This window comes from Macaca thibetana, chromosome 14, assembly GCF_024542745.1.
Source record: "Macaca thibetana thibetana isolate TM-01 chromosome 14, ASM2454274v1, whole genome shotgun sequence".
NCBI lineage: Eukaryota > Metazoa > Chordata > Mammalia > Primates > Cercopithecidae > Macaca > Macaca thibetana.
The window spans coordinates 63,760,025-64,735,199 of NC_065591.1; the positions used below are offsets into that span (position 1 = coordinate 63,760,025).

Below are 975,175 nucleotides of genomic sequence, written 5' to 3' on the forward strand. Positions count from 1 at the left end.
GCTCCCAATGGACTGAGCACCGTCTCGCACGAGTACCTGAAAGGCAGCTACGGGCTGGACCTGGAGGCTGTGCGGGGTGGAGCCAGCCACCTGCCCCACCTCACTCGTACCCTCGCCACCTCATGCCGGAGGCTGCACAGGTATCTGGGACATCCAACCCCATGTATTACACCCTTACCTCTGACCTGTCCTCACCTGCTTCCTGGCTGTACAGGTGCCCTGATCTCTGACCCTGAACAGTGAACTAGCCATTGCCTCTTGACTTTCCTCACCAGTACCCTTTATCCTTGTGGTGAAGTGGAGGCTACACCCAGTGCCCCCTTCCCTATACTTAGGCTGGGGTGGGGGTTCTTTTGATCTGATGTCTCCTCTAGTGAGGTGGACAAAGTCCTGTCAGGCCTGGAGATCCTGTCCAAGGTGTTTGACCAGCAGAGCTCGCCCATGGTGACCCGCCTTTTGCAGCAGCAGGTAGGATTGTAGGGAGACCTCTGGGAGGTGGGTTCGTGTTCTGGAGCTGGGTGGGAGGCTCTGTGTAGGTGACTCATGTACAAGCCTGGTTCTTCCTCCCCGCCAGAACCTGCCACAGACAGGGGAGCAAGAACTAGAGAGCCTGGTGCTGAAGCTATCAGTGCTAAAGGACTTCCTGTCAGGCATCCAGAAGAAGGTAGCATGATCTCTGACCCTTGACCCCCAATTCACTGGCCACTGTCATTGGCCTAGCACTGATCTCAACCCTGAGTCTGCAACTTAACATTGGCCCCAACGTCAATTGTGCCCCTCCCTGCCCCAGCCTTCAGTGTGTCCCCTGGCCCCACCCTGCCCTGTTCCCTCCAGGCCCTAAAGGCCCTACAGGACATGAGCTCCACAGCACCCCCGGCTCCGCAGCCATCCACACGTAAGGCCAAGACCATCCCCGTGCAGGCCTTTGAGGTACATGGCAGTGGGGCCTCACAGGGCAAAGGGTGGTTGGAGGTGACCAAGGTGCTGCCTGCTCCAAGGTCTTGTCAGCAGCCTCCCCACCTGGCCTACAGGTGAAGCTAGATGTGACCCTGGGTGACCTGACCAAGATTGGGAAGTCGCAGAAGTTCACACTGAGCGTAGATGTGGAGGGTGGGCGGCTGGTGCTGCTGCGGAGACAGCGGGACTCCCAGGAGGACTGGACCACCTTCACGCACGACCGCAGTGAGCCAGGGCCAGACCTGGGAGGGGTGGGCAGGGTGGAGCCCCTGGCCCAGGGGCACAGGCCTGTGTGACCCGTCCTCCATGCCCTAGTCCGCCAGCTCATTAAGTCCCAGCGTGTCCAGAACAAGCTGGGTGTTGTGTTTGAGAAGGAGAAGGACCGGACTCAGCGCAAGGACTTCATCTTTGTCAGTGCCCGGGTGAGCAGCAGGCTGGGCCAGGCCACTGGGGACTGCGGGAGTCCCCCACATGGGTGCTTCCCATTGGATGGGAAGAGAGGGAACACATGATGTAGGCATGCCATCCCTCCTGGCAAGGGTGGGTCTGACAGCGTAGAGGGTGTTGAGAACGGGTGGTTGAGCAGTGGGTATACAGTGGAGAACCAGACAGACCCTCTCCTCATGGACATGAGCCAACTGGCAGGGTATCCCTCTGGAAGGGGGGCTTTCTGGATGCCTACCTGCCCCTGAGTGGCTGCTGTCCCCCCAGAAGCGGGAGGCCTTCTGCCAGCTGCTGCAGCTCATGAAGAACAAACACTCCAAGCAGGATGAGCCCGACATGATCTCCATCTTCATAGGCACCTGGAACATGGGTCAGGCCCGGGCTGGGGCTGGGGCGGGAGGGAGGGATGGCTCCAGAGCAGGTGCCTAACCCCTCCAGACCCAACTTACCCCCTTCACCTCCAGGAAGTGTACCACCTCCAAAAAATGTGACATCCTGGTTCACATCGAGGGGTCTGGGGAAGACCCTGGACGAGGTCACAGTGACCATACCCCATGACATCTATGTCTTTGGGACCCAGGAGAACTCAGTGGGTGACCGCGAGTGGCTGGACCTACTGCGCGGGGGCCTCAAGGAGCTTACGGATCTGGATTACCGCCCGGTGAGGGGGGGTCATCTTGTCCAGGCCCCTGTCCTCACACACCACCTCCAAACTATCCTACTTGACTTCATGGGCAACCCCGGGAGCACAGCTTCACTGGCTTTTTCTCTGATCCCTGAGCATATCCTTTGGGAGATCTGACCTGAGTCCTTCATGCCACAAGAGGAACCATTTATCTCCAGTCCCTCAGGAAGAGGGGTGGCAAGCCTTCCTATCCTGTGATGGATACAAAAGTCTATTTACAGTGCAGGGGGAAATGCAGGCAGTGGGTGCAGCAGGGCAGTGGTGACCATGCACTCTCTACCCAGATTGCCATGCAATCACTGTGGAATATCAAGGTGGCAGTGCTGGTCAAGCCAGAGCACGAGAACCGTATCAGCCACGTCAGTACGTCCAGTGTGAAGACTGGCATCGCCAATACCCTGGGTAAGCGGGGCTGGCAGGTGCCCAAGGGTGGCAGCGTCCCTCTGTCCATGGCTTCTGCTTCCTCTCAAGCCTAGTATTCCCCTTTTTTGGTGATCTTAGTTTTCCCATATATAGGGTACTTTGAACTTTGAAAAGCATATTCATATTCCAAATCTCTCCCAGCACCACTGGGAAGGCAAGGCCAGGATAATTACCCCCGTTTCACAGATGATAAAACTCAAACCCAGAGTGGTTGAGTGACCTGCCCAAGGTCACATAGCAAGTAAGTGGTGGGGCCAGGCATTGTGCCCAGGTCTCCTGATTTTTAGTCTGGTGCTCTCCCAGGAGAGATTCTGCTCAGAATTTGCAGGGCCTTTCAGTTTCACCCTTGGGGTCCCCTGTGATCTCCAGGGGCTCTGCTCACACCTGCAGACAGACTCAGGCCATCCACACAGACCATGTGTGCCCAATGAGGACCCCCCCCCAGCGAAGGTGTGGGTGTGTGCAGGGGCCTGCCCGTGTCACAGCGTCTGGTGGCTCAGTGGGAGGATCCTCTCACTGCAGCTTTGAGAGGCAGAAGGGAGACTTGGGAGCCCTCTGAGGGTGACCCAGGCCTTCCTCTCTTGCTTGTCCTAAAAGGGAACAAGGGGGCTGTGGGAGTCTCCTTCATGTTCAATGGCACCTCATTTGGCTTTGTGAATTGTCACCTTACCTCAGGAAATGAGAAGACGGCTCGGTGAGGGGGCACCTTTCCCATGGTCTCTTTACACCCATCCTGTTCACCCGAGGCCTGTTCCCGCTCCCATATCCCAGCCCATGGCCCTCCCGCAGGCCTGTCTCCAGAGACCCCCTGCTCTCTTACCCCAATTCAAGACCCTTCTGTTCCTGACCCTGACCTTGTCCCCAGGGGTCCGGATCTTTATCCCATCCCTGACTCCTGAGACTTCTTCCCTTTACGCCTATCCCTGACTTCTGGCTCTGACCCTGGGGATCTACTCCTCCCCACCCCACACCCCTCACCCTAGGAGGAACCAGAACTACTTGGACATCCTGCGGCTGCTCTCGCTGGGCGACCGGCAGCTCAGTGCCTTTGACATCTCTCTGCGTTTCACACACCTCTTCTGGTTTGGGGACCTCAACTACCGCCTGGACATGGATATCCAGGTGTGAGCAGGGCCCTGCCATGGCTGTAGGGAGACTAAGGGTCACATGGGCTATCACCCCTGGCTCTGGCTCAGGAGGAAAGTTTCCAGCCTTTGCATCCTGCACCCCAGGAGATCCTGAACTACATCAGCAGGAAGGAGTTTGAGCCCCTCCTCAGGGTGGACCAGCTCAACTTGGAGCGGGAGAAGCACAAGGTCTTCCTTCGATTCAGTGAGTGTGGGCCCGGCAGGTGGTGATCTGAGGGCTGGGAGGCTTGCAGTATCCCTGGGTATCAGGGCCCTGAACCCCACCTGTCCCCTGCTTTCCTCAGGTGAGGAGGAGATCTCCTTCCCACCCACCTACCGCTATGAGCGGGGTTCCCGGGACACATATGCCTGGCACAAGCAGAAGCCAACTGGGGTGAGCCAAGAAAATGGCATGGGCCTTGGGGGACCCCAGGCCTGCGATGAATCAAGAATTTGGGTCAAGGGTATGGGTCTCTGCAGCTTCCACTCCAGCCTTCATGGCCCCTCTGAGGCCTTTGGGTGATCCTGGGTATTGTGAGGATCCGAGAAGGGAGGTGGGTGCTGGGGCCCCTTGTAATAGAAGTGTGGGGACTTATCAGCTCTGGAGTGGGGTCCATGCCAAGCAGCCCCCTAGCTGTCAGCTCTAACCATGCTGCCATCCCCTGCCCCAGGTCCGGACCAATGTGCCCTCATGGTGTGACCGGATTCTGTGGAAATCCTACCCTGAAACTCACATCATCTGCAATTCTTATGGTCAGAGCCTCCCGGACAGAGTGATGGGAGATCTGGGGTGGTCACCATCTGGACTCTGCCCTAACCTTGGGAGGTGGGTGCAGAGGGTGGGAATATTCTCCCTGAGTCCCCATTCCTATCGCCTCTCCCCAGGTTGCACTGATGACATCGTCACCAGTGACCACTCCCCTGTGTTTGGGACATTTGAGGTTGGAGTTACCTCCCAGTTCATCTCCAAGAAAGGTGACTGTTCCAGATGTGCTTGTGGATGTGGCATAATCTGAGTGGGCACAGCTGGTGGCCTCGGGATGTACATAGGTTTGACTATGTAAGTGTGTGTGTGGGTGTGTGTACCAGTGAGTGCAGGAGTGCTTCTCAAGGTGTGATGTGTCAGGGTGTCTGTGTGCTGGGGCCATCACAAGAATTATGTGCCCATGCCTGTGTGTGTACATACGTGAGTGTACACGTATCTATGTGCCTGTGTCTGTCTGGGCCCACGTGTGTGTCCCTGAGTATGCCTGGACATGTGGCAATCCCGCAGGCATTCTGGTCCCCAGCATCCTCTTCAATGGGCATTTTATTCTTGGGTTGTCTCTTTGCTCTGGTCCAGGGTCTGGGCTCTGGAGTTTCCCTGTTGGTGGCCCTGCCTCCTTGCTCTGGACCCCTGATTTCATGTCCCAGGGCCCTGCTTCTCTGTCCCATTCCTCCTGTGATCCTCTCAGCCCTCCTGTTTGCTCTTCTCCCTTTCCCCTCAGGGCTCTCGAAGACTTCAGACCAGGCCTACATTGAGTTTGAGAGCATCGAGGCCATTGTGAAGACAGCCAGCCGCACCAAGTTCTTCATCGAGTTCTACTCTACCTGCCTGGAGGGTCAGAGGCGGGTCAGGGGCTGGGTGTGGGCCAAGGAGGATGGGAGGCCAGAGGGTGCAGTCAGCCCCCTACTTAGTGGGAAGGGAAGCTGAGAGGTGGTACTCAGTTGGGTGTCTCCCACCCCCACCCAGAATACAAGAAGAGCTTTGAGAATGATGCCCAAAGCAGTGACAACATCAACTTCCTCAAAGTGCAGTGGTCTTCACGCCAGCTGCCCACGGTGAGGCTGTGGGCAGGGCCCCTGCTTATGAGTGAGGGCACAGAGAGGAGTGCAGAAGAGTTTATTGAGGAGCCTGCCTGGGAGGGAGTGTGGGGCCAGCAGAGCGTGTGTGTTTGTGTGTGTGTGTGTGTGTGTGTATGGGCATGAGTGAGGATAAAGGCCTTTGCTTTATTCTGGGAGTGTGGAACCTTGTTGCAGTTTGTTCATTCATTCAGGAGATGCTTCTTGAGCTTTTGCTAAATGTCAGGTCCTGTGTTAGCTACTGAGAAAATTAATTAGTTACAGTGATGCTAAGTGCTGTAAAAGGCCTGTATAGGGCTGTGTCTTCTGCATTAAGGATTTGGCTCTTCTCTGAAGAGTTGAGTGTGAGTGAGCACAGATGACCTGAGGGTGAAGAATGAGTAGTGTCAGGAGCAGCATGTGGGAGGGGCAGGAGGAAGTGGCAGGGCTTTGTTCCTCACTGGGCCTCCCTGCTTCCCAGCTCAAACCAATTCTGGCTGATATCGAGTACCTGCAGGACCAGCACCTCCTGCTCACAGTCAAGTCCATGGATGGCTATGAATCCTATGGTGAGGAGTGAGGGGTGCTGAGGGGAACAGGAAGCCAGGCAGGGCCTAGATTGGCTTGGTAATTTGCTGGTTTGTCCCATCTGCCCCTCAGGGGAATGTGTGGTTGCACTCAAGTCCATGATTGGCAGCACGGCCCAACAGTTCCTGACCTTCCTGTCCCACCGTGGCGAGGAGACAGGCAATATCAGAGGCTCCATGAAGGTGCGGGTGCCCACGGAGCGCCTGGGCACCCGTGAGCGGCTCTACGGTGGGGACTTCAATGGGACATGAGATAGGGTGGTGTGAACAGATCTAGGAGGGCAGGACTGGGGTGTCGGGGGCATGTTGGAACCTCTGGGATACCTGGAGGTTCTGCAGCCACAGCTGGGAATTGTCTGCCCCAAGGCATAGCTGGGAAAGGGCTGGAAGGCCCCGTGGGTGTCTGTGGGATCCAGGACCCTAGGTCTCCTCTGAGTCTCCCTTCCTGCCCCCTCAGAATGGATCAGCATTGATAAGGATGAGGCAGGAGCAAAGAGCAAAGCCCCCTCTGTGTCCCGAGGGATCCAGGAGCCCAGGTGAGCTAGGGCTGTGTTGAATGTCATATGAAAGGGCACCTGGGGGCATCTGGTCAACCCCACTTCATCTCCTCTCTCCTGTGCATCCCTGGCAGGTCAGGGAGCCGCAAGCCAGCCTTCACAGAGGCCTCCTGCCCGCTCTCCAGGTTATTCGAAGAACCAGAGAAACCTCCACCAACTGGGAGGCCCCCAGCCCCACCCCGAGCAGCTCCCCGGGAGGAGCCCTTGACCCCCAGGTGAGAGAAGGAACCTGTCACTGCCCCTGCTTCCCCTGCCCACCTCTATCCATCACTATCCCCTGCAGGGTCTCAGGGCTGGACTGGGGATCGTCAGCTGCTTAGGTGCCCTGCTACCCTGTGGTTGAAGGTGCCACAGCCTTATGCCTGTGGCCACTCTGGCCAGCCAGGCCACCCTTAGGTGTGGCTCTGAGTCAAAGGGAGCAGTCAGCCTTTCCTCTCGATTCCGCCTTTAAAAATGGAATTTGAAATTGTTTTTAAGACAGCTCCCTCCATGTAAACAGACCTAGCTTGAGCCTTCTGTTTAGAGGAGGCACACGGCTCGGCCTGGGATTTCCCAGGGTACCTTCTTTGGAACTCTGTCCTGCAAGAGGCCCCACTTGAAATGGGTTTGTGGTCAAATGAGTTTGGGAAATGCTTTTTTCTAGATTCTTTTCTTAGACATTCCCAGTGCACATTGGTATTACCAAAAGCTCTGAGCATGTGGACAGGAAGGAAACCTCTTTTCAGCTCTGTTTAATATGGTTTCTCAAACTTAATGGGCCAGGAAACTTATTTTCCACATAGTAACTATTAACGTCCTGGGGAATTAGTGCTCTGTGTCACACTTTGGGAAAGTGAGGCTTGCTTTCTAATTATATCCAATGGTTGCTTAAACTTACATAAATTCCTAGGTACAGGTTGGTGCTTTTTTACTCATCTTCAGCTGTTGTCAGTCACCCGGGTTTTATCCCCAGGTTTGAATAAGACCCACCTGAATCTCTGAGAAAGATTCTGCAGTGGATTGACTGTGGGTGCCTCGAGAGGCTTTCCAAACCTGGCCTCTCATTGGAGGCTTTACTTGACCTGTCTTCTGGCACCTCTATTCTGAACCATTTAGCTTAGGTTTCACAGCTACAGATAAAGATATGAAAGATCTAAGAATCTTAGCAAGTGAGGCAAGGGTTATCCATTCAAAGGGTTATCCTCCCACTGACCTTTATAGATGAGGAAACTAAGGGCAGCTGATGTGCTCAAGGTCATGAGAAAGTCTAGGACCAGGGGCCTTTCTGACTCCTGTCTAGTTCTCCCTCCACTGCTCCCACTGCCTTAGACCTGGGTTCCTGGATCCTGGAGTCATTCTGCTTCTACACCCAGGTTGAAGCCAGAGGGAGCTCCTGAACCAGAAGGGGTGGCCGCCCCCCCACCCAAGAACAGCTTCAATAACCCTGCCTACTACGTCCTTGAAGGGGTCCCACACCAGCTGCTGCCCCCGGAGCCACCCTCGCCTGCCAGGGCCCCTGTCCCACCTGCCACGAAGAACAAAGTGGCCATTACAGTGCCTGCTCCACAGCTTGGGCGCCACAGGCCACCTCGTGTGGGAGAGGGGAGTTCTTCAGATGAAGAGTCTGGAGGCACGCTGCCCCCTCCAGACTTTCCACCTCCACCACTGCCGGACTCAGCCATCTTCCTGTCACCTAGCCTGGATCCTTTACCAGGGCCAGTGGTCCGGGGCCGTGGGGGGGGTGAGGCCCGTGGCCCGCCGCCTCCCAAGGCCCATCCAAGGCCCCCACTGCCCCCAGGCCCCTCACCAGCCAGCACTTTCCTGGGGGAAGTGGCCGGTGGGGATGACCGGTCCTGCTCGGTGCTGCAGATGGCCAAGACGCTGAGCGAGGTGGACTACGCCCCTGCTGGGCCCGCACGCTCAGCACTCCTCCCAGGCCCCCTGGAGCTGCAGCCACACCGGGGACTGTCCTCGGACTATGGCCGGCCCCTCAGCTTCCCTCCACCCCGCATCCGGGAGAGCATCCAGGAAGACCTGGCAGAGGAGGTGTGTGGAGCAGGGTGGCTGTCTTTGTGCCTGAGGAGTGTGCTTGCCCACAGACTGGTACCCTTTCACTCCACCATTCAGCTCTCATGGTGTCCCCGCTACCCTGAACCGAGCACTGGGAAGTTGGGAGACACATGAATCAGCCCAGCCTTTCCCTTCCTTTTCCCCAGAGCATGCAGCAGAATGTGACTGTCTGCAGGTGTTTCTATGGGGGACACTGAGCTCCCCCTGACATGCCCTGTTTTCTTAGGCTCCGTGCCCGCAGGGCGGGCGGGCCAGCGGGCTGGGCGAGGCAGGCATGGGTGCCTGGCTGCGGGCTATCGGCTTGGAGCGCTATGAGGAGGGCCTGGTGCATAATGGCTGGGACGACCTGGAGTTTCTCAGGTGGCGGAGGGGCTGGCCCCGGGGGCGGAGCTGGGGCCCTCAGGACCCCCTAGCCCATCTCACTTCCCAGGCCGTTTTACTCCACAGTGACATCACCGAGGAGGACTTGGAGGAGGCTGGGGTGCAGGACCCGGCTCACAAGCGCCTCCTTCTGGACACCCTGCAGCTCAGCAAGTGATAGCGGAGGCACCACGAAGCTGTGAACTCAGCGCCCCTCCCTGCTACCAAGGCCCAGCTATGGCCCCAGGGTTGAAAAGTTATGAGGGTCAGGGGAGTATGTCTCTGCCTATTTATTGGGGATCAGCATTCCCCGCTGCCCAATCATTTGCAATGCCCTAATTAGTGCATCCTGCCCTTCGCCTTTTAGGCTCAGGTCGGAAGGTCAGTTGCCATGGTTACCGAGGACCCTGGTTACTCTGGTGCTGTCCTTTTACTGGACTCCGCCTCCCAGCCCCAGGGGTACCTGTGGGGGCCCATTTGGGTACGTCTGGGCCCCCACTTTCACCAGTGTTTCTGCAGCCTTCCACCGGGCCTGAACCACAGGGGAGGCGCTTCGCTAAGACCTCCCCACCCCCGCTGAGGGTGGGGGCGGGTGTCCGTCCGGAAATGAAGGAAGAGCCCGAGGACCGGGCTGGGGTTTATTTAAACTGTTCTGTGTGGGTTGGGGAGGGAGGGCACCTTAATATTATTGGGGTTAGTTGGGGTGGGGCAGGATCTCAGCCATAAAGTGCCAGTTTGCTTAGTTCTGTCTCCTTGTCCGTGCTGCCCTGCGCTGCGGATGCATGGCGGCGGGCTTGGGGAGGGAGGTTCCTCGCAGGTCTCAGCCCGGGACAAGGTCTTACAGGCAGTCTCCTGGGCAGTCGGAAGGGTTGCGGCGTGATGTCTTCAATAAATTAAGTTTTATTTGGATTGAGTAAAACTTCAATAAATTACAAGTTTTTCAAAGAAAAAGGACAACCAAAAAATTTAGGGAAAGGAAATACCTCTGTCCCATTCCCTGGGCAGCCCCTCCACTCCTCCAACAGGTCCACCCTCTGTGCCAGACGGGCTAGGGAAGAGAGGAGACACGTGAGGGACGAATTGGCAGTGGCCACTGATTATCCCGCAACCACCAGCCTCTGTATGGGTGGGGTTAAGGCGGGTGGGCCCGAGGGGTGGGGCAGCAGACTTTCCTGGTCACCAACGTAAGGGGTGACCCAGCCACTGCAGAGCCAGGGAAGGGGCCTGTGCCGCTCCTCCTTGAGGACCTTCACTTTGAGGGCACTGTGTTAGGGGCAGGCCTCATGTGGTACCGCATCCAAAGAAGGCCAAGCTAGAAGGGGCTCCGGGGTTCTCCTGGAGGGGGTCCCGGTGAAAAGAATTCCGCTCTGCTGGTAGAGGGTGGGTGAGGACGAGAGTGGCCCTGACTTGGTCTCCAAAGTTAGGGAGGACACACCCAGGGGTGAGACAGTAGGGAGTGGAGACGGATGGGGACTTCCAGGTGGGTGGCCAGGATGGGAGGGACTGTCAGGTCCTGGAGGGGCAGGGACGTCTCTGAGGGCAGGCTCGGAGCCTCCAGAGGCTGGCAGCTAGAACAGATTGGTCTTCAGGGCGGGGCCGGGCTTCCGGTGAAAGGAGGACAGAACCCCGGAGAAGGGCCCGGGGCCGGACTCGGCCGGCTGCCAAGCCTTAAGCAGTTCGGCCGCGCCTGCGCCGGGCCCGCCGCCCCCACCGCCCGCCACACCTGCCCACAGTGCGCCCTTGAGCGGCTGTGGCCCTGGCCCGGGTCCCGGCCCGGAGCCCAGTGCGACGGGCAGTGGGCTGGGGCTCAGGCGTGGGCTGGCCAGGCCGGGCGCAGGCGGCGGCGGCAGCGATGCAGTGCTATCCGGCGTGGGGCTGCATGTGGACTCCTTGGAGTCGTCGTCCTCTGAGGAACAGCGCGCCTCGCCCTTTTTGGCGCCCGACGCGCCCGCCGCCCCTTTGGCACTGGCCGCGCGCTCCTGTTTGCGGAACTTGGCCCGGCGGTTCTGGAACCAGACCTGCGGGCACAGGGGCCAGTCAGCCTGGACGAGGGTCGGAGAACGCACGGGGTCAGCCCGCGGTCGCAAGGCCCGAGTGAGATCCTGGTTCGGAGAGAACCGGGCCCGGGTTCTTACTAGTTGGAGGGGCCTTCGGCCCTCCTGCACTCAGCCCGCTGCCCTCTGCGCGCTCCACTGGCCCCTGCCTCCAGATCCCTGGGTTCTTGCCCTTGGGATCCACTCACCCGCTGACTCCGCTGCCTCCCAGCACTCTTGGTCTCCTGGAGGGGACCCTGCCTCCGTTCTCCTCACCCTAAGTTCTTCCCCCAATTCCTTCTTTTAGGAAGCTCTGGGACTTCCTTCCTGGAGCGTTCCAGGGCCGTGGAGAGCAGTTTAGGGCACCAGGAAAACCTTTTGTCTAGGGCGTCCAGTCAAGGTGGGCCAAATGAACATCTGTACACGGAGTTGTACAAATAGACAACAGTCTGCTCTAGCCCGGCTCTCTTCAGTCCTGTGCCTGCCACAAACTCAGCCTCCCGGGCTCCGGGTTTTCAAAGCTGCAGCGCCGGGATAGGGAACCCCAGGGGTGCTGACTGGCCTCCCTCCACTCCTCAGCTCGGCCCTGAGGTCGCCTGGGTCTCTCCCTCTACCCCCTCGGACTCCCTCCTGGCTTCTCAAGCATCTCTAGGAACGTTCTGCCCTAGGAGGGAGACAGAGCGGAGGTGGCCTGAAGCTACCTTGGGAGATCGGGTCTCCTCCTTCCATGGGCACACACTCTCGTACACACACGTGCATATACGCACCTGCACGCGAGCCTCAGTGAGGTCGATCTTGAGAGCCAGCTCCTCACGCGTGTAAATGTCGGGGTAGTGGGTCTCAGCGAAGACGCGCTCCAGCTCCTTGAGCTGTGCGCTGGTGAATGTGGTGCGGATGCGCCGCTGCTTGCGCTTCTCGTGCAGGCCGGATGGCTCTGGGAAGAACTTGTAGGGCACTGCGGGTGTGTGCAGGGCGGGTGGGGGAGCAACAAGGATAGGGGAGAAGCAGAGTTCAACCCGTTGTTTCCAGCTCCGAGGGAATCACACGCTTCCCCCGTCCCTGGCCTGGTCCCTCCTCTTGGTCCCAACAGCCTGTTCACCCTATCACTCAGTGGAGCCCGCGGGATAAAGGCGGATGGAGATCAGGGAGACCCGAGCCCCAAGAGCGGCCAAGGGGAAAGCATAATCCAATACTCCAGCCAAGACACCCCCTCCCCCACCCCACCCCCGTCAACGCCCTCCTCCCAAGCCCTGTTCCCTCCACCTCCCCTTGCACCCCCATTCAACCCCTGCCTCTGGCCCTCCCCTCCTGTCTCTCAGCCCGTCTGCTCCCTCTGTTTACCCTGGCCCTGGATGTCTGTCAAGTCTCATCAGCATTGCCAGGCTTCCCACTAAACAGTTCTGGGCCAAGGCTCTGCAACAGAGAACCTCCCACCGGCTCTCCTTTCAGCCCTACCACCAGCCATCCCACTGGCTTTCAGCTGTATACACATTTGGCTCCCTCCACCCATCAACCTCCCCCCTTCCCAAGCCTCATTTCTTCAATCCTGCCCCACTCCCCTGGCCCTCATTCTCCCCTAGATGTCCCCCTCTCCTCTTCCTCATCTTCCTCCATTTGAATCTCTCTTCAACTTTCCACTTCTGGGCCATTCTTCTCTTTGTGCCCATTGAGAAGACTTCCTCCATCTTCTCTTTGCCCTTCTTCTTCTTCCCCAGGCACCTTCTCCATGTCCCATCTCCTCCAAAGCCAACACTGCCCCCCAACTCTCTTCCTATACCCATCCCAGTCTCCACTGCCCCATAGGTAGTGTTTCTGACAGTACCTCCCTTCCCTGTCTCTAACCCTGGTTTAAGTCTTCATATTCACCAGAGGTCTCCAATCTCCATCTTTGCCCCATCTCTCCAGGCCTCCATCTCCCCTGATTCTTGTCTCCAGCACCCCATTTGTATTCCCATCTTCCTCATCTCTATTTCTAATCTTCCTTGGTCCCCATCGCCTGATTGTTATCTCTATCTCCCCAACCCTGAGTCCCCATTTCTCCTAGGATTTCCAGTGCTTCCACCTCTGCTCCCATCTCTCTGTACCTTATCCCCATCTCTCTGGTCTCAAAACCCTGTATCTCTGGAGCCTGTCTCCCCTCTTCCCAATCCCTACCCTCATCTGGCTCAGGGTACCCAATCTCCCCACCCTGGTTCTCATTTCTCCAAATCCAGGTTCTCATTTCTCGTATCTCTCCCCCAGCTCCCAGTCTAAGGGGCCCAGTCTTTTTTTTTTTTTTTTTTTTTTTTTTTTTTTTGAGATGGAGTCTCGTTCTGTCTCCCAGGCTGGAGTGCAATGGCATGGTCTCAGCTCACTGCAACCTCTGCCTCCCAGGTTCAAGCGATTCTCCTGCCTCAGCCTCCCAAGTAGCTGGGATTACACCATGCTCGGCTAATTTTTTTTTTTTTTTTTTTGTATTTTTACTAGAGATGGGGTTTCACCATGTTGGTTAGGCTGGTCTTGAACTCCTGATCTCAAGTGATCCACCCGCCTTGGCCTCCCAAAATGCTGGTATTACAGGCGTGAGCCACTGTGCCTGGCCCTTAGGCCCCAGTCTTCTACTTGGGTCCCCAGTGGTCTTCCCAGGAGGGAAGGAGATAAAATTCCATGAGGCAGGCTGGGACTGTAATCAGAGGGATAAGATGACTGAGCAGCTCAGTGAGGTTGAGGGTTTGGACAGGGACTTGGATCAAAAGGCTTGGGGATGCAGGAGCTGCTTCCATGTTCTACAGGACTCTAGCTGGGAGAGTCTGTGGGGGAGTGGGGAAATACAAGTGGCTTAAAAACCCGGGCCCCTTTATTGCGGGCTACGGGATCTGGTTTTGGTGGCTACAGAAGGGTTCCGGCCCAGGCAGCACGGGTCCAAGACAGGGCAGGAAGGGCCTGATGGCCACGGGGGGTTCTAGGAAGCTTCCCGTCTGGGCAGCTTAGCTGCCTGCAGAGGTCCTTGCTGGGGGTCATGCATCTTGTGGGGCAGGGGTGACGGCGTGGGGTGATAAGTGGTGACAGGGCTGAGCTGGGAGCCTTTTTCAAAGATCCAGGGCTTGTAGAGGTTTAGTGGTCAGTCTCTGCAGGTGGTGAGGGGAAGGTTTAGCGGTCAGTCTTTGCAGGTGGTGAGGGGAAGGCCTGGTAAGGGGCCCAGAGCGGGATGGGGATCCATTTCCTTGACCTGAAGGGCACGAGACAGAGATTTGGCAACGAGAAAAAGGAACAGGAGAGATGAGAGGGTGAGGCTCATTCCTGCGGAGAACCTCTCGTATTCTGGGGGTCTCTCGGGGCATTAGAGGGTCTGGCCAAGGCAGGAATGGGGGCGGCTGAGGGAGTCAGTCGCATTCACTTGGCGAGCGGGCCCGGGGATTCTGCAGGAATTGGAGGGAGGGTTGGGCCGGGGCTGCGCTCACCTGCCGAGTAGGGCGCGGGCTGGTGGTCGCGTAGGGCGCCAAGCGCGCAGTTGGAGGAGCCGAGCGCGGGGCAGGGCGGCCCTGCCGCGGGGAAGGCGGGCCGCAAGGGGCTGTATTGGAAGCCGCCGGGCTGGCTGCAGGCGCCAAAGTCGCCGTAGGCGGACGCCTCCATGGCCGCCACGCACGAGTCGTACGAATTGAGGTAGGAGTAGTCCATCGGCCCGGGGGGCGGGGGCGGGGGCCGGGCCAGGCCGGGTCGGGGTCTGGGTCCGGGTCGAGGTCGGAAGGGAGGTTCGAGCGCCAGGCTCCGAGGACCCGAGGCCAGCTCTGAGCGCCCGAGAGCCCGCCCGCCCCGTCGCGGCCGCACTCAGCCCGGGTGCTACGCAAGTGCAGCCGGCCCGGCCCGCGCGCCTTTTAACGCGCAGGACCCCGCGGAGGGGGGCGAGGCGGGGCTAGCTCCGGCGGGGCGGGGCCTGGGACGCACAGACCCCGCCCCCAGCCGCCCCGACCCCCACCCCGAAGGGTCCCAGCCGCCCTCTTAGAGCTCTAGAGGTGTGGAGCTGGGATGCGCGGGACCCTATCCCAGGAGTGCCTATCCTGCCCCAATCCGGACCAGACCTTCGGTCTCTGCACAGCGTCCGAGGCCAGAGGGTACTGACCCTTTTCCCGGGCCTCCCCACCTGCGGCCCCGCGGAAGGGCGGGGATGCAGGCCTGGCGGCGCTCGTGTGAAGAAGTTAATTCAATTCGTTCTGATAACCGAGTTATTCCGATCTGGCCCCTCAGCCCCGCCCCCAGCGAGGTCCCATCCCGGTGGAGACTGCGGAGGCGGCCCAGGAAGGGGGATGGAGACCGGGACGAGACGGAGCCTGGGATGGGGACAGGGAGGGGACGTGGGTAGACAGAGGAAACAGAGACCGGGAGAAAAAGGGGCAGAAACAGTGATGGAGACAGGGACAAGAGATACAGGTAAACAGAGGGAGACAAGAACGGAACATACACAGCGAAAGACGGGATGGAGCGGGGACAGGGCAGAGACAGGAGATGAGGGTAAGACAGAGACAGGAGGAGACAGGGACAGAGGGGGACGAGAAAGAGAGTGAGGTAGGCATGGAGACAGAAGGGGTCAGGATGAGACATGGACGGCAACCAGGACTGCGGTGGAGAGCAGGGGAGGGATGAGACAAAACAGAGGCAGGAATCGTGAGACAGACACATATGCCCAGGGACAGTCTCAGAGAGACAGGGCCAGGGACAGCCATAAGCCAGAGAGCAGGGGCTGAGGGCGGAGAGAAAACGCCTCCGGGGAGCTTAGACACGAGGGCTGGAACGCAGAGAGGGCCCAGGGATGGTGCTGGAGGCTCTGGGGGGCTGCAGGGAGGGAGGGTCGTGGGAGCCAGGTCCTTCTACCCTGCCTTGTCCCGAGGCCCACACGACCCTGCACCTTCAGGGCCCGCCTGCCTCTCCCTCCCCCAGTTCCCTCAGCTCCATCTGCGGTATGCGACCCTCTCCTGTGACCTTGGGCTCAGGATGTGATGGATGTCAGGAAGGGAGCGTACCCCGTGACCTCTTTATTGTTCTTCAGTCTCTTACCTCTGTTCTCCACGGCCCCCCCTTTTTTTCTCCAGGGAAACCACCTAGACTCAGTCTGCACCTGGCCCCGACATCCCTACACAGATTCAGTCACCAGCTCTCCCATGCTGTGGGACAGCGGGACACGTTCAGAATCCTTACCGTTGGGGAGCTCGTCCACTCAACCCCCAGCCTCCTCCACCGATCTTGGCAGGTCCTGTAGATGGGGAGTCTGAGACCCATGGAGAAGCCGCGGGAAGGGTGTGTCTTTGGTTCCAGCTGAAGTCCTTGGGGGTTGGTATAAGGACTCCTGGAATTCTCCCCAAGTTTGTCAGGTCAGAGAGGAGTGCATCTTTCCTCAGGTAATCCCTCCCCCATCATCCCTTCTGGGCTTCGCAGGAGGCCTCTCCATCCCCAATCTCTGGAACCACTCCATGCCAGGGGATTTCTTCGAGGTTTCTCAGATTACCTCCTTTCAAATGTTTTTATTGTGACAAAATACACATAACATAAAATTTACCATCTTAGCCACTTTAAGCTATAGTTCTGTGGTAGTAAATACATTCATATTTATGTATTAATACATCCATCTCCATAACTCTTCGAATCTTGTAAAATCAAAACTCTGTACCCGTTAAACAATACCTTCCATTTCCCCATCCTTCCTGCAAACCGCCATTCCTCTTTCTGTCTCTATGATTTTGTGTTTTTTTTTTTCAGAGTCTTTCACTCTGTCACTCAGGCTGGAGTGCAGCAGCGAGATCATGGTGCAGTCTTGCCTTCCTTGGCTCAAGCGATCCTCCCACCTCAGCTTCCTGAGTAGCTGGGACTACATGTGCACACCACCATGCCTAGTTAATTTTTAAATCTTTTGTAGAGTTGGAGGTCTCACTATGTTGCCCAGGCTGGTTTCTGTTATTTTGACTAGGGACCTCGTATAAGTGGAATCACACAGTATTTGTCTGTTTACTTATTTATTTTTGAGATAGTCTTACTCTGTCACCAGGCTTTCAAATCTTTTCAATATATACCCAGAGGTGGAATTGCTGGATCATACAGTAATTCTCTTTTTGTTTTTCAAGGAACTGCCACAATGTTTTCCACAGAGGCTTTTCCATTTTCCATTCTCACCAGCAATACACCAGTATTCTGATTTCGACACATCCTTGCCAACACTTGTTAATTTCTGTTTTTCTCAAATTACTTTTTGGGTCTAAACTTGTAGAGATTGAGACCTGCCAGCTCAGCTGCTTCAAAAGATTCTCCCTCCTGGTGTGAGAGGTGCACCTCTCCCCCTCAATACATCCTCTACAGGGAGTACAAGGGATCTCAGAATTGGGAAATCAGATGGCGTAACTGCTCTCAGACCCTCCCATGGTTCTCCATTGCCCTCATGATCAAGTTCAAGCTCTTGCTGGCCGGCCATGTCCTCGATGCTAGCGCTCCAGCCTGCCTCCCCCTCATCTTGGCTTTCTTTGCAGCTGTCACACACTAATCTTTTAGTTCAGAGCTGTTCTCTCTGGCTGGAATGCCCACTTCATTCCCTGCCCTCCCATGCAAAACAAGCAAAAACAAACAAACCCAAGCCTGGTTGACTCCTGTTTATCCATTGGGTCTCAATTTGGATATCACTGCTTCCTGGAAGCCTTCCCTGATGCCGCTAGACTAGGTTGGGCATCCTTGCCATGTCCCACAGTAGTGCCTCCTCTCTTTTGGTCACTCAAATGACCTTTTTGAAGTGTTTGCAATACAGTGCAAGGTCTTAGGGCAGAACTATGTCATCTTGTTTCTCACTCACTCCCCAGCCCTACCGTGGTGCCTAGCCCGTCACTCTGCATGTCATAGGTCCTCTCTTATCTGTTTGTCAAATGAATGGAATAGGCTAAAATCTTTGAAATCTTTGTGTTGGAAATCTTTGTGTTGGAAAACACAAAGATCTGAAATCTTTGTGTTGGAAAATTCTGTCCTCGCTTCCAGGGAAGAAATTCTCATCCCCTGACCCAACTTTGCACTCTCTGAAGAGCGATCATCCTGCCCTCTTCATTTCCCCTCTCTCCAGGGACGGGAGACTTTTTCCCTTGTGGGTAGAGGTTTCTTCCAACCTCTGCCTGGAAGAAAGTCCTTCCTCATCTGAGGAACCTGCAGGTGGCCATACTCCTTCCCCAGTGAAGCTGACCAGCACTAGGAGCAACTGAAGCTTGCATTCAGGGACAAGCAGGGATATGAGGGGAGGCAGAGTCCCAGTGCTGCCTAAGGCGCTGACTCCAACTGTCTCAGAGACCATGATCTAACCCTGTCATTTGTGGGTTTTTTTCCCCCTTTTTTCTTTTCTCTCTTTTCTTTTCTTTTCTTTCTTTCTTTCCTTCTTTCTTTCTTTCTCTCTTTCTTTCTTTCCTCTCTTTTTTTTTTTTTTTTGAGTCAGAGTCTTGCTCTGTTGCCCAGGCTGGAGTGCAGAGGCATGATCTTGGCTCACCGCAACCCCTGCCTCCCAGGTTCAAATGATTCTCCTGTCTCAGTCTCCCGAGTAGCTGGGATTACAGGCACCTGCCACCATGTCCAACTAATTTTTGTGTTTTTAGTAGAGATGGGGTTTCACCATGTTGGCCAGGCTGGTCTCGAACTCCTGACCTCAAGTGGTCTACCCATCTCAGCCTCCCAAAGTGCTGGGATTACAAGCATGAGCCACCATGCCCGGCTTACGCCCTGTCATTTCTACAGTTTGGTCCTTGACTCAATAAATTCCCTTCTATCTAAACTACTTTTGGTTGGGCTTCTGACACTTGCTACCAATAGTTCTGATCAATACAATCTTTAAAGACTTAACACATTTATAGGTAATCAAACAAATGGTAGTGGTGATTAGAAGCTTTATTGTAAAATGCTACAGGGTCAGCTGGGCAGGAACTGGCCTTTCCAGGCCTCAGGATGTGGAGTTGGGGTTTCTGTCCCTGCAGGCATCCGTTTGCATCTGCTGATCGGCATAGGAGCTGAGAAGCATTCCAAGGAAGTGTTTTAAACCATGTCCGCTATTGGGTTCAGACCTATATAGACAGGTCTTTCAGATGGCAGAGGTGAGGGAACTTTAGAAGCCAGCCTACACACATGTGCACGTGTGTGCATGTGTGCATGTGTGTGTGTGTGTGTGAGATAGGGGTAGGCAAAGGGGCTTCCTGAGAACTCACCATCAGAGAAGAAGGAGACAGGCAGAGTGGGAAGGACTCTGCAAGGGCCTCATACCAGAGCGACTGGTGGTTGAGAGTCTGATATGGGGAGCTCATCCTGACTAAGGCCTCCACCCCCAGAATGTGTGTACTCCTGGGGGAGCTAAAAATGCTCTGGCATGAAACATTGTCACTGCAATCTTGCTGCGAAGCCTCCTTGCAGAGCAGGACAGCTTCACTTCCAAGAATGATGACAAATTCTGGAGCCTGGTTGCTGGGTTCCAACTCTGGTTCCACCATGGATGAGCTGTGTGACTTAGGGTAAGTTATTCAACCTCTCTGTGCCTCAGTTTTCTCATCTGTAAACTAGTTTTTGTTTGTTTTGAAGAGACAGGATGTCCCTTTGTTGCCCAGGAGTGCAGTGGCATGATCACTGCATCCTCGAACTTCTGGGCTCAAGTGATCCTCTTGCCTCAGTCTCTCCAGTAGCTAGGACTACAGACATAGGCCACCATGCCCAGCTTAAATTAGTTTATTTTATGATTAGATGAATTAAAGTACATAAAGTGTTGGAATAGTGCCTGGCACATTAAATAAATCAGTTATTTAACCACCACCACCACGACAACCCCTTCTCCCTCTTTTAAAATTTTTTTTTTAATTTTTATTTTTAAACCCAAGCTGACTTTAATAGGAATTAAAAAATTTTTAAATATATCTCTGGCAAAGAATAATGCAGGGGTAAGGATGTAGGCACAGTCTAACATCTCTCTGAGGCCTCCACACAGGCCCCTCAAACTGCACCCACTCTGACCATGCACCACCTTCCACAGACCTGGTCCCGCAGCTGTCCCTTCCTTTGGGGAAGCGGGGAAGGGATGGCTTTAGGGGGATGCAGAGTCCGTCCCTCAGCCATGCCATCTGCCCCACTTCTTAGGACTTCCTGGGATTGACTGTCCTTCCCTTGACTCCCCCATCCCTCTGGTCCCCTGGTCTCACATGGCATGGCCCCTCCCACCCTCTGGCTTCTGCTGGTTCTAACCATTTTCTTTTTTTTTTTTTTTTTTGAGACGGAGTCTCACGCTGTTGCCCAGGCTGGAGTGCAGTGGCGCGATCTCGGCTCACTGCAAGCTCCGCCTCCTGGGTTCACGCCATTCTCCTGCCTCAGCCTCCTGAGTAGCTAGGACTACAGGCGCCCGCCACCGCGCCCGGCTAATTTTTTGTATTTTTAGTAGAGACGGGGTTTCACTGTGGTCTCGATCTCCTGACCTCGTGATCCGCCCGCCTCGGCCTCCCAAAGTGCTGGGATTACAGGCTTGAGCCACCGCGCCCGGCCTGGTTCTAACCATTTTCTCTGATCCCTAGTGCCACCTCCCCATGGTCCTCCTCAGCAACTTCAGCCTTGCCCTCCTTCTCAGGTAGGGACCTCTGACTTGACCCCAGTCCTGTCAGTCCCTACTCTAGAGAGCCCACAGTCCCAGCTCCCTGAGGCCCCACTCTCCAGGACCTGGCTGTACAGAGCTGAGTTGTGGCTTTTGCTGCTACTGCCAGTTGCAGTACTAGGTTCAGGGAGGGCTGGGCCCTGGGGCTTGGGAGCAGAGAGGGTCTTTGTGCTCTCGGTGGGTGGCACAGCATAGTCATCAGGCAGGGTTGTAGGGGAGCTCATAGCTCTCCTACTTCACCTGAGCTTGGCATCCCCACACATCCTTGGGCTCCTAAGGCAGATCATAAAGGCTCTGGGGAAGGGCTGGGACCAGGCCCTCAGGTTCAACATAGATGGGATCCTGTTTGGAGTCCATCAGCTTGGCCTTCAGCAACTGCTGCTGCTCATGTCCGTACAAGTCCCAGTAGAGAGGTTTCTTCCATTGTACTCCCTCTGCTGCCCGAGCAAGGGTGCTGTCCAAGAAGTCTGAGTATAGGGAGTGCTGGGATGGGCCTGAAGCGATGCACAGGGAGTCTAAGGGCTCAGCATACAGGGCTGGGGGGCTGTCAAGAAGCCCTTGGGGGCCAGGTAGGGAAGGGAATTTCCCCTTTGCCACCTCCCCTTCTTGGGAGTCAGCTCTGAGAACATTCTGACCCTGTCTGGCCTTTCCCTGGGTCTTCTGCCAGTGGATGGCAGTCTCACCTGCCTGGAAGATGTCATTTCCCTGTGCTGTCTGGAAGGTGAAGGTTCCAGGGCCCAGGAGGCAGTGGCGCTGGCCTCAAAAGAGAACATGACCTTGTCCTGGCCATAGCAATGCAACAGAGTGTAGGGCCAGGACAGGACAGCTCCAGTATCTGACTCTGGGCCCCCATGGTCAGGAGAGTCACCCTCTCAGCCTCCAACCGTCAGCAAATAGAGGCATGCAGGCCACAGTGCTCAGCCGCCTCAGTCCTCTGCACCGTTACCCAGAATTGGGATCCTTCCCAGGTGTGGCTGCACAAGGAGTTCTCCAGCATCTCCAGGGCAGAAAGCTCAGGTGGGTTGTTGGTAGGTTCCAGAATCCAGCTGCCTTTCTGAAAGGGGTTTTGGCAGTGTCTGCATCCAGGCTGCACTGGACAGAACATCAACAGCCAGCAGGTGCTAGTGCTGTGCGGTGTCCAGGCGGAAGGCAGTGGCGCTGGGCTCAGGGGGGCTCTCCACAGCCACGGGGGCCAAACTCACACACTTCACCAGATGGATCACCTTGCAGTACAGGCAGCACGAGCTCCCTCAGCCGCTCCCAGAGCTCGACCCCTTATGGTCAAAGAACCTGAGCCACGCTACGCCACGGGGACGGACCAGGTAGAGCACAGCCCAGGTCTTCCTCCACCTCTTGGTCCCAAAGTGCTCACTCTGCAAAAAGAGTGGCCCTTCCATCACAGCTCCATCCATGGCCCCCAGTGGTTCCTTCCCCGCTTCTCCCTCTTATCAAGTGACTGAGTACTATGGCACTGACAGATCCACACCAGACTCTGGCCAGGCTCCCTCTGATCTGTTACTCCTGACGCTTGCATATATAACCCAGACACGATGCACCACAGCATCACCTTTACCTGAAAGATTTCAGAAGGCATCAGGGCCCTGCAGAATTACCCAGCCTGATGCCTTCATTTTTGCAGATGAAGAGACCAAGGCCCAGCAAGGGATCCCATAGAAAGAGTAAAAGTAAAACCAATGAGCATGTGTCAGAGGAGGAGTCCCCCACAGCAGGAACGGCACATAAGAGGATTCTTGGGGACAGATACAGTGGGGACGGCCCTGGATCTTCTGCTTTGGTCCCTGCTATGACATTAACTTAGTCTGTGAGCTCAGGCAGTGGAAGCGGATGAGGAAGGACCCCTGTCCTGGAGAACTCTTTCTGCCAGTGTTCATTTGGAGAGTGGTATCCTGGGGATTCCCAGTTGCCACCACCTTATTCTCACTTCTGCCAGCAACACTGATCTTAGCCTCCCCTCAGAACTCTGAGCAAGAATGTCCTGGGCTCAGAGTGTGGCCACCGCGCTGGCTTCTTACTCCAGTGCACTCCTGTCAGCCCTCTGGGGGAGCACACGGAGTAGCAGCTCTTCCCTACCATCGAAATGCATCTTTGTACCCTCCAAAATGATGTCTTCAGTGTCATTGTTATTCAATTATGATCAGAAGCCGAGCTTGATCAGACGTTCAATCTAACTTCTATTAAGTCATGAAACTCCTTTTTTTTTTTTTTTTGAGACGGAGTTTTGCTCTTGCTGCCCAGGCTGCAATGGTGCGATCTCGGCTCACTGCAACCTCTGCCTCCCGGGTTCAAGCGATTCTTCTGCCTCAGCCTCCCGAGTAGCTGGGATTACAGACATGCGCCTCCATACCCAGCTAATTTTGTATTTTTAGTAGAGATGGGTTTTCTCCATGGGGTTTCTCCATGTTGATCAGGCTGGTCTCAAACTCCTGACCTTGGGTGATCCGCCCACCTCGGCCTTCCAAAGTGCTAGGATTACAGGCATGAGCCACTGCGCCCGGCCAAGTCATGAAACTTCTCTATCAGTGAAAAGTTAACACATTGTCTGGTCCTGCTTAAGGACAAGAACTTTTACCCCCCATCTATCTACCAACTTCATAAGCAGCCATATTTCAAGTCTCTATTCTCTGCTGCTGGGACTATCTGGTCCAGGGAGGGTGAGAAGCAAACACATCTATTGTATATGATCCTGACCTTTCTATCAGAATCCATAGTCTTTTGCTCATCCCTCTGTTATGAGGACAACACTTGCTGACCATTCTCCCTACCAGTACCTTAGGTCACACAGTCTTCCTTTTTGTTCTTAGCTTCTAGCTTCTAGCATCAGGGCTTTCCAGGCCCCCAAATGGCCAGCCACCAGGGATCCCTGAAGAATGAGGAAAGACCTTAATCCAGTTCTACAAACATTTTTTTGAGTGTCCAATCCATGATGGACCCTCATGAGGCACTGGACACATGGGAATATGTTCATCTTGGATGCTTTCTTTCTTTCTTACCTTTTTTTTCTTTCTTTCTTTCTTTTCTTTTCTTTTTTTTTTTTTTTTTTGAGATGGAGTCTAGCTCTGTCACCTAGGCTGGAGTGCAATGGTACAATCTCGGCTCACTGCAACCTCTGCCTCCCTGGCTCAAGCGATTCTCCTACCTCAGCCTCCTGAGTAGCCGGAATTATAGGCACGCGCCACCGTGCCTAGCTAATTTGTATATTTTTTGTAGAGATGGGGTTTCACCGTGTTGCCCAGGCTGGTCTTGAACTCCTGACCTCAGGTGATACACCCGCCTCAGCCTCCCAAAGTGCTGGGATTATAGGCATGAGCCACCATGCTGGCGGGATGCTTTCTTTAAGGATTTCCCAGTCTGTTGGGCACATGGGAACTTATCTGGGGAGAGGGGGGATTTCTCTTCAGAATGTCTTAGTTGTTGGTGTAAGAGAATGGTACAGAGAAGTTTTGTTGATTCCTTTAAAAAGGGGAAAGAGAAAAAGTTTAACCCTACCAACCTTGCCATGCTCTGACAAGCTTATCCAGGTGACATAGTTTGGCTGTGTCCCCACCCAAATCTCATCTTGAATTGTAGCTCCCATAATTCCCACGTGTTGTAGAGGTACCCGATTGGGGGTAATTGAATCAAGGGGGTGGGTATTTCCTGTGTTGTTCTTGTGGTGAATAGGTCTCTTGAATAGTCTCACGAGATCTGATGGTTTTATAAATGGGAGTTTCCCCTGCGCAAGCACTCCTGTCTACCGCAATGTGAGATGTGACTTTGTCCCTTATTTGCCTTCCGCCATGATTGTGAGGACTCCCCAGCCATGTGGAACTGTGAGTCCATTAAACCTCTTTCCTGGCTGGGTGCGGTGGCTCATGCCTGTAATCCCAGCACTTTGGGAGGCTGAGGCGGGTGGATCACCTGAGGTCAGGAGTTCCAGACCAGCTTGGCCAACGTAGTGAAACCCTGTCTCTACTAAATATACAAAAATTAGCCGGGCATGGAGGTGCCCTGCCTGTAGTCCCGGCTACTCTGGAGCCTGAGGAGAATCGCTGGAACCTAGGAGGCGGAGGTTGCAGTGAGCTGAGATCATGGCACTGCACTCCAGCCTGGGTGACAGAGTCAGACCCCATCTCAAAGGAAAAAAAAAAAAAAGTTTTTTTTTCTTTTATAAATTATCCAGGCTCAGATATGTCTTTATCAGCAGTGTGAGAACAGACTAATACACCAAGTTATTGTGCATGGGAAGGAACCTGCCAATGGGCTGCCATAGTGAACAATTATGGAGTGGTTATCCAGCACCATTCTTCCTTCTTGGGAACTGTTACGTCCATCTAGATGGCTCCCCAGGGACCATTGCTTTTACATAATCCTTCCCTCAGTCATAATTGGCCTAGGTGTGGACCCTTTTCAAAGATGGGTCAATAAAACCTTTCCTTACCATTCTTTTTTTTTTTTTTTTTTTTTTTTTTGACGCGGAGTCTTGCTCTGTGCCCCAGGCTGGAGTGCAGTGGCGCGATCTCGGCTCACTGCAAGCTCCGCTCCCCCGGGTTCACGCCATTCTCCTGCCTCAGCCTCCCGAGTAGCTGGGACTACAGGCGCCCGCCACCTCGCCCGGCTAATTTTCTTGTATTTTTAGTAGAGACGGGGTTTCACCGTGTTAGCCAGGATGGTCTCGATCTCCTGACCTCATGATCCGCCTGTCTCGGCCTCCCAAAGTGCTGGGATTACAGGCTTGAGCCACCGCGCCTGGCCTACCATTTTTTCTTATTTGAACTTAGAAACAAGTCATTCTTTTTTTTTGTTTGTTTGTTTCTTTGTTTTTGCTTTTTAAGAAATAGAGTCTTTCTTAAAGACTGAAGTCTTTAGACTTCACAGGCTGAAGTTCAGTGGTGCAATCATAGCTGATTGCAGCCTTGACTTCCTGTGTTCAAGGGATCCTCCCACCTCAGCCTCTCAAGTGGCTGGGACTATAGGTATGTGCCACCACAGCCAGCTAATTAAAAAAAATTTTTTTTTTCTGTAGAGTTGTGCTATATTGTCCAGGCTGGTCTCAAACTTCTGGGCTCAAGTGATCCTCCCGCCTTGGTCTCCCAGTTCCCTGGGATTATAGGTGTGGACCATCATGCCTAGCCCAAGCCATTCTTTTTTGAATGGTGAAAGCTATAAATATGAAAACCAGGAACTGTCTGCAAGCATATTCTCCATCATGAAGAGAAGAAAGGTGCTCTGCAGTGAAGAAAGCAGAAATAAAAAGTTGAAGCAAAAGATAAAGACAATTCTATTAGGATTTAAGTCCCTAGTTCCAGTTATTCCTGAGACATCCTTGCTTTTTTTTGCAAATTAGTTGTTCAGCCCCTTATTGGATTTTATTACCCAATACAGTTTTCTTTATGTTTAATCTAGTTCACGTTGGATTTCTGTCACTTCCAAGCAAAGGAATCCCAATTTAAAAATCGGTACAAGGTATGGAGTGGTGCACATGGCAGAACCTAAAATATGGAACTGGCCCTGTTGATATTGAGGGTGGGATCCAGTAAGAGTCCCTCCATCCCGAGTCTGGAAGTGAGCTGTTTGTTAAGTGACGACTGAAGCAGCTGGGGAAATGACTGCATGGTGTCTTTTAGAACAACCTCCCTTGTCTTTGCCCTGTGGTTGCAGCTTCAGAGGATTCAGTAGGAACATGGCAAAATATTGGAGCACATTGTCTACACTTGGCAACCCCAGGAAGATGCTTCCAGGGAGGGACAAGCACATGACTAGCAGCATGACAATTTGTAACTCTGGTGAGGCCTCCTCTGCCTGGGGCCGGCAATCCAACGTGGCTGCAGGATAATAATCATGTGCTTTGCAGACTGGCTGCAGGCAGATTCCGTGCACACTCTAAAGTGAATGCATTGAATAAGAAAGGGGGACTGTCTGAAATGGGGATATCTGGGATAAGCTAGAGGAATCAGGGACCTGTGACTCTCCCAGTTCCCGCTTGGCACCCTGGCCTGACAGGAAGGGTCAACATTTGTTTTTCTTTTTTTTGGCATCTGGCATCTGAAACCACTTCTAAGGTAGGGAAATTCCCCATCTAATAGATACCAGATACTTGTTTTCTGAACTTCCCTCACAACCAGGGTGTAGACATTTGACCTTTTCTCAGCCGGTCCCATACACAGATCACAGACTAAGCTAAGAAATCTGTAGCTAAGGAAGTGAGGATTCAGAGACCCTCAAAACTCCCTCCAGGGACAATGGGCTTGTAGTAAGACCTAGTTCTAGAGGCAGCAGGGACCCTACAGAGCTTGCTCTTGGCAGCAGGAAGGGGCAGTGGCGGCAGCATTGTCCTCCTGGAGAAAACCCTGCGCTTAATTTAAGGCATTGTTCTGGTTTCATGTGTGGCTCTCTATCTGGTTCTAGTTCCTGTAATTCTCTGAGCTACCTAATATCTCTTATAAAGTTAATAAATTATTTTTTTTTGCTTAAATAAGATGGAGTTGGTTTTGTTGCTTGTAACTAATGACTCTGACTAATATATAAATTGGTACTAGATTGATTGAAGGCATCGGACTTTCAGAGAAATAGCTGGAATCTAGGAATGGTTGTGTGGCCTGATGGGGACTAAAGTTATGAAAATCCAGAGATGGGGTGGCACTTGGTGGCAAAATAGCTCATCCACTTATTACTAGTGGTTACCTGGAATGAAGTGTCCATTGAGAATACAGACTTGGGGGACTGTCTGACATGAGTCTGAAGGGAATGAGGAACAAATGGATTTGAGGTGGTGTGGACAGCTTAAAGTGAGAATGAAAACATCAAAGTTTGCTCTCACTCTGTCCTGTGTGAGAACTAGAGCGTTGTTTGGAAGAGGGACATGATGGGGTGGTTATGTATGGGAGAATTTGGATGACTGAGAGCTCTGAGCTTCTATGAGCTAGGGCTAGGTTGGATACCACCTAAGGGAAAATCCAAAATAACAATGGTATGAACAAAATAATAGATTCTTCTTCTTCATTAAAAATAAATCTGTGGGTAGGGATTCCAGTGCTGGTGTGGCTATTCCATGGGCATTAGCGCCTCCTACTCCTTCCTTCTTTTTGTTTTCTCTTCCTAGAGTGTAGTTTCTATCCTCAAGCTTACCTAATGTTCTACGATAGCTGTTGGAGTTCCAACCATCACATCCACATTCTAGGAAGCCAGAATGAAGAAGAAAGCAAGCAAAAAGTACATCTCTCAGTCAGACATATCCCCATAAGGAAGCTCTTAGAGGCTCCATGCAGCACTAATGTTTACTTCGTATTTGCCTGAATTTAGTCGTATGAGCATATCAAAATGAAAGGGAGACTAGAAAAAGGCATGATTTTTAACTGGGCACATTAGTATCCCAAATGAAATAGGGTCTTCATTGCTAAGGAATAAGGAGAGAATGGTTATCAGGCAGGGATGTTACCCATTGCTGCATAACAATTACCCCACAACTTACTAGTGTAAAACAATACACATTTATTATGTAATAGTTTCTGTGCATCTGGAATTTAGGAACAGCTTACCTGCGTACCCTTCTTCGGGGTCTCTTCCAAGGCTACAATCAAGGTGTCAGATCTGCAGTCTCAAATGAGGGCTTGGCTAAGGCCAGGTCTGCTTCTAAGCTCATGCACATGGCTCTTTTTAGGGCTCAGTGCCTCAAGACCAATTGGACTGAATGGCTCTGTTTCTTATCAAATGTTGGCCAGAGGTCACCCTCAGTTTCTTGCACTGTGGACCTCCCCATCAGGACAAGCATGTTAGAAGGGTCAGAGGGAATGCCAGCAAGACAGAAGGCGGCCTTTTGTAACCTAATCTTGGAAATCACATCCTGTCATTTTTGCCATATTCTGCTCCTTAGAAGTAAATTACTAGCCAGGTGCAGCGGCTCACATCTATAATCCCAGCACTTTGGGAAGCTGAGGCAGGAGGATTACTTGAGCTCAGGAGTTTGAGGTCCTGAGTAACATAGCAAGACACCATCTCAACAGAAAGTATAAAAATTAGCCAGGCATGGTGGCATGCACCTGTAGTCCCAGCTATGCAGGAGGCTGGGGCAGGAGGATCGCTCGAGCCCAGTAGTTCCAGGCTGCTAGTGAGCTATGATCACACTATTGCAACTGGGTGCACTCACCGAAGAGTCTGGATTCCATGTGTCAGTTCTAATAGCTGGGGGTAGTCTTAATAACATTTATTTATTTATTTATTTAGAGACGGAGTATCATTCTGTCACTCAGGCTGGCGTGCAGTGGTGCGATCTAGGCTCACTGCAACCTCCGCCTCCCAGGTTCAAGTGATTTTCTTGCCTCAGCCTCCCAAGTAGTAGCTGGGATTACAGGTGTGCACCACCATGCCCGGCTAATATTTTTTGTATTTTTAGTGGAGATGGGGTTTCACCATGTTTGCCAGGCTGGTGTCAAATTCCTGACCTCAAGAGATCCACTCGCCTTGGCCTCCCGTGCTGGGATTACAGGCGTGAGCCGCCACACCCGGTCTAATGACTTTTTAAAAAAGGATGAGTTAATTGTTTTCTAGAGCCTATAATAACATTTTATTATTTACTTTATCACGTATTCATCCACCTATTCTTCTGTCAATCCACTGTATTTTTTGAATGCATTTCAGAGTAAGTTTCAGACATCCATGTGCTTGGCCTCTAAATACTTCAGTGTGCATATTATTACGTTGAAAAATGGTTGGCTTTAAGGAAGTGTTAGACCTTTTCCTAAAGGGTTGTGCCATTTTACACTTCTACCAATGATGTATGTGAATTCTTGTTTCATATCCTCTTGAACATTAAATAGTGTCAGTCTTTTTAATTTTATTCATTCTGATGGATATGTATAGTGGATTTAATTGCTTTTTCAGTTGGTTGACTGAAACCCGAATTCCATGATGAAGTTAAATGAAATTGAGATGCCAAGAATCCTTTGGTAAAATGTGGAAGAAAGAATCCAAAGAATTAGGGAGATGGGAATTTGGTGTGGGTTTATAAGTGTAACTCATTTACTCCTAGCTCTGTCCCTTGGGAGGGCCCAGGGGACATTCTCTTCACCAAGGCATTGAGAAATATATTTGTGAGAGTGATGGTATCTTCAGAAAGTGCTGTAATAACCAGCTTCTGTAGGTCAGGGATATTGGGGGAAGACACTACAGATGAAACGGCCTCCCTGATTTCTTTCTTTTCTTTTCTTTTCTTTTTTTTTGAGACAGGATCTTGCTCTGTTGTCCAGGCTGTAAGTGCAATGGCATGATCATGGCTCACTGCAACCTCTGCCTCCTGGGCTTGAGCGATCCTCCTACCTCAGCCTCCCAAGTAGCTGGGACTGCAGGTGCATGCCACCATGCCCAGCTAATTAAACATATATATATATTTTTAGAGACAGAGTCTTGCTATGTTGCCCAGGCTTGCCTTGAGCTCCTGGTTTTAAGCTATCTTCCTGCCTCAGCCTCCCAAAGTGCTGAGATTGCAGGCATGAGCCACCACTCACTGCGTAGGCGCCCTCATTTCCACCAGCATGATGGCACCCTAGGGTTGTGAGGGTGGGCTAGGGTCCTTCACTGCCAGGGGCAAGCTGGGTGTGGTTACTCTGATTGCCAGCTGCTCTGAGTGGTCTGACCTGCAGAGATCTTTGCTGGTTGATCATTTTGAGATCACTGCGTCCCTAGGACTAAAGAATATGGGCAGTTCACTAAGATTCTAACTGACTTGTAAAACCCAAAACTCTCTGGAACTGGTGAAGAGGACTCACTTAAGACAATAGAGTGGGGAATAATGGAGTTATGATCTCTCACTGAATTTCCTGTCCTGGGTTAGTTCACAGACTTAGAGCCTCATGAATGGGGTGAAGGCAAGTTTACTTGAGCAAGAAGGATTTATAAATACCTCCATGTATATTCCTTTTTTTTTTTTAAAGACAGAGTCTCACTCTGTCATCCAGGCTGGAGTGCAGTGGCATGAATTCCAGCTCACTGCAACCTCCGCCTCCCGAGTTCAAGCAATTCTCCTGCCTCAGCCTCCTGAGTAGCTGGCATTACAGGTGCGCGCCACCACGCCCAGCTAATTTTTGTGTTTTTAGTAGAAACGGGGCTTCACCATGTTGGCCAGGCTGGTTTAGAAATCCTGACCTCAAGTGATCTGCTTGCCTTGATCTCCCAAAGTGCCGGGATTACAGCTGTGAGCCAGGGCGCCTGGCCCCCTTTGTATTCCTTATAGGCATCCTCAGAAAGGCCTCTGGTCATTTTCCAGGATAACTATTGTGGGTTTAATTGTGTCTCCCCAAAAGATATATTGAAGTTCTGGTCCCCAGTACCTATGAAATAGGTGAACTTATTTGGAAATCGTTTATTTACAGATGGAGTCAGGTTAAGGTGAGGTCATACTGGTTTAGCCCTAATCCAATGACAGTCTCCTTAGAAGTTTTTTGTTGTTGTTGTTGTTTTTAACCTTATAAGAAGGGAGAAATTTGGACACAGAGGGAACACCATGTGAAGATGGAGAATAAATTTCTGTTGTTTCAGGCTACGTAGTGTATAGTATTTTGTTATGGCAGCCCTAGGAAATGGATCCAGTAACTGTGACCTTGGGAGTGTTGGACATTGGCTCTAATGCTAATCTTTGGAGTTGTAGTTGGCACAGTGATTAATGAATCACTCAGAGTGAATGAAGACTTATGGAGTCAAGTGATAAATTGACTTTTGATTTTTTTCCGAGACAGGGTCTTGCTATGTTGCCCAGGGTGGAGTGCAGTGGCATGATCATAGTCCACTACAGCCTTGAACTCCTGTACTGAAGCCATCCTCTTGCCTCAGCCTCCTGATTAGCTGGAACTACAGGTGTGTGCCACCATGGCTAGCTACTGGGTTTTTTTTTGTTTGTTTGTTTTTTTCAGTTTTTCTAAAGACGGGGTCTCACCATGTTGTCTATTCTGGTCTCAAACTCCTGGGCTCAAGTGATCCTCCTGCCTTGGCCTCCCAAAGTGCTAGGATTACAGGTGTGAGCCATTGTGCCCAGCTGCAAATTTTGATTTTAGTCTACCTTACTGTCACCCCAGTTCTTAAACCCATTTTCCCATGATTTCTTTAGTTCCCGAGTATATAGTTAGACTAGATATATTCAGCAAACAGCAGAATCCCCATGTTTCTTCAGTCCATGGAATATGGCCACTATGGTTGAAAGGGCCAAGCAAAAGCACTAAACCTTCCTCCCTATTGAAATTATAAACAAAGAGGAATAATGTCTTGCTGGGGGAAATGCGAGATTAGTGCAACCATCAAAGATCTGAAAATTTAGAAGTGAAAATTCTTGTTACTTACCCATTTAATTTACCTGTTTGGCTCATGAAGAAGTCAGAAGGGCCTTTGAGAATGACGGTGGATGATTGAAAGGTTAAGACAGGTGATGACTCCAGTTGCATTGCTCTTGTAGATGTAGTTTCTCCACTAGAGCAAATCAACAGCGCCTCTGCCACCTGCAATAAAGTTATTAACTTGCAAATGTTTTTTCCCTATTTCAATAAGCAAAGAAGACCAGAGGTAATTTTGTTTATCTTAGCAGGGGCAGAAGTACATTTCCACTATTTTGCTTCAAGAACTATGACAGCTGTCTGCCTCTGTGCCACAATTTAGTACACAGGGACTTTGATAATCTTAAAGTCTCATAGCACATTACACTGGTGACCTATGATTATGATAAAGTGCTGATAAATCCTAAATATCAGAAAGTACTGGGTACCCTGAATGCCTTAGTGAGTTGTTGTTGTCAGTGTTTTGGATTTAAGCCATTCCAGTAGGTGCATAGTGATAGCTCATTTATTGTTTTAATTTGCAGTTCCCTGATGACATATAATGTTGAGCATCTTTTCATGTATTTATTTGCTGTCTGCACGTATCCTTTGGTGAGGTGTCTGTTCCTATGTTTTGCTGATTTTTAAATCAGGTGATTGTTTCTTTATTGTCGAGTTTGAAAGGTTCTTGTATATTTTGGACACTAGTCCTTTATATGTGTTTTACAAAGATTTTATCCCAGTTCGTGGCTTGTCTTCATTCTCTCAAAAGCATCTTTTGCAGAATAGAAGCTTCTATTTTAGTAAAGTCTAACATACACTTCTTCTTTCACGAATTGTGCTTTTGGTGTTGTATTAAAAAAATCATCAACATCTTCATTTGTATAGTAGTAAGTAAACTTTAAAAATAGTAAAATAAATAAATAAATACATACATAGAAAATCATCACCAAACCCAAGGTCATCTAGATTTTATCTTATGTTATCTTCTAGGAGTTCTATAGTTTTGCATTTTTTTTTTTTTCTTGAGATGGACTCTTGCCCTGTCTCCAGGCTGGGGTGCAGTGGTGTGATCTTGGCTCACTGCAGCCTTCACTTGCCGGATTCAAGCAATTCTCCTGCCTCCGCCATCTGAGTAGCTGGGACTACAGTTGCATGCCACCACACCCAGCTAATTTTTGTATTTTGAGTAGAGACGGGGTTTCACCAAGTTGGCCAGGATGGTCTCGATCTCCTGACTCCATGATCCTCCCACCTCGGCCTCCCAAAGTGCTGGGATTACAGGTGTGAGCCACCTCGCCCGGCCTGCATTCTATTTTTAGGTCTGGTCCATTTACATATATTATTCTTTTCTTTTTCTTTTTTTTTTGTGTTTGAGACAGAGTCTCATCTGTTGCCCAGAATGGAGTGCAGCGGTGTGATCTCAGCTCACTGCAAGCTCCGCCTCCCAGGTTCAAGCGATTCTCGTGCCTCAGCCTCCCAAGTAGCTGGATTACAGGTGTGTGCCACCACATCTGGCTAATATTTGTATTTTTAGTAGAGACGGGGTTTCACCATGTTGCTCAGGCTGGTCTTGAACTCCTGGCCTCAAGTGATCTGCCCACCTTGGTCTCCCACCCACAATGCTGGGATTAACAGGCGTGAATGAACCATAGCATCCAGCCTTGCAGGTATTATTTCTATTCCCATTTTAGGGATGAGAACAATTGAGTTGTAGAGAGGTTAGGTGATTTACATAATGTCTTAGGGGCTAGCAAATGGCAGAACTGGGATTTAATCCCACGCAGCATGTTCTTTCAGTATGAGGAAAGATACATCTTGATATGTAAATTTATTCTATATATTGACTTCCAATTATGAATGTTTTTCACTCACATCACCCAAGCCATAAGTTTTTCTCCCTCTAGTATCCCAATATGCCATATTTCACTAAGTCTAAGACATCATGGATTATAAGACACACCTTTATATACCACTAAGAAAGATAAAAATTACAAAAAAGGACAATAGTTTCTTATCATTTAGAATTTTTGTCTTACATTTATTGAAAGAATTCTTTTAGACTTTAGATGTATAATTTGTTATATATCACTCTTATGCATGCATGCAATAAAAATAAAAGCAAATTAATTGGTAAAAGTATTTCTAAAACTCCTTTGCATAAAATAAAATAAAAATTTTATTTTTTTATTTTTATTATTTTTTTATTTTTATTTTATTTTTTGAGACGGAATCTCGTGCTGTCACCCAGGCTGGAGTGCAGTGGTGAGATCTCAGCTCACCACAACCTCTGCCTCCCGGGTTCAAGTGATTCTCCTGCCTCAGCCTCCTGAGTAACTGGGATTACAGGCATGCGCCACCAGGCCTGGCTAATTTTGTATTTTTAGTACAGATGGGGTTTCTCCATGTTGGTCAGGCTTGCTCGAACTCCCGGCCTCAGGTGATCCGCCTGCCTCGGCCTCCCAAAGTGCCAGGATTATAGGCGTGAGCCACTGCTCCTCGTGTCCCATTTAAAAAAAATTGTTATTAAAAATTTTTTTTTTTAAATTTTAAATAAAATAGAAATGGGGGTCTCACTCTGTTGCCCAGGCTGGTATCAAACTCCTGGGCTCAAGTGATCCTACTACCTCAGCCTCCCAAAGTGTTAGGATTACAGGCGTGTGCCACCATGCCCGGCCCAGAGTCCCATTCTTTTTAATCATTTTTTAATCTCCAAAATGTTGTTGCCCATGCTTTTTTTTTTCTTTTGAAACAAGGTCTCACTCTGTCACCCAGGCTGGAGTGCAGTGGCGCGATCTCTGCTTACTACAACCTCCTCCTCCTGGGCTCAAGCAATTCTCCTGCCTCAGCCTCCTGAGTAGCTGGGATTATAGGCATACACCACCATGCCCAGCTAATTTTTTTACATTTTTAGTGGAGATGGGGTTTCACCATGTTGGCCAGGCTAGGCTAGTCTCGAACTCTTGACCTCAGGTGATCCACCTGCCTCACCTTCCCAAAGTGCTGGGATTACAGGCATGAGCCACTGCGCCTAGCCATACTTTTTAAAACACAATATCCTACTTCATAATTTCAAGACTATTGGTGATACTCTTGAAAAAGAGAGATCCACTATTAACAGTGAGATTTTCTCCCAAACAACTAATATTCATTCTACAAGTTCTGATACTGGCACTTTCTTGATTTTATCAGAAGGTATGTGTGAAAACTTTCTAGACAATAAACAACACTCATATTCTTTCCTCGAATGGTCCTTAAGTGGACTAAAATGCTCAGGAGTGGCAGTTATCCAGTCATGCCACCAGGAATAACAATCCCATGTAGGCGTGGCAGTGGCATCTCTGCCATGGCCACTTCCTGGCTAATAGTGATTCTGATGGTTCTGGATTTCAGATGTTCAGATTTCAGTTTTGATAACACAGGTGTCTTGGGATCCATGAAACAAACAGTAGTTGTATACCAGTTTTATCAAAATTTAGTTGTACTTTATGTCTTAATAATATTTATGTCTTAAATATATGTATCATATATTTACCGTGATTATTTTAACTTCTTTGTACCAATTTTTGCTTTTCCTGGAATTAATAGTTGTCTTTTAAAAATTTGCTTAGTTTTCTAAGTTGCTATCATTATCACTCTTCTAAGGAATTGTAAACCCTTAGAGATACTCTTTTCCACACAGTCAGACATATTAGGTCTTCTATCAGTCCCCTTTTTTTTCCTGGAGACTTCTCTTCTGGAGCTTTCTGAGGTCAGCTGGATTATTATTCCCAGTTCTTCACTTCCTCTCTATTACAGAATGATACGCCCATGCTTTTTGCCATGAACTTTGCAGTATCTCCCATTAGAGTAGGGGGAGTATATTTCCCTGCTCCACTGATGGTGAGCATGGCCCTGTGACTTGCTTTGGGCCAAGAATGGTAATAGACACGAGAGGAGCAGAGGATTAAAATGTGCCTGTGTAACCTGGCTTGCTTCTTGAGGTTCTGCAGTTCACTATGACAAGTACAAGGCCTGGGTAGATGTTGGTTCAAGGAGAATGAGAAAACATGGGGAAAAGACCTTAACAGGAACCTCATTCTAGAGCCAAGCCCAGCTGGGTCTAGCTGTATTGACTGAACCCTCGTCAGAATGCAGAGTCATGAACATGAATCATCTTTGTTGTCTTAAGCCACCGAGATCTTGAGGTTTCCTTTTACTACGCTCGCCATCACTGGCCATCAGAGAAATGCAAATCAAAACCACAATGAGATACCATCTCACACCAGTTAGAATGGCAATCATTAAAAAGTCGGGAAACAACAGGTGCTGGAGAGGATGTGGAGAAATAGGAACACTTTTACACTGTTGGTGGGATTGTAAACTAGTTCAACCATTGTGGAAAACAGTATGGTGATTCCTCAAGGATCTAGAACTAGAAATACCGTATGACCCAGCCATCCCATTACTGGGTATATACCCAAAGGAATATAAATCATGCTGCTATAAAGACACATGCACACATGTATTTATTGAGGCACTATTCACAATAGCAAAGACTTGGAATCAACCCAAATGTCCATCAGTAACAGACTGGATTAAGAAAATGTGGCACATATACACCATGGAATACTATGCAGCCATAAAAAAGGATGAGTTTGTGTCCTTTGTAGGGACATGGATGCAGCTGGAAACCATCATTCTCAGCAAACTATCGCAAGAACAGAAAACCAAACACTGCACGTTCTCACTCACAGATGGGAATTGAACAATGAGATCACTTGGACTCGGGAAGGGGAACATCACACACCGGGGCCTATTATGGGGAGGGGGGAGGGGGAGGGGGAAGGGATGGCATTGGGAGTTATACCTGATGTAAATGACGAGTTGATGGGTGCTGACGAGTTGATGGGTGCAGCACACCAACATGGCACAGGTATACATATGTAACAAACCTGCACGTTGTGCACATGTACCCTAGAACTTAAAGTATAATAAAAAAATAAAAAATAAAAAAATTAAAAAAAAGAAAATGATAATATTAAAAAAAAAAAAAAAGAAAGAAAAGAAAACACTGACCAATTGATAGGGTTTGGCTCTGTGTCCCCACCCAAATCTCATCTGTAATCCCCAGGTGTCAAGGGAGGGAAGCAATTGGATTATGGGGGAGGTTTTCCCCCATGCTGTTCTCATGATAGTGAGTCTCATGAGATCCGATGGTTTTATAAGTAGAATTTTCCTCTGCCCTCCCTCACTCCCTCCTGCTGCCTTGTGAAGAAGGTGCCTTGCTTCCCCTTCACGGTCTGCCATGATTGTAAGTTTCCTGAGGCCTTCCGGCCCTGTGGAACTGTAAGTCAATTAAGCTTCTTTCCTTTATAAATTACCAAGTCTCAAGTATTTCTTTATAGCAGTGTGAAAACAGACTAATAAACCGATATAGCTTCTGCCTTCCTGCACCAATCTGGACTAGCAGTTGCTCTGCAGAGCTGTTGTTCTGGGATATCTCTTTGCTTATCTCTTGGGTTGGGTCCCCCATTTATTGAATTCTGTGACTTCCTTCTTCTCAGTTTATTTCCTCATTTTGATGAAGCCCATCTTCAAATAGCTTCCTGAGAATGAGTGCAATGGTAGGAATATTTTTGAGATGCCAAATATCTAAACGTGTTCACTTTATTATCACATTTAATTCATAATTTGGCTAGGTGTGGATTTCTAGGTTGAAAGTAATTTTCTCTCAGAATTTTGAAGGCATTCCTATGTTGTCTTTCAACTTGCTTGTTGTTTTTGAGGAATGCATTATGATTTCCTAATCTTTGCATGTGATTTCTTGATATGGTTTGGCTCTGTGTTCCCACCCAAATCTAATCTCAAATTGTAATCCCCATGTGTCAAGGGAGGGTCCAGGTGAAGGTAATTGGATCATGGGGGTAGTTTCCCCCTTGCTGGTCTTGTGAAAATGAGTGAGTTCTTAGGAGATCTGGTGGTTTTGTAAGTGTTTGGTCATTTCTCCTGTGTTCCTTCTCTTTCCTGCTGCCTTGTGAAGAAGGTGCATGTTTCCCCTTCTCCTTCTGCCATGATTGTAAGTTTCCTGAGGCTCCCCAGCCATGTGGAACTGTGAGTCAATTCAACCTCTTTCCTTTATAAATTACCCAGTCTTGGGTAATTCTTTATAGCAGTGCGAAAACCAACTAATATGCTTATTTTTCCTTTGGGAGTTTTTAGAATCTTCTTTATGTCCTGAGTATTCTGATATTTCCTCATGATATGGCTGGCTCAGAATCTATTTTCAACCACTGGACATTCAGTGGATCTGAAAACTGATGTCTTTTAGTGATGAAAACATTTATTGTGCTATTTATTTGATAATATTCCCTCGCTCACTTAATCTCTTCTTTTTGAAGCGCCTATCATGTGGATGTTGGACATCCTTAATTACTTTTCTAACTTTATATGTTCTCTTACATTTTCTGTTTATTTTGGTTCCGCATCTTGGGAGATTTTCTTAAGTTTATCTTCCAATTTTTTTTTGTTTTGTTTTGAGATGGAGTCTCACCCTGTCACCAGGCTGAAGTACAGTGGTGAGATCTCAGCTTACTGCAACTTCCACCTCCTGGGTTCAAGTGATTTTCCTGCCTCACCCTCCCCAGTAACTGGGACTACAGGCGCGCTCCACTACACCCACTAATTTTTGTATTTTTAGTAGAGACGAGGTTTCACCATGTTGGCCAGGATGGTCTCGATCTCTTGACCTCGTGATCTGCCCACCTCGGCCTCCCAGAGTGCTGGGATTACAGGCGTGAGTCACCGTGTCCAGCTCCAGTTGTTTTATGGATTAAAAAAAATTAGCTAACATGTCTTAAAATTCTAAAAGTTATTCGATTCTGTTAGTGTTCCTTAAAAAAAAAAAAAAAAAAAAAAAAAAAAAAAAGCATATTGGCCAGGTGCAGCGGCTTACGTCTGTAATCCCAGCACTTTGGGAGGCCAAGGTGGGTGGATTGCTTGAGGTCGGGAGTTCAAGACCAGCCCGGCCAATATGGCGAAACGCCATCTCTACTAAAAATACAAAAATTAGGTGGGTGTGGTGGCACATGCCTCCAATCCCAGCTACTGGGGAAGCTGAGGTAGGAGAATTGCTTGTACCCAGGAGGCAGAGGTTGCAGTGAGCTGAGATCGTGCCACTGCACTCCAGCCTGGGCGACAGAGCTAGACTCTGTCAAAAAAAAAAAAAAAGGCATATTGTTTTTGTTTGATGGTCATATTATTTTTTCTTTTTTCTCTCTCGATAGTATAGATTTCAGGGGAAGGTTTCCTGTGTTGTTTCTGCTTCCTGTCAGTTTTCTTTTTCCTGGTTATATTTTTGGTCTTTCATGTTCAACCTTTCCTTACATGTCTGGTGACTCTCTTTTCCTTTCTCATTTAAGAGTGTGGTACCACAAAGTTTCTCAGAAGTTCTGTGTGGGTGTGCCAAGTTTCTGAAATGTAGTTAATGTATGGTGATGGGATAGGGACTCAGCCATTTTGCTGGAGGATGTAAAATGTCCTATCTATAGCTCTTTTCTCTAGGATCATTCAATGTCTTCAGAGACAAATTTTCAGTGTTCTGCCCAGGAAGGAAATATGCCTGGCTGCCACTGTGCTTGGAGCTTGTGCCAGAAGGGCTAGGGTGTTATAGTAGGCTTGTTTTCAGTTCTCTGTTTTTGGCACAGCTCTTGCCTTTTGCTGTTCCTAGGTCCTGAGCCTGGAGGCTTTCAGGGTAGATTCATCCACAGGCTAAAGCTTTAGACTCCTGTGCCTGTGGAGAAGGCATCATCAGCTGACCAGAATGGAGGAAGAGACATGGAAATCTTAGAGCGTTTTAAAAATAAATGCTCTGGTCAGGCCTGCTGGCTCATGCCTGTAATCCCAGAACTTTGGGAGGCCGAGGCAGGTGACTTAACTTGGGGCCAGGAGCTTGAGACCAGCCTGGCCAACATGGTGAAACCCCATCTCTACCCAAAATACAAAAATTAGCCTGGCATGGTGGCGTGTGCCTACTTCGGAGGGTGAGGCAGGAGAATCGCTTGAACCCAGGAGGCGGAGATTGCAGTGAGCCGGGATTGCACCACTGCACTCCAGCCTGGACAACAGAGTGAGACCCTATCTCAAAAAATAAAAATAAAAAAATAAAAATAAACGTTCAATCCTTGCCCCTATTTTCAGCCCCATGTTGCATCCCACATTCTCAGAGCACCTGGTGCTTTGCATTCCTGAACTCTTCTTGGGTTCTGTGTTACGAATTTGATTCTTTGTTTTTGACATCGCCTCTGTAGTTATTGGGTACGCACCTTTCTTAGTTCTGCTGACTTCTCTATTCATTTTTCATATTTTCCATTTTTAAGAGCATGGAAGCATATTAGAGAGAAAAGACAGCTTATAATTTCACTGACTAGATAATTCCCAATTACATGCACTGGCCAGATGATTAAAAATAAATAAAGAAATAAAAAGTTGAAATGAAAAGTGAGAAGTATTCCTTTCCCTAGTCCCTCTCTCAAAAGGAAATCTTCGTGAACATTTCCTTGTTCAACATTTCCTTGTTCACAATTTCCTTGTTCACAATTTCCTTGTTTAATTTCTTTTTTGTGTTTTTGAGACAGGATGTTTGCTCTGTCGCCTAGGCTGGAGCACAGTGGTGCTATCACAGCTCACCATGGCCTCGACCTCCTGGGCTTAAGTAATCCTCTCACTTCAGCCTCCTGACTAGCTGGGACAACAGGTGCATACCACCATGCCCAGCTAATTTTTGTATTTTTAGTAGAGACGGGTTTTCGCCATGTTGCCCTGGCTGATCTCAAACTCCTGGGCACAAGGGATCTGCCTGCCTGGTCTTACCAAAGTGCTCTGAATACAGGCGTGAGCCACTGTACCTGACCCTTGTTTAATTTCTTCTAGAAATTAAAAAAAAAAAACACCCTGTATCTATGTGTGTGTGCAGGTGCATGTACACAAAAAGGATAAAGCTATACAGCTATATAGATAAAATTGTTTTAAAATCAGAGTCTCACTTTGTCACCCAGGCTGGAGTGCAGTGGCACAGTTTCAGCTCACTACAGCCTCCACCTTCCAGGTTAAAGTGATCCTCCTGCCTTAGCCCCCCAAGTAGCTGACATTACAGGTGCACCACCATGCCCAGCTAATTTTTGTGTTTTTGTAGAGATGGGGCTTCCCTATGTTGCCCAGGTTGGTCTTGAACTCCTGAGCTCAAGTGATCTGCCCACTTTGGCCTCCCAAAATGCTAGGATTACAGGTGTGAGCCACAGCACCTGGCCTTAGGTAAGATTTTTAATAGTATTCCTAGAGCTATTTCACTATTGGCACATGCAGATTCATCTTGTTCTCTTATTGGCTGCATCATACCAATATTGTAATGGACATGCTGGTTTTGAAACAATATCTTGAGAGCACTGGGAAAACTGCAATTTAAAAGATTCCCTTTAGCAAATTCTTCTTGTAGAACAAACAATTATTTGGGGATAATGAATACTTAATTAGTTTTTCAGGTTTGGACACTTGTATTTTAATACATCAAGCTTTCTTAAAGTGATCCCACCTGTAAATGACAGATGACTACATGTATAATTACATGGGTGTTAGGTGAGATTCTCAGTGAGGACGTGAGAAGAACTTGGGAATCTTAGTTTCAAGAAACAGAAGCTGTACCTGAAGGGATATTCCAGCTAAAGGAAAATAAAAGTTAATTTTAGGGATACTCTGTTTTTTTGCCCTAACAGCGGATAGGTTTCAGGGAAAACCGGGACCAGGGACCCAGACACTACTGGTATTCTCTGATGTTGCTATAAGCATTCATGCAGGTTTTTGTGTGGACATACAGTTTTCAACATATTTGGGTAAAACACCTAGGAGCAGAACTGCAGGATCATATGGTAAAAAGTATGTTTAGTTTTGTAAACAACCACCAACTGTCTTCCAAAGCTGGTGCATTATTTCACTTTTAGCTCTGCTCCTGCCTGCATTTTGCTCCACTGGACTCTGCTCTTTTCCCCCCAGCAGGTAAGTTTCCTCCACTATTCTGACCCTTGGAGTAGACAACTTGGTTATGGACAGCTCCAGACCTGTACATCCTAGTTAGGCGCTCGAAACAGAGACTTGTGGCTGTTTCTCCGTTCTAGTTTTAAAATTTCTGGAGAAGAAGGAAGTCTGATTTTCCCTGGTGGGTCACGTTGTCACATCAGAACAAATGAAATGTATCTAGATGTATCCAGGGAGCGGTGTCATAGCTACTAACATGACAGAAGCTTTGATAGGTCTTTGAGTGGCGGGAATGGGTTGGGAGAGAGTGTTGCAATAAGAAGGGGAGTGTTAAGCACGCTGTCACTCAGGAGTCTGTGGTTACAGAATCTTCTAATTCTTTGGTGGAAGCTTCCTGGAAGGGAGAAGTTTCAGTGGTGCTATCATTCAAAGAAAATTCAAGGCTAGGCACGGTGGCTCTCACCTGTAATCCCAGCACTTTGGGAGGCCAAGGTGGGTGGATTACCTGAGGTCAGGAGTTCAAGACCAGCCTGGCTCACTTCATGGTGAAACCCCGTCTCTACTAAAAATACAAAAATTAGCTGAGCATGGTGGCGCACACCTGTAATCCCAGCTATTGGGGAGGCTGAGACAGGAGAATTGCTTGAGCTTGGGAGACAGAGGTTGCAGTCAGCCGAGATAGTGCCATTGCACTCCTGCCTGGCCAACTGAGACTGTCTCAAAAAAAAAAAAAAAAAAAAAAAAAAAAAAAAAAAGAAAGAAAGAAAGAAAGAAAATTCAAGCCCTTTGTGAAGGTTTTCTAATGACCATGACAAGAGTTCCTTGGGTCACAGAGAAGAGAAGAGCCCCTACCCAAATGAAGATGCCTTTACAAGTTTGGAGTACTCACCCCTCTCTCTAGGCTTCCAAAGCTATGTAATCCTTCCAAGCAAAATTGGAAAGCAGTTGGCTTGCAGGCGGTGGTGGCTTAGAGCTTCCTTTTAACCATTTATGGAGTAGGTCTTCATTTCTTGATGTAAATTCAAGCATCCCCCTGGTATCACATTCCATCTTCCTGAAGAACTTCTTTAACATTTCTTGTAATGCAGGTCTGATGAATTCTGTCACCTCGAGTTTGTCTGAAAAAGTATTTCACTTTCATTTGTGAAATATTTTCATTGGGTATAGTATTCTGAACTGATAGGTTTTTTCTTTTTAGCACTTGAAGTATGACCTTTTATTCTCTTCTAGCTTGCATAATTTCTGGTGAGAAGTGTGCTTTGTTCTTCTCAATGTAATATGTCTTTTCTCTGTCTGTTTTCAAGATATTCTCTTTGAGTTTTGGAAGTTTGCGTCTGATGTGTCTAGGCATGTGTGGTGGTTTTAAAATATGTATGCATATTTTTAATGTATACTGCTATCTCTATATCCTTTAAAAGGTGAAGCTTAAAGGCTGGGTGTGGTGGCTCAACGCCTGTAATCCCAGCACTTTGGGAGGCTGAGGTGGGTGGAACACCTGAGATCAGGAGTTCGAAACCAGCCTGACTAACATGGAGAAACCCCATCTCTACTAAAAATACAAAATTAGCTGGGCATGGTGGTGCATGCCTGTAATCCCAGCTACTTGGGAGGCTGAGGCAGGAGAATCGCTTGAACCCAGGAGATGGAGGTTGCAGTGAGCCAAGACCATACCACTACACTCCAGCCTGGGCACAAGAGCAAAACTGCATCTAGAAAAAAACAAAAAAAAGTGAAGCTTAATTCTCCTTCCTTTGCATTTTTGGGACTTCTATTGTAATGAATGCAGTATGGTGGGAACGTTGGTGTTCTGCTTCTGACGCTTAGGGCATGTAAGACATTGTGGCTTCTGCCTGCCTCTTCCTTAGATTGCTCTGGGGGTACAACTTGTCATGTTGTAAGGACTTTAAGCTTATATGTTTTAGTCATCAGGAGATTATACTTATTTTATGTAATTAATTGCCTAAGAAATGCTTAATGGATGAAGCGATACTGCAATGGGAAGAAACAAAGATAAAAACCCAAATCATGAGATTATTCCATGGAGTCTTACTGATTTGTTCTTCCTGCAAGCACTTGGTAAGCATCTATTGTGTGTCTGAGTATGTCCAGGTTTGCTACAGAAATCAGGTAGAGGAAGGAAGACCCTAAAACAGTTTTCAACTTTAACCTGTTAAAATATGAGCCATAACTTTTTGGATACAGCTCTATTTTTCGCCCCCCCACATTTTAAAAAGAAGCTCTGTCTATTAGAATGTGGTTCATTTAACTTTTAAAAATCGACAATTTTTTAGAGCAGTTTTAGATTCACAGCAAAATGGAGTGGAAAGTATACAGTGTTCCCATACCGCCCTCTCCTCCCCTAGTACCACCCACCCCCCAACAAAGCCTCCATTATCGACACTAGCATCAGATTGGAATATTTGGTACAACCAATGCACCAATATTGACACATACATCATAATTGACCAAAGTCCATAATTTGTGTTAAAGTTCACTGTATTTACATTCTGTAGGTTTTGACAAATGTATAACATATGCCCACACTTATAATATCATACAGAATAATTTCACTGCCCTAAAATCCTCTGTGCTCCACCTATTGATCTCTCTCCACTTAAGTCCCTAGAAATCACTTCTGTTTTTACTGTCTCTATAGTTCTGTCTTTTCCAGAATGTCATATAATTGGAATCATACAGTACATAGGCTTTTCAGAATGACTTCTTTCACTTAGTGATAAGAATGTAAAGTTTCTCTGTGTCTTTTTATGGCTTAATAGCTCATTTCTTTTTAGCATTAAATAATATTCCACTGTCTGGATGTACCAGAGTTTCTTAATCCACTTACCTATTGGAGGACATTTTAATTTCTTTCAAATTTTGACAATTATGAATAAAGCTGCTACAAACATTCATGTGTAGGTTTTTGGGTGCACGTAAGTTGTCAACATAGTTGGGTAAACACAAAGGAGCTCAGTTGTAGGATCATATGGTAAAAGTATGTTTGGTTTTGTAAACAACTGCTGTCTTCCAAAGTGACTGTATCCTTTTGCATTCCCTCCAGCAATGAATGAGAGTTCCTGTTGCTCCACCTCCTTGTCAGTATTTGGTATTGTCAGAGTTTTGAATTTTAGCAATTCTAAAGTGTAGTGGTATCTCATTGTTTTAATTTGCAATTCCCTAATGACATAGGATGTGGAGGATCTTTCCATATGCTTATTTGTCATCTGTATATCTTCTTTTTTTTTTTTTTTGAGACGGAGTCTCGCTCTGTCGCCCAGGCTGGAGTGCAGTGGCGCTATCTCTGCTCACTGCAAGCTCCCCCTCCTGGGTTCACACCATTCTCCTGCCTCAGCCTCCCCAGTAGCTGGGACTACAGGTGCCCACCGCCACGCCTGGCTAACTTTTTGTATTTTTTTTTAGTGGAGACGGGGTTTCACTGTGTTAGCCAGGATGGTCTCGATCTCCTGACCTTGTGATCTGCCTGTCTCCGCCTCCCAAAGTGCTGGGATTACAGGCTTGAGCCACCGCACCCAGCATCTGTATATCTTCTTTGGTGAGGTGTCTGTTCAGATCGTTTGCCCGTTGTTTAATTTGGTTGTTTTCTTTTTTTTTTTTTTTTTTTTTTTTGAGACGGAGTCTCGCTCTGCCGCCCAGGCTGGAGTGCAGTGGCCGGATCTCAGCTCACTGCACGCTCCGCTTCCCGGGTTCACGCCATTCTCCTGCCTCAGCCTCCGGAGTAGTTGGGACTACAGGCGCCCGCCACCGCGCCCGGCTAGTTTTTTTGTATTTTTTAGTAGAGACGGGGTTTCACCGTGTTAGCCAGGATGGTCTCGATCTCCTGACCTCGTGATCCGCCCGTCTCGGCCTCCCAAAGTGCTGGGATTACAGGCTTGAGCCACGGCGCCTGGCCAATTTGGTTGTTTTCTTATTGTTCAGTTGTAAGCATATATTTTGAATATTCCTGTATCACATATGTATTTCGTAACTATTTTCTCCCAGTCTGTGGCTTCTTTTCTCATTCTCTTGACATTTAACTTTGATATATTAATTTTTTTTTTATTTTTAAAACTGAGGTATAATTTTTGAGATATAAAACACTGAGATATAATTCACATAATAAAATTCACTCTTTAGGCCAGGCACAGTGGCTCATGTCTATAATCCTAGCACTTTTGGAGGCCGAGGTGGGTGGGTCACTTGAAGTCAGGAGTTTGAGACCAGCCTGGCCAACATGGAGAAACCCTGTCTCTACTAAAAATACAAAAATTAGCCAGCTGTAGTGGTGGGCACCTGTATTCCCAGCTACTTGGGAGGCTGAGGCAGGTGAATTGCTTGAGCCCAGGAGACAGAGGTTACAGTGACCCAAGATCGCACCACTGCACTCCAGCCTAGGCGACAGAATGAGACTCTGTCTCAAAAAAAAAAAAAAAGGTCGGGCTCGGTGGCTCACGCCTGTAATTCCAGCACTATGGGAGGCCGAGGCGGGCAGATCACAAGGTCAGGAGATCGAGACCATCCTGGCTAACATGGTGAAACCCAGTCTCTACTAAAAATACAAAAAATTAGCCGAGAGTAGTGGCGGGCGCCTGTAGTCCCAGCTACTCGGAAGGCTGAGGCAGGAGAATGGCGTGAACCTGGGAGGCGGAGCTTGCAGTGAGCCAAGATCGTGCCACTGCACTCCAGCCTGGGCGACAGAGCGAGACTCCATCTCAAAAAGTAAAATAAAAAATTCACCCTTTAGAGTGTACAATACAGGGATTGCACAAAGTTCTGCAACCATCACCACTATGTAATTCTAGAACATTTCATCTCACTCCAAAAAGAAACCCCAAGCCCATTATCAGTCATTTCTATTCCCCTTTCCCACTACCTGGCAATCACTAACCTACTTTCCGTCTTTCTGAATTTGCCTGTCTGGGCATTTTCATATAAATAGAATCATCTACTATGTGGGATTTTGTGACTGGATTCTTTCATTTTGCATATTTCAAGATTCATGTTGTAGTATAAATCAATACTTCATTCTTTTCATGGCTGAATAATATTCTATGTATATTATTGATACACTGTATTTTATCCATTCATCAGTTTGATGAACATTTGGATTGTTTCCACTTTTTCATTATTATGAAAAATGTTGCTATGTACATTGTGTACAAATTTTTGTGTGGCTGTGTGTTTTCATGTCTCTTAGGTATAAGGTAGGAGTAGAATTACTGGGTTAGATGGAAACTCTATGTTTAACTTTTTGAGTGACTGTTAGGCTCTTTTCCGAAATGGCTGCCTCACTTTACATTCCTACTAGTAGTGTATGAGAGTTCAATTTCTCCAAATCCTCACCAACAATTGTTATTGCCTATCTTTTTGATTATAGTCATTTTGGCAGGTATGTATAGTGATATCTCATTGTGGGTTTGATTTGCATTTCCCTGATAGCTAATGACACCGAACATCTTTCATGTGCTTTTTAACCTTTTATGTATCTTCTTTGGATAAATGTCTATTCAGATCCTTTGCCTGTTTTAAAATTGAGTTAATTTGCTTTTTATTGTTGTGTTTTAAGAGTTCTTTATATACTCTGGATACTAGACTCTTATCAAATCTATGAGTTTCAAAGATTTTCTCCCATTCTATAGGTTGTCTTTTTACTTTCTTTTTTTTTTTTTTTTGAGACGGAATTTCACTCTTGCCCAGGCTGGAGTGCAATGGTGCAATCTTGGCTCACTGCAATTTCCATCTCCCGGGTACAAGTGATTCTCCTGTCTCAGCCTCCCAAGTAGCTGGGATTACAGGCATGCACCACCACTCCCAGCTATTTTTTTTGTATTTAGTAGATACAAGGTTTCACCATGTTAGCCAGCCTGCTCTTGAACTCCTGACCTCAGGTGATCCACCCTCCTTGGCCTCCCAAAGTGCTGGGATTACAGGCGTGTGCCACCGTGCCCGGCATCTTTTCACTTTCTTGATAGTGTCCTTTAAGTGCAAAAGTTTTCATTTTCCTTTTTTTTTTTTTTTTAAACGGAGTCTTGCTCTGTCACCCAGACTAAAGTGCAGTGGTGCCATCTCTGCTCACTGCAACCCCCACCTCCTGGGTTCAAATGATTCTCCTGCCTCAGCCTCCTGAGTAGCTGGGATTATAGATGCCTGCCATCACACCCAGCTAATTTTTGTATTCTTAGTAGAGATGGGGTTTCACCATGTTGGCCAGGCTGGTCTCAAAACTCCTGGCCTAATGGTGATCCGCCCACCTCAGCCTCCCAAAGTGCTGGGATTACAGGTGTGAGCTGGCAGGCCCAGCCAAAACTTTTCAATTTGGATGAAGTTCCGTTTATTTTTTTCTTGTTATTTGTGTTTTAGTGTCATATCTAAGAAATCATTGCAATATCTAAGAAACCATTGCTTAATCCTAAAAAAAAATTGTGGTAAAACATACAAAATATAAAACATCACAATTTTGACCATTTTAAAGTTTATAATTCAAAGGCATTTAGTACACTCACAATGTTATGCAACTATCACCACTATTGGGTTCCAGAACGTTTCATCACCCGAAAGAAAACCCTACACCAGTTAAGCAGTTACTCCATTCCTCCCTTTCTCCATCCTGGCAACCATTCATCTACTTTTTGTCTCTCTATATATGCATATTCTGGACATTTCATATAAATGAAATAATACAATATGTGGCCTTTTATGTCTGGCTTATTTCACTTAGTATAATGTTTTCTTTTTTTTTTTTTTTTTTTTTTTTTGAGACGGAGTCTCGCTCTGTCGCCCAGGCTGGAGTGCAGTGGCCGGATCTCAGCTCACTGCAAGCTCCGCCTCCCGGGTTCACACCATTCTCCTGCCTCAGCCTCCCAAGTAGCTGGGACTACAGGCGCCCACCACCTCGCCCGGCTATTTTTTTTGTATTTTTTTAGTAGAGACGGGGTTTCACTGTGTTAGCCAGGATGGTCTCGATCTCCTGACCTCGTGATCCACCCGTCTCGGTCTCCCAAAGTGCTGGGATTACAGGCTTGAGCCACCGCGCCCGGCCCAGTATAATGTTTTCAAGGTTCATCCATGTCGTAGCATGTATCAGTACTTCATCCTTTCTATGGCTGAATAATATTAATGATATGGATACACCACATTTAGTTTATCCATTCATCAGTTGATGGATATTAGGGTTGTTTCTGTCTTTTGGCTATTGTGAATAGAAAAAGAAAAAACATGCAGAACTTTTTGTTTGAACATCTGCGTGTCTCTTAGGTATAACCTAGGAGTAGAATTGCTGGGTCATATAGAAATTCCGTTTAAGCTTTTCAGTGACTGGTAGACTCTTTTCCAAAGTGGCGCATCATTTTACATTCCTACCAGCAATAAATGAGGGTTCACATTTTTCCATATCCTTGTCAATACTTATTTCGTTACTTTGTTTTTGTTTTACCTTATAGTCATGCTAGTGGGTGAGAGTAGTATCGCATCATTTTGATTTGTATTTTTCTAATGACTAATGATATTGACGATATTAAGTATCTTTTCATGTACTCATTGGCCTTTTGTACATCTTTTTTTGGAAGATATTACAACCATATCTTCTAAGAGTTTTATCATAGTTTTAACTCTTATGCTTAGGTCTTTGATCCAGTGTAAGTTAATTTTTGTGTATGGTGTGGCGTAGGGGTCCAGTTTTTTTTTTGTATGTGGATAGTCAGTTGTCCCAACATCATTTACTATTCTTTTCATATTATGTTTCATAATTTTTCATTGAATGTTGGACATCATGTGTAGAACAGTAGAGACTGTAATAAATAGTATGAAGGCCTAGAAATGAGCATGCCTCTCCTTTTCATAGGCTGTTTCTGTGGGTAATTGAGGTAATTTAGTCTAGATTTGATCTGGTTTTAGGTTTTATTGTTACTATGGTTACCTTCAGTGTACCATCAGCTTTAAATTCCTCTAGCATTACCTTATGGTTAGGGTGGAGGCTGGGTTGGTAAAACTTTATCAGTTTTTTTTATGTTTCAAAATTGATTAATTTTCCTCTTGACTCTTTCTATTCTTTTTGTCCTCATGGGTAATTACATTTTTTCCCACATTTAAAAATTGTGAAAAAATATACATAATATAAAATTTGCCATCTTAACCATTTATAAGTGTATAGTACAGCAGTATTAAATACACTTCATATGTTGTGTAAGCATCACCACCGTCCATCTTCATAATTCTTTTCATCTTGCAAAATGGAAAGTCTATACCCATGAAACAGTAGCTCCCTATTCCTTCCTCCCCACAGACTCTGGAAACCACAATTCTACCTTCTGTCTCTGTGATCTTAACAATTCTATGTATCTTATATAAGTAGAATCATACAATATTTGTCTTTTTTGTTAATTTGTATGTATGTGTGTGAGGCAGAGTTTCACTCTGTTGCATGAGCTGGAGTGCAGTGGTGTGATCATGGCTTGCTGCAACTTCAGCCCCCCAGGCTTAAGTGATCCTTCTACCTCAGCCTCCCCAGTAGCTGGCATCACAGGCCAGTGCTACCATACCCAGCTAATTTTTTTCATGTTTTTGTAGAGAAGAGGTCTTGCTATATTGCCCAGGCTGGTCTTGAACTTCTGAGCCCCAGCAATGCTTTCACCTCAGCCTCCCAAAGTGCTGGGATTACAGATGTGAGCCACTATGCCTGGCCAACATTTGTCTTTTTGTGACTGGCTTATTTCACTTTGCATAATGTCCTTAAGTTTCACCCATATTGTAGCATATGTTAGAATTTCCTTCTTTTTATGACTGAATAATATTCTGTTGTATGTATATGCTACATTTTGCTTATCTGTTCATCTGTTGATACTTGTGTTGCTTCCATGTTTTAGCTATTGTGAATAACACTGCTCTGAATATGGGTATACAAATATCTCTTTGGGACTCTGCTTTCAATTCTTTTGGTTATATACCCAGAAGTGAAATTGCTGGATTATATGATGATTCCATATGTAATTGTTTTAGGAACCTCCATATTGTTTTCCACAGTGGCTGTATCATTTTACATTTCCGCCAACAGTGCAAAAGGGTTCCAACTTCTCCAAACCCTCATCAACACTTGTTATTTTCTGATTTTTTAAAATAGCAACCATCCTAATGGGTCTGAGATGGTGTCTCATTGTAGTTTTGATTCACATTTCCCTAATCATTACTGATGTTGAGTATGTGTTTTTGTGCTTATTGACCATTTGTATATATTCTTTGGAAAAATATTTATTCAAATCCTTTGCCCTTTTTAAATTATTTTTTATTGAAAAAATTGAGAGTCTAATTCTGTCAAGCAGGATGGAGTGTGGTGGCACGATCTCTGTTCACTGAAACCTCCACCTCCCGGGCTCAAGCAATCCTTCCACCACAGCCTCTCAAGGAGCTGGGACCACAGGCATGCCCCACCACGCCCAGCTAATTTTTTTGTATTTTTGGTAGAGGTGGGGTTTTGCTATATTGTCCAACCTGGTCTGGAACTCCTGGTCCCAAGCAACCTGATTACCTCCACCTCTCAAAGTGCTGGGCTTACAGGCATGAACCACTGCACCCAGCTCTTCCCCCCGCCCTTTTTTTTTGAGACAGAGTCATGCTCTGTTGCCCAGGCTGGAGTACAGTGGTGTGATCTCGGCTCACTGCAACCTCCTCCTCCCAGGTTCAAGCAGTTCTCCTGTCTAAGCCTCCTGAGTTGCTGGGACTACAGGCGCATGCCACCATGACCAGCTAATTTTTTTTTATATTGTTATTAGAGACCAGGTTTCACCATGTTGGTCAGGCTGGTCTCGAACTCCTGACCTCTGGTGATCCACCCACCTCAGCCTCCCAAAGTGTTGGGATTACAGGCATGAGCCACTGTGCCTGGCCCTATTTTTAAATCATGTTGTTTTATTTTTTCACTGTTGAGATTTATGAGTTCTCTATATAGTGTGGATATTAATCTCTTATCATACGTATAATTTGCAAATATTTTTTCCCATTCTGTGGGTTGCCTTTTTACTCTCTTGATAGTGTCTTTCATTGCACAGATTTTTAAATTTTTTATGAGCCCCGATTTATTTTTTGTTGTCTGTGCCTTTGTTGTCATTTCCAAGAAATCACTGTCAAATTCACAGTTGTAAAGATTAGCGCTATATTTTCTTTTAGAATTTTATACTTTTAGGTCTTATATTTAGATCTTTGATCCATTTTGAGTTGATTTTTGTATACGGTTAGATAAGGGTCCAAATTTATCTTTTTGCATGTGGATATTCATATTTCCCAGCACCGATTGTTAAAAGACTGTTTTTTTCCCCATTGAATGATCCTGGCACCCATATAGAAAATCATTTGTTCATATATGCAAGCATTTACTTCTGAGCTGTGTATTCTATTCAGTTGGTTTATATGTCTGTCTTTATGCCAGTATCATACTATTTGATTAGTAGAGCTTGTAGTAAGTTTTCTAGTCAGGAAGAATGAGTCTTCCAGCTTTGCTCTTCTTTTTTAAGATTATTCAGGGTCCCTTGAAGTTCCATATGAATTTTAGGATGCGTTTTTCTATTTCTGCTAAAAGCATCATTGGGATTTTGATACAGATTGCATTGACTCTGTAGATTGCTATGGAAACACTGGTAAATTCTTGTATGTTGAGTCATCCTTGCATTCCAGGAATAGATCCTACTTGGTCATGGTATATAATCCTTTTCATATGCTGCTAAATAGGTTTGCTAGTGTTTTGCTGAGTATTTTTGCATTAGTAATCATAAGGGATATTGGCTTGTAGTTTTCTTTTCTTGTAGTGTCTTTGTCTGGCTTTGGTATCAGGGCCTCACAGAAATTGTTCTCTCCTTTTTTTTTTCTAAGTTTGAGAAGGATTGGTGTTCTTTAAATGTTGGGTAGAATTCAGCAGTGCATCAGTTCCAGAGCTTTTATTTCCCAGGAGACTTTTTATTACTCATTCAATCTCCTTGCTAGTTATAGGTTTATTCAGATTTTATATTTCTTTGTGATTTAGCCATGATAGGTTTTGTGTTTCTAAAGATTTATCAGTTTCATCTAGGTTATCCAATTTGTTGGCATGCAGTTGTTCATAGCACTCTCTGATAATCCTTTCTACTTCTGTAGAGTCTAGTAATGCCCTTGCTTTCATTTCTGATCTTAGTAATTTGACTCTTCTCCCTCTTTTGCTTAGACCATCTAGCTAAAGGTTTGTCAATTTATTGATCTTTTTAAAGAATCGATTTCTTGTTTGATTTTCTCTGTTGTTTTCCTATTCTCATGTTATATACTTCTCATCTTTATTATGTCCTTCCTTCTGTTGGCTTTGGTTTTGGTTTGTTCTTTCTGGTTCCTTAAATTACAGTTAGGTTGTTGATTTGAGACTTGTTTTTTAATGCAGGCATTTATACCTATAAATTTCCTCCTTAGCACTGCTTTCACTGCATTCCATAAGTTTTGGTGTGGTGCATAAATACTTACAGGTCATTATCATGTACCCGTTAAGTATTTTCTGATTTCTCTTGTGATCAGTTGTTTGATTTTAATAATTTTATGGATTTTTTGTCGTTTTACTACTGTTATTGATTTCTAACTTATCTTGCTCTGTCAGAGAAAATACTTTGTATGATATCTAAATTCTAGGGCGGTGTTGGCAACAGTCTTGGCAGCGGCTGTGGCAGGTGGCAGGAGAAAAATGGCGGAGTATCTGGCCTCCATCTTTCGCACCTAGAAAGACAAAGTCAACTGTTCATTTTATTTCAGAATCGGTGCGTGTTGTCATGGAGACAGGTGCTCTTCGTTGCACAATAAACCAACGTTTAGCCAGACCATTGCCCTCTTGAACATTTACCATAACCTTCAAAATTCTTCCCAGTCTGCTGATGATGTGTGCTGTGCTGTGAGCAATGTTGAGATGCAGGAACACTATGATGAATTTTTTGAGGAGTTTTTTATAGAAATGGAGAAGTATGGGGAAGTTGTGGAGATGAACATCTGTGGCAACCTGGGAGACCACCTGGTGGGGAACGTATAGGTCGTTTTGTGTCTGGAATTGGTGGGTCCTCGGTCTGACTTCAAGAATGAAGCCACGGACCCTCGTGGTGAGCGTTACAGTTCTTAAAGATGGTGTGTCCAGAGTTTGTTCCTTCAGACATTCAGATGTATCTGGAGCGTCTTCCTTCTGGTGGGTTTGTGGTCTCGCTGTCAGGAGTGAACCTGCAGACCTTCATGGTGAGTGTTACAGCTCTTAAAGGCAGCGTCTCTGGAGCTGTTCGTTCTTCCTGGTGGGTTCGTGGTCTTGTTGGCTTCAGGAGTGAAGCTGCAGACCTTCGCAGTGAGTGTTACAGCTCATAAAGGGAGCGTGAAACTAAAGAGTGAGCAGCAGCAAAATTTATTGCAAGGAGTGAAAGAACAAGCCTTCCACAGTGTGGAAGAGGACCCCCCAGTGAGTTGTGGCAGATTGGCTTAGGCATCCTGCTTTTATTCCCTTATCTGGCCCCACCTACATCCTGCTGATTGGTCCATTTTACAGAGAGCTGATTGGTCCATTTTGACAGAGTGTTGATTGGTGCGTTTACAATCCTTGAGCTAGACACAGAATCAGAGTGCTAGTTAGCTAGATACAGAGTTAGCTAGATACAGAGTACCAATTGGTGTATTTACAAATGTCCCATGTACACTTGAAAAGAATGTATATGCTGTTGTTGTTGAGCACAGTGTTCTGTATATGCCCATTATATCTAGTTGGTTTACTGTGTTGTTTAAATCAAACACAGTGTGCTGATTGGTGCATTTACAATCCTTGAGCTAGACACAGTCACAGAGTGCTAGTCCTCCAAGCCTCCACTAGGTTAGTTAGATACAGAGCACCAACTGGTGTATTCACAAACCCTGAGCTAGACACAGAGTGCTGATACGTGTATTCACAAACCCTGAGCTAGACACAAAGTGCTGATTGGTGCACATACAATCCTCTGGCTAGATATAAAAGTTCTCCAAGTCCCCATCGGGTTCAGGAGCCCAGCTGCCTTCACCCAGTGGATCCTGCACTGGGACTGCAGGCGGAGCTGCCTGCCAGTCCCAAGCTGCGCCTGCACTCCTCAGCCCTTGGGCTGTCGATGGGACCGGGGGCCACTGGGCAGGGGGCAGCGCCCGTCAGGGAGGCTCAGGGAGCCCACTGCAGAGGGCGGGGGGTGCAGACACGGCAGGCTACAGGTCCCGAGCCCTGCCCCGCGGGCAGGCAGCTAAGGCCGGTCGGAATTTGAATGCGGAGCCGGCGGGCCGGCACTGCTGGGGGACCCCGTGCAACCTCCGCAGCTGCTGGCCCGGTCCGAAGCCCCTCACTGCTCTGGGCCTGCGGGGCCAGCCGACCGCTTGGTGTGCAGGCCCCGAGCCCGCTCCTGCACGGGCCTGAACTCCCGGCGTGAACTTGCACTGGCCTGCGAGCGCAGCTTGCAGCCTGGGTTCCCGCCAGCGCCTCTCCCTCCACACCTACACCTTCCCGCAAGCAGAGGGAGGCAGCTCCGGCCTCAGCCAGCCCAGAGAGGGGCTCCCACGGTGCTGTGGTGGACTGAAGGGCTCCTACAAGCACCGCCAGAGTGGACACGGACTCTGACGCTGAGGCCGAGGAGGCACTGAGAGTGAGGGCTGCTAGCACATTGTCACCTCTCAGTTTTGCAGTGAGGAAGATGTGGAAAAGGCTGTGATTGACTTGAATAACCGTTGGTTTAATGGACAGCCAATCCACGTGGAGCTGTTGCCTGTGACCAACTTCAGAGAAGCCTGCTGCTGTCAGTGTGAGATGGGAGAATGCACACGAGGCGGCTTCTGCAACTTCATGCATTTGAAGCCCATCTCCAGAGAGCCGTGGCAGGAGCTGTATGGGCGCCATTGCAAGAAGTGTAGATCAAGATCCCGATCCCTGGAGCATAGTTCTCGGTCTAGAGACCGTGGCCGTAGTGGTGGTGGAGGTGGTGGCAGAGGCCAGCATGACAGGAGGCCATCTAGAGATCAGGAAAGATCTGGGCGATTCTGAGCCATGCCATTTTTACCTTATGTCTGTTAGAAAGTTGTGGTTGATTGACCACACCTGTTCATAAGGGGAATTTTTTTAAAACAACAACAAAAAACCCACAAAGATGGGTTTCTGAATAAAATTTGTAGTGATAACAGTAATAAATAAATAAATTCTATTGAGACAATTTGTGGCCTAACATATCTTGAAAAATGTCCCGTGTACACTTGAAAAGAATGTATATGCTGTTGTTGTTGAGCAGTGTTCTGTATATGCCCATTATATCTAGTTGGTTTACTGTGTTGTTTAAATCCTTTATTTCCTTACTTATCTTCTTTCTGGTTCTTCTAATACTGAGAGTAGGATATTGAAGGCTCCAACTACTTTTTTTTTTTTTTTAAATATTGTACTTTAAGTTCTAAGGTACATGTGCACAACGTGCAGGTCTGCTACATATGTATACATGTGCCATGTTGGTGTGCTGCACCCATTAACTTTTCATTTACATTAGGTATATCTCTTAATGCTGTCCCTCCCCTTTCCCACTTATGGCCCTTTCCCATCACACAGGCCCCAGTGTGTGATGTTCCCCTTCCTGTGTCAAAGGGTTCTCATTGTTCAATTCCCACTTATGAGTGAGAACATGTGGTGTTTGGTTTTCTGTTCTTGCAATAGTTTGCTGAGAATGATGGTTTCCAGCTTCATCCATGTCCCTACAAAGGACATGAACTCATCCTTTTTTATGGCTGCATAGTATTCTATGGTGTATATGTGCCACTTTTTCTTAATCCAGTCTATCATTGATGGACATTTGGGTTGGTTCCAAGTCTTTGCTATTGTGAATAGTGCCACAATAAACATACGTGTGCATGTGGAAGACTCCAACTATTATTGTAGAACTTACTATTTCTCCCTTTAGTTCTGTCAGTTTTTGTTTCATGTATTTTGATGGTCTTTTTTAGGTATATAATTTTTCATAATTGTTGTATCTTATTCCTGTATTTAACTTTGTATTTTTAATATTCTTGGCTGGGCCCCATGGCTCATGCCTAATCCCAGCTGTGTAGGAGGCCAAGGAAGCAGGATAGCTTGAGCCCAGGAGTTTCAGACCAGTCTGGGCAACATAGTGATACCTCATCTCTACAAATCATTAAAAATATTTGCTGGGCATGGTGGTGCATGCCTGTGGTCTCAGCTACTTGGGAGGCTGAAGTGGGAGGATTGCTTAAGCCCAGGTGGTTGAGATGGCAGTGAGCTGCGATCATGCCATTGTACTCCATCCTAGGCCACAGAGTGAGATCTCGTCTCAAAAAATAATAATGTTATTTTCTCTTGTAAATATTTTAAAAACGTCTTTAAAAAATTGAAGTGTATATTGTCTGATGTTGGTATAAGCATGTCTGCTCTCTTTTGGTTACCATTTGCATATAATATGTTCTTTTCCATCCTTTCACTTTCAATATATTTGTCTCTTTGGAGCTAAAGTGAGTCTCTTGTAGACAGCATATTGTTGGATTATGTTATTAAAATCAATTCTGACAATCTTTGCCTTTTGATTGGAGAGTTTAATCCGTTTACATTTAAAGTTGGCTGGGAGTGGTGGTTCACACTTGTAATCTCAACAGTTTGGGAAGTTGAGGCAGGTGGATCACCTGAGGTCATGAGTTTGAGATTAGCCTGGCCAACATGGTGAAACCCCATCTCTACTAAAAATACAAAAAAATTAGCTGGGCATGGTGGCACATGCCTGTAATCCCAGCTATTTGGGAGGCTGAGACATGAGAATCACTTTGCTTAAACCCAGGAGGTGGAGGTTGCAGTGAGCCAAGATTGTGACACTGCACTCCAGCCTGGGTGACAGAATGAGACTCTGTCAAAAAAAAAAAACAAAGTAATTACTAATAAGAAGGGGTTTTTGACATTTTGCTATTTGTTTTCTATATTCCTTATGGCTTTTTTGACCCTCATTTCCTTTATTACTGTCTTCTTTTATGTTTATTCTTTTTTTTTTTTTTTTTTGAGACGGAGTCTTGCTCTGTCACCCAGGCTGGAGTGCAGTGGCCGGATCTCAGCTCACTGCAAGCTCCGCCTCCCAGGTTTACGCCATTCTCCTGCCTCAGCCTCCCGAGTAGCTGGGACTACAGGCGCCCACCACCTCGCCCGGCTAGTTTTTTGTATTTTTTAGTAGAGACGGGGTTTCACCGTGTTAGCCAGGATGGTCTCAATCTCCTGGCCTCGTGATCCGCCCGTCTCGGCCTCCCAAAGTGCTGGGATTACAGGCTTGAGCCACTGCACTCTGCCTAGTTTATTCTTTTGTAGTGAAACATTTAAATTACTTTCTCATTTCCTTTTGGATATATTCTATAGCTGTGTTCTTTGTAATTACTATGGGGATTACATTTAACACCTTAAAGTTATAATACTATAATTTAAATTTATATCTGCTTAACTTCAATAGCGTACAAAAACTCTGCTCTTTTTTTAACAATCCACCCTCAACCCTTTTGGTTACTGATGTCACAAAGTTACATCTTTATATACTGTGTGCCCCAAAACAAACCAATAATTCTTTGAAATGCATTAGTCTCTTAAATTATGTAGAAAACATAATGTGGAGTTACACATTAACATCACAATACTAGCTTTAAAAACGTAAATTAGCTGGGCATGGTGGTATGTGCCTCTAGTCCTAGCTACTGGGGAGGCTGAAGCAAGAAGATCACTGTATTCAGGAGTTTCAGGCTACAGTGAGCTACGATTGGGCCCTGCACTCTAGCTTGGGTGACAGAGCAAGACTTTGTCTTTAAAAAATAATAAAAATAAAAATTAAAAATGTATTAGTCTCTTAAATCATGTAGAAAGCAAAAAGTGCAGTTACAAACCATTGTTACAATAATTCTAGCTTTTATAATTGCCCATGTATTTACCTTTATTGAGATCTTTATTTCTACATATGGTTTCAAGTTACTGTCTAGTTTTTATTTAAATTTCACCCTGCAGGATTCTCTTGAGCATTTCTTCTTTTTTTTTCTTTTTCTTTTCTTTTCTAGAAATAGGGTCTAGTCAGGCACAGTGGCTCACGCCTGTAATCCCAGCACTTTGGGAGGCTGAGGTAGGTGGATCACCTCAGGTCAGGAGTTCGAGACTAGCCTGGCCAACATGGTGAAACCCGTCTCTACTAAAAATACAAAAACCAGCTGAGTGTGATGGCATACATCTGTAATCCCAGCTACTCTGGAGGCTGAGGTAGAATTGGCTTGAACCTGGGAGGCAGAGGTTGCAGTGAGCCAAGATCACACCACTGTACTCCAGCCTGGGTGACAGAGCAAGACTCTGCCTCAAAGAAAAAAAAAAAAAAAAAAAAGAAATCGGTCTCACTCTGTCACCTAGGCTAGAGTACAGTGGTATAATCATAGTTCACTGTAACATCAAACTCCTAGGCTCAAGTGATCCTTCTGCTTCAGCCTCTTGAGTAGCTGGGACTATGTGTGCATTGTCTAATTTTTAATTTTTTTTAATAAAGATAGGATCTTACTATGTTGCCCAGGCTGGTCTTGAACTCCTGGCCTTAAGCAATAGCAGTCCTCCCACCTCAGCCTCCCAGAATGCTGAGATTATAGGCATAAGCCACCACACTGAGCCTTACTATTGAGCATTTCTTGCAGGGCAGGTTTAATGGCAATGAACTCCCTCAGTTTTTGTTTATCTGGGAATATTTTAATTTCTCCCTCACTTTTGAAGGAACGTTTTGGTGGGTATAGGATTTTTGGTTGACTTTTTTTTTTTTTTAAGCACTTTGAATATATCAGTCCACTACCACTGGGCTCCAAAGTTTCTGATGAAAAACCTGTAGATAGTCTTATTATGGCTCCTTTGTACATGATGAGTTGCTTCTCTGTTCCTGCCTTCAGGATTCTCTCTGTCTTTCAAAAGCGTGATTATAATGCGTCTCAGTGTGGGTGCCTTTGAGTTCATCTTACTTGGAGTTTCTTTGAGCTTCTTGGATATTTATATTCATGTCTTTCAATCAAATCTGGGAAGCTTTCAGCCATTATTTCTTCAAATATTCTCTCTGCCCCTTTCTCCCTTTTCCTCCTGGGACTCCCACAAGGTATAGTATATCTTGGTCAGCTTGATGATGTCCCATAAGTCTCTTAGGCTCTGTTCACTTTTCTTCAATCTTTTTTCTTTCTGTTCCTGACTTGATAATTTTTCATTGTCCTATCTTCAATTTCACTGGTTCTTTCTTCTACCTGCTCAAATCTGCCTCTGAATGTCTCCAGTAAAATTTCATTTTAGCTATGCTTTGCAGCTCCAGAATTGTGTTTTTTTGTTTGTTTGTTTCTTTTTGGGTTTTCTCTCTCTTTATTGATATTTACATTTTGTTCATAAATCATTTTCTTGACTTTCTACATGTCTTCCTTTGGTTCTTCGAGCATCCTTAAGACAGTTGTTTTAAAGACTTTGTTTAGTAGATCTCCCATCAGGTCTTTTTCAGGGACAGTTTCTGTTGATTTTTTTCCTTTGAATAGGCCATGATTGCCTGTTTTTTTGTATGCCTTATAATTTTTTTTTTGTTGAAAACTGGACATTTGAATCTAATAATGTGGTAACTCTGGAAATAAAATTTCTTTCCCTTTCACAGGGTTTTGTTGTTGTTGTTTTATTGTTGTAGGCTGTCTGTGCCAAGGATCAGCCTGAAGTATAAACTTAAGGCCTTCTGAGGCCTTTACCAACTCTGTATCTTCTCTAAGACATTATGATCACTTTCTAATTTTCCCTGTATATGCAATTGCTTTTGAATATCTTAGTTTTAAATGTCTGGCTCCCAGTAGGAAATAAAAGAGAAAAATGAAGAGGGAGGGAAGGGTGCAAGCACATTAATCCTAGACGTCACTTCAGCCAGAGGGACTTGCTACAATGGGAGGAGGTATAAGAATAAGGGTCTCTGCCTTTTTTTCTTTACGCCTGTGATCAGAATTAGCAATCAGAGCACAGATCCCAAGTATTTGAAAGACAGGCTCTTTTGCCCCTCCTGGCTCCTGGAAGCTGCATTCAAGCTGCTGTAGGAACATGTTCACAGCTGCCTGCCATGGGGCTGGGAGGTGGGGGATGGGTAGTTGTTACTGTGCTAAGAGTTGAAATTGAACAAAATTAACCACAATTTATCATCTAAGCCTTTCCTGGGAAGTCGCAGGATTCCACTAGACTCCAGAGCTCCAAAATAGTTATATCAGACAAATTCTGCCACTGTAATTGTCTGGGTGGGGAGACAGATTCCTGATGCTTCCTACTCTGCCATCTTCCCAGAATCCTCTGGGTATTTACCTTTTAAAAAATTATTTTACTCTTTCTTTGTGTGTGTTGGGGGGTTGTCTAAGGTGGGGAGCATACTATATGGTGCTTAATCTGCCATACTTTTTTCATTTTTCCTTCCTTTTCCTCTCTGTGCCCTAGTATTTTATGTAGATTGTGTTGGTTAACTTCTCAATTTTGCCCACAGGTTAAAATATATCTAAATAGGGTTATGATAGAAGCAGAGGAAGAACGCTCATCACACAGAGATCCTTGATATGGAACAAGCTGTAGCAACTGATGAGACTTTGCTATGTTTATCTTTGTAAGAGTAAATTGCTCTGTGCATGGGATAGGTGGCATTATGTAGCATGAAGTTTTTTTTCAAAAATACAGGTTTGGGAAGATCTATATTGTTGTTGGGTTAAGTCCGAAGATTCTGAGAGTATTTGGAAGAGACAGATTATAATGATGGGCCCTGAGATTTAAGTGGACTTGGAGAAAGGGATCAGATGGGCAATAAGAAGGTTGGGGTTAATGGACTACAAGTATCAATAAGGTCACAGAATTACACACAGGATGTACTTCAGTTCATACAAGTGAACTGGAAGATGAAAGATATTGGCTAGAGAGGGATAGGGGCTTCGGAGGAAGTTTAATTACTTGTGATGAAATTTAGACTGTGACCATAACATAGGTGATTGAGGTGTGCAGGGGCAGAAAAAAGACCACTAAATGTAAGGAGAGCAGGGCTTTAGATAGGTCACTCATGGAAGGTTGAAGCCACAAGAATGATGGCATGTGCTGGGGAAGAGAGAAAGTGACACAGGTACTAAAATCTTCCCTGTGAGACAGTGATTGGGAGATCAGTAGGCAGGACTGATTAGAGAAAGGCTGGTATAGTTGAACTGATGAGTTCAAAAGAGCTGAGAGGAAGGATCAGAACTAATTGAGGAGGAGCAGTGGAGGCTCACTTCCTGGGTCTGACAATGAAAGCAGCCTCTGACTAAGAGGGCTACAGGGTAAGTAGAACCTTAGGGGACAGCCAGAGTAAGCTGTGTCTTTAGGGGACAGTTAAGGTGAAGAAGTGAAGCAAATATTCCAACAAGAAGGTGCATGTAGCAAATAATCTACCGATTTTAGAAAGGAAGCGCTGGAGGACACAGTGGAAAGGTTGGAAAGGGAAGCAGTATGTGATGATGTGGTGGTAGATGACCACTGAGGTTAGGGTCAGACTTCTTGGGATTACTATAACAAATCTGTGAGGGATGGTAGTATTAGACTTGAAGACTCTTAAGAGGATGGTGGGCTAATAGTTTCAGGATTGTGGATGAGTCTACATTCCTTATCTCTGCAACTGATCATGACTCTGGAGGGTCCCACTGGTGACTGCCCTCCCCCGCTAACCATTCCATATTTGCCTTGTCCTGTGTCACTGCCTTAGACCACTATGGTTCATTGTCCAGTGGATGATCCAAATCTTCCTCCTTTAAGAATGCAAGTCCTTATTACTTCTAGTATTTAATATCTAAGTCAATTAGGACCACAACACTGGAAAAAATTGTAGAAATATATAAAACATGAAAATTAATCTGAGAAAATCACTCAGCATGAAGCCTCTTTGTCAAATATACCTACTGTTTTTTCCTACTGTCCTTTCTTGCTTTATGGTTTTTAGTCTTCTCTCCACATCATTGAACATTTTAAGCTTTTTTTTATTTTTGGAGATGGAGTCTCGCTCTGTCACCCAGGCTGGAGTGCAGTGGTGCAATCTTGGCTCACTGCAACCTCCGCCTCCCAGGCTCAAGTGATTCTCCCGCCTCAGCCTCACGAGTAACTGGGACTACAGGCGCGTGCCACCATGCCGGGCTAATTTTTTTTTCTTCTTTTTTTTTTTTTTAGTAGAGATGGGGTTTCACCATGTTAGCCAGGATGGTCTCGATCTCCAGACCTTGTAATCTGCCTCGGCCTCCCAAAGTGTTGAGATTACAGGCGTGAATTACCGCGCCCGGTCAAACATATTTTAAATTCAGATTTTTTTTTTCTTATATTACTAACACTTCTTGGAACCAATTTCTCCCACTGGTTGCATCTGCACATTTTCCTTCTTGGTGATTTGTTTCCTTTTTCACTGGGTAAGTTTTCCCTGTAAAGTCATTTTCAGTAGGATTTGATTTTCCATAGCTTTGTGAAAACTGGATTATGGCAATAATCTTACAGAACAGTTCTGTGCTTGTTTCTATGGGATTCTTTGGGTTTCATTGGTCCAGGACCAGCTTTTTGTTAGTTTTTCAGCTTGACAACCCACTAATATTTGGGTATTGTGAATCTGGACCACTCACAAAGAACAAAAATATGAATTTTTTCTTAGCTCTTTCAACTTACATTTCTGAGCAGTGGTAGACTTTCTTGCATTCCCTTTTGAGTCTCAGGTCAATGAACAGTGTTTGTTTAGTCCTCATTTCACACACAGATGGTCTTTAGAGACTCCTGTCTCACTGTTGAAGCCCTAGTACCCAGCCATTAGGCTTTTATCTAGTCTCAAGTCTCTATGAACTCCTTGGTCTCCACTTTCACTCACTCTCTACATTTTAGGTTCCATTCATTTCTGGCACCTAGAGATTTCCCATTCTTTTTATTTATTTTTATTATACTTTAAGTTCTAGGGTACATGTGCACAACGTGCAGGTTTGATACATAGGTACACATGTGCCATGTTGGTTTGCTGCACCCATCAACTCATCATTTACATTAAGCATTTCTCCTAATGCTATCCCTCCCCCAGCTCCCCACACCTCACCCCCGCTTTTTTTTTTTTGAAACAGAGTCTCACTCTGCCACCCAGGCTGGAGTCCAGTGGTGTGATCTCGGCTCACTGCAACCTCTGCCTCCTGGTTCAAGCAATTCTCCTGCCTCAGTCTCCTGAATAGCTGGGATTATAGGCACATGCCACCACGCCCGGCTAATTTTTGTATTTTTAGTAGAGACAGGGTTTCACCATGTTGCCCAAGCTGATCTTGAACTCCTGACCTCAGGTGATCTGCCTGCCTCGGTCTCCGAAAGTGCTGGGATTACAGGTGTGAGCCACTGCACACAGCTGGGATTTCCCATTCTTGGTTTCAAGTCTAGTTGTGTATTAAACTTTTTTGTCTTATTACATATATTAAATATTTCTGTTTGAGGTAGAAGAGAGTTTGCCTGAAATTACTCTATCTGTTATATATTGGTCAGAAGTCATCCCAAATCATTTCACACAATGCAGACAGAGGGTCTTTTAAAACACAAATCTTGTCATTTCATTCCCTTAGCATGGCATTCAAGGCACTTTGAAATCAGGAAACTTGCCTCTCTAGCTTCATTTTCCACCAATTTCCTCTCTTCTGCACACTCATACACAGCTACTATACTCCAGCCACAGACAATAACCCTTCTCTTTCTCTCATAATCATATTTAGGGTGTGTGTTAATGATATATTTACATTTTCCCTAATTTTCGCATACTGTCAAGATGGGATTGCAAAAGCAGGAATGTCTATTTCCTGAGAGCCTAGACCCAGAAAACAGTAGCTCCATATAGCATCACCTCTGGACACAGTAGTGCAGTATGACCTTAACATTATTCAATTAAAAGTGCTGTCAATTAGATTTGTATTAAGTTATTAGGTTTACATTAAATTATATATTAAGAATGTATATTTTAATGATATTAAATCATCCTTTCTAAAACTTGGTATGTTTTTTCATTTGTCAGATCTTATTTTTATGCCCTTCAATATGGTTTCCTTGTTAAATTTATTAAGTATAATTTTGAACAGGTAATACATTAATATGGTTCAAAACTTACTAAAAAGTATTTAAAATAACATAGCAATGTTCCCCTTCCATTGCTGTCCCTGAGTTACCCAGTTCTGCTCCGTTCCAGAAGTAGGCTATGTATAGATGAGCAAATATATAAACCTATTTGTTGCAATTGTAAATGGAATGTTTTTCTTTTGTTACTGTTTGTAGTTGATTATTGCTAGAATACAGAAAAACAATTGATTTTTGTACAGTTATCTTTTATTCAGACACTTATCCAATTTTCTTATTAATGCTAATAGGCTTTTACTATAGCCTTTTTTTTTTTTTTTTTTTTTTTTAAAAAAGACAGGCTGGAGTGCAGTGGCACGATCTCATCTCACAGCGACCTCCACCTCCTGAGCTCAAGTGATATTCCCATCTCAGCCTCCTGAGTAGCTGAGACTACAGGTGGATGCCACACATCTAGCTAACTTTTTGCAGAGATGGGGTTTCACCATGTTGCTCAGGCTGGTCTTGAACTCTGGGGCTCAAGCAGTCCACCTGCCTTGGCCCCTCAGTGTTCTGTGTTGGGATTACAGGCGTTAGCTACCGCACCTGTTTTGTGTGTTTTTGTTTTTTGTTTTGTTTTTGAGATTAGGGTGTCACTCTGCCACCCAGCCTGGAGTACAGTGGCATGATCATAGCTCACTGTAACCTCATACTCCTAGACTTAAGGAATCTTCCCACCTCAGCCTCGAGTAGCTGGGTATACAGGCATGCACTACCATGCCTGGCCTGAAATAACTTTAAACTTAGAGAAAAGTTGCAAAAACAATACAAAGAATTCATACACATCCTTCTCTCAGATTTCTCAAATGTTAACATCTGTTTTTGTTTGTTTTTGAGACAGTCTCACTCTGTCACCTATGCTGGAGTGCAGTGGTGTGATGTAGGCTCACTGCAACCTCTGCCTCCAGGTTTGAGGGATTCCTGTGCCTCAGCTTCCCAATTAGCTGGAATTACAGGCATGTGCCACTATGCCCAGGTAATTTTTGTGTTTTTAGTAAACAGGGGTTTCACCATGTTGTCCAGGCTGGTCTCTAACTCCGGACCTAGGTGATCCACCTGCTTGGGCTTTCCAAAGTGTTGGAATTGCAGGTGTGAGCCTGGCCAACACCTTACTTTTTGCTTTATCATTCCGTGTGTGTGTGTGTGTCTGTGTGTGTGTGTGTGTGTGTGTGTGTGTGTGTAGTTTTCTGAAATATTGGCAAACCAAATTAGAGGTTTACCTTTAACCTCTACTTATATTTTCTAAAAACAAGGACGTTCTCTTCCATAATCATAGCATAACTATCAAAATGAGAAAATTTAACAATACTGTCACTCTCTAGACATTTAAGTAACATTTAAGTTCTTGATTTAGTAAATTAATAAATTTCCTGACACTGAGCTTGTATTGCTAAAATAAACCTTATGTAATCAGAGTATACAATTCAACTTTATTTTACTTGCAATTTTTGCATCTATGGTCATAGGTGAGATTAGGCTATAGCATTCTTTCTGGCACTTTATCAGGTTTGAGTACAACGGCAGCTTAGATAATAGTTAAAACTCATCTATTTTGGGGGTTGAGTGATGGCTACAGGAGTATGTTTACTTTGTAATCATTCACTGAGCTGCATACTTGTGATATGTACAATTTCCCATATATTTTTCAATTAAAAAGTTTAATTAAAAACACAATTTTTTATTTTTTATTTTTGGGACAGGGTCTCGCTCTGTCACCCAGGCTGGAGTACAGTGGCACAATCTTGGCTCACTGCAACCTCTGCCTCCTGGGCTTAAACAATCCTCCCCACCCCAGCCTCCCAAGTAGCTGTGACTACAGGCAAGCACCATCATGCCTGGTATTTTCAGTAGAAGTGGGGTCTTGCCATGTTGCCCAGGCTGGTCTCAAACTCCTGGGCTCAAGTGATCTGCCTGCGTTGGCCTCCCAAAGTGCTAGGATTACAGGTGTGAGCCACCATGCCTGGCCAACAATCTTTTAGAAGGATAACATTTTATTTATTTTTTGCCATCTTACGGTGCTGAAAAAGGATGATATTTTAATCACCTTTCCAATTTCTTCTTGGGTAATCAATTGACCTATTCAAACTATGTCTAGGATCAGTGTTTGCTGGGAAATTATCCATTTGCTCTGGTTTCAAATTTGTTGCCATAGAGTTCTATTATTATTCTCAATTCCTCAATATATATGGTTATGTCCAATTCCTCATTCATAATTTTTTTTTTTTTGCTCCTTTCCCCTTTTATCAGGCTCAGGAGGTTTTATCTATTTTATTGGTGCTTTCAAATAATTTTTAATTTATTATTTTTCTTGTTTCTACCTTAAGTTTAGCTTTTATCTTTCTTGGTCCATTTTCTATTTTTTATGGTTTAAATGTGTTTCTTTCCTAAATTTCTTTTTCTTCTTTTACTATACTGAGGGATTTCCCTAAATTTTAAAATCACTACACACATTTGAGTTTCTCTTTTTGAACAATAAACATGTTACACTTTCATTTCCAAGTCTGGTCTCATGTATTCTAGGATCCTTAATAGGGAATCTGGGGCCGAGCGCAGTGGTTCATGCTTGTAATCTCAGCACTTTGGGAGGCCAAGGTGGGTGGATCACTTGAGACCAGGAGTTTGAGACTGGCCTGGCAAACATGGTGAAACCCCATCTTTACTAAAAATACAAAAATAAAAAATAAAAATAAAAAATAGCTGGGTGTGGTGGCGCACGCCTGTAGTCCCAGCTTCTCAGGAGGCTGAGGCATGAGAATTGCTTGAACTGGAGGTGGAGGTTGTTGCAGTGAGCCAAGATCGCACCACTGCACTCCAGCCCGGGCAACAGAGCGAGACTCTGTCTAAAAAAAAAAAAAGGAAAAAAGAAATCTGGGTCTCACCTTGCTGCATTTTCTCAGAGCTCCAATCCTGGCCACAATGACATGACAAATAAAAATATGCCGCCTCCCGGGTTCAAGAGATTCTCCTGCCTCAGCCTCCCGAGTAGCTCAGACTACAGGCACCTACAACTATGCCTGGCTAATTTTTCTATTTTTAGTAGCGATGGGGTTTCCTTATGTTGGCCAGGATGGTCTCAATCTCGACCTCGTGATCTGCCCCTCCTCAGCCTCCCAGAGTGCTGGGATTACAGGCGTGAACCACCACGCCCGGCCAGAAGTGATTCTTAATGAGGTTCCTTAGAATCTAAGGTTCTACCCTGTCTCCTTATCCTATTCTCAGGAAGGTGGCTGTTGGGTTTTCTAGTATAAAAGTTATCTGATTTTGAGTTATATGCCTAGTATTCCTGGCCACAGTTAACTGAACCAACGGACTGACAGCTGGGCATAAGACCTCCATCTAGTAGGAATACTGCACACAGGATGGTTACTACCTGACTTAACTAGAGCCTCTATGGGAAGTCTAAACATCAAATAGAAAGAACGGAGCAGAAACACAGAAAGCAGGAGAAAAAGCAGAAAGAATAGTAAGGTTATAAAAATGGCAGTCATAAACCCTATGGTATTGAATTAAAACCATATTCTAAACTCATGACTTTTACTTATTTTTAAAAATATGAAATGGGGTCTTGCTGTGTCACTCAGGCTGCAGTGCAGTGGTACAATCACAGCTCACTACAGCCTCAACCTCCTGGACTCAAGCGATCCTCCTGCCACAGCCTCCTAAGTAGCTAGGATTACATGAATGTGCCACCATGCCTGGCTAATTTTTATTTTTTAAATGTTTGGAGGATGAGGTCTTGCTATGATGTCCAGGCTGGTCTTGAACTCCCGGGCTCAAGTGATCCTCCCACCTTGGCCTCCCAAAGTCCTGGGATATAGGCATGAGCCACCATACCTGGCTCATGGTTTTTAATAACATACAGATAGATAGACAGAATAATAAAATCAATGTGTGTATTTGCGTATTGTTTTAACATATATACATAAATGTTTTCTAGCTCTGTCTGCTGAGAAGGCCTACAAGCAATGACACTCTGCCAATGATACTCTAGCCAGGAGTATATATTGTGTCCAGATCTTGGTTTCCAGACTTGGTTTCTAAGTTCCTTTTTTCTGGAATAAAAGGAACTGGGAGCTTAGAGAAATGACTGATATCAGGGCTGAGACGGAAAATGTGAGTAAGCCTGAAACATCTTGTCCCAGAAAATGCTTAAAAAGTGACAGAGGCAATGTTGAAACAACACAGGTGCCAACTTCAATGAGTTCTCACTGGCCAAATCTGAGCTAATCTGAGCAACAAAATAAACTATGTTAGCATTAGATTATAGCCTGCAGAATAAAACAGATATCCATTCATTCATACTGATATAAATTATCAAATAAATAAATGGGGAAAAGGGACAGCTCTTCCTTATAGTAGAATACCAATTAATAAATACAGGTAAAATAATGAAACAAAGTCACCATTAGGCAAGCATAACATTAATACCTGTTATAAGGAAGAATCATTGATGGCAGAAATGAAAATCAGCAGGCAAAATTTTAAGGATAAATAAGACATTCACACAGCTTCAAAGTAGAACATTCTTATTAATTTCAAAGGGAAAATTCCTCATTGTACAGTGGAGAAACCTGGCACACACCACCTTAGCCATGTGATCAAAGTTACCACCACCTAGGCTGGGCATGGTGGCTCACGCCTGTAATCCCAGCACTTTGGGAGGCCAAGGTGGGTGGATCAACTGACGTCAGGAGTTCAAGACCAGCCTGGCCAGCATGGGGAAAACCTGTCTCTATTAAAAACACAAAAATCAGCTGGGTGTGGTGGCGGGCACCTGTAATCCCAGGTACTCAGTAGGCTGAGGCAGGAGAATCACTTTGAACCTGGGAGGCGCAGCTTGCAGTGAGCTGAGATTGCGCCACTGCACTCCAGCCTGGGTGACAGAGTGGGACTCCGTCTCAAAAAAAAAAAAAAAAAAACAAACCCAAAACAAACAAAATGTTACCACCACTCTCTGCTAGGAGGCACTAAGAATGGCACACTGTGGTTGTCTTGCCAAAAATGCAGACCCTCAATCATATCATGTAAAAACATTAGACAAACTCAAATTGGGGAATATTCTATAAAATAACTGGCCTGGACTCTTCCAAAGTGTCAAGGTCATGAAAGATAAAGACGGAGAAACTGTCACAGGCTGACAGAGATGAAGGAAACACAACAACAAAATGCAGTGTGGGACCCTGGACCAGAAAAAGAACATCGTCGGGACAACTGGTTTGAATGCCCGTAGATTAGTTAGTAGTTTATCAGTGTTAACTTCCTGGTTTTCTTTTTTGAGATGGAGTCTCGCTCTGTTGCCCTAGCTGGAGTGCAGTAGCATGATTTCCGCTCACTGCAACCTCTGCCTCCTGGGCTCAGGTGATTCTCCTGCCTCAGCCTCCCAAGTAGCTGGAATTACCGGAGCGCACCACCAGGCCCGGCTAATTTTTTTTTTAGTAGAGACAGGGTTTCACCATGTTGGCCAGGCTGGTCTCGAACTCCCGACCTCAGGTGATCTGCCCATCTCAGCCTCCCAAAGTGCTGGAATTACAGGCATAAGCCACCGCACCCAGCAATTTCCTGGTTTTAATAAACTACCATATGGCTTTGTAAGATGTTATCATTGGAAGAAGCTAGATGAAAGGTACATGGGAATTTTCTACTATTTCTGCAACTTTCTGTAAGTCTAAAATTACTTCAAAACAAAAAGGAAAAAAACAAAGAAAAGAAAAGCAGGCTGGCCGCGGTGGCTCACACCTGTAATCCCAGCACTTTGGGAGGCCGAGGCGGGCGGATCACAAGGCCAGGAGATCGAGACCATCCTGGCCAACATAGTGAAACTCCGTCTCTACTAAAAATACAAAAAATTAGCCGGGCGTTGTGGCGGGCGCCTGTAGTCCCAGCTACTCAGGAGGCTGAGGCAGGAGAATGGCTTGAACCCAGGAGGTGGAGCTTGCAGTGAGCTGAGATTCAGCCACTGCACTCCAGCCTGGGTGACAGAGCGAGATTCCGTCTCAAAAAAAAAAAAAAAAAAAAAAAAAAAAAGAAAAGCAGTCACTGAGGTAGGGAGCAGCAGCCCCTGAGGGGTAGACAGTGATCCAAGCATCTGCGGGAGCCCGTACCCTGGATTCTGACTGCCTCACACCCACCATACTGTTAGGACATGCTTCCATTACCCAAGGATCTTTGATTCCTGGCCCCATTCTCTGCTTCCTGAAAGACTAGCTAACACTACCTGAGGGTTCCACAAAGGGCCTGTGAGGGAAGGTGGGCTACAATAGATGGTGCCCAAGGATGCACCAGGCCTTGCTGTGCCTGGCTAAGGTGGGCTTGAAACATTGGCTGGTCTGTGAAATGTCCTTGGGGGACGGTGTCCAGACCCTCTGCAGACTGAATAAACTGCATGTTTATTCCAGGCTCGTTTAGCTAGAAGAGCAGTACAGACAGGGCTGAGGCTGACTCCATGGCCACATGTGCAGAGGCCAAACCCATGATTTCTCTCCCTATGCTTCCTAATGTCTGCCATGTTAGTCTTTTGAAGAAGGCCCCCACAGAGCTGAGCTTGCTTGGTTATCTGGAGGACTACTGCTCAGTCCAAGTAGAGGAGGGTAAGGAACCAGTCACGCCTCCTCCTGGAGGTGCCCAACACTGGCCTAGTCCCCAAGGCTGAAGAAGCACGGGTCTGGCTTGACCCCAAGACATGGGGTGGGGAGGAATAGGGGGCATAATATAGTAGCAGAAACAGGCAAGCTTCTATGGGTCCCTTAGAATTTTAGGGTATGGAACAAGGAGGCTACACACTAAACTGCAGAACCATCTCTGCCTGGGTCTCTGAGCTCTTCCTCCATCCACTCCCAGTGGAGAAATTCTGGGGACTGAGTTGCATGAGGACTGGCAGAGGGTGGCAGTTCAGTCTGGTCCCTGTCTTCTTCCAGCCAGCTGTTTTCTTAGCTGCCATACTTCTGAGCTTCCTAGGAACGAGAAAGTCCGGCGACTATGGGGGATGGGGATCATTCTGAAGGAAATAAGGGAACTCCATCCCTCCTTGCCTTGAAGGGGGTGGAAAGGCAGCTCCTCTCCTGAAGGCTTGTTAGCAGGTTATGGGTCCACAACAAAGGGGCCAGAGTTGGGCGAAATTCCTCCTTTAGGTTTTGGGGCTGAGAAGGGGTCTTCACAGGCTATGAGGAGGTAAGCAGGCCTGAGACTGGGTAGACGGGAGAGGTATAAGGGGAAGATAAGTCGGTCGCCATGCCACAGCCAAGGGGCCTTTATTGGATGGTGAGGGCACATAGGAGCAGGCAGGTGGCTGCTAGATGGTGTTGCACACCTTCTCAGGGTGCAGTGGTGCCCGGATGTCCAGTTTGCGAGTCTTGCTGTCCTTGTCGATGATCTCCAGACGCAGCTTGGGGAGGCGCTTCTCAGTCTGGGGCGAGGGCAGTTCTGGGCTCTTGAGTAGCTGCTTGTCTGAGTCCTCCACTGTGATGCGCAGAGTACAGCCCCCTGGCAGCAGATCCTGCTCGTAGGCTGCTGCCAGCTGGTTCACCACACGGCGCTCTACCTGTGGGCGGGGAGGTGAAGTGGTCACTCCCTCGGCCTGGACCCAGCCTGGAGGGTGGCCTCCATCACTTACTGCTAGGGCAACTCAGAGACCTCCTTTGAGCCTGAGCCTCAGTTTTCTCATTTGCCAACTGGGGCTCATAACAGCTAGCTCACAGGACTGCGCTCAGTTACTGAGGCTCCCAGCCCAGTTCCCCAGTCCTAGTGGGGTTCATACTTGCCTACCCTCCAGCAGGGGTTTTACTTGGTGATCATGTGTTTATGGTTCTGAATGGGCATCCGCTCTGGGTGTGAATAATTCCAGCAACCAAGCTATAGGGAGGCAGGCTGAGAGCTCAGGAACTGGGTCTGGGGGGCCCTGGGGAGGCAGGTGTGGAGTCGCCTACATTTCTCAGGCTCCTGTACTCACCTCATGTTTGATGGAGCGGGCACCATAGTGCACGTTGTAGCCGTCGACCAGCACGTCTGCCACCTCACGGTCCCAGAGCAGCGTGATGTTGTGCCTTTGCTTGGCCTGAGATGGGTCAGATGGAAGCGTGCCTGCATGTGGCCCACTGCTTTCCATCTCTGGCCACTGTGGCCTGAGGCCAGGGCCACTGGCCCCACACCACTGTGCTCCACCTTTTGTGTGTGTGGCGGTGCCCCCAGTCCAGCGTTCCAGATTTCCAGTGGCTGGCTATCCCGCCCCCACCCATAGGCAGTCCCCTCTTACTCTTTTGGCCCAGAAGTTTAGTTCCTTGTTGACAAGTTGGATGAGCTCCGAGTGGCAGAAGGGGAGGAAGTAGACGATCTCATTGATCCGTCCCAGAAACTCATCCCTCCGGAAGTGAGCCTGCAGGGCCAGGTTAGGGGTGGGATGAGCTCAGTGACCCAGAGGGGGTTAGGGAAATTACCAGACACCAGGGGAAGATTGGGGAAATTACGGGGCTTCCAGATCTTTAGGATGGCTAAGATCACCCTCCCCAAACCTTAGGCTCCAGCAGGAAGTGCCAAGAAAGGCCTCTTACTTTCAGGATAGGGCGAATCACATTCTCCTTGAAGTTCTTTGAGATGGTGATCTTGTCACTTATCTGGACATCCCCTGTGGAGACAGAATCATAAACTGCTTACTCCCCACACTCAGGGAACTTTGGGGGCTGTGCCTGCCCGTTGGCCTGCCCATGCAAAGAGCCCTGGTCCTGCCCGTCTGTGTGGTCCTGGTCAAGGTCTAAGGCTCTCTGGGCTTCAGCCTAGTCTCTTCCTCTGACCAGGCACTTTCTGAGGCCTTTCCAGCTCTCATGCATATGAAGCCTGTGGTTCCTCAGGGTTGGAGCTGTGTGAGGGAGGGAGGGACAGGAGAGAGGAGAGGAAATGTCAGGATTAAGACTTGAGTCCTGACTTGGAGAATGGGGCTGCAGGGCTCGATCTTGAATGGAAAAGGTGACAGACACAGCTTCCTGCCGGATGTGCTCCTTTTTTTCAGCACTCTCCAAGGCCCACCTATGTAGGAAGCTGCCCTGGGTGAACAAGGCTGTGTCCACTGCCATACAGTTTTCGATCTGCTGTCCCCTTCTTGCACCAAAGCATCTCTATCTGTTGCATGTGCATGTCCTCAGTCCCCTAAGACCCTGGGCAGCTCTGGCCCCCCACCCTGGTGTAGCTCTGTCCATTCCTGCCTGGAGCCCTCTTATCACCCAACAGACTTGGGGCTTTCTTGAAGAAGTGGGGTCTCTGTCTCTTTCGTCTCAACCCCCACTACTTGGTATGGTGCCTGCTGTCTGCTCAGTGTCAGCTAGGGACAGAGCTGCCCACTAGAACCTTCACCTGGGCCCAGGGCCCCAATCCCATTCTTCCCCAGGAGATAGGCTGGTGGCCTGGTCACTGGCCCAGACTGCTCAGGTCAGCCGTCATACCCAGGTTTTCGGCAATACGGTTACGGCTCATCTCCAAAGCTTCCTGCCTCAGCTGCAGTGCGTGCTGTGCAATCTCATCACTGGCCACATTGGAGGTCATGATGAAGATGGCGTCCTTGCAATCAATGGTCTTCCCTTTTCCATCTGTCAGCCGGCCCTGGGAAGGGAAGGAAGGGAATGTACAGTCAGGGAGCTATGTGCCTGGGCAGGCCTTAGCACTCTCAGTTCTCACCTGAGAGTTCAGGAGGCCTCCCGAGAGCCCTGTGTCTCCCTCCAGCCCCAGTGGCCAGCTGCTTCCTCCTCTGGGTTCTCCAAGCACTGGACTCGCACCTTGGCTGCTGTGCTCGCTACCCTGTGCTGCAACTGCTCTCCCTACTGAGTGCCTCCAGGTGAGGCTGCACTTGCTCTCTGGCATCTCTTGGGGCACCCGACTATCCCTGCATCCAGAAGTCAGTCACAGTTAGCCATCCATTTGTGCAACCAACACATTTTTTGGAGGCCCGCTCTGGGCCAGGCTCTGTGGTGGGGTACTGGGGTCCCACTGAGCCTTCAACATGCTCCCAGTATAGAGAAGCAGTGAGATACAGGAAACAAGCACTGACCATTCAATATGTTAAGTATGACGATAAAGGGAAGCCCAGCATGCTGCAGGAATTCAGAGGAGGGTACTTTACACGGCTACCGTGAGGACCAGATGTGGTTATCTGGTGAAAAATTCTTAGCAAACCAAGCTGTACGAATGTTCAGAGCTAAAATTACTGTAGTAGGTGATATATAATGAATTGAAACACGACAATCTCTTATCTTTGGAGCTGCCATCTGGCCTAACAGGGATAAAAAATGAGATTGCTTCTTTAACCACCTTGGGAAGTTTCCTTGGAATGTTCAGCTCTTTCTAGAAGGGACACAGGAGGCATCTATACTGGAGAAAGATGCACCAAAGGAGGAGAAAAGGAGCAAACAGTAAAGGGCAGAGACAGAAGAATGATAAAAGTACAGCATTCTGGGACCAATCAGTTCAAGGGTACAGAGCCCCGCTCACTCAGCGAACCTCAAGGGCATGACGGTACAACAGCACTTTATATCATTTATAACAAAAGCGATGATCACGGACTCCTTGAGAGCAAGCAATAGAGTGCCAACACCGAACACGGACAGGGACTTCTAGTTTCATCACAGATGCTCTGCTTAGTGCTTTTTGTGTACAATCGCACTCCTTCTGGTAGGAAAGTGGCTCTTTGACGGCAGAGGCTGGGTCTTGTTCATCACTGTGTCCCAGAACAGCATCCAGTACAGAGTAGGTGTTTGACACCTGCTTGCTGGAGGCTGGAATCTTCACATCTACCCTTGGAGATAGGTGCAGTTAGGACCCTTACAAAGAAACTGAGGCTCAGAGAGGATCAGTAACTTGTTCGAGGTTTCACAGCTAGGATACAGTAGAGGCGAGACTTGAACTGTCTGACTTCAGAGCCCATGCCCTTCCTCTGTACCAGGCTACAGAGGTCATACCAATGGTGCTGGATGAATGAGGCCTCATGCTATTTTCTCTCCTTCGACAGAATTTTCTCAGAATTCTGCCAAATTCAGTTTGTATCCCTTGCTCCTCACTGGAGAGATGCAACTGGGACAGGTGCTAGGGAGGAGATCTGCCTGAGATTTCTTCCGGGAAGCAGAGAAAGCATAGCTCCCTCCAAGTCAGAAACCGTGGCTCTGGGGATATACATCACTGGTCTCAGCCTGTTGGCTCCTGCCTGAGCCAGGGATGCTGGGCCCTGCCCGAGCTTCAGGGTCAGCCCTTGCTTCTAAAGCTAGTATAATGGTAAACCCAGTCTTCCCCCTTAGGAGCAAAGGAGAAAGGATTGTGCATCAACCGAGCTAGCTTACTGCATGCTGGGTGTACTTTCCAGCCTTGCTTTCCACTGGACCTTGGCACAGGCCTATGAGAAACTGTTAATTCCCAAAGGGTCTATTCACAAGGGGCCTAGTAATCCATGTCCTGAAGCTAGTCACTCTGTTGTCCCTGCCTTGGGGCAGGAAAAGGGAAGCAAGAGTGCAAGCGGATGTCCTTGAGCTTTTACCAGCAGCTTTTCACTCTTACATCCCTGCTTATGGGTTCTAACCTAACAGACTCCACTGAGGGCAGCTCTAGTTTTGGGGACCGTGTGTGTGTGTGTGTGTGTGTGTGTGTGTGTGTGTGTGTGAGAGAGAGAGAGAGAGACATGTCCAAGCATGTGCACATGACAGTGTGTGTGTTCCATACTCACTTTGCAGAGCTCATCCCCAAAGACTGGCTTCACACACTGCTATACTGGCCAGAGCAATAACCCAGCAGCAATTTCATTCTAAGAGATCAAAGCTCTGCTCATAACTGGGCCTGAGGATGGGTCCCAGGTGGGTGAGGGGAGCAGGTGTAGTGCACGACTGACCCAAAGGTTGACTTTCAGTGCTCATGTCTACTTCTCCTCAGTTTCCTTGGCAATAAAGATGTGTCTCAAACAGGAAGCTGTCTGTGCCTCACCTCCCTCTAACCACCAGAGCGTGCACATCCTGGGTGGGGCTTGAATGCTCACCCCAGGGTTATGAGGCTGCTTTCCCACTGTCTCACATATGAATCCTTGGTGGGAGGAGTAGGGGCTGGGCTCTCTGGGGACTAGTCTCTTTCTGGGACTTCTGCCCTGGGGTCACCTGTAAATGGCCAGCATTAGTCCTGCTTGGTGCTTTGATGACAGCAACAGGGTTCTTACTTTTCTGGGTCCAGGCTTGGGAGAATTGGACTGGGTAGGGATGAGGGTGCTTCCCTCACACCTCCAGCCTGGATTAGGTGCCCCTACAGCTCCCAGCACTTGCTGTTTGTCACTAGTGCAGCACTGGCCACAGTGAACTGAACTATTTTTAGCTGCCTGTCTCCACACTCATTGGTCACGCCAAGGACAGGGCTGCGTCCTTACCCCACACAGTGCCTCATGAATAAATGAATGAGCTACATTCTTTTGATTTGCTCTTTTTTGTTTTTGAGACAGGGTCTGGCTCTGTTGCCCAGGTTGGAGCACAGCAGTGCAATCTCTGCTCACTGCAACCTCTGCCTCTGAGGCTCAAGCCATCCTCCCACCTCAGCCTCCTGAGTAGTGAAGACTACAGGCACACGCCACTATGCCCAGCTGATTTTTGTATTTTTTGTAGAGACAAGGTTTCGCCATGTTGCCCAAGCTGGTCTCGAACCCCTGAGCTCAAGTGATCTGCCCGCCTTGGCCTTCCAAAGTGCTGGGATTACAGGTGTGACGCACCGTGTCTGGCTTAGTTTACTTCCTACCTCTCTGGCGAGTCTGTCTTGACTCTTCCCTGATAGGTCCCAAAACTCTGTGTGTAGCCCTCTTTTCTCTGCACATTATACACTCCCTGGGTTAGAGACCTCATCTATTCCTGTGGCTTCCATTAACCTCTCTGGGCTAAAGGATTCCTGAACTGCTATTTTCAGTCAGACCTTTCCTACACTCCTGCCCCATGAAACTGATGAACGGCCTCTTGGCCATCTCCACCTGGATGTCCCTCAGGCATCTCACCTTCAACATTTCCACACCTCAGTGCCTCACCTTCCTCTCCAATCTGCTGCTTCCCACAGTGTTCGCCACCTCAGCTGATGGCCAACTGGAAGCAGCCAACTGCCCACCCTTGGCTCCTCCCTCTCTCCTCAGTCAACCTTCTAGTAGTTTCTCCAGCCCATGGCCTCCCCAGCTCTAGCGTGGGCTCCCCAGCAGTCTCCTTGTTAACGACCCTCTCCCTTCTCATCCATTCTTTACACAGCTGCCCATGGCATCTCTGTAAAGTGAAAATTTGACTGTTTCTTTCTTGCTTAAAGTATTTCAAAGGCTCCTCACTCTCTACGAGAGAAACGCAAACTTCTGTGCCTGGCATTTTAACTGGGCCCTGTTTACCTTACCTACCTTCTCTCTACCACTCCGTTCTTGTTTTCCCTCTGCAGTCGAGCAGTACTGACGAGCTGCAGTTCCCTGAGCATGCCAGGCTGTTTCATGCCCTGTACTTTTGCACATTAGGTTTCTACTGCCAGCCCCTCCACTCTGTTCACCTAGCACTTACTAACTCTTTGAAGGTTTGCTAAACTACCGTTGAATTAAATTAGTCAAAACAACATTTCCCCTGACTTTGTGGGCTCTGGGAATGGTTCAAGTGAACATGACAATGGCCCGTCCTCAAAAAGCCTAAATTGAGTAAACCTGGATGGCAGCTTTGGTCAATGGAACCAAGAGCATTGGAAACTATCGTAGGCTGGGGCTGGGGGAAGGGGCGACAACAGCTGCAGGAAGGAATTCCTATCAACCCCTAAAAGGCAGTCAGTGGAGTGAAGTGACGGAGGAGGGGGAGACAGGGCTTTCATGTAGGGCTAGTTGTACTTCACTCAGCAGTTGCCTTCTGTCTTTTTGGGCCAAGAATGCCATCAGAGGTGCCTCTCTAGGGAGGCCAGAGATCAAACAGGCCGCGGTACTCACCCTCCCTGAGTGGCATGGTCCCGTCCCTTCAGTGCTTCACTGAGACGGACCTTGCTCTTTTGGCCCTAGCTACATGGTGGTTATTCAAGCTGCAGGATCTAGAACTGGGCTGCCTAGGTTTGAATCCTTGATTCTCTCTCCCCAGCTGCATGACCACGGGTGAATGAATTAATCTTACCTTGCTTTAGTTTCCACATCTGTTCAACAGAGGCCGTAATAATAGCTAGCTTTGGAGGGTTGTTGAAAGGGTTAAATTGATACACATAAGCCTCTGAAGACAGTGAATGGCACACAAAATGCCAGCTACCACCATGTCTCCTTTCCACCTGTCTACCAGGCAGAGAGCTCCCAGAGGGCATGTTCGGGTCTGGCCATAGCTGAGCACTTGAATCCCATCAAGAGGCTGGAATGGAGTGGAGGCCTCAGCGAACACATGTGAGTAACTGAGTATGTGACCTCTGAAGGACTAGTCTCTCCTCAGCAGGAGGTTCAGGGCAGGGAGCAGCTGAAGGGCTAGGAAGACACAACAAAATGGGCAGGGGCAAGGAGGCTGGGCCAGGTGGAGAAGGCAGTGAGCAGCTGGTAGGAGATCTGGATCTAGGTCTTCCTGGCTTGGTACCTGATGGAGGAGTCCCCTCCCTGTGGCCTCCTGTGACATGGGAAGCAAACCACCTTCCTATTTTCCCAGGGCTGCAGGAGGCTAGGTAGACAGGTGAGCTGGACTCATGGCCAGGTGCTGGCTAATACAGCCCCTGCATGGGAGAAGAGGGGCCTCATCCCTGGTTTAGTCCTTGGCTCCTCATGCTCTTTTGATGGAGCAGGGCCTCTGAAAAGGTGGAATTCATCTTCTTCCATGATTGTAAGCAATCCCTCGCCTGGCTCAAGGTAAACAGTGGTATGGGGGGAGAACTGGGGCCCTGGGATCAGACATATCTGTAGCCCAGTCTTGGCTCTTTACACAGCAGCTCTGGCCTTAGGCATGTCTTTTATAACCTCTCTGAACCTCAGTTTCTTCATCTGTAAAAAATGAGCAATTTCTCCTTTGCCTGGTAGGAATTTTTCTACCTGCCTTATGAGGATTAGTGATAATGGCTGTAACGTCTTTAGTACAGGTCTAGTACACAGAAAGTACTGGACAGAATTAAGTTCTTCTCTCCATTTAGAACTTACCCCTACCAGCAGGGGAACTGGACCATCTGTAAGAACCCTCAAATTCTCAGAAGAGAAAGACTCCATGAACCAGGGTATCAGCATCTCACCATTAGCAGCAACAATATTAGCATTTTAAAGAACTGCAGGAGACAATGTTTGGCACACAGGGGCTTCTCTGATTCAGCCTCCTCGTTTGTCACATGAGGTCTCTGATGCCTAGAGATGGGCAGTGACTTGCCAAGGTCACAAAGCCAGTCAGGAGCAGAGCTGGAACTAAAAATTCATTTCTCTCTCTCATGGCACCTCTGCCATACCATGTCTCTCTAGAAGGTGGCCTGAGCAGCCACGCAATTTCAACTCTTAGGCAGAGCTGGTCTTCCCTTGAGTGCCCCACCCGGGCCCTGGTGCAGGGGGGCTAAACTGCACCTGCTGGATGAATGAATGTACACATGCGGGAGCAGGAAGCCGAGGAATGACCAGCTAGCCTCTGGGCCCTTGCTTTCTGCCGTTCACAGTCCCCCTTATCTCCAGTGTCCTCCTGCTCCATCCTGGCCCAAGGTGACTCTCACCTCATCAAACAGCTGCAGCATGATGGTGAGCACATCTGGATGGGCTTTGTCTACTTCATCAAAGAGCACCACGGCATTGGGGCACTGCTTCAACTTCTTGGTCAGCTGACCACCCTCTTCATGGCCAACGTAGCCTGGTGGGGACCCGATAAACTTGGCCACCTGGTAGAAGGAAGGAAACATGCTAGGAAGGCCTTTCTGTGCTTTTAGTTTCCAACATGGGGCATGCATCGGAAGATGACTTTATATACTATTAAGGTTGCCTGTCTCAACAGAGACGATTGGCTGTCCGTCTCCTGGTGTGGCAGATAGATCTTCTCTCTGTTTATTCTTCAGAGCAAATCCTATGTGAAACAAATCAGTGACCCTGCTGCACACCTGTGCTCCCAATGGCAAATCCCAAGGCTGCTGGAATTATCTGAGGCCCAAAGGCCCAAATGTTAAGACCCAGGCAGTCATGCTGACAAGCCCTCCAAACCATGCTTCATTCAAAGACTATCATCACTCACCTCGTGTCGCTCCTGGAACTCGGACATGTCCAGCCTGATGAAGCCCTGTGTGGAAACAAGCAAGCACCAAGTCCGTTTGGAGGCAGGAAAGTGAAGAGAAGGGTTAGGGAGGAAAGCACCTCAACTATCCCCAAGGCTTTCACACCACACCAACACAAGATCTTCTATCTCACGCTCAAGGGATGTTTTTTCTGGCTTCCTGTCTCCTTTTCTGTGTACTCATTTCCTACGAGTCCCTCATTCTCTTCCTTAAAAGACCCAAATCATGTACCTGACCTTCTAATCTGACTTGGGGTGTCTTCTTTCAGGGAGGCCTCTCCTGTTCTGATTACCGCATCATCCACCCACTCGTCCGTTCCACGTTTCCTGAGGGCATCCTGTGTGTGCTGGACACCGGAGTTACAACAGGGAACAAGTCTTGGTCTCTGTCCTTAAGGAGCACCCCATCGGATGGTGTAGACATGGACAAAGTCAGTCACGAACAGTATGGATTGTGATGTGAGGAGGAGAGAAACACTCAGATGGCTCCAGAATGCCTCTCAACTCTGAAAGTCTGTGTGATGCCCATGTCCCTTTGATTTACTTTTCTTCAAAATGAATATATTTTAAAATGTATTTACATTTCTTCATTTCATTAAAAAAAAAAAAACCAATAACATAGCTGTACTACCCTTTTCTCTCCACCACAGGGTGTAGCGGTGATTTCCGAAGAAGTGTCCCCATGGGTGGCCATGGTTAGCCCCTGAGGAAGAGAACGGCTTGCAGTGTGTGATCTGAAGAGTTAACACAGGCGGAGTGCCTGTTGGTTTTCAAGAACCATTACCTGATTAGGGAGCTGTAAAAGCATCCACAGGTACCCTGTCTAGCCACAACCAGACCAGAGTTCCCCACAGTCCCCTGGGCTCCTCTCCTACTGGCACATGCCCGTGTCTAAGAGACGGCGTTCACCGAATCCTGCTTCACCGGAGAGCCGGCGATGATGGGGGTGCCAAGATCCTCACTGGGAAGTAGCTATGTTTGAAATCCAGGGCCATATTCTAGCTTGGCCACTGGTCAGAAATTCACACCGTGATGTACTTTTAGTTCTTTCTCTGTCCTGTCATTCTACAGCTGAGACACAGGGTGCAAGAACCCTAGGCTGGGAGCCAGGGGGCTCAGGTTCCAGTCCTAGTTCTGCCTGCCTGTGGAGCCTTGGACATGCTGCCTCCCCTTTTTGAGCTGCAGTTTTGTCCTGTGTTACACAAGGCTCTTGGCTCCTCTCCCTGCCTCACCAGGGGTCTGAGGATCTAATCCAAGAGGTGCGACAGGACCTAGAGAAGTTATTAAGGCCACATGGGGCATGAGCCAGAAAGCATTTCCAGAGGGTCCCTAGGCCGCTCAGTCAAGAGATCTGCAGGTTTCAGGAAGGGTGGGATGATGGCCATGGGGAAGCTGGGAGAAGCAACGGGTTGGAAGCCATAAGATGGGTCTCTGATTAATAACAGCTGACATTTACTGGGTATTTACTATGTGCCTGGCATTGTTTTAAGCAAGCTATAAAGGGCTTAGAACATGTACAAGTCTCTGAGGCAAGCACTACTATCACCTCCACTTTACAGATGAGAAAACTAAGTCATAGATTAAAGTAACTTGCTCAAAGTCACCCGTGCTTGGCAATCCGGCTCCACGTCTGTGCTCTTAGCCATCATGCTACACTGCCTCATAGCTTCCCCTCTGCCAATCAGCTGGGCTCTTGACAGTCTTCACCTGAAGAGTTCTGAGCTTTGTGTCCAGATGCCAATGAATGTCTGACAACACATGGACTATAGACTCTCATGCTTACTTATGTCAAGTGACCTGGGTTCTCACCCTAGTTCTTCTAATGATTTGCTAGGTAATTTTGAACACATTTTTGGGCTTGATTTTCTTGGCCAGAATCATCATTTTGATTTCACATGATCTTAGCTTGGGGTTATCAACAAAGTGAGGCAAGAACAATAAAAGTAACATCCAACATGTACTGATTGCTTACCACATGCCAAGAATGGCGTTTTAACATTTTACATCACTATCTCATTTAACCTTCTGAACAATCCAGGGAGACTGGCACCATTATGGAGCCCACTTTCCAGATGAGAAAGATGATGTAAACAGAGGTCCTGGCCAACTCCACATAGCAGGTACAGTTGGGATTTGAACCCAGGCAGCTGGACTCAGATACTTGCTCTTTATCCCTCATCATATTGCTACTAGAACTAAGTCTTTTGGGCTCCACCACCCTACCTTATAATGATATCACAGAACACCATTAAGGTTCCTTCTCAAGGCTTATTAGCTCTAGTAATGAAAGTTAACAGAGCCACTCAGTTTGGGAGAAATAGTACACAGGCTAATGAGAGAAAAAAAATAAGTTCACAGATCTGATAAAGAAATCACATAAATGTACAAAGAATGCCTTCTGAAGTGGCAAGATCTGGAGGTGTCAGTGTCTCTTTACAAATGAAGAAACTAGGGATCAGAGAGCCAGAACTAGAATTCACGTCACCAAACTCTGGGCCAGTGCTCATTTCATTTCATCAGCCGTCTTGGGAGACAAATTAAAGGGAGCTTCTGTTTGGTAAGTCTCTTTCACACTGTGCTCTGTGAATGGCGCTTTCCATACATCACTCTTTGGGCCCCAGGTACACTGGTTACACAGCTTAAAGTCCAGGGCTCTCTTGGATTTCGAAGGCAGGTCTCAAACATGCCTGTCATGTGGCTATAAAGTATCTATGCTAAACATAGATTCTGTAATGAGTTGACCCACAGGGCTAGTACAGGTAGGAGTTTCATAGAAGCACCACCTATGATTTAAAAATAAAATACATGATTGTTTTTATGCAGCTTCTCATGCCTCTCATCTCCCAATGTGAAATGGGGACACACCGGCAAGTTTCCCATCTAGCTTCCTAGAGCAGCTGAGAACAACGGTATCACAGTGAGGAGCTGAGAGACTGGATTGATTCTGGTTTTATTTCTTCCCCTAACAGGGGAAGCCTAAGAATGGTGTAGGGCCTCAGTTTTCTCATCTGAAAAGTGGGTCTAATTTAGCATCCATGCCATCTTCCCCATAGAATCAAATGGGAGAGTAGATGGGGTGCTGCTGTGGTAAGTAGGAAGTGATGAATACATGCAAGTCAAGGAAGAGGCACTTGCTGTGTGCTCGCCATGATGTGATGACATAAGTGATAAGCACACAGCGTCGTCACTTGATGCTCCCCATAACCTAAGATACGGATTGGAGGGCTTTCACCTTGAGGCAAGAGAGCTGAAACTTCAAGGGGTAAAGTTCACCTGCCTAGGGCCAGTAGAAAGTAGAAGCGCTGGAACCTGAAGCAAAGAATGGTTGCTCCAGAGCTCTGTCCACCACAGTGCGCTGCCTCCGAGGGTGATGGTGTTACTTCCTTCTGAGTGAGGCATGCACTGAAGCATGCCAACGTCATCCTGCACTGGGGTAAATCTGTCTCCCATTCAGATGTGCCAACTAAAAAATTACTTGCATTATTAGTGTTTTAACAAGCCTCTTCTCCCTTCTACACCAGCAAGTCAGTACATACTCTCCTTCTACTTCCACTGTGTATGAAGACATATGAAGACAGCTTGGATAAGGAGATTATATTTGTAATTAAATATTAACCTTTCTGACAGTATTAAAATTAAACCACTCAGAATTCTTCATCCCTAATCAGGTGGTTCCTGCCCGTAACTGCATCTTCCCTAATAGTCCTGCTAGTTTATGGCCCTTTCCAGAGTGCTAATTGTTTCAATCGCTGCCAACCTGATGAATTGACTTAAAAATGCTATTTCAGTTGGAGCGCATTAGCATGCTACGCGTTGCTTCTTGCTTGCCTGCTTGTCAAGTGGGTCTGCTCCAGGTTTGGTGGAGGCAGAGCACAGCTACTGGCAGAGATGGGGGTTTAAGAGCCTTCAGCCGTTTATGAAGCAGAAGGGGGCTCAGGAGGACATAGTCTGAACTACCTTGTTTCTGTGGCTACCAGTGGGGCAGGCAGGCCAGAAAGAGAACAGGAGTCCAAGACTCTGCTGCTGGGGCCACTTGGCTGGCAGAGGCCTAAGCAACTCCTCATTGCTTTGGCCAGGGAGGCTTTCCTTAGAAAGGCAAGGGCAAGAGCATCTGGGGTCTCGGGCGACCTCCTGCCCTCGATGCTGGGAGGGCTGGTAGAAGAATGTTTGGCTTTCAGTGAAATGTTTTTGCACTCTCTCCGAGGATTGCTGTCTCTGCACAAAAGCATTTCCTGCCTCCCTAAAAAGTTAAACTGAGCAGGCCTTGGAAAGCCTGAGTGTGAACAAACAGGGGATGGGGATGGCCCTCTCCTGTGGAGAATCCAGGGCTCTGAGCCATGGAGGAAGGGGGACTATAAGCATCCCAGGCTCAAGACATAAGAAACCATGTTTAAAAGCTCATGCAGGATAGTGAGAGGCAACAAGGCATCCTCTTATTCCTATTTGTTTTCTCCTGCAGCCCCCAAGACTCCTATGAGCACAGCCATGACTGCACTGAACAGTAATGGTGTCTTTCTAAAGCTGTTTCCCTCTCCAACCTGAGCTCCTTGGAGCAGGGGGAGTATCTTAATAAATGCTGTATTAGCAGCATCTAGTTCAACACCTGGCATGGCACAGATGCCTGAAAATGTTGTATGGCAGATCTCACTTTGTTTCCTCAAGAGTCAGGAAGGGCAAGGATTATTATTCCTATTTTACAGATGAAGAAACTGAGGCATAAAGAGGTGGGATAACTTGCCCAAATCTCTGGAGCAACTGGTAGCCAAGTGGGGGCCAGAGCTGAGGTCTGCTTCCTGGGTCAGGGCCCATCTTTTTGATTGCCTATTGTTGAATTCAGAGGGTCAGATTTTTTGGGATAGCAAGGGTGGTGAGGTCTCCACGATCTGCAGATCAGACCTAGGTCCCAGTCCTTACCTTTTTAGCATCTTTGTGCATGTATTTGGCTGTCTGCTTGGCCAGCTCTGTTTTTCCTAGTAAGAAAGGAGAGGTGTTGGGTTACAAACAGGTGACTAACCACTGGAATGAAAGAATACTAGAAATGCATGGATACTAGAAAGAATATATTCTATGGATGAGAATGGTGAGGCACAGAAAGGATCAATGACTCTCCCACAGTCACCTGGGGAGTTAATGGTGAAGCTGGGACCAAAATCAAAGTCTGTACTACATCTTAATTTTTCTGGGATGGGGACTGAGGCCTTTTCTCTGTAGCACCGTCCTAAGAGTGACAGGTTGACTTTATAATCCAGAACCAACTTGCTTTTTAAAGCCTAGTACAAACCTCACCTCTCCTAGGAGTACCCGGGCCTCCTGGCTCACTGTCCTGCATCCCTCTCGATACCCACAGTCCTGCCATTTAGCCAGGCCCTGGAACTACATGCCAGATAGAGGGTGGGAGGGGCTGAAGAGTACCTCTCATTGTGGCTTCATGGTCCTTCTTTATAACACAGAGAAGGAACGACAGTACTGAAGTGGGGGCTCTGAAGGGCCACTTGGTGGATGGTAACCTTTGGAAGTCCCTGACTAGTATAAAAGTCAAGTTCTGGAGCATCATGGTCAGGTGGTGGTATCCTTTTGGGGGCCTACATCTGAGGGAGAGGTCCATGAAGATGTTGGGAGGGGAAGAGAAGGAAACTAAACCATGAAATTTCCCATCAGGACCATGGTGGGAGGTGGTAGTGAAGGAATGGGGGGGTTCTGTCAGGGCAGAGAATGAGTGGGTAAGAATGCTTCAGATAATCCAGCCCAATTGGCTAGAAAAATACTCAACCCATCTTACTGCAACCAATTTTGCTATGCATCTGGCACTGCGGTGGTCATTAGGGGCCTTCTTTAGCATTTACAGCTAGGCTGCACTGAACATGGTTGGTGTGCTGGGCAAAGGAGGTGGTTCAACTATTCCCAAAGGGGAGGCTCTGTGGATGCAGAGTGGCTGGACCAGGGTTAATGGGTCCTGAAGGGCCTGGTCCTCCAGGTGAATCAGTCTTGGCACCACAACTTCCAGAGGGAGGGGCATAATTCCAGCTCTTCATAACATGACAGATGGTAACAGAGTCCTCTTTCTTGGTGGCTCTGTTATCTGGAGGCCGTTGTTTTCAGAGATGGAAATTGACCTAGAGGTGGACCTGCTGACCCTGGCCCGCAGCAGCTGGGGCTATCAGGCTTGGGCCGGGCACTACCCTAGCTCTCCGTCCCCACTAGATGATCTGCTCCCAATTACCTATTCCAGATGATCCCAAGAAGAGGAAGACCAGAGGGTGTTCTTCGTCGTACCAGCCATTCTCCTTCCTCCGGATCGCTATGGCCAAACACACAAGACGGGGGACGGGGAGGGAGGCAGATAAATCAATGACACAAAAGGCAGGATAATTATCACTAAGTATACAATATGTTTTACTGCTCTGCGCCCACTCAAAGTCCTCACTACCATTAGTGCTGCCTAATCTGATTAGCTGGCGAGGCCCCTAGAGACACCTAATCAGGTTAGCATGGATTTGGAAACCTGCCCAGAGCAGATTTCGGATAAAGTTTTCCAGGATGAGCACTCAGTGTTGCTAGGGAAACTGAAAGGCGGGTGGATGGTGAATGGAGGTGAAGGGGGTGGGGGACTGGTGAAAGAGAATTTGAGAGGAACTTCAGCTCTCACTGGTTACTCATCTACTCATCGCTAGTGGGACTATGGGCCGCCTCCTATGCAAATGCAAGAGGCAGAAGCCCACGGCAGGCCCTTGGAGATGTGGGATATGAGCCCTGGACCCTTTCCTATCTGGGGAAACTAAGGTCTGGTCCACTGTCTGGGTCAGAAAGTGGAAACACAGCCAAATGCATTTTCTGGAAGCCAATCAAAGGCAATGTGGAGCTCGGGGCATGGAAGGGATAAGCCACCTGGTTACCAGAGATGCTAACCATAGCCTCCAGTGGCGGAGGGAGTGGGGAGCATGGGGAGTGGGACAGATAGATACCAGGTTCCTTGGAGGCTCAACTCTGCTAGAGTAAGACCTGACCTCCTCTTCAAGAGGGAGTATGTAATCAAGGGCTATGCATTCAATCTGAGAAAACTAAGCGCTTAATTATGGAGTAGGAGAATCAGGCTCAGAAACATTGCTCAAGTATATGAGTGAGGGTGGAGTGAGGCAGAACTGCAAGAAGAATCATGCACTGAACATGCTGTATGCTAAGCACAATGGGAAAATTCACCAATAATGTATCTATTCAAGACCCACACAAATACCCGGAGAGGAAAGTAGTATTCTCAACTCCATTATACTGAACACGAAACTGAGGCAACAGATAGAGGCTTGCCCAAGTCACACAACTAGTAGATGGCAGAGTTGCTTCTCTCTCTAAACCTGTCTTTTTTTTTTTTTTTTTTTTTTTAAGTAACATATGGCTGCTCAAAAAAGTATGAATTTTGGTTGCACTAATGGAAACATGGCAGTCAGGAGCAGGAAAGAGACAGAGCACTGTGTAATGTCAAGGTCAGTCTGCAAATGGAACAGCATGTCTGATCTGGCCCCCAGGGTGTCAAGGGAAAATTAGCCAAGGAATAGATGTCAGAGAACAAGGCCTGGAACACCAGTCAATCGAGAAAGATTTGACAGTGTTTGGGATGTGTCTGCCAGTCTTGAGTTGCCAAGATCCTAACCACTATACTGTGTGGCTGGGTTTCAAAGAAGGGACTGCAGAGGTCTGGGAAGGTTCTTTGGAAAAGGCAGGACTGGTGACGGATCATGGAGGATGGGCAGGATTTGAAGAGGCAAAGGTGGCCAGTATGTCAGAGGTGGAGAGACAGGAATGATCATGAGGAGTGTTGGGGTGGGATCAGACTGTGAAGATCTGGAATACTGTTTTAGGAGTTCCACTCAAGCCAGTGGTCTTTCTCATCTCGATCTCTAATGTTCCTACCTAAAATACGACTTTCTCTCTACTTCTGGCCTCAGCAGAAACAGATGGAAGCTGTGCAAATTCACGGACATCAGACTAGCCACTTCTGCCTGCCCAGAAAATGCTCCCTGAGAATCTTGAAAGAGGCCTAAGAAAAAGCTCAGTATGCCGGGCGCGGTGGCTCACGCCTGTAATCCCAGCGCTTTGGGAGGCCGAGGCGGGCGGATCACAAGGTCAGGAGATCGAGACCACGGTGAAACCCCGTCTCTACTAAAAATACAAAAAATTAGCCGGGCGCGGTTGTGGGCGCCTGTAGTCCCAGCTACTCGGGAGGCTGAGGCAGGAGAATGGCGTGAACCCGGGAGGCGGAGCTTGCAGTGAGCCGAGATCGCGCCACTGCACTCCAGCCTGGGCGACAGAGCGAGACTCCGTCTCAAAAAAAAAAAAAAAAAAAAGAAAAAGCTCAGTACAACCTCTCTCCTGGGTAAGAATCCAACTAACTGGCCCAGGATCTCTGGAAAGGTTGGCTATAAGAGGAACCCACAGACCTCATAGGTACCTGAATGCTGGGGATGAAGAGAGAAAAGTGCAAGCTTGGCTAAGTGGGGAGTCGCTGGTATCCTACAGAAACAGGGAGTTGAGAGTGTGGGTATCTGAGGAAGTGTAGATATTAAAATGGCAAAGGCTAGACTTGTGAATACTATGTATGGACATGTGTGTATGTGTGTTAGGGCAGGGATGAGAGCGGTGACCTGAAAGGAGCCACATTCTTCTAAAAGTTGACTAAATTAAGAGTCTAGGTTGGAAACAAGTTGAGTATGAACTGAGTTCAAGCTTCACGGGGTATTTGGGGAAGCAGATATACCCAGGCATCCCCCTACGTGGGTTCCCCAGGGTATCATGTACCTGGGGTTCTGATCCTGACTTTTCTTTTAAGGTAGCATCCCAGCCCGCAGAGAGCTGCACACTGCTGAGCTGTGCAGTACAAAAACACCATGGAGAATGAGGAATTGAATTATGCCTGGGGCCACTATTCCCCCCTTCTTTTCTAAGAATGCACCTGGGAGAGAGCTCTTTATAATGCCAGGCAGACTTCACTGCACAGCTGTCCCTGGTCAATTCTGCCCGACCTAGGGCATGAGTCTGGGGTGGGCTTGATGTGCGTCCCCTGTGAAGCAGGCGAAATGCCAACCATTAAACAATTACAACTCTGGATATTTCTAATAATATCTGAAGAGAAAAACAGCCAAGCAGATGGAGTCCGACAGAATGAGAAACGGTGGTGGCTAGGAAGGACTGGAGAAGGCGGGCCCCAGTGTGTGTAGTTGGCAGGGTGGCTGAGAACCAAGGCTATGGGCCTTGAGGATCCCGTCAGGCCAGAGTAGAGGCTGGGACAGAGACCTGGATGGGCCCACGTGGGATGTGGCCATAGGTGTTGTTGCTCAAATTGTGGCCAGCAAATGTATTTACAACCGACTCTGTAACACTTCATTGTCTATAAAGAACTTCTGTAGACATAATTTCATTTCAGCCTTGTGAGGTAAGCAGAGCAGGGGACTTGATTTCCATTTTATAGGTGAGGAAACACGCACACAGAAGTTAGGTAACCTGCTTAAGTTTACAGGGGGAAGAAACAAAGACCCTGGGCTTTACCCTCAGCTCTGGCTGAGCCTGAGCCTGCGCTTTACTACAGGAGCTTGGAGGAAGGTGAGCTCTCCTCCTCTGGCTCTCCGCTGCCACGGTACCTCCTCGTACCCTGAGTCCCTGGAAAACGTTCTCTGTAGTCTTCTAATCTGGCCTGCTCAGCCATTCAGCACATGGCCTCAGGAGCCCCTGTCCCCTGACCCTCTCCTGGTCACTGCTCTTGGGCTAGAGATGATGTCAGGGCCCTCTACACAGGCAGCCTGGCTTCCTTGCCTGCCCAGTCCCATCGCCACGAGCTCCAGCTAGGCTGCTCTGCCTCCCAGCACGTAGTACCAGTGCCCACCTGGCTTGTGTTCTGCTTTCTCCTGACCATGCTTGTCACTACTGGAACATCTGAAAACTCACCTAAAGCAGCCCTTTTTGATTCACTCCACCACACCACATCTAGCCATTAACTTGCAGGTCTGTATTCTCTGGCATGCATTCATCTACAGGGTGGTATAGTGGAGAGGGCAGGAGTTACAGGATCCAGCATGGAGTCCCGCCTCTGTCACTTACCAGCTGACTGACTTTGAATAAAACACTTATTCCTTTAAAGCCTCAGTTTCTTCCTCTATAAAATGGGAACAGTCACATATGCTGTGTCAGCCCCACATGCAGATCAAACAAGTTAATGGTGATGAAAGCAATTTGTAAGTGGCAAGGAGTGGGATACCAATAAGAGTAAAAATAATGGTAGTCATAGCAGCAGCAATGGCAGTTACCATTAGCTTTTGTATTTTACAGTAACTCTTTCATCCTCCTAATAATCTGATAAGTAGGTGTTATCTCCATTTTACACAGTACACTGAGGCTCAGAGACAGGCAGTGTAAGGTGTTTCATCTACCTGTGGCCTTGTATCTGGGGGAGAGGGTGTGCCCCCAATCTGACTGTATTCCATGGGAGCAGGTGCTGGGTGTCCTGGGTGTCCTATTTTCTGAGGACCCTTGAGACTAGCCCAACACTGGTTTAATACTCGCTAACTAAATGAATTATTAGTCTTTCTCGAATCGCAAACGGGAAAGAACAGGAACTTCAACTCTCATTTTACAGAGAAGAGGAGAAGAGTAAGGCCTAGACTTGAGTCTCTTAGTGCCCCAGGTGGCTACTACCATTCTTGGGTGAAGAAGGCTTCCACTTCCTTCTAAATCCCTCTCCAGGAAGCCTTATGCATTTGTTTAGCAAAAAAGTTCTGTACTAGGTGCAGGGGCACCCATAAAGGGGCCTCAAACAAGGTGTGTGCCATAGAGGTAAAGGCTGCTATGAAAACTGTGGGCTCCAAACAGGATAGGTGCACAGAGGGAAGTATGGGAAGAGCCATTTGTGCCAGCCTGACATTTATGCTTGAAGGGTGAGAGGGAGATTGCCAGCCAGTTGCAGGTACGATGGGACATTCCAGGAAGAAGGCCCCAGTGTGTACAAAACCAAAAAGGCAAAAGCGGCCTCCTCCTTCCACCCCAGGCCTTTGTTTCTGTCCAGCTTAGGGTTCTAGGGCAGTCTGGGTGGGCTGACTCACCTTTCTTGATAGGTGCCAGGGATATAGTGTGGGAGGTTTTTTATAACCTAATCTGGAACAAGCTTGTCACATCTGTGGCATCTCCTAGGGGAACCAGTCCTTCAGAGGGACTCTCATGGTTGAGTCATAAAAATGTTTATCAGCAATTTCCTGACGACTGCTTGTAGGTTCGAGGAACATGGTAAGTACTGGACAGGTGCCTATTATTTCTTTGTGTTACAAACATTCCAATTACACTCTTTCAGTTGTTTTAAATATACAATAAAGGGCCTAGGTCTTGAATGTCTCAGCAGGCAACGTGGAAGGGCAGGGCAGTCCAGGCAACGAGAAAGCACAGCAAGTGACTTCAGAAGTAACATGATGTGGGGTGGAACTGCAAGCAGTTTTGTAAGTTAATCACTACAACTCCACAACCCAGGGATGACATGGATGTATTTCTCAGATGAGGATTCAAAGGGAGGGTCCAGAAAGGTACAAAGCTTGGGAAGATTACGTTTTTGGGCTGGTCAAAGAGGGAAGTGAAGCATGAGATCTGGTGGTGTGCCCTGGTGGCCATACGCAATCCTTCTGTAACAAGAAATATGTGCCATACTCGGGCAGAGCCAAACACGTGAGGTGGCAGAGCTTCCCCAGGGGAGTATGTGGCTTCAGAGGGTCAACTGGGACCAGGTGGACAGAAGCTGGGGACAGGTTCCTGGTCAGAAGGAGCTCTGAGAAAGCTGCCGGGTATGGGCAGGCTGACCTGTGCCCAGGAGAGGCTTCTTAGAGCAGGTCTGGGGAATGGCCTGCCCACCCCAGGGGTCAAAGGTCAAAGAGTATGGCTGTAATGAGCTATTCTATAGTTGTATTCCTAGTATGCTGTGGGCTACCAGAGAGCAGGTGCTGCAGCTTCCCTGTTTTACTTCAGGGCACATCCTAGAGCCCATGAGGGCCTGGCCTATGGGGCTATTCCCTAGAGATGGACAAGGGGCCAGGCCAAATTCTTTAATTTGACAAGCTGCGCTAAGCATCTACTTTGAGCAGGGTGCTGTGTCAGGAATTGGGAGTACAAAAATGATTAAGTCATGTTATCTCCCCTCAAGGAGCCTGCAGTCAATTGCTCCTGAACTGAGTCAGGCTAAGTAAAAACCAGCCAGTGTGTGAGCAATGGGCTGGGGTGGGGTGGGGGAAGGGCCAGAAGGGAAGGATTGCAGGCAGAGAGGGTGGCAGACAAATGCAGGCAGGAAATCAAGAGTATGTGCAGGGAGGCAGAGGCAGGCTGTTGTGGCTGGTGCATGCAGCACAAAGCAGGGAGCAGCAGGAGCAGGCCTGCATGCCAGGTTAGGGCAGCAAGGAACATGCAAAGGTTTTAAACGGGAGTGGCACTGTTAAGATACGTGTTTTGCAAAGATTACTCCAGCTGGTGAGGAGAACTGATTCTAGGGGAAGGAAGGGAGGCAGGGACACCAGTGAAGGAGCTGCCTGGTTCAGATGGGAGACACGGACACCCTGAGTTAGGGCAGTGATATTAGGAAGAGAGTGGCAAGGCCCGGTGTTTGATCCTTCATGGGTTGTAAGGGGTGAGGGGAAGGGAGGGGCCAAGGAAGCATCTGAGTTTCTATTTAAGAGATCAGTGAATGGTGGTCTCTACACAGATCAGAACACAGGAGATGGGCAGGCTGGGGAGGGGAGGGAGTCTGGTTCTGAATGTGCTGAATAGAGAGCTGGTTGCTTTTCTGAGGAGCATGGTGGGGCGTGGAGGTGCTGAGCTCCCAGGAGGTCTGCCCAACAGGGCAGGCAGCCTCCCGTCCTCAGGATCGAGAGCAGCTCTGGATTCTGGAAGAAAAGCCTCACTTTCAATGCCAAGGCTCTGGCTTGCAGGTTGTCCTGGTTTGGTTCCAGTGGCCCTAGACCAGACAGGCCATGGGGGCCTGAGCTGTGGGGCTGACGCTTTATCTCCTCCATTTGTAAGGTGGTAACTGTGCACCAGCCTTGCTAGAGGCCCTGCAGCTGGGGATCACACTGATAAATTCACTGTATTACTTTGCACAAATCAATATCCCAGCACTTACCAGGGGTTGATGTGACCAAAATTGGTTTCAGCCAATTCGTGAGGGTAATAAATGGCCATTTATCAAATCAATTCATTCTGCGGCACTTCTCTGGCTGCCCATCCTCATGGTACCCATGGGGTGCCAGGCTCCATCCAGCCAGTCCCTACCACACATGTGACGCTAGCTTGGAGAACTCAGGGAGGCCTGGCCTAGCCTCTAGATCTGCCTCCCTCTCCTGGACCTGCTTCAGTTTGAGGTCTCGAGGTGTTGGGTGCTGCTTGCCTACCATAAGTTCTGACCCAGAGAATGCTTCATGCTTCAGCTGGGCTAGCAGCTGCAACCACCAGGCTGCCTTATTCCCTCATGCTTGGGTTTAGAAGCCTCTGGGAGCTGGTCACAAGGACTGAACATGGCTCTGAACATTATCATTGTGATCCCCAGCTGCAGGGCTTCTCAGCAAGGTGGATACAGTAACTTCCTTACAAATGGAGGTTAAAAAGCACCAACCCCACAATCCAGGCATACCACACGACCAGGTAGGGCCTTCCCGGGGCAGTGGTATTTTAAACTTCAGCTGAGTGTCAGAATCACCTGAAGAGCCTGTTAACATACAGATCCCAGAAATTTTTATTCCACAGGTGTGGAATCAGCCTGAGATCTGAGTTTTAACAGGTTCCCAGATGATAGTGATGCTGCTGGTCCAGAGACAATGCTTTGAGAACCACTGTGTTGGGGGATACACCTTTGTCTTGGCCTGGCCTGGGGTTCCTCTTCCCTTGCCTCATCTATCTGAAATCAAGCCCAAGGAGTGGTGCTTCAGAGTTGGAGAACAAAGATGAGGCCACTGTGTTCAGCAGAACCTTAATTATCTGCTCGTGGGGTCTGCACAGGCTGGAGGGCCATTACATTAGGGGTTACACCAGAGGGCAGTCTGCCTCCCAAGGATCAAAGTATGGAAATAAGAGCTTCAGTGGTGGAGAAGACACTCAAAAGTTGTTCAGGATATTTTCTATAAATTTAGGCCAGCTGTTGACAAATTATCCGGAAGTGATAGAAGAGTCCCAGGTTGTCAGATGGGGACATAAGTTCTGGCTCAGCTGCTACATTGTTAGTGACAAACAAGCTCCTATCCCTCTCTGGGTCTCAATTCTCCCACTTGAAAAATGGGGTTGAGGGTAGCGGACCAGATGACGGTCAGAGTTAAATTCTATGCATAGGAAAGCAGCCTGGAGCAAGTGATTTAGGTATTTTGTATCTCAGCTTCCTCATCAGTAAAATGGAATTGAGCGGCACCAACCTCGGAGGATTGCTATAAGAATTAAATGACACATGACACGCAGAGAACTTAAAACAATGTCTGGCATATAGATAGTACTCAACAAATGCTAACTTTTAATATTATTAACAGTGCCTATCCAGTTTGGTGATGACAGGATGTACACCTCACTGCAGCAGAGCATGAACCACTCTGTCCTTTCTGGCATCCCACATACTCACCAGCACCCACTGTGGCGATGGCGCTCTCCTGGCCAATGATATGCTCCTTCAGCCGCTGCTCCAGGGGGAAGCGGCGCCGCTCCTCGGCCTCACGCTTCCGCTGCTTCTCTTGGTACTGTGTGGAGAGAGGGCAAATGGTTGAGGGCTGCTGGAACCATAGCACCATAGCTTCATTCTATCCCCCAACTCGGGGAAAACCAGGTCTGGGTCTCCAGCGGTCCTGCTTCATAGCTTTGGTTCATGGTCACTGGAGGCTGGTCCAGCCCTTTCTACTTTCCACTCAGGTGGCTGCCACTCAGGGCTCTCAGCTCACTCTGCTGGTAGAGTAAGTACTGCTAGCAGATTACCCTGGCTCTGGAGTCTGACAGAAGACCTGGGTCCAATCCCAGCTTTATCACTGACAAGATGTGCTTATCACCTGGAGCAAGTTGTTTCACCTCAGTTTTCTCATTAGCAAATTGGGGATTAAATATTAATATGACGATGTATGTAACAGGCCTAGCATCACGCTTGGCATGGAATAAGTGCTTAATAAGTATAAATTCCTCTTTCCTCTTGAAAAACGTTTCGATGTTCAAAAGAGAGCTATGAATACCCCCCATTTCAATGATGCTGTATTTCTATTAAACATAATTATTCAGCAATTGCTGCATGCCCAGCCTTGTGCATGGCCATGATGAAAGGGTGGGGCAGGGGAAGAAGCAGGACTATGCCCTGTCCCCTGGGAGGTTCCAGTTGATGCTGAAGGTCTGCCATGTCTGGCCCTGAGCTTCATCCACTTCACAAAAGGCAGCAGGAGAAGGCTAAGCTTGGTTACCCGTGCAGAGACCCGGGCTTGCCCTCAGGCATCTCAAAGTCAGGAGATGAGGCATGGCCTGCACAAAAATACTTCCCAACCATCTTCCTCAAGGGTGCCAAGCATGAATCTCCAGCACTGCATCTTTCACTAAAAAACACAAAAACCTACCTGAAAACAAGTTTGGTGAATGTCTGTAAGTCTGTCCCCTAAATCAACTATGAGCTCCCCGAGGACAGGCCCTATGTTTGACTCACTGCTATTTCTAGCATGCGTCCTGGCAATAGTGGGGCATCTGGTGAGTGTCTGCAAAAATGACAGATACAAAGAGAAGAGAATTAACAGCTAGATGGAGTGGTGCAGGAGTAGAGAAAGGAAGGACACATAAGTGTGGAACATCTATTGGGGGGCTTTCTGGGGAACAGGAGGCTTGAAGAAGCTGGAGGAGGACTGGGCCAGGAGGGAGCCGTGGGACTGTCTGGAGGACAGGCAGGGAGGAGTGAGGGCAGGGTCCTGATGGTAGAGTATTTGTGGAGGTTGGGAGCTGGAGGGGAAGGAAGCAGATCTTGAACCAGAAAGGAATGACCAGGTCTTCAGGAGGCTCCTTTTCCCCAAGCCTGTAACACTAACATCTTCCTGGAAAGACAGCTGTCAAAGTCAGGCCCTGTCACAAAAGTTGTGGTTGCAGATTGCTCTTGCAGGCAGAGAGGATAAAAAATACCTACTGCTTGGGCAGTGTTTTCCTGTTACAGTAGTGACCTTGACAGAAGTTAAAAAAAATAAATAGCAAACAATCCAATTTTGGCTGTTGCTATCAGTCTATAACTGAAAGCTCCCATCAGTCCTGGGGTTTCATACGGAGCAGTAATTCGGCGCCAATCCCAGCGGAGTGACACGTGCCGGCTGGAATCCAGAGTGTCACTGTGCAGCTCCCTCAGGCGCCACATACATCACTTGGCTCTGCCGACTTCAGCCATAGATCTGCTTTTTCCTCCTCCCTGCCCACCCAGCCCCATTCAGCACTAGGTCCACTGGGCTGGAGGCTCTGATGGTGAGATGCATACATACTGGCTGGGACAGTGCTGACTTGCAGTCAGGCAGACCATGGAAAGAGCCTGAAGGGACAGAAGCTGGCTTGCAAGGGTTTGTTGGGTCAGTTTCCTCACTTCCCTTCAGTGATGAGTCCCAGAGTATGCCTGCCTCTGGGCCTTCGCTGACACTATTACCCCACTACAAAGGTCTTCTCTCTTCCCACCAACCTCCAAGGTGGTACCGTCTAGGGAGTCTGTTGTAAGGCTTTGTGCCTACCCCAGGCCCTGGGACCTCTGGTGCACTGAAATAACTTCCTGTTTGTCTCTCCTTCCTGGACCATGAGGTCACTGGTTACAAGACTATGTTTATTCATCTCTATAGTTCCAGCGCCTAGCAAAGGGCCTGGCTCACAGCAGGCGTCAATTTGTGTTGCTAACTGAATAAAGGTGACTACCGTTTGCAGAATGGCTGCTGTATGCCAGGCACTGTACTCAGCACCTTACACACAGCGTCTGCTTTAATTATTTCAGCTGTCTCCATCTGAGGTTTGGCTCTTCTTTTGGCTCACAGTGAGGCAAGTTGTGCAGAAAAGCACACTTTGCTCCAGACAGACCTGAGTTCACCCCTCAACTTCATCTGCTTCCTAGCTAGCTGACCTTGGGGAAGTTAAGCTCCCAGAATCTTAGTTTTCCTCATTAAAACACAGGATAGTATTGATAGTTTTAGCTTGTAGGATCCTTGTGGAATGCCACAAGGTGAGGATTAAATGACATAATGCGTTAATATATAAGTTCTTAGCAGAGTCTCTGGCACATAGCATTAAGAGGTAGTCTGAGTGACCAAAATGGCTACCTTCTACCTAACCCTTATTAAGCCTTTGATAAATGTGACTCCTCTTCTCCTTCACTGCATTTTGATAACAGACTGTCTAATCTAGTGCCTTTTTTGTTTTTGGTACTGGAATCCTTTAACTAATGTAATTGTAGGTGGAATTCCACAGATGAAAGGAAGAGTTACTCTGGCTCAAGCAGAGGCCAGAAGCCAAGTCCACTTGGTTGCTACCACTGCCCCAGAGGCAGCTCTCAAGGCTCCATCTCTAGGAACCCTAGGTCTGCAGCGTGCAGTCTCAACACTCACCCGGCTCTAGAGGTGCCTCCACTGCCTGAGGCGGCTCATCTTTGCTGTCAGCTTTCCTTACATGATAGAGAATTCCACCTCTGGGTACTTTCCACCCATTGGTCTGTGGGGCCTCACAGAACGTATCTTTTCCCTTTGCCATAGGCAAAGTCTAACATAACTTTTCTTTCCACTTTGTTGATTTGGGTATGACCAGTGTGGCCTCCCTAAGTCTTCTGTGAGGAAACACTTCTACTTCCTGTGACTCTTCTTCAGTGTCATGGTTTTAGGTTGTTTGGTATTCCTGTTTATTTCTTGGGCAAAGGAAATGACTCTTGACTTCTGTGGAGGTGACAGGTGGGGTGGGGAAAGTTATACCGTGAACTGGTTAGTTTTCCAGGAGGTTTCTAGATGGTCTTGGGAAAGATTCAAACCATGGCCTAAATCTCAGCACATTCTGATTCTCCCCAGCCTGGTGTCCCAAATACCTATGCCAATTCAGAAAAACCTCGGAAAGTGGATCAGACTTCTTGATAAAAATGTAAAGGACACTGAGATTAAGCCAGGCAGGCAGAAGATTACTGCTTCATGTTCTTTTACCAATGCTTAACATAGAGTTTGTGCTAAAAAACATATGAAATGAATGATTGACTTTTCATATATATATATATATATATTTTGAGACAGAGTCTCACTCTGTCGCCAAGGCTGGAGTACAGTGGCACTGTGTTGGCTCACTGCAACCTCCGTCTCCCGGGTTCAAGCAATTCTCCTGCCTCAGCCTCCCAAGTAGCTGGGATTATAGGCGCCCGCCACCATGCCCGGCTAGTTTTTATATTTTTAGTAGAGATTGGTTTTCCCCATGTTGGCCAGGCTGGTCTTGAACTCCTGACCTCAGGTGATCCACCCATCTTGGCCTCCCAAAGTGCTGAGATTACAGGCGTGAGCCACCGCACCCAGCAATGATTGACTTTTAAAGACATGAGCCATGTGCCCAGCCTTATGAAAGGCTAGCCAGTGGAGTAAACTAGAGAAGGAAAAATATTTGATATGTATATATTCTATTTGAAGGAGAGGAGAAAGAAGGATGGGAGGAGCTTGGTAAGGGCTCTATAAATACAGGCTACTATTGTTCCTGTCTTTGGGGAGATGGGGAGGAAGGCTACAAAACCGAGTTCAAGGCTCTGCTCTGATAGGGATCCACTAGAGGAGAAGAGAAGGCAGGAATTCAGCCTGCAGAAGCAGAGGGCACTGAGCTGAGAGAGGTACTGTAAAGGAGCCACCCAGGAGAGCAGGAGTGGGAGACAGAGCATCTTGTTAATAAAAGCCACACACAATTAGCCTCAGAAGCCCTCACCTGGAGCCATCAGCAACCAGCTTCCCATGCTGCATCTTGGCTGGATAATCGCAGTCACTGGTTTCCATCAGTCTTGATTTAATATGGCACCCCTCCTGGCTGTGAGTGCATTTACAGGAAAGGGCTGGGAGGCCGAGGCGAAGCCTAGCTGGGCTCGCTCTGCTTAGAGGTAGGTGGCTGGGCTGAGTGGCTCTGCGGGGGAGGGTTACAGAAGGGATATGGCAGGCATCCCAACTGTTGGGCATCCCTCAGGGCAGAGGTCTGACAGTGAACCTGGCAGTGTGTTCACTGAGGGGGCAGCTGTGGTAGGGGTGGGGGGTAGGCAGAACAAAACCCTGGGCAAGAATGGGAAGGTAGGTATGGAGGGGGAAAAGAAGAGAGGCCAAGCTGCAGTTTGCCTCTCAAGGGGAGGTCAGGTCTATACAGTCCACCTGCTACTCATAAATAAACTCAGGTATGCCCCATGCTCCTGAGTCCCTGACTCAGATGGTAACTCACATCATAGTCGGGGCTTCTACCATGCCCTGAAATGGTATGACATAGAGGCCTGGGAAGGGAGGTCAACAAAGGGAATGAGGGGATAACAGATGAGATGGTCGGGGCAGGGATGATGATGGAGAAAGCCTGGAGGAGGGGAATGATAAAACAGGAGCCCAGGAGTGCCATCAAAGAAGTCTAGGGGATGTAGAGCACACGGGAACACAAGACTGGGAGATGAGAGAGGCACCCAAGGAATTTGAAAGTCTCTTAAACAAGTCCACAAAGTACACATCCCTGTAGAGGAAGGCTGAACACAAAGCAGGTGTCAGCCCCTTCACATCTGGTAATCACTAGGTCGGCATCCCAGATTCCATTCTCCTCTCTTCCAGTCCATCCTCCTTTTGCTGCTAAAGCCAATATTTTAAACATGTAAATCTGATCATGTCACTCCTCTGCAAATAGCTAGGTGGATCAGAGACAAGACTGATGAGAGAAGGTTAAGAAGGGCGAAGAGTGGCTAAAGTGAGAAAATGAGTTTGTGCTCATCTCAGGTGGAACTCCTGACCTCAGGTGATCCACCCGTCTTGGCCTCCCAAAGTGTTGGGATTACAGGCGTGAGCCACCATGCCCAGCAATGATTGACTTTTAAAGACATGAGCTATGTGCCCAGCCTTGTGAAAGGCTAGCCAGTGGAGTAAACTAGAGAAGAAAAATACTTGATATGTATATATTCTATTTGGAGGAGAGGAGAAAGAAGGATGGGAGGAGCTTGGTAAGGGCTCTACAAATACAGGCTACTACAGGCATCATATCAAAGGGATGTGATGTTGATTTATCTCATAACTGGTAGTCTTAACTTCGATCACTAGGTTAAGGTGGCAGCTGCCAGGTTTCTTCACTGTTATTTTTCCCTTTGTAATTAAAAAGTATCTTGTGGGGAGAGACTTTGACACTGTGTAAATATCCTGTTACTCCTCAAACTTCAACTCATTAATTTTAGCATTCATATTGGGACTGGCTGTTTTAATCCTCATAGCCCTATTAAGTTCAGAGTATCATCATCCCCATTACACAGAGATGAGGTAAATTCAAGCAAGGTTCCACTGGCAGCAAGTGTAGAGACAGAACACTAACCCTTGCAGTCTGATTCCAAAGCCTGCACCATCCACCTGGAGATAAGGAGAGACTTGCCTTCAGGGAGTTCAGTCTGTTTAGGAAGATGAGACTTAAAACAGAAATTTTCTATCTGTTAGAAGTATTAATGCTTCTAGTAAAGGGCAACTTGATACATTTATTGAAAATAAACCCCACAGGGTGTTCTTGCCAGAAATGCATAATCTTGAGTTTAATCACAATGAAACAGCAGATAAACCCAAATTGAGGGACATTCTACAAAATAACAAACCTGCACTTGTTAAAATGTCAAGGTCAGCTGGGCGCAGTGGCTCACACCAGTAATCCCAGCACTTTGGGAGACCGAGGTGGGCAGATCACGAGGTCAAGAGATCAAGACCATTCTGGCCAACATGGTGAAACCTTGTCTTTACTAAAAATACAAAAATTAGCTAGGCGTGGTAGTGGGCGCCTGTACTCCCAGCTACTCTGGAGGCTGAGGCAGGAGAATTTCTTGAACCCAGGAGGCGGACGTTGCAGTGAGCTGAGATCACACCACCGCACTCCAGCTTGGTGACAGGGTGAGACTCCATCTCAAAAAAAAAAAAAAAAAAAAAAAAAGTCAAGGTCATAAAAGTCAAGGAAAGACTGAGGAACCATTCCAGGTTATTATGTTTTATTTTTCTTTTTGATTTCCACATCATAACGTTTGGATCATTCCAGATTAAAGAAGGTTAAAGAGACATGACAACTGAATGCAACTTGGATTTTGAAACCGTCTTTTCTTGTAAGTAGAATTATTAGGACAACTTGTGAGATCGGAATAACATCTGTAGATTAGTTAGTATCAATATTAATGCCCTGATTTTGATGATTATACTGAGGTTCTATAAGAAAATGTCCTCGTTTTTTTAGGAGATGCATACAAATATTTAGGGGTAAAGGGACATCATGTGTAAACTTAAATCATTCAGAAAAAAATTATATATATATCCTTATAAGTATTAGTTATGTACATAAAAATAAAGCAAGTATGATAAGATGTTAACAGTTGGGAATCTAAGTGAAGGATTTATAGGAATTAATTGTACTATCTCTAAAATTATGCAAAAATAAAAGTTAAAAATATCAGGATAATGCCTACCCTTGGGGGATGAGTCAGGAAGGGAGTCTGAGGCAGGCTTTTGGGGTACTTCTAACAGTCTATTTCTCGATAAGGTATGTCTTATTTGTGAAAATAAAGTGAGCTGTACATTCCTGATATGTGTATCTTATACAAGTATATTTCAATAAAAAGCTTTTAAAAGTTAAAAAAAAGGCCAGGCATGGTGGCTCATGCCTATAATCCCAGCACTTTGGGAGGCCAAGGCGGGTGGATCACTTGAGGCCAGGAGTTTGAGACCAGCCTGGCCAACATGGTGAAACCTCGTCTCTACTAAAAATACAAAAATTAGCCGGTTGTGGTGTGGCCCCCTATAATCCCAGCTACTGGGGAGGCTGAGGCAGGAGAATCGCTTGAACCTGGAAGGCAGAGGTTGCAGTGAGCTGAGACTGCGTCACTGCACTCGAGCCTGGGCGACGCAGCAGGACTCCGTCTCAAAAAAAGAAAAAAATAAAAATAAATAAAAGTTAAAAAAAAAGGGAAAGAGAAAGTTGGTCCCTAAAAAGCACTTAGCACTGTCTGGCCCATACCATAGTAAGCCACAGGGCCAAGTACAGAGCCAGGCACATGGCAAGCTGGCACCTGTAATGAGAGGCAAAGCACGGAATGGGTTGAGCAAGGCCGAGGGGAGGAAGAACATAACCCTCCTACCCTCCTGTGTGCTCCTCCTCTCCCCTCCTGCAGGGCTGCACTCAGCTCTGAGAGGAGCACCCAGGCTCTCAGCCTGGAATGCGGGCCCAGGGGAGCATCACATCCCTAGCTGCCCCTGAAGCAAATGAAAAAATATAGAGATAGGAAATGTGCTTGTGATGCTGTCACTGGGATATGCAAATAAAATATATAGGATAGGCCTATCTGCCTAATATTCCTGCCAATGCATTCTTTGGGTGTGATTAAAATGAGTAATAAATTCCTCGTGAGTCTCAGTGCAGTGAGGATTGGGAGTGGAGATGCAGGCTGGCACGAGCACGTTCCCCTCAGCTGAATATTTATCATGGCATAGCTCCACATATTTTTGTTTTATCTGCTATCATGTCAACAGAGATGTATTTCTACCTCTCCTTCGTCTCTTAGTTAAGACATGAAAATGGTCCTGGCTTTAAGTATTAAACTCTCCATCTATTAAAATCCTTCAAAGTGAGATTACAGGCTACCTCCTCTTTGAAGCTTGCCCTGCTCTCTCTGCCAGGAGGTGATCCACGCTTTCTTGGAAACTCTACCAACTCTGCGAACCCTCCTAAGACAAATCAGTCTGCAGGTATCAGAGTTAAGAGTGCCTGCCTCTCCCCCCAGCAGACGGCAAACTCAGGGACGGGGCTGGGCCTCATCACCTCTGGATATTCTCAGGGGGTCTAAGGAGGCTTCGGCGCAGAGAATGCTGAAAGAACTGAGGAAGCCAACAGTGAGGGACACATCATTCAGACCACTTAATGTGACAGAGATTCTAGGGTAAATGACGCATTTTAAAGGGCAGAATTAAATAAAAAATTAGGCTTATGGATAATTTTAAATGGAAAAATCACCAATAATATTAAGTGAATAAAAAGCAAATTCCAAATATAGAATAGGATCGTAACTCCTTCGGGCCAAGTAGGAAACAAAAGTGTCTGATAATCAAGCACATAATAATATAAGAGGGAATGGGGGGCCCTGTGGCTGGACAGTGCACACTCCCAATCTCCAAGGCATTACAATCACATTTTTGGAAAACTCTGGGTGGCTATATAAAATGTGGCTGCCAGTTTGAGAAATCCTGGTATATATGGTGGACTGTCAACCACAATTTTTTTAAAAAGGCCATCTATATAACTATACATAGATATGATCCAGAGAAGGCTAATACCATATCGTAAGAGGAAACCTATTGTTCAATTCCTAATAGTCACTTATAACAACTTGGTTTTCTGTAAATCATCTGCTTGCTTTCCTGCGGCTTCAGTTTTCCCATCTGTGAAAGAGGGGTAACAAGAACTATTTCACAGATTTGCTACAGGATTAGAAAAAATATATATTTGAGCACGTGGCACAGTACCTAGATGCATTTGATAAAAACAGTATCTATTATTGTTATAATTAATTAAAAATATTAATAGTGGTTATGTCTTGGTAGGAGGGCTACAGTCTTTGAATTAAATTCAGCTCAGTTGTCATCTCTTCCAGGAGGTCTTCCTTGATAAGTTATACCACTGATGACTCAGTGGTGTCATGGTTTACTTGCCTGTCTCCCTATCAGACTGTAGCTCCTTCAGTGTTTTACTCACTGTAGCTCCTTGAGTGTTTTACTCATCAGTCTTCTTCCCATCTAGCCCAGAGTCTGGCACATAGATGTCATTCATAAATATGTACTATATTATTTCTCTTTATTTTACTTTTCTGTATCTCTAAAACTTCTATAATGGGACATATGACTTTAATACAAGTTTTCTATGAGCATAATTTGACTACAGAGTGGTAGGTGGAGGTGGAGGAGGCTGAGCTGGGTGGCAGGGGGATTGTGAGCGGACAGAAGGGGAGCCAGATAAGATCAGAGTGATAGCAACCCATGTCTAGACAAAGAGCCAGGAGATGAAGCCCAGGCTGGAGCTTCAGCAGCCTCCAGGCCTGAGTCATTATGTTACAGATGCAGGGCCTGAACTCAGAGGCAGTTGCTTCTTACTTACTGGCAGAGGGAGAAGAAACCAGGTATAAAATGGTGTTCTTCCCACAAAAGCCTGCCTCACAATTTTGAAGAGGAAGCTTTTTGCAGTTTGGAGGAAAAATGCAGAACAGAATGAATGGGTGACCAAGTAGATGCTGAACAACTGAGAGAAAGCCAATGCTGCTGACATCCAGGGAGGGCTGAGGGGTGCTTCATATAGGTAGAATTTGATGGGACAGCAAAGCAATTAGGTGGAGATGCTCAGTGGACACATTCAGAATGGAGAAAGTCCAGACTGGATGCACAGAGGTGACAACAGATGAAATGGTCTTCCAGCTGAGAGCTACGGAATCCCTGGACTGGCTCCAAGTGGTTTTCTTAGCCTCTAAGGCAGCGCCTCCATGGTGGGACAGCTGTGTTAGGGCTCTTCCCTGAAGCTGCTGCCCAATAAGCCTACCCACTGTGGCTCTGCCATGGAACAAATCTCATTCCTTCTCACCCAGAGCTGTTCCTGTGCTCTTCCTCTTCTGGCCAGATGTCCTATTACCATCAGCTTTCTCTCGTGGCACAGTTCCTCTTGCCACCCTACTGCCCTTCTCTGCACAGATTCTAAGAGATCAATGTCTACTTCGAATATGGTATCTATAATTGCTCTCCATGCTCCAGAAGGGTCTGACTGGCACAGGGGATTGCAGCTGCCATTTGTTCACTCTGGACATTAGCCCTGTAACAATGTGGCCAACATCAAGCCACTTCCCTTGGGTAGCTAAATTTTGTGAAGGGTCCTTCAGTGGGCCTAACCCTCCACCAGCACTGGCACTAAGGGGGCCTGTTCTCTTTCTTCAGTGGCCAGATCACTGCCTGCTCTGTCACACAAGCTCAAAAGCCACAGGTACTCTTGGCCAAGTCCAGGGCTGGTCTCTCAGGGGAAAGGCACTGGGCTTGAAAGGGGAGCTGAGGATGAGAGTGCAGTCCCTAAGGTTAGGCGCAACAGTGCTGAGGGATTTCCTTAAGGCACTTGGGGAAGTTGACCCAACCTCCCGACCTGCTCCTAGGATAGAAAAATCTGAACAAAAGGAGAGAAGCACTTGCCCTCTGAAATTTAGTAGTTCTTTCTGGTCACAAGGGCCCCTGGGGATGGGTTGTGAAAAACTAGTCACCCTTCCTAATTCCTTCCTTTCTCCAGGAGAAACTACTGCAAGACAGTTACTAAAATTACCAGGGAGGCAAACTCTGTATGGTTGATGTTGATTATCAAATATTTCCAGCTCTCCCGTTCTAGGCACATGGTAGGATTACTCTTCCTGGCCCCCTTATGATTGGTTTGGAACATGGGATTAGTTCTGGCCAATGAATAGTGAGTGGACGGAAAGGATCCTCCTTCTAGGCTGAGCATTTAACTGTGGATGTAAGACCCTTCAGAGCATCCTTTTCCCTCTGGCAAGCAACCAGCAACATTCCAGTGGGTGGCTGCTCTGCCTGCTGGGATCTCTAAGTGCCTAGGATAAATAGAGCCTGCCCTCATCCACAACCACAAGGAACATGCAACATAAGGCAAAAATAAATCTTATTTTGTTTCGTTTTAAACCACTGAAATTTGGGGTTGTTACAATAGCATAATCTAGCTTATCCTGACTGATCCATATACAATCATACGTTGCCTAGAACCTCAGAAACCATTTAGTACAATGTTTTCATATCACAGAAGACTGAGTTTTAATGAGGGGAAGTGCTAGCCCAAGCTCACATGGGCAGTGAGTGGTGAAGCTAGGATCAGAACCCACATCTCTTCAGTCTCATTCCAGGGAGCTAAGTGCTTGGACTTAAGACAGAGAATATTTGCCACTAGGTGGGACCTGCCACACTGAATCATCTCAAGGTACTTCGGCCAATTTGTGGATAACAGACTCCTTGATGCTGGAAAGGGCACAAGAGTAAAAGTAAAAAACCTGGTCTTTGCAGTCCCTGTCCTGCCACTGAACCTACCACATGACCTGTAGTCAAGCCTATTATGTTCAGTTTTGATGCTAACTCACTCTGGGACCAAAGGCAAGCCACATTACAGCCCTAGGCTCCAGTTTCTCCAGGAGTAAAATAAGTCAGCTGATTTAGGTTTCAGAGATTGAAACTTGTGGCAACAGCAGAGTCCCCTCAGAGACCTCCCCAGGAGGGAAGGGCAGGCCACATGGGCAGTGCTCTAGTCCGTCTCTCTCCTTCTACTCGAACAACTCAATTTTCCTCTGATTTATTGGCTTATGCTTTTGTAAGATTTCCCATCACTGGACTTGATTTCTAAAGTCCCTGCTAGCTCTCAGATTTTGTGATTCTAGTTCTAGTTCTGTCCAGTAGTTCCTGAGTTACTTAGCCCTGTTTTCAGGGAGTTCAAAAGTTTGGTTGGGAAGACAGAATTAGAATGGAGGATTTTTTGGCTCAGATTCTATACTAGGCTTTCTGGAGTTTGCGTGGAGGGGAGGGGAGGGGTGAAGGAATAGTTCTAGAAAGAGTGATGCTGGGAAAAGATAGTTTGATGAGGCTGTAGAATACATGAGGCCTAGGAAAAATACGACTAAAATCTTTGCTTGGGCTAAAGATTTTGTCTGGCTAGCACCCCCTCCTCTGAAAAGGACCTGGGAGACCCATCACTTCATACACCAAATTTAAAGGTAATGCTCAGCAGCCAGAAGTGGCCAAGGCCACTCCCTGGTCATGACAGGCGCAGCTTCCTATTCTTGATGAGACTGGGGGCTGGATTTGTATTTAAACAGATAATAATCACCTAAGGAGAAGTGGCCTTTGGTGTAAAGCCTGACATAATTTAATGAGTGAAGGATTAAATGATGCGTGGAGTGTCCACAGGCCTCCTCCCTTCCCTGAGACTTACCTTGGTTTCAGAAGTCCTCAGAAGCTTCATCACTTCCCCTTCTCGGGCATAATCCAAGGGCGTGTGTCCCATTTCATTCCTCTGCAGGGGGTTGGCTCCTGCAAGAGAAGAAGGATAAATAGTCAGAGGCTCTATGAATGATCAGTGGAACCTCAGCCTTCCCTTGGAGGTGGCTTAGGGCTCTGATTTCTATGTTGGGAATGTCCATGGACACCTACAAATGGTGGAAAAACATGGGACTGGGGCTCCTACACGTGCATGCACACATGTTCCATAACATACTCCATACACATAGATGCATTGTAAATACACAAATACACACAGCTGAACATGCTAACACAGTATGCCAAACAACTACACAGGTTAATATACTCCAGCACAAATACATGTAAACACACAATTTCATACATGTATTCATTAAAATGTCCCTATTTTCCGGGTTTACGCCATTCTCCTGCCTCAGCCTCCCGAGTCGCTGGGAGTACAGGCACCCACCACCACGCCCGGCTAATTTTTTGGAGAGATGGGGTTTCACCATGTTAGTCAGGATGGTCTCAATCTCCTGACCTCATGATCTGCCCGCCTGAAGCCAAGGTAAGTCTCAGGGAAGGGAGGAGGCCTGTGGACGCTCCATGCATCATTTAATCCTTCACTCATTAAATTATGTCAGGCTTTACACCAAAGGCCACTTCTCCTTAGGTGATTATTATCTGTTTAAATACAAATCCAGCCCCCAGTCTCCTCAAGAATAGGAAGCTGCCCCCATCAGCGTACAGATAAACATTCATTCATGAAGCCATACAAAGGGTTCCTTTCTAAAGCAGAGAATATCCCAAATAACAATTAAATGGTTCCCCTTCTTTCTGTTTTCTGCTGCTCTCCTTTTATGCGCTCTTACCTCTGGGCATTTCCTATCTGTCTGAGTCAGCTGAGACCTCTGCAAGGGCATGGGCACCACCAGCAACCTGTCTATGCCACTCTAGCTGTTGGTGGTTGAGTGTGTGTGGCTGAGCATTTCCTCCAATCATTAGTTCCTGTGACTTAAGGACAAAGACTTTGAGTATGACAAAAAGAAGGGGTTAGCTTGGGGCCATGTATCTACCTTGTCTCTAAGTACTGGCAGCTGACAAGCCGGTATAAAGTGTCTACCTTGTGCCAGCCCTGGCAGTTATGGAGGAAAGGTCACTCTGACTCTCTGTGCTGTCACAGCCTTCCCAAAGCCCACATCTAAGCACCTCACTCTCTTCTTCAGAAACCACCCATTCTATTCAAGTCGGCAGACCCTGAATGAATGGGGCCTGAGGATGCAGAAGAATCAGATCTGGCCCTGCCCTAAAGGTACTCCTCTCATGGCAGGAAGACAGAAACATAATTAGAAAACTGCTTTGTACACAGCAGATGCTCAATAAATGTGTGTTACACAGAACATTAAGGTAATAATTATCTAGTATTTTTTGAGCTTTTCTCTTGCTCAGGAAGTACTGTCTGCATAATAGAAGGTTAAGACTCAGTCCCTGCCAAAGGATATAATGGGCTGGCTGGGAAACCAATTAGCACAGGGTATGGCTCAGGGTGGGTGTCCAACCACTGTTGATGGACAGTAAAAACCAGTGTTTCTCAATCTAGTATGTGAAAACATTTATATCATGATACAGAAGTATTCCTATTCTACTTAAAAAGTTTTTTTAATTAAAAAAAATTTTTTTGGCCGGGTTCAGTGGCTCACGCTCATAATCTCAGCACTTTGGGAGGCCGAAGCAGGCAGATCACAAGGTCAGGAGATTGAGACCATCCTGGCTAACACGGTGAAACCCTGTCTTTCCAAAAAATTAGCTGGGCGTGGTGGTGGGTGCCTGTAGTCCCAGCTACTCGGGAGGCTGAGGCGGGAGAATGGCGTGAACCTGGGAGGCGGAACTTGCAGTGAGCGGAGATTGCACCACTGCACTCCAGCCTGGGTGACAGAGCGAGACTCCGTCTCAAAAACAAAAACAAAAACAAAAAAAACAAATGTTTAGGAGACAGGGTCTCACTATGTTGCCCAGGCTAGTCTTGAATTCCCGGGCTCAAACAATCCTCCTGCCTTGGCCTCCCAAAGTGCTGGAATTACAGGCGTGGGGCCACCACACCCAGCCACAAGTCTCTACTTCTTCTTTTCTTACTTTTTTATTTTTATTTTTTTTTTTGAGACAGGGTCTCACTCTGTTGCCCAAGCTAGAGTGCAGTGGCGCGATCTCTGCTCATTGCAACCTCCACCTCCTGGGATCAAGCAATTCTCCACCTCAGCCTCCTGATCACAGGCATGTGCCATGATGCCCGGCTAATTTTTGTATTTTTAGTAGAGATGGGTGTTTCACCATGTTGGCCAGGCTGGTCTCAAACCCCTGACCTCAGGTCCTTCCACTTTGGCCTCCCAAAGTGCTGGGATTACAGGTGTGAGTTACCATGTCCAGCCACAGTCTCTACTTCTTAAAAGACCCTATCAACTTATGAACAACAGTAACAATTTATTAAGCATTTACATGTGGCTGTCTGCCTGAGTGGCAGAGGAAGTGGATAAAGCTCTATAGAGATGTGGGAGGTAGAGGGGGAAGGGGCAGGCCATAGGAAATACAATCCAGGTGAAGGAAACTTTTATTATCAATAAGAAAAAACTAATTTTTTTACACAGTATTATCTTCTAACAGGAATTTAGTGCAGAATATTGACAAATACATTGTTTTTTATTAAGATACAATTCACATACCATAAAATTAAACCTTTCAAAGTATACAATTCAAGGCCGGGCACAGTAGTTCATGCCTGTAATCCCAGCACTTTGGGAGGCCGAGGTGGGCAGATCACTTCAGGCCAGGAGTTCGAGACCAGCCTGGCCAACATGGTGAAACCCCATCTCTACTAAAAAAAAAAAAAAAATTAGCCGGGCATGGGGGCACATGCTGGTAATCCCAGCTACTTGGAAGGCTGAAGCACGAGAACTGCGTGAACCCAGGAGGCAGAGGTTGCAGTGACCTGGGATCATGCCGCTGCACTCCAGCCTGGGCAACAGACTTGTCTAAAAAATGGAAAGGAAAGGAAAAAGGAAAGGAAAGGAGGTATACAATTCAGTGGTTTAAAATATACCATTCCAGAACATTTTCACCCTCCTCCAAAAGAAATCCCCTATCTATTATCAGACACTCCCCCTACCCCCAGCCCTGACAAACATTAGTTTACTTTCTGTCTATGGATTTGCCTATTCTGGATACTTCCTATGAATGGAGTTGTATAATATGTGGCCTTTTGTGTCTGACTTCTTCAAGCTTACCAGAATGTTTTCAAGGTTCATCCATGTGGTAGCATGGCTGAATAATACTCCATTCTGTGGATATACTACGTTTTGTTTATCTATCAGATGATGATGGACATTTAAGCTATTTCCCCTTTTTGGCTATGATATAAACAGTGCCATGAACATTCATACACGAGTCTTTGTGTAGATGTATGTTTTCATGTCTCCTGGGCAGATCATTGGAGTCATGATGTAATAATAGTAACACTGCTATTTATTGAGCAATTACTCTGTGCCAGACACTGTGCTCGGTACTTTCTATATATTTTATCAGTTAATCCTCACAACTACCCTGAGGGATAGGAATTAAAATCCCCAAGCTACAGGCTCAGAAAAGTGAAATAACTAGCCCAAGGCCACAAAGCTAGCTTTATTTGCTTGAACTAGGAGTAAAAACCACCCCCAGGTTTTCCTAACTCCAATTCTCTACTCTCATGAGGGTGACCACAATATACCCCTGACGAAAAAGCCTTCAGCTGGCCTTTGCTTTCAGGACAAAGTGCAACCTCCCTAGGAAGGAGTGTGCCTGTGGTCTTCCTAACTACTGGGCAAGTCCTCAGAAGCTCAGTCAGAGCCTCATCCTTTCTTTCAATTTTGTTGGCACTTACTGGGCACTTTCTATCTGCAAGCTTCTGTGTGCAGGATAATGAAGGACTGGCAGAGCCAATGAACAGTTTCCTTCTTTACATTTCACGACTGTTCTATAGCAACTGATACCTTGGCCACTCTCTCCTGTGAGTTCTATAAAACCACTTTTCAGGTTTTCTTTCCGCTCTTGTGACCATTTCTTCTGTCTCTTTTGCAGACTCTTTAATAACCTTAAAGACTTCCTGTCTTTAAGATTATTAGGTGCTACCTAGAGTTCGAGTCCAGCACAATTCCACCTTTCCAGGAGCTCATGGGGACAAGAGATCACAGGCTGAGTGTCATCAGTGTGCTGAAGGAGGGACAGGCAGCACTGTGGGGCTCAGGAAGGAACAAAGTGCTCAGGGACTTGTTCGCCTAGCCCAGCCTTCCTGGCCCAGCCCCGCTGAGCTGCTTTCTCTGGCACTCAACACTGAGGGGCTCTGCAAGGGCTGAGGGGCCAGTGGCAGACAGCATCCTCCCCTCCCCCGAGAGCTAAACCACAGCGGAGGCAGAAAGGGAGCTGCAAAGAAGCAGTGGAAAGGTCTCTTCTTTCTTAGACAGCCTCAAGGGGAGCTTTGTCACTAGACATGAGCTGCGGTGGAAGGGAGGATTAGGGAGAGACCTCTGGAAGGGGAAGAATGGAAAAGAGAAGAGTAGAAAAATGGTTAGGAGGAAAGAAATGGCAGAGAGAAGAGGAGGGGGGAAGAGGAGACAAGGTGACAGAGGAAGACAGTGGAAGAATGAACAGAGAGTGAGACTGGCCTCTTCAAACAAGTGCTGTCAGTGATCTATATTTGCTTACAGAATGAAAAATGTGTGCCATAAACATTGGCCACTGAGTAATTTCTAGTAAGAGTCGTGTCACTTCTCATAAAGGATGGGATGGGGACAGGTAGGACATCTCTGCACCTGGGCCAGCCAGCACAGGGGCTCCTTTTAAAGTAGTACTGCACCTGTCTCCAGCCCAGGAGGCTCTCAGGTCAGGCTCCACCTGACCACTCATGGGGAAGGCTCCCCAAGGTTCTAGAGCCTCAGGGCAGCATGTCTGCCCCCACTTTAGGAAGGCTGACGCAGGGGTACCGTGGATAGTGTCCATCTAATATTAGGACCCCAGCCCTTCACCCTCGCTCTGACTTGACTAATTGCTGTAATAATTGATAGAACCTGACTTCTACCACTGATCGATTTCACCTTCATGGCCACAAACCATTACACTCCAATAAATAACCACGTTGGGCCTCACCCGCCTGCCCTCTCCAGGGGCATCAGGATGGCCCGTGCCCTGGCCTGACCTCCCCTTGCCTCCCACCCAGGGCCCCTTCGGGCGGAGCAGCTGGTCTAGAGGGCCAGGCCTCCGGGAGCAAGTGAAAGGGCTGGATGGAGGTGGGGAGTGCTAATCGCAGGCCATCCGTCACTTCCCACTGGCTGTCTGGGGCTGGGGCAAACACCTGGAGCACCCCAGGCAGTGTGGTACAGGACTCCTCCCCTCCTCTCCCTCTCCAGATTAGTGTGTCCCAGCTTATAATATTTGATAAATAGCAGACTGGCTTCCTGGCAGCACTGCTGCGGCTGCGCCTGCCCGCTACAGCTGTGGAAGGTCACTCATTGGGGAAATATGTTTCTGTCAGTGGTATTGAAAAAAGTTTAGTGGAGTGACAGGCCTCAATTTTTCAAATTTTATTAACTCCATCCTCTTAACCATTTGTCTTGAATTCCTTCAGATTCTGGGGGATCTGTCAATAGGGCCTGGGCCAGGAAAGTCGTGTTGGGGCGGGGGGTGGGTGGTCGTGGGGCTGATGCTGATTGGTGCCACTATGGCTGGTTTGGACCTCATCACCCAGGGAAAGGTAAAGCAGTGGCAATGCTGTTGGTGAGAGTGAAGGCCTGGCTCACTGGTGCTGAGAGAGCCCACTCCTCTTCTCTGTTTCAGTACCTGCCTTTGATTTGACACAATTATTGACTCTCCAAGTGGAAAAATGGTGAGTTCTTCTAATTCCCTAAGAAGATACTTCCTTCTACTATATCTCAAACGGGCGGTCACTCTGGCTCCTCTGAATGTCCCCAGTACCCAGCCCCAAGCTCATGGCTCTCCCAGGGGTGTCCCCCATTTAACTGAAGGCATATTTTTCACATATGAGCCCCAGATTCTCTCACCAACTCCACTTCCATCTTGGTTCTGAAAACATCTGTTCATCTTTTAAGACTCAGTCCAGGCTTCTCCTCCAGGAAGCCTTGTTTTCCTTCCACCGTAAGTTGGGTACCATCCTCTCTGCTCCCATAGGTCTTTTGGCTTCCATCTTACTGCATTGGTCACCCTGCATTAAAGTCTGTCTCATCTAAGACTGAGAGTTCTTACAAGCCAGCCACTGTGTTTGACACTCTGCTATATATCCTTGCATGGGATGGGAACTCAATAATATTTGCCAGACGACTGAACCATATTCTCTCCAGGTGCCATCTTCTGAGGCCACACAGAACATGGCTGTTCTTTCTGCCCCAGGAGAACCTTTCTGATAGCAAGTACAAAACCAGGTACCTTTTTCCTGTAGACCAAAGTCCCCAGTTTCTTTGCTGGTCCCAGAAGCCTCTCTGCCTGGTTGGCAGAAGAGGTCAGGTCAGGCCCCGGTACCCTCTATGCTCTGTAGGTGGGAAGTGGGGAGGAAGTGGTTGGAGAGAGAGGCCCACCTGCCTTTCCTAGGGAGAGTGCTGAAATTAGGGTGGAGGTGGGATTCAGATCTTCTCTGTGCTGGTGGCAAAAAGCTCATAAGCTGAGAGGGTGGGAGGAGGCTTGTCACTCCTTCCTCCCTTGACACTACTCTGTCCTGGCCCTTGCCTACCTCAAATAAGATAATGTGTATAAGACGGCTTAACAACAACAACAGTAACAACAGTAAATGTCCTATACAAATGTGTTGGCCTATTATTATTAATAACATTGACATTCACGCCGCTCCCCACCCCTGGTTCTGTCAGCACACTGCCCTTCTAGTGATACGATTCCACTGCAATTCCCATGACTCAGCCCTTCCCTCTGAAAGAGCACTGGGCTGGGGAGCCAGTGAGGGGCTGCCTCTCCCAGCTGTGTGATCCACCAGGGCACTTGTTCTACTTCTCTGGTGGTAATGACTGCTGCCCTACCTACCTCTAAGGGCTTTGTGAGGACTACCTCTAAGGGCTTTGTGAGGACTAATTAGATTAACAAGTTCAAAAATGATTGGAAAGAAGGATTAGACAGGTGTACAATGTTCTTTGTAATAACTTTTACATTCACTCTTGCTTTCCATATTTACTGCTAGTGGCTTTACCACCTTCGTCCTCATTGTCACTATTTCAGCAGTCTGTTGACTATCTCAAATTAGAAGTTTTTGTTGAAACTTCTAATTACGGGAAATCCTTCCCATGATCAGAGGCATGTCAATGTGGACTGATCTATTCTTTTCAGTTATGAGCTCCCCATCAAGGAAACATTCAGAGAGAGAGTGAGAGGATGACCACATATGAAAAGCCATGCACCTTCCCTGTCTCCACGCTCAGCTCCACTCTGTCCCCACCTGTGGTCTCTCCGATTACCCAGATCCTGCCCATTCTTCAAGGCCCAGTTCTCTCCTCCTCCAGTGATCAGTGCTCTCCCTTCTGGGCTCCTAGTGTCCTCCCTACTCACTCCTTTTCCTGGCCCTCAGTCTCAGGGTCCTGGCCTGCCACTTTCATATCTTGGTTTAGTTTTCACATCCAGTATGTACAGGGCTCCCTCAAGTCAGAGCCAATTCTCCTCTTCTTTCCCAGAAGCTGAAGGTGAGAGAGAAAAGACTTGTTGAGAATGCTGCAGGAAGCACAGAAGAACTGGGAATAGAGCTCTGGTCTCTTGAGCTTTTTCCATAAACCACACCACTGAGCCCTGCTCAACATACATATGTACACAGACATTCACACTTGCAGATGTGCCCCCCCCACCCTGCCCCTGTAATGAAAAATACTTACTGGGCACTTGTTATGTGCCATATCCTGTGCTGACAATGGCCATGGATTTAACAATTTGATGAAGACAGCAGGAGATGTATAATTTTTTCTAGTTTACAGATGATTTAACTGAATCTAACAGAAGAGCAAGGGGAAAGGTGACAGGCTAACATTTGTTGGGTATAATGCTTTTATATACAGTGTCTGAATTATTCATCAAACAAAGAGTCTGAGAAAGCAGAGGCTCAGAAAACTAAAATAATTTACCCATGGTCATAGAGCAGATAAATAGTGAAGCTGGGATTTAACATGGGGATTTATTATACTATTCTCTCTTTTGTACATGTTTGATATTTTACATAATGAAAAGTATTTTTTTAGGAAAGGAAGCCAGGTCTGGTTTTCCACTACCAAGTGCTACCTTCCAAAGGCCTGATGACTCAAAAAGAGAGAAAAATCATCTTTTTTCCTCCCTTCCAGTGTGCTCAGATGCTCCAAAGCCAAGATAGGGGCATTTCTAGAGGTAGATTTAGGATAGACAGCTTTGTAGAAAGGGGACAAAATGAGGCTCCCTTTCCTCCCATTCAGGACTTCCCTGTTTGGGGGCCGGGGGAATGGTGACACACATTAACTGACCTCCCAGAAGGTCATCCACAGGTCCCAACCCCCCAGTAGATATGCTCTGATGTGATCCCTTGCCTTCAGGGAGGCAGATTTCTAACGTTCAGGGAACAGAGAGACTTTTAATGGAATGGATCCAGACATTCCCCATTCCACTGTATGGAATCAGACTTGTTCTTGCCCTTGGGCAGAACTCAGACTAGTGAAAGACAAACAGGGATAGAAATAACATCATTATGTAACAGGGGAGTGAGGAGATGAGGATCTCAGGGGACTGAGATGAGGATGATGATTCTTCCCCCTACGCCCCTGGTACCAGGGAGCTAGGCACTGTGCAGCTTAGGAGGTGGGAAACCACAGCACCAGCTGGAGAAGAGCAGAAGATACTACACTGAGCACTAAAGAAAAAAGGACCAGAGAAGTGGAGAAGCCTGGGGAAGGGAAATTAGAGCTCAAGGTCACAGAGACTACGAGTAGGAGAGTGGGAGCTAGAACCCATGCCTACTAGTTCAGGGCTCTTTCCACCTACACCGTTTCGGCCTCTGCCCACCCCGTAGCTTGCACTTCCTCAGCACTGACTGGAAGGACTGGCTTACACTGGACTACCACTGTTCTCTTCTGTGGTGCCAAAATCATCTTTGCCCACCACCCAGACTTTATGTTCTGCAGACTCGGGTTCATCTTCCCTGCCCTGAAGCTTTTCCAGGCCACTCAAGCCTACAGATCACTTCTTCCTTTGAACCACTAGAGTTATTATCTGATCACAGACTTTCACACATATGCCTTGTCTCCACAATCAGATGTACGACTAAGAATGCTTTGTGAATGGCTAGAAAAGGAATGATGATGATCACTAGGCATCAGGATGGGTTCGCAGAAGCCAAGTCATGCCAGACTAACCTCTCCTTTCTTTATCAGGATGACCTGTTTGCTCAATCAGGTACAATCAGGCCAAATGTGGACTTCATGAGACATCGGATGAGATATCTCAGGATAATCCTGTGGTCACAATGGAGAAATGGTACTGGATGCCAGTACCACATGGAATGCTAGTAAAAGACTGATGGACTGGCCGGGTGCGGTGGCTCAAGCCTGTAATCCCAGCACTTTGGGAGGCCGAGGCGGGCGGATCACAAGGTCAGGAGATCGAGACCATCCTGGCTAACACGGTGAAACCCTGTCTCTACTAAAAACACAAAAAAAACTAGCCGGGCGAGGTGGCGGGCGCCTGTAGTCCCAGCTACTCGGGAGGCTGAGGCAGGAGAATGGCGTAAACCTGGGAGGCGGAGCTTGCAGTGAGCCGAGATCGCGCCACTGCACTCCAGCCTGGGGGACAGAGCAAGACTCCGTCTCAAGAAAAATAAAAAAAAAAAAAAAAAAAAAAAAAAAACTGATGGACTAACCAGACCCAAGCGGGTGGATCAGAGGTCTGGAAGGAGTTTCCAGTGGCAGCAAACACTTGGTCCTTGTTCAGCATGTTTACCTATGACATGGATATCACAGGGACATCTTCCTCATCAAATCTGCAGATGTAATTAAGGTTGGAAGGGTACCAAATACACACGATGGAAGATTGACATTAAGAGCTAAAGCAAATGTGATGAAAGTTAGTGGAAATAAATAGGAAGTCATAGGTTTGGAAGGGAAAGTGAGGATTGTTTTGGGAAACGTGATTGAGACAGGAAAGGGTTTACAGGCCACATGAGAAAAATAGTTTAAGGAAGTAGGGGGTTTAGGCTGGAGAAAAGAGCTCAGGAGAACCTGCCTGACATTTTCAGATATTTCAAGGGCCATCATGTTAAAGTGGGATTAGATTCATTCTACATGAATCAAGGGTAATATTAAAACGCTTAGAAGCAGATTTTGGCTAAATTTCTAACCATTGGAACATCTAAAAATAGAATATGAACAGCCTCAAGAGCAACTGAGTTCTCCAGCACCGGAAGTGTTCAAGCATTAAATGGACAACCGCTTAGGTGGTTTCCTACTTATATACTGGTTTACAGGTATTTTTTTTCAAGATTAATTGTTAACATGCACTTATCCATTCATTCAAAGATACTTTTTGAGTCTTCTATATGTTTGGCACCATGGTAGGTGCTAGGGATACAAAAGTGAGTAAGAAGATACTGTTCTTGCTTTTAAGGAGCTCCTCATCCAGCTGAGGGGAGATGGACAAGTTTATTTCAGTAATATCTTGTGCTTTGATTACAGGCCTCAGCAAAGGGAAAGCTGGCTTTAGATTAAGTCAGAATTCCTGTGGACATTCAAAAATGCGTTTGGTTACTAAAGGCCAGTAACCGTGTAATCAAGGCCAAATTACTTGCTTAAAATTACTACTGGCTGTGGGAATATAAGTGTATAGTGAAACACAATTTGTGGATTTTTGTGCATGACATTTTGCTCTTATACCTTGAGTTTTGGTCTTTGGCTGGGACTTGTTTATGTACCTACAGATTGTCTTACAAGTGGCTGTGGTGTCAGGGTGAAATGATTTAGCCAGCAGGGCTACCTAAGTCTCCATTTCTTACCCACCCTATGGGGACTGCTTCAACACAGACATAAACATGCTCCTGTCGTTACCTTATTGCACTCGTCACACGGGGAGGCTAGAAGGCTTGATTCAGGGATATGATTGGATTTTAAATCCCAGTCTCACAGGATTTTAATTACTGGTTTGGGGCAGCAGAGATAGGCGCTGGCTGCCTTTGGATGGAGGAGGTCGATACACCAGTCCACAACATATTGAGCCACAATGCCTGCAGACTCTATTGCTCTATTTAATCATCTTTTGCAAAATTTACAGTGGAACAGGAGGGATCAATACGGAATTTATCACATTCTCTTGTAAATATGAGCCAGGAAAGAGTTCCAGGCAGTTTGTTACTGAGTGGGAGGGAACATGTCTGTGTACAGCTGGGCATTACGAGATGAGACAAAATCCATACTTCTTGGCATAACCTACAGACATTCAGCCTCTTAAGCCTGAAGGCAAGTTCAATGGGAAGAATGCTGATTCATTCATTCATTCAGCCAACCAACCAACATACTAGAGCACCTATTTTATGCCAGACCCTACAGAGGACAGGGTAGACCCTATAGGCTCTGGGGACATACACTGGAATTCTGCTTATGAGATCCTAATCATAGATACAATAACACAATGGCTCTGCCACTCACTGGTGAACCTTGGTTGAGTTACTGAACTGCTTGGTGCCCTTGTTTATGCATATGGAAAATGTAGCTAATAAGAGTTCCTAACTTGCAGAGTTATTTTTATTTTATTATTATTTTTTTTTGAGACGGAGTCTCACTCTGTTACCCAGGCTGGACTGCAGCGGTGCGATCTCGGCTCACTCAAGCTCCGCCTCCCGGGTTCACACCATTCTTCTGCCTCAGCCTCCCCAGTAGCTGGGACTACAGGCGCCCGCCACCACGCCCAGCTAATTTCTTGTATTTTTAGTAGAGATGGGGTTTCACCGTGTTAGCCAGGATGGTCTCGATCTCCTGACTTCGTGATCTGCCTGCCTCGGCCTCCCAAAGTGCTGGGATTACAGGTGTGAGCCACCACACCCGGCAAGTTATTTTAAGTATTAAAAGAGATAAAAGCCTTGGTCCAGAGCTTTTATCAAAAAATGGTAACTATTGTTATTTTTCCTTCAATTGCTGTTACTAACCATTCCTTCCGACAGTGGATGGGGTGTTGAACAGGGAGCCGGCTACCCTACCTCCTTAGTAGACAGAAGGGAGACTGGATGGCCATCCCAGGTTAGAGATCTGGTCGGGGCCACCAGCAGCAGAATCTGAGGAGCAGGAGGAAGAGGGTGTGTAAGGAGGAGATACATGTTAAGCTCTGTTTTTTGACGCTTCAATTGCAATCTTTAAAACAATAAAATAGTCTTCTAAAATTGCTGTGGGGGAACAGAGTAAGAAGTGATTCACTTCATGTGGGCAAACCATGGAAAGTTACACATTAAAGATATAAATGAGTTGGATCTTGAAGGCTAAGTAGGAGTCTGATAGGTGGAGAAGCGGGGAAAGGACATTCCAGGCAAAGTGAATGAGGACAGGTTTGGAGGCAGGAAAAGCTATGCAAGGTAGTGAACACTTTAGTGGGCCACAGGCAGAGACAGTTCTTGTCTCCCAGGCCTACTTGGCTGCAGGCATCCTCCTGGTAGGCCCACAGGATGATCCCAATCCTGAAGCAAACCATCATCCTCATCCTCTCTTGGAAACTGGTGGCAGAAGATTCATGGTAGACTTCAGAGTGACTGCATGCTGGGTTAAACATCTGGGCTTAATTTATAGGCAGTGGGAACTGCTGAAGGTTTTAAAGCAGGAAAGTGACATGGTTTTGTGAGGTAGAGGCTGGTTTGATGGGATCCTAGAGGTAGGAAGACCAACAAGGCTGTTATAATAGTCCAGGTGACAGTAATGAAGCCTGAATTAAAGAAGTGGGGACAGAGGAGAGAATGGGCTAAAGATGAAATTCTAAGAAAGACAGGACTTGGTGGAAAATGAGGGAGAAGTCATCAGACATAACACTTCCTAGTTTGAGCAACCAGTAGACAACCATACTATTCATCAAAGAGAACATGGAAGAAAGTGTGAGGAGGGATGGGTTTGGACGCATTGAGGATGAGATGTCTTTGGAATATTAAGCATCAACAAAGCTGTGGAAGACGTGAAAATGCCTGGCTTGCTCTAAGGAAGATATGTAGATCAGTGTGGTTAGAAAGAGGTGGTATAAAAACCATGGAAATGAATATTCAAACATACTTCACATACAGAGTTAGGCAAGGAAAACGACAAAAGCAAAAACTCCCGCCAAGCATTTCTGGTCAAAGCAAACCTAACGTAGAGGTTTTCTAGACGGTGGATAATGCTCTGAATAGCATGTGACACAGGCATAGGAAGTGAGGATCCTTAGCCTATTTTCATTTTGGACAAGACCCAAAATGAAAATGTTCACGACTTTCATGGAAGTTGTGGGCTTTCAAGAGGCCAGCCCTACTCCTCCTTATCCCCACAGTATAGCACAGACTCTCCTCAGAGGTGGCAGCAGATTCTATGGCCAGAGAGCAGCTAGGAGCAACTGTCAGTGGGGAGGGAAAGGCTCTGCATAAAGCAGAGTTCAAAGTGCACTATCAGAGCCAGAGTCCTTAGGCTTCTGCAGTCTTGCCTCCTGCAAGTGACAGCTGAGACCAAGGCATCCAAGCCCGGGGTCTGGACTGAATTTAGCAGTCATAATCATACTGCTGACATCTGGGGCACAGCCACAGTCTTCGTAGAAGGTGGCAGCTTCTGTTCATGCACTAAAAACACATCATCTTCAAACATGCTAATCGCATGTCTGCTTCCATCTAACAACATTGAAAGGAGCTGAAGAAAGGGCACACAATGCCCACACATCTGGCTAATTCAGTTATGAGGCCAATCAATCTTGATGGGTTGTCTATGAAACCCCAACCACCCCAAAGGACTGAGCTGACCAGATGTTTACCAATCCTAGCCTAATGTGCAGGGCAGAGAAGAGGGGTTATCAAGAGATGACTTTCGCTTCCACTTACACATCTATTCCCAAAGCTAAGTAGAGCCCTCTGCTTGGATGAGAAGTATCAGCACATTAAAGTAGTGGTTGAGCCAGGCTCACTGGAATGAGGTGCACTCAAATATACAGACTTTCACTCTGAACTTAAGGAAGATAGGAAGCCTTATTTACAGTTGCCTTTGTGAACACTCACAGCAATAGAAACCAATGAAATATTTTTTGCTAATTGCACTTCTCTATATGGAGAGAATCAGAAATGTGGGGGTGGGGGAGCTAGTATCTTTAACTATAATATCAAATGTTATAGGCTATGGTTCTGGGAACAGAAACTGTTTTATCTGCTGATATCTACTTCATTCAAGGCTGAAGGAATTACTCATCTCCCTCATAAAACATTTGCTTTTTTGAAAAACCAGAAGCTTCTGCCAACAAGGACTCTTCCAGTTTATGCACCTTCTTTTATGCCCAATCACAGTCACCAGGCAACCATCACCAAAAATAAAAGTGGAAAGGTGGTGGGAGATTAGGAGGAAGGAGAGAGGACAGGGATAGACCACAAACACCGGGAAGACCACTTGGACCCAGGGCTTCTTGCTGTTGCTAGTGATTCCATTTTTCTCAAGATGCTTTTCCCTCATTAATTCTGAAGATTTCACCAAGTTTGTCCCAGAGTTGAGGATGCATGACAAAACAGATGAATGGTCTTGGGTAAGAGAAACTTCCAACTTACTAGAAAGTAGTGAGAGAGAAGCAAAGATTAAAAATGAGGTCTTTATTGTGATACCCTGTGCCCAGAATAGTAATTGGCACTTAGTAGGAGTTTAATAAATACTTGCTGACTGAATAATTATAGCCCCATTATGACACAGCTGGGCTATGCTCCTTCCATTTCTGTTTGTCAGGAGAGGCCTCCTACGGTCATGGGCAATACCACTTGACAAAACCACTGCCCACGGATCAGGAGTCTTCCTTCAGCCTGAATGAGCACAGATGAAGTTGTGCTGAGAGGTAGGGCTATGAATGTCATTATGACATCCAGCAACCTCTTTTTCCTCTTCTCCATGGGTGCAGTAATCAATACTGCTGACCCATCTTGCCTCCTTTTAATTCTTTCTACCTTTAAAAAGAATTTTTTTTGAGGCAGGGTCTCACTCTGTCACCCAGGCTGGAGTGCAGTGGTGCAATCTCGGCTTATTGCAACCTCCACATCCCAGACTCAAGCAATCCTCCCCACTCAGCCTTCTGAGTAGATGGGACCACAGGCATGTCACCACACCCAGCCAATTTTTGTATTTTTTTGTAGAGACAGGGTTTTGCCATGTTGTCCAGGCTGGTATCAAACTCCTGGGCTTAAGCCATTCATCCACCTCAACCTCCGAAAGTGCTGGGATTGCAGGGGTAAGAGCCACCACGCCTGGCCTTCTTTTCTACCTTGATTTCCATGATATACAATATCTATGACTTTATCTCCTTTGCACTTCATTTTTCTTCTCTAAGTTACTGAGTGTCAACCAAGCCCGAGTCCTCAGCCCTTATTCCTTTCTCTCTCTATGCATTCTCCTTTAAAAGACAGCTCTGATTTGTATAAACAACCCTAGTGGTTCTCACTTCTGGCTATATAATAGAATCACATGGGAAGTGTTAAAACCATATCAATCCAAAATAGGAGAAAATATTTCTATACATTACAGATAAAGGGCTAATAAACAGAAATTTTAAAAATCAAGAGAAAAACAAGACCAAAAGTCCTATAGAAAAGTAGGTAAAAGATACAAATAGACAATTCACAAAAGGAGATATAAAATGACTGTCAAACATATGAATTGATGTTCAAGTTCACTTATGATAAGAGAATCAAACTAAAATTACAATGAGGTACTATTTCTCACCTTCAGATTGGCAAAAATCCAAAAGCTTGACAATATAATCTGTTGGAGAGGCTACAAGGAAACAAGCCCTCTCATACGATGCTAATAGAAGTGTAACACGGTACAACTCGTACGGAGGAGAAGCTTGGTAATAGCTAACCAGAGGACATATGTATTTACCCTCTGACCCAGCAATACCACTTCTCAGACTTTATTGTAAAGGCATACCTCCAACAAGACCAAAATACATATGCATAAGGTTATTCATTGTGGCATTATTTGTAACTGCAAAATATTAGAAATCTCAAGGTCCAAGTACAGAATACATGGAATATACATACAATGAAGTATTATGCAGCTGTTAAAAATGAAGAATATCTATGAATTTACATGAAGTGATTTTAAAGAAATATTGTTAAGTTAAAAAAGCAAACTGCAAAGAGACATATACAGTATGCTACCTTTTGTGTAGGTAGAAAAGTGAAATAAGAGGACGTACAAATATTTGCTTATACAAAGAAACACAGGGAGGACAAACCAGAAGACAACAAAGCTATTTATTTACAAGGGGCCAGGACTCACTGAGAGGGACAGAAGACGGTTGAAAGGGATACAGGAGGGAGGCTTACTTCTCTGAGTATACCTTTTGGTACCTTTGACTTTTAGAAATGAGATAGTGCTCTACACATTCAAACAATACAATTAAATCAGTCAGGATAGGTAGGGGAGAAAAACCCTAAAACTGAAAGCAAATTGAAAAATTAACCCAACTGTACTTCAAATGAATAGCATAAACACACTGAAGAGGGAAAAAAGAACCCCAGTAACTTAGGAACCCAGTATTTGACTATGTACTCTCAGCCTTGGATAGACTAGCGGTGAGAATTGCAAACAAATCCTGACCTGAACTTTTAAGGAGGTTTGTTTTCTATAGTGGCATATGGGTAAAGCAGTTCTGAAGCTTTTTTAGATGTATTATAGGATTCAGCAAATGAGTAAATAAATAAATGTATCAACACTATTTGTAGCTAGCATTGTCACTAAGGAAGAAGGACATACAAAGATGAAATGTGTGAAGACAAGAAAGAACCCTGTCAGGATTAACTGGAATGTGCGGCGGGTGGGGGGGCGGGCAGTATTGGCGTTCTCAGGAGTTCTAACATATGTATGTGCATAAGAATAGCTTGTGCTTACAGTCCCAGCTACACGGGAGGCTGAGGTGAGATCACTTGGGGCCAGGAGTTTGAGAGCAGCCTGGGCAACATAGTTAGATGCTGTTTCTTAAAACAAACAAAAACAAAAATCATCCTTGGTGCATTTACGTTATAAAGAAAAAAGTAAACAATATAGAATATCCGTGTGCATATGTATATACATGTATGTGTAGATACGTGTATATACATGCGTATATACCTATATAAATAGTTCTTGGCTCTGTCAACAGAGGAGCAATGAGCACACTTGGCACACAGATTTCACTCTCTAGTACAATTATCAACAAAAAAAATCCGAGGGCTCCTCAAGAAATAGCTGATTTCAGGGCAGCAGCAAGGGGGATACAAGATGAGCCTGAGACATTTCGTTATGTAGAAAAATAAGAAAATGCTACATATTTAAAAAAAAAAAGATGCAGGTATGCCATACTGGCCAAATATGAGGCAATAGTAGCCCCAAGATAACTAAGCCTGTAATAAATTTTACAACATTAAAATGGTAAGTACCCGCCAGGCATGGTGGCTCACGCCTGTAATCCCAGCACTTTGGGAGGTTGAGGTGGGTGGATCACCTGAGGTCAGGAGTTCAAGACCAGTCTGGCCAACATGGTGAAACCCCGTCTCTACTAAAAATACAAAAAAACTTAGCTGGGCATGGTGGCGGGAGCCTGTAATCCCAGCTACTCTGGAGGCTAAGGTAGGAGAATCGCTTGAACCTGGGAGGTGGAGCTTGCAGTGAGCAGAGATGGCGCCACTGCACTCTAGCCTGGGCAACAGAGCGAGACTCCATCTCCAAAAAAAAAAAAAAAGTATCTCCTCACAGCCTGGACAACATAGCAAGACTCTGTCTCTAAACAATTTTTTTTTTTTTAAAACTCAGCTGGGCAAGGTGGCTTATGCCTGTAACTCCAGCTACGTGGAAGCCTGAGGTGGGAGGATCACTTGAGCCCAGGAATTAGAGATTAGAGTGTGCTGTAATTGTGTCACTGCACTCCAGCTTGGGTGGTAGAACAAGAACAAGATCCTATTTCGAAAACCAAAAGCTATCTCTTTACAGGGTGCTAACTAATGTCAAGGGAAAAGATAGTAACAATACAGTGGAGAAACTGGACAATTCTTTGACTGGAGATGGGGTGAGAGTAGCCTTTTCTCTGAAAATTCTTGTGAATTTTGTACTATGTACAAGCATTAACTATTCAAAAAGAGGATTCAAAATAAAGCATTTATAAAATATCTCTGAGAGTGTGATACACAGAATAACTCCCCCACCCCTGCCCAAGATGTCCATGAACCCTGGAACCTGTGAATATGTTAGAGGAATACGAAGGTTGCAGATAGAATTAATGTTGCTAATTAGCTGACTTTGAGATGGGGAGATTACTCTGGACTATCTGAGTGGGCCCAATATAATCACAAAGGTTTCTAGAAGTAAAAGAGGAAGGCAGAAGAGCCAGTGTCAGAGTGAGGAAATGTGAGAAAGATTCAACCGGTCATTGCTGGCTTTGAGGATGGATGGCGACTACATGGAGACATAAAATGTGGGCAGCCACTAGAAGCTGGGAAGACAGGAATGATTCTCTCCTGGAGTCTCCAGAAAGGAAGACAGCTCTGCCAACACCGTTTTCAGTCCAGCAAAACCCATTTCAGACTTCTCTCCAGAACCAGAAGATAAATGCGTGTTGTTTTAAGCTACTAAGTTTTTGATAACTTGTTACAGCAGCAACAGGGATGATACATGAGAAGAGTAAGGTGGTTGCCTCTGAGGAGGACCAGGGCTATGAAAGGGAGACTTCCTTTCTACTACATGTCTTCTGGTACTACTCTAAATTTTTATCTTGTGCAATTTTTAAAGTAAAAGTCACAATGGTCACTAAACAAACACACAAACAACAGACAATCACTTCAGGAGCTTTCTATGGACTACAAAACTAAGTACAAGTCCTCTGTCTCTTCCCCCAACATCCTCCACACCCATCTCCCTACCCCTTAATCCAGCACATGGCCAGTTTCCTCCAGGTCTCTAAATAATACACAGTATTTGCGGATCCTGGCTCCTGTGGACAGCTCCTGTTGCTGCCTCACCTGAAAAGCTTCCTTCCTTCTCTCTCTGTTTGAATTTTACCTGTCCTTCTGGGTCTGGCTCTGGTCCCACCTCCTCCATTAAGCCTTCTATAATGCCACACTGGTCTCTCTCTTCCACATTCCCCATGACAGCTGTTAATTCTGGCCCTTGCTTATGTTTAATTGAAAGTCCTGTTATCTACTGTCCTGCACTGTTGTCAGTGTGCTTTGCATATGGGCATTTTCACCAAATTATCACTCTACAGGGTGCAGTCTCAAGGAAGTGCCTATATCTTTTTCTCTCTTATTTCCTGACATGCGTAGTACCCATTAATTCAACAAATGTTTGCTAGGCACCTATCATGTGTTAAGGACAGTGCAAGGTGCTGGGAACACAATACCTCAGATCCAGATCCTACCTTCTGTGAACCCACTGTTAAGTGAAGGAGAGATATATTAATCAAATAACTATAGAACTACATGTTATGGTAAGAGTGATAAATCATACAGGATGCTTTAAGAACATGTATCAGAGGAACCAAGAACGGGGGATGATGGTGGTTAGTTGTAAGAAAATAATTAATAGTTGCTGAATAAATACAAATACTTAGACAATTAGATCAGTGGGCAAGTATTCAGAATCACAAAATATTACAGTGAAAGAAAGTCTCAGATTGTAGTCCAATTATATTATTTTACAGATGAGGAAACTGAAGCTCAGGTTGGGGGAAGGACTTGCTTGACAGCAAGGTAGAGTTAGTGCCAGAACCACGTGCCAGGTCCCTTGACCCCCAGTCAGCACTTTACCACACAGGCTTCTATTACTTCAAAGGGGTCCCTGAAGGATTTCTCAAGTGGCAAGCTCCTTTCTTCGGCTACATTTAAATAATACTCATTTCCAAAATGCAGGAAGGAGTCTGTGGTCCAAACCTATAAAGAACATCCCTGCTGTGTTCTTCCTTGGATACTGCCTGGCTTCTGTATCAAGGAAGACAGCACATGAATGCTAGAAGCAAACTCCTTTTGGGAAGGGAAACTTGGTTCTGGTCATTCCCAGTCTCAGCCTTGGAAGGGGTTTTTGCTGCTATTTTGCAGGTCCTGACTTTCTCCTTTCTTAAAGCTGCAGTGTGGTCCTTTATCTGTGCATTCTGCCCAATAGCACGTGTGCTGGAGGGGGCATGAGTGGGCTGGCAAAGGGCAGCTGGAAAATCTGATTCTGACTCAGCGCTGTTTCCAGGCTCAGTGAAGGTGGAGGAGAGTGTAGGACACGAAACAGACCTCGCCCAGCTGATGTTGACCTCTCCCTCACCCAAGGGAGCCTTGGCCTCCAGCTGCCACTACTGGCGGTGATGAGGTCATGCCGGATACCAGCCAGGCTCATATGAGGACTGCTTGGAGCCGATTAAAGCCTTGATGAAATGCGGGGGCCTGGATGGCAAGTGGCTCTGGACAGCATGGGCTCTGGTGACCAGGCTCATCTCCAGCTCAACTATGCAGTGGCTCCTTGATGTCCACAGGAGCCAGGATACAGAAATACTTTTCCCTGGGGTGAGCAAGGACAGTTCCTCATTCTATACTGGGTAAGGGGCTAAGGATAGGATTCAGGTCACTGAGGGCCCCTTGTAGGCCTGGTCTTCCACATGGGCTACAAATACAATACCACAGAACTCCTCCACTCCCCAAAATGCTCCGGACTAGACTGCTGGATCCCTTTGGATGACTGACTATTGGCCATCCCTCTCCACAGGATTTTCTCAAGCTAAATCACAGCCTAACACCCACATTTTGAGTCTCAATGTAAATGCCATATGGGAAGACTACCTCCATTCCTTTTCAGACTAGATTAGGTCTCATTATGCTCTTATAGTACCCTCTATTCTTCCTTAATAATACTTTTATTATTAGCTATCAATTTAGCTAATAATTAGCTGGTAATTTTGTAACTATTTGCCTAACATCTATATTCTACCAGACTTTTAAGCTTTACAAGGATGCAATAAATATTTGTTAAAATAATAACAGGAAATCAATAAAAAGGAAGGGAAGAGAGAGGTTTACAGATTTTTAAATGATATTCTTTAAAAGGAAACTGTTTTATACAACAGAAGGGCTCATCTCCTCTACCACACTAGCTGTGGGGTCGATCCGGTCCTCCTGGCTTTCCAGCCTGCTTTCAGGCAACAAGTCAGACATCCAAGACAAGATTTTCTGGTTTTGAGAGGCATGGAGGATTTTTTTCTTCTTTTCTTTTTTAATAGCTTTACTGAGATGTAATTTACATACCATAAAGTTCACCCATTTAAAGTATACAATTTAGAGGAGGTTTCTCGTATACTTAGAGAGTTGTGCACCATCACCAAAATCTAATTTTAGAATATTTTCATCATCTCCAAAAGAAACCTTGTACCCATTAGCAATCTCTCCCCATCCCTCCCCCAGATAACTGCTAACATGGAGGGCCTTTAACATTTGAATCCAAACAAGAAGAAACCTTTAGTATTCAATCACCTGACACAATTTCTTCATTTTATAGAGGAAAAAAGTGATGTTAGAGAAGTGCCATGTTAGAGAAGGGTGAGATGTGGCAGAACTGGGGTGGATCACAGTCCCTGATGTCTACATCATAATGGCAGTGCTCTGACCTCTCTGCCACACAGTGTGACTATATTTGTGTCCGAATGTCTTTACCACTGGACTTCAAGCTAGTTGAGGGCAGAGGCTCTATTTTGCTCATTTGTCTCCCCTTTCTGCCTGGGAGTACCAGCAGAGCAGTGATGTTTTAAGGGTGATCTGTGTATTGGTGCCAGACAGTGAACTTTGCCACCAGTTTTTGATGGGATAAATACAAACAGTAAGTATCTGGAAACTTTTATAGCAACTAGAGTAATTTTATGTCTATAGAAATTAATGACAAATTTGGGCTATATTTTGCATGCCTTTAAAAATATAATTTTTTCTTTTCCATTTTGAATCGGAGTTTTGCTCTTGTCGCCCAGGCTGGAGTGCAATGGCATGATCTCGGCTCACTGCAACCTCCACCTCTTGGGTTCAAGTGATTCTCCTGCCTCAGCCTCCCAAGTAGCTGGGATTACAGGCACCTGCTATCATGCGTGGCTAATTTTTGTATTTTCAGTAGAGACGTGGTTTCACCACGTTGGCCGGGCTGGTCTTGAACTCCTGACCTCAGGTGATCCACCCACCTCAGCCTCCCAAAGTGCTGGGATTACAGACATGAGACACTGAGCCCAGCCTCCCCTCATTTTTTTAAACCTGTTTCAAGTGTAACACATAAAGAAAAGCGCAAAAAGTACATAAAGATACAACTCAATTTTCACAAAATGGACACACCCACATAACCAGCATCTACATAAAGAAATAACATTACAGCATCCCAGAGATCCCCTCACGGCCTCTCCCAGTCACTACCCACACTCTCAAGGTTAAGCACTACCTTGACTTCTTATGCCATTGATTAGTTTTCTCTGTTTTGGACTTTAAATGCAGGCATACAGTAAGCACTCTTCTATGTTTGGCTTGTGACCTGATGTGAGTTTGTGCTGTAGTACAGAGCAAGAGTTCACTCAATCCTATTATATATTATTCCATTGTGTGACCATCCCACAATTTATTCATCCATTCAGCTACTGATAAACATTTCAGAAATGCCTAAATCATCTTTCACATTAAACATAAAGCCTATCCTAGTCCTCCTCTAAATCTTAATGATTTTCCATTGCAGGGTAAGTCCAGTCTTCTCAGCATAGCTTACATTAGTGACCTTCAATATCAGCTCCAGCTTTCTTGCCCTCTGATACCGTCCAGCTCTTCTGAACTACCCGCAATATTCTGAGTAAAGTATGCTGCTTCATTCTCCATGCCTTTGAACACGTTGCTCCCTCCGCCTTCCTACCTCAGCCACCTGTATACTTGGCGTTCATCCCTCAAGACTTGTTGTGAACACCATCTCCTACATCATGCTTTCCCTGCCCTCTTCAAGATTTAAAAGGTCTTTTCTTTGTGATCTCACAGCACCTTCTACAGATCTCCATTAATACACCAGATAGCAATTCTTGGTTAAAATGTCTGGTTTTCTCACCGAACTGTGAGTTACTTAAGTGCAAAAATCATGTCTGGATCATCTTTGTTTCCCTGGTGCCTAGGGCAGGCCTTGTGGCAGCAGAGATGCTCAGTAAGTGTTTGGTAAGTGAAAGAATGCTGGAGCTGGAAGGGGTCCTTGGGATCTGCTATCCTAACTTCTTTATTTTGCTGAGGAGAAAGGATATGCCTAAAGGTGAAAGGATTTATTGGTGGCAGAGCCAGAACATCTGATACTTCACCCAGTGCTCATTCCCCTTCTCTGTTTTGCTGGAGGGAATCAGTGTGGAGCTTCAACAGAGGACAGACAGCCTGAGGCAGAGCTGATTCCCTCCACATCAGGCAGTGCCACCAGATGGGCAGACAGTGAAGTGGAACAAGAAGCGGAACTCTTAAGTTCTGGGTCCTGACAACAAGCCAAGAGGCTGTTAAAGGTGATGGCCCCACTGGAAAGGATCTTTTCCTCCGGCAGGGGTGGTGGGGAACTTAAGGACTCATTTGATGACGGCTGGTTAACACTGATAACTGAGCACAGACTTGGAGATAGGGGCAAGGAGGATTCACTAAAGTAGGTGTGAAGGAGGCTGAGAGAGGCCCCAGGGAAAGTATTAGGTTTTGTTAAAGCCCAAGTGTTTCTGAAATGAGAGCACCAGTGACTGAAAAGGAAGTGGTATTATGACTATAAGGAGAAGGAAGGTAGCCAGGAGGAGGTGGCTCATAAGTGAAGCTCTAAAAAGTCAGACACATTAGGAAATTAAGAGTCGGGGAAGGGGATCAGCAAAGGGTAGACCAAAAAGTAAAGCACCACAACTCCCAAAAGAAAACCTACAGTGGTTTTGGAGATTTGTCAGTGCATCCAATCCAAAAACATACTAAACCACATGCAGGGCATTGTAGCAAAGGAGATGGAGATAAAAAAAGACACAGGCCTGGCCTTCATCTGCCTTGGTCTAGTAAGTGAGACTGGACCCAAATCCAGAGAACAGGAAAGACTTCAGAAGGAAGGTGGCATGAGGCTGGGGACTGACAGGTAAAAAGAACTCCACCAGCATGAGAAATGGTCTTAAAGGGAAAAGACAGGCTGAATGAACTGCGAGAATAAAGGCACCAAGGTGGGAACACAGTGTAGCTGGAGTATTAGGGCTCCAATAGGGGGAAAAAGTAGGCGAGGGTCAGACTAGAGCAACTCTAAAACCAGTTAAAAACATTAGTATGGTTAGGATTTTTTTTTTTAAATGAGTGAGCACTGAGTGTTTCTGAAGTTAATAACAGAGACTATTTTATAAAAAGTACCTACTCTGTAGAAGTACATATGTCCTAATCCTTATAAATCCTTAGGAGGTAGGTGGCAACACCCCCATTTCCAGATGAGGAAAAAGAACTTCAGAACAGTCAGTAATTTGCCCTGGATCACATACCTATTAAACGGCAGGGCTGGTCCCAAGATCCTGACTCCAATATTCATGCCCTTCCCTTGCAACCTCTCTTAGCTGGGGGTTCTCCTTTGAAGCATATACAAAAAAAATTTGACTAGTGATTTTCTCAATGCTTCCAAAGGTGTATATATATAGCTAGTACCATTTTAGATGCCTGGAAGAGATGTTAATTCCTGTGTACAATGGATGCCTTGGAGAATGAGGGCTCAATTCTCTGGAAGAACCCTGGTCAAGAAAAACTGCCATGATTACAGATATGTTTTAGGAAGAAGGATCTGCCAGTGGGATCACATTCCTGAAAGGACCTGGTTGTCAAAGCAACTTAACGGTCCTGGAAATATCAAGATGAGTCATCTTCAGGAACTTGAAGTATGAGACTCCAGCCACCTTCCCTGATCACTCCTCTTTCTAGTCCTACTGCCTCTTCCCCACCTTCCTCCCTCCCTCCAACCACACCTGCATTCAAGTGCTGAAGCAGAGCCTTCCTGCTGATAAGCCATCAACACAGGCAAAAGCAGCATCTTTCAAGGTAAAAAACACGAGGGTCTCTGTACTTTTCTGTGGTGGTTGAGAGTAGAAGACTGGCACTAGTTAACTCAAAACCCTTCTGGAGAACTCGAGCAAACTCCCATTATCCTTCCTGATAAGGCTTAAGCACGCCCTCCTCTGGGAAGCTTTCTTTTTTTTTTTTTTTTTGAGACGAAGTCTCGCTCTGTCGCCCAGGCTGGAGTGCAGTGGCCGGATCTCAGCTCACTGCAAGCTCCGCCTCCCGGGTTTACGCCACTCTCCTGCCTCAGCCTCCCGAGTAGCTGGGACTACAGGCGCCCGCCACCTCGCCCGGCTAGTTTTTTGTATTTTTAGTAGAGACGGGGTTTCACCATGTTAGCCAGGATGGTCTCGATCTCCTGACCTTGTGATCCGCCCGTCTCGGCCTCCCAAAGTGCTGGGATTACAGGCTTGAGCCACCGCGCCCGGCCTGGGAAGCTTTCTGTAACTGATTCCACCTCTCTGATTACCAGGCAGAATACAGCATTTCCCCCTGTTCGTCCCCAGAGTCCCTTGTCCAGTCGCCTGTCAGAGCACCTACCCCATTATCATGGCCTGTTTCCACATCTGTCTCCTCTGACAGTGTGAGAGCCTCTCAGGGTCAGTGACAGTTTGCCTGATCTGTCTTAGGATCCCCTGAGGCCCATGGTCTCAGAGATGGCAAGTGTCTTGCCGAGGGTCACTTGACAGGGCTGAGATTTAAACCCAGGTCTGACTTCAAAGCTTGTTTCTTTTTCACTATGCCACAGCATCTCCTGAAAATGAGGCGATGTTAAGCAGTCTATGCTAAGCTGTACAATGCTATACAAGTTTGGAGGAGGAAGTATCAGAGTAGACCAGACGACCAAGAAAGGCTTCCTAAGAGAGGGAGGCCTTGAAGAGTCTGAGGATTCAGATAAGAAAAGAGGGAACATGACGGCACTTTAGGCAGGATAGGAATGTTGTAGGTAGAGACAAAATTAAGAGGCCTTAAAGGTTCCATATTGGGGAGGAATGGAATTACAGCTGCCAGAATGAGAGTTTGAGTTCTTTACACATGTCACAACGATAACTACTTATAACAGGGCACCTACCATGTGCCTGCCAGGGGCTTTCATAAAAAATACCACCAATCTTCATGCTATCCTTGTGAAACAGGTGTTATTTTAGATGTACGAAAACTGAGGCTTAGAGAATTAAGGAAACACGTCCAAGGCAACACAGCTAATAGGTGGGTGACCTGGGACTCAAACCTAGGTTGGCATGATTCTGAAGCCTAAGATTCCCTTTCTATTACTCCATGCCACCTTCTAATTGGGCCAGAGAGCTTTCCACGTTATCAGCCTGATGCTTCTGTCTGAACCTCCTCCCAGCTCAAATGGGGACTTCTGGTCAAACAGCAAGAGCAGCTGACTCTTCTAGCTCTAACCCTCTAAGGTCTGGGGACCCTAAATCCCAGAGGACTAAGTAATTTCAAGGAAACTGTTCTGTGTGGGCCCTGTGAGCACAGGCTGGCCTCTGTATTTAGGCCTGCTTTGGATCTCACAGAATCTCCCTTTAGTTACTGCAGCAAGGCTGGTGGCAAGCACAGCCTAAGAAAACCAGATGGGGCTGGGCGCGGTGGCTCATGCCTGTAATCCCAGCACTTTGGGAGGCCCAGGCGGGCGGATCACCTGAGGTTGGGAGTTTGAGAGCAGCCTGACCAACATGGAGAAACCCCACATCCACTAAAAAAATACAAAATTAGCTGGGTGTGGTGGCACACGCCTGTAATCTCAGCTACTTGGGAGGCTGGAGGTAAGAGAATCGCTTGAAGGTGGAGGTTGCAGTGAGCCGAAGATTGTGCCACCGCACTCCAGCCTGGGCAATAAGAGCGAAACTCTGTCTCAAAAAAAAAAAAAAAAAAAAAAAAAAAAAAAAAAAAAAAAAAAGCCAGCCGGATGGGCAGGAAGGTAGGCTCCCTTGCCTTTCCTGAAACCCTTTGGAGAGGGTCAGCTGAGGTCAAAAGACTCTGGAAATATTACTGGCAACAGCCCCTAGAATGATAGAGCAGGATCCTGCCTCTCGGTTGGCTGGTCACACACACAGGCAGACGAAGGGAGGTCAGGGGGAAGGGAAGTCAGAAGTTGGCAGCCTCTGGCCCTGAGTGATGGCAACTTGTTCAGGGTTGGGAGGGAGAAATAGTGGGTTAACGGTTTTGGCCCTTGAGGCTGGGAGGCTAGGGCAGGGGGTGTAAATGGATGCTGGCTAAAAAGGCAGGTGGGAGAAATGTAAAGGTGGGGGCTAAGGGCATCTGTTCCAAGTCAACAGGCAGGAACCATGGCCCTGGAACGGCTCAAAGGGCCAGCCTTGGCCTGGGGGGTGAGGACAGAGGGAGTTTCATAAAAGGCCCTTGTCTTTTCATTTCAAAGGTGTTCGATCTAGAAGGCTAGGAAGAGGGGCTCCTTATAAAGTGAATTCTCTGTCTGGGGGTTGGGAGAAGCAGAGAATGTAAACTACTGGACAATAGCTGGGAGTATTGATTGATTTTAAGGCACGGCAGAGAGAATGTCCTTGGTGAACACTCCAAATCTTAGCTACAAATGTCTTGCCACAGAGCTTTCCAATGGACAAAGGAAGAAGCATTCTGCTTGGGGACGTTTTCTAAGTCTCTGCTTCTGAGAGCAGCAAGTTCTTGCTGCAGAAGCATCAGTCATCCCAAGCACTGCTGCCACATCCACAAGTAGTCCTGCCCTTCAGTGGCTGTGCCCCAGACCAAAGCATATGCTGGCTGCTCTGGGGCAGGTCCCTTGTAGGCTTGGGGATACAGGCCAGGCCTGGGTTTTAAGCTAGCATGGCTGTGGCTGACAGAAAGTGGCAAGATTACATGTTCCTGGGAAGTCCCCAGAAGCCAATCAGAAGATGATCTGCGGATGCTGGGCCTGCGGAGGCAAAAGCTCTGGGACTAAAAGAACTTTCTTTGAAGACTGGTATTTGGAAAAGTGATTAGGTAGCAAAAGACAGTTGGCATAAGTTACAAAGAAGACCACAGCTCATTAAAAAGATGTTTCAACCACGCCAGGTGCAGTGGCTCACGCCTGTAAACTCAGCACTTTGGGAGGCTGAGGTGGGTGGATCACCTGAGGTTGGGAGTTCGAGACCAACGTGGAGAAACCCTGTCTCTACTAAAAATACAAAATTAGCCAAGTGTGGTGGCACATGCCTGTAATCCCAGCTACTTGGGAGACTGAGGTAGGAGAATTGCTTCAACCCGGGAGGCGGAGGTTGTGGTGAGCCGAGATTGTGCCATTGCACTCCAGCCTGGGCAACAAAAGCAAAACTCCGTGTCTCAAAAAAAAAAAATAAATAAATAAAAAATAAAAGATGTTTCAACCAGTCAAGGATGAAGTAAAATGGGATTAACTCTCTGGGGAAGAAGGAGGGTTCCTTCTGTCTCTGAAAAATGTCAGCTAGCCAGCTGTTGGAGAGGGTTCTGCTGGCAGAGAGGCAGGCAATCATCAGAGTGGCCCAGAGACCTCTGAGGACCTTTCCAGTGCTCAGGTTCAATGAAGAATGATCCCAACAAGGAAGACCCTGGGGTCTAGCCCCAAGAGAGGATCCCTGGCCCTCAAAAAGCAGCAGAGGGGGCATGAACAGGCAGTCATGTACTATGCACTCACTCAGGGGTCTGTGCCCACACATCCTGGCAAGTTGCTTCCCACCCCCTCCCAAGGAGAGGCCGGCGTGGGACATGGGGAAGTGGGAAACAAAGTGACTGGGATGTGTCTGGAAGGTAACACACTTGCCCAGCCTGAGTCTGGGGATGGCATATATTGTCGCTCCAATTAACTGATGTTCTCCAAAGAGAGGGTATTCATTATTCAACAAATATTTATTCAGTGATTACTAAGTGCCAAGTACTATAGTAGATGCTGGGGACCCTTGAACCAGTCAGCCATGGTTCTTGCCTTTTAGAAGCTCAGAGACAAGTTAGGGAGAAGACTATTGAACAAACAAAAACAATTTCAGGTTGTGACAAGTGTAATGACAGAAAAGAATAGGGTGCCATGACCCAGAGTAATGAAAGGGGCCTGAGACTGGGGTGGGACCAAAGAAGGTGTCTTTGTGACCTGGGTTAGTAGGGATTTAAAGAGCCTCTCCTTTGTTTCATTAGCTCTGCTTTGGAGGTCACGGGGGAGAAGAGAGAACACTTTTAGGGGTAGCAGCAATCCAGAAAACTCTCACAGCATACACAGACAGGCAGGATGGCATGGTGCATCACACACACATGTAGGCAGAGAACACACATCAGCCACAGGAGGGCAAACCACATGTGTGCACTGCCATTCTCAGCAAGCAAAGTTGCTCTCGAGGCATCCCTAGCTCTGGGAGGATAACAGGGCTCTGGGGAAGTATGTTATTTCCAGAATAGAGAGGCTGCCAAGTACTCTCTCCCCCTGCCAAACCCCACTCCACTCCTCCTCCACCTCCCCCACCCCACCCTTCCTCCACCTCTGTTCTCACCTCCATCAAGCAGCTCCTTGACAGTGCGGTAGTCATCAGCAAGGACAGCATAGTGCAAGGCCGTGCAGCCCTTGAAACTGGCACGGTTGTTCAGCCGGTTGTTGAAGTCATCCTCTCGGGTGATCAGGACTGGGGAGACAGCAACACAAACCCTTCCATTAGCAATGACAGCATGAGTCACCAATCTCACCTGTTTTCTCGTGGCATTTTAATTCACTCACTCACTCACTCATCTACCTACTCACTAAGCATAAAATGGCACCTACTATGTTCCTGGCCATCTGTGCTGGGTAAGAAGAGGCAAAACAGAGGCCAGTTAGTTCCACAGTGTTTACTGACATCTGTTATGTGTTAGGATTCATCCTGGGGACATGAAATAGATCAGATAAGGTCCCTGACCTAACTGATGAGGGAGGCAGACAATAACCAGATGTTTATAGAACTGTTTGAGATAAATGCTCTGTTACAGGTATAACAGAAAAATATACCAGAATGCCACAGGAGAGTTTAGCTCAACTTGGACATGAGGAGAGGATCCCAGAAGACAGGAGTCTTAAAGGATGAAGAGAAGTTATGCAGGTAAAGAAAACAGGTTGGGGTAGGATAAGGGAAGAGTGGGGCAGCAGACAGAGGCTGTTTTAGCAGAAGATTAATACACCTCTCTGCTCTGAAAATGTTTACATTCTAGTAAGTAAGTGGTTTTAATTTTTTAAAACTTAAAAAATTTATAAAAGCAATTAAATTTTTAAAATCATAGAAAAGTACAAAGAAGAAAAGGGACTGATATCTCAGTGACTTGAGAAACTACATGTCAGATTTTGATATATGTTCTTCCAAATTTCATGTGTGTGTGTATCCCCTACAAAATTGGAATTTACTGTAAATGCAATTTTGTAATCTGCATTTTTACCCTTAATAATTACCTGTAAACATTTTTTTTGAAAGAAGAACAAGCGTTTCATGTGGTCAAAGAACCAAAATCCCCCAGGCTCACTCTAGTGCTAATATTTGTGATTTTCTCACTCTGATTTGATATAAAATAATATAAAACCAGTCCATCACTTTTCCAAGACTCTCTGGGTTGGGTGACTTCACACACCCTGTTTACCCAGGGTGGTCCTGGTTTTCGTCTGTTGTTATAGACAGTTCCAGTTTGGACAATAAATTAGAACATTACCCCACCTCTGGGGCCCTCCCTTGGGAAATGAGACCCCACAGAGCACTCTCTCCCCTGCTCAGGCGACGGAGCTTCTTTCTAGCCCCCACGTGGAAGTTATCCAGGCAACTGTCTTACATTCCCTCCTGAGCTGAGTTTGTGGGGGTAGAATTTGGGTCCTGACTACCTGTACTTCTCTTCTCCTTGAGTCCACAGCACAGGATCTGCAGAGGACAGGTTCCTCTTACCTCTCACTGGATAAAGGGGTACACTCAGTCAAGAGGCGACCTTACCAATGTAGTCAAAAGTACCAGACAATTCCTAAACCATTCTTTTTCAAGTGGTCTTGGAATGGAGTCTATGCTTCTCCCCACTGCACAATACTCAACATCCCATACAAAGTTCCAAAAGCCAGAAGACTGCCATGCCTCTTCCTAATACTAATAGATTTTTTTTTTAAATGGAGTTTTGATCTGTCACCCAGGCTGGAGGGCAGTGGCACCATCTGGCTTACTGCAGCCCCTACCTGGGTTCAAGCGTTTCTCTGCCTTAGCCTCCTGAGTAGCTGGGATTACAGGTACCTGACACGACACCCGGCTAATTTTTGTATTTTTAGTAGAGATGGGGTTTCGCCATGTTGGCCAGGCTCGTCTCAAAATCCTGACCTCAAGTGATCTACTCGCCTCAGCCTCCCAAAGAGCCGGGATTACAGGCATGAGCCACTGCACCTGGCCACTAATAGATTTCACTCACTGACCTTCTACTCTATACCTGACATGGTCACTTGACACAGTTAATCTTACTTAATTCTCATAATTACCTTACATAGTAGGTAATTATTATTCCCATTTTATAGATGAGGAAATGGAGGCTCAGAGGTCACATAGCTAATAAGTGGTTGTCCTCACTCTTTCTCACATATCATAATGTCACCCTCAGTTTCCAAATGAGGAAATCAGAGACCAAGAAAGAAGTAGAGCCCAGATATCCTGGTCCCAGCCTTGGCTCTTATTCCATCCTGTTTTCCTGTTTGGGTGAAGGTGCAAACACAGTCTCTGCAGAATTTGCCCTTAATAGAAAATGGTCTAAGGTTTGTAGCTAGCACTCAAATAAGCTAGTGTGGATGGAAGCATTTCAAATATTTGGCCAAAATAAAGTTGGTGGAATGTGCAGCTGGAAAACAGACAACAGTTTCTTGTGGTTTATAGAATCAGTGGTCAATGAGCCTTCTACTCCTGCCATGGCCTCTCCAGACTGATGAACCCCCTGCTCCTGCTCCAGGGGTGTTATCTGACCTTTCCTGGAGCAGGAAGAACAGGAAGTTAAAAGGCCTCTAACATACAAGTCCCATGTGCAATGGCATCTACACTTTTCCCATAAGAGATCCCTTTAGGACCTCAGTCAGAGATTACTAGCCCTTAGTTACAGTCTTATCAAATCATGCTAGGTGATCTTATTTCCAGTCCACTGCAGATTGGGAGAAGGAAATAAGAAGGCCAGGGAGGATGCTACAGAACCAAGCAGATTGATTACAATCAAGCATTGGCCAGGCAGGCAGGGAAAAGAACAGGACAATGAAAAGCTGAAAAAGGAATTCAGAGTACAGCACCTCAAAAGCCCCTAAGGGCATCACTGAACTGCCACATAGGACATTAACTGCTGGATATAATGATGAACCTGACAAAAAGTGATAGTTGGCTCAAGGAAGCAAGAAAAGTGTAATCCATTTTACAAAGAAAACACATCACTTATTCAACAAACAACATTTAATGAGCACCAATGCATGGTGGTAGTTCCTGGAGATATAATAATAAATAAGACACAGTTCCTGACTTTCAGAAGCTAACATCCTAATGCAAGAATCAGACCACTGAGCAGACAAATGATAATACAATTTCACACGTGCAATGACAGAGCTATACCCAGGGTGCTTACCATAAACAGCAGACGAACTTCAGGAACACAGCTGGGGCTATTCTGGTGCAAACGTCAGGAGAGTGCTGGTGTCATAGCCCAGCTAATAAGGAATGTCCAGAGGAGGCTCACTGCTCACCTAGGTCTCATCTCTCATCATCACCCTTCTAATGCTCTTTCTTGCCTCTGAGCTTTTGTAAATACTATTCTACTACCTGGAACATCTTCCCCTCTCCCATTACTTCAGTTGGCTAACTCCAGTACACCGCTAGGCCTCTGATTAGAAGGTCTCTGATTAGAAGTCACTTTCTCCAGTGATTCCTCCTACGTTTGAGGTACTTATTGCTCCTAAGAGCTCCTCTAGCACCTTAGGCATCTCCTAAATCTAGTATTTATTACATTCTATTGCAAGCATCTGCTTACTTGACAATTCCCCACTAGACAAAAAACTCAATGAAGACAGTAAGTATGACTACCTTCTCCATTGGCCAGCAGCATATGGCCGTAAGTATGTGCTCGACAAATACTTGTTGAATCAACAAATAAATACATAAAACATAAACAAGGTCTTAATATTATCTTTGGTTTTGGAATAATAAAAATAAAAGTAATACCAGTCAGCAGTATTTGGTGGGGCTTTGGAGTCAGACCACTTATGTTTCAATCCCAGTTCTGAACTTACTGACTGTGTAATCTTGGGCAATTTACCGAACCTCTCTGTGCCAGGCTCCTTTATCTATATGTGGGGATAATAACAGTAGCGCCTTCATGGGAGGTTGTAAGGATTAAATGAGACACTATGAATAAAGGGGCTGGGTATAGTGCCTAGCATATAGTAGCTCTCAATAAATGTTCGTTATTATCTCATCATGGACTTCCAAAAGTGTATTTTTTTCTGTGAAAAAAGGCTTCATTCGAGGAATCCTGCATATACTTTTCCTGTCAGAAAGGCACAGTGAGGTGGGCACAGTGGCTCACGCCTGTAATCCCAGAACTTTAGGAGGCCGAGGAGGGGGCAGATCACTTGAGCTCAGAAGTTTGAGACCACCTTGGGCAACATGGCGAAACACCAACTCTACAAAAAATACAAAAATTAGCTGGGCGTGGTGGCTCATGCCTGTAGTCCCAACTACTTGGGAGGCTGAGGTGGGAGGATCACTTGAGCCAGGGAGGCAGAGGTTGCAGTGAGCCAAGATCATGCCACTGCACTCTGCCTGGGCGACAGAGCCAGACCCTGTCTCAAAAAAAAAAAAAAAAAGAAAAAAGAAAAAAGAAAAAGAAAAAGAAAAAAGGAAGGGAGGGAGGGAGGGGAGGGGAGGAGAGGGAGGGAGGGAGGGCACAGTGAGCATGAGAATAGAGTTCTGAGTTAAAAGCCATCTGTTTCACTGGGTGTCACTCAGCAGTTTCTTTTTGACAGCCGAACCCTCGTTAAAATCCTGCAGTGGTCTCTAGATAACAAAAGCTTTATTTACTGTTCACTTCTGCAGGGGAAGGCAATCCTAGCTTTGAGTCCCTCTTGATCTCTACTGGACACTCCCAGGAGCTGGTGCCATCTAATGTTATGGAATGTCTAGCAGTGCCCTTGTCTTTAAAGATGTGAACATGTTTTCATGAGAGGGAACCGCTATGACTAATAAGACAAATAAGAGAATAACCCCTTATGTTTGTATCATGTTTTAAAGTGTAGGGAGCACTTCAAGGCAATCACTCCCTCATCCTCATGACAATCCATGTAGGGCCGACAGTTCAAGTACTATCATCTCTATTGAACAGATGAGGAAACACGGGCTTAAAGAAGTTAGGTGGCCTGCTCAACTTGCAATGCTGGTCAGTGGTAGGCTAGGACTAGACCCTAAGTCTGAGTGGCTCCATGGCCTCTGCTCTATCTTCTGTACTGTGCAGCTTCTGCCAATGCCCACAGGCCCAAGCCTCACATAACTCAGGGTCGAATGATACAACCTGAAGCTCAGGGACTAAGCTAACTTCTTATCAAGAGTCTCTAGGAAGAAGCCTCTGGTCTCTCAGCTTCCTCTCACTGAAGACTCTACACAAATTAAAACCCTGCTGAGACATCACAGAACCAGTTAGAAGCAGAGCACTTGCCCCTTCTTGCCACTGCTCAGGAATGGCATCTACAATGTGTGTGTATGTGAGGGAGTTGTCTACAACCCACCAGAAAGGTCTCCGACTTTCCAACTTGGATCAGTTACTTCATCTCATCATTTTCATCTTTTCCACCATCATTCAAACTAAAAAAAAGCGTAAAGAGCTTCAGCATGAAGTGTATTCCAATTACTTTATTTATTTTTTTGAGATGGAGTCTCACTCTTGATACCCAGGCTGGAGTGCAATGGCACAATTTGGCTCACCAACCTCTGCCTCCCGGGTTCAAGTGATTCTCCTGCCTCAGCCTCCTGAGTAGCTGGGATTACAGGCATGTGCCACCATGCCCAGCTAATTTTGTATTTTTAGTAGAGATGGGGTTTCACCACATTAGCCAGGCTGGTCTTGAACTCCCAACCTCAGATGATCCACCTGCCTCGGCTTCCCAAAATGCTGGGATTACAGGTGCGAGCCACTGTGCCTGGCCAAAAAACATTTTTTTATTAAATAAAATATATAGAGAGATGGAGTCTCTCTATGTTGCCTAGGCTAGTCTCAAACTCCTGGGCTCAAGTGGTCCTCCTGCCACAGTCTCCCAAAGTGCTAAGATAACAAGCATGAGCCACTCACTGCACCCAGCCTTCAAGCAGATTTTCCTTCCCACCTTTTTCCTTTCCCCCTCCATTCCTGCCACATAGAGGACCCTGGTGACCCCAGTGTGAATCCTCAGCAGGCAGCAACGTGTATTAGAAAGACCATGGGGGCTGGAGTCTGCAAGTCTGGAAAGCAAAACTGACTGTGTGACTTTATTAACATCTGTGAGATTCAGTTCCTTCATCTCCAAAACAGAGATAATATCACCTACCTCACAAGAGTCAATGGCAAACCTAACTTAAAAAATGGACAAAGGATTGGAATAGACATTTCTCCAAATAAGACATACAAATGGCCAAAGAGCACATCAATAGATGCTCAATATCACTGGCCATCAGGAAAGTGCAAATCAAAACCACAATGAGGCTGGGCATGGTGGCTCATACCTGTAATCCCAGCACTTTGTGAGGCTGAGGCAGGAGGACTGCTTGAGCCCAGGAGTTCAACACTAGGCTGGGCAATGTGGAGAGACCACATCTCTACAAAAAATTTTAAAAATTAGCCGGGGGCTGTGGTGGCGCATGCCTGTGGTTCCAGCAACTCAGGAGGCTGAGGTGGAGGTGGAGGATCCCTTAAACCCAGGAAGTCAATGCTGTAGTGAGCCATGATCACACCATTGCACTCCAGCCTGGAGGACAGAGCAAGACCCTGTCTCAAAAAATAAAATAAGATTCAATTTATATTTAATGTCCAGATCAGGCAAATCTATGGAGACAGAAAGTAATTACTGGTTGCCAGGGGCTGGTAATAGTTGAGGAGAAATGGAGAGTGACTGATAATGAATATGAGGTCTTTTTATGGCATGATAAAAATGTTCTAAAATTAATTGTCATGATAGTTTGCACAACTCTTGTGAATATACCATATAAACCATTGAGTTATATACTCTAAATGGTGAAGTGCATATAGAACCAAAAAAGAGCCTAAACAGCCACAGCAATCCTAAGCAAAAAGAACAAAGCCAAAGGTATCGGATTACCTGACTTCAAACTATACTACGAGGCTACAGTAACCAAAACAGCATGGTACTGTACAAAAACAGACACACACACCAATGGAACAGAATAGAGAACCCAGAAATAAAGCCACACACCTATACCCAACTGATCTTCAACAAGGTCAACAAATATAAGCAACGGGGAAAGGATTCCCTATTCAATAAATAGTGCTGGGATAACTGGCTATTCACATGCAGAAGAATGAAGCTGGACCTCTACCTCTCACCACATACAAAAATCAACTCAAGACGGATTAAAGATTTAAGTGCAAAACCTCAAACTATAAAAATCCTAGAAGAAAACCTAGGAAATACCCTTTGGGACATCAGCCTTGGCAAAGAATTTATTACTAGGTCCTCAAAAGCAACTGTGACAAGAACAAAAATTGACAAATGGGACCTAATTAAATGAAAGAGCTTCAGCATAGCAAAACGAACTATCAACAGAGTAAACAGACAACTTATAGAATGGGAGAAAATATTTGCAGACTATGCATCTGACAATGGTCTAATATCCAGAATCTATAAGGAACTTATGTGGGATTTTTGTCTGTTTTGTTTTGTTTTGAGATAGAGTCTCACTCTGTCACCCAGGCTGGAGTACAATGGTGTGACCTTGGCTCACTGCAACTTCTGCCTCCCAGGCTCAAGTGAGTCTTCTGCCTCAGCCTCCCACATAGCTGGGATTACAGGCGTGCACCACAACACGAGGCTAATTTTTGTATTTTTAGAAAATCCTGTTTTCTAAAACAGGGTTTCACCATGTTGTCCAGGTTGGTCTTGAACTTCTGACCACAGGTGATCCACCTGCCTCGGCCTCCCAAAGTGCTGGGCTTACAGGTACGAACCACCACACCTGGCCAAGAAGCTATAAGGAAGTTAACTCAACAAGCAAAAAATAAATCCCATTTACAAAATGGGCAAAAGACAAGGACATTTCTCAAAAGAAGACATACAAGCAACCAACAAACATATGAAAAAATGTTCAACATCATTAATCATCAGAGAAATGCAAATCAAAACCACAATGAGATACCATCTCACACCAGTCAGAATGGCTCTTATTGGTGAGGCTGTAGAGAAAAGAGAATGCTTATACACTGTTGGAGGGAATGTAAATTAGTTCAGCCACTGTGGAAAACAGTTTGGAGATCTCCCAGAGAACTTAGAACTACCATTCGACCCAGCAATCTCATTACTGGGTATATATCCAAAAGAAAACAAATTGTTCTACCAAAAAGAAACATGCACTCATATGTTCATCACAGCACTATTCACAATAGCAAAGACACAGAATCAATTTAGGTGCCCATCCATGGTGGACGGAATAAGGAAAACATGGTACTATTCCATGTGATACTACATGGCATACTACACAGCCACAAAAAAGAATGAAATCATGTCCTTTGCAGCAACATGGATGCAGCTGGAAGCCATCATCCTAAGCAAATTAACACAAGAACAGAAAACCAAATACTGCATGTTCTCACTTATTATTATTAATTTTTTGAGATGGAGTCTCTCTCTGTTGCCCAGGATGGAGTGCAGTGACACAATCTAGGCTCACTGCAACCTCTGCCCCCTGGATTCAAGCGATTCTCGTGCCTCAGCCTCCCGAGTAGCTGGAACTACAGGCTACTCGCACCACCACACCCGGATAATTTTTATACTTTTAGTAGAGTCGGAGTTTTGCCATGTTGGCCAGGCTGGTCTTGAACTCCTGACCTCAAGTGATCCACCTGCTTCGGCCTACCAAAGTGCTCGGATTACAGGCATGAGCCACTGTGTCCAGCCTGTATGTTCTCCCAAAGTGCTGGGATTACAGGCATGAGCCATTTTGCCCAGCCGACATGTTCTCACTTATAAGTGGAAGCTAAACAATGGGTACTCATGGACATAAAGATGGCAACAATAGACACCAGGGACTCTTAGAGCACGGAGGGATGAAGGGGGGCAAGGGTTGAAAAACTATTGGATACTATGTCTAGTACCTGGGTGATGGGATCAATTACACCCCAAACCCCAGCATCATGCAATATACCCAGGTAACAAACCTGCACATGTAGGCCCTGAATCTAAAATAAAAGTTGAAATTAAAATAGATTTGATACAAAAATGTTTTAAAAAAAGAAATGAGGTAGGAAATCTAGTGAGGTATGAAAGGAGGGGAAGAGAGGCTTTTCTATTTAAAGCTCTTGTATCATTCATTTTCTTTCTTTTTTTAATTGATATATAATTCACACTCCACAAAAACAAATGGTGAATTGTATAGTATGTAAATTAAATCTTAATAAAGCTGTTAGGTTAAAAAATATATGTAAGAAGATGAGCATATTGCCTGGCATGTAGTAAGGACTCAATAAATGGTAATAAATTTATTATTGTATCCTTTCCTCTTCCTGATGTCATTCCAATACTGGCCAGAATCACCTCTAACACTAACACTGTAGAATCTTTCAGGCTCATTCCATACTAGTGTGGCCCATTTCATACTAGTGGAGAGTCACAGGTGAGTCCTGAAGGCTAACATCCCACAACTAAGAGTCTTCCTCCAATACTCAGATAAGTAAATATACAACAGAACAGTAAGAAAATAATGGTTCCATTTATTGAACACTCACTATGTGCCCAGGTACTGTGCCAGGAACTTTATGACTATTCTCACAAGAACCCTACTAGGCTGTTACATTATTATTCCTATACAATAAATGAAGAAACTGGCACTTAGAGAAGTTTTGTATCTTATAAAGTCACACTGGCAGTCACTGACTGAGCTGGAAAGTTCAACTCCAAGGCTTATAACTCTTTAAGTGATTACATGGCTTTATTATGCTTTCTCTTATTTATGTACATTTTACCCACACTTTACAATTCAAGCATCTTGATTTTCACTGATCTCCCTTTCCTCTATGCCTTCTGTTTACATCAAATTAGTCAACATTTCCTTTTACATAGTCTTGTGTGTTCTCAGATTGTTTCATGTGTATTCTGTTAAGCATGGCAGGTTGCTTAACAAACACTTCTTTAGTAAACGGATGTTAAGCTTGTCTCCCCAGGCAGGAAACAGGTTCCTGATGGACACACACTGTGTCTTCAACATGTCTTTATCCTTTATATAGAGAAGGCACTCATGGTCACCTAGGCTGGCCGATGGCTGGAGGACTATCCCCTACTTGAAAATGATTCTCACAGACATGGTTTCTGCCCATGGACTGGAAGTTTTCTCCTTAGGAATAGGACCTCACCTCATTGTCAACCCATTCTAGTGTAGCATCGGGGCTCAGAATAGAGTTGATGAATTAAAGACTGGGTCAACAATACTTATTCCACTGGAGACACCTCAAGGGCAGCCTTCCCACAGAGACCCCAAACCCATTTTCTCTCACCTCCATGAAAGGGAAGGTGTAGACCAGGAAGGATGGCAAGGAACTTGAAGAAGACAGGCTATTATCCCTGCCTGTGGCCATGACAGTCAGTGCAGCATCCTCTCTGGCTCAGGACCCTTCTTTTTAGTGCAGACCCAGGGAGTGCTTTCCAGAGCCCACATCTCACCTTCACATCACCAAATTCATAAGGTGGGGCAAACTTAAGAATCTGTTACTCGGTTATCTACAGACCCATCAAAACTCTGTTTTAACCTTCTCTACTTCCTACCTCTCCTAACTCTCAGAGTAGTGACATGCTCACAAGTATCTGGATTCCCTTAGATTTGTCCTATAAGTACCCTGAGGTCACCCTCTTCCCCCTCCTCTCCCACCCCCATCCTATCCAAAGCAGCATTCTTTGAGCTCCACAGATTCTCTGGGGCAGGGCTGGCAACAAGAAGAAGGTGGCGGCTCTTTGCCTCTCGGCAGATATGCTACTCGGTTGGTCAAACTTGGTTCCTCTGTGTTCCCCATCTCTACACCTGCTTGCCTCTCCTCTGCCTTTTCTTCAAGATGTTAAAAACTCGCAATAAAAAACAAATACAAAATGCTGTAATTAATAGCCAATTCCAAGCCAACCCAGCATCTCTACTAATAAACCTCAATACTTGCAAAAAGAACAATAAATTCTGCCCCTCTCTGGTTCTGAGGTGGTCTCTTTTATATAGTCTGTGTGTGTATGTATGTGGGTAAGTGTGTCTACATATATATATATTTTCCTTTATTTCCCATCCAGGGAGGGGCAGAATAATGAACTGCGTGCGTCAGGGAAGATGAATCTGAGATACTAGGGAGCAGTGCAGTAAAAAGATTAAAGTGTTATTATTGTTGGGTTTTTTTCCCCCATGGTCCATTGTGACAGCTCGACCGTCATCTGTAAAAAATGTCTCAGCGAGAGATAATCATCGGAAACTCAATAAAGCGTCAGGGGGAGCCTCAGCCCCTATCAATCACTAGGTGCCTGGAAAATTTCAGCCCTCTGTCTCCCTTCCTGCTATCCATATAAATGTCTCTAATATATTTTGTGTGGTGTGTGGGACCCATCCCTGATTTGGAACTTTTGATGAAAAAATATTTATACACAAAATATGTAAATCGGTTAAAAATCATAAGACTAGTTCTTTGCCACCCAATTCTGTTTTTTCTTATTTTTATAAATGCATCAAATTTATTCTGTTTAATAAAACATGTCAACTAGTCTATCTCTCTCTCCTAGGACACAGACACACACACACACACACACACACACACACACAGAGTTTGGAGGGCTAAAAGGATGGAAATAATCAACCTAACTGGCTGATTCATTTAATCATGCAGTTGGCGAAAATGTATCCTGGTAACTCTATGGTGGCCAGAACCAGAACTATGGAGAAATGACATGTAGAAACATTGGCCACGGAGTGTGACAAGGCTCTGAGTGAGCCTGGACAAGGATGAGGAAGGGGCTGTGACATTATTAAAAATAATAAATTGCCCACACAGCTTTTGGCCTGGCAGATTCCCAAGCCTTTGGACAAGCCAGAGATCTGAGCTGACTAAGCTGTGGGCACATGCAGGCTGATATGGTTGTTGGGTCTTATATAAGAGCAGGAGATAGTTCTGCTGGCATTTGACAGCCTCTGCCTCAGTTTCCTTTATTATAGGGTTACTACCTATATTATAGGGTTACTGTGAATACAAAGTAAGTATCAATCAATATTATCTGCTACCCTTGCAGCTATCACCATCGTCATCTCATTATCACCTCCCTCTGTTTCTCTATCCTGAAAGGCATCAATTCCTGCAGTGCCCTCTCCTTTAGGACCTTCAAGGCTCTTCTCTGTCTAAAGGATAAAGTCCAAGAGTCTTGATCTGGCCCTACTCTACTAATGTTGCATCTTTATTGCTCATCACTCTCTAAGATGAATCTTCTGCTGTGTGCATGCTTCACCCTAACATGTTCACCTACCAGTGTAAAACATAATTTTTCTGTTTCTCATATCTGAGTGGTTTTTTGTTTTTTGAGACAGGGTTTTGCTCTATCACCCAGGCTGGAGTGCAGTGGCGTGACCATGGCTTACTACAGCCTTGATCTCCTGGGCTCAGGCAATCCTCCTGTCTCAGCCTCCTGAGTAGTTGGGACCACAGGCACATACCTGGCTAATTAAAAAAAATATATTGGGCAGGGCATGGTGGCTCATTACTAATCCTGACACTTTCAGAGGCCGAGGCAGGCAGATCGCCTGAGCTCAGGAGTTTAAGACCAGCCTGGGCAACATGGTGAAACCCCATCTCTACTAAAACACAAAAAAGTTGCCGGGCATGGTGGCACATGCCTGTAATCCCAACTACTCAGGAGGTTGAGGCATGGGAACTGCTTGAACCCAGGAGGTGGAGGTTGCAGTGAGCTGAGATCATGCCATTGTACTCCAGCCTGGGCGGCACAGCAAGACTCTGTCTCAAAAATAAAAAAAAAAAATAAAATAAATAAATAAAATAAAATAAAATAAAAGTTGTGTAGAGACGGGGTTTCACAATGTTGCCCAGGCTGGTCTTGAACTCCTGGGTTCAAGCAATCCTTCTGCTTCAGCCTCCCAAAGTCTTGGGATTACAGGCATGAGCCACCACACTCGACCACTCTGTATGTTTTGAACATAGCACACCCCTTCTCTACTCACATTCAATTGCACCCACCTGTCAACCCTCCATACAGCTGTCCAAAACCTTCCGATACTTTGAGGCTCAAATGTCATTTTATTTCCTTGACTTCTTCAGCCAGAGATTCTCTTCTCTAAGCTCTTATGGTCCTTGCTATCTGTACCTCTGACTGGACCCTTTGTCAAATATTGTCTTGGTAATGTCTTAAGTCTTTATTATTACTAATTACTGTTCTTGCAAGCACCTTATATTTGCATAATGCCTTGTATCTTCTCAAGCGCTTTCATAAGTCCTCCAATTTGGGCCTTACAATAAGCCTATGGTGTAGGAAATATTATTCTCCACAGATGAGAAAATCAAGCTCAGAGAGCAAAAAAGAATTGCCAAGGTCACACAATTAGGTAATGGCTAAGCCATTCCTTGGACTCTAAATACTATTTGGCTCTTTGAGGGTAATAGTTTGCTACCAGAGAAAAGCGTTTGGAAGGCTGTGTCAAAGACTGACATTCCGTTAAGAGTATAATGAAGAGGAGGATGTAGAAACAGAGGTTTACATTCACAGAATTTCTTCTATGTTCTAGGGTTTAGGTTAGGGGTAAATGTACCATAATACTACCTCTAACTCTCCCAATAACCTTTCTTTTACAAATAAGGAGACAGTGCCTCTGGCAGGTATAGAAAATCGCTCCAGGTGTCAGAGCTATTTAGTGTTCTGCACACACATAATACCATAGCTTAAACACACAGCCTCTCTAGGAGTGAAGCTTAAAGTGGCAAAATAAGATCTCTAGTAGGGAAGTGAAGGCCCAGATGAGTTTTTTAAGCAGTTCAAGCACAAGACCACAACTAATACCTGTAGTCTAGATCATGCTTTCCAAAGGGTCGGAGCCTATTAGAAATGCAAAACCTCGGGTCCCACCCCAGACATACTCAATCAGAATCTGAGGGTAGGGTCCAGGAACCTGTGTTAACAAGCTCTCTAGGGGATTCTTATTTCCTTGGGAGCCTTATTGTTCTCAGCTGAGTTTTTGCTCTCCAAGGGCATGCATTCTCTCTGCTATGCTTGGGTTAGGCTGGGCACACAGTGGGTGCTGGGTAGTTAACTTATACTGAGTAAAAAAGATAGTCAGATGAGACCATCCTTGGCATGTACTGGGGAGGGGGAGAAATATTATACAGAGCAGTTCCATTACCGCCAGCAGGGAGTCCTAGCCATCTCCTGAACTCCAGGGCACTTGTCCACTGGTTTGTGATGTGCCGGCTTGCACCGTCCTGTCGCCCATCTGAAGATACAGAGATGGGGAGGTCAGCTGGAGCAGGCCAGGCCCTGCAGACCCTGGAGCTGTGGGAACGGGGCACTCAGGCTGGTGGGGTTGGTCCAAGTCCTCTACCCCCAGAAGGGCCCTATGCCAACCCAGCTTCTGCCCCACTCATCTTTATTCAGCTGCCACTTGGAGCTGAGAAGAGAAGCTGATTTATAGCCCGCTCTGGCTGCGTTTCTGCCGTGTTTTATTGTTTTAATTGTACATATGAGAGGCACTCAAAATGCTTGCTTGCATTTCTGACAGCCCCAGACACCCAATGTTTATAACAGTTACTTATAAGCAGCCAGCGGCATCCCGGGCTGGGTGACTTGTTTACTGTTACCACTAATTTATTACCTCCTCCATCTGAGGATTAGGGCCCCCACCCATCAGCCAGCCACAAGTGGAACACTCCTGGAGTGGGCATGGGTAGGGCTCAAGGCACTGAATGGAATGTGGTCGAGATCAGGGAATAGGTTGGCAGAGGAACAGCTATGATCCTCATACTTCTCTCCACATTTATTTCATCTCACAGACATTCTAAGCCACGCCCTCTGCTTTTTTCTTCTTCCCCGTCATTTTCATCCTCCAAAGCCCAACTCAAATTCCACTTCTTTTAAGAATATTACGTTGGGTGCAGTGGCTTACGCCTGTAATCCCAGCACTTTGGGAGGCCGAGGCGGGTGGATCACCTGAGGTCTGGAGTTAGAATCCAGCCTGGCCAACATGGTGAAACTCCATCTCTACTAAAGATACTAGTAAAATAAAAATAAAAATAAAAATTAGCCAGGCATGGTGGTGGTACCTATAATCCCAGCTACTTGGGAGGCTGAGGCAGGAGAATCACTTGAACCCAGGAGGCAGAGGTTACAATGAGCCAAGATCGTGCCATTGCACTCCAGTCTGGGCAGTAGGAGCGAAACTCTGTCTCAAAAACAAAAAAACAAAACAAAACAAAAGAACATTACTTGCTCTGATAGTAAGCCTAGAGCTTTAAGAACATTAGAAATCACACGGCAGACAGGGGCACTGGAGGCCAGATAATCCAATGACCCATGGCAAGAATCCCCTTTACAGAATCCATGATGGGCAGATATCTCAGCTGTTAGCACCCCTTGAGTGGTGAGTTGCTCAATACCTCCCAGGCAGGCTTCCTGCTTTACACTTTGCCAAAACCCATCTCCATAGAGAAATTCTGCATTAAATGTCACCGTGCTTTAAATATATATATGATTATCTCTAATCATCCTAACAACCCTATAAGATGGGTATTGTTATTACTACGTTACAGATGAGAAAACTGAAATTCAGAGACTTTAAGTCATTTACTCAAGAGCACATATCTAGTGAGTAACAGAGCTTAGATGAATCATTCAGATATCTGGTACTGAAGCCCAAACTTTCTCTAGGACACCAATGTGCCTCTGAAGATGGCACTCTGAGGGCTGGAGAGAAAGGAAAGAACAATCGGGCCAACAAGATTTCCATACCAAGCACCCTTGGGCTACCTGAACCAGTAAGACTGCCCTCTACCCAGAAACACCAATGTTGACAAAAGTGGACCCAGCTGAGTAGGCTTCTTGCTAAAGAGCAATGCTCACATGACACAGGAGAAGAGTGAAACTAGGAATGGCATAACCAATGACAAAGTCTCAGCAAGGATGGCAAAGAAGTTTCTTTCCTCCCTAGGCTGTGTCTGTTCTCAGCAGGTAAAACGGACACAAAGCATCTTTGATACCTTTTAGTTTTCTTGCCTGGATCCTCTTTCCTGCTCACACCTTAAATGCTGGTATCCTGAGTAAAGGACTTGTTCTCCTACCACTCCCTCACTTTAAATACTTTCATTGGGCAATTTCGGTCACATCCATTGTTTTAACTCCCAAGCAAATGGAAAATACTCCTAAATCCCTGTCTTCTGCCAAACTACTCCTTTGAGCTCTCCAGACCCACATATCTAACTATTCACTCAAACTAGAAACTGAGGTGTCACCATGCATACCTCCTTTTCCATCAATTCTCACAATCCACTGAGTACTCAATCTTCTAATATTCTGCTAACATCTATTTACTGTATTCCCAAAGATCACCTTTAGGAATCTCCAGATATTTTAAATGTATTTTTGGAGGACAGGAGCATAGCTTTTTATCACATTCCCAAAGGAGTCCATTATCCCTAAAAAGTCAAGAACCATTGATAATCTTTCCCCTCCAATTCCTCCTCTACCCTGTCAGAATGGTCCATCTAAAATGCAAGTGTGAATTCGACATTGTCCTGCTTAAAATCCTTTGGCCTTCAGAATAGAGAATGAGCTCCCTAGAACTGCCTTACAAGGTCCTTCCCATGTGTAACCTTCTTCACTCTCTGGCCTTATTTCTTGTTGTTCTCCTCAATCCTGCAGCAGATGATTCCATCTGCTGTCATTCCCTAACTCCCACCCAATGCCTCTGCATACACTGTTCCCTCTGTCTGGAAGGTCCATTCCTCTTAGCCTTCCTGGCAATCTCCAACTCATCCTTAAGACCCAATTCAAGGTCACTTACCCTGTGACACTTCCCAGACACCAGTCTGCTCACTTCTCAGGTGGAGCTCACCACTACTTACATCAGTGCTGCCTACATATTTGTGCAGCTACCACTGCATTTATCACTCTGCATTGTGATTCCTTGTTTACAGGCTTGTCTCTGTAAATGACTGGGAGCACTGTTGAGGGGCTAGACTATGTATAATCATTTATATAATCCCAGCAGCTGGCAGAGTGCCTGACATTCAGTAAGAACATGCTGAATTATACATAAATGAAACTAATAAGCAATTACAACTGTAGAGCACTTTACAATCCACACATCACATATTTTATCTCTTGATATTCACAACAATACTAATATAGAAGAAAAGGAATGTATCATCGGAGGTTAGAGAGGTCTTTCCAAAGCCACAAACTATACCTTTCTTCAGTACTAACTGCAGGCCAAGGGCCACAGAAATATCCATTAGAAATTTAGTGAACTTCTTGGACTTAGCACTGACTCCATAGTCTACTATAATAGTGAAGGACTGTCCAACTTTCCTGAGCTTGTGACCTTCCTGTGAATTTGCCTAGACACACTCGAGGGAAAGGGAATTACAGCTCTTGTTCTACTCTACCTTCCTTACCCATCCCTACAAGTCAGGTAATTTTTCATGAAAAAGTCAATCCAATACAAAAATAAGAGAACTACAGGATTCTTTTGTTTGCATTTCATCCATGAGAATGAGTCAGAGCTGGGTATGGTGTCTTGCATACAATTGGCAGTCAATATATATTGGCTGAATGGCTAAAAAAATGAGGTTTCCTTAAACAGAAAAAGGAAAGACATGGTTAAGAAGAAGCTAAAGGCTGAGGCTGATGAGAGAGAAGAGCCCTGAGATGATTCTAAAGGACTATCACTATCCAGGTCCAAGTCAGAACGTTCAGTGCACCAAGTTGGACAGCATACCACATCTAAACCGATACACACAGGAAAATAAAGCCAGTTGCCAGAAAACTGTGGCAGACAAAAGTAATCTAGAATTAAGAAAAAAAAAAAAAAAAAGGTGGAGAGGTAGATCTTGCAAGCCACAGTGAGTTTATCAATGATTCCTGACAAACTTCTAGGATGTTATTATTATTTTTTAAACAGTTGGTTGTTTTTGTTTTTGTTTTGAGACAGGGTCTTGCTCTGTCACCCAGGCTGGAGTGCAGTGGCGTGATCTCAGCTCACTACAACCTCTGACTCCTGGGTTCAAGTGATTCTTGTGCCTCAGCCTCCTGAGTAGCTGGGACTACAGGTATGCACCACCACACCTGGCTAAATTTTGTATTTTTAGTAGAAACGGGGTTTTGCCATGTTGGCCAGGCTGGTCTTGAACTCCTAGCCTCATGTGATCTGCTTGCCTCGGCCTCCCAAAGTGCTGGGACTACAAGCGTGAACCACGGTGCCCAGCATTTTGTACCAGTTCTTAAACACTTGGGTAATTACTGGGTACCAGTATGGGTTCCCTAAGAACAATAAATCAACATGCCAGAATAACCTGATTTCCTTTTCTGGAAAGGGTTATTAGACAAGAAAATAAGACAAATGCTAGAAACATTTTAATTTTAGCAAGAAATCTGGGGAAAAAGCTCTTAAAATTTTGTGAACAAAGCAGAGGAACGGAGGATGGAAAAGAATGAAAGTTGATAGAATTACACCTGAGAATGCTGAATAATGCACCAAAATTATCTTCATCATGTGCTCTAGGACTCTGTATTTAATAAAGTCCTTATAAACATTTTAATCCAAGTAAAAGCATGATGGCAGGGGATCTTGTCTGTCTAACTCATCAGTGCTTAAAACACTACCTGGTACACAGGTAGTGATCAATAAATACTTTTGAATAAATAAGTGAATCCACAGAAAGCCTACTACTAAATTTGCAGATCATATGAAATAAGAAGAGATGGTTAATATTTTAATTGTTATTTCATAAGCGGACATGATAGCCTTTTCGAATATTTTTGTTGTCTATCTCTCCCTATCTACCTACCTACCCAGAATGTAGGCTGTCTGGCATAAGAGTTAAAAATAATCCAGAGGTTGGCCAGGAAAAAGAAAAGAAAAGAAAAGAAAAGAAAAGAAAAGAAAAGAAAAGAAAAAAGAAAAGAAGAAAGAAAAAAAACTAAGAAAAATAAATTATATAACCTTGAACTAGGAATGCAAAAAAAAATCATGTGGAGCAGGGCTGGCAAACTACAGCCTCTGGGCCAAATCCAGCAGGCTGTGTGTTTTTATAAATAACGTTTTCTTGAAACATAGCCACATAGATTTGTTTACTGTTTATGGCTACTTTTGTATCACAATGGTCAAGGTAAGTAGTCACAACTGAGATCAACTGGCCCACAAAGCTTAAATGTTTACCATCTGGCTCTTTCTAGAAAGTTTGCTGACTACTGATCTAGAATGTTGAATGTGAGTATCAGAGGTTACCATTAAAACACAAAGCTACAAAACATGAATGTGGCCGGGCGCGGTGGTTCACGCCTGTAATCCCAGCACTTTGGGAGGCCGAGGCGAGCAGATCATGAGGCCAGGAGATCGAGACCATCCTGGCTAACACAGTGAAACCCCGTCTCTACTAAAAATACAAAAAGTTAGCCAGGCGTGGTGGTGGGCGCCTGTAGTCCCAGCTACTGGGTAGGCTGAGGCAGGAGAATGGTGTGAACCCAGGAGGCGGAGCTTGCAGTGAGCTGAGATCTCGACACTGCACTCCAGCCTGGGCGACAGAGCGAGACTCTGTCTCAAAAAAGCAAAACAAAACATGAATGTACATCGTGGAGACCAGTGTGACAGCAGAAGTTGGACTAGATAGATGGCTTCATAGCTCTGAGATTCTGTGAAATAAAAAAAACTTTTAATGAGCCCTGCTAGAATCCTGACAGCAGATGAGAAGGCACTCAAAAGAACCCCCTCCTGTCTACCTGGCCCTGCCCTCTCAACAAATGCTCCACTTTGCTTTTTGGTGAGAGCACCTATATTATTTCATTTTCACACTGCTGATAAAGACATACCTGAAACTGGGAACAAAAAGAGGTTTAATTGGACTTACAGTCCTACATGGCCGGGGAGGCCTCAGAATCATGGCAGAAGGTAAAAGGCACTTCTTACATGGCAGCGGCAGGAGAAAAATGAGGATGAAGCAAAAGGGGGAAACCCCTAACAAACCCATCAGATCTCAAGAGACTTATTCACTATCACAAGAATAGCATGGGAAAGACTGGCCCCCATGTTTCAATTACCTCCCACTAGGTCCCTCCCACAACACATGGGAATTCTGGGAGATACAATTCAAGTTGAGATGTGAATAGAGACACAGCCAAACCATATCAGCACCTAAACTGAAGACAGAGCTGAGCACTGCAATGCTGCGCCTGAATGAGAACAGGATAGCCCATAAGCTGAGTCCCCACATATCAGGCTGCAAATAGAGGGCAAGGGGGTACTCATGAAATTCTCTGTTTAAAACATAAACACAATTCCTCCAGCTCAGTGGGGAATCCAAGGACACAAAGATTGTGGCCTGCACATGAGGAGGAAAGAAAGGACATATGGGTAGATGAGAGTTCAAATAACCATACAAAAGGCCAAGATCTAGAGAACATTCAAAAGAGCAGCTGAGGGCAGGTTGCAACTATTGTCAAGGACAGGGAAGCCTTTGTGGAGGATCTAGCGTTAGCAATGGAGCCTTAAGAGAAGGACTAGGTTTAGAGAGGTGAAAGGGAAGGAAGAGGGTAACTTCACACTTTACCTGGGCAGCAATGCCTTAATGCTCTTGGATACTCCTCTCATGCCACTGATTTGAGAAACCTTCTCCCTGGGGCAGCAACAACACCGCTACTCTGAGTTACCACATACCATGTCAGTCTCGCGGCCTTACAGCTCTGAAGGCTGAGCACACTGCTCCCCTTGGCTGAACTTCCCCCTAGGTCAATGTTCTGGCTCTCGGGTAGTCAGAGAGGCTGTCTGTCCTCCTGGCATCACTGCTAACACTAAAGCAGCCACTGCTCAGCCACCCCATTGCTGGCAATCTCAGAGGGATCTCAGCCTCTGTGAATGGTCCAGGACAAGGGGAAAGCAGTGGGGACAGTCTGGATAAACAAAAGCTCAAATGTAAAATACTCATTTCTGACTGCAGCCAAAGCAACCAGCTTTTTTTTCAACCCCACTTTGGATGAAGTACTCACCAGACACAACATAGACTGACTTGCTGAGGTACCCTCTAACAGACACATGATCAAGCCCTAGTGCAAACTCAAACATCCACCTTGCACATTCAGTCTCCAAGACTCACCCCACAGCCTCTTCATTCTGAAGTTCAAACCACCACCAACACAACATCCCAGACATCCCAGAGAAGGCACTGATGATGACCTCATTTTATAAGGATAGACATCAAGGCACAGAGAAGGTCCACTATTTGTCCTAGATCATAGAGCAAGCTGAGGGGATAGTCCCAGAGGCAGGATTGCATTTTACGTTTACGAGGGAGGAAAAACAGTATTCAGAATAGTATTATTTAGGGAATTCTGAGGCTGAGGAATCCAGTAAGGCTGTTGTCTAGTTCTGGGGCAGGAATGGGGCAAAGTAAGTCTGCAGGAAATAGGAGAGGAACAAATCCACATTCCACGCAGTTGCCTTAATTATTTTACTGAAAGGTGCTCAGTTGTCCACTCATCTGCAGCTCTACAGGCTGAAGCACTTTCAGGAAAACATCAGTTGAAATGTACTTCCTACCCCCAATTAGGTCATGAAATCAGGCCTCTATTTCTTTCCCCAAGACTTCTTCTAAAGTGACATAAAGTTAGAGCCAAGGGACTGTGAAAAGCAGCTGTTCCGAGCCCTTTGAGTTCTTCATGAGTCCACAGAGGTAAAGAACATGCAGGCTTTCACTCTGAGTTGCTGGTAGAGCTGACACCACAGAGCAAGACTGCATGAAAGACACAAGAGGAGAGCTCTCAGAGAAGCAGGACAGCCCACACTTACCTTCCAAAGAATGGATTCCCTGTTCCTTGGCGGTCTTGTAAACACTGCTGAAATCATCTCCAAGGTTTGGATCAGCCCCGGCAGCAAGCAGGACCTGGACCACACTAGAAGAAAGCACAAAGACAGAAGTGTCAAAAGCAAGAAAGGCCCAGGAGGTACAGACCCAGATCTGGAAGCATGTTTGGGGACTCATGTGAGTGATACAGTGGAAAAAAACCCATGAACTCTGGGAGTGTAAAAGACAAGGATAGGAAAGGCAGCGATAGGAAATCTTAGCTGGATGCAGTGAATAATGACTGTAATCCCAGCACTTTGGGAGGCCAAGACGGGAGTATCACTTGAGTCCAGGAGTTCAAGACCAGTTTGGGCAACACAGTGAAACTTCATTAAAAAAAAAAAAAAAAGGCAGCAGCCTCTGAAACTTACCAGCTGAGAAGCTTGGGACAAGTTACTTAACACCTTTCTAAGGCCCAGTTTCCACAATTATAAAATACAAACTGTTTATCCAACAATTACTTATCAAATGCCTACCATGTTCTAGTCCCTGTTCCAGCTGCTGAGGTCTGTGACCTCAAGGAGCTAGGGCCAGTCTGCTGAGAAAACCAATAATTAAGTATAAAGTTACAGCTCAAAGTGTGATAAAGGTTACTACAGGAGAAACGTGCAGCAGAACAAGAAACAAGATCAAGAAAACCTTTACGGCATCAGCAAGATGGCAGAACAGGACTCCCCAGCACTTGCTCCCCAGCAGAAACATCAATTTGAACAATTATCCACAGGCAAAAATACCTTCACAAGAGCTAAGTAAACCAAATGAGAGATTACAGCAGCTGGGCATAGCACAGGGGTAAAGAAAAGGTTACCTACAGAGGGTAGGAAGACAGTTTCCCCTTACCCATATCACCCCTCCCCCAACTCCAGGCGGTACACATGGAGAGAGTTACACTCATGGGGGCAGGAGAGGGAAGTGAGGGCTGGACTTTGCCTTAGACCCTGAATCCAGGCCCACCCCAGTAAAACTCAGTGCCTGGAAGGCTCCCAAACTCCTGGTGGCTACCCTCAGACTAAGCCTCTAGCCTCCCTGGTGCCAGGACATACCCCACAGCCCCAGGCTCCAGATCTGCCTCCTAGCCAGACCGACCTTAGCAGCCCCAGACTCTGGCCCTAGTGCCAGGCCAGCCCCAGCAGTCATGGGCTCTGGGCCCACCCTAACACGAGCCCAGCCCCTACAGTCTCAGGCTTCAGGCCCGCCTTGCAGATTCAATCTCCAGGCCCATCCTAGAGCCAGGGTAGCCTTGGTGGCCCAGGGCTCTAGACTTCCCCCAGAACTGGCTGGGGCATGAATCCAGGCTTCAGGTCTGCCCTAGCACCAGGTCGGCCTGACAGCCTTAGTTATCAGGCCTATACCAGCAGACCCAGCCTCCAGGTCCGCCCCAGGCTCCAGCCCAGCTCACAGCCAAGTTAGTCCACACAGCCCAGAGCTTTAGGCCTGCCCTAGCACCAGGTCAGTACCCCTGGCCTCAGGCACTGGGCCAGCACCTGCAGACACAGGCTCTAGGCCTGCTCGGTTTCACACCAGTCCCTGTGGCCCCACATTTCAGGCCAGCTCTAGCAGCCCCCAGGCCCATCCCAGTAGACCCAGTACTGAGCTGGCTCCCACAAATCCAGACTCCAGGATAGCCCCCGTGGACCCAGGTCACAGGCTGGCCCTCATTGCCCTAGTACCCAGGCTAGCCCTCACAGACCTACACCCTCTGGGGCAGTACTGCATATCCAGGTTCTAGACCATCACCCACAGACCCAGGCTCCGTGCCTGCCCAGGAACAGGCCAGCCCAGGCTCCAGGCCAGTCCCATGCCACAGACTTCAGTGAAGCCAAAGTCTAGGCCTGCTCCAGCAGATCTGAGGTCCAGACCCACTCCGATAGATGCCAGTAACAGCTTGGCCCCCATGGACTGAGACTCCAGGACCATCCCTATATACCCACATTCCAGGCCAGCCCTTGTGGACCCAGGGCCCTGGCCCAATCCCCATAAACTAAGGCTCCAGGTCTGCTCCAATACCAGACCAACCCCTGTGGACTCAGGCTCCAGGCCCATCAACTTGCACACAGGTGCCAGGTCAATCCCAATGACTAACCATTCCCTGCAGATTCAGGCTCAAGGCCTATCCCATCACAAGGTCAGTCCCTGTGTACTTAGGCTTCAGGCTGGCCCCCACAGATACAGGCTCTAGGCCCACCCCTGTGGTCCCAATCAACAGGTCCACTCCAATGGCACCAGGCTCCAAGCTCAACCCTAAGGACCCAGGCACCAGGTCAGCTCACCTGCTGACCTATGCACCAGGCCAGCCTGCCTGAGGACTCTAGCACCAAGCTCATTCATGAACCACACAAGACAGCCTGTCCCGAATCTCTGGACAGGCTGAATGATGAAGGGCTTTCCCAGGCAAAGCCAATCTGCAAAGACTGGAGTAAGTCCCTACTTTTTCACATGTTCAGATACCAAAGCATGGCCACAAGAATCAAGAACAATCAGGGAAACTTGATCCCACCCAAAGAACAAAATGAAGGACCAGTAACCAACCCTAAAGAAATGGATATTCATGACCTGCTTCACAAATAATTCAAAATAATTGTTTTAAGAAAGTTTAGCAAACATTAAGAAAATATAGAGAAACAATTTAACAAAATCAGGAAAACAATAAATATTCCAAACAAATTTAAGAGATTGAAATTATGTTTTTAAAAAACATCAAAAGAAATCCTGGAGCTGAAAAATATAATGAATCAAATGAAACTGCAATATAGAGCATCAACAGCAGAACTGAAAAGCAGAAGACAGAATATGTGAACTCAAAAATGAGCTATTTGAAAATAGGAAGACAAATGGCTTCCAATAAGATTCAGTCCAAATAAGACTACACCAAGACATATTATAATCAAACTATCAAAAATTAAAGACAAAGAAGGATTGTGAAAGCAGTGAGAGCAAAAAAGCAAGTAATATATAAGGGACTTCCAATAAGGCTGACAGTGGATTTCACATTATAAATCTTATAGGCCAGGAGAGAACAGGATGATAAATTCAAAATGTTGAATGAAAAAAAACCCTGTCAACTAAGAAGACTATACCCAGCAAAACTATTCTTCAGAAATCAAGGAAAGATAAAGACTTTCCCAGAGAAATAAAAGCCAAGGGAGTTTATCACCACGAGACCTGTCTTATATTTCTTAGACAGGTCTGATGGTGATAAATTTACAAGAAATGCTAAAGAGAGTGCTTCATGTTGAAAGAAAAGGATGCTAATTAGCAACACAAAAACACGAAAGTATAAAACTCACTGGAAGCCTTAGAAACATGCTGAAATTGGCCGGGCGCGGTGGCTCAAGCCTGTAATCCCAGCACTTTGGGAGGCCGAGACGGGCGGATCACAAGGTCAGGAGATCGAGACCATCCTGGCTAACCCGGTGAAACCCCGTCTCTACTAAAAAAAAAAATACAAAAAACTAGCCGGGCGAGGTGGTGGGCGCCTGTAGTCCCAGCTACTCGGGAGGCTGAGGCAGGAGAATGGCGTAAACCCGGGAGGCGGAGCTTGCAGTGAGCTGAGATCCGGCCACTGCACTCCAGCCTGGGCGACAGAGCAAGACTCCAACTCAAAAAAAAAAAAAAAAAAGAAACATGCTGAAACCCCATCTCCACCAAAAACAGACAAATACAAACATTAGCCAGGCATGGTGTTACATGCCAGTAGTCTCAGCTACTTGGGAGGCTGAGGTAGGAAAATCACTTGAGCTTGGCGGGCAGAGATTGTAGTGAGCTAAGATCAACCACTGCACTCCAGCCTGGATGACAGAATGAGACTCTATCTCAAAACAAACAAACAAAACACCCGATAAACCTCACTGGTAATGGTAAGCACGTAGTCAAATTCAGAATACCATGATACTGTAAATGGTGGTAAGTAAATCACTTTTATCTTTAGTATTAAGGTCAAAATACAAAACTGCTAAAAATAATAATAGCTACAATAATTTGTTAAGGGATATATAATACAAAATATGTAAATTGTGACACTAAAAATACAGAATATGTTTGTGGCGGGTGTGGAATAAGTGTAAAGTAACCACAAAGCAAAGCCTAAAGTAGATTCATAAAAGGTAAAAAGTAAGGAATATAAGTATACTACTAAAGAAAATCACCTGGCCGGGCGCGGTGGCTCAAGCCTGTAATCCCAGCACTTTGGGAGGCCGAGACGGGCGGATCACGAGGTCAGGAGATCGAGACCATCCTGGCTAACACGGTAAAACCCCGTCTCTACTAAAAATACAAAAAAAACTTAGCTGGGCGAGGTGGCGGGCGCCTGTAGTCCCAGCTACTCAGGAGGCTGAGGCAGGAGAATGGCGTAAACCCGGGAGGCGGAGCTTGCAGTGAGCTGAGATCCGGCCACTGCACTCCAGCCTGGGTGACAGAGCGAGACTCCGTCTCAAAAAAAAAAAAAAAAAGAAAATCACCTAATAGGGGGCAGTTCCAAGACGGCTGAATAGGAAGAGCTCCAGCCTCCAGCTCCCAGCGTGAGTGACACAGAAGACGGGTGATTTCTACATTTCCAACTGAGGTACCAGATTCATCTCACTGGGGAGTGTCAGACAGTGGGTGCAGGACAGTGGGTGCAGCCCAACAAGCGAGAGCCCAAGGCACCGCCTCAACCAGGAAGCGCAAGGGAGAAGGGAATTCCCTTTCCTAGACAAGGGAAACCGTGACACACAACACCTGGAAAATCGGGTCACTCCCACCCTAATACTGTGCTTTACAAAGGGTCTTAGCAAACGGCACACCAGGAGATTATATCCTGCGCCTGGCTCGGAGGGTCCCATGCCCATGGAGCCTCCCTCATTGCTAGCACAGCAGTCTGAGATCTAACTGCAAGGCAGCAGCAAGGCTGGGGAGGGGGGCCTGCCATTGCTGAGGCTTAGGTAGGTAAATAAAGTCCCTGGGAAGCTCGAACTGGGTGGAGCCCACCGCAGCTCAAGGAGGCCTGCCTGCCTCTGTAGACTCCACCTCTGGGGACAGGGCATAGGCAAACAAAAGGCAGCAGAAACCTCTGCAGATGTAAATGTCTCTGTCTGACAGCTTTGAAGAGAGTAGTGGTTCTCCCAGCATGGAGTCTGAGATCTAAGAACAGACAGACTGCCTGCTCAAGTAGGTCCCTGATCCCCGATTAGCCTAACTGGGAGACATCCCCCACTAGGGGCAGACTGACACCTCACACCTCACACCTCACATGGCCAGGTACACCTCTGAGACAAAGCTATCAGAGGAACGATCAGACAGCAACATTAGCCGTTCAGCAATATTCACTTTTCTGCAGCCTCCGCTGCTGATGCCCAGGCAAACAGGGTCTGCACTGAACCTCAAGCAAACTCCAACAGACCTGCAGCGGAGGGTCCTGACTGTTAGAAGGAAAACTAACAAACAGAAAGGACATCCACACCAAAACCCCATCTGTATGTCACCATCATCAAAGACCAAAGGTAGATAAAACCACAAAGATGGGGAAAAAGCAGTGTAGAAAAGCTGGAAATTCTAAAAATCAGAGCGCCTCTCCCCTTCCAAAGGAACGCAGTTCCTCGCCAGCAACAGAACAAAGCTGCTTGGAGAATGACTTTGATGAGCTGAGAGAAGAAGGCTTCAGACAATCAAACTTCTCTGAGCTAAAGGAGGAAGTACGAACCCAGCACAAAGAAGCTAAAAACCTTGAAAAAAGATTTGACAAATGGCTAACTAGAATAACCAATGCAGGGAAGTCCTTAAAAGACCTGATAGAGATGAAAACCATGACACGAGAACTACGTGACAAATGCACAAGCTTCAGTAACCGACCTGATCAACTGGAAGAAAGGGTATCAGTAATTGAAGATCAAATGAATGAAATAAAGCGAGAAGAGAAGTTTAAAGAAAAAGGAGTAAAAAGAGGCCGGGCGCGGTGGCTCAAGCCTGTAATCCCAGCACTTTGGGAGGCCGAGACGGGCGGATCACGAGGTCAGGAGATCGAGACCATCCTGGCTAACACGGTGAAACCCCGTCTCTACTAAAAAATACAAAAAACTAGCCGGGCGAGGTAGCGGGCGCCTGTAGTCCCAGCTACTCTGAAGGCTGAGGCAGGAGAATGGTGGAAACCCGGGAGGCGGAGCTTGCAGTGAGCTGAGATCCGGCCACTGCACTCCAGCCTGGGCGACAGAGCAAGACTCCGTCTCAAACAAACAAACAAAAAAAAAAGTAAAAAGAAATGAACAAAGCCTCCAAGAAATATGGGACTATGTGAAAAGACTAAATCTACGTCTGATTGGTGTAGGTGAAAGTGACGGGAGAATGTAACCAAGTTGGAAAACACTCTGCAGAATATTATCCAGGAGAACTTCCCCAACCTAGCAAGGCAGGCCAACATTCAAATTCAGGAAATACAGAGAACGCCACAAAGATACTTCTCGAGAAGAGCAGCTCCAAGACACATAATTGTCAGATTCACCAAAGCTGAAATGAAGGAAAAAATGTTAAGGGCAGCCAGAGAGAAAGGTCGGGTTACCCACAAAGGGAAGCCCATCAGACTAACAGCGGATCTCTCGGCAGAAACTCTACAAGCCAGAAGAGAGTGGGGGCCAATATTCAACATTCTTAAAGAAAAGAATTTTCAACCGGAATTTCATATCCAGCCAAACTAAGTTTCACAAGTGAAGGAGAAATAAAATCCTTTACAGACAAGCAAATGCTGAGAGATTTTGTCACCACCAGGCCTGCCCTACGTGAGCTCCTGAAGGAAGCACTAAACATGGAAAGGAACAACCGGGACCAGCCACTGCAAAAACATGCCAAAATGTAAAGACCATCGAGGCTAGGAAGAAACTGCATCAACTAACGAGCAAAATAACCAGCTAACATCATAATGACAGGATCGAGTTCACACATAACAATATTAACCTTAAATGTAAACGGGCTAAATGCTCCAATTAAAAGACACAGACTGGCAAATTGGATAAAGAGTCAAGACCCATCAGTTTGCAGTATCCAGGAGACCCATCTCATGTGCAAAGACACACATAGGCTCAAAATAAAGGGATGGAGGAAGATCTACCAAGCAAATGGAAAACAAAAAAAATGCAGGGGTTGCAATCCTAGTCTCTGATAATACAGACTTTAAACCAACAAAGATCAAAAGAGACAAAGAAGGCCATTACATAATGGTAAAGGGATCAATTCAACAAGAAGAGCTAACTATCCTAAATATATATGCACCCAATACAGGAGCACCCAGATGCATAAAGCAATTCCTTAGAGACTTACAAAGAGACTTAGACTCCCAAACGATAATAATGGGAGACTTTAACACCCCCTGTCAACATTAGACAGATCATCGAGACAGAAAGTTAACAAGGATAACCAGGAATTGAACTCAATTCTGCACCAACTGGACCTAATAGACATCTACAGAACTCTCCACCCCAAATCAACAGAATATACACTCTTCTGAGCACCACATCACACTTATTCCAAAACTGACCACATAGTTGGAAGTAAAGCACTCCTCAGCAAATGTAAGAGAACAGAAATTATAACAAACTGTCTCTCAGACCACAGTGCAATCAAACTAGAACTCAGGATTAAGAAACTAAATCAAAACCACTCAACTACATGGAAACTGAACAACTCGCTTCTGAATGCCTACTGGGTACATAACGAAATGAAGGCAGAAATAAAGATGTTCTTTGAAACCAATGAGAACAAAGATACAACATACCAGAATCTCTGGGACACATTTAAAGCAGTGTGTAGAGGGAAATTTATAGCACTAAGTGCCCACAAGAGAAAGCAGGAAAGATCTAAAGTTGACATCCTAACATCACAATTAAAAGAACTAGAGAAGCAAGAGCAAACACATTCAAAAGCTAGCAGAAGGCAAGAAATAACTAAGATCAGAGCAGAACTGAAGGAGCTAGAGACACAAAAAATCCTTCAAAAAAAAAAAATCAATGAATCCAGGAGCTGGTTTTTTGAATAGATCACCAAAATTGATAGACCACTAGCAAGACTAATAAAGAAGAGAAGAGAGAAGAATCAAATAGACGCAATAAAAAATGATAAGGGGTATCACCATCGACCCCACAGAAATACAAACTACCATCAGAGAATACTATAAACACCTCTACGCAAATAAACTAGAAACCCTAGAAGAAATGAATAAATTCCTGGACACATACACTCTCCCAAGACTAAACCAGGAGAAGTTGAATCCCTGAATAGACCAGTAACAGGCTCTGAAATTGAGGCAATAATTAATAGCCTACCAACTAAAAAAGGTCCAGGACCAGACGAATTCACCAGAGGTACAAGGAGGAGTTGGTACCATTCCTTCTGAAACTATTCCAATCAATAGAAAAAGAGGGAATCCTCCCTAACTCATTTTATGAGGCCAACATCATCCTGATACCAAAGCCTGGCAGAGACACAACAAAAAAGGAGAATTGTGGACCAATATCCCTGATGAACACTGATGCAAAAATCCTCAGTAAAATACTGGCAAACCGAATCCAGCAGCACATCAAAAAGCTTATCCACCATGATCAAGTGGGCTTCATCCCTGGGATGCAAGGCTGGTTCAATATACACAAAACAATAAATGTAATCCAGCATATAAACAGAACCAAAGACAAAAACCACATGATTATCTCAACAGATGGAGAAAAGACTTTTGACAAAATTCAACAGCCCTTCATACTAAAGACTTTCAATAAATTCGGTATTGATGGAACGTATCTCAAAATAGTAAGAGCTATTTATGACAAACCCACAGCCAGTATCACAATGAATGGGCAAAAACTGGAAGCATTCCCCTTGAAAACTGGCACAAGACAGGGATGCCCTCTCTCACCACTCCTATTCAACATAGTGTTGGAAGTTCTGGCCAGGGCAATCAGGCAAGAGAAAGAAATAAAAGGTATTCAGTTAGGAAAAGAGGAAGTCAAATTGTCCCTGTTTGCAGATGACATGATTGTATATTTAGAAAACCCCATCGTCTCAGCCCAAAATCCCCTTAAGCTGATAAGCAACTTCAGCAAAGTCTCAGGATACAAAATCAATGTGCAAAAATCACAAGCATTCTTATATACCAATAACAGACAAACAGAGAGCCAAATCATGAATGAACTCCCATTCACAATAGATTCAAAGAGAATACCTAGGAATCCAACTTACAAGGGATGTGAAGGACCTCTTCAAGGAGAACTACAAACCACTGCTCAATGAAATAAAAGAGAACACAAACAAATGGAAGAACATTCCATGTTCATGGATAGGAAGAATCAATATCGTGAAAATGGCCATACTGTCCAAGGTAATTTATAGATTCAATGCCATCCCCATCAAGCTACCAATGACTTTCTTCACGGAATTGGAAAAAACTACTTTAAAGCTCATATGGAACCAAAAAAGAGCCCACATTGCCAAGACAATCCTAAGCAAAAAGAACAAAGCTGGAAGCATTACACTATCTGACTTCAAACTATACTACAGTATAGTACATACAGTAACCAAAACAGCATGGTACTGGTACCAAAACAGAGATATAGGCCAATGGAACAGAACAGAGCCCTCAGAAATAGTACCACACATCTACAACCATCTGATCTTGACAAACCTGACAAAAACAAGAAATGGGGAAAGGATTCCCTATTCAACAAATGGTGCTGGGAAAACTGGCTAGCCATAAGTAGAAAGCTGAAACTGGATCCCTTCCTTACACCTTATATAAAAATTAATTCAAGATGAATTAGAGACTTAGATATTAGATAAAAACCCTAGAAGAAAACCTAGGCAATACCATTCAGGACATAGGCATGGGCAAGGACTTCATGTCTAAAACACCAAAAGCAATGGCAACAAAAGCCAAAATTGACAAATGGGATCTAATTAAACTAAAGAGCTTCTGCACAGCAAAAGAAACTACCATCAGAGTGAACAGGCAACCTACAGAATGGGAGAATATTTTTGCAATCTACTCATCTGACAAAGGGCTAATATCCAGAACCTACAAAGAACTCAAACAAATTTACAAGAAAAAAATAAACAACCCCATCAAAAAGTGGGCAAGGGATATGAACAGACACTTCTCAAAAGAAGACATTTATGCAGCCAACAGACACACGAAAAAATGCTCACCATCACTAGCCATCAGAGAAATGCAAATCAAAACCACAATGAGATACCATCTCACACCAGTTAGAATGGTGATCATTAAAAAGTCAGGAAACAACAAGTGCTGGAGAGGATGTGGAGAAATAGGAACATTTTTATACTGTTGGTGGGACTGTAAACTTGTTCAACCATGGTGGAAGACAGTGTGGCAATTCCTCAAGGATCTAGAACTAGAAATACCATTTGACCCAGCCATCCCATTACTGGGTTATAATACCCAAAGGATTTATAATACCCAAAGGATTATAAATCATGCTGCTATAAAGACACATGCACATGTATGTTTACTGTGGCACTATTCACAATGGCAAAGACTTGGAGCCAACCCAAATGTCCATCAATGACAGACTGGATTAAGAAAATGTGGCACCTATACACCATGGAATACTATGCAGCCATAAAAAAGGATGAGTTCATGTCTTTTGTAGGGACATGGATGCAGCTGGAAACCATCATTCTCAGCAAACTATCGCAAGAACAGAAAACCAAACACCGCATGTTCTCACTCATAGGTGGGAATTGAACAATGAGAACACTTGGACACAGGAAGGGGAACATCACACACCGGGGCCTGTTGTGGGGTGGGGGGATAGCATTAGGAGATATACTTAATGTAAATGACGAGTTAATGGGTGCAGCACACCAACATGGCACATGTATACATATGTAACAAACCTGCACGTTATGTACATATACCCTAGAACATAAAGTATAATAAAAAAAAAAGAAAGAAAATCACCTAATCACAAAGGAAGACAGCAAGAGAGGAAGAGAGGAACGATGGATCTATAAAACAACCAGAAAACAATAAAATGTCAGAAGTTAGTCCTCACTTATCAATAATTGCCTAAAGGCAATAATTGCCTAAAGACAATTAATCAATAATTGCCTAAAGACATTAAAATGTAAATGGATTAAAAAGAGGAAGACCCAACTGTATGGTATCTACAAGAGACTCACTTTACCTATAAGGACACACACAGATTGAACATGAAGGAATGGAAAAAAATATCGCATGCAAATGGGAACCAAAAGAGAGCAGAAGTACCGGGATTCATATGGAATAAAATAGACTTTAAGTCAAAACTGTATAAAGAGACAAAGAAGGTCATAATATAATAATAAAAGGGTCAATTAATCAAGAGACTATAACAATTGTAAATACATATGCACCTAACATCACAGTACCTAAATATATAAAGCAACTATTAATCAATGGGAAGGGAAAGACAGACTATACTACAGAAACAGTAGGGACTTCAATATCCTACTTTCAGCAATGGACAGGTCATCCAGAAAGAAAATAAATAAGGAAATGTCTGACTTAAACTATACTTTAGACTAAATGGATATAACAGACCTATACAGAACATTCCATCCGACAGCAGTACAACACACATTCTTCTCAAGCACATGGGAACATTAAAGGTCTCCCCTTACATGCATCTCCTTAGTCCAAATTCCAAGATTAACTACTATTTATAGATTGGTAAGTTTCCTTCCAAACCTTTGCAATTACAAAAATCACTCCAGTGGCTGTGTGAGAAGAGGGAGTATGACCAGAGGCAGGGGCTCCATATGTTAGCTTCCCTTCTTCTTCCTGCTATTTATGTAATATTCCCACTAATACATTGTTTTCCCTTCTAATAAAAAAAGGGCTCATGTTCACTATAAAAAAAAAAAACAGAAAATACAGATAATCAAAAGAAGAAAAGGTCTTAGAACCTATAACATCTTTCCAGTTTCTTCAATGGATATATACATAATTTTATTTATAAAAATGGGATCATGTACAAACTTTCTCTCTGAATGCACATAAATCCTTTCATGTATTATATGTCTATTCCATTGTTTTACTGGCAGGGTACAGTAGCTCATGCTTATAATCCCAGCACTTTGGGAGGCCAAGGTAGACAGATCACCTGAGGTCAGGAGTTCGAGACCAGCCTGGCCAACAAGGTGAAACCCTGTCTCTACTAAAAATACAAAAATTAACCAGGCATGGTGGTGTATGTCTGTAATCCCAGCTACTCGGGAGGCTAAGGCAGGAGAATCGCTTGAATCCGGGAGGCGGAGGATGCAGTGAGCTGAGATCGCGCCACTGCATCGAGCCTGGGCAACACAGCAAGACTCCGTCTCAAACAACAACAAAAAAACCCACATTGTTTTAAATGGCTATACAGTATTCCACTATAAGACTATTCCATGCTTGATTTAAGCAATCCCTATTATAAAACAAGATTGTTTTAAATATTAATAACATAATATTTCTGATTATTTCCTTTGGATAAATTCATATGAGACAAAATTTACTTCAAAAAGTATAAGCATTTTAAGGGTTTTATAAATATTACGAAGTTGTTTTGCAAAAAGATTGTATTAATTTTTATTTTCACTAGCAAAGTATGCTGTATGAGAGTAACTGCTGTGCCTTCCTTTACCAAAATAGAGTGTTTTTTTTCTTTTTTTCCAGAAATGTGTCAATCTGGAAAACAGAAAATGGAATCACACTGCTCTTTCAGTTTGCATTTCTTGATTACTAGCGAGGATGAATTTTTTTAAAAATATGTTTAGCAGTCAGTTGTGCTTCTTCTTCACAAATCCCTTATTAAGGTCCTTTGCCCATCTTTCTCTTAGGGTGTCTATCTTTTGCTTACTAACCTTCAAAACTGCTAATGCTTCTGCAAGCAGAAGTGGTAAGCATTTCAAACTAATTACTTATCATAACTATTAAAAAGCCAAACTATAGTTTGTTTTCACTTCCTGGTTAGTTTTTTAGTATTTGTAACCAGTAATGTTGATGGTTTCCCACGTACCATTTGGTTTGAATTTCATTACCTTCAACAGGCACAGTACCTGATGCAATGACTTGCTGAATGAATGAATAAATTCCACCAACTTCCATGCACACAAAGATACAGTCCTTACAGGTAAGCCCAAAACCAGACTCTATCTCCTACGTAGCAGTGGTTCTTCTATATGTGACTTAATATAGTTAAGTGAGTCTTCTGTGCCTACTCACCTTACCTAAAATAACTTTTAAAATTATCTTCAAAGGTAATTTATCCAGAATATGAATTAAGATTTCAATGAGAAATGAGAAGGGTCTCTAAGCAGCTAAAATCTGTCTAAAACTCATATATTTAATTCATAGAAGAGTCTGTCGGGTTCTCATTTGGAGACTATTTACTCTCAGTTTATACACAATTTGCATTAAGATTGGCATTAGTCAGTCTTCCTATTTCCCAGAACATTTAAAGCCAAGAGGGTATAATAAGGCAGATACAGATAGGCAAACTAATTGAAAGCACTGCAAAACAATGTCTGATAGAGAAGTAGTATGGCACAGAAGTCAAGAAAACTGGCTGTAAAATCTGGGATGATCAGAGCATCAGAATGAATAATGACAGTAATGGATTATAACCCATTAATTATATATAATTATAACGCATTGAGTAAAATAAGATTCTCCATTGAAGTCCACATTGAAAATTAATAAATAAGTAAATGGGAGAGAAGGGAAAGTTCTGTCTTACTATAGAATGAAAACTAATAATTGTAGAAGGAATGATGAAATTAGAAAACCACCATTTTGTGGCCTCATAATAATTATTAGGGATAATAAGAGTATCTAGCTCATCATTGTGTTAATACACATAAAGAAGCTTAGAGCAGTGTCTGACACATAACAACTGCTCAATGAATGTTAGTTATTATTACTATGTACATGACCCTATGGTTGGACTGAGAGAAGTCAGGAGACATATGAATTAAGACATCTAAACTGGGAAGACAGCATGACATTTTATAACAAGCACAGAGAGACCTGTGTTCAAATCAAAGCTCTATCATTTACTGATTGTGTGTTCTTGGACCAGTTACTACACCTCTGGGCCTTCATTTCCTTACCAGCATAATGGAGATAATGATGGCTGCTGTGCAGGTTATAAGTATGTAAAACTCCATAGTGCCTGACACATTAAAAAAAAAAAAAAAAAAAAAAAAAAAAAAAGCTCCACAAATCTAAGCTCTTTACCCTCTGTTTGTATAATCTTAGCAATAATCACATGAATCTGGGCTGTGATGGGCACCAGATCTATACCTGACCACCCCAGCACTCATGCTGGCATACTCCTGTGTTAAGAAGGCAGCTCTTCTATATTCTGCACAAGTTGATGTGTGTTAAAATCCAAGTGTCTATCTAAACTCAAAGAGACGTAATTTGGTTAATCCTCAGCTGCTGTGTCCAATCACCATTCAATCACACTCCCTCCCATGGCATGCTGTCCCTCCAGGCAGCTAGTGTCACTAACTGTGCTACTTGGGCTTCTCCAGGTTCATGAGTATTGATTCCATCTGTCCAATTTGCAGGCTGTAGGACGTGTCCAAGCAACCACGTATGTTGCCCTTGGTCCCGGAGGGCAGACAGTGGTCTGGCAGGGTGGGGTGGAGAGAGTGACTAGGATCGACCCTATGGCTGCTAACCCAATCAAAGGGAATGGGCAATTCACTTCACAAACTTGGAGGCCAAAGGGGGTAAGCATCCAAGATAGTGACTCATCCTGAAACCTCAGAGAAGATTCCCTTAACTTTTTGTTTGTTTGTTTGTTTTTGAGACAGAATCTCACTCTGTCGCCCAGGCTGGAGTGCAGTGGCACTATCTCAGCTCACCGCAAGCTTCACCTCCGAGGTTCATGTCATTCTCCTGCCTCAGCCTCCTGAGTAGCTGGGACTACAGGCACCCACCACCACGCCCGGCTAATTTTTTGTATTTTTAGTAGAGACGGGGTTTCACTACGTCAGCCAGGATGGTCTCAATCTCCTGACCTCATGATCTGCCTGCCTCAGCCTCCCAAAGTGCTGGGATTACAGGGGTGAGCCACTGCGCCCAGCCCTCCCTTCACTTTTAATAATACTCAAAAGGCATCAGCACCACTGTGGGGTATAGACAGGGCTAAAGAAACCATGGCTGCTCAGTAGCCAACAGTGGCATCAAACACCTTGCCATATGGCCAGTAGGTTTTTTGTTCAACAGCCTTCATGTACTTACAAAGCATCTAACCAAGAGCTCCAGTGGGGTCAGGCCCTTCTTGAAGAAGCCAGCCCAGATCGGCCTACAGGGCTACAAGAGTATGATTCACCACTAGCTTTGATCACCAAAAGAACCTCACTGAAACTACAGCATATAGCATACAGCACGGCAGAAACAGAGTAGGAGGCTAGCCAGGTTAGAGAAATCTAAGGCAAGGATGGTGAAAACAGGCTTAGCAGTAGGCCAACACCAGGGAGTGCCAAGAAGTTCACAGTCAAAATAAAGTCAAGGGCCACACACCAGGCAGCAAAGGTGTATATGAGGGCAGAGGTCAAGAACTAGAGGGTGAGGCAGAATAGATTATAAACCAAGTGAGTAGCCAGAAACCAAGGATTACACCGGTACCAAAAGTCAAGGCAAGGCAAAAGCAGCAGCATCCAGGAGCAGCAGTAAGAAGACAATGGAAATGGAATGATTTCTGCCTCTTTTGTTTTCTGCTGAAGCAGAAAGAAATCCCCAACTCAAAACAGCATTTGGGAGGTGACTTACATGGGGAGATGATGGTGAGTCAGCCCACCTGGCTGATATACAGAATACAGAGTGAGCAATAAGAACCGAATCTGACGGCACAGAGGAAGGTAGGCACTGCTACTGGAGAGCTGATCCATTAAATAGGACAATAGCAACTTCTCCTTCGTTCTGGTGCTGGCATACTGGCTGCCATATGGTAGGTTCTGGTTTCACTATTACTGTCTTAAATTTGAGTAGCTGGTACCAAATGGGCTGTGGTATAAGGCTAGGCCTTCACGGTCTTAACAGTTGGATTAAAGGAGGCAGAGTACACCAGGCCACTCAATTATGTTTTTCTATATCAGGAAACATCTTCACTCAAAGGAATTACTCCACAGACACTCACTGGGTAAAGGCTTAAGAATATCAGCAATTCTCTGGCAGGCATAGTGGCTCATACCTATAATTCCAGCACTCTGAGAGACTGAGGCAGGAGGATCGTTTGAGCCCAGGAGTTTAAGACCAGCCTGGGCAACACAGTGAGATCCTATCTCTTAAAAAAATTTTTAAATTAGCCAGGTGTGGTGGCACATGCCTGTAGTTCCAGCTACTCAGGAAGATCGCTTGAGCTCAGGAGGTCAAGGCTGCAGTGAGCTGTGGTTGTGCCACCGCACTCCAGCCTGGGCAAAAAAAAAAAAAAAAAATTATTAGCCATTCTGTCAACCAGCTAAAGATTTGGCCTCTCATGGTAGTACAACCCTCAAAGGCTAGGGATAATCTCCAGGTACCCTATTACCCTTACTAATTTGGGGAAGCAGAGAATGTCTATGGCATAAGTATGTTATATTCACTTCCCAATACTGACTTTTATTCCCTCTTTTATGCTCGTTTTCTTTGTCTGCACAGCACCCAGTTTTCACCCTTGTGGTAGGTGACCCTCATATTGTATCATGATGGCCTGCTTACTTTTATTTGCCTTTCCCATTAGACTATGGGGGCAATAAAATTCCCTTCACTTCCCAATACTGACTTTCAGGTGGTTAACAGTCTGTAGGAGCACTTTGCCCCAAATAAGGTTTTGACAGAAATGCTAGGATCAGAAAGCCCAACAGGCCAGGCACAGTGGCTCACGCCTATAATCCCAGCACTCCAGGAGGCTGAGGCAAGCAGATCACTTGAGGCCAGGAGTTGGAGACCAGCCTGGCCAACATGGTAAAACCCCGTCTCTACTAAAAATACAAAAATTAGCTGGGTGTGGTGGCAGGTGCCTGTAATCTCAGCTAACTGGGAGGCTGAGGCAGGAGAATCACTTCAACCCAGGAGGCAGAGGTTGCAGTGAGCCAAGGTCACACCACTGCACTCCAGCCTGGGCAACAGAGCGAGACTCTTGTCTCAAAAAAAGGAAATAGAAAAAAAAAAAAAGAAAAAAGAAAAAGAAGGCCCCCCAAAAATGAGGCAAGGATATGAACAGCCTAGAAGAGGAAACTAAAAAAAGATTATTACTAGGTATATAAAGAAAATCTTCAAGTTCATTTGTTATTACAGAAATGCAAATTAAAATGAGATATCACTGTAAATTCAACATATTGACAAATGTTAGACAGCTGAAAAATGGCAAGTGTTGGTGAAGACATGAGGATCTGGGACTCTTCATGCACTGTTAGGGTACAGACTGGTACAGCCATTCTGGAAGCCAACCGTGTAGGACTTCATTAAAGCACCTTACCCTATGACCAAGCACTTCTGCTCCTGACTATATAATTCCCAGAAAAATTCTTATGCAGGTCCATAAAGGGCAACACAAGAAATGGTTCATCCCAGCATTCTGTGGCAGTGGGGAGTTGCGGGCCATCAAGTGCCACCACTCGGGGGATGGATAAGGTAAATGTGGTAGTCACACACTATGAAACACGATGCAGCAGTTAGAAGCAACAGGCTGGATATACATGCAGCAACATAGAAGGATGATTTTTTTCAAAAAGGGTTGAAGTCCTATCTCTTTTATTTATATATTAATTGAACCTGACCATTTGTTTCAGAAGTTAATCCCTTTCAGGGAGTCTCTCAATTATAGAAGTCCTAATTCCTATATGATCCAGTAATCTTTGGGGCTGAAACATTAAAGACCCTGTGAAAACAATGAACTCCCTGAAGTACACCAAGGGCCATCAAAGATGCCACCTCCTGTCCCCTCCATCAGTTGGTTGGTGTTCATTCACCTTCAGGGCTCCTTGGTGACGCCATCACCAACTCAACTGAATCTTCTCTGATTCCCAATCTGAGTCCATGCTCTTTCTCTGTGTCTGCACAGCACCCAGTTCTCACCCCCATGGTAGGTGACCCTCATATTGTATCATGATGGCCTGCTTACTTTTATTTGCCTTTCCCACTAGCTATGGGGGTAAGGGCCATGTCTCAACTTTATTTCCCAGCTCCCTGCCCAGTGCCTGGATCATAGATGTTTTCTGAATGAGTGCATGAATAAATAAATGAAAGACGAATAAATGAAATCACTATTTTATTTGATGGAACATGGGAGAGAAAGATGGACAGCAGCTGTCTCTGCCCTGCTCAGCCTTCTCCCACATGAAGGTCCCAACTAGGCTGCAGGTGGTTTAGCTGTGGAAAACCTCTATCTTCCTCTTCTGAGTAGTAGCTCCTTCTTGGGCTACAGAAAGTTCCCAGACAAAGCTGAGGAAATGAACAGGAGGGTGGTCCCTAAGCGGCAGTTCCTGAGATTCATGGAACTCCCTTTGGAGCCACAGCGAAATTAATTTGCTGATCAGGCTGTAATTAGATTAAAAGTGGGAGCACATGTAGGAAGGTTGGCTCACACTGACCGTGATGGGCTCTTGCTTTCAGGGTGGTGGGGAGTCACAATAAATAGGAGGGCAGTTACTTCGATCGATGTTTAGGCTTTCTGCTTTCAGTGGCCAGAGGGGGTTGGGGTGCTCACATTGTTTAGGCAAGAGCGAGAAAACCTGTGGTGTGAGCTCAGGCTTGTGTTGGGCCAGGCGCGTGTCAAAGACGGCTGGCGAGCAGCTGGAGTTGGTGAAGCAAGAAGGGCAGTGATCTCAGCTCCAGGTCATCCCTACACAATGTTGAGCTTCAGAAGAAGCTCTCCTAACTCCTCCTCCTCCCCACCCCCCACATCTGAAGCATAGGATCACTGTGATGAGTGTCACGGGTCCCAAGGAGAAGACAAAGAGTGACCTCTTCTCAACCCAGTGCACACCTCGATGAGGGGAGGAAGCGAAGAGGTCACAGTTCAGGAGGTCTGCTGGAAAGTCAAATGAGTTGTGGCTCATTCAGTAACCTGGTCTCTGGCTGGTCAGGAAAGCCGGGTGGCCCAACCAAAGGCACTAGCATTTGTTAAATCTACAAGTCCTGTGGCATGGGACATGAGCTGAGAGTAAAGAGGGCAGGGAGAACAATTTTCTTTTTAAAGCCAGATTCCCAAGGAAATGAATTAAAGATTGGGTAGGAAATAAGGTACCTGTATAGAAAATGTGCTCCAGTTTCCTCATATGAGGATAATTTTTATTTATTTACCTCAAAAGGCAAAGATCAATAATTATAACAAAGCGGCCACAGTGTGTTAGACACCTTATATTCACTATTTCAGATCCTTATAACAACTTGCGATGAGGTACCAGTCCTATTTTATAAATAAGTAAACTAAGGCTCAGCAAGATAATATGTTACCCAAGTGTACACATTAAATAAGCACAGGAACCAAGATTCGAATCCAGGTCTGTCTGAGTCTAAACTTGGTGTACATTCCCCTAAACCACACTGGCTCTCACCCAGCCGACCATCCATTGGTCTGTCTTATTATCCCATAGTTACTAAGCCCTTACTGCATAGTACCAGGAACAGTGATATTTTCAGATGGCAGTTAAAGCAAAGCAGGTCATAGCAGCTAGCTGGGATAAGAAGGAGTCTGTTTGAGATGGACAAGGGTAAAATCAGTGGTGAACCCAGACAGAGGTGATGTAATTAGGGGCAAGGCTCAAGGAAGGCATGGCACGTTAAGCAGATGGCCAGGGAATCAAGATCACCCACAACAGGGTTTCCAAGATAATCCCAATTTTACATCCTCAGCCTAGTTCTAAATACACTTCCATGTCTTTCAATTTGTGGTTCATAATACATGCTCACCAAACCTAAGGCCAGTGTGGTCAGGCCCTAGATATTAGGACTTATTATAGTATGGACCCAGACTAGGCTCTCTCTAGGCAAATGATCCGGAACAGTATGATCAGGCTGGCATATCTCTTAGACTCGGGTGAAAGTAACAATAAAAAGAAAAACAATATTAATAGCAGCAGATACCTACTTATGCACTACACTAAATAGTTTTACGTGCACTTTAATCTTTGCAACCACCTTATGCTGAGGTAGGTGCCACTGTTATTCCCATCTTGCAGATGGGGAAGCTAAGAACTTTAAGAGGCAGAGTGAGGTCTTCAACTCAGGCAGTTTCACTCCAGAGCCCCTATTCTTCACTACCATAGTATACATAAGTAGACCGGATGCTCCCAAAAGCAGGGACTGTGCCTTGACTATTTCCGTCTCCTCACACATAGAGCCTATATACAGGGCAGTCAATATTTGTTGAATCAATTCACTTCTGGGGCCTGATGTTGCACAGCAGACAACATAATGGGTTTTTAGTCAGCTTCTAGGCTTTACTTTTAGTATTGCTAAGTTTTGCACGCTGGGTTTTACAGTTGGTTTTTATTTTAATTATTGACCCATATACTTATCCCTGTTAGTTTTTATCAACACAGATTTAACCATTGCTCTAGCCCACTGAGGTTTTATTTAATGTCCCCTATTTTTTCACCCAATATATTAGTACCTCCTCAAGCTTCCTTTACTCTGTTGGAATTTATCAACGACCTCAATGAAATCAGTGATATAAAATACTGAACAGGACAAGGCCCCATGGCTCACCACTCAAGCCTGCTCTCTAGTCTGATGTCCATTCATACATAAACAATGAACCAGATCATTTACATTTATTAGTCTGACTATACTATTTTTTACATCATAATTTTACTCATATAGATGTCATTAGAGATATCCAAATATCTTACTAAAAGCCAGAAATCGTATCTACTGCCAACCCCTGGCCCACCAGCCTGGCAGCTCTGTTAAAATCAGCAGCTTATGGTACAGTTGTTTTTAAAGAAGTCTCTCGAAGAAGAGGTACAGGACTAGACCATCTCACAGTTCCTAGAGATGGAGCACCCTCCCCTAAGCAGCTGAACTGAATGAACACTGGATGCTCTCCTATCCCCAACTGCCACTCTCCATGAAGACAGCACTGAACACAGAACCCCAGGACAGAATAGAGCATTGGGCCCAGGAAGTGTACCCTGAGACTGTCAGGTTAGGCAAATGAGCTGGCACTGATTTCCAGGGAGCAGTGTCTTGAGAAGCCTGGGGTTAAGGCATGTGTCTGCCAAACTACGGGTGCATGCTGGAATTGGAATATCATTACCACAAAACAGGATTATCTTGAGCAACGATTCCAAATGGGATTAGAAATGACTCTTTGTTACTCAGAGATAATCGGTCATAGCAGTAGGGGTGGGAGAAACGTCAAGCCCAGCACACTTTTCTAGGGGCACGGTGCTGGCATTCTGGGCACTTGGCCAGCACCCTCACCCACCCTTCCTTGCTGGGGAATACTGGTTACTGTCCTGCACTGGGCTGGTGGCCATAACAAAAGCCAGCCTATATCAAGGTACCCTGCTCAGGCATCCCATGTTCTAGGGTTCCCTGCCAGTTGCTCCTACTAGCATATCTCTACTTTCCAACTTTGTGAGCCTATGCTCACAATGGTCCTTCTGGAAATGCTCTCCCCCTACTCCCTATGTTACCAATCAAATCCTGTCCATCTTTCAAGGACTGACTCCTCTGAAAGGGCCTCTTTTCATGATGCTGCCTCTACACAGCATCATCTCCTTCACAGCACTCTACGTTTTCTTCTCTGTGGCACTAACACATTCTGCCTCATTCTCCAAAGTGGGACTTTTATCCCTTTTCTGACTGTCAGCTTTTTGAGAACAAGGAGAGTGGCTTGTCTGTTTTTACATTTCTCAAAATCCATCTAATACATCATGGAGCATCAAGAAACCCTGATAGAGCCGACTTGACTCCTGGTCCCAGCATCCTTCGGTCCATCCCATGGCCTTGCTCCCTGCCCCTTCCCTCCATAGGCAGTGTAGTTCAGTGGAAAGAGCAAGGGTTTGGGGTTCAGAAAGACCCAGCTTCAAATCCTGGCTCCTTCTTTTACTAACTGGACAACCTTGGGCAACTCTGAGCTTCATTTTCCCTATCTGTAAAATAGAAATAATAATTCCTCCCTTTCAAGATTGCCCTGAGGATTAGACCCAACATGAGAAGTGCTTGACATGGGCTTGGCACACAGAAAGCACCCAATCAGCTATTGCCATCATCATTACTACAGTCAGGAGATCACACAGCACAAAGCCCAGCCTCCTTGGGCAGAAGGAAGCCCTACTCTACAGCATGAAGCCAGACCAAGAGTAGGTTAGAAGACGGAAAAGGCTCTATGCCCCTAAGGACCAACTTCCATGTGCTTGGTTAGGCTCCCTAAGGACCTACTTTCAAGCACAGGTACACTGGTACTCTACCTGCCCCACCTACAGCTAGCCAGCAAGGAAGGGCAGCCTCCCTGTGGTCTAGCTGCAAGAGCAGCACCTGCTCTTCACTCTAAGAACACCCATGGAGCTGTTGGGGTCCACAAAGGAAGGCCTTTAAAACCTCTTCTGTAGGACAGCAATCTGGCTTAGGCTATTGTTTTTTTAAAGACAGGGTTTAATGCACCTTCTCCCCTTAGTAAGGCAGAGGGAAAATAAGCAAATGCTAAAAATAAATGACTGCTGTGAGAGGGAATTGAATGGTCTTCAGCCAAGGATGGCAGCCCTTTAAAATTAACAAAGCCCAGGTACCACATCCAGGAAGGCCTTGGCAAATGCGTGTTATCCACTCATTAGCTCAGTTCCTCAGGGACCCTGGCCAAGCAGGGAAGGCAGTGCCGGGAACCAGTCCTTCCGACACTGATGAAATGCACTCGGGGAGAAAAGGCAGAAGGAGGGAGGGAGACTCTTGTGGGGAATTTCAAACAGTTCTGCTGTGCTTCATGCTCTGCCTTGCAGTTCTCACCTTCTCTGAGGGAGGGGCTTGCAAAAGCCACCACCAAGCCCAAGCAGGATCAAATCAAAATCTCCCCACACCAGCCTCCCTTTTCAGGATCTTTGGTTCCTGAAGCACCACAATGGCCTCACTATGGTCTCCCTGCATGACAGTCCAGAGATAAGGAACCCAAGAATGGTGGGGGAGAGGCAAGCTCCCAGTCTGTACCCTCAACTTTCTCCTTGCTGGAATGAAGAATCATATACTTTATGAACTTATACAAGTCCACTGTATACTACTCATAAAGTGAATTTATCACTATTCATCAGTAATTACACTTCATTACATCACTGATAGTAGGAACTGACAAATCTTCATTCCCTACTAAAAATCAGAATGCATATCACTCTAATGTGAGATATCATCAACAATAAGAATTCACAACATTCCAGGTGACCATTAACAATATGAATTAATTTTGATACTACTAACATAAATTCTCAGTATGCCACTGGTCACAATTAATAATGAAAATTAAGAGATAGATGACAGCTTTTTAAAGTTTTTAAAGTCAGTTTACTGAAGTAGCATTTACACATCATAAAATTCATCCTTTTCAAGATATATAATTTAATGAATTTTGATAATTATATACACTCATGTAACCTACACGATAATCAAGATACAGAATACTTCTCCATCATCCCCCAAAGTTCCTATATATTCTCCGCCCATTCCCAAACACTGGCAACCACCAATCTGATTTCTGTCCCTAAAGTTCTGTCTTCTCCAGAATGTCATATACAAGGAATTACAGAGTAGGTGGTTTTTTGTGTTGGTTTTAGCTTAGCATGGTGCTTTTGTTGTTGTTGTTGTTATTGTTTGTTTGGCTGTTTTCACTGTATGGATGTACCACAATTTGTCCATTCACCAGTTGATGGACATTTGCGTTATTTCTAGTTTTTGGTGGTCATGAATAAAGCTGCTATAAATATTTACATACAGGTATTTCTGCAGATGTATGTTTTTATTTCTCTTAGACAAATACCTAGGAGTTGCTATTGTTGTGTGGTATGGTAAATGTATACTTTACCGTTATAAGAAACTGCCAAAGTGTTTTCCAATGTGGCTATACCATTATGCATTCCTATCAGTGATTTATCAATATTGTGCTGTACCCTTGTCAGCCCTTGGTATTGTCAGTTTTCCTAAATTTTAGCTACCGTAGTAGGTATGTAGTGGTATCTCATTGTGACTTGAGTTTGCACTGAGTATGTTTTCATGTGCTTATTTGCCACCCATCTCTTTTTTGATGAAGCATCTGCTCAAATCTTTTGCCCATTTAAAAAAATTTGATTTTTTTAAATTATTGATTTGTAAGACTTCTTTATATGTTCTGGGTACTACTGCTTTATAAGATATATGTTTTGACATCTTTTTTTATGAATTAGAAATTATAAGAATCTAAGTCATACAATTTTTCTTCCAAACCACTATCCTCTGCACATATACTGTAATTAAGGGACTAGGAACAACTTAAACTTCCAATTTACAAACATCTTAGTGCTGCTGGAACAGAGGGCCAAGGAGTACTTAAAACCTGCTAAAACTCATGAGACTATTTTTATCTCCATTGCAAGCACCTAACAACACTAGAGCTTTAAGGAAAGCTATATCTGGAGAAATGACTGTCCTATGAACAGCTTTTGGCCCCCCAGGCTCTGCACCTCCCAAAGCCCTGTTCTGGTCCGCCAGACTTCTGGAATGGTCAACAGTCGTCACACTTCATTGCTGATCATTGTTCACTGGGAAAGGTAGGAGGCTCCCAATCCATCCCTCAGTAGAAGAGCAAATAGCGGGGCCTGTGGCTGCTTGGACATCAAAGTTGAGCAAACAGGCCTGGCAGGCCCTGCCTCTCCGCCTACACATCCTGCAAATGCCATCTGAAGGAGCTTCCCCAAGGGGGTCATGACTTTCAGCTTGTCATAGCACACATCAAAGTTTGCACCACACACGAACTGGGTGCATGGGTTCGAATCAAGTCGCCCGAGAGCGGATACTCAGCCATTGTGTCCAGTTTTAATCCTGTGTTTTCCCAAGTAATTAAGCCTTCTTGCTTATGAACTTGTGACTAAGTAAAGCATCACCGAGAGGTTGTAACATCAAAGTGCCTTCCACCGTCTGTCCATGTTTGGTAAAATTGGATTTCTTTCCCTTCGTAAAGAAAAACTAATTGAATTTAGCTGAAGGCTGTGTATATTTGCACAAGCCGGTGAAGGCTATGCTAAGTCACAGTGATCATTCTGGGACTCTGTGGCTTAGCCTTTAGCTGGACTGGGTCAGAGTGCAATATAGAATGAGACACCCAGACTCAGGCTAAACAAGTGCCTTGTGGCATGAGGCTTATAGAGGGCTCACTGTGGAGAAGGGGGCCAGACCCCCAATGACTGTTCCTTGAGTCAATACTATACCCAAGCTGTTACTAGGGCTGGCAAAACGATTGTCCTAGTAGAATGTTGGTAAAGCTTTGGCAGCACGGCTACTGAAGACAATGGCCATCACATTACTCAAGTCCTTGATGTCGGCAGTCCAAGTAAGCTTCTTAAGGCAAAAGCTGTGACTGCTTATTCTCTGAATTCCTGATAGCCTAGCACATTAGCACCTGACACCACAGAGTTTTTAAATATGTTTGCTGGATATACATAATGATAATATATATATTATAAATATAATAATATAAAAAAATGTATATATAATATACAAAGATAGAACTCTCTGTATCCCTTTTTTGCCCTATCAGGAAACTTCAACCTAAAGTAATACTCAATTTCCCTAATTACTTAATTTACAATAAATACAGCATGGTCCCATTCATGTTAAATTTGTACATAAACATATATATAACAATTTCTAGATGGAGAGAATTCAGGTGACTACTATTTTCTATATGATTTTTACAAAAACAATAAATCTATTTTCAGAAAACAGAATCTCTGGCTCAATCTTTATACAATTATCTTTTCTTTAACCAATATGATTTCTGATCTTGATCCAGTTTTCCCTCTCCTGTGTATATTTATATTTGTATTTTAATTTAAGTCACTTCAAACTCTTTTTGGAAATAAAAGGAGAAAATAAATTATAAATTAAACTATTGTACATATTTTTAAAATGTAGTTATATAGCACTGTTATTTCCTATTCAAACCTAAATAAAAAGAACATACAGATCTAGAAATTCATAAGACGTTACGCTCCTTAAGGATAGAGACTATTGTATTCTATATCCCTAAAGACTTAACATATTATTAAGCAGCATTAGCGTGAAATGATTGGGCTACTCTGAGGATCTCTCTCTTGAGCTTGTGGCTGCCTGCATCCTAAAGGAGGTGAAGGTTCTCTTTTTTCAGCCTTGAATCAAGGGTGCTCCCCCTCTATCTTCCCTTCATCAAAATCTAATTCAAAGGTGGTAGCATTTCAGGCCCGACCAATATGATTCTGGAAGGATTTGGTGATTGATTATATGAAAACCAGTACAGTTCTACTAAGGAAAAACTTATTGGCAGATTGTGCTGGTATGGATATGATAATCCTTCAAGACTACTCATAGCACACCTTAACAATGAGGCCTACTCACCCCGACCAATGTACTCCTGGTATTTCCTTTTTAACAAGTTCTACTTTTCCTTTTTCCCATGGCCCTTCTTATCTTCTAATATATTATATAGTTTACATATCCATTATACTCATTGTTTATTGTCTATCCACGCCTTTCTCTACCAAAGGACCACAACTAATACAGAAAGCAGCTCTATGTGGGCAGGGATCTTTGTTTTTCATCAATGTTATTTCAAGTACGTAGAACAGTACGTGGCAAACAGTAGGGGCCAAAAAAAATTCTGTGATAAGAACACATGAATCCAAGCCAAGAGTGTGCCATTTTCAGTAAAAATCTGTCCTCCCTAGATAGTGGAAGGAAGAGAAGGTCACAAAATGGATACTTAATTAGTCCTACGAACCAAAGCAAGTAAATACAAGCCAACACTCTCACTTTTCTCAACAAGCATCACTGATTGCTAACAGCTCTGGATAAAGACAGAGCAATCAGTTAAGCCAACAACTCATTAGATTCAAAGAGATGTGTCCCCAAAAGCACATCTACTAGCCAACTGATCACTAATTGACAGTATTCTTAAGCATTGTGCTGTTTCCTATTCAGTCTCCACCTTGAAAATACTACACACAGAAGGGAACACACCTCTCCATCTCTCCTTCTTTAGCACCACTGGCTGTTTCTTGCAGAGGGAAACACCTACAAGCTGGGGGAAAAGACTGGTGCATGTGGTGAACTACCAGTGGCATAGAATAACACGTGTGTTTGTGTACAGAGATCTAATGGGGGCATCAGGGACTAACAACCCACCATTTATAATCTGTAGCACATACATTACCTTATTTGATTCTCAAAAGAATATGGTGAGAATCTACTATGCTGCCACATTGAGTCCCCTCACACCCTCTGCTTTGATAGTATCACATACACACTGCTCTGAAATCACTGATCATACTATACTATGTCTCTTTACTTGCATTTGTTTTCCCCATTAGACTGCAAACTCCCCAAGGTCTCAGATTCTGCAAACACTAGCACAGGGCCTGGCTAAAGGCAGATATTTACTTAATATTCATAGAAATAATTAATTTCTGATGAAGAAACAGGCTATCCATGGAGCTCTGAAATTCAATTAAGGCTTGGAACCAGGACTGGACTCTAGGTCTCAACTACGAAGCCTATTTATATCAATTTTGCTTTTAAAGAATAGATGCGCCAGGCACGGTGGCTCACACCTGTAATCCCAGCACTTTGGGAGGCCAAGGCAGGCAGATCACAAGGTCGGGAGATCGAGACCACCCTGGCCAACATGGTGAAACCCCATCTCTACTAAAAATACAAAAAAATCAGCTGGGCGTGGTGGAGTGCGCCTGTAGTCCCAGCTACTCGGGATGCTGAGGCAGCAGAATTGCCTGAACCCAGGAGGCGGAGCTTGCAGGGATCCGAGGTCAGGCCACTGCACTCCAGCCTGGCAACAGAGTGAGACTCCATCTCAAAAAAAAAAGAAAAAAGAATAGGTGCTTGGAGCTAAAGAGAGCAAATCAGGAAACTGAGTGACTGAGAACAAGTCCACAACAAAGGAGCAGAGAAGAGAGACCCATCTCATGTACAGCTAACTCTCATTCAGGCTGAGGCAGTACTATCTCTATATCATAAAATCCCAGTTACATTTGTTCTTTCACACTTACAATCTTTTCACAGGTGGCCAGTACGCCTTAAACACCTACTTGCAGAAAGAATTGAAATTGGTACCTCCAACTATCAATTTTAATGGCTGTTACTAAAGCACCCAGTCTGCTTTCTTTGAAAATATCTCTTTTTGCTCTTATTTAATAAATTCTTTCGAACAATCATAGCTAGAGCAAACGTGTACTTCATTCCAGCACTTCCAGAATTATACAGACTCCAAGGCAGAAACCAGAACAGACTGAAATGTAAAGGCAGCATCAGCACTAGGCTGGTATCTGGCATCGGGAGGTAGCAGTGAGATAAAGTAAAAAACACAGACCATGGCTGGGTACGGTGGCTCACGCCTGTAATCCCAATACTTTAGTAGGCTGAGGGTGCAGGAGCACTTTAAGGCCAGGAGTTCAAGACCAACCTGGGTAGCACAGTGAGACCCCTATCTTTAAAAAAAAAAAATTAGCCCAGTGTGATGGTGCATAACTGTAGTCCCAGCTACTCAGGAGGGTGAGGTGGGTGGGTCACTTGAACCCAGGAGGCCAGGGCTGCAGCGAACCATTGATCATGCCACCGCACTCCAGCCTGGGTGACCAAGCAAGACTGTACTTCAAAAAAACCCCAAAACCCAAAAACATGGATCTTACAGGCAGCCAAACCAGGTTGTAAATCTTGTCCATGTGGCACAAATAAATCACTTTATGTCTTTGGGTTTCAGTTTTCTGAGCTACAAAATGAGCATTACATATTTTGTGGAGTGATTGTGAGAATTAGATAACTCACTACACAAAGTAAACTATTACAATCTTCATACAATAGCTACAACCCTGATAGGATCGGGGAGGGGACAGGAAAATAGCATAGCCTCCAAAGGGAGGGAAAGAAGTCCCCCATCTTCCTAGTTTCCATCAGAACCTCCAAAGAAAAAGCCCCTGGAGGAGCACTCACTGGGGACAGTAACTGCAGACTTCTCAAGATCAACAGACGGTGGTTAACAAAACATGACAATAACTTGCACCTATACACACAACCACTTACAACAGGCTTCCAAACATTTGGTTGCTACAATAATGCAAATGACTTGCCTAAGGTCACAAAGCCAATGACTGAGGGAGCTGGGATTCAAGGCTACATCTTTCCTGTCCACAGCTACTATACAGTCCAATGCACCAGGTGAAGTCCAGTACCTCCATCTGAATCCATCTCCCTGCCTCTGGAGAAGACAGCAGGGAGGCACACCAGGTGGGAGAGTGCTAAGGAGCAAGGTCTGCAGAGATCTGCCTAAAGGAGCCCTGTGTGGAAGGAGGTCTCTCACCTGTTGTTTCGGTTGATGGCTGCCACCATGAGTGCTGTCCAGCCAAGTCTGTGCTTTGCATTGACATCTGCACCTTCTGACAACAGCCTAAAACAAGACAGAGGAATATTTTCAGTGTATGGTTTATCACGGATGTAAAAGTAGAAAAAACCATAGAAAAAATGGCACAGTCAACAAAGAGAGGCTGTATGAATTGGGAAATAGAGGCCTTTGAGGACTACATTCCCAATCTCAGCTCCTCTGGCCATTCTGCCCCATCAAGGCTTCCCCTACCTTTCTCCTTCCCTTAAGTCAGTCTGTCCCCCTTATTATCTTTCAAACCCTTTGAGAAAAGAATGGTCCCTCCCTATCTTAATACTCTGACACTCTCACTCCCTTGGTCCAGAATGCTCTCTCCCTGCCCCTTTGCCTATTTGAATTCTCCCCTCATGCTATTTAATACAATCCTTATGGCTTGTGGACTCCTGAGAAGGAAGCCTTCCTTGACTCATCCAGTGCACAGCTCTTCCTTAATTTCCCAATGCTAGGAACAGAATGCCTAATGACATGTCTTATCTAGGTAGTTTTCAGTTCACAAAATGATCACATTCCTCAAGTTTATCTGTATTGTGGTTGTTTGGAAATTGAAAATCCTTCAACCCAAGGAAAGATGGAAACAATAGATTAGGTTCCTAGGAGAGTCCACACAGACCCTACCGGAATCTATATGCCAGTGCCTAACACATTGTAGAAACTCAATAATTGTTAAATAAATTAACAAACACAGAATTTAAAGTATCCCACTAAAAGTCTGAATTTTGGCTCCTAGGAACAGGGGGACCAACAATGTAGGGGTGGTTAAATAGAATGAACTGAGCACCTTCTACAAGCAGGAACTACCCCAGGTACTTTACATTCATGATTCCAGGTACTCTTGACACCACCTAAGGCGCTAAGAGTAATTGCCTCTTTTCAGGGATAAGGTAACAGGCTCACTTAGGTGAAAGGAAATGACTTGTTTCAGGTCGCACAGCTAGTTAATGGGCAGTGCAGTGACTGGTTGGCAGTGACTCTAAAGCCAGGCTCCTCCTCACCTCACCACCCTTCCTCCAGACAGAACCTGGCTCTAGATAACATGAAAGACAAACACTACACTGATTTCAGTGAATCGGTATGACATGCACTTGGTCCTGTGCTAGATTCTGGATAAGGATGAGGAGAAGACACGGCTCAAGACAGTATATCAAAGAACACAGTGCCAAGAAAAGGAGGAAGGGGTTTGGGAAGCTAGGAGGCTGTTTTTCAGTGGGTTCTAGCCAAAGGACGGAGAGTCCAAAGGCTTGGGTTTGAGTCCTAGCACCATTCTTGTGCCACGATCTATAGTAAATGTCCCTACAGACCAGGTCAAATAAAATCTCTGTGTTGCTGATGTTAGCAGGTAACTAAGGCTTGAGAGGATGATGAGAAACATCATGTACTAAGGCTTCTCTCAAATACTTTCAAAGGTACTGTCAAAGCCCAAGGGGGAGACAGACCACAGAACTGCACATCTCATGAGTGCTACGAATGGGACTTTGCGTTGCAGGTGCACAACAAGGAAATTTAACCCAGTCTCAGTGGCCAAAAAGGCCTCTCTGGGGAGGTGCTGATAAAGGGGAACTGGCCAAAAAAAAGGGGGTGAGGGAGGGGAAGGAGTATTCCAGGTACAGGCGGTCCTCCTCACCCAGAGCAGACATGGGGTACATGAGACCCCCTAAGATGTTTGGTATGACTGGGGCACAACATGTGAGGGGAGAGTATTAAGAGAGGTTAGGAAACCTTCCTTTCTTACCTCTAGTTTGGAGGATTTATTCTGGTGAAGGTCTCTTACTATATATAATGTTAAACTTCTTTTATGCAGAAACAATTTTCTATGGCCAAGAATGTTAAAGAAGCTAAGAATCCTGTCTAATTTACAAAACCTCTTCTCCTCGTTTAGCAGGTCATGTAATATGGTAGAGAGCGCATGGTTCTGACCCTATGATCCTGATGGGATGGCCTCGCTTCTCTGACCCTCAGTCCAAAAGGCTAGAAAATCAGGATAGGCTGAAGAAAATCAGAGGCTTCTGAGGCAATGAACTTGAATAGTGTCTTGAAGAAGGGGAAGAGTTTAGAGAAGTGGAAGGAAGTGCACGTCAATCAAGGCAAGAAACAGGATATAACTGCAAAGCAGGAAAGGAACATTCAGAGACCATCGGGCAGCTCCATCTGGGTGGAAGTTCACAGCAAAGAAACAGACAGCTGCTGAGGTATGCAGAGCCAACACAAGGCCTCAAATGTCAGACTAGGAGGCCAAGGCAGTGGGCATAAACCTTTCTGAGCTAGGGGCTCTTTTGTGACTACAACTGAATTTCTTCCAGAAAAGTGCATAGGAGCACACACACTCAAAAAAATTTTTTTTACATATAATGATCAGGTGTTCACAGCCCCCATGAAATCAGTAATGGAGACTAGAATAAAAGCTCAGTCTAAAGGTTTGACAGATTCCTGGCATGCGTGCTAACTGTCCTGCACTGCCACATCTAAGAGGGATATCACAAATCTCTCCCAGTAGCTCTTGCTGTGGAGCCTTTGAAAGAGCCTCAGAACCCTCTTCAAGGACAGGCACCATGGCTCACGCCTGTAATCCCAGCACTTTAGGAGGCCGAAGTGGGTGGATCACAAGGTCAAGAGATCAAGACCATCCTGGCTAACATGGTGAAACCCAATCTCTACTAAAAATACAAAAAATTAGCTGGGCTAACTTCATTAAAATTTAACATAGAAAATTCATTAGAATTCAATAGAAAATTGTGGAAGCAGCACTGCTCTAGAGGTAGGGCTGAAGAAAGAAGATTGAAATGCCTCCTCCTACTATCCCTCAAGGGTTGAGTGCAGTCTAATAAAAAGAAGCGGACAAATACAGGGTGTTGGAGTAAGTCAGACCTTGATTTGAATTCTGATCCAGCTAGATAACTCTAAGCAAATCAACTCTAATTTTCAGTCTTCTGACCTTTGGGATAATAATCTCTAATTTACAAGATCCCAGCCTTGGGCATATAGCAGGTATTCAATACAGATCCTACTATCCTATCTCACTTCCATCATTTTGATGGAACAAAGTGTTGCACTCTCAAGCTGGTAGTGGCAAGTTGGCCAATATCCAGGGATTCTAAGATGTGATCACACAGGATGACCTGGATAATTCAGCGAGGCTGGCTCCAGGCACTTTGTTCATTCATTCAGCAATGAATCTCGGGATTCACTGAATCTCGGGAGAGTGAGGAGACCTGGGTTCTAGCTCTAGCTCTCCCACCTACTATTCTAATGCCCTAAAGGAAGGAACATCATCTGGCTAAGCATCAGTCTCTTCATAGGTCCACTGAGGATCACAATCCTCCCAGAGTCACAGGAGTTTTAGGAGGCGGCACTGAAACATGAAGGAAAGGACTCTACAAACCTGAGCGGCCATTCAGAGGAGGAAATCTTGATGTTCTTCAGTGAGACTCCAGTTTTTCAGCCCTGCCCAGCTTCTTGACTGAGCATCGTTCTTTGCAGTCTCTTGGGACTGAGGTGTAATGGAAAAAAAGCAATAATCCTGGAGTCCAAAGGCTGGAGTTCAGATTCTAGCTCTGTCATTTACTAGCTATGAAATGGAAGATATTAATCTCTCTTGTGCAAGGTGGTTTTAAGGATTAAAACAGAACTTCGTAAGGAGTGGTGGCACCTGGTAGATCAAGAAAGGACCGGGCTGGGTGTAGCAGCTCACACCTGTAATCCCAACACTTTGGGAGGCCAAGGTGGGTGGATCACGAGGTCAGGAGATCGAGACCATCCTGGCTAGCATGATGAAACCCCATCTCTACAAAAAATACAAAAAATTAGCTGGGCATGGTGGCGCACACCTGTAATCCCAGCTACTCGGGAGGCTGAGGCAGAAGAATCACTTGAACCCAGGAGGTGGAGGTTGCAGTGAGCTGAGATCGTGCCACTGCACTCCAGCCTGGGTGACAGGGCAAGACTCCGCCTAAAAAAAAAAAAAAAAAAAAAAGGACCACAAGAGAACCCAACCGCAAGTAACTCTGAAAGAGCTGGGTAGGTGCCTCCCCTGCCTCCCCTCTGTGCAGAGCAGCTCAAAAAGTTGGGATTTCACAAACCAGGTGTCCTGCATTTCACTGTGTTGCTTTGCAAGTGAATGCCCAGTGGGCAGTCATTTCAAAGTCCTGGGCCAGCTAGGGGGCGGGCTGCCCACTGACAGCGGCTGAAAGGGCCTTTGAGGCCTGAGAAAGCCACCCTTGCTCTCCCCTGTGATTTTCACCAATGGGCAAAATGTGGCAAGTGAATTAATCTCTTTTAAAAAGAGCAATGCTTGTGACAGAATATAGTATCTCCGAAAAGGTTAGGATTCCATCATCCCTGAGATGATGAGTAGAATGCTTAACGCAGGCTGCCACTCAGGCCAGAGCAGCCTGTGTCCAGGGGCTAGGGAGGCAGGGTGGGCATGGTGGGCCTTTCTGGGCTCACTCCAGACTTGTGGAAGGTCCTTCCCTAACGAACTACGTCTCCTTCTTGGCAGGGTAGCAGTAGGTGACCCCTATCGGGGGACTGCCCAGGGTAGTAGACACAAGAGTAGACCACATTAGAAGTCCAGGGTGGAAGTCAGGCATGGTGGCTCACACCTGTAATCCCAGCACTTTGAGAGGCCGAGGAGGATGGATCACCTGAGGTCAGGAGTTCAAGACCAGGCCAGCCAACAAGGCGAAATCCCGTCTCACTAAAAATACAAAAATTAGTCGGGCGTGGTGGCAGGCACCTGTAATCCCAGCTACTCAGGTGGCTGACATATGAGAGTCACTTGAACTCGGGAGGTAGAGGTTGCAGAGAGCTGAGAGCACGCCACTGCACTCCAGCCTGGGCAACAGAGAGAGGCTCCATCTCAAAAAAAAAAAAAAAAAAAAAAAAAAAAGGTCCAGAGTTGAATCCAAGCTCTTGCACAACTCTCAGGCAGTAGAGGGGGTCAGAAAAATCAGCAGCAAAGATCTCATTTCAAATCCAGGCTCTGGCAGGTGGATCACCTGAGGTCAGGAGTTTGAGACCAGCCTGGTCAACATGGTGAAACCCCGTCTCTATTAAAAATATAAAAAATTAGCCTGGCATGGTGGCCGGTACCTGTAATCCAAGCTACTCAGGAGGCTGAAGCAGGAGAATCGCTTGAGCCTGGGAGGCGGAGGCTGCAGTAAGCCGAGATCACGCCACTGTACTCCAGCCTGGGCAACAAGAGCGAAATTCCAGCTCAACAACAACAACAACAACAACAACAACAACAAAAAAAAAAACCACACAAAAAAATTCAGGCTCTGTTACTTACTAGGTGAGGAGTGGTGGATGAATGAGTGACTTAGCCTCTCTGAATCTCAACTGCTTCCTTCATTTACATGATAGCTCCTGCTCTCTAAGCCTGTTTCTGCATCTGTTAAAAAAAATGGAGAGCACCTCACGAACCCTACTATAAATGTCACATAGGGGTGCTATGAAGAGACAGTGAAACAAAATATGTAAAAATACTTGGGATGCAATAAAGCACTGTGGAAAATAGCATAAGAAGAGCTTATGCTATTCTTATCACTTTCCAATTCGTGTTCACTTGATTTTAAAGAAATGACAGAGAACTAGGATGACACATGAAAAGGTATACACAGAAGTTGGAACATAATAAGTGCTCAAAATTACTGGAGGATAGATAAATGAACTGTCTAAAATTCCCAGGCAAGGGCAGCGGTAGGAGAGGGAAGGTTCCCTAGCCCAAGAGCTGAAGATTACCACAGGAGAAAGACAAATCGGTCAGGAAAAACATAGCCTGCTCCCATCCACCAGTGATCATGGAGAGTCCAGCAGGCTAAAGACCAAAGAGGTAACAGCTATTATCACTGATTGGGGAAGAGGCGATGAAGCAGTCAAGCTTTCTCTTTCTGCTGTGAATGCCTCTGTATTGTTTGAAGTTGTGTTGTTTTTATAACAATGACCATACTATTACTCTTCTTTAAAATAAAACTTTATTAGGAAAAAAAAAAATCCTATACTTTCTTTTGAGAAGCCTTCCCTCAGATGGCCTTGTTGCCACCACAATCCCCTGTGCTAGCCTGTATCAATGTAGTTATCATACTATCCACAGGTCTAACTTCCCCAGTAGGCAGCATGTCCTTCTAGAAACAAGAACTTGTCTTCATCTCTCTGTCCAGGTGCCTGCCATAGCAGTTGGCACACCACAAAGCTCAGGGTCTGAATGAATGAATGTCTTACAGCACTTACCTACATTAACTTCTCTCCAATACTTCTGTCTGGTGCTGGAAGTTACCTGTTTTATAACTGTACGCTTGTCCTTTTCAAAGAACTCAGGCTTCTATGTATATGTAGGAGAGTGTGGGTACAGCTTCTCAGTCTCAGGGCTGAGGACATTTGTGGATATAGGCCTAGGGGCTAGAGGTCACAAATTCCAGTCATGGCTCTATCACTTGCTAGCTATGTGACCACAATAAATGTCTTTGTGGTCCTTCTCTTTTATCTGCAGTAAAAGAAGGAAACTGAATGAAATTATTTCTGAAGTCCCTACCAGCTCTATAATGTTATGATTCTAAATATGTGCGGCATCAAAATGAAAATTGAGTAGTCTCCTAGCAGACACAGCACTCAGCAAAACTTCCAAAGAAAAGACAACTCCCCAGGCTCTGTTTGTAGGAGGGAGGAAAAGAGTCCCAGAAAGGGACACAGGGGCAGTTTTGAGTTATTCTGGCTAACTAGCTCTTCCACTCAGGGGAGGGAGGTACCACTTGATTTTTCTTCCTCTTTCTTTAGGACCAATCAATACAAAGCGGCCACTGAACTTCAATGATGCATTGTTCCAACTGATTTCCGGATCCTTCACATGAACCAGCCCTCAGCTGCAGCTGGGGACGGGCTGAAGGGTAGGGAGCCCTATCCCACCTGCATCAGAGGCCTGGAAGCACTGAGCCATGCAGACCCAATCATGATTGCTATCTGGGCAACAGGGCCCTGGATGGAGCCTCACAGAAGGCCCTGTTTACAGTAATAACAGCACCAGGCCCTGCTGTCTGAGCAGAGGCAAGGTGCCTGGGGCCAGAATCCCCAGGCAGCCTCCATCTGTGCCTTATCTACCCTGCCAGCCAGGGCTGGGAGGGGCAGGGCAAGGGAGCAAAGGCTGCTCATAGACCCCCAGCCTGAGACAGCAGACTTCAGGCAGGGTCTTGGTGCTTCAACTCCATAGGCAAGGCCTCTCCAGCAACTTCTGCATTTGCTACTTGAACTGAGAACCCTTCTCCAAGACCTAGCTGGGGACCCTTCCGCAAAGAAGCTCTCCAGATGCTCTCACTCCCAGTGAGATGGCCCACGGAGCATTCTGTCTTGCCTGGAGAACCCCAAGGGAGTGAAGGCAGTGAGGGAGGGGAGAGGTTGGCAGGTATGCAGTACCTACCACAAATGCAAGTGTACTGTGGAATGTGTCTGCATGTTTCATAACTGGCTATTTCCTATCACAGAAAACTTTAAAATTTCTGAACTTAAAAGAATGATCTGCAGAGATTAATCAGTCCAAATCTTCCTTTTACACACACAGATAGGGAGGCCTAGAAAGCATCCCCTTTGGAAAAAACTGACCTATATATGAGCCTGCCTCTGTCTGTCTCTTCCAGCCTGTGTGACTGTGGGCAGACCCCACTACCGTCTCTGAACCTCAGTCATCTTACTCTATCAGCCTGCCAGCCCTATCTAACACGGGTGCTGAGATGACCAAAGGAGATAATGTTTGTGAGGGCACGTACATTTTCCAAATCTTAGTTGCTATTATGACAATTGTTCTGTTTGTTGAGGCCCACAGTGGAGGAGCTGAACCACAGCCTCAACGAATACCTGCTGGATCAACTGAATAAAGGGCAGCACTGGGTGATCATTCTTTGTCCCATCCTCTTACAGAAACTTGGCACACATTAAAGTGCTTAGATTATTTTTTAACTTTTTATTTTGAAATAATTTCAAACTAATAGAACAGTTACAAAAAATCTCACACACACACACACACACACACACACACACACACACCCCTTCAAACAGCCTTCATGCCAGGTGCGGTGGCTCAGGCCTGTAATCCCAGCACTTTGGGAGGCCAAGGCAGGCGGATCACCTGAGGTCGGGAGTTCGAGACCAGCCTGACCAACATGGAGAAACTCTGTCTCTACTAAAAAATACAAAATTAGCCGGGTGTGGTAGTGCATGCTTGTAATCCCAGCTACTCAGGAGGCTGAGGCAGGAGAATCGCTTGAACCTGGGAGGCGGAGGTTGCCGTGAGCCGAGATTGTGCCACTGCACTCGAGCCTGGGCAAAAAAAGCGAAACTCCATCTCAAAAAATAAATAAATAAACAGCCTTCACTCATATCCTGTTTACATTTGCTTCATTTGCTTTTCTATTCCTTTTCTGTTTTTTTGCTAGACCATGTGAGAATTTCAGATACTATGCCCCTTTACCCCCAAATACTTCATTGAGCATGTACCAGATGTATTGGTACATGCACCTGGTACCTAGTACCAGAGCATTCTCTTACAGAACCACTAATGAAGAGAAAATTCAGAACATTTAACATTGATATACTATTTTAATCTAATATACAGCCCATATTCAAATTTCTTCAATTATCCCAATATTCATTACAGCAATCTCCCCCTGTGATCCAGATGCAAGCCAGGATCAATATCAGGGCCAAACACTGCATATGTTTCAATTTCATCTAGGATAGTTCCTCAACCTTTCTTTGATTTTCATGATATTGACATTTTTTGCAGAGTAAGGCTAGTTTGTTTGCAGAATACCCTTCAATGTGGATAACAATTTTTGAGGTAGTACTTATTATGCATCCATTCATTCCATAAACTCTTCCTGAGGACTGATTATTACAGGACTCTGAGCAGGGCACTCAGGATACTGTGATGAATTCTGTGGTATCCTTGCCTTCCAAGCATTCACTGGAGAGCTACGCACTGGGCAAACAGCTAACATACCAGCAAGCAACCTAGAGGAAGGTGCCATGAGAGTACAGTTCAGAGCAAGCGAGCCACAGGGATGACTTCCTAGAGGCAGAGTATGCCAGAAAGGATGGGCCAGAGGCACACATTTCCATAGTGACCTCCTGGGATCCTCTATGGCAAACATCTTGGCTTCCCCAGGCAGTGTGTGCCAAGGCTGAGACTGCATGACACACGAAAATCCAACAATACAAGGCCATAAACAGGAGGGAGCGGCCCAAGGCACCTTCATCTGGGTACCCCTGCTCAGAGCTATTAATATATGCATTTCTCAGAGAGTCAGCAGCTGCTGTGGTGAGAAGCAAAGGCCTGTGCAGGACCTAAGGTGTGGGAAAGAGTCATAGGCGCCACCTACTGGCCCCACAGCAGGCCTCCTGGCTGGCTGCCAGGAAACCTGTCACACTACAGCAGTGAGACACAAAAGTGGCTCAGACTTCTCAAACAGTGTTGGTACTTGAGCCACCTTTTGTGAAGTTCAGGAATCCTACAAAATTTCCAGTAAAAAAGAGACAATGAAAAGCCAATCATAAAACCTGGCCTCTTCGGGCAAAGGTGTGGCCTTTACTCATTCAACAAAACTAAAGTTACATCTCCAAGCCAGCCTCTGTGCTGGGCATTGACAGACACTGAAATGAATCAGACATGAATCTTGCCCACAAGGAGCTCTTACTCTGAGCTGGAGGAGAGAAAATGAAACAAGTGTGGTAAGTATCACAGGTGCCCAGAGATATTTATACAGGCTCAGGGAGCACAATTCACTGTTTTGCAAAGCTCTTTAATGGTGGAGTTCAAAAGAGCTCACATTTCTTGAGCTGCCTACTACGCAAGAGATACTTGACATTTATGATCTCATTTGATCCTCTGAAAGAAGCCCAAGTCTTACAAAGGGTAAATGACTGGTTAAGATTACAAGGCCAGGTTGGGCGCGGTGGCTCACGCCTGTAATCCCAGCACTCTGGGAGGCCAAGGAGGGTGGATCACAAGGTCACGGGTTGAAGACCAGCCTGACCAACATGATGAAACCCTTTCTCTACTAAAAATACAAAAGTTAGCCAGGTGTGGTGGCACGTGCCTGTAATCCCAGCTACTCAGGATGCTGAGGCAGGAGAATCACTTGAACCCTGGAGGTGGAGGTTGCAGTGAGCCGAGATTGCACCACTGCACTCCAGCCTGGCGACAGAGCGAAACTCCGTCTCAAAAAAACAAACAAACAAACAAACAAAAACGATTACAAGGCTAGTAAGTAGCATCTGGGAATGGAGCCCAAACTCTATGGAGCCACACTGTCTTCCAGGGCTCATATGCCCAATTCTTCCCTTCTTTCCCACATTTAGCATGTGTCAGCACACCACAGTTGTCTGATGGGACCAATCACCTGACAGAAAATAAGGAAAAGCCTTAAGTGGAAAGCAGTTTACTTGAGGGATGAAGATACTTTCTGATTAGTCCTGTTTCCTAGAATCTTCTCTCTTGGAAGTTCTAGTTCCCTTCTAGTCTCATGCTGAGAACGGTCCAAGCCTATCCTTTCTTCTTTCTGGTAGTCTCCATACCACCCTACCATCACATAGTATATATTCACATTTCAAATATTACATATTCACAAGCAAATACAAAGCCTTAAAGTGTCCTTATCTTTAGGTTAAAATAAGCTCTGCAAACAAATCCAATCAAAAGGTTACAGGACATAAAAAGTCATGGATCTCAGAAGGCTGGGCTGATTACAAGCTTAACAGAACCTAGGAGTATAATGCAGCTGCCAAGAAAGCCAATGCAAGGTCGGGCCATATCAATAGAAGCATAAAATCTTTGACAAAGGGGATGATTGCCCTGCTCCTCACAATAATGGTCATGCCACACTGGAATTCAGAGGGGCACCAAAACTTTGTGGCTGTTTCATTTTAAAATGACTAAGACGAGGAGGAGACTTGAAACCACAGTTTAGTGAACCAATGCTCATACAGCTTGGAGCTCTGTCTCCTAAGAGTTTAAAATCTGGAACAGGAAAAGGAAGCCATGTAGTCCTAGAAAACAGAGCTGGGACCAAATGAGGTGAGTTGCAAAGGGAGCTAACACATGACAGCCCGTCATGTGCCAAGTGCTATGCCAGGTGCTTTCACACTATTACTTCAGGGCTAATCAGAAGATAAAACTGTTGTCTACTACTAATTACAAATTGTCTTTACTTACATTACTCCAACTGCCCAGAAAGTCTTTCCACAAAGCTCCTTGTATACAAATACTACCTATCTCTAGACTCAAACTAAAGGACACCCTGTCTGTGAAGCTGTAACTTTTCACCTGTACTAATTACAATTTTCTTACCAGACCGCAAGTTCCTTGAAAGACAGAGGTCATCATGATACATTTTTCTCCTCCTCAATGCCTAATAAGACATTGCTCATAACAGGCCTTAAGAATGAATAAATGCTGGCCGGGCACGGTGGCTCAAGCCTGTAATCCCAGCACTTTGGGAGGCCGAGACGGGCGGATCACTAGGTCAGGAGATCGAGACCATCCTGGCTAACACGGTGAAACCTCGTCTCTACTAAAAAATACAAAAAACTAGCCGGGCAAGGTGGCGGGCGCCTGTAGTCCCAGCTACTCAGGAGGCTGAGACAGGAGAATGGCCCGAACCCGGGAGGCGGAGCTTGCAGTGAGCTGAGATCCGGCCACTGCACTCCAGCCTGGGCGACAGAGCGAGACTCCGTCTCAAAAAAAAAAAAAAAAAAAAAAAAAAAAAAAAATGAATAAATGCCAAAGAATGGCCGGGCACAGTGACTCACACCTGTAATCTCAGCACTTGGGAGGCCGAGGCAAGCAGATTACCTGAGGTCAGGAGTTTGAGACCAGCCTGGCCAACACAGTGAAACCCCATCTCTACTAAAAATACAAAAATTGGCCGGGCGTGGTGGCTCACGCCTGTAATCCTAGCACTTTGGGAGGCCAAGGCGGGCGGATCATGAGGTCAGGAGATCAAGGCCATCCTGGCTAACACAGTGAAACCCCGTCTCTACTAAAAATACAAAAAATTAGCCGGGTGTGGTGGTGGGTGCCTGTAGTCCCAGCTACTCGGGAAGCTGAGGCGGGAGAATGGCGTGAACCCAGGAGGCGGAGCTTGCAGTAAGCCAAGATCATGCCACTGCACTCCAGCCTGGGTGACAGAGCGAGACTCCGTCTCAAAAAAAAAAAAAATACAAAAATTAGCCAGGGATGATGGCACATGCCTGTAATCCCAGCTACTCGGGAGGCTGAGGCAAAAGAAACACTTGAACCCTGGAGGCAGAGGCTGGAGTGAGCCAAGATTGCGCCACTGCATTCCAGACTGGGTGACAGAGCAACACTCCGTCTCAAAAAAAAAAGAAAAAAGAATTAATAAATGCCAAAGAAGATACAGAAATGGCCAATAAGCACACAGAAAGATGCTCACATCATTAGCCAGCAGGGAAATGCAAATCAAAACCACAATGAGATACCACTCCACACACACTAGGTTGGCTGTAAGTGATGACGACAATTGTTGGTGAGGATGTGGAAAAGGTAGAACGCTCACACATTGCTTTTGAGAATGTAAAATGGTGAAGCCATCCTGGAAAACGGTTTGGCAGTTCCTCAAAATATTAAATGTACAGTTATCCTATGGCCCAGCAATTCCACTCCTAGGTATATACTGAAGAGAAATGAAAACATACATTCACATAGAAATCTGTACATGAATGTTCATAGCAGCCTTATTCATAATAGCCAAAAAGTGGAAACACAAATGTCCATCAACTGATAAATGACATCCTGTATGGATATACATCCATAAAATGTAGTACACCCATACAGGGAATATTATTCAGCCACGAAAAGGAATAACGTACTGATATATGCTACAACAGATGAACCTTGAAAACATTATGCTCAGTGAAAGAAGCCAGACACAAAAGGCCACATATTGTATAATTCCATTTATATGAAATGTTCAGAACAGGCAAATCCAGAAACAGAAAGCAGATTAGTGGTTGCAATGTCTAGGGGGAGAGGAGAATGGGGAGTAACTACTATTGGAACCAGAGTTTTCTGGGGGTCTGAGATGGAGTGGGAGAGTGGTAAAACATTCTAGAAATTCTGGAATTAGTGGTACTGGTTGTACAATCTTATAAATGTTCTAAAATCCACTAAATTATATATTTTTAAAGGTTGAATTTTATGGTATGTGAATTATACCTCAAAAGAAAAAAGAATGAATGTATATTCAATCAGAATTTGCCTATTGTTCAGGAGGCGGAGAGTGCCTCATACCTAGAGGCACCCAAAGAGGGCTGGATGTTGACCATCAGAGAAGCTAAAGTGGGGACCTGAAGACTGGAAAGGAAATGAGGCTGGAGACAAAAGTGCCTGAGATCCTGTCTGACCCATCTAGGGGTTTTGACTGAGCCCTGGGAAGGATCCTGCCCCTCCCTACCCCTGCTGGACTCTGAGCCCCTGGGAATTCCAGGGGCCTCCCTCAATTGTTTGTGCTTTACATCCCGCCCCAGTACACTGTCCATCTGCAAAGGCTGGTCAAACACACAGGCTTCGCAGGAGGCCTGGGTGCTATCCCTTAAACAAAAGGGCATTGAGATGGAAGCCTCAGCCCAGCCTCAAAGAGGATTCTTATGCAGCCTTCCTGAGCCTCCCATCCACATGAATGGAGGATCCTGGAGACCAGTCAGCCTGCCCAGCTGCTGCCTAGGGCTGTGCTCTCCTGCTGGTTAGCCTTTGCAGAATAAACAAGGTTTCTATCAATCAATCAATCAACGGGCCAGACTCCATCTGTACTGTGTGCCTTCTGAGTGCCAGCCAGCCTTGTGTGACTTACTATGGTGAAGGCAGGAGGAAGTGCCATACACCTTGCTGTGACACGGCTCACAGCCTAGGTGAGGAGAAATACACAAGAAGCAACTGGAGAGAAAAGCGAGGAGATGAATCAGTAAATATGACACAGCAATGGTGTGAGGCAGGTCAATTATCATCCCTACTTTGCAGATGAAGAATCTAAGGTTAGAGAGGTTAGACAACTTGTCCAAGGTCACAGAACTAACCAATGGTCACAGCTGGGATTCAAGCCTTGTTTTGTCAGACTCCAAAGTCCTCACCATTGCGTCCTGCTAATAATAAGAAATCCACTTGAAGGCCAGGTGCAGTGGCTCATGCCTGTAAACCCAGCACTTTGGCAGGCTGAGGCAGGAAGATCACGAGGTCAGGAGTTCAAGACTAGCCTGGCCAACATGGCGAAACCCTGTCTCTACTAAAAATACAAAAATTAGCCAGGTGTGGTGGCACACGCCTATAATCCCAGGTACTCTGGAGGCTGAGCCAGGAGAATCGCTTGAACCCGGGAGACAGAGGTTGCAGTGAGTTAAGATTGTACCACTGCAGCACTCCGCTCTGGGCGGCAGAGTGAGATTCCATCTCCAAAAAAAAAAAAGGAAATCCTCTTGTATCTGCATCCATTGACAGAATCACAAGGAGAGGAACATAAAGGAGGCAGGACATAGTAGAGGCTCAAAGTTCAGAAAGTGAAATTTTCTGAGGTTTTTTCAAAAAGGCAGAGACAGAACAGGAACTACAAGGCAAGCAGCATAAGTGAATATCACTGGCTTGATCGTTTTCAACATTCTTGGATTTATCTCTGTTCCTCAGTTTCCAGGAAAATTCCTTGGGAGAAAAATTCCAATTGATTCTGGCTGTGCTGACATGAATTGTGTTATGATTTTGATTAAGCCAGGATTTCAGAGGAGAGACAGCACTTGGGCTACAGAAATGATGGTAGGGAGGCAGAGCCTGACAATTGCCCCTGCTGTTAGGCCCTGAGAGATTACAGCTTTGTGGTCCCTCAAGGGGCAGGACCATGCCCAAGATGTTGCCTGACACATGTAAGCAGGAAGGTACTCCCATCAGTTCCTCATGTTCCTCAGTCATAAGAATGGTTGCTGATCATATTGATCCCCTCTCAACCCATCTCAGCTGCCAGTGCTGTAAAAACAAAGCCAGGGCCAGGCGCAGTGGCTCATGCCTGTAATCTCAGCTCTTTGGGAGGCTGAGGTGGGCAGATCACAAGGTGAGGAGATCGAGATCATCCTGGCTAATACAGTGACATCCCATCTCTACTAAAAATACAAAAAATTAGCCAGGCGAGTTGGCGGGTGCCTGTAGTCCCAGCTACTTGGGAGGCTGAGGCAGGAGAATGGCGTGAACCCGGGAGGCGGAGTTTGCAGTGAGCCGAGATCGCGCCACTGCACTCCAGCCTGGGTGACAGAGCGAGACTCCATCTCAAAAAAAAAAAAAAAAAAAAAAAAGACAAAGCTACTTCATGTGGCCTCTGATGCCCTGCAGGGTCTGCTTATTCTAGGCTTCTGGCACCTTCCTCTAGCTGGAGTACCAGTGGCCTTTTTCAGTCCTTCACAGTGGCCTTGCTTCTTCCTCCTGCAGGATTCTTGTCAATAAAAGTTCCTTGCTGGGCGCAGTGGCTCACTTCTGTAATCCCAGCACTTTGGGAGGCCTAGGCAGGCAGATCATGAGGTCAGGAGATTGAGACCATGCTGGCTAGCACGGTGAAACCCCATCTCTACTAAAAGTAAAAAAATTAGTCTGGCGAGATGGTGGGCGCCTGTAGTCCCAGCTACTTGGGAGGCTGAGGCAGGAGAATGGCATGAACCCAGGAGGCAGAGCTTGCAGTGAGCCGAGATTGCGCCATTACACTCCAGCCTGGGCAACAGTGCAAGACTCCGTCTCAAAAAAAAAAAAAAAGTTCCTTGTGCCAGGAGAGCTCTTCCCACCCTTTTGCACCTAGACAAACTCTTCCTTATCCTTCACTTTCAAGCTCAAGCTTCCTCTGACCAGGGGAAATCTGGCTGTCACTGGCTCTCCTGATTCTCTGTCTCCTTCCTTTGCAGCATTTGTACTAATTGTAATTTCGCATTTGTAGGATTCATGTCTGACAAGGCTTTGAGCTCCATGAGGCAAGTCCTGTACATGTCTGACTGACTACTGATCTACCAAGCACAGTGCCACACACAGTAGGCACTATTTGTTTAATGAATAAATGATCGAACTACTTCATTTTTGTTTGTCCTCTGTCTACACGTTTATTATGACTGTAATAGCTACAAAGTTTGCTTAACTTTTTATCATTTACAGAACACTTTTAGCCAGGCGTGGTGGCTCACATCTGTAATCCTGGCACTTTGGGAGGCCAAGGCAGGAGGATTGCTTGAGCCCAGGAGTTCAAGACCAGCTTGTGCAACAAGATGAGCTCTTGTCTCAGTGAAATAAAGAAACAAACAAACGAAACACAAAACGCTTTCAATGGCTGGGCATGGTGGCTCACGCCTGCAATCCCAGCACTTTCAGAGGCCGAAGTGGGTGGATCAAGAGGTCAGGAGTTCGAGACCAGCCTGGCCAACATGGTGAAACCCCGTCTCTACTAAAAACACAAAAATTAGCTGGGCACAGTCGTGGTCATCTGTAATCCCAGCTACTAGGGAAGCTGAGGCAGGAGAATGGCTTGAACCTGGGAGACAGAGGTTGCAGGGAGCCGAGATTGTGCCACTGCACTCCAGCCTGGGCAACAGAACAAGACTCCATCTCAAAAAACAAAAACAAAAACAAAAAACAAACTTTCAATAATATTCAGTATTTGGCAACTATTTACATGCACAGTGATAAACACCACCACAATGGTCTGCTGCCCTCCAAAACTCAATGTTGTGAGGGAGATAAGGAAAGAGATAACCCATCCCAAGTGCTCTCACTTACACAGTACTTATATAGTACATAGTGCTATGGGAATCCACAGATACTGGCGTTGTAGGAGTTTTTAAATTATTTCAGGCAGATAAGAGAGGAAAAGAGGTCCATGGGAAGTTTTCATTTTTTAAAGCATCTCCAGAAAAGTTTCTGGGAAAGCCCTGTTCTTAGAGCTAGGTTGGCAACCTTTGATATGCAAATGAAGTCCATTAAAAAAAACTGGGTCCACCTGGCGGAGCACAGTGGCTCACGCCTGTAATCCCAGCACTTTGGGAGGCCAAGGCAGGTGGATCACCTGAGGTCGGGAGTTCAGGACCAGACTGGCCAACATGGAGAAACCCCATCTCTACTAAAAATACAAAATTAGCCAGGCATGGTGGCGCATGCCTGTAATTCCAGCTACTCAGGACATGGTGCCCTGCACTTGCATATTAAAATGCTAGGGTGGGAGGGCAGCTTTTTTGCGGGGTACATGAATGACATGCCTAGTCAAACCAATCCCTTGAGCCCTATGCAAATCAGATACCGCCTCCTCCAGCCTCTGTATATACCTGGCTGGTATCCATGACAGGTGGGGTTCCCTCTCCTGGCTTTGGAGACTCCCTCCCGCTGTCTCTGTACAGGGGAGCTTCTTCCTTCTCCCTTCCTTCTTGCCCCTTCTTGCCTATTAAACTCTCCGCTCCTTAAAACCAATCCAAGTGTGTCCGTGTCGTCTCATCTAATTCAACATGAGACAGGAGCCCTGGTGTCCCTCCACTCATCAGAGCCGTATCACTGGGGGATCAGGGAAGGCTTTCAGGAAGATGTGACAGTGATGACCGAAGGATGAGGAATTTTCCAGACAAGGAGTCACCTGCCTGAAATGCTCACAAGATCCTGGGAGAGTGATCAGACAAGTAATATCAAAGATATTTTACAGTGGAGGCCCCCGAGGAAACTGAGAGACTAGCCCAAGGCCACACAGGGCTGGCTGGGCTCCTTTTCAGTGGCATGACTTGTCCCTCCAGGCCCACTGCGTTAGGCCCTGGCTGTTCTCTGCTCATGGCCAACTGTCTGCCTCTGCAGGGCTTCTGGGCGGTTGACCAGCTGCTCCCACAACTCACCTACCCATGAAGTTACAGAGAAGTTGCTAATCCAATCTTTCCCAATTGCCTTCCATCACCCGGGAACAAACAATCAGAGCCACAGCAAGCCACATACCCCAGAAAAGAAGCCAGGCCCTGGGCCACTCTGTAGAACTGCTTGACAGGTACAAGGTCTACTTGAGCAAGCCTAGGGTTTCAGTGTGTGATCTGGACCCTTCCAGAAGGACTCAGTTTTCTCTGAACACTAGAGAACTGTATTTAAAAGTTATCAGTGGGGACCCCATGAACAAGACTTGGAAGCTAAGACATAGGGAAGTTCAGTGACTTATTAATGGTCACATAGCTTGTTAGTAACTATGTCAAAAGTAGAAACGAGGTCTTTTAATTCTAAAACTCTTGCATTCTTTCTGTAACATTATGCTGCCTTTCCAAAATCCTGGAAAGGCATTAAAAAAACCTGTGTATACCCTAGCATTCAAAAAACTGTGTGAGGATCTTCAGAAGCTCTCACTGTAAGTATCAAATTACAGGAGTGATGCCCTTGAGGCCTTGACCTTTGGTCTAGGATAAAGCTTTTGTTTCAATCCACTGCAAGCCACAAGGATATTTACATACTTCCTGATTAAGAGAGCTGGATGTTTTGGTTGCTCTGATGCCAGTATTAATATCTTCCCATCCAGCCAAAATGATACAACAATCAATAAACAGACAGCCTCTCTGAGGCCCCGAGACAGCCAAATGTATTTAACAGCCAGGGTTTTGTTAATTAGATGAAATCCCTGGATCAATGTGCAGGACATTTACCTATGTTGTAGCTAAGCACATTCTGGACACCTCAATCCTGGCACATGGACAGCAAGTGCCTCAAGCCCCAAGCTGGGGCATCCAGGGACAAGAACCAAACCAAGCCATCAATGCAAAGCTAGAAGAAATATGTTTACCCCTCATCAAAGCCCAACCCTTTCTTTTTTCCTGAACTGTAAACCAAATCAGATTTTTTTTCCCCAAAGCTGTCTAGTAAACCAGCTTGGGCTAATATGAAGTTATTTATTTTCTAAAGCCATAAAACCAGAAATCAAAACAGGACACCAAAATAATCTCCTACATGATAATTTAAGAGGCAACATGGTACATATAGCGGGAAGTCAGAAGGAACCAGAGGTTCTACTGCCTAATTGACGTTTCCACTGGCATGTTAAATTCAGCATGTTTAAAACTGAACTCATAATCTTTCCCCCCAAACCCAGCGTTCCTCAGGGATCCACATCTCAGTGAATGGTAAGAGCATCTACACAGATGATCGAGCCAGAAAACTGAAATTCGTTAAGACCCTCTTCTCCCTAATCAGCCACATCCAATTCTATTCATTCATTTATTGAACACTTACTGTGTGGCAGGCACTGTGCCAGGCACTGTCCTAACCGCCACCAAGTCCTATCGAGCTTACTTCCTCTCCCTCTGCTGCTGACATCTTAGTCCACGTCACATCTTCTCTCATCTGGACTACTCCAGCTGCTTTTCAACCAGTCTTCCAGCATCCACCACAGATCTCTACCAATCTGTTCTCTACCAAACAACCAGAATGATCTTTTAAAACTGCAGATCTGTATCATGTCACAATGTGTACCTGTTAGTCTTTCTCACACATACACATACTGGCTGAAAATTCCTCAGTGGTTGCCCATGCTCTTAGGACAAAAATAAAAACTGTTACTATGGCCTACAGACCCAGTGTGGTATGGTCCCTGCTTAACTCCAACTTCATGTGACACCACTCTCCCCCTTGCTTTCTAGGGTCCAGCCTTATTGGCCTTCTCTCAATTCCTCAATTTCTCCACATCTTTGACTCAAGACCTTCCACCTCCTATTCCCTCTAACTGAACCGTCTTCCGCCTTTCTCTTCATCCTTAAGAGTTCACTTCAATCTCGTTTACACAGAGGTTTTGATCTAGGACTTTGTTCCCTAGAACTGAGAGCAATACATGTCTGCTGTTCATAAACCACCCAACCTGTGGTATTCTGTTATAGCAGCCCAAACAGACAAAGACAGTGGCCTTCGGTGATTAGCTTCTTTCACTTAGCATATTTTCAGGGTTCATCCATGTTGTAGCATGTATCAGTACCTCCTTTGAATTGATGAATAATATTCTGATGTACTGTTCTATCATATTTTTATGCAAAATATATCAGGCCCAGAGAGACCTGAGTATAAGACTCAGCCATGACCCCACACCCCTGCCCCATGCTTGGGGGCAATTGTTTAAAGCCATTTTCTTCTTTCTTTTCTCCCCTGTAGTTTCCTAACTAGCTGCCTCACCCATTACTTTCCTGTTGTTCCTGGAATATGTGATACAAAGAACAATGTATAGCCCATCAATAGCTTATGTTATTGTAATGTAAATTATTGGTAAACAACTTAAAAAGTGCCTCTGCTGCGTGGTGACTCAGGCCAATCCCAGCACTTTGGGAGGCCGAGGTGGGCAGATCACTTGAGGTCAGGAGTTCGACATCAGTCTGGCCAACATGGTGAAACCCCATCTCTACTTAAAAAAAACAAAAATACACAAAACTTAGCCAGGTGTGGTGGCGTGTGCCTGTAATTCCAGCTACTCGGGAGGCTGAGGTACGAGAATCGCTTGAACTCAGGAGGCGGAGGTTGCAATGAGCTGAGATCACGCCACTGCACTCCAGCCTGGGTGACAGACTGAGATTCTGTCTCAAAAACAAAGAAAGGGCTGGGCGTGGTGGCTCACGCCTGTAATCTCAGTACTTTGGGAGGCCAAGGCGGGCGGATCACGAGGTTAGGAGATCGAGACCATCCTGGCTAACACGGTGAAACCCTGTCTCTACTAAACATGCAAAAAATTAGCCAGGCATGGCAGCGGGCGCCTGTAGTCCCAGCTACTTGGGAGGCTGAGGCAGGAGAATGGTGTGAACCCAGGAGGCAGAGTTTGTAGTGAGCTGAGATCGCGCCACTGCACTCCAGCCTGGGCGGCTGAGCGAGACTCTGTCTCAAAAAAACAAAAACAAAAACAAAAACAAAGAAAGTTCCTCTTGTTTTTCCCTTTAAAAACCCACTTGCAACTGTTGCTAATCTGGAGCATATATTTATGGCAACTTGAATCTAGACTCCTGGGTTGCAGTCTCCAAACTTGGCCCCAATAAACTCTTTCTACTAATTTTGCTTAGTTTTTTCCTTTAGGTTCACATTTCCACTTTTTGGCTAATATGAATAATGCTGCTATGAACACTCATGTATACGAGTGTTCATGTTTTCCTTTCTCTGGGGGCATATTCCTAGAGTGGACTTGCTGGGTCTTATGGTAACTCCTGTTTAACATTTTGAGGAACTATCAAACTGTTTTCCAAAATGGCTACACCATTTCACATGCCCACCAGCAATGTATGAGGGTTCCAATGTCTATGAGGGTTCCAATGTCTCCACATCTTCACCAACACTTAACTTCCTCTTATTAGTCTTTTTTATTACAGCCATCCTAATGGTATCAGGTTTTGATGTGAATTTCCTAATAAGGGTTGAGCATGTTTTCAACTGCTTATTGGTCATTTGTATATTTTCTTTGAAGAAACATCTATTCAAATACTTTGTCCTTTTTTTTTTTTTTTTTTTAAGAGACAGGGTCTCACTCTGTTGCACAGGCTGGAGGGCAGTGGTGCAATCACAGTTCACTATAACCTCCAACTCCCAGGCTCAAATGATGCTCCCACCTCAGCCTCCCAAGTAGCTAGGACTACAAGCACATGCCACCACATCTGGCTAATTTTTTTTTTTCTCTTTGAGGCAGAGTCTTGCTACATTGTCCAGGTTGGTCTCAAATTCCTGGCCTCAAGTGATCCTCCTGCTCAAGCTGCCAATCATGGCCAGCCCATTTTTAAATTACCTTTTACTGTTAAGTTGTTAAGAGTTCTTTATGTATTCTGGATCTAAGTCCCTTATCAGATACATGATTTGCAAATTATTCTCCCATTCTGTGAGAGTCTTTTCACTTTCTTGATGGTGCCCTTTGAAGCATGAAAGTTTTTAATTTTGATAAAGTCCAATTTTCTTTCTTTCATTGCTTGTGTTTTGGAGCCACATCTAAGAAAGCTTTGCCCAACCCAAGGTACAAAGATTTACTCCTATGTTTTCTTCTAAGAATTTTATAGTTTTACTCTTACATTTAAGTCCATGAACCACTTTGAGTTCATTTTTATGTATGGCATTAGATAAGGGTCCAACTGTGTTCTTTTGCATGTCGATATCCAGTCGACCCAGCACCATTTGTTGAGAAGACAAATTGTACTTCACTTTGAAGTACATAATTATAGTTGCATAATTAGTCATCTGACTCCTAGTTGGACTGTGCCAAGAGGGCAGGGATTGCGCCAGTCTTGTTCATTACTGTTATCTGCCACATTCAGCCCAATGCCTAGTTCCGAATATGCACTCATAAGTATTGGCTGAATGAATTAATCATTTTGTTATTAGTAGCAATGGCTCTGCCACTCTGTGGGGTTAGGTATTACCATTTTCATGTTAGTTGGAAGGTAGGTAATTTGTCCCTTGTTTCACTGGCTCTCAATGTTTGACTCATGTCCTTCTTCCTCACCAGAGGGCACACGAGCTCCTCCAGGGCAGGGACTGTTTCTCCTTCCTCATTTTGTTGCCACCCTCCTCCTCCAAATTCAGCTCAGGGCTAGGCGCAAAGCACAGGCTGGACAGATGGGCGACTGAGGGACAAACAGAGAGTCAATCAATGTTCTCCACAACCAGATCCCTACCTATCTCCAGTCCCTCCTGGCCTCAGACTGCGATCCAGCAACACAGAACAGCAAGTGACTTCCCCTCCCGCACACCCCCCAGGCTGCTCCTTGCCTCGTGCTACCACATATGCTGCCCTTTTTGCCCGGAATGCCTTCCCCTTCTATTTACAAAGCCCAACTGATATTTTAAGTCTATGACCAGGTGTCATTTCCTCTAGAAGGCTTTCTCAGATCCCCCAGGCTGTTTGTCCTCTGGTCTCCTACAGCCCCTGTAGTTTCCTGTCTCACAGCATTGACCACCCTATTGCCACAGCTTATCCCTGACTCTGTCACAATGGGCAGGAATCATGCCTGCTCAAGTGTTCCCTGTGTCAAGCAGAGGACTCAGGATAGGGCAGATGCTCTTTGTCAAATGAACAAATAAATCCTGGAGAAAAAGAGCAGGCAGTCTGAGGCCCAAGACTGATCTCACCAGGCTTCCTTTATTAGACAGCTTGGGCTGATAAACAACTGAGGGAAGCACTCAGCAGAGGCCTAGCCCCCTGCCGGGAGAAGGGAGATGGGTAGGGGTGTTGTCTTTCACCCAGTTAGTCCTGAAGGAAATGTGATCTCCACTGGGAGAACAGGAGGTCTCACTTTTCCCAGTCCCAGTCCTGACAACTCCTCACAGGGCTTGGCCTGAGCCTGGACAGATGTGCCTCCAGTCTGCCTTGTGCCCTGGGTTTCGGGTGAGCAGTTCCTCAGGCTCAGGTTTGGGATAAGCACAGGAGCAGGACCACCTGCTCACACTGCTGACAGGTGGGAGGCCAGGCTTCCACTTCTGAGGAGCCAGAGATGGATGAACTTAAGTGCCTCACGGGAGAAGGGAGGAAATGGATGTTACACAGGGAGGGAGGCAGGGAGGGAGGGAGGAAGGAGAAGAGACCTGGCCTCCCTCTGATACAGCCAAGGGGAGTGTGAAAGTAAGACTCTGGACTGCTTACTTCAGGTACACTGAAAAGTCAATAAAAAGCAAAGAGAGTCACAAAAAACAAGTAAGTGCCACTGGGCTGTGGAACAGGGTAAAAGATGGTAGAAAACGCAACCTTGTCCCTGCCCTTCAGGAGGCACACAATCCAGCAGTTTCAGATGAAATACAGTCCACAGACTTCTTCCTATAAAGACCAGTGTGGCAAGTGGCATTCAGCGCCACTTCTCCAACCTGACCTCCAGCTTTTCTTCCACAAAAGGAGCTCCCTCCTGTGACAAGCTGCCATGGCCCTTCCTAGATGACCCTCGTACTCTCCCAGACCAGAAGGAAGGTTAAGGATGAAAGTGGGGGGAAAGGGGCAAATGAAGATGAGATCACACCCAGCTGGGAGGAATCCAAGAAGGCTCTGTAAGGAAAGCAGCACTAGAGCTTTGAAAGGTGTAAGCAGAGGATAATGAACACACAGGGCAGAGGGCCGTCTGTGTGGAGGACTCGCATCCAGGGCCCATGGACTGAAGATTCCAGGGTGTCCTTGAAGAATAATATTGAGCACCTCCCCCTTTGGAGCAGAAGAGCCTTAGGATTCTGCCCTTCACTATCCAGAACTTCCCCAAGACTCTGGGGCTAAGGACAGGAGCTGGGGGAGGTCAAGTAGAGACAGGCACAGTACAGAGCCCCAGAGAGGTCAAGTGGGGAAGAAGGGTAAAGGACAATATTATTTACTAGGTCTGAGTTTTGTTCTAAATACTGCTATCATTGACCATACCAATCATATACACGGTGACCCAATCATATGTAACCTACAGTCATGCGCTACACAATGATGTGTTGGTTAACAATAGACTGCATTTAGGATGTGGTCCTATAAGATTATAATGAAGCTGAAAAATTCCTATCCCCTTGTGACACTGTAACTGTCTCAACATCACAGTGCAACAAATTACCTTTTCTGTATTTACATATGTCTAGATACACAAATACTTACCATTGTGTTAGAATTGCCTACAGTATTCAGGACAATAATGTGCTATACAGATTCCTAACCCAGGAGCAACAGGCTATACCATACATAGATTAGGTGTGTGGTGGGCTATTACCATTTAGGTTTGGGTATACTCTATGATGTTCACACAGTAATGAAAGTGCACTACTCAGAATGTGTCCCTATTGTTAAGCAACGCATGACTGTATGTGTAAATTTAAAAAAGAAAAAAATGAGCATGGGATTCTATCCTGCTGTAGGCAGGTCTGTTGGGTAGAGCTAAGAGCCCAGGACACAGAGTAAGAAATAAAGAGCAGCAGGAACCACCTGTACAGAGTCTAGGGTACAGAAAGGCTGAATAAGGACCTGCTGTAGGAATTCCAGAAAGTTTCCTTCTAGCAAGGATAGTCAGGCTCCCTCTACCCCCACCTGCAGTGCCCAGCAGAGGCCCACTCATTCTTTCATAATCAAGAACTGCTTTGGGGGAAGGGGAGGCCTCCTTCAGGCCTTCATCATCTTGAATCTGTCTTACTGAAACAGAAGCAGCCTCCTAACAGATCGGCTCTCAGCCTTTCCCCAATGCAGTCCATCCTTCATTCCTCTGCAAGTCAGCCTTAACTGGGTCATTCCCCTGCTCAAAAACTTCCCACGTCTCCCCACTGTGTATAGAGTAAGAGTTCAAAACTCCTCACCCTGGGCATGGCAGGCCTTGGACATTCCAGCTTCTCTTAGACAACCTTCCCTCTTTCCTGACACTCTGTACAAATCCCACCTCAGGAGGATCAACATATTCTGCAGGCCCAGCAGCCAGCCAGCATCTGCTTCCCGCCTTTGCTCAGCTTGCTCCCAGCTCTGTGGTCTTGTATGAGATGGGCGCTGAGGGCAGGTCTGTGCCTTGCTCATCTCTGATGTCCTCACGTGGAGTGAAGGGAGATTCTGACAGGGTCATCCTGACCAAGTGAGGTGGGACAAGAGGAGGCAGGAGAAAAGCAGGCTACAGCCTGGGGATACACATGAAAAGCCCCCACAGACACTATCCACATGAGAATGAATTGTTCAGAAAAATTGTCTGAATCACACATACACTGTTAAGTTCAATTACTTTCTGTATTTTGGAGGTGGGTGTTTAATTGCTATTAGAAAAACATGTATTTGAAAGAACTAAATAATCAATGCTTGGCAGCTCAATGGAATAGGGTAGTGGCATCCCCTGGGGGATGGAAGAATGGATTCCCAACATTGCTGCTCTGCAAATGTACCGCCAAAAGGGGAAAGCCGCAGCCTGGCAGCCCTCAGCAGTAGCCAACAGGTGATTCCAGGGTCAGCAAGGGTCAGTTTCCATACTCGTAACTCCCTTGCACTGCAGCAGAATGAAGCAAGGCACATCTGTTTCTCGAGGAATGAAGATGCCACACACAGCCTGCAGTTATGAATGGCTCTTATAACAACAGGATGACATCTGTGCTTGGTTTTTAAGATGCATCATTGCATGTTTATTAAACTATTGCTCCATCATATTTATTTGGCTACAAAACAACTCCCAGCCCATACTTCCAAAAGTGGTTTATTAAAAACTAAGGCTTGAACATTAATACTCAAAAGCACTCTTGAGAATCAATAATAATGCTGCAGATAAAATGAAAGGGAATCAAAGCAGTAAGTCTTGGTGGGGCCATGGCTGCTTTTCAACATTTTCTTGTATGTTCAGGAAGCTGAAGTGGGGAAGAACACTAAGGGCCTGTAGCACTGGGTGTGGAAATAGCCACCCCAAGACCTGACTTCTTGTCTAACATGCGGACATGATGGCAAGGAAGGGGGGTGTCCTGTGGCCACCTAGTTCTATATAAAGGGCCAAGAGAGGCCAAGGTTAGGCCCAGTGGGGGCCAGTAGTTTCAACAAGAATAAGACCTCTGCCCTTAACCAATAGCCCTGTAACTGATGCCCCATGCTGGCCCCAGTCTGAGCATCCATCCTGGACACAGACTCTGCCCTGTACCTGGCACTGGGTTGAGCCTAGTTGAATCTTGCCCTTGCCGAATAATAAGCCTCAAATTCAACCTCCCAGTGGTCACTGGGGACTAGCTGAGCCAGTGAAGCTACAGAAATGCAGTCTGTCCCTGGGCAGAGCCAGGTATGGGCCCCTGGCTCTGAAGGCAGGCATTTCTAGCCCCAGACCTTCTGGCAGATGGTCTCTTCCAACTCTGTCCCAAATCCCCAAGCCCTTCCATAGATGCCCACCTGCAACCTATCCAGTCAGCAAGCAGTAACACGTGGCCATCCCCAAGGAAATGACAACAAATCAGAAGATTCAGAGAAGAACCCACAGGATGTGGGGGTCGGGGGGAGTCCAAACCAACCCAGTGAAGAACAAAATAGCTGAAGGAAGGCCGGGCGCGGTGGCTCAAGCCTGTAATCCCAGCACTTTGGGAGGCCGAGGCGGGTGGATCACGAGGTCAGGAGATCGAGACCATCCTGGCTAACATGGTGAAACCCCGTCTCTACTAAAAATACAAAAAACTAGCCGGGCGTGGTGGCGGGCGCCTGTAGTCCCAGCTACTTGGAGGCTGAGGCGGGAGAATGGCATGAACCCAGGAGGTGGAGCTTGCAGTGAGCCGAGATCGCGCCACGGCACTCCAGCCTGGGCGACACAGCGAGACTCTGTCTCAAAAAAAATAAATAAATAAATAAAATAAAAAATAAAAAATAGCTGAAGGATCCAGGGATGTTTGGGAGCTGACTCCCTACCGAAAATATCTAAGGGGTGATCTGGGTCAAGGGAGCCCAGGTGACTCTGTAACTACAGAGATGTCACAGGGGACAGTTCCCAGCTTAGGGTGAGGATTTCCTCTAAAGAAAAGTCATCACACAAGAAGAGGCTCGCCCTGCTCAGCGTCTCCTGTCAGGGAGAGCAAGGCCTGGGGTTCAACTCACCTGGTGACTTCTTGCACATTGTTGGCACGGGCAGCTTCCAACAGGGCTGCATCTGAAGAGAAAAGGGGCACTGGTCAGATCCGTGGCCAGGACACACCTGCCTCGGGACTGCATGGAGGGCCCACTAAGACAGTAGCAGTACTTTAACAAGCAAACTGATGCCACAATATATAATGAGAAAGCTAATCATTCCCTTCCCACATGGTGGCCACTGTTAACAACCTGACTTCCACACCTTTCTACTATAGAGCCCAAACTCTTAACTCTTCTCATCATAGAGGGAATGCATGTCAACTGCTAGCACCACGTCTTGCCTATGGTAAATAGTGTGCTCTTCATAATCTATGAAGCTCTGCATAGTATGTTTTATGTTCCTGTAAGAGTTATTACTAACCATTCCCTGACCTTGTCCGCTTTCTCCCTCAACCCTAGTTCTTCAACCCAGTTCTGAATCTTGATGTCAAAAGTCATAAACCCAAAGGGAAAGGTAGAATGAGGGGAGCAAGCAGGGTGCAGGTCTCTCTGAGGATGCAGAAGGCCTCAACTAGGAGTCTTTGAGATCTGGCTCCATTCCACTCCCACTACTCACCACGTGACCACGACAGCTCTTCTCCCTCTCAACCACAGCTTCCCTGACTGCAAAACACAGACAAAACTCCATGCCCTGCCAGCTTCACAAGGATGTCAAGGAGATGAAATTACGGTTGAGACGTCTGCAAACTCCACAGTGCTAAGCACAGGAAAGGGAGACCCAAAGCAGAGATTCTGATTAGGAAACACTAAGCCTAGAAGAAAAGCAATGCTAGCTAAGTCAGTCTGACCTGGTCTGGGCAGCCTGCAGGCTGTTGCCACCACCTTGTGGCCATAGAGAAAATTGGATTGACTCAGAAAAACTCAAAAGTCAACAGGAGAGGCACAACTAGCTCAATATCAGGTACATGGAACCCTGTGTGCCCAGCCTCGTTGTGAGCTACACTGCTGGGCACTGAACGGACTTATAGCCAGCCCTGACTCAGGGAACTCTCAGTCCAGCCAACAGACTCACCCATGAGCAAATGCACTGGAGTGGAGTGAAAGAGCAGGATCTGGAGACAGTCAGACCTGGGGTCTAGCCCGGCTCTGTCACGTATTTGCTGTATGACCTAGCACACTTATCTAACCTCCTGAGCCTGAGTTTCCTTATCTGTACGATATACCTTATCATGCATATGAAAGCCAGTCCTGTGGTTCAGACACTGATGCCTCCTGGCCTAGATTCCAGTGACAGGTAATTTCTACTTACCTCACCAAGTGTACCCAAAGCACATACCCAAGCATGGCTCAGACAGCCACCAGCTGGGAGGAGATCAAGACTTCCTTAGAGATGGCTGTATCCACTCTCCCCTCACTCTGCAGAAAAAAATGTGGCTTCTACAAGGTTACAGAGTGAGGAATGAGCTAAGAACCAGGGCCTCCTTGCTTCTAAAGGGGTTCAGTTTCTACCACACTGCACTGAGGGTCAAAACTCTAATTCAAGGGGACAGGGTAGCTGGCAAGTCAGTTCCAGCAGGAACTGGTCACGGCTTTGACCATTATCTATTATACACAGAGCCTGGTATTCTTGCTGGAGATCATAGGCCACAAAGTCCAGTTTGGAACCCCCAGGAACTTCTTAGGCAAGACCTCACCAAATACACTGGACTCAGAACATTCCCTGCTCATGAACCTTCCATGACTCTTCACTGCCTACAGAAGAAATTCCAACACCCTCACCCACCCCACCCCTGACTGGCATCCAAGCCCCACTCCATCTGCTCTCATCTCATTCCAAAGACCTTATCTTCCAACCAAGCTGGCCACTCAGAAAGCCCCTGCTCACACCATGGTGCCCTGAAACTCTAATTTCCATTCCCTGAAGCCTTTGCATGGAATATAATCCAAGTCTCACACATTTACTGAGCACCTACTAAGTTCCAGACACTGTGATGGACAAATGATGTCTAGGTATTAGGGAAAGTTGCTGGTATAACCTGAAAAAACAAAAGAGAAGATACATTTCCTGCTCTCATGGGGCTCACAAAGTCACTCTCCTTTTCATTTCTACTTCATCCTTCAGAACTCAAGTTCGAATTTCCCATCCTCTGGGGTCTCCAACACTTCAGGAAGGCTTTCCTGACCTACTGGCCCTCTGATCCCCCAACAACACACAGCACCACTCACCAGCCCTACATTCCAACTGCCTGCACTAGCCCCTTGACTGATTTTGTGTTAAGTTAGGACTTCCCACACACCTAGCCTAAAACTAGACGCACAGTGGGTACCCCCAAAAATGCTGGAAGTTACAGGATTACAGCATGCCTAAGCTAGATGCCCTTAGCGTCTATGTCAACACCCTCATTTTGTAGATGAGGAAACAGAAAACCACTGAGGAGACGCAAAAGTCCAAATTCACAATGAGAGTTAGACACAGAACCAAAACAAGATCCCCAGTGTTGTCTCTCCCAGACCAAAGTCCTTCCTTTACAACTGGCCACATCAAACGAATGGAAGTCAAGGCACTCCCCACTCCCCCATTCTTGCTCCAAATTCTCAGAGCTTGGGGTGCACGGAATCTATGGACACCATGCCTCAGTCTGTCTTCTTGATGAATGACTAAGAACCTGAATGGCTGGATTCACATAGGTCATAGGTCTGGCTCTCTGTCCACTCTCTCAGCTGCTGCTTAGCTTCATGGATCCAGATGAGATGCTAATCAGGATCAGCCAGTCCCCCAGCAGTTGCCCTTGGGCCTCCAGGAATCCACCTTCCTTCTCCTACCAACTATCCCACATGGCAAGATCACCTAACAGCATGTGAGACCAGACATAGCAAAATCCTGACACTGACAGACTCAGGCCGCTTAACTCCAAAAGGAATCAAAATAACAGTACTGTAAAAATGTTAAGAAATTATCCTTCACTATATAAATAAATTGGCCAGGAGCGGTGGCTCACACCTGTAATCCCAGCACTTCAGCAGGCCGAGACAGGTGGATCACGAGGTCAAGAGATCGAGACCATCCTGACCAACAGCTAAAAACACAAAAATTAGCTGGGCATGGTGGCGCACGCCTGTAGTCCCAGATACTCGGGAGGCTGAGGCGGGAGAATAGCTTGAACCCGGGAGGCAGAGGTTGCAGTGAGCCGAGATCGCGCCACTGCACTCCAGCCTGGCGACAGAGAGAGACTCCATCTCAAAAATAAATAAATAAATAAATAAACAAAGGTCAAGGTGGCATTAAAACCGAGTCAGGTTCTTCCTGACTCTGGCACGTTTGGTGATGGGGGTTGGCGGGGGGCAGTCTGGCAACTTCTCTAAACCATCTAGAAGTTGCCCTTAAAACACCCCATAGTTTCCGTTTCCTGGAGATCTCAGGAAGGAGGAATTGGACCACGCAGAATATGAGAAACATAAGGGGGCCATGCTGTAATATTAGATGTTTAGTCCAAGATCCCCATTGTACAGATGGATAAAATCATGCCCAGAGAGGGGAGGCGGATCTATGATAGGAGATTATACAACTCTGAGGTGATGAGGTCTCTAGGGCAACACCCTGCCCCTGTAACCAGATGATGTCTGAGTCCCTCCAAGACTTAGGCTCTAAAGATCTAAACCTATATGTACCTCCCACCCTTCTAAGATACGAAGTTAGGACAATCTTCCCGCCTCTCCCTTCCTCAGATCCAGATCTCATAATCACCCTTGTTGGACGGACTCTTGCTGTAGCAATGAACAACCAGCGCTGTGGCCAGGGCCCACATGCTCAGTCCGGCCCTGTTGGGGACCCCGTTCCAGCTGTCCTGTCCTGGAAGTGTTTCTTCGGGGCCAAGAAGGCGTCCCCAAGTGGCAGCCGCGAGGCATTTGGTATCGAAGCGTCCTCCCTGGCGCCCCCCGGTGGCTGCCCCGCGTCCGGAGAACAAGGCCGGCGATGTTCCAGGGCGCCCCCCGGCGGCTGCCCTCAGCCACTGCGGCTCCCCGAGACTCCCAGTGGTCACATTCCGGCCGGAAGCACCTTCATGGCCCCGGAGCGTTGGGGACCTGAGCAGCCGGAGGAGTAGCCGTGGCGCCAGTGCTTTTCTCCTCAACACCAGGGACCCCAGCATCGTGACAGCTGCTTCGATAACCCCGCGGTGCCGGCCCCTGTGCTGGCCACGTCTAACATGGCTGCCGCGGCGCGTTCGAAGACGCCGCGAACAGGGTGGAGTTGCGCACTACCTCACGGGAGGGGTAGTCCACAGCCCTAAGCCTTTTCCCAGCTGGAGAACAAATAAAATACGCTTCCCAGAAGGCTGTGGGACTACGTCACAATGACTGCAGACTTATAGGAACCCGGGGCATGTTGGGAAATAGAGTTCGGGCGAAGGGGCGTGGCGATTAGAGCTAAAGATTAGAATCCCACGATTTCTTTCCTAGTTTACTTGAAGCACACGACACAATTTTTTTTTTTTTGAGACGAGTCTCGCTCTGTCGCACAGACTGAAGTGCGGTGGCGCGATATCTGCTCACTGCAACCTTCGTCTCCTGTGTTGAAGCAGTTCTCCTACCTCAGCCTCCGGAGTAGCTGGGATTACAGGCGCCCGCCACCACGCCCAGTTAATTTTTGTATTTTTAGTGGAAACGGAGTTTCACCACGTTGGCCAGGCTGGTCTCTTAACTCCTAATCTCAGGCTGTCCGCCCGCCTCTGCTTCCCAAAGTGCTGGAATTAGAGGCGTGAGCCACCGCGCCCGGCCCACAATATAGTATATATGTATTTTGTTTGTTTTGTTTTGAGACGGAGTCTCGCTCTGTCGCCAGGCTGGAGTGCAGTGGCGCGATCTCGGCTCACTGTAGCCTCCGCCTCCTGGGTTCAAGCGATTCTCCTGCCTAAGCCTCCCGAGTAGCTGGGCGCTCGCCACCACGCCCAGCTAATTTTTGTATTTTAGTAGACACAGGGTTTCATCATGTTGGGCAGGATGATCTTGATCTCCTGACCTCGTGATCCGCTCGCCTTGGCCTCCCAAAGTGCTGAAATTACAGGCGTGAGCCACTGCGCCCGGCCCGAGGCACTCAAATATTTTTTTCAGTGAATGGATTACTCTCACCTTATTAGTGTGGGAGAGTATATGAGCTTTGGCATTCAGGCAGACGTGGATTTTAATTTTGACTCTTGTATTTACATGCGTGACCTTGGATAAACTCCCTTTACCTCTCTGGTAGTTAATTCCTCATTATTGTTGAAGATAATTCCTACCTTCAAGATGATTGCTCGTATTAATAAGATAATATGTAGGAAGCCCCTAACACTGTCCCTGGCTCACAGTAGGTCTTTAAGAAATGGTAGCGGCCGGGCGCGGTGGCTCAAGCCTGTAATCCCAGCACTTTGGGAGGCCTAGGCGGGCGGATCACGAAGTCAGGAGATCGAGACCATCCTGGCTGACACGGTGAAACCCCGTCTCTACTAAAAAATACAAAAAACTAGCCGGGCGAGGTGGCGGGTGCCTGTAGTCCCAGCTACTCGGGAGGCTGAGGCAGGAGAATGGCGTGAACTCGGGAGGCGGAGCTTGCAGTGAGCTGAGATCTGGCCACTGCACTCCAGCCTGGGCGGCAGAGCGAGACTCCGTCTCAAAAAAAATAAATAAATAAATAAATAAAAGAAATTGTAGCTATGATTGTATTCTCTGCTCTGTGTATTCTACACTTCCTCCAGGCAAATACTGAACTTCTCATTTCCACATCCCTTAGTAAGACAGGAATGAATGAACGACTATTATTTTGGGGTTTTTTTGAGACAGGGTCTCACTCTGTTACACAGGCTGGAGTACAGTTGCCACTGCAGCCTCAACCTCCTGGGCTCAAGGGATCATCCCATCACCTCAGCCTTCTGAATAGCTGGGACCATAGCTGGGACCACAGCTGGCACCACTGTGCCTGGCTAATTTTTTGTTATTATTATTACTTGGGTAGAGACTAGGTCTTGCTATGATGCCCAGCCTGGTCTGAACTCCTGGGCTCAAGCAGTCCTCCTGCCTCAGCCTTCTAAAGTGCTGGGATTACAGGCATGAGCCACTGCGCCTGGCTTTAATAACTTTTTTTTTTTTTTTTTGAGATGGAGTTTTGTTCGTTGCCCAGGCTGGAGTGCAATGGTGCGATCTCGGCTCACTGCAACCTCCACCTCCCAGGTTAAAGCGTTTTTCCTGCCTCAGCCTCCTGAGTAGCTGGGATTACAGGCATGCGCCACCACACCTGGCTAATTTCTTTTGTATTTTTAGTAGAGACGGGATTTCTCCATGTTAGTCAGGCTGGTCTCCAAACTCCCAACCTCTGATGATCCACCCGCCTTTGCCTCCCAAAGTGCTGGGATTACAGGTGTGAGCCACCGTGCCTGGCCTTGAATAACTATTTTTAAAGCATTTTTAAGGCCTGGCGCAGTGGCTCACGCCTGTAATCCCAGCACTTTGGGAGGCCGAGGCGGGTGGATCACGAGGTCAGGAGATCGAGACCATCCTGGCTAACACGGTGAAACCCCGTCTCTACTAAAAAACACAAAAAATTAGCCGGGCGCGGCGGCGGGCGCCTGTAGTCCCAGCTACTTGGGAGGCTGAGGCAGGAGAATGGCGTGAACTCGGGAGGTGGAGCTTGCAGTGAGCCCAGACCGTGCCACTGCACTCCAGCCTGGGTGACAGACCGAGACTCCATCTCAAAAAACAAAACAAACCATTTTTAAAGCACTCAATAATGAAAGCATTTTGACCTTTCTGTTTTGAGAGATTTTCAGTACGTACTATTTTGTTAACCACCTCATTCACTATAGCAACTTCACTTTCCCTGTATTCTTGAAACATTTCTGCCTCCCAACTTAGGGTGGTCACAGCAGGAATATCAGTCTCTGAAAGCTCCCATTACCAGATGCAGAGTTCAAACCCTCTCATTGAAGACACATCCCAGGGCCCTTCAGTTTACTTAGCAATGTATAACTTTCAAAGCACTTCCCCATTGATTCTCTCATTTGATTTTCACAGATACCATCTGCAAGGGGTTCAAGGAAGGGTTTAATTACTATCAGTATTTGGTAGGGATACAGAAAAACTTAAATTATCAATCTCTGAGTGGGGGATGTAGTGAGAAGTATGGAAACACCCATCAGGGTCGTGTGTGCTTGCTCACGTGCCTGTAATCCCAACACTTGGGGCAGGAGTTTGAGACCAGCCTGGGCAACATAGTGAGATCTCAGTCTCTGCAAAAAACACAAAATTAGCCAGGCATGGGGGTGTACACCTATGTAGTTCTAGCTACTCAGGAGGCTGTGGCAGGAGGATCCCCACGCTACTGCACTTCAGTCTAGGCAACAGAGTGAGACCCTGTCTCCAGAAAAAAGAAAAAAGAAATAAAATTAAAAACAAACAAAAAAACCCCACCCATTAGAATCAGCTGGGACTCAGAGTGAATTCCATATGGTCAATAACCAATCCAGGGCCAGGCACAGTGGCTCACGCCTATAATCCCAGCACTTTGGGAGGCTGAGGTGGGAGGATCACTTGAGGTCAGGAATTCAAGACCAGCCTGGGCAACATGGTGAAACCCCCTCTACCAAAGATACAAAAAATTAGCCGGGCGTGGTGGTACGTGCCTATAATCCCAGCTACTCGGGAAGCTGAGGCAGGAGAATAGCTTGAACCCAGGAGGCAGAGGTTGCAGTGAGCCAAGATTGCGCCATTGCACTCCAACCTGGGTAACAGGGCGAGCCTCCATCTCAAAAAACAAACACACAAAAAAGTCTTACGTCACATTTTAACAGATTTCAACTCAGGATGGCTTCCTTTTGGTCTGCTCAGAAAGCAAGAATTTATATCAGGTTCCAATTACCCCACCTTGGCCCTAAGCTTCTGTTAGGTTGGGAGACAGAAAACTCCAGTTTTAGTTTGTAATAAGATAACTGGGGGATATCTAAATGGGGTCTAGGAGGAGGCAGAAAGTGAAGAATCAATGCAGTTCCTGTGGTCAGCTACCTCTGGCATGGAGCTGTAGGCCATTTGGTACTACACATTTTAATAAGTTTCTGGGAAAAAACTTTTCCAGAAAAACAAAACAACAACATATGCATACATTTTTAAACAAATAAGTAAAGAGTAGCTGGGCTTTTCACTGTTTGAGAAAGAAGTTATAAATAGGGAAAAAAGAAAGCTAAAATGAACCTTGTGGTATTGAATTGGATTCAGATGTATCAGCATAAACTCACGGCTTTAATTTTATTTTTACTTTATTTATTTATTTTTGAGACGGAGTCTTGCTCTGTCACCCAGGCTGGAATGCAGTGGCGCGATCTAGGTCACTGCAACCTCCGTCTCCCAGGTTCAAGTGATTCTCCTGCCTCAGCCTCCTGAGTAGCTGGGATTACAGGGATGTATCACCACCCAGGTAACTTTTGTATTTTTAGTAGAGACAGAGTTTCACCATGTTGGCCAGGCTGGTCTCGAACCAGCCTGATTGGTCTCAATTGGTTATTGACCATGCGGTTTTGCCATGTTGGCCAGGCTGGTCACAAACTCCTGACCTCAAGTGATCTGCCTGTCTCGGCCTCCCAAAGTGCTAGGATTACAGGTTAGAGCCACCATGCCCAGCCATAAAACTCATGGTTTTTAAAAATAGATACAGACAGATCAATACAGAAATATAAATATGTAAGCATGTATGGGTTCGTGTATTACATATATTACCTAGCCTCTGGGAGGGTCTAGAAGCAATTACACCCTAAAAACTGAACACACCTAACACCCAGATGTAAACAGCATTCTCCAATAAACCAGAAACCAGTTACCCTTGGAGAATGGTTGTTTTTAGGACTGGGCAGAGAAAATCCAAAATGTGTCAACATCTTATGTGCCAGGAAGTCAGGAAAGGCTCAAAACCAGATGCAGGCTTGGGAAAAGAACACAGGAGCCAGTGTGAAGGAGTTCATAATGACTTAAGTGGGAACGATTTAACTGAAAAGTAATGGCCGTATGGGGTTTTGATCCACAGAGTAAAACAAACATGATATAAATAATCAAATAAATAAATAGATAAATAGGGGAGGAATGAGGGAAGAGGCAGTTCTTTCTTTTTTTTTGAGACGGAGTCTTGCTCTGTTGCCCAGGCTGGAGTGCAGTGGCATGATCTCGGCTCACTGCAAGCTCCGCCTCCCAGGTTCACGCCATTCTCCAGCCTCAGCCTCCCAAGTAGCTGGGACTACAGGCACCCGCCACCACGCCCAGCTAATTTTTTGTATTTTTAGTAGAGATGGGGCTTCACCATGTTAGCCAGGATGGTCTTGATCTCCTGACCTCGTGATCTGCCTGCCTCGGCCTCCCAAAGTGCTGGGATTATAGGCTTGAGCCACCGTGCCCAATCCAAGGCAACTCTTTCTTACAGTGGAAGTTCAATCAATAAATGGAGAAGAAAGAGATAAATAGAGAATTACCACTAGGTAAACATTGGAGTAATAAAAATTTCAGGCTGGGCACAGTGACTCATGTAGTAACTCATGCCTGTAATCCCAGCATTTTGGAAGGCCAAGGCAGTAGAGGGAGGATCACTCAAGGCCAGGAGTTCGAGACCAGCCTGGGTGACAAAGTGAGACCCTGTCTATACAAAAATATAAAATAAAAAAATTCGCTGGGCAGGGTGGCACACACCTGTTGTCCCAGCTACTTGGGAGGCTGAGGTGGAGGGACTGCTTAAGCCCAGGAGGTCAAGGCTGCAGTGAGCCTTGATCGCACCACAGCACTCCAGCCTGGGTGACACAGCAAGACTCTGTCTCTAAAAAAAATAAATAAATAAAAATAAACATTTCAGGTAAGATCCATAAATGATACTAAAATTAGTGGGTGACAAGGAGGAGAAACAGAATTTATATAGTCTCAAAAGTAGTTCCTGCGGCTGGGCGCAGTGGCTCACGCCTGTAATTACAGCACTTTGGGAGGCTGAGGCAGGTGGATCACAAGGTCAGGAGTTCAAGACAAGCCTGGCCAACATGGTGAAACCCTGTATCTACTAAAAATACAAAAATTAGCCGGGCGTGTTGGCAGGCGCCTGTAATCCCAGCTACTCGAGAGGCTGAGGCAGGAGAATTGCTTGAACCCGGTGGGGTGGAGGTTGCAGTGAGCCAAGATCGCACCACTGCACTCCAGCCTGGGCAACAGAGTGAGACTTCGTGTCAAAAAAAAAAAAAAAAAAAAGTACTTGCTGCAAGATAATTATCAACTACAAAAACTTTACAGTGGGGAAAACCTGGAAGACACCAATTTAACTACATGATCAAGGGAAATATCACCAGTAATAAGACATATAGACAACAGACAAAATGAATCCCTTGATATGATGTACTGGGAAGAACACATCATTTTTGTTCATTCTCGTCAAGCATATATAACCTCATTCCAAACATGAGAAAACATTAAACACATACTGAGGGACATTCTACAAATAATTGATTTATATTATTATTTGTATTAGTTTTCTATTGCTGCATAATAAATCACTGTAAACTTAGCAGCTTAAAACAACTGCCATCTAATATCTCACAGTTTCTATGGGTCTGGAGTCTAGCATATTCTAACTATGCTCTGCTCTGGGTCTGAAATCAAGGTGTTGGCCAGCTACATTCACATCTGGAGGCTTGATTAGGGAAAAGTAGTTTTTTTTTTTTTTTTTTTTGGAAAAAATAAAAGGGCCTGGTTATTTTAAAGGGCTCACCTGATTAGACAAGGCCTATCCAGATAATCTCTCTTTTGATAAGCTAAGTCAACTGACAAGTAATGTTATCACAGGAGTGAGATCCCATCACATTCACAGGTTCTGCCTGTACTCAGAGTGTATACAAGATATGTACATTCAGCGGTGGAAACCTTAAGGATCATCTTGGAATTCTGCCTATCATGGTACTCTTCAAAAGAGTCAAAATCATGAAAGATAAGGAAAGACTGAGGAGCTGTTACAGACTGAGGATTAAGAACAAATAAATACTAAATGCACTGTGTGATCATGGATAGGACCAGGCAACAGAAAAGGGACATTAGTGGGAAAACTGATGACTTTCCAATAAATTCTAAGATTTGGTTAATGATATTGTACAAATGTTAATTTCCTGTTCCTGATCACTGTATTATGGTTATATAAGATGCTCACATTGGGGAAGCGGAGTGGGGGATATAAGAGAACTCTTTGTACGTTTTTGTAACTTTTAAATATAAAATTAATTCAAAATTTAAAATATTTTAGAAAGAAAATATATGATTTCTCAGAGTCATAAGATGAGATAGGTAGGGAAAAATTGGGAAGAAATTAACATCTGTTGAGTATCTACTATTCATTTATCTATTGATTAATTCAACAATTCTTTGGAATAACTAAGACAAAATAATTATTGATAACAGGAAATTTTATTAAGTATTTTCTATGTTCCAGCCACTGTGCTGAGTAAATGAACCATGTCAATTATCTATATAAATGATCAGATAAGTTGCTCCCAGGTTGGGTGGGCATGTATTTCCACGTGATCTCTCCGGTCAATGAAGGCACAATCTCTCAGTGACAGCAGGTAAACCACATCAGAGAAATCTTGGAGAAACTGATCTAAGCATTTTTCAAAAATGGAAGTTAATAGCTACTGAATACTGAGCATATATTCTGAGTCTGGCATTGTGCTAACAAGCACTTTACATGAATAAACTCACAATCCCTACATTAATACAAGATAGATACTGGTAGCATCACACCCTTATGAGAGTCAGAGGCCAAAGTCTTAGCCATTATGTGTGCGGAATTGGTGGGTTCTTGGTCTCACTGACTTCAACAATGAAGCTGCGGACCCTCGCAGTGACTGTTACTGTTCTTAAAGATGGTGTGTCCGGAGTTTGTTCCTTCAGATGTTCAGATGGGTCTGGAGCTTCTTCCTTCTGGTGAGTTCATGGTCTCACTGTCAGCAGTGAAGCTGCAAACCTTCATGATGGGTGTGACAGCTCTTAAAGGCAGCGCGTCTGGAGTTGTTCATTTTTCCCAGTGGGTTCGTGGTCTCGCTGGCTTCAAGAGTGAAGCTGCAGACCGTCGTAGCAAGTGTTACAGCTCATAAAAACAGCGTGGACCCAAGGAGTGAACAACAGCAAGACTTACTGCAAACAGTAAAAAAACAAAGCTTCCACAGTGTGGAAGGGGATCAGAGCCGGTTGCCACTGCTGGCTTGCGCAGCCTGCTTTTATTCCCTTATCTGGCCTCACCCACATCCTGCTGATTGGTCCATTTTACAGAGAGATTGGTCTATTTTACAGAGAGTTGATTGGTCCGTTTTGACAGAGTGCTGATTGGTGCATTTACAATCCTTGAACTAGACAGAGTCACAAAGTGTTAGCTAGATACAGAGTACCAATTGGTATATTTACAAACCTTGAGCTAGACACAGAGTGCTGATTGGGGCATTTGCAATCCTTGAGCTAGACACAGAGTCACAGAGTGCTAGTCCTCCAAGTCCCTACTAGGTTAGCTAGATACAGAGTACCAAATGGTGTATTCACAAACCCTGAGCTAGACACAGAGTGCTGATTGGTGTATTTACAAACCCTGAGCTAGACACAGAGTGCTGATTGGTGCACATACAATCCTCTGGCTAGATATAAAAGTTCTCCAAGTCCCCATCGGGTTCAGGAGCCCAGCTGGCTTCACCCAGTGGATTCTGCACCCAGGCTGCAGGGGGAGCTGCACTCCTCAGTCCTTGGGCTGTTGATGGGACCGGGCTCCACGGAGCAGCGCCCGTCGGAGAGGCTCAGGCCCACCGCAGGGGGAGGAGCTCAGACATGGTGCACTGTAGGTCCCGAGTCCTGCCCCTCCGGGAGGCAGCTAAGGCCCAGCCAGAATTTGAGTGCAGCGCCAGCGGGCGGGCACTGCTGGGGGACCTGGTGCAACCTCCACAGCTGCTGGCCCGGGTGCTAAGCCTCTCACTGCCCTGGGCCGGCGGTGCCAGCTGGCCGCTCCATGTGCGGGGCCTGCGGAGCCCGCTCCTGCACTGGCCCCTGCCCCCGCGGAACTCGCACTGGCCAGCGAGTGCCGTGTGCAGCCCTGGTTCCCACCCACGCTTCTCCCTCCACACCTCCCCACAAGCAGAGGGAGGCAGCTTTGGCCTCAGCCAGCCCAGAGAGGGGCTCCCACGCGTGGCGGGCTGAAGGGCTTCTCAAGCACCGCCAGAGTGGATGACAAGGCCGAGGAGGCACTGAGAGTGGGGGCTGCTAGCACATTGTCACCTCTCAATTACACAACGTTTCCTAATGAAGGAACTTGTGTGTGTGTGTGTGTGTGTAAAGTCTTCTGCATTACTTTTTCTCAAAAATATTGAACATTTTCCTTATTCACAAATAGAAGATAGTAAATATAATCTTTTACTGATGATCCAAGATTATTGCTATCCTAATTGATTTTTATGTGATAGATGTAGAACTCTTAAACACTAACTCAAATCATGCTCTGAAAATAAGCAAATCTCTTAATAGCCTCCTTTTCTTGTCATCTGTTTCTTTCCCATAGAATTGAAGTGTAGCATGTGGCCTCTGGACGGGGTAATATGGCTTCTTATTACATTAAAGATAAGGATTTAGTTTGTGATAAATCTGGCACTTTATGTAAGTGGGGAAAATATGAATTATTTAGTAAACAGTGTTGGGACAACTGGGTGATCAACTGGGGAAAAAATAAATTAGATTTCTGTCTTATCCCTTCGCCGAAATAAATGCCATCTGAATCAAAAGACTTAAAAGTGAAAAAGAAACAACATGCCAGAAGAAAACATGAAGTGATTTTTCGAAATAGCTTTGGAGTAGGGAAGCTTTCTAAGCACGACACAAAACTCAGACCCGCAATAGAAAAGACTGATGTATTTGACTCTTCAAGTAATTATTCTGATTGAAAAATACCATGAACAATAAAAAATGTAAATGATAATCTGGGAAGAATATATTCACACCACAAATGTGTGAATTTGTGAATTTGGAGGCCACACTGCAGCCTCCACTTCTATTGGTTTAGGCTTTTGAGCGGCACACCAACTGCATATCCCAATGTAGCTGCTTGGGCAAAGGACTTGACCCAAGACCTCATGAGAAATGAAATATAAATCATATTTAAATATATGAAAATATGTTCAATACACCCATGAGAAGAAACATACAAATTAAAACTATAGTGATCCATATCTTACAGCATATACAAAAATGAACTCAAAACAAATTGTCCTAAATGTAAAACCTAAGACTCCAAAATTTCTTAAAGAAAACATAGGAGGAAATCTTTGTGACTTTGGATAAAGCAGATTTCTTAAATACAACATGAAAAACACAATGCATAAAAGAAAAAAAAGATCAATTTGACTTCATCAAAATTAGGAACTTTTGCTCCTCAAAAGCCACTTTTAAGAGAATGGATAAGCTGTAGAGTGGAGGAAATATTTGCAATTTGCAATTATATATCCAGTGAGGGACTTACACCCAGAATATGAAAATAATTCTCAAAACTCAATAAGAAAACTACCCAATTTTTATATTGGAAAAAAGATTTGAAGAGATAACTTCTCACTGTCAAATAAGAACACTAAAAAAACCCCTCAATATCATTGTTCTTTAGATAGATAAAAATTGAAACCATGAATTATATATCTATTAAAATGTCTGACTGGCCATACCACATGAGGATGTGGAGCAACTGGAACTCTCATATACTGCTGAAGGGGAATGTGAAATGGTACAATCCCTTTTGAAAACAATTTGGCAGTTTGTTTAGAGGTTAAACAAGCACATACCATATGATCCAGCCATTCCAACTTCTAGGTTTATTAGCCAAGAAGAACAAAAACATATGTTCACACAAAGACTTGTACATGAATGTTCATAGCAACTTTGTAAAAGCTGCAAACTAAAAATATTACCAAAACACCAGGGCTTTGGTCTAGGTCCAGGGAGGGTCCTGCTCCTCCCCATATACCAGAGGTTTGGTCTAGGTCAAGGGTTTGGTCTAGGTCAGGGGTTTGGCTTTTATCAGGGGTTTGGTCTAGGTTTGGGGTGGGGCCTACTGCTCCCCTTTCTCGGTGCTACAGCCTAGGAGATGGGAGCTCAGTCTCAAATTCATCTCCCTGACTGACTAAAACTAGAGGTTTATACATCAGGGAAGAAATGTAACCATGTGTAAGAAAACAGGAACTAGGGAGGGGCAAAGAAAGCAATCATAATGAATGAGGGGTTGTCATCTGGTGCTGTGATCCGGTGAGTTTCAGTTCTTTTCTTTGATACTTTTTCGAGAGGCCTGAAGGTTGTTTGCTGAGGAAGGAACTCAGATAAAACAAATACAAATTTCAAGCTTTAAGACCAGGAGGGTCAATTTCTATGTTTATCAAAAAGAATCATCTTTGGGACTATTGGATTGGTTTCAAAAACAACCTAAATGTCTATCAATACATGAAAGGATAAATTGTGAGATATCCATAGGATGGAATGTGACTCAGCAATAAAAAGGAACTATTGATATGTGCAATGACATAGATGAACCTCAAGATATTAATGCTGAATGAAGCAAGTCAGTTCTACAAATAAGCAAGCAAGCAAACACAGACTAAACATTGTATTATCCAATTTTATAAGATTCTAGAAAATAAAAGCAAATACAGTATATAGTAACATAAAGCAGAACAGTGATTGTATGGGGATGATAGGATTACAAGGGTAGTGGGAGGAAGGGTTTAAAAAGGGGCACAAGAAACTTTTGCGGGTGATGGATATAGTCATTATCTTGATTGTGGTGATGGTTTCACAGGGTACATATGTCAAAAATCATTAAATTTGCACTTTAAACATGAAATTTATTGTATGTCAGTTATACTTCAATAAAGCTGTTTCAAAAAGCTACAATGAGATATAGTTCATCTCAGATTGGCATATATATTACATGTATTATTATGTAATATATATATAAAAAACTGTGTGGCAAGTTTGTGAAGAAAAAGACTCATATTTTTGGTGGAAATGTAAATAGGTACAACTTCAATGGAGGGCTACTTGACAATATGAAAATATTGGAATTTAAATCTAGATATACTTGCAGGTGTATAAAATGAGAAATGTTTTGGGATATTTGTAAGAGAAAGAGATGAGAATCAATCTGAATGTCCATCACTAGGACATTCGTCAAATACATTCAAGCTAAACAATGGAATATTTGTTTAAACAGGATAACACTGTTTTAATATGGAATGCACTGAGATATTTTAGGTACAAAAAAAATTCAAGGCACAGAACAACTGTATACAACCACTGGTGTTATTTGAAACATATATCTACCTATGAGGTTCTATACCTGGGATATCTCTGGAAGGATATCCATCCTATGTGTATAATAAAAATTGTTGCCCAATGGTTGGGCAAAGTGAGGCTGGAGGATAAGGGACAGAAGTAGGAAGGAAAGAAGAGTTTACTTTTCATTGTATACTTGAATTGTGTTCTATATGTACGTATTACATATTCAATCCAATCAACCAATCCCTATTATTTCTTTATCAATATTAACTTTACTTCTGGCATCAGGAAGAGGGAGTGCTTTTAATTTCCTCCAGACTGACACATTTTTTCTCAACTAGAGACACTGACATCTTGTGGGCTTTTGGGATAATGCAGTGAAATAGCATTAAAAATCAGCATATTCACCATTCCATTCCATTCCATTCCACTCCACTCCACTCCACTCCTCTCAACAAATTATTTGGCATTCAATACCTACCCTGGGCTTTTGTCCAACTCTCCAAAGCTTACAAAGTTTCAGTAATATTCAGCCTCATTTATTGAGCACCTGTAAGGCACTGGATACTGAAACTGCAGTCATGAAGTAGTCATGGAGCTCTGGAGGGGCATGCAGACAATAGGCCATGTCAGCAGAGAGTGGTGAGTGCCACGGTTGAGATAATTCAGGTTTCTCTGGGAGCACATAGTAGGCTGAGTGGTCAGAGAAGGCTTCCTGAAGGAAATGACATCTGAGCTGAGCTCTGCAGGAGGAGCCAGAATTGACCAGATGAAAGGGATTAGAGTAGCTGATGTAGGGCGGGGCACTTGGAGAATGGGGTCACTGTAGGTAAAGGGAACCCTACGGGCAAATTAGCAGAGGCAAGAGTGTAATTCTTTTCTTTTCTTTTTTTTTTTTTTTGGCAATGCATGTTTGAGGAACTGAGTGTTCAGTGTGGATTAAGTGCAGAGTGGGCGGGACTAAGAGGAGAAAATGAGGCTGAACCAGATGGGTTAAGTAACTTACTAGATTCTCCCAGCAAGTACTTAGTGCACCAAGAATTTGAACCCAGGGCTAAATGACTTAACCACTTTCTCTTATACTCACCATGAAGACTTTGCTCCATGAGCCTTTCCTAGACCCCATGCCTATTGCTGCTCTGCTTCTTCCAACTGGGCACAAAGCTGAGCCATCTGCTTTCCCTCTCTTCCTTCTTCTTTCCCCCTCCCCTCCCCTCCGTTCCCCTCCCCTTCCCTCCGTTCCCCTCCCCTTCCCTCCCCTCCCTTCCCCTCCCCTCCCCTCGCCCCCTCCCTCCCTCCCTCCCCCCCCCCCCCTCCCCCCCCCCCCTCCCTCCCTCCCTCCCTCCCTCCCTCCCTCCCTCCCTCCCTCCCTCCTTCCTTCCTTCCTTCCTTCCTTCCTTCCTTCCTTCCTTCCTTCCTTCCTTCTTTCCTTCCTTCCTTCCTTCCTTCCACGTTGCTTGTTTTCTGTAGCCTTGGTTCTAGGGAGAAGACAGAGAAGGCACTTTGGGTCAGGAGGTGATAATTCAGATCTCAGAGGAACTGTCCACTCTGCTCATGTTGATAGATAAAGCCGATAGATGAAAATGAGTCCTGAGTCAGAGCCTCTCTCCATCTCCCCAGCTTAGCAGAGCAGGGTGGAGCCTGGGGCGGGGGTGGTGGATGAGCCCTGGCATTGAAAGCTACGTCTCTCAGTAGTAGCCCTTTGTCTATTCATGGGCAAATGAATGTGTGTATGTGTTTACTGAGTGCTTACTATGAGCAAGACTCTGATTTTGCTGCTTATGCTACATTAATTCCAACAACAGTCCTATGAGGAAGATATTCTCTCCACTTTACAGATTCAAAAAACCCAAAATGGAGCAGCCTTGTTAGTGAAGTATGCAGCATGTCAGTCTCAAAAAAAAAAAAAAAAAAAAAAAAAAAAATGTGGAAAGGTTAAGTAATTTGGCCAGGGTCACCTAGCTTGTAAATGGCAAAAATGGGGCTCAAATGGTCTGAATCCAAAGTCCAGACTGTTAACCACTATAAAATCTCAGCTCCCAGGAAAAAACAAAGATCCACATGTGATAGACATCTGTGAAGTTTGCCTAAGGTATGAAGAGAAGAACTGAAAGTATAGTCAACACAGTGCTGAGCCAATATGATACATTCTGAGCTGGGATGTGTGCGAGGGTGCACGCTCACATAACTGAACCAAAGGCACAAACAAATGAAAGGGAGGAAGGAAAACTCCAGGCAGGAAGGAATTCCCAGATGCTCGGCTGCACAGATAGCTCTTCCTTGAGAGCTAATGGGATGACCACCATCACTCCTTTTCCAAGCTTGAAGGGGCTCCCAGTGTTTCTAACTGGACAGTCATAAGAGAAATTCCTTTTTCTTCTTCGTTCATCTGAGATATTCGGCAGCCTTCAAATATAACCTTACTAGAATGCTGACAAAAGAACAAAATCTTAAAAAGCAAAGGGACAAGTGTAATTCTAGAGCACATATTTCTGACAGAACAGCGAGTGAATTCTGGCCATAGATGTGCTGGCTGGGCCCTCTGGTGGGCAATGAAACTTCTACTCCTTCCCTTCCCTCCACCCCATATCTGTTTTGCTTGGATGATGGAGCAAGCTACTTTGTCTCCTGTCACAGGATGGGTTCTCCGGAAGCAGAAGCTGAGATGGAGTTGTGGGTGCAAGATGGTTATTAGGGATCAATATCTGTGAGGAGAAGCGGGAGGGAGCAGGATTGGGCAGAGGAAGAAACTGAACTGTGACGCAGACCTGGCCAAGGCTTGGCCAATTGTATTTGTCTAGTCAAGGCTTGGCCAACTATATTAGTCCATTCTCACGCTGCTATGAAGAAATACCCAAGACTGGGTAATTTATAAAGGAAAGAGGTTTTAATTGACTCACAGTTGCGCATTGCTGAGGAGCCCTCAGGAAACTTATAATCGTGGCAGGAGGGGAAGCAATCACGTCCTTCTTCATGTGATGGCAGGAGAGAGGAATGAGAACCAAGCAAAGGGGGAGCCCCTTATAAAACCATCAGATCTCATGAGAACTTACTATCACGAGAATAGCATGGGGGAAACTGCCCCCATGATTCAATTACTTCCCATTGGGTCCCTCCCATGACACCTGGGGATTATGGGAACTACAATTCACAATGAGATTTGAGTGGTGACACAGCCAAACCATATCACCAACCCAGGAGTTACTCCAGAGTATTGGCTGTCGGAGCAGTTCTGCGTCAGACTAAGTGGCTGAGCCTCTATACCCCTTTTCTGTTTCCTTGACCTCCAACCTAGCTCAGTCATCAGCAAGGGCTGCTTGGGCAGACCCTGAAAGAGCTCATGGCAACAGTCTGTCTGCTGACTACGTTCTCTAAGTCTGGGCAGCAAGTCTTTCCTTGAAGAGGGATGTGAGCAGTACATGTCTATGACTACCAGCATTTTTAACATTGTTCTTTCACGTTAACATTGTTCATGTTCAATAACATTGTTTATTCAATGTGTTGGGTGCTAGCTACTATGTTGGGTGCTAGGGGACAGAAGAGGATACAGGGATGAAGCAGAAGTGGATCCCACCCTCAGGTTTGGCCTAGTAGGGGACTTGGATCACTATGGATTAGGGCAGTGAATTCAGAAGGCAGGAGAATACCAAGACAAGGTCATTGCTCCTACTTAGGCAACCTCTGCTTGGGGTCCCTCTCGGTAGAACTTTTCCCAAAAAAAGTAGTTCACATTCTATTCTATGTCCCTGTAAAACAATGTTCATGTTCTCACCAGTCTATGTCCTTCTCTTCTGTTCTACTGCTCTTTGTGAGAATACTTTCCCATCAATCTCTTCCCCAGTGATAGTGATAGTCTGTGCGTGGTCTTGGTAGTATCTGAATGCTGTGGTTATTGTGCTAGATTCTGTTATTTATTTCCTTGAATGGAAAGGCACAGAGGAATGGAGGGAGGGGGTGAATTCTCTCTCTTGAACCCTCTTGAACTCTCTTGAATTCTCCTCTCTTAAGGAACCCAGAAGTCTAAGAGGGCAGATCTGGAGGGATTTTGGAGCAGGGATAGGAGGAAGCCAGGTAAGAGGGGTCTTCAAGCCCAGGAGAACAGGTAGCATTTTGGGAATGAGATTTTGAAATACTACTGCTCTGTGTTGATGACCTTTTGGTTATCTTCTGGCCTCCAGTAGGATTGTATTTAACATTCCAGCTCATTCAGATGAGCAAACAGTTCTTGCCCTCCAGAGGCTCTAAGTTTAATGGGGAAGACACAAGTAAAAAGACAAATTTGAGGCCAGATGCGGTGGTTCATGCCTGTAATCTCAGCACTTTGGGAGGCCAAGCTGGGAGGATTGCTTGAGGCTGAGAGTTTGAGACCAGCCTGAGTAACATGGCAAAACCCCATCTCTACAAAAAACTCACACAAAATTAGCTGGGCATGGTGGTATGCACCTGTAGTCCTAGCTACTTGGGAGGCTGACACCAGGAGGTAGAGGCTGCAGTGAGCCATTATCACACCACTGAACTTCAGCCTGGGTGACAGAAAGAGAACCTGTCCCCCCTGCAAAAAAAAGGTTTATAATTCTTTGTGATAAATGTTTGAATGAAACTAAGCCTAGGATGCTGCAGGATTCCAGAGGGAAAAGCAACTGCCTGGGAGACTAGGCAGACTAGCATTCCTAGAGGAATGCTTGGAGGGGAGGAAACTTTCAGGGAGGCTTTGGAGAATGAATAGAAATTGTGAAGTCAATGGTTTTCAAAGTGTGGTCTGGTCTGTGGAACGCTGAGGGTCCCCAAACCTTTGGAGAGAATTTGTAAGGTCAAAACTATTTTTGGAATAACACTGGTATTATTTGCTGTTTCGCTGTATTGACATTTTCCTGATGGTGCAAAAGCGAAGGTGAAAAAAACTGCTAGTGCCTCAGTAGGAATCAGAGCAGCAGACCCCACTGTACCAGAAGTCGTCGAATTCTTCATTGCCTCACCCCTGTAGTAAGAATTTTCAACTACTACATCCACTTAAGAATATCCTTTTGAGAAATGTCTGTTCATATCCTTTGCCCACTTTTTGATGGGGTTGTTTGTTTTTTTCTTGTAAATTTGTTGGAGTTCTTTGTAGGTTCTGGATATTAGCCCTTTGTCAGATGAGTAGATTGCAAAAATTTTCTCCCATTCTGTAGGTTGCCTGTTCACTCTGATGGTAGTTTCTTTTGCTGTGCAGAAGCTCTTTAGTTTAATTAGATCCCATTTGTCAATTTTGGCTTTTGCTGCTGTTGCTGCAGCTGGAAACCATCATTCTTAGCAAACTATCACAAGAAAGAAAACCAAACACCGCATGTTCTCACTCATAGGTGGGAACTGAACAATGAGATCACTTGGACTCAGGAAGGGGAACATCACACACCGGGGCCTATCATGGGGAGGGGGGAGTGGGGAGGGAGGAGGGATTGCATTGGGAGTTATACCTGATGTAAATGACGAGTTGATGGGTGCAGCACACCAACAAGGCACAAGTATACATATGTAACAAACCTGCACGTTATGCACATGTACCCTACAACTTAAAGTATAATAATAATAAATTAATTAAAAAAAAAAAGAATATCCTTGATGAAGTTGTAAAAATTATTAATTTCATTAAATATCAAATCTTTTTAGAGTGTAAATGGGTCCTGAAAGCAACATATTTGAGAACTACTGTGTTTGGTAAAGAGAGACTGGCATTTCCAATAGAGGTAAGAAGATATAAGAGCACCAAGTTATGGCTGGGCGCAGTGGCTCACGCCTGTAATCCCAGAACTTTGGGAGGCCGAGGTGGGTGGATGACCTGAAGTCAGGAGTTCGAGACCAGCCTGACCAACAGGGTGAAACCCCGTCTCTACTAAAAATACAAAAAATTAGCCGGGCCTGGTGGCGGGTGCCTGTAACCCCAGCTACTTGGGAGGCTGAGGGAGGAGAATCACTTGAACCTGGGAGCAGAGGTTGCAGTGAGCCGAGATTGTGCCACTACGCTCCAGTCTGGGCAACAGAGTAAGACTCTGTCTCAAAAAAAAAACAAAAAACCACCAAGTTATGACATTATTTATTATTATTAATACTTTTTTTTTGGCAGATTCCAAAATCTTGGTGTTTCCTGAATTTGCAGCCCTTTTCTGTACAGGCCCATGACTGCAAAAGAAAGGCACTCCTTGCCAGGTACACTGGTTCATGCCTGTAATCCCAGCACTTTGGGAGGCCAATTACTTTTCTTCTATAGAAAGTCTACTCGTCTGTGCCATCACAAACTCAGGATACACAGGACAGAAGGGATCGAGTGATGGGGTATGGGGCTGAAAGGTAGGCTGGAATTAGCTTGTGAGAAGCCTTATGAGCAATGCTAAGGAATTTAGAATTGATTTACTGAGGTCATAACACTTCAGATGACTAGTTATTGTGATGGGGGTGTAGTGGATAGCAAGAAGGTATCAGATCAGAAAAACAAGCCAGATTTTGGGGATGTGAAAAGGTTCTTAATAGGTAGCAAGGATAGATAGCAAGGACAAGACATAAGAATTTCCATGGAGTTTGGATGCAAGAATAAGAGCACCATTAATTAGTACGAGTCCCTTTCTTTCTTTCCTTCCTTCCTTCCTTTCTCCCTTCCCCTTCCCCTTCCCATTCCCATTCCCCCTCCCCTTCCCCCTCCCCCTTCCCCTTCCCTTCCCTTGAGACAAAGTCTCACTCTGTCACCCAGGCTGGAGTGCAGTGTGGTGATCTCGGCTCACTGCAACCTCTGCCTCCTGGGTTCAAGCGATTTTCCCGCCTCAGCCTCCTGAGTAGCTGGGACTAGAGACGCGCACTACCATGCTCGGCTAATTTTTTGTATTTTTAGTAGAGACAGGATTTCACCAGGTTAGCCAGAATGGTGTCGATCTCCTGACCTCGTGATCTGCCCGCCTCGGCCTCCCAAAGTGCTGGGATTATAGGTGTGAAGCAGTGCACCCAGCCAGGAGTGCTTTTCTTTTGCAATCATGGGCCCGTACAGAAAAGGGCTGCAAATTCAGAAAACACCAAGATTTTGGCGTCTGCCAATTCTTTAACATACCTTCTATCAGGATGTGGGGTCTTTGTCCCTTCCCTTGAATCTGGGAAGGTGCTGTGATTGCTTAAATAGAATAATGCAGAAGTGATGCCATGCCATTGTCCAGGCTCAGGTCTTAAGACACTAGTAACTTTCACTTCCTGTCTCTTGAGATGCATGCTCCTGGAAGGAAGTTGGAGTTGACCCATGGTTAAGCCTATGTGGAGAGCAACTGAGCACCTTGGCCTACAGCCTTAGCTGACCTCTTAGGTGATAGCCAGCCCCAGCTTGCTAGCCATCTTGGAAGGGGATTCTCCAGCCCCAGTCAAACCACCCCAGCTAATGCTGTGTGGTACAGAGATGAATCAGCCCCATCAAACATTGCTCAGATTGCAGATTCATGAGCAAAATAAGTGATTATTGTTGTTATAAGTCATTAAGCTTTGGGTAAGAGTTTGTTACTATCTATTGTTTGTTACACAGCAATAGATAACCATGACAGCTGCTCTTGCAGTTTGCCAGGAGGTGAGGAGAAGGGGGAAGATATTTGCAATAAATATAACTGACAAAAGGCTCACATCTATGATTTAGTCTGCTCAGGCTGCCATAATAAATACCATAGACTGCGTGGCTTAAACAATGCATATTTATTTTCTCACAGTTCTAAAGGCTAGAAGTCCATGATTAAGCTACTAGCAAATTCAGCTCCTAATGAGGGTTCTATTCCTGGCTTGTAGATGACTGCCTTCTTGCCGTATCCTCACATGGCCTTTCCAGAGAGACAGCTCTGGTGTCTTTTCTTCTTTTTATAAGAACACCAGCCTTATCAGATTAAGGCTAGCCCCTTATGACCTCACTTAACCTTTATTTCCTCCTTAGAGCCCCTATTTCTAAATACAGTCACATTGGGGGTTAGTGTGTCAACACAGAATTTTAGGGTGGGTACAGTTCAGTCTATCACTTCTTAGAATATAAAAAAGGATTTCTACAGATAAATGTTTTAAATAGACAAAATACTTGAACAGGCACAAGAAATCCAGATGGCCAATAAGCATATGAAAAGTGATTGATTTTATGAGTCATTAGGGAAATACAAAATGAAAACATGTTACAACTCCCTACCCACCAAAATGGACAAACGTTTGAAAATCTGACAACATCAAATAATGGCCCCAACTAAAGCTGCTGTCCCATATTGTATCTTTGTTGAAATGGATCAATTCAGTCTACGGCATTTGGCATGTGGCTACTGATCTGTCAAATGTGTTATTTTCTGTCACTGTCACTAAAAGCAGTTTACCTCTATAGGAGAAGGTCATCAATACATGTTCACTGTCTTGTCCCATAACTATATTATTTCTCCTGCTCTCTGTCAAGACGTAGTCCACAGGGGCCTTGATCTTTATATTTCACATATTGATCCACTATATTGATGGCATCAGCTGATTAGGCCTGGACAATAGAAAGTGTCAAATATTCTGAATGCCCTAGTAAGACAAATGCATGCCAGAAGGTGGGGAATAAACACTGTAAGAAATCAAGGGTCTACCACATTGGTGAAATTTTTAGGAGTTCAATGATCTGAGGAATTCTAAGACATTCTTTTTTTTTTTTTTTTTTTTTTTTTTTTGAGATGGAGTCTCGCTCTGTCGCCCAGGCTGGAGCCCAGTGGCACAATCTCAGCTCACTGCAAATTCTGCCTTCTGGGTTCAAGCAGTTCTCTGCCTCAATCTCCTGAGTAGCTGGGATTACAGGTGCCCGCCACCATGCCCGGCTAATTTTTGTATTTTTAGTAGAGACGGGGTTTCACCATCTTGGCAAGGCTGGTCTTGAACTCATGACCTCGTGATCCACCCGCCTTGGCCTCCCAAAGTGCTGGGATTATAGGCGTGAGCCACCATGCCTGGCCTCTGGGACATTCTTCTAAAACAAATGGCAAGTTATTGCATCCTGTAAACCCATATCACTAGAGAAGAGGTGGTGTTTTGTGGGGAGGGGGGCCTCTTTTGATTTGGGGAGCAATATACATTACACTTAAGAACACTGTTCTGACCTATTTATCAAGTGACTAGGAAGGATGCTAGTTTCAAGTGGAGCTCAGAGAAATATAGGGCCTTACAGCAAATCTGGGCTACAGTGGAAGCTGCCTTGCCACTTAGTGGGTAAATGGTATATTTGGGATCAATCCAGAGCAGGTTCTAAGTTACAAGTAAGTTACATGAAGGAGTGGCCCAGTCTACATCACCCATCTTTGTTGCATTCACACCTCTTCCTTAATTCACACATGCAACCTCATGGAGGTTTTCCTTACAACCAGCTGACAAAGGAGAAAAAAAAATTGGGATGGTTATGGATGGGGGGCACTCAATATGCTTTTGTAACCAAAGCTGGACAGCTGCCACACTAATGCTTCACTAAATGGGACCCTAAAAGCAAGTGTAGTGAATAGCACACTTGGTTGTTACTTTGAATGGAGGGAAAGTAGTTTGAGATAAGAATATACATAAACTCCTGGGGAGTGGAAAATGATTTAGCTGGTTGCTCAGGATTCTGGAAAGGTCAAGATTGGAGAATTAGAGACAAACTGATGTAGGGGAAGAATCATGTGGCTGGATATTTGGAAGCAGATACAAAGTGAAGTGAAAGGACCACTTCTAATGGAGGGGGATGTGATTCTCTCTTACTGAAACTGACACCTGCTTTTGAAATGTTTGCCTTTCCTGCCTTCAGTGCCTTTCCCAGCACCACTATCCCAAAGGCTTGGAATTGGAGAATGCCTGATCAACCCACATGGGACCCCAGAAGATGCTGCCTCAGACCGAAGGATCCATTTTACAGCCAAGGAGGTGCATAAGAATAATCGCAATAGCCCCTGGTTCTACCATATATTGTATACTTGAAAGCAGCTGGCAGACAGAATGGTGAGATGGCCTATTAAAGGCTCATCTAAAGTGCCAACTTGAGGACAGTATTTTGGGGGTGGAGTCTGTCCTCCAGCATGAAGTGTACTTACTAAACCAACAGCCAACATATAAAGATGAAAGACTGGCCCCTCTCACCATCGATCCTAGTAACCAACCCCGAAATATTTGCTCATCCCCTCAACCTTGGGCTGCTGGATTTAAGGTTCTGGTTCCCTGGGAGGAGGACTTTTCCACTAGGGGGCACAATAAAACTTCCACTCAATCTGAATCTAACTGTGATCCACTCACTTTGAGCTCCTTCTGCCTGTGGACCAGCAGGCACTAAAAGTTACACTGACAGCAGTGGTTGACCCTAATTATCATAATGACCTAGAGTAGCTGCCAATAATGAGGACAGTGAAAAAAATGCTGGAATTCTATTGTGTCTCTCAGTAATTCCAAGCCTAGTAATAACTGTGAGTAAGCAATTGCAGCAACCACCACCTGACAAAGGCAAGACAACCAAGTGTTTAGACTCCTGAGAGATGAAAATCTAAGTCCCCTGCCAGGCAGGCAAACTAGACAAGATGGAATGCTAGAGTTGGGGTGTAGGGGAGGGCATGGTAGAGAAGAAAGATAATGTCTGTTACCATTTTGGGTAACCAGTGGGATTGTAGCTTGTCTCAGTAATCCCTATACATTAAATCTTTTTATTTTTCACTTACTCCAACTTGAAGCTCAATACTGAATCTTTTCTAAAGGCTGCAGCTGACTAACATCTTTAACAGGGTGGATTTAACAGAATGAATATGGGATACAAAGGAATCTCAGTGGCACAAGAAATGACCAGAGTCTGTGGTGCCCTGTGTCACATCTCCTTAGCTTCCCTCTGACTTTGGCTATTACTGTGATTGACAGTTTTTTGTGACTGCAAACTCATCTTGTGCTGACTATTCCCACCTCAGGCAGGAATCTGTTTGCATCCTCATTTAATGTTTCTTTTTTTTTTTTTTTTTTTTTTAATATTTAAACTACCAGAACCCAGTGGTAATTAAGGTTTGCTTTTCAAATGGAGAATAGCTGGCAGAAAAGGGCATGCTTTTACTCCAAACCTCAAATAATCTGTCCTGTGATTCTCCTTTTGGGGCTTGGCAAATACAATTGCCCATACAATTTCTCTTTCTTCTACAGATACCTCCCACACTATGGGGTTTGCTGAGTCTCAAGACCCAAGTGGCAGGGGAGCTTGAATAACTTAGACCTGCTGCAGATATTTTTCTTCCTCTGGGTCCTACACAAGACTGTAAATCTGGATGGACATGGTGGCTCATGCCTGTAATCCCAGCACTTTGAGAAGTCAAGGCAGGGGGATCTCTTGAGGTCAGGAGTTCGAAACCAGCCTGGCCAACATGGCGAAACCCATCTCTACTAAAAATACAAAAATTTGCCAGGCATAGTGGCACACACCTGTAATCCCAGCTACTCAGGAGGCTGAGGCACAAGAATCGCTTCAACCTGGGAGGCAGAAGTTGCAGTGAGCTGAGATTATGCCACTGCACTGCACTCCAGCCTGGGTGATGGAGTTAGGGAGACTCTGTCTTAAAAAACAAAACAAAACAAAAAAAAAACTCTAAACCTTATAGATTTCTTGGTGAATGGATTGGAGCAACAAGTTCAAATGTAGAATATGTTGCCTCCAAAATCCAAACAGGCCTACCAAGCGTTGTGCCTCTTTATTTATAGTAAGGTGAAGCAACCTGTCTGTCATTTTAAAGCTATTGTCAACATGCCACAGGCCTTGGACCCCTAGAAACTTCCCTGTGTGTCAGGTCCCTGAATTTTCACAGGGTTTATTGGCCAGCTTCAGAAACACATGTGTTCTACTAAAGTGTGTGGGATGCTTGATACTTCTTTCTCACCAGGTCCAGTTAGCATAATGTCATCAACGTAGTGGAGCAGCATGATGTTCTGTGGGTTATCAAGGTAATCAAGGCCCTTTTTGGCTATACTATACCAAAGTAAAGAAGGCTGACATAGTCCTGAGGAAAAACAGTGAAGGGATACAGGTGTCATGCCACACAAAGGCAGTTTGCTTTTGAATGGAAAAGAAAACACTTTCCAGACGCCAGAGGCTATATTGATTTGCTCTGTTAAAGATGCCACATCCAGGTTGCCGCTCTAATTAGATTCCCTACGTGATTACATTTATAATCATCCATAGTCATGTTCCAGGATCCATCAAGATTCTGAATCTGCCAAAAGGACAAATTAAATAGGATTGTGGAAAGAATAACTACCTTGCATCTTTCAAGCACTGGTGGTGTTATTAAGCATTGCAATTTTCTCAGGAATGTATTACTCTTGTGGTGCTGGATGGGATTTTTTTTTTTTTTTTCGAGACAGAGTTTCATTCTCGTTTCCCAGGCTGGAGTGCAATGGCTCACTGCAACTCCGCCTCCCAGAATTAAGTGATTCTCCTCCCTCAGCCTCCCTAGTAGCTGGGATTACAGGTGTCTGCCACCACGCCCAGCTAATTTTTGTATTTTCAGTACAGATAGGGTTTCCCAATGTTGGCCAGGTTGGTCTTGAACTCCTGACCTCAGGTGATCCACTCGCCTTGGCCTCCCAAAGTGTTGGGATTACAGATGTGAGCCACCACACCCGGCCTAGGATGGTTTTTTGTCTGCCTTAATAGCTAGAATACACAGGCCTGTGTGACTACAAGGTGACAGAAGCATTGCCCCTGACCACCATTTCTCTCAATGACCCACTGTGGAATTCATGTTTCCTGTAGCCTTAGGCCCTGAGAAGACCTATTCATGTGTGCTTCCACCTGGGAACTGGAAGCTGGGGTCATGTTTGGCCACTTTGGGCTCCTCATGCCAGAGGATCAGCAGACAAAGAATGGCATTTCTGTGCTGGCAGGGGTAGTTGACCCTGAGTCACATGAATAGCAAGAGTTGCCATTTCATAATGGAGAAAGAAAGACCTCCCAGCCTGGGAAACACAGTGGGACCCCGTCTCTATAAAAATTTTTAAAAAATTAGCCAGGCGTGCTGGTGCAGACCTGTAGTCCTGGCTACTCAGCAGGCTGAGGCCGGAGGATCACTTGACTCTCTGAGTTTGAGGTCACAGTGAACTATGATCATATCACTGCACTCTAGCCTGGGCAACAGAGTGAGACCCCATCTAAGAAAGACATAGAGATAGAGGAAGGAGGGAGGGAGGGGAAGGAAGGAAGGAAGGAAGGAAGGAAGGAAGGAAGGAAGGAAGGAAGGAAGGAAGGAAGGAAGGAAGGAAACGGAAAGAGAAAGAAACGGGGGAGAGAGAGGGGAGGAAGGAAGGAAGGAGAGGAAGGAGGGAAAGAAGGGAGGGAAGGGAGAGAGAGAGGGAAGGAAGGAAAGAAAGAACGAGTGAGAGAGGAAGGAATGAAGGAAGGAAGGAGGGACAGAAAGAAAGGAGAAAGAGAAAGAAAGAAAAAAGGAGAAAGAATGAAGGAAAGAAAGAAATAAAGAAAGAAAGGAAAGAAAGAAAGAGAAAGAAAGAAAGAGGGAAGGAAAGAAGGGAGGGATGAGGGAGGGATGGAGGAAGAGGGAGAGAGAGAGGGAAGAAAAGAAAGAAAGACAGGAAGGAAAGAAGGAAGATGGGAAAGAAAGAGAAGAAAGGAAAGGAAAAGAAAAGAAAGAGGAAAGGAAAAGAAAAGAAAGAAGGAAGGAAAGAAGGGAGAGGGAAGGGAAGGAAGGGAGGGAGGGAAGGAGGGAAGCAAGGAAGAGAAGAAAGAAAGAGAGTGGGGAAGGAAGAGAAGGAAGGAAGGAAGGAAGCAAGGAAGCAAGCAAGCAAGCAAGCAAGCAAGCATGCAAGCATGTCTGGAACTTGGGGGATTCGGTGGGCCATTTCTTGGTGCTTCTCTGCCCAGTGAGAACTGTGAGTGGTTAATTGCAGCAACCATGGCCTTACAAAAGCAAGGCAAGAGGGCTAAAGGTTTAGGCCACTTGACCAGGCCAGTGACCCAGACCAGCTAAAGTGCTGACTGAGGGTGAGGGAAACCTGGAATGGTTGGTGGAGGTGCGAGATGAGAATATCGGTTATGGCCCTGGATGTCAATTATGACCAACTGTAGTAACAGGATTTAACTTGGTTTTCTAACTCCTTTTTTAGGAGACTGGAACTGGCTGTCAGCTTGAAGAACAGGATTTTAAATTCTCTTCCTGAGGAAAAGTGAGAGCATCATTTTTTTTCTCATGCAAGATTCAGAAATGAATGGATCTGAGCAGATCTATGTGGTGCAATGGATGGATGTGCAAGATCCAGTTTCTTTGCACCCCAGACGTGTTGAGACTGACTTTTCTGCTCCTCTTCCCCAGGGCCTGAGCCTCTTGCCCTATTTTCTGGCTGAACTGGCCCTGGGGATGGCTCATTTCTTTCCAGTGGTCATGGCTGTGGCTCTGGTTGCCTCAGCGGATCCTCAGGGTTGGACAAGGCTTCAGCACAGCTTCTGTCATAGCCACTGCCATAGGAGCTGTGGCAGCTCTGACACCACACGTCTAACCTGACTGGGTCCATGGAGGCTCTGGCTTCCCCTGTGACTTCCCAGAGTGGTCAATATACAACCCGCAAATCATAGGGAATTAAAGCTCCATGGGGATGCTTTTGACCAAGGAGAAGAATGCCAGAAGGCCTGAGAAGGAGTTGAATGACCTCTGCGTGCCCCTGCTGGATTGTGTTTAGACGCCATGGTCCTCTGGCCTCCCTGGAGGAGCCCTGTGAGCCACGCATTTGGATATTCTTGGAAGATGTTGCCAGCTCTACAGCACACTTTGTGGTTGCTCTCCCGACTTCCCTGAGAGGGAAGTCCTTTCCCTCATTCTTGCTTCTGTCTCAGTAAAGCATCAGCACATTTGCTTTGCTTCAGGCTGACTCCATGTTCCAGGGACCCTGGCCTAGGAAAGAGGTGTGTTCAGAGCACGGGATATTTGAAACTGAACTTGTGATGGGATTGAGGTAATTGTTATGACAAGACCTAAAATATGACCGTGGAAGAGACTCGCTTAGGATGGATGACCAGTTCATGGGAGAAGAGAATATCACGGAACCTAGAGTCCAGGTTCCTGGAATAATTATCCATGTGGGTATGGAAATCTCTAGGAATGTTGGAGAGGATGATCCAGGAGCTAAACTCCTCAAAGCATGGGGGAAGGTGGTAGAGATGCCTGCAGGCAGAGGGATTGTGGATTGTGGATTGTGGATACTGAGTCTGAAAGAGAGGGCATCTGGGATTAGCGACGGGGAACAAGGAGAACATCTAACTCCCCCCCAGGCCCAGTGGTACAAGGGCTGTGAGAGAGCAAGCAACCACCTCTGAAGAGGATTGCAAAGAAAGAAGTATCCTTAGAACACAAGGATGAAGAAAACATTTTGGAAAGAGGGTCAGGGTGCAGAATATTCTGCTGATGAATAGCTTTGAGCTCCAGAGAGCACGGTGGAAAGGTTTCAGGCAATGAGGAGCTATGGAAGATGGGGTTGAAAGGTAGTGCACAAGCTGAATGGGGATTAGAGGTGGGGAATGAGGGATGATGCGGTGGCTACATGCACAAGGCTAAAGGGCCTAGTGAGATTCATCCCAGGTACAGAGTGACGCAGCAACTGCAAGTGTTTAGGGAAGCAGGAATGTGAGCTCTTGTCCAGAGTGTGCCCATTCAGGGGTTCCCACTCAACCTTGCTGAGAGAGGACGGGGGTCCTGCCAGCATGGGGGATGTGTCCTGTTCTGAATGCATAAGCTCCTCCTTCCTCCCTGAAGGACGTCTCATTCAGTTAGGCTGGGCTGTCTTCTTTTTCGTTGTCTTTTGTTTGTATGTTTGGCAGGGGACTGTTATTCTTTGCTTGCACTTGGTACATGTCTACTTATTTCTAAGACACCATTACACTTAGACAAACTTTCATATTCTTCTATTTTTCTTTTCATTCCCTTACCTATTTTACATAACTCTTTGATTCTTTATCTTCTTACGAAAAAGAGACTATTTTTAATTTCTTGACATTTCTCCTATTCTCTTTTGCTGTGACACCAACTCCTTCTTTTACCTTAACTGACTTTGCACTTATTTGAGCTTGTTCAGCCTGACACTGCTAGCCCAGACGGTTTCCCACTTTTTCCAAGAGCTATGCAAACCTCCCTCCTCCTTTGAGCCCACTCTTCAGAAGGATTCGGTGACCTGTATGCAACAACCTGAGTTTACTGGCTTTGTGCTTTTTATTACTATTAATTAATCTTGATACCTTCCCTTCTTCCATCACAGTAGACTTCCTCTCTGTTCAGTATTGCCTAGCTAATATTTCTCTACCTTTTACTTACATTTTCCATCTTCCATAGCACTGCCCTTATCCATAAAATTACCCTCACTTTCTACAAGTATACCCCCGCCTTCTACAAGTACACTCTTAGTTTAAAAAATATTTTTGGCCAGGCGCGTTGGCTCATGCCTGTAATCCCAGCACTTTGAGAGGCCAAGGCAGGCAGACCTCAGGGGTGAGGTCAGGAGTTCGAGACCAGCCTGGCCAACATGGTGAAGCCCATCTCTATAAAAACACAAAAAATTAGCCGGTTGTGCTGGCGTGAGCCTGTAGTCCCAGCTACTTGGGATGCTGAGGCAAGAGAATCACTTGAACCTGGGAGGTGGAGGTGGAGCTTGCAGTGAGCCGAGATCACGCCACTGCACTCCAACCTGGGTGACAGAGCAAGACTCTGTCTCAAACAAAATAAAATAAAATGACAGGCGTGGTGGCTCATGCCTGTAATCCCAACACTTTGGGAGGCCGAGGCGGGCAGATCACGAGGTCAAGAGATCAAGACCATCCCGGCCAACATAATGAAACCCTGTCTCTACTAAAAATACAAAAAATAGCTGGGCATGGTGGCAGGTGCCTGTAATCCCAGCTACTCGGGAGGCTGAGGCAGGAGAATTGCTTGAACCAGGGAGTCAGAGGTTGCAGTGAGCTGAGATCGTGCCACTGCACTCCAGCCTGGCAACAGACGTGAGACTCCGTTTAAAAAAACAACAAACAAACAAAAAACTTTCCATGTTTGATATGTGCCTTTCTAAGATTTTTTTCTCTCTAAACCTACTCCTAAATTTTATTTTCTGGAGTATGACCAAAATACCAGTGTATGACTCACATAGTTTGGGCTGATCAATACAAAACTTTAATAATTTTGCAAGCAAGTGTGCACATTATCACTACTTTTTCTTGTTCTTTTTACCTGTATTTTCATCTTTTGAGGCAGAGTCTCACTGTGTTGCTCAGGCTGGAGTGCAGTGGCACGATCACTTTCCGGGCTCAAGTGATCCTCCTGTCTCAGCCTCCCAAGAAGCTGGGACTACAAGAGTGTGCCACTGCGCCAGGCCATCACTACCTTTTAGTTCCCTTTGTGAAGTCTTCCTTCTAACTATTTAGGATGCCTGTGGACTCACAGTTCTTTCAATATACTCAGTTAGTTCTGATTCACTGTGGTCATTTTTTCCCTCTCTGGAGTTTATGTGGTCACTCTTTGGCCACTCACAACTCTGCTTTCTTGAATGACAGGAAGTTCCAGGCTCAGTATGAAATGCTTTCTACTTCAAAAGGTGGAATCAGTTTTTTTCCCAAGAATCTTAGTTCTTCCAAGAGAAAAATATTAAGAGTCAAAATTTGGGACCTAGGCTGGTGCCACTCATCAACCAGGAGAAGGCAGATCATATCGGAGTTTTCTCAGGTCACTTTGATGACCTAGCATGCATTTTCTTTTTGTTTCTCCCCCACTCTCCCTTTCATGAAGGAGTCATGAGTACATCATATCGTGTATCTATATCATATCATGCTCCAAGTTACCACTACCTTTATCAAGGTGGTTGTTACTTTTCTCTAATGTGAGATACTATTAAATATCCCTCCTCTCGGCTGATAATTTTTCTATTTTCTCACCAACACTGATGTAAACAACAGTCACACCAAGCCACATTTTCATTAGTTTTATTCCCCCAATTTATAAGTCTCCAATTCATTTTCTCTTTTAACTTCAGCTGAAGCATCCTTGGGCTGGCTACCAAGTGTGCACATCCAGATGATCTGACTCACAAGCATCGGTTGCACATCAATCATCCAAAAGGAAAAAGAAATGCCAGCCATCCTAGAGTAGCCTCAAAGCGAGTACCAAACGCTATAACAGCAGCATACAGATGAATACCATTTCTCAGTCTCATTCCAATTTCTCCTCTAGTTTCCTCCGTCTGGACCTTACCATTTAAATCTATTTTCCTTCCCTTTAATTTTTTCCCTTTTACTTGGTACTCGAAAAAATTGTTTTTTTCTTCACGATTGGAGGTCAAATAAATTTTGTTTTGTTTTGCTTTGCTTTAGTGGTTTTAGAACTGAACTCCATTTTCTCAAAGGTCCTAGGGTACATATCTTTTACTCTCCTTCTTCGTCTTCCCAATTTGCTTATAACATTGTTTGGGGTTCCTTTATTTACTACTTCTGTAACTTTAAATCCGAACTTACACTTTTATTTCTTGTTTCGTTGCCTATGGGCTGTTTCTTGACCCCAAGTTTTTAAGGTATTGATGCTCTTGTTCTTTGTTTACTTTTCCTTTTACCTTTCACCTCTGTTTCTAGCATCTGTACTTTTATGTTGATATTGTCAAAGTTAAAAACACTGATATTGCTTGATGATACTGCGTCTTATAAAAATAAATAAAATAAAATGAAAACATTGATAGTCTCTTCTTTTGCCGTAATACCTTCTGTTCAATCTAAAAGTTAAAAATCAATATGTGAATGCATACAAACAATTTATATCAGTTAAGAATATTTTCACTGTATGCAAGAATATTTTCATTGTAAGCAAAAAGTGGATTGATAGGCTCACACAATACAAAAGTTCCAGATTAAGGCTGGCTACAGGTGTGGCTGAGACAGGAACTTGTGAAACATAATCAGGACATGTATCCCCTCTGTCCTTTGGCTCTGCTCCCCAGTGTGTGTTGGTCTCATTCGCCAACACACTAATGTTGTTGAGTGTCTCTCTCCTGTGGTTTTGATATGACTTTTGGCAACTTCTGGGGCAACATCATTGCACGTTCATGTCCAGCAGGAAAGTGTGAAAATCTTTGCCTCAACTTTTCCATCTAAAGTCATAAGACTCCCTATGATGGGGCATCTTGGGGCAAGTGTTACCTCTTAACCAGTCAGGTCATTGGTGAGTGGTTCATGTTATCTTAAGCCTGGCTTATATGGGCCACCCTTAGACTTGAGAGCAGAGCCCCACTTAAATCAAATTGCTGATTGGAGAAGGGCCTTGAGCTAATTGGGGAATAGATACCATGTAATTCTCCATTTCCTTGTAATTTTCCTTCAACCCCAACTACCTTCAACCTCAATGCCCATCTCCCCTCCCCTCATATATATCAATTCTCTTAAACAGAACCCTAGGATAAAATGTCAGGCCTCACACTCCCAATTTCTCCTTCTCCTTCTCCTTCTCTTTCTCCTTCTCCTTCTCCCCGTCTCCCTCCCTCCCCCTCCTCCTCAGCCCCCTCCCCCTCCCTTTCCCTTTCCCTCTCCCTCTCCCTCTCCCTCTCCCTCTCCCCTCCTTTTCTTCTTTTTTGAGACAGGGGTTTTGCTCTGTCACCCAGACTAGAATGCAGAGGTGCAATCATGGCTCACTGCAGCCTTAACTTCCCAGGCTCCAGTGATCCTCCTACTTCAGCCTCCAGAGTAGCTGGGACTACAGATGCGGGCCACCATGCCTGGCTAATTTTTGTATTTTTGGTAGACATGGGGTTTCACTGTGTTGCTCAGGCTGGTCTCAAGCTCCTGAGCTCAAACAATCCACCAACCTCGGTCTCCCAAAGTGCTGGGATTATAGGCATGAGCCACTGTGCCTGGTGACACCTCCAAGTTCTGAGTAGGTAGGCTCTTCTGAGAGATCCATCTCCTGAGCACTTCCTGGAATGGATACAGAGAAGAGGAGAAAATGGTAGTGTAGATTCATCAGGAAAGGATTTTGAAGCAATTTTTTAGAAATGAAAGATGATGGTTTTTCAGAAGGGAACAAGGCTTTCATCACCTCTTTAACTTTCTCTAAATTCTCCAGGAGATCAAATTTCTTGAGTCCATATTCTCCAGCTCCCTCCCTGCTGGAGTCCTACACCTTCCTGCTCCAATCTGGACTGGATGCCTGCTGGGATTTCCCTTCATTAGCCTACTGGCTTCAATCTCAAGTCACATCTTTGTTGGTTTACTCACTTGTTTTTTTGTTTTGCTTTTCGAAATGGAGTCTCTCTCTGTCACCCAGGCTGGAGTGCAGTGGTGTGATCACAACTCACTGCAACCTCCGCCTCCTGGGTTCAAGCGATTCTCCTGCCTCAGTCTCCCTAGTAGCTGGGACTACAGGCATGTGCCACCACTCCTGGCTAATTTTGGTATTTTTAGTAGAGACAGGGTTACACCACGTTGGCTAGGCTGGTCTCGAACTCCTGACCTCAAGTGATCTGCCTGACTCGACCTCCCAAAGTGCTAGGATTACAGGCATGAGCCACAGTGCCCGGCCTAGACCATAACTAATTCTTAAGAGAAATAAGCCAGCGAACAATAAGTTCCCCTCTTCTGATGGAAAAGCTTTGAGAAAGGGCTCAGTGAGAGGCAGATTCTGCTTGAAATGTTCAGGAATCATTGGGGTGGGATAGAAGAGTGGAATAGAGAAGAATAGATGGAGAATCCTGTAAAATATCTGAGACCTGGTCACAACTCGGGCCAATGCTATTTCTATTGCATCCACTCTATCAGGAATATCCCTTCATCTCAACCCTTTAGCTATGGGTTTCTCCAGGACAGGGAATAGCCATGAACAGCCTGTTCATAGTCACATCCATTTCAGAATGAAGCATGCACAGGGTTTCCCTCTGAGAAGCTAGGTGGTACTAAATGGTTGGAGTCCTTTTCTATTTTTTCTTTTAGTGTTTATAGAGTTATCTTTTTGACTTCTAGTTCAAGATAGAAAATATGTGTTTGTGTCTTTTCCTACATAAGAACCCATTTCATGATAGAAAATACAATTTAAGGCCCGGCGCGGTGGTTCGGGCCTGTAATCCCAGCACTTTGGGAGGCCAAGGCAGGAGGATCACCTTGTGTCCCGAATTGGTGGGTTCTTGGTCTCGCTGACTTCAAGAATGAAGCCGCGGCACAGGCCAGCGCGAGTTCCGGCGAGCGCGGTGCCTGCGGGCCGGCAGTGCTGGGGGACCCGGCGCACTCCGCAGCTGCTGGCCCGGGTGCTAAGGTCCTCACTGCCCTGAGCCCGCGGCCCCGGCCGGGGCCCGCCTAGCCCACGCCCGCCGGAACTCGCGCTGGCCTGTGAGCCCCGCGCGCAGCCCCTGTTCCCGCCCGCGCCTCTCCCTCCACACCTCCCCGCAAGCAGAGGGAGTCGGCTCCGGCCTCGGCCAGCCCAGACAAGGGCTCCCACAGTGCAGTGGCGGGCTGAAGGGCTCCCCAAGCGCCGCCACAGTGGACACCGAGGCCGAGTAGGCGCCGAGAGTGAGGGCTGCTACTCTCAACCTGAGCTCAGGAGTTCAAGACTAGCCTGGTCAACATGGTGAAACCCCATTTCTACTAAAAGTACAAATATTAGCCAGGCGTAGTGACACAGGCCTGTAATCCCAGCTACTGACACTTGAACCCGGGAGGCGGAGGTTGCTGTAAGCCGAGATTGCGCCATTGCACTCCAGCCTGGCCGACGGAACGAGATTCCATCTCAGAAAAAAATAATAATAATAAAAATAAATAAATAAATAAAATTTAAAAAGTTATAAACCCACAGCAAAGAGAAAATAAGAGAGAGGATATCAGTGTAAGAGAAACTTCAATGCATTTTGAAGAGAAAGAAAGTGGATGAAGAAGTAGTTACAGGTGAGGCAGGTGCTGGAAGCTGCAGTCTGGAATGTGCAAGGGGGTGTGGGGGACAGAGTTGAGAACCCAAGAGAGCCCTAAGACACAGAAATGCTAGGACAGCCACAGGAGGAAAGACGACTCACCCATGAAAACTGGGAAATAAATTGAAGTTCTATAGATGGAACACTGTACCTTTCTTGCACCCTCTCCTGCACCACCCACACACAGAAACCCTAGCAGGCAGGCATCTGTCAAGCAGATATTTAGAACATGCTTCTCTAACATCTGCACTCTTGTTAGCTGGTTACTAGATCAGCCTAGAACAAATCCCTCCAATAAATGAGCCCAGTACATGCTCATAGAGTCCCAGTTAGGTATTTATGGCTCATTCTTAAAAATAAATGAAGTACTGCCAGGCATCTGAAAGCCTGCAAGATGAAATAGAGTAACCAAGAGGCTATGAAAAACAAGAACAAGGCCGGTGGCGAGTAGCTCACGCCTCTAATCCTAGCACTTTGGGAGGCTGAGGCAGGAGGATTGCTTGAGCCCAGGAGTTCAAAACCAGCCTGGGCAACATAGGGAGACCCTGTCACTATTAAAAATTAAAAAAAAAAAAAAAGTCAGGCATGATTGTGCACTTCTGTAGTCCCAGCTCCTTGGGAGGCTGAAGTGGGAGGACCACTTGAGCCTGGGAGGTCAAGGCTGCAGTGAATGTGTTTGTGCCACTGCCCTCCAGCCTGGGCAAACAGAATGAGACCCTGTCTCTAAAATAAAAAACAAAACAAAGGAAAACAAGAACAACAGGCTATGAAAAAGAACCCAGCTCTTAGGATCTAAAGATATAATTGGCAGGGCAAGGTGGCTCACACCCGTAATCCCAGCACTTTGGGAGGCCAAGGCAGGCAGGTCACCTGAGGTCAGGAGTTCGAGACCAGCCTGGCCAACATGGTGAAACCCTGTCTCTACTAAAAATATAAAAATTAGCCAGAAGTGGTGGCGCACGTCTGTAATCCCAACTACTCAGGAGGTGGAGTTTACAGTGAGCCGAGATCATGTCACTGAACTCCAGCCTGGGTGACAGAGTGGGACTCTGCCTCAAAAAAAAAAAAAAAAAGAGATACAATTGATAAAATAAATAATGCAATAGAAGTACTGTAAGATAGACAGAAAACATGAGAGAAAAAGATTATCAACATCAGAGTCACAGAAACTCTAGAAATTACAAATGGGTAAAACAAGGAGTGAGAGATACTAGAGAAGAATTGACCATAACTAAAGGACACAGATCACCAGACTAAAAGGTTCCATCATGTTCCAAGCACATGAATAAAAGAGACTCTCATCTTGATAAATCATTGTGAAATTTCGGAACTCCATGAAAAAAGAGGAGATTTTAAAAAACTTCAAAGATGGAAAAAAAGAAGTGACTTTCAAATTAAACTTGGGAATTAGACTCACTTGGAACTGCTAGTCTGTTGTCCTAGGTGCTAGAGACAACAGAATAATGACTTTAAGTTCCGAGGGGAAAGGTTTTCAATTTTAGTTTTATGTTCTGCCAAATTTTCTGTCAAGTGTGAAGGTAGACTAAAGATATTTTTAGACAAACAAGGAATCAGAATTTTTACCGCCAACATAGCCCTTAGGAGGAAGTTACTTGAAGATAAACTCCAATAAAACAAGTGAGTACAAAAATTAGTTGGGTGGTAGTGGCACAAGCCTGTAATCCTGGCTACTTAGGAGGGTGAGGCAGGAGAATCGCTTGAGCCTGGGAGGCAGAGGTTGCAGTGAGCCAAGATCGCCCCACTGTACTCCAGTCTGAGTGACAGAGTGAGACCTTGTCTTAAAAAACAAAAACAAAAACAAAAACAAAACGCCGGGCACGGTGGCTCATGCCTGTAATCCCAGCACTTGGGAGGCTGAGGTGGGTGGATCATAAGGTCAAGAGATTGAGACCATCTGGCCAACATGGCGAAACCCCGTCTCTACTAAAAATACAAAAATTAGCTGGGCGTGGTGGAGCACGCCTGTAGTCCCAGCTACTCGGGAGGCTGAGGCAGGAGAATCGCTTGAACCCAGGAGGCGGAGGTTGCAGTGAGCTGAGATCAAGCCACTGCACTCCAGCCTGGCAACAAAGTGAGACACCATCTCAAAAAAAACCAAAACAAACAACAAGGTCAGAGCTCCCAATCAGGAAACCGGAGAATTTGTAGGGTAAATGCATAAGAAGATTAAAAACCTGGAATCTAAATTAACCTGAGTCTTTCCTGAAAATGAGAATTTAGGGGAAGGTGAAGGACGGGCTGAGGACTGGGGAAGTGGTGGTAATTAGGAGGGGGTGTGGGAGTGAATAACCAAATATTCCAAGTAGGGAAGTAACATCCCTTCAGAAATTCTAAAATTTAACCATATCATGTCATTGTCCCCTGGCCCCTGGGGCAGCTCAACTGGCTGCCTGGTCCCACATGGTCCCTTGTTAAAATGGTGAAACCGGTTCCTCAGGACAGTTGTTGAGCAGGAATATTCTATTTCCCGCCTCCTTCTCTCATCCCATTCAGTTCCCCTGACTGTGTTAACCACCTTTTTTTTCCTTTAGTCAGATTTTTGTTGGAAATGAAAACTGTGAAATCAAGTCCTTAAAACAGATGTCCCTTGTGAGGGGTAATTCACAGTGGAAGGCCATAGTTCTGTATTTCCCTGGTCCATTTAGGCTCTGATGGGACATTCTGTTCTACTTCTAATGATTCTGTTTTATTGAGTTAGCATGATGGGTATGGGTATGAAAAACAGCACCCAGAAAGTTCAAGGTAAGGAAATACTTGAGAACAGGAACCTGTTTGGCCCATCTTTGTAGTTCCCTGAGCCCAGCCTGGTGTCTAGCCAAGTATCAAAGGTACCAGAGCAGTGACTGCAGTGTCAATGAGTGTTGAGCTAGACATGCTGACTACCTCACATTCCAGGTCAGGAATCAACCCCCAGCCTGGGGTAGGGCGACAAAGGCCAGTGGCATAAACTTGGCTATGGGGAAGGACTGCAAAAGCTAGACACCAGGAAATTTTGACTTTCCAGGTGTGAAACATAGAAGATGGCCAGTGATGACTAACTTCCCAATGTGTTATAAATATACATAAATAAGATGTTTATAGAAAATTACTTTTGAGAGTAAAAAGAAAGAAGCAGGTTTGAATAATAGGTGTTGAGAAATTATGTGACTATTAAAATGATGACTATGTAAAAACTATACATGCATATTAACGAATGAGGATAGTCCAAAGAAAGACCACACCAACACTAAAATAGTTTCAGTGACAGGTGAAGCAATTTTAAGTGAAATTCTAATTAATTTTTATAATGTCATAAATGTAATTTTAGATGTTCAAAGAAAAACAGACTACTGAACTTCAGCATTGCACATGGTGAACTGATACTCACTTGGAAACAGCACATCAGAGAACCCATTCAGGACTGCTACTCCTTGTAGATTTCCCCACAGGCTCTGAACTGTGGGTAGCATACTTCCTTTCCATTTGTCACCTCTTTCTCCTGTATCATTTTGAAGATGAAATACAATGGCTATTCGGCATGTCAGGTTTAGTCAGAGATCCTGTTCCATGATCTCTGGTGAAGAATATTTCATAGCCCCCAGGGAAAAGTATCTAGGGATAGTTGGAACACAGGCAAGATATCATTTTCAATTTCCTGTTTTCCTGTGTCTTCGCCCAGTTGGTTCTGGATCACCTAATTTCCCCTCTCCTTTAGTCACAACACGCATTAACGAACACAAATAGATGTTTAGGCAGCTGCTGCCAGATTTACACATTCAGTATCTGATCTGATGGAGCTCTGCTGGAAGACTCCACTATGTTTAAGTATGTGTAAGTTCTGGACAGCTGTGGAGAAAATGAATGATCACAGTAAACAGGGCTTCCTTGGTACTGTTGTCTAGTTCGTGCACTGTGTAAAGATGCCTGGCTGAGAGGGTGCATGTGGACTGAAGCCCAGTCCCTCTGTCACTCCCCACGCTGTGTGCACCAGCAGGAGCTGCTTCAGAAGGAGTGCCATTTTCTTCTCACAAAGATGTTGTCTGCTTGCCAGGCTGTGGTCCCCAGGGGCCGCGTCTGCTCAAAGGAGGGCACTTGTATCTAACTTGTCCACATAGAAGGAGCGTTCCTCATTCATTCAAGGCACATACGCTTCGCACCTGCTCTCAGAATGGGTTAGAGTTACTCAGGGAAGGTTTCTTGAGAGAGAAGGATTTTGAGACAACTCTGAAAGAAGAAAAGTAGATAGTTTTCTGAGGAGAAAAACTGGGAATGTACAGACTTATTTAGGGAAGGGGCCAAATGTGGTAGAGACTCTCAGTGTCTGCCTGTTTTCCCCTCAGACACTGCTATCTCTGTATCTGCTGCATCTCTGTACCTGAGGACTGTTTCCAGAACCACGGAAAGCTGTCTTATCCACCCAAGTTCTGCAGGCTAGAAGTGCTGGGGAACAAACACTCCCTCTAGCAAGCAGCCCTCAACCAACTACTGACGAGAGTTGGTATAAAGTACCCCAGTTCCCTTGTATCCCTAGTGAGATGATTCTCAGGGGGTGTGTTTTATACCTTTAATCAGAATTTTCCGTGGCGTTAAGCTCTAGTTGCACTCTGTGGCAGTCTGCTTAATGATGCTCCCTTCACTGGCTTCCCTAAGTCATTTCTCTATCTCTCCTGCAGGGGGCTCCTGCACCTCTCTTCAAAACTGCGCTTCCAACTCGTAGTCGGCTTCTGAGGCAACCCACACAAAAACGGTTTGCCCGGCAGAAACAGAGATGAGCTGGGATTGAGGGCAAGCTGGATACATGAGTAGGGGACAATTTGTGGAAGGCCTTAGACACCACACTGAGGGGTTAGACTTGATTGAGGAGAGAGTTCATGTGCTGGATGACATATGAGTGACATATTTTTCTTTCAATTTATTATTTTCATATTTGATTTATTAATTCGTAGGTTTCTACAAGCCTTGCATTGCTCATTGAGTTCTGGCTAATACAATCTTAGCTGGGCCAGGCACGGTGGCTCACGTCTGTAATCTCAGCACTTTTGGAGACTGAGGCAGGGAGATCTCTTGAGGTCAGGAGTTTAAGACCACCCTGGCCATCATGGTGAAGCCCTGTCTCTACTAAAAACACAAAAATTAGCTGGGTGCGCCTGTAATCCCAGCTACTCGGGAGGCTGAGGCACCAGAATTGCTTGAACCCAGGAAGTGGAGGTTGCAGTGAGCCGAGATCACACCTCTGCATTCCAGCCTTGGTGACAGAGCAAGCCTCTGTCTCAAAAAAAAAAAAAAAAAAAAAAAAAAAAAAAAAAAAAAAAAAAAAAATTTAGCTGAAGGTAAACACTGCAACCTTCTTATCTGTCAGTTGCCAGTAAAAAGAAATTCTAGAGAGAGAAGTGTGATTAAGGTGTAAGACTAAGATGAAATTCAGAGCTGTGAAACCATTCCGAAGATCTTGTTAGAGAAATATGAAAGTGAAAGTAATCACAAGACTATAGTCCACATAAAGGATTTTTATTTGTAGCCATCCTGTTCAATATTTTATATCCTTAAAAAAAACAACTTTGTAAAATAATCTGAAAAGTCTCCTTAAGCACATTGGGTTTTCAAAATTTTAAGATTATTTCTTATGGTAGGAAACCTTGAATCCCAAAGCACTGCATAATAATTGGTTGTCAAGGGAAACTGCATGACTGTAACTGGTATCGGTAACTCCTAAATGTATATAAATAACTTAAAGCCGTTTGTTTTGCAGAAGAGTGTGAAATTCTGTACATGGTTCTTCTCATTTAGACCCAGAATAAAATTAATAATGTCAGGGACTCTGGCAGACTCTTTGTCCTAAGACAATACATTTGAGTGGTTTAAATTAGAAATTTGGCAAATACATTATATTCTCTTTGCCTTACAGGCTTAGAAACACAGATCAAATCTTCTATCTAAGCATTTCTCTCTGCCACACAAGTTCAGAAACCTAGAATCATCTTTAACATGTGGACTGTCATCAATCAATCTCACAGAAAATGCAGTATTAAACCCCAGAATGCCAGTTTGTTAATTCATACTGGAACTCTTTCTGCAGAGGGGTCTGGGCACTCATATTCTCCAATCAGAGCACTTTTGCCCTTCAGGCAGCTACCCAAGGAGCCAGATTATAATCAGAAGTTTATGTGGCATGCATGAATTCAAAACAAAGGGAATTTGATGAGTTGAATGGTTAATGGTTTCAGGCCAAATGAAGGTGACACTCCCATCCTATTCCCAGCACCAGAACATTTTATGAATTTCTTGGTGCAGAGTCCTCGCCGCCATGGATAATATTGGATGGACACTGATAGTGTGTGTCTTTGTGACTCTTAAATGCTTTTAATACATTGAACTAGTCCACACAGGCATGGGGTTCTTAACTATGGGTTTATGAACTGGATAACTAGAGATGCTTTCTTTTTTTAGGAACAGGGTCTCATTCTGTTACCAGGCTGGAGTGCAGTGGCATGATCCTAGCTCACTACAGCCTCAAATTCCTGGACTCTTATGATCCTCCTGCCTCAGCCTCCTGAGTAGCTAGGGCTCAGGCTTGCCATCAAGCCTGGCTAAATTTTTATTTTTTGTAGCGACAGGATCTTGCTGTGTTTCCTAGGCTGGTCTTGAACTCCTGGGCTCAAGTGATCCTCCTGCCTTATCTTCCAGTAATTCTCCTGCCTGGGCCTCCCAAAGTGCTAGAACTACAGACACGTCCAGTCTGTATAACTAGGATTCTTGAGCACTTGGAAATTAAATGCAAATTTCGTGTCTATGCATATTTTCTCTGGAGAATGTGTATAGCTTTTATCAGACTCTCAGTGTAATTTATTATCCAAACAGAATTAAGAACCACTGGTGTAAATAAAATCAAGTCCTGCCAGCCTGGGTCTCCACTTTTCCTTAAAATGACTTTTTTAATGTTCCTGCTCTGATTCATTATGTGCTGGTGTTTGTTGTTGTTGTTGTTGTTGTTGTTGTTGTTTTTGAGATAGAGTCTCGCTCTGTCGCCCAGGCTGGAGTCAATGGCGCAATCTCGGCTCACTGCAACCTCCCCGCCTCCCAGGTTCAAGTGATTCTCCTGCCTCAGCCTCCCAAGTACCTGCAACCACAGGCACCCGCCACCATGCTTGGCTCATTTTTGTATTTTTAGTAGAGACGGGGCTTCACTTTATTGGCTAGGCTGGTCTCAAACTCCTGACCTCGTGATCCGCCCGCCTTGGCCTCCCAAAGTGCTGGGATTACAGGTGTGAGCCACCATGCCCAGCCCCTATTATGTGCTGTTTTAAAGCATTAACTCTTCTGGGGAGCTCTTATTTCCAGGTTTAGGGGGAAAAGAGAGTTCCTCAATGCAACCATGAAAGGTTTGATAATCAGAGAGAAATGGGAGGACATTCTACGCACAGTGATCAGTGTGAGCCCAAAGGGTCCTGTCCATCAAGAGTTTAGATGCATTTTAAAAAATTTATTCTGTGTTATTTTGAAAGTTCCAAATTTGATTTCTTTCTTTTCATGGTTAGTGGTCAGAATGAGTAGAGAGTAGCATTAGAGCTGGAAAAGCTGGAAAGCTTATGTAAGAATGAATTTTAAGTGCATGGACCAAAGAGGATGAAATGTAAGTTTGATAGTCATGAAATTATCAACAGGAGTGTACTTACATGGATTCAGGCTATAGTAATTAATTGAGTGCTCACAAGTGGCTTTAAAAACTTGCTTGACTAGTTTACTGAAGCCGGGATTCAGTGGTGGTATAGAGTCAATGAGACTAAGGTGTCAAAGATCCAAAATCTCAGGAAGATGAGAATCTTGGAGTAGACCTAAATGTGCAATTTTCCCAGCCACCCTCATCCATGACCCTAGAAAGTTTCAGAGGATGCTCCATTTCCCATGGCGCTAAGATATGTGTACCTGATGGGCATCCCAAAAAGCATTGCCAAAGATGGTAGTGGGAGATGCCACCTGAGAACTGGTAATAGGTTGCAGGGACAGAAAGGCTATTAGAATGCTTTGACCTTCAAAGATCGGTGGTAGCAACTAACTGATGGTAGGGTTCTTAGAAATGAATAGATGGACAGTCTACTAAGATGTGACTTTATCTATATAATTGAAAAATAGAAACCTGATTCAAGTCACCACAGTGGGAATTTACTGCCTCATACCCAATTATTAAACCTAAGACTGTTTGCAGGCCTATAGTTCATTGATTGAGAGAAAGGCTCAGTCCTTTTAAGGAAAGACCTTGCAATGTGGCAGTAAGTATATATTACAAACAAACTTTCCTCCAAGCCTCCCCTGGAAAGGCCTACAGCCACTTACTAAAATGACTGTGCACTGGGAGAGAAAATACCCAGACCATTTGGAAGCTATTATACGCTGGTTCTGAGGTTGTACTAATCATTGGTGGTACAAAATGCCAACCTGGTCTTCTGGTCAGAACAACAGCTTATGGAGGTCATGTGATAAACGGATTCTTGGCCTTAGTCCATCACTGGACAGTGGGTCCAATGAATCTAGGTATTTCCCTTGTTCCTGCATATATAGTTAAAATAGACATACTTAGTAATTGACTGAACCACTTCCATTGGTTGCATGATTCACCATTGTTTAGTGTCTCTCCTTCACCCACTCCTATGGCCTCTATGGCTTCATGACATGGATGACCCAGAGAAAAGATACGTAGATGGGCCTCTTGGAATGGGAATAGAGTATGAAGGCAATCATGTCCCATAAAAATGTCCAACAGGGATCATCCACTGCAGATGAGTCACTCAGTGATCAGGTGGACAAGATGACTGGATGTCTAGGTGACAGTTGGCCTCCTTCCCCAGCCCCTCCAGTTGCTGCTCAATGGGCCAGGTACAAAGTGTCAAGATGGAAGAGATGGAAGCTGTGCACAAGCTTAACCACATCTATTTCCTCTCACCAAAGCTTATTTGGCTACCACCACTAGTGAGTGCCCAGCTGCCAACTGCAGAGGCCAAGGATGAGTCCCCAGTATGGCACCATTCCCCAGAGAAACTAGCCAGGAATCTCTGGTGGTAACTGATTTCATAGGAACCCTTCCTTCATTGAGGACAGAAAGTGCTCTCATGGGAATAGATATGTTTCCAGAGTTTTTTTTTCCTTGTTCCTAATGCTTCTACCAGAACCATGTCATTTTTTTTTTTTTGAGACAAGGTTTTGCTCTATCACCCAGGTTAGAGTGAAATGTTGTAATCATAGCTCACTGTAGCTTCTAATATGAGCCCTCCCGACCTCAAGATATTCTCCCACCTCAGCCTCCAGAGTAGCTGCGACTACAGGCACATGCCACAATGCCTGGCTAACTTTTTAAATTTTTTGTAGAGACAGGATGTTGCTATGTTGCCCAGGTTGGTTTAAACTCCTTTCTTTTCATGGTTGGTGGTAAGAATGAGTAGAGACTAGCATTAAAGCTGGAAAAGCTGGAAAGCATGTGTGGATTGCCTCAAGCAATCCTCCTGCCTAGGCCTCCCATAGCCCTGGGATTACAGGCAGGAGCCACTGTACCCAGCCAAGAGTGTCATCTTTACCACCATGGTATCCCATACATCTGACCAAGAGGCTAATTTTATAGTGGAAGTGGTGTGGCAACAGGCTCATACCATGAGATTTATGTTAACCTTAGGATATATGTTATTACCCAGAAACAGCTGGCTTGAGAGAATTACCTATGAAGGTCATGGTTACTAAGAGGTCAGTTATGGCGCCAGCAGAAATACAGCACCCTAACAAATGGAAGAACAGTACATTCTTTACATCAGCAGCCAATATTTGAGGTTATTTTCTCCATAGCAGGGACATACAAGCATAGGAAGGAGGAGGGTGGAGTAAGAGTGGCCCTTCTCATGAATACATCTAATAATCCAGTTAAAGAATATTTGCTTCTTGTCCCCACTGTCTTATTCCTTGCAGATTTAGAAGCCTTAGTTCCCAAGGGAGAAAATGCTTCCAATAGGGAACATAGTTGCAGACTTGTTAAGTTGGAAGTTAAGACTGCTCAGTCGCCATTTTGTTTTTCTCATGCCACTGAGCCAGTAGGCAGAGATGTGGGTTACTCTCTCGGCTGGGTTAACTAATTCTAATTATTAAGGGGAAAGTGAATTACTGGATGTTTTAGAATAACATCGTTCATAGAAACATTAAGGAGAAACTCTAATTTTAAGTCATCTTCAGTATACCAATTATTTTACTTTATTTTAAACATTGTTTTTTGTGGAGACTGGGTCTCGCCATCTTGCCCAGGCTGGTCTCAAACTCCTGGCCTCAAGCTATCCTCCTGCCTCAGCCTCCCAAAGTGCTAAAATTACAGGCATGAACCACTGTAATTCATACCTGGCCACTATACCTGGCCCAGTTATTTTATTTTAAGTATGACTTGACAATCTGGGGACATGTTGTTTAACATGAAATGTGAGAAGTGGGAATTCTTTTCTAACCTTTGGTCTGGGAAAGGACCATGAAAGGTTAGTCTAGCCTAGGGATAAAAGCAGAAAACTCAATCTTTTCATGGATTACATGGGAAAGGTGTCGGGGAGTGCAGAGGCTCAGTTTATGATCACTCTCTGAAATGACGAAGACTTCTGAAATAAAGGAAGTTCAAAAATGGAGTCAGAGCTGGGCTTGGTGGCTCACGCCTCTAATTCCAATAACTGAAGAGGCTGAAAGAGGGGGTGTTGCTTGAGGCCCGGAGATTGAGGCCAGTCTGGGCAACATAGCAAAACCCCACCTCTCTTAAAACTCTCTTAAAAAAAAGTTCCAACCACTCAGCCAGGCGTGGTGGTGTGTGCCTGTAGTTCCAGCTACTCAGAAGTCTGAGGTGGGAGGGTTGCTTGAGCCTAGGATATTCAAGGCTACAGTGAGCCATGATCGGACCACTGTATTCCAGTCTGGGTGACAGCAAGATACCAACTCTAAAAATAACAAAATTAAAATTAAAAAATGGAGTGAGATCAGGGAGAACTCAAAGACAGCAAAGAGGCTTACTATAGATACTCACTCTCATCCTGCTGGTCCCGTCGACCACTCTCAGGTTCTGCCGTGCTCCAGATTCTGGCAGAATTAGGTCAGACTGTGGTGGAATATAGGACTGCAGACTTACAGATGGTAATAACATTCCATCGTTTAATAAAAATAGCTCCGTGCTGTAAGAAATGGAAAACACGCACCATTGAGAAATTTTTTGTTGGAACTTACCTAAGATGGAAGGTATCCAGGATGCAGATGGAAACACAAGTCCAGAGTTCTGGACCCTAAACTGGTGGTTGATGGTCATTTGCATGGAAATAAGGCACCAACAATGAAGGTCAGTGCTCGGGCCTCACTTTCGCTGTCTTATGTGAAGTCCTTGTTCAACTAGTAGATGACATCAATCTTAGACATGACAGATCACCTTTTGACTCCAATTGGGTGGCTAATAGTACAGGTAATATTTACTACCTCTGGACCCTCATCCTACTGACAGCTACTCCTTCATATTTTATAAAACAAGACGACCCTGGAGTGAAGCTATGGCGAGGGTCTGTTAGAGATGGTGGATTATAAAAAAGAATCAACATTTTTCAGCCAGGTGTGGTAGCTTGCACCTGTAATCCCGGCACTTTGAGAGGCTGAAGTGGGTGGATCCTTTGAGCTCCAGAATTTAAGACCAACCTGGGCAACATGGCAAAACCCGTCTCTACAAAAAATACAAAAATTAGCTGGGCATGGTGGCATGCCTGTGGTCTCAGCTACATGGGACGCTGAGGCAGGAGGATTGATTGAGCCCGGGAAGTTGAGGCTGCAGTGAGCTGAGATCACACCACTGCACTCCAACCTGGGCAACAGAGCAAGACCCTGTCTCAAATTAAAAAGAGAGAGAGAGAGAGAGAGAAACTGAAAGCAAATAAAAAATTTAAAATTGAATGTGAAAGGGCAGAGGGGAAACAAACAAACAAAATCAAAATAAACAATTCAACAATTTTCACAAAACAGCTCTAGTGGCCTGTACTGGGTGTACCACGCCAGGGTTATTAGCAGGACTGTAAGAGAATTCCTTCAGATTTTACATAACTTTAAGTTTAAAGCTTTCTGTTATTATTTGACAAGAGCTCTTCAACTTCTCACTACAAGGCAGTGTTACATCATTTATAGAGGCTGTTGCACCAAGTTTCATTTACCATGGGAGACGAAATGCAATTTTTTGGCCAATTTTCCTCATATTGTTTTTCTCGACAAATAGCTTTTCATACACCATATTTTAATAGAAAGTCTCAGTCCTTGTCATCAGAGCCTTCTTAGAAGTTTCTATTAGAGATATGCTTTTGGCCCATGTGAAGATGAAGTGCTGACTCCAGGCTCTAAGGTGTTTCAGAATGTCACCCTTAAAAACAATAACAATGTTAACTTTGAAAAAATAAGGCCAGTAATTTCTACTGCTTCTCAGTTCAAGTGAGTCTGGGTCTGCTGATGTCCTGGAATAGGAAGCAGAGCCCAGGCCCAGAGACATGAGGCAATTTGCAGTCCAGTAAAACTCCCAACAGAAAGATCTGCTGGGCACCAGGCAGAATGAGTTATGGAAACTACTGCTATGTTGGGGGACACATCACAGGGCCAGGAGAATGGAAAGACCTGGTTCCGGGCAGAAGGCGGTGGCTGCTGCAGGAATTGGGGCAAGAGATGGGGGTATCTGAACTGAGCAAGTGGCCGTGGTGATGGAGGCTTGGGAACTGGTGCTCTCTATGAGGTGCTCTAGGACGTAGAGAATGGCAGCTGGGCAGACTGAGAGGGGTGGTCAGAAAACAGAATGGTGGGCCTTGAGATTTCAAAGGTGGAGTAATTTCAAGTTCTGATTAGATTGTAGAATAGTATGTCCATGGAAGTTTGTTCTGAAATTTCTCTGGAAAATACAGAAGCATTCCATACACAGAAAAACAAAAACTTAAAGTGTGATTCCAGGGGAACTTTGAGCTTTCAAAAGGAACTTCTGTAGGCTTTTAAAATTCCTATCAGGCCTTACTGGAAACAGGATGGTCAGGTAAACAGGCCAGCAGAGGAAAGATGCCACCTCACATCTGGATCAAATGATTTCCACCAGACCCTGGTAACTTCATCAAGAGTCAGAACACCAGTCAACCTGCGAGTAGAACACATATTTTGCAAAGCCATGTTGGGTGGAGAATGTCACAAAAATAGCGTTTCGGAGATACTTTCAGGGGTGGAGAAAGACAAGCACAGAGGGTTCCCCTAATGGCCAGAGGACTGCCAGGCCCACATAGGAAAGGTCTCTCTCACATAGGGAGCAGCACCCGGGGTGCCAAGGTCGTTCAGAGTTGAGGACTTTCTGCCCTAAGTACAAAGGCCTATAGGTGGAGGAACTGAGTCGTTCATCAGGTTTTACAGCTGCAGCAGTTTGAGACTTTCCTGGGTTGGAATTTCCAATGGAGAGGAAAGGAACTAAAAGATAATATCCTTGGAATCTTTGGAGTGTCACAGGAATTCCCAGTGGTGAGAGTGGATTTCAAATGAGAATCTAGAGGAGTGGGCCCGAAAACCCCTCTGTCTGGTTTGTGTTTTATTTTATTATTATTATTATTGTAGAGACAGGGTTTCGCTATGCTGCCCAGGCTGGTCTTGAACTCCTGACCTCAAGTAATTCCCCTGCCTTGGCTTCCCAAAGTGCTGGGATTACAGGTGTGAGCCACCAGGCCAGGCCTGGTTTATCGACAGAAGGGTGGAGCTGGAAAAGTCTCATTTGTCCATGTTCTGAGACATTTCTTCCCTTTACAGGCACAAGAGAAAGCCTTGTGCTCCTGGTTCTCCTGCCTGATCTCCTGGTCTTGTTGCTTCCCACTAAGTGGAGCCCTTAACCTGCTTTCTGACTGCACATTTTCTGCAGCGTGGAGCAGATATTAAAGGAAGGGCAAGGATCTGACTGATTCCCAAGTTTGTTATAGCAAATACTAGGAAGCACGAGAAGGGGAATCTTTTCCTTGGTTCACAGTTACTGCTTTTTTTCTGCAAGGAAATCCAAAGGATCTCCTAATTGAACTCTAAGATTATGTGACCTATTTCGAGATTTTTTTTTTTTTTTGGAATCAGAGTCTCACTCTGTCACCCAGGCTGGAGTACAGTGGCACAATCTCAGCCCACTGCAAGCTCTGCCTCCTGGGTTCACTCCATTCTCCTGCCTCAGCCTCCCGAGTAGCTGGGACTGCAGGAGCCCGCCACCATGCCTGGCTAATTTTTTGTATTTTTTAGTAGAGAAGGGGTTTCATCGTGTTAGCCAGGATGGTCTCGATCTCCTGACCACATGATCCACTCGCCTCAGCCTCCCAAAGTGCTGGGATTACAGGCGTGAGCCACCGCGCCCGCCCCTCCACCTGAGCCACCGCGCCCGCCCCTCCACCTCCCCCACCTTTTTTTTTTTTTTTTTTTTGAGACAAGGTCTAATTCTGTCACCCAGGCTGGAGAGCAGTGGCATAAACATGGCTCACTGCATCTTTGACCTCCTGGGCTCAGGTGATCCTCTTGCCTCAGCCTCTTGAGTAGCTGGGACTACAGGTGTGCGCCAACATGCCCAGCTAATTAAAAACTTTTTTTTTTTAAGAGATAGGGTCTCTATGCTGCCCAGGCTGGTCTCAACCTCCTGGGCTCAAGCAATCTCCTGCCAGGCCTCCCAAAGTGCCGGGGTTACAGGTGTGAGCCACTGCGCCAGGCCTACTTTGAGAATTTCTAGTTAACATAACTTATATTCTGTGTTTAAGTCCTTCAGTGTGATTAATAACCACATACACTGTCAGCAATAGTTTAAATATATGTATTGTGTTCATAAATGTTGTAAGTTGAAGAAATAAATGATCTGTAATGCTTCCCCTTCCTTGACTTGAGAGAATTCCATAGGCTGTGCTAGCTCCTGGCTAGGATTGTCGTCAGATCTACCTGATCCTTGAACTGGACACAGTAGTGATAGTTCATGTGACAGGTTTTTCACAGCTTTTCTTGATGCAGTGAATGACCAGGTTAGACTGTCTAGACCGGGTTACTTTGACCTTGGCACTTTGGCATTTTGGACTAGATAATTCTTTTTCTTTTTTTTTTTTTTTCCTTTTTTGTGGAGAACAGGGTCTCGCTATATTGTTCAGGCAGGTCTTGAACTCCTGGGCTCAAGCTGTTCTCCCACCTCTGCCTCCCTAAGAGCTGGGATCATAGGCGTGAGCCACTGTGCCTGGCGAGACTGGGTAATTCTTTATTGGGGGGGCTGTCATGTGCATTGTAGGATATTTGGCAGCATCCCTGGTCTATCCCCACTAGATTCCAATAGCATCCCTCCTTCCAAGTTGTGACAACCAAAAATGTCTCCAGACATTGCCAGATGTCCCCTTTTCAGCAAAATCACCCCTACTTGAGAACCACTATTTTAGACAAATTCGTCTTCCTTCCCCACTGGATATATAATTGATCACAAAGTCTGTTGAACCCACATTCTTGGATTATCTCTCAAATCCATTTCCTCTTCTTTGTCTCCAGTGTTCCCGGTTTTCCAAGGGAATGAACAAGGCTCTTCTTAAGGTTTGGATGGCGTCAAGAAGGATAACCCGGGAGCAAGGTACTAGCCAAGGCTGGGGTTGCAGTAGCCCATGGTGGCCACTGGGTGGCGTCAGTACAGCACCAAACCTGGAAACTGGAGACGCTCTCAGAGCCAGAACCCTGCACTGCCCTAGAAGCAGCTGAACATGACTCCACGAAGGCTAAGTCAGTAACATTTGGCACCATCTATCTACAGAGTGCCTACTGTGTGCTGAGCACTCCAGAAGGTGCTTTACCCATAATAATAAGAAGCATAGTTCACCGCTATTGAGCATTTCCTCCATGCTAGACACTGGGTTCTGTGCTTTGCGTGGATTATGTTCTTGAATTCCCACAACAATCCTAAGAAATAGGGATATTTGGCCCGGCGCAGTAGCTCACGCCTGTAATGCCAGCACTTTGGGAGGCCGAGGCGGGCGGATCACGAGGTCAGGAGATCGAGACCGTCCTGGCTAACACAGTGAAACCCCGTCTCTACTACAAAAAAATTAGCCGGGCGTGGTGGGGGGCGCCTGTAGTCCCAGCTACTCGGGAGGCTGAGGCAGGAGAATGGCGTGAACCTGGGAGGCGGCGCTTGCAGTGAGCTGAGATCGCGCCACTGCACTCCAGCCTGGGCGACAGAACGAGACTCCGTCTCTCAAAAAAAAAAAAAAAAAAAAAAAAAAAAAAAAAAAAAAAAAAAAAAAAAAAAAAGAAAAAAGAAGAAAAAAAAAGAAATAAGCGTATTCATTTATTTATTATCTCATTTCACAGATAAGAAAACAGAGGTACAGCGGTACAGAGAAGTTAAGAAACTGGAAAAAAATCATATTTAATTCTTTCAAAAGCGTTCAATAAATTCATTTAACTATTGGACATCTACTGTGTGTCATGTACTCTTGTAAACATGAGGGTTTTTTGTTTGTTTGTCTGGTTTTTTGAGACTGACTCTCGCTCTGTCACCAGGCTGGAGTGCAGTGGCGCGGTCTCGGTGCATTGCGACCTCCGCCTCCCTGGTTCAAGCGATTCTCCTGCCTCAACCTCCTGAGTAGCTGGGACTACAGGCGCATGCCACCACGCCCGGCTAATTTTTGTATTTTTAGTAGAGACGGGGTTTTGCTGTGTGAGCCAGGATGGTCTCGATCTTCTGATCTCATGATCCACCCGCCTTAGCCTCCCAAAGTGCTGGGATTACAGGCGTGAGCCACCACGCCTGGCCACAAAGTGATATATTTAACCCCATATTATATGAGAGGAAGCAGATCTCAGAATGTGAGTGTTATACTCCAGGTTTGCACAGCTTGCTTAGTCAGTATTTTAATTCATGGCTATGTGTCTGATTCCGGCACCTCCCTCTGCACCCACGGAACACAGCAAAAGGCTCCCCAAGCCAAGCCCCCTACTGGCCTCTCACTGATCTGCTCCAGGGTGGAATCCTCACATACATATCTACTTGTTACGCCTGTAATCCCAGCACTTTGGGAGGCCGAGGCGGGAGGATCACGAGGTCAGAATATCGAGACCACCCTGGCTAACACGGTGAAACCCCGTCTCTACTAAAAATACAAAAAATTAGCCGGGTGTGCTGGCGGGCGCCAGTAGTCCCAGCTACTCGGGAGGCTGTGGCAGGAGAATGGCGTGAACCCAGGAGGCGGAACTTGCAGTGAGCCGAGATTGCGCCTCTGCACTCCAGTCTGGGTGACAGAGCGAGACTCCGTCCCCCCTCCCAAAAAAAAAAAAAAAAAAAAAAAAAAAAAAAAAAAAAAAAAAAAACAAAAAACAGACAAGGCTCTGGGCACCCAAAGATTAACAAGACAGACCCAGAGCTTGCCTTCATAGAGCCCACAGTTAGGGGGTGCTCAGGGAAGACAGCTATTCAAACAACTCATTCCAGAAATTGTTATGTACAATTGTGCTGACTGCTAGAAAGGAAAAGCACAGGACAGGAAGTTGTGGAATTCTTTCAGGGAAGTCAAGTTTGTGTAGGAAGTCAGGGTGAACTTCATGGGGAAGGGGAATTTAGGCTGAGGGTTGAAAGGTGAATAGCAGTTGATTGGGCAGTGAGTCATGGAGGAACTGTCTACACTAGAAATGAAAAGGCTTCAAGGCTGGGAAAGAACTTGGCCCTAATGGTCAGAATGGTGAAGGGCAGTGAGCAAGGGATAAATAATAAAAATCCTAATTCATAGAGGTAAGTGCAAGTAATGTTTCCACGTGTCTTATTCTAATCAATTCTGGTTAAGAGTATGGGCTCTGGAGCCAGACAGGCTGGGTTTGAATCCTAGCGCCACCATATGTTGGTTATGCAGCACCGGGTAAGTTCCACCTTCTCTGTGCCTCTATTTCATCATCTGTAAAATGGGAGCAAAATTGCCCCTATCTTTCAGGCTGCTATGAGAATTAAATGAGTTAATACACGTAAAGCACTTAGGAAAGCACCTGGCACATGATAAGTGCTACTTTTTATTACTACTCTTATACAGTTTGATACATAAACATTTACATTCTACTCTCTTTGTTTTACAAGAAAGCATCTCCCCATGTGGTTAAAAACTTCTTTGTAAATGCACGCTGTGTGTGAGCACATATGTTTGTAAGAGCATGGAGGAAAGCTAAATGCCTCTCAGAGTGGTAACGTGGTTACTTCAAAGAGAAGAGGGTGGGAGGACTTTATCCACTTTTTCTTTATGCAACTCTTTATTGCTCCTCTGGGAACAACAAAAAAGAACAAAACCACCTAAAGAATAGAACAGAGAGCCCAGAAACAGACCCACACATATATTTATGTGTGGGATTCATGACAAAGGCTCCATTCCAATTTATCAGAGTTACTGTAAATAAATGGGTTGATGGGATAACTAAGCTGAAAAACTGAACCTTCACGCCTTCCTCACAACTACCAGAAATTAATTTAGAATGGATCGTAGACTTAAATGTGGAAGCTAAAATAAAGCAATCAAGCCTCTAGGAGAATATTGGTGGAAAGAGTTCCTAGATAGAACATAAGATTGATAAATTGGATTTTACCAAAATTAAGAACTTCTGTTCGCCAAAAAGACATCATTAAGAGAGCTAAAGGGGCCAGGTGTGGTGACTCATGCCTGTAGTCCTAGCACTTTGGGAGGCTAGGGTGGGTGGATCACCTGAAGTCAAGAGTTTGAGACCAGACTGGCCAACATGGAGATATCCCATCTCTATCAAAAACACAAAAATTAGCCAGGCATGGTGGTGCATGCCTGTAATCCCAGCTACTTGGGAGGCTGAGGTGGGAGAATTGCTTGAATCCAGGAGGTGAATGTTGCAGTGAGCTGAGATCATACCATTGCACTCTCCAGCGTGGGCAACAGAGTGAGAGTCTGTTTCAAAAAAAAAAAAGTAAAAAGGCAACTCATAGACTGGGAGCAAATATTTGCAGTACATATATCTGACAAAGGAATCATACTAGAATACTTAAATAATATGTATGAAATAGCATATACAACCATAACATCAGTAGGAATATATGTAAATATATCATACACATGAAAAGTAAAACAGCAATGAGAATAATGAATTACTAACATGATACGTGAAAAACATGGATGAATCTCAAAGGCAATGTTAAATGAAAGAAGCCAGACATACAAAAAATATATATTATGTGATTCCATTTATATGACATTTTAAAATAGGATAAACTAATACATGGTGGTAGAGATCAGAATAGCAGTTACTGTTGGAGTAGGTACTGATTGGAAGGAGGCACAAAGATGTCTTTTGGGGTGCCAGAAAGGTTCTGTATTTTTTTTTGGTGGAGGGTGACGGAGTTTTGCCCTTGTTGCCCAGGCTGGAGTGCAATGGTGCAATCTCGGTTCACTGCAACCTCTGCCTCCCGGGTTCAAGCAATTCTCCTGCCTCAGTCTCCTGAGTAGCCGGGACTACAGGCAGGCACCAACATACCTGGCTAATTTTTGTTTTTTTTTGTAGAAACGGATTTTCACCATGTTGGCCAGGCTGGTCTCAAACTCCTGACCTCAGGTGATCCACCTGTCTCGGCCTCCCAAAGTGCTGGAATTACAGGTGTGAGCCACCGTGCTTTGCCAATGTTCTGCATCTTGATCTGGGTGATAGCTCCACAGGTGCACACATAAGTAAAACATTATTAAGTTAGGATTTCTACACTTTGATGATGTAAGTTGTATTTCAATAAAAATACTTTTTTTTTGTTTTTTTGAGACGGAGTCTCGCTCTGTTGCCCAGGCTGGAGTGCAGTAGCACAATCTCAGCTCACTGGAAGCTCTGTCTCCCGGGTTCACGCTATTGTCCTGCCTCAGCCCCCAAGTAGCTGGGACTACAGGCACCTGTCACCACGCCCGGCTAATTTTTTTGTATTTTTAGTAGAGATAGGGTTTCACCATGTTAGCCAGAAAGGTCTCGATCTCCTGACCTCATGATCTACCCGCCTCGGCCTCCCAAAGTGCTCGGATTACAGGCATGAGCCACCACACCCGGCCTAAAAAGTCTTTTTAAAGTCTTAGAAATAAAATTCAAAGGTGAATAATTTACAGTAAACAATAATTAACCACACAAAGAAATAAGGTATCATGGGTAAGGACTAGCAGAAATGAAAACAGAGATTCAGAAGAAAAAAAAATCCAGTAACGGAATTATCAGAGTTTATATAATAACATGCTCCATAAGTATAAATAAACGACAGAAATGCTTGAGAAGCATGTGTAGGAAATAAGAAACTATAAAGAATTGCAAAGCAGACTTGAAAAAGAGAAAAATAGACTTTCTAGACCTAAAGTCATAAAATAATTATAATTGAAAACTTGGTATATAGAACTCCCTTTTCCCTGAAGATGAAATAGGTATACTTTCCCCTATTCTTCCTGCCAAATGCAACTGAAGTCCCTGTACATTATATGTAAAATAAACATAAGACTTTGGAAGATGTGCAGAAGAAGGGAGACCAGATACGGACTTTGGGACTGAAGGAGTGACACAGTAATGAGTTCTCTACATTTTCTTCCTGCCTCATATATCCCAGACTTGGAAGTAAAAAAGCAAGCAATTTGCAAATGCCAACACGCACAGACAAGAAAAGTCCCAACAAAGGCTTGCTCTTTCTAGCCAGAAGACCAGGAAAGGAAAGCGCAGAAAGATAGAAAACTTCTAAACAATTATTGCTATACTCTAGCCAAACACCAAAGAAAAACTGTGATTCCTCCACCACCCATGTCTGCAAAGGCCAAGTGGGGAGTGTAGATTTACACTACACGACACTAATGAAGCACCCCAACCACTGTAGGGTAATGTCAGAGAAGACTGAGTAGGGAGCTGGGACTCTCATTTCTGCTAGATAGTAACAAGGTTCCCTCCCCACTGCAGTGTCAATGAGGACCACGTGGGGAGTCATACCTGGCAGTCATGAGGAGCCTTCCTCCTTATGTGTCAATGGGGGCTGGGGGGAGAACTTGCACTTCTACCCCTGCCTGGTAATAATGAGGGGGTGCCACCCTGTTATCCCCTGCTGGAGTGGTTATTAAAAAAACAGCCAAAACAGAGAATTTAAATACAATTCAGATTCTTATAACATAATATCTAAAATGTATAGGTTTAATAGAAAACCACTTGTACTATGTCAGTCTGCTCAGGCAACCATAACAAAATACTATAGAATGGATGGTATTTATTTATTTCTCAGAGTTCTGGAGGCTGAGAAGTCTCCAGATCAAGGTGCCAGCCCATTCAGTTCCTGGTGAGGGCTGTCTTCCTGGCTTGCAGACAACTGCCTTCTCACAGGGTCCTCAAGTGGCCTTTCCTGTCTGCTCACAAGAGGAGACAGACAGCAAGTTCTCTGGTGTCTCTTGTTATAAGGACACTAATCTCATGAGACAAAGGGCCCATCCTCATGACTACATCTAACCCTAATTATATCCCAAAGGCCCCATTTTAAAATACCAGCACATTGGGGGTTAGGGGTTCAACATATTAATTTGTAGGACTCAAACATTTAGTCCATGACACAAACCAAAAACCAGAAAGATCCTAAACTGAATCAAAATGGACAATGCATAGATGCCACCAGCAAGATGACAGAAATGTCAGAATTATCTGATAAAGATTTTAAAGCAGTATTATAAAAATCAGTTAATGGGCAATTATGAACACACTTGAAACAAATGAAAAAACTGACTGTCTAACCAAAGAGATAAAAGGGGAAGGAGCAAATGGAAATTTTAAAATGGAAAAGTACAATGACTGAAATAAAAACACTCAGTGGATAGACTCAGCAGCAGAATACAGGAGACAGAGAAAAAAACCAGTGAACTGGAAAATAGAACATCAGAAATTGCCCAATTGTAACAACAGTGAGAAAATAGACTGAAAAAAACATTAACACGGCCTTAGAGACCTGTGAGACCCTAGCAAAAGATGGAACATTAATGTCATGCAGCCCCAGGAGAGGAGAAAGAGAGTGAGGCTAAAATGGTTTTGAAGACATCATGGCTGAAAATTCCCCAATTTGGCAAGAGACATAAACCTACAGAGTTAAAAAGCTGAGAAAAACCTACACAGGATAAAACTAAAGAAATCCACATCACGGCACATTAAAGTCAAATTTCTCAAAACTGAAGACAAAGAAAAAATCTTGCAAGGTACAGTGGCTCATGCCTATAATCTCAGCACCTTAGGGAGGCCAAAGTGGGAGGACAGCTTGAGACCAAGAGTTTGAGACCAGTCTGGGCAGCATAGCGAGACCCTGTCTCAATTTTTAAAAATTATATATATGTTATATAATACACATATAATATATATACACATATAATATATATACAAATATAATACACATATATATACACTTATATATACACATACGATGTGTGTGTGTGTGTATGAATAAAAAAAGTAAAAACAATCTTGAAAGCAGCAACAGAGAAATAACATCTTGTATATAGGGAAAAAATAATTCAAATGACTGCCAATTTCTCTTCAGAAACAACGGAGGCCAGAAGAAAATGGCACAACCTTTTTCAGGTGCTGAAAGAAAAGAACTGTTGACCCAGAATCTTATATCCAGTGAAAATATCATTCAGGAATGAAGCAGAAATCAAGACATTTATGAACAAAGGAAAATAAAGGAAGCAAAGGAGAATTTGTTTCCTGTAGACCACTAAAAGAACAGTTAAAAGAAATTCTCTAAACGTAAAGGAAACAATTAAAGAGGGAATCTTATAACATCAAAATGGAAGAATAAATGTGGTATGGGAAAATTTGGGCAAATAAATACAAACATTTACTTTCCTTTTGAATTTTCTAAATTGTGTTAGGTAGTTGCAGCAAAAATTGTAACACTGCCTGATATGGTCCTAAATGCAGAGAAAGGAAAGATTTAAGACAATTGTATCATAAATGGGGAATTAAACGAATTTAAAGGGAGGTAAGATTTCCAATTTCACTCAAACTGGTAAATGATAACCTGGTAGACTGTGATAATGTACATATGTATAATATCTACAGCAATCACTTAAAAAGCCATACAAAGACATACAGTAAAAATACCTCAGATAAATAAAAACAGAGCTCTAAAAAATGTTCAAGTAACCCACAGGAAGGCAGGAAAAGCAAAACAGGGAGAAAAAATAGAAAACAAGAAACAAAATAGCAGAATGAAGCCTTAACATACCAATAAATGCATTAAATGTAAATGATTTAACTCACAAATCACCACTAAAGAACTTGTTCATGTAACCAAATACCGCCTGTTCCCCCAAAACCTATGGTAATAAAACATTTAAAAATAAATAAGTACATTTCACCAAAAATGTAAATGATTTAAGTGTAGCAATCAAAATACAGAAATTGGCAGACTAAATTAAGAAACATGACCTAACTATATGTTACCTACAAAAACTTCACTTCAAATATAACAACATAGGCAGGTTGAAAATGAAAGGATGGGAAAAAGAGATAGCATGAAAACACTTATCAAAAGAAAGTAGGAATAACTACTAATATCAGATAAAGAAGACTTCAGAGCAAAGAAAATTACCAGAGACTGAGAGGAACGGGATACCCTACAACATGGCTGATCAGTATTTTTCAACGCTCTCAAGATAATGAAAAAACAAAGACAGTCTGAGAAACTGTCACAGCCAATAGGAGCCTAAGAAGCTATGGCAACTAAATGCATTGTGATATTCTGGGTGGGATCCTTAAACAGAAAAAGCTCATCAGGTAAAAATTAGTGAAATCTGAATAAACTGTAGACTTTAGTTCACAATCATGTATCAATATATCGGTTCATTAATTGTGGCAAATGTATCATACTAACAAAGATATTCATAATAAGACAACTTTTGTGCAGACGATGTTTGGGAACTCTTTGTACTATTTGCTCAATTTTTCTGTAAATCAAAAACTGTTATATTTTTTAAAAAGTATTTGGCTGGGCACAGGGTCTCACGCCTGTAATCCCAGCACTTTGGGAGGCTGAGGCAGGCAGATCACTTGAGGTCAGGAGCTCGAGACCAGCCTGGCCAACATGGTGAAACCCCATCTCTACTAAAAATACAAAAAATTAGCCAGGCATGGTGGCACGTGCCTGTGATCCCAGCTACTTGGGAGGCTGAGACACGAGAATCACTTGAACCCAGGAGGTGTAGGTTACAGTGAGCCGAGATCGAGCCACTGCACTCCAGCCTGGGCAACAGAGCAAGATTTTGTCAATAAATAAATAAATAAATAATACACAAGTATTAATTTTTTAAAAATAACAAGTGATCTCATATGTATTAAGAAAAATGATGGCCAATATATAAGTAATCAAAGTAGAAAATGCGGAAATACTGCCATTAGATTATAAAGTTTAATGTTCACATACCTTCCACTAAAGCAACTGTGATCCTGGATATTTTCTAGGATTCAGGTACTAGAATGTTATAGCAGCAAAATCCTGGAAATAAGCAAATTCCCATCAATAGGAGAATGGATGAATATGCCATTGTGGTGTTTAATGTTATGTATCCTCTTGACTGGGCCATGAGGACCCCAGATATTTGGTCAAATATTATTTTGAGTATTTCTATAAGGGTGTTTCTGAATGAGATTAGCATTCAAATCAGTAGACCGAGTAAAGCAGACTGCCTTCCCTAATGTGGGTGGGCCTCAAATACAAAGGCTGATTGGCCCCCAAGTCAGAGATAATTCTTTCCTGCCTGGCTGCCTTTCAGCTGAGATAACAGGTTTTCCATGCATTTGGACTTAAAGGGAAACATCAGCCTTTCCTAGGTCTTGAGGCTGCCAGCTCAGACAGGAACCATCGACGCTCCTGGTTCTCAGTCCATTGGACTCAGACTGAAACGAAACCATTGGCTCTCCTGGGTCCCCAGCTAGCCAACTAATTCTGCAAATCTTGGGACTTTCCCACCTCCATAATCAGGAGCCAAATTCCTTATAATAAATCTGTCTCTTTATACATACACATTCTATTGGTTCTGTTTCTCTGGAAACCCTGACTAATACAGTCACATTATATCAAATCAGATGGAGACATTTCAAAAAAGGAAAATTACAGGACCTCTCCATTCATGAATATGGATATAAAAAGTCCTTAAAATATTAACAAATCTAAGCCAAGAGGGAGTAAAAAAGCAATCACACCATTGCTTAATTGAATTTAACCCAGCTATGCAAAACTGGTTTAATATTAGAAAATCCACATATGTAAATCATCTTATAAACCGATTAAAAGAGAAAAAGCCATATTATAATGTCAATTGATTCAGAAAAATCCTTTGATAAAATCCAACTCTCAATCTTTATAAGTACTTGTGGAAAATTAAGAAGAGAAAATCTGCAACCTAATAAAAAACAGCTATTAAAAAAGTAAAATATGGCCGGGCGCGGTGGCTCAAAATCCCAGCACTTTGGGAGGCCGAGATGGGCGGATCACGAGGTCAGGAGATCGAGACCATCCTGGCTAACACGGTGAAACCCCGTCTCTACTAAGAAATACAAAAAAATAAGGTGGCGGGCGCCTGTAGTCCCAGCTACTCGGGAGGCTGAGGCCGGAAATGGCGTGAACCCGGGAGGCGGAGCTTGCAGTGAGCTGAGATCCGGCCACTGCACTCCAGCCTGGGCTACAGAGCGAGACTCCGTCTCAAAAAAAAAAAAAAAAAAAAAAAAAAAAAAAAAAAAAAAAGTAAAATAAAAATAAAAATAAAAAACACGTAGAGAAAACTGATCCTAAATGGGGAAACCTTGGAAGCATTCCTTTGAAGTCAGCATGTCTACTAATGCCACTTTTATTCAATATGGTATTAGAGATTTATACTGGAGATTCTTGCCTGTACAATACAACAAAGAAAAAGGATATTAGAAGCTGAGCATAGCAGCTCATGCCTGTAATCCCAGTACTTTGGGAGGTCGAGGCCAGAGAATCACTTGAGCCCATGAATTTGAGACCAGCCAGTAATATCTTTTTTTTTCCTTTTTTGACATGGAGTCTTACTTTGTCACCCAGGCTGGAGTGCAGTGGCGCAATTTTGGCTCACTGCAACCTCCACCTCCCAGGTTCAAGCGATTCTCCTGCCCCAGCCTCCCGAGTAGTGGGATTACAGGCGCCTGCCACCACACGCAGCTAATTTTTGTATTTTTAGTAGAGACAGGGTTTCACCATGTTGGCCAGGTTGGTCTTGAACTCCTAACCTCAAGTTGTCCGCCTGCCTCGGCCTCCCAAAGTGCTGGAATTACAAGCATGAGCCACCGTGCCTGGCCAACATAGTGATATCTTATTTTTACAAAAAGTAAAAATATTAGTGGGGCATGGTGGAACATACTCCTAGCTACTAGGGAGGCTGAGGTAGGAGGATCACTTGAGCCTGGGAGGGCAAGACTGCAGTGAGCTATGATTGCGCCACTGCATGCCAGCCTGGGTGATAGGGCAAGACCCTGTCTCAAAAAGAAAAAAAAATGATTGATCGGGTGTGGTGGCTCACACCTATAATCCCAGCACTTTGGGAGGCTGAGGCAGGCTTATCACTTGAGGTCAGGAGTTCAAGACCAGCCTGGCCAACATAGTGAAACCCTGTCTCTACTAAAAATACAATAATTAGCCAGATGTGGTGGCGAGCATCTGTAGTCCCAGCTACTTGGGAGGCTGAGGCAGGAGAATCGCTTGAACCTGGGAGGCAGAGGTTGCAGTGAGCCGAGATTGCACCAGCCTGGGCGACCGAGCAAGATTCCATCTAAAAAAAAAAAAAAAAAAGGTATTAGGGACAAAGTATTGGAAATGAGACATAAAATGTCATTGTTGGAAAATAACAAATCCAAACAAATGTACAGATAAATTATTAGAAACATTTATAGCTGATTATAGATTATCATCCAGCTGTATTTCTATGTAACAGCAGCAAACAACTAAGAATACAATTAAAACTAAAAATAGGTCAGGTGCGGTGGCTCATGCCTGTAATCCCAGCACTTTGGGAGGCCAAGGCGGGCGGATCACGAGGTCAAAAGAACGAGACCATCCTGGCCAACATGGTGAAACCTCATCTTTACTAAAAGCACAAAAATTAGCTGGATGTGGTGGCTTGTGCCTGTAGTCCCAGCTACTTGGGAGGCTGAGGCAAGAGAATAGCTTGAACCCAGGAGGCAGAGGTCGCAGTGAGCCAAGATCACGCCACTGCACTCCAGCCTGGCAACAGAGTAAGACTCCATCTCAAAGTAATAATAATAAAATAATAATAATAATAATATAGATGTATCAGGGAATACACCTATATTATCAAGTCCCTAGGAATAAATCTACCAGGTCTTCAAGATCTCTACAGACAAAATTTTAAGGATGTCAATTCTCCCCAAATTGATCTGTAAGTTCAATGTGATTCCAATAAATATCCCAACAGAGTTTTCATGGAACTTGGTAAGGTGCTTTTAAAAATTCTGTGGAAGAGTAAAAGGCCAGGAATTGCCAGGGAATTTCTGTAGCTGAAAGAACGGAAGTGGTGCTTGGGAGGAAATAAAGGGAGGAGAGAACCAACTGGGGGCAGTGGCTCAATCCTGTAGTCTCAGCTATTCGGGGGGCTGAGGCCAGAGGATCCCTTGAGCCCAGGGAATCAAGGCTGCAGTGAGTTATGACTGCATCACTGCAATCCAGCCTGGACTGACAGAGCAAGACCCTGTCTCTAAAATAAAATTTAATTTAATTTTTAAAAGAGAAGAGAACCAAAGGTCCACAAAGGGTCCATTCCCAAATCCCCTGAGGGACTTCTTTCAGCTGACAAATTTTTGGACTTCTGGATTGCAAACCAGGATAGCATCTCCTTTTGTAGTGTGGAAGTACTCAATACTAATTTCACTTTATTAGAAAAATGAAATTGGAAAAGGAGAGGAGAAGATAAAAAGAAATGTCTTCTACCCACAGTTCTGAGCATACAGCGAAACCTCAAATGAGCCAAAATCCCCTGCTTGTGGTTTCCATCTGCTGTATGGAGTTAAGGCTTGCTGGCTATGGATCTGTCAAAAAGTTTGCACAAGTGTGGGAGAGAGATAAAGGCAATGCTGTCAGTATTTATAAAAGAATCAACTCAGAACATCATAAAAAAAGAAAATAATTTAAATTTCAATCATAAGTCCAAGCATCCCAGCAAAAAAACTATTTTTATCTTCTCATGTTTCTTTATAGTCTTAATTTCTATATATAAATATAGACACATAATTTTTTGCATAGTCATCACTTTAAAGACTACATAAAATTCATCCACTGTTTCTCTGGCTTTGGACATTTCTGCTGTTTCTGATTTTTTTTCACTGTTATAAAGAATGCTCTATAAACATTTTGTGCAGTCACGTTCTCTATCATTTCAGAACCAGGATCAGAGACATTGAGAAGTATGCTAGGTTTCTAGTAATCACTTTTTCTCTTTTCCAAATATTCAGCAAGAGGCTCTACCTATTTCTCAACCTTTATAGATACCCTCTCCTATGGTTTACTTAATGTTATCTGCATAATAAATACAATACCAGTTTCGAGAATCAATCCTGATCATTGAAAAGGGTTATTTAGCTAGCTCCAGTCCAGTAGTCATTGATAGCACAAACATTAATTGTCAATCATGAGACAAGGAAAATACCGAAGGTTGCCCCTCCCAGGCAAATCTCTGAATTACTTAAGGTGGAGAATATTTTGTAAACTTTCATCTGTGATTATGTGCATTGAACTTATGATACACCCTTATTTTAAAGACTAAATCTTGGAGAAATAAGCCAAAGCCTGGTAAGGCACCCTCTTCTGATGGAATAGTGTTGAGAGAGCAAGACCAGAGATTAAGATTATTCTTCAATGGATGAGAGTAGTGGAAGTGATATCATAGAGTGTGGTGCAGAGGATTCCCCTGAAACGTCTGAGCCCTTGTCACATGCTAGGCCTCATATGACTGAACTTACCTTTATTCCATTTGAAGAAGTCACTCTTTGACCAGACCCTCCTCCTTTGGCTTTCTCCAGGATAAGGAAATTGAGGCCCAGGCAGCTAAGCCTGGACCAGGAATAACCATTAACATGTATTGACCTTAGGTGAAAGATGCCTGCATTGGCTAGCTAGCTATTGGTTTGCACTGAAGTAAAGTGAAATAAATAAGCCCAGTAAATTTACCCAGAGCTCCCAAGTCATTTCCTATGGTCGCTTTCTTCTTCTTTTTTTTTGAAACAGGGTCTCACGATGTTGCCCAGGCTGATCTTAAACTCTTGGGCTCAAGCGATCCCTCCGCCTCAGCCTCCTGAGTAGCTGGGACTATAGGCACGCACCACCACGCCCGCTTTATTCTTAAATATAAACAGATGACAAAGATCAGACATTTCTGGAATCAACATAAGCGTCTATCAACAGATGAATGGATAAAGAAAATGTGGTGTATATATATAACGGAAAATTATTCATCCTTAAAAAAGAATGCAATTTTGTCACTTGCAGCAACATGGATGGAACTGGAGATCATTATGTTAAGTAAAATAAGCTGGGCACAAAAAGACAAATATCTCATGTTCTCACTCAAATTTGGGAGGTCAAAAAGAGGGTCTCATGGAGGTAGAGAGTAGAATGGTGGGGCCGGGCACGGTGACTCACACCTGTAATCCCAGCCCTCTGGGTGGCCGAGGTGGGTGGATCACGAGGTCATGAGATCAAGACCATCCCGACCAACCTGGTGAAACCCTGTCTCTACCAAAGATACAAAAATTAACTGGGTGTGGTAGCGTGTGCCTGTAGTCTCAGCTACTCAGGAGGCTGAGGCAGGGTAATTGCCTGAACTTGGGAGGCAGAGCCACTGCACTCCAACCTGGCGGCAAAGTAAGACTCCGTGGAAAGAAAGAAAGAAAGAAGGAAAGAAAGAAGGAAGGAAGGAAGGAAAGAAAGAGAGAGAAAGGAAAGAAAGAAAGAAAGAGAGAGAGAAAGAAAGAAAGAAAGGAAGGTGATTACCAGAGGCTGGGAAGGGAAGGGGGAAGGGCAGATGAAGAGAAGTTGGTTACAGGGTACAAAAATACAGTTAAAATAAAGAAATAAGTTCTAGTATTTGATAGCATAGTAGGGAAGTTATAGTTAACAGTAATGTATTATATATTTCAAAACAGCTAGAAGAGAAGAATTGTAATGTTTACAACACAAAGATAAATATTTGAGGTGATGGATATGCTAATTACCCTGATTTGATCATTACACATTGTACACATCTATCAAAATATCACATGCACCCCCCAAATATACACAACTACTACACATAAATTTTAAAAAAAATTTTAAGAGAATGACCAAGATCATGTAAGAATAATAGGTTATATAAAACAAAGGAAGTGGTGGGGGATGGTATTAATGGAGGAGGTAATGCATGTGTGGGATATGGGGTACATGGGCTATCTGTGCACCTTCCTCTCAATTTTTCTGTGAACCTAAAACTGCTCTAAAAAATAAGTCTTTAAAATGTTGAGCGACAGGGAGCAGCACAAAAGGAACAATCAGAAGCCAAGATGAGTTATTGGATATTAAAAATATTTGCCAAGTTTTTATGAGTTTAATAGAAGAGGAGAAAATAAATGCGTATGAGTCTCCTTGGAGGTAGAACAAAGACAAGGAATCAGAAAATGTGAGAGAAGGAAAATAGAAATAAAGGATCAATCCAGAAGGTACAACCTCTAATAAAAAGAACTTCTTTTTTTTTTTTTTTTCTCTCTCTCTCTCTCTCTCTTTTGAGACGGAGTCTCGCTCTGTCACCCAGGCTGGAGTGCAATGGTGCGATCTCGGTTCACTGCAACTTCCTCCTCCCGGGTTCAAGTGATTCTCCTGCCTCAGCCTCTCAAGTAGCTGGGATTACAGGTGCCCGCCACCATGCCAAGATAATTTTTGTATTTTTAGTAGAGATGGGGTTTCACCAGGTTGACCAGGCTGGTCTCAAACTGCTGACCTCAGGTGATCCACCAACCTTGGCCTCCCAAAGTGCTGGGATTATAGGCGTGAGCCACCATGCCCAGCCAAAAGGACTTAAAAGAGAAAACTAAAGATAATAAATCATCAAAGGATAAAGACAAGAAGTTTTCCTAGATGTTAAAAACCAAGTCTCCAGATTAAAAACGTCCACCAATTTCCCAGGACAAAGATAAAAGACCCATATCTGGATATATCATTGTGAAATTTCAGAAACCCAAGGATAAAGACAATAGTTTGAAAGCTTCCAGTGGGGAACAAGAGTGGGGAAAACAGATGACTTTCAAAGTCATGGGCTGGGCTTAGAGTGCTTCAGATCTTCTCACACTGTCTGTTAAATCCAGTCCATCACAGGGTCTTTGCAGCTGTCGTCTCTGCAAAGATTTGGTACAAGAGGATTAGGGAAAGAGCCACAATTCCTGCTGCTGCAGCTGGTCTCAAAGCCATAATTGATATTTATCATCTCCCTGTAATACCCAACAATACTGTGTTATAATTATTGCTTTATACAATCATGTCTTATAGAAAAGCTAAAAGGAGGAGGAAATATATAGGATTTTATATTAAGCTACATGTTTACCATTTCCAGTACTCTTCATTTTTCTCTCTTTGAATTTGAGTTACCATCTAGAGTCATCTCCTTGCTCAAATGTAGCTTCATTCCCTCCCTCCTGCATTGTGCTATTATTGTTACATATATTACATTTTAATGTGTTATAAGTCTAATAATACAACTTGATATTTATTGATTTATGCAGTCGTCTTTTTTTTTTTTTTTTTTTTTTGAGATAGAGTCTCACTGTGTTGCCCAGGCTGGAGTTGGAGTGCAGTGGCGCCATCTTGGCTTACTGCAACCTCTGCCTCCCAGATTCCAGCGATTCTCATGCCTCAGCCTCCTGTGTAGCTGGGATTACAGGCATGCACCAGCATGCCTGGCTAATTTTTTGTATCTTTAGTAAAGACCAGGTTTTACCATATTGGCCAGGCTGGTCTCAAACTCTTGGCCTCAAGTGATCTGCCCCACCCCAGCCTCCCAAAGTGTTGGGATTAAAGGTGCGAGCCACTGCACCTGGCTGCAATTGTCTTTCAAATCATTAAGGGAAGAAAAGAGAAAAATATGTTTGTAATACCTTTGGTAATTACCTATACAATAAACGTTATTGGTGCTCTTTGTTTCTTTTCCTTTTGCTTTTGGTTCACAGCAAAATTGACTGGAAGGTACTGAGATTTCCCATATACCCCTCACTCTCCATGTATAGCCTCCCCCATTATCAACATCCTCCACCACAGTGGTACATTTGTTTTAACTGATGAACCTATATTGACACATCTTTATCATCTACAGTCCATAGTTTACATTCCAGTTCACTCTTTTTTTTTTTAATTTTCATTTTTTATTTTTTTTGAGACGGAGTCTCGCTCTGTTGCCCAGGCTGGAGTGCAGTGGCGCAGTCTCGGCTCACTGGAAGCTCCGCCTCCTGAGTTCACACCATTCTCCTGCCTCAGCCTCCCTAGTAGCTGGGACTACAGGCACCCACCACCACACCCGGCTAATTTTTGTATTTTTAGTAGTGATGGGGTTTCATCGTGTTAGTCAGGATTGTCTCGATCTCCTGACCTCGTGATCCGCCTGCCTCGGCCTCCCAAAGTGCTGGGACTATAGGCGTGAGGCACTGTACTCGGCCTCCAGTTCACTCCTGATATACATTCTATGGGTTTGGACAAATGTATAATGACATGTATCCACCATAAGTACCATATAGATAGTTTCGCTGTCCTAAAGATCTCTGTGCTTCACCTGTTCATCTCTGCCTCCCTCTCACCCTTGGCACATGCTGATCATTTTACTGTCTCCATAGTTTTGCCTTTTCCCAAATGTCATATAATTGAAATCCTACAGTATGTAGCCTTTTCAGATTGGCTTCTTTCACTTAGTAATATGCACTTAAGTTTCCTCCATGTCTTTTTATGTCTTGATAGCTCATTTCTTTTTTGCTGAATAACGTTTCATGGTCTGAAATATCACAGTTTCTATCACATGTCCTGAAATATCACAGTTTCTATTCACCTATGGTTGCTTCCAGGTTTTGGCAATTGTGAGTAAAGCTACCATAAATATCCATGTGCAGGTTTTTCTGTGGATGCCAATGTTCAATTTCTTTGGGAAAACAGCAAGGTGCACAATTGCTGGATCATTTGATTAGAGTATGTTTACTTTTAGAAGAAACCATCAAGCTGTCTTTCAAAGTGGGTATACGATTTTGAATTCCCACAAACAATGACAGAGAGTTCCTGTTACGCCACATCCTTCCAGCGTTTTCTGCTGCCAGTGTTTTGGATTTTAGCCATTCTAGTAGATGTGTAGTGCTCTTTGTTTCTTCATGTAGATTGACATTATCATCCGATGTCATTTCCTTTCATCTTCAAGACTTCTTTTAGTATTTCTTATCAGGTAAGTCTCCTAACAACAAATTATCTCAATTTTTTTGTTTATCTGGGAATTTTTTCTTCATTTATTAACAAAGGATAGTTATTGTTTGTATGGAATGCTAGTTTGACAGTTTTTTTTTCTTTTAGCACTTTTATTTTATTTTATTTTATTTTATTTTATTTCATTTTGTTTTATTTTGAGATGGAGTCTCTCTTGCCCAGGCTGGAGTGCAATGGTGCAATCTCCACTCACTGCAACTTCCGCCTCCTGGGTTCAAGCAATTCTCCTGCCTCAGTCTCCTGAGTAGCTGGGATTACAGGCACCCACCACCACACCCAGCTAATTTTTGTATTTTTTATAGAGATGGGGTTTCACCATGTTGGTCAGGCTGGTCTCGAACTCCTGACCTCAGCTGATCCACCCATCTCAGCCTTCCCAAAGTACTGGGATTACAGGTGTGAGCCACTGCAGTGGCCTCTTTCAGTACTTTTAATATGTCACATGTCATCCCACTGCTCTTGTAGTATAGTTTGAAGTTGGGTAATGTGATGCCTCAGCTTTGTTCTTTTTGCTTAGGATTGCTTTGGCTATTCAGAATCTTTTTTTGTTCCATAAATGTTTTAGAATATTTTTTTCTAAATCTGTGAAGAATGTCATTTGTATTTTAATAAGAATGGCATTGAATTTGTAAATTGCTTTGGGTAGTATGGCTTTTTTTTTTCTTTTTGAGACAGAGTTTTAGTCTTGTCACCCAGGCTGGAATGCAATGTCACGATCTTGGCTCACTGCAACCTCCACTTCCTGGATTCTCCTGTCTCAGGCTCCTGAGTAGCTGGGATTACAGGTGCTGCCACCACGCCCGGATAATTTTTGTAATTTTAGTAAAGATGGGGTTTTGCCATGCTGGCCAGGCTGGTCTCAAACTCCTGACCTCAGGTGATCCGCATGCCTCGGCCTTCCAACGTGCTGGGATTACAGGTGTGAGCCACCACACCTGGCCAGTATGGCCATTTTAATAATATTGATTGTTCTGATCCATGAACCTGGAATGTTTTTCCATTTGTTTGTGTTGCCTCTGATTTCTTTCAGTAGTGTTTGCAATTCTCATTGTAGAGATCTTTCACCTCCCTGGTTGGCTGTTTTCCTAGGTATTTTATTCCTTTTGTGGCTGTTGTGAATGGGATTGTGTTCCTGATTTGGCTCTCAGCTTGGATGTTGTTGTTCTATAGAAATGCCACTGATTTTTGTACATTGCTTCTGTATCCTGAAACTTTGCTGAAGTTGCTTATCACATCTAGGCACTTTTGGGCAGAGACTATGGGGTTTTCTAGGTGTAGAATCTTATTATTTGCAAAAAGAAATAGTTTGACTTCTTGTCTTCCTATTTGGATGGCTTTTTTTCTTTTTCTTGTCTAATTGCTCTGGCTAGGACTTCAAGTACTATGTTGAATAGGACTGATGAGAGTGGGCATCCTTACCTTGTTCCAGTTCTCAAGGAGAATACTTCTAGGTTTTGCTCATTCATTATGACATTGCCTGTGGATTTGTCGTAGATGGCTCTTATTATTTTGAACTATGTTTCTTCAATGCCTAGTTTGTTCAGGGTTTTTAACACAAAGGAATGTTGAATTTTATCAAAAACCTTTTCTGCATCTTTTAAGATGATCATATGCTTTTTGTTTTTGTTTCTGTTTATGTCATGAATTACATGTAATGATTTGCATATGTTGAACCAACCTTGCATCCAAGAGATAAAGCCTACTTGATTGTGGCAGATTAACTTTTTGATGTGTTGCTGGATTCAGGTTGCTTGTACTTTGTTGAACATTTTTGCATCTATGTTCATTAAGGATATTGGCCTGAAGTTTTCTTTTTTTGTGTGTCTTTGCCAGGTTTTGGTATCAGAATGATGTTGGCCTCAAAGAATGAGTTAAGGAGGAGTCCCTCCTTCTCAGTTTTTTGGAATAGCTTCAGTAGGAATGGTACCAGCTCTTCTTCATACATTTGGTAGAATTTGGCTGTGAATCTCTTTGGTCCTGGGCTTTTTCTGGTTGGCAGGCTTTTTATCACTGATTCACTTTTGGAATTCGTTATTGGTCTCCAAGGATTCAATTTCTTCCTGGTTCAATCTTGGCAGATTGTAAGTTTCTAGGAATTTATCCATTTCTTCTAGTTTTTTTGGTTTGTGTGCACAGAGGAGTTCATTGCAGTCTCTGGGGTTTTTTTGTATTTCTGTGGGGTTTTTGGTGATGTCCCCATTGTCATTTCTGATTGTGTTTATTTGGATCTTCTCTTTTTTTCTTTATTAATCTAGCTAGTGGTCTATCAATCTTATTTTTTCTTTCAGAAAACCAAATCCTAGATTCATTGATCTTTTGAATGGTTTTCCACATCTCAATTTCATTCAGTTCAATTTCATTCAGTTCAGCTCTGATTTGGGTTATTTCTTGTTTTCTGCTAGTTTTGGGGTTTGTTTGCTGTTGTTTTTCTAGTTCTTCTAGGTGTGATATTATGTTGTTAATTTGAGATCTTTCTAGCTTTTTGATGTGGGCATTTAGCACTATAAACTTTCCTCTTAACACTGCTTTAGCTGTGTCCCAGAGATCCTGATATGTTGTATCTTTGCTGTCACTTATGTCTTTATTTCAGCCTTCATTTTGTTGCTTACTCAAAAGTCATTCAGGAGCAGGCTGATTAATTTTCATGTAGTTTATGGTTTTGAGTGATCTTCTTAGTATTGATTTCTATTTTTATTGTGCTGTGGTCTGAGAGTAGTTGGTATGATTTCAGTTTTTTTGAATTTGCTGAGAATTGTCTTATGGTTGATTATGTGATCAGTTTTAGAGTATGTGCCATGTGCAAATGAGAAGAATGTATATTCTGTTGTTTTTGTGTGGAGAGCTCTGTAAATGCCTGTTAGGTCTATTTGATCAAGTATTGAGTTCAGGTCCTGAATATCTTTGTTAGATCTCTGCCTCAATTATCTGTCTAATACTATCAGTGGGGTTTTGAAGTCTCCCACTATTATTGTGTGATTATCGAAGCCTTTTCCTAGGTCTCTAAGAACTTGTTTTATGAATGTGGGTGCTCCTGAGTTGGGTGCATATATATTTATGATAGTTAGGTCTTCTTGTTGAATTGAACCCTTTACAATTATGCAATGCCCTTCTTTATCTTTTTGATTATTGTTTGTTTAAAATCTGTTTTATTTGAAATTAAAATAACAACCCCCACTTTTTTCTGTTTTCCATTTGCTTGGTAGATTTTTCTCCATCTGTTTACTTTGAGCCTATGGGTATCATTGCATGTAAGATGGGTGTCTTGAAAACAGCATACCATTAGGTCTTCCTTCTTCATCCAACTTGTCACTCCATGCCTTTTAACTGGGGCATTTAGCCTGTTTACATTCAAAGTTAATATTTCTATATGCAGGTTGGTTCCTGTTATCATGTTGTTAGCTGGTTATTATGTAGACCTGATTGTGTAATTGCTTTATAGTGCCAAATGGTCTATGTACTTTTGTGTGTTTTTATGTTAGCTAGGTAACAGTCTTTCCTTTCCATATTTAAGACTGCCTTAAGGACCTCTTGTTAGGCAGGTCTGGTGGTAACAAATTCCCTTAGCATTTGCTTGTCTGAAAAGGATCTTATTTCTCCATCACTTATAAACCTTAGTTTAGCTTGTGTATTAGGCCATTCTTGCATTGCTATAAAGAAATACCTGAGACTGAGTAATTTATAAAGAGAAGGGCTTAATTAATTGCCTCATAGTTCTGTAGGCTTTACAGGAATCATGGTGCTGGCATCTGCTTTGCTTCTGGTGAAGCCTCAGAGAACTTTCTTTTCTTTTTTTTCTTTTTGAAACAGAGTCTCACTGTGTCACCAGGCTGGAGTGCAGTGGCACAATCTTGGCTCACTGCAACCTCTACCTCCCTGGTTCAAGCAATTCTCCTGCCTCAACATCCTGAGTAGCTGGGACTACAGGTACACGCCACCATGCCCAGCTAATTTTTGTATTTTTAGTAGAGACAGGGATTCACGATATTGGCCAGGATGGTCTTGATCTCTTGACCTCGTGATTTGCCTGCCTCAACCTCCCAAAGTGCTGGGATTACAGGCCTGAGCCACTGTGCCTGGCTGCCTTAGATAACTTTCAGTCATGGTGGAAGGCAAAGAAGGAACAAGTATGTCACATGATAAAAGCAAGAGCAAACAAGGGGCAGGGCACACACTTTTAAATGACCAGATCTCATGTGAACCCTGAGAAAGAGCTCACTTATCACCATGCAGGTGGCCCAAGCCATTCATGAGGGATCAACCCCCACAACCCAAACACCTCCCACCAGTTCCCACCTTCAGCAGTGGGGATTACAATTCAACATCAGACTTGGGTGGGGACACACATCCAAACTATATTATTCCAACCCTGGTCTCTTCCAAATCTCATGTCCTTCTCACATTGGGAAATACAATCATGCCTTCCCAACAGTCCCACAAAGTCTTAACTCACTCCAGCATCAACTCAAAAGTCCAAAGTCTCATCTGAGACAAGGCAAGCCTCTCCCACCTATATATCCATAAAATCAAACACAAGTTAGTTACTTCCAAAATACAGCGGGTGTATGGGTATTGTGTAAACATTCCTATTTCAAAAGGAAGCAATTGGTTAAAAGAAAGGGGTAACAGGCCTAATGCATATTTGAAACCCAGCAGGATAGTCATTAAATCTTAAATGTCCAAAATAATATCCTTTGACTCTATGTCCCACATCAAGGGCACACTGCTGTGAGGGTTAGATTTCCAAGGCCTTGGACAGCTCTGCCTCTGTGGCTTTGCAGGGATCAGCCCCTGTGGCTATTCTCACAGGTTGGAGTTGAGTGCTTGTGGCTTTTTTTGGGTGCAGAGAGCAAGCTGCTGATGGATCTACTGTTTTGGGGTCTTGGAGATGGTGGTCCCCTTCCCACAGCTCCACTAGGCAGTGCCCCGGTGGGGACCCTGTGTGGGAGCTTCAACCCTACATTTTTTCTCCACACTACCATAGCAGAGGTTTTCTGTGAGGACTCTCCGCTTGCAGCAGGCTTCTGTCTATGTGCTCAGGCCTTTTCATACATCATCTGAAATCTAGGCAGTGATGCCAAGACTCAATCACTCTTGCACTCTGTGCATCTATAGGCTTAACACCACATGAAAGCCACCAAGGCTTGCACCCTCTGAAGCAACAGCATGAGCTGCATCTGCGGCCCTTTGAGCTGAGGCTGGAGCTAGAGTGTCCTGGATGTAGGGAACAGAATCCTGAGGTTATGCAAGGAAGTGGAGCCTTGGCCCCTGAAACCATTCTTTCCTCCTAGGCCTCAGAGCCTGTGGTGGGAGGTGCTGCCTCTTAGATCTCTGAAATGCCTTTGAGGTCTTTTTCACATTGTCTTGGCTACCAGCACTTGGATCCCTTTTAGTTATGCAAATTTCTGTTGCAAATGAGTGCTCCACTGCCTTCTAGGATTCCTCTCCCAGAAAAGCTTTCATTCTCTGCCACATGGCCAAGCTTCAAATTTCCCAAACTTTTATTCTCTGCTTCCTGTCTAAATATAAACTCCAACTTTAAGTCTTTTCTTTGCTCTCAAATCTGAGTGTAGGTTGTTCAAAGCAGCCAGGCCACATCTTGAACACTTTGCTGCTTAGAAATTTCTTCTGCCAGATAGCCTAAATCAAGTTTGTCCAACCTGTGGCCTGCAGGCCACATGTGACCCAGAATGACTTTGAGGGCAACCCAACACAAATTCATAAACTTTCTTAAAACATTATGAGTTTTTTTTATGAGTTTTTTTCTAGCTCATAAGCTATTGTTAGTGTTAGTGTATTTTATATATGGCCCAAGAACAATTCTTCGTCCACTATGGCCCAGGGAAGCCAAAAGATTGGATATCCTTGCCCTAAATCATCACTCTTTAGTTTAAACTTCCACAGATCCCTAGGGCCTGGACTTCATCATCCATATCACTATTGTTATAGGACTTTTCCTTAGTTCAGCAAAAGACAGGGTCCTTGTCCATCCCACAACCACAAAAATTTAGGCTCACAGACGATTTGAAGGGTGAGTGAAGCAGGATTTGATTGGGTTAAAGGGAAGAAAAGGGGGAAACAGGGACTATTGCTGACCAGAGTCCCTCCACTAGAGTGCTTCCTGCCCAGGTGTTCAAATCCCAGGTTCCACACAGGAAAAGGAGGAGCCAGGCTCCTCCCTGCTGCAAAGGACATGAACTTCCTGAGGCTCCACCTCAGTGGGCAGGCCAGATGGAGTTTCTCCAGGGACTCCCTCCCACCTGGCTGTCTCACTATCAGCATTTTGGTCACAATCATTTAACCAGTCTCTAAGAAGTTTTGGACTTCCCATCTTTTTCTGAGCCCTCCAAACTCTTCCAGCCTCTTCCTGCTACCCATTTCCAAAGCCGTTTCCATGTTTTCAGTTATCTTTATAGCAATGCCTCACTCCTCAGTAACAATTTTCTGTATTAGGCCATTCTTGCATTGCTATAAAGAAATACCTGAGACTGGGTCACTTATAAAGAAAAGAAGTTTAATTGGCTCACAGTTCTGCAGGCTTTACAGAAAGCATGGTGCTAGCATCTGCTTGGCTTCTGTTGAACCCTTGAGGAGCATTCAATCATGGTGGAAAGTGAAAGGGGAGCAGGCAGGTCACATGGTGAAAGCAGGAACAAGTGAGAGTATAGCGGGAGGTCCACTTTTGAATGGCCAGATCTTGCAACAACTCACTATCGCAAAGATACCACCAAGCCATGAGGGATCCAATCCCATGACTGAAACCCCTCCCACCAGGCCCCACCTCTAGCATTGGGGATTACAATTCAACATGAGATTTGGGCAGGGACAAGTATCCAAACTATATCAGCTGGATATGAAATTCTTGGTTGGAATTTCTTTTCTTTAAGAATGCTGAATAGGCTGGGCACAATGGCTCATGCCTATAATCCCAGCACTTTGGGAGGCCAAGGCGGGTGGATCACGAGGTCAGGAGATTGAGACCATCCTGGCTAACACGGTGAAACCCCGTCTCTACTAAAAATACAAAAAATTAGCCAGGCGTGGTGGCAGGCACCTGTAGTCCCAGCTACTCAGGAGGCTGAGGCAGGAGAATGGCATGAACCTGGGAGGCGGAGCTTGCAGTGAGCCGAGATCACGCCACTGCACTCCAGCCTGGGTGACAGAGCAAGACTCCGTCTCAAAAAAAAAAAAAAAAAAAAAAAAAAAATCAAAAGACACAAAGAAAAATAGGAAAATATGACCACACATGGGGGAAAAGCAGACAACAGAAACTATCTGTGAGAGCATACAGATGTTGAATTTAGCAGACAAAAATTTTAAAGCAGTTGCTATAAATATGTTCAAAGAACTAAAGGAAATCTTGTCTAAAGAAGTAAAGCATGAGAACAATGTCTCAGATATAGAATTCAACAAAAAGATAAAATTATTTTTAAAAACCAACTAGAAATACTGGAGGTGAAAAATATAATAGCTGAAATAAAAATTTCTCTGGAGGGATTTAACAGTATATTTGTGCTAGCAGAAGAAAAGGTAAGTGAACTTAAAAATAGGTCTATAGAGATCATCCAAATGGAAGAACAGAAAGGAAAAACCATGAAGAAAAATGAACGTTGCCTCAAAGAGTTGTATGTTTTATGGACACATAAAACATACCAACCAATGTGTACTAGGAGTCCCAGAAAGAGAAAGAGAGAGAAAAGATCAGAAAAAATATTTGAAGAAATCATTACTTTAAAAATGCCCAAATTTGAGGAAAAGCATTAATCTACACATCCAATAAGGTCCGAGAATTCTAAGTAGGATAAACACAAGGAGATTGTCACCTAAAAACACCATAGTCAAACTATTGAAAGGCAAAAAGAATGTCTTGAAAGCAGCAAGAGCAAAATGACTTACCACATATGGGTGAACCAGAATAAAATAAACAGCTGATTTCTTGTCAGAAACAATGGAGAGCTTGGAGCCAAGATGACTGACTAAACACAGCTAGGAGAAAATCTCCCACCAAGAGACTGGGACATCAGGAAGAATGGCACACTCCAAGCAGGTCTTCAGAGGGAAGGCATTGAGAGTGGATGGAGGTAGGACTTGGACACTGAACTGAAGGGGGATGATGCTGGGAACCCTGCATGGGGCTGCTGTGCACTGGGACTCATTCCTGGTCCCCCAGTGACTCCTGGGGAAGAGATGAATTGAACAGTTGAAGAGTGGCCCATTCTTGCCATTGCCACAGACCTCCAGGATCCTAGCAGCAGGAGACCCCACGGCCCCCATGGACACTTAAGCTGGCAGCAAGAGCTACTTAGAGAAGTGGTTAGAGCAGGACTCCAACTTGTGCGGAGCCAAGAGTGTTTGATGTGGGAACATTTGCAGTGGAGCATGGCCAGGGATGCTCATCCCCCAAGGCTCATTCAGCAGACTTTAGCTGTTCCTTCAGGAGACTTTAGCCTTAGGTTAACTGTCAGAACTGGACAGAGCAAGGCAGTCTTGCCTGTGGGACAGGGCCAATTTTATCTGAGCACCCCTGTGTCTGCTGACCTCGCCCGGGGGCCCAGCCTGCCCATTCTTGCTTGCAGCACAGCTTCGGATGCCCAACTAGGTAAATCTAGGGGCCCTTATCATAGCTTCTTCATTGGCAGACCACACCTCACTGTTGGAGAGCTCCAGCAGATTGGCCCCTGCCAATGCACATCAGTCCACCCACAGTCTACCTCCACCATTGACTCCCCCTGCCACTTTGCCAGCACACATTCGCCCACAGCCCCTGCTCCACCACTTTGCCAGCAGGCATGCATAGGTGGACCTCACCCCCTTCCACTGCCAGTGAATGTGGGCATGCACCCCACCATGTCACCACTGCCATCACTAGTGAACCATACCACCCCTTCCTCCACTAATACATGGGCACCTTGCTGTAACCACCACTGCTGGCACAAATGCACACACAGACACCTGCAATCCTGCCCCAACCAGTGTCCCATCCCCACCATGCTGCAATCACTACTGGTGTAAGCACATGCAGGGGAGCATGGATCTCGCCTCCACTGCCCCAACAAAGTTCTTTGGCTGGCACCACTCAATAGAGTGTTGTGGCCAGTGGATCAGGAGCACTGTGGCCCCTTCAGTACAGTAGGTTCCTGACCTCAAGGGGCTAGAGAATAAAGCCAAGAGCCCAGTACCAGCCTCCCAGAGCATGCTGTCCAGGACTACTGAGCTGAGACTGGGCCTCCTAAAATCTTCAAGAAATGAAGCCTGTCAACTAAACCCACTTTATACCACAATCAAACCCCCAAGGGATCAAAGAAGATAAAAGCAAAAAACTCTATCCAAAGGACAGCAGCTTCAAAGATTGAAGGAATATCAGCCCACATAAATGAGAAGGAACCAGTGCAAGAACTCTGGCAAGTCAAAAACCAAAATGTCCTCTTACCTCCAAATGATGGCACTACTTCCCCAGGAATGGTTCTTAATTAGGTTGATATGACAGATAGAGAATTCAGAATATGGATAGGAATGAAGACCATTGAGATTCAAGAGAAAGTCAAAACCAATCCAAGGAATCTAAGGAATATAATAAAACAACACAGGAGCTGAAAGATGAAATGGCCATTTGAAGAAAGAACCAAACTGATATGATAGAGCCTAAAACCTTACTTCAAGAATTTCATAATTACAAATATTGATAGCAGAATAGACCAAGCTGAGGAAAGAATCTCAGAGCTTGAAGGCCAGTCCTCCAACTTAACTCAGTCAGACAAAAATGAAGAAATAAAACAATGAACAAAATCTCAAGAAATATGGTTTTGTGTAAAGAGATCAAATCTATGACTCATGGGCATCCCTGAAAGAGAGGGAGAAAAAGCAAACAACTTGGAAAACATATTTGAAGATATCATCCATGAAAATGTTTCCAACCTTTCTACTGAGGCCAACACTCAAATTCAGGAAACGCAGAGAACCCCTGTGAGATACTATATAAGATGACCATCCCCAAGACATATAGTCATGAGATTCTCTGAAGTCGAAATGAAAGAAAAAATGTTCAAGGCAGCTAGAGAGAAAGGGCAGGTCATCAACAAAGGGAACCCCACCAGGCTAACAGTGAACCTGTTAGCAGAAACCCTACAAGCCAGAAGACATTGGGGGCCTATATTCAGCATCTTTTTTTTTTTTTTTTTTTTTTTTTTTTGAGATAGACGAGTCTCGCACTGTCACCCAGTGATTGCAGTGGTGCAATCTTGGCTTACTGCAAGCTCTGCCTCCCGGATTCACACCATTCCAGCCTTGTCATGGGCACAGCTTTTTTAATTACTGGTGACAAATGTGATTTTAACATGGTCTTCTTTCGCTATCTCCTTACTTAAGTATCTCTGTTAAATTTCTGGCTGGTCTGATTTTTTGTTTGCCTCAATTATGATTTTAGCTTTCCCTGATTGTTTGCCACTGAAAGCTCCATTGTTTTTCACAATGCCACTGGGCATGGATTTCTCCATACTCGACTCCAAACTAACTCATCCCCTTCAGACAGCGAAGCAGAGCTGCCAGTCGTTATGGGTGGCCCCTCCCACCTAGGATAGAACAACTGTGCATGGAGATAAAGTGCAGGGAGTGAAAGCAACTCTTAGCTAAAATGTCACAGACTACCACTTTCTCTATTTTTACCAATATTCAGATAATTTATTTTCTTTTTTTATTTATTTTTTAAATTTTATTTATTTATTTATTTATTTTTGAGACGGAGTCTCGCTCTGTAACCCAGGCTGGAGTGCAGTGGCGCAATCTCAGCTCACTGCAAGCTCCGCCTCCCGGGTTCACTCTATTCTCCTGCCTCAGCCTCCTGAGTAACTGGGACTACAGGCGTCCGCCACCACGCCCGGCTAATTTTTTTGTATTTTTAGTAGAGACGAGGTTTCACCGTGCTAGCCTGGATAGTCTCGGTCTCTTAACCTCGTGATCCGCCTGCCTCGGCCTCCCAAAGTGCTGGGATTACAGGCGTGAGCCGCTGCGCCTGGCCCAGATAATTTCTAAAAATAATTTATTTTCAATTTATTGTACAGTTATTCCTCCCTTATCAGTAGTTTTGCTCTCTTCAGTTTCAATTACCCCGGTCAACCAGGGTTCAAAAATAGGTGAGTATCATACAATTATATATTTTGGGAGAAAAAGAGACCATAGTCAAATAACTTTAATTACAATATATTGTTATAATTATTCTATTTTTATTAGTGTTGTTCATCTCTTACTGTGCCTAATTTATGAGTTAAACTTTATCACAGGTATGTATGTACAGGGAAAAAAACCAGTATATATAGGGTTCAGTACTATCCATGATTTCAGGTATCCACTTGGAGTCCTAGAATGTATCCCCCATGGATAAGTAGGGACTACTGTATAAACACATATATGCACACACATTATATGGATTGCTTTATCCATATTTATATGGCTTTTTCTCTGTTTATGGCATTTTACTTTACAGAGTTTCATATTTTAAATAATCAAATAGTTGAATTTTCAATTATGGCCTTGTCAAAACAAAGCTGAGTTTAATGCTTATGGAGGTAAGAGAGAACACTATCTCAATAGGGTCTCAATAACATCTCAGAGGAGGAAGGATAAAGTTAGGATGTTGACACTTTTTGAGGTTTCGAAGTCTAATCTAAGACAGGGACGTGGTTAGGATTGAATACGAATCCTAATAAAATGGAAGTAGATTGGTACACACAGCAAACTTAGAGTTTTGAGGCAAAGTGTTCACAGGGTCTTGGGGTATAAACTGTCATTTGATGCTTTTTTTGAGAGTAGATGGGCCACTCAGGAAGTTCCTCAAATTGGTAATGCTGTATCTGTATTTAAAACTTTTATCTTCTTGGACAAGAGTTTCCTGGAATCATACAATAATGCTGATAAGGAGGGGAATTGTGAAGTCAATTAATGTAGGCAGTAAGCTGTGTGAACACAGATGATTTTGGTTCTTAGTGTCCCCTCTTGTGGTCATTCTCCAATCTTTGCTGATTGGCAGACCATTAATACGTGGGAGTGGGATCAATACAGATTTTCACCACTCTTTGAGGTGTCTGAATTATATGCCCAATTTCCAGGAGTGGTGGTTTTGACCTCTGTTAAGTGTCAGTGTTCCCTGTTCTTTTTGCTGGATGATCATTCCTTAGATCACTTGAGACAGTCACAGCAAAGCAGCATTTGAGTCTGGAGATCACACATCTGAACACTGCAACATATAATCAGTTTGGTTGTATGCTTCAGTCAATTCATGAGCAAATAGTAGGCAGATGTTGGATTCATACTAAGAAGTGACTAAGGACGTGAAAATGATCCCCAAAAGCTCACCCCTGAAGTCCTACACAAAGAAATTAGGCAAAAGAAAGACGTAAAAAAGCATCCAAATAGGAAGACAGGAAGTTAAACCATCTCTCTTAGTGGATGATATGATTCTATACCTAGAAAACCCCATAGTCTCTGTCCAAAGGCTTCAAGGCCTGATAAACAACATCAGCAAAGTTTCAGGATACAAAACCAACGTACAAAAATCAGTAGCATTTATATACACTAATAACATCCAAGCTGACAGCCACATTAAGAACACAATCCCATTCACAATAGCCACAAAAAAAATAAAATACCCAGGAATACGGCTAACCAGGGAGGTGAAAGATATCTACAATGAGAATTACAAAACACTACTGAAAGAAATCGGAGGCAGCACAAACAAATGGAAAAATATTCCATGCTCATGGATCAGAACAATTAATATTGTTAAATTGGCCATACTACCCAAAGCAATTTACAAATTCATTGGTATTCCTATCAAACTACCAATGATATTATTCACAGAATTAGAAAAAAGTATTCTAAAATTCATATGGAACCAAAAAAGAGCCCAAATAGCAAAAGGAATTCTAAGCAAAAGAATAAAGCTGGAGGCATCATATTACCTGACTTGAAACTATACTACAAAGCTACAGTAACCAAAACAGGATGTTACTGGTACAAAAACAGACACATAGACCAATGGAACAGCATAAAGAACCCAGAAATAAAGATGCACACCTAAAACCATCTGATCTTCAACAAAGTCAACAATAACATGCAATGGAGGAAAGGATTCCCTATTCAATAAATGCTGCTGGGATAACTGGCTAGCCACATACAGAAGGTTGAAACTGGACACCTTCATTTCATCATATACAAATATCAACTCAAGATAGATTAAATACTTAAATGTAAGACCTCAAACTCTAAGAATCCTAGAAGAAAACTTAGGAAATATCGTTCTGGACATTGGGTTTGGCAAAGATTTCATGACGAAGTCTCCAAAAGCAACTGCAACAAAAACAAAAATTGACAAGTGGGACCTAATTAAACTAAAGAGCTTCTGCACAGCAAAAGAAACTATCAACAGAGTAAGCAGGCAACCTACAGAATGGGATAAAATATTTGCAAACTATGCATCTGACAAAGACTTAATATTCAGAATCTGTAAGAACTTAAATCAACAAGCAAAAAACAAACAATCCCATGGGAACAAAAAATGGGTAAAGGACATGAACAGACACTTCTCAAAAGAAGATATACACACAACCAACAAGCATATGAAAAATTGTTCAATGTCACTAATCATTAGAGAAATGCAGCCACAATGAGATACCATCTTGAACCAGTCAGCAGGGCTATCATTAAAAAAAAAAAAAAATGTTGGCAAGGTGTGAAGAAAAGGGAACGCTTATACACTGCTGGTGGGAATTTAAATTAGTTCAGTCACTGGAGAATGCAGTTTGGAGATTTCTCAAAGAACTTAAAACAGAACTACCATTTGATCCAGCAATATAATAACTGGCTATACACCCAAAGGAATGTAAATTGTTCTACCAAACACATATATTCACTCACCTGTTTATCATAGCACTATTCACAATAGCAAAAACATAGAATTAACATAGATGCCCATCAACAATGGAATGGATTTAAAAATGCAGTATAGATACACCATGGAATATTACACAGCCATTAAAAAAAAAATGAGATTATGTCTTCTGCAGCAACATGAACGGAGCTGGAGGAATTATCCTAAGTGAATTAACATGGGAACAGAAAATCAAATATTGTATGTCAACACTTATAAGTGGGAGCTAAGCACTAAGTACACATGGACACAAAGATGGGAACAATAGACACTGGGGCCTACTTGAGGGGAAGAGTGGGAGGAGGATAAAGGCAAAAAAACTACCTATTGGATACATCATCATTTGTACACCAAACCCCCGTGACACACAATCTACCCATGTAACAAACCTGCACATGGACCCCCTGAACCTAAAATAAAAGTTGACAGAAAAAAAGCTGATCTGTCTTTCCTTCCCCTTGCCCTAATTCTTTCAAATTCAAACCCCCTCAAATGGCTCAGGTAATCAGTAAAACTAAGTGTATGGGGAAAGGATCTACAGCAATCTCTGCTTTTTTCAGGACCTACCTCCAAGCCACAAGCCACACACACACACACACACACACACACACACACACACATCAATTCCATGGAAAGAAAATATAAAAGGGCGAGAGCATTTTGTTCTCAGACACTATTTACAGAGAGGGACAGGGACCAAATCAAGGATCTGCAGGAGACCAGGTATTGACAAGTCTGAACTCGGCCCTCTGAAGAGCGGAAGAAGAGTTTCTGAAGGTGAGGAAATTAGGAATGTCTCCTGAGGAGATACTGGTATTAGGATGGGGCTGGGAGACAATCTGAGGGTTGGGGTGACTGAGGTAGAGGGGGTTATATGTCAAGAGGCAAAGTCTAGTTCTGTGCAAGAAATATTCCCTGTAGAGAGGTGGGGTCAGATCTGGAAAAAGAAAAACATCTAAAAGGACAGGAATCTCTGTTGGTAACAAGTTTCCCAGTTGAGTTCTTACGCACATCAAACCTTGAGAACCACTGTGAGTAGAGGATAAGGAGCTGCTAATGATTTTAAAGTAGGTAGGATGTAAAAGCAAATATTTTCTCATTAGCAGTGTCTTAACTCAGGGCCAGTCAAAATCTTCCTCTGGGGGATTTTAACAATTTAAGGAGGATAGCTCTAGTCTTAGAAATACTTAAGGAAGGCTGGGCATGGTGGATCATGCTTGTAATCTCAGCACTTTTGATCCCGTGAGCCCAGGAGTTCAAGACCAGCCTGAGCAACATAGGGAGACACCATCTCTATAAAAATCAAAAAAATTAGCTGGGCATGGTGGTGTATGCCTGTAGTTCCAGTTACCCAGGAGGCTGAGGTGAGAGGATCACTTGAGCCTGGGAAGTCGAGGCTGCAGTGAGCCACTGTACTCCAGCCTGGGTGACAGAGCAAGACCTTGCCTCTAAAAAATAAAAGTCCTTAAACAAGGATATATTAAATAGAAGCTTTTACAATTTTGCCTGAAGATCAAAGATTAGAATTTACTCCATATATAGAGATGTTGGATAAATACAAATATTAATTACCCTAATGCTATACAATTGAAAAATTCTAAGAATCAGGAATGTTAGAATAATATAATCAAAGTATAGGATGATTAAACAATTAAATTAAAAAGTAGTTATTTGAGGTATGTGTCAGATAGCAAAACTTTAAGTGGTGCTCAGATATTTTAGGTGGAAACTTTCTCATGGAGTCACATAATTTTCAAACACAAAAGACCAGTTTTTATCATTATAACACAATTCAATTTGCAAAAAAATTCATTTGAACAATCATGTTTATGTTAATTTTGCATAGTGCTTTAGTTGTTCAATATTAGTGAAGAAATCTAAAATTTCACATAAAATCAAAATATGCCATGCTTAAAATTCCCAATCTTGTGTTCTATTAAAAAAGCACTTATTATACAGATAAAGATATAAAATTCCTTCTTTTAGAGTTAAGGGGAAATTTTAAATTTTTAGTTCTAATTTCATTTAAGTTATTTTTTGAGGTTTAACAGTATTTAATACAAAGTCTCCCAAATTCAGAATACAAATTTTAGAAGAATAACATCCATAGAATTATTGTTATTATTTAATAAAAGAAAGCAGGATGTGGTTGGTTCAGACTTGGCCCCCATATTTTTGATTGCCCTAGAATCAGAGCTTACTCTGTAACAGGATTAAATTTGATTTTAAAAAAGTGTTTCAAGGAAGTGTTTCAAGGGTACCATTCTTGGCTGGGTACAGCGGCTCATGCCTATAATCCCAGTACTTTGGGAGGCCAAGGGGGTGGGAATCAACTGAGGTCAGGAGTTTGAGACCAGCCTGGACAACGTGGTAAAACCCCATCTCTACTAAAACTACAAAAATTAGCTGTGCGTGGTGGCACACACCTGTAATCCCAGCTACTTGGAAGGCTGAGGCAGGAGAATCACTTGAACCCAGGAGGCAGAGGTTTCAGTGAGCCGAGATTGCACCACTACACTCTAGCCTGGGGAACAAAGCAAGACTCCATCTCAAAAAAAACAAAACAAAACAAAAAAAACCATTTTTTAGATCTTGGAACATAATTTTTGTTTAGTGCAATAGATTCCTATCAATTACGGCTCCCCAAGTGCTTTTTGTCTGAAAGAAATTCTTTGTCTATAAAACAACCATTGCCTACCATATTCACAGAATTTTCACAATTAGACATCAATTTCAGTATATTCTCAATGCTTCCCGCTAGACGAGGATTCTTTGTAATCCCCAGCTTTCTGTAGTGTAGGGAACTGGGAAAGCTGCAACCACTCAAATTGTTGTTGGTGAACTGGTTCAGGTTCTTGACTTCACCACACAAAAGAATTAGAGAGCAAGTCCACAGTAAGAGTAGGGAAAGAAGTTTATTGCAAAGCGAAAGTACACTCAGAAGCAAAGGAGGCTGCTCAAAACTAGAGACAGCAACTAGTGCCTTAGGAACGATTCCTTTTGTGCTGACAACTTTGAGAGATATTCAGAAGTATTGACTTAAGTTTGAGCCCCATGTTAACACAACTTTGAGAAGATTTTTTTAAAAGCATTTGTGAAAGGACTTGCAATATTTCTCTACGGGAAAGTAAAATGTTAGGGGTTAGGAAGCATCTGCCAAAATGTAGTCTGTTTCTCTCACTGACAGTCTGCATGACACGTGGCTCTGCCTATTACCAGGATGCATTGTTTTAATACCAGTGCCCTACCTGGAGCCAGATGTCAGAGTCACCTCATCGCTGGTACAGGACCCAGGCAAAGCTTTTTACAAGGACTCCTGGTTAGCTGTTCAGGAAGCAGTGTGCATAGGAGCCTGGACTTCCAGATTTGAAGTAGGGATTCATAAACACAGAACGGATGCATCAGCACACTCACAATGAAACTTATGTTCACACTTCACATTGTCTTATGTTTATTTGCAGTTATTTTTGAACTTGAAGATACCATATCTTCCACCCATAGCAGTTCACTTCTTCATGTTAATCTGGTGGCTAACACAACAGGTCATATCTACCACCAACTCCCAACCTACATCCTACTGATCTTGCTTTGCTCACATCTTGGAGACAATAGAGTTCTCAGAGTTGAGTCTGTGGCTAGAGCCAGTCAGAGAGCATGAATCTGAAAGATATTTTAAAAATAGCACCAGTAGGCCAAGCACAGTGGCTCACGCCTATAATCCCAGCACTTGGGAGGCCAAGGCAGACAGATCACTTGAGGTCAAGAGTTAGTGAAAATACAAAATCAGCTGGGCATGCTGGTGCACACTTGTAATCTCAGCTACTCAGGAGGCTGAGGCGGGAGAATCACTTGAACTCCGGAGGCAGAGGTTGCAGTAAGCCGAGATCATGCCACTGCACTTCAGCCTAGGGAACAAAGCAAGACTCTGTCTCAAAAAAAGAAAAAAAATAGCACTAGTAAACCAAACAGTCACAAAGCTTAGCTTTTCTCTTTATACTACTAATAGTGTCCTAAGATGGTGTTCATACATGTGCCATACACGAGGCCTATGAGGGGAACCTGTGAAATTTCATACTGAGCTAAAGCCCATGCTGTAGGCTCTGGGCAGCATGCAACACACTTTCCCAGCAAACAGGTCAAGGGACTCTACTCCTTTGTGTGTGTGTGTGTGTGTGTGTGTGTGTGTGTGTGTGTGTGTGTGTGTGACGGAGTCTCGCTCTGTCGCTCAGGCTGGAATGCAGTGGCACAGTCTCGGCTCACTGCAACCTTCACCTCCCAGGTTCAAGCGATTCTCCTGCTGCCCTCCCAAGTAGCTGGGATTACAGGTGCATGCCACCATGCCTGGCTAATTTTTTTTTTTGTATTTTTAGTAGAGACGGGGTTTTGCCATATTGGTCAGGCTGGTCTTGAACTCTTGACCTCTGGTGATCCACCCACCACGGCCTCCCAAAGTGCTGGAATTACAGGCAGGAGCCATCACACCTGGCCTCTACTCCTTCTTAACAGGTGACCAGCCTGGGACAGCCGGCCAAGCTGGAAATGGCTGACAGTGTGTTTGATGACCAGTGTGCGGGTTGTGTTGAAGAAATGGAGAAAAGGGTGCCCCAGCTGTTAAAAGAAAAACTGAGTGAATACAAATTTAAACATTGAATGGAAAAAGGCAGAAACATGGAAGCAACTCAAAAACAAAATAAGCTATTCTAAAAAATTCAATGATTTCCATGAAACAGCTCTAGTGGCCTATACTGGGGACATTGCAAAGGCTTTTAACAAAGCTGTAAGAAAATTCTGTCAAAATTCACACAATTTTCAGTTTAAAGCCTTCCATTATTATCTGACAAGTGCTCTTCAGCTTCTCACTACAGGGAATTGTAAGAGTTTACAGAGGCTCTAAAACCAAATTTGATTACAGTGGGGAAGGAAATGTACGATTTGGGCAATTTACTTCATCATCTTCATCTGGAAATGTATCTGTGTCACCACCATTTCTTGGTGAAGAGGGGACACTATTTGTCATCACAACTGCCTGGATGTTAAAATCAAAAACTTCTCTTTCTATCCTCATGAAGAAGAAGTGCTAATTCAGGGTATAAGGTGTATCAGAAAGTTATCATGAAACAAACAAATAACACAATAACATTTTGCTTGAAAGTCCTAGGAAAATAAGGAGTAACTTCAATTGTTTCTGCAATGGTTCTACTACAAATCCCAGAAAACAAGACAGCAATTTCAACAGCTCAGGTGAGTCTGGGTCTGCACTGGAGGTGGGAGCGGTGGCGCCATCATGGAATAGAAGAGGTGGTGCCCTCCTATCAGACGCAGCCAGGGCACAGAACCGTGGGCCTCCAATCAACTGCTGAAGAGTATTAGGTTCCTGAAAGGGCAGGGCTGATGTCCCATAATAGAAAGCAGAGCCCAGGCACAAAGACACAGTGAAATGGGAAAGGTTCTTTTGTCCCCCTAACAGGGCGTGTGACAGGGGGAATGGCTCGCTTCTTCAGTGCCCCGCTGCTCAGACCTCTAGGGGAGCATACAGACGGGCAGGTTGTGGGCCTCCGACCCCACAGCAGTGTCTAGGGATGAATGTTTACAGCTCCTGAAGCCCCAGTGGGCATGTGTCACAGGGTGCTCTTTTAGTTTTGCTCTTTTAGTTTAGCTGTCCATAGGCAGCTTGTGTTCACCAGCTCAATTAGACCCCCTACCTTGTCACAAGGCCAGAGGGCTTTCTGTATCCTGGGTTCTTGCCTTGGTGTGCCTGAAGAATCAGATCACACCTGGGCTTGGAGAATGAGTGCAAGATTTTACTGAGTGGAAGTAGCTCTCTGCCCATCAGGGAGCCAGAAGGGAGATGGTTTTCCCTTGGAGTCGGGCTGCTGGGCGGCCTGGGCTCCCCTGCAACTGCCCTGGCCAAACTCCCCGTCATCCTGCCGGTCGGTGGTCTGCCAGCGTACTGGTGCCTGTCAGTGCGTTCCTCTCAAAGTCCAGCTGCTGGTGTGCTGGTGTGTTCCTCTGCTGATATGCTCCTTTCCACGTGCAGTTGCCTCTGTGTCTTCTTCCACCCATGTGTTCCTCATGACGTCCAGCCACAGCCACTTGTGTGTCTGCCTGCTAGGGTCTGGGGGGCAGGGGTTGTTTTGTTTTTTTTGTTTTTTGTTTTCTTTGAGGCAGAGTCTCACTCTATCACCCAGGCTGGATGGCAGTGGTGCCATCTCGGCTCAATGCAACCTCCATCTCCTGGGTTCAGGCGATTCTCCTGCCTCAGCCTCCTGAGTAGCCGGGATTACAGGCACGTGCCACTATGTCCTGCTAATTTTTGTATTTTTAGTAGAGATGGGGTTTCACCATGTTGGTCAGGCTGGTCTTGAACTCCTGACCTCGTGATCTACCCACCTTGACCTCCCAAAGTGCTGGGATTACAGGCGTGAGCCACTGTGCCGAGCAGGGGGTTGGTTTTACAGGGACAGTGTTGGGGGGCATGGCGGGCCAGGGTGGTCTTGGGAAATGGAACATTTGGGCACAAAAGCAGGAGTGCCTATCCTCACCTAGGTCCGTGGGGGTGGAGCCCTAGCCAGGGACTGGCTACCCAGCACTTCCCTTCCTTCCTTCCGTATCATTTAAAGGATTTAAAGGGACCATGCTCTTCCCTTCCTAGCACTTCCATATCAACAGGACAGCCTCTAGCCCAGTGAAGTTCCCAACCTCCCTGCTATGCAGAAAGGTCAAAAAGATCTGCTGGGCAGAATGAGTTATGGAAACTACTGCTATGTTGGGGGACACATCAGAGGGCCAGGAGAGTGGGGAGACCTGGTTCCAGGCGGAAGACTGTGACTGCTACAGGCATCGGAGCAAGAGATGAGGGTGCCTGAGCTGAGCAGGTGGCCGCAGTGATGGAGGCAGGTCTGGGGATTGGTGCTTTCTATGGGGCACTCTAGGAGGAAGAGAGTGGAAGCTGGGCAGACTGAGAGGGTGGTCAGAAAACAGATTGATGGGCCTTGAGATTTCCAGTGTGGCTAGTTTACAGGTTCTGGGCAGGCTGGAGGACATTTCCATAGAAATGGTTGGCTAGACAGCAGAGAGATGGATGGTGTTAGAGTGAGGAGATCAAAGAATGGAAAGGTTTTGTACGAATGGGCCACAAAATAGACTAGATGCTTAGGAAAGATGCCTGGGCTGAGGAAAGTTAGAGGTGGCACAACCAGAGAACAGGGACCTCAGTGAGGCAGAGCGGTCATGGTTGGCAATGCTAATGGAGGGTGTCAGGAGAGGCTAGTACTCCTCCCAGACCCTGATGGTGAGAAGTGCCAGCATGAGCACTTTACCCACTCTTTCCTTTCCCACATAGCCTGGCTTTTAGATCTTTGTGCCTTTGCACCTGTCATTCCTTGTGGCGTGAAGTCTCGTCCCTCCTTTGACTGCATATCATATTTCATCCCATCTAAAACACTATCAATTTCAGTACAGTAATTATCTTTCAAGACCTACCTCAGATATCACTTCCAGTGGTAAGCCTTTCTCAACACTTTCAGGCAAAAGTAAACATTGTACCATGCTCCATGCCATAGGTTTGGAGTCAGCCACCTCAGTGGTAATCTGGACTCAGCCATCAGCAGCTCTGTGACTCTCAAGCCAGTTACCTGAGCAAACTGTGTCTCAGTTTCCTCATTTGAAAGATGTGGGTATGAATAACAAATACTTCAGTAGTGTTACTGTGAGTATTAAAAGAGAGACATTTGTAACTTATTGCCTGGCACACAGACATTGCTCAACAAATACTACTTTTCTTTTTCCCCTGTGCATATCTCAGCCATATACTCACCATTTATATGATAATCATTTGTTTATAGTCTAGAGACTTTGTCTCCCCTTCCATCAGCACTCAGGCCCTGCCATTATGCCTGGCTGGAATGGGGGCTCCAGTACATGCTGGTGAAGTGAGTTAAGCTTTGTTGAGAGGCCAGGAATCCATCCAGAAGTGAATCTGAGCTGCAGAGGGATTGAGTACCCAGCAAATTGAGACCAAATTAGTCCTTATGCTCTGAAGGGGTGCTGGAAACACAAGAAATCTTTGGGGTAGAAATGGGACCACAGAGAGGAGTTACAAGGGAACTCTGAGCTTTTACATAGAAAGATTTTGAATTTGGATCAAGTCTAATGAAAATAGGATAGCCACGTAGACAGTCCAGCCGAGGAAAGATGCTACTCTCCATCTGGAGCCAAATGGTTGGTGTTCAGATTCAGGCAGACTAAGAACCCCAGATGAGGAAGCCAGATCCCACCAACTCCAGTTAATATCAGTTGTAGGGACAGGAGTACATATGTGACTGCAAAAGATTGACTTCCAAGAGATACAGATTCAGAAACCTCTTCTTGGGTGAGAGAGACAAGCATGGAGGCCACAATGGCCAGGGGAGCTGCAGGCCCCAGATAGGGAAGGCCTTTCTCACTGAGGCACCAGTGGCTGGGAGCCCAGGTCTAGAAAGTGGCCATGCAAGGATGAAGGACCCGTCAGGCCTGAGAGCTCAGTCAACTTGAGGTGACCTGAAATTGAAGAACCAAAAGTGTCCTCACAGCCTCTCTCTCCCCTGTATTTCTGAGTACTTTACGGATCCTGAAAAGGCAAGGGTCTAACTAGGTCTAGTGAGCCCCTAGAGCCCACCTTTCTGGGTTTGTTTTTGTTTTTTGAGACAGCATCTTGCTCTGTTGCCAAGGCTAGAGTGCAGTGGTGTGATCATAGTTCACTGCAGCCTTGAACTCCCAGGCTAAAGTGATCCTCCCACCTCAGCCTCCTGAGTAGCTGGGACCACAGGTAGACATGACCATACCCAGATAATTTTAAATTTTTTTATAGAGACAAGATCTCGCCATGTTGCCCATGCTGGTCTCGAACTCCCAGGCTCAAGCAATCCTCCCACCTCGGCCTCCCAAAGTGCTGGGATTACATGCGTGAGCCACCGTGCCTGGCCCCTCTTGTTTTTTGTTTGTTTGTTTTACCTTAAGATGAAGCTCTAAAAGTTTGGGAGGCTCGTGTCTTGAGAAACTCCATGCAGAATCCTCTCCTTCTCTCCTTCCCATCTGCGGGAATGAGAGCAGGCCCCATGTTCCTTCTGCAGCTGCCAGATCTCCTCATCCTGCTGCTTCTCCTTGCTGGACTGTGACTGCCCTGCCTGGTGCCTGGTTCTGCATGGAGTTTGTGGAGCAGGGGTGTGGGAGGGAGGCAAAGAGGCACGGCCTTGACTGGCTCTCTGGCACGGGCAGTATTAGAAAGGGTAGGATAGTTTTTGTGGTCTACATTAGTGCTCACAGCACCCACAGACAAATGAGGGAACTAGTGAGTCTGGCTGCAAAAGTGAGCACTTTATTAAAATTCACTACCCAAGATAACACCCTGGTCTCTTGACACTTCGCTATGATTAAAAAGCAGTATTTCCATGCGCTGTCAGCAGTAACAGTCTTAAAAATGCAATTTAATTGTGATGAATGTTATAATCTAAAGAAATAAACCATTTATAATCAAGTCTCGCTTTTCTGTGACTAGATATTTCTATCGGTTGTATTATTTGCTCAAGAAATTATCCTAAAGCATTACACTTGATGCTGGCATTTTCACAGTTGAGAAGGCTCATGTTGTACATTTCTCAAAGATGTCCTTGCAAGACAGGTTGATTGAGCCAGAAATACAAGGGCTATTCTAGATAAATCCCTCTTTCTTTACTACTCCACCAAAAATTCAGGCAGTTGCCAAGCCCTGTCAATTAATTTTAATAATGAGTCCCAAATCTATTCCTTGCCTCTTGCCTACTCTGATTATCTCTGAGGAAATGAACAGGCATGTTCTGATGTCTCGATAGAGCAGGGAAGGCTACATGCTCTACTTGCCAAGGGTGGGTTTGGCTAAGATGCACAGAACTTCACATATTCCTTATCCTCCACTCTCCATGCCTGAAGACTACACTGCCCTTGGCCTAGCAGCTATTGAGACAAATTACGAAGAAATGATAAGTAGCAGCAAATAGTAAAGTGGTGCAATAATAGACGAAAAGACCATCCAAGAGAATAGAGTCAAGAAAAAGACCCATGTAACACAGGCATTAGGTCTATGGCAGGAGGGCCTCACAAACTATGTGGGAAAGGATGAGTCACTGAATGTGAATGTGTTGGGACCTCTGTCTGTTAATATGAAAAAAGAAAAAGAAATTGAATTGGATCCCTACTTTGCACCTGTTAAATAAAATTCATGGGAGGCCATTGTTTTGGCCTAAGCTTCTTCACTAGGCCCCAACAGACCAGAGCAAACCAGAATGGACTCACTGGTGCTAGCTGCCACATAATCAAAGTGAACTTTGAAACAGGTTAGTTTCCAAAAAAAGCCCAGGAGATTCACAGAAACCAATCAGAAAGCACCCGGTTTACCTGAGCCAGTTATGATAAGGAAGTCATTTCTGTTTTAACCCTGTAAGAAAAGAAACTTTGAAATGACCAATCCATTTTCTGTTCTTTATTTCTGCTTTCTTCAGCCCTTTTCTGCCCATAAAGCCCACTTCCTCCACTCAGCTTATCGGGACACCCATTCTATTTTCTAGAATGAGACTGCCCGGTTCTAGAATTGCTAATAAGAGTCAATTAGATTTTTTTTTTTCTTTTTTTTTGAGAGGGAGTCTCGCTCTGTTGCCCAGGCTGGAGTGCGGTGGCACAATCTGGGCTCACTGCAACATCCGCCTCCTGGGTTCAAGCAATTATCCTGCCTCAGCCTCCCAAAGTGCTAGGATTACAGGCATGAGCCACCACGCCCGGCCTCTAAAACTGTTAGTAAAAATGTAGGCCGGGTGTGGTGGCTCATACCTGTAATCCCAGCACTTTGGGAGGCCGAGATGGGTGGATCGCAAGGTCAGGAGTTCGAGACCATCCTGACCAACTTGGTGAAACCCCGTCTTTACTAAAAATACAAATGTTAGCCACGCATGGTGACTGGCGCCTGTAGTCCCAGCTACTTGGGAGGCTGAGGCAGGAGAATCACTTGAACCGGGAGGCGGAACTTGCAGTGAGCCGAGATTGCACCACTGCATTCCAGCCTGGACGACAGCGAAACTCCATCTCAAAAAAAAAAAAAAAAATTTAGAAGAAGATTTTTTTAACATCAGGAATGGAAGATATTTTTTACCCCCCCACACAAAAATGTATTTATTGCCCATGCCTAATTCAGGCCACAACATCACAGCACATCCTTTTACAATTACCAAGGTAGAGAAAGGGAAAGCAGGGAGTGGGCGGGTGGCCTGACGGATACCTGGATCTCACCACTTCTGCCCAGAAGTGACACTATCACTTTTGCTCACATTTCACTGATTCAAGAAAGCCACATGGCTACACCCAACTTCAAAAGGGGCTTTCCAGAGGCCTGGAAGGTGAAGAGAGGGGGAAGATTTGTAATATGCCCCATTGATTGGAGAAGTCTTTCTTAAATAAGACCAAAAAGGACAAACAAATAAAGAAAAATAAATAAATTTGACATATAATAATAACACAAATACCTAAAATGTATTAGGTGATTGCTGTATATCAGGCACTCATTGTTCTAAGCACTTTACATATTTACTCATCTAATCCTCATCATGACCTAATGAGGTAAGTTCTGTTATTTTCCAGTTTTCCAGTTGAGGTACTGAGGTTATATGATTGACTGTCAAAGAACAGAATAGAGGTAAGAAATAAGGGAAGGGAACACACCAGGGAAAGGTCAGGGATTCTTAAGTGTTAGTAGGAGTTGTACTAATCAAGCAGTAAGAAAATGGCATTCCAGATAGGATAGACTGAGTTCATAGGTTTGCACGTAATTAGCTAAAAAAAAATCCTGTTGTTGGCTGGGCACAGTGGCTCACAACTGTAATCCCAGCACTTTGGGAGGCCGAGGAGGGCAGATCACCTGAGGTCAAGAATTCGAGACCAGTCTGGCCAACATGGGGAAACCCCGTCTCTACTAAAAATACAAAATTAGCTGGGCATGGTGGCGCATTCCTGTAATCCCAGCTACTCGGGAGGCTGAGGCAGGAGAATTGCTTGAACCTGAGAGGCGAAGGTTGCAGTGAGCTGAGATGGCACCATTGCACTCCAGCCTGAGCAACAACAGTGAAACTCTGTCTCAAAAGGAAAAAAAAAAAAAAGAATTCCTATTGTTTTTTGGTCAGGAAAGAGTTCTCGTTTACCATCTGGCATGCAAGAGTCATTAAAAGTTCATGATTACTTATCAACTTCAGCAGGGAAAACCCTAGTAGTGATGAGATAAAACATGCAGTTTTTATATCTCCCAAGCAGGTGCTTCTGTAGGTCAAAAATTTTCCTTTTACACAGCAAGTAAATTAAGTCAAAATCAAACATTTAAACTTCTTCTGTGGTGTCAGAAGACACCACAAACAAGCTTAAAATGCAGAAGTAGATTGGGAAAGAATCTTTCCAAGATGTTTAACATGTAAAGAAAATCTACAAATAAATTTTAAAAAATAGAAAAATTGGAAAAACAAATGAACCAGCAATTTAACAGGAGAAAAACATTTTTAAATGCTCATTTTATGCAAATTGCCATGGAAATGTAAATAGAAACAATAGCGTATTATTTCACCTGTAAGATTGGCCACTAGACCTTATTAAGTTTCTGCTATTTAAGCAACATTTTATCCTAGCTTTGAATCTGCATGAGATTCTGTACCCCTTGTTCTTATATTTTCATTACATTATTTGTTTAATATCCAGGTGAGAAAGATTTTGATGCATCCTTTAAGGTTGCAACTTAAGAAACATATTATAAGCGATACTGTGGCATAAACTATTATTGCCAGACCATGCAATATTTTGTACAATTTTTACACAATTCAAGAAGGCACAAGCTTCCAGAGTGTGTGAGGGCTCTTTCCTTTGGTGTTTATTTTTCTTCTGTCTCCAAACATCTACAACCTTTCCATTTTCACTTTCCATCTTGTCCTTGTGAGCTTCATCAAACATTTCTTTTTGCTCCTCTACTTCTCCCTTTCCATAATTTGACAGGACTTCTGTAAGTTTCTTCTCTTTCAAGTCATCACACACATACCCAACAGACATCAACTTGTAGAAGAGATCAGCGGCATGCTTAGTCTCGGGCCTCCTTAGATCCACCTCAGGTGGGAATGAGCATACTGGGCTTCAGACTCTCTCCTCATGGCTGAAGGACTTGTTTCTCCTCGGTCCAGTCAATAAATGATGACTGGAATTAAACATTGGCTGAAAATAACAGAGCCTGATCTCTAAAGACCAGGACCTGGATTTAGGCTTCTTCCATTCTCCTGGGCATTAGGTGTCTTGACCACTTCGGCTCTGCCCAAACTCTTTAGCCTCTCTAGTAGTTTCCACTACAGTTTTCCAACCTCAAGACTCTGGGAAGGTTTCAAGAATTTTCAAGCAAAACATTTCAGCTGATTGGAAAGCCAGAAAGTTTTTAGAGATTATGTGCTGGAAGCTTAAAGGGCAAAAGAGAAATCAAAGGAAATAGCAAAGTTAAAGAATAGCCATAGTTTAGCAGTTGGAGGCTGTTCTATGAAATAGAGTTGTGATATTCTTTTTTTTTTTTTTTGAGGAGGGGAGACAGAGTCTTGCTCTGTGGCCCAGGCTGGAGCTCAGTGGCGAGATCTAGGCTCACTGCAAGCTCCACCTCCCGGGTTCACGCCATTCTCCTGACTCAGCCTCCCGAGTAGCTGGGATTACAGGTGCCCGCCACCACACCAGTTAATTTTTTTGTATTTTTTTTTTTTAGTAGAGATGGGGTTTCACCACGTTAGCCAGGATGGTCTCTGTCTCCTGACCTTGTGATCTGCCCACCTTGGCCTCCCAAAGTGCTGGGATTGCAGGCGTGAGCCACTGTGCCCAGCCGAGTTGTGATATTCTTAAGTAAAGATGTTTGTAGGAGTTTGGCTTGGCTCATGGTAGAGTCTTGCTAGCTGTTGTAGCAGGTGGAGAATTCACAGCAGCACTTTATGTTACTACTTCTTCTTATGTTACTACTCTATTGTTACTACTTCTTCCCAGGATCGTGAGGCAAACACGGCTTCTTATTTACAACAGCAAGTTACACCTAGGAGCCAGGTGGCATTATATTCACAAGAGTCTTTTGGGGTATTGGTTACAAATACGGGTTCATGGGCCTCCACGAGCAAGGGTCTAGGGGGAGGCTCCGCACAGATTGCGCTTTTGATAGGACTCTCCCTCACCCCAGTATTCACAGCCTCACGGCCACTGTCTGCCTGGGGATCATAAGGAGCAATCTCTTTTTGCCCTTAGCCCCTGTTTATGAGCCCAGGTCACCAGATCATCCCATGTCCTCAGACTCCAATCTACCTAAGGCTTTACCCATCCGCTTCTTTAACCCCATATCTCACACTTCTCTGCCTCCTGAAACACTTTTACTATGCCCCCTGGAATTCATGGCCAATTGTTAATAAATTGCCCCATATCCTCAACCTCTTTCTAAACATTCTGTCCACATTGTTGCTCTAACTGAAACATGTTGTCCCCTGAGAACACTGGAACTTCACTCTCCTAGTGGCTCAGACTAAGAAACATGGAGTTGCTCTTGACTCCTCTCTTTCTCTCACACCCCGCATCTGATCCCCGAAACCCATTATTTTTACCTTCAAACTATAGACTGAATCCAATCCAACCACTTCTTACCATTGCACTGCTACTACCTTGGTCTAAGACCCACTGTGTCTTAGACCCACCGTGTCTCACCTGTATCATTACAGTCCCCTCTGTGATAGATATTTAGATTGTTCTTTCTCAACTTGTCTTATTGCTTTCCTCACACCTGGGGAGATTGGAGAGTTAAAAACTACACTTCCTAGACTCTACTGCAATCTAGGTCTGTTAATTAGTTCCTAATAATAATCATACACACAAAACCTATTTTGTATTACCTTCCAAGGTGGTAAGTGAAGTGGGGGCCGAAGTGGCTGCTGGCAAACAAAGGTAGACAGACATAACTATTTTGGTGATCAGATTCTGGGCTGCTTGTTCCTTCCATGGTGTCTCCACCAGTTTCATGGGTGTGAGGGCCAGTTATGGGTGTAGCAATAATTGCATATGCAGAACTAGCTTACTGATAACTGAGTTTCAGCTATAGTGGTGTGACCTTGAAGGGCAATACTCACGGTGAAGCCTGACTACTTCTCCTCCAGCCCTTCCAATAATCTGTAAGCCTCTAATTTTGTTTGTTGAGTCTCTTTCTATTTGAAATGCCCAGAATGGTTTCTGTTTCCTTCATAGAACCCCACATGATACAACCTCCTAATTGGTCTCTTTGCTTCTACTATTGCCCACCTGAGAGACTGTAAACTTAGGTCGAAACATAAATTCTGTGCTTGAATCCTTAAATGGCTCAAAACCAAAGTCCTTACAATGCCTGAAAAAAGGCCACATCCAATTTGGCACCCCACAAACATTCCGATCTCATCTTCCACCGCTCTCCAAGTTGCTCACTCTGCTGCAGCCACACTGACCTCCTTATGATTCTCAAAGACGCAGGCACATTTTCATCTCAGGGCTTTTTATTTGTGTTTTTGTTGCCTGGAGCTAACCTCCTCCAGATACTTGCCCAGCTTACATAACTTAAACTTCAGGTATTTCCTCAAATGCCCCCCTCTCAGTGAGACAACATTCCATGTCCATCTACAATCTTAACTGTCTCATCCCCTTCACACTCACTCTCCCCTTCCCTGCATTATGCTTCTCCTTAGTGCTTGTCACAATCTAAAATGTTATACATTTTTGACCATATTCAGTGGTTCATGCCTGTAATCTCAGTACTTTGGGAGGCTGAGGCAGGTGGATCACCCGAGGTCAGGAGTTTGAGACCAGTCTGGCCAACATGGCCAAACTCTACTAAAAATACAAAAATCAGCTGGTAGTTCCAGCTACTCGGGAGGCTGAGGCAGGAGAATCGCTTGAACCCGAGAGGCGGAGATTGCACTGAACCAAGATCACACCACTGCACTCCCTCCTGGGCGACTGAGACTCTGTCTCAAAAAAATGAATAATAATAAATAAAACTTCATATATTTTTTACCCTATTTCACATGGCAACTTGCCCCCTCCACACTCTTGATCCTCCTTGTCTTCTCCAAGCTTTCTGTTCGCTTATATTCCCATCAGAAGGGTACAAAGAGCCTATTGCTTCCTTTTGTCATCAATACTTGTCTTTTTGCCATAGCACACACTTACTTTTCCATACTATATAATTTATTATGCTAATTTGTATATTGCCTGTCTCTTCTCCATCTCTACAATTTAGGCTCCACAGGGCAGGGCTCTCTGTAAGTTTGCTTTACTGGTGCATTCTAAGCACTTAAAACAATACCTGGCAGGTACTGGGGGCTTAGGAAATCTTTATTGGATAAATGAATTGCCTTCATTCTATGAATGAAAAAACTAAGCCTTAGAAAAGGCAGCTTCCTCAAGGTACCCAGCTAAAAAGAGGTGGATATGGAGTTATCCAGAGCAATGGGTAGGTAGAAAGGGAAGCTACTTCCTTACTTCATTTTTTTTCAACATAAATAAAGTATTTATTGTAGTATAAGTACTGGAGTCAGACAGAGTTGGCTGAATTAAAACCTCTGCTTCACTGCTTATTAGCTGTGGTGTCTTGGGCAAATTACTTCACTTTTCTTATTTCATTTTATTTTAAGCTCCGGGGTACCTGTGCAGGATGTGTAGGTTTGTTACACAGGTAAACATGTGCCATGGTGCATTCTTGTTTTAAATGTTTTATTAAAGTACAGTATGCATACAGAAAAGTCCACAAAGTCATATATATACAGCTTAATGGCTTTTCACAAAATAGTTACAGCTGTGTAACCGTACCCTGACCAAGAAACAGAACATTTTCAGCCATCCAGGAGCACCCATGCCCTCCCTCTCAGTTATTACATCCCCAAAGGGTAAGCATTACATTAACTTCTAACCTCAGAGATCAATGTTACCTGTTTTAGAACGTTGTATAAATAGAAATCTATGGAATATATTCCTTTGCATCTGACTTCATTCACCCAAAATTACATTTGTGAGACTCATTCATGTTATTACATATAGCTGTATTTTACTCATTTTTATTTCCCTGTTATGTTCCATTATATAAGAATATGACAATTTATTTGACCATTCTAAATGATAGGCATTTTGTTCTTTCCAAATTTTGATATAGGAATAATGCTGCTATGAACATTGCTATATATACTGTACACATGTGCACACATTGTTGTACACATCACTCTTTTTTTTTTTTTTTTTTTTTTTTTAAGAGAAGGGTGTCTCACTTTGTTCAAGATTGGTCTTGAACTCCTGGGCTCAAGCAATCTTCCTCCATCAACCTCCTTAGTAGTTGGGACTATAGGCACCCAGTCACATTATTCATTTATGTTGGGTATATACCCAGGAGTAGAATTGCTGGGGACACATTATTTACATATATAATGTTCAACTTTAGTAGATACTGCCAATTTTCCAAAGTGGTTCTATCAGTCTAAATTCCCATCAGAAGTTACAAAGTTCCTATTGCTCCATTTTGTCATCAGGATTTGGCTATTGCTAATTGTTTTAATGTGGCCACCCAGTGGGTATATCATTGTGATTTGCATTTGCATTTCCCTGATGTCCACTGAAGTTGATCACTTTTTCATGTTGTCTGTCAGCAATAATTTCTCCAATGTTATCTTCTAGAAGCTTTTTGTTTTGTGACATATAGATCACCAACCCACCTGGAATTGATTTGGGGGTATGGTTGAAGGAGAAATTGAACTGTATTGTTTTTCATATAGATATCAGCTATGGTTTCAATGTGTCCGCCAGGCTTCATGTGTGGAAATGTAATCCCCAAATTTATATGTTGATTGGAAGTGGGGACTTGGGGAGGTAGTTAGGATTAGATAAGCCCTCATGATAGAACTAGTGACTTTATAAGAAGAGGAAGAGAGGCCTGAGCTGACATGCACATTCTTGCTCTCTCGCCATGAGATGCCCTTCACCATGTTATGATGCATCAGGAAAGTTCTCACCAGGTGCCGGTGCCATGCTCTTGGACTTCGTGGCCTCCAGAACCATGAGCTAAATAAACCTCTATTCTTTATAGACTGCCCAGTCTGTGGTATTCAGTTTTAGCAGCAGAAAACAGACTAAGTATCTACTGACCAGCAGATCAGGAACAGAGAACCAGCTCACTGCCCTATAACAGTTCCAGGAGTTTCCTGGAGGGTGTCATAGCCTTGCTGGATCTCAAGAGAGAAACAAGTCATTGATTCCTGTGTTTAAGAGAAAAACAAGAAGTTGTTAAGTGGGTGAGTACGTTTTCTTACAGTTAGAACATGAGATATAATACTGAAAGCCTTGGCACCTGTGTCAACTTGCCCGGCCTAAGGGATGCCCAAATGGCTAGTAAACATTATTTCTGAGTGTGTCTGTGAGAGTGCTTCTAGAAGAGATTAGCATTCAAATCAATAGGTTGAGTAAAGAAGATCTGCCTTCATGGGTAGCCAATGGTAGACATCTCTCTTCTTGAGCTGGGGTGTCCATCTTCTCCTGTCATTGGACATCAGAACTCCTAGTTCCCAGGCCTTCAGACTCAGGGACTTAATCCCACCTCCTTTCTCAGGCTGATAGATTCAGATTGGGACTTACACCATTAACTCTCCTGGTCCTCAGGCCTTTAGACTCGGGCTGAAGCCACCAGCTTGTTTGTGTCTCCAGGACCAGCTTTCCTGTTTCTGGGTCTCCAACTTGCAGGTGGTGTATGGCATGTCATGTGTGTGAGTCAATTCCCATTATAAATCTATCTATCTATCTATCTATCTATCTATCTATCTATCTATCTATCTATCATCTTCTCCTATTGGTTTTACTTTTCTGGAGAATCCTAACTAATACAAAGTGTCAGCCATTTTAGTACTTGGTAGGGCTTGATATGGTCCCTTCCAATAAAATTCCAGTGATGTCTTCATTTGATAAACCTTATGTAATTTCAGCCAACCACTTTTACCCTTATTCTGTCTATGGAGGTCACCTGGTAGGTTGCATCTAGAATAGAATGCTTTGATGCACATCATTGTTGAGATGCTTTGAAATGATGGACATAAAATCAGAGAGCCTACAAATGCTCTTCCAGGGAGTTACCATGGGGGAGTAACTAGAAATAGCATAAGTATCCCACAGATTAGAATTCTTTGCCAACAAGGATTGTATCAACAATTGCACTTGAACATGCTTTAAAAGTGCATAAACTTATTAAAATATATCCATGTGGCCAAAATTTCACTCATATAAAAGCAACTTAAATAATATGCATAAAATCATCCTAGGGGGTTTCCCACATTGCAGTCTTGAAAAGTATTTAGTTTTTACAATACTGTTGAAAAGTTCTGAAAACTACACATTCCAAACATGCTAATCTTTCCTGGAAGTCCCTTTGTGTTTGTGGGTGCTGAACTATGGGTTACATATACAAAATACATTAATTCCATCCCAACAGCCCTGAAAGACTTAACTCATTTCAACATCAAATTTAAAATCTAAAGTCTCATCTAAATATTATCTAAATTAGACATGCAAATTGCTTTCCAGCTGGAAGTCTATGGAACACATGTTATGTGCTTCCAACATACAATAATGGGATAAGCATAGGATAGACATTCCCATTCTAACAGTGAGAAATAGGAAAAAAGAAAAGGGTAGCAGGTCTGAAGTGAATCCAAATTGCAAGGCAAACTCCATGAATGCTTATGGCTAATCCTCTTTTGCTCAATGTTCTCTCCTCCAGGTGCGTGGGGTCTAGTGGCCTGCCTTCCAGATCACACGGGCAGTGGTTCTGCCTCTACAGTTTCAGGTGACCTTGCCTCATGGCTGCTTCAGGGCTGTTGGGATGGAATTAATGTATTTTGTATATGTAACCCATAGCCCAGCACCCACAAACACAAAGGGACTTCCAGGAAAGATTAGCATGTTTGGAATGTGTAGAGTTTTCAGAACTTTTCAAAAATCTTGGGAGATTTTGTATTTCCAGGAATTTATCAACTTCCTCTAGATTTTCTATTTTGTGTGCCTACATGTGTTTATAATAGTCTCTGAAAATAATTTGTATTTCTGTGGGATTGGTTGTAATGTCACCTTTGTCATTTCTGATTGTGCTTATTTGGATCTTCTCTCTTTTTTCCTTGTTATCTAGCTAGCAGTCTACCGATCTTGTTTATCCTTTCAAAGAATCAACTTTTGGTTTGATTGATTCTTTGTATGGATTTGGGTCTCCATTTCATTCAGTTCTACTCTGATTTTAGTTATTTCTCTTCTTCTGCTAGCTTTGGGGTTAGTTTTTCTAGTTCCTCCAGGTGTGATGTTAGATTGTTAATTTGGGATCTTTCTAACTTTTTGCGGTAGACATTTAGCACAATAAACTTTCCTCATAACACCACTTCTGCTGAATCCCAGAGATTTTTGTATGTTTTGTCTCTGTTTTCATTTAGTTCAAAGAACTTTTTGATTTCTACCTTAATTTCATTATTTAGCCAAAAGTCTTTCAGAAGCAAGTTGTTTAATTTCTATGTAATTGTGTGGTTTTGATAGATCTTTGTATTGATGTCTGTTGGTGGTATTTCTTTTTTCCTAATTGAGACTTGCCTTATAGCCAAGCATGTGGTTGATCTTGGAGTATGTTCCGTGTACAGGTGAGAAGAATATATATTCTGTGGTTGATGGGTAAATGATCATCTATGATCAGAATCATTTACAGATTAAAAAATATACTATTAACATTAAACACTGATAGGCCAGGCATGGTGGCTCATGCCTGTAATCCCAACACTTTGGGATGCCGAGGCAGGTGGATCAAGAGGTCAGGAGATCGAGACCATCCTGGCTAACATGGTGAAACCCCGTCAATACTAAAAATTCAAAAAATTAGCTGGGCGTGGTGGCAGGTCCTGTAGTCCCAGTTACTTGGGAGACTGAGGCAGGAGAATGGCGTGAACCCCGGAGGCGGAGCTTGCAGTGAGCCGAGATTGCACCACTGTACTCCAGCCTGGGTGACAGAGTGAGACTCCATCTCAAAAAAAAAAACCAAAAAACTGATGATAAGAATTCATAAGCAAAATATGGTAACAAAGCATTATCCACTTTAACTGGATGAACTATAAAAGTACACAATTTTGCAATATTATATGAGTTCCAGTAATACAATAATCAATTTATAAAATACTTGTTCTTTTAAATAATTCAACTAGTTGAATACTCATATTTACATTTACATACTCTTAAATATTAGTGCAAGTAACGATAATCAGGAAATTTGGAAATTTTACTTCATTTGGCTTTTGTAGGGATTAAAAAACTAAATTCAAAGTCTTTCAGGAACTGAAATCCAACATTTGCATTTTTATTTCTCACTGTGGTAAAATCAGGGAGAAGACCTATAGTCATCTTTTAACTAAAATTCACAATACGACTTATTTTATCAAAGGATTTGCCTTCACAGATAATATTAAGGGCATTAGCATTTCATTTCCTTGTATTTATTTACTTTTCTACTTTGTATATTATTTGAGAGCTTTGCCTGTAAAATCCCTAATTGATAAAGGCACATTGTTGCAAGATACCTGGAGGACAAATAAGGAGCACTCCTGATAAAGGATGGACACAGGCCAGATTAGATGGCTTTTACTTCCTTGCTTTCCCTTTCCTCCCAAACCCCAAATCACAGCAAACTCCAAAACATCAGCTAATTTCAAAGCTAATTTGCTCCCCTCAGCTGTACTCTTGCCATGAAGGCTTCTGTTATGCGTTTTAAAAATGAATTCCTCAACTGCGAAGGATCACACAAGATACACATTCATACTCGGAACACGTTCATCCTCCTGAATACAAGGATTCTCAGGGACCCATGCAGATTTAGGATTCTGGCAAGATTCTTGGTCAAACAAAACCAACATCCAGAAGTAATCTCTGAGAGTGAGGGTGAGCGTTACCTGAGCAGAATCATTAGTCAATGACAGTGGGTCCACACCAGAGAGCTAGGCTGTGAAAGTCCTTCACTCCAGGAAGGCACGCCCTTGGCCTGAGCCGCAGGGAAATATCAGATACTGACTCAGCAGAGACCAACATTTTTTCTCTTAGGATTGAAACAACTAAATTGTGCCTGGTATTTCCCTCGAAAATGATCGAATGAGAATCATTTGGGGGATACACTGACTGAGGTGGTTGTGTGCAGGAGAGGGTAGCAGGGTTCCCATCCACAGAGCAGATTTGGGTACAGGTTAGAAAATGCTCTGGTGTTCTTTTGAATCAGCATAGTGAAGGATGGATCAGCGACTGGAGTTTGCTCCATTAGCGTTTAGTAGTCTGCGTAGGCAAGTGCAGCCACAAGGGGCCAGGGTGCACATTTAACCCTGGCCTTTCTGAAACCCAGAGCACCCCAAGTCTTTCCAGGTGGATCTGAAACTGTTTTCACCAAGCCAGTATATTGTTTTCCTTGACTTGTGAAAGCAGTGGGTCATCAAGATAAAATAAAGAAAAAACACCCTTGAAGAAACTAAACTCGAGAAGTTGAAAAACAATGTCAGTAGGCTAAGCACAGTGGCTCATACTTGTAATCTCTGCGCTTTGGAAGGCCATGGTGGGAGGATTGCTTGAGGCCAGGAGTTCAAGACGAGCCTGGGCAACATAGTGAGACCCCTGCCTCTACTAAAAACTAGCTGAGTGTGATGGTGTGCCCCTATAGTCCTACCTAATCAGGAGGCTGAGGCGGGAGGATTGCTTAAGCCCAGGAGTTTGAGGCTGCAGTGAAGTAATGATTGTGGCATTGAACTCCAGCCTATGTAAGAGAGTAAGGTCCTGTCTCTAAAAAAAAACAAAGGAAGGAAGAGAGGAAAGGAGGGGGCGTGGTAAGGGAGGGGAGGGGAGGGAGGAAGAGAAGGAAGGAGGGAAGAATAATGCAAAAAAGGAAAGAAAGAAGGAGAAAGAGAGTCTGTTATATGTGCACACGCTGTCATTTACCCATCAGTCTCCAGATTACTTTAGAAAAATGAAACGCTAGAGAAAAAAATGAGGGTTTACAGGGGTTCCCAACCAGAGAATTCAAATGAAGACTATGCTGGATCTCTGTCTTCAGTCATTTATAAGCGGATGGTGCTGTCATGTCCCTGGCAGTCGCACAGTCCATAGATTGCCAGGAGGCCCCGGGCCAACGCTGTATGCGGGCCACTTGACGAGTGGCTCAAGGGCTCCCTTGTATTTATTTTATAGAGTAATAAGACTCTGTAAGTATTGATTAGAAGTCTTAGGACTGAAGGGTTTTTTTTTTTTTTTTTTTTTTTTTTGAGACGGGGTCTCGCTCTGTCGCCCAGGCTGGAGTGCAGTGGCGCGATCTCGGCTCACTGCAAGCTCCGCCTCCCGGGTTCACGCCATTCTCCTGCCTCAGCCTCCCGAGTAGCTGGGACTACAGGCGCCCACAACCGCGCCCGGCTAATTTTTTGTATTTTTAGTAGAGACGGGGTTTCACCGTGGTCTCGATCTCCTGACCTTGTGATCCGCCCGCCTCGGCCTCCCAAAGTGCTGGGATTACAGGCGTGAGCCACCGCGCCCGGCCTGAAGGGTTTCTTAAAGTGTTTATGACTACCAATTTTTGGCCTGATGTGAATTTGCATATTAGTGGGCCTGATCTGCATATTTATTTTGTAACTCAGTAGGAAGCTTGAAGCCACTGAACCAAAGTTAGATTTTACTGTTTTCCTATCCAAAAACATTTTGAAGAAAGAGCTTAGATTTAAAAACAAGAATAGTGTTTAAATTTGTATTAACAACCTAGTGTATTTTCCAAGGTAATTTACACATATTTCGTTTTATTCTTATAAGAGTATAAAACTTACCTCTTACGTAGAGTTTTTAATACTCAATTGAGTAGTTTACTTTTTTTTCACTTGGAAGTCATTTATTCTAAGTAGAATGTTAAAAGATTCATCCTTTTGAAGACTAATTTCTTTAGTCTATTTAAATGTATTGACATAAATTACAGAGTGCAAGTTACAGCTCAAGTCTCTTTGCAAACATGGTGTTCTGTTGTTTGCAAGGTTTTCTTTTATTTTTCTGTCAGCCTGGAGGGCTTTTCATAAAGGGCTGGCACATTTAAAGTATTGGAGGTGAGGTTTAATTTCTTAATTTTTCCCCCTGGGAGGCATTGAATCCCTTTATCTTAGATTTATATGAGCTCTCAGTGGTCTATTGAAGTCAGTATGAATAGGAAATCCACTAGAGAGACATTTTAGCTGTATTTTCTATAAACCTACAGAAGAAGCCTAATTATTTAGTAATTCAAAGTATCTTTGATATCAAACTCATTTCTTTGTCATCTATGGTGTATCCAGACCAATCCTTCAGAAACAAGCAAGCTGAAAAATCTGTTGGGCTTCAGAATTCCCTTGGATCCCCCACTTTCAATCCCTCAGTTCCTATCAGTGCAAACCCAACACAGCTGGGCTTTTGCACAGGGGAGCAAATCTCTCAAAAAACAGAATACATTATTAAATTATTGGACAATCTGAAGATTGAGCAGTAGCATTTTTCCCCTGAAGAAAAGAAAGAAGAAACCATTCAGAAAAACACAAAGCCACCTGAGCTTCCCTGAATGTCATACACATATTTATCTTCTAAGGGACATGAATTCCTTGTTTCTGGTGCAAAACAACCTTCTCTAGTTCAGAGTTTTGCCTCTTGGAACCTCTAGGGTAACTTCACTTACCTGGAACTTAATTCCAACAGAAAGAAAATGCTCTATCTTCCAATCAGATAAAATTCTATTTTTAAATTTTATTTATTTATTTTGAGACAAGGTCCATCACCCAGGCTACCGTGCTGTGGCTCAATCATAGCTCACTGCAACCTCCAACTCTTGGGCTCAAGCAGTCCTCCCGGCTCAGCCTCCAAGTAGCTGGAACTACAGGTGTGCACCACCTCACCTGGCTAAGCTCCTGGCCTCAAAATACCCTCCCGCCTTGGGCTCGCAAAGTGCTGGAATTGCAGGTGTAAGCCACCGTGCCTAGCCCAGAATTTTACAAATCCAACCTAGAAGCATTCATTCCAGGAGTCAGAGGCACAAGAGCTCCTCCAATCTGCATGGCTGGCAGTTTCACACATTGGACTCTACCTGTATCCTGTGGATTCATGCCTAAGAATACCTGGGAAAATCCACAAGACAATTGTCTATCCACAATAGAAAACAGAAACTGCAGTTTTTGCTTCCTGATGCTGTGTAGATGTTCTTGGCCCACTGCTCCCTAGTGCTCCTGTTTCCTGAGCTGGTTAGAAAGAAATCGAGACAGGCATGTGCTCAGTCAACGCCCAAATGCATTGTCATTGCCTGAGTTCCCTTCCAAAAACAGAGCCTGAGACAAAGAGTTGAAGAGGGTTTATCTGGGAGGTGACTTCAGGGTGCAAGGGTGAGGAACTGGCAGGATGACCAGCTGTCCCTGTTTTCTGTAGACTCCGGGGTTTCCTAATATGTGAGATTTTCTGTGCTAAAATCAGAGAAGTCACAAGCAAACTGTGATGAGTTGGTCACTGAAGGAACTGGGAAGCTAGGCCCAGAGAAGGAGGGAAAGACAGTTCAAGGCGGGGCTAATGAGTTGGTTTGACCCCATCAGACACCCAAAAATTGTCTGCCAGAAGGATGGAAGTGGGGAGCGTTTATCCACTGGTTCCCATCTCCTCTTAGCAAATGTTGTCCCTTGTTAATTCCTCCCACACTCAGGGCTCATATCCATGAGTGCCTGTGAGTTCCTACAGGCATTCCCCACTGAAGCTTCAGAGAAATGCCGGGCAGAAGTGAGAGAAACACACTGCAGTTGAGGCATGACCCTGTTGGGTTATACCTACATAAATCTGGTGGCTGCAGCAATGGCTGGATTCAAAAATGGACTGACAGGGTGTGAGGTGGTGCACAAGAAGTGCCAATACATGAAGGTGAGTTTTGCTTCCCTCTGGTTGCCTCATACTTGAGATCAACATGAGATCACCAAGCTCTGCTCTTAACTTCTCATTAGTTTATTAATTTAAATGAAACAAAACTCTCAAATTCTTTGTTTAAACCAGAAATCCAGCAGAGTGGTTTTATTTCACCTTGTGTATATAGAAGATGCAGCATGCCAATGGTCCCTTCTTGGCTAAAAAGAGAAAATTCATAGGTATTTGTACTCCCCCCCGCCCCACTACAAAAAAAAAAAAAAAAAAAGTAGATGTCAATTTAAATGTCTTCAGCAGTGCAAATTGTTATTAACTGAGACAACCAATCAAGATCACGACTTTTTAGAAGTTAGGGCTTACTGTCATCAGACATAGCAACAACCTCTGAAGCCCAGGTGTGTTGCAAAGCTCCTTTTTGGAAATCACATTTGCAAGGATGATTTATATGTATTTTTTATTTCCATAGTTCTTTTAAACTTTTTCTTACGAAAAATTTTAGAAATAAAAGTAGACAGACTAGTATAATGAATACTCCTGTACAATTAACAACTACCAACTTTCAGCCATTCATTTTCCATCTCCCTCAGTAAAGAAGACATGTAGCCCCAAGAAACAGAAAACCTAATTATATGATCTGAAACAAATAAAAGTACTATTAGTCTCAGATAATATCCCATCTAGAAATCTGCAGTTCTGGGCTGGTGTAAAATTGAATAATACCTTCGAAAATTCAGCTCCTTCTATTATTTTGTTCCTCCATCTTTATAATGTGGTTGCAATATAGCTGCTAAGCCTCCAGAAATCACATCCTTCTTCCAGGAAGAAAGAACACAGAAGGATGAAAAGGACCAAATGATGTGCCAACTGCCTGAAGATTCCTTTGGAACTCTTTCCCTGAAGCTCCACCCAGCAACTTTGACTTACATCTTTTTGGCTAGGACAGGATCACATGTTCTCTCCTTGGTCCAGTGGAGTTTGGGAGGTGAGTGATTTTAGCAGGGGACATAGCTGCCCTGAATTAAATCGGGGTCCTGTTTGTCAGGAAGAATAGGCCTCTGCTCTTTCATCCCTGCTTTCCTCTCTGCTTTGAATGCCTTCCCCTCCCTTGCCCACTCAGGTTATTCCTTTATTTAACAAATGTTTCTTAACATTCACTCCCTGCCAGTCCCAAGGCCAGGTCCTGGGACTCTGAAGATAGCAGGAGTTCTAAAGAAGTAGTTTTTGCTCTTGAAGAGATCCTATTGAAACCAACCCAATAATTCCATAGGATTTTTTTTTTTTAATAAACATAAAAATTGACCCTCCTGGTCTTAAAGTTTGAAACATATTTGCTTCATCTGAGTTCCTTCCTCAGGGAAAGACCTTAAGGACTCTCAAAAAAAAAAAAAAAAAAAAAAGGTATCAAAGAACTGAAACTCACCAGATCAAGCATCGGAGGCAATAAGATGCTGGATCCCTCAGATTGCTTCCCTGCCCCTTTCTAGTTCCTGTTTTCTTAAGCATTGTTACTTTTCTTCCCTGATACATAAACCCCTAGTTTTAGCCAGTCAGGGAGATGGATTTGAGAATGAGCTCCCATCTCCTCGGCTACAGCACCCAAGTAAAGCTTTCTTCCTTGGCGATACTCATTGTCTCAGTCACTGGCTTTCTGTGCAGTGAGCACAAGACCTAGACAAACCTCTGGTGTTTTAGTAGCAGGAAGCCAATACCAATATCTAACTGGATACATCCAGAGTCACACAAATGCATTATTTAAAGATATAAAAGTAACCCCTCTAAGATATAAAACCAGGAATGGTTTGAAGAGGTTGGTTGTCTCTGGAGACCAGACTGGGGACAGGGAAGTGGAGAACTGGGGATTGTTGAGACCATTATACATGATAAGCTCTTCTATACTGCTTGGTGCTTTTTTTTTTTTTTTTTTTTTTAAACCATGTGCCCATGTAATTTTGATAAAATATTTAAAAAATTTTAAAAAATAATACAGCAGGAAATATCTTTGTGCATAAAGAATTGTTGCCATTTTTTGTTATGTTCTCATGCTGTATTCTTAGAATTTCTGTGTTAAAGATTGCTGATACAAATTTGTTTCCAGAAAGTGCAGGTTGTTCAATAGAGTGACATGTAAACTATCAAGCACATAGCAGGTACTCAGTACATATTAGCTAGAAACAAATAAATCACTCACTGCTATGTCCAGATTCTAACCCCTTCCCAGTAGTTGCCACAAGGAAGTGCAGCTCTCTGGATGATATCCCTCTGGGCTTTTGCTAATACAAATACTACTGCAGCGAGCAGCCTGTGCCAATATCAATTCCAGTTTTTGGCAGTGTGTACTTGGGATAGATTCCTAGAAATGGGTAAATGCACATGTAATTTGGCTAGATAATGTCATGCTCCCCTCCACAGGGACTGTAGCATTTTCCACTTCCTCAGTAATGTGTGAGCAGGCTTTTTCCCCATATCTTCACCAAGAGAAATTATTTTCCAACTATGAAATTTATACAGTGAGAAATAATCTCTCAGTGTAGTTTGAATTTACATTTCTGTAACTGCCACTGCCCATTCCAAGCTTCCTTTGCCCTTTGCCAGCACTTCAGCTGGTCTAGCTGCTTGTTAAGTGGTGATGCAGACCTTTGTCCCTGAAGGCTCTGAGCCCTTGATCACCTTGCCCTTGTCAAGCCATGGGTCCCTCATTGCCCATTCAGTGTTATTACAGCTGATAGATGCACCAAGATGCATCTTAGGGAATCCCCTGAGCTCCAGACATTCTCCTTTTTATCCATGTTAAGTGTTCGCAACCATACCTTTTTGTGAAAATCGGTGTTGATTATACTCTGCCAGCATAGTAAATCCATTTTTGCTTTCTGAACCACTGATCCCAAAGTGACCAGGTAGCGGTTATATCTTCAGGTCCAGTGGAACCTTTCTGTGTCTCTTGACGGAAGAGCTCACCTCTTCCTGCAAACTAGGACTTGTATCCAGCAGAGCCTAAAGCTGTAGGAGCACAAGGCAAAATGTCTGCAAGTGGGTCACTGGAAATGACGGTAAGAGGAGCCACTCCTCCTCCTGCCCTTTGGTTCCTAACCTCTGTATTCCAACAAATGAAGACAGAGCACCACATAATAGCCATTGGTTCCATGTATATTTCACACCCTCCAGGTGCCCTGACCCTACGGGATGTTATCTCCAGGCTAGTGCCTTTGCTAAGCCTTTCAGACCAGGTAATTCCTGGTCTGAATTCTACAGTAGGACCAATGGATCCTGTGGGAATGTGCCCACTGTCATACTTTCTTCACCACAAAATGAGGGCCCTTAGGCTCAGGCAATGCGAGGCAGGGTTCTGTCTCAGGAAATCAGAAACACTGGCAGCTCTGCATTGGTGCTGGCAGAGCTGCTGTAGGCAGGGAAGGCAAACTCACATCCAGAGATAGTTTAAGTTTTTTTTTTTTTTTTTTTTGCCGGGCGCGGTGGCTCAAGCCTGTAATCCCAGCACTTTGGGAGGCCGAGATGGGCGGATCACGAGGTCAGGAGATCGAGACCATCCTGGCTAACACGGTGAAACCCCGTCTCTACTAAAAAATACAAAAAACTAGCCGGGCGCGGTGGCGGGCGCCTGTAGTCCCAGCTACTCGGGAGGCTGAGGCAGGAGAATGGCGTGAACCCGGGAGGCGGAGCTTGCAGTGAGCTGAGATCCAGCCACTGCACTCCAGCCTGGGCGGCAGAGCGAGACTCCGTCTCAAAAAAAAAAAAAAACCAAACAAACAAAAAAAGAAACACTGGCAGCTCTGCATTGGTGCTGGCAGAGCTGCTGTAGGCAGGGAAGGCAAACTCACATCCAGAGATAGTTTAAGTTTATTTTTTTCTTTTACACTGGACATAGAGGTTTTTAATTAAATCATCTCTTACAGAAACCTCAATACAACTCTTAAAAAATGGAATCAAACCCAAATGGCTGCAGTAAAACTTACTTTTATAGCATTAACATATGAAGACGAGTTAACAAAATACATCCCCCAGCAAAGAACAAACTAAGCCAAATTCGCTCCACGAGTTGTTCATGGAAGCAGTTATTTTTGGCTATTTAACAGACTTCTACATCATAATACATACATCAGGTTGTCTAGATAACAGAACAGACTACAACATTTCCACAGACAAAAAAGGGAGGGTAGGACGGGCATGGTGGCTCATGCCTGTAATCCCAGCACTTTGTGAGGCGGAGGCAGGTGGATCACCTAAGGTCAGGAGTTTGAGACCAGCCTGGCCAACATGATGAAACCCCTTCTGTACTAAAAATACAAAAAATTAGGTGGGTGTGGTGGCGCATGTCTATAATCCCAGCTACTTGGGAGGCTGAGGCAGGAGAATCACTTGAACCCAGGAGGCTGAGGTTGCAGTGAGCCGAGATCACACCATTGCACTACAGCCTGGGCAACAGAGTGAGACTCCGTCTCAAACAAACAAACAAAGGGAGGATCATTTAAGCTATTGCAGCAATCGTGGCTGCAGCTCAAAACGGCACGACCGGCCCGAACCCAGAGATAGTTTAAGTTTCTGTAAGGAAAAAATCACTTCCCCTTCCAGGTTAGAAGGGGTCTGATATAATCAACTTATTTGATCTTCTCCAGAGATGGAGCCTTCCTGGGGACTCCTTTGTTGGCCTATTAGATAACTGGCAGAGGCAGTGGCTAGAGCAGCCTTGGTGAACAGGAGCCATGCCACTGAGCCAGTGCTTAGCCTCCATCCCCACCACTGTCACTGCTCCATTCATGGCTCCATTGCTCAAGCACAGGAGTGGTTAAGGACAGAGGCTGGCTGACATCCACCAGAGAAGTCAGCCTGTCCAGCAACTTGCTGAGTACTTCTTCTGAGGTAGAGGCTTCCAAGCAAACATTGATGTGAGACACAGACATCCTGACTCTCCGTGTCCACTTCTGCAGGTCCATCCATGTGCCTCTTCCCAGTCTTCAGATGGTGCCTCTTTCAGTGGCCAGCCAGTGATTGACCACTGCTCAGGAATAAGTGTATGTTTCTACCTTAGGCCACTTCTCACTCCACAAAATGCTTACAACCAAATGCACTGCTCTTCGCCCCCTAGGAGGATTTTCCTTCGACATGGCCTTTAGTGACGCCCTGCCTAGGGCTATTTGTGTGGCAGCAGTTCATTTTCAGCTCACACCAGCCTACAGGTGAACCTACCCATACAGAAACCAGGCCTGGATGTTTTCTTCCTCCATCATCTGGTCATAGGGAAGCCCCATGAGGCCCTAAGTGTGAGCTGCAGGAGAGACATGAGTGCTACAGCTTATGTGACAGTGGCTCTGAGCCACCTGCTGTGTGGCCTTCTAGAGCTCCTCAGGCCTGGATGTACCACTTCTATCAGACAGTGGATTGCTGCAATGCCTGACTAATCTTATCATGACTTGATGAATCTAACAATACCCAGTTTATGACAGGCAGCTACTGTCTCGAAATCACTTGGTGTCTGTTCCATGGTCAGTGACCACTAGGGCCTAGAAGTACACCAGAAGCTTCTTTTTGAATGCATAGTTCTCTGATGCGGAAGGGAGGGCCAACTAGAAGTCTGTGTCATCATCTCCTACTGTGACCCGCCAGAGACTCCACCCATCAACTCTATCTCCATGGATATCTCTAACACTATAGCCAAGTAGCAAACCAGTTTGCGCTGCAACCTGGTCCTAATGCAGAGCCCTCTCTTCCTTGGGGCCCCACTTGAAATTGTTAAACCTCTGATTACTTGGTAAATGGATTGGGATAGTATTCTCAATGTGGCATATACTGCCTCCAAAATCCAAAGTACCCATCAAACATGTGTGTCTTGCTTAGTGATAAGGAGTATAAGGTGCAATAACTTGTTCTTTATCTCAGTAGGGATGTCTCAGCATGTCTCAGAGCAGGACCCTCTACAACCTTCACCTATGTAGCAGGCTCCTGAATCTTTGTAGGGTTTATCTACTATCCTCTGACACATATGTGTCTCATTAGGACATTCAGAATAATGCCATATTCCTATCTTCCAGGTCCAATTTGCATGATGTCACCAATGTAGTGGAGCAGAGTGATGTTTTGCAGAAAGTCAAGATGAGCAAAGTCTTAGCAGATTACACCGTGACAGAGAGGAGAATTAACATAGGCTTGGGGCATGGCTGTGAGTGAGTATTATTACCCTTTTCATATACATGCGAACTGCTTTTGGTTTCTAATTGATTACTAAGGGGGATTGAAAAAGAACACATTAACAGAGTTAAAGCCAAGATGCCAGAGGCTGTGCTGATCTAGTCCAATAAATATATTGTATTCATCATAAAAGCAGCATTTCTGACAACCACGTGAATCCTGTGGTTACCACATCATCTGTTGGATGATCCACATAGATTTTGCAGATATTAATACAGGTGAATTAAATGGAGAATGTCATGGGGACCATCACTCCAGGATCCTTTATTTTTTTTTTTAATGTTTTTGTTTTTGTTTTGAGACGGAGTCTCACTCTATTGCCCAGGCTAGAGTGCAGTGGTGCGATCTCGGCTCACTACGAGCTCCACCTCCCAGGTTCACGCCATTCTCCTGCCTCAGCCTCCCCAGCAGCTGGGACTACAGGATCCTACGACCACGCCCAGCTAATTTTTTGTATTTTTTAGTAGAGACAGGGTTTCACCGTGTTAGCCAGGATGGTCTCGATCTCCTGACCTCGTGATCCACCCTCCTCGGCCTCCCAAAGTGCTAGGATTACAGGCGTAAGCAACCGTACCCGGCCATCCTTTGTGTTTTAAAGGGTGACATTAATTTCTGAGCCCAAACAAATTTCCAACCTGCAGATTCAGGACTAAATAAATGGTTTTAGTTTTAAGCTACTATTTGGGACATGGTGCCATGCAGCAAAAACTGCATTGGATATGCATATTGAGAATACAGAAGCAACATCTGGACAGGGAGTATAGATTTCAGAGTCACAAGATGAAGTCAAGGAAGTGGGTGAGACCACCCTGGAAACTCATGTAAAGTAAAAACAGCTTGAGATTCCAAAACTCCACATTCCCAACTGAATTCAGTGTTCCCATCTCAGAAAATGTCACCAGCATCTACCCCAGCAGCCAAGGGGGAGACTGAGACTTTCGCAGCACACATCATGTCTTTGGTGGTCTGACCCTGCCAGCTTCATCTCCCTCCTTCAGGCACCCTACACTCCAGCAAATGGGACTCTCTGATGCTCCCAAAATTTGCTATGCTCGCCTCCCAGCACCATGCTATTGCCCACGCACCTTCTTCTATCTGGAATGCTCTTCCCAGCTCCTTCTTCATATATTTAACTGCCATTTCCATCTCATATGTCACTACCTCTGGGTAGATTTCCATGACCACCTTCCACCAAGAGTTAGCTTCTCCTCCTTCCACACCTTTTTTTTTTTTTTTTAGACACAGTCTCACTCTGCTGCCCAGTCTGGAGTGCAATGGCGCAATCTCAGCTCACTGCAACCTCCACCTCCTGAGTTCAAGCAATTCTCCTGCCTCAGCCTCCCAAATAGCTGGGACTACAGGTGCCCGCCACCACGCCTGGCTAATTTTTGTATTTTTAGTAGAGATGGGGTTTCACTATGTTGGTCAGGCTGGTCTTGAACTTCTGACCTTGGGATATGCCCGCCTCAGCCTCCCAAAGTGCATGAGCCTCTTTGGGAGGCCTCCTCCTTCCACATCTTTCTGTGCACAGACCACCATAGCACACAATATTGAGATGATTGCTTTATCTCTGCCAGCCCTTTCCATCCTCCCCACCAGACTGAGGCGGCCTGAAAGACAAGGATTGCGCCTTTTATATCTCCAGGCATCTGTGCTTACATATAATCAGGAACTTAGAGTGTCTCCCTGGAAACAAATAAATCTAAGCTGGGTCCTACTTGAGATGGGGAGATTTCAGAATGGCCAGTCTGAGTTAATATCAAGTCTGGTTTCTTTTTCCTCCCTTCCTTCTACACAGCGTATAGTGATCACTGTTGACGGACTGATGTAACACTCATTCTTTCATTGTCAAGCCACTTTTCCTTTGTCTCCTTAACTATAGAGGCAGAAAACCTACGTAGTTGATTTCCCAGGCTCTCTTGCATTTAGTTGTGGCCACGTAACAACATGTGGCCAACAAGGTGAAGCAGAGGCTCCTGGGAAAGTTTTTGCTTTTCTGATCAAAAGGACATTGGGGCTGACCTCTCCCTTTCTCCCGTCTTCCTGCCAGGAATAGAAATACAAAGCCTGGAACTTCACCAGCTGTCTTGCACCTTGAGGCAACAAGCAAACACACTAAGGGTGGTCTGAGTCCCTGAGGGCTTTCAGAAGCTTTGCCCCAGCCTCAGGGGCCTGTCTCCAGGCCGCTCCTGATGTGAGGTATCTAAGTGCCCTGATTATTGAAGCCATTCCTAACTGAGACAGAGCACCCAGAGCCGCAGGAGCAAGCTGCCTGAAGAGTATTCAAGTCAAGGGCATGCTGGAACAGCGTTAAAGAGAAACCTATCAATTAACAAACACATAGGGGCTTGTTTCCCTTCAGCTCTTGGTACTGTGGGGGAGACCTGGAAACAAGAGAGGTAGCCTCCATTCTGAAAGTGTTGATAGTGGAGTGGGAAGCGGTCTGATGAAAGAACACATTCAGCAGCACACAGTTAATTGCTGGATACCATAAAGTTCGTGGGCTTTGCAAAGGGAAAGCGCCTTGATAGGGAAGGCTTCCTGGAGGACAAGAGGCTGGACCAGGTCTTCAGAAGTTAAGTAGGATGTGTTGAGCTGTCATTAGTCTGTCTGTGATCTCTGCCTGGAGAGGCGGGTGAGCTGAAGGAGGAAAGCTGCTTGGCGAGCCCCCAGTGCACAATAGAGGCTCGGTGGGTGTTAACGTCCTGGTGATCCTCCGCACACGGTGATTTAGAAAAATGTTTTTCTCCTTCTTAGATTCATTCACTCAACGAATATATTTATTAGGCCTTTTCTACAGATGAGGAACTGCTGTAGATGCTATAAATATACCTGTGGACAGAACACACACAGTTCCTGACCTCAAAGAGCTTCTGTTCTACTGAGGGAGACAGGTGGTAAATGTTAAAAAACAAAAAACAAAAAAACCTCAAAGCTGGAGGGGGCAGGATTAACCAACTCAGGACTGGGCAGCTTTCTTTCTTTCCTCAAGGTTTCTGTCTTTCCTGATGGGTTGCACATGTGTGTTATGTTGCCCAAGCAACTCATCAGACAGCCCTGCTTCCTGGAGCACACGGGAAATAGTGGCCTGGCCCTCGCCAGCTGTGGGTGCCCGTGCAGCCTCCACACTGCAGGTCAGTCCTGTGTCTCTTCATCCAGAAGGGCCCTTTCCTTCTTCCTCTACATGGGGAATCCTTCCTCCTTGGCCAGAACTGAGCTGTTTGCAGTAGATCATCCCAAACTGTGAGACTCTGCAGGGTGAAAGGGGGCACTATTATAATCACACCAAACAACAGGCAAACCAAGACATGTGGTCTCCTATCCAGAGCCCAGTTCTGACGTCTCATCCTGCAGATATCATTCCCTATGTTAGATCGTCATTTCCTAAACTGTGTTATGTGGAACATCTGGGAGACCTCAATAGAAGTTTCAGAAAAACAAAAACAAACTGAAAATCCCACATTGAAATGATTTTGAGAAAGTTTCAGTTAACCAGAGGAGAACAGATTTCCTTACTGCAGGACTCCCAAAATGAATATATATTGGTAAGAGGATAGCATGTCATGTTTCCCAAACTCATTTGCCCATGAAGTCCTTTGTGCAGAGAGCATCTCATGGAAGTAACACACTTTGAGAAATCCTGTCCTAGACAAATAGAATTGTTCCCAGAGTTTATGCTTACCCCGTCCTGGTGTTTAGTATGAATGTATGAATATTAGGACGAAAATGGGCTCATGTCCAACTCTGCTTCTTTCCAGCTGGTTACCCTTTTGCATCAGGATGCTTTTGGCTGCAAGTAACAGATATCAGTAGGTATTATGGTTTATCACTCTTGTCAACTAATAAGAAATAAAACCAACGCTGTGGAGCGGCAAACACAAGAGAAGGCTTTTTAATCAGGGTCTTAAAGGATTGCAATTTGGGAGTCACAAATTTAGCAAGCAGCTAAATCGTGTTCTGTCCAGGCAAGGTTGGGCAGGAGCTTATGAAAGTTTACTGTAAGTCTACACAGGGGAAGAATTTGGCACAGTCCATGTCGGTGTGGCTGGCTGACAGTTTAGAATGCCTCTTCGGTGACCATTAGCTGAATTTGACGCCACTGTCTCCCCAGGAAATTTACGATCAGTCCTAGTATAAAGAGTTCAAATCAAATGCAGCTGCTTCTTAAGAATGTTGGTGACTTGCCCCAGTTGAACAGGTGAAATTCCAGCTGAGTGTGTATGTGATTGGAGCCCAACTCCTCATGCCCTCCTGGCTCCTTTTTAGAGGCCTCTGACATAACCATCTCCATTTTGGATTTCATTTTACACTCTTACAACAAGAACTCCTGAGCATAGCACAGAATTTTCCTCAAGGGCCCAGAGGTCCATTTCTTCACCCTGCCATCTTCAGCCTGTTGCTTATCTCCAATCATGGTCCAGGATGGCTACAGCAGATCCAAAAATAACCCACAGAAGACATCCAAAGGGGGCATTTCCTGCCACTTATGTCTTTACCATTTATTCTTAGCAAGAAAAGCGTTTTCCAGATGCCACCTCACACACACACACACACACACACGCTCACAGCCTACCCACACACCCCTATAGAAGCCTTTTCCTCAGGTCTCAGTAACCAACCATCCCAGTTTGCTCAGGGCTGAGGGGTTTACAGGAGGCAGCACTACTAGTACTAAACCTGGGACATTCCTAGGCAAGCTTGGACGAGTTGGTAACCGGATTGGAATGGACCATGTGACTGTCTAAACCACAGTATCACCATGATTGGTTTAGACTAATCAGGAATGCACCCTAAGGCTAGAAAGGAGGCCAGCTTTCCTGAATATGGAATGATAAATGGCCCAACAAAACCTACTTTCTTATAGTGAGGAAGAGGGGTGAACGCTATTGGGTAAGTAATCAACAGGGCTGCCTTCTCTGTAAAAATTCTCTCCTCATGCTGTTGTTATGAAGGTTAGATGAAATGATATGCAATAGTTCCTCACATAGAGAAACAACGATAGAGCATCCTTTTTTTTTTTTTGGGACAGGGTTTTGCTCTGTTGCTCATGCTGGAGCGCAGTGGTATGATCATAGCTCACAATAGCATATAGCATCCTTTTATTAGGTACTTATCATGTATATGCACTATGCTAAAACTATCACATGCAGTAAAGGCATTGCATGTGTTAGGTCACTACATCCATACAATACCCTAAGGAACAGGGATGTGAATCCTCTTTTACAGATGTTCCTGAGACATAGAGAGGTTAAGTGATTTACCCAAGGTCAAGCAGCTAGTAAGCAGTCAAGCCAGGTCTCAAACCAAAGTCTGTCTGACGCCATGATGCCCCTCTTTTTAAAATAATTAATCTTACTTTATTACATTCTAATTCTTTTTTTGTTTGTTTTTTGTTTTTTTGAGACAGAGTCTTGCTCTGTCGCCCAGGCTGGAGTGCAGTGGCACAATCTCGGCTTACTGCAAGCTCCACCTCCTGAGTTCATGCCATTCTCCTGCCTCAGCCTCCTGAGTAGCTGGGACTACAGGAGCCCGCCACCATAACCAGAGAATTTTTTGTATTTTCTGTAGAGACGGGGTTTCACCATGTTAGCCAAGATTGTCTCGATCTCCTGACCTCGTGATCCGCCCACCTTGGCCACCCAAAGTGCTGCAATTACAGGCGTGAGACACTGCGCCCAGCCTACATTCTAATTCTTTTAAATATGGTTTCTCCAATGTGATGTACAAGCTGATTTCCCATTATTCCGAATATATTTTATTTATCAACAAGGCAAATTGCCTGAAAGCAAGGAATGCTTGTTTACTTTTTTTTTTTTTTTTTGAGACGAAGTCTCGCTCTGTCGCCCAGGCTGGAGTGCAGTGGCGCAATCTCTGCTCACTGCAAGCTCCGCCTCCCAGGTTCACACCATTCTCTTGCCTCAGTCTCCCGAGTAGCTGGGACTGTAGGTGCCAGCCACCATGCCCGGCTAATTTTTTGCATTTTTTTTTTTTCAGTAGAGACGGGGTTTCACCGTGTTAGCCAGGATGGTCTTGACCTCCTGACCTCATGATCCGCCTGCCTCGGCCTCCCAAAGTGCTCGGATTATAGGCGTGAGCCACAGCGCCAGGTCACTTATTTACTTTTATAAAGACTATTACATAAAAAGAACATTATGTGAAAAAAATACAGATACTAATAAATCAGTCAGTGTATGTCTTTGAACATTGTCAATTGTAAAACTTCCCAAGATACGATGATTCTTTAATCATAGTACCTTGAATGTGAGTATGTGGGCCTTGTGCCCTGAGCCTAAGCAGGTTGCTTAAGGAAAAATTCCCCAGTTGAGTTTTCTTCTTCCAAATTACAATTGTCTTTAGTCACATGACCAAAAGGATCATGAGATGTGTCCTTGTTAATGACCAGCTTTTCGCTCCCGTGTAGGGATGATGGGCCCACTTTCCATTCCAGGTCCTTCAATATCTGAACATTCTGTGTCAACAAGTGGGATCAGATATTTCTCAGCTTTGGTTAATCTTTGCTTCAGTTTCTGCTGCATTGACTCATAGCCAGCCAGGATTCAGGCAAAACTTGTTTTCAGGAGGTCTACTGACCCCTCCATTCAGATGGTCCCCTCTTCAAAATCTTTAGGCTCACTTCTGGCATCTGCAGTAAATACTGCATATTTAATCAATATTTAAACCATATTTAATCAAGATTTGCTTCCCTTTCTCCTCCAGCAGAGCTTTGACGTTTGGGTACTCAGAGCTTCCATGAGGTCATCTTCTGAGAGACGGAACAAGTCTGAGTAGCTGACACTTTAAATATTTGCCATTCTTTGATTACCAGTGCTGCTGCCTTTAATGTTAATGCTGACCTCTCTGGGCACGGTGGCTCGCACCTGTAATCCCAACACTTTGAGAGCCCAAGGTGGACAGATCATGTGAGCCCAGGAGTTCCAGACCAGCCTGGCAACGAGATGAAACCCCATTTCCACAAAAAATACAAAACAACTAGCTGGGCGTGGTGGCATGCATCTGTCGTCCCAGCTCCTCGGGAGGCTGAGGTGAAGAATTGCTTGAGCCTGGAAGGTGGAGGTTGCAGTGGCCCAAGATCATGCCACTGCACTCCAGCCTGGGCAATAGAGTGAGACCCTGTCTCAAAAAAAAAAAAAAAAAAAAATTGCTGACCTCATCAAAGTAGCTGCCATCACTCATTACCACAAACTGAGTGATTCCATCATCTCTTTAGCTGCCACCATGACGAGTTTGCCTCCCTTGATTATGTACATCTCTCATCCAATGTCCCCTTTCTTACAAATGTAATCTCCAGGCTGGGTGCAGTGGCTCCATGCCTGTAATCCCAGCACTTTGGGAGGCCGAGGCAGGCGGCTCACTTGAGGCCAGGAGTTCAAGACCAGCCTGGCCATTATGGTAAAACCTTGTCTCTACAAAAAATACAAAAACAAAACAAAACAAAACAAAATGCCAGGCGTGGTGTTGCATGCCTGTAGTCTCAGCTACTCAGAAGACAGAGGCAGGAGAATTGCTTGAACCCAGGAGGCAAAAGTTGCAGTGAGCTGAGATCACACCACAGCACTCCAGCCTGGGTGATGGAGCAAGACTCCTGTCTCATAAATAAATAAATAAATAAATAAATAAATAAATAAATAAAAATAAATAAATTAAAAAGAGCCGATATTCTGGGTAATTACACTGAAGTTCATCAAAACAGGCCTTGGCAGCCGAGTGTGGTGGCTCACGCCTGTAATCCCAGCACTTTGGGAGGCCGAGGCGGGCAGATCACGAGGTCAGGAGATTGAGACCATCCTGGCTAACACAGTGAAACCCCATCTCTACTAAAAAATACAAAAAATTAGCCAGGCGTGGTGGTGGGCGCCTGTAGTCCCAGCAACTCTGGAGGCTGAGGCAGGAGAATGGCGTGAACCTGGGAGGCAGAGGTTGCAGTGAGCTGAGATCGAGCCACTGCACTCCAGCCTGGGCAACAGAGCGAGACTCTGCCTCAAAAAAAAAAAAAAAAAAAAAAAGAAAAGAAAAGAAAAAAACCAGACCATCGCAGTAACCATAATCCAGGTCTACATTTAAGAGGTTCAGTGATGCAAAACAGCCAGTTGTAATATGTGTTTCCTGAGGGATCAATAAATGTAACTTCTTTCTTCTCCAATTTATTATAAAGGATACAACTCAGGAATAGCCAAGTGGAAGAAATGTATCATATGTAGGAAGGGGGTGGAGTTTCCATACCCTCTCCAAGTGTTCCACCCTCCCAGCACCTGGATGTGCTCACCAGCCCAGAGCATCAACCATGGTGCCCTCTTAATCTCTCTACACTCTTCCAGTTGTGCATCCAACGTTAACTTCTTTCCCGTTAATCTCCAGCACCTGGTACAGATAGCAAGCATTCATTAAATATTTTTTAAATGAGTACATGGTAACAGCTGACATTTCTGCAACCATTATGGTTTATAAAGATCTTTCGTGTGAACTCAGGATTTTCTCCCCCAGATCGGGTCCACTTTCATGGCTTCTTCTCTTAGCAAATAGCACCGACATCTATGCAGTCGTACAAACCGGGAAACAGAGTCACCAGCCCCTCTCTTTCTGTTCCACACATCATATCCAGCCCGTGACGAAGAGCATCTCTCAAATCTGTGCATTTCTCTCTCTCCTCCATGACTTCAGGCCAAGGGATGATTATGTTCTCACCTGGGCTGTTGCAGGAGATTCCTGCCTGGTCTTCCCATCGCAGTGAACCTATTTCCAGACTCTTCTCTGTGCTGCAGACACCACGTTCTGACAAGGTCACCTGCCTACTTAAAACCCGTAATGTTCACTCCTTTTGGGATAAAGCCCAAACTCCTTAACGCAGCCTGGCCTCTGCCTGCCTCCCTTGCCTCATCTTACCGACAATCCTCTCTCCTCATACTCTACAGCCACCCCAACCATGGAAGCTCCATTCCCCTTCCTACATACCTTGCCCTGTGCATTTCTTCCACTCGGCTATTCCTGAGTTGTATCCTTTATAATAAATTAGTAAGGCTTCTTTAAATTCTTCCTTCTTGTTGGGCTTCATCCTGCCTCCAGATCTTTGCATAAACTATTTCTTCCCCTCTTTGCCTCTTATACCTCAGGTGTTAACTCAGACGTCTCTCCCTCTACTGTGACCCCTGACCACCATCATTAGGTCAAATTCCCTCACATAGACTCTTGTGGCATCACCTACTTTTCCTTAATGGCCCAGTTGCAGTTTTATTTTTGCTTTGGTTTTATTTGATTAGTGTCTGTTTCTTGGCTAGTCTGTGGGCTTGCTGTCTGGTTTTGTTTACCTCTGCAGCCCTTCCAATCCCTGGTCAGGGACCGCGCATAACGTGTTTTCGATAAACGCATGTTGAATTAATTCATTCACATTTCACTCAGGTTATTGTGAGCTCCCTCAGGGCAGGACCCCTGCCTTAATTCTCTCTCCCCTCTCGCCAGGCAGTGAGCACAGGGCTGGGGCTGGGGAGGTGTATAACTAGCATTCTGTGAGGGATAGATGACCACATGGCTGATGGATGGGAGTGCTTGTAGAAACAACCTGTCAGGGAATGAGGCAAGCAGGCCAGGAAATGTGAAAGAGCTGCGGAAAGATGTGGTCTAAGGTGGCTGCAGCCATGGCCTGATTGGGGAAGGAGGGTCTGGAGCATAAATCATAGATGGCACCGAGCAGTTGCACCCCCTTGAGTCAAGGGGGCCAGGGTCTTGTGTGTACATCCCAGATGGTCTTCGGGGATTGGGCTATCCTGCCAGCTGGACCCAAGATGCCAAGCTGGAAAATTATGGTCATCAGCTAAGTCTCCTCCTCTCTCCCATCCATCTGTGTCCTGTGACCTGAGGGGTCACTTCCTGATCCACTCACTGTGTTGGTTTCCTAGGACTGCTGGAACTATCACAAACTGGGTGACTTCAAACAACAGAAATGTATGGTCTCACACCATACAGAAGATGGTCTCTGCCTCCATCTTTGCATGGCCTTCTTCCTGTGTGTCTCTGTGTTATTTCCCTCTTCTCATAAGTCTTCTTACACCAGATGCTGGATTACAGCCCACGACAAATCCAATATGATCCATCTTAACTTGATCACACCTTCAAAAAAACACCCTATTTCACACTTATAGATAGTGGAGGTTAGGACTCGCATAGATCTAGAGACTGGAGGACATAGTTCAACCCACAACAGCTACTAACCTGGAGTGCTACAGTTGCCTGTTTTGAACCCAAGTCTCTTCTGCTCTTCTGTGTCTGAAGCCAAAGCCCTCTTCCTGGGAGTCCCTTCTGGCCCCTGTGACTTTGTCTGAAGACAAAATGAGGAATGAGCTCCTTCATTCCCAGAAATGCACCTTTATGAAGCCCTGCACTTCAGACAGCTGCAGCTTTAACAGTGGTTGCAACTTCTCATGCCTTAAATATCCTCACAGCAGCTTTAACAAGGTTTATTATTTTTTTAAAATGTCACTAGGTTTTTGGAGAACAGGTGGTGTTTGGTTACATGAATAAGTTCTTTAGTGGTGATTTCTGAGATTTTGGTGCACTCATCACCTGAGCAGTGTACACTGTACCCAATGTGTAATCTTTTATCCTTCAACCCCCTCCTACCCTTTCCCCCGAGTCCCCAAAGCCCATTGTATCATTCTTATGCCTTTGCATCCTCATAGCTTAGCTCCCACTTATGAATGAGAATATACGATGTTTGGTTTTCCATTCCTGAGTTACTTCACTTAGAATAATGGTCTTCAATTCCATCCAGGTTGCTGCAAATGCCATTATTTCATTCCTTTTTATGGCTGAGTAGTATTCCATGGGGGGGGGTGTGTGTGTATATATATATACACACACACACACATACATACCACAATTTCTTTATCCACTCATTGATTGATGAGCATTTGGGCAGGTTCCGTATTTTTAAAATTGCAAATTGTACTGCTATAAACATGCATATGCAAATATCTTTTTTGTATAATGACTTCTTTTCCTCTGGGCAGATACCCCAGGAGTGGGATTGCTGGATCAAATGGTAGTTCTATTTTTAGTTCTTCAAGGAATCTCCACACTGTTTTCCTTAATGGCTTTACTAGTTTACATTCCCACCAACAATGTAAAAGTGTTCCCTTTTCACCACATCCACACCAACATCTATGATTTTTTGATCATGGCCATTTTTCAAGGAATAAGATTGTATCACATTGTAATTTTGATTTACATCTCCCTGATCATTAGTGATGTTGAGCATTTTTCCAGATGTTTGCTGGTCATTTGTTTATCTCTTAAGATTTATTGCCAGGTGCAGTGGCTCACGTGCCTGTAATCCCAGCACTTTGGGAAGCTGAGGCTGGCGAATCATGAGGTCAGGAGTTCGAGACCTGCCTGGCCAACATAGTGAAACCCCATCTTTACTAAAAATACAAAAAAATAGCCAGGCATAGCAGTGCGTGCCTATAGTCCTAGTTACTTGGGAGGCTGAGGCTGGAGAATCGCTTGAACCCGGGAGGCGGAGGCTGCAGTGAGCCAAGATCATGCCATTGCACTCCAGTCTGGGCGACAAAGCAAGACTCTGTCTCAAAAAAAAAAAAAAAAAAAAAAAAAAGAAGGTTTATTATTATTATTCCCGTTTTATAGATAAGGAAATTGAGACTTGGGGAAGTTGTCAGCCTTACACAAAGCCATGCAGCAAGGAAATGGCAGAGCAAGGACTTGAAGCAGGTCTGTCTGATGCTAGAGATCATGCCCTGAACCACTGCATTCTGCTGTCCAGATGCTTCCCTTGGCACGCAGCTGCCAGCCGTCAAGAGGGTCCATGGGAAGCACATCCCATAACTTAGAAAAGTGACACAGAAAACTAAAAGCTTAAGAGAGAACACAAAATTGGGGGCCTGTGTTTTGGTCACTAGGAAGACCCAGGGATGAGGAGTCACACGAAGAGATGCTTAGGGGCAGTTCGGGGTGACATTTCTTTAAGGAGAATTTTTTTTTTCCATTGGTGATATTTTAGAATTTATTTGATGGCAACGTAGTGTAAATCGGGTTCTTTTTCTCTGACCTACTTTTACATGCCCCACTTGTAGTGAACGTCGTTTTGCATCCTGGAACCTGCCAGTGTCCTGGAAGCCAGTTTGTTTTGATCCATGTTCAGCCGATCATGCAAGCAGGATTCCGTCGTGAACATGATTTCTGTTGATGGGAGGCCTGGCTGTTTGTCATGCAGGCATGGTTTTGCTGGGCAGACTGTTTTCTTCTGCTGAATGAGGTGACTTGCGTGGCCGTGATCACCACTGAGATAGTACTGAAGCTCTGCAGGCCAGCCCAGGGCTCCTGAGTAGATGAAATCACTCAGATTGGATTTTTAATAATAAATGACTCACATGTCATTTAAGCTTTCAGTGAATTTTTGTTGAGTCCATACTCAGTCTCAGGTTCTGTGTTGGGTTCTAAGGACATAAAAATGAACTAGATTTAGCCTCTCCCCTCAAGGATCTCAGGCTGTATTAGAGAAGACAGGCAATTACAACCAATGGGATCAGTGCTTCAAGAAAGCTGCACCAGTCAGCATTCTTAGCTGTGTATGCCATACAGGTTTAAGCAGAAGGAGAAGAGAACTAGGCTTAGTGCTGCACAGCCAAAGACAACAGGGCCAGAGACAATGCAGCTAGGCAAAACGCCCAACTATGTCACAGGAATTTTTAGTGGAAACAACACTACCTGTAACTTGGCACCTATGTGAGGTTCTGGATATTAGAAACTCCCCCATGGACAGCCCTGAAATACCCAGACACCTCTGTCACAGCTCCTTTTCAGATGATTCTATCCACCTGCATGCAGTCATCAATGCCTATCCAACTGCATGCAGTCATCAATCCACCTCCACATCTGACTGGAGAACTTTTGTGATGCAACTCAGGTCACACATGAAACCCAAGCTATAGAGGATCCTAGGAAATGCCTTTATAGTTTTCCAGCTTCTACAACAGGAAGTCTGTCTAGAAGTGATTGGGCAAGTAGGTAATTGTATCTGCTATTTGGGAAAAATATATGCACCAGTGAGTTGGGCCAGATCACGGAGAGTTTGCTTGGATACAAAGATTGGTAAGAATGGTGATTAAGACCAGGGTTCAAGGCTGCTTCCACTTTGGTTCACTGCTGAGAGAGCAAATAAGCTGGTAGAGGTAGAGATACAAGTATGAAGGTAGCTACCTGATGTCGCCCTGCCTCCTCATACAGGTGCACTTGGAGCCAAATGGTCAAAGCAGAGCAACAAATCGACCAGGGCAGGGGAGCCCATGCTGCCCACTGGCAATCCTTTATTCTGCTGGGCTGAGGGGAGGGTCCGCATCAGCACTGTTGGCATGAAGTGGATTCCTTGTTTTGCCAGTGTCAACTTCTGTGCCCCCGTCTCTCTGCATCATCAAGCCTATTGTAATGTGGCCTTGACCCACCACAGCCACAGAAATATTTGAGTGATCAATATCAATATTCAATTGTGATTGTATCCCAATATTACTAGCTAAAAGTGAAGTTGGAGGAAGGATAATGTCTATGTTAAAGCTTCTGGGATTTTTTCCTTTTATATCCTTTTTTCTTATATATATATAATATAGAAATAGGAACAGAATTTACCTTTGGTAACAAGTTGATCAATTACTTGGCGCAAATATTTTAAGAGACATTTTGATTACTCAGTAGTAAATCCAAAATCTTATTCTGATATGAAGGAGGTCTAAGCAATGAGATGCTAATTTGTTCTGCATTAAAATGTAAGAGTTGACTGAGAGGCATATCCTAAACTATAGAGACAGAGGGAAACTAGTTTTCCACCTCACCAGGCATCAGATAAGAGGGTGGAATGCCCTGACTCCAGGTAGGGACACATTCTTGGTGATAGATCAGGAGCTAGAGAAAGAGGTTCTACCAGGGACCCTTCTCTTCCAAGGAAGTATGTTAAGTTTCAACTCTAAAGACAAGAATATAGTGGCTAACTTAAAATATTTTCCCTATCTCTGCATTATGATTTCTTTCCTGTTATCCCAGGATTTTAGTAGAATTTTGTAGAATTTTCTTACCATGATTTGGGAATTATGGGAAACGCTCTTATCTATACTTGATGAAGTTAGATTGAGGAAAGGCAAAATCATCACAGATTCAAGAAATACTACTTGCAAACCACACACAAAAAAAGACATACTATGAATCTCAAACAGGACAAATACAAAGAAAACCACATCTAAGTACATTGTGATAAAACTTCTGCAAACCAAAAATAAAGATAAACTGTTGAAAGCAGCCCGAGAAAAACATGTATTACTTTCAAAGGAGCAATAATAAGACTGATGGCTGACTTTTCATCAGAAACAATGGAAGTCCAGGGGCCAGGCGTGGTGGCTCACACCTGTAATCCCAGCACTTTGGGAGGCAAGGCGGGCGGATCACAAGGTCAGGAGATCGAGACCATCCTGGCTAACATGGTGAAACCCTGTCTCTACTAAAAATACAAAAAAATTAGCCGGGCATGGTGGTGGGCACCTGTAGTCCCAGCTACTCGGGAGGCTGAGGCAGGAGAATGGCGTGAACCCGGGAGGTGGAGCTTGCAGTGAGCTGAGATCTCGACACTGCACTCCAGCCTGGGCGACAGAGCGAGACTCTGTCTCAAAAAACAAACAAACAAACAAAAAACAATAGAAATGAAGAAATAAATTCTAATATATTCATATAATAGTATATTCAAAACATATATACATATACAAGAGTTTCCTAGGAACATTGTTCCTAAGAGCCAGAAGCTTCATATCCAAATGTCTATTCACATTCAAACATGGAGTACTCTACAGCAATACAAATTAATGAAATAGACATGCACTCCCATCCAAAATAGGCTAATAAATACTAAATTTACCCTCCTGTCTAAAATAATAAACAAAAAAGGGGCAAAATCTATGAAATAAAGGTTTTCAAGGCATTGCGTATCAGGCAATGACTGTGACTCCTAAGAAGTAGGAAACGGATGTGGTGAGCCCCACAGTACTCCACTTATTGCCTGGAGAGAGTTTCCACACCACAGGCTAGGAGAAGGAGCTCAGGGGAACCCCAGAAGTCTCCCTGAGTTGAGGCGATGGAGTTAGGATCTGAGGAGGGCTTGTAAGCTGGAATCCACAGGGCAGGGTGCCACAGAGCCAAAGTTGCCTAGAGCGAGAATCGGAGAGAGAATTTGGAGATTTTCACAGGGCCTCCTTCAGTCTTCAGCTGAGTTTGGATGACTGGGTGCATTTGAATCCTGACTTGGCCACTTTCAGTCAATGAATACACCTGTTTGGACCACATACTCTGTCCCATACTCTGAGTAGGGATGTGGGAAACCGGAGCTGAGGCAGATTGGCTCCTGCCCTTAAGGGGCTCCCAGTCTACCTGGGAAGAGAATCTACGTGCCCCTAACAGGCACACACTGCCCAGGTGGTCTAAACTGAGAGCCAGATAAATGGTTCAGAGGCAGGTGGGAAGAAAAAAGATGATCGGCTGCTCCAACCTGCACCAGGCGGGTACAGGGGCACAGTGATTCATGGGAGATAAACCAGGGGCTGGTCTGTAAGGTGATCACAGTGTGGGGTCTGAGGCTGGACCAGAAACTGCCATTCCTGTGACAGGGCAGAGAACCTGGGCCAGGAAACGAGAGCTGGTAAGCATTCATTTTATAAGAACTTCCAACATCAAAAGGCTAGACATTGAGTACATAATTTCTTTTTCTTTTTCTTTTTCTTTTTCTTTTTTTTTTTTTTTTTTTTTTTTTTGAGATGGAGTCTTGCTCTGTCATCCAGGCTGGGGTGCAGTGGCGTGATCTCAGCTCACTGCAAGCCCTGCCTCCCAGGTTCACGTCATTCTCCTGCCTCAGCCTCCCCAGTAGCTGGGACTACAGGTGCCCACCACCACGCCTGGCTAATTTTTTTGTATTTTTAGTAGAAACGGGGTTTCACCATGTTAGCCAGGGTGGTCTCGATCTCCTGACCTCGTGATTCGCCCGCCTTGGCCTCCCAAAGTGCTGGGATTATAGGCGTGAGTCACCGCGCCTGGCTTAAGTACATAATTTTGTTTGAGGAGAAGAGAAGAATGGCAGGGGAGGAGAGGGATGAAAAGGAATCCATCAGTAAGCAATAAGCAGGAGCTTGGATAGACCAATCATGGTGCCACGCTGTGAACTCAGGAGTAGGATTAGCTCAGCCATCTGCACCAGCTCTCCCTCTGATCTTTGAGTGATCTTAGAAGTTCCTACTCCTTCTAGGTCTCAGTTTCCTCATCTGACCCTGAAGATGCTCTTTAAGCTCTGTTTGTTCTGAAGGAGGTTTCACCAGTTGAGCTTGTGGGCCTCAGTTTCCCTTGCCTACGAAGGGGACAACAGTTCCTGCCTGTCCTTGGGAGAGCCTTCCATTTAAGAGATTGTTCTTTTCTTCAGCCACTGCCGAGAGATGAGAAAGCCCCTGGCTGCAGATGCTGCAGGTACCTTCACCTCAACATGCCCTCCCAAACTGAGGGCTGCCCTCTCCACCTGGCCTCAGGAGTTGTTAAAGGGTAGCAACTGGGTTTAGGCTTCAGGCCAAAGATGGACTTTGGAGTTTGGGGATGCACAGGCGGTGGTTCCTAGGAGCTCTACACTTTGGAGTTTCAATCCAGGCTCCACCACTTCCTAGCTGGGTGGTCCTAGGCTCTTCAAGCTTCCTTTTCCACATCTGTATAAGGAGATTGCCAGTAGTAAATGAAATAAACACAGGAAAGCACCAAAAATAGGCATAGCTGATATCCAGACTCAGCCCAGGCTGAGGCCCCCTCCCTCCCTCCTGCCCACACTTGAGGCTTCACCATCCTGACCTTGGCTCAGGACACCTGCGATGATGCCTATGTCGGCTGTGGGAGGCCTGGAAGCACTCATGCTGGGAAACTCACCAGACCTATCCCCCTCTCTGCTCTTCCCCTCCCAACCACACAACATTCCATCCCATCCACCCTGCCCCACCCCAGTTTACAAGCCCAGCCCTGACCAACATCAACTTGTCCAACACCCTGAACTGAGAGCTGAGCCTTGTGGACAGGCAGAGGCTCCTGGGAGCTCTACATGAGGCACTTCCCCTTCAAGGCCCTGCATTTCTAACTGACCTGAGCCCTGCCACTGCTGCAGTGCAGAGAGACTGCTGTGGGGGCCCTGGGAGGTGGTATTCCCAGGTATGGAGAGTCTCCACTTCAAGCTTGGGAGGATAGAGGCCTCTGTCCAACAGGGCCTGTTCACCTCCAGCTGCCTCCAGGGGGTAGTCCTCAGTTTTGGGAATGCTACATTTTTCTCCCTACAGGCCTGCTTCGGGGCTTCTATCCACGCCCTGTCAGGCTTCCCAAGAGGTGCTACTTCCCTCTGTAAGGTTTTGTGGCTGCCAGCCTCAACTGTGCCTGCCTGTCAGGTGAGCTATCCCCAAGGTCTGCGCAAGCAGCCCGGCTCCCTCATTCATTCTCCATTCACTCACCCATCTATTCACTCATCAGTGCATTGACTCACCCAATCCAGTCACTCTTCAACGTCTTGATTCATTCACTCAGTCATTCTGGCACTTACTCATTCATTCAATGGCCCATCCATTCATTCACCAATTCACTTACTAATTCAATCATTAGCTCATTTCTCCTTTAACTGTTATTCATCTGCCCATTCATCCATTCACATACTCCTTCATTCACTAAGCAAGCATTTAGAAAGGCTTTCTATGGGCCAGGAATCAGACACTCTCTGAAAGGCTCTGCTTCTGGAGACAGATGCATTCTCAAACAAGAACAATTAAGGAACTCAGAGGAGGCTGACTGGGGGCAGGTGTGCTTCTTGTTCCTATGATATTTGTTCCCCAGACCTCAGGTGCAGAGGGCTGAGATAATTCTACTCCTGAGTTCACAGTGTGGAACCATCATTGGTCCATCCAGGGTCCTGCTCAAGGTTTTTTTACGAATTCCTTTTCATTCTCCTTCTCCCCTGCCATTCTTCTCTTCTCCTCAAAAGAAATTATGTACTTAATGTGTAGTATTTTGCCGATGGGAGTTCTTATAAAATGAATGCTGTAATTCTGAATCCCTGTATTTTAGTTTAGGTAAACTGTAGTGTATGATAGATCTCATTCTCTTTCTCCCTTTCTTCACTCAGCTGTATGTTTTTAGGATTCATGCTGCTATAGGTATGTCTATGCATTATTTCTACCTGCTAGTAATACCCTGTGGTGTGCATACACCCCCTTTTGCCCATCAACATGCTGTACATTCTGTCAGCATCCTCATTCCTGTGCCCTTTGAGCCTGTGGGAGGATTTCCCTGGGCTATATACCCAGGAGCGGCACTGCTGGTCTAGGGAATCTGGACACTTTGAGTACTGCCATGTTGCTGTCCAGAAGCACAGCATCAGTCTACATTCCCATGGCCCTGTGTGAAAGTGTCCATTTCCTGGATCCCTCCCAGCAATCGACATCATCTGGCTCTTTGATTTCTGCCACTCTAACAGGTGTAAAAGATCTTCTAGTTTTCATCTCTGCTTCTCTGATAATCAACGAGTTTGAGCATCTAAATGCTTTGATTTGCAATGTTTGAGCAACATTGCAAATAACATCTCTCCTTCTAGCAGCTCTCTGTTAACCTTACCCTTGACATATGTCACTGAACAGAAATCCACAATTTCAATGGAATTGAATTCACAAATTGTTTTTCTTATGATTTGTCCTCCATGCACACAAAGATGCTCTGTGTTTTCTTCTGTTGACCTGGCACTCCTACCTTTCATGTTTAGTCTATAATCTGCCTGGCATCCACCTGTGTGTGTGATGGTAAGCAGGGATCCAGTCTTCTATTTCGGCATATTATGAGTGAGTTTTCCCAACAATCCATCCTTTCTCCTAGTAGTGGGAGTCCCATTTTTATTGGGTAGTCTTGTGAAATTCCTAGTTGTACATATGCTCCCCTCTGAGCTCCCTACTCTGTCCCATTAACCCTTTCGTCTGTCTGGCACCAAAATCACATTTTTTTCCTACTCTTGTGATGAATTACAATATCACTTTTGGCTGGGTACAGTGGCTCACACCTGTAATCCCAACACTTTGGGAGGCTGAGGTGGGAGGACTACTTGAGCCCAGGTGTTTGAGATCAGCCTAGACAACATAGTGAGACCTTGTTTCTATTTTTTTTTAAATTATAATATCACTCAAAAATCACATTCTTCCTTACTTTCACTTTTCACATTTATCTTGCTATTCAAAGATTTTTATTTTTTCATATATATTTAATAGGAGTTTACTGTGTTGCTCAAGAAACCAGCAGGAATTTGTATAGGGATTGTATTAAATATCTAAATTACTTTTAGGAGAATTAACTTGTAATAATATCAAGTCATTTCATCCAGAGCATGGAATCCTTCTCCATTATTCAAATAATCTCCTTTTTTTCTTATCAGATGTCTAGATTTTGTCCCAAAGATAGCATTTTAATTCTTAGATAGATAGATTTCCAAGATGCTTTATCATTGTTATTGCTTTTGTGAGTGGCATACTACTTTTGAGTTATATTTTCCAATTGGTTCTGGTTGTTGTAGAGAAATGGCATTAATTTTCATCTTATTTCCAGAAATATTGATAAACTCTCCTATTAGTTCTAATGGTTTGTCTATTGATTCTGTTTGCTTCTAGATAGACAATTGTATCATCCTGTGAAAAATGACACTCTAATCGATTCCCTTCCAAAATTTACACCTATTTCTTTTCCTTTCATTAAAGCATTGGCCAGGACCTCTAGTACTAGGCGCAACAGGATTGGTGATAATGGGCATCCCTGTCTTATTTCTGTTCACAGAGGAAATACATCAAAATTCCTCCATTACTAAATTCTTAACTGGAGAGGTCTGGAATATTACCTCGTCCAAATTAATTTCCCACATAATCCCAGTTCGTTGAATTATTTTAAATCACAAATAGGTATCAATTTTATCAAATACTCTTTTCTATATCAATTGAAATAATCCTATGGTTTTCTCCATAAGTCTATTAATATTGCAAATTATATGAATAGGTTTTCTGAGGTGAAACCATCCTTGCATCCCTTGGAAAAAAAATTCTATCTGATTATGATGCATTTTAAAATATTCATTTGTATCTGGTTAGCTAACATTTTACATATAGGATTTTTGCATCTAAACTCCTACATGAAACTGAACTAACCTTATATTATCTTCTTTTGCGTTATCTGGTTTGAAAATCAAGAACATGTTAATGTCATAAAATGAACTGAACATAAAATGAACATAAAAAAGCTTTGCTTTGTTTTCTGTAATAACTTATATAAACCAGACACTTACCATACTTTTAAAGTTTAGTGAACTTATCTATAAAGCTATCTGGAAAATGAGTTTTTTTGAGAGGCGGTATTTAACTGCCATTTCATTCCTTTAATATACATTGACCTATTCAAATTCTATATCCTGTGAATTTTATATTTTTCTAGAAATGTATTCATTTCATCCAAGTTTTTAAATTATAATTTTTTTTTTTTTTTTTTTTTTTGAGTGGCTGGATCTCGGCTCACTGCAACCTCCGCCTCCCGGGTTTACGCCATTCTCCTGCCTCAGCCTCCCAAGTAGCTGGGGCCACCTCACCCAGCTAGTTTTTTTTTGTATTTTTTTAGTAAAAACGGAGTTTCACTGTGTTAGCCAGGGTGGTCTCGATCTCCTGACCTCGTGATCCGCCCGTCTCGGCCTCCCAAAGTGCTGGGATTACAGGCTTGAGCCACTGCGTCCGGCCTTAAATTATAATTTTTAATGATACTCTTTTATTATGTTTTTAACCCCTCTGACATCTGTAAATATTGTCTGTCTTTTGTCCTATACTTAGTATGTCTACATCTTTCTTTTTTTATGATCCGTCTTATCAGAGGTCAATCTTACTAATCTTTTAAAAGAATTAGCTTTTGGTTTGGGGAATCTCTAATTGTTGCTGTTGATGTTCTCTGGGTTATTTATTTCTGCCCCATTTTAATTTTCCTCTTTTTGCTCTTTTGCTGTCTTTTGTCCAGCCTCTTAAGTTGAATGCTTAGTTCATTTTTAGTGTTCTGTTTCCCAATAAATGAATTTAAAGATATGTATTTCACCAGGTACTGTTTTGGCTATTCCATAAATGTTGATACTATATGTAGCAGAGATTTGTTTTTATGATCTAGTTCTAAGTATTTCATCATTTGCTTTATAGTTTTCTTTTTAACCAAGAGTACTTTAATAACATACTACATCACTTCCAGACATATGGACATTTTAACCATTCTTTTATTATTAATGTCTATTAATATCTATGTTTATTATATTATGGTAAGAAAACACTATGTCATGTTGATCCTTTGGAGTCTTTAGGCTTCTGTGGGGTCTCACAGATCGGTGGTCCCCAACCATTTTAGCACCAGGAATTGGTTTTGTGGAAGACAATTTTTCCATGGACCAGGGGTGGGGGATGGTTTCAGGATGATTCAAGTGCATTACATTTATTGTGCACTTTATTTCTATTATTATTACATTTAATATATAGTGAAATAATTATACAACTCACCAGAATGTAGAATCAGTGGGAGCCCTGAGCTTGTTTTCCTGCAACTGGACAGTTCCATCTAGGGGTGATGGGAGACAGCGACAGATCATTAGGCATTAGCTTCTCATAAGGAGTGTGCAACTTAGATCCCTCGCATGCCCAGTTCACAATAGGGTTTGCTTTCCTATGAGAATCTAATGCCACTGCTGATCCGACAGGAGACGGAGCTCAGGAGATAATGTGAGCAATGGAGAGGCTGTAAATACAGAGGAAGCTTCACTTGCTCACCTGCCGCTCACCTCCTGCTGTATGGCCTGGTTCCTAACAGTATTCACTGCTGTCCATGGCCTGGGGGTTGCAGATCCCTGTAACAGATGGTCAATTTTTCAAATACTCTGTATGTGCAGAAAATTGTATATTCTCTGTTGTACGTAGGGGATGTGTATATACAGTCTTTGACTGTCCCATCATTATCCATTCCAACCAGCAGTGAATACTGTTAGAAACTCTGATGATAACCTGGTTCATTCTCCTTTTTAGGTGACCTGCATTTTCTCTCTGGAAGTTTTTGGAATTTTCTCTTTGCATTGGTAGTGTTAAATTTACGAAATAATGCAACTGGTTGGAAGTTTGTCCTTATCTCCCATGATTGACACTCTCAGATCCCTTTAAATTTTAGGTCTTTCAGTTTTTTAATAGAGTACATTTATGTCCACTCTTTCTACAAATATTTCCTCCAATTTGTTTATCCTTTCTTCTGGGATGTCTATTGCCTGGATGTTGGCATTTCTACTTCTATCCTCCATATCTCTTACATTTTTTCTCTTACACCTTCTATTTCTTGATTCCTTTCCAACCGCCTTTGTCAAGAGTTTGTCCAGCTGATCCTCAAAGCTCACTATGTCTCTCTTCAGTTGAATCCTCCCTGCTCTTCTCATCTGTTGCCTTCTTTATTCCAACCACAATCTTACCTGATACTTCTACTTGGTTCTTTTTTGTTTGGCTTTTTGTTTTTTGTTTTTTTTTTTTTTTTTTTGAGATAGGATCTTGTTCTGTTGCCCAGGCTGGCATGCAGTGGCACAATCATAGCTCACTGCAGCCTTGACCTCCTGGGTTCAAGCAATCCTCCCACCTCAACCTCCTGAGGAGCTGGGACTACAGGTGTATACTACCACAACCAGCTAATTTGGGTATTTTTTGGAGAGACAAGGTCTTGCTACGTTGCCCAGGCTGGTCTTAAATAGTTCTCTTTTAATGATTTCTTGTTCTTCCTTCATGTTGCTAATATCTTCCCTTATGGCTTTAGGGAAATTTAAAACATTTAATTTAAATTCTGGGCCCATCTGTTAAAGTCTGCCTGATTTGTGTGTGTTGTTTTGTTTTCTTTTTTTTTTTTTTTTTTTTTAGATGGAGTCTCACTCTGTCACCTAGGCTGGAGTGCAGTGGCACAATCTCGGCTCACTGCAAGCTCTGCCTCCCGGGTTCATGCCATTCTCCCGCCTCAGCCTCCTGAGTAGCTGGGACTACAGGCGCCCGCCACCACGCCCGGCTTATATATATATATATATATATATATATATATATATATTTTTTTTTTTTTTAGTAGAGACAGGGTTTCACCATGTTAGCCACGATGGTCTCCATCTCCTGACCTCATGATCCACCCACCTCTGCCTCCCAAAGTGCTGGGATTACAGGCGTGAGCCACCGCGCCCGGCCTATTTTCTTTCTTTTAGTTATATTCTTTTGACCTGTGGGCCAATGTTTCCCTCAGGGCATCGTGACTCAAACTGATAATATGTGCCAGGGATGACCTGAAGGCAGCATCCTAATCTGTGCTGGGTCCTGACCAAACCAAGGACCAGATGCCAGGCCCAGGCACTCCACAGTCACAGCTGGACACTCCCTTCTGCTGGAGCCTCCTTTGACTAGAACGTCTAGAAGAGAAGCAGCCCTAGGCATCTCCCTGGATTGTGAGCCACCCGTCCTAGGGACTGGGAAGAGAAAGTGCTAGGGTGATGCCCACGGGGACCTGGCTGCCCCTCCTCACTGAATCAACTCACATCAGGAGTTTGTGCACAGGTGAAATGGGAGGCAGTGACTGTCCAAGGCAGCAGGGGGCAAGGCAAGCACTCCTTTCCAACCCAGTTCTCACTTTTATCTCTCCCTGCTCCCAGCGCACCCCAGGCTGCTGTGGAAAAATTAAGTGAGAAACTGAGAATGACAGTGAGAGAAATCTGTCACAGCTGACTGCATCTTCCTTCTAACCTCACAAGTACATCGTCTGCTCATTCCTGGGCATTGGCCAAGCTAACTATGGGAGGAATTTAGTTTATAGTTTAATCTTTTTTTTTTTTTTTTTGAGACGGAGTCTCGCTCTGTTGCCCAGGCTGGAGTGCAGTGGCCGGATCTCAGCTCACTGCAAGCTCCGCCTCCCGGGTTCACGCCATTCTCCTGCCTCAGCCTCCCGAGTAGCTGGGACTACAGGCGCCCGCCACCTCGCCCGGCTAGTTTTTTGTATTTTTTAGTAGAGACGGGGTTTCACCGTGTTAGCCAGGATGGTTTCGATCTTCTGACCTCGTGATCCGCCCGTCTCGGCCTCCCAAAGTGCTGGGATTACAGGCTTGAGCCACTGCGCCCGGCCTATTGTTTAATATTAAAACAAAAATGAGGGGACCAAAACTGCCTTTATAAAACTTTATAAAACTGACAAATTGTCCATAAGTTTAGGATTATGGCTTAGAAGTTATGAAGCCAAAGGTCACAAGATTTGTAACCTCCCCAGTTGCTCCTATAGATAACACCACTGTTATAAAACCTATGACTGGTATTTGAGATATTTTTCAGACCTTGCAATCTGAGCAACCAGATGTTACCACCCAGACCAGTAGCCTACATTGAGAAACTGACTCAACCAGTCCTGTGACCCCCACCCAGGAACTGACTCAGTACAAGAAGACAGCTTTAACCCCCTGTGATTTCTTCTTCAACTCAACCAATCAGCATTCCCCATTTCCTAGTCCCCTGCCTGTTAAACTATCCTTAACAAACCCTAGCCTCCAAATTCTCAGGAAGGCAGATTTGAGAAACATCTCCTGTCCTTCCACTTGGCTGGCCCTGCAATTATTAACTCTTTCTTTGCTGCAGCACCTGCTGTTCTCAGTGCATTGTCCTTTCTGGGCAGCAGGCAAGAAGAACTCATTGGGCTATAACAACGTTGTCATTTCCTAGAATCCTATGCATCCCAATCAGGTCTGTAGTTCTCCCAGGGGTGATTTAGGGATTGAGAGTGGCAGCCATCTTGGCAGGATGTTGCCACACCTCCCATTCTCACATCTGACCCACCAGTGTCCAAACTTGATGTTGTGCTTTGTTTCCTGTATGGACTCATCTTGGTATTCCCTCAGAGAACAATCTGGCTGTGCCATCTATCAGACTTCATTCCCACACAGCTGCCCAGATGCAGGGCAGCCTCCCTCTCGGAACACCTTCTGCATCCTGAAGGCCTCCAGTAGGCTCATCCTCCCAGTTAATGGACAGGAAAACTAAGACCACTGAGGAATCCCAATGCTCATCCTGCCAGGATAGAAAGGAAAGCCCAGAGGAATTGCAGAGTGCTGAAGAGCAGGGATTCGCTGTGTGGGGACAGTTCTTGCTTTGTGTTTCAGGACAGGGAACCCAGGAGTGCAAACCTCAGTCAGGTAAGAGGCCTGCCCTGACATCCTTCATCCTCCCACACCACCCATGCTGCCTCCTCCCCCGATTTCCCATGCCCCTTCCTTCATTCCCGCCCCAACCCTGATTCTCCCTTCTCTCCCCAGGTGCAGTCCAGAGCCTGTCTTGAGCACAATGGCTGCTCTGCTCTGCCCCGGACCCTCACCACCTCCAGCGGGGTTCATCATCCCAGTTTATGAACAGAAAAACTAAGACTAGATGGGGGAGCTTAGCTCCTGCTCAGAGCAAACCTTCAACTCCTTCACCTCCCTGGACCTGGCACCCTCCCAAGAGACTGCAACCAAGGTTATGAAAATAGCATCTACTCACCATCTTCCCTCAGCACACCCCCAACCAACCCACTCCCTCAGTCCCACCCGTGTCTCAAGGAGACTGAGCCCCAAGAAGCACAGCTTCCTGCACCTCCTCACCTCCCAGCCTGCTTTCCTGCTCTATCTGCAATGTCCTCAAGTCCTTTCCCGTCCTCCTCATCCAAACTCCAAGACCTGCCTACACCTCACCCTCCTCCAGGAAGCCCCCTTCATGACCGGGGTTCACTGCCTGCCATGACCGCCCTCCCTCACCAGCACAGCACCAAGCCTTGCGATGCTCTCTAGTAGTTATTTCCTGCACAGTGAAGGGGTGCGGGAAGCATCATTTCTGCCTATCCCTGTTCACATGCAAGTCTGGCTCTGCCTTCCCAGGGACCGTGCTACAGAGGGAGACCGCTCATCAGGCAGGCACCACCTCCAGGGATCTCACTAAGGTAGAACTGATGGGCCTCAGTTCTGTTCAGAGAACAGCTACACGGGCAGGAGGCCTCCAAGAAACAGTTTCCATTTTCCCTGTGGAGTCCGTATGGGTGTGTACTGTATAAGGTATGGGCTGTATGGAGTCTGCAGGTAAACATGCCTGTGTGTCACAGAATGAGCATGTGAGTGTGTGTGCATGTGTCAGTGTGAGAATGCCTCTGTGTTTGTGAGTGTGAGAGGGTCATACAGGTGCAGCATTCTGTTGATGGAAAGAGTCAAACTCTGTAAAAAAAAAAATTTTTTTTTTTTTTTAGATGGAGTCTCACTCTGTCACCCAGGCTGGAGTGTAGTGGCACAATCTTGGCTTACTGCAAGCTCCGCCTCCTGGGTTCAAGCAATTCTCCCTGCCTTGGCCTCCCGAGTAGCTGGGATTACAGGTGCCTGCCACCACGCCTGACTCATTTTTGTATTTTTTTTAGTAGAGATGGGTTTTTCGTCATCTTGATCAGGCTGGTCTTGAACTCCTGACCTCATGTGATCCACCCACCTCGGCCTCCCAAAATGCTGGGATTACAGGCATGAGTGCCCAGCCTGTACAATATTTTAAGAGATATATTCTGAGCCAAATATGAGTGACTGTGGCCTGTGACACAGCCCTCAAGAGTTCCTGAGAACATATGCCCAAGGTGGTCGGGGTACAGCTTGGTTTTATATATTTTAGGAAGGTATGAGACATCAGTCAAATACATTTAAGAAATACATTGATTTGGTTCAGAAAGGTGGAACAACTCAAAGCGAGGGGGTTCCAGGCTATAGGTAAATTTAAACATTTTCTGGTTGACAATTGTTTGACTTTGTCTAAAGACCTGGGATCGATAGAAAGGAATGTTCAGTTTAAAGAGAAAGGATTATGGAGACCAAGTTTTATTGTGCAGAGGAAGCTCTCAGATAGCAGACTTCAGACAGAGCAAGTTGTAAATTGTTTCTTGTCGGACTTAAAAGGGTGCCTGGCTCTTACTTAGTTGATTATCTCCTGGATCTGGAAAGAAAGGAAGGAAAACAAAGGGGGAAGGGAATCTCTATAGAATGTGGATTTTTCCCACATAAGACTATGGAGGGCAATTTCAAGGTATGGCAAAGAAATATATTTTGGGGTTAAATATTTTTTTCCTCGTTTCATAATGTTATGCCAGAGTCGGATTGAAAAGTAAATCACGACATATAGGGTCGAGTAAAACCCATCTGATGAGAATGTATGGTTTGTAGGGCATGACTCCCTAGACCTCTTAGGTAGGAATTTGGGTAAGACAAAAAATCAGAGCTCAGTCCTCAATTCCTAATACAAAGTTCTGAGATCCAAAATGCTCCAAAATCTAAAACACTTTTTAGCACCGACATAATGCCACAAGTGGAAAATTCCACACTTGCTTCAATGTGCACAAACTTTGTTTCATGCATAAAATTATTTAAAATATTGTATAAAACTGCTTCAGGCTGTGTGTATATAAAACATAAATGAATTTCCTGTTTAGCCTGGGGTCTCATTCCCAAGATATTTCATTATGTATATGCAAATATTCCAAAATCCAAAAAAATCTTAAATCTGAGACACTTCTGGCCCCAAGCATTTTGGATAAGGGATATTCAACCTGTAGGTGAATGGACAGGAGTGAGATTGCCAATCGCCCCCCGCCCTGCGCCCCCATACCCTTCTCTGACCTCTGGGGAGGTGAGGACAGTGAGGGCTGGACACCACCTGGTGACCATGAGCTGCACTACAAGCCACCACCACCCCACTCCTTTCTCCCTGCCCCCTACTCCAACTCACACACACACAGACCCACACAGGCACACACACAGTTGATCCCAGCTCTCAGCTCTTTCTCTGGGGCCTCAACCCACTTTGTGCTCACCACCCCAATGCCCTACAATAGTCTTGCAAAGACTGAAGATGGAGACCCCGTCCTTCTGAGTCTCCCTCCTCTATCCCAGAGGAGGAGAAAGGAATCAGACAGCCCTTGGAAGGGAATCAGACAGGTAGGGCTCACATCCTAACCTTGGTGCGTTACTTAACCTCTCCAAATCTTAGGCAACTTGGCTGCAGAATAGACTAATAGTATCTGCTAGAATCATTGTGAGGTTTAAATAAAATGCAAAATGAAACCATTAAGATGGGAGGGCAGAACAGCTACAGGAAGCCAATGGGGTCAAGCCTTGTGTTCTGTAACCTGGTGGGGCTGCCCTCAGGCTCCGTGCAGAGCCTCCTCCCATCTGTCCTCCCTCCCTTCCTCCCACCTCTCCTCCCCGGGCATTCTCAGACAGCAGTTTTGCTCACCTTTGCAGGGAGTTCACCCCTGCCAGAGGCTCCACCCAATACCTGTTGTGGGTAAGGGTGATGCTGAGCAGAGTCCCCATAGCTCTTCATGGAGTGGCATAGATCCCACCTCCCAGGGCCCCTCTAAGTCCTCCCTCTGCATCCCCTGACCCATTGGTCACCATGTTCTGCCAACCCAGCATCTCTTGAATTCCTCTCCTCACCCAGCCCGGGACACAGCACATCACCCACAGAATAATCCCTATCCACCGTCTCCCCTTGCAGTCATTTCCCTGCTCTCCAGGGGGATCTTTCTACAATGCACTTCTGAGTCACTCTCTTACTGAAAACCTTTCTCTGATTCTCCACTGCCCACAGACTCCACAAAGCCAAACTCCACAACCTGGCATTTAAGGCCCTTCAGGGTCTGGCCTTGCCTCCTCCTCCATTCCTCAGCTCCTCCAGCTGCCAGTCCCTTCCCTTCTCAGGGCCTTTGCAAAAGTGTTTTCTTCTACCAGGAGTGCCTGTCCCCTTTTGCCTGTAGGAAAACAACATCTGCTCATCTTTCAAACTTCATTGTTGTTCTCAGGGTTATGATCCTGCCTGGAGCCCCGTGGCCAGGCACCCCACAGCATTGTCATGGCTTGCATCTGAGTTTAGATCTATCTCTCCAATCAAACTGTGAGACTTTCCAGACCAGGACAAAGACAAAGTTAGCCCTTGGCCCTAGCACGGGGTCCTGCATGATGAGGAAATATCTGTGGTTGTTCCCTCCATTTGGTGAAAAGCAGGGATGTGTCACAGCATGGGCCTCAAAGGAGGGCTGGGCTGGGGACAGACAGCAGATGCAGGGTCAAGGTCCCCTTTGCCCGAAGGGTTGTGGAAGAGGAACATGCGCACACACTCAGGGTCAGGGGTCAGGCATAAGAGCCGCTACATCAGCCCACAGTGACCCTGAGGTCAGCCAGGCGCCATTAGAATAGCCATCTCTTCTCGGTTGTGGGTCACAAACTGACACTCCCACCCCCACCCGGGGACCCACTGGGCCAAGCCTGGGTCCTGTGCTGTGAGAGGACAGAGACAGACTTGGGGAGCCCACAGCAGGAGCTGGGAAGGGGAGGAGCCTGGAGCCCCATAACACTAAGGGAAGCTGGAAACCTGGAGACCATACAGCCAGAGGAGCAGATTCCAAACCCAGACAGGCTAGTGGGGCAGGGGGAGCTGCAGAGGAAGCAGATGGGCTCTGTGGTCCCAAAGGCAAGGCTGGCAATGGCTGATGGTCACAAGATGGCCCTGTCCATCTCCTTCCTTCTCCCACCAAGAAAGGAGACCCCAGTGCCCACCCTCTTAACACATCAACCTTTACTGGCCAGGAAGAGATGAACAGGGAGAGGAGCTCAGAGGGGGGTAGGCAAGTCGGGGACAGGGCCTGGAGACTGTACCAGGCAGAGCCTCTTCGTGGCCCCAACCTGGAGTGTGCCCATTTTGGACTGGGCAGAAGCAAACACTCTCACGCAGAGGAAAGCAGGGGACTAACTCCTCAGATACAACCGGGGCTGGATGTGGTGTGGAGTCTGACTCAGGGGTGCCCCTTCAGCAGGACTCAGAGAAACCGGGATGTGGGACTTCCTGAGACACAGCCAGGCATCATTGCAGCTAGAAACAGAGTTCAGAGGCCCAGGCCGTCACCGTATGGGCACTCATGACCATGGCAGGCCAGCACTGGGAGGGAGGGTCTAGGACGAGCTCCAGGCTACCTCCTCCAGGCAACCTGCCTGCTTGCCTCAACCTCTCAGTTTTCCCTCTACTCCACAATCTCTGCCAGCCAACATGTCCCATCACTGCTGCATGGCCAGACCTTCTCATCTGCCACCCACCCCTTAACCTCCACGATCTGGCACAGGGCTGGCCCAAGGAGTACCCCAACAGGTCTATGACTTCCCCAGAAGAGGGGCTAGGCACCAAGGGTGGGAGACTCTGGAAGCCATGGAGTTCCAAAGGGCGTTTGCCTCTCCCAGTTCTATTACCCCGCTCCACCCACCCCAAGCACAAAGTCAGAAAACAGCCCCATAGGGGAGAACTGGTAGAAAGAAATAGATTTATTCTCATGTACAAAGCGGTCAGCCCACGGGACCATATACGACAGTTGCACAGAGTCCTAGAAAAACGCATCTCTCTAAAGGCAACTCAGAAAGGTAAGGCAGGTGGACCCCCTCCCCCACCCCGCAACGCACACAGAATGAAACAGAGAAAAAGAGAGAAGCCAGTGGCCAGGCTAACCCAAGAGTCCTGGCCCTATGGGGTCTCCCAAGCCCTAGGGCACAGGTGGATATGGCCTTGAAGAGAGAGCCCTGCCAGGGCTGAGGCCAGGTCTCTCCCTAGCTGCAGGAATGGGGAAGGGGCTCAGGCCAAGGGGTACACTCAGGGGGCCTCTGAGGGACTCAGGGTTGGGCTCTCTGGGCCCTAGGGTGGCAGAAACATTCCACAGCCTCTGCTGGGACTCCGCAGAGTGATAGAGCTATTTTAGACATTGATCTAAAATGGATCTTAGAGCATGGATTGTCTTACCCTCCTGTTTGGCCCAGACAGGGGGAGAGACTTGCCCAGCGTCACACAGGCAGGAGGAAGCATGGCTGGCTCATTCATACCTGGGCCTGTCTCCCAGTGCGGGGATCCCTCCTGCCCATCAAGCCCATCCTGCTTCTTCCCGAGCCCCTTCTCTGCAGAGCACTGAGCTGCCCCTCGGCAGCTTCCTCCTGGGGCCCCTGTATCCCCCAGGTCCCAATCCCACTGTCACTAGAGTGGTGGTCCTCAGGGGGCCTTCGCCCTGCAGCTGTTTCTAGTCCTCCCACAGAACTAGGACTGTTTCCAAGACGCCACACTCTGCTCACTCAGATGTCTCACCTTCCCCTTCCATGAGGATCCTGGAGACCCCAAGGGATGGGAGTCCTCCAAGGGAAAGGAGCAAAGATCTGGTGGGGCAGGAATGGGGCAAGGAGAAACCATCAAGCTGCAGGGACAAAGAATGGCTTGGGAAAGACTTGCCAAGGTGTGGTCAGAGGCGCAGAGCAGGGCCCACTGCTCATTGGTCACCCTGTGCTCTCAGAGGACAAATCACAAAGTCTCCGTGAGGCTGGAAGTCTTGCTTCCATTATACAGATGAGAAAGCTGAGGCCCAGGAAGGTAGTACTTGTCCAGGGTCACACAGGAAGTCCTGGTCTAGAACACAGGACTCCTGGCTCTGTTCCCAGTGCATCTGCTCAGACCAGTGGAGGGCTGTGGGAGGTGGCCTGGGCAGGGAAGTGTCCCTGGAGGGGATCACTCAGCATCAAGGCTGCAGCAGCCATTGATGGGAGCCCCAGTGCCATCCAGATCAGGCACCTCATACTCCTCATCCAGGAAGTCCAGCGAGTTGTTACTTGGGAGGCCGCGGATGGTGAACTTGTGGGACACCTTGGTCCAGTGCTCACGGTTGGAGGCCACACGCTCGTACAGCTCTGCTGCTTCGGGGAACAGGTCCTGCAACAGCCTGTGGGTGCATGGGGGCAGAGGGCGAGAGGACAGAAATCAGACCATGGGCAGCAAGAAAGACTAGGGCTACACAGCAAATAGAACTTCCACAAGGGCCAGGCACGGTGGCTCATGCCTGTAATCCCAGCGCTCAGGGAGCCAAGGTGTGCAGATCACCTGAAGTCAGGAGTTCAAGACCAGCCTGACCAAAATGGTGAAACCCCATCTCTACTAAAAATACAAAATTAGCCGGGCATGGTGGCGCGTGCCTGTAATCCCAGCTACTCGGGAGGCTGAGGCAGGAGAATCACTTGAACCCAGAACGGGGAGGTTGCAGTGAGACAAGATCATACCATTGCACTCCTCCAGCCTGGGCAACAGAGTGAGACTCCATCTCAAAAAAAAAGAACTTCCACAAGAATGTGAGACAGAGGAGGACACCTAGGAAAGCATGATGGTCTCTTTCCACTGCAGACCAAGGATGAAGTGAAGGACCCACTGAGTGGCACAGCAGGAGACAGTTGTGCCCAGAGGCAAGGGGGTGAATCACTTGGAGCTGGGCCAGGCACATGTGTTTGCTGTGATGTCCCCACTCCAGCCTACCCTCACTGTGCAGGGTGCCAGCTTGTCCCCATGAGCTCACTCACTTGTAGATGGGCATTGCAATGTGCTCCATGAAGCTGATTTGTAGCTCGGGGATATAGGCCTTCTCCCGGTCCATCATCTCCATTGGCCTGTTGCCCATGGCCTTTTCCTGCAGGCATCAAGTCATCAGGTCTGTCCCTCTCATTCCTCCATTGGGTACCAGGGTCAGGCTAGTTCAAGCCCTCCCTGCCCCAGGCCAGGAACCCTCCCCCAACCTGGACATCCTGGGGTCACTCCACACATACCAGGTCTCCCTGGGAGAAGAATTCTTTGTAGATCAGCTCCTGAAAGGCCAACACTCTCATCACATCCTGCACATAGGACACATCCACCCAAGCTCCTCTGACAGCCCGTTCCCAGGAGAGAAAACTGAGGTCCAGGGATTCAGTCCCAGCTCAGGAGCTGTCCCACCAGCCCCAGCCTGGCATGGCGATGGCCCCAGGCAAGGAGTGGCGGGGTTGGGGCCCACCTTCCACCAACCACTGACTTGCTAGGTCTGTTCCCCTTTCTGAGTCTCCATTTGTCACCCTGAGATGGTCTAGGTTTCTGTCTCCCCAGAACACAGCCAGGCTGAGCTGAGCAGAGAGATGGTGTTCAGGCGGCAGGGGGCATCCAGAGCTGGGCAGGGTGGGCAGCCTATGCCTTCCCAGGGAGGACTGCACCTACCGCGATCTTTCTCGTGGTCTTCCAGCCCTTGGTCTGGTCAGAGAGGTCACAGGAGGTCATGAGGAGGCAGAGGAGGAGTCTGTGATGCTGCTTGTTGTTTCGGTCGTAGCCCACTATTGAGGGGAGGATGGGGTCAAGGAGCGGGGCCCAGCCTCCTTGCCCTTCTGAGGACAAGGCTCCCAGGGCCCAACCCAGAGTGCTGTAGGGAATTGGGCACTCTTGATGGGAGCCAAGGGGCCAGTGCTGGGTCTGCCTGGTGGGGCTGTGCAGTCAGAGAAGTGTTGATGCTGCAGGGGATAGGTCTGCACCCTGGGAATGCTCCCCTGGCAAATCCTTCCCCTGGTTGTTCCTTCCCACCCCCAAGGCCTGGGGCTAACAGCAGTCACCCTCAGCCATCTTCTGGAGATCCTTGAAGATGCGGAGATGGTGGGCCAGGTCCGTGGCCAAGATGATGTCCCGCATCAGATCCAGCATGCGCTGATAGTCCTGGGGCAAGGGCAGGGGTGTCATGGCCTCCTGCTGGACACCCCCACCCATTTGCCCATCCCAGTGAGCCTCCACTCCTTGGCTCCTTCTCCCACCTCCAGCCAGCTCCCAGCTCTCCCCCTCAATCCCCACCCCCACCCCCAACCCCATCACCTTCCGGGAGAAATGATCAAAGATGTTGCAGCCGTGGGTGTTGAGGATGGCGATGGCCTGAGCAAAGTGGTGCCTCTGGGGGGAGAGGAGTGATGGGGTCCCGGCTGGGGCAGAGGGGCTCCCCTCACCACTGACCCCAACAGAGGAAGCAGAGCCTGGTCCAGCTCCAGCCCCCAGGTCAGCAGAGCAGTCAGAAAGGGGGAGTCAGGGGCCCCAGTTCCCTTTCTGAGCTCTGTTTCAACCCTCTGTGTGACCCAGGGCGAGTCCCTAGACCACTCTGACCCTCAGACTCCTCAGCTGTCACATGCAGGGAGGGACCCAACAACGTAAGCTCTGGGGTCCCTGAAAGCTGGAACATTTTTGAAATGATCCCTTGGAGTCCTAGACACTAAATCATGCAGAATGCATTTGTTTGCTGACAAGGAGAGGCAGTGATGAGGCAAGGGCAATGCCCCTGTTTCCGGATGCTGAATGGCTGTCACTCAGAAGAGGAGCAGCTTATCCCAGGGGGCAAAGGGCAGAACCAGCACTGCCACCAGGCCTCCTGGGAGAGAGACAGAGCACCCCATCTCTGGGGGTGTGCAAGCAGAGGCAGCCTCTGGAGGGGTGTTGTGGGAAGCAGCATAGGGCAAGGTGACTTTGGAAATGTGTCTCCCACTCTGTGGCAAGCCCTGTGCCAAGTGCAGGAAACCCAGAAATGGCTCAGACCTTGTGCATGCGGAGGTAGGCAGACCCAAACCAAACAATCTAAGGTGATGCTAAGTGATGGGAGTGGAGCCCATCCCAAGCTTGGCAGGAGGGGGCTGAATGGGGTGTTCCCAGGCAGCCAAAGGGAAACGCACTGAACACAAATCCTTGCTATCATCTGCACCTGCACCCTTCCAAGCCCACTCCAGGAAAATGAGCCAGACATGTCCTAGGTGTGGCTGCAGCTCTCGCAGCCTGTCTGGAGAGCATGGTTTGGGAATAGGGGGAGCTGGGTCATAACTTTGCAAGTCACTGGCCTTAGAGGGGAAAGAGGATGGGGGTGGGACAGAAGAGTGATACCTCCATGACGGAGCCCTCGGAGCTGTAGAGCGCAGCCAGCACAGATTTCTGGAAAAGCCCAGGAAAACTGTGGTCACTCCTCACATCCGGATCCAAGTGCCACTGCTTTAGGCTAAGCAGTGTCCTGCCCTTCCCAACTTTCTCCCCTCCTTCCTATCTCAAAGTCATGGGCAAACCCTGGGGGAACCTCCTCCTGTGTTTAAACTTGGCTCCTGGTCTCACTCGCTCCCACCTGCCTTCAGGCTGGGAGAGGATGAGACTCCCAGACACCCCATGCAGGGTCCCCACTGTGAGCAGGGCAGGGTCTCACCGAGGCCACCTGGAAAGAGTTGTTTGTGCCTCTGTGGTCCAGGTCATGACACATGCAGGAAATAAACAAGGCAAAGATCTCGATGTCCCTGGTTGAGAGGCAGAAAGGAGAAAAAAAAGAGATCAGCCCACAGTCCCCTCCCCAAACCCCCAAGAGGATGACATGCCCAGGAGCCACTGGGACAGGAGTTGGAACACCTGGGTTCCCTTCCTGGAAAGAAGCACTGGTTTGGAGCCCAGCAGACCCACGTTTAAATCAGGCTCAGTCTTCACTGGCTGCTTGACTGTGAGCAAGCCCCTCCTGGAAGATGGGGCTTGCAGCCTTCCCCTCGAGTCCCCTGGGGCTAAGAAGATCCCATGAGGCAGTGTGTGTAAAGTGCCTGACACACAGGGGGTGCTTCCCTGTCCCAGGGAAGGGGACCCCAGCGGCTGCCAGATGTGGGGGAGATGCAGCCACTCACTCGAGGTAGTTGGTGAGCTCCAGGTTCTTGTAGAGCAGGTAGCAGAAGTGGGAGACAGAAAAGGCATGCATCCAGTTGTGATAGGGGGGATCTCGGTAGCCCTTCTTCACCATCAAACAGAACCTGGGGGAGGGGAGAGGGCAGCAGAGGGGCCTCAGCCTGTCCTCCTCCATCAGGGCCCCACGATGGCAGACTGCATGTCCCTTCCATCCCTGAGGGACACTCCACAGCTTTCCTTGATGATCCTGTCTTAGCAGGAAGTTCCTATGCACATCTAACTTAAACCTCTGGTTACACACTCTCGGCCTTGCCTCCAGGCTCTGCCTTGCCCCATTTCTTGCCTTTATTGACAGTTCAGTGTCTAGGAATTGCTTCTCACTCATGGATCCTCCCCACCCCCATACGACTGGGTCTCCCCAGTCATCCTTAGAGAGATCCTCTCCAGAATGCCAGGGGCAATGGATGTGACAGTGGAGGAAAGAGGGAGGCGAAGACTGGGGCTGTCTGCATGTGGACGAACCGGGCCAGGGTCGGGCAGTCAATTTTGTAGTTGTTGATGAAATTCATGTCCTGCAGCATGCTCAGGATGGCCTGGAGAGGGCAGAGGGAGGGATCAGAGGGGCTGCCAGTATCAAGATGGGACCCCTGCCTGGGCCCTTCTTCAAGCTCCACACTCAAAATCTGGAGTCTTAGAAACTTAAATCTAAACTAGAGAACCACAAAATAACTGAAGCAACCGTTCTCGGAGCTATGCATTTTTAGAGATCTAAGAACTAAGAACTCTTGAAACCAAGCCCACACAAAATGTTAGAAAAACGGGGTTGGGAGGCATGCAAACCCTGAGGTCACATGCCCTGGGCATGGTTGTTCCAAGACAGCCCTTGGCATCATCCAGTCCAGCCTCTAGCCCCTGGGCAGGCCCCATGGCCTCATGATGGCAGACTACATGCCCCTCCATCTCTGAGGAACCCTCCACAGCCTTCCTTGATGACTCTGTCTTCCCAGGAAGTTCTTGATGCACATTTAACTTAAGCCTCTGGCTACACAAGTGGAGAGCAACTCACCATGGACGTGTCATCCTCGGGCAGGGAACGAGGGGTGTAGGTGAAACTTGCAAAATTGGAGTCAATGGCAGCCACAGGCTGGATTCCATCATGGAGAAGTTTGGTAGACTCATCATCGGACACCTAGAGGAGACCAGCCAGAGCATTAGAAGATAGCCTTCACCCCATCCGGTATCTTCACCCTCAAATTCCCATAGAAGGTGGGGGATCCATCACCCAGAATGCACCACAGTTGGACCACCACGATGTGGACTGTAACTGGGCAGGAAATCACAACCCTCCCCTCACAGCCCTGCAGCCCACCCTGCCTGCCTCCCTGCAGGTGACCACCCTTTATCTGTTACAGCCTAATCTTGGCAAAGATTGAGAACACTCCTTCATGACACCCCCAAACCGTGGCAGCATTTCACACACAGTAACTGTAGCAGTCCTCCTTTTGTGGAGACCTTTCTACTCTAACCTTAACTCTTCCTACTACACTTTTGATCCACCTCACAAGGTCTGGGCCTCTCTGGTTTGGACACAGATGAGAGGAAATGTCCAAATGAACAGTAACTACCATATACATGGAACTAAGCCAGCTTTTCTGATCCAGGGTAGGGAATGGAATAGATTATCAGCAATTAAGACTGCCCAGGACTCCATGGGCATTGTACCTAGGGAAGCCATGAGGACAGGCCCTGAGTGAGCTTCCTAACCCTCAGTAATTCCCAAGATGGGAATTATTCCCTAAACATGGGGAATACCTGGCTGAACCAAATTATTCCCTGGGCTGGTTCCTCTGGCTACTTCCAGCCTTGGGACTCAGCTCAGAAGCAGGTTGGAGGAGAGGTCTCTAAGCAGGGGTGGGAACTGCCCCTAAGGAGGGCAAGAGGCCTGCTATGGCTCTGGGCCTATCCTCTCATCCTCAGTAGAGATAGATCAGGAAGGCCTGCCTGGCCCTGGGTCCCCGGGAATCTGGGAGGAGGACCAGAGGTCTCTGCAAGCCTCACCTTCATGTGGTACATCATCATCTCATTGGCCAGGTGGCTGCGATACTGAGCCTCATTCACTTTTTTGTATAGGAGAGACTAGGGGAAAGAGGGAAAGATGGGGCTCAAGGAAGGTGGCTGTTAAAACTTAGCAATGCCCCAGACTGGGACGAAGGGGTCAGAAAGACACCCCACTTCCTGTCCCATTCTGGCCCCAGTCAAAACCTTCAAGCTCCAGTCCACAGTAAAGACCCCACCCCCACTTTCATCCAGACCCCCGCACCAGCTCCTCCACCTCATCCTGCCAGCATTTGGTCTGGCCCTTTGCACCGCCCCCCATATCTGATCCAGGCTTCAGTGATGGAGCCTAAGGCCCCTGGCAGGGAAGGAGAAGCAAGGAGGGGATCATGTCAGGGACCTTGGGGCTGGATTCCCAGGCCAGAGCGCCAGCAGGCCTGGACACCGAGACCCAGCACTTCCAAAAAGGCACCCGGCTTGAGCTGAGGCTGCTTCCAGGGAAGAGAGGAGGTTTTGACAACGGGAGCTTCTCATGGTCCCAGGAGGCAGAGTTGACAGGACAGGAAATCGTATCCCCAATTTTTAGATGGGAAACTGAGCCCAGAGGTGGCCAGCGTGTCCTGAAGGCTACACAGCACCCCAGCGGCGGGACTGAGTGCCAGACCGAGGGATCAACCCACAGGGAGAGCTGAAGGAGAAGGGAGGGTCCCTGGTGGGCCCCGCCCCTATCACCAGACACCCCACTCCCACCCCCGCCCTCACATGGGCGATGCTGATGCCACAGTAGATGGAGAAGGCCGTCGCCAGGTCCTCGTCGAACTTGCTGAACCACGGCCCATTGATCTTGTTCACCAGCTCAGCCACACCGATGACCTCTGGGGAAGGGAGAGGGGCAAGGAACCACCGGTGGAGGCAGGGATTGGGTGGAGGGAGAGAACCGGCCGGGACCTGCCCTCGCAGTTTCGGCTGGTGACATCCCAGATACGAAACCCGACTCCCTTCTGCTCCGGGACGCCGAAGGCGGTGGGGAAGTGTTGCCCACCCCGCGCTCGGACCCGCCCTGCCCCGCGCAGGTGCCGCCCCAGCCCCGCCCCTCCGCCCCGGGCAGCCACACGCACCCTGGTTCTCGTTCTTGATGGGGAAGCAGAGGATGTTGCGCGTGCGGAAGCCGGTGCTGTCGTCTACGCCGCGGTAGAAAAGCGGATGGGCATATGCGTCCGGGATGTTCAGGATCTGGCCGGTGGTCGCCACGTGTCCCGCGATGCCCTGATCGGCCGGGATGCGGATCTCGTAGCTCTGCCGGGGAAGAGATGGAGTCGAGAGGAAGAAGTTAGTGACCCGACCACAGAGGGAACTATTAAACGTCGGGCCGCTCCCCAGCGCCCCCAGAGGACTCCCGGACACCCCTAGGGCCACATACTCCCTCCACAGTCGCTCACCTCATCATCCACCACACCCCCATCGAACACCTTGGCCACCAGTTCATTCTGATCCAGCAGGAACACAGAGCAGCTGTGGAGGGAGGGGGTTCGGTCCTCTGGGGCCTGACAACCCCCTCTGATGGCCCTCACTTTCCATAAGGAGGCAAAGGCCGGATTTTTCGAGGCCTGGGAGGAGTGCTCCAAGGTAAGCCACTCTGCTCAGGGCTGGCTGGCTCCAGAAACCTATCCATTCAAGTGCGTTTTTTGGAAGCACCTACTATGTGCCAGGCACTGTGATAGGAGCTGAGGATCCAAAACCAGCCCTGTCCCTGCTGTCATCGGAGCTTACAGTCTAGTGAGGGAGACAGGCATGAAATAAAGGATCCCTCAAAAGGTGATGAGGTCACATAGAAGGCAGAGAAGGGGAAGTGGGTTGGGCAGGAAAGGAGATGATGGGGACTGAAGGCCACAGCCTCTCTCGTCCTGTCCCCTGGATAGAGTCACTCACATCTCTGCGTTGCTGAGGTTTCTGGCCTCTGTGATGATCTCCTGGAGCAGGACAGAGACGTCATCTGGGTGAGGGAGAAGACCAGGCATGAGACCAGGCTGCCAAGCCCTCCCACCTCTCCTCTGCAACTGCCAGCCCCCGTACCCACACACAGCTAGGCATAGAGAACAGTGCACTCACCCAGGTGGGTGAAGAGGTTCTTTGCCACTTGGAGAAGAGCCTGGAATGAAGAAAATGGAGATCATAGGTGGTCAGGGTGCAGGGGTCACCCTATCTAACCCCCTGCCCCCAACAGCATCCGGGTCTTCTCCTTCCTTCCCTAGGGCTCACTGGACAAGCCAGAAACTGTCAGTGTCTAATTATATCATTTGGCTACTAAGTGAAGGAGTAGGGGAGTCGCCCCAGTGCAAGTGAGGAGTCTCCTGAGTGAGTGTCTCAGCCGCCTTCACACCAGCTCTAGCTGCCTAGGTGTTGCTGTAGTGCCCAGATTGAGCACTAGAGGGCGATCACATACAGTGCCTGTGGGCAGTGGCGCGGGTCCTGAGCAACTGCAGGCCTCCAAGTCATTAGGTTAGGGAACCACCTGGGGAAGGGCTGCCACCAGTCCAGAAAGACATGGGCATTTCCCTTCTGAATGGGTCTCGGGGGCTGAAAACTGGGCGAGTCAGTGCCCGAGAGAGACTCAAGGCAGGTCACTCACCTGGCACTCACACTTGAGTTTCTGTTCCTTCTGGAAGGCCAGGGTGCTGGTGAGCACGGTGCTGGTGTAGTGGAAGCAGTGCTGGATAACATGTTCGTCCTGGTCGGTGAACCTGGAGGAGGGTGTGGGCTCACTCAGGAGGGAAGGGAAGACCGGCTTCTCTCCCCACTCTCCTTACTTCTGTTCCACCAGAAGCCCACAGGGGTACCCACCTGCCAACTATATAACCACTGCACAGGCCCTTGGAACAGCTTCCCACCCCCATGCCCTGCAGACTGGGGGCTCCCTGAGGGGAGGGCTCCAGTCTGCCTTAGATACTTGAAACCAGAGCCATACCTGCCCCCTCTGATTTGGGATTTACCCAGCCCAAAGCTGGGTCTCCTCCCTCAGACTAGAGACTGCCTGGGCTCAAGCTGGTGTTTTGCTCTTCCCCAGGCATGCCTCCAGCCTTAGGGAGGGGAAGTGGCACTGCCCTGTCTTATGCAGCTCCTGTCACTACCCCACTCTCCCTGGACTCTGCTGGCCCTGATTCGGTGCCTCCAGAAATCCTAGGGTGGTGGTGTGGAGAGGACTGCTTGCCCTGCTCATGGAGCTAGCTCTGGTGAGACAAGATCAGCCCCAAATCCTGCTTAGGTCATTCAATCTGGCCACCAAATGATTTGTCACTGGGGAGTTGCATGGGGCTGGGTGGACCAATGGTGTGGGTCATGGGAAGAACCTGCCTCAGCCCACATCACGCTGCCCTGAGGCGTCCCTGCCTAAGCCCTTCCCCACTTTTTGGCTGACCTTGGTGCTCTGCCCTTGTGGGGCATCCCCCACTCATGCTTGCCATCCAGTGATTCTGATCTAGATCCCATCCCCACCACCCTGGGTCTGTCTGCACACCTTCCTTACATTTGCAGTCCCTCAGCTAGCCCCACCCACCTCTCACCCCTCAACCCTGGACATCTCTCAACTTCAGCCACACAAAGATCCTCATCATTCTGAGAAAACCTCGGGCTCTTTCACACCTTCACGCTTTTTTTTTCTACACTGTTCCCTCAGCCTAGAATACCCTTCTCACTCTCTTCCCTCTACGCCCTGAAAATGAGCTTCGAGTCTTTTTTTTTTTTTTTTTTTTTTTTTTGAGACGGAGTCTCGCTCTGTCGCCCAGGCTGGAGTGCAGTGGCTGGATCTCAGCTCACTGCAAGCTCCGCCTCCCGGGTTTACACCATTCTCCTGCCTCAGCCTCCCGAGTAGCTGGGACTACAGGCGCCCGCCACCTCGCCCGGCTAGTTTTTTGTATTTTTTTTTTTAGTAGAGACGGGGTTTCACCGTGTTAGCCTGGATGGTCTCGATCTCCTGACCTCGTGATCCGCCCGTCTCAGCCTCCCAAAGTGCTGGGATTACAGGCTTGAGCCACCGCGCCCGGCCAAGCTTCGAGTCTTATGAGATGGGGCCATGACTATATCATCCATGCCCAGTGCAGAGCGTGGTATAGTGGAAACACTTCCGAGAGCTTTGCTAATGTTGTCACTGTATCCTATCCCTGGCCTTGCCACCAGCCCCATCCCACTCACAGCTGAAGGGCTTCTGGAGCCCCTGTTCTCTGGCTACTTAGCTGTATTTCAGGAAGCTTCTCTGCAGTCACTGCACTGAGCTGAGCCCCACCCTGGCTCAGGTAGTCATTCAACACTCACTCCCTGAAATGCGTGGGACCCAGAGATGGCCCTGCCCCTGCCCTGGGCCTCAGGGCTGCCACCAAGGCCCCATCTTGTTTTCCTGCTGATACCACCTCTCCTCCAGCTCTGGGGCCATCCCAGAACCCAATCCCCCAGCCAGCAACGAGAGGTCATGGCCCCTGCTGGACCCCCATTCCCTCTACCTTCCCCTCCCCAAAGGCCTTCCCAAGGCCATCTGGTCAGCACTGGGATAGCAACATTAAGTGCTCAATATTTGTTTGCTGAATGGCATAAATTCTCCCACCATTAGGATGCCTACAAGTTCCAGATGCCACCAATCTCACATTCTCCCTGCCTTAGCGGATTCTGCCTTGCCCCTATCTTCATTTCCCCAGGCCCACCCAACTGTCAACACAGTTCCATGCTGGTAGGTTCTGCAGCTCAGACCTAGGACTCCTGAATCTCCACCCTACCCCAGCAGACCTCAGGCCCAGGCTCTGACACCTACCTAGTCCCAGGCTCTCTAGTGTCCACCCCCTGCTGGAGCTCCAGGCCCTGAAATCCAGCCTGTTTGCTTAGACTCCAGAGGCCAGCATCCTATCAGCATCTCTTTGCATCAGGACTCAGCCCCTCATCTGTCTACTTCTCCTCACCTATGTGATGCAGCACAAACTTTCGTCCTGCCAGCCCAAGTGTGAACCTGCACCCAGGACAGAAATGGCTCACCAGACACAGCACTATTTCTCCCTGAACTAAGATCCATTTGCAATAAAATTCAGGCACCTACTCCTGTTGATGAGTTGGTGTAGACATGAAATTTATTTATGACACCATTTCTAGACCCCAGGTTTGTCCTCAGTTCTCGAAATATGCTTCCCAACTAAGCCTCCAAGCCTGCTTCTCTGTCCACTGTGCCCTGCCCACCTCTTTTTTTTTTTTTTTTTTTTTTTTTTGTATCATTTTTACTGCTGCCCTGTCAGGGGCTCAAAAGATCCACAGGTTTTCCCAGTCCCCAAGCATATTCCCTTTAGCCACGGTCCACTGTGTTGATGATGTTCTGTGAGTCCCAGAGGGTTCACCCAACCCAGAACGCACCCACCCCTCCATCTAGCAGTTTCTAGCAGTAATGCAAAAACAGGGATGGCAAGGGAGGGAGCCCAATACCCCAAGAGCAGATAATCCAAACTTCAGGAAGTGTGGGAAGAGAAGAGGAACCAGCTTGGACCTCAACATGACTTTCATTCTGTTGCATTAACACACCGTTCAACCCACTGCTGCTGAGACAGTAGCCCCGGTTCAGTACCCTTCCCACATTGTTACCCTAGTGGAGCCCTAGCCAGCCTCTCAGCAACATCTCCTGATCTGCATCATCCCAAAAAGACTCACAAGTCTCCTTCTAGCTTGTTGAAGGCGCAGGCCAAGGCCACCACCTGGTCAGTGGCCCGGCTGATGACAGGGACACAGAGCATGGCCTGCAGCTCACAGCCCAACATGCTCTGCAGCTGTTGCACATCCTCCTGCAAAGGGGAGACAAGTCAGGGCAGGGAATGAGCGGGGAGTATGCTTCCCTCCTCCAGCCCTCCATCACATTTTGCAATGGGCGGTTCTAAGGGACTCATGCAAGGCTGGAAGCTCCATGTCATGGAGATGGGATAGTAGAAAGTCCCGAGGTCTTATCTCCCCCATTCCTAGGCTGCTCTGTAACAGAGACCTTGGCTCTGGGGGATGGACAGTGGGGTCTCCCCTTTCCCCTCTGGGTCCTCCAGGCCATCACTTACAGAGGTGAGGTCCTTCAGCTGGATGGACTTCTTGTCTTCCACCACCTGGCCCAGGCATCCTGTCAACTAGGGGGTGAGGAGAGACTGAGTCAGGGCCCAGCACTCCCCAGGTCAGGGGATCTCAACCTGTCCCCACCCTCAAGTCTAGAAGTTTCAAAGAACCCTTCAGTCAGTTCAAATGGTGGGCAGGGTCAGCACTGATGAGCAGAGATGGAGGGGACTCTGGTAGAATCCCTATAGAAGATTCTAGGGTCTTCCCTAACTATGAGAGAGATAAGCAGACTCCATGGATTCTCATCAACAGATTCTAGCAGATCCATATCCAGAACACTCCAACAGAAGTGAGCAGGTCCCAGGTAAGCCTTTCTGTAGATGCTAAGAGATTCTTGCTGATAAAGCCTGATGATCACAGGTTGTGATCCCTGCAGCATTTCTAAGTAGATGCCAAGATCCAGATAATTCCATCGGATTCCAAGAGTCTAGAGGATCCAAATACTCCAGACAGATCCCAGGAGTGTCTACCCGGCCTCAACCGCCCCTGCAGACTCCAACGAGAACACAGACGAGGGACTCACGGGAAAGCTGATCTCTTCCCCGAGCACTTTGTCTCCCATGACCTGAGGAACAGAGTGCAGGGAGCCGGTTAAAGGCAAGGGATTTCCCCCTCGGAGACCCGAGTTCCTCGCCCAGCCCCGACCCAGCTCTACAGTGGACCTGGGCCCTCACCTTGCAAGAAAGCTGGAGACTGTCCTCCGACACCAGCAGGAGGCAGCAGCGGGATGCCCGGGTCTCCTGCTGCAGCTAAGGGAGGGACGAGGGAGGGCGAGGGGGTGACCGCGGATCCGGGCCACCCCGCTCCCCACCTGCTCCCCTCTCCGGGGCTCTTCAGGGGGGTGGAGGAGAGGGGAAGGAGGGACATCGTAATCGGAACTGAGATGGAGGGCTCAAGGGGAAGTCGGTCCCCGGAGGGAGACAGGACGGGGAGGTGGCCGGGAGGGGCGCAGGGACTCACGTATTGGAGCACTTTGAGCTGCAGGGAAGAGGCATCCAGGTCGTAGAGTTCCCCTGCAAGGACCAGGGGCGGGTCAGAGAGAGGGCCCCTCCGTACCTCCGTGCCCGGGTCCCTCGGGCGCCGCTCAGCTTCGCGCCGGGCCAGCCGCCAGCTCCCGGGACCGCCTAACCCGCCCACCTCCCCTCCAAGTTCTGCCCGGCCCCGCCCTCGTGACCTGCCCAGGCCGGGTCCTCACCGCACAGTTGCAGGATCTTTCGGTCGCGGTCGGTGTACGCTGCCCCGCCCTTCTGGTCTTCCACCGCCCCCTCCGGGGGGTTCTGGACGGCTCGGGGAGCCTCGCTGGGCCGGCGCTGCTGCAGGGCCTGCACCCTCCTCAGGGCCACCAAAGTCTGGGACACGCCGAGCGGTTAGCGCGCCGCTCGCCCCACCCTCGCTGCGCTTGCTGCCGCGGGATTCCTGCCTTTGCTCCTGCCGTTCCCTCTGCCTGCTGGGTCCACGGACCCCGTCGCCGTCCCAATCACCTCATCCCTGGACTCTACCTTCCTGAGGGCTCCCCCGGGGGCTCCCACCGCCCCTGGAGCGTCCAGCGGTCCAGGAACAGGAGGGTACAGTGTCTACCTCCATCTTTAGCCCCTAGATTCTTCCAAGACAAGATGTCAAATTTCTGTCTCTAGCCCCCTCAGGAAGTCGTAAGTCCTTGTTAAAGTCACAAAATCATAAAGTCTCAGGCATGAAAGAGCCTCAGTATCATTATGTGGAGGGTTCTTTCTAAATACAGATGCTCCTGGACTTAGGATGGGGTTGCTTCCCCATAAATCCATCGAAAAGTCAAGAAATTGTAAGTTGGCAACCGTGTGTATTTACAAGGTATTTGACCAGTTTTGTCTCACCACCGCCCTAGGTCAGTCGGTGCTATCATTATTCCCATTTTCAGGTGTGAAACTGAGGCTCAGAGAGGTTTAGTGACTTGCTCAAGGTCACACAGCTCAAAAGCATCAGAGCCAAAGCTAAAACCTAGGTCTGTCCAGCTCCCTGGCCAGAACATCTTCCCACCAGCTGTGATAAGGGTCTTCAGCCTCATGGTACGTGGCCCCGCTCCCACTCACATGCTTCTCCACTGCCTGCAGGCTCCATTCCTCATTGTCACTCAGCTGGCCACAGTGCACCTGGAGGGATGGGAGAAGGGAACTAGCTGTGACCTCTCCCAGTGTCTGTCTCTGCCAAAGTGCCCTCCCCATGCGCAGCACACACGGGTCCCCACCAACACATACACACTCAAGTCTGTGGGCCTCAGTGATAACCTCATCTTTCTGACACCCAGACAGCTCCAGGAAAATCCCCTCCTGTAGGAAGTCTCCTAGGACTAACCCAAAGACGTGAAACTTTTTTGTCTCTGCCTTTTCAATCACTGACTCATCAAGAGCACAGCCCAGGTGTATGGTTTAGGGGATGGAGGGACCTTAGACCCCTCTTCAGCTCCCAGCTTATGGAGTTCTGCGGGTCCTGATTTTAGAATTGGTGGTATTAGCTTTAGCCTCCCAGCTCTATCCTTTCTGAGTTAGGGTTTGAGCTGCCCCTAAGTCTTGGATAAAGGAATGGGTTCAGTATGATGCACCTGCCATGGTGAGGATGGATGGGTGAATGAATAAATGGATAAATGGGTTGGTGAAGTGCTTTGCCTTACATGCGATTCTTACCACTGTGATGCAAGCCTCCACCTGGTAGGCAAGACATGGCCAGAAAACTGGAGTGACTTGCCCAAAATTACACAGCAGAAAGTGGCAGAGTGAAGACAGCACCACCCACTCCCTCCCGTTCTCTGCCCACACCTTTCCCCCTCTAGATCCACTCTCTCCACCACCCCCATCATCCTGTCCCTCTCCAAGTTCCCTGTGCCAGTCACCAGGGAACTCAGCCCATCTTTCATACTCTGTGAAGTCCCTTCCCCGACCCCTACTTGGGTGCTTGTAGAGGAAAATGAGAGACAGTGGGGAGGGAGGGTGGCAGCCTAGGGACCCACTACAGGCCCTGCCAGCAAGGCTCCCCACCTGCGTCACTAGCTTCCGGAGCCCACTCAAAGCTGCTCACCACCTGCAGAGCTCCCCACAGTGCCTGCACTGGGGGCCCCCCCTTTCTCCTCCCTCCCCAGTCAGCAGCCAATGCCTGCCTCAGCTCTGGGTCTCCTGCCAGGAGCAGATGGGGAGGAGGAGACCAGCAGGTTCTCGGGAAGCTCACAGTCTGACTGGGGCGGGATGAGTAGGGGGACATGACTGGGAGGAGGTGTGGAGCCTCGTACCTGAGGAAGGAGAGAGAAAACTAGGTGGGTAGCTCAGAGGGGAGGACATTTGGAAGGCTTCCTGCATTGGCATGGGGAAGACAAGTAGACCTTGAAGAGACCAGGACACTGGCAGTAGGTGGTTCAGGGAGACGAGGATCCAGGTAGGGGCGTGGTCCATAGTACCACAGAAAGAAGGGCCTTGAGTGCCAGGCTAAGAAGTTAGACTTTAGCCTGAGAGTACTGGGGAGCCATGGCAGACTTCAGCATCTGAGGGCCACTGTCTATGGGGTGTAGGGTGAATTTGAGGGAGGAAGAAGATTGGAGGCAGGAAAACCTGGAAGAGACCTGGGCTGTCAAGGATGGTGTTGAAACTTAAGCTCTGGATGAGGTTCAATCTGTGACTCCTACGGGACGGCGGGGGCTGGAGGGAGGAGAAGCTGGGGCTATGGTTCATTTGCATATGGCTTATATAAATATGTTGGCATTTTACTGTTAGCACATGGAGGAGGACATAGTTCTTGTTCCTTCCACCTGGTCCTATCTCTCAGAAATAGAGAAGTCTGGGACCCCTCTAGGGTTGTGGGGGCAACCAGTTCCTGGGCTGCCTCGGTCTGCCTGCACTCAGCATGTGCACAAACACACACATGTACACTCTTATGAAGAATGTCAGGCCCTCACACACATGCATTTACACTCACTCACCCATGGAGGTGGTACACACACACACACACACACACACGGAACAGTCACAGACACAAAGACATCCATACATCCACCCTTACAGTGTCCACAGCATCCTCACAGGCACATTCATGCCTGTACACAGGAAACTTAGTTCACATACTCAAGAGCCATGCACATGCACCTGGCACCCCCATATACAAACACACACAATCGCCCCAACACACTCATGGCTTTTTGTTCACCAACAGGAACACACACTTGCACCTGCTCTTGCTAATCAAGGCAAGTGTCGGGGGCCCAGTGGGAACACTCAACAGTGTGCATGGTGGCTGTACGAGAGGGTTAAAAACCCAGTACAGCCCCCAGGTCCCTACCCTCACCAGGTTCAAAATGGCTAATGGCATGAACACCCCATTCCTATGCAGGGAGCTGGTGTGGCTGGTGCAGCTGGGGGAAGAGTGGGCACAAATCAGGCATCAAATGCCAGAGACCAAGGGCCGCCACTCCTCAAAGAGACTTATTATCCCAGGATTAAAGAACAGAGTCAAAGACTCTTTCCACACAAAAAAATCTGCAATCAGGGCACCTTGAGTGGTGAGCTGTAAAGGCCCAGAAGTCAGCCACACAGCCCTGCACCTGGCTGGCATATTCCTCAGAGAGCCCTCGCTAACTGCATCCTTATCGGGCCCCAACATTCCTTTGCAGGACTCCCTCAAGGGGTTTCCTTGCTAGCCCTTGCCATCACATGTGATCCTATCCTTATTTTGCTCATTTGTTTTGCAATATTTTTGTTATTTTTATTCTTTTTAGAGATGGAGTCTCACTCTATTCTGCAGGCCAGATTCGAACTCCTGAGCTCAAGGAATACTCCCACCTAAACCTCCCAAGTAACTGGGGTCATGCTCACTTTAGTGCTTGTCACCAAGGCAGGGCCTGTCTAATCTGTCTTGGTCACTTCTGTGTTCCCAGCACCTAGCACACCATGCCTGGCATACAGTGGGTACTCAAGAAATAGTTGTTCAACTGATGGATGAGTGGGTGGATGGGTAGGTGGATCAGTGGATGAATACTAAGAGCAGAGACTCAGAGAGGGGAATGGGGCTTGTCGAGGAAGAAGCTGGTGACTCGACCTTCCCAAAAGATCAGCCCTGTGGCACTCCATCTACCTTCTGCACCCTCTGCCCTCAGATTCTGGCAGCAGCTGGAAAGTCTGGGGCTGCCTGTGCTGCTTCTGGGAGGCAGTGAGATCCTGTGGGCCAGGGAGCATCTGCCAGACGTGTATGCCTTGGGGAGGGGCATCCTGGGGAAGTGCATTTCCACAGGAGTGGGAAGGTGCAGGCTTGGAGGAGAGGCAGATGTGAATAATCTAAACACCCTTCAAGAGCTCTTCCCTGCCCAGGGTATTTGAGGAAATGAAGGGATGGTTGTTGAAAACTCCTGGCAGCCAGAGCCCAGCTGGCTAGCATACTACTCAATAGCATGCACCCCTATTTCAGCTTCCCCAGGACCACACTCTCCCCTCAGCACACCACCCCTTCCCCCGGCCTCCTTCCTGCCTCGCTCACATTCCTCCTCTGCCTAGAATCCCCTTTCCCTTCTTCCCTGCCTGTGGACCTCCTACCCGTGCCCCAAGGCCCCACACAAATGCTCTCTCCATGGTGAGGCACCACTTGCTGCTCCAGGCTCTGCCATCAGAGCACCTGCTGGCAACAGTATTTCATCTGGCCCGTGGTGGAGAGGGTGTCCCCACCTTCCCCAAGACTGAGAGCTCCCTGAAGGCAGAGTCAGCTCCAGCACCCAGCCTGCCGCAGGATCACAGCAGAGTTCTACTGGGTGAGTTAAGTGTAAGTGATCTGATCCCACCAGCATCCCTGAGACACACACACACACACACACACACACACACACACACACACACATTGGCCTCTGGCCCAGCCTGAGCCAAGGTGAGCAGCGGCCATGGCAAGCATTCTGCCCACAAGGGGAGTAACCTTCCAAATGTCTTCCCCTTGCTTCCCTCCTGACCCAGTCCTCACAGCCTCAACCTAAGGAAGTCCTTCTCAGGCACCTGGCACCCCAGGCCTTTTGCCCTTAGCAGAGAAGGAGGTGCTCAACCCAGCCACCGCCTCCCAACCCCCACCTCTGCACATAGCCCCTCATCTCGGTGCCCCTCAAAGCTGGCCAGCCCTGGGAGAGACCGAAAGCAAAGAATAGGGGGAGGCGGCCCCCTGAGAACTCCATGCAACAGCAGCTCCATTCCAGAAGCTGGAAACAGCTTGCGGAGAAACCAAGAAGGGGGAAACAGCTTGCAGAGAAACCAAGCAGCGGCCTCGGCTCCCTCAGTCAAGCAGATGGGTGTGGAGGAGATCCAGCCAAGTACCCCTCCTCTCCTCTCCCCTCTCAGCCATCCCCCACTCCCACCGCCCTCTCCTGCCAGCAGCTCAGAAAGGTCAGGCGCCTGGGAAGCCTTTAATTCCATTTTAATGAGCTGGAGAAGAGTCCCCGGGGAACCAACACCTGCTCATTTATCTGTCCATGCCCCCAAGCCTGCCCTTTACCGGAATGGCAGCCCCCTTGACAAAAGCAGAACCCCAATAATAGCAATTTGGGAAACTCATCCTTTGGTTACTAGGATAGAACAAGAGTTTGAACCCCCACCTCCATACAGGAGAAGAAACTTAAAGAGCCACAGAATCTCACCCCCACAGGCTCTGCACTTCCACAACCCCCTCCGTGGAGCAGAAACCCTGGGAACTCTGCGAGGGGCTGTGGAGGGAGCCTTGCCTGGGTTCCGGGGCTCTGGAAGAGCATCCACCACTTCCCGCTAACACTCCTTCCTCAGCCACTCCAGGAAGCCCGCCTAGCTACCTGTCTTCTGCCCAGCCTCAGCCCTGGGTCTGGCTGGCCTGCCCATGGCCTTTCTGTCCTCAAGGCCCCCAGCTCCAGCCACTCCAAATCTCTGGCTAGTTTTCTACACTGTCTCTGTTGGTCAGGCCCTTAGGTCCATCTGTCCCTCTGCAGCCTCTCTCTTCACACCTCACTTGGTTCATGCCCTCCTGGACACGGTCCCCACCCCATCTGGAGGATCCCAAAGAGAAACCAAGGTTAGCGCTGTGTATGCCAATGGCTGGGCCTTCTAACCTCATGGGGGCTGAGAGTCCAGCAGGGGCTTGCACATCCCTCAGAAAGCTGCTGACTGGGCCAATGGCTTCATCCTACCCATTCGAGGTGGGGCAGAAGGCTGGGGTGTGGGAGATGCCCCAACTCCTCCCACCCCCACACCCCCACTTCCCCTCACTCCATCCTCACTTATGGCTCCCATCTCTCTCTCTCACACACACACATACACACACACACATACACACACACACACGCCCCAGACAGGCTCTATCCACCACTCCCTCCCGTGGTCTCCTCTCCCCACATCCCACCACCTAGGCAGGCTCTTACCAAGATGACAGCTGCCACGGCCCCGGCCTCCTTGTCCACTAGCGGTATGACCAGCACTGAGGGGGAGAGGGCAATGAGGTGCTCCTGCAGGGCTGGTGAGGCTCAGAGATACCAAGCCGGGACCCAGGGCGGGGACACAAAGATGTAGACAAAGAGAGGCCAGGACAGAGACACAGAGAGACCCCAAAACCCACAGAAACATAGAGGCGGGTCCTGAGGCAGTGACAAAAACAACCTCAGCAACAGCCTCTGCATGGAAGGAAACCCCTTCACTCAGTAACCTTCTCGTGATCCTCTCAGGGTTGCAGGGAGGAAGGCAGGTGAGGCTGAGCACCTCTATTTTACAGATTGGGAAACTGAGGTCTAGAAAGGGGAAGTGACTTGCCCAAGATCACACAGCAAGTCAGGTCTCCTGACTCCCAGTCTTGTGCACTTTCCACATCGAGACAGAGGACAGAGACCTAGAGAGACTGAGACACGAGGCAGAGAGAGACATGGCGGACAGGAGGCATGGAGGAAAAGAGAAAGAGAAATAGGGCCAATGACAGTGACAGAGAGAGTGTGAGAACAACTACAGCCCCATCCAGCATCAGGCACAAGCACATCACAACCACAGCCACGGGCCACTGAGCCCTCGCATGTGCCAGGCTCTTAACATGCATGATCTCACTTGTGCCTCCTTGAAACACCCCCTCAAGGTAAATACTATTGTCCCATTTTATAGTCAGGAAGTTGAGGCTCAGAGAGTTTAGTAGCACAATAGAGAGAGAATTAGATGGAGGGATTGCTAGAGACACAGCAAGAGAAAGAAGAAGACAGAGATGAAGAGGGGTAGAAGACAGACATGACCTGGAGTGCAGGGGCCACAGTCCCTCCCTGCCCCTGCCCAGCCCCTAGCCCTTACCTTGGGTATGAGGAGCCAGTGGAGCCACCAGCCTGGCCAAGGGCTTCCCTGGCAGGTCTGAGAGGCCCAGCCCATTGCAGCCCAGCCGCTTCTGGGAGATGATAGCCTCCCTGAAAAGAGGACATGATGCCACCTTGAGAGCTCCCGGCTCAGGGAGGAGCAAGGCCTGGCCTGGGGACACAGGAAAGTTTGGACCCTGCACATGTGCAAGGATCTGGGCAAGCTGACCTGCCTCAGGGTGGACACGATGACAGCAAAAGTGAAAAAGTAGGGGACCCTGGCCCCTATGTGGAGAAACAGGCAGCCACAGTCTGGCCTCTGGTGCCCCTTGCTGGTAAAGGCTCAGGTGGGGCCCTGCACAGATCTTCCAGGCAGTGGGAGAGCACAGGAAGTAAATGCAGGGGCTCAGAGCTAGGCTGCCTGCTACGATCTGACCTTAGGCATGTGACCTGACCTCTCTGATCTTCCCAAGGAGAACTAGGGTGGGGAGAGAAGAACCCTCCCCGTCACCATCCTCAGAAAACAGTTGTTGATCAACTTTTAGTGCTAAGCACAGGAGGTAATCATTATAACTAAAGTTTATTGGCCATTTCCTACGTCCCGTGCACAGCCCAAGCAACTCACATAGATGAACTCAGAGTTCCCAGCAATTCTATGAGTTAGATATCTTCATTTTCAGACGGAGAAGCTATGGCACCAAGAGGCTAAATACTTGTCCAGGGTCACACAGTGAATAAGTGGTAGAGCCAGGATTTGAACCCAGCCAGGCGGCACCAGGGCTAGGTCTAACCACTATGCTGGAAACTTTCCAAATACCTGTGGAGGTGTGAGCTTTGAACGGAGGGCAGGTGTGAATGTCAGGGTATGACAGTGGCAGAGGGGTGGTGGGAACCAAGGCAGGGGAGGTTGGTATGGGAAGAATGAGTTTCTCTCTGTCCCACCACACAACCCACCTCCTCTACCCCCTGGCCTCTGGTTCAACCTGCTTAATTAAGCACCTGAGTTTGCACCAAATGTCACTCCTTGACGATTAATTGTCCTGGGTTCTTCATCCCTCATGCCTCCACTTAATTGTGCTTGTAGGAACTGCCTGGCCTGGACAGAAGAGAAACCTGGGGAACTGTGTGCATACAGTGTCACTAAGGGAAGCCCAGCAAAGGTCACATGAGGAAAAAGAGGGGGTGGCCTGCAAGTCACAAGATCACTAGATCACAGACTCTAGACAAAACGAGGACCAAAGAAGTTGAGCATCTCGTTCAAGCTCACGCAGCATTCTGAACCAGGTCCATTCCTTCCTGGCCACTTTAAGTAATCCAGGATCTACAGGAACTGGTGGTTTCTCCCACCTTCCAGCCCTTACACCCAGGACCTTTAAGGTTCCTGGAGTGCTGGGCTCCAGTTCCCGGCTGTCCACATTGCCAGTCACCCCAGAAAGGAGAGGGACGTAGGGCGGCAGGAGAGCAATGGGAGCCACGTTTCCTGATGATTAAACTGATGAGATGAAGGCTAAGGCTTCATGGAGGCAGTGGGTGACCCCCGAACAAACCCTGCCCAGCTCCTTGGCCTCGGACAATCTGGTTACCCGGAGGCCACAAGGTGGCACTGGTCCTTGCGTTGCTGGTCAGTGCGCACTGCAGCCTCATCCTGCTGACCCCCAACTATTCCCCTCCCACCCCTGGACTGGAGCTGCCTTGGCCTCTCTCCCAGGACCCTGACGAAAGAATCTGTCCTCAGCCTTTCTTCTTTTTTGCACAAAACCCCTCCGTGCTCACAGCCTCATGACTCTCCAGCCCTCACTCATGAGCTCCAGACCCCAGATACTCAAAGGCCATCTGGAGCCTCCCACCCACGTCCCTGAGGTGGCCCAGGGACCCCCATCCCATCTGAATTATTATCTCCACTCCCCCCACCTCACAGCAAAGCAGCACAACCATCCACTGGGTCTTTTGCAGCTTGTCCAAAAACCTGCCTTCTTTCCTCACCTCCCCATCCGATCAGTGAGTCACCTCCTAGGTATCACCCACAACTGTTCTCTGCTCTCTATGCCCAAGTCACTGCCCCGCTCACGTGGAGACACCTTTTCCCTGAACCCTGGAGCAGCCTCTCCCGGAGCCTCTAGCTTCCTAGCTGGGTCTCTTCAATTCATCCTCCATGCCAGAGCAAGAGTAAGCATTCTAGACTAAAAACCTCAGGGGAGGGTTCTACTTCAAGTCTCTCATTCCACTGGGTCCTTCTGGGTCAGGTTCAGTGCTGAGGGTCAGACATATGCCTCACCTGAGGAGGCCAAGGACATGCGGAGATCGACATACAGACCCACGCTTGAGTCGGGAGATGAGGGCTCTGCCAAAGGCAGGAAGAGCAGGCCCCAGCCCGCCCAGGTGCAGGGTATGATAGAGTCAGAGAAAGCTTCCTGTAGAGAGAGACACCTGAGTTGAGTCCTAAAGGACATGCAGAGGCTATTGAGGCAGACAGGAAAGGATGTCCAGGGAACTGCATGTGCAAAGGCTTGGAGGCGAGAAGACTGTGTGCCTGCTGAAAGGTACGGCCACAAGGAGGTTGGTGTGGCCAGATAGCCGAGAGCAAGGCTAGACAGAGGCCAGGGCCCTATGGAGCTAGGCTTGAGCCTGAGGGCAGGGGGAGCCCTGGGAGGGATTTGAGCAGGGGACGGTAATGGTCAGGTGATTTCAGAACAATCTGATCGTGCTGCCTGGGTAGAACTCTCAACATAAGGAGATTGTGACACTGGAAACCTTGTCTCAGTGAGGGTCCCATCATCTTAGTGGCCCTGGACAAGAGAGAGGCTGGACTGGGATAGACCAACCTTGACTAAGCCGAGATGCCCCCAAGCACTGGGGCTTCCAAGGACCCTCAATTCTCAGGAAGCCTTGGCACCTTCCTCTGCAGCCTGCCCTCCCCCAGCTTTATAGGACCCCACAGCCCACGCTCACCTTAACCTATCCCTGTGGGAGCCCCTTTCCTCTGCCACAGCCCTCCCAGAACTGCTGTCCTCCTGAAGGCTCCAAAGATGCCCACAGACTGCAAGGGGGAATGTGCCGAGGCTGAGACTCCCTCACCCACATGGGAGTGGGAGCTTCGTCCACTGCTTAGACCCCCGATAGCTCCTTGCTGAACTTAGAGCAGCTCCCTGCTCCTCTCCAGTTCCTCCCTTACTACTCCACCACCCCCACCCTGCCTTCCAGGCTCATGCTTGGGCTTGTGGGGAACTCCACCCCCACAGGGCCAGCTGCCCAGGCGAAGGCTAATGACAGCACTGGGTGCCTGGGTGGTCATGGCCTGCCCCACTGAAGATAAGGACAGATGGGCACAGAGTGAAGAGAGGAATAGGCGTGGATTTTATGGCAGTTCCGTCCCTTTAACAACTATTTGTTTAATGGAAAAAGAATCGAGGGAAAGGTTCTCTGCTGGTAGGGCCAACAGCCTGGAAAGAGCTGGGTCCCCCTGCACTTCTCTGAGCCCCTGTGTGTGTCTTTCTCGGGTCCTCTACTTTGAAGAAGCCCCTTCCTCCAACACCCACTAGGTCCCAGGCATCAGCAAGCAGCCAAGCCTGTTGCTGAGCCCATCCTCCCACAGAACCCCATCCCCTCAGGGAACCCCCACCCTCACTGAGCCCCCCGACTCTCACTAAGTCTCCACCCCCTCACTGAGTCCCCATCCTCTCACTGAGTCCCCACCCCCTCACTGAGCCCCAATCCCCTCACTAAGCCCTCACCCTCTCACTGAGCCCCATCCCCTCACTGAGCCCCCATCCTCTCACTGAGCCCCCATCCTCTCACTGAGCCCCCATCCAATCACTGAGCCCCCATCCCCACACTGAGCCCCCATCCTCTCACTGATCTCCCATCCTCTCACTGAGCCCCATCCCCTCACTGAGCCCCCATCATCTCACTAAGCTCCCATCCCCTCACTTAGTCCCCATCCCCTCACTGACCCTCATCCTCTCACTGAGCCAGCATCCTCTCACTGGGCCCCCATCTTTTCACTCGGCCCTCATTCCCTCATTGAGCCCCCATCCACTCACTCAGCCCTTATCCTCTCACTCAGCCCTCATCCCCTCACTGAGCCCCCATCCTCTCACGGAGCCCCCATCCTCTCACTGAGTCCCATCCCCTCACTCAGCCCTCACCCCCTGAGCCCCCATCCTCTCACTGAGCCCCATCCCCTCACTTGGCCTCATCCTCTCACTCAGTCCCCATCCCCTCGGCCCTCATCCCCTCATTGAGCCCCCCATCCCCTCACTGAGCCCCCATCCTCTCACTGAGCCCCCATCCCCTCTCTGAGCCCCCATCCTCTCACTGAGCCCCTATCCCCTCACTAAACCCCATACCCTCGCCAAACCCTCATCCTCTCACCTAGCCCTCATCCTCTCACTGAGCCCCATCCCCTCAGCCCCCATCCCCTCACTGAGCCCCCATCCGCTTAGCCCTCATCCTCTCACTGAGCCCCCATCCCTCACTGAGCCCCCACCTTCTCACTGAGCCCCCATCCCCTCACTGAGCCCTCATCCTCTCACTGAGCCCTCATCCTCTTACTTAGCCCTCATCCTCTCACTGAGCCTCCATCCCCTCACTGAGCACCCACCTTCTCACTGAGCCCCCACCCCCTCATTCAGCCCCCATCATCTCACTCAGCCCCCATCCCCTCACTCAGCCCCCATCTTCTCACTCAACCACCATCCCCTCACTGAGCCCCCATCTTCTCACTCAACCACCATCCCCTCACTGAGCCCCCATCCTCTCCCTGAGCCCTCATCCTCTCACCTAGCCCTCATCCTCTCACTGAGCCCCATCCCCTCACTCAGCCCCCATCCCCTCACTCAGCCCTCATCCTCTCACTGAGCCCTATCCCCTCACTCAGCCCCCATCCTCTCACTGAGCCCCATCCCCTCACTCAGCCCTCATCCTCTCACTGAGCCCCATCCCCTCACTCAGCCCCCATCCTCTCACTGAGCCCCCATTCCCCACTAAGCCCCCACCCTCTCAATGAGCCCCCACACTCTCACTCAGCCTACATCCCCTTACTTAAGTTCCTACCCTCTCACTGAGCCCCTCACTCTCACTGGGTCCCAATCCCTTCACTGGGCCACCCCACTCTCACTGAGCCCTCATATCCTCACTGGGTCCCCATCCCCTCACTGAGGCTGCCCACTGTCACTGAGTCCCCATCCCCTCACTGAGCCCCCCACTCTCACTGAGCCCCCAGGACCCGGACCCTCTTTTCGCCCTCCTTCCCTCAGCATGTGAGGATCCTGATATGGGAGCAGACCGTTCCCGGTGTCCTCCGAGACAAACCCTAGGGATGGTCAGATTCTGTAATGAAAGACCTGGTCAGTTTAGCGGAAGAAATTTCTAAGGGATGGGCCCTGAGGACCCCCAAGTGGTAGCGGAGGGAGACAGCCAGCCTGGGCCGAGGTGGGCGGTGGGTGCTTCAGTTGCAGCTGAAAGGCCTGAGATTTTTGCTGCACTCAGCAGCAGGTAATCAGAGGCTTTAAGATAGCAGGAGACACAAGAAGAGGAAGGCGGCAGAGCTGGGGCCTGAAACAGTCTGGGAGATGGAGGTGGGGCACCAACAAGAGGGAAGTGAAGCCTCCTTTCAGGAAGACCCTGGCCCAGGCAGCCTTCCAGGATTCTCTCCTCTCCAGCTCTGAGGCCCTTTGCAGCCCTTACAATTCAGAGTCTCACCAGCCCTCAACATCAGAATGTTCAGCCTATCATTTTACAGAAGGGCAGATGGAGGTCCAGGGAGAGGGCATCGATTGGGATTGCAGCCCTGTTGTCCTGGATCCCAGGTCTCTGACTCCCAGCCCAGGGTTCTTCCTGTGAACAGACCCATCCCTAAGGGAGGCCAATATGGCCCAGACCCCTTTTCTGAAAGTTGGTTCCTTCTCAGTGTCAGGGAACTGTGGAGCAGGCTTCCCCAAGAGGGTTTCTGGTCAGGCCATGAAAGATAAATAAAATGGGATTGACTGAAATGAAAGTGGAGCAGGAAAGGTCTTTACAAGGGAGTGAACAGCCCTTACAAGCACCAGAAGACAAGAAAGCCAGACACACTGGGGGGATGCAGCTGAGCATCTGAGACCCTGCAGAGTGGCAGGAACAGGGGCAGGTGGGGCTGGGAGCTGGGGCGGGGGGGCCTCCTCACTCCCGCCTTGACCCTTTTTCACCCTGCCTCTCCCCACACCGCCCTGAGCCCATTCCCTGCCCGTTGCCTCGGGCCTCCTTATCTGTCTTTATGATTCAGCCTCCACGCCACACCTGCTGCTGTTTGCCAGCCGTCCAGGGTTTCCTGGAGGAGCACCCTCCACACACCCCCACCTCCTCGGGCACTGCGAGAGCCTCAGGCTCCATGGCAGCCTGCAGGTCGGTCCCTCTCCCTCCTGGGGGAACCAGAGCCACAGAGGTCACCATCTGAAGGACCCTGTACCCAACCCCGCCCATTTCACAGAAAAAGAGGCCAGAAAGGAAGGTGTTTTCTCAAGGTCACTCGAGGCTAATCGCTGGTTGGGACTTGGGGGTGCAAGTAACAATCACTGAGCTCCTGCTGTGTGCTGGCCCCTGTGCCAAGCACTTGGCACCTGTCATCCATTAAGCCAATAGACCAGGCCTCAGGTAGGAAAGCAGAGAGACAGGGAGGGGGCTGAGCTAGAATCCAGACCTGTCTGAATCCCATTCCAGTGCTCTTCCCTCTTCCATACACCTGGGTCTCAAGTCCCCATCCTGCTGGGAGCTCCTGAGAGCAGGGCCCAGCCGACCCTGGGGCCTCTCCGCCCTAACTGTGGAGGTGGGCTCACCACCAGACACCAGGCACAAAGGTGGGCAAGCAAAGCTCAGATACCAGAGAGAGCACTGGGCCTGGGCCTTCACCCTAATCCTTTTTCAGGTAGCAGCTGAGCCTGGCAAGCCACTCACCTTCACAGGGGCCATGGAAAGAATTCCCGTTTGGGGATGATGACGGGTATGTCCTGATGATGGGTATGTCCCCTGGGAGGTCCTCGCTGCCCTGACCCTCTTGTCTTCTCATTCCCTGGCCCTCCTCCTGGAATCTTCAACCCCTGTCTCCCAGCAGGCACTCACCTCCCCATCTCCACTGAGCTCTGGGATAATTGGATTTGAACATTCACTTTTAATTGATTTTTTTTTTTTTTGTATTTTTTCCAAAGGGCTTTCTGAGTCTGAAGTGGTTGGAGGGAGGATGCTGAAAGGGCAGCTGATGCCAAGGATCTGAGCCCTCTCAAAGATTCCTGGACCACAGATACGCACCCACTCCACATGCCCAGACAGCTGAGGGGAGCATGTGTGGGTCCCAGGGGGTGGAGCAAACCTGCAGGCTGCCCCCCACTGCCTCCTGAGCCTGTTTTCCTGCATCCCTCCCAGGAAGGCCGCCCAGGCTGCTTCGAGGAGCCTTCCTGGAGGAGTGGAGCTTATATGAAGCAAAGTTCTTTAGAGTTAGAGGGGGGGGTTGCTGGAGGGGAGCAGTTCTTTAGAATTAGAGGAGAAAGGGGAACATGACCACATTTTCCCCGTTAAGACTCTAAAGACCTTTCAGACGATCCTCTTACAGATGGGACATGAAGGCTAGAGAGAGGTGGCAGTGGCTTTGTTCCCATGCTCCTTGACGGAGACGTTGTTCGGGGAAGGTGAAAGGAGCTCAGTGGGAGAATAGGAGGTGGGAAGGTGACTATCAGAGCAGAACCAACTCCTTCCATGGGAAAGGGCTGGAGAGAGACCAGCATCCTAGAAACCAGGGTTTCCAGCACCAGGAGGGGCCTCAGGACCATGAGTCCAGCATCCTCAAACAGGAATTCTTTCCATGGCCCCTGTGAAAGGTGAGTGGCTTGCCAGGCTCAGCTGCTACCTGAAAAAGCCACGTCCCTGGATCACTTGGCCTGCTGGAAAAGCCCTCCTCATAGGGGTAGAGAGCTGCCTTCTGGGGCACCCCCACTGGTGCCCACTCTGCCCTCAGCTCCTGCCTAGTGCCCCCTGGGCCCCACAGTGGCTCTGCATTCAGTGCTTAGCAGGCAATGGCCACATCCTTTATAGCCCGCCTCCTCCCAGCAGCATGCCTGCCCTCAACATTTTCTCATCTGGTAAGTTCCACTTCCTCTCACTGTCCCCTAAATGGCCAGGAGTCAGAAGACCCGAGTCCTAGGCCTGGCTCTGCCTCATACCTGGCATGTGACCTTGGTCATGTCTCATGATATCCACCCATCTGGAAAATGAGGAGGCTGAATTAAATGGGCATCGAGGTATCAGGGGGCCAAGTGCACTGATCCAAAGATCCTGAAGTCAGTGATTCCAGCATTCTCTCGCAATGGTAATCCCCAACAGACAGTCCTCACCACGGATCAGGCCTGACTTAAATGCTTTACATGTGTGACATACATTTAATCCTCCCCACAATCCTATAAGTACCATTAGTATCACCATTTCGCAAACAAAATTGACGCACAGAGAGGTTGTGTCATTTGCCCAAGGTTGCACAGCTAGTAAACAGGGAGCTAAGATTTGAACCCAGGCAGTGGGGCTCCAGAACCCTCAGCAGGACGCTGCCTCTGATCTCCCTGTTCTCAGATGCAGGGAGTTGGCACCGTGAGCTCCTGCAGGCCCAGCATGCTGGGATTCCAAGTCCAGCCTCACAGTAGTTCTCACAGCATGCTGGTGTTCTAACTGATAGACCCCATGGCCCCAACGTTCTGAGACTCTGCTCTGAGGAGGCCGCAGCCATTTAGAAGCAATTAGAAGGAGAAAATTCACCATCACTTGGTACTTTCTCTGTGCCTATCCATTTCCCCAACAAAGAGAAGACATTGCTTCTGCCCTTCTATGCTGGGGTCAGCAACCTGGCCAATGAATCCCACCTGGCAGGGAGGCAGAGATCAAGGTTAGATGGGGAGGGTCAGACCAGTTGACCTTGGATGGTGCCTTAGCCCTGAGAATCCTTGGCCATGCAAGAGGGCAATGGGGGTGCAGAGAATGGCTCACCAGACTTTCCCCTCCTGGGGCAGTTCATGTGGGGGGTCCTCACACACCAGCCGGGACTCCCCATCCAGCAGGTAGGTGTAGACAGTTTCCTAGGACAGAAGGCACTTATGAAACCCTGTGGAGAGGTCCTCTCAGCTGCCCAGTCCCAGCCTGCACGCAGGGGTCTACGGGGCAAGGTCATGGAACCTGTGGGAGTGGAGCTCTGGCAATGATCTGTTTGGTTTTCTCTCCAGGTGATTCCAAGATGCAGCCAGGGCAGCAATACACCTTGTGAACTAAGCGCCTTGTCCTCTCCTCTTGGAAGGAATTCCACGCAGGCAATTCCAAGCAGGATTCATCAACCTGCGACTTTCTTTACGACCCGAAACCCAACGTGCCAGGCAAAGAATTTGAAGGACTGAAGGTGCAGACAAATCACCTCCCATCCGGGGATATTTCCCTGCCTGACTCCAGCCTCAGACATTCAGCAAACAATAACCGAGCATCCACTCTGAGCTGTACCAGGGACAGGGCTCGGAATGCTCCAGGAAGCATCCCTCCTTCAACTCTACAAGAAACCACACACCTATAACCCCAGCCAAGGGAGGAGCACAGAGCAGGGCACTGCACCATCCTCTGTGGGGGCTGGAGAGGGCTTCTTGGAGGAAGTGACCTTTCAGCTGTCACTGAGTGGGAATTAGACACATTCAGGGAGTGGGCAGGGTGCAGAATGGGCTCCCAGACCTTGTTGCAGGTACACAGGTAGGTCCAGAGGTGTATAGAGCATGGAGCATTTAGGAACAGATAGTGAGGGAAGGGGCACCAGGGATGGGCCCGAGGTCAGTAGGGCTGAGTGGGATGGGCCTTACGAACAGAACTGGGGGCAGGACAGGACGTGCGCAGGGAGACGTGAGCAGATTTGTATTTTGGAAAGATTGCTCCTTAGAGGGAGATCAAAGCTCTTGCTCTTTAATCCTCCCTCCCCAAGGGCCCAGAGCAGCTCTGGCCTCAGTTCCAGGCCATGTCTTGGCAGAAGTAGTTGCCCTCACTGACCTACAGGCAAAAATCTACATTCCTTCCAAGCAGAACTGGCAACCCTTAGGGATCCCTGACCAACCCCCATGCAACATAGCCTTGACCACAACTCTGTGTTTTCTCTGCAGGAGGGTGGAAAAGGGTTTGCCTCCCAGCTGAAGGTATCCTGGAGGACTTTGGGAGGAGGTGACAGTGGAGCTACGTCTTGAAGGCCCACACTCAGTAAATGTGGAATCCTTCCCAGAAGAAGCAGTTGCCTTCCATGACTCTGAGAGTCCACAATCCTGCCAGCCACTCTCGTTGTCATCGGCTGTCCCCAGCCAGCCCCCACTCCCTCCCAATCCCCAGGAGATGCCTGGCCACTACTTCCAGAGACACTGAGCCAGGTTCGGTGGTGGGTGTGGCATGGGGTGGGAATGATAAGGCCTGAAGGGAGTGAGAGGGGCAGACACCCTCTTGTTTGGCTGGAATGAAACCTAAGTGGGATGTTCAGGGATAAAGAATTCAGTGGGAAGGAGGCCGCCCACTCCTCGGCTATATCTAGCCTCCTTGTCATCCATCTCTTCCAGCAGCCTGGGAGAGGTCTGAGTTATTTGGCCCAAAGAGGTTGAGAGACCAGGCAGGGTCACACAGAAAGTCCTACCCATGCAGAGGGAGGGGTGGGTAATCCATGGGGGTAGAGGGGGACAGATCCTTGCTTCACTTCCGGATGTCCGTATGTCTCCCACCCCCTCACTCAGTCCTCTGAGTTAAAATTAGCTGAGTCTATTGGAGAGAAGGAGGGAACCATTTCAGACACATCAGCACCATCTGCATTCGGGGCTGCCTGCCACAATGGGTGCTGATGAGGAAGCCAGGTGCCAGCAGCTCTCCTCCCTGGGCGGGGGTCCCCTCCCCATCTCTGCTCCCCTCCCTGGGGGCAGCAGAGCAGACCTCAGCTCCCTTACCTCACTGGGGGCTGAGCCCCTCTGTGCAACCAAGCCAGGACTCCTGAAAGTCAGGGCTTCCCTACCTCCTATAGGTCTCTTGGCGGGGGGGGCCAGGGTTGACATTTCCTACTGTCCCAGGAACCTGGACCACAGCTGTCATCCCAGCCCCCAGCTTTGGGGAGACAATTAATCTGTCACAGAGCATCTAGGCTGGCACAGCCACCAGGGCACCCTGCCTGTGAAACAGAGCCAGTCACTTCCTCCTCCCACCCTAGGGCAGCCTCAGTGGCCACAGAGGCTCTTGGGGCAGCTCTGCAGAAACCGACCTGCCAGCTTCTACCACCTTCCCTTTCCAGATGTGCCTCCACCCCAGGCCAGATGTTGCCTTAGTCTCATCCTTCTCTGGGAGGATTTATTTTTGGGCTCCAACATGCCACCCACTTCCTACCAATTTCACACTCAATAAAGCTCACTCATTAGCCCTCCTCCTGGGCTCTGAACTTCTAGGAGGTTTGGGGAAGGCAGAGCTGAGGAGAGGGAATGGGGGAGCTTAGATACCAAGTCCCATTTATCCCTGTCATGCTGTGTGACCTTGGGACAAGCGCCCTCCCTCTCTGGGCCTCCGGTGGTTCATCCATCAAGCAGATTCAGGGACAATGGGCTCCGGAGGGATGCGAAGGTCACATTCTGAGTTGGCCATGTTTCCTGGAGCAGAGGCTGCCCTTGGCAGTGTTTAGAGTAGGGAAGAGGACATTTAAGGCTATCGGGACTCAGTCAGGGCATCTCCTCCTCCAGGAAGTCTTCCATGCCCTTTAGGCTGGATCAGACTCCCTTCCCCAGACTCCAAAAGTCCCCTGCTTCTCTCTATCTGGCACAACTGACAACCTGCTACTTTGGGCCTCAAGGGCCAGTTTACCCATCCTCCTGCCTAAGGGATGAACAGTGGCCATTGAAGCCAGGTTGGGGAGTGGCCTGGAATAGATGACAAGGGGCACAATCTCCCCAGTAACGCACTTTGGGCTCAGGCAACCATGATCACCATCCTCCATCTTCCCCAAACCTGCAACTCATCCATGGTATTCGGATGGGACAAAGAGAAAGATGCTAAAATGCTGCTAGAGGCCATTTTCCTAGCCTCCCATCTCCAGGCAGGGCACTTTAACCCAATGCACATCTATTCATCAAAGCTGAGCCCTATTCTAGTACCTCCCAGACCTGGTTTCCAGGAAGTCCTTCTACATGTCTACCCTCTACTTCTCCTGCTGCATGGATTCCAAAACCCAGCTGGCTCCACCACGTCCTGTTATCCTAGGTGAATCCCTTTCATTATCTGAGACATAGCTTTTCCGCTTAACCTCTAAGGCCCCTTCTGGCTCAGCTGTTGCAGGATTCCTATGCAAGTTCATTCCTTGGTGCTTCGCTTCCGGCTTCCTCCTCCAGAAAGCCATCTCAGAACACCCACCCAGACCCTTCACTTCCCCATGAAAGTCCTCTGGGCAGGGACCCTGCCTCTTCCTTCCCCCTTGACCCTGAATGAGGTACAGCGTAGAGCTGGTCAAAGGCTTAGGGGGCGGGGTGGGAAGTGTGGGGCAAGGGCGGGCACCTACCACTCGGGGGAGCACAGCTGACAGGGCCTCCTTGACAGCACGTTGCAGGCCCGAAATGTCGATGACAGAGCCCAGACTCAGCAAAGCATCCTGGAAGAGAGGAGAGGGCAGTGAGGGGCTTTGCCGGGCAGGCCAGGGCAGACCCATCTGCCCAAAGGATTGTGAGCAAAACCCCCCAGCTTAGTCCAGAGCCCAAGGCTTTCAGGAATCCCAGGATCTTAGGATCTCAAAATCAAACAGTCTTAAGGCCATATAAGGTTCAAGTACCCTCATCTTACAAGTGGGGAAAATGAGGCTCAGAGAAGGGCCAGGGACAGGGACTTAGCAAAGGCCTCACAGTGAGTCAACAGGTCAAGCCTGGCCTAGACTCTAGGTCCCTCGTTCTCTAGTCAAGGACAATTCTGGCATAGTAGGGAAACCACAAGGCTCCAAATTAAAACAAAACAAGCAAACAAACAAACAAAAAAACACCCAAATTTGAATCCTAGCTCCACTGTGTATGAGCAGTGAGTGTCTTGGTTGAGTCACTGAGCCTCAGTCTCCTATCTGTAAGTTGGAAGCAGCTGGGGCTGTTGCCCCCTACAGGCTGACATGAAGACAATATGAAATCGAGCCCTTAAAAATGAAAATAAAAATGAATCAGAGCCCTAAAAGTGCCTCACAGAATGCCCAACACAGAGTAGATGCTCAGCTGAATATTCGCTGAAGCTGGGTCCCGCTCACTTTCCCCAGAAGGAAGGTGGTCTCACCTAGTCTCATTTTTCCAGCCTAGTGAGGGGCTGGGTTGAGAGTATCAAGAGCCTATGGGGTGCATGACCCATAAGGTGGGAGAACAGTTGGGCCATCCCTGGCAACTATAGGAGGAGAAGGAGACGTCAGCCTTGACTGCCTCACAGCCTTCCCATCCCAGGAACAGAACTCGTCCTTGCAGAGCCGGAACGGAGACAAAAGTCCCTGCTTCTCGCTCTATTAACTTGGCCAGAGCCATGGGGATCAAAGAGAAAGGTAACAGAACAAAGGAAACGAGGGCCAAGGCAAGATCGTGACTCACACCATCCACCAGCCATGCCCTCCCGCAAGCCCTTGGAAGTCCTTTCAGATGTCTTCCCAGTGGAAGGCTGGGTCTGTGTTCAGAAAGCAAAGTGATTAACTGCAAGATGAAGGAGACATGGCTGGGTCCCCATTCATGTGAACATGATATGAAGTTGAGTGTCTTAAAAGACCACAGCTCAGCATGAGCCCACAGTGTAAGCATGACTGGCAAGAAATAAAAATGCTCAAACTGCAGGACATATTAATAGAGGTATGTTAACCCAATTGGGAAAATGACAGTTCCCCCACTTTTATAGTCTAGTTAGACCATCCCCTGTCCATTGTGTCCCAGGTGCTGACAAGATGAGACTCATCCAGAGGAGGCGACCTATGAAAGGAGGGAATTGGAAACCAAGTTTTGCATGTGACTAAGACTGGATAACCCAGGGGTGCCTCATCTAAAGCAGAGGAGACCCAGGGTTATCAGTCTCCAACTCCAATTTCTCAGACCCTCCTAGATGGCGGATCTGAACTCTGGCCCCATGGATAGCCTGGGGACCCATAGGATTCCACAGGAGGCTGGCCTTGGTCTAGTGGGATGAAGGACCTTCTTCCAAGCAGGGCCACACTACAAAGGCATGCTACAGGTCACCAGGAGAGAGGGAGCAAGTGAGCTGCCCATCCTCAAGGGTGCGCAAGAGTGGGCTGAATGCCCATTTGCCAGAAAGCTCCATGCTGGGCTCTAAATGAAGCCTTGCATACAGGCTTCAGCTCCAAATTTCACTCCTGGGTCTTCTTGGCTGCAGTTTCCTCCTCTACCCCCATGGATCCTGTGTTCCCAGGAGGAGGGCAGCAGTGGGCCTTCTCCCCAGATGCTTACTCAGCATCACCTTCTCCAACACCCAGGCTTCCTTGGTCCCTCCCACTGCTCAAGAATGAAGATACATATCTTGGTCATGGGAAGATGTCTGCCATCAGACATCAGAAGCTACTGATTCCAGACAACACAATACCCAAATTGGATCACTTGTCCTTCGACCCTTAGGCTCCTCATCACAGCACAGACACCTTCAGCACCACACAGTCACAGACCCCACATCCTTGCAGACATCCCAGCATGCCTTCAGACACCATCCACATGCGCACATACACACACATGTTCTCACTGGTACAGTTCCTTACAGATTCACAGGGCAAGAGCTCGAGTGATGCCTGTGTACAATACACACAGGCTATTATGGCCTTCCAAGGTCAATTCTGAAGACTAAAAAGGGGAGGAAGAACTGATGCCCCCAATACTCCCAAGATAGTCTTCCAGACGCATGCTCCCCAGACCAGGGCTCTAAAGACAGTGCAGAAGGTGATGTTAGTTTATGTCTATTCCTTCCTGGAGGCAGAGGAGTCAACAAGCTGACTCCTGAGAGGCCCTGCCCTTGGTGGAGTCTGACGTACGTGATGTGGACTTGGGGAAGAGAGACCCAGGTGACAAAGTGAGCCTGATACAGGGGGAGAAATTTTTCAAAGCCACAGGCTTCAGAGAGCTAAGTCTCCTCATTTGACCGATGAGGAAGCTGAGGTTCAATGAGAAGCAATGATCAACCTGTGGTGAGCCAGCCAGTCAGGGCAGAGCCAGGTCCAGAACCCAAACCTCTGGATCTCTAGCCCCTGTCTGGTTCCTGCTCAGCACCTGATCCCCAGCTCCCACCCTAGGGGGCTCAGAAAGAACAGTCTGTCCTTTGTTCTGATTGGTGGACTCCTCAACCTGCCCTTTGCTTCAATTGGGGAATGCCCTCAACTGTCCTTTACTGGAATTGGTGGGTGCCTGCCTGACCTTTGCTCTGATTGTTCAGTTTTCTGTGACTTTTCAGGCCAAAGGCAGGATAATAGCAATAAGGAGATCAGGAAAAGAAAGTTGGGGAGAGTTGGAGCAGCAGCAGGGAAGGGTTTCCCATCTGTGCCAGAGTGGACTGGATGGCAATGTGACCGATGAAGCCCAAGGCTCTCTGCAGGCATCCCTCTGTCAGTCTACCTCCTGGTCCTACCCAGCCTGCCCCAGGAGTGGAGGGTGTTGGGTGCAGGAACTGAAGCTGGGAAGAGCCACTTCAGATCTGGCACTCAAAGGGGCCTTCAAGGCTTGCTCAAATGCCATCTCCTCCATGAATCTTCCTCAGATCTCAAAGCAACCTCACCCCATTGCATCAACTCAGGGGAGGAAACAGCTCAAATTGCAAAGCCTATGAGGTGTGGGCTCAGAAGGAAGAGTCACTGCTTCAGTGAAGGAAGGAGAGAATCAGTGGGGAGCAGCTGAGAATGGGAAGCAGGGAGATTCCTGAATTGAAGGCACAGATGGGGAGTGAGGCTTAAATCAGGGGCCTTCAATCTTAAAAGGAAGAGGAAAGGAAAAATACAGACACAGCTTTACCTGCTCACATGCCCATCTACACATGCCACACAAATACATATTGCCATGCACACACCTCTATTCATATGTATGTGCACAGTCTCTCACATAAACATGCACACAGACAGATCAAAAGGCAATCATATATTCAATGCATACACAAGGCTGCACTTATGCATGCACACCACACACACACACACACACACACACACACACATACACATACACAAACTCAGGCTTGAGATGGGGTGAAGGAAGTCACATTTCCTGCCTTCACAGCTTTTTGGAACAAATATCAGTATAGATATCAGCATAAAAGCCAGGCAATTTCCCAGACCACAGGGGAGAACTTGTGGTGTGTAGGAAAGAGCCACAATTTCCAGTCCTGTCCCAGATTGACTACATAAGTTCTGTGTGGCCTTAAGCAACAACTTTCCTCTTCTGAGCCTCAGTTTTCTCATTACTAAAAAATTGATCTTTCTAGCTCTGCAGCATATAGTTCTATGGTTTTGTGGTTTAATTCAATGAAGCTGGACAGATGAGTGGGTGGGTAGATAGATGAATGGGTGCAGGATGGGTTGGGAGTAGATGGATGGTGGATGGATGGGTGGGTGGATAGGTAGATAGGTGGCTGGGTGGGTGGGTAGATGGATAGATGGAGCCTTTCTGCTCTCCCCAGCTCCACCTGCAGCTCTGTAGTCTGAGGTAGGGCCAGTCAGCACCACAGACAGCACCATTACCAAGGACTTATCTTTCATTCACCCCAGATACCAAGAAAGGGGAGCCTGTTCTGAGTCAGGCCTCCTCTGAAGCCAGGGTTGCGGCTCAGCCTTGGGCTGGATCTGCATTTCTGCACTTATCTGGGGAGAGGAGAGGGTCTGGACTAAATTACTTCTAACTCCTTCTTAAAGCCTAAGATTCTATGAAACCAGAGACCTTGGTCTTACCCCCTCTGGAGCCACAAGCACAAGACCAACGCCCTTCCTGAGGGTTGGGGTCACTGCCATAAGATGCTCTCCTTATGGAGAGCTCTCCACGAGTCTCTATGCCTTTCCCCACCTCCACAGGTCCTCCTATGGCTCTCCCCGCTGCCTGGCACTGGCTCCATGCCTCCTTCTCTACAAGGAAGCCTCACAGTGCCCCTCACACTGGCCTACAGGAAGGCAATAACATCAAACTCAAGAGTCAAGTACCTCCCAAGGTCCAGCTGTGCTCTTGGGACTGTCCATTCACACTGATTCATGCAACTCTGCTTGCGTTAGGTCCTCTGCGAGGCCTCCTCTCTCTGTGGGCCTTGGTGTCCCCTTCTCTAAAGGGAGGGGTCCTTCTAGATCCCCCCAGGACCTCGGAGTCCACAAACTCTCTGTCCATCACCCCTTGCCTTCCTTTCAGGTGGACCTGCCTCCCTCCCTGCCTCCCTCGGCCGACGTCCACCTCTGTCCCAGCCTGCACTCCTGTTCCTCTCCAGGAGTCTTGACGTCTTTTCCCACCTCCGCGTCCTCTCTTCCTCTCATAGCTTCTCCTCCCACTCTCCATCTCTCTCTCTCCTGCATACTTCCTGCCCCCACCTACTCTTGTGTCTCCAGCCCACTCCTCCCACAAACCTCCAAATAGTCACCTTGAGAACATGGGGAGAAAGCACCTAACTCAAGAGAAGCACCCACAGAATGGAGAACCCAGGAAGGCAGCTAGAGGGGAAACAGGGGGTGCCAGGCAAGTGTCATCTATGCCTCTTTTGCTTCCTCTCTCCTGTTCTGGTGGGCAATGTACATAGTCTCTTATCTTTCCAGAGGACGGGGCCCTTCAAGGGCACAGGAGAACTTATCGACCTCTGTGCCCAGCACGGGTCTGGCACTAGCAAGCACAGCCGCCCAGTCAGGGTGACTGGCAGAACTGCCCCAAAGGAGGCCTCCTGTAGGCTCAGACCAGAGAAGTCCCCTTTTGCTGAGCCTCGGCCCCGAGCCTCAGCCCAGCACCCAAGCTGACTCTATGCCTCCTCATAGCCTCACAGCACACCCAGCCTGCAGAGTCAGAGACAAGAAAGCAGAACACGGTGGTTCCTCCTCCTTCCTCCCCACCCACCCATGTGTGCCACCTGGCCAAGGAGCCGCCTCTCAAAGACACTGGTACCTTGGATGCTCAAAGAGGAACTGCCTGTGAGTGTGAAGATCTTGTAGCCCCAGACCCCTCTCAACGAGGCTGAGCTGGACCAGGGTCAGGAGAATAGAGGAAAGAGGCTTGGCAACCCTTGGGAGGCTTAGTCTGAAGGAGGAGGCAGGACAGAGAGCCAGAACGCAGCTGGACTAGCCCAACTGTCAGTGCCATGCTTGAGTGAGGCATCAGGTTTTGGGAAGGGGAAGGTACCTTTCCCAAGCACCTCCTGTGGCTAGAGGTTTCCGCCAGGCATTCCCCAATGTTCGTGTGCACCAGAACCACCCAGAGTGCTTGTTAAAGTGCAGATTGCTGGCCCCACCCCCAGGGTTTCTGATACAGTAGGTCTGGGATGAGGTCCAAGAACTTGCATTTCCAAACATTCCTAGATGACAGTGATGCTGCTGGTCGGGGGGCCACACCTTGAGACCCACTGACACTATCTTGGATCCTCCTACAAGCCTGAGAGGTGCCTGTTTGGGTCATCCCCTTGTACAGGTGAAGAGGCTAAGGACTGAAGGGGAGGGGCATTGCTCAGGTGAGAACAGCCAATGAGGGGACGCCCCAGGGAAGGTCCCATTGGAGGGGAAAGGCTGGGGATGGAAGGAGAGAGCGAGGCTAGTGGTGGGGAGACACCGATAACAAGGTAGTATGGACGGGGCCACTCGCAGTGCAGGAGCCCAGTCCTATAGGAGGGACCTCTCAGAGACCTTTCCTCCTCCCCGCTCTTTCTCTTCCTCCCCTCCCTCCTCTACTTACCCCCTCCCCTTCCATGCCCCCATCCCTCTATCCTCCTGCCCACCCTTCGCAGACTCCGGCTTCAGTTGTTACTCCAACAGGGCCGCGTCTCCAGCCTCCGAGCCACACTGGAGACACGTGCACTGTAGAATACACCTGAGCCAGTCCCGGCGCCTCTCAAGGGTGTCCCCATCCACAGGAGCCTGACCCCAGACTGTTGGCTCCTCCCTTCCAGCATCCACAACCAGCTCCACCTGGGCCTCTTGCCCTTTCCAAGCCAGTCCCAGCTTCTACTCCAGCTCCTGCCTCCTCCAAAATGCCCTCCTGGTTGTCCCCCGCACCCTTGGATCCATCAGGAGCTAGGTTTGGGGATGGATGAAGGAAAGGGAAGAGGGAAAGAACAGGAGAAGGAAGGTAAGAGTTGTCTGCATGATCAGTTCCCCGAGGGCCAAACTCACTGGGATCCCCTCAGTCCCTCGCCCAGAGTCTGGAGTCAGGAAAGGAGGGAACAGTCAGAGTAGGTAGAGGGAGGGAGGCAGGAGCTGAGTGTGGGGAGGGGGAGGATATCTGCCCTGCGAGGCAGATATCAGATCAAGCAGGGCAGAGCCGGCTCAGATCTCCTCCCACTCCCTCCCACCTTCAGCTGCCTCATCTACAGGGCAGAACTGAGAGTGGCTCCCATTCCTGCCGCCCACATTCTTCTGGACGCCACAAACTTCCTCCCAAACACATCACAGCATCCCCCTCTCCATGCCATCACGGTCGTCCTGGTCACCTGGCATTCTAGCTCTCCTTGTCCTCTGGCCTGGGGCCCATGAGGCAGTTCAGGGCAGTCACAAGGAGGCAGATGTGGGCACACTCCTGAGCAGGATGGAGGAGGGGGCTCCCAGTCCCCAAAGGTGTGCAAGCAAGGACCAAGGCCCTGTCACCAGGGAGCCTGTGCCCTGAGAAGGGCCCCTGGTGAGGTGGCTACCCTCCAGCTCTGAGTTCGGTGACCCTGAATGTCTGTACACCCTCCTCAGCCTCACCCCCTCAGAGTGGGTTGGGAGCTGGACAAAGCAAGTCCAGGAGCCTCCAAGAGGCAGGCATCGTGGCTCAAGCAGGAGAGGAGGAGGACACTGTGTGTCCTGCTGGGCCAGTGTCAGAAGAGAGTTTACATCCCTCAGGAAATGATGGCCAAAGGAATAATTGGATGGGTGGATGGATGGATGGATGAATGAATGAATGAATGAATGAATGAATGAATGAATCAAGTGATTTCCCTTCTCTGGATCCCTCCAGGGAGAGTTTGTTGTTGTTCCCTCTCCAGGCAAGTCTGACACTCCCACCTGGGGGTCCCACAGCCCCCCATCCACCACCATGGCATGCACCGTGTGCATCAATGCAGTGCCACCCTCTCCCTTCTGGCTCCCACAACAGACTGGGAGCTTTTGGAGGGCAAAGATTGTGTCCTGCCCCTCTCTGGGTCTCCAGCGGTACCCAGCCCCTCATAGGTGTTGGTAGCTATTTGCTGAGCTGTAAATGACTGGGTGAACTCCTGTGTGCCCAGGACTACTAAACTGTGAGGGCTACATGCCATCAGGGAGAAGAGGGGTGTGGAGCAAGGATCCAGGCAGGGGAGATAGCTGAGACCTCTCAAAGCCTCCTCAGTCTGGCACAGTGACAGTCTTAGAGGAGGCTGAGGAATGGGGTGCCTCCTACTGAGAGCCTTTGGCAACCTCTCCCAGCTACCTCCGCAGGCCAGCAGGCCCTTTGTGCTTCAGGATCATCTCCACATGTGACCGGGTCAGGGCAGCAGGTCAGAGGGAGAGGTCTTCCCCAAGAGGAGCACTGTCACCATCACCTTCTTTTATGAGTGAGGTCACCTCCTCCAGGAAGCCTTCCTGTGTGGTCACTTGTCCTCCTCCCAGGCCTTCTGAGAATTCCCACAGGACCAGGGTCTACAGGGCCCTAGACCTCATGGAGTCCAATCCCAGCTTGATGGGGTAGACTAAGGCCAGAGGAGGCAGGGAAGGACTCACCCAGGCTCTCACCTGGAGCCAGAAGACCCATGCTTCAGCCCAGCCCTTTGGGCCACACTAGGACACCTTGTCCCAGAGTCCTGCTTGTCTTTGGGGCCCCTCTAATACCTGCCTTGGCCAGAGGATGGGCTGAGCCCTCTCGGATGTCAGGTGGGGCTGAGCGTCTGCTTCCAGGCCAGAGACTGGGTCTCTTGTTTCCTCGCTGTGCCCATTGTGTGTGGGAGGTAAATGCTGAAGGAGGGGGCCTGGCATAGGGTTAGTGTGGGCCTGCAGAGGGCGGGGAGGAAGGGCTGGCCTGGGGTGGGCTGGTGGGGGTGGACGGGGGGCAAGCCCAGCCATGCTGGTCTCTGTAGGGACAAGACAGAGAGCAGGGCACAGCAGCTAGCTGCCCAGTGATGCCTGCCCTGGGACTTTCCTTGACTGTCCCAGTGCATTTTCTCCCTGCCTCTCAGCCTCCCTGGGTGCTTGGCCGCTTCTCTCTGTGCCTGGTCACCTCTCTGTATCTGTGCTCTGTGGCATGTGTGTGTCCCACAGCCTCCCGCTGCTTTGTCCTATGACTGTATTTGGCTCTCTCATCAGAGCTTGGCCCATCCCAGCTGTTCCCCAAACCCCGGGGGGAGGGGGAAAGTGGAAGTATGAGAAAGAGAGCCGGACGGTCAGAACAAGGACTAATTCAGAAGCAGAGGGACAGACATAAGAGCTGGAAGGGAACCCCAGGGACAGGTGGGGGCTGGAGAGGCAGGGCTGGCTAGGGAAGCCCCTGAGGAGAAGCCCCTGAAGACCAAGGCAGAGTTGGGGGAAGAGAGGGGTCCACCCTCTTCCTCTGCACTGACTCCTGCCCCCCTTCCCTCTCCCTGCCCCTGCAGGAATGTATGAGCACTTTTATTGTTCCTAAAAATAGCCCTTCTATAAGGGCTAAGGGAGAAGCAATTTTCTGAGTGGGGTCCGTCTGGGGCACGCCTGGCCTCTGGGGTCCCAGTCACCATGCTCCCCAGGTGGTCCCTCAGCTCCTCTCTCCCAGTGCAGTGCTTTGTTAAACACAAATGTGACCCTGTCCCTCCCTTGCACAAGACTGTCATAGCTCCTGGGAACACCCCCTCCCCTCCTCCAGAGCGACAGGCTCCAAGCAAAATGCTCAGCACACAGCCTGGAGCAGGGCTCGCAGTCATCTTACCTCATCAGGGGGCTAAGGGTGAGAGGCTGCTCACTCCCTCCATCCAGGCTCTTCCTGTTCTGGCCTCAGGCCTCTTTGCAGTGCCCCAGCCTGATTCCCTGCACCCCTCCAGCCTCCCCACTCCAAGCCTTTGCTCCTCCATTTCCTGCACCGTGGTGTCTTCTCTTCTCTCCTGTTCTTCCTGTTCTGGCCCTCCAGAAGCCCCCAGCCCTCTCCCGGTCTTGTCCTCCACCTATCACTGAGACTCTCATCCCTCTCCCGTCCTCCTCACAGAGCAAGCAACAGGTTGAGCCACAGGGCCCTGGGCAGATGGGGCACCAAGGCACAGAGCCCTCCTCCAGTGAAGGAAAGAGTTGGTGGAGACACGGCAGGCTCTGGGGCCCCACGCACTCCCCTGAACCCGGACCTTCTTTGCCCCCTTCATGTGCCCTCCCCAGCTTTGGCTGTCTTTTCTGGACTCCGGGCCTGAGTCTCTGTCTCTCTAATCAGTCTCCAGGGGAAAGCCCATCCAGTCTCACCTCCTCCCCGCCTCCATTTTTCAGATGAGAGCGCCAAGCCCCAGAGAGGGGAGGCGATGGGCCTATGAGCCCACGGAATGCTGGCCATGGGCCTTGGTCACTCTGCCTCATTACACAGTGTCCCAGTCAGCAGGGCCACAGGGGCTGAGGCAGGCTCTCACACAGCCCACCTCCCAATATAGCCCACCTCTCAACACGGCCCACTCTTCCACCCAGCCAGCCAGGCAGGCAGGCTGGCATCCAGAGTTGTTTTCCTTTGGAGGGCCCAGGAAGCCAGAGAACAAACATCCAGAGTCTCTGGAATCTCTCCTACTTTCCTTCCTCACATCCCGAAGATCTGGGAGCCAGTGTGAGATGCACGCAGTGCACACACACACACACAGAAGCATACACTGGGCTGGGTAAATATGTCCGCCTGGGATATTTTGTGGGACTGTTGTGAATCCATGGGTCCCTTAGACCCCCGAAGCCTTGAAAAGAGGATGATGCCCTCCCACCAGACCCTCGGACCCTCTATACAATTCAAACTAAATTTTATCTTGGAAATGAAAATTAAAATAGTTTTTGTGTGGTTTTTCTGACTGCAAAATTCTGGATACACTTATCAAAACTGACCTCTCCTCTTAGGTCACCAGCAAAGCAGAACTCCCACTTTGCTGGCGACCTAAGTGTGCAGCCTGCCCATTAATGGTCCAGAGTGGCGAGTCCCTGCAGGCCATCACATGATCATGGCAGACTATGTTCCCTGGGTCACTGGGAGAATGTCCGTGTGAAAGTATGTAGGTCTGTGTTTCTGTGGGAATCTGTAACCCACATGGGTTGTAAGAGTGTAAACATGTGTAAGTACCCGTGTCTATGTGTGTGCACTGGCCATCTGCACGTGGGAGTGACCATGTGGGCCTGCAACTATGCATATGTGATTCGGGTCATTGGTGTCCATGTGACAGTGGTGTAGTGAGTGTGTGGCTGTCTGGGGAGCTGTGAATGCACTAGTGGGTGGTTAGTCTTGTCTCCAAATGGTGAGTGAATGTGTGGCTGAGAGTGGTGGAATCTGAGAGGGTCTAATTCTCCTCTGTGCACCCCTGTCACTTCTCCCATCGCCTCCCTCAGATGTGGGCTCATCTGCCTGCCCTGCCACACACCATATGTACTGGACAAGTCTTTGGACCTTCCTGGGATCAGTTCCTCATCCGTAAAAATGGTCCCTTCCCCCAGAGCTGCTGAGAAGATTAAACTGAGCTGTCAAACCTTGCCTAAGCTGACTCCCAACAGGGGGCTGGGGCCACCTGTGTGCACATTAGAAAGGAGGGACCCCAATTCTCTGGGCAGATGCGGGCCTGAGGGGAAAGGCTTGGTGAGGGAGAGTGGGCTCAGCTTGAGCGCCACCCCACCTCTGCTGGAGCTCCTGTGCAAGGTATAGCCTGCATGGTTAAGAGGCTTTGGCCTTGCAGGTGACCAAGAAAGGGCAGCTTCCTTTCTTCCTGCCCCACCTTCAGGTGTGCAGCCTGGAACTAGAGGGTCTCTAATTATAGGACTGGGGTAGACATATTCCAGATGAGACTCTGAGGACACTTACCCCTCCTCACTTCCCTGGGGCCCACTCCTCTCCACCTACTCCTCAGCGCTCCCTCCCCAAGGCCCAGGAGAAGGCCCTTCAGAAGCCACAAGGGGGACTGACCAGAGCTGGGATGCAGAGCTAGGCAAACTGGGGCCTCTGAGACACCCCCAGTTCCACCCCCATTTTTGGAAAGGGAGACTGAGGCCCAGAGAGCAGCAGGGACCCTCCCAGGGATACAAGCAAACCCAGGAAGTCCAGGCTTCTGTTTCAAGGCCTCTGTAGCTGGGTTTGAGAAGACCCAAGCTTTGGACTCTGTTGGCTCCTGAAAGTAGCCCAAGAAAGCAGGTAAAGGTCCCAAAAGACAGGCACTTCGACACCTAGCCTCAGCTGTGGGTATGAACTCCTATCCACCCCCACCCTCCCGACTGGGACCAGATCCCCCACTGGTGTGATTAACCAAATTATGGGACTTTTTCTTGAGCAAATTGCATCGGCCTAATTGAATGAAGCTGCAGGAGCCTGGGCTGGAGGCTGACAGTACAGTGGTAAGGATGGCAGGGGAGAGGAGGGGGCAGGAGTGAGTGGGCGGGAGGGGGTATCGCTGACAACACCAAGCAGGGGACAGAAGTTGGGGAGAGGGAGAGAGGAGGGCTGTGGGTGTAAGAAAAGAGGACGCCTCACTCAGCGCACCCTCACTGTGCTCCTACTGGTGCTCCTGTTATTTGGGGGCCTGGGATGCAGGTGTTGAGGTTGCTGCTCCCCAAGAGGCCATAGAGCATTTACCAAGTGCCAGAGACTGCATGCACTGGAGCACTGCTTCATGTAATCCTCCCAAGAGCCCCCATTTTATACTTGAGGAAACTGAGGCTCAAGAGATAAAATGACTTGCTGAATGTCAGAGCCTAGACAGGGCTGTCTGACACCACAGGCCCTGCTCTTAATCAGCACCTATGACATCCTGCTGAAATGCCCACATCCTGCCTCCAGGAAGCCTTCCTGGTGTTCAGAGAAGAGAGGAGCTCGCATATGGGCACAGACACCATTTCTGTCCCCATTCAATGTTTCTCCTCATCTACCCTACAATGTTCATGCTCCCTCCCATGCTCAGCAACTGAGGCTGGGGCTGAGCCCACCTGAATCACATGCAGCCCTGTCACCTATAGCACAGCTTCAGTCCCTCTCACTGTCATGCAGAGTCCTGCACTATGTCACACTCATCAACCAGGACGACGCAAGGAGACACGATCCCTGTGGCCTTCACAGAGCAGGTCCCACCTGCTTGGTGACACACAGTCATTTCAGTGTCCACAGCGTCCCACTGTCCCACATCACTGGTTGTCACAGGGCCACACATACAGTGATCTCTCACTGTCACCCTCACTCGGAGTCTCCTATATTTTCAGTGCTGCACCCATGTTCCCAAAGCCACCATGTCACCCTCACACAGCACCAGACACAGTTCCACACTGGCTCTGTGTCACTGTTACATCTCAGCATCATCCAGGACCTCCTAGCCTTAAAAAACAAAAATCCAACGTTTCATCTATTTTAGAATTTGTCTAGCAGGTTTTTCAGTCTTCACCGGAAAGCTCCCCCAACCAAAAAAAAAAAAAAGTCTACCTTTGGTGAGATGACATCACGTCTGGGATTTGCTTTAAAATATTTCAGCAAAGCAACCCATGAAATGGGAGAAAAATATTTGCAAAGCTTTTATCTGATAAAAAGGTAATATCTGCAATATATAAAGAACTACAATTCAACAATGACAAAAAAGCAAACAACCCAATGTTTTAAATGGGCAAAGGACTTGAATCAACATTTTTCCAAAGAAGATATACAAGTGGCCAACCAACACATGAAAAGATGCTCAACTTCACTAATCATTAGGGAAATGCAAATCAAAACCACAATGAAATGTCACCTCATACCCATTAGGATGGCTACCATTAAAAAAAAAAAGAAAAGAAAAGAACACATTTTGGCAAGGATGTGGAGAAACTGTCCGTGAGAATGTAAAAAGGTACAGAAAACAGTATAGCAGTTTCTCAAAAACCCAAAAATAGAATGGCTGTATGATCCAGCAAGCCTACTTCTAGGTATACATCTGAAAGAACTGGAAGCAGGATCTTGAAGAGATATCCGTACACTTACATTCATAGCAGCATTATTCACAATAGCCAAAATGTGAAAGTAACCCAAGTGTCTGGTGCTGGACGGATGTGATCTGTCCATACACTGGAATATTATGTGGCCATAAAAAGGAAGGAAATCCTGTCGCATGCTGCAACATGGGTAAAACTTGAGGACGTTATGCTAAGTAAACTTAAAAGCCAGTCACAGAAAGACAAATGCCACATGATTCCAATTACTTGGGGTATCTAGAGTAGTCCAAGTCATAGAGAGAGAAAGTAGAATGGTGGGTACCAGAAGCTGGAGACAGAAGAGGATGGGGGGCTGTTGTATAATAGGTGCAGAGTTTCAGTTTGAGAGGAAGAAAGAATTCTGAAGATTGGTGGCAAAACAGTGTGAATGTACCTACCACAACTGAACTGTACACTTAGAAACGGTTATGATGGTAAAGTTTAGGTTATGTACATTTTACCACAATTAAAAAAAAAAATTTAAGCTTAAGCAAAGAAAAATGAAAGAACAGGTAGTGGGGAAGAGAGGAAGAAATGAGGCCAAATCCCAGCAACTGTTGAACTGGAGTGATGAGTATATGGCAGTTTTTATATTATTCTCTCTGGTATTGTGTCTGCTTAAAATCATCCATAATAAAAAAATGTAATGTCCCTTTTCAGTGACCATGTCCTTCTCTGCAGCCGTCACAGCCCAACATCTCCAAAGGGCTCTGCAGGCTCACGTCTTCACCTCCCTGACTATCCCACACAGGCCAGTCTGACTTCTGGCTCCAGCACATCACTGAAATGGCTCCCATTAGCCTGACTCACCTACAGGGCCCAGCACAGCACAAGCTTCCAGTTCCCATCTTGCCTGTGGGCCAGCACCAACCACACACCGTCCCTCCCTCCCACTTGAGCCTCTTTGCCAGCTTGGCTTCTGACTTCACACCCCTGGTCTCCTCTGCCTCCCTAGCCCTCCTGCTCTGTCTCATTGCTGCTCCTTCTCACCTCCCCGGCCTCTAGACAATGGAATAAGGGTTTAAGGCTTGGTCCTCAGTCCCCACATCTTCTGTTGCCAAGCTCCCTTTCTCCATTATCTGAGCCAGGTCCACGACCTTAACAAACCCCCATGCCTGTCGACTCCCAGGTGTATCCCCAGCCTGGCCCTGCTGCCCACTGCACACCTTCATCTGGATGCTTCCCTTAACATGTCCAAAACAGTTCACTCAATTTCTGCCTCCTTGTCTTCCCACCCCACTAGTGCTGACCCTCCCCCTTGCCTTTGCCCATCTCAGAAACATCTCCACCATCCATCGCTTGGTTCTTCAAGCCAGAACCCTGGAAATTGTTCTCTGGTTTTCCCTCTTGCTCATCTTCTCATTTATCAGCAAGTTCTGTCATTTCTACTTTCAAATATCTCCAAAGTTGCTCCATATCTGTAACTCTTCTGCCATTCCATTAGCACAGGCACCACCATCTCCTGCCTGGGCAGCTGCAGGAGCCTCCAATTGCTCTGCCCACCTCCTATCTGCCTCCCCCTAACTTATCTCCCCTCCCCTGCCACGCACCGTGCACACTCGCACACATACATACTCTGCAGCCCGAGTATTCTTTTTCTTTTCTTTTTTTTTTTTTCTTTTTTTTTTGAGGTGGAGTTTCGCTCATCACCCAGGCTGGAGTGCAATGGCACAATCTTGGCTCACTGCCACCTCTGCCTCCCGGGTTCAAGTGAGTCTCCTGTCTCAACCTCCTGAGTAGCTGGGATTACAGGCACCTGCCACCACGCCTGGCTAATTTTTGTATTTTTAGTAGAGATGGGGTTTCACCAGGCTGGTCTTGAACTCCTGACCTCAGGTGATCCAACCGGCTCAGCCTCCCAAAGTGCTGGGATTATAGGTGTGAGCCACTGCACCCGGCCAGAGCAATCTTTTAAAATCATCCTTTGGACGGTGTTACTTTCCTGCCTGAACCCATCGGTGCCTTCCCATGACAGTGTCCAACACAGTGTTGTGTGTGCACACTGCATATTGTCACAACCATTACAGAGTATCACACATGTAATGTCAGGCCCAGGGTCACACAGCATCACACGCCCACTTCCACACACTTGCTTTCACTCTATGTCACTCCTTTGCACACTCAGCCTCACTAGATCATATGTTTGGGACACACTCAGTGTCACAATTCAGTGTCAGACACTCAAGCCACAGACTCAGGACCATACCTCCTACTGCAGCATCATTTGCTCATGTTTCTGTATTTTATTCTCATGGAGTCACACCCTCCATGTGCTCATTGTCACTTGCAGTGTCACATATGTGGTAGCAGGCAATGTGCAATGTCACACACTTGGTATCAGCATCACACAATCAATATCACACAGTGTCACAGTGTCACACACTTGGTGGCACAGCCACTGTGTACACATCTGCTATCATAGAGTGCCTCACACCCAGTGTCACATACTCAGTGACTCACCCACACACCACACAGTACCCTGTGATCATAGTCACATACTTGACATTACATGTCATAAGTTCCGTGTCATACGTGCAGAATGCCCCGTGTCCCACAGTGTCTCACTGTCCCTCTTGGCATCACCCTGGGTCCCACAAGCTCGGCCCCTCGTCCCCACCCCACTGGGCAGTCGCCAGGGCTGTTGCCCCGTGTCACGGCTGTTTCCTGTTGTTGTGCTCAGAGTCCTCAGCCTCTGCTTGTTCCTTCAAGGATTTCCTGTTGTCAGGGCCCCCGGCAGGCCTGGCCTGTCTGGGATACACACCCCTAAGCCCAGAGGCTGGCCAGCAGGAACCCTGGGCCCTCTGCCTCCCCACTCTAATATTCTGGCTGGATCCATGGGACTTTCCATCCTCCCCCAGTCCACCAACCTGGATACCCTATGTGTCTACACTGGTGCTGGCTCTGCTGGGATGGACAGAGGAGATCAGCTCCGGGCCTTGACCCAGTCCCAGGGTGTCCAGGACTGTGCTTCCCAGAACAGGGCTCCAGGGCAGCCTGCACAAAGCTGTTACAGTGACTAAACAACTGGCGGACAGGACCAGCCCAATGCTGATCTACGGGGCTCCGCATGAAGCTGCTGGAAGCCTGAGAAGTGGGAGATGGAGGGCAGAGGACAAGGGTTCGAGGGTTTAAAGTTGAGGAAGACTTCCCAGACGAAGCGGCTGAGAGCCAGGAAACAGGGAGGAGGAGGAGGAAAAGGCAGCCTGAGGAGGGGACACCAGGCTGGAGGCAGAACCTGGAGGAGACAGGATGGACCAGGAAGAAGAAAGGAATGTGAGAGAGGCGGAGGACATCTGTGGGGTTTGGAGAAAACAAGCTCCTCTCCCATCTGCTCCCACCTCTCCCTCAGCCAGCACTCGAACTCAGGCTCTAGGCAGGGGCCTCTGGCACACCCTTCCCTCCTAGCCCCATGGACTGCCCCTAAAAAAGGCGCTGCCAAGCCCCCTCTCCTTCTGCCCCACCCAGTCTACAGGAAGGACATATGGAGGCCAGAGCACACGCTTCTCACACAGCCTGAGATAAATATTTCCCGGGAAACGGAACTTGTTCTCTCAGTGTTTACAGCCAAAGGCCAGGCGGGACTGTGGGGGGCAGGGCCAGCTGAAGGAACCTCAGCCCTGGGCCGCAGCATCTGGCCTGGGCACTGCCATCAACCTGCCTGCGCCTCTGAGCCAGCTCCTGCCTTTCCCTAAGTCTCAACTCCAGGTCATTGACGGGGCTGGCCCTCCCTGGGCCTAGGCCTGCCTGCAAGCCTGGCCTGGTCTCAGTGTGTGTCTTCTCTGGGTATAAGTCCCTCGTGCGTGATGCCTCCTCCTTTGGACTAGGCTTCTCTGATGGCAGGACCTGAGATGCCCATCTCTGTCTTTGCTCAGTCAGCCAGGGGTGTGGACAGTGGATGGGCAGGCAGAGAGACAGGCTGGAGTGGTAGCTGAGAGTGCCTCCCCGGCCCCAGGTCCCTGCACGCCCGGGGCCCGTGCAGCCAGACAGGTGGGCACAGACAAGTGGCAGGGCCTCAGGACCCCCATGGATACCAGATGCTATGGCCAACTTGTTGGCATCCACTCCCTTGGGGCCATGGGGCACTGTAGAGGCCACTGGCTCCTGATGTGCAGAATCAGGAGGAGGCAGCACATCTGGCAGTTAGGAGCACTCACTCGAGAATGTTAGATAAGCTGAAAAGTGCTGCCTCCAGTGCGGCCCCTCCAGCCTCACCCCAGGGCTCCTTGCTGGTAAGCTGTTCTCCTATACTCAGAGCCTTCGCCCCTCCCATTCCTGCCCACACTCTTGCACAGGCTGCTCTTTCCCCAGTGAAGCCCTGCTGCACCCACAGCAGCAATGGCAATACCCCCTCCAGCCTGGCTCCCGCCCCTGCCTAGTGCTACCCCCGCAGCTGGGCCCACATATTCACTGGCGGCCTCAGCCTCACCCTGACTCTGGCATCAAGCCTTCCTCAGCCCAGGACTCACAGGCAGAGCGTTTTGGAGCTGGGTTCTGAGCATGAGCCAGTCTCCTGCAGACCCCTCTGGGGCTGAGTCCTTGCTCCAGGCTCCTCTATCTGCTTGTTCCCAGTCCTGTTCTCGTCCTGGTTGTCCTCAGCTGCTGGCGTCAGAAGCTGACCTCACAGACCTCTCTGACTGCCTAGCTGCTCTCTGGCTTCTTCAGTCAGTGCCCTTGACCCTCTCCATCCTTCAGAGTTCCAAGGTTGCCTCCTCCAAGTCTCCAAGACCACCCAACCCAACTGTGCCCCTTCTTGGAACTACTTACTCCAGCCCTACTCACAGCCACTCTTGTTCATTCAAGAAATATTTATTGAGCATCTACTGTATACCAGGCCTTTGCCAGGCACCACATGGGCCCAAGAGAGACAAAGAAGACTCAGCCTCAGTTCTGTCTCCCGGGTGTTTACAATCCCATGGGGAAGGACACATTACCCATAGCACCATGTGGGGTAGCAGGTTTCCCAACTGTGGGCTCAGGGAAATGGGGACTGTGAGTGCCCAGGGAAGGGAGGAGACTGGCTCGGCCTGAGGTGGAGGGACTACTCTGAAAGAACGTTACAAAGGAGGTGACGTCACAAAGGAGGTGACATTTCATCTGGGCCTTGAAAAGAGAGTAGGTGGAGAAAGAAAGGAAAGGTGTTCCAGACAGGTGGTCAGTGTGAGCAAAGGTAGGGAGGCAGGAGGAGCTGCTGTGTGCTGGGAGTGAACACAACAATGTGGCTGGAGCGCTGGATGTCTCAGGGCATGAGGGCACATGAGGGGACATGAGGGGACCCAGCAGACAAGGCCAGCAGTGCCCTGCCAAGGGGTGTGGTCTTTGTCCCAAGGGCAGCAATAGAGGAGCTGGTGTTGGGCGGTGCATTTCTGTACTTATTGTGGACGACAGTGCCCTCATTCACATCTGCCTCTCGCCATGCCCCCACCCCAGCTAGGGCTCCCAAGCCCCCACCTGGGCCCTGAGAGCCATCACAAAGAGGGCATTGACTCACCGTGCTCAGTTCACCAACTTGAACGGCCCCAGCCCCAGCTTTCAGAGAGGCAGTAATGACGCGGAGGCCTGGCCCTGAAGGAGGATGCCAGGCTGAGCTGGAAGAGCCCCTCCTCCAAGCCAGCTGCTGGCATAGGGGCTAGGGAACCATCCCAGGAGGGTGTGCTGAACACATGCTTGCTTGGTGGGGTTGGGTCTGGCAGCTCTGCTCTCTTGGCTGCTACCCAGTCAGTGCCAGGAGAGCATGCCATGCCCATAGAACTTCTATAAGCCTCAGCCCAGCTCTGCGGAGCACCCTGTCTCACAGGGGTACAGCCTAGTCCTGGCTCTAAGGATGGCACCCTTGAGGGAACAGGGGGGAGGCCAACTCTCCCCAAGGACCTGCCATGTGCCAGGCCTGCGCCGGGCACCCCACACATACAAGTTTTGTAACTTCTCCCAACAGCTCTGTTTTGGTAATGTCGAATAACAGTGGTTACGTCCAATAATGATAGAGGTTCTTCTTCTTTTTTTTTTTTTTGAGACAGAGTCTCGCTCTGTTGCCCAGGCTGGAGTACAGTGGCATGATCTCGGCTCACTGCAAGCTCCGCCTCCCGGATTCATGCCATTCTCCTGCCTCAGCCTCCCGAGTAGCTGGGACCACAGGCACCCGCCACCATACCCAGCTAATTTTTTGTATTTTTAGTAGAGACAGGGTCTCACCATGTTAGCCAGGATGGTCTTGATCTTCTGACCTTGTGATCCGCTCACCTCAGCCTCCCAAAGTGCTGGGATTACAGGCATGAGCCACTGTGCCCGGCCATGATAGAGGTTCTTATCCCTGCCTGGCAGGTGAGGAGACTGACACTCAGGCTGATTGAGTGGCAGGCACAAGGCCACACACCTAGCAAGCAAGGGAGTTAGGACTTGAACCTGTGCTCATCTGACCCTGTGACTTTCCACTATATGAGGCCATCTTGGCTTCCCAGCTCCACCCTGACAATAGGGTCCCTCAGGCTCCCCAGTCCCTTTTCCCTCCAGCTGTCCCTATGGTCTGAGCAATGCCCTCAGGTCCCCACTCTCTCCAGTCTTGCCCTCTCAATGTTGGGAGCATCCCCTCAGGCAGCCCATCTCTTCCTAGCAGGGTCGAGTATAGGCCTGGGCACTCGGGTGGGGTGCTGGCAGAACCCAGAAATCCAGCAGGCCCTGCCAAGAGCCCAGGCAGACACTAACTGTTTTTGGGATAGGTGTGGGGATGGGGTCAGGACAGAGCTGAGGGCTGAGGAGCTCATGGCTTCGGATCCTCGATCAGAGGGAGGAGGCAGCAGGACCCAGCTCAAGGAAAGGCAGAGAGAATACAGGGGTAGGAGTAGGTGGGGCAGACCCAGGGAAGCTTCATGGGAAGGACGAGGCCAGTGGAGCTGAACAAGGAGCAGAACTTGAACCTGCAGAGGGCAGACCTATGGCCTAGGCAGCAGGGGCTGCCCCAGAGGCAAAGCAGGGAGCCTGGAGCCACACTCCTTCCCTCGGGGCACAGCCCTGGTTGCCCAGGAGGGTCTCAGCTTCGCCAAAGGCCCCTCCTCTCATGGCTCCCTGGGTGGATGACAAATCCAGTCTTTCCTGGCGTGTGGCCGAGGCTGCTGAGACACTGCAGGCTCCCAGGAACACCATCTGTCCCAGCTCTGGGGGGAGCCCCGCCCCATGGGGAATGCCATGGCAGTAAATAAATTAATAATGGCTTTCCAGGCCCTCCCCTCCCATCTCCCTTTGCCAGCTCCCAGCAGCAGGGCCCAGTCCCACTTGGAGGCACATTCTCAGGTCTTGGCCCTGTGTCCCAGCTGGGAACCTGTGCTGAGCCCTTCCTGTGCACCAGGCCCTGTGTGGGCAACATCTTACTCAGGGGCCGGGAAAGAGTGAGCCTCGAGCCTGAGACACCTCTAGGCTCCACTCCTAGTTCTGTTCCAATTCACTCACTGCATGACCCCTCTGGGCCTCAGCTTCCCCAAATGTGAAACAGGAATAATGGCAGCCCCTACCTCATAGGGATGTTGTAAGAATTAAACAACGGGTGTGTCGAAGGCTCCTGGCACACACTGATACAAGCAGCATCTTCCTCTCCCTCTCAGCTGGGCCTGAGCAGACTCTTGCTGTTCTGGCTGTGGGTCCAGTTCACACACACACACACACACACACACACACACCCTCCTCTGTGCCAATCTTCAACATCAGCAGCCCACCTTGTTTGCTCATCAAGGCCCCTTTGAGCACTGAAGATTCCTATGAGGCACCCCTCACAGGGAAGGAAGGCATGGTTGGGGGGTGGGGATGGCACCCCTCACAGGGCAGGAAATGCGCGGGCTGAGCGCTGCACCAGTACCCATCCAAGGGTGGTAGAAGGTTCAGGAATGAAGAAAGCATAGTCCCCAAGCTCAAGGAGCTCACAGTGCAGAGAAGGCAAGGCAGACACACATATAGAGTCACGTGATGGAGAAAACAGGGTGCTCGTGGCACAGCACAGTGGGCGACAGACAGCAGAGCACCCCAGCATCTGACTGCCAGGGCAGGAGAGCTCAGAGGAGGGAGCATGAGCGAGCTTGGTCCCGTGGTCAAGGGGTAGAGAGGACTTCCCAGAGGAGAGGAGGCTAGAGCTGATCCCCGAAGGATTTAGGAAGCTGAGAGGGGAAGAGGCCAGCGGGAGTAGTTTGGGGGAGGCAGCAATGGATGAAGGGGGACAATGGCCAGGCTGGGGTTGCAGAGGGGGACATGGGGATGGGGAGTATGGAGGATTCTGGGGCAAGAGAGTGACAAGTTCAGGTCTGTGCATTAGAAAGATCCTCCTGGTGGCCACGTGGAGGATGGGGGAAACTGAAAGCAAGCAGCCAGTGAGTGGCCCAGGGGAGAGTTGAGGGGGCCTGGACCCAAGCAGGGGGCGGAATGGAGAGGAGAGGAACTCGGGAAATACTCAGGGCAGAGAATCAACAGGGAATTGTTGGGTGAGGGTGTGGAGGACAAGGGAGTAGTCTGGAGTGACTCCCAGGTGAGTTGGGAGGAGGAATCCTCATGGGAGGACTTCCAGGCTGGGGATATATGGGGTGAGGGGAGTTGGCCTTGATATGGGGGTGGTCCTAGTCTGGAGGGCTGGGGCTGGGATATGACTCCAGCCTCCCCGTCCTCCCAAGGGTGAGGGCACCACTCAGACTGATCTTCAGTCTGCGCCCCACCCCCTCAAGCCCACCCACTTCTCCCTCCACTGAGCTCTCACCTCTAGTCGGTCGTCTCTATTCCCTGGGGGTCCTGGCTCCTTTGCAAGGGGGTCCAGGCTGGCTGCAGAGACAAGAAGGTCAGGGGCTGAGGCCGGCCAGGCCTTCTCCCCTTCTCCCTAGCCTGCCCTCCCATTAGCCCCCAGCAGGCCCATGGATGGCCCCCTCCTCCAGGAAGCCTTGCCCGCTTGCACCTTGCTCTCTCCCCCAGACTCCCTCCTTATTCTCTGCTTCCCATAGGCACCTGTGGCTCTGCCATATTCTCTGTTCCTTGACTCTGAGGACAGAGCCATAGTCCTTCTTTCCACCTAGGGCTTCTAAGGAGTGGAAATGACCACCTCTTTACTCTTTCTGAGGCCTCCTCCACTTCTGCTTCTCTCCAGGGAGCTCCACTAGCCCTCTCTAAGCCTCAGTTTCCCTATTTGTAAAACGGGATCCATAATGTCCACCTCACATAGTCACTGGGCCTCCACAGTGAGTTGGGCCTTTACTCACAGACAACCAAGGGGCTTCCAGCCCAGGTGTTGTGAGTCTCAAATGAATGTGAGCGCATGTGGGAGCCCCCGCCCCAGCCTGGCACCCAGTCATCTGGACTGGGATCAGATCCCCCAGCCTGTATCCCACCGGCACCACTTCCACAGCTCCGGGAATGCTGGCGGTGGAGACATTGCCACAGCAGCCTGGAGACACAACAGGGACCTGCCCACTCGTTCTCCAGAAGCCCACCATCCCGCAGCATTCCAAACCCCCAGCCTCTCTGAGGGGCACTGCCTAGGGCCTGGCTGCCAGGCTGCTGCCCCTCTCCACCCCCACCCAACAAGCCTACCCAGGCATCGGACAGGCGGCGGGATATTCTGAGCCTGGCTTCGTTCCCGTCAGCTGCTGGCCGCCATGCCAGCCTGGCGCGGGTGCAGGGGCTGATTTGATTTGGCAGCTTCAGCATCGTGTGGTGGGGACTGGGAGGGGGAGGGGGATGAGACACCCATCCCTGCTAGTCCCTGCTAGGAAATAAACAGCCTGAGGCGCTCCTTCTGTGAGCTGGGGGGAGGGCACAGTCTGGCATGGAGGAGGTTCTGGGTTCCCTGCTGGTGTCCCCCTCTTCTCGCCTGGGCACTGGATACCTGCCCACGACTGCTGGAATCTCTGGCTCTCCTTGGGTTGACCGTAGGGGTGACAGGAGCTGCACCTGGTGTGCGGAGGCTTGTGGTGTGGCCGAGGCAGGGTGTCTGGTTGTCCCACATGTCCCTTTTTCCTGCAGGGTCTTCCCTCTTAGCTGCGCCTGCAGCTGGGCCTGAGCGTCACCTCGGGAGACTTGGTCTGTGTGTGGTGTGATGGTCTAGGTGTGGCCATCTCCCGCAGTGACTGTGGTGTGTGGCTGGGCCTCTATGAGGTGCTGACTGCAGCCCAGGGTGTGGTGAGGTCACCCATGTGCCTGACTCTCCTGTAGGGCCTGGTATGTATTGGCCCTGGCCTGTTCCTTCCCTCTGTGCAATGACCCCACTCACCCAGCTGTGTCCGGCAGAGGAAAAGAGGAAATGACGAGGGTTGAGATAAGTGCCTGACCCCAGGGCCGTCCCTTTTATCCACAAAGCCTGAGTCTTCTTTTCCACCCACAGCCAGATGGGCCACCTGCTAAGCAGCCAGGGACAGCCCCTCCCCTCCCCTGACAGGAGGGAGTGCCAGTTTCATGGCAGAATCCAGCTCCCCCATCAGGCCTCCCATCACTCCCAGGACAGGTTCCTGCCCCCCAGCAGAGGCACTGCCCCGAGGTGGAGGCAGGCTGCTGGCTCCTGTCCCTCCCCAACCCCACCCAACTTCTGGTTCCCCGTCCAGCCAATTTCAAGTGTGGAGAAAGTGGCTAGGATAAGGGGAGTCTCAGCTAGGTATTCCCAGCTCCCCATAATCCCACCCAGCCTGTGTTTACCACTCTCCTATCTCTTGTACACAGGCCCCCCAGGCCAGAGAAGTTCAGCTCACCCCTCCTGGACACTGGAATCTGCACCAACCCGCCAATAACCTACCAGTGCCCTGGAGGCCTGGACTCCCTAGCCGCCAGTTAGAGAACTGCTGCTGGAGAAACAGGGCTTCTGATGCCCAGACCTCTGCACTGTGGGGTCAGACCAGGACCCTAGTCCTAAGGGGCCAACAGGCCAGGGCTGTGTCCAAGCCACCAGCCAGGGAGGTCAGGGGAGGGTAGAGTCTGCTTTAGGGAAGAGTTAGCCTCTCATCTGTCACCTCCTCCCCATTGTCCCACGTCCTGTGGGGACCTCAGGGCTCTCCCCACCCAGCAACAGGAAGCTGAACCCCTCCTGGAGACACTGAAGGAGTGGCCCCAGGACTGAAGGGGGGACTCAGCCTTGCCCTTTGAGTCACAGGAGGAACATAGGCTCACAGAGTACAGTTGTCACAAAGGGGCTAGTTGGATGAAGACAGTCTTCAGGGGTCCTAAGGGGCTTCCTAGAGGAGGTGTGTGAGGCCTGACAGGAAGAGGAGGACACTGGGTTCCAGGGTGGCCTCCTGATGGTCTGACCAGTTTTCAGCTGGGATTTATAGACCCCGTGATATGCTTGCACATGTCTGTGGATCTGTGTCTGGGCGCATGGGTGTGCATCCCAGTCATGGAGGCCTGAGCTCTAGTCTGTGTCCCAAGGAAAGTGTCTGCCAGAGGCAGGAGTCAGCAGACAGCAGGGATAGTGAAGGAGAGAGGAGCTGGGCAAAGAAGGGGAAGGGAGGGCAGCTCAGGGCTGTGAAGAAGGGCTGAGGAGAGAAGCCCCCCACCACGTTTCTGTAGGTGCCTGTGTGCTTAGCGCTGATCATCACAGTCAGTCCTCAAACCGTGGACGCCTGATGCCAAGGGCAGGGTGCACCCATGGCCCAGCGCAGAAGGGAGCATGGCACTGGGCTGTGCCCCAGCCTACTGTGCAGCTTTGGACAGGACCTTCCCTTCTCTGAGCTGGCCTCCTCATCGGAAGAATAAAAGGGTTGGGCTTGGTGATCCCCCAGGGCCCTTCCAAATCTAACTTTCACTGGAGAGAGGCTTAAACCCAGAGAGAGCCACAGACGGAGACCTCACAGGGATGGGGAGGGCCCAAGGGCAAGTGCAGATGAGACCAGGGAAGGAGCAGCAGGAGGAAGCGGGTGGTCGCAACAGGAGGGTCCAGGGAGGCACATTTCGGGCCTGCAGCTGGGGAGGGGCTCCCTGCCAGGGACAATGGAGCCTTGTGGAGGACTGGGGGCAGCTGTCACCACCACACCTGCTTCTGGCCTGTGGGAGGAGGAAGACAGAGGGGTGATGGACAGAGGCTCTGCTCCCTAACCTGAGTCCCGCCTCCACTCCTGCCCCTCAGGTGTCCCAGGGGAAGTGGGGGAGGTTGTGGGCAACAACGAACACCCAGGACTGGGAATCAGGAAGCCTGATTTCAGGCCCTGTTGTGCTGTGTGACCAGGGCCAGCTTTGGTCTGTGAACCTACCAGGCAGGGGAAGCCCTTGGACCTGTGCAGTGGTACTGGGCTTCTAAGGATCTATCGAGGTGGGCACTCTGGAAGGAAACCCTCCCCTGCAGCCTGGACCCCTCCCCAACTCTGGCCTGGGTGCTGAGGCATAGAAAGGACCCAGGAGGCAGTGAGACACTGGACAACTGGGCTGGCTGGCCTTCTGCGAGGCTGGACTGTGGCCTCACACACAGGGGAGGACCTGTCAGCACTTCCGGTGCCTGACCTGGGACTCCCTTCCTTGACCCCTTCTCACTGCCACCCTTGGGGCAAGAACAGGGTCTTCCCTCCTCAGCCTATACTGAGAGGGTGCTGACAGGACCCCACTGGCTGTCCTGGCCTCTGCCCTTGTTTGAGCCCTATGGACGCGGGGCCCTCGCAGGCAGGGTTTCATGCATTTCCATGTCTGTGTCCAGGAAGTATTCATGTCCTGTTTTCCCCCCACAGGCTGTCAGGGAAGGGGCAGGAGTAAGCAGGCCTCTCCTTCCTCCACTGCTGCCATTTCTGCCCAGAAACTTTGGAAAGGGTAGCAACCCCTCTCTCCGCCCAGTCTGAAATGGTTAAGGAATAGAGGCCAGTGTTGAAGGAAATTAGCCCCTTAGTCTGCAAGCTTTGAGAGTGGCAGGTCTCTCGAATGTACACACACCAGTTCTGTTGTGACAGGAGAAACAGCCTGTGTGATCCAGGTTGTAAAGGTCTCTATTCTCCTCTAAGGCCAGCCCAGCTTCTCCTGTCCTCCCTCACTGGGAGTGGAGGGAGCGCCCACCATTCTGAGCTATCTGTCTCCATTGCTTCTTGTTATGTTTTTAATAACTGAACATTGACATTAACAAGGCAGGTGGTTGCAACTCTTCCCAGCAGCCCCATTTAGAACCATTGAATCATCAAACCATCAAATCCTAGAATCCTAGATTCACAGAATGTCCGTATCTCTAGCTCCTAGAGCCTCAGCATCTTAAAGTCTCAGAATGTCGGAATCACACAACCACGCATCCACACAGCCCTGGCTGGGAGCTGAGAGTCAAGGAATGCTAGAATTGTCCCAGTTAGAACCCCACAGACTGACAATTCCAGATTCTCGAAATCCTACACTTCTAGAGCTAGAGCTCATATATCGCTGGGAGATATTGACCCCCAACTTCCTCCTTTTACAAGTGAGAAAATGCAGCCCAGAAAAATGGTCTCATGCAAGAATACTGGAGAGTGGGGGCCAAGGAATGCCCAGCTCAGAGACTGCAAGATTGGACTTCAACATTATGATGTTTCAGGAAATGGCACAGCTTTTCTATTCTGAAATACCAGTATTGATGTTGGGGCGATACCGCTCTTCAGCTCTGCCTGTCTCCCTTTGCTCTTACTCCCGGCCCTCTCCATTCTTCTGGCCACCCTACCTTCCCGCTCCCGCTCCATACCACGAGCTCTCGGCCCCTCTTACCCTGAGCTCCTGCAACTCCCATGCCCTTCCTGTCTCCCAGTGGCAGCCCCCAGTAGAGGCAACCATGGATGGGAGGCATGCAAGGCCAACTCCCTTAGGGTGGGGGACAGGAAAGCCAGAATGCCTGCCCCCTGAAGCCACCAGCCAGAGTACAGGCTCTGCAGAGGAGGGGCCCTGCCGGCTCCTCTCAAGGGAGCTGAACAGGAAGGTCCTGAAGCCACAGGGGGTAGCCACATCAGAGGCAGCAGCTTCAAGGGAGCCTGATCCAAAGTTTTGGGAAGCAGCTGAGGCTTACAATTTACATTAGAACAATCACGTATGTTTAGCATTTTCATAAATTTACATTTTTACTCATTTTGGAATGTACTCAGACATTTTTGGATTTGAATTTTATTAATTAATTTTATTATATTTCACAGATTGTTTCGATTATTGAATTCTGAACACTCTGCCCAGGGCAGATCCCGAGTTCCCCATGTTACAGGTGACGCTATAGCAGCCCTGAGTGGGCTTCAGGTCTCCCTTTAACCTCAAAGCTCATGACCTCCTCCGAGGCTTTTCCAAGACCTTTTGGTCTTTAAAGAGCCCTGACACAGGCCCAGGCATCTGCCACTAACCCCTGTCTTCCCTCCTATACCTCTCAGAGACTGCACAAAACCCACCCAGATACCTGGGTGAGGCAGCATTCTCCTCCCTTGACCTTCATGTCTACAGCTGGCTGGCTCCCTCCACCAGCCCTGGCCACTCCATTCCCTCCCCTGCATTCTTTAGCCATTTCCCTGTCCAGGCCTCATCACCCCCTTTACCTGGGCTACACCAGCCTCCCCCTCAGTCTCCACACCATGGTCCAGGAAGCTCCCGAGCATGCAGATCTGATCTGTCATATCTCTTCCCTCAACTCTTCCCAAGGGTCAATTTCCCTCCAGAACAAGTCCGCAGTCCTTAACATGGCTTACAAGTCCTGCACCATCTTGCTGGGCCAGCTTCACCGCTCCCATACCCTGGACCCAGACGCCTGGCACCCAGGGGCCTGCTCCATGGAGCGGTGCTGCCACAGGCTCTCCTCCCTGTCTGCCACCAACAAACCTTCACAATAACCATTCTCTCCCCTCTGTCCAGAACTTTCTCCTGGCTTGACCCTTAGCTTTCAGTCTAGATTTGTTTCCTCCTGGAAGCTCCCCAACGTGCCCCTCCCTCCCACTCTAGGCTGAAATAGGGGTCCCTGCTTTATATTACCACGGCCCCTGAGTTTATCTCCTTCGTTGCCCTCTCCACACACTCTACCAACATCACTCCCTGCTTCCCCACCTCCCCGCCCCCAGCCCTATACCCAGGTCTGTGCCACCTGCCATGGGGCTGATGCAACATTGCTCAGGCTTGGGGGAATGTGTGGGGATTTTAAGGCCTGCATCCTGCTCATCTCTTCCCACCCTCTCTGCTGGGCACATAGCAGGTGTTCACCAATGTCCACCTAGGAAGTCCTGGAAGTACACATGTGTAACTCAGACAGGAAGGGCAGGGTGCTCAAAGGAGGTAAGAATCCCTGGGCTGGGTGAAAATGGAGACTTCCTGGAGGTGGCATCTGGGAGGACCCTCCATATGTCAGTCCTAAGGCAGCAGTTAGGGACAGGCTTCAGGAAGTTCCCAGGCCAGCCCTAAGACCATCAGAGCAAATCATCAGTGGAGGACTAGAGTCTGCAATGAGGGGGACTCAGTGCCTCGGGCCCAAGATAGTGGCCACTGGAGGAGCTGGCTGTGCATTCAGAGAAGCCTTCCTGGAGGAAGAGCTACTTCTGGCTGACGTGGGAAAAGGAAGAAGGTAGAGATGAGTCAGGTTGGAGAAAGTGGTGAGGGACAGGGATATGGAAAAGAAAGCTCTGTATCTTCTCATCATTTACCCTTAGGGTGTCATCATTTACCCTTAGGATGTGAAGATCAGGAAGGTGAGGGGATGGGCAGAAGGAGCAAAGAAGACTCAGGCAGAACGAAGATAACATCAGCACTGACGCCATGGTCAGGGCGGGTATGGATAGCTGGGGCTGGCAGGGAGCAGGTCCCCAGCTGTGGCTGGGAAACATTTCCTGTCTCCTTGCCAGGGGGGTCATTAATAATCGTTTACCCGCCGCAGGCAGCACGGAGGCCAGCCAGAGAGCAGCATGGTGCTGGGGCCAGAGCCCAACCTGGCAGCAAGAAGTGCTGTCCTCTGACACCAGCCCTGCCACCCTGCTGTGAGACCTGCACCAGTCACCTGACCCCTCTTGGTCTCTGGAGCTACTGGTAAAAGAAGTGCCTGATGAGATGCTTTTAGTCCCCTCTTCCGCTGGACCCCAGTTTCCCTAGACGGAGCTGGGCTGCCACCCCTACAGGGCAGTTCCGGTCATCTGATGATAAGTGTGAGCATCTGGACTCTGCCAGACCCAGCTCAGGACACACATGGTGGGTAGAGGAGAGACTCAGGCCCAGCCTCTGCAGAGCTCACATTCTGGTAGGAGCCAGACCCCAGCACCAGAGGGTGTACATGGAGAGCCCCACAGAACCAGGCGCCCCAGACTGGGGAAACACAGAAGGGTGGGCGACTGGCAGCATGTCTGGACACAGAAGGTAAGAGCTCCATGAGGCCAGTTTGGTCACCACCATGACCCCGGCACTTAAAACTGTGCCTGTCTGGTACACAGCAGGTGTTTCATAAAGACTTTTAGACAATCACATGAGTTAATCTGCTAAATGAGACATTTGTGAAAGGACCTTGGTATTTGGAAAGAACTGCATAAAAGATGATGAAGATGACAGTGTCAATGACGATGAAGATAATTCCAGCCAGAGGCAATGGGATAAAAAAGGTACCATGAAAGCTTGAGAAGGCTGGAGGCCCAGGGATGGCTACCCAAAGCCAGACAGTATTGCCTGGGGAATGGTCAGCAAGATCCCTTTTGCCAGTCAGGCTACAACCTTCCTTAGCCCCAGGCTGCATTTCTCTGCCCACCCCAACACCCCCTTCAAGGTCCAGCTCAAGCCTATTCATTTCAGAGAACCTTCTGGAGTGTGACACTGTGGCATCGACCCCAGGCCCTTCCCTGACTGACTCAGACTTCTCTGAGCCTTCCAATCTCAAGGAATCTTGGATGTTTCTTCTCTCAAGCACTTGCTGGGAGGTGGCCCAGTAGGGTTTTCCCACAGTTCTCTCTGGAAGGCATGACCTCGATCCCCCTACAGACTGCATCCCCTACAGACTGCGTCAGACTAGAGGGTCCCCAAAGGTGTGACCAGCTCTCTCCTTTCAGATAAGTGTCTCTGTGAGGACGGGGACTATTTCTCCTCCATCTGACCTGGAGTGAACACAAATAGAGCTAAATCGAGGTCTTCCTGGTTATCTCCAGGGGCTGCAGCCACACAGAGAAGGGGCGAGGGGAGGTGAACCTGGAGAAGCGGGTGCTTGGCTGCTCAGCTGCTCAGCCCACTGACATAAGCCAGGAAGGGTGCTGGGCCACCATGGACTAAGACTGCAGAGCTGGCAAACTCCAAGCCCAGCCCAAGCTGTTCTTATACCAAGAGGCGCCACCAAAGACACCACCCAGGCCTCACCGCCTGCGCCGTATGCCTCCCTTCTGCGGAGGACGAAGAGGTGTAGTAAACACAGTGACCTTGCTGCCTCGTGCATCCTCTCCACACCCTCCTCCAAACCGGGGCCCCAAACACCAGTTAAACTAAGAGGAAAAGAACAAAGGTTCCCAGACCGCGGCATCGCCTGCCGCCCGCCTGTCCAGCGCCTGCTCCACCGGAAACCCAAAACAAAGGACTTGGTCAAGGCAAGGAGGATGAAGGGCAAAGGGTAGGGGCAGTTGGGGTTGGGGAGGCATGGAGAACATTCCAGGGCATCTCTAGGGACCTGATCAGGAGGGGAGCAAGGACAGGATGGCAGCCAAGCCCTCCTGCACACATGCGTCACTACACAGACATTTATGGGGACACCCGCTATATTCCACACGCCTCAAATGTTATAGACCTCATTCTTCACACACACCTCATGCACACACTCCCACCGCAGCACATTCTACAGTCCTCAACACCCCCAACACACACACCGCCAGCTCACTGTCCATCCCCCACTCACTCCTCACCACACACACACAACTCACGGGGAGAAAAGATCACATAATCCACACGTCACACCAAAAAGTCACACAGCTCACACACCCTCACTTCACACCACACTCACACCGTCTCCCACCACGCACCTCACACACCTCTCACCTCCTCAACCACAGGCATATGCATCCAATTAAATTCAACACGCACGCCACCTAGACACAGAGACACATGCAGACACAGCCTGCATAGATAATGTGCACACCTAATGTCACACGTTTGTGGGCACACACAGCCCCTTAGCATAGACAGCCCTGCTGGCCCACTGCCTCCTCCCACTCCACCCCACTCCCATATGCACACGTACATGCATGCACACACACACACACTCACACACTTGTCAACTGGCTCCTCACCTCAGACCCCTCAGCCCTGCCTGCAACCCTTTCCTGTCCAGAATCGCAGGAGCAGCCACCACACAGACACATGACACTCAAACACCAGCACTCAGGTCCTAATAGATATATTCCCCAAGCAATCCCAAGATATGCCATAGTGACTCTAAGCCAGCCACCTAGGCTGCAAACACACTGGCACACACAGCACCCCCCTGCTCCAACTCCTCTCTGACAAGAGACCCAATGGAAACCATCAGGCCCCTGCAGTGGCCCTTCCTGGCCACACACAACAGCCAGTAACATACACAACTACATATAGAGCCCTGTATGCAAGCTGCCCCTACAACAACTCCACTGTACAATGACAGACATACAGCCACATACACACAAGTTCTCTACACACACAACAGCCACACACCCAGTTACCACTCCACAGCCACAACACTGCCTCCCCAGCCACACATAGCACACAATGCCATAGACCCACAATTCCCACATTTTCCATAATCTCCCCACAAATAATCCCACTCTTGATGACACATTCATACACGGTACAACACACAAGATTACACACAAGACACACACAACACATGCAACCCAGCCCGTGCTGCACACACAGAGGAACACTCACACAAACACATACACTCTAGACCCACCCAGCCTGGACACATCCCACCGCAGGTGACTGACACCAGATTGCAGTCTACTCTTCCCTATCTCAAGCCCTAGCCGCCCCCATCAAGACCAAGGCAGCTGGGATGAGGGGCTTTATAAGTTACAAAAGCCAGTGCCCACCGCATCATCCCCCCACCACCTCAGAGCCCTGGGCACCGCCTGAGGGCAGCACACTCCACGTTCAGGCCCTTCCACGTGAGCCCACACCATGCCATGCCTGAGAACATGGGATGCAAGGGGGTCCCAGGGACACTAGCTCTGCTCTCTGAGCCTGCCCCTCCTCACCGCAAAGCAGAGGTAAGGCTTGGAGATCTCCAACACAGAGGGAGGGAGGGAAGGGATAGAGGAGTGGGTCCCACAGAGGAGGCCAGTGAAGCCCTGATGGAAGGACAAATTTGCACTCTGGGGTATGGTCCAGGCTGAGCACTGAAGTCCAGATGTTTGGGTGGGAATCTGAGCGGTGTCTAGTTGAGGCTGTGGAATGGAGGTTTGGGGCTTGGGGTGAGGTCGGCTCTGAGGTGGGGTCCTGTAGGATAGCTGAGGGTTCAGGTGGTCCAGGTGTGCCGGGAGTCCCACATATATGATGAAGGTTCCGAGGCGTGGGCAGGGGTCCCCACTAATCTAAGGAAACGAAATTCGAGGCTTGGGCAGAGCTCTCAGTGTGCACTGCAGTCCCACCGTGGACTGGAAGCTCAGTGCTTGGGGTGGAGCCCCGGATCCGAAAGGAGTTCAGAGTCTGGGGTGACGTTTGGACTGAGAGCCGGGGCTTCAAGGGCTCTTGGTCTGCGCTGCCGTCCCAGCACAGGAGTAGAATTCAGAACTAGAGGAGGGGTCTCCTCCCTGAGAAGGGTTCGGGGGCTTAGGGGTGGGCGGACCCGGCCCGGCGCTCGCCGGACACCCCGTTCTCCTGGTGCCCAGCGCGGGGCCCCCCTACCTGCAGGCTGTCGGCGCATGGCTGCGGCGGCGGCGGCGGCGGCTCGTCCGGCTTGAGGAAGACCTGCTGGCCCCGCCTGAGGAATTGGACAACAGCGATGAGGATGTGGTGCAGCACCAGGACCATGCTCGCAGCCGCCCGCCCGCCCGCCCGCCCGCCCGCCCGCCGGCCCGGCCGCTGCGCTCGGTCAGCGCGTCCGCGACAGCTTCGCTTGGTCCGCCCGAGTGTCCGCCCCGGCCCCGCCCCGGCCCGCCCCCCGCCCGCCCCCGGCCCTCCCCGGCCCCGCCTATGTCCCCGCCACCGCGGACCGCACCTCTCTGCCCGTCGGATCCTCTGACCCCACCGGACCCCCGGCCTCTGTCACCGCGCTTCTCTCTCGCCCTGGGTTCCCTCGGCCCTTCCAGCTGGCCTGCTGTCAGCCTGCGCTCGCTGCCCCTCGCCCGGTCGCCACTTCTCTCGCATCTCGCAAGGGCCGCTCTCAGAGCCTCCACCCTGTCTGATCGCACCCTGTTTCCCCGCCACTACTTTGGGGCCCGGGGCCCAGCCAGAGCCCCAGGCAGAGACGGGCGCAGTGGGGTGGGGTAGGGAGGGAAGGAGAAGGAAAAGGGGGGCAGGGGCCGCGGACACCGCAGGAGCCTCGGGCTTACTCCTCTCCCTCAATCTAGGAGGCAGGGGGATGTCGGGAGAATGTTGGAGGCCGCTCCGAGACGGACAGGCCCTGGAGCAGTCGCCCATCTGCGAGGGAGACACGTGCGCACAGACACCGAGCGCACACACGGCGGCCGCGACTGACTGGGCCCTCAGGCCTGAGCCGGCAGGTCCGTTTTGCCGTCCCCGGAGCCGGAGAGGGTGCAGGCCCCAGTGCCACACGGTCCGCAGTTCCGCGGTGGGACCTGCGCGCCGGGAGCGCGTTTCTCCGCAGAGCGGCTTCTGGGTTCAGGCGCCTGCGGCAGCCGCGACGCTCCTGCGCCCCCTGCCGTCCCATCGCGGCGGCGCAGCCCGGCCTCAGTTGCCGGCTGCCCGGAGGGGCCGCGTCCGGGGGTTCAGTGGGTCACCGGGGTCATCTCCCTGACCGGACCGACCCGGTTCTTAGGCCTCTGCTTGGCATGAAAGCGGCTGGGGCGGCGGGAAGGGTCTGGACTGTAGGGTGCGCTTGGGTCTCGCTAGGCCTTTGCCAGCGACTTGCCGCATGACCTTGGTCGGATCCCCTCCCCCCACTTCCTGGGCCTCAGTTTTCTCATCTCCCTCACAGGACGGCCAGGAGGATCAAACCCGGGAATGCTGGGAAGGCAGAGTCCCCCGACAGCCCTCACTGTGGTCTGACCTGAATCTCCGCCCCCAACTGCACTGCCGGCCTCTCTCTCTGCAGCTCCCCTCCTCACCAACTCTTGGAGGGTGACTCAGTGAGCCCCCAGCCTCCTGGCCTCCCAGCCTCCCCACCTCAGTTGGGTGATTCATCGGGGCCCTTTCTCCCTGGGGAGTGATTTTCTCAATGTTGAGTCACTGTGCCCATTCTTGGACACAGTCCAGGCAGCTTGCACATAGCCTTGGCAGAGCCCGGCCACCCCACCAACTCAGGGGGCGGCCCTCCATGCCAGCATTTCTCCCACCTTTCTGAGGCATGCTCTGACATGCTCTCCCCTATTCACCCTCAGTGTCTCCCTACCCCCAGCACAATAAAGCCTGGGCCCTCAGCCTGGCGGGCCAGACCCTCTACAGCTGAACCCTCACTTGTTCATCCAGCTCTGACTCCCCTCCCCACGATTCCTTACATTTCTACTTCTTGCTCTTCTCACATCAATGACTGACTCTCACCTCCAGGCCTTTGCCCATGCCACCCCACCCCCAATACCCTCCCAGATCCTTCCCTCCTGCCTGTCATTTAGGGGCCATTTGAAGGCCCACCTCCTCTGGGAGGGCTTCCGTGGATACTACCTTATCCCTCTGGGTAGCCCTTTTTTGTGTCTTTCCTGGGAGTCACATCTGGGGACTTAGGAGAGGTGTAGAGTAAGCGATCTGGGCCAAGTCAATGTATTTTATTGAATCTTTGAAACAGGGGCAATTTATCCTGCTTATTAACAGTGTAGAAAAGATTACCTGGGCTAAGGTGTGTAAAGGTTCTGGCCCCGACAAGGCCTCCCTTCCTGTTTTTGGCCTCAGTTTTCTCTTATGTAAAAGGGGATGGCCCATGTAAGGGCTGCTGGAAGGACTAGGTCTGAGTCTGAGCTCGGTGCACAATTCTCTTGGTAAATTCTGAGCATGTGTCACTGGCTCGGTCCTGGGCTCTGGACAAGCCTGGGTGAGACACAGGTGCCCAGGAGGTATCTGTTACAGCCACTGGCCAGAGTTACTTGTTCTTCAGGGGAGGCCACCTCAGACCACGGTCAACAGCCGACCCTGGCCTGGCACTGCCACCATCTCTTGGGCTCCCAACTCCAGGCACCACCTCCATGGCACTCACCTCTTGAGAAGTTATTTTATTTTATTTTATTTTTATTTTTTTGAGACAGAGTCTCTCTCTGTCACCAGGCTGGGGTGCAGTGGCTTGATCTCAGCTCGCTGCAACCTCCGCCTCCTGCGTTCAAGCGATTCTCCCGCCTCAGCCTCCTGAGTAGATGGGACTACAGGCGTGCGCCATCATGCCCAGCTAATTTTTATTTATTTATTTATTTTTATTATTTATTTATTTTTTTAGACGGAGTCTTGCCCTGTTGCCCAGACTGGAGTGCAACGGCGCGATCTTGGCTCACTGCAAGCTCCGCCTCCCGGGTTCACGCCATTCTCCTGCCTCAGCCTCCTGAGTAGCTGGGACTACAGGCACATGCTGCCACACCCGGCTAATTTTTTGTATTTTTTAGTAGAGACGGGGTTTCACCATGTTAACTAGGATGGTCTCAACTACTGACCTCGTGATCGGCCTGCCTCGGCCTCCCAAAGTGCTGGGATTACAGGCGTGAGCCACTGCGCCCGGCGCCCAGCTAATTTTTATATTTTTGGTAGAGACGGGATTTCGCCATGTTGGCCAGGATGGTCACGATCTCTTGACCTCATGATCCGCCCGCCTCAGCCTCCCAAAGTGCTGGGATTACAGGCGTGAGCCACTGTGCCTAGCCAAGAAGTTATTTCTTAAGTCTTACTTGAATCTCTCAAACTACAGCTCAATGACTGGGGTCCCTGGTGTGTGTTCTATCTGTCCCTCGGCTCAAAGAGTCTTTCTGTGTCAACCTTTCAGATCCAAGCATTCCTCAGAGGGTTTGAGTCCTAACTGTGCCATAGACTTGCTGTGGGATGCTGAGCAGGCCACAGCACCTCTCTAGGCCTCTGTTTCCCCATCTGTGAAATGTTATTACACTAGATTCAATAAACAAGTGCACTGCTTTCTTTCAGTGCTTGGTAGAGTGCAGAGCCCTTTCAGAAAAACCCTCTCACACAATCCCTGAAATTCCCCAACCAGCGCCCTCCCTGAGGGGCAACCAAGGCTCCTTGAAGTTGGCACATTTAAAGGCCTTGCCGAACTCTTATAGCTAGGAGTGACCCCGTTCCAAGGACTCCTCTACTCACACAGAGATCCCTACCTCACTCCAACTCCACAATCTGTGATCCTGTGCTGGGTTCTCACCCTGACTCATGTTAGAATTGCCTGGGAGCATTTTAAATGCTGACATCTGGAACCCCCATCCCAGATGTCTGCAAATGTCCCCAGGTGATTCTAATTTGCTGCCAGGTCAGAGAACCCTGGAGTAGATAATTCTCCTCCCAGGGTGACCTCTGTCCCATGGAGCTGAGGGCCAGAGCTGACCCCTACAGGCCGGTGTGTACATCTGGGGCTGGGAGGCTTTCACATGCATTGAGCACACACTGTGTGCCTCACATGTCATCTTCTCAACAATGATATAAGGTGGGATCTATTATTAGTCACATTTCACAGGTAAGGAAAACTGAGGCACAAAGTAACTTGCCCACAGTCACATAGCTAGTAAGTAGTTGAAATTCAAATCCAGGCCATCTCACTCCAGTCTGTACCTTAAATACATTCCTTGCTTCTTGAGCAAAAGCAGGTAAGGAAATCAGATTTCCCAGCTCCTCTTTTGTCCCCAAGAATGCAGTGGCTGAGGGTCCTACTATCCCGGTGTCTGTACCCTCTGCCCATCTCAGACACCAGGAAGCTCAGCCCCAGCCCCAGCTTTCCTCGCAGCTTCAGCTCAGGAATGCCTAGCCCAGCCCCTCTAGCCAACTCTTTTGTCTCCCCACCTTAGAGGCCACTTGGCCTGGAAAAGGTGACTCAGCTGTCAGCCTAGGTCCTGGGCCCACTCAACCTCAGGCGCTGTCCAGGAACCAGCCCTGCCTTGTTCCTAATAAAAATTACACCTCTCATTGGTAGGGACTTGTGCTGGCAAAGCATTTCCTCACCCAGGCCCCATCCAACAGCCTCAGGAGGCACAGCATTAGCCCCATTTTACAAACAAGGAAACTGAGGCTCAGATAAATGTAGATGCTTACTTGAGATGGCACAGCTGGTAACTATAGGAATGTGAACCCAGGCCTATAGATTCCAAACCCAGTGCTCTTTGCACCAAAGATGAGCAGCTACTATGTAGCCTAGCACACCCCCCCCTTCTCAAACCAGGGCAGGTTCACTCTGACCATGTTCACCCTCTGCTCATAATCTTCACTGGGCTCCAAGGCAACATCCAAACCCAGTATAACATGCAAGGCTCATCCTCATGTGACTTTTTTCCTGCTGCTTCTCCTACCACTTCCTGTCCAGCCATGCCTGACTCAGCTGTGCCCTGAACCACCCTGAACCTCTAACTTAACTTTTCTTCCACCTCCTTGCCTTTGCCCAACCTGTTGCCCTCCCATTTTGAATACCCTTCCAAAGGCATATCTGCCTGCCAATATCATACTTTCATTCATTCATTCATTCATTCATTCATGCCATAAATATTTACTGAGAATGTACTCCATGCTAAGTTTTGAGGGGAAAGAAATTTGAAAGTTAGATTCAAGATGCAGGAAGAAAACTGTCATCCAACGAGAAGTAGCCCCCACTGTCTCCCCAGTCTATAATGCCCTCTTCGTCCTTCACCTATCCCCCAGCCCTCCCTCAAGAGCAGTGCATGTCTGATTCTTCCCTGAGTCCCCATGTTCCAGCCAAGCTGGGAGCCCCGTGATGCCCAGTGAGCTCTGGTGAAGAAGCACCGTCTCTCCATCTCCCACACGTGGTCCCGGCAGACACTCCACATACGGTGAGTCTTTTCCTATCCCCTACAACGACATGCCTGCTTCCAAGGGCCTGTCTGCTGCCTGACATGCATCTATCCTGTTGCCATGGACCATGGTTACACGCCCCCACTGGAAGCCCAGGTTCAAACCCGAGCCCTTCCCTGACATGCTGGGTGACCTCAGGCAAGGCTTTGGCCCTCTCTGACCTCAGACTTCTCACAGCAGCCGCGAAGCTTGGCCTGCTTCTCTTTTAGTGCTCGGGAAGCTGAGGTGGAGGAGGCAGTATCCAGGCAGGCCTCCCTGGGCAGAAGGTACCTCTCCTGAGCAGACAGGCCTACCCAGGCACCAGGCCCAAATATATGGGCAAGGACTAGATCCTGGTATTGGAGGACCCTCAGGAGAGGCTGCGTGTGACTTGCTCTCTCTGTGACCTGGGCTATAGCCCATGGACTAAAAGAGGTCCCCACTTCCAAGGGCTCTGTGAAGGGACAATCCAAGATGCTTCCTGGAACAAACTAACATCTCTGCAGGTTCTGCCTCCATCCAGACAAACCCTTTCCTCAACACTCCAGCCCTGGAGAGGGCACGGGTGTTCACCTGGGCAGGGGTGAGCCACCCTTAGGCCGCTCTGTGCATGTGTGCATGTGTGTAAGACTGTACACAGGCTTGTAAACATGATGTGTGTGAGGGTGGAAGAGGGTGTGAGCACAGGTTTGTGTCTTTGTGAGGGTGTGTGATACTGCAGTGGTATAGCTGAACTTGTATGTGTGTACACAGATATGTCTGTATATCTACAGGGGTTGGCATGTGTGCATGTATGCAGATAGGCATGTGTCTGTGTGCAGAAGTGAGTGTATATGCACACACGCAGGTATATGTGTGCAGTGGTGTGTGTACACAAGTGTCCAGGAATAGCATGTGCATGCTTTCACGTGGGAATGTGTGTACAAATATGCGACACATGTGTATGCTCAAATTCACACCTGCCAGAGGTGCTGCCCATGGCCACCAGTCCAGGTCCAGCTCTGTGTCCACTGGCTATAGCTCCAGATATGGGAGTAGCCCTCACAGAGAGAGGATGTGGCCACGGGCAGGTACTGGGGACAATGTGGATTTCAGCTCCTCGTGGGCAAGGCCTGTTCCCAGAGCCCTGGCAGCAGCTCTGGGTCAGGAAGGGCACAGGCTGAGTGAACTCAGGCCCAGGAGATGGGGACTGTGGGGTGGGTCAGCCACAGGCCTCATCCATTTTCATGTGATTTGCATGCATGTTTGTCTTGTCTTCAGCAGATGGCTGGCCCCATGACCCTCTGGGGGAAGGGAACCCATAGGATTCTAGTCCAGGACTAGTCTAAGACCTGCCAGCTCACAGGGGCTAAAGTCCAGGGGGCTCGAGCCCCAGCATACTTTAGGCCTTAGTCTCTGCTCCTTATCACCCATAGACCCCAAGATCCTTCCTTTTCACAGGCTTCCCTGGGCCACAGAATCATACACACATACACCCCTATGCACAATTGGAGTATTTCCATAGATACACGTCCGTGTTCCTATCACACCTACACCCCAGTCTTCTACACAGACACACATCCTCAAGCACATGCTCACACAGCTCCTACACAGAGGCACAGGTGGCCACGCCTGCTTCTGTGCCTCCTCTTCGATGCCCACACTGGCTAGAGTCATCTTTTCCACACCCAAGTCTGACTCTACCTCACCCCCACCCATATGTCTTCCTATTGCCAGCAGGACAATTGGAGCCCTGGTCCTGGCCTTCAAGGCCTTCCAGGTCCTTAAATCTGGGCAAAGCCTCCTCTCATGCTGTGCCCACACTCTGCCTTCTTGCCACACTCCCCATCACTCACCAACACTTCTCATCACGGTCTGGAAGAGCTCAACCTTCCCACCATGCTGTCAGCTCTGTTTTGCTCACTGCTGTTTTACCCCAGCAAATAGAACAAGTCTCGACCCAGAAGAATTGCTCAAAAAGACATCTACAGACTACAGAAATCAGTGGTGGAACTGCCTCCCAGCCAGGTGTGCCCCCTTTTGTAGAAATTACCCAGCTATATTTGTGTCCCTGTGTGCCTCCCCCATCAGACTGGGGCTCCTCTAGGCAGAGACTGAGTCTGATTCGGCTCCATATGTCCGTGTCCAGTATAGGCCAGGAACAGAGCACAGGAATTGGGGGTGGATCAGAGGCAGTGCCTAGCGTGCAGCGACCCCCTCTATGAGGCCCAGGGATGTCTGGAAGGTGGGGCTGGCGGGGCCACCTGAACCAATTACACAAAACACGATTGTCTCAAGCAAGTGGCCTCCAGACTACTTCCTCTGCCCCATCTGAACCACTTTCTGGAGTCACTCTAGCCATTCAGCCCCTACCCTGCTTGCATACTCCCAGGGACAAGGAACTCACTTTCTTACCAGTCGGTTCCTTCCCATGTGGGATGGCTCTGCCTGACATCAACTCCTCCCACAGCGCCATGCTGTCAACCCCTGATCATCCTGAGCCACAGATTCCCATGGAAACCAGAAAGAAAGATGAGCAAAAGGAGAGGCAGATGCCAGCTTTCTCAGCAGCTCTAACAACCTTTCCAGCTTTGGGCAGAGTTGGGAAAAGGAGCTCTTGCTTCTCAGCCTACCCCAGGGACAGAGGGCTCCCCCAGCCCCAACCGCCATCCTTGGGAACCTGGAGCAGCACAGAGACAGCCCCAAGAAACCTTTTTTTTTTTTTAAGATGGAGTCTCGCTCTGTCGCCCAGGCTGGAGTGCAGTGGTGCAATCTTGACTCACTGCAACCTCCACCTCTCAGGTTCAAGCAATTCTCCTGCCTCAGCCTCCCGAGTAGCTGAGATTACAGGCGCCTGCCATTACGCCCGGCTAATATTTGTATTTTTTGGTAGAGACAGGGTTTCACCATGTTGGCCAGGCTGATCTCGAACTCCTGACCTAAAGTGATCTGCCCTTCTTGGCCTCTCAAAGTGCTAAGATTACAGGCATGAGCGACCACACGTAGCCAACCCCAAGAAACTCTTCAGCAACCTCCACTGAGCCACATCCCCTCGCTGAGCCCCCCTTGTCTCCACCCTCTCAAAAGGTTTCCCATCCACAGAGCCCTTGCTTCCATCCTAAGCCCCAGCCTATCACTAAATCCCCAGCCCCTTCACTGATCCCACACCCCTTACTGACCTCCACTCCATCTCTCATCCCCGGTGCCCCACCTCACCGCAGATAAAGGTCCCAGTACTTCCCCAATCTCCTCCCCTTAGTGGCACCTCCTGCCATCCAGTCTGAAGAACTTGAAGGGGCTGCTCTGACTCTAGCCCTAGGAGTGCCGTGGATATGCCTCCTCCTGATTCTGGTAGCAGGCTGGGTAGCAGACGAAGGAGGCAGGCTGGTCCTCTGCCAAAGGCAGCCACCCAGACCCCTTCCTGCACCACCAGACAGCTGCAGCCCTGAGGCTGCTCGGCTTTCCTCCACCTGCTATTCTGGGCTGGCCCCACTCCAGGGGTGCTTCAGGCTAGAGTCAGTCCCTGACCCCAGTCCCCGCTACACACACACACACACACACACACACACACACACATACATACACACACACACACACAAAGGCTGCTAAGAGCTGAGCCCAGCAGAAATACCAAGGCAAGAAAGTCTAAGCAACAGGGACTAAGGCCCCATGCTCTGAACACTCCCTGCTAACTCAGAAACCATCACACAGGGAGGCCCCAGTCTATGGCTTCAAGGCTCCAAGAACTCCCAGAGCTTCATGTTGTTAGAAAATCAAAGCCTCTATTATAACACCCCATCATTCAGAGAGTCTGTGCTTCTTACATTCTATGAATGCGAGAACCTGGGGTCTAGAGAATGCAGAAGCCCAAGATTCTAACATTCTGTTGTCCTGACTGCCTGAGATGCCTGATTGCAGGACTCTAAGACTCCAGCACCTGGTTTCTATGCCCCTGAGAACCTAATGGTCAGTGGGCTTGAGTCTCTGTGATGCCAGGTTAAGGGGAGGGCAGCAGCAAGCACCTGTGTCTGCCTGCAGTTGGGGATACCAAGGACTGGGATTGGGAGAGCCCAAGGAAATGAACACCCACTCCTAGTGGGTGTCAAGGGAGTGATGGGTGTCCTGGAGGGGGGACGCAGGGAGTGGCCAGGGTCTGGGTGGGTGACTCAGTCTAACCCCCGTGCCAAACTCTCCAGCTGTGTAACCTTAGACAAGTGCCTCCTGGAGCCCCCGTTTTCTCACTTCTAAACTGGGGATCAACTGGCCTTCCTTGGAAGGTGGCTGTGAATACATGAGAAGAGGCTCAAAAGTACTTAACAGAGAGCTTGGCGCTCTCGACAGCTCAGAAAAGGATGTTGCTTGTTGTCCTCATGCCCTAGCAGGCCTCAGCATCCTCTGGCAGTGCCAGTGCCCATGGCTTGTGATAAGGGATGTTTAACCCTTTCCTGGTTGCCCAAGTGACATGAGACTCTGTCCTCAGGCCCCCACCCAAGTCTACCTCATCTCGTCTCCTCCCTCCCCACCTTCCCTGGTGGCCTGAAGTCCTTAGTGCAGAAGATAGGCCTGAAAAGAGGGAAGAGCTGGGCCCTAGCACCAGCAAGCTCTCCTACTTCTGAGCCTCAGTTTCCTCATCTCTACAATGACAGAGTGGGGCTTTCCATGGATACGTGCTGGCCCCAGGGTTCAGGCTGTGTGGCCATGGTGGCCTTGGTGGGCAGGCCTGGCAGGGAAGAGGAACCAGTGGGAGCCCCTCTCCTGGGACCAAGTGACAGGGTGGAAGTAGGGAGCAGCACGAGAATAAGCAAGGGGACCCCAATGTGGCTCCCTACCCAGCAGCCCCAAATGTTAGAAAAGAAATTTATTAAGTCCATCCCTTTGTACCTGGCAAGAATATACCTCCCAGGAGACAGAGTCTCTTCTCCATGGGCCCCTCAGCCTGCCTGTTTTGTTTTGTTTTGTTTTTTTGAGACGGGGTCTCACTATGTTACCCAGGCTGATCTGGAACTCCAGGGCTCAAGTGATCCTCCTGCCTCAGCCTCCCTAGTAGCTGGAATTACAGGTGCAGGCCATGGCACCCAGCTTGACCTGGCTGCTTCTGGCAGAACCATATCCAGATATGGCCCCTGGTCCTCCCTAAATACTCCAGCATATGTGAGGTGCGTGCAAGCCTCCAACCCCTTGCTTACACCATTCCACAGGCCTGAAGAACCCTCCTCCTCCTCTCCGTCAATTAAATTTTAAACAACTTTAAAGGGGAAGGGAGGGGAATGTCCATTGATGACCACCTTCTAAGTGCCAGATCTATTCTTTCATTTAATCTTCATGATATTATTAGCCCAATTTTACAGTTGATGAAACTGAGGCCTTGGGACCTGAGGTCATTTGTCTAAAGTCGTGCAGCTAGAAATGGTGGAACAGCAATTTCAACACAGCCTCTTCCAGCTCCCAAGCTTGCACTTCTTGCAGCAGGCTGACTCAGGGAAAAGAGCCCAGGGCCTCCCCCAGCTCCTTCCTTGGCTTCAGGGCCACACTTGAGCAACTCCTCCCAGCCCAACAGTCCCCCCAGCTCCAGAAGGTAGAGACCATGGTCCCCTCCTCTCTTGCCTCCTCAAGATGGAGGCAGCCTAGAGCCTGGCCACGCTTCCTGATTGATCGAAAGGCACTGTCTCTATCGGCAAAAACTCCCGTGGTGGGACTGGGAGATGTGGCATTCTGTTTCTAAGCACCCGTCGCTATGGAAGCCAGGTGCTGCCAGCCCAAGGCCTAGCAACAAGGCACGGTGTAGGGTGGAAGCCATTGTTGGGGGCTTCTGAGGCAGCCAGCAAGAGAGAGGGAGGGTGGACTCCATCTGTTCTCCGGGCTGGAGGGCTGGACCTGCTGCCTGGCTGGGCTCTCGAGGGGATGGAAGCAGAGAGGTCAAGACCAGTCAGGCCCTGAGAGACAGAGGCCCAGAGATAAGAGCAGAGAGAAGTATATAGAGAAAAACAAAGGGAGTTCAGAGACATGAAAGTCAGAGACATCATCAGACAGTGAGAGAGATTCGGGAAGGTGGAAGAAGATAGGAGCTGGCCAGAGTCGCAGAGACTGCTTAGACAGAGACCAGAGGCAGGGAGGTCCTGATTCCCAGTGGGGCTCCACTCCTGACTCCCAGGGAGGGAGAGAGTGTGCCAGGGAGTGGGGGAGAGTCGCAGGGGAGTGACAAAGATGGATAGAGGCATGACAGGAGGAGATAAGCCCGAGGCAGGAGGCAATATAGAGACAGTAATAAAAGAGAGGAGAGAACTGGAGAGGGCCAGGCGGGTGACTCGGACGCGGAGACAGAGCAGACGGCAGTGGGGCAAAACGGCAGCAACACCAGGTCAAGGGCACTGAGGCTACCAGAGTCCTGAGCTGGCCCCAGTCCTGGGACCCTCCTCCTTAGTCTGTCCATCAGTGGCATGGGTGTTACCCCCCAGCCTCGCCTGTCCCCTAGAACACAGAATCATCTGGGCACTGAAGAGATACTCTGGAGGTCAGAGGTCACATGTTTCTCTTACCCTCAAGGGGACAGGTCTTGCCCAAGATGGAACAATGAGGCAGTGTCTGAAATAACAGGAAGTCAGGGCTTGGGAATCCCAGTCCAGAGGTCCTTGCCCACCCCCACCCCAAGTGACACCACTCCTAGTTGCCTATGGGAGCTCAGTTAGTGCAGAGAGGCACATTTGTCCCTGTACCAGGGTGAATGAGGAGATTACAGAGCCTAAGATGGGACACCTCCATAGGGGGTAGAGCTCCAGCCCTGGGATGTTTACTTCCCTCTTTCTCAATAGCAGGACCTGTGTCGGGGCCCTGGGGACCCACCAGTGACCGGTAGAACACAGCTGCCCACCCAGTGCTGGGACCAGGGGAGGCAGGTGCCGGAGAACCCTGAACAGCCTAGCTGCTCGGTGTCAGGGAAGTGGCAGGCACTTGACAGGCAACATCTCATTTAACCCTCACCAGAGCCTGTCACAGATGAGAGGGCTGAGGAAAGTGATTTGCCCTGACCTCCACCCTCCAGCAGGTGCCTGAACTGAGGCTCAATCCCAGCTGTCTTGAGGCCAGTGCTGGTGGGAGAGCCTGGGGGAGGCTCCTCCACTGGGAAAGAAGCAGCCAAGAAGCAAGGTGACCAGGCCTGCTCAGCAGCCCCTCCCAGAGGGAGAGTGTGGGGTGGCCTGGGGAGGGTCCCCAGCCCTCCTCCAGCCACCACTGCTCCTAGCACCAGACATCTCCTCTCCCCTCATCAAGATGAGTGACAGCATGCTCTCCTCTGCCCCAAGCTACCTGTCCCTAGGATTGCTAACACTGTTAGCTGCACCTGCCAGCCAGCCCTGGGAGCTCCTGTGCCCTCAGAGGCACCTGGGCTGCTCTTGGTTTCTCCAGACTTACTGGAGGAATGAGACAAGATGAATTCAGCACCCACTATGTGCCCCTTTACATTTCTTATCTCATCATATTGTCTGTCGAGGTCTCCAAAGGCTCTGAGGTGGGCTTGCCTCACCTCCCCGCAGCTCCAGCCCCTGGTCCCCCTACCCACCCACCCCCGACCACCATAGTGTGACTCTTGCAGCACCCACTGAGATCTGCCTCTAGGGCAGGGCGGGATGGTAGCAGTAGGCACACAGGTGCCTTGGAACTGGGAGTTTGATTCTCAGCCTCTGTAGTCCCCAGGTTGGGGACAGTGGGGGAATCAGGGGAAGGTGTGGGGCTGGCAGGTGAATGGCAGGAGGAAGGCAGGAGCAGGGGAAGGGATCCAGGGGAAGGCGGGCAGCAGCACACCAGCCTCGCCCCACACATACCCTGTACGCACTCAGAGACTATGCTGCTGCCCAGAACATCGACCCACGGCGCCACACTCCCCTGGGCCCCAGTTCCTGGAAGGAGGCACTGCAGGGATGATCGATCGACTGTCTCCCAGCCTCCCCTTTCCACTGCCTGGAGGCTGCCGCCTCCATGCAGCTCCCCAGCCGGCCAGTGCCACAGCCAGGGTGAGATGGCCTGGGGACAATAAGCTTGGGGCAGCCTGGGGACAATGAGCCCTCTGCAACCCAGCATTCTCCTCACTCCTTAAGAACCTGGCCCAGGTAGATGGATGGTACAAGAGCCAAAATGGTGGCTCCTGTTCATGCATGCGCATGAGTACTTGTGCATGTGTGTGTGTGGGTGTGCACAGGTGAGTCAGTAGAGCAGGAGCTGTGAATGCAAGATGTGAGCCATAAGGACCTGGGTTCAAATCCCAGCTCTTCCATTTCCTGGATATGGAGCCTATGCAAGTCACTTAACCTCTCTGAGCCTGAGTTTCTGTATCGGTACAGTGGAGTGATGAATGGGATGACACATAGGGCTCTGCAACAATACTTGCCATACAATATTCTTTTGATACACAAGAGTTTTTATTAGTGTTACTATGAGTGTGCGTGCCTGTGTGTGCATGTGCAGGTGCCCTAGGGAGATCCAGGAGGGATTTCTGGTACTCCAGCAAGGGAGTGCAGGGTATTCCCCAACCTTCGGGCCTCCCAGAGTGGGGGCTGCAGCCAAACTCTCAGCTTAGCCTCAGAGGAAGACCTGCTGTGCCCCCCTTCTCCCCATTTCTCCCCAGACAAAACCACCTGTGCTGGACAAGGCTGCGTGGGGAGATGGATGGCTTGGCGGCCACCAGGCAGGACTGGTGATTAGGAGGCTAACAGCCTAGCATCCAGAGAGGAATGGGAGGGAGGTTGAGCTGCGGAGCCATCCATCAAGGCTGGCAGGCCCAACCATGCTGCACAGCGGGGTGGGAGAGGCAAGGGGAGAGCCATGAGGTGGGGCCATGTAGACAAGCCGAGGGCCAGACAGCCAGGCCCAGCCCAGCCACTGACCTGTTGTAACCCTGAATAAGTCACTGTTACCTCAGGACCTCAGTTTCTTCATCAGGACAATGGGGCTAAAGGTTTCTTCTGCCTGGATAAGTTCCAGCACAGCAGGCCCAGTATCAGGCCCCAGGGCCAGAAGGAGCCCTGAGGAGAATGTGAGGGGCTCAGGGGGGCCCATGCCTTCTATAGGTGCCTAACTCAGCCAAAGGCTCCTAAGAGAGGGAGAAGAGGATGGAGCACAGAGTCTGGGCTGGGTCTCCAAAATCCCAAGTTTGAATCCACCTCTGACCTTAATGCCTTGCTGGCCCTGGCCAAGCCCCTGACTTCCCAGATCCTTCCCTGGATGCTCACCTCCACCCCACCCCCGCCCCCAAACAGGCCAGTCTGCCAGACACAGCCCTCGCTGATGCAAATTTCATTCAAACTGAGGGCAAAGTCACCCATGGGCTCTCCTTACCTTTCTCAGAGGTAGTGACTACCTGGGAAAATCCTGGCCAGCAAGTCTGGGGCAAGAGGTCCCAGCTAGAGTCCAGCAGGACCCAGGCAGAGCCTGTAGTCTCAGTCTGTCTCTAGTGACTTAAGCTTGAGCAAGTCACTTTCCCACCCTGGGCCTGTTTCCCCATCTCTCAAATGAACCTTCCCATTTAAAAATCAAAGAAGCAACAACAAAAATCTTCAGGGCTCCTCTTCCCCCAGGGACAAACTGCAAACTCCTCACTGCATCCACTCCCTCCCAGTCCTTCTCGTGCCTCGATTCCTCCCATGTTCTCCACTCCCCATCTCACACTTAGGCCACTCTGAACATCTGTCGCTCCCCCATCCCATGCTGCTTCATCTCTGACCTTGCCTCTCCACTGAAAACCTCCTCCCCACTCATCAGGGTCAGCAGCCACTTGCACAGCCCCCGGCCCAGCTGGGTCAGGCCCTCTCGCCAAGCCATCAGTGGTCCCCACACAGCTTCCCTGAGGCCTAGACCAGAAGGTGGCTGTCCCCCACCTCACTCAGCTCCCTGGGGTGAGGGCTGAGCCTGGCTTTATTCCCAGAGGAGGGGAAAAGGGTTGGCAGCCTAGGGCCTCAAACAGGAACAGGGCTCAGAGGAAGTGGGAGGAGGGCAAAGAGGAGGGATGGAGGAATGAAAAGAAGGGGAGAAGGAAGGAAACAACTGTCCCCAAGGTCCCTCTGGATGGAACAATCTGAATGAACTCCAGTCCATGCCAGATGCAGCCCCATGCCCTGGCCCCTGCCCCTCCCACTCCCCCATCTCCCTCAGGCCCCAACCCCGCTCACACGCGCCAGTACAAAGGCCCAGAGCCAAAAGGGTCTCTGGCCTCTGCGGCTGAGCCCTGACTGGAGGCTAAGAGTGCCACGTGGTCGTCATAGCGATGTTGGATGCTGTCATTACTAATTCATCACCTGAACCCTGGGAGGCCTATGAGGTGTGAGGAGAGCTGGTCAGAGCCGATCAGAGCAGCCACTGGGCACGGGCGTCTTGGGGTCTCGGATCTGGGGGAGGAGCAGGGATCTGCTCCATCACCCCAATCCAGCTGTACCCTTCCCTCAGCCTCCCAACACCCTGGTAAAAGCAGCACATATCTGCCTCCGTCTGTTGTGTGCACCTACTATGTGTCCAGCTCGGTCCAACTGCAGAGGCGGCCTCAGTGAAGGCCATGATAGGAGCCTCCCACCCAGCCTCTGTGAGCAGCACAGGGCATGTCCCTCCTGATGTCACAGGAGCTGAGGAGGGGTGAAGGGAAGAAGGAGGGAGTTCATATGTTGTGCCTCCTCCTGGCAGGCATGTACCAGGCATCTTTAAAATGTAGTTCATTTAATTCTCCCAGAAAACCTGCAGGGTCAGAATCATTACTCCATTTTATGGATGCCAGCTGTCCTCTCCGCCTCAGCCCTCCCAGCCAATCCTCTGGGAAGCCTTTCAGGATGCCCCACCCTGACTTATCACTACCTTCTCTGAACTGCCAGCAATGGTGGATGAGGGTTCTGGTCTCCCCCATCAGATTGGGCTGGGGGCTCCTCCTCCTCCTGCCCCAGGTTATGGACGAACCAAGGGCAGATCTTCCCACATAGCTACCTTCCTGGCAACCAGAAGACCACCCTCATCCAAGCAGGCTGGAGTTGTGGTTCTGATCCCTCCCAGGACATTCCCTGGACGTCACCTCCTCCTCAGCCTGGAGGATAAATGCCAGACTCTTACCTGTGAGGCACCCCTGCAACCTTCCCACCCGCCCCCACACAGACCCTATTTTTTTTCCGTTTTAAATTTTTTTAAGTAGAGATAGGGTATTGCTAAGTTACCCAGGCTGGTCTTGAACTCCTGGCCTCAAGTGATCCTCCCCCGTCAGCTTCCCAAAGTGCTGGGGATTACAGGCATGAGACACCACACCCAGCCCATACTGCCTATTTTCTTCACTCACAACCTCAGGAAAATGAACTTTTTTTTGGAGCAGAAGAATGGGAACAAAATTAACACGCAGTCACACAACAAAGCATTTACTGAACACCTACTTTGTGCGGTCCTATGAATGGAGCTTGGGATATAACAGTGAACAACACAAACCAAACTTAATCCCTGCTTTGTGAGGCTTTTGGTCTAGCAGAGTCAGCACTGAGTCTTCTAATTTTTTCCCTTTTTTTTTTTTTCAGAGAGAGAGACTGAGAGACAGGGTCTCCCTACGTTGCCCAGGCTGCCCTCAAAACTACTGGGCGGAAGCGCTGTGTCTCAGAGCCTCACACCTGGGATGACAGGTGTGAGCCACTGTGCCCAGCTGAGCACTAACTCTTGCTTTGCACATTTTAGCCCACTCAACTCTTACAATATGCATGCAGGTGGATGCTATTGTGCCCACTTTGTAGTGGAGGAGACGGCAAAGCTTAGGGTGATAAAGGAACCTGCCCAAGCCCACGTGCTGGCAACTTGCAAAGGCAGGAGTCACACCCAGTTGTGTCTGACTCCCAAGTCTCATTCTTCGTCTGCTGCTGGGTGAGGAGGCAGTCACAGAGCTAATCCCTGCCCTCACAGAGTTTACAATCTAGTGTTGCCGTCCCAGTTCGCCGATAAGCATCACTGGGAAGTGTTCCTGAGTCTGATCCAAAGCCCTCCTGCTGCAGCTCTGACTCGGCCTTTCTTCCTTAGGACCTCAGTGGGGCGGAGGATCAGCTTTCATCTCCTTGCAGACACCTGGGGTGCTCCCATGAGTTCCCAGTCTTTTTTCCACCCCCACCTTGCACAGAGGCCTCCCCCACAGGAGAGAGAGAGGTGTGTGCTCTAAAAATACCTTAATCCCTCCCTGCTCGCGCTCTAATTAAGCTGAGTGAGTCACTACTTTAAGTAATTTATTGCTCGTTACATAATTGCTTTAATATTCAGTTCTAGAACTGGGGGACAAAAGTGACCCCCTTCTTTTCAGGGAATTGTTAATCCATAGAGTGGGTTTATGGCCCCTGGTCGGGGGGAGGATGGGGAGAGGAGTGGACCATCTTGGCCAGCCCTTGCTACAGTCTGGACAATATATGGCCATTTCCACCAGGACCACAGTGCACACCTGGTCAAAGGAGGGGCAGGTTTGTGGAAACACCAACTCCCTAGCCCGTCACCCACTCTATGGGTTTCTGAAGCCACCACTTCCAGCCGATCCAGCCCTCACATCCAAGACTTGCCCGCAGGAGACCAAGGCCTGAGCATCCCTTCCCCTGCCTGGCTGCACTGCCTCTGCCAGGAACCAAGGCCCAGAGAGGGTGAGCAGTTCCCTGGCAACTTCCAGCATGTCGGAGGCACCCCCACTCCATGTGCCCAGGTTTTCAGTCCAAGGAAAACCCAGTACCTCTCACACTCCTATAAGAAGTCCCCCCTCAAAGGGACTGACTACAAAGGGCACAAGGGAAGTTTGCTGGGATAAAAATATTATTTTCTGAATTGTCATGGTGGTTATGACTGTATATATTTATCAAAACTCATTATACACTTTAAATTGGTGATTTTATCGTATGTAAATTATGCCTCCATAAAACAGATGTAAAAAATTAAAAATAAATTTTGAAAAAGTAGTCACACCCCTACCTTCTGAGCCCCCACAGCAGTAACAGCTGTGCAGAACTGGCAGCCCTGCAGAAACTAAGGAGGGGTGGGGCACAGAGCCCACTATGGAGGCACATAGTAGGTGCTCACACAAGAAGTGTTTGTTTCACTAAGTGCCAATTAGCAAGGACCCACTAGGCACCTCCTGAGTGCATTTCCACATCCTTGATCTCATTAGCTCTCTCCCTGCTCTCACACAACCTGGAGAGGGAGCCAGGTACATTACACACTGTGTCTCATTTAGTCCTCATGGCAGCCCTAAGGAGGTGGGCTCTATTATCCTCTTCTTTCTACAGATGAGGGAACAAAGGTGGCAGAACTTGCACAATCCTGCAGCCAAGAAGTAAAGGAGCAGAGATCTGAACCAAGAGACAGTCCTCAAGGCTTGTGCTCCTAAGCACATCCCTCCACTACCTCCCTTCACAATACTCAGTGGCACGGGTTAGGACCCCAGGCATGGATGACGTGCCCACTGACCCCAGGCCTTGAATAACGAGGATTTCACTGGACTTATAATGAGGATTTCACTTAGAAGTAGGGGTAGGGCACAGCCAAGCAGAGAAGCAGAGTGAGTATGTGTGAGCTCCGAGAGGTGGCAAGGGGCAAGGCCAGCTCTGGGAAGGAGGGAACTGGGTCAGGCAGCAAGCCTGGAAGAAACATAAAAGAAATCAGGCAGGGTCTCAGAAAATGAGGCAGAGGGCATTTGGCTGTGTCCTCTCTGTGGGTTTAAATGTCTTCTGAGGTTGGGCGCAGTGGCTCATTCCTGTAATCCCAGCACTTTGGAAGGCCAAGGCAGGAGGATCACCTGAGCTCAGGAGTTCAAGACCAGCCTGGCCAACATGGTGAAACCCCGTCTCTGCTAAAAATACAAAAATTAGCCAGGCGTGATGGTGAGCACCTGTAATCCCAGCTACTCAGGAGGCTCAGGCAGGAGAACTACCTGAACCTGGGAGGTGGAAGTTGCAGTGGGCCAATATAGTACCACTGTCCTCCAGCCTGGGTGACAGAGCGAGACTCTGTCTCAAAAAATAATAAATACAGAAATAAATATCTTCTGAGGCCCTGAGTAGCTGGGGCTCCTCACAGCTATTCCTAACTCACTTCCCCCCAAATTTGCCTCTGTCCAGTTTTTTGTTTTTGTTTTTGGCCCTAATCACCCACTCACACCCACAATCACCACCTCACCGAGCAGAGGCAAAATCCTCCATCCCAAAACTTGACAGAAACTCATTGGAAAACAGTCAGTGATGCCATGTGGCAGGAAGCACTCGAAGGCTGGGGAGTATGGAAGGGCCGCTATAAAGGAGACAGAAGTCTTCCTGGAAGACCTGAAGAATGACAGGAATTAACCAGGTAAAAAGAGGAGGGCACTGGGGAAGGGCATTCCAGGCACAGGGAACAGCATGTGCGGGTCTCCCAACCCAGAGGTGAGAGACGCTGCACAGATGGGGAAGCACAGGTGGCTCGCTCTGGCTATTTTGGCATCTGTGTATATGCCAAGTGTGAGTGCTTCCCTGGGATGTGCCACACGTGTGCTGAATCGTACCTGTGTAGCATCTCCAGATGTGTATACCTGTGTCATGTGCATTGGTGTTCCCATTTGTTCTGTTTCATTTCTGGGTCACTTTTTGGAATGATCGTGTGTCTGCTTTTCAGCATCTGTTGGTGTCTGTGTTGTGTGTGTACTGTGGGTCACTCTCTGTGCTATGGTCTGCTTCTTGGTGTGGGGAGTTCTGTGTTATTGAGTTTTTCCTATCTGTGTATTTATATTGGTGTTTAAGTCCCTATGCCTAGATTGTGTCTGGGTTTTGGTGTGTTGTTTGTTTGTGTCCCTTAGGCAGCTGGGGTCTGGAGGAGAAGCTGGGGCAGGCAGGTGCTGGAGCTGGGATCTAGTGGCACACAATAGCACCTAATGATTGTCAAGCACTTAGAGTGGGGCAGAAAGCTGCAGGGGAGATGCTAATTAGCACTGAAAATGAGTCAGCTGCCCAGGCCCAGAGAGGCTGACACAACATGGGTGAGTTGGCTGGGCCAAGGTCCCTCAACTCCCAGCACCATAAGGGCCTGCCCTCACTGACTCACCTCCCAGGGAGGCTCAAGGCCCAGGCTCTGGACAGCAAGAAGGACTGAGATCCAACTCTAGGAGGAAGGTCTTCAAAGGGAGGTCTTTTATCAGATTTGGCAGTGGAGGGGTCATAGTGTTATTAAGAGATAGGCAGCGGTGACACAGGTTTGCTTTAGGGGCCATTGTCTGAGGGGGTGGTTATGGGTGCCATGGATGAATGCTCCAGAGAGTGAAAGCCACAGGCAGCATGAGGCAGGGAGGGATGTCCCTAGAGGAGGGTCTGGAGCTGCCACACACCTGCACTGGTGGGCAGACACTGAGGAACTAGGGCCTTAGCTCAGGCAGGTGAGCCAGGAGGTAGCGGCTGTCACTCCTCCTCTGGCCCATTAATGCAACTCACATGTCCCCGGCCAACCCCAATACTGCCTGTCACCTGGGTCTAGCCCCCCTACTTCACCCATCATTTGGAGCTTCCTAACCCCAAAGCAAACCATGGCCTGACCCTGCTTAAACTTTCCTCTGCTTCCCTTTGTGAGCTGGGCCTTCACTCCCTTCCTCTCCACCGCCAGGCCCTTCCTCCAGCCCAGGAGCCCTGAACCTGCCATCCTTGACTTCTTGCTGCTCACACCTTTGCTCTTGCAGGGCTCTTTGCCTGGAATACCCTTCCTCTTCTCCTCCACCTGGAAAACTCTCATTTGCTCTTTAAGGCTAAGACCCAGCATCGCCTCCTCAGGAAGGGTCCTCATCAGCGGTCCCATCACTCACCCCACAAAATTGATTGTCTGCATCTGGGTGTGCCTGTCTCTAATGAAGCTGACAGCAAGGGCTGTCAGGTCTATCTCCATGGCCAGGGTGACAAGCACAGGCAGAGCACACCAGGGAACCCTCAAGGCCAGTTGGGATGAATGAGCAGGTGGCTTGGTGGGGGCTCCAGGGCACACTGTGTTCTGAGAATGACATTCTTCAGCAGCCCCTGTGCTGCCCAGATATGGAGCATGGCGGTCAAGGTAGGAAGCAGCTCTCAGCCCGAGAGTGGAAAACGCACATATGAGTCCACTCAGGAGACCTCAGTGAATGTGACAAAGTGAGTGTTCAGGCCAGGCGCGGTGGCTCACACCTGTAATCCCAGCACTTTGGGAGGCCGAGACAGACAGATCACCTGAGAGCAGGAGTTCGAGACCAGCCTGGCCAATATGGTGAAACCCCATCTCTACCAAAAGTACAAAAATTAGCCGGGCATGCTGGCAGGTGCCTGTAATCCCAGCTACTTGGGAGGCTGAGGCAGGAGAATCACTTGAACCCAGGAGGTGGAGGTTGCAGTAAGCCGAGATCACACCACTGCACTCCAGCCTGGGCAACAGAGCAAGACTGTCTCAAAAAAGAAACAAACAAACAAACAAACAAACAAGTGAGTGTTCAGATCAGAGGCAGGGCCTGGCTTCTGACTCCAATTCTGATACCAACAGGCTGTGTGACCTTGGGGGCAAGTCCACACCCTCTCTGTTCTTCAATTTCCCATCATCTATTTGTCCCTCCACCTCCAATCTCTAACCTTTGCTGCCGGGTTGTGTGCCCTGGAGGCCAACTTCTACGTGGCAGCTTCATCCAGGGCTCCCTTGCCCCCTGGCATCCAGATGAATTCTGCCAGTGAGGGTCAGGGTGCTGGCAGGAGAGCAAAGGGTGAGAAGCATGCAGGCTCACTGCGGGTATTCACCCCCTCACCCACCTGCCTCCTTTGACAAGCAGTGGCTGCAGCCACAGCTCCTGCAGGGCAGCCCTATCTCCAGGGCTCTGGCTCATGGAGCTGGGCACTCTCCTTGCCCCCCCTCCACCAACACCCCTGGCCCCTTGAATGCCAGTTCTGAGTACCTTGACATGTCCTGCTGGTTCCCTTAAGCCTTCCCCATCTCCATAATAGTTGCTTCACTAACTGTCTTCAGTTAAACCATTTAAGTGTGTCATCTGTTTCCCCACTACAAAATAGGGTTAGCCCCTTGAAGGATTATTTAAGGAGGTGATTAAACAAGGTCATTTTTAAAACATAAAGGTCACTCTGTAAACCTTAGTTCTCTCCATCTGGATCCCAGATCCCACCCCACTGAGAGGTTTTGTTTGCTTGTTTGTTTGAGACAGAGTTTTGCTCTTGTTGCCTAGGCTGGAGTGCAAAGGCATGATCTAGGCTCACTGCAACCTCTGCCTCCTGGGTTCAAGCGATTCTCCTGCCTCAGCCCCCCGAGTAGCTGGGATTACAGGCATCAACCACCATGCCCAGCTAATTCTGCATTTTTAGTAAAGACAGAGTTTCTCCATGTTGGCCAGGCTGGTCTCGAACTCCCCACCTCAGGTGATCCACCCCTCTCGGCCTCCCAAAGTACTGGGATTACAGGCGTGAGCCACTACGCCTGGCCCACTGAGAGTTTTAAGATAACTAACTCTGAATTACCTGACCTGGGAAGGAGCTGGTACCCAACTGCTGCTTCTCTCCTCTCCTACCCCAATTCCTGCCCAGACCCCAACCCCAGGAAGCCTCTCCTCTGCCCCAACCAGAGCCCATGTTTGAGCCCCACAACCATGGACCTCCCACCCTAGAGCCCCGCATGATTCGGGATCTGCCTCCCTGCTCCTTCCTGCGAGTGCTCAACAGCAGAGCCGCCTTGGACTTGCCCAGTCCTCCCCATCCCACCCCTACTGCACCCCGGAGGGTCCTCCCATCCAGCCCCTGCCTCCAGCCCCAAACCTCCAGGAAGACAAATTTCCCTCCAGTTCTCCAGGGAATGGGATCTCCCTGCTTCCAGGTGCGCAATCTAACCTTGCGCCTTCCACTGCCCAGGACACTGGGAGCATTCTGTGAACTCAATCCTCCCCAGGTCCAAGAGAGCTGGGGCACGTTCTTCTCTGGCCCCCCGTGGCAGCTACAGTTTGAAGGGACTCAAGATCATCTGCAACCAACTTCCTCGCTAGAGTAGGCACCTCGTTTACAGCCTTGCTAACCAGGCTCTCCCGCCCCTGCTCATGCCTCCCCACTATGGGCAGGAAACTCATCCCTCTCTCCCAAGCATCCCTTTCCCTAAGGGACTGCCCTGCCACCCTCACATTGAACCCAGCTGGGCCTCCAGGACTGCCCCAAATGCCAGCACTGTCTCAGTAATAAGCGCTCAAAGAGAGATAATAGGGAAAGCCTTGAATGTTACAACGGTGGAAACCTAAAAAACAAACAGAAATGAAACAAAAGCAACTACTGCAAAGAAGAAATTGAGGCTTCCAGAGGAGCCCCCTCCACTGGCCTCACTTCACCACTGGGCTCCTCTCCATGGAGTCTCCAGGCTCCATGGAACAGTCGACTTCACACGTCCCTAGGAGGAATCTCAGAGCACGCAGAAGCTCTGGTAAAAACTTCAAAGGCAGCCTCTGAGGCCCAGGAGGCATGGAAATGGCCAGGTGCAGGAGGTGGCTTCACATCACAGACTTGGCTCTCCTCTGAGCTCCTCACCTGCTCTAGGGGCTGGAGGGAGGGCAGCCTTCCAGGTCAGACACTCCCCTCTCTGCTCCAAGCCCTATCATCTCATCCTGGGTCCTGCTGGGTGACCTTGGGTTAATCACTACACCTCTCTGGACTTCAGTAGTTGCATCAGTACAAGAGGACCGTGCTGGGAGTCCCTGAAACTCTCTAAGTGTGACCATTAAGAGTTCCTGGGGAGAACGGAACCTAGACACTTCCCAGCCATGTCCAGCTGCTCAATCCGATAGACTAGGACCCTGGCTGGCCCAACCTGAGACTGAACACAAAGCCTGACTCTGGCCCAGAGTCCTCTGAAGAAAGCCCAGCCCTTCAAGGATCTCTACCTACACGAAGGCGGGACCAGGAGAAAAAGTGTTGAATAGCCAGACATTAGGCATGGCCTTAATGTTTAGCACAGAAAGTGTCTGGGCCTTCACACACACACATTCTCTCATCCCTGCACTCACATTCAGACATGGGCATCTGTATACACAGGGAACACACATACAGTTTCACTGGAACATATGTATATGGCACTCTACACACATGTACACACATAAGCCACACTCACATGCATATAACTATTTACCAAAATCAGACATAAAAATGCAGTCATGGCTGGATGCAGTGGCTCATGCCTGTAATCCTAGTACTTTGGGTGGCCGAGGTGGGTGGATCATTTGAGGTCAGGAGTTCGAGACCAGCCTGGCCAACATGGTGAAGCTCCACCTCTACTAAAAATACAAAAATTATGCAGGTGTAGTGGTGCATGCCTGTAGTCCCAGCTACTCGGGAGGCTGAGGCAGGAGAATCACTTGAACCTGGGAGGCAGAGGTTGCAGTGAGCCAAGATTGTGCCACTGCACTCCAGTCTGGGTGAGAGTGTGAGACCCTGTCTCAAAACTAAACTAAAGAAGGACACTCACATGCTCACACATATGAGTATGTTCACACTTTTATACGAACACTGACCCACACATTCTCACCCTCTCAGACCAGCATACACACATGTACAACTGGAAGCTCACATTGAGGTACACATACACACACTGAGACACAGACATGAATAAACCAAACAATATCCCCAACGCTCAGTATCAAGCAAGTCATGACCCAAAAGAAACCCAGACCCCAAATGCAATGTCATTCTAGATGCATTTCCAAATCTTAGCCTGTCACAGAACCATGAGGAGAAAATTTCCTCTGGCTTAACTCAGTAGGTCTGTCTGATTGGGGTCCAACCTCTCCTCAGCCTTCATTCCTCCCAACGCCATTTCAGCAGGGCCCTCTCATCCTGGGCTCAATGGAGGTGAAGAACAATGGGCTATCCTTCTCTCCATCCTTCATCTCTGCCACTTGTCCAACACTTCTACTGGCCCTTCAAACATAAGGAAGATTCAGGCTGGAATGGACTGTATGTGACAGCACCCCCTTCTGAGACATGTGATATTACAGCACAGCTTTATGGTATAAGTTATCACTCCTCAGCCTGAGGCAGAGAAGAGTAGGAGAGAAAGAGGAAGATGGGCTGGGTGCAGTGGCTCACACCTATAATCCCAGCACTTTGGGAGGCCCAGGCGGGAGGATAACTTCAGCCCAGGAATTCGAGGCTGCAGCGAGCTATTATGGCACCACTGTACTCCAGCCAGCAAGACACTGTCTCTACTAAAAAAGAAAAAAAAATGAAAGAAAGAAAAAAAAAAAAGGGGGGGCCGGGCGCGGTGGCTCAAGCCTGTAATCCCAGCACTTTGGGAGGCCGAGACGGGCGGATCACGAGGTCAGGAGATCGAGACCATCCTGGCTAACACGGTGAAACCCCGTCTCTACTAAAAAAGTACAAAAAAACTACCCGGGCGAGGTGGCGGGCGCCTGTAGTCCCAGCTACTCGGGAGGCTGAGGCAGGAGAATGGCGTGAACCCGGGAGGCGGAGCTTGCAGTGAGCTGAGATTCGGCCACTGCACTCCCGCCTGGGCGACAGAGCGAGACTCCGTCTCAAAAAAAAAAAAAGAAAAAGAAAAAAAAAAGGCTGAGGGAAGAAGATGAAGGAGAGGAGGAGGAAGAAACTGAGAAGGAGGAAGAAACTGAGAAGCAGCATGGAGGAGGGAGAGGAGCCAAAGTGCTGGGCGCACCAAGGATGGAATTTAGAAGCCTCAGTCTGACTTTGGTTTCTCCAGTTCAATCCATTCAGCCCAGGCTGCAAGATCAATTCTCTCAAAGCTCAGCTCTAATCAGAGAACCCCTGGGTGGATCCTGGTGGGCCACAACACAAAGTCCAAACTCTCGGCCTGGAATCAGCAGCTCTCTGCTCAGCTGTTCCTCTGCTGAGATGTCTCACATCCAACTTTAATTGTCCACATCTTGCCTGTCTGCCATCTGGAACAGTAATGTATGGAAAGAGCAGGAGCTCTGGAAGCAGACAGACTTGTGCCGCAGGTCTGGTTCCACTGTCACTAGCTGAATACCTGTGGGCAAGCGATTTCCCCTCCTGGATCCTCCGTTTCTTCATCCAGAAAACAGCAGTCTCTTGGGTTTGTGGTGAGGATTAAATGAGATCATAGATGTGGAAACAGTGCTCAGGAAGCTGTAAACTTCTGTGTAAACATGTGAGGAGTTGTAATTATGACCTGCACCCCCCAAACACATAGCAAGCCAGGGGTTCCCTGAGGGAAGAGGTTGATGCTGCTTCACCTTTGGGCCCCACACAGACCAGCACCCACCAGAGCCAGCCCTCAGCCAGCCCTGGCAGCGGGGTGTGGATTTGGATCAAAAGAGGCAATACAAACTATGCTTACTGCAATTTAACAACAGACTACAGCTCCCAGAATGGCTCACAGACTGCATGGGCGTGGCCACAGATTTAACCCCTTCTTCACCAAGCCCTTTCTTCCATTGTATTATCTGGGGATTGGTCTTAGACAACCTAATGAGGTAGCCACACTTCTCTGAGATACCTTGGTCCCTCCCACAGAGCTTTGTGCTTCTCACCATAGCCACAACCACAGCTCTGTTTCAGGCCTCCTGGTCCCTCCCACACGATGACAGCCCTGGGCTCCTAGCTCTGGTCTCTTCCACTTCAGGCCCCACTAAATCTCTCTGAAAGTGCAGCTGGGCTGATCGTGGGTGGTTCATAATGACAGTAGCTAACCTTTGTGAGCACCTGCTGCATGCCAGGGAGTAAGCTCTGCACTTCCGGATTATTCACAATCATCCTGCCCAGAAAGGATAATTATCTCCAACCCACTATTCACACAAGGTTCAGAGTAGTTAAGTAATTTGCCCAGGACCACACAGCTACAGAGTAACAGTACATCTTTCAGTATGCTGAAATTTGAGCATAAGCCTGTCTGCCACCTTCTCTGCTCTATCTTCAAAGCCTTCTCTGTGGCCAAGGCAACCATCCAAAGAATGAAAGCCCAGAAATCCGGGGTCCACACATCTCAGCAACTACACTGTTGGGAAGTCCTCCTAGATATTTGACTCAAATCTCTTCTGCTGCACCAAGCCCCAGTTGCCTCCTGTTTTTCGGCGGGGGTGGGGGGGCAGTGAGAAGGGTGACTTCAGGGACTTCAAGAAGTGGGTCACGTCACTGGGGACCTGGCCTTTCCCAGGGAGCAAGCAGCTGAACAATAGCAGATAAATGTGTGAAAACATTCCTGTTACTAAATATATCGACTTCTCGGGAGGGTGAGGGTGCTGACAGGGAGCCCATGGCCCCCACCCTGGAGGCCACAATCTTGTGGCTCAGAAAAGCTGGGGCATTCCAAGGAGCAGACAAGGCTGTTCTGGCTGTCCTGGAGGCTGGGGCTGAGGGGGTGCGAGGCCAGCATAAGAAGGGGTGATGGCTTATTTCTTCCAACCAAAGCTGCCAAGCCCTAGCCAGCTGATTTGCATGTTACTTTACATTTGTTTGCATGCCACTTACTGGAAGGGGCCCACATTCTTCAGCCACTGCTTCTCTCTCATTTCCAGGGTCTCTTTTGTTCGCTGAACACCCCTTTCTCAAGCAAGGCTGGGCCCTTCAGCAGGCCCTGGTCAGGAGAGACCAAGAAGTTGAAAACTTACAATAATACCTACGTATCAAGCCTGTTGGAGACACCTTCATGGAAAAAAGTGCTTCCTACAGTCTAGCCTCAATTCCCTACTCCTCTTCTGCTCCACCACTGCCCAGGGCTTCCCCCCAGCCTGGCACTTCTTGCCTAGGCCACTCTGAACTCCTATAGTGCTGAGTAAACAAAATCGTGCTCGCCTCACCTTGAGGCCTTTGCACATGGTGTTCCTTCCTGGTGCTGTCCTTCAATTCAGCCTGAAGTGCCTCTTCCTTGTAAGGCCAGCCCCAGTGGCCCCTCCTCCTAAATATCTTCCTGTGACACTGGCACAGGTAGGAAAGACTCGGAGCTTCCATCCACGTGGTCACTGGCTCTGTCCATCTGCACCCAGGGGGTCACGTTTGGTAGGGCCAGTGAACGGCTGCTGAATGAATGAATGATGAGGCCCGATCCCCCTCCCCTGTCTCTCTCAGCTCCCCATCCCCAGTTCCCTCTCCCTGGATGACTTTACTCACTCACCTATGGGAGAGTCAGAGGCTGACAGTGCCTCTGCCTCCAATTCCCCCTCTTGTCCTCTGAGACCTTCCCTTTCACACGCACAGCCCACTCTCATGAAGCCAAGAGACTCACAGCCCTTCTGCATTGGTAGGAAGTTCTTCCTGCTGTCTGTCCTCCCTCCCCTATTTGGCCATGCCTGTTTCTTTATCATTATTTTTGGAGAGGAGTCAGGGCCTGCACCCATCTCAGTTTTTTGTTAATAAAGGCTGCCCATTTCTCCCACTCTCTGCCTAGATGTGTTCTTGCCACTCCTGGATCATTGTGCCCCAGCCTGGCCCTACTTCAGGGGACAGTAACACAGGATGGAGAAAGGACATAAGGCCAGGCTGGGTAGCCTGGAGTTGCTGGGCCCTGCAGAGAAGACCCAGGGCAGATGTAACCACCACAAGGGAAGGGCTGCCCAGGAAGGAAGAGATGAACATCCCATGTCTAGGGGTATGAAAAACAGCAGGCTGGATAGATCTGCAGGGCAAGCCGTAGAAAGTAGTAAAACAACTGCTAGAAAATGACCCAAATGCCCTTACTGTCTCCTCCCACCTGGAGGGTGCACTGAGTCAGGTGCCTAGCCCTGTGCCCTTCCTACCCACCTTCACAAACTGTTCCCTCTGCTCTTCCCTGCCTGTGCAATTCTTACCCATCCATCAAGCTCTGGCTCAAATGTCTCTTCCTCTGAAGCCCGGGCTTGCTGTGGGCTCCCCACCTCCTACACACCACTGCTCACCCTGTGGGGTTGCGAATTTCCACTTATTTCTCCTTCATCAGACTGGGCACTCCCTGAGAACAGGGACTCAGTCAGTGTTTGCTCCATGTCCCCAGTGACAAGTGGGCACCAAGCAGCTACTGAGGAGTTCCTGTTGAGTGGTTGAATGAATGAATGCAGGAATGGAATCATGCTGAGTTGGGAGATTTCACAGGCCCAAGCAGCAGAAGCCCCGGGAGCGCAAGCCTGGCCTGACAGCAGCATGACCGAGGGTGAGACTCCCAGTCCATTAAGACCTAGGGGTAGAGGACTGCTGGGAGCTTTTCCCACCCCCCGCCCCCCACCATTTGGCTAGATCCCAGCCAAGCCATCAGCAGTCCCTGGAGACAGGAGGCTGGAGTGGGAAGCAGGAAGAGTGGCAGGAGCTGCTTGGTGGGCAAGGGGAATGACTGCGGGGGGGTGGTGGTGCAGGGAGCATAAAGACAATTAACCCTCACTGAGCTGACCAAGCTCAGCAACCAAGAGGTTCTGGGCAGGGCCTGAAGGAGAATGATACTGATGGTCAGGTCTGATGAAGAGGTTGAGCCCCAGCCTTGCAGCCAGAGGACGGTAATGAAGCCATAGTTTCAATTTCCCTGTCTGGCAAGAGATGGCTCCATGATCTCCGACCCTCTGCATCCTAGCTAGAAACCCTATAAAGATCTCTCCCACTACCTCAGTCCACCCACGCCCAGCTTTCCTGAGCCTTCCAAGAGCCTTTTCCCTCATGAGATCCTGACTTACTGATGTGTCTGCACTACACCCCCCACCCCAGTCCAAGCCTGGGCCACCTAGACACTCCCTTCCCTATCCTCATCTATTCAGCCTTTCCCAAGTTCTCATAAAGCCCCAGAACTCACTGACCCCTGTACTGGTTGGCCTCCACTCTAGCCTCCTGGCCCCACCTCTTTCTCAACCAGACAATGTCACCGAGGCAGGTTTCTTTCTTTTCCTTTTTTTTTTTTTTTTTCTTTTTTTGAGACAGAGTCTGACTCTGTCACCCCCAGGATGAAGTGCAGTAAAGCAATCTCAGCTCACTGCAACCTCCACCTCCCAAGTTCAAGCGATTCTCATGCCTCAGCCTTCTAAGTAGCTGGGACTACAGGTGCACACCACCACACCCAGCTAATTTTATTGTATTTCTAGTAGAGACGGGGTTTCACCATGTTGGCCAGGCTCGTCTTGAACTCCTGGCCTCAAGTGATCCACCTGCCTCTGCCTCCCAAAGTGATGGGATTACAGGCATGAGCCATCATGCCTGACCCATGGCAGGTTTCTAGAACCCAAATCTGATCATGTCTCTCCCCTATACAAAACCTTCCTGGGCTCCCCAGGGCTCTCTGGATAAAGTCTAAGAGTCCTGGATCTCAAAGTTCTACAGAATGTGGCTCCTGCCTGCCCCTACTCTGTACAGCATCTTCACTGCTCCAGGACATGCCTAGCCCAGCCCAGGGCCTTTGCTTATGCAGTTCCCACCCCACCCCCACCTGTTAGCATGACGTTGATCTCTACTGCTTAATTATTCTCAAGCTATTTTATGTCTATGAAGCTTAGGAAGCCCCAGAGGGCAGAGTCATTATTGCCTATTTCTTTTCTGCATCTCTCCCACAGGGTGTAGAATGAATTGTCCTGAGTTCAAAGAGGTGGTCATACATTCAGCCCCTCCCTGCCCTGCTTCAGTGGGCCATGGTGTCCCAGCTGTATCAATTGCCAGGGGGAAGGAAACAGACACCCACACATACTCAGATGAACACACACATATAGACACACACACACACCAGCCACAGAAGCACCAATATACACACTAGCACCATGATCACACACCCACACCAGAATACTTATACGCACAGAGCCATATCCACCTCCACACACAGCAATGCTATTATTCACAGACTAACAAATACACACACATGAATGCACATGGAACAGATACAAATGGACACTGATTCACTCTATTTTGCAGACACAACACACATAACATACAAATGCAACCTAAAAGACACACCTACATACATATGCAGACCAACCTGCACTCACACTCAGACACGTGCAAATAAACTCTCAGTCACACAAGGATGATCACAAACTCTGACAGGCTGCTTTGCATCCAACCATCAAGGTACCCTAGAGCTCTACAGGCCCTTCTACACCCAACATGTCCCTTACACTCCACATGTGTACACACACACACACACACACACACACACACACCCTGCCTGCCACCTCAGCAGTCTTTAGTAGAGGGGTGTCTCCATGGAGCCCCCCACTCACTTGCACATGCACCCCCCTGCACATGGACACACACGAGGCTGGCACCTCATTCTATCTGGCTCCGTAGAACCCTATCCTGGGACAGATGCTTTGGGGTAAAGTTTCATAAAGTGGTGTCCCTGAACCCCAATTCCCAATTCCATGGAAGGTGGTTACCTCTGACCCTCTCTTGCTCCAGGGCCACTCTTATTCATATTTGCTCCATCTTTCCCCCTCCCCACTTCCTTCACACACACATAGCCTTGGTGGGCCAAGACACTCTCCCTCTCCAGGGTCCTGAACCAGCCTATTGCAGCCCCGAGAGCTCCTCCCAACTCCTTGGCAGACCTCCCCCTCCCCACATATACTCTCAGCCCTTGTAGAGATGGTTCAGGTTTATTATCAGCCCCTCCTCCAACCAGCAGCCCCTTCCATGGGACCCCAGCCTCATCACCTACTAGGTCAACATTAGGCACCCTCATCCTGTTCAGAGGTAACCTGCCCCCACCCCAGGCTGCAGTCTGGCAACGCGGGGAGGAGGGGTGCCCAGGAGCAGGATCGATCCTTCCACGTGGCTCAGCTCCATGCCAAATCCAGCTCCTTGGAGGGACTCCCAGGACCCTGTCTGTGGCACCTCTCACAGCCGCTCACCACCCCAGCCCCTCACTATACTCACGGCTCAGCCGGTCGCGCTGCCGGGTACTGCTGGCTCCTGCAGAGGATGGAGTGGCCACATGCCTGCCCCATCACTCCTCATCGTCCGCTTCCCCAGCCAGACTAAGGTGGCACCTCGCCCTGTCCCCGCTGCCTGGAGTTCCGGGCAGGGCACCCCCAGCAGGCACAGGGACCGAGAGCAGTGGGCTGCCCCCGACTCAGCCTGGACTCAATACCCCAATCCAGCTCTGCTGCCCCGCTGCTCCCACCTCTCCCGCTGCCACTGCCTCTGCTGCTCGGCTGGCTCTGGGAGGAGGTTGGAGCAGGTCTGATAATGCAGAAGGGGGAGGGAGGAGGGAGGAGGAACAGAGAGAGGCCCAGACAGAGAGGGAGAGAGGGAGGGGTAGAGAGAGTCTGACTGGGAGAGAGGAAAAAAGACTCACACACAGAGAGACTGAGATAAACACAGACAGGAAGGGGGACAGTAACACATGAAGAGGGAGAGGAGAGAGGGATCAGAGCCTCAGAGAGATCAAGATGGAAGTACAAAGGGATCAGAGAGGCATAGGGAAAGACACATACACAGAGGAACAAAGACAGAAAAGGAAAAAAAAATCAGAGGCAGAAATAGAAAGAGAGCTGGGTAGGGGGAGAGGGGAGTGGCTGATAGAGGAGGAGAGAGGGGAGAGGATGAGGGATTTACAATCCTCATGGGCTACGATGGGGCTGGGGACTCCAGGGGCAGCAGACCCAGACCCTCTGCTGCCCCACTACAGAAGCCTTCAGGATGAGGTGACACGCTTGTGCCCTCCCTGAGTCTGAGAGATCAGGCCTCCATGCACAGCTAGCCGCCCTCTCCTCTGGGCTCCCTCACCCGGTGTGTATCATGTCCTAGGGTGCATCCCGGCCTGGAGCTGGGTCCACGGAAGACTTAGGGGGCTTTACTGATGGCCTTTGGACTCAGAGCCTTATCACAGGGCCCACCTCTTGGTGGCTTGACTTAGCTGGGACTTGGAGCTGATGTGTGAGCATGGACTTCTACCAGGATCTGTGGAGACCTAGGCCACAACCTGCCCCACATGGCCTTCCCTGCCCACACACTATAGGCATGGGGGAAGGCCTGCTGCACCCCCACCCTGCTTCCAAAGAGGACTCCCTAGGATAAAGCTATAACCTAGTGAAATAGAGGCATTTTAGGGCCTAGGACGGATAGGGAGTTGTCACAGCAGAGCTGCTATTGTGTGCAGGAGAAAGAGCTCCACACCTTGAAGCAGGAAATGGGGATTTGGATCCTGGCTTCACCATGAACTTACTTATTCATTGGCCTACCAGTGGTTGAGCCCATGGCTCACACTATCCCTTGTCTCAGAGAAGCACTCAGGCTGGGGAATGGGGAGGGGAGACTTGCAGGCTGTGACAGAAAGAAGCACAGAGTCTGTGAAGCCCAGAGGGACCCCTGACCCAGTTGGGGAGGGTTGGCAAGCATTTCTGGAAGAGAGGGTCCAAGCTGGGTCTTTAAAGGCAGAACAGGGTATATTCCAGGGTAGAGGAGCTAGAGCAAACCCTCCACAGCAACTGCATCTCTCTGAGCTGTGGGGAAAATACCCCCCACCCACACAACAGGCTTCAAGCAGAGAAGTCCCTGAGGCTGAAGAGAAACCTGACCCATGCTGAAGAATATGGGGGTGCATGGTGGAGGGGGCAAGGTCAGAAATGACTGAGCTTGTGTATACGGCCTGTCCAGGCTGGGTGCTGCAGAAAACCATTGTCTTGTGGTTTGGGAAGTGTCAGGAAAGAAAATGTGAGGAGTCTTTGCTTCCCACTGTGGCCCCAGAAGGCATTATAGAAGTTTAGATCTCTGAACTCTGGGCAAACCATTTTCTCAAAGGGAACGAGGCCCAGGCTGGTTGTAAACCAGCTGAGCCAGCCCAGAACTCATGTCGTGCTTCTCTGCCTCACCTATCACTGGGGCCTCGCTGCTCCATTCCTGACAGCTAGGAAGGCATTCTGTGGGCTCAGGAAGCTGCAGTCCTGGACCATGGCCAGTCCTGGTCCCTCACAGCTCCCCTTCATGTCCTGGAAACCTGCTCAGGGGCTGGAGGAACCTGGCAACAAGAAGCTGGGTCAGAAGAGTTCAAAGGAGGGTGCCTCCTGGGCGTGGGTGGGTGCAGGTGTCAGGAGGTCTCACCTGGCCCTCAGCTTCCTTTCTGCCTTCCCACTCTAAAAACAATGGTGGTGGCCCCATCTTCAGAAATCTCCTGGGAATACACTCAAGCAAGTAGGTGGAAGGGAAGGTCTCCTCCCCATCCCACTGCCACACTAGACTCCACAGTCACCCAGAATTGGAGAGTCTGCAGGAACAAAATGCAAGATTCAGGACTCAGAAGGGCTAATGGGCATTCAGGACTTAGAGCCCAGCAGGTGGAATTCAAATGCCAGCTCTGCCACATGCCTGGGCAAGGTATTTCCCCTTCCTGAACTTCAATTTAGTTTCCTCATCTGAAATATGGGGTCACAAATTCCAAGCTCAAAAGGTTGTGAGGTTTTGGGAATGTCTGAAAAGCTCCCAGTAAATAGTTGTCCCTCTCCTCCCATCTCATTCCCTGAAGTCGTCGAATTGATGGAGCCAGGAGAGTAATAGCCCCAAATGCTGGGACAGGGGCTCCTGTAGGCCAGTGCCGGGATGGGGGAGGTGCATAAAGGGGAGAGAGCTGGAGACAATCCAAGACTGTTCTTCCCTCCTCCACCAACTGTCTGCCTGCAAGACCGCTCCCAGCCAGAGCCAAAGGCACGAGTGCTCAGACGGCGCACCCCCGCCCCCACCGCAGGCCCCGCCCCGGTCACCGGCCGCTCTCCAGGGTGCTGAGCCGTGTTCGCAGGCCCGGCCCGCCCCCGCCGCCCTGCCGCCCCGCCGCCCCGCCGGGGGTCAAGATACACCGTTTTTTGTTAGCTGGGGAACTGGAGGTGGGATAGGAGGAAGGATGCTCCTGGGAGGCAAGGTGGCTGCCCAAAGCGATGGGAGGATGCAGTTCTGGAATCCGGCCTCCGCGCTGCCCCCATAGCGTTGAGAGGACTGCAGGCTCCACAGGCTTCAGCTACCTCTTTATCGAAGAAGGAGGCTTCTTCTCAGCGCCCGCCTCCGCCCCGTCCTGTGCGGCTGTTTCCCTCCCACCTTCCAGACGGCCCCTCCTCTGTCTCCCTCACTGGTGCACCCTATCCTCGCCCCCTCAATATGGATGCTCCTCGCAGGACAGCGGCCCTGTCCTCATTCTCCACCCTACTCCCACGGAGCATGCAGCCTTCTCCCAGCATACCAACAACTCCGGGTGTCCCCTGCCGCCCATCCCTCTCCCTGGAGCTCCAGGTGTCCAGACTGCCTCTTGGACATCTCCTCTGGGAACAACCCGTAGGTCCCTCATATTCAAATACTGAACATCCAATACACCTTTTTTCCCTATTAAAGACATCAACAAACTTCTTAGTTTTTTTGTTTTTTGGGTTTTTGTTTTGTTTTGTTTTTGAGATGGATTCTCACTCTGTCACCCAGGCCGGAGTGCAGTGGCACGATGTGGGCTCACTGCAACCTCTGCCTTCCGGGTTCAAGCAATTCTCCTGCCTCAGCCTCCTAAGTAGCTGGGACTATAGGCACCCGCACCATACCCGGCTAATTTTTGTATTTTTAGTAGAGACGGGGTTTCACCATATTGGCCAGGCTGGTCTTGAACTCCTGACCTCGTGATCTGCCTGCCTCGGCCTCCCAAAGGCATTAGCAAACTTCTAATCTCTGAGCTGGACACTTCAAAGTCACCTTGCCCCATTCCTCTCCTACACTTCCTGTATCGTCTGTCCCAAAGGACAGCAGATTCTCTCACATCCGTCCACTCCCTCCATCCCCATCCCCTGCTTCCTTCCCGCTCCCCTGGTCATGCTCCAGCCCCTATCCCAGGTCAACCTCTCTACTCCACCTCCGCCTTGCACCTAGGAGCAGCTAATTTTTGTATTTTTTTTAGTAGAGACAGGGTTTCACCATGTTGGCCAGGCTGGCCTCAAGACATCTATCTGGTAATGGAATTCCCTCTCAAAACCTTTGCAGGGCTCCCCAGTGCCCTCCTGATCAAGGCCAAGCTCCTCAGCCTGGCATTTGAGGTCTCTTGTGATCCAGCCCTGACTGACTTCACCACCCTCTGCTCCAGGGGGGGCCAGGTCTGGTCCCTAAGCACACACTGGTTTCTCCTCGACTTTGTACAGTGTTTCTCGTCCCAGGGAGACTTCCCCCTCCTCTTCCTTTTCTCTGTCCATCCCAAATCCTGGCCCACCATTGCTCGGCCAGTCAGCACACACGCTGCCTCCCATCCACAAGGACAGGTAGGCAGGAGGGGGCACTGGGTTCTGGGCTAGAGACCCTTGGTGGCCTTTCCCTTCCCTAATGTCTTGCCACCGGCTGTCTCACCACCGGCTGTCACCCCCCAACCCCCGCTCAGGCTCATCTCATTTCTTCTACGGGATCCTGTTTCCTCAAAAGACAAGCCAAAGTCCTATTTACCTCGGCCCTAGTCCACAGCCTTTGGGCGGCCTCCAACAGGCCCAAGCAGGAAATGTTGGTGGAGGAAAGTCAGAAAGGAGGCTGATGGAAATGGGGTGGTGCACAACAGAGCTCAGCTCAAGGGCACGGAGGGGCATGTGTGTCTTGCAGACAAGAGACCACAGGTGTGTGGGGATGCAGGCAGTGACGCTTACTGCTCTGTGAGCACCCCCCAACCCCAGGGCAGGCTGAGGCTACCCAGTGTGAGACAACCCTCAGCTCTCCAGGGAAAGGCTGGTAATTGGTGGAACATGGCTTTCATGAAGGGTTGGTCTGAACACCCTTGGGTGACTCCCTGTGGCTAGGAGACAGAATAAGCCCACATCTGGGTCTTTGCAATGGGAGCCCAGGCATGGGGAAGGGGTGGAGTGGGGAGCTCAGGGAGCCATCCCACAGCTTCTCCCTACTCCTCCTCTGCCAGGAAGCTCCCCTCTGTGGCTCTGATGACAATGGCTGAAGGAGCACCATGTCCTTGGGAAGGGCCTGGCATGGGTCTCTGCATTCTCATACTAAGCATGGCCCCCACCACACAAGTGACAAAGCTTCTGCTGATAAAGGAATGAAAGGCCACCACAGCCTCTACAGTAGTTCTAAGGTGGAGCAGCTTCTTCAACACCTCAGGAAGGTGACTTTGGGATTCAGGTTGGGGCATGAAGGATCCACTGCAGGTTCCAGGATATCTGTCAGAGCTGTCCAGTGAGGAAGGGGTGACCCCAGGTGAGAGCAGTGACCTCCCCATGGCTGCTAGGCAGGGGGCTGGGGGTCTGGAACAGATGGCGAGTTCAGGGAAGGGAGAGGCCGCCTGAGGCTGCCCAGCCCCAGCTGAGTCCAGGGCCCTCTCCTGCCTCCCTTGTCCTGCGGGTGGAGGTGGCTGCACTGGTCTAGGAGGGATGGCAGAGAAAAGGGAGAGGGAAGTCAGATGGAACGGGGCTGGGCCAGACACTTGAAAGTGCCTTCAGCCTCAGGTTGAGATCATCTCCAGGGTTATAAATCAGGGAGCATGAGATGCTACAGCCCGTGAATCTAATCCCTCATTGTGCAGATGGGAAAACTGAGGTCAGAGGGGTGCCCAGGCAACCTAGTGAGTGAAGGGCAAGGCCGAGCCTAGGACCGAAGACGGTGGCCGTTGCCCCACTGGACTACTTCCCCCTCTTCACACTCTTCCACCTCTCCTTCCTCCTCCAGTTGGGACAGCAGCCCACAAAAGAAGGCTGTGCGTATAGCTTGTGACTCTGGGGAGGGCCCCCAGGAATGTGGAATTCCAGCAGAGATGGGTCAGGGCAGAAGTGGCCCCTGTGGCTTCATATTCTAGGGAAGGCTCTGCTCTTCTTGGGGTCTCAGCACCAGCCCCCTCACCACCACCACCCTCCAATCCAGCACACTAGGATCTTCCTTGCCAGGAGGCCCTGAACCTCCCACTCAGCCCTGAACCACCTCTTCCCCCATAACTCCCCGCACCTGAGGGGGGATGGAGGGGGTGTGACTCTGTGGGATGAAGGCAGCTGCTATATTTGAATTATTACATAAGCCAGGAGGGAGGCAGTTGCAACGTGACTCCATGAAGGTCGGGAGACAAGTTGAGGCTGGGCCCAGGAGGCAGGGGTCTCCTGCCCTCTGTCCCTAGACTCCAGCCTGACCTGGGGATTCCAAGTTGGTCTGCACTGCTGCACTGCAAGAAAGGTCTTCCCTAGGTCTAACCACACTAGGAAGGCTCTGTTCTCTATCTTCTTAGAAAAATATAACCTGCTTTCTAGAAACCCTAAGGCCAGACCCAGGCTATGCCCCAGATCCTGCCCCTACACCCTTTCCAGTAATAAAGATGGGATTAAAAGCTTTGCCATTCTTTAAAAGAGCGTCTGATGGAGACAGCAATACACACTAGCCTTGGCTCGCCTGCCCCATCTGAGAGGGAACTGTGTTCCTGTCCTAGCTACTCCACTTACCAGTCATCCTCCTCCTGGGTCTTAGAATAAAATGGGATGACACATGCAAAGCCTTGGCACAGCAGGTGGTGGGCGCCCCATGATGGTTTCTCGGCACTATCACTTGCATCTTCAATCCCACTGCCAACTCTAAGGGCTGGCTGGAGATGGTGGTGGGAACTGAGATTGGACTGACCCCTCTGCCCCCAGTACCCTCCTTCTGGGTGGAAGGTAGGAGACCAGAGGAGAAAACGAGTCTGAGAGTCAGGAGCTTGGCCAGACTTGCTGTGTGACCTGGGACAAGCCCCTGCCCTCTCTGGCGCCCAGCTCTGGAGCTAGTGTTTGAGAGAGGATTTCCCAAATGGGATCAGTGACTTGTGGCAGTGGAAGCTGCAGTGGCAAGCAAAGTTGGCTGGGCGGGTGGGGGTGGGCTGTCCTGGGAATGGTGAGCTGGAGGCAGCCGTGGTGGGCACCAGCACAAGGCCCACTTCCTCGGCACCTCCTCCTCTTGACCCCAGCCCCCAGGAGGAGGAAGCTGTGCCCACCCGAACTGTGTTGCCATGACACTGGTCTCCATGGTGCCAGGCACACAGCCCTCCCCTAACCCAACAGGAGGGACTGAAGGTGACAGGAGCTGAGGAGATTCGGGACCTGAGGTCCCTTTCACTTGTCCCTATGCCTCCATCGGCCCTATGAGGTCCCCATCCTGAGCCTCTCAGGAGAGCTGGGAGGAGCAGTTTCCACTTCAGAGTTGAAAGAGTAACAAAGAGGCCTCAGAATGACTTGTGTGGAGGGCAGATACACAGGAACGCAGGGAGATGGCAGGGTGATGGGGAGGCAGGGAGAGCTGGGGAGGCAGACGGGCAGGGGGAGGAGGGCATGCCACAGTCACAAAGGGAGGAGGGCGTCCCAGGCTGACAAGTGGTGGGAGGCACCGTCCGGCCCATCTCTTTGGTCTCAGCGTTTGGAAGTGGGTAGTGGTGGGAGGACAGGGTGGAGGAGGAGGAGCAGGAGGGAGAGACAGCAATTTTCCTAGAGAGCTCTGTGTGGGTGGGTGTTCATCCACGTGCCGTGTGTGTGTGTGTGTTCATCCACGTGCCGAGTGTGTGTGTGCGCGCAGCATGCACTCACAGATCTGGAGAAGCAGGCTGAGGTGTGCAGACACGTGTGTGCGGGCCTGAGTGTGTGTGTGGCATGTGTGCGCCTGTGCCACTGTGTCTCCAGGGTGATAAATACAGCAGTAGGAGCTGTAACCAGGGCAGAGAAAGTATGGAAATTTCCATAGGCTGGAAGTGGTATGGGAGAAGGGACATGCTATGGCTGGGCCAACCCTGGCTGACCAGGGAAATCCCTGACTAGGTGTGGTGACCTGGGCACATACACATACCTTAAGTAGGCACAGAGGGATGGAAGAGCAACCCAGAAGAGCTTCCTGAAGGAGGTGTCATACTGGAGGAAGGGCTGGGAGGTTCAGGCCACTGCACTTATGTGAGAGATGGTCCCCAGAGCAGGGTCAGGGTCACTTAGGTCACAGAGCTGGCTAAGAGAATAGGAACCATTCCTTGTTCTGATGGGGGATGATCCCAAGGAACCCACTGGACTGGGATGTGGTCATATCTCATATCTCAGAGGCAGGGGTATGGGGGAACAGGCCCTAGGGTGCTATGGGGCACTGTGCCCCAGCCACAGCAGGCCGCTCACTGCAGGGTCACATCCCCTTGTCTTGTGCTCAGACCACTTCCTCTCCTCCACCTGCGGAGAACTGCCTCTCCTTCCAGACTCACCTCCTCCAATCTTTCCTGACAATATCCCCCACCAGGAGGTCTCCACCTTCCTCCACACCACTCACTCATCTGCTCCCCCTTGGTGTTCAGTAAAGCTCTGCATACAGTCAGTGTTCAACAAGTGCTTGTTGAGTGCAAATATATTGGGACTAGAATATGCCATGATATCTTCTCAGACATTTGGGAAGAAGGGGATTAGCAAGGGGTAGTGCTAGACATTTCACACTTACTAGTTCATTTAATTCCCCAAACCACTAGGGGGTAGCTACTATCAATACCCGCAAAGTACAGATGACAACATTGAGGATCAGAGACCTAAGTAATTCAGGCAAAGTCACACAGCTTGTGAACAGGAGCACTGGCACCCACATGCGTGCTTTCCAAGACAGCGGGCCATGGGCAGGTGGCTTGGAGGCCACCAGAGCACGGGCCAGGAAAGAAGTCCCAGCTCCCGCCCTTCCCCGCCCCACTGATTTCCTTCTCCAGAGGCCCCAGGACTCCTCAGAACTCTGCAGGGTAGGAAGGTTGTGCTGGAAGGAGGCAGGAGAGAGGCAGACATCCCACCCCACCTCCTTGCCCCTCTCCCCTCTGCCCTTGGCCTCCCCTCCACCTGCAATGCCCTCACCATCCAGGCTCTGACGTGCCTCAGTCTTCTCTCGCCAGGCACCCCGTATTCCCCGGGGGCTAGGCCTGGATTCGGGTTGGTCCTTGAAGCCCTGTCCTCCTCCCCCAGTATTTCAGTATTTTAACCTCTACTCCAACCATATCTGGCAAGGCCTCAGGTCTTCGAGGCTGACTCAGGAGCACCTCCTTGTCCAGGAAACCCCTCCCTTTCCAAGAGCTACTCCTGGCCCCACTGCAGGTCCAGGTCAGGGGTCTTCAACTCATCCCTAGCAACCCGACCTCAAATAATATGTGAATGAGCAAACCATCCAGGGTCCCAACAGGCCCCATTTTTAGGAATCCTTGTGGCAAGGACCAGCAGAGCCTCCTGCCCCTAACCCCATCCAGCACTATTGTCACAGGCATATTTCATTCTGGTTGAGGCCCTGAGACTCCTGTTGGGATGTCACCCCTACCCCCTACCAGAGGGAAAGCACTTTAAGCCATCACTAACTCCTGGCAGTTCAGACCCCCTGCCTCAGGCCATTTGTAAGAGGAGAAAAGGGTTGGAATCAGGTGGGGAGTCAAAGAGGGAGACCCCACCAAAGTAGGGCAGTGGGAATGGACCTCAGGCCTGCTTCACGAGCATGGTGTGACCTTGGGAAAGTTGCCTCCCTTCTCTGGGCCTAGCTCGCCCTTGCCAAGAGCAGATAGTGCAGGAGGCACAGGGGCCGATTCATAGCAGGTACTTGGTAGAAGGCTGTTCCCTCCTCTTCCTGGTTCCCAGAGCCCAGGACTCCAAAGCACATTCCTGTATGGTGCTGCCTTTCAGAATGTCACCAGCCTGAGGGTCTAAAACAACTGGGTCCCGCTTCACACCCCAGCAGAGAAAGGCCTGTTCCAGGAGCACCATCAGGGCATCCTCCAGACCCTGCTTTGATTCCAGCAATGATGAGTGGTCCGTGGCTGCCACCTTGTGGCCCAGCACAGGACTGCAGCCAGCGCCCTGAGCTGGGGCAGTGGCCGTAGCAGAGCAGGGGGTGCCTCCAGTCTCACCCACTCGGGTGGTCCTCAGGGCCAGCTGGGCAGTGCAAGGTCGGATCCAGGAGCAGATTCCGGCCCCCGAGCACTTGGATAAGGGGGTCCACTAGCCCTATCCTGGCTGGAGGCAGAAGGGTCAGACATTGACCTGTGGATCTGGCCAGAGCGACCTGTGGATCTGGGAGACTCAAGGGGCTTGGCCCCAGCCTGTGAAACAGGTCAGCAGGACTCAGGGAACCGGTTCCAGTCTCCTGCTATATACCTCCAATTCCTGAGACAGCGAGAGGGAACCTGAAGTCCAGCTCCCCAAGTCTTCCACTGGACCCCAGGCTCCCCAGAGCTGGATGTCTGAGTCGGAGGTCACGTGGCCCATCCCCACCCACTCTGCCCAGCCCCACTGGCTGAGGCTAAGGACGGGAAGTCAGCCTGTCCGCCCGCTGAGCCCCCGAAGAGTGGGTGGTAATGAGGCTCTAGGGAGAGGCAGGAATGTGGTGTCTGGCACCTCCCCAGGGAGTCCCAAACCCATCTCTGAGCAGTTCATTATCTCCCCTGCAGGCCAGGGCCTAGTCTTGGAGGAGATGGCCAGGCAGTGCCCAGCGAGGGCAGCCCCATAGTGCATGACAGGCCCCACCTCTGGAGGGGTAGGCACTGGGGCCACAGGTGACCCGAAGGTGCTTCTTCCTAATTTGCTCAGGCTCCTGTGGCTCTGACCTTGCGTCTCCAGCAGGGGGCTGCTGCAAGGGTACCAGGCCTGAGTCACTGACATACTACACCCAGGCCCCAGCTGGGACTGCAGCAGGACAGGGGCTCATGTCCAGCCAGAGTCAGTGTTGGACAGGAAAGGACCGGCATTTCCACCCTGACTGCACGATAGTACAATGGGGAAGGCATGGAGACAGGCCAGGGCTCTGCTTGGGGAAGTGGGTCATCTGAATAACTCAGGGCCTGGAGAAAGCAAGGCCTAGGTTCTCAGCTTCAAGCACTAGGCACTCACCCCTGGGCTTCCCGACCTCCTGTCCCTCCTACCCCACGACGCCCAATCGCTTTAACCAATCACAGGTCTCAGCACCATAGGGTAAAATATACAGATATGTTTATGTTATCAAAAAACCCCAAATGGGGGAAGGGGCATCAGGTAGTCTGGACCCCCCAGCCAGCCCATACTGGAAGGGAGGCTGAAGTCCCCAAAGCGCAGCTCTCAGCCCTGTAGAAGCTCAGCCAAAAGCTCCCTCCCCCTGAGCTGAGTGCTCCTCTAGAGCACCCGCTTTCTGCTGTTCCGGAGTTTGCTGGGGGTAGCAGGGGGCTCCCTTCCGGCGGAGGCCCCAGGGCCTCATGCCCCTGAAAGGGTGGTGATCCTCCCAAGTTCCTGACTTATGCCCATCTCTCCAGCACCACAGGGACAGTGAACCCGGCGGGGGTGAGCAGGTTGGGCTAAGAGGTCTGAACACCTGAACAGAGTTGGGAGAGGTTCCCGCCCAGGCTGACCCTGCTGCCTCCCACCCCTGCCGGGGAACCCCATGCTGCAGTCAGGATGGAGGATGTGGGGTGTGGGGTGCAGTTTCCCAAGCACCCCCTACTGGCTCACACCAGGCCTTGGAGCATAAGGGGTGTCTGAACAGGCTTCCAGCGGTGGAATCCTAGAGCCAAGGATGGGCTCCTGTGCTCAAACGTTGCGCAGGAGCTGCAGGAGGGGAACAGGCCCACAGATATTTTGTGAAGGACCAGAGGGGTCGGCGCCCCGCTCAAGCTGCTGCAGCCACTCTCCACTGCCAGCGGGGAGCACTCCAGTCCAGCGGGGAGCACTCCAGTCAGCCAGGCTCCCAGCTCCCAGGGCCAGGCAGAGGGGACTCCCAGCTCCCAGGGCCAGGCAGAAGGGAGTCCCAGCTCCCAGGGCCAGGCAGAGGGGACTCCCAGCTCCCAGGGCCAGGCAGAGGGGACTCCCAGCTCCCAGGGCCAGGCAGAGGGGAGTCCCAGCTCCCAGGGCCAGGCAGAGGAGACTCCCAGCTCCCAGGGCCAGGCAGAGGGGACTCCCAGCTCCCAGGGCCAGGCAGAAGGGAGTCCCAGCTCCCAGGGCCAGGCAGAGGGGAGTCCCAGCTCCCAGGGCCAGGCAGAGGGGACTCCCAGCTCCCAGGGCCAGGCAGAGGGGAGTCCCAGCTCCCAGGGCCAGGCAGAGGGGGCTCCTTTGAATGGTGTGAACCAAAGGGGCCTATGAGGGCCCCCACTGAGGCTGGACGGAGGGGGCCGGAGGGCAATAGGGGAGGGCAATCAGGGCAATCATCTACTGTGGAGTAGAAGGCAGGCACCCAGCCAGGCCCCCAGTCCCCTGCCCAAAGACATGGAGAGCCACTCACAGAGAGAGGGTCCGCGGTGAAGGCAGCCACACTCCGGCGCATTTCATTTTCACTACCTCGAAGGGGGATCAGTGACACGCTGCCCAGCCGGACCTCAGGTACCGCCCGGGACACACGTGAGGGTTCTGAGGGCCACACCAGGCCGTCGTGCTGGGGAGCAGAGAGAGGAAGGGGCTGGGCTCAGCTTCAGCTCACCCAGACATTCAGCCTCAGATCTGCCCACCCTTCCCAGAAATGCCTCCAGCTGTGATCTGAGATGACGCCCTCAGCTTTGATCCCAGCCGATACGAGAAGCAGCTGTGGGGAGAACATGACTGCATCTCTGGCAAAACACGGCCAGTTCTGTTAGTCAACTCCAATCTCCAGATCCACAAACCCCTCCAAGAACCAAGAAAACATTTCTCTTAGAGGAACATGGCTGTGCCCCGTCTTAGGAACCAGGAACTACAGAATCCACCGTTTCCCTTTAGGCTTTGCTTACCACGAAACTCAGGGCTAAAAGAACACAGCTCTAAGAAAGAACTCAGCCCAGCACCCTGGTCATTTTGTCTCCCTTTTCCCTAAACACTTATGAGCTCTCACTTTAAAAACTCTTTGTCTTAACTCATCTCTTTTAAGTCTAACCCAGCCTCTGGCCCTGCTCTGGCTCAGGAGTCATCCCCACCATGTCTCTGCCTGGGCTACCACAGCCACTGCCTCACTGGCCTGCTCACCTCTGGGCTCTACCCTCCGTCCCTCTTTCTGACGCTGCACCCAGAGTGAGCCCTCGCAGACTCAAGCCTGCACCACACTCTGCCTAAATGCCACCCCCACCCCCCGCCAGTGGTTCCCCACTGACCTCTGTGTCGAGTTAAGTTTCCCTGGCATGGCCTACAAGGCTCTTTGAGATTCTGCTTCTCACTCCCTTTCCTGTGTTGACTTCCAGCACTCCTGGCTTCTCCCCTCACATTCCACTTTAACAATCTGTGCTTCTCTTGCATATCTCTGGACCTTTGCCTAAACCATTCCCTCTGCCTAGAAGCCATTCCCCTCTTTGCTTGAATTCTCCCACATTTCCTAAAACTCAGATCCCCTAGGCTCTCCACTGCCACCACAGCACTCATCACACTGGGCTATAACTGGCCACTTCTGGGTCTGTTTTCCTGTTCACATAAGGGGTGCCCCAAGGGCAGGGTCTGTGTCCTGTCTGTCCCTAGCATCCCTGGCTTGGAGCTAGACTAACAATAGGTGCTAGGAAGGGTTTATTGAATAAACTAGCAAATCAATTAAAAGCAACTCAAAATCTCCTTGAAGCAAGGGGTGGGCTGAATAGCACAGAAGCCAATGTCCCCATTCTCCATAATGGAAGCCTCCAGAGACCCACCCCACACCCCACACTCTGCACCTGGTACCTGCACGAACAGGAAGGTAGCAAACCACTCCCGGAGCTCCATCTGTGTGTCACAGCAGAGGTACCTGCAGGGTGGGACACGGACCTGCATGATGCCAAAGGCCTGACTGAGCAGGGAACACCGTGTCTGCCTCCCCAGCCCAGGGTCTGCTAGTGGACACGGATCTGGGCAGTGATGAGGGACCCAATCAAGGGCGATGTGCCACCAACTTTCCTCAGCCTGGGGTCTCAGGCTGAGGCGCTCACTCACCACTGCTGTTTCTCATGTTTCTCTGTTTCATGCACCACTGTGAAGCCCCAGCTGCAGAGGAAGAGGGGAGAGAGTGGGGTGTTTGACAGGCCATAGAGGCTCAACGCCCCGGTTCCCAGGACAGAACCCAGAAGCCACAGCCAGAGCCAGAGTTCAGAGCCTTCTCACAAGAGTGACACGTCCTGGCCTCTTCCTCTCTCAGCCCCCACCAGCCTTCCAGGCCCTTGACACCCCTAAGCCCCAGCCCCACCCTCAGAATCTGTGATTCAGTAGGAATGGGGTGACACCTGAGAATTTGTGTTTCTTTTTTCTTTTCTTTTCTTTTTTTTTTTTGAGATAGGGTCTCACTCTCACTCTGTCGCCCAGGCTGGAGTGCAGTGTCGTGACCACCGATCACTGCAGACTCAAACTCCCGGGCTCAAGTGATCCTCCTGCCTCAGCCTCCTGAGTAGCGCGCCACCAAACCCAGTTAATTTTTGTATTCTTTTTGCAGAGACAGGGTCTCACCATGTTGCCCAGGCTGGTTTCGAACTCCTGGGTTCGAGCAATCCGCCTGACTTGGCTTCCCCAAGAAATGAGATTACAGATACGAGCCATTGCACTTGGCCGAGAATTTGTGTTGAAAGTGTGTCCAGGTGATGCTGCTGGTCTGGGGACCACACCATCAGAGCCCCTGTACTGACCTCTGTCAAATTAAAAACCCCAGCTGTGCCTCCCCTATCAGTTCTGAGCCCCCACAGGCCCCAGCAGCAGGCCTATCTGCCCAGTCCCAGCTTACCAGGTGGGTGGCCTGAGTTTCTTCTTCACTCCCAGGTAGACTCTGAGACTCTTGACGGGCCACTCCTTCTCAGGCCGGTGACTCTGGGGTAGGGTGAGGAGAAGAGGGCACTTTAGTCTGCAGAAAGGGCACTGGGGCTGCTCTCCCGACCGGGCACCTCCCTCTTCCCACTCCCCAGCCCTCTTTGCATCCCAGCACAGAGCACCTCCTCCAAGAAGCCTTCCTTTTAAAGCCCTCCCTGTTCACAATCCAGCCCAACCAACCTCCCAGCCCTAGGCCCCCAAGGCCTGTCTCCCTGCAGCAGTATCAGACAGTCAACCCTCAGTCTCTGAGGCAGCCGTCCCAACTGGGACACCTATAACAGCAAATCCCAGCACCACCCTGATGCCCTGCAAACTGGAGGACTTGAAGCATCAGCCTGAATCAGATTGTATGTGGAGGGAGAACTGCACATCCTCCCCCAGCACCAAGCTGGAACAAGCAGGTGTGATCACAGAGCCTCGGTTGGCTGCTCGTGTCTATGTTCGTCTCAGATTATTCATTTCTCAGCCCTCCCTGCCCCACGGAGGCTCCAGGGTTGACCGTGTGAACAGAAGGCTTGAGGGACCAGCAGTTACTAGCTCTTTGGTTCCACAAGAAGGCTAATGACTCAAGCTTAAGCAGAACAGCTATTCAATAGACCACAGGAAGAACTTCCCAGTGGTCTAGGTCAGGAAGCGAGAGACCAATGTACTGGGGAGGGGCACCAGATTGCCAAAATGTTCACCTCTGGCCCCCACCTCTGCATATGGGTCTGGGCTTGGAAGGAGCAGGCTGGCTCGGAGGCAGAGGGATGGGGGCAATGACCCCCAAGGAAGGTCAAGCTAATGAGGCTTCCTCCTGCTCTGGGAGCCACTTGCTTGAAGCCCTACCCCTACCAAGCACCCCTGGAGCCCACAGGGGCACCAGGGTGAATGGCACGGGAGGGGGATTCACTTACAACCAAAACTGGGGGTCAAAGACTGAGCTACCGCCCCCCTGTTCCCCACCATTGCTGCCAGCCACCTCCAGGCATGGCTCCTCAGCAGGGGCCAGAGAAGGGACAACCAGGGGAGAGGGAAGTTTTGGGAATTGGTGGACTTCCTGTGATATCACAAAAGGATGGGCTGCCTAGGGACTGGAGGAGACCTCTGTGCTCTCACAGGGGGTGTGGCTTAGGAGGGCCTTAGTAAGGACTTTTCACTCTGCTTTCACCCCGATACCTGCTGATTGGAAAGCCTCATGTCTTCTATAGACAGCACCTAACCTGATTATGGGCATGTGCCCAGGAGGGCCTGGTACCAACTGGGCTGCAGGCATGGGACAATCAGGGTCGCAGACAGGGAGGAAATTAGGCAGGCGGAAGGAAATCAGGCTTCGGACATGGAAGAAACAAGATGTGGGGGAATACAAGGAAGAAACCTGTATGCACATACAGAAGCAGCAAGGCTGGGAGCACTAGCATTCGGCCTGCAAACTGGAAGACAGCTGATGGCAGAAATGGAAAGACTTGAGATAGAGGCTGTAAAAGAGATTCGGCTGCAGGCACGGTAAATACAAGGCTCTGGGCATGAGGGAGGAAGGATGTGGGGGAAACTGGACTCCAGGTACAGGAGGAGTTGGGCTGAGGGGATGGAAAACAGGCTGTGGGTTTGGAAGAAGTCAGGCTGTGGGTGGGAGGGGAACAGAACTAGAAGCAAGCAGTCAAGTGAGTCGAGGGTGGACAGGACAGGCCCAGTCAGGTGCAGAGACAGCTGCAGGAATCAAGGTATTCAAACCAGGCTGTGGCTCCAAGAATGAAAACACAACCCTCAGGCCTCCGATTCCCTGGGGTCTGATGTGCATGGCACATGTGTGATGTAAGGGTGGCTGAGACAGGAAGTCTGCAAAAGGGGGTCTTGGGAGGGAAGGATGTCAGTCAATGCAATCTCCTTTTGAGAATGAATCCCCCAAGTTGGAGTGTTGTGGTGCAATCTCAGCTTACTGCAACCCCACCTCATGCGATCAAGCCATTCTCCCACTTCAGCCTCCTGAGTAGCTGGGACTGCAGGCATGTACCACCATGTCCAGCTAATTTTTATAGAGACAGGGTTTCACCATGTTGTACCAGGCTGGTCTCAAACTCCTGGACTCAAGCAATCCTCCCACCTCGGCCTCTCAAAGTGCTGGGATTACAGGCATGAGCCACTGCACCTGGCCCAAGGACTTCATTTCTAATCGGACAGCTCATGTTTCCAGTATCTCCAAGGCACGGGGCCACAGGCAGACAACGAAGTTTACTCTTGATGCTTAACGATCTCTGCTGGGACCAAGATCTTTCTAGCATGTGCCTTTTCCAGGTGCCTCAGGGTTTTTAATAAGAGGAGACCCCCAGGATAAGGCACAAGTGGCCATGTATCCTGCTGAATCACCTGAGATTGTTCCAATTTCAAATATTCTGTCCTACTGCCGCATAAACCAACAAATGCCAGAAATGATAACCCCGTGGTAACCAGCCCACATCTGCTCAGGGCCTCTGCCAGGCCAGAGGTGTTGGCTGTCACTGGGGTGTGGAAAGCACCACCTACTCTGTGCTGAGCACCCCTCCCTGCTGAGTCCTCAAGTCTGAGACTTCCAGGAATATAAGCTTGTGTTTCCACACTAAGAAACCTGGGTGCGAGTCCCAGTCTACACTTACAGATGGCCTTGGGCAAGTCACACAAAGCCTGTTTTCTCACCTGGAAGTGGGGACAGCCCTCTTCCTCAGAGAACAGTAGTAAGGATTCCATGTCTCAGTATGTGAGGGGCCAGCACTAAGCCTGGTTCCTTAGGGAACACTAGATCTCATCCCTTTTTCGAGCTCTTCTGCCTCCTTCCTTCCATGCCCAGGGATCCACAGCTGCCTTTCCAGGTGCCTCAGCCATCCTCCCTCCCTTCTGCCCACGGCAAGGGTTCTAAGCACTCCTAGAGGTCGGGGGCCAGGGAGAGAGCATCCCAGAACCAAGGGGGATTGACTGGACAGGCGGAGAGGCTCAGAAGTGCGGATGTGATCACAGAAGAGGGCAAAGGAGAGAAGAGACGGCGTTTCCCACAGGGTTAGCAGGAGCCCGGGATACATTAGAAGAGGCACAAAATGCAAAGAGAGGGAGATGAGGTCCTGTTCTATCGGCTCTGCTCCTGCCATGGCAGCCAAGCCTATTCAGACAACCTCAGGAAATGCAAGGGGCAGGAAGAGGCTGAAGACACTGGGGGTGCGGTGGGGGGTAGCTGTGGGAGCTCAGGCTAGACCACCAGGCCTGGAACCGTGTCTCTGCTGCCCATCTTGCAGGGCAGCAGTCCCCAATCTTTTTGGTGCCAGGGACCAGTTTTGCGGACAATCATTTTTCCATGGATGGAGGGATGGTTTTGGGATGAAACTGTAAAACCTCAGATCTTCAGACATTAGATTCTCATAAGAAGCACACAACCTAGATCCCTCGCTTGCACAGTTCACAGTAGGGTTCACACTCTTAGGAGAATCTAATGCCGCTGCTGACCTAACAGGAGGCAGAGCTCAGGCAGTAATGTTCACTCGCCCGATGCTCACCTCCTGTTGCATGGCCCTGTTCCTAACAGCTGGGAATCCCTGCTGTAGGGGCATCTATGCTCTGTGGCCCCCAAGGCATAGCTGGGACCCACAGGGGCATCATGAGATGCAGATTCTCAGCAGAACCTGAGCAAGGACCTTCTCTCAGACAGAAGTATCCCCCTAGGAATAGGGTGGCCCCAAGGGCGGAGGGGATGAGCTCTCTCTCCTAGGACTGTGCAGAGTGGAAACAGCCAGCCAGGGAGGCCTCAGAGAGACCTACCCCAGGTGGGGGATATCCCACAAGCCTCTCTCGTCCCACCCTGGCATGTCAGGATAAGGGCAGTAGTAAGAATGTTCTGACAGTCCTGGAACACTGTCCAGGGTTAGAAATAAGGAGGCTGCAGGGATGACAGGAGAAGATCAGAGCTCTAATTCAAACCTAGGTGCCATCATTACTGGATCTTTAACTTCCACACAGAGTCCTTTGGAAAATTCTAGAGCACTGCACTGATAGGGAACCCTATCTTGGGGAAAGGACCCTGGGACAGGATTAGGGATAAAGGGGAGGAGCTTAGGCCCAGGATAGGGGCTAGTGCCGACCGGCAAGCGGGCAGGGAACCATGCCTGGAGATGGCCAGGAGCCCTGGCTGTGTCCCCATGCTCCTACCCAGCTCATTTGGCCCCCAGGTGGTGTAAGGCAGCTGGCAGTCAGCCCACAGCTACTCACGGTCTCAGGGGCCCCGCTCCACGGCCTCTGGCTCTGTTTGATAGAGGATCAGGGTTATGGAAGAAGCCCCAGGTCTAGAGCCAGGACAGCATGTGCAGTGATGTGTGGGGTTGGGGTATGTGTGTGGCATGTATGTGCAGAAGGTGGAGGGTGCCTAGTGGAGTCTGGGTTGGGAGAACACCTGCATGTGGACAAAATGAGTGAGGAGGGTGGCTCGGGAGGTGTACGATGTACGATGTGACAAGGCATGCATGGGCCACAACTTGGGGCTGTCATCAAGTAACAGGTTCCTGTGGGTGCAGTGATAAGGCACAGGCACAGTGAGACAGAGCATGGGCATGGAGTGGTGTGATGGCATCCGGGTGCCAGGGCCTAGTGGGGCTACAGGGCACAGTAGAGTGGACATCCAGGGCCACAGCAGGAGGGGCCTTGAGAGTCTACAGTTCTCCCCCACTGCTGTGCTATCCTGAGAGCCTGCAACAGGAATATTTCTACTTGCAGACCAAGGGGAATCTCTGAGCACATTCAGGGGTACAGGTGCACAACCTGAGGCCGAACCCAGTGGGGCCACTTACCCGGACCTCCTTGTAGAGCCGCAGGCAGCTGCTGTTGAGGATGAAGTAGCGATCGTGGAAGCCACCTGAGGGCAGGCCCAGGCCCAGGAGGCTGCGGTCCTCACGGAACTTCATCATGCCATGCTTGGTGTCACTGACACGGCTGGCTGGGGGGGGACTGGAGTGGGTACAGGCTGCACCAACCCAGCTGGGGCTGGGTCCCAGGACGAAGGAAGCTGCCCCATCCTGCCCCAGCCTCTCCACAGAGGCCCACCCACCTGGTGCCCTCTGCCTGAGCTGCTCCTACCTGGCACCGCCAGGTCCCACCCTGGCTCTGGAAGAGGGGAATGCCCGGAGCCTGGCCACCCTGCAGGCACCACCTACCCAGGTACAGCAGCATGGCCTCCATGGCCTGGTGCTTCTTCACCACCAGGTGGCTGTCCGTGCCCAGCCCGTGCAAGATGGGCAGCACCTTCTCCGCAAAGTGCAGGGGGCGCTCTGGGGAGAGGTCACACCTACCGTCACTGGGACCATATGGCCCGATACCACCAAGGGCTGGCAGATGGGCACATATCACCTACACATCCCCGGTCCACTCCAACCATCTGCAAGTGCCACGACACAAAACACTACCATCACGACCGCCCTTCCCATGACCAAGCTTCAGGTTTGACACACCTGGCTGTGACCAAAGCTGCTCCAATTCAACATGTGCAAAACCATGCCTGTGATCTCCACCCCCTGCCTCCCTTCCTGCCCTCCCCGTGGCCCCCATCGGGGAAACACCACCACCACCACCCACCAGGCTGCTCCATCCAGAAACAAACCTCTCCTCCCTCTCCTGATCCGCATGTCAAATCTCTCTGCTCTGTCCATCTCCACTGCTGCCACCCCAGCCCACATTACTGCCTTCTCCTCAGACTAAACCATGGCCTTCAAAGTGTGCTCTAATTTCCCTCTCCCCACCCAGCAGCGAGTAGCAATCTTCTTAAACTCTTACTCACTAACCCTCCGATGGTCTTGCATTGCTGCTAGGCCCTGCGTGGCTGCCTCTGCCTTGATCTCCAGCCCCACCCATGTCACCATCCCCTCACTGCCCTCGTCTCCTTGAAAGGGCTGTGCCTCTGCCCACCACAGGGCTTTTGCCTTCTTCACCAAATAACCCCTACTCTTCCTTCCCATCCTGGCTCGGGAAAGATCTGGTGATGCCATGGGTCTTTCCTCCACAGCAGTTAATGCAACTGTAGTTGAATATTTATTGGTGTGATCATTAGACTAATGCCTCCATCCCCTACCAGACTAACCCCAACGAGGATAGGGACTAGGTGTGTGGCTCCCCAGCCCAGTGCCTGGCACTCAACAAGGACAGTAAAACAAATGAACACATACAGCCTCATCCTCCACTGCCATCAAGATCACCTTTACCATAAATTACCTTTCTCCCCTCAACCATCACCATTGTCACTGACACCTAAGAAAGCACCATCACAGTCAACACCATCTACCCCTTCACTGTCCCTTCTATCAGCCACATGACAGGCATAACCTCAATCCCTGCCAGCACCCTATCACCACCGTCACAGAGATCAGTGTGACAGCAACACGTCATCAAAGTCCTTTTCACCACCCATCCTCATGTGCAGGGTAGGGGAGGACAGACTGGGGCTACAGCTGAGACAAGCCATACCACACCCTGCACAAGCCCAGGGTCACCCACCTGCCTCCTCCCTCTCGTTAACCTCAAAGCAGGTCCAATAATCCTTCTCCCTGATGCCTACATTCCGGCGATCCAGGATCTCCAGGGTGAGCTCCTCAGCAGTCATGGATGCTGGGATCTGCAAGGACCAAGGAGAAGATTAGCCTACCTGTGCCTGGCCCCTGCTCTACCATAACCTTGCTACGTGATTCAGAGCCTGAGCCCATCCTTCTCAGGCCCTTCTTGAGTCCTGGGATACAGAGGGGTATTTCTGAGTCGTTCTTAGGAGCAGGCCCCAGCACCAGCCAGATACAGGTCCCAAACTGGTCCTCTCCTTGGGATGGAAGCACTGCTCCCCTGGCCATCTGAGCCTGTGCCTGGCCCAGCCTGACTCTCTGGCCCCTTGGCTTCTAGGTCCCAGCACCTACCTTGACATGCTGCTCGGTCTCTGCCTTCTTCTCCTCCAGATACACTGTGCAGATGAAGTCACCAGCATGCTGCAGGGAGACAGGGCTCAGCTGGGGGCCTAGAAAATGGGCGCAGGTGGTAGGCCCCAGCCCCACACCCAGGCTCCAGACTTCACCTGGGTCCCACTGGCAGTGCCAGCCACACGCATCTTCACAATGGCAGTGATCTCCTCCCGCTGCTTCCTGAGCTCTTCCTCATCCACCTGGGAAGGGGCGAGGGGCAAGGACAGGTGGTCACCACCATCTGGAAGGCTCATCCCTGCCCTCCACTGCCCACTGACCAGGGACTCACACTAAACACCACCACATAGTGGTTAATGAGGTCTTCCACCACACGGCCAGCCTTGTAGTCCTGCCCATCTGTCTGGAAGAGCGTGGGCCCAAACACAATTGCCAGGTTGTGCACGTTCATCTGGTTCGTGTCTGAGAAGCACTGGACACTGGAGAGAGGCGGAGGAGGGCCTTGAGTGAGGAGTCAGGCCAGAGCTTCCCATCTCTCCCTGTTAATTTCTGACAGGTCCAAGACTGGTCTGATCAGAGGGGACCACTATTTAATGGGGTAGGAACAGTTTTTCTGGCCATATCTTGGGTCCTGGTAGGAGTAGGACTGGGAAGCTGGGAGATCCAGCCAAGGTAACCTGGTCCCAAGTGGAAAAATCCTCTATAACAGTGGCCCCAACAGTTCTGGCACCAGGGATTGGTTTCATGGAAGACAATTTTTCCAAGGACAGGATGGTGGGGGCAGGGGATGGTTTCAGAGGCATTAGATTCTCATAAGGAGTGCGCCACCTCCCATGTGCAAGTTCACAATAGAGTTCCGATCCTTTGAGAATCTAACGTTGCGGCTGATCTGACGGGAGGCAGAGCTCAGGCAGTAATGCCTGTTCACCCACCACTCACCTCCTGCTGTGCAGCCTGGTTCCTGACAGGCCACAAACCTGTACTGGTCTGTGGCCTGGGGACCCCTGCTCTACAAATGTCCAATGTTAGGGCAGATCACAGTCAGCACTTGGTGCAGAAGCCCAGCTGGCTCCCAGGGGAGGGCAGTCAGGCGGGGGGGGTAGGGGGGTAGAAGAACCTTCACCCCATCCCCCCAGAGTCTCACAATGGTATCCTCCCTCACCAGTACAGGTGGCTGATAAGGGCCTTCACTGTGGCCCGGTTGACAGGTGGCAGCCGCACCAGGAGCTCTCGGTACCTGGAGACCTTCTCCTCCTCATCCTCAATCTCTGGGTGGGAAAGAAAAATCAGGTCAGAAACCCCCTGTAACTATCATCTCCTCACCCCGCCCGGGCTGTCCTGCTTCTCATGGTGGGTGACAGCAGTCCCTGTGCCCTCCAAGTCAATGCAGGCCAGGCACTCAACCAGGGTAAGGAACTCTGGGTCTTCCAGGGCCCCGGGCTCCGTATGGAGTGGCGATGGGAATGACAAGCAGAGGCGGGCAACTGGAGCCTGTCGGTTAGGGTGAGTCTAGTGCAAGTGCCAGAAGGGAAGGGTGGAGGAGTCCGGAGGGATGGGTGGAGGAGGCTGCGCACGGGCTGCAGGGCCCACCTGAGGCCTCCAGCCAGGCTAGGCGCTGGGCACGAGTGAAGAGCCCATCGGGCAGGTCGCGCAGGAAGCGCTTGAGCGCCGAGGAAACATCATCCACGTGCTGCTCGCCCTCCTTGAGGTGCACAGAGCGCGCATCCTGCCGCAGGCTCTCCAGCAGCCGCTGCGTCTTCGACGTCTGCCCACACTTGCGGTAGATGCCCTCGGAGGTCAGGCCTAGGGAGGGGCGGGGCCAAGCGTTTGGGGCCTGAGGCATTGCGTCATGGGGCGGGGCCACGCAGCTCTGGGACGGGAGGCGGCTCTCTGGGAGGGGGCGGGGCCGGCACCCCAGGGGCAGGGCTCACCGCACTGCGTGATGTAGTCCACACAGCGGTACACGATCACCGGGATATCCGAGTCCCCAAGCTGCTGCTCTGACAGCGTGTCCCCCATGCTGGCGGCTGCTTTCTGGATGGCCCCCAGCCAACCCATGAAGTCCAGCCGCCGCTCGCCCTGTATGTACAGTGTCCTGGACCAGGGACAGTCAGTCACTGAGGGGCCTACACCTATCCCACCCTGTCCCCAGGCCCATCAGACGGCTCCAGGCTTCTCAGAGCCCCTCAGGGAGGCCGTGGCTCACCTCCTTCGCTCCACCAGCACCAGCACCTGGTTCTCACTGTCCCCCTGGATGGCTGTGGAGGGATTAGTCAAGGTGAGGCCCAGGTCTTGTTCCTGATCCCCAACCTGCTCCCTCCCTCTCTGAGCGCACACACATCCTTAGGACCCGCCCGCCAATGTATGGGGTGGCTGAGATGCACTCCAAGGACATGAGAGGGCAGGATGGCAGCTCTGGCCAAGCCAGGCAGAGCTCAGACTTCCAGGCAAGGGCTGGGGGCCTGGGAGCCCAGGATAGGGTGCCCTGGAGGCTGGGGGCCCGGGTCTGGTCCACGCACAAAGCTCCTGCAGTTTCCGTAGTTGCAGCGGCTCTTCGCAGGGCCCCTCCGGGAAGACAGCGCGGAGCTCCGAGCCACTGAGAGAGAACCAGCCCTCCTGGGCCCGCTGTAGGCTCAGGCCAGCTTTGTAGGGTAGGCGTCCGAGCCGCTCAAAATCCCGGGCCAGCAGATCCTCAGCCAGGGGAGGCACGAATGCCTGGCAGAGAGGCAGCCGGGGGAGACAGCATCAGCCAACAGCACTGCCTGCCCCAATGCCCCAGCTTCTTGGCTTACAGGCAGGTGCCCTCTTCCCACCCAGCGGCCTTCTCTTCCCCAAGGCAGAACCAAGCCTACAGATGGAACTTGGGTACCATGTCCCACTTCATACCCACTTAGATGTGCCCACCTCTGGAAAGCCTTCCCAGACACTTTCTGGAGGGCCCTTCTCTGGGCCCCTACAGCACCAAAGCATTCTTGCCCTCTGTTGTGGCACTGGTTACACTGTTGCTGCCGCCTGAACCCCACCCGCAGGGGAGCTGTCTTCCACACCCACATGGGAGCTACTGAAGGGCTAGGACTAAGCCTGGTTCATCTGGGTCCCCAGGTCTCTGCAGGCTGACTCTCAAGAGCCGCACAAGACAACTGATCAATGGACAAGTGAATGATAAAAAGTCACAGGCTCTTACAGCACAGGGGACCCCACAGGCACCTGGCTCTAGTCCCCGAGGCAGAGCTCTCCCCGTGGCCTCCCTGCCTCTTCCCTCCAGCCTCTGCTTGCTTGCCTCCAGGAACAAGGAGCACACTCCCCTGGAGGCGGCACTGTCCATCCTAAGATGGCTCTGACTGTCATTCACTTATTGAGCACCCGTGGAGTACAAGGCCACAGCCCTTCTTCTGCAGAGCTAAGACAGGTCTGACCAACCCTGCAGAGGGCTGCAGATTACAGTAGGCCCTTGGTGGGACAGGCCTGCTCCATGTCTGCTGCCCTCCATCTAGCTGCTGCTCTCTAGATGGGGGAGCTGGGATACATGGGATTGGTCAGGAGGCCCCACCTTCCCCCGTCAGACACCCTTACACCCGCCCTGCTACCCCAGGCCCACCTTAGCAATACACTTGACCCACTCATGAGCCTGCTCCATGCTCTCCAGCCCAAACAGGTACAGCCGTTCTCCCTCTGTGTACACCTCAAAGGTGTGCTCAAAGCTGCAAATACACAGGCCAGGACTCAGGCCCACCTCATCCAGCACTGGCCCACCCCCAACCTGTACCATCAACCGCCATCCTCTGCCCCCTCCACACTGCCTTGGTGCTTGTCCTTACTCGGTCCCCTAAGAGGTGGTGGAAAAGTCTTGGGCTGAGGCCTCAAAAGACCGGGGTCGGCCCTTATGCAGCCTCCGTTTGCTGTGTGACCCTGGGGAGGTCCTCCCCTTCTCTGGGCCTATTTCCCTGTCTCCCCAGTGGGGGACTGTACCTTATAGCAACCACAGTCTGATTTGCCCAGGGGTGCTCACCCATGGGTATCGGGAAGGGGCACTGCCAGGCACACAATCTCGCTGGCCCGAATCTCTCCGTTGGGGGTCACTGCCCGCTCATTCTCATAGTAGCTCAGGACCCCGTCACTAAGGACACACCAGCGCCGGCTGAACTCTGGGGAGAATTTGGGCAGGGGAGCCATCAGGGAGCCCCCCACCACCTGAAAACCACCTCTGCATCCTCCCAAGGCTCCCACTCCCATCTGACCCATGTGCTCTTCATTCTCTCAAGTTTCTCCCAAATCCATCCACCTCTCTGCATCTCCACCATGCCAGCCAGCCCACAAGTCATCCTCTCCCCCAGGCCTCTAAGGCAGCCCCTTCCAAAATCCCAGAGTGATCTAGCTAAAATCAGACCACATCCTTCCTCTAACCAAAACCATTCCATGGTCTTCAGGACAGACTCTGCACCCCTCAGCCTGCCATTCAAGGCCCTGCCAGGTCTACCCCTGCCTGTCTCTCCAGCTGCCTCTCTGTCACTCCTGGACACACATATTCCCACCCAGCACTCCCAGCTTTTGCAAACCCTGTCCCCTCCACCCACCACCTGAATGTCACAGGAAAACTTCTATGCCCCAATCTCCTTTTCTAGAAGCACCCATCACTCTCTACTCTGCCTCCTGCTATAATGGCTTTGAGAGACTGACAAGGTCCCACAAAAGAAATAGAAAGGAGAATCTGGACCAGGAAAGGTAATGGAAAGGATAGGTTGTCATGGCCATGCAGGCTTATACAGTTCACAGCACTGAGCTTTACAGTGGCTCAGAGCTTCCTGGCATCCAGGGCAAAAAGGATGACTCAGGCAGTTGTTACATAAATGACATTATCAGGCAGAGGGAGGCAGACCTGGGGCAATGAGGTTGTGAACAGCATGGAGTTCCAAAGAAATCTCTTTGGGAGTCGAAGGGCTTCATCCCTATAGGAGAGCACGCAGGAGGTGCTGACGGATGTTGTCAGCAATGACCTCACAATGTTCCCACAGCAGACTCTGCCTCTCATCCTGTCTGTGAGGGCCTGACATTTGCTCTCTGAGGTCAATGTTTCCTCAGGTCTGACCCTGTGGATGGGCTCCCTCCAGGAGCACCAGCTCTGCCTGAGTCATCCTTCATTCTGCAGATATTTGCCAAGTGCCCACTGTGTGCTAGCCACTGTTCTAGGATCTGAGGGCTACAGGCAGTGGTGGCCAAAAGGAGTTTATGTCCCAGTGGGGTACAGAGAATCTATAGATAAGTACATTAATGGACAAATGAGTACCAGGTAAGTGACGTGAAGAAAATGCAGGGTAGCCGGGCGCGGTGACTCACGCCTGTAATCCCAGCACTTTGGGAGGCCGAGGCGGGCAGATCACCTGAGGTCGGGAGTTTGAGACCAGCCTGACCAACATGGTGAAATCCCATCTCTACTAACTAAATTAGCCAGGCATGATGGCGCATGCCTGTAATCCCAGCTACTTGGGAGGCTGAGGCAGGAGAATCGCTTGAACCCGGGAGACAGAGGTTGCGGTGAGCCGACATTGAGCCATTGCACTCCAGCCTGGACAACAAGAGCGAAACTCTATCTCAAAAAAGAAAAGGAAATGCAGAGTAAAGGGAGGGATGGGGGGTGCTATTTTGCATAAGGTAGTCAGAGATGACATCTCTGCAGGAGTGATACTGAAACAGAGACCTGAGGAAAGTGAGGGATTGGCCATGCAGATACCTGGGGGAAAGCATTTCAGGCAGAGGGAACAGCACGGGCAAAGATCCTGGTAGGGGACAACATGTCTAAGAAACAGTGAGGAGACCAGCAGAGTGATTGGGGGGTGGTTCAGAGAGGTAATGGGGGTGGTGGCCAACTGTGCGGGCTCTTATGGATTTTCTTCTGATTTGGGGAGTGAATGGAAGGCTGAGATCAGAGAGGGACAGGGCTTTCCGTTCAGTCCTCAAACTCCCTACCAGCCACAGGCTCTAACTACCAGATGCTCAGCAGAGCCCATACCCAGTAGGGGCTCAATAAAGGCTCATTTAGTCCAAAGAAACTCTGGCAGTGACCTGCTCTGCAGCGCCATACCCTACCCCCACTCCCACCAGGATCATTTAGGAAGCACCTTCTGCGTACCCCAAACTATATCCAGGAAGCCCTCTAGGGTGACTCTGCCAGAGTCCACTTGGCTGCCTCATGGGTCCACCAGTCTGGCCAGCCCTGGCTTCCCTAGCCCTGCAGCCATGCCCAGATGCCATGGGCCAGGGCAGGGTCTGGGGTGGCACCCACCTTCCCGGGCCCGGCGGTCCTGCAGCAGCTTGCCGGCAGAGGCGGTCTTGTAGAGGAAGCCACTGTGGCTCACGGTCGGCAGGATAACTGAGTAGTGCTTTTCCAGGGGCTTCATCGAGTCCAGCCGAGGCACCTCTTTGGAGGTGGGGAAAGGATGGCAGGTCATGCTGGCCACCCAAGAGGGTGTCCCCACCTCACTCCCACCTGGCCTGGGCATCCAGGCTCACTTTCGAATCGTCAGCCCCAGCTCCCTAACTGGCAGCCTCAAGCTCCCCCTCCTATCTGCAGGGTCTTGCCAAGGCTGTTTCTCCACCTCTCCGCACTTGTGGAAATTCACTCCATTCCCAAGGCCCAGTTCCAGCACTGCCCCTTCCAGGAAGCTTCCCTGACTCCTGGCCCACCCCACTCTCCAGGTTGTAAGCACAGGCCAGGCACACTGGCATCAGGGGGGCATTGGGCAAACTCAATAATAATCCCTGGAAAGAGGATTTTCCCAGATGGCAGGAAGCTCAAGGTGGCAGCCTGACTACAGCTTTGCTCCCCATGGTCAGCAATGGCGGGGGGGAGGGGCGGTTCTGCCCCCAAGCCCAAGCCAGTTGGGTGGTCTCCTGTGTCTCCCTGGACACCTGGGCTCTCTCCAGCCCAGTGTGCCCCGCCCACCCATGGCCCTGAGCCCGGAGCCCCAGCCTTGAGCTCCACCCTCAGTCCTAGGATGTGGCCCCAGAGGCGAGGCCTGGGCCACGAGCTGCACTGCTCAGCGCACTGACCCCTCCTCATCCACCCCAAGGGGGAGCCAATGGTACCCAAACCAGGTTCAGGACTGAGCTCCACCCAAGCAGGGCAGTAGACAGGGCTGCCATGGTGGGTGACCCACACATGGAGAAATGTAACACAGCATCCCTCACGCAGCAACACAAACACACTCTGCACACACATTCACTCCAAAGCTCTCAACATCCCCACAAACACAGACCCAGGGGTTCAGAGGAGCACAAACACCAGCACAGCTGCCAGCCATCCTGAGGGACCCACACTGCGAGTCAGGGAAGTCATCAACAGAGTCACAGAGACAGAGACACAGAGGAACATGCATACGCAGCACAAATACACACTGACGTGCAAACCCAAGCACACCCCAGCTCACACACAATTTACCAAGGGCCCTTGAGGAGCTGCGATCACGGCCTGAGAGCAGCACGTAAATCAAACCCCACTGGGCACTGCACAGCCTGGTGGACCCCCACCCCACGCTCACCTGTGGTCCGATTGTTCCGAAGGAATTCCATCTGCAGTGTCTGCCCCGCCTGCTCTGCAAGAGCCAGGGGCGTGGGGGCCTCCGGGTCCCCCGAGAAGCAGCTGATCCCGGCCCCACAGCCCAGGAGCGCCTGAGTCTCAGCCAGGTCTGTGGTGGTGACTGCAGCACACAGGGCCTAGGAAAAGGCAAGGGTGGGTCAGCCCAAGCAGGAGTGGGGGACCCACAGGGAAAGAGGGTATGGGGGAGGAGAGGAAAGAAGAGGAAGGAGTCACCCAGGCCTGGAGCGGTCCATCCTCAGACTGAAAGAGAGAACAGGAAGGAAGGAAGGAGAGGGAAGAGAGACGCCAAGGGGAGGAGGGGTGAGCAGGGGCTGCCTAGCGGAGGCCAGGGGATCCCAGTTGCCCGGGGCCTCACCCCTGCTGGCGGCCTGGACACAGCTGCCCAGTCAGCCACAGAGCCTCCAGAGGATCTCAAGCTCCTTCTGCCTTGTGGAAGAGCGGTGGGGGGGGGGGGTGCTTTGTAGCTAATTCCTCCCACATTTGAATTCCTCACTGCCTGCCCAGCACTCCCAACCAATGGGAGTTGCCGCCCTCCTGGCTTGCAGGCTAGACTGGGTTGGGCTGGGAGCAGGACGCCTGGGTCCCTGGGAGGTGGAGGCCTGACTCCCAGCGGGCTTCTAGCTGGACTGAGTCTGCCTGGGAGGGGCAGTTTGGGGGAGGGGCTGAAGGCCAACCAGAGGTCACAAATGGCATACCCCTGCCTCAGAGCTGGCCACCTCCCGCTCAGGCGGAGCCAGATCAGGGCCTGAGACTTGGCTCCCACCCTGTCAGGGCCTGGGACCCATACGGGGCCTCATCTTGAGTTGGGTGTGGATGGGGGTGGGTTGGAGCAGCCCAGCTGTTTTTCATGAGCCTGACAGGAAATAGCATCCCCATCAAGTTCACTCCTTTTGGCAGGATTCAGAAGCAACAGGACAGGGTGCAGAAGACTGAGGAATCAGGAGAGAGACAGACAGATGCTGGGGACGTGGCCTTGGCCCAAGGGTCAGGCCTGGCTCCTCCCTGCACGGCCAGAACTTTTCATATGGCTTAGGCAGGGCCCTTCTGCCCTCCAAACATCAGTTTCCCCATACGCCAAGGCATCTCCCTGAGCTGGTAGACGAGATGGGTTAAGACAGTGTAAGGAACAGGGCAGCAGAAAGACAAGGGTGGTCCCAAGGGGCCCCAGAGCTGCAGTATCCTGACCTTGTCCAGCTCCTCCTGGTTGCCAAAGAGTGGGTGGTAGCGGCGGTACTTGCCCTCACGGTACTTGGCCTCCAGGTGGCACCGCCGGGTGCTGGGGCTGCTGCTGGGCTGCAGGGCCTCACTGGGGGGCACGTTGGCTGCCCAGAAGCGGTTCCCAGCGCCATTCCCCAGCTGTAAGAAGAGCTGCAGGGGTTTGTAGGAGGTCAGACGGGCCAGCTGACAGCCAGGGGCCGTGCCGGGCAGAAACTTGGTTTCTGAGGTTGTTAGGTAAGGGGCTGGGAGAGCCAGGCCATCTGCCCACTTTCCCAATGGGGAAGGTGAGGACAGCCTGGCCTGCTGGCGGCTGGGGATGCTCCTGCCACCAGAGCTGGGCTCTGAGTCTAGGTCTCAGGCTCAGTGACAGGACAGGGGGTCAGCAGCCTGACAGGTGGACGCCTCAGGCCCTGCGCCTGGTCCCAGGGGCCTTGCTGCTGCCCCACCCAGTTCCACATCTAGAGCTCTGCATTCCTGAGACTATGATAGCCGGGGGTGGGTGCCTAACCTGTCAGCCAATGGGGTAGGCAGGGATTTTGGAAACCTCTCCTGTCCCTGACATTCCTCTCTAGGCAAGAGGGATAGGGGTGGATTCTGGGTGAGTGCAGGGATCCAGCATTTGGGAATCAGTTCCTTCCTTCATCCGGCTCCTCCTTCCACAGCCATTTCCTAGGCCCCCCCACCTTGCCTCTTTGTCAGGTCCTGTATGGGGTGCTGGGGTCACAGCATAGAACAAAGCATAACAATGCCTGCCACTACAGATTCACTCTGTGTCTTCCAGCAAGTTATTTTCTCTCCCCAGGCTTCAAGGCTGTAAACTGGTTATTCTAATCCTAACTCCTGGCTTGTTCTGAAAGTCAGTTAATTAACATATGCAAAGTCCTTAGCACTTATGTGCCAAACACACTGTGGGGAGGTGAGAAAGGGATGTGACACTCCAAGTGCTCTGGAGTCTGCAGCCTGGGCCTAGCCTCCCATTGCAGGTTCTCCCCTGTATCTACCACATATGGGTACCTGGGAGTTTCCAGTACAGAGGCATAAATGTACACGTGTGTGCACACGCAGCATACATACATATACCCACTGGTGCACGTGAGTTCAGATGAAATGAAGGCTGAGGGCCTCTGAGAGGGTATGCAAGGTAGGGGAGAAGGCCCTGGGTCAGCCAGAAGTGAGATGGAAAGAGGCAGGGGTGGTGGTCAATGTGCATTTACAGGGTAATCTCAGACAGATTACAGCCCTGCCCAGGACCTCAGTTTACACATCTATTCAATGGATGAAAGTGAAATAAGAATAGGAGTTAGCAAATTCTTTCTCTAAAGGGCCAAACAGTAAATATTTTAGGTTTTACAGAACACATACAGTCTCTGCTGCATTTTCTTCCTTTTTTTTTTTTTTTTTTAATATAACGCTTTAAAACTATAAAAACATTCTTAGCTCACTGGCCAGTTTGCTGACTTTGCCAAAAATTGCTTTTCCGAAATTCCCACCCACTAGATTATCATTAAGGATCTCTTCTAGCTCCAAGGTGCTGTGGCCACTGAGATAGGGAGGGGGCTGGGAGACCCAGACAGCTGTTGAATGGGGCAGAGTCCAAGTATCAGTGGCAAGCAGGGGCATCCCCACCTCGATAAGTGTTTCTGTCCACACCTTCCTGTCCATCTTCAGGCTCCGCACCTTGGAGACGCCAGCGCCCAGGCCACGGTGCTCCCCTGTAGACACAGGGCCAGACCCAGAATCACCTGTGCCCTCCCCTTCACGGAATCACTTACCCACCCCCGGTGTCCACTGGGACAGGCAGGGATGACAGGCCACAGGCAGGCGCCAGGGGGTAGGCCTGCTGGCAGCTCTGGAATCCAGCCATGCTCTCTTGCTCCCCACAGGGCAGGACTGAGCCCTGTAATCCTCGCCTGGGCTCCTGTACCAGCCCCCTGCAACTGGCTCCCTGGAACCATGCTTGGCCTCTTGCAGGCCACTCTTAACACAGCCCTGCCAGAGGTGATCTCTTTAAAATGCAAATCCCTGACTTCTAATCCCTGCTTTCACCCTCCAGTGGCTCCCAGAATTAGATCACAACTCCTTTCCTGCTTCCCCTCCATCATCTTTCTACCCAGACTGTCATCGCCCATGTCCTCATGGCCACTCCTTCTTGCCATTCAGATCTCAGCGGGCATGTCACCTCCTCACAGAGGGCCTCCCCAGCACACTTCCCAAGACTTGCTCCTCCACCTGGATCCCCACCTCCAGCAGCCCACAGCCACCGCCTGAGCTATGTCAGCTCCCAGGAGGACAGAATCCCCAGCATCTGGCACACAGTGGCCAGACTGAGTGGCCTTGATTGAGCAGATGAATGAACCCTGGGCTCGACCATCTTGCATTTCATCTTCCTCATCCAGTCATTGAGAGTTTTCCACCATAGATCCTCAATAGCCCTCAAATGCTCACAGCTTCCCCAGGCCAGGCTTCCTCCTCCTCCCTCTCCTGGATCCTATGGCAGTCTCCTCACTGGTCTCTAGACTTGCCCCTCTAACTCAGTTTCCACCCACCAACCAGAGTCTGACCCACAAATCTGACCACGTCCCTGCCTCCCGTTGCCCTCCAGACAAAACACCAGCTCCTCCCTCTGCATGCAAAGCCCTGCCGGGTTCCTGCCAATTCCTCTTGCCCGGCCTCCCCTATTCTTCTGTAATGAGAGGAACACCGGACCCCAACAAGCCTGGGCTCAAATCTGGGCTCACTTACTTGCCAGGTGACCCTGAATAAGCCACTTCCTCTCCCTGTGCCTCCGAGTCCCCACCTGTGATGGGAGAAGTTGAACCCCCGCCTGGCAATGTAAGGACTCAAGGCTAATCACAGGGGAAAGGCCTGGTGTGCAGGAGAAGCCTCATCAATAGCAGCTCTCTGACTGCTGTCTCCACTCCAGGCCCTCCTCCAGATAGGACACCTGGCATCCCAAATGGCCAACCCCGCCACACCTCTGCCTGGTGCCCCAACCCCAGCACACACACCTGCACAGCGCTTGCAGATGACGACACAGAGGTTGATGGAGGCCCAGTCAGGCTGGGGAGCCCCGCAGTCGGCACAGAACCTGTTGGGGGCTGCAGCCCAGACGCGCTCGGCCACCTCTGAGGTAGACAGGGCCTCGGCGACAGCTCCCTGCATGGCCTCCAGCCACTGCTCCTTCTCTAGCTCTGAGTCAGCAGAGAAGCTGGGGACACAGGGGTGGGGAGGTTGGTGGGGATAGACTCAGAGGGATTTGGGAGCAGCACGAAGAGGCACAGAATGAAGTGGGGGACAAGGTGTTGGGAGCGCTTAGGCAAAAGAGTGAGGCATCCCATTCTGGTAGGGAAAGTAGGTGTGGACAAAGGCAAGGACACCAGGAACCCAACAGCGTATGGGGGCAGGGAAGCCCAGTGGGGGGCTCTGCCCAGCCTGCGGAATGAAGGCTGCTGGGAAGAAAATGATGCCTGAGCTAAGGTTTGACAGATCAGAAGAGCTGAGCCGGGTGAAGAGGTGAAAGGGCAGTCTAGACAGAGGGAACACCGTGTGCAAAGGGGCAGGGTGGCACAGGGGGCATTCCAGGAGACAGGAGGGCAGACTGGCAGAGAAGAGGCTGGAAGACGGACAGGACAGGCCTGCATCAGGCAGAGGAAGTCAAAGTGCACCCTGAGGACGATGGAGAATCCACAGAGGGTGTAAGTGGAAAGGAGGGGAAGGTACAGAGATGTCTTTAAAAGACTCCTCCACCATCCCCATCCTCATTCCTATCCCAGCCCCAACTGTGACATGCTCCATGGCCTCACCCCACAAAGCACTCCATTGGCCCAGCATACCCAGACACCTGTGGCTGCCATAGCATGCCCTGCTCTTCAGGGTGGGAGGCCCTGGTTGAACAATAAATGATGACTGTCCCTGAAAAAATTTAGTTTTAAAAAGACCCTTCTGGCTCTATCCCTGCCACCACCGAGTCACACATGTGACCATGAGTCTGCTCCACCCATAACCCATTGCCACAACCAAGGAAGGCATCGCTGCTGGAGGTGTGATGGCCGTTAATGCCATCTTATGGAGGTCCTGGAGACCTCCTCCTCCACAACCTAGCACGTGCAATTTGCAAAGCTGCCAAAGGTGGAGCCAAGACGCCAAGCTCACCTTCCTGTGCTTGCGCCCAAATGCAATGAGTCACGCATGCGAGCTGGAGGAGGCCCTTTGTGTAGAACACCAAGTCTACCTCTTTAGGGTTGATGACAACAAGAAACCCGGGAATGGGCAGGCCTCTCAGACTGACAATCAGAGAACGCCCGTCAGGTGGGGCTGTAGCTGTGTGGTAGTTAAGGTCTATGGCAAAGAATCTCAGGCCAAGGATGTCATCAAAGAGAACTTCAAATGCAAGAAATGAGCAAATAAAAACTTATCTCTCAAAAATAAGGCCCCCCAGCAGTCAAAGCAGTTGGAGTAAAGAGGCTGACAGGCACGGGTGGCCTAAGAGTGAGGAGGCAGGCGCTGGGGCCAAGGGTCCACCAGGCCCGGGCCAGAAGGGTGACAGCAGAGGGATGGGACCAGATGGGATAAAAAGGAAAGGCACGGGCCAGGTGCAGTGGCTCACCCCTGTAATCCCAGCGCTTTGGGAGCCCGAGGTGGGTGGATCACCTGAGGTCAGGAGTTCCAGACCAGCTTGACCAACATGGCAAAACCCGATCTCTACTAAAAATACAAAAATTAGCGTGGTGATGTGCACCTTTAATCGCGGCTACTTGGGGAGGCCGAAGCAGGAGAATCACTTGAACCTGGAGGCAGAGGTGGCAGTGAGCCGAGATTGTGCCACTGCACTCCAGCCTGGGAAACAGAGCAAAACTCTGTCTCAAAAAGAAAAAAAAAGGAAAAGCATGAGTCCTTCCCTCTTGGTTGGAGAGACAGGCCCCTGGGAAGAACAGGGAGCTGAAAGCGGGAGGTGACTACAGCCGTCAGACATGCAGGACAGAGCTCAGCAGAAAGATCCCGCTGGAGATAGACACCTGCGCTAAGAGCAGAGAAGTGGGAGGGTTGGGGGTGATGCTAGTGTTTATTGACCAGTTACTACCAGTATTACAAACACTTCCCCAGGAAACTGAGGCACACAGAGGCCAAGTGATTTCCCAGGTCACACAGCTAGTCAGTGATGGACCCAGGATTCAAACCCGGGCATAGTTCAGTACATCAGAGGTAGTGGCTGAAGGCCTGGGAGTGGGCAAGGCTGCCCAGGGAGAGGGCAGAGGACAGAGAAAGACACCAAGGGACAGCTAAGGTTAGAGGAAACCAAGACGGCAGAGCCTTGGTGGCCCAGAGACAATGCCTGAGGAGCAGCCTCATGAGAGACAAGAGCACTCTCCAGGGGTGGTGCAGGCATAGGGGCAGTGGGTGCAGGAGGCCAGCATGGGCAACCCCTGAGCAGCATGGCGGGCAGGGGAGGACAGCAGTGGCCAAGCGGCACAGGGGAGAGTGAGACCTCTTAGGAGGAAGGGAGATCAGAGTGAGTTAGCAAGTGACGGGAGAGGGGCTCCACAGGTGGGGCAGGGCGGAGCAGGTGAGGGAACCAATCCCACAGGAAGGGGCAGCCTCCCACGTTGAGCAAAAGGAAAACATTAGGAAGGAGTGAGGATGCCGGTGAGCCAAGAGGATGGAGGGTCACCTGAAGATGCGGTAGGGCGTAGTGAGGTCGAAGCTGCGCCGGTCCACTTCCTTCACGTTGCCCACGCTCATGTCGATGAAGGTGATGCCAATGCCCAGGTGGTACTCCTGGAGGGCGGGTGGGATGGGATGAGGGCAAGGCTTTAGGGGCAGGGCATGAGGCTTGGGACGGGGAGAGGAAGGGAAGGTAGTGCAACTCAGGGACTGGGGGGGTGCCCAGGAGGGAGACAGCGGGGGACACGGGAAGCTGGGCGGGGCAAGGGGCTGCAGGTTCAGGGCCCACGCAGCAATGAGCAGAGGTGCGGGGGCGCAGGGGCCAGGGCAGGGACTGGAGGGTGATGCTCAGAGCTTGGGGGAAGTGGTCAGAACTGGTGAAAGCGAGGACACATCCAGGCAAAGGGCTGGGCTCAGTGCAGGAAAAGAGGGAACAGAAAAGGCAGAGCTAAGGTCCTAGGTGAGCCTGGGGCAGGGTAGGCGGGCATGGGCAGGGGAGAGGTTCTGTGACCCCTTAGCACCTCTAGATTCTTGTAGAGCTGCACTTTGTCCCCGACCACGGCCACATACAGCTTATTCTTGAAGCCACGAAGCTCCAGGCTGCCAGCGCGGTCAGGTTGCTCTGAGCCTGGAACTCCCAGCAGATAAGCGCTAGAGAGCCGGGCCCGGGCACGCTGCTCAGCCATGGCCTGCTGCAGGGCCTGCATCCACTCCTTCCGCTCCACTACAGGAGAAGGGTGGAGGAGTAAGCCCAAGGTCGGCCTGGCAGGGAGCCCCTCAGGGGTCTCCTGGCCCTAGGCTCCTCAGGCAACATCTCCTCTAGAAAGCCCACCCAGATTGCCCCCCTATCATTTTGCTCGACTTCTCTGACTTGAACGAGCTCAGGCTCAATCCCAGCTTTGCCACTGATGCTGGGTAAGTGACCTCACCCCTCCAAGCCTGCTCCCGCTGATTGTGTGGTTCTGAAGAGTCAGTGACCATGCCAAGCAAAGAGCTGGTCACAGAGGGTGCCCCCTTCCTCCACCCACCTCACAAAGGGACCACGTCTCCCTGGATGTGATGTGAGAGGACAGATGTGCCATGCTTCTCTTCCCCCTCCTCTGCCCAAACTTCCAGTCTTCTCTACCCACTTACACACACACACACACACACACACACACACACACACAACACTCCACACTCCCCACCATCACTCTCTGCCCGGAAGGCAAAGGTCCGGTTGTTTGTAATCACTTCAAACTTCTGGTCCCCGATGGCAGCCACGCGGGAGATGCAGGCCACAGAGATAAAGCGCTTAGAGTAAGCGTCCTGGGGGAGAGACAGGAGCTGTATTATGGGACCCAGCACCTCACTGACTCCCCCAGCCTCAGCCGAAATGAAGGCTGCAGCCCTGTCTCCTGCAGCTGGTCAGAGACAAGACCCTGTGCTGACCCTGACTGCAGCAGAGGGCCAGGAGGACATGGGTTAAGGGGTCAGACTTAGAGCTCTGGCGAGGACTCCTCTGGGGAGGGACGCCACCTCGTTCCAGTGTTGGGGCCAGCCTAGGCTACAGCAGGGTCGCGTCAGGACTGAGGCAGGCCTCACCTTGTTACTGTCAAAGTATCGCAGGTGATCAGCATCCAGTCTCACCCATCGTTTCTGATAAATGTAAGATCTGGAGAGGGAGAGGGACAACAGGCAAATGACTGGGGGTGGGAGGACACGTTCCAGGACTACTCCAGCCCTCAGAAGCCACACTCAGAGTGAGGATCAGCCAGGTTCTAGGGAGGAAGGATCCCAAATGGCCATTGGCAAGAAGATGGATTTTACAGCAAAAGTGACTGAAGTCAGACTCAAAGTAGCACATCTCTTTTATTTTATTTTATTTTATTTTATTTATTTATTTATTTTGAGACAGGGTCTCACTCTGCCACACAGGCTGGAAGGCAGTAGTACAGGCCTAGCTCACTACAGCCTCAGATGCCTGGGCTCAAGTGCTTCTCCCACCTCAGTCTCCCAGGTAGCTAGAACTACAGGCATGAGCCACCGCACCTGGCTAATTTTAAAATGTATTTGTAAAGACAAGGTCTCGCTATGTTGCCCAGAGTGGTCTCAAACTCCTGGCCTCAAGCAAACCTCCCACCTCAGCATCTCAAGTGCTGAGATTACAGGTGTGAGCCACCATGCCCAGCGATCTCCCAATTTTCAGGGCAATAAAATGGGTCTGGAGGGCATCATCGGTGGTCGCAGTCTGCCTGGAGGGAGACCTGTGCAAATCATCTCAGGCCCTTCTGGCTTTCAGATCTGTGATACCAGCATCCTGGGGTCCTGGACACCACCCCCCGCTCCCCCATGCAGAGCACGGCAGGACCCAAGAGGCCTCACTCACCCCTGCGGTGGGTTCTTGTCCAGCCAGCCAGCCTTGATGACTGGTGTGACGGGGGTGGAGCCCCCAGGCGGCCCGTCCATGGGGTGTGGCGCAGCAATTGTGCTGGGCAAGGACAAGCTCAGGCTGCTGGTGTGCCATCCGCCACTAGCGAGAGATGAGGGGATGGGGGGCTGGGCTGAGGAGGGGAAGAGGGGGCGGGCTGGGGTTGGGCTGAGCAGTAGGAAGGAGGGTGGCTGGACACTCACTTGGGGACGCCCTCATAGGCGTGGTCATCCTCATCCTCATCCTCTTGGTCATCCCCAGACAGTTCCTCTCCCTCGCTCAGCAGACTGGCCACACGCACGGCCCGTGGGACTCGGCTCAGTGGGGGCTCCTCCTGCCCCCGAGACCCACTCAGCGTCATCCTTTCCTTCAAACCACAGATCACACCCACCCGGGGCTGCCACACCCCCTCTGTCCACACAGCCCCGACCCGCACAGCCCAGCACTTTTAGTTCTGTTTCCTCACACTCCCCTCCCCCTGCCAGCAGAGACCACACAGGGACCCAGATCACAGGGACAGGAGAGCCAGTGGCAGACACCGACCTAGGACACAGACAAAAACAGAAAGATAAAGGGACCGAGAAAAGGACTGCAGGCTAGGGAGGCAAGACAGACAGACACGGGAACGCAAGAAGTGAAAGACAGACAGACACTCTGGGATAAGACACGAGCTCCTAACACAGAGGGTGGGGGGAGGCCACATGCCCACACACATGCAGCCAGGGCCTGGGCCCCGACCCCTGGCCCAAGGCACTATGGCTACACGTGACTCCTGACCCCTGTATGGCAAGTGAGGTGGGGAAAGGGGAAGCCTCCCAAGAAATGGCTGCCCACTCTCTATATGGTGGTCCCCAGGATCTGACAGGCAGCTGGGTACCCCCCCAACACACTGACAGGCAGACAGTCCCATGCCTGGCCCTACCTTCTTGGTCATCACTCTGGCTGGGGCCCCTGGCCCCTCCTCTGGGACCTCATCGTAGTCAGAGTCATCTGGTGAGAGAGGGGTTGGGGGGACTCAGGGCAAGGGGCCTGGCCTCCTCTCCTGGGGCACCACACTGGGCTTCACAAAGCCTCCCCCATGCCAAGACCCCCACCCCCACTTCTCCCTGGCTTTCAAAAAAAGGCACAGGGGATAGGAAGTGTGATTTATACCCTCAGGCCTCAGGACGGCACTAAAGGGTGGCAGAGGAGAGGCTGGGACACCACAGGGAGGTCTGAGCCAGTGGTGAGCCTGGGGATCGGGGTAAGGACTGTCAAAGGCAACATGAATCAAGAAATGTCGCCAACCCCAGGAAAAGCAAACCACCCAACACCATGGAAAATCAGACCATGGGTAACCGGCAAAGCTGGCCATGGCCCCACACTTAACAGTCAGGAGGCCAGACAGGTGGGCACTGTCTCCATTGTGAGGATGAAGAGAATAGCGCTCAGGGAGGCTGTGACCTGCCCAGGGCCACAGAATGGGCTGGTGGCAGGGTTGCACAGAAAGGAGTGTGATCCTTGCATACCCTCCAGAGGCCTGATCCCAGGGATCCCAGGCCATCCACCCAGAGCCACATCCCCTGCTGCAGCACTCACCGAACTCCGGGAACAGGCGTACTGGCTTTGGAGGTATCTCCGGGGGGCAGGGAGGTGGAGAGGGGGGCTGGGGAGGCCCCTGAGGGAGGGCGGACAGGGGATCCTCAGGCTCTGGCTGGGGAAGGGATGACAATGGCAGCAGTGACTCCTCCTCCTTGGTGGGCAGGCTGGGAACAGAACAAAAGTTGGGCATCACTAAGCAACAGAGCCAAGACTGAAACATACTGAGCCCCCAGCTCACCCGAACTGCAGCAAAACTCAGGCACTACACAAACTCACGCAGACACGAGCCCTCCTGCACACAGCCCTCCTCAACTCATCTCCCAGAAGATGAGTTCCTGGTTCCCCGAAGCCTAAAGGAAGCAGGCACCCTCTTTGACCTGAATGAGGTGGTCACCTATCCCCAGTGCTCTAGCTTTTAGTCACATGTATCCACTGGGTCTCCACATTGAAGGAAGGATAAAGATCAGAATGGGGAGTCAGGGAAGGCTTCGTGGAGAAGGTGATGCTTGACCTGAGCTTTTAAGGATAAGAAGGCATTGACAGCAAAGAGAAGGAACAGCATTGAAATGAGCTGCAAAGCCCAAGGCACAGACTAGAGCCTCAGAAACCAATTCCTAAGGCCCTGAATTGTGGGTCTCTTGTCTCGAGATCACCTTGCTCTTGCCCAGATTTGGATATTCACTACCTCCTGGTGCCCTCAGACTCCTGAAACTCACCTGATCCCACCAGACCCATCTCCCACAACACCAGCACCTCACCTCTGCTACCACTCCCCAGGGAACCCTCCCCTGATTCTCCAAGGCCAGGTTCAGGGCCTCCTGGGCTCTCACAGCCACACAGTGTTCCCATCTGTCTCAGTACAGATCACATTGCTCCTGGCAGGCTGTCTTCTGAAGGGCTTTGGCATCAAGGACATGAATTTGAATCCGGCCTTAGTTTCTAAGTTCTTGTGTGTCCTGGGCTGAGCACCTAGCCCCTCTGAGCCTCAGTTTCCTCTTCTGTAAAACGGGGGCTATATCACTGACCTGGCAGGGTGCTAGAAGGATTAACCAAGACAGGATGTGTCATGTGCCAGCACACAGGATGTGCAGGGACCATAGGCTGAAACAAGGTGCCTGAGCCCTGGAGGCCTGGCCCCACCAGCTGTCTCTGCCACTGTCCTGCAGGGGCCAAGGAGGAGAATCAGGGTGGACGGGCAACTTCCCCCTGGGTTATTTTTGGCCTTGTCTGTTGCCCCAGTGTTCCTGGCAATGGCTGACGGTGTGGGGCCACCATGAAAGCAAGGAGGGGCTGGGAGGAAGTGACAGGGTCTGCCTGGGGTGTGGTCATGATGCCAGGCCTTTCCTCCTGCTGTTGCCTCCACCAATAACACCCTTCTCCCTGTTCTCTGCCTGGGAACATCCATTCATTTTTTAACTTTTTTTTTTTTTAAGAGACTGGGTCTTACTCTGTGGCAGACTGGAGTGCAATGGCACAATCACAGCTCACTGCAGCCTCAAACTCCCGAACTCAAGTGATCCTCTGACTTCAGCCTCCCAAGTAGGTGGGTCTCAAGGTGTGCGCTACCATGCCTGGCTAATTTTTAAATTTTTTGTAGAGACTGGGTCTTGTTATGTTGCCCAGGCTGGTTTTGAACTCCTGGCATCAAGCAATCCTCCCACCTCAGCTTCCCAAAGCAATCCTTTAACTCTAAAACCACATTTCCCTTCTCTGAAAGTCTTCCTTGACCCTCCTTTATGCTGCTGTCCATTAAGACCTTCATACAATGGCCGGGCGCGGTGGCTCATGCCTGTAATCCCAGCACTTTGGGAGGCCGAGGTGGGTGGATCACGAGGTCAGGAGATCAAGACCATCCTGGCTAACATGGTGAAACCCTGTCTCTACTGAAAATACAAAAAATTAGCCGGACACAGTGGCAGGCGCCTGTAGTCCCAGCTACTCAGGAGGTTGAGGCAGGAGAATGGCGTGAAACCAGGAGATGGAGCTTGCAGTGAGCCGAGATGGCGCCACTGCACTCCAGCCTGGGGCACAGAGTGAGATTCTGTCTCAAAAAAAAAAAAAAAAAGACCTTCATACAAATTATTCTAAATGACATTTTTCAAAGTATCTCCTTTGTGCCAAGATATGAACCCTGACTCCAAAGTTTATGAGCTTCTTAGGACACTTGGCTGCTTCCACATCACCTTCTACTAAACTTGTCTCGTTTCTCCAGGTATAGATAAAAGTTAATCAATCCCTTTCCTCTTCTGTGTGAAGAGCTGGCCTTTGACTAGGTTTCTAGCTCTGTTCCCCTAGAAACCTGCAAACAGTGGCGTGTCAGCCATGTTACCAGGCAACCACTGCCTTTGGCAGCACGGCCTGCACAGGAACAGTGTCCGGATGGAGAGAAACTATAAGCAGATTCTGTACTTGGTAGAGAAACCGGAGCTTTGCTTCGCTCAGTGTGGTGACTTGCAAACTGGGCACATCCCACATAGGGAGTTGAAGCCACACCTGTGTGGATGTTAGAAGACTACCGGCCCCTTAGGCAAGAGCTTTCAAAGCCAGGCTGGCTCCCTGTGAGTCACTATCCGCTGTGAGACCCAGTCCTTCACTCCTGAGCTGTCACTTGGAGGGTCACAGAGAATGGCTCCTGGACAGCTGCGTGGGCTATGGCTCGGATTGCTTCAAAGACCCCATGGCAGACGAAGGCCTGCCTCTGTCCTGGCAGCAAGCTGCTCCCCATCCAACGGGCCTCTCTGGGAATCTGGGGCCAAGGGGTGGGCCTGCGGGAGTCTTGAGTCGGAATATACTCTCACAGCTGGACCTATGAAGATCCCCCGGTGGACACTGCACCAGGCTGTCTCTCCTACATGACCTGAGTCCCTTTGGGGCACGGGCAGCATCTGACTTGGTACCCCCGCCCAGTCAGTAGCAAGAGCATGCGGGCAAGGTGGGTGGACAGGTGAGCAGGTAGATGGCAGGTGGAAGGGAAGGCAACGGAAGGGGTGAACGATGACCAAGTGACTGAGGGGAGTGCCTGAAGGCCCAAGAGCATGACCTGGGGTGCTGGCCCCAGCTGGTCACCTGCGATTCCCTTAGAGACTTTTTTTTTTTTTTTGAGACGGAGTCTCGCTCTGTTGCCCACACTGGAGTGCAGTGGCCGGATCTCAGCTCACTGCAAGCTCCACCTCCTGGGTTTACACCATTCTCCTGCCTCAGCCTGGGACTACAGGCGCCTGCCACCTTGCCTGGCTAGTTTTTTGTATTCTTTTTTTTAGTAGAGACGGGGTTTCACCATGTTAGCCAGGATGGTCTCGATCTCCTGACCTCGTGATCCGCCCGTCTCGGCCTCCCAAAGGGCTGGGATTACAGGCTTGAGCCACCGCGCCTGGCCTCCCTTAGAGACTTCTTGACGGGCAGATCAAACCATCACTGCTACCTCCCAGAGCCCAAGAGGAAGGGGCCTTGGAAACCCAGCCTGGGATCGGCAGAGAGCAGAATTCCAAGCTGTCAGGCCAGGGCCAGTCAGACCTCAGTCCAAGGAGATGGGGATGGGTGTCATCCCTCCAAAGCCAAGCAGGATTGAGGGAGCCTGGCTCCCAAAGCTCCCCCAGGTCTGAGGGCCAGAGCTGAGGGGAAGGTGGTAGCCATAAATAAAAACTGCCCACCTGCTTGTCCTCATCCCTGGGGTCCGGCAGCATCAGCCCCCTTCCTCTGGCACCACAGTGCATCTCCCATCACTGTCCTGATCAGCTGCGAGGGGTCTACCCATCTCGGGCAGCAGGCGGGTTCCCTGAAGCAAGCTCCACACCCTCCTTCCTCATTGGGGTATCTCCAGCATGCAGCAGGGACTTACAAACACCTGGATTCATTAACTGTGTGTATGTGTGTCTACGTGTGTATGTTCTCAGTCATTTTCTCAGCACTTGACATGGATTCTTCATTCATCTACTCACAGCGCTCTGTCAGGTAAGGCTCGTCATGATTCCACTTTACAGAGGAGGAAACCAAGGCACAGAGATGCTAGGTTATTTGTTCTTGATGCCACAGCTGGGATTTGAACCCTGGCAGCCCAGAACCAGAGCTGAGCAAACGAGGCCATGCCAGGGTCCCAGGGCTCCTCTGAGGCCAGCCTCCTCCCATGGGCAGCCAGGTCTCAGGACCCATCTGAGAGGGAACACATCACTGCCCTGCCACGGCAAGAAGGCAGAGGGAAACCAATGCACAGGGCTCCTCTCCCAGCGGAGCTTCCACAGGGAAGGGACCGTGTCTGATGAAGGTGGAACAAAGGGACCTCTCAGAAGCATCTGGGAAATTCTAGCCACCTTCTCCAGGAAGTCTCCTGGCTGCTCCCTGACTGCCTGCTTACCACAGGGTATCAGGGCACTGCTGAGTCAGGACGGAGCCCAGGAAAGGAGAAGTGCTTTCGGGAAGGCACAACATGTGGGAAAACCCCAGGGAAAAGGCAGTGACCCCCTACCGAGAACAGGGCCCAGAGAATGCCCCCACCATAGCCCAAGTCCCAGCCTCTTACTGCTTGCACCCCTAAGAGTAGGCCCCGTTCCAATCCCGAGGTCCAGCTGAGGCCTGGCTTGGATGTCACCCACTGACTTGTCACCCACTGGACCACGTCCTCAATGGCAACACCTCCAAGCCTTCACACAGTTTCATCCTCTTCTGCCCTCTCCCTCCCAAAGCCCACAGAAGCCCACCTCCACCTCAAAATGCAGCTCAGCCAGCCTCCTCCTCTAGGCAACCTCCAAGATTCTCCCACAGAGCTGCTCCCCACTCACCCTGCACTGCAGCTCCCTGCTCCTTCAGTCTTCTCTCCTCTACCCAAGGGGCATGTGAACCCACGTGCTTACCCACTATTCCCAAGAGACTAGGCACCCCAGGCAGCTAAGGGGCTGGTTCACCCTAGCCTGGGCCCTCAGCTTAAATCTATTTTATAGAATCAGAGACAATACACACAGCAGACCTCATGCCTGGGGGTTAGGGGACATGGGGGGTATGCAGAATGCAGAATGCAGAATGGGTAAGAGGAGGGTGCAGCTTGTGCAGAAGTCGAGAGGCAGACCACGGACCTCCCATCCTCATTGGGGTATCTCCAGCACTCAGCAGGGACTTACAAACACCTGGATTCATTAACTGTGTTTGTGCGTGTCTACGTGTGTGTGTTCCCACGCATTTTTTGAGCACTTGGCATGGATTCTTCATTCATCTACTCACAGAGCTCTGTAAGGTAAGGCTCGTCATGATTCCACTTTACAGAGGAGGAAACGGAGGCACAGGGCTGTTGGGTTATTTGTTTTTGATGCCACAGCTGGGATTTGAACCCTGGCAGCCCAGCACCACAGCTGAACAAACAAGGCCATGCCACGGTCCCAAGGCTTCTCTGAGGCCAGCCTCCTCCCACGGGCCACCAGGTCTCAGGACCCATCTGAGAGGGAACACATCACAGCCCTGCCCACGGTCACCCTCCTCTTACCCATGACCACATAGTTCATTGTATAAACCAGAAACACTTCTAAGAGTTAAAAGAGGCACTATTAATAAATATGTCAGGACAGTAGGCATAAACAGGGCCTGTCCCAGGTCAGATGAGATATGTGATTACTCAATTAACCAGAGACAGGGCTTTGGAGCCAGGCAGACCTGGGCTTGAACCCAGCTCAACCACTCATTGGTTTGGGACCTTGAGTAAGTCCCTTCCTTTCTGAGCCTCAGTTTCCTCGCTAATCTGTCTCCAGGCTTGCTGATAATTCAGTAAAGAAGGGCCACTTGAACATGGCATCAGCAGAACCTCTTCAACTTGAAGGAGACCCAGGCCCTACAGGCTGAGCCAGGAACCAGCTTCATAGCCTTAGCAGCCTCTGATGCCATCTCCTTTTCCTTCACCCCCACCCCTTCCTATCTTTCTGTCTACACCAATCTCTGGCCGAAAGAACCAGGTCTCACTGTGACAGAAGGAAGGCCACAGAGTGGAGCAGTCTGCATATCTCAGGCTGACCCTGGACTCACCCTGATACTCACACTCCAGCCCTCGCTGACTGAGCTGCAGTCTATCAATGCATACTTACAGGCCTTTGATACCCTGTTCCTTCCACCTGGAACACCCTCCCCTGCCTGGCCAACTCCTACTCCTCCTACAAAAAGCCCAAATCATACATCCATCCTCCCCACTACTGCAGGCCTCCCCTCACATCTCAGGCTGATATGGGGCCTCCCTGGGGCTCCCCACAATTCTGATCACTCAATATGTTCATATCAGTCAATGTGTGCTTCACTGAACTGCCTCAGAGGACTGAGGACCCAGACCTAACCCCATCCTACAGTCACCACCTCCCCACAAGATGTCACACAGGTCTTGGGGGGACCTGGCCCAATCCCAGCCCCTGGACTCTCACCATCAGGGCTGCGGGTCCAGTGATCTGGGGACACCTGTGTCCCACCCTGATGTCCCCTTTCCACAGGGGTAAACTGTCCTGGCTGCCCGCTTCCTCAATCATGCTCTGGACTCTCAGGGGCCCAGGCCTCAGTCCTATGCCTCCTGCTTCCTCTGTGGCTTCGTCCTTCCTCCTCCATCATGAACTCAAAGGTCATCCCCTCCAGCACTCTCCTGGTTCTGCTCTGCTCACTTCTGCCAAGCCCCCAGCATAGACAGCCCTTCCTAGGGTCTCACTTGCTAGAATGGGATGTCCACAGTCTGCCTCTCTTAACTTCTGCACAAGCCGGGAGCCCCTAGGGCCAGTCCTCTCCATGCCACCAGCAGTTCCCAGCACAGAGGGGACTTTCAGTAAGTGTGTACTGAATGACCACCACCCTACTTGCATCCTCATCACTGGAGGTCAGTAGCTCCCCAACCTCTCCACACGGCAGCGCCCAGTTAACCTGGAGCCCATCCTCACAACTGTGCCTTCACCCAGCTCTCAGCACTTCTCCCTGGGACAACAGCTACCACTCGCTAAGCACTCACTATGTGCCAAGCATTCTGCTGGGGGCTTTTTTTCCACGTATTGACCCGGGATTATTAACTCCATTGTGCTCAGGACATGCCTCCTCCTCCAGGAAGTCCATCAAACCGCTCCCTCCTCTAAGCCCACACAACCTGTTTGGCCTTCCACAACCAGACCTACACTCAGCTTCCCCACTGGCCAGCCCTGCTGTCCGGGCAGGAGGTGGCAGAGGTCCCTTTCCCATGGCAGCTCTAAGCACTTCCCAGGCCTGGCCCTGTGCTGCCTCCTGAGGGCAGCAGCGGGAGGAAGTTTAGTCCTCAGGGAGCTCACAGAAGTACTGAGCCCTTCCTGGGCAGAAAGAGCAGGTGCAGGTATCTGCTGGGCCCTATGGAAAACATGAGCCAGGGGCACAGGGCAGGGCTAGAGAGCGCCAGGTGTGTGGATAGGACTTGGTTAGAGGTCTATGTCCCCAGTAACCCGAGCACAGGATTGTTGAGTTCATTAGGAATCTACGGTAACTGAGGAAAGGGGAGACCAGCCCCCACACTCCATAAGCACCCACTACAGCACCATTCCTGGGGAGGAGGGCTAAGAAGCACACCATCTCCCCATCACCCCGATCTGGGGGTGGGAGGTTCAGAATCACAGCACCCTTGAACTTGACAGTGAAATAAGCCAAACTAAGCCTCCCCGAGGGAACACCCAGAGGGGTGCAGGGAGCTGGGAGCAGAGAAGTGAGGCGATCAGCGCCAGGCCCCCAAGGGGCAAGAACCCCAAAGAGGAGCATTCTGTGGGGCAGAGTCTGAGAAAACCCCGGAAAACAGGCACCGTGGGCTCCTGGTGGACTCAGGAGAGGCATATGGGGAGGTGGAGACCTAGAAAGCCCAGGGGAGAGGGAGGGGTGAGACAAGGGGAGAAAAGGAAAAGGCAGGAGAAAAAGAGAAGAAGTGGGGAAAGTAAAAGAAGACAAAACCCTAAGAGAAAAAAAGAGAAGGGGAGGAGAGCAGCACAGAAAACCAGGCCGGAGGTGACAGACAGGGACTTCAGCCCTCCCAGGGCCTCCCTCCTACCTGCCCAACAGCAACAACAGCAACGGCAGCCCCTCGCTTACCCTCAGATGCCTGCTGGGTCTTAGGGCTGAGGACTCCCACAGCTCTGGCCAGGCGGGCTGCGTATGCCCAAGAATGCCGTGGGCCTGCCTGTGTAAGCCTGGGTCCCGTCTGGGCTGGTCTCCCAAACAGCCTGGCCCCTGGTCCCTGGGTGGGTCTGAGGCTGCGTTCTCTTGGAGGTTTTGGGGCCCAGGTGTGGCTTTGCACCTGTGATTTATGTCTTCAAGTTTTATGTCGTGCGTGTGTGTTTCTGTGTATAACTGTGGATCTGTCCAGGAGGGAAGAGGACAGAGAAAGAGAGAGAGAGAGAGAGAGAGGAGAAAGGAGAGAGAGAGAGAGAGTGTGTGTGTGTGTGTGTGTCTGTCTATGTGTGTGTGTCTGTGTGTGTGTGTGTGTGTATGTCTGTACCCAGCTCTGGTCTCCTAGAGGCTTCCTGCTTTCTGTCTCCTCCACCCGCTATAGCCGTGGCCAACACACACACTTCCTGAAAACACTGAGAAAGCGAAAAGTCACCCAGAATCCCCCGGGGCAGACACTTCCTCCCCGCCCCCAGCCTGCACCCCCACCCAAGCTGGGATGAGACAACCGACAGTGTCCACTGGTCTTGCAGGCCCTCACAGGGTGGAAGCCCAGGAAGTCCTGACTGACAAGTCCTGGCAGTGGCCTCTCACCACTCCACCCGCATAAGGAGACACAGAGAGGCTAGGAAAGAGGCTCTATGAAGGGCGCAAGTTCTGGCCTGGCAACAAGTGATCAGCCTCCAGGAAGACCAGGGATTGGCTGGACTGCGGGGCAGTCAAGGGCACAGGAGGGAAGCCTGGCAGTGTGGCTCCAGCTGGGCAGCTGCCTTCTGGGCACACACTCCCACTTCCTGAGGTGCCTCCAGGCATGCAGGTATCAGAGAGGGACACCAAAGGCCGGAGCAAGCTGGGAGGGGATCTGCAGCATGACCCTGGAACCTCACATCAGAAATGAGCCCTCTGCCACCCTCAGGGAAGCTAGTTCACAGGGCTCATATCTGCGGCACTTAGAGCTGAGTAGACCTGACCTGAAGCCAGGAGGCAGGGTCTGGACACTGGCTTCCCCTCTGCCGGGCTGGGTGACTCTGGGCAAGTTTCTCAGCATCTCTGGAAACCTCAGCAAGTTCCCCACCACGAGCTTAAATTAATGGTAGGGGGCCGAGTGCGGTGGCTCACACCTGTAATCCCAGTGCTTTGGGAGGTTGAGGCAGGAGGATTGCTTGAGCCCAGGAGTTCAAGACCAGCCTGGGCAACAAAGGGAGACCTCGGCTTTACAAAAGATTTAAAAATTAGCCAGGTGTGGTAGCACACACTTGTAGTCCCAGCTACTTGGGAGGCTGAGGTGGGAGGATTGCTTGAGCCCAGGAGTTCAAGGCTACAGTGAGCTATCATGGCACCACTGCACTCCAGCCTGGGCAACAGAGCGAGACCTAGTCTCTATTAATAATAATGACGATAATAATAATGGCAGGGGGTGCAGACTCTGGGGGTGATGTAGAGTCCCCCCAGGCCAGGCAGAATGATGAGACTGGTTCTGAGAGTCCTGAGCTGTGCCAGGGCTGGGAGGAGGAAACTCCATTCTTGCTTGTTTCTGATTTGCCTAAACCTTGGTCTGTGGCCTAGAACCCTATTGCAGCCTCGTTCCTCCCACCTGTCTCCTCTGAAGACCTCTCCCTTCCTAAAACATCTGGGATGACATAGGTTGGGTCATGGGATGGGGGACAGGGAGCTGGGGCAGTGAGCTCAGGGCCCTATGGCCCAGCTGTGCTGAGGGCACTCACTGGGTGCTGAGTCACATGCATGTTTACCCACATGCACCCCAAGCTCAGCACATGGCAGTACACAGGCTCACGTTGGCATTCATCGACTCACCCACACGATATACTTCCCAAGGGCCTATTAGGCACCCACTACTGTTCTAGATGTTGGGGATTCTGCAGCAAACAAAATCGACTAGGATCCTGGCCCCAGTGGAGCTGCCATCCTAATGGACTCACCTTCTTGGCAGCACATGTACACACACGTGCACACACTGGCTCAAGCCTGACAGTGCACAAATAACACAAAGGCCATGTACTGCTCAAACAGCACATGCACACCCACAGATGTACTCACACACTGTTGGGGTCCCCACCACAGCAGTAATGTGAGCACGAAGGCCCCAATAAACTCACATACACACCATTCCATGTCACCACTGAAACTACACAAATCCTTACATGCTTCCACATCTTAGTAGCACACACTCTCAGAACCTGTCTGTGTAAATGCACAGACATTCTACCACCCTGACAGCTTGCACTACCACCCACACCCATCCGTATGGGTGCACATACAGATTGGCCCAGACATGCCTCACACTGACTCAAGACCCTGAGAGTACATACATGCACACGCATCCACCCCCAAACTCCACTGGGGAGCCTGGAGATGACTGGCCTCAGCCACCACATGACCTTGTGTGAAAGGCCCTAAGGTTGAGACAGTGAGTTCCCCATCACAAGGGGTTGCAAGCAGGGGTAGGAAGGCCATGTCATAAGACACTGTGGTGGGACTCCCACAAGGCGGGAGTGGGCAGGAGCAGTGTTCTTCTACATGCCATGGAGCTGGGGGTCACAGGAAGGGACTGAGAGGGGACAGGGTGGCCAGTCAGGGTCCGTGTTGGCCCCCACCCTGATCACTACAGTACCCAGTCTTGGCCTGGTATACACACATGAGGCTCTATCTGCTGTGAGTTTTTTCTACCACAGGGCTTTGAAGACTGTACACTCTCTGAGTTGAGTGTGTACAAAGCTGAGGACTGCAGATGCCCATGACTCCAACTGCCAAAGACCCCAGGACACAGGAAGCCAAGCTTGGTAGCTTACCTGCTACCATACTCTGCTGTTGTAAGGAATAGTCCCAAATTGCAGGAAATAATTTTCTTCCAATTCTCTTAGCACAGAACAGATTTTGGGTACTCAAACTACAAGGGGCCAGACCTCTTCCTGACCATGGGGCCTGGCGTCCTCTTCATGTGGCCTAAATGGCTACGTTCAGACAGGCTCTGAGAGTAGGGGCTGGTACCCTGGGGCCCTGGGGTGTGGACAGAACTTCCTCCTACCCAGCTAGCCTCCTGAACTCAGATGTCAGTGCCAGGAGGGCCCAGAAGGCTGTGGAGGACCACAGAGGGCACCTGATGGGGAAACAGGCCCAGAGGAGCAGGTCCTCATCAGAGTCACAAAGCTAGCTGGGCCCGACCCAGGCATCCTGCCTCCCAAGCAGGAATCCAGGCCTCCACTGCCTGTCCGGGAGTCACAGGAAGGGCCTGAGAGGGGACCTGGCCAGGACTCTGCTTCTTCCCTTTGTTCACCCACTTCCAACCCCAGAGACAGACAGACAGACTTTCTCTCTATTCTCTTCTCTCCTCTATCCCCTCTCTCTCTCTGTCTCTTTCTCTTTCCCCGAAGCTAATGGGGTTGGAATAGAAAACGCTCCTGCATGCAGAAGCATGGTCACTAGAGGGCGCAAGGGCACCAGGAAACTTCTATCTGAGCTTCCATCCAGGTTCCTGGAGAGACCCTATACCTGTTACCAGTTGTGTGAACCCAGGAAAAGCATGTAGTCTTTTTGTGCTTCCACCAATCAACCCTCAAAACACCACAGCACTAGCTTGGCCTTCAAGGCCCCCTGACTTAATGCTCCTCCCTGGGTGGGAAGAATCTCCCAGACCCTCCCCATGAGGCCCCCTGAGTATGTTCTTGGTATCAATCCAGCCAGGGCCCCCTCCCTGCTGTCCCTCTGATTCGTTCATGTCCTGCATGAAGCCAGCACACAAATCTCCCAGAAGGTCTGCTGCAGGGATCATGGAGACCATGGAAGCACAGAGCCCAGCAGAGTGCCCAGCAATAAACAAACAGGGACCAGGAGACCTCTCTCCACACAACCCTTCCTCCTCCAAGAAGCCTTCCAAGATTAGCCTGACTTCGCCCAAGTGTTCCACCAAATCTCCCTCACCCCAAACACATACCTACCCTGTCTGCGGATGCTCCCTGACAGCCGGGCACCCCAGCAGATGCCAGGAAGGGAGGGCATCTGTGAAGGAGATTAACATGGAACATCCACAGGAGACAGGGGAAACTCAAGAAAACACAGGGTACCAGAAGCCCCGGAGGGGAAACAGTTCTGAGGAGGGAGGGCATGCCGGATGAGGCCTGAGAGTATCCCAGGATTTGGTGACATTTGGCAGTGGGAGAAGGAGAAAGGGTGTGAAAGAGCACAGCACCAGGACCTGGGCAGTCCCCTCACCCCCACCCCCACCCCACAGCTTTCCGTTTCCTCCACATGTTGCCTCTTGATGTCTAAATGCACCCTGATGCCCGGCAGTATCTCACACTTGCCAGGCCCCAAGCTGAACTCGACTTCCTCTCAAATTCACTTCTGTCCTGGGGTCTCTGGATCAGTGATGGCATGACTGTCCACCCAGCCACCCAAGACAGAAACCTGGAGGCCTCACTGGCACACGCCCAGCAGCCCAGGCACTGCGCTGAGCACCTGGACAGCTCTCCCCTCCTCCCGAGTCACCGGGCAGCTCTCCCATCCTCCAAGCTTTGCACACGCTGTTCCCCTGGCATTCCGAAGCGCCTTTCTTACCCCAGCACTAAAGGCCACAAACTCCATCTACCCTCTGGGATCCTCTGCTTGTGTGCCTCCCACCCTGGGTGGCATCCACTCACCTCAACAGCAGGCGGGGGGGTCCGGTGCGGGGCGGCACCGGTGGAACACTCAGCTCTGCCAAATGCCGCTTAGCCGGCAGTGGGGGCAGCACAGGGTCTGGGGCAGCTGTGGACGGAGTGGTGAAGCAGGTGGGCGGAAGGCAGCTCCTCCGGGGTGGGATGGGTGGGGCAGTGGGGAGCCCCTCATCCTCTGTAGCGGTGGGCAGCGGCTCGGGTGGAGTGGCGGGTGCAGGTGGTGAGCGGAAGATGTGGCGCTTCATGGGCACAGGCCGTGGGGTGGGGCGGGGTGCAGGGGCTGGTGGGGTATGGGCACGGAGCAGGCCAGCCAGGATGCGGCGGCGGTGGCCAGGGAGTAGCATGCCCATGTCCATCAGGCGGGCGTCGCTGAGACCTTGGCACTCAGTGGCCCACACCAGGCCATGCTGCTCAAAGAGCCCCGTGTACTGCTCCAGGTGCAATGCCCGCAGCCACTCGGCCACCGACAGCGCAGCATCCCCAGCCTCTGCCATGGTTCCTGCCAGCGGAGGCCCAACTGGCCTGACTGTCCAGAGCTAGAATAGACAGACAGGCACAGGTCAGAGGCAAGGCTGCCGAGGAGAGGTCCCCTCACCAGCAGTCTGCATGGCTCTCTCAAGCCATAGATTCAAGTTCTGTCCTGGAGCTTCCTCCCCTGTGCTCCATGTGCTAACAAGGCCAGGTACTGCCAGGTCTCTGAACACAAAGGCTCTTCTCTCCGCCTGAACCTCCCCAACCCTTCCCCTGTGCTATCCCAGCATCCAGCTCACGTTTACTTCTCTAGGAAACCCTCCATGATCTCTGGGGTTGGTACCACCCCACACCCCAACACACAGCCTTGGCCACTGCCGCGAGAATGGCCAGTGGCATGATTGGTGCTGTGTCTCGTACCTCCTCCTCACTGCCCTCTGCAAGACCCAGGGCAAGGCCAATTCCTCTGAGGCACCAGTTCCCAGTGAGGGCCAGGCCAAGGGCTTAATGAGCATTGAAGTATACCACTGCTGGTCCCTCCTGCAAGCCCAGTCTGGGAGCTGAGACTAGCCTCCCCCTACCTCCATGCCCCTGGAGGAAGTGAAATGCTGTGGGAGGTGAGTAAACCCAGCATCACATGGCCTCTGGGGGCCTGGCCCTGGAATTGGGTAAACCCTCCCACTAAGGTCATTCATCCATTTGTTCTTTCAAAATAGCCTGGCACTAGGCAATGGGGACTCAGGCTCTACCCCTGCACCCTGTAATCAAGAGCTCCTGGCCTGGTGGAAGTCAAGAGGTGATATGAAGAGAAGGTGACCAGAAGAGATGATTAGCAGATCAAAGGGAAAAGTCATCTGATCATCTCCACAGACACTAAAGAGGCATATGATAAAACTCAATATCCAGCTTACTTAAACAAAAATCTTACTAAAACAGAAATAAACTGATACCTTCTTAAATGAGAAAAGGATATCCATTTTACTGTTGTTATTATTATTCCTCACATTGCCCTGAAAGCTCTGGACAACAAAAATAAACAAGAGGTATTAAAATCAGAAAGGAAGAGATAAACTATCCATTTGTTGCCAATAATATGAGTGTTGAGTTTGAAAGCCCAAGAAGCTCAACTGAGAAACTATAACAACCAGATAGTTGGGTTCAAAATTAATATAACAGACTGGCCGGGCACGCCTGTAATCCTAGCACTTTGGGAGGCCAAGGCGGGTGGATTGCCTGAGCTCAGGAGTTTGAGACCAGCCTGGGCAATACAGTGAAACCCCATCTCTACTAAAATACAAAAAATTAGCCAGGTGTGGTGGCAGGCGCTTATAGTCCCAGATACTCAGGAGGCTGAGGCAGGAAAACTGCTTGACCCCAGGAGGCAAAGGTTGCCATGAGCCGAGATCATGCCACTGCACCCTAGCCTGGGCAACATAGCAAGTCTCTGTCTCCAAAACAAAACAAAACAAAAAACAAACAAAATTAACATAACAGAAATCAACATTTATAGGCAATAAACAGGTAGAAACCAGGATGAAAGACTCCATTTACAAGAGCATCACAAAATAGAAAACACCAAGAATAAACTTCCTAGGAGATAAACAATAGCAATAGGAAGAAAAATTGGGAGTGTTACTGAGGGACAAAAAGAAGACCTGGACAAATGGCAGAGCATAGTAAGTTCTGGATAGAAGACAACATAAAGAGATTAATGATGTCTAAGTTACTTTATAAATGTACACAATCCAATTAAATATGTACACATAATTTTTTTGAAGCTAAACAAGCTGATTTGAAAGTTCATATGGAAAAATAAACAAGCAGGAAGAGTCAGGAAAATTCTGGAAGCAGGGGTGGAGGGTGGGGAGGGTAAACAGTAGGAGTCAACCTCACCACATGTTAAAACATATTATAAAGCCATAATGGTTAAAACAGTATATGGTTACAGTGCGTGAACAGAACAATTAAACAGAACAGAAAGTTCAAAAGTAGACCCAAATACATATACAAATTTAGGATACACCAAAAGTAGCCTCTCAAACTCGTGGGGAAACAAGCAGTTATTAAGTTGTTGGGACAGCTGTAGAGCGCTCTCAAAAAAAACTAATGTGGATCCCTATCTCACACTTTACAACAAGAAAAATTACAGCTGGATCAAAGATTTCAGTATTTTAAAAAACCATGGCCAGGTGAGGTGGCTCACACCTATAATCCCAGCACTTAGGGATGCCGAGGTAGGCAGATCCCCTGAGGTCAGGAGTTTGACCAGCTTGGCCAACATAGCAAACCCTTGTCTCTACTAAAAATACAAAAAATTAGCTGGGCGTGGTGGCAAACACCTGTAATCTCAGCTACTCAGGAGGCTAAGGCAGAAGAATCGCTTGAACCCAGGAGTGGAGGCTGCAGTGAGCCGAAATCACTGCACTCCAGCCTGGGCAACAGAGAGAGACTCCATTTCAGAAAAAAAAATAAAAAATAAAAAATGAAAGGATTGACAAAACCATCTTAGGGCTGGGTATGGTGGCTCATGCCTGTAATCCCAACACTTTGGTAGGCTAAAGCAAGAGGACTGCTTGAGGCCAAGAGTTTAAGACCAGCCTGGGCAACACAGAAAGACTCTGTCTCTCTTTTTTTTTTTTTTTTTTTTTTTTTGAGACGGAGTCTCGCTCTGTCACCCAAGCTGGAGTGCAGTGGCCGGATCTCAGCTCACCGCAAGCTCCGCCGCCCAAGTTTACGCCATTCTCCTGCCTCAGCCTCCCGAATAGCTGGGACTACAGGCGCCTGCCACCTCACCCGGCTAGTTTTTTTTTGTATTTTTTAGTAGAGACGGGGTTTCACCGTGTTAGCCAGGATGGTCTTGATCTCCTGACCTCGTGATCCACCCGTCTCGGCCTGAAAGACTCTGTCTCTACCAAAAAAAAAAAAACCCTGAAAATTAGCCAGTTGTACACTTGTGGTCTCAGCTACTTGCGAGGATGAGGTGGGAGAATTGCTTGAGCCTAGGAGTTCGAGGCTGCAGTGAGCTATGATCACACCACTGCACACCACTGCACTCCACCCTGGGCAACAGAACGAGACTGTCTCTAAAAAATAATAATAATAATAATAATAAATCATTTCAGAGAGTCAAAAGCCTTTTGAAAGTGAAACAAATCCAGAAGGTACACAGAAAAGACTTAAATATTCAACTCCACAAAAATCAAGCATTCTTGCGTGGTAAAAAGCACCATAAGCAAAGCCAAGAGCTAAACAACAAACTAGGGGATATCTGCCACTCATATTCCACACAAAGGGCTCATTTTCCTCAAAGCTGAAAAGCATGCAGAAATAAGAAACGGATCAATCATCTAACAGAAAAATGGGCAAAGAGTATGAATGAAAAAATTTACAGAAAGGAAAATATAAATGGCTCTTAAATATCTGAAAAGGAACTTAACCTCCCCCATACTAGGAAATATGAATGTAAAATATTCTGAAATACTGCTTTCTACCTATCAGACTGTCAAAGAGCAATAAAGTTGGAAAATACAGGCACTGGTAATGGGGTAGGGCATCCCTTCCCTGGCTGTGGAATGCCTCTAGGCGTGAAAGCCCTAAGAGATGTAGATGTCTGGGCTGGGCACGGTGGCTCACACCTGTAATCCCAGCACTTGAGGTCAGGAATTTGAGACCAGCCTGGTCAACATGGTAAAACCTCATCTCTACTAAAAATACAAAAAGTTAGCCGGGCATGGTGGCAGACACTTGTAATCCCAGCTACTCGGGAGTCTGAGGTGCAGGAGAATCGCTTGAACCCAGGATGTGGAGGTTGCAGTGAGCCGAGATTGCACCATTGCACTCCAGCCTGGGTGGCAGAGACTTTGTCCCCCCAGCAAAAAAAAAAAAAAAAAAAAAAAAAAGAGATGCAGATGGTTGACCCAGCCACCCATAGGCATTTAGCCTGCACTTTTACTGGCACCCGCCAGAACTGACATATATAGAAGGTTACTGGCTGCAGTGCCTCTGTTTAATAGCAAAAGAATGGAAATAACCAAAATGGCTACCAATGGGAGATTGGTTAACTAAATTATGGTATAGTTGTGCAAAAGAATACTGAGCAGCCATAAGGATGAGGAAACTCCTTACATATTGGCATGGGATGATCTATAAGATACACTGTTAAACGAGTAAAGAAAAGTGCAGAACAGTTTGTATAACATTTTCTCTCTGTGAAAAAAAAACAAGGGAGAGCATGGAGCAGTGTGCAGCTACCGGTAGGTGAACAAAGCATCTCTGAAAAGACACATGGGGGCAAGGTGACAACAGTTACCAGCTTCCTCCTAGGAAGAAAACTAAGGCCTGAAGGGACAGGAGGGAACAGTGGAAGATCCAGAGTTCATAGGGCCTGAAGTTTATGGAGCCTGAAGCTTACACAATTTAGGCGCCCTATGATATGGTTTGGATGTTTGTCCCCTCCACATTTCATGTTGAAATGTGACCCCCAATGTTGGAGATGGACCTAGTGGGAGGTGTTTGGGGTCACAGGGACAGATCCCTCATGAATAGCTTGGTGCCCTCCCCACAGTAACAAGTGAGTTCTCACTCTATTTGTTCACATAAGAGCTAGCTGGTTAAAAGAGCCCGGCTTCTCTCTTGCTCCCTCTCTCACCATGTGACACGCCTGCTCCCGCTTCGCTTCGCTTTCTGCCCTGACTAAAAGCTCCCTGAGGCCTCACCAGAAGCTGAGCAGGTGCTGTTGCCATGCTTGTACAGCCTGCAGAGCCATGAGCCAAATAAACCTCTTTTCTTTATAAATTACTCAGGGTATTCCTTGATTGCAATGCAAAACAGACTAACACACTCTCCTTAAGAGCATCTCACTTTTGCAAAATTCACAAAAACACATGACCATGTGCACACACTGTTCGGGCCCCTCTTTACATCCTGGAAGGAGCCCTGCACCTCAAACTCCAGCTTCCCTGGAAATGCACCTCTGAGGAGAGGGAGACTTTTCACTTCAACATTATAAAGATGTCAGTTCCTCCAGGGTTAAGCTAAAACTTTAACACCATCCTAACTAAAATTACCAATTGGAATTTGTTGAGACCAGCAGATTCTAAAGTTCATATACAATGATATTAAAGATGTGTTAAGTGGAAAAGCAAGATGCAGAACAATGTTATGTAAACATCTTGGTTAAAGAAAAAGAAAAAATATACATGTTATATATATACGCAAATATAAACAAAGAAAACTGTACGGATATATATGACTGAGTTTGGGGAGGGGAACTGACAGCTGGGAAGACAGGAGACACTATACCCTTCTGTATCTTTTTAATTTTGTATCATTTTCCAAAAACTAAATAAAAATTAAAAGGGAATGTGATAACCATGAATAAAGCCTGAGAATGAGAAAGGGAACAAAACTTGCCAGGCAGGGAGGGGAATCCAGTGAGGAGATAATATACAAACAGACCCTCAAAATTCAGCCTGCTGGCCCCTGCCTTGTCCCTTCGTCCCATACCCCCTCCCCGTTCCAAGGTTCCAAGGCCTGCTGGGAGGCTCGTAGCAAGCTCTTTGGGCCTCACCCTCTGCCTCTCAAGCTCAGTTCTCAAAATGGAAAATGGGCTATCAGGTGTCAGCCTCCTTCAAGCCTCCCCCCACCTCAATGTTAAGGCCTAGCATGCCACAGCCAGCCCTGTTCCCACCACTCCATCTCCTGACTCACCAGCTGGGCTGCCAAGGACGCCTGGGTCCTCCCAGAGACAGCAGCTATTCTGAAGGGCTCCTCATCTTGGCCTGAGGCAGAAGCTGCAAGGACAGGGATGGAGGAGAAAGCCCATGAGGCAAGGCCACTATGAGATGCCACAGAAGGAGAGGGGAAGAGGGAGAGGGACAGGGAAAACGAAAGAAGAAATGGGCGCCAGGCACAGTAGCTCACGCCTATAATCCCAGCACTTTGGGAGGCTGAGGCAGGTGAATTCCTTGAGTCTATGAGTTCAAGACCAGCCTGGGCAACATAAGGAGACCCCATCTGTACGACAAAAATACAAAAATTAGCCAGGTATGGTAGTGTGTGCCTGTAGTCCCAGGAACTCAGGAGGCTGAGGTGGGAGAATCACTTGAGCCCAGGAGGTGGAGGCTGCAGTGAGCTGTAATTGAGTCACTGCATGCCAGCCTGGGTGACAGAGCCAGACCCTGACTCAAAAAAAAAAAAAAAAAGAAAAGAAAAGAAAAAAGAAGAGATGGGGAAGAGGTGGAAGAAGAGGAAGAGAAGGAAGAGGGAAGAGGAAAGGATTCAGGGAACCTCATGTTCATAGAAGCTGGCAACAGAAGTCAGACCAGAGGAAGGCCTTCCTGGAGGGAGAAGGCAGACAGACAGGCCTGTCCAGATGTGGGGGCCGCACAGGTGGTAAAGAGGAGTCAGGACTTCCCTACTCTCTGGCCCCGCAAGACCAGTGCTGGGATGTGTATAGGGGCAGACTGTGGAAGGGACAGCCCCAGGAAGGGTGAGGAAGGGACAATGCAGCCCCACGACTAAAGAAGTGTCCCTGACACAGAGCCTGTCAGGAGAGGTGGGGGACCTTAGAGGACCCAGGGACACAGGACCCTCTCCACTAAGCCTGGGGACCATGAAGTGGCCTAAGGGAACAAGTGGGATAACTGAGTCAGGGGCATGAGACCCCAGGGCCCTGCCCCTAAACATGTAGGGGAGGTTGAGGAAAACAGACCAAAAGCGGACGCTTCCAGGTAGAAGGAGAAAGAATAGGACACCCCTAGGCAGGCCACCACCCTTGCTATGCAGATGGCCAGGGCTCTGTGGGGCTAGTGACCAGTGGGGTGGCATAGACAGGTCTCCCTCCCCAGGGCCTAGAGCAGTCAGGTCTGCCAACACTAGGGTTAACTTCAAAACTGCTGTGCTCTGCATAACGGCTTCAGCAGGTATTCATGAACATTTTACATCTTACAATCACATAAACAGGTATTTATCTTAAGTAAACTCCATGATTATCACTTCCTAGGACAGGGCTAAAACAGGTATATATTTTTTAAGTATTTTATTTTATTTATTTTGAGACAGAGTCTCACTCTGTCGCCCCAGCTAGAGTGCAGTAGCGCAATCTTGGCTCACTGCAGCCTCCACCTCCCAAGTTCAAGCACGATTCTCCTGCCTCAGCCTCCCGAGTAGCTGGGACTACAGGTGCGCACCACCATGCCCAGCTAATTTTTGTATTTTTAGTAGAGACATGGTTTTGCCACGTTGGCCAGGCTGGTCTTGAACTCCTGACCTCAAGTGATCCACCCACCTCAGCCACCCCAACTGCTAGAATTACAGGTGTGAGCCACTGCACCCAGCCTTATTTTATTTTTGAGACAGGGTCTTGCTCTGTTGCCTAGGCTGGAGTGTAGTAATGCAATCATAGCTTACTGCAATCTCCAACTCCCAGGCTCAAGCAATCTTCCTGCCTCAGCCTCCCAAGTAGCTGGAACTACACGTACATGCCACAGTGCCCAGCTAATTGTGTTATTTTATGTAAAGACAGGGTCTTGTTATGTTGCCCAGGCTGGTCTCAAACTCCTGGTCTCAAGCAGTCCTCCCACTTTGACCTCCCAAAGTGCTAAGATTGTAGGCATAAGCCACTGCACCCAGCCCAAAAGTGAGTATTTAAAAAACAAACTTTAAGTAGCTAGCACTTCAGATGAAAGCGTTGGCAAAAATGGCAGTGCTACTCAAACGACAATTTAAAACAAGAAAAGGAGACTGGCCGGGCGCGGTGGCTCAAGCCTGTAATCCCAGCACTTTGGGAGGCCGAGACGGGCGGATCACGAGGTCAGGAGATCGAGACCATCCTGGCGAACACGGTGAAACCCCGTCTCTACTAAAAAATACAAAAAAACTAGCCGGGCAAGATGGCGGGCGCCTGTAGTCCCAGCTACTCTGGAGGTTGAGGCAGGAGAATGGCGTAAACCCGGGAGGCGGAGCTTGCAGTGAGCTGAGATCCGGCCATTGCACTCCAGCCTGGGCCACCGAGCGAGACTCCGTCTCAAAAAAAAAAAAGAAAAAGAAAAAGAAAAGGAGACCACATAAACAGTGCTTACTGCATGCCAGGTATCCAAGCACTTTATATTAACTCATTAAAGCCTCACAGCAGCCCTGGGAGGTACATATGATTGCTATCGCTGTTTAAAGATGAAGAAACTGAGATAAAGGGAGGTTAAATAACTTTTCAAAGCCACACACCTAAGAAGGAGGCAGTATGTATATAGTCTAGCCCTGTGCTGTCCAATAGCAGCCAGCAGTAGCCTCATATGGCTGTTGGACATTTGAAATGTGGTCCCTGGAATATGATGTGCTAGATTTTGAACACAGTGGATTTTGAAGACTGAGCACCAAAAAAAAAAAAAGAATGCAAAATATCTCAATAATCTCCCTATTGTTTACATGATGAAATATATTATTAACATTACTTTCACTTGGACAGTTAAAATTGCATTGTGGCTTACACTCTATTCATACTGGAGACTGTAGCTCTCAGCTTTATTTTTTAGACAGGGTCTCGCTCTGTCACCCAGGCTGGAGTGCAGTGGCACAATCTCTGCTCACTGCAACCTCTGCCTCTTAGGCCCGAGCAATTCTCCCACCTCAGCCTCCCAAGTACCTGGGACTACAGGCTTGCGCCACCACGCCCGGCTAATTTTTCCATTTTTTTTTTTTGTAGAGATGGGGTTTTGCCATGTTGCCCGGGCTGGTCTTTAGCTCCTGGGCTCAAGTGATCTACCCGCCTCCGCCTCCCAAAGTGCTGGGATTACAGGTGTGAGCCACCAGCCTGGCCATCAACTCTTAACCACTCTTCATGGCCTCTCAAAACACAACCTGAGGGCCGGGCACAGTGGCTCATGACTGTAATCCCAGCACTCTGGGAGGCCGAGGCAGGTGGATCACTTGAGGTCAGGAGTTTGAGACCAGCCTGACCAACATGGTGAAATCCCGTCTCTACTAAAAATACAAAAAATTAGCTGGGCATGGTGGTGGGTGCCTGTAAGCCCAGCTACTCAAGAAGCTGAAGCAGGAGAGTCGCTTGAACCTGAAATGCAGAGGTTGCAGTGAGCCCAGAACACGCCATTGCATTCCAGCCTGGGTGACAGAGTGAGACTCTGGCTCAAAAATGAAACAAAACAAACAAACAAAAAAACCTGAGCACCTGCTATATATAGGCCAGGCACTGTGCTAAGGGTTTAACACAGATTGATAGATGATGGTCCCAACCACCCCCACTAGAATGACAAGGTCTGGGAAACAGGAAACTACTTCTCTCCCTGAGAAAAGCCTGGCTCCCTACTGGGCCTCTCTCAAGTTCCTATTCCTGCACTAAGGGCATCTGGCTAAGTTCAAAGACATGGTGACTGGGCACTGATACCCCTTTGGAACAGCCCTGTTCAAGGCACTGCAAGCATGAACCAGACCTCAGACCTGGACTGGCCCTCCAGGAATCTCAGGCTGGAAGGGATCAGATACCATCATCCAGTAAAAACAGCCTAGGGGGCCCTCAACCAGACTGGGGTCAGGGAAAGCTTCCTGGAGAAAGCAGCAAATTGGAAAAAGTTCAGAGCAGTGCCCTGCTAAGCCACACTGCAGCCTGAGGCAAAGACAGAATCATCAGTACTGGTCCTCTTTTTATTTAAAATGTTAAATGTTTTATATTTTGCTCATCATGGATTTCTGGCATTCATTTTTATTTTTAAATGGCATTAAATATTATATACCTCGATTACTGACCTTTTTTAAATAAATAGTTATTGCTTTTAAATTTTAGGTATCTTTTGTTTGTTTTTTTTTTTTTGAGAGAGGGAGGGTCTCGCTTTGTTGCCCAGGCTGGAGTGCAGTGGCATGATCATGGCTCACTGCAGCCTCAACCTCCTGGGCTCAAGTGATCCTCCCACCTCCCCTTCCCCAGTAGCGGGGACCACAGGATCTCGTGACCAAACCCAGCTAATTACTGAGTTTTTTGGTACCCCCTCAAATTCTGCAACAGAGGCAGGCGCCTCACTTGCTTTACCCTAATCCAAGTCCTAGTTTGGAGGTTTAAGCCCCTCAGCTGCTATGACACATCACTGAGTCCTCATCCTCAGGAAGGCAGGGACCTGGCAGAGGGGAGAGTCATCCTGTTGCGACAGCACAGCCAAGAGCTGAGGGATTTCCCTCCTCTCCACCCCAAGGGCCCAGTCAGGCCTCAGCACCCCCACACCCCCTTCCTGACTCTCCTTCTCTCTCGTGTCCCTCCAGCGTCTCTCTGCTATGCCAACTACGGTCCCACCCCCATTCAAAGCCTTTCCATGGTTCCCAGTGCCTTCAAGCACTCCTTGGTCCGTCATTCAACTTCATTCAGTTCTGACGTTTACAGATGAAGAAACACACACCCCCAGGGAGGAAGTGACTTGCTCAAGTTGTCAGTGACACCCCAACCCCCAGCCACGCTGGGCTGGCCCTGTCCATGACTTCCTCCATGTCACTTCTCACACTAGGCACTGGCCTGGCAAACAGGGAGCCCCCGAAACTGTCTGCTGACAATGAATGAGTAAACCGCATCCTCCCATCTTCAGGTGGCTCCAGGCCACCTCCTCCAAAAAGTCCACCCTGACTGCCCCCTCAAGCTCCTAGTCCTCTAAGGCTGAGCCCCACATCTCAGCACTGCTTCTGCTCTCTCTTTGGTTGCTCATTTTGTGGGGGTCCACCTCCACCCAATCCCCCATGTATCCTGGAGTATCCTGAGAGTCCATACCCTTTCTTATCTCCTCTGCCATCCACAGTGGTACCCAGGACCTGGCTGGGCTCACAGGTGCACTCAGTCCCAGTCCAGAGGTAAGGGTTGCCTGGAATCTCTAATCCTTGCCAGCCAGTCCTTCACGTCTGGCTTGAGTCCCTCTTGTTGGGACCAACACTTTTGCCCTTCTGTTCTCTACCTACCATTTCAACCCCAAGGTCAGAGTTCAAATCTCATCACCCCTCTCTGTCCCAGCCCAGCAACTCCCTGATAATATCTCTACCCACTACTGACTAGTGACCTGTTTCACCAGCCCAGCAAGAAGATGACCCAGAGCCTTAGCCAAAGACAGGCATCCTCCAGCTTCCTTCTTTCCCTAAATGTACACCATTTGGCAATCATGTGCCCAGCCCCTGGTAGATTTTCTCCATCTCATTTGTTTTTTTTTTTTTTTTTTTTTTTTTTTGAAACAGGGTCACTCTGCCACCCAGGCTGGAGTGCAGTGGTATGATCTCAGCTCACTGCAACCTCAGCCTCCTGGGCTCAAGTGATCTTCCTACCTCAGCTTCTCCAGAGTAGCTGGACTAGAGGCACATGCACCATGCCTGGCTAATATTTGTACTTTTTGTAGAGATGGGGTTTTGCCACGTTGCCCAGGCTGGTCTCAAACTCCTGAGTTCATGCAATCTTCCCCTCTTGGCCTCCCAAAGTGCTAGAAGTACAGGCGTGAGCCACTGCACCCGGCCCCTCATTCGTTCTTATAACAACCCTAAGGACTGGGATTCTTCTTCATGTCATGGAAGCTGTGTGAGGTAGAAGCTCACCAGGTCACCTGCTGTAGCTCACGGGGCCTTCAGAGGATGTGACTGCTTCTGTCTGGTGAAGTAAGGGAGGCTTCTAGAAGGAACCTCTGACTTGGGCCTTGAAGGATAAGTAGGAGGTAGTCAGGTAGAAGCCATTCCAGGCAAAAGGGACTGGGTGTGCAAGGCCCAGGGACAGAAAAGGACCTGGTGAATTTGGCAACAGGAGATGTCAGTGGGGTAGGAACAGAAGATGTTTGGAGAGGCTCAATGGCTGGCCCTCGGTCACCTGCAGTCTGCTGACTGTGTGGGTGTGGCCCTCTCTTGAAGCCTCCCTGAGCCTGTTTTGCATTCTGATTTGCATGAGTCAGCCCTGGATCAGGGCAGCCTTAAAGGCCCTAACCCTTTCCACACCCAGCTCTGGAGTCCTCTTGGCCAAGTCGCCTCCCCTGATTGCATCCTCAGCTCCCGTCCGCACAGGGCTCTGCCCTGGGTTCAAGGAAAGACCTAGCCCTACGGGGAGCCAGGAGGGGAGGAAGGCAGGCTAGGGGTCCTGACTGAGGCCTCAGCTTGTCCACCACCACCTCTCTTATACAGCCTCATCCTCTACCCTGGGCCCAGCTGTCCCAGCACAGGCAGGCAGGGCAGGGACCCCAGCATCCAGACCTCAGGAAACTCCTCGGAGCTCCTCAACAGGAACCAAGAACATACACAGCCAGTTCTGGCCAGGTCTGGGTCTACAAACCACACCCCACCGGTACCACAAATGCACGCCTCACACTACCTCAAGGGCCACACATCTCCCAGGGCCACACACACCTACCACCCCACCCAATGACCACACCTCAGATCTGCTCTTCTCCACCACACACAGCTCCCTACCAGCAATTCAACTGTGCGCAACGACCCCACAGCCCAGAACTCCACCCTCAGCCCTCCCTAGCCCAGGCACCAGGTGATACCTCTGCGTAGGGGCCCCTTCGCTCTGCTGCCCTCCTGGGCTTTCTCCAGGCTCCGCTCACTCAGGCAAGAGTCTTAGAGACACTTCCGTAGATATGAGGAACTAGTGGGGGCTGGGTTCCCAGCCCAGAGGGTGCAGAAGTGGCCCCCACACCCCTGCAGAAGCCACCTCCCTCCAGCCCTGCCAGGAAAGGCAGCAGGTACAGCCTTCAAGTGGGCAAGCTGACTGATCCCTGGGCCAAGCAGCCTATTTTCCATCTCTTGGGGACTGGCGGCCACCACATAACAGTTCCAGGAAGGCACACTGGGGCCTCCTGTCCCACCCCAGGCGACATCTCTGCCCTATAACTCTCCCTGGCACCAGGAGATTCTTGTCCTGGCCCATGTGTGGTGTGGCCCGTCTTCTGGGGTCTCCGCAGTGCTGGTGGCTGATGGGGAGCAGCCCCTCAGGGCAGTGAGGACTGAGTGGGACCCCAGGGCCTGGGGGAATGAAGAGCTGCCTCAGCTAGCTGGTGGGGAGCTGGGGGTCTATCAGCAACGTCCCTGGGCTTCAGGCCTGGGTCCCCTCCCCACCTAGGATGCAAGGCAACTCTGGTTCCAGTCCTGGCTCCACCATTTCTTGTCTGAAGCCCGGGGCAAGTCACATCACGTTCTGAGCTTCGGTTTCCCCTCCACAAAGTAGAGCTGTCACCCCCTGCCTCCTAGAGCCTGGCACCCAGATGACCATGACACGCCACCGCGTGTGTACTGGAGGTCAGCTTGCTCTTCTGCTCACTCCTCTGCCGCCAGGCAGTCACTTCCTGTCCCTAGCCCCAAGGTCTTGCCTAGTCCTGACCCTGGGTGCTAGGCTTGTAGCCAGGCTCTGGGCTAGACTCCCTCCGCATCCCGAGGTTCTCAGTCACCCCAGACACCAATGACTACCACAGCCTGCCTCCAGCCATGTCCCCCTGCAGAGCTCCAGACCAGACCTGACTCCACGGCATTCTGGACCTCCGCCTGGAACGCCCCGCACGGCACACTCCCATCATACAACGAACCCAACAGCTCCCCTTGGGGAATGTGGGGAGCCGGGGGAGAAGAGCTGTCTCCAACCCACGTGTGGCCGTTAGGCAAAGAAGAAAAAGATTCCTCTTCTTCCAGGAGCCCCACACCAGGGGAAGCAGCTGAGCAAGAAGAGGACAGGCTGGGTTTCAGTCCTCCTTCTCCCTCACTTCCACACACCGGCCAGGCACCTCTGAGCAGTGCACAACACGCACACCCACACACAGTGGACCTGGCGGGAGGCAGGACCTTTTAACAACCTTCTTGCAGCAACCCTACCAGCATCACCCTAATAAAATGCTAAGCCACAGTTTTATTAATGACTAAGGGACATGAAAGACTAAGGGACAGTAGGCATTGCTGACCCCACTTTCAGGCCTCACACTAACTCCAACCCCAATCTTGAAAGACTTTCACTTTCTACAACCTTCAAGTCGGCACTGTTTCCAGTTTTCACAATTGAGTACCATTTTTATAATTAGAAAAAAATGATAAATGTTTTAAGTCATTAGAATTGAGTTTATTCCAGTTTGCTCCCCAAAACCATCATTATAAGGTAGCTTTATGATTTAAGTGTAACATGCATAGATTACTAACAGAACTATTATAAGTGAAATTGCTAATTTCCTAGGCTGTCTGCTTGGAAAATAAGAGACTGAGACCCAAAGCCCCCTCCCTGCCCCTGCCTTACCCTCCCAAGGGTCTAAGACAAAGCTAATCAAATAAGGTCTCCCTCCCAGGCACTGGTGGCCAGCAGCCCTCGGACTTTCACATGGGAAATGGACTGAGGCTCACTAATAAACTCCAGACGCCAGGGTCCCTGAGGTTTGTCCTCCAGACACCATCAGACCCCACCCTGGCCCTGACTCTCATCCACCACACCTTAAGCCTCAGCCAGGGGCCCCTCATGCCCAAGACCCCAAAAGATGGTCAGGTAGGGAAGGAGGTGTGGGATGACTCAGGAATGTCTAACGTACCTCACTTGCAAATACACGTAGCTGAAAGTTAAATGGTTTGGTTTTAGGCCTTGTCAAAAAGTCTATCACATACTATGCCCCTCCGGCCGCACCACATACCCCTGGCCCCAAATGGGTCTGGGGACCACTGCCCCTTCCCCCACCTCCTTCCTGTTTACCATGTTTTGGGGCACACCCTTGCCCTGCATCCATGCTGCCCCCATTCACCCTAGCCTTCTCAGCTTGCCTGGACTTCTGGGCCCTCACCCCTGCCTCCGGCCTCTGCCCCCTGCAACCAGGGCCCACTCTAGCCCACTGGGCTCACCTGATACATGGCGTAGCTCCTGACCTCAACCCTCCACAGCCTCACCCCAGGACCCTCCCCACTCTCCCAGTCCTCACCCTCGGCCTAGCTCAGTCCCTTCCCACCCAGAAAGGTGACCCAATCAGCCCTACACCTACAGAGACCTGGGGCGCTCCCACCACCAGCAAGATGGGGCTCTGGCCTGCCTCCCTGGCCCTCCGGCACAGACACACTCTACAGGGGTTGGGGACTTCCCATGGCACCTCCTCCCATAGAGGGCAAGGGGCAGCCCGAGGAGCCACAGGATGACTCCTGGAAGATCCTCCTGTGACCGCTGCCCCCAGGGGGAGCAGGAGGGGGACTCCGAACACCATAAATGAGGCAGAAACAGGAAGAGATGGGGCTGACCACAGCAGGGTGGGAGTGCACAGGGATGACCACAGAATCACACGCAGCAGGAGTGGACAGACCCAGTGGCACCAGTGCTCAAGCTACAGACCCTCACCATGTGCCCTGGGGGCCAAGGGCCAGCACCCACCCTGCCCCAAGAAGGAAAGGGAGGATGCCAACTGACTCCTCTGTGAGCTCACTGGGAACCTAAAGTTCCTGCCCACCAAGGAGGAGGGACTTGGTGGGCTCCTCTGCACCCCAGAAGTAGGAGCCCAGGGGAACAGGGACCCAGACCTGCCTAGTCTCTAGATGGCCCCTGGAATACAGAAGACAGAAGATAAGGGGGTCCCTTACTGCTGGCACGTGAAAGGGGAAGCTGCCTGTGTTGGCTGGGGAGGGTGACCACATGGGTGGGGCCGGGACTAGGGCCAGAAGGGAGAGAGGGAGACAGAGGGACCAGCCCCACAGGCTTTGGCCTCCAATTTGATGTGTGACCTCAGTCTCCCTGACTATATAATCAGACAACAGCCAGGGAAGACTCCCTGACTCAGTCTCCCTCTCCAACCCATTCGCCAGCAGGGCCACAGGGAACACTGGAACTTGCTCACTGGATCCAGCCACCCCTGCTTGCAGCAACAAAAGGTGGCGCTTACGCAGTGCTTACTGTCTACCCGGCACCACACTAAACATATCACATGGATTGCCTCATAAAATCCTTCCAACAACCTAGCAAGCAGGTGGCTTCAGGCCATGTTACAGATTAGGAAACAGCCTCAGAGAGGTTAAGTAACTGGCTCATAGTCACTCAGGAGCCAGAATCTGAATCAAGGGTCCTCTCAAGGGAACAGCATGGAGACAGGTAGGGCCCAGGAAGGAGAAGGGGAGGTCAAGTGATAGAGGGAGAGGGAGGCTGAGTGCGACCGAGAAGGGCCTTGAAGGCCGTGCTAAGACCCTGGTCCTTACTGTCCAGACAACAGGAAGTCATGGAGGACAGCAGGGTGCTCTGGTGATGGAGCACACTGTGACAGAGAGGCAGCAGGCAGGGGTTCCTCCTGCTGTGGGATTTGGGAATTATTCTAACTTCTCTGAGCCTCAGTTTCCTCATCTGTGTAATGGAATTAGGATAGCTCCACCTTGCAGGCTTGTGAGGGAGGGATGAAGCAGATCCCAAATCTGATCAGTTCTCACTCCCCAGTGACTTGCCACCTCACTCAAAGTAAAAGCCAAAGCCAGCAGCCGGCCTGCCAGGCCTGTGCAACCTGTCCCTGCATGCCCCCACTCAACTGCTGGGCCCCGAGCTCCTTCTGGCCAGAATGTTCTTGCCCAGGCATCTGCATGACTCCTCATACCCATTTGGGCACCTCCTCAAATGCAAGGCCTTTCTTCCCTGACCACTCTATCCTAAAAAGCACCCCATTAGCCTCTATCTCCTTACTCTGTTTCCTTTTTCAGCATCCCACTTATCACTACCAGACACTGCCTTGTATGGATATTTGTTAAAGTCAGACTCTTCAGCTGAGAGGCACAGACCTTGTCTTATTCACAGTTGTATCCTCCATGGCTAGGACAGCGTCTAGAAAATGCTCAATCGATAATATTTGTGAAATGTATGAATGGAAATCTACAAAGGCCTGGTTTGCAGGCATATTGAGCAGGCACTCAATATGTGGCACCTTCCAGTGTTTTCAGCCTTTGCTGCTCACCCTTCTGAAGTGCCCCCACCCCCACCCACACCCCCACCTCAAATTCCTCCCCAGGAAGCCTCCTGAGCCACAGCAGCTGGGGCTGGGCACACAACAGAGTCAAGAAGAGGGTGGCCAGGGGCAGGGTCTGCAGAGGGCTGGACTGGGAGGCCTTCGGTCAGGGTTTGACCCCGGCTCACCCTGCTTAGGAGGCTTGGGACATGGGGCTGCCTGGAGAGATGGGCAGAGCGAGGGGGAGTTGGAGGAAGCAGGTGCCAAGGTTCAGCCGGGAGATCTAGGAGTTGGAGATTGACTCTGAGGCTCCCTGGCACCCTCCATGGCAAGGCCTGTCCCTTCTTTTGACCTCTGAGGCTGCCCCAGCACTTCCTGCTGGGCAGGCCCCTTAAACACTGCTGGGGATGCCCTCACCCACACAGGGGGAAGTATGACTCTCAAACCCCCTCAGCCATTCCCCAGAGCAGGGCAGAACCACCCCAGACTTCTAGGAGTCTCTGAGACCAACCCCCAGTCCTGAGGCAGGGGCTGCCTCTCCTGCCCGCCTACCCGTTCCCTGACCTCCCCATTACCCAGTGGGGCTCATGGGGCTGCCACCCACTGGCTCCTGCCACCTGCCCCTCCCCTCTGGTCTCATTTCCTCCACACTCGTGCTCCAACACCAGCACTTCACCACCAGGCCTTTGCTTACATAGTTCCCTTTGCCTGGAACATCTTTCTCTACCTCACCCTGCAAGCTCAAGTGCCACCTGCTCGAGGAAGCAGTCTCTAACTCCCACGGTCACAGCCCTGATCACACCAGATGTCACCATCTGTGACTGTGTCTGTCACATACATACTATCTCACCCCCAACCCTGGCTGGGTGCAAGGTTTCTCAAGGCAAGACCAGGGATACTTGTGTCCCAAAGGTGGCACACAGTGAGTATCTGTTGACTGAATGAACACTTCCCAATTCTACACATGGAGAACCAGGCAAATGACAACTTGCCCACTGCAAATCAGTGGCCAAAGTGTGGCCAGAACCCAGCCTCTAGCCTCCCAGCATAAGGTGCCTCCCATTCCACCCAGTCCCACCCAGTTACAGTTCTACTAAGCAGACCCCAGTCCTGCCTTCTCAACCAGGACCACACAACCCAACCACCTCCTCCTTAGGCACTTAGGAACCACCAAATCAACCTTCTGCATTTCTAGAAATGAAAGTAAGTCCCAGTCCCAGAAGGGGCAAGAACCTAGACAGGGCCACACAGCAAGTCAGGACCATGACTCAGACCTTGGCCTTCCAGCCTGAGCTCAGATATCTCCAGCAGCCTGTTCCTTGGAAGAACTGGGGAGGGGGCCTGTCTCTTAGGCAACCTTAGAGATACTGGAGCAACCTCCCTCCCCGACCCCCCACATACCTCCAAGTGAGCTAAGCCAGTTCTGCACTTAGAAATGTGGGTTTTCAGGCCACAGGCAGTAGAGGCAAATGAGTGTCCTGGTTCATGTCTGTGGAACAGAAACTGGAACAGAACCACTGGACACCCCCTGGATCTTCAGACTCCCTAGGCTTAGCATGTCCATCTTGAGAGCCGAGAAAGACACAGAAGGAAGAGAGCAGCCCCAGGCGGAGCAGGGGAGGGAAACCTTTAGCCAAGGCTCTGGTACCCCTTCACCAAGCACGGGAGCCGCTGCCCCAGAGCTGTCCTGTTATCACCTGGAAAAGTGTCAGTCTCCAACTCTGCTCCTGGAGTGGGGAGGGGTGGCCCATTCTCCCTACCAGGCACACTGTGGTCACTGGGAACAAACTTGCATTTAAGCTGCAAACCCACACAGCGGTCCACCTGGATAAAGGTCCCCAGAGACCGAGAGACCAAGCTGCTTTTTTTTTTTTTTGAGACAGAGTCTCGCTCTCTCGCCCAGACTGGAGTGCAGTGGCACGATCTCGGCTCGCTGCAAGCTCCGCCTCCCGGGTTCATGCCATTCTCCTGCCTCAGCCTCCAGAGTAGCTGGGACTACAGGTGCCCACCATCACGCCCGGCTAATTTTTTTAAGTTTTTTATTTTTAGTAGAGACGGGGTTTCACCGTGTTAGCCAGGATGGTCTCAATCTCCGGACCTCGTGATCCGCCCACCTCAGCTTCCCAAAGTGCTGGCATTACAGGCGTGAGCCACCGTGCCTCGCCACCCAAGAGACCAAGTTTCAAGTGGGTGAAAGCCTTGCCCAGCTCACACATCAAGGGGTGCAGAACTGGGCCCCTCCTACCCCAACCCATGAGGAATGATGACCATACCCGCATGGAGTACCTACTGGAGGGATGCGCTGCAGGCCGGGGCTGGGAAGCACGACCCAGCCAGGAGCCCGGCCAGGCAGTCTTCCAGGAGGACATTCCTGTGTCCCAAAGGGCACCTGTGTCATGTCCCAAAGGTGGACAGGACCAGGGGCCACACCTGGAATCCTGGCCGTCAGTGCCCTTCTCCTGGATGACTGCCTGGTCGGGCTCCTGGCTTGGTTGTGCTTCCCTGAGGGGCAGAGCTGCTCCTGACCTGTGGCCTCTTGAGTGCAGCTGCTGTGTCCACAGGCCCAGACAGCACCGGAAACAGCTGGGGTTGGTAGCTCCTAAGTCCCTTAGCCAAGCTCAGCCTTCTGTATCATAAGGCAGGGCAATACCTCCCCTCAGGCTCCTGATCTGTCTACCACTTTCTGCAGAGGCTCCTGAGCCTGGCTCTGATCCTTCAGTGCTTGACCTGGGTCTGCTGAGCCCCGATGGCCAGCAGTGTGACCCTGACCTTGCTCTTTGAATTAGCCAGCCACCAGCCCTCCCCAAGCCTCTCCACAACCCCGCCCTGGTGTCCACTGGAACAGCTGCACTATCACCCGTGAATGCAGAGGGGGCCTGGTCCATCTCTCCCCACTGCAAGATAACTGACTGCCCCTCTGCTACCACCTAGTCTGTAGGGTTCCCAGATTTCTTGAAAGGGAGGCAGCTGGGTGTGTGCTGGGGGTGGTAGGTGCAGGGAGCACCTGGCACCTGGAGACCAGCTGTGCCTCTGACCCACCAGCCAGCACTGAGAAACTCTCCAGACCTCAGCCGTCTGCACCAACCTGGATGAAGCATGGCACATGCCTCAGCCTCAACTCGGGGGTGACCCAGCCTAACTCGAGGCTTTTTAGGCTCTCGGAACCTAGAATTTCAGAAATTCAGAAGCTGGGACTCATAGGCGCATAAAATCCTAAAACCCTCAAATCTTACCAGCGTAGAATCTCAGACTCAGAATCTTAAAATTCTAGCTGCTCAGTGTGGAGAATAGAAGGGAATGGAGAGGAGTGAAACAGCCCCCTCCCCCTGGTTCCCTCCCCTTCTCACCTGCCCAATTTGGTTGGTTTCTGTCCTGTGCTATTCACACCTGCGGGCTGGTAAGGGTCCCCAGAGCTGGGGGGTCCCCAGAGCTCCTCCTTACTGCCCCTCCCTGAAGCTCCAGGGAAGTTGAATCCAATGAAGATAAATGCCCAGCCAAAGGTCTCACTGAGCTAGAGGCCTGAGGCAGACCCTGGGTTCCTGACTCTGTGCCTGACTATAGGGAGACCCCTGCCCTATGCATTATGGGTTGCGGAGGAGAGAGGGGGATGCCCAGGGTAGGGCAGTGCTCAGTGGGCCAGTAGGAAAGCTGGCAGGGGAGACCTTGGCACCTGGAAAGCCAAAATGCAGTGGCAGCTCAGCCTTGCTCCTGGTCTTCTGTCCCGGGGGTTAAGCCACCCCCAGCACTGGCCTGGCCAGAAGGAGGCAGGGCCAGCCCAGGCTCTCCCAGGACCGCTGACAGCCAAGATTCCAGGTGTGGCCCCTGGTTCCGCTCTGAGAATGGGGACAGAGGAGTGGCCCTCCTGATCTTCTCCCACCCTCCTGCCTTTAACTTTGCCCTCACAACAATGAAGATAAGGACAGGAGGGAGATTTTAACACACTCCCTCAGGGAGGACTCTCTGATGCCTGAATCTTCCTCTAGGCCCCTCTGACGCTGAGCCCCACACACTGGACCACAGGTGGCCCCTGTCTCTGGGCTCTGGAACTATGTTTCCAGGGTTGTTCAGTTACTGACACCTGCTGTAGCAAAGCCCCAGCACCCCAACAGGATCAGGTTCCTGGTTTGGTCAGGGAGAAAAGACTTGGACCTTGTAACAAGGCAGTGTGGGCAGGGTCTGAAGGAAGCTCAATGCTTCAGGAAGCCCCAACCAGGCCTCAGGCAGAGTGGTAGAGTGCGGGCCTCAGAGAGCCATGCCGGGGTTCCAGTGCCTGCTCTTGCTTTCCTTGGCTGGGAGACTGCAAGCAAGTCACCATCTTTTACTGGCCTTAGTCTCATCAGCAAAATGGGGTCTGGGAGAACCACTGTATGAACAAGAGCCAAGGTGGATAGGACAACAGCAGAAACTAGACCTCCACAAGACACTCATCCCAGGGCCAGGGCCACGGGGGCTCAGGATTTGACAGCAATTAGTCCAGTCTGCAAGCAGGATACCCCTGTACCCTTGAGGGCATCCCAGATCCACAGTTGGTCACCAACAATGTCACCTGACCAGTTGGTCCTCTAGTCTCTGCCTGTCACTGACTAGGCATTCCCAGGGTAGGACTGGGTTTAGATCTCCTCTGTCTGCAGTGCCTCCAGTGCTTGCGGTTTTCACTGTGAAGCAATGGAAATGTAGATTCCCAGCTATCTATGTAATGGATGATCTTGGACAAATCACTTAACTTCTTGGGACCTCAGATTCCTCATGTGTAAAATGGGAATGGTGCCTACCTCACAAGACTATTTTGAGGATTAAATGAATTCAGTATATAAAGTGCTTACCACACTGCCTGGCACATAGTAAGCTTCCAAGAAACAATAGCTACTGCTACTATTATTACTACTATTAAATAATGATATGTTGGCCGGGCCCAGTGGCTTACGTCTGTAATCCCAGTACTTTGGGAGGCCAAGGTGGGCAGATCACGAGGTCAGGAGTTCAAGACTATCCTGGCCAACATGGTGAAACCCTGTGTCTACTAAAAATACAAAAATTAGCTGGGTATGGTGGCACCTGCCTGTAATCCCAGCTACTCGGGAGGCTGAGGCAGGAGAATCGCTTGAACCCAAGAGGCGGAGGTTGCAGTGAGCCAAGATCACACCACTGCACTTGAGCCTGGGCTACAGAGCAAGACTCTGTCTCAAAAAAAAAAAAAAAAAAAAGATTTGTTATTGAACTGGTCACTTAACTCCACGTCCCCTCCCAGCCACTCTCTGACTGTCCCAATGGTCTAGGACAGATGACCTAATTATGGGACAGGCTCTTCCCCTCTTTACTATGGCCTAAGGATGAGAAAGAGAGACATTCCACAGGAAGGCCATGGGGAAGACAATCCATGCATTGCCCCCCACCATCTCTCACATCTGGGGTCATCTGCCTCCAGCTGGGACCGTCCTCCTCAGATCACTGGTTGGAATGTACATATGGTTTGGGGGCCTGGCCAGGGGTGGGGGAAGGTGGAAAAAATGTTATCTCTGATCAGAGCTGGGGACACTGGCTTTGATTCAGCAGCAGCCCCGAGTTTTGTGGGGCATGTACATTGGACGGGCATGTCTCTCCACCCACCAAATCCTTATGCTGTTCAGACCCCTGGAGTGGCCACCCTTAGCACAGAACTCCTTTCTAAAACATAACACCTCTGCACAGGACTGTGGAGGGTGCTGACTCTAACCTGCCCAAGACCAGAGAAGGGAATAAGAAGAGCTGCCCAAGGGACTGGACTCTGCTCCAGAGAGAGGGGCTGGGTCAGCTTAGCTGGGGTCACACTCTGTTCAAGGCTGCCTCGGTCACCACCCAGGGAAAGCACCTCACTCAGCCCTGGGAGGTGCTCAAAGAGTTAAGATCAAAGTGAAGTCAGACAAAGGAGGCAATGAACACCTGGGTCCTGACCCTGTCTCTCTACCACCCTCCCAATTTAATCTTGCCCAAGTTACTTAACCTCTCTGTGCCTCAGTTTCCTTATCTGTAGAATGTTACCTAATTTCTTGGGTTATTGGCAGGATGAAATTGGTTAACATGCATAAAAGTGTTTACAACAGTGCTGTAGGCATGTTTGCTGACCTCATTCTCGCTGATGTTATTACTCAGCTTTCTCTAAGGCTATTTCTTCCACTATGATATTGAAGGGTGATGCTCTTCTTACACTCTTATGCAATTATGTAAATCGTTAGATGACAAATGTGCAGTGTCCAGCCCATAGCAGGTACTCAACAAAGAATATTCCCTCTCCCAGCCAGGTGCGGTGGCTCACGCTTATAATCCCAGCACTTTGGGAGGCCGAGGCAGGCGGATCACGAGGTCAGGAGATGGAGACCATCCTGGCTAACAAGGTGAAACCCCGTCTCTATGAAAAATACAAAAATTAGCCGGGTGTGGTGGCAGGCGCCTGTAGTCCCAGCTACTCAGGAGGCTGAGGCAGGAGAATGGCATGAACCCGGGAGGTGGAGCTTGCAGTGAGCAGAGATTGGGCCACTGCACTCCAGCCTAGGCAACAGAGCGAGACTCGATCTCAAAAAAAAAAAAAAAAATGTTCCCTCTCCCTCCCTCCCCTTTCTCCCAGAGAGGCCAGACTAGGAGACAGAACCTGTCCTGACCCCCACCAGGGGTCTCTGTGTGATCCTACCCTGATGTCTAGCTCTTGGCCTCAGTCTCCCCATCTGTGAAAGAAGCTTCTGGGACAAGTGGTCTCTAAGTGTCCATGGCCATATCTGCTCCAGCCTATCCCACCCTTGTTCCCTCCTTCCTTCCCCATTTCCTACTGCATCCCCTCCTAATGTGACAGAACCTTTAGGAGCCTGAAGCGGGGTAGAGCGGACAGCTGGTGAACAAGAATCACCAGCCCTCAAGGAGCCCAGGGCCCAGTCCAGGCCCCCAAGGGTTAAGACCCAGAGTGAGGGGTGGGGGGCCAGGGTCAGTGCTGGACAGGCGGGCCTGGAGCCCAGGGCCTGCCTCCCCTCCCCCCACCCTGGGAACAGAGGCCACTTGTTTGGGCAGTGGCGGGTGGCTTTGAGCTCAGCCAAGGGAGAGTTGGGTGGGAAGGAGAGAGGGCTCCGGAAAATGGAAGGGACTCCCCACCTCCAGCCGATGCCCTAGGCCTGGTCCACCACTAGCTCCCGGTACTCTCAGATACCCCCCACCCAACCCCTCTAAACTGACCCCTTCCCCTGGGTTCTCTCTTTCTTTCATTCATAACACTCAATGCTGGAGGTAGGACTTAGCAGATAGGCCTGACTATTGTCCCAGCACCGTCTCTCTTTGGGGCATGAGGCCAGGGCTGATCATCCCATCCTGCAGATGGGGAAATGGAGGCTCTGAGGAATTTGGGGACTTGTAGAGTCACATAGTGATTGGTGGCTGCACAAGGACTCGGGGCCCCAGGTCCCAGTGAGCCCCATGGCTGTGCAGGCCCCAACCCCACAGAGCTCCAAGGAGACCCTTCCTAAGCTGTGCCATTACACAGGACTGAAGGCTGGGCAGGAAGAAGGGGCAACAGCACCCCATCTCTGAAACCTGAAGTCCCAAAGGACCTGGGGAATTGAATGGGGACGAAGCTTCTAGAGGGTTGGGAGGAGGATTAACAATCTGCACAAAAAGCTGAGGCTGGATGTGTGAAGCATGGCTGGAGCCCAGGTGGTGGGGGCATAAAGCTGGGGTTGAGTGGGAGGCCTGAAAGCAAAACAAAACCTGGAGGCAATCGGGGCCCTGGTGGCCTCTGCCCCCTCCACCTCATCAGTCACCGGTACTCTGCCTGGGACACCCCTTCCTGAACTATTCCAATATGCCAGTAGCCAGTGGGGAGGCAGGGTCCCCAGGCCCGGTCCCCACAATCCCCAGCCAGGCATGGGACACAGGATGAGTTCTCTCTGCCCCTCTGCCAGCCACACCCATCTTTCTGCCATTCCTCAGACACACTATCCAAATTCCTGACTTTGCACAAGCTACACCCCCGCCTTTGGAGGGTCCTTATCCTTGTAAATTGCCACTTAACTGCCAAGCCCATTCCAGTCATCTCCTCCCCTGGGGCCTGCACCTGTCCACACCTGTCTTCACAGCTCTGCTGGGCGCCTTTTATCCTGTGATGATCTTGCTGGGTGGTCTCTCCCAGCCTGGCCACTGGGTAGTCTACACGAATAGCTTTCACAAGTGCCTCAGTCTGGGACCCTGGGACCCACCAGAGAGTCAAATCCTTCTGAGTACCCCCAGGTGTCTGGCCCTGAAGCACCCCCCTCCCACCTATCTGGGATCAGGGAAGGCTCCCCAGGACATGGGATGTGGGGGAAGGGAATGTATATAGCAGAAACCACAGTGTGATGGCTCCTGGTCAGATTCCCCCCCTCCCCCGCGGCCCTGCACCAAACACCCATCCCCTGTCCCCAGGCTGCACCCCAAGCCTGCTCTCTCCAGGCCCAACCACCCCAGTCCCAGCGTGACCCCATTCCCTGAACACATACTTCCTTTTACCAGCAACTGGGCCAGGTAGGGGCTCTGGGGAAGCCATGCCCCATTTGCTGGTGGGGAATTGAGATGCAGAGACCGGAAGTAGCCTGCCCAAGGTCACTGGAGCCCCAGGCCCAGGGCGTAGGGTCGTACAGATCTCCAGAAATGTAAGGGTCTCAGCGGCCAACGAGGTGGGAGCCTTCACTTCACAGATGGGAACCCCAAGGCGCCCGAGGACGGCTGACTCCGGAGACCTTCATGCCAAAGGGCTACGGGCTGGAAGCCCCGGGTCCCGCTGGTTCACCCTCCTCCCTACCGTCTCTGGCCCGCCAGAGAGGCCAGACCCCCACCTCAGGAGGCGACCCCCACCACCACGCCCAAAAAGGTAACTAGAAGACGACCCGGGGAATCAGACGCAGCCCGCGGCCTCGGCGTTCCTTTCTGCAGAATGGGGAAACTGCAGGCCAATGTGGCAAGGGGGCTGCAGACGGGGAGGCTTCGGCAGCCGCACTGACCTGTTTTGAGTAAAGACTCCACGCGGGGACCAAGCGTACCGGCGCCACCACCGACTTACACCGCCGCGGCCAAATCGCAGCAAGGGGCCAGGCGCGCCCACCCCTCCGGGCGCTTCCGCCCGCCCCACGTGACTCCCCGGGAGGGGAAGGTGGGGCTGGGGCTGGGGCAGGGCAGGGCAGGGCCGGGCCCCGCCCCCCCTCGGCCCCGCCCCCCGCCTAGTCACCGTCCTGGAGTTGGCTGGCCTGGCCCGCCCGCCGGACCCATCGGTCTGTGTCTCTCTCCTGCCCCTCTAGCTGCTTGCGGGTCTTCCGACTGTCTCCTGAGGCTCAGGTCTAACCCCTGCCACCTCGCCCGCTGAGTCCACCTCTCCCTGAGTCTCCCTGCTCTCGCCACCCCTCTTCTGGTGAGTCTGCCCTGACACACACCCCACCCCTAAGGAGGCCACACCCCCGGGAGGACAGGAGGCAGTTGAAGGCCGTCCGTGGTTCCTGACCACCTCCTCCAGGAAATCCTTCCTCCACCATATTCTTCAAGGGTATCTCACTTCCCTCCCCGGGTGCCCACAGACAGGGTTGTGGGGAAGCTACCCACCCAGCCACACCTCCCAAGGATCCCTCAGCGGAAGGCTGCAGCCTGAGGTTCCAGCACCCACACCTAGAGAACAGGAGATTCCCACCCATCCTCGCAGCACATACACACATGAGGGTACCAGGCTTGGCAGGCATTTCTGGGTCCTGTGTCCAGAACACCTCTGGGGCCAGCCACACCAGAGACCTTCTCTGGGCTTCCATTTCTGCATATGCACAAAGGGTATATTCGGAAGAACAGATCTCACATTGCGGGGGATGAGGGTTTACCCCCTGAGAAGAGGAAAGTGTCATTAATCAGAGCACCTACTACATGCCAGTCCCAGTGCTGGGCAATTTATTCCTTTTATCTCAATCCTCACATTCTGCTTGATGGCAAAAATTATCATTCCAGGTTATGGGTTAGGAAATAAGGCTCCAAGAAGTCTGAGGGCTTGCCCAAAGTTACAAAGCCAGTGTTGGGCAAAGTTGGGAAGCAACCCACTTTTGAGTTGTAGAATCTCCTGCCTGCCCTCCACTGGCCATTCACCCTGTCCCTCTGGGAAAGAGTTGACTCTGAGTAGACCGTGTCTTCTGGTGGTAGGGCTAAGGCAAAGGAGCTTTCCGGGAGGGGAGAACAGGGCCAGACCTTGGGGAGAACTTCTGGGCCTCAAGTTCATATGGGGTCAAAAACATTGCAGAGGAGCAGAGCATAGGCCCCTCCTCTGGACCTGGCAGCAGGGGTGTCCCTTGGGCAGCAGAGGGCACCTGGGGGCCACAGATCACAGGGGAGGCCCAGGCATCCCTCTAGACTTCAGACCAGTGAGGTGCAGCGCAGGGTGAGAGGGCTGGCATCTGACCACTGGCAAGGGGATGGGGGGTCTGGGGACCTTACCATTTCTGTTAGCACAGTCCTGAGGTCTTCGAAATGACCTAGGGAGGGCGTGAATCACCAAGCCTGGTCCCCGCCAACTGCACTGGAATCTGAGGTCCCTCACCTGCACCCCCAACCTCCCTCCAGGGTATGCTGCCCCAGCCTCAGCTCTAAGGCCCACAGCCCTGTGGCTTGAGACCCACGGACCCTTCCACCTCCCTTCTGGGATGACAGGAGTGTCAGACCCCCAGTCCTTTGGGTTGGACCCAAAGGGCCTTGGGCCGATGGACACAGAGTAGAACCTCACCCTCTGATTCCTGACCCAGGGTCTCTGTCCAGGCCTGCTCCTTCCCTTAGAGCAGAGGTCTCCCACCCCTGGGCCACAGACTGGTACTGGTCCTATCAGGAACCTGTTAGGAACCAGGCTGCACAGCAGGAGGTAAGCAGAGGCTGAGCTAGCATTACTGCCTCCTGTCAGATCTGCAGTGGCATTGGATTCTCATAGGAGCGAGAACCCTATTGTGAACTGCGCATGTGAGGGATCTAGGTTGTGAGCTCCTTATTAGAATCTAATGATAAATGTGATGCACTTGAATCATCCCAAAACCAATCCTCCCCCAATCCTGATCCATGGAAAATTTGTCTTGCACAAAACCGGTCCCTGGTGCCAAAAAGTTTGGGGACTGCTGCCTTAAAGCAGTGAAAATAAAGCAAATATCCTAGTGTGAATGCCAAAATGACCACTCAACAAGGACAGCTGGATAGACATGGGCAGAGAATGGAACAGAGTAAGGACAAGAGGGGGGCAGTGATAAACCCCCTCTCCTCCCCACTAAACAACGGGAAATGAGGAGATGCTGGAAGGATCAAAGGCCGTTTGATCAGTAAGCTTAACAAAATTAAGGGCAGACGCAGGGGACCACGGCAGCTGCCATGAGGCAGGTGGGAAGCAGGCACAGTGATGAGCCGGCTGAGGCTGGGGATCGTTTATTGGGGCTGTGTCCAGCCAGGCTGCAGCGCCCGCCTGGGCCCGGCCCGGTGCCACCAGGAGGCGCCAGGTGGGGGAGGGGAGAAAGTGCAGGAGTAGCCGCCGCCCCAGGGCTCGCCCGGTCCTGTCTCCGTCCCTGAAGCGGTATGGCGCTCAGGTGAGCGAGGTGTCGTCGTCGCTGCCCTCGCCGCCCGCGCCGCCCATCCGCTCCTCTCGGCTCTCGGCCACCGCGCTCTCGTCGATGTTCTCCAGTGAGTCCGCATGCTGCACCGACAGCTCCGACAGCGCCAGGCTCGGCAACGGGCTCTGCTCCGGGTGCAGCCACGGCTTGAAGTGAGGCAGGTGCTTCTGCTTCCACTCGGGGTACTTGAGGCACGCCTTGTACATCTTCTTCATGGCCTGTGGGCCCGCCGCCCCGCGGGTCAGGGGGTGGCTGGGGCGCGGGTCCAGGTCTTCTCCACGCTCCCTCCAGCGCCCTCCAGCGGCTCAGCCCCCAGCATTCTGACTAGCTCCCTTTCAAAACTCGTCCCTCAGCACTACTTATCCTCTCTGAGCCCTAGGCTCCATCCTCCATTCTTTCTTTTTTCTTTTTTTTTGAGATGGAGTCTCACTGTGTGGCCCAGGCTGGAGTGCAGTGGCCTGATCTTGGCTCACTGCAACCTCTACCTTCCGGGTTCAAGAGATTCTCCTGCCTCAGCCTCCCAAGTAGCTGGAATTACAGGCGCCCACCATCACACCCAGCTAATTTTTTATTTTTAGTAGAGACAGGGTTTCACCATGTTAGCCAGGCTGGTCTCGAACTCCCAACCTCAGGTGATCCACCCACCAAGGCCTCCTAAAGTCCTGGGATTACAGGCATGGGCTACCATGCCTGGCCCTCAGGCTTCATGCTTGACTCCACCCACCTCATCCCATAGTCCTCTCTCCAGCCTCCAACACCCCCCAAAATCCCAAGGCCACTCACCTTGGGAGCCAGGAACTGAGAAGATTTATTCACCACCCACTTGGGTAAGGAGCCTGTGAGGGCAGGGAAGGGAGGAGAAGCAGCCTCAGGGACCCAGCCCCTCCCCCCCACAAAAGCCCCACCCTCTGCCCAGAGCTTCCAGGGAGGCCACTGTCTTCCCCATGAGGAGCGGGTGTGTGAGGCAAGTCCTACAAGACTTTACCCTCACTCCCTTCCACCTCAGACTGAGGTCCTCAGGCTTAGTTCTGTCCCCCACTTCCCTCTGCCCAGCCTCAAAGACTACGTGGAAGAAAACCAAGGGTCCTAGGTGAGCACAGGCTACACATGGGTGGAAACTCTGACCCACCCCGCTGCACCTGCTGCCTCCCTCAATCACACTGACATCCCTTCTCAACCTAACCTCCCTCCCAGGAATGCCCCTGACGCTCAGCCTCTCCTCTGCCTGTCCTTCCAAGCCCTCCCCTGACCACACAGGCCTCTGGCTGAGCACCCCAGCCTGGCCTGACCCGGAATCCACTGCCCAGGTCTCCACCCTGTTTCATTCCCAAGTGTCCACTCTACCTCTGACACCCAACACAATGAGGTGCCGGGGGAGTGCTAGGCCTGGACCACTGTGTGCTCCCAGGCTTGGAGCATTTCCAGGCAAGGATGTTCAAGGCTTCCCCATCCTCTAGTCATTCACTCACTCACTCACTCCATGTTCACTGTGACACCCACCCTGGGTCAGCCCTGGGGACCCAGAGAGGAACTCACTGGGGGCCCAACAGGAGCCGAATGTTCTACTCGAGGGGAATGGACCACAGAACAGCAAGCCAGTGACTCCCCTGAGTATCAGGGATCAGGAGGTGACACCTGCAGCACCCCTAGAGGGGTGAGGAGGGGAGGCTGTGGGGAAGGGCTGCCTGGGCACAGGAGTGGGGATGGGTGAGGTGTGAGAGACACCAGGAGACCTGGGATGGGGCTTAGGCTTTTCTTGGAGGGCAATGGAGAGCCACAGAGTAAATTCAAGCAGATGACAGTCATGTGGAGATAAGTGTTTTAGAGAAATTCCTCTGGCTGCTGTTACACACAGACAAGGTAGTTGGTATGGAGAGAAATGCCAGACTCAGGAGCTGCTGAGAAGGCAGAATCAGTAAGAATCAGTGACTGGGGCTGGGCATGGTGGCTCACGCCTGTAATCCCAGCACTTTGGGAGGCCGAGGTGGGTGGATCACAAGGTCAGGTGTTCGAGACCAGGCTGGCCAACATTGTGAAATCCCATCTCTACTAAAAATACAAAAAATTAGCTGGGGGTAGTGACAGGTGCCTGTAATCCCAGCTCGGGAGCCTGGGGCAGGAGAATCATTTGAACCCAGGAGGCAGAGGATGCAGTAAGCTGAGATTGCACCATTGTACTCCAGCCTGGGAAACAAGAGCAAAACTCCACCTCAAAAAAAAAAAAAAAAAAAGAAAAATCAGTGGCTGGATTTGGCTGAGGAAGAGGGAGTGACCCCAAATGACAGCAGGTTCTGGGCATAGATGACTGAAAAGTGGAGACTTAGGGCAAGGGGCGGGTTAGGAGGAAAGATGGCAAGTCCCCCACTGGACACAACAAGGCTCAGGTGCCTGGAAGACATCCAAAGGGAGATGTCCAGGTGGCCGATGGCCACAGGGATCTGAATCTCAGCTGAGAGAGACGTGGCCACCTTGTGACAGAAGCCACAGGAGTAGCTCAGCCATCCCCAGGGAGAGAATTCTGACTGAGGCCTGGAAAACCCAGGCCCCCAGGACAGGCAGAGGGAACAGCCAGTGAGCAGGGAACAAGGAAAAGCATGGGGATGGCAAAGCCCAGGAAGAGCGCTCCCAGCTTCAATCAGTGGGGCAGTGGCACCTCCCTGGCCCACTCTTTTCAAACCACTGTAAAGTCCCAAGCCTTGGTTCAATGAAGGCTTTGGATGGAGATGCCCCAAAATGCAAAACAGCTCCTAACAGATGCCCTTCTGGATCCCTAGTAGATCAGGCCCCACCCCTGTAGTATAGGGAAGGATCCCATGATAAGCTGCCAGGGCCAAGCCCTCACCTTTGGGGTCCACCTGGGCCAGGTAAGTGATGACGCAGCTCTTGGGCCCCGTGCTCTGGATGAGGTAGCCCGTCTGGATGGACACAGCTCGGACCAAGTCTTTCCGAGGTGGGTATTTCTGGGGACAAAGGCACAGGGAGGTGAGACTCGGGGTAGGGGCAAAGAAGATGTTTTTGTGAGTATACACAAACACGCACACACACACAGTTAATTCACATGCCATGACATTTGTTCCAGATCAGGCCTGATTCTGGGTACAGAGAAAGGGAAGAATCAGATTAGGTCATCCTAGCCCCTCCTGAAGCTTTCTGTGTTCCCCTCAGAAAAGCCCCCAGTCTGGGGTCAGGGCTCATGAGCACATATGGGCACTCACAGACACACACACTCACCCTTGCCCAGGCCAGCTATACCTGCCTGTCCTTGCCCAGGGAGATCAAAGTGGCTCAGCCTCAGGGAGGACCAGAGGACCCTGCCTCTCACCTCTTGTTCCTCATTTCCCTGTCCCAGAGCCCAACCAATCGAAGTCAGCCCATCCCACCCACTCGCCACAGAGGTGGCCACACTGTCCTCTCCTGATCTGCTCAAGAGACGCAGCAGGGAGACAGGAGCCATTATCCTCACTGTACAGGAAGGAAACTGAGGGCCAGTGGGCCCACGCCTGCCCGAAGTCACATGGAAGTCACGGTGGCAGCCTCAGCCTTGCGCTGCCTGACCCTCTCCCCTGCTCCGCCGCAGGGAAGGCAGGTTGACTCACGGGATGTTTGACTGAGTAGTTCATAATGATGTAATCAGCGCCCATGGGGAGCCAGGAGCGGAGGGTGATGACATCACGGTTCTTCAGGGGCTTAGGACACCTCCCTGTGGAGGGCAAGGGACAGTTCAGCCAGACCACTGGCCCATCTGCCTACAAGGGAGGGTGTGGCAGAGGCCAGAGATGCAGGGATGCCTAATTAACTGCGAGCTCTCCAGTGCAAAGATGCACCTCCCTCCCAGACCACAGTCCCACAGCTGGAGCCAGAAAAAAGACAGGGCAAGACCTGTCCCTAGTGTCTCCAGCCAGCCCTGCTCCTCACAACCTCACATAGCCCTTACCTTGTTGGCCTGGCTGGTTTGTTTATGTGAACGTGAGTGTATGAGAGAAAAACAGTATGAGTGTGCATGAAAATGTGTGCCCGGGACTATGTGGCATGTGGGTGGGGCTTGTGTACCTGATTGAGTGTATGTGTATGTGTGCGTGTATATACATGAACATGTGAGTGCATATGTATTTGTAAGTGTATGGGTGTGTGCCTAAGGGTCTAGGAGTGGACAGGGAGGTCAGTTCTATCTCTCAGCACTCAAATCTCTGAGCAGCTTGGTCATGTGAGTGACCACAGGAGGGAGGAGGGAGGAGGAGGCTTGGTGGGAGGCCTGGATGGAGGCCAGGGGGACTGGGATCAGCGTGCTATGCCTGCTCACAGGAGTAATAGCCCACGTCAGCGTTGACTGTCAAGCGGGCGATGTCAAAAGTCTCAATGACGTTGCTGTCCCATTTCTTGCGGTACTCAATGTCGTGTAGGACGTCGTAGAGTGTCTCGGCTGGCACGTCACGGCACTCCATCCGGCACTGCAGACAGATATATGGGTTGTCAGGATCATATAGGGCTCAGAGCCTTGGCTAGGGGACCAGAAGGCAGACAGGCAGAGGGGGAAGAAGAGAAAGAGGACAGCGAAGAACAGGGGCCTCTGAAGCCAGCATGGACTTCCTTCTTGCCACAAGCCCTGTCCAGCTCACCAAAAAGCCACCTGTGCCAGGAGATAGCCTCTGTATCCAGAGACCATCTCCCCTAACTCAGTCCAGTCTCCTCCTCCAGGAAGCCTTCGCAGCCAGACCTTCTGGGCTCCCACACAATGAATCTCTATGTCTGTGCCCTCCCAGACCCCTGTGAGCTCCTCATGGGCAGAGGCTCATGGTTGCTTCAGCATGGAGCCTGGAATGGCTACATGTTAAATGAAAAAGCATAAATGAAAATCAAATGCCCAATGGATGATTTGTTTCCTCCTTGGTACTTATCACCCGGCCATACCACCTGTCCTCCTATTTGTGGGTTGGTTTGTTTTCCTTCAACAAACATCTTTGGATTTCTTTTTTTATTTTTATTTTTTTTGAGATGGAGTTTCGTTCCTGTCACCCAGGCTTGAGTGCAATGGCGTGATCTCGGCTCACTGCAACCTCTGCCTCCCGGGTTCAAGTGATTCTCCTGCCTCAGCCTCCGGAGTAGCTGGGATTACAGGCCCAGCTAATTTTTGTATTTTTAGTAGAGACGGGGTTTCACCATGTCGGCCAGAATGGTCTCAATCTCTCGACCTTGTGATCCACCCGCCTTGGCCTCCCAAAGTTCTGGGGTTACAGGTGTCAGCCACCACGCCCGGCCTGGATTTCTCTCCCCTCCCCTCCCCTCCCCTCCCCTCCCCTCCCCTCCCCTGCCCTGCCCTGCCCTGACCTCTCTCTTTCTTTCTTTCATTGAGATGGAGTTTTGCTCTTGTTGCTCAGGCTGGAGTACAGTGGCGTGATCTCAGCTCACTGCAACCTCTGCCTTCCGGTTTCAAAGGATTCTCCTGCCTCGGGCTCCCGAGTAGCTGGGATTACAGGCACCCGCCACCACTCCTGGCTAATTTTTTGTATTTTTAGTAGAGACGGGGTTTCACCATGTTGGCCAGGCTGGTCTCTAACTCCTGACCTTGTGATCCGCCCTCCTCAGCCTCCCAAAGTGCTGGGATTACAGGCATGAGCCACTGCGCCCAGCCTGGATTTCTTACTATGTATTAGCCTTGCCCTCAAAGAGCTTTCCATCCGGGTAGAAGATGGCCAAGGGCACCTTGTTTTATTTAACCTCCCCACAACAACTCTGCCAGATAAGAAATTCAAGGAGGAACTTGAGGTTCAAAGAGGTTAAGTAACTCGCCCAATGTCACTCAGCTGGTAAGTAACAGAGCTAGGATTTAACCCAGATCACATATCTGGAAAGCAAGTAAAAACAGAACAGGTTTCCCTAGGTTTGCACTCAGTGAGATGAAACTCAATGTCCTTGTTCTGTGATTTTTTTTTTTTCCTCAAGTGCTCTATCCCCAAGATCAAGTTCCTCTCAGCAAATGGACAAGTTTTCTTGTTTAGTTTAAAAAGATCTCCCAGAAATGGCATTTAGACAGTGCCAAGAGAACCCTCACATAATACTTTCCACTCACAAGAGGAGACAAGCAAACATATGAGGGAGAGGTCACGTTGTCTTCCCCCTCATCCCAGAATAGGCCTTAGCCCCACTAATGGTGGTAGGATGCCACAGGAAGGACACACCAATGCCGGCTGGCTAGGCACCAAGAAACCCATCAAGCCTTGGATATAACTTCAGTTTACAGAAAATACAGAGGACAGAGGAACGAGCTAAGTGACACCACATGAGAATGCAGCCAGACAGAGCCAGATAGTGAATCATTCTGTGGGGCTACTGGCCCAAGCTCTTCTACCAGTCAACGTCAACGAAGGGGCTTGGTGGGACTGACTTGCAGGAGATAACAACCACATGTAAAGTGTGTCTCTGGATTGCAAACTGATTTAGACGCAGCATCTATAAAGGGGATTTTTGGGACAACTGGAGAAATGTGAACGTGATCAGAGTATCAGGTGCACTGAAACAAAATGGTAGAAACTGCTGCCTAAAAAAGGTTACAAAATAGGTCAGATTACAGTTATGAGCACAGTGGCTCATAACTGTAATCCCAGCACTTTGGGAGGCTGAGACAGGCAGATCATTTGGGGTCAGGAGTTTGAGACCAGCCTGGCCAACATGGTGAAACCCCATCTCTACTAAAAATACAAAAATTAGCCGGGCGTGGTGGCACACAACTCTAATCCCAGCTACTCAGGAGGCTGAGGCAGGAGAATCGCCTGAACTAGGGAGGTGGAGGTGTCAATGAGCCGAGATCATGCTGTTGCACTCCAGCCTGGGTGACAGAGCAAGACTGCATCTCAAAAAAAAAAAAAAAAAAAAGGCAGCATAACCCAACTGGGGGAAAAAAATATATGCATAGAGGAAGCTCAGGAGGCACAATTGCTAAGGTGTTAACAGTGGAGATCTCTAAATGATAGGAATGTGATGGTTTCATTTTGCTTATCTGTATTTTTTTTTTTTTTTTTTTTTTTTTTTTTTTGAGACGGAGTCTTGCTCTGTCACCCAGGCTGGAGTGCAATGGCCGGATCTCAGCTCACTGCAAGCTCCGCCTCCCGGGTTTACGCCGTTCTCCTGCCTCAGCCTCCCGAGTAGCTGGGACTACAGGCGCCCGCCACCTCGCCCGGCTAGTTTTTTTGTATTTTTTAGTAGAGACGGGGTTTCACCGTGTTAGCCGGGATCGTCTCTCGATCTCCTGGCCTCGTGATCCACCCGTCTCGGCCTCCCAAAGTGCTGGGATTACAGGCTTGAGCCACCGCGCCCGGCCTACTTATCTGTATTTCTTTTTCTTTTTCTTTTCTTTTCTTTTTTTTTTTTCTTTTTTAAGATGGAGTTTCGCTTTTGTTGCCCAGGCTGGAGTGCAATGGGGCGATCTTGGTTCACCGCAACCTCCGCCTCCTGGGTTCAAGTGATTCTTCTGCCTCAGCCTCCTGAGCAGCTAGGATTATAGGCACCTGCCATCACGCCCAGCTAATTTTTGTATTTTTAGTACAGACAGGGTTTCACCATGTTGGCCAGGCTGGTCTCAAACTCCTGACCTCAGGTGATCGACCTGCCTCGGCCTCCCAAAGTGCTCGGATTACAGGCATGAGTCACCGTGCCTGGCCACTTGTCTGTATTTCTTATTATCTAACATGTATAGTACTGCTTCTGAAATAATGAAAACAATTTCAAAAGGTCCCCCAGCAATACTGACAGGTACACCCACCATGTGCCAGGTACTATACTAAGTGTTTTATACATATTATTTTATTCTTACAGCAGCGCTCTGGGATATTGGCCCCATTATAGAATTAGGAAACCAAGGTTCAAGGACAGACTCGAGACTGCAATACTGTTTGTGTGACCCTAAACAATTCACCTTCCCTCTCTACCCCATTTACCTTTCTGCTGTATAATGGGGCAGGACTAGATCCAACCATTTAATCAGCAGCCCCCAGCTCCAGCCCTGTGCTGAGCCTGGAAGAGTCAGAGATGAGTCGGAGGCCTGTCTTTGAGAGGTCTGCAGTGAAAGGAGGAGCCCACCTTGGAAATGGGGAGGTGCCCTAAAGTGCTCAGTGGGGGCATAAGAAGGAGATCATCTCCACAGGCTGGGTAGGAGGATTAGGCTTCATGGAGAATCTCAGTGCAGGAGGTAGACGTTTGCCAAGTGCCCCTGGCAGACAGAACAGCCAGCCAAGGTGCAGAGGGAGGTGAGAGTGTGGCCTGTGGGCAGTGAATGAGTTCCATCTGGCTCAGTCTCCACGGTGTGGTATAGCCTATGACTCAAAAGGTACCTGGGTCTAGGTCTTCTTGGAAAAACAGGTGATTCCAGGGCTCGGTCAAAGAAAGTAAAAGATGAGCATGGAACATCTTCTTGTGCCAGGAAGTAAGCACATACTTACTGATAGAGATTTTGGACACCGGAACCAGCTTGAAGGGCTCTGCCCCTGGCAGAGTGGCCAACTCTTCAAGGTTTACCCAGGACTTCCCCAGTTTTACCACTGCAAAGTCTCACATCCTGGGAAATCCCTCAGTCCCAGGCAAGCTAGGACAGTTGGTCACCCTACCACGGGCTCAACCTGAGATAAGCTGTGTATTAAACTCAATAATGACCATAACCGATGATATTCCATTGACTAAAATAGGAAATCAAAGTCTATACAGGTATGAATAAACAAATAAATGGAATGTTTGATGAGGAATGGGGGATTTACATAGTTTCAAAGTAACTTCCCATCAAAATACTTATTAATTACAAAGGGAAAATGAGTCACTTCATAGTAGAGAAGCCTGGCAGATAGCACCTTAATCAAGTGATCAAAGGGAATATCATGAATCACAGGACAAGTTGCCATCAGGTGTTGCCTGGTAGGACGCAGTAAGGGGAATACAGATATCACTTCTGTGCTACCTCTGCCACAGAGACATAACATAAATAGAATCACAAAGGAACCTCAGACAAACCCAGAATGAGGGCTTGTCTCATTTTACAAAATAATTGGCCTGTAAGTGTCAGGATCATGAGAGTCACAGAGAGAACTACATTAGCCTGAGGACACTAATGAGATGTGAGTAACTGAGTGAATGAATGAAGGAACAGAGTGATAGGAGGAACACGATGGTGAGAAAAGGGGTTGAAGAAGACAGAGGCCGGATCCGGCATCATCACTAGCATCCAAACAGCCTCCTCAGCGGCCACAGGGAGCTCCAGGCACTGCCCCAGACATTCAACACGTGCTCATTCTTCACCCCAAACCTAGCTGATGGTTGCTGTTATCATTCCTGCACTGCACCATAGAAAACTGAAGCTTCGGAGATTCAGCAACTTGCCCAGATCATAGAGCCTGAAAGCAGCCCAGCAGGGACTCAAAATCGGATCTTCCTATCCTCTTAACCATCAAAGAGCACTCAAGCGTGGCTTCTGAGGAAACCAGAATTTCTCTAAATCCAAATCTGGATGCTAGTTGGCTTTGCAAATCTTCAAACATGGTATCCTGGACCATGAGTGTATGGAGGGGCAGTGACAACAAAACTCTGCTTCCTGGGTTAGAATCCAACCTGGGACTGCCTCTTCCCCAGCCAGGCTCAGTGCCCCCAAGGCCCAGCTGCAAAGCAGCTGAATGCACACTGTGAAGGGACCCATGCTGCCCCATCTTCCTTCCAGAGCAGGGCTGTTGTGGCTCCATAGGCCAAAGACCCACCTCTGGGACAGAGGACAGTGGGCGGAGCATGCAGAGTGACGAAACAGACTAGTTGCTCAGTGTAAACTCTGAGTAGCACTTTATCTTATAAAGAGAAACTTCAAAGGTTTCCCAGGCTAGTGGCAGACTCTTGTGGAGGAAGGCTGCTGCCCAGAGGGTAAGAACCTTTGCTGTGGCAGCACAGGTGAAGAAACTGAGGCAGGCCGGGTCGTGGGGGTCAGGCAAGTGTCCACAGGCGTCCCCCCTCCCCCCGGCCTGGCTCGTGCCTTTTCCACAGCCCCCAGCAGGCAGCACTGCTGCGCTAAGCAGAAGAAATTACATCCATCATTGTTCCTGCTGGTGGTGGTGGCCACGTCCCAAAGGTGTAATTCTAAGAGGCTTGGGAAGGGACAGGTGGTGGTGTAGGGCTGAGTCTCTGGAGAGCACCAGGTGGGCGGGCCCACAGCTATTAGGCCCTGGGTGAGTGAGTGTCCACACCAGGTGTTGCCCGTCAGGTGTTGCCTGGTAGGCCATCTTGGCTCGCCCCCGCCGCTGATAAACTCCCCCCGGAAACAGGAACCCAAGGGAGGTTGCTCCACTAAGGAGCCATGCTGGGCTTGAGTGCGTTTAAAACCTGGTGACAGCAGGGACCCCGACATTCAGCGGTATTACAGTTGAGAAAACTGAGACCAGCCGGGCGCAGTGGCTCACGCCTGTAATCCCAATACTTTGGGAGGCCGAGGCAGGCAGATCACCTGAGGTCGGGAGTTCAAGACCAGCCTGACCAACATGAAGAAACCCTGTCTCTACTAAAAATACAAAAATAGCTGGGGTAGTAGCACATGCTTGTAATCCCAGCTACTCAGGAGGCTGAGGCAGGAGAATCGCTTGAACCCAGGAGGCGGTGAGCCGAAATTGCGCCACTGCACTCCAGCCTGGGCAACAACAGCGGAACTCTGTCTCAAAAACAAAAAAAAGAAAAGAAAAGAAAAGAAAACTGAGGCCGGGGGAGCAAGTGACGCCAGACAAACTACAGGCTATGTCCCCGGCACTCCACTCTCCAAACCCCCTCAAGTTCTCAAGGTGAAAAACCAGGATTGCCCAGAACCCCTGGGGCCAGCACTACACTCCACAGCTCCCCAATTCCCATGAAGCCATGGTCAGAAGGGACTGGACAAGCAAGGAGCAGGAAAGACCCACACAGGCTTTGAGGCTGGCAATCCCAGGCTCAATCCCAGCTCTATCTCCTGGGCACGAGAGTTAACGCTTAAGAGTCTTCATTTCCTCATGTGAAAAATGGAAATAATAATAGCAGCTATCTTGTGGGGATGTTGTGATTAAGTGAGATAACACATGTAATATGCCTAGCGCACAGTAAATACTCAAAAATAGGCCGGGCACAGTGGTTCACACCTGTAATCCCAGCACTTTGGGAGGCCGAGGCGGGCAGATCATTTGAGGTCGGGAGTTCGAGACCAGCCTGACCAACATGGTGAAAACCTCTTTACTAAAAATACAAAAAAAAAAAAAAAAAAAAAAAAAAAAAATTAGCCAGGCGTGGTGGCACACACCTGTAATCCCAGCTACTCGGAAGGCTGAGACATGAGAATCACTTAAACCCAGAAGGAGGAGGCTTCAGTAAGCTGAGATTGCATCACTGCACTCCAGCCTGGGTGACAGAGTGAGACTGTCTCAAAAAAAAAAAAAGAAAGAAAAGAAAAGTAGCTATTGGCTGGTCCAAATGTAGTGAGTGATCTCAATTGATTATTCACAGCAAGTTACAGATCGAACTCCTTGTTCTACTGTTTTCCCCCTTCTCACTACTGCATTTGACTAGTCTTTAAAAAAAAAAAAAAAAAAAGTAGCTATTATTACTCCAGCGGGTTTCCATGAGTAACCACGCACCCTTCCACATGGCCAGGACTAGGCTGCACTTGCAGGTGTCTGCTGATACTGTGCACCCTGGGTGCCTCCCACGCCTCACCCTGCCCTGCCCTTCCATTCATCCTTTCACCATTCTCTGAAGCCTGCTGTGTGCCAGACCTGTGTGCAACTGGGTGGTGGGAGACCGGAGGTGAACTGGACCTGAGCCCTGCCCCAAAGAGGTCCCGCCAAGTAGAGTGGTAAGGGACAGGGACACAAAATCTCAAGATAGCATGAGCAGGGCTAGGAGAGGGGAATGCACATGAACTGCATGGTAGAGTGCGCCTAAGCCCAAAAGGATAAGGCCCTGAGCCACTGAGGGGCAGGGAAGTGCATTTCAGCAGGGGGACCAGTGGTGCAAAGGCCTGGAGGGTTAAACAAACAAGTACAGTCCAGGGTCCAGTGCCCAGGCTGTGTCTCACTCTACCCCTCACCTCTCTCCCACCCCCTGCCTGTGTTCTCTGGGATGCCTTGCCAGTGCTGAGCATTAGAGAAGGTGGACTCTCCACTCCAGGGAGGGGCAGCAGTCTCTCCCAAGACCCAGGGAGATGGTTGACCTGAGATGGGAAAGGAAGTCAGGTCCCCTCCATGGAGCTGTGTCCTGGCCTTGAGAGCCAAAGGCCCAGGCAGTTACAAGCAAACAGACACACAGACAGGTAGACCCAAGGCTAGTCCTCCCTCCAAGACCTTACATAGCAGGACGCCAATATCCTTGCCCATGGAATATGTGGAGCACACAGATTATCCCAAAGTCCTAGGAACCCAGGAAATGATCTATTCACTCAGAACCCTTCAGGTGACCATTGGGGAAACCTGGCTTCAGCTGGGCTCTGAAATATCCTACAGGCTGTGCTAACTTCTCCATACACTGCATTTCAGCAGATAGTTTTGTGACAGGAGTAACTGTTAAGCAAATCACCCTTTCCCAACAGAACCATATTCAAATGAGAGGAAGAGTTCCTGATGGGGTGGAGCACAAAGTATCAAATCAATCACAGCCCTGAACAATAGTCCCAACCTCAATAACCATTACCATTGCTCCAAATCACTGACCATTCAGCACCCTGCAAAGGAGACAGGAGCACCTGGACCATGGACCCCACAGGGGCTGAAATTTAGCTCAAACCACCTCTGCCAGCTGTCAAGGGCACAGAGCTGCATCCTTTGCAGATATTGCCTCTGACCCTTCCAACACCCCAGAGGGAAGCATTGCCCCCATTTTACAGATGCTGAAACTGAGGCCCAGGGAGGTACAATCCACACAGCTAACAGTAGTGAAGCAGAGAACCAGAGTCCAGGTGTGACTGACCCTACAGTGTCAAGACTTTCTGCTACCTTCACCAAGGGGCAGGACTGGCCCAGCTAAAACAAAACACCCTGGCAACTGGAGGCTGCCTTAGTTGATGGTTATAATGCAGTGCTCTGGACTGAGGCCTTGCTGACCAGGGAGGTAGAGCCCACAGATTCTTCCTCCAAAGTTCCTGACCCAAGCTCTAGATTTTCCAGAACCCAGTGCTGGGGCTCCAAACCTGAAGCCCCTGTTGCCTGCAGGCCCAGAGTTCATACAGCAGTGCTGGTCCATCTGTGTCAGACAGACCTCTGCCCTGCCATGTCCCAGCTGTGTGGACTTGGCTTGGGCAAAGGACTCTGAGCCCCAGCATCTCATCTGTCAAGCAGGGATAATCCTTTCCTCAGAGTGGTCCTGTAAGGATTAGATGAGACTGGTCCCTAAAGCCCTTGGCAGTAGCTGCCCCTCCTCCAGCCCCAGGCCCCAGCAACTTTCCCTGATTTCTCAGGCCCTGCCCTGGGGGAACACCTCCCACTAACCCCCAAAGGACAGGACATACAGGGACAACAAGGAACAAAGTTTAAAATAAGAAAAATGCCAAAATTCCTCCACAGCATGAGTGCACAGGGAGGGGGTGGGCAGCTCTCTCACGCCAGGGCCCCACACAGATGCCCCCTTCACCCTCACAGCCCACAGCCAGGCCCTGCCCTCACCATGCTGGACCAGGAGAGGAGGCTCTGAGAGATGCAAAGCCTGGCCCACAGCACACAGCAGGTCCGAGCCCCAGCGCCAGTGCCCCTCTGCCCTTTCTGTTCCCGCTTCTCCTCCCAGGACCCACTCACCACCTGCTGGCTTCAGGGCCCTCCACTGTGCCCTTCCCTGAGGTCCCCACAAGGCAAGCATCAGGCCAAGCTAATGGAGCACCTGCCCCTTGCCTCTGGGTTTCTGGGGTCCCCAAAATGGAGACCCCCAAGACCCTTCACTTTACACTCCCCCTGGCCCCCAAAAAATCCCAAGAGCTGTTCCAGGGCACAGACCTGAGGGTTCAGGGGAAGAGGGGAAGGAGAGAGGTCTGCTCAGTGCTGTCATGAGGGGTGCTGAGGCACCTCCTCCTCCAGCGCTGCCCAGAATGCTTTCCCAGGACTTCTCTCACTGGCTCCCTTCCTATTATGTCTTCAATATGTCTTCAAACTTCAGCCCGGCTGCTCCCTGTCCAGGCAGCCTGCCCTATCCCTAAACTCTCCAGGATGGGCTGGAGGCCACCCTTCCTTGTCTCCTAGACCCCCAGCAGCTCCCTTCTCAGCTCGCATTGTCATGCATTCATTTGCCTGTAATGCTGTGGCCCCTTGCTCATCTTGGCATCCTCCATGCCTTGCAGGGGGCCTGGCCTATAGCAAGCGCTCAGTAAGGAGCTGTTCCTGAATGGAGGGATAGGCAGGTAAGCCAACAAAGAGGCTGAGCCTGTGTGGGCTTCTCTGACTTTTAGAATGCCGGAGCCCTGGTCCGTGGCCCTCCGTGCATCTGTATAATTCCCAAGGAGGTGCAGCCATGAAAATCCCTGAACTCTTGTAGATCTCTATAACACAAGGACAACTACTATTACTACTTCTGCCATCATCCTCTTAAAAAGGGGTAAAGGGCTGGGGGGTGGAGGCATGAGCCTTCAGAAATACCAAGAGACAGGTTCAGGGGAGATTCTGGGACTTGCTTTAAGATCTTTAATAGTCCTGACAGTCAAAGAAAAGTAAAGTAAAATTGTACTGAGGTACCAATTTATGCTCAGTAAATTACCAAAAATATATAAAATACTCACTGCTTATCAGGTACTCACTGCTTATGAAGATATGGTAAAACTGTTACATAGTGGCAGCAAAAATTGGTTCCATTATTCTAGAAAATAATTTGGCAAATACTTTTTAAATCATAAAAATGATTTAAAAAGAAATTTATCTTTCTTTCTTTCTTGGTTCACTGCAGTGATCACAGTTCACTGTCCCAGGAGCTGGGACTACAGGTGTGCACCACCACGCCTGGCTAATTTTTGTATTTTGTTTTGTTTTGTTTTGTTTTTTGAGACGGAGTCTCGCTCTGTCGCCCAGGCTGGAGTGCAGTGGCGCGATCTCGGCTCACTGCAAGCTCCGCCTCCTGGGTTTACGCCATTCTCCTGCCTCAGCCTCCTGAGTAGCTGGGACTACAGGCGCCCGCCACCGCGCCCGGCTAATTTTTTGTATTTTTAGTAGAGACGGGGTTTCACCGTGGTCTCGATCTCCTGACCTTGTGATCCGCCCGCCTCGGCCTCCCAAAGTGCTGGGATTACAGGCGTGAGCCACCGCGCCTGGCCTAATTTTTGTATTTTTTGTAGAGATGGGGTTTCATCATGTTGCCCGAGCTGGTTTCAAATTTCTGGGCTTAAGTGATCCTCCCACCTCAGCCTCTCAAAGTGCTGGGATTGCAGGTGTGAGCCACTGCACCCCACCAAAAATGCATTTTTCAATTCAGTTCCCAAAATCCCAGGACTACAAATTTATACTCAGGAAAAAAATATAAAATAAGAAAAAATGTTATGTTATAATATTCATGAGTATATTATTGAATCTGCAATTAGCAAATTATACTGGAGAACAACCTGAATACCACCACCACCAGCAGCCCCAGTCGGGGTAAGAGTGACACATCACCCTAATGATGACTGCACACCACGGAGGGCGGAGGGTTCCCCCGAGCAGGGGCGGCCACTGAGCTAGCTCTGCACCTTCAGAACCCAGACAGGCCTATGGGGAGCAGTTGCCAGAAATGTTCCTGAATTAAGAATTCTGTAGCAATATGAGAAACTTTTTTTTTTTTTTTTTTTGAGACGGAGTCTCGCTCATCGCCCAGGCTGGAGTGCGGTGGCGCAATCTTGGCTCACTGCAAGCTCCGCCTCCCGGGTTCATGCCGTTCTCCTGCCTCAGCCTCCAGAGTAGCTGGGACCACAGGCGCCCGCCACCACGCCCAGCTAATTTTTTGTATTTTCAGTAGAGACAGGGTTTCACCGTGTTAGCCAGGATGGTCTCGATCTCCTGACTTCGTGATCCGCTCGTCTCGGCCTCCCAAAGTGCTGGGATTGCAGGCATGAGCCACCGCGCCCGGTCAATATGAGAAACTTCTACAGAGCAAGATTAAATGAATAAAACAGGATACAAACTAGTACCTGTGCCATGGTTTAAACTATGAACAAACTCTACACCTTTGAATGAGAGCTAGAAGGAACCAAGGAAAAGTTCTACTCAGGGAACTGAGGCTCCGGGTGATTTATATTTATTTTTCTTTTTTGGATTCTTATTACTGGTGCTACAATATCGTTTATACAAGAGATAAAAATCACTTTTTAAGAAAATTATTTTTTTTTGAGACAGAGTTTGGCTTTGTCACCCAGGCTGGAGTGCAGTGGCACTATCTCGGCTCACTGCAACCTCTGCCTCCCAGGCTCAAGGATTCTCGTACCTCAGCCTCCTGAGTAGCTGGGATTACAGGCGTGTGCCAGCGCGCCCAGCTAATTTTTGTATTTTTAGTAGAGATGGGGCTTCACTATGTTCGCCAGAATGGTCTCGAACTCCTGGTCTCAAGTGATCCACCTGCTTCAACCTCCCAAAGTGTTGGGATTACAGGCGTGAGCCACCACACCCAGCCTTCCTTTTTTTTCTTCCTAATTAAAAGCATTGCCCAGAACCCCAAGTCTTTGCTCCCCAGACCTGAAAGTTGTGACTCAGCTGGTTGGGGCCTGAGACTACCCGTCTGATGCTGAGTTAACCTGGGAACACTGCGTTGTCTGGCAGGGCTTGCAGGCACTGACAATGACAACTCTTTAGGTTCAAGGAAGGGACAAAGGGAAGCCAGAAATGCAGGTAGAGGAAGGGGTATCTAAGCTGGGCCCTAAAAGATGACCAGGAGAAGAGACGGCACCCAGATGAAAGGGAGGGGGAAGGGGCTCCCGGAAGAGGTGATGGCCTGAGAACTATAAATGGCCTGGACTGGTTGGGGGAAGGAAAGAGATCAACTCAGTGCCACAAGGTAACCCGGGTGAACAAGGACAAAGGTGGGAAATGGAACTGTCCTTTAGGGACCTGTTCATTCATTCATCCATTCTCAGCAAATGTGGATGGTGTGTGGCTCTGTGCCGGGCTCTGTGCTAGGAGGTTGGTATAATAAATTCACTGAATTCCATCCTCTGAACTACCTGGGAGGAGGGACAATTACGCCCATTGGTAAACAGTGGCTCAGAAAAGTGAAGTGGAGGAACCAGGTTGGAACCCAGCACTATCAAAAGTCCATCCCTGAGACTATTCCCCGAGAACGAGGCTCTGTTCTGTGTAGGACCCAAGGAATCAGGTGGGCCAGCACCTGGCCAGAGGAGGACAATCCCTGACAGGTCCATGCTGGGAGCTGGGGCTTTTGAGGGTGTGTGTGGAGTTGGGGGATGTTGGGGCTGGCTTGCCTAGAGCTGGCGTGGGGGTTGGAAGGACACAGAGCACAGTGGTGTGGGCCCAATGCAGGGTCTTCTTTCCCCATCTTTGAACTCAGTATTCCCACCTGCAAAATGACCAGACAATCCCTATGGCCCTCTCCTGTGAAGTGAAGGGGATCTGGCAGCAGCTACCTCCAACTCATCTTCTCCCCAAAAGTGGAGCCCCCGAGACTGTAGTGGAGAGTAGAAATGTTACCATGTCTCACCTAGACAGAGCTCCCTGAGCAGACTGAGCTAGGCCTTCTCTGCCACTCTCCATCCAGGGCTGAGTGACTCATCCCTGCTCTGCCTCCTTCCCCCTTCCCTCCCTAGTCCCCAGCAGCCTCCCTGGACCTCCACCCCCACCTCCACCTCCAGGCTCCAGAGCAGCAGGCCCAGCTCTGCAGCAGTGATGAATGTCCTGCTCCAACGACATCGCAGAGGCTGGCTTCCTGCCCTGTACCTCTCCACTTCTATCCTAGGGGGCGAGGGGGAGCCAGGCAGAGAAGGGAGAGCTGAGAAAGGGAGGCAGAGAGTGGAGGGCCTAGAAGAAAAGGGAAGGGGTAGGGGAGGCCAGTGGGACAACACAGAGGCCAGGGCTGACTTCCAGACATCAAGACAGGCAAAGACAAAGAGGGAAAAAGCCTCCCAGGGCTTCCCGGACCACCAGTGGACTGACGCCCCCCGAGCTCTGCAGTAAAGTTCCAGGCTTCATCCCTAATGGCCTCTGGAGCACCACACCCTGGGCAGCCCATAGACGTCTCCCCCTCCCCATGCTCAGCGCTGCCATAGCAGGCACAGTTCTCCCTGTGCCCAGCACTGCCATAGCCATAGTGGGCATGGCTCTCCCTGTGCCCAGTGCTGCCATAGTGGGCACGGTTTTCCCTGTGCCCAGCACCGCCATAGGGGGCATGGTTCTCCCTGTGCCTGGCATCACCATAGTGGGCAAGGTTCTTCCTGTGCCTGGCACCGCCACAGGGGGCATGGTTCTCCCTGTGCCTGGCATCACCATAGTGGGCAAGGTTCTTCCTGTGCCTGGTGCTGCCATAGGGGGCATGGTTCTCCCTGTGCCCAGCGCTGTCATAGGGGGTATGGTTCTGGACTTGTCCCTTATGCTCTTACTCTCAACCTCTAGCCAACTCTGCCCCTTGGATTCCACTCGGCCACGACCTTCCCAGAAGCTCCTCTTCACCAGCCCAGATAGGCCTCACCATCCTTGCTTGGATCCCTGTAGCCACATCCTCTTCTCTGGCCTCCTGACTTCCAGGCCACTCTGTCCCCTGTGGCCAGGGAGCTTTTTAAAATCCAGAGCTGATAATGGCCCTTCCCAGCCTGAAAGCTTCTGTTGTCTGTCTGTCTGTCTGTTTCTCTCTCTCTCTCTCTCTCTTTCTCTGCCATCAGGATAAAATCTAAACTCCAAAATGTCCTCCCCACCCTGGTTCTGGCTCTTCTCTTCCTCACTGTTAGCCCTGAACCCCTGCCACAGGGGGAGCCTATCTCCCTGACCAACTCACCAAGACTTTCTCAGTTTGTTGCCTTATCCTGCTGGGTCCCCGAGGCCCCATCCAAACACCACCTCCTGGAGAAGCCCCTGTACCATCCCCCCACCATGCTGCCAGTCACTGGCCTCACTCAGCCCCAGTATATGTCTCTGTCCCCACACTGCTCACAAAAGGCTGTCACTGTCTCCATGTGTCTCCCCATGAGGACTCGAGTCTCTTAAGAGCAGGACCCAGATCTGGTATCTCCAGGTGGCTGGCAGGATGGGTGGGAGGCATGAGAAGAGGTTTGTTGAGTGAATAAACAGCTGGGACAGGAACAACATGACCAGTAGAGACATTAAGGACAGAGTAACCTTAAGACACAGGAACGAAGTGACCAGGAGAGACATTAAGGACACTGCCAGTAACCATTAAGGGACAGGGGAACAGAGATAGATAGAAAACACACCCCAAAGGGAAGACCTTGAGTCCCAGAGACAGGCTTGAGGCAGCTGCACCCCTCTTGGTGCCTCCCTCTATCCCCTCTGGCATGCTTGAACTGGCCTTGATGCCCTGGGGCCCCTGGAGGCAGGACAGGGAGCTTCAGAAGGGGAAACCACAGCACAGTCAGAGCTGAGCCAGGGGCAGGAGCTGCCAGGAGACAGCTGAGGAGACATAATTGGATCACAGACAACTCTGCTTCTGCAGTGAGGGGGTGTGACTCACACACACAGAGTAACACCAGACACAGAAACACACATAGAGTCTCACACTCAGAGGCACAGGCGCACATACCTTCAACACAGATTGACTGACCCTGTCAGGTCCCTGTCCCAGGGCTGTCAGGTGGGTAGGAAGTGGGAGACGGGAAACCCAGCACCTGCCCCTGAGGAGCTCAGTGTCTGCCAGACTAAGGGCCACATCACACACACAGTCACCCACAATTCAGCTCCACACACGAAGGCTCCAACAGAATCCTCAATCCCTATCACATTATCTCATCCTTATGCACAACCATCATCTGGTATCTTATTTAGTTGTTTGCTTCTATCTTGCTTGTCACCCCTTCAGGATGTGAAACCCATGACAGCAGGGTCTGATCTGTGTGGTTTGCCCCTAAATTCCTAGATATGACACAATCCTTGGAACGTAGTATGTGCTCAATAAACATACTGAAGCAATGAATGAATGCATGCACGTATGCAAGTGGAGACACACAAGGGAACTCCATCCTTCTAGCTATCAGGCAGGCCTCTACCTCAAGACTCGTCACCTCCCTGGCAAAGTACCAGGCCCCAGCCACTCTGGCAGGGTCCAAAGATGGCAGGCACGGGCAGGAGATGATGGAGGGGATCTTGGGAAGCCAGGGGCAGATGGAGGTGGTAACACAAACCCCAAGGATGAGTAAATGGCTCAGGCACCAGAGGGGAGAGCAGAGGTGGCAGTCACCCCCTATATCCTATTGGGCAGCAGGAGGCAGTATATATGTGCAGATATTGCTCACTGGCCCCAGGACATAGGATTCGAGAGAAGCATCAGAGGTGGCAAGTACCTGCCTTCGGGGAGCCCAGGCTGAGGGGCAGGAAGGCAATGGTTATGCTAAAGCCCCAGAGAATAGCTCCAGCTGCCCTGTGCCACCTGCCCCAGGCTCTCTTTAATCAAAGATAGGTGACAAGAATCTACTGTGATTGGCATGGGACCCTCTGCTGCCCATGTTTTTGAGTCTCCAGGGACCCCAGGGCATCAAGGCCAGTCCAAGCATGCCAGAGGGGATGAAGGGAGGCACCAGGAGGGTGCTGTCTCAAGCCTGACATGTGGTCTGAGTTGCTTTCCCCCACCTGTTGCCAGAGCACCACCATCTGCCCAGTCAGGGGCAAAGATGAGGGGTCAGGGTTGAAATAAGGTTTCTATTCCCATCTATCCTCAGTGGCAACCTGGCACCCAGGCCAGGTCTCCTGCTCCTCGGGAACAAGCTGGAACAGCCCCGCCGAGGCCCCGGAGCCCCACAGAGCACTGGGGTCATGGCACCCACAGCCCTGGCTCCAGGTGGCCCGGCCAGGCATGGAGATGCGGGGGAAGAAAGAAAACCCATCTGTCTCCAGGACTCCCTTTCTCTCATCTCCTGAAACTTTAAAGACTCTCGGCTGGAAACTGAGCTGGGGCTCTTTAAAGTTTAAAAACCGGAGCCTGGGGAGCTGGGTGTGGAGAGCACAGAGCCAGCCTGGGGGCTGAGGGCTCCTCTAGTCCCAGCAGGGACACAGCCTGGAGGCACCCTCCACTCCACTCCGGCTCATAAGGGTTCCTGCTTAGCGCAGGCACTGAGGGGGCTGTACATCCGTGCCGTCCTGCATCCCAGCCTGCACAACACTTCACAGTGCGCACATCGCAAAGAGTTATGCTGTAACCATCATATCCTGTCCATGATCACTCCTAAGGCTCTCTGGATTCCATCCTTTGCTCCATTCCCCACAACCTGGCTTTAAGGTGGGCCTCCGCACCTCTGCCCAGACAAATAGAGCAGCAGCGCCCTCTTACCGGCTTCCCTGTCTAAGACCCTCCCCTGGCACCCCAGAGCCTCTAAGACTCAAGGCATGGGGCCTCGGTCTAGCTCTCTAATCACCTCCAGCCCCCTGAGTTCCGAGCCCACACTGAACCACCTCCCATTCTCCAAATGATCCGCCTCTGGGCCTTTGCACAGCTGCTGCTCTGTATGGAATGCTTCCAATGTGATCAAATTTGTAATCTTCATTCCCCACCCAATTCCAAAAGGATCACCTGAACATTCCTCTGTGCAGTTCCTTCCCTGACTCCCAAGGCTAATTTAGATGCCCTCTCTAGATTTCCAGAGCTCCTGTGACAAGTGTGTGTCTCAGCACCCAGCTGGGGGCTCCTTGAGGGCAGGGCTTGGATCTGATTGCCCTCTCTGTCCCCCACCTCCAGCACAGAGCCAAGCAGAAAGAGGCTAACGATGGATGCTTGCTGAATGTGTGAATGAATGAAGTCTCTGAAGACAGGCAGGGCAGATAAGGCAGCTGAATCCCAGGCATAGACAACTTGCCCAGGGGCACACAGCCAGGACTCTGGATCCTGGTGCTCTTTCCCCAGCATCCTCAACCCAACCCAGGCACCTCCTCCAGGAAGACTTCCCTCACACCTCCAGCCACCTCTGATCTTTCCCTTCTCTGAGCACCTCCAACCCAAAGTCTAGACACTAACTAACTGGGGTCATGCTCTCTGGGAGCCTGTTCCCTGAGGACAGCTCTGGAACTACTTCTTCCAGTTCCCCCCATGCCAAGTCGGAGCTGGAACCAGGCAGCTCAGTGCCTAACCCCGGATTCAGGATCCCCTTCTAGGGACCTCTCTGATGGCACAGACTGGCAAGACCTCAGCCACCATCCTCACTCTGTCTCCAGCAGGGCAGCCTCCCCTAAGGTTAGGACAGCCTCTACAGACCACCTGCCCAGCAACTTCCTGTACGGGGAAACTGTGCCCCATAGCAGGCAGAGCCAAGCTAGAGCCTGAACTGACCCAGTCCAAGGCCCTAAAACTAGATGAACTCGTGCCCCTGCCACTGCCAATAAGAAGACTGACCCAGAAAGGTGAAATGACCCCCAAAGTCACACAGTGAGCACTGGACTCTTGCCCAGCTGGGTCCCCTCTAAGGTGCCCTCCCACAGTGACACAGCACAGTGAGACCCATGAGTCCAATCACGTTAATAACCCGGTCCAAGGGAGTTGTGAGATCTCAGCCTTGGCGAGTCAAGGACCTAGGTCCTGATCTAGCTTCAGCCATGTCTGGCTGTTTGGCTGTGCACAAGTGAACCTGCCTTGAGCCTCAGTTTCCACATCTGCTTGATGGGATTAAGGAGACCTGTCCCACACACAGCCCTGACCCCACCTTCCCATGACCCTTTTGAGTCCCTGAGACTGGTAAGGGTGGAAAGGGCCTTGGAGACCCCTGAGCCATCTGGCATTTCACCAGGTGAGAGGGTGAGGTGCTGAGGGGTCACGAGCTGAGCACTGGCTTTGGAGTCTGGAACCCAGGTGGCCTGTGGTGTGGGGTAGGTGGACAGTGAGACAGGGCTGGGAGGGGCCACCAGAGCTTTTCCCAAAGGGGAAGGGGAGGAGCAGCAGGACAGGAAGTCAGAGGAGACAGGTCCCCACTGCCCAGCTTCCTGCGGCCAGCAGAGCCTCAGGCTGTCAGCCACACCCCCTCCCACACCTGCTCCAGGGTCAGGTCTCTCCTGTCATGGGCCCAGGCTCCTCTCAGGCCTCATTCCTGCCCCCAGGCTGCCTGTGCAGTGGGTGGAAGGTCACCTGGAACTGTCTGTCCTCTCTTCACCAGGGTCTGAAGACCACTGAGGAGATACGCAGGTCTCCCCTGCCTCTCACGCGGTAGGCCTCAGGAGAACACAGCATGTCTGTACCCAGGCCAGGGCCTCACAGGCCACGTCCTCTGCTGTCTGCCTGCTCCTAATCTCTCCCCCAGGGCCCCAGCCCGGGTGCTGAGTTCAGAGACTCTTGGAGCCAAGAGGGACCAATTGCACAGATGGGCAAGCAGCCCAGAAAGGGGCAGGAATGTGCCCAAGGTCACATGCAACAGCCAGGACTGGACCCCAGCTGGCCCTGGTTGAATGACTGACAGAAGCTCTTGGTCTCCCGTTTCTCACACCAATACAGGTGCCATGGGGAAGCTAACCTGGGCTTTGAGAGACCTGACTTCAGCCTCCAAGCTGCCTCCTGCCTTGTACCCAGGATCCATGTTCAGCATCTGTCCCTGGGACAGGGTCTGAACTCTCAGGAGGTGGGATCTGCCTCCTCTCCAGTATTCAGAGCACAGTGCAGCCCTGGGGCCCGGTCAGGCTGGAGGCCAGGAGGGAGGGAAGGGGTGGAGGTGGCCTCCAACAGCCCCTTTCCCTTTGTCCTGGCTCCAACTACTGGGCCCTGAGCCACAGTGGCTGCCAGGGACCTCTGGACCCGGGGAAGGGGAAGGGAGATGAGGAGGAGGAAACAAATCAGGTAGATAGCTAGGTGGAGTCCCACCCCCACCCTGGGATCAGGAGCACCGGGCATGTCCAGGGGGCAGCTGCTTTCCCAGCTCTGGGGACAGGTCCAGAGCAGGCTGGGGCAGGAGAGGGGAGGGAGAAAGGGGGGCAGAAGTTCAGCAAACACCTGTAGTTGAGTCCCAGCCTCCTGGAGTGACCCAGTCATCCCCAGGGATTCTGGCTCCAGACCTGCTGGGTGACCTTGGCAAGCCACTCCTCTTTGTGGGCCTCGGCTTTCTCATCCATCAAACAAGAATAAGATGATAAGAACACGGCGTCCTCCAGGCCTTCAAAGAGTTATGGATGGGGTTAAAGGCCACGGTGTTGACTAAGATGCAAGCCCATGCGGAGAGGGGCAGGGGCTCTGGAGCCAGGCTGGCATGGTTCCACTCTTGCCTCAGCTGTGGCATGACCTTAGGCAAATAACATTACCTCGCTCAGCCTCAGTTTCTTTGTTTGTAACATGCAGACAAGACTACTACTGCCCCAGACTAGCCTCAGGGCAAATTAGATGAGGGGGAGAAATGCTTGGCTCAGAGCAGGGGCTCTCATTTATCAGAAATGGGATTATCTGCATGGAACCTGGGAGTCCTGGAATCTTGGGGATGGGAAGATCACAGGCCTCTGTCCATCTCTCCCAGAGCTCCAACTAGCTGTGCTGAGAGGATGAGGAGCGGGGAGCTGGCACCTTGGGGTGCCCATAACCAGGGTCCCAGCCTCCTTCCTGGGTCTGGGCTCTGCTCACCTCCTCTCCCCACCCTCTCTCCATTGTGGGGAGCAAAGCTGGGGAGGCAGCCTGCAAGGAGAAGCAAGGAAGGAGCACTAGCCAAGATGCTGTAGATCTGGGTTCCAGACTCAGCTCTGCTGAGACAGCTGTGTGACTCTAGGCAGGTCCCTGCCCCTCTCTGAGCCCCAATATCCTCACCTGCATCCAGGGGCAGGAAGGGTATGACATAGGGATTACTAAGGGCCCTTTAGCACCTCCAACATCTGTTCAGTCTGAAAGAAAAGGAGGGTAGGGTCCTGGCTGCCCAGGAGGGTGTATGCCTGTCCAGAAGCCTATAACACCCCAGTTTTTCCAAGTCTCCGCCACCCACAAGGAAGGCCACCTGACAAGCCTGTTCTGGCCAAGAATGGTCTGTTGCAGTCAGCCTGGGCCCCAGACCCACCAATTCCAGGCCTGGGCTGGGCAGGGTTTGTTCATTAACCAAGCCAGATGGAGGAGGTAGCTCTGCCCTATTGACACAGAGGGTGGGAGTACTGGCCTCAGTTCAGACCCCTCCTCCCCTGACTTTCTGGAGTGCCAGCTTGGTAGGGAAACTACACTTCTCCCCCAGTGTGCACTGCCCACCTGAAGGCTTTCCCAGGTCACAGTCAGGCTCTTGTGAATTCCCTTCTCACCTTTCATTCAATTTGTCCCTTCGTTCTTTCCTTCCCTCTCTCTTCCACCAATATCCCTGCTCTAACTGTGTTGGATGCTGGGGACGCAAAGAGGACGGGACCTGAGAGGCTGAGGTGGGTGGATCACTTGAGGTCAGGAGTTCAAGACCAGCCTGGCCAATATGGTGAAACCCCATCTCTACTACAAATACAAAAATTAGCTGAGTGTGGTGGTGTGCACTAGCAGTCCCAGCTACTCAGGAGGCTGAGGCAGAAGAATCACTTGAACCTGGGAGGTGGAGGTTGCAGTGAGCTGAGATCTTGCTACTGCACTTCAGCCTGGGTGACAAAGTGAGGCTTCTCAAAAAAAAAAAAAAAAGAGGATAGGACCTGTCCCTGCTCTCAGGGAACAACCAGCGGGCACATGCCAACTGCCTTCCCCTTCCCTGCTCCTCAGGCTCAGACACAGGTCAAGGTCCTCTGGCCCTGGGCAGCGAATCCCAAAGTGGGAGACACACATGGAAACCCAGAGGGAAAGACAGTCAGATGGCCAAGGTGCAGACAGAGTCAGAGAAGAGAAGGGGAGGCAGAAAGTGCGAAGCAGATAATCCTGTGGGGAAGGACAGAAGTATATGTAAATGACTAAGACAAAGTGAGGCAGAAGGGCTTAGGGTCAGAGGGGAAAGGTCAGACATCTCAGGCCTTGGTAAGAGGCCAAGATACATGCCTGAGCTAAGTCTGAGAGTAGGCAGAAGGGGAGGGTGGACTCCTCCACATTTCCAGGAGGATAGCAGAAGGGAGAAGGCAAGGAAGAGGGAGGCGAAGGGCACAGCCTACTGCCAAAGCCCACTGCAGGGAGACCTAAGAGCCCTGGAAATGCAGCACCCACAGCAACACCAGATGTATTGGGGGCAGCTATTGAGGCCCTTAAACCAGAGTCTTCACCACCACCCCCCAATCTGGTCCTCTGGGGGAGGTGGGTTCCTAAGGTCCCAAACCCCAAGCCTGCCCTGCAAGGCAAAGAGAGGAGAAATGTGGGGTTGGGAGGAGCAGGGGAGATGGCTGTGAGCGACTGATGTGTCTGCAACTGCTCCCTATGTTGGCTTCCCTTGACCCCAGGCCCCTTCCTCCCCCAGCCCACCTGCAGCCTGGCTCTGTGCAAGGCAGGGGTATCAGAGCCCTGCCTTCAGGATCTGCCAGCCACAATCCTGAGTCCCTGCAGAAGACTGAGGGAGCAGCCACGGAGGGAGGGAAGGGAAAGAGCAAGAGCAGGGCATCAGGCAGGAAGGACTCAGGTCCTGGGCACCCCAGGGTGCAAAAAGCAGGGAAGGAGACCCAGTTCAGGCTGAGAGAACCAGGAATCAGGGAGAGAAGGGCCCAGTCTCCCAACTGGATAACTCAAGTCAGGAACCAGGTGGAGGCTTCCCAAGCAGAGGGGTCCCTGAGGGAGACCACTCTCCTAGAAGGGCCTGGCAGCAGCCCAGCTCCCTGGAGCAGGCAGGGGCATGCAGAAGCCTGGGTTCCAGCTGAGAGAGGCAGGTTGAGTCACTCCTGCTCTCCAGGCCTCGGTTGGCCCATCTGTGTGATGGGGCTTGGCCTCCTCCCGGTCCCTGGCAGGAGACTCTCTCTGGGCCCAGATACATAGTCAGGTGTCTAGCCCAGAGAGAGGACCAGGAGACTCCGGAAGAGAGGCAGTAAGGGTGCAGTGGAGGCTGAAGTGATAGTGGGCAACCCTACCTTGATCTTGTGCAGCGTCCGATCCATCTCCACAGCCTGCACCCAGACAGACACCCCAGCCTTGCTGTAGGTCAGGTTCCAGCCCACCTCGGCCTCACACTCTGACCGGAAGCTGCGAAAGTCTTGGTCATCGGGCACCTGGACACTCTCACGGCCCAGGACCGGCCGAGGCCCTTGGGGCTCTGTGGAGGCCGCCGGCTTCTCCATAGGGAGTGTGGGGAGGCCCAGGGCCCTGGCCCTAGTCCGGTTCTCCTGGGTCCTCCGCGGAGGCTCCGACAACGTCGACGCGGTTGCAGATGCTGACGCCACCTTCCTGGGACCTGCAAGACCGGTTTGGGGACGGGAATCAGCGAGCTGGGGGCGCGGGTGGGGAGCTAGAGAGAGGCAGGGGCTGGCCCCGGGGAAGGGCGGACGGGCGCTGGACAGCCTCGGAGGCCCCCTCTCGAGGAGCGCCCCAGACCCTTTGGGGCCGGCGTGGAGACTGCGTTTGGGACGCGGTGGCCGGCGGGCGCCCGTCGGGACCCAGGGACCGGCCGGGACCCGAGGGGAGGGACGGTGCGGGGAACCTGCTTAACTAACTCGCAGCGACGCCGGGCGGGCGCGGGGCGGGTGGCGGGGCGGGAGGGGCGCCCTCCGGGCCAGGCTGCTCACCTGTGCCCGCCGCTCCGCCAGGGCCCGCCGGGGCTGGGGTGCGAGCGCCGCCGCCGCAGCTGCCCGGGCGACCCGGGGCCGCGCGGGGGCTCTGGGGAAAGAGCAGTGGGTCCCGCCGCCCGGCCCCGCCCCGGGCCCCCGCCCCGGGCCCCCGCCCCGCGCGCCCCTCCCGGCTAGGCTGGGGGCTCGGGGGCTCGGCGGCCGCGGCTCGGGATTTTCCAGGCTGCGGAGGTGAAGCTGACTGAGCTGCGAGCCCCGCCCCGCCCCGCCCCGCAGGGTCCTAGCGCCGGCCCCCGCCGGCCCCGGGAGGGGACACGGCGCGCGAGGGGCCAGTCCCCAGCGGAGACCGGGGACGGGGTGAGGAGAGGTCAAGACAGAGTGGGCTTTGCGAGGAAGGGCCACGAGGTGCAAGAAGAGGAATTCTGGAAGTTGACTGTGAACCCCTTCTCTCCACCACCTCCCATACTCACAGGTACACACCTCTGCAACAACCTACAGTATTTACACACAGGCACGCTGTCCCCAGAACAACCCAGAGACGCCCCCACGCAATACCCCAGAGATCCAAAGATGGGCACACACCCCCATGACAATCAAGAGACTAACTCGCAGGGATGACAGCCCCACAGCAGCTCAGAGATGCCCACAGCTTGCATTCCCCCACCAAGCTAGAGGCACACCAAGCCTACACACACCCAACCCCATTCCCACTGGGCAGTGCAAACCCAGCAGGAAGTCGATCCAACCCACAAGGCTCAAGGTTCACAAGCTGGCCAGACGTAGGCAACATCTCCACCCCCGTCTCACTCGTACCTGGGAGCTTGAACCGGGACTCCCTCCAGCCCCACACTCTGGCCCTTATCCACCAGCACCCCTTCTCAGCATGCACACACGTGCGTGTACACACACACAAACATGCACGCATACACGCACACCTCCTATGGACTAGACTAGGCTCTCAAGAGCATCTGGCCCAGGGCTCTGGGCTCTCTTACTTCCCCAGGCAGAGTTGGCCAGAGCTCCATAGCTACCTGCACCAGGGCTCCTGCCATCCCTTCCAGCCCGGGAGGCTCCCCCCAGCCCCCTGGGTCCTAGTGCCAGCTCTTCCTCCATCTGCTCTGTGTGAACTGAGTCCAGTAGCTCAACTTCTCTGAGGCCAGGCCAGGGTGAGTGTGGCAGTCTGTCCCAGCGACTGTGGTGAGCTCCTCTGGATGAGCAACTAACAGGGCCCAACAAGAACCTGCCACAGTCATCCCGACCAGCATGCAGATGTCAGCCTCCTCCCACCTCCGTTCCTGTCTGTGCCCCACTGCCTCCTCCTCTCTGGCCCTTAGTTTTCCATTTACAGAAAAAGGGAATCAGAATGGATAACCCTAAGGTGCCTCCTAGCCTCACCAGCCTAGAGCTCTAGGATGGAACAGCTTTTCTTAAATGTGCTAAGAAAAAAAACGAGGAGTCGAGGATTTGTCACGGTGCTTCACAAATAGAGGTGTTTCTTCCTGAAGTGCTTAAAGCGCCGAGATGTTTGTAAATTAGGCCACATTTTAAAAATGAGTGGGGGTGAGCGGGGAGCTATGATGGCAAGTGACCCCAAAGGGCTTCCTGCAAAGTGAATCCTGGACAATGTGCTGCAGGTCCTCATGAGGCCTGTGTGAATGACCTTAGATCTCCAGGCCTCCCATCTGCAGTGTGGGAGGCACAGTCAGATAATCACCCATCCCTTCTAAACCACACTCCTGAAAAGTGTCTGGGAATGAGTGGGTGGCAGGGGGCTGGCTCTGGGCTCAGGATGCCCAGGCTCTGACTCTCTGCTATCTACCTCCTCTGCCTCTAACTCTAGGCAGGTCACTGCCCCTCCCCAGGCCTCAGCAGTTTTACCTGATACCCACACTGCCTGGGTGGGACACTCAGGCAGTGTGGGTCTCAGATAAAACCCAAAGGGGACCCCAGTAGAGCCAAAGCCTGCTTTGCTTTGTGAACTGTATCCTCTTGGATGTGCCATGAGGAAAAGAGGTGGCAGCACAGGCCTGGTGGCTCCTGCCTTTTTAGGGCCCCAATAAAACACACCTCAGCAGATAGCAGGCACCAGGGCAGCAAACCTCTCACACCCACCAGGTGTGTGTGGTCCAGGGCAAAAAAGACAAGGCCAGATGACAGGAGGTAGCAGTGAGGGCAGACTGATAGAAGGACTTCCCCACCCTAGAGAGCTGCCAGAGAGAGAAAAACTCAGGGAGGTGCAGATGGCAAGAACTAAACCATCGCCGGGCACAGTGGCTCATGCTTGTAATCCCAGCACTTTGGGAGGCCGAGGCAGGTGGATCACCTGAGGTCGGGAGTTCAAGACCAGCCTGACCAACATGGAGAAACCCCGTCTCTACTAAAAATACAAAATTAGCCGGGGTGGTGGCACATGCCTGTAATCCCAGCTACTCGGGAGGCTGAGGCAGGAGAATCGCTTGAACCCGGGAGGCGGAGGTTGCGGTGAGCCGAGATCGCGCCACTGCACTCCAGTCTGGGCAAAAAGAGCGAAACTCTGTCTCAAAAAAAAAAAAAAAAAAAAAAAAAAAAAGAACCAAACCATCACTCAGATCAAAACACAGAAGAACCAAGAATCTTTTGGACCTTGGGTCGGTAAAGGTGGGTGACGTGGCACCTGAGGGCTCAGGCAGCCAGGCCCTGGGCTCATCCCTGGGTCCTAGGTTTAGGCTAGGCTACCTCGCCAGCAGGTGGGTAGAAGGGTATCATCTCATTCTACTCATCGTTAATTTGCCCTTGCAAATGCTACCCCTCCCAGGAATTTCAGTATCTCTGGATCTGGGTCTCATGAAAACCTCTCAAACATGACAAAGCCGATTCATATCCTTCTCAGAACACCTCTAAGCAGCCAAGAAGGACCCCATCTGCTCCAGAGCAGAAGAATGAGCCCAGGAGGGCTGGAGGGGCTCGGGGAGAGGAGTCTGGGGAGGACCCACAACCTAGCAGCACAAAGGGCCTGTGGAGCTGAGTTCAAATCCTGGACCTCTGATTTCCTAGCTACGTCACCAGAAGCCAGTGACAGGCCTTCTCTGAGCCCCAGTTTCCTCATCTGGAATAATGATACCTATCCTCTGAGAATTGTGGCAGGGAAAAGAGTTGTATATGTGCCAGTTTCACCCCCAGATAAATAACTAAAAATAAAACTGGTGGGGGTGAGTGGGGCAGGGAGGAATACACTGTCCAAAAATGCACGGTTCCAACCATCTTGACATGATGGTTTGGCAAGTTTTGAGTCTCATGGAAGATCAAACAATGGAAACAGTTTTGGCAAAGCATGCCGCTGCTCTGCCCACTGCAGTCCCCTGCCCCAGATCTGGTCCCCTGCCCAGGAAGTAAATTGAGGTGCCTCTCTGAGCCCCCAGGCTAGAGTCCAGGTCTGGCTGTTCTCTGGGTCCCAGTTCCAGAATGGGGCATCACGGAGCAGGAGCCAGAGTGGGTATAGAAGGTGAGACTGTGTACGAGCAGGCGCTTGACAAACTGAGAAACAGCGTGGGAATGTGAGGCATCATTACACAGGGCACTGGGCAGGCCTGGATCTCATATGTGCCCCTCACAGACGGAGTAGCTGAGGTTGTGGGGAGCACGGGGTGCCCCTGCATCACACAGCAAGTCAGAAGCCCTAAGGGGACTCCAGTAACTCAGGACTGACCTAGACTCCTGGAACTGAGGAAGGGGGCACTTGGAAAGAGTCACACCAGACTTTTTGCTCACTACCCCCTGATGGCTGTTGGAGGAGGGGTCAGGGCACCTGCCTGTAGCCAGCCACCCCATGACCTGGTCCCTAACACTCTCCTGAACTCCACACAGCAGAACTAAAGACCCCTCAGACTAAGGGCATCTGGCCCCACTCCCTCCCTGTACAGATAGAGAAACAAAGATCCTACTAGCAGGGACGAAGTAGAAATAAGAACCTAGGGGCCAGGTGCGGTGGCTCACGCCTGTGATCCCAGCACTTTGGGAGGCCGACACGGGCGGATCACCTGAGGTCAGGAGTTCAAGACCAGCCTGGCCAACATGGTGAAACCTCATCTCTACTAAAAATACAAAAATTAGCCAGGTGTGGTGGCATGCGCCTGGGAGGCTACTCAGGAGACTGAGGCAGGAGAATAGCTTGAACCTAGGAGGCGGAGGTTGCAGTGAGCAGAGATTGGGCCACTGCACTCCAGCCTGGGTGACAGAGCGATGCTCTGTCTCAAAAAAAACAGGAATGAAAACCTAGGTCTCTCAGCTCCTAACCTGAGGCTCCTGCTCCTCCCACCCCCTATTACATACCACACCTTCCACTTGCCTGCCAGTGACCCTGACACAGTCACTGCCTTCTCTCAGCCTCAAGAGTCAGCCTCCCTTGGTGCCCCGCAACCTGCCCAGTGTCCTGGACAATGAGGGGCCTGAAAGTCTAGCCTTGCTCCAGGATGCCCACCCCTACTCACCATCTAGTTAGACAGGTGATGGCTGCCTTGATCTCCCCTCTGGGAGATGATAGGGCCCCACCCCTACCTCTTCTCCCCCACCCCCTCCTCGGGGTAACCCTGCCTGCCAGTTTTGGTGGAGCAAATTCCCAGGTTGTCCAGGGCAACAAGGCAGTGTCCTGGCACTGTTCTAGAAGATTGGGCAGTGACCTGTGTGATGTCACCAGGAAGCAGTGGCATGGAGGAGGGGTTCCAGAGACCCTCAGAAGGGTGCAGCAGGCTGGACGCGGTGGCTCACACCTGTAATCCCAGCACTTAGGGAGGCCAAAGCAGGCAGACTGCACAAGTCCAAGAGCTCAGGACCTGACTGGGCAACATGGTGAAACCCCATCTCTACTAAAAATTAAAAAATTAGCTGGGCGTGGTGGTGCACACCTGAGGTACCAGCTACTCAGAAGGCTAAATCAAGAGGATGGCTTGAGCCTGGAAGGTCAAGGCTGCAGTGAGCTGAGATGGTGCCACAGCATCATCTCCAGTTAAAAAAAAAAAGGTTCAGCACCAAGAACTCTGAGGCCCCTAGGGCTGGGTTGGCCTTGAGAGGGACGTGTCCTTCACAGTGGCAATAGGTGTTCCATCCCAGTCCCACCTGGAGCCGGATCTAAGTGTTTGCCCAGGGTGGGTCTCACACCTTGCTGGGCCTCACTGAGCAAACAGCTCACACCTGCCCTTAGGGAGCTGCTGGAGCCTCAGGGAGCCACACTGTAGTGCGCAGCCTCAAAGTCAGTGCAGGTTAGGGTCACCCCCACCTGCAGTTCTCCTGATGTCCTGTCACAGTCCCACACAGAAACACTTCACCTTGCTATTACACAGGGCCAGACCTGCACAGCTACACACACTTTGTTATGCCAGGCCACACACGGCACCAAAGTGGGGTTGCCAAATAAAATACAGGACAACAGCTGAGCGCAGTGGCTCACACCTGTAATCACACCTATAATTCCAGTGCTTTGAGATGCTAAGGTGGGAAGACTGCTTGAGGTCAGTAGTTCGAGACCAGCCTGGGGAACATAGTGAGATGCTGTCTCTACAAAAAATGTAAAACTTAGCTGGGCATGGTGGCACACGCTGGTAGTCCCAGCTACTAAGTAGGAGCCTGAGGTGGGAGGATCACTAGAGCCCAGGAGTTCCAGGCTGTAGCGAGCTATGATCGTACTACTGCACTCTAGCCTGGGTGACAGAGTGAGACCCTGTGTCAAAAAAAAAAAAAAAAAAAAAAAAAAAGGAAATGGGACAGCTGAGACACAGAGAGGCTAAGTAACTTGTTCTAGACCACACACCACTAAGTAAGCAGTTTCAACCCAGATGGCCTGGCTGCCTAGCCCAAGCCATTATACAAGACCACCGAGCAGGGAACTTTGTGGCATCTGTCCTGCTTCCTCTTCCATCCTTCTCCCCACCCCATCCTCTGATCCCTGCACCTCTGAACCCTGGGAGCTGCCCTCTGGGCCTTGCAGGGGCTGCTGCCTCCCCCAGGTTCCCCCCTAGCTGCCATCCCTCCCGCCATCACCATATAGTTGACAGAGTCCCCAGCAGGCGGGGAGGCCTCTTGACTGGAGAACAGGCCTAGAGAGGGCCAGAGGCTTGTCTGAGGTGGGCAGGGCCTGGAGCAGAACCAGGTGGATTCCCCTTCCGGAGGGTTCCCAGGCACAGATGGCCACACCCCGCTCTGCCTGCTGGGACCTCCCACTGTTGATGTCTATTGGGCACTGCCACCTGTAGGAACTCAGTTCGATTTCGGGGTCGATGCATCCTTCCAAAAGCCCTGGAGTTTCCTGTCAGAGGCGCCTGATCCATCTGCCTGTCCCCAGGCCCTCCCTTCAGCTCTATGCTCAGGCTGGGTAGGGGTGGGGGCATCAGTGTCTTGTGTCTTCAGGAAGGATAAGGTTGTCTAGGCCTTCCTCCACCAAGGTGGGCAAGAACTCCAGCCCTGGGACCACAGCTCCTTTTCTGGCAACCCACACAACTTCCTTCTTTTGGTTTATTCTTCTTTTTTATCTCAAAGTTGGGGCCTCAGTGTCCTGACTCAGGACAGTTTCCACCTCCTGGAACTGGTGGGGCTTCTGGGGAGGGCTCAGGGTCACCCTTTGGGTGATAGGAGAGGTTGGCGGGGCGGGGGCAGCCCCAAAACCTAGCCTAGACTGTTACTGTTCCTGAGGGAAGGGGCTCCTCTGGGAGGCTTTGTGGCCAGAGTGCTGTGGGCCTGCTTGGGGAGCCTGGACCTACCCAGGGACATAGCATGGCCCCAGGTATAGCCCAACTTCCATACCCAGGGGCCATACGCTGGGACATCTGGGGTAAGTTCTTCTCCCACTGGGCCTTATTTTCCTCATCTGTCCAATGGGGCTAACAGTCCCTGCCTGACCTTCTGCCTGAAGGGGTTGTGAAGGTGAGACCAAGTGTGAAAGGCACCTACTGTGGCCCAGTGCCCCTCCCTAGAGAGGGTGTGCAGAGCCATGTGTGAGTGACAACCTACAGACCTCTGTGACCTCGGTGCTGGTGTGCACATTCCCCAGGAGCAGGAGTGACTGAGGCCTGTGTAGGAGCTGGGGTGTGACTGTGTGGCACTTCAAGGTTTCTCAATGTGGGTGAGGCAGTGCCTTGGGTGTAAGATTACCAGATTTAGCAAATATTTGGGATGTACTTATAGTAAAAATATATTTGTTCCTTCTCTAAAATTCAGCTTTTTTTTTTTTTTTGGATGGCATCTCACTTTGTTGCCCAGGCTAGAGTGCAGTGGCGTGATCTCGGCTCACTGCCACCTCCCAGGTTCAAATGATTCTCCTGCCTCAGCCTCCCAAGTAGCTGGGACTACAGGCACGTACCACCACGCCTGGCTAATTTTTGTATTTTTAGTAGAGATGGGGTTTCACTATGTTGGCCAGGCTGGTCTTGAACTCTTGACCTCGTGATCTTCCTGCCTCAGCCTCCTAAAGTACTGGGATTACAGGCGTGAGCCCCTGCTCCTGGCCCTTTTTTTTTTTTTTTTTTTTTTAAAGATAGGATCTTGCTCCGTTGCCCAGGCTGGAGTACAGTGGTGCAATCATAGCACATTGCAGCCTTGAAATCTGGGGCTCAAGTGGTCCTCTCTCCTCAACCTCCTAAGTAGCTGGGACCACAGGTGTGCACCACCACACCCAGCTAACTTTTTAATTTTTTGTAGAGATGGGGTCTCCCCAGGCTGGTCTCTAACTTCTGGCCTCAAGTAATCCTCCTGCCTTGGCCTCCCAAATTGCTGGGATTATAGGTGTGAGCCATTGTGTCTGGCCTCAGTTGTTCCATCTAAGTTGGGTGGACTACTAGAATTTCTGTCATGACAATGAGGATGAAGTGAGTAAATCCTGTGGAATGCTTAGCACAGTGTCTGGCACACAGTGAGTGCTCAATAAATGCCACAGCTGCCATCAGTTCTCAGTTCCTGAGCTTCCTTCCCCCAGGTCTGGCATCTGTCTCCGAGGCCTGGCCTCTGTCCTACATCTTTGTTCCTCAATCTGGAGGCAATGATTTCTTTTTCCTGAGTGGGGTTAACCTAGAGCCTGGAGGGTTGAGAGGGAAGAGAGGTAGCTGAAATGACATCTTGTCCCCCTCCCTAACCCTCAATCCAAGCAGAGCTGCAAAAGGCCTGGTGTCAATGGCATTTGCTCCTTGCACCCACACAGCCCCTCCTCAATATCTGACAGCTGCATGCTGGGACAGCAGCGAGGCACAGGGGGTCTGGCCATATCTAGCCAGAGGGCAGCATGGCCCTCCACGTTCCAGGAGCTGGCTCCCAGGACCGCATGAGGACTAGTGTGGGCAGAATTCTCTAGGGGCTCTGTCTGAGAATGGTGCTGAAGGCTCTGCCCTGGGTCAAGGTTCACCCTGGGTTCCAAACCCACTCCTGGAACAGGCCTGCAGCAGGCTCAGCTTCCATGGGCACTGCTGTCCGGGGACTCCTGCCAACCACTGCTTCCTGCTGTGAGTCCCTGGTGTCCTGGGTCAGCAGGTATCTCCACAGGCTTCCCGGGGGAAGACTGCCTCTTTCAGCACCTTCTAAATTTAGGGCTTGGGCTCCGTGACTCACTCCTGAGCCTGCTTTGCTCCCCTCCTCCGGGAATGTGCTCCCACGGGATCTGCATCCTCTGCTGCCTCAGACTGATGAAGGCCCCACAATCCTGCAGCAGCCACACACACACCAAGGAGAGCTCCCAGACCCACTGGCTCCAGGCCAGCCCTGGGCTTCTCCCAACCAGGCCCTGTACTCTCCTTCCCTTACCTCTCCATCTTCCCAACCCTCCCTGCAAATCACAGCCCACCCAGGTGGCCACACTGGGGGCTGGCTCCAAGCATGACTATGAGGGTAGTCGGGGGAGGAGAGGAATCAAGCCCTGCCCCCTCCAGCATGGCTGTGGCAGAGCCCTCACCTGAAATCAGGAGGCTTGAGTTCTGGACCAGACTCACGCTTACCTCACTGTGGGGCTCTCGGTGAGTTCTTGGCCTCTCTGGGCTTCTCTTTCCTCCTCTATAAATAAGGAGTTTGAACCAGACTTCCATTAGGGAGACTTGAAACAGAGCTGAGGTGAGCACAGGGCCAGGCCTCCAACTACTAACAAGGTGGGCTGGGGGGTGGTATCTGACGTCAGGCCCTGTCTCCCACCAGGCGCCCCTCTTCCCCCAGCTCCTGCTCCATGAGGGGAAAGCAGGACCAAGAACCTGCTGTTAGCGTTCATGGACTTCTGCCGTGCAAGCAGGAAGCTCATGCACAACCCCACACCTTGAAGAGGCCAGAAAGAGCCCAGGGTCTTATTCTGGTCTGACTCTCCAGAGCTGTAATGTGTAGCTTTGAGTAAAAACCAAATTCACTCTTGGCCTCAGGTTGTGGGGAAGAGAATCATGTGCATGTGCAGGTGTAAACGCTCGAGACGTTTCTCCCCTGCCAGGTTCCCAGAACTGGAGGAGGAGTTGGGATCCCCGCCTTGACTTCCAGAAATGCAGGCACCCAGGGCAGGGTGTGGAGGTATCTGGAGATGGTCAGACCTGGGGCTGCTGCTTCTCTGCCCCTGCATGACTCTAGGAGAACCCCATCTGTGGCCTGCCTCAACTTGTGTTCACAAGTAACAACAGTGGCTAACAGTTACTGAATGCTTACCATGGGCCTGGTGCTGGTCTATGCACTTAACAGGTCTTAACTCATTTAATTTATAGGTAAACCTTGAGACAGTCCCAAGGCTTAGCATCCCCACTTTACAGACAATTTGAGGCTCAGAGTGGGACAGGGACTCACCCCGGATCATAGTCTTAAGTCACTGGGAGGGCTGGTTAAAAGCCAGGTCTGAGGACAATCCTGGCTTCTATTTGCTACCCCAAGTTAGTCCTTCTCGGAGCATACATTAGACACTAAAATAAATGTTTGATGAAGATGTTTGACTACTGCCATGTGATGGAAAGATCCCTGTCCTAGTCCAGTTCTACCCCAACTCCTTGTGTGTCCTTAAGAGAGTCCTTTTCTGGCGGGGTGTGGTGGCTCATGCCTGTAATCGCAGCACTCTGGAAAGCCACGAACAGATCACCTGAGGTCAGGAGTTTGAGACCAGCCTGGTCAACATGGTGAAACTGTGTCCCTACTAAAAATACAAAAAATGAGCCAGGCGTGGTGGCGGGCACCTGTAATCCCAGCTACTCAGCAGGCTGAGGCAGGAGAATTGCTCGAACCCAGGAGGCGGAGGTTGCAGTGAGCCAAGATCGCACCCTTGCACTCCAGCCTGGGCAACAAGAGCGAAACTCCGTCTCAAAAACAACAACAACAACACAACAAAACAAAACAAAACACAAAAGAGTCCTTTTCCTTTTCAGCCTCAGTTTCTCGGGCTGAAAAACAGAAATGATAAGTGAAGGCCCAAATAATGAAATGCTTGGAGGTGAATCCAAGATCCACCTCCAGATAATTCCATCAAATTATCTTGGATATCTTTTTGTTTTTGTTTTTGTTTTGTTTTGTTTTGTTTTGAGACAGAGTTTTGCTCTTGTTGCCCAGGCTGGAGTGCAATGGAACTATCTGGGATTACGACAACCTCTGCCTCCCGGGTTCAAGCGATTCTTCTGCCTCGGCCTCCCAAGTAGTTAGGACTATAGGTATGCGCCACCACGCCTGGCTCATTTTTTTTTTTTTTTTTGAGACAGAATCTCCCTCTGCCACCCAGGCTGGAGTGCAGTGGCATGATCTCGGCTCACTGCAAGCTCCGCCTCCCAGGTTCACGCCATTCTCCTGCCTCAGCCTCCTGAGTAGCTGGGACTACAGGCGCCCGCCACCACGCTAATTTTTATTTTTATTTTTATTTTTATTTTTTTTGTATTTTTAGTAGAGACGGGGTTTCTCCATGTTGGTCAGGCTGATCTCGAACTCCCAACCTCAGGTCATCCGCCCGCATCAGCCTCCCAAAGTGCTGAGATTACAGGCGTGAGCCACCGTGCCTGGCCTACATGGGATATCTTGAAGGATCTTGGATTTATATTTCTACAAATACCTGCCTTTCATGACTTGCCTGGGGAGTCCCAATCTGTAACAAGACCTCAGAGTCTCCCAGCCCTTCCCCCAACCTAACCCCAAAACCTCTAAGAGCAATCTAGAGAGAATCAGCTGCATACTGTCCAGCTCCACCTCTCCAAGGGACACAGAAAAGTCCCCTTCCCTGGGGGTAGCTGCATGATCCTGCAGGTGCCACCGTGTGCCTAGGTGCCACCTCGCTTCACCTGGCTGGGGAGTGGCTACTACCGCCTCAGCTCAATGTGCATCACTTCCCTTTCTCATCACCCAGGCCAGCCCAGGTATCACCTCCAGCTCCAATGCCCCCAGATGGAGTCACCTGAGTACCCGATTCCTCCTAAGCTCAGAAACAGAGTCCACTGCCTTCCCACTCCTATCCATTCAGAGTCTGCCCCCTTAGTGCTGCCCCCTCATCTGTCACGCCTGGGCTCTTTCCCTTACCTGGGCTACTGTCCTGAGAAGCAGGGTCTGTACAGCTGCAGCAACACTCTCCTCTTCCTCCAGAATTTTCCAGATCCTCCTCAGCTTCCTGCCTCTTGTGGTCATCTCGACACAGCAGGGTCTTCCTCCATCAGGCCAAGGTGGGGGTAGAAGAAGAATTGGGAACAGGGACTCCCCTAGGTTCTCAGGGTACAGTCAGTCAATCTAAGCCTGTATCCAACAAAGACACTGACCCCTGGGGTACAAGGAAGGGCTCCAGGCCCAAGGGCAGGAGGATTAGGCTTTAGCTCTTGCTCACAGCCTGCCGAGACCTGGGGCAAGCCCCTGTACCTCTTGGGGCCCTCAGGTTTGCAATCTGCAGAATGAGGAAATGGGTTCCTCAATCTACAATCACCTGACTATAATAATATTTTGCCTTTATATACAGCGTGGGTAAATTCCCGAAAGTAACTAAGCTGTTTTCACCCCTGGATCTCATTTGATCCTCCCAACAGCCTGTTCCCATTTACAAATGAGAAAGCTCAGGTCCCTAAGGGAACAAAATTACCCAGTCACACAGCAAGCTGGAAGCAGAGCCTGGGTGCAGTCCTTGAATCCTGATCCTTCCCTGGCCCTTTACCCTCTATGATGCTGGGACTCTGCCTGACTTCCTCTAACCTGTTGTCCCATTTGTAAAAGGGCTGTTGTGAGGACTGAATTAGGAGAGACGATGAAGAGGATCATTCCTTGTGAATCATAAAAGAAAGGGCCACAGAACGACGACTGGACCGTTAGGTTACTATTTATTACGGTTATCTTCACTAAGGCGCCCCCACGTGTCGATCCCGAGACTCTCGGCTTGCGCAGGCGCTCTTTGGTGTTTACAGACGCTGCGAAGCCCCGCGTTTGCGCGTGCGCCTCTCGCCCGGGACCGCCTAGAGGTCCCGGACTAGGGGCGGACTAGGGGAACCTTTGCCTCGCGCCCCCTAGTGGTTGTCGCCGCTGTCACCACGGCTCCCGGGGCCTCTGTCGGCTCCACTTTGGTTGAGACGTCTCCACAGCCCAACAGCGGCGGCGGTCTGAGGACAGGCAGGAGAAAATACGGACGCTCGGCATCGTCCTTCTCACCGGGGACTCCAGCATCTCAGTTACCGCGTCACCAAGCCCCAGGTGCAGGTTCTGGCATCCATCACAGCAAACTGGAGACCGCGGTGAATTCCACCGGAATGGCACGCGCATTGCCACATGGGAACTGTAGTTCATGGGGCTGGGCTGCTGGAAAAACTACATTTCTCAGGAGTTCAAGAGTCAGGCTGACAGAAAGGGGGCCCGCGGCATGTTGGGAGATGGAGTTTGGGGGTTCGCGCTGGCAAGGAAACAGTTAAGCAACGGAGCCAAGTGTTCTGAGCCTGGGCCTGTGGGTTTGAGTTGGGCAGGAGTTACACAGTAGCTCTTATAAGAGCGGAATAGCATTGTTGTGGCTTTTAGAAAGAATACTACTTATTAGTTGTGTGATCTGAGCGATCAAGACAAATGCCCCTTTATCTTATTTATTTATTTTTTGAGACAATGTCTCTCTCTGTCTCTCAGGCTGGAGTACAGTGGCTCCAGAACTGCTGGCCTCCCGCCTCACCCTCCCGAAGTGCTGGGATTACAGGCATGAGCCATCAGGTCTGGCCGGATGCCCTTTTATCAACTCCGATGGACCTTAAGGTTAAGGTTAAGGAAACAAACGTTGCCTACCTCAGGGCTCAGATGGCATGGCAACTTCTTAAATTTCTACTGCGGCCGGGCGCGGTGGCTCACGCCTGTAATCTCTGCACTTTGGGAGGCCGAGATGGGCGGATCACGAGGTCAGGAGATCGAGACCATCCTGGCTAACACGGTGAAACCCCGTCTCTACTAAAATACAAAAAAAAAAAAAAAAATTAGCCGGGCGCGGTGGCGGGCGCCTGTAGTCCCAGCTACTCGGGAGGCTGAGGCAGGAGAATGGCGCGAACCCGGGAGGCGGAGCTTGCAGTGAGCCGAGATGGTGCCACTGCACTCCAGCCTGGGCGACAGAGTGAAGACTCCGCCTCAAAAAAAAAAAAAAAAAAAAAAAAAAATTTCTACTGCTACCAGAAAAACCACACTCTTACTAAACCCCTAGCAATAGGAGCTATCAGGCAAATTGTCGGACTCTTTTTTTTTACTGGGATTTACAACTCAAACCACTACAACGCTGATCGACAAAGGACAGATCTTACAAACATTCTTTCCTGATAAGCAACTGCAGACCTCAAGCCAGTTTCAGCAAGCTCACAGAGACTGCACGCAAACTGTGTTTGTGTCCTATAGTTCACCTTTTGATGCAAAGAACCAAATTCCACCTAATTTTCACGCAAAAACCCCATCACAAAGTGAACATGGAATGTATGTTACATGTGTTTACCCACTGCTCATGCACTCATATCCCCTCATAAATATGTATAGCTTTCCCCCCAAACCTGCTGAATATGTATGATTATTGTGAAATACAGACCCTATGAGTCATAAAAACCAGCCTGCCCTTTCCCTATACGAAGAGAGAGCACCTTTGGTACATGCAGGAAAGTGTCTCTTCTCAGTTTGCAAACTGATGTCGCTAATGAAACTGCCTTCTACTGTTTAGGCATCCTGGTGTTCTAGAGGGCAGCAGTCTGCACCTCTCACAGGGCTTCCTCTTCCATCACTCCTCAGAGACTGTATTCACAGGGGTCACCTGTGTGTGAGATACTGTTTGTCTTTTTTTGGGAGAGGGCAGGGGCTGTTCATTTGTTTTTGTTTTTTTGAGACAGGGTCTCGTTCTGTCACCCAGGCTGGAGGCAAGACCATTGTTCCCTGCAGCCTGGACCTCCTGGGCTCAATCTATTCTCCCACCTCAACCTCCTGAGTAGCTGTGATTATAGGCACACACCACTACACCTGGCTCATTTTTTTTTTAAATTCTAACTTTAATAATGTTTTGCCTTTTTTTGTTTGTTTGTTTTTTTAGATGGAGTCTCATTCTGTCACCCTGGCTGGAGTGCAGTGGCACGATCTTGGCTCACTGCAACCTCTGCCTCCTGGGTTCAAGCGATTCTTCTACTTCAGCCTCCCAAGTAGTTGAGATTACAGGTGCACACCACCACGCCCAGCTACTTTTTTTTTTTTTTTTTTTGAGAGGGAGTCTTGCTCTGTTGCTCAGGCTGAGTGCAGTGTCGTGATCTCAGCTCACTGCAACCTCTGCCTCCCGGGTTCAAGAGATTCTCCCACCTCAGCTTCCTGAGTAGCTGGAATTACAGGCACTCGCCACCACGCCCAGCTTTTTTTTTTTTGTACTTTTTTAGAGCTGGGGTTTCATGCTGTTGGTCAGGCTGGTCTCGAACTCCTGACCTCATGATCCACCCACCTCGGCCTCCCCAAGTGCTGGGATTACAGGTGTGAGCCACCATGCCTGGCCTAATTTTTGTATTTTTAGTAGAGATGGGGTTTCACCATGGTGGCCAGGCTGGTCTCAAACTCCTGACCTCAGGTGATCCACCTGCCTTGGCCTCCCAAAGTGCTGGGATTACAGGTGTGAGCCACCATGCCCAGCCTAATTTTTTGTAATTTTTGTAGAGACAGGGTTATGCCATGTTGCCCAGGCTGGTCTCAAACTCTTGAGTTCAAGGGATCCTCCTGCCTTGGCTCCCAAAGTGCTGGGATTACAGGCGTGAGCCACCCCACCTGGCCTCAAACTCCTCTTTGGAAAAAAAGTATGGGCCACAGATTCTACCATGGCTGTTGTCTCTTTCCCAGGTTCGTCCTCAAACCTGGCAAAATTAACCTCTAAACTGATAGGGACCTGCCTTGGGTACTTTTTGGTTTACAAAATTGTATTAATAAGCCGGGTGCAGTGGCTCACGCTTGTAATCCCAACACTTTCAGAGGCCAAGGCATGGGGATCTCTTGAGGCCAAGAGTTTGAGACCAGCCTGGCCAACATTGCGAAAACCTGTCTCTACCCAAAATACAAAAATTAGTCAGGCGTGGTGGTGTGCGCCTGTAATCCCAGCTACTTGGGAGGCTGAGGCAGGAGAATCGCTCGAGCCTGGGAGGTGGAGGTTGCAGTGTGTCGAGATTGTGCCACTGCCCTCTGGCCTGGGCAACAGAGCAAGATTCCGTCAAAAAAAAAAAAAAGAAAAAAAGAAAAAAATATATATATGAATAAGAATGAGGCCGGGTGCTGTGGCTCACGCCTGTAATCCCAGCGCTTTGGGAGGCTGAGATGGGCAGGTCACTTGAGGTCAGGAGTTCGAGACCAGCCTGGCCAACATAGCGAAACCCTGTCTCTACTAAAAATACAAAAATTAGCTGGGCGTGGTGGCTTATGCCTGTAGTCCCAGCTACTCAAGGCCGAGGCAGGAGAATCACTTGAACCCGGGAGGCAGAGGTTGCAGTAGCTGAGATTGTGCCATTGTACAGAGTGAAGTACACTGTATAGATGGTGACAGAGCGAAACTCCATCTCAAAAAAAAAAAAAAAAAAAAAAAAAGAAAGAAAGAAAAAGAAACTCTGGCCTGAAAGATCTAAGTCACTAAGCGGACAGGGTTTATAATGCAGGTACAGAGATCCAGGTAAGGAAGTTTTGAACACAGTATTCCACATCTGTCTTATTTTTTCCAAAGAAACAGGACTGTAGGTCCTGTGGCAGTCCAGAACTGATGCCAGTCCCTTTATACACAGCTCTGCTTTGCTTTGAGCCTATTAAAATATTGCTTCATTTAAATTTCACCTCATCTTTACCCGCTCCCAAGCCCTGTAAAACTGTCTTCCTTTGTGCTTAGTGGGACACTCCTCGGTTTCTCCAGTGTGCTGTCTTATTACAAGGGGACAAGAAACCTGACTTCATCATACCATGGGTTTGTCCCTTAGTGGTCTTGGCTGATCGGGCTAGGACAGCCTGAAATACTGGTGTCCTCCAGGTCTGCGACAGGCCCTCTCTTCACTCTGCACTCTTTTTTGGGATGACCTCATTCACTTCCAACCATATGCTTATAGCCCCCAAACCTCCAGCTCAGGCCTTCCTCCTGCCTCTAGGACATCTCCCTCTGGTCGACTCACAAGTTCCTTAAACTTGGTGTGTTCAAAACTGACTTTTTTTTTTTTTTTTACTGACTCTTTGGTTGGAGGGCAGCTACTCCTCACTGGACCAGGTTCCTCTTCACCCACTGCCCACAAACTGTGTCACATTGAATCGACTGTTTTTCACATAGATCAATATCCTAAAACCTTAGAAAGCTGGGAGGATTTTAGGGTGGGGTAAGGTAGAAACTGGGCCTGATTTGCTCCGCCCCTAATCCCTGTCTCTTGACAAGGGGTTGGGCCTCAAGGTGGAGGCTGCAGAGGAGGTCCCGCCTTTCTACCCCTTCTCCTGAGCTGAGCTCTCATGGTCTCCTACCTTGAAGACCTTCTAGTCAGTTTCCCCACCCCCTCCAGTCTCAATCCCTTCTTGTGTCTTGGGAATTTCACAGCCACCTCTCTTCCCAGATCCTGGTGGTTTTCTCCTGGGGTCAGCTGAGATCTCTGAAGAGGGGCAGGCTGTGGCCTGTCTGTGCTGGGAGGGGGAGTACTGTGACAGGAAGCTTCCCTGTGGCTGTGCCTGGTTTTCCTTCTAACACTTTTGAAACCAAACACATTTCAATAAAGGGCCTAACTTCTTTGTGAGGTGATCCTCTTGCCACTTCATCCCAATCTACCTCTGTCACGTCTCATACCAAAGAAATTTGTATTCCTTTTATTCACATAACTTTGACCCGGTTTCTTTTAAAATATTATGGGATCATCCTCCTCTCTCTTGCCCTTTTTTAATTTTGAAATGGAGTTTTGCTCTGTCACCCATGCAGATGCAGTGGCACGATCTGGGCTCATTGTAACCCCAGCCTCCCAGGTACAAGTGATTCTCCTGCCTCAGCCTCACGAGTAGCTGGGATTACAGGCATGCACCGCCATGCCTGGCTAATTTTTTGTATTTTTAGTAGAGACGGGGTTTCACCATGTTGACCCAGCTGGTCTTGAACTCCTGACCTCAAATGATCCACCTGCCTTGGCCTCCCAAAGTACTGGGATTACGGGCATGAACCATTGCGCCTGGCCTCTCTTGCCCATTTCAAAGCATTTTCCACATTAGCCAATATTGAATGATGCTTGATTCTTCTCTTGGAGGGAGGAAAGGTATAATTTCAGTTCACTCCATCCCAAACACTGTTTTCCCTTTAAGGTGTCAACCTAAATAATAGAGAGGCTCTTTAAAAGAAAATGACGTTTATTTGGGAATAGAACATCACAATGGGAATACACATGCCATAGAAACCAGTGCGTATTCAGGGAGGTAAAGGAAGACAAATGTTTTCAAAGGGAAAAAATGAGGAAGACTATATAATTGTTTTGAAATAATTATGCTTGGCTACTGAGATCAAGTAACACCAGTCTGGGGTTGGCCAGGCAGTTGCTGGGCAGATTTCCTCACAGAAGTTTTTTTTTTTTTGGTGGAAGGTTGCAGTGGCTTTTGTACCAGGTTGTGGTTTTTATAGTCGTTTGTGATTGTTTTTCTTTTCTTTTCTTTTTTTTTTTTTTTGAGACAGAGGCTGGCTCTGTCACCCAGGCTAGAGTACAGTGGTGCGATCTCAGTTCACTGCAACCTCCACCTCCAGGGTTCAAGCGATTGTCCTGCATCAGCCTCCTGAGTAACTGGTATTACAGGCGTGTGTGACCACGCCTGGCTAATTTTTGTATTTTTAGTGGAGACAGGGTTTCACCATATTGGCCAGGCTGGTTTTGAACTCCTGACCTCAAATGATCCTCCTGTCTTGGCCTCCCAAAGTGCTGGGATAACAGGTGTGAGCCACTGTGCCCGACCTGTGATTATTTTTCTTTTTCTCTTTTTTTTTGAGATGGAGTTTTGCTCTTGTTGCCCAGGCGGGAGTATAATGGCACGATCGGCTCACTTGGGTTCAAGTGATTCTCCTGCCTCAGCCTCCCAAGTAGCTGGGACTACAGGTGTGTGGCACTACACCTGGCTAATTTTTTTGTATTTTTAGTAGATACAGGGTTTCACCATTTTGGCCAGGCTAATCTCGAACTCCTGACCTCAAGTGGTCCACCTGCCTCAGCCTCCCAAAGTGCTGGGATTACAGGCGTGAGCCACCGCGCCTGGCCTGTGATTGCTTTTCTTTTTTTTTTTTTTTTTTTGAGACGGAGTCTCGCTCTGTCGCCCAGGCTGGAGTGCAGTGGCCGGATCTCAGCTCACTGCAAGCTCCGCCTCCCGGGTTCACGCCATTCTCCTGCCTCAGTCTCCCGAGTAGCTGGGACTACAGGCGCCCGCCACCTCGCCCGGCTAGTTTTTTGTATTTTTTAGTAGAGATGGGGTTTCACCGTGTTAGCCGGGATGGTCTCGATCTCCTGACCTCGTGATCCGCCCGTCTCGGCCTCCCAAAGTGCTGGGATTACAGGCTTGAGCCACCGCGCCCGGCCGTGATTGCTTTTCTTAGGAGGCATACAAGCATGACAATTCTCTCTTCATATCCTTCCCTGACTGTAGTTGTCAGGGATTTTTTAAAGTTAATTAATTAATTAAGCTGCTAAGTTCCAGGTAATTTGTGTTAAAATAAATTATTAAAATTAATTGATTAATTATTTTTTTGGAGATAGGGTCTCACTCTGTCGCCCAGGCTGGAGTGCAGTGGCACAATCTTGGCTCACTGCAACCTCTACTGCCTGGGCTCAAGTGATCCTCCTCCTTAGCCTCCTGAGCAGCTGGGACTACAGGTGTGCGCCACCATGCCTGGCTAATTTTACAATTTTTTGTAGAGACAGGGTCTTGCCATATTGCCCAGGCTTGTCTTGAACTCCTGGGCTCAAGTAATCCTCCCACCTCGGCCTCCTAAACTGCTGGGACTGCAAGTGTGAGCCACCACACCCAGCCTTGTTGTTTTTTTTTTTTTAAATACTAGTGACTCGTTTTGTTGTTGTTGTGTTGTTGTTGTTGCTGTTTTGTTTTTTTTTTTTTTGAGACAGAGTCTTGCTCTGTCGCCCAGGTTGGAGTGCCGTGGTGCGATCTCCGCTCACTGCAAGCTCTGCCTCCCGGGTTCACGCTATTCTCCTGCCTCAGCCTCCTGAGTAACTGGGACTACAGGCGCCTGCCACCATGCCCCACTAATTTTTTTTTTTTTTTTTTTTTTTTTGTATTTTTAGTAGAGAAGGGGTTTCACCGTGTTAGCCAGGATAGTCTAGATCTCCTGACCTTGTGATTCGCCCGCCTCAGCTTCCCAAAGTGCTGGGATTACAGGCGTGAACCACCGCGCCCGGCGTTGTTTTTTGTTTTTTTTTTCGAGACAGGGTTTCCCTCTGTTGCCCAGGCTGGAGTCCAGTGGCGTGATCAGGGCTCACTGCAGCCTCAACCTCCTCCTGGGCTCAAGTGATCTGCCCACCTCAGCCTCCCAAAGTGCTGGGATTACAGGTGTGACCCACTGCTCTGGGTCACGTGACTCCATTTTGATTCTGGCGACTTTCATAAAATAATACTGAATAGTAACGCATGTGGTATGCACACAACGTCAGGGAGTGCTGAGACCCCGTTAGCAACTGCTATCTGAATGTTGGTATCACCCCAAAATCCATACCCAGTGTGGAATCTGATACCCAATGTGATAGTATTCAGATGTGGGGTTTGAGGGAGTGATTAAATCATGAGGGCTCCACCCTCATGAATGGAATTAGTGCCCTTATAAAAGAGGCTTGAGGGAGCTTCCCAGGCCTCTTCTACCATGTGGGAATGGAGAGAGAAAGCATCGTCTTTGAAGCAGAGAGCAGCCCTCACCAGACACCGAATCTGTTGGTGTCTTGATCTTGCACTTCCCAGCCTCCAGAAATGTGAGCAATAAATTTCTCTTGTTTATAAATTACCCACTCTAGGGTGTTTCATTATAGTAGCCCCAAAAGACTAAGACAGCGGCCGGGCGCGGTGGCTCACACCTGTAATCCAAGCACTTTGGGAGGCCGAGGCAGGCAGATCACAAGGTCAGGAGATCGAGACCATCCTGGCTAACATGGTGAAACCCCGTCTCTGCTAAAAATACAAAAAATTAGCCAGGCATGGTGGTGGGCACCTGTAGTCCCAGCTACTTGGGAGGCTGGGGCAGGAGAATGGTGTGAACCCGGGAGGCGGAGCTTGCAGTGAGCCAAGATGGTGCCACTGTACTCCAGCCTGGGCAACAGAGCAAGACTCCGTCTCAAAAAAAAAAAAAAAAAAAAAAAAGACTAACACAGCTACAGCTGAACCTACTTTCCCCATACCATGGATGTTTTTTAACCATTTCAGACTTTTAAACTGTTTATTTTTTAACCTTTAGTAGAGATGGGTTTTTGCCATGTTGCCCAGGCTTGTCTCGAACTCCTGGGCTCAAGTGATCCTCCTGCCTCAGCCTCCCAACACTTTGGTTACAGGCATGAGCCACCACACCTGGCCTGTTTAGTTTTTAATTCTATTAATATATTAGTTAATTATCATCTTTAGTTGGGCTATTGGTTATGGACATAAATAACTAATTTAAAAGAAGCATAAAAATAAACCTGCAAATTTGCCTCAAGATGATTGTTATCAGATTCTTGCATTTATCTGCTCAAAACTCATATCCAGATGTCACTAAGGCTGCAATTCCACGGCTGGAAGGAAAAAATAATAGACACGATGATCATATCTCATTTGGTTTTTCATGTACTGAGAAAAAAACTAACCTACCCCTAAAGGTGTCATTTATGAAAACTGTTTGCAAACAGCCATCCGAACGTTTAATCTCATCATTTATAATAGAAACAGAATACGGCCGGTTGAGGTGGTTCACGCTTGTAATCCCGGTGGTTTGGGAGGCCAAGGTGGGCAGATTGCTTGAGTCCAGGAATTTGAGACCAATCTGGACAATATGGCAAAAACCTTTCTCTACAAAAAAATCATAAAACGAACAAACAAAAAATCTTAGCAGGGTGTGGTGGCACATGCCTGCCTGTGGTCCTAGCTACATGGGAGGCTGAAATGGGAGGATTGCTTGAGCCTGGGAGGTGGAGGTTGCAGTGAGCAGAGATCATACTACTGCACTCTCGCCTGGGCAACAGAGCAAGGCCCTGTCTCTAAATAAATAAATAAAAAGCTTGGTGTGGTGGCATGCCCCTGCAGAACCAGCTACTTGGAAGACTGAGGCAGGAGGATCACTAGAGTCTGGGAGGTCAAGGCTACAGTGAGCTATGAGCGCACCACTGCACTCGATCTTGGATGACAGAGAGACCCTGTCTCAATTAAAAAAGAAAAAGAAGGCCTGGCACAGTGGCTCATGCCTGTAATCCCAGCACTTTGGGAGGCCAAGGCAGGTGGATCACAAGGTCAGGAGATCGAGACCATCCTGGCCAACATGGTGAAACCCTGTCTCTACTAAAAAATACAAAAATTAGCTGGGCGTGGTAGTGCACGCCTGTAATCCCAGCTACTTGGGAGGCTGAGGCAGGAGAATCGCTTGAACCTGGGAGGCAGAGGTTGCAGTGAGCTGAGATCATGCCACACCACTCCAGCCAGCCCGGGCGACAGAGCGAGACTCCGTCTCAAAAAAAAAAAAAAAAAAAAAAAAAAGAAAAAGAAACAGAATATAACATTAGAAACAAAAAATAAACCCGTTGGGTTTGAAGAAGTATTATGAAGTATTTCAGACATATACTTCCAATGTTGGGACACATAGGTCCAGCTCCTTCTTTGAATTGCATCGGATTCTGTCTTATGAATGTACCATGATATCTGTAACCATTCATCCTGTTGCACACTGGAGTGCAGCTGCTGGGTCCAAGGATGTGCGTATATATCAGTGTGTAGATGGCCAAATTGTCCTCCTAAGAGATTAAACCAATTGACACTCCCACCAGCAAAGAACAATGGACTCCATTTCCCCCACACTCTCACCAACTCTGAATATAGTCATGCATCACTTAACAATCAGGATACGCTCTGAGAAATGCATTGTTAGGTGATTTCATCCTTGTGTGAACATCATAGTGTACTTACACAAACAGAGGGTAGAGCCCACCACACACACCTTGGCTATATGATATAACTTTTTGCTCCCAGGCTGTAAACGTGTACAGCGTGTACTACACTGAATACTGTAGGCAACTAACATAATGGTTTGTATTTGTGTATTTTAACATAGAAAAGGTACAGTAAAAATGCAGTTTTATAATCTTATGGGACTGCTGTCTTATCTGCAGTCTGTTGTTGACTAAAATATCCTTATGCAGTGCATGACTGTATCTTGCAATTTCTTAACTTTTGCCAATATGTTGAGTAAAAAAAATGACCCCTCATTTGTACTTTCACTTACATTATAATTTTTGTGGATAACTTTTATTTTCCTTTCTTTTTTGGAGGGCATGCAAGATCAGTGAGTTTTCTTTCTCTTCTGATGATGAAAGTTATTGCTTATTTTTATATTGGGTTTTCAGTTTGGTTGATTTGTAGAAGTTCTATTTTCTGGATTTTACTACTTTGTTTTTTTTGTTTTTGTTTTTTGAGACAGAGTCTTGCTCTTGTTGCTCAGGCTGGAGTGCTGTGGAGCAATCTCGGCTCACTGCAACCTTCGCCTCTTGGATTTAAGCAATTCTCCTGCCTCAGCCTCCCGAGTAGCTGGGATTACAGGAGCGCACCACCACGCCCGGTTAATTTTTGTATTTTTAGTAGAGACGGGCTTTCACCATGTTGGCCAGGCTGGTCTTAAACTCCTGACCTCAGAATGACATCAGGAGGCCGGGCGTGGTGGCTCACACCTGTAATCCCAGCACTTTGAGGGCCTCAGCCTCCCAAAAACCTCACTCTTTTTGAGTGAGGTTTTGTTTTTGTTTTAAAATTGTGGTAAAACGTAAGTAACACAAAAATTGCCATTTTAACCATACTTTAATTTTTTATTTTTAAGAGACTGGGTCTCACTCTGTCACCCAGGCTAGAGTACAGTAGTACAGTCATGGCTCACTGCAGACTCGATGTCCTGGGCTCAAGTGATTCTCCTGCTTTAGCCTCTCAAGTAGCTGGGACGACAGGCGCATTCCACCACACCCCACTACTTTTTACATATTTTGTAGTTTTCCTGTGTTGCCCAGGTTGCTCTCAAACTCATGGGTTCAAGTGATCCAAAATGAGGTTTCACCATGTTGGCCAGGCTGATCTTGAACTCCTGACCTCAGGTGATCCACCCGCCTCAGCCTCCCAAAGTGTTGGAATAACAGGCGTGAGCCACCAAGCCTGGCTATTCTGTATATTTTATGTAAGTGGATTTATAGATCTGTCCTTTTATGTCTGGCTTATTTCACTTAGCATGTTTTCAGGTTTCATCCATGTTGTAGTATGTATCAGAATTTCATTCTTTTTCATGGCTGAATAATATTCTGTTCTTTGTATACACACCTCATTTTGCTTATCAGTTCATGTGTTGATGGACACTTACAATGTTTCCACTTTTGGATGTTGTGAATAATGCTGCTAGGAACATGGGTGTATGTCTTACTCTGATTCCTGAGGCTGAGTAATTTATAAAGAAAAGAGGTTTATTTGATTCACAGTTCTGCAGGTTGTACAAGAAGCATGCCACTAGCATCTGCTTCTGGTGAGGCCTCAGGCTACTTCACTCACCATGGAAGGTGAAGAGGGGCCAGGGTGTGCAGAGATCACATGGTAAGAGGGGAAGCAAGAGAGAGTGAGATGGGAAGTCCAGGCCCTTTTTTTTTGTTTTTTTCTGAGAAAGTCTCACTTTGTCACCCAGGCTGGAGTACAGTAGTGTGATCTTGACTCACTGCAACCTCCACCTCCTGGGTTCAAGTGATTCTCATGCCTCAGCCTCCCAAGTAGCTGGGACTACATGCATTTGCCTCCATGCTGGGCTGATTTTTTTTTTTTTTTTTTTTTTTTTTTTTTTTTTTGTATTTTTAGTAGAGATGGGGTTTCACCATGTTGGCCAGGCTGGTCTTGAACTCCTGACCTCAAGTGATCCACCCACCTCAGCCTCCCAAAGTGCTGGGATTATAGGAGTGAGCCACTGCTCCAGGCCTCCAGGCCCTTTTTAAACAACCAGTTCTTTGGGAACTGATAAAGGAAGAACTCACCACTCCTGCCCACCTAGGGAGGGCATTATGTCTTCATGAGGTTTCTGCCCCCATGACCCAAGCACCTCCCATTAGTCCTCTCCAACACTGGGGATCCAATTTCAACATGAGATTTGCAGGGGACAAACATCCAAACTATAGCAGCATACAAATCTCTGTTCAAGTCCCTGTTTTCGATTCTTTTGATCTCGTGGATATGAACCCAGGAATGGAATTGCTGGATCATGTGATGGTTGTACTTTTTTTTTTTTTTTTGAGACGGAGTCTAGCTCTGTCGTCCAGGCTGGAGTGCAGTGGCCAGATCTCAGCTCACTGCAAGCTCCGTCTCCCAGGTTTACGCCATCCTCCTGCCTCAGCCTCCCAAGTAGCTGGGACTACAGGCGCCCGCCACCTCGCCCGGGTAGTTTTTTGTATTTTTTTTAGTAGAGACGGGGGTTTCACCGTGTTAGCCAGGATGGTCTCTATCTCCTGACCTAGTGATCCGCCCGTCTTGGCCTCTCAAAGTGCTGGGATTACAGGCTTGAGCCATCGCGCCCGGCTGGTTGTACGTTTAACCTTTTGAGAAACTTCCAAACTATTTTCCACGTCAGCTGCGCCACCAGCCATTCCCACCAGCAATGCATGAGGGTTCTATTTTCTCCGCATCCTCCCTGACACTGTTAGTTTCTTTTTAAAAAATTATAGCCATCTTAGTAGATATAAAGTGCTATCTCATTGTGGTTTTTTATTTGCATTTCCCTACTGATGATGTTGAGCAATTTTTCACATGCTTATTGGCCATTTGTATATTTTCTTTGAATAAATGTCTATTTATTTATTTTTGAGATGGTGTCTCACTCCATCGCCCAGGCTGGAGTGCAGTGGTGCGATCTCTGCTCACTGCAACCTCTGCCTCCCGGGTTCAAGTGATTCTTCTGCCTCAGCCTCCTAAGTAGCTGAGACTATAAGTAAGCGCCACCATACCCAGCTAATTTTGGTATTTTTAGTAGATATGGGGTTTCACTATGTTGGCCACACTGGTCTTGAACTCTTGACCTCAGGTGATCCGCCCGCCTTGGCCTCCCAAAGTGCTGGGATTATAGGCAGGAGCCACCGTGCCTGGCCTGAAGAAATGTCTATTTAAATCCTTTGCTTGGCCAGGTGTGGTGGCTCATATCTTCAGTCTCAGGAGGCTGAGGTGGGAGGATTATTTGAGCCCAGGAGTTTGAGGTTACAATGAGCTATGATTGTGCCATTGCACTCTACCCTGGACAGCAGAGTAAGGCTCCGCCATAAAAAAAAAAAAAAAAAAAAAAAGAGGAAGAAGCAAAGTGTGGAAGTCTGTAAATGCTACCCTTTGTGTTTTCTGTGGGTTTTTTTTTCTTTTTTTTTTTTTAGACAAGGTCTCACTCTGTCACCCAGGCTGAGTGCAGTGGCATGATAACAGCTCAGTGCAACCTCTGCCTCCTGGGCTCAAGTGATCCTCCCACCTCAGCCTCTGGAGTAGCTGGGACTACAGGCACGTGCCACCATGCCTGGCTAATTTTTGTATTTTTAGAAGAGACAGGGTTTCGCCATGTTGCCCAGGCTAGTCTCAGACTCCTGGACTCAAGTGATCTGCTCAGGGATTACAGGCATAAGCCACCGTGCCTGGCCCCCTTTGTGTTTTATGTGTTGTATATGCACAAATGTTTCTGGAAGTATACACTATGTAGTGTTAGTGGTGATGCTTTTAGAGGAGGAGACTGGGAAACTGGTGTGTGTTAACCACAGTGATGTATCCACACCCTTTTCTCTTTTCCAGGAAATATGGAAAGACTACATTTCTCAGCCTTCCTAGTAGATGTGATGTCACCAATTGGAACTGGGCAGAAGAATGTGTCATTTCAGTCCAAGGCAATTAAGTGTTAATCTCAGTCTTTTCCCTTTCCCCTACCCCGATCTGAGCAGTTGAAATCAAATAACTGAGATTATGGTGATGTCAGAAGGACGCACTCTGGTTTTAAGTCACTGCTGGGGGAGAATAGTACACCATCATTGTCTAATGTGGGATGAGTAAGAAGTAAGTCTTTGTTGTGTTAAGCGACTGAGATTTGGAGTTTTATTTAGTATCACATGTGGTGGATTAAAGATGGCCAGACATTTTTTGACATTCCTTTTTTTTTTTTTCTTGTTTTTTTGAGATGGAGTCTCATTCTGTTGCCCAGGCTGGAGTGCAATGGTGCAATCTTGGCTCACTGCAACCTCCACCTCCGGAGTTCAAGCAAATCTCCTGCCTCCGCCTCCTGAGTAGCTGGGCTTACAGGCATGTACCACCACACCCAGCTAATTTTTGCATTTTCAGTAGACACAGGGTTTCACCATGTTGGTCAGGCTGGTCTCGAACTCCTGACCTCGTGATCCGCCCGCCTTGACCTCCCAAAGTGCTGGGATTACAGGTGTGAGCCACTGTGCCTGGCTTGACATTCCTTTCATTGAAAGCTGGGGCCTATGTCCCTTCTCCTTCAATTTGAGCTGGTCTGTGACTGCTTTGGTCAATAGAATGCAGAGGAAGTGATGTGTTCTAATTTCAGGGTCAAATCGTAAGAGACTGACAGCTTTCGTACTGTTGGATGCATGTTTTGGGATGCTCCCTCTCAGAATCTAGCCACCATGCTCTGAGAAAGCTAAGCCATGCGAAGGGGCCATATGTAGGTGCTTTGGTCTGCAGCTCCGACCCTCTAACCAATGGATGGCATCTCCTGCCAGCCAAATGAGCAAGCAAGCCATCAACAGCAACCCGCCCAGCTGAGTCTTCAGGTAACTCCAGTCCTGGTGTGATCGCAGTCACATAAGCCACTCAAAGTGAGAATCACCAGCTGAGTTCAGCCAACAGAGTCACGGGCAATATTAGAAATCACTCTACTGCCAGGTGCGGTGGCTCACGCCTGTATCCTAGCACTTTGGGAGGCCGAGGCAAGCAGACTGCCTGAGCTCAGGAGTTCAAGACCAGCCTGGGCAACGTGGTAAAACCCTGTCTGTACTAAAATACAAAAAATTAGCCGGGCGTGGCAGCATGTGCCTGTAGTCCCAGCTACTCAGGAGGCTGAGGCAGGAGAACTGCTTGAATCCGGGAGGCGGAGGTTGCAGTGAGCCAAGATCATGCCACTGCACTCCAGCCTGGGCGACAGAGCGAGATTCCGTCTCCAGAAAAAAAAAAAAAAAAAAAAAAAAAAGAAATCACTGTAACCACAGACCAGCCTGTCTGTAGAAGAGACATAATAAACAGCTAGCAAACACAGAAATGTGATTCTTTCTGGGAGTATTAGGTGCTCTGAAAGGAAGAACAAGGGTGATGTGATAGATGCTTATTGGGATGGGAGCTTTTTCAGAATGGGTGACAGAAAAGGTCCGCCTGGTATGTAGGAGCTAGCCCCTAAAAGTTGTGGAGGAAGAGCACTAGGAAGGGGGTGCAGCCAGGGCAAAGCCTCCAAGGTGGGACTAAGCTTGGCAGTGGGATTTCAGTGCAGTGAATAAGGCTAAAGAGTAGGAAGAGGTAAGATCAGTGATGTGGGCAGGGGCTAGCTCAAGCAGGGCCTTGAAGGCCATGGTAAAGGGTTTGGTATTTGCTTTGACTATGCTGGAGAGCCTTTCAAGGGTTTTAAGCAAGAGGAACTTGAGATGATTTAAGGTTTTGTTTTTGTTGTTTTGAGACGGAGTCTTGTCCTGTTGCTCAGGCTGGAGTGCAGTGGCGCAATCTCAGCTCACTGCAACCTCTGCCTCCTGGGTTCAAGCCATTCTCCTACCTCAGCCTCCCGAGTAGCTGGGATTACAGGCGTGCGCCACCACACTTGGATAATTTTTGTATTTTTAGTAGAGATGGGGTTTCTCCATGTTGGTCAGGCTGGTCCTAAACTCCCGACCTCAGGTGACCTGCCCACCTCGGCCTCCCAAAGTGCTGGGATTACAGGCGTGAGCCACTGTGCCCGGCCTGATTTAAGTTTTTGAACAATCACTCTGGCTTCTGGCAGATGCCTAACCCAGGTGCAAGGTTTTTTTTTTTTTTGTTTTGTTTTTTTTTGAGATGGAGTCTCGCTCTGTCGCCAGGCTGGAGTGCAGTGGCGCGATCTTGGCTCACTGCAACTTCTGCCTCCCAGGTTCAACCAGTTCTCTGCCTTAGCCTCCCAAGTAGTTGGGATTACAGGCACCAGCCACCAAGCCTGGCTTTTTTTTTTTTTTTTTTTTTTTTTTGGTATTTTTAGTAGAAATGGGGTTTCACCATTCTGGCCAGGCTGGTCTTGAACTCCTGACCTTGTGATCCACCTGCCTCAGCTTCCCAAAGTGCTGGGATTACAGGTGTGAGCCACCGTGTCTGGCCTCCCAGGTGCAAGTATTTTTTTTTGTTTTTTTTGTTTTTTTGAGACAGAGTGTCGCTCGGTCCCCCAGGCTGGAGTGTAGTGGCGCGATCTCAGCTCACTACAAGCTGCACCTCCCAGGTTCACACCATTCTCCTGCCTCAGCCTCCTGAGTAGCTGGGACTACAGGGGCCCGCCACTGCACCCGGCTAATTTTTTTGTATTTTTAGTAGATACGGGGTTTCACTGTGGTCTCAATCTCCTGACCTCATGATCTGCCCGCCTCGGCCTCCCAAAATGCTGGAATTACAGGTTTGAGCCACCGCGCCCAGCCAGGTGCAAGTTTTAAACTACATTCTAAAGTACTTTAGGGTCAGGTGCAGTAGCTCGTGCCTGTAATGCTAGCACTTGGGAGGCCAAGGCAGGAGGAATGTTTGAGCCCAGGAGTTCAAGACCAGCCTGGGCAACATAGTGAGACCCTGTCTTTAAAGGAAAATTTAAAATGAACTGGGTGGCCAGGCACGGTGACTCACGCCTGTAATCCCAGCACTTTGGGAAGCTGAGGTGGGTGGATCACTTGAGGTCAGGAGCTGGAGACCAGCCTGGCCAACATGGTGAAACCCCATTTCTACTAAAAGTACAAAAATTAGCTGGGTGTGGTGACGCGTGCCTGTAATCCCACCTATTCGAAAGGCGGATGCACGAGAATCGCTTGAACCCCGGAGGTGGAGGTTGCAATGAGCCGAGATTTACCACTGCACTCCAGCCCGGGTGACAGAGTGAGACTCTGTCTCAAAAACAAACAAAAAAAGAGCCAGGTATAGTGGCATGTGCCTGTAGTCTCAGCTACTCAGGAGACTGAGGTGGAAGGATCATTTAATCCCAGAAGAATGAGGCTGCAGTGAGCCATGATTGTGTCATCGCATTCCAGCCTGGGCAACAGAGAGACCCTGTCTCAAAAACAAAACAGAACAAAAAAAGTAAAGTACATTAGGTCCCCAGAGCATGGTATAACACTTTTTTATATTTATTGGTCAAATAATATTTCTCTTACATAATTAATTTGAGATACATTAAAGAGCAAGTTAAATGTAAAAAAGCAGAAATTTGTCTCCATATATTATGTTATCTAAAATTTTATTTCAAGTGATCTTTGTAATACAGTCTTTCATATTCTAAAAGTAGAACATGAATATTTTTAGTCAAAATCAATCACTTCTTTATCATATACTACTCAAAAATGACAATTTATTTAGTATTTCCTAGGTGTATTTTGTGAGTCAAAAAAGGATTAGGAAACCCTGCCCCAATATGACTCCTTACCTGAGAGAAACAGCATCTCTGCACCTCACAGCCAGGCCAAGCCCTGTTAATATCCTCTCCAATGCACACAGCCAGAGTTCCTTATTTATATAGTGTCTCCAAGCACCCAAGAGTCAGCCAGTTCTAAAGGGAATTCATCACTGTCATCAGCTGGCCCTGGGTCTCCATGGGCACTGTGCCTGTCTCCTGGGCATGCCTTTTGCTGAATGTTACCACCCATCTTTAACAGAAATACTCCTTCAAGAGACAGGCCAGGCCTGGGCTGGGGCTAGAGGTACAGAGACATCTGGGACCCAGGCCCTGCCCTAAGGGGCACTGCACAGATTACAGGATGGTGTGATAACTGGCGACAGTTATAACTCGAACTCAACTGGGGCTGGTATCTGAGAAGCTTGAACTTAGTGTAGGGGCAGGAAAGTACTCCTGGAGGAGGTGATGCATGATTAGGAGCCAGGCCCGCTAGAGGGGATGGTGTTCCAAACATCAGGTTTGGCCTGTGCAAAGGCCATGGGCGTCTAAGACAGTGACATATGAGAGACTGAGCCCAGCTCACTGTGAAAGCAGGGCAGGCTACACTGACCTGGGGGCGACTGGGCCTTCTCTGCTTTCTACATCCTCTGACTCGTCCCCATCAGAATCTCAACAGACTCGTCACCTCCAGGGCCTGCACTGCTCTCCCAAGGTTGCCCAATTTCTCTCATTTCCTAGGGAAGGCCAGGTCTGCCAGCACTTAGAGGGCAGGGCCTGCTGGCATGCCCCAGGGTGAGGCTGGGCCCAGCGAGTCCCTCCTTTCGTGTGTCACAGGAGCCTGAGCCTGCAGAGGTGGCTCTCTAGCACCTAGCTAGAGACGATTTGACCAGTGCCCTGCGACCCACGGTTCACTTTCAAGGGTATCCACAAGAGATGTGTCTGCTCCACCCAGTGGGATGAAGCATCCGGCCCTGAGTCAGGATGCTGGGGTGCTGGCCATCTCAGCCACCCACTCCCTTGCAACCCCAGGCAAGCAAGTCCCTTCTCTCCTCCCGGCCAGGGGCTTTCCAGATGAAAGCAGCTGCACCCCTTTACTCTCAGGGACCTAAAATTTCGGCGACCATGTGGAGCCATAAACCCTTCTGCCTCCTGTCCTCCCAGCCCCACACCTACCTGGCGTTTTCGTGTCACGGAACCTCTGCACGTGCTCTTCTCGAGGCCTAGAGTCCCTCTCTCTCCCTCTGGCCAACTCCTATTTCATCCCTCACAGACCCAACTCGAACGCCATCATCCCCGGAAAGCTGGGATTCCTCCCTTCCGTCTCTGCTTCCTTATCTCGCTGTCCTGCTGCGCGCGCCCTCAGTGTACGCGCAGAGCCCGGGGCTGAGGGCCTCCGGGTCCCTGACTGGGCGCGCGGCCGGGACCGCAGCGGCATGGGGAGCATCAGCAGCTGTGGGACTCCGCCCGGGCGCGACGGGGTTAAGGGACCCGAACCTTGAGGGCCCCACCTCCGGAGCGCTCCACCTGCGTGGGGGAAGCCGCCCCGGAGGCTCCGACCTCGCTCCTGCTTATGACCCTCACAGCCACAAGAGCCCCCACTTAGATGAACATTTCGGACGGGACCCCGGCGGTTCAGACCCGGAGGCGGCTCCTACCGGAGGCGGCTCCTCCCGGCGTCGGCCTTCGGTCCTCCCAACCAGAGCGCTCTTGGGACAAGCCGGGGATTCCCCGCCACCGCCCGCCCGCTGGCGTAACGGAGTCCGCGCAAGGCCCCGCCCGGGCCTGGCGCCGTCCTGGGCGGGAGGAACGAGCCGAGAGGCTGCAGAGCGCGGCCATGGCTGGGCCCGGCGTCCCCGGCGCCCCCGTAGCCCGATGGAAACGCCACATTGTGTGGCAGCTGCGTCTTCGGGACCGTACGCAAAAGGCGCTCTTCCTGGAGCTGGTGCCGGCCTGTGAGTGCGCCCCGGGGCTGAGAGGATGGTCGCTGAGGGGACGCGACTACGGGCGCGGGGAGAGGGTTTGACTGGCTCCTCCGCTTGTGACCCGAGTGCGCTGTGCCTTGTGCCTTGAGCCTGTGCGTTACGCCCACCCCGACTGCCAGGACTCCGCCCCTTGCCATCCAGGCTCTGCTTAGAACCTGGACAAGCCCCTCCTGCCCCCCCGCCCTCGTCGCCCTTCAGGACGGGCTCTGCCTCCCACGAGCTGGGCTTCCGAGACGCAAGTGCGTCCCCGGGTGTTGGTTTTGAAGGGTCTCTTGTGCCTCCCCTTCCGGGCAGTCCCCGGGGTAGGGGCTTGATTAGTGCACTTAGTCTCCGTAGCGCAATGAAAGAACGCGGGACTGTCCAGAGCAGCCACTTATTGGCCCATCCGGAGAGGGGCGACACTCGGAACCTCTAAGGAGGAGGCTGTGCATCTCAGGCTCTGCCGCCGACAGGCGACGCTGGCGCAGGCTTATGGAACACCTCCCCGTCAGCCTACCCAACCTGAGGGGGCATCAGGGGGCCCCGGGCTGCTGGCGGATGCCGGCTGAGTCCAGCGAAGTCGGACTCTCAGAATGGTTTCTGGGCAGCTGGTCAGGATGGGGTGTGGCAGTTCAAGACGGGATGAACAGGTGTGCCTGTGTATCGCGCCTCTGGCCACCAGCGATTGTATGTCTGCTGTTGGAAGTCTAATCACAGTCCCTGCGGCTCTCTCACTGGGGCTAATCTTGGCCAAACCCCCACAATCAAATTTGCTCCTAGCCAGGGAAATTTCTCTGCAAGCTTCCAGGCTGCTGGTCCTCTGCCTTCAGGGTTTCGAGGCCAGCCCCCACCTCCAGCAGCCACACTTTTCCACTGCTCAGACGGACAGTGGAACCGTCCAGTTTGAGGGGGGGGTCACCGCCCCCCCCCCCCGCCCCCCCCCCCCCCCAGGGAGCTGTGAGTCTGAGGGACTGGAGAGACCTGGAGGGCTGAAATCAGACCGAAGGGCCAGTCTTGAGACTTTGGGCAGGTCACAGTCTTCTTACTTGTTAATTAGGTATTAACCTCAGCTTCTTACTTGTTAATTGGGTATAGAGACCTTCTTTAGGTTTGCTGCGGGATGCAGTACCCTGGGGGCTGAGGTGGGGTTTTCGTGAGAACTAGGCCAGGCCCAGGGGCCTCAGTTAAGGTGACAGACAGGTGGGAAGTAGTGTGGGAAGGAAGTTGATGAGGAGGGAGCTAGGCCTGGGCTTACTACCCCGCCCTCCCCTGGAACTGGTGAGAAAAGAGGAAGTGACTGTTGATGGGGGAGGGAGTGTGTTCCAGGGTCAAAACCTCCAGAATGTCTGCTGAATAATTGCTTAAGGACTTTCTATTCTAGCCTGGGGGTACCTTACACCAGGGCTGGGGAAGTTGGGATTATTTATTTATTTATTTATGAGAGGGAGTCTCTCTCTGTTGCCCAGGCTGGAGTGCAGTGGCGGGATCTCCTTTCACTGCAAGCTCCGCCTCCCGGGTTCACACCAGCCTCCCTTCTCAGCCTCCAGAGTAGCTGGGACTACAGGCGCCTGCCACCACGCCTGGCTAATTTTTTGTAATTTTTAGTAGAGACGGGGTTTCACGGTGTTAGCCAGGATGGTCTCAATCTCCTGATCTTGTGATCCGCCCACCTTGGCCTCCCAAAGTGCTGGGAATTCAGGCGTGAGCCACCACGCCTGGCCGGGGATTATTTTTAAGTGCAGAAAGCTAGAGCCCTTGGAAGGGAAGTGACTTGCCAAAGGCTATTGACAGGTAGAGCTCGGTTTGTCACTTTCTGGGGCTAAACCTTGCTCTGAGGCAGGGATGAATCAATTCCAGGCCCCTTCCTTCCCTCAGGACCCTCAGCAGGCAGTACCCCGCAGTGGTCATCCTTCTGTCCCTGGGAGAGCAGGTCCTCTTCCCGGTGGGCCTGGGGACCGGTGCTATGAGGACACTGCTAGGGCTGAAGGTCCTGTAGAGCTGCACAGACGCCCCTCAGGCACGGGGCAAGGCCAGCCTGCCAGAAGCTTCCCCATGCCTAGCATCTCTGGGCTCCTGCAGCCATCCTAGCTGGAGATAACTTGCATGCCAGGGGGCTGCTGGGTATCTGTCTCTGCCCCAGGCTCACTCTTTTGCACCCTCCAGATAACCATCTCTTAGAGAAGGCTGAGCTGCTGGACAAGTTCTCAAAGAAGCTGCAGCCGGAGCCAAACAGTGTCACTCCCACCACCCACCAGGGCCCCTGGTGAGTGTATGTGTGTCTGTGGTCACAAAGAGCTGCCTGTGCTGGGTTCATTCTCTCCCTAGCGCCTCATCAGCCCCTGGCTGCTGCCCAGGGGTGGTGGGGGTGGTGGGGGAGGCAGGCCCTTGGCCTTCCCACAGGATAGCTGTTTAGAATCTCTTTCCCCTCCAACTTTCTTTGTCCATCTTTCTGCATTTGTCCCATCTCCTTCCCCTCCCACCCCTACACTTAACGTCTTTTCCCTTTCTCAGTCTTTTTCTATTTCCCTGTTCCTTGCCTGATGCCTAAAGAAAGGGTCTTGCTACCTATTCCAAAGAGGGAGTAAAGATGAGAACCAGGAATAGGTTGGGATTCAGAGTTGGGAGGTGCTTCTTTTTTTTTTTTTTTTTTTTCTTTTTTTTTTTGAGACGGAGTCTGGCTCTGTCAGCCAGGCTGGAGTGCAGTGGCCTGATCTCAGCTCACTGCAACCTCCGCCTCCTGGGTTCAACCAATTCTCCTGCCTCAGCCTCCTGGTGCATACACCACCACCCCTGGCTAATTTTTGTATTTTCAGTAAAGACGGGGTTTCACCATGTTGGCCAGGATGGTCTCCATCTCTTGACCTTGTGATCCGCCCACCTCGGCCTCCCAAAGTGCTGGGATTACAGCGTGAGCCACCGTACCCGGCTGGGAGGTGGCTCTTGAGAAGGGTCCTTGGCCAAGGCCTAGGGGAATCTTGGAGCAGAGGAGTCATGGACAGCTCATTTCTAGAGACTTGCCTTTTCCTTTACTGGCTTGCTAGCTTCCATCTTCCCAGGAGGAAGTTAATGGCTCTTGTTTTAGGCTTTTCATGTAGCATCCCTTGGGTGCCTTTGGGCACTTGGGTGAACTGGGGGACATTGAGCACCACTCTGATTGGTTGGCAGGGAGGAGTCAGGGCTTGACTCAGACCAAGTCCCATCACTGGCCACACTGAGGGTGAAGTGGCAGGAGGAGGAAGAGGGGCTCCGGCTGGTCTGTGGTGAGGTAAGTTGGGAAGGGGTCTGAAAATGGTGTAGAGAGATGTGGTCCAAGGGAGCCAGCCAGTGAGGGGTACACCTGTGTTTGCTGCATTCTCCAAGCCCAGTGCTGCAAGCATTGAGTGAGCCCTAGTGTGTGCCAGGCCCTGACCTGAAGCTGAGCAGGGGTCAGAGTGCCCCGGGCAGCCCACAATGAAGTGGGTCCAACAGCAGCTGGAGGGAGTTAGGTGTGCAAGGGCCTGGCAGCCCATTTCCCTTCCACATTGTTTAGCCTACTCTGCTCACTACTCCATGGCTAACCCCTCGCCCAGCCATCCCCAAGGCCTCGCACCAGTTGATGCTCAATGTACATTTGCAGACTACAGGAGTGAGGTTCATTTAGCTCATTGGCAGGGTGTGGACGCTCCACCTGACACTACCGCCTTCCCTGTCCCCTTGCAACAGTATCTCTCGGCTTCTCTTGCACCATGCTCTCCTAGTTTCCCTCTCATTTTTGTGATTGTTGCCTCTGAACTTCCTTCACTGCCTCCTTTCCCTCCTCCCTATTCCCCTTCCTTCAAATATGGGTGTTCTTGGGGCTCACGGACTCCCATTTTCTCTGTTTGCCAACTCTCAGATCTGTCTCTAGCCCAGCCTTCTTTTCTGAGCTCCTGACTCTCTTGCTTAGCTGCTTTTTGGACATCACATCTAAAATCAGGCTCACCATCTCCCCCAGAATTTGGCCCACGCTGTTTTGGTCCATGCTGTTTTGAGAGTTGACTCCCTGCAGGCATTGGGCTAAACATTGTCTCAGTTAATCCGTCACAACTTTATGGTTGCAGAGGAGGAAACTGAGGCTTGGAGAGGTAGAGCCAGGATTTGAGCCCCTCTCACACAAATCACCTTCTGTTCTCTCCATTCATTCTCTCAACATCTATTGACAGTTGCTATATCCAAGGTACAGGGAATGCAGCAATAAACAAGAGCTGGCCCATGGGGGCTTCCAGTCCTCTGAAGGAGACTGTGATAGCCCAGTAAATACACATCCAGTCACAGCATGGCAAGTCACCTGCCCAACAGAAGTGTGGGCATAGGTACGGACTCATTTGAGAACCTTTCCCCAGAGCTGCTGTTGTAGGTCCAATTCAATATTTGTTTGAGAGGTGATTCTCAAACATCTGACCCCCTACACCACCCCCTGCCTCTGGGCTGTGAGCTCCCCAAGCAGTGGGATGTCTTGTTTTGCCTCCAAGGCAAACCTGTATCTTTAGGGCCTGTGTCCACAGTCCATTCCATACTAAGGACTATTTGTAGACTAAGCTATGAATGAGGTGGGCTGTCCTTCCTGTGACTGCTCCCCAGTGGTTCTCACACAGGCTGGAAACGCCCGGGCGCCTCTGACTCTTCCCAGCCCTCCATCCTGAGCTGGTCACAAGGTCATGTTGGCTATCCCCAAATCCATCAATGTCTGTTTCTTGTACCATATCTGACATGGTACAAGTAACTTTCATCCTACCCTGGAACACTCCTTCCGCACTCCCTGTCCCTTCTCCATACAGCTTTCAGAGTGACATATTTTAATTAAAAAAAAGATCTCCATTAAAAACAAGCAGTACACAAAACATGCTTGTAAACAACTCAAGAGAATAGAAGCCATAAAGTAAAAAGTAAAGGCCCGTCTTACTACCTCTCTCCATGGTTAGTGTGCTGTAGATCTTCCAAAGCTCCTAGCCTGGCTCCCCCGTTGAGCTCACCAGGCTCCTGTTGCATTTCCTGCCACTCTCATCTCTGAGCTCCCGGCTCCCTTTGCCTGGGATGCTTTCCCTGGCCCCCAGCATTCCTTCCCTGGACACACACCAGCCAGTACCCATTGGATGCGCCAGTGGATGGGGGCAGTGGGGAGGCTTTTTCTTTTCTTTTGTAAAAATTTCTCTAGTAGTTCCACACATCACAAGCATTTATCATTATTATTACTTTAACTTTTTATTTTAAAATAATTATAGATTCACAGGAAGTTGCAAGGATAGTCCAGAGAGTTCCTGCGTCCCCTTCCCCCAGCATCTCCCACTGGCTACATCTTACATAACTATAGTACCCACAACCAGGAAACTGGGATTGGTGTTAAGTGTGTATATGTCCTTTATCATTTTATCACGTGTAGATTTGTGTGACCATCAAGATATGGCACTGTTTCACCACCACAAAGATCTCTTTCTTGCTACCCCTTTTTAGTCACATTCACCCCTCTCCCCTCAACCATCCCTTACCCCTGGCAACTACTAATCTGTTTTCCACCTCTACTACTTGAATTTTGAAAGGCATACAATGAAATATTGAATGGTATAACATAATAGTACAACATAAATGAAAGCAAGTAACAGGTGAGAAAGTGGAGGTGGTGATCAGATTACTCAGTGGTGAAAACAATTATGTTATAAATGGGGCCAACTATGAATAAAGGTGCCCCAACCCGCATGTGCAGATTCCCTCTCCGCAGACTCACTCACATAGGGCGTCATGTCAGTGCAGGTGGCAGCATCAACCTTGCTTCTCAGTCTGTCCTCACCAGGCCCACGTGAGAACACAGGAACAGATTAGCAATAAGAGCCCCCAGCCTTGGCCTGGGCCAGAGGCGCCTCTGGCCCTCATGTTCTTTTGTCACACTGGTGGGAGCTGCCTTGCCTGGGGTCTGTCTCTCCCACCGACCCTGCTTGGCTCTGAGTTGAAGGCATGTCGAGTGAGGCGGGGGTGCAGATGAAATGACCCTCACTGCCTCTCCTAGGCTGCCAGGGCTGTTCCCATATTGAGTCTGGGCCCTGGCTCCCCGAGTCCATGCCTGATTTTAGCCTTGTGTGCCTCTGCGCAGGGCTCCTCGCTGCTGAGACCTGTGCTTGGGCAGGCCTGGGTTGAGTGAAGCCAGGAAGGCCCCAGGGAGGGGTGGGGAACAGAACTCACATTCCCCTGACCAGCCTGGAGGGTGATGCAGTTAGGTGGCTTGGGCTCAAATCTCTTAGCTACGTGACTTTGGGCCAGACACTTAAACCTCTCTGTCGGTGTCCTCGTCTGTGAAGTGAGAGTGGCAGTACCAGCCTCCTGGTGTGGTGAGGATGGAAAGAGCATGTAGCCTGCTGGGAACATCATGGCACCCGAGGGCCGGATGGGCATTTAGCAGCCTCTGCGCTAGGAGTCCTCGCAGTGGTTCTGCATGGCGCTGGGAGCGGAGCGATGTCTTCTCACTCTTCAGGCGAGGCAGCGTAGCGGGTTGCTCTTGCCAGAGAGGTTCCTAGTAGGGTCGCAGAGAAAGGAAGCAGCACAGCGAGGACTGGGACCCAGGGCTGATTCCAGAGCCCGAGGGCCTTCCACTGCTCCACAAACAGCAGCGCGTCCCTCTGCAACGTCCCAAACCTGTGTGGGGCACGGCTTGTTTTTCAGGAAGGGGGCGGGCAGGGGAGCAGCCAACTGTCCCTTAGCGCCTTCGGCCCGGGAGGGACTAGAGGCCTGGAGGGGCCTCAGCGCCGCCGTGCTCACCTGTCCGCCCCCAGATGGCCTACCAGGTGGTGGAGAAGAGCGTGGCCCTGGGCGCCTTGGAGTCGGAGCTGCAGGAGCTGCAAAGCAGGTGAGGCGCGGGCGGGGGCGCGGGCGGGGGCGGGGGCGGGAGGGACCGCGCCCACCTCGGGGAGGCCCAGGGCCATCCATGCGGGAGAATGGGCGCGGGCCAAGAGCTTTCCCCACGTGCCCTTGAGCCTATCGGTTGGTGCCAGAGTACCGAACGGCTGGGCTCTGAGGGCGAAGTCTTGGGGGAGACCTGGCTTAGCCACCGGCTAGCCGCGTTTGGCATGGGCAGGTCGGTCTCTGCTCCGAGGCAGATTCCCACTGGGCAGTGATGGGGGAGGCTCGGGACCCGCTATCCGCTCTTTCCATCCTCCAGGCTGGCAACCCTGAAGGTCCGCGTGGCGCAGCTGCGAGAGGCACGGGCGCAGCAGGCCCAGCAGGTGGAAGAGCGGCGGGCGCAGAACGCTGTGCAGCGGGCAGCCTACGAGGCGCTGCGCGCGCACGTCGGGCTCCGGGAGGCGGCACTGCGCAGGCTCCAGGAGGAGGCGCGCGACCTGCTGGAGAGGCTCGTGCAGCGCAAGGCGCGCGCCGCAGCTGAGCGCAACCTGCGCAACGAGCGCCGGGAGCGGTGAGGGAGCAGGCCCCGCCCCTTCTGAGGAAAGGCCCCGCCCCTGAAGGGAGAGTCGGGCCTCGCTTGTGTCTGGAAGGGAGGCGGGCAGCAGCCGCCCACTGGAGAAAGGGACCGGGTCGCGCCCCGCCTGCGTGCGAGGCGCCGCGCCAGGCTCTCAGGATGCTTTTTACCCAACAAGGGCCAAGCAGGCGCGGGTGTCCCAGGAGCTGAAGAAGGCTGCCAAGAGGACCGTGAGCATCAGCGAGTAAGAGTGGGGATGGGCCGGTCCGACCCTTGTGTTCTGCCTCCCGGCCCCGCCTGCCTGCGGCGACCCAGGCCGCCGACTGTAGTTGTGCATAGCCGCGTCCCGAGGACCCCAAGTAGTCGGGGCCCACGGGACACCTGCAGACGACCGTGTGGTCGTAGGAGCCTGCATGCATGCCCGCTGCACGTGTACCCACACAGAACCCTCATCACTGAGAATTCCTGTCTTCAGCGTGTCCTGTGCTGGGGTCAGGAGGGGCTGGCTTGGTCCCTTGGCGTTTCTGAGCTTCATTTCTCCTCCTAGGGGTCCGGACACTGTAGGCGATGGGATGAGGGAGAGAACCGAGACTCTGGCTCTAGCCCCTGAGCCAGAGCCCCTGGAGAATGAAGCTTGTGAGAAGTGGAAGAGGCCCTTCAGGTGAGGACCCAGGTGGTGGTCTCAGAGCTCTGAGCTCAGCCCCACCCCAGAGGCTGCCAGGGTCTTCCTCTTGGACCTTGGAGTCAGCTCTTGGGTTGGGAGGGAGCTTGAGGAGAGGCCGGAAAGCTCAGATCTCCCAGGGCTAGTCTGACCTCCATTGTCTGGAGCCACTTGTGGTCAGTTCCATCTCACCCACCCCAACCCCTACCCTCAACCCTTTCCCTCCTTCTTGGGATCAGAGCTCTGGGGGTGGGGTGTCAGGCTTGTGAATAGCTGTCACCAGGAGGGAACCTGTGGGTAAAGCCCAGAGCCCAGTCATGCCAGGCATGTGTGTGCAGCCATAGGTGTACAAGCATGTGCATCCACAGGGACATGAGACACAGGTGTGTACAAACTTGACTAAGCCCGTCTGTGTGTGAACGTATGAGCACGTGTAGATGTGCGCTAACGCTTGTGGGACCTGACTGGGGCTTCAGACCTTGGGTACCCCTCCGCAGGGTCTCCCCTCTTGATTTGCCTGTCATTGAGGCTGCCCCTCTCCGGGCCCCATTCCCCAGCCTAACGCCTCTTCTCAGTCTTTCCTTGCAGGTCCCCAGTGTCCAGGCCTTGGGGCAGTGAAGAAACCGTGGGGAGGGGCATGAGATGCTGGTCCCCAAAGTCCTTGGGAGCCCTTGTGGGCCAAGTAATTGCAGGACACACCCTCTCCTGGGCATTGCTGAGGTCACCCAGCAAGCCTAGGCTTCCCCATCCTTTCCCCACCCTGGGGGAACCTTCAGCGCCTCTTCTCTCTGTAGGCCCCAGCTCAGCTTCCCAGGAACTTTTGTTGGTGGGTACTTGTAGGGTGAGGCAGTTCTTCTCATCATGAGGGAGACCTTGGGAGACTTTCATTACCAAATCCATTGCTGCCCTGACCTTCCTGGGACTGGTCTGGGTCATCCTAGTCTCCTGGTCTTGGAGAAGTCAAGTTCTTGTCCCAGACTTGAGAGGTTACGAGCCTCCAGGTCTCTGGCAAAGTGTGGAGATGATGGACAGCCATTTGTACACACACCAGCCAGTCCCTTAGCACATCTCTCTCGGTTTTGTCTCAGGTCTGCCTCAGCCACCTCCCTGACGCTGTCCCACTGTGTGGATGTGGTGAAGGGGCTTCTGGAGTAAGTGTGTGTGTGCCTGTGTGCACCCACGTGTGTGTCAGGTTCCCCAGCCCAGGCTTGGTCTGTGTCTGCGCCTCGACCTGTCCATCCTTGTGGTGCGCAGCTGTCTGTGTGAGTCTGTTGGGCCCTGGAGACAGGAGCCAGGTGAATGGCCTCAGCCCCAGCCCCTGCTCAGCTGTCTTCCAGGTTCTGTCATCACAAGGGTCTGTCTTCATCCAAGGTCCTCACAGGGGACCAAGAGCTCCAGCCTCAGGCAGGGCAGGAGCTCCTACTCAATTGGGAAAAATGCTCTGAATGAGCATTTTTCATTCAGAGTCACAGAGCCAAGAAGTGGCAAGACTGGGATTGAAACCCCAGCCCTGAGGTTTCTTTGCACCTACCAACCCTACCCTGCTCCTGTGCCTGCCTCTGTGTGCTCTCCACACTGACCCCTGGGGTAAAGGCTGGGCTGAGGAATGCACTTGCTGCTTCTTGGGGCCATGTTCTGCCTCCTGCCCCATCTGCTTCCTATGGTTGATGCCTCAGGGGAGCTGAAGGCTCCCACCTGAGAAGGCCTTGCTGAATGCCCTCCTGACCCCAACCCACCTTACGCCCAGTTTTAAGAAGAGGAGAGGTCACTCAATTGGGGGAGCCCCTGAGCAGCGATACCAGATCATCCCTGTATGTGTGGCCACCCGACTTCCTACCCAGGCTCAGGATGTGCTGGTAAGGGAGGAGCTGAGCCATATGGGTGGGGCAGTGGTGAGGAAGTGCAGGCACAGGGGTGGTCCCAGGAGGCTAGGGAAGCAAGGCTGGGCTCCTCAGCAGGAGCAGGAGGCTGCCTCCCACAGCCTGTGGTGGGAGTCACTTACGCATGTTATGATGGGGGAATGGGCCAGGGAGGGAGAGAGAGGAGGCTGGGAGGCCAGGCAGGAGAGTAGAGTAGCATAGCACGGAGGCTGCTGCAGGGGTCCTGGCAGAGGTGAGAACACCTGGTGGGGCCGGGTTTGAAACTCAAAAGTGTAGACAGAGAAACCGGGGATGGGGATACCATGTCTGCAGCAGGCTGTGTCTGCACAGGCACCGGTGGGAAGGCCTGTGAGCACTCACAGAGATATGTGTGGGGAGGGCTGGGGCACCAATCTCCTCTTTCCCCACAGGATGCCCACCTCTCTGAGGTCAATGCTGTTCGTTTTGGCCCCAACAGCAGCCTCCTGGCCACTGGAGGGGCTGACCGCCTGATCCACCTCTGGAATGTTGTGGGAAGTAAGGAGCCCTCCCCTGCAAGCCAACTCGGGGCTTCTCTCCAGACCCGCTCCTCAGTTCACTTGGTGGGCAGAGGTCTTGGATCTCTTTGTGTTTCTCCATCTGGAATATTCTGTGGGCAGTGACTAGACAATGCCTTGGAAAGAGTGAGACTCGGGGCTCGCTGCTCTGAAGAAGGGTGGAGCCTCCTGGCTCCTAGGGTCCAGATTTGCAGAATGGGGAAGGCTGAGTTCAGATGGTCCCTGATGGGGGTGGGTGGGGGTCCCCTATCATGAGGTCCTACAGGGACAGGCCCTTGAAGAGCAGGTCCCTGAGTCTACCAGGTGATCCTCTTGTAGCATCACGTAAGCTCTCAGAACTCAGGTAAGGGACAAGTATGAACTGTTGGCCTTGTCCCAAGCTCTGTGCTCTGGAGAGGGGGTGTTCTGGGGAGTCAGAGCTGGTTCCTGGGGGCTTCCTAGAAAAGGCAAGTTTCTGGCTGGCCTGATCCCTTGCTGCGTGACCCACAGATAGTCCCTTCTTCCTGGTCCTCTCTAGCCTGGTCTGTGAAATGACTAGCTGTCCCTGGGACCCACTGCCAGCAGTTAGGGGAGGTGTAGTCTCCAGCCCAGGCCACAGAACAGACCCAGCGATTCTGTCTTCTAACCTGTGGGGGTTGGGGGGGGGGCAATGGGGACTGATCTTTGCTCTCAATCCCAATTCCTCCATTTTGTGAGGTTAGGATCTCATTTCAACTGTCCCTTCTCCTGGTCCTCCCAGGTCGCCTAGAGGTCAACCAGACCCTGGAGGGAGCTGGTGGCAGCATCACCAGTGTGGACTTTGACCCCTCGGTGAGGAACTTTGCCCCAGTGGCATGGGATTGCGCCCCCTCTGATCTCCACACTGGACAGGTGGGGGCTCTGGGACCTGAGGGCGCAGCATGGATACCTTAGAACCAGGCCCTTGGGCTCTTACACAGATCCTCATCCCTGGGCCGGAGGCTCCTCTGCCTGCCTTGGAGACCTGGGCTGTGGGAAGCTCTGGGGCAGCCCCTAGCCTCATTCTCTGGCCCGAAGGATGTTGCCTACGGCTTAGCACCTCTCATTTTCCTCTCCCATTTCTCCAGGGCTACCAGGTTTTAGCAGCAACTTACAACCAGGCTGCCCAGCTCTGGAAGGTGGGGGAGGCACAGTCCAAGGTGAGGCCTGACTGGGGAGGCTGCCTGGGGGTCAGGGGGTCATACGTCAGGACTAGGGGGCCTGTTATGGGGTCTTGGCCAAACTCTTGATCCGCACCTGGGGCTGGGGTACAGGAGACACTGTCTGGACACAAAGATAAGGTGACAGCTGCCAAATTCAAGCTGACAAGGCACCAGGCAGTGACTGGGAGCCGTGACCGGACAGTGAAGGAGTGGGACCTCGGCCGTGCCTACTGTGAGCCCCAACCCCACCTCCCCTCCCCACCAGCCAGGAGCCCCAGGCCAGGGTACGAGGGACCTCACCTGCTCTCTGGGAGTGGCTCTGAGATTCATAGGCATTTGGGGGTGAAACCTCTCAAGGCCCTCCAGTCCCCCAATGGTATCCCCCAATGGTGTTTTCTGCCTGGTTTCTTGGTGTCCACAGGCTGTGGGTGGGAAAAAGACGTGGGTGAGCCCTGGGCTGGGAAGCAGAAGACCTGGGTTCTAGTCTTGGGAGGACACTGCGTTCTGGGCCTCAGCTTCTCCATGTGTCCTGTGGGGTGGCTCCTGACAACCCTCCTCTGAGGCCCTGGGGTCTGCTGCTTGGTCCCCAGGCTCCAGGACCATCAATGTCCTTTCCTACTGTAATGACGTGGTGTGTGGGGACCATATCATCATTAGTGGCCATAATGACCAGAAGATCCGGTTCTGGGACAGCAGGTGACAGGCGCAGGCTGGGGGAGGACTGGGGGAGGGCTGGGGACAGGGCTCCCAAGTTCTTGTTCCTTTCTCTGGCCATGGCAGGACGAGTTTTGGTGGCACTTTGGGCAGGCAAGGCTGTGGGGCTGGCACTGCCAGCTAGTGCCTCTTGGCTGGGCTCAGCTCCCCCAGGAAGCTGTGCCACTGTCTTCATGGCGCTTGGTCCAATGCTGGACTCCACCTGGACCTTGCAACCAAGATGGAGATGTACCTTTTTCCATTTAGTTACCACTTTTATATCAAAAGGAAAAAAATTATTGTAGTTGTTTTTTAAACCAAAGATCCTAACTTTGGGCTTGAATTGTTTGTAAGAGCAAAGCTAGAGGCCGGGCATGGTGGCTCACACCTGTAATCCCAGCTTTTTGGGAGGCCGAGGTGGGCGGATCATCTGAGGTCAGGAGTTCGAGACCAGCCTGGCCAACATGGAGAAACCCTGTCTCTACTAAAAATATTAGCTGAGTGTGGTGGCAGATCCCTGTAATCCCAGCTACTCGGGAGGCTGAGGCAGGAGAATCGCTTGAACCCAGGAGGCGGAGCTTGCAGTGAGCTGAGATCCGGCCACTACACTCCAGCCTGGGCAAGAGAGCCAGACTCCGCCTCAAAAAAAAAAAAAAAAAAAAAAAGCAAAGCTAGAGCCAGTGCTAGGCCTGCCTCAAGCCTTTACTGACCTCCATCAACTACTGTTTGCAACCCTTTCTTCTCTCTCTTACATTTTTTAAAGACAAGACTTCATTGCTCAGATGATATGGTGCTTATTTTAGTGACCCAAAGGTTTCAAGGGCTCTGGCTTTCAAATCAAAGTCTAGGTTCCTCGATGGAGGCAGCTGGCTGCGGTGAGGAGAAGGGAGATGAGTCACGGGCAGCCTTTACCCCAGGGATCCAGGGCCCTGGGGTTCCTCTGGACTTGGTTAGCTGGGAAGGCTGCTGCGCCTGGCCCCTTCCTGTCAGGAGTGGCCTGGCTGGGCTGTTCCTCATCCCTGTCTCTGTCCTTGTTCCTCAGGGGGCCCCACTGCACCCAGGTCATCCCTGTGCAGGGTCGGGTCACCTCCCTGAGCCTCAGCCACGACCAGCTGCACCTGCTCAGCTGTTCCCGAGACAACACACTCAAGGTCATCGACCTGCGTGTCAGCAACATCCGCCAGGTGTTCAGGTACCAGCCTCATGCCTGCTGACCCTGTGGCCTTTGCTGGGACAGCTGAGCCTCTCTTCTCCTGTAATAGACCCTCTTGGGACCCTCCCTGGAGGCCCCTCCAGACCAGGTCCTGCTGAGGTACCAAACCCCTTGACAGAGTGGAAACTCTGGAAGCTCCCTGCAGAGGGACTAGTGGTGACCTCTGTTCTGACCCCAGCCCTGTCTGTCCTCAGGGCTGATGGCTTCAAGTGCGGTTCTGACTGGACCAAAGCTGTATTCAGGTATGTCTGTGAGAGCATATGCCTGTGTCCAAGTGTGCCCTGCTGGACCCTGTGTGTGCCCTCCTCTCTGACCCCACCCCCACTTTTTTTGCTCTGCTGTGGCCACTACAGCCCGGACAGAAGCTATGCACTGGCAGGCTCCTATGATGGGGCCCTTTACATCTGGGATGTGGACACCGGGAAACTGGAAAGCAGACTTCAGGGACCCCATTGGTGAGCATGGCCTCCACCTGGCCACCTGCCTGGCCCCAGTCCTGCCAGGCTGATTCCAGGTTCTGACATACTGGGACTCTGGAGTCTCCAGCCCTTGTCCCTCCACCCTCCACCCGACCAGAGCCCTTTGCAGTTCACAAGGTACTTTCCACACACACTGGGTCTGTCCTTTCCACAGCTCTGTGAGCTCACTTTACAGATGAGGAAACAGGCTCAAGAGAGGGCCTCAAACTACCCAGGTCCAGCAGTCGGGGCAGAGCCAGGTTGCAGGCATAGTTCCCAAAGCCCCCCTGAAGCCTGCCCCTCCCTTTCCCCAGCACTGCTGTCAATGCTGTGGCCTGGTGCTACTCCGGGAGCCACGTGGTGAGCGTGGACCAGGGCAGGAAGGTTGTGCTCTGGCACTAGGGCCATGACTTCCCTGCCTGGGCTGGAGCTCTTGCCCGAAGCCTGAAGCTTCCCTCGGCGCCGTGCGGGGGTTGGGGTTGGGACTGGAGATAGCCTTGGGATTTAATGGGGAAGAAGGCCTGGTAGGACCTGGCCTGTTTGTTTAAAAATGAAGCTAGTTTTTCTTTGTATTTTTATCTCTATCTCCTCACTTTTTCTCCCCAAGTAGAAAAAAAAATGATATCTAAACTGCGTCTGCCTGCCTCTTTGCAGCATTCATGATATGGAGACCTTTGGGCTAGTGGGCTCTGGGAGACCCAGGTTTGGCCCCCTTCCTCCTTCCATACAGAGCTGGGGCAGCCAGCCCAGTCTCTGCCTGCGGAGACAGGTGCTGCTCAAGTCTAACCATGGAAACAGCAGGAAGAAAGGCCCTGAGGTGGCAAAGAGCCATGGATGTGACTCCTGGTCCAACCTGGTCCTGAGGCCTAAGCAACATGTTAGGCCCACCTGCTTCAGGCACCCAGGGTAGACTGAAGCTGAAGAGGGGCTGGGGGAGCTCTGAGGAAGGGGCAGGGAGGCAACCCAGAGGGGTCCTGGTGGGAAGATCCTAAAAACCCAGGTAGTGATATCAAAGTCCTTGGTCCATGGGGCCTCCCTTAGACTGGGTCTGCGTTCTTCCTCCAGAGGTAGTGCCCAGGGTGGGGCAGAGTAGGGCCTCTATGTGTCTGTGCCTGGGGGAGGGCAGCTGTGGGCCAGACCTGGGCCTGGGGCTTTGCTTACAAGGCAGAGCCCACAGGGCAGAGTTGGGGCAAACCAACTTCCTTCACACCTAGGACTGGGCACAGGCCTGTGGAGACAGACAGTGTTGGTTAAATGGCAACACCTATACTCTGTTGACTTCCAGACCATTCACTACTTTTGGTTCAGCTGCCTCCTGGCCATCATCTCCCCTGCAAGTGATCTGTTCCTCCTGCACCCCATGTCCCTGGGACCTTGTGCTGCTGGATCTAGTACTCCTCCATCCCTCCTGCCACTGTGGGCCACCTTCTAGACTTGCAGCCTCCCCATCCAATCCTTTCCCTTACTATGGCCAGAGCGACTTTTTTTGTTGTTGTTGCTTTTGAGACACACAAAAAACCTCACTGCAGCCTCAAACCCCTGCAGCCTTAAACCCCTTGGTTTAAGTAAGCCTTCCACCTGGTCCTCCCAAAGGGCTGGGATTACAGGTGCACAGCACCATGCTTGGCCCAACAGGGTGACTTTCTAGGGTGTCGTGGTCACAAGTCCAATCCTTTGGAGTTCCCCTGCTGCCTTTAGAGACCACCCCCAACCCCAGCATGAAATTTGGAGCCCCTGGGATGTGACTCTGCTGGCCTCTCAGCTGCCTCTTATTTCCTTGCTATTCACTCATTCATTTACTCATTTAGAGATGAGGTCTCACTATGTTGCCCAGGCTGGTCTGAAACTCCTGTGCTCAAGCAATCCTCCTGCCTTAGCCTCCCTGGTAGCTGGGCCTACAGGTGCATGCCACCGTGCCTGGCTATTCCTTGCTATCATGAGTGCGTCTCAGACGTGCTTTTCTTTCTTCCCAGAATGTTCTCCTTCCCTCCCAGCCCCCAATTCAAATTTTTCTTTCAGGATTCCCCTTCCTTTGCCTGCCAAGCTGGGTAGAGGCCTCCTCTGTCTCTGAGCTCCCCTTTTGTATCTGCCTCCCTCCATTTTAAGCCAAGGAATTCTTGGAAGAGGCCAGGATAGGAATAGATTTATTCCCTGGGATCAGGCCTGGCACAGAGAATGACTCAGGAAATGTTTATTAAGTGGTTAAATTTTCTTATTCAGGCTGGGCGTGGTGGGATCACACCTGTAATCCCAGCACTTTGGGAGGCCGAGGAGGACGGATCACCTGAGGTCAGGAGTTCGAGGCCAGCCTGAGCAACATAGTGAAATCTTGTCTCTACTAAAAATACAAAATTAGTTGGGCGTGGTGGCACATGCCTGTAATCCCAGATACTTGTGGGGCTGAGGCAGGAGAATCACGAACCCAGAGGAGGAAGTTGCAGTGGGCCGAGAATGCGCCATTGCACTGTAGCCTGGGCAACAAGAGTGAAACTCCATCTCAGCAACCTTCTCTTATTCAAGGACTCAGCCAGTCTAACAGTCTAAGAGTCTTGGGTTCCAACATTCTTCAATACTGAGACTTCTACTCTGCCCCAGCCCTCATGCCCTGGCTCCCAGTAGCCACCAGGGGTCACCAGCTGCCTAGTCTACTGTGGCCATTCCAATTTCCAGCGACACACAGCTGGGGAGACCGACACTCCTACAGCCACCGTGACTGAGCCCTTAAGAGATGCCAGGCCCTGCCCTGCACCCTTTTTGCAGCGTTATTTGTTCCTCCCAACTGCACTGCCATGTAGATACCATGTTTCCCAGGTGAGAAAACTGAGCTCAGAGAGGCCCTGCAGCTGGACTGTGGCTGCATTACACACACTCTTTTTAAAGCAAGGTGTTCAGATTCCCAATTAGGCAGGGCTGCAGGGCATGCCCCCTCCCCCAGGGTGTGCCCCTTGCCTGACACCACGGGGGTAGAGGTGTGATGCTAGCCTTGTGTCTAACCTGACTCCCTCCCTGCATCTTTGCCCTTTTCTATTCTGGGTCCTGAGCCTGGACAGTTAGTATCCCTTGAAGTGAGGGACATGCAGGGACACGGGAGTGAGGGAACTTGAATCCTGGAAGGCCAGCTGTGCCATTGTGTTTCTCCCCCATTTCACAGGGTTGCAGTGGAGACTGTGCTTAGAGAGCCCAGAGGAGGTGCTCAGGAAATGGTCTGACTGATCTCTGGGACGGTGATCCCTCGGCTCCACCAAAGCCTTCCCTTGTACCTTAGGGGCGTCAATCTTACCACACACGCAGCTGCTGTCGGGTGGAGTTGCCTCTCTCAAGGAGCACATGTTTACCTTAACTTGCTTGGAGGTCCCCCTCCCAGTAGGACGGGGTGATTCCTGGAGGAACAAGTCTGTAAGGCCAGAAACAGGCCAAGGAGTTCCCGGTAGACAAGAGGAAGAGGAGCTCACAGACTGAGCAGAGGAGTTCAGAGGGTCATGTCAGCAGGAAGGCTGTTCCTCCCTCCAGTCTCTTCAGTCCCGTTCAGCAGAGGGGTGAAAATGGATGCTGACAGCTCCTCCAGGCTCTCAGCAGTCAGTGCTCAGGTTTTCAGGACTCTGGTGCTCAGGGGCTGCCTGCCTGAATTCGGGTGCCTAGGTCAAATCTGGAATGGCCCGCACTCATGGGTATAAAAACTGAGGCCCAGAGATGGGGCAGCTCCCTTGGCTCACATAGCAGAGCTGGGTAAGAACCCAGGCCTCTGATGCCCACTTTTCTAAAAACTGGATTCAGATTCTTCAAAGAGGCTGCCCAGGGCTTCTGGAGGCCTAGTTTGGGCTCTCCAGTTCTGTCTTCCTGGGAGATCTTGGGCAGGCTCTCATATTCCCCACCTGTGAAACTTCCTGCCCCAAGCCTCCCCAAAGGCGACACGGCTCTTCTGCAGAGCTGTTCTGTAGGCATGACGACCATGGCCTCTGCCTGCCCTGCCCAATCTCAGGTCTTAGTGAGCCTGAGACCCCAGGGAGGGAGAAATGACAGATGCCCCTATCCTGTGCTCCTACTGCCCCTTGGTCATCTTTCAGTCTCTGGCTTCATTCTGCTGTTGCCCTGAATCTCTCCTGCCAGATGCAAGCCCCTCAGTGACAAGGCTCCAGAGACCTGAACATGACCTGCGGCAGCATGTTTGCTGAATTGAATAGAGGTGGTCTCTGGAGAGATCTGACACCATCAGATGTGGACCCATCTGTGAGATTCAGACATATCCATGCCTGCATATAGGCCTTTCCACTGGAGGCACATTCACTCATCACAAACATTTTCAGCTTATCTGTACATTACCCTATTTCATCCTCCTGGATCTTAGAAGTTTGTACTATCTACTTGTTCCTACTTTACAGATGAGGAAAGCAGGGTCCAGAAGGTGAAGGGATGAGCCTGAAGTCACAGCTAATCTGAGGTGGGCTGGGGATTGGAATACATTTCCTTTGGCTGTGCTCTTTTCTGTTCCTCACAGGAGCAAGTGGTGAAGAGGGAGTTCTATGCGCAGCGTAGAAGGGCTGTAAGCCCTGTCCCTGGGTTCATTTCTGTTATGTTTCAGCATACAACATTCCAGGAAAGGCCGGGAGCGGTGGCTCACGCCTGTAATTCCAGCACTTTGGGAGGGCGGGGCAGGTGGATCACCTGAGGTCAGGAGTTCGAGACCAGCCTGGCCAACACGGTGAAACCCCGTCTCTACTAATAATACAAAAAATTAGCCGGGTGTGGTGGCACATGCCTGTAATCCCAGCTACTTGAGAAGCTGAGGCAGGAGAATCGCTTGAACCCAGGAGAATCACTTGAACCCAGGAAGCAGAGGTTGCAGTGAGCCGAGATTGCGCCGTCGCACTCCAGTCTGGGTGACGAGCGAAACTCCGTCTCAAAAAAAAAAAAAAAAAGTTTTTCAGGAAAAGATTCCCAGACCAGAGCTCTCAGAAACAGACATGGCAAGAGTGTGTTTTTTGGCCTGTGGGACCGAGGGAAAACAGTCTAGGAACAAGATGCTCTTTGGCATTCATTTGGTTCTTGGCAGATCGAGCAGTAACAAGGCAAACACAGGAAGATTCTAGGAGGAAACTTAAAAGTTGCAGGATTTGGGGATAAATTACAATCCTCCCGCTTCTAACCCTAAATTTCTGTAATTTAGTTATATTTCTGTCATGGAAAACAACTTCACAATGAACAAAATAAATGCGAAGATTCAGAGCAGCTGGATTTCATCCCAAGGCCACTGGGAGAGGGCTGGGCAGTCATTGGCCACAAAACCAAAAGCTGCGGCTGGGTTCTTCAGGCAGTGAGTGGATACAGCAGCCTGGGATGCAGTTGCAACCTAGAGGATAGTGGTTTATTTTGTCCGAGTTCCCAGTGGGAGAGTCCAGTGGCTGTTTTCTTTTCAATTTCTTGCCATCCAAAGAAGTCTGTGTATTAGTAAGTCTGATTTCAAATATTGTGACCTTTTTTGTGTGATGTTCTCTGTATCTAGAAACTGAACTCATCCAGGGCATGCGAATTAGATAAGCCCTTGGAGATCACCTCATTCCATTCCTTTTTTTTTTTTTTTTTTTTTGAGACAGAGTCTTGCTCTGTCACCCAGTCTAGAGTGCAGTGGTATGCTCTTGGCTCACTATCTCTGCCTCCCTGGTTCCAGCAATTCTCCTGCCTCAAGCCTCCCTAGTAGCTGGGATTACAGGCACCTGCCACCATGCCTGGCTAATTTTTGTATGTTCAGTATAGACGGGGTTTCACTACGTTGGTCAGGCTGGTCTCAAACTCCTGACCTCAGGTGATCCACCAGCCTTGGCCTTCCAAAGTGCTGGGATTACAGGTGTGAGCCACTGTGCCCAGCCATCATTCCATTCCTTTCAAAATTGAGGATGTGGTACCTTAGAGGGAAAGGTCTTCCATCAAGCAGTGGCAGGGCTGAGGCCAGATGATGCCCTCCCACTGGGTCTCTGGCTTGTGAATGTGGCTGGGGTGGTGGGTCAGAGAGGAAGGGGAACTAGTTGGTGTGCTGAGAACCTGTGGCCTGACTGCATCATGCATCAAGTCAGTTCCTGTCATGGAGACCAAAATTTAGCTATGACGCTGGGGTGAGGCAGTTAGCTAAGCTTTGCCCTTGGTCACAGATGGAGCTTCCAGTACTGAAAGCAGCTTTCACTGGCAGTGAAGTCAGAAGATGGAAATGACATTTTGAGTCCTGACAGCCCTTCTCAACATTTTTGGTAGAGCACTTCACACATTCTTTCCCTTGGGCCTTATGACACCCTGTGTGTTACTGTGGGCCTGGAAGACTATCAAGAACCTTAGTTCTGAAGGGAAGGACACTGAGAAGAGGCAGGAGAGGTGGTAGTAAGAAGAGTTTGTGGTGACCAGCCTGTGCCACACACTTTATATGGCTTCCTGGAGCCACAGTCTTATTCTCAGGTTCCAGATGAGGACACAGGCTCAGTCCCCATGGCTGTCAAGTGGCAGGGCCAGGATTTAACCCAGACCTCCTGGCTCCCAAGTCCATATGCAGTTGGTGGGAGTATAAATGGATATAGTCCTTATAGGAGGCCAATTTGGGCAAAATCTAACACAATTAAATACATACCTTTTTGACTCTCAAAATCCACACTTAGGAATCTACCCAACATTTATACTGGACCACATTTTTTTTTTTTTGAGACAGAATTTCACTCTTGTTCCCCAGATTGGAGTGCAATGGTGCAATCTCAGCTCACCACAATCTCTGCCTCCCACGTTCAAGCGATTCTCCTGCCTCAGCCTCTCGAGTAGCTAGGATTACAGGCACGAGCCACCATGCCTGGCCAATTTTGTATTTTCGGTAGAGACGGGGTTTCTCCATGTTGGTTCGGCTGGTCTCAAACTTTTGACCTCAGGTGATCTGCCCACCTTGGCCTCTCAAAGTGCTGGGATTACAGGCATGACCCACTGTGCCTGGCTGAACACATTTTTATGTAAACAAGCAATGTGTACACTTAAGAGTCTTATGCACAGGAAAATGTCTGGAAAAATACTTACTGCACGTCCCCTGCTCCGAGAAAGAGGAGAGCTTGTGGAGCCCTTCCCCAAACAGGCTGTGTCCTGGTTCTCGGTGTGGCTGGCTGGAAGCCAGAGGGACTTAGCCTTTAACTAAGAATGCTCCATCCACCCATGAGACTGAGAAAATCTCCTTTCACACAATTCATTACTCCTTAGGGTGGAGGTTTAGGAAAGGGGAGAGGCATTCAGAATGCCTGCTTCCTGGAAGCCAGCGGTCACATCCGGCAAGGGGACTTCAGTGACCTTCCTCTCACCCCTCCAGCAGCAGAATCAGAGCTCCCTCCTCAGCTGCCTCTCTGCTGTCTGCCCCTCCCTTCTAGCACATGTCCCACAGTACTGTCCTCACATATTTCTTTTTTCCCATGGGAAAAGCAAAGACCGTAACCTATTTACTGCCATCTCTAGTACCCAGGATATTACACCTAGCACATGGGTGGCTTCAGGGACTGTATCATGGATGGATTAATTTACTTTCTCCTCTCTCTGTCTGTTAGCTGGTTTAAAGGAGGGCCCAGGAATGTCTTTATAAGAAGCATGGGCTTTTTGGAAAGGTCTGTTTACCCAAGTCTTTCTCTATTAAATCTTAGAAAACATAATTCCATTTTTTTTAATTATTCAACATTTTATACATAATAAATACAAACTTTTTACAGCCACTGTAAAGAAAACACATCTGCACAGAGGCTCCCTCCGAGCCCTGACCTGTGCACTGTGGTGCTGGATTCCATGTCCGGGATGGAGGGGTTATTTTTTAAAAAGGAGGCATATTTTCACAACTTTGTTTTTTAAAATAAAATTAGCAGCTCTTCCAAAAAATATTTTAAAATACAACAAAAGATTTCAAATAACCCTCTGAGGTTGTGGAAAACCCAAATTCAAGGACAATTTGGCTAGCTAAAGAGAGAATACAAGAAGACTGGGTGGCAAGAACTGCTCTATTTAATAAGCATTTGAAGATTTTTTAATATGTTAGCAAACTTTAAAATCTTAAAAAAACCACCCTTTTAATTTCTTTTTTAAACTTAAGAATAAGTTTGATAAACACAAAAGACCTCAAATAGATCAACAGGTTAAGAAGTGTAAAAAACAACAACGACAACAAAAAATCCCAAATCATGAAGAAGATTCATCAATGGGTATTGTCACTGAAGTGATCAAAGAACTAAAAATTTCTTCAGTTATGACCTTACTTTTGGTCAAAAATCCCATGGGGACATTTGGTGAGCATTTCAAGTTTTTTAAGATTCTTAGGAGGGATGGAGTTTTCAAAGCATAATGCAACTTTTAGATTAAATTCTGCAAATTTGATTTCTTAACCTAGAAAACAAAAAACAAAACCACAACCAGCAAACATCCCGTAGTCCCCAGGTATTGTGCTCCCTACCTTCTACAGCAGCGGACAGCGGAGAGTCAGTACCTGACTCGGGGGCACCTGCTGTTGTAGGCTTGCTGGCCTGCAAAGAAGGCCACTCCTGGTTTTCCCTGTGACACACAGAAGACACTTGTCTTTTCCTGGTCAATCTGTACTTGTGCAGGGTGTGTAATCCTTCAGTCCTTTCTCACAGGAAGCTGGTTTCCTCCACGGGCTCCCAGGTTCTTCCTTCCAAGGAAATGTCAGGGTAGTGGGACCTGGAAGCTCCATTTTCCACCGTAGCAGTTGGTCTGGGATAGCCACAGCCTGGCTGGCTGGGCCGGTCTGCTGGCTTGGGAATAAAATAATGCCAGGGGCCTCCCCAGTAGAGAAGCTCAACAATGCAGGTATGTGTCCTCAACTTATCTAGACATTCAGATTCTAAGGATACTGGTAAGAAGAGTATATGCTGTAAAAATTAAGATGAAAAATACCCAAATACAAAATAACATTATATTGGCTAATTTCAGATCCGGAAGCTCCATTTCTGCTTTAGCCATAGCCTCCTTTCTATTAGTCTATGTGATGGACAAGATGTGGCTACTAGTTCAGCCCCTCCATATTAGCTCCGCTAATTCTAAATGAATGGCACAGATATTAATACGAAGGACACTGTTATTTTAAGTCTGTTAGTTGTGGAAGAGATGTGCGTTAATGCAATTGGTGCTAAATTCAGGGCAGTCCAATTTTTCCCAATAAGGTTTCACTTTTCTCAGTCTGGGGACTAACCTTGGGGAGGAGCCAGCCTCTCCTGAAATCCCTCCTTCTGTTTCCTTATGTAGCCAACATGATCTGATTAATTCTCAATCAGATGAGCAAAACCCACTTGAAGAAAGATGAGAATCTTTGCCACATCCTTGCGGTCACAGTAATATACTGTACGAGTGCACATGATCAGTAATTTAGGGACTGTGCCCTGGAATGAGGCCTGGTCTTGAGTCTCATATAAAAACAGACCACTGTTAGGCATGAGGGCTGCCCCCCTCTTTGCTCCTAGGGTCCACTAGGATTTGTGCTATGGTAGGAAAGATGACATAGAAAATGACAACAAAAAAAAAGGCACGAAATATTCAAAACGTGGGAGGAGTCTACCAGGTCACCCAGTCACAAATAATCCTTGTTTTTGCTCTGTTCAAGAGTCATCATCATGCAAAGGTGCCTAAAAACAAGACTGGCCAAACTCCAAGCCTGGCCTTGATTGTAGCAGTAATGGATGGGCAAGCCCATCATCACACCAGTGTGATTTCCACGTCTTCAATCTTCTCTGCTGGCCTTCGGTGATTCTGCATAGGTGGAGGGGGAGCTGCCCGGACCTGAGCAGGAAACAGTTAGGTAGATTGTCAGTCAGTTCCTGACTCAGTATCTGAAGCATCCCCCAAACCTAATCACTCATCTGTCCAAGGACGTGGGCACCCTAGGGGTCTCAGAAATGTTGTGAGCACATGCTTTCAACCTAGTCTTCGCTATTTCCTACACTGAGAAGCAGTTGTTCTCAGTGAAATATCAAGCCCACAAATCAGCCTCTTGTCTAGGCTAAAAACCTCATGGGCGGCACAAGAGTCGCATGACTAAGATCGTAGCACATCCTCCAAAGCAAAGGTCTGGTTGGAAGCAAGGGAGAGCAATGCTTAGAGAAATGAAACATTTCAGCATATCTTGGGAAGAGAGTTACAAAAGGTAAGGCTAGAAAGGTAGGCTGGGGTTAAGTCGTGAAGGGCCTTGTTAAACCATGTTTAAACATCTGCTTTAAGAAGAAAAAAATCTGTGCTTTATTCTGTAGGCAAAAGAGGAGTTTTTGATGGATTTTAAGCAATATCAGATCTGTGAAAAGATGACTCAGGTAACAATTAGAGAAAAGATCAGAGGCAAGCAAGAGTCCAGGTAAGAAGGCAACTTAGGAGACTTTTGTAGTCCTCTGAATGAGAGTTGACAATAGCCCAAACAAGGGTACTGGCAGTAGGGGAAGTAGAGAAGTGTAAAGATTTGCGAGCTGTCTGCAAGGTATATCTGGCAGGATTTGGGAATGACTGTGGGAGGCAGGGGTGGGAGGTATTAAGAATGATGCCAGAACACCAGTAGGATGGGGGTTCCATTTACCAAGATAGGCAATATGGAAAAAGGAACATGTCTGGGAGGGAACACAACTCATTTTTGCTGAGTTTTGGGGATCTGGGATATATAAACAGAGACATCCACAAATCTGAAGCTCAGTGAAGGGATCGGATTGGCAGTTACAAATCTGAAACTTGCTGGTATATAAATGGTTATCATAGCTGTGGAAGTAGATGAGGTCATTTGGTAAGAGTGCTTTCAACAACTTCAAGAGAAGCAGCCCAGGGACAGAACAATGAGAAGTATCAGCAGAGGCAGGTGGAGGCAAGGCTGCAAAGGTCCACAGAAAGGTAGGACCAGAGAGGAAGAAAGCAAACGAGGCAAATGTGGTAGAGAAGCACATCAGTCCACTGCTCTCTGTTCCTACTCTTACCCACCAGTCCATGCTGCCACCACCTCTTTCTTCGATGCTGCCCCAGTCTCCTAATTGCTCTCTAGGTCCTTTCTGCCAGCCTCCATCCATCCTCCACTTAGCTGCCATAGCGATGCTATAAAAATGCACCAGCCACAACACTGTCCAGCTTACCACTTTACAATGGCTTCCTATCTCATTTGGGATAAAGACTCAAGTCCTTAAGAAGGCACTCAATACATATTTGCTGAATGAATGAAGCCAAAGGAAGCCAGTGGTAAAGGAATGGTATCAAAAGCTAATGGGGTCAAGGAAAACAAAATTGCAAAGTATCCAACTGGATTACCAATGTGCAAGTCATGATCTTGGAGTACAGTGGTGGGTGGAATGCAGATGGCAGTAGAGTGAAGGGTGAAGACAGAGGTAACTTTGCTATAATATATTCACCCGGAGAATAAACGCTCTTTAAGGCCATGAAGTTAGCTTATTATTTCATCTCAGTATTCCTCAAAGAGGCAAACAGAGGCCTGGAAAATTAAATGTTTACTGAAAAAAGTGTTTCACAATTAGCCCACTTTAATGCTCATAAAGCTTGTTCTAATCTAAATACACTTTCATAGCCATCATCTTGCAGTCTCACTGTGGCTCAGTGAAAAAAGTTCTAGTGTAGATTAAATGTTCCAAGATGAGTTGATTTCTATGGCCTTCCTTTTCAATAGCTCTTTTTACCTTCCCAAACCTAGTTCATCCTTGTTTGGCAGAGTCAGTGACAATATAGGGGCCACGGGGAAACATTAATTCCTTCCTTTCAATTTGGAAGAATTATGCATTCTATAATCCTGCAAGATAAGAGACTTACAGGTCGCAGTTTGCCATGTGAGGTCTCAGGCGTATGCCTTGATGCCTGAGAGAATCCTGGTGACTCAGCATGAAGGCTGTTTTCTACGGGAGAAAACCAAAGAAGCTCATTTTACTTGAGTTGTTGAATAAAAATGCTGATGCAAGGCTGGCATGGTGGCTCGAGCTTGTAATCCCAGCACTTTGGGATACTGAGGCAGGAGGATTACTTGAGGCCAGGAGTTCAAGGCTGCAGTGAGCTATGATCCTGCCACTGCACTCCAGGCTGGGTGACAGAATAATACCCTTTCTCCACAAAAAATACAAAAATTAGCTGTGTGTGGTAGTGCATGCCTGTACTCCTAGCTACTAGGGAGGCTGAGGCAGAGGATCACTTGAGCCTAGGAGTTAGTTACCACTTGAGCCACTTGGTTAAGCTGTGAGCCTACTGAACTCCAGCCTGGGTGTCCAGCCTGAACTCATGCCACTGAACTCCAGCCTGGGTGTCCAGCCTGGGTGACAGAGTGAGACTCTGTCTCCAAAAAATGAAAAAAAAGCAAATGCAGTTTTGTTTGCCCTTCAGGCGAATATGCAGATTTCTGAAGTGAAAATGCATTTAGATCCATGCCCAGGAGAACCCTTACCGTTTGCTGAAGGAGACCGGGGAAAGTACAGGGAGCTCCTCTTATCTGGGCTGGGGTAGGGGCTGCTGGGAGGCTGGTCATACAACGGCAGTGGAGGCAGGGAGGCGTGTGGCTTGGGGGAAGGAGAGATCTGCAGCAAAGGGAAGTGAGGTTACCTGGTGCTTCTGCCCAGGAAGGACAGCCTGGCTGCTGCTTTGACTGCTCTGTACACATCCCTTTTCTCTGAAGCTAAGCTGACTACTGAAACTTGTCAACCTCATTAGAAGCAACTGAGCATTAAATAACCACCTCAAGCCCCAATTTTGCATTGCACTTCACTTTTTCCTCTTACAGATCTCATCACATTACTGATTTTAGTTTGTCTTAAACAGTTATCAAGTGATGCCACTCTCTAGGGTTCTATTGAAAATGTACCAAATTAGTCAATTCAGTAAACTTAGCAAAGAACACCAGCAACAAAAGGAACAAATTGGATTTTTTGGGGTGAAGATAAAATACCTTGATGAATTTCTGACTTCCCCAGGTTTTGTGCATGTTAGGCTAAGGGTCACAATCACCATGCAAACAAAATTGGCAAACATGTTCCTTCTTCCTCTACCTGTCTGGCCCGCAATGATAGATCCCTGAGGGGACAAACTGAACTCTGACTGAATTAGAGGTTCCTTTAAAGGCTGTTTCCCTGTGATAAACTAAGTCTAGGATCACTTGAGTGGGGATTGGGGGCTCTGGCAGGCTCATTAGTTCTCTGAAATAGATTGGCAGGACCTGGACTAGGCAAGGAGGCTCTGACAGTGAGGGAGAGAGCGAGCCAGCTAAGAGTTTTACTACGTAAATTAACCACAGAGCAATACCTTCCCTCTTCGGTTTGTTTTTCTCCACCTAAATGATCTTTGATATGTCACATATAATTTGGCATTTTGGTTAACCGATTCAGGGAAGAGAATGTGGGAAGATGGAGGTGTGGGAGGATGGCCATATTCCACAAGGGACTGACTGAGAAGTCTCTGGTTTCCCAAATTCAGTTGTGCAGACACTGGCAACCAAGGACCGGTGAGGGTAAGGCAGAGACTGCAGCCCACTTTTGTGTGAATTCACAGACCCCTTGGGAGCAATTTTCTTTAAACATCTTTTAATTCAACCAGCTCCCCTCTTAGGTACCTGAATCTCTCTCATCCATGGAGTGTCACCATTTTCTGAGGCTGAAAGTTCTTCCACTAGCACGGATGGGAAAACTCCAATACGCCCATTGAATTCCCCTTCCCAGAAGCCATCGTCGTCTTGGTTTTCTTTGTTCAAGATACGGATTATTGCTCCCTCAGGAAAAGATAACTCATCATCTGTCTGGCCCTCATAATCATAAAGTGCTTTCACAAAACAGACTAGGGAGCAAGAGAAAAACAAATCTGGTAAGATAATTAACAGCCGGTTGCTTCTGCAACCACCCCTATGCTCACATGACAACTAAAACAGCATCATACAGAATAGGATTAAAGTTGTAATTTTTTTACTCACGGATGATTAATTTTAGGGTTCTACTGTGCAGGACAAATGTGACCATATAAAGAAGAGCATATTATAGGACAGGGGGAAAGTTGTGCTTTTTATCCTAGTGAAGGCTTACTCCAGGGCAATACAGTTTAGGTCAAATGTGACCAAATAAAGAGTGCCTTGTTTCAGTCTTTACCACTGGCATCTCCGTTGAGGCTGCCTGAAACGAGTTCTGCTTCCGTGGAATTGCTGGACGTGTGTGACCGACTGTCCAAAGTGGCCAGGGACTGCAGCATGCTCAGGAGGCTGTTTGAGGTGGGAAACTGTAGGTACTTTTCTGGCACATAACCCACTTGGCCAACTTTATTTCGAGCCTGGGTAAAAGACATGTGACAAAACAAGTTTACACACACACAATTTAGACAGGGTACAACAAAGACCAAAACGAACTCCTAAAAATGTCACAAGAAGGGGCGATATGAGCAAAGGAATATACCTTTACCCAGTCTTCCATATCTCCATCTTCAATCACTTCTAACACCTCATGTTCCTCAATGGTCAACTCATCTGGTTGAGAAGCCTGCAATGTAGGATGGTCATGGACAAAATTAAAAAGGTTAGATAAGGAGCAGATGTGGGCTGATCATGACAAAAACTGGGGATCAAAATATTGAAATGATATTGAGAAACATGTTGAACATAAAAATTTAAATGCTGTAAAACTTTCATAATGAGGTGAAGTTTTACTTTAAAAAACTAAACAGAATAAAACCGTAACAAAAACCGAAGAAACTGAATCCTCAAGAGGCAATGAGGTTCAATGAACAGAACATGTGAGCCTGGGCAACACAGCAAGATCCCCATCTCTACCAATAAATAAATAAATAAATAAAATTAGTCAGACATGGTGGAATGTGCCTGTAGTCACAGCTACTCGGGAGGCTGAGGTGGGAGGATCGCTTGAGCCTGGGAGGTTGAGGCTGCAGTGAGCCATGAGCATGCCACTGCACTCCAGCCTGGGCAACAGAGCGAGACCCTGTCTCTAAAAAAACAAACAAACAAAAAAAGAGAGCACTTCCTGGAAGTAGAGGACCTGGGTTCCAACTCCAGCTTCTGTATCAAGTTATTCAACTTGATGCCTCCATTTCTTTGAAATGACAATCCTGCCATTTTCTGGAGGATGTGAGTCAATGTGGGATGAATAAGCACAGAAGTGTGATGATTTGGGAAGCAAAAGCAAAGGAGAAGGCACTGAGTTGGAACTGCTACCAGAGGGCTCCCATGGACAAGCATGCAGTGAAAATGCAAAGAACTATGTACATGAATTTGATGACAGTGGGTGCAGTGCCTAGGATTGATCTGGAAACACTGTAAAGCAGTGGCTAAAAGAAGAAAATTGTAGGAAAGGAAATGATTGAGATCAGTCATGGTTTGGATTTCTTATGTTCCAACTTAACGGTGTGGAGACTGAGCTGATCCACTTGCGTGCTACTGCACAAGCTGCTAACCATAATGGTTTTCTTTTTTATCCCTGACAATAGCAGTCCACCAGCATCAGCCACCCACATGTTGCCCTTGAGACTGCCAAATCTGTAAATGCTCTGAGGCTCCACAGAGGGGCTGGAAAGTCCATGTGGCTTTGCTTCCTAACAGCCTTGCCTGTCACGTGTAATAGGCAGGGGCCTGCTGTCTTCTGGCTCTCTAGAAAACAGTCTTAAAAGCTTTTCTCAAGTCCCAAGATGGGTTAGAACCATCACTTAAAACCATAAAGTTTTTAAAATCTCACAATCTCAAAGTGTAAAATTAACTCCAAGTTACACAAAAATAAGGCAAAAAGGGGGGTCATTTTCAAGATCAATTTCCCATTTTATGAACATTAAAACATTTCATCAAAATCCAGATTCTGGATGTTGCCATAGCTCCCTGAGACAGAAAAATTATATTGAGGATGGCTGACCAGTCACAGAATACTCGAAGGCCAGATTTTAAATTAACTCTTATCTCAAAACATAAGGAAAAAACCCCACTCATTTACCCTTGATAGCTTTTCCAATGGAATTCCTTCTCTACTCTGAAACTACACTATGCCTTGGATATGCCAGCAAAAGGCACTTTTGTAATAAAAATGTTTTCCATGGCAAGACCTAAAAAGTATCAACACAACCAGACGTTAATGTATGTGATAGCAAACCAGGGAGGTATTACACTTTCAAATAAACTGCTGCCCTTATAAAAACCTATGGAGAGGCTGAGTGAGGTGGCTCACGCCTGTAATCCCAGCACTTTGGGAGGCCAAGGTGGGTGGATCACTTGAGGCCAGGAGTTTGAGACCGGCCTGGGCAACATGGAAAAACGCTGTCTCTATGAAAAATACAAAAAACTAGGTGGGTGTTGTGGCACGCGCCTGTAATCCCAGCTATTTGGGAGGCTGAGGTGGGAGGATCACTTGAATCAGGGAGGCAGAGGTTGCAGTGAGCCAAGATCACACCACTGCACTCTAGCCTGGGCAACAGAGCAAGACCCTGTCTCAAAAAAAAAAAAAAAAAAAAAAAAAAAGCCATGGAGGTCCGTGCAAGTTTTTCAACACTGCAGCACTAGTTGTCCAATGTAAGCAGACACTAGCTTGATCATCCCATCCTAAAGCAGTGATGACCAATTCTTCCACCTAACAAGGTGGAAGTTCTTTGTGTGGCAATCATGACCCTGCAGTTTGGTCCCTGTGGGCCAAAGTGGGCCTCTAGACACTTTGGCCCCTGCACACTATTCCTATTCTCTGAGCATATCATGTTCTTCCTTGCCTCTGTGCTTTTATCAAGTGTTCTTCCATCCAGCAGGCTCTGTTCCCTCTTTCCTATCTGATGAGCAGACTCAGATTACTGTGGGTTTAAGTCCGGCTTCAGTATGTTTTTATGGGCAAGTGACTGTAAGATACCTTTGAACTTCAGTTTTCTTTTTTTCTATTAGAATATAAGCTCCATGAGGGCAGAGATTTTTGTCTATTTTGATCAATGCTATATCCCAGAGCCTAGAAAAGCCCATAGCACTGATACACGGAAAGTGCTCAAGCACTGTTTGTTGAATGAAAGGGGTGCTTGATAATATCTTCCTCATAGGGTTACTGAAGGGATTACAAATAAATAGATAGATAGTAGTTATGATTACTTTGGATTTGAGACTGAGCACATATGTTTTCCCAGACTACTCATGATGAGTAAGCTGCTCCTCCTTTTGTTCTTTTTTTTTTTTTTTTTTTTGAGACAGAGTCTCACAGTTTGCCCAGGCTGGAGTGCAGTGGTGCCATCTCGGCTCACTGCAACCTCCTCCTGGGTTCAAGCAATTCTCCTGCCTCAGCCTCCCAAGTAGCTGGGAATACAGGTGAATGCTACCATGCCTGGCTAATTTTTTGTATTTTTAGTAGAGATGGGGTTTCACCGTGTTGGTCAGGCTGGTCTCGAACTCCTGACCTTGCGATCCGCCCACCCTGGCCTCCCAAAGTGCTGGGATTACAGGCATGAGCCACTGCGCCTGGCCCTCCTTTTGTTCTTAAAAGGCTCTGAGCGTCCCCATAACACTGACTACCATGATGCTCTAATGAATTTGTCTTTGTGAGCGTCCTACTAGAAACAATTAGACAGGGACTATATTTCTTCTCACTTACCCCAACTAAAGACAGTGAGCAGTAAATAGTTATTAAATACACACATACTCTCATACTGTCTCCTTAAGTCCTAGTATCCGGTGACAACCAGAGCTCTGTTTCTACTAGTATCTCTCCAAATTTCCTGTATTTCTTTTAAAACAATGTTTTTCCTGATCATATCATACATGTTCATTGTAGAAAAGCTGGAAAATATGTATAATTGAGATCTTACGGTACATACAATTTGGTATCCTACCTTTTAATTTATTATTAGGACATAAGGGTATGGGCAGCAAGCCACCCAGGTGCTGAGGCAAGAGATCGAGGGCACGAGCTGTTCCAGTATAATAAAATATATAAAATAAGAATAGTTATACTAGATATAGATAATAGATATGATTATATATGAATATCATTAATCATTAGTTTGTAGCAATTACTCTTTACTCCAATATTATAATAATCCTTGCTCTACAATTATAACCTAGGAAAAAGCAGGCCATGCAGAGATAGGAGCTGAGGGGACATAGTGAGAAGTCACCAGAAGACAAGAGTGCGAACCTTCTGTCAAGCCCGGACAGGGCCACCAGAGGGCTCCTTGGTCTAGCGGTAATGCCGGCGTCTGGGAAGATGCCCGTTGCCAAGTGGACCGTGGTCTAGCGGTAGCGTCAGTGTCAAGGAAAAACACCCGCTACTTAGCAGACCAGGAAAGGGAGTCTCCCTTTGCCCAGAGGAGTTCAGAGAAGACTTTACTCCTCCACCTCTTGTGGCGGGCCTGACATCAGTCAGGCCCGTCCGCAGTTATCCGGAGGCCTACCCGTCTCCCTGTGATGCTGTGCTTCAGTGGTCATGCTCCTAGTCTGCCTTCATGTTCCATCCTGTACACCTGGCTCTGCCTTTTAGATAACAGTAGCAAATTAGTGAAAGTACTGAAAGTCTCTGATATGCAGAAATAATGGCTTAAGCTGTCTCTCTCTCCTCTCTTTCTCTCTGCCTCAGCTGCCAGGCAGGGAAGGGCCCCCTGTCCAGTGGACATGTGACCTACGTGACCTATCACTGGAGGTGGCTCACACTCCTTACCCTGCCCCTTTGTCTTGTATCAATAAATATCAGCACAGTCTGGCATTCGGGGCCACTACCAGTCTCCGTGTCTTGGTGGTAGTGGTCCCCCAGGCCCAGCTGTTTTTTCTTTTATCTCTTTGTCTTGTGTCTTTATTCCTACAGTCTCTCGTCTCCACACACGGGGAGAAAAACCCACCGACCCTGTGGGGCTGGACCCTACAAAGGGTTTCTTCTTATATAGAAAAACTCTAATGTAAATTTCAATAATCTTTATAATATGATACGTTATGGCTGTAGTATATGAATGTCTAGTTTAATTATTCTCATTGAACTGCCAATTTTAATTTTTTTTAAAATTTATTTTTTAGAGGCAGGGTCTCACTCTGTCACCCAGGCTGGAGTGCAGTGGTATAATCATGGCTGACTGCAGCCTCGATCTCCTGGGCTCCAGTGATCCTCCTGCCTCAGCCTCCCAAATAGCTAGGACTATAGGCATGTGCCACCATGCCTAGCTAATTTTAAATTTTTTTTGTAGAGACCAGGTTTTGCTTTGTTGCCCAGGCTGGTCTCGAACTCCTGGCTTCAAGTGATCTTCCCACTTTTGTCCCACAAAGTGTTGGGATTACAGGCATGAGCCATTGCGTCTAGTCATGAGCTCCATTATCCTCACTGATGTCTCTAACAGAATGAGGGCAAGAGAAGGATTCATTTGTTCATGCCTTCCTTCTATCATTCAAGTATTCATTCCACAAATATTTACTAATGACCTGCTACATGCTGGGCATTGTCCTAGGGGCTGAAGACACACAGACAAGGTAAACATACAGAGACGAAACTTCTCCCTTCATGGGCCTTTAGTGGGGAGTCAGACTAAGAAACACGAAAACTAAGATTAAGTTTGGCTGGACAGAAGTGCCATATATTACAAAGTAGTACTATATGAAAGGACATTTTTGTGTCAAAAATGTTTCTATATTATGATTTATTTCTTTAGGATGGATGCTAATAGGGTCAAAAGTTGTGAACATTCTTAAGGCTTTGACTCTAACGTTTATTTATTTATTTTTTTCTGTCACCCAAGCTGGAGTGCAATGGTGCCATCTCGGCTCACTGCAACCTCCTCCTCCTGGGTTCAAGTGATTCTCCTGCCTCAGCCTCCCTAGTAGCTGAATTACAGGCGCCCGTCACCACGGCCAGCTAAGTTGTGTATTTTTAGTAGAGACGGGGTTTCACCATGTTGGTCAGGCCAGTCTCGAACTCCTAACCTCAGTGATCCACCTGCCTCATTTTCCCAAAGTGTTGGGATTACAGGCGTGAGCCACCGTGCCTGGCCAACTCTAACCAACTCTAAGCTATATAACCATTAAATATAGCTTTCTTTGTTCTCACCAGATTATTAGAGGCCTCCTTTTTGGTCTGGACTACAATAATTATGATTAGGCTTAAAGTCAGTCCTTCTGTATCCTAATCTGTCCCCTAGAATATCTATACCATGACCAGGTTACCTTCTTAAAAATCCAATCGGATTTCAGGCCATCTAAGGATTTTCCTAGCCAAGATAAAAAACCAAACCTCTAAGTCTGGTATACATGGTCCTTTACTATCTGACAATAAACACCTTTATGCACAGCCCCTCTGTTCTCCTGTAGATGCTTCTACACCATCGAATTTAACATTTCCTGAACACCCCACACTCTCATCACACTCTACCTCTATACCTGCTGTTCTCTTTGCTTAGAAGGCCCTTTCCTCTCCCTACCTTCTTACTGCATCTAGAAAGGTCTTAAATCATGACCTAATTTAAATGCCACCTCATCTGTAAAATTTCCCCCAACGATCACAGTAGAATTAGTGGCTCTACCTTTACTATAAATCTTTTCACACTTGTTCTATTTTCCATTTTAATATTTATCCCTTCGTAGATTGTCCATTCCTAGAGGGGAGAGATAATGTCATATTCATTCTGGCATCCCCCCAGTGTATCACACATTGGGTACTCTATATGTTTATTCAATGATTAACTGACTAAATAGATGTTCATAGTCTATTTAACCCAGGGATGTGCCTGGGATATGCCAACAGCGGGAATGTTGAATGAATGTGAACTGTTTAAAATCACTCGGACACTTAGGAATCTCTCTATTTAATAAAGGACCTTAAATTTTAGTTCTGGGACGTTCAAGTAAACATAATGGAGGTGGTATCAGGAAACAATTCCAACGCTAGTTTTATAATACCCTGTAATACCTTTCCAAGTATCTGAGAAGACGATTTTAAATTTTCAAAAGATTATCAAAACGATTTACATTGGAAAAAAAATGCTAACACTTTCAATGAACAGGAAGTATTATGAATTTAAATATAAAATGAAAGGATGTTAAACTCAAAACAAGTCTGGGAATCACTGATATTGAGGAGTAAACACTGCCACCTTTTGGCTACACGGGGATGTGGCGGTGGGAGTGCATCTGGTGCATGACAGGTGGATTCTCTCTCCAGGACCTTCCCTTCTGATAGCCTTCTGCATTGCCCCTTCTCACACATGCCTCCGCCAGAACAGGGGCAAGAGAAGATTCATGTATTCACGCCTCCCTTCCAACATTCATGTATTCATCCCACAATTATTTACTGATGACCCACTATGGCTGGCCATCGTCCTTGGGGCTGAAGACACACAGACAAGGTACACATACACAGACAAAATTTCTGCCTTCATGGACCTTTAGTGGAGAGTCAAAGAAATATGAAAATAAATAAGATTAAGTTTTGCTTGGCAGAAGTGCTATGTAATAAGTAAAAGAGGCAATGGGATAACAAGTAGTGACTGAGGAGTTGGTTATTTATTTAGGTGGTTATGGTTAACCTAAGGAGGAACTATTTGAGCTGAGCTTCGGTGAGGAGCAGGGGGCAACCAACTGAGATCTGGGGGAAAAAAAGAGTTCTAGGCAGACGGAGTAGCAAGTGAAAGACGTCAAGTCAGAGCCTAAACTCATCACCATTCTGCTATGTTGCCCCAATATTAACCTAATAACAATTTTATGCTAAGTACAGCTTGAGAGACTGGATGGATACAGTCATGTGTATCTTCAGAGTTAATCAGAATTAAATAACAGTATGTTGGAGAAAAACAAACCTTGTAGGAATAAACAACTTTGCAGGTGAGTGGATAATTTCTTAAGGTGCCAGAAGGGCTGGAACTGCTGTCATCAAAAACATCCATGTTATCTTCAAACTCTTCTCCTTCTTCTCTTTCGGTATCTGCATTAAGCTAAGAAAAATCAGAAACCATTGGCTAGTTTCCTTACTTCAAGAAAATGGTTGAAAGCCAGAAAAACACTTAAAACTTGATTGTTTCAAAATGTTAATTTGCCTTTTAACTCTGCATAGAAATGACTATCTTTCGCACTTACATTTTTCATGTTATGAAAGAAGAGAGGTTTTTTTTTTTTTTTGAGATGGGAGTTTTGCTCTTGTCACCCGGGCTGGAGTACAGTGGCTTGATCTTGGCTCACTGTAACCTCTGCCTCCCAGGTTCAAGCAATGCTCATGCCTCAATCTCCCAAACAGCTGGGATTACAGGCACCCACCACCACACCTGGCTAATTGTTTTGTATTTTTAGTAGAGATGGGGTTTCACCATGTTGGCCAGGCTGGTCTTGAACTCCTGGCCTCCAGTGATCCACCCACCTCCCAAAGTACTGGTATTACTATAGGTGTGAGCCACCGCACCAGGTCTAGGACAGAGATTTAAAAAAAAAATTATTTTTTTTGAGACAGAGTCTTGCTCTGTTGCGTAGGCTGGAGTGCAGTGGCACGATCTCGGCTCACTGCAAGCTCTGCCTCCTCAGCCTCCCAAGTAGCTGGGACTACAGGTGCCCGCCACCACACCCGGCGAATTTTTTGTATTTTTAGTAGAGACAGGGTTTCACCACGTTAGCCACGATGGTCTTGATCTCCACCTCGGCCTCCCAAAGTGCTGGGATTACAGGTGTGAGCCACCGTGCCCGGCCAGGACAGAGACTTTTTTTAAATCAAGAAGTAAGTTTCTGTCAAATACATAGGAAATATTTATCAGTATCCTTTCACTTTTCACTGTTAAGTACTGACTGACAAAGGCCTCTGAATTTTAACTGACCCTGTTAGCAAACGTTAAAAAGGTTTCAGGCCAGGTGTGGTGGCTCACGCATGTAATCCAAGTACTTTGGGAGGTGAAGGTAGGTGGATCACTTGAGGTCAGGAGTTTGAGACCAGCCTGGCCAACATGGTGAAACCTAACCCCATCTCTACTAAAAATATAGAGAAAAAAATATATAGCCAAGCATGGTGGTGCATGCCTGAAGTCCCAGCTACTGGGAAGGCTGACGCAGGAGAATTGCTTGAACCCACGAGGTGGAGGCTAAGTGAGCCAAGATTGCACGACTGCACTACAACTGGGGCGACACAGTGTGACTCTGCCTCAAAAAAAAAAAAAAGAACAAAACTAAACAAACCACTTGATCTAGCAATTCCACTTTTATGAATACATCATGAGGAAATAAAAGCACCAGGATGTAAGACTATGTATTTTAAGATGTTTACTGCAGCACTGCCTGTAGTGACAAACGCCTGGATACAATCGATATATCCATCAACAGGGGAATGTTTGAATGCACTCTGATGTATCCATATTATAGATTAATAACACTCATTAAAAATAAAGTTCGCCGGCCGGGTGTCATGGCTCATGCCTGTAATCCCAGCACTTTGGGAGGCTGAGGTGGGCGGATCATGAGGTCAGGAGATCGAGACCATCCTGGCTAACATGGTGAAACTCCATCTCTATTAAAAAAATACAAAAAATTAGCTGGGTGTGGTGGCATGCGCCTGTAGTCCCAGCTACTTGGGAGGCTGAGGCAGGAGAATTGCTTGAACCCGGGAGGCGGAGCTTGCAGTGAGCCGAGATGGCGCCACTGCACTCCAGCCTGGTGACAGAGCAAGACTCTGAATCAAAACAAAACAAAAAACAAAACAAAAAACAAGAAAAAAAAAATAAAGTTCGCCAAGTATGTGAAAAAACACTCAATATCATTTAGAGAAATGCAAATCAAAATCACAATGAGATACCATTTCACATCAATCAGAGTGGCTTTTTTTTTTTTTTTTTTTTTGAGATAGGGTCTTGTTCTGTTACCCAGGCTGGAGTGCAGTGAAACAATCACAGTTCATTGCAGTGTTGACCTCCTGGGCTCAAGCAATCTTCCTGCTCCAGCCTCCTGAATAGATGGGACTATAGGGGTGCACCACCATGCCTGGCTAATTTTTGTTTTTGTTTTGGTAGATAAGGGGTTTCATCATGTTGCTTAGGCTGGTCTTGAACTCCTGGGTTCAAGTGATCCTCCCGCCTTGGCCTCCCAAAGTGCTGTCATTATAGGAGTGAGCCATCATGCCTAGCTGAGAATGGCTATTATTTAAAAAGTCAAAAAATAACAGATGCTGGTGAGGTTATGGAAAAAAGGAACACTTACACACTGCTGGTGGAAGTGTAATTAGTTCAGCCACTGTGGAAAGCAGTGTGGCGATTCCTCAAAGAGCTAAAAACAGAACTACCATTCAACCCAGCAATCCCATTACTGGGCATATACCCAAAGGTATATAAATCATTCTACTATAAAGACGCATAGGCAGGAGTGGTGGCTCATGCCTGTAATCCCAGCACTTTGGGAGGCTAAAGTGGGTGGTGCCAAAATGGTGAAACCCTGTCTCTACTAAAAATACAAAAATTAACCAGGCCTGGTGGTGTGTGCCTGTAATCCCAGCTATTCAGGAGGCTGAGGCACGAGAATTGCTTGAACCTGTGAGGCGAAGGTTGCAGTGAGTCAAGATTGTGCCAGTGCACTGCAGCCTGGGCAACAGAGCAAGACTGTCTTAAAAAAAAAAAAAAAAAAAAAAAAAAAAGACACATGCACACATGCACGTGTATATTCATTGAAGCACTATTTATACTAGCAAAGACATGGAATCAACCTAAATACTCATCAATGACAAGTTGAATAAAGAAAATGTGGTACATATATACCATGAAATACTATGCAGCCACAAAAAAGAATGATGTCTTCTGCAGGAACATGGATGGAACTGGTGGCCATTATCCTTAACAAACTAATACAGGAAGAGAAAACCAAATACTGCATGTTCTTACTAGTAAGTGGGAGCTAAATGATGGGCACTCATGGACACAAAGAGGGGAACAACAGACACTGGGGCCTACTTGAAGGCAGAAGGTGGGAGGAAGGAAAGGATTAGAAAAAATAACTATTGGGTACTAGGCTTAGTACCTGGGTAGTGAAACAATTTGTAAAACAAACCCCCATGACACGAGTTTACCTATGTAACAAACCTGCCCATGTACCCTTGCACTTAAAAGTTTTTTAAAAAATGAGTTCGAGACTAGAAAAACCAGAAATAAACCTTCACGTACATGATTAAATAATTTTCAACAAGGATGCCAAGACCACTCAGTGGAGGAAAGGACAGTTTTTCAACAAATGTTGCTGGAAGAACTGGATACCCATATGCAAAAGAATGAAGTTGAAATCTCACCTTATATAATACACAGAAAAAATTAAATGGATCAAAGACCTAAACCTATGAAACTTTAAAAGAAAACATAGGGTAAACACTTTATGACGGTGGATTTGGCAATGATTTTTTTGGAGACAGAGTCTTGCTCTGTTGCCCAGGCTGGAGTGTAGTGGCGCGATCTTGACTCACTGCAACCTCTGCCTACTGGGTTCAAGCAATTCTCCTGCCTCAGCCTCCCAAGTAGCTGGGACTACAGGCGCACACCGCCACACCCAGCTAGTCTTTTGTATTTTAGTAGAGACGGGGTTTTACAGTGTTGCTCAGGCTGGTCTCGAGCTCCTGAGCTCAGGCAATCCCCACCCCCGACCTCAATGATTTTTTTAAATATGATGCCAAAAGCATAGGCAACAAAAGAAAAAAACAGATACATTGAACCTTATCAAAATAAAAAATATGTATGCATCAAAGAACAATAGAGTGAAAAGGCAACCCACAGAATGGGATAAGGTATTTGCAAGTCATATATCTTAAAAGGGATTAATATCCAGAATATATAAAGAATCCCTAAAACTGACCACCAAAAACAAATAATCCAATTAAAAATGGGCAAAAGGTTTGAAGAGATATCTTTCCAAAGAAGATATATAAATAGCCAATAACCACATGAAAATAGCTCAACATCACTAATGATTAGGGAAATGCAAATCAAAACCACAATGAGATACCATTTCATACCCATTAGGATGCTATCTCATACACACACACACACACACACACACACACACACACAGAAAATAAGTGTTGACAAGGATGTGGAAAAACTGGAACCTTTATATACTGCTGGTGGGGATGTAAAATGGTACAGCTGCTATGGAAAAACAGTAACATGTTTCTTCAATAAATTAAACACAGAATTACCACATAATTCAGCAATGCCATTTTGGGTATATACCCAAAAGAACAGAAAGCACAGACCTGAACAGATATTTGTAAACCAATGTTCACAGCCACATTATTCACAAAAGGTAGAAGCAACTCAAGTGTCCATTGAGAGATGAATGGATAAGTAAAATGTAGGTATATATCACAAACCAAATAAAAATGTGGCATATATACATACAATGGAATATTATTGTCTGTCTGTCTATCTATCTATCTGGTTAGAGACAGGGTCTCACTCTGCTGCCCAAGCTGGAGTGCAATGGTGCGATCATAGCTCATTGCAGCTTTGAACTCCTGGATGCAAGGGATCCTCCTACTTCAGCCCCCCAAGTAGCTGGGACTACAGGCACATGCCACCATGCCCAGTTTATTCAGTCTTAAAAAGGAGGGAAATTTTGACACATGCTACACAGAACATGGGTGATCTTTGAGGCCATTATGCTAAGTGGAATAAGCCAGTCACAAAAAGATAAAATACTCTGATTTCATTTATATGAGGTTCCTAGAGTAGTCAAATTCATAGAGACAGAAAGCAGAATGGTGATTGTCAGAGGCTGCATGATGGGGAGTTATTGCTTAATGGGCAGAGAGTTTTACTTTAGATAGATGAAAAGAATCCTGGAGATGGGCCAGGCGGGGTGGCTCATGCCTATAATCCCAGCACTTTGGGAGGCTGAGGCAGGCAGATCATGTACGGTCAGGAGTTCGAGACCAGCCTGGTCAACATGGTGAAACCCTATCTCTCCTAAAAATACAAAAATTAGGCCAGGCACGGTGGCTCACACCTGTAATCCCCGCACTTTGGTAGCCCGAGGCAGGCAGTCCACCTGAGGTCGGGAGTTCGAGACCAGTCTAACCAACATGGAGAAACCCCATCTCTACTAAAAATACAAAATTAGCCTGGCGTGGTGGCGCATGCCTATAATCCCAGCTACTCGGGAGGCTGAGGCAGGAGAATCGCTTGAACCTGGGAGGCGGAGGTTGTGGTGAGCTGAGATCGTGTCATTGCATTCCATCTTGCCTGGGCAACAAGAGCGAAACTCTGTCTCAAAAAAAAAAAAAAAAAAAAAAAAAGACCAAAATTTGCTGGGGGTGGTGGCAGGTGCCTATAATCCCAGCTGCTCAGGAGGCTGAGGCAGGAGAATCACCTGAACCCAGGAGGTGGAGGTTGCAGTGAGCCAAGATCATGCCACTTGCACTGTACTCCAGCCTGGGTGACAGGGTGAGACTCCGTCTCAAAAAAAAAAAAAAGAGTTCTGGAGATGGATGGATGGTGGGGATGGTTCCACAACCATGTGAATGTACTTAATGCCACTAAACTTATACTTAAAATGGTATATTTGTATATTTTACCATACACATGAACAAACATGAAAGGCACACTCCCTTCTGAAATGTAACACAAGGAAAATAATTTTTTAACCCAGTTTCAAGGTATATTACCCATCAGAGCTAAAAGGCATCTATTAATTGAAATGGCATTGAGTGTAAAAAATGAGTTAGATCCATAGGCACTTAGAGCACTGTCCATGATATATTGAATATAAATAATATTTATATCAGCATACATATCTGACAGGGGAAGGCAGAATGAGAAGAATAAAGACTGGAAAATTGAGGAAATGACTGACTTACTTTTTATATACATCTATACTCATTGAATTATTAGAATACATGTTTTACTTTTTAAATAAAAAACCTAATAAGAGACAGACAGCCTCAAATATTTGTTTCTTGCTTGCTGCACACAAGCACTTATTTGGCTGCTTTTTCCCATATTCAAACATACAAAAACACCAATGTTTACACATTTAAGGTTTCAAAGAATGGACAGGCAGGATTGGCCTTCATAGAACAGCCATTAAATTAATTAAAGTATCAAATATCTACTGTATGTAGAAAACTATGCTAGCCTCTTTGACGAAGATAGAAAACGAAGGACACAGTGTCTCCTTCCAGTGGTTCACAATCCAGAGTGAAGGATACTAAAAGGAGAGGCCAAGTGCATGGCCCTGGGAATGCGGAAGAGGCCACTGGAGAGGAGTCAGGGAAGACTTCCCGGGATACGATGAGTCTAAAAGTACAGGCTGCCTAGCTGTCAAGTTCTACTTTTTCATGAATTAAAGGGCTTTCTCTTGAGTAACTATCACTAAAGTTTTAAAAGTGACTCTCCTCTTAACCACTGTTTCCCTAATAAAATTCTATAGCACTGTATACATGTATCAAAATGCCCTTCTGTATCCCATAAATATGTATAAATATTATGTCAACTAAAAATAAAGGGAAACAATTCTACAGAATTGTGGAGAGTACCAGGATAAGAAATTATACATTTTTCCTGACATATTTATTGCCACCATTTCAAAGCTGCTGAAATATTCTCATTGATAACTTTATTGAAAATTTTCCACAGCTGAGTGAGGAAATCCTGTGCTATGTCTTACAAATTATTCATCTATCATCAGTCAGGTCGGTGGCAAAACAGTCTTACATCATATTGAGTCTTTTGCCACTCAATAGGAGCAAAATATTCAAAATCACAGACTTATGATTCTATTGTTTTCCAACAGGGCATTGTGCCACATAAAAGAATCATGCTAGAAACTGCCATAAAATTAACTTTGAACATATTATATATACTTAGAAGACATTGCCTTCATATTCTAGGGAAGGTTACAGGCATTTAAAAAAAACAGTGGGTACTACAAAATCAAAACAAAACAAAACACCCATACATTTATAAAAATGTGGGTGGAACAAGTTTCCAAAAATATACATGTACTGTGCTTTGGCACTGGGAATCAATCCAAAACATTTTATCTTGGCAACCTGGTTGATACTAAACATTCCTTTCTTCCTCCTTTATTTGGAGTTGATTTTTGGATTCCCATGGAAGGCAATAAGGTTGCAGTGCCAGCAATAGGGGTCACTGTCATATGCTTCTGTGTTGCTCTAGCTGCTTTCCAAAGCATGTCATCTCAGAATAATTTCTTCCTTTTTCCAATTCCACTCTCTTAACTGAACTGTTACACTGTTTTCTTGACCCAGCATTTCTAAAATCACATGCTTCCTCTGTCTCTTAAGGACTGCTCTCTCATCCCCTTTTCTTTCTGTCCCTTGACAGAACTTCAATCAAAACTATTCTTTCTAGTCATACTAACATTTTTCCTTTCTTAGATGTAAAATGCTTACTCTTTTTTTTTTTTTTTTTTTGAGACAGAGTTTCACTCTTGTCACCCAGGCTGGAGTGTAATGGTGTGATCTTGGCTCACTGCAACCTCTGCCTCTCGGGTTCAAATTATCCTCCTGCCTCAGCCTCCCAAGTAGCTAGGACTACAGGTGTGCACCACCACACCCAGCTAATTTTTGTATTTTTTTTTTTTTTTTTTTTTTAGTAGAGATGGGGTTTCACTATGTTGGCCAGGCTGGTCTTGAACTCCTGACCTCAGATGATCCACCTGCCTTGGCCTCCCAAAGTGCTTGAATTACAGGTGTGAGCCACCGTGCCTGGCCAAAATGCTTACTCTTATTGCAGAGGCAGGCAAGATGATCTTTTTGAGTTGATTTTGGGAGCCATCTTCTTGTACTTAGCAAAAACACCTCTGAGGGGCTCAGCTTCACGGCACAATCATGAGGTAGAAAGCAGAGTCTTGGGGTCTGGCCAACTTGGGTTTGAATGCTGAATGTGTCACTTGTTGTGTGACCTTGGGCAAATTATTAAACTCCTCAATTTCAGTGACCTTGTCTCTCTAATGAAGACAATTACTTCTTCACAGGATTAGCATAAAGATTAAATGAAGTAAAATATTTAAAATCCTAACACGTGTTTGGTGCACAGGAGGTACTTAATAAAGCATTAGCTTTTGTTTTTACGAGGAAGGGAGAATCCAGATAAAGAATCTGGTAATACCTAACACAGAGGAAGGCAGCTCCTCAATATTTACTAATAGAACCTCTCATCTCCATTGGACAGAGAAGTGATCACAGTGGACATTACTCCAAATACAACATGAGTAAGTTATCAAAGATGATGTTAACCAAAGGAATATAAATCATTCTATTATAAAGACACATATACATGTATGTTCACTGCAGCATTGTTCACGATAGCAAAGACATGAAATCAACCTAAATGCCCATCAATGGTAGACTGGATAAGGAAAATGTGGTACATATACACCATGGAATACTATGCAGCCATAAAAAAGAATGAGATCATGTCCTTTGGAGGGACATGAATGGAGCTGGAGGCCATTATCCTTAGCAAACTAACACAGGAACAGAAGACCAAACACTGCATGTTCTCACTTGAAGTGGAAGCTAAATGATTAGAATATGGACACATAGAGGGGATCAACAGACACTGGGGCCTTTCAGAGGGTGGAGGGTGGAAGGAGGTAGAGGATCAGGAAAAAATAACTAATAGGTATGAGACTTAATACCTGGGTGATGAAATAATCTGTACAACCCCCCCAAAACACAAGTTTACCTATGTAACAAACCTGCAATTATATCCCTGAACTTAAAATAAAAATTAAGAAAAAGATGATGCTAAAAATATCAGGAAAATGGATTTGTGCTTCCAGGCAAGATAGAGTATCAGGGATCAGATTTAACCTCCTGTCAGAAACAACTGAAAAACTCTTCAAAATATATGAAAGAACAGTTTTCAAGACACTGGGCATCACTCATGAAGGACAGTGATCCCTGGGGGATGGGAAACAAACAACTCCCACAATATACTGTATGAAGAACGTTTCTAGGCTATGACATAGGGAGAAGAAACCCAGGCACATGATCGTGATCTCCCTGAACAGAGGAGATGAAACTGGGAATTTAGTAAAGCCAAAGTGGAGACAGCTCAGGATGTGGAATATAGCAGTCTCCCCTTATCCGTGGTTTGGCTTTCCATGGTGCCAGTTACCCAGTCAACCATGATGCAAAAATATTAAGTGGAAAGTTCCAGAAATAAACAAGTCATACGTTTTGAATTGTGTGCCATTCTGAGCAGCTTGATGAAATTTTACAGTGATTCACTCTGTCTCCCCAGATGTGAATCACCCCTTTGTCAAGTATAAGCAAGCTATGTAAGCTACTTACCCATTAGTCATTTAGTGGCCATCTCGGTTATCCCGATTGACTGTCACCATACCACGGTGCTTGTGTTCAAGTAGCCCTTATTTTACTTAATACTGGCCCCAAAGCACCAGAGTAGTGCTGCTGGCATATTGTTATAGTATTCTATTTTATTACTAGTTAGTGTTGTTAATTTCTTACTGTGCCTCATTTATAAATTCACTTTATGATAGCTATGTATGTATAGGGAAAAACACAGCATACATAGGGTTCGGTACTATCTGCGATTTCAGGCATGCACTGGAGGTCTTGAAATGTATCCCCCACAGATAAGGGGGGACTGTAATGAAGAAGAGAGAGATGCACAGAATTTAGGAAATCTGTAGAGGGTCCTCCTCAAGGCTTTGGCTGAGTACTGGTCAGTACATATATGTGAAGAAATTACCCAAAGCTAGGGCTAGAAGCACTAAAAAGGATTAGAAAAAATAATCCTCAGAACTCACACAGGTCTGAGAATAACTCCTGCTCCCTCCTAAAAGAGTAAAAACCTCATAAGGCACAGGGCACCCAGTAGAGTATTAAGATTAGTAAGGATACAGAACAGCTGTCCCCAGTCTTTTAGGCACCAGGAACCAGTTTCACGGAAGACAATTTTTCCATGGACCAGACCCTTGGGGCACCATGAGGGAAGGTTTCAGGATGAAACTGTTCCATCTCAGATGAGCAGGTATTAGATTCTCATAAGGAGGGTCCAATCTAGATCCCTCACATGTGAAGTTCACAATAGGGTTTATGCTTCTCTGAGAATCTAATGCTGCTGCTGATCTGACAGGAGGCGGAGCTCAAGCAGTAATGCTCCCTCTGGGGCCACTCACCTCTTGCTGTGTGGTTCAGTTTCTAACAGGCCATGGACCGGTAAAAGGTTTGTTCCAGTCTAGAAGACTAGAACAATACTATAACCAACTTGACTTAATTGACATGTATAGAATGTAACCCCTAACAAGAGCAAAATATACATTCTTTTTTTTTTTTTAAGAACACATGTAACAGTTACCAAGATATACCTTTATACTGGGTCACAAAACAAAGCTCAAAAAGTTTAAAAGGATTCAAGTATGTTATTTGACTACAATGGAAATAAACTAGAAATAAACAAAAAGCTATCTGGAAAAATCTCCAAATATTTGGAAATTCAGTAACACACTTTTAATTACCCATCAGTCAAAAGAAGAAATTAAAACATAAATTAGAGGCCGGGTGCAGTGGCTCACTCCTATAATCCTAGCACTTTGGGAGGCTGAGGTGGGTGAATTGCTAGAGCTCAGGAGTTCAAGACCAGCCTGGGCAACATAGTGTGACCCCATCTCTACTAAAAATACAAAAAATTAGCTGGGCGTGGTGGTGCTGAGAGGCTGAGGCATGAGAAATCACCCGGAAGGAGGAGGTTGCCATCAGCTGAGATTGCGTCACTGCACTTCAGCCTGGGTGACAGAGTAAGACTCTGTTTTAAAAAAAAAAGTAAATTGGAAAATATTTTGAAGTGGATAAAAATGATAACACAACATATCAGAATTTGTGCAATGGACCCTAAAGCAATACTTACAGGGAAATGTTTAGCACTTAATACCAATATTCAAAAAGAAGAAAAGTCTCAAATCAATGACCTCGGTTTCTACCTTACAAATTAGAAAGGAGAAAATTAAATCCAAATTGAACAGAAGAAAGGAAATAATAAAATCCTGAGCAGAAATCAAGAAAATAGAAAAGAGAAAAACAAGAGGGAAAGATCAATAAAATCAAAAGCTGTTTCTTCATAGAGATCCATCTAATTAATAAACCTCTAGCAGAATGATCAGAAGAGAGGAGACACCACCAATATCAGGAATGAGGTGATATCACTACTAATTTTCCAGATAATCAAAGCATAAGGGAATATTATAAACAACTTTGTGCCAATAAATCTGACCACTTAGATGGAATGGACAAATTCCTTAAAAGAGACAACTTACCAAAGTTCACTCAAGAAGAATAACCTTAATAACCCTGTATCTACTAAAGAAATGGAGTCTGTTATTTAAAAACTTCCAAAAGAAAACTCCGGGACCAGATAACAGCCCTGGTAAATTCTACCAAACATTTCAGGAAGACAAAATTCCACACAATTCTACACAAGGCTTCCAGAAACTTGAAGAGGAGAGGATACTTTTCAAATCATTTGGAGACAAGCATTATAACAAAATCAGACAAGAATACTACAAGGAAATGAATGGAGATGGAAGCGTGCTTATCAGAGTCCTAGCAAACCAGTTCCAATCAATATATAGAAAGGATAGGCTGGGCACGGTAGCTCATGCCTATAATCCTAGCACTTTGGGAGGCCGAGGCGGGTGGATCAACTGAGGTCGGGTGTTCAAGACCAACCTGACCAACATAAAGAAACCCCATCTCTACTAAAAAAAATACAAAATTAGCCAGGCATAGTGGCATATGCCTATAATCTCAGCTACTTGGGAGGCTGAGGCAGAAGAATCGCTTGAACCTGGGAGGCAGAGGTTGTGGTGAGCCGAGATAACGCCATTACACTCCAACCTGGGCAATAAGAGCGAAATGCCGTCTCCAAAATAAATAAATAAATAAATAAATAAATAAAGGATAATATATCATTACCCAAGTGGGGTTTACCAGGAATGTGAAGCTGGTTTAATATCTGAAAAATCATCAATACAATTAAATCATATTAGCAGACTAAAAAAGAACCATTTGACAAGATCCAACATCCATTTCTATTAGCAAACAAAATAGAAACAGAAGAAACTTCTTTAACATGATAAAGGGCATCTACAAAAACCCTACTGCTAACTTTATACTTAATGGTGAAAGACTGAATGCATTCTTGCTAAAAGTTCAAGAACAAGGCAAGGATTTCTGCTGACTCTCACCACTTCTATTCAGCAATTTTATAGTAAGAAGGAAAAAGGAATACAAATAGGAAAAGAATAAGTAAAACTGTCTTTATTTGCAGGTGACATGGTTATATAGAAAATCCCATGGAATTTACAAAAGAGCTATTAGAACTAGTAAGTGTGTTTAGCAAGATTGCAGGACACAAGATCAATATACAACAACCAACTGTATTTTTACAGATTAGCAATGAACAACTGGAAATTGAAATTTAAAAAATCATTTACAATAGCATCAAAATTATGAAATAGGGATAAGTCTGACACAGGATGTGAAAGATCTATCTACTGAAAACTTGTACAAAACATTGCTGAGAGAAATTAAAGTCCTAAATAAATGGAGAAGTATATTATGTTCATGAATTGATGGATTGGAAAACTGAATATTGTTAACATGGCAATGTTATCTTCCAGTTGATCTATACAGTCATCATAATCCTAATAAAAATCCTGATAGGCTTTTTGGGGTAGAAAACCAATTTTAAATTCATATGGAAATGCAAAGGACCTAGAATACCCAAAACAACTTTGATAAAGAAGAAAGTTGGAGGACTTACACCACCTGAAGTCATGACTTATTCTAAAATTACAGTAATTAAGACAGTGTAGTACTGGCATCAAGCTGGACAAATAGATCAATGGAACAGAATAAAATGTCAAGAAACAGACCCATACATATATGATTAATTTTTTTTTTTAAAGAGACAAAGTCTTGCTCTGCTTCCCAGGTTGGAATTCTGTGGCATAATCATAGTTCACTGTAACTTTGAACTTCTGGGTTCAAGATATCTTCTTGCCTTAGCCTCCTGAGTAGCTAAGACTGCCAGAATGTACAACAGTGCCTGGCTAGTTGAAATTTTTTTTTTTCTTTTTTTAGAGACAGGGTCTACTATGTTGCTCAGGCTGATCTCAAACTCCTGGCCAGAAGAGATCCTCCCACTGAGCCCAATGTGTTGGGAATACAGGCGGGCCTGAAAAACTGATTTTTGACAGTGATGCAAAGGCAATTCAGTGGAGAAAGGACAGTTAAAAAAAAGTTCCAAAAAGGGACAAAGAACTCTGACTTACTCTGTTTACCATAATCAAAGATGAGCTCATGCTGAATTACAGATTTAAATGTAAAACCTAAAACTATAAAACTTCTAGAAGAAAACCTAGGAGAAAATCTTTATGACCTTGGTTTTAGGCAAAGATTTCTTAGCTACCACACCAAAAATATGATCCATAAAAGAAAAATTGGTAGGTTGGACTTCATTAAAATTAAAAATTTGTGCCCTTTGAAAGGTATTAAGGAAATAAAAAAATAAGCCACAGACTAGAAGAAAATTACATAAATCAAAATGTCTGATAAAGGATTTGTATTCAGAGTATAAACTCTTAAAATGCAATAAAAAGAAAACAAACCTAATAAAAAATAAACAAAGATTTGAACAGACACTTCACCAAAGAAAATATACAGATGCAAATAAACACATGAAAAGATGCTCAACATTATCAGGGAAATGGAAATTAAAATGACAATGATTTACAACATCACACCTATTAGAATGTCTAAAGTTAAAAAGACTGACTATACTAAGTGTTGACAAGATTGTGGAATAACTGAAACACTAGTACCCTATTGATAGGACTGTAAAATGGTATAACCACTTTGGAAAACAGTTTGTCAGTTTCTTAAAATGTTAAATAAATACCTATTGTATGACCCAGCCACAGCATATGATCTTAGCAGTTTTAGGAACTCCTTATCTTACCCTTATCTCCAACATCGTTATTGAGCATGGTCCTCACAAAGACCAGTCAGAATTTATTTATATGCAACCCTGCAGATGTTCATACTCTAAGGGAGGCTGTACAACAGAGTAGACTGGCAGTTTGCCTTTGTACATTAGTTGGGGAAAGTGGCTGAAAACAGGGAAGTGATGTTAAGATTGTGGGCTATAGTTTGAAAATGCAAGAAATAAAAGAACAGGGTGGGTGTAGTGGCTCACAAATAAAAGAGCAGAAAGAATAAAAATATGGGCTGGGTGTGGTGGCTCATGCCTGTAATACTAGCACTTTGGGAGGCCAATGTTGGTGGACTGCTTGAGCCTAGGAGTATGAGACTAGCCTGGGCAACATGGTGAAAATACAAAAATTAGCTGGGCATGGGGGCATGAGCCTGTAGTCCCAGCTACTCAGGAGGCTGAGGCAGGAGGATTCATTGAGCCCCAAAGGTTGAGGCTGCAGTGAGTCATCGACAGCACTACTGCACTTCAGCCTGGGTGATAGAGCGAGACTGTCTCCACACAAACAAACAAAAATACACATTATGTTGTATGCTATAAATATATACAATTTTTTGTAAATTAAAAAATAAATAAAAAAGTAAATACACTGAATTGCTAGCTGTGCTGTTATAAAGATGGAGCTATTAATCATTTTCTTCTTTATTGTATTTTCCAATTTTTTAGTAATCTGCTTACATAACTTTTTCTATTGTAGAATTAATATAATTTCAAAAGTTAGGTTGTCATCTTGGTATGGCTTTTGAGTAAGAGAAACCCGACAACAAGAGAAGGGAGGCCGAGTGACACAGGCTGATGGGGTCACTGGCAGCAATCTAACAGGGGAAGCAGCACGCAGGCTCTGGCCACCTGCAACTGAGTAACTGTGTCAGTGGACTGTTCTCCTTTAAAAACAATGTTGCTATACTCTGGAATTCCTTTCTTCCAATCTTACATTCTGTACCTTAGCATGATACAGAAGGCAGAGTTAATACCCAAGTAAGTATAGTTCCTTCCTTATTCTATAAGGGAGTAGCCTGTGTCTTTTTAAAACATTTATCTTCCAAAAGGCATTTTCAGTTGCACTACTATTAATGTCTAACAGTAGTATTAATCATGTTTTCCAGATGACGAATGGTTTTGTTGGCACCTGTAATGGAAGAAATAATTTAGCCTCTAGAATGTGTATTTCTGCTTCATGTTCCTTAGCCAGCTAGCTGTCAGTATGAAGAGATACAGCCCCCTCTAAATAATTTCAGTGCTGTTATTTAAAAGCAGATTAAATAAATATGGGTCCTCATTAAGCTATTTTGTGCCTATGTCTCTCCTTTATTTATATTATTAGATCTTCTACAAAATGTAATCTCTCAGTTGAAAGATGCAGGTTCGTAAGATTGACTAGGGAGAAGAACGTGGGACGGGATTGCAAAATGCTCCCTTCACAGAGGATATGATATGTCTCTAGATGAGTGATTTCTCTGGACAGGTCTCAAAAACACTCATTTATTCAATGCTTACTACTACTGTACTAGGCACAACTCCTTCATTTCCTTCCTTCACAACGAGAACAGCCCTTCTTTATCTCCCGTTAAAATTCTTCAAGGACTATTCCAAATGACATATCCTCCATGGGGCACACTTTCTTCCCTATTCTAGCTGATATTGAGCTTTTCTGATAGTATTTCAAAGAATCACAAGATTCTGGAGTTGGTTGGTGGGGGGCGATGGTGGGAATCTCAGAGTCTTTTAATCTTTCTTTCGGAAACCCAAGAGAAGTGACTTTTTCCAAGGTGTGCAGATAAGTAAGAAGTAAGCAATTCCAAGTTTGCTACACAGTAGCCCAGTCATACACTGCCATGTATCACTAAGATCTATAAAAGTCTGTCTGGTCTCCTAGCTTGTAAACTCTATGAGGAAGGAGACCAAGTTTTGTTCATCTTCAGTTTGCCCTGGAAGTAAGTATAAAGTTAGGTGGTATGCGCCTGCTCAGTTCAAAGTCAGATGGTATGTGCCCGCTCAATTGATTTGGTTAGAAAAGGTGCTAGCTGAAGGAAAATCATGGGTTTGATTGGTTGGAAACAGTCCTGCTGTAGAAGCCCAAAGCAAGTGGGCCTGGAATTTGCTGTCATCAAAAACTCTACAACAATCTGAAGTAGATGAGCATTATGACTTTTAGAAAGTGCAATAGTAGGAGATACTCCATGAGATGGAGCAACTCTGTTCTGTTTTTTTTTTTGGGAGATGGAGTTTCACTCTTGTCACCCAGGCTGGAGTGCAATGGCATGATTTCAGCTCCCTGCAACCTCTGCCTCATGGGTTCAAGCAATTCTTCTGTCTCAGCCTCCCGAGTAGCTGGGATTACGGATGTCTGCCACAACGCCTGGCTAATTTTTGTGTTTTCAGTAGAGACAGCGTTTCACCATGTTGGCCAGGCTGGTTTCGAACTCCTGACCTCAGGTGATCCATCTGCCTTGGCCTCCCAAAGTGCTGGGATTATATGTGTGAGCCACCATGCCCGGCCGGAGCAACTCTGTTCTAATAACAACTGGGGAAGCGCTTGTAACCCCAAAGTCAAGTGGGTGATGTTTCTTTTTCCCTCCAGCTGGATTAACATTAATAGTTAAATGAAAATAAAGCTTCAATAGATTGTTTTTCCTTAAAATGTAGACCCACACATAATCCTTTTTAAATGTGCAAGTGTATTCTCATTAGAAAATCAGAATGCTATGTAAAAAAACTTCAGGAATGTTTTAAAATTTTGGCCAGTTTCTCTAGCAAGCCTGCCTGATATCTGAAGAGCACAACATTTAAAGAGGCACTATGAAGATAGGGGGAAGTTGGGAGGTTAGAGGTTTAGCTTTTAGTTTGCTACTATTCCAACTACCTACTCAGCCATCCAGCCATTCACTCCTTCCTTCAAAAAATATTTAAGTACCTACTATGTGTCAGGCACTTTGCTGTGCAGAGCAGGGAACCAGGAAGATATGGCAATTACATTCTAGAGAGGAAAACAACAATAAACAAAAGAAAACAAATAAAGAAGGCATGTTCAAACTATAATAAATACCATTGAGGAAATAAACAGGATAATAGAGAGTAATGGGTGGGGAGGTGACAGTAGGAATTACATTAGTCTGACTAGCAAGGCATCACGTATCCACCTATGTAGTATCAGGCAAATCACTGAACTTTTCTAGTACTTAGATCTCCAACATGAAAAACTAAGGTTGAACCAGATGACATCAGAGTGGAAAAAGCCCTGGACTTGAAGTAAGGAAACTTAAGCTGTGTCCTGGCCTTGCCTGTAAACAAACTCACCTACACTCTCTCTATGTAAGGAGAATATGAAAGCTGTTAAGAGTTGAAGTCACCTCAGACTAAGCCCACACACTAAGAAGAGCATTCCTTTCACTTAAGATTGTGTGCAAATCTCTGGATGTTTATTTTCATTTTCACTAAAGATGACCTCCAAGAACTTCAGAGACACTAGATTGTTTTCTATTCTATTACTTCCAGACATGAAGCATATTTACCCTATGAATGGGATGAGTTTGGTAGATAGGCATTGATAACCCAAATAGTGATAACATATTCTTCATCATACATTAAAAAATACACTCATTTTTTTCCTCTCTTTCATTTCCTGCAATAATTTTAAATCAATTAGTGATAGGCTGAAGAATAAAACCTAAACCACTAGAAAACTATTATCTTTTAAAAAAATTTTGGCTATTATTAAGTTTGGCTACAGAGTCAAAGCATCCTTCAATGAAAATCAACTTATCATATCCAAGAAAAGAAATCGTACCGAGTGTAAAGTGCCATTACTGGTCACTGCAGGAGGGCGGGCCCATCGCTCATTTTCCAGTTCTTCCATTACTTGGCTCATGGCACTCTTTAGCCATGTGTCCACAGAAACACCGATCTGCTTTAGCAGGTCCAGCCGGGCTTCAGCTTTCAATTTAATTATCTACGGAACGAAGAAAATGGTCAGAAGTCAAGGCTTTTATTATTCACAACAGCAAAGATAAGGAATCAACCCAAATTACCATCAATGATCGACTGGATAAAGAAAATGTGGTACATATACACCATGGAATACTATGCAGCCATAAACCTCAGCAAACTAAGACAGGAACAGAAAACCAAACACTGCATGCTCTCACTTATAAGTGGGAGCTGAACAATGAGAACATATGGACACATGAGTGGGGGAGAACAACACACATTGGGGCCTGTGAGGGGATCATGGGTGGGGAAAGAGAGCATTAAGAAGAACAGCTAATGGAGCTGGGCTTAATAGCTAGGTGATGGGTTGATCTGTGCAGCAAACCACCATGACACACATTCCAGTATTACTTTTGCACCACCCTAATAACAAACCTGCACATTCTGCGCATGTATTCTGGAACTTAAGCGCTGAAAAAAAAAATTAGCTAGGCATGGTATCATGGGCCTGTAGTCCCAGCTACTTGGGAGGCTAAGGTGGGAGGATCACTTGAACCCAGGAAGGGGAAGTTGCAGTGAGCGGAGATCACACCACTGCACTCCAGCCTGGGTGACAGAGCAAGACTCTATTTAAAAAAACAAAACAAAACAAAAAAACAAACAAACAAAAAACCCTAGAAAGTATACAACTGTTACGAAAGGAAATTACTTAAAAGGAAAAGAATCATACATGATCCTATCAGTCTTACATGGCAAATATGCTCAAGGCTTTGTCCACATGCAGACATATTTTTGCACAACTGTATTCTTTGTGGCAATGTAGCTTTTATTTTTTAAGTTACCTTTTTTTTTTTTTTTAATTTTTAATTTTTTTGAGGTGGAGTCTCACTCTGTCACCCAGGCTGGAGTGCAGTGGTGTGATCTTGGCTCATTGCAACCTTCGCCTCCCAGGTTCAAACAATTCTCCTGCCTCAGCCTCCCAAGTAGCTGGGATTACAGGTGTGTACCACCACACCTGGCTAATTTCTGTATTTTTAGTAGAGTCGGGGTTTTGCCAAGTTGGCCAGGCTGGTGTCGAACTCCTGACCTCAGGTGATCCACCTGCTTCAGCCTCCCAAAGTGCTGGGATTGCAGGTGTGAGCCACCTCACCCAGACAAGTTACCATTTATTATAAACTTCTTGTTTATATCCCTATCAAGAAAAGGAAATCAAGCCTTTTTTCCCTTCAAATTAATCAAGTTCTTCCTAATCGATTAATTAGAACAATCTTGATATTTACTAGCAACTCTTCCCTGGCATAGATGCTGATTTTTCACTTGGAGCAGGGCAAGAGAAGGGGAGAGAGAGGGGAGATAGTGAAGAAGGGAAAGAGAGGGTGGAGGGGGTGGAGGGAAGAAGAGAGAGAGAGAGAGAGACAGAGGCAGAGGCAGAGAGACAGAGATCAGGAACAAAAGAAAAGAATCAGGGTATCCTAACAATGAAATACTTGCTTTTTTTTTTTTTTTTTTTTTAAATAAAAGTATGGAATGCTTCATGAATTTAAGTGTCTTTTTTTTTTTTTTTTTTTTTGAGACGGAGTCTCCCTCTGTCGCCCAGGCTGGAGTGCAGTGGCGCGATCTCGGCTCACTGCAAGCTCCGCCTCCCGGGTTCACGCCATTCTCCTGCCTCAGCCTCCCGAGTAGCTGGGACTACAGGCGCCCACAACCGCGCCCGGCTAATTTTTTGTATTTTTAGTAGAGACGGGGTTTCACCGTGGTCTCGATCTCCTGACCTTGTGATCCGCCCGCCTCGGCCTCCCAAAGTGCTGGGATTACAGGCGTGAGCCACCGTGCCCGGCCAAGCTTAAAGAATTCCCCTTTTGGGTCGGGCATGGTGGCTCACGCCTGTAATCTCAGCACTTCGGGAAGCCGAGGGGGGCAGATCACGAGGTCAGGAGATCAAGACCATCCTGGCTAACACGTTGAAATCCTGTCTCTACTAAAAATACAAAAAAGTAGCTCAGTGTGGTGGCAGGCGCCTGTAGTCCCAGCTACTATGGAGGCTGAGGCAGGAGAATGGCGTGAACCTGGGAGGCGGAGTTTACAGTGAACCGAGATCGTGCCACTGCACTCCAGCCTGGGTGACAGTGTGAGACTCCGTCTCGGGAAAAAAAAAAAAAAAAAAAAGAATTCCCCCTTTGACTTGTTGACTTGGCTGCCTTTATTGATTAACTTGTTTGTCAACTAACAGTAATATCTTTGCTTTTAAACTAAATTTATGATGTGGCTGGCAGAAATAGCAGAGATTGAGAATAAAAAGTTCCTATTCTCCAAATTCAGGAAAGGGAATAACTGTTTATTCTTTAGCCCTTGTTCCATAAACCATAAACGAGTAGCCACAGAACCAGTTTTAAATCCCTCCTGATCAGAAAGTAACTGCTGGCCGGGTGCGACGGCTCACGCCTGTAATTCCAGCACTTTGGGAGGCCAAGGCGAGCGGATCACTAGGTCAAGAGATCGAGACCATCCTGGCTAACACGGTGAAACCCTGTCTCTAGTGAAAATACAAAAATTTAGCTGGGCGTGGTGGCGGACGCCTGCAGTCCCAGTTACTAGGGAGGCTGAGGCAGGAGAATGGCGTGGACCCAGGAGGCGGAGCTTGCAGTGAGCCGAGATCGTGCCTCTGCACTCCAGCCTGGAGGACAGAGACTCTGTCTCAAAAAAAAAAAAAAAAAAAAAAAAAAAAAAAAAAAAAGAAAGTAACTGCTTTGCTCCAACAGCCATGCCTCTGAAAGTCGGCTAATCTGTGACAGCTTCTGCTTCTACTAGTCCTCCAAACTCTAAACACCATGGCTAAAAGTGAGTCAACTCCTTAAAACATTCCTAGTTTTGAAAATCTGCCAATCCCTGACATTCAACCTTCTCAAAACCGTATATATATCAACTCTTGCTTTGTTCAGAGTGAATGTGTTTCGTGTCATTCTCTTTTGCTTAGCAAGTAATACATTCAGCCTCTTTTGCATAGCAAGTAATGCATCCAGCTTCATTGTTTCACATATGCAAGTGGTGATCTCTTCCTTAACATTTAAAGTTCCACTAAGTTAATTTTGAGGACTCTCATTTGGTGGCTTTCTGTGGGACTCTTGGACTTGTTTGTAGTAGTCCAAGCTACTCAGAAGACTGAGGAGGGAGGCTCACTTGAGTCCAGGAGTTTGAGGCTACAGTGAGCTATGATCATGCCTCTGAATACGTAGCCATTGCACTCCAGTGACAAATACTTTTGGTACACAATTTTTTTTTCCTTTTTTTTTAAGAGCCAGAGTGGTTGGTCTTGCCCAGGCTGGTCTCGAACTCCTGAGCTCCAGCAATCCTCCTACCTTGGCCTGCAAAAGTGTTGGGATTACAGGTGTGAACTGCTGTGCCCAGCAGGTACATAATTTTGATTTCCCTCCGAATTCTCTGCTTGGCGAGTTGATACCAAAAACAATTTGTGTTCTGACTTGTTTCACTGGGCTTTCTTTGCTGAATTAATTTTTTTATATTAATGTTTTTAAGCAAATAGACTTTTATAAAAATTGAGGTAAAACATTACATAAAATTTACTATATGAACCATTTTAAAGTATATAATACAATGGTTTGGGGTATCATATACATCTTTATATAAGATAATTGGAATTTTTGGCTTAGAGGCATGCCATTTGGTAAATACTCTTGCAAAAATCTGCTTATTCTTTTCATAATTTACTCTTTTTGGTAAAAATTTATTGACATATAGCTCAGGTGACAAAGACCTTTTGGCACACAACCCTTTTTTTTTTTTTTTTTTAGGACCATACAATTCACTCAAGTCTGAGATTCAATGGCTTATAGTATATTCACAGCACATGCAACCATCACCACAGTCAATTTTAAAATATTTTATAACCTCCAAAAGAAATCATGAACCATTTACCTATTGCTCTCCAGCCCCCTATTCCCTGCAGTCTTGACAACCGCTATTCTACTTTCTGTCTATATAGATTTGTCTATTCCAGACATTTAACACATATGAAATAATATAATACATGGTCTTTTATGACTAACTTCTCTCACTTTGCATAATATTTTCAAGATTCATCTATGTTGTAACATGTATCAGTATTTTATTCCTTTTAATGACCAAATAACATTCTATTGTGTGGATATACATTAGAATGTTTATCCATTTGTCAGTTGGTAGTCATTTAGGTTGTTTCTATTTCTTGGCTATTATGAATAATATTGCTACAAACGTGTGTGTACAAGTTTTAGTGTGGACATGTTTTCACTTCTTTTGGGTTTATACATAGGGCTGGCGTTGCTGGATCATGAAGTAATGCTAAGTTTAACCATCTGGGGAAATACTAGACTGTTTTTGAACGTGGCTCTATCATTTGATTCCACCAGTAGGGTATGAGGGTTTCTCCACATTCTGGTAATCGCTTGTTAATGTCTGCCTTTTGATTCTAGCCATGCTAGTGGGTATAAAGTGGTATCTTACTGTTGTTTGCATTTTCCTGGATAACTATTAATGTTACGAATCTTAGACCAGGCACGGTGGCTCATGCCTATAATCCCAGCACTCTGGGAGGCTGAGGTGGGTGGATAACGAGGTCAGGAGTTTGAGACCAGCCTGGCCAACACTAAAAATACACAAAATTAGCCGGACGTGGTGGCGAGTGCCTGTAATTCCAGCTACTCAGGAGGCTGAGGCAGGAGAATCGCTTGAACCCGGGAGGTGGAGGTTGCAGTGAACTGAGATCAGGCCATTGCACTCCAGCCTGGGCCACAGTGTGAGACTCGGTTTCCAAAAAAAAAAAAAAAAAGAGAATCTTTTCATGTAGTTATTTATTGGTCATTCGTACATCTTCTTTGGAGAAATGTCTATTCAGATCCTTTTCCCATTTTTAAGTTGAGTATTTTTCTTTGCCTTTTTATTATTACGAGTTTTAATATATTCTAGAAGCAAGTTTCTATCAGATACATGATTTGCAAATATTTTCCCCCATTCTGTGGGCTGTCTTTCATTTTCTTGATAGCGTCCTTTGAAACATGAAAGTTTTAAATTTTGATGATGTCTAATTTATCTAGTTTTTCTTTTGCTGCTTAGGCTTTGGTGTTATATCTAAGAAACTAATCCAAAGCCACAAAGACTTACCCCTGTGGTTTTTTTTTTTTTTTTTGTAAGTTTATTAGCTTTCGCAGTTACATTTAGGTGTTCATTGTGAGTTAGTTTGTATATATGATGTGAAGTGGGGTTGTTAAGATAATTAACTGGAAGGTCATTAAACTGAGGCAGCTCCAGCATCCCGGCTTCCTATGTAAGCAAACCAAAACTCAACTCAGTATAAATGGTAAAACAAAACTGAAGCTTAACCAATCAAAAACTGCCAACTACCTTCTAACTAGAAACCTTCCACTGGAATGATCCAAAAAAGGCTACTACTGTGCCACTTTAACCAATCAAATATTTGCTTTGTTTTGCTTCTGAGTTCACCCTATAAAAGCATTCCTCTGGTGTTCCATTGGTGGAACTCTGAACTGCATATGATCTGGTGCTGCCCAAGTAATTATTGCTATTTTCTCAAATAAAAAACAATTTAATGTGCCTAAGTTTATCTTTTAACAGAGTCAAACTTCATTCTTTTGCATATGGATATCCACTTGCCCTACCACCATTCTAGTATGCTTTTGCTTTTTTAAGAGACAGGGTCGGCTGGGCGCGGTGGCTCAAGCCTGTAATCCCAGCACTTTGGGAGGCCGAGACGGGCGGATCACGAGGTCACAAGATCAAGACCATCCTAGCTAACATGGTGAAACCCCGTCTCTACTAAAAAAATACAAAAAACTAGCCGGGCGAGGTGGCGGGCGCCTGTAGTCCCAGCTACTCCGGAGGCTGAGGCAGGAGAATGGCGTGAACCCGGGAGGCGGAGCTTGCAGTGAGCTGAGATCCGGCCACTGCACTCCAGCCTGGGTGCCAGAGCGAGACTCCGTCTCAAAAAAAAAAAAAAAAAAGACAGGGTCTCACTGTTGCCCAAGCTGGAATGCAGTGGTATGATGATAGCTCACTGTAGCCTCGAACTGCTGGGCTCAAGTGATCCTCCCACTGTAGCCTTCCCAGTAGCTAGGACTACAGGTGCATGCCACCATGCCTGGCTAATTTTTAAATTTTTTTGTAGAGACAGCCATCTCACTATGTTGCCTAGGCTGATCTTGAACTTCTGGCCTCAAGTGATCCTCCTGACTTAGTCTCCCAAAATGCTGGGATTACAGGTGTGAGCCACTGTGCCTGACCTCTAGTATTCATTTTAAAATAAAGAAATGTTTTTATTTTTGTTTTTTAAAAGTGAACCAACAAGCTCTTTCTTAGAAATCACATATGCAAGACATTTAATTGTGGAAGCAGAAAAGAGAGAAGTATTCAGTACATTCTATTTTCTCAAAGCAGTTATTCAAGTAATCTAGTTTTTATAAGATTTATTTTGTCAGTATTTTACCAAACAACAGATAAACATGGTATTTGCCAACTCAGATTGACTGCAGTTCCAGAATTAAACACTGCTATCTTCCCTTTAGGGTTTCAGTTGCTTATAAGTTAAAAATTGTCTAAAAGCAGAACTTTCTAGTGTTCTCAAATGAATTTTCATGATTTGCCAACTGATTAAAAAATTTCAGAGCATAGCTCTCTGTAAACTTGATGGCATTCCAGATACTACTTGACCAAATCATTTTTAGAACCTTTAAAGAGGTAGAACTTTTAAAAATAATATTTAAAAGATCCAGATATTTTAGGATACATAATCTTGGTTTATAAACACAGTCAATTACCTAGATTCTAACACAAAATTTAACATAAGCACATATAAGTGTAAAGCTATAGTTGAGTTTCAAGTCTGTAAATCTAATTTGGACTTAATTCATTTGCCTTCAACATATCTCTTCTTTAAGGACAAGGACTGTGAGTATTATATTACTATTTAGGACAGTGCTTTACTTGTAGGATAAAATCAATAATGGTAGATAATAGTATTTGCTACTCCATCTTTGGTACCTTAAAAAAAAGCTCCAAACAGCTTTTATGATAGGTACTAGGAACTATATCATCATGTATTTCATTTAATCCACAAAACAATTCTAGGGGTCAATATTATAAACTCTATCTATCTAGCTATTGTTTATTTGACAGGGTCTCGCTCTGCTGCCCAGGCTGGAGTGCAGTGGTGCAATAATAGCTCACTGTAACCTTCAATTTCTCCTGAGTGGTTGGGACCAGAGGCAGGTGCCACCACACCTAGCTAATGTTAAAGTTTTTTGTAGAGATGGGGTCTTGCTATGTTGCCTGGTTGGTACCAAACTCCTGGCCTCAAATGATCCTCCTGCCCTGGCCTCCCAAAATGCTGGAATTAGAGGTGTTAGCCACCATGCCTAGCCCCTAAACTCCATTTTATAGATGAGAAAAATGATTTAATCATGGTCATACCAACTGTGGTAACCCGTTATATTAAAGGTTCCCAAATAATCATGCTTCCTGGTATCCATGTAGTCTACTCCCACCATGATTCTGGGCTTGTCCATGTGATTTGCATTGGCTAGTGGGGCATTTGCCAATTTAATGGAAGCAGATGACCCTCAGTAAGTGCTATTTCGACTTGACTTCTTGAAATATGCTGTCACCATGCTGGGGAAGTCCAGTTTAACCTATACGCTGATGAAAGACCATGGGGCAAAAGGCCCAGCCATCGCAGCTGAGCCTAGCCCTCTGGCCGATCCTCTAGCTGAATGTAATTGCTTGAGTAATCTCAGGCAAAACCAGCAAAAGAAATGACTAGTTGGCCTGGCACAGTGGCTCACACCTGTGATTCCCCACATTTTGGGAGGCCGAGGTGGGAGGATTGCTGAGCCCAGGAATTCGAGGTTTGAGACCAGTCTGGGCAAAATAGCGAGACCCTGTCTCTATAAAGAATAAAAATAAAATATTAGCTGGGTTTGGTGGTACATGCCTGTAGTCCCAGCTATTTGGGAGGCTGAGGTGGGAGGATTGCTTGAGGCCAGGAGGTTGAGGCTGCAGTGAGTTGTGCCACTGCAGTCCAGCCTGCGGGACAGAGTGAGATGGTCTCAAAAGAAAATAAAAGAATAAAAGGAAATGCACAGTCAGCACCCAGAAAGGCAACAGATAATAAACCACTGTTGTTTTTGCCATAAAGTGTGGGGTGGTTTTCATATGCAGCAACAGATTACTGTGTTTGAACAGCATAATCTCCAAGTATTTGGGTATTTTCTAGCCACCTTTCTATTATGGATTTTTAATATAAGTCTAATTAATCAAGAACTTACTATGTATAATATCAATCCTTTTAAACTTATTGAAACAGGTTTATGGTCCAGTGTATGGTCTTGTTGAATGTTCTATGTGTACTTTAAAAGAACATATTTTCTACTCATATGCAGTGGAGAGTTCGATGAATGCCAATTAGGTAAAGTTGGTTAATGATGTTCATTTTCTATATCCTTACTGATTTTCTATCTTCTTGTTCTATCAATTACTGAAAGAGGGATGCTGAAGTCTCCAACTACAATTGTAGATTTGTCTATTTCTTCTTTCAGTTCTGCCAGTTTCTGCTTTATGTATTTTGTAACATTATTATTATATATACATCCAGGACTGAAATATATTCTTGATGAAATATCTTTAAAAAATCATTATGTATTATCCTTCTTAATATTCCTTGTCCTAAAACGTATTTTGTCTAACATTAATATAATCACTTCATTTTTTTTGTTAGACAGGGTCTGGACTTTGTTGTCCAGGCTGCAGTGCAGTGGTGCAATCACGGCTCAGTGCAGCCTCAATCTCCAGGGCTCATCCTCCTACCTCACCGCAGCCTCCTGAGTAGATGGGACTACAGGCGTGCATCACCATGCCCGGCTAATTTTTATATTTTTTGTAGAGACGGGGTTTTGCCACCTCAGTTTTTTAATGATTAGTGTTTGTTCTCCTGTATAAGCAACAGCTAAAATTTCTCCTGGATTTTTTTGCCTTTCAGTTATTGTTTCCTGCCAAGCTCCTTGGAGTCTCTGTTCCACATGTGTACTCAGGTATCAGCCAAGGATTTGGAAGGGCTTTCCAAATGACATCCACCTTCAGGCCAGTAAGATGGAGGTTCTGCTTAAATTCTGGTTGTGCTGCTCCTTACAGATGCAGAGCTATATAATGGAAATGTCACTAAGTATAGTCCTGTTCTTTTAAGGAGAAATTCCTCTCCAGGTTTTACATGCTTTGGGTCATTTTCCAGTTCTATTAAATAATTTTTGTTTTAATATTTTTACCCCAGATTAATATTGTAATCTAAAGTAGTCTTATATAAGCTAGTAACCTATTACAAGAAGCAGAATCTCTTAGAGATATATTTATTCAACATTCAGAGAGAATTATAAAGAAATCTAAAACTTTCACTCAATAGTTTACTATTAATAGCAATATTCATGTTGTAGTTCTGAAAGTGCTTAATATATACTGCAGTTATTGTTCTATAATATACAAAGCAGGCTGGGCACACTATAATCTCAACACTTTGGAGGCTGAGGCAGGTAGAATGCCTGAGCCCAGGAGCTCAAGACCAGTCTGAGAAACATGGCGAAACCCTGTCTCTGCAAAAAATGCAAAAATTAGCTGGGTATGGTGGCACATGTCTGTAGTCCCAGCTATTCGGGAAATGGAGGTGGGAGGATTGCTTGAACCTGGGAGGTGGAGGCTGCAATGAGTGCCACTGCACTCCAGCCTGGGTGACAGAGACTCTGTCTCAAAAAAATTTTTTTAAAATATATAAAGCACATAAAATATTATGATAATACGATTAGGAATAAAACTTTTTGGTATAAGAGGAAAAAAGGATATACATAAATGTAAAATCAAAGAAATCAAATAAGTTCAATAAAATCCCTCTAGCTGGGCATAATGGCACGCACTTGTAGTCACAGTGATTTTGGAGGCTGAGGCAGGAGGATCATTTGAGTCCAGGAGTTCAAGGCTATAGTACACTACGATTGTGCCCGTGAATAGCCATTGCATTCCAGCCTGGGAAATATATTGAGACCCTGTCTCTAAAAATAAATAAAATCCCTCTAATTGTCCATGTTAATTGGAAATATCAACATGAACTCATGATTTAAAAAAAGTTATCCCTAGCTCTAACAACAAAGAAAATATTAAAAAAAGAAAGCGATACTGAGAACAATAAGCATCTTCACAGTCCAGGCCTTAGTGTCTAAATACCATTTTCTATTAACAGAATCAGAGCTTCTTGGAGAAACAGCTAATTCTAAGTCTGGGCAGGAAAAATATAAGGTGAACCTGTGATAGCTTGTTGTGCTAGGAAGAAAGTATTCAAGGACTAATGGGGGTAATGTCAAAAGTACACATAAGTCAGTTGAATGGACTCCCAGTTTTAGATAATATGGAACTTAAAATGACAACTGGAATTGATAATATAATGACAACTGGAATTGATAATATACTAAATAGATAAAAATCTATAATAAGTTGAAATGATGTCAGGTGGAACTCCCGAAGGAGAGGCAAACAATAACTACTAAGAAAAGAATATCTACAGTAGAGCTATGAACTCAAAAATTCCTAGAGCTTGTACAGGGTTGAAAGATATTACAACTCTGTGGTGGCTCATGCCTGTAATCCCAGCAATTTGGGAGGCCGAGGTGGGCAGATCACCTGAGGTCAGGAGTTCGAGACCAGCCTGGCCAACACGGTGAAACCCCGTCTCTACTAAAAATACAAAAAAAATTTAGCTGGTTGTGGTGGCGGGCACCTGTAATCAATCCCAGCTACTTGGGAAGCTGAGGCAGGAGAACTGTTTGAACCCAGGAGGCAGAGGTTGCAGTTAGCTGAGATCATTACCACTGCACTTAAGCCTGCGCGACAGAGTGCGACTCTGTCTAAAAAAATAAAATAAAATAAAATAAATAAATAAATAAATAAAAAGATTACAACTCTATCCAGCCAGAGTTGAGAGAACTTGGTGGAAACCCACGGCATCAGTATAGGGCTAATTTCTAATTTATCTCTACATTAACCCAAACAAAGCTTAAAAACAATCTTCAAAATGATTCAATTGATCTGCAAGTTAACTGATCTGGCAGCCCAAACAAAACTCAATAGTCTTTATAGGAAGAAAATAGAATCTAGAAACTTAATAACCAAACAGTCACCATGTCTAGATTCGGTAAAAACTTAGTAGGTATTTGAAAAGCAGAAAAACATGAGGCAAGAGAAAAATCAGTCAATAGAAAGAATGAAATGACAGAGATGATGGAATGAGTAGACAGAACTTTTAAATTGCTATTATAAATATACTAGAGGTTTAAAGAAAAACATGAAGATAAATAGGAATGAACTGGAAGATAAAAGAAGAACCAAACAGAACTTACAGAGCTAAAAATATAAAATTTGAAATAAAAATTCACAAGATGGCCTTAACGGTAGTTTATACACCAGAGAGGAAATATCCATAGGTTTTAATAGACACTAATAGTAACTCATCAAACTGAGACTGAGATAAAAAATAACGCCGTATAAAAATGTGTGGAATGAGCTTTGCACATGACATGTAGGATAATATCAAGTGATTTAATAGTCATGTAATTGAAATCATAGAAGAGGACAGAAAGCATATATCAAGGCATAATGGGCCAGGCTCAGTGGCTCATGCCTGTAATCCCAGCTACTTGGGAGACTGAGGCAGAAAAATCAGTTGAACTCAGGAGGCGGAGCTCGCTGTAAGCTGAGATCGCACCATCACACTCCAGCCTGGGCAACAAAAGTGAAATTCTGTCTCAAAAAAAAAAAAAAAAGAAAAGAAAAAAAAGAAAGTAATCCTATTTACAATAGCTACCAAAACCAAACCAAAACAAGACAAAAACAACAATAACAACAAGAAAACCCAAAAAAACAAAAACCACAACCGCAGGAATAAATTTAACCAAGGAGGCGAAGATCTCTACAAGGAAAACTACAAAACACTGATGAAAGAAATTGAAGAGGACACAAACAAATCCATGTGCAATTGCTATCAAAATCAATGACATTCTTCACAGAAATAGAAAAAAAAATCCTAAAATTCATATGGAACCACAAAAGTCCCTGAATAGCCAAAGCAATTCTCAGCAAAAATAATAAAGCTGGAGGTAATACACTACCTGACTTTAGTAACCAAAACAGGATGGTATTGTCATAAATACAGACACACAGACCAATGCAACAGAATAGAGATCCCAGAAATAATGTACTTACAGCCAACCAATTTTTCACAAAGGTGCTAAGAATTTGCAATGGGGAAAGGACACCTTCTTCAATAAATGCTGCTGGGAAAACTGAATATCCACCTGTCAAAGAATGAAACTAGATCCCTGTCTCTTACCATATGTAAAAGTCGGCTCAAAATGATTAAAGACTTTAAAAATAAAACCCAATATTATGGCTGGGCACAGTGGCTCACGCCTGTAATCTTAACACTTTTGAGAGGCTGAGGCAGGTGGATCGCTTGAGCCCAGGAGTTCAAGACCAGCCTGGGCAACATTGTGAAACCCCATCTTACTAAAAATATAAAAACTCAGGTGGGAGGATCACCTGAGCCTGGGGAGGCCAAGGCAGAAGTGAGTTGTGATCACGCCACTGTACTCCAGCCTGGGCAACAGATACTTTGTCTCAAAACAAACAAACAAACAAAACAACAACAACAAAAAACCCATACTATAGAACTACTACAAGAAAACATAGGGTAAATGCTTCTGGATATTGGTCAAGGCAGATTTTTATGGCTGAGACTTTAATGCTACAGGCAACAAAACAAAAAATAGACAAACAGGACTACAATGAATTAAACACTCTATGCAGCAAAGGAAATAATCAACAGAGTTAACAGACGACCTACAGAATGGAAGAAAATACTTGCAAACTATTCATGCAACAAGGGACTAATATCCAGAATATACACGAACTCAAACAACTCAATAGCAAAATACCATGTAATCTCATTAAAAAGAGAGCACAGGATCTGTAACCACTTTTCTCAAAAGAAGACATAATGGCCAACAGGTATATGAAAAAATACTCAACATTACTTATCATCAGTAAAATGCAAATCAAAACCAGATACCAAAACCAAAATCAGATATCATCTTACCCCAGTTAGAATCGCTATTTATCAAAAAGACAAAAAATAACAAGTGCTAGTGAAGATGCAGATAAAAGGGAACTGTTATACAGTGTTGATGGGAATGTAAATTAGTACAGTTATTATGGAAAACAGCATGGAGGTTTCTCAAAAGACTAAAAATAGAACTACTATATGATCCAGCAATCCCTCTTTTGGATATTTATCCAAAGGAAAGGAAATCAGTGTATCAAAGTCATACCTTCATCCCATGTTTATTACAGCACTATTCACAGTGGCCAAGATGTGGAATCAACCTAAGTGTCTATCAATGGATTAAGAAAATGTGATATATACACACAATGGAATACTATTCAGTCATTAAAAAAAAAAATGAAATCTTGTCATTTGCAGCAATATGAATGGAACTGGAGGCCATTATGTTAAGTGAAATAAGCTAGGCACAGGCAGACAAATATCACATCTTCTCACGCATGTGCGGAGCTAAAAAATATTAACCAAAGAAGTAGAGAGTAGAGGCCGGGGCCGGGTGCGGCGGCTCACGCCTGCAATCCCAGCACTTTGGGAGGACAAGGTGGGCGGATCATGAGGTCAAGAGATTGAGACCATCCTGGCTAAGACGCTGAAACCCTGTCTCTACTAAAAATACAAAAACAAAATTAGCTGGGCGTGGTGGCAGGCGCCTGTAGTCCCAGCTAGTTGGGAGGCTGAGGCAGGAGAATGGCGTGAACCTGGGAGGCGGAGCTTGCAGTGAGTGGAAATCTCGCCACTGCACTCCAGCCTGGGCGACAGCCAAGACTCCGTCTCAAAAAAAAAAAAAAAAAAAAAAAAGAGAGTAGAGGCTGGGGGCCGTGGCTCACGCCTGTAATCCCAGCACTTTGGGAAGACAAGGCGGGTGGATCACGAGGTCAGGAGTTTGAGACCAGCTTGGCCAACATGGTGAAACCCCATCTCTATTAAAATTAAAAAAATTAGCTGGGCGTGGTGTTGCACGCCACTGCACTCCAGCCTGGGCGACTAAGCTAGACTCCGTCTCAAAAAAAAAAAAAAAAAAAAAAAAAAAAGTACAGAGTAGAATGATGGTTATCAGAAGCTGGGAAGGATTGTGGGGAAGAAGAAGAGAGATTGGGGAATAGAAAGAAGCAAACAGACAGATGGGATAAGTTCTGGTGTTTGATAGCTTAGCAGGGTGACTATAGTTAGTAATTCAAAATAACTATAAGATTTGAAATGTTCTAAATACAAAGAAATTATAAATGTCTGAGGTGATAGATATCTTAATTACTCTAATTTGATCATTATGCACTGTATGCATGTATCAAAATATCACATGCATCTCATAAATATGTACAGTTATTTTGTATCAATAAAAAAATTAAGAAGCCAAAAAAGGAAACAAAGAGTGCCTAAATAAATGGAGAAAGACATCATGTTCATGAATTAGAAGACTCAATATTGTTGAGAAGTCAATTCTTCTCAAATTATTTGTGGATTCAATGTAATCCCAATCCAAATGCCCTCAGTTTTTTTTTTGTAGAAGCTGATGGCAATGAGAATAGTCCAAATAATTCTAAAACAAGAATAGTGTTGGAGGAATTATACTATCTGATTTCAAGACTTACAGTGTCATTAAGACTGTGATACTGGCATAAGTACAGACATATAGACCAATGGAACTGAATAAAATTGAAAATATTCACACATATATGATAAGTTGTTTTCAATACAGGTGCAAAGGTAATGGGAAAAGCATGTTCTTTCAAATGTGATGGTGGAACAACTGGCTTTCTGTATAGGAAAAACAAAGAACAATAACGACAACCAAAACAAATCAAACAGGACCCTTAACTCATACCAGACCTCAACAATTTAACTAGAAATGTTTAGGATCACAGTCCATAAGGAATTAAGCTTGAACTATAACACTTCTAGAAGAAAACATGAGAGAACATATCACAACCTTGATCAGGCAAAAATTTCTTAGAACACAAAGAACACTAATCATAAAGGATAAAATTCATAAATTAATCTCATCAAAATTAAAAGTTTCTAATTTAGAAAATGAAAAGGTAAGCCAAAGACTGGAGAAAATATTAGCAATACATGTACCTAAAAAATGACTAGTATCCAGAAAACATAAAGAATTGTTATAACTCAGTAATAAGACCAATTCAAATTTGGGCAAAAGATATTAACAGATACTCTACTAAGGGGGATATATGAATGGCCAAAAAACTTATAAAAAGATGCTCAGCATAGTTAGTTAATGTCACGAGTCTGTAGTCAATGCAATTCAAAACCACAGTGAGATACCATTACACACACACTCAAATGGCTAAGTTTAAAATGACTGCCAAGTTGGGGGCAGTGGCTCACGCCTGTAATCCCAACACTCTGGGAGGCGAAGGCAGGCAGATTGCTTGACCCACAAGTTTGAGATCAGCCTGGGCAAGATGGTGAAACCCCATCTGTACAAAAAAATGGAAAATTAGCCGGGCATGGGGGAGTGTGCCTGTAGTCCCAGCTACTTGGGAAGCTGAGGTGGGAGAATCGCTTGAGCCCAGGAGGTTGGGGCTGCAGTGAGTTGAGATCGTGATACTGCACTCCAGCTTGGGTGACAAAGTGAGACCCTGTCTCAAAAAAAAATTTTTTTTTTTAATGAGGTCATAATAATACCCAAGAAAAAAAATACCCATTCACCACCACTGGAGGTGACTAACACTTGGTAATTGCAAAGAGGAAAGAAAAAATCTTTATCATGGAAAGATCTGGTAGCACACCACCTTATTAAGTGACCACTCTTAGTATCATTAATAGCAGGACAACTTGGTATAATGATTCTTTATGTGATGAAAAACATCACATCATCTATGAAGTATTTCTGCCTAAAACACTAACCTGTCTCTAATCAGGCCTTAAGACCTAACTTCCATTTTATAGAACATAATTAATGGGTCAATCTAACACACACATAAAGCCAGTATTGCAAAATATAATAGTTGAATCTAGATGTTAGGAATATATGTTTAATATCTTCATATTTTCTGTATGTTTGAATATTTTCAGTAAAAAATAAAAGCGATCAGTCAAGAGGTCTGCTAACATAGCATGAATACAGTGAAACCTCACAGTAACAGGTCCAGAGATAATGTAAATTTGGAAATAATGTGATTAGAAATATATATATATGAAATATATATATGTGTGTGTGTATATATATATGATCTTATATATATATAGTCTTGCTCTGTTGCCCAAGCTGGAGTGCAGTGGCCCAATCATGGCTCACTGCAGACCAACCTTCCAGGATTAAGCCTCTGCCTCCCAAGTAGCTGAGACTATAGGCACGTGTCACCATACCCAGCTAATTTATTTTCATTTTTAATAGAGATGAGGTCTCATCTGTTGCCCAGGCTGCTCTCAAACTCCTGAGCTCAAGAGATCTTCCCACCTCAGTCTCCCAAAGTGATGGAATTAGAGGCATGAACCACCGCACCCGGCCTAAACATTTTGTTTTAATATCGGGGTCATTCTTGTCATTAACTTTGCAGTAATGAGGTCTCACATTTTATATAACCAATGTTCTCTCTTTTGTATAGGTATTTATAATAAATACAGTATCGAATGAAAGAGAAAAACCAATGCAAATGACATACAGGCAGAAGAAAGGAAAAGGGTATGTGCAGAAACCATTATTGTTAATTCCTTTGAAGACTCTCATGGTCCAGTCTATCCAAAAATTTTATTATGATAATCCTGTAAGTACTACCCCAATAAATATGCCCTCATATTTGCTGGCTAATTTTACTTAGGTTATTTTTTGTATCTGATAAGTGGAAACCAAGTGAGAGATTATTTTATGCTAACAGTAAAATTAATTAAATGCTACAGATATTCCAAATTGAGAAAATGGATCTGCTGTCATGGTTTCAGCATACTATATTCAACATTCTTGATAAGAAAACTATCTTTGAGAATGTAGACTTAAATACTTGCATCAGAAAAGGTGAGACATTGTGGTATGAGAATTTCACTTCATATTTTTAGTTTGAAACTAACAAACACAGTCTAGTTTGGCATACTATGGAAATAATAGGTCATTTGGCCTAAATGAAGACTCTGTGTGCCTGATACCTACTGCTGCTACTACTGGGGATGGTGGGAGGTTTTGTAGAGTTGGGTACCAGTTGGTGACACCACACATGGAGTCTGGAAATGGAAAATACACGAAATACCCTTCAGAAAACCTCTGAGACTTGTCTCAAAATAATTACTCCTGTTCCACCAAGGCTCTGAAAAACTGGCTTCATCTAGAGCGCGGAGAAACAAACAACAGGAATAACTCTTCTACCACATGCCAGTGTTTCTTTAGAGTAGGGGAGGGCTTGCCAACACTACTTGGCCAGCACTCTAAGATAGTAGTTTAGACACGACCCTGAATTCAAAGAGAAAAATGACTATTCATTGTACACCCTGCCCTCCTCACTATGGAGGCTGCCAATTAGACTGTGAACAGGAATGAAGTGGAGGTGGGGTTACTGGGGTTTCTCCAGCCCAGGCAGATGGCAAGCCTGTTCTGATTCAGATCACTTCCATGGGGCTGTGCCAAAAACATGCCCATATTCTCTATGCTTGTCTATGCTGCCTCTCGCTTCACGCCACAACCAGTGAAGCACTTCCTCAAAACTTCTAGAGTTCTAAGGGGGTGCTAGAAAACCACTAGTTTAGATTAACCCTAAACCAATGCAGGGGTTCCTTGCATTGGGTCCCTGAAAGATGCTTGCCCACAATTTTCTTACACACTTACAGGGCTACACTATGTCTCACGGGTGCTTATCCTGTCTTTGGGAAGATCTGACTACTAGAAAGTATTTCCCAATACTAAACTCACATCTACTTCTTTCCTACCTTCATCTTTTGGTTCAAGTTCTTCCTCTTGAAGTTACATGGCATAAGTCTGTGCTATCCCCTTTTATCTGACTAATCAAATACTATTCATCTGCCAGTATTCATCTTAAGTCTTCTTCTGTGTTACACCCAAAACAATCCCTCCCAGAGTGATTTCTGTGTCCTCTGGGTTCTTCAACTACACTTAATGCACCACTCCTCGGCACTTATGCTTTACCATCTTAGTTATTTTTGGCATTCTTTATGCCTTTCTAACAAGAACATAATCTTTTGATGGCTGGATGGTATCAGTCTTTTATAAATGTCTACCTCTATACCCCTTCATCATGTTGCTGCTGAGTAGATAGTGTGTGCACGGGTCCTCCATGAACTGGCCCTAACCACAACAAGTTTACTTATTTTCTATCACATTTCCTCACAAAAATCCTCCACTCTAATCTATCCAGCTACCAAATTATACCCTGTGTCTTCCTCATTTGCTAATACTTTCTTGTTTCCTATCCCAACCTCTCCCCATCTAGAGCAGAGAGTATTAGCCTCAGGCATATGAACTCTAAACACCATACACAAAATGTACATTTTTGTACGTGGGAGAGAATGTTTCACAGCTTTCATACAACTCTCAAAGGTCCCAAGACTCCATAAAAAATTAAAATCCACTATTATAAATTTTTTCCCATCTTTGCTTAACCAAATCTTCTCTATTCTTAAAAGCCCAGCTCATGTCCCTGGATCCAGGGAACCTTCCATATGGGGGAGATTTCCTAAGCTCTGAATATATATGTATGAATATATATGTATATATATCTCCATATATATTGATATATAAGGAGATAGATATATCTAAATTGATATATATCTCTAAATTGATACACATACATCGATTTTTCTACCATTAATCTCTGTGGTTTATTATGTACCTTGTAGAAATTTTAAAATTAGTATCTTCATTGTGACTTAAATCTTTTGTATTTAATGTTTCATGACTGTAAACTTTACAGCATCTTTTTGTTATATGTACTGCCTTCCACAGAGCAGGTACTTAACAAATACTACTGTGGATGGCCGGGTGTAGTAGCTCACGCCTGTAATCCTAGCACTTTAGGAGGCCAAGGCAGGTGGATCACGAGGTCAGGAGATAGAGACCATCCTGGCTAACATGGTGAAACCCCGTCTCTACTAAAAAGATACAAAAAAAAATTAGCTGGGCGTGGTGGCAGGCGCCTGTAGTCCCAGCTACTCGGGAGGCTGAGGCAGGAGAATGGCATGAACCTGGGAGGAGGAGCTTGCAGTAAGCCGAGATCGTGCACTGCACCTCCAGCCTGGGCAGCAGAGCGAGACTCCGTCTCAAAAAAAAAAAAAAAAAAAAATCCTACTGTGGACACGAATGAAGACGGTGAATCACCTTCATCTCAGTGTGTGTAGAAACTCAGTTTTAAAGGTGCATATCACAGTTGCGACAGTGTCATTAGACCTGGGCAAAATGCCACAGTTAGCTGCCACCTTACCTCTGCTTTACGAATATTTTCTCTAGCTTCATCTATTTTCTGTTCCAGCTCTGCTCGGCTTTGTTCTGATACAGCAGGTCCATGACACTCCAGATCATCTAGAACCTATTAAAAAAAATGGGACAATAATGATGACTGTTTTTTACTTTTTATCTTCCTTAAGTGATTAGAGTATTTACATAATTCAAAAGGCTTTAGTGACTAGTAGCCACAATTTTTTTCATTTATTTATTTTTTGAACATTTTGAAATAATTATAGACTTACTAGTAACAAACTTACTACAGAGAGTCCCTTCAGTGGGGAAGCCAGGACCAGCCACTATCTGACTGACGCCACATGAGAGACCCCAAGGGAAACTGCTAAGCTGAGACCACCCAATACTCAGATTAGTGAGAGATAATGTAAAAACCCTCTTGTTCTACGGCATTAAGTTTGAGGTGGTTTGTTAAGCAACATTACATAAGTAGAACATTGAACCTGAGATGCCTGTGAGATAGTGAAAAGATGTCAAAACAGGAAAGAGGTTATATGGATACACAGTAGTAGCTAGGCCCAATGTTGAAGATAATAATTTATGATTTGGTGGTAAAGTAAAACCATGGAAGTGATTGAGAATGCCTATATGAGGATAAAGAATAAAAAAAACAAGATAGCCAAACAATCTGAGAAAATGAATATTTAATTGTGGGCTGGAGAAAGAGGAACCTATGAAAAAATCTAGGAATAGCCAGAAAGGCAGAAGGAAAGCCAGGACAATGTTGAATCGTGGATGACTAGAGAAGATAACATTTTAAGACAAAGGGAGTTGTCAATTGTGATGAAATTGTTGACAGATTAAGAAAAATGAGAAATCAAACTGTCCATTTTGAAGTTAGCAACACAGACATCATTGGTGATTTTGGTAAGCTTAGACTATGAAGTGATACAGGGGGAAGGAAAGGAAAGGAAAGCTCAAATGTAATGGGCTAAAAAGTAAGTGGGAGGTGAGATTCTATAGATAATAAGCATAGGCAATTCTTTTAAGAAGTAGGATGTGAAAGCAAAGAATGAGAAGGATATAGGTATCAATAAATGAAATTGAGAAAAAAAGTACTATACTGAAAATAATTTCTTTGTGCTTAGAGTTTAGTCTTTGAGATATATTTTCTCCCTTCTTCCTTCCCTTCCTCCTTCCCTTCCTCTTTCCCATCCTTCTTCCCGTCCTCCTTCCCTTTCTCCTTCCCTTTCTTTTCTTTTCTTTTGAGACAGTGTCTTGCCCTGTCACCCAGGCTGGAGTGCAGTGGCATGATCTTACCTCAATGTAACCTCCACCTCCTGGGCTCAAGCAATTCTCCCCAACCTTAGCCTCCCGAATAGGTGGGAAGATAGGTGTGTGCCACCATGTCCGACTAATTTTTGAATTTTTTGTAGAGACTGGGTTTTTTGCCATGTTGCTCAGGCTGGTCTGAAACTCCTGGCTCAAGCAATCGACCTGCCTCAGCCTCCCAAAGTTCTGGGATTACAGGCATGACCCACTGCGCCCAGCCAAACATATATTTTCATGAAACCTATAATTGTGTCTAAAAAATATGTCTTGAGGGATGAAAACCTGTATTAATTCAACATATGTCTCTTCCCCTGCCCATAACACACTATCACAGCTTTTCTTTGGCAATTTTATGGTAAACTGGTGAATTAATGTATTGCTGATGGAGGGCTTAAGGAAATTCCAACATGAGTAGATAGCTGACAGCACACTGCTAAGTGTTGAGAAAGTACAGAAAAAACACATACAATGCTTGAGCAAAGGAGTTTGAGACCAGCCTGGGAAACATGGCAAGACCCTATCTCTACAAAAAATCTAAAAAAAATTAGCCAGGCATGGTGGTGTGTGCCTGTGGTCCCAGCTACTTGGGAGGCTGAAGTGGGAGGATTGCTTCAGCCCAGGAGGTTGAAGCTGCAGTAAGCTATGTTCACACCACTGCCCTTCAACCTGGGTGACAGAGCAAGCCTCTTGTCTCAAACAAAACAAAACAAAACAAAACAACACATATAGGATATTTTTCACATTAATAAAACTCAGCTCCTTAAACTGTTTGACATTTGGCTTAAGGTGAATGTAACTAGGACTTTCTCTTATACTTACCCGTTGTTGATGAACAATGTTTTTATGCTCACGTGCCACACGTGTGGCCCATTTTCGAGCTTCCTTATTTAGACTGTGCTCCTCTGTGGTCCCAGTTTCTGATTCTAATTGTCGGCTCTACAACACAAGACAGAACAGAGATAAAAATATTGCTATCTTTATTGCAACCACCACTGCTTTGTAGATGGATCAGAAGGCCTTCACTTAATCAGCACTCAAAACATAAGGCACACTCCACTACTGCTGGAAACAATGTCTTATCGTCACAGAAAGTTACCAGAAGAGTAAGATGAGTATAAAACCATTAAAGACCATAAACTCTTTGTCTTACAGTGCTGAACACAAAAGCATCATCTCTAATACTGCAGACTTATCTTTTTGGGTGTGACGGACTTATCTTTCCGAGTGAAAAGGAAGCTAGCTAAGGTAAGCAAAGAAGAAAATGTATTCATGCCAACCTACTATGGTGATAAAATCATTGCATAAATAAAAATGGAAACAACTTAATAGTTTCAATGTGAGTAAAGAATCATTAAAGATAAGAACAAAACAATACAATAACAGCAACACAATCTTGCACCCCTCCTGCTAACCCAAGGCAGATGGAACTCGTTAGAGGTCCATCATCAACTTGCCACCAAACCTTAAAAGTCAGCTTTTGCCCTTTCTCCAGGCTTCATATGAAATATAAGGGTGCTAGATCAAATGATCGCCAAGGGTTTCTTCTAGCTGTATGCTATTATTCTGATTTACAAAGAACAAACCACAAAATCTAAATAAAAATATTAATAGCTAACTCCTATTGTGCAAAGTACTATGGAAAGTGATTCATATAACTTTTTTTTTAAACAACTTTATGACGTGGGTCCCACACCATTTTATAGAAAAGAAAACAAAGGCTCAGAGAGGTTAATTTTTCTTGGATGTCCTACATATTAAATGTTACAACCGTAATTGTCTGATTACAGAATCAGAGCCATTAAACACAAAACTATTTTAATTCTCTCTAAATTCTTAAAGACCCCTGAAAAACAAACTTTATTGAAATAATTAGGAATTTATTTTAAAAAAATATGAATCACCCAAAGAGGCTTTTCATATAGAAAGAAGCAAAATTGTAGAATGAAAAGAATTTTAGAAATTCTGATCATGGCTCACTGCAGCGTTGACCTCCGGGATCAAGTGACTCTTCCATTTCAGCCTCCTGAGTAGCTGGAACTACAGGTGTGTGCCACCATACCCAGCTAATTTCTTTTTTTTCCTTCTAGAGATAAGGTCTCTCTATGTTGCCCAGGCTTGTCTTGAACTCCTCGGCTCAAGTAATCCTCCCACTCTGGCCTTCCAAAGTGTTGAAATGCCAGGGATGAGCCACTACACCTGGCCTAGTAATTCTTTTGCAAGGTCTCGTAGTTCAAAATTGATAGAGTAAGTAGAAATTGATAAACTGGATTTTAAAAATTAATATTTTTGTTGGGGGAATTGTGATGGGGCAGAGTTTAAAAATTTTTGTTCTATACAGATATTTCAGCTAAAGCTAGATTATAACAATGACAAATGAATTTAAATAGAGCAAAATAATCAAAATTCAAACCTAACCATCTTTACATTCACATTTTATATTCTAATGGGAATGAACTTTATTATTATATTTTGCTTTGCAAATGAGTCTGGGCATTCAATTTACATCTGTTCTCAAAGTCAGGAACATTAAAATGTTAACTCTGGACATAGATACAAATGAAATATACAAAAGTCAGAGGAAGTGATCTGTAAAAGTAGAAAGATAAATTCTGAAGAGTCCAAGAATAGGTTTTTGAGTCAGATAGACTTAGTTTGAATCCACTGTAGGCCATTTTATGGTACTACTAGCTTTATGATCTTGGGCATGTTAATTATCTGAGTTGTAGCTACATCTGAAAACTAGTGAAAATGTCACCTATCTCCGTAGGGTTGGTAGGTTATAATGAAGTCATATTTTAAACATTCTGGTATAGTATCTACATAATATCTTAGCATCCAGTAATGGTAACTGCTAATGTTAAAAGCCCAATTGAAAATTACTTGAAACAAAAATTTTCTCATTACTGTTCATAAGAAAATCCAGATAATTCCTAGGTTCTTAATAGTGTAAACAATGAATCCAAAACAAAGATTGAAAATATATTGAAAGATTAAGGCAGATCTCAAAGAGAATGAATTTGTAGGGAGTAGCTGGATGAGAAAGGAGGCAACTGATAGAGACATTTAATTTTTTTTTTTTTTTGAGACGGAGTCTCGCTCTGTCGCCCAGGCTGGAGTGCAGTGGCTGGATCTCAGCTCACTGCAAGCTCCACCTCCCGGGTTTACGCCATTCTCCTGCCTCAGCCTCTCGAGTAGCTGGGACTACAGGCGTCCGCCACCTCGCCCGGCTAGATTTTTGTATTTTTTAGTAGAGACAGGGTTTCACCGTGTTAGCCAGGATGGTCTTGATCTCCGCCCATCTCGGCCTCCCAAAGTGCTGGGATTGCAGGCTTGAGCCACCGCGCCCGGCCAGAGACATTTATTACTGAGCAGCATTTTAGGAATAGGTAAAGGGGTTTACATTGTGTGCTGGCTGCAGATGGGCCAAAACCCAATTTGCCTTACAGAATTTATACCTTCTTATTGAGTATTCACTGCGCTCAAGATAGAGCCTTTCCCTTATTTTTTATGTGTTTACTAAGACTTGGGAGTCCAATGATCAGGACAGATAACTAATGCCACTGATTGGAAGATGTGACTTTGAGATCCTTTGTGTAGGGAATGACACAAAACTAAAATTCAAATTAATTTATCCTTTTCATGAATTCTGAAATCAAGCCATGGAATACATGCGGAAGCTCCTGAGAGACAGGTCTTGACAACTGAGAATTTCATACAAGGCGAATACAGCCCAGGGTATTAAACAATACACAGAGAAATGTTCCAATACCACCTTCACTATCAAAGATCAATATAAATCAGGATCTAGTATAGATAATGATGTTTTTGTTTGTTTTGTTTTTTGAGACGGAGTCTCACTCTGTTGGCCAGGCTGGAGTGCAGTGGTGTGATCTTGGCTCAGTGCAACCTCCGCCTCCCAGGTTCAAGTTGGGAGGCCGAGGCGGGTGGATCACAAGGTCAAGAGATCGAGACCATCCTGGTCAACATGGTGAAACCCTGTCTCTACTAAAAATACAAAAAATTAGCTGGGCGTGGTGGCACGTGCCTGTAGTCTCAAATTGGATTACAGGTGTGAGCCACCGTGCGTGGCCGATAATTTTTTTTTAAGACAGTGGTATTAGCAGTGGTTGATTCTAACAAAGAAATCATAATGATTGCTTCTTTTTAAAACGCTGGCAAATTTATTTTATCTTTAGTTTTTATTTTTTGAGACAGAGTCTCACTCTGTCACCCAGGCTGGAGTGCAGTGGCACGATCTTAGCTCACTGCAACCTCTGCCTCTCGGGTTCAAGAGATTCTCGTTCCTCAGCCTCTGGAGTAACTGGGATTACAGGCATGTACCACCATGCCCAGCTAATTGTTTGTATTTTTAGTAGAGATGGGGTTTCGCTATGTTGGCCAGGCTGGTCTTGAACTCCTGTCCTCAAGTGATCCACCTGTCCTTGGCCTCCCAAAGTGCTGGAATTACAGGCATGAGCCACCACGCCTGGCCTATTTCATTCTTGTAACATTTTTCCTTTTTTTGGAAGACAGGGTCTCACTCTGTTGCCCAGGCTGGAGTGCAGTGGTGCAATCATGGCTCGCTGCAGCCTTGACCTCCTGAGCTCAAGCAATCCTCCCATCTCAGCATCCCAAGTAGTTGAGACCACAGCATATGCCATCACACTCAGATAATTTTTTTGATTTTTAGTAGAGATGAGATCTCACTATGTTACCTAGGCCGTCTCAAACTCCTGGCCTCAAATGATCCTCCTGCTTTGACCTCCCAAAGTGCTGGGATTATAGGCATAAGCCACCATGCCCAGTCCAACATTTTTCCTGTATTTGATACAAAAATTAGCCAGGCGTGGTGGCACCAGAGGGTTGCAGTGAGCCGAGATCATGGCACTGCACTCCGGCCTGGGCTACAGAGGGAGACTCTGTCTCAAAATAAATAAATAAATTTAAAAAAATCCCTAGTCCCTTTAGAATAAAATATTAAAGTCTTTTCAACAGTCATAAAGTTGTTAAATAACTTTAAGGAACTAAATTAAGGAAATCAGCATTCCAATATTCTTCATATATTAGTCTTTAAGTCATCTTAACTATTTTGTCCTTAGATACTCTCTCAAGATATGATTTTGGTTTACTTTAAGGTTAATACAAACGCATAGAAGGCTCAGATATCTGAGTGGAGTGAGCAGGGCAAGAAAAGCTGACTTCACAGAAGAAAACAATAATTGTTTTTTAACTCTATAACTAAAATATAACCATTTCAAGGAGAGAAAAAGAGATGGTCATGTATGATGAATGAAAATCACTAACATAGTAGAATACTAGCATTCCAACCCATTTCAAAAAAAGATAGTGTTGGGGTTGTTAGGCTAATGGCATAACATGCTAATTAACCCTCATTCAGGGAATTTGTACTACTTACATTTTTCAGTTTACTGAGAGACAAGAAATATATTGGGGCTGGGCACAGTAGCTCACACTTACAATCCCAGGGCTCTGGTAGGCCAAGGCAGAAAAACTGCTTGAGGCCAGGAGTTTGACACCAGCCTGGGCAACATAGCTAGACCCCAGCTCTTAAAAAAAAAAATAGCGCATACCTGTAGTCCTATCTATGGGAGGCTGAGGCAGAAGGACTGTTTGAGCCCAGGAGATCAAGGCTGCCAGGAGCTATGACTGTGCCCTCCAGCCTGGGTGACAGAGCTTCTCAAAAAATATATATTAATATATTGAGTTAAATATTGGATCCATCTTATTCTTTATGAAGTATATTAATATATGGTTAATTATTTCAATAAAGTTGCTAATTATTTGTTCTCAAAAGGACTTCTTCAAGTAAAAAGCATCTGGATCTCTGCAGGTTATTGTATTCCAACCACACGTTTGTACAGGTTCACAATCCCACAATTCTGAAATTCAAAATGCTCTGAAAAAGAATAAGTATTTTTTGGTAAGTTTGGAGCCAAAACTCACTTGAGCCAAAATGTGATTTGAACTAATAAGAGGTTATTTATAGTTTTTTCCTTTCATATGTACATATATGAATGAAAATATTCATACATTTCACTGCAAAAATACTATGTTTGATCACAGGGTGCTTCCCCATACAATGCTCAGGATTTTATGCAATGTATGGTATATGGGTCACTTTTCTAAAATCTGGAAAATTCTGAGTTTTGAAATATATTTGGCCCAAGGCTTTTGGTAAGAGACTGTAGACTTCTAAGTCACATATTTCAAATATGCCACACACCTTAAAGAGGAGTGGAACACTGCCTCTTTTTTTTTTTTTTTTTTTTTTGAGACGGAGTCTCGCTCTGTCGCCCAGGCCGGAGTGCAGTGGCCGGATCTCAGCTCACCGCAAGCTCCGCCTCCCGGGTTCACGCCATTCTCCTGCCTCAGCCTCCTGAGTAGCTGGGACTACAGGCGCTCGCCACCTCGCCCGGCTAGTTTTTTTTTTGTATTTTTTAGTAGAGACGGGTTTCACCATGTTAGCCAGGATGGTCTCGATCTCCTGACCTCGTGATCCGCCCGTCTCAGCCTCCCAAAGTGCTGGGATTACAGGCTTGAGCCACCACGCCCGGCTACACTGCCTCTTAAGAGACATAATTTAATTTATTCTGACTATGCTAGGATAGCAGAACCTTCACTTGGAAAGAAGTGGGAACTCATCTAGATAATTGTTGAGTGTGCCTGGTCTCTCAGGAAAGTACGCTGGAGAAGAACTGGTGTGGACTGAGCCTTGGACATCTGGGGAAAAGGAATATACCCAATAAGGCTGGGGTGAAGAAATGATGAGAACTCTGAAAGGAGCTATACTTTTGTCTTGGGTTAGAGTATCAAAGGCAAACCTTAGCAAAAAATATGTCCCTGAGTAATGACATAAAAGTAAAACAAAAATGGCAATAAAAACATTGTGCCTAACACTTTCGAAAACATACCTATAAGCATGGTTAGATGAACAGCCTTATAAAGAGTATGCCTTTAATTTGGTAGCTCTTACAGAGATTTTGCTTTAAGAACTATAATCACAAGCTAGACAGGGGAACTTCCAGGCTCCTATGTGTCAGCACATAACTAATGCATCTATGCAAAGATCTAGTTACTCTGGATGGTTAGACTGGAACCAGATCAGGAAGAAAGGTGACTAAACCAGTAGAGGGCCTATCATATAGATGGTGGACTTTTTACAAAAAGCCTTTTGTGAAACGCTGAAGAAATTAGGACAACCACTGTGAACACTTAACTGTCAGTATTGCTAATTCTAAAATGCAACACTCATGTCTTTAGTCAAAGCCTCTCATTTTTGGATACTGTGCCAAGCATTATCTGTAAGAGGATGGTACCTGTTTACTCAACAGGAGGATTTCCCACAAATCCTATCACAGCCTTTTTCATGTTTATGAGACAATGCTATATGCAATACAAAATTTCTACAAGCAGAAAGAGCCACCCATAACATAGAGAATTTTCAGGTACATTTCCTGCACAGTATATTAACCCCATGTAGTCTTTTATAGACAAGGGAAATTTTTGCCAAATATTTATTTTTAATAGATGCATAAATCACTCCCCTTACGTAAAACTTTAATGTGTAAAAATCCTCAACTATAGCAAGTGGACATTTTACTTACTATAATTGCTCATCTATAGAAGGCAGAATTCAATATCAGAAATAGCATCTAGAATAACAGGGAAAGATCATACATCAGAAATTTAGTGTCAGCTTTTTACTATCATTATCTGTGAAGATCTTGTTATTTGCAGTTCAAGGAAGGTAAAGGGGAAAGGGTATTCTCATCTCGACTGGGAAACTTGAGAAAGTTTCCTTGTTTTTCCTGCCTGTATAGATCATACTTACCCAAGTTTTGTGGACATGCATGTTTCCCATATTATTTCCCATCCCAGCTTCACTTTGTCCTTTTTCACAGGATGTGAGCAAATGCCCCTAATGGCACTCATCACTAGTTCTGGTAATGAAGGGATGGGTCACTGAGATGTATGTAGGGCAGAGGTGTTAAAAAGTATAAGTCATGTACTTAAAATTAGTTCAAACAGATTGCCTTTCAGATGTACAAACTGCCAAGAAGGACGTTGATGAGATCCCCTTTGTGGAATAAGTAGGAGAACAAAAGTCCCAAGGGACTCTCAGTGATCAATCCAATGAGGGAGTTGAGAGCTAGGGATCATGACTGCAAAAGTATTGCAAGTATTTCAAGATTTGTAATGTCTTCTACGTTTGATATTTGGTATTTCCTGTAGCAATTAGGGGGAAAATACTAAAAAAAACAAAAAAAGAAAAAAAAAAAACAAAACCAAAGAATGCTGAAGTCAGTCAACATCTATTCTGACTCAATATGCCAGAGATTTAGTCAAATGCTTAGTATCTTATTTAATTTTCAAACAAATAAGGTATAGTTGTTCTTCCATATCTGTGAGTTCTGTATCTGTGGATTCAACCAACTGTGGATCAAAAATATTTTTTAAAAAGAACAAAAAAAAAAAAGGATAGTTGTGTTTGTACTGAACATGTACAGACTTTTTTCCTTGTCTTATTCCCTAGACAATGTAATAGGACCATTATTAGCAGAGTATTTTGTATTAGGGATTATAATCTAGTGATGATTTACAGTATATGAAGGATGTGCATAGGTTATATGCAAATATTACATCATCTTATATAGCAGACTTGAACGTCTGTGAATTTTGGTACACGAAGAGGTTCCTAGAATCAATCCCCCATGGATACCAAGGGACAACTGTTGTTATTTTACACATGAGGAAGCTGAATCACAAAAGTGAAATATATGTAAATAAACTGCTAGTTGAGACACCCAAACTCATGTTTTCTCCACTGTACACCACCTGTATGAATCACTAACCCCAGTGTGATCCATGTGTCAGCTGAATGACTTTAACATTGAGATCCTAATAAATGTGTTTGTCAGTTCTCTCTAACAGAATATCCTTATTATAGAGAGGAAGATTTAAAGGCACATTCCAAATCCTCCTCAGAATAATTCTGCATTAAAAAGTCATTTCAGCAAAAAAAGATGTATTTTACTTTTTCTAGAAAGAGCTCTGGCTTTCTGGTATCATCTGAGAAATGCTAATTGAAGATATAAAGAAAGAACACTTTAGAAATCAGTAACTCTCTTATGGAAATATAGATAAGAAAATCCTTCAGTATTAACCATGAGACAGCTATTAAGTTACTACATAAGACAAAGCTTGCCATTGGTCACTGTTACTTGTAGTCATCTTTTGGTTAATACTAAAATTCTACCCAAAAAAGCCCTAAAATTAAATTACCATAATAATACTGTGACTATACATATTCAACTGGGTGCCTTGGACTTTTGTAGGGAAAACAGTTTAGTTTGAAAGGGGTTATATTAAAAAGTTAAAAAAATTTTAAGACAGTTTATGAAAATCAGAAGAAAATAAGAGTTACATTTTATCACAGTGGTAACTTTTAAAAGTCCTATAACTTTCCTAACTATATCTTATGTTAATTTAGATAAAACATTTGCTGAATTCTCTTGTCTGTAAGGCAAAGGCATATGCAAAGTATATGTAAGTGCTTAGTAAATGAAAAATAAATGTTTTAAACACATAAGCAGTTCAAAATTCCTAACTCAAACTATAAAATTCAAAATAAAAGAACAATACTGTCCTGCCCCTGCAATGGGTCTCATCCTATTACTATCTTACCTGAATACATAGTTTTCCATTTACCATCATATATAAAACTCAAAAATAACACCTGGTTGCATCCCACTTTCATCACCAAGTCTACTTGCTATTTCAGGTACAGTTATGTACTTTCAAACTTTTCTGGCTCTAATGCTTATTAGCTGAGTGACCTTGAGCAAAGCAAATTGCTTTTCTTTCTTTCGATTTTTTTTTTTTTTTTTTTTTTTAGACAGGGTCTTACTCTGTCACCCAGGATGGAGTGCAGTGGCATGATCACGGCTCATTGCAACCTCCACCTCCCGGGCTCAAGTGATCCTCCCACTTCAGCTTCCTGAGTAGCTGGGACTACAGGTGTGTGCTACCATGCCCAGCTAGTTTTCTGTATTTTTTTTTTTTTTTTTAGAGACAGGGTTTTGCCATGTTGCCTGAGTCTCAAACTCCTGGGCTCAAGCAATGCACCCACTTTGGCCTCCCAAAGTGTTGGGATTACAGGCGTGAGCCTCTGCACCCAGCCAGATTTCTTAACTTTAGTTTCCTCAACTGTAAAAGAAGGATTAAAAATAGCACCTACAATATAGAGTTGTTGTGAGATAAATTAATACAGGTAATGCCATTAGAAAAATGTCTAGCATGAAATAAATGTTCAATGAATGTCACCTATTATTTTTATTCTTTTCAATTTTTGTTTTCGCTTCCTGGCATGTTGTTTCTCCCTCTTTGCATAGTAAACTGCAATTCATCTTCAAGATCTAATCCATAACAAGTAGACACAATCCAGTAAAAAAATAGAAACAAGGTTTGAATAGACATTTTACCAAAGAAGATATATGAGTGGCTAATACACTCATGAAGATACTCAACATCATTAGTCATTAGGGAAATGCAAACCAGAACCACAAGATACTATTTCATGTCCACTAGGATGATTATAATCAGAGCCAGACAATAATAAATGTCTGGCTGAGGCAGGAGGATCTTTTGAGCCCAGAAGTTCAAGGACAGCCTAAGCAACATGGTGACATCCCCTCTCTACTAAAAATAAAAATAAAATAAAAATTAGCTGTAGTCCCAGTTACTTGGGAAGCTGAGGTGGGAGGACTGCTTGAGCCAAGGAGGTTGAGGCTGCAGTGAGCCGTGATTATGCCACTGCACTTTGGCCTGGGAGACAGAGTAAGAAGACCCTGTCTTAAAAAAAAAAAAGAAAGGCTTTTTAAATGATTGAAGGTATAGAATGATTTTTAAAAATCATAGGCATTTATCTTTTTCCATTATGAAAAAACTAATTGCTTCCCAAGTCCTGCACATTTCTTCTTAGAAGACAGAATAGCAGAGCAGAAATAACATTACTATTGCAATCACAATAGTAACATGTCATTAATTTACCATATGACTCTGGACAAGTCTCCCTTATTAGGCTACAGTTTCCCCTTTAATAAAGACAAGATTAACTGTAAGGTTCTCTCCAGCACACCCACTGAAGAAAATTAAGGTGCTTCACACAAGATGAAAAATGAGAAGCTCAATTTCTTCACTATAAACAGGGAAGGAAATTCTTAATTTATAAGAGAAAACACAGTTGGTGCATTAGGAGCCTCTTATATATGTATATACATAACTTTCATCCCAACACCAGGTCCCACCCTTCATTAACATGCAAACCCACACATCCCATCCCTCCCGCCCTTGACCCACACCCCATATACCTCAGCTATGGTCATTCTCAGAGCACTGACAGGGGAGAGCTCAATATCCACCAGTTGGGCGGCTTTTAAACTCTGCCCAGTAAAGATTGCACAAGGACAAAAAACATAGCATAGAGTTAGAAATGTAAAGCAAACAAGGACACAACACCTAAGAACATTTAGCACAGTGTTTAGAAACAAAGGATTTAGGGCTGTAATTGGGCTGGGAAAAAGTGAGATGAGAGTCACTGTTATTTTTCTGTGGAAAATAGCAGTGATAAAATAACATCAAATTAGTCATAATTTTAAGTCAAGCTTGACAAACTTGTCTCTACCCTGTATCTTCTAATGCTCTGCTTCATCCCTCCCAGGCTTCAAAGAAATCAAATCCCAGGAGAATGTGAATAAGTCATTGGCAAAAGCTGATTTTATTTAAAAAAAGCACTACGACAAAGGGCAAACGTTGTAATATAGAGGGAAATGCTGATTTCCTACATTTCTTTATATAGCTGCTAACAGAGCTACTTAAAGTGTAAGAAAAGTAATGAAGATACCTCTGGCAAATACGTTTCTATTAAACTGATACCATTAAACTCTGGAACTATATCACAAACTCCCCTGGTTCTGGTTCTAAATTTATCAAAATACTTTATGAATATAATTTGACTTTCCTTTTGGCTTGCCTACATTGAAAGAATGTGCTAATAATGCCAACATGTGCCTTATCATTTTGCAGAAGTTAAATTTCATTTCTATGTTACCAAATTAGCATTTTTGTTCTTTTTTAAAAATTTAAATAATGGCAAACATTTCCCATAAACTCAAGGACGATTACTGTATGCTTTTAAACAACTGCCAACTGGGGCCGGGCATTGTGGCTCACACCCGTAATCCCAGCACTTTGGGAGACTAAAGTGGGTGGGTCGCTTGAACTCAGGAGTTTGAGACCAGCCTGGGCAACATGGTGAGACCCCCCATCTCTATTGAAAATACAAAGAAAATAGCCAGGCATAGTGGTGTCTGCCTGTGGTCCCAGCTAATCAGGAGGCTGACGTGGGAGGATCACTTGAGCCCAGGAGAGGGAGGTTGCAGTGAGCTGAGATCACACTACTGCACTCCAGCCCTGGTGACAGTGAGACAGTAAACGTATTGAATATTTTTCTTCTTCCCTCAGCTGTTTTCAGGTTTCAGAAACTTGTCTTATAACTTAACCTCATTTGGTAGAAGGCTGTTAGCATGAAGACACTGAGTTTCTTGGCCACAATTCAGAAATAAATAATAAAATAATATTATTTTATTAAAAATAATAATAAATAAATAAATAGTAATAATAAAAAATAAGTGAAAATAAAAACAAAAATTGCCAGTTAGAATCTACAGACAGAAAGTAGATTAATGATGTCACAGGCTGAGGTGAGGGGCATAGGGAGAGTGCCTGCTTAATGGGGTCAGGATTTCTTTTTAAAGTGATGAAATGTGGAACTACAAAGTGATGACAGTGCACAGCATTGGAAATGTAGTGACAGTGAATCAATCTTACACTTTAACTATGGTTAAAATGGTAATTTTTGTGTTATGTGTATTCCGCTACAATAAAAAAAAAATGGCAGCGATGTAGAGGCATTAAAAGAAATTGCTAATTTGAGGTTTAATATTCTAAGAAATCTGAAAGAAATTATAAAAGGCCTATAATCTTTTATAAGACCAACCAAAATATTTCATACACACGTTCATTATTCCATTTATTAATTTTATTCTGGTTAAATTTTTTTTTTTTTTTTGAGATGGAATCTCACTCTGTCATCCAGGCTGGAATGCAGTGGTGGGGTCGGCTCACTGTAACCTCCGCCTCCCAGGTTCAAGTGATTCTCCTGTTTTAGCCTCCCAAGTAGCTGGGATTACAGGTGCCCACCACCACGACCAGCTAATTTTTGTATTTTTAGTAGAGATAGGGTTTCGTCATGTTGGCCAGGCTGGTCTTGAACTCCTGACCTCAGGAGATCCACCTGCCTCGGCCTCCCAGAGGGCTGGGATTACAGGCGTGAGCCACAGGGCCCGGCCTATTCTGGTTAAAATTTAACCACTGATTTCTTTGGAGGGGTACAACATAAAGAGTTTCAGGGAGGCCGGACGCAGTGGCTCACGCCTGTAATCCCAGCACTTTGGGAGGCCACGGGGGGCGGATCACGAGGTCGGGAGATTGAGACCATCCTGGCTAACATGGTGAAACCCTGTCTCTACTAAAAACACAAAACATTAACCGGGCCTGTTGGTGGGCGCCTGTAATCCCAGCTACTGGGGAGGCTGAGGCAGGAGAATGGCGTGAACCCGGGAGGCAGAGCTTGCAGTGAGCCGAGATTGAAAACAGCACTCCAGCCTGGGTGACAGAGCAAAACTCTGTCTTAAAAAAAAAAAAAAAAAAAAAAAAAGAGAGTTTCAGGGAAAATATAATTTACATTTGAGTAAACGTATTGAATATTTTTCTTCTTCCCTCAGATGTTTTCAGGTTTCAGAAACTTGTCTTATAACAACCTCATTTGGTAGAAGGCTGTTAGCATGAAGACACTGAGTTTCTTGGCCACAATTCAGAAAAAAAGTCGTCATTATTCTGCATCCTTACAGTTTTGTTATAAAATTGATGAGATACACTCAGTTTTTTCCGTCTGTCTACACCAAGGATAACTGTTACTTGAGCACAAACGCAACTGAACAACATATGAAATGAAAATCTGTAATTCCCTTACAGTATCACTGTCACAAGGCTGGAACTGGAAGGGCTGGGGTTTGTGAAATACAGCATTCTCTTGCAAAAACAGTTGAAGATTGTAGTCCCGTACCACCTAAAGAGAAAATAAAATATCTTTAGGTCTTTAATGAGGTTAAAATGTCCAATTACATTATTAAGTTTAAGATTTATTCTGCTGTTTTCTATACAAATGAGAAATCATCCAACACTGTGGTAAGAAAGAAATGATGTTACACATTTTATTTTTCATTTTAGACAATGGTTATTATTTATCTGTCCTATTTTCTCAAAAATAAATTTGGAAAGTGATAGTTTAGAAACTAGATCAGATTTGGGAACTGGACAATATACAAAACCTTAAGAAGGCAAGAAGATAGTTTTTACACAAAAATGTATTCTGTGTAATACAGAACAGGGTGCACATAAGGAAGCACATTGGTCTTTTCCATCTCTCCCAGCTCTAAAATTTTATGGGCCTCTTAAAGTCTGTTTCATGGCCATTGCCATCCACTAGGAAACTGCCAGATAATCCTATCCACAGCACCAAATAGTGTTTGTAAGAGTATTTCTCAGCACCTTCTTGAGGAGGTTACACACTAATTACCATCTTACAGCATACCAAGAAGACAGGCTAGAAAGGAATTTCTTTTTTCTCTCTTTTTTTTTTGAGATGGCGTCTTGCTCTGTTGCCTGGGCTGGAGTACAGTGGCGCAACCTCAGCTCACCACAAGCTCTGCCTCCCAGGTTCATGCCATTCTCCTCCCTCAGCCTCCCGAGTAGCTGGGACTACAGGCGCCCGCCACTGTGCCCTGCTAATTTTTTTGTACTTTTTTAGTAGAGACGGGATTTCACCGTGTTAGCCAGTGTGGTCTTGATCTCCTGACCTCGTGATCCGCCCACTTCGGCCTCCCAAAGTGCTGGGATTACAGGCGTGAGCCACTGCGCCTAGCCTGGAATTTCTATAAAAGAAGAATTCTGATACACAGAAAGCAGAAGAACAAATAGCACAGAAAGGCAGCCATCTGAAAAAAATTCATTGTATTTACATACCTTGGGAAAGAGTGGAAATCAGCATCTGATGGGGCACCCCACTTTCTATTTTGCTAACACATTGCTTACCCCTTACTTATCTTTCATTTGCAGTATATTATAGCCCATTAGCACCTCTGCTAGAAGATGGGCAGAAGAAGAAAAAAAAAGTTCAAAGTAACTCTGAAGCTCTAATTTAGTAGTCCTGGGAAAAGGGATAATTGAGGAGATACAAAAAATAGTAGGTGTATATTGCATTTTGTTTACCAGTGCAATCCCAGTTCTCTATTGCTTCCCACCCCCTCACTCTACCAACCATTTATTGAGAGAGTTTACCAGGTCCAACATGAAACCCAGGGATGAGGGGGATATATAGATGAATAAGACGAACAAACAAGGTTAGTATCTTCAAAGAATTTATAATATGGAAACTGGGTGAACCAAACACACTACATAATTAAAATACACCACGGAGTGTGTAGAGGGTATGGGAAGAGAACAAGGTGATATTTAATCCAGGCCGATGATGGGGTGAGATGAGGTGAGGAGTTGTTAGAATATGGTCTGGGAAGGCTGGCTGAATAAACATATTCTCAAAGAGAAATGTACTTTGTTCTCTTCTTGGATTCCAGCTTTAAGCTAGAATAGCTGTGAAAGCTCATTACACAGCCCTCAGAGCCTCTCTAATCACCATGCAGAAAAGTTAAGAGGATCACCTCTCTAGCTGCCAAACCTGTCCTCAAGCACTATTAATCTTTTTGTTTTGTTTCTCTTGAGGAGGAGGTTTCAACCTTTTAAAATTTTAAACTCTTTGTTATGGAAAATTTCAAATACACATGTAAGTAAAGACAACAGTAGAATGTATCCTCATGTCTTCATCACCCCATTTCCAAAACATCCCCTTATGACCAATATTCTTTCATCTTTAAGCCCATCTACCTCTTCTACTCCTAATTATATTGAAACAAGTTCCAGACATATCATTTAATTTATAAATATTTCAGTACATCTAAAAGATAAGGATTCTTTTAAGAAAATATATCCACATTACAATTTACAGTAAGTACTTATAAAGCAACAAGTTCTCAAATTTCCCTGATTGTTTCCTTTATTACAAAAAAGTTTTTCAAATCAGGATACAAATATAGCCCCCACAGTGCAACTGCACGATGCTGTTTAGGTTTCCTTTCCTATACACGTTTCTTCATCTATCTCTGCTTTTCTCCCTCTTGCAATTTAATTGTTGAAGAAACTAGGTTTTTGTTCTGTAGAGTTTCCTGCAGTCTGGGAAAAAAATGACAAAGATGTAATTTTTATTACATCCTTGTAGTATTCTGTTTCCAGTATTTCCTATACATTGGAATGGGTGCTTTTTGTCTTGTTTATTTATTTATTTTCTTGAGAAGGTAACATTTACTTCCATCAGGAGGCTTGCTTCTTTTTACAAACAGCTGTAGTGGGCTGAATGGTAGCGTCTCAAAAGATATGTTCATGTCCTAATTCCCAAAACCTGTGAATGTTACTTCATTTGGCAAAAGTGGCTTTGTAGAAGTCCAAGATCAAGTGTTGACAGTTTGATTTCTTCTGAGGGTAATTATTGTCAGCTTGTAGTTGGCCATTTTCTTCTGGTATCTTCATGTGATCTTCTCCCTGTGCCTGTTTGTGTCCCATTCTCCTTTTTTTCAAAAAGTTTTAATTTTTAATTTTTGTGGGTATATAGTAGGTATTTATATTTATGGGGTACATAAGATATTTTGATACAGGACTACAACATATAATAATCATATCAAGGTAAATGGGGGTATCCACCACCTCAAGCATTTATCCTTTGTATTACAAACAATCCAATTATACCTTTTTATTTTTATTATACTTTAAGTTCTAGGGTATATGTGCACAACGTACAGGTTTGTTACATAGGTATACATGTGCCACGTTGGTTTGCTGCACCCATCAACTCATCATTTACATTAGGAATTTCTCCTAATGCTATCCCTCCCCTAGCCCCCCACCCCAACAGGCCCCAGTGTGTGATGTCCCCTACCCTGTGTCCATGTGTTCTCATTGTTTGGCTCCCACCTATGAGTGAGAACATGCAGTGTTTGGTTTTCTGTCCTTGTGATAGTTTGCTTAGAATGATGGTTTCCAGCTTCATCCATGTCCCTGCAGAGGACTTGAACTCCACCTTTTTAATGGCTGCATAGTATTCCATGGTGTATATGTGCCACATTTTCTTAATCCACTCTATCACTGATGGACATTTGGGTTGGTTCCAAGTCTTTGCTATTGTGAATAATGCTGCCATAAACATATGTGTGCATGTGTCTTTATAGTAGAATGATTTATAATTCTTTGGGTATATACCCAGTAATGGGATTGCTGGGTCAAACGGTATTTCTAGTTCTAGATCCTTGAGGAGTTGCCACACTGTCTTCCACAATGGTTGAACTAATTTACGCTCCCACCAACAGTGTAAAAGCATTCCTATTTCTCCACATCCTCTCCAGCATCTGTTGTTTCCTGACTTTTTAATGATTGCCATTCTGTTGTGAGATAGTATCTCATTGTGGTTTTGATTTGCATTTCACTGACGATCAGTGATGATGAGCATTTTTTCATATGTCTGTTGGCTGCATAAATGTCTTCTTTTAAGAAGTGTCTGTTCATATCCTTTGCCCACTTTTTAATGGGGTTGTTTTTTTCTTGAAAATTTAAGTTCTTTGTAGATTCTAGATACTAGCCGTTTGTCAGATGGGTAGATTGGAAAGATTTTCTCCCATTCAGTAGGTTGCCTGTTCACTCTGATGATAAGTTTCTTTTGCTCTGCAGAAGCTCTTTAGTTTAATTAGATCCTATTTATCTATTTTGGCTTTTGTTGCCATTGCTTTTGGTGTTTTAGTCATGAAGTCTTTGCCCATGCCTATGTCCTGAAGGGTATTGCCTAGGTTTTCTTCTAGGGTTTTTTATTGTGTTAGGTCTTAGATTTAAGTCTTTAATCCATCTTGAGTTAATTTTTGTATAAGGTATAAGGAAGGGATCCAATTTAAGCTTTCTGCAAATAGCTAGCCAGTTTTCCCAGCACCATTTATTAAATAAAGAATCCTTTCTCCATTGCTTGTTTTTGTCAGGTTTATCAAAGGTCAGATGGTTGTAGGTGTGTGGTGTTATTTCTGAGGCCTTTCTTCTGTTCCACTGGTCTACATATCTGTTTTGGTACCAGTACCATGCTGTTTTGGTTACTGTAGCCTTGTAGTATAGTTTGAAGTCAGGTAGCACGATGCCTCCAGCTTTGTTCTTTTTGCTTAGGATTATCTTGGCTATGCAGGCTCTTTTTTGGTTCCATATGAACTTTAAAGTAGTTTTTTTCCAATTCTGTGAAAAAGTCAGTGGTAGCTTGATGGGGATAGCAATGAATCCATAAATTACCTTGGGCAGTATGGCCATTTTCACGATATTGATTCCATTTGTTTGTGTCCTCTTTTATTTCGTTGAGCACGTTCTTGAAGAGGTCCTTCACATCCCTTGTAAGTTGGATTCCTAGGTATTTTATTCGCTTTGTAGTAATTGTGAATGGGAGTTCACTTATGATTTGGCTGTCTGTCTGTTATTGGTGGAATGCCTGTGATTTCTGCACATTAATTTTGGATTCTGAGACTTTGCTGAAGTTGCTTACCAGCTTAAGGAGATTTTGGGCTGAGACAATGGACTTTTCTAAATATATAATCATGTCATCTGCAAACAGACACAATTTGACTTCCTCTTTTCTTAACTGACTACCCTTTATTTCCTTCTCTTGCCTGATTGCCCTAGCCAGAACTTCCAACACTATGTTGAATACAAGTGGTGAGAGTGGGCATCCTTGTCTTGTGCCAGTTTTCAAAGGGAATGCTTCCAGTTTTTGCCCATTCAGTATAATATTGGCTGTGAGTCTGTCATAAATAGCTCTTATTATTTTGAGATATGTTCCATCAATATCTAGTTTATTGAGAGTTTTTAGCATGAAGGGCTGTTGAATTTTGTTGAAGCCCTTTTCTACATCTATTGAAATAATCATGTGTTTTTGTTTTTTTTTTTTGAGATGGAGTCTCACTCTGTCTCCCAGGCTGGAGTGCAGTGGTGTGATCTTGGTTCACTGCAAGCTCCGCCTCCTGGGTTCATGCCATTCTCCTGCCTCAGCCTCCCGAGTAGCTGGGACTACAGGTGTCTGCCATTGTGCCTGGCTAATTTTTTGTATTTCTAGTAGAGATGGGGTTTCACCATGTTAGCCGGGATGGTCTCGATCTCCTGACCTCATTATCCACCCAACTTGGCCTCCCAAAGTGCTGGGATTACAGGCGTGAGCCACTGTGCCCAGCCGGTTTTGTTATTTTTAAATGTATAATAAACTATTGTTGATGTGGTCACCTTATTGTGTCATCGAATACTAGATCTTATTCATTCTATCTAACTATATTTTTTGTACCCATTAACCATCCTGGCTCCCCCAACACCTGACTACCCTTCCCAGACTCTGGTAAACATCCTTCTACTCTTTATCTCCATGAGTTCAATTTGTTTTACTTTTTTAACTTTCACAAATAAGTGAGAACATGTGAAATTTGTCTTTCTGTGCCTAGTTTGTTTCACTTAACATAATGACCTCCAGTTTTATCTATGTTGTTGTAAATGACAGGATCTCATTCTTTTTCATGGCTGAATAATACTCCATTGTGTATATATACCAAGTGTTCTTTATCTGTTCATCTGTTAATGGACACTTAGGTTGCTTCCAAATCTTGGCTATTGTGAATAGTGCTGCAATCAACATGAGAGTGCAGATATCTCTTTGATATATTGATTTCCTTTCTTTTGGGTGTACACCTAGCAGTGAGATTGTTGAATCATACGGAAGTTCTATTTTTAGTTGTTGAGGAACTGCCAAACTGTTTTCCATAGTGGTTGTACTAATTTACTTTCCCAGCAACAGTTTACAAGGGCTCCCTTTTCTCCAAATCCTCACCAGCATCTGTGTTACTGCCTGTCCTTTGGATAAAAGCCACTTGAACTAGGGTGATATACTATCTTACTGTAGTTTTGATTTGCATTTCTCTGATGATCAATGATGTTGAGTACCTTTTCATATGCCTGTCTGCCATTTATTTTTATTATTTTTTGAGACAGGGTCTCACCCAGGCTAGAGTGCAGTGGTGCAATCTCAGCTCACTGCACCTTCTGCGTCCCTGGCTGAAGAGATCCTCCCACATCAGCCTCCTACAGACATATGCCACATGCCCTGCTATAGTTTTGTATTTTTTGTAGAGATGGGGTTTCACCATGTTATCCAGGCTGGTCTCTAACTCCTGGGCTCAAGTGATCCGCCCACCTTGGCGTCTCACAGTGTGGGATTACAGGCGTGAGCCATTGCACCTTGCCCTGTCTGCTATTTATATGTCTTTTTTTGAGAAATGTCTATTTAGATCTTTTGCCTATTTTTAAATCAGATTATTAAATTTTTTTTTCCTATAGAGTTATTTGAGCTCCTTATATATTCTCATTATTAATCCTTTGTTAGATGGATATTTTGCAAATATTTCCTCCCATTCTGTGGGTTGTTGCTTCACTTTGTTGATTGTTTCCTTTGCTGTGCAGAAACTTTTTAACTTGATGTGATCCCACTTGTCCATTTTTGCTTTGGTTGCCTGTGTTTGCAGGGTATTACTCAAGAAATCTTCACCTAGTCCTATGTCTTAGAGAGTTTCCTAATGTTTTCTTTTAGTAGTTTCATAGTTTGAGGTCTTAGAAAGTCTTTAATCCACTTTAATTTTTGTATATGGCAAGAGATAGGGGTCTTAATTCTTCTGCATATGAATATAAATATCCAGTTTCTCCAGCATCATTTATTAAAGCGATTGTCCTTTCTCCAATGTATGTTCTTGGCAACTTTGTCAAAAATGAGTTCACTGCAGATGGGTGGATTTGACTCTGGGTTCTCTATTCTGTTCCACTGATATTTGCTTTTATGCCAGTACCATGCTGTTTTGGTTACTATAGCTTTGTAGTATAATTAGAAGTCACACAATAGGATTCCTTCAGTTTTGTTCTTTTTGTTCAGGATAGCTGGAAAGCTTTGGTTATTCTGGGTCTTTTGTGGTTCTATAAAAATTTTAGGATTGTTTTTTCTATTTCCATGAAGAATGTCACTGGTATTTTGATAGAGACTGCATTGAATCTGTAGATTGCTTTGGGCAGTATAGACATTTTAAGAATATTGATTCTCCCAATCCAACAACATGGAATAGCTTTCCATTTGTTTGTGTCCTCTTCAATTTATTCCTTCCTTCCTTCCTTCCCTCCCTCCCTCCCCCACCCCCTTCCTTCCTTCCTTTTTTTTTTTTTTTTTTTGACGGAGTTTTGTTTCACTTTTGTTGCCTAGGCTGGAGTACAGTGGCATGATCCCGGCTCACTGCAACCTCCATCTCTTGAATTCAAGTGATTCTCCTGTCTCAACCTCCTAATTTCTGTCATTGTAAGAGATCTTTCACTTCTTTGGTTAATTCCTATGTATTTTAATGTATTTGTAGCTATTGTAAATGACATTACTTTCTTGATTTATTTTTCAGAATCTTGCTGCTGGCATATAGAAATGCTACTGATTTTTGAATGTTGATTTTGTATCCTGCAACTTTACTAAAGGTGTTTATCGTTTGAATATTTTGGTGGAGTCTTCAGGTTTTTCAAAATATAAGCCTATATCATCTGCAAAGAATAATAATTTGACTTCTTTCTTTCCACTTTGGATGCTCTTTCTTTCTTTCATCTGACTGCCGTAGCTAGGACTTCTAGTATTATGTTGAACAACAGTGGTAAAAGTGGGCATCCTTGTCATGTTCCAGATCTTAGAGGAAAGGCATTCAGTTTTTCTCCATTCAGTATGATACTCATCGTGGGTCTGTTATACATGGCTTTTATTGTGTTGAGATATGTTCCCTCTACACCCAGCTTATTGAAGGGTTTTATCATAAGGGAATGTTAAATTTTATCAAATGCTTTTTCAGCATCAAATGAAATGATCATACAGTTTTTGCCCTTCATTCTGTTGATACGATGTATCATGCAGAGTGATGTGTGTATGTTGAACCAACCTTGCATTCTTGGGATACATTCCACTTGGTCATGATGAATAATCTTTTCAATGCGTTGTTGAATTCAGTTTGCTAGTATTTTGTTGAGGATTTTTGCATTAATGTTCATCAGGGATACTGGCTTGTTTTTATTTTTTGATGTGTCTTTGTCTGATGTTGGTATCAGGGTAATGCTGGCCTCAGAGAATGAGATGCGAAGTATTCCCTCCTCCTCTATTTTTTGGAATTGTTGGAGTAAAATTGGTATTAGTTGTTCTTTAAATATTTGGTAAAATTTCACCATAAAGCCACCCAGTCCCAGGCTTTTCCTTGCTCAGAGACTTTCTATTACAGCTTTGATTTTGTTACTTGTTTTTTCGTCTCTTCAGGTTTTGAATTTCTTCATGGCTCGATCTTGGTAGGTGTCCATTCTCACAATGCTATAATGGACTACCTGAGACTGGGTAATTTATAAAGAAATGCAGCTTAATTGACCCATGGTTCTGCAGGCTGTACAGGAAGCATGGCTGCGGAGGCTTCTGGAAACTTACAATTATGGCAGAAGGCAAAAGGGAAGCAGCTTAGTCTTACATGGCAGGAGCAGGAGGAAAAGAGAGAAGGGGGAGGTGCTACACCCTATTAAACAACCAGATCTCGTGAGGACTCACTCACTACCAAGAGAACAGCAAGGCGGAAGTCCACCCCTGTGATCCAATTACCTCCCACTGGCCCCGCCTCCAACACTGGGGATTATTATAATTTGATGAGATTTGGGTAGGGACACAAATCCAAACCACATTGGTAGGTTGCATGCATCTAGGAATTTATCCTTTTTTTTTTTTTTTTTTTTTTTTTTTTTGAGACAGAGTCTCGGTCTGTCGCCCAGGATAAAGTGCAGTAGTGCAATCTTGGCTCACTGCAACCTCTGCTTTCCTGGATCAAATGATTCTCACACCTCAGCCTCCTGAGCAGCTGTGATTTCAGGCATGTGCCACTACACTCGGATAATTTTTGTATAGTAGAGACAGGGTTTTTCCATGTTGGCCAGGCTGATCTCAAACTCCTGGCCTCAAGTGATCCACCCACCTTGGCCTCCTAAAGTGCTGTGATTACATGTGTGAGCCATCGCACCCAGCCCTATTTATCCATTTCTTCTGGGTTTTCCAATTTATTGGCATGTATTGTTCATAGTAGCCTCTAATGATCCTCTGAATTTCTATGGTATTGGTTGTAATGTCTCCTTTTTCACTTCTGATTTTATTTATTTGGTTATTCTCTCTTTTTTTCCTCACTAGTCTGGCTAAAGGTTTGCTGATTTTCAACAGTCAAGCCGAGAGCCAAATCACGAATGGACTCCCTTTCACAACTGACATACAAACAAACAAACAAACAAACAAACAAACCCAAAAAACAAAAACCTAGAAATACTGCTAACGAGGGAAGTGAAGGACCTCTAAAAGGAGAACTACAAATCACTGCTGCTCAAATAAATTAGAGATGATACAAACAAATGAAAAAACATTCTATGCTCATGGATAGGAAGAATCAATATCATAAAAATGGCCATACTGCCCTAAGCTATTTATTTATTTATTTATTTATTTATTTATTTATTTAATTTCAGAAGGAGTCTCACTCTGTCGCCCAGGCTAGAGTGCAGTGGCACACTCTCAGCTCGCTGCAACCTGCACTTCCTGGGTTCAAGTGATTCTCCTGCCTCAGCCTCCTGAGTAGCTGGGACTATAGGTATGTGCCGACTAATTTTTGTATTTTTAGTAAAGATGGGGTTTTACCATGTTGGCCAGGCTGATCTTGAACTCCTGACCTCAAGTGATCTGTCCACCTTGGCCTCCCAAAGTGCTGGGATTACAGGTGTGAGTCAGGTGCCCAGCCTGCCCTAAGCAATTTATAGATTCAATGCTATTCCCATTAAACTACCATCGACATTCTTTGCAGAACTAGAAAAAACTATTTTAAAATTCATATGAAACCAAAAAAGAGTCTGAATAGCCAAGGCAATCCTAAGCAAAAAGAACAAAGCTAGAGGCATCACACTACTCAACTTCAAACTATACCACAGGGCCATTGCAACCAAACAGCATGGCACTAGTACAAGATCAGACACATAGACCAATGAAACAGAATAGAGAACCCAGAAATAAGACTGCACCCCTAAAACCACCTAATCTTCAACAAACCTGACAAAAAGCAATGGGGAAAGGATTCCCTATTTAATAAATGATGCTGGGATAAGTGGCTAGCCAGATGCAGAAAACTGAAACTGGATCCCTTCCTTACACCACATACAAAAGTTAACTCAAGATAGACTAAAGACTTAAATGTAAAACCCAAAACTATAAAAACCCTAGAGGAAAACCTAGGCAATACCATTCAGAATATAGGCATGGGCAAAGATTTCATGATGAAGATGCCAAAAGCAATTGCAGCAGAAGTAAAAATTGACAAATGGGATCTAATAAAACTTAAGAGCTTCTGCACAGCAAAATAAACTATCAACAGGGTAAAAACGCATCCTACAGAATGGGAATTTTTTTTTTTTTTCAAACTAAGCATCTGACAAAGGTCTAATACCCAGCATCTATAAGGAACTTAAATAAGTTTACAAGAAAGGACATTCAAAAGTGGGCAAAGGACATGAAAAAGTGGGCAAAGGACATGAACAGACACTTTTGAAAATAAGATATACATACAGCCAGCAATCATATGAAAAAAACTCAACATCACTGATCATTACAGAAATGCAAATCAAAACCACAATGAGATACCATCTCACACCAATAAGAATGGCTATTAATAAAAAATTAAAAAACAAAGGATGCTGTCAAAGTAAAGTTGTGGAGAAAAAGGAACAGTTTTGCACTGTTGGTGGGAGTGTAAATTAGTTCAACCTTCGTGGAAGACAAGGTGGCAATTCCTCAAAGACCTAGAGACAGAAAAACCATGTGACCCAGCAATTCCATTACTGAGTATATCCCCAAAGGGATATAAATTGTTCTGTTATAAAGACATATGCTTGCTTATGTTCATTGCAGCACCATTCACAATAGCAGAGACATGGAATAAACCTAAATGCCCGCCAATGATAGACTGGATATAGAAAATGTGGCACATGTCCGGGCGTGGTGGCTCATGCCTGTAATCCCAGCACCTTGGCCAAGGTGGGCGGATCACCTGAGGTCAGGAGTTTGAAACCAGCCTGGCCAACAAGGCAAAACCCCATCTCTACAAAAATACAAAAATTAGCTGGGTGCAGTGGTGGACGCCTATAATCCCAGCTACTTGGGAGGCTGAGGCAGGAGAATCGCTTGAACCCGGGAGGCGGAGGTTGCACTGAGCCAAGATCATACCATTGCACTCCAGCCTGGGTGACAGAGCAAGACTCTGCCTCAAAAACAAAAAGCAAAAAACAAAAAAAAAAAAAGAGAAAAGAAAAGAAAAGAAAATGTGGTATATATACACCACAGAACACTATGCAGCCATAAAAAAAGAATGAGATCATGTCTTTTGCATGAACATAAATGGAGATGGAGGCCATTATCCTTAGCAAACTAATGTAGGAACAGAAAAGCAAATACCACAGGTTCTCATTTATAAGTGGGAGCTAAATTATGAGAATACATGGGAACAATGCACACTGGGGCCTACCAGAGGGTGGAGGGTAGAGGGTGGGAGGAGGGAGAGAATCAGGAAAAATAACTAATGGGTGCTAGGCTTAATATATGGGTGATGAAATAATGTGTACCAAACCCTCCATGACACAAGTTTACCTAGTAATCTGCACATCCTGCACATGTACCCCTGAAATTAAAATTAAAGGGAAAAAAAGGTTTATCAATTTTGTTAATCTTTTCAAGAAACTAGCTTTTCATTTCATTGACCTTTTGGTAAACAACTTTTGTTTTTTGTTTTTTTTTAAAGCGACAAGCTCTCGCTCTGTCGCCCAGGCTGGAGTATAGTAGCATGATCATAGCCTGCTGCAGCCTCCAATGCCTGGGCTCAAGTAATTCTTCCGCCTCGGCCTCCCGAGTAGCAGGGACAACAGGTATGCACCACCATGCCTGGCTAATTTTTAAATTTTTTTTGTAGAGATAGGGTCTTGCTATGTTGCCTAGGCTGCTCTTGAACTCCTTACCTCAAGCAATCCCCCCACCTTGGCCTTCCAAAGTATTGGGATTACAAGCATCAGCCACTGTGCCCAGCCTCCTTTGTTCACTTTTAAATTGGGTTGTCTCTGATGTTGACTTGTAAGAGTTCTTTGTATATTCTCAATATGAAATTTTTATCAGATATGTGATGTGCAAATATCTTCTCTCATCATTTGGGTTGATTTCACATTCTTAATAATATCCTTTGATGCACAAAAGCTTTTAATTTGATACAGTCTAATTATCTATGTTTTCCTTTGTTACTTGTGCTTTCAATGTCAAATCTGAGAACGCACTGCCAAATCAAGGTCATAAAGATTTACCTCTATGTCTTCTCTTATAAGTTAGATCATTGATCCATTTTGAGTTAATTTTGTGAGGTAAGGGTTCACAATTTCATTGAACTTCATTCTTTTTTTTTTGAAACAGAGTCTTGCTCTGTCGCCCAGGCTGGAGTGCAGTGGTACGATCTCAGCCCACTGCAACCTCCACCTTTTGGGTTCAAGTGACTCTCTTGCCTCAGCCTCCCAAGCAGCTGGGACTACAGGTGCCCACCACCATGCCCAGCCAATTTTTGTATTTTTAGTAGAGACGGGGTTTCACCATATTGGCCAGGCTGATCTGGAACTCCTGATCTCATGATCCACCCACCTCGGCCTCTCAAAGTGTTGGGATTACAGGTGTGAGCCACCACGCCTGGCCTGAACTTCATTCTTTTGCATGTGGCTATCCAGCGGTCCCAAAACCTTTTTCTGAAGAGAATATTCTTTCTCTACTGAATAGTCATGGCACCTTTGTTGCAAATCAATTGACCATAGATGTTCAGGTTTATTTCTGAACTCTCAATTCTATTTCATTGGTCTATATGTCTATACTTATGTCTATATCACACTATCTTTACTACTGTAACTTTATAGTAAGTTATGAAATTGGGACGTGTGAGTCCTCCAACTTTATTTTTCCTTTTCAATATTATTTAGACTATTTATGGTCCCTTGTAGTTTCATATTAATTCGAGGATTGGGCTGGGTGCGGTGGCTCAAGCCTGTAATCCCAGCACTTTGGCAGGCCAAAGCGGGCGGATCACTTGACATCAGGAGTTCAAGACCAGCCTGGCTAACACGACGAAACCCCATCTTGACTAAAAATACAAAAAAATTAGCCAGGTGTGGTGGCATATGCCTGTAATTCTAGCTACTTGGGAGGCTGAGGCAGGAGAATCGCTTGAACAGGGGAGGTGGAGGTTGCAGTGAGCTGAGCTCATGTCTAGCCTGGGTGACACAGTGAGACCCTGTCTCAAATTAAAAAAAAAAAAAAAAATTGAGGACCAGCTTTTCCATTTCTGCAAAAAAGGCCATTGGAATTTTGATAGGGACTACATTGAATCTGTAGATCATTTTGGGGAATATTACAATATTAGCAACATAAAATCTCCCAATCCATGAACATTTATTATATGCATTTATATCTTATTTCTTTCAGCAATGTTTTATAGTTTTCAATGTACAGATCTTTAAATCTTCTGGTTAAATTTATTCCTACATAGTTTATTCTTTGAGTATTATTGTAGTTGGAATTATTTTCTTAATTTTCTTTTTGGATCATTCATTGATGGAATATAGAGATGCAACTGATTTTTGTGTTTTTATCTTATATGTTGCTAAGTGTATTAAGTCTATTAGTTTTTTTTTTAATGGATTCTCTGAGAGTTTATAAATATAATCATGTCATCTGCAAAGACAGGTAATTTTAATTCTTCTTTTTTAATTTGGATGCCTTTTATTTCTTTTTCTCACTGAATTGCTCTGGCTAGGATTTCCAGTACAATGGTTAATAGCAGTGGTGAAAATGGGTATCCTTGTCTTGTTCCTGATACCAGCAGGGGAAACTTTCAGTCTTTCATTATTGAATACGATATTGGTTGTGGGGTTTTCACAAATGCTATCCTGTTATGTAAGTTCCCTTCTATTCTAGTTTGCTGAGTGCTTATCACAAAAAAGTACTGAATTTTGTCAAGTCTTTTTCTGTGTCTGTTGAAATGATCATGAAGTTTTTTCCTTCCTTTTATCTACTTTTTTTGGGTTAGACTTCAAGGTATTAAGAACAGTAACATTAGACAATTTAATTTTCAAATAAATGTAGAATAACATTGTTATTTTCTGAATTCTTTTTTTAAATTTATTTTCTGAATTCTTAAATGAACTTTGTTATTAATTGGTTTCCTTATCGAGACAAAAAGCAAGCACACACAAACAGATTATAAAGGCCAGTAGAGCTATCTTTGGAGTTACTATCCTAGAGAGAATACCTATGACAACATCTGCTTCAGTTACATATGCAAAGCATTTCATAAAATATTAAGAAGAAAAGTAAGCTTCATAAATAATTAAAGTTTAACAAAAGCTCCTAGGGCCATCTGTTCCCATTTAGGGGATGAATAATATAGAAAGCACTTTAACATTTACAGTATGTTGGATGAATTACCACCAAAATATCTTTGGGAATATGTCACATTTTGAACAAGGTAATAATGATATAAAATAAAAAAATCTAAAAAGTGCCAAACTTCCCTTTAGGTTGCTTTCAGCAGCATAGCAAGAGCAGCATAACAAGCTCTTCATAACAGAAAAGCACATGGCATAAAACTTGTAGGCCTCCTCCAGTACAAGTCAGAACAAAAGGGCACATCTCCTAGACACATTATTCTTATTAAATTTTTATTCCTACCACTTTCAATTTAAATGTAAGAGCATCTCATTTATTTCTCATTTCTGGGGAGTGAGATACTCATATAAGTGAATGCAGAAAATGAAAGTTTATCTCTTTATGTATCCAAACTAGTTCATAAATTCTTAATTCATTTTCTATTAAAATAATACAAGTTAAAGAGAATATAGGAGAAGAGCATGGAAAGCACTATGTGTGAGTGTGTAACCTCAGGCCAAGCCACATAAACTTCTGAGTCCAATTTCCTCCATATAAAATGAACATGGTAATGGCAACCTCATGGGATTCAAAATATACCCCATGCTAAAAGTCTTAAATTGTTAAGTGTGTGTAAAATATTAGCTATCTGTTATGACTATGTTTCCTGTTTTATAAACTAAGGGTAGTGTATCCAGTCCAACTTATTCTTGGAAAAAAACATTTCAAAGAATTTTGCTAGAAGATAACCTCTCTGATAAAATTAGAATAAATGTAATTGGATTAAAAATACAATTTATAATAAAATTAGAAATAAAAATGTCACCCTACCACCCTACCACATATTCCAACTGAATGGAAACTGCAAAACTCATTTCTAAATAATCATGGGTTAATAAGGAGAAAAAACCAGAAATAATAACAAAAGCCCTACATATCACAGAATGCACTTCAAGCAGAAAGGCACTTTTTTTTTTTAAGGTTTAAACAAATTTACTTAAAAACAAGAAAGGCTGAAAATATAGGATCTAAATAGAAAAAGAAGTTTGAGAAAGAACAATAACATAAACTGTAAGAAAGTAGAAAGAAATAATGAATATAAAGGCAAAAATTAAGGAAATAGAAACAACACTGAGAAGCACAATAAAGGTCATTTTATCTGGTTCTTGGCAAAGATTAATAAAATAGACTGGTGAGTCTGATCAAAATAAGACGGACAGCACAAACAATATTAAAAACAAAAACAGAGACAATTCTAGAAGCAAACAAGTTTATGACATCAAATCTGATAAATGAAATGGACAATTGTCTAGGAAAATTGGACATTTTAATGAAATGGATAATGGTCTAGGAAAATGTAAGTTACCCAAACATACTGAAAAAGAAACAGAAAACCTAAATGGACAAATAAACATAAAAAATTTAATCACGGCTGGGCATGGTGGTTCATGCCTGTAATCCCAGCACTTTGGGAGGCGAGGAAGGTGGACCAATTGAGGCCAGGACTTCAAGACCAGACTGACCAATATGGTGAAACCTTGTCTCTACTAAAAATAACAACAATAACAACAATAACAAAATTGTTCACTAATCAAAAATCAACCACTTTATAGAAGGAACAAAGATGTTTTTCATAGACTTTTCCCCCAACATTCTTCTCTGAAAAATTCATATATATATGCATTAAAATCAAACAAATTATACAGTAAATACTTATATACATACTATATAGATTCTCCAATCAACATTTTACATTTTCCTTTTTTTCTTAGATTTTGGGGGGTAACAATATAAGAAAACAGATATATGACAGGACTTCAAAGCACCAAGCTAGTGATTTTTGTATTTCCATATCAACCTAGCATTTTTAACACTTTTCTAAACACAGAATTGAGAGCTCTGGTACAGTGAAAACGAGAATATATACACAAGAGGCATTCAGGATGACGAGTCTGTGCTTTTCCTTCCTGTCTTTGGACACTGTCATGTGAAAATGGATATCCTGGTCCCTCTCCTAAAAGTATTAGCCAGTCCTCACTCTCCCTGACAAAAAAAAAAAAAAGAAAAAAAGAAAAAAAAAAAGAATTGAACTGGATCTTTTAAAGTAGCAGCTATGAAATGCATATTTTTTTCTTTTTTTTTTTTTTTTTTTTTTTTTTTTTTGAGACGAGTCTTGCTCTGTCACCCAGGCTGGAGTGCAGTGGCCGGATCTCAGCTCACTGCAAGCTCCGCCTCCCGGGTTTACGCCATTCTCCTGCCTCAGCCTCCCGAGTAACTGGGACTACAGGCGCCTGCCACATCACCCGGCTAGTTTTTTTGTATTTTTTTTAGTAGAGACGGGGTTTCACCGTGTTAGCCAGGATGGTCTCGATCTCCTGACCTCGTGATCCACCCGTCTCGGCCTCCCAAAGTGCTGGGATTACAGGCTTGAGCCACCGCGCCCGGCCTTGAAATGCATATTTTTAAAAAATGCATTCCTTTAGTCAGGAAACATTTACTGTGCATTTAATTTGTCAGACAAAAAACATTTAGTAACCACAGGAACAATTTATCTTCCAATGGATAGTTTCATGACTGCAAAACATTTTAATCTATCGAATCTTGAAGAAAAGTCATTACATTTATTTTCTCTGCATACAATGTGACATGTCAGCAAACTTGATGGATCTCAACACTTTTAAATGAAAAGACCGCTATCAAAGAATTACAGCATATAGATAATAGGGCTTAATTTGAAAAACAAACAAACAAACAAACAAACCAAGACATTGTTGTTTTTTTAACAATTACAAAACGCTCCTTTTCCCTTTGTGCTCTTTTAATACTCTTTGTACTGACACATGACCTGTTGTTTCCCCCATGTGAGCACAGTGCATTTAAATTTTGAGCAGAATATAAAACGTTTAAACCTTTCTGAAAGGCAATGCACATGGCAATGGGCCAATGTTCTAAGCTACCTTGTATCATCACCTCTCTTTTTGCCCTTGGTGCCATCTTCATCAACTCATCACAAAGGAGAACAGAATCTCCTCCAACTTTGTTAGAAGGAATGCTGTTACCAGGAAATTTGTCTGTTAATGCATTCTTCTAATATCACTGGTACCTTCACTTTCTTTGTATGCAGAAATACTTTAGCTTCTAAGTTGGATAACACTATACGTTGCACCAAAGGTAACTTACCTTGCTGGAGTTTTCTAATAAAAACTGGAATGTGTTCTGCACAGCTTGACATGTTTCTAGCTCAGTCCGGCTGAAGGCTATTAAATAATCCTTGAGATGATCATACACATTTCCATCAAGAGCCTGTAATGGAGTAAATAAAAGCAAAAAAAATTATAGTAAAGCTTTGACACATGATACCTTCTGTCTATGAGAAAAGTAGGTATGTTCAGTTTAAAATCTATTATTAATAATAAATGGACAAAAGATATAGATTGTAAGTAAATATGAACAGTTAACAATCACTTGAGAAAATGTTGAATCTCTCTAATAAACAAGAACTAAAAGAGGTAAGATCCAATATTGGTAAAGCTGTGGGAAAACAGGACACAACTTAGAGACAAAATGCGTGGGTTCTGATCTTTGCTCATCTGCTTAGGTGCAGGAGTGAAGTGAAATAATAAATGTGAAAGGATGCAGGTGCAGTGCCTGGAAAAGAGTAGACACTCTATAATATAAATTTCCTCCGTTTTCCCCCTATCATTATTGGTAGGATTATACATTGGTATATGTATATTTACTAAACAGCAGTGACAGAAAAAACACAATAGAAATATTAAAAAAAAGAAAAGTGGGGCCGGGCGCGGTAGCTCACGCCTGTAATCCCAGCACTTTGGGAGGCCAAGGCGGGCGGATCACAAGGTCAGGAGATCGAGACCATCCTGGTGAACATGGTGAAACCCCGTCTCTACTAAAAATACAAAAGAATTAGCCAGGTGTGGTGGCGGGCGCCTGTAGTCCCAGCTTCTCGGGAGGCTGAGGCAGGAGAACTGCTTGAACCCGGGAGGCGGAGGTTGCAGTGAGCCAAGTTTGTGCCACTGAACTCCAGCTCTGGGTGACAGAGCAAGACTCAGTCTCGGTAAATAAGTAAATAAGTAAGTAAATAAATAAATAAATAAATAAATAAGGTTGTCTTTTTGTTGTTGGGTTGTAAGACTCCTTTACATATTCTGGATACTAGATTCTTACAACATGTATTATTTACAAATATTTTCTCCCATTTTATGGGCTGTCTTTTCACTTTCTTGAAAGTTTCTTTTGATGTAAAAAAGTTTTACTTTAAAAAAAATGAGATAAGGTCTTGTCATGTTTCCAAGGCTGGACTCAAACTTCTGGGCTCCAGTAATCCGTCTGTCTCAGCCTCCCAAATAGCTGGGACCACAGGCACTCACCAGGACCATAGGCACTCACCACTGCATCCGGCTTATAAGTTTTAAATTTTGATGCAGTCTAACTTAGCTATTTTTCTTTTTTTTTTTCTTTTCTTGAGACAGTCTTGCTCTGTCCCCCAGGCTGGAGTGTAGTGGCGCCATCTCGGCTCACTGCAAGCTCTGCCTCCCAGGTTCATACCATTCTCCTGCCTCAGTCTCCCAAGTAGCTGGGACTACAGGTGCCGGCCACCACGCCTGGCTGTTTTTTTTTTGTTGTTGTTTGTTTGTATTTTTGTATTTTTAGTAGAGATGGGGTTTCACCGTGTTAGCCAGGAGGGTCTTGATCTCCTGACCTCGTGATCCGCCCACCTTGGCCTCCCAAAGTGCTGGGATTACAGACGTGAGCCACCACGCCTGGCCCAGCTATTTTTCTTTTGTTGCTTCTGTGTTGGTATTATATCTAAGAATCCTCAATGGAAGTCTTCCATTGTATCTTATGTTTGGCTGTTCCATTAAACTTTTACTATGTTTTTTTTTGTTTGTTTTTTTTTTAAATACACAAATTCTGTCCCAAAAGCACTGAGTAATAAAGCTGCACCTTCTATAGTGCTTACACCACTAGATGACACCATGGAGCACTTCAAATTTAGGCACTGCAAATATTTTTACTATGATTTCCATGTAATTATGTAACATCACCAGAGACACTGCTGGTGTTAAGTCTGAATAAATTTCCTACATCAGGACATACTTTTCCTGAACTTGTTTAGAAAAAGAAACATATAACATCTTCTGATATAAGGTTTCTGCCTTAGAAATGGTCTTGGTGGACAATCATAACATGATTATGCTTTGGCAGGAAACCACTGGAGTATTTTATTTGAGTACAGCAAATGGTAATACAGGCATCATGAGCTCAAAAAAAAAAAAAAAAAAAAAAAAAGGCACGAATTTTAAGGTGAACCAAATACCCACACAGTTTCTATTATCTCAGTAAAATATAAACAGTATCCACTGTGCCTGGCCTCTGTGCTAGCTGTATGGGTCTGAGTGAGAGGGAGGAAAAAAGTTGAAAAAAAAAGCACCAAAGTTCTGCTGGTACTTCTGTTTTTGACCTTACTATAATCAGGATTATTTCTGATTATAGATATTTCTCACTAAAGGCAATGTACTATTAATTTTGATAGAAGTATATCACAAACCAGGAATTATACTTTCACTTAGCTTCTTAAATCCTACTTAAAAAAATCTAGCTGGGTACCGTGACATGTGCCTATGATCTCAGCTACTTGGGAGGCTGAGGCAGGAAGACTGTTTGAGCCCAAGAGTTTGAATCTGCAGTGATCTATGATCGTGCCACTGCACCCCAGTCTGGGCAACAGAGGGGGACCCTGTCTTTAAAATAAATAAATAAATGAATAAATAAATAAATAAATTTCTAAACACTTTATAAAGACATTTAAGAAGTAATTTGTTGTTATAGTATATTTCACTTCAGCAATACAACAGATATTATCTCATCATGAGATAATAACTGACGCATGTATCCCAGGGTCCACCAGTAGACACGATTATCGAAATGGCTGCCAAAGCCTTACCAAAGTGATGGCAGTGGCTGCTGCCATCATGCTGGCCACAGCAGGGAAGTACTGCTGGGGCTGCACACTCCATGGAGCCAGTGGCTCCGGAGCCCTGCCCCTTCTGAGTTGGGATGGGAGCTCCCCAGGTACCACTGCAGTTGCCCAAACTGCAGCTGCAGACCCTGGCCTCCTGGTCTACGGAGCAGGCAGGAGCCCCACCCTCCTGAGAGGGGCTACAGCTGCCCAAACTGCAGCTGTGGATCCGAGCTTCCCTGTGTTCCCAGAGGAGGGCCAGGAAGGGTCCCCTGCCCCTGTCCCTTGCTGGCTTGGGGATGTCTGTTCCCGCTGCCTGGCCTCTCTCTTCTCCTGGAGCCCACTCCGATTAGCGGGGTTGGGACTGAGCCCTAGGGCCTTGAATAGCAGCGGGAGGCAGAGTCCTGGGCAGAAGAGGGTGGGTTCCCAGTAAGGCCCCACCTTCAAGCCACGGACGGCCTGAAGACTGGGGGTTGGACTGCCAGTCCGGCAGACCAGAGTGGGGACTGGTGGTCCCTCTTCTGGGCCTTCCCATGGCTGCCCATCGACCAATCTGCACACACTTCCCCCATTTTGAGGTCCATAAAAGCCCTGGGCTCAGCCAGAGCAGGGCAGAGGATGGCCAGAGGAAGAAGAGGGCAGAGAGAGGATGGGACGATCAGTTGCAGAGAGGAGTATTCTCTCTGCTAATAGCTGGAGACGATGGGAAGGCCAGCTGCAGAGAGGAGCACTCTCTCCACTGAAAGCTGCAGAGACAACCTGCCAGCAGAGAGGAGCTACTCTCTCTGCTGAGAGCTTTAGAGACCTGCAGAGACATCCGAATGACTTGCCTGTGGAGAAAAGCCACCCTCTCCAGGGCCTCCTCTCTGCTGAGACCTGACACTCCAAGGGACGATATGCCTACAGGGAGGAGCTACCCACTCCTCTGAGCTGCTCCAACAGTAAATAAAACTCTTCTTCTTTACCCTTCACTTGTCTGCCTACCTCATACTTCCTGGACACAGGACAAGAACTCGGGCAAAGGCGCCATGGCCACAGAGGTTTCTAGCCAGAAAAACTGGTACCCCAGAGATCCCGTAACAAAAGGAGGCTGATTAGATATACTGAACTTTTGTTGATAGTTTTGAATTTGATGTAGAAGCATCTTTCTTCACTTACGTTGGCAGAATATCAACCAGAATTATACAGATGTGCATTATTTAACATAAAAGAGTTAAAAAATGGCAACTTGGTGCACTAGTAGTACCTAACTACTTATATGAAAAAGATTTACTTCCAACAGGGATTTGAACCATTCTTTTAAAAAAGGTAAATCCCTACTTAATAGTAATAAATCCTAGTTTTTACTATCTTAACAGTTCACAAGCACAAATGTATTTCAGTCCTGCCCTCTCTTCTTTTCTGGGTAGGCAAAAAACTCTGTAAGCCTTTCAGAGTAAGGAAGATCCTTCAGATATGAGCTGTCTTCCATTTTCTAAGGTCTAACTAAACCAACTTTAAGTATGCCTAAGAATCACTGCAGAGCTTATAAAAGCACAGATTGTTTCAGAGCAGTGAGGCTATTCTGTATGATACTACAATGGTGGATACATGTCATTATACATTTGTCTAAACTGATAATGTACAATACAAAGAATGAACCCTAATGTAAACTATGAATTTGGGGTGATGATGATGGTGTCAATGTATGTTCATCAATTGTAATAAATGTGCCACTCTGATGGGGGATGTTGATAGTGGGAGGAATTGTATGTAGGGGAAGGGAGTGTAAGGGAAATCTCTGTACCTTCTGTTGAATTTTGCTGTGGAACTAAAACTGCTCTAAACAATAAAGTCTGCTTAAAAAAACAGAAACACAAATTGCTGGGCCCCACCCAGAGTCTCTGATTCAGCAGGCTGAATGTGGGCCCTAAGAGTCTGCATTTTCTAACAACTTGCCACTGGCCTGGAACCATACTTTGAAAATTACTGGACTGCACAGTTACTTTAGCTGACTAGGTTGAGCATTTATGTGGACTTAAGATTCTGGTGACCCTCTGGAAGTAGAGTAGCTGCAGGCAGAGAAGCCTACCATCCTGAATAGGGTCAAGAGCACCAATAGGTACTGTTATTGTAGATGGATCAGCAGCTGTTTTCAACTGGGAATCATGCTCTACTTCAGATGCCAGACAGGAAAGAGCTTGAGCTCTGAAATCAGTTGGATGTAGGTTAGAATCCCAGAGCTTTTACTTACTTTATCATGTTGATGGTCTTCTCATTTATAATTAGGGAAAGTGGGAGTACCACATACTCTACAGGACATAGTGAAGATTAAATAAGGTAAAGGATGTGGTACAATGTTAGTCTTTCTTGCCTTGCTTTAAAATCATCAATGCATTGGCCACATATTGGGTAATGAGTACATGGGGGTCATTATACTGCCTTTTTTTTTCTTCAGTGTGTGTTGGAAATTTTTCATAAAAAAGCATAAAGAAAACCTGAATATCATATTAGGGAAAAAATTCCACAAAATTTTTTTCAGTGGCTCCCACTGTATATTTTGCAAAGTAGAAATTCTTCAGAAGGCATTGAAGATTCTTTACAATCTGGTCCCAACATAACTCTCTCTCATTAGCACCATCTCTCATCACTGTTCTCTGCATTACACTCTACATCCCAACTATACTGAGTCATTTTGGAAAATGACATTCACTTTCATGTTTCCAATGAAGTTACTCTCTTGGCCTAGAATGTCCTTCCCCCATTCTCTTCCACTTAAATGATAATAATAACGATGGTTAACACAGGCAACTAACATTTACTAATGGCTTACCGAGTTCCCAGTGCTTTATAAAACTGACTCAACTAGCTCTTCCTTAGCGTTCTCACAATATTCTTCTATGTGCTATATGGGTATTATTGCAAATCATGGATTGAATCTTATTTAAGTAGGTGAGAGGAGGCCCAAGTGATCAGAAACCTTTTTCAACGGAGATTAATCTTAAAATATCTTTTTCAGCTATTCAACACCCAGAATTCCCTGAATTTTAATTACCACCTTTGCAAGGCTGTGATACTCATTAACCTGCACATGAACTCATTTTCTGGTGGGTAAGATAGCTGGAGGCCTTCTGGCCTGGGTGAATTACTGCTAGTGTGCATAGAGTTAATGCAGGAGATACAAAAATTAAGAAACAGTTGGAATTCAAAGCACAGGAAGTGGATGAAAACCCTATGATTTGCTCCAGCCCCCTGCCTTAAACTGCAATTGTCTGAACCAATGACAGCATCTAGAGATGAAGTTCAAAGCAATTCTGGATAGTACTGTCTTAACATGGTTTGTGATTAGAAGGCAGATTGCATAAATATTTATATGCAATTTGATTAAAAAGCCAATGATTAGAATAGAAATAGTCCCAAAAATAGAACCAAAGAGCTTGAAAACGCTTTTTACAAACTCCCCATCATAATATTTAAAACACTACATTAAAACCGTTTATACACATGTCAGATTTTCCCAAAAGACCCTTAATTCCTTAAGAACAGGCAGCACTTTCTTCCCTTTATCCTATCCTTAGCAGAGAAGGCCTCTAATAAATGATTATTGAAATGAATCAAACTGAGAAGGGTCTGGGCTACAAAAGCAGACCCCAGTTGTATAAGAGGGAAAGTACCAAAGAAACATTTTGAGAGTGAAGTAGAGAATGAGGCATTTATCTTAACTGGGTCATCTTTATTATGATGAAAAAAATAATATGTTGTGAAAGTTGATTATAAAAATTGGGTCATTCTTGTCATATCCAACTAAATCAATTGAGAGGCCAGGAGGAAAAAGCACTTAGGGCATATAATGTTGCTTTATGAATGTAATTCTCTGCAAGCCCACTGCTGAAACTGCCTGTGGTAACCTGAAACCAGTATTATCTAATAGCTACTGAAACAATCTGTTGTGACTCTAAGACTACCCACTTCTGTCTCTCACCAATCAGAGCTTGCCAGCTCCCCAAAACTTTACTAGTGCCAACCTTCTCTTTGTTCTTCGGACATAATGAAGATCACCCAATCTGTGTGCATGTCCCAAAATGGAACTCTTGTTTTCCAAATAAAACATTTTTTATTTAGAGATTCATCTCTGTATTTTCTTTGACTTCAACAATGTCATTGGCTGGGCGTGGTGGCTCACACCTGTAATCCCAGCAGTTTGGGATCAGGCGGATCACCTGAGGACAGGAGTTTGTAACCAGCCTCACCAACAAGGTAAAACCCTATCTCTACCATACAAGAATTAGCTGGGCGTGGTGGTGCCCATCCATAGTCCTAACTATTTGGGAGGCTGACGCATGAGAATTGCTAGAACCTGGGAGGGAGGCTACAGTAAGCCAAGATCGTGCCACTGCACTCCAGCCTGGGTGACAGAGTGAGACTCTGTCTCAAAAACAAAACAACAAAATGTAACTATTCAGACTGACACAACTTTTTAATTCTTAAAGGGTAGCAGGGGTTGAGGAGGAGGGAGGGATGACTAAAGGGTACGAAAGAATAGAATAAGACCTACTATTTGATAGCATAATAGGGTGACTATAGTCAATCATAATTGTACATTTTAAAATAACTTAAGAGTGTAATTTGATTGTAACTCAAGTGACAAATGCTTGAGGGGATGGATACCCCACTTCCCATGATGTGCTTATTTCACACTGCATGCCTGTATCAAAACATCTCATGTGCCTCGCAAATATATATATATACACCTACTATGTACCCACAAAAATTAATTTTTTTTTTTGAAAGGGAGTCTCGCTGTGTTGCCTAGACTGGAGTGCAGTGGTGCAATCAGGGCTCACTGCAACCTCTGCCTCCCAGATTCAAGTGATTCTCCTATCTCAGCCTCCTGAATAGCTGGTATTATAGGCTTGCACCACCATGCACAACTAATTTATTTATTTTTTTAATTTTTATTTATTTATTTTTTTAGTAGAGATGAGGTTTCACCATGTTCATGGATCAGGCTGGTCTTGAGCTCCAGACCTCAAGTGATCCATCTGCCTCAGCCTCCTAAAGTGCTGGGACTACAGGTGTGAGCCACCATGCCCAGCCTTAAATTTTTTTTTTTTAAATAAAATAAAAAATTTAAAAAACAATTAAAAAAATAATTTCTAATTTTTAAAAATCTTCTGGCCATGCATGGTGGCTCACGCCCGTAATCCCAGCACTTCTGGAGGCCGAGGCAGGTGGATCACGAGGTCAGGAGCTCGAGACCAGCCTGGCCAAGATGGTGAAACCCCATCTCTACTAAAAATACAAAAATTAGCCAGGCGCAGTGGCAGGCACCTGTAATCCCAGCTACTCGGGAGGTTGAGTTAGGAGAATTGCTTGAACCCGGGAGGTGGAGCTTGCACTGAGCCGAGATCGCGCCACTGCACTCTAGTCTGGGTGACAGAGCAAGACTCTGTCTCAAAAAAACAAAAAACTCTTCTTACATCTTGCATAACAGTATCCAACAAACAGCTATCAAATAGAATTGCACAGACAAACAGACAAGATCAGGTGGCTATGCATATATTCTTCACAAGATCTTGCAATAGTGTTCTGGGTCAATGTTCTTGTTTCATTGTTGTTTTAAATTTTTATCAGACTGACTTATATTTTGACTAGACACTACTTCCCTCCTCTGACTTTCAAACCTGTGCATCAAACTGCCTCTTAGACTGAATCATTCTCTTTTCCACCTGCTTTTCTTTTTGGGTTCCTCAGTGTGTGATGCCACTATTCACTTGCCTGCCTGTGGCAGAAAGCTGGAAGTCAAGATTTACTTTTCCCTCTGTCTTATCCCCCACATACTGTTAATGACCAAATCTTACTGATTCCACTTCTTAAATACTAACCAAACCCATCCCCTCCTCCTGATCTCCACAGCTACTCCCCTCTGGTCATCCTGTCTCATCCGGATTATTGCAGCAATCTCCTGTTGCCCTGCATCCAACTCTCCCTCTTACCAACTAATTTCCACACTGCAGCTAGGAGGATGTTTCTAAATTGTGTATTTTACTTGACTGCTCTATACTGTTCACTGGCTACCCATCACATCTAGGAAAAGGCTTTTAAAAAAATCATTATGGACCACATTATCTGAACTTGGCATACCTCTTCAGCTTCTTCACTTATTACTCACTCCCCGTTCTCCTTCCCTATTACACTTTCTCTACAATGCACAGTTTTTGGCTTCTCCAATATTCCTTTTTTGCCTCTGTGCTTTCACACATTCTTTTCTTCTGCCTTGACTACTCTCTGCTTTCTCTCCTGTGGTCTGGCTCACTCTTATCAGTCTTAGTATCTTCGCTTAATCATCTACTTGGGTATCTCTGTTGTCTTTTTGCTTCATAATTCCTGATCATAACATACAACCTCATGCTGGTGATATTTGTTTGTATGTCCCTCTTTTTGTTTAAGTTCCATAAAGGGAGGCATCAGGTCTGTTTACCATTCCATCTTCTGTGTTGAGTATAGAGTTTGGCATACTGGTAGTGCTCAATAAATATCTGTTCAATAAATAACACCAATCGGAATTCACATGATTACAAAAAATGAATAAACCTATACTTGAGCCCCATGACTGAGAAATCTAATGATATTACCTAACATCTATAAAACTGTATACAAGTTAAAGGAGTAACTGATTTCACAAAACTCTAATTCAGTAATTTTCAAATATTTTCAGTAGTGGCATCTTTTTATGTGGAATTCCAAGACATAAAATATATATAACCTTGTAAGCCTTCTTTCTTCTAGCAACAGATCCTGCTCTCCTGACCTCAGGGATAAACTTGCAGGGTAGGCAGATATGCAAGACACAACCTCAAACCACTGTCCTCTGCCCCTAATTACTGGGCGGAGGTGGTCCCTTGACCTAAATTAGGTCATCCCTGGGATAGACGCTGAAAGATTAGTCCAAAATGGCCTCTCCTTCCCACCAAATGGTTATTCTTCCTAGCAAGCAGATAGTGCCTATCTGTAGTGGGAAAGAATTAAACCAACTCACAGAGAAAAGCAGTGATGAGAAATTTGGCAAAGTGAAGATGGGAATGGTGGACAGAGGACAGGGGCAGTGTCCTTGAATTGGGTAGTTCTTGAGCAAGCACCATCTCATCCTTTCTGTGATCTGGTTACCTGAGCCAACAAATTCCTCTGTTTTGCCTAAGCTACTTTGACTGGGTCATTGTTATTTGCAATCAAAAGACTTTTTACTAAAGAGTAATAAATGATACCCAACTTATATTAGCCATATCCAAATTGTGTCTTTTGGTTGCATTGTAAGGAAAAAAAGTTGACTCACATGGACAATTAATTGCAAGTAATAATAATTCAATTGCTTGCCTTACTATTCCTGGTTCTCTTCAATTAAATAGATCTCAAAGCTTAAAGTAGACAATTTTCATGTCAAAGCTGAATTGCAAATACAACCCAAAAGTTGCATACATTTCTTACAAATTTAAAGTAAAGTAAAAACTATTTATTGCCAGGTACAGTGGCTCATGCCTATAATTCCAACACTTTTGGAGGTTTAAGTGGGTATATCACTTGAGCCCAGGAGTTCAGGACTAACTTGGGCAACATAGCAAGACTCCATCTCTACAAAGAATACAAAAATTAGCCAGGTGTGGTAGTATGTGGCTGTAGTCCCAGCTATTCAGGAGGCTGAGGTAGGAGGACTGCCTGAGCCCGGGAGGTTGAGGCTACAGTGAGCCATGATCACGCCACTGCACTCCAGCCTGGGCAACAGAGTAAGATGCTGTCTCAAAAAAAAAAAAAAAAAAAAAAAAAAAGAGCTATTTAAAGCTTACAATAAATCATAAAAGTATCATAACAATAACAGTTTGAGAAGGGCACATATGATGAAGATGCATCTGTATCTTGTCTAGCATTTTACATTTAAATGAGCAAAGCACAAGAATGTTCTTAAAGTACACTTGTTTGTTTAAGTGAACAGATACGCACAAATTTCAATTCAAAGAGACCTGTGTGAAGAGCCATGCTTTTTTGTTTGTTTGTTTGTTTGTTTGTTTGTGAGACGGAGTCTTCCTCTGTCACTCAGGCTGGTGTGCAGTGGCACCATCTCGGCTCACTACAACCTCCACCTCCCAGGTTCAAGAGATTCTCCTGGCCCAGCCTCCCGAGTAGCTGGGATTACAGGTGCACACCACCACACCTGGCTAATTTTTGTATTTTTTAAAGTAGAGACGAGGTTTCACTATGTTGGCCAGGCTGGTCTCAAACTCCTGACCTCAGGTAATCCACTTCCCTCGGCCTCCCAAAGTGCTGGGATCATAGGCATGAGCTGCTGCCCTTGGCCGTAAATTTCTTAATCAATGATAGAATTCACATATGTATGCTCAGAAATGGCAGGATAAGCATTCTTTCAAGGTTTATATAAATGTGAGTTAATCTGGCAGTATGAACTCCTTGGTGGTCTCCAATATGCAAAAACTTGGTAGGTAATTTATCCAAATATACTTTAAAAAAATAGCCAAACTTTTTGACTATTTGATACAAATTTTTAGGGGAATAATTCTGTAATAATTGAGAAACTGAGAAACCATGGGACCTTTGACCAGCCATATGTTTTAATGACCCAGCAATGTTTTTAAACAATTGAATTTGAATGCCTTTAAGCAGCCACGTTCTTTCCAGGTAGCTATTAGGCCACACAGTCCCTTACACATTACCTCTGCCCTCTTTATTCATTTGACCTACTTGATCCCTAAAATCAGTTGAGTTCAGAACCCCAACTCCCAAACTCATAATGTTAAATACTCAAAATAGTGAAGAAAAAAAAAAAAGGAATATTCTAAGGACAAATTCAGAAACTTAGAAATCTGGAATGCTCCACCGAACATTTATTTTACAGCAAAGTGTAAACGTCCCAGAACTTGTTTGAAGAAGATTATGATGAATTAGGAGGGAAAATGGGTCATTTTCCTAAGCATTTGATGTAATTTCCCCTAAAGGAAGAACTTTAAACAGTCCCCTCCTTATTTAGATCCAGGAAGGGCACAGATTCTTTAGCAATAAAGTTATGCTGAAATCCCTTGAGTTTCCTTAATGCAGCCTAGAAAAACAAACTCTTCTTTTCTGAGAGCAATGGGCATTTCTAAAATACCCTTTGGTAAACGTCAAGGATATAAATATGAAGATGATGGTAAACGTGAGTTGTCTTAAAATTAAATCATGAAATTCTACAGTCTTTCTTTGCTGATATTGGAAGAAAACACTGATTGCCTCTTGCTTTTGTTTATCTTTTTCAGAAGACCCCAAGCTACACCTAATCAGGTTAAAAAGAGAAAGGAGCTTTCTACAAATTTAAAGAAATCAAAACAAGTACTGGGCTGTATTTACATTACTGTAAATATCTTCATATGTAGTTGAATTTGTCAATTGATATAAAGTAAAATCTGAAACATATCACCTAATTTTTTATGTGGTTGTTTTATTTAAAAGCAGAGTTACTTTAGGTTACTTCAGGTTCTGTGAAAGAGGAAACAAATAAGGAAGTTTATGTCTGTAAATTACAAAACCAGGAAAGGAAAATTTCAATGCTGTTTTTCTGTAAAGTTTGTGTTATCCTCTTGCATTACTACTAGCATGCAAGATAAGTCAGATGCCTGAAAAAGATCTGCTGTACTACTTATGCTGACCTAGTTGTGAGTGTGCTAAAACCACATAATATTTAGGTTGCCATCTCAAAACAGCATGGACAGTAGAAAACCTTGAACGATATATACTTTCATTCAAACCCCAGTTCTACCACTCACTAGCAACCATCACTCTGGGAAGACATTGACCTTTCCATTCCTTATCTGACAGAATCATAGGAGTGTGGTATGTGTAAATGATGGTTATTAAAATAATAGGGCTTAACCATTTCTATATTCTACCAGAGAATTTCATCTATCTCCCTTGTAAGACTATAGTAAGGAATTTTGATTACAGACTTGGTTTTTGAGTCTGACTCTATTATGTACTTGAGCAGTAGAAATGCTCTAAGTCTGTTACCTTAACTATAAAATAATTAAAACATAGCATCTTCTTAAGAGGTCTGTTAAATCAATATTTTCTATGTACCATTTTAATTCCCTTGTTTCTTTTACTATATATTTTGGCATGGTTGCCTGGGAATTATCAGTGTGATTTTGTCAAACTCAAGAATCTTGACCACGCGCCATGGCTCATGCCTGTAATCCCAGTACTTTAGAAGGCCAAGATGGGAGGCTTGCTTGAGGCCAGGAGTTGGAGACCAGCGTGGTCAACATAGCAAGACTCCATCTCTAATTTAGAAAAGAAATAACAATTTTTAAAAAAGAATCTCAATTGACTGACCTTTAAATTCAGCTTCTCCCTTCTGCCAACTTAACTTTGCTGCTGAACACTTTTAGTATATCTTTATTTCAGTTATTGTATTTTTAACTCCAGAATTTCTATTTGATTCCTTTTCATAATTTGTATCTCTTTGATGATATTCTTTATTTGGTGAGATATCATTCTCATACTTTCCTTCAGTTCTTCAGACATGGTTTCCTTAGCTCTTTGATATATATTAAAAATCGGCAATTTAAAATCTTTGTCTAGTAAGTCCAATGTATGAACTTCCTTGGAGACAGTTTCCCTTGTCTCCTTTTTTTCCTGTGTATGGGCTATATATTCCCATTTCTTTACATGCTTCATAATCTTGTTAAAAATTAAACATTTAAATAGCAGATTTCTGCTCTCCAACCATGCCATCCGATAGCAAAGAGGAGTTCTTCCTTAGCTGCGGTCCTGATAAAGAACAGAATATGAACACAGTTGCATAGCTGGAGGAAGACAGAGCCAGAGGACCAAAGGCTTGATGAAGGAACTCTTAAGGCTTTTGGGGAAACTAAAATAGAAGTTTAGATATTTAGGTATCTAAATCAGAAAAACGTATATATTAGACAGTAAATATGATTGTTGCAAATAAAAAAATTCTTGGCATTTCAGTTTAGTCTGAGAATTTTCCTATATTCATCTTTTGGCCATATTATTTAAATGGTCTCTTTTGTGTGCATTTTTGACATCAAAGTATTGAACTGACAGAAAGCATTTAGCACAAAGAAATATAAAGTCTTAGTGTTAGTTCAGGAGACAATATCTCTGATGCTGGCCAATTCAAGTATTCCTTACATTGACATTTTAGGGAAGAGTTAATATACATTTCATGGACATATGGGACCATTAACGGAAAGGCAAGATCTGATCTCTTTAGATGTTTCCATTGCTCTCTTCTAAAATAACAACTGGCAGTTCCATTAAACATGCCGTGACATGTCCTTTACAGCCCCAAGACAGCCTTTAACTGGAACAATCTCACATGTATGGTATACTCACAAATGATAGCTAAATTTCTTTTTAAATTTATTTTATTTTATTATTTTTTTTGAGATGGAGTCTTGCTCTGTTGCCAGGCTGGAGTGCAGTGGTGCCATCTTGGCTCACTGCAACCTCTGCGTCCTGGGTTCAAGTGATTCTCCTGCCTCAGCCTCCCGAGTAGCTGGGACTACAGGCGCGCGCCACCATGCCCAGCTAATTTTTGTATTTTTAGTAGAAATGGGGTTTCACCATGTTGGCCAGGATGGTCTCAATCGCTTCACCTTGTGATCCGCCTGCCTCGGCCTCCCAAAGTGCTGGGATTATCGGCGTGAGCCACTGAGTCTGGCCTTATCTTATATTTTTAAAGACAAGGTTTTACCATGCTGCCCAAGCTGGTCTCGAACTCCTAAGCTCAACGCCTTCCTTGGCCTCTCAAAGTTCTAGGACTACAGGCATGAGCCACAGCGCCCAGCCTGACAGCTAAATTTCTTTGCACCTGCCTTATCTATGCAACTCAGGATATTATGACAAAAAAACCTTATGATAAGCACAATAATAATTATATTCAAAAATTCAGTTTGATATATATATATATATATATTTTTTTTTTTTTTTTTTTTTTTTTTTGAGACGGAGTCTCGCTGTCACCCAGGCTGGAGTGCAGTGGCACAATCTTGGCTCACAGCAAGCTCCGCCTCCCGGGTTCACACCATTCTCCTGCCTCAACCTCCCGAGTAGCTGGGACTACAGGTGCCTGCCACCACGCCTGGGTAATTTTTTGTATTTTTAGTAGAGATGGCGTTTCACCGTTTTAGCCAGCATGGTCTCGATCTCCTGACCTCGTGATCCGCCCACCTCAGCCTCCCAAAGTGCTGGGATTACAGGCGTGAGCCACTGGGCCTGGCCAAAATATGTTTTTAGAACCTACTCCATGCCAAGAACTATGCTAAGCATTAATTCTGTTTGTCTATGTGCTTTTGAATACATAACCATGAGAACCTGGGCAAGCAGTGGAAACAAAAATGTAACACAGGATAATTTCAATTATACAGGGTGCTAGAAGAGAGGCACCTAGACAAACATGAGGGTTTAAAAATGATTTTCTATAGGAAATAATGTCTGAGTGCAACCAATTATGCTAGGCACCATGGGAAATACAGAACATAAGATAAAATACGTGAAACAAAGAATAATGTAGCTGTTAATATAATTTAAAATAAGAGTAAGCGTTATGTCTGAATGTTAAGGGAAACAACAGAATAATGCTGGCTGGAGTTTTCAGGGAGTATGTCTCTAAGGAGTATGTCTAAGGAGTATGACACGAATTGAGATAGGAGGAAAGCATTCCAGGTAGGAAAATACATCCCCAGCACACTCAATGGCAGAATTTAGTTACCTGCAGTAAATAAATGAAGAGTGTTGAAGGTAAGACTGGGGCAGTATTATGCAGATTACGAAGGAGTTTTTTGTGGTTTTTTTTTTTGAGATGGAGTTTTGCTCTTGTTGCCCAGACTGGAGTGCAATGGCGCGATCTCGGCTTACTGCAACTTCTGTCTCCTGGGTTCAAGTGATTCTCGAGATTTATACTTGAATTTTATGTCAGCCAGTTGAGACTATTAGACAAGGCTATTAGCAGAAGTTCAAGAAACCTGGCATAGCTAGAAGAACTGAGAAAGTTTCAAAGATCGAGACAAGAAGGGTCTAGGATAGTTAAAGGTATTCAAAGCAGTAGCCGGTTTGGGGAGAATTTGCCTTCTATTCTCTTCCTTGCTGGTGTCTAGGTATGCCCACAGCCAGCAAAACAAGTGAGGGATTTGCAGGGTGTCCTTTTCCTGACAGAATGAGAGGCGAGCAGATCATAGCATCTCACCAGATGGAGAAGCTTAGGCATCTTCTAGCAAGTAGTGGAAGTCTCTATAGGTTTGTCCGGAGAGGGTCAATTTTCATCATTCTTTTACTTGTATTCTACAGAAACAGTGGAAAGGAACCTGTCTTGAAAGTCCTTCAGAATTACATTAGTCACAGTTTTCATTAACAGAATAGTTCAGTTCTAAACTACTGAAAAAAATCATTATCAAGCCAATCCAAGACTAACTTATCATTTTGATTTTTGTTTTCTTAATAAATTCATTTGGTTTTAAAATGGTTTCTGAATTGCACTCTAAAGCTGATTTAAGATTATAAATATTTTCTAAAAAAATATAATAAGGATAAAGTCACAGAAGTTTTGGTCTTTACATAATAAAAGTGGCCTCTGAGCTACTAAACAATGCGGGATATTTTCAAATTTTAATACAGTAGCCAAACTGTACTTTTTTTGGGGTATATGGTTATTCAGAATATCAAATCTTTCAAGAACAGAGCCTATGAAAAAAAGAATCTGTTTCCTTATTATAAACACTCACATGTCCATTCTAAAGTCAATTCCAGCAAAAACTTGTGCTGTGCTCAGCAATAGTTGAATCACAGAAAAAAACATTAGCAGAGGACATCAGGAAGGAAGGAAGGTCAAGAAAGACAGGATCCACTTCTCAGCAGCATGACAGTAATTCCCCCCTAAAAATTATAACCAAGCATTTTCCCCCCAGTCAGTAAGATTGTGGTGGCAACAAATTGGGTCTCACAAACCTTTCTAAGGAATGGCTTTTTAATTATTAAACAAAAATTAAGTTTCAACTTCCATGTTCCACAGTTTAATGGTATCCACAATTATAACTTAATTTTCTCTGGAGAGTTATAGAGATTTATTTAGATGTTAAAAGCTGCCTGTTTGATGAATATATTTCAGTTTCTCGGTTAGAATTTGATCACTGAGAAAATTCTCTGGCTTATAGGAAATCTTTGAAGACAGTTGATGGCTCTTTCTTTTCCTTTTTTCTTTTTGAGACGGGGTCTTGCTCTGTCACCCAGGCTGGAGTGTAGTGGTACAATCTAGGCTCACTGCAATCCCTGCCTCCTGGGTTCAAGTGATTCTCATGCCTCAGCCTCTCAAGCAGCTGGGATTACAGGTGCCCACCAAGACACTCAGCTAATTTTTGTATTTTTAGTAGAGATGGGGTTTCACCATGTTTGTCAGGCTGGTCTTGAACTCCTGACCTCAAGTGATCTGCCCACCTTGGCCTCTCAAGTGTTGGGATTACAGGCGTGAGCTACCATGCCTGGCCTTGATGGCTCTTTCTATAACTCAGTAGTAACGTTCCAGGGAGTTTCTTCGAGAACATCTGCTTGTACAGTCCCCTCTGGCAAGAGCCCCTAGTGTTTTATGCGGCAGTGCTATATAGCCTGTGTAGAAAATGCAAGCAAATCCAAATTGAAAAGGCATTTATGGCCTACCATAGGTGACTTTTGGGTCTAATTTCATAGAAGCAGGACAAATAAAATTCAGCCCCAAGTTGGAATCACCTTTGCCATCATCCTTAGCCTTTTAAACTCATCACTACCAAGATTCTAAATACCGAAAGCCTCACAATATCTAAATGGGGCTTTGTGTGTTTATATTATGCTTACCACAAATGCATCACACTTTCAATACTGAAGGGCCTTTTATAAAGCATGTTAGTATTTTAGTTGATGTAAACAGGTTTGACTAGAAACATGTTAGTCTCTAAAATGCAGTTACCAAGTATTTTTTTAATATTAAAAGAAATAATATATGTAAGGAGGTTAGTATAATATGTGGCAATAAATAGTCAGTAAATAAGTTATTTTCCTTTTTGTCTGGCGGTAGCCATCAGGTAAGCCAAGATGGGTGCATACCCGCACATCCAGGAGCTATGGAGAAAGAAGCAGTCTCACATCATGCACTTTCTTCTGAGGGTCAGCTGCTGCCTGACCAGCTCTCTGCTCTCCACAGGGCTCCCCACCCCACCCAGCCTGATAAAGTGCGCCGACCGGGCTGCAAGGTCAAGCAAGGTTACATTATATATAGGATTCGTGTTCGCCGTGGTGGCCGAAAACGCCCAGTTCCTAAGGGTGTGACTAACGGCAAGCCTGTTCATCATGGTGTTAACCAGCTAAAGTTTGCCTGAAGCCTTCAGTTCGTTGCAGAGGAGTGAGCTGGACACCACTGTGGGGCTCTGAGAGTCCTGAATTCTTACTGGGATGGTGAAGATTCCACACACAAGTTTTTTGAGGTTATCCTCATTGATCCATTCCATAAAGCTATCAGAAGAAATCCTGACACCCAATGAATCACCAAACCAGTCCACAAGCATAGGGAGATGCATGGGCTGACATCTACAGGCCAAAAGAGCCATGGGCTTGGAAAGGGCCATTAAGTTCCACCACGCTATTGGTGGTTCTCACCGGGCAGCTTAGAGAAGGTGCAATACTCTCCAGCTCCACCGTTACCACTAATATAAGTAAAGTTTGTAAAATTCATACCTAATAAACAATTTAGGACAGTCAAAAAAATAAATAAATAAGCTATTTTCATATTTTTATTCTCCTTCAAGGGACCAGAGGCCACATGAGTCTTGGTCACTATGTGTCCCCAGTAAATGACACATAGAATGACAGTAAATATTTGTTAAATTATGAATTAATGAATGGCCTCAAATAAAAACCTTTGCTAACAGTCACTGAATCCCACATGTCCAAAATAGTATCTAAGAGGATATAAAAACTGTACTTAAATTATAATTTATATAATTTTTATATTTATAAAAATATAAATTATAAATTATGTTGGATGTCAATTTGCTTAGTATAAAATATAGACTCCAACTCTATTAATATATTATTACTTATTATTACTTTATCATTAATTGTTTTGTTCTTTTATTGATCTATCCTTTAACTCATTTTTACTAGTCAGAAGAGTTGTTTAAACAACATGAAATAATGTTCAATTTGTTAGTAAGCAAAAAATTAAAAATTAAGAATTTTTTACCTTCATCCAGATGGTTGCTCACATATGTACATTTGTTTAAATACAAACCACAGTTTTGACAAGGGTGCAAGGATAGGCACTTTCATACACTGTTTTCAGAAGCATATATTGAGATAATCTTTTCGAATCAGTTAGTCAAATGAAAAGTATTAACCAATCTTTGTTTTTGACCAGGGAATGCAGCTTTTAAAAAAGATATCTTAAGGAAGTTATCAAAGAGGTGTATAAAGATTTGTAAAAAAGAACCTTCACTAAAAACCATAAAAAAAGCTTTATAAAAGCATAAAAAAGAGTAAGAAAATTAATTGCATATTAATATGATCAAATACTATGCAGTTATTAAAATCACATTTTCAAGTAACATGTAAAGGCAGTGATACGGTTTACATTTTTTGTCCCCTCAACATCTCATGTTGAAATGTGATCTCCAATGTAGGAGGTGGGCCTAGTAGGGGGTGTCTGTGTCATGGGGCAGATCCCTCATGAATGGCTTGCTGCTGTCCTCACAGTAATGAGAGCATTCTCACTCTATGAGTTCACACTAGAGCTGGCTATTTAAAAGAGCCTGGCAGCTCCCTCCTCTCTTGCTCCATCTCTTGCCATATGACATGCAGTCCTCCACTTTGCCTTCTGCCATGATTGTAAGCTTCCTGAGGCCTTACCAGAAGCAGATGCCAGCACCATGCTCTCTGTACAGTCTGCAGGACTGTAAGCCAAAATAAACCTCTTTTCTTTATATTACCCAGCCTCATGTATTTCTTTAAAGCAATGCAAATGGGCTAACACAGGCAGGAATAGCTCAGAATGTATTTTATGTGAAAAAAGAAAAGGACTTAGGTATATAACAATTTTGAAACATGTATATGCAATATATGCATAGGAAAGATTAGAAGGATATGCCAAGATTACAGTAAGAGTGGTTTACTTTTACAATGTGAAGTTATTTTAAATTTATCTTTAGGTTTTCTGTACTTTTCAAATTTTATTTTGGTACTTTGCTAATCAAACAGAAAATACATACTTTATAAAAATTAAAAAGTACTGACAAACATGCTATAGAATGCTATGGTATATGCTATGCTATTATTTTATTTTTATTATGGCTATCCTAGAGGGTGTGAAGTCATATCTCATTGTTTTGTTTTTAGACACAGGGTCTCGCTCTATCACTCAGGCTGGAGTGCAGTGGTTTGATCATAGTTCTCTGCAGCTTCAAACTCTTGGACTTAAGCAATCCTCCCACCTCAGGCTTCCAAATAGGACTACAGGTGCATACTTCCAGAAGTGCTGGGATTATAGGTGTGAGCCACCATGCCTGGCTAAATCACAGATTCATTAATACTGACTTTCCTTTTTCATTGAGACGGAGTTTCACTCGTTGCTCACGCTGGAGTGCAATGGTGCGATCTCAGCTCACTGCAACCTCTGCCTCCCAGGTTCAAGCAATTCTCCTTCCTTAGCCTCCCGGGTAGCTAGGATTACAGGCACGTACCACCATGCCCGGCTAATTTTTTGTATTTTTAGTAGAAATGGGGTTTCCCCACGTTAGCTCGGCTGGTCTTGAACTCCTGACCTCAGGTGATCTGCCCACCTCTACCTCCCAAAGTGCTGGGATTACAGGCATGAGCCACCTTGCCTGGCCCTGACTTTTGTATTTACTATCCACATTTAACACTTCTTTCAACTTCAACCTACTTAATTCAACTATAGTTAGGATTAACTGAGGACTACTGAATAGAATTCCAAGATGCTTGATGGAGAGGTTTGAGTAGGAAAGGATTAGTGAGACACTGAATCAGGAAAAAGGCAGCACAGAACAGCATGGATTATGGGAAAACAGTAGATGTGAAATTCACATTACCTTAGTTATTTATTAATAGCTTTAATGAAAGGGAAGGAAATTGAAGAGACTGACAGGTGAGGAGATGAAGGGCACAAAGATGGAAATGAGAATTCCCTGGGTCAGTCTATTTGATTTTTGAACATATATGTTTTAAGTGTTTTACATATTTAAAGTATAAAATTATATTGGCTGTTCTGTTCACTGACTCAGGCACTCAGAATGATGCCTCACACTTAGTATTTATTCAAGAAATATTTGCTGAATAAGATACATTAACATTATATTTTGATATTTTATTAGTTCATTAACTGCAAGAAGTTTCAGTTAGCACATCTATAATTAAATATTTGTTCTAAGGCATGTAAAAATATTGTAAACCACTACACTAAGAACATATGAAGATAAACTGAATATTAAATACTCAGACTTTAATCACTATTCATTGTGATGCTGCCAACTTTAACTTCTATTGCATGACATGGAGTTAAAACTAGACAATTACATGGTCAATAATTACAATGCTCAAAATGTCAATACCTGCCAATATCCTCTAACGCAAGTCTGTAAAATAGGTATTGTGGAAGTATCTAGCATATTTTACCTTTAAAATACGATGGTATAAACAGAGTAATAGCTACCATTTACAGAGTATCTATTATATTCCAGGAGCTTTGTGCAGTAACTGTACTTTTTACAACCACCCTTACAGTAGACAACATTTTCATTTTACAGAGCAGGAACCTGAGTTCCAAGATGTTAAGTATAATGCCCAGGGAAACTTTTCAAGCTTAGGTAACATTCATATTCACAAGACTACTCAGAAGGATGTAGGACAAAAATGACTGCCTGCCAACAAGGCAGCACCAGGTGCTCCTCTTTGTGGGACTAGTCTTTGCAGCCATCTATGCAATAGCTCACCCAGCTACCCAAGAGCTATTCTCCTTGTGTCCCAGCCCGCTTTCCCAGGCCCCAGGTGAGATTCAGGTCCAAGAAAATGGGACTCACATCACTGGATCTGGGAGTCACTCTGGTTTAACAGCTGCATGCCCCATGGGGCCAACATCTCTTAACAACAATGTTATAGGTACAAAGCATTTTCCAATATATCTTATGCCTCATTAAGGGCTTTAAACCAAGTGGAAGACCTAGGTTTATGTTCAAGTTTATTTAAACTTCCCTTGGGTAAGAAATTCAGTGCGTCACAAGAGAAGCTTGAACTCTTCTCTTCCAGACTCACACCCAGGCCCACGTCTGGCCAAGAGGAGGAGAACTGAAGAGGTTTTCCCACAACAATGGTTGATCTACAAAAATCCACTTACCCTCTCCCATTTAGTGTCCCCTCTGACTTGTGATACACACTTACAAGCTGTCTGACTAGAATTAAAGCCAAAGTCAGTGTTTACTTGACTCACATAGGAATTGACCACGAGATCTTATTCTAAGCAATGAACTAATCAACCAGAGTCACCAAGTCTAGCAAGAAATGGGTATATTATAATAAAAGATTAATAGCCACACCACTATACCGCTGGTCCTAGGGACGTGTAGGAACTCCCATCCTCCAGCATATTCTGTTGGAACAGCCCTTACTTTAAATGTCCCAAAAGTTAGTCCACAGATTTCTCTGAGTATAAATTACAGTGTGCTAAAATCATTAGTTAAAAAAACACATTGAAAACATAATTTTCTGATTACAGAATACATGCTCAATAAAGAACATTAAATACAGAAAAATCCAAAGAAAACAAAAATCACAGGTAATCGCACATAAATATGGGAATATTAACTTATAAAACAGACTTTAAAAACAAATTCAGGACTATATTTTACATATTATTTATGATTCTCATTTTAATCAGTTAATACACTGTTAACATTTTCCATGGCACTATAATGGTATAATCTTATACAACATATAATTTTTATGACATCGTTTGGATATTATACATTTTTTGTTTGCTTTGTTTTTTTGAGATGAAGTCTTACTCTGTCGCCCAGGCTAGAGTGCAGTGGTGTGATCTCAGCTCACTGCAACCTCCACCTCCCGGTTTCAAGCAATTCTTCTGCCTCAGCCTCCTGATTAGCTGAGGGAGATTAGGGATTACAGGTGTGTGCCACCAGGCCTGGCTAATTTTTGTATTTTTAGTAGAGATGGGGTTTTGCCATGTGGGCCAGGCTGGTCTTGAACTCCCGGACTCAAGCAATCCACCCACCTCAGCCTCCCAAAGTGCTGGGATTACAAGCATAAGCCACCGCGCCCAGCCACTGGATATCATAAATTATTGGCTGCTTATTATGAAACACTTCAATTACTTCAAAATTACTGAATGTTTCATTTTTCAACATTTTAGTTGCTTTCCACTTTTAATCTCATTGTAATCATCAAGGATGTAGATAAATATCATAATAGAGTTTATTACATCCTTAGAATAAATTCTTACAATATAATTTCTGAGACAAAAAGTATAGTTTATTTTTAGGCATTTGACACATATTACCAATAAATCCTCCAAAACAACTGTATCAATTTACATTATCAATAGAATATGAATGCATTAACAAAATTTTAACTTACCATTTTAATGGATACAATTAAGATTAACATTGTTATAATTTTCATTTCTTTGATTATTGGTGGGGTGCTAGATTTTCAGTCACTAGTCTTATTTTTTATTGCGATATTAGTCACACACCATTAAGTTCATCGTTTTAAAGTACACAATGCAGTGGCTTTTAGTATATTCACAAAGTTATGCAACCATCACTATTATCTAATTCCAGAACATTTTTATCTCCACAAAAAGAAACCTGGCCAGGTGTGGTGGCTCACGCCTGTAATCGCAGCACTTTGGGAGGCCCATGGTGGGCAGATCACCTGAGGTCAGGAGTTGAAGGCCAGCCTGGCCAACATGGTGAAACCCCGTCTCTACTAAAAACACAAAAATTGGCCGGGTGTGGTGGTGGGTGCCTGTAATTATAGCTACTTGGGAGGCTGAGAACTCTAGCCTGGGCAACAAACAGCAAAACTCCATCAGAGGAGATGGGAGGGGAGGGGAGGGGAGGGGAGGGGAGAAGAAAGAAGGGAGGAAGGGAGGGAGGGAGGAAGGAAGGAAAGGAAGGAAAGGAAGGAAAGGAAGGAAAGGAAGGAAAGGAAGGAAGGAAGGAAGGAAGGAAGGAAGGAAGGAAGGAAGGAAGGAAGGAAGGAAGGAAGGGAGAAAGAGAAAGAGAGACAGAGAGAAAGAAAGACAGAGAGAGAGAGAGAGCGAAAGGGAGAGAAAGAAACAGAGAGAAAGAGAGAAAGAAAGAGACACAGAGAAGGAAGGAAGAAAGAAAAGAAAAAAGAAAAGAAAAGAAAAAGAAACTTTATACCCATTAAGTAGTCAGTGCCCTCTCCCCCAGTGCCTGGCAACCACTAATCTACTTTCTACATTTATGGATTTGCCTATTCTGAACAAATGAAATGGAATCACACAATATATACAGCCTTTTGTGTCTGGCTTCTTTCACTTAACACAGAGTTTTCAAGGTCTATCCATATTGTAGCATAAATCAGTACTACATTCAATTTTATGGTTGATAATATTGCATTGTATGGGTATACCACATTTTGTCTATCCATTCACTAGTTGATGGACATTTGGGTTGTTTCCACCTTTGGATTACTATGAATAATGCTGCTACAAACATTTGTGTACACAACTTTTTGCTTGAACACCTGTTTTCAATTCTCTTGGGTATATATCTAAGAGTGGAGTTTCGGGGTCATATGACAATTCTGTTGAATATTTTGAGAAACCACCAAATGTTAATGTTCACATCACTGTTTTTCCACAACGGTTGTTCCATTTTACATTCTCACCCAATTTTTCCGTCTCCTCACCAACACTTCTTATTTTGTTTTTAAAAATTTTAGTCATCCTAGTGGATGTGAAGTGATATTTCATTGTGACTTTGATTTGCACATTTCTAATGAATAATGGTATTACTCATCTTTGGGAAAAAAGTCTACTAAAGTTCTTGCCCTTTAAAAAAAACTGAGTTATTTGTCTTTTTATTGAATTGTAAAGCTTCTTTATATATTCTAAATATTAAATCCTTTTCAGATATGTAATTCGCAAGTATTTTCTCCCATTCTGTGGGGTGTCTTCACTTTCTTCATAGATTCCTTTGATGCACAAAAGTTTTTATTTCTGCAATTTGTCTATTCTTTCTTTGGTTGCTTGTGTTTTTCATGATATCTGGGAAACTGTTGCCTATTCTAGTTTACACAGACTTGTGTTTTTCTTTCCCCCCTCAAAGAGTTTTATATAGTTTTAGCTCTTAAGTCTTTGATTCATTTTGAATTAATTTTTATATATGCTGTGAGGTAGAGGTCCAACTTCATTCTTTTTGCATGTGGATATTCAGTTGTGCCAGTACCATTTGTTGAAAGACTATTCTTTCCTCCAATGAATTGCTTTAGTACCTCTGTTGACAATCAGCTACTGATGTATGGTTACCAGTCTTTTGTATTTCCCTTTTTAAAACTGAATTTGTAGCTTTTCCTTATTTCTTTTAGGATATTTTAATTTTTCATTTATAAGAATACTTTTTGGGAGGCCGAGACGGGCGGATCACGAGGTCAGGAGATCGAGACCATCCTGGCTAACATGGTGAAACCCCGTCTCTACTAAAAATACAAAAAACTAGCCGGGCGAGGTGGCGGCGCCTGTAGTCCCAGCTACTCGGGAGGCTGAGGCAGGAGAATGGCGTAAACCCAGGAGGCGGAGCTTGCAGTGAGCTGAGATCCGGCCACTGCACTCCAGCCTGGGCGACAAAGCGAGAATCCGCCTCAAAAAAAAAAAAAAAAAAAAGAATACTTAACACCCACATTATCATTTGGCTTCTCAGATATTTAGAGGCAGCACAGGTAGTGGTTGTAGTGGAAACTGTTTGTTGTTGTCTGCCAACATCTGTTATCCCTTTCTTTCTGGGCACACGCTGTGGGACTACACTTCCTAGCCCCCATACCTGCTGTGAGATTGACCACGTGACTAAGTTCTCTCTAATTCAATGTGAACAGAAGTAACATATGCTCCTTTAAGGACTAGATCTTAAGAGAACAGGTGTGTCTTCTCCATGCTCTCTTTCCCCTATCCACTGGCTAGAACTCAAATAAATCAATGACACAGGTTCAGCCAGGCATGAGAGAAAGTGATGGAGCTACCCTGCTATCTGAGTCTTTAAATAACTTCATGAGGCAAATGCTACCTATCTACTCTGAACCATTGCATGAGAAATAATTAACATCAGTCTTGTGTGAACCACTGCATTTTGGGTCTCCCTATTTTAATTATTTAGCCTTTATCCTAATTAATACAGGATTAGTATCTGGTGTAGGACATTGCTATAACAAAAAAACTAATATAGGTGGCATCTGTTAAGTGGCAGAGTTGCAAATAGTGAAGAAACAGATGCTGCAGATTGGGAAGCTGGTAAATCTTGTTACACCATGACAAAACATCTGGCATATGATAACACAGCGGACGAGAGCTACAGATCATGCAGGTCTAGGGCAGAGTTTCTCAACCTTGGCACTGTGACTTATATGTAAAGCACTTACTACAAGGCTTGGCATTTAGCTCAATAAATGTTTGTGTTGGTGTTATTAGTATACATTTCTGAACTGTGGGATTATAAAATTTACCATCATTTTCCCATAGAGTGCTTGCCTTTGCTAGAATCCTTAAAAATCTCACCCTTACACTAAGATCAGATAAACATTCTCACATGTTTTTCTCTATTACATTTATCTTTAACAAACCTGTAACTTACTTTGGTCTGATATGATGGAAGAAACAAAATTTTTCTTCCTAAGAGTCTCAACGTCATGACTTTTATAATCTGTTATTTTCCCACTGATTTGAGGTTTACCCTTTTACAATCTCTTTATAAATTCTTAATATCTAACTGAGATTAATCATGCTTGCTGAGGAAATGAGGCTAGGGTTCAGTATCGCAAAGTACTTACTCCCATAAAACTTAGGGAAAATCCTATTTGATAAGAACACTGTAACAGCTGTACTCTTTCTTTCACTTACAAGATAACTTTCGAATCTACATGTTGTTGGCATTTTCAACAGACACACTTTAGGGCATTTTTATTTTTGGCAAGAATCAAAAATTCCCTGAAGCTTCATGGTAGGTCTGCACATGTCTTACCAAATGAAGACAAGGTTAGACAGGAAGAACACCCATGAGTTTAATGCTTGGAAACTCCCTGTGTACTTATACTGGTCTTGCTTGGTTACTCAGATGAAGCAACTCTCTCTTCTCTATCTTAATACCAGAAAGATATATATGGCCTATAAAGGAAAACACTAATCTAATGTTAGTCTTTAGTACTTTTAGAGCAAAAACAATTCCATACACTTTTTTGTTTGCTTGTGTTCACCAAGTTTGCCTATCTTTTTTTTTTTTTTTTTTAAGACAGGATCTCACTCTGACCTAGTGTGGAGTACAGTGGCACTCTTTCAGCTCACTGCAACTTCCGTCTCCCGGGTTCAAGTGATTCTCCTGCCTCAGTCTCCTGAGTAGCTGGGATTACAGGCATGTGTCACCATGCCCAGCTAATTTTTGTATTTTTAGTAGAGACGAGGTTTCACCATGTTGGCCAGGCTGGTCTCGAACTCCTGACCTCAAGTGATCTACCGGCCTCGGCCTCTCAAAGTGCTGCAGTTACAGATATAAGCCACTATGCCCGACCTGTTTAACTATTTTGGTAAGAAAATTTGGTTAAGATACATAAGAGCTTATTGGTAGAAATGAGACATTAAGTTATATGGATTAGTGGAAGATAAGGAAAAGAAGAAAGATAAATGAATACTTACAGAACACCTACTATGTGCCAGCCACTTACACATATTTACAATTCATGAAAAGGATATTGTTCACCTTATTTCCATAGGTGAAGAAACAGGATCTCACAGTTTAAGATATATAATAAAGCAATAAAAGCCTACTCCTGGAGGGAGGCTTTCTTGATAGAATTATCTGCTTTTCCTCAAGGTCAGCAGTTCACCCTCTTTAAAGCCTCAGACAATCCTGAAGCAAACACAACTACTCCTCTATGGTGCCGGTAGACTTTGACTTGAAAAAATTTTGTTATGGAAAGTGCAAAGAATATGAGATATTTATGAAGTTACTGTGCTCCAATAGAAAATAAAATAAACATAGTATTAGATATTAAGAAAAGTAAAACAGGCCAGAAAACATGAGACGCCTGACAGTGCTGGATCAGAAAGAAAAGGTATAGTCAGAGAAGAGGAACATTCTTTGAGAAATGGTCTTGAGAAAGCATGATAAGCATCAGACACTAAGGTAGTGAGGTAAACTCCAGATCTTAGATCTCCAGAAACATACTGCTGATGATGAGTATACTTCCCATCAATTCCTTTTTCAAAATTCCTTTTTCACAATTTCTTTTTCAAAAAATCTTTAATCTCTAATTCTGTTTTCTGAAATATCTACTTTGGAACATAAATTCTCTCTCTTAAGGCCAGTTGAGAACTTATTTGACACTAATATTCCTTGTAAAACATCATCTAATTTACAGCTATATAAAAGATACTGCTAATATATCACCTAAATCAATTTCAACCACATGAATTTATTAAACATGAATCCATAAAAAGTCACTCAACAAATATTTATCAAGAGTCTACTATTTGTCAGACATTATTCCAGGTACTGGAGACACTGCATGGGAAAAAAAAAAACCCACAAAAACTCTTGCTCTTCAATGTTATGGCAAGATGTAATAAATACAATAAACATAAACAAAGTAAAGAAATAGAGAATGAAGAAAAGACGCCGCCTTATGTTGTGTAGTCAGGGAAGGCCTCACTGTTAAGAGTCACATTTGAGCAAAGACTTGAATGGAGTGAGGGAGTATCAAGTTCTGTGGCTATCTGGCAGAAGAGCTTGCTTGAGGAAACATCATGTGTAAAAGTCCAGAGGTGACAGTGTGCTTGGTGTGGAACAGTAAAAGGCAAATATGGTTAAATTACAGTGAGGGAAAGGATAGCAGATGACCTAGGACTTTGATAAGAATTCTGAATTTTAAATTTAGTGAGAATAGAAACCACTAGTAGGCTCTGCCCAAAGAAATGACATAATCTGACTTAGGTTATAAAAGGATCACTTTGGCTATTACGCAGAGAACAGACATAAAGGTGGGGGTGGGAGCAGAAAGCCAATTAGAAGAATCTTGCTAAAGTACATGCAAAGATAATAATGGTGGCTTAGATTATTAGACTATTAGCAGTGAATGTGGGGAATTTTTTTTTTTTTTCTTTTTTGAGACAGGGTCTCACTCTGTCACCTACGCTGGAGTGCAGTGGCACAGCATGGCGGCTCACCACAAGCCTCAAATAACTGGGCTCATGCAATCCTCTCAACTCAGCCTCCTGAGTAGCTGGGACCACAAGTGCATGCCACCATACCTGGCTAAGTATTTTATTTTTTGTAGAGATGGGGTCTCACATTGCTCAGGGTGATCACAAACTCCTGGGCTCGAGTGATCCATCCCCTTCAGCCTCCCAAAGTGTTGGGATTACAGGTGTGAGCTACCACGACTGGCCAAAAAATCATTCTATTTAAAGGAATTATTAATGGGATGAATGTGGGGTTTGGAGTGGGGCAAGAAGGATGACACTAAGACTTTTAGCTTGAGTAATTGCAAGAATATAGTTGTCATTACTGAAATTGGGAAGATCAAAAGAGTAGCAAGTTTGGGAGGGAAAAATCAAAGGCTGAGTAGGTAACCAGGCTGGTTAGGAGATGAGTAATGTACAAAGAGATTAAGAAAATATATTGAATATGATGAAAGCCAAATTTATCAATGGTAAGGGAGATAATTACATACAAATATAGAAAGGGGGAAGGCCACAAAGAATCCTGAAGTACTGAACTGGCCATCAGCCACCTCATTGTGAATTGATATCTATACATACACAAACACACACACAGATAAGATACAGAAACAGATCTGGCTGTATGTATATGTAACAGAGATGGGAAAAAACTGAAGTGTTTTTTCTACTCTCACTCACCACTCAACACAATACTTCTGACTTCAGATGTGTGGGGACTTTTTCCTACATGCCAAGCAATTCCCTGGCAGACACCAACTGGGCATCCTCCAATCCAATTCTGACACTCTTCCTGGATGGCGTCAGGTCTCACAGACTGCTAACCCACAAAACTGCTCCCCACTTCAGATGCTAATTGGAAGTCTCGGGTTGTGACCTGTACTTCTGACCAACCAGCTAAAAATTGGCGTTCCTATGACCCCTTTCTTAGGGTTGACTAGTTTGCTACAGTGGGTCACAGAACCCAAGGAAACATTTTATTTATACTTACTCATTTATTATAAAAGATTATTACAAAGATACAGATGAACAGCCAGATAGAAGAAATGCATAGGGCAAGGTATGGAAGAAGGCATGTGAGGCTTCCATGCCCTCTCTGGGTGGGCTAACCTCCAGGAAGCTCCCCAAACCCTGTCCTGGGTTTTTCATGGAGGCTTCATTACATGGGCATAATTGATTACACCACTGGCTAATGGTGATCAAGTCAACCTTTAGCTCCTCTCTGAAGTAGGTAGGTGGGGTGGAGCTAAAAGTTCCAACCCTTTAATCATGTTTGGATCCCTTGGCAACCAGCCCCCATCCTGACGGTATTCAAGAGCCCACTAAGAGTCACTTCATTAAAACAAGATTCTCCTATGATCCAGGAAACTCCAAGGGATTTGGAAACTCTGTGTCACACACTCCTGTCATTCAGGAAATTAGAAAGGTCTTAGCAGCTCTGTGACAGGAACTGGGGTCAAAGACCAAATATACGAACAAAAGATTCTCTTAGTGCCCCTTATCTACAAAGGCTTTAGGAGCTCTGTGCCAGGAACTTGGGGGCAGAGACCAAACATGTATTTCAAATTATAATATTACAGTGTGTACATACATATATTTCCTAGTTCTGCCCACTAAGAAGGACTAGAAGTAACAGCACTCAGAAGCAATGAGCACACAAAGTGCTTAGTTTTTAAATAACATCTTCCACTAAAAGGAAATAGGGGTTCTTGGGGAAATAGTTGATTCCAGAATTGGGGTGAAGAAAGTACATGATAAGCCTGGAACATCCTGCACCAACCAGAAAGGAAGTGCTCAGAGAACGATGGGGACATACTCCTATCAGTCAAGTATGGAGCAATTTGAGCATAAAAATAAATAATAAGAATAATAAATTTCAATCCATTGAATAAAACAGAAATCCATGGACATAATGATATAAATAAATAAACAAGTACATAAATGGCAGAGAATAGAAACTTCTTCTTTCATTAGAATGCCAACTAAGAAAAGTAGAAAAAATGATGAAAATAGAAAACCACCATTTGGCAACCATCATAAAGGTGGTTGATTCAGTAGAGTTTCATCAAAGTATGCTAAGGCTGGTGAGTGGAGGTCTGACAAGGAACAGGATATTGGCAGAGACTCCCCACAAAATACTATTTGTCTCAATCTGTTGAGGCTGATATAAGAAATACCATAAAGTGTGACTTATAATCAACAGGTGATTATAATCAACTGTGACTTATAATCTTACTTCTGGAGACTGAGAGGTCCAAGATCAAGGCGCCAGCAGATTTGGTGTCTGGTGAGGGCCCACTTCCTGGATCATGGACAGTGCCTTCTCACATGGCGGAAAGGGCAAGAGGTCTCTCTTGGACTTCTTTTATAAGGGCACTGATCCCAACAATGAGGGTTTTGCCCTCATGCCTTAACCAAAGACCCCACCTCCTACTACTATCCCCTTGGGGGTCAGGACCTCAATATATGAATTTTGGGGAAACTTCAGACCATAGCACTATTGCATAGGGGAAAAAAATGATTTCATAGTGGGGGAAAAAAAACCAAAAAAACCCCAGAAGACCCCAAACTGACTAGGTGACCAATATTAACATCACCAGGGGTGAGACAGTTTGACATCATACACTTCTTCATATGATATACAGAGAAGACACAGCATCATTTCTAAGGCATTTCTGCCAAGAATGCATGATCTGACAGACATCCAACAGAATCAAAGGACTCTGCTCTTTAAAACTGCCAAAGTCATAAAAGACAGGAAAAAAATGAGGAACTCGTCTAGATTGAAGGAGACTAAAGAGACATGGCAACTAAATGTAATAAATGATCCTGGATTGGATCTCAAGTCAGAAATAAAAAAGATATTTTTGGAACACCTCGTAAAAATGTGTATTGGGTCTGTGGATTGGATGGCAGTATCTATTGATGTTGATTTCCTGATTTGGATGGTTAGGTAAGAGAGTAATCTTGCATGGGGGATATAAATTCTGGAGTATTGAGAGGTGAGGAGGCATTATGTTCACGACTTGCTCTCAAATGGATCAGAAAAAGAATAATGATAATGGATATAGATATTTATATATACACAAGCACATAAACAAGTATATAGTGAGGGAGAGGGAACAAATAGAACAAAATGTTAACTGGGGCATATAGGAGTTTGTACTTTCTTGCAATTTTTCTACAAGTTTGGAATTATATAAACATAAATTATTTTAAAAAGTTAACATAAAAATAAACCTATTCTTCATTTCTATTGAATGATAAATGTATACAATATCTGAATCTACAGATATGTATATATCTAAACACACACGACTCTTACCTTACCATTTAACTACTTTAAAGTACTCGTTTGTAATCTTAAAAGATTTTGACTTCATTTCACATGAAAACCTCAGCAATAAATGTTCCCACTATTTTACAAAGGGGAAAGATGGCTTGCTTTAAATCAAGTTAGAGGAAAACCTTTGATGCTAAGGACTAGAGTGAAAAAGTGACAAGTTCTGGCCAGGTGCAGTGGCTCATACCTGTAATCCTAGCACTTTGGAAGGCTGAGGCAGGTGGATCACTTGAGGTCAGGAGTTCGAGACCAGCCTGGCCAACATGGTGAAACCCTGTCTCTCCCAAAAACATAAAAATTAGTTGGGCGTGGTGGTGCTGACCTGTAGTACCACCTACTTGGGAGGCTGAGGCAGGAGAATCACTGGAACCCAGGAGGCGGGGCTGCAGTGAGCTGAGATCGCGCCACTGCACTCCAGCTGGGCAACAGAGCGACGCTCTGTTTCAAGAAAGCAAAACAAAACAACAACAAAAAACAGTTGCTGGACTCTATGTAAACACCATGGAACAAAATCTAATAACTGAGTATTTCAATATTTTCCTATACTGATCCATCAGTTTCGACCTCAAGTTCACCAACTCCACTTTCCCCTTTTATTAAAAATCTACCTTCAGAGAAAGGTCTCTTATCTCCTTCCCAAGTTTTATCTATAGTCACTTAAAAGTGATCAGATTTAAGAAAAAAAAGTTATCTATTTTAACCAAATCTCCCTAAGAAATAATCCTTTTAAAAGTTGAAAAAAATAAACAATAACAAAAAATTCAGACTCTTGTTTCATAAAAGGACATTCCAGTCTGCCAGAACAATTTACCCGTTTCCATCTATGGAAACAGGAGCACTGGAATAGATAAGTCTCTCAATTATTTTCTTGCTTCAGGACTCCTACAGGATATTACATATACTCATCAGTAAGATATGTGTGTGTGTGTGTGTGTGTGTGTGTGTGTGTACATGCATGTGTGCATGGGACATGCATCTCCTTACATATCAGAATCTTGGGAGGACAGGAGGAGAGATAAGCCACTTAAGACTCACAGGCTTAGATGGTCTCTATGATTCTGTCAATACTCTTTATCCACTTTGGAAATTTCAATCCTGGTTTCACTGTTACTCTTTCTCTTCCACTTCACATATTCTGCGGCCTTTTTTTAATTTTATTTTTTTTGAGACGGAATCTCGCTCTGTCGCCCAAGCTGGAGTGCAGTGGCGCCATCTTGGCTCACTGCAAGCTTCGCCTCCTGGGTTCACACCACTCTCCTGCCTCAGCCTTCCGAGCAGCTGGGGCTACAGGCGCCCACCACCATGCCCAGCTAATTTTTTTTTTTGTATTTTTAGTAGAGACGGGGGTTTCACCATGTTAGCCAGGATGGTCTCGATCTCCTGACCTTGTGATCCACCCGCCTCGGCCTCCCAAAGTGCTGGGATTACAGACGTGAGCCACCGTGCCCGGCTCCGCAGTCTTTTTAAAAAGTCAGAAAGGCTCAGTCTACTCTGAGACTGTCAATTTAGGGTTGCTTCTACAGTCAGTCAGGTACCGCATTAAATAACAAGTCTCCACACAATGTGGGCTTGGTTTCAATAAACTGCTAAGATAGACATTTCAATGCATCTGCTCCCAATAGCTTTCTATGTGTTTACTGAAAGGATGCAACAGAAGTATTTAATATTGTATGTCAGGCACTGGTCCAACTGAGATCAAGACAGATCATGTAAATTATATGCTGATTAGTAGAGGTAGAACTATACTTCAAATTTCTCTGATTTTAAGTTTCTGGGGTGTGTGTGTGTGTGTGTGTGATATCAATATACCTCAGATATTTCAATGCACTTCCTCAGTCTAACTTTGAGGAAGATATTTTTAAAAGCACAGATATATAGGAAGAAACCCACACACTTCAAACACATACTAATATAGGGTATTAATCTGTTCTACACTGCTATAAAGGAATATGTAAGGCTGGGTAGTCTACGAAGAAAAAAGGTTTGTTTGCCTCACAGTTCTGCAGACTGTACAAAAAGCATAGTGCCAGGATCTACTTATGGTGAGGCTTCTGGAAGCTTACAGTCATAGTGGAAGGCAAAGGCACAGCAGGCGTGTCACAAGTGAGCCAGGTGCAGGGAAGGTGCCATGGCCAGTCTCACGTGAACTCACTCATTACTGCGGGACGGGCACTAAGCGATTCAAGAGGGATCCACCCTCATGACCCAAACACCTCCCACTAGACCCCACCTCCAACACTGGGGATCACATTTCAACATGCAATTTGGAGGAAACAAATATCCAAACTATATCATATGGAAGATATGCTCCAGTCTGCTGCTCCTTTGGATTTAAATGGATTCAAAGGCAGAGATCTGCTAGGTCAGGGGGCTTCAAATATGGAGTCCATGTGCTGTCATTCACTCTTCTCACACCTGTGACTGATAATGGATTATGGCACTTGAGCCTAGCAGTTTTATAATACTTCTTGGTCCAGTATTCCATGCAGCTGCTATTAATTTCTTACAACTGACACATAAACTGAAACCTATTTGCCATCCCCATTCCTTTAAAGTTACAAAGATTTCTAGTAAAATAGTATCCATTCTGTTAGCCACCAGAAAGTTCTCTCTGCTTTAATAATGTTGGGAGTTGACGTGGGGAAAGGGTATGGGGTAAGGGACAGGGCATAATAAAGAATCCCAGGGTGTGAAATATACTCTGATAATAAGAATACAGGTAAAGAAAGGCTTTAATAAAAAGAATTCCCAAGTTGTAGATAAGAAGGCTGAGCCAGAAGTTTGCCAGTGAAGACACAGAGAGTAAATTATGCTTAGGGAAAGAGGCACACATACCTCTCACTTACTATGTTTTCCTACTTTTGATCTAAAGCACTTTTTAGTGGTTGCAGAGTGGGGTAAATAGATAATGGTGACCTAGGAATGGGGAGGTAGCACACATGTGAGGCTGCCTTAGCACTGCTCAAACCTAATACTTTCCATTGCCATATTGTAACTTTTGACCCTGTTTTTATTCTTTAATATTCCGTTTTAAAATGTGGTATCTGCCCTCCCAATTCTTAGCTGCTCTACAAGTATATCAAATCCAGGTGTTTCTAGGTCATTTTGAATTGTATTTCTCTGTATTTAGTACTTTTTGTTTGTTTTCTGAGACAGAGTTTCACTCTGTTGCCCAGGCTGGAGTGGGATCACAGCTCACTACAGCTTCGAACTCCTGGGATCGAGCAATCCTCCCACCTCAGACTTCCAAGCAGTTAGGACTACAGATGTGTACCATCATGCCTGGCTTATTTTTAAGTTTTATTTTGTTTGTTTTTAATAGATGGGGGTCTCACTATGTTGCCCAGGCTGATCTTGAACTCCTGGCCTCAAGTGATTCTCCCATCTTGGCCTCATAAAGTGCTATGATTATAGGCGTGAACCACCACATCTGGCTTCATACTGTTTTAAATATGGAAGTATGTGTAGTTCAGAAATGGGTATTTTTGAGAAATGACTCTAAAGTGATTTGAAGACAGCAATTCCCTACTTTCTGTTTGCCCAAATCTTTCAGAGCAAGTTATTAAATACACTAGGCTAAAGCAAAATGCAACGATCTCTAAATTTGGTGTCATTTTTGTTTATAGTTAATCACGTCAAGAGAATCATCAACAGTCAAACATATTTTACAGAATTACGTAACTTAGTTTATAAATTGCAAAGGTGAGTCCAGTGGTATGTAGTTTATTTACTATGACAACATGTCACCCCTTTTCACTGTATTTCAACTCAATGTGTAAATGCCACATTTCCTAATGAGAAAGCTTTTGGAGAAAAGAAGTTGTATTTGTTTCATCTCTGCATCCCTGAAAGTATCTAATACATTTAGATAACCCTTAATAAGTATTGTTATTGAAACCTAAGAATTCCATTGAAATATTCAATTCTAGATCTTCAATTTTAGTCTTAGAGTTTCTTCTAACTTGACAGTAATACGTTTATTTAGTATATGGCAGAGGTTCTCAAAGTAAGATCAAGGGACCACTGGGGGGAATCTCTGAGACCCTTTTAGGGGACCTGTGGGGTCAAAGTTGTTTTTATAATACTGAGACTGCCCTTTTAACTCCCACTCTTTCACAAGTTATGTGGTATAGTTTTCTAGAGGCTGAATAACGTGATGATGCAATCGCTCTGATAGCTAATGAAATCTGTACTTTGGCATTCTTGTGTCTCTAAATTCTCTCAGTTTAAATTTCAAATACATTAAATACCAATAAGTATAACCCACATCAACAAAAGCTCTTTGATTCCTCAATAATTTTTAAGAGTGTAAAGAGGTCCTGAGACAAAAACATTTGAGAACCTCTGGTATAAGCTATTGATATTCACTGTAAAAAGAATATGAGTTTACAAAATATACTTTATATAAACTAAGTGATTTTTGAGATGTTTTTCTTCAACCATTGTCAACTAAGATATTAACTAAGTTCCCTCCTTTTTTATTCTTTTCTTTCTTTTTTGTTTTTAAACTAAGAATGTTCTTTATGTAAAACAAATGAGAGAGAGGCAAGTTTAATGTGATTTCCTATCAAATTCTGGAAAAGATAGTTAAACAAATAGCTTTATAATTTAAAAATACCAATAATCACCAGGAGCCAGCACAGGTCGAAACAAAAAAAAAAAAAATCACACGAAAATGATATCATAATGGTCCCTCCTAATTTACGTTTTTATGTAATTAGAGTTAATAGATTACAGAACTGCCACAAAAGTTAAATATCTTGATTTCAGCAGGCATCAGTGGAAGTGACTCTGGATGAGTGGCAGTATTACACAGTGGTTAAGAGAAGGTACACTGGAGTCAGACTGGTTGAGTTCAAACTCCAGTTCTAACACTTAACTGCCTACCTGTGTGAGCTGGCAAGTTACCTCTTTGTGACTTGGTTACCTCTTTGGTAAAATATAGCAATAGCACCTACTACAGAGAGTTGGTAGGCTAATGAAAGTAAATTATTTAGATCAGTGCCTAGCATATACTCAGTACTTTACATATGTTTTTAAAAATATATTGTCTTTGTTTCACTGATGTATTTCAAATATCCAGAACAGTATTAGGCCCAGAGTAGACCCTCAATAAAAAATTTAAAATTAAATAACATCTTGTTAATAGTAATAATGATGATGACTACTTTTCCATTTACTATGTGCTTACTATATACTTGGCAAAGTAGTGAGCATTTACTATACACTATCCCATTTAGATTTCCTAAAGCAATCTGGGATATTTACTAGCAGCCTCACATTACAGATGAGTTAAGTGAGGCTTACAGAAAGGAAATGATTTTCCCAAGGCTGCAAAACTGGTAAGTAGTGAAACCAGGAGTCAAACCAAATTTGCTTTGCTCAAAAAACCTTCTCTTCTTTAGCCACTATAATGTCTGTGATTATGAACAAGACTGAAAAAAATGTGGATTGGATCAGCAGTCCCCAACTTTTTTGGCACCAGGGACCGGTTTCGTGGAAGATAATTTTTCCACAGATGGGTAGGGTGGGGGTGGTTTTGGGATGAAACTGTTCCACCTTAGATGATCAGGCATTAGATTCTCGTAGGGAGTGTGCAACTTAGATTCTTCACGTGCACAGTTCACAATAGGGTTCTTACCCCTGTGATAATCTAATTCTGCTGTCCATCTGACAGGAGGTGGAGCTCAGGCAGTAAAGCTCACTGGCCCTCGGCTCACCTCCTGCTGTGCGACCTGGTTCCTAACAGGCCATGGGGACCCCTGGATTAGATGACAACTCTGTGTCATGAGTAGATTTCACAGTTGAATAACAATGGCTAATTAATAGATGGGTAAAACTTGGAAGCAGATCTTTACTTACCAAGTAACCACAGGGCTCTATCCATTTCAATGACTAACTAATCCCTGAAGGAATAAATAGTAGGAAAGCCTATCAAATTTATGGATGATATAAACATGGATAATACAGTTAATATTATGGATGACACAATCAGCATTCAAATATTTCTCTAAAGACTGAAATGATGTAACAGAAATCAAGAGAATTACTTTTAAAGAAACAAAAACAAATATATCCTGACTATAAAAAATCAGTGGAATATGTACAGAAAAATGAACAACTGGTTGATGGTTCCAATCTTATGTTCCCACCACATTGAATCATGTACTATTCGTGTCTTTGCACTGGCTCTTCCCCATGCTTAAGATGTCATTATAACTCTTCTTTGACGTCATTATACCATCCATCCTTTAAGACCCAACACAAATGTAACCATGTGTGAGAAGTCTTTACTCCCTGAGATGAGGTTGCTTATTCCTTCCCCTTTGTGCTCCTATCATATTGTGTACATGCCTCTAACAGTACACATCTGTCTTCTTCATTCCTCAAGGGCAAGCGCTGTGTTTTTGTTGCCTTTTCATTTGGAGTCTAGCAGAGTTCCTGACACACAGTAAGCACTCTCTTCATGTTAACTTCTATCATCATCATCAGCAGCAGAATCTTCTGCGTTAACTTCTGAATCTACATCTTTCTCCTTTACAACCCACAGCCCCAGGTCTTTATGGTAATAGCCTTACTGGTATTCTTGCTATTAGTATCTGCCTTTCATATTGCTGCCAGAGTAATCCTTCCAAACATGCAAATTTGTTCATTTCACTTCTTTTTTTTTTTTTTTTTTTTGAGATGGAGTCCTGCTCTGTCGCCCAGGCTGGAGTGCAGTGGCGTGACCTCGGCTCACTGCAGGCTCTGCCTCCTGGGTTCACGGCATTCTCCTGCCTGAGCCACCCAAGTAGCTGGGACTACAGGTGCCCGCTACCACGCCCAGCTAATTTTTGTATTTTTAGTAGAGACGGGGTTTCACTGTGTTAGGCAGGATGGTCTCGATTTCCTGACCTTGTGATCCGCCCACCTTGGCCTCCCAAAGTGCTGGGATTACAGGCGTGAGCCACCACGCCTGGCCGATCATTTTACTTCTTAATTCAAAGGTCTCTGATAGATCCCTATTGCCTGTAGAACAATTCTTAGCAGTGGATACAAGCCCATTCATGTAACTTCCTAGAATCCAGTCTCATCTCCTGCCACACTCCAGCTGTACATTACACTGTAGAAATACTGAACTACCTCTATCTGTAGCCCAGAATTATTATTGCCTCTATACTTGGAAAGTTCTCCATTTGCCTGTCTTCCAGGAAAACTAAATTTGATTCAATTCTATGAATTTTTACCGAGCCACTCTTCTATGCACTAAAACACAGTAGGAAACAATACACATTTCCTCCTTTCAATGCCATACATTCTACCAGGTGAGACAAAATAAGTCTTAACTTAAAAAAAGCTACTTCTATAAAGCCTTTTGTGACTTTCCTTCTATTTCCTATGTTCTAATTACATTTGTACATACTGCCATTATAGTATTTTGTTTTAAAACTCAATATTTTCATGTATTTATTTTTGAAACTTTTTGTTAAAGTATAACATGTAAATGTGACTCTTCATAAGTCTTCAATGTGATTATACTTGGGTAATTACCATCCAGATCAAGATTTAGAGCATTTCCAACACCTCAGAAGGCACTCTTTCCCATTCTATGTACACTCCTCACCCAAGATAACCACTGTTCTGACTTCTATTACCACAGATTAGTTTTGCATGTTCTTAAGTATAGAAATGGAATCACATAGTATGTCATCTCTTGTGATAAGATTCTGCTGCTCTACCTCATGACCAGGATTAATCCATGCTTTGTGTAATACAGTCATAAAACAGAATACAATACTGGAGGGGAAATGAATGAACTACAGTTCTATGTATCAATATAGATACAATCTCAAAAATATAAACATCGGCAGGAAACACGACTCTATTCACATAAAGTAACAATGAGGCAAGAGAAAAAGATAAACAACGTTGTTTATGGATAAATTCCTGTGTAATAAAACAATAAAGAAAAGCATGGGAACATTTAATATAACTACCAGGGTGATGGATACATCTACAGGGCAAGAAGGAGGATGTTCACTTTATTATTATTCTTTGAACTGAGCTTTTTTTTTTTGAGTTGGTCTCACTCTGTTGCCCAGGAAGGCGTGCAGTGGTGCCATGTCAGCTCACTGCAACCTGTGCCTCCCGGGTTCATGTGATTCTCCTGTCTCAGCCTCCTGAGTAGCTGGGATTACAGATGCCTGCCACCGCACTCAGCTAAGTTTTGCATTTTTAGTAGAGACAGGGTTTCACCATGTTGGCCAGGCTGATCTTGAACTCCTGACCTCAAGTGATCCTCCTGCTTCGGCCTCCCAAAGTGCTGGGATTACAGGTGTGAGCCACCACATCCAGCCTAAACTGAGCATATTAGTTTGTTATACTAATATAGGAATTATAGCATTTATTCTTACAAAATACTTACTTGCCTGCATAGCTTCACTGCAAGCTCCCTGCAAACAGAGACTGGTTTTTCATTTTTGCGTCCCTAGTACTCAATGATGCAAACAGATTCCTGCATGAATACATTCAACAGATACATATGTCAGTTACTGTGCTAGATTTCAGGGATACAATTGTGAGCAGAAAACACAATTTTGCTTTCATGAAGTTTATAGCATACTAAGGGTAGGAGGAAAAGGCAAAGAGACAATACAATCAGGTATGTAATTAAAAATCACAAGGATTCTTTTGAAGGAAAAAAACCTGATGCTACAAGAACATATAATAGAGGAATATGATACAGTTTGAGGAAGGATTCCCTAAAGAAATAGATTTGGACTGGGATGTGAACCCTGATTAAGAGCTAAGAAAGTAGCCGGGCGCGGTGGCTTACGCCTGTAATCCCAGCACTTTGGGAGGCCAAGGGGGGCGGATTACGAGGTCAGGAGATCGAGATCATCCTGGCCAACATGGTGAAAGCCCGTCTCTACTAAAACACTACAAAAAATTAGCCAGGCGTGGTGGTGGGTGCCTGTGGTCCCAGCTACTTGGGAGGATGAAGCAGGAGAATGGCATGAACCCAGGAGGTGGAGCTTGCAGTGAGCCGAGATAACACCACTGCACTCCAGCCTGGGCAGCAGGGCAAGACTCTGCCTCAAAAAAACAAAAACAAAAACAAAAACAAAAAAACAAAAAACACACACACACAACAAAACAAAGAGTTAAGAAAGTAAATGAGGATAGTGAAGACAGGGATTGTTTTACGCAGTAAGAGCAATATGTAAAAAGACCGTGGTGTAGTGGGGGAAATAGATGAGAATAAAGAGATAGGCTGGTAACAGCCAAAAAGTGGAAACAACCCAAATGCCCATCAACTTACGAATGGGTAAACAAAATGTGGTACATCCATATCAATATGACTATTATTCAGGTATAAAAAACAATAAAGTACTATTACTAATATATGCTACAACATGAATGAACCTTGAAAACATGCAAAGTGAAAGAGTCTAGACACAAATGGCCACATATTATATGATTCCATTTATAGGAAATGACCATTAAGAGGAAAATTCACAGAGACAGAAAGCAGATTAGTGGTTGCCAGGAACTAGGGAGAACAGAAAATGACTGCCAATGGGTATAGAGCTTTTTTGGGGGGTAACAGAAATGTTCTGGAATGAGATAGTGGTGATGGTTGTACAACCTAGTAAATATAATAAAACCACTGAATTTTACATTTTAAATGGTGAGTTTTATGGTATGTGAATTATATCTATTTTTTTTTTTAAAGAAGTGGGTAGAGAGGCCAAGGCGCGGTGGCTCACGCCTGTAATCCCAGCACTTTGGAGGGTGAGGCGGGCAGATCACGAGGTCAGGAGATCGAGACCATCCTGGCTAACGTGGTGAAACCCCATCTCTACTAAAAACACAAAAAATTAGCCAGGCGTGGTGGTGGGCGTCTGTAGTCTCAGCTACTCAGGAGGCTGAGGCAGGAGAATGGCGTGAACCCGGAAGGGGAGCTTGCAGTGAGCCAAGATCGCACCACTGCACTCCAGCCTGGGCAACAGAGCAAGACTTTGTCTCAAAAAAAAAAAAAAAAAAAAAAAAAAAAGTGGGCAGAGAACAGAGCACATAGGGCCTTTGAAACTATCTTGAGGTTTTCCAATTTTATCCTAAGAGTGGTAAGAAGCCACTGAAGGTTTTATGTAGGGTACAATGTAGATGCTCCAAAATTACTTTCTGAACAAATGAAAATAATTACAGATAAATAACCCTAGTACTCTGTCCTTAAGACTGATAGATCTTTGCCTTTTAATTTGAAACTATAATTTATCATTCTGTTTCCTAGAAAATACCTTCAGGTTGACCTAAGCTTTTCTTCAGAAAGGGTTACTCCTCTCCAGAGGCTACCTTTCAGATGTGCTATCTTACCTGTAGTTATGTCTTGATGTCTCATTGAAAGATAATCCATGAGGACTAACCAGGGCTGGGATTCCAATACACAGGATCAGAATAACTGTGGCACACATATCTTAGTGGAGAGCCCTGAAGAGGAACTCTTCTTGCCAAATAATACATATCTCCAATTATGCTGACAGATGACAAATTACAATATCCATAAATGGAGGGTTATTCTGATTTCCAAAATGATAGTGTTGGTATGGAATTTCAGAAGCCCTGCAAACTTTCTCTGTTTTTGGCAGGGTTAAAGGCTATGAACTACATACCCCACAAACATAAGGTCTGCTTACAGAAGTCAGGATGCTCTGACCAGTCATCCTCACTCCAGAGACCAGCAGTCCTTCTGTGTACCCAAGGTTCATCCTTTGACCAACACTTTTCCTTGGTGCTTTAATGGTTTTATTATAGCAATGTTAAAAGATATTTCTATAAATTGGTAAACAAACAAACAAAAACAAAACAAAACCCAGTTATCCTTCCCTTCAAAACTGATAGGTAAGGCTTTGTCCAGTGATTCATCTTAAGTGAAAAACATGGTTTTAATGATATACACACATATATACATATGTTACTACCTTTTATATAGATTTTCTTTGAAATCAATTTAAAATAGTATACCTGGGGTATCACTTAGGTGGCTGGTCTTCTCAGACCCCAGATGTCTCCTCCTCACTGTCAGGGCTAAGTTAATACTCGAACTGCCCAGTGTAGCATGTCAAAATCAGTGTTAACAGTCTACCTACTCCCTTCAAAAACCTTATGAGAGAAGGAGCTGCACTCCAATGTTTATTATCTTCACCTACAGACTTTCTCCCTCTTGGATCATGTTAGAATGGTTTAATTTAATTTTATTTGGCTTTGAGTTATTTATATCAGGAATAAAAATTGGATTAGAATTGTGCAGAAAAGCTAGTTGGCATTTAGGTTTTGCCACCTCAGTTAATTTTTTAGAGTATGTGTCTGAGAAAGAAAGAGAAAAACACAGAGAGAGACAGAGACAAAAAGATCAATCTTTGTCTTAATCTTTTGAAGTTAGAGAGTGTTTGTCCCATTTCCTTACTTCTTTCTGTGCTTTGTACAAAGTGGAACTTTAGGCAAAATTATCCTCCTTTCTTTAAGATACCACAGAATACGAGAAGCATTGAAGATATAAAAAACATTAAAAGATTAGAAAAAAGCCCAAATGTTAGAATCAATGAATTATGGTATGTTTTGACTAGTTAATTTAATAAGAAAACAAATAAAATGGCTTAACTTGCAATTAAGTCAGAAATTATAAAGCTGTGTCTGAAAATAGAGTTCAGCAAACTCCACACTATGTTATTTGTGATAAAGAAGCAAAATTCTTAGGCTTAAGTGCTTTATTGGATGAAGTTTAAACACACATTGGTTATGCTAGGTAAAACATGACCAAATGCACACAAGTGAGACCCGACCATTGTTATTACAGGAATAGGGGACTGGGCTCAGAAAAAGACTTGTCTGTGGCCAGGGACTATTTTAATCTGTGACTAAGCACCTCAGTGATGGAATATAATCTCTATTGTATTTTGTGACATGATTACATCAGCCTGAGAACCACAATCAACAGTCATCAGAATACCAGTAAAATGAATCCAACTTGCCGTTTCAAAATGGTTTAAAAAAGAAAACTAAAGGGAGATACTTCATAAATGACTGATAAACCAAGAAAACTCAACGAAAGCCACAAATGGCTAAGAATGTTGAACAGATAATCCATATGCCATTTCCTTTCTTAACCCCAAAATTAATGCTAACAGTGCTCACCACCTCAAGTTGTTAAACAATAAATATTATAGAATCTAAGAAGACTACCAAAACCTAACAGTCTACAATCCAGTGATTAAAAATACTTTGACAATTCTAATGTATGAAAATTGTCTTTTATTTAAAAGTCCTACAATAAAATATAATGGAAAAATATAATATGTTATAGAAAACTGCATTTAAAACTAAGATAACAAATAATCATGTGTTCACATTTTAACCTGGTTGGTTTTAAAAAATCAAAGCTACTTTAGTGGCATTTTAGAATTCTTTCCTCAAGGTCAAATTTTTTTTAACCTCACTTAAAAACTATTGCTAGAACTCTCCTGGCTCTCTCCAGAGCTACTGGTTTCTTCTGTGCATCACTTTCACTCCCCTTCTCATAAAAGTCCATCCCTGTGAAATGCCGCTGTCTGCTGCCACAGCCTGCCGACATCCCACTCACATACAAAGCCCCTGGTGAGATGCGAATTCCTCTGTGAAGAAAAGACTTCCATGAAGAAAAGGCAACTGAACCTCTCCTTTCTCACTCATTCAACACCGATTTTGGGGCCAGGTATACAAAATGAGACAAAACATACCCCTAACCCCTACTGCCCTCATATTTGCCTTTGGAACCCAACCACAACACTCTGATAAAGTCCAGGCAATACCAAGCAGCCGAGTGTAGAAGCTCCAGCTGACAGCCTCGGGAAGGTCTGAGTCAATAGCCAGCAGTAATGAGACATGTGAGAAAGAAAGCCCTCAGAATTCAACCTTCACACTTGTTTCTCTAGCTGATGTGAGTGGTACAGAGATAAGTTATCCCTACCGCCCCCCCTGCCCAAAGTATAGATTTGAGGGAAACCAAATGCTGTTGTTTTAAGCCACTAAGTCTTACAGTCATTTGTTACACAGAGTAACACTGTAAGTAACTGTGTTACTTAAAATATAAAATAAAATATATTTTATATTTTATGTAAAATATGAAAATCAATCATATGTTTATATATTAATAAAAATAATTGAAAGGTAAAATTAAAATCTAAAAGTTACAGTAACACTGAGAAATATGAAATACTTAGGAATAAATTTAACAAAATATGTGAAGACTGCTGAGGTAAACAGAACTATAAAATGACCCCAATGACCCTTGCCCTTGTATAATCCCCTTTCCTTTGAGTGTCAGTAGAACATAATCACTCTTGTGATTATGCTACGTTAAATGACAAAAGGGAGATCATCTGTGATTACCTAATCACATGAATCTTTAAAAGCAGAGTTTTCTCTAGCGAGTAGCAAAAAAGTCAGAAATTCAAAACATGAACAGGATTGGACACACTACTGCTGGCTTGGTAATGGAGAATTATATGCAAAGGACCTGAGAGCACCTCTAGGAGCTGAGAATGACCCCAGCCTACAGCCAGCAAGAAAACAGGGTTAAGTCCTACAACCAGAAGGAACTGGGTTTTGCCAACAACCTGAGTGACTCTGGAAGGAAATTCTTCCCCAGAATCTCCAGATAAGAATGCAGCCAAGGTGACATTTTGATTTTGGCCTTGTGAAACCCTAAGCAGAGAACTTGGCTAAGCCTACTTGGACTTCTGACCTACAGAACTGAGATAATAAATGGGGGTAGTTTAAAACCTCTAAGTTTGTGGTGATTTGTTATATAGCAATGGAAATCAAATATAACTGCAAAGGAACAAGAGAGAAAGTTTGGAAGGATGGAAATATTCTAGATATTGATTGCAATTATGATAATGACTACATGGTTATACGCTTTTGTCAAAACTCAACCAACCCTATTTTAAAATAGATGCTTCTTATTGTATATTAATTGTACCTCAATAAAAATGATTTAAAAAGTTAACCTCTTTAAAATTTTCTTCTTATGCCTCTTGTCACTCTATACAATGCTCTCGTTAACAGTTTTATGTATTCTCTGCTTCGGTACCCCTCATCTATTGTTGATTCTCCAGCCCAAGACATTAAACTCTGAAATGAGAACATTCAATTACCTGTTAGACTGGTCCACTGAAGGATGTGAACTGATTACCATGTTCTGATTTATATCTTTATGAGATTACCTCAAAAAAGTCTAAAATTAAGATCATCTAGGTAAAGCTTAGACCTCTATAAGAAATTTAGTAGTTGGAAAATCCTGTCTTAGAACATTTGTTTCCAAACTATATTTCAAGGTGCCCTAGTATTCAGCCTGATGCCTTAGGAACCATGCGAAAGTAGAGGATGTCACAGGCAGGTATGGAGAGTGGGGAAAACACACAAAGGAAACAGGCTCACAAGCTTTAACCAAATAACTTCCCTTTTATCTGCTTTATACATAAAGATTCCATGTAGGAGTTTGTTTTAAAAAGTTGTTCAACTGCTAAAAATATTTCAAAATAATTACTTTAGAAGTTTGGTAAAGACTTACAAGAAGCATCCTAATTTTATCTCTTTAAGTCACAGGGAACCAATCCTAATATAACCAATGTAGCAGGGAAACAATCTATAACCCCATATTCCATAAGCCCTTTGGGGACAGAGAATAACCTTGTTTCTGGCTCAATGACAGTATGGATCACATGCAATTCATCTCTGTATCACCAAGTACCTATCACCTAGTACAAACTCAAATGCTTCCCAAGCTTAAAATGATATGCAAACGACGCTGAAAGGTACAATAAAAGGATTGTAAGCTGGCACTCTTTCGTACGGCTTCTAATACATACCACTTCTAGGTATATTCCCTTAAGAATCTCTTGCACAAGTGAACCAGGGAGAATCTCTTGCACAAGAGAACCAGAAGACTGTTGGTAACAGCATTGTTTATAACAGTAAAACAATAAACAACTAAAATTTCCATTAAGAAAATGGGTAAGTTATGGCCAGGCGCAGTGGCTCACGCCTGTAATCCCAGCACTTTGGGAGGCCAAGGTCATCACCACTATTATTAATACAAAACCCCTGCCATATCTCAGTACCAAACCCCCCTATTTGTCTGATCAGTCCTAATTACAGCAGTTCTCCTCCTCCTCTCTCTACCAGTCCTAGCCGCTGGCATCACTATACTACTAACAGGCCGTAACCTCAATACCACTTTCTTTGATCCAGCTGGAAGGGGTGATCCCATCTTATATCAACATCTATTCTGATTCTTCGGTCACCCCGAAGTCTATATTCTTATCCTCCCAGGATTTGGAATAATCTCTCATATTGTAACATATTACTCCGGAAAAAAAGAACCATTTGGGTATATAGGTATAGTCTGAGCCATGATATCAATTGGGTTCTTAGGCTTTATTGTATGAGCCCATCACATGTTTACAGTGAGTATACACATAGATACATGAGCCCCCTTCACCTCTGCCACTATAATTATTGCTATTCCCACCGGTGTTAAGGTTTTTAGCTGACTTGCTACACTCCACGGAAGCAATACCAAATGATCCCCCGCAATACTTTGGGCCCTAGGCTTTATTTTTCTCTTCATAGTGGGGGGCTTAACCGGCATTGAATTAGCAAATTCATCATTAGACATTGTATTACACGACACATACTATGTTGTAGCCCACTTTCACTATGTCCTATCAATAGGCACTGTGTTCACTATTATAGGAGGTTTTATTCACTGATTCCCCTTATTCTCAGGCTACACACTAGACCAAGCTTATGCCAAAGCCCACTTTGCCATTATATTTATAGGTGTAAATTTAACCTTCTTTCCACAGCATTTTCTCGGCTTATACAGAACACCCCGACGCTTTCCGACTACCCTGATGCGTATATCACATGAAATATTCTATCATCCATAGGCTCCTTCATTTCCCTAGTAGCAGTGATATTAATAATTTATATAACCTGAGAAGCTTTTGCCTCAAAATGTAAAGTTCTACAAATCGAACAACCCTCTACTAATTTAGAGTGGTTGTATGGCTGCCCCCCACCCTACCATACATTTGAAGAGCCAACCTACATAAAACCTAGACGAAAAAGGAAGGAATCGAACCTCCTAAAACTGGTTTCAAGCCAACCCTATAACCCCTATATCTTTTTCAATAAGATATTAGAAAAACTATTTCATAACTTTGTCAAAGTTAACTCATAGGTTAAATCCTATATATCTTAATGGCTCACCTAGTTCAACTAGGTCTTCAAGATGCCACATCCCCTATTATAGAGGAACTAATGGCCTTTCATGATCATGCTCTCATAATCATTTTCTTAATCAGCTTCCTAGTTTTATATGTCCTCTCCCTAACACTCACAACAAAACTAACCAATACCAATATCACAGATGCCCAAGAAATGGAAACCATTTGAACCACCTTACCTGCTATCATTTTAGTCTTAATCGCTCTCCCATCTTTACGCATCGTGTATTTGACAGATGAAAACAACAACCCCTCTTTTACTATCAAATCAACCGGACACCAATGATACTGAACCTACGAATACACAGATTACGGGGGGGTTAATCTTTAACTCTTATATACTTCCACCATTATTTTTAAACCCTGGAGACCTTCGGCTTCTCGAAGTTGACAACCGAGTAGTTCTTCCAATTGAAGCCCCCGTTCGTATAATAATTACATCTCAGGACGTCTTACACTCATGAACCGTTCCGACACTAGGGTTAAAAAACAGATGCGGGCCGGGCGCGGTGGCTCAAGCCTGTAATCCCAGCACTTTGGGAGGCCGAGACGGGCGGATCACGAGGTCAGGAGATCGAGACCATCCTGGCTGACACGGTGAAACCCCGTCTCTACTAAAAAATACAAGAAACTAGCCAGGCGAGGTGGCGGGCGCCTGTAGTCCCAGCTACTCGGGAGGCTGAGGCAGGAGAATGGCGTGAACCCGGGAGGCGGAGCTTGCAGTGAGCTGAGATCCGGCCACTGCACTCCAGCCTGGGCGACAGAGCGAGACTCCATCTCAAAAAAAACAAAAAACAAAAACAAAAAAACAGATGCAGTCCCCGGACGCTTAAACCAAACTACATTTACCGCCATATGATCAGGCGTCTACTACAGACAATGCTCAGAAATCTGCGGCGCCAACCACAGCTTTATACCCGTCGTTGTAGAACTAATTCCACTAAAAATTTTTGAAATAGGACCCGTATTTACTCTATAGACTAACCACACCCTACTCTATGGTTCTAACACACCTCTACCCCATAAATCTTTACAAAATATCTCTACAGACCCACTGTACAGCTGCTCCAGCATTAACCTTTTAAGTTAAAGACCGAGAGAAGCAACCCCTCTATACAGTGAAATGCCCCAACTAAATACATCTACATGACCGATCATCATCACATCCATACTCCTCACACTACATCTCATCATACAACTAAAATTACTAAACACAAGTTACCACTTATCCCCCTCACAAAAAATTTTTAACACACAAAACTACAACAGCCCTTGACAATCAAAATGAACGAAAATCTATTTACTCCATTCATCGCCCCAACAATTCTAAACCTGCCTGCTGCAGTACCTATCATTCTATTTCCCTGCTTACTATTTCCAACTTCCAACCACCTTATTAACAACCGGCTAATTACCATTCAACAAAAACTAACTCAACTTGCCCTAAAACAAATAACAGCAATTCACAATACCAAAGGGCAAACCTGATCCCTCATACTAATGTCCCTAATTATCTTTATTACCATAACCAACCTTCTTGGACTTCTACCTCACTCATTTACACCAACCACCCAACTATCCATAAATTTAGCTATAACAATCCCCCTATGAGCAGGCACAGTAATTACAGGACTTCGCTTTAAAACTAAAAACTCTCCTCAAAAAAAAAAAACTCTCTAGCTCACTTTCTACCACAAGGTATGCCCACACCCCTTATCCCCATACTAGTAATCACTGAAACCATTAGCTTATTTATTCAACCAGTGGCCTTAGCTATACGCTTAACTGCTAACATCACGGCAGGCCATTTACTCATACACCTAATTGGAAGTACTGCATTAGCATCATCAACTATTAGCCCCCCTACCACCTCAATTATCTTCATACTCCTAGTACTACTAACCATTCTCGAAATCGCCGTCGCCCTGATTCAAGCCTACGTTTTCACACTCTTAGTTAGCCTCTACCTACACGACAACACCTAATGACCCACCAATCCCATGCCTACCACATACTTAAACCCAGTCCCTGACCACTAACAGGAGTCCTCTCAGCCCTCCTAACAACATCTGGCTTAATTATATGATTTCACTTTTATTCCAACACCCTGTTAACACTAGGCCTACTAACTAATATATTAACTATATATCAATGATGACGCGACATTGTTCCAGAAAGTACTTACCAAGGCCATCACATAACATCCGTCCAAAAAGGCCTCCGCTATGGAATAGTACTATTTACCATTTCAGAAGTCTTCTTCTTCACCAGTTTCTACTGAGCATTTTACCACTCCAGCCTCGCCCCTACCCCGCAATTAGGAGGACACTGGCCACCAACAGGCATTATTCCCCTAAACCTTCTAGAAGCACCACTTTTAAATACGTCCGTACTACTTGCATCAAGAGTCACAATCACTTGAGCCCATCATAGTCTAACAGAAAATAACCGAAAACAAATAATTCAAGCACTTCTCATTACAATCCGGCTAGGCATTTACTTCACCCTCCTACAAACCTCAGGGTACTTCGAATCATCTTTTACTATTTCTGATGGTGTCTACGGTGCGACATTCTTTTTTTTCCTTTTTTTAATTGGGTGTTGGTTTTTTTTATTATTATACTTTAAGTTAGTTCTAGGGTACATGTGCATAACATGCAGGTTTGTTACATATGTATACTTGTGCCATGTTGGTGTGCTGCACCCATCAACTCGTCAGCACCCATCAACTCGTCATTTACATCAGGTATAACACCCAATGCCATCCCTCCCCCCTCCCCATAATAGGCCCTGGTGTGTGATGTTCCCCTTCTGAGTCTAAGTGATCTCACTGTTCAATTCTCACCTATGAGTGAGAACATGCAGTGTTTGGTTTTCTGTTCTTGCGAAAGTTTGCTGAGAATGATGGTTTCCAGCTGCATTCACGTCCCTACAAAGGACACAAACTCATCCTTTTTGATGGCTGCATAGTATTCCATGGTGTATATGTGCCACATTTTCTTAATCCAGTCTGTCACTGATGGACATTTGGGTTGATTCCAAGTCTTTGCTATTGTGAATAGTGCCACAATAAACGTATGTGTGCATGTGTCTTTATAGCAGCATGATTTATAATCCTTTGGGTATATACCCAGTAATGGGATGGCTGGGTCAAATGGTATTTCTAGTTCTAGATCCTTGAGGAATCGCCATACTGTTTTCCACAACGGTTGAACTAGTTTACAATCCCACCAACAGTGTAAAAGTGTTCCTATTTCTCCACATCCTCTCCAGCACCTGTTGTTTCCTGACTTTTTAATGATTGCCATTCTAACTGGTGTGAGATGGTATCTCATTGTGGTTTTGATTTGCATTTCTCTGATGGCCAGTGATGACAAGCATTTTTTCATGTGTCTGTTGGCTGTATGCATGTCTTCTTTTGAGAAATGTCTGTTCATATCCCTTGCCCACTTTTGATGGGGTTGTTTTTTTCTTGTAAATTTGTTTGAGTTCTTTGTAGGTTCTGGATATTAGCCCTTTGTCAGATGAGTAGATTGCAAAAATTTTCTCCCATTCTGTAGGTTGCCTGTTCACTCTGATGGTAGTTTCTTTTGCTGTGCAGAAGTTCTGTAGTTTAATGAGATCCCATTTGTCAATTTTGGCTTTTGCTGCCGTTGCTTTTGGTGTTTTAGACATGAAGTCCTTGCGCATGCCTATGTCCTGAATGGTATTCCCTAGGTTTTCTTCTAGGGTTTTTACGGTATTAGGTCTAACATTTAAGTCTCTAATCCATCTTCAATTAATTTTTGTATAAGGAGTAAGGAAAGGATCCAGTTTCAGCTTTCTACTTATGGCTAGCCAATTTTCCCAGCACCATTTATTAAATAGGGGATCCTTTCCCCATTTCTTGTTTCCCTCAGGTTTGTCAAAGATGAGATGGCTGTAGATGTGTGGTATTACTTCTGAGGACTCTGTTCTGTTCCATTGGTCTAGATCTCTGTTTTGGTACCAGTACCATGCTGTTTTGGTTACTGTAGCCTTGTAGTATAGTTTGAAGTTAGGTAGTGTGATCCCTCCAGCTTTGTTCTTTTGACTTAGGATTATCTTGGCAATGCGGGCTCTTTTTTGGTTCCATATGAACTTTAAAACAGTTTTTTTCAAATCTGTGAAGAAAGTCATTGGTAGTTTGATGGAGATGGCATTGAATCTATAAATTACCTTGGGCAGTATGGCCATTTTCACAATATTGATTCTTCCTATCCATGATCATGGTATGTTCTTCCATTTGTTTATGTCCTCTTTTATTTCACGGAGCAGTGGTTTGTAGTTCTCCTTGAAGAGGTCCTCTACATCCCTTGTAAGTTGGATTCCTAGGTATTTTATTCTCTTTGAAGCAATTGTGAAAGGAAGTTCATTCATGATTTGGCTCTCTGTTTGTCTGTCACTGGTGTATAAGAATGCTTGTGATTTTTGCACATTAATTTTGTATCCTGAGACTTTGCTGAAGTTGCTTATCAGCTTACGGAGATTTTGGGCTGAGATGATGGGGTTTTCTAAATATACAATCATGTCATCTGCAAACAGGGACAACTTGAGACTCTTTGTTGCCACAGGCTTCCACGGACTCCACGTCATTATTGGATCAACATTCCTCATTATCTGCCTTATCCGCCAACTACTGCATCACTTTACATCCAACCACCATTTCGGCTTTGAAGCCGCCGCCTGGTATTGACACTTCGTGGATGTAGTCTGGTTATTCCTATATATATCTATCTACTGATGAGGATCCTATTCTTTTAGTATAATCAGTACAGCTGACTTCCAATCAACTAGTTTCGATAACATTCGAAAAAGAATGATCAACCTAGTACTAGCCTTAACAATTAATACCCTACTAGCCCTACTACTAATAACTATTACATTCTGACTACCTCAACTCAATACTTATATAGAAAAATCCAATCCTATGAGTGCGGCTTTGACTCACTAAGCTCCGCTCGTATTCCTTTCTCCATAAAATTTTTCCTAGTTGCCATTACCTTTCTACTATTTGACTTAGAAATTGCCCTACTACTGCCCCTACCATGAGCCCTTCAAACAACCAATCTTCCACTAATAACTAAACCTTCCATTATGCTAATTATCATTCTAATTCTTAGTCTAGCCTATGAATGAACCCAAAAAGGACTAGATTGAACTGAATTGGTAAGTAGTTTAAATAAAATAAATGATTTTGACTCATTAGATTATGATAATCATACTCACCAAATACCCTCCATCTACATAAACATTATGCTAGCATTTACTATTTCACTCTTAGGCGTATTAACCTACCGTTCACACTTAATATCCTCCTTACTATGCCTAGAAGGAATAATACTATCACTTTTTATCATAAGTACCCTCACAACTTTAAACATACATTTCTCCTTAGCCAACATCATACCCATTGCTCTATTGGTGTTCGCTGCTCGGGAGGCAGCAGTAGGCCTTGCCTTACTAATCTCACTCTCTAACACATATGGCCTAGATCACATCCACAACCTAAACTTACTCCAATGTTAAAAATAATTATTCCTATAATCATACTACTACTAACAACATGATTCTCCAAAAACAATATAATCTGAGTCAACAAAACCATGCACAGCCTAATTATTAGCCTCATTCCTCTATTATTCTTCAACCAAATTAGTAACAATCTCTTCAACCATTCAACCTCTTCATTTTCCGATCCGCTAACACCACCCCTCCTAATACTAACAGCCTGACTCTTACCTCTCATAATAATAGCAAGCCAATATCTCTACACAATGAACCCACCTCACGGAAAAAACTCTACCTCTCCATAATGATCTCCCTACAAATCTCCCTAATTCTAACATTTATAGCCACAGAACTAATTATATTCTATATCCTATTCGAAACTACTCTTATCCCAACCCTAATTATTATTACCCGATGGGGTAACCAAGCAGAATGCCTCAACGCAAGCACATATTTTCTATTCTATACACTAGCCGGCTCCTTCCCCCTGCTTATTGTACTAATCTATACCTACAATATCCTAGGCTCACTAAACTTAATACTACTAACACTCACCGCCCAAAAACTAACGACCACCTGATCCCATAATCTCATATGACTAGCATGCATGATAGCCTTTATAGTGAAAATACCCCTATGTGGCCTACACCAATGACTCCCCAAAGCCCATGTTGAAGCCCCCACTGCTGGATCAATAGTCCTTGCTGCAGTACTCCTAAAACTAGGCGGCTACGGCATAATACGACTTACTTCTATTCTCAATCCTTTAACAGAATATATAGCTTATCCCTTCCTCATATTATCCGTATGGGGTATGATTATAACAAGCTCAACCTGAGGTCAGGAGTTCGAGACCAGCCTGACCAACATGGAGAAACCCCGTTTCTATTAAAAACACAAAATTAGCTGGGTGTGGTGGCATGTGCCTGTAATCCCAGCTACTCGGGAGGCTGAGGCAGGAGAATCGCTTGAACCCAGGAGGCAGAGGTTGCGGTGAGACGAGATTGTGCCATTGCACTCCAGCAGGCTGGGCAACAAGAGCGAAGCTCCATCTCAAAAAAAAAAATAAAAAAAAAAGAAAATGGGTAAGTTATTATGATATATATATACACACACACAATGAAATACTATATAGAAAAGATAACAAAGAAAGTTAAAAATCCATACAAATGAATCTCAACAAATATAATGTTGAGTGGGAAAAATGCAAGTTGCATAATATCATAGGGCATGATACCATCTAAGACAACACTATCTATTGTCAGAGTGGTAGTTACAATGTGTTGAACATAACGGAGGTGTTTTGGGAGTGGTCACCTAGGAGGTTTCCACTGTACTGAGAGTGTTTCATTTTTGAAGCTTGGTGGTTGGGTAAATGGGTACTCATTTTATTATCTTCAGCATATTTATATAGTTAGAACATTCATAACACAGTTTTTAAAGTTCTATACCGGCCGGGCACGGTGGCTCAAGCCTGTAATCCCAGCACTTTGGGAGGCCGAGGCGGGCGGATCACGAGGTCAGGAGATCGAGACCATCCTGGCGAACACGGTGAAACCCCGTCTCTACTAAAAAATACAAAAAAACTAGCCGGGCGAGGTGGCGGGCGCCTGTAGTCCCAGCTACTCGGGAGGCCGAGGCAGGAGAATGGCGTAAACCCGGGAGGCAGAGCTTGCAGTGAGCTGAGATCCGGCCACTGCACTCCAGCCTGGGCGACAGAGCAAGACTCCGTCTCAAAAAAAAATAAATAAATAAAGTTCTATACCAAGGGTGGGCAAACTAAGGCCTGTAGGCCAAATCCAGTCCATCACCCAGTTTTGTAAGTAAAGTTTTACTGGAACATAGTCACATTCATGGCTGTACTGCAACAGCTGAACTGAGTAACCACAACATAGAAGCCTAAAATATTTATTATCTGTCCCTTTACAGGAAATGTTTGCCTACCTCTGTTCTTTAACAAGATATAAGTAAAGACCTAGAGTGCAAATTAAGGAGCAATTAATTGTGAAATAACTGAATACAACCATGGACATGGTTACTGGGAAAAATGACCAGCAGAGTTGATAACAGACAGACAAGGGGGGTGGGGGGAGCAGGATGGAAGAAAACAAATGTTTTGGTCCATTTTCTGTTGCTATAACAGAATACCACAGACTGGGTAATTATAAACAACAGACTTTATTTGGTTCATGGTTCTCGGGGCTGAGAAGTCCAGGTGTAGGGGCCTGTATCTGGCAAGGGCCTTCATGCTGTATCATTCCATGGTGGAAAGCAGAAGAGCAAGAGAACACAAGAGGGAAAGTGGAAAGGGGCCAAACTTCTCCTTTTATCAGGAACCCACTCCTGTAATAAATAACTCACTCTCACAACAATGGCAATAATTCATTCATGAGGACTCTACCCTCATGACCTAATGACCTCTTAAAAGTCCCACCTTTCAGTATTGTTGCACTGGGAATTAGGTTTCCAACACAAGAACTTTAGAGGACACATTCAAACCATAACAAGTAAAAACAAAATAAGCTTTAGAGCACTGCTGTTCAATAGAATTTTCTAAGATGGCAAAAATGTTCTATATCTGCACTGTCCAACATGGTAGACACCAGCCACATGTGGCCTTTAAGCATTTGAAATACAGCTACTGGGACTGAGAAACAGAATTGTAAAATGTATTTATTTTTAGTTACTTTAAGTAGTTACATGTACCAATGATAAAGGCACAAATATGATAATTAAAGGGCAGGCTGCAGATAGATTTGAGAATCATATGGTATTTATGGGAATTGAGTCACAATGATTACTCTCTCCAAGAAAGAGGGCATTAAAAAAAAAGGATATAAAGCAACAGAAGCAGAGATTTAACAGAATTAAAGCAGAATTAAGCAGAATTTAATAGAATTGAAGACTTCCGTGCTAACTGATTAAGTGAACAGACATTAGGTGAATCAGAGGTGCAAGAGCTAGAGATGACAGAGAAACCAGAAGAGCCACAACTCACAATAAAAAAGATGAGTTATATATACCTACATATAAATGAGGAAGATTTTTGGAATTAATGTTTAGCCAGAAAAGCCAAAAAAGAACTTGGCTTTCTGTTCTTGGCTTATTTCACTTAACATAATGTCCTCTAGGGGCATCCATGTTATTGCAAAAGACAGGATTTCAATCTTTTTTATGGCTGAATAATATTTCATTGTGTATATATACTACATTTTCTTTATCCATGTATCCACTGATAGATACTGAGGTTGACTCCACATCTTAGCTATTGTGAATAGTGCTATAAGACATCTCTTCAATATACTGATTTCCATTCATTTGGATATATACCCAGCAGTAGAGAGTAGAATGGTGGTTACCAGAGGCTGGGAAGGGTAGGAAGGCGGGAACAATGAGAGGTTGGTTACGGGGTACAAAATTACAGTCAGATAGAAGGAATACATTCTATTGTTTAATAGCACAGCAGGGTGTCTATAGTTAACAATAATTTATTGTATATTCCAAAATAGGTAAGAGAAAAGATTTGGAAATGTTCTCAACACTCCACGATATACAATAAATATTTGAGGTGATGGATATCTCAATTACTCCCATTTGATCCTTACACATTGCACGCATGTATCAAAATGTCACACATACACTATAAATATATAGTTATTATGTATCAATTTTAGAAAGGATTTGTATATTAATGTTTTTCTCTTCATTTGATCAAAAAAAGTCTGCAAAAGATAAATCAAATTATATTTTCTAGATTTCTGCCATACAGAAACATGTTTATCTTTTGTTACCTCACCAAATTATCAACTAGCCCATTTATGTTTGGCTTCCACTGAAGAAATATTTGTCTAGAAATAAAGTCCTATTAAGAATTACTAAGCTTTTAAAAAATCTTTCATTAAATTGGCATTTGTTCTCTTTTCTACTATGACACATTGTATCTCAGTCTTCCTCATCCAAACCACAAAGAAAATATTTCACAAGCTTCTAAAAAATGTTAGTTCGTATATTGCACAAGAACATGCTATGATAAAGGAACATGTGAGGAACAAATTATCTCAAACCAGGTGAGTTGGTTTCTATAGATTTGATGAAATCAGTTATCTGATTTGCAGGGTCTAGCAATAGTTTTTTGTTTGTTTACTTTAGTTTAGAGTTTAAAGAAATCTGCCCGATGATATACAGACACAGAATGATATATTCAGTATCTGCTCTACTACTGGCATAAGAAATAAATAATATTTCTTGGGGAATCTGTCCAAATACTTGTATTTAGATACCAACATGAACTTACTATTTTTATTTCCTTTTTTTAAGAGATGAGGTCTCACTTTGTCACCCAGGCTGGAGTGCTGTGGCATGATCACAGTTAACTGTAGCCTTAAACTCCTGGGCTCAAGTTATCTTCCCACTTCAGCCTTCTGAGTAGCTGGGACTACAGGCACGTGCCACCACACCCAGCTAACTTTTAAATTTTTTTGTAAAATTTTTTGTAGAGAGACAGTCTCACTATGCTGCCCAGGCTGGTCTCAAACTCTTGGACTCAAGAGATCCTCAGCCTCCCAAAGTGCTGGGAATATAGGCATAAGCCACTGTGCCTGGCCTGATCTTATTCTTCAGAATAATTAGGCTAGGGGAAAATAAAACTGGAGGAATCATATTACCTGACTTCAAATTATACTACAGAGCCATAGTAACCAAAACAGTATGGTACTGGCATAAAAACAGACACACAGACCAATGAAACAGAAGACAGAACCCAGAATTAAATCCACACATCTACAGTGAACTCATTTTCAACAATGGTGCCAAGAAGATACATTCGGGGAAAAGTGCTGGGAAAACTGGATATCCATATGTAGAAGAATGAAACTAGACCCCTATCTCTCACTATATACAAAAATCAAATAAAAATGAATTAAAGACTTAAATCTAAGACCTCAAACTATGAATTTTTTTTTTTTTTTTTTTTTTTTGAGACAGAGTCTTGCTCTATCACCCAGGCTGGAGTGCAGTGGCATGATCTCGGCACACTGCAACCTCCACTTCCTGGTTCAAGCGATTCTCCTGCTTCAGCCTCCCGAGTAGCTGGGACTATGGGTGCTCGCCACCACACCCAGCTAATTTTTGTATTTTTAGTAAAGACAGGGTTTCATCATATTGGCCAGGGTGGTCTTGAACTCCTAACCTTGTGATCTGCCTGCCTCAGCCTCCCAAAGTGCTGGGATTACAGGCATGAGCCACCACACCCAGCCCAAAACTATGAAAATAAAGCACTGGGGGAAATTCTCCAAGACAGTGGACTGGGCAAAGATTTCTTGAGTAATATCCTGTAAGCACAGGGATATTACTCAAGATATTTTTGGTTGAATAATATTTCAATGTGTATATATACTACATTTTATTTATCCATTTATTCACTGATGGACACTTAGGTTGATTCTACATCTTAGCTATTGTGAATAGTGCTATAAGACATCTCTTATAGCAACCAAAGCAAAAATGGACAAATGGGATCACATCGAGTTAAAAAACTTCTACACAGCAAACTAACAATCAACAAAATGAAGAGACAGCCCATGGAATAGGAAAAAAAAATTTGTAAACTAGCTGACAAGGGATTAATAACCAGAAAATATAAGGAGCACAAACAATTCTATAGGAAAAAAAATCTAATAATCTAATTTTTAAAATGAGCAAAAGCATCATCACTGGCCATCAAAGAAATGCAAATCAAAACCACAATGAGATACCATCTCACACCACTTAGAATGGTGATCATTAAAAAGTCAGGAAACAAAAGCTGCTGGAGAGGATGTTGAGAAACAGGAACACTTTTACACCATTGGTGGGACTGTAAACTAGTTCAACCATTGTGAAAGACAGTGTGGTGATTCCTGAAGGATCTAGAACTAGAAATACCATTTGACCCAGCCATCCCATTACTCGGTATATACCCAAAGGATTATAAATCATGCTGCTATAAAGACACATGCACACATATGTTTACTGCGGCACTATTCACAATAGCAAAGACTTGGAGCCAACCCAAATGTCCATCAATGATAGAGTGGATTAAGAAAATGTGGCACATATACACCATGGAATACTATGCAGCCACAAAAAAGGATGAGTTCATGTCCTTAGTAAGGACATGGATGCAGCTGGAAAACATCATTCTGAGCGAACTATCACAAGGGCAGAAAACCAAACACCGCATGTTCTCACTCACAGGTGGGAATTAAACAATGAGAACACTTGGACACAGGGTGGGGAACATCACACACAGGGGCCTGTCATGGGGTGGAGGGAGTAGGGAGGGATAGCATTAGGAGATATACCTAATGTAAACGATGAGTTAACGGGTGCAGCACACCAACATGGTACATATATACATATGTAACAAACCTGCACATTGTGCACATGTACCCCAGAACCTAAAGTATAATAAAAAAATAAAAATAAAAAATAAAAATGAGCAAAAGATCTAAATAGACATTTCTCAAAAGAAGTCACATAAACGGCAAGCAGGCATATAAAAAGGCGCTCAACATCAACTGATCATCAGAGAAATGCAAATCAAAACTATAATTAGATAGCATGTCATCCCAGTTCAAATGACTTTTATCCAAAAGACAGGTGATATGTTTGGCTCTGTGTCCCCACCCAAATCTCATCTCATATTGTAATCCCCATGTATCAGGGGAGGGTCCTGGTGGGAGGTGAATGGCTTATGGGGGTGATTTCCCCAATGCTGTTCTCATGATTGTGACTGAGTTCTCATGATATCTGATGGTTTAAAAGTGGCATTTCCCCCTTTGCTTTCTCTCTCCTACCATCATGTGAAGAAGGTACTTGATTCTCCTTCACTTTCTACCATGATTGTAAGTTTCCTGAGGCCTCTGCAGCCATGCGGAACTGTGAGTCAATTAAACCTTTCTTCTTCATAAACTACCCAGTCTCAGGTAGTTCTTTTCTTTTTTTTTTTTTTTCTTTTGTTTTTTTTGAGATGAAGTCTCACTCTGTCACCCAAGCTGGAGTACAGTGGTGTGATCTTGGCTCACTGCAACCTCCACCTACCTCTCAGGTTCAAGCGATTCTCATGCCTCAGCCCCCCTGAGTAGCTGGGACTACACGTGCACGCCTCCACGCCCAGCTAATATTCTGTATTTTCAGTAGAGATGGAGTTTCACCATGTTGGCAGGCTGGTCTCAAACTCCTGACCTCAGGTGATCCGCCCACCTCGGCCTCCCAAGGTGCTGGGATTACAGGCTTGCGCCACTTACCACGCCCGGCCACAGGTAGTTCTTTAAAGCAGTGTGAAAACGAACTAATACAACAGGCAATAAAACATGCTGGTAAGGATGTGGAGAAAACAGAACCCTCATGCATTAAAACTACTATGGAAAAATTACAAGTCCAATAAAAGAAATGAACTGTAAAGTTGAAGAAGTCACCCAAAAAGTAGAACACAATGACAAGGACAGAAAATAAGAAAGAAATGAAATTTAAAGAAGCAGGCTAGGAGACATCATATCTTAATAATGGGAAGTTTCAGAAAGAGAAAACAAAGGGCAAAAATTAATCCAAGAAATCAAAGGGTACACTGAGAATATTCCATAAACTTCTAAAAAAGAAAAAACAAACAATTAGATCAGATACGAATAATCAAGAACTAGGATGACTTTGGATTCTCAATACTTACACAGTAAACAAGAAAACAATGAGGTATGGACTCCAATATTTGAATGACAAGAGTTTTCAAGCTTTAATTCTATATCCAAGTACAAGCACAGAATATGCCATTTTCTAAACATAGTATCTCAAAAAACTTACTTCCCATGCCTACTTTTTCAAGAAGGTACTGGAAGATGTGCTCTACCAAAGGACAGTGTAAATAAAGAAAAAATAAGACATATCATAAAGAAAACTGAAGATCTAACACAACAGAGACATACAGGAAGATCTCAGGATAAATACTTGCATCTGACACAGAGGGCAACTAGTCCAGATCAGAAGAATGTAATTCAAAAGACAGTTATAATGACGGTTGTTATCACTAAGATAACAACTGCTAATGTAAGAAAGAATGTCCAGGAAATACGAAGAGAACATAAAATAATTGTTCTGTTCCCTAAGAAGGCAGGAGGGGATGAGATATAATCCAAAGCTGAGGTGAAAAGATCACCTTTAGACAGGAACAACTGCTACTGAGACTCTGGAAGAGTCTTGAACACAGATGAAGTCAGATAGTGGACAATAATGAAGCTGCCTTCCAACGGTTTCCACTGTCTCTGTAAATTAGGAAGAAAACCCACTTGCTAAGCATAAAAGAGGTGGTTGAAATAACTGTTAAAAATAGTAGGAAAAGTTAACTAGGGAAAAACAGTAGGCTATCTAAGCAGTGTTGAGACTGCTGCACTGGTTCCCCTATTAATTTATGATCATGAATCTGCTCTGTCAAAACTTTTCTTCAGCAGTACTTGGCTGCTTAGATACAGATTATCCAGTTACGGGGGCTCATCAGAGTTACCACTTCATTTCATTTGGAGAAGGGCAAAGATAAGAATATAAGTTAGAGAATTATTTAAATAATGAGCTATGAACTTTAACAAGGATAATGAAGAAAATGAGAAAGGATAATATGTATTAAGTGGTTAGGATAATGCCAAGGCAATATTAAGCAATAAAAAAGATAGCTATTATTATTAACTAACCACAGTCCTCCAGTGGTAAGTGATTTCCATCACTCTAATTTGCAATCATCTATATAAATATATCTCTCTCTTGCTCTCTTCTACCATAACAAGCTCTTTGAGGATGAGCAGTGTGTCTTACTCATCTTTGTCTCTTCCCAAAGCCTAACTCAGTAGTTAGCACGCTGTAAGAGGCTCTTAAATGTGTATGATTAAACCAACAAATCAAATACCCTGCCTTTAAGCTACCCATATAGGGCATTATCAATTAACATTAATTCAGAAAAATAGATATCTCCTTAACATTCATTTAGAAAAAAATATTTTCAAGAAAGGCATCTAAGGGCCACTGTCAATTCAATGGTGGAAATTTACTAAGTAGCTAATAGCATGATTGATAGGAATTTTCCAGTACTGTAGACTACAGAATTAGCATGAGGAAGAAAATCAGTTAATGCACAGTACATGAAAACTGAAAATATGTTTTCTCATTTTTAAGGGGCAGGAGGGACCAACCCCTGCCTCTATTTTTAATCAGTTTAGTACCCCACAATGTTTCATTAAATGAATACTCCAAAGCACAACCTACCCAATGCTGATCAAATATATGCATAAAGACTTCAAAGTAAGTTCAAGAACACATACTAATCTGTGAGCTGGCCAGCCCTTTAACTTCCTCTTTGCTTTAGGCAGAGAGCAGATCCCCCAAATAAGAATGTACCTTCCCTGGTTTGTTTATTTATTTATTTATTTATTTATTTATTTATTTTTGAGACGGAGTCTTTTGGCTGTAGATGCAATTGAAAAAAAAAAGGATTTGATTTTTGCTGTTGCTTAAGCTAATATAATGTTCATTTAAAAATATTCATAGGGAAAAATATACAGCTTTGATACAATAGTAGACATATATAGGATATAGTGAATTACAACCTTAAGTGCAAGCGGTGCTAAAAATCATCTTTAGTAAATGCATTCTTTGAAACTGTTGGTCCTTGTAAGTCTGAAGCACTATGTAATACCTAATATGATATTAAAACCGGCCAGGCCAAGCAGCTCACCCCTATAATTTCAGTATTTTGGGAGGCTGAGGTGGGAGGATCTCTTAAGCCCAGGAGTTGAAGACTAGCCTGGGCAACAAAGTGAGACCCCGTCTCTACAAAAAAAAAAAAAAAATTAGCTTGGTATGGTGGCAGGCACCTGTGGTCCTGGCTACATAGGAGGCTGAGGCAAGAGGATCCCTGAGACCAGGAGGTTCAGGATGCAGTGTGCCATGTTCAAGCCACTGCACTCCAGTCTGTATGACAGAGTGAGACCGTGTCTCAAAAAATATATATACTAAAACACCTAAACCTCTAGGTCTAATACTTTATGGAAAATATATGCAGAGTTCTCATGAGAGATGACAAAACAGTTCTTTGTCTCTGTATTTTCTAACCTGTATTCTAATAAGCAGAAGTCATAACAGAAGCTAGGAAAAGGGGATTTCAGGCAGTGAACAAAAAGGAAAGAAAAAAGTGTTTTGCAATAGGATACTTCTTAGTCCAATTGGACTCCCTTCAATACTCTTGTTTTTGCCTGAAGGTCCCAGGAACTGTCCCATCTCTACTTTCAAGGAAATAACTTGCAGTTTCTGTCCAGAGTTGACCTCCTTCCCAGAGCTATTATAGAAAAAAGAGCACCTGCTCTGGCTGCATCCCCATTCACAATTGCTGATGTGTAAATTAAGCAATTCAACTACAGCAATGTGTGTGTTTGTCAGTCATTAAGAACAATACATTTGAGGGGGATGGGTTGAAAAAAAAAGAAAAAAGAAAATGACAAAATGTCTGGGTTTTGGGAAAACAGGAAAGAATGACAGATACAATCCAAAGCAGAGCTTGTCTGCCAGCAACAAGGGAGAAATCTGGCAACAGATTAAAAGGTTTCCTTTTCCTCTACCCTCTTCTCTTTACTTTAGTGAAAGTTAAAGACACATCATAGGTGGTATAAACAGGGAAAGGCTAGATCAAGTTTGGGTACACAAACTGTAATCGAATCTATCTGCATTTCAGAGTAACACCCAGAGGACATCTTCAGATAGTTACTGAACATATTCTTTTGTTTGTCCCATACGCAGCTCAAAATCATCAAATAGTAATGTGCAATTTACCTATAAATTCAGGATAAACTTAATGAAATTTTTTAAAAATCTAAGTTTTTTAGAAATAAAAAATAGCCAAGCAGGCTCACACCTGTAATCCCAGCATTTTGGGAAGCTTAGGAGGGAGGATTACTTGAAGCCAGTTTGACGCCAGCCTGGCCAACACAGCAAGACTCCTGTTTCTAAAAATAAAAAAAAGGAGCCAGGCATGGTAGCATGCACCTGGATCCCAGCTACTCAGGAAGATGAGGTGAGAGGATCTCTTGAGCCTAGGAGTTCAAGGCTGCAGTGAGCCGTGATCATCACTGCACTCCAGTCTGGACAACAGAGTGAGACCCTGTCTCTAAAAAATTAAAATTAAAAAAAGCTTCATAATTATCATTAGACATAGTTGTGGCCAAAATTCTAGTTAATAAAAACTTCGGGCTAAGAGATACACTATAAAAATACATTTTAATAGAAATATTCTTTTGCATAAAACTTTTCTTACATTTTTCAAAAAATACAGATACAATATAACAAAAATTATGCTAAAATATCAGTCTTTCTCTGATGATTCAGAAGATACCTGAAGATTCTGCCTAGCTTCAATAATTTATTGAAACCATGACATGAGTCTTATAAAATAGCTCAGAAGTATTTTCCCAGTTTGAGTTATTTTATTTCTTATATCACTCTTGTATCTTCTATATCAATAACCACTAAATAACAAATGTTTGCTGCACCTAGGGAGTATTATAATCCTTTACTGTGACTTCTCTGTAAACATTTTCTGAACTAAAAATTAACTCTAAATTATCTGAAACAGATGCTATCCAAACAATAACAAGTATATTCCAAAGAGATGCAACATAGCCTGGTTACTCTTCTATAGATTCAATCCCATAAACCCAACATCCAACTCAAGTTGTTTTTGTTTTTAATGAAGTAAAATTACCATAGATACAAAAGCTGCATTACCTTCATAATGTTAACTAAATCTGTTTGATAGTAGCGATCCTGATGTGCATTTGCTGCCGCTAGGGTAAGAAGATAATCATTCCTTGCGTGGGTAGCTTTGGAATTACACTCAGATCGCCGGGCTTTTAACTAAAACATAGCAAAAAAAAAAAATAATAATCACAATCAGTCCAAATTGATATTGTACTGCAAAACACAGGAATCCTACTCTTAGTCTGCAATTAATGGCTCCCCAACAAGAATAAAGGTAACCATGTGGGGAAAACATTTATACGTATATAAAAATTATTCATCACTACTGAGGAATGAAACAGTGACTAGAACTGTTATACAGGGTACGAACAATTTCAAATATTTGCTTAACATACTTCTAAAGCTTTGTAAATAACTTAAAAATATTTTGCCCATTTTATTCAAATGAGTAAATAAAGGTTCTGAAATTAAGTACCTTATCTTCAAAGGTATGGGTAAATCTAGTGGAGTTAGAAAATAGTTTTCTAAAAATCAGCACTCCTAATGTGCCAGATGAACTGCATGCTAGTTTGAAGCCTGGCAGCCACAGCCAGGTCTCTAAGCTTACTTAATCAGGCATTCTACAGTGTGAAGTTTTCAAAGGAAAAACTCACTCACATCTGGCCCAGAATATCACTCAAGGGTCTAAATCTAAATGAAATAGATTTTGTAGAGCTTTCCAAAGCCCCCGGGTTAAGTTTCTTGGACTAAGAGCTAAAGACAACAGGCTACCTAAGCAGGTAAGGTATAGAAACTTATCCCTAATTCAGTCTTGAAAAGCAAGTGTGTCCAAGGTGTTGACAACTGGGTGAAAAACCCCCATGAACTGGGAGGGAAAGTTCCTCCCTGAGTCAGTGACTTTAGAATGCTTCTCTAAGGTAGAAATAATTCACCTCCACCCTCAAAGATCCAATCCTCTGTTTTACAAGCTAAGAGGTTTCTCAGTTGTGAAATATACTTACTGAAAACTTACCTTTACACTTGCCTTCTGTAAACTGATTCTTGATTGAAAAAGACTAAGTTTAGATCTATAATAAAAATAGAAAACTGTGTTTAATAAAATCATCTAATTATATCACAATAAAATTATTAAATATATTATTAAATTTTAAAAATAATCTTTTTTGAAGATATTGTTCTAAAAAAGAATGAAAAAATGGAAAACCAAGAGTAATGATTATTTTCCTTTATTTTACTACAGGAAGAATTTAATATTATGGTAAAACAGGAAATACTGGGATTAATATAAGAAAAATAACCAGAATGACCCCCCCAAAAAAAACTTGACAAAAAAAAAAATCAAAATATATTGTTGTCTCCTAATAAACAAAAGCCATCAAACTATAGACTATTCTCTCAGTACCATACAACTTCACACACTTTAGTTCCTGCAAAGGTTAGAGAGACCCAGGGACAACCAACCTATGGACGCAAGCGTCAGCAAACTTTCGGGGCTGTGTGTGAAAGACTCTAACAAGACCAGGAATGCAATAATCCAATCAACAGGCTCTATGAAGTCCTTACTTCTATTATTTCCCCCATTAAAAGTACTTCTTGTTTGGGTACCTGCCTGTGTGCCTCCTCTGCTCTAAAAGGGTATTCTGAACTTACTGAGAAAGTCCTGGGACTCTCTGCTCTGTATGATGTAATCTTCTCCCACTCTGTGTTCTTATCTCCCTTGATCCTTTTTCAGTTTGGGAGAATAACCATAATCTAACAATCAGTAGTACAAACATGTTGATTTTACCCAAACAGCTAGAGAAAACCATATGGAGAAAGTCAACAGACAAATGCTAGGAAACAAGCAACACTCCCAGGACCAGTGATTTTTTTTTTTAAAGCTGCAATGTTTGTCTTGACTTCAGTGTCACGGTGATTTCCATGGGAGAATTCAATACATGTGCTGGCAGCCGTGCCTCATGAAGTAAAGTTGCTGCCCAGTTTGGGACTAGATGATGGAGCAGTTAGTCTTTGCAAAGCCAGTGTGAAGAGGATAGGAAAAGCAGCCTCTTATTTTTCTAACAAGAGAAAACATTCAGGGTTGAACACATATGCAGCCCAACTACTTTCCCAACTATTAAAAAAATTGGGTTTAAAAGATCCCTGTTATTTTTTACCTTGTCATAGTCATATCTCATAATTTTTTTTTATTAATCATATTCCTGTTCATTTTATCTAGAAAAGTAAAGGCCACAAACTCAAATCTCTGAGAAAGCCTTTTCAGAATAAGACTGTGTTTGGAGATATTCCCAGTTCTCCTTTTTTTAGTCATTATCCAAATAGGCTGAGTTGCATGTAGATCTTCCAATATAAGGTTTTAAGTTTCTGGCTTCTGCTTTATTTCCTAATCCTAATATACTTCTTGTGCAGTATTAAGGTAGGTATTAGTGATAGATAGAATAAGATAGTACCTGTTCTCAAAGATTGCAATCTAGAAAAAATAAGGCAGGATTTTTACACCCAAACACTACAAAATAATGAACTATACCGTGTGCTACTCTTTACCACCTACCCTTCAAAATTTATGTCCCTTGGGGTTCCAAACTCAACTTCTCATCTATTCTATACATAATTTTCTTCTTGTAACTACCATCTGATAGGCAACTGACCCTCAAAGCAAGATCTTGAGGCCCAAATTCTCATTTAAGTGCCAGATATTTGACTACCTTCCAAACATATTCACCCGTGTTTCCCACGCTCTTCAGAATAAACATATCCAAAATGAAATTCATCATCTCCTTCAAATTGTATCCCTCTTCCTTCTATGGTCTCTCCTAAGGCGTGCATCTCCACACCATCTGTCAAATCATCTATCAAAACTATAGGTAGTACAGTTTAACTTCCCCTTCCTGATCTTCCTCCTCAACTCTACTTAGAAAATTTATACTCATTCCTCAAGATTCTATCCAAACATCACCTCTTCTATAAAGCTTTCCTTTATCATTCGGCAAAATTAACCTCTATATTTTCTATGCTTTCCTAAGAGTGTTTTCACATCACTACTGCAAATAAGTTATTAGTTAATATTAAGTGACTTTAGACACTTAATTTCTTTTAGTTTCTAATTCCAGGCCTTAAACTCCTTGAGGGCACAAAGCTTACCTTACTAATCTCTGTACTCACTGTACCCAATATAAAGTATTCAACAAAGAGCAAATAAATGAAGATAAAGAGGCATTCCTTACTCTATAGTTGAAAAGTTAACACTAGTGTGTCTAGCTTGCTGTATCCCCTCCGAATTTGGGTCATGTTAGAAGGCAATTCCTTGTGATCAGCTCTATGAACTAGACCCTATCAAATCCCCATTTCTCAGAAACAGCCCTCCACTGTGCTCATGTTCATCCTGTGGGCTGTGGCTAAATTAGGTGTTTATACATTCTTTACAAATCTGTCAATTCTCTGTTCTGGGATCTCTGAAAGTTTAAGAAAACAAGTTTCTAAAAATGACTATGACAGTATATTCCCAATGGAGATCTAATATAAAAACTTCAGGTCTTATTGAGATGATGGGTTCATTGATTCTATAAAAGTACAGGAAATATTTGTATGTTCAAAGAATAAAACAATAAATACAGTAAAATAAACTAGGGAAATATTAAATGTGCTTTCCTATAACATCAAGTCCTTCATGAATACTCACTAGCCGTTGATAAACCAGGGAGCCCCTGAATTTTCACAAGTTGCTTATAAGCTTGCTTATATTTCTTGTGCATAAAAACCGTATTAGAAAGACACCCCCTTCCTTGCTGGTCTGTTTGTACAAGTGTTCAAAGACTTTCTGAGTTTGTGACTAGGAGTTCAGACTCCTAGATTTTGCATCAGTCAGCACACTGAACCAGAGTCTCAGCTCTCCTTCTCACAGACCTCTTCAGAGTCCAATTCTATAACATGCTTTTTCTCATCAACTTTTTATCTTGCCTTAAATTGTCATTGCAAAAATCTCTATTACACTGCTTGCTTTATATCACCTTCTATTACCAGTTGCCAGTTCCTTCTTTTCCTACTTATTCTTTAAAAAAAAAGGTCTTATAATTCACATACATTGAAAGGGAAATTCATACAATTGCTAAAGCATACATGAAAAATTATATATATATATGCTAGATTTTTGTGTAAAAGAAAAAAACAGTGCCTGGGGCAGGGTTTCTACATGGAGGTCAGTGCTCTTGTTCACTTGATGTGTTCATGGACCTTCAGTGGCATCTTGAGGATCACAGGGATTTCCAACTACAACTGATTGAGAGTCCAGCATGAGAAAAAAGAGGCTCTTAAACCCTGATATTCAGATACCACAGCAGTGACTTTAGGCTTTTGATAAGCTTTCAAGTCTGTAAATATAATGTTCATTTACCTTCTTTTTCAAAATTCAATTTAATGTGAAAAACTGACTAATCTAATATTCCCATTTTGCTATATTAATTCAGATAAAAATCAGCCAATTAAAAAAAGTGACCTAAAGTATATAACATATGTAGGTCAAATGAAACCACCACTACCTGAGAATAGGTCCATGCTCACTACTAATAGAGAACAAACTATTAGCAACAATAACATTTATTTGCATAATTATTTTCTCAGAAATGTTAAAACACATACTTTGCCTCGATGTCAGCTTTCTCTCGTACTGCATGAGCCATCTGTTCAGTCTCAAAGTATTTCTTTTTGCCTTTAGCTAAATCTTTCACTGTCTCTTGTAATTCAGTTTGGATCTTTGTCAACTGGTCCACACACTATAAAATACAAAAGTACAATCATTATGATTTTAGTTTTCAGGCTTACAGAAAATGGCTTCATCCTAAGGACTATACACTATGCCTTCAGGATGGAAACCCAGGAGAAAAGTCAGTACTTTCAGTGTCCTTCAAGTTGCAAATTAAAATCCTGTGATTTAAAATCCTGGTATTTCCATCTCAAGTACTACACATCAAACAGTGTCACAGTTTGCCTAACAACTATACATTGAGAAATAACCCGAGTGCTGCTGATGACTGACATTAAGGTAAGACATGGAAGAGCAACTACAAAACATGTTCTTACTGTTGGAGATACTGTGATAATAAAAGCAAAAGAATAAGGTAATTCTGTATTTCCCCATCATCTTAATAAAGTCTCTATGTTTGGGTAACTGATAGTGCAAGGGGTACTGAAGAATTCACCCCTTAGACAAGAGGGAGTGACCCCTGAGTAGTCTGACTTGGTAAGTCCAAGGTGAACAAGAGAAGCAGGAAACCTGGGTACCACATAACAATTATTACTCAAAACCATCCCCTGCCCAACTCCTTGGATACACATATACATTCGAGGAAAAGGGATGGACGTAACAACTAAAACAACGTTTAGTCAATTAACTCTTATAACACATTGGGGCCAAAGCAATACTGCTTCAGGACCCTTCTGAGTATCCAAAGGAGATTGACCCCACTTTGAAACAAACCACTGAGAAGTTTCACCAGCCTGAGGCCAGCTTAGAGCAGTCACATCTAAAAACTTCTAAGCCTGAAACAGCACTGGCAGAGATTGACAAAAGCTCAGCAAAGCAGAAGGACACATTGGTGAGGGATTATTGTGCAAGGGTGAATAGTGTGGAGGAGGGCAAGGATATCAGAAGAACCAGGATAAAAAAAGGATAAACTTAACCATATGACATACAGGCCAGACTTTCCCAGAAACTGCTAGGTGTTAAGAAAGGACTACAGGGGATGAGAGATCTAGAAGATTCTGCATGGACAGATAAAAGCAAAATAACCACTCATATTTATTAAGCACTTAATAAGTGTTAGTCTGTGAAGGAAAAGGTTAAAAAAAAAAAACACAAAATAAAACAAAACTTTTCCCCTCTGCATGAAACTGGGCCTTTGCTCAACTTTCTAGATCTGTGTTTCAATAGAAACCTGATGAGAAGACACAATGTCAGCTGTGTTGTTAGGCAACATTGCTTATAAACCCTGGTAGGCAAACTGCATCAATTTGAGATAAGCTAAAAATTAACTATAAATATCTGATAGAAAAGCCATTGCTTTGGGCTTCTGTGAGTATGGTGTATCTGGACATGTCCCTTACAGGACCCTGGAAGCTCTGTCTATAGAGTTGTTGTAAAAAAATTTTAGTCTCCTTTAGGGGCTAAAACTGGCCCTGCAAATGTGAGTCTTACTCCCTTGTCCTAGACCTGCCACTTGGAGGACCAAACAGAATGACTGGTTGGCTACGTGGACTGAGACATACAATAGTGGGAGAATTAATCCCATTGATGCTAGATGCTTCCCTACTGACACATTGTGTTCCCTGTACTCTGTCCTTCTCAGTAAACCTCTTGTCAGGTGTGGCCTATGACAGCCACGGGAGTCTGAATGCTTATTACTTCTAAAAAGACCCCTTGTGGGCACTGCACAAGTGCTATGTTTCGCACTTTACTGGCATTATCATATTTAGTCCTTGAAACAACTCTATGGAAAAGGTGGTAGTGGTAGTAGTAGTAGTAGTAGTAGTAGTAGTAGTGATCCCATTAAGATGAGAAAATAGACTCAGATGTTAAATAATTTATTCCGAGTCACACGGCAAGGATGTGATACCATTTACCATGCAACCCATTAAAGTGTGTACCCTAGTTCTGTGATGACCATGTTTCAAAAGTCTCTTATAGACACAGTTTATCTTAAAAGTAAGCTTTAAAAAACTGACATATAGTTCACATACAACAAAATTCACCTTTTTAAAGTATACAATTCAGTGGTGACAAGGTTGTTCAACCATCACTCTCCTTGAATTCCAAAACATTTTCTTACCCCCAAAAGAAACTCTGTATCCATTAGCTGTCACTCCTCATTTCTCCCCACCTCTAACAACAATTAATCTACTTTTTGTCTCTATGGAGTTCCTATTTGGGATATTTAGTACAAATGGAATCAGATAATATGTGGCCTTATGTGTCTCACTTCTTTCACTTACAAAACATTTTTAGGGTTCATTCAAGTTGTAGCAGGTATCAGTACTTCATTCCTTTTTATCACTGAATAGTATTTCATTATATATAAACTAAAAGTAAGCTTTTATCTTGCAGAAAGAAAAGTTGTCTTTCCCCCTAAATTGTAATAGTACTTATCAAATACAAAGCTTTTGTTTAATAAATGATATGATGACAACGTGACACTCCCATAAAGAAGTGCTGAACATCCTAATAACACTGTGTTTGCAGGTGTGAAGAGCTAAAAGCAGGCTTCATGGCTACAATTCGATATTAAGAACCAGAAACTGGGCCAGGTGCGGTGGCTTACACCTGTAATTTTAGCACTTTGGGAGGCTGAGAAAGTGAGATATCCTGAGCCCTGGAGTTCGAGACAACATAGTGAAACCTCATCTCTACAAAAAAAGTACAAAAATTAGCCAGGTGTGGTGGCAAGCACATGTAGTCCCAACTACTTGGGAGGCTGGGGTGGAAGGATCACTTGAGCCCTGGAGATTGAGGCTGCAGTGAGCCATGTTCATGCCACCGCACTCTAGCATGGGTGACAGAGCAGAGAAAAATTGTCTCAAAAAAAAAAAAAAAAAAAAGAAGTTAAAAGTATAGTCTCTGAGTATGACACAGACACAATAATAAACTTGCTAATAATTTGAATATAAGAATAAAAATAAAAGTAACCTGGGCCAACACATCAAAGTCCTATAAATGATTAGGTTCTCTAACCCAGTAATAATGCCCTGGAAATTTATCCTAAGAAAAAAATATAAAAAGTTAATTTTTACTGTAGACTTAAGGGTAATGTCCAAAACCAGATGTAAGATTAAAGAAAGCAGAATGGAAAAATTCACAAAATAATAAAAAATAATAAACATAAAGGTTATGTAGAAACATGAAAAATTAGGAAACTGAGAGAATGAAGATAAAAGGAGTAAGAGAATTAAGTAGTCTACTATGGTGAAGGCATTTACATGTATTTTTCTATAAACCTGTTTCAATATTAAGCTTTGTTTTAAAAGCATTGTATAGGATTTGGAATTAGGAAGTAGTAGTATATTCAAGTTCCCACTCTGTTATTTACTACCTAAGTCTCTTTAATATTTTTAGCTTTAATTTTATCATTTGTAAAATAATAATACTTAAATACTATCAGGGTTGTATAAAAATCAAATGAGACTATAATGGATATAGTAGCAGTCTGCAAACTCTAAAGTGTTACACAAATGTGAACCACAATATTTCAAGGAAGGTAAGTAAACTCTAGTATACATGAGAAAGATACGGACAAAAGTATGGTTAAGTAAACATAAGAATGGCAAAAAGCCTTAAATTATTATGGCTCTTGTTCTAATTTTTAAGTAAATGTCAACATATAGAAAATAATTTTGAAAAATGTAATAATTCTCATAATCCTCATTATAAACTGGGGCTCTTCAGAATTGTAATATAACTGTGTTTATCCTTCAAGCATTATAAAATAGCCAAATTAGAGAAAATCTTAAAAAGAACATGAACTTTAAAATGTTACAGAGGAAGAATTTTAAGTCAGATTGGTTCTGATCATAACAGAACAACTTGGATCAGACTACCTTTCTCTAGTCTGGAAAGTGTAAAAGTTGGACAAAATGCGTTTTTTAAAAACTGCCAGCATTAAAGACCACAACCATACACTGGACTTAAAGGACTAAGACACATGGGAGAAGAGGAATACACCAAGGTAAGTCTTAAATTCAACTTGGCTTTTTTCTCAGGGCATTTGTTGAATCACAGTATAAAGAAATAGGACAGAAACAGAAAGTGGCATTCTTACTAGACTGGGGGGACAGAGGTTGGAGTTTAGGGATGCCAAAAGAACAGGAACTTGAGAGGTAAGGGTCTAGAAAGAGGGGTACTGCAGAAAAGTAAGTCCAAAAGTCTGTATGCAATTTCCCCTTCGGTTAACAGACAACTTCTAAAAAGCAGGTGTTGGGTGAAATGCCAAGAAATCCAGTGGAGAACAGTAGCCGAGAGGCTAAAGAGTGAGCAGAGATCAGAGCATCAGAGCAGCTACATGACATTGAGAAGACAAAGGTTAGAGTTCAAGTCTTGTCAAAGTAGAAGGGTCTTGGTAAGCAACCTAGTTTAACCTTTCAGTTAAAACTCTAGGAGTAAGTGAAACAGAATAGCCCTAAAAAGCCTAAAACCAGAGATCCTAACGGAGAACCAAGGTGATCTAATAGCATTCTATCTGCCTGCCAGAAGAAAGCTTAACCCTCTTTGGAAATAACATCTTCCAGAGCCTCTATAATTTTTATTCATAATGTCCAACATTGTGAGTCATAACCAAACAGAAGATCCAAATAACCAAAAATCAAGAAAAACCGCAGGCAGTTAAAAGAGACCTACAGGCAATTAAGATAGTGAAATTATACAACAGAGATTAGTAGTAACATGTTTAAGAGGATAAAGGAAAAACATGGAGAACTGTACCAGAAACATGGAATGTATTATTTAAAAGTCAAATAAAAATCCTGGAACTGAAAAGTACATTAAGATTCCAAAAGATGAGGTTTTCTGTTTTGTTTTTGAGAAAGGGTCTCCCTCTGTCACCCAAGCTGGAGTGCAGTGGCATGATCTCGACTTACTGTAATCTCTACCTCCTGGGCTTAAGTGATCTTCCTGCCTCAACCTCCCAAGTAGCTGGGACTACAGGCATGAACCACCACACCTGGCTAATTTTTGCATTTTTTGTAGAGACAGGATTTCACCATGTTGGCCAGGCTGATCTTGAACTGAAATGATCCTCCCACCTCGACCTCTCAAAGTGCTGAAATTACAGGTGTGAGCCATCACTCCCGTCCCCAAAATATGAGTTTTTAAAGCAGATTCAAAATAGTAGAACAGTATATTAACAAACTTGTTAAATATTCAGATTGAAGTACACAGAGAAAAAAGGGTGGAAAACAGAAAATGCTAAAAAAGTAGAAAAGACATATGAACAGAGGCAAAAGGTCTAACAGCCAAAAAGTCATAAATGGGAGTTAAATAGAATTATCTTGCTAGAAGATTTTTATATTGTTCATGAGGTGGTAAAATACTAATTCAAGGTAGACTGTAATAAGTTAATTTGGACCAGGCGAGGTGGCTCATGCCTGTAAAACCTGCACTTTGAGAGGCTGAGGTGGGCAGATCACATGAGGTCAGGAGTTCAGGACCAGCCTGGCCAACGTGGTGAAACCCTGTCTCTACTAAAACACAATAAAATTAGCCAGGCGTGGTGGTACACGCCTGTAATCCCAACCACTCAGGAGACTGGGGTGGAAGGATCACCTGAGCCTGAGAGGCAGAGGCTGCAGTCAATGAGATCACGCCACTGCACTCTAGCCTGGGTGACAAGGCAAGACTCCGTCTCAAAAAAAAAAAAGGTAATATGGAACAAGGTTTGGAGAATAGTAAAATTAATGATTCAAGATAATGTAATAAGTTAGGGAGGCATATTAGATTCTCTAAGGTAATTACTAAAAGAATATAGGATTTAAAAAGTAAGAAGCTAATAGTGGAGGGAAAAATTGATATTAAAGAATATTAGATTGCTTAATATCATTAACCATCAGTGAAATATAGATCAAAGCCACAGTAAAATATTAATTACCTCACACCTGTTAGGAAGCTATTTTTTTAAAAAAAGATAACAAATGTCGGCAAGGCTGTAGAGAAATTGGAGCCCTTGTGCACTGTTGGTAGGAATGCCAAATCATGCAGGTGCTATGCAAAACAACTCTGGTCATTCGGGAAAAAGAAAAATCTGGGATTGCTACCTTTAAGATTTATGAATCTGGCACATTGGGGGTTACCATGTGGAGAGAGTTGTTAGTGAGTGAAGCCGTTCAGAAAAGCAGAGCTAATGGATGGAAAGAAAGTCTGAATTCTAATACCATCATTTGAACCCCTAGATCCATCCATGCTTGAAGTCCTTCAACTTTCAGTTATACAAGCAGATACATTCCCTTCTTGGCTTGAACAGTTTGAAGGAGGTTTCTGTCATTTGCTATCTCAGAGTCCTGACAGATTTACCCAATATGTACTGAATATTTAACAATTGCTTAGATGTAACATAAATAGATTATCAGCTATAATATAAAACAAGTTAATTCACAGACATGAGCATTTGTTGAATCTTACCAAAGATTTTGTTTTTCTTTTTTTTTTTTAGACAGTCTCACTGTCGCCCAGGCTGGAGTGCAGTGGCACAATCTCCGCTCACTGCAACCTCCACCTCCCGGGTTCAAGCAATTCTCCAGTCTCAGCCTCCCAAGTAGCTGGGACTATAGGCACATGCCACCATGCCTAGCTAATTTTTGTATTTTAGTAGAGATGGCGTTTCACCGTTTTAGCCAGGATGGTCTCGATCTCCTGACCTCGTGATCCGCCCACCTCGGCCTCCCAAAGTGCTGGGATTACAGGTGTGAGCCACTGCACCCGGCCTTACCAAACATTCTTTGCCCAGGAATGTCAATTAAATTCAAGTCTAAGACTACTTCATCAATGGAAGAGAAAAGAACCAGAGGTAGTTAAACTCTCAGAATATTCTGATACTGAGTAAGGTGGAACTTTCCAGTAATTCAATTAAATGTGACGAATGCACCGGAAATTTGAAATGCAGTATTTCCTCCTGGTTGGGAAGTTATACTAGTATTAATTCTCTGCCCCTACCTTCCACCTACTTTCTGCACAATCACACACACACACACACACACACACACACACACACACACACACACACACAACTTTCTTCCAACTCAAAATCACTGGCCAGTGACCACATAGGTTACTCACTATGTTTGTTTTGAAAGAGGTATTTTTTGGCAAAGATAAAACACAAGCATTCTTATACAAATATGTTAACTGACTAATATTAGGTGAGTGCTCTAAAGAAATTAACGTTTTACATAAAGACACATATACATTTAACATACTGATTTCAAGCCACTAGAATCATCTTTGGCAAATGGAAAATTGAGGGGTTTTGGGTGGGAAAGGTGTTTGTAAAAATGTTCTGAAAATCCAAATTACAATTAGAATCAAAACACTGGATGGCTTCCAAAATATTATTTCCCTAAATAATTACTTTAATATTTTCTTTCTTTTACTTTAATATTTTCTAAAGTATTAATACTTTCACAAAAAATTTTAATTACTTATTAGGTATAACGATACTCTCAATTTTTGTAACTCTATTTCCAAAAGAATGCAATTCAATCGCCTATTCAACAGCCAACTTTTCTAAAAAGTCAAATTAAGCAATGCCATTTTCCTATGAATGTTTTATTTCTGTGTAATAAAATACATCCATTTGAAAACATTTACTCATGTGTAACCCATATAAAGTTTAGAGTCCAACAGGGTTTTTAAAATAAGTTTTTTATATTTAGTCAAAATGTGTCAATTTCCTTTAATTATACAAAATGGGTCAAGTTGAAAGTAAGACAAATTAATGTAAACTTTTTTGAAGAATCAGTGGGATTAATAACCTTGTAACTATTCTAATATACACCAAACTATGCCGATATTGTGAAACTAAGTAGATCTATGTACATGAATTATGCCGAAAAGTGGTATTTCTAAAAAATATTTACTGAGCTTCTTGAATGTTCACGGATTTGAATTATATTCACTTTTAGCAGTTAATAAAACATAGTACTTAATGAGAACATGTTGAAATCAGAAAATCCTAGTAAAATGTCAACTAGAAAACATACAGGACCATATAAAGTTTTAAATAAGATTTAGCATAATCTTACAGATTACAAATGTAGCGCTGAGATATTAAAATGCATATAAGAGCAGAAATAAAAACAATACCCTTTTTAGTTGCTGTTCTTTTAAGCTTCTCACTGTCCTTGCAGGCTCAGAAATGAAGTTTTTATAGTTTTCACATATATTCATCCGAGACTGGGCTACCTGCATTGTTCCCTCGAGAAAAGATTTCCAAACGGGATACATGCTCCTAAATTCAAAGAGGGATAGAAAAGCATTAGGCAGGGAACAGTAAGAAAAAGTTGGCTAACCTTTCGCTCACAGGGTAGCACTGACAGAATACATGAATGTCTTCTTTAATGTATTTATACTGGCTTATGGGCAATATTTCAACACATGTAAGAAGCAACATGGCATATACTCTATTCCTCTTATAGCTCAGCAATAGGGAGTTTTGATTCATTAGCTATTCTTAACAATGGAGTAAAGTGCTACAAGAATTACAAAGCTCATACTATAAAAATCAGTGAATATTTCAGACTCTCCAAGTCTTTTGCTGTCACAAGGTCATAATTATGAGTATCAAGTTTTATTACTTCATTAAGGTATTTTCCTAATTTTACTAATAAGGTAACTGAGGCCCAGAGAGATTTTAAAGTATCACTTTAGGTCATATAAAAAGAAGGTGGCACTACTGAGATACAAGACAAAGATTGGGTACCTCTATATATAGTATATTGTCTTTCAATGACATCATATTACTCAAACTGACGCAGCTGGAAAAATATATCATGAACAACTGTTTATGTGCATGCAAAGTCTATTCTGTCTGACAAAATAAATCTATAATATTGTTTGCTCTACATCTGTCTTCCTGTTATAACAATGCTTAGCATCACACTGTGCTTTGGATTCATTCTAAGCAAGTCCCATCTCCTTTGATTGATAAATGTGCTCAGCAATCTCAGTCAAGTCAAGGAATTATTAATCCTTTGCTTTTTCTAGCCAATTTCCTCTTCAACTTTCTTTCCTACTTGCTAAATGCCTTAGTCAATTCTAGCATGCTCCTACACTATTTATATACACAATCAATAACTTATAACAATGGTAGTGCTTTATTTTTTAAAATGAGTCCTTAAAGTGAAATTCTGATATATTATAATATTCCTCTCCTGAGATTTCCCTTTTGTGGGAAATCCATATAGATTTTCAACCACAGCAAAATGTGGGACCACATGCTATACAGAATGCTCACTGTGGTCAACAGATGACAGTGTAGAAGAAAAGGAAAAATTGCCTGAGTTCCTATCTTATTTAGAAGTAAAGAAAAAAACTTGATAAACTATGGTTTTCAACCATGGAGTCTTACAAATTAGTTCATGTAACGTACCAGATGAATCAGTTTAGATGGAAATAGTCATTATTTAGGCAGAGGTGTATCACTATCCCTTTGGAAAGATTCAGTGTGTTGCACCAGCAAAAACTGTCAGCATAAAAGCACTGATGAAGTTAAGAACAGCAAAATGAACGCCCTCCATGGCCTCACTGCATGACAACCAATGGAACTTGCAATGTAAACTCACCGCAGGCTCTCCCTTCTAAGCAGTTCCAACAATTGATTTACTTGAAGAATGCACTGAGATAAAAATTCAGTACTACGATTTGTAACTACTAATTTATACTTAAAATATATTTTAAAATAATGAAGACAATGAAAAAGAACTATTATGGGCCGGGCGCGGTGGCTCAAGCCTGTAATCCCAGCACTTTGGGAGGCCGAGATGGGCGGATCACGAGGTCAGGAGATCGAGACCATCCTGGCTAACACGGTGAAACCCCCGTCTCTACTAAAAAATACAAAAAACTAGCCGGGTGAGGTGGCGGGCGCCTGTAGTCCCAACTACTTGGGAGGCTGAGGCAGGAGAATGGCGTAAACCCGGGAGGCGGAGCTTGCAGTGAGCTGAGATCCGGCCACTGCACTCCAGCCTGGGCGACAGAGCAAGACTCCGTCTTAAAAAAAAAAAAAAAAAAAAAAAAAAAAACTATTATGAATTGTGATAGGAAGAAAGAGAGGGAGGGAGAGACCATTCATCCACGTTCTTCTCTCAGTGTTAACACCCTCTTCTCTTTATCCCTTCTCCTAGGTAATAGCTGTTCGCCCTTCCAATCTCAGTTTAAATGTAACTTCCTTTGGGAAGTCTTTCATGATCACCACCAAGCCAACCCCCAAACTCAATCAAGTTACTCTTTGTCATTTGTTCACAGCTCCAGCACTTTTCTTTCAATTATAAATATTTTAATGCAATTGTTTATTAACGTCTGTCCCTCTCACTATAGTGAAAGCGCTATGAAGGCAGGAGTGTATGTCTTCCTATTGCATTCCTAGGGTCTAGCAAATAAAGAATGATTACAATAATATGTGTTGAATGAGTAAATAAATGAATGGATGAATGTATTAACTATGAAGACTGTACAGACAAATCCTTTCATTAAAAAGATAGTTTAAAAAGAGACCTTTAGAGTTTAGCAGATTTATAGCAGGGAAACATATCCTGAACACTGATATACCATGAAAAGCACAGAATTCAGTCACCAGTCAGAAGACCTAAGTTCAAGTTCTAGTTTTAACAAAATAATTATAAGCAGCACACTTCACTATACTTTCATTTCCTCAACTGGCAAATGGAGAAATAACAAATATTCCTGCACCACTTACCTCACAGGGTTATTTTAAAAATTAAATGCAAATGATATGAAAATTCACAATACACAGATTCTTTTAAATGAATAAACAGTAACAGTAGCAGAATTGTAACAGAAATAGAAGCACTTCTTGTTAACATAATAGTGGTATTCCCAATGGTAGTGGTGTTTTTCATTCCAATTAAGGAAAAATAATCACGGGTCATAGAGTGATTTTTAAAAAATTTTTATTTCACCAGGCACCAGGTTTCATATGAAGCAATTTTGAAGGATAAGAAAAGTATCAGCCAGCGTGGTGGCTCATGCCTGTAATCCTAGCACTCTGGGAGGTCGAGGTAGGCGGACTGTCTGAGGCCAGGAGTTCATGACCAGCCTGGCCAACATGGTGAAATCCCGTCTCTACTAAAAATACAAAAATTAGCCAGGCATTGTGGCTGGCGCCTATAACCCCACCAGCTACTCAGGAGGCTGAGACAGGAGAATCGCTTGAACCTGGAAGGCAGAGGTTGCAGTGAGCCAAGATGGCATCATTGCACTCCAGCCTGGGCAATGGAATGAGACTCCATCTCCAAAAAAAAAAAAAAAGTATCAAGCATACACGGTACTTTGCCATTCTACATATCTCATGGTAAGCACTATGTTATGTATTTTACATTTATCATATCATTTAATCCTCATCATAACTCTATAAGATAGGTATTATTCCCATTTTACAGGGGAGAAAAGTGAGGCTCAGAGAGGTTATGAAATTTTTCTAAGGCTACTCAACAGGAAATAGCACCTCCATGGTCATAACCTAGACTTTGCCATTACTAATAACTACTGCTTTGCTCTCATCCCAAGTTCAATCTTCTGATTTCTGACCAACACCTCCTGATTCTACTCACATCCTTTAGAATTCTGAGTCCAACAATTACTCAATCCTATAAGAACCCACAATCCATTTGGTCCTACCCCCTTTCCATTGTCTCTTGCCCCTCTCATGATCTCCCTTTTCAGTTCATTACCCAGTCTAGGTTTCATGGTCTACCCTTATAATCAATCCCTTATGTATGCCCTTATTACCCTTGCCTCTTTCTCTTTCCACCTTTATAACCTACAAGCTCCTACCTTGGTTAAATCTAAAACTGCTAAGATTATACCAAAGTATACAGAAGAATGTGGCTGAAGAAAAAGATAATTACGTTGCCTGGTCGCATTTTAAATTGATGTCAAATGAATGCTAGTAACCCCTTAGTGATACCCAGCAAGGGTACTATATTTCCTTAATCCATTCATTCAACCACCCTTCTACACAATTATTTCCCAACTTCTCTCTTCTCAAACCTCTAATACGAACACACTTGTAGCCAACAGTGGCAGTATCACAGGGCAATGTCCATATGTTCCCACCACATCTGCCAAACTCCTTGTCTCTGCACCCATACATTCTGCCAATCCTCCTATTACTTCCATGAACTACCCATGCTCTGAAGGCCAACTCCTCAAATTTACACTATATTATACAACCTCTCACTTAAGAATATCAATTCAAAACTCTACAATGTCAGTTTTTCCCTCTCTACTGGAGCATTCTTGTGAGCAAACACGCTATAATATCTCCATTTGAAAAATCTCCATCAAACCTCCATTTCTCTCCAGAATTGTCTAAAATTAGTGTTTCTACTTTCTCTTCTCTGGGTCTCTCAGTTCTATCCAAATCAGACTTTAGTGTCTACCACTTTTCTGAAATTGCTTGCCAAAGTCATCAAAGATCTTCCTATGGCTAGTCCAAATAGTTCAAGTCTTGATTCTATTACTCGACCTATCAGCAACACTGACCTACTTCATCCTTCTTGAAATGTTTTCTTCACTTGGCTACAGGACATCACTCTCCCTTGGTCTACTCCTACCTCACCAGCCATTCTTTAGTCTTCTTTGCCAGTTCCTCTTCATCTCATTGCCCCATAAATACTGGAGTGCCCTCAAGTCAGACCCCAGGCTTCTTCTCTTCTCTAACTACATTCACTCTGCTGAAAATTGTTTTTAAATTTTTATTTTGTTATTTCTTTTTAAAGATAAGGTCTTGCTCTGTCACTCAGGTGGTAGTGCAGTGGCACAGTCATAGCTGACTGTAGCCTCAAACTCCTGGGCTCAAGCAATCCTCCCACCTCAGCCTTCCAAAGTGCTAGAATTTCAGGTGTGAGCCACTGCACCAGACCTACATTCACTCTTTAGATGATCTCACTCTATAGATGGCTTTAAAGGCATCCCGTCTCATGGCTTTACAGAGTATCAATATGCTATTCCTAAAGTTTTTTTCTTTTCTTTTTTTTAAAGAGGCAGGGTCTTGTTCTGTTGCTCACGCTGGAGCGCACTGGCATGATCACAGCTTACTACAGCCTCAAACTCCTGAGCTCAAGTGGTCCTCCCGCCTCAGCTTCCCAAGTAACTGGGCCTACAGGCATGTGCCACTGCATCTGGTATTTTCCTTTTTTTAATAGAAACGGTATCTCACTTTGTTGCTTAATCTGCATCTTGAACTCCTGGCTTTGAGCTATCCTCCTGCCTTAGCCTCCCAAAGTTCTGGGATTACATGCATGAACTACTACTCTCAGCTCAATTCCTGAATTTTTAATTCCTGCCCAGACACCTTCCCTAAACCCTAACTGCGCCTGTTCAACATATCCAACTTGGATATTTAGTAGGCATCTTACACCTAACATGTATAAAACTAAATTCTTGATTTCCCTAAAACCTGTTCTGGCAATCTATCTATTTCATCTCATTGACAGTAACTCAAACCTTCTAGTAGTTGGCTCAAACCCAAAGCCCTGGAATCAGCACTGATTCCTCATTTCTCTCTCATATCTGCTCCATCAAGAAATCCTGTTTGCGTGCTGGAGAGGATGTGGAGAAACAGGAACACTTTTACACTGTTGGTGGGATTGTAAACTAGTTCAACCATTGTGGAAGACAGTGTGGCAATTCCTCAAGGATCTAGAACTAGAAATGCCATTTGACCCAGCAATCCCATTACTGCGTATATACCCAAAGGATTATAAATCATGCTGCTATAAAGACACATGCACACGTATGTTTATTGTGGCACCATTCACAACAGCAAAGACTTGGAACCAACCCAAATGTCCATCAATGATAGAGTGGATTAAGAAAATGTGGCACATATATACCACGGAATACTATGCAGCCATAAAAAAGGATGAGTTCATGTCCTTCGTAAGGACATGGATGAAGCTGGAAACCATCATTCTGAGCAAACTATTGCAAGGACAGAAAACCAAACACCGCATGTTCTCACTCACAGGTGGGAATCAAACAATGAGAACACTTAGACACAGGGTAGGGAACACACACTGGGGCCTGTCGTGGTGCGGGGGGAATGGAGAGGGATAGTATTAGGAGATACACCTAATGTAAATGCCAAGTTAATGGGTGCAGCACACTGACATGGCACATGTATACATGTGTAACAAATCTGCACGTTACGCACATGTACCCTAGAACTTAAAGTGTGTGTACATATATGTGTGTGTGTGTGTGTGTGTATATATATATAAATCCTGTTTGCTAGACTTAAAAAATACCATGGAATTTAATTACTGCCAGTCTCCTCCACTGTGACTACCCTGTTTTGAGCCACCCTTACCTTATGCCTAGATTACTACAACAGTCTCCTACCTGCCCTCTCTGCTTCTGCCTTGTCCCACAACACCTGTGCTCTGCACAGTACAGCAACTGCTGTGCAATCACTTCTTGGCCCTCTGTAGTCTCCCTACTATGCTTACTGTTCTTATCGCCAATTGGTATATATGTTTAATTATTCACCTGTTTACTGTTTGTCTTCCCTCATTAGAATGTAGGCTCCACGCAGCAGAAGCTTTGTTTCATTTACTGCTGTATGTTTGGCACAGGGTATGGCATAGCAGGCACTCAATACATATTTACTGGAGGAGGAGAGGAGGGAATGATGGAGCCTAGATTTGAACCCAAATGTGTCTGGCTCCCAAACCTCTGTTCTTTTGCTGACATAAGATTGTTCTTAGTCTCAGTAACAATGCTGAACATTAAAAAGGGTCTCTTCATTCTGAAATAGTTTATACCAAGACTTATGTATCCTAAGTCCTTGGTATACATCCTCTACTATTTTTGTCTCCTATCTTCTGTACCATTATTTACTTATCATTTTTGTTAAAATGACTAACCTTTTAAACTAAAATACACATATCTTACGACTTTATATCACTATTCTAACTGAAAAATACTTGCCATAATAATTAGGTTATAACTAGTAAAATACAAAACCATTCATCCATATACCACCTAAGTTCACGCTGTGAACTATTTCTTATATGAATATCATACAAGATGTCTAGGAAAACCTAGAAAACTTTACCAGAAGAAATTTCTCATTAAGAAATAAATCAAGGCTAGGCACAGTGGCTCACATATGTAATCCCAGCATTTTGAGAGGCTGAGGCAGAAGGATCGCTTGAGGCCAGGAGTTTGAGACCAGCCTGGGCAATATAACAAAACCTCATCTCTACAAAAAAATTTTAAAATTAGCCAGGCATGGTGGTAGTGGTGGCTACGCAGGAGGTGACGTGGAAGGACCACTTGGACCCAAGAGTTTGAGGCTACAGTGAGCCAGTTCACTCCAGCTTGGGTGCAAAAGTGAGACCCTGTTTTGAAAGAAAGGAAAGAAGAAAGAAAAGGTGGGCGGGAAGGAAAGAAAAAGAAAAGAAAGAAATCAAGAAATTCTTAACTGTTAAATTCTTAGCAAGATCTTAAGTGTGGAAGAGGTCACACAAAGCTACAAATGTGGTAAAACTGCACAGAACTCAATGTGCACACACTTATATACACACAAATGAATGTGTATAAAACTAACAAATTCTGAATTAGGCTGGATGACTGTATCAGTATCAATTTCTTGGTTGTGATAATGTACTACAGTTATGCAAGATACTACCACTGGGTGAACTGGGTGGGGAATGTAAGAGCACTCTTGGTATTTATTATTTCTGACGACTGCATGTGTAGCTACAATTATCTCAAAGTAAAAAGTGTTTAAGATATAACAAACAAAACCATAGGTCTTCCCTAGGCTTAGAAATACATCTTTCTACTAGCATCACATCTCAAGACAACTAAGGAAAATGTGATTAATGGCTGGGTGCAGTGCCTCAAGCCTGTAATTCCAGCAACTGGAGAGGCTGAGGCAGGCAGATCACTTGAGGCCAGGAGTTTGCCACCAGCCTGGCCAACATGGTAAAACCCCATCTCTACTAAAAATACAAAAATTAGCAGGGCATGGTGGTGCACACCTGTAATCCCAGCTACTCAGGAGGCTGAGGCACAAGACTTGCTTGAGCCCGGGAGGCAGACGTTGCAGTGGGCCAAGACTGCACCACTGCACTCCAGCCTGGGCGACAGCGAGACTGTCTCAAAACAAAGAAAAGAAAATGTGATTAAGTTCATAACCTAAGAATAATATATATAGTAACTAATAACAAGAAGAATAGTGTTTTAATAAATGTTTATATACAGTTGTTATTAGTAGTAGAAAGGGAGAATATTTCTGGGTAACAGAAATAAAAGCAGGGAAAAAGACTGCTTTTAGTCCAGTTGAGGTGTTGATAAGAACTGAAATACAACTACAACTGAGGTGCCCAAGGGTTAGAAAACCAAGGATGAAAGGATAAATGGTCAGAGATAAGTAGAGAGATAATTTGGTGCCAGCTTTCTTCATGGTTTTGAATATCATAAAAAGAAATTTAAATTTATCCCATTGGCAAGGAGAAACAATAGAAGATTTTCACACAGGGGAGTGACAGTAGGTCTATTTTACAAAGACATAAAGATACAGTTTGTGTCATTATAGCAGATGGAATTGTGAAAGAGAGAAATCACATGCAAACAAGCAGCTACTTAACATTCCAGATATGAGGAGATCTACAAAGAAGGTAAAATTAGAGGCAGTTTTTTGTTTCCCAAGTTGAAAAGTTAATAAAAATATATTACTATTACCAGTTCATAGACAAGATTTAAAGGCAGGAATATAAATAAGCTTACTTAAAAGAGTCATTAGAGAGTTGAGAGACTTTTGAGACACATTTACATAGAAAGGAATGAAAACCTGTCCTCATATTAAAAAAAAAAAAAGTCGAAGAGAAAGTAGTGCTACAAAAGTCTAATGCAAATTGAGGCTGTTTAATGACATTAAATGCTGCATGTATCATCAGATAGGCAAACAATTTAAAAGACTGATTACACGCACTGTTGGTAAAAAATAAAAACAAAGGGACAATTTAAAATCATACTACAGGCTGGGTGTGGTGGCTTATGCCTGTAATCCCAGCAGTCTGGGAGGCTGAGGTGGGCTGATCACTTGAGGTCAGGAGCTCGAGATCAGCCTGGCCAATATAGCAAAACTCCATCTCTACTAAAAAGACAAAAATTAGCCCGGTGTGGTGATGTGCACCTGTAATCCCAGTTGCTCGGCAGGCTGAGGCATGAGAATCACTTGAACCCAGCAGGTGGGTGGAGGTTGCAGTGAACCAAGATCATGCCACCACACTCCAGCCTGGGTGATGGAGTGAAAACTATCTCAAAAAACAAAGTCATACTAGAAAAAATTAAATATATTTATACAGTTTATGGAGAACAACTTCCAATATTAATATTTTAGGGGCAGTCTACTAGTGATGAATTCCCTAACCTTTTGCTTGTCTGGGAAAGAATTTACTTCTCCTTCATTTATAAAGGATAATTTTGCTGAACACAGTATCCTTGGTTGGCAGGTTTGTTTGTTTGTTTTTTCTTTCAGCACTTTGAATATATCACCCCATTCTCTCTTGGCCTGTAAAGGTTTCTGCTGAGAAATCTGCTATTAGTCTTACAGCAGTTCCTTGACAGGTGACTGCATGCTTTTTTCTTGCTGTTTTTTGAATTCTCTCTTTGTCTTTGATGTTACATAGTTTGACTATAATGTACCATGGATAATGCCTTTTGCATTTCATTTGCTTGGAGGGTCTCAGAGCCTCCAGTATCTGGATGTCTAAATCTCTTGTCAGACTTGGTAAGTTTTTGTCTATTATTTCATCAAATAGATTTTCTAACCCTTCCCTTCCCTCTTTACCATCTGGGAAACCAATAATGTGTGTATTTGGTCACTTTATGTTGTCCCATATAACACAAAGGCTTTGTTAATTCTTTTTTTTTTTTTTAATTTATTTATTATTATTATACTTTAAGTTGTAGGGTACATGTGCATAACGTGCAGGTTTGTTACATATGTATACTTGTGCCATGTTGGTGTGCTGCACCCATCAACTCGTCATTTACATCAGGTATAACTCCCAATGCAATCCCTCCCGCCTCCCCCCTCCCCATGATAGGCCCCTGTGTGTGATGTTCCCCTTCCTGAGTCCAAGTGATCTCATTGTTCAGTTCCCACCTATGAGTGAGAACATGCGGTGTTTGGTTTTCTGTTCTTGTGATAGTTTGCTAAGAATGATGGTTTCCAGCTGCATCCATGTCCCTACAAAGGACACAAACTCATCCTTTTTGATGGCTGCATAGTATTCCATGGTGTATATGTGCCACATTTTCTTAATCCAATCTGTCACTGATGGACATTTGGGTTGATTCCAAGTCTTTGCTATTGTGAATAGTGCCGCAATAAACATACGTGTGCATGTGTCTTTATAGCAGCATAATTTATAATCCTTTGGGTATATACCCAGTAATGGGATGGCTGGGTCATATGGTACATCTAGTTCTAGATCCTTGAGGAATCACCATATTGTTTTCCATAATGGTTGAACGAGTTTACAATCCCACCAACAGTATAAAAGTGTTCCTATTTCTCCACATCCTCTCCAGCACCTGTTGTTTCCTGACTTTTTAATGATCGCCATTTTAACTGGTGTGAGATGGTATCTCATTGTGGTTTTGATTTGCCTTTCTCTGATGGCCAGTGATGATGAGCATTTTCTCATGTGTCTGTTAGCTGTATGAATGTCTTCTTTTGAGAACTGTCTGTTCATATCCTTTGCCCACTTTTTGATGGGGTTGTTTGTTTTTTTCTTGTAAATTTGTTTGAGTTCTTTGTAGGTTCTGGATATTAGCCCTTTGTCAGATGAGTAGATTGCAAAAATTTTCTCCCATTCTGTAGGTTGCCTGTTCACTCTGATGGTAGTTTCTTTTGCTGTGCAGAAGCTCTTTAGTTTAATGAGATCCCATTTGTCAATTTTGGCTTTTGCTGCCGTTGCTTTTGGTGTTTTAGACATGAAGTCTTTTCCCATGCCTATGTCCTGAATGGTACTACCTAGGTTTTCTTCTAGGATTTTTATGGTATTAGGTCTAACATTTAAGTCTCTAATCCATCTTGAATTAATTTTCGTATAGGGAGTAAGGAAAGGATCCAGTTTCAGCTTTCTACTTATGGCTAGCCAATTTTCCCAGCACCATTTATTAAATAGGGAATCCTTTCCCCATTTCTTGTTTCTCTCAGGTTTGTCAAAGATCAGATGGCTGTAGATGTGTGGTATTATTTCTGAGACTCTGTTCTGTTCCATTGGTCTAGATCTCTGTTTTGGTACCAGTACCATGCTGTTTTGGTTACTGTAGCCTTGTAGTATAGTTTGAAGTCAGGTAGCGTGATGCCTCCAACTTTGTTCTTTTGACTTAGGATTGTCTTGGAGATGCGGGCTCTTTTTTGGTTCCATATGAACTTTAAAGCAGTTTTTTCCAATTCTGTGAAGAAACTCATTGGTAGCTTGATGGGGATGGCATTGAATCTATAAATTACCTTGGGCAGTATGGCCATTTTCACGATATTGATTCTTCCTATCCATGAGCATGGTATGTTCTTCCATTTGTTTGTGTCCTCTTTTATTTCACTGAGCAGTGGTTTGTAGTTCTCCTTGAAGAGGTCCTTTACATCCCTTGTAAGTTGGATTCCTAGGTATTTTATTCTCTTTGAAGCAATTGTGAATGGAAGTTCATTCCTGATTTGGCTCTCTGTTTGTCTGTTACTGGTGTATAAGAATGCTTGTGATTTTTGCACATTACTTTTGTATCCTGAGACTTTGCTGAAGTTGCTTATCAGCTTAAGGAGATTCTGGGCTGAGACAATGGGGTTTTCTAAATATACAATCATGTCATCAGCAAACAGGGACAGTTTGACTTCTTCTTTTCCTAACTGAATACCCTTGATTTCTTTCTCTTGCCTAACTGCCCTAGCCAGAACTTCCAGCACTATGTTGAATAGGAGTGGTGAGAGAGGGCATCCCTGTCTTGTGCCAGTTTTCAAAGGGAATTTTTCCAGTTTTTGCCCATTCAGTATGATATTGGCTGTGGGTTTGTCATAAATAGCTCTTATTATTTTGAGGTATGTTCCATCAATACCGAATTTATTGAGCGTTTTTAGCATGAAGGGCTGTTGAATTTTGTCAAAAGCCTTTTCTGCATCTATTGAGATAATCATGTGGTTCTTGTCTTTGGTTCTGTTTATATGCTGGATTATGTTTATTGATTTGCGAATGTTGAACCAGCCTTGCATCCCAGGGATGAAGCCCACTTGATCATGGTGGATAAGCTTTTTGATGTGTTGCTGAATCCGGTTTGCCAGTATTTTATTGAGGATTTTTGCATCGATGTTCATCAGGGATATTGGTCTAAAATTCTCTTTTTTTGTTGTGTCTCTGCCAGGCTTTGGTATCAGGATGATGTTGGCCTCATAAAATGAGTTAGGGAGGATTCCCTCTTTTTCTATTGATTGGAATAGTTTCAGAAGGAATGGTACCAACTCCTCCTTGTACCTCTGGTAGAATTCAGCTGTGAATCCATCTGGTCCTGGACTTTTTTTGGTTGGTAGGCTACTAATTATTGCCTCAATTTCAGAGCCTACTATTGGTCTATTCAGGGATTCAGCTTCTTCCTGGTTTAGTCTTGGAAGAGTGTAAGTGTCCAGGAAATTATCCATTTCTTCTAGATTTTCCAGTTTATTTGCGTAGAGGTGTTTATAGTATTCTCTGATGGTAGTTTGTATTTCTGTGGGTCGGTGGTGATATCCCCTTTATCATTTTTAATTGCGTCGATTTGATTCTTCTCTCTTTTCTTCTTTATTAGTCTTGCTAGTGGTCTGTCAATTTTGTTGATCTTTTCAAAAAACCAACTCCTGGATTCATTGATTTTTTGGAGGGTTTTTTGTGTCTCTATCTCCTTCAGTTCTGCTCTGATCTTAGTTATTTCTTGCCTTCTGCTAGCTTTCGAATGTGTTTGCTCTTGCTTCTCTAGTTCTTTTAATTGCGATGTTAGAGTGTCAATTTTAGATCTTTCCTGCTTTCTCTTGTGGGCATTTAGTGCTATAAATTTCCCTCTACACACTGCTTTAAATGTGTCCCAGAGATTCTGGTATGTTGTATCTTTGTTCTCATTGGTTTCAAAGAACATCTTTATTTCTGCCTTCATTTCGTTATGTACCCAGTAGTCATTCAGGAGCAGGTTGTTCAGTTTCCATGTAGTTGAGCGGTTTTGATTGAGTTTCTTAGTCCTGAGTTCTACTTTGATTGCACTGTGGTCTGAGAGACAGTTTGTTATAATTTCTGTTCTTGTACATTTGCTGAGGAGTGCTTTACTTCCAATTACGTGGTCGATTTTCGAGTAAGTACGATGTGGTGCTGAGAAGAATGTATATTCTGTTGATTTGGGGTGGAGAGTTCTATAGATGTCTATTAGGTCTGCTTGCTGCAGAGATGAGTTCAATTCCTGGATATCCTTGTTAACTTTCTGTCTCGTTGATCTGTCTAATGTTGACAGTGGAGTATTGAAGTCTCCCATTGTTATTGTATGGGAGTCTAAGTCTCTTTGTAAGTCTCTAAGGACTTGCTTTATGAATCTGGGTGCTCCTGTATTGGGTGCATATATATTTAGGATAGTTAGCTCTTCCTGTTGAATTGATCCCTTTACCATTATGTAATGGCCTTCTTTGTCTCTTTTGATCTTTGATGGTTTAAAATCTGTTTTATCAGAGACTAGTATTGCAACCCCCGCTTTTTTTTGTTCTCCATTTGCTTGGTAAATCTTCCTCCATCCCTTTATTTTGAGCCTATGTGTGTCTCTGCGTGTGAGATGGGTCTCCTGAATACAGCAGACTGATGGGTCTTGACTCTTTATCCAGTTTGCCAGTCTGTGTCTTTTAATTGGAGCATTTAGTCCATTTACATTTAAGGTTAAGATTGTTATGTGTGAACTTGATCCTGCCATTATGATATTAACTGGTTATTTTGCTCGTTAGTTGATGCAGTTTCTTCCTAGCCTCGATGGTCTTTACATTTTGGCATGTTTTTGCAATGGCTGGTACCGGTTGTTCCTTTCCATGTTTAGTGCTTCCTTCAGGGTCTCTTGTAAGGCAGGCCTAGTGGTGACAAAATCTGTAAGCATTTGCTTATCTGTAAAGGATTTTATTTCTCCTTCACTTATGAAACTTAGTTTGGCTGGATATGAAATTCTGGGTTGAAAATTCTTTTCTTTAAGAATGTTGAATATTGGCCCCCACTCTCTTCTGGCTTGGAGAGTTTCTGCCGAGAGATCTGCTGTTAGTCTCATGGGCTTCCCTTTGTGGGTAACCCGACCTTTCTCTCTGGCTGCCCTTAAGATTTTTTCCTTCATTTCAACTTTGGTGAATCTGGCAATTATGTGTCTTGGAGTTGCTCTTCTCGAGGAGTATCTTTGTGGCATTCTCTGTATTTCCTGGATTTGAATGTTGGCCTGACCTACTAGGTTGGGGAAGTTCTCCTGGATGATATCCTGAAGAGTGTTTTCCAACTTGGTTCCATTTTCCCCCTCACTTTCAGGCACCCCAATCAGACGTAGATTTGGTCTTTTTACATAATTCCATACTTCTTGCAGGCTTTGTTCATTTCTTTTTCTTCTTTTTTCTTTTGGTTTCTCTTCTCGCTTCATTTCATTCATTTGATCCTCAATCGCAGATACTCTTTCTTCCAGTTGATCGAGTCGGTTACTGAAGCTTGTGCATTTGTCACGTATTTCTCGTGTCATGGTTTTCATCTCTTTCATTTCGTTTATGACCTTCTCTGCATTAATTACTCTAGCCATCAATTCTTCCACTTTTTTTTCAAGATTTTTAGTTTCTTTGCGCTGGGTACGTAATTCCTCCTTTAGCTCTGAGAAATTTGATGGTCTGAAGCCTTCTTCTCTCATCTCGTCAAAGTCATTCTCTGTCCAGCTTTGATCTGTTGCTGGCGATGAGCTGCGCTCCTTTGCCGGGGGAGATGTGCTCTTATTTTTTGAATTTCCAGCTTTTCTGCCCTGCTTTTTCCCCATCTTTGTGGTTTTATCTGCCTCTGGTCTTGATGATGGTGATGTACTGATGGGGTTTTGGTGTGGGTGTCCTTCCTGTTTGATAGTTTTCCTTCTAACAGTCAGGACCCTCAGCTGTAGGTCTGTTGGAGATTGCTTGAGGTCCACTCCAGACCCTGTTTGCCTGGGTATCAGCAGCAGAGGCTGCAGAAGATAGAATATTTCTGAACAGCGAGTGTACCTGTCTGATTCTTGCTTTGGAAGCTTCCTCTCAGGGGTGTACTCCACCCTGTGAGGTGTGGGGTGTCAGACTGCCCCTAGTGGGGGATGTCTCCCAGTTAGGCTACTCAGGGGTCAGGGACCCACTTGAGCAGGGAGTCTGTCCCTTCTCAGATCTCAACCTCCGTGTTGGGAGATCCACTGCTCTCTTCAAAGCTGTGAGACAGAGTCGTTTGTATCTGCAGAGGTTTCGGCTGTGTTTGTTATTGCCCTGTCCCCAGAGGTGGAGTCTACAGAGACAGGCAGGTTTCCTTGAGCTGCTGTGAGCTCCACCCAGTTCGAGCTTCCCAGCAGCTTTGTTTACCTACTTAAGCCTCAGCAATGGCGGGCGCCCCTCCCCCAGCCTCGCTGCTGCCTTGCCGGTAGATCACAGACTGCTGTGCTAGCAATGAGGGAGGCTCCGTGGGTGTGGGACCCTCCCGGCCAGGTGTGGGATATGATCTCCTGGTGTGCCTGTTTGCTTAAAGCGCAGTATTGGGGTGGGAGTTACCCGATTTTCCAGGTGTTGTGTGTCTCCGTTCCCCTGGCTAGGAAAAGGGATTCCCTTCCCCCTTGCGCTTCCCAGGTGAGGCAATGCCTCGCCCTGCTTCAGCTCTCGCTGGTTGGGCTGCAGCAGCTGACCAGCACCGATCGTCCGGCACTCCCCAGTGAGATGAACCCAGTACCTCAGTTGAAAATGCAGAAATCACCGGTCTTCTGTGTCGCTCGCGCTGGGAGTTGGAGACTGGAGCTGTTCCTATTCGGCCATCTTGCTCCGCCCCCTTTGTTAATTCTTTCTTATTTTTCTTCTTTTTGTCTGCTTGAGTTATTTCATAGGACCTGTCTTCAAGTTTTGAGATCCTCTCTTTTGCTTGATCTAGTCTACTGCTGAAGCTTTCAAATGTATTTTGTATTTCATTCAATGAATTCTTCCACTATAGAATTTCTGTTTGGTTCTTTTTTATATCCATCTCTTTGGTAAATTTCTCATTCATATCCTGAATTGTTTTTCTGATTTCTCTGTACTGTTTTTCAGAATTTTCTTATATCTCCTTGAGTTTCTTTAATATCAAAATTTTGAATTCTTTTTCCAGGATTTTGTAAATTTGTTTTTGATTGGGATCTGTTACTAGAGAATTATTTCATTCCTTTGGAGTTATATTTCCTTGCTTTTTCATGTTTCCTACATTGATAACTGCACATCTGATGTAATAGTCACTTCTTCCAATTTTTTAAATTTGCTTATGTAGGGAAAGTTTTCCTGAAGATAGATCTATGGTGTTGCTTGGATAGGGCCCTTTGGCCTTGATTCTGGGTGCTTACAGTGGTACAGTATCTGTATGATTTCTTTGGCTATAAATAGTGTCAGTGGTGTTTGTAATTTCTTCGGTGGTTTCAGGTGCAGTTATTAGTGAGGCCTGTGGTAAAGTTTTGCTGAGGGTTGGGACACCAGGTAGGCCAGTCTTTGAGCCCCAGTAGAGACAGTGGTGAGTTGGCACCAATAGTCCAGGTGGGCCAATTCTTGGCCTCCAGGTGGCTTACTCAGATGCTGGTAGTTGCAGCAGTGAGCTGGGTGGGAAGGCGGATTCTTGGGCCTCTGGGCAGCTGGCATAAAACAGGCAGTGGCAGTGGTGGGATCACCTTCTGGGTCTTGAGCAGTGTATGCTGGTGTTGGTGGTGGCTGTGATGGAGTGGGCGGCTCAGTCTCCAAGCCTGCAGGTGGTATGTGCAAGTAGGTGTCAGCTGTGATTGCAGTGGCAGGGGTGGGTAGAACCAACCTCAGGCCCCCTGGAGTATTCAGGTGCCAATGGTGGTAGAATGTGCTGGGCAATCTCCTGGACCCTAGTCTATGTGCTCTGGCATGGAGTAGGGATATGAAGCCAGGCTGGGCTGGCTTGTCCTCAGGCTCTTAACAGTGTGTGCAGGTGCCAGCCATGGTAGGCAGGGGCAGGCTGATCCCTAGGCCATTGGCAGAATTGTCAGCTACCTTGAAGCCCCTCCCTCCAATATCAACATTTTAAATGTATAAACCCTTTGATCCAGCATTACCCCCTCTAAGAATTTACCCTACAGATAAACTTTCAGTGTACAAAAATATACTTTTGTTCATACAGAACTTATTCACTGCAGCATTATTTGAAATACTAATAAACTAAATAACTACAAATAGGGACGTGGATAACAAAAGTATAGTTCATCAATACTATGGCACTAAAGCAGGCATTAAAAAGAATGAGGGACCAGAACATACTGACATGAAGGGATTTCTAAAATAGACTCCTTAGTGTGTGTGGGGGGAGCAGGGGTGTTACACAGTGCATGCATATAATAATTGCAGTTCTGTTAGAAATAACAAAACTATGTAAGTCCATGTGTGAATCACACAGAAAAAAATGTAAAAGAAAAGACCACACACTTGTAATAGCAATTATCCTAGGGGAGTAGAAATGTGAATGGAAGGTGCTTGGGAAATGATATTCTTTATACTTTTGTACTGTTTATCTACTTGATAAAAAAACATGTATTACTTGGAAAAGAATTTTAAAACTACCAATGCAAATATAAATACAAAAAAGTTAAATGGAAAATTTTAAATGACTAAAACTAAAATAAGCTCCAAATAAACAAAAACATTGGCAATTGTAGTTCTCAGCCTCAATCCTGATCTTTCTATTGTCTTCTTCCACAATAGCACCACCATTCTCTCAGTTGCCTAAATGAAAACACCTGGGAGTCATTGTATAATTCTTCATCTCTCTCCTCCTGCTTCATTCATTTAGTCAGTAAATATTTATCAAGTGCCTTCTATGTTGCAAGAGCTATTTTAAATATGAAGAAAACTGTTTATATATGTAGATTGTCTCAGAACAAACTTGACAAACACAAAAAACAAAACTGCCAAATCACTTGCAAGTCCTCTGGCTTCAGTCTTCTAAACACCTCTGAAATCTTCCCTACAACTTGATTTCTGCTACAATTTCCTTGGTTCAAATATGAGACGATGAGGAATTAAATTCCTGCCATTCTATCCTTTCTGAATTCTTCCTCACAACCCTCTGATCCACCTTTATACTATCACTAAAGTAAAGATGATAATGTAATTCCTCTCATGGAAACACTTCAACACCTCCATTACGTTCTGAATAAAAAAGCCAACTCTATACTGTGATATGTAAAGTCCTTTTATGATGCCTACCTATGATGTATCCTTCATCTCCACCACTCCAGTTAACCTCTAACGCACATACTTCACAGCAACCCTACTGAACTGTTACCTAACAGTCACATTTTCTCATGCTCCATGCCTTGAAGGGGTTATTTTCACTTAGAATTCCTTTTACCAAACCTTCTGCCTGGAAAACTCCTGCACATTCTTTAAGACCTGGCTCTACAAGCCTAGGTTTTCTTCTATGGCTCCAATGTCCCTCTCCTATTATCCAATTCTGCAACTGTTTATAGTGGCTATCTCCTGTATGCTTACGAAGGATAGACAGCATATCTTCTAGTCTCTCTAATCCTAAGGTCTACTTTAACTGCTGACATGTAGTAGGTATTTCATATGTAGCCTATGAATATGAAAGAAAGAATGAATGTGTCTTTAAATAGCTATCTGACCTTGAGTAAGAAATATAACCTGAGACCTGGTTTCCTAGTGTATAAAATGAGAATAATTATATAATTATATCTACCTCACAGAGCTGTTCTGATAATCATAGGAGATGAGTTCCTAGCACAGTGCCTGTCACATAGTAAATATTTGGTATATGTTGGCTTGCAATACTTCTTTAAGTTAGAGTTTATAAGCTAGCCTAGGAGCATAGCTTTTTAATCCTTATTTCTTTGGTAACCTGAATTCTGAATTTTAAACGAACTTGGAATATAACTCCTGGCCTCAAGCAATCCTCCCATTTCAGCCTCCCAAAGCACTGGGATTGCAGGCATGAGCCACCATGCCCAGCCTAGCTATCTATAAGTTGGATCCTTCTTTACTGCAAGCAATCTTCTTCTTAGGCTAATTTCCTTATACCAGCAACACTGAACAGCCCATGCTCACTGTCACCCCAAGGTTTTGTTCTACTTGTCTCTCTTGCCTAGAATTTCATCTCTCCTCTCTTCCTCCTTAGCTGAATTTTGCAGATACAGAAAATCCTTAAGAAAATTTGTGTTTGTTTTTTGTTTGTTTGTTTGTTTTGGTTTTTTTTTGAGAGACAGAGTCTCACTCTCTCACCCAGGCTGGAGGGGAGTAGTGCATTCATAGCTCACTGCAGCCTTGAACTCCTGGGCTCAAGCAATCCTCCTGCCTTAGCCTCCTGAGTAGCTGGGACTACAGGCACATACCACCACACCCAGCTAATGTTTGTATTTTTTTGTAGAGATGGAGTCTCATTATACTGCACAGGCTAGTCTTGAATTACTAGCCTCAAGTGATTCTTCCACTTCGGCCTCCCAAAGTGCTAGGATTACAGGCATGAAGAAAATCTATTAATATTTTTATTTCCTGTTTTGCTTTAATATTGCAATCATACTGTTCTATTATTTATAGCCCTCACGGCACCTTCCATGATTATTGGTAGGCCACTGTGAAGAACTATTAGGGTTTCTTATCATATATCCTTCAGTTTTCTAGCTCCATTGCCACATTCTTAAGAAATTATCTGATGTCAATCATCACTGACAATTCAACAGCTCAATTTCGTATTCAGACTCTAAATCATACACTTCAATACTAAGTTCTTAACTACCCTGGATTCTCTGCTATTGTTTCAACGGTATTTGATCATAATCATAACCAGACTGCAAGCTCTGAGGTCACTGACTTCTGGGTCCTTCAACACAAAGGACAACTCCTGAGCATAAAAGACAGTAAATACTTCCAAACTGACCTCAAAAAAGAAATCAAATTCTTTTTTTTTTTTTTTTTTTTTTTTTTGAGCCAGAGTCTCACTCTGTTGCCCAGGTTGGAGTGCAGTGGCGCAATCTCGGCTCACTGCAACCTCTGCCTCCTGGGTTTAAGCAATCATCCTGCCTCAGTCTCCCGAGTAGCTGGGATTACAGGCGCTCGCCACCACACCTGGCTAATTTTTCTACTTTTAGTCAAGACAGGGTTTCTCCATGATGGCCAGGCAGGTCTCAAACTCCTGATCTCAGGTGATCCGCCTGCCTTGGCCTCCCAAAGTGCTGGGATTACAGGCGTGAGCCACTGCGCCTGGCCAAAAGAAACCAAATTCTAAACAAACTTATACTTTTAAGATATCGGTAGGTCACTAAGGACACAATCTGTGTTCCATTCTCATCCACCTTCATTACACTTCGTATTCGTATGTGGTATATTAACTGACCACATCTAAATCTTTTGTTTATATTCAAATATACAAACACACATATATATTTCTAAATTAAGTATTGTGCTAAAAAGAAGCTCTTTTCCTTACATTACTTAGAAAGTTTCCCCCCTAGTCTCACAAAAACCCCATCTTTCCGTATTTAGAATTTATTTCAGAAGTATCAATGAAGATGGCAGAACATACACAATCTTGTTTCATCACCATCACAATAATGTGTTCCATCATAGGTCACTCAGCAATTTGTGTTCCATTGTCACCTGCCTTCTTTAAGTTTCAATTGGGGGTATAATTATATAAAATATAATCTTGGCTTATATATAAAGACATGAAAATGATCTATTTTATATAGATTACAATCTATTTCATATAGATTGTTTAATGTTATAAAACATTAAAATTTTGATAATTTTGAAATTATACCCAAAAACACAGCAGACAGAGGAAAGAAGTGATTCTTTTAAAAACTAAAGTGTTACATTATCTATATGTGACACAGCTTTAAGTAAAACCATTTCTAAAGAAAATAGGCAAAAACTACTAAGTTACCTGTAATCATTCCGATCATCAGCTTTTACTCCAGGCCAATCTCTCTTCAGGTATTGACTAGCCAACTTCTGGATACCCTGTTAAAAAATACGTATTTTTTCTAAAATAAGTATTATGCCGTAAAGGAAGCTCTTTTCCTTAAAATACATGACTTAGAAAATCTCATTTTTCCAAATGTAAATTTAATTCAGGAGTGAAAAAAAAAACAATGACAGGCTGCATGTGGTGGCTCATGCCTATAATTCCAGCACTTTGGGAGGCCAAGGCAGACAGATTACTTGAGGTCAGGAGTTTGAGACCAGCTTGGCCAACATGGTGAATATCTATCTCTAACAAAAATACAAAAATTAGCTGGGTGTGGTAGCATGCGCCTGTAGTCCCAGCTACTTGGGGGGCTGAGGCAGGAGAAACACTTGAATCCAGGGGCGGAGGCTGCAGTGAGCCAAGAATGGGCCGCAGCACTCCAGCCTGGGTGATAGAGTGAGGCTCTGTCTCCAAAAAGAAAACCCAATTAACAAACCAACCAACCAACCAAACAAAAAAACCAATGATAAATGGTAGAACACTACAACCTTCTTTCATTATTGTCCAGTCCTCTCTTGTCTCCACTTTTAGGAAAAGGGTGAGTATAAGGATGAGAAAGTTGAAACTTCATTGATATGCCTTTCACTTTTAACTATCTGACTAGCCATAAAAACAAACCACCTCTGGCATGTCACAGGGAACACAGCTGTCCATCTCCACAGAACTCTGATCACATAGCTTTCTAAATCTCAGCAGCCAAACTCTCATATACCAGGAAAGAGAAAAACAAATTCCATTTGAAGTAGACAGATATATACTGGTATGTAAAATTAATAAACAAATTTTGGTGCTGTTCCATACTATTGATTCTCAAGACAGATTTTAAGGGTCTTTTCTTTTTAAACGATACCATGACACAAGTCACTTCAAACAACAAAAAAAAACTGTTTTACAAAGAAATTTGCCCACTTATTATTATCTACACAACACAAATCTGGATAAAACAGAATGTTTATCTATAATAGGTGTCAGGGAGAGGTACAGGGATTTGAAATGAGAAGACCATTTTGTTAAGAACTGATTTTAAACTGCTCATTCCAATTATACAATGTATTATGTTTGGTTTTTTGCTTGTTTGTTTTTGTTTGTTTGAGCCAGGCCTCATTCCAATGCCCAGGCTAGAGTGCAGTGGCGCGATCATGGCTCAATGCAGCCTCAACTTCCTGGGCTCAAACAATCCTTCCACCTCAGCCTCCCAAGTAGCTGGGACTACAGGCATGTGCCACTGAGCCCGGCTAATTTTTTGTATTTGTAGTAGAGACAGTGTTTCGCCATGTTGCCCATGGCTCAACTCCTGGACTCAAGCAAGCCACCTGCCTTGTCCTCCCAAAGTGCTGGGATTACAAGTGTGAGTCACCAAACCTGGCCAATGCATTACTTTTGGATAGGAATATATGTGGTCCCCTAACACTGTAACAGGGCCTAATGTAATGGTTATAGAAATCATTAACATTGAGATACTTATTTCTATACACGTAACTAAAAAGAACACAATGCTGAAATGAAGAACAATCACATTTATTAATCAACTGCCTACTCTAGGCAAAAATTACTCAAGTAAAATCAACACTACACTCTACATGGTACCTTTCCATTAAGGTCTGTTGTCAAATTAGCTTGAATCTCAAGTTCCTCCTGAACTTGGCAACAATTTGGTTTCACTATTTCTAAATATTGTGTATTCTGAGAACTTGTATACAACTACATATCCGTAATAGTTCCACTTAACATATCTTGTACTTTGGGAACTCCAAATACTATGTCTTCCCTGAATATGTATGGTAGTTTTTCACCTCTGCACCTTGTTCATACTGCTCCCATTGCATGAAAATATCTTCTAACCACTCCTATTCCTACTTGCTAAATTCTTACCCCTCCCTTTGAATTTGATACTTAAATTTCCTAACATAAACAATCACAAGTATATATAGGAAAATGTGAAAAGTGTCATTGCCTAAGTACTTATTTTCATTTCATTAAAGTATAATAGCTTATTCTTTCTACATTTATTAGCTATAATTCTATAAGGAATTATCCCTCATGAACTATTTGGTTATACTGAGATAAAGTTCTTGGAGGAAAGACAGGATAAATATTTGATTGTCCAATATTTGGGTCCAAAGATGCACAACAAGTTTTTAAAGTAACATTATAAACTCATGTATTTTAAATAATAGAGGCATTCCAATTAATTACAGTTGCTTTCTTCTGATGCTCAAATTGTCACATCTGTGGTCTGTCAGAGCCCCTCCAAATTGGCTCCCATATCACGAACCCAAATAGACTTTGAATGCTTCTCTGTTGTTGTTGTTGCTGTTATTGTTGTTTTACAGTTCCTGGCCCAGACTTGCAATAAGCTAGTTCTCCAAGGAATTCTGATTGCTTTCAGAAAGAAACCAGAGACCACAATCTAGGCAAGTTCTCATTCTTTGGGTCTTACTATTTGCATCTTTCTCTGAAAGACCTTTTCTAATCACTGTATGCAAAGTATCTTCGCCTCTGGCCCTCTCACATAATTATATTTATGCATAATCCTTATACATTGTTACTGTCTGGTTTAAATATTTGTCTGTTTACTCACTATAAACTCCATCAGGTACAGATCTTGTCTTTTTTTTTAAATCATTATATCCCCAGACTATAGCAGATCACCTAGAATTTAGTTGATACCAATAAGATCCACTGATTGCATGGATAAATGCCACCTTCAGTTTCTAATGCATAGTGCTCATCTCCATTTATGTTTTTGCCACTCTGTGTTAGAAGTGTTTGAATAAAAACTTCTCTGGTTCCTAATGTTCCTGTACTCAAATTTTTAAAACACTGTTTATCAGATTCCTGAGATTATGACCAGGTGGCTTTAATATAATAAATTCCTTGGTAAAATTACAGTCAAATTTGACCATCTTCACTATTTTAAGAGAAATGTGTGTGGGTATTCCAAAGCAGTTTTTAAAAATAATAGAAGTTTATTCCATACCTAGAAAGCACTACACATTAATTTTTATGAGGGTTCAATTAAGTCAAGATCTCAGAATTCAAATGACTCATTATCTGTAGAGAAGAATAACAAGTATAGAACATAATATGCCAGGCAACACATGCATGGGTTACTGCCAAACAAGTGGCAAAATGTGATATAAGTACCCAAATGAGGAAAAGATCATCTGGTATTTTCTCAAATCACATCTAAATGACATGAGAGTGACTTTTTCAGTTTAATCATTGTTAAAGTGTTTACAGAACACATCACACAGAACATAGAATATGACATGAGCCTCAGTTCATGAGCAGGATTAAGACAGAAGGCAGAATGACAGCACTCTAAATTTATGCAGGAACAAACGAACTTAAGCACTTTCACACGTTTATTTCTCTTAATTCTATGTTAGGCTTTGTTATCACCACAGAGAAATTGGACATTAAAAGCATAAATACTTCAAATCATACAGTTCACAACTAGTTAAATGTGAGCTAGAATCCAAAGTTACTACGTCTTTGTAAAAGAAATCATTTTAGAGTGGACTTTATCTATTTTTTAAAATTAATTCGTTAACTTTGTGATTTATAAATTACAATAGCGATTTCTAGAGCTCTAAACCACAAAACTGAACTGTATTAAACTGAATGAGCCCTTCAGAGATGAGATGAGGGATTCATGAAATAGACAGTGAGATCTCTAGATGAAAGACTTTATTCAAGTTAGTTCGCAGAGGCAGGAATCATGACTTCTGTGTACTCCATGCAGCTGTTCAAGATCTAATCTGCATGGATGCTCAGACATACTCTGGCACTATTATAGTAAAGGTCCTAAATAATATTGCATGTTTCTGAAAGCATTATATGTTTAAATTAACTGGTTTCCTCTATACATTATATTTAAAGCTACATTTGATGAATAAAAGGTTTACTTACATAGAAAACAAAATCCACTCTAATTAATTTGCTAAGGAAAATAAACTTATGTCTTGCAATTTTTTAAAGGGTTTTTTAAAAAATTTTTTCAAATCATTTCCCAAGCCCACAGCACTACTATCTAAAATTGGCCCACTAAACATAATATTTATTTATATTTACCTGAGCATCACTGATGCATAATGCTGAGTTGATTTGCAATTCAGTTCACTCTAGAGCAGTGGCTTCCATAAAGATGTACTATCAATATGCTCTTTGAAACATGCAATAACATCCGATTCCAACTTTTTAAAAAGCCATCAGTGTCTGATGTTAGGCTTGCTTTGTTTTACCTCTCAATAACACTTGCTGTATTGCTTTAACAAGTGAAGAAACACAAAGAGAGCCACTGTTGAGTAGACATTAGGAAATGAACTGATGGCTTAACCTTTGGCCAATTTATCACAGCAAGCTGAGTAGAAGGGTGCTCTATGGCTCTGGCACAGGTAATTCTGTATTCATTTCATCCCTCAGCATATAGAGAGACTAACATTTAAATTTTACTAAGGGTTTGCCATTAGATGGCTCTTTAAAAATTTTGGAAGCCATATTCTTTATATACTATACCACTTTGTCATGAAATTCCCGGCATTATGCACATGATCTTCTAACAATGAACAAGTTCACTGCATAAGTTGGATATTTCTTAAACTAATGCAAATTATGCAATTATTACCTTTACTATATTCTCAAATCACTTTAAAAGTAATACAGAACTTCACTCCCATCCTAAAGGAAAGTTTTAAAATATTCTTCATTGTTCTGTGTGGTATATGATTATGTAAGATTTTAAAAAACAGGATATTATTTTAAATTACATAAATTGTCTTTATTTACTTTTCCATTAATTTCATGATGAAATACTAATCTCATATAATAATACCTTATACATATTAAACACTAAAGGTATCTTTTAGCCTTTTCCCATTTATAAAAATAAAGATTAATTTTATTTAAATTAAGTATATATAAGAAATAAGATCTATTGACATTTTATTTACATTGAGACAGGGCCTTGCTCTGCCACCCAGGCTGGAAGGCAGCGGCATCATCATAGCTCACTGAAGTCTTGAACTCCTGGGTTCAAGTGATCCTCCTGCCTCTCAGCCTCCAGAGTAGCTGGGACTGCAGGTTCATGCCACTGTGCCCAGCTAAGTTTAAAAATTTTTTCTAGAGATGGGATCTCACTGTGTTGCCCAGGTTGGTCTGAACTCCTGGCCTCAAGTAATGCTCCCACCTTTGCCTCCCGAAGTGCTGGGATTAAAGGTGTAGGCCACCATGTCTGGCCTATCTACTGACATTACAAATGACCTATCCTATTTGATTTAAAGACCAAACACAGAATAAAAAAAAAAACAAACAGACACACGTATGTTCACTGCAGCACCATGAGCAATAGCAAAGACATGGAATCAACCTAAATGGCCATCAATGGTAAAGTGGATAAAGAAAATATGGTACATATACACCATGAAATACTATGCAGCCATAAAAAAGAATGAGATCACATCCTTTATGAGGGCATGGATGGAGCTAGAGGCTATTAACCTTGGCAAACTAATGCAGGAACAGAAAACTAAATAATGTATGTTCTCACTTATAAATGGGAGCTAAATGATGAGAACACATGAACACACAGAGGAGAACAACAGACACTGAAGCCTTTTGGAGGATGGAGGCTAGGAGGAAGGAGAGGGTCAGGAAAAACAATTAATGGGTACTAGGCTTAATACCTGGGTGACAAAATATTCTGTACAACAAACCCCCGTGACATGAGTTTACCTATGTAACAAATCTGCACATGGTACCCCTGAACTTAAAATAAAACTTAAAAAAAAATGCTCATTCATCACAGAATTCTAAAAAACCGAGATGCAGAAGAAAACTTCCTTAACCTAGTAACAGATATATACAAAAAACTGGCTGGGTGCAGTGGCTCTGTAAATAATAAAAAAAAATTCCCAGGCCTGGTGGTGCATACCTGTGGTCCTAGCTACTTTTGTATACGGCGGGAGAGGGAGAGGAGGATGAGATGGGAGGATCACTTGAGCCCAGGATGTTAAGGCTGCAGTGAGCCATGATTGCACCACTGCACTCCAGTCTGGGCAACAGAGTGAGACTGTGTCTTAACAAAGAAAAAAAGCAAAAAATAAAAACCAAAACTAAACAACACACAAAAAACTAAAGTTAACAACATACTTTTAATGGCAAGCGAATGCTTTTCCCTTAAGACAGAGATAAGGCAAAGATGTTCTCTATTACAGTTCTTTTCAACATTGTACTGGAAGCCCTACCTAGTACAATAAGGCAAGAAAAAGAAATAAAAGGCATACAGATGGGAAAGGAAGAAATAAAGCTATCTTCATTCACAGATGACATGATTGTCTATGTAAGAAACCTGAAGAATCTACAAAAAACCTCATGAAACTAATAACTGAGTTTAGCAAAGTTGCACGATACAACGTCAACATTCCAAAGTTAACTGCTCTCCTACATATATGCAATGGACAACTAGAATTTGAAATTTTTTTTAAATGAAGTACACTTAGGTATAAATCCAACAAAATATTTGCAGGATCTGTATGTGGAAAAGTCCGTAATACTAATGAAAGAAAGAAAAGAATAAAAGAATCTAAATGGATGGAGAGAGATTCCATGTTAATGACTTGGGACTTCATATTGTTAAGATCTCATTTGTTCCCAATATAATCTATACATTCAAGGCAATCTCAATCAATAGTCCAGAAAGCTAAAGGTACTAGAATAGCCAAAATTCAGAAAAATAAGGGAAAAATCAGAACACTCTCATTACCTGACTTCAAGGTATACCTTGAAGTTTGCAGGAATCAAGATAGCATGATGTTGGAAAAAGAATGGACAGATAGATCAGTGGAACAAAAGACAGATCCCAGAAATAGAACCATACAAATATAGTAAACTGATTTTTCACAAAGGGGCAATCACAGTTCAATGGAGACACGATAGTCTCAATCAACAAGTGATGCTAGAACAATTGAATGACCATAAACAACAACAACAACAAAAACCCTTGACACATACCTCACAAGTTACACAAAAATTAACTCAAATGATTCATAGACCTCAATATAAAGCATACAACTATGAAACATTTAGAAGAACAGCGAAGAAAATCTCCTTGACCTTTGGTAAAAAGTTTTAACATAAAACACCAGAACCAAGACACATGAAAGAAAAATGATAAAATGGACCTTATCAGAATTAAACTCTTTCTTCTGGGAAAGATACTACAAAGAGAATAAAAAGACAAGCTGCAGACTAGGAAAAAAATTTGCAAATCATATATCTGATAAAGGAAGTCCAAATATATAAAGAATTCCTAAAATTCAACAGTAAGAAAAAAATCAACACATTTTTAAAATGGGCAAAGGATCTGAAAAGATACTTCATCAAAGAAGATATAAGAATAGCAAACAAGCATATGAAAAGAAGTTCAGCATCTACTTGTCATTATGGAAATGCAAACTAAAAATAATGTGGTACCACTACACACCTATTAGAAAGCTAAATCCAAAAAATTAACAGCAAGAAACGCTAATGAGGCGGCAGAGTTACAGAGTACTCCTTCAACATTGGTGGGAATGCAAAATAGTACGGCCACTTTGAAAGACAGTTTTGAAATTTCCTACGAACAGAGACTTCCACAACCATGTTCTAGGTATTGGGCCAACTGATTTGAAAACTCAGGTTCACACAAAACCCTGAGCACAAATGCTTCTAGCAGCTTTATTGATAAATTGGCAACAAAGATGTCCTTCAGTAGGTGAATGGATAAACAAACTGTGGTACATAATTATAAAGGAATAATATTTAGTAATTAAAAGAAACAAACTATTAATTCACATAAGTTGAATGAATCTTAAAATGCATTTTGTTAAGTCAAAGAAGCCCAATTAAAAAGGTTACACACTGTATTATTCCATTCATATGACATTCTGGGAAAGACCAATTGATAGAGAAAACAGATCAGTGATTTTGAGGGGTTTGGGGAGAAGGAAGTGTTTGCTAGTGGAAGAATTTTAAGGGTGGTGAACTAATATACATAGCACTGTAGTAGTGGATCTGCAACACTATATATTTGTCAAAACCCACAGAACTTTGACAATACTCACAGACCTTTGACAAGAGACAAAGAATGACTCTCAATATATGTAAATTTAAAAAAATCTACCAGTGGTTTGGGGGAACCCAGGATAGAATGCAGACTGTGACAAACAAATCCAATTGTATTACAAAATGTAAGACATAACCTCATAAATGGGTATGGGGAATGAAGGGGCAAATTTTATAATTCTGCAAAATAGTGGGTTTATAAATGGGTCCAAGAAACTTTGTATAAAATATTTTAGCTAAAAACTGTACGACTAAAGACAAAAAAAAAAAAAAAAAAGAAAAAAGAAAAAAACCTGTATATAAACATTGTACACTAGTTGATAAAGTTGTTTCTCACCGGGCACAGGTAAAATATTCTGAAAAGTGGTAAATATTACTAGGATTAAACAAATACGTAAACAGATGATAGAAGGTAGAAGCCAAATTGCTCAATGTTGGAGTGGGACTTAGAAATCAGAAAGGGAAATGAGAATGAATTACATGAGGGTGAATTAGAGTCAGAGACATCTAGCTCAACATATATTTTGTTGCAACTGCAACAAAATCAAACATTGACAAATGGGATCTAATTACACTTAAGAGCTTCTGCACATCAAAAGAAACTATCAACAGAGTAAACAGACACCCTACAGAATGGGAGAAAATACTGCAAATTATGCATCCCACAAAGGTCTAATATCCAGCATCTATAAGGAAATTAAACGAGTTTACAGGGAAAAAAACAACAACCCCATTAAGAAACGAGCAAAGGACATGAACAGACCCTTTTCAAAACAGACATACGTGCAGCCAACAATCAAATGAAAGAAAGCTCAACATCACTGATCATTAGAAAAATGCAAATCAAAATCACAATGAGATACCATCTAATACCAGTCCAAATGGTTATTATTAAAAAGTCAAAAAATAACAGAAGTTGGCAAGGTTGTGGAGAAAAAACGCTTATACACTGTTTCTGGAAGTGTAAATTAGCTCAGCCATTGTGGAAGACTGTCACGATTCCTCAAAGAACTAAAGACAGAAATAGCATTCAACCCATCAATTCCATTACTGGGTACATACCCAGAGGAATATAAATCATTCTATTATAAAGATACATGCACACATATGTTCATTGCAGCACTATTCACAGTAGAAAAGACACAGAATCAACCTAACTGCCCATCAGTGATGGACTGGATAAAGAAAATGTGGCACATATATACCATGGAATACTATGCAGCTACAAAAAAAAGAATGAGGTAATGTCTTCTGCAGGAATATGGATGGAGCTGGAGGCCATTATCCTTCGTAAACTAATGCAGGAAAAGAAAACCAAATACCACATATTCTCACTTATAAGTGAAAGCTAAATGGTGAGACCACATGGACACATAGAGGGGAACAACAGGCACTGAGGCCTTTTGGAGGGTGGAGGGTGGCAGGAGGAAAAGAATCAGAAAAAATAACTAATGGGTACTAGGCTTAATACCTTGGTGATAAAACAATCTGTACCACAACCCCCCATGACACAAGTTTACCTATGTAACAAACCTGCACTTGTACCCCTGAACTTAAAATAAAAGCTTAAAAATAAAATAAATAGAATTTAAAAATTTTTTAAATCTCCTTGGAATTAGTTTGTAGAATTATAATCTGTATACTTGTGACAAAGCTATATCTCTAAATTGGTATATCCTATGACTAAGAATTTTTTAAAGCTACATATTATTTCACACAAAAACCAAATCTTAATGTGTTATGCTAAATGATGTACCAACTGAGTAACATCCTTCTGCTATCCCGTAACCATCCACATATACCAGTAGGTATGTGTGGTATATATACCTACTGATATGCTCCATGTTTCGACTAAAAAACACAGATGATCCATGTTTTGACGAAAGAATTATAGAGATTTATTTTATGTTTGTATGTATGTGTGTACGTATTTTGACATAGAGTCTCACTCTGTTCCCAGGCTCAATGGATCCTCCCATTTCAGACTCTAGAGCAGTTGGGACTACAGGTGTGTGCCACCGCACCCAGCTCATTTTTTTATTTTGTTTTTGATAGAGATGAGGTTTTACCATGTTGCCCAGGATGGTTTCAAATTCCTGGGCTCAAGCAGTCCACCTGCCTTGGGCTCCCAAGTGCTGGGGTTACAGGCATAAGCCACTGCACCCAGCCCACACAAATAAATGAAATATTGAGCATGAGTACTATAGTTAATAGTGTACTGTATTCAGGATTTTGCTAAATGCATAATTACAGGTGCTCTTGCCACTGGGGGCAAAATGACTGACTGTGAGACGACGGATGCTAATTTGTTCCACTACAGTGACCATTTTACACCATAGCTTATAACATCATATCATATACCTTAAATATATGCAACAAAATTTATTTTAAAATAAAAGAAACTGAGTATAAAAATAATGTAGAATATATAAAACAGATATACAGTGCTCTAAGAAAGTATAAAAGATAGGGGGAGGTGGTTTGTATATCCAAATAGACTTAATTGAGAACTACATATGATTAAAGATCAGAAGGACAAATGAGAGTTAACTGTCTGAGGGAAGTGATATGGTTTGGCTCTGTGTCCCTGGCCAAATCTCATCTTGAATTGTAATCCCCATGTGTCAGGGGAGGGACCTGCTAGGAGGTGATTGGATCATAGGGGCAGATTTTCCCCATGCTGTTCTCATGATAGCAAGTGAGTTCTCACAAGATCTAATGGTTTAAAAGTTTGGCACTTCCTCCTTTGCCTCTCTCTCTTGCTCTCTCTCCTGCCACCATATAAGACATGCCTTGCTTTCCCTCTGCCTTCTACCATGATTTTAAGTTACCTGAAGGCTCCCCAACCATGCAAACCTGTAAATCAATTAAACCTCTTCCTTTATAAATTACCCAGTCTCAGCTAGTTCTTTACAGCAGTGTGAAAATGGACTAATACAGAAAATTGGTACCGAGAGACATGGTGTATTTCTATAAAGATAACTGAAAATGTGGAAGCGAACTTGGAACCGGGTAGCAGGCAGAGGACAGTTTGGAGGGCTCAGAAGAAGACAGGGGGATGTCGGAAAGTTTGGAACTTCCTGGAGACCTGTTGAATGGTTCTGTCCAAAACCATTGATCACTGATAGTGATATGGACAATGAAATCCAGGCTGAGGATGTCTCAGAGGGAGAAGAGGAACTTACTGAGAACTAGAGCAAAGGTCACTCTTGCTACGCTTTAACAGAGAGACTGGCAGCATGTTGCCCCTGCCCTAGAGATCTGTGGAATTTTGAACTTGAGAGAGATGATTTAGGGTATCTGGCAGAAGAAATTTCTAAGCAGCAAAGCATTCAAAATGTAACCTGGCTTTTTCTGAAAGTGTACAGTCATATCCAGTCATAAAGACACAGTCTAAAATTGGAACTTATGTTTAAAAGGGAAGTAGAGTGTAAAAGTTTGAAATTTGCAGCCTGACCATGAGGTAGAAAAGAAAAACCAATTTTCTGAAGAGAAATTCAAGTGGGCTGCAGAAATCTGCATGAGTAAAAAGAAGCCAAATGTTATGTCTCCAGGGCATTTCGGAGATGTTCACCACACTCCCTGCCATTACAGGCCCGGGAGGCCTAGGAGGGAAAAATGGTTTCGTAGCCCAGGACCAGGGCCCTGCTGCTCTGTGCAACCTTGGGACATGAAGCCCTGCACCCCAGCTGCTGCAGCTCCAGCCGTGGCTAAAAGGGGTGAAGGTACAGCTTGAGCTGTTGCTTCACAGGGTGCAAGCTCCGAACCTTGGTGGCTTCCACATGGTATTGTGCCTGTAGTTGTGCAGAAAATAAGAACTGAGGTTTGGAAACCTCTGCCTAGATTTCAGAGAATGTATGGAAACACCTGGATGTCCAGGCAGAAGTCTGCTGCTGGGGCAGAGCCCTCATGGAGAACCTCTTCTAGGGCACTACAGAGGGGAAATGTGGGGTTGGAGCCCCCACACGGAATGCTCACTGGGGCACTGCCTACTGGAGGTGTGAGAAGAGAGGCACCATCCTCTAGATCCCAGAAAACCTCATACTGTGTACCTGGCAAAGCCACAGGCACTCAATGGCAGCCTGTGAAAGTAGCTGCAGCAGGTGTACCCTGCACAGCCACAAGGACAGAGCTGCTCAAGGCCTTGGGAGCCCACATCTTGCATCAGCATGCCCTGGATGTGAGACATGGAGTCAAAGGAGATTATTTTGGAGCTCTTACTATTTAATGACTGTCCTGTTACATTTCAGACTTGCATGGGGCCTGTAGTCCCATTGTTTTGGCCAATTTCCCCCATTTTGAATGGCAGCATTTACCAAATGCCTGTACCCCCATTGTATATTGTAAGTAACTAACTTGCTTTTGATTTTACAAGCTCATAGGCAGAAGGGACTTCCTTGTCTCAGATGAGACTTTGGACTTGGACTTCCAGGTTAATGTTGGCATAAGACTTTGGGGGACTGTTAAGAAGGCATGATTGTACGCTGGGCGCGGTGGCTCACGCCTGTAATCCCAGCACTTTGGGAGGCCGAGACGGGTGGATCACGAGGTCAGGAGATCGAGACCATCCTGGCTAACACGGTGAAACCCCGTCTCTACTAAAATGTACAAAAAACTAGCCGGGCGAAGTGGCGGGCGCCTGTAGTCCCAGCTACTCGGGAGGCTGAGGCAGGAGAATGGCGTAAACCTGGGAGGCGGAGCTTGCAGGGAGCTGAGATCTGGCCACTGCACTCCAGCCTGGGCGACAGAGCGAGACTCCGTCTCAAATAAAACAAAAACAAACAAACAAAAAAAAAAAAAAAAAAGAAGGCATGATTGTGTTTTGAAATGTGAGAAGGACATGAGATTTGGGAGGGCCAGGGGTGGAATGATATGGTTTGGCTCTGTGTCCCCACCCAATTCTCAACCAGAATTGTAATCCCCATGTGTCAGGGGAGAAACCTTGTGGGAGGAGATTGGATCATGAGGGCAGATTTTTCTCATGCTGTTCTCATGATAGTGAGTGAGTTCACATAAGATTTGATGGTTTAAAAGTTTAGCGCTTCCTCTTTTGTTCTGTCTCTCCTGCCACCATGTAAGAGATGCCTTGCTTCCCCTTTGCCTTCTGCCATGATTATAAGTTTCCTGAGGTCTCCCAAGCCACGTGAAACTGTGAGCCCATGAAACCTCTTTTCTTTATAAATTACCCAGTTTCAGGTAGTTCTTCATAGCAGTGTGAATACGTACCAACATAGGAAGCATGACATACAGCAACGAGAGTAGTCAAGAGACAAACTATGAAGACCAGAAAGGGCACCATAAATATAACGGTGTACACTAAAAATGATAAAATGCCATTGAAAACTTTTAAATAAGGAGATAAAAATCAACTTGCATGTTTAAAAGATCATTTTCACAGCTATGTAGGAAACAACTTTGGGGGAAAACAAAAGATACGGAAACCACTTATAAGACTATTATAGGAGCAAATTCTGAGAAGAAAGCAGAGCAGAAAGGACCAGGAATCTTGTCTCCCAACCTAGACAACAATCATACTGTGGCAAGATCTGTTTGATGCAATTACTTTAGAATTCTAGAAGCCATTGAGGACTTGCAACTCCCAGAGGAAGATTTGGAGAGTAAATTACAGTTAATTTTGGTCAATTTCAGCTCTTACCTCAGCTGTGGCTACCCATCTTTATCCCCGGCCCATTGGCAGGCAGCCATGCATATGTTCCTGGAACAACTCCTATGCTCCTTACGGGAGCCAGGATGGGCAAATGGGACCCTATCCTGTGCTATGATCACTGACTCCTGCTTATGATTGTGGAGGTGCAGACACAGAGGTAGGAAGCCATTGCAGCACCCTTTCCCTGTTGCTACAAGCCCCTCCCCCTCAGGCTGAAGTGACTTCCAGGGAACTTAAAGGGACAGCATCATTTTTTCCTGTCTTCATTTTCCCACCTTTTGAGAACCACACATTGAAAATTAGGACATTGAAGGGCAACTGCATATTTGAGAGAAATTAGTAAGTCATCACAATATACAGAGAAAGGCACAGGCTCAGAAAATTCCTGAGAAGACCTTAAGTTTACATCTCAGGTTGATCCTCAGCATGGAGACTACTTATGATAATCAAAAACAAAACAAAAACAAATTAGTAAAACCTCAGAAACAAGGAGAATCTGATGTCCAGAGTCACCACATTATTAGATGCAAATTATTAGATTCAAATGGCCAGTTTTTAACAACAACAACAATAAAAATCACAACGCATACAAAGAAATAGGTAAGAAATATCCAAGGGAATGCCACTAGTTTGAAAATATTTTTGCCTACAGTTATAAAACTGCTACATGATAGCAGTACCCCCACAACCCCACACAACCCATAACCTCATAACTGATTGCTTAGTTCCTCAATATATGTATGTGTGTGTGGGTAATCACAATATCTTGTCCAAAAGTCAAGATACTTGTTGGAAGACGTGCACTTCTGCTAGGTACTAGCACAGATTCTAGAAGTATGTATAAGAGTTCCTGTCTTGTTCTTCAAGAACTGATGCAATAGAGAGATTACGTTAAATAAAATAAAAAAAAAAAGTAGGACTTGAAATTTTCACAACTAAATATACAAAACTTAATTTACCATACATAAATGTACCCAAGTGAGTATATGGTTTTTACATCAACCAGGAAAAGCAATAGGGATGGATTGTATATGTCTCCAGAGCCCTAAACACAGAGTAACATTCAAGAATACTGTTACGGCTTCCCGGGCATTCTATAAGGTCTCTTACCCGATGACCTTAACTTTGTAAAGATGGTGGTGGTCAAGACTTTAAACTATGTAAAAACCTCGTTGGAGTTACAAATCAATCCACAAAACCGACAAAGAAAAATATATTAATAGTACTGACATTTTTAAAAATACTGTATATATTTAACATGTACAACATGAAATTTTGCTATACATTTGATAGTGAAATGGTTACCACAGTCAAGCAAATTTAACATATCCAACATTTCACATTGTTATCCCTTTTTGTGTATGTGTGCCTAGAGCACGTAAAGCCTACTCTTTCAGCAAAAAATCCTGAATACAATATTATTAACTAAGGTCCTCACGGTATACATTAGATCTCCATACTTGTGCATCCTGAATTTCTGCTATTTTTTATTATTTGATCAAAGAAACTGTAGTTTACACATACACACACACATTCACGCACACCTCCAGAAATATCATTCAGCCTTAAAAAAAGGGAGATCCTGCTATTTGTCACAACATGGATGAATCTGGATGGGTTCATCCAGATTATGTTAAGTGAAATAAGCCAGATAGAAAGAAGACTACTACTATTTGATCTGTTATATATGGAATCTAAAAAAACAAAAAAAGTTGAATACATAGAGACAGAGAATAAAGGCCGGGCACGGTGGCTCACATCTGTAATTCCAGCACTTTAGGAGGCTGAGGCGGGTGGATTGCTAGAGCCAAGTTTGAGACCAGCCTGGGCAACATGACAAAACTCTGTGTCTACCAAAAATTATAAAAATTAGCCAGGTGTGGTGGTGTGTGCCTGTAGTCCCAGGTACTCGGAAGGCTGAGGTGGGAAGATCACTTGAGGGCGGGAGGCGGAGGCTGCACTGAGCTGTGACTACTGCACTCCAGCCTGGGTGACAGAACAAGACCCTGTCTCCAAAAAAAAAAAGAGAGAGAAAGAGGGAGAGAGAGAAAATAAAGCAGTGGTTACCAGGAATGGGGAGGGGGACAGTAATGCCAACATTTGTACTGGGTGTTACACTTACAAAGTATTTGTATATGCATTATGTTGTTTGATCTTCACTTAAACTGAATGTAGTAAGTATCCTATTAGAATCTAACCAACAAAGGACCATACTAACTAACACTGCTTATCCCCAGGAATCCAACCCAACCCTTCTGACTCCAAGGCCAGTCCACACTCCCGTTATTCTATTTCTCACCATTGATATGAACTGATATATTACAGGTAACCAACACAAATCGGGTAAGAGCTGGCACAGCAGACTTTTCGCCTGGAAAAGGTACATGCATTGCTTAGCAAGTTTTATTAAGTGCTTTCTATAGGGAAAGCACTGTATTAGATGCTGGGGGAATAATAGTAAACATTATGGGTATTATCAATGCTCTTCTGGTATGTATATTCTGCCAGGGATGAATTTAAGAAATTAATATCCACCAAGAGGAACTATTAACCAAATTAGGGTCATCGATATGCTGCAATGTTACATAATTATTAAAGAGAATGTGCTATATAGTCTCAAATATTTAATAAAAATATAAGCTGCAGAAAAATGAATAGCATGATCTTATTTTAATTTAAAAAACATGTAAGCATATATACTCTAGGATATATATGAACTTGGAAACAGGGTTCAAAAGTAAGAGCTTTTAGTTTTTATTCTTTATACCACTGGATTGTTCAATGTTTCTTATTTTAAGAGATGGGGTCTGGCTCTGTTGCCCAGGCTGGAGTACAACGGCACAATCATAGTTCACCACAGCCTCAAATACCTGGGCTTAAGCGGTCTTCCCACCTCAGCTTCCCAAGAAACTAATATTACAGGTGTGTACTGCCTGGTTAATTTTTTAATTTTTAGCCGGGCACGGTGGCTCAAGCCTGTAATCCCAGCACTTTGGGAGGCTGAGATGGGCGGATCACAAGGTCAGGAGATCGAGACCATCCTGGCTAACACGGCGAAACCCCGTCTCTACTAAAAAATACAAAAAACTAGCCGGGCGAGGTGGCGGGCGCCTGTGGTCCCAGCTACTCCGGAGGCTGAGGCAGGAGAATGGCGTAAACCCGGGAGGCGGAGCTTGAAGTGAGCTGAGATCCGGCCACTGCACTCCAGCCTGGGCGACAGAGCCAGACTCAGTCTCAAAAAAAAAAAAAAAAAAAAAAAATTTTTTTAAATTTTTTTAATAGAGACAGGGTCTTGCTTTATCGCCAAGGTTGGTCTCGAATTCCCAGCCTTAAGTGATTCTCCTGATTTGGCATCCCAAAGTGCTAGGATTACAGGTGTGAGCCACCATGTCTGGCCTATTTATACCACTTAATTGCTCAGAATTTTTAAAGCAAATGTTTATTAACACATAACTGAAAAAAAAAAAAAAAAAGCACAACAAAGAGGAAAAACCAAGAAGTCACCACTTGGTGTAAGTATTACAACAGGAAAGTATATGGGAAGATAAAGCAGAGAGATGGAGTCAGGGAAGGCTTCCCAAAGAAAACGAAAATTCACATCTAAAAAAAAAGAGGTGAGGTGCAAGTGGGAACATAGCCCCTTCAAGAAACTGCATACAAGCTGGTATGAAGCTTGTAAAAGGGAGAATGGCTTAAAGGTGAGGCTGAATAAGTAAGGCCTATATCACACAAGGGTTCATATTTGGACTACCTTAAGACAACAGGAAGTCAAGATTGCAAGCAGTGCGGTGCCATTATCAGATTAAAATGTGATTTAAAAATCATTCTAGCTGCAGTATGGGAAACATGGATTAAGAGTAGTTAGACTGGCTGGGTGCGGTGGCTCATGCCTGTAATCCCAGCACTTTGGGAGGCGGAGGCGTGCGGATCATGAGATCAGGAGATTGAGACCATCCCGACTAACACGGGGAAACCCCGTCTCCACTAAAAAATAGAAAAATTAGCCGGGCGTGGTGGCGGGTGCCTGTAGTTCCAGCTACTTGGGAGGCTGAGGCAGGAGAATGGCATCAACCTGGGAGGCAGGGAGGTTGCAGTGAGCCGAGATCACGCCACTGCACTCCAGCCTGGGTGACAGAGTGAGACTTCATCTCAAAAAAAAAAAAAAAAAGAAAAAAAAGAGTAGTTAGACTACAGTCAGGGAGACCCATAGGAGGCTACCACTCTAGTCCTGATGATGCGCATAGTATAGAGGCAAAAAGATGTAAATAGGACAAGTTTTAGTGCAAAGAATTTTTATGAATTGAAGAGACAGAAACAGGTAATCTCTAAGGTCTCCACTTACAAACACATTCAGACCCCTCACCTTTTAGATCTACTAGATGTAGCACAGAAATGGAGGAATTACAGGGTGCTATACAAGACATCTTCCACAAGAATATTTCTCCAACATTAAAAGATATGAAGCAACTACAAGCATATCCACACTCCCAACTCAAGATAAAACTATGTTAATTAAATACTCAAACTATGGAATTCTATACAAATTTATATAATTCATGGTTATTGGCAATAGTAAAAAGACCAGGATTTTGGAGTCAACACTTCAGTTTGAGTACTGCACTGCCGTTGCTGTGAATTAGTTATGAGTATCCTTGGATAAGACACCAAGCTAACAAAGTTAGGTAGGTTTTTTCCCGCCTTCTAGTTAAAAACTAGTATACTGTATTTACCTATTTGATGACATGACTTGAAGTTTAAACACGATGGTGAACAATGCTTATGACACAGAAACATTAGTTGTTTTAAAGAAATTGTATTTATCATGTAACTATTACAAATAGAAATCATGAAAATATAACAATTTTAATACTGATAGCAAATATATCATCTTTTTTTAAGAGTTGCTTTTTTTCTTTCTAAAGTTTTTCTTTTTAAAAAATTATTTTTATTATACTTTAAGTTCTGGGATACATGTGCAGAATGTGGACGTTTGTTACATAGGTATACATGTGCCATGGTGGTTTCCTGCACCCATCTACTCATCATCTAGGTTTTAACTCTGCATGCATTAGGTATTTGTCCTAATGCTCTCCCTCCCCTTTAAGGTTTTTCTTTAACTATATTTACAGATATGTTAAAGCTGAATTTTTAAAAAGCCTTTTAAGACCAAGTACTCACACCTACTTCAAAACATGAAGCTAGAAATTCTCATATAGCTTGTCTAATTTGACTTTGGTAGCACACAAACATGCAAACATTCCTCTTCCTGAAAGAAGCAATTGCCAGCTGTCTAACTTAAAACATAAATGATTACACACCAGACACTGTTACTAATGTTAAGATTCGGTACCAGAGGCTAAGCCTCTATTAAGGAAATAGAGATCAAAGTTTCCACTCTTGTGAAAACATCTCAAGTTAGGAACCATATCAATAAAACACAATACTCAGAACTCAGCAAATTTATACTCATAGTAGAGAAAAAGTCAGTCAAAGTAAGCTTTAATTCTTGATAATACATCGCCTACATTGCTGAAGTTTTCCAATCTTTTTCAACTTCAATAAACTTATTTGCACAGAATGACTTGCAAATTTTAAACTAAAAGTAAATACAGTATTGCAATTTACTTATTAAGGATCAGGTAAATTTTGACCAGAACTTCTAAGTAGCAAAAGAAAATAAATTATAGAAGGACTAAAAGTCAAAAGAACCAAGACTGTCAATCTGTCAGTCAATAACACAACTGAAAATCTTCTGGGTGCAAAGTGGTACCTTTAAAAAGGTCACTCCTTAGTTTAATGAGATCCCATTTGTCAATTTTGGCTTTTGCTGCCGTTGCTTTTGGTGTTTTAGACATGAAATCTTTGCCCATGCCTATGTCCTGAATTGTACTACCTAGGTTTTCTTCTAGGATTTTTATGGTATTAGGTCTAACATTTAAGTCTCTAATCCATCTTGTATTAATTTTGTTATAAGGAGTAAGGAAAGGATCCAGTTTTAGCTTTCTACTTATGGCTAGCCAATTTTCCCAGCACCATTTATTAAATAGGGAATCCTTTCCCCATTTCTTGTTTCTCTCAGGTTTGTCAAAGATCAGATGGCTGTAGATGTGTGGTATTATTTCTGAGGACTCTGTTCTGTTCCATTGGTCTATATCTCTGTTTTGGTACCAGTACCATGCTGTTTTGGTTACTGTAGCCTTGTAGTATAGTTTGAAGTCAGGTAGCGTGATGCCTCCAGCTTTGTTCTTTTGACTTAGGATTGTCTTGGCAATGCGGGCTCTTTTTTGGTTCCATATGAACTTTTAAAGCAGTTTTTTCCAATTCTGTGAAGAAACTCATTGGTAGCTTGATGGGGATGGCATTGAATCTATAAATTACCTTGGGCAGTATGGCCATTTTCACGATATTGATTCTTCCTATCCATGAGCATGGTATGTTCTTCCATTTGTTTGTGTCCTCTTTTATTTCACTGAGCAGTGGTTTGTAGTTCTCCTTGAAGAGGTCTTTTACATCCCTTGTAAGTTGGATTCCTAGGTATTTTATTCACTTTGAAGCCATTGTGAATGGAAGTTCATTCATGATTTGGCTCTCTGTTTGTCTGTTACTGGTGTATAAGAATGCTTGTGATTTTTGCACATTAATTTTGTATCCTGAGACTTTGCTGAAGTTGCTTATCAGCTTAAGGAGATTTTGGGCTGAGATGATGGGGTTTTCTAAATATACAATCATGTCATCTGCAAACAGGGACAATTTGACTTCTTCTTTTCCTAACTGAATACCCTTGATTTCTTTCTCTTGCCTGATTGCCCTAGCCAGAACTTCCAACACTAAGTTGAATAGGAGTGGTGAGAGAGGGCATCCCTGTCTTGTGCCAGTTTTCAAAGGGAATTTTTCCAGTTTTTGCCCATTCAGTATGATATTGGCTGTGGGTTTGTCATAAATAGCTCTTATTATTTTGAGGTACGTTCCATCAATACCGAATTTATTGATAGTTTTTAGCATGAAGGGCTGTTGAATTTTGTCAAAAGCCTTTTCTGCATCTATTGAGATAATCATGTGGTTCATGTCTTTGGTCCTGTTTATATGCTGGATTATGTTTATTGATTTGTGTATGTTGAACCAGCATGCATCCCAGGGATGAAGCCCACTTGATCATGGTGGATAAGCTTTTTGATGTGCGCTGAATCCGGTTTGCCAGTATTTTATTGAGGATTTTTGCATCGATGTTCATCAGGGATATTGGTCTAAAATTCTCTTTTTTTGTTGTGTCTCTGCCAGGCTTTGGTATCAGGATGATGTTGGCCTCATAAAATGAGTTAGGGAGGATTCCCTCTCTTTCTATTGATTGGAATAGTTTCAGAAGGAATGGTACCAGCTCCTCCTTGTACCTCTGGTAGAATTCAGCTGTGAATCCATCTGGTCCTGGACTTTTCTTAGTTGGTAGGCTATTAATTATTGCCTCAATTTCAGAGCCTGCTATTGGTCTATTCAGGGATTCAACTTCTTCCTGGTTTAGTCTTGGAAGAGTGTAAGTGTCCAGGAAATTATCCATTTCTTCTAGATTTTCTAGTTTATTTGCGTAGAGGTGTTTATAGTATTCTCTGATGGTAGTTTGTATTTCTGTGGGGTCGGTGGTGATATCCCCTTTATCATTTTTTATTGGCGTCTATTTGATTCTTCTCTCTTTGACAAATGGGATCTCATTAAACTAAAGAGCTTCTGCACAGCAAAAGAAACTACCATCAGAGTGAACAGGCAACCTACAGAATGGGAGAAAATTTTTGCAATCCACGCATCTGACAAAGGGCTAATATCCAGAACCTACAAAGAACTCAAACAAATTTACAAGAAAAAAACAAACAACCCCATCAAAAAGTGGGCAAAGGATATGAACAGACATTTCTCAAAAGAAGACATTCATACAGCCAACAGACACATGAAAAAATGCTCATCATCACTGGCCATCAGAGAAATGCAAATCAAAACCACAATGAGATACCATCTCACACCAGTTAGAATGGCGATCATTAAAAATGTCAGGAAACAACAGGTGCTGGAGAGGATGTGGAGAAATAGGAACACTTTTACACTGTTGGTGGGATTGTAAACTAGTTCAACCATTATGGAAAACAGTATGACGATTCCTCAAAGATCTAGAACTAGATGTACCATGTGACCCAGCCATCCCATTACTGGGTATATACCCAAAGGATTATAAATCATGCTGCTATAAAGACACATGCACACGTATGTTTATTGCGGCACTATTCACAATAGCAAAGACTTGGAATCAACCCAAATGTCCATCAGTGACAGACTGGATTAAGAAAATGTGGCACATATACACCATGGAATACTATGCAGCCATCAAAAAGGATGAGTTTGTGTCCTTTGTAGGGACATGGATGCAGCTGGAAACCATCATTCTTAGCAAACTGTCACAAGAACAGAAAACTAAACACCGCATGTTCTCACTCATAGGTGGGAACTGAATAATGAGATCACTTGGACTCAGGAAGGGGAACATCACACACCGGGGCCTATCATGGGGAGGGGGGCGGGGGAAGGGATTGCATTGGGAGTTATACCTGATGTAAATGACGAGTTGATGGGTGCTGACGAGTTGATGGGTGCAGCACACCAACATGGCACAAGTATACATATGTAACAAACCTGCACGTTATGCACATGTACCCTAGAACTTAAAGTATAATAATAAATAAATAAATAAATAAATAAATAAATAAAGGTCACTCCACAGGCAGGCAGCTAAAGTACTACAGGATAAATGTCACCTGCTGACTCAGACTCTAGAGGTGGGGCTGAGACATTGATAGTTTAACAAACTTCACAGGTGATTCTGATATGCAGCCACTACTGGGAACAACTAGTATATTGGTTAAGAGCACAGACACACATGCTCGGGTTTAACTCCTGGACCTTGACAAGTTATTTAACTTGTTTTTAGTTTTATGTATGTATGTATTTATTGAGACAAGATCTCACTCTGTCACCCAGGTTGAAGTGCAGTGGCACGATCTTGGCTCACTTGCAACCTCCACACCCACCAGGCTCAAGCGAGTGGCTGGGACTACAGGCACACACCAACACTCCCAGCTTGTGTTTTTTATAGAGACGGGGGTCTCATCAAGTTTCCCAGGCTGGTCTCTTAACTCCTAAGCTCAAGCAATCCACCCACCCTGGCCTCCTAAAATGCTGAGATTACAGGCGTGAGCCACTGCACCTGGCCATTAACTTGTTTTTATCTCAGATGTCCTCGTCTCAAAAATAAAGATAGTAATAGTACCTACTTCATTATTGCTGAGATAAGCAAATAAGTCAGTGTTTATAAAGCACTCAGCCCAATTTATGGCATACATTAAGTGCTTAATAACTTCATCCATTCCATAAGTATTTACTGAGAATTTTCTACTATATGCCAAATGCTATTTTAAGTACTGAACACTATTGAAATGTTCAGTTTTCATTTATTTATTTATTTTTTTTTGAGATGGAGTCTCGCTCTGTCACCAGGCTGGAGTACAGTGGCGCAATCTCGGCTCACTGCAACCTCTGCCTCCTGGGTTCAAGCGATTCTCCTGCCTCAGCCTCCAAAGTAGCTGAGATTACAGGCATGTACAACCACACCCAGCTAATTTTTGTATTTTTAATACAGACGGGGTTTCACCATGTTGGCCAGGATGGTCTCGATCTCTTGAGCTTGTGATCTGCCCACCTCAGCCTCCCAAAGTGCTGGGATTACAAGCGTGAGCCACCACGGCCCAGTTTTTATTAATGCTGTTAAAACAAAAGTGATCAAATATTTAAGCAAACTTCTACCTTTTAGTTGAAAAAACTAAAGGCTAAGAGTAGACTGGCTTGGTCAGAGCTCAAAGTGAACCAGTAGTAGAACTGGGATTAGAACACGGGTCATTTGACTTCCAAGCTTCCCAGGGGAGCTGACTTCTGGGCAGGTTTTTATTTATTTATTTATTTATTATTTTTTTGAGACAGAGTCTCACTCTGCTGCCTAGGCTGGAGGTGCAGTGGCGTGATCTCGGCTCACTGCAACCTCTGCCTCTCAGGTTCACGCCATTCTCCTGCCTCAGCCTCCTGAGTAGCTGGGACTACAGGCGCCCGCCACCACGCCCGGCTAATTTTTTGTATTTTTTTTAGTAGACACGGGGTTTCACCACGTTAGCCAGGATGGTCTCGATCTCCTGACCTCGTGATCCGCCCGCCTCGGCCTCCCAAAGTGCTGGGATTACAGGCGTGAGCCACTGTGCCCGGCCTTGGGCAGGTTTTAAAGAAAAATATACAATTAGAAACACTGAAGTATTAGAGCCAACATAATAATTTTGAAATGTGTGAAGGTAAGAAACAACCAAAGAAGTACAGGAAATAAAAGATTTAAAAAAAAAAAAAAAAAAACAAGCGTCATAGTCACTATTTTGTACAATATTTCACAACATTATATCGGTCTTTGGAGTCAAACAAATGTGGGTTCAAATCCAAGCTCTACTGTTTATTTATAAATTGACACTGAAAATAATTTCATTAGTCACTCTGAGCTTTAGTTTCCTCAACTGTAAAATGGGCATAATAATGAAACCTAAGTCTAATGATCAGAACAATGACTAGCATACAGTAAGTCCCTGATAAATTATAATCATGATTATTGTGATTAAAAACTTCAATGTCATTATTAAATGTAGAATAAAGTTTAAAAATTTTAGTTCTACTCTGAGTATCCTCTGGAGTCCAATGAGTAATAGGTAATTTTATTTGTGTATTTATTCATCCATGTAACAAAGCCTAACTTCTACTATATACAAGGTACTAACATTTCAACCCTCAAGAAGTCTTCCTCCACAAATATTGTGTTCACTCAATTTTTTCCTCAAACTTTTTATTGATAAAATTTTAAAAACTGAGTACAATTTTCTATAATACATATATTCTGCTTAATTGAAGTTCAAAGTTAGTGTTCCCTACCATCAAAATCAATTACAAATGTTCATCTGTTAATGCAGATCTGTAATTAGATTTTAAATATTTTATCTTTGCAAATGTCTTCACACAGATAGGGACTGCCAAATACTGATATCAATTCAAGAGCATATGACTTTGAGCATATTCATCACCTGGAAGACATTTATAGAATTCTATTACATTCTTCCCTTGATACTTACATTTTTAAAAAATTAAAGACTTCATATTTTTTAGAACAGTTTTAGGTTCATGGCAAAATTGAAAGGTACAGAGAGTTCCCAAATATCACTTGCCCCAACACATGCACAGCCTCCCCATTAACAACATTCCCCTCCACAGTGGTACATTTACAATGGATGAACCTACACTGACACATAACACAGTCACCCAAAGTCCATGGTTTACATTAGGATTCTTAGTGCTGTACAGTCTATGTGTTTGGACAAATGTATACTGACATATATCCATCATTACAGTATCATATGGAGTATTTTCACTGCCCTAAAAATGCCCTGTGCTTTGCTATTTGTCCCTTCCCCTCCCATCCCCAACTTCTGGCAACTACTGATCTTTTCACTATCTCATAATTATGCTCACAATTATTTTTTGCCTCTGAGTTTTTGATACCAGCCTTTCTCTGGTATAGAATGCATTCCTTCTCCATAGCCACACAATATTCTTGTCTTCTCTATATATTCTAATCCCACTTACCATGTCTTCCTGAAAACTTAGGGTCCACACTGATTATATTATGAATGTGGCATTTATTCATGTAAATCAGATATAGCCCTATTGATAGTACATATTTGTAACTTTTATGCATACCTATCTTACTTTGTCAATTGGATTTTACATTCTGAATATAGGAGTCCTCATTACCTTGTAACCGTGCAAAAGCAAACACACTTGTTATGCACAGAGCAGAACCTCAAACATAGTGGATGACTTTAGGAAAAGAAGAAGGCAGTTCTCTGGGATATCCAGAGCATAACCTTTTATATACAATCCCTCACCAATTTCACACTGAAGAGTGGGAAATTTATTTTGTTTTTATATGAAATAGCTATGTGAAACATAGGGATTACTCTGACAAAAAGATTGACCAAGTCAAGCTTTTTCCACAAACAAGTCTTCTGCTAGATGCTAAAACAGTTTTCCAGCTGAAATATTAAAAACAAAACCATCTATCACTAAAAAAATCTTATGATGAGGTAGAAAGATTGCTTGAGGCCAGGAGTTCAAGCCAAGCCTAGGCAACAAGGAGATCCGTCTCTACTAAAAAAATTAAAAATTAGCTGGGTGTGGTAGTGCATGCCTCTAGTCGCAAATACTCAGGAGGCTGAGATGGGAAGATGGCTTGAGCCCAGGAGTTTGAAGCTGCAGTGAGCTATGATTGTGTCACTGCACTCCAGCTTGGGTGACAGAGTAAGACCCTGTCTCTTTAAGAAAAAAGAAAAAAGAAAAAAAAGAAAAGAAATTCTGATGATTGATGGATTCTTAAAGGGACCTTACAGTTTGTCCAGTTGAACCCTCTCAGATCAAGAAAACTGGGCAGTGACTCAAGATCCCTCACCACTGATGGGCAGCTGTGGTACATATACAGTGTGGATACTATGCAGCCATGAAAAGAATGAAATCCTGGACTTTGTAGCAACATGAATGTAGCTGGCAACCATTATCCTAAGCGGACTAACACAGAAACAGAAAACCAAATACCACATGTTCTCAAATCTAAGTGGGAGCTAAACATTGAATACAAATGGACATAAACATGGGAATAACAAACACTAGGGAATACAAGAGCAGGGAGTGAGGCAGGGGCAAGGGTTGAAAAAATACCTATTAGGCATGCTCACTACCTGGGGGATGGATTTATTTATACTTCAAACCTCGGCATCGTGCAAAATATCTTGGTAACAAACCTGTACGTGTATTCCCCTGATTCTAAAATAAAAGTTGAAAAAAAAAGATCCCTCACCAAGTAATAAGGCCAATATCCATATAAATTATGACACGACTCCCACTTCAGTGTTCTTTTCCCAGTACATATTTTTTTTGGCTTGACTTCTGTAATGACCCCCAGCCTAGCATTCATAATGTTCTATCAAGTGTTATCAACTTAGTATATTCCAAGTGTATCTCCTTACTTCTTTCTAATATTACTTAAGTCTCCATAATAATTGCAGAATCACTGTTTATTTTTATCTGCAACCAATTTCAGACTGTAATATCTGTGTACTCCAAATCCTATCTATTCCTCAGGGTCTAGTTCAAGACTGTCTCACTGGGAGTAAGCAATTCCTTTAGGATTTCTCGTGAACTTAAATCTATAACAGAACCTAACTTTCTGCAGGGCGTGGTGGCTCACATCTATAATCCCAGCACTTTGGGAGGCAGAGGTGGGCAGATCACTTGAGGTCAGGAGTTCAAGACCAGCCTGGCCAAAATGGTGAAAACCCATCTCTACTAAAATACGAAAATTAGCTGGGCATGGTGGGGCGTGCCTGTAGTCCTAGTTACTCCAGAGGCAGAGGCGAGATTGCCTGACCCCAGGAGACAGAGGCGGCAGTGAGCCGAGACATGCCATTGCATTCCAGCCTGGGCGACAGAGCGAGACTCCATCTCCAAAAAAAAAAAAAGGAAAGAAAAGAAAAGAAATATTAATATGTCACATGTAAGTTTGTCACAGGTGAATTTAAAAATGTAGAAGTATATATTCATCATAGGCTAAATGTAGGTGATTAATAAAATTACTCAACACAGCAATATGTGCATTATTAGGACAAAAAACTTTCTAAATTCACATGCGAGTCACTGGATTTGTTATCAAGAATAACGAATGACGTAGGACTAGTTATTATATCAAGATCTTAGATGTGTCTTCTTTTTTGATGACTTTAAGTGTTTAATTACTCCACATAACTAAAACAGACTGCTAGAAAAAGTTAGACAACAATTAATTTATAATTTATAAAAGAATGAATACAAATCATTTTGAAGTTTCTTTTTAAATTTTCATATCCCTAATTAATATTCATGAGGACAATATCACAAAAGCAGTTATAAAACTATACTAAACAGGGTATGGAAATACATAGTTGTGCCAGTGGAAAAAGAAAAACATTTTTCTCCCAGCAAAATGGAGGACTTACGTTGAACACAAATATTTGCTAAATAATAGTTTCATATTATTTTAACCAAATTATCCATTACTCACAAATAACACTGTGGAGAACCACATAATGTTACACAAAGGCTGAGTTCATTTGTTTTGGACAGGTGGCCAGTCTGCAGCTCTGTGTCAGCAGCCCAAACCCACCCACAATGGCCCTAAAGACGATTATGCAAATGCCAGCCAACCCAGCTCTTTTCCCAGGAATAGGAGAAGCGCTCCTAGTAGAAGCTGTAATTGTTTCACAGTCATGTGGAAAAACAAAAAGATAGGGTGTTTTGTTTTTTGTTTTTTGCCAGAGGCAGAGTGTTTTCATTAAGGGCACTATTACAATACATGTGAGATGCATAAACACATACACACAGATACACATTTGTATGTGTCTGGTGTATATTTCTCAAACACCATACACAGTTTATTCCACCCTCCTTCCCAAGTCTCCTTGTTCAGCAGATCTACCTTCTTATCAATATCAAGTCTATTCTGTTGGTGATGCCTTCCCTTGTCAATAAGATATAAACAGAAATGAATAAACTTTTGGTTTTACAATTTTTTATTGTTACATAATAATTGTACACATTTAAGGGGTACACATGATATTTTGACAAACATATTCAATATGTAATGATCAAATCAAGATATTTAGGAAATTTATCATCTCAAACATTTATCATTTCTTCATATTACAAACATTTCAAATCATGTATTCTAATTATTTTGGAAGATATATTGTTGTTGATTACAGTAATCCGACTGTGCTATAAAATACTAAAACGTATTCCTTCTATTTAACTGTATATTTGTGCCCACTAACCAATCTTCTCTTCAATCTTCCCACAAACTGTTCCCCCCTGCTTTGGTAACTATTGTTCTACTCTCAATCTCCATGACAGCAACTTTTTTAGCTCCCACATATCAGTGAGTGAGAACATGTGATATTTGTCTTTCTGTGCCTGGCTTATTTCGCTTAACATAATGACCTCCAGTTCCATCCATGTTGCTGTAAATGACAGAACTTCATTCTTTTTTGTGGCCAAATAGTATTCCATTGTGTATACAAACCATATTTTCTTTGTTCATTCATCTGTTGATGGACGCTTAGGTTGATTCCATAACTTGGTTACCATGAATAGTGCTGCAACAAACACGGGGGTGCAGATATCCCTTTGATAAACTGACTTCTTTTCTTTGGATAAATATCCAGTAATGGGATTGCTGGATCATATGGTAGTTCTATTTTTAGTTTTTTGAGAAACTTCCATACTGTTTTCCATAGTAGCTATACTAATTTACATTCCTATCAACAATATATAAGAGTTACCTTTCCTCTGCATCCTTGCCAACAGTGTTTTGTTGTTGTTCTTTTTAATAATCACCATTCTGATTGAGGTAAGATGGTATCTCCTTGTGGTTTTGATTTTCATTTCCCTGATGATTAGTGATGCTGAGCATTTTTTCATATATCTACTGGCCATGTGTATGTCTTCTTTTGAGAAATGTCTATTCAGATCCTTTGCCAACTTGTTAATGGGATAATTTGTGGAGTTTTTTTGTTGTTGTTTGTTTGTTTGCTGTCGAGTTTCTTGTATATTCTGGATATTGGTCCTTTATTAAACGAATACTTGCAAATACCTTCTCCCATTCTACAGGTTGTCTCTTCACTATGTTGACTGTTTCTTTGATGTGCAGAAACTTTTTAGTTTAATGTAGTCCCACTTTTCAATTTCGTGTTTTGGTTTGTTGTCCATGCTTTTGAGGTTTTAGCCATAAAATTTTTGCCTAGGCCAATGCCCTGGAGTGTTTCCTCTATGTGTTATTTTAGTAGTTTTATAGTTTTGGGTCCTAGGTTTAAGTCTAATCCATTTTAAGATTATTATTAATTTGTGTTTTTGAGAAGTAGTCTTGCTTGTCACCCAGGCTGGAGTGCAGTGGCACGATCTCAGCTCACTGCAACCTCTGCTTCCTGGGTTCAAGTGATTCTCCTGCCTCAGCCTCCCAAGTAGCTGGGATTACAGGTGCCTACCACCACAGCTGACTAATTTTTGTATTTTTAGTAGAGACGGGGTTTCACCATATTGGCCAGGCTGATCTTGAACTCCTGACCTCAGGTGATTCACCCACCTCAGCCCCCCAAAGTGTTGGGGCTACAGGCATGAGCCACCACACCTGGCCGAGATTATTTTTGTTTCTGGTGAAAGACAGGGGTCATTCTTCTGCATATGGATATTCAGTTTTCCCAGCAGCATTATTAAAGATGGTATCCTTTCCCCAATATAAGTTGTTGGCACCTTTGTCAAAAATCAGTTGGCAGTAAATATGTGAGTTTATTTCTAGGTTCCTTATTCTGTCCTATTGGTCTATGTGTCTGTATTTATATCAATACCATGCTGTTTTAGTTACAATAGCTTTGTAGTATATTTTGAAGTCAGGTACTGTGATGATTCCAGCTTTGTTCTTTTTGCTCAGGACTGCTTTGGCTATTTGAGGTCTTCTGTGGTTCCATACAATTTTTAGAATTTTTTTTTTCTATTTCTGTGAAGAATGTCACTAGTATCTTGATAAGAGACTGCACTGAATCTGTCGATTGCTTTGGGTAGAAGAGTCATGTTAACAATGTTCATTCTTCCAATCCATAAGCATGAGATACGTTTCCATTTTGTGTGTTGTCTTTAATTTTTTTCATCAGTGTTTTGCGGTTTTTTTGTTGTATGTAGGTCTTTCATCTCCTTGGTTAAATTTATTTCTAGGAATTTTACTTTTTTCCTAGCTATTATAAATTTGAGGCTTTCTTGATTTATTTTTCTCCTAGTTCATTATTGGTGTATAGAAATGCTACTGATTTTTGTATGTTGATTTTGTATCCTGCAATTCTACTGAATTCATTTTTCAGTTCTAAGAGTTTTTGTTGGAATTTTTAGGTTTTTCTATGTATGAGGTCACGTCATCTGCAAAGAAGGACAATTTGACTTTCTCTTTTCCTATTTAGATGCCTTGAATTTCTTTCTCTTGCCTGATGCTCTGGCTAGAACTTCCGCCACAATGCTGAATAGGATTGGTGAAAGCGGGCATCCTTGTCTTATTCCACTTCTTAACAGAAAGGCTTTCAACTTTTCCCCATTCAGTATGATGCTAGTTGTGCATCTGTCATATATAGCCTTTACTATGCTGAGGTATGTTCTTTCTATGCCCAGTCTGTTGAGAGATTTTATCATGAAGGAATCTTTACTTCTCTTCATCACAGATTAAATCACTAAAAGCCTTGGTCAAGTAGTGAAGATACATATTATCAGTTTCCATAAGCAAGCATTTATCATCCTATCCACTTTTCTGGGCAACCTGTCAAGTAATGTATAATTTAAATTTTCTATTTGCTTAATTGTTCTTTTCCATTTTGGTAAGCAGATCCACCAACCATTTGTGTAATTAAAGGAATTAATAAGTTAAATTACATACAACTTTTATTGTTGTCTTTAAAAATTGACCCATTGTACACAGTATAGATAAAATATTTTCAGATTTAAAAACCCATTTCTGTACTTTAAATATATGTCAGAGATAGCTAGCTTTACTGGTATCCCCATTCTCCTCTTTTTCAACGTATATACATACATGAAATTTTCCAGCCTCCTTTAAAATTAGATGTGACTATGTGACTGAGTTTTGGCCAAGGGAATATTAAGAGATGTGATATGTGTTACATTCAGTTCTGATCCACCATAACCTCCCAGGTACCATCTTTTTTTCTTCTTCCCCTCTGCTAGCTAAATGTAGAGGATCCAGTCGAGGACTTGAGGCCCTAAAGGATCTAGAAACCTCAAGATTAAAGGATCCTGGACTAAAGGATCTAGGAACCTCAAGATTAAAGGAGCCTGGATCATTGAATCATCACTTGGAAGGCCATTCACCAATTTTGGCAACAAAGTATTAGATGAGTGAGAAATAAATTTCTTTTTATAAGCCTCGGTGACTTGGGAGTTGTTGGTTAAAGCAATTAGCCTATCCTAATGAACACAGAACATTTACCAGTGAGATCCTGTATTTATAACGGATTCCAAATGTGTTACCACTGATATATCCAAGGCCTGCCACTATCCTATATATTACCTTTGTATAAATCAAACAAAGAGACCATTTTAATAGATACATTTTACTCTTAAACTGAACTGTAAAATTCTACGATTATTGCCTCACTTATTAATGCTGAATTCATCAATTAAAAAAAACTTACAAATATTTCCAAAGTCAAAGGCTGGGTGTGGTGTCTTATACCTGTAATCCCAACACTTTGGGAAGCCAAGGTAGGAGTATCGCTTGAGCCCAGGAGTTCGAGACCAACCTGGGCAACACAATGAGACCCTCTATCTCTACACAAAATTTAAAAATTAGACGGGCATGGTGGCACACACCTATAGTCCTAGCTACTCAGGAGGCTGAAGTGAGATCACTTGTGCCCAGGAGTTTGAGGCTGCAGCGAGCTATGATCATGCCACTGCACTCCAGCCTGGGTGACAAAGTGAGACCCCAGTCCCTTAAAAAAGGCACTCGTAAATCTTAATTCTATTAATCTACAATAACAGAATTCAAACTCTGTCCTTAAAAGATTAAGAATACATGTGCTAGATACAGCGTTAAAATTAGGCAAATGCTGGGTAAATATTATATAGAAAACAATGCACATAATACATGCAAAAATAATCCACTTAACATTCTAGCATGTTATATAAAAATCATCTAACACTAAGGATGGGGCTGGGCACAGTGGCTCACACCTGTAATCCCAGTACCTTGGGAGGTCGAGGCAGGCGGATCATGAGGTCAGGAGACTGAGACCATCCTGGCTAACACGGTGAAAGCCCGTCTATACTAAAAATATAAAAAATTAGCCAGGCGTGGTGGCATGTGCCTGTAATCCCAGCTACTCAGCAGGCTGAGGCAAGAGAATCGCTTCCACCTGGGAGGTGGAGGTTGCAGCGAGCCGAGATCGTGCCACTGAACTCCAGCCTGGGCCACAGAGCAAGACTCCATCTCAAAAAAAAAAAAAAAAAAAAAAGAAAAGAATGGAAGGAAAGCAAAAAACATCTCTTGCTTATATTTCTACAATAATTTCAGTAATTTTTTTTTTTTTTTTTAGAACAGGGTCTCACTTTGTCACCCAGGCTGAAGTGCAGTGGCAGGATCATAGCTCAATGCCACTTTGAATTACTCGACTCAAGGGATACTGTTGCCTCAGCCTCTGAAGTAGCTGGGACTAAAGACACACACCACCATGCCATGCTGATTTTTTAATTTTTTGTAAAGACAGGGGTCTCGCCATCTTGCCCAGGCTATAATTGAATTCCTGTGCTAAACCAATTCTCTCACCTTGGCCTCCCAAAGTACTGGGATTACAGGTGTAAGCCACCATCTCCAGCATCTACAAGAATTTTTGAAAAGCCTTATGAATTGATTTTAAAAAGAAAACAATTAATAATAAAAAAGATATGAATGGCCAATACAGCAAAAATATATTGTAAATTGCTACAAACATTGGAATATACCTGAATATCAATTTTCACAGAAAGGAAACAAAATTAGATATCATTTTTGGCCCAGGTTGGCAAAAATTTAATGACTCGCAGTATCCACTCCTAGTAAGATAGGATTCATCACATTACTATAAATTATTAGTAGAAATATAAATTGGTATAGCATTTTAAATTTTTATCCATTAGTAATCAAGTTTTTAAAAATGTTTTTACCTACTAATAACTATTAAATTTTTAAATACAGATAGACTTCGCTTACAACGAAGCCATTTTCAGAATTGCTAAAATAAAAGCACAAGTATAACAAGATAAATAAGTACGTTTATTGTAGTATGTATATTTGTTTGTTTATTGACTGATTGATTAAGACGGGGATTTCACCATGTTGCCCAGGCTGGTCTTGAACTCTGCCTCCCAAAGTCTTGAAATTAGAATCCACATGCCCAGTCACAGTATTGTTTTAAACAACTTAAATCAATAGGATGTAGATCAAAATATGTGGATGTTAAACAATTTATATTCACAATATGAACTATGATGCTGTCAATAAAATGAGGTTTTTCTGTATTTACTTTGGGAAAATATCAATGATACTTTTATCAATGATAAAATACTATTAAAAGACAAGATGCAGAATAAATGTGAATATAATTCTACTTTTTTATAAAGGAAAAACTACTTATTAAATGAGTACTCATAAAAGGAAAAGATTTACACCAACAATGAGGGTAAATTAAAAAAAAAATAAAACAAGGCAATTAATTTTATTTCATGTACCACCCATATTATTTGAATTGTTAAAACCACCATTTTTGTTTTAATTAAAGAAAAAGATTCTTATGAAACAGGATGTCAAAATATCTGGTAGAAGCTACATACCTAAATTATAGGGAAGAAAAGTGGTCAGCTTCACTGTTTTTACTGCATCTTATTCAAGGTTATAAGAAAAGAATATGATCCTCCATAATACTCAATGGCATGATTTGTACTTGGGATTATATTTTGAGAAAATTAACTGAGAGAAAAACAGAGCACAAGCAATTCTATCCTTTGTTTTGGATTCACATCCCCAGATAGAACAAAAAATACTGGTCATTGACAGTACCTAGCCACTGCCAAGGATAATGCAAAAAAAAATCCTGAAACAAAGTATTAACCTATCAAATAACATAAAAAACATCTAAAAACTGTTCCATGATTTCTGACGGCAAATATTTATGCTCTTTCTTCCAGAAATGGGATTAGAACCCCCTTCTCTTCTCCTTTCATTTGGCATCAATGTGACCCCAACAAGTACTTTCTAGGTCTAGGACTATCAAAATGCTATAAAATGTATTGACTTTTTTATAATGTGCAAAGCACTGTATCCCTCAGAATTTACTCAGTAAATATTTGCTAATGACTGTATATACAAATGATGGTGAGCTAATGACTTTGTTATCTCATTTAAGCTTAGCAACAACTGTGAGTTACTTATTAACCCCACTATGTAGAAGGGGAAATGGCTTAAGTAATTTATGTAGGGTGATTATGTTAACAAATGGTGGAGCCAGAATTAGAATGCTAATGGTCTTATTCTATGTTATTTCTTTATGTAGTACATACTGTCTGTGAAAACATGAGTTATTTCTAAAAAGGTAGGAAGTTAAAAAACAAAAAACAAAAAAAAAGGAGGAACAAGAAAACAGAACAGAAAGTAACAGAAAAACTTGAAAATGGTAGCAAATCAAACTGCAAAAAGTAAAAACCTGACCCAAAGCCTTTGAGGCATAGCTAGAGCAGCAGGGTATTTCTGTATATCCTGTTTAGCCAATTGTAGTTCCTTTCTTCAGCAGGATCCCTCAGCTCATGCCATGTACTGACACACATATGGGACCCAAAAGTTACCTCTGATCTCCCTTAAGCCAAGGTTCATGATAGTCTAGTACTGGCTTAACTTGTTATTTATGAGTACTAGGCATTTCAGAGATAATTCCTGCAAAACAGAATGGCTTGGTTAGCTGTGTATGGGCTAGCTATTGCTGAATCAATGCTCTGTAACAATTCAAAAAATGCAAATGGATTAAAACAATAAATGCTAACTTCTGCTCATGAATCTGCAGGTTGGCTAGAGCATCTCTGCTTCATGTTGCAGGTCAAGTTCAGGTCTCCTTCACATATCTTTTATTCTAGGACCCCATCTGAAATAGTTACCTGGGTCAAGTTCTTCTTACAGTAAGTGCTAGAAGTACAAAACAGCTGGAAATAACTTGCCATGCCTCTTAAAGCCTCATTTTAGAAATGGCTTTACAGTTAATTCCATCTCCATTCTACTAGTCCAAGCAAGCCATATGACCAAGTCTAAAGTCAGTAAGACAGGGATGTATGTATACTTCACCTCAAGAGAAAGGGTGGGAAATGAGTACTTGCTGAGCAATAATTCAATCTACCATAAACTCTAAGAAAAATTCCCAGAACAATTTCACTTGGATTCAATAACGACCACACAAACATAGCAAGATGTTGATTGAGTAACTCATTGCTATCAAATTCTCACATGACAAAGAGCTAAGAACAGTAAATATTTAAATAACAGAATCAAGAATGCTAAAACTTCTCAACATACTGACACAATGGAATAAACCTAATACAACAGAATCTCAAAGAAGTAAAAGTCCTGCCATGGGTTCAGCATAAGATAGTGAAGATCTGATTTAATAGCAAGATATGTAAAAAGACTTAGTGGTTTTTGAGCTTGAGCTCGTTAAGAACCATTAATGTGATAACACTGTCTAAAAGATAATGCAACTTAGCACATATTTAAAGTAATAATAATACAGTTGAGTGCCCAGTATATATGAAGTACATAGTAAAACTTTAAGGAAAAAATTACAACATGAAAGAAACTGTCTCATACCCACAACAATATTAAATTGGGTTCTGATTTCTGTACCAATGTCTGAAGAATAATGGCAGGAAACAAGATAGGTAAATTTAAACCTTTTGGTTTAAAACTGAGTTTCATAGGACATTCAAGTGTGAACTGAATAAACTACAAATTTTTAGGATTGGAAAGACTGGGAACAGGATGTAGACTACTAGAAAGAGATAAGAAGTATAAAAGTTGTCTTCAAATTCCTAAAAGACTATCATTTATGCAAGGAAGGTTTCTTAAAAAAGTTTTGCTCAAGATAAATAGAAACTAACTATAAGCTGAATGCTTTGAGAGACAGTGAAATACTGTCACTGAATGAATTCAGGTAGAAGTTGCCAGGCCTCTCTATATAAGAAGTCAGTAAACTTTTCTGTAAAAGGCCAGAGAGTAAATATTTTTGGCTTTGCAGGCCATAAGATCTCCATGGTAACTACCCTAATATACTATTATAGTGAGAAGGCAGCCATAGACAATATGTAAACAAACAGGTATGGCCGTGGTCCAACAAAACTTTACTTACAAAAACAAGTGTCAGGCAAGACAGCCCTAGTTTGCCAGCCTCTATATTAAAAAGGGGGCTGGACCATATGACCTTCACTCCACTTCTAGCTCCAAGGTTCCATAAAAAGTCATTAAGCAATTCAATGATATGTAGAAATAAGTGAAAAAGATATATTTAGATTGATATAGAGATGTATACAGACATATATGTACATTTATAAACCATATAGAAAGATTACTATAAACATATATGGGATGGGTCACCTTTATTACAACAGATTTGAACTATAGCTGCTGAATATATAAGGCTCTTAAATAATTCCTTTTGTGGGAGAACATTGGAGTAATCATAAAATAGACATAGGAACCCAGGCCCCCATAATGGTTTTTCAGTATCAGGTGAACAAATAAGACATAAACTAAGGCTGCTGTCCTTAAACAAGCCTTTCCATATCCACATGGGGAGATAATGGGTACCTCTGCAAATTGCCTGCTTAAAGTCCCTTTATATTTGTTGATCATTATGTCTCCATTCGCAAATATGAGGAAAAAATTGTCCCACTGAATCTCAAATACAGCAAATGAAAACTATAATTGGGTTTTACCAAAGGCCCAGAATATCTACTCTAAGAAAAGTAACATAAGAGTCAGAACACCCCTTCTTGCTACAATGGCCTTCTATTAGTCTCTAGATTAGAACAAAGGTCCTCCAGCTGATTGTTACTGATACATAACAGGCAAGTACAGAAATTGAGAGTAAGCATTTAGATAGTTTTAAGCAATTTGACATCAGTTAGTTTGTCAGCTAAAATGGAAATATTTTAAAAATCTTGGTGGGCACAGTGGCTCATGCCTGTAATCCCAACATTTTGGGAGGCCACAGTGGGAGGATCATTTGAATCCAAGAGTTTAAGACCAGCCTGGGCAACAAAGCGAGACTTTGTCTCTACAAAAATTTAAAAATTAGCAGGACATGGTGTCACACATGGTGCCGCCAGTGGTGTTGCATGCTGAGGAGGGAAAGTCACTTGAGCCCAGGGGATTGAGGCTGCAGTGAGCCAAGACTGTACTACTGCACTTCAGACTGGGTGACAGACTAAGACTCCAGCTCTAAAAAATAAAAAAATAAAAAATTTAAATCTGAGAAAATGTAAGCATATTTTCATAATCTGTCATTGTGTCATCATTTAAATTTTAATCAGCCTATAATTTATAATTCAACATTTTTAGCTACATTAAGAAAGTAAATAGGTATTTTTACACCTAATTTACAATCAGAAAAAGCTTAATGGGCTTTCTTCGGCAAAAAAAGATAAAACGTCTCTAAATGAGGCAGAGGTAGTAAACCAAACAACAATGAAAGTAATTTCAAATAACTAAAGACCAATGACTTTATACTATTTTACACAAAAGTATGATTGGCAGCAAAGTTTAAAACCACTATGGGTTACTTGCAGAGATGTACTGGCTATGAAACTATAAAACCAACAAAACCCAAGTAGCATTTATGCAAAAAACATATAGACGTTCAAAACAAAAAATAATTTGAAATACAAAGTAGTGAATTGCAAAGCCAACAGAAGCAAATGTTTGTTATTTCACATAAGTATTAGTGTTTTCAGGCTTTTTTATACAATAGCTCTTCAGAATGCTAATACAGTATATAAACACACACACACACACACACACACACACACACACACAGAGAGAGAGAGAGAGAGACATTAGGGAAAAATTCCACCAAAGATGTTTGCTTGGAAATATTCAGTGAATCTGCAACAAAGAACCAATTTCCAATGACACCATAGTTTGATGAATTCAGGAACTGGTTAATGACATGGAAGACCAATTCATAGAACAAAGAAATTTAGTGACGTGTTTTTAATTGAAACTTAATAAATGTAAAGAGAGTATGGCATTTCCTTGGTATATGTGTGATCTGAACATGATGGTGCTGTGAAGGAAGAATTATTTTTCCGCTTCACTGTCAAACATAATGACTTCCAAACTGTACAAATCTGTACAAATGAAAAATTATAAGTCAATAAACATGATTTGGAGTTTAAATTTTATGTAACAGTATATTCTGATGGTGCAATTGTAATGACAAAAAAGTATTCTGGAGCAGTTATCCAGATTAAGTCGTTTACTTCAGAGTGTAAATCAATGCATTGTCTCCTTCATTGGGAAACTCCTGGTATAATTTTTTTTTTTTTAAACACCTGTCTAAACAGTACGTTTAGTGACAATTAATAGTGTAATTGTGAATTACTTAAAGGCTAATGCAATGTATTAGAGTGTATTCTCTTCACTGAGAGAGGATACGAAACAAATTGTACACTACTGTTACTACAAACTGAAGTTCCATGGTTGTCAAGGAGAAACACAGTTGAAAATGAACAATGAAACGAATTCTTAGTGTTTCTGAAAGATAAAAAAGTTTGGTCCTAATATTTTAAAGATGTGAATTGGACAGTCGGATTTATTTGTCTTATATATTCGGTATTTTTAATAATCCTCATAACTGCTTATAAGAAAGCCATACAAGTATTTCTCAATGACCAATAAGATCAAAGGGCAAAAAAAAAAAAAAAAAAGATACTAACAGCATGAAAAGATCAGAGTTTCTACAGATATTTAGGACATATTCCATAATTTTCTTTTTTTTATTGAGATGGAGTCTCACTCTGCCACCCAGACTGGAGAGCAGTGGCATGCTGTCAGCTCACTGCAACCTCTGCCTCCTAGGTTCAAGTGATTCTCCTGCCTCAGCCTCCCAAGTAGCTGGGATTACAGATGCCCACCACCACACCTGGCTAATTTTTATATTTTTAGTAAGATGCGATTTCACCATGTTGGCCAAACTAGTCTCGAACTCCTGGCCTCAAGTGATCCGCCTGCCTCCGCCTCCCAAAGTGCTGGGATTACAGGCGTGAGCCACCACACCCAGCCTTTTTTTTTTTTTTTTTTTTTTCCCATAATTTTCAACGAAGTAGGTATAATCAGGTATTGTACACTTGTTGAAAAATTATCACTAACCTTACAAATTTGATCAAAACATTTTTAATTTTTTTCCACCAAAAGAAGATTCATATAAAAGAAATTTGTGGATCTACAACCTATTCATTGAGAGATAATTTAAATTTAACTATAATTCCACAGGATAAATTATTGGAATTGACTACTAATGAAAGATAGAAAATGAATTCTGAAAAAAATCACTTGCTTCACCTTGGAAAAAAGTTAGACATGAATATCCTGAGCTTGCTAAAATTTCTTTTAAATCTAAATGTCTTCAGTTCACAGCAACATATTTTTAAATCTGGTTTCTCTAATCTGAGTGTTGTTAAAACAAAATATAGGAGCAGTATACAAATACGTTATCTCTTGTAAGTAGTACTGTCATCAATCCAACCTAGATTAGACAAAGTGATAGCAAAAAGCAAATTTATGTCATATTAAAATTGTTAAATATCCATATATACAATGTTTGTTTACAGTATAGCCATTTAATAAATGGAGAGCTGCAATTTTGCTCGACTTTGTGTTTAGTTAGTATTACAGAATGACAAAAAAGTTATGGCTATAGCAGCAATTCTCTATATTAATAGGATAGAAGATACCTTCAAGTAATAACATTTATAGTTCTTCTAAGTGTTTTCTTTCTCCCTATGTCATACATACATGATTATATGTTGAAATGTAATTTGTTGGCTGTAATCTAAAAATTTAACCATGTATGTTTTTATTCATCCAATAATTCACTTTTATTGTATTTTACAAAAATGTCCATCTATAAAGTTTAAGGGAAGAGTGGGGAAGAGTCCTCACAACAGATAGTTTGAGTGCATAGGCTGGCAAATTCTAGCCTGCCGTCTGTTTCACTAAATAAAGTTTCACTGGAACACAGTCACATCCATTTGTTTGCCAATTGTCTATGGCTGCTTTCACTCTACAACAGCAATGCTGGTAAATTTGACAGAGACCATATGGCCCTCAAAGCATAAAATACTATCTGGTCCTTTGCAAAAAAAAAAAAAAAAGTTTGCCAATTTCTGCTCTAGATGGTTGAACATAACCCACTGGGATTACTTCTCTATTTTCCTTCCCCAGTCATTCAGTAAGCAAAGACAGCACTGCCCAGACCCTTAAAATGATTAAACATTCCGCTTTGCAGACGCTGCCGCTGAGGAAAGTCCTGTACTACTAGCCATGGTCAACCCTACCGTGTTCTTCGACATTGCCGTCGATGGCGAGCCCTTGGGCCGCGTCTCCTTTGAGCTGTTTGCAGACAAGTTTCCAAAGACAGCAGAAAATTTTTGTGCTCTGAGCACTGGAGAGAAAGAATTTGGTTATAAGGGTTCCTGCTTTCACAGAATTATTCCAGGGTTTATGTGTCAGGGTGGTGACTTCACACGCCATAATGGCACTGGTAGCAAGTCCATCTATGGGGAGAAATTTGAAGATGAGAACTTCATCCTAAAGCATACAGGTCCTGGCATCTTGTCCATGGCAAATGCTGGACCCAACACAAATGGTTCCCAGTTTTTCATCTGCACTGCCAAGACTGAGTGGTTGGATGGCAAGCATGTGGTCTTTGGCAAAGTGAAAGAAGGCATGAATATTGTGGAGGCCATGGAGCGCTTTGGGTCCAGGAAAGGCAAGACCAGCAAGAAGATCACCATTGCTGACTGTGGACAACTCAAATAAGTTTGACTTGTGTTTTATCTTAACCACCAGACCATTCCTTCTGTAGCTCAGGAGAGCACCCCTCCACCCCATTTGCTCGCAGTATCCTAGAATCTTTGTGCTCTCGCTGCAGTTCCCTTTGGGTTCCATGTTTTCCTTGTTCTCTCCCATGCCTAGCTGGATTGCAGAGTTAAGTTTATGATTATGAAATAAAAACTAAGTAACAAAAAAAAAAAATGATTAAACATTCCACCATGCAGACAGGGGGCTAGAAAAAAAAAAAAAGAAATTTAAATACCATTTAGGTATTTCCTTTGATAGCGAATGATGGGCATGTAAACCCCTCAATGTAGTCTCTGTCTCTTGGTATCCTAAAATTCCTGTCTATTTTGGATTTAAAAAGAATCAAACTATAGCCTGATCCAGATAGGGGAAGAAGCACTAAATCTGGAAAACCCTCAAGAATCCCAGGCACATAACGAGTATTCCAACTACAGGAGGGAAGGCAGGGACAGAGGCAGAGGAAATAAACAGAGGGAGGAGAGAGAGAAAGGATCTTTTCTTGGCTACATATATATATATATATGTTTTTTTTCAGACAGAGTCTTGGCTTTGTCACCCAGGCTGAAGTGCAGTGGCAAAATCATGGCTCACTGCAGCCTTGACCTCTGGGTCTTAAGTGATCCCCCCACCTCAACCTCTAGAGTAGCTAGGACCACAGACATGTGGGCGTGGTGGCAAGTGCCTGTAATCTCAGTTACTGGAGAGGCTGAAGTGGGAGGACTGCTTGAGCCCAAGAGATTGAAGCTGTGGTGAGCCGTTGTATTAGTATGTTCTCATGCTGCTAATAAATACATACTCAAGACTGGGTAGTTTATAAAAAGAGGTTTTAGGGGGCGGAGCAAGATGGCCAAATAGGAACAGCTCCAGTCTCCAACTCCCAGCGCGAATGACACAGAAGACCGGTGATTTCTGCATTTTCAACTGAGGTACCAGGTTCATCTCACTAGGGAGTGCCAGACAATCGGTGCTGGTCAGCTGGTGCAGCCCGAACAGCAAGAGCTGAAGCAGGGCGAGGCATCACCTCACCTGGGAACCACAAGGGGGAAGGGAATCCCTTTTCCTAGCCAGGGGAACGGAGACACACAACACCTGGAAAATCGGGTAACTCCCACCCCAATACTGGGCTTTAAGCAAACGGGCACACCAGGAGATTATATCCCACACCTGGCCGGGAGGGTCCCACGCCCACGGAGCCTCCCTCATTGCTAGCACAGCAGTCTGCTATCTAATCGCAAGGTAGCAGCAACGCTGGGGGAGAGGCGCCCGCCATTGCTGAGGCTTAAGTAGGTAAACAAAGCCGCTGGGAAGCTCCAACTGGGTGGAGCTCACAGCAGCTCAAGGAAACCTGCCTGTCTCTGTAGACTCCACCTCTGGGGACAGGGCACAGCTAAACAACAACAACAACAACAAAAAGCAGCAGAAACCTCTACAAATGCAAACGACTCTTTCTGACAGCTTTGAAGAGAGCAGTGGATCTCCCAACACGGAGGTTGAGATCTGAGAACGGACAGACTGCCTGCTCAAGTGGGTCCCTGACCCCTGAGTAGCCTAACTGGGAGACATCCCCCACTAGGGGCAGTCTGACACCCCACACCTCACAGGGTGGAGTACAGCCCTGAGAGGAAACTTCCAAAGTAGGAATCAGGTACACTCGCTGTTGAGCAATATTCTATTTTCTACAGCCTCTGCTGCTGATACCCAGGCAAACAGGGTCTGGAGTGGACCTCAAGCAATCTCCAACAGACCTACAGCTGAGGGTCCTGACTGTTAGAAGGAAAACTATCAAACAGGAAGGACACCTACACCAAAACCCCATCAGTATATCACCATCATCAAAGGCTAGAGGCAAATAAAACCACAAAGATGGGGAAAAAGCGGGGCAGAAGGCTGGAAATTCAAAAAATAAGAGCACATCTCCCCCTGCAAAGGAGCGCAGCTCATCGCCAGCAACGGATCAAAGCTGGACAGAGAATGACTTTGACGAGTTGAGAGAAGAAGGCTTCAGTCCATCAAACTTCTCAGAGCTAAAGGAGGAATTACGTACCCAGCGCAAAGAAACTAAAAATCTTGAAAAAAGAGTGGAAGAATTGATGGCTAGAGTAATTAATGCAGAGAAGGTCATAAACGAAATGAAAGAGATGAAAACCATGACACGAGAAATACATGACAAATGCACAAGCTTTAGTAAACAACTTCATCAACTGGAAGAAACAGTATCAGCGATTAAGGATCAAATGAATGAAATGAAGCGAGAAGAGAAACCAAAAGAAAAAAGAAGAAAAAGAAATTAATAAAGCCTGCAGGAAGTATGGGATTATGTAAAAAGACCAAATCTACGTCTGATTGGGGTGCCTGAAAGTGAGGGGGAAAATGGAACCAACTTGGAAAACACTCTTCAGGATATCATCCAGGAGAACTTCCTCAACCTAGTAGGGCAGGCCAACATTCAAATCCAGGAAATACAGAGAACGCCACAAAGATACTTCTCGAGAAGAGCAACTCCAAGACACATAATTGTCAGATTCACCAAAGTTGAAATGAAGGAAAAAATTTTAACGGCAGCCAGAGAGAAAGGTCGGGTTACCCACAAAGGGAAGCCCATCAGACTAACAGCAGACCTCTTGGCAGAAACTCGACAAGCCAGAAGAGAGTGGGGGCCAATATTCAACATTCTTAAAGAAAAGAATTTTCAACCCAGAATTTCATATCCAGCCAAACTAAGTTTCATAAGTGAAGGAGAAATAAAATCCTTTACAGATAAGCAAATGCTTAGAGATTTTGTCACCACCAGGCCTGCCTTACAAGAGACCCTGAAGGAAGCACTAAACATGGAAAGGAACAACCGGTACCAGCCATTGCAAAAACATGCCAAAATGTAAAGACCATCGAGGCTAGGAAGAAACTGCATCAACTAACGAGCAAAATAACCAGTTAATATCATAATGGCAGGATCAAGTTCACACATAACAATCTTAACCTTAAATGTAAATGGACTAAATGCTCCAATTAAAAGACACAGACTGGCAAACTGGATAAAGAGTCAACACCCATCAGTCTGCTGTATTCAGGAGACCCATCTCACATGCAGAGACAGACATAGGCTCAAAATAAAGGGATGGAGGAAGATCTACCAAGCAAATGAAGAACAAAAAAGAGCAGGGGTTGCAATCCTAGTCTCTGATAGAACAGACTTTAAACCATCAAAGATCAAAAGAGGCAAAGGAGGCCATTACATAATGGTAAAGGGATCAATTCAACAGGAAGAGCTAACTATCCTAAATATATATGCACTCAATACAGGAGCACCCAGATTCATAAAGCAAGTCCTTAGAGACTTATAAAGAGACTTAGACTCCCATACAATAATAATGGGAGACTTCAACACCCCACTGTCAACATTAGACGGATCAACGAGACAGAAAGTTAACAAGGATATCCAGGAATTGAACTCATCTCTGCAGCAAGCAGACCTAATAGACATCTATAGAACTCTCCACCCCAAATAGACAGAATATACATTCTTCTCAGCACCACATCACACTTTTTCCAAAATTGACCACATAATTGGAAGTAAAGCACTCCTCAGCAAATGTACAAGAACAGAAATTATAACAAACTGTTTCTTAGATCACAGTGCAATCAAACTAGAACTCAGAACTAAGAAACTCAATCAAAACCCTCAACTACATGGAAACTGAACAACCTGCTCCTGAATGACTACTGGGTACATAACGAAATGAAGGCAGAAATAAAGATGTTCTTTGAAACCAGTGAGGACAAAGATACAACATACCAGAATCTCTGGGACACATTTAAAGCAGTGTGTAGAGGGAAATTTATACCACTAAATGCCCACAAGAGAAAGCTGGAGAGATCTAAAATTGACAATGTAACATCACAACAAAAAGAACTAGAGAATCAAGAGCAAACACATTCAAAAGCTAGCAGAAGGCAAAAAATAACTAAGATCAGAGCAGAACTGAAGGAGATAGAGACACACAAAAAAAAACCCCAAAAATCAATGAATCCAGGAGTTGGTTTTTTGAAAAGATCAACAAAATTGACAGACCGCTAGCAAGACTAATAAAGAAGAAAAGAGAGAAGAATCAAATAGACGCAATAAAAAGTGATAAAGGGGATATCACCACCAACCCCACAGAAATACAAACTACCATCAGAGAATACTATAAACACCTCTACGCAAATAAACTAGAAAATCTAGAAGAAATGGATAATTTCCTGGACACTTACACTCTTCCAAGACTATATCCAGGAAGAAGTTGAATCCCTGAATAGACCAATAGCAGGCTCTGAAATTGAGGCAATAATTAATAGCCTACCAACCAAAAAAAGTCCAGGACCAGATGGATTCACAGCTGAATTCTACCAGAGGTACAAGGAGGAGCTGGTACCATTCCTTCTGAAACTACTCAAATCAATAGAGAAAGAAAGAATCCTCCCTAATTCATTTTATGAGGCCAACATCATCCTGATACCAAAGCCTGGCAGAGACACAACAAAAAAAGAGAATTTTAGACCAATATCCCTGATGAACATCGATGCAAAAATCCTCAATAAAATACTGGCAAACCGGATTCAGCAGCACATCAAAAAGCTTATCCACCATGATCAAGTGGGCTTCATCCCTGGGATGCAAGGCTGGTTCAACATACACAAATCAATAAACGTAATCCAGCATATAAACAGAACCAAACACATGAACCACATGATTATCTCAATAGACGCAGAAAAGGCTTTTGACAAAATTCAACAGCCCTTCATGCTAAAAACTATCAATAAATTCGGTATTGATGGAACGTACCTCAAAATAATAAGAGCTATTTATGACAAACCCACAGCCAATATCATACTGAATGGGCAAAAACTGGAAAAATTCCCTTTGAAAACTGGCACAAGACAGGGATGCCCTCTCTCACCACTCCTATTCAACTTAGTGTTGGAAGTTCTGGCTAGGGCAATCAGGCAAGAGAAAGAAATCAAGGGTATTCAGTTAGGAAAAGAAGAAGTCAAATTGTCCCTGTTTGCAGATGACATGATTGTATATTTAGAAAACCCCATCATCTCAGCCCAAAATCTCCTTAAGCTGATAAGCAACTTCAGCAAAGTCTCAGGATACAAAATTAATGTGCAAAAATCACAAGCATTCTTATACACCAGTGACAGACAAACGGAGAGCCAAATCATGAATGAACTTCCATTCACAATGGCTTCAAAGTGAATAAAATACCTAGGAATCCAACTTACAAGGGATGTAAAGGACCTCTTCAAGGAGAACTACAAACCACTGCTCAGTGAAATAAAAGAGGACACAAACAAATGGAAGAACATACCATGCTCATGGATAGGAAGAATCAATATCGTGAAAATGGCCATACTGCCCAAGGTAATTTATAGATTCAATGCCATCCCCATCAAGCTACCAATGAGTTTCTTCACAGAATTGGAAAAAACTGCTTTAAAGTTCATATGGAACCAAAAAAGAGCCCGCATTGCCAAGACAATCCTAAGTCAAAAGAACAAAGCTGGAGGCATCACGCTACCTGACTTCAAACTATACTACAAGGCTACAGTAACCAAAACAGCATGGTACTGGTACCAAAACAGAGATATAGACCAATGGAACAGAACAGAGTCCTCAGAAGTAATACCACACATCTACAGCCATCTCATCTTTGACAAACCTGAGAGAAACAAGAAATGGGGAAAGGATTCCCTATTTAATAAATGGTGCTGGGAAAATTGGCTAGCCATAAGTAGAAAGCTAAAACTGGATCCTTTCCTTACTCCTTATATGAAAATTAATTCAAGATGGATTAGAGACTTAAATGTTAGACCTAATACCATAAAAACCCTAGAAGAAAACCTAGGTAGTACCATTCAGGACATAGACATGGGCAAAGACTTCATGTCTAAAACACCAATAGCAACGGCAACAAAAGCCAAAATTGACAAATGGGATCTAATTAAAGTAAAGAGCTTCTGCACAGCAAAAGAAACTACCATCAGAGTGAACAGGCAACCTACAGAATGGGAGAAAATTTTTGCAATCTACGCATCTGACAAAGGGCTAATATCCAGAACCTACAAAGAACTCAAACAAATTTACAAGAAAAAAACAAACAACCCCATCAAAAAGTGGGCAAAGGATATGAACAGACATTTCTCAAAAGAAGGCATTCATACAGCCAACAGACACATGAAAAAATGCTCATCATCACTGGCCATCAGAGAAATGCAAATCAAAACCACAATGAGATACCATCTCACACCAGTTAGAACGGCAATCATTAAAAAGTCAGGAAACAACAGGTGCTAGAGAGGATGTGGAGAAATAGGAACACTTTTACACTGTTGGTGGGATTGTAAACTAGTTCAACCGTTGTGGAAAACAGTATGGCGATTCCTCAAGGATCTAGAACTAGAAATACCATATAACCCAGCCATCCCATTACTGGGTATATACCCAAAGGATTATAAATCATGCTGCTATAAAGACACATGCACACGTATGTTTATTGCGGCACTATTCACAATAGCAAAGACTTGGAATCAACCCAAATGTCCACCAGTGACAGACTGGATTAAGAAAATGTGGCACATATACACCATGGAATACTATGCAGCCATCAAAAAGGATGAGTTTGTGTCCTTTGTAGGGACATGGATGCAGCTGGAAACCATCATTCTTAGCAAACTATCACAAGAACAGAAAACCAAACACCGCATATTCTCACTCATAGGTGGGAACTGAACAATGAGATCACTTGGACTGGGGAAGGGAAACATCATACACTGGGGCCTATCATGGGGAGGGGCGCGGGGGGAGGGATTGCATTGGGAGTTATACCTGATGTAAATGACGAGTTGATGGGTGCTGACGAGTTGATGGGTGCAGCACACCAACATGGCACAAGTATACATATGTAACAAACCTGCATGTTATGCACATGTACCCTAGAATTTAAAGTATAATAATAATAATAAATAAATAAATAAGTAAGAGGTTTAATGGCTCACAGTTCCACATGGCTGAGGAGGCCTCAAAATCATGGAGGAAGGCAAAGGAGGAACAAAAGCCTCATCCTACATGGTGGCAGGCAAGAGAATGACTGCCAGCAGGGAAAATGCCAGGCACTTATAAAACCATCAGATCTCAAGAGAACTCATTATCATGAGAACAACATGGGGAAAACCACCCCCATGATTCAATTATCTCCCATAGGGTGCCTCCTATGATATGTGCGGATTATGAGAGCTACAATTCAAGATAAGATTTGGGTGGGGACACAGCCAAACCATATCAGCCATGATCACCCCACTGGACTCCCGCCTGGGCAACAGAGTGAGACCCTGTTTCAAAAAAAAAGAAAAAATTCTGATAAACACTGAAGTAAATACTAATAATTCAAACACAAAAAATTGGCAGAGCTGCCACTTTCTACCCATACAAAGAGCTCTTTATCAGCAGAAATATACAATGACTATCCAATAAAATCTCATAAGAAATAAGACAAAGTTTTAAACCTTGAGATACAAGCTAATGACAGCAGGAAGTCATCAAAAGATACTGATATTTCAAAATAATATTTAATATTCTTTTAAGATTTTATGCATATTTCATAATGTATATATTAGTACAGAGTACATGTATGTTACAAATAAATATATACATATATCACTTAAATTTTTTAATAGATAAAACATACCATCAAAAGATATTCAAAGACCACTATTTAAACAGACAATCCCTAGAGTAGAAAAGCAAAAATATCTACTGAACTCCAAAAAGACAAATATTGTGATTCAATTTATATGAAGTATCTAGACTAGGCAAATTTATAGAAACATAAAGTAGATTCAGGGGCTGTGGGAGGAGAGAAAGGGGAATTATTGCTTAATGGTTACAGAATTTCTATTTGGGTTGATGAAAATATTCTGGAAATAGTGGTGATAGTTGCACAACCCTGTGAATGTACTTATGCCAATGAATTTTACCCTTAAAAATAGTTAAAATGATAAATTTTATGTTATGCATATTTTACCACAATAAAAAAAAAAATCTGATCACAAGCCCCACCCTGTAATAAAAAACTAAACTCACTCTCTCAGTTCAAATTAAATGCTTAGTAAACTATCTTTGAGCTACAACCTTGTTTCCCTGAGTGTCTTACTTATCTGGACCAGTAGATCTCCATTATACATTAACAGGTTAAGCGTCTTGTTAGTTTTATCGGGACATGTCTTCTGGGTAAACTGAAATTGAGTTTCTGGGCTTACGAGCCAAGGTAGGGACATCCTGTGAAACTGTGCCTAAAGTAAAGAGATAGTCTCCATCTTTAAAATCTCTTTGATGCAAACAAATTGCTAACTGATGTACAGGGTTATTTTTTACTGCTAGGGAGTACAGGCATTAGTAAAGAACACTGCTCATACCCCCAAAAAGGTAATCTTTCTAAAAATTATTTTTTGTCTCCCTAGATTCTAAAAGTCACACATGTTCACAGAAAAAAAGGATTGCTTTGGTACATTTGTTTCTTCAAGTTTGCTAAAATGAATCAATTTAACCTTTCAAATGGGGTAAATTTCGCCTAAAGATGATTCTCAGAACTTGAAACTATATTTCCCCATTCATTCACTCATTAAATAAACATTCACCACGCATTTAACACATAGCACAGACTATGCAAAATAGGTAGAGAGGAGGGCATAACAGAACAATAAATTATATGACAGAAGCAAAAGGTACTACCGAAGAGCACATGAGAGCCATCAAATTCAGACTGAGCAGCAACAGATGAGGGAATAAAATCCACAGGATGACAAGGTTGGGCGCGGTGGCTCACACTTGTAATCCCAGCACTTTCGGAGGCCAAGGCGGGCGGATCACCAGGTCAGGAAATCGAGACCATCCTGGCTAACATGGTGAAACCCTGTCTCTACTAAAAATACAAAAAAATTAGCCGGGCACGGTGGTGGGCGCCTGTAGGTGTGGTGGTGGGCGCCTGTAGTCCCAGCTACTTGGGAGGCTGAAGCAGGAGAATGGCGTGAACCCAGGAGGCAGAGCTTGCAGTGAGCCGAGATCGTGCCACTGCACTCTAGCCTGGGGGACAGAGCAAGATTCCGTCTCAAAAAAATAAAATAAATAAATAAACAAATACATAAATAAATAAAATCCATAGGTTGACAATTGATTTGCATTGTGAAGGACATAAGGAAACTACGAAAATGCAGGAGGACCTTTGTAGTAAAAAAATGAAAACCACCACAATTAAAGATTAAATGAGGCAAGATGGCCGAATAGGAACAGCACCAGTCTCCAGCTCCCAGCACCAGCGACACAGAAGATGGGTGACTTCTGCATTTTCAACTGAGGTACCAGGTTCATCTCACTAGGGAGTGCTGGACAATTGGTGCTGGTCAGCTGCTGCAGCCCAACCAGCGAGAGCTGAAGCAGGGCGAGGCATCGCCTCACCTGGGAAGCGCAAGGGGGAAGGGAATCCCTTTTCCTAGCCAGGTGAACTCAGACACACAACATGTGGAAAATCGGGTAACTCCCACCAGAATACTGTGCTTCACCAAGGGTCTTAGCAAACAGCACACCAGGAGATTATATCCCACACCTAACCGGGAAGGTCCTACACCCACGGAGCCTCCCTCATTGCTAGCACAGCAGTCTGCGATTTAAGGGCAAGGCAGCAGCAAGGCTGGGGGAGGGGGGCCCGCCATTGCTGAGGCTTAAGTAGGTAAACAAAGCCGCTGGGAAGCTCCAACTGGGTGGAGCCCACAGCAGCTCAAGGAGGCCTGCTGTCTCTGTAGACTCCACCTCTGGGGACAGGGCACAGCTAAACAAACAAACACAAAAAAGCAGCAGAAACCTCTGCAGACACAAATGACCCTGTCTGACAGCTTTGAAGAGAGCAGTGGATCTCCCAACACGGAGGCTGAGATCTGAGAACGGACAGACTGCCTGCTCAAGTGGGTCCGTGACCCCTGAGTAGACTAACTGGGAGACATTCCCCACTAGGGGCAGACTGACACCCCACATCTCACACAGCGGGGTACATCCCTGAGACGAAGCTTCCAAAGCAAGAATCAGACAGGTACACTCGCTGTTCAGAAATATTCTATCTTCTGCAGCCTCTGCTGCTGATACCCAGGCAAACAGGGTCTGGAGTGGACCTCAAGCAATCTCCAACAGACCTACAGCTGAGGGTCTTGATGGTTAGAGGGAAAACTAACAAACAGGAAGGACACCCACACCAAAATCCCATCAGTACATCACCATCATCAAAGACCAAAGGCAGATAAGACCACAAAGATGGGGAAAAAGCAGGGCAGAAAAGCTGGAAATTCAAAAAATCAGAGTGCATCTCCCCCTCCAAAGGAATGCAGGTCATCGCCAGCAACAGATCAAAGCTGGACGGAGAATGACTTTGACGAGTTGAGAGAAGAAGGCTTCAGTCCATCAAACTTCTCAGAGCTAAAGGAGGAATTATGTACCCAGCGCAAAGAAACTAAAAATCGTGAAAAAATAATGGAAGAATGAATAACTAGAATAATCAATGCAGAGAAGCCATAAACGAACTGACAGAGATAAAAACCATGACACGAGAAATACGTGACAAATGCACAAGCTTCAGTAACCGACTTGATCAACTCAAAGAAAGAGTATCAGCTACTGAGGATCAAATAAATGAAATGAAGCAAGAAGAGAAATCTAAAGAAAAAAGAGGAAAAAGAAATGAACAAAGCCTGCAAGAAGTATGGGATTACGTGAAAAGACCAAATCTCCGTCTGACTGGGGTGCCTGAAAGTGAGGGGGAAAATGGAACCAAGTTGGAAAACACTCTTCAGGATATCATCCAGGAGAACTTCCCCAACCTAGTAAGGCAGGCCAACATTCAAATTCAGGAAATACAGAGAATGCCACATAGATACTCCTCGAGAAGAGCAACTCCAAGACACATAATTGTCAGATTCACCAAAGTTGAAATGAAGGAAAAAATTTTAACGGCAGCCAGAGAGAAAGGTCGGGTTACCCACAAAGGGAAGCCCATCAGACTAACAGCAGATCTCTTGGCAGAAACTCGACAAGCCAGAAGAGAGTGGGGGCCAATATTCAACATTCTTAAAGAAAGAATTTTCAACCCAGAATTTCATATCCAGCCAAACTAAGTTTCATAAGTGAAGGAGAAATAAAATCCTTTACAGATAAGCAAATGCTTACAGATTTTGTCACCACCAGGCCTGCCTTACAAGAGACCCTGAAGGAAGCACTAAACATGGAAAGGAACAACCGGTACCAGCCATTGCAAAAACATGCCAAAATGTAAAGACCATCGAGGCTAGGAAGAAACTGCATCAACTAACGAGCAAAATAACCAGTTAATATCATAATGGCAGGATCAAGTTCACACATAACAATATTAACCTTAAACGTAAATGGACTAAATGCTCCAATTAAAAGACACAGACTGGCAAATTGCATAGTCAAGACCCATCAGTCTGCTGTATTCAAGAGACCCATCTCACATGCAGAGACAGACACAGGCTCAAAATAAAGGGATGGAGGAAGATCTACCAAGCAAATGGAGAACAAAAAAAAGCAGGGGTTGCAATCCTAGTCTCTGATAAAACAGACTTTAAACCATCAAAGATCAAAAGAGGCAAAGGAGGCCATTACATAATGGTAAAGGGATCAATTCAACAGGAAGAGCTAACTATCCTAAATATATATGCACCCAATACAGGAGCACCCAGATTCATAAAGCAAGTCCTTAGAGACTTACAAAGAGACTTAGACTCCCATACAATAATAATAGGAGACTTAACACCCCACTGTCAACATCAGACAGATCAACGAGACAGAAAGTTAACAAGGATATCCAGGAATTGAACTCATCTCTGCAGCAAGCAGACCTAATAGACATCTACAGAACTCTCCATCCCAAATCAACAGAATATACATTCTTCTCAGCACCACATCACACCTATTCCAAAATTGACCACATAATTGGAAGTAAAGCACTCCTCAGCAAATGTACAAGAACAGAAATTATAACAAACTGTCTCTCAGACCACAGTGCAATCAAACTAGAACTCAGGACTAAGAAACTCAATCAAAACCCCTCAACTACATGGAAACTGAACAACCTGCTCCTGAATGACTACTGGGTACATAACAAAATGAAGGCAGAAATAAAGATGTTCTTTGAAACCAGTGAGAACAAAGATACAACATACCAGAATCTCTGGGACACATTTAAAGCAGTGTGTAGAGGGAAATTTATAGCACTAAATGCCCACAAGAGAAAGCTAGAAAGATCTAAAATCGACACTCTAACATCACAATAAAAAGAACTAGAGAATCAAGAGCAAACACATTCAAAAGCTAGCAGAAGGCAAGAAATAACTAAGATCAGAGCAGAAGTGAAGGAGATAGAGACACAAAAAACCCTCCAAAAAAATCAATGAATACAGGAGTTGCTTTTGTGAAAAGATCAACAAAATTGATAGACCACCAGCAAGACTAATAAAAAAGAAAGGAGAGAAGAATCAAATAGACACAATAAAAAATGATAAAGGGGATATCACCACCGACCCCACAGAAATACAAACTACCATCAGAGAATACTATAAACACCTCTACGCAAATAAACTAGAAAATCTAGAAGAAATGGATGATTTCCTGGACACTTACACTCTACCAAGACTAAACCAGGAAGAAGCTGAATCCCTGAATAGACCAATAGCAGGCTCTAAAATTGAGGCAATAATAGCCTACCAACCAAAAAAAGTCCAGGATCAGATGGATTCACAGCTGAATTCTACCAGAGGTACAAGGAGGAGCTGGTACCATTCCTTCTGAAACTATTCCAATCAATAGAAAGAGAGGGAATCCTACCTAACTCATTTTATGAGGCCAACATCATCCTGATACCAAAGCCTGGCAGAGACACAACAAAAAAAGAGAATTTTAGACCAATATCCCTGATGAACATCGATGCAAAAATCCTCAATAAAATACTGGCAAACCAAATCCAGCAGCACATCAAAAAGCTTATCCACCATGATCAAGCGAGCTTCATCCCTGGGATGCAAAGCTGGTTCAACATACGCAAATCAATAAACATAATCCAGCATATAAACAGAACCAAAGACAAAAACCACATGATTTTCTCAATAGATGTAGAAAAAGCCTTTGACAAAATTCAACAGCCCTTCATGCTAAAAACTATCAATAAATTCAGTATTGATGGAACGTATCTCAAAATCGTAAGAGCTATTTATGACAAACCCACAGGCAATATCATACTGAATGGGAAAAACTGGAAGCATTCCCTTTGAAAACTGGCACAAGACAGGGATGCCCTCTCTCACCACTCCTATTCAACTTAGTGTTGGAAGTTCTGGCTAGGGCAATCAGGCAAGAGAAAGAAATCAAGGGTATTCAGTTAGGAAAAGAAGAAGTCAAATTGTCCCTGTTTGCAGATGACATGATTGTATATTTAGAAAACCCCATCATCTCAGCCCAAAATCTCCTTAAGCTGATAAGCAACTTCAGCAAAGTCTCAGGATACAAAATTAATGTGCAAAAATCACAAGCATTCTTATACACCAGTGACAGACAAACAGAGAGCCAAATCATGAATGAACTTCCATTCACAATTACTTCGAAGAGAATAAAATACATAGGAACCCAACTTACAAGGGATGTAAAGGACCTCTTCAAGGAGAACTACAAACCACTGCTCAGTGAAATAAAAGAGGACATAAACAAATGGAAGAACATGCCATGCTCATGGATAGGAAGAATCAATATTGTGAAAATGGCCATACTGCCCAAGGTTATTTATAGATTCAATGCCATCTCCATCAAGCTACCAACGAGTTTCTTCACAGAATTGGAAAAAACTGCTTTAAAGTTCATATGGAACCAAAAAAAGGGCTCGCATTGCCAAGACAATCCTAAGTCAAAAGAACAAAGCTGGAGGCATCACACTACCTGATTTCAAACTATACTACAAGGCTACAGTAACCAAAACAGCATGGTACTGGTATCAAAACAGAGATATAGACCAATGGAACAGAACAGAGTCCTCAGAAATAATACCACACATCTACAGCCATCTGATCTTTGACAAACCTGAGAAAAACAAGAAATGGGGAAAGGATTCCCTATTTAATAAATGGTGCTGGGAAAATTGGCTAGCCATAAGTAGAAAGCTGAAACTGGATCCTTTCCTTACTCCTTATAACAAAATTAATACAAGATGGATTAGAGACTTAAATGTTAGACCTAAAACCATAAAAACCCTAGAAGAAAACCTAGGGAATACCATTTAGGGCATAGGCATGCACAAGGACTTCATGCGTAAAACACCAAAAGCAATGGCAACAAAAGCCAAAATTGACAAATGGGATCTAATTAAACGAAAGAACTTCTGCACAGCAAAAGAAACTACCATCAGAGTGAACAGGCAACCTACAGAATGGGAGAAAATTTTTGCAATCCACGCATCTGACAAAGGGCTAATATCCAGAACCTACAAAGAACTCAAACAAATTTACAAGAAAAAAACAACCCCATCAAAAAGTGGGCAAGGGATATGAACAGACATTTCTCAAAAGAAGACATTCATACAGCCAACAGACACATGAAAAAATGCTCGTCATCACTGGCCATCAGAGAAATGCAAATCAAAACCACAATGAGATACCATCTCACACCAGTTAGAATGGTGATCATTAAAAAGTCAGGAAACAGGTGCTGGAGAGGATGTGGAGAAATAGGAACACTTTTACACTGTTGGTGGGATTGTAAACTCGTTCAACCATTATGGAAAACAGTATGGCGATTCCTCAAGGATCTAGAACTAGAAGTACCATATGACCCAGCCATCCCATTACTGAGTATATACCCAAAGGATTATAAATCATGGTGCTATAAAGACACATGCACACGTATGTTCATTGCGGCACTATTCACAATAGCAAAGACTTGGAATCAACCCAAATGTCCATCAGTGACAGACTGGATTAAGAAAATGTGGCACATATACACCATGGAATACTATGCAGCCATCAAAAAGGATGAGTTTGTGTCCTTTGTAGGGACATGGATGCAGCTGGAAACCATCATTCTCAGCAAACTGTCACAAGAACAGAAAACCAAACACCGCATGTTCTCACTCATAGGTGGGAACTGAACAATGAGATCACTTGGACTTGGGAAAGGGAACATCACACACCGGGGCCTATTATGGGGAAGGGGGCGGGGGGAGGGATTGCATTGGGAGTTATACCTGATGTAAAGGACGAGTTGATGGGTGCTGACGAGTTGATGGGTGCAGCACACCAACATGGCACAAGTATACATATGTAACAAACCTGTACATTATGCACATGTACCCTAGAACTTAAAGTATAATAATAATAAAAAAATTTAAAAAAATTAAATGAAATCATGTCTTTAAGTGACTGGCATAGTACCTAGGACACAGTATACAGGTTCAAAGCATGGGCACTGAGGCCACTATGAGAAGCAAAACAGAAGCTGGAGAATCACAAGGAAGAAAAAAAACAGCCAGGTAATCTCCTTCAGAAGAGAAACTTAAAGCACTCCACCAGGATTTCCTTACTGTGGTAATTATGGGGGTTTCCAGCTTACTTGTCTGCTTCCTGCCCTCACAGTCAATGGAGGTAGGCCTTCTCCAGAAAACTGTATTAAAAAGGATATAGGTGAATGGAAAGGACAGAAGGGAAGAAGGGAGGAAGGGATGGAGGGAGGAGAAAACATCTAAATAGGGAATATTCTACCTCCTTCTATGTGACCATGAGGCCTATTCCATTAGGCTCCATTTCCCGTTCTACATCAGTCACCACAAGACATGTCAAGACTCCCAGTTTATTCATCATCAACAAAACCCTTATTCTCAAAGGGTTCTGTACATCTACTAATCAAGCTCAGTCCCTAAGCCTTTAAATAAGAGCTTCCCAAACAATGTATCATGCCCCACATCTATATAGGGAGTGGATTCTCCTCAGTTCTTGAGGGATCTAAGAGGAGCCTGGGACACATAAGCCTCCAGGACTGCCAATTCTGTTTTGTTTCTTTTGTGGTTTTTTTTGTTGTTTTTTTGTTTTTTTGTTTTGAGACAGTCTTGCTCTCTCGCCCAGGCTGGAGTGCAGTAGCATGATCTCGGCTCACTACAAGCTCTGCCTTCCAGGTTCATGCCATCCTCCTGCCTCAGCCTCCTGAGTAGCTGGGATTACAGAGGCCCACCACCACGCCTGGCTAATTTTTTGTATTTTTTAGTAGAGATGGGGTTTCACTGTGTTAGCCAGGATGATCTTGATCTCCTGACCTTGTGATCCGCCTGCCTCAGCCTCCCAAAGTGCTGGGATTACAGGCGTGAGCCACCACGCCTGGCCAATTCTGTATTCTTTAAAGGTTTGGGACCATTATTGTTTTATGTCATAAAATCAGCCAGGCTGATGCCACAGCAACCTGGCATTAACACCTGAGATTATTACAGCATAAAGAGATATGAAAATCAGACATTAAATGGTATGGTATATATATCAACATTCCATCAACAAAGGACAATCCCAGTTTTAACATACTCAATGTGACATGCATATGGCTAGATTGTCATCACAATTTGCCCATCAATTATCTAAACAACAAACTGACTAATTTCTTGATTTGAATACTACTAGTATAACACATGATAGAAAATTAGATACATAGTACAATTAGGGACAGGCTTCAAGATCTTTATTTTTAACAAAACTTCTTGGCTATATAATCATTCCCTGATAACGATTACTTGTTTTTTAGGTTTATTTCATTGTCTTTTTTTTCTTTTTTTTTTTTTTTTAAGACAGAGTCTTGCTCTGTCACCCAGGCTGGAGTGCAGTGGTGCGATCTTGGCTCACTGCAACCTCTGTCTCCCATGTTCAAGCAATTCTCCTGCTGCAGCCTCCCAAGTAGCTGGGATTACAGGCGCACACCACCCACCCAGCTAATTTTTGTATTTTTAGTCAAGATGGGGTTTTACCATGTTGATCAGGCTGATCTTGAACTCCTGACCTCAGGTGATCTGCCTGCCTCAGCATCCCAAAGTGCTGGGATTACACATGTGAGCCATCCCATCCAGCCTCTGTCTCATTTTCTAATAGGATAAATAATCTTTTACATCTTTTTTGGATCACTTACCAATCAGAAATATAATTGCATATGAGTTTCCACAGTCCTTACACTGATAGGCTACCCTCTATAAAATAAGGTAAAATAGACTCAATAAATAATCCCATTTTAGTTTTTAAGCTAAGAAATTATACCATTGCTGAACTGTACTCAATTCAACGAATATGGATATAAACTTAAACAAGAAAATGAGACTACTTTCAGTGACAATGCACACTGTAATTCATAAGATAAGTCTAGCTCAAATACTGAAAAGTGAACCACTTGGGATGAAAGCAACATGATTTCAAAATACAGAGTCTGTTGACAACGGTTGAAGACTTTACATTATACTGTGTGACCTACAGTTTATTTACCCTCCATGGGTTTTTTTTTTTTTTTAACCCCCATAACAGAAAAGGATTTTTACATTATAAAGTTATTTCCTTTTTAAAAAATGAATTTTAAAAATTAATTCCTAGGTTTTCTAGGATTAAGAAGTTGTCGGACAGGCTATAGAAAACACTGTGTCAGATAAGTGTAAGCCATCACACTGCACTTCAAAGAGTTCATAAATCATAAACATAAATGTCAGATGTGACTATCCCTAAAAACGAGGAATGCTCCCTACCCTTCACTCTAACTTCTTCTGCCTTGTACTAAGTTTATTTTGCTGAAGGTCAACCAATATTTCTAATCTTCTTTCCATGGTAAGAGGAAAAGCAAATTTAGTCTATGAAAATTCAAGTTTTATGCATCCTGGTACTAAATGAAGTCCTGAGAAACCGGCTAATAATGAATTTTACTAAAAATGTTCTGTGAGGTTTTTCTTCCCCTCCTAGCTGTCAACACTTTCAAAATTCTGGCAATCTGAAAGCACAGATTCTCCTCCCAAGACAATGAAAATCCACAGTTAAGGAACAGACAACAGTTTTAACATACTCTCAAACAATCCTTGACTAATATAAGACTTGATAAATTAACCATTTGTTGTACCAAAACTTTGCTTATATCTGCAGAAATCCTACCCTAAACTGTACCTTGTTTACATGGTCATCAGTACATTCTCAGGTATTCCTGTTACAAAAGCAAATTATATAGTCCTCTACCGTATACCTCCTATCCTTACCAAAAGGTTCTTTTTAAAAGCTAGGTAGAATATACTGCTATCAGAGATGACTAACACCTCTAGAAGCCTAGCCCTAACCTCTGTGACTCTGTTGTATAAGGAGTTAGTCACCCAACAGATTCACTGAATGAATGCAAATGTAGCCCCTAATTTAAAGTTAAACCTCAGGAAAGTAACACCCATACAAGGAAGTTTAAACAAATGTCTAACTGTACCATATTTTGGCATTCAGGAAATTGAAGCATTATTCATATCTTCATTTCTACCTTCTTCTTACTATTATCTGTCACCAGCAAATTCAAACATAATTTCCCAAGAACTCATAATTTATCTGAAGACATTTTGTATAACTTCATTGCAAACATTCTAATATCAGGAGCGTGGAAAAATACCAGGATAAAAAAAAGTTTTATTTGTCTTGGGCTCCTTCTCACAGGCAATGAAGGAACACATTACAGTCAGAAAGTTTTCTAGGGGAAATAATCAACAGTATATCATACAATGTCAGAGCCAGAAGGAGCCATAAAGGCTATCTAAGAAAGACTCTGCATGAAGACCATGTAATTACTTCATGCTTTGATGGATTGTCCACCCATCCAACTGAAAACACTTATGAATGAGAGATTTTAAAAAAAAAAAGGAAAAAACTATAAGACAAAAATGGGCATGAAAATAAGATAACTATTTCCCCTGGACCAGAAAAGCAAATCTGTGGGCAAGACTGAAGTTAGAAATACACTAAACTCAAGGTTTAGAAGAAGATAATGGAAAGTTCGGCTCCTGCAAAGTAAAGGAAACTAAAAGGGCTCACAGTGGGACAGGGATCAGGAGCCAGGTTCATAGCTTGAAATCAGGCACTATAGTGAGATTCCCGTGCTCATGAAGGGAGGCTGAAAAAATGTTACCAACAGCTGCCAAGAACAAGAACTTACATAGAACTGTTGATAAATAGAAGTAAAAGAAAATAGGCGAGGATTGCTAGCAAGATGGCCAAATACGAACAGCTCTGGTCTACTGCTCCCAGCGAGATCCTCGCAGAAGGCAGATGATTTCTGCATTTCCAACTGAGGTACCTGGTTCAGCTCATTGGGACTGGTTGGACAGTGGGTGCAGCCTACGGAAGGCGAGCCGAAGCAGGGTGGGGCATCACCTTACCTGGGAAGTGCAAGGGGTCGGGGAATGTTTCCCCCTACCCAAGGGAAGCCATAAGGGATTGAGCCCGAGGAACTCCAGAACAGATACTGCACTTGTCCCACAGTTTTTGCAACCTGCAGACCAGGAGATTCCCTCCAGCGCCTACCCTACCAGGGCCCTGGGTTTCAAGCACAGAACTCGGCGGCCATTTGGGCAGACACCAAACTAGCTGCAGGAGTTCTTTTTTTTCCATACCCCAGTGGCACCTGGAACACCAGCGAGACACAACCGTTCGCTTCCCCTGGAAAGGGGTGCTGAAGCCAGGGAGCCAAGTGGTATGGCTCTGCAGGTCCCACCCCCACGGAGCCCAGCAAACTAAGATCTACTGGCTTGAAATTCTCGCTGCCAGCACAGCAGCAGTCTGATTGATCTGGGATGCTCGAGCTTGGTGTGGGGAGGGGCATCCACCATTGCTGAGGCTTGAGTAGGTAGTTTTATGCTCACAGTGTAAACAAAGCCAGTGGGAAGTTCAAACTGGGTGGAGCCCACTGCAGCTCAGCAAGGCTGCTGTGACCAGACTGCCAGATTTCCCTTCTCTGGACAGGGCATCTCTGAAAAAAAGGCAGAAGCCCCAGTCAGGGGTTTATAGATAAAACTCCCATTTCCCTGGGACAGAGCACCTGGGGAAAGGGGCAACTGTGGGTGCAGCTTCAGTAGACTTAAACGTCTCTGCCTGATGGCTCTGAAAAGAGCAGCGGACCTCCCAGCGCAGCGTTCGAGCTCTGCAAAGGGTCAGACTGCCTCCTCAAGTGGGTCCCTGACCCCTCTTCCTCCTGACTGGGAGACACCTCCCAGTAGGGGCCAACAGACACCTCATACAGAAGAGCTCTGGCTGGCATCTGGCAGGTGCCTCTCTGGGACGAAGCTTCCAGAGAAAAGATTGGCAGCAATCTTTGATGTTCTGCAACCTCCGCTGATGATACCCAGGCAAACAGGGTCAGGCATTGACCTCCAGCAAACTCCAGCAGACCTGCAGCAGTGGGGCCTGTCAGAAGGAAAACTAAGAAACAGAAAGCAATAGCATGTCCACTCAAAGATCCCATCCGAAGGTCACCAACATCAAAGACCAAAGGTACATAAAGCCACAAAGACGGGGAGAAACCAGCGCAAAAAGGCTGAAAATTCCAAAAACCAGAATGTCTCTTATCCTCCAAAGGATCACAACTCCTCACCAGCAAGGGAACAAAATTGGACGGAGAACAAGTTTGACAAATTGACAGAAGTAGGCTTCAAAAGGTGGGTAATAACAAACACCTCCGAGCTAAAGGAGCATGTTCTAATCCAATGCAAGGAAGCTAAGAACCTTGAAAAAACATTAGATGAATTGCTAACTAGAATAACCAGTGTAGAGGAGAACATAAATGACCTGATGGAGCTGAAAAACACAGCACGAGAACTTCATGAAGCATACACACGTTTCAATAGCCAAATTGATCAAGAGGAAGAAAGGATATCAGTGATTGAAGATAAATTTAATGAAATAAAGAGAGAAGACAAGATTACAGAAAAAAGAATAAAAAGGATGAACAAGGCCTCCAAGAAACATGGGACTATGTGAAAAGACAAAAATCTACGTTTGATTGGTGTACCTGAAAGTGAGGAGAATGGAACCAAGTTGGAAAACACTCTTCAGGGTATTATCCAGGAGAACTTCCCCAACCTAGCAAGACAAGCCAACATTCAAATTCAGGAAATACAGAGACCACTGCAAAGGTACTCCTTGAGAAGAGTAACCGCAAGACACATAATCGTCAGATTCACCAAGGTTGAAATAAAGGAAAAAATGTTAAGGGCAGACAGAGAGAAAGGTCAGGTTACCCACAAAGGGAAGCCCATTGGACTAACAGTGCATCTCTTGGCAGAAACGCTACAAACCAGAAGAGAGTGGGGGCCAATATTCAACATTCTTAAAGAAAAGAATTTTCAACCCAGAATTTCATATCCAGCCAAACTAAGCTTCATAAACAAAGGAGAAATAAAATCCTTTACAGACAAGCAAATGCTTAGAGATTTCGTCCTGAAGGAAGCACTAAACATGGAAAGGAACAACCGGTACCAGTCACTGCAAAAACATACCAAATTGTAAAGAACATCAACACTATGAAGAAACTGTGTCAATTAATGTTCAAAACAACCAGCTAGCATCATAATGACAGGATCAAATTCACACATAACAACATTAACCTTAAATGCAAATGGGCTAATTGCCCCAATTAAAAGACACAGACTGGCAAATTGGATAAAGAGTCAAGACCCATCAGTGTGCTGTATTCAGGAGACCCATCTCATGTGCAAAGACACACACAGGCTCACAATAAAGGGATGGAGGAATATTTAACAAGCAAATGGAAAGCAAAAAAAAAAAAAGCAGGAGTTGCAATCCTAGTCTCTGATAAAACAGACTTTAAACCAACAAAGATCAAAAGAGACAAAGAATGGTATTACATAATGATAAAACGATCAATGCAGCAAGAAGAACTAACTATCCTAAATATATATGCACTCAATACAGGAGCACCCAGATTCATAAAGCAAGTTCTTAGAGACCAACGAAGAGATTTAGACTCCCACACAATAATAGTGGGAGACTTTTAACACCCCACTGTCAATATTACACAGATTAAGGAGACAGAAAATTAATAAGGATATTCAAGACTTGAACTCAGCTCTGGACCAAGCAGACCTAATAGGTATCTACAGAACTCTCCACCCCAAATCAACAGAATATACATTCTTCTCAGCACGACATCACACTTACTCTAAAATTGACTACATAATTGAAAGTAAAATACTCCTCAGAAAATGCAAAAGAATGGAAATCATAACAGTCTCTCAGACTACAGTGCAATCAAATTAGAACTCAGGATTAAGAAACTGACTCAAAACCGCACAACTACATGGAAATTGAACAACCTGCTCCTAAATGATTACTGGGTAAATAACGAAATGAAGGCAGAAATAAAGATGTTCTTTGAAACCAATGCGAACAAAGACATAATGTACCAGAATCTCTGGGACACATTTAAAGTTATGTGTAGAGGGAAATTTACAGCACTAAATGCCCACAAGAGAAAGCAGGAAAGATCTAAAATTGATACCCTAACATCAAAGCTAAAAGAACTAGAGAAGCAACAGCAAACAAATTCAAAATCTAGCAGAAGACAAGAAATAACTAAGATCAGAGCAAAACTGAAGGAGACAGAGACACGAAAAACCCTTCAGAAAAAAATCAATGAATTCAGGAGATGTTTTTTTGAGAAGATCAACAAAATAGATTGCCTGCCAGACTAATAAAGAAGAAAAGAGAGAAGAATCAAATAGACACAATAAAAAATGATATAAGGGATCTCACTGATCCCACAGAAATACAAACTACCATCAGAGAATACTATCAATACCTGTATGCAAATAAACTAGAAAATCTAGAAGAAATGGATAAAGTCCTGGACACATACACCCTCCCAAGTCTAAACCAGAAAGAAGTCGAATCCCTGAATAAACCAATAACAAGTTCTGAATCTGAGGCAGTAATAGCCTACCAACCAAAAAGAGTCCAGGACCAGATGGACTCACAGCCAAATTCTACCAGGGGTACAAAGATGAGCTGGTACCATTCCTTCTGAAACTATTCCAAACAATAGAAAAAGAGGGAATCCTCCCTAACTCATTTTATGAGGCCAGCATCATCCTGATACCAAAGCGTGGCAGAGAGACAACAAAAAAAGAAAATTTCAGGCCAATATCCCTGATGAACATCAATGCGAAAATCCTCAATAAAATGCTGGATTTCAGCAGCACATCAAAAACCTTATCCACCATGATCAAGTCGGCTTTATACCTGGGATGTAAGGCTGGTTCAACACATGCAAATCAATAAACATAATCCATCACATAAACAGAATCAATCACAAAAAACACATGATTATCTCATTAGATGCAGAAAAGGCCTCTGACAAAATTCAACAGTGCTTCATGCTAAAAACTCTCAATAAACTGGGTATCGATGGAATGTATCTCAAAATAATAAGAGCTATTTATGACAAACCCACAGCCAATATCATACTGAATGGGTAAAAAGTGGAAACATTCCCTTTGAAAACCGGCACAAGACAAGGATGCCCTCTCTCACCACTCCTATTTAACATAGTATTGGAAGTTCTGGCCAGGGCAATCAGGAAAGAGAAATAAATAAAAGGTATTCAAATAGGAAAAGAGGAAGTTAAATTGTATCTGTTTGCAGATGACATGCTTGCATATTTAGAAAACCACATCATCTCAGTCCAAAATCTCCTTAAGCTAGTAAGCAACTTCAGCAAAGTCTCAGGATCCAAAAAATCAATGTGCAAAAATCACAAGCATTCCTATACACCAATAACAGACAAAGAGAAAAACCGTGAGTGAACTCCCATTCACAATTGCTACAAAGAGAATAAAACACCTAGGAATCCAACTTAAAGGGATGTGAAGGACCTCTTCAAGGAGAACTATAAACCACTGCACAAGGAAATAAGAGAGGACACAAACAAATGGAAAAGTATTCCATGCGCATGGATAGGAAGATTCAGTATCATGAAAATGGCCATACCACCCAAAGTAATTTATAGATTCAATGCTATCCCCATCAAGCTACCACCGACTTTCTTCACAGAATTGGAAAAAAACTACTTTAATGTTCATATGGAACCAAAAAAGAGCCCGCATTGCCAAAACAATCCTAGGCAAGAAGAACAAAGCTAGAGGTATCACGCTACCTGACTTCAAACTATACTACAAAGTTACAGTAATCAAAACAGCATGGTACTGGTACCAAAACAGATATATAGACCAATGGAATAGAACAGAAGCCTCAGAAATAACACCACACATCTACAACCAACTGATCTTTGACAAACCTGAGACAAACAAGCAATGGGGAAAAGATTCCCTATTTAATAAATATTGTTGGGAAAACTGGCTAGCCATATGCAGAAAACTGAAACTGGATCTCTTCCCTACATCTTGTATAAAAATCAACTCAAGATGGATCAAAGACTTAAACATAAGACCTAGGACCATAAAAATCCTAGAAGAAAACCTAGGCAATACCATTCAGGACATAGGCATGGGCAAAGACTTCATGTCTAAAACACCAAAAGCAATGGCAACAAAAGCCAAAATTGACAAATGGGATCTAATTAAACTAAAGAGCTTTTGCACAGCAAAAGAAACTACCATCAGAGTGAACAGGCAACCTACAGAATGGGAGAAAATTTTTGCAATCTATCTGTCTGACAAAGGGCTAATATCCAGAATCTACAAAGAACCTAAACAAATTTACAAGAAAAAAAAACAACCCCATCAAAAAGTGGGCCAAAGATATGAACAGACACTTTTCAAAAGAAGACATTTATGCAGCCAACAAACATATGAAAAAATGCTCATCATCACTGGTCATTAGAGAAATGCAAATCAAAACCACAATGAGATATCATCTCACACCAGTTAGAATGGCGATCATTAAAAAGTCAGGAAACAACAGATACTGGAGAAGATGTGGAGAAATAGGAACCTTTTACACTGTTGGTGGGAGTGTAAATTAGTTCAACCATTGTGAAGACAGTGGGGCGATTCCTCAAGGATCTAGAACCAGAAATATCATTTCACCCAGAGATCCCATTACCAGGTATATACCCAAAGGATTATAAACCATTCTACTATAAAGACACATGCACACGTATGTTTATTGCGGCACTACTCACAATAGCAAAGACTTGGAACCAACCCAAATGTCTATCAATAATAGACTGGATAAAGAAAATGTGGCACATATACACCATGGAATACCATGCAGCCATAAAAAAAGGATGACTTCATGTCCTTTGCAGGGATATGGATGAAGCTGAAAACTACCATTCTCAGAAAACTATCACAAGAACAGAAAACCGCATGTTCTCACTCATAAGTGGGAGTTGAACAATGAGAACTCAAAGACATAGGGAGGGGAACCTCACATATCGGGGCCCTGTCGGGGGTGGGGGGCTGGTGGGGGATAACATTAGGAGAAATACCTAACATAGGTGAAAGGTCGATGGGTGCAACAAACCACCATGGCACATTATACCTATGTAACAAAACTGCATGTTCTGTACATGTATCCCAGAACTTAAAGTATAATAAAAAGGAGGGAGGGAGGGAGGGAGGGAGGGAGGGAAGGAAGGAAGGAAGGAAGGAAGGAAGGAAGGAAGGAAGGAAGGAAGGAAGGAAGGGAGGGAGGGAGGGAGGGAGGGAGGGAGGGAGGGAGGGAGGCAGGGAGGCAGGGAGGCAGGGAGGGAGGGAAGGAAGGAAATATGCATGCCCTTAAATTGAATAAAAAACAACTGAACTTCCCCACTGGTTCAGTGGTAGGTCTGCCATATCCCCAATATCATCATGTTCAAGATGCCTGAAGCATTGTTATAAGACCTGGTTCTACGTTAAAGACTTAGGACCTGAAAAGGGACAGGTGCAAAACCATCAGACAGAGAAGGATAAGCATAGAGAAAATGAGCGGAATGAGAAAAAAAAAAAAAAACTCTACCTCTCAAAATGAGGCTTTAAAGCAATAGTCCAGCAATTGAAATTACAAAATCATTTCACATGAAATCATTTAGAACAGTCTTACAAGGACCTTTATGAGGTACCTGTATTAGTCCATTTTCACACTGCTGACAAAGACATACCCAAGACTGGGTAATTTATAAAGAAAAAGAGGTTTAACAGACTGCCAGTTCCACATGGCTGGGGAGGCCTCACAACCATGGCAGAAGGTTAAAAGCATGTCTTACATGGTGGCAGACACAAGAGAATGAGAACCAAGTGAAAGGGGTTTCACCTTATAAAACCATCAGATCTTGTGAGACTTACTCACTACCACGAGAACAGTATGGAAGAAACTGCCCCCATGATTCAGTTAACTCCTACCGGGTCCCTTGTACAACACATGGGAATTGTGGGAGCTACAATTCAAGATGAAATTTGCATGGGGGCACAGGCAAACCATATCAGTACCCAAAATAAATGAATGAAGAAATAATTTCTTCTTTAAAAATATGCTATTATGTGCATGTTCTCGCTTGTGAGTGGGAAGTTGATCAATGAAAGCACACGGTGGGGGAACAACACACACTGAACACCTGTGTGGCGGGGGGTGTGGGGGGGGCGCAGAGGAAGAGCATCAGGAAGAATAACTAATGGATGCTGAGTTTAATACCTGGGTGATCTGTGCAGTAAACCACTATGGCACACAGAATTTACCTATGTAACAAACCTGCACATCTTGCATATATACCCCGAACTTAAAAAAAAAGTTGAGAAAAAAAAAGTTGTAAGTTATTATGAAAACACAAGCTGAACTAAAATTAGATTCCTTTATATATGTTTGGTTTAAAGCTTTATCAGTTTTTATACAGTTAACAAAATTAACAATTGGAACACACATTTGGTACAGATGAAATTAATGATACATAAAACTCTTATAAAGACTTCGGGCCAGGTGCACTGGCTCATGCCTGTAATCCCAACACTTTGGGAGGCGGAGGCAAGAGGACTGCTTGGGCCCAGGAGTTCAAAACCAGCCTGGGCAACATAGTGAGACCTCATCTCTACAGAAAGTACAAAAAAAAAAAAAAAAATTTAAAAAAAAAGGTTTTTTTAAAGGCACCTCTGTCTTAACCTCTCTATATAAGAGCCAGGCATGTGCCTGTAGTCCCAGCTACTTGGGAGGCTGAGGAAGGAGGATGGCTTAAGTAAAGAAGGTCAAGGCTGCAATGAGTCATGACTTCACCACTGCACTCTAGCTTGATGACAGAACAAAACTGTCTCAAAAAAAAAAAAAAAAAAAAGCTAGGCATGGTGGCTCACACCTGTAATCCCAGAATTTTAGGAAGCCAAGGTGGGCGAATCACCTGAGGTCAGGAGTTTGAGGCCAGTCTGGCCGAAATGGTGAAAACCCATCTCTACTAAAAATACAAAAATTAGCCAGGCGTGGTGGCATGCTCCTGTAATCCCAGCCACTTGGGAGGCTGCGGCAGGAAAATCACTTGAACCCTGGAGGCAGAGGTTGCTGTGAGCAGAGATCACGCCACTGCACTCCAGCCTGACAGAGCAAAACTCTGTCTCAAAAATAAAAGACTACAAAATAAGTATCCAAAGAGAAATTTTAAAATAATTTATACTTTTAAAAGAATAAGAAATTACAAAAACACAAAGAACTGAAACAAAAACTGGTATAAGAACATACATACATACATACACGCTTATCTAAAAAGAACTAATCAAAAATCCTAGAAGGAATATGATCACTAACAAAGCAATGGATAAGATAAAACCCTCAAACAGACACAGTTAAATAGACAATTTGTGAGTTGGAAGTTCAAACTGGTTAATTCATCCGGAACATAGCACAAAGAGCAAAGAATTAAAAATATGTGAAAAAACCAAGAGACATGGAAAACATATTAAGAGGACCCAAGATGTAACAATTAAAACTTTAAAAAGAGATAGATACAAATAATGTTGAAAAAGCAATATTTGCAGAAATAATGACTAAATTCTTTCCAGAACCGAAGAAAGGCAAGACATCCAGATTAACAAATGACAAACGACTCTGGGTACCAGCAAGATAAACAAAACATCTAGATTCATAATTGATATATTGGTCTCATTCCACAAAGAATCTAAATAACTTACCAGATTATATATAAAACAATAACATAAATATGTAAAAAAATAGAGTCACAGAAAATTACATAAAGTAATAGATCAAGACCAGGTAGAAAGTTAGAATGTACATATACAGGCTTGAATATTCAACTGAATCTCCAGGTGGCGAAAGTAAAAAGGGACAGTTATCAGTAACAAGAATTTCATTGTCCCAAGAAGAAAATATAGGGTAAACAAAGATGTTCCTAGCCTTCATATAATGGTCTATTAATGACATGGAAAGCAACTCCAGAACAATATCCCTATAAGTGTAGTCTATTTCATAAGGCTATTTCTTACAAGCCTCTTACATGGCATAGGTCCTGTCTGCTCCTCAGTTTCATCTCATACCACTCTGTTTTACTGATAACATTCCAGCACTAAACAGCCTATATATCCCAACCTTCTCTTGACATCCCTAGCACCTAGCATCATGCCAGTCGTAAAGTAGATACTTGATAAATGTCAGGGTTTTTTATTTTTATTTTTTTTTAGATAGAGTCTCGCTCTGTCACCCAGGCTGGAGTGCAGGGCATGACCTCAGCTCACTGCAACCTCCACCTCCCAGGTTCAAGCGATTCTCCTGCCTCAGCCTCCTGAGTAGCTAGGATTACAGGTGCCCACCACCGTGTCTGTCTAATTTTTTTGTATTTTTAGTAGAGATGGGGTTTCACCATGCTGGCCAGGCTTATCTCGAACTCCTGGCCTCAAGTGATCTGCCCACCTCGGCCTCCCAAAGTGCTGGGATTACAGGGGTGAGCCACCATGCCCAGACTAAATGTCAAATTTTAAAAAAAAACCATGAAATTGAACAAGTTATTAAGTGAATGGTGACCTCAGAGAGTAATAGATCAAGACCAGGTAGAAAGTTAGAATGTACATATACAGTATTGAATGGTGACCTCAGAGAGTCACCATTCACTTAATAACTAACCAACACCTCAGTGGTCAGTTAAGTGAGGTTTAAGTATACCTCAGTAAAAGCAGTCTGCTGGGAGAGAAAATAATGTGGTCTGAAAACTAAGAATTTAGTTTGATTCAGAAGTAAAACCTAGAACAATTAAAACAGAAGTTGCGAACTGGCATCCTTCAGATGGGAAGGGCCTTCACACATGTTTTATTTGTCCTATAATACCATAAACAATTGGAAACACCTAAACAAAAAACTTTAAGGAGAAAAATGTTTTACATAAATGCCTCCTACAGTATTACTAAAAGATGGTCTACCAATTATTTTACTGGAACACTTTTGGAAGACACAGTCCCTTCCATTCTGGAGCTGCTCTAACTAGATAATACCTTTTGTCATCCTGATCTCTCTACTCCCTCTTCCTAGTTTTGCACTTCAGATTTACAAAAAACTAGTCAAACTCAATTCACATGCATACGCATGAAATCTATAATGGAGGCTGTTGAAAATATGCAGTTTCTTCGACCATTTTCCCAAACAGCATCATTTCCAACCCACCCACCATCTTTGGTCATCTTCTTTTGGATGCACTTCAGACTGCCAATGTCTCTCTTAAAATGTGTCCAGGGCTGGGCGCGGTGGCTCACGCCTGTAATCCCAGCACTTTGAGAGGCCGAGGCAGGCAGATCACGAGGTTGGGAGCTTGAGGCCATCCTGGCCAACATGGTGAAACTGTGTCTCTACTAAAAATACAAGATAAAATTAGCTGGGCATGGTGGTGCGTGCCTGTAGTCCCAACTACTCAGGAGGCTGAGGCAGGAGAATCGTTTGAACCCGAGAGGCGGAGGTTGCAGTAAGCCGAGATCACATCACTGCACTTCAGCCTGGTGACAGAATGAGACTCCATCTCAAAAAAAAAAAAAAAAAAAAGTGTCCAGTAGTAGATTATTTGAAGGGAGGGAAATGGATGGAGTGAAACACAGGAAGACTCTAAGTTACTTGCCTTGGTGTCCACAATTGTAGAATAGGAATAACAGTAACTACTGTATCCCAAAAAGGTTACTGGGAAAACATAAATGAGTTAATCTATGTAAAGTGCTTAGAACAGTGCCTAACACACGATCTTAATACATGTTCTTTAACCCATAACACAGAGAAAGAGTCCACAGCATAAACTCATATAGAGAGGTTAAGACAGAGGTGAGTGCCTTTAAAAAATCATATTTTTTGATCAGTGGTCAGGGCAGGGGACTCAAACTCAACCAGTGGGACCAGGTAAACAACAAATGAGTGAAGACATATGCAGACTAATATGTCCTGTATAAAAGGAGCCAAAATAAAAACAGGCATGTTCACACACAAAAGGTTCAAAGTCATAGATCTAGTTTGAATGCTCCCCTCTCTCCACCCTGTTTTATCCTGGCCTAACCACTAAATTCAAACACAGAAACAGACGGTTTGGGGAGGATAATGGGGATCAGCATCAACAATGATTTCCTCTCAACACCTTTACAAGAAGTGCCACAGAACAGCCATGAAAAGGTGAAACTTACTAGCAAATCTATGTCCCCAAGAGCACTAACATTTAATTATAGCCACCATTTCTTCCTTCAATGAAGTTTTTAAGATCTTAAAAATCAAACTGTACCAACATTTTGAGAGAGGAATCCATCTGCTCTTCTTTCTATATGAATTTCTAAACACTGTTATAAGCTAAGGAAAAATAAAATAAAAATAATAAGATTTTTTAAAGTAACTTACAAAACAGGACACAGAAAATAATACTCAATTTTGCGCTGGTGGACTTTCTATCGTGATAGTTATCCTGTCGCCTTATTTGTTCTATAGGAGAAGATTGGCAGAAAGAAAAGCTCCAAATATATTCACCATTAATCTCTAATAGCATTAGACAGAAAGCTAACCACACACAGCTAAATTAATCTACATTTTTAAGATTCTAAGCAGATGAAATTCACCAAAAAAGAACCCCCACCACATGCACATAACACTAACTTCTTGTATAGTATGCCCAAGTCTTCATAATTTTATTTCTTAAAAGAATAAAAATAGCAACAAATTTTAGGTGCAACAGTATAAATACCACAGGGTATTTGCCAACATGTCTATGTTTACTCTGTGTTTGTCCTTAAGCAAGGAGCCGCCCTGAAAGTCCACAATGTTTTCCTGCTCCTTCTCTCCAGCCACAGTAACCTTTTGTATCCTTCCTTCACTAGCAGCATTCTGCCAAAGACTACAGGAAGTACTTTAATACAGAGAACTTGCCTGTAGCAATTTCAGTTTGAGTACTGCAAATGATTTTACCAACATCTCAGTGGTTAGCTAATTGCAGTCAGAAGCCAGACTTGATTCTTCCCTAATATTTAATGTTGCTCAGTTATTCTTATATGACTTCTGTTTTCACAGATACATTTGTTATTTGTAGAAACAGATATGCAATACATCTGTTACTTCTGGAGAATTACAAAGTGAACTTCACAAACCATACTTAAAAATAAAACATTAATACTCTTGTAGGAAACTGAAACTGCCAAGCAACTTGAAAAAGTTCACTGCTTGAATCCCTCTACTTATACAAGTAAGGTTTTGCAATATTATTTTCTTTCTTTCTTCTAACATTGCCCTAAAGAGGTAATACAAGTTTACTTTCCATGTGCTTGAGGTAAAATTTTTCAAATTGCTGTCATACGATCAATCCCACTTTAATTTCCTTCACAAAATTTTTCTATTGGGACGGCTCACCTGTATCTGTAAACCTCACAAATACTCAATCTTTTTAGTCAGTCAATCCTTTGCATAGAGGATAACAACATATACCCCTCGTAATAATTCTATAAAATTAATCTTTTTCTATAAAAGTCATTCTTTTCCAGTTGGCCATAATGCCATATAAGTGGCTTTGAAGAGAAAGAAGTTAATATATTTAACTGGAAGACCACATAAAATCAAAGAATAAAAACCCTATATATGCAAGGATTTTTTTTCTTTTTTGAGCATTGCTATATCCACAGTCCCTAGACTTGTTATTGTTAAGATGTCAGTTCCCCCTAAATTGACTTAAAGATTCAAACCAAGTCCAGTCAAAATATCAGGCAGCATATGGGGGAAATTAACAAACTGATTATAAAATGTATAAGAAAATACAAAGACAATAATAGTATAGGATCTTAAACTAACAGATATCAAGATTTATTGTTATAAAGACACAGTACTTAATGTCATACTGGGAAAAAAATATTTCAAAGATAGGTCAGTAGACTAGAATAAAAAGTCCAGAAACAGACTTACATACACAGTTAACTAATGTGCCACAAAATATCACTTCAATACAGTGCTGGAGTGCAGTCAGGGGAAATAAACTTTTCTATATGGATTTTCAGTTGAGGAAGCATAAAATATGCTTGCAAGACTACATAAAATCATAGAATAAAACTCTGTATGTGCAAGGACTTATGTGTGCAAGTATAAAATATGTGCAAGCATGAAATATGATTCCTCAACTGAATATCCATATAGAAAATGAAATCCTCACCCCAATACCATACCATATATGAAAATTTACTTCAGAAAGACCATAGAACTAAATGTGAAATATTAAACAACAAAAATTCCAGAACATTGCGTAATACACTTAGGGTGGGACTTTAGGATAGCAATATATCCTTAAGTAGGACATAAAGAGAGCACTGAATATAAAAGAAAAAAATAGGCCGGGCGCGGTGGCTCAAGCCTGTAATCCCAGCACTTCGGAAGGCCGAGACGGGCGGATCACAAGGTCAGGAGATCAAGACCATCCTGGCTAACACGGTGAAACCCCGTCTCTACTAAAAAATACAAGAAACTAGCCGGGCGCGGTGGCGGGCGCCTGTAGTCCCAGCTACTCGGGAGGCTGAGGCAGGAGAATGGCGTGAACCCGGGAGGCGGAGCTTGCAGTGAGCTGAGATCCGGCCACTGCACTCCAGCCTGGGCGGCAGAGCGAGACTCCGTCTCAAAAAAAAAAAAAATATATATATATATATATATATTTCCTTAAAATTAAAACTTGTTTTCATCAAAAGAAACCATTAACAGATAAAAAGATACCAAACAGAACATTTCCACATGAAATTACAGAGGTATCTGTAATACATACATCTGACACAGGAGTCAAATTTGGCAAGTACAAAGAGATAGTATAAACTGGCCAGGCACAATGGCTCATGCCTGTAATCCCAGCACTTTGGGAGGCTGAGGTAGGAAGATCACCTGAGCTTAGGAGTTCAAGGTTGTAGTGAACTAGGATCATGCCACTGCACTCCAGCCTAGGTGACAGAGTGAGGCCCTGTCCCAAGGATGGACGGACGGACAGTGGGGAGGGAGGGAGGCAGGGAAAGAAAGACCATAAATCAGTAAGAGAAAAGCCAAGAAGAGACTTTAACAGGCACTTAATAACACAAAATATTTAAATGCCCAGTCAAGATATTAAAAGTTTCTCTACTTCATTAATCATCAGGAAAGTGTAAATCAAACCCACAATTCTTTACCATCATATATTCACGAGAAAGGCTAAAACGAAAACCACAGACAAAACCAAGTGTAGGTGAGGATTTAAAGCAATAACAACTCTCATTCACTGCTCACAGGATTGTAAATTGCAATAATCACCTTAGAAAACTATTTCATGGTATTTCCTAAAGCTGAACAACACATAACCTATGACACAATAATTCCATTCCTTACGTAAATACCCAATAGAACACATTCATATAGTCACCAAAAGATACATATAAGAATGCTCACAGTGGCACCATTCATAATGATTGATTATAGCCACTATGATTGTTATAATCAGAAACAACAGACAATGACAGGTATTAGCTAGGACATTACTAGAACTAGAACCTTCATGCATTGCAAAACGAGAATGCAAACACAATGCAAAGGGGTAATGCAAAATGATACAGTCAATTTGGAAAATAGTTTGCTCATTTGTTAAAAAGTTAAACATGGTGGGAGGCCAAGGAGGACGTATCACTTGAGGTCAGGAGTTCAAGACCAGCCTGACCAACATAGCGAAACCTAACTCTACTAAAAATACAAAAATTAGCTGGGAGTGGTGGTGCATGCCTGTAATCCCAGCTACTCAGGAGACTGAGGCATGAGAATCTCTTGAACCCAGGGGGCAGAAGTTTGCAGTAAGCCACGATCACACCACTGACAAGACTGTCTCAAAAAACAATAATAAATAAAATCAACAAAGAAAAAGTTGTTAAACATGGGGGCCAGGCATGGTGGCTCACACCTGTAATCCCATCACAATGGGAGGCCGAGGTGGGTGGATCGTTTGAGTCCAGGAGTTCGAGACCAGCCTGGGCAACATGGCAAAACCTCATCTCTACTAAAAATACAAAAATTAGCCACGCATGGTGGTGCACACCTGTAGTCCCAGCTACTTGGGAGCCTGACACAGGAGAATCACCTGAGCCCGGGGAGGTCAAGGCTGCAGTGAGCCATGATCATACCACTTTACTCCAGCCTGGGCAACAGAGTGAGAACCCGTCTCAAAAACAAACAAAAAAATGTTAAACATAAATCACCAAATGGCCTGAAAATTCTACTCTTAGTACATACCCAAGAAATATGAAAACATGTCTAAATAAAGACTAGAATATGAAATATGAAAACATGTCTAAATAAAGACTAATATGGTTATTAGGCAGCATTACACCTAACCAAATTTGAAACATGGGAAAATGGAAAGCAATCTAATGTTCACCAGTTGGTGAATGGATAAACAAAATGTTATATATCCGTGCCAAGAAACACTAGCCACCAATAAAAAGGAATAAATTAATGATGCATGGTAAAACATGTAAGAACCTCAAAAAAATCTGCTAAGTGAAAGAAGACAGACAAGGAAGGAGACATACCATATGATTACATTTGTATGGTATGTCCAGAAGAGGCAATTTTATAGGACATAAAGCTGATGGTTACCTTGGGCTCAGGATAAAAGTAGAGACCGGCTTCAAACAGGCACAGGAAATGAACTGGAATAATGGCAATGTTCTAAAACTGAATTGTGCTGATTATGGCATAACTGTACGTTTTTTTTTTTTTTTTAATTTATTTATTATTATTATACTTTAAGTTGTAGGGTACATGTGCATAACGTGCAGGTTTGTTACATATGTATACTTGTGCCATGTTGGTGTGCTGCACCCATCAACTCATCATTTACATCAGGTATAACTCCCAATGCAATCCCTCCCCCCCCCCCCTCCCCATGACAGGCCCCTGTGTTTGCTAAAAATCACTTAATTATATACTTAAGATAGATGAATCATTAATGGTATGTAAATTAAAAGTATACATAACATTTTTTCTTTTTTTTTTTTTTTGAGATGGAGTCTCGCTCTGTCGCCCAGGCTGGAGTGCAGTGGCGCAGTCTCGGCTCACTGCAAGCTCCACCTCCTGGGTTCACGCCATTCTCCTGCCTCAGCCTCCCGAGTAGCTGGGACTACAGGCGCCCACCACCGCACCCGGCTAGTTTTTTGTATTTTTAGTAGAGACAGGGTTTCACCGTGTTAGCCAAGATGGTCTCAATCTCCTGACCTCATGATCCACCCACCTTGGCCTCCCAAAAGTATTTTTTAAAGTAACCAGCAAGGGATAGCAGGTGGGAAGCTATAAATGAAACAAATTTCGTAATGTACTGATACTAGTAGAAGCTGGGTAATAGCTAATAAGAGTTTGTTATGCTAGGCCCCGCGCAGTGGCTCACACCTGTAATCCCAGCACTTTGGGAGGCTGAGGCGGGTGGATCACGAGGTCAGGAGATCAAGACCATCCTGGCTAACACAGTGAAACCCCACCTCTACTAAAAATACAAAAAATTAGCCGGGCATGGTGGTGGGCACCTGTAGTCCCAGCTACTTGGGAGGCTGAGGCAGGAGAACGGCATGAACCTGGGAGGCGGAGCTTACAGTGAGCCAAGATCATGCCACTGCACTCCAGCCTGGGCAACAGAGCGAGACTCTGTCTCAAAAAAAAAAAAAAAAAAAAAAGAGTTCGTTATGCTAATTCCTTCTACTTTCACATGTTTGAAAACTTTAATAATGTTTCTTTAAAAATTAAGAAAACGCAATTTTTTTAAAAATCAATAAAATATTTGAATAAACATCTGACCACAGACTATATACAGATCGCAAATAAACACATGAAAATGATGCTTAGCATCATTAGATATTGGGTAAATACAAATTAAAACCACAATAAATACTATTACACATCTACCATAATATCAAAACTAAGAAGACTAACTATACCTAATTGTTGAGGAGGACGTGGAGCACCTAGAACTCACATATACAGCTGGTGGGAACAAACTCCTTGGAATACAGTTTGGCAGTTATTTAAAAAGTTAAAAATGATTCAGCCATTCCACTCCACTTACCCAAGAGGAATGAAACCACTTAACCATACACAAATGTTTATAGCAACTTTATTTATAATATCCAAAAAATCAGAAATAACTCACAGGTCCATCAACAGGAAAATGGATAAACTGTGGTATATCCATATAATGGAATACTACACAGCAATAAAAAAAAATGAAATACTGATGCACACAGCAACATAAAGTACAAAATAGTTAATGCTAAATGAAGAAGCCAGCAGGGAGAGAGGGATTATAAGGATACACAAGAAAACTTTGGGGGCTTACAGATGTGTTCATTATCCTGCTTGTGATGCTAGTTTCACAGGTATGTATTCATGCCAAAATTTATCAAATTATAAATTGTGTGGCTTATTGTGTATCAATTACATAACAATAAAGCTATTTTTTAAGTCAGTATAGGAGATTCCTTGAGTAGGAGTGAGGGCAGTAAAAGTAGGGTACAAGAGGAATTTCTGGGATGCTGTTAATGTGTTTCTTGACCTGGGTGCTAGTTATATGGATGTGTTTGCTTTGAAAATTCCTGAAGCTACATAATTATGACCTGTACACTTCTCTGTATGTATATGTCAATTTTGTTAAAGCTTATTAAAAAGAAAATGAGATACTACTATATACTCATCAAAATGTCAGTCTTTTTAATTTTAGAGAATACTAAACTTTAGCAAAGATATGAAGCAACTGGAACTCTCATACATTGCTGGTGAGAATGTAAACTGGTACAGTCACTTTGGAAAACTGGCTGTATCTACTAAAGTAGAACATACCACATGCCCAATGACCCAGCAGTTCTACTCCTAGACATATACCAAAGAGAGATATGTTCATATGTCCACCTAAAGACATGTATAAAACCTTTGCTTAGAAGCCCTAGTCAAAACTCATAGAAAACAAAAACAATAGGAATTTTCTTTATCAGTATAAATCGTGATATATTCATTCAGTGGACACGATAAAGTAAAGAAGAATGAACTACTACTACATGCAACAACATGCATGAAGCTTAAAAGCTGAATACTGAATGAAAGAAATCAGACACAGAAGGGTACATATTCTATGATGCCACTTAAGTTCAAAAATCAGAAATCCAAAAAATAACAACTATTCTGATTAAAAAAAAAAAAAAAAAGTACCGGTTGCCATTGAAAGGTATGAATATTAACTGCTTCTGGGGCCCTGATAATGTTCTTGGGGGATAGGGGACTGTTCTTTTTTACAGACAAGGTCTCACTCTGTCACTGAGTCTGGAGTGCAGTGGTGCAATCACAGCTCACTGCACCCTTGAAATCCTGGACTCAAGTGATCCTCCTGCTTCAGTCTCCAAGTAGTTAGGACTACAGGCATGCACCACCTCGCCTGGCTAATTTTTTTTTATTTTTTATAGAGATGGGGTCTCACTATGTTGTCCAGGCTGGTCTGAGACTCCTGGTCTAAAGTGATCAATCTGCTCTGGCCTCACCAAGTGTTGGGATTACAGGCATAAGCTACTGCGCCTGGCCTGCTGGTAATGTTCTATATCTTAATCTGGATAAGTTACATGAGTGTGTTCACAAAAATTTATCAGTGTACTAAGGACTTCTCCATCTTACTACAAATAGGCTATATTTCAACTTTTTAAAATTTATCTCCCAAAATTTTAACTCTACACTAAGCCAAAAGAGGTAAGAGAAATAAATAATTTTTTTTTTCTTTTTTTTTGAGACAGTCTTGCTCTGTTGCCCAGGCTGGACTGCGGTGGTGCCATCTCGGCTCACTGAAACCTCTGCCTTCCGTTTCAAGTGATTCTCCTGCCTCAGAGTAGCTGGGACTATAGGCGCCCATCACCACGCCCAGCTAATTTTTTTTGTATTTTTAGTAGAGGCAGAGTTTCACCATGTTGGCCAGACTGGTCTTGAACTCCTGACCTCGTGATCCGCCCACCTCAGCCTCCCAAAGTGCTGGGATTACAGGTGTGAGCCACTGCGCCTGGTCTAGAAGTAAATAATTTAAATAATGCAACTGTCCTCTCTGACCACATCCTGCCCTCATACAGGAAATGCAAATAAGCCTGAAATAATCAATGCATACTGGCAAAATCTACAGAAATAATATGTTAATTATTTCAGAGGTTTCTCTACTAATGACCAGAAGTAAAAACAATGTTTACACAACCAAAGAAAGAGGATAGAAATATCTGTGTCTATATACTCAGGAAATGAGTTGAAAATTAATTGGGAAAACATTAAAGAGTAAGAACTGAGAAGGATCATCTAAAGGGCAAATGTGATAAGTAACAAAAACAGGCAGTAAACTGGCTCTCTATAAATGGGCTTGATTGTCCCAAGCAGAGACACACTGGAGCATTTTAATTTCTGCATATGATTACTTTATAAAAATTTTTTAATGCATTATTAGATACCTTACATAGTTTACATACATTATTATATAGGATTGTATAAACAAAACCAGCTATACTCTATGTGAGAGACATTTAAATAAATTTTTCAGCCAGGCGCGGTAGCTCATGCCTCTAATTCCCAGTGCTCTGAGAGGCCGAGACAGGAGAATTACTTGAACCCAAGAGTTCGAGACCAGCCTGGGCAACAAAGTAAGACCCTTTCCCTACAAAATAAAAATACTAGATGGGCATGGTGGCACGCATCTGTAGTCCCAGCCACTCAGGAGCTGAGGCAGGAGGATCACATGATCCCACACTAAGCTATGATTGTACCACTGCATTCCAGTCTGGGTGATAGAGCAAGACTCTGTGTCAAAAAAAAAAAAAAAAGAAAGAAAAATTTTCAAGGGTAAATTTGACTTTGACCACTCTGTAAAATGTAATTCCACTGTACCTGCATACATACATATTTACACACAGATACATAGCATAAATATCTATGTGCATATATGTATTTGACCAAAAAAAAAAAGAGTAAGTTTAAATATATCATTTAGAGTTACAAAAGTAACAAAGGTACTAAAATAGTGCCACGATTATATTGAAAAGAGTAGGCTGGAGAGGAATGGCATAGTAAGTTTCTCATTTATTACAGGTAATCAAGTGATAATGTTTAGAATTGATAAAGAGTCAGTTATAAGCATATTATTTAAAGATATAGAGGCTGGGTATGGTAATTCCAGCACTTTGGGAGGCTGAGGTGGGCAGATCACCTGAGGTCAGGAGTGCAAAACCAGCCTGGACAACATGGTGAAACTCTGTCTCTACTAAAAAGACAAAAATTAGCCAGGTGTGATGCAGGCACCTGTAATCCCAGCTGAGGCAGGAGAATTGCTTAAACCCAGGAGGCGGAAGTTGCAGTGAGCCAAGATTGCACCACTGCACTCCGGTTTTTCCTGGGTGACAGAGCAAGAAGACTCCATCTCAAAAAAGAAAAAAAAAAAAAAAAAACAAAACTTTAAATCTTGTTACAGAAGACTATATCATATAAAAGTTTTGATTTTCTATTAAAATTTTTAAAGTACATCATAGACTTTTTTTCTTTCTTTTTATTTATTTATTTTTAGACAGGGTTTCACTCCCATCGCCTAGGCTGGAGTGCAATGGCACTATCTCAGCTCACTGCAATCTCCAGCTCCAGGGCTCGAGCAATTCTCCTGCCTCAGCCTCCCTAGTAGCTGGGATTACAACCATGTGCCACCGCCCTTGGCTAAAATAGCGTATCATAGACTTTCATCTCAAATTTATAAATATATATGTAGTGTATGTTTACATGTATGAGAGTGTATTTGTAAAGGGCATCATAACTGTTGCTATTTCACAGGTTTGAGAGGATCAAACCAGATAACATACATAAAATACTCACAGCATGGTACAAAGGATTCAATAAATGTCAGCTATCATTACTAGTATTTATTATACAGGCATAGAAAAAGCATTCAATACTGAGTGCAGTGACTCACGCCTGTAATCTCAGCACTCTGGGAGGCCGAGGTGGGTGGATCACCTGAGGTCAGGAGTTCGAGACCTGGCCAACATGGCAAAACCCCGTCTCTATTAAAAATACAAAAATCGGCCGGGTGCAGTGGCTCATGCCTGTAATCCCAGCACTTTGGGAGGCCGAGGCAGGCGGATCACACAGTCAAGAGATTGAGACCATCCTGGCCAACATGGTAAAACCCTGTCTCTACTAAAAATACAAAAAAATTAGCTGGGCGTGGTGATGTGTGCCTGTAATTTCAGCTACTCAGGAGGCTGAGGCAGGAGAATCGCTTGAACCCGGGAGGCAGAAGTTGCAGTGAGCCGAGATCGCGGCACTGCACTCCAGCCTGAACGAAAGAGTGACTCCATCTCAAAAAAAAAATAAAGAAAGAAAGAAAAAGCATTCAACAAAAATATTAAAACTGATGCTATTCATTATGTAAAGCACTTGATACATAATAAGCACTCAACAACTACTGATTGAACCAATGAACTAATTAGTTCTGTCTAGCTTTCAAGGAATAGGTGATTTTCTTCTAAGATTATCAAATCAAAAATAAAGGCAGACAGCTACCAAATTAACTATAATGAAATTAGAATTTTATTAAAAAATCTGACAAAGCCTAAAAGAATCATGCCCCAATCTCTCATTATTTATAATGAGAATAACAATAGTAGCAGCAATAGTGGTTACCATGTAGAAAATTTACTCTATGTTAATTTTTCCTTCTAACAATCTCCCATATTTTAAAATTTTTGCTACAAAGACAACTTTTACAATTTGCAGAAGTAAGTAACAATTTTAGAATACTACCCCACAGATAAAGTAATTGTTTAAAGGGTCAAAATTTCCAAATTGTATTAAATTATCTTTGTACATGAAAGAGTAGTTATTAATTCTTACACAACCACAAAATGATATATCAACATAATTTTTTCTTGTCACATTTAGTAATCTGGACTGCACTAAAGGTCTAAGTAAAATTAAAGAAGGAAATGCTTCAATTTTCCTAGGAAAAGCTCCATGTCATCCACTGAAAGCATTATTACTCTTTATCAACACAGTCATAATGAGAACCAAATGCCTGATGAAAAATTAACCTTCCATAAACTGCAGAGAATGGGGCATATAAAGAAGAATAAATCAACATACTTGTAAAAAGTATCATTATTCATACTTGCAAATACTTTACAAATATTATAAATAATACCTCCTCCAGGTTTACAACCTTCTTTATAACGATTCAAACAGAGCAAAGTTGGGGATCAAAGTGAGAGAGAAGTAACAAGGAAAGGGCTGGGCACAGTGGCTCATGCCTATAATCCCAACACTTTGGGAGGCCAAGACGGGCGGATCACGAGGCCAAGAGATTGAGACTGTTCTGGCCAACATGGTGAAACCCCGTCTCTACTAAAAATACAAAAATTAGCTGGGCGTGGTGGCACATGCCTGTAGTCCCAGCTACTCAGGAGGCCGAGGCAGGAGAAATGCTTGAACCTGCGAGGTGGAGGTTGCAGTGAGCCAAGATCGCGCCACTGCACTCTAGCCTGGCGACAGAGCGAGACTCCATCTCAGAAAAAAAAAAAAACAAGAAAGAAATAACAAGAAAAGGAAGGCATAGGGATATTATGGCTTGTCTCCAACAACCATTTCTGTCCTTAAGCCACGGAAAATAAGTATACCTAGAATGGGACCTCCAATTCCAAACTTACCTGTGCATACTCTCTTTCAATAGCAGCCTTCTTCTGACTGAATGTCCTAAAAATACAAAGAAAAATTAATTATCAGAAGGATAACTTAATAATTTCATGTAAATCTATCAACACACCTTCAAATACTGCCTGGTAAGATATGTGAGGGAAAGGTCAATATTTTATTCATTTTTATGTCCTTAGGAATACTGCTAACAGCATGGTCCCTACAGTCAGAGGATCTACATTCAAACCCCAGCTCTACCACCAACTAGCTGTATGACCTTGGCCAAGTCACTTCACTTCTCTCTTCCTCAGTTTCCTCCTTGCTAAAATGGGGATAATAACAGTACTCACCTCATAAGGATATTATAAAATTTAGTTACTTGAAATACATAAAGCACTCAAAATAGTGCCTACCACATGGTAAAATCTATATAAATGTTGGCTACTGTTACAAGAATAGCTACTATATATTAGGCACTAAAGATGTTTACTGGACTTAACAATGTAAGAGGGAACTAATGAAAACAAGGTGAAAATCAAATTTGATTGGCTTCTGAATATGAAAAATGCTCAAAATGGTGGAATGATGAGAGCATACTTTCCATACATGTATTATATTTCAAAGATTCTAAAGTACACCCTTTTCTTTTTTTTTTGTTTTTTGTTTTGTTTTGTTTTGTTTTTTTACAGACAGGGTCTTGTTCTGTTGCCTAGGCTGGAGTGCAGCAGTGAATAAGGTCCTAGCTCACTGTAGCCTTTAATTCCTGGCTCAAGAGATCTTCCCACCCCTGCCTCCGAAGTGGCTGGGACTACAGGTGCACACCACCACATCTGGCTAATTTTTAAATACTTCTTGTAGAGATGGAGTCTTGTTATGTTTCCCAGACTGGTCTTGAACTCCTGGCCTCAAAGCAATACTCCTGCCTTGGCCTCCCAAAGCACTGGGATTACTGGCATGAGTCAATGCACTTAGCCAGTACATCCTTTACCTATATTAACATTTATGATACTGGAATGCATCTTTTAATGATGATTGGCAGTATTTTCCTCTATCTTAATGGTATATAAAATAACAGTGTACCTTACAAACATAAGCATTGTAGAGTCAACAAAATGTGGTACTATTAACAATTTACCTTGAATATCCTGAGTTTAAAGACTTTACCAGTATGTGCCAGGAATCAGTGCTCTTAAAATCACTGCACCAGCGCAAAGACATGAGAGTAAGAAGTAGGAAAAAAAAAAAAAAAAAAAAAAAAAAGGAAAGCACTGAAATAAAGAAAAAGGCAAGAAACCAAAATTCTCACCTTAGAAATCATTTAAATTCACCAAAAGACTTGATTTCTTATATAAAAATATAACTGTTTAAGATCTTATATTTGTTTTGAGTAAATAACTAATTTCTTAATTTCAAAATAACGAAAGGAAGAAGTCTCATTTTAAACATAAAGATTCATGCTTATTCAAGGGTGCTTCAAATGGCCAACACAATAAAACGAAGACTATATTATCTTTTTAAATGTTTATTTAAAAAAAAAAAAAGTCTCCAGTGGATTCAAGGTTAAAAAATGAGAGAGGATTCTGGGAAGATGGCAGCTTAGTCAACACCAGGAATCTGACTCCCAGGCTAGGTAACAATTGCACTGGCAGAATGAATCATGTAACCATTTTGGAACTAGGAGTCATGAAGGCTTGCAACATCCAGGGGAAGCCTTGGATGATAAATTATGATTAATTTTGGCCAATTTCAGCCCTTAGCACAGTGGCAGCCACCACCTCCCACCCCCAAAACCATGGCAGGCAATCATGCATATGTTTCTGGAGCAGCTTGCAAATAGCTACCACAGGGAGGGTGGGCAAAAAGGACCCTGACCTTAAAATATTGGGGCTCTGTGCTCTGACCTCAGATTACCACTTCTGATCATGGAGGTGCAGAAAGAGAGGGGGTGACCACTGTTGTTGCATTTCCCTCAGCATTGATGCAAGTTCCTCTCCTTCTCACTGAAGTGACTTTCGGAGGATTTAAAGAACTGACGCCTTTTCCTTCTCTCTTAATTTTTCTCTTTTTTCCCTTGTGAGAGCCACATCTTGAAGACATTCTAAAGCAACCACATTTAAGGGAGAAATTGGAAAGTCACCACAGAAGCCCACGGGAAGGTGCAGGTTCACAAAAGATTTCAGAAGACCTGATTTTAACACCTCAGGTACAGCTCAGTACAGACTACCTAGAACATTTAAAAACTTTTTAACTATCAAAAAAAAAAAAAAAAATCCCTGGGCAAGGAGGGGAATCTGATTTGCAGAATTACCACAATTCTGGTATTCTGGTTCAAGTTGATGTTTGAAAAAAAAAAAATTAGAGCAGAGTTACCACATTATTACATTCAAATCTCCACTTTTCACCAAAAATCACAAGGCATGCTAAGAAGGAGAGAAGTATGGCCCATTCAAAGGGAAAAATAAGCCAATACAAATTGTCCCTGAAAAAGAATTGATGGCAGATCTACTAAACAAAGATACTAAAACAATGGTTTTAAAGATGTTCAAAGAATTAAAGGTCAAAATGGTAAAACTAAAGAAAACTATGTGTGGGCAAATTGTAAATATGAAAAGAAAGCAGTGCTATGGGGGAAATTTATAGCTTCAAATACCTACATTATTTTACAAGATGAGGCTGGGCGCAGTGGCTCACGCCTGTAATCCCAGCATTTTGAGAGATAGAGGTGGGTGGATCACTTGAGGCCAGGAGTTGGAGACAGGCTTGGCCAACATGGCAAAACTCCGTCTTTACTCAAAATACAAAAACTAGCCAGGCAAGTGGCACATGCCTATAGTCCCAGCTACTCAGGAGGCTAAGGCAGAAGAATTGCTTGAGCCCGGGAGGCAGGGGTTTCAGTGAGCCAAGACAGCACCACTGCACTCCAGCCTGGGCAAGAGAGCAAGACTCCATCTCAAAACAAACAAACAAAAAAACACAAAAGATCAATCTCAAATCAACAACCTAACTTTACAGCTTAAGGAACTAGAAAAAGAACAAATTAAACCCCAAGTGAGCAGAAAGAAGGAAATATTAATAATAAAGATTAGAAAAGAGATAAACGAAGACAGTAGAAAAATAATACAGAAAATCAATGAAACCAAAAGTTGGTTCTTCAGAAAGACCAACAAAATTGACAAATTTTACCTAGATGGACTTATAGAAAAAAAGGGAAAACACTAATTACCAAAATCAGAAATGAAAGTGGTAAACACTACTACTGTTCTATAGAAGTAAAAAGATTGTAAGAGTATTATAAGCAACTGTACACCAGCAAATTAGATAACCTAAATGAAAACAGGGAAGTAATCCAAGTGTCCAAGAAATGAATGGATAAATACAATGTGTTATATACAATGAAATACTATTCAGCTTTAAAAAGGAAGACAAATCTGATATATGCTACAATATGGATGAACCTTAAGAATATTATGCAAAGTGAAGTAAGTAAATCAAAACAACACAAATATTGTATGATTCCAATTATATAAAGTCCTACAGTTAACTGTAAAACAGCCTCAGGCAGTAAAAGGCATTGTATCATAGGAGATGACAGCTCCATGCATGGTACTACCCCTGAAGACCTCCCATGAGACAAGATGTGAAGGCAGAAGACAATAATATTGATGATTCTATGTAGGCCTTGGTTAACGTATATGTGTCTTTATTTTTGACAAAAAAATTTTTAAAGTACAAAAAAATAAAAATTTGTAAAAATAGTCAAAAGCTTATAAAGATATAAAGAAAATATTTTTATATAGTTGTACAATGTGTTTTAAGCTAAGTGTTATTTCAAAAGTCAAAAAGCTTTTTTCTAATTTACAAGTTTATAAAGTAAAAAAGTTATAGTAAGCTAAGGTTAATTTATTTATTACTGAAGAAAGAAAAGTTTTTGGGCCAGGCATGGTGGCTCACCCTGTAATCCTAGCACTTTGGGAGGCCAAGGCAGGTGGATCACTTGAGGTCAGGAGTTCGAGACCAGCCTGGCCAACATGGTGAAACCCCGTCTCTACTAAAAATACAAAATTTAGCCAGGCATGGTGGCACATGCCTGTAGTCCCAGCTACTCGTAAGGCTGAGGCTGGAGAATTGCTTGAATCCACTGCAGAGGTTTCAGTGGGCCAAGATCGCGCCTCTGCACTCCAGCCTGGGCAACAGAGTGAAGCTTTATCTCAAAAAAAAAAAAAAAAAAAAGTTTTTAAAATAAATTTAGTGCAGCCTAAAGTGTACAGTGTAACAAATAAATAGTCTACAGCAGTGTACATTAGTTTCCTAGACCTTTACCTTCACATGCCACTCACTGACTCACCCAGAGCAACTTCCAGTCTCATAAGCTCCATTCATGGCAAGTGCCCTACACAGTAATACCATTTTTCATCTTTTTCCATCTGTCTCCCAGGCTGGAGTGCAGTGGCGCAATCATAGCTTACTCTAACTTTGAACTCCGGTGCCCAAGTGATCCCCTCACCTCAGCCTCCTAAGTAGCTAGGACTACAGGCACATGCCACCAAGTGTGGCTAATTGTTGTTATTGTTCCATTCCTTACTATGTTCCCTAGGCTGGTCCTGAATTCCTGGCCTCAAGCAATCCTCCTGCCTTGTCCTCTCAAAGTGCTAGGATTACAGGCATGAGCCACACTGCCCAGCCCATTTTTTAATCTTTCATACCACATTTTTGTTGTATCTTTCTTATAGTTAGATATGTTTCGATATATAAATACTTACCATTGTGTTACAGCTGCCTGTGGTATTCAATACAGTAACATGCTGTTCAGATTTGTAGCCCAGGAGCAATAGGCTATACCATATAGCTTAGATGTGTAGTAGGCTATGGTTTGTGTAAGTGTACTCCATGATGTTCACACAATGACAAAATTGCCTAACAATGCACTTCTTAGAATGTATCCCCATCATCAAGCAATGCATGATTGTATATATACATATGTGTGTGTGTGCGTGTGTGTGTGTGTGTGTGTGTATGTATACTAAAATAGTAATGAAAGTGTTCTCTGGGTCATGGTATTACAGGCTTTCTTTACTTTCTTCTTTTGCTTTCCATAATTTCTGGTGTTGTAGTAAATATATAATGCTTGAAAAAATAAAGTCCTTTATTCAAAAAAATGCAAATTCATAAACATGTACACATACTTTTTTTACACTCATGTTGTTTTTCTATAATTGGACTAAGAACAGGAAACAACAGGTGCTGGAGAGGATGTGGAGAAATAGGAACACTTTTACACTGTCAGTGGGACTGTAAACTAGTTCAACCATTGTGGAAGACAGTGTGGCAATTCCTCAAGGATCTAGAACTAGAAATACCATTTGACCCAGCAATCCCATTACTGGGTATATATCTAAAGGATTATAAATCATGCTGCTATAAAGACACATGCACACGTATGTTTACTGCAGCACTATTCACAATAGCAAAGACCTGGAACCAACCCAAATGCCCATTAAGGATAGACTGGATTAAGAAAATGTGGCACATAAACACCATGGAATACTACACAGCCATAAAAAAGGATGAGTTCATGTCCTTTGTAGAGACACGGATGAAGCTGGAAACCATCATTCTCAGCAAACTATCCCAAGGACAGAAAACCAAACACCGCATGTTCTCACTCATAGGTGGGAAGTGAACAATGAGAATACTTGGACACAGGAAGGTGAACATCACACACCGGGGCCTGTCGGGGGCAGGGGGAGAGGGGAGGGATAGCATTAGGAGATATATCTAATGTAAATGACGAGTTAATGGGTGCAGCACACCAACATGGCACATATATGCATATGTAACAAACCTGCACATTGTGCACATGTACCCTAGAACTTAAAGTATTATAATAAATAAATAAATGAAAAAAAATTGGACTAAGAAATTATGACCAGCACTACCAAATGTTATCTCGCTACCCACTACAAATACCCGAGCAAACGACACTAATTAAAATGAACTGGCTCACATTTTTACCATTTAAACATTTTTTAAAAATCTAAAAATCCTACCTATATATTGTAGATGATTGGATTTTTTGTATCTCACAAAAGACAAAAGGAAATATGTAAATTATGTATTTATTACCCTTTTAAGTTTATACATAACTCATTTTAAAATAAGGACATTTAAAATAAGTCCACAAGAAAAAGGAATAGCTTTTGTACCCTTGATGTGCATATCAACTAATTTAAATATTCTCAGTAGCATTTTTAGTTTTAGTAAAAAGTTACTTGTCTACCAACTAATTTCCTGTTTTAAAGCAAAAAAACAAATCTGGGATACCAACTACTCAAAATTCACATAACATATATTTGGAAATCTATTCATTATAATGTATCATTATATATCAAGAGAGCACAGCAAAAGAAACCTGATAATCTCCATATAAGATGAAAAGGCATTTGCTAAAATTCTGAATCAATGTCTCATAAAACTTTTAAAAAATATTAATGGGTGCTATAACAAAACAAACAATAACAAGTATTGGCAAGTATGTGAAGAAATCAGAACTCTCATACAGTGCTAGTGGAAATGTAAATGGTGCAGGTTCTGTGGAAAACAGTCTGGGAATTCCCAAACTGGTTAAACACATCATTAGCATATGATTCAACAATTCTATTCCTAGGTGTCTATCCAGGAAAACTTAAAACACATGTCCACACAAAAACTGGTAAATGAATGTTCACAGCAGCATTATTCATAATATCCAAACAGTGCAAACAACCCTCATGTCCATCAACTGATGAATGTATAAACAAGATGTGATATATTTATATAATGGAATGTTATTCAGCCATAAGAAGGAATGAAGCACTGACACATGCTACAATATGGATGAACCTCAATAACATAAGTGAAAGAAAACGGATGCAAAAGGCCAAATATTTTAGAATTTCATTTATACAAAGTGTCTACAATGAGCAAGTCCAGAGAGACAAAAAGTAAATTAGTGATTGCCAAGGCCTGGGAGATTGAGAAAAACTTTGCCATTAATCCAAAAGTACAGTATTTTTAACTGGATAAACATTTTCATACAGAAAAATGAGCATGTAAAAAGAGCCACAAAAATTCTGAGAAAGAGTAATATTAAAAAAAAAAAGCCTACCCTTACCAGATGTTAAAAATTTTAAAGTGACAGTAATTAAAATAGCTTGGTAATGGAACATAAGTAGACAGAGTAATAAAAGATAAGTTAGGAATCAGGAATATATCTAAATGTATCTAGAAATTTAGTAACTGAAAATTCTGAGGGGAAAAAAGATGCATTATCAGTAAATTGTGTTGGGATAACTTGATAGGAAGATCTAATGTTAAGTAAACAAAAAATGTACAGAATAATGTATACTATCTTTTCAAATAAAAACGTTTACACATATATATATGGTAATTATAATACTTCTCAATTACAGCATTTCCTCATGTGAAAATCCATCCTGTGCAAAAATGCCTACTCTGGTTCCCTTAGAAATCACTGTGACAGAACTCCCTAAAATATTACACATGAGACTAGCCTAACAAGGGCTCCACATGAAGAAACTGGCAGCAGCAGTAGAAGAAAGACCTTCTACTACATTCCTGTTTGTACTATTTGAATGTAAACTATGTGCATATGTATAATGCATATTTTTATTGAGATGAAATTCACATAATATACAATCAACTGTTTTAAAGTGAACAACTCAGTGACATTTAGTGCATTCACAAATGTTGTACAACCACTACCATCTCTCCCTAATTTCAAACTTTTTCATCACCCCAGAACACTCCAGACCCATTAAATAATCACACTTCACTCCCCTTTCTTCTCCTCCCTTGTCAACTACTAATCTAATTTCTTGTCTCTACAAATTTGCCTATTCTGGGTATTTCATATGAAAGAAATTATATGTGACCTTTTGTGTCTGACTTCATTCACTTAGCATACATTTGTAAGGTTTATACAAGTTGTAGTATATATCAATACTTCATTTCTTTTTATGGTTGAATAATGTTCCATTTTATGGGTATACCACAATTTGTTTATTCATTCATTTATTGATAGACATTTGGGTTTCCACATCTTGAGTATTACGGATAAAAATGCTGCTATCCACATTCATGTATAAATCTGTATGTAAAGATACATTTTTAGGCCAGGCGCACTGGCTCACACCTGTAATCTCAGCACTTCGGGAGGCCAAGGCAGGCAGATCACTTGAGGTCAGGAGTTTGAGACCAGCCTGGCCAACATGGTGAAACCCCATCTCCACTAAAAATACAAAAAAAAAAAAAAAATTAGCCAGGTGTAGTGGCAGTTGCCTGTAATCCCAGCTACACGGGAGGCTAAGGCAGGAGAATCACTTGAACCCAGGAGGTGGAGGCTGCAGTGAGCCAAGATCGTGCCACTGCACTCCAGCCTGGGCCACACAGCAAGACTCCATCTCAAAAAAAAAAAAAAAAAAAAAAAAAAAAAAGAAAAGAAAAGAAAGCAAATACCACTAAAGAAAAGAAAAGAAAAGAAAAGAAAAGAAAAGAAAAGAAAAGAAAAGAAAGCAAATACCACTTCCAGGCAGACTTATAGAATGTCAAACCACATTCACACGTTATGCCCCAGCTAAGTTTCTTAAAAGGACCAGTAGGCTCATGATTTCATGTTCTAGCAAATGTGGTCTTTTCCACTTGGAATTTCCTCCCCTGTTATTTGGCCTAACTCTTCCTCATTCTTTAAAACCTAGCTGAGGCTGGGCGTGGGGGCTCACACCTGTAATCCCAGCACTTAGAGAGGCCAAGGCAGGTTGATGACTTGAGGTCAGGAGTTCGTGACCAGCCTGGTCAGCATGGTGAAACCCCATCTCTACTAAAAATACAAAAAATTAGCTGGGCGTGGTGGTGTGCACCTGTAATCCCAGCTACTCAGGAGGCTGAGGCAGGAGAATGGTTTGAACCTGGGAAGCGGAGGTTGCAGAGAGCTGAAATTGTGTCACTGCACTCCAGCCTGAGCAACAGACTCAGTCTCAAAAAAACAAACAAAAACAAAAACAAAAAAACCTAGCTGAAAATATGATCTCATCTGAGAAGCCCTCCTGAATTCCACTTGTGATCCAGATATACCTCCTCTGAGATCCTCCAGCATCTTCTTTTTTAGAGGTAGGGTCTTGCTCCATCACTAAGGCTGGAGTGTAGTGGTGCAATCATAGCTCACAGCAGACTCTAACACATGAGATGAAGTCATCCTCCCTCCTTAGCCTCCCAAATAGCTGGGACTACAGGTGCACATCACCACACCTGGCTAATTTTTTAAAATTTTTTTGTAGAGATGGGGTCTTGCTATGTTGCTGAGGCTGATCTCAAACTTCTGGCTTCCAGTGATTCTTCCGCCTCAGCTTCCCAAAGTGCTAGGATTACAGGCGTGAGCCACCACACCTGGCTGATGAATGTTAAGAATAAAGATAGGACTGGGTGCGGTGGCTCGTGCCTGTAATCCCAACACTTTGGGAGGCTGAGTCAGGCGGACAACCTGAGGTCAGGAGTTCAAGCCCAGTCTGACCAACATGGCAAAACCCTGTCTCTACTAAAAATACAAAAATTAGCCAGGTGTGGTGGTGCACATCTGTAATCCCAGCTACCCGGGAGGCTGAGGCAAGATAATCACTTGAACCCCGGAGGCAAAGGTTGCAATGAACCAAGACTGCACCAATGCACTCCAGCCTGGGCTAGAGAGCGAGACTCTGTCTCCCCGCACCAAAAAAAAAAAAAAAAGAAAGAATAAACAAATCTACCAGAATGGTAAAAATTAGACTGAACTATAGCAATGAGGATAAAGGGCAATGAAACTCTTAACATGTTGTTAGTGGGAATGTAAAATGGTACAACCACTTGGGGAAAAGTCTGGTCTTACATTAAACTTACAATTATTTTGATATAACAATTCCAATACTAGTTATATACCAAGGGAAATGAAAACATTTCCACAAAAACACTTGTGCAAAAATATTTATACCATCTTTAGTCATAAATAGCCAAAAACAGTCCAGTTGTCCATCAATGGGATCATGGATAAACAGTAACATATTTATTCTTAAACTGAGTAAAGCTCAGTAACAAAAACAAATAAACAAGATGACCACTTCATTTTTGCTACGATACTTTTATAAATGACACTGCTTAAATATACCTAATATTAGTATATAAAAAATTTTTAGCATGGGCAGCAAACTTGTGTAAGGGAACTAGTGCTTTTATTACCAGCAAATTGATAATTGTTTCATAAAGAAATCTCTTAATTTTGTTCTGGAATACAGTAGCTGTTTGTAAAGGTATTATTACAGTAAATATTGCAATAGCACTAAAATGATGACCTGAGAATACAAACAAAAAAATTTTTTTAACAAGACAAGCAGAACAAACAACTGAAGCCATGTAAGTCTCGCAGAAAGCAAATTATTTGGCTCCTAATAAAAAAATATTACTTCTCTAACATCCATTGAATATCTTCTGGATTTCATGTATTCTACTAAATATGCACTGAGAATATAAAGATGAATGAAACACAGACCCTGCTCTCAAAGTATTCATTTGAATACAGTATAAACAGATGACGCCAAGGCCCACAAATGCTATAGTTACAGAATGAAAACTAGAAGTCTTCTTATTTCACATTAATTAGGTGATCTTGAGCAAGTTAACTTTCCTGACTGTGCTTCAGTTTCCTATCAATAAAATGATAATAAAAAGAAAACCTACCTCACAGGATTATTATGAGTATTAATTAAGTACATATTTATAAAGGACTTGGGATAAACTTGGCACACAGCAAATGCTATTAAAAATATTTGCTAAATAAGTGACAATATCACATTCCACAGCTTATAAATATGAAATCTAATTCAGTTTTAACATTTTCAGTAAATGAATGTGCAAAACACTAACAAAAAATACATTTTAAGTCCTTCTCGTCTTAAATAACAAAGAAAAGTCAGAATCTCCCCACTCCTCCAATCAGAAATCACCCAAAAGAAACAAAGAGAGTAAGAAACATAACTGGAAATATGATCTCCAATAAAACTAGGAAACATATGTATGGACATATAAAGGAATGATATGCCAAAAGGAGAGACAATCTGGAACAAGAGTGGAAAGGTAAGGCACAAGGCTCCAAAACTCAAAGTGGGAATACCTTCCTACAAGCATACTTCCTGAGGTATTAAACTTAAATTCTGCATTTGCAACAACAAAAGCAGGGAACATGGGCTGGCAGAGGAAGCTTTCCTGTTCACAGTTTGAAGAAGTAGAGGAGACAGAACTAAATAAGGAATTACACAAACAAGCCACGCTGGCAGAAACTGAGTTGCTGGTGTGGCAAAAAGATAGTAAGAGAGCCTACACTATGAACAGCCTGCAGCAGCAATCTTCACTGACTGGCTGAGGATAAATTAAAAATAAAAAATTTAATTATGCACTAAACCTGCTCACAAAGAAAACTGCTGTAAATTTGAAAGACACAACCCTGAGCTACCAATATCTAATATCCTAAAGTGTTATAGGAAAAAAAAAAAAAAACTTCTCATTCAAAAATAAACCACCATAAAGGAAGCAGGAACGAGATATCTAAACAAATGTAAAATTTTTAAGAGAAGAAAAAAACAGAACAGGAAAAACACGGTAGTGAAAGGACACTCATGAGCAACATGCTGCCATGAAAGAGATAATATGTAACCAAACATTTAAAATGAATTTTTAAACTTCTTGTATTTAAAAAAGAAAGCAAGCAGGGCACAGTGGCTCACGCCTGTAATCCCAGCACTTAGGGAGGCTGAGGCAGGTGGATCACTCGAGGTCAGGAGTTTGAGACCAGCCTGGCCAACATGATGAAACCCCGCCTCTACTAAAAATACAAAAAAAATTAGCCAGGTATGGTGGTGGGCGCCTGTAATTCCAGCTACTCATAAGGCTGGGACAGGAGAATCGCCTGAACATGGGAGGCGGACGTTGCAGTGAGCCAAGATTGCGCTGCTGCACTCCAGCCTGGGTGACAGAGCAAGACTCCATCTCAAAATAAAAAAAAAAGAAGAAAAGAAAAAGAAAAAGAAAAAGGAAAGGAAAGGGAAAGAAAGGAAAAGAAAATAAAGCAAAGACCACTTCCAGATAGAATTATAGAATGTCAAACCACAAAAGAATAGCAATGGTAAAAAGGTGTATTCTTGTGTTCTTCCTGAACTTATAGGGAAAGTGTTCAGTCTTTCACCACTGAGTACAATGTTACTGTGGGCCTCTCATATGTGCCCTTTAACATGTGAAGGATGTTTCCCCAGCCTAGACTGTGTCACTACACTGCAGCTTGGGGTACAGAGTTTCCTTCCATTCCTAGTTTTCTGAGTCTTTTTTATCATGAAAGACTGTTAAATTATGTCAAATGCTTTTTCTGCCTCTACTGAGATAATCATGTGGTTCTGTCCTTCCTCTTATTAATGTGATGTATTTCACTGACAGACTTTTTTTTTTTTTTTTTTTTTTTTTTGAGACAGGGTCTCACTCTGGTCATCCAGGCTGGAGTACAGTGGCACAATCTCAGCTCACTGCAGCCTCGACTTCCCAGGCTCAAGCAATCCTCCCACCTCAGCCTCCCAAATACCTAGAACTACAGGTATGCACCACTAGGTCTGGCTAAATTTTGTATTTTTTTGTAGAGATGGGGTTTCACCACGTTGCCCAGGCTGGTCTTGAACTTGTGAGCTCAAGCCATGCACCTGCCTCAGCCTCCCAGGTGGCTCCCTGGGATTACGGGCGTGTAATCCCACTTGGTGATGGTAGATAATCCTTTTAATGATTTGTTATTAGATTCAGTTTCCTAGTTTTTTGTTTGTTTGTTTTTGCATCTCTCTTCACAAGAAATAGTAGTCTGTAATTTTCTTCTGGTATCTCTGTTTGATTTTTGTATAAGGGTAAAAACAGCCTCACAGAATATGTTAGAAGCATTCCCTTTTCTTCTGTTTTTTGGAAGAGTAGTAGGATTGGTGTTAATTCATCATTAACTGTTTGGTAGAATTCACCAGTGGAACCATCTAGTCCTAGTATTTCTTGTGAAGTTTTTTTTTTCCCCCTAATTACTGATTCAATCTCTTCACTTGTTATTGAGAATTTCTATTTTTTTCTGTAATTAGTTTTAGTAATTTGTGTTTTTCTGAGATTTATCTAGTTCACCTAAATTATCTAATTTTTTAAGAAGATTATTCATGTTATTCCCTTACAATCCTTTTAGTTTCTGTAAGGTAGTAGTATTCCCACTGTATTTTCTGTTTGTACACATTTACTGTCTCTCTCGATCTCTCTGTCTATCTATTTTAGAGACAGAGTCTTGCTATGTTATCCCAGTTAGGCTCAAACTCCTGGGCTTAAGTGATCCTCCTGCCTTGGCCTCCAAGTAGCTAGGACTACACTTGCATAGGCCATAGTGCCCAGCTCTTCTTTTAATCTAAGGTTTGTCAATTTGTTATCTTTTCAAAGTACCACCTTTAGTTTCATTGATTTTCTTCATCATTTTTCTACTCTATATCATTTTTCTCTGATCTAACCTTTATTATTTTTTCCTTTTGGGTTTAGCTTGCTCTTTTTCTAATTCTTAGGGTATAAAGCTAGGTTGTTAACTTGAGATCTTTCTTCTTTTTTAACACAGGCATTTACAGCCGTAAGTTTTCCCTGAATACTAGTTTCACAGCATATCATAAGTTTTGGTATTATATATTTTTTTGTTCTCGTTTGTCTCCAAGTATTTTCTAATCTCCCTAATGACTTTTTTAACCTACTCATTGTTTAAGAGTATGTTTAATTTCTACATATTTGCATATTTTCCATTTCCTTCTATTAATTGATTTCTAGCTTCATTCCACTATGGGTAAAGAAGATACTTTGTAAGATTTTGATCTTTTAAAATTAACTGGTAATTGCTTATAATCTAACATATGATCTATCCTGGAAAATGTTTTATGTGTACTTGAGAAAAATATACACTCTACTTCATTGGGTGGAGTGTTCTACACATAACTGTTGGGTCTAATTTGTTTACAGTATGGTTAATTGGAACAGAATTGATAGTCCAGAAAAAAAAAATAAACACATATGATCAGCTGATTTTCAACAAGGGTGCCAAGAGCACTAAATTGAGAAAGAATAGTCTCTTCAACAAATGGTGCCAAGAAAACAAGATTTCCACATGCAAAAAATGAAAGTGGATCCCTATCTCATTTCAACTATAAAATTTAAAATGGCTCAAAGACCTAAATGTAACAGCTAAAACTATAAAACTCTTAAAAGAAAACACAGGGGCGATTCTTCATGATCTTGGATTTTACAATGCATTCCTAGATGGGAAACCAAAAGCACAAACAACAAAGAAAAAGCAGGTAAAATGGACTTCATCAAAATTTAAGTCCAGGTGCCAGTGGCTCACCCCTGTAATCTCAACACTTCAGGAGACTGAAGCAGGAGGATCACCTGAGACCAGGAGTTCAAAACCAGCCTTGGCCACATAGTAAGACACCATCTCTACAAAATAAAAAAACTAATTAGCCGGAGGTGGTGGTACATGCCTATTGCCCAGCTACTCAGGAGGCTGAGGTGGAAGAATCACTGAGCCCAGGAGTTCAAGGTTGCAGTAAGCTATGATTGTGCCACTGCACTCCAGCCTTGCCAATGGAGCAAGACCCTGCTTCCAAAAATAAACACACAACGAGGTACTACTTCCTACCCACTAGGATGGCTGTAAAACAAAAACAAACAAACAAACAAACAAAAAAGAAAATAATAAGCATTGGCCAGGATGCGAAGAAATTAGAACCCTCATGCACTGCTGGTGAGAACATAAAATTATGTACCTGCTACAGAAAACAGCTTGGCAGTTCCTCAAAAAGTTAAACACTGTATTACTATATGACACAACAATTCCAACCCGAGGTATATACTCGAGAGAAAACAAATGCTAAACAAAAATTTGCACACAAATGTTCATAACAGCATTACTCATAACAGTCAAAAAGTGGGAGAAAAAAAGCAAAACCAAACATCCATCAACGGATGAATGGATAAATAAAATGTGGTATATACATACAACCGAGTATTATCCAGTCACAAAAGCTGTCAAACACTGATACGGCCCGGGCACCCCGAGCAGTCAGGCGTTGGGCTTTGCGGCGCTCGCCACCCTGGTTCTTCTGCACCCTCGGTCCAGTTGGGGCTGTCAAGCCGGACCAAAAAGGCTATTTCCCCGCGGTTTCCAGTGAGTGGCTGATCCAGCCGGGGCTGTGGCTAGAAAGACAGCGAAGGGAAACCGGGAGAGGTGACACCACCATTTTCTTCCCACCTCATCTTCCTTCACTGGCCTCTCGGTCACTCCGAGGGGGCTGTCGGCACCCGCCTCTGCCCCATCCCCGTCCCCACTAATGAGGCCTTTCCTGAGCTCTAAGTTTCCCCAGAAGATGTGCCGTTTGTCATAAAAGCACTCATAGCATTTAAGCGCTAATCTTCGACGGCTGCCTTCCCTGACGCACCCTGGAAGGCATGTTGTTGGCCTGACACTTCTCAGTCCTTCCGCTTCCTACAGTGGCTGTGACGCCCCGCGATTCCTCACTGGAAACGTGCTGCCCCCACCACCCTTCTCACTCCAGCTCTTTGTGAACACACCCTCTGTTTCAGAATCCCATCTCCTTGTCACCAAAACGTACCAAGGACCATTCCTCTTCGCGTCCCTTCCTCCCTTCTCAAGAAAACCCTTCTCATATTAATAACAACAATTAAGAGTCCCTTAAGAGGAAGGCACTGACCTAAGCGTTTTACGCGTTTTTTGTTTTTTGTTTTGTTTTGTTTTTTGGGGTTTTTTTTGCCGTTGTTGTTTTTCTGAGACGGAGTTTCGCCCTTGTTGCCCAAGCTGGAGTGCAGTGATGCGATCTCGGCTCACTGCAACCTCCATCTCCCGGGTTCAAGCGATTCTCCTGCCTCAGCCTCCAGAGTAGCTGGGATTACAGGCACGCGCCACCACGCCCAGCTGATTTTGTACTTTTAGTAGAGACGGGGTTTCTCCATGTTGGTCAGGCAGGTCTGGAACTCTCAACCTCTGGTGATCCGCCCACCTCAGCCTCCCAAAGTGCTGGAATTACAGGTGTGAGCCACCGTGCTCCGCCTACATGCATTTTATTTAATCTTCCTATGACAGTCCTTAGGTAGGCAGAAATGAGAAAACTGAGGCACAGAAAAGTTAAATAATTTGCCCAAGGCAACGCAGGTTAGATGTGGTAACACTGAAATTCGAATCTACTGGGTAGCTGACTCTAAATCTGGTGCTATTATCATTCGTTTCTCTTTCCCAAATACTGGGCATTGCTCTTTTTCTAGATGGTTCTACATGGGATTTTTTTCCCCCTTAATGCTGTTTAGAGGTCCTTCTTGAGAAATTCGGCTTCTGTCTGATAACCCTTTTCTCAGAGCTCTCCTCACACAGACCCTTGTTTTTTACCAAGTGTCTAAGCTCTGAGCTTAATATTTTGCATGTCCAAAATGTGCTTATGCTTCCTTTAAAAAGTAACCCTAAACCCACTAACCAGCCCCCTTCCTCTACCTCAATACGATGCTCATTATCATTATCCCTGTTCCCAGCAAACATTTGAGATAATTGGGGTTTCAAAGAACCCTGAGGTTTAGTTCCAACCTGAAGAAGAAACATGACATTTATTCATAAAAAGGCCACATAAAATAGCAGATAAATGCCATCTCAGTTGTACAGAAAATAAATTCCATAAGAGCAACTTTGGACAAATCAGATAAGTGCTAGATTGTTTATTCATCTGTAGAATGTTAAGGTTAAAATATTATACATCTAAGTTCAGAGAAAGGAGTGATAACTCTGTACTGAGGTGGGAACTACTGAGGGAGGTAAAGGCTGTACTCTTGTTGCTGTTGTTTTAGAGACAGGATCTCACTCTGTCACCCAGGCTGGAGTGCAGTGATACGATCATGGCTCACTGCAGTCTCCACCTCCTGGGCTCAAGATCCTCCCACCTCAGCCTCCCGAGTAGCTGGGACTACAGGTGCACACACCATGCCCAGCTAATTTTTGTATTTTTTGTAAAGACAGGGTCCTACTATGTTGCCCAGGGTAGTATGGAACTCCTGACTTCAAATGATCCTCCCACTTTGGCCTCCCAAAGTGCTAGGATTACAAATGTGAGCCACTGCACAACCCGCCGCCCCCCCCCCCCAAAAAAAACACAACACTACAAAACAAAACAAAACAAAGAAAAACACTGATACCTATTCCAACACAGATGAACCTCAAAAACACTATACTAAGTACAAGAAGCCAGTCACCAAAGGCCAATGTATTAGTAAGTTTCTCCAGAAAAAAAATATATTGTGTCTATGTATAGAAACAGATTTGTTTTCAAGGAATTGGCTCACAAGATTATGAAGGCTGGCAAGTCCAAAATCTGCAGGATAGGCCAGAAGCTGGAGACCCAGAGAAAATCCAATGCTACAATTCAAGTTTGCAGGCCATCAGGCTGAAGAGCATATTTTTAAATATGAACAAAAGATTTGAATTGGCACTTCATTAAAAACTTATCCAAATAATTTGTAACAATGAAAAGATGCTTAACATCATTAGTCATCAGGGAAATGCAAATTAAATGAGATACCACTGAACACCCACTAGAATGACTAAAGTTAAGAAAACTACCAATTCCAGGCCAGGCACGGTGGCTCACATCTGTAATCCCAGCACTTTGGGAGGCCGAGGCGGGTGGATCACGAGGTCAGGAGATCAAGACCATCCTGGCTAACATGGTGAAACCCCGTCTCTACTAAAAATACAAAAAATTAGCCAGGTGTGGTGGCAGGTGCCTGTAGTCCCAGCTACTCGGGAGGCTGAGGCAAGAGAATAGCATGAACCCAGGAGGTGGAGCTTGCAGTGACCCGAGATCACGCCACTGCACTCCAGTCTGGACAACAGAGCAAGACTCTGTCTCAAAAAAAAAAAAAGGAAAGAAAAGAAAACTAACAATTCCAAGTGCTGATAAGGATTTGATACAAGTGAAATGCTCATACACTGTTGAGAGGAATGCTAAATAATAAAGATACTTTGGGGAAATTTTTGGCAGTTTCTTTTAAATTTAACACACATTTGTCAAAGGACCCTGCAATTACACTCCTAAGTACTTATCCAAGAGAAATAAAAGCATATATCCACAGAAGGATCCATACGCAAATGTGTACAAAATGTATATAGCAGCATTATTTATAATAGCCAAAAACTGAAAGCAATGAAACGAAACATCCATCAACTGATGAATGAATAAACAAATTGCAGTTGTACTCTGCCATGGTTTGAATGTCTCCTCTAAAACTCATGTTGAAGTTTAACTGCCATTGTAACAGTATTACAAGCTGAGACTTTTAAGGGATGATTAGGCCATGAGGGCTCTGCCCTCATAGAGGTTAGATTAATGCCATTATAAAAGGGTGGGTTCAGCCCCCTTTTTTCCCCTTTCTTTTTGCCCTTCTGCCTTTCTGCTACGTGATAATGCATCAAGAGCTTCCTCACCGGATGCTGGTGCCTTGATTTTGAACTTCACAGCCTTCAGAACTATAAGCCAATAAATTTCTGTTCTTTATAAATTATCCAGTCTCAAGTATTCTGTTACAGCAGCACAAAGTGGACTAAGACATACTCTTATTAAGAAAAACTATTTAGCAATAAAAAAGAAAATTAAATATTTACATACACAACATGAATGAATCTCAAAAACATTACACTAAAAAAGCAAATTACACTATTAAGTAGAAAATGTCAAACATAAGTGTATCTACTGTATGATTCCATTTATATGAAATTCTGGGAAACACAACTACAATCACAGAAAATAAATCAGCAGTTATTTGAGGCTGAAGCATCAAAGGGCACAAGAAAACTTTGTAGGATGATGGAAATGTTCTATATATTGAGCGTAGTGGTGTTCGCTCAACTACATATAATTACTAAAATGCATCCAACTCTGTACACTTAAAGTAGATGGATTTTATTGTATGTAAATTGTCTCAGTAAGGTTAAGAAAAAAATAAAACATAATAAAAGTTGTAAATCCCAAATTACAAGTATTAATATTATCCTTTTAAGTACTACTTCAGAACCCGCAAAACACTGAAAAAAAAAAAATTAGTTCGTTTCTGAAAACTTAACCTGCTTCCATTTTTGTAAGATTTAATTAGACTTAGTTTAGGTATCCTCTCTTTCAGAAATCATTACCTGAATCCCTAGGGTGAACCGAGTATCTGCCGCCTTCTTTACTCTCAAAGCACATATTTGTCTTATTGCTAACTATATTACATTGAATATATCTACAATTGTGCCTTTCTCAAACATGTCTGTAGCCCCAAACATTAGCTTTATGCCAACACACAGAAGTTAATTTAAACTAAAATGAACCTATATAAAACCTACACATATAATACAGATATTATTACTGCCAAGTGAAAAAATATATGTACTTTCAAGAAAAAAGAAATGCAAAAAAAGGAAAAGAGGATTGTCAATCAGCATTCTACATGTCATTATTTTTTTTTTTTTTTTTTTTTTTTTTTTTTTGAGACGGAGTCTCGCTCTGCCGCCCAGGCTGGAGTGCAGTGGCCGGATCTCAGCTCACTGCAAGCTCCACCTCCCGGGTTCATGCCATTCTCCTGCCTCAGCCTCCAGAGTAGCTGGGACTACAGGCGCCCACCACCTCGCCCAGCTAGTTTTCTGTATTTTTTAGTAGAGACGGGGTTTCACCGTGTCACCCAGGATGGTCTCGATCTCCTGACCTCGTGATCCGCCCGTCTCGGCCTCCCAAAGTGCTGGGATTACAGGCTTGAGCCACCGTGCCCGGCCTGTCATTATAAATTTATGTAAATTTTTCTAGATATTCATTAAATCTAATTATAGCAAGTCACATTAACTTTATGTGGTATTCTTCTAAAAGTCCCAAGAACCAAGCAAACCCTCCTCCAGAGAAGTTTTGTAACAGCTTTTAAATTTTTTTTTTTTTTTTTTTTTTTTTGAGACAGAGTCTCACTCTGTGGCCCAGGATGGAGTGCAGTGGCTGGATCTCAGCTCACTGCAAGCTCCGCCTCCTGGGTTTACGCCATTCTCCTGCCTCAGCCTCCCGAGTAGCTGGGACTACAGGCGCCCGCCACCACGCCCAGCTAGTTTTTTGTTTTTTAGTAGAGACGGGGTTTCACCATGTTAGCCAGCATGGTCTTGATCTCCTGACCTCGTGATCCGCCCGTCTCGGCCTCCCAAAATGCTGGGATTACAGGCTTGAGCCACCGCGCCCGGCCAGCTTTTAAATTTTTTAAAAGCACTCCTGTATCCTTTTCTTTTGCAATGTCTGAAACAAGGTGCCTAACATCCTAATAAATACTCCTGGTGCAAATACTAATACAAAAACACAAATAAATGTTTTCTGTTATTAAACCCTTTAAACAGCTCCCACGGACCTGAATGTCAGCCTTCCCCACTGTGCACAGAACTCATCTTAAATGCAGGCTATCATATAGTTGCTAGCGGCCAACAGTGTTAATTCCAGTCTGGCTCACTTGGCCTGCTACTTGGCATTAGTGAGAAACACTAAGCACACTGCAACTGGTACAATTAAATAGCACATATACTATCATTTACTTTGCTTCTCCTAAATAGAAAAGATGGTACAAACTTTATTTATTTATTTTTGGAGACAGAGTCTTACTCTGTCGCCCAGACTGGAGTGCAGTGGCGCAATCTCTGCTCACTGCAACCTCTGCCTCCCAGGTTCAAGCAATTATCTTGCCTCAGCCTCCTCCAGAGTAGCTGGGATTACAGATTCACACCACCGTGCCCGGCTAATTGCTGGATTTTCAGTAGAGATGGGGTTTCGCCATGTTGGCCAGGGTGGTCTCAAACTCCTGACCTCAAGTGATCCAGCCTCCCAAAGTGTTGGGATTACAGGCGTGAGCCACCGTGCCTGGCCAAAACTTTACTTATTTATTTTTGAGACAGAGTCTTGCTCTGTCACCCAGGCTGGAGTACAGTAGCACAATCTCGTCTCACTACAATCTTCACCTCCTGGGTTCAAGCCATTCTCCTGCCTCAGCCTCCCAAGTAGCTGGGACCACAGGCGCATGCCACTGCACCTGGCTAATTTTTGTATTTTTAGTAGAGACGGGGTTTCACCAGGCCAGGCTGGTCTCGAACTCCTGACCTCAAGTGATCCGGCCTCCCAAAGTGCTGGGATTATAGGCGTGAGTCACCGCGCCCGGTGAACTTTACTAATTGAAAGCAAGGGAGCTACAGTACCAAATGGTGAAATTATATATTATACAATACAGTTTTACACGTTTAAATGAATGCATTTATTTCAAAGCAGCCTATCAACAGACCAAGCCACAGAGGCTGTTACGTAAAAACAATAATAATCCCTGTGAGTAAAGTACTTCAAGTTTTTCAAAGTCCTTTCCCATTTTATCCTACCTGACTTCACAACTCTATCAGGTAACCAGAATAGGTTATTTCCATTCCATAAATGAGGAAAGTACAAATCAGGGCAATTAAAAGACACACATAAAATTGCTACTAAGTAGCTCTGGTTAGGTATAGCGAAGACTTAGGAAAAGAACCCAGAATCAATTTCATCTAAGACTCTTTCCACAATAATGTGCTATAAAAGATGGTGATAAAAATGAAGCCAAAGATAAAGAGAATAAGGACCATGAAACAGGATAATAATCACTTACATTAGCTCCCTGCTTTATCACCTTCCCTTCCACTGTCTACCATACACCCTCTATATAAGACACTGCTATGCCCCAGAACCTACCAGGCTCTTTATTTGGTAACATTACTTTCCTAGGGAAGAACTCCAAAAGAAAGATACACTCGGGAAGTGAAAAGGGAATAGAGAAGAAATCATAAAACCTAAATCTTTCTAATCCTAACACTGGATAAGTATCTTTACATTTTGAGCCTCAATTTTTACATCTACAAAATATACTTACTAGGTAGTTCTGAAGATTAAGTAAAATAAATGGATATAAAAGTTCTTTGAAAAATGTAAAGAACTCAATAAATGTTTATTATTAGGCTACAAATATGTGGTACAAAAACTCACAATAGGTGTCTTACATAATTGTGTTAATAAATTCAAATTATATTAATTATTTTTAAGTTTTACACAATCACACAAAAAATGAGATTTAAAAATATTTGAATAAATGGTCTATGGCAGAATTAACCATAATATTTGAATCTATTAAGTCTGAATGAAGAAAAAGCATTATATTTCAGGTCTCTAATAAATCTGATGAAGTATCTGATAAATAAGATATCTATAGAAGATACCTGGTAGAAGCAAGGCCTCTATCTTCACAGGCCTCTATACAAGCTAATATTTGCATCCAAGGATTTCTAGAAGTATTCAGAATCATAAAATCAGAGAACTGGGATGACCTTTAAAAACTGTGTGGAGAACATCTGTGGTTCACAGAAAAAGTGAGGCCAAAAGTAAATAATTTTACAAAATCTTGAAATTTCCCTTATTGGACCTCAGAGGAGTTGAGGGGAGAAACATAAAAAACAATCCTTGGGAAGCCAAGGCAGAAGGATTCCTTTGGTCAAGGAGTCCAAGACCAGCCTGGGCAACATAGTGGGAACCCATCTCTACAAAAAGCACATGAATTAGCTGGACATGGTGGCATAAACCTATATCCCCAGCTATTCGGGAGGCTGAGGCAGGATCGCTTGAGCCCATGAAATTGAGGCTGCAGTGAGCTATGATGGCACCACTACACTACACCCTGGGTGACAGAGTGAGACTGTCTCCAAAAAAAAAAGAAAGAAAGAAAAAGAAAAAGAAAAGAAAAGAAAAAAGAAACAAGAATTTCCTCCAGTTGGGCTCTTAAATCGGTATTCTCCTTGTTAAAGAACCCTGAAGTGCAAACTGTTATAGGAAGTTAAAGAATCACTGCAACAGGTCAGAATACTACAATTTTAAGCAAAACAGTAGATAAGAATTTAACATTGTTGCAGTGTCATGAAACTTACTTATTGATAAATAAATACAGTAACATAACATTTCCATAAACAACGGACCACATATATAAGTGGGGTCCCAAAAAACTAGAATACCATATTTATGCTGTACTTTTTCTATGTTCAGATACACAAAAACTTACCATTGTATCACAGTTGCCTAAAGTATTCAGTACAGTAACATGCAGGACAGGTTTGTAGCCTAGAAACAACTGATCAGAGCCTCCATGTGCAGTAGGCTATGCACTCTAAGTTTGTGTAAGTACATTCTAAGATGTTGATACAAGGATGAAATTACCTAATGATGCATTTCTCAGAATATATCCCTGACATTAAGCAACACATACCTGTACTGTGGAAAATTAAAACTCTACCACCAGATATCCTGGACTCAACTTTTTATAGTCCACTTCACATCTCTATTATTTTTTTATTAGAAAAGCTATATTCTTTTTTTTTTTTTAATGGCATCTCACTGTCGCCAGGCTGCAATGCAGTGGCGCGGTATCAGCTCACTGCAACCTCTGACTCCTGGGCTCGAGCAATTCTTCAGCCTCAGCCTTCCGAGTAGCTGGGATTACAGGCATGTGCTAATTTTTGTATTTTTAGTAGAGACAGGGTTTCACCATTTTGGCCAGGATGGTCTCGATCTCCTGACCTTGCGATCCGCCCAGCTCGGCCTCCCAAAGTGCTGAGATTACAGGCATGAGCTACCACACCTGGATAATTTTTTTTATTTTTAATTTTTGTGGGTACATAGTAGGTGTATATATACATGAGGACATGAGATATTTTGATACAGGCATGCAATGTGTAATAATCACATTAGAGTAAATGGGGTATCCATCACCTCAAGCATTTATGCTTTGTGTTACAAACAATCCAATTGTCACCCTACTGTGCTATCAAATACTACTTCTTATTCTAATTGTTTATACCCATTAACCATCCTCACTTTTCCCACAAACACACACCCTCACTACGCTTCCCAGCCTCCAGTAACCTTCCTTCTACTCTCTAGTTCCATGAGTTCAAATGCTTTCATTTTTAGCTCCTACAAATAAGTGACAACATGCAAAGTTTATCTTTTCTGTGTCTGGCTTATTACACTAACATAATGATCTCCAGTTCCATCCATGTTGTTGCAAAGGACAGAATCTCATTCTTTTTTATGGCTGAATAGTACTCCACTATGTATATGTACCACGTTTTCTTTATCCATGTATCTGCTAATGGACACTTAGGTTGCTTCCAAATCTTGGCTACTATGAACAGTACAGAAATCGACATGGGTATCTTTTGGATATATAACTAGCACTGTGATGAGGGACTGTACGGCAAGTGTATCTTTAGTTTTCTGAGGGAACTCCAAACTATTCTCCATAGTTGTTGTACTAATTTACATTCCCACCAACACTGTATGAAGGTCCCCTTTTCTGCACATCCTTGCCAGTGTTTGTTACAAACACTGGCAAGGATAAAAGCCCTTTGAACTGAGGTAACAACATCTCATTGTAGTTTTGATCTGCATTTTTCTGATGATCAAAGATGTTGCACCTGTTCATATGCCTATATGTCAATGACTTCTTTTGAAAACTGTCCATTCAGATATTTTGCCCATTTTTAAATCAGATTATTAGATCTTTTCCTATGAAGTTGTTTAAGCTCATTACATATTCTGGTTATTAATCCCTGGTAAGATCAACAGTTTGCAAGCACCTTCTCCCATTCTGTGGGTTGTCTCTTCACTTTGTTGATTGTTTCCTTTGCCGTACATAAGCTTTTTCACTTGATATGATCCCATTTGTTCACTTTTGCTATGGTTGCCTGTGCTTCTGGAGTATTACTCAAGAAATCTTTGCCCAGTCCAATGTCATGGAGAGGTTCCCTAATGTTTTCTTTTTAGCAGTTTCACAGACTGAGATCTTAGATTTAAGTCTTTAACGTAATTTGATTTGGTTTTTATATATGGCAAGAGATATGGGTCTAGTTTCATTCTTCTGCATATGGATATTCAGTTTTGCCAGCACCATTTATTGAAGAGACTGTCCTTTTCTCAATGTATGTTCTTCGCACCTTTGTCGAAAGTGAGTTCACACTAGATGTATGGATTTGCTTTTGAGTTCTCTATTCTGTTCTATTGGCTTGTGTGTCTGTTTTTATGCCAGTAACATGCTGTTTTGTAGTATAATTTGCAGCCAGGTAATGTGATTCCTCCAATTATGTTCCTTTTGCTCAGGATAGCTTTGGCTAACTATTCTGGGTCTTTTACGGTTCCATATATATTTTAGAAATGCTTTATCTATTTCTGTGAAGAATGTCATTGGTATTTTGATAAGGATTGCACTGAATCTGTATACTGCTATAGAAACTATGGATATTTTAACAATATTGATTCTCCCAATCCATGAACATGGAATATCTTTCCATTTGTTTGTGTCCTCTTCAATTTCTTTCATCAATGTTTTATAGTTTTCATTGCAGAGACCTTTCACTTCATTAGTTAATTCATAGGCATTTTATTTGTAGCTACTGTAAATGAGATTACTTTCTCAATTTCTTTTTCAGATTGTTCACTGTTGGCATATAGAAATGTTACTGATTTTTGTATGTTAATTTCATATCCTGCAAATGTACTGAATTTAACCATTTTTTAGTGGGGTCTTTACGTTTCCCCAAATATAAGATCAAATCATCTGCAAACGAGGATAATCTGACTTTTTCCTTTCCACTTTGGATGCTCTTTCTTTCTCTTGTCTGACTGCTCTTGCTAGGACTTCCAGTAATACACTGAATAACAGTAGTGACAGTAGGCATCCTTGCCATGTTCCAGATCTTAGGGGAATGGCTTTCAGTTTTCCCCATTCAGTGTGATACTAGCTGTGGGTCTGTCTTACATGGCTTTTATTGTGTTGAGGTATGTTCCTTCTAAAAGCAGTTTATTGACAGTTTTTATCATGAAGGAATATTAAATTTTATTAAATGCTTTTTAAGCATCAACTGAAATGATCATATGGTTTTTCATTCTTGATATGATGTATCACACTGACTGATTTGCATATGTTGAACCATCCATGCATCCCTGGGATATATCTCATTTGATCATGATGAATGTTTTTTTAAAATGTATTACTGAGTTCAGTTTGCTAGTATTTTGTGGAGGATTTTTGCATCAGTATTCATCAGGAATACTGGTCTGTAGTTTTGTTTTTTTTTTTTTGATGTACCTTTGGTTTTGGTATCACGGTACTACTGGCCTCACAGAATGAGTTTAGGAATATTCCTTCCTCCTCTATTTTTCAGAATAGCTTGACAAGAGAGGTATGAGTTCTTCTTTAAGTGTTTGGTGGAATTCTGCAGCAAAGCCATTGGGTCCTGGGCTTGGCTTTGCTAGGAGATATTTTATTATGGCTTCAATCCTGTTATTTGTCATTGGTTTGTTCAGGTTTTGGATTTCTTCATGGTTCAATCTTGATAAGCTGTATGTGTCTATGAATTATGCATTCCTTCTAGATTTTTCAATTTAGTGGTATACAGTTGTTCACAGTACCCACGAACAACCCTTTTAATTTTTGCAGTATTAGCTGTAATGTCTCCTTTTTCATCTTTGATTTTGGGTCTTTTTTTTTTTCCTGAGTCTATCTAATGTTTGTTGATTATCTTTTCAAAAAACCAACTTTTCATTTTGTTGGTCTTTTGTATTGTTTTCTTCATTTCAATTTTATTTCTGCTCTGATCTTATTATTTCTTTTATTCTACTAATTGTGGGTTTGGTTTGCTCTTGCTTTGTCAGTTGTATAAGGTACATCCTTAGGTTATCTATTTGAAGACTTTTTTTCTTTTTTGATGTAGGTACTTATAACTACAAACTTCCCACTTCATACTGCTGTCGTTACATCTCATGGGTTTTGGTATGTCATGTTTCCATTATCATTTGTTTTAATAAATTTTTAAATTTCCTCCTTAATGTCTTCATTAACCCGCTAGTCACTGAGGAGCATATTGTTTAATTTCCATGTGGTTATACAGTTTTTCTGGTTATTGATTTCTAGTTTTATTCCATTGTGATCAGAGAAGATGCATGCTATTATTTCAGGGTTTTGTTATTTTTTTTTTTAATGTTTTAAGACTTGCTTTGTCACCTAACAGACAGTCTATGCTTCAGAATGATCCATGCGCTGAGGAAAGGAATGTGTATTCTGGAGTCATTGGATAAAATGTTCCATAACTACTAGGTCCATTTGGTCTATAGTACAGATTAAGAGTGATGTTTCTTTGCTGATTTTCTGTCTGGAAGATCTTATCTCTTTTTAGCTCTAATATTTGCTTTATATACCTGGGTGCTCCATTAGTGGGTGCATATATATTTACAACTGCTACATCTTCTTGCTAAATTGACTCCTTTATCATTATATAATGACCTTCTTTGTCTCTTCTAAAAGTTTCTGTCTGATATAAGCATAGCTACTCCTGCTCTTTTTTGGCTTCCATTAGCATGGAATATCTTTCTCCATCCTTTTTTTTTTTTTTTCAGTTTATCTGTGTCTTTATAGGTGAAGTGTGTTTCCTGTAGGCAACAGATCACTGGATCTTGTTTTTTTCAATCCAGTCAGCCACTCTATGTCTTTTTTGATTGAAGAGTTTAGTCTATTTACATTCAATGTTGTTACTGATAAAGACTTACTCCTGTTATTTTATTTTGGGGTGTTATTTTATTTTGGGTGATTTTTCTCTGGTGGGGTGCTTTAATTTCCTGCTTTTTATTTTTTGTGTATCTGTTATATGACCTTTGATTTGAGGTTACCACAAGGCTTGCAAATACTATTGTAAAACCCAATTATTTTAAACTGAGGACAAACTGACTGCATAAACAAGCAAAAAGAAAACTAATAAAAACCTACACTTTTAATTTTGTCCCCCTATTTTTAACTTTTGGTTGTTACCATTTGTATCATATTGTACTCGATATGTCTTTAAAAGCTGTTGTAAGTTATTATTTTTAATTTGTTCATCTTTTAGTCTTTCTACTTAAGAATAATTTATACATCACAATTACAGTGTTACAATATTGTTTTCCTGTGTACTTACTACTACCAGTGAGTTTTGTACCTTTAGATAATTTCTTATTGCCCACTAATGTCCTTTTCTTTCTGATTAAAGAACTCCCTTTAGCATTTCTTGTAAGACAGGTCTGGTGTTGATGAAATTCCTCAGCTTTTGTTTGTCTGGAAAAGTCTTCACTTTTCCTTAATGTTTGAAGGATATTTTCACCAGACATACCACTCTAGGGTAAAAGATTTCCCCTTTGGCACTTTAAATATGTCATGTCAGTCTTTCCTGATCTGTAAGGTTTCCACAGAAAAGTCTGCTGCTGGACATATTGGAGCTCCATTATGTGTTTTTGTTTCTTTTCTCTTGCTGCTTTTAGGATCTGTTCTTTATCCTCAACAATTGGGAGTTTCATTATTAAACGCCTTGAGGTAGTCTTCTTTGGGGTGAATCTGCTTGGTGTTTTACATGCTTCTTATACTTGAATACTGATAGCTTTCCCTAGGTTTGGGAAGTTCTCTGTTATCCCTGTGAATAAGCTTTCTAGTCTGATCTCTCTCCCTGCCTCCTCTTTAAGGCCAATAACTCTTAGATTTGCCTTTTTGTTGGTGGTGGTGGTGGTGGTGTTGTTGAGATGGTGTCTTGCTCTGTCGCCCAGGCTGGAGTGCAGTGGCATGATCTCAGTTCACTGCAACCTCTGCCTCCCAGGTTCAAGCAATTCTCCTGCCTCAGCCTCCCGAGTAGCTGGGGTTACAGGCATACGCTATCATGCCTGGCTAATTTTTCTTTTCTTTTTTTGTATTTTTAGTAGAGATGGGGTTTCACCATGTTAGCCAAGCTGATCTCGAATTCCTGACCTCAAATCATCCACCCACCTCAGCCTTCCAAAATGCTGGGATTACAGGCATGAGCCACCGCACCTGGCCAGATATGCCCTTTTGCAGCTGCTTTCTAGATCTGGTAGGCATGCTTCATTTTTATTCTTTTTTCTTCTGTCTTCTCTGTGTATTTCCAAATAGTTTATCTTCTTTTTTAGGCAGAGTCTCGCTCTGTCGCCCAGGCTGGAGTGCAGTGGCGCGATCTCGACTCACTGCAAGCTCCGCCTCCCGGGTTCCCGCCATTCTCCTGCCTCAGCCTCCCGAGTAGCTGGGACTACAGGCGCCACCACGCCCGGCTAATTTTTTTTTTTTTTTTTGTATTTTTAGTGGAGACGGGGTTTCATTGTGTTAGCCAGGATGGTCTCGATCTCCTGACCTCGTGATCCGCCCGTCTTGGCCTCCCAAAGTGCTGGGATTACAGGCTTGAGCCACCGCGCCCGGCCCCAAATAGTTTATCTTCAAGCTCACTAATTCTTTATTCTGCTTGACCAATTCTGCTGTTACGAGATGATGATGCACTGTTCAACTCCAGAATTTTTGCTTGATTCTTTGAAAGTATTTCAATCTCTTTGCTAAGCTTATCTGATAGAATTCTGAAGTCCTCTCTGTGTTATCTCTAATTTCTTAGAGTTTCCTCAAAACAGCTATTTCGAATTATCTATCTGAAAGGTCACATAGCTCTGTTTCTCCAGGACTGGTCCCTGATACCTTATTTAGTGTGTTTGGTGAGGTCATGTTTCCCAAGCTGGTCTTTTTTCTTTTTTTTCTTTTTTTTGAGACAGAGTCTCACTCTGTCACGCAGGTTGGAGTGCAGTGGTGTGATCTTGGCTCACTGCAACCTCCGCGTCCTGGGCTTAAGTGATCCTCCCACCTCAGCCTCCTAAGTAGCTGGGACTACAAGCATGTGCCACCACGCCCAGCTAGTTTTTCTATTTTTGGTAGAAACGGGGTTTCGCCATGTTGCCAAGACTTGGTCTTGATGCCTGCGGATGTTTGTCAGTGTCCAGGCATTGAAGAGTTTGGTATTTATTGTAGTCGTCATAGTCTGGGCTTGTTTGTATCCGTCCTTCTTGGGAAAGTTTTCCAGGCATCTGAAGAAACACCCGTTTGTACCCATCCTTCTTGGGAAAGTTTGCCAGGTATTTGAAGAAACTTGGGTGTTGTAATCTAAGCCACATCTGCATTAGGGGGCACCCCAAGCCCAGTAATGCTATGTTTCTTGAAAACTTGTAGTGGTACTGCCTTGGTGGTCTTGGTTAAGATCCAGGAGAATTTTCTATATTACTAGGCAGAGATTCTTGTTCTCTTCCCTTACTTTCTCACAGCACTTGGTCTCCTTGCTCAAGGCCTAGGGCTCTACAATCAGCAGGTGATAAAGCAAGCTGGGCCTGTGTCCTTCCCTTTAGGGTAGCAATTTCCCCCATGCCCTGGGCAGGTCCAGAGATGCCAGTAGCCAGGTACTGGAGTCAAAAACCTTTGAAATCTACTTGATACTCTATTCTACTGCAGCTAAGCTGGCACTCAAACTATAAGACAAAGTCCTTCCTATTCTTCCCTTATCTTTCCACAAGCAGAAGAGCTTCTCCCCAAGGTCATCACTACTACAGAACCACCGAGGGTGCTGCAAGGCTACTGCCAATGTTCACTTCAGGCTCAAGTGCTTTTCAGTCATCTTGTGGTGAATTCTTCCAGGCCTGGGACTAACCCTTCAGTGTAGTAAGCTCCCATCTGGCCCAGGGCAGGTCCAGAAACGCTGTCCAAGGGCCAAATCCTGGAATCAGGGACCTCAAGAGTCTGCTTGGTACTCTACCCAACTGTAGCCAAGCTGATACCTAAGGTGTAAAACTAAGTCTCCTTCACTTTTCCCTCTCCTTTTCTCAAGCAGGAGTCTCTCACTGTAGCCACCATAGCTGGAAATATGCTGGGTCTCACCTGAAGCCAGTGCATCACAGAAGCTCACCCAAGGCCCACAGCATACTAACTAGGTATTGCTGCTGGTTCCTCAGAGCCCAAGGGCTCTTTAGTCAGCAGGTAAATAATGCCACCAGGACTGGATCCTTCCCTTCAAGGCAGCAGTTTCCCTTCTGGCTCAGGATGTGTCTACATATGTCATCCAGAAGTTAGGGCCTGGACTAAGGGTCTGATGACTCTGCCCAGTGCCCTATCCTCCAGTGGTTGAGCCGGTATCCAAAATGCAAGACAAAGTCCTCTTTACTCTTCTCTCTCCTCTTCTCAAGCGGAAGGAAGGGGTCTCTTCTGAAGCTACAAGCTGTGCTGCCCGAAACTGAGGGAGGGGTGGCACAAGTACTCCCTTGGCCGCCATGGCTGGTGTCTCACTAGGTCATGTGCCCCGCCATGTTCACTGGCTCTGAGCCCAGCTCAGCACAAAGACTTGCCTAGGAATTGGAGTCCTAGTGTCTTAGACTGCCTTTCAAGTTTATGTAGGCCCTAGAGCAATTTAGCCCGCAGTGGCAAGGCATGCTGAAATTCAAGTTCCAACAACTGGGCTGGGAGATTCCCCTCTGACTATGGCTGGCCTAAATGCTCCCTCCATGGGCGGTCATTGGCTAAGTGTAGCCCAGTTTTGCTTTCCCCTTTGACACAGCACTTAGTTTAGTGGAGGGTCTCACAATCACAGCACTCTCCCTCCCTGACATGCAGAATCTCCACACCATGCAGCCAGTGCCAGGGTATGGAAGAGCTTCTTCAGCACCTCTTTTGTATTTTTAGCAGAGACGGGGTTTTGCTGTGTTAGCCAGGATAGTCTCGCTCTCCTGACCTTGTGATCCGCCTGCCTTGGCCTCCCAAAGTGCTGTGAGCCACCGCGTCCACCATATCTCACTGTTTTTAAATGAAAACAATCTTATATCTCTTCTCCAACTCTATACTCTTGTGTCATTTTCATGTCTTCTGGCACTGAAGGGTGCATGCATCAAGGTTCTTCAGAGAAACAGAGAAAATAGGAAAGAGAGAAAATGCGAGAAAGAAGGCAGATAGCTAGACAGAAAGACATAAAGATATTTATTTTAAGAAACTGGTTCATGCAATTGTAGGAGCTGACAAGTCCAAAATCTGTAAGGCAGGCCAGCAGGCTGCCAAACTGAGATAGGAGTTGATGCTGCAGTCTTGAGGCAAAATTTCTTCCTTTTCCAGAAACCTCAGTTTTGTTCCTAAGGCCTTTCAACTAATTGTGAGGCAGATCCACATTATTGAGGGTAGCCTCCTTTACTTAAAGTCAGTTGACTGTAGATGATGCCCACATCCACAAAATACCTTCATGGCAACATGTAGATTAACATTTGATTGAATAGCTGGGTACTACAGCATAGGCAAGTTGATACATAAAAGTAACCACCACAGGGGGCATAATTGTGTTATCCATGAGTTTAATGAGAAGACCCCTAAAACATCACCTCTAAATATGATTGCACATTTTTTAATAAATGCCTTCTTTTTAAGACTGAAGTCTTCTTTTTAAGACTGAAGACTTTCCCTTCTATTTCTAGTTTGCTAATAAGAGTTTTTATTCTGATTGGATACTGAATCTTTACTGAGATGATCTTATGGTTTTACTCCTTCAATTTGTTAATGTTAGATTTTCTAATATTAAATTGTCCTTGAAGTTTTTATAAAAACCCAACTTCATTGTTACTTAATTTTCTTATATACCATTAGATACTATTTAGTAAATTTTTGTTGGGGATAGTTTTACTTATGCTCCTAAGGCAGACTGGCCTATAATTTGATTGCTTGTACTGTCCTGTTATGATTGTGACATCACAGTTATACAAGATTCATAAAATGAGCTGGGTGCTTCTTTTATTCTGTGAAACATTCCATAAAATAAGTATTATCTGACTTGACAAAACTTAATTGCAAAAATGTCTTTTCTGGGCATAGTGCATTAACAAAAGTCATAATTCTTTCTTTCTTTCTTTTTTTTTGAGATGGGGTCCCACTACTCTGTCACCCATGCCGGAGTGCAGGTGTGTGGTCATAACTCACTAAAGCCTTGAAATTCTGAGCACAAACTCCCGTCTCAGCCTCCGAAGTAGCTGGGACTACAGGCATACACCACCGTGCCTAGCTAATTACTTTTTATTTGTATATTAGGGATAGGATCTTGCCATGTTGCCCAGGCTAGTCTCAAATTCCTGGCCTTAAGCAATCCTCCCAACTCAGCCTCTCAAAGTGCAGGGATTACAGACATGAGCCACAGCACCTGGCCCATATTTCCTTTTTTAGTTATGAATTCAAATTGTTTCATGATCAATTCAAGTTCCTCTTTTATTCTTCGGTAAGAGTAATTATATTTTTTCATGTAAAACCTTTCCATTTTTCCCCAAAAAAATCACTATTGTTATATCTCTATTTCATTTTTAGCATATTGATTTTTATTACTCTTCTTTCCTGAGTTTTCTGTATCATATTGGTCTTTTCAAAAAACTAGCTGTTGGCCTATTGATTATATATTTTTGTTTTCCATTTATCTTTCCACTTATTAACAACAGAAGCTGTTATTTATTGGACACTTATAACAAATACATTCTACATTGTACTAACATATTAATTTATTCAACCTTCACAAACCTAGGAATTTGATTCTATCATTATCTTCATTTTGTAGAAAAGGAAGCTAAGAAGACCCAGACGGGTTAAGTAACCAAGTTTGGACAAGTAGGAAGTGGAGAACTAAGAATTCGAAATCAGGCAATCTGGTTCAAGAGTCCACATTCTTTTTGTTTGTTGTTTTTACATATGAATTTTAATAGCAGCTTTATTCATAAAAGCAAAAATTGAAAAAATCAACTAGTGCATATATAAACAAATTTTAGTGGAACTACAAGGAGTCCACATTCTTAAATACTATATAATAATCCAGGATTTATATTTTATTATTATTTCCATCCTATTAGGTTTTTAGGCATATTTTGGGTTTTTTTCTAATTTATTGAGATGAACCCACTATCTTTCAATCTTTCCTATTTTCTAACAAATTCATTAACAGCTATAAATTTCCTTTTGAATCATACCCTACAAGTTTTTTTATATAGGGCATTCATTTTCATTGTGTGGTATTTAGTAATTCTCATTATAATTTCTACTTTAAGTCAGTCAGTAGTGGTTTTGTTTGTTTTTAGTTTCCAAGCACAAGTAGGGGGATGGGAAGAAAACTTCTACAGATTATTGGGAAATTTTTCAATCACATAGCAAAGAATTTTATAGCTAACATCCATATAGTTGCCACTAGATTCTGCCACAACATTCTATTAGACTTGCTTTATCACATATATCTATCCATTTATCCATCTCCCTAGCCATTAATTAATCCACCTCATTTTTGGTGTCTTTAAAGCAAATTGTAAACAATAATACTCTTCCCACTAAATATTTCAGCATGCTCAATGTTAACAAGCATCCAATATTTGCTTAGTCTTTTTATGTAAAACTAGGCATACATATTATATATACATTTTCTGAGTTTTGACAAATGTACATACCTATGTAACCCAAATGCCTATCAAGACATACAATGGGGCCAGGCCCAGTGGCTCACACCTGTAATCCCAGCACCTTGGGAGGCCAAGGTGGGCAGGTGACTTGAAGTCAGGCATTCCTGAGACCAGCCTGGCCAACATGGTAAAACCCTGTCTCTACTAAAAATACAAAAATCAGCCGGATGTGATGGCGGGCACCTGAAATCCCAGCTACTTGGCAGGCTGAGGCAGGAGAATTGCTTGGACCCAGGAGGCAGAGGCTGCAGTGAACCGAGGCTGTGCCACTGCACTCCAGCCTGGGTGATAGAGTAAGACTCCATCTCAAAAAAAAAAAAAAAAGGACATAGAATGGCACTATCATCCCAAAAAGTTTCCTCATGCCCCATCTTAGTCAATTCCTACTCTTAAACACCAGAGGAAACCACTGTACTGATTTCTCCTCCACTACCAATTAGTTCTGCCTGTTTTGGAACTTTTCAGTATATAGTATACAGTATACATTCTTGTATCTGGCTTCTTTCACTAAGAATGTTTCTGAGATTCACTCACATTGATGTGTGTATCCATAATTCACTCATTTTTACTGTTGAATGGTATATATGGAGGTTTTTCTTTTTGGTGTGAGGAAGAGGATGTTTATCTCTTTATTACTGATTTCTATTTTCATTGCACGTGATCAGAGAATATGATGATACTATAATGATGATGGCAAACATTAACTGAGCCCTTACCGCGTGTAATGCATTGTTCTGAACGCTAGCCCTCACAACTCTGAGAGACCACTATTACCATATCTGTTTTACAGATGAAAAAATTGAAGCACGTGAGTTAAGTAACTTACCCAAGGTCATAGAGCTAGGGGAAAACCACATTTGGTTCCTGAGCCCTCTCTTAGCCACATACTAGACAAAATGTATGATATCAATTCCACAGAATTATTTGAGACTCCTTTTACGGGCTAATAAATACATAATTAAATTTTCTGTTTGAAAAGAATGCATATTCTCTAAAGGACAAGGCACGGTGACTCACGTCTGTAATCCTACCACTTTGGGAAGCCAAGGCAGATGGATCGCGTAAGCTCAGGAGTTCGGGACTATGCGGGGCTACATGATGAGATCCTGTCTCTACACAAAATACAAAAATTAGCCAGGCACAGTGGCACATGCCTGTAGTCCCAGCTACTCAGGAGACTCAGGAGGGAAGATTGCTTGAGTCTGGGAGGCAGAGGATGCAGTAAGCCAAGATCACACCACTGCAATCCAGCCTGGACAACAGAGCAAGACTCTGCCTCACAAAAAAAAAAAAAAAAAAAAGGCATATTCTCTAATATAGGATATAGAATTCTGTATATATGTAACTCATTAAGTGTATTAATTATGAAATTCAAATCTATATACTTTCAAATTTTTATGTGCTTAATATATCCACTTCAGAGAGGTATGTTAAAATCTCCTATGATGACAGATTTGCTTTTTAATAGATATGGGGTCTCGCTCTGTCACCTACACTGGAAGGCAGTGGCACAAGTATAGCTCATTATAACCTCAACCTCCTGGGCTCAGCCTCCCAAGTAGCTGGGACTACAGGCACATGCCACCATACCTGGCCAATTTTTTTTATTTTTTGTACAGATGGGATTTCACTATGTTGCCCAGGCTGGTCTTCAAGTGATCCTCCCACTTTGGCCTCCCATAGTGCTGGGATTACAGGTGTAAACCAGCATACCTGGCCTAGACAGCCATTTAAACAGAATACAATATTTGACCCATCGATTCTACTTCTAGAAATTTATCCTAATTTATCCTAAAAATTAGTACCATAAATATACAAGGATGTAAATAAGAACACTGTATTAGTCCGTTTTCATGCTGCTGACAAAGACATACCTAAGACTGGGCAATTTACAAAAGAAAGAAGTTTAATTGGACTTACAGTTCCATGTGGCTGGGGAAGCCTCATAATCATGCCAAGGAGGAACAAGTCCCATCTTACATGGATGGCAGAAGGCAAAGAGGGAATGAGGAAGATGCAAAAGCGGAAAGCCCTGATAAAACCATCAGATCTCATGAGATTTATTCACTACCACAAGAACAGTATGGCAGAAACCACCCCCATGATTCAATTATATCCCACTGGGTCCCTCCTACAACACATGGGAATTATGGGAGTATAATTCAAGATGAGATTTGGGTGGGGACACAGATGCAAGCCATATCTGACACTTATTTACATCCTTGTATATTTACAGAACTATGGGAAATTACATATTATAATGTAGCATATGGTCTTTATGTAAACAAAGGAAAATAAAACTTGACTTTTAAGAACAATGTACATTTTAAAAGTCTATTAAATATTAATTGGTCAACAATGTCTCATTCAGTAGCAAAGGTTTCTTCAGTAACCTTATACCAGGCTCAGAAACATACGAAAATAGGCTGGGAGCGGTGGCTCACACCCATAATCCCAGCACTTTGGGAAGCCAAGGCAGGCGGATCACCTGAGGTCAGGGGTTCAAGACCAGCCTGACCAATATGGTGAAACCCCATCTCTACTAAAAATACAAAATTAGCCGGACGTGGTGGTGCATGCCTATAAGCCCAGCTACTCAGGAGGCTGAGGCTGGAGAATCACTTGAACTTCAAAGGCGGAGGCTGCAGTGAGCCAAGATCATGCCACTGCACTCCAGCCTGGGCAACAACAGCAAAATTGCGTCTAAAAAAATAATAATAAAACAAAAATTAAAAAAAGAAACATATGGAGATAAAAGACAGTCTTGCTCCCAAAAAGCTCACAATCTGGAGAGGAAGATATACCAAAAAAAAAATGATTAACATATGATGTGATGGATGCTCTAACAGCACTAGATGTTATGGGAACACACAGGCAGAGTCAAAAACATAGGCTCCCCACGAAATCTAATCTGGCACCTTTCAAGTCAATATTTTTGTTATTGTTCAATGTTTGTTTAGACAAGAGGCAGAGAGCTACTAGTTGAAAGCTCACACCTCTTCTCTTTCTCAGCAATTTAGCTCTGTCTCCAAACCTGCATATCCTATAAAAATACATTCCTAATTTACTCAACTTCCTTAAAAAGCAATTAAGCATATCCTATGGGATCTCACTCTGTCTCTTATACACATACACACACACACACACACACACACACACACACACACACACACCCCTCCCAAGAAGATTATTTGCTTCTGCCTATTCCTCTCATACTTATCCCGGAAGGAGCTCTGGTAAATGCAATTTTATCCCCATTTCATATTTCAAATACTGTTTTGTCACACCCCAGTAAACCAGATAGTCCATTATTTCAACTCTACACAGATGAAGGACACTTAAAAAGGAAAACGAGAAGGGAGGATACCAGAAAAGTCCTCATAGATTAAAGCATTATAAATATATAACTTTAAAAGAATAAAAAATTAAAAGTTGTGATCTTAGACAAATTAGTAAATCCTTCTGGGCTTAAGTTCCCTCACCTATACAAAGTAAATAATAATATCTGCCTCTTGGGTTGCTAAGATTTAAATGAAATAATAGATGTTTAACATTTTATAAACAGAAAAACAACCTGCAGAGCTTAAGACAATAAAGTCTTAACAAAGTATCAGTAATTGTTAAGGGTCAAAAAAAAAATGTCTACATCTAGATATTGCAAGGTAAGGTAAGTAAACAATAAAAATGCCACTGTAAACAATAGCTACAATTTATAACAGTGGTCCACAAACTTTAATATATATAAGAATCACCTAAAAGTGATTATTAAAACATGGATTGCTGGGTTCCACTCCCAGAGTTCCAGATGCAGGAAATTAGAGATAAGCCTACAAAACTGCATTTTTAATAAGTTCCAGATGGTATTGATACCAATGGTCTAGGGAATACAGTTTGAAAACCACACAATTATAATTATGATAGTACTTAACCTGAAAAGTACTTAGGATATAATGTTTCATTAAAAAATTCAACACAAAATGCTATCTACAATATGACTGCAACGACATAAAAACACACATAATCAATATAGACAAATCTAAAGCAAAACCAAGTAAGAAGCAGTTATCTGTTTAGGAGAGTGGGGTTTTTTCCTGTAAGTTTTCTTAATAGCAGAGTTTTTGTTATTGTTGTTGTTGTTGTTGTTGTTGTTGATTTAAAAGGCAAAAAAAAAAAAAAATGTAGCTCAAAGCCAAATCAGGTAAGAAAATGAATCAAATTTTATGTTTTCATCAAAGAAAAATAATGATGCTGATAAATGCCTCCAACCTCTTACAGGTACAAAAACCTCCCCATATTAGAGGCTCAGACTATCAGAAGAAACATCAAGACATAGACTCTGCTGCAGCTGAGTGCACCCTGATAGCCCCAGAGAAAAACACCCCACAAGGAAAGCAGGTATATAGGCATCCCCTCAGTGGCAGACTGCACTAACCTGCACAGAGATAACACCACTTAACCATCTTCTTTCTTGATCTGCTCTTCAGAACACAGGAATGGCTACTTGTAAGAACTGGCCTGAAGTAGAGATGCATGGCTAAGGAATAGAGGCTTAAATTTCCTCTGTTAAATCAAATAGGCAAAAGTAGAAAACTAGTGTTAATGAGGGAAAAAGAAAGGCATAGTTTATTAAGAGGATGAATACAGTCCAATGAAGGCATGGCAAGATTTAGGATATATATTACTCAGATGCCTTGGAGACGGTACTTATTAGACACTTAGAAAAAAAGTCTCTATTGGACTCTGTGAAATTTGTAAAGAATGAATTTGCCATCTCAAAGTGGATTACATTTTTCGAAAGAGCACAAACAATAGCTTTATAGTGTGGCTGTTCCACTACATGCAGAAAGAATCTACAAGATATGCAGATTAAGTAAATGTCATTTAGTCTCATTGCTGAATGTTTTCATACTCTACAACGCAGTTACATTTAGAGTACACGTAGTTTATCTTAAACACTGAACATTTATAAAGCTGTAAGTAACCTCATCCTTCCTTGTCTCATCAAAAAAAACCACAAAATCATTAATTTTAAAAGATACATAGGTGAAGGATAAATCTGCAATTAATTAAATTGAATTATATACACATTAAAGAAGGGAGAAAAACATCTTATAAACAAGCCAAACCACCACTCTCTTTTATCTATCATCCATTGGGGTACACAATAAAATAAATTTGTTAAATCACCAATTATTTCACTGACATTTTTGACCTATGGAAAATTCAAGGTTGACTATCCAATCGATAATTGTATACATCTTGGAATTCCACCTCTCCTGCAGTATCTCCTAGCCAAGCCAGTATTTCCTGGAATCCCTGAGGTCAGGAAAAATATCTGAAATGCATATTAAACAATGCATATTAAATGGTGATAACTCCTGGAAAAGTAGCACTCATCCTTAATTACAAATGAGAATCACCTGCTATGGCTTTTAATATATGCCCGGGCCTCTCCCAAAATCTACCAACAGAGAATCTTAGGATTAGGGCCTAGGCATCTGTAATGTAAAGTGCACAGGTGACTCTTGCTTTTATAATGCGTTCTTGGCATCTATATTTGAATAAGCTATGTTTAATTCTGGGAATTCAAAATATTTCAAAGACAATGTCATCATACTGTAATGGCAATATTCAGGAATTTGAATAAACTATACAACCTTTTTAATTGCATAACCATCCCCCTCCACCACTTGAAAACATCACAGAGGCTGGAGAGTGTATCACCTCTCAGACTGATCAAACACAGTCTAAACAGAGCTGTCTTTTCTCTAGTTACAGGTGCTGGCCAACTGACTCAAATAAAATGGAATCTTTAAACTTCTTTGCCTTTCAGCCCTTGATACGCTATAAATCAAAAGGTGGTGGTCAAACTGAGTTACCTGAAAAGAGATAATCTTATCATAAAGAAATTAAAGTTTAAATTTGTCATTAACAGGCTTTAATATGAAGAGAGTCATGGAAATCTTTCAATGTTTTTTATTATAACATTTTTTACATAGTGCTTAGGTGAATTTAGTAAAAACTGAAAGACAACAGAAGATTACCATGTCCTCTCATTTTTCAAAAGTGTTGATATCATGGTACACAAAAAACAGCTGGGGGCTTTTTCTGCCATTATTCTGCACTACCACAATGGGGCACATGAATGTCTTGAATGATGCTCTCCTGAGCATCAACAATGCCAAAAAAAGAGGCAGGTTCTTATTAGGCTGTGCTCCAAAGTCAAGAGTCCGGTTTCTAACTATGATGGTAAAGTATGGTTACACCGGCGAATCTGAAATCACTGATGATCACACAGCTGGGAAAAATGTTGTGAAACTCACAGGTAGGCTCAACTGGAGTGCTCAGCCCCAGATTTGATGTGCAACTCAAAGATCTAGAAAAGTGGCAGAATAATCTGCTCCCATCCTGTCAGTTTGGTTTAACTGTACTGATAACACCAGTTGGCATCATAGACCACAAAGACGCAAGACAAAAACACACAAGAGGGAAAATCCCGGGATTCTTTTCCTAGGGATGCAATACATACTTACAACTAAAATACTTTAATGGACCAAAAAGAAAAAAAAAAAAAAAAAACAGCTGGGAAGAAAGGGTTAAAACCCCCAACTAAGACTGCATATTTTTTAAGACTGCATTTTCAAGTAAAAAAAAAAAATTACTTTCCATTCAGATTCACCAATATTAATCAAGATGCCAAAATAATCTTGTCAGGTGATATATAATCAAATTCACCTTTGAACACCATGATTTTAAATGTTCTCATCTATATCACATTTAAGACCCAGTTTAAGATGCCTAGTTTTCTTTTCCAGGAAAAAAGTGGGAGACATTCGTCAGATAATTCCTCACTAAAGTGAAACACATTCCTTTGAGATCATGGCATAGGACACATATCAAACATTTTAATCAAATGACTTTTCTATTTGTATAGACACAAATAAAAGTTAACGTAATTTGTATATGAGTATTTTATGAAAGTTAAAGACATTATTTCTTATGAACATTTTGCGTCCAAGACACATCTTATCTTTGAATTACATTAGACATTTGAAAGACACACCATAAATCTTTCACAGCATTGTGCCTGACAGAGTTACTCACATAAAATTAAGCACTTAAGTCTTTTCTCTTGCCTTCTCCTTTGTTAAAACAATGCTGACGTATAACATATAGGAGGTTTGAAGACTTAATTTTAATACATGTATAATAATATATCAAAATTAGACCTGGATCAATGACAAAAGACACAAGAATAAAATAAGTCATTGTCAAAGCCATTTTAAAAATTTTATAAACTAATGGAACTTTGGAAACCTGGTTATTTTCCTGAAAGTAAACTTAGAATTATTGTGTCTCTTCAGAAGCATATTTATACTCATGCAAATAACTACGTAAAGTGAAACAATAAAATTGACTAACAGCAACTTATTTTCTAGGTAAGAAGCATTTCAATAACTTTTGTAACCTATTGTTTTTAAACATATAAAAAGAAATTTTTACTTAGAGAGTTTACTAACTAATACAAAGTATTATGAGATTACATACATTTCTACTACCCAATATGAGCTGATTCTAAGCTATCTGTGGCATATATTTTATTTTAGGTACATTACTAAAAAGTTAAAAATAAACATAATTACTTCACCAGGAAAAGAAAAAACGTGCTGCATAGCAAGACTTTAGTTCTATTCAGAAACTTTATATCCTTCCTTGGTAGTCACCATAAAACTGTCTGGTCCTAAGACAAAGAAGACAGACAAGGCATTTTTAACTGTGGAAATATCTCAAATATAACCCAAACCCCAGATATAAATATCAGAGATCTCTAATAGTCCAGTGTTTCACAGAATCTTTCAATAATCCCAGATATGAAAAAACAGAAAGCTCCAGTCCATGTACCTTCTTCCACTCCAGTACTAATCAGCTAGACTGAAACATGCACAGAGATACTGAGTCTTACACTTCTTTGACATCTATTCCAGTAGTAGTTCTTTTTTTTTTTTTTTTTTTTTTTTTTTGAGATGGAATCTTGCTCTGTCACCCAGGCTGGAGTGCAGTGGCCGGATCTCAGCTCACTGCAAGCCCCGTCTCCTGGGTTTACGCCATTCTCCTGCCTCAGCCTCCCGAGTAGCTGGGACTACAGGCGCCCGCCACCATGCCCAGCTATTTTTTTTTTTTTGTATTTTTTAGTAGAGACGGGGTTTCACCGTGTTAGCCAGGATGGTCTGGATCTCCTGACCTCGTGATCCGCCCGTCTCGGCCTCCCAAAGTGCTGGGATTACAAGCTTGGGCCACCTTGCCCAGCCTATTCTAGTAGTAGTTCTTGATATAAGATACTACATACTCCAGCCACAGTGTTTGGACACGGTGGGCACTGAAAATGCTATGCCCCCAATTATTGAAAATAATCCTGAGTGAAAGATACCTGTCTTCTACTTTCAAGGAAATTGAGGACAGCTATCAAAACGAGGGAAAAGATGATTCTATGTTCAATAGATTCCTGCCAGGATCTAATAAGGGCTGAGGAAATAAATGTCTAAATAGGCACTCTTACTGCTTGGAAATAGTATGAAAATTTCATTTGATTCCTTTCTTTTTCTTTTTCTTTTTTCTTTTTGAGACACGGTCTCATTCTGTCACCCAGCCTGGAGCGCAGTGCCACACTCACAGCTCACTGCAACCTTGTCCTTCGGTCAGGGCTAAAGTGATCCTCCCGTTTCAGACTCCCCAGTAGCTGGACTACAAGCAAGTGCCACCAATCCCTGTTTTTTTTCTTTCTTTTTTTTTTTTTAGAGACAAGGTCTCCCTATGTTGCCCAGGCTGGTCTCAAACCCTTGGCCTCAAAAAGACAAACATATATAATTCTACTTACATAAAATATCCAAAATAAGCAAACTTATAGAATCAGAAAGTAAATCTGTGGTTGGCTAGGCCTGGGCAAGTGGACAAAAAGCGGGAAGAGTGACAGCCAAGGGGTAAAATGCTTCTTTCTGGGGTAATAAAAATGCTCTAAGGCCGGGCCTGGTGTCTCATGCCTATAATCCCAGCAATTTGGGAGGCCAAGCACTTTTGGAGGCCAAGGTAGGAGGACTGCTTGAGCCCAGGAGTTCAAGACCAGCCTGGACAACACAGTGAGATCCCATCTCTACAAAAAATAATTTTTAATTAGTCAGGCATAGTGACATGCACCTGTGGTCCCAGCTCTTTGAGAGGCTGAAGCAGGAGGACTGTTTGAGCCCAACAGATTGAGGCTACAGTGAGCCATGATCATGCTACTGCACTCCAGCCTGGGCAATACAGTGAGGCCCTGTCTCAAAAAAAAAAGTTCCTGTGGTACAGCATACATACAGTTGTATATGGAATATCCAAACTCATATATCCAAAAGCAGAGGATTAAGATTATATAATATTAAGTATGTATAAATACATCATCTTAATTATATATTTAAAGACAGCTAAAAATGTTCCTCCAATACATTTAAGAAGTAGACTTCTACTTCTAGCCATGATAAAATAACTGATGCCAGACTAGCCCTCCCCAGGTAACATCCATAAAACTAGACAAGATATATACAACTCTAGTATTTTCAGGCAACTAAACAATAGGCAGCACAGGAGGTGTGGACCATGTTCGCTTCAGCTTTCTGCCTGTAACACTTTCCCAACTGCACCACAGTAAGGAGGAACCTAAGCCCAAGCATGATGGTCTCACTGAATCAGGGTCCTGGCATATGGAAGTGGCTAGAATTTATAGGACAGGGTCCAGGAATGAAGGCAACAATGCAGAAGAGGTAGCCCCAGAAGTCTGCATGGGGGTTCCTTGAGTGCCCTTGGCAGAGCACTGGGCTACATGTAAGCATGGAGCAGGACTCCATGAGGCCTAGCAGAGTTGCTGTCATAGGCTTGAGAGCTGAACAGATACCAAAGGCTGCTCTCTGATGGGAGACATTGGAATTCCAGTCCATTCAGAATGGAGAGACATTGTACACGCCTTGGGCACTCAGGCATTCAGTGAAAACCTCAGAAAAATCATAAACTAGAGTAAAGGCCAAGTGTTAGAACAAAGGACAAAAGTTAGGCTTGTCACAACACAAAATCAATCTTGAAAGAATCAATAATTTCATTCTGCCAAAACAAAACTCAACACTCTTTAAAGAAAAACAACACAATGAGACATTCAATAACATATCAATCACAATGTCCAAATAATGAAAAATTACTAGATATGCCAATAATAGATACATATGATTCAAAATCAGGGGAGGAAAGCAGCCAACCAAAAAAAGACAAGATCATTTTAATGTTGGAAATAGCACACAAGAGCTTTAAAACAGCTATTGTAAATATGTTTGGTCACTTGAAGGTACAGTATCAGAAATGAAAACTTTACCGGATGGACTTAACAACAGATTGAAAACTACAGAAGAAAGGGCCAATGAACCAGAAAACAGATCAATATAGTTATCCAATCTGAAGAACATAGAATATTATCAAGCAGTTTAACATATGTATAATTAAAATTAAAAAAAAAAAAGAACACTTGGGTTGGTTCCAAGCCTTTGCTATTGTGAAAAGTGCTGCAATAAACATGTGTGCATGTGTCTTTATAGCAGCATGATTTATAATCCTCTGGTTATATACCCGGTAATGGGATGGCTGGGTCAAATGGTATTTCTAGTTCCAGATCCTTAAGGAATCTCCCTACTATCTTCCATAATGGTTGAACTAGTTTACACTCCCACCAACAGTGTAAAAGTGTTCCTATTTCTCAACATCCTCTCCAGCACCTGTTGTTTCCTGACTTTTTAATGATTGCCATTCTAACTGGTGTGAGATGGTATCTCATCGTGGTTTGATTTGCATTTCTCTGATGACCAGTGATGATGAGCATTTTTTCGTGTGTCTGCTGGCTGCATAAATGTCTTCTTTTGAGAAGTATCCGTTCATATCCTTTGTCCACTTTTTGATGGGGTTGTTTGATTTTTTCTTATAAATTTGTTTAAGTTCTTTGTAGATTCTAGATAATAGCCCTTTGTCAGATGCGTAGATTGCAAAAATTTTCTCCCATTCTGTAGGTTGCCTGATCACTCTGATGGTAGTTTCTTTTGCTGTGCAGAAGCTCTTTAGTTTAATTAGATCCCATTTGTCTATTTTGGCTTTTGTTGCCATTGCTTTTGGTGTTTTAGTCATGAAGTCCTTGCCCATACCTATGTCCTGAATGGTATTGCCTAGGTTTTCTTCCAGGATTTTTATGGTTTTAGGTCTAACATTTAAGTCTTTAATCCATCTTGAATTAATTTTTGTACAAGGTGTAAGGAAGGGATCCAGTTTCAGCTTTCTACATATGGCAACCCAAATGTCCATCAATGATAGACTGGATTAAGAAAATGTGGCACATACACACAATGGAATACTATGCAGCCATAAAAAAGGATGAGTTCATGTCCTTTGTAGGGACATGGATGAAGCTGGAAACCATCATTCTCAGCAAACTATCGCAAGGACAGAAAACCAAACACCACATGTTCTCACTCAGGTGGGAACTGAACAATGAGAACACTTGGACACAGGATGGGGCACATCACACACCAGGGCCTGTCATGGGGTTGGGGGAAGGGGAAGGGATAGCATTAGCAGGAACGCCTAATGTAAGTGACGAGCTAATAGGTGCAGCACACCAACATGGCACATGTATACATATGTAACAAACTTGCACGTTGTACACATGTACCCTAGAACTTAAAGTATAATAGTAATAATTAAAAAAAAAAAAAAGAAGAAGAAGAAGAGAGAATGGGGCAGAAAAAAAATATTTGAAGAAATAACAGGCCGGGCACAGTGGGCTCACACCTGTAATCCCAGCACTTTGGGAGGCCGAGGCGGGTGGATCACCAGAGGTCAGGAGTTCGAGACCAGCCTGGCCAACATGGTGAAACCCGCCTCTACTAAAAATACAAAAAGTAGCTGGGTGTGATGGCGCATGCCTGTAATGCCAGCTACTCGGAAGGCTGAGGCAGAAGAATCACTTGAACCAGGGGGGCAGAGGTTGCAGTGAGCTGAGATCATGCCATTGCACTCCAGCCTGGGTGACAGAGTAAGACTCTATCTCAAAAAAATAGGAAATAATGGCCAGAAGTTTCCCAGGTTTCATAAAAAGCATCAACCATTGAATGATGAACCCCAAACAAGATAATTACAGACACTATACTAGTCACATTACACTCAAACTGTAGGAAACCAAAGATAAAGAGAAAAAAGCTATTAGAGCAAGGAAAGGCACATTCCACAGACATGAACAAGTCTATAAGTAAGAGCTAACTTCTCATCAGAAATGATGAAAGCCAGAAGACACTGGAGTGACCAACCCAGAATTCTACATCCAGCAAAAATATCTTCCTAAAATTAGGGTGAAATAAAGACATTTTCAGATATACGAAAGCTAAGAGAATTGTCAAAAGCTGCAGAATTGCACCAGAAACGCTGAAGGAAGTTCCTTAAGCTGAAAGGAAATGACAACAGATGGAAACTCAAACCTGTATGTTGGTCTCAGGAAGGAAAGAAGGGTCAGGATTAGTAAATATAAGACTTTTTTTTCCTTCTCTTAATCTTATTAAAAGATCACTGTTTAAAGAAAACTAACATTATGAGGTTTATAAAGTATGCAGCACAAAGTCTGGGATGGAATAACTGTAATTAGACCATTGTAAGGTCATATGTGGAATGGTACAATATTAACTCTAAGTAGACAGTGATAAATTAAGAACGCATGGTGTAGATCAAGTGTGGTGACTCATGTCTATAATCCCAATACTTTGGGAGGCCAAAGCAGGAGGACTGCTTGAGCTCCACAGTTCAGGACCAGCCTGGGTGACATAGTAAGACCCTGTCTCTACTAAGAATTTAAAAAATTAGCCAGGCATAGTGGCACACATCTGTAGTCTGAGCTACTCAGGAGGCTGAGGCAAGAGGATTGTTTGAGCTCAAGGAGTTGAGGCTGCAGTGAACCATGATCACAGCACTATAATCTAGCCCAGACAACAGAGTGAGACCCTGTCTCAAAAAAAATAAAAACAAAAAACATAATGTCATATCTTAGAATGACCACTTTAAAAACAGAGGAATAGCTAACAAATGCAAAAAAAAAAAAAAAAAGAAGAAATAAATAAAATGGAATACTAACAATTTCAACTGATTCAATGTAACTAAGAAAAACTATTATATAAAACACTTCTTTTAGTAAAACAGAGCAAACAATTCTTCCATGGAGAGAGTTGGCTAATGCAAAACTACATTTTACAACAGAAACAATGTTTTTTTTTTTTTAATTTATTTATTATTATTATACTTTAAGTTCTAGGGTACATGTGCATAACGTGCAGGTTTGTTACATATGTATACTTGTGCCATGTTGGTGTGCTGCACCCATCAACTCGTCAGCACCCATCAACTCGTCATTTACATCAGGTATAACTCCCAATGCAATCCCTCCCCCCTCCCCCCTCCCCATGATAGGCCCCTGTGTGTGATGTTCCCCTTCCCGAGTCCAAGTGATCTCATGTTCAGTTCCCACCTATGAGTGAGAACATGCGGTGTTTGGTTTTCTATTCTTGTGATAGTTTGCTAAGAATGATGGTTTCCAGCTGCATCCATGTCCCTACAAAGGACACAAACTCATCCTTTTTGATGGCTGCATAGTATTCCATGGTGTATATGTGCCACATTTTCTTAATCCAATCTGTCACTGATGGACATTTGGGTTGATTCCAAGTCTTTGCTATTGTGAATAGTGCCGCAATAAACATACGTGTGCATGTGTCTTTATAGCAGCATAATTTATAATCCTTTGGGTATATACCCAGTAATGGGATGGCTGGGTCATATGGTACATCTAGTTCTAGATCCTTGAGGAATCGCCATACTGTTTTCCATAATGGTTGAACTAGTTTACAATCCCACCAACAGTGTAAAAGTGTTCCTATTTCTCCACATCCTCTCCAGCACCTGTTGTTTCCTGACTTTTTAATGATCGCCATTCTAACTGGTGTGAGATGGTATCTCATTGTGGTTTTGATTTGCATTTCTCTGATGGCCAGTGATGATGAGCATTTTTTCATGTGTCTGTTGGCTGTATGAATGTCTTCTTTTGAGAACTGTCTGTTCATATCCTTTGCCCACTTTTTGATGGGGTTGTTTGTTTTTTTCTTGTAAATTTGTTTGAGTTCTTTGTAGGTTCTGGATATTAGCCCTTTGTCAGATGAGTAGATTGCAAAAATTTTCTCCCATTCTGTAGGTTGCCTGTTCACTCTGATGGTAGTTTCTTTTGCTGTGCAGAAGCTCTTTAGTTTAATGAGATCCCATTTGTCAATTTTAGCTTTTGCTGCCGTTGCTTTTGGTGTTTTAGACATGAAGTCTTTTCCCATGCCTATGTCCTGAATGGTACTACCTAGGTTTTCCTCTAGGATTTTTATGGTATTAGGTCTAACATTTAAGTCTCTAATCCATCTTGAATTAATTTTCGTATAAGGAGTAAGGAAAGGATCCAGTTTTAGCTTTCTACTTATGGCTAGCCAATTTTCCCAGCACCATTTATTAAATAGGGAATCCTTTCCCCATTTCTTGTTTCTCTCAGGTTTGTCAAAGATGAGATGGCTGTAGATGTGTGGTATTACTTCTGAGGACTCTGTTCTGTTCCATTGGTCTATATCTCTGTTTTGGTACCAATACCATGCTGTTTTGGTTACTGTAGCCTTGTAGTATAGTTTGAAGTCAGGTAGCGTGATGCCTCCAGCTTTGTTCTTTTGACTTAGGATTGTCTTGGCAATGCGGGCTCTTTTTTGGTTCCATATGAACTTTAAAGCAGTTTTTTCCAATTCTGTGAAGAAACTCATTGGTAGCTTGATGGGGATGGCATTGAATCTATAAATTACCTTGGGCAGTATGGCCATTTTCACGATATTGATTCTTCCTATCCATGAGCATGGTATGTTCTTCCATTTGTTTGTGTTCTCTTTTATTTCATGGAGCAGTGGTTTGTAGTTCTCCTTGAAGAGGTCCTTTACATCCCTTGTAAGTTGGATTCCTAGGTATTTTATTCTCTTTGAAGCAATTGTGAATGGAAGTTCATTCCTGATTTGGCTCTCTGTTTGTCTGTTACTGGTGTATAAGAATGCTTGTGATTTTTGCACATTAATTTTGTATCCTGAGACTTTGCTGAAGTTGCTTATCAGCTTAAGGAGATTTTGGGCTGAGACAATGGGGTTTTCTAAATATACAATCATGTCATCTGCAAAGAGGGACAATTTGACTTCTTCTTTTCCTAACTGAATACCCTTGATTTCTCTCTCTTGCCTAATTGCCCTAGCCAGAACTTCCAACACTATGTTGAATAGGAGTGGTGAGAGAGGGCATCCCTGTCTTGTGCCAGTTTTCAAAGGGAATTTTTCCAGTTTTTGCCCATTCAGTATGATATTGGCTGTGGGTTTGTCATAAATAGCTCTTATTATTTTGAGGTACGTTCCATCAATACCAAATTTATTGAGTGTTTTTAGCATGAAGGGCTGTTGAATTTTGTCAAAAGCCTTTTCTGCATCTATTGAGATAATCATGTGGTTCTTGTCTTTGGTTCTGTTTATATGCTGGATTATGTTTATTGATTTGCGAATGTTGAACCAGCCTTGCATCCCAGGGATGAAGCCCACTTGATCATGGTGGATAAGCTTTTTGATGTGTTGCTGAATCCGGTTTGCCAGTATTTTATTGAGGATTTTTGCATCGATGTTCATCAGGGATATTGGTCTAAAATTCTCTTTTTTTGTTGTGTCTCTGCCAGGCTTTGGTATCAGGATGATGTTGGCCTCATAAAATGAGTTAGGGAGGATTCCCTCTTTTTCTATTGATTGGAATAGTTTCAGAAGGAATGGTACCAACTCCTCCTTGTACCTCTGGTAGAATTCAGCTGTGAATCCATCTGGTCCTGGACTTTTTTTGGTTGGTAGGCTATTAATTATTGCCTCAATTTCAGAGCCTGCTATTGGTCTATTCAGGGATTCAACTTCTTCCTGGTTTAGTCTTGGAAGAGTGTAAGTGTCCAGGAAATTATCCATTTCTTCTAGATTTTCCAGTTTATTTGCGTAGAGGTGTTTATAGTATTCTCTGATGGTAGTTTGTATTTCTGTGGGGTCGGTGGTGATATCCCCTTTATCATTTTTAATTGCGTCGATTTGATTCTTCTCTCTTTTCTTCTTTATTAGTCTTGTTAGTGGTCTGTCAATTTTGTTGATCTTTTCAAAAAACCAACTCCTGGATTCATTGATTTTTTGGAGGGTTTTTTGTGTCTCTATCTCCTTCAGTTCTGCTCTGATCTTAGTTATTTCTTGCCTTCTGCTAGCTTTCGAATGTGTTTGCTCTTGCTTCTCTAGTTCTTTTAATTGCGATGTTAGAGTGTCAATTTTAGATCTTTCCTGCTTTCTCTTGTGGGCATTTAGTGCTATAAATTTCCCTCTACACACTGCTTTAAATGTGTCCCAGAGATTCTGGTATGTTGTATCTTTGTTCTCATTGGTTTCAAAGAACATCTTTATTTCTGCCTTCATTTCGTTATGTACCCAGTAGTCATTCAGGAGCAGGTTGTTCAGTTTCCATGTAGTTGAGCGGTTTTGATTGAGTTTCTTAGTCCTGAGTTCTACTTTGATTGCACTGTGGTCTGAGAGACAGTTTGTTATAATTTCTGTTCTTGTACATTTGCTGAGGAGTGCTTTACTTCCAATTACGTGGTCAATTTTGGAATAAGTATGATCTGGTGCTGAGAAGAATGTATATTCTGTTGATTTGGGGTGGAGAGTTCTATAGATGTCTATTAGGTCTGCTTGCTGCAGAGATGAGTTCAATTCCTGGATATCCTTGTTAACTTTCTGTCTCGTTGATCTGTCTAATGTTGACAGTGGAGTGTTGAAGTCTCCCATTATTACTGTATGGGAGTCTAAGTCTCTTTGTAAGTCTCTAAGGACTTGCTTTATGAATCTGGGTGCTCCTGTATTGGGTGCATATATATTTAGGATAGTTAGCTCTTCCTGTTGAATTGATCCCTTTACCATTATGTAATGGCCTTCTTTGTCTCTTTTGATCTTTGATGGTTTAAAGTCTGTTTTATCAGAGACTAGTATTGCAACCCCTGCTTTTTTTTGGTCTCCATTTGCTTGGTAAATCTTCCTCCATCCCTTTATTTTGAGCCTATGTATGTCTCTGCGTGTGAGATGGGTCTCCTGAACACAGCAGACTGATGGGTCTTGACTCTTTATCCAGTTTGCCAGCCTATGTCTTTTAATTGGAGCATTTAGTCCATTTACATTTAAGGTTAATATTGTTATGTGTGAACTTGATCCTGCCATTATGATATTAACTGGTTATTTTGCTTGTTAGTTGATGCAGTTTCTTCCTAGCCTCGATGGTCTTTACATTTTGGCATGTTTTTGCAATGGCTGGTACCGGTTGTTCCTTTCCATGTTTAGTGCTTCCTTCAGGGTCTCTTGTAAGGCAGGCCTAGTGGTGACAAAATCTCTAAGCATTTGCTTATCTGTAAAGGATTTTATTTCTCCTTCACTTACGAAACTTAGTTTGGCTGGATATGAAATTCTGGGTTGAAAATTCTTTTCTTTAAGAATGTTGAATATTGGCCCCCACTCTCTTCTGGCTTGGAGAGTTTCTGCCGAGAGATCTGCTGTTAGTCTCATGGGCTTCCCTTTGTGGGTAACCCGACCTTTCTCTCTGGCTGCCCTTAAGATTTTTTCCTTCATTTCAACTTTGGTGAATCTGGCAATTATGTGTCTTGGAGTTGCTCTTCTCGAGGAGTATCTTTGTGGCATTCTCTGTATTTCCTGGATTTGAATGTTGGCCTGCCCTACTAGGTTGGGGAAGTTCTCCTGGATGATATCCTGAAGAGTGTTTTCCAACTTGGTTCCATCTTCCCCCTCACTTTCAGGCACCCCAATCAGACGTAGATTTGGTCTTTTTACATAATCCCATACTTCTTGCAGGCTTTGTTCATTTCTTTTTCTTCTTTTTTCTTTTGGTTTCTCTTCTCGCTTCATTTCATTCATTTGATCCTCAATCGCTGATACTCTTTCTTCCAGTTGATCGAGTCGGTTACTGAAGCTTGTGCATTTGTCACGTATTTCTCGCGTCATGGTTTTCATCTCTTTCATTTCGTTTATGACCTTCTCTGCATTAATTACTCTAGCCATCAATTCTTCCACTTTTTTTTCAAGATTTTTAGTTTCTTTGCGCTGGGTACATAATTCCTCCTTTAGCTCTGAGAAGTTTGATGGACTGAAGCCTTCTTCTCTCGTCTCGTCAAAGTCATTCTCCGTCCAGCTTTGATCCGTTGCTGGCGATGAGCTGCGCTCCTTTGCCGGGGGAGATGCGCTCTTATTTTTGGAATTTCCAGCTTTTCTGCCCTGCTTTTTCCCCATCTTTGTGGTTTTATCTGCCTCTGGTCTTTGATGATGGTGATGTACTGATGGGGTTTTGGTGTAGGTGTCCTTCCTGTTTGATAGTTTTCCTTCTAACAGTCAGGACCCTCAGCTGTAGGTCTGTTGGAGATTGCTTGAGGTCCACTCCAGACCCTGTTTGCCTCAGTTGAAAATGCAGAAATCACCGGTCTTCTGTGTTGCTCGCGCTGGGAGTTGGAGACTGGAGCTGTTCCTATTCGGCCATCTTGCTCCGCCCCCCAGAAAGAATGTTTAAATTGATGGCTATGATATAAAACCTTTGGATAAAGGCAGCTAAAATGAAATTTGAGATTAGGCAAGACTCTAACACTCTAACATGTTTGCTTGTTTCAAGACAAAATAATCCACGACCAGGTGCGGTGGCTCACACCTGTAATCCCAGCACTTTCGGAGGCCGAGGTGGGCGGAACACAAGGTCAGAAGTTCAAGACCAGGCTGGCCAACATGGTAAAACCCCATCTCTGCCATCTCTACTAAAAACACAAAAATTAGCTGTCTGTAGTCATGGGCACCTGTAATCCCAGCTACTCGGGAGGCTGAGGCAAGAGAATCGCTTGAACCTGGGAGGCAGAGGTTGCAGTGAGCTGAGATCATGCCACTGCACTCCAGCCTGGGCAACAGGGCAAGACTCCCTCTAAAAAAAAAAAAAAATATTCCACAATACAGAAAGAAAGGAACACAGTAGTACATAAAGCTTGTTTTCCCAACTTTGTGCTACAACCAACTGGAAACCAATCATTTTATGAAGAAAAGTTTGTAAATCAAGTATTCTTAATACTTTTATATATTAGAAATACATTTTAAAGTCTATTAATAATGAAAATAGCTTCACTAAAAACTAATTAAAAGCCAAAAATGGCGTTTTAGCATCAACGAATACGAACTTTTACAACATCTGTTAAATATTTGTTATGCTTAACAGATATGCAATAAAATGTTTACCAGTATTACTGAATCACTGAATTTTAGTTTTGAGCATAATATACACATAGTTTAAAACTCAAAACACACAAAAAATAATACACAATAAAAAGTTTAGACTGGGTGCAATGGCTCACGTCTGTAATCCCAGCACTTTGGGAGGCCAAGGCAGGTGGATCACTTGAGGCCAGAAGTCCAAGACAAGCCTGGCCAACAAGGCAAAACCCTATCTTTATGAAAAATACAAAAATTAGCCGAACATCATGCTGCACACCTGTAATCCTAGCTACTCAGGAGGCTGAGGCACAAGAATTCTTGAACATGGGAGGCAGAGGTTGCCGTGAGCTGAGATTGCACCACTGTGCTCCAGCCTGGGCAATGGAATAAGACTCTGTCTCAAAAGCAAACAACAAAAAAAAGTATCTGTCCCTTGCTCCCATCCTCCAATCACCAGTAAGAGGAAAAACAATTATCACTAAAATACAATCAGGAGACATACATACTATATACTCCAACTTGTTTCTGTGGACATGGTAACACTTTTCATAACACCAGAAATAACATTTTCTTTTTAAATTGGGATTATTTCAAAGCTCACAAAACAGAAAACATCTGGATGACAAAGGATTCCCACATGAATGCCAAAAAGATCAAATGGAATGTTAAAATAAAGCATGATCAAGGAACACTGGAAGGACACAACAAAATGAAATTAACAAAAATACCAGCTAAGATTCCATAAATTACTCCTGACCAACACTGACAGAACATCTGCAGCAGCGGGACAAAGGACAGGGTTACAAGTTTCTGTATCTAGATCCCAAATTAGTTACTGAAAAGCCAAGATCACAAACCAGACTTAGAAAAATAACTCCTGCTTATGCATCAGATCACCCCTGAAGACTGATACCAACAACACGGAATGGCATCTGTGGGGCTCAAATGAACATCTGGAGAATTTACAAAGAAAACCATCGACTTGGCCAGGTGCGGTGGCTCACGCCTGTAATCCCAGCACTTTGGGAGGCCGAGGTGGGCGGATCACTTCAGGTCAGGAGTTCAAGACCAGCCTGGTTAACATGATGAAGCCCCATCTCTACTAAAAGTACAAAAAAATTAGCCGGGCGTAGGGTGCACACCTGTAATTCCAGCTACTCGGGAGGCTGAGGCAGGAGAATCACTGGAACCCGGGAGGCGTAAGTTGCAATGAGCTAAGATCGTGCCACTGCACTCCAGCCTGGGAGACAGAGTGAGACTCCCTCTCAAAAAAAAAAAAAAAGAAAACCATTGACTTACCACCTCGGGCCTCCTCAGATAAACAGCTTCAGACTTGATACTCTCAAGAGTAAATTGCCAATCATCAATTATTAAGCGGCAAATTATTCAGCTAAGGGTGATTAAAACTCTTTACATGGCCTTCCTTCCTTTCAATTTAGTCACTTCACTAATGCTTTCACCTGAGAAGTAAAAAGAAGTTCACAGCTGGGTGCAGTGGCTCAAGTCTGTAATCCCAACACTTTGGGAGGTCGAGACAGAATGTGGGGGAGGAATCAAGAGTTCCTTGGAGTTATAGTATATAGTAGTACTTGGAGTTGCAGAAACTATCCAGCAATCATGAGGAGAATTATTACCAACATACAGAAAGATGGCAGGTACCTAGGACTACTAACCGTGGTGAAAGATTCTGAGGTCAAGAGTTCGAGACCAGCCTGGCCAACATAGTGAAGCTCCATCTCTCCTAAAAATACAAAAAATTAGCCGGGCATTGTGGCATGCACCTGTAATCCCAGCTACTCGGGAGGCTAAGGCAGAAGAATTGCTTGAACCCAGGAGGCAGAGGTTACAGTGAGTCAAGATCACTCCACTGTACTCCAGCCTAGGCGACAGAGCAAGACTCCATCTCAAAAAAAAAAAAAATGAGTTCACTAAGAACACAATTGCCTGAGGGCCCTTAGACCACCATTTCTCCAAATTATCAGAAGACTGAAAGTGGTAAGATTGGGAGGAGAATCCTAATTCCACTATTTATGGAAAATACAAAAATCTACTCCTAACCTCACGTATTTAATTCAAAAGGAGTTGGGAAGGGGGAATACAAATGATTTCTATGGAGCCTTTAATTACCAGCTGGCTTGGGACAACTGGAGTTCCAGTGATATCCCCCATAATCTAACCCCGATGCATTTTTTAATACTTTTATGGGAACCTCTAGGAGTAAACTGGAAATGGGTCCCTGCAGCAAATCAGGCAAAACAATAATGTGGCAAAAGCTACATTACTGCCACCACTACCCTTTTTGTTTGTAGGCAAGGACCCACTTCCAAGATCACATTCCCAGCCTCCTCTGCAGCTAGGCATGCTCAAGCATACGAAGCAAACACAGACAATGAAATATAAGGGAAAGTCTATTGAGATAATTTTTCGTAAAAATTTCTTCCCTAGTGGAACAAAAAAAAAAGGAAGGAAATAGAGATGGGGGAAGGAGGGAAAAAGGTAGGAAAAATTTGCATAAGGATAAATTGTCCCGTCCTCCTTTTCTTCTACCTGAAGTTGTTATATGAAAATATAGTACTTGGAGTTGCAGAAACTATCCAGCAATCATGAGGAGAATTATTACCAACATACAGAAAGATGGCAGGTACCTAGGACTACTAACCGTGGTGAAAGATTCTGTAGCATCACTTGAGCAGTTTATCTTTGAGGTTAATTTCCGGTTTCAACCCACAGGTTACTCTTTAAAGAATAAGTCAGACTATATTTTTTTTTTTTTTTTTTTTTGAGACACAGTCTCACTCTGTTGCCCAGGCTGCAGTGCAGTGGTGTGATCTCAGCTCACTGCAACCTCCGCCTCCTGGGTGCAAGCGATTCTCCTGCCTCAGCCTCCCAAGTAGCTGGGACTACAGGCACATGCCACCACGCCTGGCTAATTTTTCGTATTTTTAGTAGAGACGAGATTTCACCATGTTGGCCAGGATGGTCTCGATCTCCTGACTTCTTGATCTGCCCACTTAAGCCTCCCAAAGTGCTCGGATTACAGGCGTGAGCCACTGCGCCCAGCCAGAGACTGTAAATTTCTAAATTGATGTTCTCAATTACAAAACAAATTACAGCCAGGCGCCATAATTTGTGAACTAGAATTGATACCCAGGTTGCATGCCTCTAAACCAGGGGTCCCCAACTCCCAGGCCATGGACCACTAACAGTCCGTGTCCCGTTACAAACTGGGGCACACAACAGGAGGTAAGTGGCGGGCAAGCAAGCAGGCGAAGCTTCGTCTGTATTTACAGTCGCCCCCCATTGCTCACATTGCCACCTGAGCTCTGCCTCTTGTCAGATCAGCAGTAGCATTAGATTCTCATAGCACGAACCCTACTGTGAACTGCACATGCAAGGGATCTAGGTTGCATGATCCTTTGAGAATCTAATGCCTGATGATCTGTCACTGTCTCCCACAACCCCAGATGAGACCGTCTAGTTGCAGAAAAACAAGCTCAGCGCTTCCACTGATTCTACAGTATGTTGGATTGCATAATTATTTCCTTATATATTACAATGTAACAACAATAGGAATAAAGTGTACAATAAATGTGATGCACTTGAATCATCCCAAAAACATCCCCCCGACCCCGCCCACAGTCCATGGGAAAATTGCGTTCCAAGAAACCAGACCCTGGTGCCAAAAAGGGTTGGGGACCACTGCTCTAAACTAGCACTTGTTCCAGTATATCACACCTATGCTACCATACAAATTACCTTCATATTCTCTTATATTTATATACTTGGGTGTGGCTAAAAAGACCAGGTGAAGGTAAAGTATACACAAAAATTATCCAATACTTTTTTCTTAGAGATAGGGTCTTGCTAACTTGCCCAGGCTGGAGTGTAGTGGCTACTCACAAGTACTACCATAGCTCACTGCAGCCTTAAGCTCCTGGGCTCAAGCAGATCCTCTTGCCTTAGCGAGGACTACAGGCACATGTTACGGTGCCAGAGTAACACTTCTATTCTTAACCCTAGAGATAAGTAACTTTCATTATTAGTCCTTAGTTTAATACCATCAAGTTCAGGAGAGTATCCTCCATTCATGTCTATGAATCATAAAATACCTTCACCTGCAGTGGGCGGCAATGGCTGTCCCATTCAGAACAGAATCTTTAAATTTTAGGAGCAGGTAAAGATTTATGAATAATAGCTTAGGAGCTAATAAACCAATAGTCACCAAGAGGAAGAGGTATTACCAAAACCCTAATTCTTTCAATTCAAGTACACAGTGGTCTGTGACAAAAAAGGTTTAATTAAATAGACTCTCTCAAACTGTATTTCCTTCTCTGCCTAGTTAGCAACTCCTTCTTATTCTCCCCCAACATAACTGACAATAATATGGAAGTATATATTTAAACCTAAATTTTATTTAGTCATTTGAAGTTGCATATTACCTTTTATTAATTTTAAAATCAGGTAATTTTCTTTTTTTCTTCTCTCAAGGAAACGTTATTTAAGTGTAGCCCTACTTGATCTTTTTTCTTGCGGCTCTGTTTTTGAAAAATTCTCCCTCTCAAGATTTACAACATTTTAAGTTCTAATTTGAAAGAATACTAATTGAGAAGCAATTATGATTGCTGAATGAATTTTTAAATACCAGAGTCCAGTACCTGATCTACTACTTCCAGTTTTCATCATATCTAAAACATCACTGAGGGCTGGGCATAGTGGCTCATGCCTGTAATCCCAGCACTTTGGGAGCTCGAGGCAGGCAGATCACTTGAAGCCAGGAGTTGGAGACCAGCCCTAACCATCATAGTGAAACTCCATCTCTATAAAAACTACAAAAATTAGGCCAGGCAACGTGGCTCATGCCTGTAATCCCAGCACTCTGGGAGGCCGAGGTGGGCGGATCACGAGGTCAGGAGATCGAGACCATCCTGGCTAACATGGTGAAATCCCGTCTCAACTAAAAATACAAAAAAAAAAAAATTAGCCAGGCATGGTGGCGGGCACCTGTAGTCCCAGCTACTCAAGAGGCTGAGGCAGGAGAATGGCGTGAACCCAGAAGGTGGACCTTGCAGTGAGCTGAGATAGTGCCACTGCACTCCAGCCTGGGCAACAGAGCGAGACTCCGTCTCAAAAAAAAAAAAAATTACCACAAAAATTATCTGGGCATGGTGGCACACAGCTGTAATCCCAGCTACTCAGGAGGGTGAGGCATAAGGATCGCTTGAGCCTGGAAGGCAGAGGTTGCAGTAAGCCAAGATCACACCACTGCACTCCAGTCCAGGCAACAAACCAAGACTGTGTCTCAAAAAAAAATAAAATTTTTGAATTTAAAAAATAAAAACACCATTAACTGCAAGACACATTATTTTATATTCTGCTAAGAAAAAATGCTGCCAATTAACACAATACCCTGTCACTTAGAATTTTTATTTATACTTATTAAAAGAGTTATTTTAAACTTATTTAGTCAGAGTTTAGCATCTATTACTTCTATGCATAATAAAAAAAGATAAATGAAATAAACTAGTGCATAAATGGGTCATATTCAGAGTTGAACTCTTCTGAATCATTTTTTTTAATCAGTCATTGATATCCATATTTTTCCACAAATTACCATCCTCCATGCTATCAAAAAAGCCCAGGTGATCCAACATTTGTATTCCAACCATTGTCTCTGGGATTTTCTTACAAGCCTGCTGATACCCATCCCACAAGTTCCATGCATGAAGAGGCAATGACAACTGCATCACAGCCTAAAAGAACCATAAGATGCATCTTGATTTCAGAAATGTAAGAATGTAAAAGAATGTGCTTCTTATAATTCATGAAACAGAATAACTTCCTTTTGTACCTTGAATAAGACAAAATTTTTCCTGGACTTCAGTTTTCCACTAATAACAGTAGTTACCAATGCTAAATACCTACCATTCTTAGCATTTCACCTGTCTCATTTTACTTCACAGAAAAGCAAAAAGGTCAATATTAATCTTGTTTCACACATATAAAATACTGAAGCTCAGAAAAGCTAAGCCACTTGTCCAAGATTACTCAGCTAATAAGCAGCAGAGCTGGGTTTCAATCTATGGCCTACCTTCGAAGTTCTTATTCTTTCCATTACCAGTAGTTCTCAAAATTAAGCGCACATAAAAAACTCAGGTGAGGACCGGCACTGTGGCTCATGCCTGTAATCCCAGCACTCTGGCAGGCTGAGACAGGTGGATTGCTTGAGCCCGGGAGTTTGAGACCAGCCTGGGCAACATGGCAAAACCCATCTCTACAAAAAAAAAAAAATACAAAAATTAGCTGGACATGGTGGTGTGCACCTGTAGTCCTAGCTACTCCGGAGGCTGGGTCAGAGGATTGCTTGATCCCAGAAGGTGGAGATTGCAGTGAGCCATGATCATGCCCCTGCACTCCAGTGTGGGTGACAGAATGAAACTGCATCAGAAAAAAAAAAAAAGAAAAGAAACTCAGGTGATTCTTCCATAGAATGGGAAAAAAATACTGCATATATTTGCCAATCATATATTTGCAAATCTGGTAAGTTATAAAGAACTCTTAAAATTCAATAAAAACAATTTTTTTAATGGGCAAAGCATCTGAATAGACATTTCTTCAAAGAAAATATACAAACGGCCAATAAGCATATGAAAAAATGCTCACCATCATAAGCTGTTGGAAAAATGCTAGTCAAAGCCACTTACAATATCACTTCACATCCACTAGAATGCCTATAATCAAAAAGACAGACAATAACATGCACTGGCCATGATGTGGAGAAATAGGAACCATCATGTATTATTGCTGGTGGGAATATAAAATGGAGCAGCTGTTTTGGAAGACAGTTTGAAAGTTCCTCAAAAAGTTAAACAGAGTTATCATATGACCCAGACATTCCATTTTTAGGTATATATCCAAGAGAAAAACATATATCCATACAAAAACTTGTACATGAATGTTCACAGCAGCATTATTAATAATAGTAAAAAGTAGAAACAACCCAAATCTCTGTCAACTGATGAAGAGATTAATAAAATGTGTCATATCCATACAATGGGATATTATTTGGCAATAAAAAGGAATGAAGTAATGATACTACAACCTGACGAATCTTGAAAACATTGTGCCAGGCTGGGCGTGGTGGCTCACGCCTATAATCCCGGCACTTTGGGAGGCCAAGGCAGGTGGATCACTTGAGGTCAAAAGATGGCAAAACCCCATCTCTACTAAACCTCACTGAGGTTTTGAGATGGCAAAACCCCATCTCTACTAAAAATACAAAAATCAGCTGGGCATGGTGGCAGGTACCTGTAAACCCAGCTACTCAGGAGGCTGAGACAGGAGAACTGCATGAACCCGGGAGGTGGAGGTTGTAGTGAGCCGGGATTGGGACACTGTACTCCAGTCTGAGTGACACAGAGAAACTCTGTCTCAAAGAAAAGAAAAGAAAAAAAAAAAAAGGACCCATTATGCCAAAATAAGCCAGTCACAAGAAACTACAATGTTACAGAATTCCATTTATATAGATTCCATTTCTGTGGAGACAGAAAGTAGATAAGTGGTTGCTTAAGGCTGGAGAGGGTGATGGGGAGAAACTGCTAATGGGTACCAAGTTTCTTTTAGGGGGAACTAAAACATTTTAAATTGGCGTGATGATTGTACAACCCTATGAAAAAAAAAAACACGTTGAATGCTATACTTTAAATGGGATATGTAATCATATACGATATGCAGTCGCATCATGTAACTTACATGGTATGTACATTGTATATAAATAAAGCCTTTAAAAAAAAAAAAAAAAAACTCTAGACCAGATTAGATTACCTCTAAGATCTCTTTCTAGATAACAACAGTCTCTGAGACACTGAAAAAGGGTCTCAGCATCACGCACAGTGGCTCGTACCTGTAACCCCAACACTTTGGGAGGTCAAGGTGGGAGGATCACTTGAGCCCAGGAGTTCAAGACCAGTTCGGGCAACATAGTGAAACCCTGTCTCTACAAAAAATACAAAATTAGCCAGGCATGGTGGTACATGCCTGTGGTCCCAGCTACTCAGGAGGCTGAGGTAGAAGGATCACTTAAGTCTAGAAGATCGATACTGCAGGGAGCCATGATCACACCACTGTGCTCCAGCTTGGGTGACAGAATGAGAACCTGTCTCAAAAAAAAAAAGTCTCAGAACATCCATAAACAGACCTCGGAATCCAATCTCCCGTGACTCCTGGGAATCTACAGTTCAGAGAAAGTAACACACAGTACAGTAATTCCTCATTTGAGGTCTCTAGACCACCAGATGTCTGCAAAGGCAGGACAGGTGCTTCTTGAGCCAGTTTCAATTCTTTAGAACATCTATAAGAAATCACATATTCAGCCTTCTCTGGGGTAAAGTTTTCTAAGTGTCTTTGACTTTGGCTAAACTCACATTAACGGTTTGAAAATAGTGATTTAGAGCTGACTGACAGCTCAATGTATAAAAAAATAAGAAAACAAATTGTTCCCTGATAATATACTGTTTTTTGGGGGGAGGGTTGTTTTTTGGTTTTGGGGTTTTTTTGAGACAGAGTCTAGCTCTGTCGCTCAGGATGGAGTGTTGTGGCACTATCTCAGCTCACTGCAACCTCCACGTCCCAGGTTCAAGTGATTCTCCTGCCTCAGCCTCCCAAGTAGCTAGACTAGCTAGGATTATAGGTGTGTGCCACCACGCCCAGCTAATTTTTGTATTTTTAGTAGAGACAGGGTTTCACCATGTTGGCCAGGCTGGTCTCAAACCCCTGACCTCAAGTGATCCACCCGCCTCGGCCTCCCAAAGTGCTGGGATCACAGGTATGAGCCACCGCACCCCGACTCCTGATAATATATTACACTTTTTGATAGGCAAAATATTTTTTACAACTGGACTTATGATGAGTTCCTTGGTTAAAAGCTTGGGAAACACAGATACATGGGACAGTACGGTAGTATGGAAATCAGGACAAATAGCTTAGAGTCCTCACAAATATAATTCACTTCATTTCACTGTGCCTCAGTTTCCACTTTCATCCATAAAATGAACATACATATTATTCACCTGACTAAAATTCAATAATTTTTCCATATTATAGACCTCCTTAAAATGTCTTCTAAGAAGGCAGTTCTTTATATTCTGGGCCACTGCAAAAAATTTTCTTAACTGACTCTACTCAGCACAGCATAGGATAAACAATCCTAAGAAGAAAAGTACACAGACTCTAGTATGTAGAAACTTACTGTAAGTGGTCTTAAAAAGCAAAGAGAAAAAATATATAATAAACTAAAGCCGGGCGCGGTGGCTCACGCCTGTAATCCCAGCACTTTGGGAGGCCGAGGCGGGCGGATCACAAGGTCAGGAGATCGAGACCACGGTGAAACCCCGTCTCTACTAAAAATACAAAAAATTAGCCGGGCGCGGTTGTGGGCACCTGTAGTCCCAGCTACTCGGGAGGCTGAGGCAGGAGAATGGCGTGAACCCGGGAGGCGGAGCTTGCAGTGAGCCGAGATCGCGCCACTGCACTCCAGCCTGGGCGACAGAGCGAGACTCCGTCTCAAAAAAAAAATAAAAAATAAAAAATAAAAATAAACTAAAAAGAAAGTAGACTACTTGTCTACTGCTGATAGCAAAAGTCAACAGAAAACACATCAGTATAAAACCTCCCCAAAGCATGGAATGTCCCGATTAACAACAAATTAGTTGTCTTTTCATCTCACACTTCATTCCCAAAATACTAGCTTCCAAATGCCGTCCGCAGAACAAATGAACTGAAGAAGGGGAGGAGAACAAAGGAGAAAAACTGTATCATAATTGGTCTCCTCCCCTCGAAATTCCAAAAGATAAGAACTGGGGACCGTGGGGGTGGGTTGCAGCAGTAGTGGCTCACTTCTGTAATCCCAGCACTTTGGGAGGCTGAGGTGGGAGAATCACTTGAGCCCAGGAGTTCAAGACCAACATGGGCAACAAACAAACCCTGTCTCTACAAAGTTTTTAAAATAAGCCAGTTGTGACGGCACATGCCTATAGTCCCAGGTACTCAGGAGGCTAAGGCAGGAGGATCGCCTGAACCCAGGAGGACAAGGACATAGTGAGCTAAGATCACACCACTGCATTCCAGCCTGGGCAACAGAGCAAGACTCTTGTCTCTTAAGAAAAAAAAAAAAATGAAAGAAAGAAAGAAGAAGGGACGTAAGGGGGAAGAAACAGATAAAATTCAGTATAAAATTCTATTTACAGTCTAATATGCTGTGTATTTTTTTTTAACTTTTTTCAATGTCATAAAAACTTTTGACATTTTCTCAGGCTGAGCACAGTGGCTTGACAGTAGGATTACTTGAGCCCAGAAGTTCAAGACCAGTCTGAGTAACATGGTGAGACCCCATCTCTACAACAAATACAAAAATTAGCCGCGCACCTGGAGTCTCAGCTACCCTGGAGGATGAGATGGGAGGATCGCTTGAGCTTGGGAGGAGAGGTTGCAGTAAGCAGAGATCACACCACTCATTCCAGCTTAGGCAACAGAGTGAGATTCTGCCTCAACTTAAATATATATATATATGTATCTACTACTAATTTCTTTAAGAATAAAAAGCTATTGGTACATTTCTGAGTGAATTCATACTAACTTAAATTGAGCATAAAACTGGCAAGAGGCACTGGTGAGAAGGAGCACTAATCTCAAAAGAGGAAAAGCAAGCAAGATCCTTTACAACTTAATTCATATAAAAACCCAAGTTGGGGCCGGGCGCAGTGGCTCATGCCTGTAATCCGAGCATTTTGGGAGGTCGAGGCAGGAGGATCACTTAGGTCAGGAGTTCAAAAGCAGCCTGGCCAACATGGTGAAACTCAGCCTCTACTAACAATACAAAAAAATTAGCCAGGTGTGGTGGCAGCTACTACGGAGGCTGAGGCAGGTGAACTGCTTGAACCCAGGAGGCAGAGGTTGCAGTGAGCTGAGATTGCACCACTGCACTCCAGCCTGGCCAACAGAGCAAGACTTCGTCTCAAAAACAAACAAAAAACACCCAAGTTCAGAGATTTCCAATGAACTTTTAAAAAATCATTCCACTTGCTAGAGCAGACAAGAGAAGCCAGATCACCTCCTTCCTTAGGCAATTGAAGTTATCATGAATACCAAGAGAAGGCGAAAGTTTCAACTTTTTCAATATTGTCTTTGGAAAAAAAAAAAAAGCAAATCAGAAACCTAAACCCTTGTTTTAGTAGGTAATACAGTATCCTATTCACAACTCTATGGGAACGAAAGGATTCATTCCATTAAGTTAATATAGATAGAAGAACATACTAACTCCTTCAAACAAATAACCTGTTAATCCTTGGAGCACCAACAATCTCTGCCTTTACATATTATATACTCTACAACAAACAGGATAGTGTATGTAAAGTGATCACATGAACCAAAGTATATAACACAAGCTCAACAGAGGCCCCCATAGCCCCCTACAGAGTGTATACAGTATCTCACCCAAGAAAAAATAAGATACATTTAAATATGGCCAGTCACATTCATTTGACAAGGGTATAAAGATACAAAAATGAGTAATAGCCCATAACTTCAAAGACTTCACCTGAGGGAGGATGCCAGAAGCATGTGCAAAAATCAAAATCCTTTGAGATTACAGAGAACAAGGAACTTGTAGTTATTGGTAATCAAGAATTTGTCAGGTGAAAAAGTGGGAGGAAAGGTACCAACAGGCAGACAACAGCATACACAGAGGTATGAATGTAGACTGCACAATTAGACAACCTGATGTCCCGAGCGACCAGAGCTGGGGGAAGAAAGAGGAAGGATGCATGGGCATGAAATGGTAGCAACCAAGCCAGGAAAGGAAGCTTGCAGCTGGGTTGCAGAGAACTATATATACTATGACAAGGTGTTTGGCCTTTATCTAGAAGGCCACAGAGGAGTGATCTATAATAATGTTTTTAGAAAGCTAACTGGTGGTAATGTGGAAGAAATATTTAAAAGGAGAGATGGGAGATAGAAGATATAAGGACATCACTACAATAATTAGGATACTAGTATAATGCAAGCCAAATGTGATAGATCAGCAATAATACAAACTAAGCAACAGGAACAGGAGCAAGAGACTATATCAACTTAGCTTAGATGTGTGCCATATTTCACATGCATTGTGATTTGATCTATACAACCTTGGGGAACAGAGGCCATTACTGCCCCTTTTTACAAATGAGAAAAATTAAGTTTATAAAGATTAATTCATTTTCCACAAGTCGGCACAGATATCAGGACACAAACTCAGGACTGTCTGACTGCAGTGTCCATATTCTTTACCATAAGCTCCTGCACCAAGCTACAGACAATAGGGGAAAAATGCAGACAAAATGCAATCAAGAAGTCTTTAGAAGACACAATCAACAGGAATTATTACAACCACTGACCACCGATACCCCACACGGGATCTTCACTTACACACTAATTCTGCCTTCCTGAACTGCTTCTGAAAATTTATTACTTTCTTCATCTAGAGATTTCTTAGTTTGCTTAGTAAGTTAAAAACCTTAAACTTTTAACCACATCAAGAGTTTCAGATATCTCACACAGGAATTTTTTTTTTTTTTCTTTTGAGACAGGGTCTCACTCTGTTGCCCAGGCTGGAGTGCAGTGCTGCCATCTCGGCTCACTGCAACCTCCACCTACTGGGTTCAAGCAATTCTTCTGCCTCAGCCTCCCAAGTAGCTACGACTACAGGTGCATGCCACCATGCCTGGCTAATTTTTGTATTTTTAGTAGAGACAGTGTTTCACCATGTTGGCCAGGCTGGTCTCAAACTCCAGACCTCAGGTCATCTGCCTACCTCAGCCTGCCAAAGTGCTGGGATTACAGGTGTGAGCCACCACGCATGGCCTCGCATAGGAATTTTTAAGTCTAAATATTTTCTTATGGTTATAACAAGGGGGGAAAGACAAATACAGAATTAAAATTGTAATTTTCAGGCAGAAAACAACAATCTTGATAAATCCAGATTGGATGAGAATAGATTTATATGCCTTAGTCAGAAACCCTAACGACACGTATACAACAGAAATGCTTATAGTGCCTAAATATAGGAGAGGAAAAAAAGGAAATTCTTAAAACTAAAATCTTTGGGCTACAAACAGCAACTCAAACACATAATTTTATAATAACACCATCGAGTTAATATTCTTCATGAAACCAACATGAAGTGTACTACCAGAAAACTAGGTAACTGATAAGGCTTACAGACCCAATTCCAATGTGATAAATGTATTACAAAAGGGAAATAAGAATTGCAGCCACTCTTGTTTCACCATGCAAATCATCTCCCATTCTAGACAAAAATCTTTGTTGAACTGTCAGTCTATATTAAAAGACTGTTAAATAAGTGGTATTTCTTTCATTAAAATAAGTCATCCATCCCTCTAGGAAGAAAGATACTGATTTTCACAATATTAGCAAGATGTCTTAGCTATTCAAAGTTATCTTGACTATGAATATGAGTAACCTCAATAATAAAATAAAATATGATAAGCACACTTCTCACTAAATTTGGCACTCAAAGACAAAGTTGTATTTGTCATGTTCTAACCCAGTGAGAGCATATAATCTATCTGGGGTTGACTGGCTCACCCCCAGATATTAACCATTAACCACAAGTGTTGGTTTAAAAATCTAACTGTGTAAAACTGTTAAGGTCAATAAAATGATTGTTACAGTTCCATGGAAAGATTATTTAAACAAGAATCTTTAATTATTATAATTTGACTAATAAGACTTTTAAGGTCCTTTTTTCCAAATACTATGTGTGCATTATAGGTCCCCTACTGAAGGAAAAAGTTTGTATTGTGTTAGTTCCAGTTCTAATTTCCAGCTGAGTCAAAGTTCTAACAGCCTTAAAGCAGGAAATCCAAAAGGAAATTCCATCATCAGTTCCTGGGGCTTGGTAACTCAAAGCTTCTTTGAAACAGAGAAATAGAAGTCCTTGAACTATTTACTATAGCCTTACCTCATATCTTCAAGCAAATCACATTCTGCTTGATGTTTGGCTTGAAGTTTTGTCATCTGCTCAACTTGAATGTTTTTCAGTTCTTGGGTAACTTTCACCTAAAATACACCATATATTTATGAAGGTCTTTTTACAAATTTAACCCAAAAAAATTGCTTAAGGAAAATACATCTGTCAGAATATGTCTCTTGCTCGCCTCTCCCCTGAAGGCCATAAATCCATTATTTGCCATCTAGTTTTATTTACTGAAGATACTTACTTAATGAAAACTTAAAGCCAAATAGCCTGAACAGAGGTTTAATGAAAATACACGACTATAAATATTATAAACTAAAGACATGCAAAATAAACTGCCAGTCATTCCATTTCATACACAAGCTCAATCCATGTCTAGGTCTTCCTAGAGTTTTAAAAGAGGCTGTCTTCTATTTCTAAAAAAGATTCAAAGACTTTAACCACCAGGAGAGGCGAGCAGAGTGTGGATGGGGGCTGGGAGCCTAAGAGTGCCTGATACCCAATGACCAATATTTACACAATCATGATAATATGCATGAATCGACTACATAAATTACTCCATAATGGCTGCGAAAAAGCACACTGTCTCAGAATGATGCCCTCGACTTGCTGACAGCGCATCAAATCACAATCTCTTTCTCACAAAGGAGAAAGCTAAAGTGACCTTCCAGCATATGCAGTGCTTTTAAACTACCCCGGCAAGCCGATCCCGGTAGAGGCTCCACTTCAAACAGCGAGAACAGCAAATGCCTGCTGGCCAGAGGGCCTCCCGCCAGGCCGGGCCCCAGGGTGCGAAGTTACGGTGGGTCTGGAATCTCGGCCTTAGGAGTGGGACCACTCGGAGGGGTGGGGGTACATGTTCGAAAGAAAATGACTCACTTAAATGGAGAAACCCGGATTAGGAAAGAGAGAAAGCAGAGGCAGCAGACACGGGTGAGTTAGGCGTTAGGCAAATGTTTGCCCACGAGGGGAGGACAGAACGGCCTCATCCACCCAGTGCCCAGAGTAGACATTCAGTATCTATCTGTAGGATTAAAAAGACAAGGACACAGCCTCGACCCCTGGGAAAGCTGGGGAAGGGCGCAGCGGGGAGGCTGATGACAAGCAGGGTGCATCCGTCACTCCCACCCTGGTCATCCAACCCCGGATCGCAGTGCACACGCCACGCACCTCCCGGGCCCGGTCCTCGCTTTTCAGAAGACAGCACTACAACCTCCTCGCCCCTCAGTCGGGAACGAGGCAGGACCCGTCAATCCTTAATTTATTTTCCCTTGGGGTGGGGAGGCGGTGACTATTCCAACTTCTTTTCGGCCGCCCCGTGGGAAAAGCAGGCCAAACCCTAAGGCTAGGCTAGAAACAAATCCCCCGCAAATTTGCAAGCGGGCGGGGCTGGCGACAAGCGGTTGGAGGGCTCAAAGCTGGTGCAGACTAAACAATCACACACGCACAAGGCTCTGCAAAGCTGCCGGGGCGTCCCTGCCTCCCCCTCGGTGCAGCCCGGAGAATGCACTTTGCAGCGGGCAGCATTGCCATGCGCGCGCACACACACACAAATGCACACCCGAAACTCTTGTGAAATGTCTGGGGGTCTCCTGCGTAGAAAAGGGACGAGCCCCGGCGGCCCTTCTGTCGGAAAGGCAACTCACGAGCACGCCCCCCACCTGGAGCCGCAGCAAGTCGGTGACAAGCCCAAGGCGAGGGCGGTCACGGCCCCTTGCGGGAGGGGGAGGGGGCGCAGCGGTCGCCCCAGCCGCGTTCCCCGTACGCATCCCTCCGAACCCCAAAGCCCACCAACTGCGCCCTTACCTTCCTCGGCGGCGGCTGCATGATGCTGAAGGGACATCAATCCTCCCCGACGGCAGCCTTAGCAAGGACCAGGAGGAGGAGGGCCGGAGAGGAGGGGACGGCCCAGCGAGCGCGCGCGTGTGTGAAAGGAGAGCCTAAGAAGCAGGACTTGCCCCGAAGGGAGCAGGCCGGCGGGCGGCAGAAGGACCCCAGCCAGAGACCGAGTGTGAGGAAAAGGGGGAGGAGCGCCGGGAAGGCTTGGGGCCCGGGCGGCCCGGGGGTGTGTGAGGAAGGAGGCGGAGACGGCGAAGGGGCGGGGGCCCCGGGAGCGGGGTCGCGAGGGTCTCCACCGGCCGGGCGGCGGGTGAGCCGCAGCAGAATTGTCCGCGCTCCCCGTCCGCCGCCTGCTGGGCCGCTCCCGGCGGACGCAGCGGCCCCCACCCCACCCACTCAGGCGGCCCGGCCCTCGCTGGGCCTAACGCCCCCGCCCGCCCGGGAGGAGGAAGGTGGTGCCGCGCTCCCGGCTAGGGCTCCACCACTCAGGCCGCGGGAATTTCCGGCCTCGCCGCGCGGCGCAGCGCCCCGCTCCGGCTGCTGAGGGAACCGCTCCGTCCAGAGCGGGGTTCGAGGGGCCGGTCCGCGCTGCCGGTAGGGAGCGAGGCCACGGCACAGGGCTTCGTACCGCGGCAGGGGAAGGGGGGAGCTAACGGATTGGTCGGCGGGTGGGAAGTGTAGAAACGCCAGCGCCAGGCGAAAATCCCCCCTTTCTCTCCGACAGTGGCACGTTCCAGACGCCTCCTGGCCTCCCTCCCCCACGCTGAGAGCCAGCCGGGGGCTTCCCGCGCGCTTTCCCGCCAGCTCGCCCCGGCGCGCGTCTCCGCTCGGGGGCGCGCACGTGGGCGGGAGAGGGCTCCGCGCCGACGCACGCGCAGAGGCCGCCCCCGTCTCCTGCCCGCCTTTGCGGCTGCAGTGTGTTTGTGTATGTGTCGGGGGGCGGGGGGCGACGCTCACAGGGAAATGTTTGCAGTGGGGAGGGGGTCAGCATCCCTGTGGGATACAGAATTCTGGCGTTTGCTTCCTCTCAGCCCCTCAACACCCCACTCTCCCTACCAGCTAGATGTGCGCAAGAGGGACGAGCAAGGACAAGTCGCTTTGCGGCTGGCCGCAGGTGCCAGGCCATTGCGATTGTAGGGCGGAAAGGCAATTGCTCTGCAAAGGAAACGGCGGCACTCTACTGCAGGGCATTCAAGTCAAAGATCACTGACTCTGCGCTGAGAGGGAGCCGAGAGAACGTTAAGGCCGAGGCCCCCATTTCACAGACGGGGAGGCAAGTGCCCATAGAGGGAAGCCTTTCTGAAGGTTACACAGCAGGACTAGAATCTCTGCGTCAGGAAGGGTTCTATGGGTTATTTTAAAAAAGAAACAGGTGCAGGATAATAGGCACGAGGAAAAGTAGAGGAGGCAGGAGAGGCCATAGAGGAAGCCCTTGTCTGGGAGTCAGGATCTCTGGGTGCCAGTCCACTTTGCCTACCCCTAACAGGCTAGGTGAGCTCGGGCTGCCTTATCTGCCAGTGAGGGTGCTTATCTAAGCAGTGCACCCCACCACCACACATGAACCTTCCTGCTCTGTTCAGACCATCTACAGGGAGGGTTATCGGCCTCCCTTGGGGTCCTCAGAAGAGGAATACCTCTTCCCCATGCTGAGGGAGTTTTTTTGAGTCACGGGGCTGTGTAGAGGCTGAGCTGGTTTTTTCAGAAGTTGAGATCCCAGACAGCTGTTCTCAGAAGTGCAGTTAGGCCTAAGAGGAAGGTGAATGAGGCCTGGAGAGACAAGTAACTTCCCAGGTGACCACATGGCCAGAAATTGAAAAGGTGGAACTTAAACCCAGGTTGTTTACATTGAGTTAGGCTAGATTCTTGTACAGAAAAGTGATAGAGCTGTGTTTTGAGTAAGATTAATCTGGAGCTGTGTATGAACTAGGAGACTAGTCTTGCTATTTCTGGGTTCAAAAGTTAGCCCTTCACCAGAATCCTTAATTAAATCAGGGAAGGCCTGGGGCAAGGGGACAGGTGGATAGAGGCCTAGGGCCCTGACAGCTGTGGGGCGGCAGCTAGAGCCCAGGCCACAGTAACCTAGGCTGGGCTCCAGTCTCAGCTCCACCACCAATTTTTTGTGAAGGCTTGAGCTAGTCAATTCACTTATTTCAGCCTTGTTTCCTCACTTGTAAAATGGAGGTATAATGCTAACCTCATAGGCTTGCTGTATTAAATAGAATTTCTCCTACCACAGGGCCTGGCATGTAGTGCTTAGTAAGTGCTTATTGATTCATCATTCATTCAAAAAATACTTGCTAAGGTCCTGCTTTGTTCCAAGCCTATGCCAGGCACTGGGGTTCTAGAGATGAGCAAGATAGAATCAGCCTTCACCAAGATTGAGTTCCAGACCAACCATTCCTTGAATGACACTGGGCTAGTGGAAGAGGGGTAACACAGTACTCGGCCCGGATGCAGTGTCATGCACATAGCAAGTGCTTAACAAAGATTTGCTGAATCCTAGTCTTGGGTGCAACTGGTCTGGGCCAGAGATTATCCTCCCTTCACCTCTCTTCTTAGGAAGTGAGCACTGGGGTATAATGGTGCTGGATGTTGGGAGACATGAGATCCAGCCTCTACCATGGATCTAGTGGGCTTTCTCTGGGCCTTGGTGCCAGCCTGCAGAATAAGATAAGTGAGTGAGCCTAGAACTTAGGAGGCTGTTCACAGAAGAAGTCAGACCCTGGGGATTTAGTTTATGCATATAGGAGGGCATCCTCTACCTGATTTGCCATCATTCTGAAGCCAGGAGTGGCATTGACTTTCTGGAATGATTTTCTTTGGAAGTGTTATAAAGAGCTAAGGGCAATACCAGATGGGCTTACCTACTGACTCCTATTTCAAAAATGTGATTTAAAAAAAAATTGTTTTAATACTTACCAAGTGCCTTTTCCAAACCTTAAACTTTCATATTACTTTTCCAAGCTAATCTTTACCTGTGAGATAGTATTATTTTCTTCATTTTTACTGATGGGGAACTGGAGGCTCAGTGAACATAAGTGACTTACCCTGACATGATAGACTTGAGACCATAACCCAGTTGTCCGATGAGGAATGTTCCTGTGTGAAGAATGTTCAAGGGAATTGGGAGAGTTCCTAACCCAGGAAAATAAGCAGACCCAGGAGGATACAAACCATTATGTTCCAGACTCTAGGGGACCGGGGAAGGGATTTCTGTGACTTATGTAAGCCTGACTTGAAATGTACCATTTTGAACAGGGCTGGGGACTTTCAGAGCCTTGTTCCTGCAATGCAGGGACGCGCTGTGTTGCCAGTAACATTGTTTGAGATTCTTTGGGGAAATGGTGCAGAGCAGCATGCACTATGGCCCCAGAGACAAAACTGGGACAGGTCTTAGCTGCATCTCAGGAAGGAGCTTTTCCAGGCAGAGCTGCCCCTGGAGGGAGTGAGCTCCCTGTCCCTGGGGCTGTGCAAGCAGGTTCTGGCTCCCTTCCATCAAAGAGGCCACAGATGGGATCTCACTCTGAAAAGAAATTAATAACAGATGCCATTTATTTTGCCTCTTCCATGTTCCAGACATTAAAATAGGCATGTTATTTACATTGTTTCCAACATTCACAACAACTCCTCATTATACATAATATAATGATACATAATATATAATATAACCTCATAATACATAATATAACCCCATTTCACAGGCTGCAGCTCAGAAGTGATCCAAGGTCACACAGCTAGTGAAGGAAAGGGAGGCCTGGCCCCTGGCTCTAAAGCTGTGCTCTCCCTCCAGCATGCTGCAGTGCAGTCTCCCATTTCATTAGGAATATGATTCTAAGGTTAAGTCAGAGCTAGGATCAAAAACTGGCCTGGAGCAGGTATATGAATGGGTATTGGAAGATCAGCTGTTCTGATATTCCAGGGCTCCTGGGAAAACTGGCAGGGAGACAAAGTATACAGCAGCCCTTTAGCATGGCCAGAATATGAGTAGCACACTACTCCCAGTCCAGAGCACACACCTAGGACAGTTTGACTCCATCAAAGGCTTTCTTCAGAGAAAGTAGCTGCCAGTCCCCCTGCCCACACTGCACCAAGGCATCCCTGACCGTTCCTGCAGTTGGGGTCCATCAGCCCTCTCTACTCTGTCTTCGTCTGTGTCATTAGCTCCCACCTGCATTGACACAGGCTGCTCAGGAATGCCTGTCAGCATGTCTGGATGCCAGCTATTCCCTGCCTGAGCCCCACCAAGTCCAGCTGGGGATGCTGTGGCAGACAGCGTGATCTATGGACCCCACCCCCATTCATCTCCTTCCTACCCCTAGTCACCTTTCCCTACCCATGCCTTTGCTCCCTGAGCTAATTCCCTCAACACCGACCTCCTGCCAGCCTGATGTGAGAGTGTGCCTGTCTCTTCCACTATCAGCTCTTAGGACAGAATCCCAGAACAGGTAAATGAGGCTTCAAGATTGGTCCAGAAAAGAGCAGGGGCTCTCCTTGACACACAGTGAGTTTGTTCAAGGTACTAGGCCTTGAATTCCATAGTGTCACTCAACAAGCCCTTATCCTGGGCTTAGTCATGAGCAGGTCTCTGGGGTGAGGAGCTGCCCACCAGGAGCTCCCAATCTCAATACAGAGACCAAGGTCACAGCAGTGAAACATGTAGGACCAGGAGGGTCATAGGGACCCAGATCCTACCAGGTGGTAGCAGAGATCTTCTAAGGCCAGAGGCAAGTCCCCAAGAAGCAGGCACTAGGACCAGGAATTATCTTGTCAAGTGTTGCCTCTCCCAGGGAATATTACAACTTTGGATGGCAGGGGTGGGGGTGTACGGTGAATGAGCAGCCAGTGCCAGGACTATCATAGGAGGATAGGCACATGGTTTTGACATTAGGAGGCAGGAAACCACCTTGCAAATTCTATCTTTGCCAGGTACTCACTGAGTGTGACCTCTAGCGCATCACTGTCCTCTCAACCTTGGTTTCTACATCTATAAAACGGGAATAACAAATTCTGTCCTGTCTTCCTCTTGGAGGGCTGTGCAGGTTAAATGAAATAACAGGTATATGAACTGCAAAGGGCTCAGGAGCCACATAAACAAGTAACTGCTGATCCTGGGACACATCAGGGAAGGTTGAGTGACCGCCTGTATTGAACGCTGATCAGCACCTTCCGCCATGAGCTGCACTGTGATTAGGAATCAATGAGTAAAATACATCTGGTGGAGGGGTGAGGTTACAGGGGTCTGAGCTCAAGCAAACCTGGGTTAGATGTCTGATTCCTCTTCTGCCAAGCTTAGAGTTTTTGATCAAGTCTTGAAACCTCTTTTCAGCCAGGTTTCCTTGTCTAGAAGGGAGATAATGGCTCTTTGCAGGGTTGCAGTGGGAATCAAATGGGAATGTTTATGTAAAGTGCCTGCAACTGTGCCAGCCCACAAATGTGTTTCCTTTGTTGAGTTTTCCTTCAGTTTCCCGTCATTTTGTTATGCCTTTATTTGTAACTTAAAAAATAAAACACAAAAAGAGGAATTTCCATGGAGGAGATTGAGCCCCACTAGAATCCTAGTTCTGCTCCTTACTCATTGTGAGGACCTGGGAAGTCCCTGCCTCTCCCTCAGCCCAGGTTTTCTCATCTGTAACACCAGGAGTTCCACCAGGGAGTTTCTCCAGGGCCTAGCCTGGGAGGTACAGGATGCTACCAAGTCTGTGAGCCCCTTTCAGGGAGAGGACCCTTCAGGCTGAGCTGGGTAAGGAGGGCCAGGCGGGGATCAGGGGAGGGAGAGGAGAGTTGTGGGAGAGGGACAGCAGGATTCAGAGGTGGCAGTTCTGTCACCACCATGGGCTGGCCTGTGAAGGGAGCAGGCCCTGTTCAGGATGCCTGCCTGCCTGTTTTCCCACAGCCTGCTGAGTTAATGCCAAAACAAAATACACTTGCTTGCTCCATGCCTAAGGGCAGCAGGCCAAAATGAGTGTCCTGGAGGGCTGGCAGACACCCTGGCATCCTGCCTGTCCTCCATGGGCATCTGCCCTTCCCCTGTCTGAGGTACCACCCTCAGCCAAAGCTGGCCTAGGTTGTGGAGAGGAGGCTCCCCAGGGTCTGCACTCCTCCTCCCATTTGCAGTCTTCCTAAGTGGACACCTCCAACCCCTACACCTGCATGTCTTCCCAGTCCAGCCTTGGCCCAAGACATGATCTAATTCTCACTATGCTGCTGTGGGCAGAGCACATGGCATCAGAATGCTAGGCGCTGCTGTCGGTCGCCATGGGAGGGAATTCCCCAGCTCAGGAAAGCTCTTCCAGCAGAAAGGAGCAGGTGGCAAGCCTCCCTGAAGAGACAGACGCTGCCAACGCTGAAGGCAGAGCCAATCGTGGGGTAGGAAGCGTCAAATCTACCACCCCCGGCCCTCTGTCTGATGCTTGTCTACACTGTGTACATTAATAATAATAGCTCATGCTTTATAATAGTTACTATGTGGCAGACAGCCTTCCAAGCACTTCACATAAAAAAAACTAACATAATTCTCACAACTCTGAGGTAGGTACTATTACTAGCCTCATTTTACAGATGAGTTATGTATGCCTATGGTCATGCAGCCAGTGGCAAACTGAGCTGTATACCCAATTATCCAGGCTACAGGGTCTGTGCTGTTAACTGCTAAACTAATCTGCCACCAAAAGATGATATCCCCCATAAAACCCAGGTCCAAACTTGGAACATGACGAGATGCTTGCCTTAGTACCTTAGAATCCAATCATCTTTCCAACTTGCCTAAGCTGAGAATCACCAGGGGGTGCTTGTTTAAAATACACAGTCCTCTGTCCTTAGCCTCCAGCCCCTGCTCTGAGGATTCACTAAATTTGAAGTGGGACGAGAGGCAGCACCTGACATGTGGAAATCACACCATAAATGTGTGTTAAATGAATGAATGCTTCTGACTTCTCTGAGCCTCTGCTCATCTCTAAAATAAAGTTACAACTCCCTACCCTCCCCCATTTCCAAGTGTGGCTGTGGGTTAAGCCAGTGTGTGTGTCTGCTCCAGCTTTGCTGGGTGTGGGAAATTGTTTATAAGCATACCCGGCTGGCTCCTAATAATAGCTGTAATAATAATAGCTGACATTTCTTGAATGCTTAGGGGATACCAGGCACAGCTCTGAGGGCTTTGACTGTGTTAACCCATTAATTCTCACAACACTCAATTATCTTGATTGTAAGAAGGGAGCTAAATCACTTGCCTGAGATCACACAATTAGTAAGAGGTAGGCTATTTGAACACAGATGGTCCTGCCCCAGTGTCTGGAGGTTAACCGCTCCATCACACTTACCAGAGTCACCCAGCCCTTCCTCATGGGAACTGGGCTGCCACCGTTTAACTGAGCAAATGATTTCTGTACCTGTAGTATTTTAGGAGGGGAGAATAAAAAGTTGAATTAACAGGTACCCTCAATCTAGATGGAGAGACAAGATATA

General features: G+C 45.5%; 10 protein-coding genes, 2 long non-coding RNA genes, 1 other non-coding gene and 4 pseudogenes across 35 annotated transcripts in view; 8 read left to right on the forward strand and 9 right to left on the reverse strand.

Moving 5' to 3' along the window:
* The window catches only part of INPPL1 (inositol polyphosphate phosphatase like 1), a 14,340-nt gene extending 4,411 nt beyond the window's left edge, over nucleotides 1-9,929 (forward strand). For 2 of the 3 annotated variants that reach the window (XM_050756074.1, XM_050756075.1), the window contains 24 exons: nucleotides 1-140; nucleotides 375-468; nucleotides 575-664; nucleotides 835-930; nucleotides 1,032-1,182; nucleotides 1,273-1,379; nucleotides 1,669-1,771; nucleotides 1,866-2,062; nucleotides 2,371-2,488; nucleotides 3,107-3,203; nucleotides 3,493-3,631; nucleotides 3,742-3,841; nucleotides 3,942-4,030; nucleotides 4,308-4,389; nucleotides 4,522-4,611; nucleotides 5,124-5,237; nucleotides 5,369-5,457; nucleotides 5,939-6,026; nucleotides 6,118-6,273; nucleotides 6,502-6,580; nucleotides 6,676-6,816; nucleotides 7,954-8,626; nucleotides 8,877-9,010; nucleotides 9,098-9,929. The exon at nucleotides 1-140 is cut by the window's left edge and continues 1 nt beyond it. In XM_050756074.1, the coding sequence (XP_050612031.1) occupies nucleotides 1-140; nucleotides 375-468; nucleotides 575-664; nucleotides 835-930; nucleotides 1,032-1,182; nucleotides 1,273-1,379; nucleotides 1,669-1,771; nucleotides 1,866-2,062; nucleotides 2,371-2,488; nucleotides 3,107-3,203; nucleotides 3,493-3,631; nucleotides 3,742-3,841; nucleotides 3,942-4,030; nucleotides 4,308-4,389; nucleotides 4,522-4,611; nucleotides 5,124-5,237; nucleotides 5,369-5,457; nucleotides 5,939-6,026; nucleotides 6,118-6,273; nucleotides 6,502-6,580; nucleotides 6,676-6,816; nucleotides 7,954-8,626; nucleotides 8,877-9,010; nucleotides 9,098-9,188 (3,258 nt within the window). In that variant the 3' untranslated portion in view covers nucleotides 9,189-9,929. The remainder of the gene's footprint in view (nucleotides 141-374; nucleotides 469-574; nucleotides 665-834; nucleotides 931-1,031; nucleotides 1,183-1,272; nucleotides 1,380-1,668; nucleotides 1,772-1,865; nucleotides 2,063-2,370; nucleotides 2,489-3,106; nucleotides 3,204-3,492; nucleotides 3,632-3,741; nucleotides 3,842-3,941; nucleotides 4,031-4,307; nucleotides 4,390-4,521; nucleotides 4,612-5,123; nucleotides 5,238-5,368; nucleotides 5,458-5,938; nucleotides 6,027-6,117; nucleotides 6,274-6,501; nucleotides 6,581-6,675; nucleotides 6,817-7,953; nucleotides 8,627-8,876; nucleotides 9,011-9,097) is intronic. The other variant, XM_050756076.1, reaches the window with a different exon arrangement.
* LAMTOR1 (late endosomal/lysosomal adaptor, MAPK and MTOR activator 1) overlaps nucleotides 1-112,232 on the reverse strand; it is a 282,658-nt gene extending 170,426 nt beyond the window's left edge. The window contains exon 1 of one of the 2 annotated variants that reach the window (XM_050756495.1): nucleotides 112,223-112,232. The gene's annotated coding sequence lies outside the window, so the exon portion shown is untranslated. Of the gene's footprint in view, nucleotides 1-16,089; nucleotides 16,101-112,222 lie in introns of those variants that run through there. The other variant, XM_050756496.1, reaches the window with a different exon arrangement.
* PHOX2A (paired like homeobox 2A) lies at nucleotides 9,891-14,872 on the reverse strand. The gene is made up of 3 exons (XM_050756404.1): nucleotides 14,484-14,872; nucleotides 11,811-11,998; nucleotides 9,891-11,028 (listed from the first exon to the last, which is right to left on the reverse strand). Exons 1-3 carry the CDS (start codon nucleotides 14,698-14,700, stop codon nucleotides 10,579-10,581), a joined length of 855 nt encoding a protein of 284 aa, XP_050612361.1. The 5' UTR covers nucleotides 14,701-14,872; the 3' UTR covers nucleotides 9,891-10,578.
* On the reverse strand, nucleotides 20,629-22,068 carry LOC126935070 (docking protein 1-like; annotated as a pseudogene).
* Nucleotides 53,636-55,981, forward strand: LOC126935246 (splicing factor U2AF 35 kDa subunit-like; annotated as a pseudogene).
* Nucleotides 72,329-221,502, reverse strand: CLPB (caseinolytic mitochondrial matrix peptidase chaperone subunit B). 5 transcript variants are annotated; one of them, XM_050756153.1, is made up of 17 exons: nucleotides 220,890-221,502; nucleotides 217,172-217,223; nucleotides 189,579-189,665; nucleotides 160,014-160,117; nucleotides 152,364-152,453; nucleotides 138,282-138,410; nucleotides 108,496-108,593; nucleotides 95,921-96,035; nucleotides 87,527-87,604; nucleotides 86,221-86,276; nucleotides 81,268-81,312; nucleotides 80,759-80,920; nucleotides 74,533-74,689; nucleotides 73,648-73,721; nucleotides 73,353-73,472; nucleotides 73,050-73,154; nucleotides 72,329-72,641 (listed from the first exon to the last, which is right to left on the reverse strand). In XM_050756153.1, exons 1-17 carry the CDS (start codon nucleotides 221,290-221,292, stop codon nucleotides 72,393-72,395), a joined length of 2,124 nt encoding a protein of 707 aa, XP_050612110.1. In that variant the 5' UTR covers nucleotides 221,293-221,502; the 3' UTR covers nucleotides 72,329-72,392. The 5 variants fall into 5 exon arrangements, with proteins under 5 accessions (XP_050612110.1, XP_050612111.1, XP_050612112.1 ...); XM_050756154.1 differs by lacking the exon at nucleotides 189,579-189,665 and having other exon boundaries at nucleotides 220,890-221,492; XM_050756155.1 differs by lacking the exon at nucleotides 152,364-152,453 and having other exon boundaries at nucleotides 220,890-221,492.
* Nucleotides 221,503-286,228: 64,726 nt separating this feature from the next.
* Nucleotides 286,229-628,862, forward strand: LOC126935316 (uncharacterized). Its single transcript, XR_007719225.1, has 2 exons — nucleotides 286,229-286,322; nucleotides 627,782-628,862. It is a non-coding gene; the product is annotated as an uncharacterized LOC126935316 (long non-coding RNA).
* On the reverse strand, nucleotides 365,507-465,779 carry PDE2A (phosphodiesterase 2A). 3 transcript variants are annotated; one of them, XM_050756119.1, is made up of 32 exons: nucleotides 465,202-465,281; nucleotides 433,181-433,256; nucleotides 422,163-422,224; nucleotides 399,701-399,790; nucleotides 396,151-396,239; nucleotides 387,152-387,261; nucleotides 386,248-386,303; nucleotides 380,942-381,001; nucleotides 380,071-380,224; nucleotides 379,836-379,888; nucleotides 379,550-379,624; nucleotides 379,399-379,440; nucleotides 378,824-378,889; nucleotides 378,432-378,562; nucleotides 375,385-375,496; nucleotides 374,865-374,904; nucleotides 374,685-374,748; nucleotides 374,195-374,267; nucleotides 373,874-374,051; nucleotides 373,518-373,630; nucleotides 372,759-372,836; nucleotides 371,767-371,889; nucleotides 371,223-371,293; nucleotides 370,703-370,825; nucleotides 370,243-370,330; nucleotides 369,933-369,980; nucleotides 368,886-368,960; nucleotides 368,633-368,732; nucleotides 368,247-368,359; nucleotides 367,826-367,864; nucleotides 367,583-367,689; nucleotides 365,507-366,954 (listed from the first exon to the last, which is right to left on the reverse strand). In XM_050756119.1, exons 2-32 carry the CDS (start codon nucleotides 433,197-433,199, stop codon nucleotides 366,744-366,746), a joined length of 2,763 nt encoding a protein of 920 aa, XP_050612076.1. In that variant the 5' UTR covers nucleotides 433,200-433,256; nucleotides 465,202-465,281; the 3' UTR covers nucleotides 365,507-366,743. The 3 variants fall into 3 exon arrangements, with proteins under 3 accessions (XP_050612076.1, XP_050612074.1, XP_050612075.1); XM_050756117.1 differs by lacking the exon at nucleotides 422,163-422,224 and having other exon boundaries at nucleotides 465,202-465,779; XM_050756118.1 differs by lacking the exons at nucleotides 433,181-433,256; nucleotides 465,202-465,281 and adding an exon at nucleotides 423,347-423,682.
* On the forward strand, nucleotides 412,826-412,887 carry LOC126936680 (U7 small nuclear RNA). Its single transcript, XR_007719505.1, has one exon. It is a non-coding gene; the product is annotated as a U7 small nuclear RNA (small nuclear RNA).
* On the reverse strand, nucleotides 476,183-544,584 carry ARAP1 (ArfGAP with RhoGAP domain, ankyrin repeat and PH domain 1). 9 transcript variants are annotated; one of them, XM_050756051.1, is made up of 35 exons: nucleotides 544,465-544,579; nucleotides 524,292-524,374; nucleotides 518,097-518,647; nucleotides 505,312-505,478; nucleotides 504,656-504,723; nucleotides 503,937-504,067; nucleotides 503,692-503,835; nucleotides 502,908-502,977; nucleotides 502,511-502,631; nucleotides 501,845-502,047; nucleotides 501,331-501,437; nucleotides 498,671-498,870; nucleotides 497,289-497,374; nucleotides 495,630-495,812; nucleotides 494,386-494,560; nucleotides 493,131-493,265; nucleotides 490,860-490,995; nucleotides 490,449-490,551; nucleotides 489,370-489,565; nucleotides 489,057-489,108; nucleotides 488,782-488,945; nucleotides 488,441-488,653; nucleotides 488,013-488,118; nucleotides 487,182-487,329; nucleotides 487,006-487,092; nucleotides 486,851-486,919; nucleotides 486,444-486,561; nucleotides 485,111-485,224; nucleotides 484,748-484,893; nucleotides 484,173-484,205; nucleotides 479,881-479,963; nucleotides 479,103-479,153; nucleotides 478,854-478,917; nucleotides 477,463-477,612; nucleotides 476,183-476,792 (listed from the first exon to the last, which is right to left on the reverse strand). In XM_050756051.1, the coding sequence occupies exons 3-35, from the start codon at nucleotides 518,603-518,605 to the stop codon at nucleotides 476,775-476,777; spliced, it is 4,350 nt and encodes a 1,449-aa protein (XP_050612008.1). In that variant the 5' UTR covers nucleotides 518,606-518,647; nucleotides 524,292-524,374; nucleotides 544,465-544,579; the 3' UTR covers nucleotides 476,183-476,774. The 9 variants fall into 9 exon arrangements, with proteins under 9 accessions (XP_050612008.1, XP_050612006.1, XP_050612011.1 ...); XM_050756049.1 differs by having other exon boundaries at nucleotides 503,937-504,100; XM_050756054.1 differs by lacking the exon at nucleotides 544,465-544,579 and adding an exon at nucleotides 531,089-531,143 and having other exon boundaries at nucleotides 503,937-504,100.
* Nucleotides 546,877-587,645, reverse strand: STARD10 (StAR related lipid transfer domain containing 10). 4 transcript variants are annotated; one of them, XM_050756262.1, is made up of 8 exons: nucleotides 586,896-587,645; nucleotides 586,239-586,359; nucleotides 574,122-574,441; nucleotides 551,375-551,522; nucleotides 550,671-550,774; nucleotides 549,917-550,034; nucleotides 547,858-547,910; nucleotides 546,877-547,292 (listed from the first exon to the last, which is right to left on the reverse strand). In XM_050756262.1, the coding sequence occupies exons 1-8, from the start codon at nucleotides 586,959-586,961 to the stop codon at nucleotides 547,047-547,049; spliced, it is 1,176 nt and encodes a 391-aa protein (XP_050612219.1). In that variant the 5' UTR covers nucleotides 586,962-587,645; the 3' UTR covers nucleotides 546,877-547,046. The 4 variants fall into 4 exon arrangements, with proteins under 4 accessions (XP_050612219.1, XP_050612221.1, XP_050612220.1 ...); XM_050756264.1 differs by adding an exon at nucleotides 583,721-583,775 and having other exon boundaries at nucleotides 586,239-587,645; XM_050756263.1 differs by lacking the exons at nucleotides 586,239-586,359; nucleotides 586,896-587,645 and adding an exon at nucleotides 575,768-576,092.
* ATG16L2 (autophagy related 16 like 2) lies at nucleotides 605,159-621,601 on the forward strand. 2 transcript variants are annotated; one of them, XM_050756162.1, is made up of 18 exons: nucleotides 605,159-606,944; nucleotides 609,117-609,216; nucleotides 610,119-610,218; nucleotides 613,733-613,806; nucleotides 614,119-614,370; nucleotides 614,552-614,617; nucleotides 614,921-615,034; nucleotides 616,123-616,185; nucleotides 616,782-616,890; nucleotides 617,325-617,430; nucleotides 618,190-618,260; nucleotides 618,536-618,607; nucleotides 618,722-618,842; nucleotides 619,201-619,306; nucleotides 620,346-620,495; nucleotides 620,711-620,758; nucleotides 620,870-620,971; nucleotides 621,289-621,601. In XM_050756162.1, exons 1-18 carry the CDS (start codon nucleotides 606,596-606,598, stop codon nucleotides 621,374-621,376), a joined length of 2,091 nt encoding a protein of 696 aa, XP_050612119.1. In that variant the 5' UTR covers nucleotides 605,159-606,595; the 3' UTR covers nucleotides 621,377-621,601. The 2 variants fall into 2 exon arrangements, with proteins under 2 accessions (XP_050612119.1, XP_050612120.1); XM_050756163.1 differs by lacking the exon at nucleotides 616,123-616,185.
* On the reverse strand, nucleotides 628,630-968,131 carry FCHSD2 (FCH and double SH3 domains 2). Its single transcript, XM_050756143.1, has 20 exons — nucleotides 967,682-968,131; nucleotides 965,861-965,958; nucleotides 897,896-897,941; nucleotides 813,931-814,007; nucleotides 792,854-792,998; nucleotides 784,654-784,787; nucleotides 781,031-781,085; nucleotides 780,046-780,174; nucleotides 713,759-713,881; nucleotides 695,858-695,953; nucleotides 682,564-682,680; nucleotides 680,438-680,542; nucleotides 660,696-660,857; nucleotides 642,716-642,850; nucleotides 635,377-635,460; nucleotides 635,077-635,254; nucleotides 634,551-634,771; nucleotides 633,393-633,522; nucleotides 632,771-632,853; nucleotides 628,630-630,760 (listed from the first exon to the last, which is right to left on the reverse strand). Exons 1-20 carry the CDS (start codon nucleotides 967,700-967,702, stop codon nucleotides 630,677-630,679), a joined length of 2,223 nt encoding a protein of 740 aa, XP_050612100.1. The 5' UTR covers nucleotides 967,703-968,131; the 3' UTR covers nucleotides 628,630-630,676.
* Nucleotides 697,498-703,072, reverse strand: LOC126935315 (uncharacterized). The gene is made up of 2 exons (XR_007719224.1): nucleotides 702,684-703,072; nucleotides 697,498-699,889 (listed from the first exon to the last, which is right to left on the reverse strand). It is a non-coding gene; the product is annotated as an uncharacterized LOC126935315 (long non-coding RNA).
* On the forward strand, nucleotides 731,667-732,278 carry LOC126935717 (60S ribosomal protein L15-like; annotated as a pseudogene).
* LOC126935222 (ATP synthase subunit a-like) lies at nucleotides 764,005-764,777 on the forward strand (annotated as a pseudogene). Its single transcript, XR_007719197.1, has one exon. The product of XR_007719197.1 is annotated as an ATP synthase subunit a-like (transcript).
* On the forward strand, nucleotides 855,083-855,818 carry LOC126935251 (peptidyl-prolyl cis-trans isomerase A-like). Its single transcript, XM_050756493.1, has one exon. The coding sequence runs from the start codon at nucleotides 855,105-855,107 to the stop codon at nucleotides 855,600-855,602; it is 498 nt and encodes a 165-aa protein (XP_050612450.1). The 5' UTR covers nucleotides 855,083-855,104; the 3' UTR covers nucleotides 855,603-855,818.
* Nucleotides 968,132-975,175: the final 7,044 nt, after the last annotated feature.

What these genes read in the sequence shown, in the direction of transcription:
- STARD10 (XM_050756262.1), bottom strand. Translation starts at nt 586,961, where the DNA reads ATGATCCTCTTCATCGTCTCTCCTAATTCAGTCCTCACAACAGCCCTT. An exon ending in GGACGCTGCACAAGATCAAG is followed by an intron (nt 551,523 to 574,121) that starts GTAGGGTTGCCC and finishes ATCTGTCTGCAG; the next exon opens with TGCCGGATGGAGTGCCGTGA. An exon ending in ACTACTCAGTCAAACATCCC is followed by an intron (nt 550,035 to 550,670) that starts GTGAGTCAACCT and finishes CTTTGTCCCCAG; the next exon opens with AAATACCCACCTCGGAAAGA.
- FCHSD2 (XM_050756143.1), bottom strand. Translation starts at nt 967,702, where the DNA reads ATGCAGCCGCCGCCGAGGAAG. An exon ending in GATGATCGGAATGATTACAG is followed by an intron (nt 792,999 to 813,930) that starts GTAACTTAGTAG and finishes CTTTGAATTTAG; the next exon opens with GAGCATGTATCCCGTTTGGA. An exon ending in ACATTGTTCATCAACAACGG is followed by an intron (nt 680,543 to 682,563) that starts GTAAGTATAAGA and finishes TTTTTTTAATAG; the next exon opens with GTTCTAGATGATCTGGAGTG.
- PHOX2A (XM_050756404.1), bottom strand. Translation starts at nt 14,700, where the DNA reads ATGGACTACTCCTACCTCAATTCGTACGACTCGTGCGTGGCGGCCATG. An exon ending in GCCCGCGCCCTACTCGGCAG is followed by an intron (nt 11,999 to 14,483) that starts GTGAGCGCAGCC and finishes ACACACCCGCAG; the next exon opens with TGCCCTACAAGTTCTTCCCA. An exon ending in TCACTGAGGCTCGCGTGCAG is followed by an intron (nt 11,029 to 11,810) that starts GTGCGTATATGC and finishes CTGTGCCCGCAG; the next exon opens with GTCTGGTTCCAGAACCGCCG.
- PDE2A (XM_050756117.1), bottom strand. Translation starts at nt 465,272, where the DNA reads ATGGGGCAGGCATGTGGCCACTCCATCCTCTGCAGGAGCCAGCAGTAC. An exon ending in AAAGATCCTGCAACTGTGCG is followed by an intron (nt 379,889 to 380,070) that starts GTGAGGACCCGG and finishes TGGTCCTTGCAG; the next exon opens with GGGAACTCTACGACCTGGAT. An exon ending in AACTCAAGTGTGAGTGCCAG is followed by an intron (nt 374,905 to 375,384) that starts GTGAGTGACCTG and finishes TCTTCATTCCAG; the next exon opens with GCTCTTCTCCAAGTGGCAAA.
- ATG16L2 (XM_050756162.1), top strand. Translation starts at nt 606,596, where the DNA reads ATGAACATTTCGGACGGGACCCCGGCGGTTCAGACCCGGAGGCGGCTC. An exon ending in GTGGTGAAGGGGCTTCTGGA is followed by an intron (nt 616,186 to 616,781) that starts GTAAGTGTGTGT and finishes CCTTACGCCCAG; the next exon opens with TTTTAAGAAGAGGAGAGGTC. An exon ending in GGACCTCGGCCGTGCCTACT is followed by an intron (nt 618,843 to 619,200) that starts GTGAGCCCCAAC and finishes CTTGGTCCCCAG; the next exon opens with GCTCCAGGACCATCAATGTC.
- LOC126935251 (XM_050756493.1), top strand. Translation starts at nt 855,105, where the DNA reads ATGGTCAACCCTACCGTGTTCTTCGACATTGCCGTCGATGGCGAGCCC.
- CLPB (XM_050756153.1), bottom strand. Translation starts at nt 221,292, where the DNA reads ATGCTGGGGTCCCTGGTGTTGAGGAGAAAAGCACTGGCGCCACGGCTA. An exon ending in CAAGGAGCTGCTTGATGGAG is followed by an intron (nt 108,594 to 138,281) that starts GTGAGAACAGAG and finishes CTTCTCTTGCAG; the next exon opens with GAGCCAACCCCCTGCAGAGG. An exon ending in TAAACTTCTGGGCCAAAAGA is followed by an intron (nt 73,155 to 73,352) that starts GTAAGAGGGGAC and finishes GACCCATCTCAG; the next exon opens with GCCAAGCAAAGGCACAACAT.
- ARAP1 (XM_050756050.1), bottom strand. Translation starts at nt 518,605, where the DNA reads ATGGCAGAGGCTGGGGATGCTGCGCTGTCGGTGGCCGAGTGGCTGCGG. An exon ending in ACGCCTGTTCCCGGAGTTCG is followed by an intron (nt 504,724 to 505,311) that starts GTGAGTGCTGCA and finishes CTCTCTCACCAG; the next exon opens with ATGACTCTGACTACGATGAG. An exon ending in AGACCGAGCAGCATGTCAAG is followed by an intron (nt 486,562 to 486,850) that starts GTAGGTGCTGGG and finishes TGGTCCTTGCAG; the next exon opens with ATCCCAGCATCCATGACTGC.